The sequence below is a fragment of the Triturus cristatus genome, chromosome 1_1 (assembly GCF_964204655.1).
Source record: "Triturus cristatus chromosome 1_1, aTriCri1.1, whole genome shotgun sequence".
In the NCBI taxonomy this organism is placed as follows: Eukaryota; Metazoa; Chordata; class Amphibia; order Caudata; family Salamandridae; genus Triturus; species Triturus cristatus.
In genome coordinates, this window is record NC_140579.1 from 539694491 (window position 1) to 540847923 (window position 1153433).

Sequence of the window (1153433 nt, forward strand, 5' to 3'; positions counted from 1 at the left end):
TCTTAATGAGAACTAGAGAAGGCCATATCAAAACATCAGGTCAGCAGACACTGAGTTGTCATGTCCATAGCAGAGAAAACAATGAGACAGTAGGAACTTGGGTACCATCTGTGCAATGGACTCTGGTTGCTCAAGCTCTCTATTCATGTTCTGATGCATTTAGTGCTATTTCTTAGCATTAAATGCATCCTTGCACCCATTTTGGACACGAGGAGGCTTTTTTTTTACATTCTTTTACCTTTTGGACATATGTTTTGGGGATATAATGGATAAATAATATTGCCTCCTTCTAGCCTGTGATATTAATTTTTAATTGGGTTTGCTTGACTTTTATGGTTTGCTTCATAAAAAACTGAATAAAGTTTTGTTGATTGATTGATTAACTGGTGCTGATGAGTGCTGTTGGGTTTTGTAATGGCCAACTAAAGCCATACCTGGGACATGTTGAATGTATTTTAGTAATTCTGCCGTAATGTGTTCTCTTGCATGATAGTGCATGCTCTGTTTTGGTGGACAGCATGATGGCACCCAACTATATGGTGTATCTGTGCTGTGATGGATGTGGGTATAATGTTCTGTCTAAATGTAGCACCCGATGTTTTGCACGAGGCTTGTGATTGGAAAGATGTTCCATTGTGAGCACGATGAAACACAGCTGTATGGCATATATTCCATGTGTGATACAATAAGGTTAATCATGGGTTTTACATGAAAGGCATATACCATGCTGAGACTCTTAAGTACATGGGTATAAAAAGATAAATTAGAATTACTCCCCTTGCATGAAGTGATGGGGAATATGTAGTGCACATAAAATGATACAGTTGATGGATTTGGTCTGCACAGCTACAGCTGTAGGTTGCCCGCTACAAGCCATCTAATAGGGTCTGGCAATTCACTTCTTGGCACCATTCCTAAAGCTTTTGGTGCCCGGCCTGGAACTGAACCCTGCCAGGGAGAAGTAAGACTTAAGTTACAAACCCCTTTTAAGCCCTGGATGATTTTAGTGGAAAGTTGGCATGTTGTGGGTGCATCGTCACACTTGTTGATGGGGTTGTCTGCAACCGGTAGGTGTTGTATTGTGTGCTGCTCTATGCCAGCCCTCTCGAGATGCCTAAAATTGATTAAAGATTAAACTCATGAGAACTAACAGGATAGTCGAAAAAATGATTTGATGTAAAACATGATTTTCACCTTTTAATAAAAAAAAATGAACGAGGGACACTTAGAGGCATGCAACGTTCATTTTAGATTCTTCATTATCATGCGAACCTCGGATCTTAGTTTCTACCCAGACAGCTACTTTCCTCTGATGAGACATCACTTATTTCCCCTACCCTGCCCACTGCTGCAGTAACCACTCCCTGGCTAAAGTCACACGAGAAGGGTCTTTACTTGGAAATGCCAGCTCAGTTTTAGACTGCACAATATGTGACGGGTGGAATGCTTGAATTAATCTCGGTCCCTATTAATTAGTGTGGAATGTATTCCATTCCATCGGTTTTAGAGAATCTGTGGATTTTCAGACAATGGCCGATATGCAAACCACTCAAGGCCCCGGCCCCCAAGGTATTGTCAGGTTGGGTCCGTTTTGAATGAGAATACAAGCCAGACCAGTTTCGGCCTTGTTCGGCCTCATCAGGAGGGGGCAGTTTGCGTAGGAAAACAAAGCGATATTTCCTAGACTCTGGAAGAGTCACTAGAATCCAACTGTGAGCATTGAATATCTGTGCAGTATTTCTGTACACAAATGCATTATCAGAGATGTTAGTGAAATACTTCAGCTGAAGTCATCCTTGTTCGAATTAACAGTCTTAGAAATGGGGGTCTCTAGTTGGCAGAGGTAGGTACCTTTGTCCAAATAGGGACCCTGGATTCTAGCCAGGGTAAGAGGGATACACTTCTAAAATAACCCCTGCTCACCCCCTTGGTAGCTTGACAGGAGCAGACAGGCTTATCTCAGAGGCAGTGTGTAAAGCATTGGTGTTACGTTATGTTATGTTATTTGGATTTATAACGCGCACGGCTACCCATGAGTGTCCCGGCGCGATGTCTTAAGGGGAGCAAGGAGACTAGCAAACGAAAAGATACGTTATCAGATTTTTCTTAAATGCTGACAGGTCTTCAATATTGCGTAATGCCAGGGAAAGTGCATTCCATGCTGCCGCAGCCCTCCAAGTCAGAGACCTGCCTCCCAGCCTCTGGAACTGAAATCGGGGAACCAGTGCGAGTCGGTGGAATGCCGATCGCAACAGTCTTGAGGGCATGTAGAAGGTAAAACGTTTTTGCAGACAGGATGGACCAATGCCATGTAGGGCGCAGTGGGCTAGGACCAGCGATTTGAACTTTACCCGTTCCGCTACAGGAAGCCAGTGAAGGGAGCGCAAGTGATGATGCACGCTATGTCTGGTGGAAATGCCCAGCAGAAGTCTGGCTGCCGAATTCTGGACAACCTGGAGCTTTTTAATCAGGTAGCCAGGGATGCCAATATAAAGCGCATTGGCATAATTCAGCCGTGACAGGATGAGAGCACATGTGACTGTTTCTCTAGCTGCTTGAGGCAGGAGAGGAAATAACTTTCTTAGAGTATTGAGAAGGCCAGAGCAGATACCGGCCAACTTCGTGATATGAAAAGAGAAATAAAGGCTCTCATCAAACCATACCCAGGTTCTTTGCCGGCTTCCCTTCTGAGGAGGGCAGGGGAAAATCAGGTGGCCACAGAGCTTCCCAGAACCTGGGAGGGAATTTTCCAAACAGGACAATCTCTGACTTCTCCTCGTTGCATTTTGGTTGAGTAGCCACAAGCCACCTGAAAATGGAAGAGAGACAGCGATGGGCTTCAGCGACAGAATTGTCATCACTGTCCTAGGTAAAGAGCAGCTGTGTGTCATCGGCGTAGGCCATCACCTTAGCTCCCAAACTCTCAGCCAGATAGACCACGGGGGTCACATAAATGTTAAAAAGAAGGGGGCTGAGGGAGGACCCCTGGGGAACTCCCGTAGCCACATCCTGAAGAAGAGAGGAAGATGGAGGCAACCAGATCTGCTGGGCCTGACCCTCAAGAAAGGACCTGAGCCAATTCCAGGCCGTCCCGGACACACCTATCCTGGCCAGACGTGAGAGGAGAAAAGAGTGTGGGACCATGTCGAACACCGCCGAGAGGTCAAGCAAGATCAATGCTGCCCTTCCGCCGGCGTCCAAGCACTCCAGGATGGCCTCCACCACCTCCACCAGCACAGATTCCGTGCTGTCAGCTGCTAGGAACCCTGACTGAGCGGGATACAGCAGACCCTCTCTTTTGACAAACTCAGTGAGTTGTTTGGTGGCAACCTTCTCACACACCTTGGCCAGACCAGGTAATAGAGAGATAGGCCTGTAGTTCCCTGGACTACGATTGTCTAATGATGGTTATTTTATGAGTGGTAAAATCTTGGCCTGTTTCCAGGACACAGGAACGCTAGCTGTATGAAGGGACAGAATCACAATGCTATTCACCTTGGGATTGATCGACTCGGCTGCTGCTGCTAGCAACCTGGCCAGACAGGGATCAGAGGGAGAGCCAGACTTTAGGCTCATACAGTAATACAGTGAAAACACTACAAATGGACACCACACCAGTTTAGAAAAATAATTCATCTTTATCTAAACCAAAACAAGACCAAACGACAAAAATACTCAATACAGTACTAAAAATGCGATTCTTAAAAGGTAGAAACAGTTGAGTTCCAAGAAAATGTGAGATGCAACACTTTTACACAAAGTACCTTGGATGCATCAAAAAATGCAAGTATAAAGGGTCTCAGGGAGGATGATGCATCGGTTCCTTACACTCAGGGAAGGTGATGCGTCAGTTCCTTGCTCTGGGGTAGGTGATGTGCTGGTTCTTTACTGCTGCGCAGGGGAGGCTATGCTTTGATTCCTTAACGTAGAGGAGGTGATGCGAGTGGTTTCTTACTGCGTCCCCCAACAATGCGACAGACTTGGTGTTTCGATGCGTGACGATCCGTGCGATGCGTCGGTTCTTCTCCAACCGGGCCTGCGTCAAAATAGGTGCGGTGATCTCATACGTCGGAGATTGGTGCACAGGCGCTGCTTCAATTCTTCGGCAGCGGAACTGCATCGGAAATTTTTTCTCGCACCGCTGCAATGCGTCGGAAACAGGCGATGCGTTGATTTTCACAGTTTTTGCAGTTTCCAGTCCCAACACAACCTCCAGAGGCCCGGAACCCTAGCAGGCACCTCTCAGCAGGTCAGAACTCCCAGCAAAGAAGTTCAGAGTGGACTGAGGGGTCTTTGTGTCCCTGAGACTTCAGAAGAGGAGGCAAGCTCAATTCAAGCCTTTGGAGATCTTCCTCAAGCAGGGGACACAGCAAACAGCAAAGTCCTTTCTCCTTTCCTTGACAGCAAGTAGCCACTGCAGGCCAACCTCAGACAACAAACAGCACAGGGGAAGTATTCCTCCTCAGCTTATCCGGCTCTTCTCCTTGGCAAAGGTTCCTCTTGGTTCCCAGAAGTGATCTATAAGTCTGGGGTCTGGGCCCCCTTTTTATACAGCAACATAATTTGTTCTCTGGTGGCAGAGTCCTGTGCTCAGTCAAAACCAGTTCTGCCCTTTCTGGTGCAGCTTCCTGGCAGAAGGTGGGGACAGCATTGTGGAAGGCAGACCAGGCCCATTCAGGTGAAAGAAAATCTCCTCCCCCTACTCTAAATGCAGCCCAGGTCTATTCAGCCTAGCCCTGATCCAGACTCTCTGAAGCCAATGCACCTCCCCAGCTCCTGTCACTCCACAGCCAGACAGTCAATACACATCCTAGCAGAGGCACACTGGATGTCTAAGCAAGAGAATACCTACTTTCTAAAAGTGGTATTTTCAAACACAGAATGTAAAAATCACCCTCACTAAAAGATGCATTTTAACATTCTGAGTTCAGGCATACTAAACGTTATTTTCCTACCTTGTTCCTAGCGATAGTTGTGCTTATAAGATGTTCTATCCTGAGGGAACAGATAGCCTTGCAATAGTGAAAAACGAAATTGGCAGTATTTCACTATCAGGTCATTCCACACACATCAGGGCATGACCTTCCTTTCACAAACACTGCACCGTGCCCACAGGGGTACCTTGGGCCTACCTTAGGGGTTATTAACATGTAAGAAAAGGGAAGGTTAGGGCTTGGCAAGTGGGTGCACTTGCCAAGAAGACATGGCAGCACTAGACTGCACACAGGCACTGCCATGGCAGGCCTGAGTTACATTTACAGGCTGCTTATGTGGGTGGCACAACCAGTGCTGCAGGCCTACTAGCAGCATTTGATTTACAGGCCCTGGGCACACACAGTACACTGTACTAGGGACTGACTAGTAAATCAAATAAGCCAATTATAGAAACACCAATCCATAACAACAATTTAGAATAACAGCACTTGCACTTTGGCATTGAAAAGCAGTGACAAAGTGCCCAAAGCATCTAGACCAGCAAAACAAACGCCAACACACAGCAAAAACACAGGAGGCAAAGGCAAAAATACAGGGGAAACCCAAGCCAATGATGCCAGGTCTAACAGACAGGGTTTGGTTTTTATGCTGTTTCACATAGGACACCATTTGTGTGTTTGTTGTCTGTGTGTGTGGAACTGAACTGCACTGGTTGTTATCAGCTTGACAGGTTGTTGATACCTATAATGTTTAATAAAAGTACTGCTCAGTCGAAACCAGTCCACTCATTTGATTGACCATAGAAGAATGCAAGGCTAAATTGACCTCTGCTGGGACTTAAACCTCTGGCCTGCCAATCATACACAGATTTTAGTAAAAAGGGTTCAACCCTCTGAACTACCTACATAGTGTGCACAATGGAATTAAAGAGAGTCAGCGTTCAAAAAAGTTTTGTTGGAAAACAATTGCATCTTCATTTTATTTCTATCAAAATGTAATTAACTTCAGCCAATCTGTATCTGAAATCTTCATATAGTGCCAAGGACATGAGAAATGTGCAGAAGAATATATCTACTATAGAGATCTGTGTGAAACCTGCATGCTGCCTGTTGGACTTGGCCCTTTTTGGCTAAAGTTCCTTAAACTTTTTTGCTTCCCCCCGAGACCTTTTTTCTGACATGGTGTTGCCACTTTAGATGCTTTGGGCACTTTGCCACTGCTGATCAGTGTCAAAGTGCAAGTGCTCCCTGTATAAAGTGTAATGGTAATTAGTTGTCCATGATTGGTATATTTGCCTTACTAGTAAAGTCCCTAGTAAAGTGCACAATGTGTGCCAGGGCTGGTAATACAAATGCTACTAATGGGCCTGCAGCACTAATTGTGCCACCCACACAAGTAGCCTTAAAGAGAGAACTCAGGCCTGCCACTGCAGTGCCTGCGCACAGTTTGTTAAACTGCCATGTTGTCCTGACAAGTGGACCCACTTGCCAGGCCTTACTCTTTCTATGCACATCAGACACCCCTATGGTAGGTCCAAGGTAACCCCCTGGGCAGGGTGCAGTGTATGTGAAAGGTAGGACATGTACTAAGTTGTGTACCATATCCTAACAGTGAAATACTCTCCATTTCGTTTTTCCCTGTTGAAAGGCCATCTTGACCATAGGACAGAATTGGGAGGCTGTGTAATATGTTTCCAGCATAACTTCCCAAAGGCTTAAGATGGAGAGGTGAAGTTTAGTATGTCTGAACTCACCATTCAATAACATATCTTTTTGTGAAGGTGGTTTTTGCATTGTGTGTTTAGAAACCACTCTTTGTGAAGTGGCTGGGTTTTTGTGCTCTAACATTTCTGTGTGTCTCTGCCTGGTTGTGGATTGACTGTCTGGATCTGAAAGTAATAGGATCTGGGGAATGTCTTGACCCAGGGGTGGAGGTGAGACGGCAACAGGCTGACCTTCATCTGACGTGTAGGGGGGGAGTAACCCCTGTAGGTGATGAGGCCTGGGCTGCAACCATAAAACAATGGCTCCATCCCCTGCTGAGTGATTGAGGACCTAGACCCACACTATCAAATGAATAAGGTGTCACAGGCAGGGAGACACCCAGAACTGGTTGAGACAGGGGTCAGTGCCCCCTGAACACAAAGACTTCAAAGACATTTAGGGGTATAACTATGAGAGCTGAAACCCTTGGATTTTGGAAAAAGGGAAGAGATGAATGGAACTGTTCAGGACGGAACAGGACTGAAACTACTTTGTGTTCAAGAGGAACTTCTGCCAAGGAAGAAACAGCTGAATAGACTGAAGGAAAGGACTGACCCTTGCTGTGTGTTCTGGGGCTGGCCTGCAGTTTGCTGCTTTAGCCATGAGAGGCTAAAAGGACTTTGCTTTGTGCTGTGTCCCTCTGCGTGAAAGGACTTTGCTGTGCTGTGCCCTGCAGTAACTTAACCCCAAGGGCCCGAGGACAGTTGGCTCCCTGTTGTGGAAACTCAGGAACACAAAAGTTTCCAGAAGTGTCTCAGCGACACTGTGTGTGTGTGCTTTGTGCAGCCTGAGACCCTCGTAAGAAGTGCCCTGTGATCGTGGGCACCTGGAGTCCAAGCCAGTGTCAGCGATGCTGTGTGCGTGTGCTTTTTGCAGCCTGACGCCTTCGTGAGGATTGTCCTGTGATCGTGTGCTTCCGGAGTCCACGTGAATCTCAGCGACGCTGTGTGCATGTGCTTCGTGCAGCCTGAGACCTTTGCGAAGATTGCCCTGTGACCGTGCACACCCGAAGCTCAAGGAAGTCTCAGCGACGCTGTGTGCGTGTGCCCTGTTACAGCCTGAGATCTTCGGTATCGCCATCAGCCCGGAAGCAACCAAGTCACATCGGAGGCCCAATTCGCGAGAGGCGGAGAGGAGAGCGAGGTAACACCCCCAGGTAACGTGTGTCGGTGCCTTGGGCGGCGTTAGGAATCGGAGAGAGATGCTTCTGGCCTCTCCCCTTCTTGCAGCGCGAGCCTCTGTTCCAGCTCGTATCGCGGCCCGTACGTGTTAAGGAGTAGCAGTACTGGGGCCGGAGTGTGGAGCTGCTCTGTGGTTTACACCAGACCCGTGTTGGGCGCATATGTTGACAGAAACTGACCGCAAGTCAGTACGAGGGACGGAGAGACCGTCTAATGCACCGTGATAGGTGCGGGAGTGTATTACGCATTGCATTAATTCTGCATTACGAACTACCTGAATCAATAAGCCATACCGGAGCCACCAGCGGTTACTAATCAACCCAGTCTGGATACCTAGGTGTACTCGTGGCACCCGTCAATTTCATTAACTGGAATTTCGTGCTTTTTTCAAGAGCTTACGGGCCCTCATCTTGATAATACAGCCTGAGTGTACGTGCTGTCAGCTAATCGTGCTCCTTTCCCCTCATTCACCATTCGCTTGAGTCCTGATGAAGACCCCCCAATAAGGATGAAGCTACCTTTATGATTATAGGGGTCGAAACGTTGACATATTGTCATTTATATCAAACACAGGTGACAGAGACATGTTTATCTGTTCCTACAATGTTATGCTTTGTTACTTTATTGTTTTGCCAAGTAAAAGGCCGAATCAGATCTAAAAAACTTGGATGTATTTGAACCACATTACCTCTACCTTCCTTTACACCATCACTCAATTCCCCTTGATGACTCAAAACCCCACCCTGTCCCCCGTTTCTCCCTTTTCTCTGAGCACCAATGTGTTTCAATGTTGATTAATCGCATATTCTTATGTTTTGATTAATTTCGATTCTGTGATGCAAATTAAATCACAAGAAATCATCTGTTTTTGCAGTGACGTTTGCATTATTTAATGTATTTGAATTTGGTTCTACATACGTTAATTTAAAATCAGTTTTCCACTGTGACCGTTTATTTATGTAACATTGGTCACCCGGGTCCAGTGGTCCTACGGGTCACCCAATTTATAATACTCATTCCTAAATGGCAAGCACAGAAATCTAATTGGAAGGTTAAGAAAGGAAAGTGTTACCCCGTTGAAAAACCTATGGGAAAGTGCCCAGCCAGTCAGGCTAGGTCCCCTATAAGTGACCAGGGTAAACTCACTTCTAACCTGGAGGACAGGATAACTGGGGACAGAATCCTGACCAATGTGTCTTCCAGGGGTCCCGCTCTAAGTGGGGGTTGGCAAGGGACCAGCACCCCTAGAGAGTCCCCAACTGCCAGGAAGTACCCATGGAGAGGCATAGTTGGCCCAGGGAGTAGTGACCAAGAGAACCCCCTGGGGTCAGGAAGGCATAGAACAGGAGGGTGTCCTTGCAGTAGCGGGCCTGTGTCCGTGTTCTATCACCCTAAGCAGGGAAGTCCATCAAGGTAGTTGATTGGTCTACCCTGTCTTTCGGCTGGGAGGGGGTTGTGTTGGACTTGGCCCTTTTTAGCTAAAGTTCCTTACATTTTTTGCTTTCCCCCTAGACCTTTTTTCTGACATGGTGTTGCCAACTTAGATGCTTTGGGCACTTTGCCACTGCTGATCAGTGTCAAAGTGTAAGTGTTCCCTGTATAAAGTGTAATGGTAATTAGTTGTCCATGATTGGTATATTTGCCTTACTAGTAAAGTCCCTAGTAAAGTGCACTATGTGTGCCAGGGCTGGTAATGCAAATGCTACTAGTGGGCCTGCAGCACTAATTGTGCCACCCACACAAGTAGCCTTAAAGAGAGAACTCAGGCCTGCCACTGCAGTGCCTGCTCGCAGTTTGTTAAACTGTCATGTTGTCCTGACAAGTGCACCCACTTGCCAGGACTTACTCTTTCTCTGCACATCAGACACCCCTATGGTAGGTCCAAGGTAACCCCCTGGGCAGGATGCAGTGTATGTGAAAGGTAGGACATGTACTAAGGTGTGTACCATGTCCTAACAGTGAAATACTCTCCATTTCGTTTTTCACTTTTGAAAGGCCATCTTGCCCATAGGACAGAATTGGGAGGCTGTGTAATATGTTTCCAGCCTAACTTCCCAAAGGCTTAAGATGGAGAGGTGATGTTTAGTATGTCTGAACTCACAGTTCAATAACACATCTTTTTGTAAAGGTGGTTTTTGCATTGTGTGTCTAGAAACCACTCTTTTAGACGAGGCTGGGTTTTTGTGCTCTAACATTTCTGTGTGTCTCTGCCTGGTTGTGGATTGACTGTCTGGATCTTGAAAGTAATAGGATCTGGGCAATGTCTTGACCCAGGGGAGGAGGTGAGACAGCAACAGGCTGACCTGCATCTGGAGTGTAGGGGGGAGGAGTAGACCCTAGAGGTGAAGAGGCCTGGGCTGCAGCCATAAAACAATGGCTCCATCCCCTGCAGAGTGATTGAGGATCCAGACCCCCACTATCAAATGAATAAGGTGTCACTGGCAGAGAGACAACCAGAACTGGTTTAGACAGGGGCAGTGCCCTCTGAACACAAAGACTTCAAAGACATTTAGGGGTATAACTATGAGAGCTGAAACCCCTGGATTTTGGAAAAAGGGAAGAGAATGGAATGGAACTGTTCAAGATGGAACAGGTCTGAAACTACTTCGTGGTCAAGAGGAACTTCTGCCAAGGAAGAAACAGCTGAATAGGCTGAAGGAAAGGACTGACCATTGCTGTGTTCTGGGGCTGGCCTGCAGTTTGCTGCTTTAACCAAGGAGAGGCTAAAGGGACTTTGGTGTGTGCTGTGTCCCCCTGCTTGAAAGGACTTTGCTGTGCTGTGTCCTGAAGTAACTTAACCCCAAGGGCCCGAGTAGAGCTAGCTCCCTGTTGTGAAAACTCAGGAACACAAAAGTTTCCAGAAGTGTCTCAGCTGCACTGTGTGCGTGTGCTTTGTGCAGCCTGAGACCCTCGTAAGAAGTGCCCTGTGATCGTGGGCACCTGGAGTCCAAGCGAGTCTCAGCGACACTGTGTACGTGTGCTTTTTGCAGCCGGAGCCCTTCGTGAGGATTGTCCTGTGATCGTGTGCTCCCGGTGTCCAAGTGAATCTCAGCGACGCTTTGTGCATGTGCTTCGTGCAGCCTGAGACCTTTGTGAAGATTGCCCTGTGACCGTGCACACCCGAAGCTCAAGGAAGTCTCAGCGACGCTGTCTGCGTGTGCCCTGTTACAGCCTGAGATCTTCGTTATTGCCATCGGCCCGGAAGCAACCAAGTCACATCGGAGGCCCAAGTCACGAGAGGCGGAGAGGAGAGCGAGGTCGCACCCCCCAGGTAACGTGTGTCGGTGCCTTGGGCGGGGTTAGGAATCGGAGAGAGACGCTTCTGGCCTCTCCCCTTCTTGCAGCGCGAGCCTCTGTTCCAGCCCGTATCTCAGCCCGTACGTGTCAAGGAGTGGCAGTACTGGGGCCGGAGTGTGGAGCTGCACTGTGGTTTACATCAGACCTGTGTTGGGGGGATATGTTGACGGAAACTGACCGCAAGTCAGTACGAGGGACGGAGAGACCGTCTAAAGCACTGTGATATGTGCTGGAGTGTATTACGCATTGCACTAATTCTGCATTACGAACTACCTGAATCAAAAAGCCATACCGAAGCCACCGGCGGTTACTAATCAACCCAGTCCAGATACCTAGGTGTACTCGTGGCACCCATCAATTTCATTAACTGGAATTTCGTGCTTTTTTCAAGAGCTTACGGACCCTCATCTTGATAATACAGCCTGAGTGTACGTGCTGTCAGCTAATCGTGCTCCTTTCCCCTCATTCACCATTCCCTTGAGTCCTGATGAAGACCCCCCAATAAGGATGAAGCTACCTTTATGATAACAGGGGTCGAAACGTTGACATATTTTCATTTATATCAAACACAGGTGACAGAGACATGTTTATCTGTGCCTACAATGTTATGCTTTGTTACTTATTGTTTTGCCAAGTAAAAGGCCGGATCAGATCTAAAAAACTTGGATGTTTTTGAACCACATTACCTTTGCATTCCTTTACACCATCACTCAATTCCCCTTGATCACTCACAAACCCGACCCCGTCCCCCCTTTCCCCCTTTTGTCTGAGCACCAATGTGTATCAATGTTGATTAATCGCATTATCTTATGTTTTGATTAATTCCGATTCTGTGATGCAAATTAAATCACAAGAAATCATCTGTTTTTGCAGAGACGTTTGAATTATTTAATGTATTTGAATTCGGTTCTACATACGTAAATTTAAAATCAGTTTTCCACTGTGACCGTTTATTTATGTACCATTGTTCACCCGGGTCCAGTGGTCCTACGGGTCACCCAATTTATAATACTCATTCCTAAATGGCAGGCACAAAAATCTAAATGGAAGGTTAAGAAAGGGAAGTATTACCCCATGGAAAAACCTGTGGGACAGTGCCCAGCCCGTCAGGCTCGGTCCCCTAGAAGTGACCGGGTTAAACCCACTTCTTACCTGGAGGGCAGGACAACTGGGGACAGTATCCTGACCAATGGGTCTTCCAGGGGTCCCGCTCTAAGTGGGGGTTGGTAGGGGACCAGCACCCCTAGAGAGGCCCAAACTGCCAGGAAGTACCCATGGAGCGGTATAGTTGGCCCGGGGAGTAGTGACCAAGAGAACCCCCTGGGGTCAGGAAGGCATAAAACAGGAGGGTGTCCTTGCAGTAGCGGGCCTGTGTCCGTGTTCTATCACCCTAAGCAGGGAAGTCCATCAAGGTAGTTGATTGGTCTACCCTGGCTTGTGGCTGAGAGGGGGTTGTGTTGGACTTGGCCATTTTTGGCTAAAGTTCCTTAAACGTTTTTGCTTTCCCCCTAGACCTTTTTTCTGACATGGTGTTGCCAACTTAGATGCTTTGGGCACTTTGCCACTGCTGATCAGTGTCAAAGTGCAAGTGCTCCCTGTATAAAGTGTAATGGTAATTAGTTGTCCATGATTGGTATATTTGCCTTATTAGTAAAGTCCCTAGTAAAGTGCACTATGTGTGCCAGGGCTGGTAATGCAAATGCTACTAGTGGGCCTGCAGCACTTATTGTGCCACCCACACAAGTAGCCTTAAAGAGAGAACTCAGGTCTGCCACTGCAGTGCCTGCGCGCAGTTTATTAAACTGCCATGTTGTCCTGACAAGTGCACCCACTTGCCAGGCCTTACTCTTTCTATACACATCAGACACCCCTATGGTAGGTCCAAGGTAACGCCCTGGGCAGGATGCAGTGTATGTGAAAGGTAGGACATGTACTAAGTTGTGTACCATATCCTAACAGTGAAATACTCTCCATTTCATTTTTCCCTTTTGAAAGGCCAATTTGTCCATAGGACAGAATTGGGAGGCTGTGTAATATGTTTCCAGCATAACTTCCCAAAGGCTTAAGATGGAGAGGTGACGTTTAGTATGTCTGAACTCACAGTTCAATAACACATCTTTTTGTGAAGGTGGTTTTTGCATTGTGTGTTTAGAAACCACTCTTTTAGAAGTGGCTGGGTTTTTGTGCTCTAACATTTCTGTGTGTCTCTGCCTGGTTGTGGATTGACTGTCTGGATCTGAAAGTAATAGGATCTGGGGAATGTCTTGACCCAGGGGAGGAGGTGAGACAGCAACAGGCTGACCTGCATCTGGAGTGTAGGGGGGGAGTAGACCCTGGAGGTGAAGAGGCCTGGGCTGCAGCCATAAAACAATGGCTCCATCCCCTGCATAGTGATTGAGGATCCAGACCCCCACTATCGAATGAATAAGGTGTCACTGGCAGGGAGACACCCAGAACTGGTTTAGACAGGGGTCAGTGCCCCCTGAACACAAAGACTTCAAAGACAATTAGGGGTATAACTATGAGAGCTGAAACCCCTGGATTTTGAAAAAAGGGAGGAGAATGGAATGGAACTGCTCAAGACAGAACAGGACTGAAACTACTTTGTGGTCACGAGGAACTTCTGCCAAGGAAGAAACAGCTGAATAGGCTGAAGGAAAGGACTGACCATTGCTGTGTTCTGGGGCTGGCCTGCAGTTTGCTGCTTTAACCAAGGAGAGGCTAAAGGGACTTTGCTGTGTGCTGTGTCCCTCTGCTTGAAAGGACTTTGCTGTGCTGTGTCCTGGAGTAACTTAACCCCAAGGGCCAGAGGAGAGCTGGCTCCCTGTTGTGGAAACTCAGGAACACAAAAGTTTCCAGAAGTGTCCTAGCGACACTGTGTGTGTGTGCTTTGTGCAGCCTGAGACCCTCGTAAGAAGTGCCCTGTGATCGTGGGCACCTGGAGTCCAAGCGAGTCTCAGAGACACTGTGTGCATGTGATTTTTGCAGCCTGAGCCCTTCGTGTGTCTTGTCCTGTGATCGTGTGCACCCGGAGTCCAAGTGAATCTCAGCGACGCTGTGTGCGTGTGCTTCGTGCAGCCTGAGACCTTCGTGAGGATTGCCCTGTGACCGTGCACACCAGAAGTTCAAGTGTGTCTCAGCGATGCTGTGTGCGTGTGCTTTTTGCAATCTGGGACCCTCGTAAGAATTGCCCTGTGATCGTCGGCACCAGAAGTTCAAGTGTGTCTCAGCGACACCATGTGCGTGTGCTTTTTGCAGCCTGAGACCCTCGTAAGAATTGCCCTGTGATCGTGGGCACCAGAAGTTCAAGTGTGTCACAGCGACGCTGTGTGCGTGTGCTTTTTGCAGCCTGAGACCTCCGTGAGGATTGCCCTGTGACCATGCACACTCGAAGCTCAGGAAGTTTCAGCGACACTGTGTGCGTGTGCCCTGTTACAGCCTAAGATCTTCGTTATCGCCATCGGCCCGGAAGGAACCAAGTCACATCGGAGGCCCAAGTCGCGAGAGGCGGAGAGGAGAGCGAGGTCGCACACCCCAGGTAACGTGTGTTGGTGCGTGGGGCGGGGTGCGGGCTCGGAGAGAGACGCTCTCAGCCTCTCCCCTTCTTACAGTGGAAGCCTCTGTTCCAGCTGCTATCGCGGCCCGTACGTGCCAAGGAGTGGCAGTACCGGGGCCGGAGTGTGGAGCTGCACTGTGGTTTACACCAGACCCGAGTTGGGGGCATATGTTGATGGAAACTGATCGCGAGTCAGTACGAGGAGCGGAGAGACCATCTAAAGCACCGTGATTGGTGCTGGAGTGTATTACGCATTGCATTAATTCTGCATTACGAACTACCTGATTGTTGCAATTATGCATTGCATTAGTTTGCAAAACGAACTACCTGATTGTTGCATTATGCATTGCATTATTTCTGCATAACAAACTGCCTGATTGTTGCATTATGCATTGCATTAGTTTCCATAGCGAACTACCTGATTGTTGCATTACGCATTCCATCATTTTGGCATTATGAATTGCTTGATTGTTGCATAACTAACTGCATTATTGTTACATTGCAAAGTGCCTGATTCTTGCATTATGAACTGCATAGCATTGCATTAGGACTACATAGGATCATCTAGAATTGCTTATTAATACCGCAAGAACTTACAAGGGCTGGCTAGCCTAATAACCGGCCAGGAGGAACATTACAAATACGCATATGTTGGATCTTTATCATGTGGTCTCATCGTATATCTTTTTATATAAACGTATACTTGTTTTTCTATCAAACTAGTGTGGAGTCCTTTTGTGGTAGGGTAAAAAGAAAAGCTAAACACAAGATCTATAATATTTGGTTATTACAAAAACATCGGGCCTAATTTTATGCGAAAACAGTGCATTTCATATACATATGACTAGAATCAATTCCTTTTGATATTTCTCCCTACAGCTAGCAAGATCCATTGTTTTCAGTAGGGGTCCCCTTTTTACAAAATTGAGTCCTTTTGTGGTGTAATCATTGGGTCACTGAGAGTGTGGTTGCAAATACTTTACACATTTGCCTTGAAGATAAGCCTGGCTGCTCGTGCCAAACTACCAAGGGGGTGAGCAGTGGCTATCTGAGAAGGCGTCCTTCCTTTCCCTGACGTACAAGCGAGGGTCTCTGCTTGGCCTAAGGTACCTACCTCAGCCAACTAGTGAATCCCGGTTCTAACACTGCCATTCTTAAAAGTGGGAACATAGCTCCTTTGATTAATCTGATGTATAATTATAAATTCAAACCGTGGATCAAGGTTCCACCTCCAGTGAGATTCCTTAACGTGTGGATGACCCTACTGCAGATATCTAGTACAACCCGTTCGTGAGAGGTTATAATTCCCGCAAGGCACACTCAAATTTCCATCCTTTATTGGCTGAAACCATTGGTTTCATTGACTTGGGAAATCAAGTCAAATCAATCTAACATTCTGTTGCGGGCAGCCTAGTATAACTATACAGAGAGTTATAAAAACATGACCAGAGAAGGAAAAAGGCTGTGTCAGCATCCCATCAAGTCACTTGTACTAACCAAAACTAAGCTTTTTAATCTCGAACAAATAATATAGGAGTGTGTCAAGTATAGTGAAACATAAATAAAAGGGTGTTATTATTAGTATATAATTCTGTAGCACGCATTCTTTGTAGGTCTCGCCCAACAGACAGATCAAGCTGCCTGTCCGCAAAAAGACTTGTTGGCAGCTTAGAGTGGGCTTAGACCCCACCCAATGCTTATCATTGGCTGGCTTTATTGCCACTCTCGTTTTTTTGCCTTTTATTTGTTAGCTAGTGTTGGGTTCCCTTCCTTGTTTTTTATTATTCTCCTTGATCATGGCTTATGTTCTTCCACTGCTTACTTTACAGGCACTACTTTTTTTCTTTGTGGTTAAGCACTCCATGTGTAATTATCTTCCTCTTCTGCACTCCCTGTTGCTCTCTCTCACCCATGTACTTCTGTCCCACCCCGCCCCATGTTGTGATCACTCTTTGCTCTCCCCCACTTTGCTGTCTCGATCATGTATTTCTCTCTTGAGTTCTTCCAACTGCCACCTGTCCGCTCCCTGCTGCTTCCCTCTTCCACTCTCCATTGGTGCCCCCTCCCACACTCCTGCTTTACAATGCTGCCCTCTCTCCAGCCATGATTTTTTAATTAGTTTATGTTTTTGTGGAGGACCAGACAGCAAATTGCTGACAGCCTGTCCAACTTAAAAGGTCTTTTGAGCTACTTCTTTCCTTCTTTTATTTTCCATTCCATCTGTGATTGATACATTTTAAAAATGATGCCTGTGACATTTTGTAGGCATGTGTGCATAGTAGAGCATGCATGCTCCTACAAAATGAAGCAGCGCATCATCATGCTTTTTTGTTTTTAACTTTTCACCATGCTGCACAGGATCATACTGATGCTGTAAATGCTAAAAAAGGCATTGATAAAGCCAATATGTCCCAAAAGCGAGATCTATTGCTTTTTTTAAAAACAATTAAAAGGGTTGAGAGGTTCCCACTGTGATGTGAACCCATGACCCACAGGATAATCAGACATATGCGCAGTTTTAGATAATCCCATTGAGTTGAATTGCTGGGCTTTAAGACTAACATCAGGATTTTGGAAAGATTTCTTTAGCAAATGCTTTGGCTCTTACAGCTTCTTCGAGCGATTGGGCCCTGCTTGTCTCCAGGGGGTTGTTTTATTTCCAGTGATGGTATTCCTGCTCAAGTGAATATGTTGGTCGAGCTGGAGCCATAACTCAGGCCAAGGCACAGACTGTCAGAGCTCCCTGAATGAGGGGTCTGCCTGTTCACCCCACCTGGCTCCAGCTTACAAACTAAAGAGAGACCACAATCCGATTTTCAAGGTTTTTGTATGCCCAAGGAAATACATTTTTGGGGGGCTCCCAAATTCAATAAAATACGTAAACTTTTCAGGAATGGGGCAAGCATAGACCACTAAACGTTCGAGCTGTCCAGTGTCTGCCAGGCAAATAGTACCAAAAGAAAGCTTCAACATGCATTAATAAAAGTTTTTTTTTGTTTTTAGGCCTCTTTGCAGCTGGATGTCTTGTCTTGCAACACTGAAATCCATCTAGAATCCAAAGTCCAAGCAGTCTGTTACTCTCATTGTTGAAAAGTCATGATAAGTGTGATATAGTGAATGTGTAGTGGGGTAGTTCAGTATAGACATGACATGTAAGACACAATGTTTGAAATGTTTGCATTAATTGCCAGAGGTTCGTGAGCACAAATAAATTCCTCTTCACCAGTGGCGGCTCCTCTGCAGCATTGTGATTAGCTTAGGGAATGAAGCCTGGCTGCCTGCTTCCTGTTCCTATCGGACGCAGGAGAGCAGGAGCAGAGGAGACGCGGGACCCAGCCTGAAGGTACGTTTGTTTTGTTTTTTTATTATCATGACCCCCCCGCGACCCCACACTCCCCCACATCCCTGACCCTCCCACTGACTTCACGCACTGACACCGTTATCCTTTCCACTGCAAATGCTTTGTAGGGATGTCACCTTAGTGGTAGAGTAGGGATAGAGTTAATGCTTTTTACTCATCAACCCTCGATGCAGGGGAACTTGGACTCATGCTTCCTGATTTTCTGTATCCTACTTCTAGAACAGATAGTTTTGTTTATGCTACATCCATTGAATTGGATATTCAGATTTGGCTTCATGCTAATTCCTTTGTATTTCTATACCCTTGTGTTGTGGCGTCTCTATGTCCTGTTATTTTTGGCTCTGTAATAAGTTATCTAAACTTATATAGTGGTCTGGGAGTTATTAAATATCCAAAGGTATTATTGGTTAATTGACTGTTTCCTAACAAATGTTTATCCCCCTTACACTTTCATGCTGCGAAAAATAATCATCCGACTGTGACTCTACAGCAGGTCAAGCAAAATTCACACCTCACTATAAAACGTCATTTAATACCACCATCCTAGTACTATCCCCATCTTCCTAAACGAATATTGATGAATCTCTTGTAACCTAATGTCACTGGACGTGTTAGCACAAATCTGGTTTCATAAATAATACCAGCCTTAAAATGAACAGACATATAGTGTGCAGTGCAAAAAGAGAACTTGTAGTGAAACATTTTCATTAAAGAACTTCCCCCAAGGTTCTTCGGGAACAATGTGTCAACGCAAAGCATCAGTGCACATTTTTCTGCACGTGGTGTCAATGAGAAGTGTAAACGTGTAATTCTAAATCCAAGGTGGAGTCAGGCCTAATTAAAACACATTTATTTACATCACAACATTGTTTCAATTGCAAAATGAGTTTTTTTTACAAAGCAAATATTCTTTAAACTAGAAATAACACCCCTTCATCTCCATGCCTGCACTCCTTGTTTTCTTATCCATGCCTCCTCACAAATTGACACTTCAGTCATGCTGTGTGTGACGCGAATAACCTGCTCCCCGAACCAGAGAGGCAATCGTTCACTGTAGTCCATCTGCAAGAGTGAAGCCTGCACTACTTTTTCCCGTGTTTTTGTTTGGGGTTGGCAGTCGGCCTGCGTGTGGGTGTGTTATTTGCTCTGCGTGTGCCTACATTCCTGTTGCCCATGTGACTGACTGACACCTGTTATATTTTAAGTAATGAAAAGGGGGGAAAGGTGGCGTTGCCATGTTCTGCTTTCTACCTTAGTGTCGCATTTTCGTATTTTGATTTATATCCCGCGAGTTGCACTTTCATTTATGCTCTTTTAAAAAGTAAGACTTTGATAACACTGAGGGTGCTCTGACCTGTCCTCACACTGTCCTTCTGCACCTGTCAGACCTCCCTCGGCCCACCTGCTCTTCAGCGTGAGCAGTATCTCTTTACAGAACTACAAAAACACGTTGGGGAAATCTCTTGACACTGGCCAGAACTCTTTTCTGCTCCCTTGTCCTCCCCAGTGGTGCCCTTGTATTGGGTGAACTCGTTATTTTGGGTGGTGCTGGTGATGTCTGCTGGCAAACAAAAATAGACTTGCAAAGGCGTCCCGTTTAAAAACCTCCAAATATATGCAAATTCAGAACTGAAATTGTATTGTCATGTGTTTGAGCTCAGCCAGTCCAGTCTTTTAAACTCTTACCTCTTTGCATTCTGATTGTATTTTGATGCCTGTGAGAAGTTGGCCTGGCATATGCTGGTCACTAGTTATAGTGGCCACCTTGCACCAGTCCAATTCGACTCTTATGGTAGATAGGTTTAAGACAACCTTTTAAAGAAAGCTATCCTAGTGGTAGCTGTGGAGAGCAGCCTTCAGGCTAAGTCTCAGAGGAATGTAAAGCAGCTTGTTTTACCTTATAATCTCTTGAATTACCAAATGAAAGGACACCACACAGGTATACGATTTCAAAGCTTTATTCGACAGCATGTCATAAAAGCAAGTAAACATCCTAACATATACTATAAATACTACAAGATAAAATTCATTATATATTTTTTTTAAAAGCTCATTAAATCATGATGCTGTCGATTACAAGAATTAAAAAAGGATATCAACAACAATAGATAAAAACAATTCAGAAAAAAAACTTAATTTTAAAAGTTAATCATACATCCTTTGATGTCAAAAGATCATTGGCCAACTTCTGAAGACTTTAAGGTGCGGGAACCTATGATCCAAGCCCACCCTAAAAATTTTGCGACAGCAATTGCCATACAGGGTGTGCAATCTGATTCGAGTATTCTTAAGGCCTCCTTGTACCTGCGTGTCCCCAAATTTATACACACTGGTTTTAGCCACCTGCGGTGTGGGTTAGTGTACAGGGGACAAGCAAACAGCAGATGGCCAATGTCCTCGGTCAGATCTTTACAACGGTGACACTTGTTGTCCTGAGTCGAAGACCATTTATGGGTGAATGCTTTTAAAGGAAGGGTCCCAATTCTGAACTGAAAGTACAGTTTTCTATCAGGGACCCTTTCTATAATGTCCCAGTAAGCCTCACAAAATGGTATTGATTTGATATCAAGAAAACGACCCGCTAACTTAGCGTTTTGGCCAGGTCTAGATACAGGCATCAAGGTCATATCCCAGTAAAAAATTTTAAGGGTTGACTTAGATGGAATACTTGAGCCATTTGGATCATCCCATAGGTAATCTAATTCCAGTTTTGTTAACAAGCCCCTGATTTCCTTAAGCCATTGAATAGAATGAAAGCGATCAGCCCTGATGATGTCCTTCAGGGAAATGGCATAATGGGCTAGTTCGGGAGTTGTCATAATCCATCGCCAATAAAGAAGCGGATGTAACCGTGCTAGATCCTCTATTTTGTTCCTGCCCAGGTCATATGCGAGCGGTACGGTTGGGGTACTTTGTGGGACCCCAGCTAAGCAACGTAAAAACTTGTTTTCTGCCAGTCCCAGTTGTTTCAAGTTAGCAAAACCCCACAGTTCCGAGCCGTACAAAGAAGCACTTATGACTTTCATATTATACATTTCTAAGGCAGGAGTAATGGGCTTAGTTAAGGAGGATTTATGTTTAGAGACAATTGCACCCGCCAGCTGGTGAAATTTTAAAGTAGCCATATCAATATGACTTTTCCAGCTCATGTTGCGCTGGAGAGATATTCCTAGGTACGTAAATGCCTCAACCTGTTCCAATGGGGTACCATTAAAATTAATTGTACCTCTGAATGTTTTCTGCTGATTCAGGGACATGAACTTGGTTTTGGAGGTGTTTATCTCAAGTCCACGCGTTTGACAAAAAACTCCAAACGCGTTTAATGCCTTCTGGAGCCCACTCGGTGTCCGCGAAACTATCAGCGTATCGTCCGCAAACATAAGGACTGGCACGCGAGCCCCTGCTAGTACCGGGGCATCCGTAGGGGAGCAGCTAAGGTGATCTACAATGCCGTTAATGTATAGAGAAAACAGCGTAGGTGCCAAGACACACCCCTGTCGGACACCACGCTCGACAGGAAATGGGTCGGTCACCTCACCCTGAGCCCCCCACCTGATTCTTGCGTAGTTGTCCTCATGCAGGCGGACAAGTAGCGTTAACAGTTCCGGCGCCATCCCTACTTCAGCGAGAACCCTCCAAAGTTTAGAGCGGGGAACTAAATCAAAGGCTGATTTCAGGTCTATAAGGACCGCGTAGAGGGTCCCATTGGACAAGGTCACGTTCCTCCAATACAGTGCTAAGAAATAAAAGACCTGGTCAACAGAGCTGGTGCAGGGTCGAAAGCCAGCTTGGTACGGGGATAAAATATCATTTTCTTCTACCCATGATTGCAGTTTATTTTGCACTAATCGACCTATAAGTTTTTGGGCTGAGTCTATAAGACTGATAGGTCTATAGTTGCTAGGTAGAGATTTGTCACCCTTTTTAAAAACTGGAATTATTTCCGCACCTTTCCATGAGGTGGGAATAGGTGCACCCATAGCCACAGAATTAGCTAACCATTGAAAATACTGGCACCAAGATGATCTATCACTTAAAAACAGATCGGCTGGGATCCCATCCATTCCTGGGGCTCTGCCCCCACTCACGCAATCTAGTGCTAAATTGGCGTCTTTGATCGAGAATATCTGTTTTTGATAAAAAATGGTGGGGGGAAGTGAACACTCTCCTTCAGTTGGGTTGGAAGCATATTGCGGTCTAAAAAAATCAACCCACTGATGTTTAGGAACATTATTTTGGGGCGATTGGGCAGTCCCTCCTCTATCCCACTTGACTATAGCCCAAAATTACTTTTGATCTTTAGCTTTACAAGCAAGTTTCAGATCACGCCACTGTTCCTCATCCCACTGTTTCTTGGCCACTTTCTGTGTGTGCCTGTATATCTTTCTAGCTTTTCTAACACCTTCAATGTTTCTAGATCTAAGTTCAGCACCAAGATTATGGCGCGCTTCTTTACAAGCTTTATTGTACCATCCCGCCTCAGATGTTTTTATTTTATTGGCCGTTTCTGTCTTTTTTATCTTTATGGTCTTCATAAAGAACCCTTGAAGTTTGATAAAGAAAAGAATATGAGCCTCAAGCATGGCTTGGGGAAACTTTTGATTGGCAGATTGAATGTTTAAATTAGCCACTTCATCAATCACCACTTTTTTAAGAACCTCCAGTTTCTCTGGGTTCTCAATAAATCTGCCCCATTTAACGTGGCGCATGTTATTCGATGCTACAATGTCCAGAGTAGTTTTCTCCCCCCCAGATTTAGGTTCTCTGAACCCATTAGGAGCTTTGAATTCCATGCAAAGAGGGTTATGATCACTTTCCACCCTGGATATTATAATCATATCAATCAGCCTATGCCATTCTCTAATATCCACCAGGAAATAATCTATACGGCTAGAAGACCTGCCATTGTCAAATGTTCTTACTCCCAGGCGGTCAGACGAAGTGCGCCCGTTGGCTGCTCTAAGCCCTCTCTCTAAACATAGAGCTTTAAGTTGGATAGCTACTGCTGACCATCTTTTGACTGCGGGAAGATCCAACTGCGGGACGCCCCATTTACTATCCTCCTCAACAGTAAGAAATTGGTCCTCAGGTCCAAGTGGCTCAAATGTGGTATTAACATCACCTCCCACAATAATAGACAACTGAGTTGGGAGTGCTGCAAGCTGTTGATCAAGAACAGTGATTACCTCAGATAAATGTCCCCCGGCCATCCCTCTAGCATAAATGTTGAAGATTGCCATTCCATGGCCGGTTGACCATGTGATATTCACTGACAGAATGTCATTTAATGGAGAGCTCTGTTGCTTGATTTTGCAGCTTAATGATTGACGGATCCAAATTATCAAACCCCCTGATGGTCGACCTTTGGTTTTTTTAGTGGCGGGTATTTGAAAATTAAGGAACCCCAAGCGGTATACCGGGACCAATGACCAGGATTCCTGAAATAGGATAATGTCAAACTGGTCAACAAAGCTACACCATTCAGGAGACCCTAGCTTGTTACCAATTCCAGCAAGGTTCCAAGAAAGAAAAGTCAACCCTGCCTCGGCTGCTAAAAAACAGGAAGGGTCTTGTATTGTTAATAAGCTTTGGGCTTCCCCCTCCGTCCCATTCTCATGCACAGCGTTAATACATGAGCTACCAGGTGGCTCTGTTAGTAGTACCTTAGATCCTGGACTGTCACATTCTGGAGGGCTGGAGCATATCAGTATGCCTGGGTCAGTTGTCTCAAACTGTAAATGTAAATGTCAAGGTACTTATAGAGCGCACTGTCACCAGACAGCCACCTTGCGGTGTCGCCTTTTGCAGTTTCCTGGCGCTGATACTCATACCGCTGTGGAACCCCTCCTGGCTTTCCCTGTGAAGTGTCCACTCCTGGGCACCCCCAGGGTGAAGCCAGGCATCCTTGGCGCTGTTGGGGCCGGTGTGGAGGCTAAGCAAGCTATTGCCCAGAGTTGCAGCGTGGGGACCGTGATTAGAATAGGCACCGAGGCGAGAATAGACAGGTCCGAGGAAATTGAGCCCAAGCCCTGCTGAGGCGGGAATCGAACCCTGGTCCCTGGCCAGAACTCTGCTTCAGGGTCTGCCGCTCTAACCATTGAGCCACACTCCTCCACCTCTCTCTGTCTCTCTGTAAGGTTAGATGCTCCCCTCATTTCAGGTCGGGGGATAGGATCGACGTTTGATAAAATTAATCTCTGCACCATGGGAGCACACGGGCTATCAAACTTATCTTTATTCTTATTCTCTAATCTATCATCCCTATCAAGTCAATCACATTTGTTCAGATCAGACAAGACCCCGAATCTGTTTTCCAAGCTAATACTCCAGTTACTGTTTAGGTCACTCCTGCCCCAATTATTAGAGACGGAAAGCCGCCTTAATCTTGATCTCATTGGATTCGCTTCGCTGCCTCCCTTACGATAGAAATATTCTAGCGTTAGTGGAATTATAGTGGTGCACCTTCGTTGTGGGGGAAATATGTTGGTCAGGACATTGGGGAGAACGCCTAGATTTGAAAAATTTAGAACAATGCAGTCTCCCACAAATTTTTTGGGATTGTTCCCTAACCATGCTACTCTTCTTGCCATAATAATTTCCCCTGCTAATTGTTGTTTACCCCAAGGAGACATCTTCATATTATTTGACAACCAGTGCAGCGATTTACTAATCAAAGAGGATGTAGATTCCGCTTTACCAGGTAACAGAGTGGGTACGTTAGCAAGAACCAATACGAGAGGGGAAGCCTCGATAATACATTGGAATGGGTCTCTGGCTTGGTCTAGTGTAGTAGGTCTTAATAGGGGACCTTCATTGGCAACATTCTGTACGTCCCTATCTACTATAGATTGAATAGGGGGAGGATTCACTGTCACTTTTTCTTCAGCCCCTACCCCACACCTAGGGACCACCACGTTTGGTGCAGATCTACTTAGCACCGGGGTTGAAGAGCTATCCACCTCCTCCACGGTCTTATTTATAAGAGCGCACAGTCTTGATACCTCTGCCGTAAGCAGTTCAATTTTAGCCACCAATGGTTTGATAATACACTTAATCTTAGAATCGATCATGCTAGCTATTTTTCTGGTTAGCTCATCCTCATTCTCTTTGTTATCGTGTGTTCCATTTGTCTCTTTCTTATCCAGGCTTTTAGATACGGTGGTTAACTTTTTCCTACCTGGACGAGACCCACTACTTTTGCACTGCGTTTTTCTACATGCTCTAACTGCTCTGGTCAGAGGAGGGGGAACTGGAGAAACTGGAGACGGGGATTTCACTACTTCAACATCTGAGGCTACATCTGTTTCGAGATTAGTTTGCAGGTTGGTGACAAAAGACACACTTTGTTCAGAGGTGTCACTAACTAAAACCTCCACGTCAGCAACAACACTGCTATTAACCTGTAATGAGGAATCTAGCGAAGGTTCTGATAGGGATCTCGTCGTAGAGGGAATGGAAGAGCAGCTCAACCCTAGTGAGGCCCTCCTATCATTATTGATTTTACTTACAACCTGCACCAGATAATTGTCCATGGTATTAGGCACAGAGGAGGCCTTTAGTTTAGACATATCTCAAAAACAATTATGACAATACCACACTATTACTCTATACTGAATGTCCCAATCCGTGAGTAGGAATTGATGGTTCGACAGTTCAGATTGTCCACCGATATTTTGCAATGTTACGATGCTATGTAGACTAAACAAATAACACTCGAGGGTCAACAGTACCTTTATGTCCGTGCCATAATCGGTGACGGGTGCTTGTATAAAATATAAGGGGGGTGGCCCGTCCCGTCCCGTCCCGTCCTCACACGACCTCGGACGGCCTCAGACGGCCCGCCCTTTGTCCAGGCTTCGTCCGGCACGTCCCGCGCGCGTTCCGTGCAGCGGGTAGATTCAGATTGTTATTGAGGCGTCAACCAATAGGCGGGTGGGCGGGTGGGAAGCCAGCTGGTGTAACGCACGGACTACTGGGAAACGGAGTCTGGTGCAGAGGCCCTTCACCCGACAGCAGCAGCTCTGGCCGAAACAAAGTGGACACAGCCCCTCCTGGGACAACGGCAGCTGGGAGCACAAGTAAGCAAACAACAGCGATGCGGGACCCGCGCCAGCGGGTTCCGCGAGGTCTTTTATGCAGGCGAATGTAATTAGTGACAGATGGGCGGGCGGGAAGCCAGCTGGTGTAGCGCACGGACTCCTGGGAAACGGAGTCCAGTGCAGAGGCCCTTCACCCGACAGCAGCAGCTATGGCCGAAACAAAGTGGACACAGCCCCTCCTGGGAGCTGGGAGCACAAGTAAGCAAACAACAGCGATGCAGGTATATATATCAAATGTATATGTATTTATTTCTAGACACACTCTACTAATCTCTTTATGAGATTAGAAGTCAGGAACATATGCAAATATCAACGTTTCACAATAAGTTAAGCACAAATATTGCTGGGGCCCTAGGGGCGTACCAGACCATATACTAAAAAAGAGGTTTAGGAAAGTCGACTTGCAAGGGGACAAGGCCTAGGGCCTGTAGAATCGCTGGGGCTTCACTAATCCACCTAAGGCAGGTAAGTAAAAGACCCACGGGAGACGCATGCAGTGTGAGAACACAGCCGCGGGTTCCCTATTGATTTCAATGGAGCAAGTCGCGGTTGGATTTTTTAAGTTTAAGGGTACTTCTAGAGAGTCTACAAGCAAGCCACTCACAAGGTAAGTAGTTCAAGGGCCAACACCCACAGGAGCACCAGAGTGCACAAATTACCTCACCCAGGGAAGCCGGGTGCATAGGTGTCTTTTGGCGTCGGGTCGCGTCGTCGTTTTCTATGGAAGCCGAAGAAGTTTTGCTGCTTGCGAAGACTGGAGAAGTGTCCGGTGGAATACAAGGCTGGATTCAAGATGAAGAAGACCTGAAAGCAGAAGGGACAGTATTCACAGTCACTTGCCAGTGACCCGGGGCCAGGAAGATGGATGCCCACAGAAGTTGGGTGATTTCAGGTGATCAAGGGTGTTTTGACTCTTCAGCCACGAGGTCCAAGAGGTGTCGACAACAACCAGGAGCTGGATTCCCACAAATTCTGCAGCTTACTGAGGTGTCAGCAACCAGATTGGAGCCAACAAGCTTTGGCAACAGCAAGTCTCGTGGAAATCAAAAAAAGTCAGCAGTGCAGACCAGCAAGGTCTGAGGGACTCACCCAGCAAGGGTAAGTCAGGGCAGGCCTGGAGCAACCAGGAGAGCCCTTTGGTTTGATGAGAAAGTCTTCAGGGGACCCACAAGCCAGCCGGCAAGGGATCGCGAAGACACCTCCTGAGGATTCGCTTCACAGGAGCCTACGGTCACTCGGGACAAGGTAGGCCTCTGATTTTCAAGGGAAATTCTGCTGGAGGCTTGGACCACTTGTGGTCCAATGCACAAGTTTGTAGAATGTCGTGAATGGGTTGCACTTGACAATAGTGCACGGTACGCGGGTATTGCTGTTCCTCATCACTCGTGGGGTCCACTCACCTCAGCTCTGCTGGGGACTCACAATGGCCGTTGAGAAGTCAGGAAATACACTTCTGGGGCTGCAGGGACTTCGGACTCTGGCGCGAGCGGGAAAGTTTGCGACTGTTGATTCAAGTTTTTGGTGCCTGCCAAGCAGGGGAGTCACTCCTTGACTCCAAGGGAGATTCTTCAGTCTTCCAAAGGTAGTGGAACGTCGAAAGGGCCAGGATTCTTCTTGTAGAGCGTCGTCCAGGGATATCTGATTTGCAAAGGCAAGGGTTCCCAAACTTATACTAAAGGAAAGGGAGGGACTAGCTCTATGACCACTCCTCTGGGAGGGTCAGGGGGGTGGGTGGTTACACCCACTTCCCTTTGTCCAGTTTCAAGCCAGAGCAGGGGCAGGTAGCCCCTGAACCAGTTTGAGCTGGCATATGCACAGCGGAGCCTACTGCTCCCCCAGTGCAGGACTTCAAAGCACTCTAGGAGTGCACCCACCCAGCCCCAATACACTAAATCCTGTCTGGAAGGTGGTGACACCTCCCTGTGACAGGATGCCTATTGTTGGGCCTCCTCCACTGCGAGTTTCAGTCAGCAGCAGGAGGGCAGCCCAGTGTCTGTGCTGGTGGCATCCATTTTGTGATGCCAGGGCTCTTTCAGATTTCTACTGTTGTTTCCACAGTAGGTAGTCGTCCCCTCTAGAAGGGTGGGATCATACCCCCACACCAGTTACTGGTGTGGGGGTATGATTCCAAGTTGTTTGACACCAAACACGACATGTTTTGATGCAGTCTTTTCAAAGTTAGCATTTACCGGTAGGTTAAAATGCACTTAAGTGTATATGATTTAACCGCATCCACAAACAGCCACAGAGAATAGATCCTGCCAGCTGCAGAGGGGCCCTGCTCATGCAGAGGTACCCCCTCACATTGTAAACCAAGCACCCTGCCCTCAGGATTGATAGGGCCTGCCTTAGGGGTGACTGATAGGTTTATATGTGTGTGTATGGTGAGATATAGGAACCTATACCTCAGTGAGGAGTGCTAACACTACCTAACCCAGGCTGCAGTAGCAGGCCTGTGGTGTCAGATTTAGTCTGCTTCCCAGGGGTGGCATAATACATGCTTCAGCCCCTGGTAGGTCTGTGAAGTACCTATGCCCTTGGTACCTAAGGTACCATTAACTAGGGGCTCATAAGGTACCACAGTATCCAATCACTAGTGCATCTAATATGCACACCAGTCATTTAAGGGAGTAAGCAGATAGGCTGGGGTCCTGGATAGCAGGATCCCAGCCAGACTAGTCAAAAACCATTCAAACACCAGGAAAAAAGTGGGGGCAACCATGCAGTCAGATTCCACCTTCCTACAACGCCTTTCTGTTTGGCGCTGCAGGGCTACGGATAATTTAATATCTCACAAACCAGGAGGAAATGAACAGCTGTGGAAAACTGGATTCTTTCTGACAACAAAACGCACAAAATAAAGTAGCCCGTGTTAGGGACTGTGCAGTTATTCCTGCCAGAGAAGTTTTGCAAAGTTCACACCGTCTACCCATAGTGAAGGTTGCAAAGTTTCCCTTTCACAAGAAAAGTTATTTTCCACATTGCGATAATTCGATCACCATAGTGAAATAACATTTATTCTCCTGGAACCCAACCAAGCCGGAAAGCATGTGCTTTTTATCTCTGCAATACTATCCCCAATGTCAAGTGTATGCCATTTTTTCTAAGTTTGCATTTTTTTTTAGCGTTTCTGTTCACAATAACATCGCCCAGGTAAAGAATACCATTTTGTTAGTTCTCCTAAGTATGTACACACATGCGAATGTGACAAAGAGAAATAGTCTCCAAAGTTTGTGAAGGCAACAAAAAAAAACAAGACCACCTTTGCACAACAAGGTGGGACATTTGACTTCTTGGCCAAGAGCACTTTAAATGTCTTTACCCAGTATCGTGTACATCAAGTAATTGTTCCGTGCATGCAGGCTATACACTACACACTCAGGAGTGCCAAGACATAGAGGCTATTTTGAAAGGTACCAACAGTCCAACACCATCATTAAATGAGGCCTTGGTTCCATTTCTGTCAGCTTCTATAACACAATAATGCATTCTGGGAGATGTAGTCATTGTTCTGTTCGAGATATTCAGCTAGGCTAAAGTCCTAGGTGATAATTAAAGAGGAAAAAAAGAGAAGACCCGGACTGGCAAGGGTGGCCCCAGTGATATGGCGTCATACAGTCACCTCACTAAAAGCCATGCGGGTGCCTCCCCCCGGCCCGTCCTGCAGGTGTTGTTTAATTCTTTAGAGCTCCAGTAAGTGTAACCCGGCACCCGGCCCTCGTCCTGCCGTTCTTGGCCTCGGAATAAGTTGGGCTACAACAGCTGCTGCTTCCAGCTCTTTTGCTGTCTCAGGAACTCTGACAGGGCAGCGGGAGAGCTGCCGCTTCTAAATTTAAACCCTCTGCTCCGTCTCTGTGTATGTCCTATTTTCCTCCCCTCATTTTGCTCCCACCCTCTTCCTTGCCATCGTGGAGGACCGGACTCGCCAGCGAGAGAACCGGGGGGGGCACCAGTGTAAGCCCCGGATAAACCGGGAAGGGGGTAACCGTCCAGGGCAGAAGAAACATAAGGGGGGTGTCACAAAAGAGGAGAACAAGTGGAAGTGTAGGACCACCAGCCGGAGGAGTCAAGGACTGCGCCCAACGCCGACATGGAGTTGAGCCCCGTAGACGACGGGTCCCTTCAGAGGAAACAGAAGGAAAAAGCCAAGCGGGTCCTGACGCGCTTCCCCCTCCGCCCGCCGAGAGCGCTCTTCTGCCTGGACCTCAAGAACCCCCTGCGGAAGGCTTGCATCAGCATCGTCGAATGGAAGTATCCTTTTCTGGTTGGATAACAACGAAAAAAGTTGTACACAGTGGACGGACGTCGCGTGGGGAGGAAAAAAACCTGGACAGAGTTATACTAAATGGTTTTGTTGGGGGCAATTGTGGAAAGGAAGAAGTTTGATGATTGCGAACGAGGTAAGAATGCAGCGCCAGCCTTTCTGCAGCTGAACCTGTCTAAACTTGTCTAGCTGGGCCCAGTCGGACTGGGTCCTATTTATGGGTCCTATTATGTTTGAAGACCCTCATTTGGAGGGCGCGACTCACACGATGATCATCTCTATGTTTAAGCTATAACTGAATTTGTGTTCATTTGTACCTTCCAAAATGACAGCGTCTTCGGTTGCCTCTCAGACCCCCACTACGCGCTATTGATAATATTACTATTCTTAATGCTGGTGTGTTTATGCTGAGACACCCCCACTCAGTTCTCTACCCACGTTATACATTGAGCTTCAATTGTATTAAGTAATGTGAGGTTCCGAGCAGTGTTCCTAAATATTGACATTGTGCTTAGACACATATATCCTTGGAAGCCTGTGAGGGAATAAATAGTACTGAATTCCAATAGTCCATCATTAGGAGCATTGCTCCGGGCCGCCGCGTAGGCCTAACCAAAGGAAGTCAGTCTCTAAGCCCAGTCTTTCACGAGCTAAAGCTCAGGTATTGAAATTAAAAATTGAGGGCCGGTGGCAATAAATTGAGTACTGTGGGAAAGACCAACACAAGTTGTAGACTGAGAAAATCTGTTCTGAATGGTGGTATGTTCTTGAGCCGCATGTCCATTAGCAATCCATAGGCATAAGACAGGGGCATTTTAAGTTTTAAGATGGGTTATAGCTTGTTATTTCACTGGGGAAATTGCTATGACTGTTTTGTGTGTTGGTGGACAGTTAAGATGAATTCAATTACACAAGGGAGAGTGGCAGAGCAAAGGTTTCCGGTGCCCGAATGCAAGCAAAGGTAATGCCCTCCTCCCCCCAGTCTGGTAGTATAAAATACAGATTCTTGTTTTGGGTGCAATTGACCCTTAACATCTCTGGCCTGGGGCCACAGCACCTTTTGCAGTATTGATAGCTCCTCCCCTAACTGGGAATCTGTGGGGGCGCAAAGGCAGTGGAGCAGATCCCTAGTAATAGCTGATACTTATGGGAAGGATGACAGATGATGTGGCCAGGGTGGGTCTGTCTTTGCGCGTCTATGATCGTCCAGGGCTGCAAGCCCTCAGACGGCTTTGGAAAGGAATGCCTCAAACGTTCGTCAAGCATGTGCGATCATGGCATTGAACCAGTCTGTTCTTCAGTGGTGGGTGTTTGACTTTTCTTTCTCACATAGACAGTGTTTGTTGGATTCACGCTTTGTCTGGGAGAGACTGGACCTACTCGCAAGCCTAACATTACCAAAAGTTCATAAGCATGACCTGATCCGAGGAGTGGGAAAGAGAACATGTGGAGATCCAGTCCCTAAATTTGCTGAGACATTTGCTTTATGTGGAGTTCAACTTTAAGTCCAAAGACTGATATGAAGGTGTCAGATATGGAAGGATGAATTTCTGACTACTGGATTCCCATGGAAGTGTGAGGACCACTTTCAGCTAAGTAGTGATGTGAGGTAGCCCCCTGGCCAGACGGCAGCAGAATGATTTGGTATTTAGGGTATAGCTGGTGGAAGCCCTCGCTCTTTTCTGACCCTCAGTAATTGTTGTCCATAAGTAGATATTGTAGAATCTTGTCAGTAGGGGCTACACAGCCAGGAGAGAATTGTAAGTAACTAAGCTTTGAAACAGTATGCCTGTATCCTCCCGCAATATCGTGTTTTAAATATTATCCTACAAGAATGTCTCCTAGCCAGAGTATCAATTTCCACAATATTGTGACGGTCAGTGTATATATAGGGAAGTATAGCTTTACTGTTCTTAACTCTTCATATACATATGTACCTAATTCTGTCATATGTACATCAACAACTCGGGCTCATCTCAACAAACCAGCCACCACAGAAACCTGTGAATCAATAATGGGAGAGACACTGTCAAAATCCAGATTCCTCTATATTGTCAAAATGAAGAGAACACTTCCAGTCCTAAGGACTATACAGTTTCTGTGTAGATAATCTGAAATATAAAACAACTAACGGGTAAACTTAACAAGAAGCAAATTTACCAAATGTGCAGCTGAAGAAGAAATGGTTCTGAGAGTCAAAATTCAAATGTGACTTGTCAGTATCTTGACAAGTATGAGATAAGGATAAAAATCCTGACTTAACAATGTATCACAAACACGTAAAAAATCCAAAATACTCTGAATTTGAATGGATGTCCAATTACTCATTGGCTCTATGTCAGATAGGTGGTAAAGGTACATTTGAACGTGTGGTGCTGGTTGTTGTCTCTTTCTGTGAGTTGAATCATCCATTGTATCCCAGAGCACAGCACTCCCTTTGAAAGAAAAACATATCAGCAGAGATAAAATCAGGTTTTTTGGGGCAAAATATAAAAAAATTGGCTCGTCTTGTCACCAGGTGGAAGGACATTTTAAGCACTTCATCATACACCACTTTTTACCAATTAGATACCTAATACTATTTGTATGATCGATACAAGAATGTGTCTTGTAGAGGGCCCTTCTTCCCCATAGCTATGAGACATTCCTTCATTAATCAATTAATGTACTTCAAGAACACAGAGATCTGAAGGTGTTTCAAATCAGGTGTCAGTAGTTCATTCAGTTCTATTTTTTTGGGTAGTTGCAGTCTTAGCTTTGAGATGTGGATAAACAAACCTTCAAGTAGATAAATGGAAAGCATGCCTGGCTGAACTACTTTCTGTTGACATGGGCCAGCATGAAATCTTTGTTACGGTGGTTAAATTTACATTGCATGAATCACAAATACCGAAACACTCCAAGACGGCTCAGTGACTTAAGACTCACCAATAAGGTGACCGCCACTCCCCAGTTCATTAATGACTCTATCTCCAGTCCTGGACTTTTAAGGTATCCTATCGCATTCTAGGTGTTGGAGTTTTCCTTTGCTCCAATTGAGCTAGTTAGACTAATGCACCTGAAATAAATGATTTTTAGGTGAAAAGTTCAGGTGTGCAGGCAGGCACGGCCGGACTAGGTAAGAGCGGTGGAGTGGGATGTGGGCAGGGTGGGGCGGGGGTGAAAGTCGGCAGACGACGGGATAGGTAAAATGAAATAAAAAACAAAACCACTTACCTTGCACTCCCCACATCGCTGATTTACCTATCCAGTCGTTTGTCGACTTCCCACCCCACCACTCTTACCTGTGCTGGCCGCACCTGCATGCAGGCAGTGTCACTATTGACCTAGAATAAAGTGGTCAGAGTACTTGCCAATCACATATGATGTGATCTTTGGGTCGCAAGTTTGAATCCCAGCAAGGCTGAATCAACCTACCATCCTTATGTGGTTGGAAAATTGAGGGCCATTTCATTGGGTAAGAGTGATCTCTGTAATTCATACTGTATAGAAACGGCAGAAGTGTGGTATGAAGCAATATATAAAAATGTTATCATAAATTAGCAGATAACGAGTTAATGAACGAAGCACAGCTTTTGCCCAAATATTTGTCCTGGTGCTAGCTCCTAACAGATATTGAACTGAGTAAACACTCTCCTAAGCCTTGGCAGAGAACTGCCTTACTTTCAGCTGCTAACTGAATACTCCGTGTTTGGATTCGGATCTAAGGGGCATACGAAAACTGTTGCCATCATAGTCCATGAGTAGTGAAAGAGCTTGGCTGCCAAACAAGTGTGTAGGGATCTTCTCTAGGTACACAAAGCCCATTCTAAATGCCCAGATTATGTCGAAGGTGCTTCAGAAACTTACCCTTCAATGTGTTGATTAAAAGTGGAATATAAGTGAAACTGAAGATGTATAGTGTGCCCTAAATGTTACAAGTGCCATATAATGTGTGTGCCTTCGGAATCTTGTTACAAGCTGGAGTGGTTACATCTAGAAAGGTGATGGACTAATTTTAATTCACAGCCAGGAATTTAATCATATGACATTGTAATTTTCAATTAATACCTTGGGGAAATGCTCATGGGCTTGCAAGGTAGAGGAAAAGAATCAGCAACTACCATTGCAATTGAAGAGGAGGCATGTTTCCGGCTATTCCACTGTCATCTGCATGGTACCATACAGTGAGATCCAATTTGTGTAAACAAATATCTGGAACACTGCTCATACTGATGCACTGAATATTAGCTCCAGACTCTTTTGAATCACTGTGAGTTTTATTTCTCTTAATCCTGTTATTCGTTTTAAGCATTCTGTTCGACCTGGCCCTTTCTACATAAGTTATTGTCAAACCTTTTGCCTTCCTCTTCCTATTTTTCTGACCCTCTTTTTTTTGGTTTCAGGTCTCTGGGCACTTTACCACTGCTAATCAGAGCTAATGTGCATGTGCTCTCTCCAAACATGGTATGATTGGTTTACACCTGTTTGGCATATTTGATTTACTTGTAAGTCCCATGTTAAGTGGTATACCATATACCCAAGGCCTGTAAATTAAATGCTACTAGTGGGCCTGCAGCACTGCTTGTGCCACCCACAGATGTAGTCTTTCAAACCTGTCTCAGGCCTGCCACTTCAGAGCTTGCATGCGCAGTGTACTGCCACGTAAGCTTGGCATTTAAAACTACTTGCCAAGCATTAAGCTCCCCTTTTAGTACACATAGGTTACCTCTAAGGTAGGCCCTAGGCAGCCATATGGGCAGGGTTCTGGGTAAGTAGAAGGTAGGACATTTGGCTTCATGTGTGGCATGTCCTGGTAGTGACAAACAGCCTATTTTGTTATCATTGCTGTGAGGCCTACTCCTCTCATAGGCCAGCACTGGGAACTCCCATATACACTTTTAAGTGGTAATTCCTGATCAGAGCGGAGTGGCATTGCCTTCTTTGCTATGATTAGAATAGTGGTGATAAATCCTACTTGCTGGTGTAGTTGGATTTTACATTACTATTTTAGAAATGCCACTTTTAGAAAGTGGGCATTTCTCTGTGCTTTTGAATCTTTGTGCTGTGCAGTCTGCCTCCAATACACATCTGCTCTGGGTGACAGCTACACTTAGTGCATTATTTCTAGTCAGCCACAACACAGGAAGGGCTGGGTGTGACAGGAGACACATCTGCATACTGATAGTCTTCCTGGGCGGGATGCGACCACCTTGTGGGTGATCTCGAGGCCCTGGCTTGCTTTTCCTGGAGTAATTCCCAACTTACCTCTGGGAGACCTTGCAGAAATTACCCTATAATACCAAGTAGGTGTACAGGTGCCTCTGTGCCATACATTTTGTGCCTGAATGCAATCGATGTAACGGGGCTCAATGAAATTATCATAATCATGGTAGTAGGAGCGCAGGTGTTCTATGCCCTATGTTTGCCTACTGAGATTCATGCGCTTTGGCTCCCAATCTAACTTGCATTACATGCACTAAGAATCTGATGTATGTCGGTTTTGCCTTGCCTTGTTCAGGATAACGAGTATGATCTAAGTAACTGGTTACTATACACAGTATTTATGATTCATATTGTTTTGGTCTGGTTTTATGTACAATATAATCTATATATTTTAATACACTCCATTGTGGAGTCTCTTTTGTGGTGTATTCATTGTTTTTTTGTGTGAATGTGTTGCACAAATGCTTTACATTTTGCCTATGATAATAAGTCTGCCTGCTCTGCGCCAAGCTGCCGGAGGGTGAGCACAGGCTATCTTTGGTGTGCAACTGACCTGCCCTGACTAGAGTGGTCGGTTCTACCCAGTGACGGCTAGCATGGATCAGGGGTGATGGGGCAGAGGAGAGGGAGTGGGAGGGAGGGAGGGAGTGAAAAAAAATATTTTCACTTGCCTCTTCACAGCCGCAATCTCTTCTCCATTGTGTCTCCTCCGCTTTTGTTCCTGACGAGTACCGGAAGCAGGAAGCACACAGGTTCCCCTAAGCCAATAACAAAGCTGGCTGTCAGCAGCCTCGTGATTGGTCTGAGCACCATGGTTTGGCACTCAGACAGGAAGTGGGAGACTGTGCATGTTCTCCACCCAGGCTGTGCAGTAGAGCCTGGTGGAGAACATGCTAAGTGTACATGACTGTTTGGCCGGTCAAAGACGGCCGGCTGAACCCACATGCGCACTTAGGGAGTGCCCACCACTCCTCCCTCTGCTCTTGACTGCCCAGCCCCACTCATACCTAAAACTGAGCCACTACGGAAAAATATAATGATATTAACATTGCATTATTAATGTTTAATTTTTCCACTGCTGAAAAGCGGTGGTGCGACTCTTTTCCGCCTTAGCGGAGGAGCTGCCATTGGTTCTACCTGGCTTAGGTGCCTACATTAGAAACCCCATGTCAAACACATGCAAAGATACTTCCACTTGATTTAGCATATTTACAGTTTCTCAATTTTGGATGTAGTTTTTTCATCGTATTAGAAATTTGAAGGTCTGTTTCCGAATTGGATCTTGTTCTTTCTCATTAATTTAATGGTGTCTCTAGAAGTGATTTTATTAGGTGGTGGGGCACCTACTGGGGCACCTACTGGGCCACAGGTAAATCTGGGTGGGCCAGATGCAAAAGGCAATTGTAAAGAGTGTATGTGCGGTGCATGTCAACATGCATATGTGTGTTTATATATCAACAAAAGATCTGCCATTTATACTTGTTTGTGTCCTCTGTTTGTTTTGCTGATTAGCTGCGTGTTCGAACATCACTTGCAATTTTAACTGTATCGATAAGATTTGCCATTTTTCTTGCTTTAGTTTAGCAGGATTTACCATCGGATTTTAATAATTTGGGTTATAACACTGTTATATCCTTCCATCTATATTTCTCCCCCCTCACAGGTAATAACCTTGACTCAGGAGCTCAACAAATGAATACCTGAACTCCCCCTTCACTCCTAAGTAGGATTTATCACCCTTGTACCACAAACACTCCTAAGGTCCTGATGAAAGCCCCAACGACCCTGCGGGGCAAATAAGGGGCTGAAACATGTCGACCCACTCTTTGGACTGATTGTGCAGTGGGCACATTATACACCCGCTCTGCACAACTTCCTCCTATTTTATCCTTTCCCCTTGTACCGGACAACAATAAACATAACAGTCTAGGTACCATGAGGAATACCCTTTTTTAACATATATAATTTCTCTCACTGAACACGAGCACCTCATTCTATTTTTTATCTTTTAGTTCTGATCACTACTGCAAATATCCAGTGGTTCCCTCCGGGTGGAGGAAGCATAAGTAAAACCCGATGATGATGCTGTCACGTTATTAAGGCGGAGAATCAAGAAATACCGCCGGTTGAACCATCTAAACGTGAATGAGGGTTTTTTAATGAAAAAGAACCATTTAACCCTGGATAACAGGTACAAGTGATCCATTCTATTTTTGATTAAAGACTATTGACTGGAAGGTGAATGGATCACGTCTCCTTCTATCTCCCTCCAACCTGATTGTTTACGTATTTAGCAGCGCACAGCTGTGGGAGCCTTGCAAATATAAAAAAAAACCTCGAAAACTTTGCTGAGGGTTTCTTGAATAATAACACTAAATACAGAAGCAACGTCATTACCTTCGTCCTGACATACCTTCTGTTCCCGTTGAAATGGCGGAGAACCTAGGCTTAAGCTACTCCGCCGATGAGATCAATGCAATTCTCTCCCTTCCTTCCCTTTTGCAAGATGGTGAACTGACACAAACTCTGGCACAGAACGACGATTGGGACCAACTATCTGAGGATAAAAAAGAGCAAGTAAAGACGGCCATTCATGGCGTTATCATGACGGAATATCTCCGTGGCAATGCAGCACCAAGAGGACTATGGGTCCATAATGCACCAAGAATTTTCTTAAAAGATCTTGCATTTAGGAAAGACTGGTCAGCCATTTCCTGGAAATGCACTAGGGACTATTTAGTCCTTATAATAAAAACCGCAACCAGACTAACAGAAGCACTTACAATCAAGATTCAACTGCGTGAAACTAAACTAAAAAATATGGTACATATTACAGTCTTCAAGAAGAGATTGGAAGAAATAAACCACGAAATGCATGAGACAAAGGAATATCTGACACAGAGTAAAATCCAGAAATTGAGTAAGGACCTTAAGAAATTCTCCATGGAGAAAATGCATCCCTATAGTAGGGATGACTGTGAGGTGCCAGACTTATCGACTGATAATGACTCCAGTGGAAACTCCTCCAATAACTCAGACTGGAGCAATGATGACAATATACAACAACGAAGATAAAGGGGTCCTAACAGACGACAACAACGACGAAGACCGAATATGTGGCGGAATCCGAATTATGGAGGACAACCACCACCCCCACTCTTCCATCCCTTTACTCCCAACTACCCAGGATGGATCAACCCCTACCCAACAGTACCACCACAGCTAGGTCCCTATATGGGACCATACGCACAACAGCCGACTTTTTTAGGGAGGGGCCGTGCCAATCAACGAGGGAGGAGGAGGAATGTGACCTGGAAAGACCGGGAGAGACAAATACTAACAAGAAGCATGTCCAATGCCACGAAAGAAAAACCAAGTACCAGCGCGACTCGCTAATTTTCAACCTCTCTAAAGTTGTACTCTCCAAGGATCAAGAAGACGTTCTAAATAAAGGACTAGGCTATGTACCAACCCCACCATTGGACCTCTTCAAACTACAGTGCGAAGTCGCACAATTTTGTAGGACTCTCAAACTAAAAGCATTTTTTCAAAACACAGAAGACAATCCAAATCGTGGCGATACCAATTTAAGACCCAAGTCAACTTTTTGCCCAATGAACTCTCAGATCCCAATAGAGATCCACACATTCGAACAAGCGATCATGAGAGAAATCAATGAGATTGACAAGCGAACAATAAAGCCTTACATCAACATCTCCACCAGAGAAAAGAAAGCTCTGGAAGAACTAAGATTACATAATGAGATCATTATAAAACCCGCTGACAAATGCGGGGGCATAGTGATTCTAAACAATGAAGACTATAACGATCAATGTCTCAGATTACTATCAGATGACAAATTTTACGAAATCCTGACTGCAGGTCCAACTCCAAGGTTGCAGAGGACGATCAACCTTATGGTGGAGGAAGCAGAGACCAACAACTGGATCTCTAGGAATGAAGCCTCTTTCCTCAGGACAGACTTCCCACGGATACCTTACTTCTATTCCCTGCCTAAGGTACACAAAAATCAACGACCACCCCCAGGACGCCCAATTGTATCCGGAATAGGTTCACTCCTTGAACCCCTTTCCCAATTTGCGGATCAGTATCTAAAACCAATGGTACAAAGAACCCCAACTTATCTTAAAGATACATAGGATCTACTCAATCTCCTACAAGATCAAATTTTTCGCAGTGAATCTATGATATTGGTCTCTCTAGATGTTGAAAATCTATATACGAGTCTGCCTCAGCAAGAAACCTTGAGCACTCTTGAAGACCTACTATTCGAACAAAACTGGCCACACCACACACCAAGACATTTTGTCTTAGAATGTTGCAGATTGGCTCTTACCGAGAATTTTTTCGAATACAACGGCACACTGTACCACCAATGCCATGGTACTTCCATGGGGAGTACCTTCGCGCCGAGCGTGGCAGGCCTTTACGTGAGCAACTTCAAAAGAACACACATCCAAAATGACAGCAATCCATTCCCCCCAAAAATCCATTTTTGGAAAAGATACATAGATGACATCATTATGTTCTGGGAAGGATCAGAAGAGAGTCTACATAGTTTTCATGAGTGGCTAAACACACGTGATCAATGCTTAAAGTTCACAATCAATATGGACAAAGACCATCTAGATTTCCTTGATCTCTACATCTATGTTGCCAATAACACTATCAAAACCAATACTTTTTTCAAACCCACCACCAAAAACAGCCTTCTATCCTTTAATAGTTTTCACCCACATCCCCTCAGAGAAAACTTACCATACAGCCAGTTTTTGCGCCTCAAAAGGAACTGCAGTGAGCTGAAAGAATACAAGGAGCAAGCACAAGATCTGTGCATGAAACTGTCAAAACGTGACTACCCCACCAAGATTGTCAACAAGTGCCAGAAAAGAGCGAGAAATCAACCCAGGGAGAGCCTTCTCGAAACAACACCTAAGGCTCAATCGCCAGACCAACTAACATGTGTCACAACATACAACACAGCCAGTAATGCGGTCAAGAAAATCATTAATAAAAACTGGCGCGTACTGACATCAGGTAACCTAGACTGGCCAAAACCCCTTTTTGCGAACAGGAGAACAAAAAATTTTAAGGACATGTTAGTCCATACTAGACCTCTGGAACAGAAGACGAGTCCAACTACGAACACCTTATGGGGGTTACCACCAGTGGTAGGTCACTTCCCTTGTGGTCACTGCTCTGTATGTCATCTTACAGAAATTACAAAGTCTATTGAATTGACCCCCAACCTTAAATGGACGATGAGACAACACACTAACTGTAATACAACGCATGTTATTTACATGATTACCTGTCCCTGCAAACTTAGATACATTGGGATGACGTGTCGCAAGATCAAGCAGCGAATCTGTGAACACAGAAGTAACGTCAAATGTAAACGAAGTACCACCAAGATGAGCAGTCACTTCATTGACCATCCGCACGCTCTTGAGGATCTCAAATGGATCGTCCTAGAGACCATGATGTCAAGATCACCAAATATCGAGAAACACCTGTTCGAAAAAGAACAAAGATGGGTGCACCGCTTGAAAACAAACCTAATAGGTCTAAATGATGATATCCCCTGGCTCAATGTACTGTAAATTCACAACTAGTAGAGTCCATGAAGACACGCATATCTAAAAGCACAGTTCAAGTCCACTGCAACAAACATGTATGTGACTCAATTTTCATTTTTATTTTTATTTTTAAATTTTTTATGTTTATATCCCTGAACGACCCCTAAAAATGGGAATTTATTTAATTTAACTGCTCCATTCCACATCCCTTAAAAAACATAAGGTCTAGTGGCAGCACGGCAGTCTTTCTTCACTCCACACTCTCCGGTTATAAAACAACAGAACCAGGCTGTCTTTCGAAAACAGGAAGACAGCGTCAGCACAAGTTGTGCTTACAGCGAAAATTCGGTAGGAAGACGCGACAGAGGACTAGCTGGGAAGAAGACACGTAACGTTACTCTTTCACTGCAAGTCTGAGTTTGAACTTTGTCTTACTGTCCTTCTATTCCTCCCCAAACCCCCCCCCCCTTTTCATTTTCTTTCGTAAACAGCTCAACCGCGTCCGTACTTCTCAACTGGAGTCCCGATTTGAAACAGTTAAAGGTATACGAACGACGCGGCTTTATCACCATTTTGTCTCTCTGACTACTAATACTCCTCACAATAGACTAGATATACCGAGTCATGACAGAGACCACCGCGTAGCTTTATAATAACGCGCTACACCGCCGGCCACTAGCAGCATGTTTATTAACCGCGCTGTTTTACCGAACCGCATCATTTGTGATATGGCTTAAAGCCATTCAACTGATTCTATTGATCTTACTTAGTCGACCTCCTTAGAAACGACAGGGGATCGTAATCAGCACCCCTCACTAATAGCACGATTAGCTCCACACCTAAGTGCCTCCTTTTGCCGCGTTTTTGCCATCCTCGCATTATAATGATGAAACCACTATGTTTACATGTTTTCCCTGCATATAACGTACACGATATAATGCGAGTGACTTTCAGGATGTGCTTCTGTCTTACTTACTGAGATTTTTTGACCAATGCATAATGAATATATAAGTACATGCATACAGATATCAACAAAAGATCTGCCATTTATACTTGCTTGTGTCCTCTGTTTGTTTTGCTGATTAGCTGCGTGTTCGAACATCACTTGCAATTTTAACTGTATCCATAAGATTTGCCATTTTTCTTGCTTTAGTTTAGCAGGATTTACCATCGGATTTTAATAATTTGGGTTATAACACTGTTATATCCTTCCTTCTATATTTCTCCCCCCTCACAGGTAATAACCTTGACTCAGGAGCTCAACAAATGAATACCTGAACTCCCCCTTCACTCCTAAGTAGGAATTATCACCCTTGTACCACAAACACTCCTAAGGTCCTGATGAAAGCCCCAACGACCCTGCGGGGCAAATAAGGGGCTGAAACATGTCGACCCACTCTTTGGACTGATTGTGCAGTGGGCACATTATACACCCGCTCTGCACAACTTCCTCCTATTTTATCCTTTCCCCTTGTACCGGACAACAATAAACATAACAGTCTAGGTACCATGAGGAATACCCTTTTTTAACATATATAATTTCTTTCACTGAACACGAGCACCTCATTCTATTTTTTATCTTTTAGTTCTGATCACTACTGCAAATATCCAGTGGTTCCCTCCGGGTGGAGGAAGCATAAGTAAAACCCGATGATGATGCTGTCACGTTATTAAGGCGGAGAATCAAGAAATACCGCCGGTTGAACCATCTAAATGTGAATGAGGGTTTTTTAATGAAAAAGAACCATTTAACCCTGGATAACAGGTACAGTGATCCATTCTATTTTTGATTAAAGACTATTGACTGGAAGGTGAATGGATCACGTCTCCTTCTATCTCCCTCCAACCTGATTGTTGATATATATATATATATATATATATATATATATATATATATATATATATATATATTACCTACTGGCGGTTGCCAGTAGGTAGTTATAGTTAGGACCACGTTTCCATAGGAAATCCGCAACATTCTATTTTGAATAACTTTGGCGCCGGTCTACGAATCCTCGCGAATTTTTCAAAATAGGTGGGGCGCTACGCTCCGCTCCTACCCTGAAAGTCTCGGGGGGATTCGTCAAGCGGGGGCTGAGATAAAAGGGGGGTCCCAAAACGCGTTTTTCCCATGCATTTTTCCATAGGACCTTTAGACAGGGCTACAGCCCGAACGGCTGAACAGAATTTAATGAAATTTGGCAAAGAGGTAGTCCCCAGGTCAAGGAAGTGCCTTTTGTAGGTTTGGTGTAAATCTGTTCAGTAGATTCTGAGAAAATAGCCTTTAAATCAATATATATATCTGTGGCAGCTTACGGTGCGCTTACCGTGCGCTTACCGTAAGCTTACCGTACGCGTACGGTGGCGTGCGCGCGCGCGCTTCTGATTGGCTCTTAGATCTTAGTAAACATTCGAATCGGTCGAAACCAGGAAGCGGCGGCCGCCATTTTCTCTCTCGCTTCCTGAGTTGGGCAGCAAAAACGAACCCCAAAAATGTGTAAAGAGGCAGTTTCATGAGATCCTAACCACCCAGCATTGATACAGGGGAAAATCGCCGATTACGCTTACCGTACGCGTACGGTAAAAAATTGAAAAAAAAAAAAATTATCCACATTCTCCCCACCCCGTGTGCAAATGGTGCCCGAAGGGCACCATTTGTGTATGGCATAAAACATGTAAGAAGTTAACAAAGAATACATTTCACAAAGATGCGCAAAATATGTCCCCCATGTGCGCACGGTGCGTGAAGCGCATCGTTCGTACATGGTCCACCCCGCTTAACGTGGGCACGCGGTGCGCGCAGCGCACCGCGTGACCACTGTGCGTGCACGGCACTAACTGCGTAAAGTGGGCGCGCACGCCACGAATGGCGTAAAGTAACTTAGCATTTAAAAAACCTTGCAAATTCACTGAAAAAACCATAGGTTTCACACATGTTATAGTTAGCTGGACATTTTACTGATAAAAAACCAATGAAATTCCCCCGTTATAGTTACTGCAGGCAACTATAACTCACGCGACCGCAATCTTCTGCTGATGACATATGTGTCTTTATGAAAAAAAAATATTTGTAATATATGTAAAGCTAAAATTTAATGGAAGAAGACATGGGCAAATAAGTGTCTAAATACAGTATTAGCATCAGCAGAGGATTGCGGTCGTGTGAGTTATAGTTGCCTGCAGTAACTATAACGGGGGAATTTCATTGGTTTTTTATCAGTAAAATGTCCAGCTAACTATAACATGTGTGAAACCTATGGTTTTTTCAGTGAATATATATATATATATATAGACACACACACACATATAAAGGCATATTGTTTAAAATGTTTAATTCTGATTTTGTTAGGATATGTGTATATATCTCCATCTATATATTTTATATATAGATACATATATACATGCAATTCTGATTGAAACATTTTGAATCAAACTTGTAGGCTTGTGCATTATCTCAAACATTCACTCGTTTGTAGTGAAAGGTGCATGGACAACTGTGTGTGACAAGATGCAGTGTCTTTTTTTTCTGTGTTGCCTCATTCAACAACTAGGGTGATGGGGCCTATAGGGTGGGGCTTGGACAAACCAAGCTGGGCATAGGCCCCCCCTCTTGAAACGCCATCTTTTAAGGTGTTTATGGAGGTGTATTGTAGAATTACAGTTGTTAATGTGGAGATCACTGTTTAGCATATCATTGATATGTTAGCTATTAAAGGGCCATATGTATCAAGCCTTTTTCCCGTTTGCAAACGGGCAGATTCTCAGAATCTGCCCGTTTGCAAATGGGAAAAAGCCTTTTGGGATGTATCATCCCAAAAGGCCATCGCAAAATAGAGAATCGCAAAATTTGCGATTCTCTATTTTGCGAATGCAATTAAGGAATTGCAAATTGCGATTCCTTAAATGCAATTCTGGAAGCACCAGAAATTTGCTATTTGGCCTTAAGGAATTGCAAATGACCACCAACTTCAAGTTGGTGGTAATTTGCGATTTTCTTTAAAAAAGCCCTTTTTCGATTTTTTAAAAGTGCCATATGTCGCACATACATGCCCTTAGGGCATGTATGTGCGCAAAATGTGCACACATGCATATTTCAGGGGTGTAACAGGGTGTCCTTTTGGAACCCGTGCAACCTTGAAATTGCATTCTCAATTTGCGATTCTGTAATTGGTTATGGTAAATTGAGAATTTCTTCCCATTCATTCCTAAGGGCCTCCTAGCCCATAGGAATGAATGGGAAGATATTCCTTATTTGCTAATCTCAATTTGCGATTAGCAAATAAGGAATATGTAGGATTCGCAAAATTTTTAGCAAATCCTACATACATTGCATTTTGCGATTCTCTAATTGCGATTGGCTAAAAACCGCAATTTGAGAATCGCAAAACTCTTTTTTAATACATATGGTCCTTAGATATTAGTAATATCAATGGATTGCTTTTTCAGTTTCTTGTATTGCTCGTGTCCAGGGTTCCAGAGCAGTCAGCAAAGGATAATTTGTAAAAGAATGAGTGTCTGGGCCCAAAGTTTTGCTTAGAGCCAGTGCCCGCCACTGTAGTCTGGGTGCCAAATACCAGGCCTGTCTATTTGTGATTCCACCTTTTTCCTCTCTTTTCTATACCTAGGCACTCTCTGCCCCTTTATCTTACTCCTGCAGGTACATTTTCATCCTCGATTTCTCCCTGTGGCACAGTTTTTCCATCTTTCTCTTCCTTCTTCTTTACTCCTTGTAAGCTTTTCTTTCTCTTGTTGTTGGCGGTCTGAGGAACAAGCACTGGCTGGTTTTAACCCCTTGAGTGCCCATGGCGAGATGGTCTCGTCATGGGCCGCGGTTGCGCTGTGCCCATGACGAGACTATCTCGTCATGAACCCCGCCCGCTAATTCAACGGCCGGCACAGGGCGGGGAAAGGGCGGGGCACACAAGGGGTTAAAGCAATGTTGTATGGTAATGTGATGCATTAAGAGTAAATAGCATGGGGATGGATATGTAATTATGTGGAAGCAAATAACTGTAGAATAATATTGGTGTAGGTTAAAAGGTCAAATGACGGTTGCACTGTCAAGCCAGACCTAAACATCCATGTAGGTTAAAACTGCGCACTCCCCATCTATACTGCTGCCAGAGAAAAGCACCATAAGTATCTAGCCATCTAAGACACTTTAACAGCATTACAATGTCAAGTGTAAGCTACTGAATGTTCAAGCTCAATCAGCTGGATAATTAAACAAAATGAACACAACTGTGTTGAGGACAAGCACTTTTTTGGGGGAAGCACTCAACTTCAGCCCAAGCAAAACCTTGTACTCCTGGCTCCCAAAATTTGGGCAGTGTAGGAGAGTAGGATCTGCACTTATGTTGCCCCCACTTTTTTTCTGATGTTTACACTGGTTTCTGGCTGGGTCCCTGCTAATCAGGGCCCCAGCCTCTCTGTTCTCTCTGAACAACTTGGAGTGCATATTAGATGCACTAGTGATTGGATACTGTGGTACCTTATGAGCCCCTAGTATATGGTACCTTAGGTACCAAGGGCATAGGTACTTCACAGGCCTACCAGGGGCTGAAGCATGTATTATGCCACCCCTGGGAAGCAGACTAAATCTGACACCACAGGCCTGCTACTGCAGCCTGGGTGAGGTAGTGTTAGCACTCCTCACTGAGGTATAGGCTCCCTATATCTCACCTTACACAAACATATAAACCTATCAGTCACCCCTAAGTCAGGCCCTATCAATCCTGAGGGCAGGGTGCTTGGATTCCATGTGAGGGGTGCCTCTGCCTGAGCAGGGCCCCTCTGCAGCTCTCAGAGTCTATTCTCTGTAGCTGTTTGTGGATGCGGTTAAACCATATACTCTTAAGTGCATTATAACCTAGCGTTAAATGCTAACTTTGGGATGGCTGCATCAAAACATGTTGTGTTTGGTGTCAAACGCCTTGGAAACATACCCCCACACCAGTAACTGGTGTGGGAGTATGATCCCACCCTTCTAGAGGGATAGACATGTACCTACTGTGGAAACACGGTAGAATCCTGAAAGAGCCCAGGCATCACAAAATGGATGCCACCAGCACAGACACTGGGCTGCCCTCCTGCTGCTCACCGAAACTCGCAGTGGAGGAGGCCCAACAATAGGCATCCTGTCACAGGGAGGTGTAACCACCTTCCAGACAGGATTTAGTGTATTGGGGCTGGGTGGGTGCACTCCTAGAGTGCTTTGAAGTTCCGCACTAGGGGAGCAGTAGGCTCCTCTGTGCATATGCCAGCTCAAACCGGTTCAGGGGATACCAGCCCCTGCTCTGGCACGAAACTGGACAAAGGAAAGTGGGTGTAACCACCCACTCCCCTGACCCTCCCATAGGAATGGTCATAGAGCTAGTCCCTCCCTTTCCTTTAGTACAAGATAGGGAAACCTTGCCATTGCAAACTAGATATCCCTGGACGACGCTCTACAGGAAGAATCCTGGACCTTCGACATTCCACTACCTTTAGAAGACTGAAGAATCTCCCTTGGAGTCAAGGAGTGACTCCCCTGCTTGGCAGGCACCAAAACTTTACATCAACGGTCGCAAACTTTCCCGCTCCCGCTGAAGTCCAAAGTCTCTGCAGCCCCAGAAGTAGATTTTCTGACTTCTCGACAGCCATTGTGAGTCCCCAGCAAAACTGAGGCGAGTGGACCCCACGAGTGACGAGGAACAGCAATACACGGGTAACATGCACTATTGTCGAGTGCAACCCCTTCATGACGTTCTACAAACTTGTGCATTGGACCACCTATGGTACAAGCCTCCAGCAGGATTTCCACTGAAAAACAGAGGCCTACCTCATTCCGAGTGACCGTGGGCTCCTGTGAAGTGAATTCTCCCAAGGCATCTTCACAATCCCTTGCCGGTGGGCTTGTGGGTCCCCCGAAGACTTTTTCATCAAACCAAAGGGCTCCCCTGGTTGCTCCAGGCCTGCCCTGACTTACCCTTGCTGGGTAGGTCCCTCAGACCTTGCTGGTCTGCACCGCTCACTTTCTTCACATTACACGAGACTTGCTATTGCCAAGGCTTGTTGGCTCCAATCCAGTTTCTGACACCTCAGTAAGCTGCAGACTTTGTGGGACACGCCGAATCCAGCTCCTGGTTGTCGTGAATGCCTCCTGGACCTCGTGGCTGAAGAGTCAAGACACCTGTGATCACCTGAAAACACCCGACTTCTGTGGGCATCCATCTTGCTGGCCCCGGGTCACTGGCAAGTGACTTTGAACACTTTCTCCACTGCTTTCAGGTCTCCTTTCTTCAGAATCCAGCCTTGGATTCCACCGGACACTTCTCCTGTCTTCACAAGAAGCAAGTCTTCTTTGGCTCCCATTGAAAACGACGCCGCGACCCGACGCCAAAAGAGACCTATGCACCCGGCTTCCCTGGGTGAGGTAACTCGTGCACTCCAGTGCTCCTGTGTGTGTTGGCCCTTGAACTACTTACCCTGAAAGTGACTTGCTTGTAGACTCTCCCGAAGTACCCTAAAACTTTAAAATTCCTACGGCGACTTACTCCATTGAAGTCTAATGGGATCCGCGGCTGTGTTCTCACACTGTATGCGTCTCCCGTGGGTCCTCTACTTACCTGCCTTGGGTGGATTAGTGAGGCCCCAGCACTTCTGAAGACCTTAGGCCTTCTCCCTTCTCAAGTCGTTCTTCTTATACCTCTTTTTTAGTATATGGTCTGGTACGCCCCTAGGGCCCCAGCTATATAAGTGCTTAATTTGTTGTGAAACATTGATTTGTGCATATGTTCCTGACTTCTACTCTCATAAAGAGATTAGTAGAGTGTGTCTAGAAATAAATACATATATATATATATTATATATATATATACCTGTGTGGTGTCCTTTCATTTGGTAATTCAAGAGATTATAAGGTAAAACAAGCTGCTTTACATTCCTCAGAGACTTAGCCTGAAGGCTGCTCTCCACAGCTAAAACTAGGATAGCTTTCTTTAAAAGGTTGTCTTAAACCTATCTACCATAAGAGTCGAATTAGACTGGTGCAAGGTGGCCACTTTAACTAGTGACCAGCATATGCCAGGCCAACTTCTCACATTGGTGGGCAGCATGTGGGATTACAGTTTGCCATTGTTTTACCAGAAAATCTCTATTTGAATTACTAACTGAAAACCACTAAAGGTACTCAAGGTACATATAAAGTCAAGCTTAGTATCAACAAGTTCTACTGAACTTAGAGCTGTGAGTGAAGGGATAGCACACCCTTGCTACAGCTCAAGCTAGAATCAGTAGGCCACAAACTAGTGTAGGTAGTACAACACTGCACAACACTAGAATGTCCTTAAGGGTTGGAGCCAGTGGGTCCACCCAGCCTCAGTATAAGGACATGACTTTCTTTGACTTTAAAGCCATGTGTGCTGCAAGGCACCTGAGGATAGGACAGAGTCCCTCCACAGTACACCTGATAGATCTGCTGACAGCAGATGATCTTAAGTTAGCTCTAGGAGCTAAGGGGTCTGAAAGAGGGAGTGGGTCAGCTATAGTCTCTGGGTCAGATGATGAAAATCAAGATGACCTGGACTCTGTGGTTGAAGGGCCAGATCCACATGGATCTGAAAAGGACAGAGGAATTCTCCCTAAGAGAACTGACAGAGTGGAGGAGAGGCCTAGGTCCCTTTCTAGGGAATCTGACCACTCAAATCACTCTGGCAGAGAATCTGTCCACCAGAGGAACTTATATCTTCCTAGAAGAGAAACCTCCTCTGAAAGAATGTACCAACTGCTACAGTATGAGGAAGCAAGAGTTGCCCTCAAGGCCAAGCATTTGGCATTAGATAGAAAAGCCTTTGAGCTCCAGAGAGCTTCTAGAAAAGAGGGGATAGAACCCCCTGGTGGCAGCAACAGTATCCCTAGAGTCAGAGATTACATTCCAGACCATAGGAACCTGTCCAAGGTTGTTCCTCCCTACCAGAGTGGCGATGATATCCACAAATGGATAACTGCTATGGAGAGGGCCTGTAGAGTACAACAGGTCCCCCCAGAAACAGTGGGCAGAAATCTTGTGGCTCTCCTTTTCTGATAAAGGTAGAGACAAGCTCCTCACTGTTAGAGAAGAGGATGCTGATGATTATGAAGTCCTAAAGAGTGCATTAATAGATGAGTTTGGCTTAACCACTGAACAGTACAGGTTCAGAGACACCCAGAAAGCACAGACTCAGGACTGGACTGACTTTGTAGATTGCGCAACCAAGGCTCTGGAGGGTTGGCTGGTTGGTAGTAGAGTTACTGATTTTAAGGGATTGTATAATCTTATGATGAGAGAACAGATTCTTAATAATTGGCAAAACCAGTTGTTGCATCAATACTTGGTGGACTCTGATCTGACCTCTCCCCAAGAATTGGGAAAGAAGGCAGACAAATGGGTTAGAACCAGGGTGAGGCAGAAAACCCAGAACCAAGGGGGTGACACTAAGAAGCAAGATCCTAAATGCTCTGAGAAAGGTGGGGATACATCAAAAGACCAGAAGTCTTCACAAGGGCCCCAAAAATCTGCATCTGGCGGGGATTCACAGTCCAACAAAGGGAAAGGCCAAAAGAAGCCCTGGTGCAAATTCTATCAACAGAAGGGGCACTGGACTTCTGACTGTACCAAGTCCAAAGACCAAACTACCACCACTCTTGCCCCTAAGGCAACTGTTCCCCCTAGTACAGCTACTGGTGGAGGTGGTAATCAGAATAAGGGTGTAGTAGGGTTGACCCTGGGTTCTGAAGTGGACTCTGGCCTAGTCAGAGTACCCACTCAGGCATTGCTGATTTGTGATGGAGACATTGATATGTCCTTCCTAGTGAGCCCCAGTAATCTGGGCAAATACAAACAGCAGCATGTAATAAATGGCAAACAGGCTTTGGCATTCAGGGACACAGGTGCTAGTGTCACCATGGCGGCAGATTATCTTGTGGACCCTGGGCAGATCATCCTGGGTGAAATGTACTAGGTTACCAATGCAAGCAATGTCAGGACCAACCATAGTCTGGCAGCTGTGAATTTCTCCTGGGGAGGGGTAACTGGCCTCAAGAAGGTAGTAGTCAGTGCAAACTTCTGTGTCGAATGTCTATTGGGCAATGATCTAGAGACTTCAGCTTGGTCTGAAGTAGAGTTATGGACTCATGCTGAGATGTTGGACATACCTGCAGAGGTATTTAATGTGACCAGGTCACAGGCCAAAATGCATAAAGCTGAACCAGCTCTGGATCCTGAAACTATGGACCAGATGCTACCCAAGAGGAGGAGCAGTAGGGTTACGGCAGTGCCTTCCCCTCTGTCTCAGATCACAGATTCCCCTCCTGAGGGAGGAGAAGCAGATCCTGAAGAAGGAACTGCCCCAGAGGGACATGAACCTGATCAGGTTGAGTTCTTGGGGGCAGGGGGACCTTCTAGGGAAGATCTGAACAAGGAGCGACAGTGCTGCCCTTCTCTTGAACCTCTCAGACAGCAGGCTGCCGCTGAGGCTGCTGGGGGTGCTAGTGGGTCCCATAAGGTTTATTGGGATGAGGGACTCCTATATTCTGAGGCTAGAGATCCTACCCCTGGAGCCACCTGGAGGTTGGTAATACCTCAGAAGTTTAGGGGGTTCCTCTTGAACCTAGCACATGACATCCCTTTAGCAGGACACGTGGGCCAAAACAAGACCTGGGATAGGCTTGTTCCACATTTTCATTGGCCACATATGTCAGAGGACACCAAGGAGTTGTGTCGCTCCTGTGTCACTTGCCAAGCCAGTGGCAAGTCAGGTGGCACAACAAAGGCCCCCCTGATACCACTACCTGTGGTGGGGGTACCCTTTGAAAGGGTAGGGATTGACATTGTTGGTCCCCTTGACCCTCCAACAGCATCTGGGCACAGGTTTATCCTGGTGGTAGTGGATCATGCCACCAGGTACCCAGAAGCAATTCCCCTGAGGACCAACACAGTCCCTGTGGTGGCAAGAGCCCTCATTGGAGTTTACTCCAGAGTGGGTTTCTCTAAGGAGGTCATATCTGACAGAGGTACCAACTTCATGTCAGGATATCTAAAAGCAATGTGGAAGGAGTGTGGTGTAAATTACAAATTCACTACTCTCTGTCACCCACAATGCAATGGGTTAGTTGAACGTTTCAACAAAACCCTAAAGGGAATGATTAAAGGCCTCCCAGAAAAGCTTAGGCAAAAATGGGACCTTTTACTTCCCTGCCTTCTGTTTACATACAGGGAGGTTCCACAGAAGGGGGTTGGCTACAGCCCTTTTGAACTTCTGTTTGGGCATCCTGTAAGAGGTCCATTATGTTTGGTGAAGGAGGGCTGGGAGTTACCTCTCAAACCTCCCAAACAGGATGTGATAGACTATGTACTTGGTCTTCGCTCCAGGATGGCTGAATACATGAAGAAGGCAACTTAAAACCTGGAGGCCAGCCAAGAACTACAAAAAACATGGCATGACCAAAAGGCTGTGCTGACTGTATACCAGCCAGGACAGAAAGTGTGGGTGTTGGAGCCTGTGGCCCCAGCAGCTCTCCAAGACAAGTGAAGTGGCCCCCATACAATTGTTGAGAAAAAGGGAGAAGTCACCTATCTGGTGGATCTTGGAACTCCCAGGAGCCCCCTTAGGGTGCTCCAAGTCAACAGATTGAAACCATATGTTGACAGGTCTGGCATTGGCTTGCTCATGGCAACTGATAAGGAACAGGCGGAGGAGAGTGACCCTCTCCATGACCTGCTCTCACAGAACCCTGATGATGGGTCGGTAGACGGTGTCGCTTTGGCAAGCAGCCTCACTGACCTTCAGCAAACTGAATGCAGGCAAGTTCTGCAACTGTTTAGACATATGTTTAGCCTGACCCCTAGTTAGACTTCCTGGTGCACCCATGAGGTGGACACTGGAGACAGTCTGCCTGTCAAGAGTAAAATCTACAGGCAACCTGACCATGTCAGGGACTATATCAGGACTGATGTCCAGAAAATGTTAGAGTTAGGTGTAATTGAGCCTTCAGATAGCCCTTGGGCTAGGCCAGTAGTCCTAGTACCCAAACCTCATACCCAGGGTGGTAAGAAAGAAATGAGGTTTTGTGTAGACTACAGAGGCCTCAATGCAGTCACCAGGACTGATGCCTATCCAATTCCCAGGGCAGATGAACTGATTGATACTTTGGCCTCAGCCAAGTATATGAGTACCTTTGACCTAACAGCTGGCTACTGACAGATCAGGTTAGCTGAGGATGCCAAGGCCAAAACAGCATTCTCAACCCCTGGTGGGCACTACCACTTTGTGGTGATGCCCATTGGTTTGAAAAATGCACCTGCCACTTTTCAGAGTTTGGTGAACAAACTTCTGACAGGTATGGAAACTTATTGCTCAGCTTATCTAGATGATATTGTTGTCTTTAGTTCCACCTGGCAGGATCACCTGGTCCACCTCAGAAATATTTTGGAGGCCCTGCAAAAAGCAGGCCTCACTATCAAGGCCACTAAGTGCCAGATAGGGCAGAGTCAGGTTGTGTACCTGGGCCACCTTGTAGGTGGAGGCCAGGTTCAACCTTCACAAGCAAAATCCAAACCATCATGGAATGGGTTGCTCCAACCACCCAGACACAGATGAGAGCCTTTTTGGGTCTGACAGGGTACTATAGGAGGTTTGTTAAGGGATATGGATCTATAGTGACCCCCTTAAATGATCTTACCTCAAAGAAAATGCCAAAAAACGTTCAGTGGACAGCTAGCTGTCAAAAGGCATTTGAAGACCTAAAGCAGGCCATGTGCACTGCCTCCAGACTACACCAAAAGGTTCACTGTCCAAACAGATGCTTCTGAACTGGGTGTGGGAGCTGTACTGTCTCAACTGAATGATGAAGGTCAAGACCAGCCAGTAACTTTTATAAGCAGAAGGCTGACCCCTAGAAAGAAACGTTGGTCAGCTATAGAGAGGGAGGCCTTTGCTGTGGTGTGGGCCCTGAAGAAGCTGAGTCCATACTTGTTTGGCACTCACTTCATAGTTCAGACTGACCACAAGCCCCTCCTATGGCTTAAATAGATGAAAGGTGAAAACCCAAAACCTTTAAGGTGGTCCGGTCCATTTCCTACAGGGGATGGACTATACAGTGGAACATAGACCTGGGACCCAACATGCCAATGCAGATGGACTCTCAAGGTATTTCCACTTAGAAGACGAAGACTCAACTGGTCAAGGTTAGTTTAGTGTCCCTGCGTTTGGGGGGGGGGGGTGTAGGAGAGTAGGATCTGCACTTATGTTGCCCCCACTTTTTTTCTGATGTTTACACTGGTTTCTGGCTATAGTCTGGCTGGGTCCCTGCTAATCAGGGCCCCAGTCTCTCTGTTCTCTCTAAATAACTTGGAGTGCATATTAGATGCACTAGTGATTGGATACTGTGGTACCTTATGAGCCCCTAGTATATGGTACCTTAGGTACCAAGGGCATAGGTACTTCACAGGCCTACCAGGGGCTGAAGCAAGTATTGTGCCACCCCTGGGAAACAGACTAAATCTGACACCACAGGCCTGCTACTGCAACCTGGGTGAGGTAGTGTTAGCACTCCTCACTGAGGTATAGGTTCTCTATATCTCACCTTACACACACATATAAACCTATCAGTCACCCCTAAGGCAAGCCCTATCAATCCTGAGGGCAGGGTGCTTGGTTTCCATGTGAGGGGGTGCCTCTGCCTGAGCAGGGCCCCTCTGCAGCTCTCAGAGTCTATTCTCTGTAGCTATTTGTGGATGCGGTTAAACCATATACTCTTAAGTGGATTATAACCTCGCGGTAAATGCTAACTTTGGGATGGCTGCATCAAAACATGTCGTGTTTGGTGTCAAACGCCTTGGAATCATACCCCCAAACCAGTAACTGGTGTGGGAGTATGATCCCACCCTTCTAGAGGGATAGACATGTACCTACTGTGGAAACACGGTAGAATCCTGAAAGAGCCCTGGCATCACAAAATGGATGCCACCAGCGCAGACACTGGGCTGCCCTCCTGCTGCTGACCGAAACTCGCAGTGGAGGAGGTCCAACAATAGGCATCCTGTCACAGGGAGGTGTAACCACCTTCCAGACAGGATTTAGTGTATTGGGGCTGGGTGGGTGCACTCCTAGAGTGTTTGAAGTCCTGCACTGGGGGAGCAGTAGGCTCCTCTGTGCATATGCCAGCTCAAACCAGTTCAGGGGCTACCAGCCCCTGCTCTGGCGCGAAACTGGACAAAGGGAAGTGGGTGTAACCACCCACTCCCTTGACCCTCCCAAACTAGATATCCCTGGACGACGCTCTACAAGAAGAATCCTGGACCTTCGATGTTCCGCTACCTTTGGAAGACTGAAGAATCTCCCTTGGAGTCAAGGAGTGACTCCCCTGCTTGGCAGGCACCAAAACTTTGCATCAACGGTCGCAAACTTTCCCGCTTCCGCCAGAGTCCGAAGTCCCTGCAGCCCCAGAAGTAGATTTTCTCACTTCTCAACGGCCATTGTGAGTCCCCAGCAAAACTGAGACGAGTGGACCCCACAAGTGACGAGGAACAGCAATACCCAGGTACTGTGCACTATTGTCGAGTGCAACCCCTTCACGACGTTCTACCCATGTGTGCATTGGACGACCTGTGGTCCAAGCGTCCAGCAGGATTTCCACCAAAAAACAGAGGCCTACCTTGTCCCGAGTGACCGTGAGCTCCTGTGAAGTGAATCCTCCTGAGGTGTCTTTGCGATCCCTTGCCAGTTGGCTTGTGGGCTTTTCTGGTTGCTCCAGGCCTGCCCTGACTTACACTTGCTGGGTGAGTCCCTCAGACCTTGCTGGTCTGCACCGCTGACTTTCTTCACATTCCACGAGACTTGCTGTTGCCAAGGCTTGTTGGCTCCAATCTAGTTGCCGACACCTCAGTAAGCTGCAGACTTTATGGGACACTCCAAATCCAGCTCGTGGTTGTCGTTGACACCTCCTGGGCCTCGTGGCTGAAGAGTCAAGACACCCGTGATCACCTGAAAACACCCGACTTCTGTGGGCAACCAGCTTCCTGGCCCCGGGTCACTGGGAAGTGACTTTGAACACTGTCTCCACTGCTTTCAGGTCTCCTTTCTTCAGAATCCAGCCTTGGATTCCACCAGACACTTCTCCTGTCTTCACAAGCAGCAAGTCTTCTTTGGCTCCCATTGAAAATGACGCCGCAACACGACACCAAAAGACACCTATGCACCCGGCTTCCCTGGGTGAGGTAACTCGTGCACTCCGGTGCTCCTGTGTGTGTTGGTCCTCGAACTACTTACGCTGTAAGTGACTTGCTTGTAGACTCTCCCAAAATACCCTAAAACTTTAAAATTCCAACCGCGACTTGCTCCGTTGAAGTCTATTGGGATCCGCGGCTGTGTTCTCACACTGCATGCGTCTCCTGTGGGTCCTTTACTTACCTACCTTGGGTGGATTAGTGAGGCCCCAGCGCTTCTGAAGACCTTAGGCCTTCTCCCTTCTCAAGTCGTTCTTCTTATACCTCTTTTTTAGTATATGGTCTGGTACGCCCCTAGGGCCCCAGCCATATAAGTGCTTAATTTGTTGTGAAACATTGATTTGTGAATATGTTCCTGACTTCTAATCTCATAAAGAGATTAGAAGTGTTTCTAGAAATAAATACATATATATTATATATATACCTGTGTGGTGTCCTTTCATTTGGTAATTCAAGAGATTATAAGGTAAAACAAGCTGCTTTACATTCCTCAGAGACTTAGCCTAAAGGCTGCTCTCCACAGCTACCACTAGGATAGCTTTCTTTAAAAGGTTGTCTTAAACCTATCTACCGAAAGTCGAATTGGACTGGTGCAAAGTGGCCACTATAACTAGTGACCAGCATATGCCAGGCCAACTTCTCACAGGCAGAGCCAAAGCCCCTCTCTTGATGACTCTCGCATAATTGTCTGGTGACAGCAGCGCTTTAAATTCAGATCATAAGAATAAGTGTCAGTCCCAAAAATGAGTGCCGGTGGGCCCCACAGAAGCAAGCATTGCACATTGAGCTAAAAGGGGCTTCAGTTTCACATTGTGTGTTTTAGCCCGGCCAGCTACATCTTCCAGGACACACACGTATACTGATCTGGGCTGCAGATGGGTGCCTCTACACACTATTTTGCAGCTCATCCACAGGTTGAAGTTCATTAAAAACTATAGAAACTGTGTTAAAGTAATTAATGAGAAATGCACGTTTACATGTTAAGAAAGCTTGTTTGTTGAATATGATCACTGTAGATGTCGGTTTGTGTTACCTGTCACAGTACGATATCCTGGTTGATGCATTTTTGTATAGTGATATGCATAGTGCTTCCAGATCCATTCTGTGACTGAAAGCACCTAGGCCCTTAGTTTCACCTCTGTCCTGGCGCCTTGAATCTGCCAGCATGAAGTATATAGAGCTAAAGAAAACACCCAAAATAGTCTGAAAAATAGAAAAGAATCGTTCTTTAGAGAACAGGACAGGCTGAAAGTAATTTAGGCATATCCGGCTGAAGTTAGGGGAAAAACTGAGTTGCAAACCCACCATCTTTGTATGTGAAACATGTACAATTTTGCTTTTAACAAAACACAAACTTGTATATACACACACACACCAAGTATATACACACATATCCATACTGTGAAAGCGCCAAGTACATGTCCAGAGCTCAGGCGTTGCAATTTGTCTCTTACTGCTAGTAAGACTTGTATTTTATTTCAAATTCTATTTCTTAGGCCTCCAACTCTTCAAGGGCTCTAATCCCCCCAATCAGTCCAGTCTCAAAATTACTATTCCCCCTCCAAGTTGTTTGTGACAATTTTGATTCTTTTTTTGCATAAGAAGATCAAGAGATCAAGGCCATTCATAATTCTACCTCCCAGCTTCAAGTTTCATCTTGTCTCTTGCAGCATAATTACAAATCGTTGTCCTTTTCATCACTCCTATCAGTGCTTTTCCAACGATAAAGGAAGAAAAGGTTTACTCCTTGCTTACCTTCCTAAAGTTGGGTACTCCAGATTTTGGATGTCCAGGCAGGACTCTTGCTACATCTGCTTTTACCTTTTTCCTTAGCACTTGTTTTCATCTGTCACTGTCCCTACTGGATGGAAGAAAGGGGCTGACCAACCCATTTTAAAGAAGTCAAGTTGAGCCCCTGGGCAGAAGCTTAGCATGGGCTCATCTTTATTTTGCCAGCAGTGAATACCATCGGTGAGAAGTTCAGGCTCACCAGATTTTGAAACGTCTTGAAGAGCACCAGTTACTTGATGCTATCCAGCTGAGTTTAAAATTTGTGTTAGGCATTGAGATTGCCCATGTGCTTTACTGAACTACGCCAGACGAGATTACATTGATGACATTTCTACATGCCACATCCTACTGTTGCAATTGTGTTGTTCTGTTACTTTGAAATGAGGATCCTGAAGAACAACGTTCTTTTTATTCTGAGCTTCATTAAATCTTGTGTTGTTACATTGGCCTTCCTCAGCCAGTTATTTACAAGCTTCAAGGCATTCAGAATATGGTAGCATGCCTTGTCACAAAGTTCCATCTCTTTTGTTGCTGCCTCAATTTGAAATGCACTCCACCTAGACCCACCCAAAATAGAGGACCATTATATGTTTAGGAAGGCTTTAAAATCTTCATGTCTTTTCTGATGTTGTTAGTCAGTTCAGTGCATAGATGCATGAGGATGTTTGTTGCTCATTTTAAGTAACCACTCAACTCATATGTTGCATACATAGGTTTTCAATATATTTAGTGGGTACCCTCATGCACTAAACATGGACCTAGTGGCAGTTTTAAAAGAAATCAAGCAGGTGTGGCTCGTCCTTTGGTGATAGAGCATTGTAACATGAGGGATCGCTCAGGTATCTGGTGCCTGACCCGTGGGTAGACTGAGAGATAGCCCAGCTACATGAAGCCTAAACATACAATTTATATCTAACCAGACTCACACCTCCTCTGCCTAAAGTAATCACCTCTAATGTCCGTTTCTCAGAGTGCATTGCAAGACTGATATAGAATTTGCTTTAATATATAGCTTGAGTGTTTTTTCCCCGAGATGGTGTCTATGCAGAGGAAGTACAAAAGTGCTCCCCTGGGATAGGCATTGTATTAGCGTGCCATGCATCTTTAAATTAGTGCAGTTTGGCAGCAAAATGTTTGAGAAATCTTATCCCGCTGTCAAACTAAGCCTGGGATAGTCAAAAACAGCATAACTCCGTGTGATAAGGACCTGAACGGGGCGAACCGGAAGTGGGCGGAGAAGAATGTGCCACACTCATCCCCGCCAGAAATGGACAACGGTCTAGTGGCGGAGCGAGCCATGGAGGAGGGGCCATCGACGTATGCGGAATTGAGATGCCCAAATAGAACACCCGGGGAGAGGACGGGGTGCAACGACGGCATCGGAGAAGGAGAACAGGAAGCGATTACCGAGCGAAGCAAGGAGACGGAGAACCACATCGGAAGAGCAGAGCAGACGGCGATTCCAGAGCGGGGCGAGGAGAGGGAAGGAGGAGGCACGGAGGAGCCAGCCATCCAGGAGGCGGAAAGAGTGTTCTGTACCGCGAGCATACCCGGCGGGCTAGAGGAGGGAGAAGACGCCCCGGGTCCCGATGCCACGGCCCTGGGGAAGGGTCGTGGTCCTAGGCAAGTAACTCTCAGGGGAGCATTCTGGTGGGGGTGGTGGGGAGGATTGGGGAGGTAGGGCACAGGGGTGTGTTGAGTTAAGTGTTCCAGCACCCACCCTACCCGTATAACACATTTTTTTTGGGTGGCGGTAGCACAAAAACGCTAGACAAACAAGGTCAGGAATTGACCCCACCATATTTGTTTCTTTTTCCTTCCATGCCCACCGGTTACAAGAGCCAAAAGAAAGAGGAGCGACAAGACTCAGAGGACCCTATGCCCCCAAACTGGAGGAGAGGATTATTTGTTATGGCTAACCCCTAAATGAACCTTTGTAATTTCTTATGAGTTCCTGGACCGTATCTCCCTTGCAATATAGTAATAAAGACCAAGTACTTCACTTTATTACGTTGGTGCACTCCTTCCTATCCCTGCGATCGTCCACATGGCCACAAAGTGGTGTCAGAAGAGGGATAGCCACACAAAAGTGTCGAACCATGACACAACCCGTGCCCCTTGAAAGCATCATCAGCCAGCTAGCAGAAGGACAACGGCACCTGCAGCTGGTATTGGAGCAGCAGGTCCAAACCGCTAAACAAGACAGGGAAGCACTACAACGAGCGTTAAGGGAGCAAGCCGCCCTGCTTACCTCAAACCAACAGGTTCAGGATACGGCTATACTACGGCCCGATAAAATGGGAGGGTCAGTACTATCAGTAAGCACTGAAAGGCCCTTAGAAATCTCCACCCCGAACCCTCTGGAAACCCCAATCTAGAAACCCCCCCACAGGAGACATATTATCCCCAGAGCAACAGTCCCAGCTACAGGCGATGTTGAAGCAGTTTCCCGGCCTTTTTTCTTCCTTACCGGGGTTTACCTCGATGGTTCAGCACGACATCATATCATTAACCCCAACCATCGTAAAGAAGAAACCATACCGGATTCCAGCCGCACGTAGGGAAGCCGTAGAGAGGGAAGTAACAGCTATGCTACATTCAGAGATCATCGAACCATCCACAAGCAATTGGTGTTCCACGATCGTATTAGTACCAAAGCCAGACGGAAGTCTTCGCTTTTGTATCGACTTCCGTCAGGTGAATAGTATCACGAAATTCGATTCTTATCCGATGCCACGGATCGATGAATTGATTGAACGATTGGGGAATGCCAGATACATGTCAAACTTAGACCTCGCCAAAGGTTATTGGCAAATACATCCGACACCGCAAGCTAGAGAGAAAACCGCTTTTGCCACTCCCTCCGGACTTTATCAGTTTAAGGTACTCCCTTTCGGCCTCCATGGGGCACCGGCGACCTTCCAGCGGCTGATGGACCGCTTATTGAAGCGCATGTAAAATACTCTGCCGCCTATTTGGACGACATAGTTGTGTATAGCCCAAGCTGGAGAGAACATCTCGAACATCTGGCTGCTGTATTCTCAGCCATCCAAGCCGCCGGTCTTAAAATAAACCCAAAGAAATCCCTACTAGCCACGGTTCTCCATACAGTACCTCGGATACACGATCCAGGGAGGTCTTACTAAACCCCAAATGAGTAAAGTCGAAGCCATCAGAACACTCCCTACTCCAAAAACAAAACGTGACATATGCTCCTTCTTGGGGTTCATTGGCTACTATAGACGTTTTATCCCCAATTTCTCTTCTCTGGCTGGCCCCCTAACCAACCTCCTGGCTAAAACCCATGCGTCCCGAATAACGACCTGGAGTGCCACCCACAAAAATAGTTTTCAGGATTTAAAAAACGCCATTTGCACAGCACCAGTATTACATTGCCCTGAATTCAACAAATCGTTCATTTTACAAACTGATGCCTCGGGGCTAGGTCTGGGCGCCGTGTTATATCAGCCTGACTCTCATGGTGATCTCAAACTCCTATTGTACATTAGTAGGAAGCTTTTTCCCCGGGAGATGTCATACTCAACTATCGAGAAAGAGTGTTTGGCCATCAAATGGGCGATCGAGGCTCTTCAATATTACCTGCTAGGACGACCATTCCCTGTACTTACTGATCATGCACCACTCACCTGGCTTGTGAAAAACAAAGACTCAAACCCACGTATACTAAGATGGTTTCTGGCATTGCAACCTTTTTCATTTCAGACCCTACATGTCCCGGGAACCCGATAAGTCTGTGCTGACTATTTGTCCAGAAATCCCTCCACTGAATGGCCCCATCGTCCATTCCTAAGGGGTGAGATGTGTGAGAAGGACCTGAACGGGGCGAACCGGAAGTGGGCGGAGAAGAATGTGCCACACTCTTTCCCACCGGAAACGGACAGTGGTCTAGTGACGGAGCGAGCCATGGAGGAGGGGCCATCGACGTATGCGGAATTGAGACGCCCAAATAGAATGCCCGGGGAGAGGACGGGGTGCGGCGACGGCATCGGAGAAGGAGAACAGGAGGCGATTACCGAGCGAAGCAAGGAGACGGAGAACCACATCGGAAGAGCAGAGCAGACAGCGATTCCAGAGCGGAGCGAGGAGAGGGAAGGAGGAGGTACTGAGGAGCCGGCCATCCAGGAGGCAGAAAGAGTGTTCTATACCGCGAACAGACCCGGCGGGCTAGAGGAGGGAGAAGACGCCCCGGGTCCGACGCCACGGCCCTGGGGAAGGGTCGGGGTCCCAGGCGAGTAACTCTCAGGGGAGCGTTCTGGTGGGGGTGGTGGGGAGGTTTGGGGAGGTAGGGCACAGGGGTGTGTTGAGTTAAGTGTTCCAGCACCCACCCTACCCGTATCACACTTTTTTTTTTGGTGGCGGTAGCACAAAACGCTAGACAAACAAGGTCAGGAATTGACCCCACCATATTTGTTTCTTTTTCCTTCCATGCCCACCGGTTACAAGAGCCAAAAGGGAGAGGAGAGACAAGACTCAGAGGACCGTATGCCCCCGAACTGGAGGAGAGGATTATTTGTTATGGCTAACCCCTGAATGAACCTTTGTAATTTCTTATGAGTTCCTGGACCGTATCTCCCTTGCAATATAGTAATAAAGACCAAGTACTTCACTTTATTACGTTGGTGCACTCCTTCCTATCCCTGCGATCGTCCACACGGCCACCACACTCCGATATTGTGTATAATATATCGCCAATGCAAAACACTGCACAATGTAAACAGTCCGTTGTGCCCTACTTGTTCCAGTATCACAATGGCAAACTGATAACTATGTTATCTGCCTGGTGTTTCTCTTGTGCCCCACTCAAGGATGCCCATTTTGCTTCCCAGTCCAGGCTAATTACTATAATTAGTATATGCATTTTGGAAAAACTCTTATAGAGAATATGGTCATTCTTCTCAAAAGAAGTTTGGAGAAATTAATATCAAATATTGCATTTATAATGCACATTGCCCCTGGAGGATTCAATAACAACATGAATATTTTAGTGGATTTGACACTTGATGTGCCTATAGGTTCAGAAAAATTAGAAGCATTTTTTTATTGTTATACTATATGCTATTAAGAGGCATGATTTCTGTTTCTGTTGGAGTGACCTCTTTGCAGTACATTATCAACAGCTACATATTCTACGTGTTCTGGAGAATGAGGGAATACGAATACCATTATTCTTTGCATGCTACATCAGCATTTGTTACAGAGTTGTTTCAAGCAACTACCTTTTTGCTAGTTCTTTATGTCTGGTGATTTCCCACATGGATGTTATTAGTCATTTCGTATAAGAATTGCTCAATGTGGGGGCTGCTGTATTATTTTATTTTGATTTAGGATAGTGCAGATTCCTGGCAGAGTTATTAGCGTGGCATTATTGCTAATTGATTGGAACTCACTTATAGAATCACAGGAGGAAAGGAAGATGCATTAGGAATCAAGCTCATAACTTTCCAGTCAAACATCCTGAAATCAGATGCATTAACTCTCTAAGCTCAATATTCAGATATAGACAGTACATGTGTGCAGGCGTGAACAAGCATATGCTATTACGTGCTAATGAGCAAACAGAAAACATGCCTTTGATCAACAGTTCTGCCAGAGCGCCTTTCTCAGGATGGAATACAAAATATTTTATGAGCTCATTAGCATTTCACAGAGGGAATTATTGGAGCATTGGCAAAAGGAGCATTGGGGCACATGCATCAAGGTATGAATTGCGATTATTAAGGAATCGCAATTAAGGACTTGCAAAAGCCTATGCATGTAGGAATCGCTATTAAAAATAGCAATTCCTACACATTCCTTAATTGCGACTCGCAAATTGCGATTCGTAATTAAGGAATGGCTTCCCATTCATTCCTATGGGCCTGTAGGCATGTGTGTGTGTAACCTGAAACCTTGAAAAATGCACTTTAGTGCATTTTTCAAGGTTTTTGCAAATTACAGACCAGAGTAATTTCTCTGTATTTTGTGACCCCAAATAGCGAATTCACTATTTCTAGGGGGTACATGCATTGCATTTAAGGAATCGAAAATTTTGATTCCTTAAATGCAATCGCAATTTAAGAAATCGCAATAAATTGTGTATTGCACCGTTTGCGCTCGCAAAAAACGTTGATGCATGTGCCTGATTGTCTTTAAACAACTTTGCGAAAACTGCTTCTAAAGAACTTTGTATTGAAATCTGAAGAAGTTGCTTTTAGGTTTAGCTATTTTATTTTGCATTTAGTACTCATACCATCACTTACAAGCTTTCAGCTAGCGAGGTAAATGTTACACTTTTATCCCAACATTAATGCCCCTCCCAGGCCTGACCACCACCCTTTGTGGTCGGATTGATAACAGTTCTCAGCTCTTCTAGGGTTTAATCAAGTTCCGTACATGTGAAAGGCTGATCAGAGGACACTAAACTAGAGACTATGATTTTTATCTGGGAGGTAGTTGGGATAGCTCATCAGTGATCATTTTTATCATTTGAAATAACGAGGGCAAGTAAGCTTTCGGTATTCGTAGATGAGGATTTGGATAAAGGGGCTCCAGGTGGTTTGGTATGATTTTAATTTGTTCTCTAATGCTAGGGTTATCTTCTCCAAGACCAGTGTAACCCAGATCCTTGTCAACCATGTAGAGAAGGTGGGTATAGTGGTCTTACCCCACAGCTTAAGAAGGCATTGAATCCCCACCACCAGAGCCATCTTTATTTGCCTTTGCATGATCTCGAGACTCTTTGATATGGATCAGAACAACCCAGCAGCATAACACTAGGGTCTCTAGAACTCTGCATTTCAATGAAAATCAAGTATTTCTTCAGCTTGGGGCAATGTCACAACAGATGAGATAGGGAACCCGTCAGACCACTTCCCCTACAACATCTTTCACTACCTGTGGTTCCCCATTTGGCATTTTTTCTACTCAGGAGTGTGATACCAGTATCTGATCATCTTGCATTGAGCCTCACACTAACGTACATTAACATCAAATATGTCTGCTCTATCAAAGAATTTACTTCACTTCTTCGGAGACAGAGCCTGGCAAATTTCTCCTGCTTTCCTTAAAATTGGGGGGGGGGTGTAAATAATGGTGTGAACTATTAATTGAACTAGAGATGGCCTAAAGGGTGATGGATATGCAGTAAAGCCCACCCTCTGGGATACCCTATACTAAATCGTCAGAATCATCCTGGTGATAGGGGAGGAGTATCAAAGTGATGTGCCCATTACAAGTTGGGCAATCAAATACAATTGATGTTGGTTTCTTTTTCCACCCATTCTATAAGAAAGTTGAATTGTCCTGCTTGGAAGTAAGACGTGATATGAGGGACTGCTAGACCACCTCATGAATCTGGCCTGTACTGTGTTTTGTTGTTCACCCAAGGAGTTTTGCCTTGCCAGATGAAGGCGTTTGAGATATTGAAGCTGTTTGAGTATCGCAGGTGGTGTAGGTAATGGTTTCGGAACAGATGGATGATCTGCAGTAGGACCCTCATGTTAATGGCGCCAATTCTTCCTAACCATAAAAACTGTTTTGAGTTCCAGTAGATCATGTTTTGCATCTTTAATCAGTGTAACATAGTTCTTTGTCACCACTTGAGATGTAGTTCGACCAATTTGAATTCGTAAGTATTTGATCTTATCTGATGACCAGGAGATGGGTATAAGTCATTGCACTTGGTCTAGCTGGCCCAGAGCCAGGTATAAAGGGACTGCCTCCAATTTGCTTACATTTATTTTAAAGTTGAAAATCGCTTGAAAGGCCTTCAGCTCCTCCAATAGCTGTGGGACAGAGTCTAGGGGTCCATTAAGGAAAGAAGAACATCGTCAGCAGACATTGTCGGCTTGTAGGTGACCTTGTGTATCTGGATGCCTCTCATGTTTTCCTAACTTCTTATAGCATTGGGCAAAGGTTCTAATGAGAGGACAAAGCAGGGAGTGGGAGTGGGCGACCCTGCCTTTTCTTTCACTCTATACTGATTGGTTGTGATAGCCTCCCCTTAACCCAGATTCTTGCTGTTGGCATTTGATAATTTCCCATTGCCCACCCAATAAAGCGCAGATCCAGGCCTAATTTTTGTAAAACGGCCCTCGTATTTCCATTCCGCTCTATCTAATGCTTTTTCACAGTCAGGCTGATTTTCCTGAGTTTTCTCTTGACATTCTCTAGAATATGAAGTATTTTCTTCCATGATCACTGCATTGTCTTACTGGGGATAAACCCTCCCCCTGATCTGGTCGCACTATATCTGGTAAGGGGGGGCATAATTTGGCTGCTAGTATCCTGGTTAGTAGTTTAACATCAACATTCAACAATGAGATCGGTCGATAAGGAGCACATTTGTGTGGGGTCTTTCGCCAGTTTGGGAATAACATTACTGGCGCTTCACACAAGGAAGCAGTAAGCAGACAGGTTTCACTTATCTCATTAAAGAGTCGCATTAGGATCAGGACTGGCTTGGAACAGCTTCTATAAAATCGCAGTGTAGCCATCTGGACCTGGCGCCTTGCCCGGTTTACGTTTTTTTTAATGACGGCTATTACTTCCTCTGGTCCAACTGGTTCATCTAAGGACTGTTGCCAGTTTTGTGGCATAGTATCGCTGAGATTAGTTTCAATATTTTGAGAGACCCAGTCTGGCTTGACTGGTTGACTAGGGTAGAGTTGTTATTTAAATGACCAGAAGGAATCTGCTATCTCTGCGTCTTTTTGGATAAGTATGTTCTTAGACGTGACATTCTTTGAACCCTTTCTGAGTTTGCGTGGGCTCATAGTTGTGCCGCATAGCAACTACCCTGCTTTATTGGAGGCATTGTAGTATCTTTCTTTAGTGTGGAGTAACGCATATGCCTCTCTGTCCCAATCTAAAGCCCAGAGCTGAGACCTAGCTGCTGTAACTTAATGCCAATTTTTATTTGAGGGGAATTGTAGGTTCTTTTCTTATCTCCTCTGATTCTTTTTTTATATGGCTGCCTTTGTGATAAAGATACCACTCAGGTAGGCCTATAGGGAGTCCAATAGGATATTAGTGGAAACTTCAGCAGTATCAATGTTTAGCATAAAGTAGTCAAGTTCTTCTTCGGTCTGAGCCTGATTGGCTTTGTCGTGGAGGAGGTATTTATTGAGGTTCCAAGGTGAGAGTGTCAAATCTCTGTACCACAAACATTAGTGTGAGTGGGGCATGATCTGACAGGGTGATTTGGCCTCTCTATTTGAGGCACAGACTCCATCACCTTATTCATTAAGAGGAAGTAATCCACTCAGTTGTATGACTTTTGTGCGGTAGAGCAGTAAGGAAACTCTCTGTCGCACTCGTGGAGCCATCCGTCATGTAGCCCAATAACCCCAGCCACTCTCTAGTTTGGGTGGAGGCCGTCCCTGTGGAGTCATGTTGTATGGGTGTCCTGTCAGTTGTATTGTTCATGACAATCTTCATGACCCACCCACAAAGAGGTTGTCCCATGTATATTGTAATGTTTTGAGAAATTATTATTGGCATGTGTTGGGCGCATAGACATTAAGGATTGTTTAGAGATTGGAGCTCAATGGGACTGTAATGTCTAAGTCTCTAAAAACTTTCTCCGGGTGTATTGCAGTGAAATCTTTACTGCAGGGGGACACCACACTTACACACTTTGTAGTTGTCAAGGTGAAGAATTGTTTAAGAGAAGAGTAAGATTTTAGCCTGTGGATATCTTTTGATAGAAGATGTATCTCATGAAGCAGGTAAATGTCTGCCATTTATTGTTTTAGAAAGCTGTGAATTGTCACTCTCTTGGAAAGGGGCGTTTAGACCCTTCACGTTCAGAATAATTATATTGACCATGTGGAAGGTCAATAAAAGTTGCTGTGTTATTTTGTTACCTGTAATGATACCTTTGCAACTCCTGACCTTCCATGTAAGGTAACTATTCTTTAGTTGGAAACATTTTGAACAAGCTTAGATCGACCATTTCTATCTCCCTCTCCTTTCCTCTCCCTATGAAAACTGTTATGGTAAGACAAACAAACATTGCTACAGAGTGATTCATTACTTGTGGAAAGGTTTGGCATGGTCATCTTCCTTCAAGTTCTACGATTGGCTCGTTGCCCTCATCCTCCACCAGTCAGACACTTCTTCACTACCCAGTGTACAGCCTTGTTCTTAAACCGCTGGATGGCTTACATGGGGCTATTTGGGAGAGATAGAAATTGTAACTCCCATCTTTTCCACTACCTTCATGGCTGCTGTTTTTGCTTGCTATATTTTAACCAATGGGGCAGTGTGATAATTGAGGTGCCTCTTGATGGTATGCCATTTGCAGCCAGAGACTTACCCCTATCACCATCGGTGGCTGTCACTGGCAGGGTCAACACCCATGAGACCCAGAATTATTCATAGTGCCTCTTGTGGTGTGCTCGGTGCCTCTGACCTTCCCAGGAGACAAGCAAAAGGGTGACACCACTTGTAAGGAACCTTGTATATGCAGAGATGGTTTATTGTTGTTTTTATGCGCATTCACATCTGGAGAGTTGCTGATGCTATATTATTATGGAGTGAAAACTCATGGACCGTGAATGTGATGTTTGGCAGCATCCACGTACAACACATAATATCTACTTTCTCGTCAAGGAAATGGACTCTAGTGATCATGTCAAGGGGTGCCTTCCTTTACTGGGTCCCAGGAATCGTCCTGTGTGTTCGATCAAGTCTGACCCGGGTCATCAGGTCTGTTGTGCATGTGTTGTAGAAGTGGCTAGACACGTTTTGAATGTTGGAGGAGGCAGCATGTCACGGGAAGCCCCTTTATTCTAATGTTGTTTTGCCTGGATTTGATTTATAAGTGCTCATATTTAAGAGAAAGATTGTCATATTGCTCCTTAAGTGCAAGGAGCTTTGTGCATCTCCTCAGCTCGTTCATTAGCTGTATGTCCGAAGTCGTCTACACTACTACATAGTATAGGTACCTCCTGCTGCAGATCTCTGAGGTGAATCGTGTCCACCTTCTGGACTTCTTTTAATAACTTCTGAAGGAATTTTTCTGCAATGGAGACTCCAGAATATGCTGGTGGACCGCTGCCCTCTGTCAGTCGCCAGGGGAGAGTTTGCTGCATTCTCTGATTTGAATCCATTGTTTTCAGCATGTCTTTGACAGAGTTCTCCCTAAGGGATCTGTTCGTAGCCATGGCTGGGGGTAAGAATTTCGATTTGGTCGGGAGTATTAGCTTGGTTAGCACATGACTCCTTGAGTTGCAATTACTCTAATTGGGCTTGCAGTGTCTCCCTATAGTAGGACCATTGTTATTGTGGTGGTGCCCCTTAACTGTTGCTGAGACTGTCAGGTGTGAGCCAGGGAATGTGTTTGATGTAAGTCTAGGATGTTCTCAAAGAGGCCCTCTTGTCAATGTGCCGACTAGCTTGTCATTGTAGTTGGTTGTACAGAGCACCTGTTAATTTTTTAGGTCTGGCCTAGCGACGCAGCACATGCGCTGCTCGCCTTGACGAGACCTATTGTTGTCGGTTTGGTGGGCGAAGGGGAAAGGACATGTGCACGTGTGCAGAGGACAGGAGTTGTGCACGCGTATGCACATCTCCTGTCCGCACTTGTGCGTTTGCTCTCAAGGCGACAGCTTGTGCACGTGTGCAGAGGACAGGAGTTGTGCACGTGTACGCACATCTCCTGTCCGCGCTCGCACGTTTGCTCTCAAGGCGACAGCTTGTTGATCTTAGCTTCTGGCAGCTCTAGCCTTCTGAGTGACTGATAGATCTTTGCACCAATCATGGCTCTTAATATTTACCACTCGGTGCCAGTTGGTTAGAATGGCCAATTGGCGGGTGGGATACGGAGAGCGTCTAGCACTAAGATCCAATAGGCTTTGTCCGTGGGCAGCTCGGCAGGGAAGTGTGACCGGTGGCTTTCAGTTTGTTTTCGGGCAGTGTCTGGGGTCCAGCTACAGCTACAACCATAGTGAGTGAGAGGGAATGGCCAGTGTGAAGAGAATGAGTGATCAACACTGATTGTGGGTGGAGAGGAGGCAACGCCAAAAAGTAGCTTATAGCGCTAAAGTGAAGGGGCTGAGTGAGCACCACGGAGTGTGGGTTTGAGGCAGTAAGTTAAGATGCATGACTTGTGCGAAGTTCCAAAGGAGTATCGTGTTTTGGGAATCAGTGATTTCAGTGTCCATGGTCGGCAGCTTCACATATGGGGGTTGAGGGGTAGGAAGGATGGGAATTAGAACAATTCACCATGCCCAGTGAGATGGAACTGGGCAGCAGGTGTGGCATGGAAAGCAAGCGCGAGGTATGTGGCATGGGACCCTATTCAGGGCAGAATGTCATGGATGTTCTCACAAAGCGCACCAGCCAAAGGATATCCTGAAAACTGGTCATGGCTGAACCGTCCGTTGGCCAGTGTTGGACAATCGGGTGACCGAATGCATCCTGAGTAAAGTGGAATATGGAAACTTGTTGGAGCGGAAAAACTGTATCCTTTTTAAATCTGTTGGAAGTAAGGTGATCGACACATCCCGGCAAATTTTTTCCGGTTCAAGAAGTGTGACATTTTTGCCTGTGTCTTATATTTCACCATTTGAGTTACGCCGTATTGCAAGCCGAAATGTAGTCCAATTCTGAGCTTGTAAGTCCTCTTCTTTGTGCTTTCAGGGACATGCAGTTAAGTGTTTTGTAATGAAAACATAAGCATTATATCTACCATGGTGTTGCAATTGAAAACGAAAAGACTGAATGAACTATGTGTCATGTCTCGAGGACACTAGAACCAATCAAGATAATGTCCTCCCATGTAAATAGGCTGGGGTACTGGCCACCACTTCCTGCCCCAGGGACTGGAGATGGTGTGTGGTTAAACCGTGACAATCCATGCTAAGGCTGCATGCATTATTGCACTTCCTCATCGTATGCACCATTAGTAAATGTGTGTCAGCATCTGGGAGTCCCTACAAAATTAGAGATTGATGAGCGCTGTATAGGTCCTGCGGGGCTGTTAAAATGGTTTACTTGAGCCCACTGTGGGGCGTGGGTTGAATATTGAGCATACATAGATATACCATGTCTGAACTGTTGATAATTCAAAAGTAGTCTTCGATTTCGCTGCTGTGAGGCATGCAGTAGTAGAGTATGGACTAGAAACCATGCCCACTGTCCGCCCATATTTTTAATCGGCAAGTGGCATTGTCCTTCGTAAATGCTGGCTTCCTATTCCTTATTTGACTTGTTAGTCCCTCCTGAGTACCACCTTGTCTTCTGTTGTTAACTCCCTTGAGGACTTGACCTTTTATTAGCGTCCTAGCTTGGGAGCTTTCATTAGCCGTCCCGTGAACTATTTACTTTATTATTGTACACAGAACTTACAGAACGCCAGCTTCAGCAATGCTTCCTAACACAACTGCTTCCTAACACACTTTGCACCTATATTTCTCTGAGAAGCAACTTCAGTAATGGTGGCTGCTTGCATTTCTCTGAGATCCTGTTTATTTATTTATATTTAATAAATAGATCTGGGCAGAATATAATAATTACTGCCTACACCTAGGATTGAACTCTGTTCCCCAACTCCAAAGTTGACAGCCTTGGATGTTTAGCCACCTCCTCGGTTAAAGACAATATGTGTTTTTTAGGGGGTTTATCGGCTTCCCTCACCGAGTCACCCTCCCATCATGCATTCACCTTTAACCCCTTCGTCCCTTTTGCTTCCCTGAGCTCCCTCAGGAGCGCATGGGAAGTGTACTCCCTTCATTACACAGATGTGTACAAAAGGAGAGGATGTGGTCTCATGGCTAGACTGACAACTTTGGAGCTGGGAAACCAAGGTTCAAGCCTCGAGGTCGATTCCACATCCTGTGATTCTGGGCAAATTACTCAATCTCCCCATGCCTACCAAAAACAATGATTTGTAATGCAATACATCTCACATTTACGTGAGTTAAAGCTATTGGTATTGTAAATGGCTTTTATTTATGTTTTGAAAAACAAAAATATTAGGCATTGTCATTTACAATGCCAATAGCTTAAACTCGTGTAAATGCGTGACCTATTGCATTGCAAATGCTTGTCTCTTTTCAGTTGGGCCTATTATCTTTAGAGGGTACTTGCATTTGTATTGGGGTGCTTCCTCTGAGGATCTCTTCAGTGGCATGGCGCAAATGAGGTCAGGCCCGCCTATGTAGTGCTTATGCTATGGATTATTTCAGTCAGGCGCTCAGTCCTCTATATGCAGTGGGTCCCCCAGGAGTGTCCTTCTGTGGGTTCTTGGTGGGCGATGCAGTGAGTGGGTGGCCTAAGAACAGTTCTGGGAGCCTTTGTTGCATTATCTCCTTCAGTGTCTCCCTTCTCCACTGCCCAGCACATGGGTGGCACCATTTTTCTTTGGGAAATGCATTGGGCCGACGCAGTTGCTGCTCATTGTTCGGCATTCTGGCTGTACTGCACTTTATCTAGAGCCTTCTCTACCTCAGCCGTTGGGTGCCTATTGCGGCCTCGAATATGGCTAGCAGTAGCAGCAGTTTTCAAGGGCTCTTTGAGGAAGAGGAATTGGGGCCCATCTACCCCACTTACTCTTTTATGGGGAAGGAGCCACCCAACCCAAAATGGTTGGTACATTGGTGTCGGCTCTTCAAGGGACATGAACCTCTCAATAACGCTCTCATTCGCTGTCCCATGGAACAGTTTCCCATTATGTCCATTAGTCTGACTTCCAAAGGCCTGCAGAAGTGCCCCCCACCACTCCCTGCAAGGCTCAAGTAAGATGGCGGGCGTCCAGGTTGTTTGCACCTTCAGGCCTCCCCTGAGAAAATCTATGATGGCAAGGTGAGTTGCTCGGCCAACTCTATCAGTTTTAGAGTTTTAGAGTGCCAAAACTTCCTCCACCATATGGCACTACCCCAAGGCTGCAAATTATGACAAGGAAGGGCTTTGGGAATCTAATTAAGACTGGGACAGGGCAGAGCCAAGGCGCCTTGTGTCTTCCTCTTCACCTCTGCTGGCCACGCCCTCAATGATTTGCTTTTAAGTTGTCAAGTCACTCATCTTCCTTTTTAAAGATCTCGGTCAATAGCCGATTAAACAATGCCAAATCCACTAAAACTTCACAGTAGCCTATAAACATCAAATTTACTAAAAACATGTTTGCTGTAATCAGGTTTGACCAATATGTTTCAAATTCACAATTTATCACTATTTTCTTGTATTGATTCTAAGGATAGCTCCGCCTCATTGGTGGACCTGTTAGTCCCACCCACAGTTTCGGTCTGGTTGCACCTCAGGCCCCAACTACAACCACAAGCTCAAATTAAACACTGGAAATACTTGTTTTGTACTGAACCAGGAAACTCACCGTTGATGACAAGCCAAAACGTTTAGAGTGGATTTGTCTGATTGATCAATTGGATTAACTGCTACAAAATGCCCTAATAACTGAGGATCTTTCAAATCAAATACATGGATTACTTGAGCTCACGAAACTGGTCTCACTGCCAGATACCTTGGATATTTACCAACCTATTTATTGGTTGTTGTGTTTGTTTTTTTCAGAAGATAGTTCCATAAAACATGCAACATAAAAGACATACCATTATTTTTTAAGTTCAGAAATTTTTTATTAGCAAGAGTAAAGGTGTCAACATATAGTTTACAATATTAAACTCTTGTCATTCCAATTGAAAATGCGAAGATACAGTTATCTGAAATGGACTCATAAGTAAAAAATAAGAGAAGGGAAACAATATAACAGGTCATAAGGAGTATGAAATTTCAAAACTGAAAAAAAAGAATAGAGTAAAAAAAAAACGAAAAACCTAGAAACGTTGAGGGGAGTTAAGGGGGTTTTAGAACTTCTTGACGAGAAGGTTGCAGCTGGAGAGACCGCTTGGCATTCATGTCAAGATATAATGTAACAGGTGCCCATACATTCACACATTTCGTTGCCATATGTAAGGGTTATACAAAAGCTGTGTCCAACCTGTGATTATGGCAGACAGCGTACCACCACACCCTATAAGAAATTTTTGTAAAATCTTTCCAATTTGCAGTAATTTGTTGAAATGCAACCGCTAATAGCAAATCGATAATCTTAACATCAAGCATAACATTCTCCCAACAAGATGAAGGCTTCCTAAAAATACATTAGTAAAAGAAAAAGAAAATTTAGTACCATAAAACAAGTTAATTTGAGACCAAACCTGTTTCCAAAAATTATGCACAATTGGACAAGAGAAGATCATGTGAAATAAATCAGCATTTGGAGAAGTACATGTCCAGCAAACATCAGGTACAGTCTTAATTTGCTTATTTAAAGCATTGGGTGTCAATAAAAGTCTGTTATAAACAAAAAATAGCGTTTGTGTAATATTGGCTGCTCTAGATGATTTGCGAATCTTAGTCCATATCTTATTCCATAAGGACACTGGCCAGGATAACATAAAATCTTTTTCCCAAGACACTTCTACGTTGGATTTCTATCGAACAGTATCCTTGCCTTGCAAATAACTGTATATCACAGAAGCTTGAGGTGAAGTTTTTAACAATGTGCACAGTTGTGAGGTGGAACTCGAGTGAGTCAAAGAGCAAAAAATCTGAGTGTGAAAATAGCTGATGAATCCAAATTAAACCTTTGTTTCTCCAAGATTTCCAATAAAATGGTTTATTGCGAATCAGTAAGTTCTTATTGTGCCAGATTGATGAATTAAGAAAAGAATCCATAACATTACAAGTAGGGAGAGAGACAGTCTCCAGAAGTTTGGAAGTCAATTTAAGTATGGGAGTAGATAAGGTCTGTGGCTTACGTGAAAAGGAGAGGTATTCGGCAAAGGAAAAGGGGGATAAAAAGAGACGCTCAATTGTAGTCCAAAGAGGACAATCCTCTATAGACTCCGACAACCAAAGAGAGGCCTGATGTAAAAGGAAGGCTTTCTGATATGTCTGAAAATCAGGAAAGTTAACTCCACCTTCTATTTTAGGACGGGTTAATTTGAATAAAGACATTCGAGATTTCTTATTATTCCATAGGAAAGAAGAAAGAATAGAATTGATCTTCTTAAAATATTTAGCAGGAATGGGGACCGGAATATTGGAAATAGTATACAGGATTATAGGTGATAGCATCATCTTTATGGTATCCAAACGACCCCACCAGGATAAGTATAAAGGAATTTTTTGGGTGCACTTATTCATACAAAGTGCTACCTTATCCGAAATAGTAGGGGCAATATATAATCCTAAATATTTAATGTGATTGGGTTGCCATTGAAAAGTAGAGGCACTGAAATCGTCCCTAAAGGTGAATTTAGTTAAGGGAAGAATCTCACACATTATTCAATTTGTAACCGGAGATAAGAGAAAAAGCTTGCACTTCTTCTAAAAAGGCAGGGATTGAGTCAGTCGGTTGCGACATGAAAAGCAAAATATCATCCGCATAAGCTGCGAGTTTAATGTGGGAGTTGGATGTTTGAAAACCATAAAGATTTGGATTTTGGCGTAATTTAGAGAGGAAGGGCTCCAAGGCCAAGTTGAAGAGGAAAGGGGAGAGAGGACAACCTTGACGAACTCCTCTGCCCAATTCAAAGAAGGGAGAAATTAAGCCATTGGCGCATACCGCTGCCCGAGGATTAGAAAAGAGAAGGGAAATCAAGGAAATAAATTTAGGACCAAAACCAAACCACTTAAGGGTATGAAATAGGTAGGCCCACTCAATCCTATCAAATGCTTTTTCGGCATCCAATGCTATCGCCGCAAGTGGTTGTTTTAAATGGGAGGATTTAGACAAGACATTAAAGAGAAGTCGTGTGTTGTCAGTTATAAATCGATCCTTAACGAATCCAGATTGTTCCTTTCATAAAAGGTCCGGTAAGTGGGAATCTAGTCGTATAGCTAAATCTTTAGAGAAAATGTTATAGTCAATGTTAACCAAGGATATCGGCCTACAATTTTTGCAGTGTTTAGAGTATTTGCCTTCCTTAGGAATGAGGCAGATGTGTGCTTCTGAGAAGGAACCGGAGGAGTTACCCAATAAGTTAAAAGAATGTATTAAGGAGTGAACTTTGGGCATAAGGTGCTTAGAGAAGTGAAGGTAGAATTCGACAGTGAAGCCATCGGGGCCAGGCGCTTTATCTTTTTTAAGGGATTGAAGAGCCTTTAATAATTCTTGCTGTGATAAATCTAACTCCAGAGAGGATAAGTCCGAAAGAGTTTGTTGATGTTTTTGGATGGTAGAGAAAAATTGTGACAAGGAGTGATCAGTGGGTTGCGTTTCAGAAGTGTATAGTAATTTATAAAAAAAGGAAAATTCGTCCAGAATTTGTACATCTTTAGATTTTAAGTTCGATTGTGCATCATAAATTGAGTCGATGTTTAATTTGTTATGTTTGACTTTTAAATAGTTGGCCAAAATTTTCCCCGCTTTGTTTTTCCCCCCATAAAATTTTGCACTGGATTTTAATAAGTACAAGGAGGCATCTTCCGTAGATTTCTTATTAAATTGCATTTTAGCATTGATGAGAGCTGTCAAACAGTCTTTCGAATGTGAAGTATAAAAAGAGTGCTCCAGTCTCTTAATATCCTGAAGGAGATCCTTAGTAAATTTACGAGCGCTTTTTCGCTTCTTAGCAACAAACCCAATGATAAAATCTCTTGCAGAAGCTTTAAAAGCATCCCATACAATTAAAAAAGGCATGGAAGAGGTCTGATTTATCCTAAAAAAATCGTCAAAAAAGGTAATAAAGGAGGCAGTAAAATTGGGATCCAAAAGGAGAGCGTTATTAAAACGCCACCTCCTAGGACCTGTAGTCTTGGGTAACATATCCAAACCAAGTGAGACAGGTGCGTGATCTGACAGCAAAATGGGGCCGATCTCTGCATGCGTGAGAGTTTGCGAAATGGAATGAGAAACAAAAATATAACCAATTCTTGATTGGGTATGATGAGAGGAGGAGTAAAAAGTACACTCTCTAGTAGCCGGATTACACAGACGCCACTCATCTATGAGTTTATACTGACTAATAGTATGAACCAAGGACATTGGGGACAAAGGAGACTTTGGAATTTCTATCAATGAAAGGATCAAAAGATTGATTGCAATCCCCAGCTAGAATAAAATTATCTTCCATGCAATGAGAAATTTGTCTAGCTAAGTTAGACCAAAAAAGGGGCTCACCACAAGTAGGGGCATAGACATTAAAAAGAGAGACTGGAACACCCTTCAATGACAGTTTAACATTCAACCATCTGCCATCATCATCTGATTCTTGGGACATAAGTGTGAACAAAAGAGATTTACGGCATAGTACCATGACACCATTACGTTTCCCATCACCTGGAGAGTAAAAAACTTCACCCACCCAACCTTTTTTTAATTTCAAGGACTCAACATCTGAGAGATGTGTTTCTTGTAAAAATGCAATATGAGGTCCTAACTTAGCCAAATGTGCCAGAACTCTTTTTCCCCTCCTTGATGGGAGAATTTAATCCCCTAAAATTCCAGTTAACCAATTTCAATGACATAAGTTATTAGACACAAAATGAGCAATGAATAAAAAACAAGAGTCCAAGTTATTATAGCAACAGTAAAGAAAGTACGTAAAAATGAAAAGGGAGAGTATAATGGAATCAAAGACAGAGGAAAGCAAGGTACAGAAGTCAAGAAACAAAAGCTCAAAGTGAAAGTAAAAGATAACTGTATTGTGATAAGAAGAAAACAAATATGTAGGAATGAAAAGTACGGAAGGAAACAAAGGGAAAGATGCCAAGAGGAGCAGAAAAGAAATATGATAACACCCATGAATAGTGTCAAAAGAATATTGAGAGAGGGAAAAGGAAGATAAGATGAAGAAGATGAGAAGAAAGAAAAAACAAGGGAGGTATAGAGATAACATACCTACACAAAAAGGAATCAGGGAAACAACACGGAGGGAGGGATGGAGCCACATGGAACAAACGGGACATCCAGGTTCAGTCAGCGGAGGACCAGGGGGAAACCACGCCAGAAGGGTGAAGGACCTGTGAAGGCGGAGGACAACAAGAATTAAGACAACAAAAAGGAGCGCGTTGCGAACACATGAAGCCGAGAAAACGTATGCAACGAGCAAACTCACCCCGCAATACAAAAATGCAAACAACAAAAATAACTAAATTATCAAGCACTATAAGTCACAGAAAGAGAAGAATAAAAACTAGAAAGCATGCAGGTGGTGCAATTAAAAAATAAAAACATAGTACATAAAAAGAAAAAGAGAACTTGAGCGAACATGCAACTAAACAGCAGAGCAATATGCAACTACAACAAATAAGAAGACTCAAGTGATATGCGAAGATGAGGATCCTGCAGAATCCATAGCACTGGGTCCGCAGGAGTTAATGAAGCTCTGTAGTCGCACTGGATCATCATATGATGTTGTTCTGTTGTTGTAAGTAACCTTGAAGAGGCATGGATGAAAAAGACCATAGCGAGCTCCCCTCGACCTCAGAGCTGGTCTCATATCGACAAATGCCTTGCGTCTGTTGGTGGTGGCTTTAGCATAATCCTGAGCAAAAAGTAATCCTTTGGGAGGATCTGACCGCTGATAAAACCTTTAACAGATCTGTATACTCCAGAAAGTAAAGAATGACTCCTCTAGGCCGCTTCGACGATGAAGTGTTGGAAGGAGGCTTTCCCAATCTATGAGCTCTTTGTATGTTGAGAGATGTGTCATCTGCCAAATGTAACAATTTGGGGAGGAAAGATTTTTAAAAGTTGGGAGGATCTGACCCTTCAATTCCTTCCGCCAGATCATAAATACGCAGATTATTCCTCCTATTGCGATTTTCAAGGTCCTCAAGCTGGCGTTGAAGCACAGAGACTGGTGATTGGAGTTGAGAAACATTCGCATCTGTATTTCTGAAAGAAGACACACTCTGCTCGACTGCCGTGACTCTTATGTCAAGTTGGGACCAATTATCTGCGAGAGTTTGTAACTTGGTATTCGTTTCCTCCATAAAGGGTCGGAGGGCCCTGATTTCTTCCAACAATAACTCCAGAGAGACAGGTGAAGACGATTTAGGAGGAGAGGGCGAATTTTGTTTCAGCCGTTTAGTAATGGATTTACCAGGAGGTGCCGTAGAGGGATCCATAGCAATCCCAGAGGTATGAGGCAGCAAAGAGTCTTCCAACTTGGAAAACGTGGAGAAAATGTTAGAGTTTTTGACGAAAGTTTGCTTTGGGTGTTGAGATTTAGACAAAGTACCTTTCAGTCTGCCCATAGATCAGAGCACTTCCTCAAGCGGCCAACTAAAGGTGGAGAAGACCAGAACTGTGGGCGAGATGGGAAGAAAAAATCTCATGAAAAACCAGACAAAAACGTGACTATGTCCGTCAAAAATATATGCCCAACCGCTGCAGGGTAATGTTGAAATGTCAATTGTAAAGCACAAAAATTCCAGGAAATAAAAAAGAGAGAAAATGTGTTACCCAAATAATTAGCGGAAGCCACCTTAATGTGGAGGGGTATGCATATTGTCTTCAGTGAGTAGTTCTTGAGGAGATACAAAATGGCTGCTAGAAAAAAGGACAAAGAAAAAGCCAGCAAGGAGTTGTAAGCAGGCAGCACCTCCTTCAATCTTGGGGCACAGCAGGAGGGATCACAAGATGAAACTAATGCATGAGAGGGAGCAGGAATGAGTTTGAAGCGAAAAACGCTACTTAAAAGTGAAGCGCCGCTGAATATATAAAAAAAATGGCGGCCGTTACCGCAACATCGCGTCTCATCGAGAGGAGATCGCATTTCGAAGAACACTCCATGCCGCACTGCATACGGGACCAGGGGGGGTCACAAGTCGCTCACCAGATCATCAGACGCCCTCCATGACTCAGTATTTTGTGTGAGACGGCCTGAAAGCGCGGGACCGCCGAGTCACACCGCGGAACTTTAGCCGGACGCCACCGTGCTCATCGGGCACCAAGCCACGCCCCCCCAAAGACATACCATTATTGTGATTAAATAAGTAGAAAGTTTTTATCAATCCGTTTAAAATCATCATAAAACATTTGTTAAAAATCCCTAATCTAAAAACCTGTGCAGCTTAAAACTAAGTACATCTTTTGCATGGAAAGTTTAGAGGTCAGATGTCATATCTGACAAGCTTATTCTAATATTGCAGTCATTTTAAAGGTACACTGCTGTCTTAGTTCCTGGGTTCCGGCAAGGCAAGGGCTATAATGGCAAATCACAGTTTTATCTAGTCAGAATAAGGATAAAAGTATCACCAAGTTGAAATTTGAGACCATTCCCTTTGCTTATGATGGCGACAGAGAGTAGGTAACTTCTTACTGCAATCCGTTATTAAAATCATCATGAAACATTTGTTAAAAGTCCCTAGTCTAAAAATCTGTACAGTTTAGATTGAAGTGCATCTTTATGTATGGAAAGTGTAGGGGTCAGATATCGGGGCTGATAAGCTTATTCTAATGCTGCAGTTGTTTTAAAGGTACAGTACTTGTCTCAGTTCCTGGGTTCATTCAAGGCAAGGGCTTTCGTGGCAAATCACAGTTTTATCTAGTTTAAAAGCAAGATAGAAGGACCACCAGATTAAAATATAAAACCATTCCCTTTCCTTATAATGGCGACTGAGAATAGATAGCTGCTTACTGCAAAAATTATGTAAGTGGACGTGTTGCTCCTCAAATTTCTTAGCGCCTCCAGGTACCTTCGTATACCAAGATATTCATAGGGTCGTGTCCACATCCCTCTTGATTTTTTGTATACTGGACAGAAGAACATCACATGGTGTACTGTTTTGTTCTGTAGCTTGGAGCATAAGGTGCATGTAGGTGTACTACCGATACCACTAGCAACCTGCGAGGCCATAAACCATCCTAGTTCAAGTGTGTCATAGCGGAATTTTAAGTAAATTGATTTTTCTAGTTGCTTAAGTGGTAGGTCAAAAAAGACCTACCAAGATACTGGGTGTATCCTTGATAGAGAAGAATTGCTGTGTCAGCCTGCCATGAGTAGAGGAGATGTGGAGGTTTGCCTAGATGAACTATCAGCAACCGGCTTTTAATTGTAGTTTGGATGTGGCTACCAGCGAACCAGGATCCGTCCTGAAGTCGACGAGGTCCAACTTGTGAAGCCAGTAGCGTGTATATTCAAACCAAGGGAATGTAAGACTGATATCTAGGGTCAACCTTTCCTCTACTGCCATGCGAGTTGGGCTCAGCTCTTTGGCCGTCCACAGTCTTGCCCAATATAATAAGGGTCTAAGTCTAGTTAGGTCCCCCACTGTTTTTAAAGCAACATCTAGAAACATAGGTATTAGGGGAGTGCTAATAGGGAGGAGGAGGAGGGAACATACAAACTTGTTTTCACTAGTTGTAAGAAGATCTAACTTCACATGGCCCCATGTCTCCTCCCATACAGAGCAGCGGATTGAGCCTTTAACCTATACAGTTCTATGGTGGGGAGGACTGCCCTTGAGGTTGACCCCTGAAATCTCCTATAAATTACTGGAGCTTGGTGCTGGATCACTGCCCTTCTCTTCTCATTATAGGGTAGCCAGGATAGCTTGCTATCAAGCATTATTCTCAGATATTCAAATCTGTGTATCCTTTCCAAGGTTTCATTTGCCAGGGTTAAGGGTTGATTGAATACCTTATGGGGTCGAACTGTCAAACTTTGTTTTGGAAATGTTTATCTCAAGGCCCTTAGATAAGCAGTAGGCATTGAAGTTGGGCAGAAGCAATTGAAGGCCCATTGAAGTCTGGGATTTTAGGAGGGTGTCGCCTGCAAAGAGAAATTCAGCAACCCACATCTCATCTAGCTTTGGTGCATCTGTATTCCCCTTTGATAGTGCGCCTACAACATTTTTGACATAACGGGAGAATAGGGTGGGGGCTAGGACACACCCCTGCCTCACACCTGTACAAATCAGAATCTTGTCAGATAATTGCCCCCTGGGGCCCAGCAAACTTGGGCATAGATGTTCTGATCAAGATTTTCTATTGGCCAACTAGTGTCTCAGGTATTCCCAGTTCCATTAAGGATGCCCACAACAGCCCTCTAGGAACAATATCAAAGGCTGCTCTGAGATCAATGAATGCAACGTAAATATGTCCTTCTCTAAGGTTGGCATATTTCCAAACGATGAGCAACAGCCTTAAGACTTGATCAATGGTATTGACTTTTGGTCTAAACCCTGCTTGGTATGGGATCATAATTTTCCTTTCCTGGATCCACTTGTTAAGCTTATCAAGCAATTTCCTGGCATACAACTCCTGCCCAGTATCTAGGAGGCTAATAGGCCTATGGTTTGTGGGAAGCCCAGTATCCCCCTTTTTAAAGATGCGGATAATTCCACTCCTTTCCATGTGTTGGGTATAGGTGCTCCCTCCACTATAGCATTAGTCAGACAGTTTAATTATGGGGCCCATATAGACAGGTCGTGGCGGTATAGATCGCCTGGGATTTTATCTGGACCAGAAACTCTGCCCTGTTTGATTGTGGCTATTGCGCTTCTATTGTCCTCAATGGAGAAGAGGGTTCAGGGGGGTGTCCTGTAGAGGGACACAGAGATAAGGTGGTAGGTCAATAGATGGTCAAATTTTTCAGAACTATCAGGTAGGGTGTGCATTCCGGGGTGAGTTCGGGAGGTTTTATGGCCATTTAAATTTACTAACTTCAGCCTTGGATGGTTTTAAGAGGGGGTATATTTTGGGGATTTGGGGAGCATCTAGTCTGGTTTTGTTGCTGTGAAGTTATTGCAGGGGCGATAGCTATGAATGGATCTGGTGTTCCTCATTTGGCTAGTGATACTAGTGATGCTAGGCTTCTTAGATCTTTTAACTCTTTTATCTGTTAAGCCACATTATCTAGCCTGGTCATAAATGAAGCAAGTTCTGCTTTTAGTATCTCTTCAAAGTGGTTGACACATGGTTCTACTATCTTCGTTAAAGCAGTTGTAGAGACCCGATTACTTGCCTTACTTGCTATATTCATGCATTGCTTAGGGGACTGATCAGTGGGTTGTGGGGTTATGTCACTTGGTGTAGTTGGAAGCCCAATAAACAAGATTGAGGAGGTAATAGCCTTGTAGCTTTGGGATCGTGCACCATTGCCATAGCTTTGTCATCCTTTTGTTTTTGGGCCAGGAGTGACCGGAGGATCTTAGAATACTGGTTGATTCTTGAGTGACTTCTTGTGACAGTACAAGGGGTTCATGGAGCTCAGAAACTAGTTCCGTAGTAGGAGAGATGAAGGCTGTAATGGGGTCACTATTCAACAATAGTCTCCTTTTGGAGAGAGCTGTCTCAGAGGAGACTGCCCCAATCGCTCTCTCACATGCGGTCGATGGAAGTATACTTGTTAGCTGGGGTAGTGGAGAGCCCATCACCCCCGGTAATTTCTTTCTCATTGTAAAGTCATCAGAATCGTGTTGGACAGCAGTGACCCGTCACAGTTTCGAAATGAGTTGACAGAGCCTCACTGTCGGCTCCAGTTTGGCTTATGCCTTGACGGGCAGGTGTTGAGGACGTGACAGATCTCCCCCTTTGCCTGGTGGTCTCTTACAATCTGTGGTGGGGGGGCACAACAGATGGTGGCCCGAGTTGACCCCTTGATTGGCTCTGCAAGTTGCATAGAAGCGGATGTGGTTAAAGGTGGATAGCACAGACAGATAATGATGTATATAAGTGCAGGTCAATCTGGATGTCTGTTAATAATCGGGAGGTAATCGAAAAAAATGTCACTGAGCTAGAAATGTAATAGTTTAATGGCAATGTGGTTTAGCTATGCCGGTCTACAGTGATGGAATAGTGATGAACAGTGATGATCAAGAATGAATGACCACTTCTTTCCTCCTCCCCCTGACGTTTGGTGAACTGCCGCCACCACGCCCACTGCCCACATGTGACTCTATTCCAGTATTTCTCCCAGTGTTCAATGGACCAATGTGCAGGGCAGATCAGTGTCATCCACAGTCCACAGAGCTAGAGTGCTGTGGGATCGCAGGTCGCTTTAGTTGCTTGGTGATAGTCTTAGAAGCCGAGCAGGGTAGTGGAACATCCCCCCCCCCCCCCCCACTGCCATGTCGCAACTACTGTCGGCAAGCCCCCCTCAATGCCCCGACGCCCTGCTGCACATTCGCCCGTATCCACTAGCGAGCAGGACGTGGTTGCTTAGAGCGACGGTATGTCTGCCTTACCGCGGCATTAAGATGAGTGGGGTGCAGGTATTGAGGCTGCAACAGCATGTGTAACAGCGGCTGCGACCTCAGTAAGAACAAGAGGCTTCAAACTCCAAGCCCCCCACGGAGCGGTTAATCCAAAGTGTGCGCACCCGAACACTGAGCCCTAAACCCAGTTTACATCGAATCTGAAGCCGGCTCCTTTCACAGCACCGGCTCCTGCCATGACCCCCTCTCCAGAGACACGAGATAAATGGGCATGGCGCTGGCAGCGTGAATTCCAGTGAATCATCAGGGAGGGAAATCCGTGGAAAGACAATGTGAAATGCAGATGGACATACCCATTTGGCCTTGCATTCTCTCTTCGCAACAAGAGTCCCCATGTCTCGACCCACTCTGAGGTGGCAAAGGTGCATGGCCTCCAGCTCCCTGAAATGCCACAATAAGAAGATGATGCGCTTGAGTCTCCAAAGATGGCACAGGGCAGCGAGACGGGAGATTCATGGAGGTCGCAGCCTCAATCCCGTCCGCAGAGGAAGCGATGAAGGCAGACTATGGAACTACCCATCTGCTTTGAACTCTCATCTTATAAGACAAAATGGCACTCAGGAGCACTTAGTCTGCTTGCCCCTGTGGGGTGGGAGCTTGAACGCATGAATATCGTTTTGTTCACCCAGCCTCTCCGACACGGAGATAAACTGGGGCCATTGGCATATGATGCCTTCACTACTTCACCTTCTAACTGATGTTATTTTGAATTGGAAGATGATTACTATTATGTATTGCCTTTTCTTTTAAGCTATAATTAGCATGCATTAGAGGTTACTGACCGATACATCTCCTCGGAGATGTTTCTCAACCGAGGGCATGATTCCTTTGGGAACTTATTCTCATTCGTTTATGTTTGGGAGAAAATATTGGGGTTTTGGTTTGTGGGATTCTCGGTGCATGGGAATGATGGGGTATACAGGTGTCAAGGATGGTGCGGGGAAGATGGGGTGTATCGCGGTGGTTCTCGAGGCCAATAGGCTGGAGGAGGGGATTAGCATTGGTAGAAGCTGGAGCAAATATGGTTCGGTAGGGCACATTCCTTGACGATTAATAATGGTTGTTACTACACTTACCTGAAACATTAAGGGGCTCAACTCTCCTGCAAAACGCCACAAACTATGCAAATGTTTGTTAGATGGTAGACATGATGTGGTGGCACTTCGGGATACTCATCTGAAAAGATCAGAGATGAACACAGATTACGACATAGGGCATATCCTGTAATGTACAAACCTTCAACTCCCACTAAGCATAATGGAGTGGCGCTCTTTTTTCACTCCTCGCTGAAATTTCAACTAGAGGGCTGCAATTCGACAAGGAAGGAAGGGTGATTATAGTACGGGGTAGATTGCATGGCTGCATGTGTACATTTGCATCTATATATGCCCCCAACTCGAATCAGGGAGCCTTCCTTTCCTCCATGTTATGGATGCTGGGTGGATATGCAGAGGGGGAGATTTTCTTGAGGGTGGATTTTAGTCTTATCTGGTAAACAGGGTTAGCTAGTTTCCATGCCCACAGAGCTCTCACTGGCTCATTCTCCAAAGCACTGAAGAAAGAGTGTACTGCCATGGACCTTATAGAACATGGGAATAAGGTAGGGAATCAACTAGCATGACAACTGCATATAGAATGAGAAAATGATTACATTGGGAACATCACACTAGAATCGGGGGAGGTGGTCACTAAAGATACGGAGAAGACCCAAGCATTTGAGGATTTTTACACAACCCTGTACACCGTAGAGACCCATAACAAGATGGAACAGAGGAGTTATTTGTAGGGAGTAACTCTCCCAAGGGCGACGGCAGCATAATACGAGCTGCTGCAAAGGCCAATAGAGAAGGAGATCCCTAATGCTCTTAAAGAACTTAAGCCCCAAAAGTCCACGGGCCCAGATGGAGTGACAACATACTTTTACAAGACTTTTAGCACGGAGTTCATACCGCACCTTGTGACCCTTTTCAACTCAATAGTGTCCTCTGGGTCTGTTCCCCATCAATGAGAGAAGTGCTTATCTCAGTGATAAGCAAACTGGAAAAGGACCTACGACAATGTGGATCATATCGCCCAATAGCATTACTCAGTCTAGACTGGAGGCCCTTATACCCGAACTGTTCCACCTGGACCAGTCGGGCTTTATTAGTGGCAGGCAAACCTATCACAATCTCTGGAGGGTAGTCCACCTGGTCGAAAAGGTAATTTAAACATCGGTTTAATCAGGTCTGCTTATGTTGGACGCAGACAAAGCGTTCGACTGGGTGGACTGGGACTTCTTATTCCACACTTTACAACACTTCGGGTTTTGTACTCAATTCATAGCTATGATTAAAGTGAACTACGCACAGACTCTGGCCCGGGTCTTGGTGAATGGCGTGATTTTGGAATCCATCCGCTTGGGGAGGGGCACGAGACAGGGCTGCCCCCTCTCGTCCATACTGTTTGCCCTTAGTATTGAATCCTTTGCGGCAAAGATGCGCACATCCCCATCTATCAAGGAAATTCTCTTCGTATTGGGCGAACATAAGATCTCCCTGTTTGCAGATGATGTGCTAATGGAGTTGACCTTTCCTACCTCGTTTCTAGTCGGGGTACAGTCGGAGCTCCGGACCTTCGAGGAGGTATCAGACTTCCAAGTCAATCTATCCAAATCCTACCACCTTAATCTCATTCTGCGGAGTGGGGGGATGGACACCCTAGTGGAGTCCGCATCCTTCTGCAGAGCCAAGAAGGAAATATCCTATTTTGGTGTTGAGATTAAGCCTCGGATTTCAGATCTCTTTAAAGCTAACTACCCTCCTCTCCTCCTACGACTCACGGAGGATTTCTGCAGGTAGTTCCCATGTACATTACATGGCTAGGGCATGTACAGGTCATTAAAATGAACGTCTTGCCCAGATTATTCCATCTATTTCAAGGGCTGCCCATTGATTTCAACCGGGGATTCCTCCCAGCTCTGAGATCACTGATTATACGCTTCATTTGGCAGGGGAAGAGAGCTTGACTTCCTTACAGACAGCTTCGACTCCCGAAGAGTGCTAGTGGGTTGACCCTACCTGGAGCGTTACTACAAAGCGGCCCAGCTACGGGTCAGCACGGGAGTTTGACAAACACTGGCTCCATATGGACAGAGCAGTAATGGGCAGATACATCTGGGACCTTCTGTGGAAACCCAAAGCAGTCCAGCCACCAAATGCATATCTCAGTACTCCTATCAGGGCAACTTTACGGGGTGGGATACAGTTACTAGAGGGGAGGAGTGGTCAACCTTTCCTTCCCCCTTCACACCGATTCATTTTAACCCAGCGTTCCCCCCCAGCTTTACAATCAGGCCCCTTTGACGCAATGAGGTAGGGGGGATGCCTCAAGGTCTTGGTCCTCTTTCATAATTGGGACATCTTAAAATTTGACAATTGCCAGAGAGATTTCCACCTACCAGAGTCGAAGCACTTTCACTACACCCAACTCAGACACTGGGTACTGCATCCAGAGATGCGGGAAGCCGCTACCAAGGATCTACGACCTATTGAACGCTTTGTCAGGAGTAGGGCAGGCTCAAAGGGATGTGTTTCTTTTCTCTATGCCCTACTGCTAGCAACAATACCCTCTCCTCAACTGCGACACAAGGCTTTCTGGGAAGATACATTGGGCAACCATATCTTGGAGCAGCAATGGAGCAAGCTTTCGAGGGATATTCCTAGATTTAATCACTCCATGGGGATCCGGGAAGCTCACTGCAAGGTTGTGTATGATTGGTATCTCTATCCCTTGGCCAATCTGTTAAGGAGTTGTGGGTTTACCCCCATCTCCTGCGCTGACGATACCCAGTTGCTCTTTCCATTTGCAAAGTTCACTCCATCAGTGCATCCCACTTTCTCATTAGGAATGAGAAGCATCTCACAATGGATGAGAAGTAACTTTCTTCAGTGCAACGTGGGAAAGACGGAGATGCTTTTTGATGAGGCCCAACTGTTGTGTACCCCTGACTGGTAGCCAACTGATTTGGGTACCCCCCCATTCCAAAAACCTGTGTCAAAAATCTAGGCGTTCATCTTGAACAGGCTCTCACCATGAAGGAGCATGCTGCCCAGACAGCCGGCTCCTGTTTTCATGTGCTGGGTCTGCTGCGACGCATCCTCCATCTGCTCCCTGATTCGACCCGGAAGACGTTGACCCAGGCAGTTATTCTAAGTCGCCTGGATTATTGTAATGGTCTGTTGGTTTCCGCCAACAAGGCTGCCCTCGACAGACTACAGTTTGTCCAGAACACGGCGGCACGCCTGATCCTTAATGCCGCCCCCCAGGACTGTCTCTCGACCTTTGTTATATCAGCTCCACTGGCTCCCCATACGGGAGCGATTGCAGTTCAAGGTCTGTTGTATTATATATAAGGCCAAGGTCTGTTGTGTTATATATAAGGCCTTGTTTAAGTCTGGCCCCATTTACCTTGCTGATAAATTCATCCCTTACACACCCCAGATGTCTCTTCGTTCAGGATCCAAATCCCTTCTTGTGGTACCTGGAATTAAAAGGACCAGACAGGGTGGGAAGTCCCTATCCTATCTGGGCCCCCGCTACTGTAATAAGCTCCCTTTACAACTAAGACAGTGTACAGACTATCTCCATTTTAGGAAACAGCTTAAGACCTCTCTCTTTTGTTTCTGATTCCTAGTAGACAGTTCTCTACACGCTGCCCATCCAAGCGCAGAGATACCCTTTCGGGGGTCGATTCTGGCGCTTTACAAATAAATAAATATATATATCCCACGAAACTGCAAAAAATATTTTCCACTACCTCAGATCTTTGCTGGTGAGGATGTGGATTGTTAGGGGACTTCCAGCATACATGATGGGACTGCCCTACCATCCTCCCATTTTGGGTGGAAATACGAGCCCAGATTAAATTAGATATTCTGGGATATCCTTACCTGACACTCCTGGATTTGTGCTCCTGGGCCTTCGAGATGACTCCCTCAAACATTAAACTGTGGGGGAATGCTCCATACTCTGGCTATGTTTGGGAGCTGCCAAGAAGGCGATAGCATATGTATGGAAGAAGAAGGAAGCCCCTTCTCTAACACAATGGCATGCTAGGATATGGCAGACCCTCACAATGGAGGGTGTGGCTGATACTTTTAGTGATAACTTTAGGAATTTCTTTATATATCTGGGGCCTGATGGTAACTTACCTCTCCAGGGGGCTTGCGCTGCTTGCATGCCAAATGTGCTCCACCTATTTCAGTATTAAGGGATCCTCTCTATCTGGGTCCCAAGAGAAGTGGGACTCCTTTTACCCGCATAGCCCCTACTGTCTTCTACTACATATCCTCTGATAACATTCCTATTGTACACTGGATGTTATACCCATGCACCACCTGTTTGTGGGAGGGTGATGGGGAAGGGGAATAGTGGGGTATAGTTAAGTTTAGGCTATAAATATTTACAGAACAATGTACATGCTTGAGGGGTGCGAAGTGAGAATTCCAAGGGAAGTAGCAACTGAAACTGTTAAAGAGACTATTTATTGTGAAGCAGGAACTGTAAATGGATGTGCTGTAATGATATAACTTTGAAAAACCAATAAAGAACGTTTTGACCCAAAAACAAAACTTCAATTCATAAATATTTGGTTATGGTTACAATCCAAAAACCACTGAAATTCACCAATTATGGAGAGCTATGGGTCCATAAATATCTCCCAAAAATACATTGGTCATGACCAGATACATGATGTCACAAATGACATAACTGTGTCACCAGTGACCCTGTTGATTTGACTTCTGGAATCACTGACGCTCCTCAAAGGCATGGTCTGCTAAGTCCACTATGCTCTACATTAGAATTCTCCAAGAAAAATCTGGGTGTAAGCTATTGGCCTTTAGAAGGTCCCCATGGTGAGTGGGAAGGGCTGCTTAGCCCAGAGCCTATTTAGGCCATGATAAATAGGCTCTGACTGCCAACCCAATAATTTGCCAGCCCTCGTATTCAATGACCCCACCACATGTGCCCACATGGCCTTGCCCTATACCATATCTCATGCTTTTGGGTGCAAGGCCTACCCTTGGGCGAAGCACAAGGACCTAGACCATTTAATCAACGCTACATCTTCATCCTTATCAGGGCTCGAGTTGGGGGTACATGCAGGTACACGGCATCGCCCCACTCTTTTCACAAGGTGGACGCTGTCCCCCCTGCCAAGAGGTTGGGCCCCACAGAAATATGCTGAACTTGTCCCAGTGTAATTTTCAGACACTGGGACAAGTTCAGCACCTACACGTTGCCTGTTTCCATTCCCAGCAGCAATGTGTAGGCACCAGGGAGCCTTTTTCACCTCCAGCTGTGCCGATTTTAAGGGGCCATCCGGCCTCCTTTTGTTTGTATATGCTGACTGGGACCGCCTGGAACCTTACATTTAAATGTAAATGCCACAGAGGGAAACAAAGGCACACAGCTTGCCTTCTCTTCACAGGTACTTAAGAGAGGCATGTTTTTGCCTTTGTTCTGTCCCTGTATATAAATGCAGACACTGTAAGACTGTCAGATGGGTTAGTCTGTCCCTGGATTTACACAAATAATTTAAATAGCACTATTTTATTTCTTTTATAGCGCTAGATCGTGACGTCATGAGGTCATTTGCATATTGTCTTACTTGGTCAGTCCCCCCACTTCTTTTTATAGGACTTGTGCCCTGGTCCTTATATGACCTTCAATCTTGCATAGCAAGCTCTGTGAGCAGGGCTGTGCTCTCCCTTGACACCTGCCGCAAGAACCCACAAAGCATGGCATTTGAGATGGGAAAATTCTTACATCCTGTGTTCAACACTGCTACCATCAGGAAATATGTTATATGGGTTAATATGAACAAGCGTGACATGTTATATTACTCTAATGCCAAATTCATATCATGCCTTTGGGTGTTATGTTTTCGTGTGTTCTATCAGATGATGCTGATTTTGTAACGATGTAGACACAAGCGTGACATGTGCTATGTTACGGTCATGCCTAATTCGTATGATGCAGTTCTGCAAGTTGTAATGGGTTGTGTAAAGCTTGTGGGGTGGTGTATATTCAAAGGGGAGTTGGAAGGCGGGTTGGAATGGATGTGTGTATATTTACAGTGGGCAGGCAGTTACGGGTATCCGTTGGTTTGCTAGACTTGCCTTTATCACACGCTCTTCATGTGCAACTTCTTTGCTTCTGGAGTCTTCTTTGCTGGTGTGCCATGCGCACTTTTTGTTACACTGGCAACGAGCGGGCATGGACTAACGCAGAAATATCTTCCAGATTTTCGACAGGACTCCTGGCTGTGATGCTGTTGGTGCACAAGGTGGCGCTGTGATTGGCTTGTGTATTCCATATTGTTGAATAACGAGGTCCAGGAATACGGGTAAATCCAAGTGTTTATTTGCCATATGAATAGAGAGAGACACAGCACGTCTTAATGCAAGATAATCCAAATGTAACAGCCAACCCTGGAACATGGAATCTAAGTTGTACAGCGCAGGTACAGCGTTACATGTTCCAGTCAGGAAAACAACATGAAAAATACATATGAAAGAGAGTATAAAGACAAAGTAGAATATAACACATCCCACCCCTATAAAAAGAAATATAATTAAGTCAAATACCTTACAGGTACTTTTTTTTGACAAACATTACTCTTAACTCTAGATGCTATCGAGCGTGTAGAATGAGAAACATCACCAGAAATAGCAGTAGGTTTCTGTAACATAAAAGGCTTATCATCATGTAAAGCTTTACATTTTGCAACTCTTCTAACATTCCAAACCCTGCCATCCTGGGTGATGACACTGTTTTTGCAAACTTTCACAATCTTAATGGGATGGTAAAACGTGGAATAACCTTTAGCCAAAAAAACAGGTTTCTTGACTCTGACCCATTCACCTACCATAAAGTCAGGAATTTTGACATTCATTTTAGTGTTAAACATCTTTTCCATTTTGCATTGTTTATCTTCGACATGTTTGGCAACCAGCTTGATATCTACCATGTCATTGGTTTTATAGATTTTTTTAATCCACCACGGACAAATTTCAGATGAAGGTTCTCTTCCCTTCAATAATCTAAAGGGATTTACACCTGTTACCGAATGTGGAGTAATACGATACATCCACAGCTTCTTTCTTACAACATCCATCCAGGGTTCATTAGACATGCAAGCTGACTGAACACCATCCTTAAGAACACGATTAAAGCGTTCTACTTGGCCATTCTCTCTTGGCTCATATAAAGAAGTAGTCAAATGTTTCATATTGCACATGCTAAAAAAATCTCCCATTTCATGTGATGTGAGCTGTATCCCATTATCAGTTACGATTACTTCAGGAGAACCCTCACGTGCAAAAACCTCCTTAAAAAAAGTAATAATCACTTGGGATGAGGCATTAGCTACAAACTTGGCTTCTGGCCATTTGGAGTGGTAGTCTATAATGACTAAAGCAAAACGTGCATTCAAAGGCAGATCTTTAAAGGGGCCAGAAACATCAAAAGCCACCTTTTGCCAAGGAAAATCTGGCCAAGGCACAGGTTTAAGGGGGGCAGATGAAACATGAAGCATCTTATCACTGCTTATACACTCTGGACACTCTCTGACCTGGCCACCAAAAACTGGCCCTGATAAGACGCTTCATAGAGGACATACCTAAATGTCCTTGATGAGAGAGCAATACAATTTTGTTCTGCATAGAGATAGGAGGAATGATCTTACCTCCTTTGAAGAGCAAACCATCACTTTCTTCTATGTCATCAGATATGCGACAGAAAGGAGCAAGGTCAGCAGAAGCATGTTTCTCTTTAGGCCATCCATTTTTCTCACATTCATAAATCTGCTGACACAAAGGGTCACTACTCATTTCAATTGTCCAGTCACTTTCAGATAAATTTAAATATTCAAAATCTTTTATGGTGGTAATTACATCTATATCTTGTTCAATAGATGAAACATGCACATAATTGCAGGGTAATCTTGAAAGAAAGTCCGCAGTGACATTGTTCCTTCCCGGAACATAAACCACTTCAAAATCATATTCCTGTAGACGAGAAGTGAGTCAGGCTATGCGAGCAGTAGAATTCCAACCACCCCCTGGGGATAATATACTAACTAGGGGCTTTTGGTCAGTTCTAAGTATGAACCTCCTCCCCCACACATAATTGCGAAAGTGTTCAATGGCCCAGAAACATGCCAACAACTCTCTTTCAATTACGGCATATCTCCTTTCAGTCTCAGAGAGAGTCCTCGATGCAAAGGCTACACACCATTGATCTCTACCAGCAGACTGGCTAAGAACTCCTCCTAGTCCATAAAGACTAGCATCCACTGTAATAATACACTTCTTATTGAGACAAAAGGACTTTAGGGTGGGAGCATTGACAATCTCTTCTTTGATCTGTCTAAAGGCTGCGTCCTGTTTATCTGTCCAGATAAACTCAGAAGATTTCCTCATCAACTCTCTGAGAGGTTCCATTTTGGTGGCAAAATTCTGTATGAATTTACTATAGTATTCACATAGACCTGTAAAGGAGAGGAGTTTTTCCTTATTGTTAGGAGCTGGTGCATTAATGATGGCATCCACCAAAGCTTACTTGGGTACTACACCCTCCCCAGAGAGTGTATGCCCTAGGTACTCTACAGATTTACAAAAAAAATTACATTTGTTAGCTTTGAGTGTTAAACCATATTCACCTAATCTGGAACAAACATCTTTAAGATGACTATAGTGTTCCTCCACACTTTTAGAAAATATCAAAATATCATCTTGGAAACACTTAATGAAAGTACATAGATCTTTGAAAATGTGATACATAGCCCTTTGAAAAACAGATGCGGCCGAAGCTAGGCCAAAAGGCATTCTTTTAAATTGGAAAAGACCATGGGGTGTTATAAAAGCAGTGTAGTGTTTTGAATCGTCTGTAAATTCAATCTGATGATAAGCTGAACGAAGATCAAGAGTGGAAAATATACACGCACCATCTAACATACATAGCATTTCATTAATGTTAGGCAGAGGGTGACAATCAATAACTAAATTGTTGTTCAATGCTCTTAAGTCAACACATAACCTAATACTTTTATCAGGTTTAAGAGCTAAAACAATGGGAGAAACCCATTCCGAAGACTCAATCTCCTCAATGATGTCATCCTTAACCATGGTATCTAACATGTCTCTTACTTCTGTTCTAATACTAATAGGAACACCTCCTAACTTTTGTCTTACAGGAATTGAACCAACCTTGACTTTGATTCTGTGACTGAAGCCTCTAAGTTTCCCCAAAGTGTCAGAAAAGAAATGAGGAAATAAGTCTGTGAATTTTGCATTAGATGGGGATAAAGTGAGTACCGAAACTGGATCTTTATCTCTGGGATTCAAGGGAATACCTAACCTGGCTTGATCCCGCCAGCCTAGCACATTAACACCCTTGAATGCCACATATAATTTGATAAAAGCAGAGTTACCTTTAAACTCAATAGGTACTTCTTTGAAACCTATAAAATCAATTTTAGAACCATCAAAATTAAAAGCAATAATATCAGGTTCACATAGTAAATTTTTGGTAATGATAGTCCAAGGAGATCCAGAGTCTGCCATGAGTTCCAATTCTTTTCCCAAAATGTTTACAATGCATTTAGGAGAACAAATTTTATCTGCATCTGATATAATAAATGAATCTTGAATAGAAACTACGACTCCAGACTCTACATCCCCAACAGAGAGATCATTAGAAGAAACATCACATGCCACATAAGAAACTTTTCCTCTACCCACAATGGAAGGAGATGAATAGAATTTTTTAGAATCAGATTTAGCTTTAGACACATTTTTACAAATTTTTAAAAAATGCCCTGAACGTCCACATTTATTACAGTCTTTGCCTATAGCCGGACATTGTGGAAATGAAGCTATGTGGTCCAGATTACCGCATCTGTAACAATAAAACAGTACTAGGGTTGACAATATTGACCTCATTAGAAGTGGTAGGTTTAGTATCTTTGTCAAGAGACTTGATCCATTTATCAGACTGTTCCAAGGCTTTTGCTGTACTAATTGCCGTTTCCAAATTAGGATCACCTAAAATCCATAGCTGTTCTTGAACTTTTATAGTCTTAACGTGCACAATGATTTGATCCCTAATCATCTTGTCAGTCATCGGACCAAAGTTGCAATGTAGAGATAATGCACTTAGAGCGGTGAGAAATTCATCAAAACTTTCGTTTTCATCTTGAGCCCTTGTATAAAATTTAAGCCTATTGAGTGCTACACTAGTTGTAGGTTTAAATCTGCCTTCTATATGCAAAATCGCTTCGTCATATACATTGTAATCTCCACCAGACCTGACAGGAGGAAGAGTTCTGAAAACTAGCTGTCCTTCAGAACCTAGAGAGTGGAGAAAAATGTTTTTCTTCCTTTCAGCTGACATGCGTTCACCATCAATGGCTTTCAGAAAAGTGAAAAACTTCTCCTTCCATCTTGTCCAAGGGATTGGTGGTTCACCCTTTGTTTGTAGAAATTTAGAAGGTGGGTCAAATTGCATGTTTACGATGAAGTCAAAATTGACTAGAAACCTGAACAGGAATAAATCCACTCAAAATAATAAGGTACCGTGCGATATTTAAATTGACTTGGAGGGCAAACAATCAGAAACTAGTTATTTCAGCTAGATGTGCACAGTGTACAGATATCAAATATATGCACTAACACTAAACATCACTTGAACACTATACAAAAGGAGAGTACTAGATGGTAAGCAGAAGTAAGTAATTAGCTGCAGAGAATTTGGAAGTCACAGTACTTTCCTTTGTAAAAGGCAGCTGAAAGGTATTAAGTATCGTGAATTTTACCTTGTGGAAAGTTACCCAAAATCCACTAGGGCTAAATGCAGGTTACGGAGTTTTAAAAACGAGTCAGCTGCTTGATGAAGCAGTACACAAATTTGCCGCTTTGTTGAGGCGAGAACGGCATGGAAATAGAATCGTTGAAGTTTCCAGGAAATAAACTTTAGCAATATGGCCACCGGCGTGATGACGAATAGCGCAACCAATCAGAGCCTGTATTAAAATGTCTTGTGATTGTGCGCGTAGATCGGCATTAAGCTCGTATCTAGGCAACAAGACAAAGGAGGCTCGAGCGCACGTCCGACTCGCTAAGTACGAAAATTATTAAAAATGGTAACCTGTGGTGGAAAAGATGGAGATCATCCGAATTTTCGATGAAATAGACAGCTTGAAGTCCGCAACACAGAGGGCGCCGTCGCGGTTTCGGAATTGGAGCATTGGAGGCAGATCCACTGAAGGCAGGTCCAGACGAAGATATCACCGCACCTGTGTCTCACCGGAATCGTAGCAGGTGATTACGTCGGTAACTCGTCGCCAAATTGTTGAATAACGAGGTCCAGGAATACGGATAAATCCAAGTGTTTATTTGCCATATGAATAGAGAGAGACACAGCATGTCTGGAGAAGTGGAGAAGTGTGGCTCACTGGTTAGTGGAGAAGTGGAGAAGTGTGGCTCACTGGTTAGTGGAGAAGTGTGGCTCACTGGTTAGAGCAGGCAGACCCTGAAGCAGAGGTCAGACCCGGGACCAGGGTTCAATTCCCGACGCGGCAGGGTCTTGAGCTCAAATGTCCATGGACTCGATAATTCTCGCTTCGGTGCCTGACCTAATCATGGGTTCACACTCTGCAACTCTGGGCATTAAGCTTGCTTAATCTCCACAACGGCCCCCCGCGGCGGGATGCCTGGCTTTCACCTTGGAGATGCCCTGTAGGGGCTATCTCACAGGGAAAAGCCAGGACGGGTTCCCAAGGCAAGCGCGGAGATACCCCTTCGGGGGTCGATTCAGGCGCTATATAAGAAACATAATAATAATAATGTCTTAATGCAAGATAATCCAAATGTAACTGCCAGCCCTGGAACATGGAATCTAAGTTGTGCAGCGCAGGTACAGAGTTCCATGTTCCAGTCAGGAAAACAACATGAAAAATACATAGGAAAGAGAGTATAAAGACAAGGTAGAAAATACTTAGGAAAGAGAGTATAAAGACAAAGTAGATTGTAACACATATGTTTCGATTAGTTGGCTGGATCTCGCCCATTAAAGGGTTAACAAGTGTAGCAGCATTGCCTTTTTGGTTACGACTGTGTTATGTCTTCATTGGTTGGTTTCATCAGGATGTTGATTGGTCTCTGGGAATTATGCACGGTATGGAGGACCCTGTGTTTTGATATTGGGGAGCGTTTCTAATTGTTGGAATTTTACCTGTCTGTTGCTGTGGTTTTCTATGTCTTACTATGGGGAGTATTTCCTTAACAAAGCATTTCTAGAGGAATTTTGCCTGTGGGCGCAGTTGTCATTAATGTAATCAGAGTTTCAGAAGCTATGGATTGTCTACTGGATAATTGATAGCGCATTCGCTCACTGTGACACGCACACCTCCTATGGAACATTGACGACGGTGACCACTTTTATTGTTTTATTCTCAAACTGTTCAACTGTTGTGGTGTGGTTTTGGGTATTAATGTATAAAAAGGACCAAGTCTGGTGAACCACCCATGGACTGGGAGACCTGGGCGGTGGTTTTTCTGGCATATGTAGAAGTCTTAGAGGGGGTTGATGGTGGGCCAAAAAGACAATTGACCCAATTAAAACACTATCTTGGAGGTATAGAGTTGCAGGAGTTTAAGAATTTTGCCAGCATTATTTAATCCTGGAAACATTAATGTTTATCAGTATGCATCTAATCAGTTATGTGTATGATGCGAAAACTAATGTAGTGATGGAGAGGTTCACTTTTTACTGTAGGAAACAGCGTCCTGATGAGTCCATAGAGGATTATGTATCTGTACTTAGATCACTAGCTGTAAATTGTGATTTTGAACATAGCACGTATGAGCAAGTACTGAGCGATCAAATTTTTATGAGAATTAATAAGAAAATACAGGAAAGACTATGGACTACTACTGACATGTTGCTCAATGCGGCTATTGAAATTGCTTTTGACAGCGCAATTTGGGTGGATGCCAACCCTCTTCCTAATTTGCATAAGATGATTACCACCCTAGCAGGGACACGAGTATTTTCCTGTTTAGATCTTGCAAGTGCATACCACCAAGTTAGACTAAACAATGAATAAAAAAATCTTATGGTTTTCATCACGCAAGAAGGGTTGTTTAGGTTTTGCCAGATGCCTTTTGGATTGGCCAGCGTAGCATCGGTCTTTCGGAGGCTGATGAAGGAAACTCTTGAAGGTATAAAAGGTACAGTATCCTTCCAGGACGACATTTATGTTTTTGACAACATGATTACAATTTGAGAAATGATTTAACAGCACTGTCTTCCAAAGGTCTTACGCTATGCTCAAACAAATGTAAGAAACGTGGAGTGGAATGTCTTGGGGATTGTATCAGTGGAGTGGGTATTAAACCTAAATGTAATCATGTGGAAAACATCACTAAAGGCCCTGTTCCCAACTGCAAAGAGCAGTTAGTGGCTTTCCTTGGGTTAGCTGAGTTCTATGCAAAGTTCCTCCCTAATTCCACTTCCAGGGTGGACCCATGTACGTGTTTGCTAAAACGAAATTTGAGGTTTGAATGGACTGAAAGCATTTCTGAAGCGTTCTATGCATTGATGTTGGTTCACCTTGCCTTAAACCCTTTGTAGTAAGGAAGGAGAGTGTGGCAATGGTTGATGCCAGTAGCTGTGGATTGGGTGGCGTTTTAATGCAAAGAGATCTTGGCAGGGAATGGATTGTATCCTATGCATCAAGAGTTTTGCGAGATGCTAAGAAGAATTACTCAGTGATAGAAAGGGAGTTGTTGGCTTGTGTGCGGGGGGCAGATCATTTTAGAATCTTTTTGTGGGGGATCAAATTTATTAAAAAGACGTATCACAAACTGTGGGTGAACATGAGGGCAGCTGGGGTGGGCGTGCTATGATAGCAAGATTGGCCAGATGGGCCTCTAGATTGCAAAGTTTTCAGTGTTGTGTGGAGTATGTGCCAGGGAAACATAACATGCATGCAGATTGCATGTCCAGGTTACCATTACCGGGAGATGATCACTATAATGAAGGTATGGAAGAATGTGAGGTTGCATTTATGTTGCAGAATATTAATTTATTAAGCCTAGAGCCCCCCGTTGTTCAGGAAGCTATATGGAAAGAAGAGATGGAGAAGGATGCTGAGTTGAGTGAGGTAATCCAGTTTATTATGAGTGCTTGGCCAGAAGAAAGGAAGATCCCAGGCAAATTAATGAGTTACTTTAAGGTACAGGAGGAATTGCCTGTGGAAAATGGTATTATGGTGAGAGGTGACAAATGTATTGCTCCCTTCAATCTGAGGAAGGTTATTGTGAACATTGCTCATGAAGGACAAATGGGGATCTCAAGTTCTAGCGGGAGAGTCGGGGTGAATTTTTGGTGGCCAGGAATAGAAACACCAGGCAAGGATGTGCAGGGAGTGTGCTTCAAGTGACAAATTGGCCAAGGCATTAACTCCTGTCTGCAGCTAGTTGAGCACCATGGCGGAAGTTGGGTCTGGATATCATTGGCCCATTTTATGTGTTACCTAGACTGGAGGCGTTTGGCATAGCCTTGGTTGATTACTACTCAAAATGGCCAAAAAGTAAAATGGCAAAGGATGTCACTTCAGAAAATGTCATGGAATTCTTTGATGAAGTTTCTGCAGAGGGGGTATGTGAGAAGTTGGCCTGGCATATGCTGGTCACTAGTTATAGTGGCCACCTTGCACCAGTCCAATTCGACTCTTGGTAGATAGGTTTAAAGACAACCTTTTAAAGAAAGCTATCCTAGTGGTAGCTGTGGAGAGCAGCCTTCAGGCTAAGTCTCTGAGGAATGTAAAGCAGCTTGTTTTACCTTATAATCTCTTGAATTACCAAATGAAAAGACACCACACAGGTATATACATCAAATATATATGTATTTATTTCTAAATATACTCTTCTAATCTCTTTATGAGATTAGAGCCAGGTAAACATTCAAAAGATCAACAGTTCTCAATAAATTAAGCACAAATATGGCTGTAGCCCTAGGGGCGTACCAGACCATATACTAAAATATTGGGTTAACAAACTCGACTTGCAAAATGAAGAGGCCTAGGGCCTTGGGAATCGCTGGGCTTCACTACTGCAGTGTTAGCAGGTAAGTAATCAGCCCACAGGAGACGCGTGCAGTGTCTAAACACACACGCGGGTTTTCAATGCGTTTCAATGGCAAATGTCGCGGTTTGTATTTTACAGTTCTAGGGCACTTCGCAAAAGTCAACAGGCAAGCAACTTACAGGGTAAGTATTTCGAGAGCCAACACACACTTGGGCACTGGAGTGCACGAGTTACCTCACCCAGGGAAGCCGGGTGCATAGGTGTCCTTTGGTGTTGGGTCGCGATGCTGTTTCCAATGGAGATCGCTGGATACTTGCTGCTTGTGACGACTGGAGAGGTGTCCGTTCGAATCCGTCGAGGGATTGGAGTTGCAGAAGACCTAGAAATTGAGGGGACAGAGTTCAGAGTCACTTGCCAGTGACCGGTGGCCAGCAAGGTGGATGACCACAGCTGTCGCGTCTCTTCAGGTCGGTGATGGTGTTTTGTCTCTTCGCTCATGAGGTCCAGGAAGGCTCGACGATGACCAGCAGCTAGATTCGGGAGGTCCCACGACGTCTGCAGCTGCCGACGGTGTCGGCACCCAGATTGGAGCCAACAAGCCTTGGCAGCTGCAAGTCTCGTGTGGAGTGAAGATTGGCAATGGTGCAGACCAACAAGGTCTGATGGACTTACCCAGCGAAGGTAAGTGAGGGCAGGCCCAGAGCAACCAGGCAAGCCCTTGGAATTGATGTGGAAGTCTTCAGGTGAGTTACTAGCCAACGGGCAAGCAACCGCGAAGACGCCTTTGCAGGAAAAGTTTAACAACAGCCCACGGTCACTCGGGACGGGGTAGGCCGCTGAAATTCTGTACTAGACCTGCTAGGGACTTGGACAGCAAGTGGTCCCAAGCACAACTTCGTTGGACGTAGTTTAGGGCTTGCACTCGAAATCAGTGCACGGTTCCCTGGTATTGCTGTTCCTCGTCACTCATGGGGTCCAGATGCTGGGGACTCAAAATGGCCGTCGAGAGGTCAGAAAATCCGCTTCAGGGGACGCAGGGACTTCGGGCTCCGGCGGGAGCGGTAAAGTTTGCAACCGTTGTAGAGAGTTTTGGTGCCTGCCAAGCAGGGGAGTCACTCCTTGACTCCAAGGGAGATTCTTCAGTCTTCCAGAGATAGTGGAACGTCGAAGGGCCAGGATTCTTCTTAGTTGAGCGTCGTCCAGGTGTAATCTAAATTGCATTGGCAATGTGTGGTATCTTATAGTGAAAAGATGGGAGGGACTAGCTCTATGACCACTCCTCTAGGAGGGTCAGGGTAGTGGGTGGTTAAACCACTTCCCTTTGTCCAGTTTCGCGCCAGAGCAGGGGCAGGTAGCCCCTGAACCGGTTTGAGCTGGCATATGCACAGAGGAGCCTACTGCTCCCCCAGTGCAGGACTTCAAAGCACTCTAAGAGTGCACCCACCCAGCTCCAATTCACTAAATCCTGTCTGGGAGGTGGTGACACCTCCCTGTGACAGGAAACCCTTTGTTGGGCTCCCTCCACTGAGAGTTTCGGTCAGCAGTAGGAGGGCAGCCCGGTGTCTGTGCTGGTGGCATCCGTTTTGTGATGCCAGGGCTCTGAAAGATTTCTACTGTGTAGTACAGTGGGTACATGTCGTCCCCTCTAGAAGGGTGGGATCCAACTGGTGTGGGGGTAGGATTCCAAGTTGTTTGACACCAAACACGACATGTTTTGATGCAGTCATTCCAAAGTTAGCATTTACCGCGAGGTTATAATGCACTTAAGAGTATATGGTTTAACCGCATCCACAAACAGCAGCAGAGAATAGACTCTGCCAGCTGCTCAGGCAGAAGCACCCCCTCACATAGTAAACCATGCACCCTGCCCTTGGGATTGATAGGGCCTACCATAGGGGTGACTGGTAGGTTTATATGTGTGTGTATGGTGAGATATAGGAACCTATACCTCAGTGAGGAGTGCTAACACTACCTCACACAGGCTGCAGTAGCAGGCCTGTGGTGTCAGATTGTGAGTGCTTCCCAGGGGTGGCAAAATACATGCTGCAGCCCCTGGTAGGCCTGTGAAGTACCAATGCCCTAGGTACCTAGGGTACCATATACTAGGGGCTCATAAGGTACCACAGTATCCAATCACTAGTGCATCTAATATGCACACCAAGTTGTTTAGAGAGATCAGTTAGACTGGGGCCCTGATTAGCAGGGACCCAGCCAGACTATTGCCAGAAACCAGTGTATACATCAGAAAAAAAGTTGGGGCAACACAAGTGCAGATCCTACTCACCTACACAACCCCCCCCCCCCCCAAACGCAGGGACATTAAACTAACCTTGACCAGTTGAGTCTTCATGTTCTAAGTGGAAATACCTTGAGAGTCCATCTGCATTGGCATGTTGGGTCCCAGGTCTATGTTCCACTGTATAGTCCATCCCCTGTAGGGAAATGGACCACCTGAGCAGTTTAGGATGTTCACCTTTCATCTGTTTGAGCCATAGGAGGGGCTTATGGTCAGTCTGAACTATGAAGTGAGTGCCAAACAAGTATGGACTCAGCTTCTTCAGGGCCCACACCACAGCAAAGGCCTCCCTCTCAATAGCTGACCAACGTTTCTCTCTAGGGGTCAGCCTTCTGCTTATAAAAGCTACTGGTTGGTCTTGACCATCATTATTAAGTTGAGACAGTACAGCTACCACACCCAGCTCTGAAGCATCTGTTTGGACAATGAACTTCTTTTTGTAATCTGGACTCTGTAAGATGGGGGCAGTGCACATTGCCTGCTTGAGGTCATCAAATGCCTTTTGACAGCTAGCTGTCCACTGAACCTTTTTTGGCATTTTCTTGAAGGTAAGATCATTTAAGGGGGTCACTATAGATCCATATCCCTTAACAAACCTCCTGTAATACCCAGTCAGGCCCAAGAAGGCTCTCACCTGTGTCTGGGTGGTTGGAGCTACCCAGTCCATTATGGTCTGGATCTTGCTCTGCAATGGTTGAACCTGGCCTCTACCTACAAGGTGGCCCAGGTACACAACCTGACTCTGCCCTATCTGGCACTTAGTGGCCTTGATAGTGAGGCCTGCTTTCTGCAGGGCCTCCAGTACATTCCTGAGGTGGACCAGGTGATCCTGCCAGGTGGAACTATAGACAGCAATATCATCAAGATATGCTGAGCAATAGGTTTCCATACCAGTCAGAACTTTATTCACCAACCTCTGAAATGTGGCAGGTGCATTCTTCAAACCAAAGAGCATTACCACAAAGTGATAGTGCCCACCAGGGGTCGAAAATGCTGTTTTGGCCTTGGCATCATCAGCTAACTTGATTTGCCAATAGCCTGCTGTAAGGTCAAATGTACTGAGATACTTGGCTGAGGCCAAAGTGTCTATTAGTTCATCTGCCCTTGGTATGGGGTAGGCATCAGTCCTGGTGACTGCATTGAGGCCCCTGTAGTCAACACAAAACCTCATCTCTTTCTTACCGCCCTGGGTGTGAGTTTTTGGGACAAGTACTACTGGGCTAGCCCAAGGGCTATCTGAGGGCTCAATAACACCTAGCTCCAACATTTTCTGGACTTCAGTCCTGATACAGTCCCTGACATGGTCAGGTTGCCTGTAGATTTTACTCTTTACAGGCAGACTGTCTCCAGTGTCCACCTCATGGGTGCACCAGGAAGTCTGACTTGGGGTCAGGCTAAACATATGTCTAAACTGCTGTAGCACTTGTCTACATTCAGTTTGTTGATGTTCAGTGAGGCTGCTTGCCAAAGCAACACCATCAATTGACCCATCTTCAGGGTTCTGTGAGAGCAGGTCAGGGAGAGGGTCACTCTCCTCCTCCTGGTCCTCATCAGTTGCCATGAGCAAGCTCATGTCAGCCCTGTCCACATATGCTTTAAGTCTGTTGACATGGAGCACCCTAAGGGGGCTCCTGGGAGTGCCAAGATCTACCAAGTAGGTGACCTCTCCCTTCTTTTCAACAATTGTATGGGGGCCACTCCATTTGTCATGGAGAGCTGCTGGGGCCACAGGCTCCAACACCCACACTTTCTGGCCTGGCTGGTAAACAGTCAAGACAGCCTTTTGGTCATGCCAAGCTTTTTGGAGTTCTTGGCTTGCCTCAAGGTTTTTACTGGCCTTCTTCATGTACTCTGCCATCCTGGAGCGGAGACCAAGTACATAGTCCACTACATCTTGTTTGGGAGGTTTGAGAGGTAACTCCCATCCCTCCTTCACCAGACATAATGGTCCTCTAACAGGGTGCCCAAACAGAAGTTCAAAAGGGCTGTAGCCAATCCCCTTCTGAGGAACCTCCCTGTATGCAAACAGAAGGCAGGGAAGTAAAAGGTCCCATTTTCGCCTAAGCTTCTCTGGGAGTCCTTTAATCATTCCCTTTAGGGTCTTGTTGAATCTCTCAACTAACCCATTGCATTGTGGGTGATAGGGAGTAATGAATTTGTAGTTTACACCACACTCCTTCCACATTGCAGTTAGATATCCTGACATAAAGCTAGAACCTCTGTCAGAGATGACCTCCTTTGGGAAACCCACTCTGGAGAAAACTCCAATGAGGGCTCTTGCTACCACAGGAGCTGTGGTAGTCCTTAGGGGTATAGCTTCTGGATACCTGGTGGCATGATCCACTACCACCAGTATAAATCTGTGCCCAGATGCTGTTGGTGGGTCAAGGGGACCAACAATGTCAATCCCTACCCTTTCAAAGGGAACCCCCACCACAGGTAGTGGTATCAGGGGGGCCTTTGTGGTGCCACCTGTCTTGCCACTGGCTTGACAAGTGACACAGGAGCGACAAAACTCCTTTGTGTCTTCAGACATGTGTGGCCAATGAAAATGTGGTACAAGCCTGTCCCAGGTATTGTTTTGGCCCAAGTGTCCTGCCAATGGGATATCATGTGCTAGGGTCAAGAGGAACCCCCTAAACTTCTGAGGAATTACCAGCCTCCTGGTGGCTCCAGGGGTAGGATCTCTAGCCTCAGAATATAGGAGCCCCTCATCCCAATAAACCTTATGGGACCCACTAGTACTCCCAGCAGCCTCAGCAGCAGCCAGCTGTCTGAGGGGTTCGAGAGTGGAGCAGCACTGTTGCTCTTTGCTCAGATCTTCCCTGGAAGGGCCCCCTGCCCCTAAGAACTCAACCTGACCAGGCTCAAGTTCCTCTGGGGCAGTTCCTTCTACAGGCTCAGCTTCTCCTCCCTCAGGAGGGGAATCTGAGATCTGAGACAGAGGGGAAGGCCCAGCCTTAACCCTACTGCTCTTCCTCTTGGGTAGCACCTGGTCCATAGTTTCAGGATCAAGAGCTGGTTCAGCTTTATGCATTTTGGCTTGTGACCTGGTCACAGCAAATACCTCTGCAGGTATGCCCAACATCTCAACATGAGTCCATAATTCTACTTCAGACCAGGCTGAAGTCTCTAGATCATTGCCCAACAAACATTCGACAGGGAGGTCTGCACTGACTACTACCTTTTTGAGGCCAGTTACCCCTCCCCAGGAGAAATTCACAACAGCCAGGCTATGGTTGGTCCTGGTGTTGCTTGCATTGGTTACCTGGTACATTTCACCCAGGATGATCTGTGTAGGGTCCACTAGGTCCTCTGCCACCATGGTGACACTAGCACCTGTGTCTCTAAATGCCAAAGCCTGTTTGCCATTTATGATAGGCTGCTGTTTGTATTTGCCCAGATTACTGGGGCTCACTAGGAAGGACATATCAAGGTCTCCCTCACAAACTAGCATTGCCTGTGTTGGTACTCTGACTAGGCCAGAGTCCACATCAGAACCCAGGGTCAACCCTACTACGCCCTTATTCTGAGTATTACCTCCACCACTTGCTGCACTAGGGGGAACAGTTGCCTTAGGGGCTGGATTGGTGGTGGTGTGGTCTTTGGACTTTGTACAGTCAGAAGTTCAGTGCCCTTTCTGTTTACAGAATTTGCACCAGGGCTTCTTTTGGCCTTTTCCCTTTGCAGATTGTGACTCCCCACCAGATGCAGATTTTTGGGGCCCTTGTGAAGACTTCTGATCTTTAGATTTATCCCCACCCTTATCTGAGCCTTTAGGATCTTGCTTCTTAGTGTCACCACCTTGGTTCTGGTTTTTCTGCCTCACCCTGGTTCTGACCCATTTGTCTGCCTTCTTTCCCAATTCTTGGGGAGAGGTCAGATCAGAGTCCACCAGGTACTGATGCAACAACTGGTTCTGGCAATTATTAAGGATCTGTTCTCTCATTATAAGATTATACAATCCCTTAAAGTCAGTTACTCTACTACCCACCAGCCAACCTTCTAGAGCCTTGGTTGCACAATCAGCAAAGTCAGTCCAATCCTGAGTCTGTGCTTTCTGGGTGTCTCTGAACTTCAACCTGTACTGTTCAGTGGTTAAGCCAAACCCATCTATCAAAGCACTCTTCAGGGCTTCATAATCATTAGCATCCTCTTCTCTAACAGTGAGGAGCTTGTCTCTCACTTTGTCTGAAAAGGAGAGCCACAAGATTGCTGCCCACTGTTTCTGGGGGACCTGTTGAACTTTACAGGCCCTCTCCATAGCAGTTATCCATTTGTGGATATCATCCCCACTCTGGTAGGGAGGAACAACCTTGGACAGGTTCCTATGATCTGGCATGTAATCTCTGCCTCTAGGGACACTGTTGCTGCCACCAGGGGTATCTAACCCCTCCTTCTTTGAAGCTCTTTGGAGCTCGAAGGCTTCCCTATCTAAGGCCAATTGCTTGGTTCTTAGGGCAAGCCTAGCTTCCTCATACTGGAGCATCTTGAACCTTCTTTCAGAGGACGTCTCCCTGGGAAAGTTGGAGTTCCTCTGTGGAATAGATTCTCTTCCAGAGTGATATGACCTGTCAGAGTCCCTTGAGAGGGACCTAGGCCTGTCTCCCACTCTGTCAGCTCTCTTAGGGAAATTTCCTCTATTCTCTTCAGACCCTTCTGGGTCTGGCCCTTCAACCAAAGACTCCAGGTCATCTTGATTTTCATCATCAGACCCAGAGACTATGTTTGAACCACCCCCTGATGCAGACCCACTTGCTCCTAGAGCTTGTCTCAGGTCATCTGCCACTAACAGATCTATCAGGTGTTGTGATGAGGGACTCCTGCCCACCCTCAGATTTCTTTCAAAGCATAAGGCCTTCAGTTCAGTGTAGGCTATATCTTTGTACTGAGATGGGGTGGACCCACTGGCTCCACCATGGTGAGACATACTAGGGTTGTGCAGTGTTGTACTACCTACACTAGTTGAGGCCTACTGGACCTAGCTTGAGTTGTAGCAAGGGTGTGCTTGTCCCTTCACAAACAGCTCTAAGTTCAGTAGAACTTATTGATACTAGCTTGACTTTATATGTACCTTGAGTACCTTAAGTGGTTTTCAGTTAGTAATTCAAATAGAGATTTTCTGGTAAAACAATGGCAAGCTGGAATCCCACACGCTGCCCACCAATGTGAGAAGTTGGCCTGGCATATGCTGGTCACTAGTTATAGTGGCCACCTTGTGCCAGTCCAATTCGACTCTTGGTAGATAGGTTTAAAGAAAACCTTTTAAAGAAAGCTATCCTAGTGGTAGCTGTGGAGAGCAGCCTTCAGGCTAAGTCTCTGAGGAATGTAAAGCAGCTTGTTTTACCTTATAATCTCTTGAATTACCAAATGAAAAGACACCACACAGGTATATATATCAAATATATATGTATTTATTTCTAAATATACTCTACTAATCTCTTTATGAGATTAGAGCCAGGTAAACATTCAAAAGATCAACAGTTCTCAATAAATTAAGCACAAATATGGCTGTAGCCCTAGGGGCGTACCAGACCATATACTAAAATAATGGGTTAACAAACTCGACTTGCAAAATGAAGAGGCCTTGGGAATCGCTGGGGCTTCACTACTGCAGTGTTAGCAGGTAAGTAATCAGCCCACAGGAGACGCGTGCAGTGTCTAAACACACACGCGGGTTTTCAATGCGTTTCAACGGCAAATGTCGCGGTTTGTATTTTACAGTTCTAGGGCACTTCGCAAAAGTCAACAGGCAAGCAACTTACAGGGTAAGTATTTCGAGAGCCAACACATACTTGGGCACTGGAGTGCATGAGTTACCTCACTCAGGGAAGCCGGGTGCATAGGTGTCCTTTGGTGTCGGGTCGCGATGCTGTTTCCAATGGAGATCGCTGGATACTTGCTGCTTGTGACGACTGGAGAGGTGTCCGTTCGAATCCGTCGAGGGATTGGAGTTGCAGAAGACCTAGAAATTGAGGGGACAGAGTTCAGAGTCACTTGCCAGTGGCCGGTGGCCAGCAAGATGGATGACCACAGCTGTCGCGTCTCTTCAGGTTGGTGAAGGTGTTTTGTCTCTTCGCTCATGAGGTCCAGGAAGGCTCGCCGATGACCAGCAGCTGGATTCGGGAGGTCCCACAACGTCTGCAGCTGTCGACAGTGTCGGCACCCGAATTGGAGCCAACAAGCCTTGGCAGCCGCAAGCCTTGTGTGGAGTGAAGATTGGCAATGGTGCAGACCAGCAAGGTCTGATGGACTTACCCAGCAAGGGTAAGTGAGGGCAGGCCCAGAGCAACCAGGCGAGCCCTTGGAATTGATGTGGAAGTGTTCAGGTGAGTTACTAGCCAACAGGCAAGCAACCGCAAAGACGCCTTTGCAGGAAAAGTTTAACAACAGCCCACGGTCACTCGGGATGGGGTAGGCTGCTGAAGTTCGGTACTAGACCTGCTAGGGACTTGGACAACAAGTGGTCCAAAGCACAACTTCGTTGGACGTAGTTTAGGGCTTGCACTTGAAATCAGTGCACGGTTCCCTGGTATTGCTGTTCCTCGTCACTCGTGGGGTCCAGATGCCACAGCTTCGCTGGGGACTCAAATGGCCGTCGAGAGGTCAGGAAATTGGCTTCCGGGGACGCAGGGACTTCGGGCTCCGGCGGGAGCGGTAAAGTTTGCAACTGTTTTAGAGACTTTTGGTGCCTGCCAAGCAGGGGAGTCACTCCTTGACTCCAAGGGAGATTCTTCAGTCTTCCAGAGATAGTGGAACGTCGAGGGGCCAGGATTCTTCTTAGTTTAGCGTCGTCCAGGTGTAATCTAAATTGCATTGGCAATGTGTGGTATCTTATAGTGAAAAGATGGGAGGGACTAGCTCTATGACCACTCCTCTAGGAGGGTCATGGTAGTGGGTGGTTACACCCACTTCCCTTTGTCCAGTTTCGCGCCAGAGCAGGGGCAGGTAGTCCCTGAACTGGTTTGAGCTGGCATATGCACAGAGGAGCCTACTGCTCCCCCAGTGCAGGACTTCAAAGCACTCTAAGAGTGCACCCACCCAGCTCCAATACACTAAATCCTGTCTGGGAGGTGGTGACACCTCCCTGTGACAGGAAACCCTTTGTTGGGCTCCCTCCACTGCGAGTTTCGGTCAGCAGCAGGAGGGCAGCCCGGTGTCTGTGCTGGTGGCATCCATTTTGTGATGCCAGGGCTCTGAAAGATTTCTACTGTGTAGTACAGTGGGTACATGTCGTCCCCTCTAGAAGGGTGGGATCCTACTCCCACACCAGTTACTGGTGTGGGGGTAGGATTCCAAGTTGTTTGACACCAAACACGACATGTTTTGATGCAGTCATTCCAAAGTTAGCATTTACCGCGAGGTTATAATGCACTTAAGAGTATATGGTTTAACCGCATCCACAAACAGCAGCAGAGAATAGACTCTGCCAGCTGCAGAGGGGTCCTGCTCAGGCAGAAGCACCCCCTCACATAGTAAACCATGCACCCTGCCCTTGGGATTGATAGGGCCTACCATAGGGGTGACTGGTAGGTTTATATGTGTGTGTATGGTGAGATATAGGAACCTATACCTCAGTGAGGAGTGCTAACACTACCTCACACAGGCTGCAGTAGCAGGCCTGTGGTGTCAGATTGTGAGTGCTTCCCAGGGGTGGCATAATACATGCTGCAGCCCCTGGTAGGCCTGTGAAGTACCAATGCCCTAGGTACCTAAGGTACCATATACTAGGGGCTCATAAGGTACCACAGTATCCAATCACTAGTGCATCTAATATGCACACCAAGTTGTTTAGAGAGATCAGTTAGACTGGGGCCCTGATTAGCAGGGACCCAGCCAGACTATAGCCAGAAACCAGTGTATACATCAGAAAAAAAGTGGGGGCAACACAAGTGCAGATCCTACTCTCCTACAGGGTATTCCCCAGAAAGTGGTAACAGATAATGGTCCTCAGTTTGCCAGTAAACAGATGGAAAGTGACACATAAAATAATTGCTGTGTTCCATCCCAAGGTGAATGCTCCAGTAGAAAGTTTCAACCACATGGTCAAAGAAGCAATTCAGTTGTCTGAAGGGTGGTTTGAATTGGAGGAATGCATTACAGTCTAAGCTGCTGGCATACAGGACTTCTCCCAATTCGGTGACTTCTGTGAGTCCTTTTGGGTTATTGAGGGGATGGAAACCTAGCACAAAATTAGTTCTCTGGTGGCTAAAAATCATCAAAAAGAGAGTTGTTGGTGTGGTTGCGGAGGTGGATTTTAAGGGGATCTGGTGTAGAGTGGAGGAATATAAGTTAGAAATGAGTAACATTTTAAGGAAACCAAATGGAGCTGTTAGCAAGCAGCAAGGGGTGGAGAGTGGAGACATGGTTCACCTCAAGAAAGGAAAAGTGGATGGCAAAGGGGTTTCATGTTGGTTGGATCATTGACATTTTTAGGAATGCTGTGTGAGTAGAGAGGGGGAGTGTCTGGAATCTCAACCGTTTGTCGCTGTTATAGGGAGAGAGAGTTTGTTCTTGTTATTGCATAGGCAATGTCTTTCTAGATGTGACGGAACAGTATTGTGGCAAAAACACAGGTGTGAACAGTGTTATCTGTCCTAGGAGGGCAGATACTGCCAAGGATACACCTAGGAGTGTAAGGTTACGTAGACCTTCCATGAGGTTCCAGGATTATGTGCTAACATTAAAAACAAGCAGTGGAAATCCATTAGGTCTTGTATTTTTTTGAGTTAGAGTTATTGGCATTGTAAATGGCAATGCCTTTTACTTAACAAGAAAGGAGGGAGGGAGCAGTAGAGAGGAATATATGACTTTCCTTTGTATGCGTTTACAACACATGCTTTTACAACACAGTCAGTACAACGATCACATTGTTACCACGCGTACCATTACAATGCATGTCATTACAACGACTTGCTGTAGGGGGTGCTGGAGTTTTGAATAGTATAATTTACTATTCCAACTCCAATCTGTGCAACAGTAGGGAAGGTGTTGGATTTAAAATCCAACACCTAAAGCCCCCTACAGCAAGTCGTTGTAATGACTTGCGTTGTAATGGTATGTGTGGTAACAATGCAGTCGTTGTACTGACCGCGTTGTAATGGCACCACGTTGTACCGACAGCGTTGTAAACGCTGTTTCCCGTAGAGGGACACTAAGGTAAGGGGCTTATGCCTGGAACTATAGATCTTATTTCTCTCAAATCAAATCTGCCCAATCAGCAGATTGTTTTGGGCCAAATACAGTTTTTTAAGTGATTTCACCATATCATATACCAACTCCAAATTAGTGTGGATAGAGTGAAAGGCAAGAACCACATCAACCCTCACCCAGCCCAATCCCTGCTGCTCCTTACTAATGAGCATGGTGGATCTCCCCTTGACAGATTTGAAACGGATGGAAATGCTACACTGGGAATTTCACGGTTTAAATATCCCTGATCATTGACACCACCTGCGTGGTGGAAGGGGATATGCTATGAACAAACAAAACCGCACTCACCATCTTGGAATATTTAAGTCCATATGCTAAGTCCTCTGACTATTTTATAAACCAATCTTTGTTATATCCACACCAACTTACACAAATCAAGTGATTCGGAATGAAATATGTTCATCGGTTCCAACATAAGAGTTTTAAACCCACGCTGTATTGCATATGTTAAATCAGCATGCATTTTAACCTCCTATATTTCATGTAAAATGTTCAGGTGACAAGAATAATACTCAAATGTCAAAAAGGACAATTAAAGCAAACAATCGTTCATGTTGCATCAAGCACACGTTTTGATTGAACCGAACACAGCAGTAAGTATCCGGAAACCGTAAATGAAAAAAATGTTATTTCTAATCCGCCATCTTTGAGTGCCCCGTTTTATCAAACAACAAGGCTCCTAAAATCAGGAACTACATTTAAAGTGACAGACTTATGATCACAAGAGCAGTCATCACAAATACAACAAATATTGGCCACCCCCAAAAATCATCAGCATCATGCAGGTCATTCATATGTTATTTTATTGAAACGCAGTGTTGATTTTCCAATGTAAAATAAATAAGAGAGTGACGTAACAAGGAGTATTGTAATATCGGGGAGCTTCCCTCAAAAGAAAACATTTTGACATAGCCGGCATGTTTAATTATTCAAGAAGGCATGCATTTCTTGTGAATTTCCCACTTCACAGCTGTTGGCATTGCTTTCTCCAAATCGAAACAAACATGCATGACTGGCGCTGAGCCAGAAAACGCTTGCAGGGGGAGGAGAGCGAGCATCTGTAAAACAGAGCGCGGCATGGGGCTCATGATGCGGGCACTGTGCTGATCAATGAAAACATGTGTACTCTGCAACAAAACACACAAAAAAGAGTGCTTGAACACAAAAGGAAAAACACTCTTGAGATAGGATTCCCGTAATAGGCCAATGCTCCAGGGGAGGGAACTAAACAGGAGAAGGCAGGACATATAGTTAAGAAAACCATACAGAAACAAGCTTTTCCAAATTATACACACTTTAACCAATGGGCTGCGAGGGGCAGAATGAAAGTCCTCATACTGAATACAGCATGTCTTCCAGACAGTGCATGCGCTGCCTAGGCTTGACCTAAAAAAGATAAACAAATACAGATATAAAGGGGGAATGTGTGTTATATGGGTTAATATGCACAAGCGTGACCTGTTATGTTACGGTCATGCCAAATTCTTATCATGCCTTTGGTTCTCTTGTTCTCGTGTGTTCTTTCTGATGAGGCTGCTTTTGTTAAGATATAGACATGGGCGTGACATGTGCTATGTTACTCTCATGCCTATTTCATATGATGCAGTTCTGCATGTTGTAATGGGTTGTGTACAGCTCGTGGGGATGGTGTATGTTCAAAGGGGAGTTGGAGCGCAGGTTGGAATGGGTCTGTGTATAAATACGGTAGGCAGGCAGTTACGTGTGTCAGTTGGTTTCATGGACTTGCCATAATCACACAGCTGTTGTGAATAATTCTTCCTAGGTGCAGCACTTCTTTGCTTCTGGAGTCTTTTTTGCTGGTGTGCTATATGCACTTTTCCTTACAGAATTGTGTTTACTTTTTTGGCGATGGGTGTAACGTTTTAGGTGCAGTGCCTGCCCTTTGACCAGACCATGTACTCATCATCATAGTCTTTATGGCTGCTTCTGTGATTGTAGTTACCAATGGTTATATTTGATGTCACCAAAGATGTTTTCGATGATGTTATCTAGGTCAGTGACATAATCTATTAGATGACGATCAATGCATTGTGGGAGTATAGGCCATTGTACAGGCACTAGGGATTATGTAGGGACAGATGTACTGCAGTATAGGGTTAGGAATAGAATGATTAAGAGGGGAGTAAGAAAATGCGTAAGAGTGTGGGTATTCTCCTCCACAAACAACACATAAAAAGAAAGGGTAGATAGAGGTAAGGCAGGATGGGGGTGCCGGTTGATTTAAGTCATAAAAGATGCATGTCTGTAATCATGTAAAAAGAAATTAGAGCAAGGATTCATTTTGAAAAAAAGAATTCGGAAATATTTGACGAAATAGTGAGGGGTTTCTCCAAAATTACAAACAATTGAAAAAAACAGCTCTTTTCCTCTTCCAATCATACAATTGTTTTTAGGTTTTACGTACAGACAGCTTTAGCCGTTAGTTTTCAAAAGACCTATTGTGTACAATACCAGTACTTATAGGGTAGATGCTGGGTCAGCCAATTACTCATGATTGGTTAGCTTTCTGTCTATCTCTTTTGGTGCTTCTTATTTTTCTTGTGTTTGTTACTTCCCTGGAGCATGATTCGTTTTACAGTGTATCATTCTCAGTGGGTGAGTTATACCCTTTCACTACTCTTTCTTGCTTTCCCTGTGCACTGCTTCCCCCTCACATCCCAGCTAACCCCGTGCTCTCTGTCAAGCTACCCTGCCCCTTGTCTTTTGCTTTCCCTGTCCCCCTTGGCGTTTTTCAGCTTAAAAAAAAATATTTGACTTCTTAATCCCTCTCCCCCCCTTCCACCCCTCAGGTCCTCCCTTGCTCTCCTGCTCCTCCCTGCGCAATGATACTCGGCACCCTCCATGCTCCACTGCTACTTCCCGCTGCTCAACAGCTCTGAATTGCTATCCTACTCCTCTTCTTCCCGGTTAATCTTTTAATTTTTTTTTTTTTTCCTTTTTGGAGAGAAGACCGGCAGCTGCAATTTGCTACGAGTCACTCCTTTTACTCTAATGCACTTTCACTCACTTTTTATTTGTTAATTAGTCACTCCGGTGTAGGCATCCACTATCTTGAAACAGTAAATTCAAGGTAAAAAAATAATAGTACCTGCTTTAGCGTCATAACAAATATGTGTGCAATCATGGTGACGTATGGGTATGCGTATGTCGTCACACTCGGTCCAATCATGTTGCTTTTGTTTTGTTTTTGTCCATGCTGTCCAGCATCAGCAATAAATACTGACAAAGACAAAAGGTCGGCTCAAACCTTTCAAAGAAAAATTCACGGGATAGCGAGTAAAGAAGAGGTTTGTGGTACACAGAGTAAGAAATGAGCAAGAGAGCAGCAGAGCTCTGCTGCTACTGAGCTCAGTGCTGATGAGTTGGAGATGCTAGGTCTCACCAGTGTATTTTTGTCTCTCAGTGAAATGTTCAGGGTCAGTGAAATTTAAGAGCTTTACCGTAACGTCTATTTTAAATAGAAAATTCATTGGTGGGGGGAGAGAAATGCCTTGGTGGGTGAAAAGGGCGCGCCAGACCGATGACGTTTCAGGTTTAAGTTAAAATTATGCAAAGACAGGGTGAGAATGGAAGGAAAAGAATTAAGGAAGGAGGGCTTGGATGTAAATACCTGAAACACTGAGCAAATAATAAAGACTGAAAGAGATCTATGTGATCCCAAGTTCCATGTGCAATTGTGTTGCCTCTCTACCAGTCGTGATTTTTTTTCAAGTTTTGATTTCCTCAAAAAAAAAAATTATATATATATATATATATTTTAAGACAAAGGTAGGAGCACTCACTGGTCTTTTTCCTTGATTTATTGAAGCCAACAGACGCGTTTCAGCACACTTGCTTTTCTCAATGTTGGTTGCCTCAAAAAGAAACACATGACCAGATTTTAAATACATACTGGTTATTTATGATTGGATGACTGCTTGAGTAAGCACAAATGAAAAGTTCGATATTCTAACATTGTTCTGCCAGCATACATTGATTTGCTCGTAACAGTTTCAGTCTTTTACTAAGTATTCTCATTCCAGTAATTTAGGAGCACAGCACATTAGACCCGTGAGTGCTCCTACCTTTGTCTTAAAAAATTAATTGTGAAGGCCACTTTCACTGAGGAAGCACCCGTTTCGAGCACGAATAAAAAGAAAGGCATGGTAGGAACTATTCTGCACCGTTTCAGCACAGCTGTTAGGGCAAACGAAGATCAACAACTAATCCGGAGTACCTACTAAAGGAAAATACGAACTGTAATGGAAGCCCACAGAATTCAATATGCTCAATAAAGGACTACGAAAGCCAGCATGCATTGCACGGAATCACAACCACTGCGGGATGATACTATATAAAAAGGCATGCAGAGCATTCTGGGGGACATTTCGGTCAGCTGCCCACGAGGAAGAGGAATTGTCCTCGAAACGCGTCGGGCCTGAGAGACTCTTTTTAACCGGTATGACATTGTTGATTGCCAAGTAAATAAAACCAGAAGGTTTCTAATACCTGTCGAGTGCGTTCCAGAAATGCTTTGGGGCAATTTGTTGAAAGAAAAAATATATATATATATATCAAAAGCACAAACGTCCCAAGACGGATGCGCATTCCTCTTGCAGGCAATCTTTTTTTAAATGCAGCTCAAACAACTCCGGTGAGTCACTAAATATTTCATTAGCCATACGCTTTTCAAACCTTTCAGTCTTTGATCACTGGTCACATGGTCATTAGCGTCACAAACTTCCTTTAATAGCAATTTGGCTCCCATTAGGCCTCAAGTGAGCAATGCACGATGGTATTTAAAGTTCCAAATTCAACCCCAAAAACGACTCTGCTAGTCACTAAGCCCTATTGTAGGGATTGAATTATTATTATTATTAGGAGCTTATAAAGCGCACTTATACCCGAGGGTGTCCTGGTGCTAGAACACTGAGCATCCCTGGAGAACGAGGGCCTAGTCCCTAAATAACCAGGTCTTCAACCCCCTCCTGAAGGAGAGGAGCTCCTCTGCTTTCCTAATATGCACTGGCAGGCTATTCCAGGCATTGGCTGCACCATAAGAAAACATCTTTCCTCCCCAGCTGGCCTTGTTTATCCAGGGCACAGCTACCAGATTGCTTTCAGCGGAGCGCAGTGCCTTCCCTGGCACATACCACTTAAAGCACTCCATCAGAAACTCTGGGCCACTGACTTTCAGTGCCTTGAATACGGTGCACAGCGCCTTAAATTGAGCTTGTCTGTGTACCGACAGCCAGTGCAGTTTCCTTATTCCTTCTCGTACAGAGGCATAACTAGGAGTGCCTGTTAGCAGTCTCGCTGCCGCGTTTTGTACCATCTGCAGTCTGTACAGATGTTTTTTTCTCAAATTAAGGTACAGACTGTTACAGTAGTCCAAACGCGACAGAATAAGTGCTGAGACTGCTAACCGGAAACCATCCGCGGGAAGAAATACTTTTAATTTCCTCAATATCCTAAGGATATGGAAACACGATGAAACCACTCCACTGACCTGTTCTCCAAAATCCAATTTCTGGTCCATAATAACGCCCAAATTCCTAGCTTTTGGCGTAGGCACTGGTGACTTCCCAAGAGCATCGGGCCACATATCCGGAGTCCAGATGTTCGGATTGTTCCCGAACATCATGACCTCGGTCTTCCCTGCATTTAGTTTAAGGCAGTTCGAGGCCATCCAGCTCGCAATGTCTTTCAGACAATCATGACACCTCGCCGCCATATCCACTTGGGACCCTCTTTGTATAGATAACATGATTTGCGTGTCATCTGCGTACGAGGTGAGTTGCAGGCCAAAAGATCTAATCAAGGCTGCTAGCGGGCTAACATAAATGTTAAAAAGAGTGGGGCTCAGGGATGAGCCCTGAGGAACCCCACAGGGGAGGGCAAAGGGTTTGGACCTATCAGATCCCAGATCAACTGTCTGGATTCTGTCGGCCCAAAAAGATTTCAGGAGGCTCCAGGCAGAGCCTTCCACCCTGCCCTCGACAACCGGTCCATCATCACCCCATGATGGACCGTGTCAAAGGCTGCCGACAGATCTAATAAAATAAGAACAGCATCAACCCCCTGGTCCACCGCCGCCCTAATCTCCTATGTGGCCTTAATCAGGGCCAGTTCCGTGCTATGTCCAGCACGAAACCCAAACTGCATAGGATCAAGGGCCTTAGTTCTCACAAGAAAGGAACTTAATTGCCTATTTTTTTATTAATGGGAGGATAGAAGCAACTTTCCACCTCCTAGGATAAATACCTGACTCAATAATGGAATTATACAAAGGGGTAAGCGTTGTAGCAATGACTTTGGGACAGGTTTTAAGAACCGCCACCGTACACGGATCACTGGGTACTCCCGACCGTGCGACCAACAGAAGGCCAGTGACTTCCTCCGTATGTAGCGGACTAAAGCCCCTTAATCTGTCCTGAGCCCGCGCCAATCCAGCATCCAAGCTCAGTCAAGCATCCCCTACCTCTCCATAAGATTTGGAAAAGGAGGAGAAAATCCCCGCCACTTTACTCTGGAGAAAGGTGGCCAGTGCTTCGCACAATACTGGACTAGTCGGTATAATAGGTTCAGAGGGAATCGTAAGCTTAGTTATGGTCTTAAACAATTGTCTGGAGGACGAGCTGGCCAACTTTATTTGCTCCGTAAAGTATGCTTTTTTGGCCTCACCTATTAGTTTTTTATAGGGATTGAGGCTCTCTTTTTATCTTTCTTTATTGGTGGGACTATACCCATTCCGCCATAATCTTTCCAGCCTCTTACAGTCAGTTTTAAAAGCCTTCAGAGATTCGGAGAACCCCGGGACCGAGGGCTGAGCCCGCCTGGGCGTAAAGAATTTAACTGGTGCAAATTTATCACAGGCCCTCTCAATCCACTTTGAGTACACCTCTACTGCTTTGTTCGCCTCCGCTGGAATACAGGGGGTATTTGACTTTAAGAAATTGCCCATTTCCAACCCATCTATCTTTTTCCATGCCCGGATAGCAATTTTATCCCTTGGCTTGGAGTCAACCAGTGTCTGGGGCCCTAGAGAAAGTGTAAAAATTATAGCAGCATGATCTGTCCAAGGGAGTGACAAAATTTCCACCATGTCCAGACCCGAGTTGTTCGTAAAAATGCCATCCAGGGTGTGCCCCACAATGTGCGATGGTCCCACCACCCTTTGATCCAGCTCTCCTCCAACCATGAGGTCCATAAGTTGCTTATTGTCTGGGTCTAATATATCATCCAGATAGAAATTAGAATCTCCCAGAACGGTAAAAGAGTTGGCACAAAGTCCATCCTCCACCAAGGTGCTGAGCGAGTCCAGGAACACGCCTCTGGGCCCTGGAGGACGATAGATCAAAAGTGCTTTAAAAGTGTTATGGGGGGAGAGACGGACACTGATAAATAAAGCCTTACACGCTTGGTTGGAAGCTGTAGAAAATGAAGGCTCCAAACTATTGTGATAAATCACAGCGAGCCCTCCCCCCTCTTCCTGAGGGTCGGTCCTGCGTGTAACAGACAAAATTTACTGGGAGAGCTTTCACAATATCAGGGCCTGAGGCACTATTTGTCCATGCCTCTGTAATAAAAGCCATTTTAATCCAATGCTCTTCCATAAACAGACTGCATTCCAGGCTATGCTTAACCAGTGACCTGGCGTTCACTAGCAAGTATTTCCATGGTGGAGATTCTGTCACTCGGATCTGTGAGCCCTTCCACTCTTTAAGCACTGGTCTACCCTGGTATGCCAAAATATCCTGCAGGGGAAACTGACAGATCCTGCAATCGGCGAGTGACTCGTTTGGACTCGTACAGGGTGGGAACCAGGGACAACAGGCCTTCCCACCCTCTGGGTCCAAACTTCTGAGCTGGTCAAAAGAATACCTCAAAACCTCTGCTGTCCCTGAGCCAAGGGGGGCTAGCCCTGAGCCCGGTCCGAGCGCGGACGGGCGCAGACAGGCTTGCCTTAGGCGCGCTTTCGGTGCGCCCGCCGCGCGTCTGCTCCGCGACCACGGCATACTAGGATTTAAATGTACTGCCAGCTCACGTGCCGAATCAGAGCCCCGTTCCCGCGTCCCTCTTCCACCAATGAGCCGCCTCTCACTCGGCGTCACCGGGGGAATCTGGAAGAGCGAGCAGCTCGCAACCCAGCCAGCCCGGTAAGCCCGTGCAATCAACCAGTGAAGACATTTTGACATACTCGATATCGTCAGCCCACTGGGGTGGAATTTGGAACTTCAAATCAAATATATATATATATATATATATATAATATATATATATATATATATTTCTCAACCGCAATTCTCAGAATGAAAAAAAAGAAACATCCTCAAATTTACTCATGATAAGGGCAACTTGAAATCGGTAGTGGAACTACCTTCAAATCCATTGAACCTGTAATGATTTCTTTTAGGTCTCTTCCGTAATGTGAAATCTGCCAAAAACACTTCACACTCTGTGTCCACATCTTTGAGATTGTCCATGCCTCCAGAAGTTTTACCACCCAGTTTGAAGCTCCCTAGATGGCGGGCATCCCACAGGCAGACAGCCCTCCAGCTCTGGCATGGGGTCCACCAAGGTGGTAACTCTGCCATAGATGTTTCTTCATATATTTATTTATCTCCATGTAGGAGCATCGTGCATGAGGTTGCACATTTTTTATTAAAAAGTATGTGTTGTGTCCGTAACATGCCAGGAAGCAACCCCGTCACGATAGATAGGTCAGATACATGGGCATTGTCAATGTACCCCCAATTTTCTGCCACAGATTTCAGAACAAAAGCTGGGATCCATCACAGGGCTTGGTGGATTTTTGGCCAAAATCCCACCACTCAACCTAAAGCAACCCCTCCCATGCGGACAGAGCCACATCTGGCCAAGGCGGTAAACTTTACATTAAATGTGGAGGCTGAAATGCGTGTCATTGAAGATCACCCTTTATGTAACAGTCCAACAACAGAGTAGGGCCTAACCTTTGGGGTCTGATTTAGAGTTTGATGGACAGATACTCCTTCACAAACGTGGATGATATTCAGGGGCGGCTCCTCCATTAGGGCGGAGGAGCATCGCTCCACTGCTTCTCGCAGTGCAAGAAACAGAACCTAAAATGGTAATAACTTTCCGTTATTACCATTTTATGTTTAGTTGCAGTTGAGCAGGTGGGCGGGGCTGCTCTGAGAGCATGGGAGGGGAGGAGTGGTGTGCCTGCCCACTCCAGGGTGCGCAAAGACTAGAGCCGCACAAACCAGTCATACGCACTCTGCCTTTTCTCCATGTAGGTTGCATGCAGCCTACATGGTGAAAATGGACTCCCTATTAGCCCCTGGCTGGTCGGTGTCTCGACCAATCACAACGCTGCTTGAGCAGCATTGTGATTGGCTTTGGGGAGGAAGGGAGCCTGGCTGACTGCTTCTGCTTCCTGTTCCTGGAGAGCAGGAGAGCAGAGAAGACACGGGACCCGGCACCCGGCCTTCGGAAAGGTAAGTTTAATTATCTTTAATTATTTTTTTATTAAATTAACCATCCCCCTTTTTGCGCGACCCCCTTCCTTGCGAGTCGTGCTGGCTGCGACTGATGATATCCCGTCCACCTGATTACAAGTCTATTATTATAGCCTATGACATTTTTAGTACAGCAGCCAGGACATTTGCCACATTTGTGCTGGAGTATCTTCTCCGTGAAACTCCTAATAAAGTCCTTTGAGACCACATTAAAAACACACCTTCTTCCCGTCCCAGTCCTAATAAGACACTTTAACACTTTAAATGTTTGCAGATTCAAGACTTGTTTCTTGCCAAAGTCAACATTCTTCTCATAGAATGCATCCTTAATAAATTGAATACTGTTTATATAGATTTAAGCTCTTTTTATTTAATATATTTGCATAGTACAAACCTTACAACTGGCATAGTGTGGTGCTTTACAGAAACATCACTCACCAGCATCACATTAGTTAAGGACTGATAACAAGAAAATCCATATCTCATCTACAAATTGCATCAGTAAAAGGAAAGCGCACGAAATAAAGAGCTATAACATCGAAAGAATAGTTTACATAGAGATGGGTTTCCAAGCCATGTAGAAGGCAACCACACTTGGGGTTTTCTTAACACCTTCTGGCAGACAGTAAAAGCTAGGTGTCATACAACATATCTGGAATCAGTAATCAATACACTTAATTCAATTTTTCTGATTTTTTTCCATACATAAATTTAGCCAGGTTTAACTGCTGGTATCTAACAGGCAACCCTAGTAGGGTGTGATTATTCCTTGAAATTTTTGATCCCTGCTGTTTGCACAGAGATCGGAATTGAGCCCCAAACTTGCAATGAGGGCCCGCATATGTTTTTACCCACACTAGGGTGAAAGTATTAATATGGGTCCAACTTCTTTGGCTCAAACATTTGTCCATCCCAAGATCATTGATTGTGCACACATGACTCTTAATAATCCTTTCTAAAGACAGAACTAGGTATTAGCTTGCTAATGCACAATAATTTCTCCCATGTATGCCCACTGCTTTTTTCCTTGCTCACCAGCAGACAGTGCATGCGCCGTCGCTGTGAGGGATATTGTTTACTATAGGGGGAATGGAGCCCTCCATTGCTTATCATTCATTGGCTTCATTGTCACTCTTCTTTGCTGCCTCTTAATTGCCCAGCACATGCCAGCCTCACTTCTTCTTTTGTGTCAAGCATGGACCAATTACTGACGAATTAGCTTGATTAGTACCATCCGCGCCCTATCCACTGCTAGCGGTGTGATTCATGTACTATTTTCCTCCCAGCACTTCCCTGTTTCCATGTTCCTTCATCCCTCCCACCTGAAGAATCCCGTTTTCTGTGTTTTCGCCCCACCTGTCATAGGAAAAAAAATCAAATATGCTAGGGCGACTCAATATTTCCCCAGGAAACTGGATATAAATTCTTATGCAACAATACGTTACTGAAGAAATCACTTTATATACTTGAAATCGAGTTAATATATTAATCCAACTATTATTGAATTAAACAAAATCTGCCTGCAGCAGAGACATTAAAAATGTTTTTAATTTGTCTTCACTCTCTCCTTTCTTTCAGACTTTCTAGACGTACCCCTATTAACTCTCTTTAGGTACTTTCTAGTGCATCTTGACTTTGTCTAAAGGGATCAATTTCTGTCTTTCTGGTGGTCAGACCGACACAATTGGACACAGTACCTGTGTAGGGTTTGTGAAATTTGCTTTCGTGTAAGCTAAATAGCTGAAAAATTATGTGTAAATTCTCAAACTGCACAACTGTTACTTAACTCTATATTTTAGTGTGAAATGCGCCCTAGCATCAGTTTTTGACACAAGAACACATTTCGCGATAACAAAAATAAAATTTTAAAAAAGCTCTGTAAACAGCCGCTCACGTTCTGTTGTTCCCATTCATTTGCAGTAAAGTTTTAGAGCAAATGGCGCATTCGTAGTAATTTTTTACCATGAATGGTGCATACTCATGCAAAGTAGTACAATTACATAATTTCAGGAATTTTGTGTAACAAGCGTAATGTGAATTTTCCAAAATTACGTGAATTACACCAATGCCTAGCCCACACGTTCCGTGAGGATTCAACTTTGCAATGGTAACTCATTATGTTTCATAAACCACAGGACCTCAAATAAAGGCAATTTTTCGCACCTTTTGTAAATTGCAGAACATTTCTGAGAATTTGTTTTTAATATTCTTAAAGTTGCAAAATATTTTTGCCTAAAGTAATTATTCTGCAGTAAAATATTTGTCCCTGAAAATTCTTATTCAATGTAAGGTTAAAAAATCATATGACTACTTATAGTTCTATCCAAAGCAAAAATGTGTGAACATTAATATTTTGGTATAATAGGGATCCAAGCTAGTCCTCTGTTCTGCTTCTAGCTGCCACACTTTCTTAGAAGGAATACTGAACCTGCACCCTTCATCCCAGGCTGAAGAGACTCCAAGGGTTAGCAGCTGACCTCCTGTTTTAAGCTACAGGGACATTAACTAGCTCCCGAGGCTCCCTGCAACTACTCAGATGATTTTTTATTTTTTATTTTTTTTAACAGAGTTTTATATAGCGCGAACTTGACCCGAATCGGGTATCATAGCGCTTTACATAATAGCACCAGTTGGTTACAATAATTTTTTTGTAGTTGGTACTTAATAAATATACCTTTTTGCCTATTTTATTATCCTTTGCTGCATGCGACTTCATGATTTTCTTAAGCACACAATGCTAGTTATCTTGATTTAGACCACGCCCCTACTCAGATAGGCCACACCCCTTTACGAAATTTGCCACTCCCCTTTTAGAGCACCCCCAGTTTGTTTTTTCCCACTTCAAGCCCTGCCCAGAGGACATATCTGTTATGGTTAGGGTTGTTTCCTTGCACAAAAACCCAGGTCTATCGCAGTAAACTTGCACTTTAGCAGGTTTGAATGGGATTTTGAGGAACGGAGTTTAAAGAAAAAAAGTAAACTCATCCGAGTTCCCGAGGTGTGAGCAACACAAAGGAAGCTCGGGCCTTCCCTGACTAGGCACGCTGCTTGCGTCAGGCACCACCCATGTACTATGGCTCCTGGCATCCGCCCATGGCGAGGAGGTCAAGAAGCCACCGCCCAGCCTGGAATCCGCACACTCGATACAGCAGCAGCAGGGCCGGACTGACTACCGGGTGTTTTGGAATTCTGCCGAGCAGGGGGCTGATTTCACTGCGGTGGGGGCTGATTTTGTTCATGGAGACCTGCGGGAACTTCGAAATAATTAAAGCAAAACGAATTTCGTTCAGTACACGCAGGTCCCCATCAACAAAATCAGCCCCCAGCCCAGCAGCATTCCAAAACACCCGGTAGTCAGTCCGGCCCTGAGCAGCCGGCGTGGAAAGCTGAGTTATAAAGCAATAAACAACGGAGGATTACAGGCGCTTCTTGGATCCAGAGCATGAGACAACTGGAATTCTGTGGACGGTGAATGAATGAAACATTTACAAGTTTCAATAACATCTGACATCTTTCATTGCAGGGTGAGCGCCACAACGCAACGCTTTCTTGTGTTTTGTGTAACAGAAGTTTTTGGTTGTTGTTGGTTATGTGATTTTGAAGATAATCAAATTAAAAAATACCGCTACTAAGAAATCATTTAATCTAATCTGTTCAATGAAAATGTTCAAGATGAGTGGCGTCTACAATTTTGGTATAACTCAGTTCACCGAAAGTCTTTTTTGAAATTGCACTTTATTATAGGTGTAACTATCGTTCTTCTTGAACCCCCCCACCCCAAAAAAAACAATTCATTCCAAAGACTAATTAGTTACTTACATTTGGTAACATTCTTTCTAAGAGCACATTCCTCGCTTTTAGACTATACCCAGGCACCAATCAGTAATGTGAGAGTTTTCAAGCAATGTGCCACTAGATGGTGCAATTTGATTCTAAAATGGCCTTGCACTGACCCGGAAGTGAACGAGCGGCGTCACATATAGGTCCAACCCCTGTGTGGTGACCAATGTTTCTGCATTGTTGTTCTTTTGGGCCCTCAAACGTGTATCAATTCAGACAAATTGCAAGTGACAGTGTGCCGAAAACTAACTTGGGACCTTTGTAACAGGTACATGATTCCAATCCACAGAACAGGACGCAAGAGAACAGTGAAGTAGCCACAAGTAACTTGTTGTTCTCATGGATACTCCTAACTGCATATTACTCACCTTTAGAATAGCTACCCAAGCAGTACCTCCCAAAAGGTGAAGGGCCATGCAGGAGGAACAGACAAAATGACTCCCTCTATGGACCTGACTGTCAAGGCAGTAGTGATTGGTAAATATATTTAACAATCCCCATGCTGTTGCTTGACAGACTAAGACCGGACTCTCCTTGTTAATGACATCATAGCTGTTTTAGCTTTGATGGAATGGGACAGTAGGCCTTCATTCAGGGTGTTCCTTCTTGGCTAGAGCATAGGATATTTTTATGCATAGTATGATCCCACCTAGACAGAGTCCTCTTCTGCACCAATTTTCCTTTTCTAGCACCAGCAAACCCAAAGAAGAGCTCATCACCACAATACCCAATGAATTGGACCACATGGTAGGGCTATACTACTTTAGGCAGAAAGGTAGCCTGGGTTCTCACCATTAGTTTGTCAGGGAAGGTAGTAGTGTATGGAGGTTGCTCTGACAGCACCTGCTCATTGACACAGAGCGAAGTGACAGGAATAAGAACAGTGTCGATTGTCAAGAGTTACAAGAAACAGCTATGCATGGTCTCGAACAGTGTGCACTTGAGAAACGGGAGGACCAAATTAAGGCCCAACTAAGGGTTTTGGAGGAAACCTAAGCATCAAGCTTTTTAGGAAACACATAAAGGCGATTTAATTGGTGCCTGGACCTGCAATTGGACCTGCCTGAGCACAGCTGGTCTCGGTTGGAGTGAGTTCCTGGCCCCCAAGTGGTGCCCCTCAGGTCCTGGACCCTGTGTTTGGCTCAGTTGAGTTCCTCTCCAAAGAAAATCCTGACGTTTTCGGCTTCGTGAAAGTAAACTAACCCATTTGCAACAAGATCTTGCTGCCCGCACCGGCTGTCAACGCAAAGTTCTGGAGAACCCGACTCTTCGCTCCACAGTGACAACCAATAACACCTGGCAGCGCAAGTCCTGCACATCAGGCTACAGCTTGTGGTGAGCGCCTACACAAGGCTCCGGCACTGACCGTCCACGACACCTGACAGGATTTTCATGCTACAGTGACAACCGTCTGCGATGCCTGGCCTGCTCTTTGAGCTAGTTTGACTCTCCACAATGCTCTCCCTGCCGCTTCCATCAAAAATGGAACTCTTCATGCAGGACTTTAAAGGTAACTATGTCAGTGGGACTAACCTGATCCTTATATCCGGTCTGCAATAAATCGTGGTTGGCCTGTACTTGTGACTTTCACCCGGTCTCGCACAACCAGATACAGAGAGTGGTGCTTTGTGCTTTTAGGCGCTTTACTTACCTGAAATCTTTTCAATTGCATATTTCCAGTTCTGCTGATTGGATTATTGTCAAATAATATATTAAATGGTGCTCAATTTTTCAAAATTGGTGTGAGTTTTGTGTGTGGTGTTTACAATTTAGTACTGATTGAATTACTGCATAAATACTTTACACATTGGCTCTAAGGTAAGCCCGACAGATTTTGAGCCAAGCTACCAGAGGGTTAAGCACAGTTTAATTTGGGGTGTGCTTGTGTTTCGCAGTGAAAGAGATTGTGATTGCTGCTTGAGTAGGGGTTCACTTCCTTCAACCAGTAACTCAATGTCCAACAGGTTTGATCATGTCTTGCACAAGTAAATTGATTTGGCTTTGGGCTGAGTTTGTGAAGTCTCACATAGTCCCGATCCTACGCATCGATCCTCATAATTATTTACTTTCTTTCCACACATGTATTATTATTATTATTATTATTATCATTATCATTATTATACTGGGAGGTTGAGGGGATGTCTGTTTGTGTTCTTATCAGAGATCTATGTGAGTTGGTCCAAAACAAGAGTCGCTAGAGTGGATACTTAAGAGGTCTATTGCTGTCCATTAGAAAGGAATTTAATTTATCAAAAAATTATTGAACCCCCTTCTAGTGCATAAAACAGAAAATACTGCTGCAGTTAAAAAGTTAACGCCACTCGTGAAGGTGTAACCCAGAAGACATAAAATATTGCTGCCTGCTGAAAGATTAAATGCTATAACTCGACGAGAAGACTCTACATCCATGGACCTGGCAGGATTGCTGGGTCCAAATCCGGCTTATGTTGTCAGCAAAGTTCTTCTGGTACAGAGACTATTGAGAGGGGACACGGAGGTCGGCGAGCTGTGTAATAGGAAACTGCACCTGTGCAATGACATACCAGTAATGTAGATGCTGTTGTATCGTGACAGCTGCCATGAAGATGCTATCGTGCGGCTTGAGTGCTGAAGGGGTTTGCTGTGCTCTCCCTCTCTGTTTGTTGTGGGAGGCACTTTTGTAGAAGGAAAACTTGCTGCATCTCAGCAGGGGTGGGCGGAATGTTTCTTTCTGCCCGTGGAATTTGGCAACTAGATGTTACTCTTGTAATGCAAAATTCCAGCCAAATTCCACCAATCATCCTCTGGTGGAATTTTTTTGCCTGCGAGGCTCCAGAAATGCGAGCTGGTGAGTTTGAGCAGTATTTGGTATCCCCTAGCGTGATTTTCTAATGCGGGTGGTTGTGAGCGGTTGCGGTCAGAGGGTTCCTTCTTGAGTATATTTGCTGCTGCTCAAGTAGATTTTCTACTCGAGTGGCAGCATAATCAACTTGAAAATCTGTGCACTCTTGTGCACCACATGGTGCACTTTGTGCTGATTTTTCTGCACTGCTCATGCTACTGACGCTAAATTGCAGGGCGGGCAGTGTGACATGCATATTTTCCACCCGAAGGCAGAACTCCATGGAATCATGCACCATTTCTATGTAACTCTGTGGACGTCGGCGGACTAAAATTCTGTGAGTTCGGCCCACCCCTACATCTAAGTCGCAATATTTAGCACACATTGTGTGCATGCACATAGTATTGTCACTGCACAAGGTTGTTTGTGTCATGCTGCGAGCATTGTGTGGTATGTTGAGTAGTCATGGTGATGGTGGACAGCTTTTTTGTCTGACACATAAATGTTTTTTTGAAGCCTTTATGTTGAGTGGATTGACCGAGGAGGCTAGAAGTACAAACCTCTCTTACATACTAAGTTACTTGCCTCGTTTTCAGACCAATGTCCGGCTTTGGTTTTATATTAGTGGCTGAACCGTTGATTATCAGTCATTACCAGTGTGAAATGAGAATAGTTTTGTTTGAGTAGGTCATGAATCTTTGCAGAGGTCAGTTTATGCCTCCAGCAGCAGATTGCGAGCTCATGTTTGATGCAGGTAGTGCTTTAGTGCACCAGCACTTTTGACTTTGGGTATCAATGAAATGTTAAACAATGATTCCTGAATGGTAAAACATTATTTTGGGCACCTAAATTGTCTTTTGACGGGTACCATTGAAAGGGTTAGGCATCTTTTTGGTTGACTGACCCTTTAAAATTGTAATTTTGGACAACAGTTTGTCAAATTTTATTGTTACATGTGATGCTGGACTGCTAATAATCAAATGGAATTTTGAGGTGTGCTTTATTTCTTTACTGAACATGTGTATATCAATAGGGCGCAGACTTTATACGTGATGTGTGCCATTAGGTGTCATTTTCATTTTTGCTGTATTATGGTATTTGAGAGCACGGGGTTGCTTTGATGAAGCTGTGTGCACTAGCATGTGTACTGTGCAAGTGTTCATCTTTGATCCTGACGCTGACGTTGTGTGTATCAGATTGTACAGTGTGAGTTTTACATTGCTGAACGTGTGCTCATCATTGCAATCAATATGAATTCACATTGCTAATGTTGTTTTAATTAATGTTTACACTCTTATATTTAACTTGCTGAAGTTGAGTGCATTGGCTGTAATGTATGCATGTGTAATGAGACTGTGGTGTTTCACCTAGGACCGGAGTGACACTAGTGTGCCCTATGTGGGTGCAGAGACTTGAATTCGTGCCATATGTCAGCTGGCAGATTTAGAGCCCTATGTAGATGGGGCGAGTTAGTCCCAGTGTACCCGCGGTAAGTGCTGGAGATGTGCTATCTGTGGTGTGAAGAGATGGTGTAGTATTGGTTCCGTGTGAAATGTAATTGATGTCAATGTGTTCCCTTCAAATTTTTTGGGCACTCTTGAGGGACATTTCCCATACGTATAGGCATGAGGCACGCTCTGTGTATTTACAGGTAGAAATAGCTTTACATTGCCCTAAATGGGAATTCAAAAATCTTTCCAGGTGTACTCATGGGAAGCTCCGACTGTCAAAGGTTAACAGGAGTACTATTGACAACTTTTGTGAATTCCAGGCATAGCATGAAAAATGCACAAGCAATTGTTTGCCAAAACCTTCATGGTCCGATTGACCAATCGGATGAATTTGCCCAAAGGGACAGGGCTTTAAGTGGGCTGGGTCTCGTCGGTGCTGAGCACCGGCAGTTTTTTAAAGGGAGCCTCGAAGCCAGGGCGCAAAACAGAGCCCGATAGAGAACCGTTTTGAGACAGCAGGCACATTGATGTGCGCCTGCTCAGACTGCGGCTGTCCGCAGCCCCCGCGGGGGCCATTCCAGCAGGGCGCCCTTTATTGCCATTTAGGACACCACCCACCCGCTCTAGACGTTGGGGACTCCTGTAGGAGTCCTCTAGCCAGGTCTCCACTGTGGCATCAGATCCGGTGCGCCAGGTAGGGGGAGGGCATATAAGCCTCCCCTGCCCCTCCTGGTGGTCTCTGTTCACCAGCCACGCCGTCTAGAAGGGTTGTTCATCGCTCATACAGACCCAGTCGTGCCATGCGCGCTCCCACGTGACATCAGTCTCAGTGAGTGCACCACAGCCCCCTCCCCGTGCCCCGTCCCTGGGTCAGTCCCGGGTTGGACAGGGGCCATGGCACGGGCAGCCAGGGTGGGGAGGGGTGAGCTTCGTGAGCACGGCGGGCCACCTGTGGCCTGGGAAGGGAATTGGTGCAATCAGGGGTACGCCTCCCGGGGGTGCGTGAGGGCTGGTTGGTGTGCTTCGTTGTGCAGATTCGCCTTCGAGTTGCTTGTGGGAACTGGGGTGGTCGGACGAGTTTTGTATCACTCGGATCCCCCTCTTCCCTGCACCCGTCCACCGACACGACCCCACCTGCACACACCTGCCAAAGTGGCTTCCCGTGTGGCCAGACCCGGGAACATGCAAGGGGCGGGGTCCCTCACGGACCATGTGGTTGGGGCCGGGGGGGGCGGGGGGGTGCTTGCTGCGCGGGCCTGCCTGGTCAGCAGCAGCTTGAGGAGTTCCTCCCAGTGCCCGCCAGGCACGCCCCCAGCTTCGTACCGGCGGGGGCAGTCTGCATCGCATCGAGCGTGACCGCATGGGGAGAACCCTAAGCTAATTTATTTACTAGCAAGATCTCCAGATTTCAACTGTTCACTGGGATTTGCTGGCTGTTTTCGTCTGTGTTGTGTTATGCTATGTTTCCCGCATTTAGAGCGCAACACTAATGCAAATCCATTGAGCCTTCATTGTCACATTGTTGTACTCGATCCGTGCGCCACAGGAAGTTCTGGTCAAGGAGCTCTCAGATATTCAGTAAACAGAATGTGGCAGTCTGCGGCCCCCCCAGGGGGCCAATCCAGCAGGGCCGGAATGCGGGGTTGTCCACAAGCATTAGGCGGGTCCTCCCCTTTAAAGGGATGCAGCTCGGCAAGACACCCGCTTGTCCTGGGGGCCTGGAATGAGGCTTGTACCCCCCACCCCCCAGGCGGCAAAAGAGGGGATATTGAGACGGGAATTGATTGATATCCTGACCTTACTTATGCACGGGGCAGCAGGGGCAGATACTAGGAAAATTGGTGGAAAAGAGGAGGAGAAGAAGGTGAGATACCAACGCTGGCCCGAGAAAACAATTGAGAACTGGGTTGAGGCGTTCACCATACTCTCTGCAGTAATTATGGAAAAGTATCCAGAGCAGGGGGAGGCGTTAATGCAATATTCCCACACCATAAAGCAGGAGGCTAAAGTGACAGGAGGGGCGGGTGGTTCAACTATGATCAGGACTTCCGCAAGAGAATGGCCATATGCCCGGAGTTAGGGTGGGATCAAAAGGAGATCCAGCTCTGGGTTCAACACATGTGTAAATTCGCCACGGAGTACAAGGAGGGGGCAGGCAAGAACCAGAAAGAGTGGGACAAGCAGAAAATGACCAAGCAGACTGGAAAATGCCTGTTCAAACAGCCTTTTCGAGGGAGCCAGGGAAGGGGACAGAAGCAAGGGAGTAGGAAGTTCAACTCCGGCACCTGCAGGCTTTATAATGCCGGGTCCTGCTCCTGGGGCAAGGTCTGCAAGTTTGCCCACAGCTGCAGCAAATGTGGGGCCACATACCCGGCTGTGTCATGCACTGTCAGGCGAGATGGACCTCCGCCTCACATTGGCAGACAAGATAGCTAGTAACATGGAGGAGACAGAACCACCCGTGAATTCCCACCCAACCCCTCCCACCCCCGCTCACTCCCCAATGCAGGGGAGCACCAGCCTGCCAACCTCAAATGTCAAGGGGCCCTCCCCCATCATCGTAGGGAACCTCCTCCCCCTGCTCAGGTCCTATCCCAACCACAAAGACAGATTGCTCTTGGTTCACGGCTTCATCAAAGGGTTTAGGATTCCATACCAGGGCCCCCTGGGTTGGAGGGATGCAGAGAATCTCAAGTCAGCCAGGGATTGCCCGGTAGTAGTAAGGGAGAAGGTCCGGAAGGAGGTGGCCCTGGGCAGGGTAGCGGGTCCCTTCAACCACCCCCCCTGGAGCACTTCCTTATCTCCCCACTGGGTGTTGTCCCCAAGAAGCAGCCTGGGGCCTACCGACTGATCCACCACCTGTCTTACCCTGAGGGAGACTCGGTGAACCACTGGTTAGAAGAGGGGTCATGTTCAGTCTCCTACTGCGCCCTAGACATGGCAGTGGACATGGTCAGGAGAGCAGGAAAGGGGGCCTGGCTGGCCAAGGCTGACATTGAGTCTGCCTTCTGCCTGCTCCCGGTTCACCCGGCCAGTCAGCACCTCCTAGGGTTCAAATGGCAGGGCGAGGTGTTCTTTGATCACTGTATGCCTATTGGCTGCGCGGTGTCCGGCGCGTACTTTGAGGCTATCAGCTCCTTCCTCCAGTGGGCGCTCTCCTGGACCTACGGCATCGAGGGAGTGACACACTACCTGGATGACTTCCTGTTCATCGGGGGCTTAGTGACCCAGGAGTGTAGTGAGGGGTTGCAGTGCTTCCAAAGTATGGCTGGGCATCTGGGGGTCCCCCTTGCACCGGGTAAGACTGAGGGTCCGGCCCAGGTTCTCACGTTTTTGGGCATCGAACTGGACACCATCAAGGGTGAGTCCAGGCTCCCTGCCGAGAAGGTTGAGGACCTGAGGCAGGATATCCAGGCGTTACTGGGCAAGAATAAAACCACCCTGGGCACGATCCAGAGTCTCCTGGGAAAACGGAATTTCGCAGCTAGAGTCATCCCAGCTAGGAGAGTATTTTCCAGAAGGCTAGCCAGGGCTATGACCAAGGTACATAAGAAACATCACCTGGTGAGGCTAGGCAGTGGACTGAAGGAGGACCTTTCAATGTGGTTTGATTTCCTACTCGACTTCAATGGGACAGTCATATGGAGAGCCCCTGGGCAGGTAGCCCGTAACTGTGCCTCTTCACAGACGCTTCAGGGAGAGAGGGTTTCAGTGCCATAATGGGGGTAGAATGGTGTGCACAGAAGTGGCCTAATGCATGGCGGCAGCTTAAGATAACCTTGAACATAACGGTACTCAAGCTGTTCCCCATTGTGATTGCCCTGCACTTGTGGCCCAAAGCGTTGGCGGACAGGAAGGTAATTTTCTGGTCCGACAACATTGCGGTGGTGCAGGCAATCAATGGCCAGACAGCAAGGTGCCCCCTGGTGCTGTGCTTATTGAGAGAATCGGTCAGGGCCGGCCTGCTCAGCAACATCAAGTTTAGGGCTAGGCACATCGAGGGGGTCAAAAATGTGGCAGCTGACGCTCTCTCTCGTTGTCAGTGGCTCTGTTTCCGGGAGGCCTGGCCGTGAGCGAGAGCGGAGATGACACCTTTCCCAGCACACCTATGGCGCATCCTGCAGTGGAGCAGCGGCTGAGATCGCTGGGGGAACGCTCCTTGGCACCAGGGACCTGGAAAAAGTACAAGGCCCAGGTCGACACATTTATAAGCGTTACAGAGACTCTGAGCACAGGCTTGCTTGCCTTGGACCAGCAGGTTCAAGCGCTTGTTTTATGGGCTAAAGATCAGGGGAAGAGACACTCGTGGGTCTGCGGCCACCTGGCAGCAGTAAGCCATGACACCAAGCTGAAGGGGGGGCAGGACCCAACCAAGTCCTTCTTGATCAGAGCGGCCCTCAAGGGATGGGCCAGAGACGAGGTTAGGACCCAGGATTCTAGGGACCCCATTTACTTTCCCACCCTACAGGGGATGCTAGATGTAGTACACCAGGTTACCAACTCGCAATTTGAGGCCAAGCTATTCTCGGCAGCCTTCTGCCTGGCATTCTTTCGGGCATTCAGGATGGGCGAATTTGTAGCCAGGTAAAAAACAGACGCGTCTGGTGCCGCCTTGAGCAGCAAGGATGTCAAACTAACGGATAAGCTAGTGATACGTATCAGGAGGTCCAAAACAGATCAGGCAGGGCGTGCGGCGGATGTAGTTCTGGAACCGCTAGGAGACCCAAGGTATTGCCCAGTGGCCAGAGTTAGGGATTACATGTCCGTGCATCCTGCGGCACAAGGGTACTTCCTGATACATTCAGACTTGGGTGCCAAGACAAAATTCCAGATCGACCGGATCATGGGCGCCTGCCTGGCTCACACAGGCCTTGCCTGCCCCGACAAAAAGTATTCCAGCCACTCATTTAGAATTGGGGCGGCTACAGCTGCATTTAAGGCAGGCATGGAGCCGGAGGGCATAAAGAGGGTTGGGCGCTGGCAATCGTGCTGTTTCGAGCGTTACATTCGCCCATGAAGGTTCAGCATGTAAATATAATAATGAGTGCCCTGGTTTGTAGTGATCTTGATAAAGTGTGATTTAATAGATATTAAACAAGTTTGTAAAAGATGGCGTCCATTTATTCACCAGGTTCCCGAGTGTGGGTGATCGGCCATTCATTCGTTGCCAGGATGGCTCAGTGGGCTGCACGCAGAAATTGGATGCGGGGGTTCACACAAACGCAGTTTGTCTGGATGGGCTTCCCTGGAATGAGATGGAGCAGCTTCACTAGGAGACTAGAGCAACGGCTGGCTCTAGGGGGCACCCTCCTCAGCATCTTGGTGATCCAACTGGGGGGCAATGACCTTATTCCCATGGGGAGGAGGGCACTATTGCAAACCATGAAGTCCGATTTGGGGGAAATCAGCAAACGCATGGGACAATGCGAACTCTGGTGGTCGGAAATCATCCTCGCAGAAACTGGCACGGGGCCAGGTCCATTGAGGCGGTGGAACATTTGCGTAATAGGGTCAATGGTGCCATGCGTAAGTTCACAGACCAGAGGGGCCTGGGGTTCATCAGGCACGTGCTGATTCAGTCCAGAGGCAAGGGATACTTTGAGAAGGATGGGTTCCACTTATCTCCTGTGGGGATGGACCTGTTCCTGCTTGACTTGCAGGGGGCACTGGAAATAGCAGGTTGCAGGTGACAGTATAGCTTGTATGTGGGGGGGCTCTGGCGACAACGGGGGCCGCCTCCAGAACTGTGGCGGAGTTACAGGGCGATCTGGAAGCAGACGGGTACAGTAAGGGTACCTCTGTGCGGCACAGTAAGGGTGCCAGAGCCAAAGACCAGGAGCCTCAGGGCAGGTTCCTGGAAAACCGCGACAGCGCCCTGTTAGTCCTTCGGGCGGTTGGGGGCCTTACCAACCGGGGGTTTGCCCTGCTACGCTCCGCCCTGAAAAGGGCGTGAGTAGAAGAGACCAACGTGATCCGGAAGAGAATCAGCAAAGGTAGCACTGCCGGGGTGTCCCACAGTCAGTGCTGGCTCACCAGGCGGGCGGGGGCAGCATAGGTTGGCACAGCTGCCTGCCCTTGGATTGCCCGTAAGATAACCCATATATTGCATACTTTTGTAGGGAATAAACCTGCAGCAATATTTTCCCAGAACAAAAGTTGTATTTATTCATTCTTGCATGCTCAGACCGGGGGTGGGAGAAGTTCCCAATAATGGCACTATGCTCACACTGCTCACTTCTCACCAGTGGAGATGTTAACGGCATGGTGTCATGCCAGGTGGGCGTTGTAGGGGAAGGAAAATCCTTTAAAGAGTCATTTTCTTTCTGGATTTCCCTTCTCTTTTTGAAACGCAAGAGCAGCAACATTGTGGTGGGGTCACCAGGGCTTTAAGTGGAAGCTTTTTCAATATTGTATACAAGCCATAGTTGCTGCTTACTTATCTTATGCAACTAACAATCATTGACAAAGCCAATAGTCCTGACTTGTTGTAGGTATGATGTTACTTGTATCACATATCTGGATGCAATGACAAAAACAGCAAAATACAAGTCGGGCGGCACACTATGCTAAGCACAGATTTTTAGCTTACATGTTTTTAAGCCACGCCCTTAAATACATTGGCCACCCCCTTTGAGAGAACCCCCTGTTTTTTCATCCCACTTAAAGCTCTGCATAGGGACAATACCTGACTGACCCCAGTCCATCTCTGTAGTCGTTTTAAAGCCTTGTCCCTACATCTCCTAAACTTGTTTGCAACGAGCTATTCTGGGTTTAGTTGAATGCGAAAAACACTCTTATAAATATTTTAAACCTGGAGGATGTCTTTGTCAGCACTTAATCCCGAAGTGTCAAGCAGCAAAATGATAGAGATGTTTTTCAAGATAGTTCCTATTTGGTGGCCTGGAGGTAAAAAGAGGCGTTTCAGTATTCCAGAAACCTGCAAGATAGCTCGCTGGATTTTATGGCATCTATAAAGATCAATCTGGAGACCACTGGTTCGAATATAGAAAGCTAAATGCAGTTGAATTAGTTAAGAAAATCATATTTCATCACATTCTTTGTAAATATTAAAGTGGTACAGGCAGACTGATTAGAATGCACTGCAGTGTGTACGTATCATTGTGTATAGCATGTGGAGTACTTTTCATATGTGGGGTTCGGCTGTATGGGCCACAGAGTGCCAGTAGGGTAGATGATGTTGGGTGTATGGCTTGCAAGTGATGGTGTAAATAGCTTTTTTTCAGGGTATGTTCTGCTCAGTTTGTGTGGGTTGTGGTGTGTAATGTAGACTGCAGGTACTGGGGAGGGGTGAAGGATGGGTGAGGTGTATATGTAATAGGGCATAGGCTGTTACGGTAAAACGTGTAGGTGGATTAGAATAGTTTGTGGGTGGTGCAGGGATTTTGTGGTGTAAGTAATGTATGACATTTGTTGTAGCATAGAGTGTAGGCAGTGTATTGTGTAGGCGACGCATGGATGGTGTAAGCAGTGTAGCATTTAAGGGTATAGAAAAGTTTAGGTGGTAGTAAAAAGTGTTGTTAATGGTTTAGTGGGCTAGTAAAGTAGGGTGTAGATGGTGTATATCATAGGTTGTGATAGGAGTTTTATGTGCTCTAGGTGACGTTATGGGATGGTGGTGTGTATACGTTTTAGGTGGCTGTTGTACACTGCATGTGGTGGTTGGGTTGGTGTCAGTGTAGAGTTAGACACTAGCATATTGATGGGGGTGGAATAGTTGGTGGTTGTGGTGTAGAGTGTGGTTGATATTTGGTTGGAACAGTGCATCTGGTTGTATGTTGTGGTGTAGGAGGCGGTTTAGGGTGTTTGCGGCATATGGGAAGTTGGCGGTGGTGTAGAGTGCAGTTTGTGATGTATGTGGTGTAAACATGTATCTGGTGTATGGGTAGAGGGGCATATGAAGGGTGTAGGTAGGGGATGTAATAATACAGGGGTCTCTAACCTTTTCTATAATGAGAGCTTTCTGCTCAAGGAAAATCACCCAAGCTTCTTTTATCACTGTACAATAGTGACAATATGCATTAACAAAACACAAGTGATCACCCAGACATTTCAGGCGGAGTTACCAACAGAACTGTAAGGACATGTTTTATATATATGCAATGCATCCGGACAAATAATGAAATACCAGCTGAAGCAGCAAGATCTCTCTGGCACAAAGAATATAATGAGAGCGGTAAATCTCTCTAACTCCACTTGAGTGCCATTCAGTTATCAGCTTTAAATATGTATTGGAAATGTAAACATTTTTTTCATCAGCATATCAGTTTCTGGAAATAAATATATATTTTTTCAAATACATTTTTAGATTTTGGGTAAACAAATATTTTTTTTCTAAAAGAAATATAATTTTTTTATTCAAAAATTCAGTTTTTATTTTTAGTAAATATGTGGTGCCCAAACATCAGATTATCATTTTCATCAAGTACTCTCATAAAAATGCTTCACATAGACAGAATCTGCTTTGAATGTCCAAGATTTACGATCACATGCCATGGATGCGCACCATAATGCCAAGGATGCATTTAATATGCCACTAACTGTCGCAATTATGCCAGAGGCACCACTGTGCCAGGGCTGGACACCATAATGGCTAGGATGCTCATAATAAGTCAGTCAGGGCCATTATTAGGCCAGGGATGGCCACTATTACGTCACAGGTGGCCAAAATTATGTCCACCATTTTCACAATATATCATTGATGGCTGTCAGTATGCACAACTAGGTCAAGAATGCACAAAATATTTTGAGCGTGACCAATATTGTGCCAGGAACTGACAAAATTGTGCCAGATATGAACCTGGTATGACTGGATTCAGCATATACTTTGGGTGGTCCATAGCTTTCAGCGAGCAAAACCGTTTATCAGGAGGAAATGCAATGCCAAACACATACACAGACAGACACATAAATGTGCATACATGCATGCACACACAAAGCTAAATACACAGTCAGACTTGAAAGTGGAACTCTGCTCTGGACCCAGCACCTGCTGTCTTCAGCTCCTGGGCTGATCATGCACCCACTTCAAAAGTTATGAGTCTCTACTGAGGCTACTGTTGGCACTCTTGTTTTCTGGCCCATTGTTTACACATAGTGTGTAACTGAAAGAGTGGGGCCTACAACATGTTCAGTCTCCTTGTGACTTTACTAGTTTGAATATGGATACATGTGATCATTTTGCATGTCTGTTAGGCTATCTCAGTGTGTTTGTGATTTAACATTAAACCATTCCACTGGTTTGGCTGACACTGTAAGCATCTTCAGATGGGCAGTGCCGACTTCTTTAATGAGCATAAAACCTTTGAATAATGTACATGACTGAGCTTCACTTTGGAGAGCTATTTCAAGTGTATTGGTGAGCTACCAGTAGCTATTGAGCTACTTGTTGCAGCCCCATGGTATAAGATATATTGTTGGCTTAAATCGTAGTATACTCGGTGACGGTGTATAGTTGTTAGTTTATTCTTTCAGTGATGTATTTTGTAGGTGGTGGTGCATGGTGGTGTATAGATTAGGTGGCAGACAGTGCACAGTGTAGGTAGGGGTGTACGTTTTGTGGAGTGTAAATCTTGTAAGATGCAGTAGAAATGTTCTTTAGGGTGTAGGTTGGTTAGCATAGTTAGGTTGTAGGCGGTGGTGTATGATGCACATGTTGAGTGTTTGTGGGTGTCTAAGGTGTAGGTGCAGTAGGGTTAAGTAGTGGTTTAGTGTGTAGGTGGTAGGGAGTGTTCTACGGTGTTGTTTGTGGCCAAGGGTGTAAGCATTTATGTAAGTTGTAGGTGGTCACCTACTGGAATGAATGGAAGGAAACAACCTTCACTGATAGAAACTGGGACTACAATAGGAAGGGACAGCTGCATTCTGCCACCATTTATGCAACTGACCTACGTAAATTAATTAGGGGTGTGGGTAGGGGTGTAGGTAGCAGTATAGGATGAATTGGTGATGTGCATGTGGTGCGCGATGTGGATGGCGATGTGTGATGGAAGGCGTGGTCTTGGGGCCATTTTGGGTCCAGGTGGTCTTTTGGGTGTATGTTGTGTAATGTATGATATAGGAAATACAATATGTTGATCAGAGTGAAAGATGTAGTTGATGGTGCATTAAATAGATCAAGTAGGATATAGGTAGGTTGTAGTTGTTGGAGTGGGGATTGTTTAATAAGTAGTTATTCGTGTGTAGTAGCATGTGAATAGCTGTATTGTGTAGACAGTTGTGTAGGCATGTCGTGAAGGGTGTAGGTGATTGTTAGACCTGATAATATTTTGGGGGTGTTTCCCTAAACTTTTTGCTTTTTCCTCAGGGGTTTTGCTGTTTTTCCTTTAGTGGACTTAGGACTCTGGGCACCTTCCCCCTATAAATGCAGTGTGAAAGTGTGAGGACCTGGGGTAAGTTTTAAGGGGTGAAGCATTGGTAGATGAAAGGCAGGGCAGGTACACATGTGTGTTCCCTGCCCAGGTAGAGAAGAATACTCATGTGCGTTTTCACTACCTATGAGGTTTACTTTTCCTATAAATTAACATGGGGGAATGACTGAGATTACTTCAAGCTGCAATAGTGGCTTACAGTGGACCAACCCCATAATGTTTTTTATCATTGGATTCACAATTACAAGCCCTCTCCTATGGTAAAGAGAGATTCTAGCATTAATAGCTTACAATTGCTAATTCTAGAAAGTGGGCATTTCTCTGCTCAATTACTTTTTGTATGCCTTTTAATTTGACTGTAGTCCACAATGGAGGCTGGAGAGCACCTCTCTGCATTCCCCAGAGACCGCTATAAACATTGGGCATGCAACTGGAACGACAAACATCTGCCATTTGAGAACCTGGCTGGATAGATTGGAGAAAGAGGTTTTAACACTAAAGATTAAGATCTGCATTCCATGGTCCCATGGCAGACAGGACCGAACTTTAGGTGAGACATCTGTGATTCAACGGGAAACCCTCTGAACCACCCCAATTTCAAAGGCACAATACAGTATACCTACTGATGCCATACTTCAACAGGGCAGAGATACACTTGTAGGGATGTGGTACTGGAGATGCTGGAACTGCCTGGTGCACACTGCCAGAGGAATCTGTTGTGCACAAGGAGGATTACTGCCATTGGAAGGGACCGTGCACCCTTCCTGCTTAGTGCCTGGCCTGGACTGACTGCCTGCTGCTGTGTTGCACCCTGAAGTGTGCTCTTCAAGGTCTTGTTGGCTTGCCTCCTGTTCTCTTGTGGAGGTATCAGAGACATCAAAGAGCCTCCTGCGAGGGACCCACGCCATCTACCTGTGACACCTGGAGAGCGGCGCCCTCTAAAGTGCCCACATCCTCTGCTGGATCCTAACTGGGAGCACGGTGTGAACGTAGAAATAAGTATTGTGCCTGGAGACCAGGAGTTTTTTCCTCGCTCGCGATAGCTAATGTTAAGTTGGCGAGCGCAAGTGAGGAAAACCTTACTCCAGACCACCTCCCAGTGAGATTTCTCGACGCGGGCAGTCGCGGATGGCCCCTACCACTTGCATTGAGAAACCTTACGTTTGCATTGAGGAATTTACCGCTCCAGTAGAGCAGCTACTTGGGTGGCAGAAATAAGCAGTGCCCTGTTGTGCTGCGCATGGTGCCGTTCGCGATAATTTTCCACCATGGGACAAATAATCAGCACGAATGGCACGACAACGCACTCAGCTGCTTGTGGAACTCTGTGTAGTGTGGTAGAGTTTTTTGATCACTTTGTGACATTCCGTGTAGTGGAACTCCTTGAAGTCCGCCCAGGCCTACTCATTTCCTGGGAGGTACTGAGTTTGTGATGGCATTGTGTGTGACCGGAACTGTCTGGTGTGACTTGTACCAACATGCACCAGACATTGTGCCTCATTTCGAGGCAGGTACAGAGGAGCGGATCTGTGTTCTGGTGGTGCCGGGATTGCCTGGTCTACTTTGATCGACGTGTCTTACAGGGTGCCTCCTTCTTCCGAGAGGCTCCCCTGCTTCATCCCCATTCATTGATTGCTCCTCTTTGTGCCTCAGTGCAGCGGACCAAATTGCCCTCTCCTCACCAGGCCCGACGACTTCATGTAGCCAGGTAATATTGCCCGAATTGGGCCTTGGTGGTGAGAATAATTGACTGGGCTAAAGAACGCTTCTAAAAGTGATCGGAATTGGGTCAAGAGACTGCATAGCAGCCCATGTGCTTCCCAGAACTGGGTTTGTGCCAGAAGGTATAGTGTGGAATCCCTTGATTGAAAGACTATTGCCCTCAGCCTGCTTCTGCTTCACATACCGTGGGTGAACTTCCTGAGCAGTGGTCAAACCCCCATTTGTTGACTGCAGCCTAATTAGCCCTGCTCCCTACCCACATCTTCTGCCCTGGGATCCTGACTGATTGTGACTCCAGCCGCAATCGGCCTAGTATCAGGGGGAAGGTTTTCTGTATCTCCAGCCCGTGGGTGTAGGGTAGTCGGGATTAGCTGGAGGGTGGAGGGTTTGGTGCCATGGGGCCAGCATGTGCATATTCAACTGACCTGCTGGATATCAGTTGCACCGCATAACGGTACTGTCTGCATGTGTGTGCGAGAGTGCTCCATACGGACCTGCCTGATAACTGTGGCCCCACACATCATTGCTGAGTGAGTGTGTGGGAGTGACTGCCTGTGATCAAATAACACCCCATGGCAGTGTTGCTTTACACGTTGATTTCTTGCCAAAAGAATACTATGTTTGACATTGGGTTTTTTACCTGTGCAGCCTTGGCCCAGGGTGCTTCTTAAAAGTATTGTAATTATCTGTGTGTGAAGATTTCTGAAATTGTTGTGATCTGGGCTGCACCCTATAACAGTGTGGTATTGAATTATAATTGCTAGGGTGAGCCTCGTTCTGACAACATTTCACACTGCAGAAGGGTGCTGGAGGGCAGGAGGATAAAATAGGATCTTTCCCAAGTGTGCAAATTACTGATGCAATTTTAACACAGTTGGGCCTAGTACGGCTAGCGATATTTCAAAATGTGAATAATGCCCATAAATACATGATGTTCATGTTGTGTTAGTTAATGTGTGTGTTGAATACAAACTTTATTTACACACACCATGTGTGAAGTCTCTTTTGTGATCCTCAGTGTTTTTAGTGCTGTGCCAATGCTTTACATATTGCCTTTGTGATAAGCCTGACTGCTCAGTGCCAAGCTACCCAAGGGTGAGCGCAGGTGATACAGTGAATGTAATCACCCACTCCTGACTGGAGTGGCAGGTTCTGCCTGGCTAGGGCCTCGTCTCAGCCAACCTGAATGTGCCAGTTCCAATAGTGGTTGTGCAGTTTTTAGGGCATAACATAAGGTCTAGGTAATGTAGGGTGCATGTGTAGGTATCATTTAGTGGTGATGTGGTGGTGAAATGTCTAGATAGTGTTGTAGATTCCATATTTTGTAGGTTTTTGTGCAGATTTTAGTTGGTGTATGAAGTAGGTTGTGTTGAACATAGTATAAAATGGTTGTAGATGTGTAGTGGTCTTGTAGGTTTTAATGTTGAAAGTATAAGGGGTAAAGGTGGTGTAGGTTGTGCATTATGATGTGGGTACCTGTGTTGTGTGATTGTAAGTGGTTTACATGTACGGTGTATGTAGTTATTGAGTGCAGCTTGTACCTGTAGCATGTTGTGTAAGGTATACTAGGCCTGGGTGGTAAACTCCACTTCGCTCTGTGTAGAGCACGGAGTTCCGAAAAACTCCATGTAGCAGCGCAGAGTTTTTCCTCTCTTGCGGCTTGCCAATGTTAAGCGAGTGTGAGCGCGAGGAAAATCCAACGCTAGACCACGTCCTGGCGAGATTTTTTAACAGGGGCAGTCGCAGGAAGTCAATACCGCTTGCGTCAAGAAACCTGCTGCTCATGTTGAGGAAGCTGCAGCTCAAGTGAACATCTACTCGAGGGGCAGAAAGAAGCTGCGCCCTCATGCACTGTGCATGGTGCTGTTTGTGCTGACTTTACATTTTGGGACAAATGCCCGGTTCTAAAAAATCAGCACGATCAACGCAACTTACCCCACTCTGCCGCTTGCGGAACTCCGTGGAGCGGGGCGGAGTTTTTTTGTCACTTCGGGGAGTTCTGTGTAGCGGAACTCCGTCAACTCTGCCCAGGCCTATGATATACGTGGTTTAGGTGTAGGTATAAAATTGTGACAAGGGTGGTTATGTAAGTGGGATGGGTGTATGTGCTGGGATTTTTAAAGTAAGCTACTTTGGGGTACTGGTACTTTAAAATGGGTAACTGAACATCATTGAAATGTTTTAAACACTAACAAGCCTAATGGGAAATAATAAAAGGGTACAATAAACCTAATCATTTGTAAAAATCTGTTCTACGATAAATTCCCTCAGATATTTTAGCTCTTTCACACCACTTTTTTAATATCATAAACCAAATTATCGTTATTAGAAAGCAACACAGAAAATACCTTTTTGGAATTGTAAGATAATATTGTGGCATATTGGGAGACCAAGAATATTTCTTCTACGTGAGGGGCCTTGAAATAAAAAGTTGAATACTACAGTTGTAGGTTACATTGCAGTGTGTGTGTGTGTGTGTGTGTGTGATGTCAGTGACACTATTGGTTACTTAGTAGCGTTTAGGTAGTAGCTTAGGTTGTAAATGATAGCTGTAGTTATCGGAGATCAAGGTCCAAATGTAACAGAGGGTTCTATTTGGGCAGTGTGTGGGGAAATAAAGTGTATGTGTGCTTATGTAGGGTGGAGGTAGTAATGAATGTGCCGTAGGGGTAAGATGTATAGTTGTATTGTGTGGGTTGTGGTGCAGTGTGTAGATAGTGTATTATGTTGGTCCGCAGGGGCCTTTCTAGCCATTATCCCCACTGGGAAAAGAGCTTGTATGGGAGGCTGCTCCTTTAGCTGACTGACTTCCAAACTGTGGAATGCCTTGTCCCCTGATACTCAGACAAGAAAGCTCTGAATTGATCTTTTGAAGGAAACTTATAACCTGGTTATTTGGATTGGCTTAATACCATTTTGGATCTTGCCTCATAGGTGTTGCCCTAAGTATGACGTTTTAGCTCAGGGACACTTCGGCTGAAGTAACCAGGCGCTCTATAAGCAACTCTAATATTATTATTATTAGGGTTCTTGTTGGTGGTGGTATGAATTATATGTATAAGGTGTTAGGACTCATGTAGTGATGTTGAGTTTAGGTACAGTTGTAAGTGGTGTATGGTGACGTTGACAGATGAAGGTATAAGTGAGGAATTTTGTTTGGATGTCAGTGGTGTATGGTGAAGGTGGAGTAAAGTGCATAAAGCACAATGCAGGTGGAGTATGGTGTATATGGTAGTGTAAAAAACTTCGGAAGTAGGCAGTGGTGTAGTACACGATGTAGGGTGTTTATGCTGCTGGTGGTGGAAGATGGTCTAGGTGGTAGTGCAGGGTATTAGTTGTGTGTGGTGTAGGTGGAGCAAGGTTTGTTGTATGAATTTGATGGTAGATTATTGGGTGTAAATGAGGTGAGAGTGTAGGTGATCAGTGAAGTGCAAAAGAAATAGGGCCTTCTTCAATAGTCCCAAAAAAATCTCTTCACGTTTTTTTAAAACTTTGCAAGTTTTGAGAAGTGCCCAAGGTTTGAAAAGTTTTACAGAAAACCAATTTTCGGGGAACAATCCTGCAGAAGGGTACTCCGCTGGAAAGTATTCCTGCAAAATACTCACTTATAGCATAGGCACTGGGAATAGGGTTGATAGGGGTGCTGCAGTTCAGAGACTATGGTCAAATTGTATACTATGTCTTCTGAAAAATTGGTGCTTATTTGGAAACTAGAGGGTAATTTTTTTTCTCTGATTGCAAAGTGAGAGTATTTTGTAAAAGTGACCTTATTGACAATCCTGATGGGATACAGGAAACAAAAGGAAAGGTAGTAAGTAGCATGCCAGTTTTTCTACCACACAACAACATTTAAATATTGGGAAATGAACTATAAACATATTTCAAATGTTGTCAGAAATTAGGGCAGCACAAATGAAGCACTTTTTTTGTAATTCTGAAGCGTGATGGAAACAAAGATTCTAATAGGATCAAAACAAATGAAGACACTTTACCTGTTGATGCACAAGTGGCAAATATTCACTGATACCCAATTTCCACACATAATCCCTTTTGTGTCATATAGTTTTTCCAGTAAAATTGTATACTTATGCAAATGTAGAGGCCATTTCAACTGAAAATATGTTGTCTATAATAACAGCGTGCAACCACAACAGTGTGCCAAAATGCACCACCGGCCACATACCATACCCTTACCTCTCTCCTGATGAATGAGCATGGCACATTTGCTAGGCTTGTGGTTTTTGTATGAGGCTTGGATGTTTCACAATCCCTATGACGCCAGGGATACAACATTAATGGCAGCACCCTCACTCTAAAAATTGTTTCGGCACCACTGTCTTTTAGAGAATTTTCTAGAAACAACAGTTGGCACGAAAACTCTTTCTGCTGAAATGTTCACCTCTTTAACGCTTTGCAAAGCTTCATAAAGTTGAAGCATTTTCCACCTTAGTGAAAACACTCTGGCAAAATGATAACTTAGTACACACAACAAGTGTGGAGGAAACTAAGGTATACATATCGGCAACCTTTAATTTGGAAAACAAAAACCCACAAGAGTTTTCATGGAAGATACCATTTTTATGTTGGCATTCGGTCTCTTGTTTGGGCAGTTACAGAACAATAAAAATAAAACCTCACCTTTCCAAGGAAGTTCGGTCTGGTTGCTTTCAGCTGTCATTCGTGGCTCTAACTTGGAGGAATACGTACTGGCGAAGTTAAGAAACGCACTTAGTGCTGCATTTGTAATTGCAAAATCAAATTTGGAGGTATCCGAATACAAACATTTTCAGGTTTCAATGAGCTACTCCCAACTGGCATGGTTCAAATTAAGCTCTTTGGGAGTCTCCTCACAGTATAATGTAAAGAAAGGGACTAGCGTTATCAGCATAATGTCCCCTGTCAGTCAGCTTCCCTTCGATTTGTCCGTACAACTTTATTACACTTATAACCAACTTTTTTTGTTGTTTTCTGGTATTTATAATCTCATAACATATGCTTTTTCCCTAATTGACTCCTTTTTCAGAGCATACATTTGTTTCGCTTTTGGTACACTAGAAAGCTATTTGGATGATTGAGTCGGTATGGGGGTTAAGGTCGGTGGTCTATGTGCAGGTTTAAAGCCAGCAGGGTCAACTTGGCGTGTTACCTTTATGGAGATGATCAAATGAGAAGCACAGTTGATAATGCAGTGATACATTTAGAAAAGGGTCTGTGTAAATGAAAGGACCTGGCCTATGTCCGATTCTGCCACAGCCCGCCAGCCTTTTGGGGCACTGCCTGACAGGAAATGTCCCGATTTCTCGACTGGCCAGTCCAATAAAGCCTTCTTCTGAGAAGGATTCCTGAGACACAGTATTTTCGTGGGAGGACAGCTGCTCTCTGGCATCACACCAAGTGTTAAGTCCCTTCCATGCCAGTCAGGGTGATTGAACAGCCACAGGGGGACTGTAGTATGAGACTGGGGGGTGGAGAGCAGAGGTTCATGTGCGGGGCGGTCGGTCAGCAGAGGCTGGAATGCCATCACTTCTATTTTGACGGTCTCTTTCAGCTTAGGGTGACTATTCCTTGCCGTAGTGCCAGCTGATGCACGCCTAATATTAAACCATGGGGCAGGGCGGAGGCATGTCAAATGTTTGGCAGTTTGATTGTGTCGTAGTTTTGCATTTGACTCGCTTCGCAGCGTCAACAGTCCTCGTTCTGGTCCAGGTGCGGTTCGGAAGTCTCGGTCTAACATTCACCTGGTGCTGATCCTGGCCTGTTTGTCAGTCCCTTGGTTGTAAACACCACTCACTGTGCTGTTTGTGGAAACCAATACACATCACCTGGTTATATTATTGCCCCTGTCCTTAGTCTGGTCCTGCTTCTCATTTCATCTTTATTTCGGTCACTAGGACCATAAAAGAGAGCGACATATACAGATAAAAGTTATGCACAATAAAATTAACAAACATAGCTCAGTTTAGATTAGTCGCAGAACAATTAGACTAAAATCATCAAGAAAATTAATTTAACTGTATTGGCTTAATACAATGAGTACGAATAATCCACATTGATGTTAAAATTTTTGCAACAGCAAAAACAATTGGGGTAGATAGATCTGTTTTCAGTATTCTGAAAGCTGGCAAATGCTGCCTAAAGCCCAGATTTCTAAGGAGTGGGCGAAGCCAGTAGTTCCTTGCTCTTTGGTAAGCTGGGCAGAAGAATATAATATGCAAGTCAGTCTCTCGCGTGTACGCGCAAGCGGGGCATTGGACTGTAGAGTGGGAATGTGTCCAGTGAACTGTATGCGCCCTAAGGGGGAGAGTACTATAACGCCATTGCAAGTATAACTTCCTTGTTAGTGAAGGGCCTATGTCATCAAATGTAAGCTCTAGGTGGTATGAGTCTTTAAAGCCCAGGAAGTGTTCGGTTAGAGACCCCTCCCGTGCGCTCGTAATTGCAGCGTGTAAATAATGCTCATAATAAGCCTTAGAGATGGATTTACGTGAGATCCTGGGACATGCAATCTCTGGATCGGACCACAAATCCGGTCTACCTACTAACTCGCAAGTTTGCTTAATATATCTTAGCCATGGGATTTGTGCAGTTTTAGAAAAACGCAAAATCTTTAGCAGCTCAGCTCTATAGTTAAAAAGTTCCGGCGAGCTCCATATTTTACACCAAAAAGTTATGGGTTTAAGACCCAACTCTTCTGAAATCGGCCTTAGGCCCAGATCTAGTCTGAGTGGGAGAAGAGGGGTACCAGTCGGTAAAGCTGCCAATTGCCTTATGAAGTTATTCTCCGTGACCTGCATCTTCTGGCTGGCGGTGTGCCCCCAAATTTCGGCTCCATAGGTCACTGCCCCTCTTGCCTGGATTTTGTAAATTTGGAGGCGGGGGCCAAATGGCCTGTAAGTCAATCCTTTAGTCATCCTGGCAATGCCACCCACCAGCTGAGACAATTTCAAGTTTGCCTTAGTTTTATGTGAGTCCCACGTCATGGACTGGTTGATTGTTACCCCCAGATATTCGAACGTGTAAACCCTCTCTAATCTGGAGGACCCTATAGAGGGATTCGCGCGTGTTGAGGAGGGCGGGTTGAAGATCATATACTTGGTTTTTGCAGCATTAATCTCCAATCCGTGGCTTGCACAAAAACTCGCAAATCCGTCAGGACCCGTTGTAAGCCCATGGGGGATTTGGAGAGCAGCAGGGTATCATCTGCAAACATAATAGCAGAAACCCTGCAGCCATCCAACTTAGGGGCGTCGATGTTACTCAGCTCGTTGAGATGGTTGATAACCCCATTGACAAAGAGGCAGAAAAGGGTCGGTGCAAGCACACAACCCTGCCTAACCCCCCTGTCAACGGGGAAAGCATCCGAAAGAGTGCCTCCTCTTCCACATCTCACCCTGGCAAAATTTCCCTGGTGTAGTCTTTTCAAGATTAATAGGATATCAGCGGGAACCTCGAGGTCCACTAAGACAGCCCATAGTTTGTCCCTGGGCACTAAGTCGAAGGCGGCTCGCAAATCCACGAACACCGTGTATAGGCTGCCGCCCTCGATCAAAACAGTCTTCCAGTATAAAAGATTCAAACGGAAGATTTGATCAATAGTGGAAATACCCCTTCTGAACCCTGCTTGATATGGGCTCATGATCGCACGTTCTTCAATCCAATCTTGGAGGCGATTTAACATGAGTCTACCTAAAATCTTCTGTGGCACATCGATGAGGCTGATGGGTCTGTAGTTGGCTGGGAGCAGAGGTGAGCCCTTTTTGAATATTGGGACGATCTCTGCGCCCAGCCAAGTACCAGGCATAACCATGCCTCCCAAGATGGCATTAAAGAGAATCATAAGATAGGGTGCCCAGACGTCCGGTTCCTGCTTGAATAAGTCGCCCGGCAAGCCGTCCAGGCCTGGTGCCTTTCCTGATGCCAGCCCGGCAATGGCCTCTCGGACCTCCTTTAGTTTGAACGGCACCCCATTCCGGGTAGAACTGGGCAGCTGGGTGGAGTTTACCCTGTCGCCCTCAGGTGATTTGTAAAGGGACTGGAAATGGTCTTGCCATGCCTTAGCTGAGATGTTAGGCTCTATGGCAGAGGCCAACTCATCAGAGCCTGTGTTGACACAGCGCCAAAATTTGCGCGAATCCCCACAAGCCAGGCAGGTAGTAAGATTTGCCCACCTTTGATGCTCCCATTCGCTTTTAGCGTTGGAAGTCAAGATCTTATAAGCCGATCTCCTTGCCCTTATTTCCACGCTTCCCTTTCCCGCTTTAATCGAAGTCATAAGGTCGGTTTTTGCCTTGCGACAGGCACTGTTGTACCAGAGGGGGCCAGCGGTGCTTCCGTTAACCCTTTTTGGTCTACTGGTTAAAAGTTCGGAGACCAGTTTGGCAAGATCTTCGTGTATCTGCCCCAGTTGTATGTATGCGCCCTGGGTGATGCCTTTCACCTTGAGTGCCTGGACCTTTTCAAGTATGGGAATTACCCGCGCGTACAGCTTGGGTATCTTCCCTGGATGGGAAGCTATTTTCTCCCACTTCACTCTGCGTCTGTTGTTCTCAAGGACTAGGCCCTCCTCGGAAGCCTCCCTTTGTTTCCCCCTGACCTCAAGCTCAGGATGATCGTATACTAATTCCAGAGCATTGTGGTCGCTATCTTCCCTAGCTGTCACCCAGAAATCTATAATATGTGACCAGGAGGTCAATGGAACCAGGACATAATCAAGTCTTGACTCCCTGCCCACTCTATTGAAGGTGCACCTTGGAGGGATGTCGGAGTTTAGCCTTCCGTTGCAAGCCCGAAGACCATATTTCAAGGTTAGGGATGTGATCTGTAAGGCCAAAGGGGACCATGTTCTTGGGGCCGGTGCCTGCAAGGGAGGTATAGACCACCTCAGGTCCTCCTCCTGGGCCAAGCCTTCCAGAGTACCTGAAAGGGGCTCAAAGTGGCAATTGAAGTCGCCTCCTATTAAAAAAGGGGTACCATCCGGGATTTCATTGAGGGCGAGCGCGAGCTCCTCGATGGTACGTGACTCCTGTGTGATATTGACTGGCCTGGAATAGACATTTATCAGCAGGAGAGTTTTCGAGTTTGGCCATTCCAGCAGTACCACTAAGATGTCCTGCGTATTCGATGGGAGGACGGCGGCCCTGCATCCCAGGTCAGTAGCCACCCAAATTGCAAGGCCTCCCGAGGGGCGCCCTCTTCCCCCCATGTTGCATGTATGGAAAATGTTGCAAAACCCATACAGGTGACATCTTCCCTCGCCCAAGTCTCTTGGAACAGGCATATGTCTTTATCCTCAATAAAGGAACTCCAGGTCGGGTTGTTCAATTTATTGGCTATGCCCGCCACATTCCAAGATAGAATCTTGAGCGAGGGGAGGTTGCTTATCTCAGTTTGTAGATTTGGGGGCGCAACCACGCCAGAGTGCATCCCCCATGATGAATTAAAATCAAAGCTATCTGCTTGGGGAGCCATCACCTTGGGCATGTTGTGTGAAGGACTGATAGTCCCTACACATCCCTCTCCGTTGACTTGGCTGAACTCAGGATGATCCTTCACCGTGGGGATTCCTGATCGTTTGTTAGATTTTTTGATCTTATTTTGAGTCTGGTCCACTCCACCCCCGTCGTGCTCAGTCAATCCACCATGTCTAGGGTACTAAACCTGTTGTAGGTGGGAGGATAGTCATATCGGGGAAAACCAAGAGTAGGGTAATCCCTTCTTACCCTTGGACCCCCTCTACCTCCTCTCCTGCCTACTAATTCCCACCCTTCCTTTTCCTGCTCGTTAGTGATGGACGGGTAGAAGAATGAAAGGGGAAGGGATTGAATAGAAGTCCCCAGGGCGTTGCAAGGCCAGCTACATATATGTGAGACTGTGCGAGGGTCCCTAAAGTTAATCAGTACAGAGTCTCCATGAATGGTTTTTCTGGTGTTACCTAACCACGGAACTCTCCTCACCATGAGGACCTCACTATGAATACCTTCAGGGAGAGGCCTATTAGTGGAAAGCCAGTGGATTACCTTATTTTTTAGAGCCTCCATAGGTTCTCTGGTAGATGGTTTTAATTCTGGAATGCCAGCTAAAATAACTGTATACGGGATGGTCTCCAGGGGTAAATTAACTGGCCTATATTTTATACCGTTACCCTGTGCCCGTGTTACAGGTGCCGCTATAATTTCGTGGGGACTAGTATTTGCTAAACAAGATGGTGCCTGTAGCTTTGGGGTTTCTGGACTGGGTAATCTGGGGTGGTGTGTTTGTATAAGCTTTAGTGGAGGGCAACCTTCCTTGTCTGGATGTACTAATGGAGGCTTCATGTATTGGCTATCTATTTTTGAAGCATCCACTAATTGGTCAATTCCCTTTTGGAGGTTGACTAAACATATTTCCAGCTTTGCAAGGCGATCTTCTAGGGGATTAAACATTTTCCTCATGAGAGAATTGATATCCGAAAGAGTGAAAATCTCCTGTCGAAGTGTAACATTGTGACTAGGAGATGTCTGGGCCGGGATATGGGGGCGGAGTGCTCTTTTTGTTGAGGATGGATCTGACCCCTTACAAACTGGACCGTGTTGGTTATCTTCCCCCATCAGATTGTGCTTTAGAATCTTGGGCTATCGCCCCCCTGTGGTTTGCGCCCTTCTTTTTCTTTTCGGGATTGCTCCCTCCCGCTCCCCCTTTATTGGCTGCGCAATCGAGTGAATCCTGTCAGTGATGGAGACCTTGACGGGGATACTTGCTTTAGGAATAATTTGGGGTGGAGGGAGCCTAGGTAGTGGAGGGGGTAGTATACTGAGCTCTACAGGGGCAGAGATATCACAATCTGTGATAGATGTAGTCGAGCTGTTTGAATCAGGTAGAACAGTTATACCAGTTTTCCCCCCAGCATCTAATATAATACGTTCCGGCATTTGTACTGGGGAGATGGCCTGTGCAAGGGGTCCCAGAGAAGATCTCCTGACCCAGTCAATTTCTTGTGAAATACGCCTTTCTAAGGTGGTTATTTCATCAATCAGCAGCGATCCTGCCTTAGCAAAGTACATGTCCAGAGTACCTTTTGCCGTCCCAGCGGCCAGCGCGGATTTGCTCCGTGTTTCTCTGGCGGTCATGATCCAGAGCTCCAGTCCTTGGTTCAATGAACGGCAAACACTTTTTGAGCAGAGGGAGTGGCCCTGGCCCTAGCTCTCCCATACTCGAACGGCCTCAAACGGCCCGCTCTTTGCCCGGTCTTCGCCCCGGTTTGCGTCCCTCACACAGGACTACGCGTGCCTAAATCAGTCAGGGGGAGGGGTCGAGAAGAGGACTCAGGTGCAATGGATAAGCAGGGCGCAAAGCGCGTTGGTCCTCGCAGTCCCAACAGAATTATTCCCCCTGACAAACACTCGTTCTTCAGGATTTGCCGGTCAGCTCCTCCAGGGCGATGTCAGCAGAAACACAAAAGTGGAAAGTAATGTCCCAGCCTGCGAGCGGCTCCCGCGAAGCGGGGGCCGCGAGGCGTTAAGTGCCTTGTGAGGGAGGGGTCGGGAAGAGGACTCAGGTGCAGTGGATAAGCAGGGCGCAAAGCGCGCTGGTCCTCGCAGTCCCAACAGAATTATTCCCCTGACAAACACTCGTTCTTCAGGATTTGCTGGTCAGCTCCTCCAGGGCGATGTCAGCAGAAACACAAGAGTGGAAAGTAATGTCCCAGCCTGCCAGCGGCTCCCGCGAAGCGGGGGCCGCGAGGCGTTAAGTGCCTTGTGAGGGAGGGGTCGGGAAGAGGACTCAGGTGCAATGGATAAGCAGGGCGCAAAGCGCGCTGGTCCTCGCAGTCCCAACAGAATTATTCCCCCTGACAAACACTCGTTCTTCAGGATTTGCCGGTCAGCTCCTCCAGGGCGATGTCAGCAGAAACACAAGAGTGGAAAGTAATGTCCCAGCCTGCGAGCGGCACCCTGCTTCTGCCTTGGTGTTTTCTAGCTCCACCTCCAGCGATACAGCAGCCAGGTTGTGATCTTGGACTGGTTATCTGTGTGTGTGTGTTCTGATCTTTATCTAGCCTGCAGTTTCCTTGTTCTGATCTTTACCTAGAAAAGCACTGTACTTGTTCTCCGCTTGATCTGGGTCCATGCCACAGATAAGGCACATTGCACTACAGCACACGTTTAACCTGGTGCACTAGGCACAGATCAGGTCAGTGCATCCTATTGCAGTTAATGCCCTCCCCATGGCAGTATCCAACTTGTATCTGCCCTAGGTAAAGAGCATTAATGAAAGGCAGGCAAGCTCTTTGAAGCAGACGGGCCTCCTTTCACTGTGCAGAGGAAAACATAGCCTGCACTTCAAAGTGGGACAGAGACTCCCCTGCATGCGAGTGCAGTAAGTGGCAGCACCTGCTTCCAGGGTGCTGCATGGGGGGGTCCCTGGGAAACCCTTCCTCATTTCACGGGGGTATAAACTGCACCCACTGACAGCTCCTTTGTCTCAGGATGACTGTTAGAAATGGACGTTCTGGTTGGCTAAGGTTTGTACCCCAGCCAAGCAGAACCCACCTCTCAGGCCAAGTCAGTTACACACCAAAGATAACCTGTGCTCACCCTCCAGTAGCTTGGCAAAGAGCAGGCAGGCTTATCATCAAAGGCAATGTGTAAAGCATTTGTGTGTAAAGCATTTGTGCAACACACTCAATCAGTGACACAATGAACACACCACAAAAGAGACTCCACACAGAATTATATAAAATATATATCATATGGTACGTAAAACCAGACCAAAGCAACATAATCAAAAATACTTTGCATGTAATGCAGATTGTTAGGGTAAATTACATACATAGTGCAAAAAAAGACAAGGCTCATATATGATAACCAATGTGAATCATACATATACTTCATGAAGATGCGCACATTTCACTCTAAAGGCATGTAATATATTGGTACTTTCCCAGGTATGCAATCTTATCATATCTAACCCTGGGCGGTGAACTCTGCTCTGTTTGCGGAGTTTGCAGAGTTTTCCGCACTCCACAGAGCACGCGGAGTTCCCAATTCCTCGCTTGCCAACATCAAATGGCGAACACGAGCGAGGAAAATCAACCTCCTGCTGAGATTTCTCAACGTGGGTGGTCAGATTTCTCAATGCGAGGTCGCGACCACTCGCGTTGAGAAACCTTCCATTTGCATTGAGAAAGCTGCCGCTCGAGTAGAAAATCTACTCGAGCAGCAGAAAGGAAGCTGGGCCCTCTTGTGCAGCGCATGGTGCAATTCGTGTTGATTTTACAGCACAGGACAAACACCCAGCTCTCAAAATCCCCGCAAACGGCATGACCCTAATGCACTCTGCCACTCGCTGAACTCCGCGTAGCGCGGCAGAGTTCTTTTTGTCACTTCGCGAATTCCGCCCAAGCTTAAACATATCCCATTCGATGCAGATGGTAAATCTGGCATAAATATGACGTTAAATGCATGTGACCGATAGATCCAACTACACCAGCAAGCAGGAGTTATCACCACTATTCTAAACATACCAAACACGGCAAAGCCACTCCTTTCTGATCAGGAATTACCACTTATATGTATATAAGGGAACTCCCAATGCTAGCCTATGTGAGGAATAAGCCTCACAGAAGTGACAAATGAAATAGGCTGTTTGTCACTACCAGGACATTACACACATAAAGGCACATGTCCTACCTTTAACTTACGCAGCACCCTAGCCGTAGGTCTACCTAGGGCCTACCGTAGGGGTGACCTATGTGTAATAAAAGAGGACTTTAAGACTTGGCAAGTAGTTTTCAATACCAAGTGGAAGTGGCAGTAAACTGCGCATACAGGCCCTGCGGTGGCAGGCCTGAGACAGGTTTGAAAGGCTACTTCTGTGGGTGGCACGAGCAGTGCTGCAGTCCCACTAGTAACAATTTGCAGGACCTGGGTATATAGTAAACCACTTTGCAAGGGACTTACAAGTAAATCAAATATGCCAACCAGATGTAAACCAATCCGACCATGTTTAGAGGAGAGAGCACATGCACTTTAGGACTGATTAGCAGTGGTAAAGTGCCTAAAGTCCTAAAACCAACAAAAAGAAGGTCAGTAAAACAGGCGGTGGAAGGCAAAAAATTTGGGGAAAACCCTGCAGAAAAGGCCATTTCCAAAACTAACATATAAGGATTCTATTTGTCCCCCTACTCGTGCGTTTGGAAATAAATTTCTACAGGGTTGATTTTTTTTTCCCTACAGGAAGGAGATCTGCCTTTGATAGAAGCAGTAGCTGTTTGGGACGGCAACCCAATAGGCTCATGGTGGTAACTTATGTGAGGTCCCTCCTATTTTTATGCCACCATGGCTAAGTTTTTTGGGTTCTGGACAAAGACAGATAAACCCCAAATGAACCAGTTTATTTAACAGGCCCTCTCCCTCATATAAACATTTTGGAGGGAGTTAAATATTTGAATAAGTCATTGGATGCTTTAAATAGGGGAATTTTTTGTAGTCCTTATCTATGCTTCCCAAAAACTGGTATTCTAGCGGGCATCCAGACCTCAGCAGAACTTGTGTCTGAATTGGCATGCTGCGTTGTTCCCCATGTTTGCTACTAAAGTTCAGATATCCACGCAGACCTCTAAAAGTCGCACATGACACCATACAAAGAACTTTCATGCACCATGCACTATATATACTATTACCTAATCGAAAAATGGACATACCATTCTGTAATCTCTTTGACAATAAATGTGTCTTCTACTTTGTCCAATAAAGTTATAGCGAAGACTTCAAAAGATAGACTGGTTGTGATTGTTGGTGCAATCGGTATATTATTCAAGCCTTTGTTACGGCTTAGACGTACATTTATTGTAGCCATCTTTATCTACAGTCCTTTTAATTTTCTTGCTGCATTTGTCTACATTACACGATAACTGTATCAGACAAATTAACTTTAGTGCAAGTACTCTATGTACATTTCCTTTATTTATTATTGTTATCTGTATACAATAATATTGCATTTACTGTATGTATATCTAATTGAAGGGTTTTTCCACATTGGCATATTGTTCATTAATTTCCAGTAGGTGGAGTGCTGATATATTCCCATGCCACACACTCTTATGACAACAGTTTTTGCGTTTGTGTGGCAGGGTTTTCATCAAGATGTAGCATCCCATATTTACTTTATTATTACTGGTTTGGTAGTATACGCAAGCACACCCTAACACACCATTGCTGCCCTATTGCTATTGGTCCCTCCCTAAATCAGACCGTGGTCAGGTGCATACTTTTCTGTGCCCAGGTCAGAAGGCCCCCAGAGTACCCTGGCTGTTTCCAGAAAGAGAAGAGGGCTTCATCCACATAGATTCTGGAGGGGCTATCATGGCCAGGGCAGGCATGTGTACCATAGACGTACCATATAAAGCAGAATGGCAGACTTTGTCCTGGTCCGTGAGGAGAATTGTCGCAGGTCCTGGTGTTCCCAATGCTTCCACGGTTAACAGATCTGGCCATCTCTTCTGTAGTAGGTCCCATCCGAACGTCCACCTACAGTGGTTCTTCCTTTGTTTTTGACGGTTCCTCTGGGGCCATCCCACACTTCCTGTGCTGGGAATCCTGAGCAGGTGTGTTTCCCACCAGCAGCCGCTTATGAGATTCCCCATCCAGCTACTGTGGGAAGCAGGCCAACATCTATAATGGCTTTATGGCGACCATCCAGATACTCATGCTTGTTCTCCACCAGCAGTCAAACCGTGTGCAGCAAATTAACTTATTTCCGTGCCGTGGGACTTCCGGTACTGTCTGGCACCCTGTGAAGGGTGATAACACTACCAGACTGACCATGGGCTGCACCTGCATGGAAACCTCCCATGGATGCCCGCTACAAATTTACCATATGATGAATGTGATTCCAGTTTGACCAGATCGAGCTGAGTTCTTGGTCACCTGATAATTCACCTAGCTTCATCTTTTAGCATCCTTTCAGAGGTTTGATTCAGTACCTTGGTTCTACCGGTTGGGAATGCAGTGACGTAAGCAGCAAAGTAAGGCGAATGCATGTTCTATGGTAACATTTATTCTAGTTCATGTGTTCCTGTGTATTGAAGACCCACTCGTTATCCCGTGCTGATCAGTGGCCCACAGAGATACTGGTTGTTGAATATCTCTGTGTGGAACAGGGGAGAGGTGAGCACGGATCCTAACTGGGTGGATTCAGTGCGCCATAGTTCAACATCTCCTACTATGGTAAGGCACAGTTTGTGGTCGTATCACAATGTGGTGTAGGTTTACACAACTTTATATAAGTGTACAGACAAGTCAACAGGGTACAAGTGTTTTATGGCTCATCTATGTTAACGCTCAATTTTTTTAAAAGCATGTCTGGTTTAAAATTTGTAAAAGGGTAAACAGTACTATGGGGCATATTATCAACGCCCAGTGATAATTATCGCTGGCCGTGCTTAGCGATAATTTTATCATCGCAAGCTATCTCTGGAATGTATCGCCCTGGTAACACGTTATTAACAACGCGTTTCTCCAGGGCGATAAAAATTCCAGAGATAGCGAGGTTATCGCCCTTTTGCAGGGCACATCGCTGGTTTTCCAGCGATGTTCCTTGCAAAACGGTGATAACCTTGCTGATGCGACCCACAGGGTCGTATCAGCATAATCTGCCCCAATGTTGGGGATAGGTAAGTCTGCATTTTAGCAGACGTTAGTTTTTGGAGAAAACAGCTGTTTTCTCCAAAAACTAGCGTGTGCTAAAATGCTGGGGCAGCCTTGTAAATATCGCGATGTGAACATCAGCGATATTTGCAAGGTTGTCCATCCGGGGTACGCCCAGTGACGCCCACTTTGCATCTCATTAGAGATGCAGAGGGAGGCGTTGGGAAACAGGGTGCTAACATGCGATTATGCATGTTAGCACCCTCTTGTAAATAGGGTGATAGTTTTATCTCCGCTTCTCTGATAAAGACCTTGTAAATATGCCCCCTAGTGAGAAAGAAATGAGGTGGAAGGGTCAAATAAGCTAAGGTTAAGGTTGGGAGAAAAGAGTGTGGTAAATGATGGAGGTCTCTTCGTATTTTATACAGAATAAAATACTCCTTCTAACAAGTATACAGTAGAGGAACCAATGAAAGAAAAAGAAAAAATCCATTCTTCTTTACTTAATTCTGCACCACTACCATGCTCCACTATAAACATTTCAGAATATTCCCATTTCAGACACTAGTATTTTTTGAAGCACTTTGAATTGTTGTGATATTAGTAATTGGATGGCCATTTTAAAGCATTTAAAATGTCACATTGGAAGTCATTGAAGTCCCAACTTTCGAGTCGTGTATTATTACAGGGTCAAGTTGTCATAACTGAATTATTTAAGTCGTATAAAGTGCTGTGAATCTACTTTTGGTTGCTTCAGAGCGCTATATTAGTTTGTTTCCCCGATATTGATTGACCATGTACTGATCATTGCCATACTTTGAATAAATAACCACTGACTGTATAAATAATTCCTATTTAAATGTACAGTATGTTCATTTATTCGATGTAAGTATCATCAATATCTAGCATTGATCCTGTTTTCTATTTTGTTTAAAAGTTTATTACAAAGATCAATGTAGTTTTAATTATATGGTTGACCCAATACTTGGCTTCTCGCCACTGCTTTTTAGGTCTCGCCTGAGCGCTAGCACATGCGCTAGCTTAGGCAAGACCTTTAGTAAGCGGGTTTTCAAAGTGCTACCAGAGTGGCCTAAAGCCTGCGTGCATGTGAGCGTGAACGTGCACAGGCCTCTCCTTTCGCACGCACCACTCACGTGTTGTTGTTTTTTTTGCGCGCGCACACAACTCCCGGGCTTGTTGCTCACGCTTCATGGGTTCCTCTAGTGTTCGAGTGCCTGCCAAGCAGTGCTCGATAAATCTCTTCCGCGTGGTTAGCTGATACGCCATTACCCCAGGGGAAGCAGTTCAATCAGTGACAGATGCCACAACTTTGGTTCGGACTTGATGATGACTTATGCTGAGAAGGACTAAATTCCAATTCCAGTGCTGCTAGATGATGAACTAATACACACCACGCGTGCATGCATTACCCCTCCCTCGTGATAAATAGGCGCGCGGCAGATTTCGTCACATTTGGTGAGAAGGTTCTCCGACTCTTGCAGGTGCATTACTACTGGAAGGGAAATACAACGTGGTGCAGAACGTGTAAGTAGTCGGCTACATTAATGTTTTACAATAAAGGAATGTAAACTAGTGAGCAAAATGGCAAGACTATATTAGGGATGGCATATTTATTCAGCAGAGCCCATCTCATCTACAAGCGTAAATACCCACTTTCAGTTTGGGATTAATCAAAGGAACAAGCAACCACCACCTCTTTTCGGGCCCACAATGACAGTAAGTGGATTTTAGGCCATCTGGCTCAATGTATTGGTAAGGCAAAACATGGGCGTCAATCCACCTATATACTAATGATAGCAGCAGTGACATCACGTACCTACCCTTTGACCGTATGACATCACAGGAAGTGACATCATATGATATGTGGTTGTAAATACTCTGAGGAAGTGATATAATCTTACACATTTCTGATACAGATAAATGTCCGTTTAATACGCCATCTACATTTTAAAAGGGGTGCTGACATAAGAAAATTTCACATTTTTCTATTTTATTGAATGAAAAAATGTGTTTATTGGAAGTGGAAAGTATAGCCACAAAAACATAAAAACAACGCTGACAAGCCAAATTACATATACCTCACACTGTCATGATTTAAGGGATTTCCTAGAGTACAACCCAACCATAAAATGTATTACTAAATTACAGAAAGACAAGCAAAAATATTTGAAAACAGTGGTTTTGTCCATCTGTATTTCTTCATGTAAACCAAATAATTAATCTAAACTATATTATTAACAAATTATTATTTAGCATTGTTGATACATTATGGTTTGTGTCGATTGTAAGACATTATCCATCATTCAAAGCACAGAGGTGATTTTATTCAAACACATATGTAATGATGAAAACCTGCAACTTCTTGTTAAAAATATGTGTGCTTTTTTTGTATGTTATTTGCTTATGTTAATCAGAAGAGAATACACTATTGTGTTTTTGAGACCTAAGAGTTACTGCATAAAATTTAGGGGTAGGAGTTTGTAGAAATAGTCTGCTTATCTGTTGCCTTGCCATCAAAATCAAATAGAACATACATTTCTGCTGACTAGCCAGCATGGAAAAGTACAAATTACAGATGACAAGAAGAATTGGAAAAGACATAGGTCTGGCCTTGGTAATCTGGTGCGATGCAAAAAAAATTTTGTTGCAAACATATGCCACAAAAGTAACAAGCAATGGCATAGCCAACAGGTCTCGCCTTTGGAACATTATAAATGTTTAGCCACGCAACAGTTGATGTTGTTGCACCAAGGATATTGTGCAGCATAACTAAATACTTATAAGGTCCCAAAAGTAAAACCTATTGGCTATGCCAATGCTTGTTTAATTCAACCAGTGAAACTGACAAACAAACAGAGGATGTTTTCTGGTCAGCAGAGAAGAAACTAAGTCACATGTCCCTTAAAGTTTTTTAACTTCTTGTCATACTCTCCCAATCGATTGGTAAAGTGAAGAAATAGTCGACATACTTGGGTGGACATGAGTGGTTAGTCAGGTGAAGTGTAGCAAAACTGTGTGTCTTGTTTTCTATATTCACCGTAAATAGATTATCAGGAATACTTCTGAAAATATATACATAAGACATGTTTGTAAGCATTCGGTGTCACTGTTACCGCCCACCGTCAACTGCTAAATACCTAGCCTCCGACCGCTGTTAAGCATTGCTCATGGGAAGTGGAGCAGAGAGACAGGAACCGAGAGAGAGAGAGAAAGCGGCAGAAATATTTTGTATTTAATCATCTCTTCTAGCCACAAACACATATCTAAACTGCATGCAGTGCAGTTATATTTGTTGCATTAATATGTATGGAACAGTCCATACAACTGTGATTTGCACCCACTATAAAAGATCAGGTATAGTAGCACTTCTGGGTCAAACAATCAGTTTCATCTATTGAACAGCAGCATCTTCTGCAGAGAAACAGCCTTAACAATGTGGGCTCAGTCACGGGAGCCAATTCCCCGCAAGCGGAACAACGCTTGCCTTAACCATGCATATGCCTTGCGTGGTTAAGGCAATGCATGGTCTAGATGCAGAGCGGATGGGCAGAAAAGGAAGACAGGAAGAGGAAGGATGATCAGGAACTGGGAGAGGACGTGGTGAAATAAGTGGGGCTGGGGCCGGGTCTTGGAGGGGGGGGATAGTTTTTCGGGAAGGGGGGTAGGTTTTAGGAATCTGGGCAGGGGAGCTGGACTCGGACCAGTTTTCTGTATATCTGTCCATCCATCATTTCCTTCCTTGTCAAGGCTTTCTCTTCTACCCCCACAGTTCCTCCATCTTTTTCATTACTCACAATCAAACATTGCTTACAATGTTGAGGAACTAACTGCCTGTTAAGGCTTCTAGTGACAGAGAGATTTCTGTAACTAGGTGTCTTCTTGTGAACTAGCATGGGGAGCAGATATTCCTGACAGGTTGCCTGTTCCGTTCTCCCCAGGGTGGCTGGCCTAGCAGTTTGCCAGGGCCGGTTTTGGTTCCCAGTCCGGCCCTTCCCACCGCCCACCTCTCTTACCTGCATGGGCCACGGCTGCTTGGTACCGTTCTCTCTCTCTCTCTCTCTCTCTCTCCTACTCAAGATTGTTTATAGTGTTACAGAACAGTCTTTTAGGGGTCCTATTAAATGTAATACACACAATGCAAAATCAAATGTATTGTAGTCAATTTAGCCTTTCAGAATTACACTTTGAATGATTATTTTAACAAGGACTTTTAATTGTTCGTATAATACATAACATGCTATAAGGTTTGGAGAATAGTCAATATCAATGGATCATCACCATTGATACCCATTGATAATTTCTACTTTATGCAAATAGCCGTTTTTCTTTGTGTCATCTTTATGCGTCAATGGAGTTCGCACCTAAAGAGTGGGTGGGATATGCAGGGTCATGATTAGCTACCTTTTATATATAGCACGTTAGAAACAAAATAATGTGAAAAGCAAGACCTATTGACAGCTTTTTTACTTAATAAAATAAAATCGAAGAATGTTCTGTTGAAAACTTCTTGCATGCCCCCCCAAAGTCCCTTAGACATTTCGGGTCCCTTCATACAGTATATCTTTTTATTTAATATCCATAATTTATTGCAACAAAGGCATTCAGAACCAAGTGTTCTGACCTTTCTTTTAAAATCCACTGACCCCCCAAATGCCCTTACTGGTTGGCTGCTTGTCATGATTTACACTACATATTTGTTGCATTAACTTGAAAAGGACTACAGGTATCAGTTATGCCTACATTCATCTTAGGATGCTGCTTCATGCTTCACTACAATTTTTACTATATTTCTGTGTTTATTTTACCTAGTAATTGCGAGAAAATTAGATTTGTTATTTTGACAGGCTTGACCATTTTATTTTCTGTAAGCATTAAAGGGCAGATTTACAAGAACGTGCCGCAGCACGGCACTGCAAGCCCTTTGGCTGCGAAAACACTGCAACACTTTCAGAGCACAGGAATGTGACATATTTACAATGCTATGTCACATTCCTGTGCTCTCCCCAGCGCTGGCGCACAAACAGCTGCCATGCGCCAGCGCAGGCACCTTTGCACCATGGTGCAAGGATGCCTGCGTCATGGGGAGATTGTTTTTGTGCAGGAAGGGGCACATTCCTGCACGAAAACAATCACTACAGGCATTTTTCTCTTTCAATGCATGCTGTAGAATGCAGCACGCATTGAAAGAGGAAAATAACAAGGAGAAATGAAAACATTTCTCCTCGTTGTGCCTCGCTACGCCACCCCTGGGCTGGCGTAGCATTCTGACGCATTTCCAGGTTTCTGATTCCTCGTAAATTTGGAAATGTGTCTGCTTCCATGGGTGTTACGTGTAAAGGGGCCGTATTTAAAAGGACAGGAAAAGCCAAGCCATGCCAAGCCATTTGCTGTCCTTGTAAATATGGGGCAGAGGAATGCGCTGCCAGTGTGTAACAAAAAGTGACGTACTGGCAGTGCAAGGGGCTTGTAAATCTGTCCCTAGATGTTTTGAAGACCACAGACTTAGTATTCTGACCATCTGCCCTCCATTCCTCAAACCCTCCTGTCCTCCATTTTACACTCCTCTGCCTTGTGGTGTCCATCACGCAACACTGAAGTGACGTGTACTGCTGGCTGTATTCATGGTTGGATCGGTCAGTGCTCGGAGATGCTCATATTTTGCTCTTGTGTCATCACAACGCCGTTCCACGTACTTTGTTTCTTGGCTTCAAAGTAACTTTGCTACCCTTTTGATTGCCTTTATTTTATTCATTACCTATAGCTTTTCTTTTCAAAAGCACCATCTCACCCTTTTTGGTTGGATAACGCACATCAGCATTCCCCTGAATTGCGGCAGATTAACATTAAAATACTTTGATGACATGAGCATTCCCGCCTTGCTGTGTCTGTCCTTCATGCTGTCTGCCACCGAAGAAAAACCCGGTGCCCGCTACGGCCAGTCCGGCCCTGTGTGTGATGTGCAGAACTGGTGTTCCCTCAGAAGCTTGCATATCTGATGTATGGTGTTGGGATGCTCCTGTCTGCAGTTCGCTTCCTTTTACAAGGTCCACGTTCCTCTAGATGTGTGGAGTGTGGGGGGGGGGGGGAGGTCCTTCAGTGTTCTTTGCCTTAACCTCAGACATCAGACCCTTCGAGATCATCATTCTCATGACCATCTTTGCCAACTGCATCGCCCTGGCCGTGTTCCTGCCCATGCCTGAAGATGACACCAACTCCTCCAACTCCAGCCTGGTAAGACACTTCCTTTCTTTGCACTTCATGCAATGTGTTTATATGATGCTGTGAACTAGACTCAGGAAATTCTACGAACAGGGAAGTCTATATATGATATCAGAAAAATTTCAGCACGTCCAGTAAAGAATACTGTCTCACTTGCAGCTGGTGGTTGCAGCACAGTAGTATCCGGAAGTAGGAACGTTTACTGATAGCTGCATACAACATCCCTACTAGAATGTGAGGGGTGGAAGCGTGCTGTAGGTCCAGGCTGAGTTCATTGACTAGAATACATGGATAACTGTCCTGAGACAACAGGGGGCACCACATGACAAGGTGCACCTGAATTGGCAGGTTCAAGCATATTTGGTTTATCAGAGAAGTGTGGGGTTACTAGCACTGAGCATTGAGGGACAGTAAAAGGCAAGACCTGAGTCCGTATTGCAGAGATGCATGGGGTTCCGACACTTGGGGTGCTGTAAGTCAAACGGACAATGGTACCTTTACTGGAGTTGCAGATGATGCAGCTGATCATGGCTGGTTTGCACTTAGAGTTGCAGTAGGTATCACTACTTGGTAGTTAGGGTTCTGTTTGTCAAGACTGTATTGCAATCGCAAAGTTAAATTGCTTACCACCTCTTTCAAAGGCTCCAGGTAGAATGGAGTAATGTAATGTAAATAAAAAAGGTTACTTGGCATTGGGGTATGGTGCTAATATACACAGATCAAGTGATTGTGTGAAAAAACAGGTCTTCAAAGGTTTACAAAAAGATGGTAGCTGCTGCAGCATTCACAGAGAGAGGCAGCGTTCTAAAGCTCTGCTGCTTTTACCGAAAAGGCACACCCACTCATACTAGAGCGACTGAACCAAGGAATCACAACCAGGAGAGCACAGGAGAATCTCAGCTTTTTGATCTGAAGGTAACAAAACGTCTTTTGGAGATAACAAGCGCCACAAGCATAAAATGCACAATAAGTAACTTAAAAATAAAAAAATTGGAAATTGGCAGCCAGTTAGGTATATTCAGGGCCATCGATGTAGATGACAAACAAGGCCATTCTAGTGTGTCTTCCCACATCGTTTTGAATTAATTGGCGTTGTTCCACCAACCCCATAGGTAATCCAAGAAATATTAAATTACAGTAATCTAAGTTACTCAGAATCATCTCCTGCACCACCAGCGGGTGAACTTGTGCAGGAAGTAAGGGAAGGTATTTGAGTAACAGTCGCATGAAGGAGAAACAGATGGTGAGAAGTGATTGACTTGGAGCTACTTCTACGGATGCGGACCTGAAACCTTGAAAAAAAGCTTGAAGAGAATCCTGACCCAATCACAACAAGACCTCTGTCTTGTCAGAGTTAAATTTTAGTGAATTACCAGCTGAACAGGTAGTCACTGGTGGCATACATTCTTGAATTGTCACCAATGGATTAAGACTAGAATTCTCTAAAGAAACAAACATCTGAATGAGATCTGCATAGCTTATACATTTAAGGCCATAAGAACTAATTAACGGAGGTAAGGGACACACATATACAATAAAAAGAGTCTGGTTTAATTGGGAACTCCACCACCCTGATCAACAACCTCGCCAACCTCGGACTCAGACAACTCGTCACTACACCCACCCACTCTGCCGACCACACGCTTGACCCCATCTTCTCCACAATATCCCACGTCTCCTTCAACCACACCACCGAGCTCCACTGGACCGATCACCGCTGCATCCACTTCACCTTCCAGAAACCCAGCACGCACCACCGCACCCTACAGATGCCGTGCCGCTGCTGGAGCAAAGTCACCGAAGACCAGCTCTCCACCACCCTCGCCCGAAGCCCGCCCGCAAACTTGATCGACCCCGCCACCGCCGCTCGCAACCTCAGACAGTGGATCAATGGCTGCGCCAACAACCTCGCCCCGCTCAAGAAGCCCTCCAACACACACACCAGCAAGAAAACCAACTGGTTCACCGAAGAACTCCAGGCCTCCAAGCGTACCTGCTGAAAACTCGAAAAAAAACTGGATCCGTGAACGAACTCCGGAAAGCTACACAGCCCACAAGAACGCCACCCGCAGACACCACCACCACATCAGATCCGCCAAAAGGACCTCCTTCAAAGACCACATAGACAACAACGCACACAACAGCAAAGAGCTCTTCAACGTCGTGAAGGAACTCGCGAACCCCAGCTCCAACACCAACGACATCCCACCTTCACAAGACCTGTGCGACTCGCTGGCCACTTTCTTCCGTCGCAAGATCGCAGACATCCACGACAGCTTCGACGCCATCACCACCCCAGCAACCACTGAGACCCCCGCTCCCACGACCACCACCCGCACCAACAACCTGCTTGCCTGGACCAACATCAACGATGACGACACCATCAAGATCATGAACACCGTCAACTCCGGATCCCCGGAAGACCCCTGCCCACACCACATCTTCAACAAGGCCAGCAGCACCATTGCACCCCCTCTCCGAAAAACCATCAACATCTCCTTCGAGACAGCGACCTTACCGGAGAGCTGGAAGCACGCAGAGATCAACGCCTTACTCAAGAAACCCAAGGTGGACCCCAAACACCTCAAGAACTTCCGACCCATCTCCCTGCTCCCGTTCCCGGCGAAGGTCATTGAAAAGGCCGTCAACAAACAACAGACCAGCTTCCTCGAGGAGAACAGCATTCTGGACCCGTCCCAGTCCGGGTTCTGCAGGAACCACAGCACCGAAACTGCCCTCATCGCCGCCACCGATGACATCAGGACCCTACTAGACAACGGAGAAACCGGGGCCCTCATCCTCCTGGACCTGTCAGCCGCCTTCGACACAGTCTGCCACCGCACACTACGAACACGCCTCTACAACGCCGGGATCCAAGAGAAGGCCCTGGACTGGACCTCCTCTTTCCTCTCCGGCAGAACACAGAGCGTCCGCCTCCCCCCCTTCCGCTCCGAAGCCACCAGGATCATCTGCGGCGTACCCCAAGGCTCATCCCTCAGCCCAACGTTGTTCAACGTCTACATGGCACCGCTCGCCTACGTCGCACGACAGCACGACCTCAACATCATCTCCTACGCCGACGACACCCAGCTGATCCTCTCCCTCACCAAGGCCCCCACACCGCCAAAACCAACCTACACGAAGGAATGAAGGCCTTCGCCGACTGGATGAGGAACAGCCCACTGAAGCTGAACTTGGACAAGATGGAGGTCCTCATCCTCAGATCCACCCCCTCGGCCTGGGACGATTCGTGGTGGCCGACTGCACTGGGAACACCCCCAACACCCACCGACCACGCACGCAACCTAAGGGTCATCTTCGACTCTACCCTCTCCATGACGAAGCAGGTCAACGCCATCTCCTCCTTCTGTTTCAACACCCTCCGCATGCTTCGCAGGATCTTCAAGTGGATCCCCACCGAAACGAGAAGGACGGTCACCCAGGCCCTCGTCAGCAGTAGACTGGACTACGGGGATGCACTCTACGCAGGAGCTCCGGCCAAACTGCTGAAACGGCTCCAACGTATCCAGAACGCCTCCGCACGCCTGATCCTCGACATCCCTCGCCGCAGCCACATTACACCCCACCTGAGAGACCTGACCTGGCTCCCTGTCAACAAGAGGATAACCTTCAATCTCCTCACCCACGCAAACAAGGCACTCCACAACACGGACCAGTGTACCTCAACAGCCGACTCAGCCTCTACACCCCCACCTGCCAGCTCCGCTCCGCAGACCACACCCTCGCCACCGTCCCCCGCATCCGAAGAGTGACTGCCAGTGGCAGATCATTCTCCCACCTCGCCGCCAAGACATGGAACACCCTCCCCATCCGCCTACGGCAGACTGAAGACCTTCTGACCTTCAGAAGACTTCTCAAGACCTGGCTCTTCGAACTGTAGCAGCCTCCCCTCCCCTTAGCGCCTTGAGACCCGCACGGGTATGTAGTGCGCTCTACAAATCCTATGATTGATTGATTGGAACCCTGAGGGACCACCTGTCGAAGCAGCTTGAACTCCGAGCAGTACAGGGAAGATGGATCACCTGGCATCAAGAGCCAACGCAAGACTTAATCCACTTCAGTGCATGTCCCTAAATTACAACTTCTGCCAACTTCCAAGCAGCCGCTCATGGGACACTATATGGGATGATGCAGATACATCTAACCACTCCAAGCCAAGGGGTGGCCTTGATCTGCCACCTAAAACATCTAAACAGAGACCATGGCAGTCTTAGTCCAGAGAGGTGGATGGAACCAGATTAAGCCTCATCTAGGACATTGTTGAACTCCAGAAACTGGGAAAGCTGCTTATGTATGTTATTTTCAGTATTTCTAGTAGACTTGCTGAAGGGAGATAGAACGATGATTGCTTATGCAAGAAGGGTCTGCTCTTTGTATTTATTTTAGCAGATGGACAACAGGTGCCTTCTACCTGGCTTCCAGACCGGAGGCCATCAGAATAGATTTGTTGCAAATCACCAATACAGGTTGTAAAAACATGGGACTGCTGAGTAGATGAGGAATCTAGTCGAGAGGAGAACCAGAATAAATTGACTTTGACACTTCCATGAATTCCTCCAGTTTTAAAAACAAAATTACAGAGGAGAGGGGCCTCAGGATCTGCAACAGATGAAAAGTTTCCTACTAACTGAATTCATAAGGGAAGCGTCAAAAGTGACACAAATCTTCTGGATTTCTTCGGAGCAAAAGTAGGAAAGCTTGTCAGACAACTGTCATGTGTGCTCCATGGTCTCGATAGAACAAGGCTGAGCGGTGCGAGAAAGACCAATAAGGAAAACCTCCTCAGAGGCGTTATGAGCAGAAAGCATTCTGTCACCAAAAAGACTAGCCTTTGTTGTTTTCACTAAATTTGAATACTTCTTCAAGGATACCTTTTGTCTCACTTTTAACCGCGAGTGCATTCCACTCGTCATGTTCTCTCCAACTTTTTACAGACAAGTTTGGGTTCCCAAAGTGTGGCGTCATACCAAGAAGTAGAGGCATGGGGACATCTAGAAGGAGGAGTAAACCGTGAAAGAATAGTTTCCAATTTAGTAATAAACTAGTTTATAAAAATTATCATAATTTGGCTCGATAGAGCCCTCCCCCAAGAGTGGAGCCATTTTCTGCCACAATATCACAATCTGCATAAACAAGGAATTTAGCTCATAAGCGAGAGGCTGCGCGTGCACTTTTGGTAGAATTAACAACTACTCTGTTAGTGGTTGAAGCAGTCTTAAAGTGAATCACAAAGTGTTCCGACCAGATTACTGGTAAAATATAACCACGTTCACAGGTTATCAGATGCAAAAACCAAGTCAAGCCGATGGCCACTCTGATGAGTGACACCATCAGCCACTTGTGTGAGACTCAGCACGGCTAAAGAGTTCATCAAGGCAGCTAAGTGAATGTTATTGGAGAGTTTATCCCACTGATTAAAATCCCCCAGGACTATGAATGTAGTGTTGATAATCAATAAAGGAGCTACAAAACAGCAAAAATATTCAGCAAAATCCAAGCAAGTTCCAGGAGAACTACAACAGAGGAAGCCTCTCATAGAAACCTTGAAAGACAACATTGTAGGAAAACCTCATAATTCAGCCATAGCAAATAGGCTTAAATTAAGCAATTTGACCTTCAACTGTTCATTGTATATAATTTCTAGGCTGCTGTTGTTCATGTTGATGTGTGGTGAGCGTAAAAAGTTTTTATTCCTGAAGGCAAGCAGCAGTCAATTCAAGTGCCAGCTCTGCCAAAGTCCAGGCTTCCTAACAAAGAATATGTTGAATTTTAATTTGAAATCTTGGAGTTAAAGTGCATGTTTGAGCAGAAGTATGCATGTTAAGGCGTCCGTAATTAAGTCTGAATTAAAATTCTTGGGGACTGAAGTTGTAACAGGTCCACCACTACCGGATACAGACAGACAAGCAACTGGGGAGACAGATTCTAAAAGTTTGGGCTCAATCATCACCTTACTAGCACTATTTGACTGCTATATCATGCTATATAATGATGTATATCCATAACTTCTCTCATCCTGAACAATGTGTCACACGAGTATGTTATATGCTCATTTACTCTTACCCTGATAGAAGAAGCCCTGTCAGTAACAGTGGCGGCTGCCATCTATCTAAGGTGGTAGCGCAGCTGGGAGGGGGTTTTGGAAATACATTATTTTTTAAAGTTAGTTGATGCTGGTGCTGTTGGCCGCTTCGTTGCTCCTCTCATCCAGCCCGGATGTAGATGGGCCTCAAAGCACAGGATCCCCACCCAATCCAGACGCTGCTCTCTTGGTATGAGAGATGCACCAAGATTGGTCTGAGCAGCCTTGTTAGCCGCTCAGACAGTGCCAGGAGCCTGTGGCTTTTCTCCAACCCAGCTCTGCATCACATCTGAGTTGGAGAAACATAATTGTGCATGTCTGTTTGGCCGGCCTAAGACAGCCGGCCAAACTGACATGCACAATTATAATTGCACACAACTCCTCCTCCCTGCCATGCCTGCTACTCATTGCTTGATCACCGTCTCCATTGAGGCTCAGACAGCGAAAAATAAAATAATAATAACATTGTGTCATTATAGGAGCCGCCTCTGGTCACTAGACAAACTGACAGCATGGCTGCCGTTGCGTGGATGGGTGCAGATGGGGTTGCCTTTGACTAGCTGCCAGTACCGTGGCGCTGTGATCAGCCTTATGTACCCTCCCTTGCATCTACACATGAAAACCCTCGAGCGCAGGCTGCAATGGCTGCTGGTCACGCCTTCACTCAAAGGGTTAAAATAGCAGTTGGGATGGCGAGTACACTGTGTCAGCCCACCGGGATGAGGATGAAATGCAATGCCACATAGATAAAAATCTAAAATCCTGAAGTGCTCCAAAATAGTAAAGAGCTGCCTGTCAGCCGATTAGAACTCTCCCAAGCTAGAATGGCCGTTCCCTCCCTCTAGACAGCTGATAATCCTTTGTGCAAATGCACAGCTCATACCTCTCTAAATAAAATCAGTTGGGTGACAATTAAAGGAATAAAATAATGTGAAAAGCTGCAAGTGAGTTCTAACCTCAATGGATGAATATGAAATGCAATGCCACACAGAAGAAAAACCTAAAGTCGTAAAGTGCACCAAAATAGTACGGAGCTACCATTCAGCCCATTAAAAATCTCCCTAGCTAGAATGGCCTTTTTCTCCCACCACCAGGCAACTGAAAGCCCAGTGTGGAAATGAACAACTCTCAACTCTACCAATAAAATCAACTAAGTAATAAAAGGAATACAAAATAATGTGGAAAACTGCAAGTGAGGGATAACCTCAGTGCCTGTTGCACTGGTGGAGCAGAAAACTGAGACTTGGACCCTCCATTGATTTATCATGGGTGCCGCAAGGTAGACTCAGATTGCTTTTAAAGAATCATGGGTCCAAGTAGTTGGCTATCCCCTGCTCTTCGCCGACACTCACTTCACCCTCCTCTCACAGTCCGCTGCTTCCTCCATAGAAGTACCTCCCATTCACGGCAGGCCAAACAGAGTGGGTCTGTGAACTTTCTGCTAATGCTTCGCATGGCCTAATACAGTAATAATGCTCAGGTAAGCCATAGCCTTCTGACTTGCCCATTTGGGTTATTAGGAGGTACATAAAACTTTAAATAGAGGAAAGACAGAACACTCTATTAGAAGTGGTGCACAGGTACCCAGGTACCGCAATAGTAGACATATTTGATTCAGAGGAGAGAGATGGATGGATAAATACATTTTTTTAAATAATTCAGACAGTTCAGAGTTCTGTTTGATCTCTGACTAGAAATCACCACATTTTCAAGTAATCCGTCGATGTGTGATTGCCAGAACAAAGACCTCTACTTCCACCACTACTCTTATTAAAAAAGTAACATTTGCACTACTTGTGCTGTGCCTGTAAAATTAACCAGAATCAACTACAGTCTCCGTTTTATGAAGTCCCATTATTCTCTGCATAGAGTGATGTTCAGCAAACTCGGTTTCAGCTTCACCCACATTTTGAGTCCCTTCATTTTAAGTTATTTTGGGCGCATTTGCATAGTGCATTCCTACAGTTGAATAGTTCCAAAGCACGTCGGAATCTAGATTCTTGGGATCTTGTTGACTGGAATTCAAGTGGTTTGTTGATGTTGTATTTGGTTGTCTTTCATATTGTTTAGTGGTGCGCCCTATTTGATTGTGGAAGGGATGTTGGTGTGTATGTTTGGTATTCTATTGTATAGTGTCCCCATACAGCCTGTTTCAGATGTGTGTGGAGCATTACGTGCATCCATGTGTGTGCTGAAACTCACTGAAGTTGGCTTCTTTGAGTTAGGTGGTATGGTTATCCATCCCTCTGCTACACATTCTGGTTTTGTATCGGGGGCTATTTTTCCATGATGCTGCTTTGAGCCATTTTGCTAGTGTGGTAGCCTCAAGGTAAAGTCTTCTCGATGGTTGAGCTCTACAGTGAAGAGGGAGGCTGATGCGTCAAAATAACCCTGTCATTGACATCCAAGAGATCATTCATTTCATTTTTCATTGAATGTATTGTCGTCTGTTTTCTTTAGTCAGCAAAAGGAGAGGCTGGACGTCTTTGTTGCTCTGTGTGGTGAGCAGTATTACTGGTTTGGGGGAAGTCAAGTGCTTGAGTTTTCCGAGATCCGAAAGTTTGTAACTTTGGAGCATCCAGTTTGGTTAGGAACTGTTCACCGTTTCAGAGAGCTCAAGGATCAGATCTAAAAAGTAGTTCTTCTCCCCTGGTTATTATTATTTCTTGTGAGGGAATCCAATGTATCATATGCTGTGTGAGAGCTGCTTAGTCAGTTTTGAAATGAATTAATTCATCTGGTCTGGAAATGTCAAATAAACTCATCGGAGAGGGCTCTGTTTTATTTTGGCCCAAAGACTGGTGTTTACGTGGGTAGGATTCATCACTACCGACAAACTGAGGAAAAAGCCATACGGAGGTAATTCCCAGATTGCTTACAGGTTATCTTGACATTCCCTTTTATTTGATGGCTCACAAAAATTCTATTTTTTACAGTAATTGTGTAAATTAGAAGAAATTACTAAGCAATTACTAAGCAAATTTCTAAGGAAAATACTTCTGATTTATTCAAGTAGACAATTAAAAAGAAGGAAATGCTTATGGAGGAAAGAGGTACATGAGATTAGAAGTGATGTGTGCTCTGATCAAACCAAACTAATGTACTTTGAGTTGGTGGAAGATGGGAGTCCACTGTGTAGTAGTTACAAAAGTAAGTGGGTTGATGAAAATTCTTTATTCCCATTCACCAGTGTGGCCTTTCTAACATTTGAGACAGCACAACTCCAGCCGCCACTCTCAGCAGTAGCAAACTCATCCTCAGTATTCTGAAGGTGGGAGGAGAGGGAGAAAGGACAAGGGATACTGGAAAGTGTACAAAGAGGAGACAGAGATTACAACACATTGGTTGTAGGGTGGGTGGGTCTGTAGATGCTGTGCGGCTCAGACAAATCTGTATCTACCTCCTGCACATACGTTTAATTCTGTGAGAAATAATTGTTTATTACCAATGATCATACCATGCAATATCAAGGTTCGACTCTTTGTCATTTACTTGGAGCTCGCTTACTCGATGGAAACTAAAAATCCTCATGTCTGGTAATTCCTAATAATCAAACACTGTTAGACCATTTACCCATTCTGCTCCAAATGCCACAAAGCAAGCTTCAGGGTCATGTGGATGTGTAAATATATGAACAATGCATCCTCTCCCAAACAGTGCAAGCCACAAAGCAGGAACTATGTCAAAGTCTAGGTTCTTTTATAAATGCATGGAACTTCAGGGTGACTTGCAATATTCTTTTAACATACGGCAGAGGCTATTTTATTCCGAATAATATATGGTCACCCCACAAAGCATTTAAATCCTTGGTGAATTGCTCTTTTAAGATAGTTTGATTGAACACATGAAGAATAAAAGTGGGATTTGTAGTGCATAATTTAATACACCAAAAAGCAGTTGTTTTGCAGAAAGATATTACATCTGATTTATGTTCAACAGATAAAAAGAAAAAAACTGTAGCTTATAGTGTGCATAAATATGCAGTTAAATTCTGTTTCTCCTTTAATGGTCCATAGAATGCAAAAAATAAACACATTACCATAAATATTTCAATTCTGCTGATCAATGCTGATTTAAAAAAAATATTTATCAGAAAATGAATAGCCAGTTCTTGTTTCCGCTGTTTAAACTACAGCTGTAATGACGCTCCATGACCTGTCTTTCTCTTTGGCGGCTGCCTCTGGCAGCAGGCATTATGACGTGGGTGCAGATAAATCATCTTCAGGTCTTTTGATCAGTTGAGTGTCATCAGCGTCTGAAAAATAGATGAGCCGAAAGATGATGTTAGCCAGCGGTTTGACATACAAATTAAAAAGGGTGGAGCTCAGGACTGAGCCCTGAGAAGCCCCAGATGTGGTTTTGGAGAATCAGGATTGGAAAAGAGGGAGATACACAACTTGGGTTCTGTTGGAGATAAACAAATGAAACCTGTCAAGGGCATGTCCTCTCTCCCCAGTCTCCCGAACTCTTTGCAGAAGGATGTGCCCGTGCAGGTAAGAGCGTTGGGGCTGGGTGGGGGGATTTAGACAGACGATGACGAGGGAAAATAATTATTTATTTAATTTCCCCTCATCATCATCTGGCGACATCCTGCCCCACTGCCTCACCACTCTTACCTGCAAGGGCCGCGGCTGGAGACCATGCTAAAACTGACTCGGTACTAAAACCGGGTCAAAAGCCAGACTGGTGGGTATCAAAATAGTTGTTGGTTTCGAGAAAAGATGACACTTCCTCATTTATGTATTACTTCAGTGTCTTTCAGGGGCAAGAAAAGAGATCGATCTGTAATTTGAGAGCTTAGGGTCGTTGGAGGGCTTCTTTAAAAGAGTAAAAACTAAGGCCTGCTTCCATATTTTTGGGAGCATTTCTGACAACAGTTGTCCTTGAAAGTGTTTAAGAGGTTCCTGGTTTTATCCAAAAACAGTTACATTGTCACAGAGACTTTTGGGATGGAGTGTAAGACAACTTCAACTTTCACTGTTTTGGAGAGATAGAAATGTATCAAAGGTTGCCTTCATTTTGTTGGGGCCTGGGTAATTGTGTGGCAATAACAATTGGATTTAGCGGAGCAGACATTCTTTTTATACTCTCTCTGATGAAAGTTAGACTCTGAGGGGTAATAACATGTTGTTCAAGTACATTTAAGATGTTTACTTACCTGTATACTCTACCATAACTGAACTGAGAACTAGGGTGCCAAAGGTCAATCATGTGTCTATTTAGTAGCTTTTTTTTGTTTAAAGATTTATTGAGGGGCAAGGTGACACATTTTTAAAAAGTTCAGCAGAAGAGTCAATCTTATGCATGGCGGACCGGTAAAACTATGATAATATTTTAAGAGATGTGGCAGTAGTTGAGATAGACACAGTTAGTGTTGGAATGTATACAAATTGGTTAAGCTGGAGCCCAGGGAGAAGTAGCTTTCTTTCAGAGGTCTAGCTGTACTTTCACCTAGGTGGTCCTATGCGGATCAGACTTGCTCAGAACAACAACATTGTAAGAGTTCATAAGGGAGGATGCTGGGAGGTGACAATCAACTACAAATTTAAAAGGTAATGAAGTTCATGCTGGTGTCCAGCAAGAAGGCGTTCTACTCTGGTAATAGCGGATGTAGGTAAAAGCTGAAGTGAGAAGTTATATTTTTAAAAATATTGATGCCAGTCTGCCATCAGTTCAGTCATGACGATCAACACTCTAACAATAAGGTATTGAGGGGGGACCGCGGCTTTCATGTCAAGTCCCGAATGATCCTTAAACTAGGTCTCAGTTACAAACACTAACAGCCTCATGCATCAACCCAAAATCCAGTCGGTAAAATACCGATTCGGTAATAGCTCCAGGTATTAAGTAAAAAATACCCAATCCCAATGCATCAACCCAAAAGCAGAAATCGCTATTTAAGGAATCCTTAAATAGCGATTCTTTAAATAGGGATTCCTTAAATACCGATTCCTTAAATAGCGATTGCATTTAAGGAATCCCAAAGTGAGATTCCTTAAATGCAATGCATCAAAGTTAAAAAATTAGCGATTTCGCTAATAGGGGGAGCAAATTACCATGAAGATGAACTGCATGGTAATTTGCAAAAACTTTGAAAAATGCACTTTTGTGCATTTTTCAAAGTTTCATGTTGCGCACACACATGCCCTTAGATCATGTGTGTGTGCAACATATGTGCACATATCATTTTCAGGGGTGCAACAGGGTGTCCTTTTGACACCCTGGCACCCTTGAAAGTGCTCCCGCTATTAGCGATTCGGTAATACCGAATCGCTAATACAGACTGGCTTTACATTCATTCCTATGGGCCTCCAAGCCCATAGGAATGAATGGGTAGGTATTCCTTATTACCGATTCGGTATTACCGATTCGGTAATAAGGAATATTAAGGAATCGCTATTTGAATAGCGATTCCTACATGCATAGCCTTTTGCTATTCCTTATTAGCGATTCCTTATTTTTCGCTAATAAGGAATCGCAAATGGCATTGTTGATGCATAGGCCCCTAAATCTGCTTTTGGGCTGTAATGAAATCATAAAACTCCAAGCAACGTTTAACTAATGATAATGACTTGCTTTAGCAGCACTTCGATGCTTTAAGGTTTTTAGATGATTTTTTACTAAACCAAATCAGCATTGGCAAAATCAGTAAGCCTCGCTTTTTTAATGTGCAACTGCATGCTAAGACAAACATGCACATGCACAGACATAGGAAGCACCGACAGAAGCAGGATGCATAAAGATGCAGCATAAATAGTATTTATACATTTGTACATCTATGTGTTTACATATGTTAGCACATTAAAAGGAGACCTATTGGTTTTGCACTGCTTGTTACATTTTCTCATGGGCATGACCTGTGTTCATAAGTTGTGCTTCAGTGATTAGGCCCAAAAAGTAAGAACTGGTCTGTGGTTGCATGTGTTTCAGTTTAGAGGGGACATGGTTTAGCAGATCAGAGTAGACTGTTTCTATTGGAGTAGGACCAAAGCTCAATTTCATATTTTTTTATTCTTATTTGGGGGTTTTGTATGGTGCTACTTACTTCCTGGCATTGGCCTCAGAGAGCTTAGCATATGGTGATCCCTCTCTGTGGCACAGAGGGCACAACGAGATTTGTTAGAATGCAGACCACAGTAATTACCGTTGACCGAAACATTCCATCTTTATATTTTTCTCAGTGGTTACAACTGTTGTTGTTCCAGTTGACTCTGCCTTAGTGGCTGTTGTTGTTGCGCTTGATGTCCCTATTGTGGTGGCAGCCACTGTGACTTTAGTGGTTTCAGCTGCTATAGCAGATGTTGCTGTTGTCCCTGTTGTGGTTACACTTGTTGTCAATGCTGTTGTCCCTGCCTTTGTGGCAGCTGTGGTCACTGCTGGGTCCTTGCTGTGTTCACTAAGTTGTGGCTGCTGTGGACATTCTGTTGTGATGCTTGTTGCTGCTATTGCTTGTGCTCAAGTTACAGTATGGTTGCTGCTGTGGTACAAGCTATTGTGGCAGCTGTTGTCGTCCCTGCTGTGATGACAGCTGTTATTGCTCCTAACAGGGTCACAGCTATTGTATTTGCTGCGGTTACAGCTGTGGTCACTACTGTTGTCTCTGGGACGGTGGCACCTGGGGTCATTACTATCATCCCTGCTGTGGTTACAGATGTGGGGGAATATGTAATCACTGTTGGTATTCCTTGCAACTATGCTTTCGTCTATTATCGCTATCATGGTGATGAAGTATGGTCACAGCAGTTGTTGATGCCGTTTTCACCATTCTACTCTCTGCCATGGTGGCAGCTGTGGTCCGTTCTGACATTGCAGCTGTGATCAATTCCACTCACTTCGCTGCTGCTCCCATTACATTCAGAATTCTCACTTACTGCACAATTATTTTTCACTTGTTGAACCAAGGAAAAACTTAATTTAGGTACCTTTTCAGTTACTGAACTCCTTGACACCGCAGAATGTCACAATCTGGCCCAGGTTCCATAAAGAACCATTTTCCATCTCAACAGAGGTTTTCTCCACTTGCTCCACAGAAATTGGGTCACTCATTCTTGCTCCACATTTGTTTTACCTTCACTAAATCACATACTTTTCTGACACAACATATTTGGTAATATAACATTCTTTCTCCTTGGCTTGCTTTTCAGGCATAGTTTTCTTAACTGTTTAATCTTAAATTTTAGCATGCAATAGCTCCCTCACTTTTTTATTCCACCCTCTGGATTCAGCTCACAAACTGTTTTGCACCTGATCAACTCAAATGGACAGAATACTCTTGTACAGTGGTGAGTTCAATGATAAGACCAGATCTTCTTCTTCCCATTTTATTCACCAATGTATTGGGAGACACAAGCTGGATTGATGAAGTAAAAGCTTTATTCATGTCTGACTGTACCCTTGTGTCTGGTAGTTCTAGCTGCAAAAGAATTGCATTACAGAAAGCGACTATCCAATAGTTCATGACACATTACGGCAAGAAAGCAACAGGTTGTACACGTTATGCCACTGAACAGACTTAAGCTACTACTAGAAACTTCTACATCTTGCCTCCTTCAAGAGTCTCCTTACCTCCTTTTGGGGGTTGGATCTGTTGATGCCAGGAACCCTAACAAAAACAGGATGAAAAGAAATCGTTTTCTTATAGGAAGTGTCTATTTACCCGGTGCCGGTCAAATAGTACAAAATCTCTGCTATCAACCCAGCGGCTGGCAAAATAGTACCTTATCTCCGCTGTTTGGCCGGCCATACACTAAATAATAGAGATTGTGTACAATTTGACCAGGTAAATAGTGTGAAGGAGGTCTTCATTTAGCCGGCTATGGTAGTGGTGTGTCCATCTTGTAATGGGGATGCAACATATGTGAAGCATTTGAAAGTAAGTGCATATACAAATGTGCAATAGTTTGTAAAATGGTAAGTGCATGAATTAAGGTAAGCTATTTACAAATGAAAAACATGTAAAATCAATTTTGAATAAAAATATTTATGTAAATTCAATTTTCAAATAAGAAGTGCAAAGAATGCTCTGTCTGATTTTAAAGCATGTTACATAAATGTTTTATTCAAACATTAGAATACATTGTTTTATTTTTAATGTTCATGATGCTCCTTTGAGGATTTTTGAGGGCTGGGTTATTTTGGGGCTTCTTATGGAAGAATGCCTTGTGCTAGCTTTAGGATTCTGTTTAAGGGGGATTGTGCTTGCTTAGTATTTCAAATCAGGCAACACGGCAGCAGTCATCAAAGCAGCAAACAGGGAATGCAAAAATTAGGTGGTATCTGAGCCCCAGAGGGAGGAACACATACAGTAGGGATTTGGTGTTTGGGGGCAAGAGGTAAATTGAGTGAGACAGGGTAATGGGGCTTTTGTGGAAAGGGGAAGTGAAAGTAGGAGACAGGTAAGTAATGCATCTAGGTAGTTCACAGGAGGAGGTCCTTTTGCTGCCTGTGAATAGACACACTTTTCCATAATATTCACCCAGCAGAGTAGGTTTAGGGCATTGATGCTTATTGGTCCCATCAAGAGCGGCCCCTTCAGCCACACTGTCACTTTCTTCACCTGCACAATATGCATCTTTGAGAAAACTAATTTTGATTTTTAACATTTTAAGCAGTGTAAGGTCCTGTCTCTACTGGGCCCTCATTTATGTACTTGACAGTGATTTTCTCAGCAAAAGACAACTGGAAGCCAAAACAGAAAATCTGAGTGACAGGCTGGAGAGTGTACCTGACTAATGTCATTGTGGATGGGTGCTGGGCAAAGAAGCAGTAGGAGGAGGAGGGTGAAAAGTAGGAGAATAAGGGCCAAGAGGTGAACCACTAGAAAGGCTAGGACATCCAGAGCAGTGAGGACCAGAACAAGAAGAACCAGACCCAAGGAGATCTAATCTATGGGGACCAGAGGTACCAATGCCAGAGGTGCCTAGGAACAAATAGGCAATGTGGAACAGGATTATGAATAACAGCACTAGGGTCACTGGGGCCGGGGTTAGAAGGCTCAGTAGGGCCAAGAGGATGCAAACAGGAGGATCTCACCCCAGTGGACAAGAGCCTGAAGGAACAGAAGGGACAGAGGTAGAAGGAACAGAATGCCCTGGACCATAATGACAAAGAGGGCTATGAGGTCCCATGCGCACTGACCAGGACCAGAGGGACAAGGACAACCAGAGTGAGGAGTAGCAGAACCAAGTAGACAGACCAGTGAGGACCAGTTCCAGGAGACCAATGGAGAGGACCAGTGATAGGAGGGCCAAAACCACAGACATAGGATCAAGGAGGACCAAGCAGCCAGTAGCAAAAGGACCAGGACTAAGAAGACCACAACCAGAACTGGAATGGCTATCAGGGCCTGGAGACCCTAGATTAGAATGACCAGGGGTTATAAAGGACAAATAAATCCAGGCCCAGTGGGACCAGTATCAGAAGGCCAAGAAGTGTCAGACTCAGGGGGGATTCTAAATCAGGGTGACAAGAACTATATGAACAAAGATGGCTCACAACATAGGAAGTAGGATTACAAGTGCGAGAGGGATGAGGAAGAACAGACCCAATAGGACCATTGCTATGAGAACCATGATGTAGGGGCCCATAGTCAGATGGACGAGAACAAGGTAGAATAGGCAAACCAGGAAGCCTAGTAGGAGTAGGATGGGGTAGGAGGGCCAAGGACTAATAGGGCTAAGGAAACCAATGCCAGTGGAATTAGCACCAGAAGACCCAATACATGAGGGCCAGACAAAGGAGTTCCAGAATTAAGAACAGGACTACATGGACCAAGGTGACCAGGGGGGCTGCATAAACCAGGGGAGCAGGATGGGAGGACTGATGGACGAGAATTAGGGTGAAGAGGATGAAAAGGTCCAGGTCCGGGAGCCCGTGAAACAGAAGACCCAGGATCCAAACGGCTAGGAGTAAGAGTAAATGGAAATGATGACTAGTCAAATCATCACCTAAATGTACAGGGCCAGGAAGTTCTTAGACTAGCACAAACTGGAGGTATAGGGACATCAGAACTAGGAAAGGCTAGGATGATCCATGACAGGAGAGGTTATTGCAGAGCCATGCAGGTAAGGAGCAGGAGTATGAGGGCCAGGAGGACATCAGGACCTGAAGGGCAGTGGCCAGTATATCAACAATACAAGGATAAGCAGGACACACATTAGAAAGACTGAGGGAGGCAGTACCAATGGCACCCAGACGACCATAGCAAGAACACTACGTAAACTAAAAGGATCATGACCAGGAGGACTGGAAACAAGGCTAAGAGGGTTATAAAGATCAGGACCTAGAGGGCTCGGTTTACAAAGAGGGATAGAGCAATCATTATAAGAAGCAGGGTGAGGAGAATCTGAGGTAAGAAGGCCAACCATCATCTGCAAAACCAAGTGGAATGGACAGTGGTGGACAGGAGGTCCAGAACCAAAATGGCCAGGCTCAGGAGGACCTGAACAAGGAGAACCTGGATCAATGGCTGCAATACCAGTTGGACTAAATGGACAAGGAACAGAACCAGGAGAACAAGGACAACCCAAACCAGGAGGCTGATGGGGCCAGTTTCCTGTTTTCAGTATACTCAGGAGCCCTTTGTCAATGGACCGTTGGTGCCAGCTTAGAAGTGTAGAGGGGAGAAATACCTTGTCACATCAGGTTTACAAACACAATGATTCATGACTCCGAAGAATCACAGACTCCAAGTTCCAGGTTAGTAGATTTATTACAAAGCCAAAAATAACTGGAGAAACCCACGTGCAATATTTAGTCTCTGGATCTTGAAAAGAATGATGAATTCCAAAATCAGAACGCAGGAAAAGTGCCCCACGTCAAGATCAGACTTCATTGAAGGTTTGTAAGCATAAAGTATTAGTCTGTCCCTATACTACCACTAACGTGACATCCGTACTTCGCATTCCCTAGGCAAGTCAGGAAAAGGTGTCCGCGTGTGAAGACTTCCTAAGAAGTGCACTCACGTTGTATGGGTCAAGTAGCCTAAGGCTACAGAGCTTATTCTAAGATGCTCTCTCCCTCTCCATCAGTGTCCTTTCTTCTCTTAACTGAACCCCCAGGGCACTATTCCTAATTCCATCACCAAAATCATAAAACACGCCCATTACGCATCATCTGATCGCCTCATCCCGCTGGGCACTTCCTCATAGGTGATTTTCCACTCAGTTTCGATCCTCCCAGCTCCTGGCTCGATTGACCTTGATTCCCAGGCCTTCTCCAGTGAGAAAGAACACAGTCTCACATTATCAGCACTCCTTGTACAAATGTATCCTCTCCTCCCTAAGCCTAACTCCTAAAACAAAAGTGTTATTCTAACTAACAAAGGCACATTTTTCCACCTGCAATGGAAACGTGAGAAAAGAATAAAATTCAACATGCACATTAAATTTAACTATTAAATCTCTAATACGAGAGCTTCCAGGGAGAATGCATTTCAGGCCAACAGAAATAGACCAACATAAGAAAATAGCACATAGGCCTCATAAAACTACATATAAATGAACATTTTTGCTGAGCATATCTAAGTCCATGTTACATGAGCACATCAACTACATGTATAAGTGTTAGCACCCTACACAAATTCTGCACGTTAATGTTTTCAACTAAACGTATATTGCAACATTAATTTCTTCACGTTTATATGAAAAATATACCGAGCACATCACCTTTCACTTTATTACAGTACACATGTTACTGTCCTATATTAATACAACAAAAGGATAAATGTAGGTGCAAACTACTCATGATTATGATGCACCCCTATAAATGAAAGAGCACAATCGCGCTCTATCAGTCCCCCCCTCCGATGACAAGTATCATCACAACCAATTACAACTCCCTGTAGAAAGATCCGTCCTAAACAGAAGTCCTAGCCAGTTTTCTCTGTTGGAACTTTTCTAGACTTTTGTGATTCTCATAGTGACTGTCCTGCAGTCTCTCCATTCTCCTCTCCCGCTCTATATGAGATCTCTCAGCCTGTCCTGACTTGTGCCATTTATAGGCCTTTACCACTCCAATCAAAAGCATCACACAAATCACTACTATGACGATGGGCTTCAGAATGTAACCAAGAATTCCCTTACCAAGATTGGCAAACCAACTCCCAATCTTTCCAAGTCCCTTCACAACCTTTTCCCAAAGTCCTTTGTTCACCAATTCACATACCTCAAGGTGAATCTCAGCGATGTTACTTATATACTTCCTCAGACCCTTGCTATGGTCTGGGATATAAGTGCAACACTGTTGGACCCTCAACATTTTACAGACTCTGCCCGCTTTTGCTAATAACATGTCCAATGCAAGGCAGTCCTGCATCACCATGGCTCTCATTGACACCATCGCTCCATCCACAAGCAATAAAGACTGAGCTGTATTCGCTGACAACTTATCCACAATAGTCGACAACCTTCTAATCTTTATATCATTCAGAACCACTCCCAAACTTGGTATCATTGCTTCAAATACGTCTCCTACGTCTCCTACATTCTCTCCTGCATTCGCACCTTGCTTCTCTCTGTGGTGTAGTCCACTTTCCAATGGTCCCAAATCCTCAACATAACATAACAGCCACATAACATGTGCCAAACCAATTCAGCGGCAACCGCACATATGCATTTTCCCACACACAACATACACATTCGGTGCCACTTGCACCGCTTCCTGCAAGAACTTCTTTGCAGTGACTTCAATTGTGAAGATGTGATCACACACACTCTGGCCAATAAACAGGTTATCATAATAAGTCTGTACCTGTCTAATGCAGAACTTCCCTCGCTGTTCAAAATTTAAAGCTTTTGGACTATAGCTCCCTTTCGCCTAGTGAGCTAACTCCTCCTTGGTCTATTCAAATTTCCCTTCTCTACTATTAAGTTTTACTGCTAATTGCCTATGTGTATCTTCTACTTGATCTATGACCTTCTTTTCTATGTCAGTCAGTATGCACGTTAGGTTATGACGATGAGCATAAGCTGTATCTAATGTAACAGTAAGTATGAAGTATTTCCCTATTCTCTTTTACTGCTCATAATAATCATACCTATTTAGGTGCTTATGAGCTGGAACTTTGGAACGCACCGCATCATAGTTCGAGAAATAATACTCATAGTGATCCTTATCATAAAACATACTAAGCAATAGACTACATGTAATACCATACATCAGGGGCAGGTGGTGAAAACAAATCCCCTCCTCCACCGACACAGGAAACTGTATTCACACATAACTATCTCTCACATCCATCGTATTCACAGACTCATATAACAGTTTCACTTAGGCATTCAATGTATAATCCCCTTAAGACAAATCTACATGTAACATGCGACTAGTCTGATCTAGCATAGCTTTATCCGCTCCTAGTGAAGCCTCTTTTGTGCTAGAAGTGGTAGGTGTGGCTGTCCCTTGCATTTCCACCTCATCAACTTTTCATCATGTGGAATTTTTACAGAAACTATAATAACCACCGCTATTACTACAATCACTCCTACAATGAGTGTGCCTATTACACACTTTACTCTACGATTCAGATTTCCAGACTCCATTTTTAACTGAGTTAGGTTCAGCACAGCAAGAGGATCAACGCAAAGTCTCTTTCTCTGCCTCTGATGGCTGTTCAACAAAATTCACATACAGCTCCTTGGAGTCCTGCAAATCAATTCACAGTTCGTTGCACACTTATTTACACTATTCAAAAGACTTCCTTAGTCCTTTTTCTTCTTCTAGGGAATGTCTCTAAATGTATTCTTCTTCCACTCTGGTCTAGGTTATCTTCTTTAAAGTAAGCGTTGTATTTACAGTTCACAGTTCATTCAACAGTCTCTCACAAGTTCAGAGCCAAATTCATCAATGACACGCAGTAGAACCTCAAGACAAACTGCTGCGATCTCCTGTGCCGGTGGCTGATATCCAAAAGTGGAAAAAGACAAATCTCACAGAATAAAAGCCCTCACACCACTCAATATCGGAGGTCTTGGTACAGTCACTGTCAACACCCCATTGGCTTCTATTCCAGGAACTAATAGTTCAATTTCAGTGATCATTTCTGGAACTCTGATGACCACTCGCGAAGGCCTCAGTCTCCCTGTCCCCACTGTTTCCGGCATCTGTGATCAGATAAGTCCACTCTGGGGCAGCGTACCTCTGACAGGGTACTCTTGCCCTTCTTGATCTCCTCAAGCCCTCTTGCTCTGTGTCACTTAGCTCTGATTCACACATTTCAGACACAGGGGAAAGATCTTTTTCAGATGCCAGTCTCACATTTTGCCTCTTCTGTCTCACAGGCCATGATTCACTTGCAAACTCTGCTCTCCTTCCCTGCACCCGACCACCTTCCAAACCAATTCTTCCAGCTGAGTCTGACTCTGTACCACTGGCAATGTTACTGTCACTCTCAGAATCAATACCTGGGCCTTGTGTAGCGTGACCCCCCTCAGACTGCTTTTGTGTGCGACCAGCCTCATCAGTAACCCCCAAAGCTTGGCTTGTCCTCTCCAGCGGCCTTGCAGCCATGGCTGAATTTCCTTCTAGGAGATGAGCGGTTTCTTCCGAGGGTCCTGAAACTGTGCGGGTGTGTGAGGTGTGGATCCAATTCGGCAAGCTTCCACACTTTACAGCTGTATAAGTCACTAACATCACTTGGAATGGACCTCTCCAATGAGCATGCTTTCGAAGAAGTATCAATCACCTGTTCACAGATCGTGGCAAAGGTCCTTCCAAGTCTGGGCAGTCGCAGCTTCAACCTGGTGAGAGACAGAACAAACCACGTCAGTCAGTACTTTGCAATAATCAAGGATAAAATCATCAGAAATGTTTATCAATGCTGCAGACAGCACTGCTGGCAAATGCCTCGCCCTCCCCATCAGGATCTTGTGTGGCAAGAGTCCTGTCATCCTATCGGGGATGCTACGCACACTCATTGACACCAGATACAATGCATCGGGCCATTTCAGAGACGTGGACAAACAAACCTTTGCCATTTGCATCTTGAGAGTTCCCTTGATTTATTCCACGAGGCCTGATGCCTCAGGTCTGTAACTACAATGCAATCTCTGATCAACTTGTAAGGCAGTACAAGGCAGTTTCATGATCTCACTATGAAAGTGTGTTCCTCTATCCGACTCCAATGAAGTGTGAAATCCAAAACGTGGTATCAACTCTCTAAGTAACAGCTTTGCCACTGTGAAACTATCACATCTTCTTGATGGATATGCTTCCACCCACCGTGAGAAGGCACACACCACCACTAGAATGTACCTCAATCCATTGAATCTAGGCATCTCAACGAAATCGAGTTGGATCCTATTGAAGGAACCCCCAGATCTTCCAATGTGACTTAATGCAACCACAGTCTTCTTTCCAGCATTCATCTGTTGACACGTAACACATAACACATCGGTGACACGCTGCTTCAGGAAACGCACAAAACTGTGGATTAAACCACCTCTGTCTGAACACTCGCACGATGGCATCTCTCCCAATGCAAACTGTTCCATGAATCTGCCTCGCCATAGGGCTCAGTAAATCATCTGGCAACACTGCTTGACCATCAGTTGAAACCTAAATGCCATCATCTCTCTTCTCACAACCTGCTTTAATCCATCCAGCTTCTTCCTGATCAGACACTTCTCCCTGCAGACGCTTGACCTCATCCCAAGTGTCCGCTATGCCTAGCATCATGCTGAGCTCGGTTCTCTCTGTGCTCTCTCCAGTATATTCCCCATTGAAAACAATCAACTTCATCGGCATACCTATTGCCCAATTTCACAAAGTCCTCCCCTTTCCCATGAGCAACACATTTGACCACTGCTATTTCTTTTGGTTGTTGTAAGGCTTCCAAAGATTGTCTCACATATTTCCCGTTTCTGATGGAAGATTCTGATGATGTTAGGAACCCCCTCTGTGACCATAGGTGTCCGAAGTCATGACCCACACCAAACTCGTTGTGGCTATCGGTGTAGCCGGTGACTCGGATATGATCAGAGACCAGGCATGCATGTGTCAAGGCAATTATTTCAGCTACCTGTGCAGAGTGTACTTCCTGTAAATAAGCAGCTTCCAGAACTCCAGAAATAGTACAAATAGCTAATGCTGCTCTCAAATAAACCTGCATTGTCCCTTAAGCATGAACCATCTATAAAAAGGATTTCATCTGCTTCAAGCGAAGGTTCATCAACAATGTCGGGTCTTGGTTTGGTGCGAACTTCAGTCACATCGAGACAGTCATTGTCTTCACAATGTTCATATTCAATGTTTGGAATAGGCATCAAAGTAGCAGGTATCAGCACAGAACATCTCTTCAGAGTCACATTCTCTGAGGCAAGAATAACTTGCTCGTAGTGTGAGTCTGTTATTAGCCAAATGCTGTGTGTTGGTTCTCATCATCAGAAGCTCAACTGAGTGTGGAACATATACAGCAAGAGGATGACCCATCACAATACTCTCACACCTTTCAATGCTGACTCCTGTTGCAGCAATGAATTTGAGACATCCGGTAGCTTCAGCGTTGCCCGGATCAAAGGTAGCTGAAAAGTAGGCAACTGGTCTACAGACACCTCCATGAGTCTGTAAGAGTACTTACAGTATGCAACCCTCATGCTCACAACACAATACCAAGAATAATTTGTTGTAATCAGGCATTCCTAGAGCCGGAGAGTGACACAGGCTTTCTCTCAGCTCCAGAAAGGCAACCAAACAGTCGTTATCCCATGGTACCGTATAACTCACATCCTTGTGTGTCAACTTCTGCAGAGGTTTTGCCTTCAATGATAAGTTGGGACTCCACTGACAGCAGTACCTAATCATTCCCAGAAACATCCTGACTTCCTTTTGTGTGGTAGGCACATTCATTTTCATGATCGCCTCAATGCGATCTGGTGACACCTTCCTCTTGCCTTTCTCAATGCGTTGACCCAAATATTGAACTTCAGGCAAACAAAACTGGAGTTTGCTTGGGGACACCTTGTGTTCATTCTCTGCCAGGTGATCAACAGTGCAACAGTATGAATCCTGCAAGCCTACTCTGTTTCCGATGCGATCAGGAGGTCGTCAATGTACTGCACGAGAACTGAACTCTGTGGCAGTACCAGACTTTCAAGATTCTTCTTCAAAATCTGAAAAAAAACCTAATGGACTCTCGGTATACTCTTGTGGGATGCGACACCACGTTAACACACGATTATCCAGACGGAAAGCAAATTAAAATTGGTTTTCCTCCTGTAAGGGTATCGAAAAGAATGCCTGACAGATCAATCCCAGTGAACCATTTGGCCTCACAAGGAATTTGAAACAGGATCACTGATGGATTTGGTACCACAGGACAACATAGAACTACAATCGTGCTGACCTTTCAAAGATCTTGCACAATTCTGAACTTCCCAATCGGCTTCTGCAGTCCCATAATAGGGGAATTGCATGGGCTCCCCATTATTTTTTTCAGAATGCCTTGTTCGATCATGGACTCAATCACAGGCATGATTCCTGCCACCGTTTCTGGCATCAGGTTGTAATGGAGCGGTCTTGGGAATTCAGCATTTGGCTTAAACTGTATCTTAACTGTCTCAACCCCTCGGATCAGTCCTATCTCTTCTCCTGTGAAATCCCACTCCACCAGAGAGACTGAGTCCCTCAAGTCGTATGGCAGATCTTCAGTTGTCAACACGGGAAACATCTGTATGCAGAGATTCTGATTTGCCAATCTGAATGGAATGACATCATCATTAGTCTGCAACTCCACTCCCTTGGGTGTGCAATAGATGGTACAATTCAATTTGCACATAAGGTCACGACCCAACAAACAGACTGGACTCGAATCGCACACCACAAATAGGTGACGATCCTGAAAGGTTCCTATTCTCAAAGGTATCTCATCTGTCAATTGATTGGTCATTCTCTTATTAGTAACTCTTACAACTTGGATCGATTGTCCCGAAAGGGGTAGGTTTGGGGCTAGTGCAGACCTCACAGTAGAACGGGTAGCACCAGTATCAATCATAAATGTGATGCAAAGACTGTCCACGTCTGCCTCCACTTACGGTCTTCTCTGGTCTACCTCTAAGACTGCTCCAATGGTACAGTCTTCCACCCCCCTCAGGCACCGTCATTGCAATGGATCTAGATCAAACTCATCTAAAGTTTCAATAAAGGGCATCTGCTGGTACACTCGATTTCCCTGTGGAATCCTCGGAGATTGGGGAACTTGCACTCAGACCCCCTACGTGTATGGACCTAGGTCTCGTCACAGTATTTACGACCTCAGGTACCTGCACGATCTCCTCATCTTGGATCTGATTTGCTGGATTTAATCGACACTCGCGCTTCTAATGCCCGATTTTGTGACAAAAATGACATGCAGTAGTTCTCTTTAGGGTAACAAAGTCTATTCCGTCTTGGGATCTATTGGCTTCCCTCTTCCTTCCCCCGCATGAACCGATGCATTCTGGGTCCCTCCATGATTGTTTCTCTCTTTCCATCCCAATGTATCCACTCAACTGCACTTGGTCTACCCTATCTGCATTCCTCATCTAGACTATCATTAGCTAATCCTTTAATTTCCTGTGATTTGAATCTACCTCATCACTCAATTAACTGGCGTACAGTAGTCTCATCCAGGGATTTGTTCTGCCAACAAATTAAATGCTGCTGTAGCATAAAGCTAATTTCTGGCCTCAGTCCTAAGACAAATTTGGGAATGATCCTTTGAATCTAACGTGCCAAGCCCACTACACTGCTTAAAGGCTTGTAAAAGCCGCTCATAGTAAGCATGTACTGATTCCTTAGGCTCTTGGGTAGTCTGATCTACTTCAACCCAATCGATATCTTGTGGTGAAATCTTGGACTGTAACCATGTGATTACCTGCTTAAACTTTTTAATAACCAAAGGTGAAGGACTATGCATTATGGGGTCTCGGTCGGGGTCAGCAGATGACCATTCAACTGCAATTTTACAAGCAGACCACAAATCACTTGGTACTACTGCTCCAGCGTGGAATTTCCTATCCTACCTTCGTCACAAACCAGATACCATACTAACGCTTTCACTCAATACATTCATTGGTGGGGCCCATAACAGCAACACTCACACACTCTCATTTGTTCTGTTCTTACAGGAGAGATAGATGTTCCAAACGCTGGCGTGAAAAGAATATTTTATAATCTAATGAAATTCTATTTACATAAACATGCACTAAATATCCTTAATCCAGCACACCTTGATCCTGAATCTCAAGATATTCCTTCCACTTAGTCGATGGATCAATTTAGTTGAATTTGGAAAAGTGATTCTAATCCTTTTCATTTATATTCAGATGATAATAAATAACCAAACACATTTGCTTGTTAATCAATAATATTTTTATCTAATAAATGCAAATTTTTAGTAAGAATTTTAATCAATCCACAGAACATCATAGTTACCTAATCTGGCTATTAGTCGTCCTCTTAAGTCAATCAATTCGTCATGCAGCACGCTACAGTCCCAAAGATTGGTCTGGACCATAAACGTGTCCGTATCGATCAATGCCCATCAGTCTAAGAGTCCTCAGTTCATCAGGAAAATGGGCAGCAATTTAGTCTGTCAAAGATTCAGGGAAACAGCTGTCCTGCAGTGTCACCGTCCTCTCCGTCAGCATAACGTCAGGAAAAAGAAAAAGATCCGACACAACTCACTATTCTACCATCTTTTTATAATGAAATTAATGATAAAATGTAGCAAAAGTCAGTTTTAGGCACTTCTGATTGGTTGGTTAAGATCATCCGTTTCGGTTTCCCAAAGTCTATGATGTCACACTGTCAGACATGATCCATCCGGTTTATGAAAATTGACCATTGTTAAAGCTCTTGGCAGAAGTCCAGTCATGACCTTGTTCTGGTACAGTCTGTGTGGGTCATCTTGAGGCCACTTGTTCAGGAGCCTGAAGCATGCGCACTTAGTCGGAAACCTCGTGGAATGGTAGCTGTTTCGTCGCGTCCATGAGTCGGCCATTTTATCATAGGCCAAATTGGTCAATTTAAGCAAAACAAACACAAAAAGTAATTAAAACATGGAAATAACGAATAAAATGTTTAACCCTCACTAATTCCCTTATGTGTGTGTAATTATCTAGCATATTGGCGACATTTAAAGCGTTTTACACTCACCCAATGATGTCATCTGGTGCAACTTACAATTACATCACAAAAGCAACATATACCATGTAATATTCTATTTTTCTAGTGTTAGCATGCATACGTATATTAGTTTACAAATTATTTTAGCCATGCAAATGCAAATCCCACGTGTAATTCATACATTAGTAGGGTTGATTAGATAGTAAACAAACACTTTAATACTTATTATAATTAGGCCTGGGCTAAATTTCCGTTCCGCTCGCGGAAATTGCGATAATTTGACATTTTCGCGTTCCGCGGAGAGCGCGAAAATGTCAAAATTTCCGCATTCCGCAGCTTAGCGATAATTTATTTCTTGCTCGCGCTGTAAAATAATACATTCTCGCGATCGCCTTACCTAAATCCCAGCGTTCGCCGACAAGTTTTCCCGATCCGGTCGCGTTCTCCACGAGATGTTGGATTGTTGGTAGCCATTTGCGCTGTCTCGCGACAGTTCGCGCCCGCAGTAATGTCATTGGTCGCGCGATCACGTCTTTCTTCTCGCGATCATGCACCGCGAGAAGAGTGAAAACAAGATGGCCGCGCCCGCAAGCAACCGCATGGGTAAGTTGGCGAGCCGCGACCATGCAGAAAATACCGCGAACGGGCGGGAAAAAAACTTCCGCATCTTCGCGATATTTCCGCGTGTTTGCGGAGATTTGTAACATTTTCGCGATAATTTGCGAAAGTCACTTTCGCAAATTCCGCCCACCCCTAATTATAATTAATTGATTATTCTCATTAGTGTACACATGCAGAATTGGGGGGTATACAAAATTTTGTTTTATCCACTCCATCAATCCCCCCTTTGGTGATTTTATCACCACACCATTAAAATGTTGTATTCCCTTTTCCATGGAGTACAAGTGAATTCTTGCTTTAATTGTTACATCTCAGTCTCCCCAATTCCTTCAATTTTGGCTGTCTTATACATATCTTCTTTTATCTCTTCCAATTCTATTTCTTCAAATTCTCTCTTCTGTCTCTTATTTTGTCTCCTTAAATTTTCTCTTTTTAACTTTTTCTGAACTTTCTTCCTTTTATAACAAAGACATCCTAACCTTAATAGTAATACTAAGAAAATCACACATGTTAATGGAAATAAGATTTTACCTATCAAGGTACTACCTAAATTTACTAAGAAATCTTTAATAGAAGATATTTTCTTAACAATCTTTTCCCAGACACCTTCAACCTCCAGTGGTGCAATTTCGTCATGCAAATCAGTTATATTTTTAATATAAATTTTCAAATCTTTACTTTCGTCTGGTATGTAAGTACAATAATGTTGGACTTTCAACATTCCACAGACTCCACCCTCTTTTGCCAATAAAATATCAAGGGCAAGTCGATTTTGCATTACCGTGGCACGCATGGCAACAATTTCAGTATTTACCAATAAAAATCCTCCAGCGGTGCTTGTTGACTAGCGATCCACTACTGTTGACAGTTTTCTAATTTTATTTGCATTCAGAGATATTCCCACTGCTGGTATCAATGCTCCAAAGATATCACCTACAATTTCTGACCAAGATTCTCTCTCTCTACATGCTAAATAACTACCTAAAGAATGTATACCATCTTCTCCTCTTTCCATGTGAAAGATCTTTGGGAAAACCAGACCTACATAACATGTGCCATACCAATGGTCTGGCAAACGATAATATGCCCTGTTCCCACAGATAAAATATAATCCTGGAAAAACTGGATAATTTCCTCCTTTAAATCCCCATCCACCCATGATTCGGTATGTATCATGGCACTCACTGTTACCTACAAAGTAATTGTCATATGCAGTCTAATTCCTCCTAATACACAAATTTCCTTTCTGAGGCCAATCTAAAGCCATAGTTGGACTAGCTTCTTCCTTCAAGTGTTTTTCCATATCTACATCCCAAACTGTCTTTTCTACCTTCCCTTCAGAGACCTTCCTATGCATTTTCAGTCTTCTTTCTTCAACCATATCTAAAAAAGTCCTTTCTTCTTTCTTTAGACTGCAAGTCAAATTATTTCTATCTATATATTCTAATGTTAATTCTTTAGTTTCTAAGAAAAATTCACCTAATACCTTTGCAGGTTTTACCTTATTTAGTTGGTTAATTGACGGTACTTGTGAAAATATGTTATCTACATCTGAAAAATAATATTCTAACTTCCCTGTTCGATAAAATAAACTAGCTATTACACTACACGTTATTCCATAAGTTACAGGAAGGTGGTAATAAGTCACTCCCTCCGAAACAGATGCAGGTAACTGCATACAAACATAGCAGTCCCTCACGTCCATTGTCTTTACATATTCATACAGTAATTTCGAAAATACATTGTTAGAAAAATCAGTTATTGACCTGTCTGTATGCATATAAATTGTATCTATTCTAGTGTGATCTATCTTTTGAATCTGCTCTATATTAGTCTTGTTTTCACTATGTTCTCCTATTGTGTCAAAGCTTACCTTAAATGTAATCATCAATTACTCCATAGAAGCATTAGTAATCCTGTACAACAACAACACATTTTACACCATCGTTTCAAAAATATACATCTACTTTTTCTACCATCTGTGTCAGTCATTTTCATGAAATGAACAGTGACTTTTGACTTAGCCTCTTCTACTTCACAACTAGTTTATCTAACCCAAGGCTCTAAGCACCTACTTGGTTTTACCAGTTTTTAACTTTTTCCTTATTTATTGTCTTTCCATCAGCAGCATTCTTGTCTTATTCAGTTTGGCATCTCATCATTCTTCACCTTTCTTTCGTTGTCTATATATAGGATTTCCTGAACATCCGTCTCTTCTCCAATATCGGATAAGATAACTCTCAGGATTTCCGATTCTTCGTCTTCCTCAACCACTTCTGGTATAGTCACCTCTGGATTTTCTTGGCTATCTGCCTCTTCTTTAATTTCAGGCAGGGCTACATATGTCTATTCTGGCGACTTATACTTCTGGTTAGACTTCCTCGTTCGTTTGCTTTCCTCAGTTACAACTGTTTCTTCGTCTTTTGATTTTTCTTGATTCGTTATTTCATTCAATAACAAAAACGGTTCAAAGCCAGAGGGTCCTAGGGAAGTTTAAAGACCACACAGGGTTTATTCCCCAACAGTAAGATTAACAACAGTACAAAACCCTGAGGTCTAACAATATAATAAAATTTACAAATGGGTATGGAAGGTGAAGTACAGATAGAATCTAAGCCCAATAGATACTTCTAAGGGCATATCCTCTACCTCTACCTCTACCTGGCTGCCGCTCAGGAAAGGAACACCGCTCTGTCCGTCGGTGAACCAGCGTAGCAGTGAGCCTGAAGCCGGAGGCTTGACTCACCCAGTTCTTACGGGTGAAGGTGAAACACACCAGTTACAGACACATAAAAAGTCTTTGTGTGTCGTTGTATCCTTTTTTGTGTGGGTTCCACACAGTTGTATTTCTGCAGTAGCATGATCGGTCCTGATGAAAGCCTAGCCTCTGAATAGGCTATATGGCTGAAACATGTTGACCAATAAATGTTATTCAATCACCACGGTTTATGATTTCTGACTGTTGGTGGACACTATTTTAATCCTGGTCGTGAACGGCTGGTAATAAAGTCTCTTTGTCGTTCTTGAACTAGTTTTAACTTCACGGTTTTCACAAAATGTTTCTCTTACCAGCACTGCACCCCTCACTCACATTAGTAGCTCATCACTTGTGGATTTCACATATCCATTACTATATTTCAAAACATCCCTGAGCTCCTCCCTCTCAGCGAGGGGGTTGTAGCCCCCAGAGGAACTAGGTTCTTTCCTCTGGGAGGAGGATCCCAAATGATGAAGCATGTCACCTATGGTGAGTGAGGGATTACGTCCTATATAGGGATATGCCCTTAGAAGTATCTATTGGGCTTAGATTCTATCTGTACTTCACCTTCCATACCCATTTGTAAATTTTATTATATTGTTAGACCTCAGGGTTTTGTACTGTTGTTGATCGTTATTTCATTCACCTGTTCAGCTCTTGGTGATTTTACTTTTGTCAGTCGGTATCTCAACTTCTTTATCTTATTCGGCCAAACTTCATCTTTTGCTGATCTTTTCAGTTTATTTCCTTTATCATTCTTTTCAGTCTTCCAAGCTCTCTTTCTTAAGACTCTACCTTCTGGTATTTCGTCTTCACTTTCTTCCGACTCTGTTTCAACTTGCTTGTTCCTTCCAACCTCTTTTCTTTCTTTTGCTTCTTCCGTTTTCCCTACTTCTGTCCCTCCTCGGGTTTCTTGCGCACAATCTTCCTGCTGGCTACTTGTCCCTTGCTCTAACTGGATGTTGGAATTCCCTACACCTCCTCGGGGGTCTTCCGCAAGAATCTTTCCCTCTCTCTCTGTATCTAGTACCTGTCCATCTAATTTTGTTACTTCAGGTGGAATTTCTCTCGATTTTTCGTCTGGAATCTCTTTATCAACAATTTCTTTAATTGTCTTTTCGCTGTCTTTTTCTTTTCTCGAATGTAAAGTTGCTTGTTCAGTCTCTGAGTCTGAGCTGGTATCAGAAATTTGCAATCTTCTTTTCAAGGAAACACTTCTTGGTACGACTGTTTGATCTATCTCCAATTCCCTCCTTTCAGGGTTTTCTTTTGTTCTTGTCTCTTCCTCATCTGATTCAGTACTTGATTCTGTCTCATCAAAATATTCCTTTTCTGTGCTATCCACTGGATTTGGGATTCTCAACGTGTGACTTGCATGAATCCAGTTTTTGATTCCAGCACACTTTACAGCTGTAGTTGTAGTCAAAATCACTTGTCGTGGTTTTCCCCACCTTGAAACCAAACAGTTTCTTCTTCTGTGTACTTTGATTCTTACCCAGTCCCCTGGGCTCAGGTCATGAGCTTGCTTCTTTTCAAGGGTGGTGGCATCCGCTCCAACCTGATGAAACACAGAATGAACTGTGTCAGCCAGGCTTTTACAGTAATCCAACACCATGTCATCAGTTATAGGCAACAGCTTGTTGACTGGTATGAACACATGGCGCATTGCTCTTCCCATGACAATTTCATGGGGGCTCAGCCCTGTGGTTCTGTCTGAAATTGATCTAATTGTCATGAGTACTAGAGGCAAGACATCAGGCCATTTCATACCCGTGGCTAAACACATTTTCCCTATCCTGTTTTTGATAGTACCATTCATTTGTTCCACCACACCAGAAACTTCTGGGCGATAGGCACAATGTAGTTTTTGCTGTACACTTAATGCTTCACAAATCAGTTTTATGATCTCATTCTGGAAATGTCCTCCTCGATCTGATTCAATTGTTACTGGGAACCTGAATCTGGGAATAAATTCCCTCAAAATCAGCTTTGCCACTGTGATTCCATCATTTTTTCTCGTTGGGTAAGCTTCTACCCATCTTGAAAACAAACAGACCATAACTAGAACATACCTCAACATGTTACAAGGAGGCATTTCAATGACGTCTACTTGTATTCTGGTAAAAGGTCCTCCTTCTCGACCTATTGTTCCTAGACTCACCACTGTCTTACTTCCTGGGTTATATGGCTGACATAAGAGACATCTCTGACATAGACTTTCTGCTACAAGTCTAAATTTTGCATTGTACCAGGTCTGTTTAACCCCTTCAGTGCCCATGACGAGCTGGACTCGTCATGGGCTGCGGTGGCGCTGTGCCCATGACGAGTCCAGCTCGTCATGAACTCCGCCCGCTAATGCAAGGCGCGGCACTGGGCGGGGAAAGGGGCGGGCATGCAAGGGGTTAAACAACCTTATCATGGCATCTCTCCCTATGTGTCCCTGTCCATGATACATCCGTGCCATGGCAGACATCATGCTATCAGGCATAACTGGTCTTCCATCCCGATAGACCCATACATGATCCTTCTCTCTTGGTGCACATCCTGCTTTTACCCACTGTTTCATTTCCTCATCTCCTGCTTCTTCCTGCAATTGTCTCACTTCCTCCCAGGTACCCACAATGTTAGTAAACCGTATGGAGCAAGAAGTCACTTCCGTTTCCTTTCCCCTATTGAGTGAATTCTGATTTCGTGCACAGTACTGAGCCATATCGTTGGCGTATTTATTGCCCACAGCGATGTAATCGCCAGACTGATTATGTGCAGCACACTTCACAACAGCCAATTGCTTAGGCAGCTCTATCGCCTCGAACAATTTTCCAACCACTTCAGCATTCTTAATGGGCATTCCACTTGATGTCAGAAATCCTCTCTGTAGCCATATTTGGCCAAAGTCGTGCACAACTCCAAAACCATACTGGCTGTCAGTGATCACAGTCACTCTCACACCTTTCCCAATCTTACATGCTCTAGTCAAAGCAACAAGTTCAGCTACTTGGGCTGATTTCACTCCTTTCAGATAGGATGCTTCCATTACTGCTGCAACCGTGCATACTGCATATGCTGCACTCAACATTCCATCATCTGCTCTCAAGCAAGAACCATCTACAAACATCACAAAATCACTTTCTGACAATGGTACATCTTTTATATCTGGACGTGGCTTGGTACAGAAATCGAGTTCATCCAGACAATCATGATCTGCTTCATCTCTGACTTCCACTTTCTCAGCATCAGGCAATAATGTTGAAGGATTCACATTCAAGCACCTCTCAAGGCTCACATTTGTTGCACCTAATATGACTTTCTCATATTTAGTCAGCCGACTATGGCCCACATGCATCAACACAAAAACCGGTCGCAAACGGGCAGATTCTCAGAATCTGACCTTTTGCTCCCGGTATTTTTGCATTTGGGATGCATCATCCCAAATGCAAAAATCGCAATTTAAGGAATCTTTAAATAGCGATTCCTTAAATTGCGATTGCATTTAAGGAATCTCAAATTGAGATTCCTTAAATGCAATGCATTAAAGTTAAAAAAATTAGCGATTTCGCTAATAGGGGGAGCAAATTACCATGAAGTTGAACTTCATGGTAATTTGCAAATACTTTGAAAAATGCACTTTTGTGCATTTTTCAAAGTGTCATGTTGCGCACACACATGCCCTTAGAGCATGTGTGTGTGCAACATATGTGCACATATCAATTTCAGGGGTGCAATAGGGTGTCATTTTGACACCCTTGCACCCTTGAAATTGCATGAGCAATTTGCGAGTACCTACTGGTACTCGCAATTTGCTCATGCAATCTACAATTCATTCCTATGGGCCAGGAGGCCCATAGGAATGAATGGGACGGCATTCCTTAATTGCTACTCGCAATTTGCTAGTCGCAATTAAGGAAAGTTAAGGAATCGCTATTTGAATAGCGATTCCTACATGCATAGCCTTTTGCTATTCCTTATTAGCGAATCCTTATTTTTCGCTAATAAGGAATCGCAAATGGCATTGTTGATGCATGTGCCAGTATGTGTCATGTATTGAGTGCGACTCCTTGTAAAAGGATTGCCACATCATGAGGTACAAACACTTTCACAGGATATCCCATCACAATCCCTTCACTTTGTTCCAGGCTTCGACAGGTAGCAGCTACTGCTTTCAAGCACCCAGGTAAAGCTACAGCTAATGGATCTAGCATTGATGAAAAGTATGCAATTGGCCTTCTTAGTTTTCCATGTTTCTGAATTAATACAGAAAGTGCACATCCATTCCTCTCACTGCAATACAACTCAAACTCCTTTTCATAGTCCGGCATTCCCAATGCTGGCGCTTCACACAGACTATCTCTCTATTGTTTAAAAGCTTTCAATTCTTCTGTGCTCAAATCAATGAGATCTCTCACATCACTTTTTGTCAAACGTACCAATGGCTTTGCGATTAGGGAAAAATTACTTATCCATTGACGACAATATCCAACCATTCCAAGAAACATCCTTACCTCTCTTGTGTCATAGGGGCTCTCATTCCTTTTATGATCCTGATTCTGTCTATTGTTATTTTCCTCAGACCCTTTTCGAGGTTATGGCCTAAGTAATGTACTTCTTGGGGCGTGGCCAAGCAACATGGCCGGCAGGACGTGAGCTCTCTCGGCTCCTGGCCAGCCAGCCACTAAATCCTGCAATATCCTGTCTGCCGACATCTACGACAGTCCCTGTTGAGCGGCTGGGACTCTGCTCGCTACAGGGGCACCCTTGGGGGAAAGCAGGACGGAGGAAGTGCCCGGATTCGGCTGCGACGGCTCTGCGCCTGCCAACCCGCTCGGGCTGAAAATCACCCGAGGCCGGGGACGAGGCCTGCATCGGCCGGAGGTCTGAGTGGTGACGTGTTTCCTCCCGCTTGCCCGGCGCCTCTGATAGCTGCTCAAGAGGCGCCCCTGCCATCGGGGGCCTCCTGATATCCACTGGCCCTTGCTGTTGGGCCTTCAGAAGTTGGACGGGCCCGAGGGGCCTGGCGGGACACCGAGGATCGGCCTGGGGTGCGACTGGAGACCGGGCACCTCATCGCCTGCGACTGAGGCTCTGGCGCCCGCGGCTGAGGTGTCCGTCGTGGCTGCTGAACCTTCCACTGGAGCAGTGAGCTTATGACCCCCCCCGGCCCTGGAATGCGCTGCGGTCCGCGTGCGGGGCCATGCGACGACCCCAGACGGGGGTCTATGAGGAGCAGTACATGTTGGCAGCCGTGTTCCCCTCTTGACCTGCTGGGGAGTTCCTGAGGCCGAGGGGGCGCAATCGGCCCGGCTGGGCTAGTGGCGGCTGGAGGCCCTCTGGTTCTTGGGGACCCCCGGGAAGTGAACACCTACTGCCTGGCTGCGGCTTTGTAGGAAGGGGGCCGCTATGCCCCAGGAAACGTACTCCTGCCACGTATGAGTTGCCGCCCGGCTGGGCCCTTCTCTCTGCCTGCCCCTTGTGGAGGTCACGGGGGTGCCTGACTACCCTTGGAAAACTCCTATACGGCCTGCCTGCTGGAAGACAACTACGGCTGGACTGGCTGCCTGTCTCGAGAAGATTGCAGAGACGTCGCTGGGGTCTGGGAGAACTGTGGGGGCCCTCGCTGGTGGACGACAGATCGGGTTTCCTTGCCCTGGTGCCAGCTTTGAGGTGAGCAGCCCTGGGGTCACTTCTGGACGCTCGCTCGGCCCTTTTCTGGGGGGGTAGCGGACTTGGGCTCCCCGGTTTTGCTGGACGGCAACGCGCTTGACCTGGCCCCCCTTGCTCCTGGCGGTATCTAAGGAGGGACGTAAGTCCGCTTTCGTTCACCCTGTGGGGGGACATTGTGTTGGCTGATCGTTATACTTGCGGACGCCTGGCGTTCCACTGGGGCCTCCGTCATGGGCAGGGACAAGCTGCCTCGTTCCTCCAACCCAAACACCATCACACAGTACACCACACAACGCCTTGCCACGCAGCGAATCACTCGTCAGACAGGCCCAGAGGGTGAGGGTGATACCCCCAATGAGCCGTCTCGAGCCGAGCTCCTGGAGGCGATACAGGGGTCTCGCACCGCCTTGGAAAAACAAATTGAGACTGTCTCTATTGATGTTAATCTACTACGGGCAGATCTGCGGAAGGTGGCGGATAAGGTCTCCACAGCGGAAGGCGACATCGTCCAGCTCCAGGGGGAGGTGTCCACCCTGAGGCAGCAGGTTTCCCAGCTCACCAACACTACCGGAGTGCTGGAACGACGTGCAGAGGAGGCGGAGGGACGGGCATGCCGCAGTAACATCAGAGTCCTGGGCATTCCGGAGCGCTCGGAGCAGGGTAATGCAGAGCGATTCCTGGAGAACTGGATACGTATTAAGCTATGCCCCACCGGTCTATCGGAGGTCTTTGTGGTTGAGAGGGCCCACAGGGCGCTGGTCCCTCCGCCGAGGCCAGGGGCTCCTCCCATGGCCCTCATTGCTAAAATCCTGAACTATCTGGACAGGGACTGTATTTTGCAGGCGGCGCGAGAAGCGCCTGACCTCACTTTCGACAACGCCAAGGTCTCCATTTATCCGGATTACACCCGCCAGGTGCAGGAACAGCGGAAGTCTTTTCTTGGCTTCAAGCAGAAGCTGCGAGAACTCCACCTACAGTACATGCTCCTGTACCCTGCGAAACTCAAGGTGCTCGCGAATGGGGGGGCCCATTTCTTCGAATCTCCAGAGGAGGCATGGGAGTGGCTGGAGATCAGGGGGGATGCCCTCCCCCCACGCGAGCGGCAGGGATCCCGGCGAACCTGGGGGGCTAGACCTTCTGGAAGCCGCAGGGACCGACGCGGGGGTCTGGCCACCCCTGATGCTCCGGTGGAGGGGCAGCGGATCACGGTGGGAGACGACGGCGCCCTGCGGGTGGAATCCACTGACTCAGACGGTCCTCCCCCGGGGACTGTGGCGGGGACTCCTGGGGAGAGCTTGGTGCCGGAGACTCCCCTGTCCACTTCCCATGTGATTCCAGAAACAGTCATGGACCCTTCTGCGGCCGCTACACCATAGCCCTAGAGTTGATATCCTTTTTCCTTTTTTTTTTTTCCCACTGTTGGGGGGAGGGGGCCGGTACTTAGAGGCCTAGCCATTCTTTCCTCACGGAGATCTGGGTGCCTTCCTTACAGAATTTGAGCTGCTGTGGCACGCCTTTGGTAGGGTTTGCTGGTTACTCTGACCTGGGGGTTCCTCAGGTACATACTCAGGCAGTCCGAGACTTTGAAGTATGCCATGAGGTGGCTGGTCTGAGCCGGGAGTTGGACTTGGGGGAAGGGGGTTCTCTTCTCCTTCTTGTTGGGTAGTTCAGCCCGTTTGGGCTCATGGGTCGGCTGTGCACGTCCTGGCACCAGCAGGGGAAGGGCATTTCTGCGTGTTACGTTGTTGTCAGTAAATTGCTCGTGGGAGGGGGGAGGGTGTTTTTAGGGGGGGCTGTTGGTTCTTTTTAAGCATCGTATGTACAGCATTTCGGGCACAGTTCTGGTGTGGCTACACGGGACGCGGAACACGAAGGAGTAGGTCACTTCACCACACATGGGGTATAAATTCCTGAGCTGGAACGTGAGGGGGCTGGGTACATGCACCAAGAGATATAGTGTCCTGTCCTCCCTTCGCAGACATAAGATCTCAATAGCATGCCTCCAAGAAACTCACCTTACAGACGACGGGGATCAGAAATTGGGGAAAAAATGGCGGGGACAGGTTTTCCACTCTTCATTCTCTACATATGCTAGGGTAGTCCTAGTGTGGGTAGCTCCTGGGGTCCCATTTGCCATCCAATATGTAGAAGCTGACATCCATGGGAGGTATCTACTCCTTAGAGCTAAACTGAATGGTAGGGATGTGGCCATACTGAACACCTATGCCCCAAACACGGACGACCCAGACTTTTTTCAGTCCCTGCAGGAGGTCCTGGTTTCGGAGCTGGAGGTCCCACTACTTTGGATGGGGGATTTTATTTGTGTCTTAGACCCCGTTCTTGACAGGTTCCCCCCCCGTGCTGGCACAAAACCACGAATGACAGCAAAACTCCGGGAGGTCATGGGGAATATAGGAGCCCAGGATGTATGGCGCCAGATGCATCCAAGTCAGAAGTTGTACACCTGTTTTTCCTCCAATCACAATACGCATAGTCGCTTGGATAGGGTCTTACTCGCAAATCCGGATGTCCTTTGAGGTGACCCATCAAGCGCGATTCCTATCTGATCATTCCCCTGTGGCATGTGTGGTGAATTGGGGAGGCCCGATATGTCGCCCACGGACTTGGAGGTTGCCGACTGAGATTCTCGAGGACCAGGTGGGGAAGCATCACCTAGAAACTGCCATAACTGACTACATTGACCTGAACTGGGGTGGGGCGGACCTCTCACTGGCCACGAAATGGGACGCCCTGAAGAAAGTGGTGAGAGGGGCGTGCATGAGCCTTACATATGGGGTCCGGAAGCAGCTCCAACGAGAGCTACAGGAGGAGGAACGCCACCTCTTGGAGGTACAGACCTCTGAGGCCCCTGACACTACGGAGAGGGAGGGGGAACATGACATCCAGACACGCATCCATGACATTTTGGACAGGCTCGATAAATATACCCTCACACAGTACAGGCAACGTCTCCATAGGGAAGGGGATAAAACAGGTCGACTTCTGGCCTGGATTCTCTGGCGGGAAAGAGCCCCAGATGTGATTGTGGCTTTGCGGGAGCCTACGGGGGGCCTGGTACACTCTGAGGTGGGACTGCTGCGGGTCCTTAAGTCTCATCTCCAGCTGGTGTACACCGCGGACCCTGCCGTTTCCGAGGCGTCCTATCTCCCTTACCTTCAGGATCTGACCCTGCGGTCTATCCCCACGCGGGCACAGGAGGACCTTGACGAACCCCTAACACTGGGCGAGGTACGATCCGCCGTGCAGCACCTACCGAGAGCCAAGTCCCCGGGTAGTGATGGGTTCCCTCCAGTTTTATCAAGCATTCGAGGGTACGCTTCCCCTACTCCTATTGCAGGTTTATCTCGAGGCATTTGATCGCGGACTTCTCCCACCGAGCATGACGCTGGGGGAAATATGCATGATCCTGAAGCCGGGAGGGGATACCCACGAGCCTTCCTCATACCACCCGATCACAATGATCAACACGGACGTTAAAATCTTGTGCAAGCTCCTGGTCTCTCGCTTAGCGCCATACATGGCTTACTTGGTCCACGAGGATCAGTGCGGTTTCATACCGGGACGCAACACGGCTATGAATCTGCGGCGGTTGCATCACATTCTACATGAGGTGCGGGGTCAGGATGAGCAAATGGTGTTGGTGTCTGTTGACCTCGCCAAGGCGTTCGACACGGTGGATTGGGGTTACCTTTTGGAGGTCCTCCGCGCTGTGGGGTTGGGTCCCAACTTTTGTCACTGGATTCGCATTTTGTATACGGCCCCCTGCGCCAGGGTGAAGCTTGGGCGCGCGAGATCAGAAGAGTGGCGACTGGGACGGGGTACACGCCAGGGGTGTCCCCTCTCACCGTTACTCTTTGCCCTAGCCATAGAGCCCTTCGCTGTCCGGGTTCGGACCGACATGGAACAGTGGGGAATCGGGGTGGGTGACACGTGCAATGTTATCTCCCTGTATGCTGACGACGCTCTGTTTTATTTTTTGCTTCTCCTCGGTACGCACTTCCGGTATTGCTACACCACTTAGACCGGTTTGGGGAGGTCTCTGGATTACGACTTAACCGCGGTAAGTCACTGATTTTTCCACTGGCGGGTCTGGATTCCGTGCCCCTGGGGGACCTACCAGATCTCGGGTTGCACTGGGAACAGGTAGGGTTCCGTTACCTTTGGATACAGGTGGCCCGACGAACACGCAGGCGCTAGCCCGGAACGTAGATCGCATAATCGCGTCCTTACAGCAGTCGGTGTCCTTTTGGAATTCCCTACCGCTTTCATTGATGGGTCGGCTGGCCATCGCTAAGATGGTAATGCTCCCTAGGACTTTATATGTACTCCAGAACTCACTATATCCGTTGCCGCCACGAGTTTTCAGAACTCTAAACACGTTACTTACGTCCCTGCTATGGGCGGGCCGGCGCAGCAGGGTAGCTCTTCACACCATTATCCACAGCTACTAGGAGGGGGGCCTGGAAGCTCCACGCTTCGACCTATATTATTACGCGGCCCATTTACAACATGCGGCACATTGGCTTACAGATACAGACAATTGGGAGACATGCCTTCTCTCTGGTAGGGTGGACACCCTGACGCTGCAGGAAGCACTGATGCAGGGTAGGGGGTCGGACACGTCCCTTCCCTATGTTGTGTGACACAAGGCCGGTATATGGCAGCAGTTTGTTGAGAAGGTCTTACGGAGGGCACCCTTTCACAAGGAACTTCCGATCTAGATACTGGCCCCCTTCATCAACATGGGGCAATATATGTCCTTTCAATCTTGGAGGGAGGGTGGGTGCGAAGTTCTGGCTGACCTTTATCCCAACGAGACCTTCCTTACCTACGAGCAGGCGGAGGAGACCTTTGGCCTTGGACGGAGACAATTCATACACTTCCGGGGACTCCAGGAGGTGGTGAAAGTCACCTGGCCCCAATACCCGGACATTCCACCACTAACACACATCCTGGATGTCCTACTTTCATGCGGTAAGGGTCGTAAATTGATCTCTCTCCTGTACAAAGCCATGAAACAGGATTCAACCCCCCCGGTTCCGCTGTCTCGGGCTGCCTGGGAGACAGATCTCGCCACCCCGCTGAAGGAGAGACAATGGGCACGCATAGGCTCCCTCACACGCACAGTTTCATGCAACGCCAGGTTTAAGCTGACGCACTTCAAGTTTTTTACACCGCACCTACCTAACCCCGGTATCCCTGAAACGTATCTCTGGGGACAGGGGAGATAGATGCCCTAGATGTGCCGCTGAGAAAGCAGGCTTTTTACATTTGGCTTGGGAATGTCCATTGTTTAGGCAGTTTTGGGTGGGGGTGGTGGATCGGATAGTTGCAGTTACAGGCCTTCAGATGGCACCTGAACCCTTGTATTGTCTGCTTGCATTAGTCCGGAAACCCAAGAAAAAGAAACTCCCGTATAAACTCCTACAATTAATGCTGGTTCTAGCCAGGCGCAGGGTAGCAATAACTTGGATTGGGCAGAAGGCCCCGGAGGTGCCCATCTGGCTTAAAGATGTCCGTGAGTGGTCCCTAGCCGAGGAAGCCCACATGCAACTTACTCGACGGGATGAGAAGCTGCAGGACGACCTAATGGCTTGGCGGGTCATGTGTGCTTCTGGATTAGCAGAAGGGGAGCCCTCCCCACAGGATACGACGGACAATGAGGGAAGTGGGTTGGATCTATCCATTGGGTCTGGGCCCGACGGGGAGCAAGGGGGTCGGCCCCAGAAAAGTCCGCAGTGCGATAAACTGCTATGCCCGGTTCCTTCCTCACGTGCTCTGTTTGCACATTATTTAGTTTATTTTTTCTTTCCCCATGGTCCCGTTCCCTCCCAGATGCTGCCTGTAGTCCTATGTGCCGTTAACGATCGTAGATTTGCCTGTACACAATGATCTGATGCCAGCTTGTGTGTTTTTTGTTTTTATAACATGTAAACTGAAAAAGAAAGTTTATTAAAAAAAAAGTAATGTACTTCTTTCTTACAAAATTTTAATTTTTATGGTGACACCTTAAGTCCTTCATCAGCCAGATGATTCACCAATGTTATAGTGTCCATTACACAGGCCTCGGCGAGTCTTTGACGCCACAAGTAGGTCGTAGATATATTGTACTAACACTGAATTCTCGGGTATCTCTAGGCTTTCTAAAGATTTCTTCAGTATCTGATTAAAGATTGAGGGGCTTTCTGTATACCCAACCTGTGGAATTCGGCACCATGCCAAAATACGCACGCCAAAACGAAACACAAAAATCTGCTGACTGTCATGGTGCAATGGAATGGAAAAGAAAGCATGGCATAAATCAATTACTGTATACCATTCTGCTTCATGGGGAATCCGATACAGAATCACAGATGGATTTGGTACAATGGGACAACATGGCACAACAATTTTGTTTATTTTTCTCAAATCCTGTACTATCCTGAACTTTCCATTTGGTTTTTTCAGTCCCATAATTGGGGAATTACATGGACTACTCATTATTTCCCTTAAAATACCTTGTGTTATCATTTTCTCAATTATAGGGGTAACTCCTTCAATTATCTCAGGTGTCAATTTATATTGTGGAATATTCGGATCATTTATTCCCTCTTTTACTGTTATTTTTACTGGGTCTACATTTCTCATTAGTCCCACATCTTCTCCTGTGAAGTCCCAGACTTCTGCCTTTACAGTTTGTTTCAATTCTTTTGGTAGGTCATCAGGGTTAAATACAGCATAGGCTTCAGTAACCTCAGTTTCTCTGTTTGACATGGTCATCTTATTCAACACCTCTTCATCAGGGGTCTCAAATGCTATACCATCAGGAGTACAGAATTTAGTGCAATTCATTTTGCACAATAAATCCCTTCCTAACAAATTCACAGGACTGGTATCGCACACAACAAAGCGGTGCATTTCAGAAAATATCCCTATGCTAACCTTTACAGGTTCTGTCAGATACGTTTTAATCTGTCTGTTGGATACGCCAACTACTTGGATCGTTTCATCCGAGAGAGGAAGATTTTTAACATCAACTGACCTAACAGTTGATCTAGTAGCACCAGTATCTACCAGGAAAGTAACATTTTCAATATTTATCTTTCCATCGACAAATGGGCCTGTATGGTCTACTTCGAGAGTTGCACCAAGTACGCACTCTTCTCCCTCCCTTCAGCACCGTCAATAACCTTCTTCCGAATCGCTTGCATCGCGTTGTAGCCAATACTGCGAAACAGCGTTAGCACGCGGCAGCTTAGTTACCTGTTCCTCGTTGTAGAATCCTGTTTCATTACTATATTTCTGGGTTTTGGCACCTGATTCTGTTGGGTTACAACCTGCTGCTGTCACTGCGGTTGACCACTCACCTCATTCTGCACCTGTGGATTCAATGATGCATTTTCATTATTAGTACTTGGGGGAAATTTACACTCGGATTTCCAATGCCCTATCCTACCGCAATTATGACATGGGAATTTCTTGTTAGCTTCTTCTATGTTAAAATTTCCCTTACCTTTCCCAGGAATTAACCTTTTTGGGCCTATATTATTCGCTTGTTCCACTAACTGGGCTTCCTGTCTCTCTGCCACTTTTACTTGTGCCCACATTGCTTTTTCTTTTAACTTTCGTTGTTTGGCCTCAATCTCATCACTGAAATATTTTGCATGTCTCAATACTTCATCTATTTTCTTGTTTTGCCAATCTACGGTATGTTGTTTGATCATCTCATTAATTTCTGGACTTAGACTATATACAAATCTATATACAAAATGACTCAAGACCTTTTCGCTCAAATTTTCATCACCACTAAATTGTTTAAAGGCCAAAATCAACCTCTCATAGTAGGCATGTACCAACTCCTTACTTTCCTGATGAGTTCTGTCAATCTTTACCCAATCTGTTTCTTTAGGATGTACTTTGTTTTTCAAAAAGACAATGACCTGCTCGTATTTCTTCATTACCTCGGGGTCTGGGGCTCCTGTCTTTGGATCCCTAGGGTGTTTTTGTGTGGGCCAATTTATCATAAGTTTGCATTCCATCCATAAATCTGCTGGTACTATTATGTCAAATAGACTATTCAGATCAATCCATAATACTTTGGATAATTTTACGAATCTGTCTACCTGCCTATACCACTCGACGGGTTTTTCACGTAGTCGAGGGAAATCATTTGTAAATGACAAAATATCTTGTCTAGTCCATGGGACATGTACATATCCTCCTCCTGGAATTTCTCTCATAGGGCATTCTGTTACTACCTTCTCCTTTTCTCTAACAGGGAAAGCTGCAAAAGTTTTGTCTAAGGCATCATCTCGTTTTCAAAACCATCTGCTTCTCCATTTGCCCACATCTTCCCATTTCCACAGCAGGATAATTATTTCCTTAATCTGACTCATTCGTCCTGTGGTGCTCAAATTTTCAATGTCCTTTTCAGTGAAATCTATTCGATATGGTTTCTGTAGGGCCCTTACCTTTTCAATGTCTATACCCATTTCATTTGCTACTTCTAATCTTTCATGGAGACTTTTTGCTCTCCAAGTTATGCTTTTACACAGAAACAGCAACTCCTCATCCTGGTAAGTTTTTAACTTCTCTGTGGGAATAGTTCCTAGTATTAACTCTTCCAATACCATTCGTAGTTTGGCTACATCTATTGATTGGGATTCTTTGTCTTTTCTCTGCAAACTTCTCAACCATTCGCTCAGTTCTTCTGAAGATGGGCCTACTGGTTTTTCTACATTAGTTTGTTCTAAGTCCCTTTGGGTTTCAAATACTGATTCCATCTTCACAGTAGGGCTTTCTGCTACTTTTGGGCCTGGAAATGGGTTATTTGAGGCATTTGGCTCCATCGTACCCATTGTCTGTCTCCATTGATTCTCATTTGAGCTCTGCCTTGATTTTTCAATTTGTTGATTACTGTTATAAGGAACCATTAAACAATGTTCACTATCCTTCTGTTTGTCAAAATTAGGCATCACAGGGCCTATAGTCACCGCAACAGTTACAGCTTCTAAATTTTTGGTCAATTCTCTTATATTTTCAGGTAATTCTAAGGTTGTTTTTGCTAACTCTGCTGAATTTTCACTATTCATTTTTTCATCTTATTTTTTCTCTATTTCTCCCATCGTTTTACTTTTCCCTAATTCTTGAGGTACTTGTTCTGTCTTAATGACTCGCAAAGTTTCTCTCATTGGGGCACTTGGTGTCAACATTTCAGATTCTGGTTGATACAGAGGTGGATTTTTATAAAACATATCATCAAGAACATCATCCTCTAGTTCATTCACTCCATACCCCTTTGGTTCTAAATTATGTCTTTTTTCTGTAAATTTTTTCCCTCCAACTCCTTCAACCATTCTTACAGGAAACAACCCATCGGTCATACTCGCATTCCGCCACCTTCTCATTTTCTCATCATGAGTATCATGCCCGTATCTGCCAAACATGTATTTATACCTTCCGCCACTCCTCTGTCTTTCTCTGTCATGCATCTCATCTTCCCATTCTGTCAGTGCTTCAAACTGTGTTGGTCTAGGTCTCGGTTCTAGATTCATCATTCTTTCTCTTAAATTTCTCAAAACTGCTAAATTAAATGAACCATGCTCTGGAAATGCTAAAACTCCGTCATTCTTGGTATATTTTACCCAATTGTCTAACCAAATACAAGTGTGATATCCGTATTTCGCAACCATAAAGGATGCGGGGGTTTTCGGTGGGGGAAGCAACTGTCCTTCCCTTGTCACAATCGGTTTGTCCTTTTTAAACCACTTTCCAAACCAGGACTTTTTCAGGTGGATCGTAATACATCATTTTGTCTTTTCGTGTATCGGTAGTCTCTCCTTTACAACTATTCTGTTATTTTAGCCAATCGTAGCGCGACTCACACTAACGCACCAATCCGGAGCATCTACGTCACCCTGTAATTCTCCACTCCTAGCGCGACTCACACTAACGCACCAATCCGGAGCGTCTACGTCACCCTGTAATTCTCCACACCTAGCGCGACTCACACTAACGCACCAATCCGGAGCGTTTACATCTCTAGCTGACTGGCCAATCCGAGCGCGGTCTTTCTGAAGTCAGCAGCCGCTGCTCTTACTCCAGCTTCTACTGACCCCTCCTTTACAAAATTTTCTCGGTAAGTTCTTTTTCCTTTTTTTAACTTACAAATCTGTTAGTAATGACATAAAAATGCCACCATTGTCCGCTTCGCTAACCAAGGATAGTTAATGACCTTTTTCACAAGAATTCCGTCTTTCCCGAGAGCAGCGCTTATCTCTGCCCTACTACGGAATCGTTACTTCCGTTGATAAGATAGCACATCCCTCTACCTTACCCTTCTAACAAGCATTAGCTAACCGTTTCTCCAGAATTAAGACACCTAGTTGGAGAACCAATGCTCCTGAGAAATAAAACCAGAGTTTCACGATTAACCCGAATGCTATTTCATTCACGCACTTTCATACAGAAAATGTGTTCATTCACACAGAATTCTGTCTTTCCTGAGAACAGCGAACAGTCTGTCCTACTACAGAATTATGACACTCGTTAATAAAGTAGCGCTTCCCTCTACTTTATCCTTCTATGAAGCTTAGGGAGCACCTATTACCTTTCCAGTGATAAACGTTATTTGAGTGCCATCTGGACCCCTGGTACCTAAGACCAAAATTTCACAGGTGACCTTCGCTACCATACACTTCTTTCATACAGGAAATATCTCTAATGGCAACACACAACGATGTTACCGAATCGAACCCAGACAATGCGTCGTGCAACTTCAATCGTCACACGTTTTCCCCGTGTACCTACAGGGCAACAACAAATCCGTCTTTCCCGAGAGCAGCGCTTATCTCTGCTCTACTACGGAACCATTACAAACTTCCGACTTCCTACATCCCAGAAGTCGTGCTAACAACATATAACTCGACGCGACTCAACATAGAGTGTTAATATATAAACCAATACCTATCCACAATCAATAATCAATAAGCTATTTACAAGCAATAATCACCAAACCAAAACAATAAAAACCATAACTCTGCTACCAAGTAAAACTGCTCCAGCGTGGAATTTCCTATCCTCCCTTCGTCACAAACCAGATACCATACTAACGCTTTCACTCAATACATTTATTGGTGGGGCCCATAACACCAACACTCACACACTCTCATTTGTTCTGTTCTTACAGGAGAGATAGATGTTCCAAACGCTGGCGTGAAAAGAATATCTTATAATCTAATGAAATTCTATTTACATAAACATACACTAAATATCCTTAATCCAGCACATCTTGATCCTGAATCTCAAGATGTTCCTTCCACTTAGTCGATGGATCAATTTAATTGAATTTGGAAAAGTGATTCTAATCCTTTTCAGTTATATTCAGATGATAATAAATAACCCAACACATTTGCTTGTTAATCAATAATATTTGTATCTAATAAAAGCAAATTTTTAGTAAGAATTTTAATCAATCCACAGAACATCATAGTTACCTAATCTGGCTATTAGTCGTCCTCTTAAGTCAATCAATTCGTCATGCAGCACGCTACAGTCCCAAAGATTGGTCTGGACCATAAACGTGTCCACATCGATCAATGCCCATCAGTCTAAGAGTCCTCAGTTCATCAGGTAAATGGGCAGCAATTTAGTCTGTCAAAGATTCAGGGAAACAGCTGTCCTGCAGTGTCACCGTCCTCTCCGTCAGCATAACGTCAGGAAAAAGAAAAAGATCCGACACAACTGACTATTCTACCATCTTGTTATAATGAAATTAATGATAAAATGTAGCAAAAGTCAGTTTTAGGCACTTCTGATTGGTTGGTTAAGATCGTCCGTTTCGGTTTTCCAAAGTCTATGATGTCACACTGTCAGACATGATCCATCCGGTTTATGAAAATTGACCATTGTTAAAGCTCTTGGCAGTTGTTCAGTACAGTCTGTGTGGGTCATCTTGAGGTCACTTGTTCAGGAGCCTGGAGCATGCGCACTTAGTCAGAAACCTCGTGGAATGGTAGCTGTTTCGTCGCGTCCATGAGTCGGCCATTTTATCATAGGCCAAATTGGTCAACTTAAGCAAAACAAACACAAAAAGTAATTAAAACATGGAAATAACGAATAAAATGTTTAACCCTCACTAATTCCCTTATGTGTGTGTAATTATCTAGCATATTGGCGACATTTAAAGCGTTTTATACTCACCCAATGATGTCATCTGGTGCAACTTACAATTACATCACAAAAGCAACATATACCATGTAATATTCTATTTTTCTAGTGTTAGCGTGCATACGTATATCAGTTTACAAATTATTTTAGCCATGCAAATGCAAATCCCACGTGTAATTCATACATTAGTAGGGTTGATTAGATATCAAACAAACACATTAATACTTATTATAATTAATTGATTATTCTCATTAGTGTAAACATGCAGAATGGGGGGGTATACAAAATTTTGTTTCACCCGCTCTATCACTACAGTGTCAAACAAAGAACTCAAATCAATCCACGATACTTTTGAAATATTGACAAAGCGATCAACTTGCTTGTACCATTCAACAGGCTTTCCCCTCAGCCGAGGAAAATCATTTGTAAACACTGCCAAGTCACCCCTGCTCCAAGGCACATGCACATACTCTTGGCTTGGTACCTCTCGCAATGGGTAAGCCTCTACTCCTGCTGTCCCCCCCTCCTGGAGGCGGCGTATCTCCTATCCCTTTCTTGACATTCTTTTTCTTGGACCACCTTTCCTACCACTTATCAAGCATGCTCCATGCGCATATCCCTACAATCAATTCTGGAATGTGGGTTTTCAATCCTATGACGCTTTTCTCTTCTAATTCTTGATCACTGTGTTGTGTGACCTCCCTGTAACATTTTGGTTTTAGACAAATCCACATCATACTTTTGTGCTACTTCTGTCAGCTTCTCATGTGCCCTCCTTACCTTTACGGGTAACATCCGTCAAACACAAACAACAGCTCATCTTGTTCATAAAGTTCTATCCTTTCAGAGGCAAATTTCCACTTATTATCTCATCCACTTCCACCTTTATTCTTGCTACGTCTGCACTTTAGCCTTTACTGCAGCTCTTGATTGTTCCCTGACATGATGCACTACTCAGTTCTTTGCTTTCACTGCTCTGATTCCTACAGGGAATTCCTTCCGCTATGTTCTGTGGGACATACTGACTCCCAGAAGCTTCCTGAACAACTCCTCTTCCTGTTATCCTCCCCATGGGACCTCTAACTGGAGCTTCCCACATCCTCACGTCCGAACGCGAATCTGCCAATGACACTGATCTTACTGCACTAGACCCCACACGCCCTCTAGAAGAATCTGCAGTAGCCGGCAACGGAGTACTAGCTTCTATAGGCACCAAAATGGGCCATTCCCGCTCACAGTACCATTTCCTCCGGAATTGATCCTTTCTCCTTCTTCTGACTGTGACTGGCTACTGTTTTCCACCTCCTTCAGGTCATACACTGACACTATGGGTCCAATGGTGATGATACCATAAGGGCTTCCGGCAACTGGGTAGCAGCATTAACTCCGTTCATCTTTGTAGCTCTCGATGCTGGTATCCTTGTTCCTTCCATTCCTGTTGAAATCTTTCTGACTACTCTTGTTCTAGGGCTCTTCTGGGTACTCCCGTTTTCTCCATAGGTGCTCGCCTTATCTCATCTGAATCTAGACTGTATGGAGGAGGGCACTCTGTCAGCAACCTATCTAACAAGCTGCTGTCAGCGTAACTATCATCCTCTTCCTTCCTCTTCCGAGTGTCTCCTGTTTTCACTAATAGTCCCATTGCGCATCCTCATATGCCTTAATAGCCCTTTTCATCCTTCCCTGACTTCGCTCCCTACTCTTTGCCTGTGCTGCTCTCATCCATGCATCTAATGCCTCAAACAGTGTTGGTCTAGGTGGAGGTCGCATTGAAGCCATTAATCCCCTCAACTGGTACAGCACCTCTAACCTAAATGAACCATAACGTGGAAAAGCCAGATCTCTCTCTTTTTCGGTAATCTTATGCCAATTTTGAAGCCAAACTATGGTATGGAGTCCTACATTCGTGGCCATATAATGTGCTGGTGTATCTTCGGGTGGTGCTTCCTCACCCACTCGGGTCACAACTCCTCTATCACCACTACAAAGTCACTTCTCCTCGCACAACGGTTCACCCTCCTTCACAATATCACTTTATGCATTCACGCACGTCACTCATAGATTCTAGTAACTGTGTGTCCACCAAACGACCGAACAGTTACATATCCGACTGTCTGTGCACCAAACGACCGAACAGTTACATATCTGACTGTCGGTTCAGTAAACAACCGGACAGTCTCAAGTAATTGTCTGCCTCTTCTCTAGTAACTGCCTATCCGCGAAATGACTGGGCAGCTATATATCAGACTGTATATCCACGAAACGACCAGACAGTCATACAAATAAAATCGATAGGATCTAATCTCTCAAAACATTCAGACACCGTGACCCACGACTTGCGTTGGCTACTCGAATCACTGTGATCCGTCCTTGTCACTAGCTTCCCATGTGATTCTAACAAGCTTACTCACATATGTTCCTTATCTCCAAAGGGGTAGTCGATAGCCTTCACGACTCCCACAATAACTGGTCAGACAATTACATCACTCGGTGTCTTCTACACCTCAAATTTATCCCGCGATCTTAGGCTACTCGTCGAGCCTGACATCAGAATCAAATTGCATCACATCGACCGTGCGCATTCGGCCCGAAACCACATTCACTCGACTCTCATCCCAAATCCACAAGAGTCAAATCATCAGTGCAATCTAACGCACACATCCCTATTCATACTCACTCCACTCTGAACCGCTGTTCCTGCCTCACCGTCACTCTCCATCGGTCCCCGCCAGGTCCCGTCGCTCTCTGCTCTCGATCTTTTGGGCTCCCATCCTTTGGGCTCTTTGGGGTTCTTTCCCTAACTTTTCTAGATTCTCCCCTCACTCCAAGAGGCAATCATCCAATCAGTGCTACCAACTGATGGGGCCGGGTTCCTTGTTTCCAATATACTCTGGAGCCCTCGATCAATGGACCGTTGGTGTCTTCTCTGAAATGTAGAGGGGAGAAATAACTTGTCACATCAGGATCACAAATAGAATGATTCATGACTCCAAAGAATCACAGACTCCAAGTTCTAGGTTAGTGGATTTGTAACAAAGCCAAAAATAACTGGACATACAAGCACCTCAAGATTAGGTTGTAGAAATACATTGGAACTAATACAAAGGGGGGTTCTTCCCCCTACTTCCCAGGCATGCCAAGAAAACGGTCGCCCAGGCACTCATTCTTTCTCGCTTGCATTCTGCCAACGCCTTATATTGTGGTATCCCTGGCTATCTGCTGAGTAAACTGCAGACTATACAAAATGCCACGGCCAGACTTCTATTTAACATCTCTAGAAGATCTAGCGTGAGACAGCATCTGCGTGATCTGCATTGGCTCCCGGAGGCCCAAAGAGTGCAATTTAAAGTCCTCACGGTGGCTCATAGAGCTCTGCATGGTTTGGGACCTTTATACATCAGGAAGCGGTTCTGCTTCTATGTCCCCAGCAGAGCTTTGCGCTCAGCCTCCCAACATCGGATGACCATTCCCCGATTCTGCAGGTCCCGGTTGGGAGGTCAGTCCATCTCTGTCAAAGCTGCTGTAGCTTGGAATTCTCTCCCACTAGAAATACGAAGTATTCAGGATTTTGGACCCTTCAAGAAACGGCTTAAAACTTTTCTTTTTGACTAGCTGATCCATGCCTTCCACTCCCCAGGGTTTTTGATAACTGCACGCGCCAGGACACTCTTGAGTATTTGAGCGCGCTATAAAACCCTTTATAACATAACATAGCATAACAAAGCCAAACCTACGTGCGATATGTTATGTTATGTTATAATGGATTTGTATAGCGCACGTACACCGGATTGGTTTCTTGGCGCTTCTTGGATAGGTGACGAAGGTATTATGAATCAGTGGGTTAGTCGAATGCCTGTTTGAAAAGCCATGTTTTTTTCAATTTACGGAAGGTCGTGATATTTGTGCAGCTTTTGATCTCTAGGGGCACAGAATTCCAGTACCTTGGGCCCAAGAAGGCAAACCTAGAGCCGCCAAATAGTTTCTGTTTATAAGAGGGTATTGTTAGAAGGTGCAAGTGAGTGGATCTCAGATTCCGATTTGGAATATATCTAGTGATTAAGCTGTCAATGAATTTAGGGTTTTTGCCATTCAGAGATATAAATATGATGCAGCCCATCTTAAAGGCGCACCTTTGTGATATGGGTAGCCAATGTAGTTTCCTAAGAAGGGGGGAGACGTGTTGGCGTTTGTTTTCCAGCAAGATCAGCCTAGCAGCTTGGTTCTGTATCAATTGTAAACGGTAGTTAAGATAGGCTGGGATACCGAAGTATAAGGAGTTGGCATAGTCAATATGCGAGATCACCATGGCAAGGGTAGCTTGTAATTTTGCTTCCTGTGTTAGGAACCGGCTAATTTTCTTTATTTTCCTTAGTTGGAAGAAACATGTAGATGACACTGATCCTATTTGGGTTTTCATGAAGAGATCATTACCGATAGTAACTCCTAGAGTTTTGGCATGCTTGGAGGGGATCGGTGGTTGTCCCAGTTCATTTGGCCAGAAGTTGGGGCTCCAGTGATTTAGTGAGCCACCCGTGAGGATCAGTTCAGTTTTATCTGGGTTTAGTTTCAGTTGGTTGCTGTTCATCCAGTCGCGGATGAACAGCATAATTGCTTGAAATTCAAGGATGGATACTGGAGAGTCATTGATAGGAAATATCAATTGGAAGTCGTCTGCGTAGTTAAAGGTTTGAATATGTTTTTCTTTTAATGCATGGATCAAGGGGAGAAGATATAAATTAAAAAGATGAGGGGATAGAGAGGATCCCTGGGGGACTCCGCAGGTATTTGTAATCATGGGAGTTGAGAAGCTGCCAAAGTATACAGCCTGTGATCGATCTGTTAGGAAGGATCTAATCCACTCAAGAGCAGTTCCTTCGATACCCGCATCTCTGACACGGTCGATCAAGATGTTATAGACGACCGTGTCAAAGGCTGCAGAGATATCCAGCAATACCAATGCTTGAGGGAGACCCTTATCAGCCTTCTCTCTCAGGGTGTCCAGCACAGATAATACTACTGACTCTGTGGAGTGGGCTGGGCGGAAACCTGCTTGATGGGCGTCCAGATATTCAGATTGCTCCAGGAATGCAGACAGATTTTTGGCTGCGTGTGCTTCAAGCACTTTGGCCAGGTAGGGAAGCAGCGAGATCGGGCGATAATTAGTTAACGTTTTAGGATCTGCTCCTGGCTTTTTTAGGAGAGGGATGACAACCGCTTCCTTAAAGATCTCTGGAACCTGACCCTGAGTTAGTGACTTGTTTAGGAGAGTCATGGCTGGTCCAGGGCAGATGGTGAATGCTTCCTTTAAGATCCAGGGGGGACAGCAGTCCCTTGGAGACCCGGACTTGACTTTTGCCAATAGGTCATTGAAATTTTCCTGATTTATTGTTGGAAATTGTTCCAGCTTGTGTGGATTCATAGGTTTTTTGGGGTATGCAGGACTTGGACAGTGAGGGATATTTGATTTAATGGTTTTGATTTTCTCAATAAAGAAATTATTTAAGGAGTCACATAGGGACTGAGAAGGAGTGGGTTTAATCGTTACTCTGTCTGGATTGGATAATTCATTGATGATTGAGAACATTTCTTTGGATCGATTAATTGAGTTAATGATTTTGGACGAAAAATATTCGGATTTGGAAGCCAGTATAGCTTTTTTATAAATTCCCCGTGCATTTAAGTACATGCTTTTGTCGTCGGGTAGGTATTTGTTTCTCCACTTCCTTTCTGCGTGCCGCAGAGCAAGCTTTAGGTTCTTTAATTCGGGGGAAAACCATTTCTGGGCCTCATGTCGACGGATGTGCAAAGGTTTTTTGAGGGGATCTTTATCAATGGTCCTCCAGCTCCTGCGTGCTTCGAGATCGAGTGGCGTCATTTTGGTCGAGGTGGGGATATTTATAAAAAATGTGACGAGATAGTGGTCAGACCAGATGCAGGGGGTGGCTTCTAAGTTTGTTAAGGACAAATTGCTGGACCATACCTGGTCGAGCGTATGCCCTATGATATGTGTGGCAGACGAGACATGCTGACTTAGGTTAAGTCCGGTAAGTAGGTCCGTAAGTTCCACTGAGTGTGGTCCCTCTGCTGGGTCGTTGGCCCAGTAGTTCAAATCCCCGGCCATCAGTACTTTTGCATGGTTTGTTACCAGATGAGTCATTTGTTCACTCAATAGTTTAGGGAACTGGGGCATGTTCTGAGGTGGTCTGTAAAGTAGAACAACGACTAAGGGGGTGAGCGGAGACTCTAATTTCAAAACTAGATTATCTGTTTGAAGTATATCTAATGATGTGGGTTTAGTGAATTTAAGGTCTTGGTGTATAACGGCTGCTACTCCTCCTCTCTTTTTTCCCTGTGGGCGATTGACTTGGAGAATATAAAAGTCATTTGGTAGTGCTGCTAGGATATCGGGAGCGGAGTCTTGTGTTAACCAAGTTTCGGTTAAAAGTAGAATATCTGGGTGTTCAGAAATCAACAGATTGTAAATATCTAGTTGATGTTTTGGCAGGGAGCGGGTATTTAGGTAGATGACAGAGAGAGATTTTCTTTTTTTGTTGCTTGAGGTTTAGTGAGTATCCCAGTGTCTATGGGGTGTTTGAATTCCGCGAAGGATGATCTAGTTTCCCTTAACCCGTTCCTACGTAGTCGATCCAGCGTGCGATGGTTAATTTCAAACTCAGTGCAGTGGATCGTCTTTAGTTCATCCGATGAGTAGGTTATACATTGGGCATAATGGAGAGCCCCTTGCCCCTGTCGGCCGCGGACGGGGGCAGACGGGCTTGACTTTAGCGCGCCCTCGGCGCGCTGTCGGCGCACCCGCTGCAGGCGTCCGCTGCGCTCCCTCGCTGCAACCGGCATTAGTAGCCGTAGTCAGCCTTGGCTCCTCCCCCCACTTCCCTGATTGGCGCTCAGCAGTGGCGTGTACACCAGGAGGTGAGTCGGGCCAGCGAATACGGTGAGGTTTTCAGCGCGGCGATAATGCTTTGAACCAGTGATTTTAAAATAGAGCGAAACAAAGAGTAACAGTGTCATTTCTTATTCAATTTCAATTTAAAAACAATTTAGCAGCGTGCGCGACAGAAGTAGCAAGTAGCGTCACCTTTTCCCAAGTAACTGCTCCCTTGCTGCTACCGGCATTAGTAGCCGTAGTCAGCCTTGGCTCCTCCCCCCACTTCCCTGATTGGCGCTCAGCAGTGGCGTGTACACCAGGAGGTGAGTCGGGCCAGCGAATACGGTGAGGTTTTCAGCGCGGCGATAATGCTTTGAACCAGTGATTTTAAAATAGAGCGAAACAAAGAGTAACAGTGTAATTTCTTATTCAATTTCAATTTAAAAACAATTTAGCAGCGTGCGCGGCAGAAGTAGCAAGTAGCGTCACCTTTTCCCAAGTAACTGCTCCCTCGCTGCTACCGGCATTAGTAGCCGTAGTCAGCCTTGGCTCCTCCCCCCACTTCCCTGATTGGCGCTCAGCAGTGGCGTGTACACCAGGAGGTGAGTCGGGCCAGCGAATACGGTGAGGTTTTCAGCGCGGCGATAATGCTTTGAACCAGTGATTTTAAAATAGAGCGAAACAAAGAGTAACAGTGTAATTTCTTATTCAATTTCAATTTAAAAACAATTTAGCAGCGTGCGCGACAGAAGTAGCAAGTAGCATCACCTTTTCCCAAGTCTCTGGATCATGAAAAGAATGACGAATTCCAAAATTAGAACGCAGGCACTAAGTGCCCCCACGTCAAGATCAGACTTCATTGATGTTTCGTAAGTATAAGCATTAGTCTGTCCCTACACTACCACTAACGTGACATCCCTACTTATCATTCCCCAGGCAAGTCAGGAAAGGTGTCAGTGCGTGAAGTCATCATAAGAAGTGCATTCACGTTGTATGGGTCAAGTAGCCTAAGGCTACAGAGCTCATTCTAAGATGCTCCTTTCCTCTCCATCGATCTCCTCTCTTCTCCTAACTCAACCCCCGGGGCACTATCCCAAATTCCAACACCAAAATCATAAAACACGCCCATTACACATCATCTGATCGCCTCATCCCATTGGGCACCTCCTCATAGGTTATTTTCTACACAGTTTCGATAAGCCCAGCTCCTGGCACGATTACCACGATTCCCAGGCCTTCTCCAGTGAGAAAGAACACCTTCTCACATTATCAGCACTCCTTGTACAAATGTATCCTCTCCTCCCTAAGTGTAACTCTTAAAACAAAAGTATTATTCTAACAAAGGTGAATTTCTCTACCTTCAACGGACATGTGAGAAAAGACCAATTCACCATGCACATGAAATTTAACTATTAAATCTCTAATACGAGAGCTTCCAGAGAGAACGCATTTCAGGCCTACAGAAATCAGCCGACATAAGAAAATAGCACATAGGCCTCCTAAAACTACATATAAATGAAAATTTTTGCTGAGCATTTCCAAGTCCACGTTACATGAGCTCATCAAATACATATATGTGTGAGCATCCTACACAAATTCTGCACGTTTATGTTTTCAACTAAACACATGTATATTGCAACATTAATTTCTTCACGTTTATATGAAAAATATATCTAGCACATCATCTTCCACATTATTACAGTACACATTCTATTGTCCCATGTTAATTCGACAAAAGAATAAATGTAGGTGCAAACTACTCGTGAGTATGAGGCACCCCTGCAAATGAAAGAGCTCAATTGTGCTCTATCAAGGCTAAACACTAAGAGTGCCAGGGCACAAGAAGCAAGATGGACCAGGACCAGTCTAGGAGGTTAGCGGTGAAGAGAACCAGGACAAGGTGATTAGGAAAAAGAGGACCACAAAGGAACAAGGCCAAATGGGCCAAGACTGTGGGAACCAGGAGGGACCGTGATGGCCAAAAGGCAAAGTTTATGATAACAAGCACACTAGGACCAGAAGGACCGGAAGGACCAGGAAGACCAGGACCAAGGATACCAAAACTAAGATAGCAGTTGGGCCAGCTCCAGGAGAACTAGGTTCAGGGGAACCAAACCTATAATGAACAGGACCAATAGGATCAGGGACAATGGCCACAGAATCTTGACCAGGAGTGCCAGATAACTGGGACCAAGGACACAAGCAGCCTGAGTCAGAAGGAAACGTTCTTAGAGGACCAGGAATCAAAGGACTAAGGGGTCCAGGAAGATCAAATACCTTAAGTATCAGTACCAGGAGGACCACAGTGAGGAGAAAAAGGAGGACCAGGATGATCCCAGCCTGGAGGTCCAAGACACAGAGCTAGCAGCAGGATGGCCAGGAAGATGAACAACAGGGTGGTCAGGCCCAGGAGGACCACATAACGGAGTACCATGATGAGATTATGTAGCAGCATAAACACAAACATCAGGAAGATCATAGCCAAGAGGATCAGGACCAGATGCAGAAAGACCAGATCCAGTCCAAAGGACCAGGGGCCAGAATAGAAGAAGAGGGGGTCAGTGCGAAGGATACCAGGAGGACCAGGGCCACCAGGCCCAGAGCAAGAAAGATTACAAGGATCAGCACCAATGGGACCAGGAACAGGCTTACAAGTGCCGGGGCTATAATTATACAACCAGGACCCAGTACCAAGTGGAGCAGAAAGAACAAGACCTGGGGGTAGCAGGACCATGGTGAGGGAGATCAAGACGACCAGAAGAGCTAGATCCAGGAAGACAAAGGGGTGTCAAGGAGGACCAGGACCCAAATGAAGAGGCTCAGAAGGACCCAAACAAAGAGAACCAGAACCAAGAGTGATCAGTCCATTGGGTGCAGTGCCAAAAGGAACGTGAGGACAAGGCAAAGGGCCAAGAGGACATGGATGATCTGAAGCAGGAAGACAGGAGCTAAGAGGGAAAGGGCTTAGAGGACAAGACACCAGAGTCCAGGTAGACCAAAAGGAACAGCAGGACTAGGAACTGATGTACTGGGAATCAGATTAACAGAGTGAGAAGGATGAGGGTCAGGAGGATCAAGAAAGAAAAGGAAAAGCTTAGAGAAGGGGCCCTGAAAAGCCCAGGAGCAAAACCAAGAGGGTTAGTTATACAAATACCCAAACAAGGAGGACCAGAAATAAAAGGATCAAGTCTAGTGGGCACAACACCAGAAAGATGACTGTGATGACCAGGAATAGGAAGACAATCGCTAGGCAAACCAGACTGAGAGTGAGGAAGACCAGGAGAACAGGACCTGAAAAATCAAGAGTGGATGGCCAGGCAACATGAGCCAGCAGGACAAGAGCTAAGAGGTCCAGGGCAATGAGGACCAGTGGAATCCCAACCAAGGGGGAAAGGAAGCTCAATTCACCGAGGCCCAGAGTATCAGGACTTGGCATACCAGGACAAGCAGGACCAGGATGAGGAGAAAAGGGAGGACCAGAACCAGGAAGGCCATGATGACCAAGCTAGATGGCTAAGAGCGTGATGATCTGAACCAGGAGGATCAGGATAAAATGGACAAGTAAGTCCAAGATGGCAATGGGCAGGAAGACCATGGCCAAGAGTATTATGACATATTGGAGGAGGACTAGAAGAACTAGTCTGGTTAGGAGTAGGTGGAGTAGGGCCATTAATACCAGGAACCAGATGGAGGAGGATTAGTTGGACTAGGAGGGTAAGAATAGGCAGAACCAGGAACAGGGCTAGGTGGTCCAGAGTGGTCAGAACCAAGGGTCCAGGACCTGAAGTTCCTGGTGGAGCAGGAGGACTTGGAACTGTCCTATTGGGAGCAGGCAGGCGAAGATCAGGGGAACCCGGACGTCCAGATCCACAAGGACTAATGGGTCCACACCTGGAACGAAATGAACAGCCCAAGCCCAAGAGGACTTAATAAGGAGGATGAGTGGCAGCAGTACCAGGTGATCCACAATGATAAGGACCAGAGCAAGGAGAATCTGGATGACCCAAACTACAAACACTAGAAGTGACAGTCCTAGGAAAACCAGAACAATAGTGTTAGTTGGATAAGGGACCAGTAGGATCAGGACAAGGATCAGTGGTACCACAATCAAGAGCCCTATATAGGACTAATACAAGGAAGAGCCAAGAGCAGGACCAGGAAGACCAGGGTCTGGAAGGACTACTGTCAGAACCCCCAGAATCATGAAACCAGTACCAGGGTGACCAGGAATAATTAGACCAGGGCCATGATGAGGATCAGTGGAACCAAAACAACCCAAAAAAGGATGACATAGAACAGGACTAGGAGGAGCACCAAATCCTAAAGGCACTGAAGGACCTGGAAGTGTAGGAAGAATACCAGGAGCAGATGAACACCGATGTTGGTCTAGAGATTCAAAAACAATGGTAGTAGTGATCATTCAAACTGCACCGGTCCATATCCACAAATTCCTGCGTATCTTGTGCCTACTCCTAGGGTTTAGACTGCCTGCAAAACTCAACAACAGTAATCCAAATTATTTTTAGCAAGAGGGCAACATACTATCTATTAGCTCATTCATACATGCATTTTCCTCGCATATAGCTGTAATCACTTTAGATCCAAAGTTCATTAGCACAGTCTTTTACTACAGTTGGGAATAATTCTCCAAGCGTTAAGATTTTTTTCAAAATGTTATTTATTCTAGGCCAATTTTCAGTCATTATTTAGCAGAACCAGCAAACGCGTTTCACTCCTTATATGGACTTCATCAGGGCCTATAACAATTACGTATATACACAATCAGTTCTTTGATTAGGTTAAAAACATGTCACGTTTCTTCTTTTTAGTTTTATAAACTTTTAGCAGTTTCCATTTATTTTTCTTTTTTAACTTTTACATAAAATATATCCCACTGGCATGTGTCTTATACACCTGCTTGAAACCACCATCTGACCTAGCCCCGTTATGCCTATTAAGCCCGAACTTTTCACAAATTTCTGTGAAATGATCAAATTACATGCACATGCTAACCCAATCCTTCCCTTGTCATCTTGGTGATTACAGCTTGTTTCTTTCCTTCATTTCTCGTTGCGCTGTATTTTCTAAGTGTGTTTACTATATACCAGAGGACCAAACCATTCCTTACCAAATAATTTTTTTATATCTCCTTTCAGTTCTCATCAATTCTAATCCATGATCACACTATTAACAAGAAAATAAAAAACGTATTGTTCCAGGATATGTATAAAAATAAATCAAGCTTTACTTACAAAGGAAAACAGTCTACCACTTTAACCACAAACTGGCATCTTGAATGTCCTTACCTGTGGCCGCTGTTTGACCGTGCCTGTCCCCAGCTACCCTGGCCTCAGTTTGCCCCCACTAAGGTCATCATTTAAAGTATTTACAAAGAACAGTATTTACACAGTAGAACTCTGTGCCTCTTTTACACTAAGAATCTTCCATTTGTTTTCCCCTTTTCATTACTTTTTCCCCCTGCCTCTCAGAATGAGTGGTATTAGGTAGAAACAGAGAGCAGTGTTTGACTCTACTGTGACTCCGGGGCTACATAGTTCAAATTGATATTCCTTCTGTATTCAGCATTTAGAGGTGTAACTTCTCATGTATTTCTCAATAAAAATATGTTAAACATAAAGAGATTGTGGCGTCTGTACAAGAAAAAGGAACATTGAAATTGGTAAGTGAAGCAGGTGTACTGTAATGCCTGGTCCTTCAGTGTGGTAAAAAAATGATGCAGACCTTGCAGTGTCAGTGTCTGGTACTTAAAGGCTGGATGATATTTTCTCTTTGTTGGCTTGATTTTACAGACTGCCGAGGCAGAGAGCTGTGGTCTTACATGTCACTTACACACTATAACGATGGTGAAATTAAAAGACTAGCCCAGACTTTGTGAAATTGAAAGACTAGCCCAGGCTTTGCGGCTCATGAGCTCTGGAGCTGGCGCATTCCTTGACATGTTCTGTTATATAATTTTCTTGTACCCCTCACATAAAACTGGGAGAATCATAATACCAAATTGTAATCACGAAAGCTCCGGTTATCCAGTTAGAACTGCTCGAAATCCCTTATTCAGTCCATCTGACTATAAAATATTAAAGGTATAAGGTCCTTGGATTTAAAGTCAACCAACATATCAAGCATGTCCTGACCTCTACCTTTATTGAAAGAACAATTAAAAAAAGTTGAGAGGAACCCATAGGTTGATCACATTTCTCATATATTCATTTTGTTGCAATGCATTTTTGAAAAACACTATTCTGTGTTTCTATTTAAATAAAAAAGACTACTCATATTCACCTCTTTTCCATCAGTTCTTAAGAAACAAACCGTAATAAGGTAGACATGTCTTCCTGCTTCAGTAGGATCAATATCCGTATTTATACATTACCTTGCATCTCTTTTTATTAGATAAATGATGTATTATTTTTTTAAATCATAAACTTTAAATATGAATGTCCTAAATAATTAACACAATAAAAACATGATTACACTCTCCAGTCATGCTCTACCTTTTACAGGTTAATTTGCCCAAAAGTTTATAAGATTCCTTGTGTCTTTGTTACATGGCAAACCATACGATTTACATTTTCCACCCTCAATACGTGGTTGTAGCACTGTTCAAACAACATAGTGGGACAGACATAACAAGGCTCCTAAAGATAGAAGCGCCAGATAGCTCATTGGCAAGCCTTGCTAGGTTGTCAATTTGTGAAAAGAACTTGTCGTAGATATCTCAAACCTTTCAAAAGTCACGTATATCCCATTTCCTGTTGAACGCCTAAGCTTATTTCCCCAAATGTTGATACTGTTGTGTCAGGGCAATTCTTTTTTTGTTTTACATAAATAAACTCTTACTTTGGGAGATTGTTTTATAAAGCAAAAAAGCCTGCTGAGTGGCCGTATGAAGCATGGCTCAGTGAATACTCAGCACCTTTGAGGTGCAGTTCTAGATAGGGCAGGCGGCAGTCCGCCAGGGCACCAGAGGTAACGGCGGACAGCTGGCTGCCAAATGAACTGTAAAATGTAATTTTGCTTTTTCGGTTAGAAAACAGATACACCTTTAAACAAGCATTGGCATAGCCAATAGGTCTCGCCTTTGGGACTTTATAAGTGTTTAGCCATGCAACAGTTGCATAACTAAATACTTATAAGGTCCCAAAAGCGAGACCTATTGGCTATTCCAAGCGGCCGCGAAAGTGAAAGTGATCGCAATCGCGATTACGATCAAACATCAAAGCGGCCGCGCGGCCCCCAAAGTTTAAGTAATCGCGGTCAAGTCGGCGCGCGCGCCCGCGCACATGCACTGTAGCTCTAGGCTGGCCTGGTAGCACTTTTTGGAGCCCTCTCAATAAGTCTCACCAGACCAGCGCATGCGCTGGGTTAGGCGAGACCTAAAAACGGACAAAAGTTGAAATATCACCTCCTGTTTGGAAAGGTTTGTAATTATTATTCTGTATCAAAACAATGATAAACTCTAACTTTGGGGGAGGGGTGTTCACTGTCTTGTTGTGCCCATTATTCACTAGCCTCTCCTTCCTCACTTGCAGGAGAAAGTGGAGTACCTCTTCCTAATCATCTTCACCATAGAAGCCTTCCTGAAGATTGTGGCGTACGGGTTCCTGTTCCACCCAGATGCCTACTTGAGGAACGGCTGGAACATTATGGACTTCACCATTGTTTTTGTGGGGTATGTAACTTTCCAGCAAAAGCTGTGGGTCTTTGTGATCATCTCTTAACTCTTCTCTAGGCTGAAAGATAAAGCTCTGAGATTTGTTCCAGTGGTCCACTCATTTCTTCTCCATGAAGGTGGGTTGTCCTGTGTTTAGAAATCTTTGCTTTATTTGTATAATTTGGAATATTAGAGTGGGAGGGTTTGACTTTTTTAGCATGGCTTTAGTGACCATTTAATTGTCCGACTTTTGGACCCAGGAGTGAATGATACTTTCAGTGCTTTACCTTGATGTCAGTGGGCATGGTGCCATCAGCCGGTAATGTACAGCAATGTAAGGACTGGTGTTGGTCCTTGTTGCTGCAAATGTGACCCTCGTCTAGTTTGATTCCAGTAAGTGATGTTCATCGTCAATAATACTTTAATGGTGTGTGCGTGATGTCGATGAGTATGCCCACTTCTATACTAGTTGAGTAGGGTGACAGTCAATTCGTGTTTATGTTCATTGACTGTCATATATATACATATATATATGAACACACTTCTTGATGTCAGTAAGCATAATGCCCAACAGCTGTTATATAGTTTGCTACACAGCTCAGTGTCAATGAATATGGTGCCCAATGGCTTTTTTTTTTTTTTTTACAAAAAGGTAGCTTGTTATTAGTGCATGTGAAGCCCGTTAGCTGCAAATATTCATAAACACAAAGCTTGGTGTCTAAAAGTCGTGAACTCATAAGTTTATAATATTTATGAAGGCATATATTGGTGGCAATGTGTGTAGTATACGTGAAGCTGTAATATTAAAGAGTGTTCAGGCTGGTGTTAGTGTAGTATTCTTCAACTTTAATTTTTTTAATATATAGTTTGATGTTTGGACGTGGGCGGCATGAGAAGCTGTGAACAATAATTGAGCGGCATTGTGAAGTACTCCAATTTTTGAGACCCCAGAGGTGCTAGGGGTAGCACCCTATGACTTCGAGTACTTCCTGATGTGGTATTATAAAATTCTGCATATCTTGATAATATAACAAAGAACTTGTCAACAGAAGCTGAAATATGAAAAGACATCTTTATTCAACTCAAATGAGTGAGACTACGTCGCACAGAAGCCTTAGCAACTGAATGAGGCAGTCCGCAGAACAGAAACCAGTCTCCTTTTTTATGGAGAATGTTACGCTCTGGGCAACACCGCCCTTCTCTTGCAGTTGGTCATTCACATATTTTACTTCAAAGAACAAGCAGAGTCATGATTACAATCCCACATTTCAGTTCAGCCAGCCCGCAATTATTTACCCAGCAAGGCTCAGATCCCTCATCAGATATCAGCAGGCCCCAATAAACACGGGCACCTCCTGTTTGTAAAACAAGCCATAAAGCAGGAAGAGTCAGGTGTGAAAGAGATTAGTCAGGGTTCGTGTGGGAAGAAGGAATTTATGATGCCTTGGGCCCTGATGCTAATCCCATTTGGCCGCAGTAAAAGGAACCGGCCGGACAGGGCTGACCTCGGGCAGTGGAGTCAGTTTGCACAGGTCACAGGGAAGTCAAAGTAAAGTGTAGCCTATGTGAGGGCAACTATAAGATGGCCACCGCTCCAAGATGGAACCCACGGAGTCAATGTATAATAACGTATACATAGTGCATTCATAGCTAAAACGTTACACAAAGCACTTGTACATACCGCATTGACCATTCGCAGTTTGCTAATACCGGGATAGACAGGGGTAGGGCCCTGCCTCCTACGCGGTCCCAAATTTTTAAGTACGACAGACCCTCCTTTTGCCCTTACATAGGCAATAACTATACTCTCATCAATCCGAGTCCAGGTCTACAGACATGAAGTCATGGAGATGTTGCTGTAGCATCATCCTATTACTTAGCGACTCTCACGGGACACATCTCCTTACACATGTAGTAGCACAAAGGCCACATATGGCAGGACAAAATAAGGAATACCTCTATCTAGGTGGCATAAGATCACACCCCCAACAATTAGTGATGTTTACTACTAACTAGTGTCGATGCAGAAGCTGTACAAAAGAATTGCTTACGAATTCTGATCTTTTAACCTGCTCATGTTCAGGAAAAGGGTGAAAAGAGTGCAAAGAAACAGTGGTAGGGAAAGACATAGGTTGGGAAGAGGGTGCAGAAGTCAATTGAGTAGAGAAAATCAATCCCACCCATAAATGACAACGTCATGTTTAAAAAAACACTAGAAAACACGTTATTAAGAATATATAGACAACGGGAGAAAGTAGCGACCACTATTACAAATGAAATAATAATTGTCTACAACCCTGAGCAAAAAGCAAATCCTAAAATTATTTAGTAACATTTTAGGGCTCCTATACATTTTGTATGTTCAGGTGAAACAGTGGTGACCCTCATCAATGCTCTGAGGTGAAAAGGGGGTACTCTTCCACAGAAAATGGATTTTATTCTGCTTATACTAGACAATGCCAGCAAAACAAACAGTCTTCTAACACCTAGTCTATACAATCACACGGAAACCTCTTGTGAAACCACCTATGCCCAGAGTCCGTTCAAAAAGCCTCTCTGGCAGGCTTCTATTGTCCATCAAATCTTCTTCTGTTGTTTTCTTTTGCCTGGGCCTCTTCATTCAAGCCTTTCATGAGAAAAGTACTGCTTAGTTGGAGTGCCCTCCTGGCAAACACCCACAGCTCAGTCGAAAAAGTCTCAATGTCTCAAGGCAGTGCGCCAGTATTTTTCCTTTGCGGCAGGCACTACAGGTAGTGTGCTCTCCATTGATCAAGGGCACAGGTCATCTCGTGCAGATTCGGGACCATTCTCAGACTCCAACACTCGTCATTCAGTGTCAGAGGACGCTCAGGCTGCTCTTCGATGGGCACTGGAATGTAGTGCCTTCTGTCAATCTTGGATCCGCCGGTGCACTGCACTTCCATTGAAGCAAAGGAAAAGAGGGGGGTGTGTGGCCAAAAACTCAGGCCAAGGGGCTCAAGGGACTGCCCACTGTCAGAGGTTACCAGCACATGACAGACGCTCTTTTGCACTGGAATTCTGGTTCTGTGGCAAAACCAGCTCCTCCTTCTTTTCTGATGTTGAACGCCTTCCGATGAAGCAAGTGTGATGCTTTAAACAGTTCGTTGTATAACAAGGGGACTGTAAACAGGTGGCCTGTGATTTTCAAAGGAGTGGCCACACGCCATGGGACAATTTTCGTCTAGAATACACTGTCTTTCTCAGGAAGCAATACAAATAAAAAGGCAGTAGGCAAAACAGTGCCTCTAAGCTTTTCAATTGGGTTTCCGTGTGAGAGCCTCCATCATCTAAGGGTAGATAACTACACGAGAATTCTATCTAAATGGATGTCTTCACATATGGTGGCATTGTCTAATAGGGCAAACACATTTTTTTTTTTCAATGATAAGTGTTTCTAAATTCCTTATCTAGGACATCTCAATAGAGAAATCACATGGTACAGATTATCATAGGCATGTAGAAACCTTTCACATCAGGTGCACTAGGCAATACACAGGCTAATAGTCAGATATAAAAACAAAAGACAAGAACTAGAGGGTCCTGATTTTTGCATGATTAGAAACTTCTGATCCCACCGAAAATTAAAGCAGCAGGAACAAAAAGGGTAAAAACCACATTAAAAAATAGACATTGAAAATTCGTCATGTTCAAAAAAAGGTAAACATAAGTTATCTCCTATCGGGATGGAAAACTTGTCTTACTATAATATAATATACTTGACAGTCAGGCTGGAAAACATTGAAGCAGGCCTAGGGACAATTCTTGAAAACCAGTCTGGTCATACAAGAGGGGATTATACATAATATGGAGGTTCCTGGTGCATCACTGCAGTCTGGAAGTGTGTACCTGAACAATACACCTACAATAATAAATGGGCTGACTGGTGAAAGGAATACGGAAAAGGGAATTGGAACTAGGACACAACTAAAATCCCCAATAACTAAGCATGATGCGACATCGGTCAGGGAAGAAGCAACAAAAGCAATAAAAAATAAAAATCTATAGGAAGGACAAGAATTTACTTGGGTGATAGTCAGGCATGTGACACTACACCAAGAGTACGGGTGATACACAAAAGGCCAAAGTTACATACATTTTAACTCTACCGCTGGTGACTACACCATATACGGTAATCTTAGGTAATGTTCCAGTTCCTTCTTCAGGGAAAAATGAAAACCTAGTTTTCTTTTAAGAAACAAAAGCCATAGGCTACTTAGGAAGCAAAACATCATTAACTAATGTAATATAGAAATTAGGCCACCTTGAGTCACAGATCTATAATTTCATCCTTAGGTCCAATCAAGGATACATAAATGTAAGGCTGCCTGTTCCATTAAGGGAAAGGGCAGTAAGTGACTAACTGCAGGTGACACACTTTGATCCTGTAGATCTCTTTTAGTTTTCTGTAATACCATTATAGCCAATTTAGACATGCACTGGTGAAGTGTTGTCTCTCATGTTCACATCATGAAATATCATTAGCTGTGGAATTTAGTAACCAGAACAAGTTCAACCAACTGTTGCGTAGCGATGGGCATCATCATGACCATCCCCTCACAACACAGGTAAACTTGTAATAGCATAAAAAGCAGCAACAAAAACAACGAAAACATGCAAAAAATAATAAAAACGCACAAAACGTCAAGCCATCAGATATACTTGCTGTCTATCAAGCACAAAAAAGCATAGACAAAACAATAGCATATGTAAAATAAGCGGTGACACACACCATGTCATGTACTTTTATGCACTGTAAACCTGCAGCCCAAAACCCAATATACGGGCCTTTTTAATTTGTCAGGTTTAAAATCCTTACCCTCCTTTTTGACAGTAGATCACCAGGCAATGGAAATCTGCTGTCAAATATACTGTCTCTCTTCTAACATACAGGACTAGCAAGAACATGTAGCCTTAAAAAAAAATTTTTAGAATCTTTTTGTCTGTCTAAGACTTAATGCAACACTCCGTTTTCTGTTAAATAAGAGCTAATAGCAGGCATCATTCTTTTTTTTTATTTTTTTTTTAGAGCGAGACGCAAATGTATCAGTTCTGCAAAGCATTTAACATGATGTTTGGGCTTCCAAAGAAACCCCTTTGCTATATTTTCCCTTTGGAATTAAGTTCTTTAGTTTTATTGATGTTCTTATGGAGAAACCAGAAACCCCACCTTCAGAGGCCCGTGTAGCAAGGTCATTCTGCATTCCACAGAGGCAAGGCCCTAATTTAAAAGGTCATAAATGTCAACGTGGTAGCCTACGGGAAAACCAAAGATAGCATCTCAGCAGCGTAACTTGAGCCAGCCTCTGCAGCTCTCCTTAGCCCCTGGCTTCTGCCACTCTAAATTTGTCAAAGCCAGAAGGCCTTCCTAATTCCTCCTAACTTGCAATAATTCACTCTATTTTGAAAAATAATTTCTCCTTTTTAGGCGCTAAAAAAAATTATCTCTATTCCCAGATTATTAAACTACATTTACTGTGAATAATTCACGAAACTTAATAACACACATACCACTTTTTAGAATAAATCCTTGTTACAATCCTATGTAATGGTACACATTTCAACAACCTTAAATGAATGAACGTCTCAGTAGGCCCAGCTAAAGTTAGACTGAACTCCAGCAATTGGGACCGCTTTCTGCCCCAGTCCACTGGCACTGCGAATTGCATTTGCAATGAGTTTTGATATTTTCTTCATCATTTAGTCACTTGCCTTTATTCAAGCTCTGTTCGTCGCTTTCATATTAGCATATGAAACTCAGTGCCTCCCGTTAGGTAATTACAATATTTTCACCCCTACTGCTAGAACCTGCAATCTCATCTTTCCCCTCCTACTTACTCAAACCGATACCACATTCCTTTTTATTCCCTTCGTCAATACAACCTTCCTCACGCTACTCTTCATGTCTTTATTACTCCCCTTCATCATCTCTCTTCCCTCCATGGCATTCTATTTTCCCAATTGTTCTTCTCCTTCCTACGTATTACCTAGTTCCTATAACCGTAATTCTACATTTCTCCACCCCTCTATCATTACTGACTTCATCACGTACCTGCTCACAAACATCCTCTTTTTCCTTCGTCAAAAAAGAATTCTCCATTTCTCTTTCTCTATTGTGGGTGCTAACTCCATTAAGGCCTTTTTTTATTAACATCAAATAGTTGCGGGTTGCGACACCATATTTTATTTAATTTCTCCAAGTTTTAAAAAAAAGGTCCTGTTTTTCATAGCGTGTTCAGTAGTATCGTGACAGACACAGCTAAAGTTAGAACCTTCAACCCTGATATTAAAACAAGCCTTTGTACTCGCACATTGACTCATTGAATCATAAGAAGGCACAACCTGTAAATATATATCAAACCTAAACGTATGCATTTACTGAAGTCTGAGACACTTTAAAAAGTACTCTGAATGGAAGAAAATGCAGTTTAAACAGTGTTTTCTACCCAAATTCGACTTTCATTTTTTTGGCATTAAAAAATTAATATCCTACAATTTTTTTGCATAATATGCATTACCAGAATGTTTATTACATAACCCATGAGTCAGGCATTGGAAATAATAACTTATACTTTATAGAAATGAGCTTGTTTGCGCCTGCGCCAAGGGAAAATTGTACACGCGAATGCTTGTCATTTTAGTGATGCAACACAACTTAAATCAAATTTTAATGCTAGGAGGTCATAGTATGAGTATTAAGCTTTATAAATATCAAAAAACGATTTTGAAAAGCACTTATTTTTTTTAAAACAATTTTTCCATGATTAATAATTTTCTTTTTAAAAAAATCCCAATTATTCGTTTTTGTGATAATTCCATGTATAAAAAACAAGCTGCATCTCTTGCCTATCATTTTGGACAGATTAACTCACACGCCTAAGCGCATAAGCCCAACTTGAAACGCGTCACATTTTTGCGCCACTTTCATTTAAAAGGACGGTTCTGCAAAATTCCACCCGTGTTCAACTGGGAAGGTGCTGGCTGAATGAACATTTCTATCAAATATACTGCAGCTGAAAAGTTTGCCTGTGAACATCTAATACAATGCATCTAAGGAAAATGCTGTAAATTTATTTACTTTTGCAAAAATAGATAATTTCGTTTTTGGGGCCTGATTTATATCTATTGAATGTGTTTCTAATTTTATCCTTTAAGCATTTAACGGCAGTTTTGTATATGTGCACAATTGCTCATTCTATAAATTAAAGAGCACCATATAGCTATTTTAGCACGTCACATGGTTTGTTTCTGTATTTCTTTTTTAAGTTTCTACTTGATATTAATTAACCAACAATTTACTTAACAGACTGGAAACATCAGAAGACCCACAAACACATATTGAGCTCATTTCAGACATAAACAGAAAGGGGTTAAACAGACAATACAGCGCGCTTTAGCCATTTTTCATGAATAGCGCCGTCGCAATTTACTTACAGAAGTTGCACTAATGAAAAAAAAAACACAGACATTTAAACACACAGTTGACTTACAAATCAATACGCATGACAGAAAGAAAGAACAGCTCACAGACTATACTTGAAACAAACCATTTGCAAATACTAGTTGTAGGTCATATTTACAAGCAACGCTTTTCAATAGTGTTCCAAAAGGCTGCATAAACAGCCCCACACACAGATGCATGTCCAAGAAGTAGTGAATGCGCTCAATTCACTAGCTTTGCCTAGCAGAACACCACACAAAATCGTTCTGCATATCTTCATTCATGAAACTGCGCAGAACGAAGGATCCTTGTTTTGTATTATGTCATATTTTTAATTCCCTGGGGATACAAAATCACCAAGGAAGAAATATGTTTTTAAATTTAAGCTATTTAGATATTTCCCACACTATGGTACCTTTCAAAACAAAAAGCAACACATTTTTCCATGTGAGCTTACAAACAGGCATGCCAAAAATACTGCGGAAAACGCAAGTATTATAATCAAAACCAAATGGAGAAATATCTCCTCATTACCTGCCTACACAAATTGCAATTCGCATATCCAAACCTATACAAACCAAAAGCTACATTTCCAAATTTGCTAAGATCAGGCATCTTATAGCTCACTAATCTAGCTTCAAACTTCAAGAGGTTATCTCTAACAATACACTCGCAAATATGCGAGACCCTCGGTTTTGGTAATTGCAATGACCAAATCAGAAACCAAGAAACCAACCCCTCGGCTTTGGTAATTTGCGATAACCAAATTAAAGACCCAAAGAACCAAAGGACTGGGAGCGACCCACTTATACTTAATTCTTATTCTTAATAATCAAAAGGTTATCCAAATTCTAATTGTCAAGTTCTACATGACCAAACGTCTTCTATAATACTCACGCCAAAAGGGTTCTTTTTCTCACCTTTTGAGTGACATCATGTGGAGGATCAAAATCAGGAAGAGCAGAAATATACCGGGCTACATAATCAAAGAATCTCCAGAATCTCTGTGCACAGAGTACCTTCTTGGTAGAATCCCGTTCTGTCCTCCTCAGTAGATTTCAGTCTCCTGACAAGATCACTCCCACAGAAAGTCACTTCTCTGATGAGGCCGCGCTGGTGGGCACCAACTGAAGTACTCCAATTTTTGAGACCCCAGAGGTGCTAGGGGTAGCACCCTATGACTTCGAGTACTTCCTGATGTGGTATTATAAAATTCTGCATATCTTGATAATATAACAAAGAACTTGGCAACAGAAGCTGAAATATGAAAAGACATCTTTATTAAACTCAAATGAGTGAGACTACGTCGCACAGAAGCCTTAGCAACTGAATGAGGCAGTCCGCAGAACAGAAACCAGTCTCCTTTTTTATGGAGAATGCTACGCTCTGGGCAACACCGCCCTTCTCTTGCAGTTGGTCATTCACATATTTTACTTCAAAGAACAAGCAGAGTCATGATTACAATCCCACATTTCAGTTCAGCCAGCCCGCAATTATTTACCCAGCAAGGCTCAGATCCCTCATCAGATATCAGCAGGCCCCAATAAACACGGGCACCTCCTGTTTGTAAAACAAGCCATAAAGCAGGAAGAGTCAGGTGTGAAAGAGATTAGTCAGGGTTCGTGTGGGAAGAAGGAATTTATGATGCCTTGGGCCCTGATGCTAATCCCATTTGGCCGCAGTAAAAGGAACCGGCCGGACAGGGCTGACCTCGGGCAGTGGAGTCAGTTTGCACAGGTCACAGAGAAGTCAAAGTAAAGTGTAGCCTATGTGAGGGCAACTATAAGATGGCCACCGCTCCAAGATGGAACCCACGGAGTCAATGTATAATAACGTATACATAGTGCATTCATAGCTAAAACGTTACACAAAGCACTTGTACATACCGCATTGACCATTCGCGGTTTGCTAATACCGGGATAGACAGGGGTAGGGCCCTGCCTCCTACGCGGTCCCAAATTTTAAAGTACGACAATTGTACCAGTATTGTTGTACCTGTGAGCCTACTATAAATGTAATTGCAAAGTTCATTTGTTTTCTTTCCCCTGAACCTGCGGACCAATATGTCTGCCATAAAAGGAAATATTTGAGGTACAGGATTATTTTGATGCAGACATTCTGACTTATTTATGGATGTGAAAAAAACTGTGGGAGGTCTGGCGAGGTGACAGGGATGCACGGAAATCACCATATCCTATCATGCTACCAACCTTGAGGCGACCTCTTTGAATGGACTTTTCAATCGAAACATCTAATTTTGTTAATCCTTAGTGTGAAACCTATGAGTCTGTAATATTGAGGAAGATAATATTTGCTTGATGCTTCAGGGACTAAACGTCTGGGTTTTTGATACACAAGAGTGTTTCGCTTGGTGTCAGTGAGTGTGGGGACATGAGCTATACTTATTATGTATTGAGATGCTTGATGTGTGATGTCAATGCATGTCGAAACCCTGACATAGTAATAATATAGAGTTATTTGCTCAGTGTCAGTTAGGGCGGGACCCCAGAAGTTGTCCCACTGGAGTGGTGGAGGTGTGGAATGCTAGGAATCATAAAAATTGACAACTCTGAACATTGAAACAGTGAGTGTGGGACCCACAAGATGTAAAAGTCCGAGGAATTGAGGACTTGACTGAGATCTCAAAGGCCAGTTTCTATCCATATTGTAAGAAAATTTCCCTTGGTGACAGTAAGAGGGAATACATGAAATTCAAATATGATGAAGTGTTTACCTTGATGTTAATGGATGTGGCACCCTGAAGGCAGAAATATATTAAATATTGATGTCACAGTGAATATAATAGGGCTGAATTATAGCCTAGTGTTATATTAGGTGAGACCCTTAAAGCAACGATATTAGTTTACTTAGCTGGGTGGCAATGATTGTGGGACATAGGAGGTAGTATTACTTATATGTTTATGACCGCTGCAATTGTAATACCAAGGCAAAAAATAAATCCATGGTCTGTGCACAATTGCACAGTATTCTAACTCCAAACATCTACCACTACTGATCCCTCACTATTCATCCACCAGGATTCTGTGATCCAGCAGGATTGGTGGTTGGTGAACTTGTAAAGTGGTGGGGCCAATGCTTACGTTTTGATTTGATTCGACAGGGGGTTCATACATTTCAGTCACCTGCTGTAAAAAGCAGTAACCCATGCTGAAGTTCACACACAAATCAAAAGCTGTAATGACTCCGGAAGGAGTAATTTGACAAACAATTCCTTAGTTAGTCAAATAGTGTCAAATGTATCTAATCACCATTCAAAAATGAAAATGTGAATTATGAACAATAAAATGCATATGCAGTGTACTCTGTCAACAAACGTGTGGAGACAACAAATATTTATTTAAACAATAATCTTTTCTTAGTTGATATGCATCCTTTCATCTGGTCAAATAAGAGCACATCCTAGAAGGCTGACTAGTCATAAATCTTGAGATATACTATGTAGTGATTAAAGACAGTGAGGTCAACCACTCAAATTATTTTTTTATAACTCCATGTGACAAACTAATTTTTCTCTGGTCCAATGTCAGCTTTTAGACCGTTAGGGAGAAGCTGTTGTGATCATCATGACTTCGACGTTTATCAATTTCCAAAAAGTACGCAAGACTATCTTCAGGCGGAGTGCTGAGATAACAACAATTGTAGACTCATATTAAGATTAATGTCGTGATTATGATGTCGGGCGGACCTAACACCGACAAGGAAGCAGGACAGCCCGACTAGGCGTCGGAGGTCCTGCTGGCCGCATTACGATGCAACCAGCTTTACGGCGGTTGCAATGTGTATATTTTTAATTGTGGCGTATGCTGTGGGCAGCCCACAGCACATGCCGCAATCCAAAAAAAACACATTTGAAACATTCCTGCACTATGTGTCAGGCACCATGTGGTGCCTGCCACATGTTGCAAAGATGTTTAGTGGGGGCACCTTAGATGCCCCCCAGGGCCCATAGCGGAGGGTCTGGGGGAAGGGGGGCCTGCTAGTGCCCTCAAAGTCACCTTCCACCTTCCTTTTCATGGCGGGTTAACCTCCATGAAACGACCGGCAGGAAGGGACATTGCAATCCATAAAGCGGTGCCTGAGCAGGCACCACCACTATCATAGGGATTGCAGTTCCCTCACGGTCTGATGGTTCCTTGAGCCCTTTGGTTGCATGGCGGTCGGTCTCTCCACCAGCCCACCATCCACCCGCCATTGTAATGTGGCAGCCGGACCTGCAGAGGGAGATGGAGTTGGGACTGCCACTGATGGCCTGACGGTGGCGGTCCCACCGCCATTGTAATCAGGCTCTATGTTCTGGTGTAATTGTAAGAAACCAAATTAAAAGAAAAATGAGCATTAAATCAAGCTGTTATTTGACAAACCTCTACAGAGTCAGATTTCATAACGAATTAGGGACAGATGTACGAAGCATTTTATCGGTCACAAACGGCCCAGCCCATCGGGCCGTTTTGTGACCGTTAAATTTCATTTTGCCATGTACAGAAAGCGAAAGGCGACTCAGTAACTTCACATTTTGCTTTTGCGATTTGTTATTAGGAAGGGGCATATTAGGGCGTCCCTATCTAATACCAAGTAGCACTGGTATGTATGAATGTTTTGCAACCGGGAATGAGGTCACAAAACATTTGAGTTACCACCAACCTATTTGCAAACAGGAAGGGGTCTCCAAGGGAACCCTTCCCCTTTGTGAATGTGGTCTTCAACATTTTTTAAGAGCAGGCAGTGGTCCCACTGACTGCATTACAAAAAACATATTGCTTTATTTAAAAAGCAATCACAGACCTGGTGGTCTGCTGACCCCAGCAGTCCACTATCCTTGCGGTTGTAGCCATTCACAATGGTTCGCAAATTGCGACCTGACTCATGAATATTGATGAGGCTGGTTCATTTGCAACCCACTGCGAATCGCTAAGTGTCAAATACGCTATTGTACAGCACAGTTTGTGATTTCCTAATAGTGAATCGCTAAAATTCGCTATTAGAAATTTGCAAACATGCGATTTTGTACATCTGGCCCTTAGTTCCTAACCACCTGCTTTGTTTATGTATTTTTATTTCTCAATCGTGATTGTATACATTTGATACCAATTGCATAATTAAGGAATTCTTTGTCAAATCGGTCCTCCAGAAGTCATCCTGTGTTTTGATCTAGTTGTACCCAGGCTCCTAGGGGATTACTGGGGTTCCCTAGTGTTCACAACCAAAGTTCATACACATGCATACTCATGCATGCTCACCCCCACCCTTTCACAGCACACATACTCACTCACACCCACATATTACAAGTACACACATTCGCACATTCACATGTGCTAAAATACACACCTATTCTTTTTTAATAAATCATTTTATTGAGAGTTTTTTATATACATAATCAACAACGACACATTATACATAGGCACATTTTCACTTTTCGTAGTAAATACAATAACTTGTTTATTTTTAGAGTATTTATTAATCTCATCAGTTCTGTTGGCGTTGCATCATACACATATGTCAAAGTAACATTTCTATGGTCCCCAAATGTTATCATGTTTGCTTGGGCAACCTCCTACTTAGTAAATTGTGTTCTCCATAACTGCACACCTATTGATGCCCTGTTTACATCCCCTCGTTGGTGGCACTGTGTATGATATCCATTGTTTGACTATATCGTGCTTTCTTAATAGGTTCCAGTCCAATCAGTATTCTAGCACATTTTGTGAATCTTTCTTAATCCATAATCGCGAATTCTAATTTCAAGGATAAAGTGACAGGGACCTGTAGAACTTCAGCCAACGTCCTAACTAACATAGACCAATATTATTTGAGTATTTGGCAAATCCATGTGAAGTGCCTTCTTCATCCATAATCATTAATACTTATTTCGGGGAGAATATGACGGGTGTCTGTAGTACTTCAGCCAACGTCCTAATTGTCCTAGACCAATATTTCTGGCATATTGTGCAAGTCCATGTCAAGTGAAACACACAATACCTATTCATACATACACATGTAGCAAAATATTAAATGTCCCACTTACCTGGCAGACTGCAGCAGTGACAAGGCCTCTGCTCCGCGTAGAAAGCATAACGGGTGGTGGGAGAAGCAAGCTGCGGGACAAGGGGTCATGATGTCGAAGGAGGGATTGGGAGACTGGGTGCAGCGAGAGATGAGTAGGGGGCTATAGACCCAGAGTAGTGCATTTGGGACTCATGGGATGGGAATCTGGGTTAGGGAGCAGTCCGGTTGGGGGCTTAAATGAGAAGGAGGCACCAACAAAGAAGATTTGGCCTCTGCAAGGCAGCAATGTCTGAACTATGCTTTATATTACCAGAAGATTCTGTTGCCATCTATCATTAATCAACATTGTGAAGCATCATCCAATCAGAGGGGAAATTTCCCAGCTTGTCAGAGGCTTGCTAATCTGACAACACTGTGATGAATTAGGAATAGGTGTAAGGCTTCTCTGATTGACAGTCTGCCGGATGTACTTAAGTGCTTAAACCTAAGGAACCCAGGGCTTATTTGTTTGGTGCCGTTGCTATGTGTCACCAAGGAAGGATCAACATACCTTTTTCCCAGGGTGATGAGGTCACTGCACCTAGAGCTGTGAGATCTTCAGGCCAGCAAACCTTGGCTGGGTGGCATGTGGGTTTCAGTGCATGAAAAGCATCTGGCTGCCTGACCCTGACATGGTGAGTGCCTGTCAGGCTGACCCTCGCATAGCCTATAAGACACTCATTTTGCACTGAAAAATATGGAAGGTGGAGGCGGAAGTCCAACACTCCCAATAATGAGCTACCACTGCCCAGCACTGCCTTTCTCTTTGCCAAAGGAAACAGGGAAGAGGTGTTCTGTTTAGTGGGCCACTTTCAGGAAAGGTTTGGGCTGGACTTGTAGAGCTCATCGAAATAGAAGAATCTGAAGACACGGCTGTTGAAATAAACTGTTGCCTGTTACAGCAAAGGAGCAGGACTCCCCTAGCGTCAAGAAACTGGACCATTGTACCGTATAATTTGCAGGAGCAGCCCGTGCAGGTAAGAGGGATGGGGTGGGGTTGGGGTGGAGTCAACAGATGACGACGAGGTAAATTAAAATTAAAATAAAAGAAAACCACTTACCTTGCGCTCGCCGCATCACCAAGTCAGCAATGCGGTGAGCGCAAGGTAAGTGTTGACTTTTTGTTTTATTTAACTTTACCTCATCGTCATCAGTTGACTCCCTCCCACCCTCCCACTGCTCTTACCTGCACGGGCCGCTCCTGTTAATTTGCAATACTAAATATCAGCAGACATGACCTCCCAAGCAACAGCCTCCCAGTCTTTAAGATCCTAATACCCAACATGAAGACTGTACAGATCCCTAAAAACCATGACCTTGTACTATTGTTTGTCTGTAGGATTAAACATCTTCTCCTCCGTGTGGTTTCACGTGCATTTGGCCTAAGATCACATTGAAAGAACCACGAGAATGTATCATGTACTTTGCGAAATGCAAAATAAAAATATAGTTTAATGCTTAACTTGTGGTTATTAGGTGTAGGGAACATGAGTTTATATTTTTAACTGTAGGACTCGAAGTTAGAACATGAAAGGATGTTTGTTAGAAATGGGGGTCTCTGGTTGGCAGAGGGAGTTACCTTTGTCCAAGTAGGGACCCTTCTTCATAGTCAAGGTAACGGGATACACTTCTAAAATAATCCCTGCTCACCCCCTTGGTAGCTTGGCACGAGCAGAGCGGCTTATCTCAGAGGCAGTGTGTAAAGCATTTGTGAACACATACAGTAATACAGGGAAAACACTATAAATGAAAACTACACCAGTTTAGAAAAATAAGTAATCTTTATCTAAACCAAAACAAGACCAAAAGGACAAAAATCCACAATACAGTACTAAAAATATGATTCTTAAAAGGTAGAAACAGTTCTGTTCCAAGAAAATGTTGAATGCGACACTTTTACACAAAGAACGTTGGATGTGTCGAAAAATGCAAGCAAATAGGCTCACAGGGAAGGTGATGCGTCGGTTCCTTGCTCCAGGGGAAGTGATGCATGGGTTCCTTACTGCTGCGCAGGGGAGGTGATGCATTGGTTCCTTACCGGAGAGGAGGCGATACGTCGTTTTTTACTGTGTGGTGAGGTGATGCATCGGTTTCTTACTGCATTCTCCAATGATGCGACAGACTTGACGCTTCGATGCAATGCTAGACAATCTGGTACGATGCAATGCGTGAAGACCCGGGGTGCGCTGCGATGATTTCAGCCATGTCCCCTCGATGCATCGGTTCTTCCACAACAGGGCCTGCGTCAGAATCGGTGTAATGATCTCGGACGTCGGAGATCAGTGCACAGAATTCATCGCACGGCAGACACTTCAGTCGCGAACAGGCACTGTGTTGATTCTTCTTTGGCGGTGATGCGTCCGAAAATTCTTCATGCACCGCAGCGATGTGTCGTAAACAGGCGCTGCATCGATTTTCACAGTTCTCACAGTTTCCAGTCCCAAAACAACCTCCAGAGGTCCAGAACACTGGCAGGCACCTCTCAGCAGGTCGGAACTCCCAGCAAAGGAGTTCAGGGGGAACTAGGGTGAAGTCTTTGTGTCCCTGAGACTTCAAAACAGGAGGCAAGCTCTATTACAAACACCCTTGGAGATCTTCCTCAAGCAGGGGACACAGCACACAGCAAAGTTCTTTTCCTTTCCTTGGCAGAAAGTACCCACTGCAGCCCAACCCCAGACAGCAAACAGCACAGTGGCAGTATTCCTCCTCAGTTTCTCCAGCTCTTCTCCTTGGAAAAGGTTCCTCTTGATTCCCAGAAGTGATCTAAAAGTCTGGGGTTTGGGTCCCTCTTTTTATAATACAAAATCCTTTGTTCTCTGTGACAGAGAAATACTCTGCCTAGCCAAAACCAGTTCTGTCCTCTCTGGTGCAGCTTCCTGGCAGGAGGTGGAGAGAGCATTGTCTAAGGCAGACCAAGCCCATTCAGGTGTGAAAGAAATCTCCTCCCCATTACTCTTAATGCAGCCCAGACATACTCAACCTGGAAAGGCAGGCCACACCTAACCCCCCCCCCCAAGTGGCTCTCTGAACAGAATGCACATCTCCAGCCCCTGACACTCCAAAGCCAGACAGTCAATACACAACCTAGCAGAGGCACACTGGATGGTTAGGCAGGAAAATACCTACTTTCTAAACGTGGTATTTACAAACCCAGAATGTAAAAATCACCCTCACTAAAAGATGCACCATAACATTCTGAGTTAAGGCATATCAAACTTTATTTTCCTGTCTTGTTCCCATTGGCATTTATGCTCAAAAGATGTTATAAGCAAACTCCCCATTCTATCCTATGGGACCGATGGCCTTTCAATTGTGACAAATGAAATTGGCAATATTTCTCTTTCAAGACATGCCACACACATCAGGGCATGTCCCATCTTTTACATACACTGCACCCTACCCACAGGGGTACCTTGGGCCTACCTTAGGGGTGACTAACAAGTAAGGGAAGGTTAGGGCCTAGCAAGTGGGCGCACTTGTCAGGGCGACATGGCAGTACCAAACTGCTCACAGACACTGCGGTGGCAGGTCTAAGTTACATTTACAGGCTGCTTATGTGGGTGGCACAATCAGTGCTGCAGGCCCACTTGCAGCATTTGATTTACAGGCCCTGGGCACACACAGTGCACTGTACTAGGGACTGACCAGTAAATCAAATATGACAATCATGGAATCACCAATCCATAACAAAAATTTACAGAGAGCACTTGCACTTTGGCACTGAACAGCAGTGGCAAAGTGACCAAAGCATCTAGACCAGCAAAAACGAAGTCCGACACACAGCAAAATAACAGGAGGTAAAGGCAAAAATACAAGGGAAACCCACGCCAATGATGCCAGATCTAACAATGTTTAATTGGGTATCAGTTAGATATGTTCTCACAATGTGACACAGGATGTTCTTCATCTTGGTGTCAGTAAGTGTCAGGCATATATCTACCTCAAATTGATGTCATGGGTCTCAGAATGATCTCAATGATGTGGATCCAAGTGGATGTACTTCCTGCGAGTCTTCAACATGGGGCCAGTGTGAACTTTTCATGTCAGTGTTTTTCTTCAGATCCTGTTCCTAATTTTTCCACCTATGTTTTCCTAATAATTTCATTATTTGCTCGTGTTTCCTTCTTTTTGCAGACTTTTCACTGTTGTCCTGGAGCAAATCAACCGCATACACGGCGTGGGAGCACAAGTGACCGGAAAAGGAGGCGGTTTTGATGTAAAAGCACTACGAGCATTCCGAGTTCTGAGACCGCTGCGGCTGGTGTCCGGCGTCCCAAGTAAGGCTAGGTTGTCGTGCAAAACAAGATCTGAATTGTGTTGGTTTACCATTGTCTTCTGTTTCCTCAGTATAGTATTGTTGGAGCTTTGCCATACAGCCATCCCTGCAATGTCCACATACAAGCTTTAGGTGACACGAGGTTCGTTCACTTCAAAGCCTATGTATATGTTATGCAGTTTCTTTGGTTAGGATTATGAAGGACAGTTTGGAGGGAATGCAACCTTTGCGGCATCCTTGCCTTCTGTAACTGTCCTCTCCTCTTCTAACGCCAGGTTACAAGCTTAAGAGAGAGAAATAGAAAAACGTATTATCCATATTTAAAGATATTGAAGAATTATTCCATACATTGACACCTGTCATAGCTCAGTAAAAATAGGATTGCGTGTGGGTTGCGTGAACTTCCCAGGAGTACTCCTTTGAATGTCGACAAATAGTGAAAATTCTGAAAAATATGTGCAAGCAGAGTCCGAGATCTCGTCCGGACCTTTCTGATATTGTTTTCATGAATAGACCTCTGAATCGTACGTCTTCATTCTCAGGTGGAGTTTGCAAGAGTAGTAGATTAGAATGCAAAACATCATATTTATTACATCGCTAAAATAGCCTAATCCTAAAAGGAGATGTGGTGTGAGAGGGGCATTTTTTGCTTTTCTTGTTAGTACTAAACTCTGACATAACTTTAAATCACAATGAAACATAGTATGGAGAGGAATACATATTGATGCAAATGAAAATGGCCTTTGAAATAATTTGCTTTTCTTTGTAAAGCACACCTGTTTTCGCCCTGTATTTTTATTTGCTATATTTGTGTGTGTAATAAAGAAAAGAAATGCTTTGAGATAAAGCACACTTTTCTAATGAGGCCTACAGTTGTTAAAGGATAAGGCTTGAATGAAATGAACAGAAGTAAAGTTATAAAGTTGCAGGTGAGATTGGCAAAGATAATGTGCAGGCCTATTTCTGGGCTCCAGGCTGTGCAGGGAGGGATGTGTAGGTGACCTATATAATGCCTGCAGGTGGCATGGAGGGGTTTGCAGACGTGTTGGGGGCAAGGTGATGTACAGGCTAGCATAAGATCCACAGGTGACGCATTAAGGGATCCAGGTAGGATGGGCGGAAGTACTGTATAGCGCTTTTATGAAGTCTGCAGCCGGCATGACTTGATGCACTGGCAGCTTATAATTGATGTCTAACTTGCTTTGCAGGTCTCCAGGTGGTCCTGAACTCCATCATCCAGGCCATGCTTCCTCTACTACACATCGGCGTGTTGGTCCTTTTTATGATCATCATCTACGCCATTGTGGGTCTTGAGCTCTTCATTGGGAAAATGCACAAGACTTGCTACTACGTAGGTACAGGTATGTGTCGGACACCAGGACCGTCAATTTCCTGGGCACATTGAAGTGGTGCTACATGGGAAAGAGGTTTAACTTATATTTTTACTATCAGGCTGGTACAATAAATTCACGAAGGCCTGCTTCTACCATAGCACAAATAAGTGTCGCAGACCAAGGCCTTTCACCGCCAGGGCACTTCGGAGTGTTTCCTCTTCTACCTTTTGGTGCTAATAGGCTGTTGGTCCAGGCGTTGATTTTTTCGCGGTTAGATTACTCTAACGCTTTATATCTTGGAGCACCGCTCTCCTCGACTAGAAGACTGCAGACTGTGCAGAATTGCGCTGCCTGCCTGCTGATGAACACCCCTAGGCGTGTCTCGGCAAAACCAGCTCTTGCCTCCCTCCACTGGCTTCCCATCAACGAACGAGTCTAGTTTAAGGCTTTATGTATTTTCGATAAAGCACTTACTGGCAAAGGCTCTCCTTTGATGCGTTCTCTCATTCAGCCCTATTTTCCTAATAGAGCGCTGAGATCTGAAAATAAACGATTGGTCACGGTCCTGAAAATCAGAAGAGCTCGAAGTGAGGGGCGTCTCTTCTCGTATAATGTGGCAAAGCTTTGGAATCTTTTGCCTCTTCATATACGCTTAGAGGCCGATCATCTGACCTTTCGAAAGAAAGTAAAAACCCATCTTTTCCCTTGAGGACCGCCTAAGTGTTGAGTGCTGCCGATAGCGCTGGGATGCCTACGGGTGAGCATGCACTTTATAAATGCTACTTTCATTTCATTTCACTTTCATTTAATTTCATTTCACTACAAAGGAAAGAGGTTCAATTTACATTATTACTATCAACCTGGTACATTCGATACACCAAGACCTGCTTCTACCAGAGCACAGATAAGAGTCGCCGACCAAGGTCTTTGACAGCCAGGGCACTGTTACTCCTAGGGCAAAGATGTTCAATGTACATTATTACTTTTAAAAAGTACATTTGGCTCACTGTGCTAAGCTTCAACCTCGGCACTGGTGAGTGTCACATGTCAAGGTACTCCTCTTCCAGGACTTACCCGACACTCTTGCAAAATCTGCACCTTACAGGCAACAGGTAAATAATACACACTAAAGCATTCCACCTCCAGGCCACAGGGGAGCATCTTGCAGCAAGACAGCTTTCTTTTAGAGCACATGGAGGGCCATTCACATAGACCTGCATTTTCTAGGGCACAAGTGAGTTCAATATCTGCTTCTACAAGGCTACAGGTGAGTGTCATATACGAGGTCCGGCTACTCGGGATTACACGTGAGGGCTAGCCAAGATCAGCTACTAACAGGGCACAGATTAGTGTCACTCATCAAAGTCACTTTCTTTCAGTGAGCAGGCTGCCATTCAGATACCAAGACATATCTTAGTGTTTCCCATCATGATTATTTCTTTCATGGGACACCAAGGCCTTTTAATTCCTCTGTATGAGTCAGTGTCTTACACAAGAAATGCTTCTCCCATGCACAGATGTCTCTCGCCAGAATTGCAAAGCTCTACCTCTCTGCTGAAACACATTGGGATGCAGATGAAAATGGACTGAGGAGGGGAGAATCCTGCTCATTATACCTGCATGCATAATGTCCCTCCCTGGAAGATAGGCTCCTGTTTGGGCTTCCAAGTGGGACTCCCCTAATTGATACATTTCACCGGCAATATCATTCAGTGATGGTGAATGCGTCTCTCCCTGCTTGTTGATATGAGACTTATGTACCTGCTTGTCACTGTTCCTCTGTAGTAGGTGATCACTAGGTGATCTAAATAGAGAAAAACCCTGTGAATTGTGGTTCATTCTTTCCAGTTTGATTATTGACAGGATTCCTCTTGGTTCCAACATTCCTGTACCTCCTAGAATCCCTGCCCTTCATCCCAAGTGATGGACAACAGGGATGGGTAGCCAACAGGAAATCTTATAGTAGGTTTTCCACATTCAACCACCAAAGAGGTTTTAATGATCAGATGTAAACAGCTGTAATTCCCTGCTACTGAAGACTCCAGACTGTAGACTTGATACATGAAATAGAAGAAGCTCTAGATGCAGCCTAACCCATGGCTGTTGTTGTTGCTAAACGACCTTGGAGGAGAAACCACTGTTTCTGTGACACATTTGCTGACACCATTATTTAAGACAGTAGAGACTGAGGTCAAAGAGCTCCCTTCACTAGTAATAGTTCTCTGCTGGGGTATGTTCTGACGTTTGCCTCAATAGGTTGCAGATCCTGAATTAGACCCAAAAATGACTTCTCTTGATTCAACAGGAGGACATGTTCAAGCATTTCTTATACCCCATGAGTATATTTCTCTGCCTTTTGAAAAAGAGAAGTGGATATCAGCCAGTCATCTAAGTAGGGATAAACTCTGCTGCCCAACTCATGCAGGTACCTTCCTGACTATTCCTGGAGCTGAAGCCAGAGCAAACAGCAGATTTGCAAATTGATAATGGATTTGATCCGTGAGCAGGCATGATTAGAATGTACCAGTACACATCCTTGAGGTATAGGGTATGAATGAATGAATTAAACTGTTTTGTATAGTGCTTCAGCTGCTCCCTTAGGAGTGTCCCGACACTGTGAGCTGGGGGAAGATAGCAAGTGACTTGAAGATTGAAAAGATGTGTTTTTAGCTTTTTCTTAAATATGTCTACAGTGGAAACCTGTCTTAGGGAAGGCAGCAAGGTGTTCCAAGCCTTGGCCACCAGGAAGGACAAGGAGCGACCGCCCTTCCTAGCACTTGGGAATTTGCATAAGGCCTAAAGTGACTGAGCGCAGTGCATGTGTGGGGGTGTATGCCTTTTAACGTTCATGGAGATAATAAGCAGGGACTTGTAAAGAATTCCCTTCTCCACTGAGAGCCAGTGTAGATTCCTCAATGTCTGGCTCAGTGAGTGTCTGCGTGGCAGATTGAAAATGAGCCTCGCCGCAACATTCTGAACCCTCTGCAATCTGTTGATCAATATGGCTGGAGCCCCCAGGTGAAGAGCGTTGGAATAACCCACCATGGATGTAACCAGAGCGTGTACAATGGTCTTCCTGGAGTCCTTCAGGTCATATTTTAAGAAAGATCTTAATGATTTCATCATGCAGAAGCATGTGCCTATCACTGCCTGAATCTGCATCTCAAAGGACAAGTCTAGTTTGAGATTAACTTCCAGGGCCCATATTATGGAAGTGCCCCAGGGGTGCAATGGACGTTTGCACCTGCTTTGGGTGCTCCTGATTGTGCCCTTTGGAGGGGAGAAAGAGTGTCCCATGGACCCCCCAGACAACCCCTTGCAGGTGGTTGCAGTCACTCAATGCACCCGCCTGCAAGGAGATCTCGAATCCCCTTTAAAGGTTCAGGCGGGTTGCCGCCTGTACAGTGAAACACACAGCGGTGGCTTCAAAGGCGCTCCATATTTCACCTGAATGCACTGCCCCAAGGCAGCGCACATTTTCGGCTGCCCTGGGGCAATGCATTCCATGTAAATGGGCACATTTTCCCTGGCTGTGCCTGACACACCTGTTTTAAGGTGCGCCAGGCTCAAACAGGGAAAGTGCGCCCTCTGCATTATTGGACCCCAAGTTCCTTACTACTGTGAAAGGGGCCAGGAGTTGCCGAGTTCTGAAGGCCACCAGTTCTGTAAGTCCTGAGGGATGGAGTTACCAAAGAAGAGTATCTCAGATTTCTGCTCATTAAGTTTGAGACAACTCTTCTTCATTCAGTCTGCTACTCTATTGAGGTAGCCCTGGAATTTTTTGGTGACCGAGCCTTTTATCTGATTGAAGGATGTCATGCATTTAGGGAACAACAGCAAAGCCCCATGTTTCCACCACTGCTGCCAGTGGGGACACATAGAGGTTAAACAGTGCTGAACTCAGAGCTGAGCCTTGCGGGACACCGCGCTCCAACTGCCTGTAGGAGGAGGGGAAATGAAAAGAGTCAGGTGGACAGGCTGTTATCTATCAGCCAAAAAGGACCTTAGCCAGTGCCATGCCAGCACCCTCACTCCTATGGCCTCCAGATGATTTAAAAGAATCTGGCGAGACACTTGTCAAAGGCAGCCGAGAGGTCTAATAATACCACCAGTGCTTTATTGCCCTGGTCAAGGTTCAGGATGAAATCCGTGATCTCCAGAAGAGCCACCTCAGTCCTGAAGCCTGGCCTGAAACCAGACAGCGTAGGATGTAACATGTCATTCTCCTGCAAATAGGCCGACAGCCGATTATTCACCTTTTTTCACAGATTTTTATAAACTGCTGGAAGCAGGGAAATGGGCCTATAGCTAGAAGGGTCTGTTTTTAGGTTAACTTAGCCTGTGTCACTACACTCAAATTATTACGCCCAGTCATTGTGTGCGGGTACTGAGATATGTGATTCTCTTTTTCTTTTTTAAGTGTTAAATTTTAAAGTGTAAAATATTATCTGTACTTTTTGTCTTGCCCTCTTATGGTTTTATGTATAAACTGAATAAAGATTATTATTATTTTTGTAAAATATTTTTATTAACGTTTCCAGTTACAAACATTGCTGCAATAACATACCTTTTCTTTGTTGCATACATCACATTATGATCATGTCTAGTCCGTTAAAATTCTAAGTTAGCCCATAGACAAATAGGGTTTTCTTTTGCACCCTCATCATTGTCCACATTTACATACAATATATCAGCATCTGTCATGGATATAATGTCTAGTCGGTATCCTCTGATAGTGATTCTTCATGCGGGGGATCACAAATACTTCCTATATACTTATTCCACTTTCCCCACACCCGTGTCCATTTTTTGGGGCACCTGCTATGTGTGTAGACTGATTTTTCAGTTATCATTAATATGTCCATATCTCGACTCCACCTATCCACTGTGGAGTTCTGTCTGGCTCCCCACAAGTGTGCTATATTTCTCTTCGCTAACGCCATACCCAGTGCTACCCAAGTTTGAGCTGCATGGTTGAGGTCCGTCGGTTCCCAGATGTTGAGTAAACATCTTTTTTAGGCTCTGGCTCAATCGGCATTTCTATTGCCTGGGAAATTGTGTGCATGACTGCCTTCCAGTACGTAGTGATTTCTACGCATTGCCAGATTGTGTGCCAGAATGTGACGTGTTCTCCACCTTGCCTGAGGCAAAGTGGCGTATCTGCCTAGTGTAATTTATACAACAGTGTTCTAGTATAATATGTGCGGTGTAGGATCTTTAGTTGTATTTGTTTGAATTTGGAGGGGATCGCCACCTCCCTGGGGGACGCCATTGCCTCCTGCCACTCTGCCTCATCCAGTGCACCTAGGTCCGTCTCCCATCCGATTTTTAGGGCTGCAGTCGGGTCTGGTTGGTTGTTCATTATTTTCCTGTAAGTTAGTGAGATAGCTTTTTTTGTCAAATGGTCGGTGAGCAGTCTATCCTCCAGGGGTGACGACTCTGGTAGTTGGGTGCCCTGTGGAATCATTGTCGTGAGTGTGTGTCTAATTTGTATGTATCTATAGGCCTCCGAGTCTGCTAGGCCATAAGTCTGCTGTAGTTGCGTAAAGGGGATGATCTCATCTTTCTGACATAGGTCCCCCACCTTTGAAATGCCTATCAGGTCCCATTGCCTGAAACCTTTAGTGTTGCGTAGCTTGCCTAATTTTTTTGTGTCCCATAATGGTGTGGCCAGCGTCATAACCCCTTCCCATCCTAGTTTTCTTTGTGCCTCATGCCATATCCTAATTGTGTGCGCTGTCGGGCCTCTCAGGGTCGTCGTTCTTTTTGTATTATACAGTTCTCCCATCATACCGTCCACTGCCAGAAGATGTCCGCCTAAGCGGTAAGCCGGGTCCTCCTGTGCGGCATGGAGCCATTGATTTATTACTGTCAGTTGTGATGCCCAGTAATATGTTTTGATATTAGGAAGGGCTATGCCTCCATCGTACCAGGTTCTGACCAGCTTATGCATGGCGATACGAGTTGCCTTACCATCCCATAACCGCTTATTCACTTCACTATCAATTGCAATGAAGTACGTCGGGGGAACTGGGAATGGCGTATTTTGTAAGATATATAGAAATCTGGGGAGCGCCATCATTTTAAAGAGGGCCGCCCTGCCTAGCAATGTGAGTGGTAGGGATCGCGCATTGGAGGACATCTCGACGAAAGCGCGCCAGAGGCCTCATGAGGTTTTCGGCAATAAAGTGCGTTTCTTGATATGTTATATAAATACCCAAATACTGAAACCCTTCGCAAGCTATTTGTATGTCACAGTTGCGCGGGAGTCGTGGGGGATCACCCGATAGTATGAAAATATGTGATTTCGTCCAGTTTATAATGTAGCCTGACACCCGTCCATATGCCGCACAAATATCCATGAGGCAGTTAAGAGAGCGCGAGGGCGAGGTCAAATATAGGAGCACGTCATCAGCATAAAGCAAGATGTGATCCTCCCATCCCATTGTCCATTTGAGCCCGCAGATTACCAGATCTTGCCGTATCCATGCCACTAGTGGTTCTAATACGATTGCGAATAGAAGCGGCGACAGTGGGCAGCCCTGCCTAGTCCCTTTACCCAGTGGGAAAGTAGCCGATATTCGTCCATTTGCTACCACCTGCGCCATTGGTTTTGTATATAACAATTTCACCCATCGTATGAATTTAGGTCCAAAGCCCAAGTGGTGCAGAACAGCGAACAAAAAGGGCCATTCCACCATGTCGAATGCCATTCGGGCATCGAGAGATAGGATAATTGCATCTTCTTCTATAGTGGATCTGCGCGCTTACACGCTATGGAGCCTTCGCAGATTCAGTGCCGTATTGCGTTCTGGCATAAATCCTGATTGGTCCGGATGGATCACCCTCTCTAGGTACGGCAGTAGCCGTTTCGCCAGCGCTTTTGCTAATATCTTTGCTTCTGCATTGATAAGGGAGATCGGCCTGTACAACATGCTGCGGTGGTTTGCCCGGCTTATGTATTGCCACTATTGTCGCCAGGCGCTCATCTTCAGCAAGTTCGCCCCATTCTAGGCTGTCATGGTACATGTTAAGTAGGTGAGGCACAAGGATACCAGTTGTCTGTTTATAGAACTCAACGGGAATTCCGTTGGGTCCCAAGGCTTTACCTGAATGTAAGGCTAGTATTGCTCGTGTTAGTTCATCCTGTGTAAGATCTGCCTCTAAGGATTGTGTTGCTTCTTGGTCGAGCCTTGGCATATTTATATCTTTTAGGAAGTCCATGTTTTCGTCCGTCGTAGCAGTGGCTACAGGTGTATATACATGCTCATAGTGAGTTGCTAATTGGTCAACTATGCCCTGGGGGTCTGAGTTTGTGAAAACTGGCTGTATTTCTAGCTCCGCCATCCATCAACTAGCTCTCTCCTTTTTTTCTAGCCAGGCCAAGAGTTTTCCGGCCTTATCCCCTTGTTCGTAGACAGTGTGCTGCGTGGCCGTAAGTCTAGATTTTGTTTCTTCCCATTCAAAAGTTTTGTATTCTTGTTGTGCTAATTTAAGCGTATGAGTGGTATCCTCATTTATATCTGAGGCGTGACTAGCTTCTGCCCTGTTTAACTGCCGCTCTAGTGTTTGAACTTTTTGGCGCTGTTGTTGTTTGTGATGTGTCACCAATGAGATAGCCTGGCCCCGCAGGACTGTTTTGTATGCTTCCCACAGGGTCGTTGGTGCCGGCACCAAATGTTCATTTTCTACAAAATAACTTTTTGTGGTTATGATTAGTTTCTTCTTAATTTCTTTAACCTTCAAATAGTATGGGCATAGTGGGAAAAGTCTGCGTCTACCTGGAATGACGGAGGCATAGGTAAGCAATACTGGTGAGTGGTCTGATATACCCCGGGGCAGGTGTGTTATCTCGAGCACTCTCTCCATCCCTGCCGCCAGCGTAAATATGTAGTCTATTCTGGACAAAGTGTTATGCGCCCCAGAGTGGAAAGTGTATTGGCACTCATGCGGGTGTTTAGCCCCCCAAACATCTGTTAGTCCAATCACATTAACAAAATCTTTCAGCTTGGGGTTGGTGCTGCTTGAATCTCTGGGGGGTCGCCTATCTATAGATGCATCAATGATTGCGTTGAAGTCTCCCCCTTTAATAATTTCTCCCTGCGGGAGTGAGAGCAAGAATTTGCCTAGATCTGGGTGGGTGGATTGATGCAGCGTAGGTGGGACATAGACCGATACTAAGTTAAATAACTTCCCTTCCCATTGGCATGTCACTGCAGCAAATTGTCCCTGGTCGTCTGTCCAGGACTTCTTTATTATTAAAGGGCAGTGTTTCTGTACTAGTACTCCCACTCCCCTAGATCCTGAAGTGAATTCGGAGTGGACTGCCATTTTGTAACCCCATCTGTCTAGGGCCTTACAAGTGGATCCTGTTAAATGCGATTCGTGTATTAATGCCACCGCCAGTCCCCTCCTCTTGATGTATTGTAGGACCAGACCCCCTTTTATCCTTTCCCCCAACCCATTCACATTCCACGACATCACTGTAAGGTGTGCGGATCTTCCGCTATTGTCTATTGTTTGTGAGGTGTCTACTGACTTTGGTACCATTTGTGTTCTTGTGTCCGATTATCTTGCCATGGGACTTCCCTTTGTTGAAAAGCATGTATGCTTTAACATTTACTAGTATTTTCTTTCGTTTCTTGGTATGCAGCTGAACCATTGTAAACAACAACCCCTTTAAGTGATCCCTGCCCTCCTCCCCCCTCCCTGCTTCCCTGCCCGGCGGATTCCGAACTACCCACCTCCCCAACTGAGTAGAGTGCTTAGTTCCCATAACTTTATACTTGCGTGTAGGGGGGGGGAGAGCCATTCGCGACCATTCCTGATCCCTCCCCTATTACTTGGTATGTCCACGGCTGTATACTCTGCATTTAGGAATATTGTCTCCTTAGTTCATCAATGTCTGTATCGTCTGCACGTCCCATTCACGGGGTGAGGCCTTTGTTTCAGTTCTTCAATGGATTCGGCATCCACTGTTTTAGTATTAAGACAGTCCTGCCGGGGATGTCTCTGGTTTCATCGCCTGTGTCTGTGCGCATTATGCTCAGTCCGAGTCTCCCTGTACGATTTGGATCAGTGTGCCACCGGTTGCTCCCTTGTCCGATGATTCTGGTTCTGCGGATCTGTCATCAGATTGCCTGTATCCCTGTTCTGTTCTTCGGGGCCTCTGCGCCATCCCTCTAACCAATCCATAGCCTCCTGCGGTGATGTGAAGAACCAAGTCTTTCCCTCTGCCTCAACTCTCAGTTTTGTGGGGAAGAGCATTGTGTACTTGAGTTCTCTATTCCGGAGCTCTTTCTTCACTTCCAGGAAATCTCGTCGCTGCTTTGTTACCAGTGCAGTGTAGTCCGAGTACATCGTGACTGTGCTGTTGTCTATTTGTATTGAAGGTGCTATACGTGCCACCTGCAGGATGGTGTCGCGGTCATGGAAGTTGAATATCCGGGCCAGTATAGGCCTGGGTGGGGCCCCCGGCTTGGGTCTCCCACCCGGTACCCTATGAGCGCGTTCCACTGAGAAGAAACTTGACAAACCTCGTGGTTGCAGTTGAGTCTTGATAAGGTCTTCCACAAAGAGGTGTAGAGCCGGACCACGAACACTTTCTGGCACCCCCACTAAGCGAATATTGTTGCGTAGAGAACGGCATTCCTGGTCGTCAAGCTTTGCCTCCATTTGTTTGTGTGCTCTTTCCAGAGTCCGCACTTGTCTTTGTGGCATCGCTGTGTCTGTGGTTAGAGTTGCCGTTATTGATTCCACTTCCTTTAGCCTGTCACTGATTTTCGAAACGTAGCAGCGTGATGTCTGTAGAGATTGCGCCAATCGAAGTTTGCATTTGAGTCAGTGTGCACATTATGTCCGGCAAAGGTATTTCTTTGGGTTTGTCGGTTTGAGCGCCGCTCTCACCTCCCTTTTGAGTCTCCGGGGTCTGTGGTTTGTCACCGCGGTAGACGTATTTTTCTAGTTTATTCGTTTGCGTCGCACGTTGGCCTCTACCTCCCATGGTAGCAGGACCGGTCAATGGGTGTAACAGCTATGTGGTAGGGAGGTCAATAATCACCGCTGCCTGACTGCGTGCACAACAGTCAAGCACTGCCTTTCGGTTTTCCCGGCCCCCCACCTCCGCTGCAGCCAGTAGTCACAACACTCGTGCAATATCCACCATAGGATGATTAGATGCGTTTTTAAGTATTGATGAGATGCTGGTCTGGGTTCTAGAGTCTTTCTCTAGCCGTTCGTATTTCTTCACTGTGCCTATGGCTGTGAACTGACTGCTGGCGGGTCTATATGTCCGCTCCCCGGAATATGTGGGGTTTATATTCCCAGCGTGCTTCTATGCATGCCCTTTCGTCTGTGTGTTCCTGGAGGTGTTTTTTGTTGCCGCCACGAACGGCTGCCGAATTGCTTTCCCCTGAGCCACTATGGGTCTGCACACATCCCTTTATTGTGGCTAGGCACTGCATTTAACAAGGGGCTTGAGCTTCTGTAATATGGTAGCAGTTCTTCTTATACTGCGTGTGACCACAATCATGGTCTTGCCCTGGTAGTGAGGACGCTTGTGGAGCATAAATGTGTGCTGCTGGATTAGCTGCTCACCTTCAGGTTCAGCCCTTCACCGACGCCGTCTATGCTGTTTGATCGGCGCCGGCCCTCCTCTACTTTCCGGTCACCGCTTGTGCCCCCTGTCCTTATGGTCGGGCCCCTGCACACTGGGGGCGCGAGGTCTCGTTCCAGCCTCCGGTTTGCAATCTCCTCTTATGCCTTTCTCATGAGCAGTAGGCAGGCTGATTTACTGCGGGGAGTATCGGGCCGTTGTTCAAGCCTGTGTCTCGTTGGAGTGGGGGCCGGACTCGGGTCCCTGATCCGTCGTCTTTCGGGTGCTTCTCTCCGTATTGCTTTCGGTGTCGCTGGTCGGTTTCTGGTGTTGATCTCCTACTTTTCCTTGGGCAGGTCCGTCCCCTTAGCTGTGGCACCTCAGCGTTCTCAGTTCCCCTTGCCTGCCCCCGCCGCCGACTGCCTCCTTCCACTCCGTGTGCCTCGTGGTTATCCGAGAGTCCCCGGCTACTATTACGCCTGCAGGCCGCAATCTCTTCTCTCGGTGTTGTGCGTCCCTCGGCTGACGTAGCGGCCCCTGAGCAGCAGCAATGCAGACTGTAGTCACTATAGAATACGGGGGGGGCAGGCCTAGTGTAGGGATGCGTCGCAAACAGGATGGACACATCAGCCAGTGTTACTTGTGTGGGCCAAAGACCACGAGCGGTCTTGCGCCCGTTTATTTATACCTTCGGGCGTGCCCGCCCTCCGGGTGCGTGGATGCGTGTCCAGCGTAGCGGAACAGGCTGGATGGCTCCGTTACCACATCCCTCCAATCTTTCAGATATAGAGATCACTCGCTACGGAACAGTTCGGCTCTCTTGCGCACACCACGCAAAGTCCCTCAGTCTCTGATTAGGGGCCGGATTCCGCCGGAGGCCATACTGCTGGCTCCGGGGGACGTCTCCTCGTCCGGTCCCACAGGTTCCGTTTCCACTGGGTACCCCCGCACCTTCGGAGGACCCGTTCTCCCGTTCTTCCACGCCAGACGGTGGGGGCGTGCTCCGCTGTGGGCTCGCATGCCCTCCGGACGAGCTACCCCCTTCTCCGGCATCCAGTTCCTCCTCCTGCGGGTCAGTCTCTCGTGGGGCCGTGGTGAACTGCTTGAACCAGGATGTGTTTCGTGTCACTACTCGTGTTCCTCTCTGGACCGACACCATGGTGCCCTGCACCCTGACGACCTCCCACACTTCCGGTTCAAACGGGGTGCGATACTTCCAGTTCGGATAACGGTCCTTCATGATGACCTTGTCCCCCACCCGGAGACTCCTCGCCTGGGCCCTCCGAGCCCGACTGGCGTTCTCATTGGAGGTCCACCTCCTGTCCTGAGCCGCACCTTGGTCCAGCGGCCGAGGCTGCCACGCCTGACTCGCCGTGATGTTGTCTCTGGGGGCCTTCCTGAATAGGAGGTGCGCAGGCGCGCACCGAGTGGTACAGTGAGGTGTCCGGCGGTACGCACTGAGGAACTGTGAGAGGCATTGATCCGTGTCTTCCCCTTGGTCTACTCCTATCTTCAGCGCCCGGTTCATCGTGCGCATGAACCGTTCTACCTCTCCGTTGGCCTGGGGCCATTGCGGGGTGATCTTCCGGTGCCGGACTCCTCGAGCTGCCAGGTATTCTTGGAATTCTCTTCCTTGAAAAGGCGGCCCATTGTCCGACCGGACTTCCTCGGGCAGGCCCATCATGGCGAATATGCGGTCCAGCGCCGCTCTCACCTGGCTGAACGCTGTGGAGGACACCACTTCCACCACCGGGAACTTGGAGTGCGAGTCCACTACCACCAAGGTGTGTCGCCCATCTGGGAAAGATCCGAAGTCCACACACAGCTTGGACCAGGGTTCTAGACACGGGTCTTCCGTGATCACCGGATGTGGTGCCGGCTCACCCCCCGTGATGTTACACGAGTGACAGTTGCGGACGACTTCCTCTACCATAGCATCCATCCTAGGAAACCACACTTTGCTTCGTAGCCTGGCCTTGGTCTTGGAGACGCCTTGATGCCCTTGGTGAGCCAGGCGAACCACCTCTCCTTGGAGACTCCTCGGGATGACGAGCGAGGCCCCTCTCATGACCACTCCCTGTGGCCCCTCGCTGAGCTCACTCTGCGCCTTCCACACCTGTTGCCGAAAAACTCTCTCGTCTTCAGTGAGGGCTTGCACCCCGTCCAGGAAGTTCCGCCAATTGCGGTTCACCAGCGTTTGCTTCACCTTGACGAGGCACTCGTCCAACTCCGTGGCTTTGCCAATGTCCTCCAGCGTGAGTGCCACCGGGCACGCCGCTTGTGACACCATCCGAACGAACTCTTCCGTGCAGCTCGCATCCGACGGATCTGGACCCGATTGGGCTGGGCCCGGGTGTCTTGACAGAAAGTCAGCAGGGTTATTGGCTCCGGGTCGGAAGACCACCTCGAACCGGTAGGCTTGCAGCTGGACTGCCCATCTCTCGATCCGTGGTGGGCCCAGTCGTGCGGTGCCAGCGAAGAGCGGGACAAGAGGCTTGTGGTCGGTGACCACCCGGAAGTCGTGACCATACAGGTAGAGGTGAAAATGCTGGCAGGCCCACTTGATGGCCAGCGCCTCTCGCTCGATTTGCGCATACCGCATTTCGGTGGCCGTCAGGGCCCTGCTGGCATATGCGGTGGGGACCCACTCCCGCGCTTCCGTCTCCTGCATCAGGACTGCACCCAGCCCGACGGGGCTTGCATCCACCACCACCTCTGTGCGCCTCTGTGGTCTGAAATACGCCATGACCTTGTCGTCGATGAGCGCGTCCTTGACCGCCTGGAATGCTAGATCTTCCTTCGCTGCCCAGGTCCAGGGTTGGCCGCTCTTTGTGAGGAGTCGGAGCGGCTCCGACAAGGACGCGAGATTAGGGATAAATCGTCCGCAGTAGGTTGCCATCCCTAGAAAACTCCTGACCTCGGTGGCAGATGTGGGCCTCGGGGCTGCTCGGATCGCTTCCGCCTTCTTCGGATCGACTCTCAACCCTTCCCTGGAGAAGACGTAGCCAAAGAACTCAACCGACTCCTGGTAGAAGGAGCACTTGGCCTCGTGCAAGGTCAGGCCACTGTCCGCCAGCCGCTGCAGTGTGTCTCGAAGATGCCGGTGATGCTCTTCCAAAGTCTTCGAGAATACCAGTATATCGTCGCTCAAGTTGATGACTCCCTGGAGTCCGGAGAGAGTTTCCCGTATGGCATTCTGGAACACCTCCGCAGCTGACGAGATCCCGAAACTCAGCCGCTTGTACCTCCGTAGGCCAACGTGAGTGGAGAAAGTGGTGATGTTGCGGCTGTCCGGGTGGAGCTCTAGCTGATGGTATCCTGCGTTGAGATCCAGTTTTGTGAACCACTGGGCGCCGTTGAGGTCGGCCACAATATCGTCCATGGTGGGTGTGAGGTGTCTTTCGCGCTTCACTGCCTTGTTCGGGAGGCGCATGTCGACGCACAAGCGGATGGCGCCTGGCTGCTTGGGTTTGGGTGCCACCACGAGGGGGGACACCCACGGGGTGGGGCCCGACACCTTTTCGATCACCCCCAGGTCCTCCAACTTCTTCAACTCCTCCTCCACTCGTGGTCTCAGGAGGAATGGTATCCTCCTGTGCCGGAGCACCATGGGCCGGACCGTAGGGTCCACGTGCAGTTTGAACTGTTTCCCGCGCAGGCATCCAAGACCTCGGAACAGCATGGGGAAGTCCTTCAACATCTCCCTGGCGTGCAGGTCGTGCACCTGGTTCGCGAAGAACACCAGCGCCAGATCTTCGGCGGTGTGACAGCTCAACAGGGTGCCCCGCTTTCCTTCCGCCACGTGGAACGTCGTGGCCAGTTTCCTGCCGTCACTAACGACTTCAACTTCAATCACCCCTCGCAGGGACAGTGGCTTGTCGCTGTCATATTTGAAGCTTTGGGCCTTGGAGGGTCGCAGGGGTGGTCGTGGCGACAGTCTTTCGTACTGGCAGCTATCCATGACATTCACCGACGCCCCAGTGTCGATGAGAGCGCTCACCGGAGACCCAGCCACCGTGATGTCACACATGGGCGGCGGCCTGCGCCTCGTGCCTTCTCTGCCAACGAACGAGACGAAGAACACTTCGTCATCCTCCACCTCGCCCTCGAATTCCAGCTTGGTGTTGTCTCCTTGGGCGGTGGATTCCTCCAACGTCAGTTGGCGCACACTCGCCGTTGCACCTCGCGTGCCCCCTGCACCGCTTCGCACTCTTCCGCCTCTACAGACCTTCGCGAAATGGTTCACCCGTCCACACTTCAGACACGTCTGTCCTCTCGCGATGCACCTTCCGCCTGGAGGGTGGTCTAGGCCGCAGTTACCGCAGGTGTCCCTCTGGGGAGCCCTCGTGGCTCCGCGCTGCTGGGTCGGTCGCCTCTGCAGTACATCCACTCTCTCCTCCTTGACTGCAGGCGCTTTCGGGGCCGCAGCCGGCCGGTTGAGGGCCGCTTCCATCGCGTCCGCGCGTGCATTGGATAGCTCGTGGGACCGGCCTAGAATCAAGATCTCGTCAAGGGAGATGCCTGGCTGCCGTAGGATGAGGCGCCGCAGTGGGACCGACCGGCAACCCTGGATGAGCTGCGCCCGAATCTCTGCTCTCTGGTCCGGTAGCGTGCACGATAGCGAGAGTTTGCGAAGGCGGGCGTAGAAGACGTCGATGGTTTCCGTTTCTTCTTGTCGCGCCTGGCGGAGCTTGAACCACTCAAAGTCGGGGTTAGTCTGAGGGTCAAAATGGTGATTTAGGGCCCTTATAGCACCCGCATAGTCGTTGGCGTTCCCTCTGTCTGGTAGGGTCTCGAAGAGGTCGTACAGCTCCTCGCCACCGTAGCACATGAGGAGAGATCTCTTGACTGTTTCATCCGTTTCTCTCACCCCAACAAAGTAGTGCTCCAACCGTCCGATCCATGAGCGCCATCGCACTGCTGCCGTAGAGGGGTCCGAAAGCTCGCTAAACGGAGGCAACGGGGCTACTGCGCCATGTCCAGGCGCGGCGGGCGCTGGCTGCGCGGCCCGCTGCTGCGGCGGTTGCGGGGTGCCTCCTCCACTGGTGCTGGGGGTGGTCATGCCTGCTGCACCTCTCTGTCACCCCACTCCTCTCTGGCCGTGGCTGCAGGTCCGCTCTCCGGGCGAGACCACCGTCTTTATCCTCCCCCGCTTGGGATGACTGTAGCTGCCTGGCTGGCGCTGCGCGCAGGCGAGACCACTGGCTAATCCCTTCAATCCAGCCTGATCCGGTGGGCTGAGCTTCACAGGCAGGCACTGCCGAGGACGCCCCTGCAGCTTTCCCAGGGCAGGTGGGGGCCTTGCACAGCAGACGACCAAAAGGCACTCCCCACCCCAGCCACACACAGCCCGGGCTCGCGAGGGTCGATGTCCCCCTCCGGGGCGAGCTTACCGGCAGTGGGCGGGCCGTAGATCCTCTCCCAGGGCTCCAGAGCTCCACGAGCGGCCCTGACAGTCAGCGCGAGGGCGCGTGTGACGACACGCGGACTGTCCCGCCTCCGCGGGCTGCTCCGAACGCCGACAGCGAGATCGCCGCACTGCAGGTACTTGGGAGGGGCGATGCGCGGGTGGGCTCCGCTCTCGTCGCCAATGTAGAATACGGGGGGGGGGGGTCAGGCCTAGTGTAGGGATGCGTCGCAAACAGGATGGACACAATAGCCAGTGTTACTTGTGTGGGCCAAAGACCACGAGCGGTCTTGCGCCCGTTTATTTATACCTTCGGGCGTGCCCGCCCTCCGGGTGCGTGGATGCGTGTCCAGCGTAGCGGAACAGGCCGGATGGCTCCGTTACCACAGTCACCTGGCGCCCGGTCCCAGTTCAAACGCTCGCCGTTCTATCGGATTTGTGCCAGGATTGACGGGGAGAGACGCTGGTAATCGCGGAGCTCTCCTAGGCAGCGGCCATCGTTGTCGGCTGCAAGCCACGCCCCGAATAAAGATTTTTAAGTAAATACGTTAGAAGGGTATGATGGGTCTGTCCCAACTCTCTTTAGCAGTGGGAGTACCTGAGCCTTCTTCTATCCGGTAGGCACAGAGGCCGAAGCCAGAGAACTGTTTAGTACCTCCGTACCCGTCAGGCTAATCCCTAGCCCACAGGTTTTAAAAACTGGGCCAGACATTGATCGAAAGGCGAATGCGAGTTGCACCCGACCTAGAGCTGCCCTGGTTTGTCCACAGTAAGATGGGTGTAAGAGGGCGAGCAATATTTATGGGGCAAACTCCTACTGTGGATGGCTTTTTGGACTCGGAGACCTGCGTAAATTGCCTGTAAGTGTTCTTATCAGAAAAGAAGAATTCCGGAGAATCACACAGCACCCGAGAAGGAGGGATATGTTGCTGATGGCCACTAGGCTCAAAGAATGTTTTTACTATTTTAAAGATCTCCCTGGGCTCATTAGAGGCTTTGGATATTTGCAGAGGAAACTTAATTGCCGTGAGGACTAGATTGTTTTCCTGAATAGTTTCAGGGCGGCCTAATACGCCACTTCGTCATTCGCATTGTAATTAGTCCTCCAGGTTCTTTTGAGCTTTTTACATTTGCGCATGCACTACCTTAGCTCTTTGGAGATCCATACAGCACAGGGCACAAGTCCTAAAAAACAGAAGTGGGGGGATTCTCCAAGTTAGGTAGTATCACAGGAAGTGACACCGTGGCGCGTGGCATTGCAGGAAGTGACATCATTGCGCGATACAGGTCCCTTTACCCAAAGATTGACAAACTAACTCTGCTGCCAGCCTGCCCCACCAGGCGTACTATTCCACGCGCAGCACATTTCCATGTAGATATGATTGCTTTAGCTGCCTGGTGGTTAACACATTTGATGGAAAGATCTGTTTTTGTCTAGTCCTAGTTTTGACACTTAAAGTGGCATACAGGTTTCATGCACCTCCTGCAAAGCACATCATATAACATGCAGATGGCAGATTTTATTTTATGTAGATAGGTAATTAAGTGGGTTATTGGTTTGAACAGAGCGATCCTTTTGTTACAAGCAGTTGCATTGTAATCCTTATAGTATAGCAGAGTGAGCTCTGAAGGATGGTATGTGACTCCTACACCCAGTAACCCTCACTGTCTTATGTAACACATCCTGTGCAATGATTTACAAACTTGTGTGATTTATTGTCAATATAATGTGTATGTTTGCTGTAATGTGATCTGCCACCCTAGATTAGGATGAATAGTGGTCTAAAACAAGTAAACCATACTGGTATTTAAATTGTTATTTTGCACTGGCAGAGAGTAACACATCTGACATTCTGAAAGTGCATGAATATCTATTATATACAGTGCTTTAAATGTGCCGGTACTCACAGGTACTGAGTACAGACACTTCTTGTTTTTACCAAGTTGAGTACCGGCACTTCTCCAGTGCCAAAGAAAGTACCGGTACTCGGATTCATAAGGTGGGCACTGGGCCGATGCCTGAGGGCCAGCTGTGGCTCATTTATTTGGCAGCATTTTAGCCGTTTTCGCGTCTCTCTGTACTATTCAGCTGAACGGCCTGCTGCAGGGGCAAGTGGGCCTCTGCTCCTAGATGGAAGCTCTCATTGTCCTCAACTGCTCCCCTGCCGGGCCTCAATGCTGGGTCGTTAGTGTATTGCACATTGGCTGCCATGGGCACAGTGATGTGTGCAGCCTGAATGGGTGGGAGAGAAGAGAGCCTATATAAGTGACCATGACTTTTTAACCGCTTGGCCTCCCACTGAGACAGACAAAGATGGGGAAGACATCGAGACAGCTATGGAAAGAGTAAGAGAGGCACGGAGATGGCAGATTAGAAATAGAAAGAGTGATAGTAGAGGATTATAGGATACCGTTGGGGTAAAGAGAGTGAGGCAGCGAGAGAAATAGATACAAATGGGAGAGAAGTGAGTGGGGGAGGGATCGAGAGATTAGAGATGTGAAGATTGACAGAGAGTATTTGTCTGCTTGTTTGTGTGCGTTTGCCTGGTTGTGTGTATGTTTGTGAGTGAGAGAAAAACTAAATCAGAGAGGAAGAAAATCAGGACATCCAGGAGGTATTTGAAAAGAAATGCGTCTAATGGTTGATATTAATGATGCTTCAGTCTCTCTCGTCCTGGTGTACATTGATTCTTAGCCTGAAAGGGTTAATAGTACTGTTGATGGCTTGGCTGCATTCAGGGTTTAGAAGCTCCTTATACTGTTTCCAGAAGTACTTCACACCACCCTTTATTAGGTCTCGGCTAGCAAAGGCTGCGCTTGCGCAGTCTCGCTCGCGAGATTTAAAGTTTCAGGAGGGGGCTTTAACCCGCCCCTTTTTTTCCCTCTTCTCCATTGGCTGGCCTCTTAAATGCTGGTCAGCCATTGGAGAAGAGCTTTGTCTCTCCCAACAAGCCCCGTCTTTTTCCGATTTGGGGGCGTGTTTTTTCGATTCTTTCGCTTTTTTGAAGCCCTGCCCCTTTCAGCCCCTTTTACACGTGGTGGGCGTGGTTTTTTTTTTTTTGGAGCGTCGGAAGATTCGTCCATTTTGTGCGCGGTCGGAGGGGACGTGGGGTCACCTCTTCCTTGCTGCTGGATCGGCGTTTCAAGTCTGGTGAGTACAAGCGTTAAGGTAACAATGTTGTTCCTGCTTGCATTTCACATGGTTCACGGGCGGCAGAGAAGTAACAGGACTCTGTCTTTTCCTTCTTACTAGAAGAAAAATACAGTGTCCGCTTCTGCTCTGCCGCTTCAGCTGCCCCCCCCACTCTTTCCCATGTAAACGAGGTGAGCGTGCTTAGAGAATACACGGGATCAGCCGCTCTCCCCGCGCGCGCGTGCTCACCCTAGCATCCAGGGCGCGACGCTCGCGCCCCTTGCCAGCTCGTCGCGCGTGCTGTAATTGATCGGAAGTCTCTCAACTCGCCTTCTCAAATCTCACCAACCACTTTCCAAATGATAATGGGATGCTCCAAAAAGCTTCCTCCTGAGCTCAAATTAATGTGGAATTTTTAAAAATGTATTACGCTTTTTTTCAAAACGATAAGCGCTCTATTCATCAGAAATAACGACTCGGGGATATTGAGAGACTTAGCTGTCATTTAATAACCTCCTGCCTGTAAAATGTAATTACGGAGTAATCTCTTGATGCAAACGCAGGATTACACACGCGCTTCATTTAGCAACATTACGGCAGACGTCCGTTCATAAATGCCATCCTTGAGAAACGGTGGCTTTAGGATTACCATCCGAGGTGCCTGCATCTTCTAGCCCTCTACAAGGAGATTCCGTCACTCACACTTCACCTGTGACCCACACGATGTGAGAAAGTGGCTCTGTATATACTGTTCCCTAATAGGTACAGGGTGTACAGAGTCCACAGTCCCCCAGAGGCTGATAGAGGTCAAAGTGAGGTATGACCTTACTCTCAAAAAGTGGTAGCTTGGTCGAGCAGTAAGGCAGTACCAGAGGACAGTGTAAAGCATTTATTGTACACACTCAGTCAGCAAATGGTTTCACACACTCAATAACTGAACTCTAGGCCAATGATTTGTATATATAAAATATATGCTTGTTTTATTTTTAGAACCACAAAGGGGGTAAAAATATACTTTCTCAGAATGAGAGGTTGAATATAAATACTTTTGTTTCAAGCAATAAATTTGTGTAAACAGTCACAGTTGGTTGCAATAAACAATCCTATTTCCTAAACATACAATGCATTGAGCTCAATGGTAAATTCAGGTTATTTGTGATAAATTACTTTTTAGATTACTTTTGGAATTCCAGGTCTGGATCCTAGAACCAGCCTGGGGTCAGTATTCAGAATCAAGTGATGAAAGTCGACTTAATAACTGTAATGATTTTTAAATAATATTTAGCTATTTCAAAAGTTAGCACTTAGAAAATATTTCACAGAAAACATTCAATGGATCTCTATGGCAAGAAATTCAAATTGCAGGTAGAGTACTTTATCGTTACTTTAGTAATCCAGGACTGGGTGCCTAGACCCAGGACTGGGGTCCTTATCAAAAGCAGGTAAGTAATTTCGTTTGCAGAAATGGTACGATTTTAAAAGAATATTTCAAATTTGCAAAAGTAGACACTTAGAAGAAATTTCACAGAAAAGCAGACAATGGTTTCCTATGGGAGAAAAATGAGTTAGAAGTAAGTATAGTTGTGAACACTTTTCAGAGTCAGGGCTGGGCACCAAGATCCAGCACTGGGAGCTCACCTAAGAGCAGGTGAGTAAATTCGTTTTTGTCACTTGGCTGATTTTTAGTGAATATTTGCAGTTTTGAAAAGTTCACACTTAGAAGATTTTTCAAGAAAAAGCCAGTCAATGTTACCCTATGAGGAAAATGAAGTTAGCGGTTTAAGGGTAAGTACACGACTGGCAGAGTTGAAATTCCGGGCATAGACTCAGGGGTCCCCCAGTGTCAGGTAGGTACAGTTGGTTCACCCTCAGCGGTTTCAGGACGGCCGGGTGCAGAGTGAGTTAGGCCCAATGTTATCCTATGAGGGATAGGGGGGCCTTGGTTGGTGGCTGCTGTCTGGCAAGCCACGCGTCTGTGGGAGCTGGGCTCCTGGTCACTTACTCAGGGCAAGTGGGGAAGTAAGTTAGTGTAGAGAGTGCACTGCCAGGGCCACTCGGGCGGCTGGGTGCAGGGTGCTTTTGAGCCTTCGGGCGCTCAATGGAAGTCAATGGGAATGTTCCGGTTTGGAAAAAGGCTGCAGGCTCGGGGACGAGGATGTTTCCGGTGCCACCACCACTTCGAGGGGTAAGTTGGGTAGTTGTAGGTTAGGTGGGTACCCCGGGATTGGGCACAGGGGGCCGCAGGGCGCCGGGTGCAGGGGTGCCTTTTGACGTCGGGAATCTTACCCTCTGGTTGATCGCGGCTGGGGTGGCACTCGGTTCTGAGGCTGCAGGCTTCGTCCAGGATGTCGAGGGGGGTCCTTGGGTGCCGGACTCGGGGTCACAGTCGCCGTGGGGTCGTCCTCAGGGTCTTTGTCCACTCCGGCACTGGCCAGGCTTGGCTGGTGCAGAGTGTGTTGGGTCCGCGGTTCCGGGCTGCTGCCAGGAGTTAGGAATAGGTTTCTCGAGTAGAGCCTCTACTCATGGGAGTCCCAGGGAATCAGAGGTCAAAGGTAGCCAGGTCCTCCGGGGTTTTTGAGGTTGCTGGCCACAAGAGATGCCGCGCTGGAGCAGGAGCAGGTTCGAGGGTCGACAGGCCGGTAGGGCTGGGGCCAAAGCAGTTGGTGTCTTCCTCTTTTTAGCAGCTGCAGGGCAGGTCTTTTTTCTTCTTGCTCTTCTTGTAGGTTTCTATCTGGAATCTGGGGAAGGAAGGTTCAGGGGGCCCCTAAATACTAGATTTAGGGGCGTTACAGGTAGGTGAAGGCCAGGGACCAATGGGTCCTTGTCCTGGGGTGGGTACACCCCCTATCCTGCCTCTCTCCTGTGGGAGGAGGGCAGTAGCCTAATCCTGATAGGGTAGGGCCTCCCATCTTCAAGATGGCGAGAGCCCGGAGATGTGCTTCACCTCGCCTCCCCCACCTGAGGGGTGGGGTGGGCAGGCTGGCACATCCCCTGTCCTTGTATGGGGTTTCCGGCCAAGCTTCCTGCCAGAGTGGGGGGTTGCAGTGGCCTGGGGAAACTCCAACTGGCGGCATGCCTTTGAAGCTTCCCTTTGCTCATCCTGGGGGAGGAGATTTCTCACCCCACCCAGGATGTGCATTGTTGCAGGCCCGGGAGAGCAGGGGCTCTCCCACCCAGGGGTCCAGCAACGTGTCTGCTGTGTGGCAGCCTGGGCAGCCTCAGAGCAGACGTGGATTGTAGGTTAGCTGTAAGGGGGCATCTCTAAGATGCCCTCTGGGGTGCTTAGTACATTAAATCCCACACTGGCATCAGTGTGGGTTTAATGTGCTGAGAAGTTTGATACCAAACTTCCCAGTCTTCAGTGTTGCCCTTATGGTGCTGTGGAGTTCGTGTTTGACGAGCTCTCAGCACCATGTACTTGTAAAAGGCAGCACTGTACTTACAGTGCCCAGGAATGGACCTGGGTACTGTAGGGGCACAGGGCTCCTGCTCCTGTGCCCACACCATAGGCATAAGGCACCCAGCCAGAGGGGTGGCTGACATATGCCTTGGCAGTATAGGTAATGGGCATGGCACACAGAGATGTGTGCCATGTCGACTCTTTGTTTTGTCCTGCACCCAGACACTCAGCCTGCAAAGGCAGTGTGTGTGTGTAAGGGTACAGGGCCTCTAAGGGTGGCACAATGAGTGCTGCAGCCCTTAGAGGCCTTCCCTGGTCACAAGGCCCTGGGTGCCTAGGGTACCATTTACCAGGGGCTGACATGTGGCCAGGGTTTGCCAATTGGGAGTTTTGTGTGTTTTAAGGAAGGAACATAGGCCCTGGGCACCTGATTGGCAGGAGCCCAGGGCACAACAAGGGAAAGTGCATCAGCTATTAGGCAAAAAAAAAAAGGGGGGGTTACTGCAACAGAAACCCACTTTCTCACACAAGCCCCCCCCAGCCCAAAGGCCAGGAGACTTCTGCCAAAGCTGGGAGAGTCTACCTAGTCTTTCAGGCGAGGAAGAGTTGGGGAAGTGGTTTGAAAGTTGCAGGGCCTACTCTGCCTTACATCCTTCTGCCTAGGTCAGTCCCTTTGGGGAGCTGGCCTGTCTTATTAGTTTCAGGACCTAACTCCCAAGGCTCCTCTCCTTGTCTTTTACTGTCCTGGTCCCATCTTTCTAGTTTGGGTTTAGAGGTGTATACCTCGGTAGTTTCTAACCTAGCCAGGGCTAGGCCCAGCTTACCCACAGAGGCTACCCACAGCTTGAGCAACCCCACCATGACCAATAAGGTCAGGGGGCCTGACTTGCTATTTGGCAGGGGGTTAGGCCACCATGCCAAGGATAGGGCTGCCATGAAGGCTAACACCCAGCAGAGGCTGCTGACAGCTGTCAGTGCCCAGTACCATACCTTTAGCTCCTGACTGGCAAGTGAGGGGGCTATTTTATAGTTCTCTTTGGGTCCTGGCTGTTGGTCTGTTTGAGGATAGGGGGTCCCTACTCTTGGTAGGGAACACCCCTCCTCTACCCCTTGTTCTGCCACCTGAGGAGCCACTAATTCAGGCTGGACAGTTGCCTGACTAGTCAGGTCTTGCTGTTGGCTAGGGGGGGCTTTACCAGTGCCATTGTGGGAGTTTTCCCTTACTGGGATAGAATCTCCCTGGCTCTCTGGAACTGTGGCTAACAGTTGCCCACCTTTCCTACCCTGTTTCTTCTCACTCTTTTGGGACTCAGCTGCACTGACTGCAGGTTGAGCCCCCACAGGTTCTTTGGGCGAGGCCTGGCATTGGGCCAGCACCTCTCTTAGGCTCAGTTCCACATCTAAGTGATCATTCCCCAAGAGACAATCAAGGGGGAGGTTTTTACTGACTATCACTTTCCTCCATCTAAGGGACCCAGCTGTGGCTAGGGGCACGATAGCCACAGGCCTAACAGTGACTCCCCCTGGGACAGTTCTTACCCTTCTTGTTTCCCCTGAGACATATTGGTGTGGGAATACCAACCTGTCATGTACCACAGTGTGACTGGCACAGGTATCTCTCAGGGCAGTGGCTGGGATTCCATTCACCAGTAGGTGGTGGAAGTGTCTACTTCCTTCTGGGATCTCCAGCTTGCTTCTTGGGCCCATTCCCCAGTTGAAAGCTAGGAGGACTTCCTCATCTGAGGACCCTCCCTCCCAAGCTACACTGGCAACCCCCGGGGCTACACTAGTCACCCCTGGAGCTGTACTAGGAACCTTATTTTTAGGACAGCTAGAGTCCTGGGTGTGGTGTCCAGCCTTCTGACAGTTGAAACACCATATTCTGTTGGGATCCCAATTCTTACCTTGGTACCCTGGTTTAGTTTGTGAGGTGTCTTTGGGCCCACCCTCCTGGTCAGGTTTTTGGGGGGCTACCTGGGACTCCTTTCTTTTATCCACAAGGGGTTCACTCTCTTTCTTCTGGGGAGGTTTTGGGACCCCTTGGTTCTGGTCCCTCCCAGTGAACGTCCTAGTCACCCTAGTCTTGACCCAGTGGTCTGCTCTTTTTCCCAATTCTTGGGGGGATTTTAGACCTAGGTCTACCAAATGCTGATGCAACTTTTCATTTGTGCAGTTACTCAAAATATGTTCCTTCATGAATAAATTGTACAATCCAGTAAAATCCTGCACACCATGTCCAGCTAACCAACCATCCAGTGTCTTCACTGAGAAATCTACAAAAGCAATCCAGGACTGGGTCTGGGTTTTGTGAGCCCCCCTGAATCTAATTCTATAATCCTCAGTGGTGAATCCAAATCCCTCAATCAGAGCTTTCTTCATGAGGTCATAGGATCCTGCTTCTGGCCCAGAGAGAGTCAGAAGCCTGTCCCTGCAGTTACCAGAGAACAGTTCCCACAGGAGTGCCCCCCAGAGAGGTTTCTTCACTTTCCTGATATCACAAGCCCTCTCAAAGGCTGTGAACCATTTGGTGATATCATCACCTTCCTCAAATTTAGGGACAATCCCTTTGGGGATTTTAAGGTCAGAAGTTTCCTCCCTATCCTTGTTTTTATTATTGCTGCCACCATTGATGGGTGCTAAACCCATCTCTCTCCTTTCCTTTTCTAGAGCCAGGAGCCTGGACTCTAGATCTATTCTTTTGGCCACCCTCATAAGGCTGTCCTCTTCACTGGGGGGACCCCCAGTGTTGTCTCTGGGACCAGAGCCACCTGTGTGGTCTCTAGGTGCCCAGATGCTATGTCTTGAGTTGGAGGGTATGGGTGCCATCTCCTCCCTAGGGAATAGTATGGGGAGGTTGCTGTCCTCCTCCCCTGTTTCCCTTTCCTCATCTGACTGGCCATCACCATGTTCAGATGGGTGGTCTTTAGCATACTCAGCCAGGAGCTCCTGGAGCCCTTGTTTGGTTGGATGCTGACCCATTTGTAAATTTTTGAGTTTACATAAGGACCTCAATTCCTTGAAAGACAAGTGTAAGTAAGGTGTGAGGTCGAGCTCCTCCACCAGGTCCATGTTATTATTATCACTAATAGCTGGGTTTGTTTGAGACATTCTAACCTGACAGTTCTAACCCTCTACCCTGACTATAGTGACTTTTATTTTTCTAAAATTCTAATGGGACTTAAGCAAGGCCCTAGCAAGACTTTTAGTAATTTTGGAAAAACCAATCAGAATTCTAAAGGCAATTTTTAAGAGTTCTGTCGTGTGATCAGATGGTAACCAAGTAGTCCAACAAATGCAAGTTTGTATCCCACCGCTGATCCACCAATGTGAGAAAGTGGCTCTGTATATACTGTTCCCTAATAGGTACAGGGTGTACAGAGTCCACAGTCCCCCAGAGGCTGATAGAGGTCAAAGTGAGGTATGACCTTACTCTCAAAAAGTGGTAGCTTGGTCGAGCAGTAAGGCAGTACCAGAGGACAGTGTAAAGCATTTATTGTACACACTCAGTCAGCAAATGGTTTCACACACTCAATAACTGAACTCTAGGCCAATGATTTGTATATATAAAATATATGCTTGTTTTATTTTTAGAACCACAAAGGGGGTAAAAATATACTTTCTCAGAATGAGAGGTTGAATATAAATACTTTTGTTTCAAGCAATAAATTTGTGTAAACAGTCACAGTTGGTTGCAATAAACAATCCTATTTCCTAAACATACAATGCATTGAGCTCAATGGTAAATTCAGGTTATTTGTGATAAATTACTTTTTAGATTACTTTTGGAATTCCAGGTCTGGATCCTAGAACCAGCCTGGGGTCAGTATTCAGAATCAAGTGATGAAAGTCGACTTAATAACTGTAATGATTTTTAAATAATATTTAGCTATTTCAAAAGTTAGCACTTAGAAAATATTTCACAGAAAACATTCAATGGATCTCTATGGCAAGAAATTCAAATTGCAGGTAGAGTACTTTATCGTTACTTTAGTAATCCAGGACTGGGTGCCTAGACCCAGGACTGGGGTCCTTATCAAAAGCAGGTAAGTAATTTCGTTTGCAGAAATGGTACGATTTTAAAAGAATATTTCAAATTTGCAAAAGTAGACACTTAGAAGAAATTTCACAGAAAAGCAGACAATGGTTTCCTATGGGAGAAAAATGAGTTAGAAGTAAGTATAGTTGTGAATACTTTTCAGAGTCAGGGCTGGGCACCAAGATCCAGCACTGGGAGCTCACCTAAGAGCAGGTGAGTAAATTCGTTTTTGTCACTTGGCTGATTTTTAGTGAATATTTGCAGTTTTGAAAAGTTCACACTTAGAAGATTTTTCAAGAAAAAGCCAGTCAATGTTACCCTATGAGGAAAATGAAGTTAGCGGTTTAAGGGTAAGTACACGACTGGCAGAGTTGAAATTCCGGGCATAGACTCAGGGGTCCCCCAGTGTCAGGTAGGTACAGTTGGTTCACCCTCAGCGGTTTCAGGACGGCCGGGTGCAGAGTGAGTTAGGCCCAATGTTATCCTATGAGGGATAGGGGGGCCTTGGTTGGTGGCTGCTGTCTGGCAAGCCACGCGTCTGTGGGAGCTGGGCTCCTGGTCACTTACTCAGGGCAAGTGGGGAAGTAAGTTAGTGTAGAGAGTGCACTGCCAGGGCCACTCGGGCGGCTGGGTGCAGGGTGCTTTTGAGCCTTCGGGCGCTCAATGGAAGTCAATGGGAATGTTCCGGTTTGGAAAAAGGCTGCAGGCTCGGGGACGAGGATGTTTCCGGTGCCACCACCACTTCGAGGGGTAAGTTGGGTAGTTGTAGGTTAGGTGGGTACCCCGGGATTGGGCACAGGGGGCCGCAGGGCGCCGGGTGCAGGGGTGCCTTTTGACGTCGGGAATCTTACCCTCTGGTTGATCGCGGCTGGGGTGGCACTCGGTTCTGAGGCTGCAGGCTTCGTCCAGGATGTCGAGGGGGGTCCTTGGGTGCCGGACTCGGGGTCACAGTCGCCGTGGGGTCGTCCTCAGGGTCTTTGTCCACTCCGGCACTGGCCAGGCTTGGCTGGTGCAGAGTGTGTTGGGTCCGCGGTTCCGGGCTGCTGCCAGGAGTTAGGAATAGGTTTCTCGAGTAGAGCCTCTACTCATGGGAGTCCCAGGGAATCAGAGGTCAAAGGTAGCCAGGTCCTCCGGGGTTTTTGAGGTTGCTGGCCACAAGAGATGCCGCGCTGGAGCAGGAGCAGGTTCGAGGGTCGACAGGCCGGTAGGGCTGGGGCCAAAGCAGTTGGTGTCTTCCTCTTTTTAGCAGCTGCAGGGCAGGTCTTTTTTCTTCTTGCTCTTCTTGTAGGTTTCTATCTGGAATCTGGGGAAGGAAGGTTCAGGGGGCCCCTAAATACTAGATTTAGGGGCGTTACAGGTAGGTGAAGGCCAGGGACCAATGGGTCCTTGTCCTGGGGTGGGTACACCCCCTATCCTGCCTCTCTCCTGTGGGAGGAGGGCAGTAGCCTAATCCTGATAGGGTAGGGCCTCCCATCTTCAAGATGGCGAGAGCCCGGAGATGTGCTTCACCTCGCCTCCCCCACCTGAGGGGTGGGGTGGGCAGGCTGGCACATCCCCTGTCCTTGTATGGGGTTTCCGGCCAAGCTTCCTGCCAGAGTGGGGGGTTGCAGTGGCCTGGGGAAACTCCAACTGGCGGCATGCCTTTGAAGCTTCCCTTTGCTCATCCTGGGGGAGGAGATTTCTCACCTCACCCAGGATGTGCATTGTTGCAGGCCCGGGAGAGCAGGGGCTCTCCCACCCAGGGGTCCAGCAACGTGTCTGCTGTGTGGCAGCCTGGGCAGCCTCAGAGCAGACGTGGATTGTAGGTTAGCTGTAAGGGGGCATCTCTAAGATGCCCTCTGGGGTGCTTAGTACATTAAATCCCACACTGGCATCAGTGTGGGTTTAATGTGCTGAGAAGTTTGATACCAAACTTCCCAGTCTTCAGTGTTGCCCTTATGGTGCTGTGGAGTTCGTGTTTGACGAGCTCTCAGCACCATGTACTTGTAAAAGGCAGCACTGTACTTACAGTGCCCAGGAATGGACCTGGGTACTGTAGGGGCACAGGGCTCCTGCTCCTGTGCCCACACCATAGGCATAAGGCACCCAGCCAGAGGGGTGGCTGACATATGCCTTGGCAGTATAGGTAATGGGCATGGCACACAGAGATGTGTGCCATGTCGACTCTTTGTTTTGTCCTGCACCCAGACACTCAGCCTGCAAAGGCAGTGTGTGTGTGTAAGGGTACAGGGCCTCTAAGGGTGGCACAATGAGTGCTGCAGCCCTTAGAGGCCTTCCCTGGTCACAAGGCCCTGGGTGCCTAGGGTACCATTTACCAGGGGCTGACATGTGGCCAGGGTTTGCCAATTGGGAGTTTTGTGTGTTTTAAGGAAGGAACATAGGCCCTGGGCACCTGATTGGCAGGAGCCCAGGGCACAACAAGGGAAAGTGCATCAGCTATTAGGCAAAAAAAAAAGGGGGGGTTACTGCAACAGAAACCCACTTTCTCACACAAGCCCCCCCCAGCCCAAAGGCCAGGAGACTTCTGCCAAAGCTGGGAGAGTCTACCTAGTCTTTCAGGCGAGGAAGAGTTGGGGAAGTGGTTTGAAAGTTGCAGGGCCTACTCTGCCTTACATCCTTCTGCCTAGGTCAGTCCCTTTGGGGAGCTGGCCTGTCTTATTAGTTTCAGGACCTAACTCCCAAGGCTCCTCTCCTTGTCTTTTACTGTCCTGGTCCCATCTTTCTAGTTTGGGTTTAGAGGTGTATACCTCGGTAGTTTCTAACCTAGCCAGGGCTAGGCCCAGCTTACCCACAGAGGCTACCCACAGCTTGAGCAACCCCACCATGACCAATAAGGTCAGGGGGCCTGACTTGCTATTTGGCAGGGGGTTAGGCCACCATGCCAAGGATAGGGCTGCCATGAAGGCTAACACCCAGCAGAGGCTGCTGACAGCTGTCAGTGCCCAGTACCATACCTTTAGCTCCTGACTGGCAAGTGAGGGGGCTATTTTATAGTTCTCTTTGGGTCCTGGCTGTTGGTCTGTTTGAGGATAGGGGGTCCCTACTCTTGGTAGGGAACACCCCTCCTCTACCCCTTGTTCTGCCACCTGAGGAGCCACTAATTCAGGCTGGACAGTTGCCTGACTAGTCAGGTCTTGCTGTTGGCTAGGGGGGGCTTTACCAGTGCCATTGTGGGAGTTTTCCCTTACTGGGATAGAATCTCCCTGGCTCTCTGGAACTGTGGCTAACAGTTGCCCACCTTTCCTACCCTGTTTCTTCTCACTCTTTTGGGACTCAGCTGCACTGACTGCAGGTTGAGCCCCCACAGGTTCTTTGGGCGAGGCCTGGCATTGGGCCAGCACCTCTCTTAGGCTCAGTTCCACATCTAAGTGATCATTCCCCAAGAGACAATCAAGGGGGAGGTTTTTACTGACTATCACTTTCCTCCATCTAAGGGACCCAGCTGTGGCTAGGGGCACGATAGCCACAGGCCTAACAGTGACTCCCCCTGGGACAGTTCTTACCCTTCTTGTTTCCCCTGAGACATATTGGTGTGGGAATACCAACCTGTCATGTACCACAGTGTGACTGGCACAGGTATCTCTCAGGGCAGTGGCTGGGATTCCATTCACCAGTAGGTGGTGGAAGTGTCTACTTCCTTCTGGGATCTCCAGCTTGCTTCTTGGGCCCATTCCCCAGTTGAAAGCTAGGAGGACTTCCTCATCTGAGGACCCTCCCTCCCAAGCTACACTGGCAACCCCCGGGGCTACACTAGTCACCCCTGGAGCTGTACTAGGAACCTTATTTTTAGGACAGCTAGAGTCCTGGGTGTGGTGTCCAGCCTTCTGACAGTTGAAACACCATATTCTGTTGGGATCCCAATTCTTACCTTGGTACCCTGGTTTAGTTTGTGAGGTGTCTTTGGGCCCACCCTCCTGGTCAGGTTTTTGGGGGGCTACCTGGGACTCCTTTCTTTTATCCACAAGGGGTTCACTCTCTTTCTTCTGGGGAGGTTTTGGGACCCCTTGGTTCTGGTCCCTCCCAGTGAACGTCCTAGTCACCCTAGTCTTGACCCAGTGGTCTGCTCTTTTTCCCAATTCTTGGGGGGATTTTAGACCTAGGTCTACCAAATGCTGATGCAACTTTTCATTTGTGCAGTTACTCAAAATATGTTCCTTCATGAATAAATTGTACAATCCAGTAAAATCCTGCACACCATGTCCAGCTAACCAACCATCCAGTGTCTTCACTGAGAAATCTACAAAAGCAATCCAGGACTGGGTCTGGGTTTTGTGAGCCCCCCTGAATCTAATTCTATACTCCTCAGTGGTGAATCCAAATCCCTCAATCAGAGCTTTCTTCATGAGGTCATAGGATCCTGCTTCTGGCCCAGAGAGAGTCAGAAGCCTGTCCCTGCAGTTACCAGAGAACAGTTCCCACAGGAGTGCCCCCCAGAGAGGTTTCTTCACTTTCCTGATATCACAAGCCCTCTCAAAGGCTGTGAACCATTTGGTGATATCATCACCTTCCTCAAATTTAGGGACAATCCCTTTGGGGATTTTAAGGTCAGAAGTTTCCTCCCTATCCTTGTTTTTATTATTGCTGCCACCATTGATGGGTGCTAAACCCATCTCTCTCCTTTCCTTTTCTAGAGCCAGGAGCCTGGACTCTAGATCTATTCTTTTGGCCAGCCTCATAAGGCTGTCCTCTTCACTGGGGGGACCCCCAGTGTTGTCTCTGGGACCAGAGCCACCTGTGTGGTCTCTAGGTGCCCAGATGCTATGTCTTGAGTTGGAGGGTATGGGTGCCATCTCCTCCCTAGGGAATAGTATGGGGAGGTTGCTGTCCTCCTCCCCTGTTTCCCTTTCCTCATCTGACTGGCCATCACCATGTTCAGATGGGTGGTCTTTAGCATACTCAGCCAGGAGCTCCTGGAGCCCTTGTTTGGTTGGATGCTGACCCATTTGTAAATTTTTGAGTTTACATAAGGACCTCAATTCCTTGAAAGACAAGTGTAAGTAAGGTGTGAGGTCGAGCTCCTCCACCAGGTCCATGTTATTATTATCACTAATAGCTGGGTTTGTTTGAGACATTCTAACCTGACAGTTCTAACCCTCTACCCTGACTATAGTGACTTTTATTTTTCTAAAATTCTAATGGGACTTAAGCAAGGCCCTAGCAAGACTTTTAGTAATTTTGGAAAAACCAATCAGAATTCTAAAGGCAATTTTTAAGAGTTCTGTCGTGTGATCAGATGGTAACCAAGTAGTCCAACAAATGCAAGTTTGTATCCCACCGCTGATCCACCAATGTGAGAAAGTGGCTCTGTATATACTGTTCCCTAATAGGTACAGGGTGTACAGAGTCCACAGTCCCCCAGAGGCTGATAGAGGTCAAAGTGAGGTATGACCTTACTCTCAAAAAGTGGTAGCTTGGTCGAGCAGTAAGGCAGTACCAGAGGACAGTGTAAAGCATTTATTGTACACACTCAGTCAGCAAATGGTTTCACACACTCAATAACTGAACTCTAGGCCAATGATTTGTATATATAAAATATATGCTTGTTTTATTTTTAGAACCACAAAGGGGGTAAAAATATACTTTCTCAGAATGAGAGGTTGAATATAAATACTTTTGTTTCAAGCAATAAATTTGTGTAAACAGTCACAGTTGGTTGCAATAAACAATCCTATTTCCTAAACATACAATGCATTGAGCTCAATGGTAAATTCAGGTTATTTGTGATAAATTACTTTTTAGATTACTTTTGGAATTCCAGGTCTGGATCCTAGAACCAGCCTGGGGTCAGTATTCAGAATCAAGTGATGAAAGTCGACTTAATAACTGTAATGATTTTTAAATAATATTTAGCTATTTCAAAAGTTAGCACTTAGAAAATATTTCACAGAAAACATTCAATGGATCTCTATGGCAAGAAATTCAAATTGCAGGTAGAGTACTTTATCGTTACTTTAGTAATCCAGGACTGGGTGCCTAGACCCAGGACTGGGGTCCTTATCAAAAGCAGGTAAGTAATTTCGTTTGCAGAAATGGTACGATTTTAAAAGAATATTTCAAATTTGCAAAAGTAGACACTTAGAAGAAATTTCACAGAAAAGCAGACAATGGTTTCCTATGGGAGAAAAATGAGTTAGAAGTAAGTATAGTTGTGAACACTTTTCAGAGTCAGGGCTGGGCACCAAGATCCAGCACTGGGAGCTCACCTAAGAGCAGGTGAGTAAATTCGTTTTTGTCACTTGGCTGATTTTTAGTGAATATTTGCAGTTTTGAAAAGTTCACACTTAGAAGATTTTTCAAGAAAAAGCCAGTCAATGTTACCCTATGAGGAAAATGAAGTTAGCGGTTTAAGGGTAAGTACACGACTGGCAGAGTTGAAATTCCGGGCATAGACTCAGGGGTCCCCCAGTGTCAGGTAGGTACAGTTGGTTCACCCTCAGCGGTTTCAGGACGGCCGGGTGCAGAGTGAGTTAGGCCCAATGTTATCCTATGAGGGATAGGGGGGCCTTGGTTGGTGGCTGCTGTCTGGCAAGCCACGCGTCTGTGGGAGCTGGGCTCCTGGTCACTTACTCAGGGCAAGTGGGGAAGTAAGTTAGTGTAGAGAGTGCACTGCCAGGGCCACTCGGGCGGCTGGGTGCAGGGTGCTTTTGAGCCTTCGGGCGCTCAATGGAAGTCAATGGGAATGTTCCGGTTTGGAAAAAGGCTGCAGGCTCGGGGACGAGGATGTTTCCGGTGCCACCACCACTTCGAGGGGTAAGTTGGGTAGTTGTAGGTTAGGTGGGTACCCCGGGATTGGGCACAGGGGGCCGCAGGGCGCCGGGTGCAGGGGTGCCTTTTGACGTCGGGAATCTTACCCTCTGGTTGATCGCGGCTGGGGTGGCACTCGGTTCTGAGGCTGCAGGCTTCGTCCAGGATGTCGAGGGGGGTCCTTGGGTGCCGGACTCGGGGTCACAGTCGCCGTGGGGTCGTCCTCAGGGTCTTTGTCCACTCCGGCACTGGCCAGGCTTGGCTGGTGCAGAGTGTGTTGGGTCCGCGGTTCCGGGCTGCTGCCAGGAGTTAGGAATAGGTTTCTCGAGTAGAGCCTCTACTCATGGGAGTCCCAGGGAATCAGAGGTCAAAGGTAGCCAGGTCCTCCGGGGTTTTTGAGGTTGCTGGCCACAAGAGATGCCGCGCTGGAGCAGGAGCAGGTTCGAGGGTCGACAGGCCGGTAGGGCTGGGGCCAAAGCAGTTGGTGTCTTCCTCTTTTTAGCAGCTGCAGGGCAGGTCTTTTTTCTTCTTGCTCTTCTTGTAGGTTTCTATCTGGAATCTGGGGAAGGAAGGTTCAGGGGGCCCCTAAATACTAGATTTAGGGGCGTTACAGGTAGGTGAAGGCCAGGGACCAATGGGTCCTTGTCCTGGGGTGGGTACACCCCCTATCCTGCCTCTCTCCTGTGGGAGGAGGGCAGTAGCCTAATCCTGATAGGGTAGGGCCTCCCATCTTCAAGATGGCGAGAGCCCGGAGATGTGCTTCACCTCGCCTCCCCCACCTGAGGGGTGGGGTGGGCAGGCTGGCACATCCCCTGTCCTTGTATGGGGTTTCCGGCCAAGCTTCCTGCCAGAGTGGGGGGTTGCAGTGGCCTGGGGAAACTCCAACTGGCGGCATGCCTTTGAAGCTTCCCTTTGCTCATCCTGGGGGAGGAGATTTCTCACCTCACCCAGGATGTGCATTGTTGCAGGCCCGGGAGAGCAGGGGCTCTCCCACCCAGGGGTCCAGCAACGTGTCTGCTGTGTGGCAGCCTGGGCAGCCTCAGAGCAGACGTGGATTGTAGGTTAGCTGTAAGGGGGCATCTCTAAGATGCCCTCTGGGGTGCTTAGTACATTAAATCCCACACTGGCATCAGTGTGGGTTTAATGTGCTGAGAAGTTTGATACCAAACTTCCCAGTCTTCAGTGTTGCCCTTATGGTGCTGTGGAGTTCGTGTTTGACGAGCTCTCAGCACCATGTACTTGTAAAAGGCAGCACTGTACTTACAGTGCCCAGGAATGGACCTGGGTACTGTAGGGGCACAGGGCTCCTGCTCCTGTGCCCACACCATAGGCATAAGGCACCCAGCCAGAGGGGTGGCTGACATATGCCTTGGCAGTATAGGTAATGGGCATGGCACACAGAGATGTGTGCCATGTCGACTCTTTGTTTTGTCCTGCACCCAGACACTCAGCCTGCAAAGGCAGTGTGTGTGTGTAAGGGTACAGGGCCTCTAAGGGTGGCACAATGAGTGCTGCAGCCCTTAGAGGCCTTCCCTGGTCACAAGGCCCTGGGTGCCTAGGGTACCATTTACCAGGGGCTGACATGTGGCCAGGGTTTGCCAATTGGGAGTTTTGTGTGTTTTAAGGAAGGAACATAGGCCCTGGGCACCTGATTGGCAGGAGCCCAGGGCACAACAAGGGAAAGTGCATCAGCTATTAGGCAAAAAAAAAAAGGGGGGGTTACTGCAACAGAAACCCACTTTCTCACACACGTGCATCTTCCCTGCTCGTGGATCAGTGCAATGTTCGCGTTACTGCTAATGTGGCACGGGCTTCTACCCATTCTCAGTCTCAAGATCTCAGCTCCGAGTCTGGGATTTGTAGAGCATCGATAGACGGAAACCACTCTTCATTCTGCCAGGACGTCATGTGAATTTTACGGAGGGGTTCACCTGAGATGCTGCAGGCCTCGTTCTCTGGTTTTGCTCTTAACAAGGTTACGCAGCGTGCCCTCGGTGACCCCTATCTGCAGAGTCCCCCTCGGGCCCTCCGGCCCCAGGATGATGCATACTTAGCCCAGATGTCTCCTGCACTTGCTCACTTCAGCTCACGATGCAGGATCTCACTTTTGCATTTCGATGAGATCATTAGTCCTTCTTCCCTTTCCAGATGTTGCTCGAATCTTGCTGTTTCAGTAAATGCTAAGTTCCTCCAGGATGTTGATCCTGTTTCCATCCTAATTGCCTGGATCACAGCTGTTCTTGGTTGTGACAGCATCTCTTCCGTATTCCCAATTCCTTATACCGCTTATACAAAGTAATGCTTCACTGTAATGGAACTGCGGCGAGCCATTGCCGTGTCAGCAGTCAATACTGGTCGTAAGGACGTCACTTTAGTTTTTATTAAACTTTCCTCTACTTTCTTTTATTTGCGCACCCTGTGAAATGGATCCAAAAAAGAAAATCATTTTTGCTGGAAATGTCGTATTTTAATTCTAAGGTGCAGCATCTGGAATAAAAGGTCAAAAATATGAAAAATAACTAAATAAAGTAAGACAGTGGTAGCAAACTGCCAAGATTGATTTTAATTAACACCCAAACACATTAGCGCCACTTTTACAGAGTTTGCCAGTGAAGCACTATTTTTGTTTTCTTGTCTTCGCGTTAAGGTAACAATGTTGTTCCTGCTTGCATTTCACATGGTTCACGGTCGGCAGACAAGTAACAGGACTCTGTCTTTTCCTTCTTACTTAGAGAAGAAAAATACAGTGTCCGCTTCTGCTCTGCTGCTTCAGCTGCCCCCCCCCCCCCCACTCTTTCATTCTTCACTCTTTTTCTGTCTAGCAGTTCTTCTCTTACTGAAAACCTTGACTTCAAGATGGGGTTCTCACTCTCTTTCCTCTACCTTCTTTTATTTGCTCCCCTGTGAAATGGATCCAAAAAAGAAAATCATTTTTGCTGTAGTCTGAGTGTGATGCTGCGCAGGAGACAAGGACAGGAGTCTTGTGCGTCTGCTCTCGACCTTGTCTCCAGCTTTATCTTATTTTACGCTTGATGCAGAGTGGCTCTGTGTGTGTGGGTGGCTCTGTGTGTGTGGGTGGCTTTGTGTGTGTGGGTGCAAATGCAATAAGTCTCGCATTTGAGAGTGTCATGAGCAATGCCAATAGCTCTAACTTTAACAATGCCGAGACCATTGCATTGTAAATGCTTGTTAGCATATGTACCTGTTAATCTGCACATATGGAAAGTTTGAGACAACTGTCAAGGGCAATGCAAGGGCAAAATGAATAAGCAATAGAAGTGTTTCTATCATCATGTCTCACCCCGCCTCTAAGCCCGCCCACTAGCCACGCCCCTAACTAAATTTATTGAGTACCTGTACTTATTTTTATCCATTTAAAGCACTGATTATATATGAGGGTCCCAACAAAGTCAAAATCGTGCCTCTCTTATTATGCACCTTTAAAGTGTTAACAAACTGCAGCTTTTGTTTCTCTTCCTCTGCATTTACATCTAGGTGTGAGGGTACAGGCAGGCCCCAGCCTGGATACTTGGACAAAAGAAGTCTCAAATTACAAAAACCCCCTCCCCGTCAGCACGTTGCTGCTCGGAAGGAAAGTAGATAACGAGCAGGCGCCGCTGAATGTATCCCGGTGTCTCAAAATTACACCGGGACGTGTTCAGCATATTTTAAAGTGGGGCTCAACGTCTTGGCAGGGTGGACGGCGTCCATCCTGTGAAAAGAGTGGGTGGACGCCGTCCACCCGCGTGTACCCCCAACTTGAGACCTGATACAGCAGAAGGTTTTGCACGTTTTCCTGAGGACATTTTAAACGGCACAATCTCTTCTAATGCTGCCCTAATATTGTTAAGTGTATCCCCACCAACCTCGGTAAACCCAGTCAGTGTCATACGAGAGTCAAAAGCCTATCTGAAAGTAGCTTCCGTGATTTTATGCCAGGACCTGTTTTTATCTTCTCCTGCCTGGTGGCAGCTACTAGGACCCTGAAAGCCAAAAGTAAATGAGATCAGTGCATGGTCTGACCAGAATAATGGCAAAGGGGGAAGAGTAGCGAGTCACAGTGGGAAAATATGATGTCCAATTGGTGACCCCCAGTAAGCATAGGAACCATTGATCTTGGGGGTAGATAAAAGTCCTTCAATGTAGTTATCAAAACCTGACCTGCTGTGTCACTGATGTCATCTATTTGTATGTTAATGTCCCCCAAGACTGTGAGGTTAGCATATTTTATTGAGGCACTGGTGATGACATCTGCCACGGTATCCAGAAAGTTACCCAGTTTTCCCAGGGGTCTATAAACCAGGACACCCAAGAAGGAGAAGTTCTCCGAGATTTTAGAAAAGATGAGTCTTCAGCCTAAAAAAGTGAAAAATTCCAGCTAGGAGAGGGCAGCAGGATTAAGCCATGTTTTTGTGACAAACATTAGGTACCATTCATGGCCTGATAGCAGCGACCATATTTCAAACTTATGTTTGATAAGAGATATAGTATTTATGAGACAGGCCTTGAGTAACACGCCCTTCATCATTGTCCCTATGTCGGGCTGGTTGTTATTAGCAGGTGTAGAAGGGGCAACCTGAGAGAAAGGCTGAACAAGAAGGGCAGTCTCCTAGAATTTACCCCAAAAAAGGCGAAAAACTAAAATCATATTTGTGCTCACCTAAGCATTGTTCCACACAATAGTCCCATCTCTCACCAGTTGGGCAGCATGGCTCGCGCTGGATGCAAGCCAGACACGTTTGGGTGCAGATGGGCTTGCCTTTGGCGCGGCCGCGGTCCATGCCACGGCCTACATTTTTCCCACCCCACCCCCAAGGCTGAATGACTGCCACTTCCTGGCCACAAACACTGGAGTGCGCCTAGTCAAAATTGCAGCCCAAAATGACAATGGTGTGGGAGGACAAATGGCACAGATAGATCAAATTATTCTGAGCTTACAGCTCTGAAATCAAAATCATTCAAAGCGAGCTAGTGCATTCACCTTTCAATCTAATTGTTTTTAAAATCAATCAATCAGGGGAATTGTAAGCACACTACTCACACGTGAGGGTCTCAAGGCGCTGAGGGGTGCGGGGGTAGGCAGCTCCGCTCATTCAAAGAGCCAGGTCTTGAGTGTCTTCCTGAAGATGTTCAGGGAGGGGGTGCGTTTGATGTCGATCGGGAGCGTGTTCCAGGTCTTGGCCGTGATGTTGGCGAAGGCTCTTCCACCTGTTTTGGCTCTGCGGATGCGCAGGGTTTCGGTGAGGTCAGCAGATCGGAGGTTTCTTTTGGGTACCTGGAAGGAGATTCTTTTGTTGAGGTATTGGGGTCCGGTGTTGTGGAGGCATTTGTAGACGTGGGTGAGTATCTTGAAAGTAACCCTCTTTTCAGACGGGGAGCCAGTGGAGGTTAAGCAGGTGTTGGGTGATGTGTTTGTGTCGAGGTATGTGTGAGAAGTTGGCCTGGTATATGCTGACCCCTAATTAAAGTGGGCACCTTGTACCAGTCCAAACAACCCTTATTTATGATTAGGTTTAAGACAACCTTTATTGAAAGCTATCCTAGTGATAGCTATAGAGAGCATCCTTCAGGTTAAGTCTCGAAGGAATGTAAAGTAGCTTGTTTTACCAGCGTAGAACCTCCTGAATGAGCAAATGAAAGGAGAACCACAAAAGGGATATATAAAATATATGTATTTATTACTTAACACTCTCTACTAACCTCTTTATGAGATTAGAGTAAAAAGCACACAATATGAAATCACTAGAACAACAGTAAATAGCACAATACACAGTGGGCTCCAGGGGGAGACCAAAAAATATACTAAGAAAGTGGTATAACAACCACAACTTGACTAGACAGTGCCTAGAGCAGGTCGAATTGCTGGGACCCCAAGGAACCACCCGAGGTAGTGACACAGGGGACCCACGGAGGACGGGTGCAGTGTGTGAACACAGGCGCGGGCTCCGTACAATCCCATGGGAAAGTCGCGGTTGGAATTTTAAAGATTAAGGACACTTCGGAGAGGACTTTCAGCAAACCCAGTTAAACATAGAAGTTTCTAAGGCCAGCACCCTTGAGAGTACTGAGATACCCGTGTTACCTATCCCAGAGGAGCTGGGTGCGTAGGGGTCAAGTGATGTCGGGAAACCTCCTCGTTTTCTACGGCGTGATGCGGAAAAGTGCTGCTACCGGGAAGATGAAAAGTGTCCGGTGTGATCCAAGCCTAGATCCGAGGTGAGAAGAAACTGAAAGCAGAGGGGACAGAGTCTGGGTCACTTCACAGTGACCAGGGGCACGATAGACCAATGCCCACCGATGTCGGGTGTTTCAGGTGAGAAGAGGTGGAGCTTGACTCCGCAGCCACGGGGACCAGGAGACGTCGACGACAACCAATGTCCGGAGGTGGGCTGTCCCACAAAGGATGTCGAGTGCTGGGGGGGTCAGTGTCTGGACTGAACACCAACAAGCCTTGGCAACTGCAACCCACGCCGGCAGAGGAAAGATGCTTCGGTGAGGACCAGCAAGGTCCTGGGGACTCTCCAAGCTATGGAGAGTCAGGGCACATCGGGAGCAACCAGGAAAGCCCATGGAATCTAGTCTTCATGGTCTTCTGCAGGTCCCCCGTTTCCGTCTTACCCGGACGGGTGGCAGATCTTTTTCATACTTAGCTCCAAAGTATTGGAATCAGCTTCCCTATGTTTTGCGATCAAATCCCAGATATGAACTTTTTAGGAAAAAGCTGAAAGCTTTCCTGTTTTGAACTCTCATCTATTCCCCTTTGTTGTTTCTGTCCAGGTTGTTAGTCTATCAGGCAGGGCCGAGATGCCCCAGGGTGATTTGAGCGCTTTATAAACTCATTAACATAACATAACAAAGTCAAAGTTACCTTCACAGGGACCCACAAGCCAACGGAGCAGGGATCGCAAAGGGACCTCGAGCTGAATCACAAAATACCAGCCCACGGAACATTCGTGGAGTGTAGGCTGGAAATCTTCAGTGGGATTACTGCTCGGGACAGGACTACAAGTAGCCCAAAGCACAGCCTCAGGGATTGCCAAAAAGCATATGCTGCTGCAAAAGTACGCCGTGCACAGGGCTTCGGGTTGCACGGTCCCCACAAGGGATACGAGCCTCAGAATTGCTGAGAGCGCAGACCAACCTCAGAGACCTTGGGAACCCACCTCTTGTGTTGCAGAAATCTTCGGAGTCCTCAGGAGATCGGGAGATGCAAACCGGTCAGATGCTTTTAGGTGCCTGCCTTGCAGGGGAGTAACTCCTTTATTCCAAGAGAGATTCTTCAGTCATCCAGCGTCGTGCAGATCGTCGAAGTACTTGATTTCTGTAGCAGAGTTTAGTCCAGGTAAAATCTAAAGTCCTATAGTCAGGAGTTCCTACTTTATGCCCAAGGAAGGGGTGGAGGAAACTCTAGGGACCCACCTATGGAGGGTCAGGACAGAGGGGTGGCTACACCCATGTCCTTTGTCCAGTTTCGCACCAGAGCAGGAGCAACCAATTTGAGCTGGACTATGAACAGGGACACCAAATGTGTCCCCAGTGCGGACTTCAAAGCACTCTCAGAGTGCACCCACCCAGCCCCAATACACTAAAGCCTGTCTGGAAGGTGGTCACACCTCCCTGTGACAGGAAACCTATTGTCAAGCCTTCCCCTGCTTGAGCTTGGCTCAGCAGCAGGAGGGCAGACTCGTGTCTGTGGCTGACATCCATTTTGTGATGCCCAGGTCGAGAAAGCTGATACCGGGTAGCCCGGTGTGTCACATATGTCCCTTTAGGAGGGTGGAATCATACCTCCCTGGCCAGTTACTGGCGGGGAGGTATGATTCCAAGGTGTTTGACACCAAACACGACATGTTTCTATGCAGCCGTTTTAAAGTTAGTATTTACCGCGAGGTTATAATGCACTTAAACATATATGGTTAGCTGCATCACAAACAACCCCTGAAAATAGGTTCCGAAGGCTGCAGAGGGGCTCATGCAGGTACACCCTCTCACATAAAACCCAGCACCCTGCCTTCAGGATTGATAAAGCCTGCCATAGGGGTGACTGATAGGTTTATATGTGCAGTGATATAGAATAGATATAGTGAACCTATATCTAAGCAAGGGGTGCATGCACCACCTTACACATGCTGCTGTAGCAGACCTGTGGTGTCATTTTGAATGGTCTCTCAGGGGTGGCATAATACATGCTGCAGCCCCTGGGAGGCCTCTGGGGTACCTATGCCCTGGGTACATAGTATACCATATACTAGGGACTGATAAGGGTACCCCAGAATCCAATCTGGAGTGTACCTAAAGTACATGCAATCAATTTAGAGGACAAAGCAGCTAGACTGGGGTCCTGGATAGCAGGATCCCAGTCAATCTAAGTCGAAAACAGTGAAACATCAGCAAAAAGTGGCGGTAACTATAAGAAGCAGATCCTATTCTCCTACACACACCCCCAAACGTAAGGACATTAAATTAACCTTGACCAGTTGAGTCTTCATGTTCTAAGTGGAAATATCTGGAGAGTCCATCTGCATTGGAATGGTTACTCCCAGGTCTATGTTCCACTGTATAGTCAATCCCCTATAGGGAAATGGACTACCTCAAACGTTTGGGGTTTTCACCCTTCATCTGTTTTAGCCATAAGAGGGGCTTATGGTCTATCTGAACAATGAAGTGAGTGCCAAACAAGTATGGCCTCAGCTTTTTCAGAGCCCACACCACAGCAAAGGCCTCCCTCTCAATCGCTGACCAACGTTTCTCTCTGGGGGTCAACCTTCTGCTAATAAAAGCTACTTGCTGATGTTGACCCTCATCATTCAGTTGTGATAACACAGCCCCTACCCCCAACTCAGATGCATCTGTTTGAACAATTAATTGTTTGGAATAGTCAGGACTTTGTAGAATGGAAGCAGTGCACATGGCCTGCTTCAGGTCATCAAATGCCTTTTGACAGCTAACTGTCCACTGCACTTTTTTTGGCATTCTTTTGGAGGTTAAGTCATTCAAAGGGGTCACTATGGATCCATATCCATTGACAAACCTCCTATAGTACCCAGTCAGTCCCAAGAAAGCTCTGACCTAAGTCTGGGTGGTTGGAGCAACCCAGTCCATGATGGTCTGGATTTTGCTCTGCAATGGTTGAACCTGACCTCCACCCACAAGGTGACCTAGGTATACAACCTGACCCTGCCCTATCTGGCACTTGGTGGCCTTGATAGTGAGGCCTGCTTTCTGCAGGGCCTCCAAAACATTTCTCAGGTGGACCAGGTAATCCTCCCAGGTGGAGCTAAAGACAGCAATATCATCAAGATAAGCTGCACTATAGGCTTCAGGCCTGTAAGGAGTTTATTCACCAACCGTTGAAAAGTGGCAGGTGCATTCTTCAAACCAAAGGGCATCACCACAGATTGGTATTGCCCACTAGGGGTTGAGAATGCTTTTTTTGGCTTTGCATCCTCAGATAGTCTGATTTGCCAGTAACCAGCTGTCAGGTCAAATGTGCTCAGAAACTTGGTGGAGGCCAAAGTATCCATAAGCTCATCTGTCCTGGGTATTGGATGGTGCATCAGTCCTGGTGACTGCATTTAGACCCCTGTAGTCTACACAGAACCTCATCTCTCTCTTACCATTCTGGGTGTGAGGTTTTGGTACCAAGACTACTGGACTAGCCCAAGGGCTATCTGAGGGTTCAATCACTCCCAAATCCAACATCTTCTGGACTTCAGCCCTGATGCAGTCCCTGACATGGTCAGGTTGCCCATAAATCGTATTTTTAACAGGCAGACTGTCCCCTGTGTCCACTTCATGAGTGCGCCAGGTAGTCTGACTTGGAGTCAGTGAGAACATATGTCTGAACTGATTCAGAACTTTTCTGCAATCAGTTTGCAGCTGGTCAGTGAGGCTGCCTGCCAAGGCTACACCATCAACTGACCCATCATCAGGGTTCTGTGTGAGCAGCTCAGGGTGTGGATCACTCTCTTCCTCCTGTCCCTCATCAGTAGCCATGAGCAAGCCCATGTCTGCCTTTTCAACATATGGTTTGAGCCTATTCACAGCCTATGGGGGCTCCTGGGAGTTCCAAGGTCCACCAGGTAGGTAACCTCTCCCTTTTGCTCAATGATTGTATGAGGACCACTCCATTTGTCTTGGAGGGGCCACCGGCTCCAACACCCATACGTTCTGTCCTGGCTGGTAAACAGTCAGCACAGCCTTTTGGTCATGCCAGGCCTTTTGCAATTCCTGGCTAGCCTCGAGGTTTTTGGTTGCCTTCTTCATGTATTCAGCCATCCTGGAGAAGAGACCAAGTATATAGTCCATAATATCCTGTTTAGGGGGTTTGAGAGGTAACTCCCATCCCTCCTTCACTAGACATAATGGACCCCTTACTGGATGTCCAAACAGAAGTTCAAAAGGGCTGTAACCAATCCCCTTCTGAGGAACCTCCCTGTAGGCAAAGAGAAGGCACCTAAGCTTTACTGGGAGACCGTTAATCATGCCCTTGAGAGTTTTGTTGAACCTTTCAACTAATCCGTTGCATTGCGGGTGATAAGGGGTGGTAAAATTGTAATTTACTCCACACTCCTTCCACATAGCTGTCAAGTAACTAGACATGAAGTTTGCGTCTCTGTCTGATACTACCTCCTTAGGAAAACCCACCCTGGAAAAGATTCCCAGGAGGGCTCTAGCCACCACAGGAGCTGTGGTGGCTCTAAGGGGAATTGCCTCCGGATACCTAGTGGCATGGTCCACCACCACCAGTATAAATCTGTGCCCAGATGCAGTTTGAGGATCCATGGGACCAACTATGTCAACCCCAACCCTCTCAAAGGGAACCCCCACCACAGGTAGTGGTATCAGGGTGACCTTTGTTGTACCGCCTGCCTTACCACTGGCTTGACAGGTGATACAGGAGCGATAAAACTCCTTGGTGTCTTCTGACATGCGAGGACAATGAAAGTGAGGGACAATCCTGTCCCAATTCTTGTTTTGGCCTAGGTGACCTGCTACTGGGATATCATGTGCCAGTGTCAATAGGAAGCCCCTAAACAGTCAGAGGTATAACCAACCTCCTGGTAGCTCCAGGCTTGAGGTCTCTACTCTCTGAGTATAGGAGTCCATCATCCCAGTAGATCCTATGGGACCACTGGCACTCCCAGCAGCCTCAGCCACAGCTTGCTGTCTGAGGGGTTCAACAGAGGGGCAGCTCAGCTGCTCCTGGCTCAGATCTGCCCTGGAAGGGTCCCCTGTCCCCAAAAACTCAACCTGATCAGGCTCAAGCTCCTCAGAGACAGTTTCTTCTTCAGGACTAAGTTCATCTCCCTCAAGAGACTGTTCTGTACTCTGAGGCAGGGGGAAGACACTGCCTTACCCCTACTGCTCCTCCTCTTGGAAGGCGCCTGGTCCATTTTTCCAGGATCCAGGGCCTGTTCAGTGGAAGACCTTTTTGCCTGTGACCTAGTCATAGCAAACACATCTGCAGGGATACCCAACATTTCTTCATGAGTCCTGAGTTCCACTTCAGCCCAAGCTAAAGTTTCTAAATTATTGCCCAACAAGCATTCAAAAGGGAGGTCTGCACTTACCACAACCTTCTTGGGGCCAGTTACCCCTCCCCAGGTGAAATTAACAACTGCCAAGGAATGGTCTGTTCTGACATTGCTTGCATTGGTCACTTGGTACATCTCACCAAGTATGATTTGCTCAGGGGCCACAAGATTTTTTGTCACCATGGTGACACTTGCACCTGTGTCCCTGAATGCCAAGGCCTCTTTTCCATTGATCAAAGGCTGCTGTCTGTATTTGCCCAGATTACTGGGACTGACAAGGTAGCAATATCCATGCCTCCATCACAGATCAACTTAGCCTGAGTTGGAACTCTGACTAGGCCAGAGTCTATCTCAGATCCCAGGGTTAACCCTACTACACCCTTATTCTGTGTACCGCCACTTGGAACTGAACTAGGGGGAACAGTTGCCTTAGGGGCAGTGGTGGTTGGAGTTGAGTCCTTGGACTTGGTACTATCACTTGTCCAATAGGTCTTCTGTTTATAGATTTGACACCATGGCTTCTTCTTGCCTTTACCCTTGTTTGATTGCGACTCCCCACCAGATGAAGATTTTTGGGGCCCTTGAGAGGACTTCTGGTATTTACCCTTCTCCACACCCTTATCTGAGTTTTTAGAATCTTGCTTCTTAGAATCACCACCTTGGTTCTGAACTTTCTGCCTCACCCTGATTCTGACCCATTATTCTGCCTTCTGGCCCAATTCTTGGGGAGAGATCAGATCAGAGTCCACCAGGTACTGATGCAACAGCTGATTTTCACAATTATTAAGGATCTGCTCCCTCATAATTAAACTGCACAATCCTTTAAAATCACACACTTTACTGCCAAGTAACCAGCCTTCCAGAGCCTTAGTAGCACAATTTGCAAAGTCAACCCAGTCCTGAGTCTGTGGCTTTTGGGTGTGTCTGAACGTAATCCTGTATTGTTCAGTGGTTAAGCCAAACCCATCAATCAGAGCAGTCTTCAGGACTTTGTAATTATCAGCATCCTCTTCTCTTACAGTGAGGAGCTTGTCTCTTCATTTGTCTGCAAAGGAGTGCCACAAGGTTGCTGCCCACTACTCTTGAGGGACCCTCTGTACTTTACAGGCCCTCGCTAGTGCAGTTATCCATTTGTGGATGTCATCCCCACTCTGGTAGGAAGGGACAATCTTGTTCATGTTCCTATAGTCATGAGTATTTTCTCTACCTCTAGGGACACTGATGCTGCCACCATGGGGCTCTAGCCCCAACCTTTTGGAAGCTCTTTGGAGCTCTAGGGATCCCCTATCTAAGGCCAATTGCTCTCTCTTGATTCTGAGCTTAGCTCTCTCAAACTCAAGCAGTTGGCACTTCTTCTCATAAGAGGATTCTCTTTTGTGAGAAGCAGAGGTCCCCACAGAACTACCAGAACGATTAGATTCCTGAAAAGGAGATCTTGATCTTCTTGGTAAACTGTTAACTCTCCCTGGTGGGGTAAAGAGAGGGCCACTGGGACCTTCTTCCCCACCTGAAGGAAGAATTGGATTTTCCAGGGTAGAATCATCTTGATCCTCCTGTTCAGCATTGGAGTCCAGGTCATAGACGTTTTCACTTCCTGGTCTGTCCTCCTCTGCTGTCCCACCCAACTTGCCTGCCTCATCAGACCCTGGGGCCTTTCTGAGGTCATCTAAAAGCAACATCCCTATGAGACTTTGGGTGCTTGCATGTCTCCCTGTCTTCAGTTTCCTAGATGTACACATATGAATCAATTCCTGAAATGAGAGATGGTCATACTTAGTTGGCAAGGAGCCACTGGCTTCAGGCCTAGAAGACATACTAGAGTTATGGGGTGTAGGCACCTACCTAACCTAGTGGGAGCTGAACTCTCTTGAGTTGGAGAAAGGGTGTGCTAGACCCTTGACTACCCAACGCCAAGTTCAGTAGAACTTACTTATTCTAGTCTTGATTTATATGTACCTACTACCTTTAGTGGTTTTCAGTTAGTCACTCAATGAGATTATCTGGTAAAACAATAGCAAGCTTGAATCCCAACTGCTGCACACCAATGTGAGAGGTTGGCCTGGTATGTGCTGACCACTAATTAAAGTGGGCACCTTGTACCAGTCCAAACAACCCTTATTGATGATTAGGTTTAAGACAACCTTTATTGAAAGCTATCCTAGTGGTAACTTTGGAGAGCAGCCTTCAGGCTAAGTCTCGAAGGAATGTAAAGCAGCTTGTTTTACCAGATTAGAACCTCCTGAATGACCAAATGAAAGGAGAACCACACAAGGGATGTATAAAATATATGTATTTATTACTAAACACTCTCTATTAACCTCTTTATGAGATTAGAGAACAAAGCACACAATATGAAATCACTAGAACAACAGTAAATAGCACAATACACAGTGGGCTCCAGGGGGAGACCAAACCATATACTAAGAAAGTGGTATAACAACCATGACTTGACTAGACACAGTGCCTAGAGCACAAAGAATCGCTGGGAACCCAAGGAACCACCCGAGTTAGTGACACAGGGGACCCACGGAGGACGGGTGTAGTGTGTGAACACAGGCGCAAGCTCCGTACAATCCTATGGGAAAGTCGCAGTTGGAATTTTAAAGATTAAGGACACTTCGGAGAGGACTTTAAGCAAACTCAGTTAAACACAGAAGGTTCTAAGGCCAGCACCCTTGAGAGTACCGCGATACGCATGTTACCTATCCCAGAGGAGCTGGGTGCATAGGGGTCAAGTGATGTCGAGAACCTTTGTCGTTTTCAATGGCGTGATGCGGAAAAGTGCTGCTGCCAGGAAGATGAAAAGTGTCCGGTGTGATCCAAGCCTGGATCCAAGGTGAGAAGGAACTGAAAGCAGAGGGGAGAGAGTCTGGGTCACTTCACAGTGACCAAGGGCACGATAGACAAATGCCCACCCATGTCGGGTGTTTCAGGTGAGAAGAGGTGAAGCCTGACTCTGCAGCCACGGGGACCAGGAGACGACGACAACCAAAGTCCAGAGGTGGGCTGTCCCATGTAGGATCTTGAGTACTGGGGGGGGTAGGTGTCCGGATTGAACACCAACAAGCCTTGGCAACTGCAACCCATGCAGGCAGAGGAAAGATGCTTCGGTGAGGACCAGCAAGGTCCTGGGGACTCTCCAAGCTATGGAGAGTTAGAGCACGTCTGGAGCAACCAGGAAAGCCCACGGAAAGTCAAAGTTACCTTCACAGGGACCCACAGGCCAACGGACCAGGGATCGCTAAGGGACCTCGAGCTGAATCACGAAATACCTGCCCACGCAACACTCGTGGAGTGTAGGCCAGAAATCTTCAGTGGAATTACTGCTCGGGGTCAGGACTACAAGTAGCCCAAAGCGCAGCCTAAGGGATCACTAAAAAGCATATGCTGCTGCAAAAGTACGCGGTGCACAGGGGTTCGGATCGCCCGATCCCCACGATGGATACGGGCCTCAGAATGGCTGAGAGTGCAGATGAACTCTTTAGCGACCTTGGGAACCCACATCCTGTGTTGAAGAAATCTTCGGAGTCCTCAGGAGCTCGGGAGATGGAAACCGGTCAGATGTGTTTAGGTGCCTGCCTTGCAGGGGAGTAACTCCTTTACTCCAAGGGACATTCTTCAGTCATCCAGCGTCATGTAGATCGTCTTAGTTTCTGTAGCAGAGTTTAGTCCAGGTAAAATCTAAAGTCCTATAATCAGAGGTTCCTACTTTATACCCAAGGAAGGGGTGGGACAAACTCTGGGGACCCACCTATGGGAGGGTCAGGACAGAGGGGTGACTATACCCATGTCCTTTGTCCAGTTTCTCGGCAGTGCAGGAGCAAATGTATCCTGCAACCGGTTTGAGCTGGACTAAGCACAGGGACACCAAATGTGCCCCCAGTGCAGGCTTCAAAGTGCTCTCGGAGTGCACCCACCCAGCCCCAATACACTAAAGCCTGTCTGGGAGGTGGTCACACCTTCCTGCGACAGGAAACCTATTGTCAAGCCTTCCCCTGCTCGAGCTTGGCTCAGCAGCAGGAGGGCAGACTCGTGTCTGTGGCTGGCAGCATCCATTTTGTGATGCCCAGGTTGAGAAAGCTGGTACCGGGTAGCCCGGTGTGTCACATATGTCCCTTTAGGAGGGTGGAATCATACCTCGCCCGCCAGTTACTGGCGGGGAGGTATGATTCCAAGGTGTTTGACACCAAACACAACATGTTTCTATGCAGCCGTTTTAAAGTTAGCATTTACCGCGAGGTTATAATGCACTTAAATATATATGGTTGGCTGCATCACAAACAACCCCGGAAAATAGGTTCCGAAGGCTGCAGAGGGGCTCATGCAGGTACACCCTCTCACATAAAACCCAGCACCCTGCCTTCAGGATTGATAAGGCCTGCCATAGGGGTGACTTATAGGTTTATATGTGCAGTGATATAGAATAGATATAGTGAACCTATATCTAAGTACGGGGTGCATACACCACCTTACACAGGCTGCTGTAGCAGACCTATGGTGTCATTTTGAATGGTCTCTCAGGGGTGGCATAATACATGTTGCAGCCCCTGGGAGGCCATGAGCTACCTATGCCCTGGGTACATAGTATACCGTGTACTAGGGACTGATAAGGGTACCCCAGAATCCAATCTGGAGTGTACCTAAGGTACATGCAATCAATTTAGAGGAGAAAGCAGCTAGACTGGGGTCCTGGATAGCAGGATCCCAGTCAATCTAAGTCAAAAACACTGAAACATCAGCAAAACGTGGGGGTAACTATAAGAAGCAGATCCTGCTCTCCTACAGAATGCTGAGGATGAGTCTGGCTGTGGTTTTCTGTAGGGTCTGGAGTTTGTGGAGCAGAGACTTGTTGATCCCGGCATACAGGGAGTTTCCGTAGTCCAGTCTGCTGGTTAGGAATGCGTGGGTGACGGTCTTCCTTGATTCAGGGGGGATCCATTTGAATGTCTTTCGGAGGATGCGGAGGGTGTTGTAGCAGCTGGATGCGACGGCGTTGACATATCGGGTCATGGAGAGGGAGGAGTCGAGTACGATGCCGAGGTTTCGGGTGTGGTTCCTGGGTGTTGGAGGGCTGCCAAAGGCAGTGGGCCACCAGGTGTTGTCCCATGGAGAGGGGGACAGTCCGAGGATGAGGACCTCTTTTGTCTCTGAGTTGAGCTTCAGACAGCTGCTGCTCATCCAGGATGTGACGTCTTTCATTCCTTCTTAGAAGTTAAGTCTGGTGGTGACCGGGTCCTTGGTGAGGGAGAGGATGAGTTCGGTGTGGTCGGCGTAGGATACTTTGCTGAGTCTGTGCTGTCTGACAATGGCAGTGAGGAAGGCCATGTAAATGTTGAAGAGCGTGGGGCTGAGCGACGATCCTTGGGGTACTCCGTAGTAAATTTCCGTGGGTTCGGAGAGGAAGGGTGGCAGTCTGACTCTTTGGGTTCTGCCGACGAAGAAGGAGCGGATCCAGTTGAGGGCAGTTCCCTGTATGCCGGCGTCGTGGAGTCTGGTGGTGAGTGTGCGATGAGAGACGGTGTTGAATGCTGCAGAAAGGTCGAGCAGGATCAGGGCTGCGGTGTGTCCTTGGTCGAGGAGGGTGCAGATGTTGTCTGTGGCGGCGAGTAGAGCAGTCTCGGTGCTGTGGTTGCTGCACAATCTGGATTGGGAGGGATTGAGGATGGAGTTTTCTTCGATTAATTTTATTAGCTGGGTGTTGACGATCTTCTCGGTGACTTTGGCCGCAAAAGGGAGGAGGGAGATGGGTCATAGTTCTTGATGTCCAATTGGTCTGCTGAGGGCTTCTTCAGCAGGGGTCTGACTTCTGAGCGTTTCCATTCGTTGGGAAAGGTGCCAGACTTGAATGTGCTGTTGATGGTGCGTTGTAGTTCCAGAGCAATGGCAGTGGCGGTTTTGTGGTAGATGTGTGGCGGGCTGGGGTCCGTGGGGGGCCCCGGAGTGTATGCCTTTCATGGTCGAAATGGTGTCTTCAGTGGTGACTGGAGTCCAGGAGGAGACGGTGAGCTGGCTGGCGTTGCTTGAGAGGGAGGTGGTTTCGGAGTCAGGTGTTTGGCCGTTGTAGTGATCGTAGAGGCCCTTGATTTTCAGATGGAAGTAGGATCCGAGCTTGTCACAGAGGTCCTGGGAGGGGGTGATGTCTGTGGTTTTGCTGGGGGCTTTGGTGAGTTTCTGGATGACGCTGAAGAGTTCCTAGGAGTCACTGGAGTTGGCGAGGATCTTGTTTTGGATGAAGGTCCTTTTGGTGGATCTGATGTGTTTGAGGTGTTTCGTCATGGCGTTCATGTAGGTGGTGATCTTCTGGTGTTTTGCTTTTTCTCCAGTTCTTCCAGAGTCCTCTGCAGGTGTGTCTGGATTCTTGGAGGTCGATGGTGAAACAGGTGGCTTTCCTGGGGTGCGGTCTGTAGGAGTGCGAGCTCGTCTGCGCATTTGGAAATCCATCTGTGGAGTTCTTTGGCTGCGAGGCTGGTGTCTGTCGAGGTGGTGGGGGCATGGTGGTTGAGCAGCTCCTTAGTGATTTTGCTCCAGTTCCTTCTTGGAGGGCGCTGTGCAGGTTTGGGGGTGGTGGGTTTGTCGACGTTGAAGTGTATGCACTGGTGGTCCACCCAGGGGGGGGTTGTGTGGTGTGGCTGAAATGGTTGCTGTTTCCTCTTGCGAAGATGGGGTCTAGGGTGTGTCCTGCCTTGTGGGTGGGCGTGGTGATGAGGTGTTTCAGGCCGATGTTGGCGAGCTTGTCCAGGAGGGTGGTGGAGTTGGGGTCGATGGGGTTGTCGAGGTGGAAGTTCAGGTCTTCGATGAGAATGTAGTCCATGGTAGCGATGGCGGGGGGATCGATGAGGTCGGCGATGGCAGTGGCGAACGAGGCGCGAGGTTAGGGGTGGGTGGAATTTGTGCAGTCGCGCTATGCAAAGCTCTGCGAAACGGTAAACAATCTCCACGAGCACGCAAAAATTCTGCGAACACGCATTTTGAAAGCGCGAACAAGCAAAAAATTTGGCGGATCGTGGAATTTTTGTCAATTTCGCGTTCTCCGTGGAACGCAAAATTACCCAAATTCCACGAGCGGAATAGTATTGACCGCCCAGGCCTGTGCGAGGTCTGGGGGGTCTGTGTGCGAAGGTGCCACGGAGTGTGGTTCTGGTGCTGGCCTGGATCTGGAAGTGAAGGTGTTTGGTGGTGGAGAGGGAGTCATTTGTGGTGGAGGTGGAGAGTTGGAGGGAGCTCTTGTGTGCGATGGCGAGTCCTCCTCCTGGGTGTTTGGGGCAGTCTTTCCTCTGGATCTTGTATCCTTTGGGGTTGGCGGTGGCGATTTCAAGGTCGGAGGAGGCGTTGGTCCTGGTTTCTGTAAAGAAGGTGACGTCTGGGTGTCAAGGAGATTCCAGATCTCAACAGCGTGTTTATGCAGGGAGCGCACGTTGAGGGGGATGCACCTCAGGGTTTCAGAGGTGTCGGCATTCGGTGTGGGGCTGGTGACTGTGGGGGTGCTGGTGGTGTTGAAGGTCTGGCGGCAGTGATGGCAGGAGAATTGTCCGTTGGAGGTGCTCGCGTGGATAGCTGGCAGTTGTTATTCTTTCCAGGGTTGAGTGCAAAGACAGTAGTTGCGTCTTAGCGGTGCCTTTGTGGAAGTCTCGGGTCCCTGGCGCTGGTCGCGGTCGGGGCGCAGAGGGGCTTGCCTTTGGTGCGCAGTGGCTGCCATTAAATAGGGAGGGGGGAGGGAAGCACAGCTGGGAGGCGGGGTCGGGCATTGGCAGGGGCTGCGGGGGTCAGCGACAGGAAGGGCGGCGAAAATAGAAATAAAAATACAAGGAGGCAAATAAGGCGACAAATATCGAGACAAATAAGGCAACTGGAGAAAAACGGCAATTTACAATAGGGCAACACTACAATAAAGCACAATGAGCACAGTAAAGCGGAAGGCAAGCAGGGAGCGAGACGCAGGCAGAGAGCTGGTGGGCCTCGAACACCTTCCAGGAGGAGGTGTTGGGGGGCAGCTGCAGGCGAAAGCACAGTGGAGCTGCTGGGGTGGAGAGAGGGACTCTGGTCAGGAGGTCAGAGGTCCTGCTCGGTCGTCCCCACAGCAGCCGCCATTAAATAGGGAGGGGGGGGAAGCGCAGCTGGGAGGCGGGAGCAGGTGTTGGCAGGGGGAGGGGCTGCGGGGGGGTAAGCAGTTGGAAGGGCCGTGAAAACAGAAATAAAAATACAAGAAGACAAATAAGGCGACAAATAAGGAGACAAATAAGGCAACTGGAGAAAAACTGCAATTTACAATAGGGCAGCACTACAATAAAGCACAATGAGCACAGTAACGCGGGAGGCAAGCCGGGGCAGAGAGCTGGAAGGCCTTGAACACCTACAAGGAGGAGGTGTCAGGGGCAGCGGCAGGCGAAAGCACAGCGGAGCTGCTGGGGTGGAGAGCGGGACTTAAACCCCCTCAGTATTTTTTAAAAATCAATACACAGTTTACATTTTAGTGTTTGAGCAATTGTAATCAACAGTGTATTGAAATATTCATTTAAAAAATAGTTTGAAACCAATCCAAATTTCAACCAGGCTGATGTTTAGACACAGATTAAACAATTATGTTGCAATAATCACACCCGCTCTTACACCAGCCAGTGCATTCGCGCCATGGCCTGCATTTTGTGCTGCCCCCAAGGATGAATGACCTCCCCCACCTGGCTACAAACAGTAGAGCACGCATGATCAAAATGGCAGCCTGATATGGAATGTGGTGGGAGAACAAAATGGCTCATCTAGATCAAATAATTCTGAGTTTTCAGCTGTGCTTTCACCTTTCAACCTAATTTTTTTTAAACCCCCTGAGTATTTTTAAAAACCAATATACAGTTTCAATATCAGTGTTTGAGCAATTGTAATCAACAGTGTATAGAAATATACATTTAAAAATCGTTTAAAATCAATTGAAATTGTAATCAGGCAGAAGTTTAGACACAGATTCAACAATTAAATTGCGATAATCACACCTGCCCTTATACTTGTTGTAAGGACTGAGACAAGGAGTTAATAATATTTGGTGGGAGATCAAGTGTTTGCCACCTATTAATTTGAATATATGATGTTACAACGCATGCAATTACAACGCATGCTTTTACAACCCAGTCTTTACATCGCAACTACCTTTACATTGCATGATTTTACAACGCATGCCATTACAACGCATTTTTAAAAACTACCATTACAACGCATTCCATTGCAACACATACCATTACAGCGCATACCATTACAATGCATAATACTTTTAGGGCAACAGTAGGGTAAGTGTTGGATAGTGTAGGGGTATAAATTACTATTCCCACTCCAGTGAGTGCAACAGTAGGATAGGTGTTGGCTACTGTAGGGGTAAAAATTGCTAAGTGTTTGATAGTATAGGGGTAAAAATTACTATTCCCACTCCAGTGAGTGCAACAGTAGGGAAAGTGTTGGATAGTGTAGGGGTAAAAATGACTAATACCATGTACCCCAAAATCCATACCCACCCTAATACTAAAAAATCTCCAATACTTACCTTATAATGCGTTGTAATGGCCTGCGTTGTAATGGTATGAGCTGTAATGGCATGCGTTGCAGTGAAAGGCATTGTAATTGCATGCATTGTAATGGCATGCAATGTAAAGGCAGTTGCGTTGTAACAGTTGCATTGTAAAGGTATGTCGTTGTAATGACTGTGTTGTAATGGATGTTTCCCATTCAATTACCAGAGCACTTGAATGCCATTACCAAGTTTCCCCTCATGGTGATAGTTGAAACGTTTTGCAGACATATAGTATAATTGTAAATCACTTCAGTGATGATAGTATTTTACGAATAATGTTTAAAAATATCTTTTTGTGTACATTTTTTTAATTTTACCATTCCATCAATTAATATGTCATTTATGGGAGGTGAGAGGAAACAACTAGAATCTTCCTTTATTCAAACTGATGTCATTAAGTTACCATTACCCTATTTTGTAATTAACACATTCGTATTAGTTACTTTTTACAATGCAATGAGCCAGCATGTAGAGGTGGGGATATAGTGTCCCTGGATGTAGTGGACTTGATATAGTGGGGGGGGGGGGGGGAGGCTGTCTTCAACAGAGAGACAATGTGCCCCAAAGAAGCCTGTGCAATACCCTTGATATGTTTCGGTTCTAAGGCCACTGGAAGAAGCTCAGCTTTCATTAGTGAGACTTTCCGAATAACATGAAGAACCTAGATGACAGACAATCAGATTAGGTTGCAAGACTTGCCCTCTTATGGAGATATTTTCTGAGCGTTACCAACAAATAGAAATTAGATATCCGTGACAAGCAAGCTTGTTACTTAGAACCTGGGTAACAAGGTCCTCTTGTGAAGCCTCACTAAGAAGTGATAAAAGGACATGAAACAAGTGTAGTCTAGTCTCTCAGTACAGGGCAACACTGCAAATCTAAAGGCCTTGGGGCAGATTTATAAGCCCTGTGCATCACTTTTGCGCCACCGTTGCGTCACTTTTGTGACGCAGCGGCGGCGCAAAGCCAGCGCCATGCTGCGGCATATTTACAACGTGACGCATCTAGGGAGATGCGTCACGTTGTAAAGCTTGCGCCACATGTGGGCGTACCTTCATTTTTTCACTCAGTCACTTTTCCGGCCATGCTGCGTCAAATCCCTGCGCCTGCTTGAAGCAGGCGTAAGGATTGACGCAGCATTGTACCGATAGGGCACCCCCGAGCCTTGCTGGAGTTGCGCCGCGCTTGCGATGCAACTCCAGCAATGCGCCGCCCTTCCGCCATCAGATGCGTCACGCATCTGTTTATCCTTGCGCCACGATGCGCTGCATTGTAAATGCGGCGCATCTATTGTGGCGCAAGGGTAAACTTGCGTGACGCATCTTCCCTGGCGCATCCATGCTGATTTGCAGGGATGCGCCAGGGAACATAAATCTGCCCCCATATATACAAAGCATTTTTTGCGTTCAGGACCGCCAAAATGCTTTTTCATATGTATAAAGCACAACTTTGTGATTCCGTAACATGTTACTGAATCACGATTTGTGTTTAGCGATTCAGGATTTGAAAGGGGCGTTTTTAGGGCATCCCTTCCAACTACAGAATCGCAGTGGTATGTATGAATGTCTTGAGACCGAATTACACTTGCAAAACATATTTTTCCTGACACCTTAAAGTACATTCACAAATGGGAAGGGGCCTCCACTGGACCCCTTCCTCTTTGTGAATGTTGAAACAAGTATTTTTAAGAGCAGGCTGTGGTCCAAAGGACCTCTGCCTGCTCTTAAAAAAAAATATATGAATTTATTTTTTTAAATTCATCCGATTTTCCTTTAAGCAGGTCCCTGTGATGGCTGCAATTCCTAATGGGTTGCACAGTGCGACCTACCTCATTAATATTCATAAAGTTAGTCAATTTGCGACCCATTAGGAACAGCTATGTAAACTATGTACGTTTTCTTACATCAGGAATTGCTATTTCCTAATTGCGATTTGGTTGGAATTACAAATCGGTAAGTGAAATTCTAGATTTTTAGGTTACAGCCTACCAGACGCTAAACACATCTTGGAGACATTCAGAAAGTTGACCTAGGAATGTATTCCATCCATTGCTTACCATTAGCTTTGTGACATTTTCTGGCTTTCTATTTGCAGGCTTTGTTTGCTATAGGCAGTCCAGCTCGAGTTCTTCCCTTCCGTTGCTCAAGCCTTCTTTACTGTATTCTTCCACAAACTCGCTTTCTGTAAACAGGCCTTTAAATCTTGTTCTTATGTTGTCACATTTGCTGTGCATTCAAAGATGGAGGTCAGATGTCAGAATGAGTCTTCTAGGCAGCTTAGTGTTTATTTTTCTTTCTGTGACTTCAAAGTGAGAGGATTTATGTGACAATCATGCTGGATACTGGGGTTTGCTTGTACAATTTTATTTTTGTTTCTAGCAAACAACAAAATGTAAGTATCTGTAAATGAACTGTGCTGACGATCAAATCAATACATTGTGTGATGACATTTCCACACATTATCGTTTGTACGCTGTATACTTTTACCAGTAAAACTGTATGTGAGTTTATGGTCATTTCAATTGAAGATGTGTTGTCTGTAATGGTAGTACACTATCATATCATGCATATTCCACGTAACCCCACTCCACACCACTGCACTCTACTCAGCAACACTTCACACTACGCCACTCCACTACGCATCTCTGCACTCTTATCTGCACCACTCCACTCTACACCTCTCTACACCTCTGCACTCTACCTCAATGACTTTACCCCACACTACTCTACTATGCACCACTGCACTCTTCGCTGCTGCATTCTACTCCACGCCACTCCACGTTATGCCAACCTACTCTGCAACACTGCACTCTATGCCACTGCACTCTACGCCAAGGCACTCTACTCTTTACTACTCCACAGTACGCTAGTGCCCTCTATGCCAATCCCTCTATGCCATAGTCTACTCTGTGCACTCTACTCTGAAACATCTACTCCACGCCACTGCACTAGGTGCCACTGCATTCAGCTCCACTCCACTCTGCTTTGCACCACCCTACACCACTGCACTCTATGCCAATGCACTCTACACCACTTTGCTCAAACCCAATGCACTTTACACCGCTGCACTCTATCCCACTATACCATACACCACTGCACTCTATGCCATTGTACTCTGTTACTGCACTCTATGCCGCCCTAATATTCTCTGCATCACTGTACTCTATGCCCTGCTCTCTACACCGCTTTTCTCTGCGCCACTGCACTATATGCCAGTGCACTCCATCCCACTCTTCTATACACCATTGAACTCTATGGCAGTATACTCTTCAACACTGCACTCTCTGCCACTCTACTTTATGCCACTCTACTCTATTCCACTGCACTCTAGGCCACTGAAATCTTTGCAACTCTACTCTTACTTGGTCCACCCTACGCCAGTGCACTGTACACCAATCCACTCTCATCTACTATATACCACTGCACTCTATACCACTTCACTCTACTCTGAAACAATCTCTCTATGCGACTGCAGTCTATTCCACTCTATTCTACTCTGCACCACTCCATTCTACCCCACTCCACACTATGCCACACTCTTCTACACTGCTGCACTCTACGCCAATGCAATCTACACCAATGAGCACAAGTTTACTCAAAACCAGTACACTCTGCGAAACTGCACTCTATGCTGTTTAACTCAGCACCACTGCACTACTCTACTCTATGCTACTGCACTTTACTCCACTCTACTCTGCACCATTGTACTGTATCTCACTTTACTCTGTACCACTCTGGCCACTGCACTCTACACCAATGCACTCTACACCACATGGCAAATACTTTGCACCACTGCACTTTACATCACAATACCTTACAACATTTTACTCTATGCCAATCTATGGCACTGCATGCTATGTCACTCTACACCACTGCGCTCTATGTCACTGCACTTTACGCCACTCTATTCTACTCTGCACCACTGTACTCTACGTCACTGCACTCTCTGCCACTGCACTCTGCCACTGAACCCTATGCCACTGAACTCTATGCCACTCTACTCTCCACCTCTTTACTCTGCGCCACTCTACACTGTGCCACTGCAATCTACTCTGCACCACTCTATGCCACTCTACTGTACTTTATGCCACTATACTCCATGCCTCTCTACTCTACTCTGTGCCACTCTACTCTATGCCAATGCACTCTACCCTGCTCTGCTATGCAGCATGGCAATCTTTCCCACTGCACTTACTTTTCCACTGCACTCTTTCCCACTGCACTCTTTCCCACTGCACTCTACACCACTCCAGTCTAGGCCACTGCACTCTGCAACACTTCACTCTATGCTTCTCTACTCTCTCTACTCTGCAATACTGCACTCTATGCTAATGCATTCTACTCCTCTCTGCTCCACTTAACTCTACTCCACTGCACTCTATGCTTGCCCCTCTACGCCACTGCACTCTATGCTATGCCACTCAACTCTAAACCACTGCAGTATATGCCAATTCACTTTACACCACTTCACTCAAACCCAATGCACCCTCCACCACTGCACCAATGGCAACTACTTTGCACGTCCTTATCTCCTACAACATTCTACCCTATGCCACTGCAATCTACGGCACTGCATGCTATGTCACTCTACACCATTGTGCTCTATGTCACTGCACTCTACGCCACTCTATTCTACTCTGCACCACTGTACTCTACGTCACTGCTTTCTGAACCACTCTACACTGCACCACTGTATCCCAGTGCACTCTACACCACTGCACTCTATGCTACTGCAATCTATGACAGTGCACTTCATGCCACTGCAGTCTACGTCACTGTACTTCAAAACACTACACTCTACAAAACTACACTTTGCCACTCTACTCTGCATGACTACACTCTATGCCACTACATTCTACTCTGCACCACTCAACTCTGTGCGACTCTACTGTACTGTACGCTACTGCACTTTACTCTGCGCCACTCCACTCTATGTCAGTGCACTCTACGCCACTCTACTCTGCACCACTCCACTCTATGCCACTCCACTCCACTCTACTCTGCACCACTCAACTCTGTCACTTCACTCAATGTCACTCTACCCTGCAACACTGCTTTCTCCACCAACGAACTCTATGCCACTCTGCATCACTCCACTCTACGCCACTGTACTCAATGCCAATCCACTCTAATCTACTCTGCACCACTGCACTCTACTCTATACCACTGCACTCTACGCCACTTCACTCTACTCTGAAACAATCTGCTCTATGCCACTGCAGCCTACGCCACTCTTTTCCACTCTGCAACACTCCACACTGTGCTACTTCACACTACGCTACTCTATTCTACACCACTGCACTCTACACCAGTGTTCGCTATGCCACTTAACTCAAAACCAAAACACTCTATGCCACTCTACATCACTGTGCTCTACGCCACTACTCTATGCCGCTGCATTCTACCCCGCACCACTATACTCTACCCTGCACCACTCCACTCTGAAACAATCTACTCTACGTCAATTAATTCTATGCCACTACACTCTATGCACCTCTACTCTGTGCCACTGCATTCTACGCTGTGCCACTCTATGCCTCTGTAGTTTATACTATGCCACTGTACTCTAAACCACTGCACTGTCTGCCAATGCACTCTACACCACTTTACTCAAAACCAAGGCACCAGACACCTATGCCAACTACTTTGCACCACTACAATTTATGCTAATCTACAACATTCTACTGCATGCCACTGCACTCTTTGCCACTGCATGCTACATCCCTGCACCAATCCACTCTACTGCACTTTACACCTCTGCACTCTACGAAACTACACTCTACACTACTCCACTCTGTCACTGCACTCTACACCACTTCACTCTACGCCACTCTCCTCTACACCTCTGCTCTCTACCCTGCAATACTTCACTCCACGCTGTACCACTCCACTCTATGCCACTTTACTCTGCACCACTCTACTCTATGCCACTCTATTCTGCACCACTTGATTCTATGCCAATGCACTCTACACCATTGTACTCAACACCAATGACCATCTGACCTGCCAATGCACTGACTGTATAGTTATTGGTGCTGAGCACCTACCCTCAGATTTAATCAAGCCGTGCGCAGCCTCTCTTAAGCATACCACGTGGCATGTCAGCGCTGTGAGTGGTAGACAAACATAGCTGCATCAATGCAGTGTTTTGATTGGCCCCTGACATTGAGGCGGTGGACAGAAGCTTCTTTTTTCATCGCCTGTGCTGTATATTTCTGAGGAGTAGTTGTGCAGGTCAGTGTGTGGGCTGATTTATTATGTTTTGGCTGCCTGCAGGCCTGTTGGATCTTGTGCACTTGATTTTACTTGTCATTTCACCAATGTGCTGACGCTGAGTGAGACAACAGGGAAGGTGTTTGTTTATTCCTGATTCCTGATTATTAAATTTAACAGCATGGCTTAGGCACACACTCTGCCTCTTGGTGAGTGTTGGCTTGGCACTTCCTCTTTGTTTTTCCAGTGTGATTTTGTCATGAACGTGCCATATGCAGTTAGCGGGCCACACCCACACAGTGTGTGAAGTCAGAATCCGCCCCAGTCTTGTGGTACGATGATGTGATAATACCATTGAATTGGATTATCACCTCTGAGCCAAACTCCACGCCGTACCAGCATGAAGTAGTTAATCTCATGGGCCAGCAATTAAAGTAAGCCAACATGTGTTCCTAAAACCTGCATGTTGTTCATCCCTGTTGTTTTATCCGGTGGATATATGAATGGAAATGTTCATTAGAAAAGAGAACTATTCTCCCTCGCAGTTCCAATCACTATACCTCCATGTGTTTCTACTATTAAAATATAAGAGAGGATTTGTTAGGGCATGAACTGCTGACTTTAGAACTGGGGAAACAGGTTTGAGTCTCGGCGTCTGTACAAGGTCCTGTGTTTTTGGACAAATCACATAATCTCCGGGTGCCCAAAAGAAAAACAAATGAATGTAACCTTGTGTAATTTAACTGCAACTCATGTAAACCGGTACAATACCTTCAAGTCGCGTTTGTGCAATATAAAATTGCAGAGATAAATAAAAGGTTTCACTTTGACTTTGGTGTGGATTTTGTATTTTTTTTAATCTGACTCATAATATTAAACAAGCTGTACAATATAAAATGCTTTCCCAGACTTACACAGATCAGGTTCTATTCATGGTATAATTCTTAAAGTATCTCCGCGTCATCATAATGTCCTTGAAAAAAGCAACAAATGAAAAATGATAATAGTTTTATAGAGGCCTCATTCTCCAGTCCATCGGTTATACAATCTTCAGGTCACCAACACAGCACAGCCCAGGTTATTTTTTAATTACCTCTGGATCTTGTAATTTTGACCAAAGGTACTCCGTGCTGGTAAGAGCACTTAAAACAACTAATAATAATGCAATAGGATTGGCACTATGTTTAGCAAAGAGCTGGTGTTACATGAATGCTAGTTGTGTATATGTTGGAAAGTGGGTTATTGGTAGGGGCAAATGTAGGTCTACCACTGGCAATAAGGCCACTAACACATGGTAGGACTCAGCATAGGTCTTAGAAAATTATTCCTATGCTCAACCCTTGGTAACGTGGCTGCGAGCAGATAGGCTTAACTTCAAAGACAGACATGTAAAGCATTTAAAACACCATTTCAGTAAATAATTAAGACACAACACATAATAAAAATCCAACACCAATTTATTAAAATAGGAAATATTTGTATCTTTAAAATGACACCAAAACAACAAAAATCCAATGTAGGGAACCGGAGATGTGAATTTTCAAAGAATTAATAAAATATAGCACTTAGAAGATTATAGCACCATATTGAGATACCTGCTCGCGATAGACTGGGCCAAAGTCAAAGTTTCAGGCCGGGCGCGATGGAGCCCTGAGCGGCTACGCTGGTGGCAGTTCCCGGTCTCTACCTTCACACTTAGAAACTTTCCTGGAGCTTTTCTTCCCGACGGCCCTCAAAGCTCCCAGCCAGTCCGGATCCGGTGAGGGTTCGCCGGCTTGACTTGTGACGAGGTCCCAGTCAACTTCCCTGGAGCGGACGTAGAAAATTTCCCAAGATCGCTTCAGCGGGGCAACCCAGGAATCCAGGCCGGCACGCGATGGAAGGCAGGCGGCTTGGCTCTCGCTGTTGCTCCCGGTCACCTTTTCTACGAGCGGACTTAGAAACTTTTCTGGAGCTTTTTCTCGCGGGGTCCCTCGATGCTCCTCATGTAGCCGGATCCGGTGAGGGTTCGCCGGCTTTAGATTTCTCCTAGTGCCGGTCAATCTCTGGAAGTTGAAGCGATGGAGCTTTTAGCGGGACAAACCTGGTTGGCTTGGCCGGCTCGCGGTTGAAGGCAGGCGGCCTGGCTGGCCAGGTTGAGTCGGTCCCTCTATGGAGCTTTATTTTCAAAGTTGGTTCAAAGTTCTCCAAACTTCTTGAACCTCTTCCTGAAGTTCCTCAAGTGGTCCCAAAGTGTCTCAAACTCACTCCAAGGGTCTGGAAGCTCCAAGATGGTCCTTGAAAGTTGAGGACGTCAGTTCCCACAATCCACTAGTACAAAACCCTTACAAATCCACTGATGGTTCTCCAAGGTGTAGATTTAGTTGGTGATGTTCCAGATGAGCTCTTTTAATCTGTAGCTTTCAGGGAGTCAACTCTTTAGTTCTTTTTCAGCAAAATAATCCACAGGGCTGTAGTTTCAGATGGAGCAGTTTTCAGAGGTCAGGCCTTAGAAATCTTTGCACAGCAAAACTTCTCAGCTTGCCAATGTCTTTTTTTAAAAAAAACATTTTTTCTTGACAACAACAAAGTATCGGCATACATCTTGAGTCAGTACATTGATTATGAACCCCCCACCGTGTATCTAGAACTCCATGTCCATACACTTCCAAGCACTATCTCGAGCACTGCAATACCTCTGGTCGCTGGTCAGCCTTCCTCTGGGCACATTACAAGGGGTGGACACATGAACAAACACAGCAAATTATGTAGATTTACGCATGCTATACTTCCCTACTCGGGAGGGGAGAGGCTAAAACCTCCGACGCTAACTGGTCCAACATTACTTGTCGTTCACGCCGCAACTCTATCGTGGGGAAGATACATATATAGCCTCGGTATCTGTTCCACTTTCCCCACTTGTGGTTCCACTTCCCAGGGCAGCCCGTCCTTTAAATACTGTTTTTTCTGCGATCATAGTCGCATCCATATTCTTTGCCCAATCTCTAACCAACGCCCCCCATTTCTGTGCAATGTTGCGCTTTGCGATAGTGAAGCCCATCGCGGCCTAAGCCTGTTCAGCCCGGAAGAGGTCAGTCGCCGTCCAAATGTTTAGGAAGCAGAGTCGGAGGGACATCTGCAGGGGCTTATCACAGGTTCTCACAATTTGATGGTTGACTACTTCCCAGTAGTGCTGTATGTGTGGGTATTCCCATAGGATATGGAAAAAAGTACCTACTAGGTTACAGTGTCGGAGACAGAGCGTGTCAGGACACCTACCCAGTCGGAATAGGAGTTTGGCATCGAAGTAGACTCTATGGAGAATCTTCAACTGGATTAGCCGTAACCGCATGGGAATGGCTACTTCCCTGGGGAGGCCAAAGCGTCACGCCAATCCTCATCCTCTATAATACCCAGATCTGTTTCCCAGCTCCCTTTCATTTTCTGCGTTGGATCAGGACGGTTATTGACAAACTTTTTGTACGTGAGCGAGATTGTCCTGCGGTCCATGGGGTCTAGTAGCAACTTGTCCTCCAGGGGGGAGGACTCGGGAAGAGGGGTCCCCTTAGGTAAGACTGTCAAAATAGCATGTCGAATCTGTAGGTACCTAAAGGCCTCCGATGGTGCAAGTTGGAAATTTGTCCGGAGGTCACTAAATTAGGCCATCCTCCCCTTCACCCACATGTCTCCCACTGTGGAAATCCCTATTATGTCCCATTTATCAAACCCAGGGCATTGACTGAGTCGACCCAACTGTTCAGGCTCCCATAACGATGTCGCCTTGGTAAGGCGGTTATACCACCCCAACTGTCTCGTGACTTTATGCCAGGTCTCTACCGTACGGGCAGTGGAGCCAGTTAACTGTAATTTGCGGGGATTTGTGTACAGTGCCCTATGATAGCCGCCCGTTCCCCTAAGCCAGCTGTTCATGCGGAAGTTGGGATCATCATATTGGCCGAACACCCAGCTGTTGATAGCAATCAACTGGGAGGCCTGACAGTAGAGTCGTAGCTCTGGTAACCCTATGCCCCCATCGTACCATCCCATCGTGAGCTTGGATAATGCAATGCGTGGGGCTCGGTCTTCCCATAAAAGGCCCCGTACAACTCCATCGATTGGGCCAAAGTAGGACTCTGGAATAGGTATGGGGGTGTTTTGGAGCGCATACAAAAAGCGTGGAAGCCCTAACATTTTAAACAGGGACGCACGTCCCAGGAGGGTGAGTGGGAGAGATCGCCAGTGGAGGGCATCAGACTTAAGGCGTTGAAGAGGACCAATCAGGTTTTGTTCATAGAAAAGATCAGCATCCGGGATGACAAAAATGCCAAGGTAGCGGAAGCCGCGGGCTGTGACCGGTATCTCATAGCCCCTTCGACTGGTGGGGGGAGACCCCCACAACGCAAACATTTGGGACTTGGACCAATTTATCCGATAGCCCGAGTGGGAACAAAAATATAGAAACGTGCAGCACCCGCCGTATAGATCGCGATGGAGAGGCCAAATACAAAAGAATATCATTGGTGTATAGAGAAATGCGATCCTCATGATCCGTCGACCATTTGAACCCCCTGATCTCCGGATCCCCCCTGACCCAGACGGCCAACGGTTCCAACACCAGGGCGGAGAGCAGAGGAGATAAAGGGCACCCCTGCCTTGTACCCCGGTGCAGAGCAAAGGTGGCCGAGCGATGGTTGTTAACAGTTGTGTGTGGTGGGTTGAGTATATAATTACCTAATCCAGCGTATCAATTTCGGCCCGAACCCCATGCGAGTCAGCACGGCAAAAAGGAAGTCCCATTCAATAGTATTGAACGCCATGCTGGCGTCTAAAGATAAGAGGATAGCGTCTTCTTCAATAGTAGTGATCCTACCGAGGGCCCTGTTCACCCTCCGTAGATTTCGGGCCGTGTTTCTACCCGGCATGAAGCCGGACTGGTTCGGGTGAACTAAGTCAGTGACATGAGGAAGGAGTCGTTTGGCCAAGAGTTCGGCCATGCTTTTGGCCTCGACTGTCAGTAGGGAAATAGGGCGGTAGGATTTAAGATCTTCGACCGGCTTATTGGGCTTATGGATGACCACAATGGCAGCGTTACGGACATCAGCTGGGAGGAGTCCCAGCTCGAAGCACTCTAGGTAGAGGTTCAGCAAGTGTGGAGCCAACAGTGTAGCTATGGGTTTAATAAGCTCAATGGGAAGTCCATTTGGACCCATAGCCTTCCCAGAGCGGACCCCGTGAATGGCCTTCTGGATCTCAGTCACGGTGATATCAACTTCGAGCGCCTCCCTGTCCTGCGGGGAGATGCTGGTCATCTCTATAGTGGCCAGTAGGTCAGCCGACATCGGTGCCTGAGATGTTGGCGAAGCGGCATAAACCTCCTCAAAACAGGCTGCGAAAGTGTCTGCGATAAGTTGGGGATCTGTGGGGATCTGTGAGAAGCGTACCATCCGGGGCTGCGATTACACGGACCCATCGTGAAGCGTGCTCTTTACACGCAAGCCATGCTAGGAGTTTACCCGTTCGTTCCCCTTGTTCATAAACCCGGTGCGGTGAGGACAAGGAGCGCATTGTGGCCTCTTCCAAAAGCAACTGTTTATAGTCCTGTCTCTTGATTTTGAGGCTACTGTATTCTAATGTGTCTCTTTTAAGCATAGCACTGGCCCTGGGCCTGGTTAGGCAGAGCCCAGGGTCAGTCAGAGTCAGTTACCACCAGTACCATTCAGCAAAAAGTTGGGGGGTGCCCAAGGCGCAGGATGACTTTGCAACAGTATAGTTTTGTAGGACTGTGTGATGGAGGTGTAACAAGGCCATTGATATGATCTTATTATGGTGTTGATGTGTCCAATCTACACAATGCAGGTCAACAATTGCTCAGTCTTTCATTTTATTATATTATAGGGACATAAATGCTTTGTACCACTTCAAATAAAGTGTCTGTCAATGTGTCACACATTAAGGCTTGAAATGTCACATATAGACATGCTACAATCATGAAAATGTCACACATGAGCCAACTGAAAACTTGGCAGCTATGCCTGTTACTGAGAACTGGAGTCAGGCAGTCTGTCTCCAGATGGTGCCCTTCCATTTCTGATGCTTTGCAGCAGTTTTAAGATCTTCTTAGTGTTTCTTGTTGCTCAAACATGTCTAATTTCTGCTATTTATGTTTCCCTCATCTTAATTGCTTGATTTTGCTTGCAAGAAATTGTCAGTCATAGTCGTTTAAATGTCACTCATAATTACTAGGAAGTTATGAAAATGTCACACATAGCAATGTGAAACCTTGACAGCTATGCACCACTTGACACTCTATGCCACTCCACTTTAAAACACTCTACTCAACTCTGACACAGCACTTCACTCTGCACCACTCAACTCCATGCCCTTCCACTTTGACAGTCTACTCCCTCCACGACACTCCATAACACTGTAGGCTACTCCATGACACTCCACTTCACTCCTCTCCTCTCCACGCCACTCAACTCTGCTGTACTCTAATCCATGCCACTCAATAACACTCCATTCTACTCAAGTTTACGACAGTCTACGCCACACCACTCTCCTTTACGCCACTAACTTTTAGTAATGCTGTAAAGCAGCCACTCTGGTGTACAACATTGCTAAAATATATTGGCAAAGCCAATAGCTCTTGCATAGGCGAGACCTATTGGCATTGCCGACACTTATTGTACATATGGCCCTTTGAGTATAAACACAGACAGGCGTTGAAGGTAGAAGGTCATACATCATAATCCTCCCTAAGACCATTCTCCACTTGGGCCACCAAGACTACGCTTCAAGTAGCCTAAAATTGCAATGGTGCTGTTGAAGAACTATAATGTTGAGGTACATTTATCCTGCCATATCATAATGCAACAAACATAATCATTGTGAAATAAGTCAAACTGCAGAATACAATCCAGACATGCTCTCTTGCACATCTAATCCCTCCCTCCCGCCCCCAAGTGGTCTGGCTCATCACTGTTCTTTTCTTCCTATACTACTTAACCTAAGATGTCACTCTATATTATATAATATTTCCTCAAATGCTATTGCCTCAGATGATCCCTCTCTTTAATTATTATGTATTACACTCTTTAGAGGGTATATGTTAGTTGCTTGCTTCGATGTAATTCCTCTTTTTCTGTCTGTTTCAGATATTATTGCAACGGTGGAGAACGAGGAGCCATCTCCCTGTGCCGCCACAGGGCATGGCAGACCCTGCACCATACCTGGCACTGAGTGCAGGGGGGGTTGGGTAGGCCCCAACCAAGGCATCACTAAGTTTGACAACTTTGGTTTTTCCATGCTGACAGTTTACCAGTGCATAACAATGGAGAGCTGGACTGATGTGCTGTACTGGGTAAGCTTCAATGGCTTCTTCCCTCAGAGGGAAGGGGGTATGTTTAACACTCGCTGCTCCCCTTTGGTAGCAGCCAGGCAGGAAATGTAAGCGCCACCCACTGGTTGCCTCGGGTATTAGGGAACATATTACAATCGAAATCAGATCATAGGTGCTGCACCGCTAAGAAATATTGGAAGGGAGTCATACCCCGGGCAAACCGTGGGAAGACAGTAGACTTCTTTGTCTCCTTTAAAATGAAAAGCTCACCGGGTAGGATTGATAAATGAAATAGAATTTTACAAAATCGAGCCAGATGACGATAGGCACTTTCCGCTGACCACAATTTACAATTTTCATTTAATTTGAAAATAATTGTAAAACAAGTCGGAATAGATACGTGTGCTTATTATCGCAGCACAAAATGTGAAGATTCTTTACATAAGTATGGAAGGAGCAAAGTGGTTTTGTGCAACTCGTACATATAAAAGTTGCTGAGAGGTAACGTCAATGTATAATGTTGCGAAAGAAAACAAACTATTCTGAATGAGGCCCATAGTCTCCATCTCTTGTTCACTTTAGGGCAAGAACCATAGTCATTACTTGTCATCCCGTAAAAGGAGAGAATTTAGCCACTACTCATCCATCAAAAGAACCCACAAAATGTGGTCCTCTCTCACTGCTCACACCTGGGCTCCACAGTGACAGCTGTCTTTTCCATTTCTATCTCAGGTGAATGATGCCATCGGAAATGAGTGGCCCTGGATATATTTTGTGAGCCTCATCCTACTGGGTTCCTTCTTTGTGATGAACCTGGTGCTGGGTGTGTTGAGTGGGTAAGTGCTACCTTGTAAGAACATTGACGTGAACTGCCTGCTGTGTAATTCTAGCCAGGAATTAAATGTTTGCCATTTTTGTGTCAGACCCTCACATTATTCATCTAAACTGTTTGCCATATTTGTTTCAGAACCTTACACTATTCATTTTAAGACCTGAAAACATGTATAGTTGTGCCATACTAGTTACCCATTAAATCTATGTTTTTGTACTGTGCCACTCCCTTGAGACATCAGAATCTACTGGCGAGAGGTCCCGTACTCCAAGCCAGTTCACTGAGTCCAAATGATCTAGGAATGAAAGGCACGTGGTCCAAGTGTCAGACCATGAACCAAGGTCCTAGAAGTTACAATCCATCATATTTGAGCTGAGAGATTAATGGCTCTATATTCCTGATGTAAGAATTCCACCATCAACCTCTAGCGATCAAGGGCTCTATGTCCTCCAATAACTCCCATAGTTCATCTAGTCCTGCAAAGGTCAGCCTGTGTGTCCGTGTGTGAGATTCTGAACTGTGTTTTCCTAGCAATAAAAGGTTATGTTTTCATGTGTCTGACTGCAGAATAGGAAAGATACAGTATCTGTGTCAGTTCTCTGACACCCTCTTCCCAAAGAGATAACAAGAGAAGAAGATCCAGTCAATTAAACAAAATGGCAAATCACCCAGGAGATTTCAGTCCAGAGAGAATGTTTGCATCCTTATGCCAACACCTGAATCCATCAATTTGTTATCCAGCCTGGCACTGAAAGAATCTCTATGCTTGTACCAAAACCCTCAGTCAACTAAACCTAGGCATGATAGGCTCCCAATCACTGTGCCAGTCATCTGTGCATCTTATGTCCTTCATGTGAAATAGTTGGTACCACTACACTGATCATATGACTCCTCCCAAGACTAGAGGTCAAAGACAACGTCTTTGTTATGAACCTAAAGATAAACCTCAGAAAAATGACAAGATCTGTACCCCTGTAAGAATTCCAAGAATGCATATGACAATAGAGGTGAAAGGTTTTATCTCCCTCTGGCAATACTCAGAACCCTCCATTTCCAGAGATGAAAGGTATCTTTACTGCCATGCATCCTCAAAACCCTGGAGATCAAAAATATGTTTACTCTGTGCTGGAGTATTGAACTATCTTGCTCTTGAGGTCAAAGGTTTGTCCTATGAGGCCCCCACCACTCCCAATACTCCCACAGTCCCAATCACTAGACCCCATCCCACCCCCCAAGCAGATAGCCCACTTTCCATCTCCCTAGCAGTGTCATCTGTAAGTCTGCGCCACCGGACATCCTCTCCTGCATATACACACACTCCAGACCTAACAGTCACCTCTAGTGAGGACACACACCTCCCCATGTCCTATGAGGCCCCCAAAACTCCCAATACTCCCACTGTCCCTATCGCACACCACATCCTTACTGACCTATATCACTCCTTACTACCTCACACCCCGTCTCCACCTACCACTATTGTAACTGTCCCAACCATTAATCACATACAGACCGCCTTACCCTCTCTATTCTCCAGCTCCCTCACCCTCCCTCCCACATCTCACACACTCACCCCCCCCACAGCCTCAACATGACACAACTCACTCCAACACATACTCTTCCCCCAACACCACCACCACTCACACCTCCATCAACTCTACCATGCACACCTCCCCACTTACACCTCAGAACCCTACCTCCTCACATCCGACATCTCCCCACGCCCCGTCTCCCCGCACCAATACTCCAACCATCCCACACATTAACCACTTACAAACCGCCTCACAATCCACCTGTACACCCACCCCTTCTATCGAAAAACGCAAAGAAAGACTACATCACAGCGGCCCAGATTTTGGATCCCCCCATATGACATTCATGGCTAAACCGCACCTCCCTCGCATATAATTCATATATCAAATAAGTTACCTCCTACCCCTGACCATAAACTAGATGAGATACTATTATCGCTACTACAAATCAAAAAGGACATACATACGCTTCACAATCTGATTCTTCAGCAACCTAAGTTCTCACACCCAGAACTAGCACCCAGAACGTTCTTCCATGGCAAATACCCGAAAATCACCCCACAACCACACGCAAGCTCAATGAAACAGAGCTGCCTAGATGGAGAACAGTGCCCCACACAGATGTTTCTTCCAGGCTGATTAGGATGATAAACCCTCTATCAGCCAAAGACGTAAGCACCCTGCTCCGCTCCTACGAACTTACGGTTCCCCTACTTAATAGTGAACATACAGTTAACTTGCAAAAACATTCCCTAATCTACTCCATCTCCCCTGATATCCATCGAGCCACAAGACACAACTCTAGAGGTATAGTTGTAAACAACCTCAGGAGAGTCCCCCTCATATCTGAATCCCACACTACACTCATCAAATCACCACTAAAATGCATACTTCTAAACTGCAGGTCGGCATCAAGACATGCAACGGATATAGCTGACCTCATCCTTACTAACAAACCAGACATACTCATTTTGACTGAAACATGGCTAAATGATTTGTCTACGCCTATTCTAGACATACTGGTTGCCCCAAACTATGGCACCACTAGACTAGACAGAACAGACAGATGAGGTGGTGGTATCGCTTGCATACATCGAAGCAATCTAACAGTGAACCGATCCCACTCCCCATCATTATCTTCCTGCGAATACCTATACCTTGGTATCACTGATAATAACAAGCCTATATGCTCACTACATACATTCTACCACCCTCCAGGAGATAATCTCCCCTTCATCGAACACCTAATGGATATTCTAGGCACAAATGTTGACCTTCAGTATACTGAAATATTCCTGGGTGACTTCAATCTCCATTGGGATAATCTGAATGACCCAGGGGTCAATAGCCTCAAAGCTTTCCTCACAGACCTTAACCTCACCTAAATCTGCACCAGTCCTACACATGATAAAGGCGCAATCCTCGATCTGGTAATCTCCAAAGATGACTCTACTGTGCTAGAATCGATCCTCCCGTGCGACTGGTCAGACCACCACATCATTACATTCAACATCAATGAATCAACTAAAGTACCCGCTACACAACCCACGAGAATGAAAATTTGGAAGCGAGATATGAAAAATATCAGTTCCAACGTACTCTCAAGCTCCATCCCTAACAGCTTGCTCCCCCCTGAAGGATCATCCGATGTTCATAGTCTGACCAATCACTTCTTCCACTCCATGAACACGTTTCTAGACAAAGTAGCTCCCCTTCAACTGAAAAGAATCACCAATAAAGACTCAAAACGGTGGTATGATGGCAGGTTAATGAAGACAGAAGATCCCTCAGATTAATCGAACGGCGGTGGAGATCTATCCCACCTGCTGACCACCTCAAGGCTCTAAGAACCACGAGAAATGCCTATTTTAGAAAGGTCAGACGAACTAAAGCTGACTTCTTCAGCACCCAATTGAAGCTAGCTAAGAACCGACCCAAAAAACATTTCGAATTAATCAAAGTGAAACTAAGGATGCACCCCCCCTCCACCAGGATAGTCCAGACATAAGACCCAATGGCGAGGATTTTGCTGCATTCTTTACGATGAAGACGGAAAGCATAAAGACGGACCTGCTCGACGACTTACTAACCATCACGGACACTCAAACAGTCCCTCCAATTACATCACCACTAGCCCCAACCTTCAGCTCTTCAAAATTCGACCTCAAACACAACGCATCATGGTCCTCCTTCAACTTTTACAGTGAAGATTCCATACAAAAAATTCTGATGGCCTTGAATCCCTCCAACCACTTCACAGACCCTCTCCCTGCAAACTACCTAAAAGACTTAATACCATTCGTACTACCTCTATGGACCAAGATCATAAACACTTCCTTCAGTCAAGGAACCATCCCAGATATCCTTAAAGCAGGACAGGTATCCCCTTCTTAAAGAAGCCATCGGCGGACCCATCAGACTTAAACAACTATCACCCCATATCCAACATCCCCACTCTGGACAAACTCCTAGAAACATTTGTTTATACACAGTTGGGCAAACATATAGTACATTTCAACCTGCTCAACCAATACCAATCTGGCTTCCGGGCAGGTCACAGTACAGATTCAGCCATGACACTCATAATAGACGACACACTAAAAATCCTTGTCCAAAACGAAACCTGTTTACTAATCTTGCTTGACCTATCTTCGGCCTTTGACACAGTCAAACACAACAACTTGCTAGCCCTCCCGAAACACAGAATGGGTTTATCTGGCTCCGTACTTACCTGGTTCACCTCCTTCCTCCAAAACAGATCACAAAGATTCAAGGTCAACAATTCCTTATCCAATCTCGTGCCAGTAACTCTAGGAATACCGCAAGGATCATGCCTCTCACCCACTCTTTTCAACCTCTATATGAAACCACTCACCAAACTCCTCAGCGCATCTAAGGTCCACTATCACATGTATGCAGATGATACGCAACCCTACATAAAGGTCCACTCACTTGAGGACATCAAATCTCTCAATTCAACGCTGGAAAAAACTCAATCCTGGCTGGCCGAAAACCATCTGAAACTATATAGCCTCAAAACCGAATTCCTCCTAATCGCTCCCCCAAACCATTCTTCCATCATTCACGACTGGCTGAATCACCTAACAGCACTCAAAGGTCAACCACTCATTGTCAATTCAGCGAAATAACTGGGAATAACGCCGGACAGAAACTTAAACATGCAGAAACATATCAGTGCCTCTACAAAATGAGTTCTTTTTCAAATAAACACCTTAAAAAAACTGAAACCTTTTTTGCCAGCAAATGACTTCAAACAGGCTGTGCAAGCCTTAGTAATCCCAAGAGTAGAATATGTATGTGTCACCCTTTGCGGTCTTCCCAGATCAACGACGGCCCCGCTAAGAGCCACAATCAACACAGCGGCTAGACTAATCACTGGCTCCAAAAGAAACTCTCATATCTCCCCGGACCTTATAGCTCTCAATTGGTTACCATTCGAGGGGCGAATTCAACTAAAAATTGCTTGTATGACACACAAGGCCCTACACCACAATAACCCAAGTTATCTAACACAATAACTGTCACTCTCATGTGGTAACAGATCCACCAGGAGCTCAAAGAATCTTCTTTTGAAACCGCAAAGATTCGCCAAGATAAAAACATACAACCAATCCTTCTCAGGAATGGGCCCTAGGATCTGGAATGCCCTACCCCCAGAAACTAGACAGAACCCCTCTACTGCCTTTTTAAAAAAAGAAGTGAAATTGATTCTCATGTCAAAGTTTACGTGAAATATTTTATTTCCAGATTTTTAGTGACTACTTTGTGTTTGATCTCTCGCAACAAGATGTGAAATGTAATCTCAGGGATATTATGTTTCTAAAAAGTGTGTATATAACCTGTAAAATACATGTGGTAGCTACTTCTATGTATTAGATTCAATCATATACTTTCTACTATAATTGTATTTGCTCCTCACATCTTGCTTGTAAAGCGCTCTGATACCCGCAAGTTTCTTGTTCGTGCTATATAAAACTCTTAAAATAAAGAAATAAAAGTAAAGGTTCTGAATCTTGGGCCAATCCCCTAATCCAAGCGACAATATTTCTTTTGATTGGGATTTTCAGTGTGGTAAGTGTGAGAAAGTGCCCTCTTTCTGCATGGTTGATGCCACCTTTTGCTGAACTGCTGATGTACTTTGACTGAGTGTGCCCTGGGCTCCTGCCAAACAGGTCTCCAGGGCCTATGTTCTTTCCCTAAACTGCATTGATTACAAAACCCAATGGGCACTCTTTGGCCACAGGGCAGTACCTTATAAATGGTACCACAGGTGCCAAGGGCACTGTGGCCAGGAAAGGCCTCTAAGGACTGCAGCACTTATTATGCCACCACCCTTAGAGGCCCTGTACCTTTACACACACACACACACTGCCCTTGCAGGCTGCGTATTTGGTGCAGAACAAAGTGAAGAGTCGACATGGCACACATCTCTGTGTGCCATGCCTGCAACCCCCTGCCCTGGCATAGGTCTGTCACCCCTCTAGCTGGGTGCACTATACCAGTGGTGAGGGTACAGGTGCATGAGCCCTGTACCCCTACAATGTCTAAGCCAATTCTATTCTTAGACATTGTAAGTGCAGTAATGCCATTAAGAGTATATGGTGCTGGGAGTTTGTCATTATGAACTCCACAATACCAAAATGGCTTTACTAAAAACTGTGAAGTTTGTTATCAAACTTCTCAGCCCATTAAACCCACACTGATGCCAGTGTGGGATTTAATGAAAAATGCACACAAAGGGCATCTTAGAGATGCCCCCTGAAAAACGACCTAACACTAGTGTTAAGGCTGAGTGGCTGCTCGCCAGCTGCCACCACCAGAGAAGTTTCTGGACCCCTGGGTTGAGAGCCTGCTGCTCCTGGGGGTCTGAAACAATGCACATCCTAGGACGAGGTACCAAGCCTCCTCCCCCAGGATGGACAGGGTCCATGAAGGGGAAGCTTAAAAGCCTTGCCGCCTTTGTGAGCTTCCCCAGGCCTTTTGCTGCTTCCAGCAACTGGTCCCCACCACTTCTGATCCCCACTTTGGACGGGAGAACCGGCGGGAAAACCAAGTGAGGAAGGGTGGTGTGCCCACCTTTGCCAACACCACCCGTCAGGTAGGGGAGGCGAGGTGAAGCACAACTTTCAGTCCCTGCCGTCTTGCAGATGGGGGGACCCAGCCAACCAGAGTGAGGCATATGCCCCCCTCCCACTGGAGGGTGGCATAATAGGGGGTGTACTCACCCCAAGGATGGGACCCATTTGTCCCAACCTTTACTTACCTGTAACGCCCCTAAATCTAGAATTTAGGGGCACCCCCAAACCTTTTCTCCTCAGACAAGAAATGACCAAGAAGAAAAAAAGAAGAAAGACCGAACAGCCGTGCTGAAGCTAAGAAGAGGAGGACGCTCACTAACTTGGCTCCAGCCCTATCGGCCTGTCCCCATCTTGAACCTGCAGAAGGGAAACTCCGGTGTGTCCTGCAGCCAGCAACCTCACGAACCCCGGGAACTTGCCCTGCCTTCCAAAGTAAAGACCATGTCTCCCGTAAACACCGGATTTGTTCACCCACAGACTCTGTCTTCGGCCAAATCCGCGAGTCTGCACCACTCTGCACCCGTCGCCCAGGACCCAAGTTTGAGTGGCAGAACACCACAAGGAGGTCTCCCCGGCGATTCTGACTCAAGATCTGGTGATCTCTGACCTGCCTCGAATCTCCAGGCGAAGCCTGCAGCCTCTGTTTGGAGGATGCCCCCCAACAGCGACCGGAGTTGGTAAGACAAACCCGACGCCTAAACACACCCCTGCAACCGAAGCCCTACGGCCTTGGGTGGCCCAACCGACAGTGTTCCAGCATCCCCAGGCATCCTAACTTACCTCTCCAACTGGCGGTCACCTCCAGAAGATCTTCGTCCCCGAGCCTGTAGTCTTTGTTGAAACCAGAGAATCCCCATTGAAATCAACAGGGCATCTGACGCCAAACCAGCACCCCGCACCCAGCCACACCTGCGCCGCTGCGGGTGCACTTTTTGTGCTGAACAGGATCTCCCTTTGCCCTGAGCATAACACCAGGAGCTTTGCTCCCACAACCCAGTGACCGGCTCGTAAGCAGCCACCAACCGGAGGCCCTCTATCCCCCATTGGATAACATTGGGCCTCAGCACTCTGCACCCGGCCGGCTGTTTTTTTCTCTGACATTTTTTTTAAGTGTGGAGTTAATTTATATGCAAACCTGAAAAATAACAATTGTGAAAAACTGATTTTACTTACCTTTTCTCTAGGAAATGTCCCAGTGTGATATCCAGGCATACCACATTGAGTAGAAAAAGTAACTTAAAAAGTAATCTAAAAAGTAACTAAAAAGTAATATGTACAGTAATTTTAATACCTTGACTTGCCGGTATTTCAAGCAACTGCATTTGAACTTGCATTCACTTGTAAACACTGCATAATATTTTGCAAAGCATTTATTTCACTTACCAGTTCCAGGCTTGGTTCTAGAAATAAAATACAAACAAAATTGGTCTGAGTTTAGTCTTTGAGTGTGTGAAATCATTTGCTGATTGAGTGTGAACAACAAATGCTTAACACTACCCTCTGATACAGCATTACTGCTCGCCCACACCACCACAAATAGAGAGTAAGGTGCTATCTACTTTTACCTCTGCCTACCTTTGGGGTTCCACTGGACTCTGTGCACACTATAGCTGAGTTTCGTGTTGTATATACAGATCCAGCTTCCTACAGTAAGATCCATTTGTCAGTGGCAGAGTGTTGACCCTGTGTTGTATCTCAATTCCTCAGGTGCATCTTCTCCTTAGCTGCTCAGCCAAGTTAAATGTGATGTCTGCGTGGAATGTTGGAATGCTTGATGACAGAGAGACTGGAATGTTGGTGTGCCTGCTTGTGTGGTGAGACTGGCAGTTGGAGAGAGTGGGCTGAGCGGCAGAGATGCTGTTCCTGGTGGGTCCTGTAATATACTTCTACTAAACCAACCAATAAACCTTCTACTTCTGTTATACTTACTGGCTACCTCTGATCATCATTGGATCCAACCTATTTACATTACAACAATGGCGACGATCTGGAAGAAACCCTGCGTGCTTTGGCCACAAGACTACAGCAAGACTACAGCAAGTGAGGAAACTAACATATTTACAGAACTTTATTCTACAAGAAACTACTCAAAGCTAAGCAACTTGAAAAAGAAAGGAAAAGAACGCCCCCAAGGTCCCACCAGTGTCCTTCACCATCTGGACAGCCTACCCAGGGCGCTTCACATTCCTCATACTTATGGTTCTATACTTCAAAAGAAATTTGATACAGCGTTAATTAATATATGATAAAGACTGGCTTACTTTCAGAATCCTGCTTTCCGAACCGTAAACTTTAAAAAAAGAAAGAAAATGTTCCACGATTTTTAAAACTACTGGCTTCAGCAGTGCCTAGCTACGTGTCAAACATCTTGAGAAACTTGATGTTATTTATCTGATGTCAGAAGACACCGTTTATTTTTGCTCTGGCAAGGCTGCGGATATCACCATGGACATTAGTGTGGCATTAGATAATTATTTTAAGGTGTTGGAGACAGGCGCTCGTTGACTGACTGACGCGCTCGGCTGCTGGACAAGTGTTGCGTGACCATGTATGGTGCTCTACCTATGTCTTAGGTGAGTTTTTGTCCGTGTTAGTATCTAAACTTTGAGCCTTGTTGAGGGGGTGAGCCGTTAGTAATGCGTGTTGCCGTTTGAAAATGTTGCGCGTGGCTTCCTCAGCGCGCTCGAACTCACCTGCGTTCCCTCGTGAAGTGTCTCTGCTTCCATGTCTGTTGGAGCTGCTCCTTGACGTTTGTCTGCACGGACGTACTGTGAGCCATCCGGCACTGCGTCATGCAGCGTGCCGCCATATTGCGTTTCCACCAGAGTTACTCACCTTAGCCATGCTGTCTTCTGCAGTTCATTCTGCGGTGCTCCTTCTGCCAACCACGTTTGGAGGACAATAAAGTTTTTTCTGGGAAAACACCAGGACATCGTATCCGGTTTATTCTCCTAATGCCTGTAAGCTTAGATGTTCGGCGGAAATCGACTAGTGCGGATTTATGGACAGTCGCTTTGGTAAAGGAAAAAAATCTTCTGAACTGATCTAATTATTTTTCAATGAGAAAGCAGAGAGCCAACAATTGAAGCACACAATGCCGAATGTTTCCAGTCTGAATGATTTGGTATCATTGCAGTGAAATATCCTTAAAAGTGGAACTACGGTGACAACGTTATTTATTTTAGTTTATTGTGTTATAATGGACATCGTATGCTATATTACAATGTTAGTGACATCTTACAGTTGTGTGTTGTTCACCCTTCATAATTTTACTTGATTATTACTGTTGATATTTACGTCTTTCCTTATTTGTTTTTACTGACTTAGATACTTTCAGGGTATTAGGCATTTTCTTCAGGGTATTTGATGTTGGGAGCTGGTCTCTTTACTCTAGTTACATTCTTCAGTGGGGGTAGTGCGCACACCCTTCACACTGATTTCACCCTACACAGTGTTACGCTTGCATTACTCTCTACATTGTTATCTTTCAGTGATTACTTGCGCAGTGGGCTGTGTACCCATCTTTTATTTTAATGCGCAATGGGCAGTGTACCCATCTCAAGTTTAAGGCGCAATGGGCAGTGTACCCATCTTTTATTTTAATGCGCAATGGGCAGTGTACCCATCTTAAGTTTAAGGCGCAATGGGCAGTGTACCCATCTTTTGTTTTAATCCGCAATGGGCAGTGTACCCATCTTAAGTTTAAGGCGAAATGGGCAGTGTACCCATCTTTTGTTTTAATGTGCTATGGGCGGTGTACCCATACTTGATTTAAAATGTGTAATGGGCAGTGTACCCATCTTTTGTTTTAATCCGCAATGGGCAGTGTACCCATCTTAAGTTTAAGGCGCAATGGGCAGTGTACCCATCTGTTGTTTTAATGCGCTATGGGCAGTGTACCCATACTTGATTTAAAATGTGTAATGGGCAGTGTATTCATTTTGAGTTTAAATGCGCAATGGGCAGTGTTCCCATCTTTAGTTACAATGCGCAATGGACAGTGTATCCATACTTTATTTTGAGATTCATAAGGGGCAGTGTACCCATACGCAGTGAAATCTATATGTTCAATATTTTGTAACGTTTTTTCTATCGCCTTGCATTTTTTTTCTTACATCATTTTTTTTTTTTGCTTACTTTTACTTCTATATCACACTTTTAATTCCTTTATTGTCTATTTCTTTTTTTTTTCTTTACTTTACTTGTATGATGCTATAATCGAGTGTTTAACACGCAGGTTTTACATGCAACGTTTTACATGCAATGGTTGAATTATTTCTATTAATTGTTTTCCCAAGGGAAGGGGATGTGCTATATCTTGAAGTTTTTCATGTGCTATATATTGAAGTTTTTCATGTGCTATATCTTGAAGCTTTTCACACTGTTTCACCCTCCTTTCATTCTAGTCACTTTCTACTACTTATTCTCATTTTTTCTAACCTGTCACTAGTCTTTCATGCTTCCTCTAATGTTTATTGTGCGCAACGATGCAAGTACCATCTTTCATACTTTCATGCTGCAAGGTTGCAAATTATTGTTGTTTATTCTTCTCCAAAGAAAGGGGATGTGTTGTATCTCAATTCCTCAGGTGCATCTTCTCCTTAGCTGCTCAGCCAAGTTAAATGTGATGTCTGCGTGGAATGTTGGAATGCTTGATGACAGAGAGACTGGAATGTTGGTGTGCCTGCTTGTGTGGTGAGACTGGCAGTTGGAGAGAGTGGGCTGAGCGGCAGAGATGCTGTTCCTGGTGGGTCCTGTAATATACTTCTACTAAACCAACCAATAAACCTTCTACTTCTGTTATACTTACTGGCTACCTCTGATCATCATTGGATCCAACCTATTTACATTACAACACCCTGCAACAGACACTCCTTGAGAGCATCGTCCGTTTACGCAGTGCAGAACCTCGATCGCTTATAATTTCGTTGTTAGGCAGTCTCCTCCTGTGTTCCTCATGCATGCTTCAAGCTCTTTATGTGCTAAGACTATAAAGCATGTAGGGAGAAGCATAAAGAAAAAAATATAACTTTGGTTTCCTTCATGCCCAGTCCAATATGCAATTAAATCCACTTTCAAACCAGGCCAGCTCTTAGATGGAGATGATTAAATTAAGAACCAGTGTTTGCTAATGATCACAAACATTTCAGCCATTCTTTGAAACCACTCTCATCAACCTCTTTACTTTTTATCTTACAAATTATAACCCTCTTAATTGATGGAGATACGTCCTGCTGGCATATATCTGATTCATGCCTCTTTTCTTTACTTTCCAGAGAGTTCACCAAGGAGAGAGAAAAGGCGAAGTCAAGGGGCACATTTCAGAAACTGCGGGAGAAACAGCAGCTGGATGAGGACATAAGGGGGTACATGGACTGGATTGTGCAAGCCGAAATAATGGACTCTGACATGGAGAAAGGGGAAGGTACATTATCTATTACCAGAGTGATCCAGGGTTCCATTCTTTATACCTTTACCGCTTACATGATGGTCTTTCAAGCGTTCACTCCCACCATCTCATGCTTTCATTCTCGAGTTCTGTTGTGGCCAAGAGCCATTTTGCCCCATGGACTCAACAATACCAAAAGCTGTCTACTCCAGTTCTATTCCATCCAGCTCTCGCATACAAACATCTAGACAGCAAGTGTTTGCTGCACTCAAAAGCGTTCACAGGGGAGACTGGCAGGAGGGGAGGAAGCATCAGCAGCGTAGGATCATGTGCATCTGACCCTGCTAGAGATGAACTCACACACATATAAACCATCACTTTGTTGGCCATGACGTATGCTAAGAAAAATGTCTTCATGCTCATTTCACTGAACAAGCTTCCATAGGGGTCACTGATATTTTAGGTTTTGGATACATAGATGTGTTTTGTCTTTTTGAGACCACAGTTTCTCAGAGTTGTGATCTGGGATCTGTTAGAAATGGGGTTTCTGGTAGATTAAGGTATGCACCTAAGCCAGGCAAAACCAACCACTCTAGGCAGGGTAAGTAATTTACACACCAAGGATAACCTGTGCTCACCCTCTGGTAACCTCGCGCAGAGCAATCAGGTTTTTCATCAGTGGCAATGTGTAAAGGTTTTGCTCAACACACTCAAACCACCAACACAATGAATATACAACAAAAGAGACTCCACATAGGATTATATAAAGATATATAGTGTATGTACAACATGAATCAGACACACCGTGCATATTATGCAAATCCTGGGATAGTACTCGTTATCCTGACTATGCAAGAATGAACACGACATCAGCAGCGGCCCGTGCAGGTAACAGCGGTGGAGCAGTGGGGCTGGGATGGGGAGGAGATTCGATAGACGACCACAAAGGAAAATGAAAGAAATAATTAATTTTCCCTCGTCGTCGTCTGTCGAAATCCCCCCCCCCCCCCGACCTGGCCCCACTGCTCTTACCTGCATGGGCCGCTGCTGCACAACATACATTATAACCTCAGGGCATGAAATGCAGCAATTTGATTTGGGACAAAAAGTACATGACTCAAAAATGCTTAGGACATTTGGAATGAGCTATATATACTTGGCTTGTTAGGGATGAATTATGAGTAATCTGCATGTAGCACCATTAGAACCACTCTGGAGTCACCAAAATGCCACCATCAGGCAAGGGACTGCTGGATCACACCATAAACATATAGGACAATTGTCTACAAATTCAGGAATCATAGAGACACAGCGCACCTGTGCTTTTATTATGTGTTAGGCAGTGTTTATCATAGCCGATGAGCCCCTTTTAGATAATTGCAGACATAAACGTAGGCCGCAGGAACACCTGCGTGCCTACTACATGGGTTATGATGTTTTTGGAGAATTCCTTACCCGGCGAAGCTGGGGAGTTTCCATCGAAGTTTCACCCCATCTCCGGCAGGAAGCCGGTATCCCCCAAGTTACGTGCTCCAGAAAATGTGGGGTGGGGGGGGCGTGGGAAGGCACACCTACCTAGACGTTTACAGGAAGATCCAATGGGATCCCCCGCATGAAGACTGGCCACAGGGCAACCACCTGCAAGGACGCGTGCCAATGCTGGCAGCCCAGAGCTCATGGTCAGGATGCACACGGACTGCACAGCTGCACGCGGTGCCTCCTCCAGCCCGGTCGCACCACGCTGGATTCCGTTCTCTGGGAGAAGTTGGGGGACAAAGTAGGGGCAGTGCTGTGGTTGTCTGGGCTTCTTGGTTGTCTCGGCAACCCAGCTCTCAGTGAAATACTGCTTGTTGGCTCAGCATGCCCGTTCAGGGCAGCGCGAGTCAAGAAGGGAACATGCCAGTTCCAGAACCCATGCTTTGCAAGATCTAAGGTGCTCCACACGCACCATTTGAAGAGGCCAGTAGCTACAGCCAGCACTTGCCCCACGCTGGGCTGTAGAATAAAAGTGCTCCACAGGCTCTTGTGATTGCAGAGGCCAGGAGCAACAACCAGCCCTCACCAAACGCTGGGCTCCTGGGAGGGCACTTATGGGGGCACCAGCAGTGGGCAGGTAGACCAGCAGAACAAAGCCAGTAATACCAATGGCGATCTCTCCTTGCAGCACCACAGTGCCTTAACATAACAGAGTCAGGGATGAGCTGGCTGCAGGGCAAACACAGAAAAGCAATCCATTGAGTCCTTTGGGATACCCAGCAATTAGCAGGTAATAGGGCAACAGCAGAAGAGCCGTCTAGATGAGTCATTTGAGTAGCACAGCAGTCCCTTTGACAGAGGATTGGTCCCAGTTCCAAAAGTGCTCTAAAAACATGGGGCAGAGCCCCTGTACTTCTACTCAACATGTTTTAGATCTAGGGGGCACATCAAAAGAAACCTTCCAGTTGTGCAACACTCCCTTTCAACCCCAACCCTGGCTGCAGACATCAAAAGGAGGTAAATCAGCCCTATGTGTGATGGTAGGACACAGCCGATACAAATGTAGGTGTGCCCCGCCTCCCTCTCTCCCAGCCCAGAAAAGGTATCAGTGTGCAGATGCAACCCTGTCACACCCAAAACCTCCTGTGTGAAGGCTGTTATGCACAAAGTATAGCTGTCAACCTGGCCCAGATGTGGATTGGAGACAGGCTGCAAAGCACAAAGAGTCATAAGCACAGAGAAATGCCCACTTTCTAAAAGTGGTTACATCAAACAGGGGCAGCCCTATTACCCGAACCTGGGTCAGATACACATTATAGCAGCTACAATGGTTCAAGAAAAAAGATACATAAAAGTAAGTATTAGTTATTAAAGTTTTACATAAATACGGAATGATTAAATTAAAGGACAGTATATATAAACCACAACAGAAATTGTGAAAAAATTAGATAATCATGAAAAGGTACCCATAATAAATCACAAAAACAATTATTACTGCAAAAACATATTTTTACTGAAAGAAAAGCTACACAAAATTACAATTGAACAATCCACCAGGGATGCTCACATAGTTACACAATAAATATCAATAAGGACACAATTTACAGTGTATAAAGAGAAACGATGGCAGAGGAAAGAAAATCAAACAAAAACAGGTCCAACAGATCACAAGAACAAAAATTGCAATAAATGCTTCCTCTTCAAAATGTGCCACGGACAAGTGTCGACAGCGTTTCGACCTATTCAATTTATAAGTTCATCATCAGGATAGGCAACAAAATTTATGAGCAACCAATCAAAATTATTTATATGGTCTGAATCAAACATACTCAGACGCAATCAAAACAAAGAAACCGCATGGGTAATTTTTCCAAATTGGGAATCCAGCCATAAGGATTAGGGAACACACATATAAATCACAGTGCTCACGTAAGACCCAATGCAACCTTAAAACCGGCCCACTCGAAATTTAGACTGCATTAAGCGTAATGCTGCCCACTAAACGAAGCATGCATACCCTTAGCTCAATAGACTCAAACTCTCTGGACCTCAAGCTCAACTCTACCTAAAGGAACATAACAACACCGTCGCCACTCGCCAGTAACAACAGATCACCTTAATCTGATCAGTGGTATTAAATCTCTCTTCCAGGAAAAAAATCTCAAAGATGAATCCCAATTGCGGGTTCTGTCGAGATTCAACCATGGAAATATTGTTTTCTTCGGCTACACAAAAAAAACACCTGGTTCCACTCCAAGCTTCATTGCATCTTGCAGCATTTGTGATCTCGGGGATTGGCCACTCTGACCACAGCACTCCTGTAATACACTCACTTCACTCTGTGGATGGCAGACCAACTTATAAATGTACATGCCTAGTGCACACACTGTTTCATTCTTATCAAGCTCACTATTTGACAAGCAAGCAGAAGATTTTATATGGATCCACAACTTTGCAGTTCGAATAGCTTCCTCCTCAAAACGCCGGTCTTTAACAAATAATGTACCTTGAATCAACCTTTTTCCTGAGTGCTCCTAAAGTCTGGAATTCCATTTTGCTTTCAATCCGCTCTACTGCCTCGGCACTGTTTGGAGTGTGGTACATCACTTTATATTACTGACTCTGGTAGTCTGTGTGAGAAGTTGGCCTGATATATGATGTCACTAATTCTAGTGTACACCTTGTATCAGTCCAAACAACCCTTATGGTGATTGGTTGTAAAGTCAACCTTATAGACCAGCTATCCTAGTGGTAGCATGGACAAGAGCAGTCTTAGGCTAAACTCTGTATGGCATGTGAAGCCAGCTGTGATACCATATATAATCCCTTGAATACCAAATGAAAGGACACCACAACAGATATATATCTTAAAATAGAATGTATTTATTCTAGTAAAACCCTCAGCACTCTTTATGAGATTCGAGGTAAGTACAACACAGTCTTATTTAAGCATACATTAAGTCACACAGGTAAGTAATACAGTTAGGCCCTAGGGGCCACGCAAACCATATACTAAGTAAGTGGTATAAGAACCACTGTCATGAACACAGGATAGGCCTAGGCCTAGGGAATCGCTGGGGCTACACTATACAAAGGTTAGGAAGTGGGAGGCCCACGGGATTCAGGTGCAGAGTGGAAACACTCACGCGTAATGCGTAAATTCGATAGAAATAGAAGTTATTAGAGTTTAACAGTTTTAGGACACTTCTGGAATAGCTAGGAAGTCGAGACTTGGAAACTAGACCCTAGGATAGTCACTACCCTTGTGAGCACCGGAGTACTCAAGTTACCTAGCCCACGGGCTGCGGGTGTATAGGTGTGAACTTGCGTCTGGTTTCGTCGTGGACTCCTATGGATGCCTGAAGGAAAGTTTCAGACAGGCAGTCAGTGAAGAGTGTCCGGTGGATCCCAAGGATGGAATCAAGAAGGAAGGATACCTGCAAGCAGAAGGGACAGAGTCTAGGTCACCAGCCAGGAGCCGGGAAGGAACCAGGAAGGAACCAGGCGATGTCGTGAAGATGCAGGTGAAGAGGTGAAGCTTGTCGCAGCAGCCATGTGTACCAGGAGGCGTCGAGGATGACCAGGACCAGGAGGTGAGCTGTCCCACGAAGGCTCTTGCTGTCGGCGGCGTCAAAGTCGAGTTAGGACCCAACAAGCCTTGGCAAGCAGAACCCACGCAGGATGGAGGACTTGCTTCTGGACCAGGAAGGTCTGGGGTGCTTCTCTTTTACAGAGGAGAGGGTGCCAGTCTGGAGGAGCTGGACCAGCAAGATGAAAACAAAGGTTCGTCATCGCAGAGGTCACTAGCCAACGGGCCAGCAACCGGACAACACGTCGAGCAACTCAGGTGCAGAAGGGCCCCATGCAGAACACGTGAAGTGTGGGGAGCTGGTCTTCTTTGCAGATGGTGTTCGGGATGGGGGCTTCTCAATTCCCCAAGCACAGCCTTGAGGAAGCCACTTTTCCCAAGTCGCCGGTCCCACGTCCCTCGTCGCCTCCATGGGTCTGAGCTTCGCTGTAGATGTGGATCTGGTTCAGAGGTGTCTGGAAGTCTCGGCGCTGGTCAGTCTCTGCAGTCGACCCTCGTAGGATCAGTCGCAAAGCAAGCAGCGGTCGCTGGATGGTGCCTGGTTGCCCTGGGTGGTCACTCCTTGGCCACAAGGGAGATTTCTTCAGTCTTCTTCCTGAGGTCGAATGTCGAAGGTCCAGAGTTTCTGTTCAAGTTGCAGATTCAGGTTAATCTAATTTAGCAGGGCTCAGCTACCTACTGATATACTGGGCTGGGCTACCTGCAAGGTCCCTCCTATGGGTGGGATCAGGAAGGGGAGTGGTTACACCCCCTTTCCTTTGTCCAGTTTCGCGCCAGAGCTAGGGCTGGAGTGCCCCAGCGCCGGTTTGAACTGGACTATGCATGGGACACCTTGTGTGCCCCAGGCAGTGTCTAGTTTCTTTCATCCCTTCCTGCCCCAATACACTAAATCCTGTCTGGGGTGGTGCTCGCACCTCCCAAGGCAGGAAACCTATTGTCCAAGCCTCCCTCGCTGGAAGGACTCCCAGCAGCAGGAGGTCAGACTTGTGTCTGTGGCAACAGCATCCATTTTGTGATGCTGGGGCTCTGGTTAACTTTAACCGGGTAAGTAGGTTTCAACATGTCTTCTCCCTCTAGAAGGGAGGAATAATATCCTCATTGCCAGAAATGGTATGGGGGTATTATTCCAAAGTGTTAGACACCTTACATGACATGTTTTGATAAAGCCAAACCATTGTTACCATAGCCGTTTAAGATTATAAGGTACTTTAAGAGTATATGGTAGGCTATATCATAGAACAGCTATAAGGACATGGTTCCGAAAGCTGCAGACAGGCTCAGCTCATGCTAGAGCACCATCTCACATGTTACCAAGCACTCTGCCTCCAGGATTGGTAAGGCCTGCCATAGGAGTGGCTGATAGGTACACATGTGTCTATATATAAGGTAGGTATAGGAATACTACACCTAAGCAAGGAGTGATTACATGACCTTGCCCCAGCTGAGCGATCAGCCAGTTGTGTCATAATGGAAGGCCAGGCCAGGGGAGGCACAATACATGCTGCAGCCCCTGGTAGGCCTAGGGTACACCTATGCCCTGGGTACCTAAGGTACACTATACAGGGGCCAATAAGGTGATCCTAACCAATTGGGTTATGTACCTAAAGTACATAGTATCAATCTAGAGAGAGAATAGCTGGGCTGTGGGTCTGATTGGCAGGCCCACAGCCACATCTAAGTCGAAAACCAGTGAAGCAAAAGCAAAAAGTGGGGGTGAACATAGAAAGCAGACCCTACTCTCCTACAGTCTGGACTACACATACTCTGTGAATGCAGAAGTAATATGTCAACAATGACCTGTCTTTGGTCTTGTTTCTCAGGTACCTTTGTACATAGTGTTATGCATCCCCACTGCCCCATTTATGAGCTATTTTATATGTATGTATTGCATTTTTATTGTATCATTTTTCTAGTGCTTTGTACCGTATACATTTTCTTTTACTTTTCCCTTTTCCTTTTGCTCATGTTTATGCTGCACTGGGGCCTCAAACACAAAAGATAAAAAAGCTCAATAGATAGATAAATAACTATATATTTCCCTAAATAGCTGCCTTTAAATTTTTTTGTGGTGGCTGTCAGTAGTTATAATACATGCCTAACCATTCCTACCCTATTTACGCAGTATGCTCTAAGTTCGCACATATGTGTTATTTAAATAATAAAATTAATTGTGAACTACATTTTGAGAGACATCTTTGGCGTACTAGACAGGTGAACATCCTAAAGTATATTGGCCTGACATACTTGCCTAACACTCAGTCAGCCGCAGCTACCGTTGAGTTAAAATTGCCTTTTTTTCTGAAGATGCTTAAAATGTTTTACAAAAGACATAGCACAGCAAGTGACATCTCTAGTTTCCCACCAAAACGGTTTTTAAAATAACTAATTTAAGGGAATAGTGATCATGAGATTCTGGTATTTTACTACAGCTGTCTTAGGGAATGTGTAAGTATCCCTGGATGGCATGCCCCCACCCCTCACAATATGCATAATCAGAGTTATTTTAGCAATGCAGGGATATTTACATCCAAATCTAGACATGCCAATGTATATAATTTCTCACAATGCCAGTATATAGAATAGGAATAATGTTGCAAATATTGAACCCAAAAACTTTAGATAAACAAAGATTTGATGATGATAATTTTATTAATGCTTGATTCTTTGCAACCGAGAAAAAAAAGCCAACAGGTGTTTCGCTCCATTGCGACACACAGGCCTGGGTCCTTTTAAAGGTTGAGAGGCAATGTGAAGACAAAACTTAGGTGGTGAAAGATTAGCACACTCGTAGGCTGCATTCAGAAATAGTCTAAAAAACCGTCCTTTATAGTTGTGCGAAATGCAGTTATTGTCCTATGGCGCGGGCACTACCAACGGCAAGGAATTTCACTACACCTCCTGCAGCCTCAAGCAACCTCACCCCCTCAAAATACCTTTGCATTACCTCAGAATTCTTCTGTGACAAAATCGACTCCATGTACAGCAACTTTGACCCTCAACTGGACACAGTCACTGTCTCAACTCAAGCTCCCATCACAGCCGAAGTACGAACCCTGAACTCGTAGCCCACCATCACCACCTTCTAAATTGATGCTAACTTGGAGACCACCCACTCCAGGGTCCCATCTGACTCTTAGCACTTCACTGATCAGTAGGAGTCCTCTGGTGAAGGAATGGTGGGGCTAACGCCCATCCTCAATGCCTCCATCAACTCAGCCACATTCCAGAGCATCTACAACCATTCCACCGTCATACCCTTGCTGAAGAAACCATCTACTGATGACGCTACACTTTCCAACTACAAACCCATTTCCCTCCTACCATACCAAGCAAAGGTTTAAGAGAAACTAATCTACTGATGCCTCACCGACCACCTCACTAAATATCAGCTCCTGAATGGCATGCAGTCCAGATTCCGGCCCAACCACAGTATAGAAACAGTGCTTATTGCCGCCACAGATGACACCTACATGATCCTTGATAGAGAAGACACGGCAGCCGTAATTCTCCTGTACATCTCTGCAGAATTTAACACAGTCTTACACATCATCCTCATCAGACACCTGCACAAAATTGGTGCCCAATCTCTGGGCTAGATCTGCTCCTTCTTAATGGATAGAACACGAGCTGTCAGCTTGGCACATTACTCCTCGGTAGCCTGCAAACTCATCAGCGGTGTGCCTCTAGGTTAATCGCTCAGCCCTACTCTTTTCAAATCATGGCTGATCCCATCTAAAGCAGAACACCTCCTAATGGGACTCAAACTGGTGGCCAGCCAAACTCGGACCCATACCAATTCCCAGCACCCATGCCAGGAACTGCAAAATAATCTTCAAAAGCAAACTGGATTTGGCCGTGCAAGTCAACGCTGAAACTGCATCCTGCTTCCATACCTTGAAGATGCAGAGGAAGATCTTCAAATGGCTCCCAAGCAACACTAGAAAAACTCACACTCATCCCCAATTCACCAGTTGGTTGGACTACGGGAACACCTTTTACGCCGTGACCACCCAGCAACTCACTAGAAGACTACAAACCATCCAGAACTCGGTAGCCAGCATCCTCTTTCACCTCCCACACAGAACTCACATCACATCACACCTCGGGGAGCTCCACTGGTTCCCGATACACAAACTACCTAATTTCAAATTCCTATACACACATTCAAGGAACTACACAACTTAGGGCCACTTACCTGAACAGTTACGTCTGCTTTCACGAGTTACCCAGACATCTCAATGCCATAGGACTCCTAGCCTCCTACTCGCACACCTCCCAGAGCATACACAGAACCAGATCATGAGGACAGACATTCTCTTTTATCGTTCTTGTAGCATGGAATGGCTTCCCACTCCACACCACAGCCTTCTCCTCTCCTCTTGAATTCCACAAGAAGCTGAGGACCCGGCTTTTCAATTAACCAACCTGCCGTAGGCAGGGCTAGGCACACACATCAGCCCAGTGCCAGGATACCCTTACGGGGGATAGTGCGCTTTCCAAATACCCTTAACATATTAAACCGCTTACAATAGATAGTAGTTACTACAATTAATTGAGAATGTTCAACAGGTGTTAGTGAGTCCTGGTTAGCTTGATGAAGACCCCAGAACTCTTAATTATTGGAACTTTATGGATATTATTGAGAGTTTATGCCCTAAGATTCATAGCGATGACAAAACATCTGAAAAGACAGAAAGATTGTCGCTTACCTTTTGAGCAGAGGAAGAAATGCAAAATCTAAATAGAATGAAGTAATTCCCATTTTTGAAGTTTATACTACTCTAAGCTTTAAACCCTGTTAGTTTCTTTAATGACATATAATCTGCGGTCACTAGTGAGTTGACATGAAAGGGAGAAACAGCCTATGTATGATTTTCAATTCTGAAACAACTGAAGCAAGAGCAGCCAAAGGGAAGGATATGATACTGTCAAAGAGAAGGGAGGGAGGTAGCCATCGAGGCATTCAGGGGCAAACACAAAACTGCCAGGCACTTTCAGTGCTATGAGGCCACATTTGTGGCCACATTTACACATCTGCAAATCCAAAGTTGGAAGACATATTTTGAACTCACTGCAGCCTTTCAAATTCTTGGAGATCTTGGTACTTATATTTGCAGGTATTTTGTTTTTACTAACCATAAACAAGATATTAGCCAATGCATTGCCAACAAGGGGTTTAGTCATAAAATTCTAAGGCTATCCTCATTTCCTGGAGGTGAAAAGTAGACTAGTGAATAGTGAATCTTTTCTAATACTTGTATTACTTGAACAGTTATCTACCTTGAACAAATGTATTTAGGCTAGAGAGGCATGTACAACTCTATTGGCACCTGGTGCACCCTACAACACTCGTGCATTAGCCTGTACACTTATGTCGCAGTCGGTCTTATATCAGCTCTTAATTTATCTTGCAACCCATGCATACCTGTTGGCTACTTTTGTACTCGTGCTCCTCTGCCTTCTGTGGCTTCCTTTCCTCTTCCTGTGATGTGGCTTCAGTTTTGCTTTATTTTTACTTTTGTCAGGTGCTGCTTCAGATGAGAGGGGATCAGATACGGACAGCCTGTACGAGATTGAAGGAATGAACAAATACATACTCTTCTTGTAAGTAGAGCCCTGGTACCAAGCTGCTTGTTTCCTGAAGGTGAAATAGCCACATGGCTCTGATTCTGTGATCCCAGCACATGCACCATCCTCCATGGCCTACATGCACAACAGTAAAAGGTCCTCCATTAACCCTCTTACATAGTCATCTTGAGTATAGGTGGATAGGCCAACAAGGTAATCCATGTAGCATCATATAAAAGCACAGGAGGACAGAGCAAATACAGTACCAAATACAAAAGCTGAAAATCTCTCTTTTTTTGGTCTGGCAGCCCAAGATTTAATCCATCCATAATTGACCCTGTGGCAACTATTCATGTTTTCCAACATGGCTGTAGATTGCAAAGGTTCATTTCCACAAAACTAATATAATAATGTACACTGTTGGTGAAGTTCTGTGAGGCTTAAACCCCTCTCAGTCAATGCAGTTGAGACAACCATCATCTCTGGAGCATAAACTTAGAAGCTCATGTAAGCGTCTCAGTGCAGCACTTAATGTGCAGGGCCCAGGACAAGGCTTACATCTTAGGCACCTTCTTCTGCTTGAACCCTTAGGTAACTAATCTTAACAGATTCCATGCATTTTCACTCTTCACTTCTCTGCACTTTTCACAAAGGCTCAACTGTAACAGGCCTCTCCACTCACGGATTTGCTCCACAGTCCCTGCTCTGTGTCCCATCACAGCCTCCTGCCAATGACTGTACTTGGTGGTAACACCACGAGTGACACTTTGAAGGACCCCGGCCAAAGTTTGAGTCTCTGTAATTGTTCAACACATGCATCATTTTGGCAGGTTACTCCTCTTTTCACTTGGTAACTGCTCACTATATCGAGCAATTGGTGGATCTTCACCAACATGTTCCTCTCACTTTCTGTTCCATAACGTTTTAGTGCTTCTTGAATGTTCACTCCACCCTCGAGCCACTGGTGTATCCTATAGAAGTCCACAGGTTCAAGACCCAGGCAGGATTTGCATAGTGTTTCAAATAAGAGTAGAAGGAGATTAAGGGCTTAATTATGACTAAGGCGGTCCATTGGACCGCAGTATTTGCAGTGGCGGTCCATGGACCTCCAGACTGGTGGTCCACCCGCTGTATTACAAATTCAGAGGTTGACACGCCACTGGACCACTGCAACCTCCAGGATACCTGATCCTGCGGTGGTTGCGCAGCAGTCTGAGGCAGCAATATGCTGGCGGTGCCGCTACGGCACCGCTGAGCATATTAAGAGTTGCCTCACCATGACTCTATCCACGGTGGTGAGCACGCCATGGAAAGGGTGGTGGTGAGGCAACTGGGTCCCCTGTCACCTCTGTGCATAGGGGTGCATGCAGGGGGGCCCATGTTGTGCCCCCCTTTATTTCTGCACCCGCAGTTCCGGCAAGGGAAGAAATGCACAACTTGGTGCATTTATTTCTGTGCAGGAACGCGCTTCGTCGGTCCCACGGCGCTGCCTTTCTATGGCTCTCCTTAGAACCTTAGAAATGCACCGCCGTGGAACTGCCGCATGACACACCGCATGCCAGAATTAACCTCACTATCTAGCAGGCGGTCTGACTTCGAGTTTGGCGGTCTTCCTGTGGGGCGCTGGCGTGGCAGCCCACAGGAAGACCGGCAAACTAGTAATCAGGCCCTAAATACAAAGACCTTGCACAATCAGCAGTTTGACAAAATATTGACCACATCAATATTGCAGTACAAACAAATTGTGATCAAAACATACACCACAAAATATTGAGTTTACCCACATATGATGTAAACTACAAAAATATAGTGGACCAAAATATTATGGTCCTTATGAATTTATCCAACATCTACTTGATGTTTCTCCCAAAAATAGCATATAATTCCAAATCAAGCCCTGAAATTCATTCACAATCAGTGGTCAATACCCACCCAGAGTTCATGTTAAATGTCCTCTCCAGCATGATATACCACACATTTCTCCCTACAAAGCCATTCCTCCTATGATCAATGATACACGCGCAGAGGAATCTTCCCTATTTCCAAGTCGAGAAAAAATTGTTTTCACCATTATTCTCTTCCTATTCTTGTTCCCTTCATTTTTCATCTTGTGTCTCTCTTATTTTCTTTTTTCTTTCTCCCTCTGCCTAACATACTATTCATGCTAGCTCCCATATTCTTCTTACTAATCCTCTTTTTTTCTCTCACCCTTGTTTTTATTTCTCACTTGGGTCCCTCTATATTTTTATTTCAACTGGTACAGTTCTTTCATTATTTTCTTTTCTTCTTTTCTCTAACCTTTTTTAACTCAGTTTATCTCTGTTCCAATCGCAAAGTCAAACACCTCCATTTAACACCCTGTGTCTCTCCTGACATTTACATTTCCCACATCATGCCCTTCTGCCTCTTTCTCTCACCCTTTCTTGCAGAATTTTTTTTTCTCCACCCATTTTCCTCCTCTCTCATTAGTTTTTTAGGTCTCGCCTAGCGATGCAGCGCATACACTGCTCGCCTTGGCGAGATCTATTGTTGTTGGTTTGGTGGGCGAAGGGGAGAGGACATGTGCACGAGTGTTAAAGACAGGGCATTTGCACGTGTACGTCTAACAGCTTAGCTGAAGATACAGCAGATGTGCGCATACGGGTGACAGGAGATTTGCACACGTACAGCTCTGCTCGGTTGCTCCCTCTCTCCTTCCTTGTCTGTGCGCACGCAGGACAAAACATATGCACGCGCTCTGCTTCCGTTGTTAAGGACAAAACATATGCACGCACTCTGCTTTCGTTGTTAAGGACAAAACATATGCATGCGCTCTGCTTTCGTTGTTAAGGACAAAACATATGCACGCGCTCTTTCGGTAGCTTGTTTATACTTTCACTGTCACTTTTAATGACGGAGTGCCTGTTTGCAGGTCCACCGCGGCCCTAAATAAATGCCTCGCAAATAACAGCCCTGTTCACGGTCCCCAGCGAGCGATGACAGCCTTCAGATTAGCAACGCTACCCTTGACGCAGGCGAGGCATAACATCCTCCAGTTTGAGACACATTAGTCCTTTTCAGGGAGCGGTCAAAATGCATGCGTCCCCCCGTCCGAAGCCCCTCGCTCAGCTGACCAAATGGCCCAGACAACGCGCTTAAAAGACTTGCTTGTTCCTCGTGTTCAGCTTGACTCCTCAGGACATCCATATTGATGATCTGTTTCCCTGCGCGGGCATGCCATTAAACCCCACGGAGGTGTCAGGACGCTCACTGTCACACGTCCCTCTCGTCCCCCTTGTTTTTAGTGGCGTCCCAACACTGCAGCCTGACGACATCGGGGCCTGGTACATAAGTGGTATTACACAAGTCAGCCTCCACCTTGGAAAAATGAAAAGCGGACTCGAGCCCTTTGGGAGTTCAACTTAAGTACTGAAAATTACTGAGAGTGCACTAACTCACCATGCTACTGCGCCACAAATATGTGAACGTTTAGTCTGAAGGTCACCCAAATACGTCAGCAGTATATGTATTAACTCACTAAGCAATACCTCACGTATTTTAACATTTAACCTGCAGGTTATATTCTGATGTTTCCAATATGCTCTTTAACTCACTAATCCTATGTCACCCGTATGTTAGCAAGGTGTGGTTAACGGCTAGGGCGGTCGACTTTGAAGCTGGGGAACCAGGTTCGAGTCTGGGAGGCTCTAGCATCCTGTGTTTTTGTGCAAATCACTGAATCTCCCCGTGCCTAGAAATCAATGTGTCCCTCTGTAATACACCTGGTGCAGCACTCTCATACCTCCGGGTCTAGTTTGCAATATAAAACTACCAAAAATAAAAACATATCACCTTTAGGTTTATACACTTATCGCTCCAGCAGGTGCACTAACCCACAGTGCAGATTTGTAGCGTGGCGCACAGGTATTCAGAGGGTGCCTGTTCCCAGCACTTCCCCCTCCTCTCCCACTTGTTTGGGCTTTGCGTACCTAAGACTCCTCAAGCCTACAAACTCCCGAAGCCGTCACATAAGGGGTCTGTTTAGTCTCTAAAATGGGTCCTGTCTGGATGTCCCAGTTACTGAGAGGACATTTTAGAAGCAAGGGTCACACGGCAGCCTTAAACGCAATGATTTACGCCACGCCACAGGGAAGACAAACTGGTTATTTGACTTGAGCGGGGAAGGAAAACAGCACAGAAGATGTGTAATGCATATTTCATGGCAGCGTCTTGATGTCTCTTCGACCAATTTTTTGTATATGTAGATTTCATGTACTATTCGTTTTCGCTTTACTTACCTCTACCCTTCCTCTTTTCAAGTAGGCGAATGAGGGAATACCTCTTTTCTACACTCGCCTGGGACCGTCCATGTAAGAACAAACATGTCAGCTTTTGAGCCAGTCGTCTCCAAATGGGGGCAGTTGAGAGGGGTGCCGTATGTGATGGAAAACTGTCAAATCCGTCCCAGTGATCTTTAGTTTGCCTTATGATTCAGTGCATCAGACAGTCACCATTTTAATTCAAGCGATGGGCTTTTTTCTGTTTCCATAAAAATGCTTGTTTTTCACGTGTCAACACTGGGCACAGCCCGCAGGGTCCATAGTTCCGGAGCTGGCCACTAACCCACATCTCTCTCTCTCTCTTTCTCTCTCTTTATTCCTGGCACTCTCTCCATTGCTTTTTGCTGCACTCCCTAGCACCTGGCACTCTGTCCATCTCTCCCGTCTCCTCTACATCCGTCCTTCCTGCCCTGTCCCCTCGATCCCAGTGTCTTTGTTCCCTTTGGAGTCCTATTGCATCGGTGCTATTCCCCCCGCCTCTCTTTCTTCCTCTCTGTCCCCCATTCCCTCCCTCCCACTTGCTCTCTCTTCTTCCTTCATCTCTCCCTACTTCTCGGTCTCTTTCCCCACTGGATCTCTTTCTCTTACTTCTCTCTCTCTTCCCGCTTTTTCTTCACTCTCACTTCCCACCGTATCTGTCTCCCTTGCCCCCCACCAAGTCTTTCTCTGTCTCCTCTCTCTCTTCTTCCTCCTCCTCATCTGGGGCTGTAATAGGGAGCCCCGAGGCCCTCTCTGAAAATGCGAGCTGGAGGTGACGTTAAGTGTGAAAGCACCAAGGTGTGAACCGAGAGAAGAGGCGGGGCGGGGTGGGTGGCAGGTAGAGGTTCAAAGGGGGCACTGGCTCTCAGAGAGGTGAGAAGGGGCAGGCAGCAGTCTGAGCACAGAAACAACACGAGAGCAACAGCAGACGCTGCGCGGGGAGCCTGGTGTAAACTGAAGAAACGTACACTTCTTAGCACTACAAAGCAGCCGAAATGCGCCTTTCACTAGAGCCAACAAGCGGCTGCTATTCCCGGATTAACAGACTGGGATTAAAGAAATAATTAATTGTCACTTTAATTTGCTTGCTAGATGTGAAGGCTTTCCTTCCTCTTCAGTTTGTCCCGACTCTGGAGCATGTGTGCATTACTATGTCTTTACAATGCTCACTTTTTCATGTGTTCTTTTTCCCCATTCTCTTTGTGTTGCCTTCTCGCTCGTGTGCTTGCTCACTACCAGATCTACTTTCCTCTCTTTAGCACCTTTCATCCCCACGCCCGGTGTTTCTTCCACCCCTCGTCCCCATGTTGCTTCCCCCACCCAGCCCCTTTTAACTTCCCTGCCACCCTCTTTAAAGATAAAAGAGCGCTTTCAAGCTTTTTTCCCCAACTCGGATTGGTAACTAAAAAGAACAAGCATTTGCAATGCAATAGATCTTGCATTTCCGTGAGTTTGAGCTATTGACATTGCAAATAACAATGCCTTTTATATTTGTTTTCGTTTTAAAAACATAAATAAAAGGCATTATCATTTACAATGCCAATAGCTTTAACTTGTGTAACTGCGAGACCTATTGCATTGTAAATGCTTGTTTCTTCTATCCCTCTCTCTGCCTTTCTTGTCTCCACATGTCACTTCCTGTCTACATCAAACTCCCTTTCAACAAAAGAACATCTTTTTTTATTATTTTTTCCATTTTCCACTATTCTTGTCTTTACCTATTTGCACTCTGTATCCTTAATGTTCCCTCTTTGGTCTTCCTCCTGTTGTTTTTCCTCATGTCTTTTACTGTCCTGTGTATTTTTATCACATCGTAGTTCCATTTAAATAGTTTTTCATACCCCTGATGGGATGCCCAAGTGCAGTAGTGTGTGTATAAATGCTGTGCCATAGGTTGTGCTTGGGTGGAGGGACTGTGGAATATGGGGTGTAGTTTAGTCTCTGTGGAAAGGTATTTGGTGTTGAGCACAATGCCCAGTGTTGCTCTTACCTTGTCATCTGCCAATGCCCATAGGATGAGAGAGAATGACTCAAATTAATTTTATTGTGTCTGGTTGGAAGGCTGTCGCTTGTGAGCGTATTTTTATGTAGGAGTTGGTCATGTGTTGTGTTTGAGTAACAAACTGCTCTTATTGTGTCACTGCGATCATGTATGTAAAAAATCGAATCATTGACTTGTTAACTGATGCCAGTGCACCACCATTGACATATGCTACTCATGCCCTTATGCCTGGAGCGGGATCAAGTAGAGTGAGAGATAGTTGGCAGTGCACTACATATATTTCTCCTCTGGCCACTGCGATGCTGTGTAAAACAGGAATGGATGCAATGTACTTGGAATACGCACATCTCCTCTATAACCTACATCTTAGATAGGTGGGTTCAAAATTAAAGCCCGCTGCATCAGCTCACTTTATGCTTACACATATCCTTTGCTCATCCTTAGAAACTGCTCTAACTGCACCCCGTACTCATGTTGACCTAGCGCAGTATGTAAAGTTCTTCAGGTACAAGTCAGTCTAGCATTGACCGATTTTTTTTTTTTTAATAAATTCTTTTTATTAAACACCAAAAAGGGTCATGTAATACAGATAATCAATTGCACATTACGGGGAACAGTGTCATTACAAGCATTGGTGTTTCCTTTCATGTTTTCAAAAGTTGCAACAATATCGTATGCAATTGGTGTCAGATCGTCAAGTGTTCGTCAAGGGAGGGAACATTAGGGGGTTCGCACACTCCTCCCCGGTATACATTCCACTTAGTCCAGATTGCTATCCATTTCCTGGGGCATCCACGGGCAACGTATATTGTTTTCTCTCTTGCCATACACCAATCCATGTCCTCCCTCCATCCCTTTACTGTTGGTGGTGTCGCAGCCCCCCAGAGTTGCGCTATATTGCGCTTGGCAATCATCTGCCCAAGTGTGACCCAGAGCCTTCCTTTTACATTCAAGTCTGTGGGCTCCCAGATATTCAAAAGGCATCTTTTAGCTTCCGGCCGAAGGGTCACCCCCCAGACCACACTCATGCACTCGAGGATCTTCCTCCAGAAGTCTTGAATCAGCGGACACTCCCAATGTACGTGAAGGAAGGTACCCTCTAGCCCGCATCTCCTCTTACACATCCCATCCTCACTTCTACCCATGAGCATTAGTTGCCGCCCCGAGAGGTATACCCTGTGCACAATTTTTAATTGTACCAATCTCAGTTTTGCCGAAATGGTGACTTCTTTAGGGGAAGAGAGTGCCTCTTGCCACTCTTCATCATCAATTTCCAGACCGTCCCTCCCCCATTTCTCCCTAAGTGTTATCAAAGGGTCTGTAGTATGGTGAACGAGTTTTTTATATGTTAGGGTTATACTTTTTTCTGGTAGGTGTCCATCGAGAAGTCTGTCCTTGAGAGGAGAGGACTCCGGTAGTGACGTTCCAGCCGGAATGATGGCCTGTAGGGAGTGTTCGACCTGCGCGTATCTAAAGTATTCTGAGTCTGCCATCTCGTATGTCTGCTGTAGTGAGGTGAAGGTCACCACCCCATTCCGCCCCTAGAGGTCCCTTATACTAAAGATACCTATGAGGTCCCATTTGTCAAATCCTTTAGTACGTCTTAGAGTTCCCAGCTGTTCTGAGTCCCAGAGGGGAGTCGCAAGCGTGAGTCTGTTGGCCCATCCCAGATTACGGTTAACCACGTGCCATACTTGCACCGCGTGTTTGGTAGGTCCAGTAAGCGGAAACTTAGCTGGCCTAGAATATAGTGCTCTCGTAAAATCCCCTCCCGGTAGCAGACATCTATCCATACAGTAAGCTGGATCATCCCCGTTTCCATAAAGACATTGGTTTATTGCGGACAACTGCGCTGCCCAATAGTACTTTTTGATGTCTGGAAGGGCGATACCCCCGTCATACCATCCAAGAGTTAGCTTCCGGAGTGCTATGCGCGGTTTCCCATCCCATAGTAGATCCCTTTGTAGGGCTTCGATGTCTTTAAAGAACGCGTGTGGGACCGGGTCGGGGTAGTTCTGAAGGGATATAAAAATCGGGGTAATGCCATCATTTTGAAGAGTGCTGCCCGCCCGAGGAGAGATAGGGGTAGTGTTTTCCATGTGCTGGTGTCCCTTCTGAGCCTCTGCAAGGGCAGGATGAGGTTCCGCTCATATCGTGTCTTGGCATCTGTGGTGACAAATACGCCAAGGTATTTAAATCTCTCTACAGCTATCTGGATTGGGCAGTTCTCGGGTAAGGATGGGGCTTTCCCATGGAGGACGCAGAGCAACGACTTGCTCCAGTTAATTTGGAAGCCCGAGTTTCTTCGGAAACTGGCAAAGATGTCCAACACCACCCTCAGCGATCGTGAAGGGGAAGCAAGATAAAGAAGGATGTCATCAGCATATAATGAGATCCGATCCTCCCATCCCTCGGTCCATCGAAGTCCCCAGATCGAAGCATCGCTCCGTATCCAGGCTGCGAGTGGCTCGAGGTAAAGTGCGAACAGGAGTGGTGACAGCGGGCATCCCTGTCTGGTCCCCCTGCCCAGTGTGAACACATCTGAGATTTTGTTGTTGACCGCCACTTGGGCCAGTGGCTACGCATATAACAGCTGTATCCACCCTATAAATTTGGGGCCGAAGCCCATCTTTTTAAGGACTGCAAAGAGGTATGCCCACTCCAGAGTGTCGAATTCCATAGTCGCATCCAGTGAGACCACTATCGCGTCTTCCTGGATACCGGGGCAGCATCCCAGTATTCCATGGAGACGCTGCAGATTAAGGGCCGTATTTCGGTGGGGTATAAAGCCTGATTGGTCTGGGTGTACCAGCTTAGATATAATCAGCCGAAGTCTATTGGCCAGGAGCTTGGCGAGTATCTTGGGTTCCGCGTTTAGCAGGGATATCGGTCTGTACGAAGTACATTCGTCTTTTGGCTTCCCCTCCTTGGGAATGGTAACCAGCGTGGCTATACTTTGGTCTCTTGGCAGTTTCCCTATTTTCCTGCTGTCCTCGTACATGCTTTTCAGATAAGGCGCTACTTTATCTGGCTTGAGCTTGTACAACTCAATGGGGAGGCCGTTGGGGCCTAGCGCTTTGCCCGTGCGGAGCTCTCTTATCGCTTTGGCTAACTCGTCATTTGTGAGATCACTCTCTAGGTTTGCACGATCGTGCTCAGAGAGGGCCGGTAGGTGAATATCCGCTAAGAAGTCAGAGGAGTCTTTTTCCGTGAGTTCAGAGCCCCTCTGGTACACTCTTTCGAAGTGCATCGCGAACTCCCTGGCTATATCGTGGGGCTCAGTTAGCACCTCACCCGCAATATTTTTTAGTTCAGACACCACCCTTTGCGCTCTCTCTTTTTTATCTAGCCAGGCTATCAGTTTACCCGTTTTGTCACCCTGATCATATAGCCGCCCGGTTTTCGCAGCGAGTCGGTCGAGATTGCTTTTTATTCAGCCGCTTTTATTTGCCGTTGATGAGAAGTGGCAGGGTCCGAGTCATGCCCCGCCTTCTCCTCAAGACGGAGGAGATTGCGTTCAGTCAGCTGCTTTTCTTTATCTTTGCGCCTTCCCACCACGGCCGATATCGCGTGTCCCCGTAGAACCGCCTTTAATGCTTCCCACAAAGTAGTGGGGGAGTCCACCGTACCCTCGTTGTCTAAGAAGTATTGTTCAATTGCCCGCACCATTGCGGCTTTGGTATCTTGATCTTTAAGATACCAGGGATTTATCGGCACGACACAGCCGATTCTCTTTTCTCCAATGGTAAGGTGGACCCCTATGGGGGAGTGGTCGGAGACACCCCTCGCCAAATGTTTGATTTCACGTGTGGTCACGTCCTCCTGCAGGGGCGCGAGAACGTAATCGATCCTCGAGACGGTACGGTGAGATCCCGAAAAGAATGTATATTCCTGAAGAGTGGGGTGGCGCCGCCTCCAGAGGTCAATGAGGCCAAATGCCTCAAGAAAGTGGGGGAGTCATTGTTGCCCCGCGCTAATTTCTCGCGGTGGGTGTCTGTCCAACTCCCCGGATGAAACGGAGTTGAAGTCTCCCCAATCACAAGATGCCCCTCAGGCAAGGAGAGAAGAAAGGTGCCAAAATCCTTATAGGATTGAGCCTGTAGGCCTGGGGGGATGTATGCAGCCACCATTGTTAGTGTGCGCCCCTCCCATCTCCCCGAGACTGCTGCGAAGCGTCCCAGCGGGTCGGCCCACGTGTGTTGCGTATTGAAGGGAAAGGTGTGCCTGAGGAGGATACCCACCCCTCGGGACCCCGTTGTGAACCCGGCGTGTGCCACCATTCTATAGCCCCATCTATTAAGCGCTTTACACGTATTACCAATTAGATGTGTCTCTTGGAGCAGTGCAGCGTCTGGCAAGTGTCTCTTGAGTTGTTGTAGCACTATGCTCCTTTTTATTTTGTCACCCAACCCGTTGACGTTCCAACTTATGAGTTTGATACTTTTATCCCAGTGCATACCAATTACAGTAGTAGAGCTTTCTGAACCATCCACCAAGCCTGTGACCCGACCCCTTTACTAAAGACTGTAAATTGCATGACCAACGTGGAAACTCCCCCCGTTCCCTCCCCCCCACAACCAACAATAAACACTTTAAAACCCACAATCTTCCTAGTCCCTTTGTTTCACCCCCCTCCCTGCTACCCTGCCACGTAGGTTCGAAACTACCCACATCCCCAACTAGCAGAGTGCCTATCGCCCTAATAACTGGTCAACTGTGTCGTGGGGAAGTGGGCTAGAGCCAACTCCGGCCGCCTGAGGTTCTCCCCCTGTGTTGTTCGATGAAGTGCCAAGCACGAGATCTAAGGACAGTGGCCCAGTATATGAAGCAGTCATGATACGCAAACCAGGAATGCACCCTGCATATTGTATTTGCCAGGTGGGTTGGACTAATGTTCGAGTGCACTCCCAGCACTGCAAAGAGTTCCTTCAAAGTTAAGAGGCCATCTTTCAGTTCAATGGGGCCCCAGTGTCTGCCACCCCATATTCCAACAATATATCTATTTATACTTTACGGTTTGATGACATAACCTCCGGCTTCAGGTCTGGAATCCCTGTTTCTTTAGTCTCTCTGTGCCGCTGACAGACCCGGACTGCTGGATCTTGATCTCCAGTAGGTCATGCTGCGTCTTTCTGTGTCAGACCGTTCCCCGGGCGATCCCGGTTCGCGGGTTTTAGGCTCCTTCCGGTTACCCCCAGCCCCAGAGGTCCTCTTCTGTTCCGCTTTCCCATCCAGTCAGTCCTGTACTTCAAGGGGGTTGGTGAAGAAGAGCGACTTTCCATCCGTGAGTATTTTTAGCTTAGCTGGGAAGAACATCATGTATTTAAATCCACGTTGTCGAACAGTTGCCTTCACCCCTTCGAAGGAACGCCGTTCCTGTTGTACCTTGAGAGTGAAGTCTGGGAAAAAACAGATATTAGCGTTGTCGTAGTGTAGGTCCCCTTGGACCCTCGCTGCCTGTAGTATCGCATCTCGGTCTCTGTAGTTGAAGATCTTTGCAATAATCGTCCTGGGGGCCGCACCTGGCCTGGGCTTGGGGACCGGTGCTCGGTGTGCCCTTTCCACCGTGAAGAGCGATGAGAGTCGTTTTGGTTTGAGGTGATTTAGGATGAGGTCTTCAAGAAAGAGGTCGACGTTCGGTCCCTCCAGTCCCTCCGGGACCCCTACCACTCTAATTTTACTGCGGCGGGCCCGCCCTTCCTGATCCTCAAGCTTAAGGGCCATTTGGCAGTGTTGGTGGGTCAGGGCGTTAAGTCGCTCTTCCAGGTGTTTGGTAGTTGTCTGGAGGTCCAATACGTTGGTTTCATTCGCTTTGACTCTCTCCACTGTTTTGCTCATGTCGGCTCTCATCAAGTTCATCTCGATGGACATTTTGTCATGGCTGCCATTATAGACTGGAGAGACGGTTCCGCTTCGCCCGGCTGGTCCCCCTGCATCCCATCATCCTGCGGTGTCGTTTTTGGGACTGCATATTTGTCCAACTTGTTAGATTGCACTGTAGTGGCGTTCTTAGGTCTCATGGTGACAATATGGTGGTCACCTGTACACCCCTCCAGATGGCACTTCTCCCCTTGAGGTGTTATATTCTGCCAGGGCGGTTGCTTCCACCACGATCCCACCTACCCGAATTCACCTTCAGCTTTCTCCGCCGCAAGTCGTGTGGCTGGCAAGGTTGACCCCACCCCGACAGCCAGAGGTATCCGGACTCAACTCCCGGAGATAGCGCCGTCCTGCAACTCAGTTATGAGCTTATGAGATAAAATAGTCCGTCCGGCGCTCGCTGAACATCGGTGATGAGGGGGACTCGCGATTCCAGGCCGCAATCCCTTGTCTCGTTTTTCCTCCGTCCTGTGGGTGGGCGACGCGTCCACACCCCGGCCGCCCCAGGCACGTCTCGTGGCCTCAGCGCGTTGTGCTTCCACAAGTTCACCTCTGTATCATCTGGCTGTAGCTTCTCACCTCCGGCAGCGGGCAGGGCCCACCCTCGTCAAGGCGGTGAGTGTGCGCCTTGCACCGCCAGCCACGCTCCTCTCTGTGCACCCTCAATTTCTGGCAAGGGGCCAAACAGTGGTATATGTAGCCTGTGGTGGTCCACTCCCATCCAATCTTGCCCAAAGTTAGTGTGATTGTGCCACCTCAGCTCCAGCCGCATATGGGAATCGCCGCGAGGATACACCACCGTTGAAATCTCCCCATGGGCCAAAGTTGCGGCCTTGTCTGGTAACCAGCCAACTTCCGTGTGATAAATCACCCTGGGGGCGCGGTGGGGACAAACCCCTCCGCAGTACGAGCGCTCAGCGACAACAACAACGCGGGAGGCGCACTATGTGGGCCCACGCAGCCTGCCGAATGTGCGCCGTGCCTCCAACTCGGCCGGCGCCGCGTTTTATGCAGAGTCACTTAATTTAGGGGCCGCCAGGTCCAGTGCGTGCAGGTCCGCGAAGGTTCACCCACTGGCGAGGGATATCGCCACTCCTCCGCCTCACCTCGGGTATCGGCGTCTCCCCAGGCCTCCCGGTGCGTGGCCGGCCACCCGTTGATCTATACTCGATGGCCCTGGGAGGGGGAGGAAGGGCCCGATTCCCAATGTCGTCCTTGCCCTTTGTGATGCGTGCAGCGCGGAAGCTGAGCGCCGTCTCGGTGTTACTTCGGCCGCACTCCTCCCAGCACGCTGCCGGCACCGCGCCCTCCGGGGCTCAGCGCGTCCTCCGGCAGCGATCCGGACCGCAATTTTCAGGGCCCACCGGTCCGTCCTGCCTCCACAAGTGTGGGGCGTCGTTCCGATCTCGTCTTTTCTGATTATGACGGAGATCTGAGGGGTTTTGGACCTCGGCTCCGGCGGAGCTTCTCGCTTAGGTGGCCATTACTGTCGGTGCCAAGCCACGCCCCCTCGCATCGACCGATTTTGAGCAGTGGAGTCAAAGCTTTTCATATCTGATCCAAAGCTTTTATGGTTTTCAGAAATGTACTTTCAACTGAGCATAAAATGGTGGATTCACAAAATCATAGGTCCCAATTTTACAGTAGGAACCAGAGGCTTTGGACAAGCCCATACCATCAGCATCACACCTGTCAGTGCTTAATTCGTAATTAAGTCCAGGTGCTCAAAAACGGTATTTGTGGCACCCTTGAATTTTGCATGTTATGTGTACTGAGTGCTTTCACCACCGAAAAGCTAAAAGGTGCAATATCTAAGCACTCACAATTTGCGCCTAGCTCACAAGCAATACCAATACTGTTTTGCGCCCTATTGTATTCTATAAACAGAGGCAGGCGACCAGAATGCACATTTGTTAACTTCTGCGAGAGAAGCCTATGAGATACGCATGCCCACTTGTAAAAACGAGAGTGGATGTCCGTTGCACTATAAGTTCACTATGACCTCATGCCAAACACGACCACTGAGAACAGCGACAAGACAGCAGGAGCGTGTAGTTTGACACAGCTTGAGTATCGGGAATCTTCTCTACTTAGAAGGCACATGGGAGGAATCACGACTTAACACTGCAGAGTGGAGGGCAGGTGGGGTAATAAGAGGCACCTCACATCTCCTCAGACAAGTAGAACTACGCCTGTGGAGAGTGCCCAGGTCAGGAAGTAGTTTCACGCACAGGACGGGCAGCCGGCGAGTGTGGGGTCTAGTGCCCGGTTGGAGTGGCTTGAAGGGGAAGGAGCACACCTCTGTTACACGAAGGGGCCAGGGGCTGGCGCTTACATACAGCCGGGTCTCTCTGTGCCAGCAGTCAGCAGTCCTGCTCTGATGGGAACCCCCCACCTGCTCCTGGTAACCTTCAGCCGACAGGGAGCCAGCTGGCACGGGGGTGATGCTGAGCTTGCTGGAGTGAGGAGAAAAAAAATGCATAGTCACGGCCCTGTGAATTAAGAGCCGGTGCTGAGCACTGGAAACGACCGTCACAAATTAAGCACCAGCACACACAGAGTTGTGTCGATTCTCCATGCATAACAGTGCTAGGGTGCAATCTCACTCATATGTAGTGCATATATTCCCAGAAGGGAAGTTAGTGAAGTTACATGACATTAGGTTCCTGTCCCTTCACGAATGTCACTCCTGGGAAATCATTGATATGTATGGGTCACTCTGAGCCAGTCCATGTGAAAGTAAAGAATTACATTGCCACTGCTAATTTGGGGGGGGAGGGGGGGGGTAGATGCAATTGTGTACCTCTCATGTATTTAGTCAACGGTGGAATGTAGGGTCAACATCACTAACTTGGAATATTTACAGGTAGATCATTTTGTGCGTGAGGGGATTTGTTTTATAGATGTACCCATGCATTAAAGGAGCAGCACTTTGTGATTTTCGTCCAGTTCTCCCCACCCCTGCCAAAATGTGCATGTTCTGGTGAATCACAATAATTTTCTTCTGTAGCAAAGCAAATTGCTAAAAGTTTGACCAGGAACATTTTGAATCCTTTTAAGAATATTTTTCTCTCACATGATTCCCAAATGTGATTGTGCTTGGGCAAGTCCCATGAGAAAAAAGGTTTATTTGTCAAATTAATAATGGGAGTGCTCAACAATGCTGGAAAAAGTGTTCCTCTTTCAGGATTTACTGGGGAAAATATACAAGCCTATTTCCATCAACATTCCTCAGTGCATTTTCTGAGTCGTGCCAGGATGTAAGTGGTGCATCCTACGACCTAGGTAAATAACAGCAACTCATTTGCTTTTGCTTTGTGGATCAGTAAATCCCTACGAAGGAGTTCCTTCTTTGAAAGCACTTGATCACTTCCACTTGGGATATGCAAATAAGGAGAGATTGTGCGAGTCTAACCTATCTATCCTCTACCCACATTAATTTTGAAGTCCACTGTCAGTTCCCATTTCATAATGTATGCATATGCAAAGTAAGTTACGCATATGAACACCAGTTTACATCAACCCACTCAGGCACACTCAATGTTTTCATGCCCGTGGTCGATATCTATGCTATATAAATATGTATGAAATTGTAAGAAGACATTGTGATTGGTTTTGTGTGAGGTAAGAATGAGAGGTACAGATGGGGACCTTGCACCTCAGAAGAATGTGCTAATTTGATCAATTGTGCGCATATCTTGAGTGCCCCACATGTAGATGAAAGCTTCCTGACGGTCCATTACTGCACGGCATTTTTTAGCTTTACAGTGGCAGCCCAACCCCTGCCGGTGCCAAAGGGGGGCATGGGGGCAGGCCGGACAGGAGGAGGGAGGTAGGAGGTGGGTAGGATGGAGGTAGAGAGGGTTTGAGAAATAAATAAATCAACTTAAACTTACCTTAATGCTGCTGCCGCCATCTCCCAACCATCGGCTCTTCTTGCTTCAGGCTCTGTGGCACAGGCTCCCAGCCTGCCCTGCAGCCAATTCTGAAGCTGCTCTTGCATGAGAGCAGCTTCAGGATTGGCCTGAGCATCAGCCCCAGGCAGACTGGGAGTCTGTGCTTCTCTCTCCAGCCCCAGCAATGCAGCTGAGCCTGGAGAGAGCTTCACTGCACATGAGGAGTTTGGCCAGCCTGAGACGGCCGGTCAACCACCTCATGCGCATTGAAGGATGTGCCCACCACTCCCCCAACAGAAGTGTCAGCCAATGGACCTGCCCCCAAGACTCGTCAGAGTCCTTGGGGCGGGTCCAGGGGATGAAAATAAAACTATATTAAAACGGGTTTAAAACCCGTGTTATTTACTGGTGGTGGCAGGGGGGCAGGGTTTCTCCTGTAATGGAACGGCCACCGCTGCAGCTTTGGTAGGAAGTACTCCACTGTACTTCCATGCATTGCACATGTGTGCTCTGAATGTACGCAAGCTACTTTATGAATAACCGATATGTATATCTATACCCGTCCTGTCTGTTTACATTTCTTTCTGCTGCCACATGCTCGTAAATTGCATCGCACTTCACCCTCATTGCTTCTTTTCTACAGCCGACGCTGGAGGCGCTGGAACCGCCTGTTCCGCAGGAAGTGTCGGGAGCTTGTGAAATCCAACTTTTTCTACTGGGTGGTGATCCTGGTAATCTTCCTCAACACGATCACCATCGCCACAGAGCACCACAACCAATCGCAATGGGTAACAGATGCACAAGGTGAGACCCGTGAATCGTTGATAGACAGGGAAAAAATTGGAAGATGCAACACTCTATTAGAACAAGAATTTGCCATTTAATAGGTCTCGCATTTGTGACAGTTAGAGCTATTGGCGCCTCATTTGTATGTGTTTTGGTTTGGAGTGTAGTGGATGTATGTGGTGTGGAATTAAGTGGGTTGTAGTGTAATTGTTTGTTATGGAATTGTGTGGGGTGGAATTGTGTGGTGGGTAGTGTATTTGTGTAGTGGAACTATGTAGTAATGTGAATAGATAGGGATGATAGTTTCACAGAATAGATAGAAAGGAAGATAGAGAGGAATAGGTAGTTTGATCAGAAAGTGGTGAATGAACTCGAGACAGAGGAGCAGAAAGTGCGTGAGAAAATGAGAAAGAATGGGAGAGCAGACCATAGATGCATAAAGCAGGAGCGCCTGTGTACAAAGAAGACACCCTAAAAAGATAGGACAAAGTGTGTTTGAGGGATGCACACCTTGAAAAGGCACAGGAAAGAAACAGTGCTTGAAGACCTTAAGTCAATCATACCAGAGAGGCTGGAACCGTGCATCAGAGAGAGTGAGAGAGACAGAGGGATGAGTGGGAGGGGCACCCGGGGGAGGAGAGAGGTGTACAAGTGCAGAGTGAGGAGGTACAGGAGTAGCATGTGTGAGAAGGCAGTAGAGAAACGATACAGGGAGTGTGAGGGAGGGATGAGAGAGGGCAGTGAGACTGTGAGATGAGAGGGGTAGTGGGAGTGTGAGGGAGAGAGGAGGGGGTAGTGGGTGTGTGGGGAAGAGATGACAGGGTTGGTGGAAGAGCAAGGGATAGATGGGTTGTATTGTTTAAAAAAACTGCCTACCTGCCCATTAAACAGGCCCATGAACTCCTTAAACAAGCATTTGCAATGCAATAGGTCTCGCTTTTACATGAGTTTTAGCTATTGGCATTGTAAATCACAATAACTTTTATTTATGTTTTGGTTTATAAAATGTAAATAAAAGGCATTGTCCTTTACAATGCCAATAGCTTATACTCGCGTAAATTCGAGACCTATTGCATTGCCAGGGACAGTCGCCACCTTGCCTGGACTGTCCCAGAAAAAATGGAACAGTGTGCAGCTTATGTTGTTGCCTTTGATCCTTTTCTCTCCGTTACAATAAAAGTCTGATAATGACAAATTAATTCCTGGTTCCCAAAAATGAGAGCTGTTGCCCACCACTTCTGACCATAGGTGCAATTCAAGCATTGTAGACACTCAAGAGTAGACAATAAAGGCTTTACAACTGAAGAGAATACATACAACATACTATTCATACTGATTGATGCGAAGGTAAGCACATTTGTGAAAGTAATTTGCATAAGTAGTAGGTTACACGCAGCATCGTGATCTCTGAAAGTTTAGGAATCAATCAGGGCAGACAAGGGTCTCAGGACAGACACTTTATAGATCCCACAACTTTGATACATTACTTTCTCATTCACCATTGATAAACCAGAACTACATCAACTGACAAGCTAATACTCCAATTACACCTGACTCACCATATCACGGTTAAATATCGAACAAAATTAGAAAAGCCATCTAGTCCACATATTTAAACAATACTTCAAAAGCACTCATTTACTGCTGTGAAATTAAGCAATACGTATAGCATATTCTACTTCTGAGGCGGACCACATATGAATTCTACTCCGAGTGACCGCCCGTCCCACGGAGCAGCATGTTATCTTTAAATTAGATAATGCATAACGAGGTTTCTGGCTGCCTTTGTCGTTCACTAAAAGGCACAATGTTTAACACTGTAAGCGCTAATTGGTTTGGTCTCTGGGGCGCAGAAGCTCATTCCTTCATAGAAATAGTTCCTCACTGAGGTCTAATTTTGCCGCCAGGGATGGATAAGCTTGAGAAGAGGAACAGGTGGCGACCAATAAATCACCTTGCACGTAGCTCGCTCTTGCCGAGGAAACTTTCAATGAGAATTTTAAAAAAAACCAACACACATGTTTCTGTTCCTCCATTACGTGATTTTCCACAGCACACAACTTGTAAATCAAATTCCTCGGGTAAATTAAAGGAGTATACTCTGCATTTGAGCGTTCGTTGTCTCAGATTAAATGTTTTGTTTACACAGAGTTCCGAATCCCCCTTTAATTTCCTCCACCCTGCGTGCAGAATAAATGATTGAATTACTTGCTGGTACATACCTGGTACTTTTCATCCAATGTGAAAATGTTTCTCCTCAGCTCTCGGTGCTGCTGGGTCTGAGACAGGCCGGCGCGTGACGGAAGGTATTCCCTGAGCAATCCCAAACACAAAGGACACCGAGAAAGCATGGGCACAGGGCTCGTCATGGTCTGAGACCCAGCAAGCTGCAGTCCCCGAAGCTCCTGGGCGGCACGCGAATCACCAGGAAGTAAATCTAGCCAGTGATCACACAGGGCACCCGGATTTCTGCCTTTTTGCCAGCTGACTTCAGCACTAGGCAGGAAAGCCTTAAACGTAAAGAATATCTGACTTAAAATGTGTGCTTAATATTTTGAAAGCTAGACGGATGTGGTGAACAACTACAAGAAAGAAGAAGCGCCCGCCATTTATTAAGGGCAGCATTCCGGGAGTGTTTTGTGCGGACCGCCATGTAAAACGGAAAGCGCATGGCCCGCTGAACTAATAATGAAAGTGAAAGCATGCATGGTGCCATGCTAAAGAACAAACAAGCTTCGATCTTTTGTCTTTATGGGGCCATGAGAAACACATGGCCCTATAAAGATAAGAAAGTGCTTTGCGACAGACGCAAAGCAGCCAAGCCAGTCAGGATGGCCGGACCAAAAAGGGAAAGGGCGGCAACCAAAAACCCTCCTTTTCAATGGGAAGCCAGCGTTTACCATAAATGCTGACAAGACCCAATGGAATTGAGGGGCGGGGCTTAGAGTCCCCTTCTGAAATCTCCTTGTCCACAATAGATCTCGCAGAGCGAGGAGCGCATGCACGCTCCAACTTCCAGGCGAGACCTAAAGAGTTAGGAGCGCATGCGCGCTCCAACGCCCAGGCGAGACCTAAAAACAGCCCTCACATCTGTCGGACCAGCCCATTGGGTACTGCCTGAACGTGCGAAAGGGCAGCTAAGCTCTGTAGAGAAGTAATGAAACCTCTGGCTGCCTGGGGCTTGCTGGAGGTGCAGGAGGTGAGCAGGCAGAGACTCAGTGTGGGGTGAGTGTCGGCAATAAGGTTACATGCAAGGACCTTTGTAGAGGTCAATTATTACGCAAATAAGATATTTTAGCAGTAATTACTTCTCTACCTCCACCCTTGCAACTTCACCTGAAGATTTCAACTGTGTTCAGCTGCCAGAATCTCGTAGGGATACGTGACAGGGGCTGATAACTAGGGTATTTCCAAATTTATAGCACAGTCTTCAATCCAGGCAGCAGCACAGAAAATTACATAACAGGAAGTGTGCCACAGGAATCTGTATCACTTGAAGTTGTTTCTCAAGAATAGACAAATTACCAATATTGTTTTGTGAATGGTCACAAGCAGACTAAGTGGCCCACTATAAAGATATTTTTCCATTTATTATTGCTAAAATAAAACTAGAAAAAGAACCATGTATTTATTTTAAACGAGGAAACCCACAATTGAATCACAAACATGGCACATTTTTATTTTGGGAATTTTTTATGTTCATTTGAAAGCATTTGTGAAAGTGAAAGCATACAACTTGCAATTTGAGCTTCTGGGGCGAGGGCAGTTTCTGTGAATGGATACTACTGCTGCAAGATGAACGCAGGGAAAAGAGACAAGTGAAAACGGAGAGAACAAAAGCGACACAGCAGAGAAAGACAGACCTGAGGGATAAATATATAGAGAATTGTTTACTAGAAGGAAAGAACGTGAGAGATGAGTGTATCCGGGCCCGTGCATCTCGCTCTGTAAATATTGCGATGCGATGGGGCGGGGTAAGATCCCAACAAAGAGGCATTAACATGGCGCACACTTCATGTCCTGACATACATCACATAGGATTCTGTAGCATACTTCACTAGTATGACCCCATCTGCCGCTCGCCGAGGAGTCCTTGCCTTGTACCAGCCCTTTTGACTGAAGCCGTGTGGAGCCCTGCTGGGCACTAGTCTTACTGGACCTGTATGCGGGGAGCCCCTGTGGATTTCGAAAATAGACTGGGGGAGTGCGATGGAGGAGGACGGGACTGCGAGGTCCAGCAGGCTGTGCGTGTTGCATCCAGCACACCTGCCGCCTCTTCCCGTGTCTCCGCCCCCTGCTGACCGGTGAAAACCGCTCGCGGCCCCCGCTTCGCGGTTGCCGCTCGCCGAGGAGTCCTTGCCTTGTACCAGCCCTTTTGACTGAAGCCGTGTGGAGCCCTGCTGGGCACTAGTCTTACTGGACCTGTATGCGGGGAGCCCCTGTGGATTTCGAAAATAGACTGGGGGAGTGCGGTGGAGGAGGACGGGACTGCGAGGTCCAGCAGGCTGTGCGTGTTGCATCCAGCACACCTGCCGCCTCTTCCCGTGTCTCCGCCCTCTCTATCTACGTATAGCATAAGACCTGAGGTCACTACGCGTCAGCGGGACGCGTGTGCGGGACATCACCCGGGACAAAGCCCGGACTAAGGGCGGACCCTCTAAGACCCACAGAGACTGGACTGGGCCAGAACCCCTGTCCGAATACCGATTAACATAGAACTATTGTGCAAGTGTTTGTGGGGTTCATTGTATGAACATTATGTCCATTGAAATTTTAACCCCGGAGTTACCGGGTCCTGCGAAGTCGGTGGGTCTGGTAGATGGGAAATTAGATAAGTATTTTAAGAAAACCCTCTTGGATTCCCCAATTCCCCCTACCCTGGAAGAACTTCGGGCTGAACGACGGCGGTCGATTGATAGTCTAAAGAATAGACCATTGCCGGTGTCACCAGTGCTAATGAGCTCTATGGGTGATATTTGCACTACCTCGCAGGATAGTATCCCTCTAATATTTAGAGAAGGTACATCTGCGAGAGAATCTGAACCCTTAGGCACCACTAGTAACCAGGTAACTACAGTCATCACTCCCAGTACAACTAAATCTATTGTTATAACTAAAGCACAAATTACCCCAATCCCCAAACAAATAAAAGAAGTCAACAGTAGGGTTAAAAAAGTTACGCAAGTTAAAATCCATGGCCCCCCTCCGGCCAAACGGCGTAAAAATAACCTTTCAAAGAGGAAACTTAATCATGCAGACTTTGGCACGAAAAAGGGTGTTAGTACTAGAGGAGGACTGGTTAAAGTAACAGACGAAGGAAGGAAAGCAATATCTCCTACGCATTCATGTGTAACTACCTTTACTGACCCTGTTATTTCCATCACCGATAGCCCCCCAACGGTGGGGAAGTTACAGGAATCTTCAGACAGGGCCTTGATTGAGAGCATAGAGTCCATAATGAGGACCTATTCCCTGGCTATCATAGAAAGACTTAACAAACTAGAAGACAGACTTGGAAAGATAGAACAAGAATTGGAGAAAAAGCTTGTAACTAATAAAGTGTCGTTTAACCCCTCTATACAAGTCCCAATGGTACCCCATTCATCAGGTACATCCGCTACAATAACGCTACCTACCCCTGATCAGACTACTATTCAGCCTCAACCCTCAATTAGTATGAGTGGAAGTACATCAGGGAGTAATCCTGTTGGACCTAACAGTAAACCCACATCAGTACAGGCTGAAACGTCCAATGGACAGCGGAATAACTCTGGTCAAGCCCTAGGGAATATAAATAGAGAGAGAGGTAACGAGCGACCGGCTCGAGATAATTATAACAAGGGTCCCCTTCCAGAACTTCCACCAGAAGCAGTACCCCTTGTAGTAGTTCTTACTGGGGTACCAGAGCTGGAGAAGGACAAACGGGAGAGCTTTACCCAGTTGAAAAATAAAATATCACACTGGCTAAGTCTACACAGACCTATTGCAAATAATATCAATGGAGAAATTATACATGTCCGCCGCCTTCCTTGGCTGGGAGGAAGACCCAAAGATATTGAGGGAGACATAGTGGTCATTAATTTTAGAGATCAGAATGCCGTCCATTTTATACTTAATTGGCCGTCAGACCACGATAGTAAACCGATTACCCCCTGTCCCCTAACATATTTTTACCCTCGCTCAGTGGTGTTCCCACCAAATCATCAATCACAGCGAGCTCCCCCCCCACCATTATTGAGACAAATGTTTCCAAACCCATATTGCCCACCTGTCTACAATAATGGTCCTATATTTAGCGACAGGCAACTACCATTAGCTGTAGATTTTTATGGGTGGAATACTATAGGCCCAAGATATAACCCCCTAACACATAGGAGAATGGATCATCTCAAACCCTTTACACCCTTAGATACCACCAACAGGTTTGAGGTGTTTAGTGGCCTGGAAGACTGCGATTGATGCCATCGAGCCACGGGGAAGGAGGAGAAGGAATTCCGTGGTGATATAGGGGGAGACACGGGAGGAGGAACGGGGGAAAAAGGTTTATTAGTTACTAATACACCCAATGGATACAATGTTGCATGTAGTTCTGGGGGCAGTACATGTAATTTTGCCCAGCTTCACTGTAATTTTGATGCTTTTACCCCGGCCAATGGAAGTACAAGCCTGACCTTATTATCTGTAGATCCCGTGCTAGGGGAATTAACCCATGTCCACACCTTATCCCCACCATCCACTGAGGCTGTTAGTTCAATGGAACGGGGATATAAGATGGCGAGCTGGAATATTGCTGGATGGAATAACAAGTTAGAATGTCTAGGATGGTCAGAATTTATAACCCAATTTGATATCCTGTGTCTCCAGGAGACTTGGGCGGCCGAAGATGTCCATCTTGACGGGTATGTTGCCTATAATTGTCATGCCCAACCATCCAACATGGGGAGAGCCAGCGGTGGAATGGTGATACTGCTTTCTGTGAGGCTACCGGTTCGAGTAAAAATCCACCGGACAGTCGGTCTACACTCTCAGTTGTTGTGGTTACAAAATAGGAATGGGCGAAATGTTTTAGTTATAAATCACTACAATAATGCCTTTAACCACTCAAATACAGATATGGTTGATGAACTTGAAGCGGAGGTGGAAAGACTATATGGGTGCAGTGATGTGCATTTTGATATTTTGTGGGGCGGAGATTTTAACATTTACATGTGCCCATTTGGTGGCAATAGGGTGTGTGGGCATGGGGACAACGTGGGGGAAGATCAGACCCACTTTATGCATTCGGCCTATGGGGATTCCCTTAACACTTTTATGCTCAAAATGGATTTATGTATTATGTTACCTAGGGTAGACAGTGAGGGTAATTCGGTACCAACCTTTATTGGTAGGAACTGTGCCACGGTTATCGATTACCTCATTGTCTCCACCAGTATTACAGCTCTGTGTTCCTTACCTGTAATAGTAGATCCGGCCCTAAGTGATCATAACTGTTTAACAATGCATCTTTCTTTGTGGGGGGACAAAGAAAAGGCGTTACATGGTGAAGTGACAGATATAGTCCCACATAGACCTAATGGCCCTAGAATTAAATGGGGTAGGCAAAACGAGGAACAATTACTTTGTACTATCGTGTCTGCTTGTATTGACGAGGTGGAATGCTGTCTTGAACCCGGAAAGAATAATGTTGATATTCTAGTTAGTTTCGACATTATTAATAAAAATGTTGCTGAAATTTTAACTGGAAGAAAAAAAAAGGACCCTATGATTAATGGGGGATGGTTTAACAGAGAATGCACCAAATCCCTACAAAGACTCAAAGCTGCTCTCAAGGGAAAACCCAGAGATAAGGAAGCAGTTAATACCCTCAGAAGGGAATACACAATTCATCTGAGGGATAGGAAACAGGAATTAAGGGAAGAGGCTTGGAACAATTTGACCAAGGCAGTGGACCTTAAGGATACCAAGCTTTTCTGGTCCACTGTAAATAGTCCCTTCCTCCAAAATGAAGAAGTCCCGGTAATGTCAGCCCAGGTATCTGAGGAACAATGGGTGGCTCATTTTACTAGTATTTTTAACCCCGAAGGACTAGCTGTTGGGGGGGATAGTGAAACCATGGCTTTAACCCCCATACCTCTCAATATCACAGTCCTAGAGGTAGATGCAGCCATTCGGGCTAGTAAGGGGGGAAAGGCGCCGGGCCCGGACGGGGTGCCCGTTGACCTTTATAAAGCCGAGATTTCCATTTGGAGCCCATTGTTAACAAAGGTTTTTAATGCAGCTGCGACGATTGCGGCTCCACAGACCTGGGGGGAATCAATTATTATTCCGGTATATAAAAAAGGGGAGAGGGGTGAGGCAAAAAACTATCGCCCGATCTCCCTCCTTACTGCTTCCCTAAAAATAATGAGTAGAGTATTATTGAGTCGTCTGGAGGAATGGGTGGAAGATAAAGGGATCCTTGCAGATTCACAGTATGGATTTCGCAAGGGGTTGGGCACTATAGAACAGTGCATTAACCTAGACCTTATTATATGTAAATATACACGAGCCAAACAAGGCTCGTTGTTTCTTTGTTTTGCCGATCTGTCCAGTGCCTTCGACTTGGTTGACCATGGTCTTCTGTGGTCAACCTTGTTGGACATGGGTGCCCCTCAAGATATTATTTATTTCCTGGCCCAACTTTATAGGAATCTGACAGCCAAGATACGATACGGGCAATCGGGGGAATGCACCCCCAGTGTTAAAATAGGATCAGGTATTAGGCAGGGATGCGTCCTTGCACCTCTCCTTTTCTCCCTTTTTATTAATGCAATTGAGTCGGAACTACGGTCCACAAGTGCAGATGCACCGACTGCTGGTGGCTTATCCATCCCAATTTTGCTTTATGCGGATGACGCGGTTCTGCTCTCACAAACCCCCTTAGGGTTGCAAAAACTAATGAATAAATTTGCAGATTTTATCAAGGGGAGAAAATTAAAAATTAATAATTCAAAAACTTTTATAATGCCCTGTGGGAAGAAAATTAAGAACCTAAGGCCCTTTACAGTTATGGACCAAACCATAACAGTGGTGGACAAATTTTGTTATTTGGGTATCACTTTTAATAGTGGGGGGATGTGGACCACCGAAATGATAAATGTAAGAGCCAAAATGGCCAAGTGCTCTTTTGGCTTATTTAGGTTTGCATCCAAGCTAGGCTCAAGACGGATACTAGACATGTTGTATTTATATCGACATAAATGTGTTGCTCTGGCCCTATATGGTTCAGGAGTGTGGGGCCATTGTAATAACAACATGCTCCAGGTAGAGGAGAACAAATTTATTAAAAAACTCCTTTGTTTGCCATCTTCTTCCTCAACAAAGTTGATCCATCAAGAGTCTGGTTTAGAACATCTATCTGACTTGATCAGACTAAGACCCCTGTTAGTATGGAGATCTATTTGGTCGAAGGAACAGACTGGCTTTACAAGAAAGATAATCTCCGATTGTCTTCACTTGGATAAATGTTCCCGCATCCCGTGGCTTAACTATATTATCCGAACATTTGATGTTCTTTTTAATTTTAGGGTTGGTGATAACCCTTCTTGTGTTTTAGACATCACGAAGACTGAGATTAAACATGAATTTTTGAGGGTTAGCACGATGAAGCGTAACGCAGCTACTGTCCAGTTCTCCTCACATGTCTTTTATGACAAATATAATAAGGAAGAAATGGGGCCCCCAGGATACCTTAAATTGGTTACTATTCGTTCCCACCAATTTGTGTTGACAAGACTCCGGATGGGGACTGTTCATTTGCTTGTTGCGTATCCTGTAATGAAGACTTATACTACTGCCCCCTGTCCGTGTGACGGGACTACTAAACAAAGTACGGAGCATTTTTTATTGTTATGCCCTCTTTATCTCCATCTTCGAAAAGTATACCTGAAACCGCTTTTTAAAAAATATAATGTATTTAATATTGTTTCAGCCATGGGGCTTTTATTTGGACTTAATTCACAGGACATCTGCTATTTTACTGCTGTATATATTTTAAAATCGATATGTCTGAGGAAAAGCACCATTTTCATGACATGTGATTAATCTAAAATTTGCTGAATCCTCATGTTTTTTATATTTATGTATGTATGTACTTTTATGATCATTAATTTATGATCGAATAAAGTTTTTGAATTGAATTGACCCCATCTGCAGAAGTTGTTTACAGAAGGGATTTTGTTATACAAAAACTGTAATTTTAATAAATCGATGGAACACAAACCCGTCTGTGTTACAGTTAAGAGTAACTAGTTTATCTTTAAATCCCTATTAAAATGTCGGTACTAAATAGACGCAACCGTAGTGTGTAAAAGGGAAAATGCAATAGCACCAAACATGCAAAGGTTGGGTGATAAAGCATGCAGCTTCCTTGATATACATATTAACGAGGGACTGGTATTTCGATCAACTAGAAGAGACTCGTTAGATACAGAAAGGTGCATGTGAAATGACCTCAAAAAAGGGTGCCACAACTAGTAGCCTTTTACAATCTCTCAAATTCGGCATGACAAATACAATAAAGCATTTCCAGGTACAGTTTATGCTACAATTTATCAAACGAAAACCCAAAATGAAATGGTCTAGTTTTTTTAAAGAGGTTATGGGGAGGGGGGTGAATGATGGCTTTGATAATCAGGTAGCTATCCTTTAACGTCAGATATACCAATATAATTAGAAAAGAAAAATACACTGGCTAAGACTACTAACCTTCTAGTCAGCACAGCCATAAGAAGCATTTTGCAATGTAGACACATAGGCATACCTTTGCACAGAGAGCAGGGGGAATGGGCGGGGTAGAAGAAATAGTACCTTCATTGTCCAGGCAACACAACAGCGCCAACACGGTCATGTTATGTTATGTTATGTTATAGTGTTTTTGTATAGCGCCTATCACCGCCGGTCTCTAAGCGCTCACAGAGAAAAGGAACATAACCTGCTGTCTCCTAGATCACTCCGCCGTCGGCCCCAGTTAGGGCGAAGATGTTGACTTTTTAAACAGATGAGTCTTCAAGTTCTTCCTGAAGGACAGTAGCTGCGAGTCTTCCTTTAGGCTGGCCGGTAGCTCATTCCACAATTGCGGGAGAAGTACAGAAAGAGCCCTGCCCCCTTTAGATTTTAACTTAAATCTGGGTTGGATCAGATTGGAGGCCTTACCCGAATGCAAGGTTCTGCCTGGAATGTACTTCCTCAGGCGCTGTTTAATGTATTCTGGGGCTTTGCCGAAAATTGCCTTGTGAGCCATGCAAAGACACTTAAACTGCACTCTAAACTTAACAGGCAGCCAGTGCAGCATCCGGAGAAGTGGGGTTGCATGCGAGTTCCTAGGTAGGGAATAGATCAGCCTGGCCGCATCATTCTGCACCACCTGCAGTTTCCTCAACACTTCTGCGGCAGGCCAAGATATAAAGCCTTTCCATAATCCAGCCTCGAGATGACTGTGGTGGACACGATGGACTGCAGAGTGGGGGCTGATAGAATAGGTGCTAACTTTCGCAGTTGCCTCAGCACCCCCGTGCAAGACCCCACCACCGCCGAGACTTGAGGGGCCATGGAAAGGTCTACATCAACCTTTAGCCCCAGGCTTTTGACCACCCTACCAGGAATAGGTGTTGTACCTAGTTCTGGGGGCCAGAACAGATCGCACCAGGGATTGACTCGGTTTGTGATGACCAGCACCTCCGTTTTTTCAGCATTCACTTTCAGAAGGTTATTGGTCATCCAATTTACAGTGAATCGGAGCAAATTCCTTACCGATTCCTGTGCTTCCCTTGTATCTTCCAGCTGGACCAATAGCTGGGTATCGTCAGCATAGTTAAAAGTTTGACAATTCCTATGCATTAACTCCTCCACCAAGGGTTGTAGGTAAATGTTAAAGAGCAAGGGAGAAAGTGCGGACCCCTGGGTTACGCCCAGGTCACATCACTTGCCTCAGATAACTGGTCTCTCAGCTGCACCCTCTGGGTTCGACCCGTTAGAAAAGATTCAAGCCACTTGAGCGCTTGTCCTGTTATTCCCAGCTTTGCGATACAGTCCAGCAAGATGGTAGGGCTGGCCGTATCGAATGCCGCTGACAAGTCCAATAGAATCAGGGCACAAGGCTGTTTATTGTCCGCCCTGATTCTCAGCTCATCAGTGACAGTGGCCATTACTAGTTCTGTGGTGTGTTGGGGCCGAAAGCCCGCCTGCCTGGCATGGAGTAAACCATGTTCCTCCAGGTAGCTAGCCAGTGTGTTCAGAACATGTTTTTCCAGGATTTTGCCCAGGAATGGCAGTTGCGAGATAGGCCTATAGTTCTTTAAAGCCTTGGTGTCTGCTCCTGCTTTCTTTAAGAGTGGAGAAACCCTAGCTTCCTTCAGCTGGACTGGGAGATAGCCCGCCTCTAATGAATCGTTCAGTAGGCTCAACAGCTGAGTTTGAATACCAGGCAGGGCCATTTGAAAGATTCTCGGGGGGCATGTATCCATGCTGGAGCCTGACTTGACTTGGCCGACAAGCTCAGCCAGGCTCTCCTCGTCAATACATGGAAAACTGTTCAACGTCCCTATCGTCTCCTGACTAGCAGGGCAAGATTACAGCAGAGGTTTAGCTGGGATCTCCGTGATGTCCCTAATAATGTCCTGTACTTTCTGAAGAAAGGACCTCTGAAAGGTGTCACAGTCGGGTTGGTCACTAGCAGGAATCTTCCCATCCAGCTGCGTCAATTCCCTTAGGATCGCAAAGGTCTCCCTTTGTTTGTTCGTGGCCCCTCTAATTTTATTCTCATAGAAGGCTGACTTCCTCACCAGGATATCCGCCTTGTATTTTGAGAGAAGCATTTTATAGGTTTCTGACTCCGCTGGGCTATAGCTGAGTCTCCACCTTCTTTCCACCTTACGGAGGGCTTGTTTCTTTTCCCTGAGTGAGGCATCAAACCACGGTGCTCCCTTTCCTTTTGCTCTGGTCTTCTCCAGCCGCTCAGGGGCCAGTTTGTCCAGAGCAGCACGGATCCAGGCCATAAGGGCTGTAGTATCGGAGTCTAGGTTCGTCTCCCTCATCTTAGGAAGTGAAGTGGAAAGCAGCGTGGAAAGTAAAGAGTTTGCCTCTATCTTCTTCCAAGACCGGACCTTTCTCCACAATTGACTGGATACTGCAGGTGAGGGGTCTCCTGGAACCCAGCACTTGATCAGGAAATGGTCTGACCATATGCAGGGACTGACCTCAGTTATTTCTGTCTGGGATATGGAAGACCAAATTAAGTCTATTGTATGGCCCTTCACATGCGTTGGTCCCACTACTAGTTGCTGTAAGTTAAGCGAGGAAAGATTATTTTCAAACTCTACCTCTGTGAGGTCTCTAGGTACCTTATCCCAGTGGTAGTTGAAGTCCCCTACCACCATAAGGGATTTATATCTGGAGCCCAAATCCGTCAAGAGCTCCAGGAAGGCGTCATTAAAATCTGGCGAGCTCTGTGGTGGGCGGTACACTACCAGCAACATAATACAGGAGGATTTAAGTGAGATTTTTATCCCCAGGAGCTCCGCACAGTCACAGTTTTCAGCTACGACCTGTGTCACCTTGAAACTTTTTTTAAATAAAATGGCGACCCCCCCCCCCTCTCCAGTCATTGAGGTGATTATACCATAGCGCATCAAATTCGGGAGGCAATGCCGCCAGTATGTCCGGCGTAGATGACGTACCTAGCCAGGTCTCCGTAAGGGCAAGGATATCAATCTCGCCATCAACAAGGAGTGAAAAAACCTCCAAATGGTGCTTTTGCAAAGAGCGCGTGTTCAGCGTCGCAATTTTTAGCCCTCGGACCTAAGGGGGTGTGGCGAACTCCTGGATCGTCTAGGTTCGCCTTCTCCCTGCAGCAAAGCTTCTTCTCGAAGCTTGGCTAGTGTTGTAGTGTCTAGCTCCGTATTACCTGTCCTTAGAGCCCGAAGGGTATCTATAGAGTAAATATGAGGCAGACGAGGGGTACTGGCCCCTGGGCCCGTCCTGCCGCGGACGGGCGCAGACGGGCTTTCCTCTGACGCTCCTCCGGCGCGCCGCTGCGCGCATGCGCTGCACGCTTGCATTCTAGTCCTTTAAATAGTGTATGGCAAAGAGCACTCGGGAAGACTAGAGCGCTACCCCCAGAGGCGTCTTGGGAGCGTCTCTAAGCCCACACTCAAGATGGCGGTCGGGTGTGAGGCGGCGCGACTTTCACCCAAGTGGTGAGTCGTGTTAATTTCTATTAATGTGCAGGCAATGCGAACATGGGGGGAGTAAGGAGGATGAAATTAAAAATGAGGTTACCACCAATTCTGATTTATGAAAAAATTAACAACACAACAAGTCCAATTTTAAAAAGGAGCAAAGTGCTCCGACAATATTTAAAAGTGCAGCAGTAATTCAGAAGCGGCAGCGGCAGCGTGACAATCCAATTTGTTGTCCGCGCGCAGCCAACTAGTCCCCTAAATAGTATTTGCCAAAGAGCACTCGGGAAGACTAGAGCGCTACCCCCAGAGGCGTCTTGGGAGCGTCTCTAAGCCCACACTCAAGATGACGGTCGGGAGTGAGGCGGCGCGACTTTCACCCAAGTGGTGAGTCGTGTTAATTTCTATTAATGTGCAGGCAATGCGAACATGGGGGGAATAAGGAGGATGAAATTAAAAATGAGGTTACCACCAATTCCGATTTATGAAAAAATTATGTAGGGAAAGCGGGCGAAAATGTTAGAAGCCACCTAACTGCTGATAATAGGCGCACTGATGCCATCCATTTTTAAAGTTAAAACGCAGCATTTTGCCGCTGTTAAAAAAAAAATGGGATTTTTATTAGTTGATTTAGGCGAGCCACGTACCACATAAAAAAGGTGCGTGGCTGCCATGTTAAATCTGCAGCGCGGTGTGGCACATTGAAAAAAAAATTATCGGGCTTATTTACAAGGCCCTTGCGCCACTTTTGCTCCATTTTTAACATGGGAAAAGTGACGCAAAAGTGGCGCATGGTGCTTGTAAATCTGCCCCTATGTTTGAAGTTAAAGCGCAACGTTGCGGTAAATACACAATTAAAGCAGAACCAACATGCCGCAATCAATTTCAATTTCAATCACAAAATCACATAATTCCAGGGGCCCTGCGTATAGGGACAAGATGGACTTGCCCAGTATTTAGGGAGCTGCAGAGAAAATAGAGGATCAACAGAGAGGGGAGGGGATTTAAGGTGAAGAATGTATGGGGTGAAGCCATCGTGCACGTGTAAACTAAACCACCATTTTACAGTATAAACCACTAACATACAGGGTATAGCTGGATATATCGCAACTGAGAATCTTTCATTAAAAAATCACTTTTGTTTTTAAACGTCTAGTAAAATGTCCTTAACGCAAAACTACGATCCCCACCCAATTTATTTCTACGATTTATTTTGCCAGCAACCAATATATTCGGTCAAAACTGTTTTCCGTCAATAGATGTCTGTTCGCTATTTGACCTCTTTAAACAAGGTATACAAACACAACATTTGGAAAACGCAAGTACATTTCTGGCCTACATTCCAGCAGTATTACCACATTATCTCTGTCTTACTCCCACAACAATAGGTGAGCACGTGGTGTTTATTTACCAAAGCTGCCGAGATGAAGTGGTGTTTGTGTGCTATAAAGGATGCGTCTATTGATCACAAGCAAATCAGGAAACCGTCAATTACCCCTGGAGGACCGAGGACAGGCAATGAGTTATCAGGCCTTCACCAGTCGCATAATCAATATATTTTTGACATTGTGCTCCATTTAGTAGTAGAAAATGGACAGTTCAATATGAAAGAATTACCAACTTGGTAAGTGAATGCCCATCGTTTAATTAAGCTGGAAATCCGGCCACAATCTGCAGGGCCCAATGCAAACTGACTCCGTTATTGTTTCCCACATAAAGTCGTAAGACTCTCAAACAAGAGCCACTCCAAGAGCAACAAGCTATCAGAGAGAGGTTCGGATGAAGGGAGAAGGATCAGCTAAAGAAAACAAACCTCTGCTGCTGTCCGTCATGTCTGAGTGGCTCTAGGCATCTCACAGCTACTTAGGTACAGGCAACACAACAGCGCCTACGCGGTCACGTGGAAGAGGTGTGGCGCAGCGGCCAGGGTGCCTGACTCCGCCATGGGGTTCACGGTTCGATCTCCGGCGCCGGCAGCAGGTCAGCCCAGCACCATGTGACTCTGGGCAATATCTCGCTTAATCTTCCCGAGGGCCCCCAGCACCGGGAAACCACTTCGGAGGTAGATGTGTGCTTTACAAATACAAGGTTATTATTATTATAGGGAAAGCGGAGAACGCCAAACTGCTGACAATAGGTGCACAGGTGCCATTGCTAAAACACAGCATGTTGCCGCTGTTAAAAGAAAATAGGACCTGCATCGTCCAGGCAACACAACAGCGCCATCAAGGTCATATAGGGAAAGAGGGTGAAAATGTAAGAAGCCACCGAACTGCTGACAATAGGTGCACAGGCGCCATTGCTAAGACACAGCATTTACCCACTGTTGCAAGAAAATAAGGATTTTTAAAAGTTGATTTAGGTGAGTTGCACAGCACAAACAAAGGCACGTTGCTGCCTAAATCTACAGCGTGATGTGGTGCATTGAAAAAAAGAATAATATTTAAAGTTGAAGCACAACGTTGCAACGCTTTAAAAAATAAAAGTTTTTTTGTTTACCTCAATATGACGAGCAATGCATGAAGGGAAACGTGTGCTGGTTAAAAAAAACAAGCATTGGCGTAGCCAATAGGGCTCGCCTTCGGGACCTTATCAGTGTTTAGCCATGCAACGGTTGGTGTTGTAGAACCAAGGATATTGTGCTGCATAACTAAATATTTATAAGGGACCAAAGGCGAGACCTATTGGCTATGTTTTTCAATAGTGAAGGAAGTAATCCTTGTTATTGGCAGGGTGAATGTGCACACTGAGCAGCATTTGCTGCTGCTTTTGGGCCAGTCCAGACCTGGTTGCATCTTTTTGTTATTATGGTGGGGAGAAGGGTTTACATTACTTAACAGGTGACATTTGTGTCAGAGGGTGGCACTCTGTGTCACATGACACCAAGTACTATAATGTGACCTATCCGTAGCTGCTTCCTGTTGTGCGCTTCATGCGAACTGTAACACCGTGAATCCTCATTTGTTAATCTTAAATACTTGAGCTGCTGTCGCCGTTCATTTCTTTCAACTTTCCCTTTAGATATATTTATTTCTGAATGGTGAAAATTCCTATGACGTACAGATAAGCCAGAAAGAACCACCACGGAGGCCGCAGTTACTAGCAGTACATGATAGCGATAGTTGGAAACAAAATCTATAGGGGCAGAAATACTTATTTGGATATAATGACCCGCCACCCATGTATACTGTTTATTCTCGCTTCAGATTGGGGGTTCTGCCAATGGACCAGCACTCCAGGCTGTGACAAGGGTTTGTTGCCACATCTGGTCAGTGCCAGATTGACACCAGAACAATAGAAATATCTGCCCATGAGGTATTTCTTACATCAGCTAATTAAACACTATAAAGCACTATAGCACGGCCGCTAGAATTAAGTGGCAGTGAAGAATAGGGTTGACATAATTATGCAGCAAGGAAAGTCGAATATGTAACATAATGTGGCACAATATGTAGCAGTAATATTTCAGTTTTTTGACAGTTTAACAACTACTAATAGTGTATGAGCAAAGCCGCACCTCATTAGTACCAGTTCAACACCTGAATGCAGCAATCGTCAACTGAAAGCTGACCCGTTAACCCTTGCAGAGGGTTTGCCACTTCGCCGAACCACATATGACCCCTTTTGTTTATAAAGTGTCTACACATGTCTATGAATACCCTTGTCTACACTGTGTGCTACAAAGTGCGAAGGGTACAATGGGAACGGTACACAACACAGAAAGCGTACCTAATGAAGGTAAGAGCCATGGGTTAGAGGGAGCCAAATCTTGAAAACCTTTAATGCAGTTTCGAGCTTGGCAACAGTTTCTGAAAGGAAGATTCTAGAGTCCTCACTGTGAGTAATGCCGAGCGCGGACTTCGGAGACACGATCAGTGTTTACTTATTCAACTATAGCTGCCTTTCATTCAAAAGACTGATCGTGATGGATTGTGCATAGTTTGTACATTACAGTATGTATCAAGTGTGTGTGTGGTGTGTACACTACAGTATGTGTCAAGTGTGTGCGGGGTGTGCACACTAAAGAATGTGTCAACAGTGCGCCTATGACTACCGATGTTGTTGACACGTTGTAGTTGTGGAACAGCTGCAGGCTTGAATTTAAAACAGAATTATTGTATTTTTTGGTGGTCGGTGCCCCTCCTCACTGGACTGACATACTCAGATTGCTACCAATCACAGCTGTGAGGAAATGAGGCGCCCTCCCTTGTTCACCTCACAGCACTGCGACTGCTCCTGTAGCATACAACATAGCGCCAAGAGGAGTAAAGAGGAGCTAGACATCCAGGGGAGTTTCAGTACGCTGAGAAAGCGTGTGGCCGGGGACAGAGGAGAGGTACACATAGGAATAGGTGTGTGGCTCTGGAGGTGTACAGAGTCGGAGGCTGAAAGTGAGTGTTACAAAGCTCAGAGGATGCGTGTCGAAGCACTGCCCTCTGTGGGGGTCTGCATGCGAAACAGCTGGGAGACACGATCAGTGTTTATTTATTCAACGTTAGCTGCCTTTCATTCAGAAGACTGAGCATGACGGATTGTGCATAGTTTGTACATTACAGTACGTGTGAAGTGTGCCTCTCTGGTTTGAACCGGCATCGGCATACAAATAGAACATGGTGACCAGTGTTTGCTCTCCCCCCACGCCCCAGTGACACACTCAGGAGTAACACCCTCAGTAATGACACCCAGTAGTGATACATCCAGGAGTGATAACCTCAGGAGAGACACACAGGACTGACAAACTCAAGAGTGACACGCCCAGGAGTGACACACTCTGGAGTGTAAGTACAGGTGCCCCTGTCCCTTCAGGCTGGACTCATTAAGATGTGGACTAACAGTTACAGCATATGACCTCGAAGCTGGGTAACCAGGTTCGAGTCTCTGCGGCTCAACCTCTTGTGATTCTGGGCAAATCACTTCATATCCCCGCGCCTAACAAAACATGGATGTGCCCGTCTGCAACAGCTGGTGCTCGTGTAAAGCGCCATGATACCTCCGGGTTGAGTTCGAGCTATATAAAACTGCAAGACAAAAAACACTGCTCTGCGGATCTTACATGCCCTCACACGTGCACTCACTATCACGTGCCTCAGAGGTACTCTTGTGCTCGTGGGGGATGCACTCTCTCCCCTACATAAGTGCCTCTCTGTCCCAGAAGATTCACGCACTTCCTGCTGTTTGGCAAAGAGTGAGACACAAGCTCTCACGTGACAAGGTTGGGGTATAGCGCCCACCAAGCGCCACGTGCTCGTGGGGGATGCACTCTCCCTCTTCATATGTAGCCCTCGCTCCGAGAAGATTCACGCACTTCCTGCTGGTTGGTGAAGAGCGAGACACAAGCTCTCACGTGACAAAGTCGGGGTATAGCGCCCACCAAGCGAATCTCAGGTTTAAACAATCATCGTCATACAAATAGAACACGGTGACCAGTACGGGGTTGTTTGCTCTATCCCACACCCCAGTGACACACTCAGGAGTGACACCCTCAGTAATGACACATCCAGTAATAACACACCCGGTAGTGATACATCCACGAGTGATAACCTCAGGAGAGACACACAGGACTGACAAACTTAAGAGTGACACACTCTGGAGTGTAAGTACATCAGCTTCTGTTCCTGCAGGCTGGACTCATTAAGATGTGGCCTAACGGTTAGAGCGTACAACCTCGAAGTTGGGTAACCAGGTTCGAGTCTCTGCGGCTCAACCTCTTGTGATTCTGGGCAAATCACTTCATCTCCCCGCGCCTAACAAAACGTGGATGTGCCCATCTGGAACAGCTGGTGCTCGTGTAAAGCGCCATGATACCTCCGGGTCTAGTTCGAGCTATATAAAAGTGCAAGCCGAAAAACACGGCTCTGACGATCTTACACGCCCTCACACGTGCACTCACTGTCATGTGCCTCAGAGGTACTCTCGTGCTGGGGGGGGATGCACTCTCTCCCCTCCATAAGTGCCCCTCGCTCCCAGAAGATTCACGCACTTCCTGCTGGTTGGCGAAGAGTGAGACACAAGCTCTCACGTGACAAGGTCGGGGTATAGCACCCACCAAGCGCATCTCGGGTTTAAACAAGCATCGGCATACAAATAGAACATGGTGACCAGTACGGGGTTGTTTGCTCTCCCCCATGCCCCAGTGACACACTCAGGAGTGAGACCCTCCGTAATCACACACCCAGTAGTGATACATCCAGGAGTGATAACCTCAGGAGAGAGTATACAGTTCCTCTATTTGTATAGGAGAGTGTAGAGCACACTCTCCTTGGAATTTAGACTAAGTGGGGGGTAATGTTTAGTAAGCCTGAAGGGTATAGGACTGTGTGGGGTGGGGGAACCCACATTGGTGGAACTAAAACCCTCACACACCCAGCAAGCTAGGTGTCATGCTTCATCATCTGGGTTTTGCTCCTCGTCAGGTCGGCGCTGCAATTCCCGACGGGCACCCAGGGATGGGGCTCTTTGGCGGAGATCTTTTGTTCCTTGCCGAGGGTGAGTGCAAGTGAGGGCCAGGTAGGTGTAGATGTTTGTGAGTGTGGTTAAAAAGGGGTTGGTTAGTCTGAATATATGATTTTATTCGGTCAGTAAACCACCCTGTTAAAAATGAAATGAGAGGCGGTAGTCTTGACTAAATGGGTCAGGGACTACTCTACTCTGCTCAGGTGGTCAACATGTTTCATGCCTACAAGGTCAGGGGGATCCAGCGGCAATTCATCAGGACCAGTGATTTCAACTATCTACAAGATTGTGAGGGTGTGTTACTAATTATTTACAGTGATGTATAAAACTACCCTAAGTAAGTGTCGGAAAAACTAGACTCTTACTTGCTGGATTGGCCTATAGAAAAGGGAAAAAGGAAACAAAACAGGCACCAGCGTACATTAAGACGCACACTTAGTCAAAACTATACATTACAAAGACAGGAGCCTGAGACTCCTCATATGCATCTTCACTGGGAAAACAATTTACGCTACATACTGGTGATCATGCACAGGTGGATGCATGGTGCAGGTACGTGTCAGGTGATCAAATCTAAAATAGACAAAAAAACACGGCTCTGCCGATCTCACACACCCTCACACGTGCACTCACTGTCACGTGCTTCAGAGGTACTCTCGTGCTCGTGGGGGATACACTCTCTCCCCTCCATAAGTGCCCCTCGCTCCCAGAAGATTCACGCACTTCCTGCTGGTTGGCGAAGAGTGAGACACAAGCTCTCACGTGACAATGTCAGGGTATAGCGCCCACCAAGCCCCTCTAGGGTTTAAACAAGCATCGGCATACAAATAGAACACGGTGACCAGTACGGGGTTGTTTGCTCTCCCCCACACCCCAGTGACACACTCAGGAGTGAGACCCTCAGAAATGACACACCCAGTAGTGATACACACAGGAGTGATAACCTCAGGAGAGACACACAGGACTGACAAACTTAAGAGTGACACGCCCAGGAGTGACACACTCTGGAGTGTATGTACAGGGGCCCCTGTTCCTGCAGGCTGGACTCATTAAGATGTGGCCTAACGGTTAGAGCATATGACCTCGAAGCTGGGTAACCAGGTTTGAGTCTCTGCGGCTCAACCTCTTGTAATTCTGGGCAAATCACTTCATCTCCCCGCGCCTAACAAAACTTGGATTTGCCCGTCTGGAACAGCTGGTGCTCCTGTAAAGCGCCCTGATACCTCCAGGTTGAATTCGAGCTATATAAAACTGCGATACAAAAAACACGGCTCTGTGGATCTTACACGCCCAGAAATTACTTGTACTGTCTCCATGCAAGGAAGATAGAGATGTTTAGGAACAACTGCTGTGGCACAAAATGCCACGAAGGTGCTTGTGTGTGGCATAGAAGGACTCCCTGCAGATAAATCACGGATTTCAGTGACATAGCGCGTGACAGTAAGAAAATAACAAGTGCTCACCATGACGTTTTTGTTGCCTTTTTCTGCCATTCCACTTGAACAGCCTCGCCTGCTAAAAGGTTTCTTGTCTTTATGGGGCCATGTGTTTGGCCCCATAAAGAAGATAAGAAACCTTTTATGCCAGCAGGAAGTCAGACGAGCCAGTCCAACTGGGACGGCTCTAAAAGAAAAAAGTATACGTCACTGGAAGCTCTTTTCCAATGGCTGGCCACCGTTTAGCATAAACGGTGACGCCAGCCAATGGAAAAGAGGGGCGGGGCTTAAACTCCGCTAGTGACAGCTACCCAAAAACATAAAATCTCGCCAGTGAGACTGCGCATGTCTGTGCAGCCTACGCTAGCCGAGACCTAAAAAGCAGTTGTGGGATAGCATGTCCTGCGGCAGGCAGGAAAAAGTCATTAAAGAAAATAGTGCTCACAGACTATAAATAAAACATACCTGTGAGAAGTTGGCCTGATATATGATGTCACTAATTCTAGTGTACACCTTGTATCAGTCCAAACAACCCTTATGGTGATTGGTTGTAAAGTCAACCTTATAGACCAGCTATCCTAGTGGTAGCATGGACAAGAGCAGTCTTAGGCTAAACTCTGTATGGCATGTGAAGCCAGCTGTTATACCATTTGCAATCCCTTGAATACCAAATGAAAGGACACCACAATAGATATATATAAAAATAGGATGTATTTATTCTAGTCAAAATACCCTCAGCACTCTTTATGAGATTCGAGGTAAGTACAACACAGTCTTATTTAAGCATACATAAGTCACACAGGTAAGTAATACAGTTAGGCCCTAGGGGCCACGCAAACCATATACTAAGTAAGTGGTATAAGAACCACTGTCACAAACATAGGTTAGGCCTAGGCCTAGGGAATCGCTGGGGCTACACTATACTACCAGTTGCTAGGCAGTGGGAGGCCCACGGGATTCAGGTGCAGAGTGGAAACACTCACGAGTAATGCATTAAAGTCGATAGAACTAGTGATGTTTAGAAATTAAGAGTTTTAGGACACTTCGGAAAGAGCTAGGAGTTAGAGACTTGGAAACTAGCCTCTGGGATAGTCAATACCCTTGTGAGCACCGGAGTACTCAGTTTACCTAGCCCACGGGCTGCGGGTGCATAGGTGTGAACTTGCGTCGGGTTTCGTCGTCGACTCCTATGGATGCCTGAAGAAAAGGTGCTGACAGGCAGTCAGTGAAGAGTGTCCGGTGGATTCCAAGGTGGGAATCAAGAAGGAGGGTACCTGCAAGCAGAAGGGACAGAGTCTAGGTCACCAGCCAGGAGCCGGGAAGGAACCAGGAAGGAACCAGGCGAGGTCGTGAAGATGCAGGTGAAGAGGTGAAGCTTGTCGCAGTAGCCACGGGTACCAGGAGGCGTCGAGGATGACCAGAACCAGGAGGTGAGCTGTCCCAAGAGGGCTCTTGCTGTTGGCGGTGTTGTTATCGAGTTCAGACCCAACAAGCCTTGGCAAGCGCAACCCACGCTGGATGAAGGATTCGCTTCTGTTGCAGACCAGGAAGGCCTGAGGTGCTTCTCTTTCACAGGGAAGCAAGGACCAGTCTGGAGGAGCCAAACCAGCAGTGGAAAGTCAAGGGTTCGTCGTTGCTGAGGTTACTAGCCAACGGGCAAGCAACTGGACAGACGCGTCGAGCAGGAAAATGCAGAAGGGCCCCACGCAGAACTCGTGGAGTGTGGAGGGCTGATCTTTGGTGCAGATGGTGCTCGGGGTTGGAGCTTCTCAATTCCAAGAGCACAACTTTGAGGATGCCTCAGAAGCTGCGCTGGAAGCTAGTAGCCAATTTTCCCAGGTAGCCGGTCCCACGTCTCTCGTCGCCTCCACGGATCTCAGCTTTGCTGTGGATGTGGATCAGGGTCGGAAAAGTCTGGAAGTCAAGGCGCTGGTTGGGCTCTGCAGTCGGTTCCTCGTAGAACTGGGGCAAAGCAAACGGCAGGTCGCTTGTTGGTGCCTGTTTGCACAGGGTGGCCACTCCTTGGCCACAAGGGAGATTCTTCAGTCTTCTTCCGCAGTCGAATGTCGAAGGTCCAGAGTTTCTGTTCAAGTTGCAGTTTTCAGGATAATCCAAAGTCCTAGGGACTCAGCTCCCACTCTTATACTAATCTGGGGGGCTGGGTTACCTGCTAGGTCCCTCCTATGGGTGGGACCAGGGAGGGGGGTGGTTACACCCCCTTCCCTTTGTCCAGTTTCTCGCCAGGACTGGGGCTGGAGTGCCCCAGCACTGGTTTGAACCGGACTATGCATGGGACACCTTGTGTGCCCCAGGCAGTGTCTCGTTTCTTTCATCCCTCCCTGCCCCAATACACTAAGCCCTGTCTAGGGTGGTGCTAGCACCTCCCAAGGCAGGAAACCTATTGTCCAAGCCTCCCTCCCTGGAAGGATTCCCAGCAGCAGGAGGTCAGACTTGTGTCTGTGGCAGCAGCATCCATTTTGTGATGCTGGGGCTCTGGTTAACTTTAACCGGGTAGTAGGTCTTCAACATGTCTTCTCCCTCTAGAAGGGAGGAATACTATCCTCATCACCAGCAATGGTGTGGGGGTAGTATTCCAAAGTGTTAGACACCTTACACAACATGTTTTGATAAAGCCAAACCATAGTTACCATAACCACGAGGATTATAAGGCACTTTAAGAGTATATGGTAGGTGATATCATAGAACAGCTATAAGGACATGGTTCTGAAAGCTGCAGACAGGCTCAGCTCTAGGGTACACCCATGCCCTGGGTACCTAAGGTACACTGTACAGGGCCCTAGAGGGTGATCCTTACCAATTGGGTTATGTACCTAAAGTACATAGTGTGAATTTAGAGAGAGAACAGCTGGGCTGTGGGTCTGATTAGCAGGCCCACAGCCACATCTAAGTCGAAAACCAGTGAAGCAAAAGCAAAAAGTGGGGGTGAACATAGGAAGCAGACCCTACTCTCCTACAATACCAAGTAACAACACACGTAAGAGGGCCAGTCCTCATCGGAGGGTACAAAAAGATAAAAGGCTATACTAAGCAGGGACTACTAAGCCTCTTCATGAATCAAAAGCAACCATTTAGAAAGGACAGTAACATGAGCCAATTGAAAAGATGGGCAGAAAATAAACTGAGCTTCAAGTCCATTCCTTAAATACAGCATGCCTTGCGTTGCTTAGGCGAGTCCTAAAAACTTGAACTGCTAGGTTTCTGAAGAGGCCTGTCACTTGCATTCTGTGCATTCACATAGCCTCCTCAGCTTGTCGATAGAATGCATGGTTTATGTTGGACCAATGAAGCATTTTGTCTGGAGAGCAGCTGCTTTTATGGCATGTACAAGGACTTAATCCCCTGTATATTAATGGATCTGATTCATTTTCTTAGGGATTATGAGGAGTAATGAGTTACATTTTGATTGGAGGTTTACTGTGATGAGGTCCTGCAAACTCCTGACCAACTTCTTTGTGAGTCCTGCATGTGAATCGCCTGAAGCCCCACTTTGAGAGGTCTTAAGTGGGCATGCTCCTTGCCACAGATGCAGTGATGGAGGAGGAAAGTGAGCCTCTTCCTGACCTCCTGTGTGCAGGAGAAAAGGATGGGTCAGTGGAGGGTGTGGTCCTCTCCACCACACTGACCCCAGAACAGCAGAGAGATTGCCACCAGCTGTTGGGGCAATTCCCAGATTTATTTTCCCTGGTACCTGGTGTCACTGACTGGTGCGTCCATGAGGTAGACACCGGGGACAGTCCTCCTGTCTAGCACAAGGCTTACAGGGTGACCGACAGGGTAAGGGCCTGCATTAAGGAGGAGATCTCCAAAATGTTTGCCCAGGGGGTGATTGAGTCCTCTAGCAGCCCTTGGTCCAGCCCCGTGGTCTTGGTACCGAAGGCTGCAGCGCCTGGTGACACTCCAGAACTTAGGTTCTGTGTGGACTACCGAGGTCTCAATTCGGTCACGAGGACCGACGCGCACCCCATCCCCAGAGCTGATGAGCTCATAGATCGGTTGGGGGCTGCCCGGTACCTCAGCACGTTTGATCTAACGTCTGGGTACTGGCAGATTGCCTTAACTGATGGGGCAAAGGAGAGGTCCGCATTCTCCACCCCAGATGGGCACTACCAGTTCCGTGTGATGCCCTTTGGGATGAAGAATGCCCCTGCCACCTTTCAGAGGTTGGTCAACCAGGTGTTGGCTGGGCTGGAGGATTTCAGTGCCGCCTACCTGGACGACATTGCCGTATTTAGTTCCTCATGGAAGGACCACTTACGCCACCTCTGGGAAGTGTTGATGGCGCTGCGCAGAGCAGGCCTCACAATCAAGGCCAGTAAGTGCCAGATTGGGCAGGGTTCGGTGGTGTACTTAGGACACCAGGTAGGGAGTGGCCAGGTGGCCCCTCTACAGCCCAAGATTGAGACCATCCTGGCTTGGGAGCCCCCAAGGACCCAGACGAGGGCCTTCTTAGGACTCACGGGTTATTACAGGAGGTTTGTCAAGGGGTATGGCAGCATTGTTGCCCCCTTGACTGAGCTGACTTCCAAGAAGCAGCCCAAGATTGTGAACTGGACTGACACCTGTCAGAAAGCTTTTGATGCTCTCAAGACTGCCATGTGTACAGCACCCGTACTCCAGGCGCCCAACTTTGCTAAGGAATTTATTGTCCAGACAGACGCTTCAGAGCATGGGGTGGGGGCTGTTCTGTCACAGATGAATGAGGAGGGACTAGACCAACCTGTAGCCTTCATCAGTAGGAGGTTACTTCCACGGGAACAGAGGTGGAGTGCGATCGAGCGAGAGGCATTTGCTGTGGTCTGGGCGCTGAAGAAGCTGAGACCATACCTGTTTGGGACTCACTTCCGGGTTCAGACCGACCACAGGCCCCTCAGGTGGTTAATGCAGATGAGGGGTGAGAATCCCAAGTTGTTAAGGTGGTCCATTTCCCTACAGGGTATGGACTTTACGGTGGAACACCGCCCTGGTACAGAACACGCCAATGCTGATGGTCTGTCCAGATTTTTCCGCCTTAGTGATGAGAACCTCCCAGGGGATGGGTAGTTCTCCCCACATTTCAGCTGGAGGGGACGTGTGTTAGACCTGGCACCATTTGCGTGAGTCTCCCTTCCTTTTTTCGCTGTGTCTCCTCTGTTTTTGCTGGTTATAGATGCTCTGGGCGCTGTGCCACTGCCATTCAGTGCCACAGCGCGAATGCTCCCTTTGTAAAGATGACATATGAATTGGTACATCCATGATTGGCTTATTTGCTTTACCTGTTAGTCCCTAGTAGCGTGGCCTGTGTGTGCCCAGGGCAGGTAAACCGAATGCTGCTGGTGGGCCTGCAGCACTGGTTTGTGCCACCCACAGAAGCAGCTTGTAAAGTGTGTCTCAGACCTGCCACTGCAGTGTCTGCGTGCAGTCCAGACCTGCCATCTTGGCTGTGAAGTGCACCCACTTCCCAGCCCCTAAACCTTCCCTTGGCATCCTGTAAGCCCCCCTTATGATAGGGTGCATTGTATGTGTAAGGTAGGACATGCCCTGATGTATATAGCATGTCCTAGTAGTGAATTACACCCCATTTCGTTTTTCACTACTGTAAGGCTACCTGTTCTCCATAGGCCAGAATGGGAGGTCTGGGCTATTACATTCTATAGTCCTAACTGACCCACAGAACATGGTAGAAAAACGAATCTAGTATGCCTGAGCTCAGAATATTAAAATACATCTTTTAGTGAAGGTTATTTTTATATTCTGTGTTTGAAACTACCACTTTTAGAGTATAGGTACTTTCTTGCCTAAGCCTTCCAGTTTGCTCTGCTATGATGTGTATTGGCTGTCTGGTTTTGGAGGGACAGGGCAGGCTGAGTCAGACCTGGGTTGAATAGAGCGACCTGCCTTGGTGTGAGGGGAGGGGTAGCTCCTGCACTTGAATAAGACTGAGCCTGGCAAGGTGAAAGCTGGCTCCACCTCCCACTGTGCGTCTGAGGCAGACCCCCTCTTTCTGAAAGGAAGGATGCAGCCTGATCAACAAAGTGCTCCAGGGCTGGGCAGAACTGGTTCTGGCTGGGTTCAGAGACTTGGGACCCCTAAGAACAAAGACTTTGGGGGTATAAATATTTGTGCACAAACCCCTACAATTTGTATTGCTCCTGGATAACAAGAAGAACCTCTGTCCTTGTGGCTACAAGAATCTGCAAGAGAAGGACTGTCCTTGTGCCCTGTGTGCTGTTTCTGGGACTGGCCTGCAGCTGCTACTACTGGACTTCAAGAAGAGGAAAAGAACTTTGATTGGACTTTTATTTCTTTTGCTACAGCAACTACCCAAGGGCTAGGAGAGAGCTAGCCTCCTGCTGGAGTCTCAGGCACATCAGACTCCACCATCAGCCTCCTGTTTCCTCCCAGCGAGGATTACTATCCGCAGGTGAGGCTCCTGTGTATTCCAGGGCCTCTAGTTCTACTGCTGAGAAGAGAGCGCTAAAAATCGTTGCTAACCTCCGTTAGCGAGCCGCTGCAGCTGGTGAGCGTGAGAAAGAAATCGCCGCTCCGCTGTCGCCGAGTGCTCGCTAACCCCGAAGATCGTCGCAGCACCTGTCTGCGGGCCTGAAAACGCCCGCTATCTGAAGATCGTCGCAGCACCTGTCTGCGGGCCGGAAAACGCCCGCTATCTGGAAATCATCGCAACAGGATCATCGCAGCGCGGACGCCGAGCGTTCGCCATTTCCCCCGCATCGAATCCGGATCGTCGCTTCCTCGCGCAGCGCCACCGTTGTCAACGCAGCAAGATCGCATACGCAACAGGCCCGGTGCATCATCCTCCCTTCGCAGCAAGGATTTTATCGCATCACCGGATCAGCGTGAAGAAGTTTGTCGCTTTGTCCTGCCCGCAACCCAGCGCATCATCCTCCCTTGCGGTAAGGATTCAACGCATCGCTGTCTAGCGTGAGGAAATCTATCGCCACAACTCCTTAGCGACATTTTTGTTGCTTTGCTCCAGGAACCAGATACGTTGTGAGTAAAAGGGTCGCAGAGACCCCTGCCTTGAACTAAACATCATTTTGCGCATCCTGAACTATTTTTCCTTGCAGCATTTCTAAAGTAATTATATTTTTATAGTATTGTGGATTTTTACTGTTATTGGTCTTGTGATTAAGTCTATATAAAAATACCTATTTTTCATAACTACTTGAGTGGTGTCCATTTGTAGTGTTCCTCATTATATTACTGTGTATGGTCATAAATGCTTCCCACACTGCCTCTGAGATAAGCCTAGCTGCTCGTGCTACGTTACCACAGGGTTGAGCAGGGGTTGTCAAAGGGTGTAGGCTGCTTACTCTGACTTAGGAAGAAGGGTCCCTACTTGGACAGTGGCCAGCCATTGCCAACTAGAGACCCCCATTTCTAACAGTCACCTGACTGGTGACGCCTGTGGTGGGTGAGTGTAGAGTGTCTTACATCACAGGCTAAATACTAGAATGTATCCAGCCGGATACTACAGTGGTAAGAGTCAAATTGATTGCTGTACAGGACATTATTCCGCTGCAGATAATGCTGCTGTTGCTTGGATACTGCTTTCTCCTAGACTTCACAGAAAGATGGATGGTTGTGCATTGGGCAGACTAGCTGAGGTTAGTGGGCCGGTGCTGGTTTTTAGGACAATGTTTACTTTCTTATAATGCCTTACTCCCTGCACCCTACCACCAGAGGGCAGACAGCACCTACCGCTGGTTCTTGTTGCTTTCGGAATCTTGATACGGAGTCCATTCTTCACATTTTATTGCCACCACGCTACTTAAACCCACGATGTTTGTTTCTTTAAGCCACGTGGGGTAAATATTTTTGAGATACAGCGTAAAAAGTCGAAGCTTTCGGCTTTGTAAATTGAAAATTTCAAAACAATTCTTGTAGATGTTAAGGAGCACTTGTCACGCCGTAAAGCAAACCAGCGGCGAATAGACTGCAACGTGTAAACGTGCGGACGCCACAATAATAGAAACGTCACAGTACAGAGTAGGACTTTGAGTGAGTCATTGTGTTTGTAGTCGATTGCGGCCAAGTGAGCAGGTTGGTCGAGTTACCGGTGGTCCGCTCACCGTTACATAAATGGACGCCAGTGGATATGTACCAAACAAAACAGTGATCACCTAAACTTCAGTACATCAATGAGTGTTTTCGGTTTTGAACTAGTTCAAAATGAATCCATGAAATTTACAATATTCTTTTGTTTTAAAAGAACCTGTTTAAAATGTATATTAGAACTTTGGAATGTTGTTAGCTCCATTGAAAACAATGGAGTGCTCTGGGCTTATAATGGCTGGTGTAAGCCCGTAGCTCCAACATTCCAATGTGTCTTTGTTCACAGCTCTGGCTGTGAACAAAGGCTTCAGGGAACCTGAGGGGATTTCAATCCCCTCGCGCTCCCTGAAGGCTTTGTTTTATTTGTTAGAACATTCTGCCCTCTAGTGGCAGAATGTTCTAATAGCCTTATAGCCCTTCCTAGCAGGGCTATACCGGCTTTTAAAGTCCCTCTGCTTTGTTAAAGTCCCTCGCCTTTGGCTCGGGCCTTTAACGCTGCAGCGGGCCTTTAACAGCCGGTATAGCCCGCTACGGCGGGCTATAAGGCTATATTACAAGTGTGTATTTAATTAAAATGTACAATATTTCACTCCCTGACGAAGGGGCTCCCCTCAAACGCTCATTTGCCCAGTGATCTGAATTACGAATTGTTCGATAATTATCACATCCTCACAGTTTTCCCTGATCTCTGATTTATACCACATGTGCTCGAGGGCACCCACTTAAATCATCTATGACATTTTGCTAATTGCCTAAATACATTTGTGTTCTTGTTTTTCTCATTAAATATGAAACCACACATTTGCTCCGTTTGTTTGTTTGCACTTTTTAGGCAGGATCCTTATTTTAGTGCTGCTCCTGTATCTTTCTGGTTGGTGGCTGCTTTGTTTTAGGTATCTAATTATATGTGACTGTTTACAACATGTATTGTTGTCTAAAGTATTTTCCCTGAGAGACGGATATAATTATTGTCTAACCGAATGATGACAGTCTCACAATGTCACATATTCTGAATCCCAGTCCAACTTGGCAGTCAGGGACATTGGGCTTGGCAGAAAAACGAAATAGCAAAGTATGTTGTTTAGGGATAATTTAGCACAGGTTTTGCTGCTTGGTGCATGAGCAACAGGGGCCTTTTTCAGGGATGTGGAGTGCAGTCCAGGCCCACTAGAAGTAATGTAGAGACTCCAGAAACTGCAGTCTGCATGCATGGAAATTTAGTCGGTACGGGCTATCACAGTGATGAGCAGGTGACTCCTTTTCTCACTTTCTTGCATCTAAACCTAAATGGTTATGAACAGTACATGTGCATATAACGCTCCGTCTATCTCTCCTTTTGTACAACAGACACAGCCAACACAGTGCTGCTGGCTCTGTTCACTGCAGAGATGGTACTGAAGATCTACGCCCTGGGATTCCAGTCGTACTTCATGTCTCTCTTTAATCGCTTTGACTGCTTTGTGGTATGTAGCGGCCTCCTGGAGGCTATACTGGTGAATATGAGCATTATGTCTACCCTGGGCATCTCCGTCCTCCGATGCATCCGACTTCTCAGGATCTTTAAGATAACCAGGTACCGTCCAATGTTTTGTCACATCTCTCCTTATTCCATCTCTCTTTATTCCATCTCTCTTGTGTTCATGCACAGGCAAACCAATGATCCCCCAAATTATGAACAATGTCACTTTTTCCACGTTTTGTTGAAACAAACATATCAAGATCTTATTTTCTGAATTTTACCTGCTGCCCAACCACACATGGTATTTTATTGCTTAAATCCCTCCCACCCACTACTTGTTGCCCCTCCTGGCTATGAGTCGCCAATCTGTGCTGTACATTTTATTCATTAGTCCTGCTTCCACCTCTGATTTGTGTTTCTCTTCAAACACACACCTTCAGTCTGCACCAGCAGGGTGTCTATCATCTTATCGCAGGTATTAGCTGCCAAAAGTGATCAATCAATTTCTTTTGCACCTATGCTATAAAGGTAGTACAATTTCCCACCCACTCCTACTGCTACATCACTTTTGGTTTGGGCCTCACGGCGTGTAGGAAAGTAACTATCTTTATTGAGAACAGTGGCAGGTAAGGGTTTTTAGTTATTTAGAGAATCTCAAAACTGTGTGTAGTAAGTAGTGCTAAGTAAAAAGTAAGGCTTAATTTCTTCTTGAATGTACATTGGATTAGTTATTGTCCTGTATGATACACAGTTGCTTGATCTTTCTTGATTCCATTAGGTACAGACTCTTAGATAAACAGATAGCTGTAGTCTACTTTTTAATATTGTATTTGTAAAGCACATATCTAGTTTATGTTCACTATCACAGGCAAAATATATAACAGGCAAAATTTGTGGTTGGTTCGGCATCAACTATGAGTATTGTAAAAGTTGAGGGGGGCAGTTGTTTTGAATGTGGCTTCTCAACAATAAGCCACACCCAATCCCTGCACTCCCACCTGGGAGGCAAATAACAAAATGCAAAGACTCTATCACTTTTAGAATAAGGCTTGGGGTTTATTACATAATACTCTCTAAACAAAAGCTGTCTCAGATACCAAATGCATAAGATTCAAATATATATGTAGCAAACTTATAATCTAAAGGCATGAATCAATAACTGAGCAAACTATAATACTGATTAATAAACAAGCAATAACTGATATAAGATAAGGTACACCGGACGTCCTGCAAGAGATCAGAAAGATATACATATATAGAGAGCAGAGGAGTACTCTGGATGTGCACCTCCCACACCACAAAGAAAACACCTCCAATGATCAAAGAACCACACAACTCAATACATCACCTGGTGCATACACTGCCCACTTCTGACTGGGGGAATTACAGCCGGGGATCAGAGCTCAGCAAGCCAGGGTTCAATCCGAGATGGACACGTCTGCCCTCGCTCGGAATCCAAACTCCCAGTTTCTCAGCCTGCAACCCTCAGCTATAAACACACTAGAAGATTCGTGAAAGACCTCCTCCCACCGCCAGAGGAATTTTACCAGAACTGGCCAAGTTCCAAGCAAGCATCTCCATGGCAGTAAGGAGCTCTCAAGTCTCTTCCTCCATTCGCACTTCTTCCAGCCTCTGTCTTGACGAAGCTCTCACAAGGCCTTCCACAGTACACTAACAAAAACAATCGCTCAGGAAAACACCAAGACCTTGAATGTTAATAACCCAAACAACTTGCAAGCACGGCTGTGCACGCAGCAGCAAGGCAGAGTCAGACATGAGGCCCTGTCAAAGGCAATAGTCCGCACCTATAATTCTCATCCACACAACTTACAAGCACCACTGTGCACACAGAAAAGTTTGAAGCAAGGTAAAGTCAGAAGGCAGAATGACATTAGACTATGTCAAAGCCAATAGGTCAAAGTCATAGTTCACCTAACCCAAATAACATTATACACTTAATCCCTCAGTATACAACATTGAGCACATGTGTGCACCACCACCCACAAGACTGCACCTCAACATCCCATACCTTCTAGTCTTGGAAAGACTATTCCACTAAAAGACAGAAGAAAAGCAGGCATATGCAAACCCATCCTACATTAAGGCCAAGGTAACATAACACACTTAAGTCAGTACAGAATGGTGGTGGTTGAGGGTCATCATAGGGTGTCAGACCACAAAAGTGGCTGATTCACTACAGCAGTCAGTCTGAGTGTCAATATGAGGTTGGGGCAAGGAGTGGGAACCTAGAACTCTGTGTCTACCTTTGCGCAGTGCTGAGTTGAATTCAGTATTCCAAAATGCCTGGGTGTAATATGTCTTTCCAACAATGCACAGTCGTGTGTAATACTTGACAGGTGAAGCCCGGTTTGGTCATCCTTATTCATGGAGCAGTATGCAGCCAGCCAGCAACGTGCAGGTAGTTGTAAGTCCATCATTGGGTAGTGATCAGCAGCAAATTGAGGATTTGTTTCTGTATCTCACTCTGCATACCTACCTCGCTGTAAATGTTCTTCTCTCATCATCAGGTACTGGACCTCCCTGAATAACCTGGTGGCCTCACTCTTAAACTCGGTGCGTTCAATTGCCTCCCTGCTTCTGCTCCTCTTCCTCTTCATGATCATCTTCTCCCTCCTGGGCATGCAACTCTTTGGAGGGAAATATAACTTTGAAGACTTAGTAGTGCGAAGAAGCACCTTCGACAACTTCCCTCAGGCTCTCATCAGTGTCTTCCAGGTAAATCAGACAAGGCAATTGTGACCCCATTTTTTAAAATGTTTTGGGAGAAGATGACTTTTAGAGGTACATTTTGTTGGCAAGGTAATAGGTAATGGTCCATACCAACACGTAGAAACTCTAGGTTGAAATGAGAGAAATTCTGTTTGTCTGTGAGTATAGTGATATGAAAGATGTACAAGATTGTGTTGAAATACGCCACAATCTTTATGCAAGAAATGAGAAGACTACATTAGATCACATGTGGCTACTAATGAAGGAATATATCACAGTCAGAAGAACTGAGTGACACGTGATGACAGAAGGACTTGATCCAAGAAACAACAGTTTTTTTAGAAAGAAAGGGATCAATTCCAGTTTTGCTGTTGCACCTAGATAGTTAAGATATCTGAAATTGTCATATAAAATTGTAAGAATCCATAACAGATTTTTGAACATGAATATTGACTAAATAATAGTCAGCTTATTTAGACCCAGGCACTGGTGGTAAAACTGATCCAAATCGTTCTTGGTCCTGTATGCCATGTCGTTTCCACTAGCTTTTGCTGGTGGTAATTGCTTTTGAAACTAAACTAAAAAACTGAATATAAACACGCCCAGAATGTATGCAAAAACGGTTTGCACAAGTTATACCTTATACCTTAATCCTGCAATTATCTGTAAAATTAAAACATGGACCTTTTTGTGCGTGACTGATTGTGGCTATCCATGGTCCATCCATGGTCTACCTTTGGTCAATCACTGATGACCATGGTTTGATGGAGAGCCAGCATGATTTCCATTATAGTTCTGTAATTTGTTAGGCTACTACCCTGTCACTGAAGAGCATTTCAAACACTTTTTCTTAGCCCTATGCAAATATTCGGACACACATATCCCAAAGAGCTCCCTAAAGCACTTCACCACACTATGCAGTTCCTTACAACATATCCAAATAGCCCGAAATCTGAGGTTTCCTGTAACAGTCTTGAAACTACTACCTGCAACAAAAATCCACAACTACCCAGTCTTAGAGACAGAGCGCCTCGTTATGCATTACATGGATGTGGGTTAGTTAATTTCACACCCCACAGTTAATGATAGCAGGGATCTTAATAATTCGGGGGGGGGGGTGCGGATTTACCGGGATTATGATTTGAACAATGCAACCCGCTGAGTCATGAGGAAGAACTGTGGGAATTCATAAATCCTAGTCTGGTTCCGCCGATAATTCCTCATTCTCAGTTTCAGTGGGAGGTTTCGGCACAGCCTGGTTCACGGTGTTTCTGCAGACCTTGTAATTGTATGTTGAGCTTCTGCTGCTATGGTGTTAAACACCCCCCCCCCCCCCCCCCCCATATCGTGTGTGGCTGAAACTCATGAATAACAATCCACACCAAAGTGACAATGTATTTCCACTCAGATGCAAGTACAGCCAATACAATCAAAAACACATTCGGTCAAGGAAGCTTTGCTCCCACCAATTTTGTGAACATCCAAATAAAAATATGCAAAATAATTCTAGCCTACTTGTCTATAACATAGAACAAATGACAAACGTTTTTCTACCAATTACTGCTCTCGTACGTTTCCTTTGTTTCTTATTCCCTCCTGCCCTCTATACCCATTGCTACCTCTTTTGGTCCATTCATGTGCCTTCTCTAATACTCTACCAATCTGCATCCCCTCCGATAGTTATCAAAGTGTAATGTTTAGGGTTACCGCTCTTGTTTCTGATTCCATGCTTCCTGTAAGACTGAGGATATGCTAGTTGGCAGTTGGCCACTTAACAGAATACCCAATTGAAAATTCAATAAAAGTCTATCAATGATAAATCCACAGCATGGAAATAAATGGATTCCAAAAGCTCAAAGTCAAGGTGCTCCAAACCAGAGATACAAAACCGCTCTATCCGCTGTAATTTGTGTTGCGGGCTCTTATATATAGGTGTGTCCTGGGACCACAATATGGCAACATCAAATAACCAATTAAATAAGGTGTTGGTCCTCGAATCAGACCCATTCGTTTCCATGCTGTGGATTTATCATTGATAGACTTTTATCGAATTTTCAATTGGACGCTCTGGTATTCATTGTTTGTCCTGATGATGACCATCTAATTCTAATATGGTCGAAAGCCATTAACACCTACATGTGGCCCTGATTGAAGAGGACTATGTGTTGTTTTTGTCTTGTTCAAACTACATATATGTAATTTTCCTCAGCCACCCTTTTATGTTTACACAGTGTATTGTCTTTATGGTTGTTTGTGTAACCTGTTGAGCGCCATTATTGTTTTACTGTTGTTATTACAATAGTCTTACTAATACATTTTATATATATTCACTAAAAAAAACATAGGTTTCAGGGGCGTTATAGTTAGCTGGACATTTCCCTCGTACAAAACCCTAGAAATTCCCCCGTTATAGTTAGTTCAGCTAACTATAACTCGCGCCCCCGCAATGCACTGCTGATGACGTCACATATTACATCACTCATGACATGGTCAGTGACATCACTGATGACATCTCAAATGACATCACTGATGACATCACTGATGACGTCATCCAGTGAGTCTGTGTTTCTGTAAAGTTTTAATATGTTTAATATATATATTGAAAGGCCTGTTGAAGAATGAGTGGGTGTACAAGTGTGTGAATGGATGATTTTCTAGGTGCGTAACTGACTCTGTAAGTGAGTCATTAAATGTATCTTACTGCAGACTAGTGACTAAACTGTGTGAATGTCTGTATGTGTCTGTGTGTTGGTGTATAAGTGGCTGCATGGTTTTGTGAATACCTATATGAATGTGTATATATGGGTTATTGATTGGTTGTCTCAGTATCTGTATGGGTGCCTGAGTGTTTGTGTGGGTAGGGTGTGTGTGACTGTGCATAGATGTGTGAGTGGGTGATTCTATGGTGCATGGTTTTAAGAGTGCAACTGTGATGGACTGTATGGTTGGGTGAGTGTATGTATGAGTGTTTGTTAGTGATTGAATGTATATCTCAGTTGTACATGTGTCAGTAGCTACATATGTGAAACACAGTGTATATGTGTGTAAGAGTATATAACTATCTATATGTGAGAGTGTGTGATTGAGGGAGTGCCTGTATGGATGAGTGTGTGCTTGTGTTAGTAATTGTATAAGAGTGTCAGAATTTGTTAGTATTTTTATGAGTAAGTGAACTTGAGTATGTTTAACTGTATAGGTGAGTAAATTGGACTGTGATTAATTATTTGCATGACTGACTAGGCGTGTCAGTACCTCAATGGATAATTGGCGGTGTGTGAGTGTCTATATAGGTGTATAAATGCATATGACAGTCCTGTACGGAGTGACTGCAAGTATGAGTGACTGTACAGGTGAGTGAGTGGAGATGTATGTAGACCTAAGAGTCAATGAGTGGGTATGTAGTTATTGGTATTGGAGTATCTTTGGTTTTCAAAATGGCCGTCTGAAATTTTGAGTCGGTGTATCAAAGGTTATATTAGGGTGTGAGAAGATGCACTAATATATCACATGGATGAAATCAGTGATGTCATCAGCAATGTCATTTGAGATGTCATCAGTGATGTCATCAGTGATGTCACTGACCATGTCATGAGTGATGTAATATGTGACTTCATCAGCAGTGCATTGCGGGGGCGCGAGTTATAGTTAGCTGAACTAACTATAACGGGGGAATTTCTAGCTTTTTGTACGAGGGAAATGTCCAGCTAACTATAACGCCCCTGAAACCTATGGTTTTTTTAGTGAATTTCAAAGGTTTTTTAAATGCCAATTCCTAACTTTAACGCCCCTGAAACCTTTGGTTTTTTCAGGGAATTTCAAAGGTTTTTTAAATGCCAATTCCTAACTTTAACGTGCATGAAACCTATGGTTTTTTCAGTGTATTTCAAAGGTTTTTTAAATGCTAATTCCTATCTATAACTTATCTCTGAAGATATCATGTTTAATGATTTTGATTGGATTTCTATATTTTTCAAATTCAGTGTGTCAATTTCATGAATTATCTTTTTTTTAAAATACTTTTTTATCACTATTTTTTAAACTTATTTTTTCAATTAATTCTTTTAAAAATTAAAAAAATGTTATTTGAACTTAATGGGTTTTACAAACATATTTTTTTATATTTTTCAAAATATTTTTTTAACTATATGTTCAAAACTGTATTTTATATATTTTTTTCCATGTTTTTGGATCCGTGCACCCTATGCGCACCGTTCTCAATCCCTACATGATAGCATCCGCGCATGGTACGAGTTGGGTACGTGTTTAGTGCGCGATCGCAATGCGACAGGTACGCTACTCCCAGCCTATACGCGACACGTTCGATGTACGTAACACGACGTTTACGCGCTTCCGCGATGCGTCATCTGCGTCTATGACTCGGTGGGTGCGCGGATCCTGAGAAATATTTAACATTTAAAAAAACATATATATGTATTTCATGTGAATATTAATTGAAGACACTCTAAACTAGTCTTAAAACTAATATATTTTTACATCTAATCCTAGATTTCTTTTTAATTGAATTTCGCGGATGCGCGCTGGGTGCGTGCTGCATAAGCGCTGGGTGCGCGGATCCCATGTGACCTGCAAAAAAAGAGATTTGATTGGTTCATTACACTTCCTCTTATAACTATTGAAAGACCCCACCCATTTCAATCATTCTTCTTTGACCTTCTTTAGAGCACCATCTCTTTGGAGAGAAGAAGATTTTTTAGACTAAGTTTACAGTTAGCTCTAACTTTTTTCAACCAAAAATGGCTTCAGGGCAGCAGGCATCACCTGCATCACCTCATACTTCTGAGGATTAATTTTTGCCGGAGGCACCACCTAAAAAACGTTTTTCTTCAGTGGTGTGGAAATTTTTTACTTTTCCCAAGGGGCAGAATAAGACCAATGCCACCTTGGTCACGTGCAAGATTTGCCAAAGAGTCCTATCCAGAGAGGATCCTAACAAGAAATACTCTTGCGGCACGGCCAGTATGATGAAGCACATGAGGACCCTTCATCCGAACAATCTTGCACGAGAAGAGTGCCGACGGATGAGAAACACTCCTGCTCCTGCGCCATCCACCTCATCGCAGCCGAGCATATCAAGAGTGCATCCATCAGCCCAAACCTTGGACATCCGTCCTCAATTTCAATTATTAAAAGTGCTCTGCACTAACTGCAATAAGACTTTGTGCTATGGTGAGCAGTCGATCGATCTGATCTGCCGCCGGCAAGAAAGTCACATTTGCTATTTATTTTTTATTTTTTTTATTGTTCCCTGAAGTTCATTGTTTGGTTTCTCCTGTTTTTTTTGTGGTTTTTTTTTGTTGCAGAAAAACCAAAAAAATTTAAAAATTGTTCAGAAAACCCCCAAAAAATTATGAAAGAAGAAAACAAAAAGTTCTTGTAAGAACTAACTTTCCTGATTTAAAAAAAGAGCGAAATTTCTTTGTTAGTGTTAGTTTAGATGAATGTATGTGTAGTATGTAATTGACTGAATGAATGCATTAGTAGCGTATGGTGAATGTTTAAGTGCAGAACTATGAGGAAGTGCTGCAGCATCACACCGTAACCTCTTTAACTGCAGTGTGCTGTAGTACTTCCGAAGCACAGGGATGCAACATATGTACATAAGTATGTTGCAAATCTATGCTTCTCTCTGCACGGCTGCTTAAACTGCAGCCATGTGGTGACACAGGCACCCTTGCACCATAGTGCAAGGATATCTGTGTCATGTGCTGTTTGTTTTTCTGCAGGAAGACACACCTTCCTGCACAAAAACAATGAGAAAATGCATTTTTCTTCTTCAATGTATGCTGAACATTTCAGCATGCATTGAAGATATGAAAATGTGGAGAAATTAAAACAATTCTCCTTGTTGTGCTTTCCTACACAAATTTTAGAATGGTGCAGCATTCACACACATATCGAGATGTATGATTTCTGATAAATCTAGACATGTGTCTTGTTCTATGAGTATTAAGTGCAATCATGCACGACAACACTTATAGAACACCCTTTCAAGACAAAGTGGTGTGCATGATGAGGTTATATTTACATGGAGTATAAAAAGTGCACAGAGTGCCTTTTCCTCTCTTTGTAAATATAAAAGAGTATCCTGCACAATAACTATGTTACAAAAAGTGACATATTTCCGTTTTTAAATTTCCTTGCGAATGATAGAAGGTAAGCACAGAGTTTTGTCTGCAAAGATGTTCAAAGAAGAATGATTGAAATGATTGCGGTCCTTCAACAGCTGAAAAGGTGAAATATTATGAACCCCTCAAATCTCTTTTTTTGCAGGTCACATGATATCTGATTATGGTCAGATTTCAAAACTACATAAACAGTGTTTTTAGAAACGTGTTTCAACTTTGTAGCTTCTTGCAGACCTCTTCATTCTGCATATTGAGACTTAGTTAAACTTACCTTCACAGTAATAGGAATAAAAAATGGTATACATTTTTTTCTGTTTTTCATTCAAATATAAATTCATATAAATTGCTTATTTTAAAATTTGGATCTGTGAAAGAAAAGGAAAAAAAAATTATAACATGTAATAATACATTTTATACAACACAGCATAATTTCCACAAAGTAATTTTTTTGCCTTTTTTGCTGTTCTCAGAATATATTAAATGTCACTAAAAATAGTGATTTCAATCGTACTCATCACTTAACAGCGGGCAAAAAAAACACAATCTCAAAGATTGTTAAAAAAAAAACATGCCATTCTCAAAATACAAATCACAGAAATCTAAAATGCACAAAGCTAACAACATTTTTTAACTTTAACTTACAAAAACTGTAAATGATGTCGCTATAAAATATTCACCAAATCTAAAGTTGAATTTTTGGAGGATGCACCACGCCCACAACGTTTTCCTTCAGTGATGTGGACATTTTCTACTTTTCTCGAGGGGCAAACAAAGACCAATACCACCATTCTCATGCACAAGATTTTCAAAAGAGTTCTGTTACGAGGGGATCCTAACAAAAAATACTCATGCGGCACAGCAAGTATGATGAAACACCTAAGGACCCTTCATCCAAACAATCTTGCACGAGAAGAGTGCAAACAGATGAGAAACACTCCTGTTCTGTATCTGTAAAAAAGAATCATAAATAAATGTATATTTTTTTTTTTTTTTTTTTTGTCCTCATTGCTACCATGGTTCCAATGCCAAGCCAGATTAGCTTGCACATGACTGTCTCAGTTCATAAGAACTGGCAGGGATAAGGAAAACGAGATGGAAGGTACACAATATCCCTCAGCCATTGCAGTGTCAATCTTAGAAGGCGAAGAGGCAAGCGATTCCCATTTTATAAACCACCAAGGTGAGCCCGGGCTAGGACCAGGTAGAGACAAATCACATGGTGTAAACGGCAATGGGAGCACCATAATAGGATAATCATGGGACCCGGGGAAAAAAAGAAAAAAAAAAAAAAAAAAACCCCGGAAATCAGTGAACCCATGATAACAAATGCCAGAAAGCTCTCTTATTCTGATTGCCAGCTCTAACAAGGTCCATACGTGATGTAGACAAAACGGAGGTCTGCCATTCACTGAAGGAGGGTGGAGTCGGGTCTTTCCACTTCTTGCAGATCTCCCTTCTTGCCAACAGCACCGCGTAGAACACCAATTTTTTGGCTGCAAGTTGTACTCCTTCCAAGACCCCGAAAATCGCTAGAGATAAGTCAATATTAACATGGACCCCCAATGAAATGGTTAGAGTATTACTGATAGCTGCCCAGTATGGCTGTAAAGTGGGGCAGTCAAAAAACATATGGGTGTCCGAAGCAGCCAGAAGACCACACCTTGAGCACGCAATAGAGTTGCCCTCGGAGAATTTAGATAATCTAAGGGGAGAATAATATGCCCGATGCAAAGTAAACAAATGGTTCCTGCGTAGCCAAGATGGCTTCACTATGGTGTATAAAAGGTCGAATGATACTGACCAGAGTTCTTGTGCTTTGGGACCAGAAATTAAAGGGCTCCACAGCAGGTCCGGCAAATTAAAGACGCCATCCGTTTCTTCCAATAATAGTCGATACCACTGTGAAGTCTCTTTCTTACCCAAGGGGTTGTTAACCAGATTATTTATAAGTGGGCTACATCCTCCAAGTAGGAACCTATTTATAGGCCTGAGTCCAGCTATGCATTTGAAAGTATTTAAACCTTGAGAGGTTAGGGCCAATCTTAGCCTGCAGCTGTTCCCATGCAAGCAACTCCCCTTCAAAAAAGAGATCTCCCCAGACCTCTAGGCCTGCATCTCTTATAGGTGCCGCTAAGATATCTCCGAGCCAGTCAGGGTTTTCAGGTAGCCCCCATAACGGAGTCTTATCACAATAGTAGCCTTGTTTAATAGATCTAGTGACTTCGGCCCACAACTTTGCCAAACCCTGTAATACTTTCAGTTTAATTTTTTTAAAGTACTTGGGGTTGCCAAATTTAAATAAAAAGGCAGATTGGCTAACTTTTTCCCCTTCTAGCATGGCTGAAAACATCCGCCCCACCCCGTAGTCATAAGGTAATTTTAACAACATACGGGAATGAGTTAACTGAAAAGCCCAAGCATATAGTTTCAAGTCAGGGGCAGCCAGGCCCCCTTTGTCCCTTCGCCTCCTAAGCTTTATCCAAGAAATCCTTGCCTGTTTATTATTCCAGATGAAAGATGTTATATCTGACTGTAACTTAACTAAACAAGAGAAATCAAAATGCAGGGGAATGGTAGAAAACAAAAAAGAAACTTTAGGAAGAATCGACATTTTAATTAAGTTAACCCTCCCAATTAGAGATAGTGGAATACAAGACCATGAAAGCAATAACCTGCGACACTCTTTAGCTACTGCTGTTAGGTTAACTTGAGCAATTTTCCCTATGTCCTTCCCAATATGTAAGCCCAAATACCTCATCGAAGAGCCTGCTTGTAGATCCCTAGCTTGCCCGTCATCATTCCAGACAAGCATCTCGGTTTTGGCATCATTTATTTCGTAACCGGAAACCTGGCCAAATAGATGGGCTAACTTTAACACCAAAGGGAGTGCGGTGGCAACATCCGAAGTAAGAATAAGCACATCATCGGCATAAAGGGCTACTTTCCTTTCCCAACCTTTATATGAGAAAGGTTTGATGTTGACCTCCTCCCTCAGTTGTTGCGCAAAGGGTTCGATGTAAAAATCGAACAGTAAGGGGGAAAGTGGGCAGCCCTGCCGAGTCCCCCTAGTAATAGTGACTGGGTCGGATAACTCTCCATTGACCAACAGACGTGCAACTGGGCTATGATATAACAAGCTTATAACCCTGCGAAACCCAGCCCCCACGCCAAACTTAGCCAAGGCTCCCGACAGGTATGACCAATTGACTCTGTCAAAAGCCTTGGTCGCGTCCAACGTGAGGGCGGCCAAGGGGAGGGCACGGGCCGATGCTATATCTATGGCACCTATTAAATCGTAGGTTAGCTCATATAGTTGTCGCCCTTTAACAAAGCCCTTTTGGTCAGAGTGGAGGACCGAAGGCGCAATCACAGCCAACCTTGATGCTAAAATAGTGGTAAAGATCTTATAATCCACATTGAGTATTGAAATTGGCCTATAAGATCCACAAGCGGTCTTTGGCTTCCCTGGTTTCAGAATAAGTGTAATAGAGGCATTATCCCATGAGGCTGGGGGGAGCTGCCCTTCCAATAAGATTTGATTGAAAAGAATAGTGAGGAATGGGACTAATTCTATTTCAAGGGCTCTATTGATTTCTGCCGGCAAGCCATCCGGCCCAGCCGCCTTCCCCTTCTTACTGCTTTTAATGGCGGATCTTACCTCTTCCTCAGTGATGGCTTTATCTAAGAGAAGAGATTGATCGGCCGATAGCGAAGGAAGATTAATGTCTTTCAACCAGCCCTCAATAGAATCTATCGAGATCTCCTTATCCTCCTTATAGATCACCTGAAAGTAATCTCTGAAGGCACCCCTAATATCCTCATCAGAGTGTAAGGTATTGTTATCTACCATTATTGCGGCAATGTTATTCCGAACCAGATCCGTTTTGATCTTCCAAGCCAGTAGTTTCCCAGCGCCCTCGCTATATTCAAAGTGGGCCAACTTACTTGCTTCCCATCTTTGTTGAAGTTGAAGATTTAATATCGAACTCAGACTACCCTTCAAGGCTAGTAGTTGACTGTGAAGATTGGACGGATCTGATCCGGGAGCCACATAGTTGGTATCTGTCTTGTTGTATTTGACATATCTGAGCTTCAATGGAGGTAACTTCTTCTCTATGTAGCTTCCTGCGGTATGAGACTTTCCCCATAATAACCCCTCTCAAGAAGGCTTTAAAGGAATCCCAAATTATTCTAGTCGTGGCTGAACCTCTATTGGAGTTCAAAAAATTCTGGGTTTCAGATTTAAGAAATGCGATATCCTCATGAGATGAAAGAAGAGAGCGGTCAAAAGACCAAGACGTGGAGCACTTCTTAATCGGTCTAGCCAGTTCCATTACTACGGCCGCATGGTCAGACAAATGTAATGGGAGGTAGCTGATAGCCTTTACGGAATCTACCAGTCTCAGACTTATTAGGATAAAATCAATTCTGGACTGGTGGTGGTATTTAAAATTCCGAAAAGAAACCCCTTGTTGTTGTCCCGACCTCATTCTCCAGATATCAACATAACCATATTGTTTCATAGCGCTTTGCAGCAAGGCCCTAGATTTGGAGAAGACGGCAGAACGATTATTAGCCGATTTATCCAGTAAAGGGTCCAATACGATGTTAAAATCGCCTGCCAGAATAATCGGATCAGGGAAGGAAAGCAGATGTGAAAAAATTGACTCAAGAGTAGAGGGGTCATCCTGATTCGGACCATAATATCCTACAATTGTGTTTAGCATACCAGACATAACCACTGACGCTATGGCCCATCTGCCACCTGGGTCAACCGCCTGTGATATCAGCCTAGCTTTGGCTCCCTTTTTAAATATAATTGAGACCCCTCTTGTGTTAGTTGTTTGGGTTGTTGAAACTGCAAAGTCTATCCACCCAAATTTCTTAAGAAAGGCAAGCATTTCGGCATGTGTTAAATGTGTCTCCTGGAGCACAATGACCTGCGTATCCAAGTCCCGTAAATATTGCATAATTCTATTAGCTCTGGGCTTGGTACGGAGGCCATTTACATTCCAAGAGACATACCCCACACTACCCATACTCAAAAAAAAAAGCTAAGGAAGGCAAAGATTTCCATTGTTGCATTAATACTTGGCACAATATCTGCCAACCTCCATCTTCCATAATACTACTTCGAACAATGAGGAACATTTTAAAGTTTTGCCAACACCCCCCCCCTTCTAACCCCGTGCATCCCCTGAAACCCCCCACCCCCCCCATGGAAAACCCTTGTGTTATCTAACCGGCCCATAGTCCGGAAGATAGCACCCCTTGAAACAAGCTCCCGTCAGAAAAACCCCCACCCATCCCCCAGAAGAAAATACATGCCAGAAAAGTATAAAACATAGAGAGGTGAAGTCCCCACCCAATATACAAATAAGAACGAGGTCACCTAGACCTCTTTTAAACAATTAACTAAGCCAACCTAAACCTAGACCAAGAAGAAGAGAGAGATTTTAATCAATATGGATAAGTGGCAATGGCCTAAAGTGAGGTAAGGAGCGTAGATCTATGTATAATAGTGATACAACATCTGGTAGGCAGATTTGGAGGAACCCCCAACACTATCACAGAAAATACGCAATCTAATTGTGTTCTTTCCCTAATGTTATCAAAAGCTCATCAGCTGCCTGTACAGTTCTAATATTATACATCCGATTATTATGCATAACTTTGATGGCTGCCGGAAACGTGAGCTGAGCCGTTGCTCCGACCTTCCTAAAGGCATCCAGACGCCTCCCGAACTCCCACTGTTTTTCCAATGTTATTCTAGAGAGATCAGACCTAACTAAAAAAGTGTAGCCTGCCCCGGCGAGAGACTTTTGTTTTAATGCCAGGTTAAGAATCTGTTCCTTCAGTACATACGTGTGGAAATTAACGAGAATTTTACGCGGCTTTGATCTTTGGGGGTTACGCCGAAAGGGGTCCCTGTGGACTCGCTGTATGTCCATGGCTAACTCCTCCACAGAGTGCTCTAAGCCCAGGGAAACCTTTAACAGGCCCGAGATGAACTGCTTTATGTCTGGGCCCTCGGTTCCTTCTGGAATATTAAGAATTCGTATATTCCCCCGTCTGGCATTGTTTTCTAACGTCTCCAGCCTCTCGCTTAGGCTTTGTTCCTCACTGATAAGCTTCTTTATGTCATCCTTAGCTTGCTCTAAGTTAGCTGAGAAGACCATTGAGGATTCTTCCAAGACACCTGTTCTAACAGTTAAGCTCTCAATCTTATTATCTAATGCCTCACAGTAGTTCCTTATCTCCTTCTGATTTGCAGAAGACTCAGAAAAACCTTTCCTTATCTCCATTGTAAGAGCTGAGAACATCCCCAACAAAGAGGCGGCTGAAATAGAGCACTCATCCTCAGAAATGGCAGGACCAGGTCCTGCAGTGTTACCCTTCTGAAACTGGACCTTAGTAGTCTCTTGATCCACACTGATTCCACCAACAGCCCCCTCCAACTCCAGAGTCGCATGGTCGCCGGAGGTTGGGCCATCCGCCGTTAACAAACTCAGTGGGGGGGGACTCTGTTCAAAGGTAGATAAGCCTGCTATAACCTTCTTCCCCAACACCGTTTCTTGACCCGCTCCTGCTCCAGCTCCCTCTAAATCATTCACCTGTGGTACGATCTGCTGTTCATTCATCCCCCCTGATGTAACTTCGTCTCCGACTAGTGCACAGGAGGATAGTACTGGCACGTTAGCAGAGGGAGAGGGAGAGGGAGAAGGAAGAGGGTCCGGACCATGCAAGACCCCTGCCATATTATGATCTTCCACAAGGTTAAGGATCTGAGGGACCGCTTTAAAATAAGATCGAAGTGATGGAGTAATCTTAGAGCCCAAGGATAATACTGCCTTAGAACCTTTCGTTTTGGTTTTGGTTTTGGACTTAGGTTTAGGTTTGCTACCCCGAGCCTTCACTTCTGTGTTTAAGTAGGAAGAAGGCTTCCTCCTAGCCGATATATCGGAGCTCTGAGCAGTGGCTGCCTCCTCAACAGTTTGTAAAAGCGCTATAATTGGCTCTTGCGGTAACCCAGCCTGCGTTTCAAACCCTTCAGGACTCTTACTCTTACCGTAGTCGAGAGCTTCCAACTCTAGCCTTCCCTCATCGGCTACTGACTCATGTGTACTTCCAGAATTCACTTTACCATCCACTTTACCATCCACTTTACCATCCACTCTGCAGGCGTTAGCCACGTAGGCGGGACCGCGGAATAACTGCCCCAGGCTCCGCACCTTCCTCCCCCGCCTTAGCTCCAGGGCGGCAGTCCAGAAACAGAGCCTTGGTTTCCCCAATGGCTCTAGCGAAGGAGATGAAACAAGCCGACCTGACTTCGACCAGACTTCGACTTTTGAATCGACAGCTTCCTTATAACACACTGAACTGCTCTGAACTGCTCCAGCCTCTCTCAGGGGCACAATGCTCATAGAAAAACTCTCAGCAGGAACAGCTGTGAAGAAGCCCTCACGGTGTACTCCAACCTCCGGAAATACAGACGGGCAAAAGCAGCAGGCAGCCGGAGGAGAAACACGGAAATGCATTTTCAATATGCATTAAAGGGACAGCAGCCGCCGATAAAGATTGAAGAAAAAGGCATTTTACCCGGCTCAGAGTGAAAGTTTAAAACCCTCCGGCACCTCCCAAACATAATTTACTGCTCCAGCCATCGGGAGATCAGACGCCGTTACGGGACGATAGCATGGGGTAGAATGAGGTACAATCCGACGGGAGCTCGCATCAGAGCGCCACGGCAGCCTAGCTAGCTGCCGCCATGTTTATTAATAGCTTTCAAAATTATACTATTCCATTACTGTACAAACACATTTTATATAAATACTAAGAAACTATGTCCCTGAACCACAAGTGTGACGATGGTTAAAACACTACATGCATAGTGCATACTACTTTGAAGCAGTTCATGCCCTAAAGCCTACCTCACTAAAACTCTACATGCTAACTGACTAAATGATTACAGTACTATAAGGAGACACACTGGGTGAGTGACAGGGTGTTTGCTAGAAGAGTATGAATACTAACTAGGGAATTGAAGGTGTGAAACACAACTGTGTAGGTGATTAGAGGACTGCATCCATACTGCATAGGCATTTACAGCAGTCCATGTGCTAAGGCCTGGCTCACTGCATGACTACTTGGGTACTGACTGAATGATTAGAGTACAGCAAGGAGAGTGCCTAGGTGAATTTATAAGTGCTAGGCTTTTCGCACAGGGAATGGATTAGTACTTGGTACTGAATGGGTCACTAGAGGAGTGCAAAGGCAGTGACAAGATGTTTGCTGGACTGTATGGATACTGACTAGGAAATTGAAAGTGTGAAAGACAAGTGTCTAGGTGGTTAGAAGACTGCATGCATAGTGCATAGGGGTTTCAAGCAGTCCATGTGCCAAGGCCTGGCTCAGTGCATGGATTCTTAGGCACTGACTGAATGATTAGAGTACTGCAAAGATAATATCTTGGTGAATTTATAAGTGTTTGAGTTTTCGCACAGTGAATGGATTAGTACATGATGCTGAATGGGTCACTAGAAGACTGCAAAGGGAGTGACAGGGTGTTTCCTGGAAGTGTATGGATACTGACTAGGGAATTGAAGGTGTGAAAGACAATTGTGTAGGTGGTTAGAGGACTTCATGCATAGTGGATAGGGGTTTGAAGCAGTCCATATACTAAGGCCAGGGTCACTGGATGAGTACTTGGGTACTGAATGATTAGAGTACTGCAAGGAGAGTGCCTGGGTGAATGTATTAGGGTTTGGCGCAGTGAATGGATTAGTACATGATGCTGAATGGGTCACTAGAGGAGTGCAACGGGAGTGACAGGGTGTTTGCTGGAAGTGAATGGATACTGACTGGGGAATTGAAGGTGTGAAAGACAAGTGTGTAGGTGGTTAGAGGACTGCATGCATAGTGGATAGGGGTTTGAAGAAGTCCATGTGCTACGACCTGGCTCAGTGCATGAATACTTAGGCAGTGACTGAATCATTAGAGTACTGGAAAGAGAGTGTCTTGGTGAATTTATAAGTGTTTGGGTTTTGGCACAGTGAATGGATTAGTACATGCTATTGAATGGGTCTCTAGAGGACTGCAAAGGGAGTGACAGGGTGTTTCCTGGAAGTGTATGGATACTGACTAGGGAATTGAAGGTGTAAAAGACAAGTGTATAGTATGTTAGAACACTACATGCATACTGCATAGACATTTGAAGCAATCTATTTGGTACTTAGAAAGTGACTAAATAATCAGACTACTTCTAGGACAGTGCTTAGGTTAAACTTTTAAATTTTCAGTTCTGCCACAGTGAACAGAATAGTACATGGTACTGCACCTTAGTGTCAAACCCTGACTCATTTTATCGATGCATAAGCAAAGACTAGCTTCTAATGCTACTAAAACTTGACAACATGACAGGTTTTAAAAGAGTTATCTGCTAAAAAAATACACGATGTTACAAAATGCTTCTCTCACAATCCTTACCCAAATGCACACAGATTCTAGATTCTAGACAACAACCACTATACCTAGGAGTTTACCAAAAATCATTCACTACTGTGGAAGTGGTAAGGGAACTGCACACAATCTTCATATTTCAGGACTGCACTTTTGTGTCAAAGCCTGACTCATTTAATCAAAGCATAAGCAAAGACTGGCTTCTAATGCTACTAAAACTTGACAACATGACCGGTTTTAAAACAGTTATCTGTCAGAAAATACACGATGTTACCAAATGCTTGTCTCACAATCCTTACCCAAATGCACACAGACTCACAGTGTGATTTTAGACAATCAACACTATCCTAGGAGTTTACCAAAACTCATTCACTAGTCTAGAAGCGTTAATGGTACTGAACACAATCTACATATTTAAGTCCAGCACATCAGTGTCAAGGCATGACTCATTTAATCAACACATAAGCAAAGACTGGATTCTAATGCTACTAAAACTTCACAACATGACAGGTTTAAAAAAAGTTATCTGTCAGCAAATACATGATAAAAAACAAAGGAAATGATGTACGGAGTGTTGAACATTGCAAGCACTCACCCCCAGTCAACTGATCTGGGTTTAATCCACCACCATTCTTTAGCCCACTCTGCCACCCCAGTTCAGACATGGCCATATGCAAATCAGTCTGACCCTGTGCCTCATGGGAACAGTCCAGCCCGAACTGCCAAGCCATGTCTTCCCTGGACCGGAAACAAGCTTCCTAGGACCGGCTTCTGGCATTTCAGCCGTCTTCAGCCAGGCTTGCTTGAATCCAGTGGCAAAGTGAGCAAGGGACTCACGTCTGAGCATACCCTGCCAACTTATGGCGAACAAAGCAAAACCAAAGGAAATGATGGACGGAGTGTTGAACATTGCAAGCACTCACCCCCAGTCAACTGATCTGGGTTTAATCCACCACCGTTCTTTAGCCCACTCTGCCACCCCAGTTCAGACATGGCCATATGCAAATCAGTCTGACCCTGTGCCTCATGGGAACAGTCCAGCCCGAACTGCCAAGCCATGTCTTCCCTGGATTGGAAACAAGCTTCAAAAGTGAGTGGGCTTTGGTTTTAGCAAATACATGATGTCACCAAATGCTTCTCTCACACTGATCCCAAATACACACTAACTCACACTGTGATTCTAGACAAGCACCACTATCCCTAGGAGTTTACCAAAACTCATTCACTACAGTGCAAGTGGTAAGGGAACTGCACACAATCTACATATTTCAGGACTGCACTTTTCTGTCAAAGCCTGACTCATTTAATCAAATCATAAGCCATAACTGTCTTCTAATGCTACTAAAACTTCACAACATGACAGGTTAAAACAGTTATCTGTCAGCAAATACACGATGTTACCAAATGCTTCTCTCACAGTGGTTCCCAAATGCACACATACTCACTGTGTGATACTAGACAAACAACACTATCCCTTGCACTATACCAAATCACATTTCTTCATCTAGAAGTAGTACTACATTTTAGTATAGAAACATAACATAACTCATTTCACAAATTCATAAACAATGACTGGTTTCTAATTCTACAAAAATATAAAAACAGCACAGTTATCTGTCTGCAAACACATGAAAAACACAAATGCTTATCACAGAATGGTTTCTACATGCACACACACTGTCAATAAGAGTATATCAGTCACTCACCATATTTTCTTTTACAGAATCTCTGCACTGTGCACCTCTCAGCAAAAACAAAGAATGGAAAAGTTTCCCTTTCATTTTCCACACATATACATGTAAAATTCAAATCACAATCCTTCACACATAAACTCAAAAGCAAACACACATTTCTATTGGTTAAACATTTCAACCCTTTCCAACTGAAAGACATTTCAACCCTTCCCCCAATCTGCCTTCTGCCTGTTACCATAGAAACAGGTCATGGAACACTGCACTAAGCACACAGGTAAGAAGTTCAGCACGCAATGTTCCTACACAAGAGAGGAAGTGTGCTTCACTTTTCAACATATCAGCTAATCATATATAATGTACCTTACAATCTGTTTTTGTCAACCAATAAGAATCATACCTTTAAAAAACAGAAATATACACCCTACCTTTCAGTGTACAAAGTAGTCATACAACCAATGATTTCTTGTCTTTTTTAAAAAAAAATCAGTGGATCCGCGTACCCAACGCGATAGGATGCGCTCACTGTGCGCGCATTTCGCCGTTTTTTTTTTTTTTTAAAAAGGGGTCCCCAGGGTGTCCTTCTGGGACCCCCTAAGCACCTCTAGAGGGTCAGAGTATTTCCACTCTGCCCCCTTTATATGTTTTACACACTTATTCCCCTTGCTTCTTCAGCCTCGCTTCTACCGAGGCAGAAAATGGCCGCCAACAGTTCCTGGTTTTGAATGTAGAGAGACACTCGACAGCCAATTAGCATTCAGCGCGCGATCGGGAGGGTGCGCGCTCGGTTCGGGGAGGGTGCGTATACGGTGCGTGTACGGTCCGCGGATCCTTCGCGGCCATAGATATTTATGTACTTTTAACTCTAATTTTCTCAGAAACTACTGAACGGATTCACACCATTTATGCAAAAGGCACGAGTCTGAACTGAGGACTACCTCTTTGCCAAATTTGGTGTCATTCCGTTCAGCGGTTCGAGCTGTAGCTGCGACAACAGATCCTATGGGAAATTGCATGGGGAAAACGCGTTTTGGGACCCCCCTTTTTTCTCGGCCCCCGCTTGACGAATCACCACAAAACTTTCAGGGTAGGAGCGGAGCGGAGCTGGCCAAAAGTTTGGAAAATTTCGCGAGGATTCGTCAACCGGCACCAGACTTATTGGGAATAGAATGTTGCGGATTTCCTATGGAAAATAGGTCCTAACTATAACTACCTACTGGCAACCGGCAGTAGGTAAAATATATATATATATATATATATATATAATTATCACTTTAATAGTTTCTCGGTATTTTTGTCATAATTTCTATTTACTTGTTAAAAAAAATTCTGTAATCTTTTCATATTTCTTTCCTTTTTCCTTTCTCTTTTTCTTTCTGTCCCTTTTCCATCGACCTTATCATTTTTCTGTTTAATTTTTGGGTATTGTTGCTTTGTATTTTACACTACTGAATGATTCTTTATTTGTGTGATTAATAAAAACCAATACAAAAGGACGACCAGTATAAAAAAAAAAAAAAAAAAATAGAATAATATATATACACATCTTCTTTCTAAAACCTCCTTTGGTGTTTTTGTTTTATACAATGCAATTAATAATGGTCCTTTAGATGCACCAGAGCAAACTTTCAATGGGGGCCAGACTGGGTAGACCCCTCATCCAGATAATTCCCACGCGCTGCCAAAGTTGACCTGTCCATAAGAGCTGTGCGGGAGTGATAGATGAACTTGGCAAAGTTGGCCATGTGCTTCACTGTGTCCAGCAAGTATAACTGTTGAACAGCCTCATTTGCCGTCCGCGTGCCCAGTTGAAGGAGAATGGGCCTTAGATGGATTCCGAGGACTGGCAACAAGACAGCATAGCAAGATGTGAGCCAGCGATTCGCGCTTATAATAGCAGAGGCGGCACTCCGTAATGGCCGGTCGTACTTTCACTGAAGGGTACAGACCTTTTAGGGGAAGCGAATGTAGTCTGGCTGCAAGAATCCTTTGAAGGGCTTGCCTCCGCACCGGCTGTGTAAGATGTGGTTTAAGACGATGTGATGTGTGAGGGGAACTTTGCATTTCATGAAAGCCTCTAGCTTTCAGAGCTTCGATGTCCAATATACGAGAGCATGATCTTACTTTTTTATTGAGGTTTTAATGGTGGTGTACTTAATTATGTTAGGGTCCCAATTCTCTGTGGCTAGTTTCAAAGGTTCTTTGGCTGAAGCAAGGCCAGTTGACCATGAATTGCCAGGTTGTTGAAATTTTTTGTTTATAACGGTCTTCATCGAATTCTCTGGTGCCACAGTTGTTAGATAAAAGTATTTCGCCAGATTCACCAGTTCTTCCAAAGATTGTCAGTTGAGATTGAATTCCAGGCGAATTAAAGTATTCCTTGTGCATGCTGGTAGACAAAATAACTTTTTGTAAGCTGCACAGTGGATCTTTTCAAGATCCTGCGCAAATTTGCCTGGAAACGCCTGTATCGCATAATTGAGGGAAGGTAATAGTTTTGCCCTCAGGACTCGTTTGATGGCCGTTGTTGTTGGACTTTCTAAGACGGCATGGAGTTTGCAGATGGCGTAGGTAACCATTTTTCCTTTCTGCTGGAGCTTATGGCGGTGGATCTGTGAGCGGACAGTTTCACTGATCCAGACCCCAAGATAGTTGTACGATTGTGTACTATTCAATGTTAATGGGCCCAGACTCTATTTCATCAATTTCTATTTTGGATGGCGTCCAAAGATCACTATCTTGGATTTTGTTGGGTTGGCAACCAGCTTGTTTTTAGCGTTGTACTCTGAGAGTGCTGTTAAAGCTTTATGATGGCCGACTTTGTTGTGGTCCAAAAGGACCAGGTCGCCAGCATATTGCATCAGCTGGATCTTGATTTTCCCAATCCTAGGAGTCACTAAAGTGGCTCCATGCAGAGCACTACCCAAATCCGCTTTATATAAATTAAAGAGCAGCGGGGCAAGGACACAGCCCTGCTTTAGCCCGTGATCTGTGGTGATTTTTTCTGTGGTGGATTCACATGAGAGTTTAACTCTTACCCAAGTTTGCGAATACAGCGCTCTAATGGCTTGTAACAGTTTCGGGCAGATGTTCCAACGTGCCAATTTCTTCCATAGGATGTTGTGGTCTACCCCATCGAATGCTGCTGTGTAGTCGATGAAACAAGCAAAAAGCGGCTGAGTTCCGTGAGCCATCGTTTAGTGTACTAGGTATGATAGGGCAATGATGTTATCTAAGGTGGAACCTCCTGATCGGAACCCGGTCTGGTAGAAAGGGAGAAGATCTTCCTTACTGACCCAATTGGCTAGTTCCGTCAGAAGAGTGCTTGCATAAGCCTTGCCCTCATTGTCCAATAAGGCAATCATACGGTAGTTCCTAGGGTCCGTACTTGGCCTTTTTTGTATATTGGGTGTAGCAGTGACCCCCTCCAGGAGTCTGGGACATCCTCCAAAAGCCTACACTTGGCATACAGCTGTGCCAAATTCTTACTATTTTACACTACATATGAGATTTAACTTGAACCTTTGTTAGGATTCTAGTCTTTATGTTGATTTGTATGGCACAGCTTATTACCCGTGAAGGTATCCAGGTGCTGAGGCAAGAGTGTAGGTCTGGAGGTGCTCCTAGTTGAACATCCAGGTCTTCAGCTTCCTGCAGAAGTTGAGAAGTGGTGTGGTGGTCCTGATATGAAGAGGGAGTTCATTCCAGCTTTTGGCTGCGATGAAGGAGAACGTATGATTTCCTGTATTGCTTCTGTGGATGCAGGGCATTTGTGCAAGGGAGAGAGAAGTGAAGTGTAGATGTCTGGAGGGTTTGTAGATTTGGAGTTGGTCATTGAGGTAGGCTGGTCCTGCATTGGGAAGGGCTTTGTAGACGTGGTTGAGAAGCTTGAATTTGCAACGGGCAGCACTGGATGGGCAGCAAGTGCAATTATGCGAGGTAGGGCGTAATGTGTGCACTTTTGGGTATGTCTAGCAAAAGGCTGGTGGCAGTGTTGTAGATGGTTTGGAGTCTCTGTGTGAGTTCTTGGAGATGCCGACATATAGTGCGTTGCCATAGTCGACTATTCTTAAGATGAGGGACTGGGATATCGTGTATCTAGTGCATGTGGGGAGCCATTTGAAGATTATGAGAAGCATTCTGAGGATGTTGCAGCAGTATGCAATCATGGAGTTAAATTGTTTTTTCTTTGAGACCTTGTCTTCCAGGATGATCTCGAGGTTTCTGGCATGGTCTGTGGGGATGGGTGTATGGCCCAAGTGGGGTTGCTACCAAGAGGAGACCCAGGGGTAGATCTTAATTCCGAAGATCTGGATCTCTGTTTTATCAGTATTGCATTTGACAAAGTTCTCTCGCTTCCAGTTTGCCACGTTGGACATGCAGTCCGTGAAGTTGTTCCTGGTGGTGGTGTTTGTTTTAAGTGAGGGAGAGGATGAGCTGAGTGTCTTCGGCATAGGAGACTGTGTTGATGTCATGGTTTCTTATGTTGTGGTGAGAGATCCCATGTGAAGGTTGAACTGAGTCGGACTGAGGGAGGAGCCCTAGTGGACTCTGCGGATGAGCTTCCTGGTTTCGGAGGTCAAAGTGAAGAGTCTGACCCATTGTGTCCTGTTGGAGAGGAAGGAGGAGAACCAACCTAGGGCCAGTCCGTGGACTCCTGATTCCTGAAGTCTGGTGATGAGGATGCCATGAGAGACTGTGTTGAATCCTGCAGAGAGGTTGAGCATGATGAGTGCAGTGCTGGATTTTGGCTGAGAAGGGTAGGAGCAAGAAGGGCCAGTAGTTACTGAAATCCTTAGTTCAACCTGGGGGTTCTTCAGCATAGTGGTGACTTCCTCGTGTTTCCAGCTCTCCAGGAAGTATCCACGGGGGATGGAGGAGTTGATGATGATGGTGAGGTTGGTGCTGATCAGTGTGCTGCCCTGGTTGTACATGTGGTTTGGGCAGGGGTCTGAGAGAGTCCCCGAATAGATGGTCAGCATGATTCTGGTTGTGTCCTCTGTGGTGATGGGCTCCAGTTTGTTAGGAGGTTGGTGCTCCACGTGGCGGTGAGAGGTTGTGTAATGATGTCCTCAATTGTGGGTTGTGGTGGAAAGTTGGAGTAGATCTTGAGCATTTGTCTGGGAAGGACGTCCGAGAGGTTGTCGCAGAGGATAGGGCTGATGGTATTGGTGCCAGCTGTTGGGTTGATGAATTCCTTAACGATGTTGAAGATTTTTTTGTCTGTGTTGGAGCAGGATTCGAGGCTGATCACGAGGACCACTTTCCTGACTTCTTTGGTCTGTGTGTGGTACCTTCTGAGAGCAGATTTGTAGGTGTAGCTGGAAGTGTTGTCTTGGCTGGTCCTCTATCATCTTTCCAGCTACTTGCAATAGCACCTGGAGTTTCTGAAATTCTCGTTGTACCAGCAAGCTTTAGCACAAGTTCTTGTGTGCCTGATTTTTTTTATGGGAACTAGGTTGTTGGCGATGTCTGAGATCCAGTTTGCAAAGGTCAGTAGGTCTTGCTGTAGGTTGCTTGTGAGAGTTGGTTAGTTGGATCTGAGGGCATGGGTCCAGTCTGCTTCTGTTATGTTGCTCCAGTTGTGACTGAGTTTGATGGTCAGTTTTGATTTGTTGTGGTGGGGTGTGCTGATGTAGAAGTGTACGATGGAGTGATCTGACCACGGAAGAGGGAACATGTAGCTGATGGTGATCTTGTTGCTGGATGTGAACAGTTGGCCGAGTGTGTGTTCGATGGCATGAGTCGGGCCATGTACAAGTTGCTTAAGGCTGATGTTGTCAAGAATTTCTAGGAGTTCGGTGGCGTTTCGGTCCATGGGGTCATCAAGATGGAAGTTGAGGTTGCCTAGTAGGAGGAAATTGGTTCTGAGGGCGAGGGGGGTGATGAAGTCGGTGAACAAGTTGCGGAAGGTGGTGTGGGGTCCTAGTGGTTGGCAGGCAAGCATGCCTGTGATGGTCACACAGTGACTGATCTGCACTTTAAAGTGCAGGGGTTCCATGAGTGCAGTTGGTTCATCCTAAGAGGTGGTGCAGGTGATTGTATCCTTGTGGATGATTGCGAGGCCTCCTCCTGGTTTGTGGGGCCTTTATAGCTAATCTGTTTTGGAACCTGTACAGTTTTTATTTGTCAGTTGCTGCATGTGTGCCACAAGCCATGTGGTAAGAATTTTTTTTCTGGTAGCACATTGCTACGATGCAAAAGTATGGGATTTTCACTAAAATAAGTTTAAGTTGTGGGTGCTTTGCATTGCAGGAGCTTAGCCACATCACGACTGTGGCTTCTGTCTAACATAGATTAGCAATCTGATTTCCTACAGATAAGCAGCATTCAGCCTATTTAAAATTTTCAAAACTGGACAGAACAATATAATATTCCATTGCAACTTGGTGCTTAGGGAAAGAAGCAGATTAAAAAAGAGGACTTTTTCGATTTGTGTAAAATGACCTACATTGACAGTGTTGAAGATCTTTGTGGTGTAAGTGGTGGGAGAGGGACAGTCTAGAACTAACCCATGTTGCTTATCTTGCAGATCCTTACTGGAGAAGACTGGAACACAGTGATGAACAATGGAATCTTAGCCTACGGAGGGCCCTCGTTCCCTGGGGTGCTTGTGTGCATCTACTTCATCATTCTCTTTGTCTGCGGAAACTGTATCCTTTAGAGGTTTCCTGGCTGTTTCCATTTCCTATCTACATAAGGTTTCTATGTGTGTGGGTTTATTAAGGAAGAAGGGGGAGCTAAGAATCCGTGAGTTATAAGCATTCCTTGGTCTCCGATGCTGTTCTGACATCTTGTACTTTAGACTGTTATTAGTCCTCATCCTAGAATTTGCTTTGGTCTTGGACTAGGGTGCCAATAGAGTTTAAAAAAGTCCTCCAATCACAAACATTAGAGAAAAAGAGAAAAATAATTATACTAATTATATAATGCACAAAGTCAACACTGCTCACAAGTTAGATATTTTACACCATGTACTAAGTTTTCAGATTTCAAAAGACCTGACAAGCTGTCTTGTTGGTTGCGGGTGATATAGACTAAATTTTTGCAATATTCTGCACATCTTTTACTAATGATGTTTGAAAGATTCATTGTCAATCTATAGTGGAAGCCCATAAAAACCTATGTTAGGATTCTTACTGGTGAGTCTTATGCAGTAGGATTCTTGTAACAATTTCTATATGAATGGAGAATGGCCTATTATTGGGAAAGTGTTATGGGAGTAGAATATGAGAACAACAACTAAGACAGCCCTATATAAACTGCTGTTTAGTTACAATATTGTAAGCATGCAATACGCACATAAAAAAGCCTGTCTCATTTTTATTGCAGTCTAGTTGTAATGTCACTAGTCACCTGTAATAAGAAAATAAAGTGGATGCTCAATGCAATGTTTTTTTACTGTAGAGTTTTGGCATCACAATTCCTGAGATCAGAATAGTTTTCACTTGTTTCCTGAGTAGATAGTTTATTTCTGCTGGGATGAGAGATGGGGTATTGTGAGAGCTGTGGTGCCTTTAAAGACCACCAAATAGGTTAAGCCTACGCTTGTGAAATATAACATGTGAACAACCTCAGCATGATCATGGCGTCTTGATTCAGAACACTTTAAATGTAGACCGCAACACTTTCTGTCTTTGATCAGCAGGTTATATGTGGGAGCAGTACTCTCAGTTGTATGTGTGCCTCACCAGCTGCCTTGCTTAGTATTCTGTTAATACTACTTTGTTGTAGCCTATAAATGAACGCATAGAGACCATATTGCAGTGGTCCAATTGGACTATAATTATTGATTAGACAACTCCACTCAAAAGAGGGTTTACATTTGGTGGAGTAATAACAAGTGTAAATTGGTATGTTTTACAGGAAACTTAATTTGCAGGACAAATGTTATCTTTGAGTAAAAATGTGTTCCCAGAGTCTTTGCCTTTTGGGATGGAGTTGGCAGTATTTTTATTTGTGCAAATGTCAATATTGTGTTATTGCTAGTAATGCTCCTAAAGTGCACTGCAACCTGTAAAGGTGTCATGGTGCTGAGGTAATAGCTTAATGTACACAAAAAACATGAAATACTTATTGTATATAAAGGCAGGTCTTTAAGGGTTTTCTAAAAGGCAGTAGTTGTTTTAACATATGCAGAGAGGAAGGAAGTGAGTCCCAAAGAAGGGGTGCTTTGAATGAGAAAGACGTGCCCCGCAAATTTCTCTCGATGAAATTTAGGTCCTGTGACTAATTGAGCATCAGAGGCACAATGTTTGCACATTGGAACACAGAGAAAATTTATGTTTAAGGTAATATGGGCCCTTATCCTAAAACACACGGGGAACCAAACAAATATTTAAAATATATTCTTTTAGAAATCAAAGCCAATATCAGGTTTCAAGAGTTAAAGATAGCTGAGGCCCCTGAAAGGTCAATTTTACAGCCAAATTCTGAATATGCTGGAGCAGTTTTATCAGCCCTGGCGAGTTAACCAAGTAAAAGGGAATTGCAGTAGTGCAGGCAACTAAGAATGGTTGCCTAGATCACTGAAAGCAAACACAATAAGATGATGGACAGAGTGCTGAAACTTTTCAACTAGTCACAGATGTGGGTTAATCGATCGTTCTTTTGCTCACTGTGCCTCCCCAGTTTGAACCCTGCCATATGCAAATCATTCTTGATCCTGTTCCTCATGGGAACAGTCCAGCCCAAACTGGCAGACCAGGTCTTCCCTGGATCGGAATCAAGCATCCTTGGACTGGTTTCTGGGTATTACCCTTCATCAGCCAGGTAGCTTGAATCCAATGGCACAGTAAGCAAGGGGCCCAAGATCTGAGCAGTACAAGTGAGAGAAGAGAGGGAATGTACAACTGAAAGTTACGAGCTTCTCAGATCCTATTTGCAAAAATATTGGCCGCAGCAGTTTGTATCAGTTTCTTACAGGATTTCAATGCTGTAGTGAGACATCATACCATGGAGCAGATGGACATGTGTGCCGAGAATGAGATATAAAGTTAGAGCAACATCAAAGGCAGAAAGGATCCAATTGGAGTAATTCTCAAAGTCAGAGCTCACTGAGCCGTCTCCTTTTTAAAAAAAAAAACTGGCTTCTTAGAGCATTGCTGAATTTCTCCTTCGATACTTTCACCCAGGAACAAACTTTAGTGCCCCTCCTGTTCATCGTCATATAACCAGATACTTCTATATGAAGAGTTAAACAAGAATTAAAAAATGACCATATCATACCACAGGGATATTGTCCATACATTCCACAAACGTACCTTGGCTGAGTCCTGCCCATTGTTAGGAAGCTCCACCCAAAAACTGAAATATACCAACATTAGAAAAGTATTATGATTAGTAAGTAGTGGAGGCAAGAAATCCAAATGTCCATCAGGGATATTTCTACACTCTAGGAGGATGATAACACAAAGAGTCTTTAATAGAGGATTTGGGATTTAAAGCAATAGCTTGCCTTGCCGCCCTTTGTCTGAGCTGGTCTGGTGCGGTGTTAATGAGCTGATTCAATCACTTGTACATGTTAAAACACAAACAACAATGTTTCTTGCAGCCAAGAGATTTATAATGAGAACAATTCAAAATCAACTTTTTGTGCATTTACAATCACACTCTATTCTTGAGTCCATTATTCTAACCCTACTCAATGCAGTCCCTACATGGTCTCACATATTGAATATACCAGAAATCAAAACATTAGCAGGAGTTCTACTTCTTTCCTTTAAATCTAATGATCTAAGAGTATCAAATCCGTAACCAATGTCTTACAGTCTTTGGACTGCTTCTTCAACAAGAGTGAAGATTCATATATTTATCAAAAACTGTTTTGGGCTCATAGACATATTTCCTTTATAATTAAGAAGTGTATGATCCATTGTACCACAATTTATTGATTTGTTTTAATTTTGATTTGTACATTCCCTAACATTCTCGTTGATTGAAATCCTTAATGTTGATACGCCTACTATTCCAATTAATGTTTGTTTATAGTTTGCAAGCATGCAATGCCAAACTCATCAAATCTATTTGTCTTTTTATGTAGCTATTTGAAGAAGTTTGTAAATTATCCCAATTTACTAGAAATGGTCCTCTTGTAGGCCACTTTACTTGATATATACTGATTCCAAAGCCAACAAGGGGTTATTGGCTTTTTCCCTGATTAATATGTAGGGCAACTTATTTGTGCAGCCACAGCGTTTTCCATATAAATATCAATCTGCTGCATTTGTCACAGAATCCAACATATTCTTCATAATTCTTTTGCAGAGCGTAACCAATTATATGTGTTTCTATATCAAACAGTTCAAAAGTTATTAAAATCACTGCACACTGAGTGCAAAGCTTTGCCAGACACTTTGCGAAAATTAATTATTCTCCTTTCAGCTGTTGATTGCTGGACTTAGTCATTAAAAGAGAGACATTTTAGTTCAGGCAGCATAAAAGAGTGTGTTAAAATGTCAATATAGTGCTACAGATTGTGCTGCATAATGCCACATAAGTCCCCTTTTCTTGTCACACAGTTTGAACAACAAGGTCACATAACTTGACTCTTACTGCAGCATAATTCATATGCTAGGGATACTTTCAAAAGGATCAGTGTTGTCTGATTGCCTTAGTCTAGAGCAGGGGTTTCCAACATTTTCTGTAATAAGAGCCATTCACTTTCAATAAAAATCATCCCGATCTACTAATACTAGTAATGACCACCCCATCCACGATTGTCGGCTGTGATCACATCAGTGAACTAGGCAGGGTTTCGAACAGTAATGTACAAAAGGCTTTGACAATTTGAATTGGTTTGTTACACAGGCAATGCATAAATGCCATGGCTGCAATCCCCCTGGCACAAAGGTAAGATTAAGTAATACATCTCTCCAACTCAATAATACCTTTAAATACGTTTTGAAATTAAGACAATTTTTCTCCAAACATCAGCTTATCAGTTCCGAAAATGCACACATTCTAGTGTTGAATAAATGTGTTTTTATTTTGTTATGCATATAACATTTCAACCAAACAAAAGCTTCTTTATTAGTAAGCTGGGCTGCACACAGGAGAGCTACTCGCATGTAGCTGGACAGCTACTGGTAGCTCACGAGCTACTGGTTGGAGACACCTGGTCTAGAGTGATGTACAAATTGGCTCTACTGCTGACTATGACTGTCTCCCCCTCCCTCTCTCCCTTTTTTTCTGAATGCTGATCAGCTTTCATGGAAGAGTTTGTTTTGTTCTGCATGTTTAATCCATAATTTTGTGATCTGTAAGACTGTCTTTAGGAAATTACAACGCAATTGTCTACTGTTGTTTCATAAGATTTTTACTTTTTCATTTGAAAACCATGTGTGTTTTTTATTGCTGCATTGTAGTGTTGGAGTGCATACAAGTGAGTTAAATGATTCTGTTCTGAATTGTTTGAATACTTCTAAAGCAGCACAACATAGCAACATGTGTATTGGGGACCCTACTTTTCTTCTGTGTGTTGACAGGTAAAGTAGTCTGCATGGCTAACACCACTGCTGCACTTGAGAAGGTTTCTTCTGGACCACTAATGAGCTACTAGAACTCAGTGATGAAAGTAGGAAGTAACAATGTAGTGCACAGGCTTATATCTGTGATTTAATTTGGTGGCACAAAAAAAGGATTTAGTGTGTTATTTCTTGCTCTAATAGATCTGGTCTCTGTTAGATGCTGCAGTCAGGCTTGCAAGGCGCACTGTTAGGAATGTGAATTCTACAGATTCCAATATGTATTAAAACATGTATTGTACACTCCTCATAGTGTAATCCATGAGTGATTGGTAACTGCAGATAAAATAGGAGGTTAGACAAGACTTGTAGTACATGCCACATAAGGAAAGAGCAGCACAGAGTGATTGAGACCAGCAATCACAGTGTAATAGAGTGAATAAAGCTGACACTGAAGGAAGTGATCTTTTTAAAGGTCTCTAGTTCTCCAGATCCTCTGCATGCCTACATTATTCCTTAACGAGGTTTCTCGTCCAGATATTCTACTAAATGTCTTTTTGGCCATTGCGGTGGATAATCTGGCTGAAGCAGAGAGTTTGACGTCTGCACAGAAAGCCAAAGCTGAGGAAAAAAAGCGACGGAAAATGGCCAGGTAAGAAAACCATGGGGCAATATCAAAACATACTTCAGAACAGACACTGGGAACATCGCATTGACCACTTTCAACTAGTGACGATTACTGAAGACTTTACAGATTTGTGAAATTGATATTGTGTGAACGCCACCAGGTAGAAAATTCAGCTCCTCCCCTGAACTTGCATTGCTATCTCAGCCAAAAGTACAGATTTAATGTGTGACTTCTCTCCCCTGGGATTAATTCTGTCATAACTGACATCACAATGATCAAGGATAGTGTCCGTCTTGCTGGTTATCCTTAAATGTCTCTATGAATTGCTTTCTTATGGGAGAAAATGCACATGTTTTTTGAGTGCAGTTGGTTAAAGCAGTACTGCTCCTGCAATATGAACAACTTGCTTTTGCATATTTTGAAATACTAGTGCAATACCTTTACACCACCATGTTCAATGTATCCCATAGTCCTTCATATGATTTTGGAAAGATGTAGGTTGAAGAGCGTATGATTTACACTGTAGTCAGGGTGTGGGGGGACCCGCCTCATGGCCAAAGCGAGAGGGGCTTTCTAATCCCCGGAGGAAGGGCTTAGTTCAATTCACCACTACAAATTAGAACTCAAGTTGGACTGTGTCCTGTACACAACTCAATGAGCAGTACTGTACTGGAAATGTTTGTTTGTTTGTTTAAGCTTTATTTCGGCTGATATAGCCATAAAAGCAAGAAGTACATAAAAGACATTTCCAACAATTGTATACAAATACACAGACCAAATATTCAAGTTAATACATACAATGGGGCAAACAAACAATTAATCTACATCAACGATTGTGCAATTACTGCATTAAAAATCGAAAACATACATTTTAATTTAGTTTAAAAAGCCAGATTTTAAAACTTTTTTTCTAAAAACACGTTAAAAAGAAGGAATCAGTGCATTTTATATTAACTATACAGGGCTAAGGAAAAGTGCAGACCGCAACAGTACATTACAACTTACAACCGATCTGTTTCCTAATGAGGTACACATTGAATAAAAACCTACTTGTACAAAACATTACCAATTGCGAGGTATTTGACTTGAATATACGTTCTGCCTCTTTGTAAGACCTAACCCCCATGTTTTTACATAAGGGTTTGATCCAACGGTCCCTTGATTTTTTATAGACTGGGCAGAAGAACAATAGATGGACATCATCTTCTTTTGCTTTTTGAGAGCAGAGGGTACACAAACCACTGGCATTTTTACCCCCCCACCTGCAAGTGTTTGCGGTAGTCTGTAGGACCCCATATCTAAATTGCAGATATAATGTTTTTGCTAGTGGTGGTCCTATCTCATCCATGAATTGTTCAAATTCAGGAATATCCTTTATAGTCAAAAATTTCTGAGTCAATGTGCCAATTGTTGAGCTATGAAATAATTCACCATTGACATAAGACCAGAAAGTAGACTTTACAAGCTTTTTGAGGGGCGGCGTCATATTCTGAGGTTCTTCCCGTAAATGGGAGAGCCCTAGCCTGGTATACCACTGGAAAATGTGCTTTAACCATGCAATTTTCTTATACCCATCGATCTGGATTATTTCTATCAATCCACTCTTATAATCACTCAACTCCGGGGTTGTCCATAACCTAACCCAATACAGTAGTGGCCTTAATATGGCTTGATAGTCTGTCCTTTTAAGATTAATATCCAGGAACACTGGGACTAGGGGGGTTCTGATTGGTATTTTAAGCAACCTACGTATAAAATAATTTTCTTCCTTCTCAAAGTTGCTTTTACAGGAATGCCCCCATACTTCAGCACCATAAAGTGCCGCTGATTGGGCCTTCGCCTTAAATACTTCAAGTGCCGGTGTAATGGCTTTAGAATGACTACTGCCGTGCACTTTTAAAATAGGCATCGAATTTTGTTTTAAGGATAATTTACTTTTTTCCAACTGCCCCTTCCAAGAAAGCGTACTATCCAGCATAATTCCTAGATAATTAAAACTCCCCACGTACTCCAGTTTTTGATTATTTAGGGCCAAGTTCTTCCTAAAAGACTTCTGAGGATTTATGGACATATATTTTGTTTTGGATGAATTTATTTCTAACCCCTTCCCTACACAGTAGCTATTGAACGAATTCACTAAATTTTGTAAACCCTTTGGAGTCTGTGAGATGAGAATCGTATCATCGGCAAAAAGTAATGCCATGATCGCCTCATCTCCTAACTTCGGGGAGTCATGGTCACAGTCCCTTAGGTAGATAGGTATATCATTAACATATAATGAGAAGAGTGTAGGCGCCAGCACGCAGCCTTGACGCACACCCCGTCCTACAGGTATGGCCTTTGAAATTTCACCGCCCTTCCCCCATCTGACTTTGGCGTAATTCCCTGTATGTAATCTAATGAGTTCTTTAAGTAACTCACCAGGGACCGCCATATTCTTAAGTGTGGACCACAACAAATTAAGTGGAACGAGGTCAAAGGCAGCCCTCAAGTCAATAAATGCCACGTACAAACTGCCCTTCCTTATCTTAATGTATTTCCAGCAGATGCACGTGAACCTAAATACTTGATCAACTGTGCTGGTTTTTGATCTGAACCCTGCCTGGTATTTAGTTAATATCTGAGTCCCCTCTATCCGTTCTAAAAGTCTAATTAAAATATGTCTGGCAAAAACCTTTTGTAAAAGAACTATTAAACTTATAGGACGGTAATTGCCTGGATCATAACGATCACCTTTCTTAAAAATTGTTACAATTTCGGCCCCTTTTCAGGTTTCGGGGATTGGCGTTCCGGCCACTATGGAATTACATAAAAAATTAATATAGGGCCCCCAAACTTCCACATCGTGCTTCAATAAATCACCGGGGATCTTATCAGGACCTGGGGCTTTGCCCATTTTGACGGCCTGTAATGCCTCGATAGTCTCCTCTAGGCTAAATCGCAAGGGAGCAATACTCAATGCTAAATTAATCTCTTGATCCCCTATGGGCAACCCCTCATTGTCGTTAGAATAAAGTTTCGAAAAATGGTTGCACCATGTTTTTTTATCTAGGTAAATATCCCTGGGTGATCTGCCCTTTTTATTTCCCTTTGAAATTAAATTCCAAAAAGCGCCCTGATCTCTCAATTTAGCCGCATTTAAAAGATCATCCCATAAGGCATCATCCCAAGCTTTTTTTGCTTGGGTCAGTGTTTTATTATATGCCTGTCTGCTATCACTTATACCCTGAGGGTTCTTTGATTTGACAGCCTGGATCAAATGGGACTTAGCTATGCGACATTCCTTGTTGTACCATTGATTAACTAACTCTAAATGGTTTTCTTTTCGGTTCTTGTCCTTTTTGTATATTTTACTCAAGTGGGGAGTTAGCGCATCTACCAATTTATAGTGCAGATCTAAAACACCCTGGGTGCCCAATAGGGGCATCCGGCATGCTTCAATGGTATCAGCAAATGTCTTTTAAATATTTAGCATCGTCTCTTCTTTAGCCAGGATATAAGGCCATCTTAGAGCACGCCTATTATTTGTTACCTGGGGTTCCCCAAGAGAGCTACTTAGCATAGCTTCTCCAGCTAAGTGAGATATAAAAGGCTCAGGGTCTAACCATAGTTGAAGTGGAAGATGGTCACTCTCTGTCCTATGATCTATTTTAAAGTCAAATATTAAATACCATAGGCTCAGAGAGACCAATATAAAGTCTATATGTGACCTACAGTTGCCTTTACAAAATGTTGGAGCCGATGGTCTGTCGGACTGAAAACGGCCATTACATGCCCTTAAATCATGGGCCACGGACAGCTGTAAAATCTGGATAGCAGCTATAGAGCTTTTAGCTGATCCAGTGGAATCCAGAGACAGGACATTATTTGCAATATCCTGCTCGTCAAATAAGTTGTCCAGGCCCGACACTGGTTCGTATTTACAATTAAAATCCCCTCCAACTACTACCTGTACATTTGGTCTTAGTGTATCTAAAAAAGAGTCCAAAAGCTCTACCACCTTGGATTCCTTATTAGATGAGTGTGGTCTATTATATATATCTATTAAATATATGATTCCTTTTCCCCTAGTCACCATTTTTAATCCCAATAAATCGGGAGAAGAAATCGACAGTTGGGTAACATCTATTTCTAGGGTAACCCTTACCCAAATCACCAATCCCCCTGACGCTCTCCCTCTTACTGATGGGATTGCGCCACAACAAAATGTTTTGTACCCTAGCCTATGCGGCATTTCTACGGCCCAAGTCTCCTGAAGGAGAATTATGTCATACTCCTCGATATAGGAGCACCAAGCTGCATCCCGTAGGTTCCTAGCTATACCTGCTATATTCCATGATGTTAATCTAACAGGTAAATTTTCTTCTATGCAAGGTGAAAATGCATTCACCAATCTATCATGCCTAGCTGCACCATCTACAGGGCTAATTGAGGTATTTATTCCATCAACTGGAAATTTTACAATATTATTTCCCTCTGTCTCGGTGCTCCTAATGCAACACTGTCCAGCCTCACCCAGACTAGCATTGCTAGCTCCTACATTATTTGGGAGCTCATCAGTTACCACAACTTTAAGAGTCAAGGCAGATCTAGATCTAACATCGTAAGATAGTGTGGGAGCCTCCATCCTTAGTTGTTCACACTCTACGATACTCGGATTCAAATTTCCAGCCTGAGTATCTGCAGTTACCTCTAAATCAAAATTACCAACCGACAAGAGTCAATCATTCTGATCCAGAGTACTCAGTGCCAGATATCTGTTATTAGTAGGAATCTGGAAGATTGGGCATCTGTTGGGATTCTGGAGCCTACTTATAGTGTTAACCTGGGGGGCCCTAGCTAGATGACTATAAAAATACCCCAAAGGGTGCACACCCACACTATTCACCCCCAGTGCCAGCGATGCCGCTCTAAGTAACACAGTCGCAACATGTTGGGGATGTCTAAAATGTATAATTATACATTCACCTCTACAGGTTTTCCTAGCATTACCAACCCAAGAAACCCGTCTAGTCGATAATATCTGGTCCAAATAATTTGTTGGAAACCCACAATTTTTGTTCAACCAGGAAATTGTTTTTCGTTCAAGTGAGTCATGTGATTCATTTCGTGAATTAGGTAGTGAACAGTCTAGGGGTGGAACATTTGAGAGAACGACAACATATGGCTCACACTCTGGAGGTAGATTAATGGAGCGTATTTTTCTCACTGGGACTGAGGACCACACTGTGCTAGTTGAAGCCACTTTAGTCGGAGTAGTATTGTCGACCGTTCGGCTTATCTCCCTGGGATTAGATGTACTTACTCTCTCTATCAACGGCATCTGTACAACATTTTCAGGTTGTTCCACTATCTCCCTCTGTATTATACTCTGGTCATTGGTTATTTTAGATAAGAGACCACCCAATCTAGTCACTTCAGCTGTCAATGAATCTATCTTTTCTACAAGTGGCTTAACAACAACTTCTAGTTTAGCTTCAATTACCTTGGCTATATAAGCCAAAAAATCTGAATTCATATCTATATTAGTGCCACAATTGTTGGTCATAGTCTCCTTATGGCCAATAGTACTTCTCTGTACTGGTTCAGATAATAGCTTGTGTTGAACACCCCCCCGCTTAAACTGCGTTTTCCTACACTTCCTTATCGCTCTCTTAACAGGAGAGCGTACTATTGGAGCGACCATGGAATCATCTGGTGGATTCTGATCTAATGCATCCTGGTCTACAGCCGTTAATACAGGAATCTCCACTAATAAAACGTCAGTGACAAGAGGTGCAACAACATTTGGACTACTGCTATCGTCAGGGGTAGGAGATGATATTTCCGGGAGACTCTCCCGGCCCAGTGATTTTCTTCTATCGTTATTGATCTTACTCACCACCTTTTCTAAGTAATTATCCATGGTTGATTTGTTTTTAGCCATTAGTGTACTCAATGGTACACTTTTTAACTCTCAAAGCTATATAACAAAACACCTCAAGTAGATACTACCAAGCAGTGTTTAAGCCTTACAAATACTTGTTGAGCAATGTCCCAAACAATAATCACAAATTACAAAAAACAATCTTATTGCTGTGTCCACAGCGTACTTAAGTAACGCAACAGTCAGGGGGTAGCCTTGGTCTAACCGAACTGCAACAGGCAACAGGCAGCCCCGCCCTTCTCCTTTCTCCCGGGCGTAAAGGAAGCAACTCAACCAAAAAAGTGCCTCCGGGTGCGATCAGAGCGAAGAAATAGAAGTTCCCGCAATGCTTTCAGGGAGCTGTTAACTCTGACCGCACGATGGAGTGAGGAAGCAACAGGGAGACCATCAGCGTCACGCCCCCAGGAGCTGACCGCCGAATCTACACAGATCACAACAGCAGGAGGGACCTATGTCAGCAATATATGACCTGATCCTTGGATAATCTAATCGGCACAGTCATTAAGCGGGTATAGAATCTATTGTCGTCCGTGAACTCCTCCCCAACCTTACCCCAGGACAAGGGGGGTGGCCCAGCCCAGCCTCTTCCGGACCCTGACAGCCACAGACGGCCCGCTCTTTGCCCGGGCTTAGCCCGGGGCTGCCGCGTGCGGGCCCGCGACGCGGGGAGTGGAGTGGAGACGTTCTTGAAGCGCCTCCAGGCGCGAAAGGTGGAGAAGCAGCTTCCGGTGGTGGCAGCCGGGGAGCCTGGGAGTTGTAGTTCTCTCCCTCCCCACAGCGGCCACGAGGACTGCAGGTGCGGCGGCGGGAGGGAGAATCCAGCTACAGCAAGGACGCCAACCCGGGAAATCAGGAGGTAGGCACAGGGTTTGAATTTCGGGCCAAAACGCTCTCTAACACTGGAAATGTTGTCTGGTTATGATCAGTCTCACTAGATGGTATTAGGGACACAGTGGAACACCAAAACCTCTTTTCTAAAAATAAAAACAAATGCAAATTGGCTCTAAGAAACAAAATATGTACTTTAAATTGTTAATTTCTAAAATCTTAGTCTAGTGCATAAAATATGAATGGTAACCACACAGAATGGGAAAATAAATGCAGCCAGATTACTATTTCTAAGCCCTAATGTTAGATATTAGCAGAAGCAAAAAAATAACAAGACTATAGATTGTGTTTTCGAAGATCAATCACACAGCATACCTTCTTTCTGTAAACAAATAACGTTTAGCTAGTCTCTATCATGGCTTCTGCCCGGGAACAATAAACAGTGCAAGACTGAAGGCCACTTCTCTGCACAGCTACTGAGTCTGGTTGTCGCTGCATACTGATGCAACCTCTGACATGATCGCCCTATCAGTCTGTTAAATACAGATTATACATTTCTTATGAAAATCTGGGCAAAAAGGATAGCTCCCTGAGCACAACAGGTGGTTCATAATGATCAAAATGGTTTTATTCCTGGACGTTTAATGGCATCGAATACTTATTTTTTGATGCAAGCCATCGATTACTTTTCTATTAATCAGACTGATGCGGTGATTATGATGATGGATGCTGAAAAAGCTTTTGATTTGTTAGACTGGAGTGCGTTATTTTTTATTTTACGAAAGTTTGGTTTTCCACAACAACTTATACAGATGTTAACAAACATGTATAGAGGGGCAGAAGCTACAATCATGATTAATGGTTTAGTAAATGGTAAGGTGATTATCAAACGAGGCCCCCGCCAGGGGTGCCCGATGTCTCCTCTCTTATTTTCATTGTTTATTGAACCCCTAGCTGAGAAAATCCGGAAGAGAATATGTATCGTCCCTCCCATTGATGGTATGGCAAAAATTAAGCTTTATGCAGACGATATCATTTTATATCTGAAGGCAGGGGCAGATAACCTACAGAATGTGTTGGATGAAATTCAAAACTTTACGCAAATCGGCGGATACAAAGTTAACCATGCAAAAACCGAAATTTTAGCATTTAATATGACTCCTTCAGATTTCCCACCTGCCATCCATCTAAAACCTCCGCACCCAATTAGATATCTGGGGTTACATGTCACTAATGATTTTGGGCAAATTTTTTTTTTAATTATACTAGATTGCTCACGAAAGTCAAAAAGTTATTCGATAGCTGGTCTTTACTTCAACTGTCCTTAGTTGGGAGGGTCTCAACGGTTAAAATGATGGTCCTTCCACTGTTTTTGTTTTTATTTATTAATCTGCCCTTGAAAATCCCGAATTATTATTTTAAGGAGTTGGATCGTTTAATAAGGAAGTTCATTTGGAATAATAAACAACCTAGGGTTAAGTTCCCTATATTGCAACTTGAAGTAACTTCAGGAGGACTGGCACTCCCACATTTTTTAACATATCATCAGGCTTCTTTACTTAATCTGTTTTCTCAATTTGGTAAGGAGAATTCTGTTTTTGATCATTTTTTTCTGATACGTATGTTGAATGAAAGCACCATTGGACTCCCCGTGTTCTTACGTTTGGCGAAACTTCCCCAAAAAACGCGATATAAGGTTATCTTCACACTGGCTGACAGAATGCAGTTATTTTTTAAATCACGAGATGTCCCTTTATTTCACGCTTACACCCCTATACAGGATGGGGCAGTAGGAGGTCTTAAACTCTCTAGAGGGCTTTTTCAGGACTGGCAAGAACTGGGTTATCTTCAGCTCGGGGATTTCTATAACCTTGAATCCTTAATTAACTGGGAAACGGTTTGTCTCCAGGCTACTACACCGAATACTGCGCTGGCCCTGAGCTTTGTACAAATATCCAGCTTCCTTAAAATTAACTATGCAATGCTAGATGAGACGGTAAGGCCAATTGTCAAGCAATAAAATGGTAGGGATTGGCTGTTGGTATCAGCTACTTCATCAAAAGGCCAACTCGGAAGAGATCCTGACAAAAGAGCTCAAACAAATTCATTCAGAGACAGGGTGCAAGTTTAATACCAGAGAGTGGAAACAGCTTAGTGATCTAGCGAATAAAGCTCTTAGAGGCGCCAATTTTAAAATAATGAATTTTTTATCAAGATGGTTACTATATTTTACACCCCTGAAACTGTCTAAAATGTTTTTAACCTGCCCGAATAAATGCTTTCGCTGTAACAGAGAGGGTGAAGGGGGCTGGGTACGTATATTTTTTTAATGTAATGATTTACAATATTTCTGGAAGAGGGTCTTTGCGGAAATTTCTTTGATTTTATCCATGCAAATTAGTTCGTCAGCCATGTTGGTGCTAGTTGGTTCTTCAGGAGAAGTGAAATGTTTTACAAAAAATCAGCAATATTTTATTTTAATTGCTATTGCAGTTGCCAGATCACTTGTTCTGCAAAACTGGAGAACTAGTCTACAACCTAGCATTGCACATTGGTTTAATAAAATGACTAGGACTTGTAGACTTGAAGAGGCCTATGCCAAACGTGTAGGAGCTGTGGTAAGATTTAGGGGTATTTGGCAACCTTTTTTTCATTATGGGTTCATAGATGAAACCTGATGATCACGAACTAGTTAAAAAAAAAAAAAGTTATATATGCACGCGGCACTTTAGTAGAAGTTATCGTATTCTTATATTCATCAGACACTAAACAAAATGACTTGCACTTGGCACTTTGCACTTTATTTATTAATCCTATTTAATCTAACTTATTAATGAAAATGTAGTTATGATATTCTAGTTGGAGGCGGTGGGAGTCTGATTCCTTGTAGGTTGCCATTGTAAATTGTTTTTTTTGTTTTTTTTATTCTGTTGACTATGCTTGATTAATTTATTGGTCTTGCTATTTGATATGTAAACTGACATGTAAACTATTTACAATTTTTTTCCTGTTCTAATAGAAATATTTAAAAAAAAAAAAATTATAGTCCAAGCATGAAGCTCCTCCAACTTATGGTCAGATACCTGGGTTTTTATAGTATCTGTTCACGTTTTTATCATATGTTCATAAAATAAAACAGTTCTTGCAGGAACTCAAGACTAAAAAAAATGTGATAAATGTGTCATCTTGATACACATGCAGATTGTTTGGCAAAACAGAAACAAGTTGGTTTCATTAAATGCAGCAGCTGGAGGCATCAACAGAGTCATGTCTGAAGACTGTCTCAATGTACAGACGTTTTGGCCGGTATCAGATACAGTTCTTGAGATACAAAAAATTGAATACACATTCTTGTAAAGCATGTAAATTTGTGCCTAGTCATGAACCTTAAATAGAATCATCTGATAAGGGGGACACAGGTGGCTCTCAATTTTGTTGGAGACCTAGTGTGTGCCAGTGTGTGTGTGTCCAGATATCTGGCATTGGGAGTGTGTGATCAATGCGTGTAGCGTGCATTATGTGTTCTGATTGGCTGAGTGTTCCTAACTATATGTGGAATCTGATTTTGTGGTATTTTGGGAATGTGCGCCTTTGGCTAAATGTGTTTTATTGGGGCCAATCTCGACAGATCTGTTGTGGTGCAACTGCCTATCTGTGGAATCGATCAGGGTTTTACCTGTTTGCATGTTTGTCTTCAGGCTAAGTGTAACCCCACCTGTGACCCATCAATTGAAAGGCTTGAATTAGGGTTGCAGGGCCTGTCTGACCACATTTCTCTAACTCAGGGCTTATTGGGGGGATCATCTCGGGTGAATTTGACAGCAATAATACGAGTTTGTTATTACAAGTACATATAACATGCAGGTCATTGATATCACATTTACCGACATTCTCATTATTATTATGCATACATTTGTCGTAGCGTGCATCAACATCGTATTTACTGGTATTGGCATTGTAATGCTACATATATTATGGCGTAGATAGACATTGCATTCACTGATATTACAAAAAACATCTCTAGGCCTTGTTTACTTCTGTCAAGATGTGTTTCGGACATAATATATAATCCCTTAGTCAGGCCCAAATTGGACATTCCCATTGAACAAAGATGTTTGAGTTTCACTCTCAATCTTATTCATACATTGTTTCAATTCAGGGCTCCTTTCATGCTTATGAATCTTAATGGTGGAGTACCTAAAAGGCCTGAATTCCAGTCAGCATATAGCTTATCAGTTGTGTTAAGAGTTCTTTTTTAAACCAGAATTCCAGCGTTCTATTTTTACATGGTTTAAGTACCTCTCCCAGTATAGAGGGGGTAATGACTCACTCAAGCCTTTACATTGTAAAGTTTGTCTGAGGTCACGGAGGATGATATTGACTTTACCTTTAAATTCCAACAAAATAAATAGAGAGCATTTTGTATAGAATTGATCTTTACTAACTGATAAGCACAGTTCGGTGTCATGTAAGTAGGCCGGTCATTGGAGGTGTGACGCGATAATTGGGTTAATCATTGGTACCACATAAATGTTGCATCTGAGATCTTTTCCCCATAAAGAGAGTCTGGCAAAATTTTCATTTCCCCATCAGAGACTGTGTGGAGGCCAAAGCGATGAGATCATCGCAAATGCTAGACAGAGCAGTCTCTGTCCCTTCCTGAGTCAAAAATCTGTCTGTATGGAATAGTGAATGTGTATTTTTCTAGTATTTGTTCTGGAATTTGGGAACTTCAAATTCTATTACATGTGCTAGAGAGGGAACAATTGTAATGCAAAAGTGGACAATGATCCCGTGACCTAACAGCTAATTTTTCATTTTTCAGTTATTTGCAGTTGCATAACATTTTGATATAAGGTCGTAAATCCTGAATTATCACTTTCGAAATGTGGATTCAAAGAATTTCCAACTTTAAATTGCCATTGTGACCATTGATAATGAGGTATTCTGGTGAATTTATAAGCAATTTAGGATTTGTGGAGTGGGTCTAGTTGATCCCATGGCACACTGCAAGTGGGTAGCCTTAGGGAATATGGACCTAACCTTTTGGGTGTTCACAGATATTTTAAATGGATTTTCACAGTTTGTACACTTAGGGGCATATTCTCAAGGACCTATCGCCGAGTTATCGTCACTTTATCGCAGCCAAAGTCGCAATAAATTTATCGCCCCATTCACAAGCTGGTGCAAATAGCCGATATCACCAGTAATCCGGCGATAGCATCCTCACAAAACATCGCCAAAGATGACCCCGGCAACTATCGCTAATGAGATGCAGAGTAGGCGTTCTCAAGCAAAAAGCAGCGACAACACCACACCTCAACATTCTCAATGACCAGCCAGATCGTCGATAAGATTATAAAAGAGGCGATAAGGTGCGTTAGCAGCAGGAAAATAACACCTGCTCTGACCTGGTGCAAAGTCGGACGACAACTGGCACCAGAAAAGGGAGCCCAGACCACAGCCACACCTGAAGACCAACAGATGCCATAGAGCCACTGATCATGCAGCACGGAGCCCCAACAGGGCCACAACACCCACTGCCACCACACCCAGGACCGCCACCACCCTTGTACCACCTCGCCCCCTCCCCCCTGGACCACCACAGAGGCAGCGCAGACCAAGACAGCGGACCTTCAGAAAACGCACCAAGCTCACAGACCCAACACCAGAGAATGTCATTGCCCACTACAGGCTTAAAAGGACAACCAACCTACGCATCCTGACCACCATTGCCCACAGGCTGATGGTACGAACACAGCGGACAACCAACATCACTCAGCAGAAAAATCTGCTGGCTGTGCTGCACATGTTGGCCTCTGGGACCTTCCAACCAAGAACTGCCAGAGTCGGAGGAGTCTCACAGCCAGCCTTATCAAAGTTCACAACTGTCTTGGGTACCATCATCAGCTTGGTACCCCAGTACCTATACTCCCCCCACACTGCACAGGAACAGCTGGAGGCCAAGCAAGACATCTACGCCATAGCTGGCTTCCCGCACTAGTTAGGGGGCAATTGACTGCACACATGTCCTACTTGTGCCCCCTGGTGACACTGCACACATTACCGCAACAGAAAGCACACGCATTCCATCAATGTAATATATGAGATTTTGATCCGCACTCAAGTGCAAAAAACAAGTCCACCAGATTTGTCTATTTTTCAATTGTTCTTTATTTTCATGTTCTTTCTTCTAGTAGCCTTCCTAGTGAAGGGGTCGTGCTTCTCTGATCCTTGCACCATATATTCACTGATATTCCCGAGACAGGGATAAGTGCTGTACCTATATCCTAGACCTCTTTTGTAAATCTTTTGCATTCCATCAATGTGCAGGCAACAGTGGACCACCAGGGAATTGCCACCAACGTCGTCGCCAACTACCCAGGCAGTGTGCATGATTCCTACTTCTACCGACAGTCCATCATCAACCAGCGCTAACAGGATGGCATCCATGGAAATGCACTGCTTGTTGGCAAGTAACAAATGAACACACCACACCCCCCCAACTCCACAATCGTGCAACTCACAACTCTGGGAATGCACATGTCACAGACACATTCAACATGCCAAACAACATGCCCACCCACCAGACACGGCAACATAACTTACTGTGGCAACCTGGGCTAGCCATGTACATGAGCCATCAACGGCATGGCACCTCAGCCACACAATAATGGAATGTGGGGAGAGGTGGAAACCAGGCATGTGCGACGGAGTCAAGTGACCCATGAATGAGAAGGTACACAATGCCAAGTGTGGCGGAGATGTGCTGGACAGACTACAGTATGCAGACTGTAAGCGTGAGCAGAGTAGGCCGGCCCGGCGTACGCCAGGCCAGATTAGGGGTGTGGTTCTCTACCGGAATGCCCAACGTCTCTGCCAGGACGGCGCCTCCCGGCCCGCCACGAGGCCGACGCCGTCACCATGAGCGGTGTTGCCTGCGATCCTGTGTGCCTACTGCACCCCGGCCCGCTTGTCCCTGAACTTGTCTTGCCCGCACCTGCGCACCCAGGCCTCACTGCTCACCTGCCGACACCGGCTTGTGTAAAGGAGGGCCCACCACATGCCGGCGCAAGCCCAAAGCCTGAGGACCGCATCTTAGTAGCCTCCTCAGACCATCACGGCCTCCGCGACACATGCCCGCAGTTCTCCTTTCTCGTTGAGATACTCCACCGGCCTACACAGCTGCCAAGTCGGTCACACATTTGGAACTGAGTCTTGATTATGCCATGGGAGAGTACACACTTTCTGGCAGAGTTTATAACCCTGTACTCCCTTCGATGTGGTGCCACCAACTCTGTGCATAGCATCCGCATGACACATGTCTATGGTCCCTCGCTGACTACTGCCTTCGGCCTACACTGCAGTCGAGAAGATCACACAGTTGGAACTGAGTCTTGATTTGTGTATGGCAGAGTTCATTTCATTGAACGCATTGGAGAGGAGTAAGAGGAACATGTGGTGCAGTCCAGATGAAAAAAAGGATCCTCGTTATGGAGGTAATCGAACACTGCCAACAACTGCTCTGGTGTCACTAACTCTGTGCATCGCGAGCCAACGACACGTGGCTGTGGGCCCCTGCTGACAGCTGCCTCTGGCCTATACTGCGTTCGAGTAGGTCACACATTGGGAACTCAGTCTTAATTTATTCATGGCAGCTTTTATATCATTGTACTGGCCTCATCGCAGACTGCATACCCCTTCAGGTCCGGTGTCACTAAGTCTGTTCCCCGACAGCCATGGACACTTTCTGGTTGAACTTTGGTGGCAACTGAGTCTATGAACCTGGGGTTGTCTTCATCATCATGTCGTTGATACTGATTTTGGGGCGAAAACGAGGCGGTAGCATTCCACTCCTCAATTTGCCGCTTCTGGATGGCTTCTACCCTCTGCATCATGCCCTGGAGGACACCTTCCACTGTCCCCCGAAACCCTCCGCCACATTCACCTTGGACATTGATGAGGACCCGCTCAGCTCGCGTGGCCCTATCTCTCTGCACCGCAAGTCACTGTCCCGTGGCGGAGTGCCTGTGCCGGCCGCAGTGCATCCAGGGCCACTAACTCTGTGCAGCTCAAGTCAGGGACACTATCCGTGAGATATTGGATGGCCCCGGAGACGATGGCCTTGGGGTCATCAACGCCATGTGTCTGTGGCCCTGCGCTGTCCACTGCCTCCGGCCTCGACTGCGGTCCATCAGGGCTCACACATCAAATCGAGTTCTGACCGGCCCAGGTGTCGCATCAACGCAGGAGGCACACGCCACCACCGCCAAAACCACCTCCAAACACCAACTGCCAGAGTCAAAACTGTCGTACTGGCAGACTAACGGAGTTGGTCACACCTGTCGTGGATGCCATCACCTGCCTGAGACCCTGCTCAGCACTCCAGGTGCCACTAACTCAGTGCCATTTCTGAATGAGTTGTGTGCTGTGGTGAGCTCACGCAGCAATGTCACCTCAGGCAGCGTGGGAGACCTGAGACGATGATGAGGAACATGATGCATGTGTAACACACCCCACTGCAGCTGCATCAGGAATAACCCGAAGGGACACAATCCTAGACATTTTCTTCACATGAGCACGCTCAGCTCTAGTGCCCCAACCTCAGTGCACTGTAACTCATGGACACTTCTGTTTGCAGATTGGGTGACCTCTGTACTACCACCATGATGCTCTGCAGTTGTCTCTGTAATGCTAGTGTTTTCTTTTTCCGTTTTAATGGTGTTCACTATTCAAGTTGTTGCCAGCACCAACCACTCTGTGCGAGCTGGCTTACACTCACCTCACACCCATCCAGCACAGGCGTCACTGTACATGTGACCCAGCCAATAAAGGGGCCGGGCGCACGTGCCCGTAGCCAGTTCCACAAACTATTTGCGTGTGTCCGTGTCGTCATGATGTATGCATGAGGGCCCCAAGGCCTACAACATTACATTGTGCTGTGTACAGCGGATGCAACCATGTCACCGCTGGTAGCAGGTAAGACCTTGGACATGTAGCTTTGTCGCCACCTACTCAATACGTAAGAGGAGTGGACTGGGCCGTCGTGCGGAGGTCCAGCATGCGGGTGTGAATGATGATTCCAGGGCTCTGGGCGTGGTTCATTGCAGGAAATGTGCAAATGCATGTGTCTCTGTCGCGGTGTGGGTCTCCTTGGTGGGGTGTAGGTGGTCCCCGATGGGACTTGAACTTCCACGTATGTGATCTACTTCGGCTTCCATGAGCTCTGACCCCACCCGCACCTGTTCGGCCACCTCCTTTTGGCATTCTGACACCTGGCATTGCAATGCGATGTGTGCCTAGGTGAAGTGTTGGGAGCCAGCCATGGTGGCGGGTTCTTCCTGCTGTGTGGTCTGTGCAGGGGCTGGGGTCTCCTCTATGTAGCTTGGCTGCCCTGCTCCTGGGGGTGGGTTGCCTAAGATGTCCATGGGCTGTTGTAGGGCGTCGGTGTCGAAGGTGTGGTGGTCCTCTCCAGCATCACTGATGAGTAGTCTCGTCTGCTCTGCTGGAGGTGTTGATTGTCCCTCTGCAATGTGAAGGGGAGATGCATGTTGACATTGTGTTGACATGTATGTTGGTGCATTATTCTAGTTAACATGTAGACTGTATGACAATGTACATTGTGACTGTTTGGGGGGTGCAGTATATTTGATGCTGGACAGTGGATATTTGGACTACATGACGGATCTGTGGTTGTACACGTGCATTTCCATCTCACAGTTTCCTGCTATGTTAGATGTGATTGGCCTGTTTTTGCGCAAGAGCGGACCCAGTTGTGTCCTCTGTTCTGCAGTGTTGGTGTTGCACTTTGTGCCACATTGTCGTCGGATGTGCTGTTATTGCTATGTGTGTGTGCTGCAGTGTGCCATGGGGATCAGGGACATGATCCAGGGTTATTGTGGGTGTGCAGTGCGCTACACATTGTTGTGCATGTGTGCCATTGTGCCCATCTCCCCCCGTCCCCCCAGGCCCTGGTCGTTACTCATCCTGTTGATGTTGTGTCAGGTCCTATCGAGCTGTGTCCGGACTCCCAACTCCTTGCGCCGTCTTCACCCTGATGACTGTGGCCTCCGTTTCCTCCAGCTCCTCCTGTGGTGCAGGACTCCCACCTCCTGTTGCCATTGCTGCCTTCCTGTTGGCAGCGGGTTTGTGCTTGATTTGGCTTTTCACATCATGCCAGCTCCTCTTGTCCTCCTCCATAGACCTCCTTGACACTCCGACTGCATTGACGTTTGCCATATTGACATTCAGTGGATGGTAGTTTTCTGTCACCTCCGTGACACTGATCTGGTTTTCCTGCGGACTGCACCCCGTCTGCCACTTCCTCTTCTCCTTGGCCTTCCCCGAGCACGAGGTTCCTTGCTGGTGGTCTGTGGGGCTTGTGGGCTTTGCGATGGCCTCTGCACTTGGTCCGGGTGCATCCATGGTGCTATGCAGTTTCTTTTTTTTCTCCCTTCTTTTTTGTTGCTTTTATAGTGCATTTTCCCACATGACACGTGGGAATTGCAGGCCTGTCGCTGGTTTTCGCAGATTTTTGTATCGCTATTGGCCTCATCGCAGCTTTTTTTGCGCTCGTGTTTCGCATTTTTGCGGCATCGCGTTGACTTTATCGCAGACATTTGACGCGTTATCGTTAACCTATCGCATGGTACCACCAGCTTGAGAATACCACGTTACCACGGCGTTATTTTCCCGCGATAGACTGCGATGTGCAAAGTTGCGTTAAGCTAATTTTGCGATGATTATCACACGTTCTTGAGAATATCCCCCTGAATGTTAGAACTCAAAAACTCAGAAGCAAGTGTACAAATTGGGTGTCTCAGAGACCCCGGCCCCCCATTTCCAGAGGCTGTAAGAGAAGGTGTTTCCTACATAAAAAATGTTTTGTCTGTTACATCAAAAAAACATATATACATTTCTAACCTATTCAAAGTTCAATTCTATTGTAAATGTATTTCGACAAAATAATTTACCTTTTAGGTTTCACCTGCACAGTAATTGCTCTGTGCTTGAGAAATCTATTGTTTTTAATATAAACTTAAAGGCGACTTGCATCCCTCCTCTCTTTCCTGGCTTTTCATTGGCTCCTATGCGTGCCACTTACCTTTTCTCCATTTCTATTGGCTGTAGCATATTTTCCTGCATTTGCCAATGCTTATTCCTGGTCTGCTCCTCTTATCAGTTTCCCGCTGTCGAAATACTGTTAACATCTGCTTTGGTGAAACTATATTTTCATAAAGTTTTACCCTTTACTCTTGCAGCATATTTATATAACAATTTATCATCTGGAGAGATTAAGTGATTTACATAGAATCACAGAATGTTGCGCTGCCTAGACTCAAACTGAGATCCCCAGCACTCGAGTCAGAAGCTCTGGCCACTGCTCCACATCCTCTCCAATCCCGTGTTATCTGTCAGGGAGCTCTTCTCTTCTTCCGGACGATGATTGATAAAAACTGCTCTTTATTTATTACATATGCAAAACCACTGTATTACCAATGCTTGTTATGACTGTAGGTCATTCACATTAACAAAGGGATTCGTGACATAAGCATATGGTTGTACGAGAAAAGATTTTTTCATCAACCGCATTCTTATAATCCCACTTAACCAGCGCGGTTACTCCATGGGAACGGAGAAGTTGTCACCACCCTACACTGCTGCGCAGAAAGCTTGAAAAGTAAAATGGTAATCAAATGATTTTATTTACCATTTTATTTTTTACCCTCTGCCAACAAACAGAGTGTGAGGGCAGGGCGTGGCCAGTACGTCACTGCTGCCAATGATTGGCAGCAGTTAGGAGTGCCCAGTTTGAAGTGCGCATGTTGGTTTGGCCGGCTACCGTGCTATGACCAAACCAACATGCGCAATTCAAAACTCTCCAACCCCCTGGCTTGGACAGCTGGGTTGGAGAGCAGGCACAGGCCTGTAGTGCCTTTTGGAGCACAGAGCCATCCTGCTCCAGCCAAGCAAGACGCTTTGCTCATCCTGCTTAACAGCTTGAGAACAGCGTCTTGAGTGGATGAGAGTGCGGACTATAGGCTTAGCCCTTGAGGATGTGCCGCAGAACATTGAGGTCATGCTGCAGAACATCGAGTGGCAGTGTAAGATAAGTGATTTTCTTTAAATTTGTAAAATGTTTTTTTGGCGGTCCTCTGATGTAATATGCCACCAACTGCCACTGCATTTAGCAGATGGAGAAAAAGGCATTTCAAGGCACAGTTTGCCATGGGGATATGGGAATGCCCACAAGCATTCCTAAACTCTGCTCCATAATTTGCCCTCCCCCCTGGAATTTGTGGGAGATTTACTCCTACACAGGGGTAACTCCCCTTGCAGGTTGGGAAGCGAGATAGATATACTTCAGATTTAGTTAAGGTGTAGGGGAACGGCTTTCTCCACAAGGAAGGTCTTTTTCCATGGAGAAAAATGTTTTCCACATGGAGAAAAGAGTTGGTTTTGCCGAGAGGGCTTCATTGCCCTATGGGGTCTTCTCAGTAGTGGAGAACTCCATACAGGAGGAATAGGAGAGTTTTTAAAACGTTATCTAACATTCCTGTTAATACTCTTGGTAAACGTGCACCTGGCTCTGCTTTCCAGGATTGCTACCAGTGATGTTAGCTAATATGAAATAAACAGAAAAGTACGCCCAGGCAGAGTCGTTATACTTTGCCCTTACTTTTGCATTTATTTATTGGCTAAATCGGCCCTGTCTGTGCAAATATAGATTTTCACAAAGCCTACTGCTCGGCATTTTTCTCAGTGTGGACAGTACTGAAGTATTGAGCAGCATGTGTTGAAACCTACAACTTGAGGGATTTTTCTACGTTACTGCATTTTTGTGAGTTGTGCATATGCAGAATTATTAATTTCAATGTCAACTCCACAATTGTGGAATTCTGCACACCTGATGTTTTATTAATTTTGATTTTTATTTGTTTCCATTTTTTATGTAAATGCAATATTAAAATTTATTTTTTAAAGGTAAATATACGGGTCACAAATTTATATTGTTTCGTTTTCAGGCTATCAATTATTTTGCAGTCTTGAAATTATTTTTTCGCTATTTGTTTTTACAATTTTCTTACGTTTGCTCTTTTTGTCTGAAACAAGTCGGACCTTTTATACGTTTAACTCTTTTAATGTTCTAAAATAAATGTCCTTTTATTTCTTGTCATTTTCTTTTCTGCTTTCATTGTTGCATTAATAAAATGTGTACGGCTTTGGCTTGCTTGTTCAGATCATACCCCGAAAAATCTGATGAGGAGAAACAGCTGCTGGCCAAGAAACTAGAGCAGAAGGCGAAAGAAGGAGTTCCCACCACTGCCAAGGTTTGCCTACCCTAAATTCTGACAATTCAACAGTGCCAACAATTGTGGTCAGTGTAAAAGACACATGTCTGAGCAGCTCTTCATAATTAATAAAAATAGCTTTACGACATCTGTTGCCACTGCCTTTTATCCAATTATGTTGTGAAGTATCGGTCAAGCACTTTGTGTTTTATCATTTCCTAGAGTTTCTGTAGTGGTAATCAAGTCAGCCCTCGGGATTAAAAACTAAGCATTCTGCCACTTGCCCATGTTTTCCCACTGAGTGCTCCACTGCTGACCTGTGCACAAATAACACCACTGAATAAAGTCAAAGTGACACAGTTGTCTGAGTTACAATGTAGTGCGGTACAGGGAAATGGCCCAGCACTTGAAGCTGACGACTGCTAGGCTGAACAAACGATGTACATGTAGGCAGCATCCTCAAAGAGGCACAGGGAGCTCTTAAGACCTACAACCGATAGTTGTCTCTGAGGAGCTGCAACAGCAGACCCAAAGAGTGACATGCATCATGAGACACGGACGATTCTCTAGGATCTTTTCTAGTTAGAGTGACACTAAAGTGATGCCGTTCCTTTGATATACTGAGACTCTGGATTTTCAACTCTGGGCACCTTACAAACCCAATAAAAATGGTGGAAGGAATATGTGGTTGGGGCTTGGCATTCGTATTATCTGTGCCCAGCAGCCACATCCTCCTCATAAACGTACTTAACTTATTCTGCTTGAAGACCACTAACATTTGTTCAGAAGACTGGCCTCTGCATGCATTCTAATGACACCCACCTCGCTCATTTTTGCCAAAATCCCCCACAAAGTCCACTCATACCTTTTTGTAACCTGAACAGGTAATAAAAAGGGTTGCTTTCTTCTGTGTTTTCATTGTTGATATCACCATTTTTAAATGATTGCAATTCCAAGTTGTACCTGGATCAGGTTCATAACATAATAATTCCTTTGGTACAGCGATTTACTAAAATAGTAAATTATTCATGGTTCATTGTCTAATTTAAATTCATCAAGCAAAAAAATAATCAGTTATGTTTTGTCTAACATTGAGACAAAACGGTGGACGATAAAGTCACAATAGGTGAGAAGATCAATATCATCCTTGCTTTGTAAAGAAAGATCCACATGCAGCTCGCATACCTTTATCTCATTGCATTAGCTTCTTTGCAGGCCAATATACTTTTCATGCTCCAAATGTGATTCACTTAACTGCAGAGTTTTCCATGTTGGGAAACAGAATACCTTCTAAATCAGTGTTTTACTATATAAAATTGTGTGTGAAAAAAGATGTGATCTCAATGAGAAAAGACACATTGACGATTTATTTTCTCCTTGCAGCTGTTTAGATAGGCTTGGTGGTTTACAGCAGGTAGTCTCTATTTTAAGCTGCTTCTCCTATAGCACATTTCACTGCAATACTAATTTGCTAAGCATGCTAGGGTTAATGGCTGTAGAAGGCCATGACACCATATGGCAGTGAAGAAATGTAGATCACTCTCGTCATGGATGGTAATATGTACGTTTATCACTAAATAGGAATTGAGATAAGACATTTTTGGGCATCATCAAATGTTTGTAGTTTATGCAGTTAGTCTCATCTTCCAGCAGTTATCGACGTTAATATCTCGGTATGTTTTTATGTCTAACGTATCATTCTCTTTCTTTTTCCCCAACTCCTATTCAGCTGAAAATTGATGAGTTTGAATCGAATGTGAATGAAATTAAGGACCCGTACCCTTCTGCTGACTTTCCAGGTGAGAATGGGAACTTATACTCAGGAAACAGGATTATGGCATGCAATTCTCTCTTGGACGCTGTATGATGTTTCTTCTCTCTGGTGCATGGTTTAATCCTTGCCTGTAGTTGGTTCGGATGAGCACTAGGGGAAAGAAGGAATATGGTTCAAAATATACTTGGCAATGATTGGCACTGAGCCCACAGCGAGGGATCTCTTTAGATTTGCTTCTAGGGGCTTTTCAAGCATTTCTGTACCCAAAACAAATGTTCCTCACTATTGTATTTTACATCTTTCATCCTTTACTTACCTCCCTACATCCTCTGGTGGTTATCTGATCCTCCCTTATCAAAGTCCCCTCCATTCTCTTGTTGTGCACACTTTACTCTTCCAAATCATTTTCGCTGTCCTGTCCTTCTTCCTTCTTTTCTCCTTGTGCAGCTAGAACCATACACAGCACAACCTTAGGACCAATTACCCATGAACATGTTTGTGTCTTTTATATCAGCATACATGCTCAGTAGCACCCTTGACCATCATTGCTTAATCCATGACAGACACAAGAAGTTGATGTATTTGATGCCTTCAGTTAAATGTATTGAAACTTCACATCATAGGGCATAATGGGTAACCACTTTTTGGCTCCCCACACAATACTTATTCTGGCTGCAGTCTCCCTGTACCAGGCATAGGCAGAAGGCTTCTCTGCTTTCACTGCAGGCCTACATATAATGCAGGGTTTGCTCTCAACATTCTTCCTTCAAAAGTGGTGAAACATATGGACCAAATCATGTATCTTATAGGAATTCCTGGTTGCTAGAGGTATGCACCCAGGCTAGGCAGGGACCACCACTCTAGTCAGGGTAAGCTAGATACATAGTAAAAGATAACCTGTGTTCACCCTCTGGTAGCTTGGCACAGAGCAGTAAAGGCTTATCTAAAGCGGTAATGTGGAAAGGATCTGTGCAACCCACACTCCTCTCACACACACAGATACACACGCACAAACACAGTAGCACAACAAATACACCACAAAAATACTCCACCCAGGTTTAGAAAAATAGAGAATATTTATTTGAACAAAAAGCGACCAAAATGACAAAAATTCAATCAGCAGAAGTAGAGATGTGAATATTTAAAGATTAAATGCAAAAACAGTGGTTAGAAGTCACTAGTGGTCAAAAGGCTACTTGAGATCGCGAGGGATAAGGGCAAATCCAAAGTTCAGGCCGACCGCGATGGAGGGCATGCCGCCTACAAGACCCATGCTGGGCCCGCTGAGAAAGTACCTTGGATGGAGCAAAGCATCGATGCTGTGAACATGATGTTTCAATCTTTTCCACGCAGTCGGGTTGCCGCTTCACCATAGAGCTTCCCTGAAGTGCAGGTGATGTGCTGTCCTCGAGCTGTGAAGAGTATTGTTGTCGGATCACGCAGGCTGTGGAACATCTGTCATTGAACAGCCTCTGCGTCTGGGGCGAAGGGTGTTGCTTCGGTTCCGACTGGCGCAGTGGTGACAATGTGTTGGCTTTGTGGCGAAACAGCTGCAGAGCTCACTTCTGAGGACCAGAATATGGAGAGGGCACCTCAGGCAAGGTGAGGGCTCAAATAAGGCAGAGACCAGCAGCACTGCAGAATTGCAGGAAGTTTTATGTGTCCCTGAGACTTCTGAAAATAGGAGGCAAGCCAACAAGCCCTTGGAGATCCCTTGGAGAGAAGGCAGAGTCCAGCTCCCCTTCCACACATTCAGGGTGCAGCAAGACAACAAGCAGGAAAGCAGTCCTTCCAGAAAAGCAGTCCAGTTGAGTCCATTAAGCAGCGCAGGAGTCCTTCTGACAGAGGCTTAGTTCAATATCCAGAAGTGTTTGATTTTAGGGGATAAGAGACCCATTACTTATACCCAAAAGTGCCTTTGATGTGGTGGGTGAGTTCAAATCAGCTCTCTGAAGTATACAAGGATCCCTTTCAGCCCAGACCTGTCACCAGGCTTTCTGTGGGAGGTAAATCAGTGCTTTGTGTGTGGACAGAACACTACCTATTGAAGTGGAAGTGGCAGCCCCTCCCATTTTGCCCTGCCCAGGAACACCCATCAGAATGCAGATTAATGCAGATAAGTGCTCTGAATGGAGATGAGCCTCACCTTCCTGTATTTGTGGCTGTTTAAAGGGAATGCAGTGTTGCTGTCACCCAACCCAGACGAGATTTGGAGACAGGTTGTCAGGCACAGAGGAGCAGTAAGTACAGAGAAATGTCCACTTTCTAAATGTGGGTTTTCTAAAACAGTAATGTTAAATCCAACTTTACCAGTAAGGAGGATTTATCATTACAATTCCGAAGAATTTAAACGTGAAAAAGCTACTCATCTCTGATCAGGAAGTACAGCTTAAAAGTGTATTAAGGAATTCCCATTGCTGGCCTGTGAGAGGGGTAGGCCTCACAGTAGTGAAACATGAAATTGGCTGTTTGTCACTACCAGGACATGCAAAATATACAAGTACACGTACATACCTTTTACTTACATGGCTCCCTGCCCAAAGGGGTTACTTAGGGCCGACCTTAGGGTTGACATATATAATAAAAGAGGAGTTTAAGGCTTGGCAAGTAGTTTTAAATGCCACATCGAAGTGGCAGTAAACTGCACACACAGACACTGCAGTGGAAGGCCTGAGACCGGTTTGAATGGCTGCTTCTGTGGGTGGCACAGTCAGAGCTGCAGCCGACTGGTAGCATTTGAAGTACAGGCCCTCGGTATATGCTATACCAATTTACAAGGGACTTACTAGTACAACAAATATGCCAATCACGTATACACCAATGTCATCATGCATAGGGGGATGCACATGCACTTTAGAGCAGGTTAGCAGTGGTGAAGTGCTCATTGACCTAAGGCCAACAATAAGAATAAGCAAGACATGGAAGCAAAAGGCAAAAAGTCCAGGAGAAGTTCACCCTGAGGATGCCAGGTCTAACAAACTGTGTCATGTTATCTGTGCCTTTGTTTGATAAAGTTGAGACCTTCAATGTAATATGAGATTAAAAGATATCACAATGTAATAGAGTATGGTGGTGGTGCAGTGATGGAAGGTGTACTGTGCACCATCACATACTATTACAGTACTCCATTACTTTGTGACTTCTAATCTCATACTACTTTGTCGCTATTTTACCTTGGTCACAGGAACAACTAATAACTGAGGCACAGTTTGTTGAGGTGGTAAAGTGCTTGAACAGCAAAAGGACGGTATGATTGGTTTTTCAGTATCTGAAAGAGACACGTTAGTGATAGATTCCTTACCTTAGAATATCCCCAGGCATCAGACTGGATTCGGAAAGTTTTCATCAGCAGTACCCTTGCGCGTCGGTAGGCGTCGTCGTGCGGCTCCGTGTATGTTGCTGGCGCTGTAGTCACCGAGATGATGTCGTCGGAGCTACTTAGACGCGCCCACCCGCGCTGATATCAGTTCTTTCTTTGGTGCTTCAGAAAGGTCAGTCAGACTGGTTAGTCAGTGATATAGCACTAGGTTCACTCAGCAGCCGCCACATTGGCTTCTACCATGCATTGAACTCCCAAGAAATATCCCATCTTCCCTATTAAGCGATATTCCTGCTTCCACTTCAGTGACAAACCAGGGTGTGGGAGCCCCATTCTCATACCCAGAACTAGTGACCATTGAACTAGGTTTATGTGACTCTAAATATATTTGGAAGTTGACACTGAGTGAATACATATACGCAATGAATGCTAGCTGATAAATGTTCTTTCTCAAATGTTTATTTTTTGTGCGGAGGCAAATGTTAATTCGCATAAAGGTTATAGGGTAGTCAGTAGGAAAAGTAAAATATCTTGCTGAAATTACTCTCTAAATATCCATTGATCAAACATGTAAAGTTTCAACATTTTCTAAATAATACATAATTTCATTAGTATATATATATAACACATGAAGTATATTATATACAACTGAAAAGCGGTCAACCAAGGTAAATGTTACATTTACCTTACGCAGAACAAATGGTTCACCATTTCTTTGTGCCTTGGGGCTAAGGATTATGCATGTGTTCCCTCTATCATTATATGGTTGTTGCACTTCCGGGTCCTCTCTCCTTCATCCTTCTGCCCCTGCACCTCTCCCTGATTGACTTTTTTGAACCTCTTGACTTTTTCTTCCAGGGGACGATGAGGAAGAGGAGCCGGAGATCCCCATCAGCCCACGCCCGCGTCCACTAGCTGACATCCAGCTGAAGGAGAAGGCTGTGCCCATGCCCGAGGCCAGCTCCTTTTTCATCTTCAGTCCAACCAACAAGTAAGTCTGACTTCCTACCGCCCCCTTCCTTTACATCGACCTCTTGAAACAGCTAGCAGCAGTTAATGACCTCATGTTTGGAATGCTTCTGATGCAATTGGAGCTAGGTGTCAAATACCTCAAATAAACACATACATGTAGGTTGTAGGGAATGCATATAATCTGCTTCATTACAGATAATGTAATAAATTATACAATCCTTTGATTTTGAACCACATTTTCCTGTACTTCTTGAAATGACATCAGAATCAAAAATAACCATGGTAAAATCGCAAAAAGACCTTAGTGCTCTTGTGGCACTGCTGATCAGATGCATATCCCGAGTCCACTGATTCCTCACTTGTTCAAGGATATGTTTGCCCACAAACATTAGGAGCTGAGCATGTGCTGACCTAATCTGACCCCTCATTCACAATGCCGGTCCCGCTCTGAGTTAAAATTGGCAGCAGCCAGTTTCTCTAGAGCTTTGGTGATTCTCTCCTCTATATTCTTATTAGATCTTTAAAGGGGAACTTTCCAATCTGTAACTTAGTAACCATGTGCCTTCTCTGGAGGAGGAGCAATAGTGTGTACTAGAATTCCAGCTGAATATTGTTTTGTGACGAAGTTAGGGCATGCTTATCAGCATGGTATTCATTCTACAGTCGGGGAAGGGAATGCTGGCCTCATTCGAGCTAAATCATCTTGAAATACTTCCTCAAGGATTCGCTGCTGGGCCCAAGCCTAAATCTTCCAAAGACCTAGATATGTAGTCTATCCAGTGCAGACATTTGGTGCTCCCCACCTTACAACAATCCCGGCAGCTTCACTTTAGAACCGTGCGTAAGTTCGATTGCAACTTTTTAACAAGGCTTCATTGGCCTCTGACCCCATTACCCACTAGTACTGTATTGATCTCATTTCTGAGGATAACATTACTGTCTGCAAAGAAAACTCCTTACAACTTCCCAATAAAGCCACCAGAGTTTGCATGGGCATTATGCTCTAAATTCCAAGTGCATGAAGGCCTGTGGCCATTGTATTGACTTGAAACACTGTCAACACCTTGCCAAAACGGAGCCTCCAACTGTATCATTTAAATGTAGCCTTCTATTTACCTCCTGCCATGTGTAGAAGGACAAATGCACTTTTCTCCTGAAGTGGAAACCATGAGTCTGATTGCCTTCCCCCTACTTAAATATATTGTTTAACTCTCCCTAGGGAATACCTCCTAATGCATATTGTTTTATTCAACATGGCCAGTTTAGTCACAGCCATTACCTTTAACAAGGAACATCCCTCACTACCTTGCACACACCACAATAAACTCTAGAATGGCCAGAAGAGTCAATCTGGCCCTTTATGGCAGTCATCAGCATAGAAGTGGACAGTTATCTACTTGCGGATTGACGCACATCACCTGTGGACCGTGCATCTTCACATACCGCTGATAATTAGGTTTTGTACTTGTATTGTAACAAGTGATCTCTGGTCTTGTATTGAGGGGGGCAGCACTGGCTGGGTTACATATCTGGGACAACTCTGGGACACCTGACTGGGGGAAAGTAGAGTCCAAAGATCTCTTGGTTAATGGCTGCCTTGTCTGTACCTTTTCAGGTTTCGAATCCTGTGTCATCGAATTATCAATGCCACAACGTTCACCAATATTATCCTGCTCTTTATCCTCCTCAGTAGTATTTCCCTGGCTGCTGAGGACCCCATCAGGCAGGATTCATTCAGGAACCAGGTAACGTCTATATCACATTCCTCACACACTTCATAAGACTACCTCATTGCTGTCAAAGCCACCCACATTTTAATTTCAATGGACACTTTGAAAGAGTCCTGATTGTTCCTACATAAGTTGCCACGTGTTCCAGAAAAGAATCTTACTTGTGTCATGAATGGCCATTTGTTCAACAAAAAGTTATGGAAATTAGCCACCTGTCTTACTTACTTTTAAAACACTAAATAACTAATTCCATTTGTATGAGGTCTATGCATTTTCAGGTGTTTTATTTTTTATTTTTGTAGGTCTTAGCTACAGGGGCTGTGGAAGTGTTCAGTGTTTTGCTGTGTGTAGCGTATAAATGTTTGTTAGTACAGTTTTTGAAATGTTGTTACTAGCCTACTAAGATCCGTGGCATTTTTATATTCATCTACACTTGTATTACTATTGTATTCCCAATGTTTCACATAGGCAATTAATATTACTCACGTAAAGATTTTGGCTATTTTACCGTGATTTCACTGGATGCTAATGTTATGTGGTGTTTGTAATTGTTGTTATTGTTAGTTACCACTTGTGTAGTGCACAATCTCTATTAGTATAGCATTGCAGCACCTCTCGATACTCTGTGGTATGTTATCAACCATGACAACTATGCTTTTCCTGATGCTCAATATGATTGTTAAATGTGTGTCTTTGTCTACATTAACAATAAAAAACAACACACAGAAATTAAATTATATTCTGGAAACCTATTGCCTTTATCTCAGTTTGTAATTTATGCCCATTGTAATGTCTGTTGTTCTTATATTCCAGCTTCTGTCAAAAGCCGACATCGTCTTTACTGCAGTTTTCACCATAGAAATTGTGTTGAAGGTTAGTGCAATAGTAACAGTTATGAAATTGACTGTGAAAAAAGTAGGCCTGGGCTAAAATTCCGTTCCGCTCGCGGAAATTGCGATAATTTGACATTTTCGCATTCCGCGGAGAGTGCGAAAATGTCAAAATTTCCGCAATCCGCATTTTACCAGTAATTTTTTGCTTGCTCGATCTGTAAAGTAATACATTCTCGCGTGCGCGCGATCGCCTTACCTGAATCCCCGCGTTCGCCGACAAGTTTTCCCGATCCGGTTGCGTTCTCCACGAGATGTTGGATTGTTGGTAGCCATTTGCGCTGTCCCGCGACAGTTCGCACCCGCAGTAACGTCATTCATCGCGCAATCACGTCTTTCTTCTCGCGATCATGCACCGTGAGACAAGTGAAAACAAGATGGCCGCGCCCGTGAGCAACCGCATGGGTAAGTTGGCGAGCCGCGACCACGCAGAAGATACCGCGAACGGGCGGGAAAAAAAACTTCTGCATCTTCGCAATATTTCCGCGTGTTTGCGGAGATTTTTAACATTTTCGCGATAATTTGCGAAAGTGAATTTCGCAAATTCCGCCCACCCCTAGAAAAAAGGCATACATAGATAATGGGAAAAAGAAAAAGTCATAAAACAGAAAAGTAACAGGGAGAAGAAGTAAACTGAGAATTGCAAAATTATGGACATATAGCATTCCAAGTGAGGTGGAGAACATCAATGATTAGACCGTAATACAGATACACTCTTATGAGTAATGGGTACACAATGTTATAAGGTGAAGAGAAAAGGGCCAACTAAATCAAAGCACACACTTCATAGGAAATGGCTATGGAGGAACATGTATATGGAGAATACTCACCCATTTGTTGTTGATCTGATGAGCTGTTGCCCTTTGTTGGATCTTCAAACTCTCTAACATACAGAAAAAGTTTTTATCTCCAGAGGAGGTAACAAACATGATTCAGAAAGGCATTTATGACCATGTGAAGTAATACATATATACCTCTACCTCACATACTAACAAATGCCTTTGTGATTGGCCCCAAGTGTGCAACCCTTATAAGGGAGAGGACCATATAGCAACGTACCTGTCTGTCATCCATACATTCTAAACATAGATCCCTACTTTTCGTCTATCCTATACAATTTGCAATGGTTACAATTGGTGATCTGTATCAAGCGCAAGTTGGTCATAATAGACGTTAAATATTGGCATCTTTATTTTAGTTGACGATCCTGGAACACCTGAACCTAGGAGACAGTCCATTGTGGAGCACTGTTATAGAGGTGTGGAATGTACTCCCACCTGCCCTAAGACACATGCCAAAGTGATGATGATTATGTGGACTACCCATTATAAGATAGGTTGCGAAAGCTTGTAAAACTGAGGCCCTCATTACGAGTACCCTGTTTTGGTGTAAGGATACTGTGACGATGGATTCCAGCCAGCACCTCACCCCAAATACTGGGTGTTGCAAGTTATTGACCCCGTAATGGGATTTTTACCGGTGTAATTTACCACCTGTTTTGTACGGGTGGTAAATAGCGGCAGGAAAGTGATTCGGGATCTGAGACCAGGGGCTGTTTGGCAGGGAAAAGGCACGTCAGAGCAGGGTTATGCTGGAGAATGCATTTATCTGATCCATTCATGTGCTGAGCGGGGTGGGCAGCATCTCAGTGCAGCTCTGTCTACAGCTCTTGCACTTATGGCATCCACAGTTTCTACAGGTGTGGATACACATTCTGGACGTGGTGTTTCTGAAGCTGGGATTACTCCATTCAGAACTGTCAGGCCACTTGTAGTAGTTTGATACCGCTCTGGATAACTCCTAATGAGGTCCTGAATTGGTACAAATAAGTTAGATCATATGTTATGTTTTATTGTAGAGATTCTATAAGCTTGTGTGCATGTACAGTTCAAATCCGGAGAGGATTTAATTGTAGTCAAGTCCTTCTGCCACTTACTTCCTCCAGCTTTTTGTTTTTAAGTTGCTTCAACTGTACTAGAGGTTAGTCTGAGATTATATCTTTTATGGGAAAAAAGTACAGGGAAAGCCCATTATATTCATTGTTATTAGGTCTCGCCTAGCGACGCAGCGCTTGCGTTGCTCGCTGTGCGTCGCTATGCGAGATCTATTGTTGTCGACTTGGGTTTGGAAGGGGGACAGGAGATGTGCACTTGCCCGGACAGGCGATGTGCACGCTCACGGCGTCTGTTTAAGCTTCAGCGCAGACAGCCGATGTGCTCGCGGCGTTATTACAACTCCTACTCGCACCATACGTGTGCACATCTCCTGTCCAGGCGCGGCACGCTTACGTCAGCACGCGTATGGCTCATCTCGCTCAACGCGCGCATGGTGTGCTTTCGCTTTCCCTCCCTCCGGCGTTTCAGCACACGACCCGTGATCAGACACACAGCGCCTCTGTGGGACCGCAAACCACCATGTAAGAGCACATGCAGTGACCGTCACCGGACACACTGGTAGTGTAACGGTAAGTGTCTGCATGTGAGAGGAGACACTGGCTGTGTGTGAGGAACTTGTTGTAGCAGAGACGTCTCAGATGTATGGTCTCAGATGTATGGTGTGACTTCTGTACGGGGATATTATTGAGTGTCGGTTCCAGTTAAGAAGAGATGGGTGGACAGAGAATGTGATGGGGAAGCCAGTGGTACTATTTATTCGGTTCAGCACCCTTTGTACTCTTTGCATATTTACCACGCACTTGTTTACACCGCATCGTTCGTATTAGCACATGCAGGATGCAAGCCCCTTACGTAGATAGTCCGCTGCTAGGGAAATGCTGCTCCAAATTAATTTTAGATTGAAAATTGTGTGCATCATAAATGTTTTGAATTGCTAAACTGTATTATTGACCAGTTGTCTATAAAATTTGACAAACAGGGTCACAATCTCCACTTTAATCGCCTGAGCGATGCATTTGTCACCTCAAGAGTTGTGTGCGAGGTGCGAGGTAAAACGTCCAGCACGCATGACCTGGGCTCGACACGAGTAAGTTTCACAAGTCAGTGCAAAAGTGAGACAATTGTATTCATCGCCCTTAAAACTCGGAAGGCGTTAAAACAATGTAACATGTGGGCTTCCAAATTGGAAAGATTTCTGCTGTTGTGGCTGAGGGCGCATCACCGGAACTCTCCGCCTTTCAAAGTTTTACGTCGGTTTTCCGAGATTAAAATTCCGTTGCACCATAAAATTTGAATTGAAATGCACTCCAGTCGCTAATAATTTGGAAGGCCGCGGGATGAGTGTAACGCAGGAGCAACATGCTTAGGACTCCATTAAAAATGCAATAGGTCTCGCCTTTTATTAAGTTAAAGCCATTTGCTTTGCTATACAATACCATTAGTAAAGCAAATGGCTTTAACTTAATCAAAGGCGAGACCGATTGCATTTTCAATGCTTGTTTATTTTACACTTGGGTGGACAATTTAAAAGGATTAGTGAGAATATCTATATTTTATGTGGACATACAAAAAACAGGCTGAAGTCTTGTGTCCTCATTTCCCTTCCCCGATCGAAGGGCAGGATGTTTACATAACTAGACAAATGCATTTTGTTAGTAATCAAAGATTTTCCCCTTCCCTTCCTCTTTTGTGTCTACCTTCTCTATGCCATCTACCTCCATAATGTATGTTATACTTTATATTTAGCAACCTGTAGAAATCCACGTATGCATGTAAACAGAGATAAAACAACAAAAACACTAATTGTGTGTCCTCATTTCCTCTCCAGCACGCTCTGTCCTTTCTCATTTTTATTGACTTTATATGCTCCCGCTCCTTTTATCTCCTTCAGCTTTAAATAACTAATCCTTCCTCCTCCGATATGCCCCTTACTTTCTTTCAGTGGCTCACTTTCTATGCTACCTCTTCATCTTACTATGTTCCATTCTCTCTGTTTCATTCCTCATTTCTATCTTTCTTTGCTTATTTCTCTCTCTCTCTCTTTCTCGCCTTCTTTCTCCTCTATTTAAGTGCCCTATTTCCCTCCATATAATCCTTACTCCTCCTGTTTTTCTTTTCTTGTAGTTATTGTGTGATTTATGGTTTGGATGGCTGTATTTTGCTCTGCTAGGGCAGTGGAGGCATGCACTTTGCTGCCCTTTAGGACTACAGTAAACCATATTTACAGATCTCTACCTTCCTGATAGAGATCTCTGTGCCTTTACCGGTGTCGCCCCCATGGCTGTTCCTTTGAAGACACTGTAAGGTTGCAGAGCAGCCTCTAGAAAAACCAAGACTAATGGCTCTGACACCATGGGAATTTTCTCCCAGGTATTGGGGTTCATTTATATTGTCCTGTTCACGATCAATAGAAAAAAGTACCTCAAACGTTTATTCTAAATAGTGCTGACTTTCTGAGTTATTTAAGAGCATCCTATGTCCGTGAGGGCCATCGCTCTAAGGTTTTCACCGGTGGAGACAGTTTGGGGTTCTGCCGGTGGAAATATGATGGTTTACTCGAATCTAAATAGCGAGAGAATTGAAAGTTTGGCAGACAGGGTTCTCAGCCACGTTTGTAGCACATTACCCTGTCTGCAAAACTCTAAATACGTCCTAATCTTTGTTTTATACTCCCTACATTCCCATACCACTTATTTAGTATTTGCTCCCACCTTTGTTCTCCTGTATTATTCTTATCCAATGAAACGCCATTTCTTCTCAACACTTTAGCTCCTCTCTCCCCATCAGTCGACCATTCCCAGCCTTCTCTCCTTTAGCACTCACTCTCAACCATGTCTCATGCAATCCCTCCCTTCCCCCTCTGCATTCCTTTTCCTCCTCCCCCGGTGAGCCTCTATCTCCGTAGACCAGGTGGCATATAACGCATGCATAGCACCTCTTCACCAGAACAAGGCAGACTAGTCAAGGGGAAAATAACCTGCTCATTCAGCAGCCAGTGGGCCATCAAGGCATTCTGAAAACTGCCTTACAGCATTGCATTCTTTTTCCACCGAGTTTGTGTTTATGCTCCTTACTGGGGTTGTTTTATTCTGCACTATGTCGGATTTCCATTGTTACATGCATATAAGAGATGGTCCCTAAAGAAACACGGGTTTTTGTTCGTTATCTACATATTGTCAGAAACCTAAAACTCACAAGATTCTTGGGCCATTGTCAATACGTGTTTTTTTTGTATAAATACCACTCTCATTTGCTTAGGTGTCAATTAGAGAAGGCGAGAGACAGCAGCGGCAACTCTGAGTTCTCTTCTCGTGCCCCTGCCACTGCCCTGGCTGCCCCTGGTGTTTGGATTCAAAGAGGCAACAAGAACCAGAAAGTAGACAGGGCATTTATCTATTTATTTTGTAATGTTTCCACTCTGTGCCCTTTTCCTGGCATCTCAGCAGCAAACAGCGGGTTGGTAATGGGCGGTGGTTGAAATAGAGGCCTAACCCTTTGATGTCAATAGAGGGCGCATGGTGTCACTCCCGCTGCTCATGCTCATCAGTTGCTCATTACCTGACAGCTTTTAGCGGTCCAGGTACATGAACTAAGGTTTAGAAAGTAAAGGAAAATTATCTGCTGGCTTATGAAGAGTAGGTCAGAGCATGGTGGGTTCCACTCCGAGCTACTTTCTCCTGTGCTTACTTGTAACTGTGTATTTTAACAGCATATAAGGGATTCTTTTATTTGTAATATTTTGTGCTGTAGCTCTTTTGAATAACTTTAAAAACGAATTTACCATTAATAAGATGCATGGGTTTTCAGTATTTGTCACTTTGTTATGTTATGTTATCTGAGTTTATATAGCGCACAGCTGCCTCAGCAAAGAGGCGTCCCGGCGCTGCCAGCGTCAGAAGGATCAGGGTTAAGAAACAGAGCAGGTAGGCGTAAGGAACATACAGAAGGACAAGAAATGACTAGGCAGAGGGAAAAAGAAAAGTTTTGATTGCTTTCCTAAAGTCCAGCAGGTGATCCATGCTACGGATCTGGGGAGGCAAGGAATTCCATAGCTTGGCTGCCAAGCAACGAAAGTATCGACCCCGGCCCGATGGCGCTTCACACGGGGGACTCTAACCACATGCTGCCCCAGGGAGCGCAGCTGGCGAGTAGGGACATACCGGGCTAGCAGGTTAACTAGGAGGCTGGGCGATGCAAGCTTCAAGATCTTGAAAGATAGGCAGAGAGCCTTAAAATGGATCCGCATGGCCATGGGTAGCCAATGTAGCCTCCAGATGGCATCAGTAGAGGGACAATTACGCGGGAGCCCCAACAGGGCTCTGGCGGCAGTATTTTTGACATGCTGCAGTCGCATTACCTCAGCCTGATTAGTCTCCAGAAGGAGCGAACTAGCATAGCATAGTCTAGTCTAGATAGAATGGCTGATTGAACAATCAGCTGGCGCGTAGGCGGGTCAAAGAACTTCAACAGAGGCCTAAGTCCCCAAAGGAGGCCAAAACAAGTACCAGCAACTTTTTTAGTATGATCTTGAAAACTGAGGGTAGAATTCATCCATACCCCCAAGTTCTTGACCACCAACTTAGGGGTGGGGGTACTACCAAGAGCGTTAGGCCACCATTGCTCACTCCAGAAGCTCCTGTCCTTCCCCACCAGCAATACCTCCATTTTATTAGCATTCAACTGGAGGCAGTTTATGGTCATCCACTCCGCAACGGCGGCCAAGCCGCTCCTAAACCTAGAAGCATCCTGTGTGGAACCATCAGAGAGGGCCACCACCAGCTGCGTATCATCTGCATACGAGACCATGGTGAGGCCCATATTCCTGGCCACCATTGCAAGAGGCTGAACATATAGATTAAACAATACAGGGCTCAGTGCAGAGCCCTGAGGCACCCCCTGACCTATGGAATGAGCCTGGGAAAGAAACGGGGGGCCTATTAATAAATAGGATTAATCCCAGTGAACCCCACCCATCTTTTTGATTGATACACAGGAGCAGGAAGTGAGCGGGTCATTGATGCACGGGCGGGAAGTGGGTGGGTCATTGATACACGGGGGCAGGAAGTGGGCAGGTCATTGTGTAGAGTCTCATTGTTTCCAGAGTACTTTGCCTTGTTTCATCTCTTAGTAGGAAACAACTAGTGATTTAACCCTAGGGGGAGGCTCCCAGAGGACTGGAAGATCAGGGTATTTAATATAATTCCTTTTACCTTTCGTTTGCTAGTTTTCTGTTTTTCCTCTCCAGTACTCTTCCTGCCTCTCATGCTCTCTCCTGTCTCTCTCCTCCTTTCTCTCACAGATGACCACCTATGGCGCTTTTCTACACAAGGGCTCCTTCTGCCGCAACAGCTTCAACATCTTGGATCTCTTGGTGGTGGGCGTTTCCCTCGTTTCATTTGGCATAGAGTAAGGACTCACTCTTTTTGTCTGTCTGTCTGTCAATCTACTGGAGCCACATAGGTTAGTCTAGATCATGAAAAGGTTCTGAGACTTATGGGCTCTGCCCTGAGGTAGTCCTGAGCAATGAGCTCCTACAGTGTTGCTTAGTATCAAAGAGGCTGTCTCTGATAGTGTAAGCACCAAGAGTTGCTGAGCCTTGCAGAAGGACAAAGTCCTTCAGTCTGGGACAGTCCCACTGGATATGCCTCTTTGGGATATATAAGATATAAATAGATTGGGTTCTCTTTTAAGTGCTAGTATCAATGTAAATAGCCTTGTTCATTATGCACCAGGGTCAGGCACATGACTTTGTTCATTATGCGCTTGTATCCGAAAGAAGGGTTCACTTAACTTGTGATTACATTGAAGAGATCTGCATGATTTTCAGTGCAACTGGTTCCCTTAGTCTGCTATAATGTTGTGCTATTCCCTACTTTATTGTTTTTCTGCGCTAAACAGTGAAACACTTCTTGATCTTGCTTCCCTCACGTAGTGTTCCCAAAGATGTCAGGCACCCAAAGCTGGAGATCAGTGAAAGATGAAAAACCTGATTATTCACTGTTGGGTTGGGGCACAAAGCCCCAAGTGTAAGTAAGTGGATAAGAGTGTCTCACCACTTCTGCACTATGTGCCCACTTTGCCTGTACTGGCACTATGATTTTTGTCTGTGCGGGCTTCCTGTAATAATTGGACAACCTTACCTGACCCTGAAACTGAACACCATAAAATGCTATGGTCAAGGCACTCTAATAATCGGTGGCTTGGGGGCCATCCGCCTAGATGCACTCAAGGAAATTGGACCCCTTGTCACACTGTGTTGGTATTAAACTAGAGAGCTAATTTGAGTGCAGGAGGCCACTGACACTCCAGGACCTCAGTGTCACTACACCTGCTACATGAATAATATTTGCGCCTCCTTATTGGTCTACAAGTTGTGCCTGTTCCTACTTCTGTCTATTGCCATCCTTTTCTTTCTTGCATCCCCTTCCTCCCTTTCATTCTCTACTTCCTATCCCCTTCATCTGTCTCTTTTCCTTTTCTGTCTCTTCCCTTTTCTGGTTCTCACTCCCTTTTATCTACTTGCTCCTCCTTTTTAATCCCTTGCACTTTTTGCTCTTCCACATTCTCTTTCTCTCATCATTGTTTACTTTTCTCTCTCATTTTGTCGCTTTTTACTCTACTCCACTTCTTTCTATCATTCACAGTCTCCTTTTCTTTCATCCCTTTTATTGCTTTTTTCCATTTCGCCCTTTTCTTCTCTTCCCACAAACACCTCTTACACTCTCTGGAGAGTAAATTTAGAGCTAGGTCCCAGGCAGGCTCCATGTTTAAAAAGATCGCAGTGTGTGACCTTCAAATAACTGCAGCTTGTGTAGGGCAGGCTGAACCCCCTTCCGCTTTTAAGGCAACTGTGCCACTGCACTGGGTGCCAAATGCAAAAAGAACAGTAGATGGATGGAATGCTGAACAATGTCAAACACTCACCCCCTGTCCGAGAGCTGGACCTAAATCCATCATTTGTTTGCTCGCTACGCCATTTCAGTTTGGACCCAGCCATATGCAAATCAATCTTGACTCTGATTCCCATGGGAACAGTCCAGCCAGAACTGCCAGGCCAGGTTATGTTAAATATGTTAAATAAGTTACATATGCTTATAAAGCACTTGAATGCCAAAAAAAGGCATCTTGGTGCTTGCTGAGCTACAAATCAGAGTGGAAACTGGGCCGGTGTTAGCCAGAAGAGAACAGCCAGATCTTCAAAGACTTTCTGAAAGCCAGAAGTTTTAATATTTCTCTGAAATACAGAGGCAGTGACTACAAAAACTCTTCCTCCCCAGTTTGAATGGTTGAATATAGGGACAACCATCTGGTTGGCAAAGGCTGAGTGTAACTGCCTACCTGGTGTATATCAGGAAAAACGGTTTCTCAAAAAACACAGGTCCCTTCTGATGAAGTGCCTTGTGAACCAGACAGAATGCTTTGAAAGTAATCCTCTTCCTAACTGGAAGCCAGTTTAGTTTGAAAATTTCGATAGAAACTGACCAGTACTTGAGTATTCTGCAGAGCACACAGGCTGCTGCGTACTGCAGGATCTGTAATTAGTTCAAAACATGTTAGTGTGGATGCCTGTATAGTCCATTACTATAATCAATCCGCAACAAGACCAGTGTGGAAATCACTGTCTTCTGAAGGTGACCCAGAATAAATGGCAAGATTTTCTTTACCATTTCTAAAGTAGCAAAAGCCCTAGAGGTGACTGCGTTTATCTGGTTGGCATAAGATAATTTATCATTAAAAACAACTCCCAGGCTCTTTACTTCACCGGGGAAGGAGGTAAACCAAGTACAGACAGTCACCAACAAGGAGACCGGAAAGATAGTGGAGGCCCAAACAACAGTACCTTGGTCTTACTACCGTTGAGTGTGAGGCAGTTTATGGACATCCAATGACTGACTGCTTTTATAAAGTCACAGAAGTTGCCGGCAAATGTTTATCTTCTGAGGCAAATGACATGACAATTTGCCTCTCATCGTCATATGATGTTAAAGCAAAGCCAACAGAGTGAATCAAATCTACCAAAGGTGTAACATATTTGTTAAAAAAGGGTTGGACTAAGCGGGGATCCCTGAGGGGCCCCGCAAGGAAGAGAAAAGACAGGGAAGGTGACTTCACCCAGTATTACTGATTGCTCATGCCCTTCATGGACCGGAAACAAGCAACCTAGGACTGTTTTCGGGCTATCACCCCTCATCAGCCTTGGTAGCCTGATAATAACCTATTCAAGTGCATGCTCTCTATGGAGTTGTACTTTAAACAAAAATGTATTCATTAAATTACATGCACACTTGTGAAAGAATAAGGGTAAACAACTCCATATATCTAGAGATGCCATGTTGTCAGTGAGACGTGGGGAAAGTCCCTGCTCTAAATGCCTATCGACCTATGTTGTAAACACTACGGGCTGTATCATATAAGGTGAGCCCTACAAGTACTAATTTAGGATGAGTCTCTGCCCCAGTTTTGGACTGACTGATGTCTTCAGTAGTTCAAAAGCTGAAACACCACTATTTTATCACCTTAGAGTGGTAAATGGTTGCTTGACACAGGACCTCTACTTGCATGCGCTGGAAATGTAGCAGCATTTGCTGTCATATAAATTAAACAACAGAACATAACTACATAACTACAATAAAATTAAAACATAACAACGCACAACATACCAAACACTCGAAAGAATGAGGCACAACCACCACAGTTCAACATAACAAATTGCAATAATATAGCACTAAAACACAGTAGCACAGAAACAAAAGAACACAACTCCACGATGGTGGCAAAATATCACACAACAAATATACACAAACCTTTTTGTCACATATTACCACTTCCACAAGCTGGCAAAATGTGTTTGCACGAAGCACAGCCTTAGCCTATCACCACAGACCTGAAATGGCACCAGTCAAAAATATTTTCGAACTGGCCACATACTTCCTTTCATGTAGGCCTGGGGGATCTACTAGATTTTCAATGAAGATAAGTGTGTCTTATAAGTACACTTTTATTCATCAACCAATCTAATATGATTTGTAATTTTCAAAGATCATGAAATCATGTCCCATCCTGTGATAAATGACCTACCAGGGGTGGGACAGCAGTGGTCAGAGACTACAGGAACATCGGGCATAAGATTTTGGTATCGCCAGCCACCACAATGATGTTTGAGCGCAGTCTCTATCCTGACGAATAATGATGAAATAAAGTTTCCTGACATGCATTATAGCATTTCCAACATTAAGTTTTACAACATGTCAACACCTTTTTCATGATTGGGATTCTGGCTGCCTGAGGACCCTTTATCTGAAATCTACCACTGGCTAAACCAAAATAATGTAATATTTTTATTAAGAACCTTCCCAATTTGAAATCTCAACAACGTATTACCAACACCATTATAAACAAGCGCCGCAAAGCCAATCGGTCTGTTGTTGGCAATCAGTGTTTGGCGTTGTCAATTATTGTTTATTTCCAAGGGTTTTGCCAAACGTTATTGATGCGGAAGCTGCTGGACCCTCCTTCAATCTAAAAAAAATAAATAAAAAAAGCTAACAAAAAGCATATTTTTGGTCTCAAAAGGCATCTGTTGCCCAATGATCCCCTCCCCCCCAGTGCTTAGGGGAACTCATTTTTGTATGGGGAGCCGCAGCCATTACTCACAGTGAAGTAAGCTAATGCCTGAAGTGGTCTGGCCCACTGCCCATGCTGTTGTGGGCAAAAGAAAATGTGAATAGCACAATAACAGACCAATGGAAGAGGGCTGACTGAAAGCTGCCTATTAGTATGTATTTATACCTATAGTTTGAGTAAAATCAAAAGGTCTTGGCCAACGCCAGACCTAAACACAGGGTAGTTCCCTTAGTTTAACAGTTTCTTGGAGAAGAGTAAAGCATCCTTAACTGGCACCATTGGTTCTTATGTGTTGGATTCCAACACCACCAAAGTGCTGCCTTGCTGGTTCTCATTTTTCCAGCCCCTCTTCTTTCATCATTCCCTTTGCCCCTTTTTTTACAGTTTATTTCTTATTTTGTTGTTCTTGCCTGGTGGATCTTACTCTTTTCCCATCTCTTAAATCTTCCTACTATTATCCAGGTAATAAACAAATGTACATCACAGGTAGGACTTCCTTTTATTGGACTGAGTGAATGAATGCAAAGATGATGAACCACAATAGGTTTCATGACCAGACAGGCCTGCTGTGTGCATACATGAATTTAGTTGTGAGCAGAGCTACAGATGATTGCTTTTTAAAACTGAAAAAAACTAAAACAAATTGCTCACGAAACAGAGCATTAGGGGGAAGAGGAGGGTGGGGTGGGATTAAAACACCAGGCTTTCAAAAATACACATATTCTGCAGAAGCACTACGTGTAGATCCGAAAATAATTTTACTATACCCTATTTGCTCTAAGTTCTTCGATAGGGTAAAAGGTACAAGTTCTCAAAATTGAGAATTCTCGTCTTGGCTACTGACTTTTCTGTATTCTACTACCTCACTCTTCTTTCTTTGTTATTCTTTCTTTCTTTGTTATTCTTTCTTTCTTTCTGTCTTTTTCTCTCCCTTTAGCCATGGTTTGCCAAGTGTGTCCACAATACATTTTCCTGATGTATTTTTTAGGTCTGATCATGTCACAAGCTAATAACTATTATGCTGCCTCTGCAAACTCAGGTTTCTCCCAGTCAGACAGTACTTTTCTTTCTTCTATCTTTCTTTCTTTGTCACTCCCACTCTCTATTTTTGTTCTTTTTTGATACTTCTCTTCACTATTGAGTAACTTCTCTCATGTGTTCTATCCAGTGGAGCTGGAACAATTTTCAGAGTGGGGGTGCTGCCAATAAATGATGTTAGATCCCTGAAGTTCTAAGGATTGTGAAAAATCCCAAGTATCACACAAAGAACAAGCAAGTGTAGCAAATGTAATTGAGCAGCAGAGCGTTAAGGGTGTAGTATGTAGCCAGTGGTGTACTTTAGAGCACTATGTTGCAGATATATTATTAAAGTATGGTGTGGTAGCAGACTATCATTTACATACAGCACAGTTTCCATTGAATGTGCCACTAAAGTTGCACAGACACACAATTTTATTGATAAAATGATATAGCACACAAATTATAATTGTGAAAATTGTGTTTCAGTAAGTATTTATCATTTGTGCATCACCAAGTAAAGTGTCTTGAGTTGTTTTGACCCTTTTAAAATCACTGTTTTCATCACACTTCAGAAGTCCAAAAATGTGCTTTATTTGTGTTTTCCTAACTGGCAATGTGTTTTGAAATATTGGTACAGTTCATTGATCGGTATCTTAATTGAGTTATATTTAAAAAAAATGATATCCTACAACCTTTCCTTTCATATTCCATGTAACCCAGCAACATTGTCACATAGTTCACTAAAAGAATCCTCTCAATTTGCAGTCAGAGAAGCATAAGTAAAACTAATCTCCATGTTAATAGAATAAGCAGATTTTTTTCAGATGATGCACCTGACATTTGACCTCTATCTTTGAATGCACAGCAAATGTGATAAGATAAAATAAAATGTAAAGAAATCTTTATTGCTAATTATTCTTCTGAACTCAAGCATGGTTTTTTTGGAGGTGCTCCAACACCTCTACTTTCAGCGCCTTTGGTTCTATCACTCTCTCACACTTTTCTCCTTGGTAATCTGATCACTCCACATGGGCATTGACTATGATCTCAGTCGCTCCATTTCTCTCTCTCTCTCTCTCTCTCTCTCTCTCTCTCTCTCTCTCTCTCTCTCTCTCTCTCTCTCTCTCTCTAATATAAGCCTCCCACTCTCTCTCTCTCTCTCTCTTGCTGTTCCTCCATGTCCCTGCCTCACTTTCTCCTCTGTCTTTGTACAGGTCTAGTGCCATATCTGTGGTGAAAATATTGAGGGTCCTAAGAGTCCTCCGTCCATTGAGGGCCATCAATAGAGCAAAAGGACTAAAGGTGAGAGGAGTACTATGACACTAGTGCCCATTATTCCCCCATAATATTCTATGGTTTTATTTGTCATAAATATGGCCCAAGGATAACAGAACCTTGCCCCAAATAAAATAGCCTGTTCTCTGAAAGCCAGGTATAGCTTCAGCATAGTCAATTAAGTAATCATGCTTTACATGTGACTGATATCGTTATAGACCTATCAAACTGCCAGGAAAGCTCATCATTTATCTGTGGGCTTATCTTTTTGATACAAGTATGAGAGACATAGGTAGGAGATTGGTTACTCCAAATGTGTAGCACAGTGAGATCCGGATGATTATGCAATTGCAATGTAACCCATGAGTTTGAATACTCACTGCAGAGATGTATGCAGAACCTGCGGTCACAGGTTTGATTCTCATCATGACTGACTTAACATTTCAGAGTTTCAAGACTAATAAAATGAACAGCAGCGATTTGCTAGTAGTATAGTTTGTTTTAGTTCTCTTAGAAGCAAAATATATTCTGTATAAGAGACTACTTAAATGAGTTTTCAATTAATTTTGTAAAACAAGTGCAATAAACTGTTGTGATGGCCAAATGGTATGTGGTATCACTTGTTGTTATATTATTACAGTGATAATATACAAGACATTTCTTCTACCTCTACATTGATTTGATGGGACCCTGGCAGGTTCATTTGAGGGAAGTTCACAGAAATTGTTTCTACCAGCAGTGCTTGACACCCAGTTAACTGTCCATTTTTGTCCATCACAGCACGTGGTGCAGTGCGTCTTCGTTGCCATCAAGACCATCGGCAACATTGTCCTGGTCACCACTCTCCTGCAATTCATGTTCGCATGCATTGGAGTACAGCTTTTCAAGGTGAAGTAGGCTCTGGGGTTGAGGAGTTTCAGAATTCATCAGCACGGAGAACAGTAACCTGTAGCTCTCAGCTTCTTAACATTGTGTGCATGCATGTTCTGATCTAGCATAAACCTTCAACTTTAATGCAAGTGCTAGAGAGAGGATTTGGAATGTCACAAACGCATCTGAAAATGTGCCTTCAGTATCAAAGAATATTGGTAGCACTGGTATTAAATGTGGGCCCATTGCATTTGATGCAGTTAAGTAGACTGCGTGACCTTTAGCACTATGAGTGGCTGCAATTTGGTCGCTAATATTATTAGTATTATGACTTATCGTCCCCTGATAGCAGCCCTCTGGACCCCCCAGGCATCTCCTTGCAGTCAGGTCCAAGTGGATCTCTAATCCCCTTTAAAAGGGCAGGCCTGCACAGTGAAATCATGGAGCAGCTGCTTCAAAGTTGCTTTGTTTTTCAACTGAATGCTCTGCACCAATGGCAGTGCGAGTTTGCGGGTGCCCTGGGGGCAGCACATTCTATGTCGTAGGGCGCACTTTCCCTGTTTGTGCCAGACGCACCTCTTTTAATGTGTGCCGGGCACCAGCAGGGAAAGTGCGCCCGATACATAATAGGGCCCCAGGTTGAAAATCAGGGAGAGGATTCATAGCCAAATAGAATGACCCTGTTTTTGCTCTCACTGTTGGTGACAAAAATAATACAGAAAACTAAAAGGAGCTTATGTGGAGTAGGAGCTTGCTGAAATGTTCAGGATGATTTGTTTGTCATCAGTGTATGAGATGGCGTTAAAACCAAAATATCACATTAAAACGCAGGGTCACATAGACATTAAATAGATTAGAACTAAATGGTGAGCAGTGAAGGACCACACAGGAAATGGATTTCGCAATGGACTGTAAAGGGGACATAGACACACACTGTGACCTGACATTGAGAATGGGTCTAACTAATTAAGGACTTTCATGCAAATACCCCACTCCTGTAGGCTGTTGAGAAGGTTATATTGGGATGCCATATCAAAGGCAGATAAGACCAAAGAGACCAGAGCGGCGCATCTGCCTTGATCCAGAATTTGTCTAAGATGTTCAGTCGCTGCTAATAGATTAGTCTTGGTGCTATGACCCCAAAACAAACCAGATTGAGAATAGTCTAGGAGGTCATAACACGGCAATTAAGAGTAGAGTTGTTCATGAACATGCTTCTCCAAGATTTACAATGCATAGGTAAACCGTGAGATCAGTTAGTAGTTTTTAAGATTCGAAGAGGTGGCAGACAGTGTCCTCAACAGAAGTATGTCAATAGCCTGCTTCAAAAATACAGAGAACTATCACCATAACCAGAGAAAATTGCAAGTTTTGAAAAGGCTTGGATTAATGACCTGGGTGAATGATACAAGGACATGGGTATAGTGGGGAACCAGACTTAACAGAGGAAACGAGAGCAGGAAAAAAGCTTGTCTCAATAGGGTGAAACTCAGAAAGAGAGGAACCCTACAGAAAATGTTTGTTCGTGGAGTCAGGATAGAGAGCTTATTGAAAACTGGAGAGGAAAATTAGATGAGGTGTAGTTATTTTATCAAAGAAAAACGAAGAAAGATCATCACAGAGTTTGCTAGACAATGTATTAGCATTGCCAAGTGCTGCAGGCTGAAGAAATCCTTTAAATTACAGACAATATTTTATGTCTCGAATGAGCTGTTGCTACTAATGTAGATAAATGTTCTAATTTATGAGCTGCTCAAATGTCCATATGATAACTTTTGAGAGTGGTCCTTCTTTCAGTAGAATAAAATTTGCACCAAAGGCGTTCTAGGTTTTTAAAAATTGTTTGTAATATGATGCTGTTCTTTGGTGTACCAAAGTAGGGGCAATTTGTAAACTGAAAAGTTCGAGAACATCCAATAGCCAGGTAGTGTGAGAACTTGCAAGAGTAATCCGGTTATACGATTGTGGGATGAAACTGTTTTAGATGGTTTCTGAAAGGATGTCATTACTGACTGTAAATCAATGGCAACCAAATGGCATACATTGGAATCAATTGATCTATGTTTGCCTGAACAATGGAAAAGAAAAGGGGCTGCTCAATTATCTGTTCACAAAAGAGTAGAGAGATTCAGAGGAATGAGAATAGGAGAGTTGGTAAAAACAAAATCAACAGTGTGTCCTGCTGAACGGATGGGGAATGAGATCAGCTGATCACGGATGAGTGAGACAAAAATCATCAAATAACAATACAATTAAAGAATTTGAAAATATAGAGAGCTACAAATTTCGAAAATGATGTAAAAACTGTGACTTGGACCTGCTGGTGCTAAACCAGGGAAGCAGAGAGCAAAGTAATCATATATTGTGAAAAGTTAAAAAGGAGACCTTCATAAAAAGGGACAGGGAAGCACTGAATTTTGGAGCATGTTAAGGAAGAGTCATGGATGATGGATAAACCACCTACACGTTTCCACTACCAATCATACATGAGCATAGAGTAGCCCACAGTGACTGCAATAATATTTTCTGTGATGGAAGTATCACACAACCAAGTTTCTTTAACGAAAGAAACATCTAGTTGTGACATTTCTATGATGTCACAAATTCCAAGTTGATACTTAGTTAAGAAGGTGATAAGAAACATACATTTAGAATTACCTTGAGTGGAAAAGTGTGATTATTGACAGACCAACTGCCTTTGGGGCACATAGAAGTGGTAAGAACTTAGTTGGCTGAAGAGAAGGGGCATGGCCTACAGGAGAAGATACTGTTGAGTTTATTGGGTAGCATTGACCCTGTGGGACAGGACTTGCCCTGGGTTCTTAGAGAATATCAGTGGAATAGATGGGCTGAGTCCGGGCACTGACTGTAGCTTGTGCGCAGACATACTTGCCTTTGGCATGCCTTTGGTGCACCTTCTGTGTTTTGTGTGTGCCTGCTCTTTGAATAAGTCATCTCTCTAATAGTCTCCTTTGTGAATGTTTGTATATGAATACAGTAAACTATCACCTACATTGTGATGTTGCTCTGGACTTTCCTAGGCATAGCTACTTAGCAACTGCAGGTGGGAAGCTACTCTGAGACTGCCTTTGTGTGTCTCTTTTATATATGTTTGTGTGTATGTTATGTTACTGTTAGAACTGGGACTCCCTAGTTTGCTGAGGTAGGTACCTTAGGCCAAGTAGGCACCCTCGCTTCTACGTCAGGGAAAGGAAGGACACCTTCTCAGATAGCCCCTGCTCACCCCCTTGGTAGCTTGGCACGAGCAGCCACGCTTATCTTCAAGGCAAATGTGTAAAATATTTGCAACCACGTTCACAGTGACCCAACGGTGACACCACAAAAGGTCTCCACATGATTTTCATATAAAACAAGTATAAGTTTATATAAAAAGATATATGATGAGACCACACGATAAAAATCCAACATATGCGTATTTGTAATATACCTCCTGGTCGGTTATTCGGACAGCCAGCTCTTGTAAATTCTGGCGGTATTAATGAGCAATTCGAGAGGATCCTATGCAGTCCTAATGCAATGCTATGCAGTTCGTAATGCAAGAATCAGGCACTTTGCAATGTAAAAACAATGCAGTTCTTTATACATACTAATGCAATGCGTAATACAACAATCAGGCAGTTCGATATGCAGAAATAATGCAATGCGTAATGCAACAATCAGGTAGTTTGTTCTGCAAACTAATGCAATGCATAATACAAAAATCAGGCAGTTCGTTATGCAGATATAATGCAATGCGTAATGCAACAATCAGGTAGTTCGTTTTGCCATTGAATGCAATGCGTAATGCAACAATCAGGTAGTTCGTAATGCAGAATTAGTGCAATGCGTAATGCAACAATCAGGTAGTTCGTAATGCAGAATTAATGCAATGCGTAATACACTCCAGCACCGATCACGGTGCTTTAGACGGTCCCTCCACCCCTCGTACTGACTCGCTGTCAGTTTCTGTTAACATATGCTCTCAACACGGGTCTGGTGTAAACCCCAGTGCAGTTCCACACTCCAGCCCCGGTACTGCCACTCCTTGGCACGTAGGGGCCGCGATACGAGCTGGAACAGAGACTCGCGCTTCAAGAAGGGTAGAGGCCGAGAGCGTCTCTCTCCGAACCCGCACCCCACCCCAGGCACCGACACACGTTACCTGGGGGTGCGACCTCGCTCTCCTCTCGCGACTTGGGCCTCCGATGCGACTTGGTTGATTCTGGGCCGATGACGATAACGCAGATCTCAGGCTGCAACAGGGCACATGCACACAGCATCGCTGAGACTCCCTTGAGCCTTGGGTGTGCACAGTCACAGGGCAATCCTCACGAGGGTCTCAGGCTGCATGAAGCACACGCATACAGCGTCGCTGAGACTCACTTGGACTCCGGGTGCACACGATCACAGGGAAATCCTCACAAAGGTCTCAGGCTGCACAAAGCGCACGCACACAGTGTCACTGAGACTCACTTGGGCTCCTGGCACCCACGATCACAGGGCAATTCTTACGAGGGTCTCAGGCTGCAAAAAGCACACGCACACAGTGTCGCTGAGACACTCTTGAACCTCTGGTGTGCGCGTCGCTGAGATTCACTTGGACTCCGGGTGCAGACAATCACAGGACAATCCTCACGAAGGGCTCAGGCTGCAAAAAGCACACACACACACAGTATCGCTGAGACTCACTTGGACTCCAGGTGCCCACGATCAGAGGGCACTTCTTACGCAGGTCTCAGGCTGCACGAAGCACACGCACACAGCGTCGCTGAGACTCTTCTGGAAACTTTTGTGTTCCTGAGTTTCCACAACAGGGAACCAGCTCTCCTCGGGCCCTTGGGGTTAAGTTACTTCAGGACACAGCACAGCAAAGTGCTTTCAAGCAGGGGGACACAGCACACAGCAAAGTCCCTTTAGCCTCTCCTTGGTTAAAGCAGCCAAGTGCAGGCCAGCCCCAGAACACACAGCAAGGGTCAGTCCTTTCCTTCAGTCTATTCAGCTGTTTCTTCCTTGGCAGAGGCTTCTCTTGACCACGAAGTAGTTTCAATCCTTTACAGTCTTGAACAGTTCCATTCCTGTTCAGTCTTACTCAGTTCCATTCCAAAGTCCAGGGGTGTCAGCTCTCATAGTTATACCCCTAAATGTCTTTGAGGTCTTTGTGTTCAGGGGGGGGGCAGTGACCCCTGTCTAAACCAGTTCTGGGTGTCTCCCTGCCACTGAAACCTTATTCCTTTGATAGTGGGGGTCTGGAGCCTCAATCACTCAGCAGGGGATGGAGCCATTGTTTTATGGCTGCTGCCCAGGCCTCTTCACCTCCAGGGACTACTCCTGCCCCCTACACTCCAGATGCAGATCAGCCTGTTGCTTTCTCACCTCCTCCCCTGGGTCAAGACATTACCCAGATCCTATCCCTTTCAGATCCAGACAGTCAATCCACAACCAGGCAGAGACACACAGAAATGTTAGAGCACAAAAACACAGCCACTTCTGAAAGAGTGGTTTCTAAAATCACAATGCAAAAACCACCTTCACAAAAAGATGTGTTATTGAATTGTGAGTTCAGGCATACTAAACTTCACTTCTCCATCTTAAGCCTTTGGGAAGATAGTCTGGAAACATATTACACAGCCTCCCCATTCTGTCCTATGGGCAAGATGGCCTTTCAACAGTGAAAAACGAAACGGAGAGTATTTCACTGTCAGGACATGGTACACACCTCAGTACATGTCCTACCTTTCACATACACTGTACCCTGCCCAGGGGGCACCTTGGACCTACCATATGGGTGTCTGGTGTGCATAGAAAGGGAAGGGTAAGGCCTGGCAAGTGGGTGCACTTGTCAGGACAACATGGCAGTTTAACAAACTTCGCGCAGGCACTGCAGTTGCAGGCCTTAGTTCTCTTTTTAAGGCTACTTGTGTGGGTGGCACAATTAGTGCTGCAGGTCCACTAGTAGCATTTGCATTACTAGCCCTGGCACACGTAGTGCACTTTACTAGGGACTTAACTAGTAAGGCAAACATACCAATCATGGACAACCAATTACCATTACTCTTTACACAGGGAGCACTTACACTTTGACACTGATCAACAGTAGCAAAGTGCCCAAAGCATCTAAGTTGGCAATACCATGTCAGAAAAAAAGTCTAGGGGAAAGCAAAACGTTTAAGAAACTTTAGCCAAAAAGGTCCAAGTCCAACAGTTATGTTAATATTTCTTCTTAAGTTACGTTAATATTTTTTCTTAAGCGCTCGATTACCCAAGGGTGTCTTGGCACTGGCTTTGATGAAGGAGAGCGATTGGACGGATAGGTATGATCTAGCAAATACTGGTGAACCAAGTCTTCAGATGTTCCCTAAAACTCAACGGATTGTGGGCATTTTTTATGTGTAGTGGTAAAGTGTTCCATGCTTTTGACATGCCTAGAAAGAAGTTCCTGCCGCCGTAGGTAGACCGTTTGAATCTAGGGGTAGATCTTCTCTAATAGCCTTGTCTGTGTGTACCTACAAATGTGATTGGTTTAGTGCTGGATTCTCTTTGCATGGCAGCACTGCGTGTCCCTGTGAGTGGCTGCTGTGCATTTGCTTGACTGCTTGTATGTGGCTTCCTGTGATTGCTCTCACCAGTTAAGTAGGTGCGTGATGGATATTGTAATTGAAATATACCCTGATGAGTATGCTCTAATATCTGCATCCCAAAAAAACTGCTATCTTCCCCAGCTACTCTCACTCAACAGTGACCTCTCCACATCCTTTGCCAACACAAGACAAATACCTGTCCCCCTCCCTCTCCATTTTCTGACTTTTGACTTTCTTTAAGAAAACTGCTGATGCAGGCTGGGAAATCTCCCAACAATACTGTTATAATGAAGAAAACTCTTAAGCAGGTAAGTTCAAGCGTCTTTATTCTGTCATCCACTCTCCACAACTGACAGTCTGTCAGCATTCCAATGTGAACTCTGGTGGAACGTTCCAAGAGGGAGGAGGGGCGGGGGAGAGAGAGAGGAAGCTACCACTGCAGAAGGAGAAGAGAAGAACACCACAGAGTAGAGTACCAGGAGAAGAGGAGAGAGATTGCAACACATCTCCCTAAGGAGGGAAAGGAAAAACAGGGGAAAAGCTGGGAGAGAAAAGAGGAGGAGAGAGGGCATGGGAAACCTGTGAAATAACAAAGCTTAACGTGTAGGATGGTAACCCCTAAATCTGGGAGGCGGGGGCGCCAGCAGACAAAGAAGGGGAAAAAACACCCAGATACACATTAAGAAACATTTAACTTGAAGGACAAATCAGGGGTTTACATAGTTGGCAATCGGATCTCCTCCCCTGATGGAAGCAAAAGGGGTAACCCCGGTTCTCCAATCAGCAGAGGTGTGATATGCCCAAATGCTTTCTCTTAACATCTTATCTACGTCCATATTGTTGGTACAAACTAGATGAGTGAGATTTTTGATCCAAAGCATTGTCATCCGAATGGGGTCATTGTCCCCTTGGCCATTAGATTCCTCATGCTTGATGCCAAACTCACCAAGGAATGTCTTCATTTCATGGGATGAGTATTTGATGTCATTGTTGGTGACTATGCAAGCTGGCACACCTTCGCCAGCGAATGAGTCTCTTAAAAAATCGATAAGGACTTTTGTCGATACCCGTGAGACACACTTGTATTTAATCCAGTGTGATGTGAAATCCATGAGAACAATCAAGAATCGTTTTACGACTCCTGTTTGTCCCCTGGGACAGATTATCTCCAATGCCAACTTAGTCCATGGAGTTTTTGGAACTGCTGTGGAATTGTTAGACAGATTACACATATTCTCTGCAGGCAACCTTTTAACAACATCCATTCCTGATACACCATGAACCAACTCGGGCACCCCCCCTTCTACTGGGGTTTTGGCACTTTGTCTAGAAATGTTATACACTCCCGTGGGAGGTACGTCGCAGGCCATGCTATTTACTCTTTGGCCTATTCTAGTGAACAACTCAGAAGAATTGTATACATCCCTGCTGGTTTCATCCACCTCCTCAGCTACAAGAACTTGATCTTTACTGTTCGGGTCGAGTACAATCCCCAGCTCTCTTTGATGCTGCCAACCCAACAGATTAGACCCTTTGCTTACCTTGGATACTTTGCCCCTTGTCGCTCTTCCTTGGAATTTAATACACACACTCATCATCCCTACTAAAGGAATATTCTCATCAGCGTACCCTACTGCTGAAATGTCAGGTTCCAACATTTTGAGACAAGAGGTATCAAAAATGTCATTTATGACATCAACATTGATTAAGGTAACCGGGGCACACGAATCGGCCAACACATCTATAGGCTTATCATTCACAAAGATGGTGCATTTAGGATGTTCATTAGGCCTGTAGTCACTGAAATGCTCTTGAGAACTTGGGGAAGCTTGACAGTCCCTAGCTTTTACTTGGAAAACATACTTGGGAACCAAGTCCTCTCCACTGTGTAGTACTTTTACTCGATGGTTTTCACTGTTGTTGCACACTCTACCCAGGTGCCCCTTCTTGTTACATTTAACACACGTGACATTCCGGGCAGTACAACGTACATCATTTGCAAGGTGATTACTGCTGCCACATCTGTAGCATTTCAACCTTCCCTTTTCACTGACAGGTTGGTCATCTTTGACATCTCCGGTTCTAACTTTGAATACTTCATTATCACATGAATTGGCCTGTGCATCACTGCTATTGCGAACATTGGCAACCATGTCATTTGAAGTCTTCATCTCTTTGATACACTTAGCAGTGTGTTCCACAGAGACTGCTATACTAACCGCTTCTTTTAAAGTGGGGTTTCTTGCCATGAGCTTTTCTTGGATACGACTATTGTTTGTGCACCTAACAAGTTGGTCCCTGATGAGTGAGTCAGTAAGCTCACCAAAGTCACATAGTTGAGTCAAACCTCTAAGTGCTGCAATATAATTGATGACCGATTCCTGCTTACCTTGGATGCGGCTAAAGAACTTATGTCGCTCCAAAACTACGTTTACTCTATCACCAAAATGTGTTTCTAACTTTAACAGAGTGACTTTAAACTCATCCGTGTCCTCTTCATCCTCTTCTAGATCTGGTTCAGGTAAGGTGTCGTAAATCTTCCTACCTTGTACACCTAGGTTATGCAACAATATGTGTTGTTTGCGAACTGGTGAATACCTTTCACCGCCTATGGCAATGAGGTATGAGGCGAATACATTTATCCATTCCTTCCAGTGAATTTCGGGCTCCCCGATTTCATTGAGGAACGGAGAAGGTTGGCTCATAGCTTGTCCCGCCATAGTGGGAGGAGTGGGCTATCCAGGAAGGCTGCACCGGACTACCCACTGGACAGAAGGTGGCACCAGAACCTAAATATAAAAAGGGCGGAAAAGCGGGGAACATACGCCAGGACAGGGAGAGAGAAATAGTATAGCTCTCTCAATGCGTAAAAACAACTACGTGAAGTACAATTTGGGCAAACGCAGCAAGGTCAGGTAGGACCCTACTATACTCTAATTACACTCTAACCTGAAGCATGCAGGAAAATTTAGCTTGTAGGAAGTACTCACAAGTCTAATACTCTGTATATACTCTAGACAATTGAACATGTAAGAAACTTAGTTATTCACACAGAACCCAGTAAGCACAACACACCCTCAGCGGCTCATCGCAACATGGTAATATTCATTTTTTGACACTCTAGGTGAAAAAACATGCATGGAATTATAGATGATCAGTGGTCCAATGATGAAGGTGTGGAAGGTGTGCGTATCACCGTGTAGTGGTGCACACACAGTGCTCAGACCAAGGAGGACAGCGACGTAGGACCCAGTTGTACGGACAAGGAGTCCTCCCCTAACTATGAGGGATAACGCCCTAGGGGAACGAAACTGGAAGGAGAAATACTCTTCAGTGACTACGCAAAGGGTAATGAACTCTTTGATAAGCAGTGCAAAGTTGGTGTGTGTATCACTGCAGTAACCACACAATACAGAAACAGAATATGGCTAGTCTAAGTTAATATGGCCCAGAACGTTCCCCAAATGTACCCTCTTACTTAGGGCTGCCGCAAACCTCGTAATGTCAATTGCATGAATGGTGAAGTTGTCTGTCTCTTCTCCGTTGGCTTCTGATCAGTAGCGTGGGCAGTGCAGATGTACCCAAACTCAATCTGAGGCAGTTGAAACACCCTGCTTCCCCAGGAGCTCACGCTGAAGGAGGCAACCACAGGACCGCCCACAGTATAGAAATGACGTGAAGGTTGACGGCTCACACACGGCTGGGGCGCCGGACCTCCAGAGTGCACTGCGAGCTTACCGCGTAGCAGCACGGCCCTCAGAAGCTGGCGCGCCGGCCCCCAGAGAGGAAATTACCTCACAGGACGTCCGCCGCCTTTGAAACTCCAGAGAAATATTTTCTCTACAAAGAGCTGCTGCAGCGCTGGCTCAACGGGGTGAACAATATGTAGTGTCCCCACACGGCGCTTGCCTCAGCGCGTCCTAAGATTAAGAAATGCCCACCGGGAAAACTAAAGCTGCGCAGGTTCAAGGACGCACACATTCACAGCAAAAGTCCAATACAGTGGCGCAGGAACACCCCCACCTTCCGCCGACTCCTGGGGGTGAGAGCGACGGCAGCGCACCTCACAGGAATGAGACCCACAGGCTTCAGCTCAAATTTCACTAATGGATAAATCCTTTCTCCTTACCGCAGAAACAAAACAGGAAAGCAGTCTCAGGGCTATGCAGAGGGCTGAGAAACAAATGTAGCAGTCAGTAAAATCAACCAGACCCTTGCCCCAGGAAGAACTGTAAGGAATAAACTGGGGTGTCCCCTCGTGACGATACTTGTGGTGACCAACGCACAATAGTACTCAGCAACGGATCTGTAATGTAGCTGGAGACAGAGAGAAGACACTCTGGAAATACCTCGCAGCAGGTTCGTCGGATCCACGATGGTCTGGGGTCAAGTCAGGAACTCCCATGTACTTCATAAATTAGCCGGTAATAGCCCCAACTCAGCCTCCTCACAGGCACTGACCTGAAGAAATTCTCATCCGAATGCAGAAAGGAGAGAGCACTGAAAGGGGAGCTGACAGGAGTGGCCCCCTTCGCCAAATTGTCGCCAGTGTTATAATGAAGAAAACTCTTAAGCAGGTAAGTTCAAGCGTCTTTATTCTGTCATCCACTCTCCGCAACTGACAGTCTGTCAACATTCCAATGTGAACTCTGGTGGAACGTTCCAAGAGGGAGGAGGGGCGGGGGAGAGAGAGAGAGGAAGCTACCACTGGAGAAGGAGAAGAGAAGAACACCACAGAGTAGAGTACCAGGAGAAGAGGAGAGAGATTGCAACAAATACCTCAATAGGATTGTGGAATTTACAGGGCTGTGCAGATTAAAGAGGAATATATTTTACTACTCAATAATGCAAACATCTATGAATAGCAATCCAATTAGCCAAAAATAGAAAGTAGCCAACCAATAACATAGAACAGTGAAAACAATCACCTTCCCAAGTCTGCCGGGAATCAGCAAGGAGATACTTTGTAGATCCTTAGTAATATAATATGGACAAACTGGTCATATTGCCCTATTTATTGCTTTATCCAGCTGTACCTTTGCTTCACTAAATAATAAATAAAACATCTCCTTTACCGTGTTGGAAAGATCATTCCTTCCAAGAATTGCTGGTTCACCGTATTGCATCTTACTTTTGAAAGAATTTCTTTAAAACTTCAAACTTGAATAATTTTTATAATAATCAACAATTATATTTTTTCTCTTTCACAGGGAATGTTCATCAGCTGCACAGACATATCTAAGATGACGGAGGAGGAGTGCCAGTATGTATACTAAATACAGTGTCCTTTGTGAAACCTAAGTAGAGTAATATGTAAATCCATTTAAAAACAAAATTTAAGAGAGATCAGTTACTGAGAACCTAAGTAATAGGAAAACAATCTTGATTTACTAAAACAAAAACTGCTGTTAAAAGAAGATAATGTAGGTCCCAACGTAAATCCTGGTTAGAGATCCATCTTCATTTTAACATAAAAATGGATTGAAGTTGTAAGGAGACAATGGTAGAGAGAGGCATGCTAGGCGTGGTTTTAAGTCATCAATTGATGGTATAGAAGCCACCCATAAAAACAAGTGAAACAAACATTTGCAATGAAATAGGTCTTGCATTTGTGAGAGTTTAAGCTATTGTCATTGTAAATGGCAATGCCTTTTATTTATGTGTTTTGCAAACCAAAACATATATATATATGGCATTAAAAGAAATGAAACCTTTGTGAGAAAGGGGCTATGGAGACATGAGGTAGGCCGAGGAGGAGGTTATGGTGGGGTGCGAGGTGTCAAAAAAGATTGACCCACTTGGTGCCACCAGGTCAAAAGCCCGACCTGCTGAGACTTGTGATGGCTCTTAAGAGGTGCAGGAAATGGGTAATACAGCCTTTGATGGCAGTGCCAGGTGTGATATTCCGGGTCATTAATGTTAGAAAGGAGCCCTGTTGTGAGACCAGAGCCCAGTAGAAGATATTTGCAGACTGTGCTTGTGGCTGTGTTTGTGCAGTCAGTTACTACCTGCTCAGAGGTGTTAGTAAACAAGCTTCCTTTTTCATTCACATTAGCCAGAGAGGAAGTTAAGTCACTGCTAACTCAATGAGCAGGAAGCAACAAGAAAGTGTGCACAGATGGTAGGGCTCGTAACGCTCTCCTCTGCCTCTTTAATAAACCTACCTTCAGGCAAGAGGCGGGTATAGTGCCAGTTAAAAGCTGGTCTTGTATAATGCACTCAAGGAAACAATTAATGGTGAGGTCTGAGCAGACGGTAAGTGTACATCAAAGACTATGCGTCTGCCTATTATTCTTCAGCCTGCGGAGCCTTTGAGAATCGCGATCCCAGCCAAGCGTGCTCCAGGCAGTGTCAATATTGACCAACCTTTAGAGGCTCCTGCCTAGAGATGTGGGGAGCTGGTAACTTGGCTCTACCCACAGTCGCTGATTTCATCGGGGGGCTGCTTTTTGTACAATGTCTGTTCTGGAGACAACCAAAGTGTGGCGTTTAGTGGGTGTGTCCTCCCACTTCGTCTCCTTACCACCCCAACCATGGCTTGTTGAATCCTAGCTATGCATGTGTATCCTTGGGGCTGCCTCAAGGAGCTGTGGTGCTGGAGAAGGGGAGGAGAGATGGAAAGTAAGGAGCAGGGAGGGTGGAGAGGGAATCAGGGAAAAGGGTTGTGAAAAGGATGATTTCCCAGACATCACATGACTGTTAGCAGAGTGATGGTGCATGTTTGGCAGAGACCCATAGGTGTCTTTGTGGCTGGCCAGGAAGGCGGAAGTGGAAAGGTAGAAGTCAGAGAGTGTGTAAGCAGTGAGTGGAAGAGAGCATGAGACTGCTTGCACCTTCACAGTGATGTCACAGGCTGTATGTGACGCTGTGACAGTGCTGGTTGCCCCAGGGGGGACCTGCTGACCGTGCATCCATCCATATGTCTAATGAGGTCTCAGAGATGTGAGAAGGTCTCTCGGATGGGGTTCAAATAAACTGGGGTCCGGAAGTGATATGCTCTTAGAAAAATTGTTTCTCCATATGGCGCTTCTACCTATAGTTGTTTACATACAACATTTTGTAGCCAATTATTATCACCCAGTACAACCTTCTGTTTACTCTATTAACCTAGAAAGGATGACACGCTGAGTGGACCCTGCAGGCACCTAAACTTGAGTCTATATCATCTGCGGGCTGTAAATACACGTATCTATGTGTGTTCCATTAATATCAGACCGCTTTGTCCCACTCTGTACATGCAGATTTGTTAGCTCTGACTTTGCTCAGTTCCCGTGTGTTTTCTGTTGATTTAAGCTAAATTCAGCAGCTCTTTGAAGATGTGTGTTTGTACTGAGGGGAAGCCATGGGAGTAAGAGCTCTGTGTCTTTAAAGCACTTTGGTGCATCTTTTTTATCTGCAGTCCAAAATGTTTTTTACCCTTGTTATGAATGGAGATTGATGGGTCGGTGGAGATTTCCTGCGCAAAACACACACTAACTTTACAAACCCAAACACTGACTGCAGACTTCGGTCCCTCCTTTATAGTAGGGCAAACACAAGAGAAAACAGCACCACGCCCCTTTGTACAACAAGCATTTCTACTTACCCATATAAGTGAAATCTGACTCCGAACGTAACTGCTCGCAGCTGTTGGTTGCCACGGAAATGCCTTCTTCCGGTTCCGACGGCTATTGGGGGGTTCTTGGTATTGAAAAAAGGTGTGGGGCCACCATTGGCTGCTTCTCCTGTGGAAAAAAAGGTGCAATGCCGCTATGATAAGAGTGCTGTGCTTGCAAAATAAATAAGTAAATAATACATATAAAAAATGGCAAGTTCAGAAGAAAATAAAGCCATGTGGCCGCTTGAAAGTGGACTGCGCCGCATAATTAAATAAATGACTATTAAAGGTGCGTGGCTACTTGAAAGCGGACCGCTGTAAATTAAAATAAATATTTATTAAAGGCACGTGACAGCTTGAAAGCAGACCACTCTGTAAATTAAATAAATAAATACGTGCGGCCGCTATGGTTGAAGCGGACTGCTCTAAAGTAACTAAATACATTCATAATATATAAGCAGGGGGCACTGTGATGTCGTTGGTGGAATAGGGGAAGAGCATTAAAGAAAATAGTGCTTACCAACTTATAAAGCAGATCGTGTAACACCACCAGTAAAAGGTCCAGTCGTTATGGGAGGTAACAAATGCAGACAAGGCGGTACCAAGGTGGGACTAACAGGCCTATTCACAAATGAAAAGCAACCATTTAGCAAGGACAGTAACAGGAGCCAATTAAAAAGATGGGTGCGGAAATGGTGGGGGCTTGTATGCATACCTCAATACAGCATGCGCTGGCCAGGCTCAACATAAAAAGGAGATTAGTGGGGTTAGCTGTGTCCTCCCAAAAAGCTATGGGAAAGGATGAATAAAGAAGAGAGGAGGAAGAAACATGGAATGAAAAGAGGCAGTGAAAAGAGGGAACTGGTGATCGGGGGGGATCCCTCTTCCCCGCCCTGAAACATCAATTTAAAAAGGGAATGAAGTGTCACCCTGTGGTTGAATTTGGGAATAAAAAGTGAGATAAATGGCAAAAGGATTCATGGAAATCTTGTAGAAAAACAGACAGGGAGAATCCATGTTCAAGATTAATTGCATTCACATCTCGAAAGCATGTAAAATATAAAAGTCAAAGACATTCTGTGAATTGTTTGTTAATAAATGGTGAATGCCATTCATGTTTGAAAACTGTGATTATGCAGTTAGGTGAAATGATTTCTTCGAATTGGTACTCGCTTAGTTTATTTTCTCTGAAATCCCCTACAACTCCAACTATTCACCTATATATGGCATTCTTGTGGGCTCTGAGCAATGTCTGATAGCGTCCAGGGCAGTATTGTCTCACAAGCAGTGATGTTTATTTCAGCCAGTGGAGCAGCAATGGCTGGACAGGGCACTTGTGGCAAATGGGGTCACAGAGAGAAATAACCTCCATAATCAGTAATGTAGAGTGTAGGATAGGACCTTCATGGAAAAATGGATTACAAGGGAGGGAGTTGCATATCTACAGATAGAGAAGGTAATGGTCTGAATGGTCAAAAACAGATAAGTGTGGGGCATGTTCCGAAATTCAGAAAGTAGCGCAGGGGCCTCCATGCTTATTAATGGAACACGAGGGGAAGAGCCTGCATGGACAAAATGTAGACCATGAGATGGAGTTAGATAGTACCAAATAGCTACCTGGTGAAACACGAAGAAGATGAAGATGGACTTACGTGGTCAATAATTTAGAAGGCGGTGGGTTTACTTGCATGGTCAGCCGGGCTTCAAGTAGGGGAGCAACCTGCTTGAAAGAAAGTACCTGTATGGGCAGAAATTGAGAAAGTTATGGAGGGGGCATGAATAGTTAGACCATATGACTTGGGGAAAGGATGAGTGATAGCATTGTCAGAACGTTCTTAGCCATAAGGGTGAATGCAAGGAAGGGACTTGCACGGCTACAAGTCAGGGTTGCCTTAAGGATTTTTTAGGCCTCTGGGCAAGGCATCATTTGGGGCACTAGGGAAACCATATTTTATTTTTGAATGGTGTCCCTGGATTCCACTCAATCACAATTGGCATTCCAATTCTAGCGATCATTTCCCTAAGTAGTAACTTTACAATAATTAGTGCATCACCTCTCCTTGTTCAATATGCCTAAATCTGTTTTTATAAAAAAAAAGCAAACAATCATTAGGCTATACTTAAGCTTGTTGTATTTCTACAAAATCAATTTGATGTCTTGTGAATTGACCATCTGCTTTTTCCCACATGGCCCATCAATACATGTGTTCTTTAGTGAACATATTTCTGTTGACTTACAATATGTCTCTGACTGAAATCCTATGCACCAGTTCTGAAATGAGGATTTAACCAATCTTCTTTGAAAAGCCTTCTTTGAAAATCTTCATTGAAAAGCCTTCTTTTAAAATCTTCTTTGAAAAGCCTTCACATCATGCACTACATGTGTCACACTTTGATAGCGCTGCAGTAGCAATAATCAGTTTAAATTAAAATCTCGATATACCATCATCTGGGCTAATTCCAGCTGTCACTGGAGGCAATGTATCTTTGCGGTTATTTCAGAGAATATCAGGAGCTGTACATGACATAAATTTTATTCACAATTTCTAATCTATTTTCAGTCAATAATGAGAGTTTGGTATGAATCAAAGTGTTTTATTTTGAATCTTTAGTAAATTATCTTTATTAAGGTCACAAGTTAAATTCAGCAATTTCAGTTATTAGTATCTTATTAGAAGTCAATAAGCAATCAATAAATTGCAAAGAATGCATTAAGAGCACTCCATAAAGGAAAGAATCCCTATTCTAGGAATAGGAAGAAAAATTGTGTCAGTCAGAGCCCCTAAAGAGTTCTAGTTAGAGAGAGAATGAGAGGGCAAGCATAAAGATTTAGCATAAAAGTAGTTCAATAATTCAAGAATCAATCATTATCATTAGTTTCAGAAACAGCTTAAGGGTTGGGCAGGGTAAGAGAATTGTATTGGCAAGTGAGGTAACCTACTCTAAGAACACACATTATTATAGACAAGTGAAATTATCAATGTTGCAGTTTGTGGTCTCTTGTTTCTTCAGCCAGCCAGTCATCTTTTGATGCTGTCATGGGAACTCATTCACTCCCCATCTTCTCACAAGAATACAATAGTCCGAGACGGCTATGTCTTAAGTTGCTACTAAGTTGTATTATTTCCAACTTCATACAAGTCATTCTCCCATTCAAGTCTACTTTCCCACATATAAACTACATTTCTAATATATCAAGTTTATTCGCTTGTTATCAATGGTCTGTGTGGAAGTTGAAAAATCTATATAACGAAAACAAACATTTTTGCACAGCAACCATTCATTTTCTTTAAAAATGCTGCATCTTCATATGTGAACTACTTCATTACCTCACTAAATGACAAGCCTCTAATCATGAGTTATCAGTGATCTTTATATAAGTAGAAACGTTTTGCAAAGTTTAGATGAAAACAGTTATACAACTGTTATTTTTTAGGAAAAAACATGTACATGGAAAAGACCAGAAATAAACATTTTATGCCCATTAAGCTTGTTCTAGTCATGTCAGCTTGTCAGGTACTGTTGTACGAATAGATATAGTTGGCTATTGCAATGTGTTTTTCATTTAAATGCATTTTACTTTTCATTAAAGTTTACACATATATTCTGCACATTTATCATAAACTATATCATTTTCTCATTAGTACTAAATATTATGTGTTAGAAATAGGATTCCTGGTTGGCTGAGGTAGGCACCCAGGCCAGGCTGGAACTACCACTCCAGCCAGAGTAAGCTATTTACACACTAAAAGATAATCTGTGCTCACCCTCTGGGAGCTTGGCACAGAGCAGTCAGGCTTATCTAAAGAGACAATGTGTAAAGTATTTAAGCAACACACACACATATCCACACCGTAATTCAATGAATGCACCACAAAAATAGTCCACACAGGCTTATAAAAATAGAGAATATTTGTCTGAGCAAGATAAGACCAAAATGACAAAATCCAATCAATAGAAGATGAGATGTGAATTTTTAAGATTAAATGCAAAAACAGTGCTTAGAAGTCAATAGCACTGAAAGGTGACTTGAGGCCACACTGGACTGTGGTTAATCCAAAATTCAGACCCTCTGTGAAATACGACAGGCCAGCTACAGGACCCAGACAGGTATCGCCTACTGCGTCGTCGTCCAGCCTCACAAAGAGGGCCTGGCGTTGTCGTCGAGCCAGTGAATGCAATGCATTGTCGCTGCACCGAGCGTCGTCAAGCCGCACAGGCTGTGGATATGATGCCATCGAGCAGCCTCTAGATCGGCGTTGAAGGGTGATGCAGCGGAATTTCTCACGCTCTTGGGGCGATGCATTGGTTTTTGTAGAAAACAGCTACAGAACCCACTTTTGAAGCCCAGGACTTGGAAGGTGCACCTCAGACAAGGCAGGTATCTCAGAAAGCAGAGACCAGCAGAATTACATGAAGTCTTTTGTGTCCTTGAGACTTCAAATAACAGGAGGAGGATGAAGGGAAGGCAGAGTCCAACCCTACTTCTGTCTATCAGGCTAACCGTGGGTGGTAAATCAGTGCTTTGTGTATGGACAGGACATTACCTATTGAAGTGTAAGTGTCAGCTTCTCTCATTCCTCCTTGCCCGGGATGACCCATCGTAATGCAGATGAATGCTCAGCATGCAGATGAGCTACACATTCCTGTGTTTGTGGCTGTCTAGAGGGAATGCACAAAGTGTAGCTTTCATCCAACCCAGACGAGTATTGGAGACAGGCTGTCAGACACAAAGAGCAGTAAAAACAGAGAAATGTCCACTTTCTAAAAGTGAGAAAAAACAGCTGGCGTGCACTCGAATTAACTGATTTATCTAGTAAACCATGTAATCCTCGACAATTAATGTTATGTTATGTTATTGCGTTTTATATAGCGCGACAAATACCCGGAGGTGTCCTGGCGCTGACATGAAAACTGAAAGGGCTTGGGAAGGGAGCTTCAATGCGGAAACGTGAGTCTATTCCTTCCGGAACAGCCAGGTCTTTAGTTCCCTTCTGAATAGTAAAAGATCAGTCGTAGCCCTGAGGTACGGCGGAAGTTCATTCCAAACTTTGGCAGCCCCGTAGATGAAACTCCTGCCTCCCCAGCGCGCCTTCCTAACGCGTGGGACATGTGCCAGGTTGGCGGATTTTGAACGAAGACATCTCCCTGGCACATACCATTGTAGTCGGTTTTTAAGAAAATCTGGACCTAGCCCATGCAGAGCCTTGAAGGTCAAGGTCAGGGCCTTAAACCGGATTCGGCTCTTGACCGGGAGCCAGTGCAGTGTTTTTCTTCCCTGGGAAGCGGAGGCAAGTCTGGAGTTGCCCATGAGAAGACGGACTGCGGCATTCTGAAGGATCTGAAGTTTACTCAATGCTCTACATTGAGCATTGAGAAATAGTCCATTACAGTAGTCCAGTCTGGCGAGTACCAAACCCCTGACCACGATATGCCTGCTGTCTTGGGGTAGCAGGGGTAGCACTTTGCTCAGCATCCTAATGGTGTACATGGTTTTGGATGTAACCTCCTTAATGTGGTAATCCAAAGTCAGTCTATCATCCAGGATAACGCCGAGGTTTTTTGCTTTAGCAACTGGAATTGGGAGCTTGCCCAAAGAGTCTGGCCAGCAGGCTGGTGTCCAAAAATTAAAGATGTTACCAAAGAGAAGAACCTCAGTTTTGTCTGAGTTTAATTTGAGGCAGTTCTCAGCCATCCAATTCCCAACTGCTAACATACATTCACGCAGACGCTCTTCCATGTCAGTCTCCCCTCCGGGAGTCAGAGAGACCACAATTTGAGTGTCGTCTGTGTATGACGTGATCCCGAATCCATAGGCCCTGATAACAGGTGCCAGCGTGCTTACATAAACGTTAAAAAGGGTGGGGCTAAGTGAAGACCCCTGAGGGACACCGCAAGGTGTGGAGAAAGGCTTAGACTGGAATTCCCCTAAAGTAACCATTTGTCTCCTATCCGCCAGAAAGGATTTAATGAGGTCCCAGGCTTTGCCCCCAACACCACATGATTTTAAACGGTTCAGGAGTAAGGAATGGTGGACCGTGTCGAACGCGGCCGACAGGTCGAGCAGGATCAGTGCCGCTTTTCCTCCCTGATCCACTGCCTCTCTAATTTCTTCCGTGGCCTTAATCAAGGCAGACTCCGTGCTATGACCTGGTCTGAAGCCGTATTGAGTGGGGTCAAGTGCTTGGGTGTCGGCCAAAAAGGAGGCGAGTTGCTTATTCATGAATTTTTCGACCAGTTTGGCCGGGAGGGGTAGCCTGGCGATCGGGCGAAAGCTATTGGGATCATCAGGTGACAAATTGGCCTTTTTTAGCAGTGGTAAGATTGAAGCAAGTTTCCACTGACTTGGAAAAAGACCAGATGTAAACATGAGATTAAATATACTCGTGAGCCTAGTCCCTATCGGGCCGGAGGCCAACTTGGCAATCCTGCATGGGCAGGGATCGAAGGGAGAGCCGTGGTGTGCTGTCCCTGTGGTGGTTCCACCCTACCACCAAATTCAAATTGAAAGGAAGACTAGAGCAGGATGCTCCAGACAAGAACTGCACTACCTGAAACACTCGAAGGTGTGTTTAAAACATTATGTACATCCCAAATAGAAAATTTAAGGTACCTATACACAACGAAAAACAATTTTACTCAATTGTAACTGGTATGAACAAAACGATCCAAAATATGTAATCTAACAATAGAGAACAGACTCCTTCTTGCTGAAGTAATGTTTTAATCACAATACTTCTTGAGGCTTCAAGATGCGAAAACATGCGTTAAAACAATATGATGAAGCTTGAGTTGCGTTCCCAATGCATTTCGGGTGAATCTATCACCCTTCTTCAGGGGGTATCTACAAACAAAATGGAATACATTTATTCTGTTTTCATATCATACTGGTATAAGCATAAGGTAAATTAGAGAAGAGGAGGGGCTTAGTGCCACAGAAGGGTTAAAAATACTGTGAAATGAGGCAGATTAATGAGAGATTCAAACTTTGTAGCCAGTGATTGAAAAAAGGAAGAGGGGAGAATAACCAAACTGGCGAATGCGAAGGATACGGAAAAACTTCAAATCACCATTGTGTAAAGATACCCAATCACCGTGCGTGCTGTGTTCACAAAGCTACTCTACCTTAATATGAAAAATGAAAAAATGTCAATCTGAAGGGCGTAACAGTCTCAAATGTTCAAAGTGACCTGTGGAATGAACAGGAAATTAAATCACTATTGTCATCTAAGCTGTGCGATTAAAACAACCAAACTGATCTTACTAAATGGAGTGACTCACCAGGCGTAATAGAACGCCGAACTCGCTGGATTGTCGTCTGCACTAAGGGCGATTAACAGAAAAGCCGTGCTATACAGCGAAACCAAGAAATTCTTAAACTCGGAAAGGTGGGGAACCGCCTCGCTCTTGGTAGTTGTGTCGTTTCCTGAAAAAAACATGAAAAAACTGTATCTACGAGCGTCTGTAATATGTGTGAGTGCATCACACTATGCTTGTGCCTGTCAACTGTAACTAGTAATGAGAGATTTACCTGTTGTCACTGCTGGTCGATACACGCGTTTATCCAAATGTGCTGAAGCAAACACTTGAAGCGTGTCACTGTTTTAGTGGTCCAACCACCGGAACAGGCGAACCCGAACCGATGCCATAAACACAGTTGAAGGACTCATGTGAATGCTAACGTAAAAGGCTGCCATCTTGTAATGGTAAAATCTATCACCAAACCTAACAGTGACTACCGAAAAGTGTTAGTGTGGCATAGAAAGAGTTTAGAGAAAGAAATTCGAAAATATAAATAGAAATTTACGAAATAGAGAAGCAAAATACAATTCACAATGTTCATTGGTTCGTGAAATGTGAAAGCGGTAGACAATAAAATTTAACAAATTGCGTAAATTCCATAAATAGACATCAGAAATGTTACATGCACTACCAAGGTTGACATACTGAAATTACATTTATAAGTGGAGAGAGTTCTCCACTCGAAAAGTGCAAGTAATACAAAAATAATAAGCTCGTTCATGAACAATTTTGAGTGTAATCCGTTTCAACAAAGTTCCAAGAACTGCATGGAATAACATCAGAATTTACATGAAAAAGTGGAAGAAGTTCTCTACTCCAATAGTGCTACGTACACAAATAATACAAAAATGAACTCGACCACGTACAATGCAGAATTTGATCAACTTTAACACAGATTTCTCAATAATGTCCTAACATTGTTTATAGCTGTGGACATAACACAAGTTAGCATTGGTTTAAACATCTGCTATTACAAAGGCAACTCGACTTTGAGAATTGTGTGCACCATGGAACCATGGTTAGTTCAGCATTGTATGCGAGTCACACAATTTAATGATATACATAGAGTTATGCAAAACATAGAAACCTACAAAGTTGACTACTCAAAAGAATAAATAAACCACATGAAACACCGTGACATATGTGAATGTATGTTAAAATGATCAACAATGTGTCTGGAAAGGATGACTAGACTTGACCTACGCATAACCGTTGGTCCTACATCCCATTACTACAAAGAGCATTATAGAAAGCATGCAAACTCAATTTTGTCATTTAAACCTTTGGGACTCAAGGTGTTCAAATACCAAATCCAAAAAGTTTCCCTCTGTGTAATAAACTTGGTCATGTCGCGATCGTTGTGTGATGGTACAACCTCTATCACACTGAATCTCAATTGAGCTATTGTGTGATGTGTGTCACACCAATGGCTTGCTAGTGGTGAGCTCAATGTTTTGGTCCGGATTCTACTCTTGTGCTCTGTGATTCGAGTACGTAGCGACCTTTCGGTCTTCCCTACATAATACAGGCCACAAGGGCATCGTATTACATATATGACATTTTGTGTGTTGCAGTTAGCTGTGAAGTGAAACTTAATTAGTTTACCCGACCAGGGATGAGACATAGACATGCCAATAATGACGTTATTACAATGGGAACAGTTGTAACATTTTGTCATTCCCTTCGGTGCCTGAATGTCTTGAGGTTCACGCTTCTTCAAGAGTTCCTTGAGATTGTTGGAACGTTTGTATGCAAAGATCGGTGGATCTTTGAAAAGGTTCCCAAGGTCTGGTTCTGTTTGTAACAGATCCCATCTGTTCAATATGATTTTTTTAATAGCAGGCGAGTGGGTTGAGAATTTAGACACAAAAACCTCCCTGGTTTGTGGAATTTTCAGTTTTGTGTCCAATAATGTGGATCTGGAAACCTGCTCTAGTTGTGCTACTGATGCTTCCACTATTGTGCTTGGATATCCACGTGTCAAGAACTGTTGCTTTGTTTCTTCAAGTGTTGTTTGTAATTGGGATGTGTCTGAAGTAATGCGCTTAATTCTAGAGAATTGTGAATATGGTAAATGTCTCTTCAAAGGCTCAGGATGAAAACTACTGTAAAGTAGCGTGTTGTTGCGATCAGTGGATTTTTTGAACAGTTTGGTAATGATCTTATTGGACTTCAGTTCAATGTGTACGTCCAGATATGAGATAGAATGTCTATCTAGTGTATATGTAAATTGAATCCTAGGGTTATATTAATTCAATGAAGTGAGTTTAGTCTCCAAAATTTGCCTGTTACCGTGCCACATGATGAAAATATCGTCAATATAGCGACGGTATATGATTAGGTGATCAGTCCACACAATATCACTCAGAATGTGTTCTTGTTCAAACTTCATCATGAAGATATTCGCGTAGCTGGGAGCTCCCGCAAAACCCATGGATGTACCGTTTGTTTGTAGGAAATATCTGTCATTCCATTTGAAATAACTGTGGAACAAACAAAAGTGTAACAGTTCAAGAAGAAAAACCTTGTTGGCTGATATTTTCTCCATTTGAAGCAAAGCCCATTTAATGGCTTCAATACCTTCAACATGAGGAATTGAGGTGTATAAGGATACTACATCCACTGTCAATAACCATATTTCATCATCAGAAGGCAAGTGCAGATTGTTCAATAATGTCAGGAAATGTGTGGTGTCTTGCACGTACGAAGATCCTGCTTGTACAAATGGTTGCAAAAATCTGTCTAAATATTGTCCTAGTGGATCATGAATGGAATTGCACCCAGAGACAATAGGACGAAATGGAGGGTTAGTCAAACGTTTGTGGATCTTAGGAAGCGCGTATATGAATGGTCTACGTGGATGCTTCATATACAAAAAGTCAAAAGTTTTAGAATTAATCCATCCCATGTCTTTGGCATGCATAAGTATGCCCACGAAGGTGGCTTGAAATTCTACAGTAGGGTCCTGATGCAATGGTAAGTATGTGGATTCATCAGACAGCATCTCATTGATTGTGGATTCATAAAACCTCGAGTCCATAATAACCAATGCGCCCCCCTTATCTGCTGGAAGGTATGTCAGAGACTTGTTGGTTCTCAAGCTTTTAAGTGCTATTTTGTCCTTGGGTGACAAATTATGTTGCTTTTTGGATGGAATTTGTGAGTGTGCTAGATCTTGTTTCACACGCATCTCAAAAGTGTCAAGAACCTTGTGAGAAATAGGGGAAACAAAAGTGCTTTTTATTTTTATTTAATTATTATTATTTTTTTTAATTTAAAATATTTATAGAGCGCGGCTGTCACCTGGCAGGTATCCTGGCGCTGGTAACTAACTCCTGGGTTTTTTTTTTTAGACGGGGGGGTTGAACTATGGCTGGCGGGCTTAGAGGGGTGGAGGAAAGAGCCATGTTTTGATTCGTTTCCTGAAGGGTAGGAGATGGGGGATTTGGCGAATATCGGCAGGCAGACTGTTCCACAGCTTGGCTGCAGCTACTCTGAACGATCTTCCCCCAGTCCTGGCCTTCTTACATCTAGGTACTTTCACAAGGCAGGCGGTTGTAGACCTAAGTGTTCTGGTGGGGATGTACCACGAGAACAGACGTTGAAGAGGTCTGGGTCCTGCGCCGTGTAGTGCCTTGAAGACCAAGCATAGGGCTTTGAAGGCAATGCGTTGCTGCAGAGTCAGCCAGTGCAGCTCGGCCAAGGCAGCGGTGGCCGAGGATCTCCTGGTCCAACCAAGAGCCAGTTTGGCTGCTGCCGACTGAACTCGTTGGAGTCTGTCCAGCAGTGTCGCTGGGGATTCAAACAGAAGGGCATTACAGTAGTCAAGGCGACTAAGAATAGTGCACCTGACTATCAATGCTCGGGCAGAAGGTGGTAGTAGAGGCAGGACTTTGCGCAGTGAGCGCATAAGGGCTGAGCAGGTGGCGACTGTTCTTGAGACCTGCGTTTCCATGCTCAGTTGGTGATTTAGCATGACGCCCAAGTTGCGAACACTGGTAACAGGTGGCGGGTTGTTAGAGTTTTCCGGGGGCCAGAACTCAGCAGGCAGAGGGCGGGGTATGCGGTTCGCGGGACAGAACAGAACCTCGGTTTTTGAGGAATTGAACTGGAGGGAGTTCCGGTGCAACCAGCCTGCGGTGTCTCTTAAACAGTTATGGAAGGCTTCTAAAGAGATGGAGTCTTCGCCCTCCCAAGAGAAAAGGAGCTGGGTGTCGTCCGCATAGTTTACTGTGGTCATATTGTGCGATTTGATTAAAGTGACCAGTGGTTTCAAGTAAACATTAAAAAGAATCGGGCTGATGGAGGAGCCCTGAGGAACACCGTGAGGGACAGGGGAGAAGACCGATTGGAAGGGGGGAAGGGATACAGCCTGTTTCCTGTCACTGAGATATGAATGAAACCAGAGCAGGGCCGTGCCGTCGATCCCTGCCTCTCAAGCAAGGTCCCATGATTGACAGTATCGAATGCGGCAGACAGGTCTAATAAAATCAAGGCCACGGCTTGGCCCCTGTCTGCACGCATTCGAAGCTCCTCCATGGCAGTGAGCACAGCAGTTTCAGTGCCATGGGCTGGGCAAAAACCAAATTGGAATTCGTCCAACACGTGGTGCTGCTCGAGGTGGGCTGAGAGGCAGTTGCTGACCCAACGTTCAAGCACCTTCACCGGAAAAGGCAGAAGTGATATGGGGCGGAAGTTGGACAAACATTCTGGATTTAGCGTAGGTTTCTTTAATAGCGGGGTGATGAGCGCCTGCTTCCAGGGGATGGGGACGAGACCACAGCTGAGAGATTGATTGCAAATCATCCGGAGAGTGTGGAATAATTCGTGCCCACATGCTTTCCAGATTTTCGGAGGCAGAGGGTCAAGGGGAGATCCCGAGGTGATGCCCAGTGCCACTTTCTCAAGTTCTGCTTGAGAGATCAATGGGAAAGCCAGGAGCCTATTCATAGGAGGGCAGGCTGACCTCGGAGAATCAAGATTGGTGGAGCCAGCTTCGGGAGGGGTGGGGTGGATATGTAACGGTGGCGTTGCCAGATTGTTGATGATAGTCTCAATTTTGTCGGTAAAAAACTGAGCAAGGTTATCACAAAGGGTCTGAGAAGGGGGAATGGAGTTTTGGACGCAGTCAGGATGTATAATATTATCCAGGATCTGAAATATACTTTTTGGACTGTTGGCTGCGTTGGCTATGGTGGAGCAGTAATAATTCGATTTACTCTCTGCGATGGCAGATTTGTAATCACGGAGTGAGTTTTTCCAGAGGGCTTTGTTGTTGTCGCAGTATCCGTGTCTCCACTTTCTCTCAGCCTGTTTACAGGCTGATTTGAGGGTTTTCAGGGAGTCATTGTACCAGGGAGCAGGTGCTCTACCTTTGGGTTTACAGTGTTTTAGAGGGGCAACCTAGTCCGCGATGGAGGTAATTCTCGAGCTGAGGGATCTGTAATTGTTTTCCACCGAGCTGGTAGGAGAGAAACTATCCTGCACCTCGAAAACTTTGGTGGAGGTGCTGAGTTTTTCTAGAGTTTTCCAGTTTCGATAAGAAAATTGTGGTGGAGAGTGATTCTTGGGCTTTCTTATTGTGGCGTTGTTGATGTAAAGTTTAATGAGCGAGTGGTCTGTCCAGCTCATAGGCAGAATGTCGCCTACTTGAGATAGACCAGGACTTGAAAAGATAAGGTCAAGACGGTTGCCTGCGGAGTGAGTGGGGTCCTTTATCAGTTGGTGAAGCCCCATGCTCTCACAGGACAGCAGAAGGTTGTCTAAACCTATGTCTAGGCTGCCGTTTGGCCAGAGATTGAAATCTCCTAGAATAATAAGTTTGTTATGGGAGGTTGCCATGTTTGTGATGATCGTGAGGAGCGCTTGCTGTTGCGAGAGGGAAAACGCCCCAGGCGGTCGATAGCAGATGATCACCGTAAAGGTGACTCCTGGGTGGCAGTTTATAGTCAGACCAAAGAGCTCGATTCCGGGTACAGGGTCTATGTCAATGGTGTTCAATTGCCACGAGGCTCGGAAGATGACGCCAACTCCGCCACCGCGGCCTTTGGATCTGGGGAGATGTAAGATGTTAAAGTTTAAAGGGCAAGCGGATGCTAAGTCGGTCTCACAGTTGGCATGCGTCCAAGTCTCGGTTAGAAAAAGTACGTCTAGGTGGTGTGACTCTATAAGGAGATTGATTTCAGTGGCATGCTTCGGTAGAGATCTGACGTTCAGGAGGCCTCCTGCGATTAGGCCCTTGTGGGTGAAGTCAGTTAAGGGAGAAGCAGTCTCTTCAAAGGTGAGCTTACCTTCGTGCGCGTACCCTCGTAGATTGAGCAGTGAGTCCCGGGTGTAGCAGGGGGATTGCGGGCTGAATTGGGCAGGGTTTGTGGCGCTAGGCGCGTTCTCGTCGCAGACGAGCGCAGACGAGCTTGCCTTAAGCGCGCCTTCGGCGCGCAATCGGCGTGCCCGCTGCGCTTCCGGTATTGACACATGAGTTATAGTGGTCGCAAGTGACGTAGGAGGGGTCGTGGCCAGCAAGAGATGGGCGTGGCTATCGTCTCCCTCGGCGGTCAATGGCGCCAAGAAACAAGTGGATTTCGTTTCCCAACAGCTAATATTCAGCTGCTATGGGAATAAAGGAGAGTGTGCAAAATCAGCAAGTATTTTTAAAATCAATACACAGTATACAAGTTTAAAATAGCAGTAAAACACCTCCCGGCTTTTCGCCTCAGGAGTTAGCAAAGCAATGGAGCAGCGCTTGAGTTCAGCGCGCCCTATTTATCTCTGTGGAGGGGGCGTGGCCAGCAAGAGATGGGCGTGGCTATCGTCTCCCTCGGCGGTCAATGGCGCCAAGAAACGAGTGGATTTCGTTTCCCAACAGCTAATATTCAGCTGCTATGGGAATCAAGGAGAGTGTGCAAAATCGGCAAGTATTTTTAAAATCAATACACAGTATACAAGTTTAAAATAGCAGTAAAACACCTCCCGGCTTTTCGCCTCAGGAGTTAGCAAAGCAATGGAGCAGCGCTTGAGTTCAGCGCGCCCTATTTATCTCTGCGGAGGGGGCGTGGCCAGCAAGAGATGGGCGTGGCTATCGTCTCCCTCGGCGGTCAATGGCGCCAAGAAACGAGTGGATTTCGTTTCCCAACAGCTAATATTCAGCTGCTATGGGAATCAAGGAGAGTGTGCAAAATCGGCAAGTATTTTTAAAATCAATACACAGTATACAAGTTTAAAATAGCAGTAAAACACCTCCCGGCTTTTCGCCTCAGGAGTTAGCAAAGCAATGGAGCAGCGCTTGAGTTCAGCGCGCCCTATTTATCTCTGCGGAGGGGGCGTGGCCAGCAAGAGATGGGCGTGGCTATCGTCTCCCTCGGCGGTCAATGGCGCCAAGAAACGAGTGGATTTCGTTTCCCAACAGCTAATATTCAGCTGCTATGGGAATCAAGGAGAGTGTGCAAAATCGGCAAGTATTTTTAAAATCAATACACAGTATACAAGTTTAAAATAGCAGTAAAACACCTCCCGGCTTTTCGCCTCAGGAGTTAGCAAAGCAATGGAGCAGCGCTTGAGTTCAGCGCGCCCTATTTATCTCTGCGGAGGGGGCGTGGCCAGCAAGAGATGGGCGTGGCTATCGTCTCCCTCGGCGGTCAATGGCGCTAAGAAACGAGTGGATTTAGTTTCCCAACAGCTAATATTCAGCTGCTATGGGAATCAAGGAGAGTGTGCAAAATCGGCAAGTATTTTTAAAATCAATACACAGTATACAAGTTTAAAATAGCAGTAAAACACCTCCCGGCTTTTCGCCTCAGGAGTTAGCAAAGCAATGGAGCAGCGCTTGAGTTCAGCGCGCCCTATTTATCTCTGCGGAGGGGGCGTGGCCAGCAAGAGATGGGCGTGGCTATCGTCTCCATCGGCGGTCAATGGCGCCAAGAAACGAGTGGATTTCGTTTCCCAACAGCTAATATTCAGCTGCTATGGGAATCAAGGAGAGTGTGCAAAATCGGCAAGTATTTTTAAAATCAATACACAGTATACAAGTTTAAAATAGCAGTAAAACACCTCCCGGCTTTTCGCCTCAGGAGTTAGCAAAGCAACTCAGTGTATTCACTATCAGTGGGCACTGAATCTGCATGACTCTGAATAGAGAAAAAGTGGCGTAATCTTAGTTTTCTCATAAATTTATAGAATTCTATTTCCGTTTGAAACGGAGTGGTATGGTGTGTTGAATCTGCATGACTCTGAATAGAGAAAAAGTGGCGTAATCTTAGTTTTCTCATAAATTTATAGAATTCTATTACCGTTTGAAACGGAGTGGTATGGTGTGTTGGAACAAAAGATGTTCCTTTATTCAGAACTGCGATTTGTGACTCTGATAATTTAGTGGAGGAACTATTTACCACTAATGTTTTTTCTGTCTCCTGCCGGAGCTTGATGGTTTTGTGCTTTCCACTACCTCTGCGGGTTTTGGGGTGACAATCTCGAGCGTGGAGTGATTTGTAGGTGGATTGTTGGATGCTGGGCTGGTCTCCAAAAAAGAGACCTTAGTGCTAGAAGTAGATGGTAATACTGAGGACCCTGAATCTACCAAGGAAGATACAGGAGGTCTAGTTAGACGTGTTTCACTAACAGAAGCTACACTCTCTTCAGATGATGCGTTTCCAGGTTTAGAGTATGAGCGTTTCTGGGCGTATACCTCCGCCCAGGAGTAAACTTCGTCTAGCTTATAGTCAATTGTGTCTCGCCTGAATTTACGCACCTTGCGTTCATGAATCTCTTTAGCGTAACCGTCCAGTTTATTGTTAATCACCTCTAAGGAGCTAGACCAATCCTCACCTGTCATGCGTGCTTTCAGAGTATTTTGCAACTCACTGATTTCTTGCTCTAGATCTACTAAAACATTGGAGAGTTCCTCAACAATCAATAAGATGAGGTCTAGTGAACATTTATTTAGTATGGAATACCATGTGTCCATGAATTTTTTATTCATTTTAAACATCATGGAATGGAATGGAATGGATGTACATTTATAGAGCGCGAATTGCTGCCCAGGGGCGTCCAAGCGCTAGAAGATACTAGAAGGAACCTAATAAGGTGGCTGGGAAAGACTAGTAGGGAAGGTTGAAAAGGAAGGTTTTTAGCTTTTTACGGAAAGACGAGAGGTTGGAGTTAGCTCTGAGATGCAATGGAAGAGCATTCCAGAACTTAACAGCGTTATATGTGAACGACCTGCCACCTGACCTGGTCTTTTTTATTCTAAAGGGTGTCGCCAGGAAGGTTTGACTGGAGCGGAGGTTTCTGGTGGGTATGTAGTGGGTAACTAGATCGCGAGTGATCATGGGGCCTGTGTCCCAAAAGGACTGATGAGCAATGCACATGGCTTTAAAACAAATTCTTTGCCGAATTGGCAGCCAGTGCAATTTGACCAGACCAGCCCTCACGGAATGACTGCGAGGGGGTTCAAGTAGTAGGCGGGCCGCGCAGTTCTGCACTATCTGAAGTCTGCGTAGGGTGTAATCTGGGGCGCCAAGGTATAACACATTGTTAAAATCCAGGCGAGACTGTATCAGACCCTGAATGACTACCTGTTTGGCTTCCATTGGGAGGAGAGGCAGGATTTTTTAAAGCATTTTGAGGAGGCCAAAACAGGTTGCCGAGAGCTTGGTGGCTTGGGTCTTAAATGAAAAGTAACTGTCCAACCCTACCCCAAGGCTTTTGATGTTGTCTTTAGGTGCTGGAGGGGGGCCTAGGTCAGAGGGCCACAGGCAATTGAAAAGAAGGGGGTCGGAGGGGCCCAGGAGCATCAGCTCCGTTTTGTCCCCATTCAGTTTAAGGGATGATGAGGACATCCAGTTTTTTACTTCAGTTAGGCAGTCTCTAAGTCCGCCTGACACCGGGGGATTGACTCTCTGTGCCAGTGAGACCACCAGCTGTGTGTCGTCCGCGTAGGAGATGATCTTAATCCCAAATGGGCGGACGACATCGGCCAGTGGCCTCATATAGATGTTGAAAAGGGCGGGACTTAGGGAGGAGCCCTGAGGGACTCCACACCCCAGAGGTCTACTGGTGGAGACGGCCTCGCCGTCAAAGACTCGGAAGGATCTGTCCTCCAGAAAGGATTTGAACCAAAGCCAGGCTTTGTTCTTAATTCCGACGCTGGACAGACGGTGTAACAAGGTGTCATGGCTGACCGTGTCGAAGGCTGCACTGAGGTCGAGGAGGATCACTGCCACTGATCCTCCCCGGTCCAGGATTTTTCTGGATTCCTCCGTGACCATGAGGAGGGCGGTCTCAGTCCCATGTTTAGGTCTAAAGCCCGTCTGGGTGGCGTCTAACAATTGGGCATTTTCCCAAAAATTCACCAAGTGACAGTTGACGTGTTTTTCTAAGATTTTGCTCACCCACGGGAGCAGGGAGATGGGCCGATAATTGCTGAGATCTGACGGATCGAGATTAGGCTTTTTTAATAATGCACGAACCATGGCTTGTTTCCATGCCAGGGGAACTAAGCCAGAGATGATCGAAGCGTTCAGTACATCTCTGATGATTGGCAGTGTAATTGAAGATGCAGACATGAGGATGTCTGGAGGGGCTGGATCTTCTGGAGAACCAGTTTTTACTTTCCGGGCTATGGTTTCCAGAGTAAGAAGATCCAGGAGAGGGAAGTGGTCCAAAATAAAATGAGGCTGAGGGAGGGAAATGGTTGAAACTGCTTTGGACTGAGCTGGGGAGGGGATATTACTGGGAAGAAAAGTGGAATAAATGTTATTGACTTTTTGATGAAAGAACTCGGCTACATCATTACAGTGGGTTGAAGATTGTGTATCATGCAGACTAGAAGGGGATTTGGTTAGTATTTTTACAATCTGGAAGATTTCTCTGGGTTTGGATTTGGCTAAGAGGATTTTATTGGAGAAATAAGTGGCCTGGGCGAGTTTGACTTCCGCTTTGTATTCGTTGATTGACTCTCGATAACTGATTTTGCTTCCTGATGAATAATCTAAACGCCAGCGTCTTTCGATTTTCCTACACTGGCGTTTCTTGTCCCTAAGAGACTCCGTATACCAGGGAGCCGTTTTGTGGGAGCGTTTTAGCGTGATTTTGTTTTTAGGGAGGGTTTTATCGAGAGTTTGCAAGATCCAGTCAGCATAGGCCTGGTTGGCTAGGCCTGGGTCCTTATTATGAAGAGGTTGTTTGGAAGCGAGCTCCAAGGACCAGTCGTTGATTGAGAGGTGGGACCAAGCTCGGATGGATTTAGTTGTTAGTCCTCCCGACAAAGGCTTAGATGTGGTCCATGTGAAGGGCACCAAAAAGTGATCTGTCCAGGGGAGCGGCGAAGGTAGGTCGACTGTGAAGTTTAAGCAGTTGCTAAAGACCGGGTCCAATAAGTGACCCTTGACGTGGGTGTGGGTTTTGATGTGTTGGGTAAGTTGTATCGCGGCTAGGTCGTCTACCAATGTGGTGACTACCTGATCCGATACAGAGTCAAAGTGAAGGTTAAGGTCACCTAGCAAGATGAAGTTGGACGAGGTACTAACGCGATCTGCAACAGTCTGAGGGAGAAGCAGGTGGAAGTTGTTAAGGGGACCTGGGGGGCGGTAGATGAGAGTGCCAGATAGGCAGTTGTTCGGGGAAAAATTAATACTAAAAGCAAGACTCTCACAGTCGGGAATGATTTCCAGGATGGTATGGCATTGATACTGTTCTTTATGGATAATAGCTAGGCCTCCACCTCTCCCATCAGGATGGTCCTGCCGAATAATTTGGAAGCCTGGAGGGAGAGCACTAACTAAGGCAGGATCGGAGTCTGTGGTAAGCCATGTTTCTGTCAGGAAAGCTACATCCGGAATGAGTTCGTCTAATAACAGGAAGATTTCTGTCCTGTGTTTCGGCAGAGATCTGCAATTTAACAGGAGCATATGGTAGTCCTGGATTGAATCGGCTTTGGGCTTAGGTTTAAGAAGTGAATTACACTTGGGGCAGGTTAGAGGGATGTCATCAGCTAAGAGGAGGTGCCGCGAGCAGTTCGTGGCAGGAGGACGTAGACTGTGTAACATTTCAGCGTTGTAGTGCCTAAGTTCTGGTGTCTGGGGGGTAGGGGGAACGGCCCTGTGCCCGGACTCGGCGCGGACGAGCGCAGACGAGCTTGCCTTAAGCGTGCCTTCGGCGCGCAATCGTCGCGCCCGCTGCGCTCGTCCGCTGCGCTTCCGGAAACTACACATTTATATAGTGTAGGAGAAATACGAGGGGCGTGGCCTCAGAGTGGGCGTGTCACTGTCTGGGCGTGAGGGAAGGCGGATGGAGTGGGACGGCGATTTCCCTTGCCGGCGTTCGTACCGCTGAGCTGGGGGATACCTGCACACCAAGATCGTGTGGCAAGGAGAGGGGTGAGTGAATATTTGAAAACAATTCCATAAGTTTTAAAAAGAAGCGACCAAGCGCTGACTGCTGCCTACTCCCGGCTGTGCCTCAGGAGGTTCCAAAGTAATCTACCGCGCTCGTAATTCAGCGCGCTTTTGTACTGGTTGCAAGGGGCGTGGCCTCAGAGTGGGCGTGTCACTGTCTGGGCGTGAGGGAAGGCGGATGGAGTGGGACGGCGATTTCCCTTGCCGGCGTTCGTACCGCTGAGCTGGGGGATACCTGCACACCAAGATCGTGTGGCAAGGAGAGGGGTGAGTGGATATTTGAAAACGATTCCACAAGTTTTAAAAAGAAGCGACCAAGCTCTGACTGCTGCCTACTCCCGGCTGTGCCTCAGGAGGTTCCAAAGTAATCTACCGCGCTCGTAATTCAGCGCGCTTTTGTACTGGTTGCAAGGGGCGTGGCCTCAGAGTGGGCGTGTCACTGTCTGGGCGTGAGGGAAGGCGGATGGAGTGGGACGCCGATTTCCCTTGCCAGCGTTCGTACCGCTGAGCTGGGGGATACCTGCACACCAAGATCGTGTGGCAAGGAGAGGGGTGAGCGAATATTTAAAAACAATTCCACAAGTTTTAAAAAGAAGCGACCAAGTGCTGACTGCTGCTTACTCCCGGCTGTGCCTCAGGAGGCTCCAAAGTAATCTACCGCGCTCGTAATTCAGTGCGCTTTTGTACTGGTTGCAAGGGGCGTGGCCTCAGAGTGGGCGTGTCACTGTCTGGGCGTGAGGGAAGGCGGATGGAGTGGGACGGCGATTTCCCTTGCCGGCGTTCGTACCGCTGAGCTGGGGGATACCTGCACACCAAGATCGTGTGGCAAGGAGAGGGGTGAGTGAATATTTAAAAACAATTCCACAAGTTTTAAAAAGAAGCGACCAAGCGCTGACTGCTGCCTACTCCCGGCTGTGCCTCAGGAGGTTCACTGGGTTTGAGTGGTACTCTTAACCCCCTCGGGATCCTGCTAGCCTTATGATATTGAACTAGGGTGGTGGCATGCAACCGCTGGTTAATCTCACGTCGCATCAGATATTCTAATTGTCGCAGTTGTTGTGTTACTGGACCCTGTGTGGCATCAAAAGAGCGTGCCTCCCGAATGAGTCCATAAATCTCTTGTGCTTCAGAAGCACTGTATGCTTTGGTTTCTGCCTTGTTCTCGGTGAGGTGTAGGATATCTTCGAAAGACATTTTGTGTGGTGCTACTAAATAGCTGTTGTGGGTAGACAAATTGAAATACGGTGAAAAAAAAACAGCTGGCGTGCACTCGAATTAACTGATTTATCTAGTAAACCATGTAATCCTCGACAATTAATGGCTTGGTGTGCTGTCCCTGTGGTGGTTCCACCCTACCACCAAATTCAAATTGAAAGGAAGACTAGAGCAGGATGCTCCAGACAAGAACTGCACTACCTGAAACACTCGAAGGTGTGTTTACATCATTATGTACATCCCAAATAGAAAATATAAGGTACCTATACACAACGAAAAACAATTTTACTAAATTATAACTGGTATGAATAAAACGATCCAAAATATGTAATCTAACAATAGAGAACAGACTCCTTCTTGCTGAAGTAATGTTTTAATCACAATACTTCTTGAGGCTTCAAGATGCGAAAACATGCGTTAAAACAATATGATGAAGCTTGAGTTGCGTTCCCAATGCATTTCGGGTGAATCTATCACCCTTCTCCAGGGGATATCTACAAACAAAATGGAATACATTTATTCTGTGTTCATATCATACTGGTATAAGCATAAGGTAAATTAGAGAACCCTTAGTGCCACAGAAGGGTTAAAAATACTGCGAAATGAGGCAGATTAATAAGAGATTCGAACTTTGTAGCCAGTGATTAAAAAAAGGAAGAGGGGAGAATAACCAAACTGGCGAATGCGTAGGATACGGAAAAACTTCAAATTACCATTGTGTAAAGATACCCAATCACCGTGCGTGCTGTGTTCACAAAGGTACTCTACCTTAAAATGAAAAAATGTCCATCTGAAGGGCGTAACAGTCTCAAATGTTCAAAGTGACCTGTGGAATGAACAGGAAATTAAATCACTATTGTCATCTAAGCTGTGCGAGCAAAACAACCAAACTGATCTTACTAAATGGAGTGACTCACCAGGCGTAATAGAACGCCGAACTCGTGGGATTGTCGTGTGCACTAAGGGCGATTAACAGAAAAGCCGTGCTATACAGCGAAACCAAGAAATTCTTAAACTCGGAAAGGTGGGGAACAGCCTCGCTCTTGGTAGTTGTGTCGTTTCCTGAATAAAACGTAAAAAACTGTATCTACGAGCGTCTGTAATATGTGTGAGTGCATCACACTATGCTTGTGCCTGTCAACTGTAACTAGTAATGAGAGATTTACCTGTTGTCACTGCTGGTCGATACACGCGTTTATCCAAATGTGCTGAAGCAAACACTTGAAGCGTGTCACTGTTTTAATGGTCCAACCACCGGAACAGGCGAACCCGAACCGATGCCATAAACACAGTTGAAGGACTCATGTGAATGCTAACGTAAAAGGCTGCCATCTTGTAATGGTAAAATCTATCACTAAACCTAACAGTGACTACCGAAAAGTGTTAGTGTGGCATAGAAAGAGTTTAAAGAAAGAAATTTGAAAATATAAAAGAAATTTACGAAATAGAGAAGCAAAATACAATTCACAATGTTCATTTGTTTGTGAAATGTGAAAGCGGTAGACAATAAAATTGAACAAATTGCGTAAATTCCATAAATAGACATCAGAAATGTTACATGCACTACCTAGGTTGACATACTGAAATTACATTTATAAGTGGAGAGAGTTCTCCACTCGAAAAGTGCAAGTAATACAAAAATAATAAGCTCGTTCATGAACAATTTTGAGTGTAATCCACTTCAACAAAGTTCCAAGAACTGCATGGAATAACATCAGAATTTACATGAAAAAGTGGAAGAAGTTCTCTACTCCAATAGTGCTACGTACACAAATAATACAAAAATGAACTCGACCACGTACAATGCAGAATTTGATCAACTTTAACACAGATTGGGGAGGAGCCTAGCGCGCAACCAAGATGGCCGCGTAGGTGCGAGGCTCCCGAGGACCTCCGCGACCTCCTGCATAAATCCTGACAGAATCCTGTCCCAGATGAGGGGACTGTATTTGTGAGCCCGAGCAGAGGTGACACCCGTTTTCCGTTTTTAAATCGGACCTCGGACACCGGCAGGAGCATCGATAGAGGTTTGCGGCCTTCTCCACACCGGCCCCCCGTACTGGAGTTGTGGGGCGATCCGGACACAAAGTGAACAACAGCGGCGGGCGAGGCTGGGTGACTCGCGTACCCCGCACTTTCACTTTCGCTTTTGCGCCCTCCTTGCTGCCAGGCGAGGTTGGGTTGCAGGCGGTGTGCGGTGGTGTGGTCTCGTTGGGGTGCCCTGCCGGTCCGCCAGCTGCGGTCCGTCCTGCGGAGCGGTGGTCGCTCCCCCCTGGACCCCTTGAACTGGATTGTCGGCCCCCCCCTTTTCTTGAGGAGACTGACTCGTCTTGGGGATTGAAACCATGTCCACAAAACAAGATGGCGATCGGGCTAAGATAAAATCGACCCGCCGTGGCGCGGCCCATCAATCCAACAGTATGGATCGCTACACCCTCCAGAAGGGATCCCCAGAGGCGCAGCGTAGGTCCCCTACGGGCCCGACTGATGCTTCCGCTCTGCCCACGGACCTGACCCTCCGAGACGTCATGGGCGCCATCGCCGAGATGAAGGCCTCGGTGGACCAGCGCTTCGACACTCTGGCGCAGAAGATTGACTCGGTCCTCGTGGACGTGGGCCTCGTGAGGGCTGATTTGTCTAAAACCAACGACCGGGTCGACTCTTTGGCCCACTCTACCGCGGGCCTCACAACGGACGTGGCGGCCCTCCAACAGGAGGTGCGCAGGCTTGGCCAGGCGAGCGCCCTGATGAATCGTCGGCTGGAGGATTCCGAGGGTCGGGCCCGGAGGAACAACGTCCGCATTATCGGGGTGCCGGAGGGACGCGAGGCGGAGGCGGCGGATCTATTTGTTGAGGACCTGGTTCTCTCCCATCTCCAGCCTCGGGGGCTGAGTAAATTCTTTGCGGTGGAGCGTGCCCACAGGGTCTCCGGGGGTAGGCCTAAGGTTGGAGCCCCTCCGAGGCCTCTCATCGCCCGGATCTTCAATTTTCGGGACAGAGACGCTATCCTACAGACTTCCAGGCTACAAGGGCCGGTCAAACTTGACAATATGGACATCAATTTCTATCCTGACTTCACTCCGGCAGTCCAAAAGCAGAGACTGAGCTTTCTTGGAGTTAAACGTCGCCTAAGGGACCTGAATCTCAAATATGCGATGCTCTTTCCAGCTAAGCTGAGAGTGGAGGTGGATGGCCACACGCACTTTTTTGATCGTCCCGAGGTGGCCGGGGACTGGCTAGACACTTTGCCCGGAGATCGGGGCCGGGGGGGTGGGGGGGGTGCGGTTGGTGGGGAGGGCCCGCCGGATCAGGACTGAGGGACTAATGGTAGGCCTTGCTCTGGACTGCGTTGTTGTCACTACTGACTGTTAGGGTAAGTTCCCCTCCTGTGGAGGTCGTGTGGGGTCTCTTGGGGGATCTCCCTCCTCCTCTGGGGGACTAGTTAGTTTCTATCTATGGGGCGACAGGCACACTGCACTTTGGGGGGGCTGTTTGGGCTCATGCAGGGGTGCAGGGTGGGGGGAGTTCTGTTGGGTTGGGTGGGTTGGGGTGGGGTGTGGTTCGTTTCTACCGCAAGGCAAACCCGTTATTGTATTGTTGTTTTTGAGATGCTCTGGGGGGGACAATTGATGGCTTCGTTATGTGATGGGGGGTAGGGATTTGACTTTGTTGTCCTGGAACGTTAACGGACTGGGTGATAGGATCAAGCGGGGTGTGGTCCTGCAGTATCTGAAGCGGATTTCGCCTGATGTGGTCTTTCTGCAGGAGACACACCTTATTGGTAACTCCTTTTGTGCCATGAATCGCCGTGGCTTTCGCTTGGTGGCCCACTCTGGCTTCACATCAGGCTCGCGGGGGGTGGGCATTATGGTCAAGACCTCGCTCCCGCTAGAAATAGACGAGGTGCGCCATGATGAGAGGGGACGCTACACTGTCTTGGTGGGGAGGATGGAGGGCAGGGTAGTTGTCTTTGTCTCTGTGTACGTCCCACCGGGGCTACAGTCCACCACCTTTGCAGATCTGGGACGCCTCCTTCTTGACCTCCCGGGGGGGCTTCTGGTGGTTGGGGGGGATTTCAATGCGGTGGCTTCTGGGACTATGGATCGTCATCCCCCTAGGGACCTCCCCCGGGCACAGGCGTGGATAGCGGGCCTTTTGGACACACTGGGATTGGTGGACTGCTGGCGTTTAAAGCATCCCACCCAGCTGCAGTACACCTTCCATTCGGGTGCCCATGGTAGCCTCTCGCGGCTTAATTATGTCCTTGTCCCTGCGGCCTATGCTGGGAGGGTGGGAGAGGTGTGCCATCTGGCGCGGGGTATTTCAGATCATTCCCCGCTCCTGTTGCACTTGGGTGTCTTCCCGAGGGGAGAGGGCAGGGTAGCTCCAATCAATGCTTGGTACCTGCGTGACCCCACTATTCGTGCTGACCTGATTAAATCATTGCAACGGTATTTTGAGGAGAATGTGGGGTCCGTCCCGTCGGCTATCTCCCTGTGGGAAGCCTTCAAAACAGTTCTCAGAGGGGAAGCCCTCTCCTTTATCTCCCATGCCCGCAGACGCGCACAGGAGGAGGTGACCCGGGTGGAGGCCGAAATTACTGAATTGGAGGGTGGTCTGGGGAGTGGGGTGACTGACGCGGCGCTGCATGTTCTACACCTTAAGCAGGCGGCTTATAGGGCCCTCGTCACGGAGGCGGCCAGGGGCCTTAGCAGAGAGCAACAGGGGCGACTGTACGATGTGGGTGATAAGGCTGGCAAACTGATTGCGTGGTTGGATAAGAAGGAGAGAGCTAGTCGTGTGGTCCCGCTGATTGAGAGGATGGATGGTGTACGTATTACTGAGCCGGAAGGTATTGTTTCTTGCTTCGCGGATTATTTCCGCGAGGTATATTCTCCTGTCTCTCCTTGCTCGGAGGAGGATTCCCATGCCCTGCTGCGGGACATCGCGCTGCCCTCGCTTTCAGTGGAGGACAGGGATTCGTTGGATGCTGCTCCCACCTCGGATGAAATCGCCCTCGCCATACGCTCGGTCGCCTCGGGCAAGGCCATGGGCCCGAATGGCCTTCCTATCGAATTGTATAAGCTGCGACCGGATGTACTGGCACCTCACCTCCGCGCGATGTTCCTTGCGGCCCACTCACGGGGCTCCCTCCCGCCGGACCAGCGTCTAGCTACCATCGTGGTTATCCACAAGGAGGGGAGACCGCGAGACCGGGTTACATCCTATCGGCCGATCTCGCTCTTAAATGCGGAGCCTAAAATCCTCGCCAAGGTGCTTGCCAACCGGCTGGTCGGTGTGGTGGGCGATCTGGTCCACCAAGACCAGTCCGGCTTTATTCCCCATCGCAACACGGCCCTTAACCTGCGGCGCTTGCACGGGGTGCTCGCGCGTGTTCCATTTGTGCGGGAGCCGGCCATCTTGGCGTCCTTGGACGCCACCATGGCGTTTGACACGCTCGAGTGGCCGTACATCTGGGCGATGTTGGCGAAATTTGGATTTGGCCCGGGATTCATCAGCTGGGTCAAATTGTTGTACTCTGACCCATTGGCGCAGGTGGTGGTGAATGGTCGAGTCTCGGCCCCATTCGCGCTGGGACGGGGCACGCGACAGGGTTGCCCCCTGTCGCCGCTCCTGTTTGCACTGGCCTTGGAACCCCTGGCGGAGTGGCTGCGGTGGCACCCTTCTATCCGTGGTCTCCGTTGGACCCCTGAGTATGAGGACCGCGTGTCCCTCTATGCCGACGACATCCTGTTGTACTTAGCCTCCCCGCGTAAATCACTGATTGTCCTGGTCGATGTTCTGCGCTCCTTCGGCCGTAACTCAGGTCTTGTCATCAACTGGGCTAAATCCTGTGTCTATGTGCTTTCCGGGGAGGCTCCTGTTCTCCCGCGGGGCTGCTCGATCCAGATTGCCTCGCAGGGGTTTCGTTACCTGGGCGTCTATATTACGCTGGACCCAGTGGCCCGCTACGAGCGGAATTTGCTTCCCCCCCTCCAGCGCTTGAAGGAGGACGTCGCGCGCTGGCGGCGCTTGCCGCTTTCGCCGCTCGGCCGGGCGGCATTATTCAAGATGATGTCATTACCGCGCTTTCTATACGCTCTCCAGAACTCGATGGACCTGGTCCCGGCGCGCTACTTCCGTGAGGTTGAGAGTTTGCAGCGCCGCCTGTTCTGGGACGGGAGGCCGCGTATAGCCCTGGCAAAGTTGACGCTCCCGTGGTATGACGGAGGGATTGCCCTCCCGGATATTAAGCGGTATTACTGGGCCTCCCAATTAGCTGCAATTAATCACGGCCTTTACGGGCCCGCCTTAAACCCGCCATTTGAAATGGACAAGACGCTCCTGCCCGGTGGCGATTACAATCGAGCGCTCTACACTAGCGTGCCCGATTCCCGCCTGACGGGACCCACGCGTGTCATGGTGCGAGTATGGCACGCGGCCAATGCAGCTATGGGATGGAAGGACCGTTTGACCCGGGCGTCACCGTTGTATGCGTCTGAGAGGTTGGGCTCCCTATGGACCTCGAGGGGCTTCGATAGGTGGGACACGATAGGCATTAGTACAGTGGGGGATCTCTGGACGAGGGGAGGATTTAAAACATTCGAGACACTGCAGGCGGAGTTTCAGCTGCAGAGCAGTGAATACTTTCGATACCTGCAGGTCCGTCACGCACTGGGTTCTGTCTTCCCAGACGTGGCCGCCATCCCGGAGTCCTCCCCACTGGAGGTTAGAGTGCTAGATGGCCACGTTCCGGACAGCACGATCTCCCTCATCTACAAGAAGTTGATTAATGACCGCTCGGGCTTACTGATTGGGCTCCGCGAGGCTTGGGTTGCCGATGGGTTGGAGCTGGACGACGAGGACTGGATTTCCGCGGTGGCCTCCCCGAAGGAGGTGGCCATCCCGGCTCGCCTTCGCTTCGTCCAGCTTAAGATACTTCACCGGGTGTACATGACGGGGCCAGGGCTTCTGCGTATGGGCTATGCCGCGGATGGACTGTGTAAGCGTGGGTGCGGTGCATTGGCGACTTTTTTACATATTCTGTGGGAATGTCCGAGGGTGGAGCGATTCTGGCGTGGTGTGCATGAGGTCCTGCGAGCGGTTACGCATGTCGTGCTGGTGCCTGAAGCGAGGAGATGCCTGCTGAATGTGTGGGAACCGACCGACTACTCGGTTCCGCAGACGCGATGGGTGACGCTGGGTTATATGATTGCTAAACGTGACATCGCTCAACTGTGGGGATCCCAGAGGCCCCCGGCAGTGTCGGCCTGGAAAGAACACATGGATTGGTGCATGTTCCGAGAGAAGGTGGTGTATGTGGCGCGGGGTAAGCCTGGGGCGTGGCTGAAGGTGTGGGGCCCCTGGAACGCCTACCGCGGGGGTATTTGCGAGCCGCCGTTGTTGCCTCCCGCTTCACCAGCTCCGTCCCCCTAGATGACCCCCTCCCTCAATCCCGGGCACAGTGTTTTCCCAGTCCCGGACCTATTCCCCTTCCCCTCCTTCGATTTTAGTGTATGGTTGGGGTCCCCCCATTTGAGGAGCATATGTTGTCACTTTCGCTCTCGGGTTGCCTTGCGGGTGTGGTTTTATGTTGTTGTGTTGTATAAAACGAAACCGTATTGTGGGTTCAGAGTCGTGTGGCCCACGTTGTTGATACCTCCTGTTTTAGCGTCGCTGTAACGCCAAGTGCCTTATTGTATATATGCCATTTATTTCTTTCACTTTAGCGGCCGGCCGGAAGGTTGTAGGCCCATACCTGTATATATTTGAGATTGTAATAAACGGTTTCAAAAAAAAAAAAAAAAAAAAAAAAAACTTTAAGACAGATTTCTCAATAATGTCCAAACATTGTTTATTGCTGTGGACATAACACAAGTTAGCATTGGTTTAAACATCTGCTAATACAAAGGCAACTCGACTATGAGAATTGTGTGCACCATGGAACCATGGTTAGTTCAGCATTGTATGCGAGTCACACAATTTAATGATATACATAGAGTTATGCAAAACATAGAAACCTACAAAGTTGACTACTCAAAAGAATAAATAAACTACACATGAAACACCGTGACATATGTGAATGTATGTTAAAATGATCAACAATGTGTCTGGAAAGGATGACTAGACTTGACCTACGCATAGCCATTGGTCCTACCTCCCATTACTACAAAGAGCATTATAGAAAGCATGCGAACTCAATTTTGTCATTTAAACCTTTGGGACTCAAGGTGTTCAAATACCGAATCCAAAAAGATTCCCTCTGTGTAATAAACTTGGTCATGTCGCAATCGTTGTGTGATGGTACAACCTCTATCACACTGAATCTCAATTGAGCTATTGTGTGATGTGTGTCACACCAATGGCTTGCTAGTGGTGAGCTCAATGTTTTGGTCCGGATTCTACTCTTGTGCTCTGTGATTCGAGTACTTAGCGACCTTTCGGTCTTCCCTACATAATACAGGCCACAAGGGCATCGTATTACATATATGACATTTTGTGTGTTGCAGTTAGCTGTGAAGTGAAACTTAATTAGTTTACCCGACCAGGGATGAGACATAGACATGCAAATAATGACGTTATTACAATGGGAACAGTTGTAACATTTTGTCATTCCCTTCGGTGCCTGAATGTCTTGAGGTTCACGCTTCTTCAAGAGTTCCTCGAGATTGTTGGAACGTTTGTATGCAAAGATCGGTGGATCTTTGAAAAGGTTCCCAAAGTCTGGTTCTGTTTGTAACAGATCCCATCTGTTCAATATGATTTTTTTAATAGCAGGCGAGTGGGTTGAGAATTTAGACACAAAAACCTCCCTGGTTTGTGCAATTTTCAGTTTTTTGTCCAATAATGTGGATCTGGAAACCTGCTCTAGTCGTGCTAGTGATGCTTCCACTATTGTGCTTGGATATCCACGTGTCAAGAACTGTTGCTTTGTTTCTTCAAGTGTTGTTTGTAATTGGGATGTGTCTGAAGTAATGCGCTTAATTCTAGAGAATTGTGAATATGGTAAATGTCTCTTCAAAGGCTCAGGATGAAAACTACTGTAAAGTAGCGTGTTGTTGCGATCAGTGGATTTTTTGAACAGTTTGGTAATGATCTTATTGGACTTCAGTTCAATGTGTACGTCCAGATATGAGATAGAATGTCTATCTAGTGTATATGTAAACTGAATCCTAGGGTTATATTCATTCAATGAAGTGAGTTTAGTCTCCAAAATTTGCCTGTTACCGTGCCACATGATGAAAATATCGTCAATATAGCGACGGTATATGATTAGGTGATCAGTCCACACAATATCACTCAGAATGTATTCTTGTTCAAACTTCATCATGAAGATATTCGCGAAGCTGGGAGCTCCCGCAAAACCCATGGATGTACCGTTTGTTTGTAGGAAATATCTGTCATTCCATTTGAAATAACTGTGGAACAAACAAAAGTGTAACAGTTCAAGAAGAAAAACCTTGTTGGCTGATATTTTCTCCATTTGAAGCAAAGCCCATTCAATGGCTTCAATACCTTCAACATGAGGAATCGAGGTGTATAAGGATACTACATCCACTGTCAATAACCATATTTCATCATCAGAAGGCAAGTGCAGATTGTTCAATAATGTCAGGAAATGCGTGGTGTCTTGCACGTACGAAGATCCTGCTTGTACAAATGGTTGCAAAAATCTGTCTAAATATTGTCCTAGAGGAACTCTCCAATGTTTTAGTAGATCTAGAGCAAGAAATCAGTGAGTTGCAAAATACTCTGAAAGCACGCATGACAGGTGAGGATTGGTCTAGCTCCTTAGAGGTGATTAACAATAAACTGGACGGTTACGCTAAAGAGATTCATGAACGCAAGGTGCGTAAATTCAGGCGAGACACAATTGACTATAAGCTAGACGAAGTTTACTCCTGGGCGGAGGTATATGCCCAGAAACGCTCATACTCTAAACCTGGAAACGCATCATCTGAAGAGAGTGTAGCTTCTGTTAGTGAAACACGTCTAACTAGACCTCCTGTATCTTCCTTGGTAGATTCAGGGTCCTCAGTATTACCATCTACTTCTAACACTAAGGTCTCTTTTTTGGAGACCAGCCCAGCAGCCAACAATCCACCTACAAATCACTCCACGCTCGAGATTGTCACCCCAAAACCCGCAGAGGTAGTGGAAAGCACAAAACCATCAAGCTCCGGCAGGAGACAGAAAAAACATTAGTGGTAAATAGTTCCTCCACTAAATTATCAGAGTCACAAATCGCAGTTCTGAATAAAGGAACATCTTTTGTTCCAACACACCATACCACTCCGTTTCAAACGGAAATAGAATTCTATAAATTTATGAGAAAACTAAGATTACGCCACTTTTTCTCTATTCAGAGTCATGCAGATTCAGTGCCCACTGATAGTGAATACACTGAGTTCAGACCAAAAAGCACTTTTGTTTCCCCTATTTCTCACAAGGTTCTTGACACTTTTGAGATGCTTGTGAAACAAGATCTAGCACACTCACAAATTCCATCCAAAAAGCAACATAATTTGTCACCCAAGGACAAAATAGCACTTAAAAGCTTGGTTATTATGGACTCGAGGTTTCATGAATCCACAATCAATAAGATGCTGTCTGATGAATCCACATACTTACCATTGCATCAGGACCCTACTGTAGAATTTCAAGCCACCTTCGTGGGCATACTTATGCATGCCAAAGACATGGGATGGATTAATTCTAAAACTTTTGACTTTTTGTATATGAAGCATCCACGTAGACCATTCATATACGCGCGTCCTAAGATCCACAAACGTTTGACTAACCCTCCATTTCGTCCTATTGTCTCTGGGTGCAATTCCATTCATGATCCACTAGGACAATATTTAGACAGATTTTTGCAACCATTTGTACAAGCAGGATCTTCGTACGTGCAAGACACCACGCATTTCCTGACATTATTGAACAATCTGCACTTGTCTTCTGATGATGAAATATGGTTATTGACAGTGGATGTAGTATCCTTATACACCTCGATTCCTCATGTTGAAGGTATTGAAGCCATTGAATGGGCTTTGCTTCAAATGGAGAAAATATCAGCCAACAAGGTTTTTCTTCTTGAACTGTTACACTTTTGTTTGTTCCACAGTTTTTTCAAATGGAATGACAGATATTTCCTACAAACAAACGGTACATCCATGGGTTTTGCGGGAGCTCCCAGCTACGCGAATATCTTCATGATGAAGTTGAACAAGAACACATTCTGAGTGATATTGTGTGGACTGATCACCTAATCATATACCATCGCTATATTGACGATATTTTCATCATGTGGCACGGTAACAGGCAAATTTTGGAGACTAAACTCACTTCATTGAATGAATATAACCCTAGGATTCAATTTACATATACACTAGATAAACATTCTATCTCATATCTGGACGTACACATTGAACTGAAGTCCAATAAGATTATTACCAAACTGTTCAAAAAATCCACTGATCGCAACAACACGCTACTTTACAGTAGTTTTCATCCTGAGCCTTTGAAGAGACATTTACCATATTCACAATTCTCTAGAATTAAGCGCATTACTTCAGACACATCCCAATTACAAACAACACTTGAAGAAACAAAGCAACAGTTCTTGACACATGGATATCCAAGCACAATAGTGGAAGCATCAGTAGCACAACTAGAGCAGGTTTCCAGATCCACATTATTGGACAAAAAACTGAAAATTCCACAAACCAGGGAGGTTTTTGTGTCTAAATTCTCAACACACTCGCCTGCTATTCAAAAAATCATATTGAACAGATGGGATCTGTTACAAACAGAACCAGACCTTGGGAACCTTTTCAAAGATCCACCGATCTTTGCATACAAACGTTCCAACAATCTCAAGGAACTCTTGAAGAAGCATGAACCTCAAGACATTCAGGCACCGAAGGGAATGACAAAATGTTACAACTGTTCCCATTGTAATAACGTCATTATTGGCATGTCTATGTCTCATCCCTGGTCGGGTAAACTAATTAAGTTTCACTTCACAGCTAACTGCAACACACAAAATGTTATATATGTAATACGATGCCCTTGTGGCCTGTATTATGTAGGGGAGACCGAAAGGTCGCTACGTACTCGAATCACAGAGCACAAGAGTAGAATCCGGACCAAAACATTGAGCTCACCACTAGCAAGCCATTGGTGTGACACACATCACACAATAGCTCAATTGAGATTCAGTGTGATAGAGGTTGTACCATCTCACAACGATCGCGACATGACCAAGTTTATTACACAGAGGGAATCTTTTTGGATTCGGTATTTGAACACCTTGAGTCCCAAAGGTTTAAATGACAAAATTGAGTTTGCATGCTTTCTATAATGCTCTTTGTAGTAATGGGAGGCAGGACCAATGGCTATGCGTAGGTCAAGTCTAGTCATCCTTTCCAGACACATTGTTGATCATTTTAACATATATTCACATATGTCACGGTGTTTCATGTGTAGTTTATTTATTCTTTTGAGTAGTCAACTTTGTTGTAGGTTTCTATGTTTTGCATAACTCTATGTATATCATTAAATTGTGTGACTCGCATACAATGCTGAACTAACCATGGTTCCATGGTGCACACAATTCTCATAGTCGAGTTGCCTTTGTAATAGCAGATGTTTAAACCAATGCTAACTTGTGTTATGTCCACAGCTATAAACAATGGTAGGACATTATTGAGAAATCTGTGTTAAAGTTGATCAAATTCTGCATTGTACGTGGTCGAGTTCATTTTTGTATTATTTGTGTACGTAGCACTATTGGAATAGAGAACTTCTTCCACTTTTTCATGTAAATTCTGATGTTATTCCATGCAGTTCTTGGAACTTTGTTGAAGAGGATTACACTCAAAATTGTTCATGAACGAGCTTATTATTTTTGTATTACTGGCACTTTTCGAGTGGAGAACTCTCTCCACTTATAAATGTAATTTCAGTATGTCAACCTAGGTAGTGCATGTAACATTTCTGATGTCTATTTATGGAATTTACGCAATTTGTTCAATTTTATTGTCTACCGCTTTCACATTTCACGAACCAATGAACATTGTGAATTGTATTTTGCTTCTCTATTTCTCAAATTTCTTTTATATTTTCGAATTTCTTTCTCTAAACTCTTTCTATGCCACACTAACACTTTTCGGTAGTCACTGTTAGGTTTAGTCATACATTTTACCATTACAAGATGGCAGCCTTTTACGTTAGCATTCACATGAGTCCTTCAACTGTGTTTATGGCATCGGTTTGGGTTCGCCTGTTCCGGTGGTTGGACCATTAAAACAGTGACACGCTTCAAGTGTTTGCTTCAGCACATTTGGATAAACGCGTGTATCGACCAGCAGTGACAACAGGTAAATCTCTCATTACTAGTTACAGTTGACAGGCACAAGCATAGTGTGATGCACTCACCCATATTACAGACGCTCGTAGATACAGTTTTTTTACGTTTTTTTCAGGAAACGACACAACTACCAAGAGCGAGGCGGTTCCCCACCTTTCCGAGTTTAAGAATTTCTTGGTTTCGCTGTATAGCACATCTTTTCTGTTAATCGCCCTTAGTGCACACGACAATCCCGCGAGTTCGGCGTTCTATTACGCCTGGTGAGTCACTCCATTTAGTAAGATCAGTTTGGTTGTTTTGATCGCACAGCTTAGATGACAATAGTAATTTAATTTCCTGTTCTATCCACAGGTCACTTTGAACATTTGAGACTGTTACGCCCTTCAGATTGACATTTTTTCATTTTTCATTTTAAGGTAGAGTAGCTTTGTGAACACAGCACGCACGGTGATTGGGTATCTTTACACAATGGTAATTTGAAGTTTTTCCGTATCCTACGCATTCGCCAGTTTGGTTATTCTCCCCTCTTCCTTTTTTCAATCACTGGCTACAAAGTTCGAATCTCTCATTAATCTGCCTCATTTCGCAGTATTTTTAACCCTTCTGTGGCTCTAATTTACCTTATGCTTATACCAGTATGATATGAACACAGAATAAATGTATTCCATTTTGTTTGTAGATATCCCCTGAAGAAGGGTGATAGATTCACCCGAAATGCATTGGGAACGCAACTCAAGCTTCATCATATTGTTTTAACGCATGTTTTCGCATCTTGAAGCCTCAAGAAGTATTGTGATTAAAACATTACTTCAGCAAGAAGGAGTCTGTTCTCTATTGTTGGATGACATATTTTGGATCGTTTTGTTCATACCAGTTACAATTGAGTAAAATTGTGTTTTGTTGTGTATAGGTACCTTACATTTTCTATTTGGGATGTTCATAATGTTTTAAACACACCTTCGAGTGTTTCAGGTAGTGCAGTTCTTGTCTGGAGCATCCTGCTCTAGTCTTCCTTTCACTTTCTAAAAGTGGCATTTCCAAAATAATAATGTTACATCCAACTTCACCAGTGAGGAGAATTTATCATTACCATTCCAAACATATGAAACATGAAAAAGATACTCCTCTCTGATCAGGAATTACAGCTCAAAGTTGTATTAAGGAATTCCCAAACCTGGCTTATGAGAGGGGTAGGCCTCACAGTATTAAAAACAAAATAGGCTGTTTGCCATTACCAGAGCAGGCAAAACATACAAGTACATGTACTTCCTTTTACTTACATGACACCCTGTCTTAGGGTTAATACGGGTCTATCCTAGGGTTGACTTATATGTAATAAAAGGGGAGTTTAAGACTTGGCAAGTAGTTTTAAATGCCAAAGCTGGGTGGCAGCAAAATGCACACATAGGCACTGCAGAGGCAGGCCTGAGACAGGTTTGAAAGGCTACTTCTGTGGATGGCACAATTAGTGCTGCAACCCACTAGTAGCATTTGAAGTACAGGCCCTGGGTATATGATGTACCACTTTACTTACCAGCAAATATGCCAATCAGGTATACACCAGTGTCATCATGTTTCGTGGAAAAGCACATGCACTTTAGGTCGGGCAAGCATTGATAAAGTGCTCAGAGTCCTGAGGCCAGCAAAAAGAATCAGCAAAAATGAGAGGCAAAGGGCAAAACGTCTGGGCAAAGATCACCCTAAGGATGACAGGTCTAACACTAGCTCATTTCCCCCCTCTCAGGGTTAACTAACCATCACATGTTTTTCCCCAAAAAATCTTTGTAGTTCACGCTCACCTTCAGTTGTGTCTTTTGTCTTTTGTTTCAAATTCTCAGATTCCTTTAACCTCTTATATTCTTGATTGATGTGATCATTTAATTCTAATTCCCTCTTCTCTGTTTGTTTCTCTCTTTGTTATTTCTCCTATTACAACAATATCTACCAGTTTTATGATAAGCAAACAAGATCAAAAAGCAAAGCCCTATTATTAATACTGCAAAAAGAACAATAGATGGACGGAGTGCTGAACAATGTCAAACTTTCATCCCCAGTATAGCGATCTGGGCCTAAATCCATTGTTTTTTTAGCTCAAAACGCCACCCCAGTTTGGACCCAGCCATATGTAAATCAGTCTTTACCCTGCTCCCCAAAGGAACAATCCAGCCCAAACTGCCAGGACTGTTCCCATTGGGATCAGGGTCAAGACTGAATTGCATTTGGCTGGGTCCAAACTGGAATGGTGTGGCGAGCAAACAAATTATGAATTTAGGCCTAGATCTCTGTACTTGTGGGTGAGTTTGTGACATTGTTCAGCATTCCGTCTATTATTTGTTCTTGCTGCTATTAATACTGGCACAAATATAGCTCTCAAAATTCCTCCTCCGTTCGCATCACACCAGTTGCCAGTGGTTGAAGTTCTTTTAGCAAAATGTTCTAAAATATCTACAGCTTCTGATGGTTCTAGTTCAGGTTTCAGGTAAGAAATGTTTTTGCGAATTGTGGAATTCTCTCAGTCCTGTCAGGTATGTAGAAGCAGAAATGCTGAGCTTTCCACATCTTTCAGACTCTGCCCTTTTCTGCGAGTAAAATGTCTAACGCTAGGCGATTTTGTAAAACCATTGATCTACCAGCCACTAATTCCATATTTACAACTAACAAAGCTCCAGAAGTGCGTGTTGCCGACTTGTCCATAACTGTTTAAAGCTTTCTAATCTTCTACTGTTGGTATTATTGCTCCAAATGTATCTCCAACTAGTTGTGTTCCAACACCTATGCTACGTGTATGCCTGTGTGATAGTGTTATTGTTAACACGTCTATACTATATGCATGATACATTTTTGGAAACAGTAAAGCTAAATAGCAAATTCCCTCCCAATCAGCAGGCAATTGAAAATGAGTATCATGCCCATAAACAAAATAAACTCCTGGAATGACTCTTCTCCCTGTAAAAGTTACCATTTGCCCCCATAATCTCAAAGGTGTGTTCGCAACTGCTAATTCCAATGTGTCTCTTCCCAAATTAGTTTATTTTTCCGCAAACACAAATCTTACCTTTTTGTCTCCTTTTAAAATGTCTTCTTCCCTGTTCTTACTATGTGAAATGTTTGTTCTCCTTCCCTCCAATGTCATAATGAATACTTTCTATAAGGGTCTCATTAAGCAGGTTACATTGTTTTCATATGCCTTAACAGTGTCTACAGCCATGTATGGTCTAAACTAATACCAACCTGTATCCATTTCGTTTGCCTGTGGGTGTAGATTAATACACTTCAATAATGCATCTTTTAAAAGAATCATGTTGTAATTTGAATAATAATATTCAAAGTGTTCTCGTCTATACATGAGACTAAGCAAAATAATACATGTTGTTGCGTATAAAATGGTATGTAGTGATATGTAACTTCTTCTGCAGCCGATGCAGGCAAATGTGTAGAGACGTAGCAGTCATTTGTGTCTAGTGCCTGTGTGTATTCTAGCACTAATCTAGAATAAACATTTGTTGAGCAGTCTTCTTTCTTCTTGCAATTCATGAATGATGCCTCAATTTTTCCTCCTCTGTTGTGTGTGCTGATGTCATAGGAGCAAGTGTTGATATCATTTTTTCTTTAGCTAGTGTGAAATAAAACCCTATTAATAGTGTTATGATAACTAACACTGTTGCTAAAAATGTAATACCCATAATACTCTTCTATCTAGCTCTGTTTAGGAAGCACATGTTTGTCTGTAATCAGATCGTTAAGCAAAAACATAGCAGCAATAATTCAATAGTTCAGTTCAGTTTTTCTTCTCAAGCAGTTTCTTGTGTTTTTATTTTGTAGTTAGTACTTTCATCTTTATTTACAACAATCTTCATGCAGTCATCCCTAACCCTAATCTGTCTTCTTCTAAATGTGTTATCCCTACTCTTCTACAGTATCCTTGGGCCTAGGGAATCTTCTTGAACAAAAAAACTTTTTATTTCAATCTTTTGCACTGTTATTCAGTATTCTCTTTCAATTATGATTTCTCTTTCAGAAATATTTTTCAAAGAGCTCTATCCAAATTTGCTTTTAATGTGACCTCATGGGGGTTTCAAACAGTTCATATCTTAGGTCAACCAAATCTTCCGCTGATACTTTCAGCACTTGCTTCATGTAGTATGTCTTTTTAGGTGCAGAATAACTTCGACAAGGCACATGTCCTCTTTTTGATCTTGTTGTCTGTTGATCTTCTTTGTCACTTACACTGCTTGACTCTGTTTCTTCACCAATTGTCAGTGGTATGCAATCAGCTGACACACTTGATCTTAATTTCCTTTGACCATATTTTTGTGGCCATTCCACATTGCAGGGGACTGTTCTTGATCCAATACTTGTACCTTCACCCGGATCATCTGTTTGTTCTGGTGTTGTCTCAACTGTTTTCTCGGCTGAGATCTGGTCTCTTATTCTTTTTCTCCTTCAGAAACCTCAATGCCACTTTGTGAAATCACAGGAACCTGCATTGGTGCGACTGTTCTTAACCCCTTTCTCTTGCTTGCTGTCATGTCTTTTGTGGTATTGTTCCTTGCAGTTGTCCAGCTTGTGATGATTCTATCATCAGTGCTCTCGGGTCTGGCTTAAAGAACACTATTTCTTCAGATGGACTTCTTATTCTCTGAGTGTGCAATGCATGCACCCAGTTTGGTACTCCGGCACACTTAACAGCAGTGTTTGTGATGAGAATCACATGGGAGGGGGCCTTTCCGTCTCATTTTCAAGCAAGATTTCCTCATGTGCTTCTTCATCACCACCGAAGCAGTTTCTTGTGTTTTTCTTTTGCAGTTAGTACTTTCAGCTTTATTTACAAAAATCTTTGTATAGTCATCCCTAACCCTACTTCGTCTTCTTCCAAATGTGTTATCCCTACTCTTTTACAGCAGCCTTGGGCCTAGGGAATCTTCTTAAAATAAAAAACGTTTTTATTTTAGTCTTTTGCAATCTTTTATTTAGTATTGTTTCTCAATTTTGGTTTCTTTTTCAGAAATCTTTTTCAAACAGGTTTATCCAAATTTGCTATTAATGTGATGTCATGGGGGCTCAAACAGTTCGAATATGAGGTCAATCAAGTCTTCCACTTATCCAATCAGCACTTGATTCATGTAGCATGTCCATTCAGGTGCAGAATACCTTCGACAAGGCACATATGCTCTTTTTGATCTTGTTGTCTGTTGATCTTCCTTTTTGTCACTTACACCACTTGACTCTGTCTCTTCAGCAATTGTCAGTGGTATGCGATCAACTGACACACTTGATCTCAAATTCCTTTGACCATATTTTGGTGGCCATTCAGCATTGCGGGTAACTTTCCTTGATCCAGTACTTGTTCCTTCACCCGGATCATCTATTTGTTCTTTTTCTCCTTCAGAAGCCTCCAGTCACCAGGACTGAGGTTGTGGAACTGTTCTTGATGCGAATTTAAGGTAGCCTCTTCAAATTGGTGAGAGACGGAATGCACCACAACAGCTAATCCTTTGCAGTAATTGAGTATCATGTCATTTTGATTATCAAAAGTCTATTCACAGGTACAGCTGGCAGTTTCATTACACTATCCATCAATATCTCATGTGGGGATGACCCTTTCTTCCTGTCAGGAATACTTTGAAGACTCATCAACACCAAAGGCAAAGTATCTGGCCATTTCAGTGATGTGAAGGCACAAACATTTACCAACCAGGACTTTATGGTTCAATTCAGCTGTTCAATAATTCCAGAGGCTTCTGGTCAATAACTACAGTGTAACCTGTGCTTGATCTGTAATGCTGCGCCAAGCATCCTTAGAACCTCATTGTTGAAATAAGTCCCACCAACTGACTCCAGAGAAACCTGTATTCTGTACCTGGGTATCAACTCTAGTAACAGTAATTTTGCCACAGTGAGACTGCTTTTACTCTGTGTTAGGTAAGCTTCAACCCATCGAGAGAAAATGTGCACTATAATCAGGACATATCTCAACCATTACAAACAGGATCTTGATAAAGTCCATTTGCATTCTGTTCAAGGGACCACCTGATTTTCCTTTGTGACTCAATGTTGCTGGTGTTCTTTTCCCTGCATTCATCTGTTGGCATATCACACATCAATCAGACAATTCTTCTGAAAGCATCCTAAATCTAGAGTTACACCAATTCTGTCAGAATAAGATCACCATTGCATCTCTTCCTAGATGTATTTGGTCATGGAAATGTCGGGTCATAGGAAACAAAGTGTCTGGCAACACTGGTCTTCAATCTGTTGAAATCCAAATTTAATTTGCACTTTTCCCACATCCCGCTCTGATCCAACCCTGCTGTTCTGCTTCTGAAACATTTGCCTGCAAACTCTTTAATTCTTCCCATGTATCAGCTACTGACATCAGCATAAAAAAGCAGTGTCCTCTTCAGATTCTTTTGCGTAAGCCACGTTAAATATGCAAGCTACATGGGCACAATATACAGCAACTTCATCAGCAAATCTATTTCCAACTGTGACATATCCATTGCTACTTTGATGAGCAGCACATTTTAACACTGGAAGCTCTATAGGTATTTGCAGGGCAGCAAGCAATGTTTTCACATGTTTGCCATTTCTTATTGGCGAGCCAGATGAGGTAATGAAACCTCTTAGGGACCATGATGGTCCAAAGTCATGGACAACACCAAAGACATATTGACTATCTGTAAATACAGTCACTCTCAATTGGACTGTTCTGAGGGCAGTTCATTCTGCAACTTGTACTGAGGTACCCCCTCAAAGCCATGAATCTTCCACAACCTCTTGAATTATACATACAGCATAGACTGCTCTCCGGGTACCTTCATTGTTTCTCAGAAATGAGCCATCCACAAAAATTACATATTCAGGCTCTTTTAAAGGTTCATCTTTTATGTCTGGCCTTGGCTTGGTGCATAAGTCCGTGATATCTGGACAACCCTGTTCAACATCATCACCGGCAATTTCATTCACATGTAACAAAGTTGATGGATTAAAAATTGGTCATCTTTTTAAAATGATATATTCAGGAGCAAAAATCTGCTGTTCATACTTTATAAGTATGCTGTTTGTCATGTAGTGTATTTTTGTTCGAGTGAGTAATATTTCTACAGAGTGTGACCATAACAGTTAAGGGATTTCCCATCACTGTGTTCTCACATCTTTCAATAATGACATCAACCGCAGCTACCGATTTAAGGCAGACAGACAGTCCTGTGGCTACAGGGTCAAGGGTAGTAAAAAAAATAAGCCACAGGTCTTCGTGAATCTCCATGCATCTAAGTAAGCACTGAGAGAATGCAGCCCTCTCTATCACTGCAAATCAATGTGAATATCTTACATTCCTGGTTACTGGGCATGACAGAGACTTTTCCTGAGCTCTAGGAAAGCTTTCAAGCAATTGTTGTTACATGGAAACATATCAGGCACATGTTTGTTTGTCAGTCTCAGTAAAGGCTTAGGCGCTAGGGAAATGTTTGGTATCCACTGTATCCAGTAATCAACCATTCCCAAAAACATTCAGACTTCTCTCTGTTTTCTGGGTAGGTTAATCTGGAGAATAGTCTCTGCTCTCTCCTGTGACATGTTTCTCGTTCCTTTCTCAATGATATGTCCCAAGTATTGGACTTCTTTTTGATAGTATTGCGGTTTACCTCGAGACACTTTATGTCCATTCTCAGCCATGGGATTTAACAACGTAATGTTTGCAAGCTTCTTGTGTATCTGATGCATGAGAATTAACCCCCCACTTTGGCAGCTCCAGCGGGAGTGGGGCTCTTTTTGGGCCTCTTCTGTCTACTACTCACAAGACAAACTCTCATAATTAACACTATGAAGCTATACAGCATCAACCGAAGAGCAAGCGAAGGCAAGGGAAAAAAAAACAAAAGAGGAGTAAATAGAAAAGGGAAAGAAGGAAGGAATAATGGCTAGAAGGAAGAGTGGAAGGAAGGATAGAGGGATGAGTAGGTGAATGAATGAGTGGATGGATTGATGAATGGGTGAAAGAAAGAGTGTATGGATGGGTGAAAGGATGGCCTGATAGATAGATAGATAGATAGATAGATAGATAGATAGATAGATAGATAGATAGATAGATAGATAGATAGATAGATAGATAGATAGATAGATAGATAGATGAATGGATAGGTGGATGGGCTGGTCAAAGGATGACAGAGTAAAGGGATGGATAGATGGATGGACAGGTGAAAGGATGGTAGAGTAAAGGGATGGATGAATAAGTGAGTGAAAGGATGAGCAAATGGATGACAGAGTGGATGGATGATTGAAAGGATGGTAGAGTGGATGGAAGGATGATGGGTGGCATGGTGAATGAATGGATGGTAGGGTGGATGGATTGATGGCAGGATGGATGGATGGATGGACGGCATATGAATGGAAGGAGGCATAGATCGATGGATGCCAAAGTGGAAGGATGGTTCGGTGGATGGCAGAGTGGATGGATTGATGGAATGGGGTAAGGCTGATTGAGCTATGCAAAAATGAATGGATGTATGAATGTAGATGTGAATTAGTTGATATCAGGAGGTGGATAGAAGTGTAAAAGAAAGAATGTATAGATGCCTAGATGGAAGATACAGGGGAGCTCTTGCTTGCATCACTTGCCTTGTGCCATCAGAGCTTTTATTTCAAAGTGGGGGGTACTTTAATTTTCTGGCTACTCCCTTGATCTGATGTCATAAGCAAGTTATCGATATACTGCACGGGAACAGATCTGTAGGGCACGAGGAATGGCTCAAGATTCTTTTTCAAGATCTCATTGAAAATGGATGGGCTTTCTGAATATCCTTGTGAAACTCGGCACCATGCCAAAACACTCTCTCAGAGTACAAAAGAGAATAAGAACTGGCTGTCCTCATGCAATGGAATGAAAAGGAAGACCTGGCATAAGTCAACAACAGTAGACCAATCTACAGTGCGCGGAATTTGGAAAAGGATGTTGGCTGGATTCGGCACCACAGGACAACATGAAACAACAATTCTGTTAATCTTTTGAAGTTCTTGAATAATCCAATATTTACCATTAGGTTTTTGCAAACCCATGATCGGAGATTTAGAAGGGCTTACAACAATCTCTTTTAGGATCCCTTTACTCAACATGTCTTAAATTACTGGTAATGATCTTAGGGGTGGGCGTAAACTCTGCTCCGCTTGCGAAGTTTGCGGAATTTTGACACTCTATGCTCCGCTTGGAGCATGGAGTTCAGCAAAAACTCTGCCAACCACAGGCGGAGCTGAGTTTATTGGCGCGTTCACCCCTAAATTCTTTTACTGTTGTTGTTACCCATTGTGAAAGTAGTAATAAACAAAGGACCGGGCTGACAGGACATGAGCGCAGGCAAGGATTGGGGCACTGAGCTTGGTATGATGCACCTTGACGGCTGGAGTGCTGCCCAGAACTACTTAGAACTGTAGCTCTGCCTCAGGAAGACTGTCTGACTCCTAGAACAGCTGAACACTTCTCCATCAAGTGGCATGGTGAGCACAGATCTGATCATAGTGTCAACAATGAACAGCTGTGAAAAAGGCAAGCTATCTACCTTGCGCATTACAAAGTGCACTTGTGTATGAACGCTATCACCTGCAACTTTTCAGATATATGGGATAGTACCTCTGTAGGCACAAACCACAACCATGCGATAATTTCTTTAAGAGGGTCAGGTGAGCATCAGCACATTAATCTGTGTTGTGCAGCCTCACGTTTACAACATCTGCCTACAATCCATGCTCTGCCCGATTGCGGAACTCCGGGGAATCTTGCAGAGTTTTTCGGTAACTATGCAGAATTCGATGGAGTTAAACTCCTCAAGCTCCACCCAATCCAAGTTATTCGTGCAACTGTCTCTTGGGTCAAATTGTACTGTTGTGTTTGCGGATATGCAGCATTTGGTTTCACTGTGACTCAGACAGGTTCTACACCTTTAATCAATCCAATAGCTTTCCCTGGGAAATCATATACTTGACCTGTGAAGTCCTATACTTCTGGGATTACAGTTTCTATAGATCAGAAGGCAACTCTTCATCTGTTCTCACTGGGAACAATCCTACAGCAGTTTCTTGTTGGGCCATTTTAAATTCAACATCTTCATCATGTATTTGAAATTAGACACCCTCTGGTGTCAGAAAATAGTGCAATTTAACTTCCACAATATGTCTTTCCATAACCGGTTTACAGGACTAGAATCACAAACAACGAACTGATGGTTTTCCTCAAACTAACCTATTTTTAAAGGGACCTTTTCTAAAACTGGGGTTTGTATCTCTTTATTTGTAACTCCTAATACTTGAATTTTCTCTCCCGAGATGGGTAGGTATGGAACTTCTGCTGTTCTAAAAGTGGAACTGGTAGAGCCGGTGTTGATCAGAAATGGCACTTGTTGGCCATTAACTTCTCCTTCTACAAATGGTCCACTCTAGTCTACCTCCAAGACTGCGCCAAGCACACAGTCCCTTTCCCCCTCAGGCAGCATCAGTGGCCCGCCTCAGGCACCGTTGGTGGGAATTGTCGAAGCCAAAACTGTCCTTATATAAATAAAGTACTGGTGAAATGGATTCTGATTCCGGTACTGAAATGAGTTTGGATTTGCCTTGGGCATCTGATTCATATTAAATCTAGGAGTTTCCATATTCTGTGAGACTATTGGGGCTTGTGGAGCGTGCATCATTGAAATACCTTTCTGCATTGGTACTTGCATTTGCTAAATGTACCCATTCTGCATTTGATTTCCTCCTTGCATTTGACCATTTCCGCTTATTTTATCTGAATTCAGCCTAGACTCCCTTTTCCAATGCCCAATTTTATTACAAAAATGACAAGGGGTTCTCTTCAGTGTTGCAACATCAACACCAGAATTCATATGAATCAGAACACTTCTACCTCTACCGTGTTAAGCACCAATTCCTTCTTGAACACCTTGAGTCTGCAAGCCAACACTTTGCATCCTGCTTGGATTTCCTGCAAATGACTGATTCTGAAACCCTTTCTGAGCCAACCTCATCTGGGCAAGCATGAACCTCGCTTTGTGCTTTTTCTTATTCATCTTTCTTCGTCGCTACAATATTTTGCATACATCAAAATCCTATCTAATGGTTTGGTCTCCCAGCAAATCATATTTGTTCGGATGTTCCTGTCCACTGTTTTGTTGAAATACCTGAAGCAATCGCTCATAGTAGTCATACACTGATTCTTACGGCTCTTTCAAGGTTCTTTTCATCTTTACCCAATCAACATGTTTTGAAGGAACTTTTCCTTTCAGAAATGAAATCACTTTATCATATTTATTCATTACAACAGGAAATGGTGCATTAGTGCGGGCATCTCTCAATGGTTCTGCAGGTGGCCATTGTTCAGCAATTTTACATGCTGTCCACAAATCACTCTGCACTACAATATCAAAGAATGTATAATAGTCAGTCCACTGTGTGTTCAACACTTTGACAAATTTGTCGACTTGCCATTGTACATTCATCACTCTCAACTTTGGAAAATTATTTGTAAATGTTGTAAAATCACCTCTGCTTCAAAGTACATGAACATACCCTCCACCTGGTATGTGTCTCAATGGAAAAGCCGAGGCTCCTCCTTCATCTAAAGGAACTTGATGATGTCTTATTATTTGCTTCAACTTGCTCTTATTGTTTCTTTTTCTTCTCATTCTTCTTTTCCCCCTTGCTCTATAATTTCTCAATATCACTCCATTTATGAATGATTTTTACTAGTTCAGTAAAGTGTAATCGCATTACTAAAGAACGCATTGTTTCAGTAGCTTCATCATCCAATTGTACCCCTCAACTTTTATGCAATGGGACACTTTTTAAAAGATTCTTTATCATAAGTAACTGCTGCACGTCTAGCAATTTCTTTGCTCAAATATATCAGCTTTTTTTTTGCTACTGATTCACATGCTCAAGACCTAAACATCCTCTGATTATTTATTTAGCTCTACTTTTAACCTATAGACATTTAGAGGTCTTTCTTTCTCTGTCTCTTCTGCAAGGGGAACCTGATTTTCTGTGTTTCCTGTCTTTGTATTTTTTGCAGTTTCTTCAAACCATGGGGAAAAAATCCCATCCTTCAATAGGTTAGTCTCACCCTGTGTTATTGGGGCCATAAAGCCAATCCTTCTCCCTTCCCTCAATGATTGAACAGTCTGTGGTGGAACCCAAGCACCAATTTGTGAATTCTGTGATATCAGAATAAACCCTGTCTCAGGCATTCTTCCAGCATTTCTTGGAATTACTGCATCTGGAACAATATTGATTGGAGCAGTTGTTTTCGAATCTCCAATGGCTGTGCTGTTATAACCCTAGTACCAGGTGCTTATACAGTTACAAAGGGAAACAGCCTTTATATCAGCGGATCGAACCATGCTATGCCTTAACAATGCGGTCCGAACCACAATTTAACATCTTTACAAAACAATGCTTTACCTTAAGGAAAGAGTTGTTGGACTGAAGTTGGACTTTGAGCCCAACACTTTCCCTACTGTTGCACAGACCGGAGTTGGAATAGTAGATTATACTATTCCAAAGTCCAGCACTTTCCCTAAGGCATGTCATTGTAACAACTTGCGTGGTAAAATAATGCATTGTAAACAGGAATTTGTGGCTCTGACTGCGTTGTTAAGGTGTCGTAAATGCCTGCATGGTTCCGACATACAGCCAGTTACAATAAAAGAGGTAACGCCTGGAGGTATCAATGTAGGAGCATTCTCAACTCAGGCTGGCACCACATTAGATGTAACAGGTTGAACAATAGTCTGCGTCATCTGTAATAGTCTTTCGGTCTGAATCACATTCGACTCAACAGGGGCTTCAGCCATTGTCGCATTATATGTCAAAACACCTATTTAATTTAATCCCCTGAATCACTATCGGAATCTGATTTCCTTCCATCTATTTCATCTTCATTTCCCCATTGCTTTATTCTTTTTTAACTTCTCAGGTTTTTTAGTAGTAATGGCTGGGTACAGTCTAGTCCCCTCAACTATGGCTTTCCTCCACTTCTGTTGTTCCTCATCCCTTCGAGCATCTGCTGAATGATACACTGCTCTTTCAGTTCTATTCTTGTATTTCTCTCTTTCCTTATTATGTGATGCTTTCTCCTAAGCATTTAATGCTTCGTACTGTGTGAGTCTATGTGGTGGTTTCATCTCATTTAGCTTTTCTCCCAGTCTATCAATGATTCTCAATTTCTCAATTCAAATGTACCATATCTTGGAAAACTCAAAGGATCCTCATTTTCTGTGACCTTTTACCTTTGATGAAGCCACAAACATGTATGCAACCCCATTTTCGTCAACATTAAATGTGCTTGTGTATCCTCGAGAGGTTCCTCTTCACCATCTCATACTGGAATTGTTACATCTCCTCTCATAAAACTCCAAAAACATCTGAACCATTGCATTTTAGTGATAATTCAACTATAGGTGTTCAGTGATTCAATCCAGTGTTTTTGATTTTTAATTCTGTGTATGTCAAATCTTTGTCTCCAATTTTATTATAGCTTTAATACATGAAATCTCATTAGCCAATCTCAATGTGGCACTAACACAACAATTGACCTATGACAGCGTGGCACTCTGTGTTGTGCTTAAACAATGACCAGTCCACATTACACGAACCAACCAATCTCAGTGCTGCACACTGACGTATGATCTCACTCATTTCATCGGTTCACACTCCTTTGCAATTGTCTCGTTTGCACAATTCTACAGCTTCAAGCAAATGTAAATAAACAATCATTGTCTGCCCTGCTAAAGAAAATAAGAAAAAGAAACAATTAGAGCAAGTTGAAGCAAATAATAAGACATCATCAAGTTCCTTTAGATGAAGGAGGAGCCTCGGCTTTTCCATTGAGAGACATACCAGGTGGAGGGTATGTTCATGTACTTTGAAGCAGAGGTGATTTTAAAACATTTACAAATAATTTTCCAAAGTTGACAGAGAAGAATGTACAATGGCAAGTTGACAAATTTGTCAAAGTTTTAAACGCACAGTGGACTGACTATTATACATTCTTTGATATTGTAGTGCAGAGGGAATTGTGGACAGCATGTAAAATTGCTGAACAATGGCCACATGCAGAACCAATGAGAGATGCCCGCACTAAAGCACCATTTCCTGTTGTAATGAGTAAATATGATAAGGTGATTTCATTTCTGAAAGGAAAAGTTCCTTCAAAACGTATTGATTGGGTAAAGATGAAAAGAACCTTGAAAGAGCCGTAAGAATCAGTGCATGACTACTATGAGCGATTGCTTCAGGTATTTCAACAACACAGTGGACAGGAACATCCGAACAAATGTGATTTGCTGGGAGACTAAACCATTAGATAGGATTTTGATGTATGCAAAATATTGTAGCGACGAAGAAAGATGAATCAGAAAAAGCACAAAGCGAGGTTCATGCTTGCCCAGACGAGGTTGGCTCAGAAAGGGTTTCAGAATCCCATATGTTTTTTTCCAGAAATCATTCTGATCCTGCTTACGTCATGTATAGTCCAATTTTGTTCTTATTGGACATGTCATTTTGCAAAATCCTGTGTCTCTTTCATGCTTTTTATTGACATACCAATGCGTACAACAAATCAAGAAAGCAAATGGCATTGTAAATAGGGGTGCCACTTGTGGGGTGCCCACTCTGAGACTACAATTAGCCAAACTCATGGACTGCACCAAACCAATACCATCATGTATATTGTAGCACTAAAGTCATTGGTTATGCAGCAAGCTCTCTAACAGCAATCATTTCAGCTACGTGTGCTGTAGATATATTACACAATTATGATGCTTCTATTATGCAGATTAATGTGCAAACTGCATATGCTCTTCACAAAATACTTTCACTGTCTCCTAAACATGAACCACCCAAAAACAAAATTAAATCAGCCAAGTCAAGTGGCACATCTTGAAAGTCAGCTCTTAGGGCCAGATGTAGGTGGCTAAATACCAGTCGGTAACCCCGAAATTCGGTAAATTTCAGGGAAACCGACCGGTATTTAGCCATTCCTAATGTAGGTGATGATTCGTTAAATACCGAATCGGTATTTACCGAATCTGTATTTACCGAATCAGTGTTTACTGATTCGGTAAATGCAATGTAGAAAACACATAAAAGAGTGCTTATGTGCTTTAAGAATTCGTTAATTACCACCAACTTCAAGTTGGTGGTAATTAACAAATTCCTTTAAAAATTCACTTTTGAATTTTTTTTTAAGTGCCATGTGGCACACATCCATGCCCTTGGGGCATGGATGTGCACCACATGTGCACACAGACACATTTCAGGGGTGCAACAGGGTGTCCTTGTGTTCATAATCATTTTGTTCATATTTTAATCTTGTGAATAATTCTGAAGTGGGAAAAGAGATGTTGGGTTTAAAATATTGCACCTTTTATTTGGCCACAAATATTATCAATTAGTACTTTGTCAATCCCAAATTGGTCATAGGCTGCGTATTCAATCTCAATTGTGTAGATGATGGTACCTCATGAACTACACCACAAATCTTAAGCAGACAAAAATAAATACTGTGTATTCACTGAATGAGCTACTAACCCCCTCAGAGTGTATCCCATAACAATCCGATCACTTGGTGTAATTACAATTGAAGTCTCAGCGACTGATTCTAGACATCCACGAGGAGCAGACTGGACTAACAACTTAGAAAAATATGCAATTGGTCTTTTGGCAGTGGCGCCCTGGTGTGAAAGAAAAGAGAGTGAGCACCCTTCTTTTTCATGACAAAATAAATGAAAATCTTTTTTGTCATTAGGCATTCCTGAAGCAGGTGCTGAAAACAAAGTGTATCTTAGCTCCAGAAAGGCTTACATGATTTATCATTCCATGATGGCAGGTCCCTGATATCACTCTCAGTCAATCTCTGTAATGAATTTGCGACCAAGCAAATGTTTAGAATACATAAATGACAGCCCCACCCTTCAGCTATTCATTTTATGTATGAAATACACTCTCACAGCATCGGAGGCACTACTGGCAGCAATGCATTGATGCTACACGTGATTACATATGATTACAATTGAATAAGTGTTGTGGTTTATTATAAATCTGTCCGATAGTTTTTGAGAAATTACCACCTAAAATTGTTCTAGTCTGGGCATGAAGAGGTAAATGTTACACATTCCTACACAGTTAATCTGGAGGTTCCATGGAAGATTTGTGAATCCATGAAGGATACGCAAATCCAAATGAAAAAATAACCACCCCATTGAATTAGGGGGCTTTTTCACCCATCGTGCATTGTGAATTTTACAAACCTGTCTTCCAATCCTTGAAAATGACTGCTTTGATTGGCTAGTTGACAAAGAAAAAAATCTTTTGCAGCTACCATTACGCAGCCACCATTACTTTGCATGATGCACCAATCTCCCTGTTGGAACAACTAAAGAGGAAATGAGCATAAGGAGGCAGTGGAGAACTCTCCTGATTGCCAGGAACGCGTGAGAGGATCTAAATGGGCCCACCCAGGCAAAGAAAGATAATTTATTGCAGAATTCTTAAATCAAAATGTTTAAAAAATATTTAGTGCTCTAGTGCTACATTAGCCACATGCAGCCAACTGGAGCAGAGTCTGGCCGCTGCCCAGTCCCTCTTCCTGACCCCTGCTGTACATGGCCAAAGGCTGGCTGCATGTTAGTACTTTTGGCCACCCCTCACTATGCACCGAAGACCTTGCACAAAAAGGGTTCGCTGTTCATGGTTGGTTGGGTGCAGTGAACTGTTGCATTCAGTATTTGATTAAAAAAATACTGAAAAAACAAAGGCTTACGTGAAGTTCTGATTAACTTTGGTCATAACACATTATTACGTGTTTAAAAAACACTTAGAAGTTCACTTAAAACATACACAGTTAAAGTGCAGTTATGGTTACAAATTAAAACAGAAAACTGGTGAAATTTGCAAGTTGTGGTTAGGAACACAACACAATCCATAACTCTCACAACAGCTGTGCAAATCATAACTTGCACTCCAAGTGCAAAACTAATGACCTCACACTATTTGTACCGATTATAAAAGCAAAATGAAGTTAAACAATATCACATACACACACCAGTAAATGATTCTATATTCTTTGGCACTTCTGTCAAGATAGTAAGGGTAATGTGATATATAATTACAGATGTATGATGGTTTACAACAGTTGTAATTGCATCTGTTTCATTAAGAGCAGGTCATGACCATTGCATTTGGTGTCCAGATTAATTCACATTTCTATTATACATCAAAATGTTAAGATTTATTTTTACATAATATACTTTATTACATCTCTCAGAGGGAGACCTCCATCTCCAATGCAGAGGCTCTATTCCGATGGTGGGCATGTCCACCAAAACTGGGGAAATCTAAAATAAAATACATCCTTAAATGTACATGTAGTAACTTTATGGTCATATGTACAATGATAGGAGACCAGGAGGTGGAGACATATAAGTTTACTCCTAGCTATATGTTCCACTCAGAAACGCTGACAATCAAAAAAGTGGGGAGTTAAACCTAGGTGTAGGAGTAAATATGCACATGAGTAAAATGTATATTTTTTTACATACCGCAAACCAGACTTGAAAGTAGTGGAGCACGTTACATGAGCACCAGTTTAGCAATGGGGTGGTTTAAGTAATTTGCCCAGAATCAGATGTTGTTAAGCCAACACCGAGACTCAAACTTGGTTCCCAAGTTTCAAAGTTGTCATCTCTGCCCATTAAGCCTTATCCTCTCCCTCACATATTTACCTTTGAGAATCAGACCCAATAAGTTTAGTAGACAACTGATAGAATGAAATGGAGCTCTGCAGTAAAACTAATCTGGCCGTTCTTCCGAGTTCTAGGGTTGTTCTAATGCAGAGAGAAATTCCATCCTGTATTATAACATCTGAATTCTTAATGTAACACAGGCCTTTCGTTTTTCCCACACCAATATAAGCTCTGACAATAGATGTATTAACATGTTGAAATGACTTGTGGCCACATGCTGGAAGGATGACCAGAAGCAGCATTCACAGTTCATTTGCTTATTCCTCAAATAGTTATTTCGACACAAGAACAAGTATATGGATAAAATCACTAGGAATCTGGTGTTATTTGGCCCACCCTCCATATTCAATTTATATTCCAACTGTAGCCCATAGAACACTCGTTGAATAGGAGACACCTAGGGGCTGATTAGGATGGCGATGAGACCGCGACAGACAGCCTGATGGTGGCGGTATTACCGCCACCCCAAGCAATATCCCCGCCCGCCACATTAGGATGGTGGGCAGTGTACTGGCGGTTGGAAAGACTGACTGCCACACATTCTACGGGCTCCTTGAGCCCGCCGGTGCATTGGAGGAAATTGTATTCCCAAAATGGTGGCGGTGTCTGCCAGGCACCACCGTAGGGATTAGAATGTCCCTTTCTGTCGCCTTTTCATGGCAGGTAACCTGCCATGAAAAGGCAGGTGAAAGGGACTTTGGGTGCCCGTAGCGGGCCCCTTTACCTCCTGCCCCCCAGATATGGGACAATAGTAAATATGTGACAGAATAGCTATATCGAAACCAGGCTATCATATCTACATAACCATCATCATTATAATTGGTTGGTATAATAACGATAAAGAATAAGAAAGAGGAAGATGAAGCAATAGCCCTGTTGGTTACACAGTCAAGCCTTTCTTCTGGTACTGTTTCTAACAATGCTACTGTCATAACTCAGTGCCTATAGTACACCTCTGCATACAAATGTCTCTTCATTGCAATCCTTTCTCTTGCCATTTTCTGTTTTACATTGCTGCCAATCAATGTTTCTTTCTTTCAGTTGTTTTTTGCGCGTGTGGCATGGACATTGATGAACTGGAATCTTAAATGACTTCAGAGCACCAAGCTGCTCAAAAGATGACCACGTGCATAGACTTTAACTTCTTGAGATACAAAAATAGACCTTATTAGAATCAGAGCAGCAGGGGTAGGAGAGATAGTTGAAAATAAAACCATGGGTACTAAAGGTATAGTGTAAATTCTTCTTCAATATTTAGAAACTATATTTGAAATAATAATAGCTCAATGAGGCCAATCATTTTGTCAAAACCAGGTAGGAACACTGAGCTTTTTCATTCATCCTTTGTATATACTATCTTGTAAACTCACTTTTCCAACCTTTTCTTGGGTGGATAGCACAAATTGTTGGACCACTCATTCATCTGGGGTTCAGCCTATACTCGCTACCATCTTAGGGAGCTCCCTGGTGCTTTACTGGTGGGAAATTGGATGACCATACTCATGCAAGTTTCTAAAGAAGGTACAATGCAAACAATGTTCCAAAGGCCGTGTTTTTAACATTTTAAAGATGAAAAGATGACATGAATGGCAATAAGATATGATCAATGAGCACAGTGAGGTTTTCTCTTTGGATGGTCCTTCATAAGTATAATTGTTGCACTTTAGCCCAGCTGAATTCCTTCATGCAAAGAAAAACTATTTGCCTTCATAACTTGCTTAAATTAATGATAGCTATGCATTATGTCAGTCTGATCCCTTTCTATTCTTTCAATTTCAGAGGGGAGTTCATCGTCTATAAGGATGGTGACCCAGCGCAGGTAGAGGTACATGAAAGACAGTGGCTGCACAATAAATTCCATTTTGACAACGTACTTTCGGCTATGATGTCGCTCTTTACAATCTCCACATTTGAAGGCTGGCCCCAGTGAGTATGAAATTGTGTAAATGCCAAGTATGTGGGAGATGGGTGGTTATCAAGCTTAATAAACAACAGACGCATGTATTAAGCCAGGTTTATGCAGAGAACAGAAGTATGTCCAGTCTGGAGTAGTAAACTCTGTATTTAGATAGCTCAAAATATAGCCAGCAAAGCGTGACAGGATGTAATGGTAACTCTCAAATGTAAAGAGAACATAACTTTATCCTTCAGAAAGGTATACTTCTTGAATAATTATTCCAGCATATTGTTTGAGCATAATATTGAGAATATATGGAGTAAGAAAATACCAAGTTTTTTTAGAGTATATTTTTTACAATAATAATGATGTTTAAAATATTGGTTATTAAAATTTTGTAGTGGTTAATATTCTTTTAGTGTGTATATATTGTATTTGATATTGTGTTCATATTTATTTTTAATTTAGAAATATGTGTCAAATTATAGCTTTTTAATGTTAGAATTTATTATAATCTGTTTTTCGGGTGGTGGGATTTATTGTGGAGTTCTGTGGGTAATTTTATTATTAATATTAGGAATATTATTTATTGTAAATAATGTGGTATTTAAGTAACATTTAAATCTTAGGTTTAACTATTTTTTATTAGCAGTTTCGCTGTACATACATTTGTAGCTCTGCTGCCTAATACACAGGAAACAATTAAGCATTGATATGTCTCTTGTACAATCAGCTCTGTCATGATCCGCGCTTTCCAGATACTTAACTCAGTGCATGCGAGTCAGTCCGTATGCTAAAACATGAGTAGGCATAACTTGAGAAGGGTGAGAACTTACCCCCATAGCACAAAACATTGAAACCCCATCCCTCCCTCTTCCTCCCCTCCCCACCACTGGTATCCATATTTCCTAATTTCCCGGTAACGCCATTGTGAAGAGATTGGGCACTATGTGTTTACTTTATCTCAGAAGCGTCTTCCATTGCTGTTAGACGAAGGAGGCGAAGGTACTTTGGACATTTAATTTAATTGAATTCGGTGGACAACAGGGTCAGAAGAGGCCTCCACACCTCCCTAAAGCCGGACCCCGAGCCTGTGAGAGAGGTCTGAATGCGTTCCATCCCCAAAATGTACCATAGTTTATGGAGCCAACCTGTATGAGTGGGTACCGTTTGCGTGCCCCAGTGCGTTAAAATGTTTTGAAGCGCTGCCCCCAGTGCCAAGCCCATCTGTTTTCCTTTGCAGGACTTTAGTGGGAATGTTAGGGGGTTGGGCAATACCACATAGACCGGGAATCTTGGAGTCAGTGTCTTAAACTGCCCATCAATTTCATCTAAGATCTGTCAATAATTAGATAGAACCGGACAGTCCCACAACAAGTGTAGCAAAGTCCCTCCCCACACCCCCGCCAGCAGGTAGGGCTACGGTCTGGATTCCCCTGGTTTAGACACACAGGTGTCAGGTACCAGTATGTAACTATCTTGAAGGCTGTTTCCTTACTGGTGGTGTTCCTCGCTGTATGTTTGGCCCTATAATAGTTGTCCTCCCACTCCTTCTTCGAGAGTTTCCTACCTAGCTCCCTCACCCATCGCTTCTGACTGATGGAAGGCTCTGTGGGGGCAGGCACACGTAGCATGTCGTATAGCTCAGAGATCAGCTTTTTGTCCGATGTCTTTGTGACCAGCCATTTTTTGTATTTTGACAGCTTTCTGTTTACTTTGGGATGTATGTCGGGGTGAAGAAGCCAATGTCGCACCTGCATGTAGTGATACCTTCCTGTCTCCGGTAGTGTGTAGTCTTGCCTCAATTGCGAGAAGGGTATAATCCTGTCTATATCAAACAGGTGGCCTGCTGCTTTACAAGGCATGGCTTGCCAAGCTCGAAAGGCTGTGACCTCCATTCCTGGGGAGAATTCCCTATTCTCGAGCAAGGTGGTCATCGGGGAGGGAAATGTCGTAAGCTTTTTCCTCATAGCCACCTCCTCCCATGCATCCATCACCACCCTAGTGATTGGGGACCCCAGTAGACCTTGCGGCCTATCAGCCTTTTTCAAAAAGGAAACCTTCCACAGAGAAATCTGAGCCAGTGCTCTATCTTGGAACAGCCACCGCTTTTCGGATTCCTCTCGGCTCCATTCAAGTATCTCAGTTGAGCTGCTCTATAATACTCCTCTAGATTCGGTATCCCCAACCCTCCCTCTTCTGCCCTCAGGTAGCCCAGCTCCCGACGCTTGTATGGTCTCGCCTGTGCCCATACGAACTGAAGCATCTCTTTCTGTAGTGCCTTGAGTTTCCCTTTCGGTGGCTTGGCCGGTAGTGTTTGAAACAGATACAGTGCTTTCGGTAGGGCCGACATTTTTATTGCGGCCACCCGAACCATTAGTGACAGCTGGTGACGCTTCCATGCCTAAAAATCTTTTGTGATCTGTCTGGTGAGTTTGTCATAGTTTGTGGTGATCGTTTGTTGGACCGACGGAGCCAGCTCAATCCCTAAGTAAGGGATCAAGTTTGTTACTTGGAACCCTGAGAATCGATCTCCCTCTCATGGTGAGCCCAACCGTGCCCCATCTAGATTTAGGATCTGCGACTTTCCAACATTGACTTTAAAACTGGATACACCACCAAAGGCCTCAAACTGCCTCAAAAACGCCGGAACCGACCTCTTGGGAGCCTCTAGTGAGGCCAATATGTCGTCCGCATTCACACTTATGGCATGTCTTTTCCCCACCAAATGGTATGCCACTGATGTGCGGAGTGTCCCGTACCGCCTGCGCCAGCGGCTTGATGTATAAGGCTAACATGAGGGGTGACAGTGGGCATCCCTGCCTGGTGCCCAGTTGAATGGGGAAGGGACAAGACGAGATCCCGTTGACCCTAATGGAGGCGGTGGGAGAGCTATAGCAGTTCGCTATCAATGCTCTAAAGCGTTCCTCGAGCCCGAAGTGGGCCAAGGGGCGCTTTAGAAAAGCCCAGCTGATCCGATCGGACGCTTTCTCTGCGTCAACTGTCAACAGCAGGGCGTTCATATTCGTGCAGTGGCCTTGTCTATTAAGTGGAGGATCCGTTTCGTGTTGTCCCCCCCTTGACGATTTTGGATAAATCCCGCTTGTTCCGGGTCTATTATTCCAGGCATCATCGGACCCAGTCTCGCTGCCAGGATGCCCGTGAGCAATTTGAGATCCACATTCAGTAGGGACACCGGGCGGTAAGAGCTACATTTCTTCTTGTCCTTCACTGGCTTAGGGAGGACCACTATAGATGCTGCCAACATATCGGTGGGAATCAAGCCCAGCCCCTCAAATGAATTAAACAATCGTGTCAGGATTGGTGCTAGCAGATGGCAAAAGGTCTATTAAAAACTGGATGAGAAGCCATCTGTCCCCGGCTACATAAGAGGTTTGAGACGTCATACCGCCCCTATCACCTCCTCAATCCGAATCGGGGTGTCCAGCAACTCTGCCAGGTCCTTAACTAGTGTGGACATATGTATCCCTTGCAAGTAGGATGTCATCAGTCGATCCGACTTATTCTGCCTGGCATACAAATCTGCGTAGAAGTCCCTAAATGCTTGCGCTATGTTCTCGTCTTCCGTGAGTCCCCCCCCCCCCCCCTTGACGATTTTGGATAAATCCCGCTTGTTCCGGGTCTATTATTCCGGGCATCATCGGACCCAGTCTCGCCGCCAGGATGCCCGTGAGCAATTTGAGACCCACATTCAGTGGGGACACCGGGCGTTAAGAGCTACATTCCTTCTTGTTCTTCACTGGCTTAGGGAGGACCACTATAGATGCTGCCAACATATCGGTGGAAATCAAGCCCGGCCCCTCAAATGAATTAAACAATCGTGTCAGGATTGGTGCTAGCAGATGGCAAAAGGTCTATTAAAAGCCGGACGAGAAGCCATCTGTCCCCGGCTACTTAAGAGGTTTGAGACGTCATACCGCCCCTATCACCTCCTCAATCCGAATCGGGGTGTCCAGCAACTCTGCCAGGTCCTTAACTAGTGTGGACGTCTGTATCCCTTGCAAGAAGGATGTCATCAGTTGATCCGACTTATTCTCCCTGGCATACAAATCTGCATAGAAATCCCTAAATGCTTGCGCTATGTTTTCGTCTTCCATGAGACCCCCTTCCTGTCATTCTCTATTGTCTGCACCCTCATCTGTTGATTCTGTGCTCTACCTGCAAGCATGCTTCCCGTTTTAGCCCCGCCGCTATAGTAGGAATGTTTTAGTCTCAGTGCCGCGTACTCGGCTCTGTCGAGATCCAGCCCCACCAGTTGGACCCGTGCCGCTTTCAGCTGCCGCCAAACCTTTGGTGGCCCTGTTCGGCTATGCACCCGTTCTAGCTCCAGTACCTGTGCTGAGAGATCTGCTTTCTTTTCCTTACGCTCTTTAGTCTCCGCCGCTGAGATCATCATTAATTCCCTTCTCACTACTGCTTTCAGGGCTCCCCATAATTATTGATATATCTGGGGAGTAGTTTGCTTCAAGGTACCCTTTGATGCACTTAGGGCCATATGTACGTAGCCTAATACCGGTCGGTAACGGCCGATTTTCGGTAATTATACCGTTACCGACCGGTATTTAGGCTTTTGACATGTAGGGGGCTCATTTCTGTATTCGGTAATTTACCGAATCGGTAAAATTACCGAATCGGTAATTTTACCGATTCGGTAAATACCGAATACAGAAATGAGATGTAGGGGGAGTGTGTGGTGGGTGTGGGGAGTCGTTATTTACCACCAACTGAAAGTTGGTGGTAAATGACGAATGACTCAGTTAATGCATTTTAAGCCCTTAGATGTGTGCAATGTGGCAGACACACATGCCCTCAGGGCATGTATGTGTGCCACATGTGCACACATGCAGAAATCAGGGGTGCAACAGGGTGTCAATGTGACACCCTGCCACCCTTGATTAAGCTCCCCCCATTACCGATTCGGTATTTACCGATTCGATAATGGTAACTGGCTTCCCATTGATTCCTATGGGCCTCCTGGCCCATAGGAATCAATGAGATACAGGTTGCCATTACCGAATCGGTAAATACCGACTCTAAAATACCGACACTTACCGATTCGGTATTTTTTTACCTACATTACATTTACCGATTCATAAATACCGAATCGGTAACATTCGGTATTTATGAAGTGGTAAATGTAATTTACCTACATAAGGCCCTTAGTGAGCTGTGTTTTCACCGCTTCTTTGTGGAGCATAGTGTCCCTCAGCCTCCAGCCCCCCTGCGTTTTCCGTTGCGGCTGCAACTGAAGAGAGACCATCACCGCATCGTAATCAGACAGTGGCGCCGGGAAAATGTCAACCTCTCCCACCATCCTGTTGATCTCTACCATACCCAGTGTGTGATCCAGGTGTGCATATGTCTTATGCGTGTGAGAATAATATGAAAATTGCGATGTGTGAAGATGTGCCTCCCTCTACAGGTCCACAAAGCCCATGGATTGGAGCCACTCTCTGCCTTCCTGTGATATCTCCCCCGTCTGCGAGTATCAATTACCCGACCTGTCTTTTGTCTCATCCATAACTATAGTCAGATCCCCCCATGACCGTCTTACGTTCCTGCCTGTGCATGTGCTCCGTGAGGGCTGATTTCAGAAATTTCTCCTGACCTGTGTTAGGTGTGCAGGTGGATCCTATCAGTAAGTTGTGTCCCCCGATCTTGAATACATGGGCCAAGAATCTTCCTTTGACCTCGGACACCTTTTTCCCCACTGTCCCCTTGAACCGTTTAGCCACTAAGATAGCTACCCCCGCCTTTTTATCTGGGGTAGATGAGAAGAACTGTTGTGGGAAGACTCTGGATCGCTTTTCATGCCAATCTTTGGAGAGGAGGTGCGTTTCTCGGAGGAGGCATACATCGGCCTCCAAGTGTTTTTTTTTTTAAATTAGTAAACTCAATAGATAATAATTATTTAATTATACATGTATGGAAAGCATTAAATACTTTTGAATTGGGATACAGTATTTTTTTACATTTTATTTGCTTATTTTTTCTAGATACTAAATTTAAAATTAAATGTTATATAAGCACCGTAAAAATATATTTTTTTATAAAAGGTATTACTTTTACATTAATTTCTAAATGTGTTAAATCTATTTGTTATAATATATAATATTCATAAATAAATCTATAGGATTGTTTTTTGATTTTAAGATATGTTTTTCAAAAATAAATTTGAGGTTAAAAAAATGTATTTGCAGTTGCATATATTAAAGTAGATCTTCCCATTTATATGTACCTTCCTCTATGTTTGTTGTACTGGTCTTAGAACTGTAATTTTGACCCCTGCAAATACATGTACTTTCCCCAATATTTGCAGGGTAGGAGTTCGATAAAAATAATAAAAATGACATACTCCGAAGATAAGCCACCGAGGCATAAATATAAAGTGTGAGAGGGGTTTCCCAATGAAATGCTTCTGAAAGTTTAAAGATTAATAGTTGTGAAATTATCATCGCTTCGTATCAAGAAAACATTCTATGATGATTATTATGTTGGTTTTTCAGTTATATAAGGTCACTATTAGTGCTTAACCACTAAGATTAAGAATGTATGTCAACCTCACAATAATTGGATTATTCTTTGACTTTAATTATTTGCAAACATAAAATAATTCCAAAATTGTACTTCAGTTCCCAGAGTGCAATAAGTGTAGTATGGGCTTTACTATATATTGAAAGTAAGAACAACTCATCTCAGTGAGAAAGACCGTAAAGGTCAAAACACAGTGGTTTGGTTCTTGGTAAACACTATTAAAGATGATATAGTAAAGGTCGGAGCAATGCCCTGTAATTTATTGTCCACCAAAGAATAAATGCTGCACTCCAGGAGTTGTTTAATCAATAATATTTACTGGTGGGCAACCATTGCAACACAACACACAACCATAAGATGATGGTGATTTATGTGGCAATGGTGGGCCACCAATACATATTATTGCTTTATCTTTTGGTGGACTATATATATAAATATATATCTATATATATGAAAGAAACACCAGAGTTCCCACTGTTATGCTTCCCAAATCTGGAACGAAGGTAGGGACACGGACTCCAAGTTAGTGCGTGATTTCTTTTCTTTATTTAAATCAGCAGACGCTTCGGCATGGTGGCATGGCGCGTTTCGCCCAGCAAGTGGGCTTGATCACACACATATATATATTTTTTTTTTCACTGAAAAAAACACAGGTTTTAGGGACGTTATAGTTAGTTGGACATTTCACTCATACAAAACCATAGAAATTCCGCCGTTATAGTTAGTTGAGCTAACTATAACTCACGCCCCCACAATGCACTGCTGATGACGTCACATATTACATCATTAATGACATGGTCAGTGACATCACTGATGACATCACTGATGACATCTCCATTGACATCACTGATGACATCCAGTGAATGTGTTTTTCTTTAAAATGTAAATATGTATTATATAAATATCAAGCTGTATTGAAGAATGAGTGAATGTATAAGTGTCTGGATGTAGGATTTAGTCGGTGTGTGACTGTTTAAGTGAGTGAATATGTGTGTCTTACTGAATACATGGGTTAGTGACTAAACTGTGTGAATGTCTGTATCAGTCTGTCTGTAGTTGTATAACCTGCTGCATCAGTTGCTCCACGGGTGTCTACATGGGTTATTGATTAGTTGCCTGAGTAATTGTATGGGACACTGAGGTGCCGATCACGATCCGGTAAAAACCGGGTACGAACCGTCGGTCGGAGCGTTTTCTCCATCCGACTCGTACCCGGTTGTGCAACTTTACAAACATGGAATTACGATTCGCACAGAAACACTATTTCCGTACGAATCGTAAAAAACACCGACCGACGAAAATATACATATGAATGTGATGCGGGAATGCTGCGATGTGACGTCGGGACGCTTTCAGGCAGCGTTTCACGACCCAGGAAGTACGATTCGAACCGACAGCAGTCCGTACGGCAATATTTTCACGGCACCCAAAAAGTGCCGGAAAAGCGAAGTACGCCGCGAAACGACCAGAGTAGGTGGCCCGGTACGCGCCGTACCCCCCCCAACCCCCACATGTATGCGCTGACCCCCCCCAGCCCCCGCATGTACGCGCCGACCCCCCCCAGCCCCCGCATGTACGCGCCGACCTCCCCAGCCCCCGCATGTACGCGCCGACCCCCCCCAGCCCCCGTACGTTCGAGTCGTACCCCCCCAGCCCCCATACGTTCGAGTCATACCCCCACCCGTATGGGGGGTCGGCGCGTACATGCAGGGGCTGGGGGGGGTCGGCGCGTACATGCGGGGGCTGGGGGGGGTCGGCGCGTACATGCGGGGGCTGGGGGGGGTCGGCGCGTACATGCGGGGGCTGGGGTGGTCGGCGCGTACATGCGGGGGCTGGGGGGGGTCGGCGCGTTCATGCAGGCACATTTCTCCATGGTTGCAATGGGAGTTCGGTGCGGACGGTGTTTTTACCATACGGTTGTAACGTCGGACGCACGGGATGGATCGTGATTCCGCGGTCGGACTTCACTTTTCACATTTGTACGGTAAATCGTCCGAGGACGTGTCGGATACATTTTCCGACCCGAGGACGTGTGGGGAATTATTCCCAATGCGATTCGTATGGACTTTTCCCCATGCGAATCGTAATTAGCAGTTTGTACGGCACTTGTACGATTCGTATGGTAAAAAGACCGGATACGAGTTGTACGGGGAATTTTTTCACCGGATCGTGATCGGCACCTGAGTGTGTGTATGGTTGGGTGGGGGGGCAATTGACTCTGTGCATAGATGTGTGAGTGGTTGATTGACTGGGTGTATGACTTTAAGTGTGCATATAGAAACAGTTGTATGGGTGAGTGAGTGTGTGTATGGATGTGTTGGTGAGTGAATGGATAACTCAGTGATAGATGTCCAAGTGAGTACAAAAGTAAAAGGCAGTGTATGTGAGAGTTGGAGTATATAAATGACTATATGTGACAGTCAGTAATTAGGAGAGTGGCTGTATGGATGAGTGTATAATTGTATTAGTGATTATATAAGAGAGTAAGTATGCGTTACTATCTGTATGAATAAATGAGGTGGTGTGTGTAGAACTGTGTAGGTGAGTAAATGGAACTGTGATTGATTATTTGCATTACTGACTAGGATGAGTGCATGACTGACTAGGATGAGTGGTGGTGTGTGAGTGTCTGTATAGATGTATGAGTGCATATGATAGTGTTGTATTGATCAGTGACTACATGTATTAATGGTTGTATGGGTGAATGACTGCATGTGTCTGTAGACCTAGGAATCAGTGAGTGTGTTTGTAGTAACTGGTATTGGTGTGTCGATGGTTTTGAAAATGGTAGTCTGTATTTTACAGGGGGTGTATCAAAGGTTATATTAGGGTGTGAGGAGGTGCATCAGATTGTCACGTGGATGATGTCATCAGTGGTGTCATCAGTGATGTCATTTGAGATGTCATCAATGATGTCACTGACCCTGTCATGAATGATGTAATATGTGACGTCATCAGCAGTGCATTGCGGGGGCGCGAGTTATAGTTAGCTCAACTAACTATAACGGCGGAATTTCTATGGTTTTGTATGATTGAAATGTCCAACTAACTATAACATCCCTGAAACCTATGGTTTTTTCAGTGAATTTCAAAGGTTTTTTAAATGCTAATTTTTAACTAAACGTCCCTGAAACCTGTGGTTTTTTCACTGATTTCAAAGGTTTTTTAAATGCTCATTTGTAACTATAACGTCCCTGAAACTTAGGTTTTTTCAGTGAATTTCAAAGGTTTTTTAAATGCTAATTTCTAACTATATCCTCACTGAAAGCTACTATTAATAATAATAGTGGATACTTGTGTAAGTAACTAGTCCATTCCATTAGTACATAACTAGTAAACAGAGTGCATGATGAATTTATAAGTGGTTACGTATTGCCTGAATGGGTGATTGGAGAGGTGCATCGGACTTACAGGTGGATTCCTACACTGCATGGGTAATAACTTTGTATTTAGAGGAGTGTATTAATAGTATATAGGAGGTTAGAGATCTGCATGGATAGTGTACTGAATATTGTAGCTGTACTTGTATCCGTAATTAGGCCATTCCATAAGTACGTGACTAGTAACTAGATGATTATAGTGCTGTAAAGAGAGTGCATAGTGTATTTATAAGTGCTTGGGTATTAGCAGACAGATTGCATTAGTATATAGTATAGTACTGGCTGGGTCACTGGAGAAGGGTTTGGGGAATGACAGTGTCTTTGATAGACTGCAAGGGTAGTACCTGGGTGAATTAATCTTACCTGTTTTCAAGTAGATATCAAATTAATTGTAAATTATATGCACTTCTTTTTTTAATGCAAATTTAAATTATGTTTAACTTTATTAATAAGGTCTGTAAAAGTGAAGAAAAAATGTATGTGAATACATATAATTTTATAGTTTTTACAACAGAACATAAGTATACAATTACATCAGATTCAATTTGCCTTTTTTTGCTGTCTTCAGATTCTATTGAATTTCAACATACACAGTGATTTCAATCTTGATCATCAGATGACAGCGGGAAAAAAAATACAATCAATAAGATTGTTAAAAAAACATATTTCTCTTCAAAATATCTACAACAAACGCAGCTTGGTATTTACATTTTCACAAATAAACATCCTTAATAACATAGTATATAATACAAAGATCAAATATATGACCACCTTCTTTTGAACGCAATTTTCCAAATGCAATATGAAAGAACAGAATCAATAATTAAATCCGTGATTACCAACATCTTCCCAACTGGCCGAATGATGTTTCTGAAAACATTTCCATTAAGTATATCGAAAATAAATTTTTGAATTCATATACACACCTTCCCAATAGGCCGAATGATGTTTCTGAAAACATTTGCAATGAGGATATCCAAGATAGACTTCTAAAATTATATTCACATGCTTCCAAAGGGTGAATGATGTATCTAAAATCATTTGTAGTGGAAATATCCAAAATATAGTCAGTAATTCATGTTGATATCTTCTCAGAATTTTGGCATCAAAAATATTAAATATGAATTCAGTAATTCATTAGGCAAACAAAATGTATACTCTAAATGTGCATCATTACATAGTGTCCATCCTTTATTGCATTTTAAATATACAGTATTGTGTCCAGATGTTGAAGTAGTTCCATCGTGGAAAACAATAGCCACTGTTTTAAAAGTTCTTCCTGAAATTGAAACTTGACCTGCCACAAAAAAATGTATTTTGGTTTCCAATGTTGTCCAATCTCCTCTACAACGTTGCAGCATTAAAATGATATATTGTCCACATCTTTCTATAAGTAATGTTGATAACATTTCCGATTTGCACTGAGTACATTCCATATGTTGATTAGCTGATTTTACTAAATCATTGAAAGACACTGTTTTCAAATCTGGCATTGTCAAATATATGAATCGTTCAGTGTCTATTTTAGTAGTCGATGAAAATGAACAGCTCTCACATGTATGAACCCATCTGTAACGTAGTCCGAACAGATTTTCAATTTGTATACCTTCATCTTCTAATACTGCAAGAATAAACATAAGAAATTCCTGAGCATCTTGCTGTACATTCTGTGTAAATTGTGAAGATCCAGAACATATATCCAGAAGGTTACGCACATCAGAAGCAGATTGGACTCTCGTTTTATCAGTTTTCAACTTCTCAAAAATATAATGTAACAAAGAACAAAATCTTTTTTCTCGATTTTCCATAATTGCATGCTGTAGGTTTTCTTTAAAAAACACAAAACTGATGATTACATTAGCATAGCAGTCAATACCTGAACTATTTTCAAACTGATATCCTACAATATTAGCAACCTTGTTCCCTTCTATTTTCTTTCCAGACTCATCATTCTTTTCAATTCTTTTTTTGTTTGCAACCTCAGTAAAATCTTTATCATATTTTTGTTTTGGACTTATTGCACGTTTTTCATAAATAGGATATTCACCTAAGCTAGGAGCATAGAGTCTTCTTAATCTATTGTACTCTTTTACCCAATTTACATCTGCACTAATCTTTTCTTCATCAAAATCAATCAAATACAATCCGTATAAAGTTCTTACTCGAGATAATGCAACATATGCCATACCCTCCTTAAACACAGAACTTCCAATATTTACCAAAGCACTGTCTACGCTTAAACCTTGAGATTTATGAATAGTCACTGCATATGCTAAACAAACAGGAAACTGTTTTCTACGAACATACAAATCTTTTACAAGCAAGAAATGAACAGAACAGCGTCCATTCTGTTTCACCTCTTCAATCTGATCAAATTTAATCTTCAAAAATTCAATTCAATCTCTATTTGCATAACTAGCAAAGTCAACAACTTTCCCCATTGCTCCATTTACTAATCCTTTCTCAACATCTAAATTACGCCGTAATATTACCTGGCAGTTTAGACATACATATAAGGTCTTTTCCAAACCAGCAGTCTTAGATATTGATTTTTCCAAAGAGTCTAATTTTAACTGCAATTTCTCTGACGAAAGAATAGTTACTCCTTCATGTTCTATTTTATCAATAGCTACCATTTCCATTATCGGTTCATTCTCCAGTTTCAACAGTTCTTCATTGAATGTAGAGCATTCTTTCAGTGTTGGCATAAGGCAAATGTTAGATTTCTTTTCTGCAATCCTTCTGTAGATTGTTTCAGCTGCAATATTTTCTTTTGGAATCAAGTTTCTTGGTAACCGACTTTCTAAAGCATTTTTTCCATCCTTTGTTAAGACACCAATTCTAATATTTTGAAGAATGTTTCCATAATCTTCACCATTTGCTTGTCGCATGTTCTTGATAAGTTCCTTATATTCAAAATAAGTGCAAATGTTCATATTTCCAATACTTCCCAATGATTTTTTAGTGTCTTCATGAAGAAGAGTCTTAAAAACTGGTTGGCCTTTCACAGGTGTGAGTTGTAGTAGATCACCAAAAACAATTACATGTTTTCCTCCAAATAAAACATCATAATTTGTTTTTAAAATCTGCTGCATCCTCAAATGTACAAATGCAAGCATTAAGTTTGAGACCATGCTTACTTCATCAATTACCAGAAGTTTCATTTTCTTCAGTACTCTAGAAACTTCGAAACAAGCTTCTCCAGATAGCTTGCGGTATTCCAACTTATTTTCATGTTCTACTGGTAACATAAGTAGACGATGTAATGTAATCCCTTTAATGTTGTGTGCTGCTAACCCCGTTGGAGCAGTTACAACACAAGATAAATGTGAATCCATTGTTTTCTGTAGATAACTTGACAAACATTTAATCAAGAAACTTTTCCCCATTCCAGCTTGTCCACTGATGTACATAGGAATAGGTCTAAATGATGTACATTGACCATCATTCTTTTCATGCAGTAATCCATGTTGTATCTGTTGTGTAACTTGGTGATATATTTCTTTCTGTTCAGTATTCGAACGTTCCTCCAAATTTTCCAAATCAATATTCTCCTGTTGTGCTTGCTGCATCATCGTTTCCACTTCACTCATTGCTATTGCCGCTTCATTTTCAAGTATGGCTTCTCCTAGTGGATCTTGACTTTGTGGAGAAGAACTCTGACTATCTTGAGAACTATCTCTAGCAATTTCAGCTGCAATAGTTCTTTCTTGATTAATCTCTTCATTCAACATTTGTAGATAATTTTGAAAAATTGTACATTCAATGCTATCTTTACATGCATTGAAAGAATCTTCATAGCAGTCAAAATCTCCAAGTAATTCCATTTCAGTCCGCCAAGGTTTGAAGAGTTGCAGAAGAGCTAAATAGAAAAACTCTCTTTTATCTGGAGTATCACAACTTACTTTCCTGTGATTAATCAAATTTCCTTTGTCATGCTTTACCAAACATCCTTCAAATCCAATTACAGCGTATTTTCCTTCATTTATTTTTCTGTATCTTTTGTTTTAAACTATAATGTTGTAGTATTTCATATAGGCATATGTTTTCCACGTATGGACTTCTATTTGGATCGAATGTATCCAACCTGTTTGATTTCAGAATATCTGTACTTTCTGGTTCATTCAGTGCCAAGTATTCAATTTCTTGTACAGATTTCAAAACTCGATTTCGTGCTGCAGCAAGGCCTAGACTTATCCAGATGATTCCTCTTGACTTTGAATATAAACTTGCAGATGTCAATCGATCCGAACATTCATAGGATCCAATTTCTCGATGTGAAAGCATCTTCAAGCTGAAGCTGTACAATTTTTTGCTAAGTGTCTTCACCTGTGAAATTTCTTCCCACATTTCTTTCAATTCTGTCTTCTCAGATTTCGTAATATATGACGTGACATAGCGAGCAACAGCCATTGAGTTATCTGCAATATGTATGTCCATATTTGCATTCCACATCTTTAAAATCACAGGATTGTAATCATTGATGTATTTCGATTCTTTTGTTCTTTTTATATTATAAGTATTTTTTGGTGATTTTCGAGTTATGGTATGCCTCACTGCAGACATAAAACTTTTCACTCTTCCGTTGGAAATTACTGGACGTGGAAAACCAAATCGACATTTTGTGTAAAATTTTTCCTTTGACTTGTATTTCCGTCGACAATATTTTCCACAACGATGACTTTAAAATCGTAAAACTTGCTGTCTAAAGAGATTTTCTCCTCCTTTTTTCGGAATTGCAAATTTGGGTGCATCCTTGATCCATAAAAGCATATGTATATGAGGAGCACATCTAGCTTGGTATTCCTTTCTCCAAAAGAAATCAGTAACATCACGAATAGGTGGATTTTTTTTTATTACAGATGAAAGACATCATAACTTCAAATCTATGATTAAAATATCTGCAGACATTTACAGGATCTAGGGAACACAGTTCTCCAGGTGTCTTCAATTCAATATTTTCTATATTTGAATTTGCTTCTCGTAGAAAGTCCAGTAAATCATCCCATGCGTACTCAGCACAGCTAAGTGTAACAAACCACGTAGGGGTTCCTAAGTTCCGTAACATGCATTTCAGTTTCCCATGACTTCAATACCAATATTCATTAGTACCACGTTGACATGCCATCCAATTAATTAACTGTGATTCTAAATGTTCATCTCTTTCTTTAACTTTGTCCATAAATTGTTTTGCAGAAACACGTGAAAGATGCGTTCCAGTTTTTAATATATGGTTCACTGCATATCAAAGTGCAGACAGATCACTCTCAAATAAAAGATGAAACAAAAATGGAATACACTGACGAAATCTTGGTTCTTCTGAGTCGTAAAGTACGATATTCTGAAGCTGGAATCTGAACTGGTCGTTCATCATATCGACCACCTTTTCCAGTAGGTAACAGCTGTGGAAAACAACGAGCTTCCAAACTTTTTTCCCACACACTCATGGGAGTTCCTTTTGCTTTTTTCATCTGGAACAATTCAATAGTATCTCCGATCAGTTCATTTGAATGTAGAGGGTGAATAGTATAATGTTCATACATTTCTTCTTTTCTTGAGTTCTCCACTTTTTCTATTTGTCCACTTGAAATATCTGTTTCATCTTCTAAAGTCATTTCTTCTTCTTCTTCTACATTTACTCTTTTATAGTAAATATTGTTTTGCACCAGATATAATGTAGCCTTTTGGACTTTCCTCCCATCTACTAACTCTTGCCATATTTTTCAACTCTTGGTGGGTAGACCATTAACAAGAATGACTGCAGGTTCAGTATCCTCTCTTTCTACACCAACAGTTTCAACATTTTTCTTAAAATCTAAAGGTAAATACACAACTCTTCCTTTTAAACCTCTTAGTAGATCTGTTGGAGGCAGCTTACCTGTTTCAGGCTCCATACGAATTATAGCCTGAAAAGGGTGCACAGATTGAATAAGGATGGCCTCATATGTATTTAAATCTTTAAGTTCAGGCGGTATAGCGACTAATTCTAAGTCCTTATGGACAGCTCTAGCTGGCATTTTGTTTTCTACTAATTTATTGTAACAATATTTACAAATACATTTGACAGTACCTAAGTCAAAACGACCTTCCACAAACAGATAAGCAGCAAATTCTTTCCATTTATCATTGTTTTCGTTTTCAGTTTTTAAAAACACATCTACATTCCTAGTTTGAATTATATAATGAGTACGTCGATAACAAATACAAACGTAGTTGGGATTTTCACCAGACACTACTTTAAACTTCACATCAGTACTATCTTCGATCTCTTCTTCAACACCTACACTTATCAAACTTTCTCTACACTCCTCTTGACCAGCAAAGAAACGTAACTCCATATCATCACAAACTTTTTTTACATCCAACACTGAACCATGCAAAAGAGCTGTATTAATTTCATTTAGACATAATGCAGGACTTTTCACATAGTATAATCTTCTAACTAACTTCCGCATTTCGGAAGGATGTACTGCTAACATTCTCAAATGATGAAAACGACTTTGACACACTTTCCTAGAAAGACAATCAGAGAATGACCTTGCAACCCTGTATTTTTTCCCACTTTGCAAGGATCCAGTCCTTGTAATATCTTAATATTCTGTTTCACAGTTTCTTTTTTCTTCCATATTCTCTTATGAAATTTAGTAAAATATCAATAGATTGTTGACGTATACTACCAATACTACTACAATCCCATGTAAACACTGGAGCCTGGGTACGTCTCCCTTGAACTTCCTCAGCTATTACTTGTTCAACATTTCTAGGAACTATCTTTTCTTTTTCAATTGGAGACCCATTTTTAACCTCATAACAAAGACCACAGGTATCAACTGCATGCAGCAATCTATTTTCTTGAAAATAACTTTCTTCAGTAAAAATGCTTCCATTCCCCAGAAAATATTTTACAAAAATTAGTTCTATTTACAATTATTTTCCTTTTACATTGCTCCTTCCTACGCTACATTATTGTATTTAAAGTCTTCAATCTTTTTACAATTAAGATAAATAGTTTTCTTTTCAATTCAAAGGTTTTTTCAATTTCACTTAGAATCTCCTCTTTTTGTCTGTGAAATGCTGATCTCCTTTTATATATTTTACATTTTTTTTAGTAAAGTTTGGAGTACTCTACTTTTATACATTCTTTTTTGAATTTCTGAAAATAGTTTTTTCCTCCTTCCAATATAATTATATTCCCGATAATCCAGTTTTCCACCTTTTTGTAAATTTTTCTTTTCCTTTTGTTTCACTGTCCTTGTTGTATCTGTCTGTTTTTTATTTTTAAAATTAGAAACAGTTTTCACAAGTTAAAAAAAAATCTTTACTTCTCTTACCAGAACACTTTTTCTTTAAAGATCCATGTTGTAGTTGATCTAATTCCTCTTTTCCTTTTTGTTTTAAATAAACCTCTTTTCTGTGTTCTCTTTTTCTTGGCTCTTTTCTTTTCATTTTTACTCTTTCTTAAAAATTATGCAAAATATCTGTAAAATAAGAAAAGTTTTGAAAACAATTTAATATAATTAAAATAATTATATACAAATATTCACATATATAACGATAAAAATACATACAAAGAAACTAGATCAATGATTTCAGCAATGGAACAGTGCTACCTCCATAATTGTAGTAGTGTATGAGTAGTGTGAAAGATACTAGAGCACAGCATTAATAGTACACATCTAATTATGGAATTGCATGGTATCAACCTCTTATCATTCCATGAATACTTGGCTAGTGACTAAAAGTTGACAATACTACAAGGAGAGTGCCTGACTGCATTTATAAGTGCTTAGATATTGGCAGAGTAATAGGATAAGTAGATAGTGCTGCATGGGTGATTGGAGAAGTGTATAGGATTGACAGGAGGATTCCTAGACTGCATAGGTACTAACTGGATATTTAGAGAAGTGTACCAATAGTATGTAGCTGGTTAAAGGTCTGCATGGATAGTGCACAGAATATTATTAATATATTATTGGCTATGCCATTCCATAAGTACATGACTAGTAACTGCAATGATTACAGTGCTGCAAAAAGAGTGCATAGTGAATTTAAAAGTGCTTAGGTATTCACGAAGTGATAGGATAAATAGATTGTGCTGGATGGTTGATTGGAAAAGAGCATGGGATTGACATTTGGATTCCTACCCTGCACATGTATTAACTGTTTATTTATAGCAGTGTACCAATAGTATGTAGCTAGTTAAAGGTGTGCACAAAATATTGTAGCTGTACTTGTCTTACTAGCTACACAATTCCATAACTACATAGCTACTAACTAGAATGATTACACTGCTGAAAACAGACTAGATGGTGAATTTGCAAGTGCTAGATATTACTAGAATAATAAGATAAGTATATAGTGCTGGAAGGGTGATTAGAAAAGTACATGGGACTGACAGCATAATTCCTAGACTGCATGGGTACTAACTGATTATTTATAGGACTGTACCAATAGTATGTAGCTAGTTAGAGGTGTGGTTAGATACTGCACAGAATATTATAGCTATACTTGTCTTAGTGGCTAGGCCATTCCATAAGTACATAACTACTAACTAGAATGATTACAATGCTGCAAACAGAGTGCATGGTAAATTTATAAGTGCTTACATATTGGCAGAGTGATAGGGTAAGTAGATAGTGCTGGATGGATGATTGAAGAACTGCATGACACTGACAGCAGGATTGCTAAACTACATTGCACGCAGAGGTAGAGCTGCGGGCCGGCTAGCAGAGGAACAGCTACGACCCAAATACTATAGGGAAAAGTACGGGCTGCCGCTTTCCAAAGAGATAGCTACACCGCTAATGTTGGAAGAGGTAACATGAAGAACATATCATAGCAGACAGAACTATGGTATATTTCCAGTGTTGGCTTGGACAGCTACAACTGCGGGCCCGACGGCTCGCAGACGAAGAGCTGCGAGGTGAATAATGGTTTGTAGAGGGACAGCTGCAGCCCGTGGGCTCGCAGAAAGAAAGATGCAGACCAGCTCGTACAGGAACAGCTGCGGGCTGACTGCTTGCAAATCATGCCTGTGGGAAGGTGATATGGGGAGAGGAAGCGTGAAGATAGTATCACGTAGACACACACCTGCGGTATATTTCCAGTCTTGGTTTGTAGAGCTACAACTGCGGGCCCAACGGCTCACACATGAAGAGCTGCGAGCCGACTACTGGTTCGCAGAGTGAGAGTAACGAGCCGCCGGGCTAGCTCATAGAGCAAGAGCTGCGAGCCCACCAATAGTTGGCAGAGAGAGAGCTGCGGGCCGGCAGGCTGGCTCGTAGAGAAAGAGCTTCAAGCACACTGACTGACTCGTACAGAGAGAGCTGCGGCCCGTCGGATCACAAAGTGAACAGCTGCGGACGAACTGGTATAGGGAGAGGAGCAGGCCGTCGGCTTCCAAACGGATAGCTGCGACACGGTGATGTAGAGAAAGGGATCGTGAAGGGGGTATCTCGCAGAGAGAGAGAGCTGCGATATATTTCCAGTGTTGGCTTGCAGAGGTACAACTGCGGGTTGGCTCGCAGAGGAGGAGCTGTGAGCCGAACAATGGTTTGCAGAGGGCAAGCTGGGGGCCGGTGGGCTGGCTCGTAGAGGAAGAGCTCCGAGCCGACTAGCTGGCTCGTAGACGAACAGCTGCGGCCCGTTGGCTCGAAGGGGAAGAGCTCGTGCCAGCTCACACAGTAACAGCTGCGGGCCTACTGCTATAGGGAAAAATGCGGGTCGTCGACTTGCAAAGGCATGCGTGTAGAACAGTAATGTGGAGAGAGGGAATGTGAAGGGGACATCTCGTAGAGAGACAGCTGCTGTATATTTCCAGTGATGGCTTGCAAAGGTCCAACTGCGGGCCCGACGGCTAGCAGACGAAGAGCTATAAGCCGACCGGTGATTCGCAGAGGGAGAGTTACAAGCCGGTGGACTGGCTCCTAGAGGAATACCTACTTGCCAACTGACTGGCTCGTAGAGGGAGAGCTGCGGCCCGTCGGCTCAAAGGGGGAGAGCTGCGGGCTGGAACATAGAGGAACAGCTGCGGACCTACTACTATAGGGAGAGGTGCGGGCCGTCCACTTGGAAAGAGATAGGTGCAGTACAGTGATGTGGGGAGAGGAAGTGTGAAGGAGGTATCTCGTAGAGAGAGAGCTGCAGTATATTTCCAGTATTGGCTTCAAGAGGTACAACTGCGGGCCCGAGGACTCGCAGAGGGAGAGCTTATTCCTAAAACCATGTAATCTTTCAAACATATGTCATGTCACTTTTGTATCATTGAAACTTAATACGACCTTCTCTTTACAATACACATCCCACGAACCTGCCAACAAAACAATAACTACTATTTTCATACTAGATAAAGCTCTATTACTTAATTTTTACAAACAATACTGTTGGGTGCACAAAATGGGAGTGGAAGATAAGGAGAGTAAACGGAGGTGTAATTCCTAAACTTTTATTATACCATTCCTTTAATATACGTATATTCATGGCTTTAAGTGGAATGAAAAAAATGGCGGGTCCCTTAAAGGGGTAGCAGTGTTCAGCACCGGTAAGACCCGGTCCACTTAAAGGCCTGCATACATTCAGCACAGACACAACCTAACAATTTTCATCACTGATAATCACAGTTAGTTTACTAGTGTGAAAAAATCCTACAGAAAATGTACTAAGAACATTTTTTTTTTCTTTTTTATCTCTCACACATTTACAAAAGATCTCTTGAAAGAAACACCCCTCTCCACCTTTATTTCGTAAGAACAAGCAATAAATAATCCCTTGACAAGCATCTAGTCGCTAACTACTAACAAGGTGCAGTGTACCCAATTATAAAGCACAAACACTGTTTAGATTATATCTCAAAGTATCATCAAATGATTCTAACCATGCATACATACAAAAAACAACGTGCACATTTACTTTGTCCATTTACTCTCCATGTAATCTGTGCACATTCTGAACGGGTTTGCTGTATAACACCTGTCTTCACTTATATTCGAAGGTACCTCACAGTATAAAATATAACATCACAACCTATACATATGTAATATTTCCAACATAACACAGTGCACTTTTATACTATTGAAACTGATTGCAACATTCTCTATATAGTACAAACCCTACCAATATTACAATAAACTTAGAACTGCTATTTTTATAATACGAAGAACTGTATTGGATTATTTTTATAAACAGTACTGTTGGGGGCACAAAATGGTGGTGGGAGCAGGACAGAATAAATAAAAGTGTAATTCTCAAACTTTTTATCTATCGTCACTTTACTGTATGTATATTAACAGCTTTAAGTGGAAAGTAACATTTGGTAACTGTCTTAAATGGGTGGCGGAGCTCAGTACCAACAACACCCAAACCACTTAAAGGCCTGCGTATATTCAGCAGACAAACACACTCTGACAATTACCTTCACTAATAATCAAATTTTCTTTAGCACTCTGAACAAAATCGTACTGAAAATATACACAGAACATTTTCATTCATTTTTTATCTCTCACATATTTACAAATGAATGTCTTCTGAAAAAATGCTTCCCAACAAATTACATTTGATAACAACACCAAAATCCAAAGCCTCCCAGTAACACACCAGCCTTCTCTGATAGTGAAATGTACCTTTCAGTATAAAAAATGAGACCACAAATTGTCCACATAGCATTTCTGCTTTTTGTTCCATCTCTTTTGAGTTAGTAACACATGAATTTTCTACTCTTACCCCTTCCCCAGTATTTCCACACTAAGCATAATTTAACTTACGTTCGTAATTGGTATGCAGATTCCAAATCTCACAAACGCATGTAATTCTTTCCTTGTAAAACAGTACATGTAATGCACCGCTCTCATCAAGAATGGAACAAGTAATGGCACAATTTCCCTGTTACTCAACACATAAATACATGCAAAGAACAAATCAGAATATTTCCTTGATTTTTTCAAATTGCAAAACTTCTGTCTATTGGTTATTTTTCAACTTTCCATATAAACAGTTTAAAAAAAAAATTAACAACACATACAGATGACACGTTGAACGTATTCCATCAACACACTTTCTAGAACATTCTACGACACCTGCAGGTTAAAAGTTCATCATTTTTTCAAACCTACCGATATTTTTTTGCAACATTTTCTCCAACACTTAACGCACCTGCAGGTTAAAAGATCACCATTGTTTTAAGTTCGAATAGTGCCTTCCAAATGCAACTAGCAGGTGTGGTTGAACTGAGCAAATGTTATCCTATCATATGAACTCCACGTTCAAACTACTTTTTATTAACCAATGACAAAGATGCTTTTCGACAAACTAAAATGCACCCTACTTTTTAGTAAACAATGCTTTCATCACCCAATCAGTTATCCTTTTGTATGAGAAAAAAAAGTACTTCCCCGTCTATAAACATGTCTCTTATTCTACAAACAGACTGCATAAGCTACAAACATCTATCCATATCTTCCAGCTATACCTTCAAAATGCTAGTGTGGATTGTAGGATATAGCTATGTTTTCTGGTTGAAGAGGTACGCAGACCAGAGACATCTTGACTTAGACCTAGGTTTACAAAATGTGGACATTAAATGGTTTGGACAAAGAGGATTGAAGTGGCACCAATTGCTCCCTTTGTGTAAAACCTGTTTGCATCTCCAACACCGTGCTAATGAAGGACACCTTTAGATAATTGATGTTGCTTTTGCCTCAAACTGTCTTTGTATATTACAATATATGCCAAAGACAGAAGTGGAATTGGTCAAACCAATTTTGTCCTCAGATTGAAAAATCTAGGAAGAATGTCAACAAAGCTGTCTCTGCATACCTCAGAGACCATAGAATGGGATCGATCTACAATAACAACATCCGTTTTCATATGGCTGATATCTACAGAAGTGATGGAGTATACTTCACAGATCAGGGAAATTTGGGGGCATATTATCAAGGACGGCGTTAAAATTATCGCTGGTTTAGCGACAGAAAACTGCCGCTAAAGCGGCGATAATGGGCTTGATAATATGCCCTGGAGAATTCCAATAGAAGCCCATGTTCACTCCAGAACATGGACTTCTAATTGAATTCTCAAGGGCATATTATCAAGCCCATTATTGCCGCTTTAGCGGCAGTTTTCTGCCGCTAAACCGGCAATAATTTTTAACGCCGTTCCTAATAATATGCCCCCGAGTTTTCTGGAGAACCTGAAGCTGTGCATCCACACTTATATGTGGCTCCAACTCATAAACACAAAGGCTTTTTTTAGAGCCGCCTTATAGTCCCAATATCGGTTCGCAGAGTGACAGCTGTGATCCGGCTACCACAGGGACACCTGCGGGCCGTCGAGCAGCCTCGCAGAGGGACACCTGCGGCCCGTGGGCTCGGCTCACACACAGAAAGCTAAGGGCCGTCGGCTCCCAAACGCAGAGCTCTGAGCCGATGGACTGCTAGTATTTTATGCTTTAGGGTAGTGCAGTAGTGTTTGGGTACTGTAGGGGGTCGAGCTAGGGGTAGATTTAGGGTTTACAGCAATGCAGTGGTTTTTCTGTAGTGTAGGGGATCATGCTGCGGTTACAGTTTTAGGATTTAGGATGATGCAGTGGTGTTTTGGTAGTGTACGGGGTCGTGCTGGAAATAGCGTTTTATGGTTTAGATTAGTGCAGTGGTGTTTGTGTAGTGTAGGAGATCATGCTGGGGTAGTGTTTTACAGTTTACGGCAGTGCAGAGCTGTTTGCGTAGTGTAGGAGGTCGTGCTGGGAGTAGTATTTTAGGGTCTAGGGTAGTGTAGCGGTGTTTGGATACTATAGGGGGTCGTGCTGGGGTAGATTTAGGGTTTACAATAGTGCAGTGGTGTTTGGGTAGTATAGGGACTCATGCTGGGGGTAGATTTAGTGTTTAGGGTAGTTCAGTGGTGATTGTGTAGTGTAGGGGGTCGTGCTGGGGCTAATGTTTTACAGTTTGTGGCAGTGCAAAGGTGTTTGCGTAGTGTAGGAGGTCGTGCTGGGAGTCGTGTTTTAGGATAGTGCAGTAGTGGAGGAGGTCGTGATGGGAGTAGTTTTAGTGTTTAAGGTAGTGCAGTGGTGTTTGCGTAGTGTAGGGATTCATGCCAACGGACTGACTCACAGAGCTCCGAGCCGACGGACTGACTTCAAAACGCATAGCCGCGACCTGGTGATGTGGGGAGAGGCAGCGTGAAAGGGGTACCTCGCACAGATGCCAGTGTTACTGGTGCAGATCAGAGCTTCCGAATCCCCTCTACTTCCACGGACGGAGTGATCTCACAGTCACACATGCACACACACATCACACGCTGGTGGGGCCCATAACACCAACATTCATCCTACCACTCTATCCGTGCCATGTATAAGGAGAAACACCTTTTCTCTATTAGTACCAATCTGCATATACCTTGAGGTCAATGGCATCAACTAGTTGCTATAGATTTGGTGAAAAACATCATATTACACTCAATATTCAAATAACATGACAATAAAATAACCACCCGACACAGTAATTCAAACAGAATTTTGTTTATCTAAAATTGTAAGAAAAGCCAATTAAATGCAAGTTCATTTCTCTCATATTTACCTATTCTGGCTAAAAGTCAGATCCTAAGTCAGAACCGGTCCTCAGCAAAATAGTTAGAGTTTCTAGCCGTCATGTAGAGTCACCGTCCTCTCCGTCAGCATCGGGACCTCTGATCATCAGTTCAGGAAGAAGTGGCGCTAGACCTCTCTAGTCTACTAATATTTATACTAAAATTACATTCCAAATGTTGCAATCATATCTTACAAAACAGTCGAATGGCGGAAATTATGTCGTCTTGGTACATTGGGATACAACGGTAGTTTTTCACACGCATTGATAGTCTCAAATAATGAATAGGAATTAGGAGTCCATAACTAATTCGTTACTTCTACGGATGTCTCTTTAGGGTAAATTGTATCTCCTTCGTGAGACCACTATAAGTTCATCATGTCGGCATTTGGATTAGTAACAAATCTTCACATTCAGGGGCATTTGGCATCTCTCCCGGATTTGTCGTCATGATGATTGGCTTTTCGGTTCAGCAGGAGGGCAAGGTCGCAGTCAGCACGAAGCCTCCTTTCAATAATTCATCTACTCAAATGCAGGCTGCGGGTGGTAGCCATATTTTAGCAGGCCACAATGGTCAACTTAAGTAAAAAGAAACACAAAACATAATTACTGCATAGAAATGATTATACAGTGTTATTCCCCTGCTAATACCCTTATGTGTATGCATTTACCTAGCTATTTGCGACATCAAAAGCCATTAATGCGTATTAATTATAAGCACAAAACAACATAACATCACATAAGCAACATCTATTTCTGTCAGTTTGCTCACCAACTTAGTTCACTTATTATTTTAGCCATGCAATAGCATTCCCACGTGTAATTCTTCTGTTAATAAGGTTGATTAGACCAGACTCGACAAATATTTAGTGATTAATAATTAATCAGTAGTACTTTTAATTATAACATGCGAAAATGAAACAGGTATTTGGGTTTAAAGTAAAAAACCCTGCTCCATCATTACCTAGCAGAAGTAAAACTACAGATCCAATTGCTTCTACACGGAGAGATGCGAGCTGACGGACTAAGTCACAAAATGCCTGCCAACACTTCCTAATTTCAACCGTTCACAACCAATGAGCAGCAAGCTCGTGCTCGTAACTCCTCAAACAATCAATCAGATAGCAGAATTCTCAAATATCGATATCTGTAAAATTTTAAATTTCTCCCTGCCAAATTTGGCGTAATTCTGTTCAGCAGTTTTACCTGTAGCCTTGTCCAAAGTTTCCAATGGAAAATGCATGGAGAAAACACATTTTGAGACCCCTATTTTCTCTGCCCCCCTTGACCAATCACCCCTAAACTTTCAAGATAGCAACTGATCAAAAAAGAGAAACCTTTGGGAAAATTTCGTAAACAATCGTCAAACGACGCCAAAGTTATAAGCAAATGAAGGGCTCCAGGAGGGGGGGGGCCGCGCAACCCCCCTCCCAACATGAGTGAACCCCCGACACTGCAGGGACCCTAGCGGGCACCCGCAGCCCCCGCTAATATTTTTTAAGAAATACCCCCGGGACCTAGCCCACCCCCGGGGTCTCATTAAAATAAAACACGAGAACCCGCGACCACAGCGTGAATTGTGCCGATTTTTTTATTTTTTATTTTTTTTATTTTTTGGGGGGGCCCTGGGGGTCCTTCTGGGACCCACTGACCAGGCCTAGGGGGTCAGGGTGTTCCTACTCTACCCCCTGCTCTTGTTTTCTACCTTTGTTTCTCTGTTTTCTAGCGACTCGCTTCTACCGAGCCACAAGATGGCTGCCATCACTTCTTGGTTTGGAGTGTTGGCAGCCAATCACAGTGAAGCTCGTGCACGGGACTTAGGCTCCGCCCAGATATCAAAACTTTTATTTTTCTAATGTCTCAGCAACTACTGAATGGATTTACACCATTTAAAAGAAAAGGGCGCTTTCTGACCCGCGCACTACCTTTGTGCCAAATTTGGGGTAATTCCGTTTAGTAGTTTCAGCTGTAGCCTTGCACAAAGTTTCCTATGGGAAATTAATTTTTTTACTCTTATTTTTTGAATTTCTCAAAAACTACTGAATGGATTTACACCATGTAAAAAAGGTCGCTTTCTGAACCAAGCTCTACCTTTCTGCCAAGTTTGAGGTAATTCCGTTCAGCGGTTGGGGCTGTAGCTCGTCGCAAAATTTCCTATGGAAATTAACATGGGGAAAACGCGTTTTGGGACCCCCCCTTTTTTCTCAGCCCCCCTTTGACGAGTCACCCCCAATCTTTCAGGATAGGAGCTGACCTGGATAGACTTTTTTGGGGGAGCATTTTGCAAAGATTCGTCAAATGTCGCCAAAGTTATTAGCAAATCTATAAATGCTTTTCCTATGGAAACTAGGTTGTAACTATAACTACCTACTGGCGACCGCCAGTAGGTAATACACATATATGTATATTTATATTACAGGGCAAGAATTCCCCCTCCCTGTGCCTCTTAAAGGCCTGGAGACCCAGTCCTCCGGGGCGACCATTTATATTAAAGGGAGAGGAGCGCCGTTGTTAAGCATTTTAGAGAAGGGGGCAAGCAGCCCACTTCCCCAAGCTACAGTAGGGCCCCAGGGACCTTATTCCCCAGGGCCATTATCAATTTAATGGGAGGGGCATGTAGCCTCCCTCTCCAAGCCTAGAACAGCCCCAAGGACTTTATCCCTGGGGGCACAATCCAAACTGTATCCTGCGAATCCAATTCCCTGGGGCAGTGCAATATCCCTCCTAGGGAAGTGAAGGCAGGGGTTGCCTGCACCCTCACTCCAAGGAATCCCTAGTTTGCTCCTGCCAAGAGGAATGGTACAGGCTTACACCAGCACAACAATGGGTGCTGGCTGGGGAACCGGTTTGGGCCACAGGGGCCTTGGGGTCCCTCTGTGGCCCCCAATTAAGGCTGCATAGTGGGTGCCCTGGTTGGGCACCCAATTAGCAAAAAAAAAGTAAAAGGGAATAAATGAGCAGCAGGAGCCACTCATTTATTCACTGCTCCATTGTAGAAGAGCACCATAATGTCCAAGGACATTTTTCTATGATGGTGCTTATTCCTCGTTGAGCCCCTTAAAGGGGTAGGGGCACCACCAGGATTTTTTATGTTAGGGGGATTGTGGAAAATGCAGCAACCCCCCAGCAACTTTAAAAAACATAGTAAGTCTCCTGGGCCATTAAATCGATGACCCCAGGTAATCTTACCATATTTTTTAAAGGACTCTAAGCTGAAGCTGTATTCTCTTCAGTTGGAGTGCAGGCCCATATCAAGGTTGGTTCTATGCCAAAATACACTCAAACACATGATGGATGTTTATATTGATAATGCTTTAATACCAATGTTATGAGACAATCACTATTAAAATTGCATGTGTGAATTTTCAACATATACTTTTGATTATAGTTACAGTGGTTTTTAGGTCGAGCCTAGCGCAGCGCGCAAGTGGTGCTTAGGAGATGACCTCTTGGAATTGGTCTGTACTTTTTGTAAAACTCGTGCATGTACTGCACTGTTTCCAATGATTACTTGTGCATGTACAGCATCCACCTTGCAGGAGCGAGCAGCTGCGACATCTGTTTCCAATTATTGCACCCACGCGTGTTTACAATTGCCTGTCTCGCGATCTTGTTAATTGGAAACAGATGGCGGTCGCGTTCATTTTTGCGGCTGCTTGTTTCCTGATAATTCTTAGACTATTACAAAAACTCGGTTCCTGTTTCTTTCTTGTGTACTCATTGCTTCTTTTCATTGGCACATGACTGTATTCCCTTCAGTTTCTTGTTTCTGCCGCCCGCAGCCATTTTCTTCCTTGCTTGACATCGTGTCCTTCTCGCTGCCCCTTCCTCATTCTCTTTTTATATGAATGTGCTTGACTTGTGCAGCCTGCTTTTGCCACCTTGAGTGCTCATCCCCTTCTCAAGCTCTCTATTTGCCCACTCTTTCCTGTTATTGGCTGCCTCTGTCACTCTGTGTCAGCTTTAATCCACTTCCGATCCACCTGTCTGGCTGCCTCTGTTATATCAACCGCCTGTCTTGGTCCGGCCCCTGTCCTCTCCGTTTGTCATCACTGCTTGCCACCTGTGTCGCTGTCCCTCTGCTCTGGCCATTCCATTTATGATCGATAATCTTCCTTAGTTTTTTACTGTCTCGCCCCACAACCCACGCATTCTAATCCTCAGCCTGTTTATATCGCTCTTTGCCCATCTCTTTCATCCGGTTTCTGCGCATTCCGTCTACTTGCCTATGCTTTGCTATGTGTGTCTCTGCATCACGTTCACAGCGGTTCACTCCTGACTTTGACTTTCTACTCTGATCTGATTCCTGTAGTGCTCGTTTCTAGTGCCGTGTTTGCGCGTCTTTCTTGCTCTCTGTACATGCGTCCGTCTCCCTGCCTCTGTTCTCTGGCCTGTCATTTCCATATTCCTTCGACCCCTCTGCCCGTGCTGTCTCTGCCTCCCCCTTGTCTGCAGAGGGTCCTCGTTTAAGCTGCCTGTTTGTCTCTCGTCATCATCACGGCCTGCCTGTCGTTAGCCGCTGTTAGAAAAGGCCATCCGATGCAATGGGAATATGGGAAATGCATATTGGATCAACATGTAAAGCGCTAAACCTGCTTGAATGCTTTTACCACCACACACAGCAAGTAAGTGCACGATAACCCCTAACAATTGCTGAGCCTGGGTAACACATTTCAGGGGTGCACAATGTACCTGTGGGTTTAAATATTCCCACATAGGGTCAATCATAGGGCATGGCAAGAATAGATAACTCGGTATGGAGGCAGCAGCAGAGCGCCAGGCTACCCTTACACGCAGCAGAGGCTGCCCCTGTGTTCGTGGAGGCTGGTAGTCAGGGTCGGAGTGGCATATAGGCTGGGCCACTGGAATTATGCGATTGTGCGACCCCGGCGTTTTTCGCATAATTATGGATTTGCCTCATTTGCCACATAATTCATCGTCTGCTGCATAAACTTGATTTTACAAAACAATTAAATTGTTCCTAGTTACTAAAAAAGCAGCAACACGTGTTGCTGCATGGTGGAAGGCCCTTTTCAAAGATTGACTAGTCATCTTTCTGTTGCTTCTTGCTATATTTAGATGTTAAATTGGTACCAATGAGATGCAACCTAAGCTCAGAGAGTGCTGACACGTGTAAAAATGACAAAATAAAGGAACAATACTATCACAAAATGTGTCTCATTATGCCGCATAATTTGTTTTCCCCAGCTTAATTTAGTCAACCCTGCCACATAATTTGTCCCTCTCCTTCTCAATAATTCAGGTGGCCCTGTCTATAGGGCAATCTGGCAGTGCCTGGTAGGCTGGACTGACAGGTCAGTGTGCGGGCTGTTTTTTTACTGTTTATGGGCCTGTTTAATTGCTGTTTGGGCCAGTTTTTCCATGGTATTACTGCAAACTTTGAAACAAAGGGTTTCCCAGAGAAGACAGATAATGGAGCGTGACAGGGAAAACAAGACAAGCATTAGCATAGCCAATAGTTCTCGCCTTTGGGACCTTATAAGTGTTTAGCCATGCAACAGTTGATGTTGTTGCACCAAGGATATTGTGCTGTATAACTAAACACTTTTAAGGTCCCAAAGGCTATGCCAATGATTGTTTGACAAAGCCAATAGGTCTACTTTATATATGTCAATGTGCTGATCTCTTGAGAAAGCTAATAGGCACACTGCTTTTTGTATTTTGACCCTTTGACAAAGCCTGTAGGCCTTCGTTAATTAACATGACACTGTTTACATTGTTAGATCACATAGTCAGCAGCAGCGGAAGCTGGGGGATGTGTGCCAATATAGCTGGGTGCAGGGCTTGGCTGAAGGCAATGGACTTCTTACTTTAAGTTTTAAGAAAAGCATGCAAATTCACTGAAAAAAACAAAGGTTAAACTGAAGTTATAGTTAGGATTTGTAATGGTCTTACTGTAAATTTACAAAAACCGTAGAAACCCACAAAAATAAACAGTGGTTAAAGGGACATTCTTGTTCCGTGAAAATGGCAAGTAAACCATACTCTTTTAGATGAACAGAACCAGTGTAATTCACCTGTTATAATTATCTCAAGTAACTATAACTCATGCTCTAAAGTAACTCGCTCCCTTGTCATGCACTGCTGAGGACCTCACATATTACATCACTCATGACATGTTGATGATTGAGCATGAATGTGTTATCAAGGCATTAAAAAACAGCACACTTACACCCATCTGTTGGTGAGATAGCAGGTATGTATCGATCCAAGGGTGAGCGATCATGCATTTATATGCTCTGAATGAGACTGATACATTTATCCAGCCAAGGAAGTAAAGGTAGGTATATACTCAGCCATAAATCAGGAAGCATACATTTTCCAAGACATAGGGGGGGTAATATTGGTTTTGGGAAGAGTATTTTTACTAGACAGAAGAGTGGGAAGTGGGAAGACAATTCTGGGTGACATCTAGCCAACCGTGATACAGGAGTGGATGACTGATTAAAAGTGAAGGAATACTGATGAAGCAGATGCATTACAATTTAAGAACAGTTTTCCCACATTCAGCAGTTTTCTCCTGGAAGATTCACTCATTAACACTCCATCGCACTGCAGTAACGACAGAATTCTTATGTCTACTTTTTACTTGCAGGATATTGTACAAGGCTATTGATTCACACACAGAAGACATGGGTCCCATTTATAACTACAGAGTGGAGATGGCTATCTTCTTCATCATCTACATTATTCTTATTGCATTCTTCATGATGAACATATTTGTAGGCTTTGTCATCGTCACTTTCCAGGAGCAGGGAGAGCAGGAGTACAAAAACTGCGAGCTGGACAAAAATCAGGTATGGACTATCAAAAAACCTTCTGAGCTCATGAAATGAGCTGCACGTTATGGACAGCATTGTTAAACAATCATCATAGAGGAATATTTAAAATGTACTCCAAAAACCATTTTGTAAAAAATTAACAACTGATGGAAGGAAGATATATTATTGTCATAAAAAGTATTGGGCAATACTTTTCTATCCGAAAATCAAATGTTCATTTGGTTTGATTCATTTACTTTGCATCTCAGTTTCCAGTTATTACACACTCATAACAAAAATCCTGTACTTTTCCTTGTTCAAAGTTAGCCCACGTTTCCGAGAATGTTTAAAAAATTAATTATATTTCTTAAGCTCCATTTACAAGAGAATATTATCTTGATAAAATAAAAAGAATTCCATTTTATATCGGCATTGTCCTTTGAAAAACTTATGAGTCTAAATCTACAAGCTATATTTTAAACTGAAATGTTCCTGTTGGTGTAATGATATGCTTAGCTTTATAGTCTTTGTTCAACTTCAACCGAAATATGTGCTAATATCAAAAATATTGATGGTGTTTCCGCAGTTCCTGGAATTTTGATGTTAACATAAAGGTCTCACCTTCTGTAAATGAGGACCAATGAGTGTCCTTCTGCACCCAGTCCTATTTATGGTATTCGACCCTGCACTTTTTCATAATGTCCCTGGGCTTATCTACCTTGACATTTTCTTTCTGTCCCTCATCCACCTATCATTAAAAACGTCACTTCTGCTTCTTGTCTTTGATGCCCACCATTTTGTCCCTTTTGCCAGCAGGCTCCCTGTCTTGGTATCTGTCAAATCCTGCTCCCTGTTACATTATACATTTCCCCATTTGTCTCACTTTCACTCTCACAGTGAGACTGGTGCATCATGGACATGATTGTGCAAATGGCAGTCACATTCAAGTTGGAAGCTCCTATAAAACATTTGAACCAACAAATGTTATTGAAGACCATACTCTCATTCCACTTTCATTCTTTCTCTTTTTCTTCTGATAATGAACACATTTATGTTCCATTAAACTAACAAATCACTGTTTTATGCCACTCTTGTAGGCAAAGATCTCTGGCATTCAATTTACTTCTCTTTAAATATAGCTATGAAAATGATCCCACCTAAAGTTTAATCCCTCCAGAGCAGGGCCGGACTGGCCATAGCGGGCACTGTGCGCTTTCCCGGTGGGCTGCAAGGGTGGTGGCCGGTTTTGGATCCCTGGGTGGCCGATTTTATTACCGGGGGGCGATTTTGCAGCATAGCTGCAATATCAGCCTCAGCCCCCTGTAACAAAAGCGGCAGCATTGAGACAGGAGTAGTGCTTTCCACTAGCACCCGCTAAGCCTCCCTCCTGGGGGCCAGCAAGCTGTTTGCCGAGGTTGGTTTCGGTTCCCAGTCCGTCTGTGCTCATGAGTCATACATTCTGCTGCATTTTTACAAATGTTCTGTGCATTCATGTTCGATTGTGCATCAATTAATCACTAAAAACATGTGAATTACATTTTGGAGACACATACCCATTCACAGACTCATGCATTTCTTCATACCCCGAAGAAAACAGAGACTTTCTTTGTGGGATAAAGGTGTCTGTATAGCCTTTTTAAGCAATCTTCATTAGTCCTGGCTGAAATTTCCATTATGCTGGTGTAATCATGTCCAATTTGTGGTATTTTGTATTATGCGTGTTATGAGAAGCTCCCAAAATTACACCACTATGCTAGTTTTAGCGTGGGAGCAAAGACAAAATAAGAATGAACTAAGAGTGAGTGTTCTATTGTTCTTGGCACTTGTATTTTGTTGTGTGGATATATATATCCTGTTGATATCGGACCATATTAAAACTTGGTAAAGTCAGTGTTTTCTTTAGTGCCATCTGGTCTATCTCTAACAACTAAGGCCTTATTCCAATGTCGGGTGTACACCGTATCGGTATGAGAACCAATCGACCATTGGTTGGCGGTTCCGCATACCTAATTACAATGCGACCGCACATAGTGCAGTCGCAAACTCCCATTTCCCTATGGGAGCTTGTGCTGCGGCCGTAAACCGGTCGTAGCACAAGCTCCCATAGCTCCCATAGAGAAATGGGAGTCTGTGTGAATCCCTGCACCGTGTGACAGGGGGCCTTGCTAGGGGCCCCCAATGTCGCTTTCTGACAGGCTTTCCATGTCGGAAAGCCCAACATGGAAAGCCTGTCAGAAACCGACATCTTGATCCCAACGATGGAAACGCCGTCCATTGGGATTACGCACCAGTCTCTGACTGGACGACGGGCTCCTTGCAGAATGACTGACGGTTTTCAGTTTCGACCGCCTACATAGTAATGCGGCGGTTGAAACTGAAACTGCAATGAGGCTCGGAAAGCTTCCGGCACTCATCATAATTGGGCACTTAATGTGAAAGCACTTCTGCTCCACAGTTTGGACACAGGTTGCTTTGCACAGCTTTTTTCACCAAACTTTCAAACAACATTGATTTGCAGCCTGGCATGGTTAAATACACAAATCGCTCTGAACCAATGCCAGTTCTTGAAGACTGGTGACAACTCACATATTCAAGATCCCAAGAATATGTAATTTCGAAGAATTCAGGAATTGGAATGCAATATTCTACTGGAATATCTAGAACTACCATGAAACATTCCTGGGCATCTTCTTGAGATTTTAAAATAAATTGTGTTCTACCTATACACAAGTCGAATACCTGTCGCAGAATGAGGCCCATATTGGTTAGCTTGCACTGCCCAAAGTTGACATTGCTTTACATAGTAGCTTATTTATCTGTGTTCTCCTAAATTTTGTCAATTAGTGGGTTAAACTGAAAAATAACTTTTACACTTACATGACAGTAGTAGAGTATTCCAGATAAATAAACAAATTCAGGTCCTTCCATATCCTTTACATCATCCACTTTCATTTGGTTCTGTTGATGTTGCTCTGCCTTTGTGACTTTTGTGCCTTTCTCATCTACTGTGCTTTTCTCAAACATCATTTGCCGGAGAATGCAATATTTTGAGGAATTGGGTATTGACCAGTGGTGACCGCAACTTAACTGGAGGAAATGGGGATGGGGGTAGGTGGGTAAGGTAAACAATAGAAAATATTTTTTTCTTAAAAGCTGCTGCCTCTCTGTCCTCTTCGCCCACATCCAGGGGCTGGAACCAGGAACAGTAAGCACTCAGGCTTCCAGACTCCCCTAGCCATAGCAGCGTTGTGATTGGTCTGAACGCCATGGTTCGGCGCTCAGAGGAGGACAGGGGCCATGGGCATGTTCTTCACCCAGGCTGTAATATAGCCTGGGTGAAGAACATGCAAAGTGTGCAGGTGTGTTTGGCCGGACCTATAGGGCACTTAAGTGAGTGCCTACCACTCCTCCCCTGTTCCCGTTAGAGCAAGCTCTGCCCTGCCCCTAACCAGCCGAGCTACAGAAAAATAAAATGATAATATTCATTATTATAATTTTTTTTCTCCCTTTTTCAACTGCTCACGGAGAAGTGTGGAGCCGCCCCTGGTATTGACCCAGATGAGGATGATAGAAACTTCTCAGTTGATTGTGCTCTCTAGCCAATAAGATGTCTGCATTTACTTTTCTCTCACCAAAAGAAAGACAGTGCAGTCCATAAAGTGACTTAACGTGTGAAAGTGCAACATAACACATCATTCCTTAGAAACCTTTTGGCATATATATTTATTGTTGCTGCATCCAGACTTACTAATTGTGACTTATAGTGACAGCATAAGCTTATCACAAAGGAAACGGTTCTCTGCACACATACATATCTTTCACTAACAGTTATTGCATGCTGAACCTACTTATTTTGGCTCCTCTGTATGGTCAAATTTCAACAAAACTAACTCAGTCAGTTCTGTTGAGATATGTGATGAAATCGACCACATTTCCCATCGCTCAGTTTACTAGGTCCTGCTCTGCATTCAAATTACAGCACAAAATAATTGTTGAAGCCTTAGAGGTTTTTTTAAACCAGCTGTACGTTAAACTGACTTTTCTAGATCATCAAGTTCCACCAGTTTTTGTCGTAGTGCTCTATCTTGTCTATTGAGGCAAGCTGAATACTTTCCTGCTTTTTTTGGCGGTAACGTTTTTATATTAAACTCTGAATACTAATTCAACATTGGCATCAGGCACACAATTTGTTTCTATCTTTTCTGGAGCTCCTTCAATACACTTGGAGGTGATTTTTTTATTTGGAACAGGAACAGCTAGTGTACAACTTTGGAGAGCAGATTTAGCTTTTTGAATTGCTAAACCTATTCTAATGCCTCTCTGCATGCTGCTGTACTTCACATCTGCAGCCTGTCCCATGCTCCTAGTTAATTTTGCATATTATAAATTTAGCCATATGTTGATATTTCCGAAACTGTCTAATAGTTCTTTGTTCGCATGTGGAGCAGCTTGTTGAGGTCTGGTTGACCTTTTACAGGAGTCTGCTGAAGAGAGCCACCTAAGACTGACATGTTTTACTTCAAATAGTAGGTTATAGTTTGTTCTGAGAACTTTCTGCATTCTCAGGTGAAAAAAGTCCAGCATCAAATTTGACACCATGTGGACCTCATCAGTAATGATGACCTTCAGTTACTTAAGAACTCTATGAACTTCATGACACACATCACCAGATAATCTGGGGTACTCTTGTTTGCTGTTATATTCCAGTGGCAACATTAGAAAATGATGCAAAATGTCATCTTTTATGTTGTGTGCTGCCAGATCAGTGAATGGTGTTGTAACAGAAGAAAGGTTTCAATCTATCTTTTATGTACGTATGCATTAAGAACTTGTAGAAGGAAACTTTTCTCAGTGCCTGCCTGACCACTAACATAGAGAGGTGGAACATGGTACAGGGCAATTCTGATTTTTCATGCAGTTGCATGGTTAACTAATGTTGTTGTATCTTTGAAAATCTGCTGCACTTTGTATAGTATTTACCCATGCTCTATATCTGGGATTGAAGTACTTTCCACATTTGTATGGCTGAAATTGCAAAACCTGCTGTTTAAGGGTTTTATTCTGAGACTCATTTGGAATCTCGCAAGTAACATCCTGCTGAATAAATAACAAAACTGATTTATCACTGTCCTCTCCAAACATTGGTGCACCTTTTATCCATCTAATGTGAATATATAGTGCGGCTCTTGCTCGATACTCCTCCCTTCAAAAGTAGTCAACAACTTCTCAAAGTGGAGGATTTTTGTGTTGCAGATAAAGCAAAGTATTACTTGAAAGCTATTATTGAAGTACCTAAAGCCATTTCCTGGATCCATGAAATACGGTCTCCAGGTGTCTTAAAATTGATTTCTGCAATATTTAATTAAACCTACCTAAGAAACTTGTGAAGATCATCTCAAGCATACTCTTCACAGCTGAGAGTTGCAAACCAGGTTGGTGCTCCTAAGTTAAGCATCATCCACTTCAAGGCAGCATGCCGACGGAACCAGAACTAATTTGCACCACATTGACATGCCATGACTTTCTTGAGGTTATCCTGAAGAATTTCTCTTTACCAAAGCGTTTCTCAAGCAATTCTCTAGTACTCATATGCTCCTGTTTTGAGAATGAGTGCTACAGCACAGCACACAATAGCCTATTCACTTTCTAAAAGAAGATGAAAACATTGTGATTATTCTGTCTAAATCATGGATGTTCAGAAAATAGTCCAGTTGACCTATACTCAGAAGCACGGATCTGCACTTGATGATCATCAGAACGGCATCCTTCTCCTGTAGAAAAAGAGAAGTGCCTCAATTTGATACTAAAGAAAGACATCACCTCTAACATCTCCATGACATTTCTAAAGTCTAGTGGGTGAATACTATAGAGCTCATAGATGTCTTCTCCTTTGACAGAATCTCAAACTGACCACTCTCCCTAAACTTTGAAGACCGCATCCCAAGTGAAGACAAATGTTGATCTATGTCTACATCATTGTATTACTTGTATTCTGCTTTCAAGAATAGTAAAGAGTTCTTCACCTTATCTAAGCTAAAAGGGTGTTGCCAAATTTTTCTATCTTTTGTAGGCCCATCGTTCATTAAAACCACTAGTAGTTCTTCAATTTCTCTGTGTACTCCAAGAGGTTCAATGTTCTCCTTCAGCTCTAGTGGAAGATATACTACTTCTCCCTTTTACCTGTCTCGTTAATACCTTAATTCTTAACTTGTGTTTTTCCTGCTAATTGTTTAATAACTGTTTGATGTCTCTCATCCTCATTATGCTTCATTTGCATACTTTTTCCTAAATGTTTATCTGCTCTAGATTGAGTGCTTCATTCATGCCCTTCTTCTTTTCTGTAATTTTGGTGGCATAATTTCTGCTAAATATGTAAACCTACAGCAAAAAGAATGAGATAATTAAAAGAAAAACATATTTTTAGATGCAAAAATAATATGTAGTAATTAATTCATTTTATGAAAAGATTCATACATAAAATAGGTAAGAAAATTAACAAAATAGAAGAAAATGCATATCAAATGCTAAGAGTGTGAAGCTAAACCTAGGAGTTGCATCCCAAGGGGTAATATAGAATCTGTGACAAGCAATACACTTCAAAGTTGTAGATACATAAGGCATTAAATACCACATTTATTTGGTGACACAATTAAAATATGTAGTTTCTAGGTATACAAATTAGAGTAACCTAATCACATCACAAAGGTCCAGCATTGTAAGTTATACTAGAAGATTAAAATGTTGACACTATGAATGTTGATGTAGGCCCACTGCTTTCAACATTACAATGTCCTGATTCACAGACTCTACCTCTCTTTTTCCCTGAGCTCTAGAATATGTCAATTTGGCAGGAAAAAGACGATGGTGATGCTGTGAAGCAAGACATGCAAAATGTGTCTAGCTCCTTCCTCTATTAGCTGATAATGTCACTGCAACCTTGAAAAGAGGGAGGGGGATTTTGATTAGCTGTCATGTCCCTCAGCTCTCCCCAATGTTAAAAAACAGTTTCACAGAGCTCAAGCAAGAGGGCTCTGAATTTTCCCTACTCTCATAACCCTTGCTCTGTGTGCATACACCACTGACAAGCACACACAGGAAAACAGTGAAACTAACTCAAGTATCGGAGGCATGAAAGTTTATGGACCCTTTGAGTTCCCCAGAAGGCAATTAAATAAATAAAACTAATTTCGTAGCGCGCGCTGCATCGCAATTTGCGATGTAGGGCGCGCTACGAAATTTGTTTTATTTATTTAATTGTTTACTTACCTCCAATTATCCATATTCCGCTTTTTAGTACCCCCGACCCTGCCCCTCCCCCGCCCCACCTTTCCGCCCCACGGAACACCCTCCACGGGCCGCGGCTGGCTTTGGGTCCAATAGTAACGTTAATCTACTAGGCCATCAGTAGTAACTGGCCCTGATTCACTCAGACAGAGTCCAGTAACACCTTCCTGCCCCAGGACTCCTGAACAAGCATCCACAGTCCATTGCCTTAACTGCACCTCCCCCACCAAATAGTGAAATAACTGCCAAATTGGCAGTCATTTCTTTAAACATTCCCAGGAACTGCATCATGGCGGTTCCTGACAGTGCTTTTTGCTGTTTGGTGCAGGGCTCCGTCAATGCCACAAAGCCCTGTACCAAACTGTTTTCTTTTTTATTTTCAAAAAGAAAATTCCGAAATGAGCTTTTCTTTTTGAAAATAAAAAATAAAATGGGCACCTCACTGTGGCATTCTTAGGTTTTTTACTGCTCCTTACCGCAAGGGTTTTCCTGGCAGTGACAGGTAGTAAAAATACAGCTATATGACTACCCATTGTAATTGGGTGGCCGGACATATAGCCAATTCTCTGACATAGACGCCACTGTGGTCAAACTGTGGTCTGTCTGTTTTCAAATTCTACAGGCGGCCTTTATGTTGGTGGCAAGCACACTCTGTAGCAACGGAGTATGCTTGCCGCTAACATTTATATCGGGCCCATAGTTGTAAAATGTAAGGAAAATGTATTTGACAAAGAAATGAAAAGAAGAAAAGAAAAGAAAAAAAAAAGAGGAGTGGCAAAATATGTACATGGCTTAGGAGAGAATAGGAGGTTGTAAGGCACAGAATCCAGTACACACCAAAAATCTGGACCTTTTTTATGACCTTTATGTGTCATTTCTCAACTGTGCAGACACGGTAAGAAAATCAGAAGCATTCCATAATATACATTATACTGTAAGTAAATACTTTATGCTATCACAGGGCTTTGTTAAAACACAGCATTGCTTTATATATATTTTTGGATAGCACCCAGTGTCTTGGCACTATAAAGTTGTATGTGTTTTTCATGTAAGTCAAGATAGTATGCAAGAATTTGCTAATAGTTGCCTTGCAGACTCAGAAAACATTGCTGATAAACCTCTGTAACTTTCAACTCTCCATCCTCACTATGTTACCTTAAATAACATTATTGCACTTAAAATTGGAGAAACGTCCATACTCCATCATTAACCATAGTCAGTACCATACTACTATAAGAAGAATGCAGTACTTTTACCACATATATGTAAATGGATACCAATTATTTTATCTAGACAACTACAGGAATAAAGCAACCCTATAGTCTTCAAAATCACATTTAAATGTCCACACTTTTTACATATTTTCTACTCATAAATGCTTCATCAACGAATACAGTACATAATTCAATTTCTTCAGAACATTAATTTCTACATTTAAGAAAAACCTCATAAACCCAGAAACAGCGAAAGACAGTGTAATTTATGTGTTAGTTGCAATACTCCTCTGAATATTAAAAAGCACAATCTCAACATATACATAATTTTAAAAGATATTTTATACATTTATTATTAACTATCTTTTCACTGCACACATACCAAACATCACTGTTAGTGTACCTTGCTTTACCGGTAACAGAAGCTGTATGTAGAAATAAGGTTAATAAAGTGCTGAGTAGCACATTGAAAATATAATATTGACTCTAAGAAGAACTAGAAAGAGAATTCAGCTAATGCCCCTCTAAGCCAACCTGAGGTAAACTCAGCTCCGAAGCACTATGTGGGGCATATATCTATCTTAAGGCTTAGAGCTCTGCACCCAATCAGAGTAAAGCTTTTCTGAAATATTTAGTAGAAATGTACTTCACCTTTCAGGCTAGGAAACACATATATTATTTGTTCATTGTTATATACATTCGTCAAACTTATCATATTGCAACTTGTTCATTCGCTCAAAAACAGCCAAGCTTAATATTTTAATTTTTTTTTGCAAATTTTGCCGGGACCGTGATACTCCTGTGGCCCCAAGGTAAAAATCCACTCCACCAACCTTTTACGGGGGTAACTCTCTCTCCAGTACCGCAGTAGTGAAGTGAACCAATGTAAATTAAAAAATTATAATAATTACATCGTCCACCTCCCTCTAAATGGCACATCTAGCAGTACAATGTAGCTCATATCGTGTGGCCGAACCTCCTGACACTCACCCCACACTACAATGAGTGATTTCCCTGCTGCACACAACCTGTGTGAATACATGCAGCAACCAGCCAACTCCACATGCACATGGTCTTTAGCAATGCACACCAGGAGACTGATTGTGTGCACAACTCTCGCAGGCAGCCATCCCACAACTATGTACAACCTTAAACCATGCATATTGAAAGTTGGCCACAGGGTTGGCCTCCGGCAATGCATGCATCATACCACCTGTGAGTATTTAACCCCCTCTGCATGCAAACCCTCCACAGGTAGCTATACCCCTTCTACACATCACCTGTCCTCATATGCTTAACCGTTCATCACATGGTAATGTAGGGTCCTTCACTCAACTCCAAATCATGCAGACTTTATAATCAGATGACTTAGTTTTCCACATTGAAGTCTATGGTGGCCTAGTCTATTTGATTATTGGTTTTCACTTCAACATGGTAGCAAACAATGGCAGCGTACTTCTGTTTGCGTGTGGATTTGTCTTTGTGGCCTAGTACACGCCTCATGCACACCACAGTGAGTTAAAAATTGCACTGGTGACTAAACATAAAACATATTTTCACTAGGCCCTACTTTCACATTTCCTTTTGCATGTTTTCATATGTTACTAATAGAGTAGCTCACATACTTTTCCCAGTGTTCAACTACTGGTTCCGATCTAGTACACGAATACCTTAGTCAGGATCAGTGGACGAGTAAGGTGCAAAGTACGTTTCCTCTTCACTTTCTAAGGTCAAGTTTCACCACACCAATTAACGTATGAAAACATGAGAAATGAAGCCCCCAAGTAGGTCTGATAACTACAGAAAATCATTTAATATGCAGAAAGCTGGAGAGATTTAACTTCTTGTGGTTTCTGTGATGACTGCAGTGGGTGGGAAAGGTGTATGGAGACTGAAACTGACGTCGCTTGCCCGTTTCCAGACATTGGTGTCTAAAAGCTCATAATCAATCAGAGTAGACCAGCACAGAGTTTAAGGAGGGAAAGTGCACGTTGTACAAAGGTTGCATGGTTCGGTGTTGGGTATCCGGTAGCTGCAAAATACTGCACCTAGAGATGTATTTAGTTTGTAATGTCGCAGGTTACCCCCAATGATATGCTGGAGCCAGGACTAGTGCATAAGTACCTTTATTGCCGTACTAGGTATCACACATCCGAGAGAGCGCCGGGCAACAGGCTCCGCTCGCTTCTATCGCCTCGCGCTAACTCGCGCATGCGCAGTAGCGTCCAATATGGCCGCTACGCGCATTTCCGCCGTTACGTAGTGCGCGTCAACTAGACCGCGACACTACATATCTCCCCCTTTTATACCACACAACACAATGTACCTGACTGGGTGGTTAGTCCATATCGTAGTCTCTAAACTTGGACGGTCTCACCACCGCTCGCCCAACCCGGGTGTGTCTTACCGGGGTAGTATGTCCTTCTTGACCTCCTTCTGCGACAGGGCTTCCCCTTCTTCCTTCCGGAGTGCCATGACCTTCTCTCTCTCCATTCTCACCCCCTTCCCGGGTCCTTTCCTCCGTGGCCGGTCCTTCGTGTACCTTTCTCTCACAGTTTTGCTCTTCCTGAATGTTCTCTCCGCACTCTCCCTTTGGAGCTCCTGCTTCCCTTGTCACCTCTTCTGGTGGTGTTGCCCCTTCCATGTCCTCCCGGGGCCATTGTAAGATGTTGTTGCATTTGGCCATACGGTCTTGGGACCACACGTTTCCATCGCTGAGCAACGCTGCTCGGTCATACACTTCTTCCACTCTTAGGGGTGGGGAGTATTTGCTTTCTCCCTTTCGCTTTAGAACAGCCAGCTTCACTCTGACCCACTCCCCTTTTTCAAACGCTGTCTCCTTCACCTTTTTGTTGTGGTTGTAGTATTCAGTGTAAATATGCTGTGCCTTCTCCAGGTTGTGTTGTACCACCGCTGGAGACCATTTGCTGGTGATGGTTTTCTCTTTCCAAGCAACATTGTCTCTGGTGAAGGGTTGCCTTCCTCGTAGGATTTGGAAGGGGCTGTACCCCGTGCTGGTGGGGGTGATGCGATATGCCCAGACCGTACTTTGTACTTCTTTTTCCCAGTCTTTGCCCCTAGTGATGGCAGCCTGTATGGAGCCCATAAGCACCCTGTTGAACCTTTCTACTTGTCCATGACTGGCCGGGTGATATATCGACATGTGTCTGAGTAGAATGCCATTCCTTTCCGCAAATCGGGACCATTTGTCCGAGGTAAATTGGGGACCATTGTCTCTGATTATGGTTCTGGGGATGCCCTCCCTGAGGAATACTGTCTTGAGAAAACGCAGTATTGTGTCAATGTCCATTTCCTCTTGGATGTGTACCTCTGGCCACTTTGAGTATTTGTCCACTAACACGCATAGGTACTTGGGTATCCCCTGATGGTCAAGTACAGGCCCCAAGATGTCCACTGCCACTTCTTCCCACGGGTTACTGGGATTCGTAAACTTTCCTAGAGCAGGCCTCATCGGTTTTAGTATTTTGTCAGCTCCTTGGCACTGCACGCAGTCTCTCACGTGCCTCTCCACCTGCAGATCCATCCCCGGCCACCAATACGTTTGTTTGGTTCTGGCTTTTGTCTTCACGATTCCCAGGTGTCCTTCGTGTATTATAGACAACAGATCCGGTATTATGTTCTCAGGTGGAACCACTCTATTTCCTCTGTATACAAACACACCGTTGTTCCCCACCGACAGCTCCTCTCTAACCTCGTAGAACTGTCGAACCTTGGGCTTCTGTTGTCTCCTCTCCGGCCACCCTTGTACGATGTACTTCTTGATTTCTTCCAGGTCTCTATCAGCCGCATACGCATCCTTCCACTCCTGTCTACTGATGGCCCTTTCCGGATCGTCTGTCAGGGCTACCATCTCGTCTTCTTCATCAGTGCCGCTGGTGGCACTTTCCATTGCTGACGCCCTGCTGAGATAATCCGCTATCTTGTTTCTTGAGCCAGGTATGTAGTCCACGTCGTACCGATACTCCAATAGTTTTAGCGTCATCTTCGCTATCCGGGGTGTTGGGCTGGCATGGCCACTTGACGTCAAGACCTTCACTAGGGGTTTGTGGTCCGTTTTCACTTGAAATCGCGTGCCCCACAGGAACTGGCGATTCTTTCCCATGGCCCATACCACGGCCAACATCTCTTTCTCGATCACACTGAACTTTTGTTCCGAGGTCGTCAGTGTCCTGGACCCGGAGCTGATCGTCTCCGTCACGCCTCCTTGTCTCTCTTGCATGAGCACCGCTCCTAACCCTTTTTTGCTTGCATCTGTCATCAATATCGATCTACCCAGGGGATCGTACCCATGCAGCGGGATCGCCTGGCTGATTTCCCGTTTCACCGTGTCAAACTCTTCTTGCGCCTCTTCCGTCCATGCAAACGCCGTCTTTTCCCTCGTGAGTTGTCTCATGTTGTGTGTTTTCGTGGCGAAGTGGTGGACAAACTTACTATAGTATTCCGCCATCCCTAGAAAGGACCTTACTTCTTCTTTGGAGGTAGGCGGGGGCGCGTCACAGATAGCCTTCACATTCCCTTTCTTCGGTGTTATCCCTTGTTCTCCAATTTCATGCCCCAGGTATGTGACTGATGTCATTCCGAAATGACATTTCTCCCACTCTGCTGTCAGTCCGTTTTCCTCCAAGATCTTTAATACCGCTTCCAGCTTCTCATTGTGGTCTTCTAGCTCCTTCCCCATTACTAGGATATCATCTTGGAAGTATTGTACCCCCTCTATACCCTTGAACAGGCGGGCCATTAGCTTTTGGAAAACTGCCGCTGCTGATGCTAGTCCAAAGGGCATGCGGCAGAACTGATAGCATCCAAACGGAGTTATGAATGACGTCAGTTTCTTGCTCGTGGGGTGCAGAACTACCTGGTGGTATGCCAATTTTAGGTCGATGGTGGAGAACCATTTCACGCCTTTCGTACGGGCCAGCATTTCCTCTATGCGTGGTAACGGGAATTTTTCTACCACGATGCATTTGTTGAGTTCTCGGAGGTCCACACATAAGCGCACCTTGCCTGACGGTTTCATGGCCACCACCAGGGGTGCCAACCACTCTGCGCTGTCGATCGGTTCAATGATTCCTTCTTCCTCCAGTCTGTGTAGCTCCTGTTGCACTGCCTCTCTCACAGCGATCGGTATGTTTCTTACTTTGTGTGTAACGGGGCTGACGTTCTCCTTGAGAACGATTCTGTGGGTAAATTTCTCTAGTTTACCGATCTTGCCGCCAAATATTTTTGGGTGTTCGCATCGCCATCTCGCTGCCGTCGACCATTCTCCATCTAACGTCACTAGCACTTGGGTGTCTCCTCCCGGATTCAGTTGTATGCCCAACTCTCCTTGGTCCATCCACCCGAGGACTGATGGTCCCTTCTCCGCAACGTACAGTTTGCCCTGGGCGCTGTGTTCTTTGAACTGGAACAGCAGTTTCCTGAATCCTACCATTGGAATGGGTTCCCCCGTGTAGGTGACCGGTCGTATGTCGGGCGGTTCCAGATGTGAGCCGAGTGTGGGTTTGAATCTCGCGTTCCACACGGATCTCTAGATGATCGTGTAGGGAGACCCCGAATCCGCTACTATGGGGATTTCTACTCCTCCAATGTGCATGTCGCACTGGGGCTTGCGCGCTCTTTTCCCGTCGATGCCCAGTACTTGGTCTTCCACACATAGGACTTCATCGTCTTCCTCCTGACCTTCTTCTTCCTCTCCTATGTCCTGCGCCACGAATTTCACCGCGCGTTGTCTCCCTTTCCTTCGACACACCTTCTCGTAGTGACCGACCAGGCCGCAGAATGCGCACTTGGCTCTGAAGGCGGGGCACCGTTTGTCGTGCGCCGCGTGGTTCAGGCTTCCGCACCTGTAGCACCTCGACGTTCCTTCCTTTTCTTGCTTCCATGGTTGTTCCGGTTTTCCTTTCCCCTTGTTTGTTCCTTTGTACTCTCCTGGCGCCGTTTTTCCTCTTCCATACAGGTCCGCGTCCTCCACCTTATTTATCGTGAGTCTCGGGACTTGGTCTCTCTTTGCTGCTTCTGCGCAGCGCTTAGTTAGTTCTGCCCTTTTCACGATGGCTATCACGTCTTTTAGCGTCGCATCTCCACTCGCCCACAATTTATCTTGCACTGTCTTGCTTGTCGTATGCATTACTATTTGGTCCTTAATGAATTTGTCGTGTAATGCACCAAATTTACATGTTATCGCTAGTTTTCTCAGTGCCGCCACGTAGTCGTCTATTGTTTCCCCCGCTTCTTGCTTCCTCTGCTGGAAATTGTAGCGGTCGATGGACGTGCAAACTGCGGGTCGATAGTGGTTGTCCAAATCTTCAATGGCGTGTTTGAATACATCGGTGTCCGCTGCTGGTCGGGTGACCGGTGTTAAGTTTTGGAACACCCGTATGCCTTCTGGTCCCAGATTATGTAAGAGTATCCTCTTCCTCCTGGCGCTGGAGAACGCCTCCTCGTTCTCATCTTCCAGTGCTTCGAGGTAATTTTTGAAGTACTCCCTCCAGTCTTCCCATTTCATTTGGGGCTCCCCTGGCCTTGGTAGGAACGGGACTGGCGTTGTTAATGCTGATGCCTGCGCACTCATCTTGGCTTCCGCCTGTTTCCTCGGACTGCCTGGCGCTTCCGTCCTCTCCCCCTTTCTTCGGGTCGTCGGGTTCTCGTCGGAGCTGCCTGCGCTGTCTCCACCCGCTTCCGCCAGGGTCTCTGCTGCGCCTCGCTACGGTTCGTCCGCTTACGCTTCTTTGCCTCTGGTCGGCACACTTAATTCTCACGTGCCTCCCTCTGGTGTCCGTCTGCCACTGCCGCGCTCTCCCGGTGTGCTGGTGTCCGTCCTATACCTCCCTGGTCTGCTCGCCTTGTGGGACGTCGTCCCCTCCGGCTCTCCTGCTGGTTGGGGGCTCTTCCCTCACTGGGGTTCAACAGGGTCCGCTCTGTCCAAGCCTCGTCGCCACTGTAATGTCGCAGGTTACCCCCAATGATATGCTGGAGCCAGGACTAGTGCATAAGTACCTTTATTGCAGTACTAGGTATCACACATCCGAGAGAGCGCCGGGCAACAGGCTCCGCTCGCTTCTCTCGCCTCGCGCTAACTCGCGCATGCGCAGTAGCGTCCAATATGGCCGCTACGTGCATTTCCGCCGTTACGTAGTGCGCGTCAACTAGACCACGACACTACATAGTTTCCCCTCTTATGCTCTGAGAAACTAATTAGAGCTGAATCCACGTGGAAAGAAAGATTGCAAAAGTAGGCTTCTGCTAGGGCTACTGAAGTGGTGAAATTCGCTTTAATAAGTGCATTAAAGAGTACAGTTATTTTGCACCTTACTTGGCTACTCAAAGTGTATACAAGTACATCTGAAGAAATAGAGAAAACAGTTTAACTCAGAGAAATGATGTGGAATAGCCCATTATAGAACGTGAGCATGTTTTGTAGTTGAGTGTCAGGCAGTTCCAAAGTATTTATCATGTTTTCATACGTTAATTGGGGTATAAACCATTGACTTCATCTGGGCTGTCGTTCGATAATTAATCAGTAAACTCTATTATCTTGTATTTCAAATTCCTTCTCACAAATCTTCGTTAACCATATCTGGTCTGGTCGTACTGTCCCTCTCCTTATTCTATTCTCTGATCCAATGATTCATAATGCCAGAAATTAGAGCTACAATAATTCGGCCCTCATAGTAAGGTGCTCTAAACGTGTTCGCTGTCCCCGCATCACCGACTAGATTAAGGAGAAGGGCAGTGCGACCAGACCTTATATGGTTGACGAGGATTTGGAAGAACGAATTGGAAATACAAGATAATAGAATTTTACTGTTTAATTATCGAACGACAGCCCTGGTGAAGTCAGTGGTTTATACACAAATTAACGTATGAAAACATTTAAATTATTTTGGTTGGTGAACAAGCAAGTTTTGGGCAACTGACCAAAGGATGTATGCAGAGATATTTATGGAACAACATATGTAGAGAATGTGATAACATTTAATCCCTTGTAGCCACTATTAGAGTAGGGTTTTAATTTATCCCAAGTAGATTAATTAAATACCCATTTGGAATCAGGTTGCATGAGTCAAGAAATTAATAAAAACCCGACTCATGTATTCATCCCCTCCATTCCCCTTTACACATGTATGTAAGGAGTGTTGCATTGTTGTTTTCTCTCTCTAATGGCCAGCACTCCTCATCAATGCCAGTTATCGATTGAGTTCACTTTTAACAGATTTTAGGAAGTCAGATGTCTCCAATGTTGCCATTCTTGGCTTTCAGAATACATTTCAACTGTTGTAATGTTTTTTATAGCAGAGCATTAATCCAAATAATTGACTATTTGAATTACATGAACTAGATTTCCAGTTTGTATTTTCTGTGTGCAACTTAAAAAAAATATATATATATTTTGTGGAATCCTGAAATAAATATAAGATAAAATCTACAAAACAATAGTGTTGTATTATCAGTATCTCTCTATCAGTGTGTCCCATTAACAGCCACTGGGCTTGTCTGATTGGTTGGATGCCTGGGCTGGATGGAAGTGGCAATCAATAAGTTGTGACTGCAAACCTGACGGCTTTTGTTTGTGAACACCACCATTTATCCTTAATGCTAATAAGGATATTTTTAGAATTGGCAAACATTTTTCACTTCCTATTTACACTAGTTCATATTTGGTAATCAGGAGTTTACTTTCTTATCACACTATCGCCCATTTACTTAACACTCTACCCATCTACCCAATTTTGGACTCCCCCTTCAGTATGATGTGTTATTTCCATAATGGCTTGCCTCATGATTTAGTAGGAAAGTGGATGACGTGTGGTTTAATAACAGGGCAATGCTTTAGGTAGATGTAAATTGACTTCTTTGCTGATTTACTGACTAACTATGGATGTCTGTTTCTCTACTCTCTTTCTTCAGCGTCAATGCGTACAGTATGCACTCAAAGCACGCCCTCTGAGGCGCTACATTCCCAAGAATCCACATCAGTACAAGGTCTGGTACTTAGTCACGTCGTCCTATTTTGAGTATCTCATGTTTGCCTTGATCATGATGAACACCATCTGCCTAGGTATGCAGGTAAGGAATCAGAAATTGGAAGAATTATTTCAACAAAAACACCTGACACCATGAGTAAATAAAAAGGCAACCACAAACTCACTGGCATAACAAAAGTCCCTGCGGTGTTAGGGCCCCGGAGCATTAGTGGCCCCCCTGTGAACGGGCGGCAGCTAGGAGCTTCTAACTGGGTCTGGACGGTGGGGGGCCCTCCAAGTATTTTGCAGGGAGGCCCCCTCAAGTTTTGTTATGCCTCTGCACAAACTGTGATCAAGCTCCCCACCCACGATGCTTGCACAATTTCTCAATCCCATGCTAAAAACCTGATGTCACAGCCAGAGCAGGACAGGACCACAGATCAAAAGCTTCAAAAATTGCCAGTTTAGATCCCATACTGAGGTAGTACCCACATTTTAGATTCAAGCTATTAGTTGTGCTGAGTTCATATCCTGGTGGGTCTGGGACAAAGACAGTGCCCCAGATTTCTCCTCCTTAAATGCTGACCACTTTTTCTGGAAAAAAGTGACATGATAGGATCCTGACTCAGAAGTAGTGGCAACCCAGTCAGAGAAAGAGAGAGCAAACGTTCTTTTATTAACATAGACTAATAGGTCCTGCAGCATTGTCTCACCCCTCACAATGACTTGCACTGCCCCTGGTTCAGAGAGGAACCTCGGCCTAGGCAATTCTACAGGGACCAGGATATACACTAGGCTAAAAAGCCCAGAGTAAGTAATTACACAGAGATGCCTCGTGTCGTTCTGCTACCACTATCCTAAATCATGGTACAGGTGCAGAAGTCACTGGGCCTTGTGTGTGTTTCCCATATAGATTTATACGCGTGCAGCCACGTGAGATTTGTTCTGGAAGGCCTGGATGGTTTCAGGCCCCCAGAAAGAGCTTACCTTTTTGTGTTTTAGAAGTGTACCCCCATGCACTTGATTCTCCCCAAAGAAGATATTTTATTACATGGGTCGCCCCACCCTCGGGCATGGTAATACTGCTCATGTCATACCTCTCTTAATACATACTGCTCCACATTTTGTGCCACGTAGGGTGACAAGGGACTGCTCCCTCCCTGGGGCCATCGTTCTACTTAGGAGGTCAGGATTCCTCAAAGGGATACACGTCACTTCTATCTGTTTACACATAGTGACCACAGACTAAAACACAAGCAACACACATGAAACAGCAGCTAGACATGAACCACAATAGCAGAGGGACTGCCTGAATGGCATGAAAAACACAGAACAAACAAACAATGAATCTCTGAACTGCCCCTGCCCCTCACAGAACAAGATGATTGAAAGCAATTGTAAAACTGGTGCATGAGGAGCCCTTCGATAGCTTGATGGCATAGGTTAACCCTCTGTGCCCACTGCAAGCCTTTAGTGTGGACGTTCACATCCATGATGTCACCTCACGTAAGCTCTTTTTTTCTCCTCCCTTCCTTGCAGCACTATGGCCAGTCTCCTGAGGTCGACCACATCTCTGATATCCTGAATGTAGTATTCACCAGCCTCTTCACTCTGGAAATGGTGCTGAAGCTCACAGCTTTTAAAGCCAGTGTGAGTCCTCGAGTCTGAAAGGGTCAAGTGTGGTTGACATGTATGCAGTACTAGCTCAGGAGAAAGCAATCCCTAGTTCTGCCACTAGAGGTGATCATTTCCTCAATGGTAACATTTCTATTGGTGCTGTGGCATGGATGCAGTGCACACGGATAAACAGCTGTAGGTTTCTATGGTAATGCTGCGCCCTGCAGGGTACACGGTTGTGAATCTGGAGGTGCCAGTGGCCGTTATTTATTAATATGGGGGGTTGAGGGAAGTGATATAGTTCTTGCTCCTCTTGATAGTCATTTCAAAGTGCTAACTTGGAAAAACTGCACGTCTAACAGCATGAGGCGGCAACTCTTTGGCAAGGAAGCTACACGTTTCATTTCAAGGATTTTGGTTGGGTTAATGCGACAGTATATGTATTGTGGTTAGGGCGACTTTTGAATCCAGGATTCCGGGTAAATTTCAAACTGCAGAGGTCAACATTATTTTATCCAAATAAACCATGTCAGTCCAATTTGAACATCTTATTGCCAGGATGTTAGTTTCTCAAACAACATGTAAGAGTCATTAGCACAAGCCGCTATCGAGACAAATGTATGCACGGCTTAGCATTAGCATACTGTCATAAATTAAATGCTCCGATAGTATTTTTTGGGGTAATGATGTTTTGTACCACTACTCACTCTTAACAATAAATTGCACTTAGGCAGTGTGTTTCATTTACTCAGTGACAGTGAGAAGTGCACGTTCTAAATGAATTGTTGTGAATGACATGACATTTACGTCCTCTGCATTATATCCAATAGTGCAAATGCTGTAGAGGTCACGTCTTTGCACTGTGGGCCAGGGACAGTCCCGGTGCTCACTCCAGGTTTTGCCATGGGCCACAAGTTCGGCTGTTTTGAGGCACTAAAACTGGGATAAATTGTGGTTTTAAGTCACATTTTACCATATAAAGGGTATTCTGGGTAAGAATAAGTGGTGAGATCCATGCATGTCACATCCCCATGGATTCCCCTGAATCTCTAGTTTTCAAAACTGCCAACAGGTTGTAGGGTTCCCTGATTACCCGATGACCCAGGACCCTATCACCACTGCTACTTTCTCAGGATGTTTCTATGATCTTTTTCTCTTCCTAATCACTCTTGCCTGGTCACTGTTTGATCGAGTGAAGTGTGGATATGGAATTTGATCTTTTGCTGTTTGGAAAATGTCTGGTGCATAAATGTGCATAATGTGTGACTTTTGTAGCCAGCATGTGACATTTTTAGGTCTCGTGAGCCAAAGGCTCGAAGAGACATTTTATATGTGGGATTTTCAAAGTGCTACCCACACTTTTGGCTGGCCTAAACCTTGAGTGCACGAGATCACATGCACGTGCACAGCTGCTCCTCTGCTAATTGCATTCCCCCCACCCTTCTCACCCAGCCCTTTGATGGTCTGCTCGATTACTTTCACTTTCGCCGCTTTGACCCTTGCATTCCCCCCTCCCTTCTCACCCAGCCCTTTGATGCTCTGCTCACATCTCCCTCCTCCCTGGGCGTGAAGGGAGACAGAGACATCCTCCTCAATTGCTGTTTCCCCTCTGAGCCAACGGGTCCTGTGGACACGTTATTGATCAGCTCCAAACTCTGATACATTGCTCTCAAGTGACCATCTGTCAGAGGAAACAAGCAGCAGGCACTTAAATGACCTCTATACATAATTATGCTTTATTATATGCCACATAATTTTACACCACTCAATGCAACACAATTCCACGCCATGCTACACAATTCTATGTCACATAATTCTACTCCACATCACATAATGCCACTCCACATCATGCCACATAATTTGACAGAACACCACATAATTCAACAAAGTGTAACATAATTCCACTCCTCCCTACATGACTCCACTCCACACAATGGCATTCCACATCACACAATTGCACTCCAAGTTACACATCTGCCCTTCATGCCACACAATTGCTCTCCATGCTGCACAATTCCATGTCTCACAATTCGACTCCACACCACAGAATCCCACGTAACCAAGTTCCACTCAACGTAATTCAACTCCACACCACATAATTTCATGCCATATATTACCCCTCCAAGTCACATAATTCCACTCCACCTATTTTCAATCCACTCCATACCACATAATTTCACCCCATGCCACATAATTCCACACCACTCAAGGCCTCGCAGTTCCATGCAACACAATTCCACATCTCATAATTCCACTCATGCCACAAATTTCCACTCACACAATTCCATGCCACATAATTCTACTCCATACCACATAATTCCACTTCAGTGCACAACATATAATTCCACATCATGCCACATACTATGCCACATAATTTCACTCCCTACTACATAATTCCACTCTGTGTCACATAATGCCTCTTCCCTTTCGTGCCACATAATTCAGATCAACATATTTCCACTCAACTCAATTCCTTGCCATGCGACACAATTGCACATCACATAAATCCATGCCACATAATTCTACTATATGCCACACACTTTCACTCCACACCACATAATTCCACACCACTTCACATAATTCCACTCCACATCACTTAATCCCACTCCACACAATTGCACTCCATGTCACACAGTGGCACTCCTCACAATTCCATGTCTCAAAATTTCACTCCATGGCACACAATTGCACGCCATACAATTTCACACCACACAATTCCATGCCAAAAAATTCTGTGCCACTTAAAGCCGATCCATGGCATGTAATGCCATGCCACACAATTCAAATCAACATAATTCGGCTCCATGCCACATAATTCCATGGCACGTAATTCCACTCAACACCACACAATTCATTACCATGTCACATAATTCCACTCCATGCTATATGATTTCCACTCCACTCAGTGACACTCCATGTCACCCAATTGCACTCCACATCACACAATTGCATTTCACGCCACACAATTCCACGTTGCACAATTCCACTCCAGTCAACACAATTACACTCCATGCAACACAATTCTGAACCACACAATTCAACTCCATGCCACCTAAATGCAATCCACCCTCATATTTCCAATCCAAGCCACTTAATTCCACTCCATGTCGCATAATTCCAATCCTCTCAATGCCGCACAATACCATGCCAAACAACTCCATGCAACACAATTCTTCTCCACATAATTTCACGCCACCTAATTCTACTCTACACCACATAATTCCACTAGTCAACACCCCACAATTCCATGCCACACAATTCAACTCCAAGGTATATGTACAAATGGTATAGAGGGATAGATCATATTTACTTTCTGCACAAGAGTTTATTAATTACCTTGGCAAAAAATCAATTTCTTTTGGCAAAATTAAATGATTATAATACAGGCACAAGTATCCATCGGTGAACATCCAAACACATAGTGTACCGCAATACAATCAATACATCAAATACGAAACAATTTCTATTTACACTACAACACGTATATACAAACTCATATGTAAGGTAACTAAATCAAAAAATCCTTTCCCCTATAGGCTTATTCCATAAAACATGTGTGCACTTAACATTGCCTAGTGCTACATCAGAGGGTAGTCCTATCAGCAATACAAGGATATAAGTATTTCATCTAAATTTGTAATGCCAATGCAACTTATGTATTTATTCCACAATACGGTGGACTCCTCCTTTATCAATTCAACTCCATCCCACATAATTTCACTCCATGCAACATCACGACTCCACATCATGCTACATAATTCCACTCCATGAGACATAATTCCACTTCATACCACATAATTCCACATTGTACCACACTGTACCACCTAAATTTAATCTCCCCAAACCAACATAATTTCACACCACACAATTCCACACCAGACAATTCCATGCCAGACCATTCCATATCACATCTCATAATTCTACTCCACGGACCATAATTCCACTCCTTGCCACCTAATTCTATGCCACACCACTTGATTTCACACCATGTCACATAATTCCACTTCACGGCACTGAATTCCTCTCCACACAATTGCACACCACGTCACATAATTGTAGTTCACGCCACACAGTAACATGTCTATCTCAGTGAATGCAAAATAATTCCACTCCACATAATTCCATGCCACATAAAGTGCTCTCCACTTCTCATAAATCCACACCACATAATTCCATTCCATGGCACACAATTGCATGCCACATAATTCCATACCACACCCCATAATTCCACACCACATCACATAATTCCACTCCACCCCCATACTTCCTCTCCGCAGAATTGCACTCCATGTCACACAATTGCATACCACGCCACACAATTCCATGTCTCACAATTTCTCTCAACACCCCACAATTCTAGGCCACACCACACAAATCCACACCAATTAATTCCATGCCATACCACATAATTCCACTCCATGGAACGTAATTCCATGCCACATAATTCCACTCCACTATTAATGAATCCACTCAATAACATAATTCCACTTAGCGGCACATAATTCAAGTCCACCACATAATTTCATTACATGCCACATATTTCCACTCCATGACATATACTTCCATTCCTCTCAACACAATTCCATGCCACAAAATTCCATGCCACACAATTCCACTCCACACAATTCCACTCCACACCATATAATCCTACTCCACGCCATGCCAACTAATTCCACACCACATCCCTTAATTCCACACCATGCCACATAATTTAACTCCAGGTAACACAATTCATTTCCATACAATTGCAGTCTATGCCACACCACGCCAAAGAATTCCACATCTCACAATTCAGCTCCATGCCACACAGTTCCAAGCCACTCAACATACTTTCATGCCACATAATTTCACCCCACACATCATAATTTCACTCTGCATATTTCCACTCTACTTGACAACACGTAATTCTACTCCCCTCTACATTTGCAGAACAAGCATTTGCAATGCAATAGGTCTCGCATTTACGCAAGTTTGAGCTACTCACATTACAAATAACAATGCCTTTTATTTTTGTTTTGTTTTTTAAAACTTAAATAAAAGGCAGTGTCATTTACAATGCCAATAGCTTAAACTCGCGTGAATGCGAGACCTATTGCATTGCAAATGCTTGTTATGGGATTCTGTGTAGGAAAATGTGATGAGATCCACGCAAGCCACACCACGCTGCATTGTCTACATCTATAGTTTATTAAAAAAGAATCCGCCTGATGTTTTCCCTGGGTGTTGCCCAACCCCGGGCCCCAGTGTTGAAGCTGCACCATCAATATGAATTGTGCAAGTCATGCTAGGCATAGTCACAGTTGTGGCCGTTTCCTGCTTGGCAAAATAGGCCCACACACACATGCGGGATATTTTTTTTTTTTTAGGTTAGATGAGAATGCTGGATGACCAGACTCTTGTTTGACAAAAATCCTCGATTTTTATGTAGCATAGATTTTGAGAAATTGTGTGTTTTACCCAATTTTTCGTCAAAACTGTTAGTAAGGTAAATAAGGAACAGAGCCCTGCTGCTTGATTCCTCCTGGACCACTGCCCCACTGTTGCGTTATCAATTCATTGAGTCCTCCAGGAGGCAATAATGAAGATAAAGTCCCACTCACATGCAGAGTCCACTTCAATTGGTTTCTTTATTTTCCGCATACAAAGCGCTTCACTATATTCTCTCATTAGAACATCTCAACGATTCAACACAAATACTGCCAACACGTGTTTGGGGGACACACCCCTTCCTCAGGGCTGAGAGTGAAGAGAAGAAACACAATAAACTTGTAGAAAAACCTATAAGTTGGCTGCATTGCAACTGTTAGTTATATACAAAAATAAATTTGTAAACTACAGAAAAAAATGTTATCCATTACATTATATTTCTTAGTTCATCTAAATCTCACGATTGTATTAAGTCCTTTACTTAATTGGTTGTAGGCAGGGACATTTGAAATTCATACTCCTAATATTTCATGTTAAGCATCAAGAAGTATTAAATTAAAGACTTTTCTAAATCACATGACAACATCATGCCTTATTGTGCCTTACTCTGCATAGTCACAGAATTGTAGAATGAGAAAAGTGGAAGAAAATTAAATTACGAGAGATGCAAGGTTTTTCAGTGCTTCAGGAATATAACATTTTGCCTGATTGAGCACTCACCATACAACGGCATAAATCCATTTTTTAGGCTTTTGTTGGTATTTTACTATTTGTGGAAGTAATAGGCAGCTGGTTTCCTACGGAATTCTGTTTATGTTTGAGGGAAGTATAGTATACACTGCTACAGTTTGTGCTGTCTGTTCTGTGCATGCAAAAGAATACATTTCTGATACTCCTGCCGCACTGCTGTATTACATGCGGTGCCTCTGCTGTATAAGAGAAAGCTCGATGTCACTCATGCTTTATTCTCATGCTTCATTTCCTGTGTGTGACATAAAGCTGCAACTCCTGTGTGGGTCTGGTGTGTGTCGGGGGTGTTTGTGGGTGGGTGGGTGGGTGGGTGTTTATACATGCGTGTAAGTGATTACTGGGCCCAAATGGCTGTATCCTTATTTTCTGTATGCGAGGGAAGATTCCGTTGTTGTTGCCTTTGCTATATGTGGGATCGGGTGCACAGCGGCTGCAATATCATACACCTCAGTGGAGAGTGATAGCCTCCGACTCCAGTGGCGCCATGCCAATACATTGCACAAAGGTACATCCCAGAAGCAAATCAATTGAGTGTGTAAGACTGCGTGAGAAAGTAAAGCCATTTAAGGCTAGGATGGCACTATGTACCTGTTGTTCTTTGTGTATATTGCTGCTTTTCTCCCAGAATTGTCTACCTTATGTGTTCTGTAACTCGTATGTAAAGCACCCTGATAACTTCTAGGGTCATGTTCGCGCTATATACAACTTATTAAAAAAATAAATAAGTGATTTGCAGCCCCGATGCACATATGAAAGCATATGTTTAACAATAAAAAAAGGAGGGTTTTAGTGGTAGTTTTAAATATTTCATTGTTTTATTGCACCTCTTGTCTCCTCCCCTCTTCATCATAGGGATATTTTGGTGACCCCTGGAATGTCTTTGACTTTCTGATCGTCGTTGGCAGCATCATTGACGTCATCCTGAGTGAGATTGACGTAAGTGGATGTTTGGTTAAGCTTGTGTATCACAATTTGCCGGTAGAATGTCATGCTGATGCCAGCCAATAATGAAAATCTTTCGAATCTCATAAATTAGGTATGATATAATTTGTGAGTTACATTTTTATGTTGTATTTATCGAAACCTACCTAGCAAATGCATTTTAGGTAGAAAATAGATCCCTCTGCATTATTTTAAGTTGGGTGGGGCAACCCTCCTCCTTTTTTTCTTCATTTCCACATATCCTCCGCAGCCTTCCACTGGGTGGGAACTCATCTATGACCCTGTAGTGTTGTGTGAGTTTGTAATGACAGAACCCTTGTGGCTCCTGTTGGACTTTGTAGAAATGCGATGTAAGCATTAGAGCGTAGTGAAGTGAATTCAGGTTCAGAATGTTGAGTTCGCGGTTGCACCAGTGGCTGCTGACTCAGCTCGTGGGTGGCAGGGCGGGTACACGCAGGGGGAGGTGAATGGGGGCGTGGGGCGCACTGAAAAAAACAATTCAAACTTACCTTGCCGCTGGGTCCAGCATCTCTGCTCCTGCTCTCCTGCAACCGACTCCAGGAACAAGAAGCACAGTCAGGCTCCTCTGACCAATCACAACGCTGCAATGCAGCTTTGTGTTTGGTCTGGGTGCCGTGACACAGCACTTGGCCAGGGGCTGGAGGGGTGGGCATGTTCTGCACGCAGGCTGTAATGCAGCCTGCATGGAGAACAGGGAAAGTGCGCATGACTGTTTTGGGCGGACCGAGAGGGCTGACCAAACAGTTATTGCGCACTTAGGAGGGTTGTACCACTCCTCCCCTTCTCTGCAGTCAAACACCCTCCCGCAAGCTGCCGCAGCAGGAGGACAAAATAGAATGATAATAACATAAGTTATTATCATTTTACTTTCTTTTGCTGCTGCAGAGTAGTGGGACATTGCTCCTCCACCTTAGCGGAGGAGCCGCCACTGGATTGCATGCAGAAGATTAGAGACATGTTATACTAAGCTCCGTGTCTGCTGTAGTCATTGGTGAGTACCCGGGCTGTGGAAGAAACTACAGACCCCACTCTTTTACTTTAATTTATTTAAATCAACCTAAATTTAACTTCCTGCTCTAGTGAGGATCTTAGAGCCTACACTGTAGCTGGACACTAGCGGATACACTTGTAGATTCAGTGAAATGCTGAGTGGACTTAATGTTGTATTTTTTTCCCTTACTGCATTTTGTTTGTCTTACACAAACTTCCAAAGCATGTGTTTGTGTAACTTTAACATTCAGAAGTCCTCATGAGCAGTGAATTTTCTTCCCGCACTGGAAAGCCATTGATGGATTTCCCTTCCCTAACTGTCCATGCCTCACAAGGTGACACCAGAAGAGAAATCTTGTGATGTTAGTCCACCCTACAAAGGGTCCCGATCGTGTGGTGGTCTGCTGGCAGTCGGGCTCCCAGGTCAAGCGTTTCCACTGGCAGAGCCAGCTGAGTAAAAGACACACAATTGATGGACGGAATGTAGAACAAATCAAAACATTCACCCCCAGTCAAGAGATCTGGGTTAAATCCATCATTCTTTTGCTCACCATGCCACCCCAGTTTAGACCTGGTCATATGCAAATCAGTCTTGAAACTGTGCCTCATGGGAACAGTCCAGCCCGCACTGCCAAGCCAGGTCCTCCCTGGACCGGAAACAAGGTTTCACCCCTCTTCAGGCGGGATAGCTGAGTGCCACCCAGCGACGGCCCGTATAGGGCGTGTTACCGGGGCGGGGACGTGGGGCAGAGGAGGGGCAGGGTGGGGTGTTGCAAAATGCGGCATACGGCCGATTGCAGGTAAGTTACGAAAAAAATAAAGAAAATGAATGTTGTTGCGCGCGCTGCATCGCATTTGGCGATGCTGCGCGCGCAATAAAATGCGTTTTTTTTTTTTTTGTAACTTACCTGCAATCGGCCGTATGCCGCATTTTGCAACCCCCCACCCTGCCCCTCCTCTGCCCCACGTCACCGCCCCGGTAACACGCCCTATACGGGCCGTCGCTGGTGCCACCTATTTACGGCAGAGCTCCCTATGTGCAAAACTCTAAATTACCTCCAAAGCATTATGAATCTGACCCAACAATTATTTCACATTGCATTTAAGTATGCAAAGGTTTTGACGGTCATTAGGTAAACAAATGTCTTTTTAAACTCCATTTCAGTCAATGAAAAAAGTGATACCTCTAGCCACAATGCAAAATAATGGCCCATTGTAATGGCTTGGGTGCTAATGTATTTTTTTAATTCAAATTTTCAAGTACAATACAACTTTTTAAAAAAGTGATAAGTCCCCCCTCTCTCCCCCCTGTGTGGTGGCACATGTTCCAGCTGTTGGAGCCTAGTTCAATGGGAGGCTCTCAATAATACAGATCTCTAAATTATAAAAGTACTTGTATAAACAGCACAAATATCTAGACTCTGCATCATCTATTAGCCCTTCCGCCGCCCTCCTCATCTGACAACTCATCCTCCATGGCCCCCATATTTTAGTGAATGTGTTGGGACATCACGAGCTTTCTAAATCTGTTCCTCTGCTTTCATGCACCAATTCATGTTATCCGCCCACCGCCCGACCGTCGGGGCCACGGTGTAGCTTCATTTCTGGATAAAATCACACCTGGCAACAATCAGAGCCATGTTGCAAAAGAGGAGGGAGTATTTGTCCAACATTTGTTCTTCCCATATGCCCAGCCTCACCACCTTTGCGTTCAGTTCCAGTTGCACCTCGATGGCCTGGGAGATCCTGCATCTAACAGCCTCCCAGAACGAGCAGATCTGTGGACCTTCCCATGTAAAAGTGTACCTGGCGGCATGCAACCCTCGAGGCATCTAACTGCACATATCTTACCCATGGCTAGTAATCTAGATCTGGTGTAGTACGCTTAGTCCAGACTTTTCACCTGGCTCATCCTCAATCCCGCCCTGATCGCCACCTTACTTGGGTAGAGGCAGGCCGCCTCCCCAGTCCTCTTCCATCAGGGAATCGAGAGCCACTTCCCTCTTCTCCTCCTAGGCCGTCAGTGGGGAGGTGCAGTTGGCCAGAATGGCACCATAGAAAATGGAAATGGCACAGCTGTGAATCGGGGCCCAAGGACTCTATATTCGAGCAGACTTTCGTCCGGTATCTCCACTTTCTGGTCAATGCAGCCCCGGCGGAGATGCCTAACCCGGAGACACTGGAAGTACTGGCCTCTCTAGGTCTAAATGTATTTTGACCACTGTAGGAGAGTAGGATCTGCACTTATGTTGCCCCCACTTTTTTCTGATGTTAACACTGGTTTCTGGCTATAATCTGGCTGGGTCCCTGCTAATCAGGGCCCCAGTCTCTCTGTTCTCTCTAAACAACTTGGAGTGCTTATTAGATGCACTAGTGATTGGATACTGTGGTGCCTTATGAGCCCCTAGTATATGGTACCTTAGGTACCAAGGGCATAGGTACTTTACAGGCCTACCAGGGGCTGAAGCATGTATTATGCCACCCCTGGGAAGCAGACTAAATCTGACACCACAGGCCTGCTACTGCAGCCTGGGTGAGGTAGTGTTAGCACTCCTCACTGAGGTATAGGTTCCTATATCTCACCATACACACACATATAAACCTATCAGTCACCCCTAAGGCAGGCCCTATCAATCCTGAGGGCAGGGTGCTTGGTTTACAATGTGAGGGGGTGCCACTGCCTGAGCAGGGCCCCTCTGCAGCTGGCAGAGTCTATTCTCTGTGGCTGTTTGTGGTTGCGGTTAAACCATATACTCTTAAGTGCATTATAACCTAGCTGTAAATGCTAACTTTGGAATGACTGCATCAAAACATGTCGTGTTTGGTGTCAAACAACTTTGATCATACCCCCCACACCAGTAACTGGTGTGGGAGTATGATCTCACCCATCTAGAGGGGGCGACATGTACCCACTGTGGAAACACGGTAGAAATCTGAAAGAGCCCTGGCATCACAAAATGGATGCCACCAGCACAGACACTGGGCTGCCCTCCTGCTGCTGACTGAAACTCGCAGTGGAGGAGGCCCAACAATAGGCATCCTGTCACAGGGAGGTGTCACCACCTTCCAGACAGGATTTAGTGTATTGGAGCTGGGTGGGTGCACTCTTAGAGTGCTTTGAAGTCCTGCACTGGGGGTGCAGTAGGCTCCTCTGTGCATATGCCAGCTCAAACCGGTTCAGGGGCTACCTGCCCCTGCTCTGGTGCGAAACTGGACAAAGGGAAGTGGGTGTAACCACCCACCCCCCTGACCCTCCCAGAGGAGTGGTCATAGAGCTAGTCCCTCCCTTTCCTTTAGTATAAGTTAGTGAACCCTTGCCATTGCAAATCAGATATCCCTGGATGACACTCTACAAGAAGAATCCTGGCCCTTCAACGTTCCACTACCTTTGGAAGACTGAAGAATCTCCCTTGCAGTCAAGGAGTGACTCCCCTGCATGGTAGGCACCAAAAACTTGAATCAACGGTCGCAAACTTTCCCGCTCCCACCGGAGTCCGAAGTACCTGCAGCCCCAGAAGTGGATTTTCTGACTTCTCAATGGCCATTGTGAGTCCCCAGCAGAGCTGAGGCGAGTGAACCCCACGAGTGACGAGGAACAGCAATACCAGGGTACCGTGCACTATTGTCAAGTGCAACCCCTTCACGACGTTCTACGAACTTGTGCATTAGACCGCATATGGTCCAAGCCTCCAGCAGAATTTCTTTCGGAAATCAGAGGCCTACCTCATCCCGAGTGACCGTGGGCTCCTGTGAAGTGAATCCTCACGAGGCGTCTTTGCGATCCCTTGCCGGCTGGCTTGTGGGTCCCCTGAAGACTTTCTCTTCAAACCAAAGGGCTCTCCTGATTGCTCCAGCCCGGCCCTGACTTACCCTCACTGGGTGAGTCCCTCAGACCTTGCTGGTCTGCACCGCTGACTTTCTTTGATTTCCACGAGACTTGCTGTTGCCAAGGCTTGTTGGCTCCAATCTGGTTGCCGACACCTCAGTAAGCTGCAAACTTTGTGGGACACTCCGAACCTAGCTCCTGGTCATCATCGATGACTCCTGGACCTCGTGGCTGAAGAGTCAAAACACCCTTGATCACCTGAAATCACCCGACTTCCGTGGGCATCCATCTTCCTGGCCTCGGGTCACTGGCAAGTGATTGTGAACACTGTCCCTTCTGCTTTCAGGTCTTCTTCAGCTTGAATCCAGCCTTGGATTCCACCGGACACTTCTCCAGTCTTCGCAAGCAGCAAATCTTCTTCGGCTTCCATAGAAAACGACGACGCGACCCGACACCAAAAGACACCTATGCACCCGGCTTCCCTGGGTGAGGTAACTCGTGCACTTCGGTGCTCCTGTGGGTGTTGGCCCTCGAACTACTTACCTTGTAAGTGGTTTGCTTGTAGACTCTCTAGAATTACCCTTAAACTTTAAAAATCCAACCGTGACTTGCTCTATTGAAACCAAAAGGGAACCCGCGGCTGTGTTCTCACACTGCACGTGTCTCCCGTGGGTCTTTTACTTACCTGCCTTGGGTGGATTAGTGAAGCCCCAGCGATTCTACAGGCCTTGTCCCCTTGCAAGTCGACTTTCCTAAACCTCTTTTTTAGTATATGGTCTGGTACGCCCCTAGGGCCCCAGCCACATTTGTTCTTAACTTATTGTGAAACGTTGATATTTGCATATGTTCCTGACTTCTATTCTCATAAAGAGATTAGTAGAGTGTGTCTATAAATAAATACATATATATTTGATATATATACCTGTGTGGTGTCCTTTCATTTGGTAATTCAAGAGATTATAAGGTAAAACAAGCTGCTTTACATTCCTCTGAGACTTAGCCTGAAGGCTGCACTCCACAGCTACCACTAGGATAGCTTTCTTTAAAAGGTTGTCTTAAACCTATCTACCATAAGAGTCGAATTGGACTGGTGCAAGGTGGCCACTATAACTAGTGACCAGCATATGCCTGTCCAACTTCTCACAACCACTGTGAGTGCGACAGGAACCACGTTTCTTCATCTGTCCCTGCCTTCAAGTAGATATCAATTTACAGATGTGTTATGTCTTTCAAATGGCTTCTAGGAATAACCACAATCAATAAACTACAACATTATGAAGAAAACATCTTTTAGGAATGCTTACATTGCAAAAACACATTCGGCCAAGCAATTTAAGAAATATTTTATGAATGTTCCAAAATCTTCTATAGGAGGTAAAAAAAAGGAATGTGGGCATTCACTTCACTCCCATCAATAGATGCATTTATTTTTCAGACCACCAGTTGATAGTGAATTTAAAAGTAAGTAAACATAACTTTTAGACCTCGTGACCACACTGCTGGTCCAGTCCATCCTGGTGGTCTGTTAAGGAAGGTGCTGCAGTGTGCACAGAAACAGCAACAGCAGGCAGGCAGTGAAGTGAAGTGGCACAACTGGGCCAGACCACTGGGGAACATTTTTTGTGTCCTGAAGTTCGGGTTGGACTGTTGGTTCAAAGTAAATTACGTATTTTCATTCATGCTATTTTTGCTATTTGTGAGAAGCATTGGCGGGCACAGCAGAGATGGAGGGTGACAATTGATAGGGTTTGGGGCACAAGATCTTAAACCAGACATCTTTAAAAGATGTAGATCATAACAGTAGGAGTGATTTTAAAAACATAGGAACATGCTCTTTGCAAAAAACATCCCCACACACTTAATTTACATTCCAGCGTAAAGCAGAGGAACACGGGTTGTTTTACAGCGGTATATCAGAGAAGCCCATGGAGTTATTTTTCAAGGGCACTGTAATGGATCCTGCAGCACTTGTACTGACCGAAGTAGGCAATAAACAATACTCAGGATGTTATTATGTTTTACTCCAAGAAATCAGCATAGTCAATTTTATACTTAAACTTGTTATTCTGCAACCTCACCTTCTATGTCTCCAAATGGTCGTCTCCTCTCTCCTTGTCAGTGTTTTTCCCATGCACCTTTGTGCCTGTACCCTTCATTCTCTTATCCGCTGTTTCTCTCACCCTCTCTACCTTTCCCTACCCCCCTCTCATTGACCTCCTGTCTGGCAGAATCTCGTGATATGTAGCTGGTAACTTTCTCTTTCTTTATCTCTTTTTCCCTCCAGACTATCCTTGAACCAACAGGGGGCCTGTACTGCCTGAGCAGAGGATGCCCTGCGGCTGTTGTAATTACCAACTATCTTAATTATTCTGTGTTTCTGCCTTTCCTCCAAGTTGTAGGATTATGACCTCGTTTTTGCGACAGTTTTTATAAGATTGGGTACTGTTTTAAAACATGCATTTGTGTTGAATGTTGTCAGTTGTATGCAGAGTGGATAAACTTGGTCACATATGCTTATCTCACAATACAAACCTTTTGCAGAAATAGCATTCACCAAAGCACACGTGAAAGGCACCAATGAAATCACCACATACATACTATGCAGAAATGTTAGACATAATGCATCAAAGAAGCTAGAAACACTAAATATACCTATAATTGTCGTACCAACTTTTCAGTCCATTCCACAACCACTAGCTTGGACTGCTTCTAATTCTGTGACATAAAAAAAAGTGTGCAGCAAAGTTAATTTTCTTCAGTAGGGTCCACGGGACAGGGTTAAGACGGATAAGGCCCAACTACAAGAAAAACAACGCAAGCCCCTAAAGCATGGTAGTTGCCTCGGAATCGTACTGTCTCCCATTGGGTAAAACAGTAGCTGTCCATTTGTTTAGGAGTTAAGTTGCACAAACACATTCCAGGTGGTGAACAATCCTCTCTTTACTAGTTGTACATTCGTCACTGGAATTGCAGAATCTGTTATCGTGATAGAGCCAGCGGTCAATAGATGTTTAAAGATATTTGGGGCAGATTTACAAGCCCCTTGCTCCACTTTTGCGTCCCTTTTCCCATGTTAAAAATTACTCAAAAGTGGCGCAAGGGCCTTGTAAATAAGCCCCTTTGTGTTTACTGCCGCCTCGCTTTCCCAATTATTTTACTTATGTTAACAACCCAAGACAGAAAACAATCACATTGATACGAAAGCAGATAGAATGTAGGGCATTAAAAATGTTGCAGTTGACAATTCCTCTAGATGAAAGGATAGGGATATTGCTTGAAAAATCTAAAATTGCAAAAGTGTGTACAGTTGGGTGGAGACTGGAGAGATAATCTCACAACACCAACGGGTGGGAAGTGAAAAATGAACGAATGAATATGGGAAAAGTATCTCTAAACCAACTCCCTAGAAGAAGAATTTTTCAGGCTTTGCACATTATCCTCGAGTAGGAACTATACTCTATTGTGAATTCCATACCCAGCCTCAATAGAAAATGTACTTGAGTGTAATGTTCAATTCAAACAGCTGTGAATTAATCCCAAGAGCCGAGAACCATGAGCCCGAACTCTTTCTGGCCTGGGGTATCACTGCCACTTCTCAATGGATGGAGCAAAAGAAAGGCCTTAATTCAAGTTTCTCTGTCTGTCTAGTTTAGATAACACTTCACGGCCACACACATATATATGCGCTGTGATGTACAAAACATAACGCCCTCTCCCTCCGTAAAACGAGAACAATAGATTGAGGGACCAGCATCTTCATACTCAGGGATGCGCCTTCTGTGTACTATAGCCCGCTCTGTGGCTGGGAGACGACCTCAGTAAGCTCAAGAGCGGCCTGACAACACTGGTCTTCAGGCAGGACTTAGGCCAGCTGCTCCTAATACCCAGTGACCATCTTGCTCCCAGCTCCTCGTCTTGCTGCTGCTCTCACCGCTTTACAACGCTCTTCGTGCTGGTCAGATGCGCAGCCGCACAAAGAGCCATCAGATGCCAACACACTGCACCTGCCAGACCTAGTATTTAACGTCCTAACACCTCTTTGACTGAACAATTCTTTTGTCTGGCCTCCATGTCTGTATAACACCGCCAAAATTGTCTTTTACGGCTATTGAAAGTTATGTAGCTGTTAAAAAAATTAAAGAAATACAATGAATTTGAAAGAGGGCGCTTCACTAGAACTACGCGGGCATGACAAAATGGCTGTAGTTTTCCACACTACCACTAGAGGACAGTATTATCCCATTTATCCAGTTTGTCATCTCTACCCAATTAGTAAAAAAAATGCGGGCCGCCCGTCTTACGCATCCAGTTTAACCTAAGGACTCCCGTCTGATGCAAAGATAATTTTGTGCCGGTTTCAAATCAATTCCTGTCTGTGCCTTCAGGTCTCACTTACATTTTAGAACATATTTCCACAATGCACCTCCCTGCCTGAAAAAGATCATACGTGTGCACGCAGAGTCATTTTCATTCATACAAATCTATATTGGAGTTCAGAAATGGCTCCTTATATATCTGACAGCTATTTAGAAAAGGCTACTTGTCGCAGGTAAATGCTTTACTACTTCTAATTGTAAATTCTAAGCTGGGGTGGAAGTTTCAAGGTATGGCTTGTCTTGAGAGTTTATGAACGCCCACACACCTATAAGCTCATTGGTACAATGTGCGACATAGCTTCTAAGATGGGAAAATAAGTGGAACACTCCCTAACGTCGTGGGGTTGTAAGGAAAAGGGGTTCTCCACAGGGAAAATATATTCCTGTTGGAAAAAACATAAATGAAGAAAAATTTGCATTTGGACATCCGGCTACCTTTCCTCAGTGCATATATGTACTATATTACACACTGGGACATAATGAGACCCTAAAACAAAATCCCTTGTCACACCGTAGAACACCTGTAAAGCTGCCAGTGGTGCAGATGCCCATGCATACTACTACTGAGGTTTGTGAATAGCGGAAAATCCTAAATCGGCACCCATATGGAATAGGAATTCTACTGGTGCCCATTAACCACCTTTATCAATCAGGTCCAATTGTTTCACCTTTCAGAGGTGCAAATATCTTCTTTGCAGAAGTCAGTCTGAGCTTGCATTATTTTGCTGCTTGTGAGTGCAGTTTTTCATCCAAACATGTTCTGCGTCCGTGCAAAATCATCCAGTCTAACTCCCCTCAGCTGCTGCCCGTCATTCATTGGCAGACTTATAAAAAATATTGTAAAGTGAATCTGGGTTGAGCTTCCGTAGGCAGAAGCACACCGCCCCCACACGCTAAACCCCCCAACTGGCCCCTTCGAAAAATTCAATTGGACTGTTTTCTACAACTCTGCAGTATCTTAGACTGCTCTGCAGTTTGTATAAAATGAGGATAGAATCAATGAAAAGCAATTATACCAAAGAACATTTGCACTAAAAGTAAGGTAAGGATAGTGGAGGTAAGTGCTAAATCAGTCATTTGAGTCTGAGAAAAGACTGGGCAGCTATGCTGGATAAAAGACCTGTCACCCTTAGAATGCTTGTCACCATGTGATCGTACAGGGAATGAGGATGGCATTAGACCAGGGACAGTGTCATGGAGAGTAGCCCAATCTTGTAGATATGATGCATTCTTGCCCTTTTCTTTTAACGTAGGGCAGCGCAGCTGAAGACTTGCAGAGCTGCCCTATGCCAAAATATTGTAAATATGCCCTGAAGTTGTTTAGTTGGCTTGCTTCTAGAACGAATGTATGACGTTACAACGCATACATTCACAACGCGGTATTTTTCATCGTGTTCGTTACAACGCAAGTCGTTACAACGACTTGCGCTGGAGGGTGCTGGACTTAGGAATAGTATGATTTACTATTACAACTCCAGCCTACGTAACAGTAGGGAAGGTGTTGGAATAGTAAATCATACTATTCCTTAGTTTAGAGCATCATACAGCGCAAGTCGTTGTAACGACTTGCGTTGTAATGCCCGCGATGTACACATATCGGGGTGTAACTACAGCGTTGTAAAGGTCGTTCTCCTTCTAGAACACATGTTCATGAGTTAAGATTTGAAGAAGCATTTAAATGAGTGGCATAGGTAAGGTTTTCTCAGTAAGTATGATAAACTAATGCAAAGACTGGCTAGTTGGCCTAGAACTGTAAATGTTGCTGGTGACTTCTGGGGGCATATTTACAGGAAAATTATGCAGCATGGCACTGCATGGCATCTTACTGTGCTGAGCTGCGTCATTAGAAAAGTGCAGGGATGCATCATATTTATAACAATACGACGCATCCATTTGCTTTCCTATGCGCTGGCGCAAAATTGGCTGCATTGAAGGGATGATTGTTTTTGTGGAGGAAGGGACACCTTCCTAAACATAAACAATCAGCTATGGGGTTTTCCTCCTATGTGTGCTGCAGTCTGTAGCACACATAGAAACAGCAAAAATCGAGGAGAAATAAAGGTAGTTCTCCTCGCTGCGCTACTTTAAAGCCTCCCCTGGGGAGGCGTTAGAATCTGAGGCATTCCCAGGTTTACAAAACCTTGTGAATCTGGGAATTTGTCAGGTTCCTTGGATGTTACTTGGGAACACCCACAGCAACACGCATGGAACCCCCTTTCACGCAGAGTAATGCGTGAAAGGGGGCCATATTTACAAAGCCATGAAAAGCCATGCAGGGTGGCTTTGCATGGCTTCGTAAATATGGGCCAGCACACTGCGCTGCCAGACAGGAGCATCAAAGAAAGTGATGCTCCGGTGGTGCAATTGGTATGTAAATATGCCCCCTGCAGTGATTTGCTGGTTATGATTTGAGTCCCGGCAATGCCAGTTTGGCTTTCATCCTTTAAATGTTTAGGAGCAGTGTTACATTGAATTGCATAACGATATTAAGTATTACTTCCGGTTCAGCTACATCTCTGGCATTAAAGCATGCGTTATAATAAGGTACTGTTAGAGCTATAGTGTTGATTTTCAGCATTCACCAAGTGAGTTTGGAAGTGAAACATGGGATTTCCGTGGTTTTGAAAAACTCTTACAAAAGCATTTTCATAAGAACTTTTGCAGAGTGTATTTTGTATTGTAGGGGTCTCGATGATTTTTTAAACCCTTTTGAATGGGTAAAAATACCGCGTACCCTTCCTGCCCTAAGCTGATCTCCCTCACTTTCCTGCAAACCTACTCCAGTTTGGGTACTCATGTTTGTTGCACCATCCCCCACTGTATTTGTTGCTTTTTCTGATCTCGAGGCATCATCTTACGTTACTTCCTTACAAAAATAAAAACTGTAAATAAATATTCTGGCCGTTGTTAGTGAGGTTTGCTTTTGCAAAGTTTTTAGTGGCAATAGTTTGACTCGTCTTTCCTGGAGAAGAGATAAGGGCTGTGGCTTGAATTTAGTCATGGGAATGGGTAGATTAATTAAGCAAGCCTGGCCTCCCCTACTGCCCAGAGGGGTGTGTATCTGTATATTGGCCTATAAGCTGTGCATGTAAGGAGCACGTCTTCCGGATGCTAGATCTGACATAGCCCACAAAGTGACCCCTTGCAATGTTTTGTGTAAAGCGCACCATTCAGGTACAATGTGACCATTGCTCTGTGACTTAGCACATTTACGATAATACACTGGGACACGTAACTTTAGGCTGTGAGTGCAATTCTGGTGTTTATTTATTTGTGTTTTTGTATAATGCATTCCATACTCCGTTTACAGTGACTGTGCTACAGAAAATGGAAAATGACAAACAATTGTGCTATTGTTTTGAACAATAACGGGCACCAATCTGCTTCTGTTTTCACGTTACCTCAAAGTATGAGGAAACATTTCGTATATTGCCTCCGGGCATCTATACTAACCCTGATGTTCTTCTCTTTCTTGTCAGAATCCTGAGGAATCTGCTCGCATCTCCATCACCTTCTTCCGACTTTTCCGAGTCATGCGGCTGGTCAAGCTACTGAGTCGTGGAGAAGGGGTTCGCACCCTACTTTGGACTTTCATCAAATCCTTCCAGGTGACTCGAACTGTTTTGCCTTCGTGTCTAAGGATCAAGGATCAGATGTACTCAGAGATAGGTTGTAAGAAGTGCGCACCGACTTGTTGTAACCTTTCTATGATCCTGTGAAGCACCTTAAGTACTAATAAGGCACATCACACAATGTTCACTCACAGAGCTTGGCAGAACAACCGGCCTAATGAATATTAATTAGGCATATCTGTATTTCCAGCCTTCATGCTTGGATACTAACACAAGGATAGTGGCCTGCAAGGAATAGCCGAAAACCCTCACAGCGGTTACTTTCCCAAACGGGAAACTTCTTTTTAAAGTGGCCTCTATTCGTTTAAAGTAACACTGGGCTTCTTTTTTTTATTTTTATTCCTATTTTGGAAAATTTCAGGAGGAGCAGGCAGTAGTTCTCTTGGCCACTTCCGGCCCCCGCGAGTTCCCTTGACACTGTTCAAAAAGGGGAAGGTGCCCCTGCAGTAGAAAGGCATTCCCCTTTGGGAATCAGTTAGCACCTTCTTTGAGGTGTTGGCAAATGATCAGTGGCTTGTAACCTCAGTGACAGGTGCAAACCATCGAGGTACGCTTATCAAATCTCAATGAGGAGGGTACATCCCTTTCACACGCCTTCTTAATTCCTATTCATGGGTTGCTCAGCCGATTTTGTAAGTCGGAAAGGCTTATTCCACTTGCAAAATGTGTTTTGTGCATACCTGAAAGCCGTTTTGTGGTTGCAAGCCCTGTGGCCTTGTGATTTGCAGAGTTTACCATCGCATAATGACTTTGTACATCTGGCCCAAGGTTTGGAATAGGGTGTCGCAGCCTGTGACCTGTTACGGGTTGTTTCCAGCCATTAGATCACCTTTGAAGTTCCACGCACAGTGTATGAGACTGGGCCTGTCCTGGTGTCCAGATTGTCTATGAGACTTAAGTTCCTTTCCAGTTTTCTGCTTTTCATCCAAGGTTCTGCAAAGCACAGCTCTGCCTCCACACTTCAGACCACCTTTGTGTCGCTTCATGACTTGTGTTATCGGTGCTCCTAAGTACTGCTCTGCTGAGGAGGATCTGTTTTAACCAAGATGCCAGCCTTGGCTCTAGAATGGGTTGCTCTTTTATGTTGAAAAATGCTGCGAAATTTGCTGTTTTAGGCAACCACTAAAAATCCAGATTACACATAAGCAATTTTCTTGGGTGTTGACCCTTAGTTTAGTTTTGTGGTGAAGGTAGAGCATATCGCAGTTGGGGTGCAATGTGCTAGGGGTTTTCTCAAAGCCAAATGCAGCGGATGCATTCATTTTGCAAGCACTCACATGGCATGCAGGTTTTGATTACAGATGTGCTTGTGACGCGAAGGCTGGTTGCAACAGTGAGTAGCTCAGAATGAGCACGATGCTGCCTGATCTAAAGAATGATGATGGATTAAACCCAGATCATTTGACTGGGGGTGAGTGCTTGCAATGTTCAACACTCCGTCCATCATCCCCTCTGGTATCGCTTTGTTCGCCCTAAGTTGGCAGGGTATGCCCAGACGGCCCAGACGTGGGTCCCTTGCTCACGTTGCCACTGGATTCAAGATAGCCTGGCTGATGAGGGTTATGAACCCGAAACCGGTCCCAGGATGCTTGTTTCCTGTCCAGGGAAGACATGGCTTGGCAGTTCGGGCTGGACTGTTCCCATGAGGCACAGGGTCAGACTAATTTGCAAATGGCCATGTCTGAACTGGGGTGGCAGAGTGGGATAAAGAACGGTGATGGATTAAACCCAGATCAGTTGACTGGGGGTGAGTGCTTGCAATGTTCAACACTCCGTCCATCATCCCCTTTGGATTTGCTTTGTTCACCCTAAGTTGGCAGGGTATGCCCAGACGTGTGTCCCTTGCCCACTTTGCCACTGGATTCAAGCTAGCCTGACTGATGGCTGATTAGCCAGAAACCGGTCCCAGGATGCTTGTTTCCGGTCCAGGGAAGACATGGCTTGGCAGTTCGGGCTTGACTGTTTCCATGAGGCACAGGGTCAGATTGATTTGCATATGGCCATGTCTGAACTGGGGTGGTGGAGTGAGCTAAAGAATGATGATGGATTAAACCCAGATCAGTTGACTGGGGGTGAGTGTTTGATTTGCTCAAACGTTCCGTCCATCATCCCCTTTGGTTCTGGCACAATGCTGCCATACCCTCGTCTCATCAAATATAAAGGAGTCAAACACACCTGGCAGTGGTGGGACCTCCTGATTGGCTTGTTCGCCTGTGTGGTCTTGGAGCTTTTGGCTGATACACCCGTACCTTCATAAATGGCGAACACTGGGGCTGACTCAGATTAAGATGTTTTCAGGGGTGACACAGGATATTTTTCCGTAGCGTGGCGACCATTCCCTTAGTAACTATTGCCACATCCGAGGGTGCTGTCTCTCACCCAATGGCACCATATTGTTTTGAAATATACTTACTACTTTCTGCGTCCGTGCTTTGCTTAGGCATCATTGTGTATATTTTTATAGCTTTAAAAATACAAAAAACCTCAAATATGAGTTCACCTGTTCTTCCATCGATTTTCATTTTACATTTAATTTCTGACTGTAAGGCCTCATAAGTACCTGTTGGACTTGGCCCGTTTTGCAGGGTCATCCCTGAACTGTTTGCCTTCCTCCTGTATTTTGTCTGACCTGTTTTTGTTGGTTTTATGACTCTGGGCACTTTACCACTGCTGATCAGTGCTAAAGTGCATATGCTCTCCCTATTGTAAATGAATGTATTGATTAGTGATTCCATGATTAACTGATTTGGCTTACTTGTCAGACCCTAGTATAGTGCACTGAGTGTGCCCAGGGCTTGTAAACCCAAATGCTGCTGGTGGGCTTGCAGCACTGGTTGTGCCACCCGCAGAAGCAGCCCTGTAAAATGTGTCTAAGGTCTGCCATTGCAGATCATGCGTGCAGTCTGGTACTGTCATGCTGACTGGGCAAGTGCACCCACTTGCCAGTCCTTAAACCTTCCCTTTTCTTCATATCAGACACCCCGATGGTAGGCCCAAGGGCAGGGTGCATTGTAAGTATAAGGTAGGACATGCCCTGATGTGTGTGGCATGTCCTGATGTGAATTACAGCCATTTTCGTTTTTCACTATTGCAAGGCTACCTGTTCTCCATAGGCCAGAATGGGCTGTTAGATTATTACATGTTTATAATCTTAACTGACTCAGAGAACATGGTAGAAATTCGAGTTTAGTATGCCTGAACTCAGAATGATAAAATACATCTTTTAGTGAAGGTGGTTTTAACATTCTGTGTTTGAAAATACCACTTTTAGAACGTAGGTATTTTCTTGCCTAACCATTCAAACCTGCCTCTGCTAGGTTGTGTATTCCTTTGTCTGGTTTCTGTGAGTGACAGGGCTGGGGGATTCCAAGAGACAGGATGAGTCAGCCCAGTGGAGAATAGAGAGATCTGCATCCAGATGGGTGGGAGGAGTTGCACCTGGGAAATGAATAGGGCTGTGCCTGCCTTCCACAATGCTGGCTCCACCAGCATTGGGGAGCGGCTGATGTCTCTGCCCTGCCCAGTGAATGAAGAGAAGGAATCCTGTCAACAAAGTGCTCCAGGGCTGTACTTTCCTTCCACAATGCTGGCTCCACCTCCTGTGGGGCGTCTGATGTTTCTGACCTGCACTGTGAAAGGAAAGGAGAAGTCTGGTTAACAGAGTGCTCAGGAACTGGTTTGGACTGGGCAAAGGCCCCTCCCTCCTAAGAGAACAAAGGATTTTGGGGTATATGTAGTGGGACCCTGATCCCAAGAAATTAGATCCCTTTTGGAACAAGAAGAAACCTTTACTGAGGAGCGGAACCTGAAGAAACTGAGGAGAGACTATCCCTAAGCTGAAGTGCTGCTTGGGGGTTTGACCTGCAGTGGTTTGCCTGACAGCCAAAGGAAGGAGAAGAGACTTTGTGTGCTTATTTCAAATTGTAAGGATCTCCAAGGGCTTGGAACAGAGCTTGCCTCCTGCTGAAGTCTCAGGGACAACAGACTTCAACCCCCAGCTCCCCAGAGTTCTTTGGAAGTGCCTGCTGCTGTTTTGGACCTTCTGAGGGACTGTGTGTTGCAAGGACCTGGAAGCGCGACTCAACAAAGCCGAATCGTGTTGCCGTTGCTGCTGCTGCCGTCGCACTTCTGAACAAGGGTGTCGCCGCTGGAGGTGTCGCACTGCACCGCATCGAGAGAAGTGTCTCGCAACGAAGAGGAAGCATGTCGCCATCGCTGCTGCCTGCCGTCGCACTTCTGAACAAGGGTGTCGCCGCTGGAGTTGTCGCACTTCACCACATCTAGAGAAGAGTCTCGCAACAAGGAAGAAGCGTGTCGCCGTCGCGGTTGCTGCCGTCGCACTTCTGAACAAGGGTATCTCCGCTGGAACTGTAGCATTGCACAGCATCGGAGAAAGCGCCTCGCATCCCCGAGAAGCGCGCCACCGTCGGAGCTGCTGCCGTCGCATTTCTGAACAAGGATGACGCCGCTGTAGTTGTCGCATCGTGCGGAAGCTTCACACATCGTGGGAGAAGAGTGTCACAGTTGGAGCTGTTGTCGTCGCACTTCTGAACAAGGGTGTCGCCGCTGCAGTCCACGCATCAAACCGAGAACTTCTCGCATCCCCGGAGAAGCGTGCCGCAGCTGGAAGATCTTCACGTCTTTATTTCTTTGCACCAGAACTTTGCCGCATTTCCATCGCTGCGACATTGCTTGTCGTGGAAGCGCAACGCATCGTAAGGTACATTGACGCAAAGTGTCGCCTCTTAAGAACTAAACTAAGCTAAAAACTACCATCTTAAAGTAATAGTATTGTGTATTTTTGTTGTTTATGGTCTTGTGGTAAATCTATATAAAGCATACTTATTTTGTATATAAAACCTGTGTGGTGTCCATTTGTAGTGTTGTCACTGGATTACTGTATGTGGTCACAAATGCTTTACACACTGCCTCTGAGATAAGCCTGTCTGCTCGTGCCAAGCTACCAAGTGGGTGAGCAGGGGTTATTTTAGGAGTGTACCCCCTTACCCTGACTAGAGGCAAGGGTCCCTATTTGTCACAAGTACCTACCTGTGCCAACTAGAGACCCCCAAATCTAACATTGGTGGTCAGCGGTGAGGATTCTGGACTTGCATTTGTGACTTATGTACAGTGATTGGTGAACACTACTTAGTGAGTGCAGACCATAACGCAACCATATGCTTTTTGGTAGATTACTTTTTGGGATTTTCTATTTTTGCCAAGAACTGCCAAGTAACCACCATGAGTAAAGCAGCATCCATAGCATCTGTTGATTTGTATTGGGAGGACAGAGAGAGATGTAGGGTGCATGAAATGGAGCTGGCTAAGCTCAAGTGGAATGGAGAACTGGAGTTGGAGAATAGGAAATTGGCCCTAGAAGAAAAGAAAATGCAAATGGAGCATGACTTGATAATGAGGAAGTTTGATATGGAGCTCGAGAGGCTTGAGGCCATGAGTGTCTCAGCCCAGCAACAAGAAATGTATGTAGCTCAGAGAGTGAGCTTTGCTTAGTTGGAGGTGGAATCCAGCTCAGATGGTGGCAGCAATATTCAGTTATCTAGTGCTGGGAGAGTAGTACACGCACCCAGAGGCATGGCACCTGACTTGAAGGAGGGGGTTAACATACACCAGGAGGTTCAAGGACATGAGGTAGCTCCAGTAGTGCGCAGTGTCCCTGAGGGGAATAGGGTAACTGGCGCAGGGGTTCATGGTCCTAGTGGCGGGAGGGACACTCTACTGACTCTAGATGAGAGGTGCAGGGAGAGGGGTTCCCCCAAAATTGAAGTCCTGGTATGTGAGTGTGAAGACCGCCCAGAAGAGTGTGGGTTGTGTGACAGAGACAGTCAGATACTGTCTTGCCAGTCTCAGGAGAGTAGTGTGGAGTTCGTGTGTGAGGCACTGGATGGTGAGGTGAAGGATAGTTTGGTTAACCCTTGTAGGGGGCTGTGTGATCCAATTGTGAGAGAGCATATTGTAAGTCCCTCTTTTCCAGAGCTATGCCAACACCTGTTGGAGAGTGAGTTCTCTGACCCCAGGGAGCTCACATTGGAGGCAGACCTTTTGGTGGATTCCAGAGGGCCTGGAGAGCATTGGGGAGTGACCCCGTGGGGAGTGGCTCAGGTATCTTCCAACCCAAAGTGGTGGAAGTGGTGCAGAGTAGCCCAGCTAGGTCCCATTGTAGTGGGAGGGGTGTAGGGGCTCACGTCCTGTCTCAGTGGAGAAGGAGGGAGTGTGGGGCTGCGTGTCCCCAGGTGCCCGAAACCCAGTCTCAGAGCCTGGATGGTTCTTTAAGGGAACACCAGGCGGGGAGCCTAGGCTGTCCTGATGTGTCACCCGTTGAGGGGGATCCCCTAGCGTCTGGTGAGCGGGGAGTGTCTGTAATCAGACCTCCATCAGTTCTGGTGCCGCTCCAGTTGGGAGGGTACAGAGGTCCAGACTGAGAGGTGAGAGGGGGAAAGAGTCCCCAGTGGAAGAACCAGTGGGTCAGGGGCCAGCCAGCAGGGCTGCGTCCCCAGTGAATGACCATGGTGACACCACTTCTGTCCTGGGGGATCTTCGCACCCTGTCAGATGGACAGGGGTCGGGAGATCTGCGCCAGGCAGACTGTCACACGACACATGAGTTATGTGTCACCCTCGGGGGGGGGGCCTAGGTGCTCCCAATGAAGTCCAGGATTTGGTCCCAGGGTTGAGAAGCCAGGTTCAGGTGTTGTCTGACCTGGAGGATGGGACAACTGTAATCAGTGTCCTGACCCATGTTGCTTCTAGGGGTACCACTCCAGTTGGGAGTGTGCAGTACTCTGGAAGGGGGTGCAGAGGGAGGGAGTCCTCGCCTCTGACCCCGGTACAGCCTGAGGGTTTAGGCCCTAGGTTGGAGAGCCAGGTTCAGGTGTTGTCTGACCTGGAGGGAGGTACATCTGTAATCAGTGTCCCTACCAGTCTGTCTTCTTGGTGTACCACTCCAGGTGGGAGGGTACAGCCATCTGGAAGGGGGTGCAGAGGGAGGGAGTCCCCGCCTCTGACCCCGGTTCAACAGAAGGGTTTAGACCCTGGGTTGGAGGGCCAGGTTCAGGGTGTCCCCCCTGACCTGGATGCCCAGTTGCAGGATAGAACCCCTGAACTAGTGGGTGAATTGCGCAGGACACACACCACAGGTGCCCTGGCAATTCTGTAAGGGAGTACCACTCCAGGTGGGAGGGTACAGACCCCCAACAAGGAGGAGGAGGACCGGGTGTGGGAAAGCCCACCCCAGTCTCTTGTCCAGCCGCCGGGTACAGGCCTGGGGCTGGTGGGTCAGTGCCAGGATGTCATACCTGACCTGACAAGAGCGAGAATGGACAAAGGGTGCCAAGCACCTGGGGCTGCTGCCCCCCGCTCTCTGATGCCACAGAGGTTTGAGAGCCCTAAGAAGCATAAGGCCTGGGTCTCATCCCTGACTACTGTCAGTAGCCACTGTGGCATTTTGCTGTCTGTCTGTTGGGACACACCTGTGAGCCAGTTAAGGTTAGGTGCTGCACAGGTGGTGTCCACAGGTGAGGAGAAGGGTTCCTCTTGGATTGGCTTGGTGGGCCCTGAGAGTATGGGCAGAGGAATAGAAATGGGTTCAGATTGGCGTAGAACTGGAATATGCCCCTGCTGTTGCGGGCCAGGCCAAGGTTCTATCGCCCAAAGCAGGGAAGCCCATCAAGGTAGTGATTGGTCTACCCTGCGTTTTGGCTGGAAGGGGGTTGTGTTGGACTTGGCTCCTTTTGCAGGGTCATCCCTGAACTTTTTGCCTTCCTCCTGTATTTTGTCTGACCTGTTTTTGTTGGTTTTATGACTCTGGGCACTTTACCACTGCTGATCAGTGCTAAAGTGCATATGCTCTCCCTATTGTAAATGAATGTATTGATTAGTGATTCCATGATTGACTGATTTGGTTTACTTGTCAGACCCTAGTATACTGCACTGAGTGTGCCCAGGGCTTGTAAATCCAAATGCTGCTGGTGGGCTTGCAGCACTGGTTGTGCCACCCACAGAAGCAGCCCTGTAAAATGTGTCTAAGGTCTGCCATTGCAGAGCCTGCGTGCAGTCTGGTACTGTCATGCTGACTGGGCAAGTGCACCCACTTGCCAGTCCTTAAACCTTCCCTTTTCTTCATATCAGACACCCCTATGGTAGGCCCAAGGGCAGGGTGCATTGTAAGTATAAGATAGGACATGCCCTGATGTGTGTGGCATGCCCTGATAGTGAATTACAGCCATTTTCGTGTTTCACTATTGCAAGGCTACCTGTTCTCCATAGGCCAGAATGGGCTGTTAGATTATTACATGTTTGTAATCTTAACTGACTCAGAGAACATGGTAGAAATTCGAGTTTAGTATGCCTGAACACAGAATGATAAAATACATCTTTTAGTGAAGGTGGTTTTAACATTCTGTGTTTGAAAATACCACTTTTAGAAAGTAGGTATTTTCTTGCCTAACCATTCAAACCTGCCTCTGCTAGGTTGTGTATTCCTTTGTCTGGTTTCTGTGAGTGACAGGGCTGGAGGATTCCAAGAGACAGGATGAGTCAGCCCAGTGGTGAACAGAGAGATCTGCATCCAGATGGGTAGGAGGAGTTGCACCTGGGACTTGAATAGGGCTGTGCCTGCCTTCCACAATGCTGGCTCCACCTCCTGGGGAGCAGCTGATGTCTCTGCCCTGCACAGTGAATGAAGATAAGGAATCCTGTCAACAAAGTGCTCCAGGGCTGTGCTTGCCTTCCACAATGCTGGCTCCACCTCCTGTGGGGCATCTGATGTTTCTGCCCTGCACTGTGAAAGGAAAGGAGAAGTCTGGTAAACAGAGTGCTCAGGAAGTGGGTTGGACTGGGCAAAGGCCCCTCTCCCCTCAGAGAACAAAAGATTTTGGGGTATAAGTAGTGGGACCCTGATCCCAAGAAATTAGATCACTTTTGGAACAAGAAGAAACCTTTACTGAGGAGCGGAACCTGAAGAAACGGAGGAGAGACTATCCCTAAGCTGAAGTGCTGCTTTGGGGATTGGCCTGCAGTGGTTTGCCTGGCTGCCAAAGGAAGGAGAAGAGACTTTGTGTGCTTATTTCAACTTGTAAGGATCTCCAAGGGCTTGGAACAGAGCTTGCCTCCTGCTGAAGTCTCAGGGACAACAGACTTCAATCCCCCCAGCGTTCTTTGGAAGTGCCTGCTGCTGTTTTGGACCTTCTGAGGGACTGCGCGTCGCAAGGAGCTGGAAGCGCGACTTAACGAAGCCGAAGCGTGTCGCCGTCGCTGCTGCTGCCGTCGCACTTCTGAACAAGGGTGTCGCCGCTGGAGTTGTCGCACTGCACCGCATCGAGAGAAGCATCTCGCAACGAAGAGGAAGCGTGTCGCCGTCGCTGCTGCCTGCCGTCGCACTTCTGAACAAGGGTGTCGCCGCTGGAGTTGTCGCACTACAGCGCATCGAGAGAAGAGTCTCTCAACGAGGAAGAAGCGTGTCACTGTTGCTGCCGTCGCACTTCTGAACAAGGTTGTCGCCGCTGGAACTGTCGCATTGCACCGCATCGGAGAAAGCGCCTTGCATCCCCGAGAAGCGCGCCACCGTCGGAGCTGCTGCCGTCGCATTTCTGAACAAGGATGTCGCCGCTGTAGTTGTCGCATCGTGCGGAAGCTTCATGCATCGTGGGAGAAGAGTGTCGCAGTTGGAGCTGTTGCCGTCACACTTCTGAACAAGGGTGTCACCGCTGCAGTCCACGCATCGAACCGTGAACTTCTCGCATACCCGGAGAAGCGTGCCGCATCTGGAAGATCTTCACGTTTTTATTTCTTTGTACCAGAACTTTGCCGCATTTCCATCGCTGCGACATTGCTTGTCGTGAAGCGCAACGCATCGTAAGGTACATTGACGCAAAGTGTCGCATCTTAAGAACTGAACTGAACTAAGCTAAAACCTACCATCTTAAAGTAATAGTATTGTGTATTTTTGTCGTTTATGGTCTTGTGGTAAATCTATATAAAGCATACTTATTTTTGATATAAAAACCTGTGTGGTGTCCATTTGTAGTGTTGTCACTGGATTACTGTATGTGGTCACAAATGCTTTACACACTGCCTCTGAGATAAGCCTGTCTGCTCGTGCCAAGCTACCAAGTGGGTGAGCAGGGGTTATTTTAGGAGTGTACCCCCTTACCCTGACTAGAGGCAAGGGTCCCTATTTGTCACAAGTACCTACCTGTGCCAACTAGAGACCCCCAAATCTAACAGTACTCCTATACCAGCTGAAGGCCACAGTTATTTACCTGAGATCCTCAGTCTACTCCCTCTGCCATGTTTGGACTCATAATTCTGATTGGCCACTTCGCTTTCCCTTGAGCTCTCAGGCTCCAAAAAATAGCAGAATTCTCCTAGCACACCACTTAGCCATCGACTCCCATTTATTTGTTACAGAAGCAATTTACTCTCTATATTTAAACATAGAATTACTTGGCCTTGCCATGGAATTACCTTCACATTTTAGGCATGACATTTTATGGCGTCCACTTCTAAAAAGTAAGGTGAAACTCTCTGCCCAGCATACCTTGGTGATCGCAGCGTGCACCTCTGTGGAAATAGTGGAGCATGTTCACCAAGGGTGGCATTGGGTCGAAATGAAACACATTTGTATTGCATGTATGTTTGAATGTTTAGAAGTAGCCTGTGAATCTACTCACAGTTTGTATGGTACCATTGCCCCATCTTATCTATTCCATGTTCTTTCCTCCTTCAGGCTCTGCCGTATGTGGCGCTGTTGATTGTCATGCTGTTTTTCATCTACGCTGTGATTGGTATGCAGGTAAGAGGCGAATTGCATGAGTGGCTCTCCTCTTTGAATCACCTAAACCCAATGATGCTCTCTGTTGAAATGTAAGAAGCATTAGGAAGGTGCTAAAAATGTCCAGAAATATTAGTTATTCTAACAACGCCTTGATTCATTTAACACTCCCCACATCCAACCTTCCTTCCAAACATTTTGGTATCCCACCCTGTTTAGCACATACATGCCCCTACTCACACATGATCTTAATTATCATGTGTATAACAATGATATATGCAGCATGAAGGCCAGGTCTCAGTCTTGAGAACACCTACATGCTTAGGTATAAAAGAAATCCTGTTCAAGTTGAACAGACCTAGGGGGATAGTTAGGCAAAACATACACCCCAATTGAGTCCATCAATTGTAGCTTTCTGGTTTTTAATAATGTCCTGTAAAAACAACAGAGGCAAATCTGTCCAAGACCCTAGACCCTAGAACACATAGAAATATAGTATAGCGCTGTGCCACATGGGCTCATCTGGTATAATGCCCTAGACAATAGCATACAAATTAGGCTTACAATCTCCCCCTGCTTATCTTTGTGATGCACTGGAATCCACAATGGCTCGTGTTCTACAAGATCTGTTGCAGTTGGTATGAAAGAGAAACTCTGTATGATTTACTGTTGAAATAAGTATGTCATGATATTTGTATTGCACAAGCCTAGTTTGAACTACTGAGAAAATATACATAGGAAACAATTATTAAAATGAGTGTGGCGATGTACCAATAGATCAAAATCCAGAGTCAAGCATAACTATCACACTTGAAAGTTCAATTAATAATTCATTCTTTAATATTTTTGTGAAGTTATATACTTTTTTTTGGCTTTTCTTTTTCCTTATTTATCCAATACAATGTTCATGTACGTGACATTATGACATCCTAACATGATATAGCAGATTTATACAAGATTAATTCATGATTTAGAATTTATCAGACATTAATTTTTTCTGCTTTCAATTGTGTTGCAAAAATATCAAACAAAATTAATACATAATAAACATGGCTATTTTTATCTATTCCAGTCTACGCGCGTTTCGGCGATCAGCCTTCCTCAGGCAGCCATGATATTCAAGAATTCCTAAAGCATAATAAAGAAAAAGAATAATCTATGACCAATTGTACATCTACCGCATATTCAAGTGCATTTGATAAAAAAATGGCCCTATATCGGCCCTATACATATATACATTTATACATTTATATACATTTCGATCTCATCTTCCTATTTACACATTGATATTTAAGATAATAATCATCTCAGATCAAAAAACCAAGTGTATCTCAATCAAACATTTTTACAGTTGTAATCCATTCCCATGGCTTATGTTAACGACAAAAATATTGCACCCATAGCAGCTAGTGACCCAGTAAACCTAGTGTGCCTCAATTAAGCATTACTACAGTTTTAGTCTATTCTCTTGGTTTGTGCTAACGTCTGAAGTGTTGCGTCCATGGCGACTAGTGACCCATTAAAGATGATAAATTATATCATATCAGTCGCTTCATATGCCTAAAAACAACTGGAGACTTCAACATAACTTATTAACCAAACTAACCGGTAATTTTTGTACTAGGCTGTCATTGTTACCTGATGAGTATTGAATGTATCTGCTATCAAGGTTCCCTCTGCGCAGCAGATGTTCATCGCTATATTTTTGGTGGCGTTTTGAATTACCACGTACTATATATCCATACGTTTTTTTCGGAGTTGTTCTACTAAAAAATAAATAAACGATAAAACAGATTGGTATAGTATTTAACACCAGAATGAAACCGAGGGTTACCTATCTAGATAACTCAAAAGCACTTACTTACGGCAACAAAGTTGTTGTACGCGTCTTATCGTGTTGTTCTGAGTTCAGATGTAAAAATACAGTTGGAGTGGCTCCCTTCAGAACTTGCAGCGTGTTTACGCGGGTTCTATTTAGGGAAATATGGCAAGGGAGCCACTCAAACTGTATTTTTACATCTGAACTCAGAACAACACGATAAGACGCGTACAACAACTTTGTTGCCGTAAGTAAGTGCTTTTGAGTTATCTAGATAGGTAACCCTCGGTTTCATTCTGGTGTTAAATACTATACCAATCTGTTTTATCGGTTATTTATTTTTTAGTAGAACAACTCCGAAAAAAACGTATGGATATATAGTACGTGGTAATTCAAAACGCCACCAAAAATATAGCGATGAACATCTGCTGCGCAGAGGGAACCTTGATAGCAGATACATTCAATACTCATCAGGTAACAATGACAGCCTAGTACAAAAATTACCGGTTAGTTTGGTTAATAAGTTATGTTGAAGTCTCCAGTTGTTTTTAGGCATATGAAGCGACTGATATGATATAATTTATCATCTTTAATGGGTCACTAGTCGCCATGGACGCAACACTTCAGACGTTAGCACAAACCAAGAGAATAGACTAAAACTGTAGTAATGCTTAATTGAGGCACACTAGGTTTACTGGGTCACTAGCTGCTATGGGTGCAATATTTTTGTCGTTAACATAAGCCATGGGAATGGATTACAACTGTAAAAATGTTTGATTGAGATACACTTGGTTTTTTGATCTGAGATGATTATTATCTTAAATATCAATGTGTAAATAGGAAGATGAGATCGAAATGTATATAAATGTATAAATGTATATATGTATAGGGCCGATATAGGGCCATTTTTTTATCAAATGCACTTGAATATGCGGTAGATGTACAATTGGTCATAGATTATTCTTTTTCTTTATTATGCTTTAGGAATTCTTGAATATCATGGCTGCCTGAGGAAGGCTGATCGCCGAAACGCGCGTAGACTGGAATAGATAAAAATAGCCATGTTTATTATGTATTAATTTTGTTTGATATTTTTGCAACACAATTGAAAGCAGAAAAAATTAATGTCTGATAAATTGTAAATCATGAATTAATCTTGTATAAATCTGCTATATCATGTTAGGATGTCATAATGTCACGTACATGAACATTGTATTGGATAAATAAGGAAAAAGAAAAGCCAAAAAAAAGTATATAACTTCACAAAAATATTAAAGAATGAATTATTAATTGAACTTTCAAGTGTGATAGTTATGCTTGACTCTGGATTTTGATCTATTGGTACATCGCCACACTCATTTTAATAATTGTTTCCTATGTATATTTTCTCAGTAGTATTTACTTTAATACCCTAAGATAGGAAACTAGATTAGGGGTACCCTTGTTATGTTACATATTACAAGCCTAGTTTGAAAACAGCATCCCAGAGGTTAATACCAGAGATTCTCTCTGATGAATAGTTGGCATGGTTAGCATGTAGCAGTAAATGCTCTCTGTGGTTTGCATGAGGAGAGTGCTATGTCTTCCAGTTCTATTAGCTTCAAAACAATGAATAATTAATGTGTCAGGTTCTAGCATCTGCAAAGATGTTCATGACGTCTGGATAAACACCTGGAAAATGTAGGACTAACCCGTGAACCTAATAGGAACCTGTGTAATATGTATGGTGCATTCATAGAGAAGTGCATCAAAGTATTACACCATCAAACTTTTGAACATCTCGTTACATAGAATAAACATTCCTGGATGGCAATCAAACCACTTAAAGTGAAAACAGGCCCTGGCCCAATGATCTGTAAACCATCAAATGTTTGCATTAACATACAATATAATCTTGTGACTAGACAAACCTTCAATAAATATGATCTTTACTGCATTGGCTAGTGGGTAACCACTGACAAAGAGGAAGCTCCAAGTGCATGGAGTGATATGGAGCCCTCTGATACGTGATATGACATTTTGCCTCTTGTTTAAATTACACAGAAATATCTCTTTATGATGATGGTGATAGAGCAGGGTTTCTTGAATCTCAATCTCAGTAAAATCATCAATGAAAATCCCCCTACTGGTCATATGGACCTTCGATTGTTGACTTGAAGCGTAAGAAACCAGCTATCATCGACAATATATTTCGAATACAGTGAAACTGATGTGGCTCCCCAGGAATGACAGAGAGTATGGTGTTCAAACCTTAAGGGTTTTATGAATTTAGTACAGATTACAAATTAAATCAGTCAGCAAAATTGAAAGAAAAATATTGTAAGTATAAACATATTTAAATGATCATGCAGTCTGAATTTGAATATCATAAGGAAGAAAATGCAAAACAGGATCACATACAGCAAGCAAAATATCAATCAACTAAGCAGGTTCTATAAAGGAACTTCCCTATTCTAAATAAAGCATTGAAAGGGGACATTCTATGAGGAAGGTGTCAACATCAGATGAACCAAGTTTAACGTTCGAGGTGAAAGGGTGAGTGCTCAAGCATGAAGCTTAACACTCTGGGCAGGGGAAATCAACCAAATCGAGAAGAAGTCTTTTCTCAGTGAAGTCAAGACAGGGTCTGCTCAACTATTCTAAAGAACACACAATTACAGCATGAAAGAAAAATCTAGACAGCTTCTTCATATCAGTTTCCACCAATTCAACCAATCCAAAGACCGTGTTTTCTGGGAGCAGGTAGACTTCCTAATTTCCCATCTCTCAACAAAGGAGCAATGATCTGGGAGACCTTGGATGTGACATCAGTTCGGTCTGCCTAGTACAGGAAGATATTACGTTTCAGCATCCATATCTGAGAATAATTTCTAATTAAAATTCAGTTGTCTACCAGTCTAAAACAATAAATAATAAGCTTATTCTAACTTAATAAGATAAATGATAAGACATCTGCAGAGAAGAGAAAAAACAAGACACTGGCAAGACATTTGATAAACTAGGATTCAAGTTATTTGGACCTGGTTACACCTTAAGCTGACTTAGTAGTAAAAATATATTCCAAACAGCTACACTTAACATGAAAATATAAGTTGTGATTACATTCCGAATATATATATTGCTATCACTAAAATATATGCAGCCACCTATTGTTGATTAATTAATGCAGTGCACACAGATTAATATGATTATCATATTATTGTATATAAAGCACAAGTATATAGGGCACTAAAATTATGCTTTGCCAATGGCCTTATACTAGATTATGGAGAATTCCAATAAACCTTGTGAGTCTGCCAGGCAAAGCGGACAGAAAATGTGCTTTTCCCCCTCTGTTGACTTTCGAAGAACTATACCAGTGCTTTGTGATCACTCCCGGCCATAGAGTAGTTACCGACTTACAAAGGTCAGTCAGTAATGATTCACAACGTGGCAGCATCACTTGACGGGCAGAGAGTGACAGCTGCCGGCTTCAGGAGGAAACAGCCACCCCTACATCTGCTTCATGCTCTCCCTGTGTTCCTTTATCAGATGGGCTAATTTATTCAATGCACCAGTCATCTTTAAGGCATAGAAGAGCAATGCTGGTACACTGCAAACGTTAGTGCAAAGATGGAGCTCTACTGCAGACCTTCATTCTTGCATTGAACATTCACAAGGAATAGCAAAAGAAATTTGGCTTCTTGTATGTTAACAAGGTATGGTATCTGTGACTTCTTATGAACAGTTCCTTCGCACCTTGCTGGATGATTACTTCCAGTGTAGTGCAAAGTCCAGAACGGATCACAGCAAGGACGCTGTACAAACACAGAACTACTCTGTGAAATAGACACGTGGCACATGTGGAATAGATCTATGAAAATGTGGTAAAACAGAGATTCTTCTCTGTATCATCATCACTGCTAGTACTTACACACTCCTGAGACAGGATATTCTCGGTCTATAAGATTTCAACTAATTATGTTCTATTCCATAGGTCTTTGGTAAAATTGCTATGGTGGATGGGACCCAAATCAATCGGAACAATAACTTCCAGACGTTCCCTCAAGCAGTGCTGTTACTCTTCAGGTCTGTATCCTCCTGCAGTGATTTTCCTTTGTGTGTTTTGGTCCATTGAGACAAATCACCCATGTGTCTATTATTTTACTGGTCATTGAAGTTGATGTTCCTGTCTGCCTGCACCCATTTGACCACTTTCACTTTCATTCTTGTGTACAAGTTGCCACCAAATTCTTAATCCCTTCACCAATTAGCCTTTGAATTTAAAGTTGAGATGGGATTGCCTTGCTTCCCTCGTCTATCAATTATAAGGAAAACTGAATGATATAAAATAGCTTTTCTGCTCTAATTATGGAGGTATATAGATCCTCTATTCCATTACGTTTATGTTGAGATGCTTAAAATGATCGTTTTTGACCTGGGCTTCTGGGGGCAGTTTCATAGGGGTTTGTTGAAAGGTCTGTTTTCACGGCTAAGGTCAGTTTCTCGCGACAAAGGGTATACAGTTTAATGTAAGATGATCTTGGGGTCAACGATGTAACATACATAGCACAAGAAGACCTTGCAGAGGGCACAGCTTCCACTTTCATATGTGCCCCACACCGGAGATGGTGTAAAATCCCATCAAAAGTGGGAGTTGGAAGGAGTGTTTCAAGACAAAGAAGAAGTATTTTCCTCCATTCTCCCTTTTCCAATCTCTCTATTTTTACATGAGGCAAGTGTCACTATACTATGTTGTGGAAAAGTATGTTTTTGAGGCCTTGCACCTAGTGGAGAAAGAGGACACAAGAACTGGAACAGGATGTACTACTTTCTGTTCCTGCGTCTCCTTTCTCCAGTAGGTGGAACAACAGAGCACAAAACTAGGACACTAAGGCAAGAACATACACAGCAATACAGGGGAGCTAATCAACTGTGCCCTACCAGCGCCTGGATATCCTCACTGGTGATAAGTAGCACTCTACAAATCTATTGATCGATCGATTGATTGATTGAGCAAGGTAACACAGATTGATAACATCAGGCCAATCAACTATAACTAGGTGTAAGGTACATTCTAACTTCATTGCTGGTTGCAAAAACAAATGTCGTGGATCACACACTCTTTTATAAAGAGAGACTACCATGCTGGTGTGAAGAGAACAAGCAACATGCCATCTTGTATTTAAAAGCTTGGCTCGTTTTTGCTATTGCTAAAGAAGCGGGCATGGCCCCAGGATCTTGAGGGCAGTGAACTGCTTTGAAACAAGGAACTGCGTTTCATCTGCACCAGGCTGTGTTGGATCAGCCTCCAGTGTGTCTTGTGCCAGAGGTGCTCCTAACCATTGGCCTGTCAGGATCTATAACCTGCTACTGTGATAGGAATGATGCTTTGAACAAGACTGTTGCGAACATGTAACACCTCAGTTTATTATGAGGAAAGCATTTTAGTGCAAACTAATGTTTCCAGTTTTATACTTTTAAGCAGCATAAATGGATATGCTTTCTGCTGATTTTATATTTTGGGTTGCAGTTCACATAAAAGGATGGAGGGATTGTACGTTAGACATAAGACACACCAAGCTTACACTTTCCTGACATTTTAGAGGTGACACTAATACATTTGTGTGTTACATTTTGGCAATAAGGTCCATGCTATTACATTGTACATTGGTCATTAAGACTCCTTAACCAACTCTCCCCTATGTAGATAAACAGACCGCACCATTATTCCAAAAATATGTAGAATATCATTCCATAGAATGCTTAATCTTAACAAGCATTGGTAAGGCCAATAGGTCGCGCATTTGGGACTTATTGGTTTGTCAAAACCTTTAAGCCACGGTCTAGTAGTCGAGTCCTAAAACACCTTAAAGTGTGTCTGGTGGCTACTCCAGTAAAGAATGATTGACACATTGAATAGGAGTAAAATATAGACTATTCGCCTTCAAGTTGATTTTTCATCTAGTGCTAATAAAGTGAAACCTTTGTCCAGACTGTGTTACCGTGTGAAAAAATGACAAGATATTGAACTGATTCGATCACAATTATGCAGCATGATGTGCATTTTATTGCTGCATAGTTTAGTAAACTCCACCACATAATTTGGCCCACTCTTGCGGTATAATTGATTGGCCCTGCCTATACACTACACGTTAATGCTGACAAACGGGCCCAGCGAGTTAATGTTCGCCACTGAAATATGCAGTGATCTGCAGGTCATGAATTCAGCCTTCCATTCTTCTGGTAGGTAGGTAGGTAGGTAATGTGTGCTTCATTAATATAGGTAACAGTACCACCTGTTATTTACACTGCTTAGAAGCAGCAGAAGTGAAGTATGAAGCACTCGGTGGCAGGGAGGAGAGCAAACCTGCAAGCTAAATACATTTGTGAAGTTTTGAGGGGGTAGTATCATCACAAAGTGCGTACACTGCAGTATTACAACGTATGTGAACATTTATTTATAAAGTATCTGAAAAAGCGCCACTTTAATGTGCACCTCGGAAATTTGCACTCCATATTTTTCTAAGTAGTTTAAAGTTAAAGGTAGTCACAAACTTAAGTACCGTCCAAGTTTAAAAAAAAAGAAATACAAAAAGTTCAAAATAAAATAAATGGCACTTTTGTACTGGAACAACAGGTAAATGTTATTGCTGAAAAAGTGCAGGTTCTTAGAACTTTTTACATTACAAAGTGTGTTTAGGCTGGTTAAACATAACAATGACTTCCTAATATTATCAATCAACTACAGAAATGTACACTTTTCCACACACAGTAAGGGGAGCGACACAAATGTCAGAGAGGAAATTAACAAATCCCTATGCAAAATTCAAAAAATGTTTTGATTTTATGCACAGACAGAGAGTGAGTTTATTTTCTGGTAACGCACCAGTCCATTTTTTTCAATGGCGCCCTCCCTCCTTCTTTATGCTACAATTGGTAAGAATGCAAGATTGTTATACTAGGATAAAACAGGGCTGAAAAGTAAAGAATAATACTGGGTACAGTGGAACAACAGACAATAAGATGGCCTGGTCATGCCTCACTGCTAGGAGGATCGAGTCTTAAAGACCGTGCTGAGTTATGTTTCAATTCGATATTTGAATTTCCGAATTCGACAAAGATTTTAGCATGTTTGAAGACAGCAGGGCATGAGATCTGCAGAAAGCATGTTCAAGCGGAACCCACTAAAGGACAGAGTGAGGCACTGTGCGTTCGAACAGCTTGCGGATGAGAAATATCAACTCTTATTTCTGCTGCATAAAAAAGCACATGTTCCAAGTGGGTGCAGTCTCATATGTTTTAAATTTAACAGTATTCCAACTTTCAAAGTGGATTGGTTATTACTCTGCGAAAATAACATTGTTTCAGATCAGACTTTATAAACAGCCCAACGTTTTATGGTTAGAACAGCTTGATGTCTAGTAAAAGTGTGTTTTAAATCAGATGCATTTAGGGGTAAATTTCTAGGCAGTCATGTGGTCAAGAACAATCAAAGACAGACATAAAGCAAAAAACTCAGTGTCAACTACATAATAATGTTAAAATGTTTTTTTTTGTATTTTTATTAGTCTCATGTTAAAAATAATTCTAAACATGCATATACCTTCCATCCTTGAGGTTCGACCATTGCAACGGCAGCGTGACCAGTAGAACCTGAGATGGTTCGACACAGCTGGACTTGTTTTTCGGCTACTATACCCCTTTGAACATATTTCATAATTACCTTACCCTGCTCCTCGTGTGCCACTTTATCCACTATAATACAGATTCACAATTTCTATAATAAAAAAGGAATATTGATTGAGGAACATTTCGGCAAACTTTGAACGTTGGATTGCTGTATTTGCCATATCATTTCTTGAACTTTATCAAATCCTGACTTTTTTTTGTTTTTTTTGTTTATTGATTTTCAGAATATCTTCTACATCATACAGTGACATGACATAAAAGTCAAAGAAAACAAAATGAATAGAGTATCAAAAGTGCATCTTCATACAGTACATCCTCAGCTAGATAGTCTGTAGTCAGATAAAAACAATATAACCAAATGGCACGTGACTACTTCTGAAATATACATAGGGAAAAAAATAAGCTTACAGAGATTGGCATTACTACATAAGCATGTGACATGTTTGTTTGCATAGTAACAGCTTCAGGTGAGTTAGGTTGATCTACAGTGCGCAAATACAATAATAGGGGCTACCAAATATCTCTAGGCCTGGACGTTGACGGTAGCTCCTCCGCTTATAGTACTAAATTCTCTCTGCAGAGGGACAGATCCTTCAGCCACTGTTTCACCTTGGGGCTGAGTTTGCTGTCCCACACCATCACCACCCAACGCTTGGCTACAAGCAATGCTACTCTTACTAGCCTCCCCAATGCACCTTTCAGGAATGGAACGAAACCCAATAAGCATATCTGTGAAGAGCACTGCAATGGAATACCAATAATCTTTGTTAGAGTATTAATCACAGCGGCCCAATATGATGACACTTGTCCACATGTCCAAGCCAGGTGCCAGAAATCTGCCCCCATCGCCCCGCATCTCCTACAGGCATCTGTGTTCCAAAGCCCATATTTAAAAAGTTTATGTGGAGTATAGTGCACTTGGTGCAGATATTTAAAATGCATAATTCGCAAATTCCCATTAGATGTTAGGGTACTAGTGAGTTGGCAACAGATCTCCCATTCTCGCTGTGTAAGTGGTGGGTCAAGATATTCATTCCAGGCGCCAAGGCTCTTGTGAGAGGTCTGTCCTCCTACGCAGCGCGATATAGCTTGGTAACTAGCTTGTGACGAGTGGGAGCCAAAGTAAATGTGCGCAGCACCAATGCCTCCTCCGTTTCCATAGGAAATGTAGGATAGTGAATCTACAGCGCTTTTCTTAGCCTGTGTATATAGAACACAAAAAGTGGTGTCTTATTCTGAATGTAATCCAGGTCTGTAAATCCTGACTTTCTATAGATATACACATCCGTATACCAGACGCAGGATTGAAATATGCTGTTAATCAGACTTGGCAGCCTTTTGTGAGGATTCTGTTACAATATCTAAATTAATATATAGATATTGTTTGTGGCTTTTCCTGATGAAGGCGCAGTGTGCGCCGAAACACGCGTTGAAGAAGATCCATCTTATAGGCACTGTTTTGTCATGTTTGTCTTTGTAAAACTGTAAACAAAATTATAATTATTTTTCTATCAAATTTATATGTGGATTTAATGTAGTTTGTCAAATTGTATAATATTATTGTTGTCTTTTTATATATTGTGTTTTGCATGTTTAATATCATCGGTCCATCATATACATGTTTAGAATTATTTTTAACATGAGACTAATAAAAATACAAAAAAACTTTTTAACAATATGATTTAGTTGACTCTGAGTTTATTGCATTATGTCTGCCTTTGATATGAGTCTTTGATTGTTCTTGACCACATGACTGCCTAGGGATTTACCCGTAAATTTATTATTGCCCTGCCCTAGGAATCTCAAATAAGTGCAGGGGGTCCTTGTTATTTACACTAATTAAACCAGATGGCAAGCAGAAAACAAGCAGCTATGTGGGAAGGGGTTGGGGATGAGGAGAAAAAAAATCCTCTCATTTTGAAGTCAAATAAAGAAAAGAAACAGGCGCCCTTGAAAAACAGTGTCTGACATTTGACCTTGGTCTTTGAATGCACAGAAAATGTGATGATATAAGAACAAAATTTACAGGCCTGTTTACAGAGGACTTTGGAGCAGTGAGTGAAAACACGAGCACTTGGCTAAGATGTTCTTTAACAAAGAAAAAAGTTGCTGCTGAAACAGACCATAAAATGGTAGCAGTGGAGCAATAGTGTAATTGGGCCCTGCTCTCCGGGAGGGCTAAACACAGGAAGAGGCATGACAAATGCATGTCATGGACAAATGGGGAGAAAGAATATGAGAGTGATGATGGCGACAGCAAATGAGAAGCTTATGGGCAGGCTGAAGCCCACAAAGTATATACAACATGTCTCTTCGAGACGTCTAGCTGAGACTTAAAAAAGGAAGTAAAATGAAAATTATTCCCATAACCAAAGAAAAAAACACAAGCATTGTTATGGTTCTACGAACCTTTAGTCCATCATGTTCTGCTGCATAGTTTTTGCATGGTGCAGCATTTGCCCATTACTTTCTTTCTGGTGCTGTTAGGTATCTTAATGCATAAACTGTTGTCAGTGGTTGAGGGTTCTTCAAAGGTGGAAGGGGGATCTGTTTTTCTCACTTTCCACTTACTCGTGCGAGTGTGCACAGTGATTCTTTCTTTTCGGCTACTATGTGCAACTCAATATCTGACTGTCCATATAAACGTTTTCCTGGTAGTTGTGATCTTGTAACCTTACACTAACCTGCGCAAATTTGATCAAAAGGTTTGTACTATGCTTATAATATATGAGTTGGTGTCTCTATGCAAATTGTTGTCTGATGGTTATGGCTGTTTCTGACTGGCTGGTACTCTGTCCAATGATGTGAACAATAAGATTTTTGTTTTGCTTCTAATATCAATAGCTCTGTTCTCTGTTTTATAATTAATGGCTGCTGGGTTTCTAATGTCGGACTTCATTACCCAGTTATTGGAGTGTTATTGTTAACACTTACTACTGATCACCTGCATGTTTAGTTTGTTTTAGAGTTCATTGTCTGAGTGCCCAACACCTTCTTCTCTTAGCATATGTCTTAGTGTTAGAATCCAACATCATCTTGTGTTTCTCACTGTTTTGTTTTCTATTTTTCCAAATGAGACTGACTTTCTTCAGATATTTGTTTCTTTTTTTCCTGTTGTCACTATGTTCTGTGACCTAGTGGCAACGTATGCCAAGTCCATGTGCTAGTTAGTAGCCCGTTTTCACATTGTGGTTTTGCTCCATTGTCCAGGCTTTAGTCTTGGTATAGTTCCAGTACTTGTTTTTTGTCTCCTTGTAAGTTCATGGGTTTCCTATCCCCTTGGCAGTATCTCCTTGGAACATGTATGCAACTTAAGTGTGTGCCCTTAAGTGTGTTTCAGTGCAGTTATACTGGCCAAAATTGACATTTTCTTCAGTCCTAGTAGTGTATATAGGTAAAAATTGAAGTGGGTTAGGTCAAATGACCAATATATGGATCTACCATGTGGGTAGGAAAGGCTAATTTCCTAACCTCCCAATAATAAACCATGGTGTGCCTGCTGTACATGATGAATGTTGCTCAACCTTCTTCCTTTTTTCTGTGGCTGCTGGTGCAGTTGTTTTCCAACACAGATTGGGATGGGGTGAGTGGAACGAGGGGTTCTGTATGTGATGTAATGGTTTGATGGGAGGTAGGATGTTAGAGGGCTGATGGAAGGGCAGCAAAGATCTGAGCTCCAGTTCTTCCAAGAATTTCCTAGTCATGCAAGAGCCATACCAAATTACTTAGTGTTAGAGATGCCTAACATGTATAGCTTGGAGATTAAGGGCTGCAGGGGATTGTAAATGCAGGATTGACTGGATAACATTTCCTACAGTCATTCAAGGATTGCAAAAGTGAGTTTAGGTTCAATTACTTCATGACCGAGCTCACTGTTTTTCAGAACCTAAATGTTACATTTTACTTAAAGCAGAGTAATGGAGGATTTTATTTTTACAGAACATTCGGTGATAATTTGATTTTCATCTAGAAGAAATGTGTATGTGTTCATCGGAGTATACAGTTTTGTTGGTACATTCTCAGCCTTTCAGATACTTTCTGATGTTGAGATGGGGGGGATAGAGAAAATTCTGTGAAAGGCATCTCTTCAAAAGATATTTGACGTTACTATGCGTTGATCTTTATATTGCTTACATTATGGACCTAGATCAAACACACATGTATGTATATGTTTATATGTGTGTGGGCATGTGTATATAAAGGTGAAAGTAACGTTATAGTTAGATGTGATAAAAAGATCTTTTTTTGTGTAAAGAAAACCTTAACAGTTCACTGAAAAAAAACAAAGGTTAAAATAATGTGAATTTGTCAGACAACATTAACATTTCCAAACTAAAAGAAAATGCAGAAATTCACCAGCTATAGTTAGCAGCTCTAACTATAACTTGCGCCCCGCCATGCACTGCTTATGATCTCACATATGACAGTTGTCAAAAAAGACACTGTTACTACGTGCACCCTTCATACGGTGCTGAAAACTATACATATAGCCCATCTTCTGAAGCAAGACAAGCACATGTACATAGGTTAGTACCTGGTGCACACAGTCTTCTATGCTAAGTTGAATTTGTCATGCTGGCACGATTCTCTCTAATAACACAAGGCTGCTTACAAAAGTTAGTATCTACTATGTATAATCTTTCCCTTATTGGAAACTTTTTTTGCAGCCCAAAAACTTGTGTGGAACATCATAAACTCAAGTCACCTGTCACCTGCACACAGATTTACTCTTGAATTCAAAGATTTATAATATGTTCAATACCTCTATACACCTATGGTGCATTAGGAGCACATGTGTTTTGTAAAAACATACACCCATTAGCTGGACCCAAGCTGTACAAATTTAGGTAGATAAGTAATATGGTACTTACCTGCCACTATTTAAACTACAAAACAAAATAAAACTCTCATAGGATGATGTCATCAGTGATGTCATCAATTATGTAATTTGAGATGTCATCAGTGATGTCATATGTCAGGTCATCAGCAGTACATGGCAAGGGTGAAAGTTATAGTTAGTGCTGCTAAGTATAACTGGTGAATTTCTGTGTTTTTTAGTCTAAAACGTTCATGTTGTCATTGATAAATTCACCTGACAATAGCTTTACTTTAACATTTGGTTTCTTCAGTGAATTTCGAAGGTTTTATAAAACAAAAACAGATCTTTTTATCACACCTAACTATAACGTAAAATGTTGTAACCACCTTCCAGATATGGCTGGAGGCTTCGGTGGTGAACACAATTCATGTTTATTTGCAAATAAAAACCTGTGTCTGTACAACCAGACACCACAGCTTCTCTCGTCCTCCTAACCGCCCTCAAACCCTTGTATGTCACAATCTCTGTGACATCAATACATTCCCTCCTCTTGAAAAAAGCTGCCAACGTGAATACCAGAACAAACATAACACTAATGATTATAGCACATCCCCTTCCCTTCAACATTATAGCAAATAATACAGTATTGATTATAACACACACCCCACCCCTTCAGCATCTTAGTAAACAATATATAAAGGCCCATCCCCATTTTCACATAGAGAAGACACAAACCCAAGGGAGTGTTGGCCCCTCCTTACCCACACACCACACGATACCAAATGAACAGGTGCTCTGCCAAAAGGAGACCCAGCTAGCCACAACCAAAGCCTCCCAACCAGCACGGTGACCTTCGACACCTCCCAACCTTCACCTGATTATTCCTAGTGTCTTGGTCAAACCTGGCCACTTGATCCTCTCAGACCATCTCCTCCTCATTTTTATCTTCCGTACCCACTCAAAAGTCACCATCATCCATCCCCATCCACCCAGGGCAAGACCCAGGTTCACAATCTCTCACTGGGTGACAATGACATCCTTCTGAAACAGAGCTACTCTTTGCATATTCCACGTCTGAACATTGTCCAACTTCACCCAACTTTATCCAACAACCTTCACTCTGTAGGGGCCCTGAAACTTTGATAATAATGGCCTAACCCCACCTGGTTTAACCTTCACCCAGTCACCCACACCAATCATGCCTACTCTCTGACCTCAATCCATACTTCTTACTCCTTTCTCTCTACATCCTTCCCTCAACCATGACGGAACCAACTTGGTCCCTGGTTTCCTACCCCTCATCAACTCGAAAGGGGCTTCCCCAGTGAGAGCATTGGGAGTGGTGCGATATGCCCACAACATGCCCTTTACTGCATTCTGAACACTCAACGCTGCCCTGCTAGCCAATTACATGGTCCCTTTGATCAAACTGTTCACCCTTTCCACCTGACCATTTCCTTGATGGTTATATAGAGCAGTGCAAAGATGTTTCACACCAATCCCTTCCAGAAATCTCTTCATCTCGTAGGAAGTGAGCTGCGTACTGTAGTTGGCGACCAGTTTAGACGGTATACCTTCCCTTCTAAAGAAGTCTTCCAGCATAGAATTAGTGGAACTTGTGTTCACATTCCTCATAAACACAACCTCAAACCACCTTGATTTGGCATAAAACAGTACAGGAGCAAATCTCTCCTGTTCTGGCAAAAAGTCAAATGGCCCAATAAAATCCAGACTAATCTTTTACCACACAAAATCTGCTTCTGACTTATGTTGTTGAACCCCCCTTAACAGCCATTCCTACATTCAACCTCTTCTCCGAATTTTTACATTCCATACACTTCTCTACCCATTGCTTGACCTCCTCATCCATCTTGGGCCACAAGAAATTTCCTTCAATCACCTCAGTGTAAAGGTTTGTCCCATATGACCTTCATCTGCTAACTGCACAAGTCAAGTTTGTTTCTTAAAGCCCCTCGAGGTACAAACCTCTCTCCTCTCACAATGAGTTTGTCCCCATTCATAGACAACTCTTCAATCACTTTGTGATACGGTTTTATGACATCAAAGTACGTACATTTACTCCAAATACCTCCCTTTATCATTCTTGTCACCGCCTTCAACTCCTCATTCTACTGCATTGCACTTGTCCACTCTTCCATAGAAGTTGCCCCCTCTATGTCTTCCACCACATCCTCCACATCCGCTTCATCCTCCTCTGTGTCCAAAATCCCTTCATCAGCAGCTTTATCAGGCAATCTCGACAAGCAATCAGCCTCTCTATTCTTCCAACTAGGAAGGAACTCAATGTGATTGTCACAATCTTGCATTTTAACCGCCAACTTAGCAGATGTCCTGAACAATTCTTACTCCCATTGGGTCCCAATACTTTCTGCAAAGGTTTGTGATCGGCCTTGAACATAATCTTCATTTCCCCAATGAACGTGCAGAAGTAATTGGTCGCCCATGCGGCTGCCAATGCCTCTCGCACAATGACAGATTAATTCCTCTCAGCATCTGTAAATGTGCGGGAAGCAAAGGCCACAGTTCTTTCCATGTTCCCATATAATTGGGTGAGAACAGCCCCAATACACACAGCACTTGCATCCACAGTTAGCACAGTTTTCAAATCACAATGAAATGGAATCAATATGTTAGCATTTGAAATCTCACACTTGATTTGCCCAAACGATGCTGTCTGGACCTCACCTCAATCAAACTTTCTCCCCTTCCTCGACAAGTCTCTTAATGGTACAGACTTACTCGCAAAGTCTCTCACAAACTTAGCGTAATATTCCAAAAGTCCCATGAAGGAACAGTTTATCTTTATCATCAGGAGTCTCTGCATTCACTATAGCATTCACCAGACTCATTTTGGGTCTGACACCCTCCCAGAAATGAGATATCCCAAATATTCATCCTCTCGCACCAAAAACATACACTTCTCTTTCCGCAGAGTAAGACCTGCTTCCAACAACCGAGTCAACACCACACACAAAGTGCTATAATGAATCTCAAAACTGTCCCCAAAAGTTAATGTCATCTTGAAAAATAAAAACATTTATGACCTCTGATGCCACTTTGGATATGAGTGTTTGAAAAATACTTGCCGATGATGGCAACCCAAATGGCATTCTGTTAAACTGGTAAACCCCCTCAAAGGTGATGAATGCAGTTAAATGCTTAGTCTCTGGGTGCAGGCTAACCTGATGGTAAGCACTTTTAAGATCCAATTTGGTAAAGTAGATAGATAGATAGATAGATAGATAAGTAAACTTTATTCGATATGTAATTTCAATATCATAAAAGTACATACACTTGAATATATATAAAATCATTTAAAAAACAGTAAAATTCATTTAGGTCATGAAAATGATAAAATTAGTAAAAGTACAAATACAGGATCAGGACATCAAGGCATATATCATCTTAAACCTGCATTGATAACCGCAACCTCAACGACATTTTCAGGTAAGATGAAACAGCTGCTAAGGTTAAAGGCGTTTCCAAGGATTTCAATTTTTGGTAAGCCACCTTACATGACCTTATTCCCCAAGATTTAAGCAGCGGTTTCAGAAAGATAGCTCTTGGGTGTTGGTAAAATCTGCAGAATAAAATACTATGAATGTTAGATTGAGTTGAATGGTCATCACAAGGGCACTTCGGTAAGTCACTGGACCAGCAGTTTAAAGTAGGAAAAGTTAGAAGTCTAAAAAAGGTATTAGTGCGAAAACGAGACAGGAGCATGCGCGTATACGGCGATGGTTCTAAGAGTAGATAGTGCTGTGTACCACTCATGGTGGTTGATTTTTGATAATCCGCAACAGAACTCTTCTGATTTTCTAGAGACCATCGTTTGCAGCTCCAGTAACTTAGGACAAGATGCTTTAACGTGGGTTTTGGTATATTGGCTAAGGTTGAAGGGTCAGTAAAAAATTCAGAATGCCTTATGTCACTAGAAAAATTCTTGACATAGTTCAACCATTTAATGTTCTTGGCCTCTTTCAATTTTAGACAGTCTTTAATAATTTCCCTATTAAAAGGTGTCTCTTCGTTGGTCCAGACTTTGTGCCATAACAAGAGGGGAGAGGATCTAATCGTATCCATAATGTACTTAAGGCCCAATTCAGTGTGCACCATGTGAGTAGAGGTACCGGGAGGGACAGCCAAAAGATAACGTAAAAAGGCGTTCTCCAGACGTTGAATTTGGTCGACAGGTTCAAACCCCCAGATCCCGGATCCATAGGTGCCAGTTGGAATACACTTCGCCCGGTAGATCTGCAGTAGAGGGCTTATTGGTCGACCCCCCAGTTTTTTAGAAAAATTGGTCAAGGCTCCTATGGCTTTAGACAGTGCTGAGCCTCTCGCTTGAACCGCAGCTTGCCAAGTGCCCCTCTTGTTAAAAGTAATGCCCAGGTAAGGAAAGCTAATCGATATTATCCAATTTGTTGCCTTTCAAGAAAATAGAGCATCATTTTTTTCCAATCCCTAGGCCACAGGACATGGTATAAGTTTTGGAGGTGTTACCATTCAATCCTTTTCTTGACATGAAATCAGTAAAGGCATTGACAGCCCTTTTCCAATTTGGTAAAGTACCTTCCACCAGCCAACAGGAAAATTAACTCAGTAATATTAGGCAGAGAAAAGTGGTCCATGACCACATTCTGGTTCAGACTGCGAAGGTCTACATAAAATCTCAATTACTCATCAGCCTTCTTTGATATCACCCACGGAGATAACCATTATGTGGCCTCCACCGGTTCGATAACCCCATCTAGGATCATTTATTCAATTATTTTCTTGACCTTCGCCCTTATTGCCACCAGAATTTTCCTAACTACGTCCCTTACAGGAATTGCATCTTTCCTCAAAATTACTCTGACCCTCACTAGCTACGTATACCTTTCCCCACGTATGATGGTCCATGAACTCAATCCTAGCACTAACAACCCATCACGCCAATGCTGGCCCCCTGATAACCTTTCAACACTACATCAGTTGAATATAACTTCCTTCCAGGCCATACTGAATCAAACAAAAGTTTTGGTATGATTGGGTGTAGTGATCCAGAATCAACCATTAAGGTAATCTTTTTCCCATTCACTAGAAAATCCGCTTTGGGGCGTATCCTTCTTTCAGATTCCGCATCCTCGACATCTTCTTTATCAGAGTTAGTTCTAAGAACTATATGCTCCATGACCTCCTCTGCTTCTTCTATCGAGGCAACTTTCCTGTTAGTTGCCTTGCATACATGTGCAAAGTGACCATTCTTCCCACAGGCATAACAATTCTTTGAGTCTCCCATATGAAAATTACTGTCACCTCTGTAGCAACAGCGTGCTGTGGATTTACTTTGCGCTGACGAAAAGTTAGTGGTTCTCATACCTCCCACCTTTCGAAGTGTTGTACTAGATACACCAAGTTTTTTCTTTACTATCGCTACCAGATACGAGTCACTGAGTACCTCTGCTACCTCAACAGCACTTTTACAGTCCATCTTTTGCATCTCCGTCATGCATTTGTCTGATTCTTCAACTATCTTAGCAATTTTGATAGGGTGCTTTAACGTAGGATCACTCTCAGCCCAAAGTCGTTCCTGCATTTTCCTGTTGTTGCATTAGACTATAAGTTGATCCCTTATAAGCTCATCTGTCATTGATCCAAACCTGCACTTTGTAGCAAACTCCCTTAACCTGGCCACAAATTCATCCTCCGACTCATTGGGCCTCTGTGGTTGTGTGTAAAATTTGTGACATTGCATAACAGTGTTCACAGTTTGGGCAAAACACTTTTGTAGCCGCAACTTCGCTTCTTTGTACACATCCTCAATGACGTCACCATTTTCCTCATACACTTGTGGCAAATATTAAAAAATGTGTTGACCTTCCGTGCCCAAACACCCAGTCAATAATGCTTTGCCCAACAAAACAAAGTCAGGGAGCTCAAAATGGGACCGGACACCGGTAGAGGTACAAAACACTTGGGTGGTGCTGCACACCAAAGACAACTTTTAACAGGATTGGTCCTATCGCACTGTTTAGGAGCTGCGACACAGGTTTCTCTTCAGTTCAGCAGGTAGACTGTCAGTTCTGCTGTGTCTAGCAGATCCCATCCTCATGTCGACAAAATGATGTTGTAACCACCTTCCACATATGACTGGACGCTTGGGTTGTGAACACACTTCACGTTCATTTGCAGATAAAAACCTGTGTCCATACAGCCAGACACCGCAGCTTCTCTCGTCCTCCCAACCGCCCTTGAACCCTCATATGTCACAATCCCCGTGGCATCAGAACAAACCCAACACTAATCATTATAACAGTTACTCTACTCATTGGTTTTTCAGTGAATTTCTAGGGTTTTTTAGAAAAAAAAGTACATTAATTATTTTTTAGGTTTCACTTTTTTTTTATTGGCATTCGGTGAAATAATAACATACAGTTTCAGGAATCCACACAATGTGTCCATTAAATGGGGCTACGTTTAGTACCTGCTCAGCCTAGACATGCATTACTTAGGCGCCCCTAGCCCGCTCCCTGCTCGACCCATTAGTAAGTCCGCAATGTCTTTATGATTTCAGAGTCCTGCTCCAACTTGTAAACCATAATGCCATGGAATAAGAAATAAAAAAAAAACCAGAAAGGTAAAAGAAAGAAAGGCAACCCCCCGCCCCCCTCCCTCCCTCAAACTGGTGTGCTGGGAAGCTGCAGACTGGACCCCTGTGTGAGCCCCTGTCTTAAATGCAGGACAACGTCTCTAAGTAAGTGACGTGGGGCCTGTAAGGCGGAGAAGACGCAGGTATCTGGGACATGTGATTTCGTTCATTTCGGTTGACAAGAGTGAGAGCAGCGGCTGGCAGATTTCGTTAAAGCTTGCCATTGAGTTGCTAAGAGAGGCCAGTATGTGTTCCAAACCCAGGATGAACCATGACCTATGATGCCACCCAACATAGGTCAGTTTTACTCTCGTTCCCCAATGCGATAAGATGTTTTGGAGAGCCGCCCCCAATGCCAACCCCATTTGCTTCCCTTTCCGGGATCGACGGAATACGTCAGCGGGTTAGGGAAGCCCTCACCACATACGCAGGGAATCACGGAATCTGCGTGTCAAACTGGCGATCCACATCGTCCAGGATCGCAGACCAATAGCTTGTCAATTCTGTGCACTCCCACAACAAATGCAGCAATGTACCTTCTTCACCACATCCCCACCAGCAAAGTGGGCTGCGTTCAGGGTTACCCCTATGAAGGCGGACCAGGGTCAAATACCAGTACATAGCTACTTTAACCGCCGTCTCTTTGCTCGCTATATTTCGTGCAATGTGGGCGGCACGGTAGTAAATGTCCGACCACTCCTTTGCTGTCAGATCTCTCCCTGCCGTAGGTTCCCTCGGGACCTGAGGGTGTAACGCCTCGTATAGCTCGTAGATCATTTTCTTATCCATGTTCTTTTATGTAGAGCCATTTCTCGAATTTCGTTAACTTCCGAGAGACCTTCGGCAGCACCTCTGCGTTAAGTAACCAGTTCCTAAGTTGTAAGTAGTAAAACCTCTCTGTCTCCGGGAGGCCATATTTTGCGCGCAGGTCTGAAAAGTAGAGAATCCCATCTAGATCAAAAAAGTGCCCTGCTGCCTTGCATTCTGTCTATCTCCATCATGGAAACGCCCTTTCGTCTGCTCCCGGGGAAAAGTCTTTGTTATCAAGAATGGGGGTCAAGGGCGAGGGGAAAGAGGACAATCCCTTTTTGATGGCGACCCTGTCCCAGACTCTCAGCACTGTATGCATGATGGGGGAACCCTTGAGATTCGGAGGTCTATCGTATCTTTTAAGAAAGGGAACCTTCCAAAGCGATAATTTGGCCAGCGCTCTATCCTGGAACGGCCATTTCTTCTCCGATTCGGATCTGTTCCACTCCACTAGATATCGGAGCTGTGTAGCTCGGAAATACTCCAAGATATTCAGTATCCCCAATCCTCCTTTGCCAGGTCGTAGGTAGCCCAGTTCCTTCTTCAGTCGAGGCCTAGTTCCTGCCCACACAAATTTCTGGAGCGCTTACTGCAGCGACTGAAGAGTGCCTGGCGGTGGCCATATCGGAATGGTTTGGAAAAGATATAATGCTTTGGGGAGAATGGACATCTTTATTGCCCCCACCCGGCCCAAAAGGGAGAACCCATGCTGCCTCCACTGGTGCAGGTCTCTCGTGATTTGAGAGATGAGCTTGGCATAGTTAAGCTTGACCATTTGAGATACCGACGGTGTCAGTTCAATGCCTAAGTAGGGGATAGATATTTGTACCTGAATACCCTCATACCTACTCCTGCCCGGGGCCAGCGACTGCCCTGCTTGGTTCAGCCACAGGATCATGGACTACATTAACCTGAAAGCCCGAGACCTGGCCAAAGTCCTTCAGCTCCCGCAACACCGCCGGGACATAAAGCGAGGGTGATACAAGGGACGCGATGATATCGTCTGCTTAAAGACTTATTGTGTGTCTTTCCCCCCCAAACGAGATGCCTAATATATCCGTTTTTTCCCTGATTCTCTGAGCCAGTGGCTCGACATAGAGGGCAAAAAGAAGGGGAGATAGCGGGCACCCCTGGCGCGTTCCTTTCTGTATCTCGAATGGGCAAGATGTCACCCCATTCACCCGAATAGTCGCCGTAGGCCGATTGTAGCAGCTCGCCACCCAGGCCCGAAACCGCTCTCCAAGACCAAAATGAATTAGGGTTTTATCTCGAAAATCCCAATCGACTCTGTCAAATGCCTTCTCGGCATCCACCGACAATAGTAGGGCATCCATATCTGTGCGATGAGCCTTGTCAATGAGATGGAAAAGGTGTTTGGTATTGTCGCTGCTTTGCCAGTTCTGAATAAAGCCTGGTTGGTCAGGCTCTATAATACCCGGCGTGAGGGGACCCAGCCTAGCCACCAGTTTGCCCGTGAACACTTTCAGATCCACATTAAGCAATGACACCGGTCGGTAAGAGCCACACATGGGCTTGTCTTTGCCCGGTTTCGGCAGTACAACTATAGAAGCCACTAGCATATCTGAGGGAATCGACCCGGTCCCGTGAAGGAGTTAAAACGTTTTGTGAGTATTGGGGCCAACACCTTGCAGGATGTTTTATAGAACCCGGCCGAGAACCCATCAGGTCCCGGTGCCTAAGAAGGCTTGAGGTGAGATATTGCATTTATCACCTCCTCTATGCGTATGGGTGCCTCTAACAGTTCGGCCTGGGTGGTGCCTAAGACGGTTATGTGTGTCTCCTGGAGATAGGCATCGACCTGGAGGGTGGAGGAGTCTCCCTGCGGTACAGTTCTGCATAGAATGTTTGAAACTCCCTGGCTGTTTCCTCGTCTCGTTCAGCCACAGCACCCGAGGCCGATGTGAGAGAGTGCACTTTAGAATCCAAAGTGAGGGCCCGTAGCTTATTCACCAGCAAGCGCCCTGTTCTGTCGCCACCTATGTAGTAGGAATGCCTAAGCCTGTCGAGGTCGAGTCCCGCCAATTGTGCATGCGCTGCCTTCAGTTGACGCCAGACCCTAGGCGCCCCCGTCCTGCTGTTTTCCCCTTTCTAGCTCTAGAACTTGGGCAGTGAGCTGCTCGCACTTAGACCTACGCTCTTTATTCTCGGCAGAGGAGATCGCGATCAGTTCCCCCCTCACCACTCATTTAGGAGTCCCCCACAAAGTAGCACGAGAAACCTCGGGGGAGTCGTTGGTTTCAAGGTAGTCTGTGATGCATTTGAGGATCTGTTCCCGCACCGTTTGTTTATGTAACAGGCCCTCTCTCAGTATCCAACCCACTGTGTTCCTCCCTATGGTCGGCACCTGCAAAGTCACTTGGACTGCATCATGGTCGGACAGGTCCGCCGGCGTTATGCTAACCTCCCGTACCGGTGCATTCAGTTCTGCCGTGTCCAACAAATGATCCAAACGGGCATAAGTGTGGTGTGCGTGAGAGTAGTAGGAGAATTGCGAGGTGTGGGGGTGAGCCGCTTGCCAAATATCGATGAGCCCCTGATTCGGTAACCACTGTCGCCCGTCCGCAGAGATTGCCCCGGTCTGGCCGTATCTGTGACTAGACCTATTCGCTGACGTATCCATGACTAAATTTAGATCGCCTCCGACAAGTACCCGTCACTCTTGAGCCCTAAGGACATCTGACAGGGTTGCCTTGAGAAACTTCTCTTGGTCAGTGTTGGGAGAATAAATCACCCCTTCCACCAATGGTAAGCCCCCCACCAGCAATTTGTAGGTTAGCAGCCGCCCTTTGATTTCCGCAACCTTGTCTCCCACCTTCCCAGTTAAGCGTTTAGCCACCAATAAAGCCACCCCTGCTTTCTTGTCCTGACCAGAAGAGAAAAAATGCTGAGGGAACGCTCTGGACCTCATTCTATGCCAATCTTTGGGGAGAAGGTGAGTCCTGTATGAGGCAAATATCCGCCCGAGTTGTCAAGATATGACAATATGGAACGCCCCTTATTAGGACTATTTAGGCCTCGCACGTTAAGCGTGAGGATATGCAACTCAGAAGGCGTCAGCCACTTTATCTGCCCATGGGACGCACTGCACTGCCAACCCGTGCCCCCCTTCCTCTCCGCTCCTTATCCCCGCCCTCCCTCTACGCTACCTGCCCTTGCATGGGGTCCCAAACAGCACAACAGTTCCCTACACCTCCTCCCTCACCCCAGCTGAACCACCCCAATTCCCCCCCCAAAGTCCAGAGCCCGCAAGGCTTGGTCGCGCGCATCTGGAAAACACAGGTGAACAGGGACATAACGAGATTCAAAAAGCGATCTCCCGTCCCCCGCCCCGAGCCCCCCACCCGCCCCCATCTGCAGTCTGATTGGCATCAGTCCCCGCTTTGATCAATAGCCATCGTTCGACGCTGTGTCCTTGAGCACTGACTCCAACGCAGCCCTCCGCTCCTGCGCCATAGCCTCGGGGTCGGGCCCCCGCAAAGATCCTGATGGACATCTCGAGCTGACTCTCTGCCATCTTTCTCGGGGTGGCCGTGGACTCGAGGTGGGCTTTTCTTCCTGGCTGGGGAATGGCAGACCCAACAGGTTGCGGGCCTCCTGGAGTGACCGAATCTGGTATAGCCTGCCCTCCCACTTAAAGATGATATGAAAGGGATGTCCCCAGGAATATGCCACACCCTTGTCACGCAAATGGGAGGTCACTTCTTGGAAATATTGCCTTTTCTGCAGTGTTATGGTGGCCAGGTCCTGGTACAACGCTATAGAGTGGCCCTGATATTGGAGTGGTTGATTCGCTCTGGCTGCTCATAGAATACGCTCCTTTAGGGGGTAGTCTGGCAAGAAGGCAAGGATATTTGGTGGCGGTGCCGGGGGCCTGTTGGTATGAGACCATGTCTGACCCTACTGCGTCTGACGGAACCCCCGTCTCTGAATGTTATTCCGCCTAGAGCGGTTTTCGAGGTCTTCCGTGTGAGCCTGGAGATCGATTTGTTGACCTTCAAGCAGATCACTTCTTGCTGGAGTTGCGTCACCTTTTCGTCCCTCGGGTGTTCTTGATGTTCGATCGCGGCCACCCGGTTTCCCAAAGTGTCCACGTCCCTCTAAATTCCCCCGCCACCTCGCTCTTCAGGGTTTGGAAGTTGTCGTGGAGGGTGTTGAATTGCGTCTCCAGGAAAGCCCGTGTAATCGGTGCCTCCACCCCCGCAGCATCCAGGCTCGTCGGTGTGGGTTTAGTGAGCATGTCTTTTAATGATCGGTCTTTCTTTGTTTGCTGCGTTGTCATTATGGCCACGTCCAGGCTGGATCCCTGCCTGGGGGTTCGCTCTGATCACAGCAAGGGCACATCTCCGATCCCATGGGTACCTGGTCCTGGTGCGTGGTCGTGTTGTTCGCAAGGTCTTGTGAATCTGGAGGGCTTTAGGTTTTAGTTTTGATTGAGTTCCTCGATATCCCCTTGAAGTGGGCCCGCCGCCCCTATCTATGTTGTCAAAGAATCAGCGCCGGACTAACAGGACTCCAGTGTGCCCTGGGCCACAGCTCCATCTCTGCTTACTCAGTATAGGTGCCCCGTAAGACAGACTGTCTAATGTGGGAAGATCTCCCAGCTTTCCCACTCCGGGACTGCACTGCGTTCAGATAGCTCCACCGAACCCTCTACTGGCTTTCCAGGGATAGACTCGCGCTCTGCTACTCCAACAGCTCCCGCGAAGGCCCACAGCTCGGCCACTCTGCACAACCACAGGTGTCAGTCGCTGCCGCTGGCCTATGTCCTGCGCGGCCGATCAAGCACCCTCAGGCACCTAGCGTCCGTGTGAATTCTGCTTGCTCAGACTCCCCATGCCCGCCCCGGCCTGTCAGAACCTCCAATCAGCCCTGAATCATATCCGCAGCGCCAGCCGAAGGTCTGGCCGAGCTCCCAGAGATAGGGCCCGACTCAGTCCTCCCTCATATGCCAGCAGTTCAGGCGCCCGCTGGCCGCTCACCTCTCCGGCCTACCAGGCCTCGCCTCGCACAGCCAGGCGCTCAGCCGTCGACACTGGGCCACGAATTCTGCCTGGGGCGTCCCGCCCCGCTTCTCTCCTCCGTCCAATGGTCTCAGAGGCCTTGTACCTGCCTCCTCAGTGGTCACTTCGGCTCAGGCCCCCACCGCTCCACTCATTCTCCGGAGTCCCCTCCTCTCTCAGGGCCCGGCCACGAGGTCCCCGGCCTCCGGTGAGCGTGTTGCTGTAAAGTCTGGACGCCAGCCGATGAGCGGACCCCTCGCTGCTTTTGCTGCTCTGCGGCCTCCTTCCCGGGAACTCTCCCACCTCCCAGGCCGTGAACAGCCCGGCCCCGGAGTCTTTCCTAGCGGGCGGAAGTCAGGCCCCACTCTCGTCACTCCCACTGCCATGGGAGCGCGCCAGCCAACAAGTCTGGCCGAAGCCCCACGCCACCAAGCCCCTCGTCCACGGGCCTACCTCTCTCACTCTCAGAGCCCGCCATTGGAGGCACCGCCCGCCAGTCCCCTCGTCTATGTCCGCCTTCTGGCTCCCTCTACCTGTGCCTCCTCACTAGAGGCGATCAAGGCCGTATCTCTCCGAGCCTCTCTCCGGCCCCGTCAGTGCTCGCGGCACTCCCCGAAGATTGCACCAACGTCTCCAATGGTCCTAATGCAGCACCAGGAGGGCCCCTGCTTCACACAGTGTCAGCGGCGTCGGCCCAAACGCGGCTCCGCCTCTCCTTCAGACTCTAGGCCCCGGCCGCTAGCCGAAATATCTGGCCGATGCACTGCGAGATCCTTAGGCCCTCAGCGCCGATGCATGGCTTTCTGATCTAGGCTCCCGCAGTCCCGCTCAGCACGGGCTCCTGACGTGCACCCACCGCGCCAGCCGATTATCTGGCCAAGGTCACGGGCTATGTACCTGCTCGGAGCCTCAACGGGCAGTGCCAGCACAGCCTTTCCTTGTCACCGCGCCTCCCGGCCCACCAGGCCTCGCTCCGCTTCCCGGAGCCCGGTCTTTATCTCCCAGGCTCGGGCGCCGCCCGGAGCATCTCGTCGTTCTCCTCACCTCCGCCTGGTGTTTTCGGTGTGCCGATGTCCGCACCCCCAAGACTCGCAGCGAGTCCGGCTATCGCCACTTCGCTCAGCCGCCGTAGATCCCGCCACCAGCGGCGCCCGACCACGAGGTTTGCAGACCCATCCTTCGGCCGCGCAGGACACCAGGTGAGTCAAATTCAAGCCTCCAGTCCCAATTTCATTCTTCGGGATAGCAGTGTTGGGCTGGAGGTTATTCTATACTTAAGTCCGCTTCGTAGAGGGCCGCGTAGCTCCGATGGGGGCAGATTTGGGCGCCCGGGAGCGGGGAGACGACGAAGAATACGTCTTACCCACTCGACATCTTGGCAACGCCCCCAATTAATTATTTGTTGAGAGTATATAAGGTAGAATAACTTTTGAATATATCCTGTGTGGGGACATCATTTTGAAAGGAAATGGCTTTGATTTATAACATAAAATGAAAGGGTGCTCAGTTTGCAAAATCTTTCTAAATAATTATGTCTGAGTATAATACAGGGTAATACAACAATATTTTATTTGGGATTGTCCATCTACTGAGTTCTTGTATCTCACACATTGAGAGATCTTCCCAGCATGTTTATTAATAATCTAATAGCACACTTTTAAGGATTTTGTATGTGTTTTTACTTTAAAAAGGTAATCATAATTCAAAAGAGAGTGATAATTTTTGGCATTAATGTAAAGTATTAGTTTTCACTAAGTAAATTTATTCTTAAAGTGTTTCATCACTCTCACAAGTGTCTCAAGAGCCGCTCACGGGACACTTGGGAGGCTGTAGAGTTATACATTTTGTTCTAAAATATTATATAGAGCTCTTTTCACGTGTTCAGTAAGTGTTTAATGCTAATCTAGTAGGGTGTGGGTAGGGACTAGACCTCTCTCTCAGATGACGAGTGTGCATAGTAGGGGGTTGGGATGGACTGGCCTCTCGTGTCAGACCTCTCTCTCAGATGACAGGTATGCATAGTAGGGTGTGTGGAGGGACTAGCCTCTAGTTTGAGTCCTCTCTCCTGGATAACAGGTGTACGCAGTAGGGTATATGAAGGTTCAGGCCTCTCTACTGAGACCTCTCTCTAATATAACGGGTGTCTGTAGTAGAGTGTGCAGAGGGACTTGCCTCTCCTCTGAGACCCCTCTGTTGTTTGATGGCTGTACGTAGTAGGGTATGGGGAGAGTCTTAACTCTCTACTCAGCACTCTTCCCAAGCCAATATGCGTAAATAGCAGACTCTGATGAACACTGTCTCCTCTAACACTCCTTTCTACAGTGTGTATACCAGGGTATATTCAAAGAACACATACTCTTTTCTATTTATCGCGATCCCGTGAGAGTCTCACGAGATAGTAACTTTAAAAAAAAAAAAATTTGAATTATATTCTTTGAAGTACTTATGCTTTATACACCTCCTCTCAGTGATAAGGGGCTCAATATCCATTTCTCCTAGTAGAGTGTATTGCCAGCTCACCTACTCCTTTTGCTATTCACGATCCCGCAAGACCGCACATTTAAAAAAAAAAAACAATACACATTCATTTTCATCACAGTAGGTATGCCTTAGGTACCTCCTCTCCAAATCTTGTAGAAACAGGATACCTTTGTGCTCCCCCATTTGTAGCTTTTTCACTTCATTCTCACAACACCTACAATCTTACACAGTAAACCGTAATGGCGGCCATTTCATTTCCAAACCTCCAAGAACCAGACAATCAGATTGCTTGCTCCAAAGGGAGGCTCTTGCTCCCACAACAACATGAAGGCTCAAGGGAAAAACCGGCCTCGCGACCAATCACAGGACTCCATTTTTGAATTTGCTCTCTCGCGGAACACTTTTGAGACTCCCGTGGACCCAACTGCCTAAATATGCAATTAGTTTTTACCATATATTTCTCAAAAACTACTGAATATATTTGCACCAAATCAAAAAAGCACAGTCTGTGGACTAGGATCTACATTCCTGCCAAATTTGGTGTAATTACATTCAGCTGTGTTTGCGGTAACCTAGTATAAAGAAGTCTATGGGAAATACATAGCTATTTTGTACTTTGGGATCCCCCTTTTTTTTCGGCCCCCACATGATGGATCATCCCAAAACTTTCCAGGAAGGAGCTGAGGTGGTGCTGATTGACAAATCTTCTTGAAACTTTCCAACAACTAGTCTCATCCACCTCGTCTTCTTCTGTAGGAAACTTGTACAGGGATACCGAAAAAACGACCAAATGAAATTACACCAAATTTGTCAGAAAGCTAGATCTTGATCCAGAAAGTGCACTTTTTTATTGTTTGGTGTTTTTCTGTTTAATATTTTTTGAGAAATTAAGGTTTAAAATCTATGTATATTTCACATTGCGAAGGATCCGCAGACCTGACAGAGTGCGGGCAGGTAGTTGGTTTCTGTTCCCAGCCCGCTCTCTGCTGCCACTGGGCACCAGGGCGATATGGCCAATTAAAAACGACATCACCCTGGGGTCCTCAGATCCTTTAGAAGCCTCCAGGAGAGGGGCCCCATGCCCCCCACCCATTAGAAAGATATAACTCCCTTGCGATGGGGACCTTTCAAAGTCTTGTGGTGCTTGACCACACACCCCCTCCCCAATACAAATATACATCTGCCCCTGGGGATGGGGTCCCCAGGGCCATTAAATGACTTTTGGACGGAGGCCTCATGCCCATCTCCTCACATAAAAAAATATAATACAAAGCAGAAATGTGAAATGAGTGGAGTAGCCTCTTATTTCACATTCCATGCTCAAGCTGGTGATCCACTAATAACAACAGGGGAACCCTACTCACAAGGAACCAGGGTATTGCGTAATGTAAAAAGACAATGGTTCCAGTGGATAATAAGGAATCAAATAAATGATAATATTGCACAATCGCAATAGCACTGTATGGACTATGGTGTCAGAGGGCAAAATAAGTTCTCTACACAGTATATTCAATTAGTTATTTATGAAAAACAGTAATCAGTATATACACTTCATTATATACACTTCATTAAATCAAAAACTTGTGCATAGTGTCCCCCAGTGAAACATGGAACCAAAAAAGTGACTGTACATTGTGAAACGAATTTATAATACAAGGTTTCCATAAAATTATGTAGAACGGCCAATTTGATACAGTTTGTGGACAATCCACATATCCAATGATGCAGACTGAGCAATGGTCCGTCCTATACAATAGTCGCTGGGGGTCGCGTAACTAGTTAGCATGGAGGAGTCTCGTTCGTCACGGCTGCCAAGGACTAAGCATACCTCCCAGTCAATCATTCAGTGGGCAAATATATACATATTGCTAGAATCATTCATTCACAATCCTTGGCCAAGATCCCGCGGGGGAGATCAAGTTTTATTATTCACTCAGTTCTGATTAGTTAGCTTTCCAGTAGATCAAAACCATAGTAATTCAATGTTTCTTGACTAACTAATCTTTCACTGATCATACTCTTCCTCTGGTCGATGGGCCATTAGTTGAGTAGTTGATGGTGATATTGACTTAACTAACTAATCAAAGATCTTAATAAAATAACCACACTCTGGATAAATTCATAAGTTTTATCTAAAAATTCTCAGTCATAAATTGAACGTTCACTGATGCAAATTCTCATTGCGAACACCTTCATTCAGTTCATAGGAGGGAAAAATTCATTTATCATCCAATTTTAACACAAACATGTTCAACAATAATATTGCATAAGAGTGGATAGTTGAAGAGACAGCAGTTTCAAGATAAATCACATTTGCATATTATTATGCAAATTCGAGACAGGCTCATAATTACCTAAAGACAGAAATCTGGAAAATGAATCCCCTGGCCAAAGGACCAATGGTGGTCTTCTGAATAAAATCAGGAGACAAAGACTATAGGGACAGGATCAGAACAGGACCATTACTTACTAATATTCTTTCTAGAACCCGACGCACCGGGACACTTCCCTCTCTTACACTCTTTCCCTCCTCAAAGTTCTTCCGGAGTCTTCAAATCTAATTTAGAAGTTGATTGTTAATTTTCTGCTCTCCGCTCAACTCATCATCAGCTCAGATCAGTTCGGCATACAGCTCAGATTCAGAATCGGATCAGCTCTTCTCAGTGCATGTGTGTGTGAGAATATATATATCTTCTCTCTAAGCTACTCTTAGTTATAGTCTTAATTCTGTGTGTTCCACCCCCAAAAGTTGCAAATTCTAGTGAGTTACTGCATGTGATTGGTTGGGACCCAGGAAGTCTCATCATACCATGCTCATGTTTTCATCTTTATTAGTTGTCTTATGGTCTTACAAAACCCGCCTCCATTAAGTCATTTTAACATCCTTTCTCATACGCATTTTGTAACTATTTTCAATACTGCACATTAATTCAGTCCTCATAGGCGAGAGACACACAACGCTGCGTTCACACGTTTTTCTGTCCTTGACTCTTGGCCGTTGTTCAATTCTTCGGGCATGGGGTCACATCCATATTGAACTGCGCATGTGCAATTCATCCACCATTTTTACTTTTGTCATTGTCGCTTTAGGCCCAAACGTACACTATTGATAAAAGAATCAAAAACAACTGTTATTTTCTTAATCATATGATCCTCACTGTTCACCACCCACTTCTACTCTGTCCCATATTAATATTCTTTTTCTAAGCAAAAGCATTAATGATAGCAGCCTTCTTTTAATTTCAAGCAAGCAAATGCTAGACATGTAGTTCATCACGACCACAGGTTAGATTTTCTTGCGCATGCGTGAGAGTTTTCCCTCCCAAAGCGAGTTAGTCATGTGTTTATAGCGAAGTGCAGGTTCACGTAAGCGCAAAGCATTTTCCGCACATAAAACGAGTTTTAATCACGTTGCGTTTTTAATTCACATTATTTCAAGCACACATAAAGCTTTTCTCCCCATATTTGATGTCTAGTGCGTATTAATTTCACTCGACTTACAATTTTAATAGTTAATAAACATTTAACGAGGATTGCATCAGAGCAAGTTTCGTTTCTTGAATTCTTGCTCCATCAATCCCCCCTCTGATGGCATTTTTGAGCCATCATAAAAATACCCATCATTACCAAGTGCCAACTTTCATTCCTTTGATTTTAGTAGTTTCTTCCCCTTTCATAAATGTTTTATTTTCATCTTTCACATTAAATTATTTCATCTTATCGTATAGATTTCCTCTTATTTCTTCCAGTTCGATTTCCTCTCTCTTTCTTTTTCTTCCCATCCTTTTATTCTTTATTTCAGTAATCACTCTTGTTTTAGTTCTACCCTTGCAACATTTGTATGTCATCACTATCATCAATATTATCAATGCTACTGAAATTATGGGTATTATTACCTTTCCTAATAGGCTACTTCCAAATGTAGAAAAACAACTACCTATTGCATGTATACTTTTAGTTAGTCTTTCCCAAACACCGTCAACTTCCAGTTGGGTCAAATCTTCATGAATCTTTGTAATATTTTTAATATATCCCTCAATACCTTTACTTTTGTCTGGTATATATGTACAGCAGTGTTGAATTTTCAACATGCCACAGACTCCACCCTCTTTTGCCAATAATATATCAAGGGGAAGTCGATTCTGTAAAACCATAGATCTAATTGCAACCATTTCTGTATTGATCATCAAAAATCCTCCAGCAGTATCAGTTGATAAAAGATCAACTACTGTCGATAATTTGCGTATTTTATGCAAATTCAATGTGACTCCAACTGACGGTATTAGTGCTCCAAATTTATCACCCACTATTTCTGAAAATTGTTTTTATCTACATGGTACACCTTTGGAAAAACTATTCCAAGGTAACAGGTACCATACCATCATGCAGGTAACCTATAATAAGCATTCTTACCGCCCACATAATAGATCCCAGGAAATACAGGATCAGTTTCACCTTTTAGTCCCCATCCTCCCATAATTAAGAAGGTATGTTCACATTCACTGGAACCAATGAAAATATAATTATAATCTGATTTTAGTCTATGTAAACAAAATTTCCCCATCTTTGCCAAGTCCAGGGACATCGCAGCATGATTCTCGCCTTTCTTATAATCCCCTTCTTCTTTAGCCCATGGTGGTACATGTGACTTTTGCTCAACAGCTTTCTTTTGGAAATCTTGCCTTCTTTCCTCTACTAAATTTAAGAAATCTTTCTCTTCAACTCATAAAGCACACATAAGGTTATTCTTATGAGCCTGTGTTATATCTATAGTATTTGTTGTTAAAATGAATTCACCCATGAATTCTGCATCCTTTCCACTAAGTACTGGATTCATATTTCTTCTAATAGGAATTTCAGAAAAGACCACATCTAAATTAGAGTAATCATACTGTAGTTTGCCTGTTACATAGAATAGACTTGTCACAACACTACAAGACACACCATATGTTAAAGGAAGGTGATGATACGTCACTCCTTCTGAAACAGACAAAGGTAATTTCATGCATACATAACAATCACTCATGTCGATGGTATTGACATACTCGTATAGAAGTTTAGTAAATACATTTAATAACGAATCATCATTCGATTTGGCATGATGATACATGCTCTCATCTGTTAGTTTTAACCTTTCAGTAGTAGTTTCTTTAGTAACGGTACTCACTTGTTCGCTAGTATTTGTGTTATTTCTATTATTAGTCATCATTAGGATAGGTATTACCACAGTTAACATTAACCACATCAATGTTAGTATTAAAATACTACAAAAACAATACTTAAAACATCTTTGTTTTAAACTAGATTTTGGATGTTCAGTCACTTCTATTTCAGCAATTTTAATACTAAAATCTGATAAACCTAAATTAATTCTAAAAAAATAAAAAACATAAATTCAGAAAAAAATCTAAATCTCTATCAAAGTTGCTGGTTTGGTTGTGTGATCCCACACTTCAAAAACCCTCTGCCTTTTCTTTCTCTTCTTTAATTTCTTTTATTTTCTTATTTTATTTGTTCAATTAATTTTCACCCTTATTAAAGTCTTTTCTTTTAAGGTGGTCTTAATTCCTTCCATCAGTCCTCTCAGTATCTTCACTTTCTTGTTCTTTATTTAAATCAAGATTTTCAAAGTCCTCAAGTTTCAAGTATGTCCACTCAGGAGCTTTATATATTCTGTTTATAATTCTCAGTCACTGTGATCTCCGTTGGTTTTCTTTTTGACTGTTCTTGTTCTGTTTGACTTGACACCTCATTTACTTGTTCTAAATGTTCTCCTGTTTTTCTCTTTAGAATGTATTTCAGTCTTTTCACTCCACTCGGCCAGTGATCACCTTTTCTAACCCTTTTAATCTGCACTGCCTTTTCACCTTCTTTGTCTACTTCAAGAGTCCTTTTATTTTCTCTCACTTCTGTCTGTATCTGTTCTGGACTTTCTGACTTCTTTTCTGTTGACTGAACTTGTTCTGGATCTTTTAATAGTTCATCTTCTGTCTCATTTCGATCTGAATTCCCTAAGCTTTTTCCTTCTTCTTTTTCTTCGGACTGGGTTTGATCTGGATTTTCTAAAAGGATTTCTGGATTTCTTTGTTCGTTCTGTTCTGGTGTCTCAGTTTCTTGCTCTTCTTCTGTTTCAACAGTAGTCTCACAAGCCCCAGTAACTGCTGTCCACCTTACTTGACTGGTACTTGGTTGTTCGTCATCAATGTGCTCTTCAGAGTCTGATTCTCTGATTTCTTCGACCTCACAACTCTCAGCTTCAGGTTCCTCTCTTTGCTCTACCAGTTGCTGCTCTCGTCGTTCAGGTGGATTTGGGACCTTCTGAGTATGACTAGCATGAATCCAATTTGGAAAGCCAGCACACTTCACTGCTGTCGTTGTGACCAGTATCACTTGATGGAGACGTTTCCATCTGGGTTCCAAACACGACTTCCTTGTGTGTACCTTTATTACAACCCAATCTCCTGGACACAAATCATGAGCTTGATTCGGCTGTACTTGGATTGCGTATTCTCCAACCTGATGGGACACAGAACACACCAGATCAGCTACTCCTTTACAATAGTCCAACACTAGATCATCAGTTATATTTATCAGTTTGGTTCCAGGTACAGATGCTTATCTCATTGCTCTTCCCATGGGGGTTTCATGGGGACTCAATCCTGTTCTTCTGTTTGCAATGCTTTAAGACTCATTAATATAAGGGGCAAAGCATCAGGCAATTTCAGTGTTGTGGATGCACACACCTTCCCTAGCCTAGACTTAATTGTGCCATTCAGCTGCTCAACCACTCCGGATGCATCTGGTCGATAGGCACAGTGTAATTTCTGTTCAATTTTAAGAGCTTCACAAATCAATCGGATTATCTCATTATTAAAATGAGGTCCTCTATCTGATTCCAAAGTGACTGGAAATCCAAACCTAGGAGTAAGTTCTGTCAACAAGAGTTTGGCAACTGTAAGACTGTCGTTCTTTCTCGTGGGATATGCTTCTACCCATCGAGAGAATAGACACACAGTGACAAGGACACACTTCAAGCCGTTGCACGAAGGCAACTCTATGAAGTCGATTTGCAAGCAAGTAAATGGTCCTTCTGCCTTTCCAATTTTTCCCCAACTGACAACTGTTTTTCTTCCTGGATTCTGTTGCTGGCAGGTTAAACATCTTTGGCAAAGACTCTCTGCGACTACCCTAAATTTAGGATTATACCATGTGTGTCTGAAGTGTCTAATCATGACGTCCCTTCCAATGTCTGTCCCCATGATACATTCTAGCCATTTGTGATAAAAGGCTGTCTGGCATTATTGGTCTACCATCCAGACATACCTATACTTCGTCATCTGCTCTTCTCGTACAACCTGACTTAACCCAAAGCTCCTTTTCACTTCTGTCTACTTCATCTTGCAACTGTCTGACCACATCCCATGTTTCAAAAGTGGAAAAGAACATTAGTTGACAATTGGTAACTTCTTTTTCCAACCCTCTGTTTAAAGACATTATATTTCGAGCACAAAATTGTGCAACTTGGTCAGCGTATTTATTGCCTAATGTCACATAATCATTTCCTGACTTATGTGCGGCACATTTGACCACTGCAATTTCTTTTGGCCATTGTAATGTTTCCAATAGTTCTTTGACATTCTTACTATTTCTAATAGGAGAACCTGAAGAAGTCAGAAATCCCTTTTGCATCCAGAGTTGGCCAAAGTCATGCACAACCCAGAAACCATATTGACTGTCTGTAAATATGGTTACTCTTAATCTCCTCCCAATTTTGCAGGCCTTTGTTAAAGCGAATAATTCAGCTATTTGTGCAGACTTGACTCCTCTCAAACATGATGTGTCTATGATAGTTGATACTGTGCATACTGCATAAGCAGAACTCCATTTTCTCTTCTCAAACATGACCCATCTACAAACAATACATAGTCTGGTTCTTCCAATGGTACGTCAAGTATATCTGGCCTGGTCTTATTAAACATTTCTGTCACATCCAAACAATCATGAACAGCTTCATCTTTCACTTCCTCACAATATGGATCAGGCAGCAAGGTTGCTGGGTTGATAGTACTGCACCTAATCACACTTACATTCTCTGCACCCAAAATTACTCTTTCATACTTAGTCAGCCAACTAGGGGTCAAATGCTGAGTACGAGTCCTTGTTAATAGGATCTCGACTGAATGTGGTACATATACTTTCAATGGATGTCCCATCACAAACGATTCACTCTACTCCAGACTCATACAAGTAGCAGCTACTGCTTTTAAGCAGCCAGGCAATGCGGCAGCCACTGGATCCAAAGTGGCAGAAAAATATGCCACTGTACGTCATGTCAAACTGTGCCTCTGGGTTAACACTGAAAGTGCACATCCTTCTCTTTCACAACACAACAAAGCAAACTCTTTAATATAGTCTGGCATTCCCAGTGCTGGTGCTTGACACACACTTTTCCTCATTTTCACAGATGCTTCTGCACTTTCATCATCCCATTCAATCGGATCACTCATCTCCTTTCTTGTCAATCTTATCAATGGCTTTGCAAGCAATGAAAATTCATTGATCCACTGACGACAATATCCAATCACTCCCAGAAACATTCGCATTTCTTTCTTCGTTTCAGGCAATTTCATTTGTTGAATCACTTTTATTCTTCCTTGTGTTACTTTCCTAACTCCTTTTCCTATCTTGTGTCCCAGATATTGAACTTCTTGTTGACAAAATTGTAATTTTTCAGTAGACACCTTGGGTCCTCCTTCTGAAAGATGGTTCAGTAAAACCATTGTGTCAGTGACACAAGCTTCCTGTGTCTTAGATGCCACTATTAGGTCATCAATGTACTGAACCAAAACCGATTTTCCTGGCCTGACTAATGTTTCCAAACACTTTTTCAAAATCCGCTTGTAAATCGAAGAACTCTCTGTGTACACTTGAGGAACTCGACACCATGCCAAGACATGGTCTCCGAACCGAAATGCAAAGAAATATTGGCTGTCTGGGTGTATAGGAATTGAAAAGAAAGCTTGGCACAAATCAATCACTGTATACCAATGTGCATCCCAAGGTATTTGATTCAAGATCACTGTGGGTTTGGTACTATGGGACAACAGGGTACTACTGTTTGATTTATTTTTCTCAAATCCTGCACTATTCTGTACTTGCCACTAGGTTTTTTAAACCCCATGATTGGTTAATTAAATGGACTACCCATTCTATTTTTTAGAATGCCGTGTTCAATCATTTGATTAATCACTGGTGCAACTCCTGCTTTTACTTCGGGATTCATTCTGTATTGGGGTGTGTTTGGATGCATGGCACCTTCTTTTACCATGACTATTATCGGGTCTACATTGGCCATGAGTCTCTTGTTTTGCTAGCATCATCTTGAAAGCAACATCCCCATTAGGTATTTGAAAGGCAATACCATCAGGCGTACAGTAAATGGTACAGTTCATTTTACACAGTAAATCCCTTCCCAGGAGATTTACTGGGCTTGAGTCACACACACTTATGCATGTCTCTGAAATTTCCAATATTCACTTCTATTGGTTTAGTAACCGGAGTTCTTATTTGCTTATTTGAGACTCCTACAACTTGTGTAGGTTTGAAACTTCTGCTGCTCTCGCAGTAGACTGGGTAGCACCAGTATCCACTAGGAAAGTGATGTCATTTCCTTCCACTTTTCCATCAACAAATGGACCTGACTGTTCTACAGCCAAGGATGCGCCAAGCACGCACTCCTCCCTCCCCCCCTCAGGCACCGCCATTGGGACGTTTCTGAATCACTCTCATTACTGTGCAACCAATATTGTCGAACAGTTTGTATACTGTTACCACTTTCTCCATGAATTCCGGTGTTCGCACTGTATCTCTGCCCTTGACCGTTCACATGGTTGGGTATATGGGCTTGTGGCACCTGTAACTGAGGAGTAACTACCTGTTGCTGTTGCTGCTGGTTCAGAACCACCTCATTCTGCATCTGTGGATTCAAGATTTGATTTACCCCATTATTCTGTTGAACATTTTGAAACAAATTCTTCCAATGTCCAAACTTTCTGCACTCGTGACACGGGAACTTTTTTTTTGCTTCCTCTCTATTCATTCGTCCTTTCCCTCTATTTCCCTTTGACACTTGATTACCCTGACTTTGATCATTTGTCTGGTTTTCACTTTGAGAACTGGGACTCACTTCCTTTTGCTCTGCCAATTTCACTTGTGCCCACATAATTTTCTCTTTCAGCTTTCTATGTCTTGCATCAATATCATCACTACAATATTTTGCATACTTTAAAATGTCATCTATGGGCTTGCTCTGCCAACAAATCATATGCTGTTGAATCATTTGACTAATTTCGGATCTCAATCCATACACAAATCTATACACAAAATGTCCCATATCCTTATCACCACTATTCTCAAATCCACTGTACTGCTTGAATACCTGTAACAACCTCTCATAATAGGCATGCACTGACTCCTTTGGTTCTTGAGTTGTTCTGTCTATTTTCACCCAGTTTCTTTAGGAGGAATCTTCCCTTTCAAGAAAGTAATAACTTGATGATACTTTTTCATCACATCTTCTGAAGGTGCACCTGTCTTTGCATCTCTACAATATTCTTCATTTGGCCAATCAATAGTAATTTTATATTCCGTCCACAGATCAGCTGGTGCCACTATATCAAACAAGCCATCCTAATCTTTTAACAAAACCTTTGAAACCTTCACAAACCTTTCTACCTGCTTGTATCATTCTACTGGCTTCTCTCGTAATTTGGGAAAGTAATTTGTGAAAGATAAAATATCCTGTCTGCTCCATGGAACATGAACATATCCACCACCAGAAACTTCTCACATTGGACGTACTCTTTCAACTAGTTCTGTTTCCCTTAATGGAAATACAGATGTCTCCTTTGTATTTGCCTCATCCTTTTTCTTTGTCCATCTACTTCTCCATCGATCCACATCTCCCCACTTCTTCAAAATAGATTTTAATTCCTTTATCTGTAATCTCCTTCCTGATGCATTCATACTTTCCAAATCTTTGTCAGTAAATTCTGATCTATATGGTCTCTGCACAATTTTGACTTTTCAACCTCTATTCCAAATTCTGCAGCCACTCCTACTGTCTTTTCATGCTCATTTTTCACACTCCATGTTATACTTTTGCACAATAACAGCAATTCGTCATCTCCATATGAACCTAATCTATCTGTACCGATGGTTCTAATAATCATTTCCTCTAAATCCACTATCAACTTACTTACATCTAATATAGGTGGGGTTGGTTTCTTCTTTTCTAATCCGTTTGCCATTCTTCTAAGTCTTCTGGTGTAAATCCCCTAGAATTTCCTGCAACTGGAGTGTTAATTGGTGTTTTCTTCCTTGTGTCTACGGGTATAATTCTCTTCGGGGTTTCAGTTACTATTTCAAAATTTGAGAGATCTAATAATGAAACATTTGATTCACTCTCCCTAACTTGATCATCTAATGTCACTACCTCTTTCCTTGCATTATTCTCTGGGACTGTCAGTGTCTGAAACTTTGGGGTATTCTGTCTATCACCATACAATGGAATAACAGGACCAATTGTTACTGGTACGGTTAATGCTTCCGCATTAAACCTAACTGATTTATTTTCTGAATTATTTCTTCATTTGTTTTATTCAATGTAGTCCTTTCCTTTTCTTGTAATGTTTTGGTTACAGCTGGGTCATATAAAACCTGTGGAACTAACAGGGTTTCTAACATTGGCGCACTTGGAGTGGTATTTCTCAGACTTTCTTGGTATGGCGGAGGTCTTTTAACTAAAATGTCCTCTAATAAATCATCATCAGATTCATCACATCCTACTCCTGACCCGCTTATGTGTTTTGTTTTTTCTTTGCATTTAACTTCCTACTTGATCTCCAGCCATCAAAACAGGATATAAACCTTCAGTTACCACTGGTCTTCTCTATCTTTCCATCTGATCGCCTCTCGTGTCAAATGGGTATCTAGGCAAGAATCCTCTATTAATCCTTCTACCGCCTCTGTATTATTCTCGTTCAAATGCCTCAACTTCCCATTCCTCCAAAGCTTCATACTGCGTTAATCTAGGATTTGGTTCTAATTAATTCATTTGATTTCTCAAATTCTGGATAATCCTCACATTGAACTAACCATGTTCTAGAAACGCTAAAACACCATCACCTTTCGTGTACTCAACCCAGTTTTCCAACCACACACAAGTATGATATCCTCGTTCCATCATCATAAAAGAAGCAGGCGTATTTGGAGGTGACATATCAATTCCCTCCCTAGTCACTATACGCTTATCCTTTCTAAAGAAATTTCTAATCTTATTAATCAACTTCATTTTCTCTATTTCTGTGACTAATTAATTCAACAAACAAATTCAGAAACTCTTCTGTATTCCCACGTATTCTATTTACTAAAGCTTGTCCTATACCAGCACGACTCCCATCAACAACCCAATCAGAGCTTACTACATATCTTCTCTTTCAACCAACGCTAGGGCGGCTCTTGCTTACTGTCCAATCTGAGCTCAACACACACCTACCAATCTGACCAATGCTAGCGTGGCTCTTTGTGATGTCAGTATCTGCTCCTACTACTGACCCTCCCTTCACAATCTGCTCTTGTCACACGCCCGCTGTTTCAACCTATACCAGCGCAGCTTTCTGTGACGTCAGTAGGACTCCTGCTACTGACCCTTCCTTCACAAGGTAATACGACAATATTTCTTAACTTTTCTTTATAAACTTTTCGTTAGTAACAACATAAAAACAGCGCTACTCTGTCTGTTCCGCTAAACAAAAGATAGTTTCTTCACTCGCTTCAAATAGAAAATACTTCCTTTCACTACAAGTAAAAACCACTGTTTACCCTTCATTTAAGCTCGGGGAGGACCTTTTACTCCTCTAGGGATACTGCTCCTTTGGGTAAGGCCAGAGTTTCTCAGATGGACCCTTTGCTATCACTCACACTCTACTTTTATACAATATAGTCCCTAATATAACACCTACAGCCCTCCATAGATTTTAGGTATTATGACAACAGACGAGTAACCTTCTGCAGTGTGATTTCTTTACCACACTCTTCTAAATTCCATTCCCGGGATTCCCAGGTATCTCCGTACCTGTACTTCCAGACAACATAAAACGAGACACTGACTGTTGATGTTAAACATATAGATAATAATCAAAAATCAATAATCAAATAGATAATCAATAATCACCAAAGTTAATCAATAATAACCATAACTCTGCTACCAGATAAACTGATCCGGTGCGGCTGGCCAAGGACTAAGCATACCTCCCAGTCAATCATTCAACGGGCCCATATACATATTACTCAAATCATTCATTCACAATCCTTGGCCAAGATCCCGCTGGGAAGATCAAGTTTTATTATTCACTCAGTTCTGATTAGTTAGCTTCCAGTAGATCAAACCATAGTAATTCAATGTTTCTTGACTAATGATGGACCATTAGTTGAGTAGTTGATGGTGATATTGACTCCACTAACTAATTCACATATCTTGATAAAATAACTACAGACTCGGCATAAATTCATAAGTTTTATCTAAAATTTCTCAGTCATAAATTGAACGTTCACAGATACAAATTCTCAGTGCGAACACCTTCATTCCGTTCATAGGAGAGAAAAATTCATTTAGCATTCAATTTTAACACAAACATATTCAACAATAATATTGCATAAGAGTGGATAGTTGAAGAGACAGCAGATTCAAGATAAATCACATTTGCATATTATTATGCAAATTCGAGGCAGGCTCATAATTACCTAAAGACAGAAATCTGGAAAATCAATCCCCTGGCCACAGGACCAATGGGGGTCTTCTGAATAGAATCAGGAGACAAAGACTATAGAGACAGGATCAGAACAGGACCAATACTTACTAATATTATTTCTAGAACCGGACGCGCCGGGACGCTTCCCTCTCTTTCACTCCCTCCCTCCTCGAAGTTCTTCCGGAGTCTTCAAATCTAATCAGAAGTCGATTGTTAATTTTCTGCTCTCAGCTCATCATCAGCTCAGATCAGTTCGGCATACAGCTCAGATTCAGAATCGGATCAGCTCTTCTCAGTGCATGTGTGTGTGAGAATATATATATTTTGTCTCTAAGCTACTCTTAGTTATAGTCTTAATTCTGCGTGTTCCACCCCCAAAAGTTGCAAATTCTAGTGAGTTACTGCATGTGATTGGTTGGGACCCAGGAAGTCTCATCATACCATGCTTACTTTGTCATCTTTATTAGTTGTCTTATTGTCTTACAAAACCCGCCTCCATAAAGTCATTTTAACATCCTTTCTCACACTCATTTTGTAAATATTTTCAATATTGCACATTAATTCAGTCCTCATAGTAGAGGGACACACAACGGTGCGTTCCCACATTTTTCTGTCCTTGACTCTTGGCCATTGTTCAATTCTTCGGGCATCAGGTCTCATCCATACTGAACTGCGCATGTGCAATTCATCCGCCATTTTTACTTTTGTCATTGTAGCTTTAGGCCCAAACGTACACTATTGATAAAAGAATCAAAAACAGCTGTTATTTTCTTAAACATATAATCCTCACTGTTCACCACCCACTTCTACTCTGTACCGTATTAATATTAATTTTCTAAGCAAAAGCATTAATGATAGCAGCCTTCTTTTAATTTCAAGCAAGCAGATGCTAGGCATGTGGTTCCTCATGACCACAGGTTAGATTTTCTTGCGCATGCGTGAGAGTTTTCCCTCCCAAAGCGAGTTAGTCATGTGTTTATTACGAAGTGCAGGTTCACGCTTGCGCAAAGCATTTTCCGCACATAAAACAAGTTTTAATCACGTTGCATTTTTAATTCACATTATTTCAAGCACACATAAAGCTTTTCTCCCCATATTTGATGTCTAGTGCGTATTAATTTCACTCTACTTACAATTTTAATCGTTAGTTAACATTTAACAAGGTTCGCATCCGAGCAAGTTTCCTTTTTTCGAAGTCTTGCTCCATCACTGGGAAGCGCCCTACAATGCCCTGTAAGGGCTTTTTTTAAAAATGTTTTTCTGTTGCTTGAAGTGGCCCGGCAGGAGCACCACCATACTTTTTTTTAAATGTTGTGGGGGCCTGCAGGGAGTGCAGATGCCTCCTAGGATCATTAAAAAATATGTTGCAGTAAGACTCCTGAGTGATTGAATTCCTGTCCCCAGCAGGGCTTTCCATATTTTTCAAAGCACTCAGAACTGGAGCTGTACACTCTTAAGCTGGAGAGCAGGGATCCCTTGTGGTTAGTTCTATGGCTGCCTTTTGTGTGTTTAAGAATGTTAAAGAAAGACTCAACACATGCTTAGGGTTGATTTGTAAATAAATGCTTTATTTAACATATTTATGAGTAAATATTATTAATCATTGGAATGCACTTCCATGGAAATACATTTTATTATAGTTCATGATAAATTGTTGTTGATTTATTGACAAAACCAATAAGTCAGCTTTATATATTTTGATGTGCTGACCCCTTGATAAAGCCAATAGGCCCGCTTTTTTTTATAAAGCCAGGCTCTGTGCCCAACCGCATGCACGTCGATGGACATCTTACTTCACGTTACAAAAAAAACATAGAAATTCACCAAAAATCCAAAGGTTAAAGTGATGTTATAGTTAGGAATTGTAATATCTTAGTTTACATTAAAAAAAACGTTGAAATTCATTGAAAAAAGCAAATGTTAAAGGGCGTTATAAATAGGTGAAAATGTCAGTTAAAACATAATGTTTTAAACTAACAGAATCACTGAAATTCATCAGTTATAGTTATCTCACAAAACTGTAACTCATGCCTTTAAGTAACTATAACTCACACCACCCACTTGCCATACACTGCTTATGACCACACACATTACATGACTAATGGCATGTTCTATCCCATCATTGATAACATCACTGATGACATCTGAACTGACATCATTGATGACAACACTGTGCATGTGGGGGCTCTTAGACTTTACCTTGTTTAACATGGAGTACTTCTTCCACCCCAAACTTAGTGATCTGTAAACGATGCACCATTTCACTTTTAAAACAAGCATTTGCAATGCAATAGGTCTCGCATTTACGCGAGTTTGAGCTATTGACATTGCAAATGACAATACCTTTTATTTTTGTTTTCGTTTTTTAAACATAAATAAAAGGCATTGTCATTTATAATGCCAATAGCTTAAACTCTCGTAAATGGGAGACCTATTGCATTGCAAATGCTTGTTCTTTTGAGGCACTGGTATATTAAATAATCTGCCCCAAATCACAGAAAATTGAGCCGAACCCGGGACATGAACCTGGCTCCCCAGTTCCAAAGCCAACAGCTCTGGCCCTTAAGCCACATCTCCTCTCACACGTTTTTGAAAAATGCTATAAGAAGGAATTTATTTGTGAATGAAAGGCTCAAGAAAAATATGCTTACATTTAATAAATAGCACAGGATCAGTCAAGAACAAGAAACGATTATTAAATTAAGTTGAAAATAAGCATCATTGAATGCACCCCTTTAACTGTAGTGCACGTGCACAGTCTAGCACATTCCCACAGCAAACATTCGAAAGAGTCAAACGTGTATTTTTTCAATTAGGCAAATTTTATTCTGAGTAAATGGAGCTTCCAGATAGCTGGTTTAATAAATACCTTTATGTCCCAACCAAAACACAAGCATAACAGTGGCACTGCAGCCCCAGGAAATATGTTGCACGTGATTGATTCAATCATGTGCAATATGTTGCACGTGATTGATTCAACGGAAGAGGTGGATAGCGCATGGGAAAACGCACTAAATAAATCGTGTGCGTGAAAGACAAGTTGGACTAAGGAAGTGCATATTTAAAAAAAAAATCGGAAAAAAGGCAAACGAATGACAGTAATATTTTCAAGTCTGCAATATCCAAGCAAGCGGACTTCTGCATAGGGGCAAGTGTGCGGAGTTAGACAAGCTGGCGCACAACGGGTTTTGCACAAATTGCAAGCACATGGGTGTGTTGTGGGATTACTCCTGTGTTAAGCGTTCTAACACTAGCTTCTAAAAAGCACTCCCTTGCATCCATCGATGATGCACAGGACAGGTGAGGCCTGGAAGGGCCTTTCTGCGAGTGAGGCCACAATACATCTTAAGACCCCAGCAGACATCGAAAAAGGTAACATCCTAGAGTGCCTCCTGTTGGCGATTGTGAGAGACGCAGGACTGGGGAAGACAGCTGTTTTATCTCCACACGGGATGGCCCCTTTACAGACTCACCCAGCTATCATGCATTCTGTAATGGAGAAAAAGACACAACGCACACAGTCACACACCAGTTATTAATGTTGGTACAGTGACACTAGAAACAAGCACAAGCTAATTAAAACAAGTAGCAGGCGGCAGTGAAAGCGATTTTGCGATCGCTATTGTTGGTACTGGGGAGCCAGGGACGAATCTCGGCGTCAGCTCAAAAGCCTGTGATTTTGGGCGAATCCCTTAATCTCCCAATGCCTAGAAATAACAAGCACGCGAAACGAAAAAGTGAAAGTGATCGCGATCACGTGAAAAGAAACAAGCCCGGCGGAGCGTAGCGCGCGCGCTTGGCGGGGGCGGGGGAGCGCATTCCAGGCGAGGGAGCGGACCCTTTGAAGTGCTCCCAAAAGCGGGAAAACGCACTAAATAAATTGTGTGTGCGAAAGACAGGATGGACTAAGGAAGTGCATATTTAAAAAAAATCTAAAAAAAGGCAAACGAACGACAGTAATATTTTCAAGTCTGCAATATCCAAGCAAGCGGACTTCTGCATAGGGGCAAGTGTGCGGAGTTAGACAAGCTGGCGCACAACCGGTTTTGCACAAATTGCAAGCACTCACATGGGTGTGTTGTGGGATTACTCCTGTGTTAAGCGTTCTAACACTAGCTTCTAAAAAGCACCCCCTTGCATCCATCGACGATGCACAGGACAGGTGAGGCCTGGAAGGGCCTTTCTGCGAGTGAGGCCACAATATATCTTAAGACCCCAGCAGACATCAAAAAAGGTAACATCCTAGAGTGCCTCCTGTTGGCGATTGTGAGAGACGCAGGACTGGGGAAGACAGCTGTTTTATCTCCACACGGGATGGCCCCTTTACAGACTCACCCAGCTCTCATGCATTCTGTAATGGAGAAAAAGACACAACGCACACAGTCACACACCAGTTATTAATGTCGGTACAGTGGCACTAGAAACAAGCACAAGCTAATTAAAATAAGTAGCAGGCGGCAGTGAAAGCGATTTTGCGATCGCTATTGTTGGTACTGGGGAGCCAGGGACGAATCTCTGCGTCAGCTCAAAAGCCTGTGATTCTGGGCGAATCCCTTAATCTCCCAATGCCTAGAAATAACAAGCACGCGAAAAGAAAAAGTGAAAGTGATCGCGATCATGCGAAAACAAACAAGCCCGGCGGAGCGTGGCGCGCGCGCTTGGGGGCGGGGGAGCGCATTCCAGGCGGGGGAGCGAACCCTTTGAAGTGCTCCCAAAAAGCGGAGTGCATGGCGGCACCAAGCGCGTGATTGTGCGCGTGCTAGCAATGCAATCCGCTTTTTGGGAGCACTTTGAAATGCCCTTTTACAATAGTCTCGCTTGGCGATCGCTTACACAATAGCAAGGCGAGACCTAAAAATGGGCTTGTGATATTTTCAAAGTTAACCTTATTCAGTGTGGGTCTGCGTACTACATTGCAAGAAGCTGCTGAACCCAGACAGGCTAAGGTGTACAGCGCCCACAACTGGAAGCAGTCAGTCCCCAAAGAGGGGCAAACGGTGACAAACAGGTTGCAAAAGGATGTATGGTGGTTTTGATGTGTCCATCACTCATGTCTTTGTCTCCAAAGAGTCAGGACAATCTGCAAGAAGCTTGCAAAACAAAGATGCAGAAAAATGTGACGTCTTCTGTAGACTGGTGTGGTGATACCAAGAAGGCCTCCAGCTGACAGCCCGATTACTTGAAATTGTTTTTCAAAACCCTTAACCTTTGATAAACAGAGCTTTTTCATTACAGCACCATACAAATGTAATGGATACAGGATAACGCAGCGCCAAAAAGATGTCTTGTACTCCACATTACCCTCCACTTCTTTCGAGTGCTGTATCAAAGATGTTGTTTCTCCTGAAGTTACCTACATGTTCCTCATCTCACATAGGAAATGAAGAGTGTTCAGTGCTCCGCTTTTAGCCGAGACTGAACCTAAATGAAAGGTTCTGTGGGGAAACGCATCAAATGGTTGCATATTCAGACTTAAGGGTATTGCCATACAGAAAAAATAAGGAAAAACACAAGTCCGGAACAAAAAATATTAACAAAATACAAATCAATCAAAAATAAAGTGCCCGATATAGCGTAAACAATCAACATTTATATTTAAATTCAGATGCTGTAAATTCTAAAATTACTTCCAAATAGTGCAAATGACACAGTACTCCATGATTAGTGCAACAAACACATATCCGTCAAACAGATGCAAACAATGAAACTAGACCTGCAATAATTTAAAGAAGCTAATCTTCTGTTATTTAGGTATGTATGTATCTTTACACAAGCATTTCTAGAAAAACAGTGTCGACGTTTCGACTCAACAATGCTCGTGTCTAAAGATTTCAACAGGCAAAACCGTCCCGTCCGTGAGCATTAGAGTGCACTTACATGGATGGTTTTGCTGCCACCCACATTGTTCAACTCTGCACGGTTCATTGAAACTATTAAGTACCTAGACTCATATTCTTCTGGCCGCACTTGACCCTTTAGCACTTTCGAAAGAATTATGACGAGACTTATGATTTAGTCAGACGGTCATTGTGTCCTGATGAAAACCTTAGATAGTTGGGGGGTGGGTGAAATACTAGGTGAGAGGAGAGGTACTGCGAACAGAGCAGTAAACAGGTAAAAGAGTAGTAAACTATTTGGGGAATGTGGAAGATCCAGAAGGAATATTTGGGAAAGTGAGCAGTACACTGGGGAGGGGTGTCAGGGGCATACCTATTAATAACGCAGAAGGTGTAGGGCCATCGGGGTCTCCCACTGCAACCCAATAATGGAAAATGTTTACTATCAATTTCGAGGTAGGTGAGGTGTGTTTGCAGTAGGGTCCATGACACATTTCTTTACCAATGGCGGGGGGGATAGTGAGAAACGTATACAGGAGAATTAAAAATGAACTAGTGAGAGACAGTGTGGGGGGGCGATGTATTGAGGTTGACAGAGTACTGGGGGAGGGTTAAAGCTCAGATGTGGAAGAGGTAGATGTAGGATATGTTAGGGAAAGCATTATACTAAAGTAAGAGATCTCGACTTTACTCACCCTTTGACCACAAAGAAAGGGTCTTCCAAAGACATGTTGTTCCTACTTCCAGGAATCCAGCAGCTGAAGTCAACACCAAGCTAACCGAAAGTCCAAATGCACCCTTCCCATGTGAATAGGGCGAAAGCAATAACAAGCCCGGCGGTCGGCGGAGCGTGGCGCGCGCTTGGGGGCGTGTGCGTCTGCGCTTCTCAGAAGCGCGTCCACAGACCCCGATCGCTGCGCGTGCCCCGGTCTGTCTCCCTTGAGAGGCATCACGGTAACAATAGTTCTCGTTGGCGGCAGCACTTCGCGCTGCAACGCCAGCGAGACCTAATGAACAATTACACTTGTCTCCGTGACATACCCTATTTCTGTGCTACAGACATGTGTCCCACTGAGTTAGTGGACACGTCATTGCTTCAAGTTCCAGAAGGGTTTATTGGATGCAGAAACTATATCTCAGGATGAGAGAATTGAAGTGTGCTCCGGACGCTCTCAGTAATTTGAAAGGATTTATTGGTAACAGTGAGGAGGGACAGCTAGTTAATCCCAACAGAGGCCCAGAGGTAACTGCCTGTCCTGTAATCTCCGAGAGATTCGGGTTCCATGACAGAGCAGTGTTCTAGGCACGCATCACCACGTTTCTCCCTTTTTCCAAATAAAGAACAAAACAAACATAGAATAGGAAATTAGAAAACCTAGGAGTAATGCAATGAAATACAATAAGAAACATGTAAATAGAAGTAAAGTGTTAACAATGAAAACAAGAAGAACAGTATACTCTCCTCCCCTCTAAAAGAGAAAGAAGAGATTAATCACAAATAAAGTCTTGAAACTTGCTGGGGGTAAACTTGGTGCGGACACTTCTTCTCAAAGCTATGTGTGAAATTCCATTATCCACTTGTATGAATTGGTGATCGAAGGAGTTAGAAGCATTTTGTTCATTAGTGTTCATACCAGCACTGGGATCAAGTGCTAGACGAGAAATATTCCACCAATTTCCATCTGAAAGTTTTGCAGTATTTTTCCTGAGTTCCAAAATTTGTAAAGGTGCTTTAAATTTAGAAAAACCTTTCGCAACAAGACGTGGATTTTTAACACGAACCCAGTCACCTAACTTCAATCTGCTGCATTTTGAGTTGTCATGTACTCTTTTTGCACTTGAAGCATTCAAATTGGATTTGGCTATTTTCCATGATTCATTAATATTAAAATTTTTGTCAAGGCTTGCGGTCATCCAAAAAGGGCATAAATCAGTTGTTGCTTTTCTGCCTCGCATCAGCTCGAAAGGAGTTTTTGTCGTGACACTGTGAGGTGTCGTTCTGTAACTCCAAATTAACTCTTTTAAAGCAGTTTCAACATTCATGTTACACTTTAAAGTAGACTGGATACATTCAACTAGAATTCTGTTGAAGCGTTCTACTTTACCATTACTTTGGGGGTTATATAAAGGTGTTTTAATATGTTTGATATTAAATTTTTCTAGAAAAAGATTTCATTTCAAGAGAAATAAATTGCACGCCATTATCGGTTAGAATTTCATTGATAGAAACATTTGTAGTGGGCTCCATCACTCCTCTAACTTCTTCCCATCTTGATAAATGGTCAATCATAACAATGAAATATCTCAAATAGTTGGGTAGGACATGGTAGGGTCCTAAAAAGTCCACACCAACACGTTGCCAAGCTCTTCCTGGACAAATGGTGGGAAACTCAACCACCCCTTAAGTTTTTAAAACTTTGTCACTGACTGTGCATTTTCCACAATCACATACATACAAATCTATTTCATGGTCCATTTTAGGCTACTTTTCTTTTGGTGGAGGTGGAACCCAAATGACCAGAGTGAGCTAATTCAATAATACGTTTGTGGAAACAAGTTGGAGGAATTAGTTTATCACCATGCATTAGTTTACTACACTCTAAAGATAATTTGTCAGATACTTTCCAAAAAGCTTGTAATTTATCAGGTAAACTTCTTTCTTTCGGCCAACCAGAAGTAACCATTTGTATGACATCCTTTAGTACAGCATCATTGTGTAATTCTTGTACCCAATCGTTCTCTTCTTTACAAATGCTTGAGTCGCCAATGTAGGCAATAAAGCATTCTTCAATCTCTGACTCCCTATCATATTCATCACAATCTCCAATCGGGAGTCTAGAAAGACAGTCTGCTCTAGAGTTTTTTCCACCTGGAATGTATTCTACAGAGAAAGAAAATTCAAGTAGTCTTGCTGAAAGTCTGGCTATGCGGGCAGTGGTATGTTTTAACTTCCTTCCTGACAAAATTTCCACCAGAGGACGATGATCAGTCCTCAAAGTAAAAGGTCTTCCACACAAATAAGCTCTAAATTTCTCTACGCTCCATACGCATGCTAGGAGTTCTTTTCCTATAACAGAATATTTACGTTCGGGTGAACGTAAAGTCCTAGAGGCAAAACTAACAGTTGTTTCATGATTAATGTTGAGTTGGGTCAAAACTGCTCCTAAACCATATTCTGAGGCATCTATAGTAACACAAGTCTTTCTACCTTCTACAAATGATTGTAGTGCTGGTATCTTTTTTAATTTTCTCAAAAGTATGTTGACATAGGTCTGACCGTACACATTTTTCACCCTTTTTTAGTAAAACCTTAAAACATTCAGTAATTGTAGCAAAATTCCGCATACATTTTGCATAAAATTCACACAAGCCTAAGAAAGATAACAATTGTTCTCTATTTTGAGGAGCAGGCGCATCTACAATGCTTTTTACTAGACTAGGTTTAGGTTTTAGTCCTTGCTCAGAAAATACATGCCCAAGATACACAATTAATTTTGTTCTGAATCTACATTTGTCTTTTCGTAGCATGACACCTCTTTTTTCTAAGGTCTCTATTTATTTATTTAAGCACATTTATAAAGCGCATGGTTACACTCGGCCAGTGTGTCCCCGCACTGAGGTGCAACTGCCCTGATTGCTACAGCCTAACCTAGCCAGACCTGACTATCCCGGGGGGAATAGATGCGTTTTCAAATTTTTCCTGAAGGTGCCCTCCAAGGCCTCCACCCGGAGGCTCAAGGGGAGTTTGTTCCATTGTTGTGCAGCCAAAAAATCAAAGGACCGCCCACCCATTCTTGCTTTCTTAATAGCGGGAACGCAAACCAGGCCCGTCCCTCCTGATCTAAGGTGGAGTGTTGGAACATAAGGAATGAGTAGATCAGACAAATAGGACGGAGCTGTCCCCTGAATAATACGGTGAAAGACGCACAGTGCCTTGAACAAAACTCTCTCTCTTATCGGCAGCCAGTGGAGGGAAGCCAGCGCCATCTTAGAGGAGGCCCTCCTTGGGCGCATAAGAACCAGCCGAGCTGCTGTGTTCTGCACACCCTGGAGTCTTTGCATACATTTAGCCGTTGCACCCAGGTACAGGATATTGCCATAGTCAAGGTGCGATGTCACCAGGGCATGAACCATGGTCTTCCTGGCTGCAGTAGGCAGCATATCCAGGGATTTACGAAGGCCCCTCAGGACTCCAAAACAGGCGCCTGCCACCCGCCTGGTAAGGTGCTCAAAGGATAGCTTTGTGTCCAGCCACACCCCCAGGTTCTTCGCCTGAGCACAAGGCGTAGGGGTTGATCCCAAGCTCTGGGGCCACCAAGCCGATGACCACACCGACGGGGCTCTCCCCACCACAAGCACCTCGGTCTTATCGCCATTCAATTTCAGGCAGTTGTTAGCCATCCATGATGCCAGCTCTTGCAAGCATGCCACGAAATTGGAGGCTGCCGTATCCTGTGCCTGTGTCAGGGAGACCACCAATTGAGTGTCATCGGCATAGGACACAACCCTGATCCCAAATCCGTCAGCAATCTTCGCTAATGGAGCCACATAAAGATTGAACAGGGCCGGGCTCAGGGTTGAACCCTGCGGCACCCCCTGTTTCAGTTTGATGACTTTAGAATAGTGGGAGCCCTGCCTCACCTGAAAACTGCGCTCCGACAAAAATGATTTCATCCAGCTCAATGCACTGCCAGACACACCTCCTTTCCTCAGACACTGCACCAGAGTGTGATGGGCAGCAGTGTCAAAGGCGGCACTTAAGTCCAACAGGATCAAGGCCACCGTCTGTCCCACATCCACATATTGCCTGATGGTTTCTGTGGTGAGAAGCAGGGCAGATTCCATCGAGTGGAAAGCCCGAAATCCAGACTGAGTGGGATGCAGGAGGTTAAATTTCCCAATATGCGCCGTAAGTTGCATATTTACCACTTTCTCCGCGATCTTTGCGAAGTCGGCAGTAGAGAGATTGGACGCAGATTGTCAAGTTGGTCTGGGCCTATGTGCGGTTTCTTAGGTAGCCGAAGGACCACTGCTGCCTTCCATCTTCCTGGCACTGTGCATGTCCTAAATGAAACCTCCACGAGATGTCTAATGTATGGCTCCAATGTTTCTATGCTCCCTCTAAGCACTTTAGGGGAGGCCAGGTCTCTAGGAGAGCCCGACTTAACACTAATACAGATTTTAATTAGCAGCTCTGGAGGGGGAACGGTGAAGCTATCCAACCCTTCACCCTCTCGGACGTGCCCTGCCTCCTCCAACGTCTCGTGGCCTACTTGGGCGGAGTAAGGGAAGGTGGAATACATTTTCTCCACCTTGTCTGAAAAGAAATCTGACACGCGGTTACATAGCTCTTCTGAGCCCATAGCAGGTACTGCCGTTGTAGCTAGGGAAGATATCTCCTTGTAAACCCTAAATAGTTCCCTTGTCGAGTTTTCCGCCGGCCCAATTCTTTCAAGGTAGTATGAAGCCTTAGAGCTTCTAATAAGCCCATGATAGCTCTTCAACGTATCTTTATACTCCATCCTCCCCTGGTCCGTAAAGTCTTTCCTCCACCGCCTTTCCATGCGTTTACAGTCTGCTTTCGCCATTCTCAAGGCGAAAGCAGACTCTCTCTAGAACATTGTTTAGTGCAAAGTCATGTTCGTTTTCGCTAACAGCAAATATTAAAATGTCATCCTGAAAGATTGCAACATGTTCGTTACCAGTAAACATGTCTGACATGAGTCTTTGGAAGACTGCAGCGGCATGGGCGATGCCAAATGGCATGCGTCAAAATTGGAAAACTGCATCAGGGGTTACGAATGCAGTCAAATGACGGGAACTTTAATCTAACTCAACTTGGTGGTAAGCCGCTCTTAAGTCTAATGTGCTACACCACTTGGCTTGGCCAACTTTAGTTATTAGGTCTTCAATCCTAGGTAGGAGGTAGTTATCTATCCTGATGGCTTCATTCACACTCCTCATATCCACACACATGCGTAATTCCCCATTCTTTTTCTTCGCTGAAATAATGGGAGATAACCACAAAGTTCCATCAGTTTTTTCGATAATACCTTGTAAACACATATCATTGAGCATGGCAGAAAGGTCACTTCTCACACTGAATGGTATGTTACGTAACTTATGTTTGACAGGGGCAACATCATGTTTGACCTTAATGCGAAAGGTAAAGTCTGAAATTTTGCCTAATTTGTCATGAAAAACTTTACTGAACTTTTTGACCCAAGTGTTGTCGTGGTTGCTTACTGAACCTAGTCTTTTCTTTTCAAAGGAAATAGGTTGTTCTAAACCTGGTCTGATCGTAATATCAAATTAATTTGATGAATTAAGCCCAAAACATTGATCCCTTTTTTTGCGACATAAATTTTACCATTGATAGATTCATCTAAAATCTTAATGTCAGCCCAGAAGAAGCCAATGAGGTCTACTTTGCTTCCTTCAAATGCTACTGTAAGAATATCTGGAGGAGGTAAAGTTTTGTTATACCAGTATTTATCAAAAATATCATTGGAGATAATAGTTATGCGTGCACCAGTATCAACTAAAAGTTGTATAGCATGACCTTCAATAGAAACATTAAGATTTGGATCAATTACTAGGTCTTCATCATTAGAGTTAACACATCTAACACCTAAAAGTAATTCTTGGTTACCTTCAGGATTTTCTTCATCAAAATTATTGCCAAAATCATTTAAAACACAACGAACATTAGAAGGCTTGCCTGCTCTGCACATTTTTAGAAAATGGCCTATCTTTCCACATTTCTTACATTGTTGACCAAGAGCAGGGCAATATCTGAATGAAGAAACATGTGAAGGTGAACCATGCATGCCTAGAACACTGCCTGTCCTGGAATCTCTGAGGGATTTGGGTTCCATGACAGAGCAGTGTTCTAGGCACGCATCACCACACTTCTCCCTTTTTCCAAATAAAGAACAAAACAAACATAGAATAGGAAATTAGAAAACCTAGGAGTAATGCAATGAAATACAATAATAAACATGTAAGTAGAAGTAAAGTGTTAACAATGAAAAGAAGAAGAACAGTATACTCTTCTCAGTAATTTGAAAGGATTTATTGGTAACAGTGAGGAGGGAAAGCTAGTTAATCCCAACAGGGACTCAGAGGTAACTGCCTGTCCTGGAATCTCCGAGGGATTCGGGTTCCATGACAGAGCAGTGTTCTAGGCACGCATCACCACAAGAATCTTAGCCAAAAATGGAAACATTACAGACCTGAGGAGAACACATCACTCTGCAGCTCACACAGCTTCACTCCCACAAAAATGAATATTAGTGCATAAGTAGCCCACACTATTCTCACATGTGTTCAAACCATCACTGAGAGCTATAAGTGAGAATGAGGATATGCAAATGCAGAGCTGTGTGAGTTGATCTGAAGAACAGAAACTAAAGTTAGGATGCCTCAAAAGACTCTGATATGGGAATGCTGCATGAGAAATTATATATTAGAGTAAATGAGGGGGGAAAGTTGAGAGTATATTGGGTCTGTGACGCTGTCTCACATTTAAGGTTCTATGCTCCTAAGATCTTGTTATAAGCATCTTCAATTGAGCCTCTTCTAAGGAACCTATAGTGCTAACTGTATGAGATATTAGATGGTTGCTACATTTTGCATCATTAATATGTACGTTGTTGTGTAACTGTGCTCTTTATTCTAGGTGTGCGACAGGAGAGGCCTGGCAGGAGATTCTGCTGGCCTGCAGCTATGGGAAGCTGTGCGACCCTGAATCAGACTACAACCCAGGAGAGGAGTACACCTGCGGAACCAGCTTTGCATACTTCTATTTCATCAGTTTCTACATGCTCTGTGCCTTCCTGGTGAGTTTTTGCCATGCTGTTTCTGATCCTGTTCATCTCACTTATTCTTTGTCAATACATCACGATAGACCTCAACAGACACGCATCATTCAGACCTCATAATTCCCTCAGATCTTCTTGGCTAAGGTACAATGAGAGTGACTTATTGAAACCATGTTGATCTTCCAAGACTGTGCACTATCTAACGTCAAAGTATCTTTGTGACCGACCTCTTTGAGACTTCACGGACATCAATGCTAATCCCTGTGAGAGTAGCGTGAGGTTGCATTTCATCGGTAAGACTTAATTGTTCTCTGAGTCTTTGATTATCCCTATTGGACTTCACTCATTAATTTTCTGTGATACCTGTGATACATCACTTGCTTATATAATATGTCTGTGCTGAAACTTCACTGTGAGCCTCCTGTAACATCTCAAGGTTTTATTAGCCCTCATAGCACTACACTCTTCTCTGTGGTAGTTTGCTAACAACATTCAGATTTGAATGTCTGTGAGACTTCACTAATCTCTTTCATATGTTCCTGGCCTCTGAGATGTCACTGAAATCTGTAAATCCTCAATGACCTCTTTAAAGTTTCACTAATTCTAGTTTTACTCTTTCTTTTACATCTGTAGGAGTTCACTGACCTCTAAAACTTCACTTATTGCTGTAAGCTTTCTTTGACAACTGTGGGAGTTACCAACACCTACGTGAAACTTTAATAATATCAGTCTGATTTTACATACCACTGTCAGTCTCCTTTGCCCTCTGCAAAACATACTTCATCCCTGTGAAACTTTATTTTTCTCTATTTGACTTCTGTGGAATTCATGGCCTCTGTACTCTCCATCTCCAGAAATCAACTTACCTCTTTCATATACCACTGAACTCTGTAAGACACCAACTCTCACTGTGAGATATTTTTGATCACTATGAGACTTCTTGGATTTGAAAAATGAATGATTTTCATTTTCAGGCTGTGCACAACAAGAAGTATCAAGGGCAGTTGTGAGCACGTTTAACCTCTAGATTTAAACAGGAATTTCCTACATGCTCATCCAGGATTGAAGTAGACCCATCAAGAAGGGTGCTAAACATAGCCAACCTTTTTAATATGAAGCCAACAAATATAGTATTAGCTCAGCACTATTATCTACTTGGCACAATATCCAATGACATGCCTCAGTGTTTGCAAAGTTTTACTTTGCCTTAGTTAACAAAATGAGGCAAAAAGATATGACATGTTTGCAGTTAATGCATTTTCTCTGCATCCCCACTATTGTTTGTGTGCATTGGTAGTTTGAGGTTAGATTATCGTCTTCCAGCATCACTTACTGTGAGAAGTTGGCCTGGCATATGCTGGTCACTAGTTATAGTGGCCACCTTGCACCAGTTCAATTCGAATCTTATGGTAGATAGGTTTATGACAACCTTTTAAAGAAAGCTATCCTAGTGGTAGCTGTGGAGAGCAGCCTTCAGGCTAAGTCTCAGAGGAATGTAAAGCATCTTGTTTTACCTTATAATCTCTTGAATTACCAAATGAAAGGACACCACACAGGAATGTATATCAAATATATATGTATTTATTTCTAGACACACTCTACTAATCTCTTTAGGAGATTAGAAGTCAGGAACATATGCAAATATCAACGTTTCACAATACGTTAAGCACAAATATGGCTGGGGCCCTAGGGGCGTACCAGACCATATACTAAAAAAGAGGTTTAGGAAAGTCGACTTGCAAGGGGACAAGGCCTAGGGCCTGTAGAATCGCTGGGGCTTCACTAAAGCTTTACTCACCACATTCACCTACACTAGGACCTGCACTAGGACCCTTACCCACACTTCACCTGTCGGCTTTGGAATAAAGATCTCCATGAAGTAGGCCCCATCAAGGGCGCCTGATCGGGCATTGCAGCGCCGGCCCGAGTAGGAGCAGACCCGATAATGAAGCAAGACACCTACTTGTCAGGTGTGTGAGGGTCTTTTTTCCAACAAGGAGATTGCTCTCCTGTGTTTCACTGGGTTCAACCCTACAGTTATTACATGTCATCTTTTTCTTTCTGATAGGAACTTCATACTTAGTGTTCTCACATAGTCTTCTGGGCATGTATGCTGGACCTCATTATAAAAGCCCTTACCATTACGTCCGCTCTTTTTTTACTCAATTGTATGCACGGGTTTTTACCCGTGGGGTTTTTTCATTAAGGTTACCAAAAGGTTGCTATTAGACTCCTTTGGCCCATTCTTATTTTTCTCTTCTACTAATCAATCCAAGTAGGTTTTGATTGAATCCCCTTTTCCTCCACATGGAGGACTATCAAGGATTAAGCTTCGGTGATGAAGCAGCAGCGGAGATACTACGAGCACCGTCCCTGTTGGGATCTGATGGCAGTTCTGCCTCGGTCAGCCAATCAGAGGATTGGTCCTCTCTATCTAACATCAAGCATGAGTGACTTAAGGTTACTCTACAAGGGGCTATGATGACCGAATATTTGAGAGCCAATATAGCCCCCAATGGCCTTATTGTTAACAACTTTCCCCGTCTCTTCTTAGAAGACGCTACTTTCAAAAAGGAATGGTCCCTAGTTGCTTGGAAATGCACTAGGGACTGGCTGATTTTAATCATAAACACAGCTAAAAGGATTGCAGACGCCCTATTAATTAGAATCCAAGCAGCAGAGGGTGCTATCAAAGTCACAATTCAGACGGCAGCTTACAAGAGCAAATTATCGGAAATAAATGCGGAAATTGCAGAGAATAGAGAATACCTCATGAAACAAAAAAATTCTAAATTGCAAAAAGACATCCAGAAATTTTCAACCGAGAAAGTCTATCCCTATCTTAAAGCAGACTACACGAGTTCAGTAACTGGATACTCTTCAGATGATAGTTTCAATACTTCACGGAGGGGTTCCTCATCCAGTAACGACTCAAACACTGGAAGTTGGAACAATAGGAAGACACGCACCTACCAACCACCCATGTTTCCTTCTTACAATGCCCCGCCCTACCCGGGACCACCTTTCTGGCAATACCCATTATATCCACAAGGCCCACCACCCTTTTACCAAGCTGGACCTGCACCTCCTTTTTTAGACAGAGGTTGGGGCAGAGGAAGAGGGCGCAGAAGAGGCCAAAAAAGAGTGCAATGGCAGGACCAACCAACAGGATCAGTGGAAACCAGGAGTCAAACCAAGGGGAAAAGAAATTGATTGTCAATCTCTCTTCCAGAACTATTTGACATACTGAGGAACAGGTCTTGCAGAAAGGATTAGGCTTTGTTTGTGTTTGTAACAAGACCCTTGTATAACATGTTGGCATCACTGGCCTCTTCAAGCTTGCCTTGTTTTTCATTATTTACTAGCATCTTGCTGCACCATCGTTATCCTTATATTTTTTATATTGGGCTTCTCGTTATTCTGCAATTATACGATTTCGGGGGCACTTTTGTGATCAGAATTTACGCCATTCCAATATTTTAAACTATTCGATACAGCGCTCGCACCTTTAGGATCGCCAGACTATGATTGGTCCTTTTTCCATTACGTGACTCTGCTCGGGTCACGTTTACTCTTCCAACATGGCGCGAGTTATTGTACAGCGCTCTAGTTGTCAATTCAACCACCCGGAAGCGCAGGGGACACGTACTCCACGCCTTGCCTTCCTATATACCTTAGTCAGTAACCTTCCGGTTACCAGACCGTGTGGACCGGCCGATCCGGGTGGGGTAGGATTAACTCTCTGATTCAACTAAAAATCCATGAGTAACCTTGCCGCTTCTATTTATTTCTCTACACGCAACAGTACGGCCATATGTAGAGGCCTGCGGGACTCCCCGCTAAGATGGGCATGAAACCCCAGCAACAGTAAGCAATTTTAATTTTTAAATCTTTATCCAGCTTGTTGTTGTTGTTACCGCTTATTGGGTGAAGTAGACCTTTTTGCAAGGGTTTTTGTACGTCCGGTCAGCACCTTCGTACGCTATGCTTCCAGCACCATTTGCAGGGGTGGTACTAACTTAAACGGCCCCTCGATACATATACACGTGTCTGACCAATTTTACAGTGATATTAATTACACTGTTGATTACCAAGATGTTTTTATATTAGGTACTTTTTCTAATATAATCCTGAGTTCACCATCATTGCTGATTTTATTCAGCATCCTTTTTAAGAACTAACATGCTTTTACTATATATCAGGACACTAGATTTCAGTGTCGACAGCGACCGGTACCATTATGGCCCGGAACGGACTCAACAAGGGTGAGATACTTTCATGTGGTGTGTCTATCGGTTCATGAACAACTAGACCTTCCATGCCAAATCTCCACAGCGTAAAATTACCTTTTTATCTATTACTTTAATTTTTCCGTGTTCTTCATCACTATAGTACTTTCAGATTGATTGAATACTGTTTGAATGCATCAAGCATGTCACTGCCCTAGGGGTAAATTGCATGTGTTTGATGCACTATCACTAACTGTTGAACCAATAGTATTGGCTATCATTGATATGATGTTGTATCACTTTGCTTTTGACTGTTCTAACTGTTTTTACCATTACAGGTTAATACTTGCTAATCTTTGTTGATACCAAAGGTACCCCCACATTCTTTAGGGTGCTGTAAAGGTGGCCGCTTCTCACTGGCTGTGTTGGGTGACCACCACCAAAAAATGTGTAGGTAGAACAAAATAAGGTCCTGAGGAATTGCCATCAAGTTTGATAATAGGGCAAGAAACTTGTCGACCTCTTTTAAGCGTATTAATGCACAACATTGAGTGACGATACACGATTTTTTCATTTTAACTAGGGAAGTAGCCAACCTCATTAAAACTATTTTTGATTGGACTATTTTTTTCTATTTTAACTTCACTTTACTCACCACATTCACCTACACTAGGACCCTTACCCACACTTCACCTGTCGGCTTTGGAATAAAGATCTCCGTGAAGTAGGCCCCATCACGGGCGCCTGATCGGGCATTGCAGCGCCGGCCCCAGTTGGAGCAGACCCGATGATGAAGCAAGACACCTACTTGTCAGGTGTGTGAGGGTCTTTTTCCAACAAGGAGATTGCTCTCCTGTGTTTCACTGGGTTCAACCCTACAGTTATTACATGTCATCTTTTTCTTTCTGATGGGAACTTCATACTTAGTGTTCTCACATAGGCTTCACTAATCCACCCAAGGCAGGTAAGCAAAAGACCCACGGGAGACGCGTGCAGTGTGAGAACACAGCCGCGGGTTCCCTATTGATTTCAATGGAGCTAGTCGCGGTTGGATTTTTAAAGTTTAAGGGTACTTCTAGAGAGTCTACAAGCAAGCCACTTACAAGGTAAGTAGTTCGAGGGCCAACACCCACAGGAGCACTGGAGTGCACGAGTTACCTCACCCAGGGAAGCCGGGTGCATAGGTGTCTTTTGGTGTCTGGTCCGTCATCGTTTTCTATGGAAGTCGAAGAAGTTTTCCGGCTTGCAAAGACTGGAAAAGTGTCCGGTGGAATCCAAGGCTGGATTCAAGATGAAGAAGACCTGAAAGCAGAAGGGACAGTGTTCACAGTCACTTGCCAGTGACCCGGAGCCAGGAAGATGGATGCCCACGGAAGTCGGGTGATTTCAGGTGATCAAGGGTGTTTTGACTCTTTAGCCACGAGGTCCAGGAGGCGTCGACGACGACCAGGAGCTGGATTCGGAGTGTCCCACAAAGTCTGCAGCTTACTGAGGTGTCGGCAACCGGATTGGAGCCAACAAGCCTTGGCAACAGCAAATCTCGTGGAAATCGAAGAAAGTCAGCAGTGCAGACCAGCAAGGTCTGAGGGACTCACCCAGCGAGGGTAAGTCAGGGCAGGCCTGGAGAAACCAGGGGAGCCCTTTGGTTTGATGAGAAAGTCTTCAGGGGACCCACAAGCCAACCGGCAAGGGATCACAAAGACGCCTCGTGAGGATTCGCTTCACAGGAGCCCATGGTCACTCGGGACGAGGTAGGCCTCTGATTTTCGAGGGAAATCCTGCTGGAGGCTTGGCCCACACGTGGTCCAATGCACAAGTTCGTAGAATGTCGTGAAGGGGTTGCACTCGACAATAGTGCACGGTATTGCTGTTCCTCATTACTCGTGGGGTCCACTCGCCTCAGCTCTGCTGGGGACTCACTATGGCCGTCGAGAAGTCAGGAAATCCACTTCTGGGGCTGCAGGGACTTCGGACTCTGGCGGGAGCGGGAAAGTTTGCGACCGTAGATTCAAGTTTTTGGTGCCTGCCAAGCAGGGGAGTCACTCCTTGACTCCAAGGGAGATTATTCCGTCTTCCAGAGGTAGTGGAACGTCGAAGGGCCAGGATTCTTCTTGAAGAGCGTCATCCAGGGATATCTGATTTGCAATGGCAAGGTTTCCCTATCTTATACTTATGGAAAGGGAGGAACTAGCTCTATGACCACTCCTCTGGGAGGGTCAGGGGAGTGGGTGGTTACACCCACTTCCCTTTGTCCAGTTTCACGCCAGAGCAGGGGCAGGTAGCCCCTGAACCGGTTTGAGCTGTCATATGCACAGAGGAGCCTACTGCTCCCCCAGTGCAGGACTTCAAAGCACTCTAAGAGTGCACCCACCCAGCCCCAATACACTAAATCCTGTCTGGAAGGTGGTGACACCTCCCTGTGACAGGATGCCTATTGTTCGGCCTCCTCCACTGCGAGTTTCAGTCAGCAGCAGGAGGGCAGCCCAGTGTCTGTGCTGGTGGCATCCATTTTGTGATGCCAGGGCTCTTTCAGATTTCTACCGTGTTTCCACAGGGTGGGATTAGACTCCCACACCAGTTACTGGTGTGGGGGTATGATTCCAAGTTGCTTGCACCAAACACGACATGTTTTGATGCAGTCATTCCAAAGTTAGCATTTACCGCTAGGTTATAATGCACTGTGGATATGGTTTAACCGCATCCACAAACAGCCACAGAGAACAGACTCTGCCAGCTGTAGAGGGGCCCTGCTCAGGCAGAGGCACCCCCTCACATTGTAAACCAAGCACCCTACCCTCAGGATTGATAGGGCCTGCCTTAGGGGTGACTGATAGGCTTATATGTGTGTGTATGGTGAGATATAGGAACCTATACCTCAGTGAGGAGTGCTAACACTACCTCACCCAGGCTGCAGTAGCAGGCCTGTGGTGTCAGATTTAGTCTGCTTCCCAGGGGTGGCATAATACATGCTTCAGCCCCTGGTAGGCCTGTAAAGTACCTATGCCCTTGGTACCTAAGGTACCATATACTAGGGGCTCATAAGGCACCACAGTATCCAATCACTAGTGCATCTAATATGCACTCCAAGTTGTTGAGAGAACTGGGGCCCTGATTAGCAGGGACCCAGCCAGACTATAGTCAGAAACCAGTGTTAACATCAGAAAAAAAGTGGGGGCAATCAGTGTTCCCAGTAACGTGCGCGCCCGCGCACACGTCTGATCCCCCGAGCGCGCAGTGCTGCGTGTAGAGCGTGCATCCACAGCACATCTAAGGAGAGTATTCGCGCCGCCGCTTTTAGAACAGGAGCGGTGTGAAAAATGGTAATTTCCAGCTTGTGGTGGCTCCTGCACTTGCTGCTGTTTTTCCCTCTTAATGGAGTGCAGCTGGGGGCTGTTTACTGACCACTGTGAAAATATTCCTGTTAATTGCACCACCGTCATGCGTTGCCATTAACATAAATATTTTCACAATGGCCCATCAGCCCGCAGCCTCGCTCCTTTAAGAGAAGAAATGCAGAAAGTCCAAAAGCATGACGTGTGCTTTACACGTCTTTCTTATGGGCTTGATGCATGTCTTCTCTTAATGGAGCGTGGCTGCGGGCTGATTGTGGGCTATTGTGAAAATGTGTATGTTAATTGCAGCGCATGACGGTGCTGCAATAAACAGGAATATTTTCACAATGGTCCACAAACAGCTCCCTGCCGTGCTCTATTAAGAAAATAAATGCAGCCAGCACAAAAGAACAACGTGTAAAGCACACATTTTGCTTTTAGGGTTGCTGCACACCTTTTGTTACTAGAGCGCGGCAGATTGTGTGACTTTTTGAAAGTTCTGATGTTAAATGCAGCCCCGTGTATTAGTATGTCGGGCTTTGCAATTAACATGAACACTTTCCAAAAGGCACGTAATCTGCCGACCTCTATTAACAAAAGGCATGCAGCAAGCCTAAAAACATACCGTGTGCTTTTACAATCACTAAGATATGTTAGTGATTCTGAAAGCACACATCCTGCTTCTTGACTTGCTGCATGCTTTTTGTTAATAGAGCGTGGCTGCGGGAAGATTGTGTACATTTTTTAAAGTATTCATGTTAATTGCTGCAATTAACATGTATACTTTCAACAATGCACACAATCTGCCGCAGCCACGCTCTATTAACAAAAAAAGCATGCAGCAAGCCCAGGGCTTTAAGTGGGCTGGGTCCTGCTGATGCTGAGTTTTTAAGCCGGTGCTGTGACAGGTCCCAATCAGGCTCTTCATTTTTGCCCTCACCGTTAGGGTAAAAAAAAATCTCAACTGCTGAAAGCCTTTGGTGTAACTTCAGAGGACTTTTTATAGATCATTTTAGAACTGAGGCATTTTTAATATATTTAACAAAGCTGTAGTTGTTGCTTATTTATCCTATGCAACTAACAACCATTTGCAAAGTCAATAGTCCTGGGTTGTTGTAGGTATGTTACTTATTGTATTATATATCTCGATGCAATGACAGAGGTAGCACAATAACGGTTGGGCGGCAAACTATGCTAAGCAAAGATTTTTAGCTTACGTGTTTTTACGCCATGCCCTTAATTACATCAGGCACGCCCCTTTGAGAGACCCCCCAGTTTTTTCATCTCACTTAAAGCCCTGAGCAGGCCTAAAAGCACCATGAGTGCTTTCAGAATCACTTACATATATTAGTGACTCAGAATGCACACATGGTGGGGATCTATGTACATTCCCCCCTGCGTATCCAAGAAACCATCTCCAGAGCGGATAAGTGAACTATGATTATCAGTTTTAAAGAGTGGAGTAACCCTCGCCTTGGTGGAGCCACCTCTGTTCTGCAGAGTCTTGCCCTGATGACCTTGAATAATTGTTAAACAGATTATTGCAAATAGCATTCTCCTTTCATTTATTTGATCTGGGTAATGTGTGAGATTGTATTATAGACATTTTTGGACAAATGTGGTTTTGTTTCATGCAGCATCCATAAAAAATATTTATTTTAGATTTAAACAGGATCTCGGATATGAGAAATGGGAGGATGTCACAGTGATTATTTGCAGTAGTATTAGTGGGCTTCTACTGTGTTACAATATTGGAAAAATACATCACTATCCCTGAATATTAACTATAAACACATTTGGAATTTGAACCAGTGTGTCTGTGCACTGTTTGTGATCTGGCCAAAAGGACACGAGAAAGATGAAACTGGGTCATAAATTCAAAGCTGATCCACACAGAGGCCCTCAAAATACATTTGGCCGAGGGCGCTCAAAGTCCTTAAGATGTCCCTGAGCTGCCACTGTGTAGTTAGTTAGTAAAGAAGAGGTTCACTGGCACTGTGGAATGAGGCCGGTTGCCCCGTTTTACTAATATATATATTAGTGTAGCTTTGTCGTGGTTGCATATGCTCTGCACTGCACTTTCTCATTTCAAACATGACACAACCATTGTACGCCAGTCACCAATACGAAGGCCACCCCCCTGGATGGACTGGCCTTAGCAGGCATTAGGCGTTTGCCTGGAAGGCTGGGGGTCAGTTTTGGAGCAGTGGGTGCCAGTTGTGTTACTGGGGGCAGTTTTGCAGCGATGCTGCAATGTGGGCCCTCAGTAACAAAAGCACCAGTGCTGGGGACCGGGTTTAAGCAGTAGTGCTTGACACTTGTCCCCCCCCCCTCCACCCCACCTCTGGTGGGAGCCAGTGTGGCAAAATTGCCAGCGCTACTTTGGGTTCCCAGTCCGGCCCTGCCTGCCCCATCAAACAGGCCTCCTCCGTTCCAGTACCTAGGTCATTTATCTGCACAATCAAGCAGGAACTCTAGTGTCAGAACCCCTGTCGCTGCACCCACACACGCAGTTGGGTTCTTGGCGCACATTGCCGTGGCTGGAGCCCACAGACACCTCACACTGCCGTACACATAGGAAAAAAATTAGAGGGAACATTGGGGGCAACATAAGTGCAGATCCTACTCTCCTACACTTACCGAGTACATGAATTTGCCATCTGTTGCTTGGACGTAACAGGCATATGACTATTCATCCAATCCCAAGGAACAAAAGGTACATTCGAACTGGATCTGTCCATTCATTCACAACTCAATAAAGAGAGCCACAACTTAATTCATTTTACAAGATAAAGTCAGTCTATATCTCACGCATTGATCTGTTGCAGCAGATCTGTTGCAGAAAAAGGGCTCTGTTTGCCTGTTCATTTCTTCACCATAACATGAATATTGGCTACCCCACTCATATGACTTCTTACCATTTCTCTCCAGATCATCAATCTCTTTGTAGCTGTCATCATGGACAACTTTGATTATCTGACCCGTGATTGGTCCATCCTGGGTCCACATCACCTGGATGAATTCAAAAGAATTTGGGCCGAATATGACCCTGAAGCTAAGTAAGTGGGAGTTCACGGGCAAGAATGGTTCTGCTTGCCAATTATATTTATAATACTTCTTGGTGAACGTGGTCCCTGTGCTTGAAGCAGTGTAGAAAATTAAAGTGAGTTTCTTCAAAGAGTTGGATGGTTACCCATCTTGCATGGCTTGGCAATTTGAATGTCTTACCACAGGTATTCAAGTTTGTGTCTGATCTTCCCATCTTCATGAATTAGACCGACTCCTCCAGTTAATTCACATCTCTGGGATTGCTCATAGATCCAGTGCCTGTGCTTGCCAGGAGTGGGGTTGTATGCTGTACCTTATAATTGAACTTTGTATTACATATCGAAATCTGGCATCATCTTCCTTATTATTGATGGTCACTGGACATGTGTTTGTTTTCCTGCAGAGGGCGTATCAAACATCTGGATGTAGTGACACTGTTGAGACGGATCCAGCCCCCTCTTGGCTTCGGAAAGTTCTGTCCGCATCGGGTCGCTTGTAAGGTAATGACTCGGGGACAGGCATGGCGGGGGGCCATTGAGGAGGGCTCAGCCTTGGCTTCCATTGTGACTCTACCACAGTGCTTCAATGATTAACTCTGATGTTCGTGGAGCACGCAATGATCCACAAACCTGCCACAATGGGAAAATGGAAAATCTTTCTAAGGAAACATTCGAAAATGATGTGTCAAATAAATGGTTCATTGTACAGTACACATTTCAAAGACATTGACTAAAATCCATGAAATTTTGCAGAAAGTTATGATGCAGCACTCATTAAAATATTACCAGTGATACATGGATTGTGCAGGAGCCAGAACCTCCCCTGGCAGGCCTTGTGGTAGTCCCTCTGCCACTGTATGTCAACAACACCCTGTTCATCATTAGCTACAAATGCAAACCACCTGCCTGACACACTCACACATATCAAGGTACTTACTTCTAAATGCATAGACTTTGCTGTCTTCCCTCCTTCTGAAGATAGCTATCTGTTCACAGCCACCCCTCTGCCCTCCATTGTAGGCTTTCTCGTGGATGAGAACGTAGCAGCCTGAAGCCAGCAGCACCTGAAACTCTGAGTTCTGAGGACAGTACAGTCTCAAGGCGCACTGCAAATGGCAGTGATCCGAGGAGAAGGCTGGACCCGGGGCGCTGGAAATGCAGCACCAAGAGCACTAGCAAAATAACAGCTGTAGTGTCCAGGGTATGCCCTGGTCTACCCCTTCACATACCCCTCAGTCCAAATTCACAATGGGATGGAATGGAATGGGATTGAGGAGATACTGCATTCCTCAAAGAAAATTAATCGTGATTTCAGAAAATACCACAACACTCACCTATCAAGGTGATGTATGTAAAGTCCCTTTTTGTCCTTCTGTTAATACACACCACAATACACAAAGGTCAAGCTTGGCTGCTACAAAAAGTATATACATGATCATTCAGTCAGACACTTATTCAGTCTTAGGATTTATCTCATTGTTACACACTCAACTTTGCCAGTGTATCTTCCACTACTACCGCCATACCTCACAATTAAGCACTGTGACCTACACACATCTCTTCCAAGGGCAGTTTCGTTGTCATCTTCTACACTCCTCGAAATGGAGTACCAGAGACTAAAATCAAAGATCTGCTATATACACAAATCATGTGCCCTGGGGGATTCTACTGATGAAACTCAGTCCTCACGACCTACTCCTTCTGAGAATAATCCACAACTCTGCAAATTAACCTCCATCTTCCTATAAAGCTCACCATAAAATTCCTTTACCAAGACTCTTTGTTGGAATGTTTTCTGGTGTCCTGGGACTCCAAGGTTACTCAGCTCAGCTTGGGTGATTCCGGGTTGATCACCACTGGTATCCTGAGGCTTAACCTTACTGTAGGCCCCAACACTGTTCACCAAATTCACTCCTAGTAGCAATTGACTCAGCAGCAAATTATCATTAGTAAATCACTGGACTGAGCCTTTGTTAAAAAGACAAATACTTTATTAATGAAGACACAACTACAAACTACTGAGCGTAAATTACAGCAGGCATTGCCTGTGGGTGCTAATGGGCCCAGTACACAGAGAAATCTCAGGGACATTCTCAGTTGGTAAAGCGCATTGGCCCTTCACCTTAGAAAGGGGGGTCTATCTGGTACTAGGGGCCGATATTGGAATGCACGTTACCCACAGTCACTTGTTAGTTTCCGGAATTCCACACCCTTCCGGTTCAGGTTCAATGTCACAGTCCCTTTTAAGTCATAGAAAGATTTGGCAGGCAGGATGTGCCTGCCAGCGTTGCTGTCAGTGGAAGCAGGCACGTCCAGATGCTGTGCTTCTGCAAGGCCGACCAATTGCAGATAACTGTATCTACCCTGGTCCAACAGAGGTGTGCACGCTGCACTAACCAATGGCATCTGCCACAGGTAAGATGGGGCAGTGCTAGCACCAAGAAGAGGCTGCAGCAGGGTCATGGTCCTGGCGGTCTTGCAGCTTAGGTTTTTAATCGTGCCCAGTCAAATCACCCAACGAAACAAGCTAAGTACCCACCCCAGTGTCTTTGCGCTGGTGCAGCCTCTTGACGATGCTTGTAAGTTCTTGGTCATTTCGCAACTTTGGACGGCGGTTGCCTTTTCTAAGCACCCGTTTGCTTCTTGCTGCTAGATGCTTTGCCACAGAACTCATTCCTCTGAGTTTCAAGATTCTCTGTGATGCAATGGGTCAATGCAGCTGTTTGTGCTGAAGATACGTCAATGACGGCAGTTGGTCAGCTCTTCCCCTGAATGAGGGTTCCCTGGTATTACTGTACTTTGAGCCACACAAAGCTTTGCAGATGTGTCTGTGACCTGAAATGTGACTTATATGTGTCTGTTTTTTCCCAGCGCCTAGTCAGCATGAACATGCCGCTGAACAGCGACGGCACTGTCACCTTCAATGCTACACTTTTCGCGCTCGTCAGGACAGCCCTCAAAATCAAAACAGAAGGTAAGAAGAAATCTCAATTTGTCAAGGTCTGCTTCCCCATTTTATATTGTATTTGCAGTTGGTGAAAATTGCTGACAGTGAGTTTAACCTAAAATAAATTGTGGTACCCATCCTATACAGAAATAAATTGATCAACAGGGAAGTTCAGATATTTCCTTATCCGCTTGTGCTGTTAGAAGGGGCTGGGCAGTGTCATTCAGTGATGACACCTCAGTCATTTGTCTGTCTTGTTCCTGATCCTGCTGAGTGGTGTTTGGACAAAATATTGAGTTAAAAATATCGTGTGGACAAAATATTGTGTCAAGAATCTCAAGGTCAAAAATATGGTGAAGGTAAGTTTATATGGGTAAGCAAAGTTTTACTATACTTAACTCCACATATATGTGCCTTGATGATATATATATATCTTTAAGGTACGTAGATGTGGAGTTAAAAATAGTAAAGTTATACTTACCTATTTGCACTTTCCTTCTCGATATTTTGACCTCGATATTATAGATACAATTTTCCACCCATGTGATATTTTTAGCTTCACTATTCTATCCGACAGCCTGCTGAGTACTGCTGCCCTTACAACGTCCTAGCCCTGAAGTGAACTATCTAGTCCTTTTTCCAAAGAAACTGAATACATCATTGTCTTTGTCTTGATAGGTAACTTTGAGCAGGCTAATGAGGAGCTGCGAGCTATCATCAAGAAAATCTGGAAGAGAACAAGCATGAAACTGCTTGACCAAGTCATTCCACCTATAGGAGGTATTATCAATCAATGTCTTGTTTCTATGATATAGAGCTTTAGGCTAAAGAGATGTGCAGAGATTTACCTGGTGACTGGTACAATATCTAATATTCTTTACAGAAATTAGCGATTGGCCATCAAGAGGTTTATGATTCATTGGGGAAGGGGACGGCTGAAGGAAATAGTTTGGTGCCGACATGAGTCAAATAGGTAGATGAAACCAGCGCTTAGGCTGACATTTTCTCATTTTGAAGACCCTGACTGCTCAAAGCAAGACGAGCTAATGAGGGAGACTGTCTTGCTGCAAAACTGAAAGACATTCTTAATGACGGGGAATGTGCATGTGAATAGGCAATTAATGGATAACTAGGGCTTGACCATTGGTACATGGTTTAGCCCAATACGCTACTCACTCGGGAATTACAAATTGGACTAAGCAGTTTTGGAGAAAGGCATGAACATGGGTTATTCAAAAAAATAACTTTCCTGCTTTAGAGAATGTCGAAGTTCTAAATACACTTTCTGTCTTGTCCCAACATAAGTTTAAGAGAATGAGGTTTATCTGTGCCCTTCCCTCCAATGACTGAAAAAGGGAATATTTGTGGATGGAACAGATTTTTGCTGGAATATCTCATATTGACAGAGAACATATGATGGTTGTACTCGAGTATAATAACTTCTATCTTTAGTTGCAACAAAAAACACCTTAGTGGGATAATTACATTCAACCAGATACCCACATAACATAGTTTGCATACTTTTCAGGTGGGGGATGTTAAAGCTCTTAGTTACTTTAGTAAAATAAAAGCCAGGAGATGGGTTGGAAATTCCATGCATTACAGTTACACACTGCTTCTTCAAAATTCAACTCTGATATTGGGAAATGAGAATGGAAAAAGAACACACTGATACAAGGCAGACACAAGTAAATTTCGATTTTTAAAATCATTCTACTAGGGTAGATGCACACTACACAAAGATGTTCACATGTATTGGTGTGTCCCTGGCATGATTATTACACCCAACGAATACAGTTGGCATTTGGACCTTTGTTACCAAGATGTTGTTAAACTATAGCCCTATTGGATTGTCTACACATTGACCTGTCTCGTCACATCTGCAGTGACCTCTAGAACTGCCATTGAAACCTCTACTGTATACTTATTGAAAGGCTACCCAAAACAACCAAACCTGTACCCCGGACCCACTGATCCTCCATTTTTCTTGGTTAGTTGGTCAATAGCATAGTGAACCGCCACTTTAACAGCTAGAATTGTTGCTGCCACTGTACCTGAATAGCTGGATAGTAGGGTCCATCTAAAACGCGCTGATCAATTCTTTACGGCTTCTTCTGCTGACCTCAGATGACAGGAGCTCATAAATGACATTTAAATCAACTGTGTGCCACTGCCTCTCTGTCCTCTTCGGGCACTTACAGGACTCCAGGGGAAAGGAGCAAGAAGCACCCAGGCTTCCAGACTCCTTTAGCCAATCACAACGCCACTGATAGCAGCGTTGTGATTGGTCTCTGCACCATGGTTCGGCAGTCAGAGAGGGACTGGGAGCCTGGGTATGTTCTGCACCCAGGCTGTGCAACACAGCCCCGTGGAGAACATGCAAAAGTGCGCATGACTATTTGCCGGCCGAAGATGGTCAGCCAAGCTGTCATGCTCACTTATAGAGCGCCACCACTCCTCCCCCTGCTCCTCTGACACAGCCAGCCCCGCCCCAAACCATCTTAGCAAGGACGGAAAAATAAAATGATAATAACAATGCGATATTATCATTTTATTTTTCCTTTTTCACCTGCTCACAGGGCAGGGGCCGATGCATTAGCGGATGAGCCGCCCCTGGATACTATTCTATCCATTCCTGTTCTCTTTCAAGCTAGCTCCTGGGAGCGCTGGGCCCTATATACCTTTATATTCTAGAATCATGGCTCAGGAGAGCATGTAGGCACCACCTCATTTTACCTCTTCAGGTTCCCTTTTCCAAGCCCAAGGTTTCAGGAGTCCTGAGTACACCCATGTTTCAGGGCTAAGAGCCACATACACTGGTCATGCAAGTTTGAGTTTTTGGTATGCCTTACGATTCACGCTCACTGTAAGCAAAAGTACTTTTTGGGGTAATTTTGAGATTTTGTGGAGTGGGAAACACAGCCTTAAAATCGGCAATACTCTTGCCCCAGCAAAATTGTGGATTCCCCATCATAGAGTCTGAGGATGAGCTGTGTATGCTTCGGCTGGCTCCTCTGTCAGAAACCTCTGGCCTGAAACCCATCTGCTCTGCCACAGGGACACAAGTCAAAGTGACATTCAACCTGTGTTGGAAGGCGGACCCCGAGGAGTCGGTGAGACCACCAAGGGGGGGGCCCTCTCACTGCACGAAGTAGCCGAGCGCTGCCGAGAAGTCTCCTGAGAGATCCTTCTCCTATCCCGTACTAGCACAGTAACACCACCACACCGGACTCAAGGAGGTTGTCTCAAGACAAGCAATTCTTTATCATCAATAAAAGGTTACGAGCTCAATATTTACACGAAGGGATCGAGGGATCCACCAAAAGTCTCAATGTCTCTTTGGAAGGGTAGGGGTAGCGGGACAGTCTTTGGCAGGAATGTGGTACGAGGGTACCTGGGGCCCAGTTCTTATCCTCACGCTGGAGGACCTCCGATCTCGGAGGGGTCGAGCCGCGACGGCGTCAGCAGGGCTCTGGCGTACAGTTCGTGGAGAGCCGCGATTCAATCAGCAGGGCTCTCAAGATGGTCTCTGTTCAGCTCGAGCCGCGACGTCGTCAGCAGGGCTCCGAGGAAGGTTCCAGCGAGGTTGGGCCGCGACGGCGTCTGCAGGGCTCCGATGTTCCAGGTGGTTCAGAAAAGGGTTCACAGGAGGGAGCCGCGACGCAGTCAGGAGGGCTCGTGATGGTTCCGACAAGAGTTCTTCTCCGTAGGGTCAGCCGCGATTCAATCAGCAGGGCTCTCGACTCCGGGATACAACTGCCGAGCTGTGGTGGGGTCGCCCCAGATATAGGTCTGGAGCCCTTTGATGTCCGGACCTATGCGCCCGAGGGGGCGGAGTGGCCGGGTGGAGGCGGCCAGACGCCCAGCAGGAGAGGCGCCAGGCCCATGGGAGTTGCAGGGCGATCACACCTCGAGAGGGGAGGACAGTTGGGGGTCCCATCGATACTGTCCTCCGCCGGGGGCGATGAATGGTTCCTGTGGCACCCCCTGGCTAGTTCGTGGTGCCTCGATGTCGGGGCTTCGCTGGGGTCGAGGCCGGGTTGAGCGGGGTCGCGCCGGCTGGTGCACGGTGTGACGTGGATGCCCACAAGATGGCGGAGCCACGAGGAGTATGCGTCCACGTGCAGCTCCGGGTGAAGGGCCTTGGTGCAGTTCAGACGGGTGGCCCGTGACGGCCGGGGCGGGGAACGGGCACAATCCAGGGGGTTAAGGACCACGCCACGAGGCCGGGTCCAACAGGCGTCCCCCCCAGCCGAAGGCATGGAGAGTCACCCATCTCCTTGGGGATTCTCCTCGTCAAGGCGGAAGAAGCGGGACAGGCCGTCGGCGTTGGCGTGGTCATTGCCGGGCCGGTGTTCGACGTCAAAGTCCATCCCTTGTAGCGAGATGGACCACCGCAGCAGCTTGGGGTTCTCGCCCCGCATTTGCATTAGCCATTGCAAGGGCCGGTGGTCGGTCTGGACCCGGAAGTGGGTGCCAAAGAGGTAGGGCCGGAGCTTCTTGAGGGCCCACACCACAGCGAAGGCCTCACGCTCAATAGTGCTCCAGCGTTGCTCTCGGGGCAGTAGTCGTCGGCTGATGAAGGCCACTGGTCGGTCGAGCCCCTTTTCGTCGGCTTGGGATAGGACGGCCCCGATCCCATACTCGGAGGCGTCCGTCTGTACCACGAACTCCTTCTGGTAGTCCGGGGCCTGCAGCACCGGAGCAGTACACATGGCTGTCTTTAGGGTGTCGAAGGCTGTTTGGCAGCGGGGTGTCCAGTGTACCTTCTTGGGCTGCTTTTTGGACGTTAACTCTGTGAGGGGGCCAACAATGCTCCCATAGTCTCGGATAAACCGCCGGTAGTATCCGGTGAGGCCCAGGAAGGCCCGGACAGCGGTCTGGGTAGTGGGGGGTTCCCAGGTCTGGATGGCATCTATCTTTGCTTGGAGGGGGGCCACCTGCCCGCTCCCCACTTGATGGCCCAGGTAGGTCACGGATCCGTGGCCGATTTGGCATTTGCTGGCCTTGATTGTGAGCCCGGCCCGCTGAAGGGCGGCCAGGACGGCCTTCAGGTGGAGAAGGTGCTCGGCCCAGTGGTTGCTGTACACGGCAATGTCAACTAAGTAGGCCGCGCTGAAGGCCTCAAGCCCGGCCAAAACCTTGTTCACCAGTCTTTGGAAGGTGGCCGGGGCGTTCTTCATTCCGAAGGGCATCACCCGAAAGTGGTAATGCCCATCCGGGGTCGAAAAGGCGGATCTTTCTTGGGCGCCGGGGGTGAGCTGGATTTGCCAGTACCCGGCGGTGAGGTCCAGCGTGCTCAAGTAGCGAGCGGCCCCTAGGCGGTCGATCAGTTCGTCGGCCCGGGGTATCGGGTGTGCGTCTGTCTTGGTTACTACATTCAGGGCTCGGTAGTCCACGCAGAATCGCAACTCCGGGGGGTGACCGGGAGCTGCGGCCTTGGGCACCAGGACGACAGGGCTGGCCCACGGGCTGTCGGAAGGCTCGATGACCCCCAGGGCCAGCATCTTCGCTACTTCGGCCTGGATGCAGGCCCGCACTCGGTCAGGCACCCGGTAGGCTCTGTGTCGTATGGGGGGGTTCTCCCCGGTGTCGACGTCGTGGACGCACCAGTGGGTCACCCCCGGGGTGAGAGAGAAGAGGGCTGCGTAGTCCCGCAGTAATCGCTGGCAGTCGTTGCGCTGCTCCGGGGTCAGGGACGAGGCGAGTTGGACCCCTTCGATCGATCCATCGTGACTGTCGGATTGCAAGAGGTCGGGCAAGGGCTCGGAGTCGTCCTCGCTCCCCTCGTCGGTCGCCAGCAGCAGGCTCAGTTCGGTCCGGGCGAAGTGGGGTTTTAGCCTGTTCGCATGTAGGACCCGGAGGGGGTTCCGGGGGGACTCCAGATCGACCAGGTAGGTGACGGGACTTTTCTTCTCCACCACCTTGAAGGGCCCGGTCCACTTGTCCTGGAGGGCGCCGGGTTCGACCGGGGCCATGACCCATACTTTCTGACCTGGCTCGAATTCTACCGTAGAAGTGTTGCGATCGTACCACCGCTTCATGTCCTCCTGGCTGGCCTCGAGGTTGGCTTCGGCTATGGCTCGGAACTTGCGGGTCTGGTTTCGGAGGGTCAGGAGGTATCGGTAGACGTCAGGAGGGGCGCCTCGGGGCTTCATCTCCCAGCCCTCCTTGACCAGGCTGAGTGGTCCGCGGACCGGGTGCCCATACAATAGTTCAAACGGGCTGAACCCCAGGGACTTCTGCGGGACCTCCCGATAGGCAAACAGGAGGCAGGGCAGCAGGACATCCCATTTCCGCCTGAGGGGTTCTTCCAGGCCCTGGATCATCCCTTTCAATGTTCGGTTGAACCGCTCAACCAGCCCGTTCCCCTGAGGGTGATATGGGGTCGTGAACTTGTATGTGACCCCGCATTGTTGCCACAGGGACCGCATGTACCTGGAGATAAAGTTCGTGCCACGGTCGCTCACCACTTCGCTGGGGAATCCCACTCGGGAGAAGATCCCCATCAAGGCCCGGCCTACCACAGGGGCCGTTATAGTTCTGAGCGGGACCGCCTCCGGGTACCTGGTGGCGTGGTCCACGAGGACCAGGATGAAGCGGTGGCCCAGGGCGGTTTGGGGGTCCAGGGGTCCCACAATGTCGATTCCGACTCGTTCAAACGGGGTGCTGACGGCGGGAAAGGGCTGGAGGGGGGCCTTGACCCGACCCCCCGTCTTCCCGCTGGCTTGGCAGGTCTGGCAGGACCGGCAGTGGTTGTCCACATCTCTCCGCATCCGAGGCCAGTAGAAGTGGGTCACCAGACGACTGTACGTTTTGTCTTGCCCCAAGTGTCCGGCGAGGGGCACATCATGGGCCAGGTTGAGAAGGAACTCCCGGAAGCGGAGGGGGACCACCACCAACACGCGGCCGGCCCCGAGTTCTGCCACTTTCTGTTCACTGTACAACAGGCCCTCGGCCCAGTAGATCCAGTGGGTGCCGGTCTGGTCACCGTTGGCTTGCGCGGTCGCCTGCTGTCGGACCCCTTCGAGAGAGGGACAGGACTGTTGCTCTTGCTGGAACTGCTCTCGGGTGGGGCCCCCTTCATGTTGCCATTGCGTCAGTTCTGGTAGGGCGCTCGGAGAAGCCATGTCTTCGGGGGAGGATTCGCTGGGCCCGGGGTCGGTGTCCGCCTCCTCCTCGCTGCTGGCGGGAGGGGGTGTGAGCCCCTTGGGTCGGGCCGTCCCGGAGGTCGAGGAGGAGCGGGGGGCCTGGGCGGTCATGGACCGGGTGATGGCGCAGGCCCAATCAGCCAGTCCCAACATTCGGAGGTGCTCTCGTCGTTCTACTTGAGCCCAGGGGGAACTCTCCAAGTCGTTCCCCAGGAGGCAGTCGACCGGGGCGTCGTCGCGCACCGTCACCTTCAGCAGGCCCGTCACCCCTCCCCACTCGAAGGGGACCAGGGCCATCTGGCATAGGCTTTCACTGTTGTCGGCCGTCCGCACCGGGCACAGCACATTCGGTAGAATCTGTTCAGGGGTCACCAGGTGGCAGCGGACAGCGGTGATACTGGCGCCGGTGTCGCGAAGGGCTTCGGCCCGTTGTCCGTTGACCGTGACCTGCTGCCGGTACTTCTGGGTGTTGGTTGGGATGGGGGTGCAGGGTACCATCTCTCGGCTACCCAGGCAGACCAGGGACATGGCTGCCGGCTCCCACTCAGTGTTTTCTCGGTCGAGGGCCTCTTCTTCCTCCTCTCCCCCCAAGGCGGCGGCTGTCAGCTGCCGGGGCGGGGGCCCGCCGGCCCCGTTTCTTTGGTTCAGGGGGCAGGCCGGGTCGCTGGCAAAGTGTCCGGTTTGTTGGCAGCCATAGCAGGTCACGGGTGGCCGTGGTCCGGGTCGGGCCGGGCCCACCCTTCGCGCTAGGCTCGGGGAGAGAGGTGGCTGCGGTGGCCCTCGAGGGGGGCTCCTGGGGGCCCCAGCGGGAGGGTCTCGGTTCCTGTTCGGCCCTCCCCCCCCACCGCGCTGGCGTGGGGGTCCGTTGGGGTTCCTCTGGTACTCCCCCATTGAGCTCCGGGGGACCCGGGAGTTGACCCATCGATCGGCCTCGACGGCAAGTTTTCGCGGGTCGGTCATTTTGCTGTCGAGGAGGTGCTGTCTCAGTTCCACGAAGCAATTATTGGAAAGGTGTTCCCAGACGATGAGGTCGACCAGTTGTCCGTAGGTGGTTACTTTGCTGCCTTTGATCCACCCTTCTAGGGCCCGACTGAAAAAGTCCACATATTCCACCCATGTGGTACCCGGGATTTTCTTGCAGTCTCGGAACCGCTGGCGGTACATCTCCGCTGTTAGCCCGTATCGGGTGAGCAGGGCCTCCTTCATGTGATCGTAGGAGGTCATCACCTCCTCCGGTAGCTGGAGCAGCGTGTCCCGCCCTTCACTCAGGAATCGCCCCCACAGGCCTGCGCCCCAGTCTTTTCGGGGCACCCGATGGGAGGTCATGGCCACCTCGTATGCCTTGAACCATTGTTGGATATCGTCATTCTTGTAATACTCCTTGACGACCTCCTTCGGGATATGCACCTTGGCCTCGGGGGGCGGTAGAGTGTCTCTAGTACTGGGGGTGTTGGTCCCTCCGTTCTTGGCCTTGATCTCGAGCTCCTTGAGACTGCGCTCGTGCTCAAGAGTTAGTTTCTTTTCCTCCAACTCCCGGTGTCGTCTCTTCTCTTCTATTTCTTCTTGAAGGCGTAGCTGCTCGAGGGCCAGTTTCTTTTCTGCCAGCTGGAGTTCGCCGTCCAGCCGCAGTCGGGCGAGCTCTAGTTCGTGGCTCCGGACCTTTTCCCGCTCTCGTATTTCTTCCTCTAGGCTCTTTCTTCCTCCGGTTGCCGGGGTCAGTGCGGTTGCTGTGGTCTCCGTCAGGGGCAAGGGCCCTTCTTCCTGGGAGGGGCCTGCCCCAGCCTCCAACCATGCCCTCAGAGCTTTCTGCATCTCTTCCTTGGTACCGAGGCTGGTGGTTGCAATGCCTTTGTCTCTGCAGAACTGTTTTAATTCTTTGTGCGTATATTCTTCCAGCCGTTCGGGCTGGAACTCCATTGTCGCGTTGTTTTCCTGGCTGCTCATGATGCTATTCGTTTGGATGGGTAGCTAGTGGGTACTGGCTGGTACGTACTGCGTTCGGCTCGGATCCCGTCGCTGGCCACCAAATGTTGGAAGGCGGACCCCGAGGAGTCGGTGAGACCACCAAGGGGGGGGCCCTCTCACTGCACGAAGTAGCCGAGCGCTGCCGAGAAGTCTCCTGAGAGATCCTTCTCCTATCCCGTACTAGCACAGTAACACCACCACACCGGACTCAAGGAGGTTGTCTCAAGACAAGCAATTCTTTATCATCAATAAAAGGTTACGAGCTCAATATTTACACGAAGGGATCGAGGGATCCACCAAAAGTCTCAATGTCTCTTTGGAAGGGTAGGGGTAGCGGGACAGTCTTTGGCAGGAATGTGGTACGAGGGTACCTGGGGCCCAGTTCTTATCCTCACGCTGGAGGACCTCCGATCTCGGAGGGGTCGAGCCGCGACGGCGTCAGCAGGGCTCTGGCGTACAGTTCGTGGAGAGCCGCGATTCAATCAGCAGGGCTCTCAAGATGGTCTCTGTTCAGCTCGAGCCGCGACGTCGTCAGCAGGGCTCCGAGGAAGGTTCCAGCGAGGTTGGGCCGCGACGGCGTCTGCAGGGCTCCGATGTTCCAGGTGGTTCAGAAAAGGGTTCACAGGAGGGAGCCGCGACGCAGTCAGCAGGGCTCGTGATGGTTCCGACAAGAGTTCTTCTCCGTAGGGTCAGCCGCGATTCAATCAGCAGGGCTCTCGACTCCGGGATACAACTGCCGAGCTGTGGTGGGGTCGCCCCAGATATAGGTCTGGAGCCCTTTGATGTCCGGACCTATGCGCCCGAGGGGGCGGAGTGGCCGGGTGGAGGCGGCCAGACGCCCAGCAGGAGAGGCGCCAGGCCCATGGGAGTTGCAGGGCGATCACACCTCGAGAGGGGAGGACAGTTGGGGGTCCCATCGATACTGTCCTCCGCCGGGGGCGATGAATGGTTCCTGTGGCACCCCCTGGCTAGTTCGTGGTGCCTCGATGTCGGGGCTTCGCTGGGGTCGAGGCCGGGTTGAGCGGGGTCGCGCCGGCTGGTGCACGGTGTGACGTGGATGCCCACAAGATGGCGGAGCCACGAGGAGTATGCGTCCACGTGCAGCTCCGGGTGAAGGGCCTTGGTGCAGTTCAGACGGGTGGCCCGTGACGGCCGGGGCGGGGAACGGGCACAATCCAGGGGGTTAAGGACCACGCCACGAGGCCGGGTCCAACAACCTGCCTTATTTAGGACGAGGCAACTCTCTATAGATTTCCCTGGCCAGGGCTGCCTTGTTAGGTTTGGTGTTTGGGGAAGAGTATTTTTCTCAATGCCCTCATATAAAGAGAGAAACTGCCTGATTTTGGGTCGGTGATTTTTTTTGTTTTCCAAAAACAGACTCCCACTTTAGAAATTATTCTTGTCCGGGTGAGACGATGGGCCACCTGTCATAACCAAAAATGACCCTTATTATCTCAAGAGTTACCGTAAATGCAATAAGGTAACATTAAAGACTGACACATATACCCATTGAAATAGGTGTTCGGAAATTCAGTCAAAAATCCATTGTTTGTAAGATGTTGAGGGCCCGGCACTATTAAGTAAGGATATTGATGGCACACCTAATTCCATTTGAAGAGGCCTTTAAAAACTAAACTCATTGCGTATAGAGGTAAAATCCAGCTCTGGTACCTGCTATTTGTAAGGCTATGTTCCATAGGTAAAATGGATTATCCAGTAATAGGTCTATGAGATGAATGCTCCAGTTTACCTTACCCGTTACCCAGTACCAGACGCTCTAGTGGTTCATACGGCTAATTGCAGAGGAGGAGGTTCTACTCCTTTCCCTAATTTGTGTAACAGGAACTGGCAAGGAATGGGTGCTAAGGCAAAATAAATATTTCCTTTTATCACGTTAGCATTGTAGTCAGTGAAAAAAGTCAGTAATTTGGCTTGATACCGGTATTCATTGTGGTATTTGTCAGAGAAAGATATAGACCACTTGCTTCAGGACTAGGCAGAATCTTTGGGACAGGCGGCGGCTGGTGGTATCCATTTGTTAGAATAAAATATTGTGCTTTGTATTGACTCAGTTGAGTCTTTTGCACATGGTTTTCTCATTTTCCTAGCTATGAGACATCACTCCTGACTTGGGTTGTCTGATTTTACATTAGATTTCCAATCCAAGAATTTGGTCTTTCTTCTGGTTGGGGAGATTGTATATGGTGGGAAAGTTGACTTTTGAGATGTCTGAATGATTTTAGAGAGGTGGAAATGTCTTGGAGATTAAAGGTGTACGTCTGCAAGGCAGTCTCAAGCTGGAATCCTCAAGGGGCTGAGGACACATTAATCAGGAGACGGTATAAGTGGCTTTAGCTACAGTTGCATCATCAGCTAGGTAGAATTCACAAGAACCTTATGATACTTTTAATTCTTGAAATGAGCAAATTAGAAATTAAGTCAATGTTATACTACAGACTGTTCAGTAAGTACATGAATAAGGAAAAAGTCTAAGATGGTAGAATTGGCTTAAATTCTAGCAGCAGTAAGAAAGAGTCTGGTTTTTCATAATCCAATTTGCTAATCTCACAGGTGTTCCTAAACCTGCAGGCTGAGGTGGCCCCTCTTCTGCGTTTGTAGGGAGTTCAAACTTTGACCGTGCCCTGTAAACAAGATATGTACTGTTCCAAGTGCATGCACAAACCTGTGCCTGCATTAAGAACTGCATAGTAGTGAAAGAGTGAAGGTTAGACCAGGTATTTAAAGCAGCCAGTCTTCCATTCACTGTGCAGGCGGCAAACAGCTGACATTCAAAGGGAAACGGAGAGCACCCTGCAGGTGGTGGAGTGGGTGACTGTACTTGACTAAATAGGGGTGACAAATGAGTCTAGGACCCTCTTTTAGCATTGTTCAAGGGATGTCCTCAGGGACACACTCATTGTTCATCACTTCTATAGAGAGAATTATTTTACTCTTACCAGAGAAGATGTTTCGTGGATTCAGTGTTTCACATTGATCAGCCTACAGTCAGTGCTGAGGAATTCTTTTCTCAGTGTTGACTTAGAACTCAATTTTCATAACATTGAAAACATACATAGCTTGTATATTGAGACCAAGTATTAGCTGGGATAAGGTGTGGTGGAAACGGGGCAATAATCCAATTAGGAAACCAGGACAAATGATCTCCCACTGCGTCTTCTTCACCCCCAGGGAGGAAAATGCCAAGTGTGTGTTTGGTCAGAAAGTTCGAGGCATCTCCACATTATTTTGTTGGAGCTCAGGATGATCAGTTTGACTCAGATGAGTTGTCTTCCATGGGTACTAGGCAGGTTTTGATGTTGATGGACAAAACCCCTACCATTCATTATATCCACCAGTGCAGGCAAGTGGGCCCTTCGATGTTGTGAAGGAAAGAATTGCAACTTTGGCATTGAGTAATCATGAATTGCAAATGTATTTTACTCATTATTTGTATAGGCTTGAAACATTTTATTTTATGGAATTTAATAATAATTTACTTTATCCTACTTGAAATTTCACAAACAATACACTTTTCAATATCAAGTGTGACAACTGAATATAATGGCATAGCTCTTGTTCAAAGATTCATTTGCACCTGCAAGGGTACTGGGCTGAGGAGAAAATGGCTCCTGTGAGACATCTACTGGTTCTACCAGTCTCCTGCTAAAAACAATTTTTGAGAAATTGTGTGACAGTTAGAAGATTTGTGCCTGTAATGATAATTTGCCATCAGACTATTATTTAATATTAAAAAGGGAAGTGTATGCAGATGCTCACAGCATGCTTAAACATAACACGTTGAAGTTTTATGAAAATGCAGTCTTACCGCATTTATAGATGAGTGGATATCTGTTAGCCCTGGCCCTTTTTACAGGTTCATTCCCAAACCTTTTGCCTTTTGCCTTCTATGTTTCTGATCCAGTGTTTTTTGGGTGTAGGATTCTGGGCACTTTACCACTTCTGATCATTGCTAAAGTGAATAAGCTCTCTTTAAATATTGTGATTATGATTGGTTATCCATGACTGGCATATTTGATCTACAGGTAAGTCCTTAGTAAACTGCACTAAGTGTGCCACGGCCTGTAATTCAAATGCAACTAGTGGTCTTGCAGCACTGGTTGCGCCACACACATGAGTAGCTCTGTAAATGTGTCTCAGACCTATCACTGTAGTGTCTGCGCATGTAGTTGTTAACTGCTATGTTGACCTGGCAAGTGCACCCACTTGCAAGGCCCTATTCTTCCCTTTTCTTACATGTAAGGCATCCCTCCTGTAGGCCCATAGGCAGGGTGCAGTGTACGTGAAAGGCTAGACGTGTACGGGTGTGTTTTACAGGTCCTGATTGTGAAATACTGTTTATTTCATTTTTCACTGTTGAGAGGCTATCTGCCCCACAGGCTATCATTGGATCTGTACTGTAACATTTTACCTGTGTAACTTTCAATTGGGACAAGATAGAAAATGGAGTTTAGGAGGAGTCTGCAGCAGCGAAGGGAGCCCAGCACATCCCAGGGGCATTAACCTCACCACAGACAGAGGAGCTCCACTGATGTTATGCAGTGGGCAGGGCCCGATGAGGAAGGGCGCGCCCACCCCTCACAGCCACGGCTAATAGAGCGGCTTCTCCCGGGATGTGGGGACCGCTGTACACACACCACGAGGAGCGCGGGTGGAGCAGCCAGGAGGATCTGCGCCAGGGATTGCAGGGGCTGTGCTGTTTGACCCGTGGGGGTCCAAGGCAGCCAGAAGGATTTCCGTCTCACCGAGAGTGCGGGTGAGTCCCATTACCCACGGCAGCTGCCTTGTGTCTGAAGGTGCGAGTGGGGACCCAGCGAGGTCTTCAAACTGCCTGTGCCGGTGCAGGTGTGAGTGCCCTCACACCCAGTGGTAACTTACCTTGGGGTGCATTTTTTCTAACACAGGGAGAACCCAGTATGGGGCCCCCAATCAGAAACTGGCCACATAGAGGGGAAACCTTCCTGGGAGTAACGTAACAGGTGTTCCTGAACTCTGGGGAACCATAACACTACAGTATCACTGAGATTAGGAGTGCAGATGCTGTTCCTTGAGTTATTTATGTGTTAAATGTGACCTAACTACTGCATTTCATGCCTTAAGGGTATGATGTATGCCTTATACTGGCCAGGATCACAAGCACTGGAACTGTGATGTTAGGCATTTTTGTGATGGTGTTCATGGCATATGCTTTATTGCACTAATTGTTGTGTTTACGACAATGGCCTTATGGCAAAGTGATTTACGACCTTTGTATTGTTATGACAATCGCCTTGTGGCAAAGTGATTTATGTGATTGTGATCTGTGTGTTTTATATATAGTACAAGTGATATTTTCATATACCATGTGTGATGCATTACACATTGCCCCTGGATAAGCCTGACTGCTCTGCCAAGATACCAAGAGGGTGAGCAGAGGTTATCTTGGGTGGGTAACTCCCTTACCCTGACTAGAGTGGTGGGTTTAGCCTGGCTTAGGTACATACCCTAGCCAACAGCAACCCTATTTTTAACAGTATCAATATGTGGATATGTTCGAAACTCACCAGAAAGTGCAGCTTTTGTTCTCCCCAGAGTTACAAGGAATTTGTGAGATGTGATACTGATTCAAAAATGAATTGTCAATCAGTGAGACTATGAGGCCTATTCACAAACTACATTTTGTGGTACGTATAGTAGTACGACAATAGAATTACTAATGTACTGCAAAATGCTAATCACAAACCTACATACAGATGTCACCGCCTCCACCTCTCCTATCTCCGCACAATTAGGCACTCATTTTAATAGGAAATGTGGGTGGGCCAGGAGAACGGGGCTGGGAAATTGGAGATACCTACTAATGGAGATGGGTTAAGGGAGGAGCAAAGAGGCTTTAAAGGAGGGTTGTGGAGGGATTTAGATTTAGGGATATGCACCTACTCACAAAAGATTAAGCCTATTCCTATTCACAGACTGCACTTATATAGTTACTACAGACACAAAGCACCATAAACAGACATAAAGGTCCAGCACCACACTTTGCCAACCACTGGTGCTGCAACAGTGCAAGAAAATAATACATAATGGAGGCAGGAGCATAAAATAAAAGCCAAAAGGAATTAATGTTAAATCAAGTTACCTTATGTTAATATTTTAAAAATCTACATAAATAAAATATAATGTTAAAAATATATATGAAATAAAACATAATTATTACTTTCTTATATAACATTTTAACCTTTTTTAATTAAAAACTGGATTACATTTATTCTGTATGTAACTTTTAATCTGTTTTCTACTTAAGAAGTAAATATAAATGTTGTTCTTTAAGTGGGAATTTTATTTGAATCATAGGAAAATAATTTTTGTTTAATATATACAAAATAATTAAATAATCAATTCAAAATTAAGTTAAGAATGCTGCATTTTTGTTCTATGTTAAAAATAAATATTTTAAACAATTTACATTAATATATATCTTAAATAAATTATTTCTATTTTTAAACTTTAATACACTTTTAAACTGTTCTTTGCACTTCACCGTAGGGTGATAAGCACCCTGGTGATGGAGATCTGCACCTATGTGTGAATAGTTGCAAGTAGTAACTTTACACTCATAAGTTGGGCTCCACCCCTGCATTCAGGGTGGAGGAGACATTTGAGTCTACACTTCGTAGTAAATTTACACTCGTAAACGGTGACTAGCCTATTGTACTAAATTTACTACACAGTCTAAGAGTAAATATACACGTGCAGATATACCCACTTGTAAGTTTACCTTTGTGGATAGCCCCCTCTGTCCTATTGCTTCCATCGTGAAAGGAGCCCCCTTCTTCGCTTGGCTTTGCACCGAAGTATTTAGCACATTTTATTTCAGAAAGGTTGAGATTTGCTGGTCCTGTTTGATGAGGTGTTTGATGCCCTGGTGGAGATGGAGGTGAATATAACACCTGCCTTTGTGCAGGTGGTGGAGATTCTGGAAACTCTGCATTCATAAACATTTTGACCTACTCATGGTGACAGTGGTTGAGGTTGTGAATTTTTATTTGAGTTTTCAAGAGGGATCTATGGGTCTCATCAGTGAGAGATTATAGGAAGACACTTTCTTTTCTTTTGAGGAAACCTGATAAATATTACTATTAAGGAGTAGATGTAAATGTTTCGCCTGTGCTGTGCTTTAAATTATGGTTCAGTGAATTACCAACTTGCTTTTACCTTACTTAATGGCTTCACTGCTTTAACCCGTTCGCAGTTATGATGTGAGGTAAGTCACACAAAAAAGCGTATCCTCCTGACAATTGTGTCACTCATAAGGGGTGCATGATTCTTAGACATTAGAGGATATTGTGTATGTCTTTTTGTAATTGGACAAAAACTCAGATTGAAAAGTGCATTATAAATAGAGTGGAAACCATATTTAGAAGGCAGCTGGAAAAACTGGTGAAGGGCGAGCCTACACATTGCTATTATCAATCATCCCTGCTCTGGCAGCCAGGGGCAATCAGAGAAATTTATTGCAGTTCTTTAATTATCTTTAGTTCTCTAGTTTCTTTGGAAACAGAGTTTCATTTTTAGGAATCTACATAGTCCATGGCCCTTTTTCTGCACTGCTTCCATCCAAGGTGCAGTTGAGGCAGCAATGGCAATAAGTCATTATAGTGTATGTTCCAACAAGCACCAGATGGACAGACAGGGTTTTATTGCCTTTTTGTGAATTTTTATGTAGTGTGAACTTGGCCGAAAGAAATTGGAGGACTTTACTTCAGCTGCGTGAACTTAGGGCAAGGGAATTCAAAGCCTTTACCTGAGCACCAGATCACATTACACACGCTCAGATTCATTTTGTAAGCAGGGGGAGATTACGTGATTTGGCCAGAATCACATAATGTTCAGGACTTGTACCTGGTTCCCCAGAGCCAACGTCAGCAGCTCTTGCAGTTAGGCCACATCTCTTCCCCTTGAAAGTCCTTGAAATGGTATGAGTATTGAAAAACAGACAATATTCTGATGGACATTCTCATGCATTAAGGAGTCTTATGAGGCAGCCACAAGGAATATGTAACACTTCCTGCTGCTTTAACAGTGTGATAAATGGCTCCCTGGTTTCAGTCTGCGGCTTAGCTATCTTTGAAAATATATGAGCAGTAGAGGAAGCAGAGTATCCATCTGAACCTATATTGCCGATGGTAGGGAACTTGTAATTCCCTATTAGACAGACCGTGTGTCAGACGTTAGTGTGAGCCAGGGGCCAACATTTAATGCAGGGTCCTCTGGATGCTTCTTCCATTTTGGCCAGATGCTATAAGCAGCACTTCTTTCTAAGTATTAAACAAGCAGTGGCAAACCCAATAGGTATTACCTTTGGGACCTTTTGACTTTGCCAATGGTTTTAGCCATGCTGCGCATCATTTTCAATGCTGTGCAAGATGGCTACTAAACAGGAAAAAAGCCTACAAGGCTGGCCGTATCACTAAACATGCATGCACCTACAAAATTGCACAAGCAACTGGAGGGCAAGAGGAAACAACATGGAGAGTGGGTGGATGCAACACGGGGTGTGCAGGCGAAGCAGCGCAGAGGTTGTGAATGGGGAAAGCAATATGGAGTTTGTAGGGAGGGAAGCAAATAGAGACAGCACATCGTGGAGGAGTATGGAAGCGAACACACAAGATTAAAGTGCACAGGATAGCGTCTTGAAGGGCAAAGCTATATAAAAGTGAAAGCATACATAAGAGTGGCTCGCAGGACAAAGTTGTGGGAAATTACATTTTTATAATTTTATGAAAACTAATGCTCTGCAAGAAACAAGCAAACATGCTTCATGGTAAAAATGCATACGCTCTCAATGAATGTTTATGAAAAGAAATGTGCTGGGAGAAGTGGGAAAAAAAGAATGGAGAAATGCATACTCTCTCATGGTGTGCGTGTAGAAAAATAAGAACAAGTTCCCATAAAGTAGCCAATCAGAGACATGGTAAACAAGCTGTGCTCCACATGAGGCACAACGATTAAATGGTTGAGCTGAAACAAATAAAACCATTGAATAGAAAGCAAGTAAATAAGATTGACAAAACAAAATGCCCATTGACATGTCCCCAATGAGTCTTTCAATACAATGTGCTATCGGCAGGCTTCAACCTAAAAATGTACTTCAGTGAAAAAGCAAACATGTCTTCTTGTGCCCTCTAATGGTCTTGAAACACATGCTGCATCAGAATTAAGGAAGGTGACAAGCTTGCTTTCAATTCAAAATCTATAATAAATGTGGGTGAAGGTGAGTGAGGCCCTGGAGAGTTCAGGACCTGGGGCATAAAGCCATCTCTTCCCCCCACTCTCCAAAGTCCCAGTGACAGACTTGATACAGTCATCCGACAAAACCTCACAGAAATATATATGACAGCAGCTACGAACGGTGTGTCCCTGTTTCACTGTTTGGTAATATTTGCGACCACCCAGAAGTGTTCACGTACTACAGATAAAAACAATGACACCCTGTACACTGCGACTTTTCAGGATCCATTCACAGAAATAACCAAGCATCAAAGGAGAGCATTCTCCACCTATATACTGAGATCCTGCAATAACTCCCAGCAGCTGTACATACAGTGAATCACGCCTGCTATGGAACAGTTTCGCCTTCTTATTAATAGAAACGGCCTTTGTTAGGAGTGAAGCACTGGACGCCTTTGGCGCTTTTGGTATCGGAGCGCTGCGTAAAAGGTAATTATCTCAGCAGGGGTGTGTGGGAGGGCGCGACACTCCGCCCTCTCCATGGATAAGGGCATGAAACCTAATGCGCCCAGGGTGCATGGGTATCAATTAGTGATGATGAACACTTGTCAAATAAGGGAAAGGCCCAGGGTGGGCGACTGTGTAGCACTGTATTGAGGCATTCTCTGAAGTCAGCATGTGAGGCTTTCAGGCTGCAGAATAGACCATGCATAAAGGGAATGGAGCAGGTAACTGTATTCATAAGCAGCTGCTGAGAAATCTGTCGCTTCAAACACGCTAAGAAAACGCTTTAATGTTGCCAAAAGAAACCGCTTTTTAGGTCTCGCCTGATCCAGCACATGCGCTGGTCTGGCGAGACTTTTTGTAAGGGCTTCAAAAAATGCCACCGCCGGCTACAGCTTGCAGTGCATGTGAGCGGGCGCACGCTTGAGCAGAGGCGCCATATGGCATTCCTCATGCTCATTAAGCGCATCGCTTGCCGTGCTTGATCGCGATCACTTTCACTTTTGCCGCACGACGGCTGCGCGTGCACCACTCCCTTTATACTCTCCCTTGTTTATCAATGGCTGCCAGCATTGCATCAATCACAATACTTATGTTTCACCCATTGGCTGATAAAAAGCTGCAACTAGAAATTCATATCTTGATAGATACACAAATATATCCACAGTAGGCACTTGACCCACTGGCCTGTGCTCTTTGCATCCTGTTTCTCTACGCAACAGCCTGCTGTTGAGCCCTTGTTACCTCCGTAAGAATTCGTGTAAAATTATTTCAAGTGAATGCAGCTGTTGCATTGCTGCATCCCCCAAGCCTCGAGAATTCGGCGATCAAAATAATATCATTTTGGCAATCTTTATAATTCCTTTAAAGTGTCTGTGCTCTGTGCAATATATAATGTATAACAAAGAAGCTGCTGAAAAACCTGCCATGTTTTAAAAGGTATATTTCACTGTAGGGCTGTGAAAAACACTAAACCCAAATCCAAAGGCAATCGATAAAACCACTCAAGTGAATTATAGCCTTACATTACAGTGCAGGTCTGCAAAGATGTTTATATTCTATGAAGAGAAAACACACATTTGGGATCAAATGTATACGTTTTAGAACTTACGTTTTTTCTCTTGGCACAATAGGCTGCAGAATAAAATGTGAACTGTCTCAATGCCCAAGGGAAAACTAGGTGAAAATAGTTTAGCATTTTGTTTAAGAGCATGGGATTTTTATTGGCTGTTCAGCTGTCGCTACACTCCAGTGTGTTGACCAACAGCGCAAAGGATTGTCCGCTGCACTTTGGCATACTCTCCTCCCCAAGGCGCAGATGAATTGCCGCTGGTGATTTACTGCTGTAACTCACATTGTAGCGTTACAATTAACAGAGGTAAAATAAGTTAAAAATTGCCGTCAGCTAAACATGCTATGCGTGGTGCTTTAGCAAAAGAAAATGCCATTAGCTAAACACGGAGCGGTGCTTCAACAAACAAGCATAGTTAGCATCGTGCTCCTCAAATCATGAAGCTCAACAAACAAGCATTGTTAACATCGTACATGAGCGCAGCGTCGGAGAAACGGGTGCCCTGCTGACATATGAAGTGAGGGAAAGCAAAAACAAGCATTTGCAATGCAATAAGTCTCGCATTTACGCAAGTTTAAGCTATTGGCATTGTAAATGACAATGCCTGTTATTTTTATTTTTTTAAACATAAATAAAAGGCATTGTTATTTACAATGCCAATAGCTTAAACTCGCATAAATGCGAGACCTATTGCATCGCAAATGCTTGTTATTTTTACCTCTAATTCTTAATTCGTCATGATGTCATTGCAAACAGCAAATGAGGACATTGTTGCCTGTTGGATACACACAGCAGTAACATTAAAACAATGGGGGCGAGACCAAGGGGGTGCCTGGTGCAGCCTCCTTAGTTCCTGAGAGAAGGACACATGCAGACCCTGGCTGCGGTCGAACCTGAAGACCGCTCATTGCATTTTTGCAGTAATGGGAGATGCAGGTGGGGCAGCGGTCACTGGCGGGTCGTGGAATTTGAATGCTTATGTGTTTTCTAGACCAGTATCATGTCTGTCTATCACAGACATGATATGACAAGTTCTCCAGCTTCACTTCTGGTTACTCTGTACTCTTGTTCTTCTTTGCTTACCAATGCCTTTATTTAGGTATTCTTTATTTATTTGTTTTTTTTTGTTTCTCCCTCCGTTGTTACAAGATTTCCAAACAAATGAGCTATCTTTCCAAGCTAATGTGTTATCCAACTTCGACCCTGAGCCCTGGAAATATTAAATTCATATATGTCGGTTTCACTTTGGAAAAGTGCTTTCACCAACCACATTCTCCTTGCTGAGTGCATCGCTAAGGCCCTCCTCCTGGGCTCCCTCCGATCTGTCCCTCTCTCTGAAAATGTAGCCTTCAGAACTGGAAACAAATCATCAGTTGTGGCCTCCGTATCTTGAGTCAACCCTTCAGATGTGGCCTCCACAGTCGAAAGGTATATTACAGATGTGGACTCCACAACTTGATTCAGTAGTCCAGATGTGGCCTATACAAATGTGTACCCTACTCCAGATGTGGCCTCCAGGACTGAACTCAGTTCTCCAGAGGTGACCAATGCTGCTTTAAGAAAAGATGAAGTAGATACATATATAGCGCACCATGAAGGAGGCCGAGGGCATCCTCCAGTCCACTGCGCTCTAAGCAACTGCTGCTTGGAAATAGAACTCTTCTATGCGTTTGTAAATTAAATATCGGAACCACAGTGTTCCTGCTAAACCCCCCCTCCCCCCACGCCCCATCCTGGCATAATCCACATATCCTAGGAAAAAAGCACAATTGGGAGCCATTCCGACCTCACAGATTTCGGTGATTTGGCCCCCTTACCTTTTGATTACTGTATTCAGATCATAGCAAGGGAAGAAAAAAAATACATCTCTGTATGTAGAACAAATGTGCACGCTGTCATAGCTATTTTCGGTGTTGTCAGGTCTTCGAAGAATTTTACATTTATTTCTCTCTTGGGGTCTACTCTCCTCTTCATTTATAACATTTTAATTGCAATCTATCACGAGAGTCTCATATTTTATGTCACACTGCATGAGGAATTTTTCATCATATCGACGCTCTGGTCCAGAAAGATCAAAGTGTGTATAGGAAACATCCTCAAAAGAACCTTCAAGGAATAGGAATGAATAGTCTTATTACTACAGGCATATGTGTTGCTGCAAGATGTATATACACTGCTTTGGTCAACTTTGTACACACTTTCATAAAACGTGGGATGTAGGCAGGGCCGGTCAGGCCATTACGACACTTTTTCGGTGGCCTGCAAGGTAAGGAACTTCTTTCAGCGATGGATGGGCTGGCAGGATCCAGGCTTGCTGGTGCTTAGCTAATATATTTGAAAAACAGTGTTTTAATTTGCATGATTTAGAATTCATCAATTTCTAAAACTTTCTTTGGGTTACAACACGGCCTACAGACAAACCACAGAGACACCCTTGCTCACTAGGCTCTCTTGCTTGAAGCAATGTGGGGCTGGTTTGAACAATTTTCCCTGGTTCTGATGTTAGGTTCTAGACCAGCCTAGGGCTTATAGTGTCTCCTCTTCCCCTAACCACAAACTAGCACCCATGGCCTGATCCCCTTGCTGTATAACACTAATCTTCAATGCATTAGTTCGAAGAAAATAAGTGAAGGCTACAGATATTATACGGCCTCAACAACTTTTTATTTATCCTGTCTGTATGATGTAATCATGAATGACAGCAAAGATTAACCTGGGGAATCTAAAGAATCTAAAGCTGGAATGTGCAACCAGCACATCAAGGTAAATAAACATATAGAAGTTTCTTGGATATCTCGATGAGTAATCTAGAGCTCAAATTATTCTGATTCTCTTTCACTGATAACTCCCACCCACGCTCTAACAACCAACATCAATGTCTTCTCAACAACTTCAGTTCACTCCTAGAAAGCCAATAAAAACTCCACACATCAAGTACAGATAACCCATGTCTTCTGATGTTTCTGGACCTATCTGGCACCTTTAACACTGGCAACCAACTCAACCTCATCCCTCCCTGTTTCTCCACAAATGAATCACTGGCAACGTCCTCCACTGGTTGTCCGCCTACCTATTCAACTGATATCAGGTGACAATTATAAGGACCTTCAGATATGAGAAGTTCCCTTTAATCTTCTGAGTTACACTGGGATCCATCATCTTGTCTATCAAATCCAGCCTAGAGACTGGAGCCCCTTGGCACTCTACTCACCAACAACAGTATTAACTAACAAAGAAACAAATGTACATTTCCACCAGACAAAAAAAACAATGCCTCAAGGACTGCCTGCACCTTATCTAGTCTTGTATAGTCAGCACCCCCCTGAAACTCTACACAATTAAAACCGTATTCCTCCAATTCATCAATAACAAACCTAGCTTAATTGAATGAATCTGGGCATAATCAACCCCCAACTATCACCTAAAGCTCAGTTTCACCCTGGACACCAACATCACTCTCAAGGAACACATTTTCAAAAAGAGCAAGATGGCTTGGCACCACTCCTTTATATAAAAAAGTGAAACCATTCTTCCATTAAAGTGACTTGAGAACTGCTTTCCAAGTCTTTGTACTCTTACATATGAATAGTGGAAATGGCCTCCCAAATACTACACTGATGTCCATGAAAGGCACCTGACATGCTGCAGCATACCTCATTAAACGTCTGAAGACATTTTAACACATTGCAGTCACTCCGATGGAAATTCAGTTGTTCACCTTACTAGCCTGCACGATCTTTAAGACCACATGCAGTGGCCACAGAGCTGTTACAGTCAGCAAGCCCCGCCTGCCTGGCTCACCAGCTCATAATTTTGCATTGCTCTCGACACTCCTGCAAGCAGAACACCACAAAACAAACCCTCTCTATCCATGCATATAGAAACTGTAAAGGCATCCATGTATCCATCAGGCCTCCCCTACCCTCTTTCCATTCAGGAAAGAGACGAATACACCCCTCTTGAAAGAGCACTACTTTTCAGCACTGGTAGTACTCCCCTTCCTCTCTCTTCCCAGCAGTATACCTTCCCTCCTTGCTGAAAACACTCCTGTAATTGTATTTTTGCTGTGTCCCTTTACAGAGCTCCAATGGCTGTAGGTTTATAGATACTGCATACGTATATACAAATTTCTCTGTTATTTTCCACAGAGATCCACCCAATAAATCTATTATACGCAATTTGTTAACATGTGGTTCTGAATTTTTGTAATAATAAATAATGTATTCTATTCTCAGTGGCTTTCTGAAATTATAAATCAATTTACACTGTAAAGCCAGGAAAAAACTTTCACTTAATAATAGTGGACTAATATGGCATATTTGCAGAGATTTGGTCAAGAGGTGAAGTGTGTCTATGAGAATGAATAGACTAATAATTAACCCATCATTCTTTTATTACCACCACTGTGTTCTCCGTTGCCCAGTGAAAATGCTAAGCTGTTTGAGACTATTTGATATGTTGGCCCTTGAACCCTCTCCTGCTTGATGACTTCATTTTCTCAATTTACCCTTTTCATTTGTCACCTTTGCTCCAGGGCCTCTGGCTCTGAAGTGATACAGTGTCGTTATTTAAAAACATTTGCTTCACTTAGCAGGACTCGCTAGTTCTATAAACACAGGCAGAAAGCGTCGGATTGGAAAAATCCAGCTATACGCACAGAATCTTGCCTCAAAGTCCACCATCTGTTGGTCAGTGATAGTTATGTCAGGCTTTCCCTTACCAGTGACTCTGTTTTCAACCCTATGGGGGGGTAAAAGGACATGAGCCTATGGGATGCTCTGAATTCAGAGGAGATGTCAGTTTCTGTATTGTAATGATCTCCTCCTGGTTTTCTCTCAACAGATGATGAAGTCACAGTAGGGAAATTTTACGCCACCTTCCTGATCCAGGAGCATTTCCGGAAATTCATGAAGCGACAGGAGGAATACTATGGCTACCGACCAAAGAAGAACGCAGTGCAAATTCAGGTGGGTGAAGTGTGTGCAAGGAAAGTTACCCCGGTACCTGCAGTGCACCTACAGTATGATTTTATAACCTTCTTAAGCATGTGAACCCATTTACTTTTACTAAACCAAGATCAATGGTTTTTTGACAACAGTCAAATATTATTAGATTTGGCTCTGATGTGTAATTGTCTAATCTGGCCCTGCTGGATGACGCTCTTGGAAACCACTGTCAATGAGTTTGACAATCACGTAATAGAAAATCTCTATACATTAAACAGCTTTCCCTTGTATAATATGTCTCAAAAGATGTGAGAATTTCCCTGAAAAAAGTAGTAATTTTCCAAAAGATTTAAACTCTCTTGCAAACTATGTTTCATACTCCAATATATTCTATGCCTTTTTCTTGGTTAGGTGGTTTATACTATAATACAAGTCCGCACCCATTAGTTTAAACATAATTTAATAAAAGACAGGTTATTGATGCCTATCTCTAAATATCGTTACAACAAACAAATGATGGACGGAATGCTGACAATGCAGACATTCTCCCCCAGTCAAGAGATCTGGGTTAAATCCATCGTTCTTTTGCCCACTACACCACCCCAGTTTAGACATGGCCATATGCAAATCAGTCTTGACCCTGTGCCTCATGGGAACAGTCCAGCCCGAACCGCCAAGCCTTTTCTTCCCTGGACCGGAATCAAGCATCCTAGGACCGGTTTCTGGCTATCAGCCGTCATCAGCCAGGATAGCTTGACTCCAGTGGCGTAGTGAGCACGGGTCCCACGTATGGGAATACCCATCCCACTGTTGTAATGCTTCTCGCCCTAAGTGGGATGGGTATTCCCAGACGCGGGACCCGTGCTCACTACGCCACTGGAGTCAAGCTATCCTGGCTGATGACGGCTGATAGCCAGAAACCGGTCCTAGGATGCTTGATTCCGGTCCAGGGAAGACATGGCTTGGCAGTTCGGGCTGGACTGTTCCCATGAGGCACAGGGTCAAGACTGATTTGCATATGGCCATGTCTGAACTGGGGTTGCGTAGTGGGCAAAAGAACGATGGATTTAACCCAGATCTCTTGACTGGGGGAGAATGTCTGCATTGTCAGCATTCCGTCCATCATTTGTTTGTTGTAATGCTTTTCGCCCTAAGTGGGATGGGTATTCCCAGACGTGGGACCCGTGCTCACTACGCCACTGGAGTCAAGCTATCCTGGCTGATGACGGCTGATAGCCAGAAACCGGTCCTAGGATGCTTGATTCCGGTCCAGGGAAGACATGGCTCGGCAGTTCGGGCTGGACTGTTCCCATGAGGCACAGGGTCAAGACTGATTTGCATATGGCCATGTCTGAACTGGGGTGGCGTAGTGGGCAAAAGAACGATGGATTTAACCCAGATCTCTTGACTGGGGGAGAATGTCTGCATTGTCAGCATTCCGTCCATCATTTGTTTGTTGTAATGCTTTTCGCCCTAAGTGGGATGGGTATTCCCAGACGTGGGACCCGTGCTCACTACGCCACTGGAGTCAAGCTATCCTGGCTGATGACGGCTGATAGCCAGAAACCGGTCCTAGGATGCTTGATTCCGGTCCAGGGAAGACATGGCTTGGCAGTTCGGGCTGGACTGTTCCCATGAGGCACAGGGTCAAGACTGATTTGCATATAGCCATGTCTGAACTGGGGTGACGTAGTGGGCAAAAGAACGATGGATTTAACCCAGATCTCTTGACTGGGGGAGAATGTCTGCATTGTCAGCATTCCGTCCATCATTTGTTTATTGTAATGCTTTTCGCCCTAAGTGGGATGGGTATTCCCATACGTGGGACCCGTGCTCACTACGCCACTGGAGTCAAGCTATCCTGGCTGATGACGGCTGATAGCCAGAAACCGGTCCTAGGATGCTTGATTCCGGTCCAGGGAAGACATGGCTTGGCAGTTCGGGCTGGACTGTTCCCATGAGGCACAGGGTCAAGACTGATTTGCATATGGCCATGTCTGAACTGGGGTGGCGTAGTGGGCAAAAGAACGATGGATTTAACCCAGATCTCTTGACTGGGGGAGAATGTCTGCATTGTCAGCATTCCGTCCATCATTTGTTTGTTGTAATGCTTTTCGCCCTAAGTGGGATGGGTATTCCCAGACGTGGGACCCGTGCTCACTACGCCACTGGAGTCAAGCTATCCTGGCTGATGACGGCTGATAGCCAGAAACCGGTCCTAGGATGCTTGATTCCGGTCCAGGGAAGACATGGCTTGGCAGTTCGGGCCGGACTGTTCCCATGAGGCACAGGGTCAAGACTGATTTGCATATGGCCATGTCTGAACTGGGGTGGCGTAGTGGGCAAAAGAACGATGGATTTAACCCAGATCTCTTGACTGGGGGAGAATGTCTGCATTGTCAGCATTCCGTCCATCATTTGTTTGTTGTAATGTATCTCTAAATATCATCATGTTTTATTATAAAGAATTCAGAATCCAATAGAATAATAATTTGAGGAATAAAGAGTCCAAGGGTTAGTCGTGGGAGCAGGCTCTGAGGCTGGAGGCTAGTGCACACACAGGTGGTCCGAGGATGGAAGCAAGCATTGGTGACTTTCCCTGCAAAGTCGGTCAGTTATCAATAAACCACTGTCTTTAAACTTCTGATCAGTCAGTTATTGCAACATGATAGATCATGGAATGTTCAGGGCAAATACAGCCAGATGCCCGGTAGGCCAGCGCCGTTGTTGGGTCAGTTGCACGTCAGGCAGCCGAAGCCGCCTAAACGCGGAACGAGTGAGACACGTCCATGTCTGGAGAGCAGAGCAATCTGGCCGAGGCTCCGGGGAAAGAGCCTCGCACATTTGAGGCATCCTTCTTTGTTCCACTCCCCTCTGCTGGTACAACGGATAACCCTGTAGCCTTCTATACAGCGACAGAATCTGCTTTATTTCTGAAATCAAACCTACCAAGTGCACTGACCGGGAATAGTTCCAAACTCTGTAACAGTATTCATCTTGCCCACACCCCCCAGGCCAAGCACTGATGACGAGATCGGCGCAATTAATCCACTACTGAACACTGAATACCTTTGCTTCAGTCGCGTGGAGATGATTCTCTTGAAACCCAGTTTTCACCGCTCTAAATCGGACACCTTTGCTACCCCAGATTCACGGATCACTTTGTATAATTCGGTTAGTGTGGTTGGCAGGGAGGCGCCTGCCACGCCCATTGTCATCTTCCTGCCTCATCTCCGGAGGGCAGGCGGTTCTCATGACATCTTACCTGCTTAGAGCGCACAGGAACCGTGCTGCCATTGTCAGGGATAATATACAGTATCCGGCGTGCGGTGCATTCAGCTGAGGCCGCCCTGGCTCCTCGGGCCCCACAGGCTGGCCTGGTCCAAGGCTAACTGCAGCGTGCTCAGTGCATCAGCTGTGTGTGAAGGGGAAAGGGAGTGGGCGGCTTTTAGTGTCTCTGTGTAGAGCGCACGCCCACACACTACATTGTCTCCTAATTCTTAAATAATGGGAAATTTGATAACTGAAATCAAAGGCTCACATTTTATTGACCTGATAAGGATGAGTTGAATATGGCAAGATTTAAACACGTGACCTGTACTTCCCACACAAAAGTCTGCGGTAGCTACTCTCTTGTCTGGTTGGTGTGGTTAATGACCTTTACTGCTGCTCTGGTAGTGCTTTTGATACATGGTACAGACCCAAACACGAGAAACTGCCACTACTTTCCAGTTCATTAGTTACATGACTATGTATACTGCAATGTGTAAGTAGTCACTAGGCGGGTGGATTGGTTTCCATTCAACTTATTTTCTGCACAATGGCCTGATAAAATCAGGAGTGTAGACAAAAGGGATGAGGGGTAAGAAATCTACCCTTATTAACAGGTACAAGTATCAGTTAGAGGTTACCCTCTCCTGTGAGCCAGGCTCCTTGACTTTGGAACTTTCTGCAGTTCTGCAGCCCACCGAGGCCCACTCTTCTTGCAGCAGAACCTCAAAGAAATGGCATTGTCCCCACTTGTCACACTCACAAGTATTATTAGCTGACAGGGATTCCATTCTTGTTCTTGTTACATATAACTCCCAGCACACAGCCCATTACATGGGACTCAGACTTCATGTGATGTCTTGTACAGCCATGCCACTCCCACCAAAAAACACCCACCCAGGCCACCAAATATAGATATCTAATGGGAAGTCTTTGCGTCGTCAGTGAGGTTATTGAACAATTATCTGCCCACACGGTTTCACAAATACCTGAGGGGGGTTCAGAGCTCTCTAGGGTGTTGAGGTATCTCTTCTTGACAGGCTGGATAGGCTATGGCAGATCTCCGGTGGAGAAGTTGTGGGCGTGGTTATCTTAATGAGCAGCGAGGAATCATTGTATATGGTGGATCATGAGATTTTGATCTATTGGATGCATGTGGTAGGGGGAGTAGTTCATTTGTATCTAAACTGATTTCAATATTTCCTTAGAGGATGCAGTGGGCCAAGGTAGGTTCGTATTTCTATGCCCCATCCTGTGTCACCTTTGGTATTCTTCATGAATCACCCCTTTCTCTCCTGTTGTTCACTATATATATATCTATCTATATATATACTTGTTGCTAGGAGAAACGCTGTTACTACACAGACACTCCATGTGAACTACACTTACCAGCATGCATCTGCTCAGCAAGGTGAGAGCTCAAGGGGCTAGCACACCTTCTATTGGAGGAGGAGTGACGACATCACAGAGGGAGCGGTCTATTTCACAGCTGCATCTTGTTGGACCCCCTTACAGAGCACAGAGTTCGTGAAACCGGCACTGAAGAGAGCCATTGGAGGCTTGAAACGCGTCTGCCTGAGCGTTTCAGGGACTATGAGCATTACGCGCCTTTGAAAATAAAGCCTTTGTCATTTTACCCCGGAGCTGTATCGCGCTTTTTCTTCAATGGGAGGAAGCTTTGGTTTGGATGTTAGAGTCAGCAAGCAGGTCGCTGACTAGCGATACACCCTCTCGTTCTGGAGCACCGTGAAGAGACCAGCACGTTGTGGATATTTTGCATGGACTGCATCAACACGGCGCCCCCCCCAGCTGCCCAGATGGCCACATGGTTTGACAAGCGGCAAGGGGAGAGAGTAGGCGAACCGTTTCGCCTGATAAGGGGCTGGCAATAGACTTTGTCTCATACCGCTGGGCATCTGAAGCTGACGTGTGGAACACAACCAACTTCGTTGGGGCATCACTTGTTGCTAGGAGAAACGCTGTTACTACACAGACACTCCATGTGAACTACACTTACCAGCATGCATCTGCTCAGCAAGGTGAGAGCTCAAGGGGCTAGCACACCTTCTATTGGAGGAGGAGTGACGACATCACAGAGGGAGCGGTCTATTTCACAGCTGCATCTTGTTGGACCCCCTTACAGAGCACAGAGTTCGTGAAACCGGCACTGAAGAGAGCCATTGGAGGCTTGAAACGCGTCTGCCTGAGCGTTTCAGGGACTATGAGCATTACGCGCCTTTGAAAATAAAGCCTTTGTCATTTTACCCCGGAGCTGTATCGCGCTTTTTCTTCAATGGGAGGAAGCTTTGGTTTGGATGTTAGAGTCAGCAAGCAGGTCGCTGACTAGCGATACACCCTCTCGTTCTGGAGCACCGTGAAGAGACCAGCACGTTGTGGATATTTTGCATGGACTGCATCAACACGGCGCCCCCCCCAGCTGCCCAGATGGCCACATGGTTTGACAAGCGGCAAGGGGAGAGAGTAGGCGAACCGTTTCGCCTGATAAGGGGCTGGCAATAGACTTTGTCTCATACCGCTGGGCATCTGAAGCTGACGTGTGGAACACAACCAACTTCGTTGGGGCATCACTTGTTGCTAGGAGAAACGCTGTTACTACACAGACACTCCATGTGAACTACACTTACCAGCATGCATCTGCTCAGCAAGGTGAGAGCTCAAGGGGCTAGCACACCTTCTATTGGAGGAGGAGTGACGACATCACAGAGGGAGCGGTCTATTTCACAGCTGCATCTTGTTGGACCCCCTTACAGAGCACAGAGTTCGTGAAACCGGCACTGAAGAGAGCCATTGGAGGCTTGAAACGCGTCTGCCTGAGCGTTTCAGGGACTATGAGCATTACGCGCCTTTGAAAATAAAGCCTTTGTCATTTTACCCCGGAGCTGTATCGCGCTTTTTCTTCAATGGGAGGAAGCTTTGGTTTGGATGTTAGAGTCAGCAAGCAGGTCGCTGACTAGCGATACACCCTCTCGTTCTGGAGCACCGTGAAGAGACCAGCACGTTGTGGATATTTTGCATGGACTGCATCAATACGGCGCCCCCCCAGCTGCCCAGATGGCCACATGGTTTGACAAGCGGCAAGGGGAGAGAGTAGACGAAACGTTTCGCCTGATAAGGGGCTGGCAATAGACTTTGTCTCATACCGCTGGGCATCTGAAGCTGACGTGTGGAACACAACCAACTTCGTTGGGGCATCACTTGTTGCTAGGAGAAACGCTGTTACTACACAGACACTCCATGTGAACTACACTTACCAGCATGCATCTGCTCAGCAAGGTGAGAGCTCAAGGGGCTAGCACACCTTCTATTGGAGGAGGAGTGACGACATCATAGAGGGAGCGGTCTATTTCACAGCTGCATCTTGTTGGACCCCCTTACAGAGCACAGAGTTCGTGAAACCGGCACTGAAGAGAGCCATTGGAGGCTTGAAACGCGTCTGCCTGAGCGTTTCAGGGACTATGAGCATTACGCGCCTTTGAAAATAAAGCCTTTGTCATTTTACCCCGGAGCTGTATCGCGCTTTTTGTTCAATGGGAGGAAGCTTTGGTTTGGATATATATATATATATATATATATATATATATATATATATATATATATATATATATATATATATATATATATATATATATTCACTTAAAAAACCATAGGTTTCACACATGTTATAGTTAGGAGGATATTTCACTCGTAAAAAAACAATGAAATTCCCCCGTTATAGTTACTTCAGATACTTATAACTCGCGCGCCCACAATCCTCTGCTCATGACGTCACATATTACATCACTCATGACATGGTCAGTGGCATCACTCTTGACATCACTGATGACATCATCCTTGTGATAGAGTGGCGGTCGCGCGAGTTATAGTTATCTGAAGTAACTATAACGGGGGAAGTTCATTGGTTTTTTACGAGTGAAATATCCACCTAACTATTACATGTGTGAAACCTATGGTTTTTTGAGTGAATTTGCAAGGTTTTTTACATGCTAATTCCTAACTATAACGTGTGTGAAACCTATGGTTTTTTCAGTGAATTTGGATGGTTTTTTAAATGCTAAGTTATTTATGTATTATTATTTTTTTTATATATTTATTTTTCAATAAACTTTTTGTTAATGGTTTTTCACCGTGTGCGCACCCCCGCAATTAAAAAAAAAAAAAATTAAATGTTTTTTTTCTGCCTTCGGGGTCCTTCAGGGACCCCCTGAAAAAAGGCTAGGGGGTCAGGAACTCTCTACCCTGCCCCCTTTTCACGTTCGCCACCTTCCTTTTCCACTCTCGCACTGAAAACAAACAAAATGGCGGCTGACACTTCCTGATTTCGACCGATTCGAACGTTCACGGACATGTAACAACCAATCAGAATTACGCTCGCGCACGCTAGGGTGCGCGCACCGTGCACGCACGGTGCGCGGCTATAGATATGTATGTGCTTTTAAATGCAATTTTCTCAGGAACTAATGAACAGATTGACTCCATATATGCAAAAGGCACATCCCTGACCTGAGGACTACCTCTCTGCCAAATTTCAAGTAATTCTGTTCAGCCGTTCGGGCTGTACCTTCGACTAAAGGTCCCATGGGAAAATGCATGGGGAAAACGTGTTTTGGGACCCCCCTTTTTTCTCGGCCCCCGCTTGACGAATCCCCCCCGAGACTTTCAGGGTAGGAGCTGAGCGGAGCGCCCCATTAGTTTTGAAAATTTCGTCAACCGGCACCAAAGTTATTCAAAATAGAATTTTGAGATTTCCTATGGAAACACGGTCCTAACTATAACTATCTACTGGCGACCGCCAGTAGATAATTCACTGAAAAAAACATAGGTTTCAGGGGCGTTATAGTTAGCTGGACTTTTCACTCGCACAAAACCATTGAAATTCCCCCGTTATAGTTAGTTCAGCTAACTATAACTTGCGCGCCCGCAATGCACTGCTGATGACGTCACATATTACATCACTCATGACATGGTCAGTGACATCACTCATGACATCACTGATGAAACTAGGGAACACTATGCGTTGGGGTCCCCCTTTGATTAGCATGACCTCTTCTGTAAGCCCCTAGTATATAATAGGGCAGGGGGAAAACTACCTCTTAAAACGCGCCACAGGGCATGTTTGCACACGTCACCTCAGGCCCCGTCCCCTCCCTTCCCCACTGTGTAAACACGCCATGTGGCCGTTTTAAGTTGGGAGATTAAGTCCCCTTGAATCCTTGAGGGTCCCTAGGGTCCAACTAGACCACTAGGTACCTCCAGTAAGTGCCACAGAGCTGCGTTGCAGAGAGATGTAAAAAGGGGCACGGCCTTGACCACCTCTCTGCAACGCAGCGCAGTGACGCTTACTGGAAGCACCTGGTGGGCTAGTTGGCCCCCAGTGTCCCTCAAGATTGAAAGGGAATTATTTCCCCAACTTAAAACGAGCCACAGGGCGTGTTTGCACATGTCACCTCAGGCCCCGTCCCCTCCCTTCACCACTGTGTAAACGTGCCCTGTGCCGTTCTAAGTTGAGAGATTAAGTTCCCTTGAATCCTAAGGATCCCTAGGGTCAAACTAGCCCACTAGGTACCTCCAGTAAGCGCCACAGAGCTGCGTTGCAGAGAGGTGTAAAAAGGGGTGTGGCCTCAGAACACCTGTCTGCAACGCAGCTCCCTGGCACATACTGGAGATACCTGTTGGGCTAGTTGGCCCTCAAGGACCCTCAGTATTGAAGGGGAATTAATTCCCCAACTTACAACTCGGCAGGGGGCGCGTTTGCAGAGTGCTGCAAGGAGGTGGCGTGGCCTCCGGCGCGATGCCGGTTTTTTATTTTTTACATTTTTTTAAGAAGGGGGGCTGTGTGGCCCCCCTTCTTTTTCTAATTTATTGGCCCTGGGGACCCCATCCCCCAGGGCCTGCACCCTAATTTTTTTTTTTTTAATTTGGAAGGGGGCTGCATGGCCCCCCTCCCAAGGCCTTAATCGGCCCGGGGACCCCAACCCACAGGGCATGGCCTTTTTAAAAAAAAATTCTTTAGGAGGTGGGCTGCATTGCCCCCCTCCTCAGGCCACTTATGGCCCCGGGGACCCCATCCCCGGGGCCGGCCTTTGTTTTTTATTATTTATTTTTTTAATATATTTATAGAAACACCTAGGACATGCTGGACAAACAGTATGTACCTATCACCATGACGATTTGCGTGATATTCATTAAAAGGCGACTATGCATACAATGAATCCACGTGGAATGTATTTACACCGAAGCTCTGACGTGTCTGACGCCCTACCGTGCCTCATCCCGGCGCCCCCGCCGGTGGGTACTCTCCAAGTAGACTCCCTTGTTTTTTATTTATACAAACATGGGTAGCTATTGACGGGCACATTTAATACACACGCACACCAAGCCATTCAAAGGGGATTCGACAAAAATTCAACCAAAACTATGCAAGAAACCCCCCTCACGGTTAATAAAACACACACCCACCGCCGGATGTGTAATACTTTTTATTTTACTCTCTGGAAAGGAGACGAACCTCACTTGAGAGTCACAGTGCGCTCCTGGCTGAGCCCAATGCTGTGTTACACCCACCAGTGCCCGCCGAGTGCCACACACCTCTGTGTTGTATTCCACCAGCTAGTGCGTATGCTATGACACTCTCCAGCCCATGTGCACTGTAACACCACCCCATGAATATGTTATGCCACACTTGCCTTCTCATGGGTTATATTGCCCCATCTAACGTGCCTTCCTCGATGCCTATGTTATAACGCACAGCGCTATGCCATACAAATTACAATCTGGGATCCATATCTTTGTCACAGTGCATATTCAACGTTACACTCCCCAGCACATATTTTATATTACAACTTTAGCGACTAGTTAGGTTACACAACACTGCCCTGTGCATATTACACTCCAAGGCGCATATCGCATAGCACGCACTAGTGCCTGTGCTATCTCGCGCTCTCCAATGAATCTGTCATTGCACACAATGTATTGCATATGATATTTCATGCCCTGGTTCATCTTATATCACGTTTTGGTGCATAGTTTATACCATACACTATATCTAGTTCTCATTTTCAATCGTGCTCTCAGGACTATGTTCTATATAACACTGCGTTCACCTACCCTTTTCACAGGCATTACATTTTGCGATGGGGGGTGGAGGGTCAGGGGGTGTTTCTGCCAAGTGAGCCCGGAGTCACGGTCACAAACGTCCTCTTCTTCCTGAATAAAAGTGAGATTATGCTCAATACTTGCTCATATTTTAAGTAGTTTGCACAGACACACATTTTAAAAACAATAAAGTTCCTAATACCCACATTCTCTGAACCGTTAGCTTGCTGCCCCCTCCACCTCCTCCCTATCCTCTGTTGTCTGAATCCATTGGTTAGCCTCTTCCCTCCTGCCATGCATGGTCTGATGTGCTGCCACTGCCCTCCATTTAGCATGATGTACCAGTCAACTCCTCCTGCCCTCCATTGCCCAATTCTATGCCCCATCATTGACCTCCTGCTTAGCCTCTCTGCTTAGCTTACTGCCCCTATTCTCCTTCCCCCTGCCCTCCGATGTCTTTGTGCATGCCCCTGCTCCATTCTTTTTGCCCACCATGTTCCATGGACCTGCCACTCCTATCTACTCTGAGTGTTCTGTTGAGCTGCCACTCCCCTCCCACCTGCCTAGCATTGTCAGATGACTGTAACCTGTCCCTGCCACCTCCACCCTGCCTGTCCACATGCCATGCCCCTATCCCCTTCCTCCTATCCTCCATGGTCCATTTTACTGCCACACCCTTCTGCCCTCCCTGGTCTGTTGTGCTGCAACTGCTCCTCCTGCCTGCCCCGTGCAGTCTGTTGTGAGGCCCCTTCCCCTGAAATCTCTTGTCTGTGCCCAGGTCCTGACCTTCCCTTCAATCCTCCATGGACCTTTGTGCATGCCCCTGCTCCCTCCTTCTTGCCCATCATAGCCATTGTGCTGCCACTAACCCTCCCGCTTGCCATGCATGGTCTTCTGTGCTGCCACGGCCCCTCCCACCTTCCCTGGGTGGTCAGCTAGCTGCCCCTGACCCCCTCCCACCTTCCCTCCATGGTCTGTGTGTATGCCATCATAGTCTCACTGTTGCTCTCCATGGTGTGTCTTGTTTCTAGTGCCCATCCTGCCTGGCCTCCATGGTCATCTTGCTGCTCCTGCCCCCTTGCCCCCAGCCCTCTGTTTCCATGTGCAGACCCCTATTCCCTCCCTCCTGGCTTGTCTGTTCCATTGTAATGCCCCTGATCCGTCCCTCCTGCCCTTTATAGTCTGATATGCTGCAGCTTTCTCTCCTGTCTGTCCATTATTGTCAGCTAGCTACCATTACCTCTTTCCCCTCTCTTCTCTGTTGTCCATGTGCATGGTCCTGTCCCCTCCCTATTGCTTTCTATGGATTGTTGTGCTGCACTCCCGTCCCGCATGCCCTGTGTGGTGTATTGTGCTGCTGCAAACCCTGATGCCTGCCCTGTAGGGTCAGTTTGGTGCACCTCTCCATGTCCCTCCTGTCCTCTGTTATCCGAGTCCATGTCCCTACCCCAATTCCTCCTGCCTTCCATGATCCAATGTACCATACTTGCGAACATTTTGAACTTGGTAAGAGGGAGATTTTGAAAAAAAACTGGGGTATTGATTTTCCCCTTTGAGTTACATTGAAAAAGAGGAGATTGTAGACAGGAGACAGATCAAATAAAGCCCATTTGAGCTTAAAAACATTGGACGTTTCCTGGCTGAATCGGGTCTGTTGGCATGTATGGTTGTACTACCACTGCCTCGTCCTTCTGCCCACAATGGTCTATTATATTGCCACAGCCTCTCTTGCCAGTCCTGTATTGTTGGTTTGTTGCCCCTGCCCCCCTTTCCACTGCCCTCCATAGTCTGTTGTGCTGCCACTGCACTTCCTGCCTGCCCAGTGTGGTCAAATTGTTGCCTCTGCACCCTCCTACCTGCCTTCAATTTTCAGAGTCCGTGCCCCTGGCCTCTGCCTCTCAACAGTATCCTAATGAACAACTAGATTGCTAACATTCTATATTTATTACAAAAGTGTGGAATGCCTGATGTCATCTTGATGTAATCAAAACTGTAATACCTAGAGCATTTCCTTTAGAAATTACATATATGAGAGGGTCTTATTTGCGTCAAAATTATGGTTAGTGCTCTAAAAAAACTAAAATGAGGACATATTTTCTGAGTTTTCAAATAGCGACAAAGCACTTTTAAATTATTTGTTATCTTTATGTTTTTTTATCCAGTTGACCACTTGATTAAATGTTGCACTTAGGGGAGAGGGTGTGGTGTTACTTACAGAGCTGCAGACTTTGCAACTGGGGAACCAGGTTGGAGTTTCTGCTTCAGCTCAACATTCTGTGATTCTGGTCAAATCACTTAATATCCCCATGTCTACAACCAAAATGAATTTGATCTTGTGTGATGTAACCAATGCTCATGTAAAGTACTCCAATACCCGACACGTCTGCACTATATAAAACTGCAAAAACACCAAAAATAAGTGTTTTGCACACTTCTGTCATTGGGCTACATGCGGGCTACATCTGGGTGATATTTGTGCTGCATTTGGGCTCTTTTGTCTCTGGTGGCCATCTTGGGAGCTTTATTTGTTATGAAGTTTCCTCATTTCCTCATTTACTGCAGTCTCCTCAGTAGGAAATGCTTTCAGTTTTTTACTTTGATTCCATCAAGAAGGTATACAGATATGTCACACATTTGCCATATATTCTGAATGTTAGCACTCTAGTTGCTCATTAGATCACTCTAGTAAAGCTACTGCTCACCACGGAAGTCTGCTGCTGGTATTAAAAGTACATGTTTCAGTCTGCATGTCAGAATTTTTTAATGAAATAGAAGAGGATTTGAGAAGTCACTCAAAATGTGCCCTAATCTTTTTTTCTTCAGCACTAATCATAATTTCTATGGCAAAATGAACCCCCTCATTGTGTTCCTTTTTAAATTAAATGTTTTAAGTGTTACCAGTTTATTCCAATCAAGATGGCTTCAGGTGTGCCATACTTTTGTCATAAGTAAGACAGTAAGCGCTCTAGTTGTTCTTAAGCACACTCTGGGACATTCTGTCATTGGGCTATACTTGGGCTACATCTGGGTGATATTTGGGCTACATTTGGGCTCTTTTGTCTCTGGTGGCCATCTTGGCAGACTTATTTGTTATGAAGTTTCCTAATTTCCTCATTTACTGCAGTCTCCTCAGTAGGAAATACTTTCAGTTTTTTACTTTCGTTCCATCAAGAAGGCATTCAGATGTGTCATACATTTGCCATAAATTCAGAATGTTAGCACTCTAGTTGCTCATTAGATCACTGTAGTGAAGCTACTGCTCACCAGGGAAGTCTGCTGCTGGTATTGAAAGTGCATGTTTCAGTCTGCATGTCAGAATTTTTTTATGAAATAGAAGAGGATTTGAGAAGTCACTCAAAATGTGCCCTAATTTTCTTTCTGCAGCACTAATCATACTTTCTATGGCAAAATGAACCCCCTCATTGTGTTCCTTTTTAAATTAAATGTTTTAAGAGTTACCACTTTATTCCAATAAAGATGGCTTCAGGTGTGGAATACGTTTGTAGGACTGTTAGCGCTCTAGTTGTTCTTTAGAACACTCTGGGAAGCTGCAGTTTAACACAAAGGAATCAACTGACAGTCTCTGCCCTTGTTGGATGTACATGTCTTACTGAGAATGTCAGACTTCATTCTCACATGACTGAGAAAGATAATGTGAATTTACAGAAAATATGTTCTCAGTTTAGCTTATAGATCACCTTCCAAACCTCTGTGGGAAAAGCATGAGAAAATATTTTTCTCTCAAACATGATTCATGATATCACAGCAGAGGGCTTTTTCACATGGTAAAATCACCTTAGAACACACCACAATTCCTAAAATGAGTATTGTACCATCAACAAATGATTTATAATGTAAGTAAAGTCTTAAAACCTTCTATTAACTGCAATGCTTTTTAATGAGGTGCTATCATGTATATTGGTCCCAAGACGGCTGCCAACACTTCTTGGGTGAAGTCCTGACAGCCAATCAGATCGCACGATGAGATGTGTGGTTAGGCTCCGCCCAGATATATATGTGATTTTGATTTTCTCAGGAACTATTGAACGGATTTACACCATTTAAGCAAAAGGCACGACTCTGAACCAAGGTCTACCTTTCTGCCAAATTTGGTGTAATTCCGTTCAGCAGTTCGGGCTGTAGCTAAGGCTAAAGGTCCAATGGGAAATTGCATGGGGAAAGCACGTTTTGGGACCCCCCTTTTTTCTCAGCCCCCGCTACACGAATCATCCCGAGACTATCAGAATAGGAGCAGACCGCAGCTGGCCAAAAGTTTTAAAAATTTCGCGAAGATTCGTCAACAGTCGCCAAAGTTATTCCAAATAGAATCTTGCGGATTTCCTATGGAAAATAGGTCCTAACTATAACTACCTACTGGCGGCCGCCAATAGGTTATATATAGAGATATAGATATATATAATGCTGTCACAGCCACGATGCGGCAGCAAAGAATGCCCGCACTCCAGGGATAGTTTCTCAACACGTTTAATGCAAGCTAATGCGTTTCGACCAAAGAGGTCTTTGTCAAAGTCAATCAACATTTCCCACTGTGCACTATCACCTTAAGAAAACAATACACACACCAAGGTGTAAACATAATAGACAGACTACCCTACTACATTCAACACATGTATGGGCATGAGAAGACATTCTCACTGTCACTCAAATAATTAAACATCAAAAATGTACAAAAGTAGAGAAATGTCACAAATAATAAAAATACAAGAAAAAATATAATAAGAAAAAAATATATTTATATTTATATATATATTTATAATATATATGCATATATACATCTCATCATCAATGCATGCATAATCACATTCCAGGGTTGCTCAGGGTTCAAAAATATGTATGATCCAATTATCATGGTAACCATCATGTAAACCCAAAACTGCAGAAAATTGTATGATAATTGCCTATTGCCTATTGCAAAAGGAGTCCCATATCAAATCAAAGCAGCTCTATATCACAAATAGTTGGGTACAGGCCAACAACCTCCCATGTGTTGTTCAATAAAAAATCTGGTCATCTGTCATCATAGTAGCTAACTCCGGGCCAGGTCCAGTGACCACATAAAGAACCCAATCAATATTATACAAATGATCATGAACTGCTGAAAGAGAGAGACACCACACATCAAACAAGTAACCACATGAAAATGAAAGAAAATAAAAAGGGAGAAAACCTGAAACTTCGCCTGAAACAATGTATAGAAGAAGGAATCCAGGAGGAGAGGCCCCCCTGATAAAAGATAGAGATCATGCAAGAGGTGGAACAGCATTCAACGGGCTGACCTGTTGAACACTGAAGGAGATGAATTGTAGCTGCAAGCTTTCAACCCAGGTGCACATAGAGCTCCTCATCCTGGTTAAGGCCACCCGGCTGTTTGCTATGTAGACGGATGATGTACTCCGACTCTAATCTCCTCAGCACTCGTTCTCTGTCTCCCCTTCTCGTACGTGCCGGTACCCTGTAAATACTAAAGAAGGAGATCTTGAGATCCTCAATGTTGGGGCCATGCAGCATATTGCAGTGTCTTACCATAGGGGATGATTGCATCATTGTTCCTGATAGCTCTCAAGTGTTCCAAGATTCTCTTTTTCACAGGAAAATGGTGCTACCCACATAGCAAAGCCAAAAACACAGACCAAAACATACTCAACAATATCAGTGTTGCAGTTAATAAAATGCTTGATTTTCTGTTTCCTGCCATTAGGTAACATCACCATTCTTACATTAGTACAATGTGTGCATGCTTTGCACTTACCACACTTGTAAAAACCTGGGAGTTCTCTCAAGCAGGTGCTCCCAAGGGGGCACCCTGTCTCCTCATAGGAGTGCACCAGTATGTCCCTGAGTGAGCTACATCTCCGATAAGTTATCTGCGGGCTGGAGCCAACAAGAGTCCCAATAGTAAAATCTGATTACACTAAGTACCATTGTTTCTTAACAATTGATATATATATATATATATATATATATATATATATTATCTACTGGCGGTCGCCAGTAGATAGTTATAGTTAGGACCACGTTTCCATAGGAAATCCGCAACATTCTATTTTGAATAACTTTTGCGCCGGTCGACGAATCCTCGCGAATTTTTCAAAATAGGTGGGGCGCTCCGCTCCGCTCCTACCCTGAAAGTCTCGGGGGGATTCGTCAAGCGGGGGCTGAGATAAAAGGGGGGTCCCAAAACGCGTTTTTCCCATGCATTTTTCCATAGGACCTTTAGACACAGCTACAGCCCGAACGGCTGAACAGAATTACTTGAAATTTGGCAGAGAGGTAGTCCTCAGGTCACGGAAGTGCCTTTTGTAGGTTTGGTGTAAATCTGTTCAGTAGATTCTGAGAAAATAGCCTATAAATCAATATATATATCTGAGCCAGCTTACGGTGCGCTTACGGTGCGCTTACCGTACGCGTACGGTGACGTGCGCGAGCGCGATTCTGATTGGCTCTTAGATCTTAGTAAACATTCGAATCGGCCGAAACCAGGAAGCGGCGGCCGCCATTTTCTCTCTCGCACTCTGAGTGGGGCAGCATAAATGAAGCCCAAAAATGTGTAAAGGGGCAGTATATTTAGATAATAATCACCCAGCAGTGATATACTGGCCCCCAAACAACCCCCAAGGCCAAAAAAAAATATTTTATTTTTTTTCGAAAAATCGCCGATTACGCTTACCGTACGCGTACGGTAATAATTTGTTTAAAAAAATAAAATTATCCACACTCTCACCACCCCTTGTGCAAATGGTGCCCGGAGGGCACCATTTGTGCATGGCATATAAGTTCAATGAAAATAATAAACAAAACATTTCACAACGATGCGCATAATATGTCCCCCATGTGCGCACGGTGCGCGAAGCGCATAGTGCGTACATGGCCCATCCCGCATAATGTGGGCATGCGGTGCGCGCAGCGCACCGCGTGACCACCGTGCGTGCATGGCACTAACTGCGTAAAGTGGGCGCGCGGTGCGCGAAGCGCACCGCGTGCTCACTGTGCGCGCACGGTGCGCGAAGCGCACCGTGCGCACACGGAACGAACTGCGTTAACTGGGCGCGCTCGCCACGAATGGCGTAAAGTAAGTTAGCATTTAAAAAACCGTACAAATTCACTGAAAAAACCATAGGTTTCACACACGTTATAGTTAGGAATTAGCATTTAAAAAACCTTGCAAATTCACTGAAAAAACCATAGGTTTCACACATGTTATAGTTAGCTGTACATTTTACTGATAAAAAACCAATAAAATTCCCCCGTTATAGTTACTGTAGGCAACTATAACTCACGCGACCGTAATCCTCTGCTGATGACATATGTGTCTTTATGAAAAAAAAATATTTGTAATATATGTATAGCTAAAATTTAATGGAAGAAGACATGGGCAAATAAGTGTCTAAATACAGTATTAGCATCAGCAGAGGATTACGGTCGCGTGAGTTATAGTTGCCTACAGTAACTATAACGGGGGAATTTTATTGGTTTTTTATCAGTAAAATGTACAGCTAACTATAACATGTGTGAAACCTATGGTTTTTTCAGTGAATATATATATATATATATATATATATATATATATATATATATATATATATTTCAGAACTTTGATGACCTTCTTCCAGAGTCATTGCCTTTGCTTCCGTTTTTACATTGATGACACTCAGTTGATCATAAGTGATGGAGAGGGATTCGGAAGAACGGGATGTATTGCAAGCATGATTAAAGAAATGCAGTGACGGGGCACACAAACTGACTTACATTCAGTGGGAGAAAAACGGTGGTGATTTAATATGAGCCAGTGAGGAAGGCAAGGCACCGAAGCCACAGTTGGGACAATCACCTTTGTGTTTTCCTATCAGGATTTTACTCCTCAATCATATGTAAACACCAAGGATGCATGTTGGATGAGTCCATGTCCATTGAATCATAAGTAGGGCTCCCGGTGCTATGATATTTATTTTTTTAACATTTCTGTCTGTATTTAGCCATATTTCTTTTTTGGCCATCTTTTTGGTATTTATCCATATTTATTTTGTGTTTTTCAAATAAAAGAAGTTGTAATATGGTACATTTCCACATTTATTTAACTGATAAATATGCACTCACATTTTTGATGCCTGTCGCGTTTTAGAAATTAAGCAGACGAATATAGCAAAACACAACACCTACAGGTAAATATCAGCATTATAATGCAAATATATGTTAACATACACCTGTATTTAGGGAAATCTCAGTTGAACTTTCAATGCTATCTATCTGATGGAAATCATGAAAACAGCATGGAGAGTAGCCAACAAGAAGCACCATGTTCTTTAGTTTTCCACTTTTAAGAATAAACACAGACAGTAAACATATTTTTTTCAGTCTGTATTCAGCTGTAAAAATAAGTAAAAACGGAAAACTGGGAGCCTTAATCATAAGTAGATTTAGTGGTGAAAACTTTTGATATTCATTTGGCTCTTTGGAGAAATATAATGAGCCCGATCTCCCAAAAAGCAAAATTGTTGTTTTTGTATTTTGTAATATTGTATTTACAGCTGTGAGGAGCTTTCAAAATAACTATCATGTATTTGGGTTTCTCAAATAAACTATAGAATGGATATATGTCCACCCGGCTCATAATACTCCTCAGAAAGACTGAGCATATATTTGAGGCTAGAAAAAACAACTTTCCTGCTTCGCCGTGCAGTCCACAATCCGTTTCAAGGTTTTATGCATTTTTTTATTGCAAAGTATCCAGGAAATGATTTGCCTCTGTGTGTCACGACGATCCCTTAGATACCAGGACCTTAGTCACGCCTCCAGCATTCCTTTCTGTTTCCACTCCATGGGTGTCAGGCATCTGTGTTCTCTCGAATCTTCCTTGCGAAACACCATACCAGTGGAGTTCTGAGGAACTCCCACTCTTGAGGCATTTAAAACTAAGTTCAAAACCTCTTTTTTTAGGTCTCGCCTACTACACCTTGCATGTGCTGTAGCTTACAGGGGACTTAGAGCACGGCCATAGCTTACCATTGGTTGTATCTGTATTTTCAGTCTCATTTGCTTGCTTCGTATTTGTCAGCTTGTGTGGGCTCTCTCCTTCCTCTTCTTGGGTTTGTCTCACCCCTTGAGCATGGGTGTATTACCTGTCCCCTTCCACTGCATACTTTCCCAGCTCTAGTTTTTTCTTATTGTTTAAGCACTGCACAAGGGTGCATATGCATATGTTTTCCAGCTGCCTGCCTCGTGTGCCTCGTGTACTTCTTTCCATCCTCACTGTGCTTTGTGTTCCCCACCCTCTCTCTCCTGCAAGCTTCTCCAAGTCAGCTCCATATTGCCATATGTTTTAAAGTGCAAGTAAGCTAACTACAGGATCCTGGACTCTGCCTGATGAGCAAGCTCCGTAGCACCAATGTTTGCTTGGCTCTATGTGTTCCATGGGATTTTATGGCAAGACAGGAGGCTAGCATTATGCATAATATTTTTATTCACCACTTCTGCAGCACTTTAAAGAACTTTAGAATAGAACCCTAACAACAAACAATTGAAAAGAACACTAATGTCCCTTAAGAGCCTGACATCCGCCATATTCTTCCTCTTTTGTTTGCTGCTTCTGGAGCAGACAAGTACCCTTTCCTTGTTTTTAAGAAAATCACGATTCTCTATGCAATAAATCTATGAGAATCGACATTCTCTGTCCTGCTTCAGCAACAGCCCTGCTATTCCATGGACTTTATCCAGCTGGTGTAAGCACAAATCCGTCTCCACAAATGGAGGTCCTGTGATCCTCCTGGGCCATGCATTGTACAGTGCCTATACAATTCTTTTATTAGTTGCTCATAGAGAGACTACAAGGGCCTTTTCTGTACTTTTGGTTCATTTGAGCAATTACTCGCATCTAGATAAACGAATAACAAATACTCTTACCTTACCTTCACAAGAGTCAATGAACCGTTGGTCCCAATTCCTGCTGACCAGTGATAAAGTAACAGGTTCTCTGCTGAGTGGTGTCTGAATGGTTCCAAGCAGTTCTAGGTCAGCTTCTCCTTTGGCTTGGGCTGGATAGGATCTCCATGCAAGTACATTTTCTAGACAGTGGCAAGCAGAACAGTGGGGCCTTGAGCAGAGAGTCTTAAGCTCAGTCATTTCCGAGGGGAACAAGCAGCAGTGAGATACACGCATCATGAACGCACTAGATCAGGTCCATTCAGGTTTTATCATGGTAAGCTTCTTCAGTTGGCTGGAGTTGGATTTCTATGTTGATTTCTTGGCAGTTGTGTCAGTGGTCCACCTCCATTCAATCTCAAAACAGTGTTAACATTGTAGGTGTTGGCCAATCAGACTGCAGCTGCCATTCTCACTCTATAACAATACAGATGTGTAATCCAGACTTCCTCCTTCGACAGCTTGAAGGGCTGGAGCTGTAGTTGCCTGACAGTGCAGGCAAGCTCTGACTGTGTGCCACCAGGCAGGCGACAGTCTGGCTGGAAATGTTGTGTATGTCAGTCCCATAGCTTCTAGAAGGAAGGCGGAGTGAACAACGGGCCATCCCTGACATTTCTGTGGGCAAGCAGTCATCTTTCATTTTATGTACAAGACATACACACACCCACACAACACACAGAAACACATGGTGGTGGTATCTTTTTGGAGGCCTCACTTCCACAATAGGCACCAAAGATGTGAGTGGGGACGCATGAAATGTATCAGGGTGGCCCATAGGACTGTCAAAATTCAACACACGCATAAACTCGGGGTATAAAATCAAAAAAGTCAGCATGGGTCAGGTCATCTAAATCAAGCTGATGTGGATAAGGGCCTTAAAATATGCAAAATACAACTTGAAGTCTGTCAACGTAAGTCATTTTTTAAATTATCTTTGAAAGGTATAACTAATTGTGCTCTATTTTTAGCATGTCCCCCTGTGGCTATTAATCATCTTTCACAATTGATGGTGCCAAAATCAGTCTTTTATCAATGGAACATTAGTCTTTTATCAATGCAACAGTGCTAAACAATCCCATTGTTGCAAGGGCGCACTGCCATAATACATAAGCGGTTGGTAGCCACCACCTGGGAAACAATGATAGTGATAAAGAAGGTAGTCCTTCCAGAGTGGAAAATATTTGTGTCTGTTCTTTTGGTATTTGATAAATATTTTGTTTCTATATTTATGTATTCTGACAGGCTAGGGAGGGAGGTTGCAAAATGCGGCATACGGCCGATTGCAGGTAAGTTATGAAAAAAACAAATAAAAAGAATTTCGTTGCGTGCGCAGCATCGCCAAATGCGATGCAGCGCGCGCAACAAAATTAGTTTTCTTTATTTTTTCGTAACTTACCTGCAATCGGCCGTATGCCGCATTTTACAACCCCCCACCCTGCCCCTCCTCTGTCCCACGTCACCGCCCCGGTAACACGCCCTATACGGGCCGTCGCTGTACGGCTGATTGCAGGTAAGTTACGAAAAAACATAAATAAAACGAATGTCGTTGCACGCGCAGCATCGCCAAATGCGATGCAGCGCGCGCCACAAAATTAGTTTTCTTTATTTTTTTCGTAACTTACCTGCAATTGGCCGTATGCCGCATTTTGCAACCCCCCACCCTGCCCCTCCTCTGTCCCACGTCACCGCCCCGGTAACACGCCCTTTACGGGCCGTCGCTGTACGGCCGATTGCAGGTAAGTTACAAAAAAAAAAAAACTAATGTCGTTGCGCCCGCAGCATCGCCAAATGCGATGCTGCGCACGCAACAAAATTAGTTTTCTTAATTTTTTCGTAACTTACCTGCAATCGCCCGTATGCTGCATTTTGCAACCCCCCACCCTGCCCCACGTCACCGCCCCGGTAACACGCCCTATACGGGCCGTCGCTGTACGACCGATTGCAGGTAAGTTACGAAAAAAAAGAAAAACAAATTTCGTTGCGCGCAGCATCGCCAAATGCGATGCAGCGCGCGCAACAAAATTAGTTTTCTTTATTTTTTTCGTAACTTACCTGCAATCGGCCGTATGCCGCATTTTGCAACCCCCCACCCTGCCCCTCCTCTGCCCCACGTCTACGGGCCGTCACTGTACGGCCGATTGCAGGTAAGTTACGAAAAAATAAATAAAACAAATTTTGTTGCGTGCGCAGCATCGCCAAATGCGATGCAGCGTGCGCAACAAAATTAGTTTTCTTTATTTTTTTCGTAACTTACCTGCAATCGGCCGTATGCCGCATTTTGCAACCCCTCACCCTGCCCCTCCTCTGTCCCACGTCACCGCCCCGGTAACACGCCCTATAAGGGCCGTCGCTGTACGGCCGATTGCAGGTAAGTTACGAAAAAATAAAATAAAACTAATTTCGTTGCGCGCGCAGCATCGCCAAATACGATGCAGCGCACGCAACAAAATTCATTTTCTTTATTTTTTTCGTAACTTACCTGCAATCGGCCGTATGCCGCATTTTGCAACCCCCCACCCTGCCCCTCCTCTGCCCCACGTCACCGCCCCGGTAACACGCCCTATACGGGCCGTCGCTGTACGGCGGATTGCAGGTAAGTTACAAAAAAAAAAATATTAATTTAGTTGCGCGCGCAGCATCGCCAAATTCGATGCAGCTCGCGCCACAAAATTCGTTTTATTTATTTTTTTCGTTACTTACCTGCAATCGGCCGTATGCCGCATTTTGCAACTCCCCACCCTGCCCCTCCTCTGCCCCACGTCACCGCCCCGGTAACACGCCCTATACGGGCCGTCGCTGTACGGCCGATTGCAGGTAAGTTACGAGAAAAAAAAAAAGAATGACGTTGCGCGCGCAGCATCGCCAAATGCGATGCAGCGCGCGCAACAAAATTAGTTTTCTTAATTTTTTTCGTAACTTACCTGCAATTGGCCGTATGCTGCATTTTGCAACCTCTCACCCTGCCCCTCCTCTGCCCCACGTCACCGCCCGGGTAACACGCCCTATACGGGCCGTCGCTGTACGACCGATTGCAGGTAAGTTACGAAAAAAAAGAAAAACAAATTTCGTTGCGCGCAGCATCGCCAAATGCGATGCAGCGCGCGCAACAAAATTAGTTTTCTTAATTTTTTTCGTAACTTACCTGCAATCGGCCGTATGCCGCATTTTGCAACCCCCCACCCTGCCCCTCCTCTGCCCCACCTCTACGGGCCGTCGCTGTACGGCCGATTGCAGGTAAGTTACGAAAAAATAAAATAAAACGAATTTTGTTGCGTGCGCAGCATCGCCAAATGCGATGCAGCGCGCACAACAAAATTAGTTTTCTTTATTTTTTTCGTAACTTACCTGCAATCGGCCGTATGCCGCATTTTGCAACCCCTCACCCTGCCCCTCCTCTGTCCCACGTCACCGCCCCGGTAACACGCCCTATAAGGGCCGTCGCTGTACGGCCGATTGCAGGTAAGTTACGAAAAAATAAAATAAAACAAATTTCGTTGCGCGCGCAGCATCGCCAAATACGATGCAGCGCACGCAACAAAATTCCTTTTCTTTAGTTTTTTCGGAACTTACCTGCAATCGGCCATATGCCGCATTTTGCAACCCCCCACCCTGCCCCTCCTCTGCCCCACGTCACCGCCCCGGTAACACGCCCTATACGGGCCGTCGCTGTACGGCGGATTGCAGGTAAGTTACAAAAAAAAAAAAAAAAAAATGTCGTTGCGCGCGCAGCATCGCCAAATGCGATGCAACTCGCGCCACAAAATTCGTTTTATTTATTTTTTTCGTAACTTACCTGCAATCGGCCGTATGCCGCATTTTGCAACCCCCCACCCTGCCCCTCCTCTGCCCCACGTCACCGCCCCGGTAACACGCCCTATACGGGCCGTCGCTGTACGGCCGATTGCAGGTAAGTTACGAGAAAAAAAAAAAAGAATGTCGTTGCGCGCGCAGCATCGCCAAATGCGATGCAGCGCGCGCAACAAAATTAGTTTTCTTTATTTTTTTCGTAACTTACCTGCAATCGGCCGTATGCTGCATTTTGCAACCTCTCACCCTGCCCCTCCTCTGCCCCACGTCACCGCCCCGGTAACACGCCCCATACGGGCCATCGCTGTACGGCCGATTGCAGGTAAGTTACGGAAAAAAAAAAACGAATTTCGTTGCGTGCGCAGCATCGCCAAATGCGATGCAGTGCGCACAACAAAATTAATTTTCTTTTTTTTTTTCGTAACTTACCTGCAATCGGCCGTATGCTGCATTTTGCAACCCCCCACCCTGCCCCTCCTCTGCCCCACGTCACCGCCCCGGTAGCACGCCCTATACGGGCCGTCGCTGTACGGCCGATTGCAGGTAAGTTACGAAAAAAAAGAAAAACGAATTTCGTTGCGCGCGCAGTATCGCCAAATGCGATGCAGCGCGCGCAACAAAATTAGTTTTCTTTATTTTTTTCAGAACTTACCTGCAATCGGCCGTATGCCGCATTTTGCAAACCCCCACCCTGCCCCTCCTCTCCCCCACGTCTACGGGCCATCGCTGTACGGCCGATTGCAGGTAAGTTACGAAAAAATTAATTAAACGAATTTTGTTGCGTGCGCAGCATCGCCAAATGCGATGCAGCGCGCCCAACAAAATTAGTTTTCTTTATTTTTTTCGTAACTTACCTGCAATCGGCCGTCTGCCACATTTTGTAACCCCTCACCCTGCCCCTCCTCTGTCCCACGTCACCGCCCCAGTAACACGCCCTATAAGGGCCGTCGCTGTACGGCCGATTGCAGGTAAGTTACGAAAAAATAAAATAAAACTAATTTCGTTGCGCGCGCAGCATCGCCAAATGCGATGCAGCACGCGCAACAAAATTCGTTTTATTTATTTTTTCCGTAACTTACCTGCAATCGGCCGTATGCCGCATTTTGCAACCCCCCACCCTGCCCCACGTCACCGCCCCGGTAACACGCCCTATAAGGGCCGTCGCTGTACGACCGATTGCAGGTAAGTTACGAAAAAAAAAAATATATGAATTACGTTGCGCGCGCAGCATCGCCAAATGCGATGCAGCGCGTGCAACAAAATTAGTTTTCTTTATTTTTCCATAACTTACCTGCAATCGGCCGTATGCCGCATTTTGCAACCCCCACGCTACCCCTCCTCTGCCCCACATCACCGCCGCCGTCGCTGTACTGCCGATTGCAGGTAAGTTACGAAAAAAAATAAAAATAAAATTGTGGCGCGCGCAGCATTGCCAAATGCGATGCAGCGCGCGCAACAAAATTTGTTTTCTTTCTTTTTTTGTAACTTACCTGCAATCGGCCGTATGCCGCATTTTGCAACCCCTCACCCTGCCCCACGTCACCGCCCCGGTAACATGCCCTATACGGGCCGCCACTGTACGGCCGATTGCAGGTAAGTGCTGAAAAAAAAAAAACGAATTTCGTTGCGCGCGCAGCATCGCCAAATGCGATGCAGCGCGCGCAACAAAATTTGTTTTCTTTATTTTTTTCGTATCTTACCTGCAATCGGCCGTATGCCGCATTTTGCAACCCCCCACCCTGCCCCTCCTCTGCCCCACGTCATCGCCCCGGTAACACGCCCTATACGGGCCGTCGCTGGTGAACATTGTAGTGGCTTTTGCATAAAGTTCATTTGCTGATCTCCAGCAGTGACTCTGAAACGCAATGCTGCATTGAGTGCAAATAAAGGCAAATTCTGCCTAGAGTAGGGTTGAGCAGGCTGAAGAATGCAGAGCAATAGTTATTCAATTAAGACTTGATTACTTGCAAATAAAATTAATTAGCCAAAGAGTGGCTTTAGGAGATCTAAGCATGCATCACGTGTGTGCATGAATGTGTGTAACAAGTGTGTGACGGGTTTAATTCAAGCAATAAATGAGCCCTCCTTTTCCTGATTGGGTAGTAGAGATAGCTTTGACAGGGGAACACTGGACCTCCTGCACTCTTGAACCACGGTGCCACTGTACCTGTTCCACTAATGTTAGCTCTGCCCCTGCATGTGTGACCATATATGCAACACAACACAGTACTGTACCCTTTAAGGCACTGGGGCTGCTTTAAAAAATTACAGCATTCAGTGATTGCAAATGCATGGATAGTCAGCTGTCCCTTACAGACCTCCATCCTTGCATTAACACTCACTAGCAGGGAATCACAATTTGACTACTGTTCCATAAACATTAATGAGGCAGGCATGTTTACTAGTCCCTGTGAATAGATATTTAGTAATTCAAGTAATTAATAGGCCTTGGCATGAAATTCCACTCCGCTCTTGGAGTTTGCAAAGTTTTTATCGCTCCGAGTAGCGTGCGGAGTTCTGAAAAACTCAGCAGAGTTTTTTCCTCCCTCACCAGCGTTAAGATGGCGAGCATGAGCGAGGAAAATCTTACTCCAGACCAGCTCCCTGCGTGATTTGTCAATGCGGGCGGATGTGGATGATCGCTACCGCTCGCGTTGAGAAACCTTCTATTCTCTTTGAGGAAGCTGCTGCTTGAGTAGAACATCTACATTAGCGGGAAAGAAGCAGCACTCTCATGCACTGTTCATGCGCTGATTTTAAACATGGAGTATACAGATAGACAGCCACCAACAACAATTTTAACGAAGAGCAGAGGACGGCTATCTAAACCCTAAACAGGGGTGAAAACTCCCACAAGTTCAGAAAGGCAGAAGAACACCAGGGCTGCCAGAACTAGAAGGAGGGGGCAACCAGACATGAGGGACATGCAAGTAAAAAAAACTCACAAAAGGTAAGGGAGCAGGCAGAGTGTACAATGCTGAATTCCAAAACAACTCTCAGTATTGCAAGGCTTTGACAGCCAGGGAACAGTGCGTCTTCTTCTGTTGTCCTGAATTTGTTCTGGACCCCGCGTTTCCACGTGCTCTCAAAGGCAGCCAGAACCAGTTACCAGCCAGTACCCAATGAGCGCAGTCGCCGTGAGATGCACTTCCATAAAACCACAGGACGTCCTAGGGAACTGAGTGACCACAGGTGACATCCGGTGAGATTTAAAGCCGGTCTCTGTTTTAAATCCCGACAAGGCCAACTCGACCTACCATCATTGCGAGATCCAAAAATTAAACACTGTTAAATAGCACTTCGAAAATGTTATTTTAAAAAGCTTCAACATTCAAAAGTTTGGTAGGAAGAGCAAAAATCAAACCGATTGTTATACGTCAACACGTCTGCCGTCTTGGGAGATTGCTTCAGTGTGTTATGCATTATAACACAGTAACTTACATGTGTATGTGTACATATTATATCGGATGTAACCAAAGGGGTTGTACATAACAAACAGAAACACGGCACAGAGCCAGAGCAAGACACCAATGACGTTAAAGTAGCGTATGTTCATTTGCAAAAAGGATGCTTAGATAATTGAAGGAAAATCAGAAATGTTTTACACCTGGAAAGGTTTGATGGACTCCTAATGGAGACGACGTTCAGTTCATAGTTTGGATACTACTTGGACAGACGTAAAGAAGCACATTAAGGCAGTTCCTAATTTGAAGCAGTGGTTTCCGGCGCTCAGCACCCGCACTTAAGTGTCATCACCTGCACTTAGGATAGCTGAACATGGTGACGCTGTTTGTACAGTTAAAAGATAAGCAGAAAAATAGTTGTTTACTAATTAAATGTACATTAAAACAACTAATACCAGCCGCACAAGCCATTCTTATAGCTTTGGGGCCCAGGCACTTTTTTTTTAACCAATTAAGCACTGAATGAAGGTCTTTAAATGTATAAAATGAGTAAAAAGGCAGACCCAAGAGTTTGCGCCGAAGTATATAGGGAAACTAAGGAACAGTGAAGATAGAGGCAGTAAGTGAATGCATTTGAAGAAGTGAAACCTACATTGTAGAAGTACGGGTAGCCAACGAAGTTCAGCAAGGTACAGAGAGACATGTCATGATATGATTGCAAGAATCAAAGACAAATAAAGGAAGAATTTGGAGTTGGAGTGCCACTCTAATGCACTTGGTTAGAGAAAAAAACAGAGAACAACAATAATTAAGATACAACAGAAAAACGTTGATGTCTCAAAGAAGAGAAGGGATGAAGTGATCACATTTATAAATGCTGTATGAAGGAAAATGACCGATTTTAGAATTAGAGGCATTTGGGAAAAAGTGGAGCAAAAATCGAAATAAAATCTAAGGTCGCAAGAGGATGCAGAACATATATTTGACAATGTTAAAAAGTGCAAGAGCAGGAGAGATATATGATGAAGCAGGGTAAAATGTGATTACGTATCTGAAAATAGGTGGACATCCATGTCTCAACAGTAGAGAGACAGAGATTTGAGCTTGAACTTCAGTAGAAAAAGAAAAAAAAAACACTGTAATTACAGAATAATGCATGACCGCTCTTCCCACATATGAAACAAACTTGAGGCTCCAAAGCTTCAGCTTCACATACATCCAATCTCTGATATCTGTGGACTGCCAAATGGCTGTTCAAGATCAGTGCTGGTTATAGAGTGGTGATAGGTGACCTTCCACCTGTCTCCACTCCTAATGCCAGTGACGGTCTGATGCCCCTCAGAAAGAGAGACAATCTCTTTATTATATGGGCGGCTTTACAGGAAGTGCTGTTCTTGCAGATGGCTTGTGGTGGTTGGTAAACCGGCTGTTTTGCTTTTCACATCTTTGGTCTCTATGATCATTTTCAGGCTGGACTGCGCACCATCGAAGAGGAGGCTGGTCATGAGATCCACCGAGCAATTTCTGGAGATCTGACCGCAGAGGAGGAGCTAGAGAGAGCCATTGAGGAGGCAGCCTTGGAGGATGGGATATACAGGGTAAGTTTAGAACTACTGATGCTTGGGGATTGGGACACTGAATACAGACATTGTGTTTACCCGTCTCTCAGTTTTATCTCTGACCATTGTTGGCCAGTTGCTTTTCTGAACTGATATGTAAGGCTATTGTAAAACTAGGCTATGTTGAGGCATCACTATAGACAAGATCTAGAATTTCCCTCTAAATTTAAAGAACAAGTCTTGAATGGTGGGATTTGGACAGTTCCTCAGTCTATATATTTTACCCAGCAATTCTATGAAAACCTATTTGCATGTGCAACATTGAGCTACCAGCACACCAAACACACTTGAAATACCTCCTTTATTAATAATACATCAGATCTTGTACAGTGATTTTCTGCTTCCAGACTTTAATAATTATATTCAGAGTCTGTCTTCAGGGTCTATGGAAGACCTGCAGCAGTCTGTCTTCCAATTGGGCACGGTTTTGAAATACTAAGTGCTCGATTTAGGTGGGGGAACATCATATACTCTAAATTAAAGTTTCTGACTTATTCTGAGCTGGTGTCCCTGGAATTCCACTCCCAACCATCTCTGACTTAAAGACCCACTTTATGTACAAAGCTTTTCGTTGCCTTTGTTGCCATTCCAATTCAGGGAACAATTCTTCATGTTATGGGATATGAAATCCTCAGTTGTAACCATGGCAGTCTACTGTACTGGACTTTAACACAACTGCGGACCCTTCATGAGACTCAAGCAGTTATAGCAACCACAGTAACATCTCAGGAAACAGAGGTGTGGTCCTGAAATGTAACAACCTCTAATGAAGAGGTGTCTGTTTTAGGCCCAGGATGTTTGGATCCATGCAACGTTTTCAGGCTATTTATGCACAATACGCTGCATACAATTAATCTAAATGGGACACATTTACATGGTTGGATGTCGTCCTGACAATCTTTAGTGGATGAAGCTTTGCTGGACCTGCATTAATCTCTGATAAAAAAATGTTTTTTTACATCAGTTGTTATCACAGTACAGGTATTAAATAATTGTATTTCCAATTTGGAGTATATGGCCTACCCTCCCTTTTTGCAGTAAAGAAACATTTTTGACTTTTGAATGCAGTGGATTTAGCTGTGTGTTTAATAGCCATATATATTGGGACCCGTAGGGAACTCCAGACAATTTCCAAATATGATTGTTTCATATAGCATCCATGATCCTTAAATGTACCTTCTGAGTTGCTGGTTCACGTCTGCATTAGGCATTCTCTCTTTCAGTAATTTTCACGTGTAAGAAAAAATCAAATTTTCCTAATAGGCCACGTTAGATATTTCAGAGAATGTCATGTTTCTGTACTTTTTCAGAGAACTGGAGGACTTTTCGGTCAAGCTGACACTTTCCCCATGGAGCACAGCAGCCCCATCCAGTCCCATCGGGCCAGCCAGCGACCACTACGCTTCTCGAAGGCTGGAAGCGATGATTTGCAAGATCTGGATTCACCAGTCTTCCTGCCGGAGGTGGAATTCTTACCCATGGAACGCAACAGCAATGCCAACAACTGCAACTTCAACAATGGCAACATCAATGGCGTCTCAAGGTGGGATAGAGGTTTCTACCTTGTAATGCATGCAAGTGTCTTTCTGTCTGTCTGTCTGGGAAATGTTTGTGTTTACACATGTTTGGTGTCTACTCTGTTTTATCTTTGTCTTTTGGTGGGTCAATAATCTTACACACATAATTTCCAAAGATTATGATTTGTTATTTTATTAGTAAGTATTTTTTTTACACAAGTAAATATTCTTCACTGTTTTAAACTCCAAACTTGATATTTCTGTATAGGTTGAAAAAAATATCTGACTAATTCACGAATCATATTTTTCGTGTGTGAATCCCTCCCACTACTTGCACACATTCATTGAAAAAAAATATTTGTGAGAGTATGAAGGCAATCTGTCTAGCAAGTGAAGTGCTGTTAGCACTTAACCATCAGTAACGGCCAGCCTCAGGTAAGAGCGGTGACGCGGGGTGGGGGCCAGACGGGGTGTGCGGGAAAACGGCAGATGACAGGATAGGTAAAATTAAATTAAAAAAAATAAACCAGTTACTGTGAGCTCGCTGCATCACCGAGTTGGCCTCACTGCCTTACCGATCTTACCTGTGCCGGCCGCCACTGTTAACCATTCGTCTAACTATACACGTGCATGAGTCGAGAGTAAAGACCTGCTGTAAAGTCTGTATTTTAATAGGTGACAATTATTTACTCATTCATCACCTTTCGGTTGGTTGACATTAAGTAAATATTGTACGATAACATTCTTCTTTTTAAATGTTTTTATTGAAGTCTGCAATACATTAAATACGTTAAGATCAAAAAATCCATTTAAAATAGAACGTTAGTGTCGGGCCTAACATTACATTTCCAAACATTTATAAATATCGCATATATTGCATAGAGCACTTAAATATCAGGGAAAAATACATTCAAGACAAAACAATAACCCTTCCCAAACTTAAACAAAATATGTGACCCAGATTTTTTCAAACTTCCTAAGACCCCCCACCCGAAGTGCATAAGTACGTTCACTTATTCTAACTGCTTGCATCTTATGGGTCCACTCCAGGACAGAGGGAATCGAGTCAGTACGCCACCTTTGTAATAACAGTGATCTGGCTACTGCCATTGCAATGTATACAAGTTTAACCAATTGGTCACAAAGAGACAGATCTGGGTCAAAACCGAAAATAATTAGCAAATCATTCACTACTAATTGAATGCAACATTCAGTTTCCAAATAGCAAAAAATATCCTCCCAAAACTTCTGAATCTTAGGACATTGCAGCATAATATGCGACCAATTAGCTGAAGGATGGATGTTACAGCGAAAACAGTTTGCAGAGGAATTAGCATACATTTTTGACAGAGAGAGAGGGATTCGGTAAAGTTGCCATTTACTAAAAAACAACATCCTTCGCCAATTCGCCCCTCTTAATACGCTAAAATTCAGTTTATTGATAGCCGACCATAAATTAACAGAAATTTCAACATCTTCATGGTGCTTCCATTTTTTAATTGCCTTCTGTCCAAGATCCAATCGCCTACTTGAAGCTAAACGCTTTCCCCATATCCCGGGGTTTCTGCTAGGTGTATCCTCTAAAAGTTCAGTGAGCAACTGCTGTTGTTCACCAATTTGGAAAGCATCTAACTCAACAAGAAATTTAAGGATCAGGCTAAAGTCTTCCAGCTTTTTGAAGATTTTGAGGCCTTAGGAGGGTATTGCATTAATAAAAGGAAAACTGAAATCTTACAATGTGGCGGAGTAAGCTGGGATCTGCACCCTGATATCCTTCCCTGTGTTAACACCAAACCTAAAAGATATCTGGGGGTATATTTCTCCGAAAAAGTCAGTGATTTATACCATCTTAATTTCACGCCACTCCTTCGAAAAATTCAGGCCTTGTTTGTACGTTGGCACTCTCTCCCTTTATCCATCCTGGGACGGGTGGCCTTGATTAAAATATCTGTTCTTCCTTTGTTTAATTTTTTGTTTTCAACTATTCCATGTATTTTATCAGGTCAATTTTTTGCCCAAGTAGAATCTATGTTTACAGCCTTCCTTTGGGCAAAAAAATCATCTCGTATTGCACTTAGCACTTTATATAAAGAAGTGGAACAAGGAGGTTTAGCTCTTCCGAATCTCATGGATTATTATTATGCTTATTTTGCACAATATTTATCTAGATTTGAACCCGAACTGCAGGTAAACCCTTTTATGAATAGTTTTGTGGATCTTATGTGTAAAGAAAGTCAGATTCACTTCCCTCTTCTTATTTTTAAATCTCCCAAACTGGTTCGCTATAAGTGTCTTCATTAGTTTTTAAAAAAACGAAAGGCACTTTATAAAAGATACTCCATCCCGGTAATCAATTCAGCCACCCTACTATCTAGTATTCTACCATTAGCAGGTATTACGCAATCTTCGGAACTTGCTGCAAAATGGGCTTCGGTAGGTTTCTGCAAGGTCTCAGATTTTCTGAGGAATGGAGGATGGTTGACTTTGACTGAAATGTCTCAAGTGACCACTAATGATTTTCTTCTTTTAAGGTCATATAATATCCTCCTTAAATTTCTTATTGAGCTAGATGCTTTCCAAATTGGTGAACAACAGCAGTTGCTCACTGAACTTTTAGAGGATACACGATAACATTTTTCATGTAAAAATTGTATAACTTTGATGAAAAGCAATAGCTGAAGGAGCATTAGGTTCACAATACAAAACCTCAATATTCATCCAAGTTAAGCTTCGGTTCCCCATGCACTGCATAGATGTGATGGTATGGTTATGGTATTGTATGTAATGTCTGTTTATATAGCACACGTGCACCGAGGATTCTTGGTGCCACAATAACCTGAATCAAGCCAATGCTTAACCTGAGTTATTTGGGAAATATGAAGATTGTTAGTTTTTTTCTGATCTACATAGGAGAGGTTGTGGACCAAATGGCAAAGGGTAAGACCTTCCTACAATTTCCGGCAGTTGCCAAACCTGGCCGTTCTTGTTCTGGGGACATTCAAAGAAACGGGTGGGTCAATTGACTTCAGAAAACGAGGGGCGTTGTACCATTCGAACTGGGCAGCTATAAATTCAGGACATTTTTCATAGACTGCCCGGTGAACATAGTTTTAAAGGTTATTCTCTATAACTCTGGAAGCCAGTGTAGTTTCTTGAGAAGATGGAAGTTATGTTGGAATTTGGGGACCTGTAAATCAGGTTCAGAGCTGCATTTTGGATGAATTGTAATAGTGGCAGGGATTTTTGAGGGGAGGAGAAAAGAATGTAATTTCCATAGTCCATGCAGGATTGAATGAGAGCATTAATCTCCACGTATAGCCTCAAACAATATACAATGCATGTGGCATTACAAATGACATTATTGATTACATCAATATGAAAATTATAAACATTAGTGTGTTCTTGGGACAGCCAGTGCAGGTGACAAAGAACGGAAACAGTTTTGCTTTTAAAACAGCTGTTCAGCACTGCAAGTATCACACCAAATTTATAAAGTTAGAAGCACCCCATGGAACCATTTCAGTACCCAATTTAGGAGACACAATATTGCGTGCTATTGGCATTTATATAGCACTTTCTACTCTTGACAAGTGCTTGTCGGAGGCGTATACTACTCCGAGGGCTACTCACAAGATTAGCAATATTTTTCATGCAAACTGAGTCAGGCTTTGTCATGCTGTTTATGACACAGTTGTCACACGCTAGTAAGTAATTTGTTATGCAATTTATCATGCTATCTGTTGTATAAAACTGTCACAAACAGTTATGCAATCTGATCTACCATACATCTTTAAGATGTTACTAATTTGTGTTTTTGGAGGCAAAAGTAAATAACTAGCAGGTATTACATCAGTAGGTAATGAAGACAGTGATGCAAGGGGTCTGTACAACACCCACAGTTACATTAAGGGTGCATGGAGCTTGTCAGCTGAATAATTTGCAGAGCTGGGGAAGATTCAAACAATACAAAAGGAGTGAAAAGGGGCCCTACCTGATAGTGGCAAAATGTTTCCACTGTCTCACATTGCCGAAAGAGCCCTGCAGCTGATTTCCTTCATCACCCAGACTCCAAAGTCCACTAAGGTCCATTCCCTGCACCCGGAAGTCACGGAAATGAACTTCCGGCAGTAGGAACCTGTCTGCTGAGTAGCAGGTATTGTACTGTACAGTTACTGCTCATGGTTAAGGGCATGTCTGAGTGACAGCAGGCCATTTCTATGCAGCCTGAAGTTCCTTCCATCTTAGATGTAAAAGGCAAATCAAGAGCACTGATGTTACATATCAGATTAAGGCAGTGGTCTTCAAACTTTTTGATGCCAAGACCCCCATCTATATTTTTTAGGCGTAAGGACCCCCTCCTGACAAAAATGTCTAGAACCTGGTAGTCCTTATCATTGACAACCATAAATGATCTCCAGAGAAATGGTTAATTTGTGGTTGCACCTCATTAGTACCAGTTTAAAACCAAAATATAGCAATAAGGAACAAAAAGGGGGCCAGTACAGCTTTACAAAGGGCCTTCTACAGAGCGGCAACACCTGTGGCTGCTTTTTAGTAACTTTTAAACCTTTTTAGTGAATACATTTTTTTGGTTAAAATCAGTAGTTTATGCGGCAGATGATGGATTATATGGCAAATGCGGCAAATCTCTAATTATGCAAAAAAAGCTGCGGCCGCACAATCACATAATTCGAGTGTCCCTTGGTATAATAGCTGTACTGCATGGGCTGCAACCTTATTGCACGGCATTAGAGGAAAACCATACTGTATTTTATGGGATGCTGACAGCTTGGCAATTACAGCTGCCTGTAACTGGAGGTAGCTGAACATCATTCATGATAATTAAAAATACCTACTTTTTTAGGTCTTTCGTCGCCGGGTAGCTACATATGAAATAAGGGCAGCTTCAATGAAAAATAAATACATTTTAAAAAGTTGTTACTCAGTAGGAAAAGCACTATCATAAATTATGAAACCTCCATTAGATAATGCACTGCAAAAGTCTATATGAAACCAGAGAGACACAGAATTAAATCGTGGCTGGTGCAGTGGAGAAAAGTGACTTGTGTATCTTTAGCGCTATGAGGTCACAGCCTGTGACAGAAAGCACTGTGAATATGTAAGTCTTTTTTTTAATACTTGCATTACACGCAATATAAGATAGACTGCTACAAAATGTGCAAAATGTTTCACGATAAAATAGTGCTTCCAAAATATACGGGCTGCCTCCAAAATATACAGGCTTATTTATAAGCCTCTTGCAGTGCTGGTGCGTAATTTTTTATGACGCTCTGGTTGCGCAAAGAGCAGACCCATATCAACGAGACCATGCAAGGTCACTTTGCGTGGCTTTTGATGGCCTCCTAGTTATGGCGTAAGGCAACGCAGCACAAGTTGGTGTGTTGCTTTACACTGCATCAGTCCTTCTCAAAGTGCCTCAATAAACATCATTGGCTTCAGGTTTTTCAGAGGGTTAACTTTAAATACATATGCTTAGTTCATAAAGCATTATATGGCAGTAGACATAGCCCTCTTACCCACAAATCTAGGTTCTAGACCCCCAAATGCAGTATGCGCCCAGAAAAAGCTTGGGTATTCACCGGTTCCACATTTCAGAGAACTTTATGGGGAAAGATGTTTTTCAGTGGCTGCAGCAATGCTCTAGAACTGGCTTACACTGAATCTGAGAAGACAACACTCTTTGCTGAGATTTAGACAAGAGTGCTACTAAACACCTGGCTTTTCCACTACAAGGATCCTGTGATTTTATATGACTGGTTAGTGATTTGCAGAAATGGGCTTTGAAAAACGAGCGCTGAGGTACCTACTTGGCTATAGCACTTTAGAAGTGCCTAAATATAATTAAATAGCATGCAGAAAATTGCTCCTCTGATCACAAAATATTGAACGCAAAAAATTATCTTATTTATGTGAGGTTTGGTACAGCGTTAGACTGAACGTTGGTCACTGCTGCCATCATTTGCTTGTCAGATGCGTATGCTACTAAGGGCAACCAGGGCCCTAACAAAGGCATGAGGGGGGCTCCTTCAGCATATCTTCGAGGGGGCCCCCCTCACGTTTTGTTACGACACTGCTTATTACCTGCAACAGCACTCTCTGAAATCGAAGCCAGTCATACAGCTAAACACGCCTTTCTGCCAGTGTGCTGCTGGCCTGAAAGAAATGTAAATGTGCACAACGAGTTAATCTGCAAATACTTTACATTTGCAGATTAACTCGTTGTGCATATTTGTATTTCTTTCAGGCCAGCAACACACTGGTAGAAAAGCTGTTTAGATAAAACTCCAGGGAAAGCATTTTAACTACGTCTCGGACGTTTTCTTTTTGCAAAAGAAGAGCGCGACCCCCTTGCCATGACTCCACAGCCCCCCTGGGGGTCGGGCCCCACAGATTGTAGATCTCTGGATTAGGACAATTGATGTGCTGTGATACAGAGTCGCGGAATGCAGTCATTTTAAAGGTTCCTGGGAGTGTCCATGTTTATATGTACCATTAACTTCTCTTCATCACACAAACTGTTGGTGACAGAAACTTCAGTGACAGAGGCTGTAACCAGGACCTGCGTGAAGATGTACATATCAACTCCTGTTTTCTTAAAATTCACTTTTTTAGGAGAGAAAAAAGAGCTCCTGCAGAACCTTTTGCAGGGAAGACTTGTGATTACTGGTATTACAAATGATAAAATTCATGTATTTCTAAAATATCAGATTTTTGGAGCATACAGCTCCAACTCGTTATAGAAGACGTGGCTTGAGGTCTTAATATCTTGATTTATTATGCTGTAGGACAGTTATGGGTGCATTATGTAAGTTATCATTGTAACATGTATATTTCTCTAGACATTGAACACTTCACTGTGACTTACCTTTTAACACATTGCACCTGTATCTAAATAAGTGCTTGGAAATATGTAAAAAGCAACATAGGAAGTGCCTAAAATGAATGAAATCAGTGGCTCAGAATTTGTACATTTATCAGCCCTGCTATGTCTTTGTGCCCAGATTATGATGGTTTCCGTCACCATTTGTAGATTTTCTTCTCTGCCATACTCAGTGTAAAGGGACCTAACCAAGTTCTCTAGTATGCTCTGGCCCCTGCTATCCCTCACACAGTAATTAGTAGATTAGAATCGTATCCTTCTGGACTGTGATAGTTTATGTTCATGCTGTAGTTTTATGCGACAATCTCTGACCCATCCTCCAACCTTAACACTTCACTTCTCTCACAGATTGACTCAAGCCCATGTTGCATCGGACTGACCTGTGTTGTTACTCTTTTTCAGGTTGAAAGCGGCAGCTGAGTGGAAGCAGCAGACCCCGTTGACGACTGTCCTTGGCAGGAGTTCTTCTGGTAGGAGCAGATTTATTGTGGTACTAGGTCAGCATATACCAGGCCACCCTGGTCTTGCATAGAGCTTTCATTCTTTGTAAATGGTGTCTCCTATTGCTGCAGAAACCTACTACTCTGAGGTGATGACAGGCCCATGGAAAACGAAGCTTACTTAGGATCCCCCTGAGTACCAGTCAGGAGACAAGATACTTTAGAAGTGGTCCCATATCATGGGGGACGTTATCAATCAGCACCAGTGCTTCATTCAGCAGCACTTTGCAGGGACGTGGAAGTCAGCATGCATCATGGGACTGTTGAAACTGGAAGTTCCAGCATGCAGGCTTAACACCAAAATTTACTTTAGGCATGGTGTACTGAAAAACAGAGAGGGCATTGTATGCCACATGTAGAGTTTGAATCACCCCCATAGAGTGCTGCGCTAATCTGTGGAGAAAGGCTTTGCACACACTTTACCAGGGAGATCAGTGGAGCAGGAAGCAGGTTTACCTGGTTGAAGGGCAGAATCTCAATACGGATTTCTAGTATCATGGGCTGGCCAGGGTGGACAAACACACAGGGAAGGGTCAGTGACTTGAGAAGCCAACACCAGACTTGGAGCATTATTAGTTTATCCAACATGCACTTTTAATGGTACAAATAGTAAGTTTACTAGATAAAAGGAACTTGCATAGTGTTGGCCATCAAATATAAACAAAGCTGATATTGCATACATAACAAATACATACATTACAAAAAGATGAAAGAGAATCTCAAGAATATGTACAGATGTATTACATATGCTGTTTGGGTACTTATAGATTGGAAAGAACCCAAGAATAGACACCAAATATTTCATATTTCCAGTAATACTCAAAAGGAATAGTTGGGAACATCTTGAGGAGAAATCATTTGCACTCAAATCGATCTCCTGTTGAGTTATCTCGTCCATAGTACATATTGTCTCATAGAAAATGTACAGCAAGATTACCCCTCTGAGCCAACTTGCTTAGACCCCTGTATCGCACATTTTGGGATCTACATCAGGATCATAAACAGACTCCATTTCTAGCATTGTGGATCACCACTCAACCTAATTTAATATTTATCTTATTTTTTAGTCTTACTTGGTGCTCTATCACTGAGCAGCATTGGGGCATTTTACAAGGGAAAGATAAGAGAAAGGGAAATAAGATAAGTAGCCAAGAGAAGAGAAATGGTGATCACTCTAATATGAGGTCTTTTCAATGGAGATTCCAATCAATCAGATTTACAGAAATAAGCCAAAATGATATTCAGGTAGTCAAATATGACTTTTATCCTTCAGCTGACCAAAACTGAATTTGCAGAATGGTTGAATGAGTTGCAAGCCGAATAAACGTAAATTAAAATGGAACTCCGGGAGGAACAATCATGCGAGAAAAACTAGGGAAAAAGTAGTAGTATAATTATCTGACATGCAGACAGGATGCAATCGCTGCTAAATCATCTATTGCTTCTGACTTGGATTTTGGAAGGCTGTAGTCTACATTCTACAACATAGTTGGAAGAAGGATTCCACGAACCAATTAAACTTGAGCAAAATAAATTCTAATGAAGTAGAAGGGAGACAGTGGTGTTTTTGTCTCGTTACCTGAGTAGTTATGCAATACTCAGAAAAGACTGTGACAAGGAGAACATGAGAGCAGTTTAACATCGGCGATGATTCTCTTACACTCACAATAAATAATGACACTAGAGTATATATATATATATATATATACACATGAGAGGATTGTTTCATTTCAGAATATGAATATGCTTTTTGCCTTTGAACAAGGTGAGGCTGAGGTTGGTAGAAGTGGATTGAGGGCACTCTAATCAGAGTACAATGATGACATGAGGGTGACTGAGATTTTCTGCCTTCAGTAGAGAGCACCTTATTACTCAACCTTAGTGATAGGTGTTCAGCAGGTATCTCAGTTTTGACGGTGTAACAGACTGCCTACTATCATCAAGGATGCACGTGGGTGCAGACAAGTGGCCAGCATGCCCTCGGACATTTAATGGCAAATCCGTGGACATCACAGATGAGCAGGAGCCACTGCAGCTGTGTAAGGCACATCTAACTACTATCCTCTCCAAAAAAGAAAAAAATCTGCCTCAGCACTAGAGCTAAACCACGAGATGAAGCAAGCCATGATTACATATTAAGGACTTTTTAGAGTGAATATCATAATATCACTACAATAATCATAAAAAATGTATGCAACAATTCAAAGTAAAGTAGAGATCCACTATGTCTGCCTTTTAGCATCTGGAGTTTACCTCTGTGTATATTGGATGTTTAGGTTCCTGGTGCAGGGCATCAAGACCTGGAAACAAAGAGGCTGAGTGCTCTACAGAGACAGGGTGTAGAATAACAGAGACACAAGCAAAGAACATGTCATTAAAACTGGAATCTTTGGTCTCCAAAAAGATGGTATTATCTTTGCATTGGAGGATTTTAATAAACTCAATACAATGGTGGGTACAGATTATGAAAGGTCGTTGAGGAAATTATGTTTCCGATCCCTCTTAAAAGCAGGAATTGATATATGCCGATGCACCATTACAGACCACATCTGGTAACAATACTCACAGTAGGACCCAGTGGACTCAGTTCTCCCTGAACCGCATTCCAGCCCAGTAGTCTTGGTTTGATGGAGGACTTGTGGGAATATCGAAGAGTTTGTTGGTGGTATGGATTGATATCCATGCCGGTGAAGCAGAAGAGGAGGTAAATGAAGGTCTGTCTAGTAGTTTCTGATGGTGAAGAGGAAACCAGGACCTCGCCCCGGCTGTGGAGAAATAGATGGAAGAAAGGGCAAGATGTAGCACACAGTGACAAGGAAAGGCTGCACCAAGAGTATGTGAAAAAAGATGGGATTCCAGGCATAATAATGAATGCAATACAGACAACTTAAAAGCAGAAACATTCCAAAGAGTGCCTAACGGTTCGTCTGGAGTTTGGGTATTCATCTCAAGATGGATGGGCTGTCCTCCTGTGAGTAAGGAACCATCCCGGAGAAGCATAGAGGTCTAAAAGACCTTACAGTCGCTGAATGATGAACTGCTGGATAGATGCAAGAATAGCTGGGCAGCAAGTGGGGCACCACAAGATTAACTGGTAAGCTATCTGCATTGGTCTTCCCAGGTCAAGTGGGTGCAGTGGCAGTCATCCCCCCACAGTCCCATGGAGGCAGCCTTCCAGCTTCACAACAAGCTACTTATATAAGTCTCCAGGCAAAAAGAGGAGCTGCACAGGAGCAGAGATCACTAGATAGATAACTCCTGGTACGAAAGCTGAGAGTGACCACCTGGATTTCTCTTTCGAAGATGACTGCCAGTTCTACCTCCCAATAGCTGAGGTAGACATTCTTCTCAGGCCGCTTATATCTAGCCACTGGTGGAGCTCACGCTACCGAACGTCGTGTTGTGGATTGTTTTTTTTTTAATTGAGGTGAACGTCTTTCTTCTTTCTCTGTCAATGAGTTCTTCCTTGTGAGTTTCACACTGAATAAAGTCCTCATGAAGATCAAGATAGTTTTACTGGCTGGCTGAGGAGCTACCTTTTGTACTGTGTCCTTTGTTGATAGTAACCAGTGGTTCACTGGAGCACTTGTAAGAAATTTGGTTATTAGTTGAGAAGGGTGGAAGCCCGATTCAAGCACCAACCACAGTCCTTGTAAGGATGAACCAAAAACGTCACTAAATTAACTTGTGTTTAACCCTCTGGTAGCTTGGCACAAAAGTGTACAAGCTTAAATTTAGAGGTAATGTGTGAAGTATTTATGCAGCACTCAAACAGTAATTAAGTGAAAACACAACCCAAGAAAATTCATCAAAAGAATTTAGAAAACAAGAGTATATTTTAATAAATAAAATGCACCAGAATGAATAAAATCCAACCAGTAGAACCAAAGATATTATTTCCTAAAGTTTTTAGGGGAAAATAGCACCAAGAAGCACAAAGCACCACTCATAGATATCTGGTCATGCGGGAGTGGGGGAACGTCACATGTTTAGGCCTACCGCGATTAAGCACAAGTCCGATACAGGGACCATGTTAGTCCCACTCAAGAGTTACCTTTCACATGTCTAGAGCAAAGAGTTCAATTCGCATTGGAGGGGATGCTGAGGAGGAGGCTTTTGGCGTGAAGAGTAGGTTGCGTATTGCAGAAGGTTGTTGCTGTAGTGCAAAAAGGCAGTCATTGCAGGAGCTTCCAAATGATTGGCTGTCATGTAAGGTCACTGTTGGCGTGAAGTGCCAGTCTCCCGTTGCCAGCTGTCACGGATGGCCACTATTCGTGTGAAGAGCAGGTTCCTGTGAAGCTTTGAATTAGCAGTGAGCGCGGGCAGTCGATTCTTGGGACAAAGAGGTTACTTCACAGTTGTGAGGAGCCAAGCATCAGGATTTTCACATATTCTTGAGTAGGAGTTCACACTGATGCCAGCCAAGGGTCCAGGCCCTGAGGGGCACCTCTTAGGAATCAGGACTCACTTCAGCAGAGGCCAGCAGAGGGCTCAGGGCAGGTCTGTGCTGGACCAGTTGACGCTGGTCAGCTCTGCAGTTGCATGGAGGCCCCTGGAAGCTTGTTGTGTCCCTGTAGCTCATACCGGAGGTCAGCCCACTGACCCTTGGGGTCACTCTGGGTAGTCTGGGATCAATGCAACAAGTCCAGTCTTCCTTCTTTAGACAGGAAAGCTGTCGTTTCAGCAGCAGTGTAGTCCTTCTGGTAGCAGGCAGTCCTTTTGAATCTTCCACAGGTCCAGGAGTGTTCTGATGAGTCTGTCTGAAGGTAACATTTGTATAACTGTTGCCAGTCTTTGTGCAGGGGAATTCCCTGACCCATACCTAAAACTGGTACTGGTCAGTTCTTTCTCTTAACCTAGGTTTCTGGGTTTATCTCCAAACTGTCTTGGATGACAAAAGGCAGGGAATGCCTGGTGTCACGTTCCTTTGTGTATGGTGCAGGAAGCCCTATGAAGTGTAATCAGAACTGGGAACAGCTCCTCAACAGCCATTCTGTCAGGAAGACCTACTCCTCTTACACCTAGGCCTTCTTGGTTCCCATGTCTGGGATCAATACACAAACCCCAATACCAGAGCCATCCACAGTCAAATGACCCAGGACACTGGAAAAAAGGCAGGGTGGCATTTTTCAAATTGTAACTTAAAATCCGACGTCCCCATTAAAGAGGATTTTTAATTACAATTTATTTGAGCCTAAACATCACTTCTCTATCTGCTTCCAATCTGAAGTCAGCACTTTCTGAGTTTTTCACTGTCAGGGCATGTAAAACATAAACATATATCCTTTTGTTTTTAAATACCAAGCACCCGGCCCTATGAGCCTTTAGGGCCTACCTAAGGGGTCACTTATGAATATTAAAAAGGAAGGTTAGGATTTTGCCAGATTGAAATGGCAGCTTAAATCTACACTACAGGCTATGATGGCAGGCCTGAGATGTGTTTTGATAGGTTACTTTAGTGGGTGGCACAATGAGTCTTGCAGCCCCCTGGTAGCATTTAATTTACAGGGCCGGGATACATTTAGTACCATATGCGATGGATTTGCAAGTAAATTAAATGTACCAATCAGGTGTAGACCAATTGTACCATGTTTTCGGAAGGGAGCACATGTACTTTACCACTGGTTAGCAGTAAAAAAGCCAACAAAAGTGGGTTCAGCAAAGAAAGGCAGAAATCTGGAATGCCCAGGCAAAAAGGGCCAGGTACAACACTCCTCAATTATCTATCTTTCATATAACAAGGAAGGATTGTGATATATAATGTACCATCATCCTTTCGCCCTCAGCTGCCCTGTGACAGAAGGCATTCTCTGAGTTTGCATAGGAACCTAATGAGCTGTGAGAAGACATGCGGGGTGATCCTCCGAAGGTCCCCATAGAATCCCAGTGACCACTTGAGAGGGGTACATACTCAAGCAATATGTTCAAAACCAGGTGTCTACTGCTTTTCTTAGCATGGTCACGGCCACTTCTCCTAGAACCAAAAACTCTAAACCCACTGAACTATCCTATCGCCTTTGCCCACCCCTAACTCACTTGAGAATAAGAGACATCCTAAGGCATTTCTTCCTTTCCTAACTTTTTTTTCTTTCCTTTTTTTCCTTTCCTATCTGTCTTCTTCTTCCCAGGTCACCAACACTCCCTCCGCAAGCAAATGACAGGAAACGTCCATCACAATTCTGCCACTGTCAACACAGCACTCCAGTCATCTAGGCCTCATGATCCTGTAGAACAGGTATGCCGGGCTGGTTGGGACTGGAGTTCCTGTGTTAGCATGCGGCTTTGCATGGCTTGCATCTATGTGATCGTGAACTTTGGAGGAACATGTTGAAAAGCAGTCTGCAATTCTGATATATGTGTGGTAGTATACATAGGAATATATGAGTATAAGTGTGAGAAGTTGGCCTGATATATGATGTCACTAGTTCTAGTGTATACCTTGTATCAGTCCAAACAACCCTTATGGTGATTGGTTGTAAAGTCAACCTTATAGACCAGCTATCCTAGTGGTAGCATGGACAAGAGCAGTCTTAGGCTAAACTCTGTATGGCATGTGAAGCCAGCTGTTATACCATTTGCAACCCCTTGAATACCAAATGAAAGGACACCACAACAGATATATTATAAAAATAGAATGTATTTATTCTAGTCAAAACACCCTCAGCACTCTTTATGAGATTCGAGGTAAGTACAACACAGTCTTATTTAAGCATACATAAGTCACACAGGTAAGTAATACAGTTAGGCCCTAGGGGCCACGCAAACCATATACTAAAGAAGTGGTATAAGAACCACTGTCACAAACACAGGTTAGGCCAAGGCCTAGGGAATCGCTGGGGCTACACTATCCTATCAGTTGCTAGGCAGTGGGAGGCCCACGGGATTCAGGTGCAGAGTGGAAACACTCACGCGTAATGCGTTAAAGTCGATAGAAATAGTAGTATTTAGTAATTAAGAGTTTTAGGACACTTCGGAAGGAACTAGGAGTTAGAGACTTGGAAACTAGACACTAGGATAGTCAATACCCTTGTGAGCACCGGAGTTCTCAAGTTACCTAGCCCACGGGCTGCGGGTGCATAGGTGTGAACTTGCGTCGGGTTTCGTCGTCGACTCCTATGGATGCCTGAAGAAAGTTGCTGACAGGCAGTCAGTGAAGAGTGTCCGGTGGATTCCAAGGATGGAATCAGGAAGGAGGATACCTGCAAGCAGAGTGGACAGAGTCTAGGTCACCAGCCAGGAGCCGGGAAGGAACCAGGAAGGAACCAGGCGATGTCGTGAAGATGCAGGTGAAGAGGTGAAGCTTGTCGCAGCAGCCACGGGTACCAGGAGGCGTCGAGGATGACCAGAACCAGGAGGCGAGCAGTCCCACGAAGGCTCTTGCTGTCGGCGGTGTCGATGTCGAGTTAGGACCCAACAAGCCTTGTCAAGCGTAACCCACGCAGGATGGAGGACTTGCTTCTGTCGCAGACCAGGAAGGTCTGGGGTGCTTCCCTTTCACAGGGGAGTGGGTGCCAGTCTGGAGGAGCCGGACCAGCAAGGCAAAATTGAGGTTCGTCGTCACAGAGGTCACTAGCCAACGGGCCAGAAACCGAACAACACGTCGAGCAACTCAGGTGCAGAAGGGCCCCACGCAGAACACGTGAAGTGTGGGGAGCTGATCTTCTTTGCAGATGGTGCTCGGGATTGGGGCTTCTCAATTCCCCAAGCACAGCCTCGAGGAAGCCTCATAAGTGGCGCTAGTCAGTTACTAGCCACTTTTCCCAAGTCGCCGGTCCCACGTCCCTCGTCGCCTCCACGGGTCTCAGCTTTGCTGTAGATGTGGATCTGGTTCAGAGGTGTCTGGAAGTCATGGCGCTGGTCAGTCTCTGCAGTCGTCCCTCGTAGGATCAGTCGCAAAGTAAGCAGCGGTCGCTGGATGGTGCCTGGTTGCCCAGGGTGGTCACTCCTTGGCCACAAGGGAGATTCTTCAGTCTTCTTCCATAGTAGAATGTCGAAGGTCCAGAGTTTCTGTTCAAGATGCAGGTTCAGGATAATCTAAACTCCTAGGGACTCAGCTCCCACTCTTATACTAATCTGGGGGGCTGGGTTACCTGCTAGGTCCCTCCTATGGGTGGGACCAGGGAGGGGGGTGGTTACACCCCCTTCCCTTTGTCCAGTTTTGCGCCAGGACTGGGGCTGGAGTGCCCCAGCACCGGTTTGAACTGGACTATGCATGGGACACCTTGTAGACACCTTACACGACATGTTTCGATATAGCAAAACCATAGTTACCATAACCGTGTAAGATTATAAGGTACTTAAGAGTATATGGTAGGCGATATCATAGAACAGCTATAAGGACATGGTTCCGAAAGCTGCAGACAGGCTCAGCTCATGCTAGAGCACCAACTCACATGTTACCAAGCACTCTGCCTCCAGGATTGTTAAGGCCTGCCATAGGAGTGGCTGATAGGTACACATGTGTCTATTGTGAGTGTAGATATAGGTATACTATATCTAAGCAAGGGGTGATCACACGACCCTGCCCCAGCTGAGTGATCAGCCAGTTGTGTCTGATTGTAAGGCCAGGCCAGGGGTGGCATAGTACATGCTGCAGCCCCTGGTAGGCCTAGGGTACACCTATGCCCTGGGGACCTAGGGTACACTGTACAGGGTCCAATAAGGTGATCCTTACCAATTGGGTATGTACCTAGGGTACAGGGAGTCCATTTTAAAGAGAGAGCAGAAAGCCTGAGACCCTGAATGGCAGGATCTCAGGCCAACTAAGTCGAAAAACCAGCTAGACACTAGGCAAAAAGTGGGGGGTAACCATAGTCAGATATCCACCTTCCTACAATAAGTATAAGTTTTTGTTGTGCGTATGGAAGAAAACTGTGAAAAGAAACAGCCTGAAAGGATCTCTGCATTTGCAGTATGACTATTTTTTAATGATTAGACGGAGCAGTCTAGCAGTATGGTGTATGTCTTTTATATGTATGGTAGTACCTTCAGCAGCAATAGGATTGAAGAGAGTACTGTACTTCCTGTTTACATGTGAATGCACGTCAAAAACTAGAGGCTAGAAGGCGCTTAGTGTTTCTTGTAATTGCATATTAGAGGTCCTGGCAGACTGGAAGAATGCTCTGATCTTCTTGTATTATAACAGGAGCATGTCTAGTTGGAACAGATTTGCAGGAGCTCCGAGTTCCTTCTCTTGGTATAGTAGCATACGTAGGAAGGAAATACTTGAGCAGTGTTTTGCAGTTCTTGTATCTACATAGTAGCATGTCCAGCAGCAAAAGGGTGGGTGAACTCATGCATCCTCTGACAGCTTACATGCGAGAAACAAGACAGTTGTTTCTCAAATTTCCAGTACCTCTATTGTAGTAGGCCTAAGAGAAATAGGCTGGATGTTCCCCGGTATCCAACTATCCTTTTGGAAACATGGCTGGGAGAAACAGGTTGGTTATTCCCCAGAATCTTACTATTCCTTTGGTAGCATGCATCAGAGAAACTGACTGGTTGTTCCCCGGATTCTCACTATCCCTTTGGAAGTATGCCTGGGAGGAACAGACTGACTGTTCTCAGGATTCCAAGTGGGAAACAGACTCACCCAGATTCCAAGTATTCTTTTTGTAGCATTCCTGGGGGAGGGACAGGTTGGATGTTCCCTGGATTCCCAATGTCTCTATGTTGGAATTACTCGGAGCGACAGGCTGGTTGGAGACCACCAGGGCCAGTCTAGGAACAGCAACCAGCCCTACGCAATTGCTGCTCGACCTGCCCTGGAGGGTGGCAGGTTGCTAATGAGAAGCACCACTCCCACTTTTTTTTGTTACAGGTGGCCGATATTGCAGCATTGCTGCAAAACCGGCCCCCAGGAACAAAACTAGCCACCATGGGTACAAAACCAGCTTCCACCCCTTCTACCCACCGGGAAAACACCCGGTGCCCACTACGGCCCACTCGTGGAGACCACAAAAGCCACATGTCCATGCGGCAGCATGAACTTGATGGGTCAAACTGGAGAAACTATGGATTTCCTTTTTTTCGTATAATAGTATACCTAATCAGAACAGGTTGGTTGTGGGTGACTCTGTAGCTTCACTCTTGTGTGCCCTAAAGTTCACCCTCTTGAACTTATTATCTTTCCATTTAGGTGCCTTCTTTCAGCCCTGCTCCAAGTCCTTTCTCACTTTTATTGTCTGCTTACACTTTTACATTTCCCAATTTACAAACCCCTCTGTAAAACAATTTCTGAACATATAAATTACACTTAAAAATGCAACCCATGAAATTAAGCCTAAATGCACCAACCAGCCAGAAATCAAGGCTGACTCTGCCTCCTCTGAGCCTGCACCTATGGAGCCAAGTGCTTCAATTTTTCTCAAACGATGCAGCAGTTAGCATATTTGAGAAAATATGTTTCAACATGTCATTGCTCACTTGCTCTAAAATACTTTTAGGGCATAGATGATGTGGGCGCACAGGACCCTTAGCTTTTGACACCCCAAAACGTTAGTTACCTCAACAGAATTCGATAAATGTGAGACAGTGTTAAGCCTCAATTTCATGAGGCAATATGTCCCTAAAGTAAAACACCTCCCAAACCATCAAAATATCAGGAAACATTCAATTAACTGAAAGGGACAACTCAGTAACTGAGTTCTACATCAGCTGAAAAATTGTAAGGGGTTTATTACAAAATTCAAAAGATGCAGTACAGAATAACTACCATGAAGGATCTTGGCAAATAGAGAAGGGCAACATCAAAAATATTATAAGTTCCAAGTGGGCAGCAAAATAAATTAAGGGAGAAATGGACGGCATCCCTAGCAGCACAGGAAAGTGTTCCAGGATAGTCTTCTGGTTCACCCCCAAAATGTTTTTTTATACATTATTTTTGCATATTAAATCAGTAAAACTACAGAATCATTGTGGTGTAATCAAATGTGTTACCTTCGCATCAAATCAGAGCACTGTTTTATTAAGCGTGTTATTGCCTTAGCACCTAAGCACTCTCCCACTACATGAATATCATTACAGTGAATCTGGTCTACTCTATGTGAATGCCATCTGGAGTTGGTTGAATAAAGTAGATATATGAACAACAGAAAGTTAGTATGAATTAATTGGGTACAGTGAGCTAGTGGAAGGACCTTGGAATAAGTTGCAGTTTTGTGACCAAGCTGGGGAGTTTCATCAAGCACATCAGCAAATACAATGAAAGTTGGATAAACGAACATGACTGCTTGACTGTGTGCTGTTGAAATAACGAACAGTGAAAATAACAGGACGTGAGCATCTATTTTGAAAACCATGGCTGCTAGGCCCAAATTTAGGCTAGAAAAGCACACTTTTACACATCATAAGAAATTTGTTTTCAATACAATAGTACTGTATCAGTATTTACATGTATAATTGTATGTAAAACCACATTCTGCACGTTGTTAATAATGCACAAAAACATGAATGCACAAAAATCCTCAACAACTTTAGAACACCTAGTTTCAACACACTGATAATTAGATGTTAATGTCTTTCACTGATTTGGCTAAATATTATTTTGTCAGCCTTGGAAGTATGAAAAGCTGAGAGGGCCCATTCAGAATTGAAGTCGTGCAGATATCTTCACTAGGTGTATTAACAATGATTAATTTCAGTAGCTCAAAAGACAGGTTTAAAGGAAAATGATCTCTCATTATGGCCTGTTCTGGAGCACTAGTACCTGTCAGAAGAGTGTCTTAGGGAAAGAAGGCAGGAACTGAATATGAGAAAGGTGAGGAAAGGAGAGAGGCGGGCAAGACGTGAGAAGGTAAGTAAACCATGAAGAAAGATGGAAAGGGAGGTGATAGAGTTAGAAATGCAAAAAAAGAGAACAAGGAGGGAGGAAGGGGAAGAAAAGTTAGAAGCAAGGATATGAAGGAGAGGTTTGTAGGCTAGCAAAAAAGGTTAGGAATAAGTGAGAATATGTATGTAGATGAAAGGAATGGAGTTGAATGACAAAAGACAGGAAAGAGTGACTAAGTAATTATTAAGTTGCCTACTTTTTAACCAGGTAATCATTCTGTGAGATTTTGAGCAAATCACTTTTTGTGGACCAATTCTGCCAATGCCTAAGTTCACTTGAGTTGAGGAGTACTTAGAAACAGGATGAACACTAGTATTTGGCACACGATTAAAATATATTTATTGCATCATACTTGTTGGTGCTGGTTAAATAGAGAGGAGTTATTTTTCGCTCATATTTAGGTTTGCCTTTAACCATGATCTCTTAATTTTACTAAAATGATAAGTACTTCTCATTGGGGACTTTCAGCCAACCCTCCTTAGCTACTTGCATGTTACTGTGTCATTCACATTCTTCTTCTGCCCACTACAGCATACAGCATGGGGTCCGCCTGCTCTGCCAATGGCCCTTTCTACAAAGCGCACACCCAATGCAATGTGTGCTCTTAGAGGCCGAAATATATTGTTTTCTTTTAGCCACTGTTTGATGCAGGTCTACCAGCTTGACCAACAATAATGTTTTTCAAAAACCATAACAAAACCAAAGCATTGCAAAAGCCAAAAGGTTGGCAGCCAATGCAAGACAGATTGGCTTTGCCACTTCTTGTTTTCATTTTCAGACACACAGAGTGAGTAGACCGCAATAGTGATTAAACATTACATTTGGAAGCTGTGTGTGGATCATTTTAAAGGACAATCCATAGCCTGCACTTAATAAACAGACCGATAATATTCTGTTCATGGAAGCCCAATGGTGTTAGCACTGTGTTTTATGGTCTGCACCTATCTTAAACTCAGACATAACACTTGGGCCTTGGACAGGCCTGGTGATTCATCTATTTCCCCAGGTGGCTACAATCTGCAACTCCCAATTATTCCAACAGAGGGTCTATGAGGAGAGCCAGTTGATCGGCAGACTCCTGGCAAATTCTACAAGAAAGAAACAGGAATCAGCCTCAATAATAAAAATTGCGGATCGCTCTACTGGTCTGGAAGTAGTCGACAGCTCTAGAATTGCCCAGCTCTTCTTGGATCATTATGTCCGGTTATATTCCACCGAATACAAAATACAGAAAATCTCGATTGAAGAGTATTTTTCAACTTTAGATCTCCCTCAACTATCCTCGGAGCGGGTTCTTAATTTAGAAAGTCAAGTTGAGGTAGGTGAAATTTTAGCAGCCATTAAATCAACTGCGGGATCTAAAGCTTGTGGGCAAGACGGCTTTCCAATCGAGTTTTTTAAAGTTTTTTCAGAGGAACTACTTGTTCCTCTGAGAAACTTGTTTAGTTTTATAAGAGAAGGAGGCCAGGTCCCGCGCGAATTTAAAGAAGCGATTATAATCTCATTTGTTAAAAAAGATAAAAATCCCGAGGATATGAATTCGTATCGGCCCATAAGTCTTTTAAATTCCGATTATAAATTATTAATGAAGGTATGGGCCGAGCGTTTGCTACCTGCTGCTCAGGAAGTCATCCATAGAGATCAAACGGGTTTTATAGCGGGTAGATCAATGGCTGCCAATACCCAATTTTTAATACAAGCTTTAGACTTTATTAATATAAATCGTATTCCTGCAAGTATCGTAATGGTCGATGCAGAAAAAGCTTTCGACCTTGTAAATTGGAAAACTTTATTTATTACTTTGGATCAATTTGGTTTTCCGCCAAATGTTGTAGGAATGCTAAATAATATCTATCAGAACGCTACAGCTAAGCTTGTAATAAATGCTACCTGCGCAGGAACAATACAAATTAAGCGTGGAACGAGACAAGGCTGTCCACTTTCTCCTTTACACTTTACTTTTTTTTATAGAACCCCTGGTTTTAAGAATCCGAAACAATGCTGCTATCCATCCCCCAATTTTTGATATGCCCAAACTTAAGTTATTTGCCGATGATATTATTTTATACTTGGCTCCTAATAGGATCAATTTCATGGAGGTCTTGGGAGAATTCTCTCAGTTTGAAAGAATAGGCGGCTACAAAATCAACGCAAACAAAACTGAAGTTCTTGCCTTGAACGCGGATATTGACGTATTTCCCTGTTCTTTAAAATCACAGGCATCCAGAACTGACCCCATAAGATACCTCGGGATTTATGTTTCCTCACAGTTCTTCCAATTATTTGATCTAAATTATTTAAGAATGAAGATAAAAATAACCAAATTATTGGATCAATGGTCATTGCTTCCATTATCAACAATAGGGCGAGTATCATTAATTAAAATGTCGATACTTCCTCTTATGATCTTTCTATTCTCCAATGTCCCTATCAAAATCAAGCGGGTATTTTTTAGGGAAATGGATGCGCTTTTTAGACAATTTCTTTGGGAGAAGAAAGCCCCCAGAGTAAAATTGAACACCTTACAACTACCAATAGATCAGGGGGGACTTGCGCTCCCACATTTAAGATCATACTATGAAGCTGCCCTTCTCGATTTAGTATCTGGGCTGTTGGGATCTTGCTCCTGTAGAGATACTTTTTTTATAGATAGAATGCTGCTAGAAATCGGTTCATCCACTCCAGTGTTTTTAAAAACTGCTAAGCTTCCTAAGAAAAGTCGATATAAAACTTTAAAGGACTCCCTTTTTAGACTTCAGGCAATTTTTAGGGACAAGAATCTGATGGGCTTTCAATATCTCAATTTAAGAGAATGTGCCGGCCTCGGTTTCCAGATACAAGCTAGTCATATTAATGTATGGGAGAATGCTGGACTAACCGAATTGAGACATTTCATAGTACAGAATAGACCGATTACCTGGCAGGAAATATTGGCCAGGATAGGGACTCGTCGGAAACCGGCCTATTTTGAATATCTGCGGTTGGTCTCCTGGTTGAGAAGTAATGGTGGTATAACCGAATCTCCCAACCATTTGATAACTGCCCTCTATGGAGCCAAACTACGAGGGATAGGCAACTGGTATAAGTTGCTACATAAAGAAAAATATCCTCCTCTGATCCAGAACCATCTGGAAAAAATATATCGGGAGACCGGCTGCAGTTTATCTGAAAGGGAGTGGGAGTGGATCTGCCACTTCGGTGGCAGAGCACTGCGTGCTGCCAATTATAAGAGGATGGCCTTTCTCTCAAGGTGGCTGGCCTATCTAACACCTTCTACTTTAAGTAAAAGGTTTCCTGACGTTGAAGATAAGTGCTTTCGGTGCTCTAAATTAGGAGAAGGTGGCTGGCACCATACTTTTTTTGTATGTCCCGGTCTGAGGTCGTTCTGGGAAGCCGTTTTTCTAGACATCGAGCGTGCAACCGGAAATACTATTCCGATTGCAGTTGAGACTGTACTATTTGGCTATTGCAAGGGAGGCTTACAACTGTCTAATTCAGAAAGAGTTTTCATTTTTATTGCTAGTGCGGTTGCACGCTCATTAATCCTGCAAAATTGGAGATCTAATGAAGCCCCCTCTCATCTGAAATGGATTAATAAAATGAAAAGGGTTAAAAAATTCGAGGAGGCCTATGCCAGGAGGGTTGGAGCAGTAAAAAAATATGAGCGAAATTGGAAGTTTTTTGAAATATTGGAGAAGACCTAATAGTAAATGCAATTTTGGAAGTGATACACTCAATAGTCTTCTCCATTTCCGATCTGCCCGCTAAGAATGCACTAGCACTTTTTTTTTGTAATTATGTTTCATATACTGGAAGTGGTGAATCGTTTGAAACCAGCTTTCTATTGTGGTTTTTATGATATTGAATTCCTTTGATTACAATACTTTCATAATTAGCTATGTTTCGCACTTGCACTTTAATGGTTTGGAGTACTGTATTTTTTGCAATTTGTACATGGCATATTGCACTTTCGATTGGAAGTGAATTCCTGTCTTGATTGGCTTTCCTTAAGAACGCACTTAGCACTTTATAGATTTTATAACATTGAAGCGGTGAATTGTCTGAATGTACGTTTCCGTATCGATCTTTATATGCTAACGAATGTTCTTTATTGCAATATTATTGCTTCCATTCATGTTTAGCACTCGCACTTTAGTGTTTTTTGTGTTCATGTACTTTTGCGGTTTTGTACTAGGCACATTACATTGCACTTTCTATTAGTGCTTTCTTTGTACTATTACATATTTAAAGCCATACTATCTATGAAATCCATGCTAATTGTACTTTGCAATGCTATTCTTTGTTCACCTCTTGCTCTGCTCAATAAAAAAAAAAAAAAAAAAAAGCATTGCAAAAGCCAAAAGGTTGGCAGCCAATGCAAGACTGATTGGCTTTGCCACTTCTTGTTTTTCATTTTCAGACACACAGAGTGAGTAGACCGCAATAGTGATTAAACATTACATTTGGAAGCTGTGTGTGGATCATTTTAAAGGGCAATCCATAGCCTGCACTTAATAAACAGACCGATAATATTCTGTTCATGGAAGCCCAATGGTGTTAGCACTGTGTTTTATGGTCTGCACCTATCTTAAACTCAGACATAACACTTGGGCCTTGGACAGGCCTGGTGATTCATCTATTTCCCCAGGTGGCTACAATCTAGGAGGCTGCTTTCAAAGCAAAATGATCTGCCAGGGCCCACCCAGGCCCCCCATGGCCCCATTCTAGCCGCTACTTCCTGCAGTGTGGGCCTGATGTAAACATCTTTATCAGGGCTTGTTTTGGTTTCCAGTCAGCTCTGTTTAGGTGCTTTCCTCCACTGTATTCATAGCCTACTCCTCTCTCACTACCATCCTTTAACATTGAAGCAACTTGGATTAATCCCATAACGAGTGGGGTTTAGTGGCTGACTATAGCTGTAAACTCTAGAGGGAAGGCCCTGAGTCTGCTGCACAATAGAGAATCATAAGCAGCGGCGGCTGGCACAGGTAAGAGGGGTGAGGCATGGCAGAGGAGAGTCGGGGTGGGTAAAAGTCGAAAGACGACAGATTAGTTAAAAAAAATTTTTTTACATTTCATTTAAACTAATTCATTGTCTGTCGAGTCCCCCTCCACCCCGCACCACACCCGCCCCACCCTACCGCCGCACCGCTCTTACCTGTGCCAGCTGCCACTGATCATAAGCCCAACCACAGAACTCCCTACTCTTGCTTCTTTATATTCACAATCACTAGTTTGCCCATGGACACATATCCACTTGTCTGTTACACTATACTGGTCTTTCAACACCTCTCTACTTCCATTTGCCATATTGTTTCCTGTTCCTTCCATCATACTCCTGTATCTGCGACTCTCATGCCTATTCCGTGCCTTCCAGGTATGTGCATTAAGACCGTATCATGTATGTCTATCAGCCTACATCTAAGGCTAGAAATCCTTCTCATCAACTTTCATTATATTTCCTTTTAGCTTTCCAGAACTGGCAGTGCCCACCAGCTGCCCCTGGAGAATGGAACTGAAGAATCCGAATGGGACTTTGAGTTGCTGGGAAGCCAGGATTCCAGTCACAACAAACAGGGAGCTGAATCCTCTTCTAACACCCCTGCTACTGACCATCTCATCACACAGGTAAGGCTGGTCCTGTGATGCCAAGAGCACTGCTTTCTTGCTGGGAGCAGGTAGGGCTTGTAGTCCGGAATATCAAGTGGTCACAATATTGTAATCAAACTTTTAAAACTAAAATATCGAGGAGGTGGGTGCATCTAAGGAAGTATAGATTTACTATTCTTAACTCCACGTCTACATATTTTGAAGAAATATATATTATTAATAAATATATATGTAATTAGGTACAGAATATTTCTACATACTTACCTGTTGATATTTTGGTCCTCGATATTTTGGTCATGATATTGCGGCAACCTGTTTTTCTATTCTCAGTATGTTGGATCTGCACCCAGGTAGGTCGATGCCATTAGAGCCTGAAGCTGAGGGGTCCAAACAACACCCACTGAACAACCAAACCACTCAGCAAAGGAGGACATTTCCTTGAGACTGTATGGGCGGCACATACTAAGCCCTATCACTGTTGCCAAGTCCATGATTAACAAACTGACAGGCTTTGTATCTACAGAAAGACAATATACAACGTATACATTTCGAGCTGGAAATTAATTTCTGACTTATAAAATGCCCTTTGTGACTAATTGCGAATCAGAAGGAGGCGGTTGTGAAAGGAGTGTCCACCATCGAATGAGTTACATTAGAATGCATCAATGGTTTGCTACTTCAGTCACAATTATAAACCATGGATCTGATACTGGCTCCCTAAAGGCAATGGTATCGCATTCACAAAGTGGGAACTTATGCAGTGGGACAGCATCCACCTTGTGATTGTGATCTTTTGGCATGAAGCAGAGCAGTAAGAGCTGCAGGGAGCCAGTGCAGGCTCCCACCAATGTCACTCACTGAATGGCAACTTTTCATTTTGAAAGCAGCCCCTAAGCTTTTAATACAACATCAACATTCAGTGAATGCCACTGCAAGGATGCTGTCCTTCGCGGGCCTCCTTCCTTGTATGTGCTATCATTTGCAAGAGGACGCAAAAGGGCTTCTGTCTTGTGTAGTAGTGAGCCAGGAGTTTGGTGAAAACTTGTGAATGGTAGTTTTGTGCTGATTAATACATAATTTGCAGTGCAAAACTCAGGCGAGTGTGCCAAAACCTGATTCATTTGTGACGACATGAGGACCTCAAACACAAATCTGGCACTCACGATCCGTATAGAAAAGCATGCTAACAGCTGATGCTCGTATGGATGCCCCCATCAAAATGTTGTGCACAGATCTATGTGTAAATTAGAGAAATGTGTTATAAAATGTAGAATACACACGCTGATGTGCACAAGTACTTAATGTATTATTATTATTTGCATGAGCGCAGACGAGGCGCTCTTTCACTGAAGCATTTTCTAATATATCTATAGTACAGTTTAATAAGGTGTTATAGAAACTGTAAATGATTATGATGTGTGCTTATAAATATGCCACAGAGCCCATATATTAAACACGGCAGTCAATGGTGCTAAGGTTTGGAACAGAATACAGATACATTGTTGTACAGCTGTGAGTGGCACAACACCAGCCAGAGTATCGACAATAGCAGCAAACTCAGAAGGCGTTCCATTTAGTTGGACCTTGATCTCGGGATATCAAGAAGGACATCAGTTAGAGGGTTAATTGAGCACAATGTTATAGTTAGCTGGACATTTCACTCGAAAAAAACAATGAAATTCCCCCGTTATAGTTAGTTCAGATAACTATAACTCGCGTGCCCGCAATCCACTGCTCATGACGTCACATATTACATCACTCATGACATGGTCAGTGGCATCACTCATGGCATCACTGATGACATCATCCTTGTGATAGAGTGGCGGTCGCGCAAGTTATCGTTATCTGAAGTAACTATAACGGGGGAATTTCATTCGTTTTTTACGAGTGAAATGTCCAGCTAACTATAACATGTGTGAAACCTATGGTTTTTTAAATGAATTTGCAAGGTTTTTTAAGTGCTAATTCCTAACTATAACGTGTGTGAAACCTATGGTTTTTTAAGTGAATTTGTAAGGTTTTTTAAATGCTAAGTTATGTATGTATTATTATATTTTTTATATATTTATTGTACAATAAACTACCTATGTATATAGTTATAGATTGACTGTATCCTGTAATATGGAATGGCTCGTCTAAAATGTTTTTTTTTTTTAAAAATTAAGGTTTTTCACCGTGCACGCACGGTGCGCGCACGGTGTGCGCACCCTGCGAACTTTTGAAAAAAATAAATACATTTTTTCACCCTTCGGGGTCCTTCAGGGACCCCCTGACAAAGGCTAGGGGGTCAGGAACTCTCTACCCTGCCCCCTTTTCACATTCTCCACCTTTCTTTTTCACTGTCACACACCAAATACACAAAATGGCGGCCGACACTTCCTGATTTCGACCGATTCGAATGTTGACTGACATGTAACCACCAATCAGAATTGCGCTCGCGCACGTTAGGGTGCGCGCAACGTGCGCGCACGGTGCCTGCACGGTGCGCGCTTATAAATATTTATGTACTTTTAAATGCAATTTTCTCAGGAACTACTGAACAGATTGACACCATATATGCAAAAGGCACATGCCTGACCTGAGGACTACCTCTTTGCCAAATTTCAAGTAATTCTGTTCAGCCGTTCGGGCTGTACCTTCGACTAAAGGTCCTATGGAAAAATGCATGGGGAAAACGCGTTTTGGGACCCCCCTTTTTTCTCAGCCCCCGCTTGACGAATCACCCCGAGACTTTCAGGGTAGGAGCTGAGCGGAGCGCCCCATTAGTTTTGAAAATTTCGCGAGGATTCGTCAACCGGCGCCAAAGTTATTCAAAATAGAATTTTCAGATTTCCTATGGAAACTCGGTCCTAACTATAATTATCTACTGGCGAACGCCAGTAGATAATATATATATATATATATATATATATATATATATATATATATATATATATATATATATATATATATATATATATATATATATATATATATATATATATATATTTATCACAAATGCAGCCGTCCATTTAGAAAACAGGAGCTGAGCAATGCTACAAGAATTTCCTTTGCACACATATATACATTCAACATGAAGCAGTGAAGAAAAACAAAGAGCATTTGAAAGGAGCTTTAAGGTGCAGCAGAAAAAACATATTCCTGCAAAGAGGAATGACAGCATTGCCAGCTCACAGGCTGCATTGCATAAAACACTCATTGTGAAAAGCTGAAAAGCTAACCATATAGAAACACATAGGAATAAACTGGCACCATGCCTTTAAGGCAGCCATGACCCCTAGCTTCCCATCATGCCTCAGGGTTGACAGTTAGGTCAGTTGTTCTTTCCGGCTCCTTCTGTCAGGACCCTGGTTACTTCAGCTCTTGCTTTTTCTGATTTCTGTCAGAAAATATCTTTTAGCCAAAACCTACTTCATTCGACATCTTTTGGCTTTTAAAGTAGTTTTCTACTTTTTTGAGAGAATTAGGCATATTTTTCCACTCAGAAATGCCATCTCTCTTTGACTCTTGCCCTTCCGTGTCAAAAAGAAGACTAGACCAGACTCTCATTCTGTCTGTATCCTTTGCCTTCCTGAGGATCATGATCCTAAGACTTGCAAACATTGTCAGTCCCTGTCCAGGCGTATTCTGAGAGACAGAGAAAGGATTTGTCTTTATGGGCTGGCTGAGAAGGGTTAAAGCTCCTTCTAGAGGCAGGTCTCCGGTGAAGAAGAGAAGGGAGAGAGCAAGATCGTCATCTAGAAGTAAAGTTCCAGTTTGCTCTCCCTCAGCGTCGGGATTGGCGCTGAAAATACCTTCTCCGGCAGCGAAAACGGCGGGTTCGCTGTCGAGAGAACACCGGTCGTCGACGAAGACTGCAAGTACGTCACACCCTCTGCCGTCGTCAACCTGGCGACGATCGGCGTCGAGGAGTAGATCACCGTTGCTGCGGGCTCGCACAGCGTCGAGAGTTGAATCTCCGTCATCGCCGTCGCTACAACGTTCAACGTCAGGACATGCTCTGCCGTCACCAGTAGACCGGCGATTGGCGTCGAAGCGGGCGTCTCCATTGCCGTCAACCAGGCAGCGGTCAACATTGAAACAGGCCTCATCGTCGCCAGTAGAACGACAGTCGACGTCGAAGCAAGTGTCTCCGTCGCCGTCAACCAGGCGGCGATCGACGTCGAGACAGGCATCATCGTCGCCAGGTGCGAGGCATTCGATACCGAAGCACTCTCCTCCGTTGTCGCGGACCAAAAGGCGTTCAACGTTGAGGACCAGATCTTTGTCGACGGCGAAGAAGGATTCGTCGTCGGGACCCAAAGTCAAGTATTCCAGACTGCGTTCGACGTCGAGACGGCGTTCTCCGTCAACATCAAAGAAGGACACAACGTCAAGAAGGAGTTCTCCGTCAGTTCACACTGTAGCTTCTTCCAGGCGCTCTGTATCGAGGTCGATGAGGTCGATTGCTTCAACGTCAAGACATTCGACATCGAAGTGGGGAGAAAGGTCAACGTCGAGGGAAGGTCCCTCTCAAAAGACTCACCGCAGTCATCCCCTTCAGCGGTGAGCTCTCCTCAAGCGACGAGAAGTTCCTCTTCTCCATCTCCAGAGCCACGACAATCACCAAGACTAACGTCTCCAAGAAGGCAGAGGTCTCCTTCAATACATCTGTCACCAAGATGGCTTCTTCCTCTCAGCCTTTGACAGAAAGATGCTTCTGGGCAGGCTAGACAGCCTTGGGACTTTGCCAGTCCACTTCACAGATCCCCATTGGAACGATTAGTACAGGAGGTGGACAGATCACCTGTTGCTCGGACCAGGGATTGTCAGGACAAATCTCTGGAGCATAGACTATCTCATGCTTATCAGAAGAGAAAGAGAACACCATCTTGGTCTTCTTCTTTACCTCACTCTTCAAAAAGGGACTATTCACCTACCCTTACGGATAGTCCTCCTTCTCGAGTGTCACCTATTGATGACATCAATACGTTTCACAATGTCCTCACTAGAGGAGCTCTGAAACTGAACATAGATATGTCAGCTCCGCAGGCTTCCACCTCTATCATATTCGAGACTCTTCATCAACGGTCTATGTCTAGACCTGTGCTCCCACTGGTTCCTGGTCTTATCGAGCCAGTGATGGACGTTTTTCTCACACCATCTTCGATTAAAGCTGCCCCAGCGAGGATTCAGAAAAAATATAAGCCAGCGCATAGGATCCTTTATTTTTAAAGTCAGATCCCCCACCGGACTCGGTGATCATCGCGGCGGCAAAGAAAACCCATGCAGTCGCCTCTTCCTCCTCTGTCCCCCCAGAGAAAGAGAGTCGGCCCAGGACTCTTGGGGGAGAAAGGTGTGCGGATCCGCAGCATCTTCCTTGAAGGTATCAAGCGCTGCTGCCCTGTTAGGACGCTACGACAGGTCCTTAGGGGATTCTTTGGAGCGTTTTAAGGAAAAACTGCCAAAAGAGGACAGGCACGATTTTGCGGGGATTCTCCAAGAAGGGGCGCTGGTTTCTAATCAAGTGATTAGTACTGCCGTGGACAGAGCTGCTCTGGCTGCACATTCATATGCACACGGCATTTGTGCACAAAGGTCTTCATGGCTGTGACTAACAGCTTTACAACCGGAGTCTCAACATCGGATTTTAAATCTTCCGTTTTCCAGAACATCTCTTTTTGGTTCCCATACTGATGACGAGATGGCCAGAATGAAGGCTGAGCTGGATACGCTGAAGGGGGTAGGCCTAGAAAAGAAAAATTAATTCAGATGAAGATACAGGACTTACAATCGCAAAACCTACCAACAGAGGGTTCAAACCCCTTAATGGCAGCAAAAGCAGAATCAGCAATCCAGGTCTGAGTTACAAAGCCGTAGAGGCTCCAGAGGCAGAGGAGGACAACATCAGCAATCCTCTGGCGCAGCCAAGACTTCAGGGAAGCATGATCTTCTGCTTCCTCTAGCGCCGTTGCCCACTCCTTTGGGAGGAAGTATTTCAAATCCCGTGGCAGAGTGGTGCAAAATAACAAAAGATCAATGGGTGCTAAATATACTGGACAATGGATACACACTGCGTTTCAGTGCACCACCAAAGAACATTCCTCCACTAAAGTCACATCCTCACCAACTAAAATTGCTTCGTCAGGAGGTGTCTGGCTTTCAGAAATTGGCTATAGAAGAAGTTCCTCCAGCTCAAAGAGGAAAGGGAGTCTATTTCAGTTACTTTCTGGTGCCAAAGAAAGACTAACCGCACAAATGCAGACCTATCCTGAATCTGCGATCTCTGAACAAGGTCATTCGGAGAGAAAAGTTTTGCATGTTGGTGCCACATCAAATATATCCGCACCTACAAAAGGGGGTTTGGATGTTCTCGATAGACCTCCAAGATGTGTACTTCCACAAACCAATTGCTCCACGTCACCACGAGTTCCTGAGATTCATGGTGGGCTCCAAACATTACCAATTCCGAGTCTTACCGCTCGGCCTAAAATCCGCGCCGAGGGTATTCACAAAGTGCATGGCGGTGGTAGCCGCAGCTCTGCATCGTCAAGGCCTATTTGTGTACCCGTACTTGGACGATTGGCTGTTGAAGGGTTCATCTCCACAAATGGTGAAGGAACATTTTCGGATTTGCCTAAATCTACTTTGCCGTCTAGGCCTTCACGTGAACCTGGACAAATCTGTCCTACAGCCCACTCAAACTCTACATTATCTGGGTTCCACCATAGACTCCGGTATAGGAAAAGTGTTTCCTTCGGAGGGACGACTGTTATCGATGAAACAGAAGTGCAACTCTCTGCCTCAAGTACACCAACCATCAGTAAGGCAAGTGGCCTCTCTTCTAGGGTGGATGGCCTCTTGCATATTTCTCATCCCCAACTCCAGATTTAGAATGAGGCCTCTGCAACAAGATCTGGAAGACAAATGGGACCAATCCTCAGGGCATTGGGAGGATCGGATTCTCCTCTTCCAAGCGGCGAAGTCATCCCTGATTTGGTGGACTCAACCGAAAAATCTTCTGGTGGGAGTGCCCTTCCACCAATCTCTTCCACAGCAATCCCTGATCACGGATGCATCTCTCCAGGGATGGGGAGCGCACTTGGGTTGCCTTCAAACTCAGAGCAGATGGTCGAGCAAGGAGCAGACCTACCATATAAACATGTTAGAGCTGCGGGCAGTTCATCTAGCTCTCAAGGCATTCTATCCATCAATTCAGTCAGACTCGATTCTGATTCAAACGGACAATACAACCGCTATATATTACTTGAACGAACAAGGTGGAACACACTCCCGCCCGCTGCCATTGGAATCCCAAGCGATATGGCACTGGCAAGGAATCTCTTGATCACAGCGATACACCTGCCAGGAGAACAAAACGTGCGGGCAGACGCTCTCAGTCAGCACTTCGAGGAACAAGAAGACTGGGTGCTCAACGACGACGTAGCGGCAGACATCTTCCGTCAATGGGGTCGACCATCCATCGACCTCTTTGCAGACGAACTAAACAGGAAATGCCATGCCTTCGCGTCCAGATTTTACCGGCCAGGAACGAGAGGGAATGCTGTTTTGATCGACTGGTCCGGAACATTTGCATACGCCTTTCCTCCCCTTCCTCTCATGCCGAAGTTGGTGACCAAGCTCATCAGATTCAGGATGAAGATGATCCTAATAGCACCGGACTGGCCTCGCCAATGGTGGTATCCGGACCTATTGCAGCTCTCAATATATCCAAACAGGAGGCTGCCGTGCAGACTGGACCTACTGACCAAAATGGGCGGGAAGATTCTGCACCCCAGCCTTCCGTCGCTGAGCTTGGCAGCCTGGCTCCTGAAGTCCTGCAATATGGACACTTGAATCTCCCTCAGGACTGCATGAACATTTTAAGGGAGTCGAGGAGACCATCCACAAGAAATGGTGTCTGACTTCCATGTTAACCAGACAATTTTCCTTCCCTCTTTTTTTCCCAATCCTGCTACTCCAGCAGAAAGGTCTCTTCATTCACTTGACCTCAAGAGGGTTCTAAAATTCTGTTTGGAGGGAACGAAATCCATTAGGAAGTCTGACCAATTATTTTTAAACTATGATGTTGTCAGGACAGGTTTTCCAGCCTCAAAACAATCTATCTCGAGGTGGATAGTGTCCTGCATTAAGACGGCTTATCTGTTAGCGAATAAGCCTTTGTTGGTTTTCCCTAGAGCTCACTCCACTAGGGGAAAGCAGCTACAGTAGCTTTCTTGCATAATGTACCAATGGCCGAGATTTGCAAGGTGGCAACATGTAAATCGGTACACACGTTTACTAGGCACTACTGCCTTGATTCTGACTCCAGAGCAGATACCCAAGTGGGCCAAGCCTCTTTGAGGAAATTGTTTCAATGCTAATTTCATTGGAGTCATGATATGTCTCAATTCTGTTGAGTTTATGCTTGTCGTTTGCCCGCAGGTTGAGGGGATGGGCTTGCTATTCTATTCATATGCTTATGACTATTGATGAGGATCCCCTGGAAGAGAAGGATAAGTTACTTACCGGTAATCTTAGTTCTCTTCCAGGGGTATCCTCATCAATAGTCATAAGCAACCCACCTGCCTCCCCGGGCAAACGATTACGATAAATGTCATTTCTTTGTGCTGTGGCCTACGGGTCTCCGCAAAGAACAACTGACCTAACTGTCACCCCTGAGGCATGATGGGAAGCTAGGGATCATGGCTGCCCTAAAGGCACGGTGCCAGTTTATTCCTATGTGCTTCTAGCTTTCCAGCTTTTCACAATGAGTGTTTTATGCATTGCAGCCTGTGAGCTGGCAATGCTGGCATTCCTCTTTGCAGGAGTATGTTTTTTCTGCTGCACATTAAAGCAGTTTCAAATGCTCTTTGTTTTTCTTCACTGCTTCATGTTGAATGTGTATATGTTTGCAAAGGAAATTATTGTAGCATTGCTCAGCTCCTCTTTTCTAAATGGACAGCTGTATTTGTGATAATATATATATATATTCACAGAAAAAACCATAGGTTTCAGGGGTGTTATAGTTAGCTGGACTTTTCACTTGTACAAAACCATTGAAATTCCCCCGTTATAGTTAGTTCAGCTAACTATAACTCGCGCGCCCGCAATGCACTGCTGATGACGTCACATATTACATCACTCATGACATGGTCAGTGACATCACTCAAGGGGATTCGACAAAAATTCGACCATAACTATGCAAGAAACCCCCCTCATGGTTAATAAAACACACATCCACTGCCGGATGTGTAATACTTTTTATTTTACTCTCTGGAAAGGGGACGAACATCACTTGAGAGTCACAGCGCGCTCCTGGCAGAGCCCAATGCTGTGTTACACCCACCATTGCCTGCTGAGTGCCACACACCTCTGTGTTGTATTCCACTAGCTAGTGCATATGCTATGACACTCTCTAGCCCATGTGCACTGTAACACCACCCCGTGAATATGTCATGCCACACTTGTCTTCGCACGGGTTATATTGCCCCATCTAACGTGCCTTCCTCGATGCCTATGTTATAACGCAAAGTGCTATGCCATACATATTACAATCTGGGATCCATATCTTTGTCACAGTGCATATGCAACGTTACACTCCCCAGCACATATTTTATATTACAACTTTAGAGACTAGTTAGGTTACACAACACTGCCCTGTGCATATTACACTCAAAGGCGCATATCGCATAGCACGCGCTAGTGCCTGTGCTATCTCGCGCTCTCCAATGAATCTGTCATTGCGCACAATGTATTGCATATTATATTTCACGCCCGGTTCATCTTATATCACACTTTTTGGTGCATAGTTTATACCATACACTATATCTAGTTTTCATTTTCAATCATGCTCTCAGGACTATGTTCTATATAACACTGTGTTCACCTACCCTTTTCACGGGCATTATATTTTGCGATAGGGGGTGGAGGGTCAGGGGGTGTTTCTGCCAAGTGAGCCCGGAGTCACAGTCACAAACGTCCTCTTCTTCCTGAATAAAAGTGAGATTATGCTGCATACTTGTTCATATTTTAAGTAGTTCGCACAGACACACGTTTTAAAAACAATAAAGTTCCTAATACCCGCCTTCTCTGAACAGTTAGCTTGCTGCCCCATCCCCCTCCTCCCTATCCTCTGTTGTGTGAATCCATGGACTAGCCTCCTCCCTCCTGCCATGCATGGTCTGATGTGCTGCCACTGCCCTCAATTTAGTATGATGTACCAGTCCACTCCTCCTGCCCTTCATTGCCCAATTCTATGCCCCATCATTGACCTCCTGCTTAAACTCTGTGCTTAGCTTGCTGCCCCTATTCTCCTTCCCCCTGCCCTCCGATGTCTTTGTGTGTGCCCCTGCTCCATCCTTTTTGCCCACCATGTTCCATGGACCTGCCACTCCTATCTACTCTGAGTGTTCTGTTGAGCTGCCACTCCCCTCCCACCTGCCTAGCATTGTCAGATGACTGTAACCTGTCCCTGCCACCTCCACGCTGCCTGTCCACATGCCATGCCCCTATCCTCTTCCTCCTGTCCTACATGGTCCATTGTACTGCCACACCCTTCTGCCCTCCCTGGTCTGTTGTGCTGCAACTGCTCCTCCTGCCTGCCCCGTGCGGTCTGTTGTGAGGCCCCTTCCCCTGAACTTTCTTCTCTGTGCACAGGTCCTGACCCTCCCTTCTATCCTCCATCGTCCTTTGTGCATGCCCCTGCACCCTCATTCTTGCCCATCATAGCCATTGTGCTACCACTAACCCTCCCACTTGCCATGCATGGTCTTCTGTGCTGCCATGGCCCCTCCCACCTTCCCTGTGTGGTCAGTTAGCTGCCCCTGAATCCCTCCCACCTTCCCTCCATGGTCTGTGTGTATGCCATCACAGTCTCACTGTTGCTCTTCATGGTGTGTCTTGCTTCTAGTGCCCATCCTGCCTGACCTCCATGGCTATCTTGCTGCTCCTGCCCTGCCCCCTCGCCCCCAGCCCTCTGTTTACATGTGCAGACCCCTACTCCCTCCCTCCTGGCTTGTCTGTTCCATTGTAATGCCCCTGATCCATCCCTCCTGCCCTTTATGGTCTGTTATGCTGCAGCTTTCTCTCCTGTCTGTCCATTATGGTCCTGCCTCTTGCCCCTCTGTTCTCTGTTGTCCATGGTCCTGTCCCCTCCCTCTTGCTTTCTATGGATTGTTGTGCTGCACTCCCGTCCCGCATGCCCTGTGTGGTGTATTGTGCTGCTGCAAACCCTGATGCCTGCCCTGCAGGGTCAGTTTGGTGCACCTCTCCATGCCCCTCCTGTCCTCTGTTATCCAAGTCCATGTCCCTACCCCATTTCCTTCCATGATCCAATGTACCATACTTGCGAACATTTTGAACTTGGTAAGAGGGAGATTTTGAAAAAAAACTGGGGTATTGATTTTCCTCTTTGAGTTACATTGAAAAAGAGGAGATTGTAGACAGGAGACAGATAAAATAAAGCCCATTTGAGCTTAAAAACATTGGACGTTTCCTGGCTGAATCGGGTCTGTTGGCATGTATGGTTGTACTACCATTGCCTCTTCCTTCTGCCCACAATGGTCTATTACATTGCCACAGCCTCTCTTGCAAGTCCTGTATTGTTGGTTTGTTGCCCCTGCCCCCCCTTTCCACTGCCCTCCATAGTCTTTTGTGCTGCCACGGTCCTTCCTGCCTGCTCAGTGTGTTAAATTGTTGCCTTTGCACCCTCCTACCTGCCTTCAATTTTCAGAGTCCGTGCCCCTGGCCTCTGCCTCTCAACAGTATCCTAATGAACAACTAGATTGCTAACATTCTATATTTATTACAAAAGTGTGGAACGCCTGACGTCATCTTGATGTAATCAAAACTGTAATACCTAGAGCATTTCCTTTAGAAATTACATATATGAGAGGGTCTTATTGGCATCAAAATTATGGTTAGTGCTCTAAAAGACAAAAATAAGGACATATTTTCTGAGTTTTCAAATAGCGAGAAAGCACTTTTAAATTATTTGTTACCTTTATGTTTTTTTATCCAGTTGACCACTTGAATAAATGTTGCACTTAGGGGAGAGGATGTGGTGTTACTTCCAGAACTGCAGACTTTGCAACTGGGGAACCAGGTTGGAGTTTCTGCTTCAGCTCGACATTCTGTGATTCTGGTCAAATCACTTAGTCTCCCCATGTCTACAACCAAAATGAATATGTTCTTGTGTGATGTAACCAATGCTCATGTAAAGCACTCCAATACCTGACAAGTCTGCACTATATAACACTGCAAAAACACAAAATAATAAGTGTTTTGCACACTTCTGTCATTGGGCTATATTTGGGCTACATCTGGGTGATTTTGGGCTACATTTGGGCTCTTTTGTCTCCGGTGGCCATCTTGGGAGATTTATTTGTTATGAAGTTTCCTAATTTCCTCATGTACTGCAGTCTCCTCAGTAGTAAATGCTTTCAGTTTTTTACTTTGATTCCATCATGAAGGTATTCAGATATGTCACACTTTTGCCATAAATTCTGAATGTTAGCGCTCTAGTTGCTCATTAGATCACTGTAGTAAAACTACTGTTCACCATGGAAGTCTGCTCCTGGTATTAAAAGTGCATGTTTCAGTCTGCATGTCAGAATTTTTTAATGAAATAGAAGAGGATTTGAGAAGTCACTCAAAATGTGCCCTCATTTTCTTTCTTCAGCATTAATCATAATTTCTATGGCAAAATGAACCCCCTCATTGTGTTCCTTTTTAAATTAAATGTTTTAAGTGTTACCAGTTTATTCCAATCAAGATGGCTTCAGGTGTGCCATACTTTTGTCAGAATGAAGACAGTAAGCGCTCTAGTTGTTTTTAAGAACACTCTGGGACATTCTGTCATTGGGCTATACTTGGGCTACATCTGGGTGATATTTTGGCTACATTTGGGCTCTTTTGTCTCTGGTGGCCATCTTGGCAGACTTATTTGTTATGAAGTTTCCTAATTTCCTCATTTACTGCAGTCTCCTCAGTAGGAAATACTTTCAGTTTTTTACTTTGATTCCAAAGGCATTCAGATGTGTCACACATTTGCCATAAATTCAGAATGTTAGCACTCTTTTTGCTCATTAGATCACTGTAGTAAAGCTACTGCTCACCAGGGAAAACTGCTGCTGGTATTGAAAGTGCATGTTTCAGTCTGCATGTCAGAATTTTTTAATGAAATAGAAGAGGATTTGAGAAGTCACTCAAAATGTGCCCTAATTTTCCTTTCTGCAGCACTAATCATACTTTTTATGGAAAAATGAACCCCCTCATTTTGTTCCTTTTTAAATTAAATGTTTTAAGAGTTACCACTTTAATCCAAGCAAGATGGCTTCAGGTGTGCCATACGTTTATCATAAGTAGGACTGTTAGCGCTCTAGTTGTTCTTTGGAACACCCTGGGAAGCTGCAGTAGAACACAAAGGAATCAACTGACAGTCTCTGCCCTTGTTGGATGTACATGTTTTACTGAGAATGTCAGACTTCATTCTCACATGACTGAGAAAGATAATGTGAATTTACAGAAAATAAGCTCTCAGTTTAGCTTATAGATCACCTTCCAAACCTCTGTGGGAAAAGCATGAGAAAATATTTTTCTCTCAATCATGATATCCCAGCAGAAGGCTTTTTCACATGGTGAAATCACCTTAGAACATACCACAATTCCTAAAATGAGTATGGTACCATCAACAAATGATTTATAATGTAACTAAAGTCTTAAAACCTTCTATTAACTGCAATGCTTTTTAATGAGATGCTATCATGTATATTGGTCCCAAGATGGCTGCCAACACTTCTTGGATGAAGTGCTGACAGCCAATCAGATCTCAGGATGAGATGTGTGGTTAGGCTCCGCCCACATATATATATGATTCCAAATAGAATGTTGCGGATTTTCTATGGAAACACTGTCCTAACTATAACTATCTACTGGTGACCGCCAGTAGATAATATATATATATATTTATATATATATATATATATATATATATATATATATATATATATATATATATATATATCTTCATATATATATATATAGCTTCAAATATGTTTCTCACATATATGTATATATTGTTTCCGGGGTCCCCGCACATGGGCGGGAATATTCATATCCTTATGACTATTGATGAGGATACCCCTGGAAGAGAACTAGGCTTACAGGTAAGTAACTTATCCTTGCTTTCATTGAATTAAGCGAAAGGTCCGCTAACAATATAAGTGTAAGAGGCTGTGTGCGAAACCTTCTTAAAAAATAATCTTACAGTGCATTCTGGCTATCCATCTTTTCTGAAATCTTCTCTGCAATTCTATGTCAGGACCGGAGGCGAGGATTATGCTTTATCTTTCTTTACTTCAAAGACAGCAGCCATTTTAAAGTCAACAAAAAACAACTATTCCCATGGTACATCAGGAATATCACAAAAAACAATAGAGTGTCCAGGTCCAGAGTGTCCCCTGTTCCATGGTCCAATCACAGATTCCCTTAGGCACTGATAGTCCTCTCTCGCTGTTTAACCTTCCTCATTCTTTGTTGCTGCAGCCAGAGATAAGTCATGTTTATTTTCTCTCAGCCCTTCATATGTACTGTCATTGGCATTGTCAATTTCATATTTTATATTTGCCATTGTAACTTTGTGTTTGCTGGTTGGTTCATGTGAGCATTGTTATTTAGAGTGGTTACGGATCTGAGATTTCCTCACCTTTCCTCAGGCGCTCTAGAGCCTTCGCGCTCTGTGTTTGGCGCGGCGGGCTCCGTTATGCGCCGTTTCGTGGTTATTGTATTTATTTTCTCTCTAGTGTAATGCAAGTCAGCTGCTACTCGGCGGACTCGCTCTTCGGCCGCGGGAGTGTTCCTCCCTAGCGGCTGCCTGTTTGGTGCGGCTCGCGGTGTTACATATGTAACACCGCTAGAGGGCGCGTTTCCGCATTCTCGACGTTGCTTGAGTTCCTGGGATTCCGCGCATTCCGCGCGCTTGAATTTCGGAACGCATAGCAACGAGAGAGCCGCTGCCTGTCTGGACACCGTTTTGAGATGGTCTGTGTACTGCCAATAGGCATTTCTTCCCCGTTTTATGCCCAAAGAACGCCTGATAAGGTGTGTACATAATTAGCAAATCTGCGGTGGAGTGTGAACCCAGTCGTGGGGGTCCGTATTCTAGGCCATTTCTCACGCTCCTAGGAGTCTGTATTTGGCAGGTTGAAACCCTGCTGGGGCTCATTGAGCGGACAGGCTGCCCATCTACTGTTGCACCAGGGCTGTTGGGTCCCAGGGCTTAGTGCCCACACACAAGTTCTCTTGCCCCTGACTTGGCTGACACCCAGCCTTCATTTCACGGAGTTCACCTCCTCTGAAGTCTTCCACTAACTTATGTGGTATTTTTTCCCACCTACTTACTGGCATATTGCTTGTGTGCGTCTCTATAATGGAGTCTTATGATGACAATACTTACCTGGATGACCAGGATGAGCAGTGGGATGAAGATCCGCTTTCAGCGCTGCAGTGGGGCGATGACTTCTATGACGCCGTAGACTCCTCCATTCATAAAGCGGTGGAGCAGGCTATGGCTCCATGGAGGATCGCCTCTCACGAAAAATTGAGATAGCCTGCGATAAGCTGGCCAGAGCAGCCCAAACGATTCCGGCTTCTCTTCCTTCCAGTGCGTCCAATGAGGATTCCCATCCGCCTCCCGACTAAACGGGCCAAGGAGACCGGGGTAGACGCCGACGCCTTCGCCCCTAGCCAACAGAACCCTTCCTGCGGCGGCTATCCCAGGCGTCTCGGCTCACGGGAGCGATGACGGAGCTGAGCCTTCACGTCCTTGCGGTTTGCCACAGCCAGAATCCGCCGCTTCGGACCTGGGCGCGGTTTCCCAGAACCTCTGCGCCAATATGCTCGATCCGGAAGATATTTTGCATCCTAGGTCCTCGGACTGGGCACCCTGTGACAAGGTCGCCCAATACGTTGCCAGTTGAATTCGATGACCTCTGGAGGCCTCAGTCCGTAATTGCCTTAGGGCAGAATGTCCGCGCCCATCTTTAGACGATAAGGTCACGGCAACTCCAGAAATTGACCCTCGCATGGCGACATTTCTACAAAAATTTATCAAGGATCCCAAAAAGGGAATTGATAGGTCGTGGCGGGCTTGCCAAGACAAGCTGTTGGATATTCTCGGTCCTATAACCAAAATTCTTGATATGGCCGAAGAAGCAAAGTCGTCAGGGGCCCTGATATCTCCAGACAACCTCTCCTCTTGGGCCCAACGTGCGGTCATTTTCTTGGGAAATGCAAACTGTGCATAATCGACGGAACGACGAAAATCCCTGTTGATAAAGGTGGACCCCAAACTGGGGGACTTTGCAGATTCCGAGGCGGGCCCTGTTGCCCAGGGTGGCCTCTTAGGTGAGCCCTTCATGAAGGAGCTAGGGCACTTCGTGAATACCTTCACGACTTTGGATAGAGCGCAATCCTCCATTCGTAAAGTCTTTCGCCCACGGGTTTTCAGGGGGGCCGGTCGAGGCAGGGGCCGCTCGTCCAGCCGTCCAAATCAGCAGAGAGGAGGCTCCAACCAATCATCTTATCGGGACCAGGCCAGATTCGGGAACTTCTACCCGACAAGGGGACGGCGAGGGAAGAACCGTGGTGGCAGAGGCGGTGGTGTCTCCAGTTCTTCCAGTAAGTGTTCTCCCTTCTTCCCAATTAAAAGTGGGGGGCCGGCTGGCGCATTTTTTCCAGGCTCGGACTTCTGTCACAGGCGACATTTGGGTACTCCAGACTGTCCAAGGCTTTCCTATCGAGTTCCGCGCAGAGCCTTTTCAGAAGGCTCCGCCGCGTCCTCTGGTCTTCTCGGTGGGGGACTCCTCCTTGGTAGATCGGGAGGTCCAGTCTCTTTTACTCAAGGGGGCGGTAGTTCGGTCCACTGTCCATGCTCAAGGCTTTATCAGCAATCTCTTTCTGGTAGACAAGGCAGACGGTGGGCAGAGGCCCGTGATCAATCTACGCGAATTCAACGAGTGGCTAGTTTACCGCCACTTCAAGATGGAGGGAATCCATCTTCTTCGCGATCTCCTCAGGCTAAACGACTGGCTGGCGCGTCTAGATCTAAAAGATGCGTATTGGACCATACCAATTTTCCCTCCTCACCGGAGGTTCCTACAGTTTCTTTGGCGAGACAAGGCCTACGAATTCACCACTCTTCCTTTCGGTCTATCCTCCGCTCCTTGGTGCTTCACCAAGGTTTTGCGTCCGGTGATCGAACGCCTGCGCGCCTCCGGTATGCGCCTCATAGCGTATCTGGACGACATTTTGCTGATGGCACAATGTTCCGCGGCCCTTTCTCGTCAGCTTCACACGGCGGTAAATTTACTCCAGAACCTGGGTTTCATAATCAACGAAGCAAAATCAACGCTCGTCCCTTCCCAAAAGATGGTTTTCCTAGGGTTTTCCATCGACTCAGTGGCCGCTACACTCAGCCTTCCTTCTTGGAAGATGACGAAAATCCGTCACGAGATAAGGAGAGCGCTTACCCAACATCAGCTCTCCCTCAGACAGATAGCTCGCTTAGTGGGCCTGCTATCGGCATCCATCCAGGCCATTTTTCCAGGCCTTCTTCATTACAGGGCCTTACAGCGGCTCAAGGCGCAGCACCTTCGAAGGGGTCTGGCCTATTCTCGGAAAGTATCTCTCTGTGCGGAGGCCAGGGAGGAGATTCAATGGTGGCTTTCCAACATGGAGGCCTGGAATGGACGGGCGATTTTCGGTTCAGCGCCAGATATCATTATCGAGTCCGACACCAGCAAATCAGGCTGGGGCGCGCGGTGTGGCGAGTTCGCAACAGGCGGTGTGTGGTCACCTACGGAACAGCAGTTGCCCATCAACTGTCTGGAACTTCTGGTGGGGTCCTTTGCGATCCAGTGCTGGACCAAAGATTCAGTCCGTTCTTGCTTTCTACTCAAGATGGACAATATATCAGCCGTCCGGTATATAAACCATCTTGGGGTCACGCGCTCCAGAGCACTCTCGGACATGGCAGCGAATTTCCGGAAGTATTGTCTGGACCATCATGTGTCGGTAACGGCGGAGTACCTCCCGGGCCGGGACAACCAGGTAGTGGGTTTTCATTCCCGGCATCTCCACGACAGCAGTCTTTGGAGATTGCACCCGGGGGTTTTCGCAGATCTTTTAATCTCTCTGGGGTCCCTTCTATGTGGACCTCTTTGCCTCACGCCTGGATTTCCAGCTGCCCCGGTTCTTCAGTTGGAGACCGGACCCCCTAGCAGCGCAGACGGATGCGTTTCTGCAGGATTGACAGACAGAAAAAGGTTATGCTTTTCCCCCTTTTGCCATGATCACAAGAGTCTCTGCCCAGGTGCATTGCCAGACTGCGAACGTGGTTCTTGTCTCCCTGATTTGGAGGTCTCAAGCTTGGTTTCCGGTTCTTCTGGAACTTTCTTGGGATTCTCCAATCCCACTCCCCCTATTTCCAACGCTTCTGCTCAATCCGTACGAAGTTCCTCACCCGTTGATACAGCAGGGCTATCTCGCCCTCATGGAATGAAGGATTACAGGGGACGCTGGGCGGTCCCAGGCCTTTCGGGAGCAGCTGAGAAATTCATGTCAAAGGCCTGGGCCAATAGCACAATCAAACGATACCGTACCACATGGAGACGGTGGTGTCGGTGTGTGCGACGGGGTTTCAATCCCGTGGCAACGGATGTGACTTCTATCTTGAATTTTTTGGCTTCTCTGGCGGAGGAAGGTTTGGCTTATAGAACCATCAATGCCTTCCGTTCGGCCATCTCGGCAGGTCACAACATGCTGGACGGTTCCCCGGTGGGTGAACATCCCTTGGTCTGTCGCCTTCTTCGAGGCATCCGCCTCTCACTACCACTGGAGCCGCGGTATTCTCACCTGTGGGACGTTAACCAGGTGTTGAATTTGTTTCTATCCTGGCAACCGAATAGGTTCCTCTTGAGGAAGGAGCTATCGTCCAAACTGGTGATGCTTCTCTGCCTTATTTTGTGCAGGAGGGTTTCTGATGTCAAGGTCTGGATGTTACCAGTCAGATGTTTTCTCCCACGGGGGTCACTTTTACGATCCGTAGACGGATGAAGTGTGGAATGCGTTCTATATCTTATCCGGCTTTCCCAGATACCCCGAAGCTGTGCATGGTGTCTTGCCTCAAGGCATATGAGGAGATGTCGGATGAGTTTCGTCCTCCTGGAGAACAGCAATTGCTCATTGCACTTAGGAAACCTCACAAGGCGGTTTCTTCCCCCACCATTGCCCGTTGGGTAAGGTGGGTTATGCAAGAGGCAGGCATCGACCTGCGGATTTTTGGCGCTCATTCGGCCAGAGGGGCGATAGCCTCTAAAGCTTTTACCCTGGGCACTCGTCTGGAAGACATTCTGAATGCTGCAGACTGGTCTTCCGACTCCACCTTTAAGCTGTTTTATTTTTAACCGATTATTGATATGTCTCACTTGGTGGTGAGCAAGCTTTGATGAATGAGCATAATCCTCGCCTCCGGTCTTGACATAGAATGAAAAATTTCCTAGCGATCGTAACGGAAAGTTTCAATTCTATTAAGGACTCGGAGACGAGGATTATCCCACCCAGGGTACAAAGCCTCTTTGAATCCTTCCCTCCCGTATTGGAGTAAGTAAAGTGTTTTATGTTTCTGGCATTAAAGTGTTAACGGTTTTGGGATTCTCCATGCTTTTGTTATCCTGTTGAGCTCTGTTTGCCTTGCAGGCTAAACCTTAGACATGATATTCGCTTATATTCTCTTTTGCGTTTCAGGAGATTCTGGAAAACAAGATTCGTGAGGTTCCATGCTAGCTGACCTACAGCAACGAAAGAGGGAGGTTAAACAGCGAGAGAGGACTATCAGTGCCTAAGGGAACCTGTGATTGGACCATGGAACAGGGGACACTCTGGACCTGGACACTCTATTGTTTTTTGTGATATTCCCGATGTACCATGGGAATAGTTGTTTTTTGTTGACTTTAAAATGGCTGCTGTCTTTAAAGTAAAGAAAGATAAAGCATAATCCTCGCCTCCGAGTCCTTAATAGAATTGAAACTTTCCGTTACGATAGCTAGGAAATTTTCATTCCTTCATAAAGCACTAAGAGTAAACATTGTTACCCCGAAAGTTGGCCATCGATATGTGAGAATGATAAAGAACTAATTCTTGATCTGAAAATAGCAACCCACTTACCATTGTTGCATCCTTTTTGTCATTTCTTCCTTCAGGCTCTGATCTGTGGTGGGCTTGATGTTCTGGCCCTCGATCCCACTTTTATCTCTATAACAAAACATGAAATGGCTGAGGCAGTTGACATGAAGATTAGTGATCTTGAGAAGGAGGCTGCTAAGTTGGTCAAGCAAAGGACATCCCCTGAGAGGTCTGCATCTGCTTCCTGCGATGTGTCATTGGTAAAGGAGTACTGTGGTCCTAGCAGCATCGACCGAACAACATTCATTACTGGAGTATGAAACATACCTAGTCTACTGAGGGTACCGCACCACAGAGGGTGCAGTTTACTTACCACCATCATGACCTTGGTACTCTAAGGAGCTTTCATCAGTTGCTGAAGAGTGACTATGGAATCCTGGCTCTTTATTTTCTACGCTGGGTTCTGATTGGTTTAGTCTTGGGCCGGTGCAAACATGGTGGGAGGCACTGCTAGAAGCATCATAGCAAATTCATTTTGCTTTAGAGGAGCACTGATACTTGGAATAACCCTTGAAAGTGTTATATAGTGATTGAGATTGTGCAGTGTCAGCCAATGGGATTTCCAGCCTTCTCTTCTTGTCAACGTTTTGTTACTTTTGAGCCAGATGAGTCATTAAACAGTTCAAAACACGTGACTTCAGAGTGTTTGGTTGGTCTTTATTTTCTTTATCAGTTTGCCTCCCCATTGTCCATCACTGCACATCCAGGGTGGATGCGTGGTCTTCATTCTGACATTGACTTGCCACTGTGCATTCTGCTCCGAAGATAGCCAGTCTTGTGCGGAGATAAATGATGCAGCACAAGAGTTTGCAAGGAGTGGGTATAAGGCCTTATGAGTAAATGTAGGTTCTATTTTGGGACGACGGGCTTGCATAGGTGTTGATGGTTCGAACAAGATCTCAAAAATATTTGGAACAATTAGGAGTGAATGGCCTCATGTAAGGGAATGTGTTTATGGGTGTTTCGCCATCTGTATGAGATGCTGGTGGCTCTACGCAGGAAGGAGAAATAACCCAATGGATCGAGAGTCACATTTTTTAACATTTATTTTCTAGTATATGTTGTTTCTTTCAAAATTTGTTGTTGTGAAATATTGCAATGTACACCTACTGATGTTAGACCCAAAAAGCCCCTTAAGGAGGGGATTTAATTTTTTGCGTGTGGGGTGGTCAGGGTGCCTGAGAAAGAGTGGGGGGAATTTTCCTACACTTCACACCTCAGAAAAATACATTGAACACAATAAACTTTGTGCAGGGAAACTAGAAAAAAAATGTCCTTTAATGTTTTTTTCTACAAGGCAGTGGCCCCGACGCCTCCACAATGTGCAAGTCTAAAGAATTTTGAGTGTTTATTCCGATAATTTATTCAAAACAGTTTGTTTTCAGAAGTCAAAATAACTATATAATTTTTTTACTTTGTCAAAGTCAATGATTTAGCTGTAATTTTTAGTGTGCATGAAAAATACATGACTCTGTGGTGAAGAATCCCCTAATTGCTGCCCTTAGATGCTGGTTCTTGTGAATCTACCATGCCTTGCAGCTGCCCTCGGTGGACGCGTGATGGATGTAATTGGCAGAATGCATAATTGAATTCACTGAAGAAAGCCATTAATTCAGTTAAATAATTGAATTTATAGATTCTATGAAATAAATCGTTATAAATAATTCAATTTGTTGAATTATTTAAATAATTGAATGGAAAAAAACAGCATCATAAAATGTACTTCAATGTACTAATGTTATTGATGATGGCATATTCATTAATTTCGACGATAGTAATTTATTAAGCAAGTGTGCTTATTTCTAGACTTAAACAAATAAAATGTGGTAGAAAAATAGAATGATCAGAAGTAATGCAATAAATAAAGAATTAATCATTGTATGGATGTATTAAAATAATAAACTAGTTGATTACATTAGTGCATGTTGAAAAAAGATATGAAAAGGCGCTGGAAATTAGTCAAATCGTTCATTAAACAATGATTCAGTTGAATTAATTGAATACATTGTAACTCATGATTAATGGAATCTATCTAACTATTTGACCTCATTGAAAGTGATCTAAAAACTAATTTAGTACATGTATTAAATGCATTAGTATATTACGTAGCATTATTACTTAAATGCTTTTACTAATAAATATCTTATTGATTCGATAGGTAGAATCTTATCTCCTCCAAAATGTACGTTTGTAAAAAGAATGTTTTGCAATATATACATTTCATCCTCAAACTTAGATCCAAAAAGACACAAATAAATCTAAAACATATTAAATTGAAAACATATGCTGTAACTTAAAATGTATACATTAAATAAGATAAATATAATATTTCAATCATGATTATGATTGCAGAGACACTGGATTTATCTGAATTTAATTGCTATATTTAAAGCAAGAAATGGAACAAGATATTATGAGCAGCCAGGCAGAGTGTTTAAAATGTAGGCAGTATCTAACAATGAATGCCTATATTTTAAGTAGTTCCACAGTGCCCACTCCCCCTGCTGTCCTTTTGATGCTTATGTGTGGGGTCTGAACTCTGACCCAGCTGCTCCACCCTAAGAATTTAGCAGCCTGTCTCTCTGGTTGGCTAATGGCTCTGCGGTACCTCCTCTTCTCACTGAATGCGCTTCAAAGACATGCTTTTGAGGGGGTGTGGCTTGCAGGATGCCGCGCAGAACTTCAATGAAAGCCACCGAGTGCTACCAGTTATAGGCCCTTGGCTCATGGCTAACCAGTTAATGATAATAATAATTCATGATAAATTAAAAGTCAGCAGCTCTATACTGGTGGTTAAAAAAATATATATATGTATTTGTGAAAGTGCATTCTGAAAGTGCCAATGTGCATCTGCAAAAAGTTTAAAAGAGTGAGTGATGTCACTCATAAACTGATGTTTCACCCATCGCTGTCGGCTTTCCCAAGGTAAATGTATTACATCTCTTTTGGCCTATTTAACATCAATATGGCTTAATTATCCTCAGGTGCCATCAATAAAAATAAAGCTTACTTAGACCGCAGTGGCCACCCAGCCACCACAATTAATGATGGAACATGTAGGCCTGCATATCTGGCACAAGGCCTATTTATTTATTCTAAAGTGCAATAACAATAATTCATATGGTTAAATATATTCAATCAAAATAATGATAAGGTATAAACCAGAAATAGTGATTACATAAATAATTCATCATGAAATTATTAACCATAAATGATGAAATGTATATTTCACTAAGTATGAACACACACATTTATATTCCTCACACATACACTATATATATATATATATATATATATATATATATATATATATATATTCACTGAAAAAACCATGGGTTTCACACACGTTATAGTTAGGAATTAGCATTTAAAAAACCTTGCAAATTCACTGAAAAAACCATGGGTTTCACACACGTTATAGTTAGGAATTAGCATTTAAAAAACCTTAGAAATTCAATGAAAAAACCAAAGGTTTCACACATGTTATAGTTAGCTGGACATTTCACTCGTAAAAAACCAATGAAATTCCCCCGTTATAGTTAGTTCAGCTAACTATAACTCGCGCGCCCGCAATGCACTGCTGATGACGTCACATATTACATCACTCATGACATGGTCAGTGACATCACTCATGACATCACTGATGACATCTCAAATGACATCACTGATGACATCACTGATGACATCATCCTAGTGATAGAGTGGCAGACCACCTCTGCCCCTAATATATAAAAGTTTTCTAATTTCAGTAGCACTTTCTATTTGAGTTTTATCATTACTCAGCTTTTGAAAAAGGAGACTCAGCTCAGAACAGAATCTTTTTCCCTGATTTACTATTATCTGCTCTTGCAAACTTTCCAGATAAAATGCAACATTCAGCACTACATTTGTGTAGCAGTTGACACCAGAGCTATTTTCAAAATGACATCCTACAACCTGTTCTTCTTTTTCCTTACTCTTTTTGCTTGCAATTACATCACTCCTCTTTTTTTTCCTCCTCTCTACATCGTCATCACAGATATTCTCATTTCTCCTTTTACGAGAAACTACACGTTTCTCCAACACAGGATACTGACCTAAATGAGGAGCATAGCTTCTTCTTAATCTATTATACTCCTTTACACAATTTGTATCAGCACTAACTTTTGAGTCATCAAAGTCTATCATGAATAAACCTGATAATGTTTTCACTCGTGACAAAGCAACATATGCCATACCTTCTTTGAACACAGTTGAACCAATGTTCACAAATGCACAATCTACAGTCAATCCTTGAGACTTGTGAATAGTTACAGCATATGCTAGCGAAAACGGAAACTGCTTCCTACGTACATATAAGTCTTTCACAAGCATGAAACGAACTGTACAACGACAAATGTCTTTAACTTCTTCTATCTGATCAAATTTTATTTTTAAACATTCAATTCCATCTTTTTTCTGATAATTAATAAAACCCACAACTCTTCCCATAGCTCCATTAACTAAACCTTTTTCAACATCCAAATTTCTCCTTAAAAATACTCTACAGTTCATGCAAACATATAGATTTTTTTCTAATCCAGATGTTCTTCTCTAGTGAATCCAATTTATTTTTCAGTGTGCCTGTTACTGTGACAGTAATTCTTCCATCCTCAATTTTGTCCACTGCTTCCAATTTCCTGATCTCTTCCTTTTCCAATTTCAAAAGCTCCTCATTAAATATTGAGCATTCACGTTGAGTTGGCATTAAGCAGATGACACTTTTGTTTTCTGCAATGTTCTTGTATATCTTCTCTGCAACTATTTCTTCCTTTGGAAATAAATTATGTAGCAGCCGACTCTGTAATGCTTTTTTGCCAACTTCTGTGAGTAGTCCAATTCTGATATCTTTCAGAATACTTCCATATTCTTCATCGCTTGCTTGCCTCATATTAGTAGTAAGTTCCTTGTACTCAAAGAAGGACCAAATATTTGTATTTCCGATGCTTCCCAATGACTTCTTCGTGTCTTCATGTGTGACAGTATTAAACACTGGTTGTCCTTTAACTGGAGTAAGTTGCAAAAGATCTCCAAAAACTATGACGTGTTTTCCACCAAATAACATGTCATAGTCTGTCTTCAAAATTTGCTGCATTCTTAAATGCACAAAGGCAAGCATTAAGTTTGATACCATGCTCACCTCATCAATAATGAGAACTTGCATCTTCTTCAATACTCTTGAAACTTCCAAGGATGCTTCTCCAGTTAGCTTGTTGTATTGTATTTTGTTCTCATGCTCCACTGGTAACATTAGCAAACGATGTAAAGTGATTCCTTTTATGTTATATGCTGCTAACCCAGTTGGAGCAGTAACCACACAAGACAAAGTTGAATCCGTTTTTTGCTGTAGGTAGCTTCTGATGACTTTTATAAGGAAACTTTTTCCAGTTCCAGCTTGTCCGCTTACATACATCCTGATTGGATGAAATGATGTGCATGAGCACTCTTTTTTTTCATGTAGAAATCCGTGATCAATTTTGCTTCTGATCTCTTCATAAATTTGTTGCTGCTCTTGATTCAGTTGTCTTTCCAAATTTTGTAAGTCTATAAATTCTTCTTGAGCTTGATTCATAGCCGTTTCCACTTCATTCATGGCTATTGATGCTTCATTTTCAACGATTGGTTGTCCTAGGGGATCTTGACTGAGTGTTCCTGAACTTTGGCTGTCTTGAGAACTGTCTCTAGCTATTTCTGCTGCAATTGTAGTTTCCTGTTCAATTTCTTCATTTAACATTTGCAGATAACTTGAGAATGTACTGCATTGTATGCTGTCTTTGCAAGCATTAAAAGAATCTTCATAGCTTTGAAATTCTCCCAGTAGTTCATCCTCTGTACGCCATGGTTTAAACAACTGTAAAAGAGCCAAGTAGTAAAATTCCTTCTTGTCAGTAGTGTCGCAACTCAGCTTCCTGTGATTTATCAAACTTCCTTTTGTTTGCTTCACCAAACATCCTTCCTCACCAACGACTTTATATTTTCCATTGTTGATGTCTTCTGCGGCTTTCCGTGAATAAATGTAGTTCTGCAGCACTTCATAGAGACACATGTTCTCCAGATGTTGACTTCTCTTGGGATAATATGTGTCCAACATGTTTGATTTCAAAATATCTGTACTTTCTGGGTCATTCTCGGCCAAATATTCAATTTCTCCAACAGATTTCAGTACCCGATTTCTCATTGCTGCAAGGCCTAAACTTGCCCAAATTATTCTTCTTGACTTCGAGTAGAGACTTGCAGAAGATAACCTATCTGAACATTCGTAGGATCCAATTTCTCGATGCGATAACATCTTCAAACTGAAACTGTACAGCTTCTTACTGACAGTCTTCTCGTGAGAAATCTCTTCCCACATTTCCTTCAATTCTGTTTTTTCTGATTTCGTAATGTAAGACATTACATATCGAGCAACAGCAATGGAATTGTCAGCTACATACTGTATATCCATGTTAGCATTCCACATGGATAAAATGACTGGGTTGTAGTCATTTATATTTTTTGATTCTTCTTTTCTTTTTAGGTTGTAGGTATTCTTAGGTGATTTTCTTGTGATAGTATGTCTCACAGCTGACATAAAACTGTTGACTCTTCCATTTGAAAGAACAGGTCTAGGAAAACCAAATCGACATTTAGTGTAGTATTTATCTTTGCTCTTGTATTTCCGTCGACAGTATTTTCCACACCGATGACTTTGGAAACGTAAAACTTGCTCCTTTAACTTTTTCTCTTCTGTGCTTTTTGGTATAGCACATGTTGCATATTCTTCAATGAAAGATAACACTGCTTCATCAGTATCTGTTCCAAACTTTGGGGCATCCTTGATCCACAACAGCATATGAATATGAGGAGCACCTCTTGCCTGGTACTCTTTTCTCCAAAAGAAATCTACTACTTCTCCAAGAGGTGGATTTTTTTTATTGCAGATGAAGGACATCATAGCCTCAAATCTATGATTGAAATATCTGCAAACATTAACCGGATCCAATGAGCACAGTTCTCCTGCTGTCTTGTATTCGATGTTTTTAATGTTTGAATTTGCCTCTCGTAGAAAATCCAGTAAATCATCCCAAGCGTACTCGGCACAGCTTAGGGTAAGGAACCATGTTGGTGTTCCTAAATTCCGTAACATGCATTTTAATTCACCATGACGTCGGTACCAATATTCATTTGTCCCACGCTGACAAGCCATCAGATTGATCAGTTGTGTTTCCAAATGATCATCTCGGTGCTGCACTTTCTCCATAAAATCCTTAGCAGACACATTTTGTAAATGTACTCCACTTTTTAAAATGTGATTTACTGCATAAGACAGTGCAGACAAGTCGCTTTCAAATAAAAGATGGAACAAATAAGGAATACTTTGTCGAAATCTGTGATCTTCAGCATATAGTCTTGTAGTCCGATACTCAGAAGCTGGAATCTGTTCCGGACGTTCATCGTATCGTCCTCCTTTTCCTTTAGGAAACAGCTGGGGAAAATATCGAGCTTCCAAGCTCTCCTCCCATACACTCACGGGAGTTCCTTTTGCTTTCTTCATCTGAAAGAGATCAATATTGTCTCCCATAACTTCTTTTGAATGAAGAGGATGTATGCTAAAATGTTCATAAATTTCTTCTTCCTTTGACTTGTCCACTTTTTCAATTTGGCCAGTTGGTGTTTCTGTGTCTTCTTGTAAATCTTCTTCTTCTTCTTCTTCTATATAAATTGATTCATACCATTTGTTATTCCTTTTCAAATACAAATTTGCTCTTTGTACTTTCCGCACATCTACCAGCTCCTGCCAAATCTTCTTATTCTTTGTAGGTACACCATTAACCAGAATAACTAATGGTTCAGTTTCCAAAGTATCCGCATCAATAGTTTCCATATTTTTTTTCAAATCCAAGGGCAAATACACCACTCTTCCTTTTAAACCTCTCAGTAAATCAGAAGGAGGTAATTTACCAGTTTTGGGCTCCATACGTACTATGGTCTGGAACGGATGAACACATTGAATGAGTATAGACTCATATGTATTTAATTCAAAAAGTTCAGCAGGAATAGCATCCAATTCTAAATTATTATGTACAGCTCTGGTTGGCATTCTATTTTCCTCTAACTTGTTGTAACAGTATTTACAAATACGCTGATCTTCACCCAAATCAAAACAATTTTCTAGAAATATATATGTGGCAAAATCCTTCCACTTATAATTATCTTCATTATCACTCTTTCTGTAGAGATCAACATTCCTAGTTTGTTTTCTATAATGAGTTCTGCGGCAACAAATACAAGTAAAATTTGGTCTTTCATTAGAGACTATTGCAAATTTTGTTATGTGATCATTAAATGTGTTACTTACAGAGGGTTCTACATTCTCTTCCACTTCTTCCTCATTTACTGTGTCCTTCTCTGCACTGTTTTGTTCAGGACCAAAGTAACAAAACTGAATTTCATCAACAACCTTCTCTACATCTGATACCGTTCCTCGGAACAGAGCCCTATTCAATTCATTTAACTTTATTGCTGGACTTTTGGCAAAATACAACCATCTCACAAACTTTCTCATTTCAGTATGATGAACAGCCAGCATCCTAAAATGATGGAAAACACTATTACACACTTTTCTAGATAGACAAGCCAGAGAATGACCCTGCAAACCAGTATTCTCTCTCACTCTGCATGGATCCAGACTTTGAAGCACCTTAATCTTCTGTTTTATACTTTTTTTACTATATTCTCTTAGAAACTCTCGAAATTTGTCAATAGATTCCTGACGCACAGTGCAAATACTACTACAATTCCAAGTGTACACTGGGGCTTTAGGACGTCTCCCCATAGCCTCATCTGCCATCACTTGTACCTCATCTCTTGGAACCATTATCTCCTTCTCCATTATGCAACCATTTTTTACTTCGTAAGAACGACCTCTGGTGTCAACTGCATGCAGCAAACTATTACTTTGAAAATAGCTCTCTTCATTAAAAAAAGGTTCACTACTTGAACTATGCATCCACTTTCCTAAAAACACTTTACAAAAGTTGGTTCTGTTCACTACTCTTTTCCTTTTGCTATGTGATTTCAGTACATTAACCATTTTGTCTAATGTACGCATCCTATTCAAAATTAAAATGAATAGTTTCCTTTTTAATTCTAATGCCTTTGCTGCAATGGCTTCTATTTCTTTTTTTCTTTTATAAAACTTTGTCTTTTTCTTATATTTCTTCACATCCTTCATCAAATTGGACATCTGAAACATTTTTCTACGTATCTATTTAAACGCTGTTTTTCTATTTATATAAATCTTTTCAGTTGCTGAAGGTATATTTGCATTAACTAAATTCTCAATTTTTTCCTCTCCTTTTCTTTTCAATACATCCTTTCCAGTACAGACATTTTGTACATTTTTCATTCTTTTGAATATATTTTTTAGAAATTGTTTTTTCTGCTTACCAGAAGATTTTTTCTTTTTCCCAACATGAGCATCTTCTACTAACTTTGGTCCTCTAGTTGTCTTCAAATATAGGTTTTTTTTGTGCGTTTTTTGAACTCTGGATTTTGTAGGCATCTTAAATTTTGTTCACTGCTCTTCAGCAATACCTGAAAAAAACAAAAAAAAAATTCCTTTATTTAATTTAAATATATTACTACATTTCTTTTCACAATAGTCACAAAACGTAATTTCTTTGCCAATTTGAATGCACACTTACTGCTCTTTTTTTTTTGGCAAGTGAAAATCACTTTTACAGACTGACACATTATGAAACCACTTTTCAGATTTTTTTAAAAGCCCATGTCCAGACTGCTTTTTCAGACCACCACCATGTGTATCCTCGGTGACTGCCTACACTCCAGCAAGGGCAACCAGCCTTAGTGATGCTGAATGTATTTGCATTACAGACTGAAACCTCAAAACCCCACTCGCTTGTAAATACTGTGCATGATTATACATGGAAAGGAGCTGGGTGTGTGCTAAGAGTCTGCTTCTGCACCAAAAAAATCGCTCCCCCTTTTTCCTACTAATGCAACTGTGAAATCACCAGAGCAAACGCAATAAATCTCTGCCTGTAAATCCTATTTGCACACAGAGTCATGTTTTCACATTAGTCACAAAACGAAATTTCTTTGCCAATTTGAATGCACACTTACTGCTCTTTTTTTTGGCAAGTGAAAATCACTTTTACAGACTGACACATTATGAAACCACTTTTCAGATTTTTTTAAAAGCCCATGTCCAGACTGCTTTTTCAGACCACCACCATGTGTATCCTCGGTGACTGCCTACACTCCAGCAAGGGCAACCAGCCTTAGTGATGCTGAATGTATTTGCATTACAGACTGAAACCTCAAAACCCCACTCGCTTGTAAATACTGTGCATGATTATACATGGAAAGGAGCTGGGTGTGTGCTAAGAGTCTGCTTCTGCACCAAAAAAATCGCTCCCCCTTTTTCCTACTAATGCAACTGTGAAATCACCAGAGCAAAACGCAATAAATCTCTGCCTGTAAATCCTATTTGCACACAGTCATGTTTTCACATTAGTCACAAAACGAAATTTCTTTGCCAATTTGAATGCACAGTTACTGCTCTTTTTTTTTTGGCAAGTGAAAATCACTTTTACAGACTGACACATTATGAAACCACTTTTCAGATTTTTTTAAAAGCCCATGTCCAGACTGCTTTTTCAGACCACCACCATGTGTATCCTCGGTGACTGCCTACACTCCAGCAAGGGCAACCAGCCTTAGTGATGCTGAATGTATTTGCATTACAGACTGAAACCTCAAAACCCCACTCGCTTGTAAATACTGTGCATGATTATACATGGAAAGGAGCTGGGTGTGTGCTAAGAGTCTGCTTCTGCACCAAAAAAATCGCTCCCCCTTTTTCCTACTAATGCAACTGTGAAATCACCAGAGCAAAACGCAATAAATCTCTGCCTGTAAATCCTATTTGCACACAGAGTCATGTTTTCACATTAGTCACAAAACGAAATTTCTTTGCCAATTTGAATGCACAGTTACTGCTCTTTTTTTTTTGGCAAGTGAAAATCACTTTTACAGACTGACACATTATGAAACCACTTTTCAGATTTTTTTAAAAGCCCATGTCCAGACTGCTTTTTCAGACCACCGTCATGTGTATCCTCGGTGACTGCCTACACTCCAGCAAGGGCAACCAGCCTTAGTGATGCTGAATGTATTTGCATTACTGACTGCAACCTCAAACCCTTAAAGTATTCCTTATTTTTACCAGTACACCTTAATTTATCATGAAAAAATAGTCCATATTATTTTACATGTTCCTCACATTTAAATTTCTCCCAAAACAGAAAATAATAAACACAACTTCAACAAAAGGAATTCCAATTCTATTATTCATTTCTTAATTTACCATATACATCCCCTCTCAAACTCATAACTCACCTTTAAAATTAGTTAGTTGTGAAAGAAATGTGGCACTCAAACAGCAGATTATCAGAGCCAGGATCTCTGTTCTCTACACCTCTCTCCTCTCAGCAGAACCAGAAAATGGCAAAGTTTCCCTCTATTTTTCCACACATATACATGTAAGTTTCAAATCTCAGTGCTTCCCCCTTTTTTTCAAATGTAATCACACATTTCTATTGGTTGAAAACCAACCCTTTTCTTAAAGTACCCTTCCCCCAACTTGACTTCTGCCTGCTACCATAGCAACAGCTCATGGAACACTGCTGTGTGGAGTTAGGTCAGAAGTTCGCCAAACAATGTTTCAATTCCACAGAGCAAGAGTGCTTGACTTTTCAAACCTTACAGCAAATCCATAGTACTGTTCTTTGGTAACACATTTTTCTGTACCAATACAAAACATGCTTCTATAAATTTACACATACAGCCTAGTTTTTAGTGTAGAATGGTATGAAACAGCCAATCAGTTCTTTTTTTTTATAAAAAAATATGTATGCCTCCATTTCCAAACTGTTTTTCATTTCTTTTTACCATTCTACTGAATTACACCTCCTGAGTGCACCCCGATCTCCTTGAAAGATGTTCACAGTGTGGATTGTAGGGCACAGCTATGTCTTCTGGAGTGAAAAGTATGCAGAGAAAACAGATATGGTGAGAGACCTTGCTTTACCAAATGTAGACATTAAATGGATTGGTCAGAGAGGGTTAAAGTGGCACCAATTGATGCCATTGGTGAAATCCTTCATGCAAATCCAACACCCTGACCTCATAATAGTGCACTGTGGTGGCAATGACCTAGGCACTTTGACTGGGGTAGGTCTGGAAATGCTTATGAAGGACACCTTTGCACAACTGTTTTCTCTTTTCCCTAAAACTGCCTTTGTGTTTTCCAACATATGCCAAAGGCAAAAATGGAACTGGTCCAATCATTTCTGTCCGCAAATTGACAAAGCAAGAAAGCACGTCAACAAATCTGTTTCTGCTTTCCTCCGTGACTATGGTATGGGTGCCATTTACCACAACAACTTGCGTTATGACATGCAAGACATTTATAGAGGAGATGGTGTGCACTTCAATGATGAAGGGAACAGAGTCTTCCTCTTGAACCTTAGACTCTGCATCGGTACTTACTTGTAGGTACCAATAAAAAATCACTTCATAAACACAACAGCTCTTTTTAGAGCCCCCTAATATCTAAACACTTAAATCTGCATTTCATTTCTTTTATTTTATTTTTTTACCGTACGCGTACGGTGAGCTTACCGTACTTGTACCCCGTGATTTTTTAAAAAATCAATAAATGTTTTCTTTGTACTTTTCTGTCCTTCTTTGACCCCCTCACAAATGTAAGGGGGTCTGTAACTCTCCTCCATGCCCCCTTTTCTTGTTATCACTCTTTTTTTTCTGAGTGAAACACACAAAATGGCGGCCGCCGCTTCCTGGTTTCGGCCGATTAGAATGTTTACTAAGATCTAAGAGCCAATCAGAATCGCGCTCGCGCACGCCACCGTACGCGTACGGTAAGCGTACGGTAAGCGTACCGTAAGCTGGCTCAGATATATATATTGATTTAAAGGCTATTTTCTCAGAATCTACTGAACAGATTTACACCAAACCTACAAAAGGCACTTCCTTGACCTAGGGACTACCTCTCTGCCAAATTTCTAGTAATTCTGTTCAGCCGTTCGGGCTGTAGCCCTGTCTAAAGGTCCTATGGAAAAATGCATGGGAAAAACGCGTTTTGGGACCCCCCTTTTATCTCAGCCCCCGCTTGACGAATCCCCCCGAGACTTTCAGGGTAGGAGCGGAGCGTAGCGCCCCACCTATTTTGAGAAATTCGCGAGGATTCGTCAACCGGCGCCAAAGTTATTCAAAATAGAATGTTGCGGATTTCCTATGGAAAAGGGGTCCTAACTATAACTACCTACTGGCGACCGCCAGTAGGTAATATATAGATATATATATATTCACTAAAAAAAACATAGGTTTCAGGGGCGTTATAGTTAGTTGGACATTTCCCTCGTACAAAACCCTAGAAATTCCTCCGTTATAGTTAGTTCAGCTAACTATAACTCGCGCCCCCGCAATGCACTACTGATGACGTGACATATTACATCACTCATGACATGGTCAGTGACATCACTGATGACATCACTGATGACATCTCAAATGCTGCACCAATTTTAGAATGGTGCAGCATTCACACACATATCGAGATTTATGATTTCTGATAAATCTAGACATGTGTCTTGTTCTATGAGTATTAAGTGCAATCATGCACAACAACAATTATAGAACACCCTTTTCAACACAAAGTGGAGTGCATGATGAGGTTATATTTACATGGAGCATAAAAAGAGCACAGAGTGCCTTATCCTCTCTTTGTAAATATAAAAGAGTATCTTGCACAATAACTATGTTACAAAAAGTGACATATTTCCGTTTTTAAATTTCCTTGCGAATGATAGAAGGTAAGCACAGAGTTTTGTCTGCCAAGATGTTCAAAGAAGAATGAAATGATTGCGGTCCTTCAACAGCTAAAAAGGTGAAATATTAAGAACCCCTCAAATCTCTTTTTTTGCAGGTCACATGATATCTGATTATGGTCAGATTTCAAAACTACATAAACAGAGTGTTTTTAGAAACGTGTTACAACTTTGTAGCTTCTTGCAGGCCTCTTCATTCTGCATATTGAGACTTAGTTAAACTTACCTTCACAGTAATAGGAATAAAAAATGGTATACATTTTTCTCTGTTTTTCATTCAAAAATAAATTCATATAAATTGCTTATTTTAAAATTTGGATCTGTGAAAGAAAAGGAAAAAAAATTATACAACACAGCATAATTTCCACAAAGTAATCTTTTTGCCTTTTTTGCTGTTCTCAGAATATATTACATTTCACTAAAAATAGAGATTTCAATCGTACTCCTCACTTAACAGCGCGCAAAAAAAACACAATCTCAAAGATTGTTAAAAAAAAAACAACATGCCATTCTCAAAATACAAATCACAGAAATATAAAATGCAAACAGCTAACAATTTTTTTTAACTTTAACTTTCTAAAACTGTAAATGATGTCGCTATAAAATATTCACCAAATCTAAAGTTGAATTTTTGGAGGCTGCACCATGCCCACAACATTTTCCTTCAGTGATGTGGAAATTTTCTACTTTTCTCGAGGGGCAAACAAAGACCAATACCACCTTTCTCATGCACAAGATTTTCAAAAGAGTTCTGTTACGAGGGGATCCTAACAAAAAATACTCATGCGGCACAGCAAGTATGATGAAACACCTAAGAACCCTTCATCCAAACAATCTTGCATGAGAAGAGTGCAAACAGATGAGAAACACTCCTGTTCTGTATCTGTAAAAAAGAATCACAAATAAATGTATATTAATAACTTTCAAAATTATACTATTCCATTACTGTACAAACACATTTTATATAAATACTGACTAAGAAACTATGTCCCTGAACCACAAGTGTGACGATGGTTAAAACACTACATGCATAGTGCATACTACTTTGAAGCAGTTCATGACCTAAAGCCTACCTCACTAAAACTCTACATGCTAACTGACTAAATGATTACAGTACTATAAGGAGACACACTGGGTGAGTGACAGGGTGTTTGCTAGAAGAGTATGAATACCTACTAGGGAATTGAAGGTGTGAAACACAACTGTGTAGGTGATTAGAGGACTGCATCCATACTGCATAGGCATTTAAAGCAGTCCATGTGCTAAGGCCTGGCTCACTGCATGACTACTTGGGTACTGACTGAATGATTAGAGTACAGCAAGGAGAGTGCCTAGGTGAATTTATAAGTGCTAGGCTTTTCGCACAGGGAATGGATTAGTACTGAATGGGTCACTAGAGGAGTGCAAAGGCAGTGACAAGATGTTTGGTGGACTGTATGGATACTGACTAGGAAATTGAAAGTGTGAAAGACAAGTGTCTAGGTGGTTAGAGGACTGCATGCATAGTGCATAGGGGTTTCAAGCAGTCCATGTGCTAAGGCCTGGCTCAGTGCATAAATACTTAGGCACTGACTGAATGATTAGAGTACTGCAAAGATAATATCTTGGTGAATTTATAAGTGTTTGAGTTTTCGCACAGTGAATGGATTAGTACATGATGCTGAATGGGTCACTAGAAGACTGCAAAGGGAGTGACAGGGTGTTTCCTGGAAGTGTATGGATACTGACTAGGGAATTGAAGGTGTGAAAGACAATTGTGTAGGTGGTTAGAGGACTGCATGCATAGTGGATAGGGGTTTGAAGCAGTCCATATACTAAGGCCTGGGTCACTGGATGAGTACTTGGGTACTGACTGAATGATTAGAGTACTGCAAGGAGAGTGCCTGGGTGAATTTATTAGGGTTTGGCGCAGTGAATGGATTAGTACATGATGCTGAATGGGTCACGAGAGGAGTGCAACGGGAGTGACAGGGTGTTTGCTGGAAGTGAATGGATACTGACTGGGGAATTGAAGGTGTGAAAGACAAGTGTGTAGGTGGTTAGAGGACTGCATGCATAGTGGATAGGGGTTTGAAGAAGTCCATGTGCTAAGACCTGGCTCAGTGCATGAATACTTAGGCAGTGACTGAATCATTAGAGTACTGGAAAGAGAGTGTCTTGGTGAATTTATAAGTGTTTGGGTTTTGGCACAGTGAATGGATTAGTACATGCTGTTGACTGGGTCTCTAGAGGACTGCAGAGGGAGTGACAGGGTGTTTCCTGGAAGTGTATGGATACTGACTAGGGAATTGAAGGTGTAAAAGACAAGTGTATAGTATGTTAGAACACTACATGCATACTGCATAGACATTTGAAGCAATCTATTTGGTACTTAGAAACTGACTAAATAATCAGACTACTTCTAGGACAGTGCTTAGGTAAAACTTTTAAAATGTCAGTTCTGCCACAGTGAACAGAATAGTACATGGTACTGCACCTTAGTGTCAAACCCTGACTCATTTTATCAATGCATAAGCAAAGACTAGCTTCTAATGCTACTAAAACTTGACAACATGACAGGTTTTAAAAGAGTTATCTGCTAAAAAAATACACGATGTTACCAAATGCTTCTCTCACAGTGGTTCCCAAATGCACACAGACTCATAGTGTGATTCTAGACAACAACCACTATACCTAGGAGTTTACCAAAAATCATTCACTACTGTGGAAGTGGTAAGGGAACTGCACACAATCTTCATATTTCAGGACTGCACTTTTGTGTCAAAGCCTGACTCATTTAATCAAAGCATAAGCAAAGACTGGCTTCTAATGCTACTAAAACTTGACAACATGACCGGTTTTAAAACAGTTATCTGTCAGCAAATACACGATGTTACCAAATGCTTCTCTCACAATCCTTACCCAAATGCACACAGACTCACAGTGTGATTTTAGACAATCAACACTATCCTAGGAGTTTACCAAAACTCATTCACTAGTCTAGAAGAGTTAATGGTACTGAACACAATCTACATATTTAAGTCCAGCACATCAGTGTCAAAGCATGACTCGTTTAATCAACGCATAAGCAGAGACTGGATTCTAATGCTACTAAAACTTCACAACATGACAGGTTTTAAAAAAGTTATCTCTCAGCAAATACATGATGTCACCAAATGCTTCTCTCACACTGATCCCAAATACACACTAACTCACACTGTGATTCTAGACAAGCACCACTATCCATAGGAGTTCACCAAAACTCATTCACTACAGTGCAAGTGGTAAGGGAACTGCACACAATCTACATATTTCAGGACTGCACTTTTCTGTCAAAGCCTGACTCATTTAATCAAATCATAAGCCACAACTGTCTTCTAATGCTACTAAAACTTCACAACATGACAGGTTAGAACAGTCATCTGTCAGCAAATACACAATGTTACCAAATGCTTCTCTCACAGTGGTTCCCAAATGCACACAGACTCACTGTGTGATTCTAGACAAACAACACTATCCCTTGCACTATACCAAAACACATTTCTTCATCTAGAAGTAGTACTACATTTTAGTATAGAAACATAACATAACTCATTTCACAAATTCATAAACAATGACTGGTTTCTAATTCTACCAAAATATAAAAACAGCACAGTTATCTGTCTGCAAACACATGAAAAACACAAATGCTTATCACAGAATGGTTTCTACATGCACACACACTGTCAATAAGATTGTAGAGAAAAAAAGTACTCCCTACACTTTAGCAGGAGAAATACATTAGTCTGATGAAAATCAAAATAGTCTACATACATCCCCTCACAATTAAATAACTCATCTTTCAAGTTATTTTATAGATTAAGAAGTATATCAGCCACTCACCATATTTTCTTTTACAGAATCTCTGCACTGTGCACCTCTCAGCAAAAACAAAGAATGGAAAAGTTTCCCTTTCATTTTCCACACATATACATGTAAACATCAAATCACAATCCTTCACACATAAACTCAAAAGCAAACACACATTTCTATTGGTTAAACATTTCAACCCTTTCCAACTGAAAGCCATTTCAACCCTTCCCCCAATCTGCCTTCTGCCTGTTACCATAGAAACAGGTCATGGAACACTGCACTAAGCACACAGGTCAGAAGTTCAGCACACAATGTTCCTACACAAGAGAGGAAGTGTGCTTCACTTTTCAACATATCAGCTAATCATATATAATGTTCCTTACAATCTGTTTTTGTTAACCAATAAGAATCATACCTTTAAAAAACAGAAATATACACACTACCTTTCAGTGTACAAAGTAGTCATACAACTAATGATTTCTTGTCTTTTTTACTTTTTTTTTAAAAATTCCGTGGATCCGCGTACCCAACGCGATAGGATGCGCGCACTGTGCGCGCATTTCGCCATTTAAAAAAAGGGTGTCCTTCTGGGACCCTCTAAGCACCTCTAGAGGGTCAGAGTATTTCCACTCTGCCCCCTTTATATGTTTTACACACTTATTCCCCTTGCTTCTTCAGCCTTGCTTCTACCGAGGCAGAAAATGGCCGCCAACAGTTCCTGGTTTCGAATGTAGAGAGACACTCGACAGCCAATTAGCATTCAGCGCGCGATCGGGAGGGTGCGCGCTCGGTTCGGGGAGGGTGCGCGTACGGTGCGCGTACAGTCCGCGGATCCTCCGCGGCCATAGATATTTATGTACTTTTAACTCAAATTTTTTCAGGAACTACTGAACGGATTCACACCATTTATGCAAAAGGCACGAGTCTGAACTGAGGACTACCTCTTTGCCAAATTTGGTGTCATTCTGTTCAGCGGTTCGGGCTGTAGCTGCGACAACAGATCCTATGGGAAATTGCATGGGGAAAATGCGTTTTGGGACCCCCCTTTTTTCTCGGCCCCCGCTTGACGAATCACCACAAAACTTTCAGGGTAGGAGCGGAGCAGAGCTGGCCAAGAGTTCGGAAAATTTTGCGAGGATTCGTCAACCGGCGCCAAACTTATTGGGAATAGAATGCTGCGGATTTCCTATGGAAAATAGGTCCTAACTATAACTACCTACTGGCGACCGCCAGTAGGTAATATATATATATATATATATATAAGGAGACACATGCGATCCCACATGTCAAAGTTAAATAAAAAATACTAGCAATTATACGGTCAATACATCCAGAGATACTAAAATCAATGTAAAATTGCATATGTCAGGGTTACAACACATAAACCAGGTCAATTATTCAGAAGTAATATGGTCTAACAAATATAATTCTATAGTTTGATTTAATGTAGAAGGATTATATTAATAAATTGTTTTACTTTACGAGGTGTTCACAAGTCAAGAAAATAGCATAATCGCTCACATGAACTGAAGTCACAAGTTTCTATCTTTTATTCATTTGTCGTAGTTTTAGCTCTCTGTTGTCAACTCTTGGGTGACTCCTCGGTGACCTATACCGGTAAATTGAAGGTGCTTATCATTTGAGGCATGCTGTTCCTTACGTTCACAGCTACTCACTGGGTGTTTTGGGCTGTTTTTCTTCACCCTTCCTGATGGCCAAAACATGTTCCATTATTCATTGTTTGAATTGCCTGATCGTGCTACCTACAAAGGTTCATTGCCATTGTTATCCTTGAATACCGAACAGCTGTAAAGTAAGCCCTCATTTCGCAAATGCTGTGCTATACCAATCCTCCTATTTGCAGCTCCCCAATTCGGATAATGGATGCTGTTGTGGTAATTTGTGCATGATTCGTCTTCACACTCAATAGGGTCTCTCATATGCTGCTGAGGGATCCTTACTTGGTGGACTGTCAATTGTGTCAAAATAATGCCAGAAAATATATTAACTAAAGTTTTAATGTTGGCCAACGATAGAAACTATATGAGTGGGTGAATTAAATCATTAGTGTTCTTATTACGTAGATATGTGGACTGTTGAACCCTAAGTGAGTCAGGGTCTAGAGAAATCCTCACCTCTTGGCATTGTGCACTATGCAAATGCATCTGATTGAATAATCAATTGCAGTGATATTTGCAAAGTATTTCAATGAATTAATGTATGTGCTCAATGAAAGAAGAATGGATGCATGAATGCCATTTTAAATGGATGAAGAGATGAATCCTATAATGCAAATAATGGAGGGATAACTTATTGGAGGAATGTAGAGCTGGTTACATGTTTAGAATGATACATTAAAGCGATGAGTCTGTGAATTTCTTCTACAAAGCTCATCTCCTATTAGAGCTCTTCTAAGCCCTCACAACAGAGTGAGCCTTGTGTGGATTACATTCTGACAAACAAATTAATTTTGATAACAAACAGCCATTATTCCTAGAAAGTGAAAAAGAAAACCTAAAAAGAAAGAACCTAATCCGGAACAATGAAGGTTTTGTAAAGAACCTCAAAACATCTACTTGTCCCTTTCATAATCCAAATGTAGGAGCCACTGGAAATGCCTAAACCATCATCTAATCTATTGGGTGTACCAAGAGGTTGAAAAATCAATAACAATGTCAGATTTAGAAATGGAGAACTTACTTTCAAATCAAATGATAGACTACACTCTTCACACTCTGAGATCAACACATTTGGTATTGGATACATCTTCGGTCCTTCTCTTGAAATCTATTTCACCATGATGAGGGAATTCAAAATGTACAAAATCAAAAAATTCTAAAGGGCTGTAGCAACAACTTGAAACAATTCAAATTACATGGACCTCAAGGGAAAATGTCATCCCATAGAGTAGATTAGTAAATTGTTAGGTATCCCTCTGGGTGATGGTATAAGGTTCATTGCGTAGCAATGCATTCTGCTCACATAGTTTCCTGGTTGAGACGATTGTAACCAAAAAGAAGTTTTAAACTTTTAGAAGATCCTATTTACCGGATACAATGGCTTTAAATGGGCAGTGCGGAATGGAGGCCAACCATGGGTTAAGCACTTTTAGAGAAGAAACATGATAAATTGGTGGGTGAAAATGCATTCATCTTTCCAAACAACACCTACCTGCCTCACTGGTTCATCTGACTCGTTGATATAAACCATTATGGCAGAAAAAGATTACAGAAACCAAAGATCATTCCGGTTCCTGCCACTAAAGTGATGTAGGACAAGATACCACTAGTAGCAGCCAGAAAAGATTAATATTTTGCCTAGAAACAAAATCTAAATAATTTGTTTTTCAAGTTTTTTCCAATGAACGACTCTGATAACACTTAACTACCTACAACAGTCCTCTGACTACTTCAAACCAAACCACATTTCACAATGTTTGAATTAATTTCCAGAAAAATTAAATATATATATATATATTTTCTTGTCCGCAATCCTAAGCATTAAGACATAAAAGTGAGTGATAGCATTTATATACTGTGCAGAACCATAGCAGAATGGTCTCTAATCAAAGTAATGCTTCTGGTAGAATGTTTGATGGGGTAGATATGATGCCCAGCTCAGAAATACCTAAAACTGACACTGTTTCAGGGACCAGTGTTTAGAAGTTGTTTATTTCATTATTTGTTGATCATGAACACTAACATGAAAGCATTTTCAAGTCTCAAACAAATATTATGTGTACAATATAAGTAAAACACATAACGATAAAAGGTAAAAGAAAAAAGTGAGATTATACAATGTAAACCTATCAAGATTATAACCATAGAGGTGTGCCCAATAGAGCTAGTTCAACGACTGGAGAGATGGTCCGAATCCAGACCCTCTCAAAGAAGGAGATCTAGAAACTTGGAAAGGACTGCGAAATTGTTCTGAAATGAAGGAAGAAGGACCAAGAAAAAAACCGGGAATGCAATGCTGGTACTACGGGTAGAAAGCATAGCTTGGTACTATTACAGAATGTGTATAGTGTTTGGTGTGGAAATTAATGCATGGCATGCCCTGTCTGACTGTTGTGCCCACCAAATTACAAAACCAAGACTTGTACATAGAGTTGTCACGCACTTTGCCCATTCAGGCCGTATTTTTTGTCCCAGAAGTTTTTCCCTTGTTTTCAGCCTGTCTGCTCTTCTACAGTATATATTGCTCTCCAATCCTTATTGCACCTACAGAGGGGTTTTTAAGCCTCAATTAGCTTTTTCCTCCAATTAGTGGACTATCTTTGAAGACACTTGTTCCCTTCATGTAATTACATTGTGCAGATGACAAGGTGGCTAGGAGAAGGAGTCACCTTTTCCCCTGGCAAGAAAACAGTGATAGAAAGTCATAATAATGGCATCCAGCTGTTGAAACTGACCAGTCTCTGAGGAATGAATCTCAAAAAGGAACTCAGATGCATTTGCATTTTGGTAGCATATGACGCTACTATCAATGTTCATTTACTAACACATTTTGAATAAAACCCCAAGCCTATATATTTAAGGAAAGATCTGTGATGCACTTTCCACTCATGCTGAACTTGAATTCTGCCACAAATCACAACCCCTAATCGTCTGAAAATATTGACTGATTTCTAGCTTTGCTGCGTCCCACAACTGTGAACTGTCAGATGATTTGATTGTCTTCCTCTTCGTTCATTTAGTTCAAGAGATGCGATAGCTGTGTCTGTATAAATATGTTACATTCTCTTTGAGAGAAGACATGAAAAACCTTCTAGCCTAGAAAATGGTTCTCTCAATGACCACTCAAAAGACAAAATGGATTGCCAGTCCCACAAATATAAGTTTTAGGGTGCTAAATTACTATTTTCCAAAGTTAAGTATGCATGTAATGCGTTGCATGGGCACTAGTGGCCAGTGACAAATGCATTGGATACAGTTGGGGAAGGACAGTTCTAGGCCCAACTAACCTGATTCCCAACGTAAACTTTTCCAACAGGTAGGTTAGTGGGGCTGAAAATTCACTAGTGTTTTGAGGTGCCACATTAAGTTGAGAAGCCCATGCCAGCTCAAAGGAAGTTCACACATAGAGACACTATAAATAGTAAACAGCAAATGTCTATAATGGCAGCCCTTCACAGCAAACATTAATATCTGAATACAAAACATCGACAACCAAACATATTGAACATTTACTACACAGCTGAGCAAGGAGAAGGAGTATTGTAAAGTTTTACAACACTCCACAAACATGGGGGCATATTATCAAGGACCGCGTTAAAATTATCGCCGGTTTAGCGGCAGAAAACTGCCGCTAAAGCGGCAATAATGGGCTTGATAATATACCCTGGAGAATTCCAATAGAAGCCCATGTTCACACCAGAACATGGACTTCTATTGGAATTCTCAAGGGCATATTATCAAGCCCATTATCGCCACTAAACCGGCGAAAGTTTTTAGCGCCGTCCTTGATAATATGCCCCTAAAATTGGTAGAGATAATTCAAACAATTGTCAAAGACACTCTAGAAATATTCACCCAACAGTATTCCAAACTATTTAGTGGCATTGGAAATCATAAAGGCACTCTTCACATCAATTACAATGATACAGCCAATAGCAGTGCAACACAGATATATTCAATTCTTGCTTAGCGGTAAATTGGAAAAGGAAACAAAATAACCAGAGGAAATGGACACAAATAAGAACAGCACTAGAGTGCTTTCTGGGTATCACCAATTCTGGTTACAGCAAAGCCACAAAAACCTAATGAAATAAAGATGTGTGTGAACATGCCGGTTCACCTAAAGCCATTTGCAGTGAAAGACATCTTACACGTACAACAGATTACCTTTTAACTTAGTTCAGTGGTCCAAACATTTTCTTAAGTCTGCCCCTAAGTTGTGGTTCCATTAACTTGATTTGGATATGACATCTATTAGAATAATAACTTTCCCACCATACCTAAGTCTAAGAAGATACAAATCGCTTCATTTCTGATTTTTTTCTGTAGCTGAAGGATTTCAAAACTATGATACAAGATTTTATGATCGACAACAAGGATATCTAAAAATCAGTGGAGACATCATGTGATCACAGATAAAGAGAAGTAACATCACCGCAAATAGTCATGCAACATTTCAGAGATGACAATTACGAAGAAAAAGCAGCTAGGTTAAACATGAATGCACTGCCGAGACATGTCACTATACAGTAGTGAGGGTATTGCCCACCTCAAATGGCCAGCTGCTTAAAAGACCATGAATTAAACATATATTTAGAAATGTAGGAGAGGCAACACAAAGCTGGATTCGCTGTGTTAATACAGTATATAGCTGATTGTAGAGTCCACACAAAATTTGTACAGTTTCAAGTGTTCTTTATTCCATAATTCGGTATAACCACAGTCACAGCCAACGCGTTTCACCCAAACATGGGCTTCTTCAAGGCTGTTAAGAATCATACAAGGATAATAGTTGTAACATTTGTTTGTACAAACTTTATTAAAAACGAGGAAGAAACAAACACACAAAAAACTGGAACGTCGCTGGAGAAAAGATTGGAACCTTAACAACAAAGAAACCTATAAATCGGCCATGAAGCAATATAAAACCCTCATCAAAAACACACAAGCCTCGTATTACGAAGGAAAAATCATGGCTGCCTCCAACTCCTCCAGGGAGACTTACCGCATAGTAAAAAGTCTCATGAAAGTCCCTGAACCGCAGCCGCGCACCGATCCCACCGGTGCCAGGTGTACCCAACTCGCCGAGTTTTTCTCAGCCAAAATTTTAAAAATCATCAGGACCTTCCCCTATACCTATCCCCCAACTAACCTCCCAGCTGGGCCCATCGACCCAGACGCACCAACTCTGAAAGCTTTCCTCCCCGTCACCATCGAAAGGCTGTTGGACACTCTCAATCGTGTGAAGAGTGGCTCCCCGGATGACCCAGCCCCCATGAGCAAACTCAAACTAGTAGCCCCCACCATTTCCCCCCATCTCATGAGGCTGATAAATGCCTCTCTCTCCAGCGGGATAGTTCCCGCCAGCTGGAAAAGCGCGACAGTGCGTGCACTCATAAAGAAACCTCACTTAGACCCCTTGGACCCTTCTAACTTTAGACCCATCTCCCTCCTCCCAGGCATCAGCAAAGTGGCAGAGAGAATTGTGAATGAACAGCTCTCAACATTCCTAGAGACTAACAACCTCCTTCGCTACTCGCAGACAGGGTTCAGACCTGGACAGGGAACTGACACCGCCCTTCTGGCCGTAACAGAGGAGACAAGGTCCATTCTGGATTCAGGAGGATCAGTGGCAGTGATCCTCCTGGACCTGAGTGCCGCCTTCGACACGGTGGAACATACCATCCTTCTCCACCGTCTCCGAAAAACGGGCATTTCGGAGACCGCCCTGGCATGGCTAAAATCATTCTTAGAACACAGGACCTTCCAAGTGGCCGACAGCCACGGTCACTCTAAATCTCTCCCCCTGAACTGTGGAGTCCCTCAGGGCTCCTCCCTGAGCCCCACACTTTTTAATGTCTACATGGCCCCTTTGGACGACATCGCCTCTCCATTCGGCATAAAGGTGGTAATGCACGCCGACGACACACAACTAGTCATCTCCATCAACCAGGCAGATCAATCAATGGAGAACTTAGTCTCCTGGCTGCACAATATATCTATATGGATGGGAGACTCCAGGCTCAAACTCAACGGAGAGAAATCCGAAATCATGCTTCTAGGCGACCCAAACAAACTCCCCAAAACCCTTGCCTGGCCAGCTAGCATGGGCACCCCCCCCCCCCACACCAAAACAAGAAATCAAAAGCCTAGGCTTCTGGCTAGACCAGGACCTCAGTTTCAGAGCCCAAGCGAGAAAGACAGCCGGCACCTGCTTTGGACTCATGCGAGCTGCTCGTAAGATCCTTCCGCTTATCCCCCCCCCCCAGTCTAGGAAAATTCTGATTCAGGGCCTCATCATATCAAGATTTGACTACAGAAACGCCCTATACCTAGGCGCACCTGTAGCTGTCATAAAAAAACTTCAGCACACCCAGAACGCTGCAGCAAGATTACTGACGGGAACGAAATCTAGATGCTCAGCCAAACCCTCCCTTAAGGCGCTTCACTGGCTTCCCAACCAAGAACGCATCTCCTTCAAAGCCTTGTGCATCTCCCACAAAATCTTACAAGGCAAAGGCCCACCAATATTGAGACCTCTCATCATGCCGCACAAAACTACCCGACAGCTCAGGTCAGTCACCCTGTTTCTGGCGAGCGTCCCCAGAATAAGGAAAGCTCGCACTGGCGGCCGCTGCTTTTCTTATAACGCTCCTAAGCTATGGAACAGCCTCCCCCTTAACATACGCAAAGAAAACAATTTACTATCATTCCGCAGACTGCTGAAAACCTGGTTGTTCCCCTAATAATCCATCCCTAGGAGTACTGTCAAGCTGTTACATTAGCGCTGGGACGCCCGAGGGTAGCTATGCGCTCTAGAAATCCTTAATCAAATCAAATCAAATCACAAACCATAAGGTAAAGAATCAGAAAAGTAATAGAAATACCCGCGATTGAATAAATAGAGTGAAAGAAAAAACAGAGTAAACAATTGTCTTATATTGAATCACACCAAGAACTTATTATCAGGCGTGAGGAAGTGAAAATAGTGAAGTAAGTAAGTACAAGGCTCTTTCCTTGTACTTACTTACTTCACTATTTTCTGATTCTTTACCTTATGGTTTGTGTGTTTGTTTCTTCCTCGTTTTTAATAAAGTTTGTACAAACAAATGTTACAACTATTATCCTTGTATGATTCTTAACAGCCTTGAAGAAGCCCATGTTTGGGCGAAACGCGTTGGCTGTGACTGTGGTTATACCGAATTATGGAATAAAGAACACTTGAACTGTACAAATTTTGTGTGGACTCTACAATCAGCTATATACTGTATTAACACAGCGAATCCAGCTTTGTGTTGCCTCTCATACATTTGTAAATAAACATTTCAGAGATGTATGCCTCACATAAATCAAATTTAACAATGAGAAATGTGAGCTCAAAATGAAAAAAATGTCTTTTTAGTATGTGTTCTCTGAAAAAAAGAGTAAATGCAAACTCTGACTCCATTGCCAATTGTTACGAAGTATTGCATTAAGTTGAGAGTCCCAGCAGAGAGAAAGTAAGCTGCCACACGTCGAGACAGTATGAATTGTAAGTGATGTATGCCCACACTTCCATCTTTATTAACATGTGCATTTGCTTTGCAGGTAGCACACTACTTCACAAGCTAGCATCAATCCTATTTCATGATTGACTAGTTATGGTTTAAATTTTAGGTGTCAGAAGAATGCATAGGAGGTTTGTTACCCAATGGATCCATCAGTTCTTGCTACCAAGAGAAAAACAGGGGTTGAGGGTTAGTGTCCAATGATACATTCAAGTTGTGATATCCCCACCTTTATTCTGAATCAAGATGAATAGCCTTAGTAATAGAACACTAAGGGCCATATTATCAAGAACGGCGATAACATTATCGCCGCTTTAGTGGCAGGAAACTGCTGCAAAAGCGACAATAGGGGGCTTGATAATATGCCCTAGAGAATTCCAATAGACGCCCAGGTTTGTGGTCCTTCACACCAGAAACTGGGCTTCTCTTGGTATTCTCTAGGGCATATTATCAAGCCCCTTATCGCCGCTTTAGCGGCAGTTTCCTGCCGCTAAAGCGGCGATAATGTTATCGCCATTCTTGATAATATGGCCCTAAGTCTAGCAGGCGGGTTTGGGGAAGGGATTTTGAAACATACCTCCCATAATATTGAACAAGCATTTGCAATGCAATAGGTCTTGCATTTAAGCGAGTTTGACCTATTGGAATCGTAAATGACAATGCCTTTTATTTATGTTTTGATTTTTAAAACATAAATAAAAGGCATTGTCATTTACAATGCCAATAACTCAAACTCGCGTAAATGCGAGACCTATTGCATTGCAAATGCTTGTTGTGAGAAGTTGGCCTGGTATATGCTGGTCACTAGTTAAAGTGGCCACCTTGCACCAGTACAATTCGACTCTTATGGTAGATAGGTTTAAGACAACCTTTTAAAGAAAGCTATCCTAGTGGTAGCTGTGGAGAGCAGCCTTCAGGCTAAGTCTCAGAGGAATGTAAAGCAGCTTGTTTTACCTTATAATCTCTTGAATCACTAAATAAAACGAAACCACACAGGTATATATATAAAATATAAATGTATTTATTACTAGACACACTCTACTAATCTCTTTATAAGATTAGAAGTCAAGGACATATGCACAAATCAACATTTCACAACAAATTAAGCACTTATATGGCTGGGGCCCTAGGGGCATACCAGACCATATACTAAAAAAGAGGTATAAGAAGAACGACTTGAGAAGGGAGAAGGCCTATGGTCTTCAGAAGCGCTGGGGCCTCACTAATCCACCCAAGGCAGGTAAGTAAAGGACCCACGGGAGACGCATGCAGTGTGAGAACACAGCCGCGGATCCCAATAGACTTCAATGGAGCAAGTCGCGGTTGGAATTTTAAAGTTTTAGGATACTTCGGTAGAGTCTACAAGCAAGTCACTTACAGGGTAAGTAGTTCTAGAGCCAACACACACAGGAGCACCGGAGTACTCGAGTTACCTCACCCAGGGAACCGGTTGCATAGGTGTCTTTTGGTGTCGGGTCGCGGCGTCTTTTTCAATGGGAGCCAAAGAAGACTTGCTGCTTGTGAAGACAGGAGAAGTGTCCGGTGGAATCCAAGGCTGGATTCTGAAGAAAGAAGACCTGAAAGCAGTGGAGACAGTGTTCAAAGTCACTAGCCAGTGACCCGGGGCCAGGAAGCTGGATGCCCACAGATGTCGGGTGATTTCAGGTGATCACGGGTGTCTTGACTTTTCAGCCACGAGGTCCAGGAGGCGTCGATGATGACTAGGAGCTGGATTCGGAGTTTCCCACAAAGTCTGCAGCTTACTGAGGTGTCGGCAACTGGATTGGAGCCAACAAGCCTTGGCAACAGCAAGTCTCGTGGAAAGTGAAGAGAGTTAGTGGTGCAGACCAGCAAGGTCTGAGGGACTCACCCAGCGAGGGTAAGTCAGGGCAGGCCTGGAGCAACCAGGGGAGCCCTTTGGTTCTGTAGAAAAGTCTTCAGGGGACCCAAAAGCCAACCAGCAAGGGATCGCAAAGACGCCTCGTGAGGATTCACTTCACAGGAGCTCACGGTCACTTGGGATGAGGTAGGCCTCTGATTTTCAGAGGAAATCTGGCAGGAGGCTTGGGCCATACGTGGTCCAAAGCACAAGTTTTTAGAATGTCATGAAGGGGTTGCACTTGACAATAGTGCACGGTACCCGGGTGTTGCTGTTCCTCGTCACTCGTGGGGTCCACTCGCCTCAACTTCACTGGGGACTCACAATGGCCATCGAGAAGTCAGGAAATCCACTTCTGCGGCTGCAGGGACTTCGGACTCCGGTGGGAGCGGGAAAGTTTGCGACCGTTGATGCAAAGTTTTGGTGCCTGCCAAGCAGGGAAGTCACTCCTTGACTCCAAGGGAGATTCTTCAGTCTTCCAGAGGTAGTGGAACGTCGAAGGTCCAGGATTCTTCTTCAGAGCGTCGTCCAGGGATATCTAGTTTGCAATGGCAAGGGTTCCCTAACTTATACTACAAGAAAGGGAGGGACTAGCTCTATGACCATTCCTATGGGAGGGTCAGGGGAGTGGGTGGCTACACCCACTTCCCTTTGTCCAGTTTCGCACCAGAGCAGGGGCTGGTAGTCCCTGAACCGGTTTGAGCTGGCATATGCACAGAGGAGCCTACTGCTCCCCCAGTGCAGGACTTCAAAGCACTCTAGGAGTGCACCCACCCAGCCCCAATACACTCAATCCTGTCTGGAAGGTGGTTACACCTCCCTGTGACAGGATGCCTATTGTTGGGCCTCCTCCACTGCGAGTTTCGGTCAGCAGCAGGAGGGCAGCCCAGTGTCTGTGCTGGTGGCATCCATTTTGTGATGCCAGGGCTCTTCAGGATTCTACCGTATTCCACAGTGGGTACATGTCTATCCCTCTAGAAGGGTGGGATCATACTCCCACACCAGTTTCTGGTGTGGGGGCATGATTCCAAAGCATTTGACACCAAACACGACATATTTTGATGCAGCCATCCCAAAGTTAGCATTTACCGCTAGGTTATAATGCACTTAAGAGTATATGGTTTAACCGCATCCACAAACAGCTACAGAGAATAGACTCTGAGAGCTGCAGAGGGGCCCTGCTCAGGCAGAGGCACCCCCTCACATGGAAACCAAGCACCCTGCCCTCAGGATTGATAGGGCCTGCCTTAGGGGTGACTGATAGCTTTATATGTGTGTGTAAGGTGAGATATAGGAACCTATACCTCAGTGAGGAGTGCTTACACTACCTCACCCAGGCTGAAGTAGCAGGCCTGTGGTGTCAGATTTAGTCTGCTTTCCAGGGGTGGCATAATACATGCTTCAGCCCCTGATAGGCCTGTGAAGTACCTATGCCCTTGGTACCTAAGGTACCATATACTAGGGGCTCATAAGGTACCACAGTATCCAATCACTAGTGCATCTAATATGCACTCCAAGTTGTTTAGAGAGAACAGAGAGGCTGGGGCCCTGATTTGCAGGGACCCAGCCAGACTATAGCCAGAAACCAGTGTAAACATCAGAAAAAAGTGGGGGCAACATAAGTCCAGATCCTACTCTCCGACACTTGTTGTATCACCTTTTGACTCCAAATTAAGGTAGGAGTGAAACACAGCGTCCCTCAGATACTTTCTCCAGGTCCTAACCTCGACACAGCCGCAGTGCGTGATAAAAGGTGCCAACATGTCCAACCTGCTTCACGCACACACATCAGTGGTAATTTTCCCCTTATTTTAGCAGCTGTGGGGTTGTTTTAGCAAATCATTTAAAATATTTTCCACTTCACTAGTCAGAAGCTCCAGTGTGTCTCCAGGGCAGATTCTGGACCCCCACAGACACACCAGAACAGACAGAAAGCATGGGATATTAAACCCAAACACAACAAGCAAACACTGTCAGGGAATTCTGCGACCCAGCGAGGACTACATACACCAGGTATAAACACGGTCCCTCTAGCTCCCGTCCTCACAGGTTCCCCACAAAAAGACACAGAAGTGCCATCCCTTACAATGACCAGATGCCAACAGGCACGCAGTGGGGACCAGTGACAACCGAAGATGGCCTACAGAGCTGTGACAGCTGACCTCTAGACACACAGTCACAGCAGGCAACTACTCCCTTCCCGTCTACCATCCGAGAGAGAGCTGAGTGACTCATTTACATTCGTGAGTAGTAGAGCCAGGGGGGCAATGAGGGATAAGTCTTTACCTCCTCAAAGCCAGCGGGGCTGGGAAAAAGCCAGCAACATTCCAAATCACCTGACATGTAAACAAACTCACCCCCAATCCCACCGGCATCATGTGGCGGTATTCATAAACCACACCACAGAAGGGGGTAGGGGTGACATCCAAGGAGTCCCCTGGCCTACCTGCACAGCGCCGTCCTCGCCCTCTGTGCGGCTGACCTGCCCGGCTCCTTCTGCCCGCGGTGGGTGCACCCTTTCTCCGGGCTGGGCTGCACCAGCCTGGAAAGGCTGCCCTGGCAGCGGCTAAAGTCATGCAGGCAGGCTGGGCGAAGCCGTCGCAATCATGCCAGGAGGACTGAACTTAGGAGCCAATAATGTCATCCACTAAACATCCAGAGAGCAAACAGGGCAGGGATGGGCTCGGCCGAGCAACACCTGTGTGTGTATACAGGAAATCCCATATGTGTGAGCAGGAGGGCTGAGATCTGCCCTGTGTGTGTGTGTGTGCAAGGGTGCTACACAGGGAAACTCTGTAGGTGTGTAAGAGCGCCTAGGTCTGTCATGCATGCTTCTGTCATGCATGCTTCGCGGCCGCCATTGCCAAAGCCGAATGAACAAAAAAAGAGTGCCTACCGACTAATGAATGCGACCGTGTAACACCGCAAGTAAAAGATCCAGTCCTGATGGGCGGTCACAAAAGGAGACAGGGCAGTAACAAGGAGGGACTAAGAAGCCTCATTATCAATCGGAAGCCGGCATTTACCATGGACGATGACGTCAGCCAATAAAAAATATGGGCGGGGCTTCCACTTCACTTCTAAAACATACCCAAATACAGCATGCCTCGCAAAGCGAGCAGCGCATGCGCTGCAACGCTAGGCTTGACCTACAAAGGGATGGTATTGGTTGTGACAAAGTCAGAGATAGTACTAGATGGGTTGAGTGATGCATCTGACCACACTCACTGTCATGGGATGCCTCCTGTACCTCTCATCCTTTACTATGAAACAAGCACTTTTGGTCTTCTGGTCTGTGAGGTTCTGAAGAAATCCCTTCCTTTAGATGACCTGCACTCAAGCTTCAATTTGCTAGTCTTGCTCATGTCCTCCACATCGTGGGCTGGTCCTCACCAACCACCCATACAGCCAACAAATAAACAAACCACCCCACCCCACACACCCCAACCTTGGGGAGGCAGAAATTTCAAGCTTAGGTGAATACAATATAGTTCTTCAAGGGAAGCATAATGTATATTAACCTGGGGCCAGGGCAGGAAGCCAAAGCCACATGAAAGATGTGCCACATTCAAAATTCATAACTCTGGACAGCCAGACCTGAGCTCTTCATCCAGGCACCTCCCCAAAGGGATGAAACATATGCCAAATATTTTGAAGAATGTGCATACCTGGTATGGTACTGAGAAATTCCTGTTTCTTTGCAATGTCCTGACAACTATCAACATCTGATAAAAAAGGAGAGTCTACAGGCAGCCACAGGAGGTGTATTCAAGGTGTGGTTGACTTGACACTCATATCAGGGTTACCTTGTTCCTGGTGAGGTCTGCAAACACAGCAGCCAAAAGCAGAAAACAAATGCTTTGTCCTTTTAGCTCCAGCAGGGCTGAGGACTGGCTGTGCTGAATGTAGATTCCTCATAACCTCATTGTTCCTTTCTCCCCCAAGCAAACTATATGCCTCTCCAAGGGATATCAACATGGGAAAGGTCCTGGGCAAAAGGCAAGACCTAGGGGAGCCAATATCTTGTGCCCCATTTGCGGTTTCTATTGTGAGAACATATATCCTATGCATGCTGTCCGTCATAATACATGTGAGAAGTTGGCCTGGCATATGCTATTCCTAGTTATAGGGACACCTTGCACCAGTCCAATTCGACTCCTATTGATGGTAGGTTTAAGACAACCTTTAAAGAAAGCTATCCTAGTGGTAGCTGTGGAGAGCAGCCTTCAGGCTAAGTCTTGAAGGAGTGTTAAGCTTATTGTTTTACCATAATAACCTCTTGAATAACCAAATGAAAGAGTAGCCCACACAGGTATATATATAAAATATATGTATTTATTCTAGACAGAATCCCACAGTCACTTTATGTGGCTAGTGGCAAAGTTACAATTCAAACAAGCATTTCTAAACACAATAAATAGCACAGAAATCAATGGGCCCCAGGGGGGGACCAAACCATATACTAAAATAGTGGTATAAGAACCACGACAATTCTACAGGCAATGCCTAGGGCATTCAGGATCGCTGGCCCCTTAAGAATCCACCCACAGTTAAGAGGAAGGGGACCCACGGGGGGCGTGTGCAGTGCGAGAAGTTGCTGTCGGGATCGCAATGTTAGCCTATGGAGAATGTCGCGGTTGAATAATTAAGGTTTAAGGACACTTCTAACAACAGTACAAAGTTAAGGCTTGAGACTTAAGGCTTTGGAGAGCCCACCACCACGGAAGTACCGAAGTACCACTGTTACCTGCCCCAGGGAAGCCGGGTGCATAGGTCGATTCTGGTGTCGGGTCGCGGGCTGATTTTCTATGGAAAAGGAGTCCAAACTGCTGCTAGCTGGAAGTGTCGCTGAAGTCGTGAAGATTAAAGTTGAAGAAAAGACAAAGATGAACCTGAAAGCAGAGGGGACAGAGTCTGGGTCACAGCACAGTGATCAGGGAGCTCACAGGAAGGAGCTCGTGGATGTCGGGTGCTTCAGGTGTGGAAGGTACAGCTGGGCTCTGCAGTCACGGGCTCCGGGAGGCTTCAAGGAAGGCCAGCTTCTGGAGGGCGACTGTCCCACGTCGGCTGAGGGTCGCTGCGGTGTTAGTGTCCCGATTGGATCCACTAAGCATTGGCAACCGCAACCCACGCACGATGAACAAAGCAGCTGCTGGTGCAGACCCACGTGGTCTGAGGGTGCTCTCCTTTGCAGGGAGCGTAGAGCAGGCCTGGAGCAACCAGGGGAACTCTTAGAAAAGAAGATTGTCCTCCGTCAGGGCCCACAAGTCGAGGGACAAGGGACCGCGGAAGGCAGCAAAATGGAGTGCGTAAAAGGGCTCCCACGGGCCACCGGAGCGGGCCAGGGAGCTGAGGGTCGGCACAAATGCTGCTTGAAGGTTGGCTCAAGGATGGGCCAAAGCACAACTTCCCCACTGGTCGGGGTCGTGTGCTGGACAAGAGGTGGCCGGTGTCTCGGGGTATGCGGGGATCTCGACACCCACGTGGTCCAGGGTGCTCAGACTTGCTGGGCACACTCACAGGACGCTGGGATGCACTGGAGACCCACCTCGAGGTTGCTGGAAGGCGTCGAAGGTCGTGAGAGCAACGAAGTTCCAACCGGGTATCTTGTAGTCTTTTAGGTGCCTGCCAAGCAGGGGGATAACTCCTTTATCCCAAGGGAGATTTCTTCTGTCAGCTGGGCAGCAGCTCGTCGAAGGTCAGTTCTGTGAAGTCCTGTACGAATCTAAGGCTCTAGGGCAAAGTTATTCCCATATATCCCCAAGATTAGGGGATGGTCCAAAATAGAGCCTACCAATCAGAGTAGAGGCGGGAAAGGGTGGCTACACCCACTCCCCTTTGTGTGTTTCCCGCCTGGGCGAGGGGCAGGATGCCCCTGAACCGGTTCCAGGCGGTGTATGCAGAATTGGGGCTCTGCAGCTGCCTACGTGCAACTCTGAATGGACTTTTGGTGCACCCACCCTGTTCCAATCCACATATCCTGTCTGGGGAGGTGCTGGCACCTCCCTGCCACAGGAGCCCTATTGTCCAGATGGCGAGGCTGGGGTTTTCCCCAGCAACAGCCAGCCAGAGTCGTGTAGGTGGCGAACAGTAGCCATTTTGTGGTACATGTGCACTTTTAAATTGGTTTCCAAATTCTACCGCTTTTCCCATATCACCCTCCTAGCAAGGGGGAATCGTGCCCCCATGCCCATGGCTGGACTGGGGGTATGAATCCTTCATGTTTGACACCAAACACGATATGGTTCGGTGTAGCCACTCCAAAGTTACAGCGGTGACGCAATAACTTATAATGCGGTTAAGAGTATATGGTATGGCTACACTACAAACAACCCAGTAACGATTTTACGAAGGTTGCAGAGAGGTCCTACTCACGTAGGGGTCCCCCCTCACACATACCTCAGCACCCAGCCCTGTAGGATTACCAGGGCCTGCCATAGGGGTGACCTATGAGAGTATATGTGTTGTAATGGTATGGGACATAGGGTACCTACATCCCTGTAAGGGGTGCTAGCACCACCTTACCCAGGCTACAGTAGTGACCTGGTGGTGTCAGTTTGGGTGGCTGTCCCAGGGTGGCACAATAAGTGCTGCAGCCCTGGTAGGCCTACTGGGGGACCCATGCCCTGGGTACCTATGGTACCATCTACAAGGGGCTGGTAGGGCATGCCCAGCATCCAATTATGTTTGTACCTAGAGTACTCACAACAGTTTTAGGGAGAAAGCAGATAGGCTGGGGTCCTGGATAGCAGGATCCCAGCCAGACTAGTCAAAAACCACTTAAATACCAGGCAAAAAGTTGGGGGCAACCATTAGTCAGATTCCACTCTCCTACATAACCCCCCCCCCAAACGAAAGGAGATAAGGCTAACCTTGTCCAGATAAGCCTTTATTTCCTGAGTGGCCATATAAGGAAGAACCTGTACTAACATGGTTGCTCCCTGTGTCATGGTCCACTTGGGAAATCCTACCCCAAGGGGTTCTAGAGTTTCTCCAAAGTCTAGGGAAATTACCTGTATTGGTTTTTGGGTCAGAGGTGGGCTGGTGGGGTGTCTGAGTCTGGAAGTGAGACCCTACTTGGGTTGGTCTCAACCTCCTCAGATCACTGGCCACTATGGAAGCCTTTCTGCCCATGACTGTGTCATATCTGGCCCTAAGGGTCAACCTCTGGCTGCCTACAGCTGGGGGTTGGATCCCTTTGGCTGGAATAGTGGAGGGCACTGGAAGGTTTGGGGCAGCTAGGCCCCAGGTTTCCCTGTGCTCAACAACATCCATTTGAGGGGTGCCTATACCTAGGGGTAAGGGGGGTCCCTCAGTTTGTAGAGGAATATTCACCTGGCTGAAACTACTCTGCTGGGTGTCCCTAATCTGTTGATGAGGGGGTTCCTCTGGGCAGGGGCCCAATAAGGGTCCACTGACCTCCCTGACCTCTGCAGCCCTGGGCTGACTGAGGCAGGGTAGAGAGGGGCAGGATACCTGCTCCAGACTGGGTACCACCTTGGAAGGATCCCCTGCCATCAGAGAGGTGGGCAGGCCAAGCCTGTCCACTTCTGGGGCAGTTACTTCACACGGGGCAGGGTCAGTTCCCTGAGAAACTGGACCTTTACCTGTAGTCTGGTGGGGGGAAGACTGCTCTTCCTCCCCTATGCTCTCTGTTTGTGTAGAGTGATCCATAGTTTCAGGCTTCACTCTTTCTATTTCCTCCTGGGGTGGAGGTGAGGCCCTCAGGGTCTCATCCACTCTCTCAGGAATTCCTACCATTTTCAAATGGGCCTTGTGGTCAACCTCAGCCCAGGCTGAGATTTCTAGATCATTCCCCAGTAGACAATCTACAGGCAAGTTTGGGGACACTGCCACTCTCTTGGGGCCAGTGACTCCTCCCCAGCTGAGATTTATCACTGCCATGGGATGATCTGTCCTGATTCCATCAATATTGGTCACCTGATAGCTAAACCCAGGTAAAAGCTGATCTAGGGGCACTAGCCTCTTGGTCACCATGGTGACACTGGCCCCTGTGTCCTTATAGGCCACAGCCTTCTGACCATTGATTATTGGTTCCTGTCTGTACCTGCCCAGAATACTGGGGCTCATGGTAAAGTTGGCAAACCCCATGCCACCATCACAGACCATAGTTGCTAATGCAGGGGACCTGGCTAGGCCAGAGTCCACTGGTGTCCCCAAAGAGAACCCAACTAAGTTTTTGGGTGCACTCCCACCACCTGGGGGATTACTACTAGTAGTAACAGGAGGTGTTGGAGCTGGTTTTGGAGGAACACTTTCTTTATTGCCATTCTTAGGACAGCTGGAGTCAGTTTTCCAGTGGCCAGGTTTCTTACACACATGGCAATATGGTTTCTTGGTATTAGAGGAAGTATTTTGGGACCCACCCCCAGCACTGGTTTGTTGGGGCCCTTCAGAGGACTTTTCTTGTTTATCATCCCCGCCTTTCTCTTTGGGCTTAGTGGAATCCTTCTTCTGGTCACCAACTTGGTTCTTAGGCCTAATCCTGGTTCTGACCCATTTGTCTGCCTTCTTTCCCAATTCTTGGGGAGAGGTCAGATCAGAGTCCACCAGGTGCTGGTGTAAAAGTTGGTTCTGACAATTATTAAGAATCTGCTCCCTCATAATGAAATTATACAATCCTTGATAATCATTAACTTTACTGCCATTTAACCAACCTTCCAGTGCCTTGGTTGCACAATCCACAAAGTCTACCCAATCTTGATTCTGTGCTTTCTGGGTGTCTCTGAACTTAAGTCTGTATTGATCAGTGGTTAAGCCAAACCCATCTATTAAAGCAGCTTTCAAGATATAATAATCATCAGCATCCTCTTCTCTTACAGAGAGGAGCTTGTCTCTCCCTTTATCTGAAAAGGAGAGCCACAGGATTGCTGCCCACTGCTCTACAGGGACCCTCTGTACTCTACAGGCCCTTTCAAGAGCAGATATCCATTTGTGGATATCATCCCCATTCTGATAGGGGGGCACAATCTTGTGGAGGTTCCTATTGTCAGGGACTCTCTCTCTAACTCTAGGGGTTTCATTACTGCCACCAGGGATCTCTAGACCCCACTTTCTTGAAGCTTTCTGAAGCTCCAGGGTTTCCCTGTCTAATGCTAACTGTTCTCTTTTAAGCTCAAGCTTAGCCTGCTCAAATTTGATCAGTCTGCATTTCCTCTCATGAGAGGTTTCTCTTCTCTGAGAAGAGGCAGAGGACCCTTTGGATCCCTTAGAATGGTTGGATCCCACTGAGGGGGATCTGTTCCTTCTTGGACCCACCACTCCCCTTTTAAGGGTGGAGGGAGTGCCTCTTGGGCCATCACCTCCATGCTGTGAGTGGTTTGTTTCTTCCAGGTCAGGATTTTCATCCTCTTCCTGTTCCTCTTCAGATTCCACTCTGGGAGTGTCCTCTTCTGAGGGGTGCCCACCCACTCTGTCCGTCCCTCTGGATCCTATGGACTCCATAAAGTCTGCTATGAGCAGGATCTCCTTGAGACGTTTTGTGTTGGCACCTCTTTCTGTCTTCAGTCCCCTAAGGGTGCACATTTCCCTGAGCTCTGCAAAGGTGAAATTATCATACTTATCTACTGGGACCCTCTGGGGTCCTTCCATAGCCTTAGTGCCACCTGAAGACATGTTTAGTGTAGTGATGTATCTACCTACACTAAGTGTGGCCTACTGAACCCTCTCTTGAGTTGTAGTCAAGGTGTGCTAAACCCTCTACACACAACTCCAAGTTCAGTAGAATTTATTGTATTCTAGCTTGAATTTATATGTACCTTTGGTACCTTGTGGCTTTCACTTTAGAAATTCAATTTGTTATCTGGTAAAACAATGGCAAGCTTGAATCCAACCGCTGCACACCAATGTGAGAAGTTGGCCTGGCATATGCTGTTCCTAGTTATAGGGACACCTTGCACCAGTCCAATTCGACTCCTATTGATGGTAGGTTTAAGACAACCTTTAAAGAAAGCTATCCTAGTGGTAGCTGTGGAGAGCAGCCTTCAGGCTAAGTCTTGAAGGAGTGTTAAGCTTATTGTTTTACCATAATAACCTCTTGAATAACCAAATGAAAGAGTAGCCCACACAGGTATATATATAAAATATATGTATTTATTCTAGACAGAATCCCACAGTCACTTTATGTGGCTAGTGGCAAAGTTACAATTCAAACAAGCATTTCTAAACACAATAAATAGCACAGAAATCAATGGGCCCCAGGGGGGGACCAAACCATATACTAAAATAGTGGTATAAGAACCACGACAATTCTACAGGCAATGCCTAGGGCATTCAGGATCGCTGGCCCCTTAAGAATCCACCCACAGTTAAGAGGAAGGGGACCCACGGGGGGCGTGTGCAGTGCGAGAAGTTGCTGTCGGGATCGCAATGTTAGCCTATGGAGAATGTCGCGGTTGAATAATTAAGGTTTAAGGACACTTCTAACAACAGTACAAAGTTAAGGCTTGAGACTTAAGGCTTTGGAGAGCCCACCACCACGGAAGTACCGAAGTACCACTGTTACCTGCCCCAGGGAAGCCGGGTGCATAGGTCGATTCTGGTGTCGGGTCGCGGGCTGATTTTCTATGGAAAAGGAGTCCAAACTGCTGCTAGCTGGAAGTGTCGCTGAAGTCGTGAAGATTAAAGTTGAAGAAAAGACAAAGATGAACCTGAAAGCAGAGGGGACAGAGTCTGGGTCACAGCACAGTGATCAGGGAGCTCACAGGAAGGAGCTCGTGGATGTCGGGTGCTTCAGGTGTGGAAGGTACAGCTGGGCTCTGCAGTCACGGGCTCCGGGAGGCTTCAAGGAAGGCCAGCTTCTGGAGGGCGACTGTCCCACGTCGGCTAAGGGTCGCTGCGGTGTTAGTGTCCCGATTGGATCCACTAAGCATTGGCAACCGCAACCCACGCACGATGAACAAAGCAGCTGCTGGTGCAGACCCACGTAGTCTGAGGGTGCTCTCCTTTGCAGGGAGCGTATAGCAGGCCTGGAGCAACCAGGGGAACTCTTAGAAAAGAAGATTGTCCTCCGTCAGGGCCCACAAGTCGAGGGACAAGGGACCGCGGAAGGCAGCAAAATGGAGTGCGTAAAAGGGCTCCCACGGGCCACCGGAGCGGGCCAGGGAGCTGAGGGTCGGCACAAATGCTGCTTGAAGGTTGGCTCAAGGATGGGCCAAAGCACAACTTCCCCACTGGTCGGGGTCGTGTGCTGGACAAGAGGTGGCCGGTGTCTCGGGGTATGCGGGGATCTCGACACCCACGTGGTCCAGGGTGCTCAGACTTGCTGGGCACACTCACAGGACGCTGGGATGCACTGGAGACCCACCTCGAGGTTGCTGGAAGGCGTCGAAGGTCGTGAGAGCAACGAAGTTCCAACCGGGTATCTTGTAGTCTTTTAGGTGCCTGCCAAGCAGGGGGATAACTCCTTTATCCCAAGGGAGATTTCTTCTGTCAGCTGGGCAGCAGCTCGTCGAAGGTCAGTTCTGTGAAGTCCTGTACGAATCTAAGGCTCTAGGGCAAAGTTATTCCCATATATCCCCAAGATTAGGGGATGGTCCAAAATAGAGCCTACCAATCAGAGTAGAGGCGGGAAAGGGTGGCTACACCCACTCCCCTTTGTGTGTTTCCCGCCTGGGCGAGGGGCAGGATGCCCCTGAACCGGTTCCAGGCGGTGTATGCAGAATTGGGGCTCTGCAGCTGCCTACGTGCAACTCTGAATGGACTTTTGGTGCACCCACCCTGTTCCAATCCACATATCCTGTCTGGGGAGGTGCTGGCACCTCCCTGCCACAGGAGCCCTATTGTCCAGATGGCGAGGCTGGGGTTTTCCCCAGCAACAGCCAGCCAGAGTCGTGTAGGTGGCGAACAGTAGCCATTTTGTGGTACATGTGCACTTTTAAATTGGTTTCCAAATTCTACCGCTTTTCCCATATCACCCTCCTAGCAAGGGGGAATCGTGCCCCCATGCCCATGGCTGGACTGGGGGTATGATTCCTTCATGTTTGACACCAAACACGATATGGTTCGGTGTAGCCACTCCAAAGTTACAGCGGTGACGCAATAACTTATAATGCGGTTAAGAGTATATGGTATGGCTACACTACAAACAACCCAGTAACGATTTTACGAAGGTTGCAGAGAGGTCCTACTCACGTAGGGGTCCCCCCTCACACATACCTCAGCACCCAGCCCTGTAGGATTACCAGGGCCTGCCATAGGGGTGACCTATGAGAGTATATGTGTTGTAATGGTATGGGACATAGGGTACCTACATCCCTGTAAGGGGTGCTAGCACCACCTTACCCAGGCTACAGTAGTGACCTGGTGGTGTCAGTTTGGGTGGCTGTCCCAGGGTGGCACAATAAGTGCTGCAGCCCTGGTAGGCCTACTGGGGGACCCATGCCCTGGGTACCTATGGTACCATCTACAAGGGGCTGGTAGGGCATGCCCAGCATCCAATTATGTTTGTACCTAGAGTACTCACAACAGTTTTAGGGAGAAAGCAGATAGGCTGGGGTCCTGGATAGCAGGATCCCAGCCAGACTAGTCAAAAACCACTTAAATACCAGGCAAAAAGTTGGGGGCAACCATTAGTCAGATTCCACTCTCCTACAATACACCAGAAACATGCAGAGAGAAGCAAAAGCTTATCTAATGGGGAACTAAATTGATTGTATAAGGAAACGGTAGGTGTGTGCCCTTCATAGGACCTCAGCCACCACCAAGTATTAGCGCTCTATAGCCTAGTGACCCGAGTCACTACTATTGGTGAGGGTGCCACTTGGCCACCCATCTCTGCAGCGGCGACTGGTGGATTTTCCAAGTGGTAGGGCAAAAATAATTAGGACCCTATTGTATTGAGCGAGTGCGCGAAGCGCGCATTCCCGAAGTGCAAAAGGAGGGTGCAGGCGGGGTTCTCCCCCTCAAAAGAAATTTTGAAGAAATGGATTCAAATGGTGACTTTTACACCACATATTTACTGCAAATAGTTTTGAAAAAAATGGGGTCCAAATATAGCATTTTAAAGCACAAGTATAAAGAAAACATTAGAAACAAAACAAAAATGTGCCTCATCCTGGAACTGGTCTGCTTGCAAAATATGACCCCCAAGCCAAGCACACCCAACCAACGGAAACAGGCCCTCAAAGTGTTTCCTACCTGGAACACGTCCCTGCCTCTTTACTGTATAGGTTGATCAAGTCATTAATGCCCAAACCGTTGGTAACACTGTACATTGCAAATACTTTAAAAAATTAGACGGCGAAAGACAAATCCATCCATTGCAGTTCATCCTTGATTTTTTTGTATTAGCTAGACAAATAGAAATAATGTTTCAGAAAACTCTGTTTAGTTTATAAAATATAATTTATGTACTATAAATTTACACAGACAGAAGGTCCATATAACAGAAACTTAGGTGCAAAACGTACAAACCTGACAAGATTTTGGGTGGAAAGCAGAGATGTACATAAAGTGACTGATATGGTTTAGGAGGAACAGTTCAGTGAGGGCACCAGAGTAGAGGAGTAGTCTAGTGAATATGAGGGAGCTGGACTGCAGTGGCAGAATGAGCAGGTGGAGGAGTTTGAGGAAGAGGGCCTGGTTGGTCTGGGTGATGACGAGACAGTACTGTACTGAAACTGATCCTACCTCCGGAGACAGGAAAACCTCTGCTCTACGCACACCAGGCCTACATCACAGAACCAGGCTGCATACACTTTGTGATCTAAAAACACAGAGGCTTGGGAAATACCATCCAAAAACACATTGTTTATATTGCAAGTGTTAAAATAGCATAACAAGAGTAACACCAGCACTCCAAGTGCAATTTACAGTTGTACATACACACACACACACACACACACACAGCCGACTTCGTGCATCCTTCTGGTGAGGTCACACTTTTACAAGTACGCCCATTCACCTGTCTCCTGTGATTCTGTGCAAATGCTCTCCCTGCGCCTTTAACCCCTTCAGTGCCCGCCCCTTTCCCCGCCCTGTGCCGGCCGTTGCATTAGCGGGCGGGGTCTATGACGAGCTGGACTCGTCATGGGCACAGCGCAACCGCGGCCCATGACGAGTCCAGCTCGTCATGGGCACTGAAGGGGTTAAAAATATAAAGAAATGTTGTAACATGCTCATGCAAAGCGCTCCTTGTAGTGAGTTTGCACTATAAAACTGAAAACAAAAACCTTGAGCCTATTGCACTTCACATGTCTCCGCGGCCTGTCCCCTGCATAATGTTATAGGCCACAACAGTTTTGTGTTTGATGACACTAAGCCAATGCACGTCACAGAGACTTATGGCTATTCAAGTACACTGTCACCACCTCTGTCTAAACAGGCTGAGTTCCCACAATCCATCATGTCGTTTCTTAGGTAAGTAGGCTATACCCAAAGTCAATCCCACAGAAGAAACGCTCACCCAGGACGTAGATAGAAACAAACAATGCTGTTTCCCTTGAAGAAAAAACACATACTTCCAACTCGCCCGAAGAATGCAAACACTTTCCTCTTTCCACCATACAAGATAAACATGTGTTGAGTGCAGGGGCACTGGAATTATGCAGCAATGGAATACAAAAATATGTAGCAAGGTTGACTAATTTAAATAACATGCAAAGGCAAAAATACGTGGCTTAATCCAGCAAATTCTGTGGCTATATTATTTGACGATTATGTCATCATAGCCCTCATTAATGCTTTCTGGGCAAAGGTGTCACTTCATTATTACCAGTTTGGTACCTAGTTAACATTTGCAAGGACTCTGCCACTAAACAGCACCACGCCATCTTTTTTGATCTGTTTCAGATAGAAAATTAGATTTTTGTTGAAATGTACAATGGACTATGTGGCAATCTTTTCTCCAGAATCAATTATTTGTGTCTTACAGTATTATTTGAATCACTTTATTAACATGAAAATGATCCCTATGGGCCCGATGACTGTTAAACCCATGTAAACAGCAATGAGTCTAGTATGCCCAAACAGCTATTTGCTAAGTCTATATTTGGTGCTATGATACGAAGAGTAAACAGCATAGTCTTGAAGTGATACATAATGATGTAAAATATTTTTAAGTGTTTCATCACTTTTTGACTGACACAAAGATACTGAAAAGAAGAATATATCAGATTTCCACCTCAATGTGTGCCAACTGCATACCTAGTTTGCGGGCACTGGCATTCATTTGCCAACCTAATGTTTGCAAGTTGTAGTCCTGGTTTGCATCTGGGTTTGCAAGACGTAAGCGGAGGAATGAAAAGTCTCCTGAAGAGTTGAGTCTAGTTGGAAATCTTGGGCAGGCCAGGCAATTTAAGTCGCGTTTGATAGAGGGCGGGCATACACCTGAAGACAGGGATGCACTTCTAAACTAAGTGGGGGCCCAAACAAAAAAAGGAGTGAGTGAATTTAAAAACCATCATAGTATACCTGAACAATTTTTATTCTATGGGGTTACTATGTGGGATTAAAATATATAAGTGCGGTGAGTGGGGACCTTATCATCCCGTCGCCGCTGTGAATCAGTGATTGTTAATAGGGGGTCAACATGTTTCTGCCTGTATTGTCCACTTGGGTACGTGGCATTCGTCAGGACCTTAAATATTGGGCTCCAATCTTACCACTGGGGGGCGTAGGCCTATAGCCAGCTGCCACCTGTTTAGAGAAACCTGTAAGAGAGAGGGGGTGAGACAAACATATAATACTCAAAATGGTTGTCATTCGGTAGACCTTGATGTGTCACAGTCACGCTCCATACTTACTGCTCTCTCCTAAAGTGAAAAAGGTGAAAAATTTATAAGAGTGTCAGGCATCTGTGTTCACTCTGACATTCATGTGAAACAAATATAGAAGTCTTACCCTATTGGAAACACCTATTTGCCCCATGGGAGGGGTAGGGGGGAAATCCTTGTGGCCACATTCTGGTGGGAGACGATAAAGGATGAAGACAAAAGGGTTAAAAACCAGACTGGTTGGGAAGGTATATCAAAGATACTGAATTAGTTAGCAGAAAAAACCGCCAGGGCGTGCTTGGTCTACTATAGTTTCAACCTGTTGGAAGAAGAAATCAGAACAACGTCTTACAGTTCAAGGTGTACTCCCCGCTAGAAAACCTAGTGCTGCATGCGTCCAGCCTCCTCCCCGGTGACATTAAGTGTAGTGCGCAGCAAGCTTTTATACTGTTGGGTGGGGAGAATGCCAAAAAAAGAGCTTGAAACAACAACCGGGCAGCTCTTTTAGAAAATACGCCAAAGGAGCCGGCCAACCGGATGGTGTGTGTCACCACCTTTACCCCAGCGTCCAACAAAATTCAGAACATTATTCAAAAGAAATGGCGCATATTAAACACCAGCGACAAAGTCTGGACCCAACCCCTATTTGCGTACAAACGCAGTAGGAACATCAAGGATGAACTAGGCCATACAAAACCACCAGCCGCTACAGATGACAACCAACTGACACTATGGGGCCACCAACGACCAACTGGACATTACCCCTGTGGCGATTGCGTATCATGCCAATTCACGGCCACCACAAAAGAAGTGGACATAGGTACTGAGCGGCCATGGACTCAGAATAACTTCTCTAACTGCAACACAGAAAATGTAGTGTACCTACTCAAATGCCCTTGCCAACTCATGAATGTTGGCATGGCTACTAGGCGTGTAAAGATCAGAATTAGTGAGCACCGGAGCACTATCAGAAGGAAGAAAGATAACACCAAATTAACAAAACACTTCCTTGAGAAAGAACACTCTGATAAAGATCTAAGATGGACGGTACTGGAAGTAGTACAGAAGCGCAATGGCTGCCTCTCACATGTCTTACATGTTAGAGAACAGCGCTGGGTGTTTTTCGCCTTGGGACATGGAAAAACTGATTGAACGATGATATCCCATGGCTACAAATGAAGTAACTTCCCTTAGCGCTCACTAAAACATACACTTTAACAGTACCCATTATAAAGACAAAAACACAAACAATAGACACAGTAATACATGTGAATAGAGCTATACGTAGTTTCCCTTACTCCCTAAAACTAGAATCATCTTGATCAGCAATCATGCGGTAGCTGTAAAATCAACTTGTGCACTAATTGTGGGTTTAACCACACCGTCACCCTGACTGTAAACAATCTGGGTTTGTTTTCTCTTCCTTTCTTCTGTGTAAATACTCGAAACTGCTCCCGTCATGAAATAATACTCAGGAGCAGGGCACATGTTCCCCATATTTCTATATAACGTGTCTACACACGTTAAATCACTCCCTTGTATCTCCAGAAACTATGGCAGGCGCTTTCATTGGACCACAGCTGGTCCCGCCCCACCCCAGGCAATCATCTGAGGTAATGACGGGACACAGAAAGCGGCGTGTCATAGAGCAGCGCCATGTGCTGACACACCCCCACGAGGGTCAGGCAACAAACAGGCAACGTGCAGTCCTTTCTGCATGCTTCGCTCAGGACACAGGAAATGCAGCATCATCACTGTGCGCCACGCTCACCTAAAACCCATATCGCATGCCACGATCCCACCCAACAGTATAAAAGCTTGCTGCGCACTACACTTAGGTGCCGATTCGGATCCTGGAAAAAATGTCCCCGTACGACTCGTATCCGGTCTTTTTACCGTACGAATCGTACAAGTGCCGTACAAACTGCCAAGTACGATTCGCATGGGAAAAAGTCCATACGAATCGCATTGGGAATAATTCCCCACACGTCCTCGGGTCGGAAAATGTGTCCGACACGTCCCCGGACGATTTACCGTACAAATGTGAAAAGTGAAGTCCGACCGCGCAAGTACGATCCATCCCATGCGTCCGATGTTACAACCGTATGGAAAAAACACCGTCCGCACCGAACTCCCATAGCAACCATGGAGACATGTGCCCACATACGCGCCGAACACCCCCCCAGCCCCCGTATGTACGCGCTGAACCACCCCCCCAGCCCTCGTATGTACGCGCCGAACCCCCACCCGTGCATGTACACCCCCGTACGTACGGACCGTACACCCACCCGTGTATATGCACCCGTGTACGTACGGCCCGTACCCCCACCCGTGTATGTATGGAGCGTACCCCCACCCCAACAGTGTATGTATGGACCGTACCCACACCTGCGTATGTATCGAGCGTACCCTCACCCCAACAGTGTATGTACGAACTGTACCCCCACCCGCGTATGTATGGAGCGTACCCCCACCCCAACAGTGTATGTACGGACCGTACCCCCACCCGTGTATGTACACCAGTGTATGTACGAACCGTACCCCCACCCGCGTATGTATGGAGCGTACCCCCACCCCAACAGTGTATGTACGGACCGTACCCACACCCGCGTATGTATGGAGCATACCCCCACCCCAACAGTGTATGTACGGACCGTACCCTCACCCGCGTATGTATGGAGCGTACCCCCACCCCAACAGTGTATGTACGGACCGTACCCACACCCGCGTATGTATGGAGCGTACCCCCACCCCAACAGTGTATGTACGGACCGTACCCTCACCCGCGTATGTATGGAGCGTACCCCACCCCAACAGTGTATGTACGGACCGTACCCACACCCGCGTATGTATGGAGCGTACCCCCACCCCAACAGTGTATGTACGGACCGTACCCCCACCCGTGTATGTACACCAGTGTATGTACGGACCGTACCCTCACCCGCGTATGTATGGAGCATACCCCCACCCCAACAGTGTATGTACGGACCATACCCATACCCGCGTATGTATGGAGCGTACCCCCACCCCAACAGTGTATGTACAGACCGTACCCCCACCCGTGTATGTACACCAGTGTATGTACGGACCGTACCCCCACCCGCGTATGTATGGAGCGTACCCCCACCCCAACAGTGTATGGAAGGACCGTACCCCCACCCGTGTATGTACGGAGCGAACACACACCCCACCAGTCTAAGTACGGAGCGCACCCCAGGCCCCAACACCAGCACCCTCACCCAACATCGCGCATGTATGAGTCATACCAAGCCAGAGACAAGGACAGCACTGTACAACAAAATGGCTGATGTACGCACCGTACAGACGCTAAAAACACACGTACACAACCAGGACAAAGCAAAACAACACAAGAAGACTCCATTCGAATCGCACAAAGCCACAAAACATGTCCAACAAGCACAAATACAACCTATTCAATGACCTGCAACTGCCAAACTCCCAAACAGAGGCCCAAAACACAACCACTCCTTATAACACACCCACCCAAAGTTCAAACACAGCCACACCCACCAATGGACCAATAAAAAGGCCCAACACACACAAACCATGATCCTTTGCAACAGACCCACTGCTGCCAGACCACACAGAGAAACAACTGCACCATACTACAACCTCCACTACACCTTACACCTGCACACCTTCACACAACCACCTTCACAAACACCCCCTCATCACATTCACACACACACCTGCACAACCACACCCACACACCCACAACCATCCACACCCACACCCCCCACAACCATCCACACCCACACCCCTCACCATGCCCACTAACAAGAATCCATAGTTCACTAGCCGAGAGTTGGAGGTCCTTGTCGACGAAATCATCAGAGTCGAGCCACACCTCTTTGGAACATTGGTCAGACAGACCAGCATTTCCGCAAAAACAGCCATGTGGCAGACGATTGTCGATGCTGTGAATGCTGTTGCGTCCACCAGAAGGACCAGGCATGAATGCCAAGCCAGGTGGTACGATCTGCGGAGGACGGTCCGCCGCAAAATGACGGACGACCACAACCAGGCCAACATCACTGGAGGAGGGCTGCCCCGCAGACCGGTACACTACCATCCCTGGGAGGAGAAGGTGATGGCCATGCTGCCGCTGGTGGGAGTGGAGGGAGTAGAAGGAATCCGAGGGGGGAACGTCATCCACAACCAAACTCACAATCATGCACGCAACCACCCCAAAGCTATCGCATGACTCAACCACACTCCATAAACACGCACATGCCACTAGCGCCACCATGCCCCATGCCCCCAGCTAGACAATGCCAAGTCACAGGCCACAGAAAACACCAACACAAGACAAGGTAACCCGGATGGCGGGAGTGTGGGCCTCAAAAATCACATAGTGCAACTCAGAAGCAGACAACAATGCCCTCAGCCCATATGGCCTAGGTCACAGCCAGACAAACAGTGTGTCCCCACACAGGAAAGACTTGCCTGCAAATGGCGGACGCCTTGCATGAAGACATGGGGGTGAAGGCACTTTTTGCACATGACAGCAGCTAATGAACAGCCAACACTGTGAAAGAGTGGCAGCACACACCACCACAGCAGCAGTGCAGACACAGACACTATACCCAATGGGTGCCTGGAGATCAGAAACAAACTCACATGAACAAGCCAAGGGCAATTCAAAGATCTGCAAACAGTGTGTGCCTAGGAAGCTGGGCTGAGGTGACAGAGGGTGACACACAGAGGGAGGGAGAGGGGGAGAGAGAGGGAGGGAGACACAGGGAGACGGACAGAGGGAGGAGGCTGACACAGGGAGGGAGGGAGAGAGGGACAGAGAGGGAGTGAGAAAGGGATACACAAGGAGACCAATTCAGCCTTGGGTGGTGTGGGAATGTCTGCTCGTCAGCAGGTGGACTGCGTGCATGTAGACAAGGGTGGCCAGTGCCTGAATCCCCCTCTCTTCTCCATGGCAAAACACTGGGCCATGTGTCAACCTGTGCACGAGCACAACGCCAGCTACCTGCATTATATAAGTGTGTGGAACAACTCCATTTGCCCACGTACAGTGCAACACGGAAGGCGCCAATGCATGGCTCGCCACACCTGCTCACTCCACTGCTGACTGCAGTCACAATTGACGCAGCAAGTAAGACTGTGTCACACATAGGTAAAGTCTCAAAAGCTGTGGCCATGGGACATACCCATGCACAAGTGCACTGTGAGTGGAATGCAAGACATATCCAAATACCCAGAGGAAATGTGCCAACTTTGAAACTAATGAAACATGGATGTTGCATGGAACAAAAATAACATTGTCTCTCTCACACACAGGTCAACGTCGTGGATCACCCCCCAACACTGGGGCGGAAGACTCACAGGACCTGTCTCTGCGGGTTGACGATCCCACCGGCAGCGACGACTCTCACCACTCTGTGGACAACCCCGACCAACCTGGCCCCTCTGGTGTCCAACCACCTGCAGCACCTGCGTCAGGTACAACTGGGCCAACCACCACCCCCACTCCTGCCACATCCCAGGAGACACCCAGGATCCCTGCCCCACCACCACAACGCAGCCAGGCTGACCAGGAGGGACACAGTGTACCGGGCACCCAGGAGGAGGCAGGCGACAACGCAAATGCCACCCCTCAGGGGTCCCGGAGACCCGATGTGCCCACAAGGGCAGGCCAGGCGCAAGTGGGCAGGGGTGGTGGGAGTGGAGGATGGCGGAGGCGTGAGCCTGACCAGTTGGCTGCGGAACCGGTATATTCCAATGTAAGAAACATCCTGGACACATACCGGCAGGACACCACGGGCATGAGCCAGGTTGTGTCCACCCTCAACGAGATGAAGGGGACCCTCGAGGAGATCAAGACCCAGCAGGCCCAGCAACATGCGGAGCAACATGCCTGTCAACAGCGACACCAAGGACGGATGGAGGACAGACAGGCTGAGCTTGTGACGGTGCTCACGGGAATTAACCGTTCACTCCGTCGGATAGCCGACAACATGGGCAACCCTCCCTGTGCCACTAGGCGAAGAACATCACCACCCACAGTGAGGGATCAGGAGGAGGAGGATACATCCGACGGAGCATCCCAAGCATCATCACGGCCTGCTTCTGAGGGTTCCCGCAGGAGGGCGGGTCATCCACGGAAAAGACCGTGAGGGTCGGCGCAACAGCACCATCTCCCAGGACACCTGGCCTGGCACCTGGCCCACTGGCCCAACAGCTGCACATCAGCAAATGACATTCTCTGCCACATGGACTTGCTGGTCACTGTCTGACCAATGTTGACAAAGACTGTGGCATGGACTCTGATGATTTCCAATGGCAAGGATACCAACTCCCCCAGTGAACTTTGGATTTCACACACCCGGAAAGCCCCTCTTGTCATACCCCCCCTCCCCCAACACGTACCCCAACACAAATAAAAACTTACACGATCAAGAGATGATGCCTACATTTTGCATTATTACATTACATGTGTCTTGTAAAGTCTAACCATGCCTGAGTTCTCATATGACTTCAACCATACCCTGGGGCCTGAGTCTGGCACAGGACACACATGGGTCACAATGTATTAGGCAAGACAGACATGGAGCACCATACACACCCGTGATGGGCCCAACCAGCTGAGGGGGTGGCCGCACAACCGTGCCGACAGACATATTGAGTACAGCTACAGTCATGCGCAGAGGTCAGGGATCATGTGGAGTGTCCTGGGGGGCACCCAGGTATGTCTAGACAGGTGGCAGAACCATGTCCTGCAAGCTTGAGTCAGGTGGATGCAGAGAATGGTGGCCTGGCCAACGTTGGATGCATGGGGATGGCACATGTTACAATACCCACACAGTCATGGACATCATGCACAATACAGAGTCTAATCCCAGACAAACAGCTTGCATCTTGCTACTCTACACATAGACACATAGCCACTATCACTGAGAACCATGCCAGACATGCCGTATGCACCGTGGCAACACACCAGCATTGACTGAGAAGAGGCACCTTGGAGGCATAGGGACACCTTTATTAGTCATGTATTCCGGAATGCAGAGGCAACTCGGAGTACACATACACAGGTCATGTGGAGTAACATGTGGGTCCAACACTGGCACCCCCCTTCTGCACCACAAATGCTTGATATCCATGGAACTGGCACACAAGTGTCGGGTAACAGCTAAACACCCCCTGCTGCTCACGGAGAGGCTGCCATACACCATTGATCCTCTGATGTGGAAGTCCCACACCATGTCAAGCCAATGCAAACCGTATGTGTCCGAGGGCAGTGTTACACAGATTGATGCCTTCATCACAATCCACTATCCCATTACAGATGACTGTCAACAAGTCTGACCATCTATTCAGGTGAATCCAGCTACATGTCATGTGTCCCATGGTGATGCGACATGTCTGCAGAGGAACCAAACATCGACAGGGGCAGTGTGCACACATCGTAAACTACTGCCACACCCAATACACCCCTGATGCATCCCTTACCCCAAGGAGACTTCCAAACTTGTCCGTGCGTGTAACGCTGAGTCAGCACACGATGACGTGTCCATGAGGAATAGCAGTGCCACAACAATGCAACCAGCAGACGGCATGCGCAAGTACCTGGGGATGAGAGACACACAAGAAGTCAGCCACAAAAAGCTCATCCACTTGCATGTGCATGTACTCGACACATATAAGGATGACAACATGCTAGGTCCAAATTATGACTGTGGAAATACACTCATCACTGGCACCATCACTCGAGTGACACATCCACACACACCTCTGACTCACGTGGCATACATGCAGATGGACACACACATTGCAACACATGCCACACAAGGCCCAATGCGTGCACACTCAGACACTGGTACTCACCACGAAGCAAAGAAGTCGCGTATGAGCCGACTCCGGATGTCCTCTTGCGGCTCCACATCCTCCACATCACTAGCCCCATTGCCAAGCCCTTCGTCCTCCACGGGTGGATGGTCCTGATCATCTTGATCCAGGATGAGTGGCACAGCTTTCTCAACTGCCATGTTGTGCAGCATGCAGCAGACCATGAAGATTTTGCAGACCTTCACCGGGGCATATGGGAGGGCGCCGCCGGTCTTGTGTAGACACCTGAATCGGCTCTTCAGGAGGCCAAATGTCCTCTCTATCACTCGCCTTGTCCGGCCATGGGCGGTGTTGTAGCGTGCTGGGGTTGCGGAGAGGTGTGATCAGCCATGGCATGTTGGGATAGCCAGCGTCCCCTACATGGAAACCACATGGACATAAGTAGGACAGGAGAAGCAGTCGGGCAGGAAGTCTATGCAAAATACAGGACAGACAGAGTGTACCCACCAACAACACATGCTCGTTCGTTGCGCAGCTGCGTCATCATTTCAGGCACCCTGCTACGCCTCATGATGTAGGCATCGTGTGCTGATCCTGGAAAACGAGCACAGACATGTGAAATCACCATGTTGGACAGACACACCACAAGGGCATTGATGGAGTGGTAGTGCTTGCGATTCCTGTACGCTACCTCCTGTGCCTGTGGTGGTACCAAAGCCACATGTGTCCCATCTATGGACCCAATGACATGGGGCATCCCTCCCAGGGCATAGAATCCACGCTTGACACCTGTCAACTGTTCAGGAGTTGGGAAATGGATAAACTCATCCAGGTGAAGCAACATGGCCTCTAAAAAATCATGCAGCACACGGCTGAACATGGTCTGGGACATGCCACCAACATGAGCTATGGTATATTGAAAGGTACCCGTGGCAAAAAAATGTAGGGCTGCCATTACCTTCAGCTTGGGTGTCAGTGCCGTAGGATACCTGTGCAGCGGTTGCAGGTGTGGTGCCAGCCTTGCCGTCAACTCCTCAATCAACGTTTGGGGGAAGCGGTAGCAGCGTATACAGTCATTCTCCCGCATGTCAGCCAAGTCCGGAATTAGTCGGGGAAGAGGCGGCGCTCTGCAGTAATTTGGAAGTGACAAGGAAGAGTGAGTGCACTACAACAACAATTTATATGTACTGAGCACATGTTAATCTGTCAATACACATATGCTACATACGGAGTCAGGTATGTGCTACATGCCCTGGACACGTATGGCTGCCAGGTGACACTCCTACCAAGACCCAGCTACACACCAGGATTGTGAACCTCCACATCCCATGGCATGGGAATAGCTGTGTCCCAGTGTAAGTGAACAGCCAGACGCAATACAGGAGTGACATACATCAACATATCAGCAGATGTAGGATGTTGGTTGCAGAGACATGTAGCGGAACACTAGAGCCACAGGTCACATGACATAACACTAGGACAGCCCACACACCTTGCCATGAAGGTGTATATGTCATGACTGATCACACATACATTGAGAGTATGCAGACAGGTCCTTGTTACGCTACTCCGTGTCCCATGCATACATACACACCTTACATCCGATACCACATGTGGCCTGGTGTGCGTAACAGTGTGCCATGGCCATCTACACACAGACACATGTTGGTTGCAGCAACTGCAGATGCATTTGAGGGAACACCAACATCAAGCTAATGGGAACACACCACACATACATGACATAGTCACATCGTGCAACGTGGGTAGTCACATGTCAGGTGTGGTAACCCCTGTAGCGGGCATCAGGGGACACTTGCGTGTGTTGTTGACTGTGCCATGCCAGTGACGCTTATCTCAAGTGTTCTGTACGACATGCACACATGTCAAAGGAGTGAAGGGCATGTCTGGCACATAGTGCACCATTACACATGACATCTGTACACATCTCATCATACATCTATTGCCTTCACATCTCAGGAGTAATGTGCCATATCACAGCCTTTCACACCTGTGCCCCACACATGTAGTACTGCACAGACAATGCCTTGATGTCCATCCATGGACAAGTATGTCAGCTCTGTTCCTTTCTGTGTGCTGCCTGTCACCACTGTTATGTGTGAAAGGCACCGTACATTCGCTCTGAGGGCGTGTGTACGTTCCCTATCACTATGGGAGTGCTGCCGTAGGCCTACCCATAGTGATGGTGAGCGTACAGGCGTGTGTACGGTCCGTATCACTATGGGTACGCATACGCGAGCACACCCATAGTGATAGTGAGCGTACAGGCGTGTGTACGGTCCGTATCACTATGGGTACGCATACGCGAGCACACCCATAGTGATAGTGAGCGTACAGGCGTGTGTACGGTCCGTATCACTATGGGTTTCCTCGCGTATGCGTACCCATAGTGATACGGACCGTACACACGCCTTTACGGCCCGTAGCTATGCATTTGGGGTGCCCTAGGGCCCCGGCACGCACCGTACCTGTGTGTGAATCTCCAAATTACATAGGGGACACATGAGGGACAAGTATGAAGCCAGAGATGCATGCTGGTTGCCATGGAGACCGAGTTTAAACTTTGAATTTGTTGAATGAGGTGGCCTGCAAAAGTCGGTTTGAAATAATCTACTTTGTTGCAAAGTTGTTGCTGAAATGACATCATGCTGAATTCTAAAAAAATCTAACCCCCTCACAGGGGTAGGTTTAAATGGATTGGAGGAAACATAGGATGCAAATGTGAGTGACCAATCACTCTGTACTCCTGTGCATGAAACAGGCCAGCAAGGCAGATATAAGGCAGCCAGGTCCCATGAGAGAGCACTTGCCTGCACATCTTTTGATTCAACAACACTGCTGCTGCTCGTGATTCCCTGGCACCATGTCAAGGTCTGTGGAGAGGGCCCAGCCTTTCACCCTGGAGGAGAATCTGGCATTGCTGGATGTGATCCTCCCACAGTACCCCATGCTTTATGGCCGACCAGGGTTTCAGGTGAGTGCTGAGCCCACTAGCACAGACTGTGTCCCTTTTATGTGACTGGGACTTCTGGCATTGTGTCCAGGTGTGACACACATGCATTGTACTGTAGAGTGGGTCCCAGGGGGGGGGGAATGCCTGATGTCTCCCAGCCAGAGCATGCTGTGGTGCCTGTCTGCCGTCCTCACTTGCATTGTGTTTACTGTGACAATCACTGCATGGTGCATGCCACATTCTGCCTGTCTAATCCTCCTGGGAATGTTGCTTCTACAGTCCTCATATGATTCTGTGGTCACCCCAGTGTGACAGGTGACTGTACCCACAGATGTGTGTTTGTTCAGTGTACCTGTGCTGAGAGTGTCCACATGATGTGTTCGTACCCTGGACATCGGTGTGTGTGTAAGTCCCCTGTCATGTGGGTGGGTGCATATGTGGAGTGTAGCACCCCAGCTGCATGAGGGATGGATATACCCTGCCCATCTGATGCGAGCAGGGAGCAGTGCTGTGTGTCTGACGTGCAGAGCCAGCCCCACACCTGTGAGCCCCCCCAGTCTAGTGGCACATGTGCAGAGTGAGGTTTTTAGCTGCATTTGGCAATGGCAGGTGAATGTCCTGTGCCTGTGTGTGTCTGTGTACTCTGCTGAGGTAGCGTCAGTGGCCTGTGGCATGTGACTGCTTTGAGGTGCTGCACATAATCCTGGTGTACCTTCTGATGCACAGTGTGAGCCTGGATCATTTATTGTGTCGTACCCCTCATGCCACCTGTGTACTTTCAATGGCACGTGGTGCATTTGCCCTTACACAGAGAAAAATGTCCCTATGACAAAGGTGCAATGCTTTGGCTGCATACTATGCCTTGTTGAAACCAGCAAAATGTTCTAATGTGTGTCTCTGTGACATGTGGCAGGTGTATTGATGTAGTCTCACTTTTTCAACCCCACAGGTAGGCGCCTCTGCCAAGGAGCAGATCTGGAGGGTCGCCGTCAGTGCCGTGAGGAGGACGGAGGGTCGCAAGCGGCGCCTGGCCCCGGTGAGAAAACGCTGGCAGGATATCCGGTGCTGGACACGGAGGATCGCACGGGTCCTGCTGGGGAACTCACCTGTGGGCCCTAAGAACCATGGGCGTCGCCGTCTGACCCACATCCACAAGCGTGTGCTGGCGGTGGTCTTTCCAGACATGGACAGGCGCTTACGGGAGACGCAGCAGCAGGAAGGGGGTAGGTACATGTGTGTTTGTTGTGTGTCACCAGCATTTGTAAGTGCGCAGTTGCATGGATACACTGCCAGTGTTTAAATGTGCGGTGCAGGTCCTGTCACCCACAGTATAGCGGTGCTGTCCTTCCTCCCTTCCCCTCCTTGCCATGTGTTCCCTGGTCTGTGTGTAGTCACTCTTTCACAAGGTCATCTGGGCTGGCAGTTTATCCACGTGACCAATGCTTGCAGCCTCATGTGTGGGGGTGGTGTGTAACAGGTTTTGGGACCTTGCCTGTGCCCTGTCCAGTTCAGTACTTGTGGGGTCCATGTCAATTGGCACTGATGCTGAGTCCAGACATAGGAGTATGTCTCTGAAGTGTAATGCCTTACAGCAAGCATGTCCTATGTTGTGGCCTGTGACATGATGTGCATGAGTGTGCGATACACAGAGTGCAGGGATGGTGGCGTGTGTTGCAGTCATTACCATTCAGGACCATGGAATATTGTGGCCACTACTGTCCCCTGGGGCATATTTTGCTAGGTATCATGTGTGTCATCACAATATGTGGACACTCTCAGTGTCTACAGCATAGGATGTGCTCTGTGCCATTGTCCCCTGGCACCATGTATATTTACGTAACGTGTTCTACAAGTGTCCACTGTACAGCCTGACCTAATTTTCCTCGTTCATACTCACGGTGGCCAGTGCCTGTGTGTCTTGTTACAATTATCTGATGATGGCCATTTGTAAATGAGATCGTTGTACAGGCGCACATGGGGTATTTTGGGTCCAATATGGGTTTCTGGCAGCCCATGTGTATTTCTCCCAGACTAAGAGATGCAAGTGCTTCCTGTGTCTCATCAAATTGTCTCATGTAGGGGGTGTTTGGTGCGGGCAAGGCCTACATGTCGATACCTGAAATCTCATTGCTCGGTCTGGCCAGTGTGTGATGTTTGTCTGGACATACACTCAAGGTGCAGTGACCCATTCATGTTGGGCATGTCTTTAAGTATTACCTTTGCAGCATGTGCCTCAAGTTCATGGAGATGGTCCCTGCTCATCCCTAGTTACGGCAACGCTGTGTGGTGCAGATGCAGTGCTGGATTGTCCCCAGAGCCTGGCTCCTCTGTCCAAATCCATATCATGTCATTTGCAAATGTGTCATGCTCTCCATAGTTTCTCAGTGGCATGGTGGGTGAACCAACTGTGTGTTGCAGGGCCTATATATGTACCTTGTATTGTAGATGTTACTCATCTTTCATTTCAGGCTATGCACTGTAACCTATGTAGATTTGACTCATGTGACATATGTATACAGGTGTCTGATTAATTCCTGTTTATTCACCTTGCCCACAGCATCGTCGGGGGACACGGATGGAGACACCGGCACGGACCGTGCGGAGGGACCGGGCACCAGTGCCAGCAGTGACATCTTAGCTGGCACATCGAGTGGAACTGAGGCCGAGGGGAGGGAGCCGGAGGACCTGTCCACTGCCACCACAGAATATGAAGCTGACGGGTCCGAGGCTGAGCTCTCCGAGGGGGCGGAGGCTGCTCCAACAGCTGACAGCAGCACAACATCTCTCCCCGCCCCCTCCATTGCCATCACTGGCCTCCCACTTGCTCGTGTCCCTTCCTGGCGTGCTAGGTCACCACGTGTCTCCTTCCTGCCAGGCACCGCACCCCCTGCCCCTGTCTCCACTGCTGCCGCCAATGCCGAGTCTGTGGACATCCTGCGGCAGTTGCAGGTTGGTCAGGCTGCGATGCTTAATGTCCTCCATGGCCACAGCCAAGTGCTCAACAACATGGAGGAATACTTGGAGGGCATTTCAGCATCGCAGGCTGACCAACGCAACTTGCTGCGGTCTATTGACTCGACACTGACTGCAGCAGTGGGTCTCCTGCAGCACTTCGTCCCACCCCCTACCCATGCCCCATCCACACTTCCCACTCCCATGCCTGTCCCACGTACACCCAGACGTCAGCATGCACACACCCCACCAGACACAGGCACCACACCAGCAGGGAAGGACAAGCGCACACCTCCTGGCACGCACACACAGGGTGAAGTAGGCACACCCACTGGGTCGGGGGGCAAACGTAAAACACGCAGCCAGAGTGGGAGTCAGCATTCTGCAAAATCCACTCCCTCCAAATCCACTCCCCTCAGCTCTCCTGGCCACAAATCCAGCAAGGACTCCTTCATGGCCGCTCTGTCCCTGAGCCCCACAGTGACACCACCCTGCAAGCGGTCAAAGGAGTCCCCGGTCAGGGTGGTTGAGTCCCCCCCCCTGTCCACACCCTCCCCGGGTAGCGCTGCGACCCATCCCTGTGACCCCCCCCCCCTCCTTGGGGCCTGTGATTCCTTCGGGTGCAGGGGAGACGCTGGGCGACCTGGCAGTAGTGTGCAGCGCCGTGCTCCAATCCACCTTTGGCGCTGCCCCACCCCCTGTGTTGGAGTCGTCCGTCCCTGCACCCACAACACCTACCCTTGCCCCTCCTGTCCCTGCGGTGCCTGGTCCTTCCCCCCAACATGATGCCCCCCCCCTGTGGAAGACAAAGGAGTCTGACTGTGCAGGCAAGCTAGGGGACACACGTACCACTGTGTCCCCCATCCGGATTTGAGTCATGGACTGCCCTATGGGCCTTGTATATATTGACATTTATGATGATTATTACTTACATCCTGCTGAATAAAGCAATTTGCTTTTTCCTTGGAACACTACTGTTTATCTGGTATTGCTGTTGGTGGACCTGCTCCATGATTTTGGGTGGTGATAATGTGTTGGGTGTGTGGGAAATGTAGTCTTGTGCTGGTCATAGGGTGGACCCTGGTATCTGTGTGCCATCACAAGCTGTTGGCTAAATTACTTTGTTCATGTAAGCAGTTACTGCATGGTGACATCGTCCCAAGGTGTGTTCCTTCCTCTGTGTAACCTGACATCTTCCCTGCAGGGTGTTTCCACTATGTGGTGCTGAGCTGTGTCTACATCAGCTGGGTGTGTGACGGTCTCCTTCAACTTTGCACATGCATGCTGAGCGATGTCTCCACCTGCATCATTCGTGGCATCCTTGGTGGTCACTGTACTTGTGTATGTAGACTGTTGACATGACTTCATGTGGACATGTTCTCTTTTAGGCGCTATGCATGTGTGTACTCCCAGCCTCGCACACATATGGTACATGTACTGCAGGGTCTTTGTGCACCTGACTGACATTTGTGGGCATTGTATCTGTGGCTACTCCACCCTTTGCGTTCCATGGGCACTGCTGGGAGGACTCTACACCCACCCCTCCTGTGTCTGGGCACTGCTGGGAGGACTCTGCACACACCCCTCCTGTGTCTGGGCACTGCTGGGAGTTATAGGCACACACCCCTCCTGTGTCTGGGCACTGCTGGGAGGACTCTACACCCACCCCTCCTGCGTCTGGGCGCTGCTGGGAGGACTCTGCACACACCCCTCCTGTGTCTGGGCACTGCTGGGAGGACTCTGCACACACCCCTCCTGTGTCTGGGCACTGCTGGGAGGACTCTGCACCCACCCCTCCTGTGTCTGGGCACTACTGGGAGGACTCTACACCCACCCCTCCTGCGTCTGGGCACTGCTGGGAGGACTCTGCACCCACCCCTCCTGTGTCTGGGCACTGCTGGGAGGACTCTGCACACACCCCTCCTGTTTCTGGGCACTGCTGGGAGTGATAGGCCCACACCCCTCCTGTGTCTGGGCACTGCTGGGAGTGCTAGGCACACACCCCTCCTGTGTCTGGGCACTGCTGGGAGGACTCTACACCCACCCCTCCTGCGTCTGGGCACTGCTGGGAGGACTCTGCACCCACCCCTCCTGTGTCTGGGCACTGCTGGGAGGACTCTGCACACACCCCTCCTGTGTCTGGGCACTGCTGGGAGGACTCTGCACCCACCCCTCCTGTGTCTGGGCACTGCTGGGAGGACTCTACACCCACCCCTCCTGCGTCTGGGCACTGCTGGGAGGACTCTGCACCCACCCCTCCTGTGTCTGGGCACTGCTGGGAGGACTCTGCACACACCCCTCCTGTGTCTGGGCACTGCTGGGAGGACTCTGCACACACCCCTCCTGTGTCTGGGCACTGCTGGGAGGACTCTGCACCCACCCCTCCTGTGTCTGGGCACTGCTGGGAGGACTCTACGCCCACCCCTCCTGCGTCTGGGCACTGCTGGGAGGACTCTGCACACACCCCTCCTGTGTCTGGGCACTGCTGGGAGGACTCTGCACCCACCCCTCCTGTGTCTGGGCACTGCTGGGAGGACTCTGCACCCACCCCTCCTGTGTCTGGGCACTGCTGGGAGGACTCTGCACCCACCCCTCCTGTGTCTGGGCACTGCTGGGAGGACTCTGCACCCACCCCTCCTGTGTCTGGGCACTGCTGGGAGGACTCTACACCCACCCCTCCTGCGTCTGGGCACTGCTGGGAGGACTCTGCACCCACCCCTCCTGTGTCTGGGCACTGCTGGGAGTGATAGGCACCCACCCCTCCTGTGTCTGGGCACTGCTGGGAGGACTCTACACCCACCCCTCCTGCGTCTGGGCACTGCTGGGAGGACTCTGCACACACCCCTCCTGTGTCTGGGCACTGCTGGGAGGACTCTGCACCCACCCCTCCTGTGTCTGGGCACTGCTGGGAGGACTCTTCACACACCCCTCCTGTGTCTGGGCACTGCTGGGAGTGATAGGCACCCACCCCTCCTGTGTCTGGGCACTGCTGGGAGGACTCTACACCCACCCCTCCTGTGTTTGGGCACTGCTGGGAGGACTCTGCACACACCCCTCCTGTGTCTGGGCCCTGCTGGGAGGACTCTGCACCCACCCCTCCTGTGTCTGGGCACTGCTGGGAGGCCTCTGCACACACCCCTCCTGTGTCTGGGCACTGCTGGGAGTGATAGGCACCCACCCCTCCTGTGTCTGGGCACTGCTGGGAGGACTCTACACCCACCCCTCCTGCGTCTGGGCACTGCTGGGAGGACTCTGCACACACCCCTCCTGTGTCTGGGCACTGCTGGGAGGACTCTGCACCCACCCCTCCTGTGTCTGGGCACTGCTGGGAGGACTCTGCCCACACCCCTCCTGTGTCTGGGCACTGCTGGGAGTGATAGGCACCCACCCCTCCTGTGTCTGGGCACTGCTGGGAGGACTCTACACCTACCCCTCCTGCGTCTGGGCACTGCTGGGAGGACTCTGCACACACCCCTCCTGTGTCTGGGCACTGCTGGGAGGACTCTGCACCCACCCCTCCTGTGTCTGGGCACTGCTGGGAGTGATAGGCACCCACCCCTCCTGTGTCTGGGCACTGCTGGGAGGACTCTACACCCACCCCTCCTGCGTCTGGCCATGTACGCTCCATGCATACGCGGGTGGGGGTACGGTCCGTACATACACTGTTGGGGTGGGGGTACGCTCCATACATACGCGGGTGGGGGTACGGTCTGTACATACACTGTTGGGGTGGGGGTACGCTCCATACATACGCGGGTGAGGGTACGGTCCGTACATACACTGTTGGGGTGGGGGTACGCTCCATACATACGCGGGTGGGGGTACGGTCCGTACATACACTGTTGGGGTGGGGGTACGCTCCATACATACGCGGGTGGGGGTAGGGTCCGTACCTACACTGTTGGGGTGGGGGTACGCTCCATACATACGCGGGTGAGGGTACGGTCCATACATACACTGTTGGGGTGGGGGTACGCTCCATACATACGCGGGTGGGGGTACAGTCCATACATACACTGTTGGGGTGGGGGTACGCTCCATACATACGCGGGTGAGGGTACGGTCCGTACATACACTGTTGGGGTGGGGGTACGCTCCATACATACGCGGGTGGGGGTACGGTCCGTACATACACTGTTGGGGTGGGGGTACGCTCCATACATACGCGGGTAGGGGTACGGTCCGTACATACACTGTTGGGGTGGGGGTACGCTCCATACATACGCGGGTGGGGGTACGGTCCGTACATACACTGTTGGGGTGGGGGTATGCTCCATACATACGCGGGTGGGGGTACGGTCCGTACATACACTGTTGGGGTGGGGGTACGCTCCATACATACACAGGTGGGGGTACGGTCCGTACGTACCCGTGCCCACGCTGTGGAATGCTTGTGTGGCCCGTACCCAGGCCTTTGGCACATGGGTACGGGCCGTACCGCCATTGTTGGGGTGACGTGGGTGTGGGCGAAGTGACCAGGGCCTGGAGGTCAGGTATGTCCAGGGCATGTGTGCTGTGTGACTTGGGTGGGGGTTTTGTGTCCTGCCCCTGCCCCCCCCCCCTTTGCCCCTGGGTGTTGTTCTGACCTTGTGCGGCGTCTGCGTCGGTACCTGTAGAGGAGGTCGACTGCTATGAGGGCCGGGATGACACGTAGGTTCGGGTCCATGTCTGTCCGTCGCGTACAGGTGCTCCTTGTGCGCGTCGTCCTGATTTCCCGGCAGTTTTTGGCTGCCGGAAAATATTCTCCGTGTGGGATGACGTCGGTGCGAATCGTACTTCCTGGTTCGTGGAACGCAGGCTGCATACGTCCCGACGTCACGTCGGCGCTTTTCCGGATGTCATTTCTATGTTTATTTTTCTCGGTTGGTGTTTTGTACGAATCGTACGGAAATAGTGTTTCCGTGCGAATCGTACTTGCATGTTTGTAAAGTTTTACAACCGGGTACGAGTCGGACGGAGAAAACCCTCCATCCGACGGTTCGTACCCAGTTTCTCCAGGATCGGAATCGCCACCTTAATGTCACCGGGGAGGAGGCTGGACGCATGCAGCACTAGGTTTTCTAGCGGGGAGTACGCCTTGAACTGTAAGTCGTTGTTCTGATTTCTTCTTCCAACAGGTTGAAACTATAGTAGACCAAGCACGCCCTGGCGGTTTTTTCTGCTAACTAATTCAGTATCTTTGATATACCTTCCCAACCAGTCTGGTTTTTAACCCTTTTGTCTTCATCCTTTATCGTCTCCCACCAGAATGTGGCCACAAGGATTTCCCCCCTACCCCTCCCATGGGGCAAATAGGTTTTTCCAATAGGGTAAGACTTCTATATTTGTTTCACATGAATGTGAGAGTGAACACAGATGCCTGACACTCATATACATTTTTCACCTTTTTCACTTTAGGAGAGAGCAGTAAGTATGGAGCGTGACTGTGACACATCAAGGTCTACCGAATGACAACCATTTTGAGTATTATATGTTTGTCTCACCCCCTCTCTCTTACAGGTTTCTCTAAACAGGTGGCAGCTGGCTATAGGCCTACGCCCCCAGTGGTAAGATTGGAGCACAATATTTAAGGTCCTGACGAATGCCACGTACCCAAGTGGACAATACAGGCAGAAACATGTTGACCCCCTATTAACAATCACTGATTCACAGCGGCGACGGGATGATAAGGTCCCCACTCACCGCACTTATATATTTTAATCCCACATAGTAACCCCATAGAATAAAAATTGTTCAGGTATACTATGATGGTTTTTAAATTCACTCACTCTTTTTTTTGTTTGGGCCCCCACTGAGTTTAGAAGTGCATCCCTGTCTTCAGGTGTATGCCCGCCCTCTATCAAACGCGGTTTTTAGAGGGCGAGGACTGGCAGATGATGAAGCATGACACCTGGTGGTGTGTGATGCCAGTCCGTCAATTTTTGTGATTTGCCGCCACTAAATTGGGCATCTCTTAGACACAACTAGGGACGGTCCTTTCTGTGGTTCATAGCTTTGGTTGGAGGCTGACCGTTCTCTAGTGCCCTAACGCCTCTAGTTCCCTCCCCGGGCCAGACCCTGGGTGTAACTGTGGTTCTTTTCTTCAGACAATTTAAGTGCCTTGAAACTTTCCCAGAGTCCTCCCTACTGCACCACCTACCCTTCTGTATCATTCTATCCATTCTTATTGAGGTAGGAAAAGTGACTACATAACACAGACGTTGCTTATTTAGGAACTGAAAAAAGTAAAATGACTTGCATTGCGCTGTCTAAAACTCATCAAAAGACTGAGCATTCTCATTCAAAAGGGAGTTGAACAAATTTTTTTCATCATGCTCATAGCTACCAACTGGCTAATGCCACAGAGTGCGTGGCTCTTTTTTTCCAGTCTACAACACTTGGTATGCTGGGACATGTAGTATCTCGACACAATTGGCGCAGCTAAGAATCTTTAAGTCCCAGTAAATTTAGTCCTATTGGCTTAAAAATCAGAACTCAGTATGATAATTCGGCAAGAATATCGATAAGAGGCACATCAGGAATGAAACATCGATTGTCAGTGCAAGGATTGGATAGAAGCAAAAGGCCTTCATTCAATTAAGCCTGGAGAGGCAAGCAAGGCACCCTTATTTAACATTGCAGCCAGGGGCGAGGGATGTCAGGCCCTACTAATAACAGGCCCGCAGATGGATGCAACATTTTGTTAGGCAAAGTACTAGAATATTATGTATAGCAAAATAACGCCCAGTTTATGACAAAAATGTACGTTACCTGCAGAAAAACCCGCTTTACTCCTTTGCATTTAAAGTACGAGGAGGAATACTCTGATTTCACTATCCTTAACCAATCTATCTCTTACTTCTAACTCTAAAAAATGCTTGAGGCTAACGGGTTCAATCTCGCGCTCTGCTGTCTTCCGAGTGTAGGGGTGAGAAACTCGAGGGGCAGTAATGATCAAAAGACACAACCTGGGCAGCCTTTCATTTATCTCAGGGGATTTTTTTCCATCCTGTTGCCACATTGCCCCTTTACCGACCTTACAGTATTAGAAGGAGAAGAGCATATTTAAATAGAGGGCCACTAAATGCATGTTAAAAATATTACTTTAAAATCCAACTTCTCCTTTGTCATACTCCCCTAGCGGCGGTCACACACACCCTGCGCTATGCAGCATACCCGGCCGCTCAGTTACCAGTGTTGCTCTATGAAGTGGCCCAGTGCCGGACTCCGGTAATCACCGATCCTGGCTGCGCTTTCCTGCATGTCTTGTCCACACTTTTGTTTCATTTCACTCCTGCGGCTGCTGCTGGCTATGCAGGGAATCACATAATTTAAGTGGCCCTGATTAAAATCTGATGGCATTTCAATGAGGTGCTGCAGGGAAAACGATTACACACCAGAAGCTACAGTGGTCACATGGCAGAAACGAAAGGCCGCACATACAACATGCGCACACACACACTCATCTTAACTAATTCGAAGTTACCTTTTTCCTCCACTCTGACAGCAGATAAAGAGCAGGTGGAGAATCAAATCCTTAGAGAGTGAGCACTATTTAAGGCTTTTATTCAAAAACGTCTTTCTTGAATTTTATAAGTGGTAAAACTAACTCACCGGGCTCCTCGTGACTGCAGACAGCGTGGCGATAGTGGAAGCCTGGAAGGAACTGGAAAATGCTGGATTTGAACTCAACCCCCAGCCCACCAATCATTTAAAAAAGTAAGCAACTGGAAGAGGCAGAGGCCACTGCCACTCCCCCACGCCTACATTGTTTAAACTGGACTGCCCTGCCCCCTGCCATTGAAATGAATGGAGGGTGTCTAACTCCTCCCTGGGCCGTGTGAATAACGCCCAAAATCAAACCCTATTCTGGCAGTGAAAAACAGACAGCACCCACCAGTGTGTCGTCACTGCCCTGCTTTCTGGCTGCAGGTCGAAGTAATCTTCGCCCAGCCAAGGCATGAGCAGAGCCAAGGGCCATCCTCCCCCACCCCTAAAGGAAAAAAGCCAGATTTACACATGTTTATTCACCGAGCAGCCAGCATAATTTCTTGTTAGCTGCTCGGTGTTCCATTTTGCATTTTTTTAATCCCCCAGGGTGGCAGGGTGGCAGGGCGACGCCCATCTCGCCCCTGAGCACCAGCCGCCCCTGCCCTTGACACTCTTCAAAAAGGGGAAGGTGCCCCTGCAGTAGAAAGGCATTCCCCTTTGGGAATCAGTTAGCACCTTCTTTGAGGTGATGGCAAATGATCAGTGGCTTGTAACCTCAGTGACAGGTGCAAACCATCGAGGTACGCTTATCAAATCTCAATGAGGAGGGTACATCCCTTTCACACCCCTTCTTAATTCCTATTCATGGGTTGCTCAGCCGATTTTGTAAGTCGGAAAGGCTTATTCCACTTGCAAAATGTGTTTTGTACATACCTGAAAGCCGACCCCCCAACCTCAAAAACTTCAGACCAATCCCCTTACTCCCTTACCCGGCAAGTCATTGAAAACGTCTTCAACAGCCAGCTTGCCTCCTTCCTAGAAGAAAACAGCTCCCAATCTGGCTTCACGTAAAACACAGCACCGAAACCGCCCTTCTCGCTGTGACAGATGACATCTTCTCCCTCCTCGACAGAGAAGAGACTGTGGCCATCATCCTCCTGGACCTCTCCGCAGCCTTCCACACTGTATCTCATCACTCCCTAGCCCAAACACTACACGATGCAGAAATCCAGAACAAGTCCCTTTACTGGATCCGCTCATTCCCATCTGTCAGTATGCAGCAGGTCAGACTCCCACCCTTCCTCTCGTATCCCCCACCGACCACCTGCGGAGTTTCCCAAGTATCCTCCATCAGCCCCACCCTGTTCAAGATCTACATGGCCCCGCTCGCACCCATCGTCGGATCCCATGGACTCACTATCCAATAAACCCAATATCTCCAAGCACAACTTCCAAGAAGTAATGGAAGCTGTCGCCAGGTGGATGAAGAACAGCTGCCTACAACTCAACGCGGACAAAAGCGAAGTACTCCTCATAAGCCCACACCTAGATGCCTGTAATGACTCCTTGTGGTCCCCTCCTTCTGGATTCCCCCCCCCACTCCCCTCCCCACCACCACCACACACGGAACCTCTGAATCATCCTGGACTCAAAACCGCCAAATAAACGCCTTCTCCTCCTGTTTCCACACCCACCGTTTCCTACGAAAGACCTTCAACTGGATTCCTCTTGAGCACAGGAAAACTGTCATCCACACCCTCCTCAGCAGCAGTCTGGACTACGGCAACGCACTCTACGCTGAGATCAACAAGAATCTTACCCCAAACAAAACGTCCAGAACGCCTGCGCTAGACTACTACTCAACCTACCTCGCCACATCACTCAATACCTGCGGACACTACATTGGCTCCCCATTGAGTATAGAATCCCCTTCAAGCTTCGCCCACAAAGCCCTCCACAACACCAGACCTACCTATCTTGTTTTACGCACCCCAAAGATCCCTCCGCTCAGCCCAGCTCTCCCTTGCTATGGTGCCGCTCATCAAGAAGACTAGAACAGGAGGCAGTTCCTTCTCCTTCCATGTGGCCAGGGTATGGAACATCCTCCAGCAGACACCAACACTCTCCAAGTTCACGCAGGACCTCAAGACCTGTCTCTTTGACTCAGTGAACATCCGGGCCCTGCACGTACCCCCTGCCCCTCCCGAGCGCCTTGAGACCCTTCGGATGAGTAGTTGCGCTTTACCATCCTTGATTGATTGATGGCCCTCTAATCTAGAAGGTTGATGTGGGGCTGGGACTCCGCCAGAGGCCACTGATCCCCCACCTTTCACAGATGGCCACCCTCAAAGCAGAATCAACGCATTGGTCACTGTCAGCTCTGGGTAGGGAAGGCAAGAAGGCTCTACTGCTGACTCAATCACAGTTCAGTAAGAATCACTGAAGATCTTTTGCAGTGTCTTCCAAAATATCAATTTAGTCTGAGATGTCCCCTTGATATTAAGCCCACTGAGACTTCCGATCCCACTCCAGAGCCCACATTTGCCACTTGATGTGCTGGAGGCCATCAGTTCCGCAGCCTTAGAGTTGGCCTTAGTCCAGTACCCCAGTGTTACATTGAAGGATGCTACTTTGATGTTCAAACATGTATGTAAATATGTGTACTAAAACATGCGGCCTAAACCTGTATATTATTTTTAGCTTTGTACATCAGGCTTTCCATCCTCCTGTTAAACATTGAGGGATTCTGCTTTGTGAGGTTTGAGTGTGGCAGGCAGAAGCCATGTGGAGCAGGTGAAGTCTCTTAAAAATTCACATAACCACACTTCTTGTTGCTTTGTTTTCCATGGAAAACAATTTCGTGTTTTTTGGTATTTCTCTCTGCATTTCTTTAAAATGCAGGAGATTTTCACCTTATTCTTAGATTTTCTCCTACACGTTGTACATTCACGGTTGCACCTTATTTGTGTTTGAGCATGACGGTTCAGAATCCACATGCAGCAGATGATTGATCTTCAAACTTCCTCCAACTTTTTTTTTTAAACATGGGTATTTTCAACTTTTGACATTAGATTTTCTCTTGCCCATTCCACATGAAGAGTTTTAGATTTTTCTCTTGCCTGTTTTATATTGTGTTGCTGCTTTGTGTTCCCCCCGATATAGTGATATCACCAGGTCTATGCAGCCTCACAGATGAGCCCTAGTAATTGACCCCTAGCAGCCTGTTGTATTTTGGCAAGCCTCGCATTGTGGCCCGACTGGTGGATGGCCACTACTGACAGCTAAGCAGTCATGGGCCTCGACCTGCCATGACTTGGGTGAGTGCAGCACTCTAATTCAGCAATTCATGCCTGGTGGGCTCCTGCAGGTCCACTCTATCGGCACATCTTCGCCCACAGACACAGGCCAGCACGGACGCGTAGGCGGTTGCTGCCGATATCGATTCACCACTGGGGCTACGCGGAGCGACCTCTGCCTCGGGTCCAGAGAGGGCCCTGTAAGACCTGGGACACTTTTCTTGTCATCTTGCTAGGGCTGTGGTGCGTCCATCCCTGTTCTTCTCCAGGTCTCTTCTCCCCTCTAGGAGTTATTCTGAGCTCTAACGCAGCTACCTTGCCACGGTTCTGCTCCTGCTGCCCCCTACTGCATATCCTCATTATGCCTCGCTCTTTCCTCTGCCTGTTTGCTATACTGCTGTTACCTCCCAAGTGTGCCGCGTTCTCTCGTGCCTGATTATTAGATATCCTAGTGTTCCGTGGTCTCCCTACTGACCTGGCGGTAATACTGTTTACCCCTTCATTGTGCTTTGGTCTCTCCACTCCTTATTGTTAGACTGTGTTTGTTAAAAATCTGGTACATTGTGTCCCCTCATTATTTCTCTCTCTCACCCCTCCCTCTCTCTTCCCCCTCCCTCCCTCCCTCGTCACCAACTCTACCTGTAGGAGAGTAAGATCTGCTTCTTATAGTTACCCCCACTTTTTGCTAATGTTTCACTGTTTTTTTACTTATGCTGGGGTCCTGATTGGCAGGATCCCAGTCAGACTATCTGATTTCCCTCTAAATTGATTCCATGTACTTTAGGTATGCTCCAGATTGGATACTGGGGTACCCTTATGAGTCCCTAGTATATGGTACACTATGTACCAAGGGCATAGGTCTACCAGGGTCTGCAGCATATATTATGCCACCCCTGAGCTGCCTTCCAAAATGACACCACAGGTCTGCTACTGCAGCCTGGGTAAGGTGGTGCATTCACCCCTTACTGTAGACCTATAAGTCTTAACAATCCTGAAGGCAGGGTGCTTGGTTTTCATTTGAGAGGGTACCCATGCATGACGAGATCCCCTCTGCAGCCTTCGGAATCTATTCCCCGGGGTTGTGTGTGATGCAGCCAGACCATATACTCTTAAGTGCATTAAAACCTCGCGGTAAATGCTAACTTTGGAATGGCTGCACAGAAACATGTCGTGTTTGGTGTCAAACACTTTGGAATCATACCTCCCTGCCAGTAACTGGCGTGGGAGGTATGATCCCACCCTACTCGAGGGAGAAACATGACTGCACTGGTACCAGCTTAACAGAACCCGGGCACCACAAAATGGATGCTGCAGACACAAGTCTGCCCTCCTGCTGCTGGACGAAACTCTGGCAGGGGAAGGCCTGACGATCGGTTCCCTGTCACAGGGAGGTGTGACCACCTCCCAGACAGGCTTTATTGTATTGGGGCTGGTTGGGTGCACTCCAAGAGTGCTTTGATGTCTGCACTGGGGCACGTTTGGTGCCCCTGTGCATAGTCCAGTTCAAACCGGTTCCAGGGGCTACCAGCCCCTGCTCTGGCGCAAAACTGGACAAATGAAATAGGTTTAGCCACCCCTCTTTCCTGACCCTCCCATAGGTGGGTCCACAGAGTATGTACAATCCCTTCCTTGGGTATAAAGTAGGAACCCCTGGCTACAGGACTTTAGATATTCCTGGAAGAAACTCTGACACTGAATCTTGGATCTTCGACGATCTACAAGACTAGATAACTGAAGAATCTCCCTTGAAGTAAAGGAGTTACTCCCCTGCTTGTCAGGCACCAAAAAGACGCATCTGTTCGGAGTTCTCAGGAGCTTTGGAGATGCCACCAGAATACTGTTGCCACACAGGAGGTGGGTTTCCAAGCGTCCATGAGGCTGACATGATTCCTCAGCAAACCTGAGACCCGTAGCCCTTGTGGGGACCGTGCAACCCGAACCCCTGGACACTGTGACCATTTGCAGCTGCACACTCTTCCCGGCATTCCCCGAGGCTGTGCTTTGGGCTACTTGTAGTCCATACCCCGAGCAGCGATTGCACTGAAGATCACTGGCCTACACTCTCCGAGTGTTCCGTGGACTGGTTCCAAGTGTTTTCTCTCAACACCCCTTTGAGATCTCTTGTCCGTCGACTTGTGGGTCCTTGAGAAGGGCAATTTTAGTTTTAGCAGGCTTTCCTGGTTGCTCCACAAGTTCCCTGACTCTCCATTGCTTGGGGAGTCCCCTGGACCTCGCTGGTCCCCACCGAAGCCTTTGATCTCTCACCGCGTGGGTTGCCACTGCCAAGGCTTGTTTGTTCCAATCTGGTAACTGAGACCCCATCACTGGACATCCTTTGTGGGACAGCTCGCCTGCGGATCCTGGTCGTCGTCGACTTCTCCTGGTCCTCGTGGCAGCAGAGTCCAGCTTCACCCGTCTTCAACTGAAGCACATGACATCGGTGAGCATTCGCCTATCTTGCCCCTGGTCACTGACTAGTGACCCAGACTCTGTCTCCTCTGCTTTCAGGTTCTTCCCATCTCGGATCCAAGCTTGGATCTCCTCGGACACTTCTCCTCTTCACGGCAGCAGCACTTTACAGCATCTTGCCATTGAAAACGAGGACGACTTCCGACACCATTTGACACCCATGCACCCGGCTTCCCTGGGTTAGTTAACACGAGTGCTCCGGTGCTCCCGTGGGTGTTGACCTTAGAACCTTCTAAGTCCAAAAGGGTTTGTTCCTAGTCCTCCTCTAAGTGTCCTTAAACTCTAATTTCTCAACCGCAACTTTGTCATAGCATTGTACGGGGCTCGCACCTGTGTTTAGACACTGCACCCGTCCCCTGTGGGTCTCCTGTGTCACTACCTTGGGTGGTTCCGTGGGGTCCCAGCAAGTCTACGTGCTCTAGGCACTGTGTCTAGCCAAGTCGTGGTTCTTATACCACTTTATTATGATATGGTCCCCCCCCCGGGGCCTGTAGTATATTGTGCTTATTTACTTTGTTGTATTGATTGCAACATATGTGCTTTGACCTCTAATCTCATAAAGAGATTAGTAGGGAGTGTTCAGAAATAAATACATATATAATCTCACACACCTGGTGTAGATCTCCTTTCATTTGGTTATTTAAGAGATTATAGACTGGTAAAACAAGCTGCTTTACATTCCTTCAAAACTTAGCTTGAAGGCTGCACACCATAGCTACCACTAGGATAGCTTTCAATAAAGGTTGTCTTTAACCTATCATCAATAAGGGTTGTTTGGACTGGTGCAAGGTGCCCACTAGAACTAGTGGACAACATATACCAGGCCATCTTCTCATACTACCCACATAGCCGGACACACGCCTGACCCCATTTTCACGTCCAAAGACCTGGTCAAGTTCAACCACATCTCGCAGCTCACCTGGGCCAACCACTACAGCATCCACTTCACCATCTCAAGACTTACCAACACTGGCACCATGCTCCCCAACTTCATGCGCAGAAACTGGAAAAATATAGCAGAACAGTGGAACAATACTCTCAACTCTCACCTCCCACAATAAGCTGTGAAAAACTTCTCCCAGTGGTTCATAGAATCCGTCTACATAATTACCACTGCCAAGCAAGCCAGATCCAGATAACTTGTCAGAAGAGCTAGCTGGTTAATCGCTGAGCTGAAATCCACCACATGCAACTGTTGGCAAGTAGAAAGAAGTGGTGCATCAGCAAAGAGATGGGGAATCGCACCACCTTCAAGACAGCTCTAAACCAGTACCACCCCCTCCTGATAGGAAAAAAAAGAACGCTCTAGCGGACCGCATAGAGGCCAGTACAAAACGAAACAAGGAGCTCTTCGACATCGTGAATGAGTTCTCTAACTCCCCAGCCACCAAGAACGACACCATCCCCTCCATAGAAATGTGACACCCTGACTAACTACTTCCATGACCAGATCAGTCAACAACGAAAACTTCAAAAGCCTAACCCCCAGCTGCCGACCTAATCAGCCTGCTCACACCCACAAACATAAACCCCCAACACCTGATCACCAATTGGGACCTTCACAATTAAAGCCACAATCTCCCTTATGAACTCTGTGTAAAAAGGTTTACCCACAGACCACTGTCACCACCCCGCCTTCACCCTCAGGAGCAAGACTATTGGCGACAAGCTCAAGAAAGTCCTGAACACCTTCATTACCTCAGCATTCTTCCCTGAAGACTGGAGACACGCTTAAGTGCAGCCCCTCCAGAATAAACCATCTGTTGATCCAGCAGAACTGAAGGTCTACCGGCCCATCTCTCTGCACCCGTTTCCAGCAAAGGTTCTCAAAGACATTCAACCAGCTACTCGCCAAACACCTAGAACACAACAGTCTCCTGGACTCCTCTGAATCTGGATGCCGAATCAAACACAGCAGAGACGGCCCTCATTGAAGCCACCAACGACATCGGGCCCTCATTCTCTTGGGCGTATCAGCTGTCTTCAACCCAGTCACCCATCACATCTTGATCAACAGACTTCACCACACCAGAATCCAGTGAGACGCTCTTAAATGAATCACCTCTCACAGAAGAACTCAGAGAATCCTTCTCCCACCAGTCACCTCTGAGCCGGAGAAGATATGCTGCATCCCACTTGGATCGTTCATCAGCCCCACTCTCTTCAACATGCATATGACCCTCCCCCCCACCATCCCCCCCCGGCCAACACAGTCAGATCGCCCAGACTCCACATCATCTCCTATGCCATTGACACCCAGATCATCTTCACACTGTCCGAAGACCTCTCCCCCCACAGAGACAACTTCCACAGATGTATGAGAAACTCCGCTGATTGGATGAATGGCAGCTCTCCCAAGCTCAGCACGCATAAGACTGAAGTCTTCATCTTTGTGGACAACACCTCACCATGAAACAATGCATGGTGGCGTGCTTAACTTGGCCCATGCCCCGCCCCGACAGACCATGCCCGCAACCTCTGCGTTATCTTGAACAGCAAACCATCTATGAAGAAAAAGGTAAACGCAGTCTCATCCGCCTGCTTCCACACCCTACCCAGCTTGGCAAGGTCTTCAGTTGGCTCCCATTTAACATCAGAAGGACCGTCATGCAGGCCCTTGTCACCAGCAGTCGGGAACACACTCTACAAAGGAGTCACCGCACATCTTCTGAAGAGACTATAGACAATACAAAACTCAGCGGCAAGACTCTTCCTCATCTCGCAGACAGACCAGCATTACACTCAACATCAAGAAACTACACTGGCTCCTGTTTCAGAAGAGATTCCGATTCTAGATGCTGATCTACTCGTACAAAGTCCTGCACAACGAAGGACCAGTATACATCAACAAAAGCATAACCTTCCACTAACAGACCAGACACCTGCGATCGGCTTCCCTCTTCCTCGCAGACGAGCCCTCTGATACCCCATGGTTAATAGTCGAGGAAGCTCCTCACACCTGGTGGCCAAAGCTTGGAATGACCTTCCCCTGCACCTTCTGGCCGTTCCGGCAATTCAGAAAATGGCTCAAGTCCTGGCTGTTAAAATGAAAAGAGCACCACAAAGCAGTTCAGCAACTCCAGTGCCTTGAGACCCTCACAGGTGAGATGCCTTGCTTTATAAATCCTTGATTGTTTAAGAGGTCGTAGACTGTCCCCTCAATTGCTCTGTGGCACCTGGATAAGTGTAGGGAACTGCAGAAGCCTGAATCCTGCTCTGTACCTACTCGGAGCCTTGCACAGCAGCAATGACTCTCTGTGGAACACCTCTTGGATGCCTTTTCGGGCTGCTCGAGTCAAGCGGGCCGGTTGGGGTGTGCCTATACCCTCCCAAGGTGAATATGGCTATGCTGTTGGAGAGGGGCGTGACTAGCTCCCACAGCCGAAGCTGGCCCAAAGACAAATGGACCAGTAGATACCCGGTGTACCGTAGAGCACCTCCCCATCAATAACAATAAACAGACATGCCCATCATTCTCAAAGCAATTCAAGGCGCCGGGTAGCAGTAGAGACAAAAGTGAATGAGGCCTAGATGGATGTCAGCCTCCTGTGCCAATATACTCACAAAATAGCAGACCGGTTGACTGAGGCTGAAGCCGGGGTTTCAACGGTTGAAGATGAAGTGACGATCCTTAAACTCCAGGCCTTCAAGTTGCTCTCCACAATGGATATCCTGGAAGAACGAGCAGAGGGTGCTGAAAACCAATGCCTGAGAAAGAGCCTGTGGCTCGTTGGGTTCTTGTGTCCCATTGGATAAGCTGTCTCTTAGTTTCGTGGAGGAGAGGGCGCAGCGGGTCATGGCTAAGTGTCTTTCCCCAAGGGTTTTCTCCTCCCATGATGGGCCACACCTTCAACCACCACTGTCGGTATGTCATCTTCCAGGAGGCTCAAATCACCAATATCTGCGCTTCACCACCAAGCTCATGGTGTTCCCAGACTACACCTGGGACGCCCAGCAATGCAGATGCTTTCTTTAGGTCGTTAAACATAAACTCGTGGCCATTCAGATCCAATATATGCTCCTATTCTCGGTCCATCTGAAAGTTATTTTCAACCCGTCCACCTATTTCTTTGAAATTCACCAACAAGCATGGAAGTGGGCGATGGAGCAATGGGTACTCTGGCCCACCAGAGTTGGGGAGGCAGCAAACTCTAGGACAGCTGGGTCCCCCGTGAGTTCTCTCAGGTACCCCCTGGGGAAAGAGAACCCACTCAAGGTGAGACAGACCGAACCAGCACAGGTGACTATGGTTATTGAACCCATCTCATGCTGGGAGTCCACCAGGAGCTCTGGACCCAAAGGCGTCGCTCTCACGCACCCCCACTCTCTTTCAGACTAAGATGGCGATCATGAGCCACTCAGTTGAACCCTGGCAGGTGGAGAGGTGCAGAATGACCCGGTCATGGATAGCCAACCATTGCTGCAGACGCAGTGAACTATTCTATTGCTATATCGCATAAAAATGTTTTGGATGTGGGGTGGAGGGAGTGTTTTCCTGTGTTCTTTTGTTTTATTGTATGAATTAGAAATTGTTGTCGGCCAGTGTGATCCTTCAATTGAGCAACAGGGGCCTCCGATGGATCCTGACCCACCCTACTAGTTTCCTTATGTTGAAATGTTGGGCGACAGATACTTTATAGTTGTAAGTATGTGTTGGAGGTGGGGCTGTTGGGTTGGATGGGTTATTGTTCTGTTTTCCTTTTATTCTGGCTTTTTTTTGCAGGCATTTACAACAAATTTCGTCCACTGCGGGCACTCGCATACAAAATGCTCTACAGCTCCACTAAGTCTATCCCCCTTTGGACCAGGAGGCCTCTCATGAGGAGAGGGGCCAGTTCACCACTTTCCAGTACAGCCCCCAAATGGCTACGGTAATTTCCTGGAATGTAAACCATGTCCTCAGTTTATAAGAGATCGGCAGTACTTTGCTATATAAAGCGGTTTAGCAACGATGTGGTCCTGCTTTAAGAAACGCATCTTTTAGGTTCCCACTGTCCCTTTGCATCATGTTTGTCTATGACTTAGTTTTTCATGTTGGCTTCTTAAGAGGTTCACGAGGGGTCGTGATCCTGCTGCATATGTCCTTCCTAGTTGCGGTGTCCTCCTCATACATTGACCCGCAGGGGAGGTACATGGGGATGGAGGGCCCTCTAGAGACTAGACACCAGTACTTCATATCGGCCTACGTTCTCCAACAGAGGTTGCACTGGACACTACAGGCTCTCCAGGACCTTGTGGTGCCTCCCAACCCCCTGGGCTATATGATTGGGGGTGTGGGTTATTTTTAATGCTGTCCCAGACCCCAGTCTTGATATTTTCGAGGCCCTTCGCCCAGGCCGAATTGCGCGCTCATCACAACTTACATTGTAGGCCAACTCAATTGGCCTATGCGATGCTTGGAGATTTTGTAACCCCTCACAAGGGCTGTACACTTGCGTGTCAGCAGCACATAAACTGGGTCAAAGACCCTGAGACCCTCAGAGGTGAAGCATCTGTGTTCTACAAATCATGATTGATTTAATCCGTCTGATTTGGCTCCCAGCCAGTGACCTCCCTTGTATTACAATGCAAAAAGATCCTGACCTGAGGCATCTCAGAACACACACCCCTCCTATTTAAAATGGAAACCCTTTTGTGCACCTTATGACCTATGTAGCGCATCAACGCCTGGCATCTAGTAGACCAAGACTGTATTGACTTTATAGAGCACTAAAGATCTTCTTTAAGGTCAGCTGTAATACTATGCCCTCTACTGGAACCCCTATGGCCGTCCAGTAAACCCACCCTGAGGGGGTCTGACCAAGGGATATGTAGGGGGAAAGAAGACATGCCAACTGGTACAGGTAATGGATTTAGGAGCCCATATCCTCTCCTTGGAGTGGTGGACCTGTGGCTGCACCTCGGCGACATTAAGCGACAGCTGCAAGTCCACCACTCTAGATAGAGGATCTGGACTGCCCACCCTGAAACAGATCTTCCTAGAGGGAGTGTGGGAGAGGGTTGGCCCAGCTGGTCTACGAGCATAGATACAAATCTAGCAAGCTCTTATTTTGGCTAGCAGCTTACGCTGCATCGACTAGAACTGTACCGGCCATTCGTAATTTTCATGGGACCCTTCATGAAAGTATGCCCGAGGTTGCTCATGTCATTGCAGCGTAAAAAAGACTTCTATGGTTCAACCCCTGTACCCCCACAGGAGACTGCATTCCCACTGCTAAAGGAAATTTCCCATGCACTCGATTCCCTGCCTTTTCTAGCCAAAAAACTTGACCAAACGATCACAACTGAGGAGATAAACATGGCCATTTCAGATCTCAATTTGGGAAAGACCCCTGGCACAGACTAATTCAGCAAGGAATTCCTTAAAAGTTACCCGACCCGTTCGCTCCCTCACCTACTGGCCCTCTAACCTCAGGGGGCAGATCATTCACCCCCAGACCTGGCACTGCCATTATTGTGGTGATTTCTAAGGCCAACCAGGCCGCAGAACATTGCTCGTATATGCCTATCTCTCTCAAAAACGCAGACATCACATTTTTTCGAATGTCCTAGTGACTACATTGGCAGACACTGAGTTACCTAGTCTACCCAGACCAAATGTTGGTTCATGCCGGGCAGGAGCAGCCGCTGTTGCATACGGAGGGTACAACTCACCCTGCCCCAGGCATGCCGCTTGAGCAGCCCCCCCTACCGAATTTAATTTGACACTGTTTTGTGGACCTTCTTGGAAGCTGTGCTGAAGCATCCAGTTTTTTAAACTTACTACTTTGGGCTCATCAGCCTGCCATACAATGCCCCTGCATCCAAGTCCAGGTAAACTGAGTCCTATACCAGCCCTTCCCAGTAGTCAGAGGCTCCAACCAGGGCTGTCCTCTGTCTTCATTTCTTGGCTTAGTAATTGAACTCTTGGCACGTCTTATCAGATGCGACTCCCAAATTCTGGATGGCTTTAAGAGGAGGATCCTGAAGAGCGCACAGCTCTGTATGTGGATAACATCCTATTACTTCTGGTTTACATGCAGTGGGCCGTCCCCAGAAACCTCCACCTATATGGTGAAGCCTCTGGTCTGCAGATAAACATGAACAAGTCACTGGTGGTACCAGTTGAAGACACAGGAGGACATTCTTGGTGCCCTGCGATCCCGATATGCCTACTCCTTCAAATAGTTTGATGTCTGTATATTCTACACCTCCCAGCCCTGGCCTGGACTCTTAATTTTCAGCCCCTTTACTAAAACCTTGACTAGGGACCTGTAGAAATGGGGCCTCCTGCCTTTAAGCGCTATGGGGCGGGTAGCTTTATTTTAGAAGATGTGCCTCCCGCTTTTTTTATGTCATTGTGAACTTCCATCACACAATCCTTCGAGGACAGCCCTGTTGTGCCTTTTAGAGTAAGTTGGTTGACTGAGACTGGAGAGAACCTTTATCGGCATGGCCTCATTGTTGGGCAAACAAGATATCGCCCGTAACTGGAAGTCGCTGGAACCATGCCTCATTCGAGGGGTAGAGGGGGGGGTGTACTGGTGTGTCAGCCATGAGAAGCCGATGTACGAGGCTGTATTTTGCCACCGAAATTATAAGATGTGGAGCGGGTGGTGGATAAATCATGGCCTGAATGGGTAATGATGTTGATGATAATGTATTTACTATGTCTATATCTCTAATGAATTTTTTTGTAGTCTTGTAGAATTTTGTGGAAAATGACAATCTGAGAACTTGGGTATCAAAAAAAGAATGATGCTTTAAAGTCCCACAGTTTTCTGGATAAGGACAATGTGTCCTAGTGCCGGCAGTGCTAAAGTTAAAGTAGCTGCCACCCATGGGCTGAGCACCACAAAGTTTTATCTTGCCCGCACCACAGGAGACCTAGCAGCAGGCCCAGAAACATTGTCTGGCTTACAAATCTACAGCGGCTGGTGCTGGAAAAGAATACCCACCTATTTCCAACCATCTCTGGACTTGGATCTTCACGCTGCTCTTCAGAGTTGACAGTAAGTTCCTTTGGTTTCTGACAAAGATTTTGAGTGCGTCAGTGTTTACAAAGTTGATTGAGCAGATGCACTTATTGTGTGAGTCTCGACCCACGCTGGTGTTCAAGATCTCCTCTTGCAAATCTGAGGTGTCTTTCACACACTCAAGACGACGTCCCAATTCTGGTCACATCACTGCCTAGGGTGACAAACCGGTCTTCTCCAGCAGCAGTGTACCAATGGCGATGGCCCTTGAATCCCCATGAGCCTTTCCTGGTATACAGAGGTTGTGTTACTCACCTAAGGAGGCAAGCCGCTTGGGGTCAAAGCTGTAGCCCTATTATTTCAACATCCTAAGTTCCTGTTGCTCACTCTTGTGCAGTGGTTGTCTCTCACATTTATGGCAGCCCTATAGTCTCTGATGTATTGTTAAAACGCGATGGCCCTAAAGTTTCAGTCCCCCCTTTTCTAATTCAAGGGTCATGTCTCGCATGCAGACAGGTAGTCCGATCGGTACAGTGGTCCGATGCACCCTAATCTTTCATTCTGCCTCTCAGATTCTTGCACCATGACTTCTAGATCTTGCTACTGTCAAGCTCTGTCCTGAACCTCACAGAGTTCACTGGTCTTGGGTTAGGTAGAAGGTTGTGCACTAGGTGAGAATTTTTGATCCTCTTGGGTGATGTTTCCTCAGCAAGCATGGGAGATTGGACGACCCTCTGGGTCACAATCCTGGTTGCAACAAGCTGAACTCTTGAGTTCTTACATGCTGATGATCAGCTTCATTTGACCAAGTCTTCGTCTCAAGCCTCCTATTTAAACATTGTCCATATACACTGTTAGATTTTGTCTCTCAGCTTTTCATGTTCCTGTAACGGGTGGCCTATTTGGAAATGCCCACATCTTATGACACTGTAAGTCATCTATCACTAAGAACAGTCTTCAAATTTGGGAGCTCCCAACACAGGCCACCTTGATGTTTTCATCAGTGATATGTGGTTTAAAAGGTTACCCGTGACATTGATCCCACTCGTGATTCCCCTATCAGTCCTATAGTCTTCGACAGATGTGCTCAGGCCTCCTTTGACCAGTGATTCCTTACGAATGAAAGAGTTACCTTTTGAAATGCAGGGCAGACCCTTGCTCTCCCTTCACCCAGTGTTTTCCCTTCCAGTGTGAGAAAATGCAATCCACATTTCTATTTTTAAGATTTATTGATTGACATCTGAACTTAGTGTTATTTACTGTTGATTATTATTAGACTTTTTTGACTACAGTCTGTCACATGACCTCTTCAGACTTCATGGCAGAAGACAGAGTGCAGGAGTTGCTACGCTTATTGCGAGAAGCAGGGCGCCTTGATTCCCTGTTGGACAGGGGAGCCATCTCTGTGTCAGTTCGACGGCTAGCCACCGCAGTATTGGCATGCACTCTAAGGCAGAGCCAGTGGACATTATGAAGCCTAGGTAGTTGGGTGGGCCGCTTGTGGGTCCAGGGAGGGCCTCTGAAAGCAGGGAGATGTCTGAGTGAAGTGAGGGTGGCAGGATCGCAGACAAGTGGCATAACTCAATGCACTTACAGTGCAAGACGCTTCCCGCTTGGACTCATGGCCCGCAGAGAAACAGAGATAGCTAGCATAATGAAGCGCATGTGGGGGTCGGGCAAAAGTCATGGCAAGCGAGCCCGGGCACAGAGGTGTCTTGCCCAGGGTAGTAAACAAAGACTGATGCATTGTGGTGCGGCCACAGAAGAAAGCAGGCTAAAGCAATTCACAGGCAATGTTGCACAAAATAAGGTTACAGTTCCTCATATAGGGTGAGGGGGTGATATGGCTGAAAGAAGGAACAGGCGGGTGTACTGGGATTCGGTTGCAGGGGGGTGGTCTAAGTGATCAGATCTGAATGCCATCAAACACCCAGAAGGGTGTCCAGCTTCATCATTGAGCAGCTCCTCATTGGGCTGATGCTGCAGTGCCTGACCGGCTCCTCAGTGGGGTTCTTTAGCTTTGATCCTTTGATCTTAGCCGTATTGATGAATTCAAGTGAGGGGGTGTAAGAGAAGGGTGGTGTCTCGGTGATCGACAATAGCCTAAGGAGTGCCTAGGGGACTTTTACTAAAGTGGTCCCCTTGACAAAGTAAAAACAATGGAACTGTCACGGTTAATTATGTACCAAGATAGCTTCAAAAATGGTGACGTGGGATCTGCCTGGCGTAGGCCAAGCACATAGTCCACAATAGTTAGGTGGGCCTCTTTGAGAGGTCTCTCCCAGCCTTTGCTAGACATGGTGGTCCCCTCATAGGATGACCAAACAGAAGCTCAAAGGGACTAAATACCACTGCTTTCTGTGGCACTTCTCTGTAGGTAAAAAATGGACATGGCAAAAGGACATCCGTAACCTTCTGAGTTCATCAGAGAGTCTCGTGATCATACCTTTTTTTAATTTTCGTGAATACGATAACGGAAAACAATCCTAGTAGTACATCAGTGTTGAGCAGACGACGCAGTAATATAAAGAATGCAAAGCATCTACTCAATATGTTACATGGAGATAGATCAATGCAATTAGGTGCATAAATAGACACGATGTTTGATCAATGACGAGCAGAATCTAGTACGCACAGGGCTACAACACATGCAGTGAATAACAGGGTTGTTGTCAAATCATCCCACAGGGTGAAACCCTTGTCTCAGTCTGCACCATCAGGCAGGGCCATCCCCTTCAGTCACATCCATCTCTTTTCCAGCTATATAGTGCTGATACAGACCCCAAAAACGTTTAGGGTGATTCTAGGGCGATAGTAATTCACTATACAATTCAGATTGTGTAGTACATTAAACCATATCTTTTGATCAGTCTTTGACAGTAGGAGCTGGTCCTCGAGCCCAGCGCATCGCAACCCTGCGTTTTGCAAGCAGTAGACCCATGTCTATTAATCGGCGTGTGTCTTTCAGCAGTCGCCTTGTACAGCCCGGCAAAGCCAATAGTGGGTCCAATGGCAGTGGCAACCCTATGATTTCGCTCAGCATGCGAAAAATTAATCTCCAGTGGTTCGCAATCACTGGGCACGACCAGCGATATGCAAGAACACAGCTGGCCGGACTCTACACCGCTCACATTCTGCAGTGTCACGGAGGGCATATCTGTGCAGCCTGTCAGGCGTATAATAAACTGTATTAAGGAACTTAAAATGTATGATACCGTGTATCCCATTCAAGGAGACATTCTGCGTGACCTCACAGCAATATGGCCAGGTGATGTCATGGAGAGCCTCCCCAAGATCATTTTGCCATTCCAGCTAGCCTTGGTGAAGTGATTCCTATGATAGTCCTGTGATATGTTCTAAATACTGGAGACTATCTTACTAGGAGATTCCGTACACAGAAGGAAAGAAAAGGAGGCTATCTCGGGCAGTTCCGTCATGTCCTCCCCAAGTGTTCTGCGAAGGGCATGCCTCACCCTGTGAAAGTGAAACTTCACAAGCGGTGTGTGAACATGCCCTTCCGCCTCAATATCAGCTCATCCTCGAGCCGTGCCTTCAGAAAGTAGCTCCCCAATTTTACCAATGTTAATTGATACCAGTGCGTGGACCACCTCTCTTTCATGGTATGCTAGCAGCCAATGGCATCACTCCAGCGGGGTTGAAGGGAAATACAAGATAGTGCCCGCCTGCCTTTTTAACAAATTTTGACATGCATGAGTACCCGAATTAACGGAGTCCAAAATACCAGCTCGCCTGAAACAACAACAATGAGAGAGGAGGGGGCGCAGCTGCAACCCTTTCAATCTGTACATGTGGGAGGCCATCTTGCTGGTGTACCCTGTGGTACGCATGTGAACCTTGCGCCACACAATAATCTAATTCTAAGTCCGGGGCCCAAGCCCCCCCCCCCCCCAACCGGAGTAGGGTGGTGTGAGAATATCCCATTTGACACGTGCCTGTTTCCCGGCCCAGGGTTACTTCACCAATAATGAACAAATGATCCTGAAGATGTGTGCAGGGAGCACCATCGGAACATTCAAAAACAGGAATAAAAACCTTGGGAGCACCACCATCTTCATGAGATATATGCGACCCAATAGAGACCAAGGCAAGCGCATCCAGCATTCCACCTCTTCTAGTTTAGCAATCGCTTTGCCATAGTCCTTGCTGAGAACCAGCTCAGAGTCTGTATCAACTTTTACTCCCAAGCAGCGCACATGCTCGGTAGTCCATGTTAGGGGGTAGACTAATTCAATGGGCTCCATGGCTGGGGACAATGGGAAAATAGTTGACTTAGCCCAATTAATCTTGAGGCATGATAGCTCACTGTCTTACCACCTTATCCAGCACTGGGGACAGATTAGACACCAGATCCCTAATGTACAGAAGAGTATCATCCGCGTAGGACGACACAGAGATTACATTTTGGGAAGCGGGTCGCCCTGTTCCCATGATATTCCCTTAAGGCACGTGCCAAGGGCTACGCCACCAGAGCGTATAGCAAAGGTGATAGGGGGCAGCCCTGAAGAGTGCCCGTGATATCTTGAAAGGGGCAGTGACAGTATCCCCGACTCTTACCCTGGCTGTGTGGGAGTTGTATAGGACCACCACTAACTGCAGGGAAACTTCTCCCACACCCATCCGCCTCAACACTACCTGCATGAAAGGATTTCTCAGCGTCGAGAAAGACCTCAGCAGCTTTGGTTTCCGGCTTAATAGGCAGCAGCTTTAGTTTCCGGCTTAATATGCTGTTTTGTTCCAAACTCAGTCGGTAGATTGTATGTCAAGGTATGCCCTGGGACAAACCCTGATTGATCCGGACCAACAAAGAAAGCAACCAGCGGGCCAGCTGGTTAGCTAAGATTTTAGCGAAGAGCTTGGTATCCACATTAAAAAGTGACAGGGGCCTAAAGGATGAACATTCATTAGGGAGTTTGCCTGGCTTTAATAATGTAACTATTAAGGCTTCCCTCATTGAGGGGGCATTCCCCCCACCCCCTATCTCCTCAAAAAGAGTAATCAGGTGTGGAGTAAGCAACTCCTTAAAGAAAGCAACAGTAAGGCCATCTTGCCCTGGGGTGCTTCCAGCACGCATTGCATTTAGCGCAGCAAGCACTTCACCTGTATCTAACGGCTTCATTAGGTGCTCCCTATGCTCATCAGTCAATCAGGGCATCCAAATATGTTCTAAGTATTCTTTGATCGCTGCATCATCAGCAGTCACTCTAGAGTGGTACAGATAGGAACAGTACTGATCAAACTTATCTGCTATTGCTGTTGGGTCTCTCAGTAGCTCGCCACTCTCTGCACGTAACTCAGACACACAGCCCGACTCCCACCAATCTCTCAGCACAGCTTCTTACACTGAGCCCGGCCTTTCCCCTCCCCATATGTTTTGGCAACTGCGTATTTCCCCATGTGTTTAACCTCGATGTCAGCGATTTCGTGGTACTCCTCCAATGAATTTAATTCTTCCGCTACCTGAGCATCCCAACTCACCAAAGCCTCTTGCTCCATCTCGATCAACCAAACGATTCTCAAGGCTAGCCAGTGTAGGAAACTGGCTCTGTATTTACTATACCAAAGTGAGGTATAATGTGCACAGTCCAGTGGAACCCCAAAGGTAGGCAGAGGTAAAGTTAGATAGCACCTCACTCTCTATTTGTGGTAGTGTGGTCAAGCAGGAAGGCATTATCAGAGGACAATGACTAGGGACCTGATTACAACTTTAGCGCAGCAGCAACGGCACAATGCTGCCTCTGCTGCACAAGCACCGCCGACCGTATTACGAGTTTCAAATGTGCAGCTCGTAATATGGTCGGCAGTTCTTTGGCCTTTTCCATGGTGATGCACCCCAATAGGAACTGCCAAAAAGTTCCAGCATGGCATGGGCGTTGACTTCCATGCTGTGCTGGAACTGTGGGAAATACAGTGGGGCGGGGGGGACATGTTTTGCCCCCCAAATGTACACTGTAGTACTTTCAGCACCAGCTTTTACATTGTGGGGCTGTGCCATGAAAATGCTGGTGGTGCAAGAACTAAAAATATGCTGCCTCGGACTGCACCAGTCCCCACTCAGTTTATTGCGTTGTGGCGCTGCAGCACCACCGCCACTGTTCCCTGGCGCAGCAGGTGTTCCACCGGCGCCATTACGACTTTGTAAGTTGTAATCTGCAGTACAGTGAACCGTCCCCATCCCTCTCCCTCCTCCCGTGCCACCGCAAGACGGCCAGACTTGTAATCAGGCCCTTAGTTAGCAAAGCTAAAACTTTTGTTATGCATAATAAGCAAACTGTCTAACATATTTTTGTTTTATTTGTTCCCTTTTCCCAGCAGGTACTATGTATTTAATTCTTCAGATGGATACATTTACAATGATTTCAAACAGAAGAGGCAATCTTACCGAAGCAATAAGGCTTTCAATGTAGATTAATAATCTTTGGAGTATTAAATGCAGAAGTATAACCCCATTATGCTCTCAGTGGATCGAATACAAATATCATGATAAGTAGGAGGTAGAATCTTAATGTGTTTACAATAATATAAATATTTGTTGTGCTCATTGTTCTGGTTTTATAAGTAAAAGTTTAATGTCATATTTATCTACCAATTGTAGCACCCTTTTTGTACAAAAGTGAAAAGATTACAGTAAACATTTGAAAAGTGAATTGTGGTTTTCCTTTATACTGTCTTGGGTGTGTCAATCATTTTTTATATGCAACGACAAGGTGATTTTCCTCGTCATCACTGAGAAAGAGAGTCTGGCTTTGAGTAACAACGGAAAAAAGGACCATTTTCAACATTTAAAATAATGTAAATGCATGGGAAACTACTACCATTTTTTTTTTTTTTTTTATTGCAATAAAGGCTTGTTTTTTTTTCTTAAAAGGTGTACCTATATTTATTTTTGCAAATTGTCAATTCATCAACTATTTGCAAAAAAATAAAAAAAAGTGGTGTTTGTTTCCTGTTGCTCACTCTAAAATAAGGTGTTTCGCTGTAATTATTATTTATTCATAATGATTATGGTTTAATATTTAAATGTCTGTTAAAATCTAACTTATGTATTTATATTTCCCTTTAAAATAAATTTCAGTTAGTATGTAAAAATTAAGTATTACCTGGGTATTAATGTACTACCCCGCCCATTACCCCTATATCCCTTATATCCTGTCACTAAAGGTGAATATAGTAGTGCAATTAAATTATTGAAGTTTAATGCTAAAATTAAATGTATTTAAAGACCAAGGGGCCTATGACTATCTCGATCGTAAACCCTCCGACCTTAGGTCAGAGGCTTTATGACGATATCGCCTGTTTCAGTTCTGACCAGCTGATTACAATGCAGCCGGTCAGAATGGAAACTGGCTGGTCATTACAGCTGGATTGAGACAGGCTCTAGGAGCCCATTGGCCATTCGGAGACCGGCCCGTAGTCCCATAGGAAGGCGTTTCCACCTTCAGTATTAGGATTCTTGGTTTCCCACAGTCTTTCTGACATGGGAAGCCTGATGGAAAGCGAGTTTGGGGGCCCCCTTGCCCTTGCTTCTCCACCTTGAGGTTCCTGCCAAGGAGTGCAGGGATTAACACAATCTCTCAGTGGGATTTTGTGTTATGCTCGGTTTACGGGCGTTACACAAGCTCCCAAAGAGAAACCGGAGAATGTGACCGCGCATGGTGCGGTCTCATCATAATAGCGGTGTCTGACATCGTAATCGTGCCCCTAGTAATTAGTACTCTGGAATTAAAAGTTATGCATGGGTATTAATACAATTTAATCTCCCGTTACCCTAATATTATTTGCACTTTGTCCCTAAAAGTGTTAAAGTTGGGTTTAAAAAAATGTATGTTTAATAATTATTTAAAATTACAGTTAAAAGCCTATTAATTAGTACACAGGTATTAAAATGAATTCCCTTTTCTAAAGGTGAATGTTCATCAGTTCAAAAATATATTTTAGTTTAAAGATTAAATAAGGTATATTGTGGTGACATCCACAGGTGCTCAGGGTTTCCAACAAAATAAAGACGGAGGAGAAATAAGGTATATTGTGGTGACATCCACAGGTGCTCAGGGTTTCCAACAAAATAAAGACGGAGGAGAAAAACTAAAATAAAGGATTACTCTCTGAAATGGCTTCCTTAACCATAGGAAAAGGATGGTTGCACCCCAATGTACAGTCTGCTACAAATATGGGCACAACAAGGGTGAACGCAAATGTCCCATAAGGGCACACCCCTTTACCTGTGGGCAGACACCTGGGTTGTCGAGTCTAGTGATCGTAAAGGAGGTAGTCACAGTTACTTTTGGGGTTGACAGGCAGAGGTGACCCTAGTTTCCATGGATGATGGAGGAATAGAACCACAATCCAACATGCCTTCAAATGCTTCCAGATATAGGCAGTGGGACACCATTAACAGGTGGAGGCTCTGTGAGACATTGAAGCCAGCATGAAAACTGTCAAGTGTTAGCTGTTGACTGCAGAGCAGGTCCTAACAAACACATTCCACAAAGTCCTAATTGCCGGCTCCCATGCGAAACATCTACCAGTGTCTCCAGACCCATTTGAGGGGTGGGGGAGGGGAATCGTCATAGGTTTGCAGGTCAATGTTGTTAACATACAGCTTCACAATATAAGCAAAGTTGTGCAATAGAGAACGCAGGATTGACGCTCATGGTAGATGGGGGACATGGCCTTTCGATTGAAGCTAAGCATGGATGAAAATTTATTAAAAAGCTGAAATGCTCCAAGCTTTGCTGGGTTGAAACAGGTGAACTCCAAGCGGGTGAGATAGCAGATCAGCGGTTGCCAAATCTAATGAAATGTAACTTCTATGCGAGGTAAGTTGAGGGAAAGTTGTTGCATCACCATCACTTCCCATGGGCGGTGAAACATTAAGTTATTGGGAGGGCAGTTGTCTTTTTCAACTATATTAATACCAGCTGTGCAGCATTCAGTATGTGGCTAATAAGCTTCCAGTCAGTGTGGGTCATCGCTTCCAAGGCAAGGTATTGCACACCTAGGTGCCGATTACGATCCTGTAAAAAAAATCCCTGTACGACTCGTATCCGGTCTTTTTACCGTACGAATCGTACAAGTGCCGTACAAACTGGCAACTACGATTCGCATGGGAAAAAGTCCATACGAATCGCATTGGGAATAATTCCCCACACGTCCCCGGGTCGGAAAATGTGCCCAACACGTCTCCGGACGAATTACCGTACAAATGTGAAAAGTGAAGTCCGACCGCGGAAGTATGATCCATCCCGTGCGTCCGATGTTACAACCGGATGGGAAAAGCACCGTCCGCACCGAACTCCCATAGCAACCATGGAGACATGTGCCCGCATACGCGCCCAACACTCCCCCCAGCCCCCGCATGTACGCGCCCAACCACCCCCCCAGCCCTCCTATGTACGAGTCGAACCCCCACCCGTGAATGTACACCCGTGTATGTACACCCGTGTATGTACGAGACGTACCCCCACCCGTGAATGTACACCCGTGTATGTACACCCGTGTATGTACACCCGTGTATGTACGAGACGTACCCCCACCCGTGTACGTACACCTGTGTATGTACGAGACGTACCCCCACAGGTGAATGTACACCCGTGTATGTACCCCCGTGTATGTACACCCGTGAATGTACGAGACGTACCCCCACCCGTGTATGTACACCCCCGTACGTATGGCCCGTACCCCCACCCGCGTATGTATGGAGCGTACCCCCACCCCAACCGTGTATGTACGGCTCGTACCCCCACCCGCGTATGTATGGAGCGTACCCCCACCCCAACAGTGTACGTACGGACCGTAACACCACCCCCGTATGCATGGAGCGTACCCCCACCCCAACCGTGTATGTACGGCCTGTACCCTCACCCGCGAATGTATGGAGCGTACCCCACCCCAACCATGTATGTACGGCCCGTACCCTCACCCGCGAATATATGGAGCGTACCCCCACCCCAACCGTGTATGTACGGCCCGTACCCTCACCCGCGAATGTATGGAGCGTACCCCCACCCCAACCGTGTATGTACGGCCCGTACCCTCACCCGCGAATGTATGGAGCATACCCCCACCCCAACCGTGTATGTACGGCCCGTACCCTCACCCGCGAATGTATGGAGTGTACCCCCACCCCAACCGTGTATGTACACCCGTGTACGTACGAGTCGAACCCCCACCCGTGTATGTACACCCGTGTACGTACGAGTCGAACCCCCACCCGTGTATGTACACCTGTGTATGTACGAGACGTACCCCCACCCGTGAATGTACACCCGTGTATGTACACCCGTGTATGTACACCCGTGTATGTACGAGACGTACCCACACCCGTGTATGTACACCCGTGTATGTACGAGACGTACCCCCACCCGTGAATGTACACCCGTGTATGTACACCCGTGTATGTACGAGACGTACCCCCACCTGTGTATGTACACCCCCGTACGTACGGCCCGTACCCCCACCCGCGTATGTATGGAGCGTACCCCCACCCCAACCCTGTATGTACGGCCCGTACCCTCACCCGCAAATGTATGGAGCGTACCCCCACCCCAACTGTGTATGTACGGCCCGTACCCTCACCCACGTGTGGATGGAGCGTACCCCCACCCCAACAGTGTACGTACGGACTGTACCCCCACCCGCGTATGCATGGAGCGTACCCCCACCCCAACAGTCTAAGTACGGAGCGCACCCCAGGCCCCAACACCAGCACCTTCACCCAACATCGCGCATGTACGAGTCGTACCAAGCCAGAGACAAGGACAGCACTGTACAACAAAATGGCCGATGTACACACTGTACACACGCTAAAAACACACGTACACAACCAGGACAAAGCAAAACAACACAAGAATACTCTATTCGGATCGCACAAAGCCACAAAACATGAACAACAAGCACAAATACAACACATTCACTGACCTGCAACTGCCAAACTCCCAAACAGAGGCCCAAAACACAACCACTCCTTATAACACACCCACCCAAAGTTCAAACACAGCCACACCCACCAATGGACCAATAAAAAGGGCCCACACACACAAACCATGAGTCTTTGCAACAGATTCACTGCTGACAGACCCCACAGACAACCCACAGCACCATACTTGAACCTTTACTACACCTTACACTTGCTCACCTTCACACAACCACCTTCACAAACACCCCCTCATCACATTCACACACACACCTGCACAACCACACCCACACACCTACAACCATCCACACCCACACCCCCCACAACCATCCACACCCACACCCCTCACCATGCCCACTAACAAGAATCCAAAGTTCACTAGCCAAGAGTTGGAGGTCCTTGTCGATGAAATCCTCAGAGTCGAGCCACACCTCTTTGGAACATTGGTCAGACAGACCAGCATTTCCGAAAAAACAGCCATGTGGCAGACGATTGTCGATGCTGTGAATGCTATTGCGTCCACCAGAAGGACCAGGCATGAATGCCAAGCCAGGTGGTACGATCTGCGGAGGAGGGTCCGAGCCAAAATGACCGACGACCACAACCATTCCAACATCACTGGAGGAGGGCCGCCCCGCAGACGCGTACAATACCATCCCTGGGAGGAGAGGGTGATGGCCATACTGCCGGTGGTGGCAGTGGACGGAGTAGAAGGACTCCGAGAGCCGGGTGAGTACACAAACAACTCACCTCACATGGGGGGAACGTCATCCACAACCAAACTCACAATCATGCACGCAACCACCCTGTGACGGGGCCGGGGACATGACTGGGGTGGACTCACCTGTTTGGCCATATTGGTCACAAGACCCCTCTATACCCCTTTATGTTCTTACACAGGCTGGCGAGGAACGTGAGCAACCACAGGACTGGATTCACAGCCATCAGCCAGACTGGACTCAGAAAAAGGTACCGGGTGCCTTTAAGACGGAGATCCCATGCGACGAGACTCCTCCCCTGGATGACGCGTCCTGTAGCGGGGCTTCAAAGGAGAACAGGAACAGGAAGTTAGCGGACGGCGTTTCCCCGGAGTTGGAGAGTGAGCTGGAGTGGAGGAGAAGAGCGATGGTGAGCGGAGAGGAGTACGGAACATCGGAGGAGAGCGAGTTGGAGTGGCGGAAGAGGAGGCGAGAGGAGCGGACGGCGGAGCCGAGAGCAGAGACCGAAGAGCCTACGGGAGCCGAGAACGACAAGACAGGAGGCCACCGATTCTGCGAGGCGCCCTGCCACGTTCCCAGGGGAGGAGCGTGGCTGGAGCAGGTACGGGGGAAAGTCGCAGGCTGGGTGGGGAAGGGAAAGTCCTCTTAACGAAGTCACAGATAACCTCCAAAACCCGCCATCACCCCCTATTCCCCAATTCCCCCCCCCCCTGAGCACTTAGACACCAACTAGACTCTCGCTGCACGGTGTCCCTCACTCCTGGACCCTTCATTTATTATCGCTGGTTAACACCGCCTAATACGTGCTTTCCCTTTTCCTTTTGGGCTATACCTGGGAAGAGAAACCTGTCCAGACCGACGAACGGGAAGAAAGGGACGACGGGGATACCTGCAGTGACTCGACCTACCCTGATCACGTCAGAGCAGCCCCTGTTCGCTGGATGAGAAAGGCTGTTATCACTTGGCAATAAACCTACTCGAAACACCCTATCCTTCTTGTGCCGCGTATCTGTCACCCCGAACCCACTACACTGGTGTCAGAAGTGGGATCCCGCCATCTGGATGGACAAGATGGACGCCCTCATCCAACACCTCGTGCAGGGGCAGGAGAAATTGGAATGGGCTATCCAACGACAGATGACGTCAGCCCAAGCGGACAGGGAGGTGTTTCAGACCACTATCAATGCCCAGCTGGAACACCTGCAGAAAGCAGGCACAGCCCCTCCCCTCTCGATGCCCCTAGAACACCGCCCTCCGCACGTCCCGAACCCGTCAGGGATCGCACTACAGAAATATCTTCCTGGGGATGACCCTGACGTATATTTAATGAACTTTGAACGAGCCGCACGAGCACTGGGATGGCCCGAAGATAAGTGGCCCTTCTTTTTGGCTCCCCTACTAACAGGCGAAGCTCAGTTCGCATACCAGGTGGCTAACCCCACAGGTACCGTGCCTTACTATACGATAAAATAGATCATCCTGGATCATCTAGGACTTGATGGAGAAGCCTATAGAGTGCGTTTCAGAAGAGAACATGGATTGCCTGGGGAGAATCCCAAGACGTTGTTCTTTCGGCTCAAGATGGCAGCCGACAAATGGTTGAAGCCCTTGATTAGCACCAAAGAGGAGGTAATGACGAAAATATACCTCGAGCAATTTATGGAAGCGTTGCCATATGGCACCCAAAGGTGGCTGAGACAACATTCTGGACTAACACCTGAACAGGCCATAGACATGGCCACCAACTACTCGAGAGCCCAGCCAAGAGCAGCAGGATGGGACGTCGAGAAGGGACACAAGGGTGGGAATCTCGGAAAAGGGGATAAGAAACCCAAGGGTATGCCCGAGCCTCCTAGACCCCGACCAATACGGGTGGAGGGTCCACCAGTCAGAGGACCACAGTGCTTTGACTGTGGGGAATGGGGGCACATTGCCAGACTCTGTCCAAGGAAGCGTACAGCGGAGGAGCCGATGGAGGTCGGATATTTGCCCAGGTCCATCTTATATTCAGCGGAGATGGGGAATTCTTTTTATGTAAGTTTAAAACTGAATGGTAGGGTGGTTAGAGCGTTGCTTGATTCGGGCTGTCGACAGTCCGTAGTACAAGAACACCTGGTCCTACCTCATCAGTATGTACCTGGGGCAGTCGTACACATCCGCTGCGTACATGGTGACGTGAGACCTTACCCTCTCGCCCAGGTAACCCTTCATACCCGAGACAAAAAGCTGTGTACCGTGAAAGTTGGGGTGGTGGAGTCCTTGCCCGAAGAAATGCTACTGGGGGTGGATAATCCTGAGTTTCTTTCCTTGTTCCCGGGATCTAGTTCAGAGCCACCCTTGAGGGCTGGGGTAATAAGGACAGCCCTCATGTCTCCCGAACCCTGGGTCCTAGACCGCAGCTTTCGGTTTGCACAGGCCAACGACACCACACTATTTAATGCATGGGAAAGCGCCCACATGTCCGACTCCCAGGGGACGAAGCAGTACCCTCGTTTCCTCATAAAAAGCGGGCTCTTGTACAGGGAGGGAGCAGAGGGAGCAAACCCCCAGCTACTGGTTCCAGTGTCCTTTAGGGAGCAGGTCCTCTTCTTCGCTCACGCGCATCTCACCGCCGGACATAGCGGGAAGGAAAAGACCACGGACAACATAACCCACTTCTTCTATTGGCCGGGAGTATATAAGGATGTCTACAAATATTGCATGCAATGTGAGACCTGTCAGAGGAAGAATGCACATCGTCCTCCTGCAGCCCCGTTACATCCCTTACCTTCCATTGGCACACCGTTCGAAAGGGTAGGGATGGACCTGATCGGGCCCTTACCGAAGACATCAAAGGGGCATGTGTACGCGCTGGTGGTCGTGGACTATGCCACCCGCTTCGTGGAAGCCTTTCCGCTGTGGACCCCGACTACCAGCCTCATAGCGGAGAAGTTTGTCGAGCTGTTCTCCAGGGTTGGGTTCCCGAAAGAAATCCTTACAGACCAAGGCACCCCGTTTACATCCAAGCTCATGAAAGAGGTATGCAAAACCCTGGACATACACCAGTTACGGACTTCCGTATATCATCCACAAACGGATGGCCTCGTGGAGAGGTATAATCAAAGCCTAAAGAACACCCTTAAGAAAATGCTTACAGCAGAGGGACGTGACTGGGACCGGTTGTTGCCTCTGGCATTATACGTCTTGCGAGCACAAAAGCAGAGTAGTTTGGGCTTCTCGGCCTTCGAGCTCCTATACGGACAACAACCAAGGTCCCTATTAGAGATCACCAAAAACGTATGGGAATCAGAGGGAGAAGACGAACAGAGGTCCCTGCTGGACTACACTCACCAGCTCAGGTCCAAGCTAGGAAAGCTAAGGACCCTCGCCTGTTCCAACCTAGAACAACAGCAAACCCGTCAAAAAAAGTACTATGATCGGGGAACTAAGCTGCGGAAGCTACAGAAAGGTGACTGGGCCCTACTGCTCCTACCGGGAATAGCCGATAAGAGAAAGCAAGAGTGGAGGGGTCCATATGAGATCGTGGATACCATTGGAGACACAACCTACAGACTGCGGCTGTCCCCTACCAAAACTCAAACGTATCATGTGAACTTATTGAAGAAATGGATTGGACCGCCACCGAAAACAGCCCATCTACTTATTCCCACAGGTGAGAGCCCGACTACCAAGATAGATGAGCTCGTCGTGAATGAAGGTCTAAACCCACAACAGAAGAAGGAACTCAGGGATGCGCTAATACCATACAGGGACATCTTTTCGGATCTCCCCGGTAGAACTACGCTGGTGGAGCATAGCATTGAGACCCATCCAGGCAAGAAAATAAGACAAAGACCCTACAGGATCCCGGCGGCCCGACGGGAAGCCATACGTAACGAAGTACGCGACATGCTGGAGTTAGGTGTGATCCAGCCCTCACGGAGCGATTGGGCCTCGCCGATCGTAATGGTCCCGAAACCAGACGGGTCCAGACGCTTTTGTATGGATTTCCGCGCATTGAACGCTATCTCTACATTCGATGCATATCCGATACCACGAGTGGACGAGCTCATCGAGAAACTAGGCGACGCGGTATACATCACCACGCTAGACCTAACGAAGGGATACTGGCAGGTACCCCTTAGAAAAGAGGACAGGAAGAAAACTGCGTTCATCACGGAAGAGGGACTATTCGAATTCACAGTTCTTCCATTCGGGCTTCATGGGGCGCCTGCCACCTTCCAGCGTTTGATGAACACCCTACTTCAGCCCTATGCCGCCTTCTGTTCCGCATATCTGGATGATATCGTCATTCACAGTACGCAATGGGAAGGCCACTTACAACATGTTCAAACGATCTTGGCGGCACTCCAGAAAGCCGGCCTCCACGTAAATACAAAGAAGTCTCGAGCTGCTTTCCATCGGGTGAACTACCTGGGGTTTGTCTTAGGTGAGGGAACCATAACACCCCAAGCGGAGAAAGTTAGAGCCATCGAAGGCACCCCTTTCCCCCGCTCCCAAAGAGACCTGAGAGCTTTCCTAGGGTTTATAGGCTACTACAGACGGTTTATCCCGGGTTTTTCTGCTGTAGCCGCCCCCCTGACCAATCTACTAACAAAGACGGCCAAAACCCGAGACCTAACACACCCCTCCCCCGAAGCTGAACAGGCTTTCTTCGATCTGAAAAAAGCCATAACTTCGCAACCGGTCCTAGCCTCCCCCGATTTCACCAAACCCTTCATTCTTGCCACAGATGCCTCAAATGTGGGGGTGGGGGCTGTTTTTTCGCAGGAGGGGTTGGACGGGCTGGAACACCCTATACTGTTCGTCAGAAGGAAGCTCTTTCCTAGGGAGATGAAATACCCCACTGTGGAACGAGAGTGCTTAGCCATCAAATGGGCTGTTGATAAGTTACAGTACTACCTGGAAGGTAGGCCCTTCATGTTATACACGGACCATGCCCCGTTACGATGGATGTATCAGAACAGAAGCCTCAATCCCCGCATACTGCGCTGGTTCCTGTCTCTGCAGCCCTATTCATTTACGGTGAAACACAAGAAGGGAAGGGACAATGGCAATGCAGATTTCGTCTCCAGAGTCTTCCCTCTCCCCGAACGGGAGAAGCAAGGGGGGGAGGTATGTGACGGGGCCGGGGACATGACTGGGGTGGACTCACCTGTTTGGCCATATTGGTCACAAGACCCCTCTATACCCCTTTATGTTCTTACACAGGCTGGCGAGGAACGTGAGCAACCACAGGACTGGATTCACAGCCATCAGCCAGACTGGACTCAGAAAAAGGTACCGGGTGCCTTTAAGACGGAGATCCCATGCGACGAGACTCCTCCCCTGGATGACGCGTCCTGTAGTGGGGCTTCAAAGGAGAACAGGAACAGGAAGTTAGCGGACGGCGTTTCCCCGGAGTTGGAGAGTGAGCTGGAGTGGAGGAGAAGAGCGACAGTGAGCGGAGAGGAGTACGGAACATCGGAGGAGAGCGAGTTGGAGTGGCGGAAGAGGAGGCGAGAGGAGCGGACGGCGGAGCCGAGAGCAGAGACCGAAGAGCCTACGGGAGCCGAGAACGACAAGCCAGGAGGCCACCGATTCTGCGAGGCGCCCTGCCACGTTCCCAGGGGAGGAGCGTGGCTGGAGCAGGTACGGGGGAAAGTCGCAGGCTGGGTGGGGAAGGGAAAGTCCTCTTAACGAAGTCACAGATAACCTCCAAAACCCGCCATCACCCCCTATTCCCCAATTCCCCCCCCCCTGAGCACTTAGACACCAACTAGACTCTCGCTGCACGGTGTCCCTCACTCCTGGACCCTTCATTTATTATCGCTGGTTAACACCGCCTAATACGTGCTTTCCCTTTTCCTTTTGGTCTATACCTGGGAAGAGAAACCTGTCCAGACCGACGAACGGGAAGAAAGGGACGACGGGGATACCTGCAGTGACTCGACCTACCCTGATCACGTCAGAGCAGCCCCTGTTCGCTGGATGAGAAAGGCTGTTATCACTTGGCAATAAACCTACTCGAAACACCCTATCCTTCTTGTGCCGCGTATCTGTCACCCCGAACCCACTACACACCCCAAGCTATCGCATGACTCAACCACACTCCATGAACACGCACATGCCACTAGCGCCACCATGCCCCATGCACCCAGCTGGACAATGCCAAGTCACAGGCCACAGAAAACACCAACACAAGACACGGTAAGCCGGATGGCGGGAGTGTGGGCCCCAAAAATCACATAGTGCAACTCAGAAGCAGACAACAATGCCCTCCGCCCATATGGCCTAGGTCACAGCCAGACAAACAGTGTGTCCCCACACAGGAAAGACTTGCCAGCAAATTGCGGACGCCTTGCATTAAGACATCGGGGTGAAGGCACGTTTTTGCACATGACAGCAGCTAATGAACAGCCAAAACTGTGAAAGAGTGGCAGCACACACCACCACAGCAGCAGCGCAGACACAGACACTACACCCAATGGGTGCCTGGAGATCAGAAACAAACTCACATGAACAAGCCAAGGGCCATTCAAAGATCTGCAAAAAGTGTGTGCCTAGGAAGCTGGGCTGAGGTGACAGAGGGTGACACACAGAGGGAGGGAGAGGGGGAGAGAGAGGGAGGGAGACACAGGGAGACGGACAGAGGGAGGAGGCTGACACAGGGAGGGAGGGAGAGGGGGACAGAGAGGGAGTGAGAAAGGGAGACACAGGGAGACAAATTCAGCCTTGGGTGGTGTGGGAATGTCTGCTCGCCAGCAGGTGGACTGCGTGCATGTAGACAAGGGTGGCCAGTGCCTGAATCCCCCTCTCTTCTCCATGGCAAAACACTGGGCCATGTCTCAACCTGTGCACGAGCACGACAGCTACCTGCATTATATAAGTGTGTGGAACAACTCCATGTGCCCACGTACAGTGTAACACGGAAGGCGACGATGCATGGCTCGCCACACCTGCTCACTCCACTGCTGACTGCAGTCACAATTGACGCAGCAAGTAAGACTGTGTCACACATAGGTAAAGTCTCAAAAGCTGTGGCCAAGGGACATACCCATGCACAAGTGCACTGTGAGTGGAATGCAAGACATATCCAAATACCCAGAGGAAATGTGCCAACTTAGAAACTAATGAAACATGGATGTTGCATGGAACAAAAATAACATTGTCTCTCTCACACACAGGTCAACGTCGTGGATCACCCCCCAACACTGGGGCGGAAGACTCACAGGACCCAGCTCTGCGGGATGACGATCCCCCCGGCAGCGACGACTCTCACCACTCTGTGGACGACCCCGACCAACCTGGCCCCTCTGGTGTCCAACCACCTGCAGCACCTGCGTCAGGTACATCTGGGCCAACCACCACCCCCACTCCTGCCACATCCCAGGAGACACCCAGGATCCCTGCCCCACCACCACAATGCAGCCAGGCTGACCAGGAGGGACACGGTGTACCGGGCACCCAGGAGGAGGCAGGCGACAACGCTAATGCCACCCCTCAGGGGTCCCGGAGACCCGATGTGCCCACAAGGGCAGGCCAGGTGCAAGTGGGCAGGGGTGGTGGGAGTGGAGGACGGCGGAGGCGCGAGCCTGACCAGTTGGCTGCGGAACCGGTATATTCCCATGTCAGAAACATCCTGGACACATACCGGCAGGACACCACGGGCATGGGCCAGGTTGTGTCCACCCTCAACGAGATGAAGGGGACCCTCGAGGAGATCAAGACCCAGCAGGCCCAGCAACATGCGGAGCAACATGCCTGTCTACTGCGACACCAAGGGCGGATGGAAGACAGACAGGCTGAGCTCGTGACGGTGTTCACGGGAATTCACCGTACACTCCGTCGGATGGCCGACAACAAGGGCAACCCTCCCTGTGCCACCAGGCCAAGAACATCACCACCCACAGGGAGGGATCCGGAGGAGGAGGAGACATCCGACGGAGCAACCCAAACATCGTCACGGCCTGCTACTGAGGGTTCCCGCAGGAGGGCGGGTCGTCCACGGAAAAGACCGTGAGGGTCGGCGCAACAGCACCATCTCCCAGGACACCTGGCCTGGCACCTGGCCCACTGGACCAACAGCAGCACATCAGCAAAAGACATTCTCTGCCACATGGACTAGCTGGTCACTGTCTGACCAATGTTGACAAAGACTGTGGCATGGACTCTGATGATTTCCAATGGCAAGGACACCAACTCCCCCAGAGAACTTTGGATTCCACACACCCGGAAAGCCCCTCTTGTCATACCCCCCCCCCCCACGTACTACAACACAAATAAAAAGTTACACGATAAAGAGATGATGCCTATATTTTGCATTATTACCTTACATGTGTCTTGTAAAGTCTAACCATGCCTGAGTTCTCATATGACTTCAACCATCCATACCCTGGGGCCTGAGTCTGGCACAGGACACACATGGGTCACAATGTATTAGGCAAGACAGACATGGAGCACCATACACACCCGTGATGGGCCCAACCAGCTAAGGGGGTGGCCGCACAACCGTGCCGACAGACATATTGAGTACAGCGACAGTCATGCGCAGAGGTCAGGGATCATGTGGAGTGTCCTGGGGGGCACCCAGGTATGTGTAGACAGGTGGCAGAACCATGTCCTGCAAGCTTGAGTCAGGTGGATGCAGAGAATGGTGGCCTGGCCAACGTTGGATGCATGGGGATGGCACATGTCACAATACCCACACAGTCATGGACATCATGCACAATACAGAGTCTAATCCCACACAAATAGCTTGCATCTTGCTACTCTACACATAGACACATAGCCACTATCACGGAAAACCATGCCAGACATGCGGTATGCACCGTGGCAACACACCAGCATTGACTGAGAAGAGGCACCTTGGAGGCATAGGGACACCTTTATTAGTCATGTATTCGGGAATGCAGAGGCAACTCGGAGTAGACATACACAGGTCATGTGGAGTAACATGTGGGTCCAACACTGGAACTCCCCTTCTGCAGCACAAATGCTTGATAGCCATGGAACTGGCACACAAGTGTCGGGTAACAGCTAAACACCCCCTGCTGCTCACGGAGAGGCTGCCATACACCATTGATCCTCTGATGTGGAAGTCCCACACCATGTCAAGCCAATGCAAACCGTATGTGTCCGAGAGCAGTGTTACACACATTGATGCCATCATCACAATCCACTATCCCATCACAGATGACAGTCAACAAGTCTGACCATCTATTCAGGTGTACCCAGCTACATGTAATGTGTCCCATGGTGAAGCGACATGTCTGCAGAGGAACCAAACATCGACAAGGGCAGTGTGCACACATCGTAAACAACTGCCACACCCAATACACCCCTGATGCATCCCTTACCCTAAGGAGACTTCCAAACTTGTCCGTGCGTGTAACGCTGAGTCAGCACACGATGACGTGTCCATGAGGAATAGAAGTGCCACAACAATGCAACCAGCAGACGGCATGCGCAAGTACCTGGGGATGAGAGACACACAAGAAGTCAGCTACAAAAAGCACAGCCACTTGCATGTGCATGTACTCGACACATGTAAGGATGACAACATGCTAGGTCACAATTATGACTGGGGAAATACACTCATCACTGGCACCATCATTCGAGTGACACATCCACACACACCTCTGACTCACGTGGCATACATGCAGATGGACACACACATCGCAACACATGCCACACGGGGACCAATGCGTGCACACTCAGACACTGGTACTCACCACTAAGCAAAGAAGTCGCGTATGAGCCGACTCCGAATGTCCTCTTGTGGAACCACATCCTCCACATCACTAGCCCCATTGCCAAGCCCTTCATCCTCCACGAGTGGATGGTCCTGATCATCTTGATCCAGGATGAGTGGCACAGCTTTCTCAACTGCCATGTTGGGCAGCATGCAGCAGACCATGAAGATTTTGCAGACCTTCGCCGGGGCATATGGGAGGGCGCTGCCGGTCTTGTGGAGGCATCTGAATCGGCTCTTCAGGAGGCCAAATGTCCTCTCTATCACTCGCCTTGTCCGGCCATGGGCGGTGTTGTAGCGGAGCTGGGCCGGCGTGCTGGGGTTGCGGAGAGGTGTGATCAGCCATGGCATGTTGGGATAGCCAGCGTCCCCTACATGGAAACCACATGGACATAAGTAGGACAGGAGAAGCGGTCGTGCTGGAAGTCTATGCAAAATACAGGACAGACAGAGTGTACCCACCAACAACACATGCTCGTTCGTTGCGCAGCTGCGTCATCATTTCAGGCACCCTGCTACGCCTCATGATGTAGGCATCGTGTGCTGATCCTGGAAAACGAGCACAGACATGTGAAATCACCATGTTGGACAGACACACCACAAGGGCATTGATGGAGTGGTAGTGTTTGCGATTCCTGTACGCTACCTCCTGTGCCTGTGGTGGTACCAAAGCCACATGTGTCTCATCTATGGACCCAATGACATGGGGCATCCCTCCCAGGGCATAGAATCCACGCTTGACCCCAGTCAACTGTTCAGGAGTTGGGAAATGGATGAACTCATCCAGGTGAAGCAACATGGCCTCTAAGAAATCATGCAGCACACGGCTGAACATGCTCTGGGACATGCCACCAACATGAGCTATGGTATATTGAAAGGTACCCGTGGCAAGAAAATGTAGGGCTGCCATTACCTTCAGCTTGGGTGTCAGTGCCGTAGGATACCTGTGCAGCGGTTGCAGGTGTGGTGCCAGCCTTGCCGTCAACTCCTCAATCAACGGTGGGGGAAGCGGTAGCAGCGTATACAGTCATTCTCCCGCATATCAGCCAAGTCCGGAATTTGTCGGGGAAGAGGCGGCGCTCTGCAGTAATTTGGAAGTGACAAGGAAGAGTGAGTGCACTACAACAACAATTTATATGTACTGAGCACATGTTAATCTGTCAATACACATATGCTACATACGGAGTCAGGTATGTGCTACATGCCCTGGACACGTATGGCTGCCAGGTGACACTCCTACCAAGACCCAGCTACACACGGATATTGTGAACCTCCACATGCCATGGCATGGGACTAGCTGTGTCTCAGTGTAAGTGAACAGCCAGACGCAACACAGGAGTGACATACATCAACACATCAGCAGAAGTAGGATGTCGATTGCACAGACAGGTAGCGGAACACTAGAGCCACAGGTCACATGACATTACACTAGGACAGCCCACACACCTTGCCATTAAGGTGTACATGTCATGACTCACCACACATACATTGAGAGGATGCAGACAGGTCCTTGTTACGCTACTCTGTGTCCCATGCATACATACACACCTCACATCCAATACCACATGTGGCCTGGTGTGCGTAACAGTGTGCCATGTCCATCTACACACAGACACATGTTGGTTGCTGCAACAGCTGATGCTTTTGAGGGAACACCAACATCAAGCTAATGGGAACACACCACACATACATGACATAGACACATCGTGCACCGTGGGTAGTCACATGTCTGGTGTGGTAACCCCTGTAGCGGGCATCAGGGGACACTTGCGTGTGTTGTTGACTGTGCCATGCCAGTGACGCTCATCCCAAGTGTGCAGTACGACATGCACACATGTCAAAGGAGTTAAGGGCATGCCTGGCACATATTGCACCGTCACACATAACATCTGTACACATCTCATCATACATCTATTGCCTTCTCGACTCAGGAGTAATGTGCCACATCACAGCCTTTCACACCTGTGCCCCACACATGTAGAACTGCCCAGACAATGCCTTGATGTCCATCCATGGACAAGTATGTCAGCTCTATTCCTTCCTGTGTGCTGCCTGTCACCACTGTGATGTGTGAAAGGCACCGTACATTCGCTCTGAGGGCCTGTGTACGTTCCCTATCACTATGGGAGTGCTGTCGTAGGCCTACCCATAGTGATAGTGAGCGTACGCGCGTGTGTACGGTCCGTATCACTATGGGTACGCATACGCGAGCACACCCATAGTGATAGTGAGCATAGGCGCGCGTGTACGGTCTGTATCACTATGGGTACGCATACGCGAGCACACCCATAGTGATAGTGAGCGTACAGGCGTGTGTACGGTCCGTATCACTATGGGTACGCATACGCGAGCACACCCATAGTGATAGTGAGCGTACAGGCGTGTGTACGGTCCGTATCACTATGGGTACGCATACGCGAGCACACCCATAGTGATAGTGAGCGTACAGGCGCGTGTACGGTCCGTATCACTATGGGTACGCATACGCGAGCACACCCATAGTGATAGTGAGCATACAGGCGTGTGTACGGTCCGTATCACTATGGGTACGCATACGCGAGCACACCCATAGTGATAGTGAGCATACAGGCGTGTGTACGGTCCGTATCACTATGGGTACGCATACGCGAGCACACCCATAGTGATACGGACCGTACACACGCGCGTACGCTCACAATCACTATGGGTGTGCTCGCGTATGCGTACCCATAGTGATACGGACCGTACACACGCCTGTACGGGCCGTTGCCATGCATTTGGGGTGCCCTAGGGCCCTGGAACGCACCGTACCTGGGTGTGAATCTCCAAATTACATAGGGGACACATGAGGGACAAGTATAAAGGCCTACATGCATGCTGGTTGTCATGGAGACCAAGCTTAAAGTATGAGTTTTTTTCTGCAGGTGCACAGCAAAAAGTCAGTTTGAATGAATCTACTTTGTTGCAATGTGGTTGTGGAGTTGACATCATGCTCAAGGAAAAAACAATAAAAACCCACTGACTGTGCTAGGTTTAAAGGGATTGGAGGAAACATAGGATGCAAATGTGAGTGACCAATCACTCTGTACTCCTGTGCATGAAACAGGCCAGCAAGGCAGATATAAGGCAGCCAGGTCCCATGAGAGAGCACTTGCCTGCACATCTTTGGATTCTAAGACCCAGCTGCTGCTCGTGATTCCCTGGAACCATGTCAAGGTCTGTGGAGAGGGCCCAGCCTTTCACCCTGGAGGAGAACCTGGCATTGCTGGATGTGATCCTCCCACAGTACCCCCTGCTGTATGGGCGACCAGGGTATCAGGTGAGTGCAGAGTCCACTAGCACAGACTGTGTCCCTTTTTTGTGACTGTGACTTCTGGCATTGTGTCCAGGTGTGACACACATGCAATGTACTATAGGGGGGGGTCCCGGGGGGGGAATGCCTGATGTCTCCCAGCCAGAGCATGCTGTGGTGCATGTCTGCCGTCCTCACTTGCATTGTGTTTACTGTGACAATCACTGCATGGTGCATGCCACATTCTGCCTGTCTTATCCTCCTGGGAATGTAGCCTCTACAATCCTCATGTGATTATGTGGTCAGCCCAGTGTGACAGGTGACTGTACCCACAGATGTGTGTTAGTTATGTGTACCTGTGCTGAGAGTGTCCACATGATGTGTTCGTACCCTGGACATGGGTGTGTGTGTAAGTCCCCTGTCATGTGGGTGGGTGCATATGTGGAGTGTAGCACCCAAGCTGCATGAGGGATGGATTTACCCTGCCCATCTGATGTGAGCAGGGAGCAGTGCTGTGTGTCTGACGTGCAGAGCCAGCCCCACACCTGTGAGCCCCCCCCGTCTAGTGGCACATGTGCAGAGTGAGGTTTGTAGCTGCATTTGGCAATGGCAGGTGAATGTCCTGTGCCTGTGTGTGTCTGTGTACTCTGCTGAGGTAGCGTCAGTGGCCTGTGGCATGTGACTGCTTTGAGGTGCTGCACATAATCCTGGTGTAGCTTGTGATGCACAGTGTGAGCCTGGATCATTGATTGTGTTGTTGCCCTCATTCCACCTGTGTACTTTCAATGGCACGGACTGCTTTTGCCCTTCCCCAGAGGATACTGTCCCTATGATAAAGGTGCAATGCGTTGGATGCATACTATGCCTTGTTGTAAACAGCAAAATCGTTCTAATATGTGTCTCTGTGACATGTGCCAGGTGTATTGATGTAGTCTCACTTGTTCATCCTCACAGGTAGGCGCCTCTGCCAAGAAGCAGATCTGGATGAACGCCGTCAGTGCCGTGAGGAGGACGGAGGGTCGCAAGCGGCGCCTGGCCCAGGTGAGAAAACGCTGGCAGGATATCCGGTGCTGGACGCGGAGGATCGCACGGGTCCTGCTGGGGGACTCACCTGAGACCCATAAGAACCGCGAGCGCCGCCGTCTGACCCACATCCACAAGCGTGTGCTGGCGGTGGTCTTTCCAGACTTGGACAGGCGCTTAAAGGAGAAGCAGCAGCAGGAAGGGGGTAGGTACATGTGTGTTTGTTGTGTGTCACCAGCATTAGTAAGTGCGCAGTTGCATGGATACACTGCCAGGGTTTAAAGGTGCTGTGCAGATCCTGTTACCCACAGTATAGCGGTGCTCTCCTGCCTCCCTTCCCCTCCTTGCAATGTGTTCCCTGGTCTGTGTGTAGTCACTCCTTCACAAGGTTATCTAGGCTGGCAGTTTATCCATGTGAACAATGCCTGTAGCATCATGTGTGGGGGTGGTGTGTAACAGGTTTTGGTACCTTGCCTGTGCCCTGTCCAGTTCAGTACTTGTGGGTTCCATGTCAGTTGGCACTGATGCTGAGTCCAGACATGGGAGTTAGTCTCTCAAGTGTCATGCCTTACAGCACGCATGTCCTATGTTGTGGCCTGTTACATGATGTGCATGAGTGTGCGATACGCATAGTGCAGGGATGGTGGCGTGTGTTGCAGTCATTCCCATTCAGGACCATGGAGTTGTGTGGCCACTACTGTCCCCTGGGGCATATTTTCCTAGGTGTCATGTGTGTCATCACAAAATGTGGACACTCTCAGTGTCTACAGCATAGGTTGTGCTCTGTGCCATTGTCCCCTGGCACCATGTATATTGACGTAAAATGTAGTACAAGTGTCCACTGTACAGCCTGACCTGATTTTCCTTGTTCATACTCACGGTGGCCAGTGCCTGTGTGTCTTGTTACAATCATCTGATGATGACCATTTGTACATGATTATTTGGACAGGCGCACCTTGGGTATTTTGTGTCCAATATTGCATTTATCCAGCCCATGTGTATTTCACCCAGACTAAGAGATGTAAGTGCTTCCTGTGTCTCAACAAATTGTCTCATGTAGGGGGTGGTTGGTGCGGGCAAAGCCTACAGGTCAAAACCTGATATCTCCTTGCTAGGTCTGGCCAGTGTGTGATGTTTGTCTGGACATACACTCAAGGTGCAGTGAGCCAGTCATGGTGGGCATGTTTTCAGTATTACCTATGCAGCATGTGCCTAAAGTTCATGGATATGGTCCCTGCTCATCCCTATTTTTGGCAACGCTGTGTGGTGCAGATGCAGTGCTGGATTGTCCCCAGAGCCTGGCTCCTCTGTCAAAATCCATTTCATGTCATTCGCTATTGTGTCATGCTCTCCATAGTTTTTCAGTGGCATGGTGGGTCAACCAACTGTGTGTTAAGGGGCCTACATATGTACCTTGTTTTGTAGATGTTACTCATCTTTCTTTTCAGGCTATGCACTGTAACCTATGTAGATTGGACGCATGTGACATATGTATACAGTTGTATGATTAATTCCTGTCTCTTCAAATTGCCCACAGCATCGTCGGGGGACACGGAGGGAGACATCAGCACAGACCGAGCGGATCGACCGAGCACCAGTGCCAGCGGTGACATCTTGGCTGGCACATCCAGTGGAACTGAGGCGGAGGGGAGTGAGGCGGAGGACCTGTCCACTGCCACCACAGAATATGAAGCTGACGGGTCTGAGGCTGAGCTCTCCGAGTGGGCGGAGGCTGCACCACCAGCTGACAGCGGCACAACATCTCTCCCCGCCCCCTCCATTGCCATCAGTCGCCTCCCACTTGCTCGTGTCCCTTCCCAGCGTGCCTGGTCACCACATGTCTCCTTCCTGCCAGGCACCGCACCCCCTGCCCCTGTCTCCACTGCTGCCGCCAATGCCGAGTCTGTGGACATCCAGCGGCAGTTGCAGGTTGGTCAGGCTGCGATGCTTAATGTCCTCCATGGCCACAGCCAAGTGCTGAACAACATGGAGGCATACTTGGAGGGCATTTTCTCATCGCAGGCTGACCAACGCAACTTGCTGAGGTCCATTGACTCGACACTGACTGCAGCAGTGGGTCTCCTGCAGCGCTTCGTCCAGCCCCCTACCGCTGACCCATCCACACTTCCCACTCCCATGCCTGTCCCACATACACCCAGACGTCAGCATGCACCCACCACAACAGACACAGGCACCACACCAGCAGGGAAGGTCAAACGCACACCTCCTGGCACGCACACACAGGGTGAAGTAGGCACACCCACTGGGTCGGGGGAAAACGTAAGACACGCAGCCAGAGTGGGAGTCCGCATTCCACAAAATCCACTCCCTCCAAATCCCCTCCCCTCAGCTCTCCTGGCCAAAAGTCGGATACCGGGTCAGTCCTGCCCAGTCTGTCCATCAGCCCCAGTGTGGCACTACCCTGCAAGCGGTGGAGGCAGGACACCGGCAGGGGAGTTGAGTCCCCCCCTCTGTCCACACCCTCGCCCAGTGGCGCTGCGACCCATCCCTCCGACCCCCCCCCCCCTCCTTGGGGCGTGTGGTTCCTTCGGGTGCAGGGGAGTCGCTGGAGGACCTTGCTAAGGTGTGCAGCGCCATCCTGACCTCCGCCTTTGGCGCTGCCCCACCCCCTGTGGTGGAGTCCTCCGTCCCTGCACCCACAACGCCTACCCTTTGCCCTCATGTCCCTGCGGTGCCTGGTCCTTCCCCCCCACATGATCCCCCCCCTCTGGAAGACAAAGGAGTCTGACTGTGCAGGCAAGCTAGGGGACACGCGTCCCACTGTGTCCCCCAACTGGATTTGAACTTTGGATTGCCCTATGGGCATTGTACATTTTGAACTTTCAAGGGACAAACAGATTTTTGGATGCTGAATAAAGCAATTTATTTTTCCTTAGTACACTACTGTCTATCTGGTATTGCTGTTGGTGGACCTGCTCCATTATTTTGGGTGGTGATAATGTGTTGGGTGTGTGGGAATTGTCGTCTTGTGCTGGTCATAGGGTGGACCCTGGTATCTGTGTGCCATCACAAGCTGTTGGCTACATAACTTTGTTCATGTAAGCAGTTACTGCATGGTGACATCGTCCCAAGGTGTGTTCCTTCCTCTGTGTAACCTGACATCTTCCCTGCAGGGTCATTCCAATATGTGGTGCTGAGCTGTGTCTACATTGGCTGGGTGTGTGACGGACTCGTTAGACTTTGGCCATGCATGCTGAGGGATGTCTCCACATGCATCATTCGTGGCGTCCTTGGTGGTCACTGTACTTGTGTATGTAGACTGTTGACATGACTTCATGTGGACATGTTTTCTTTTCGGCACTATGCATGTGTATACTCCCAGCCTCGCACACATGTGGTACAAGTACTGCAGGATCTTTGTGCACCTGACTGACATTTGTGGGCATTGGATCTGTGGGTACTCCACCCTTTTCTTTGCAGGGGCACTGCTGTGAGTGTTATGCACCCACCCCTCCTGTTCTGGGCACTGCTGGGAGGACTCTGCACCCACCCCTCCTGTGTCTGGGCACTGCTGGGAGGGTTAGGCACCCACCCCTCCTGTGTCTGGGCACTGCTGGGAGGACTTTGCACCCACCCCTCCTGTGTGTGGGCACTGCTGGGAGGACTCTGCACACACCCCTCTTATGTCTGGGCACTGCTGGAAGGACTCTGCACACACCCCTCTTATGTCTGGGCACTGCTGGGAGGACTCTGCACACACCCCTCCTGTGTCTGGGCACTGCTGGGAGGACTCTGCACACACCCCTCCTGTGTCTGGGCACTGCTGGGAGTGTTAGGCACCCACCCCTCCTGTGTGTGGGCACTGCTGGGAGGACTCTGCACCCACCCCTCTTATGTCTGGGCACTGCTAGGAGGACTCTGCACACACCCCTCCTGTGTCTGGGCACTGCTGGGAGGACTCTGCACACACCCCTCCTGTGTCTGGGCACTGCTGGGAGTGTTAGGCACCCACCCCTCCTGTGTGTGGGCAATGCTGGGAGGACTCTGCACCCACCCCTCTTATGTCTGGGCACTGCTGGGAGGACTCTTCACCCACCCCTCCTGTGTCTGGGCACTGCTGGGAGGACTCTGCACCCACCCCTCTTATGTCTGGGCACTGCTGGGAGGACTCTGCACACACCCCTCCTGTGTCTGGGCACTGCTGGGAGGACTCTGCACCCAACACTCCTATATCAGGATATGTACGCTTAGAACATACATGGGTGTGGGTTCGCTCCATGCATACGCGGGTGGGGATACGCTCCATGCATACGTGGGTGGGGGTACGGTCCGGTCCGTACGTACACTGTTGGGGTGGGGGTACGCTCCATACATACGCAGGTGAGGGTACGGGCCGTACGTACACTGTTGGGGTGGGGGTACGCTCCATGCATACGGGGGTGGGGGTACGGTCCGTACGTACACTGTTGGGGTGGGGGGTACGCTCCATGCATACGGGGTGGTGTTACGGTCCGTACGTACACTGTTGGGGTGGGGGTACGCTCCATACATACGCGGGTGAGGGTACGGGCCGTACATACACGGTTGGGGTGGGGGTATGCTCCATGCATACGGGGTGTGGTACGGTCCGTACGTACACTGTTGGGGTGGGGGGTACGCTCCATGCATACGGGGGTGGTGTTACGGTCCGTACGTACACTGTTGGGGTGGGGGTACGCTCCATACATACGCGGGTGAGGGTACGGGCCGTACGTACACTGTTGGGGTGGGGGTACGCTCCATGCATACGGGGGTGGGGGTACGGTCCGTACGTACACTGTTGGGGTGGGGGGTACACTCCATGCATACGGGGTGGTGTTACGGTCCGTACGTACACTGTTGGGGTGGGGGTACGCTCCATACATACGCGGGTGAGGGTACGGGCCGTACATACACGGTTGGGGTGGGGGTATGCTCCATGCATACGGGGTGTGGTACGGTCCGTACGTACACTGTTGGGGTGGGGGGTACGCTCCATGCATACGGGGGTGGTGTTACGGTCCGTACGTACACTGTTGGGGTGGGGGTACGCTCCATACATACGCGGGTGAGGGTACGGGCCGTACGTACACTGTTGGGGTGGGGGTACGCTCCATGCATACGGGGGTGGGGGTACGGTCCGTAGGTACACTGTTGGGGTGGGGGGTACGCTCCATGCATACGGGGTGGTGTTACGGTCCGTACGTACACTGTTGGGGTGGGGGTACGCTCCATACATACGCGGGTGAGGGTACGGGCCGTACATACACTGTTGGGGTGGGGGTACGCTCCATGCATACGGGGTGGGGGTACGGTCCGTACGTACACTGTTGGGGTGGGGGGTACGCTCCATGCATACGGGGGTGGTGTTACGGTCCGTACGTACACTGTTGGGGTGGGGGTACGCTCCATACATACGCGGGTGAGGGTACGGGCCGTACGTACACTGTTGGGGTGGGGGTACGCTCCATGCATACGGGGGTGGGGGTACCGTCCGTACGTACACTGTTGGGGTGGGGGGTATGCTCCATGCATACGGGGGTGGTGTTACAGTCTTTACATACAATGTTGGGGTGGGGGTACGCTCCATACATACGCGGGTGAGGGTACGGGCCGTACATACACGGTTGGGGTGGGGGTACGCTCTATGCATACGGGGGTGGGGGTACGGTCCGAACGTACACTGTTGGGGTGGGGGGTACGCTCCATGCATACGTCCGTACGTACACTGTTGGGGTGGGGGTACGCTCCATACATACGCGGGTGAGGGTACGGGCCGTACATACACGGTTGGGGTGGGGGTACGCTCCATGCATACGGGGTGGTGTTACGGTCCGTACGTACACTGTTGGGGTGGGGGTACGCTCCATACATACGCGGGTGAGGGTATGGGCCGTACATACACGGTTGGGGTGGGGGTATGCTCCATGCATACGGGGTGTGGTACGGTCCGTACGTACACTGTTGGGGTGGGGGGTACGCTCCATGCATACGGGGGTGGTGTTACGGTCCGTACGTACACTGTTGGGGTGGGGGTACGCTCCATACATACGCGGGTGAGGGTACGGGCCGTACGTACACTGTTGGGGTGGGGGTACGCTCCATGCATACGGGGGTGGGGGTACGGTCCGTACGTACACTGTTGGGGTGGGGGGTACGCTCCATGCATACGGGGTGGTGTTACGGTCCGTACGTACACTGTTGGGGTGGGGGTACGCTCCATACATACGCGGGTGAGGGTACGGGCCGTACATACACGGTTGGGGTGGGGGTATGCTCCATGCATACGGGGTGTGGTACGGTCCGTACGTACACTGTTGGGGTGGGGGGTACGCTCCATGCATACGGGGGTGGTGTTACGGTCCGTACGTACACTGTTGGGGTGGGGGTACGCTCCATACATACGCGGGTGAGGGTACGGGCCGTACGTACACTGTTGGGGTGGGGGTACGCTCCATGCATACGGGGGTGGGGGTACGGTCCGTAGGTACACTGTTGGGGTGGGGGGTACGCTCCATGCATACGGGGTGGTGTTACGGTCCGTACGTACACTGTTGGGGTGGGGGTACGCTCCATACATACGCGGGTGAGGGTACGGGCCGTACATACACTGTTGGGGTGGGGGTACGCTCCATGCATACGGGGTGGGGGTACGGTCCGTACGTACACTGTTGGGGTGGGGGGTACGCTCCATGCATACGGGGGTGGTGTTACGGTCCGTACGTACACTGTTGGGGTGGGGGTACGCTCCATACATACGCGGGTGAGGGTACGGGCCGTACGTACACTGTTGGGGTGGGGGTACGCTCCATGCATACGGGGGTGGGGGTACCGTCCGTACGTACACTGTTGGGGTGGGGGGTATACTCCATGCATACGGGGGTGGTGTTACAGTCTTCACATACAATGTTGGGGTGGGGGTACGCTCCATACATACGCGGGTGAGGGTACGGGCCGTACATACACGGTTGGGGTGGGGGTACGCTCTATGCATACGGGGGTGGGGGTACGGTCCGAACGTACACTGTTGGGGTGGGGGGTACGCTCCATGCATACGTCCGTACGTACACTGTTGGGGTGGGGGTACGCTCCATACATACGCGGGTGAGGGTACGGGCCGTACATACACGGTTGGGGTGGGGGTACGCTCCATGCATACGGGGGTGGGGGTACGGTCCGTACGTACACTGTTGGGGTGGGGGGTACGCTCCATGCATATGGGGGTGGGGTTACAGTCCGTACGTACACTGTTGGGGTGGGGGTACGCTCCATACATACGCGGGTGAGGGTACGGGCCGTACATACACTGTTGGGGTGGGGGTATGCTCCATGCATACGGGGGTGGTGTTACGGTCCGTATGTACACTGTTGGGGTGGGGTACGCTCCATGCATACGCGGGTGGGGGTACGCTCCATGCATACGCGGGTGGTGTTACGGTCCGTACGTACACTGTTGGGGTGGGGGTACGCTCCATGCATACGCGGGTGGGGGTACGGTCCGTACGTACACTGTTGGGGTGGGGGTACGCTCCATGCATACGCGGTTGGGGGTACGGTCCGTACGTACACTGTTGGGGTCGGGGGTACGCTCCATGCATACTGGGGTGGTGTTACGGTCCGTACGTACACTGTTGTGGTGGGGGTACGCTCCATGCATACGGGGGTGGTATTACGGTCCGTACGTACACTGTTGGGGTGGGGGTATGCTCCATGCATACGGGGGTGGTGGTACGGTCCGTACGTACACTGTTGTGGTGGGTGTACGCTCCATGCATACGGGGGTGGTATTACGGTCCGTACGTACACTGTTGGGGTGGGGGTATGCTCCATGCATACGGGGGTGGTGGTACGGTCCGTACGTACACTGTTGGGGTGGGGGTACGCTCCATGCATACGTGGGTGGTGTTACGGTCCGTACGTACACTGTTGGGGTGGGGGTACGCTCCATGCATACGAGGGTGGGGGTACGGTCCGTACATATCCATACCCACGCTGTGGAATGCTTGTACGAGCCGTCCCGCCATTGTTGGGGTGACGTAGGTGTGGGCGTGGTACGACTCGTACCCACGCTCTTAAGGCGTGGGTACGGGACGTACCTGTATTGTTGTGTTACCGGTTCACGTCGTCATCCACTTCCGTTGTGGCGGACGCTGGCTTTGCTGGACACGCCCCCACCCCCTCGTAGTGACCAGGGCCTGGGGGTCAGGTATGTCCAGGGCATGTGTGCTGTGTGTCTTGGGTGGGGGTTTAGTGGCCTGCCCCTGCTCCTGCCCCCCCCTTCCCCCCTCCCTTTGTTGTTCTGACCTTCTGCGGCGTCTGCGTCAGAACCTGTAGAGGAGGTCGACTGCTATGAGGGCCGGGATGACACGTAGGTTCGGGTCCATGTCTGTCCGTCGCGTGCAGGTACTCCTTGTTCGCGTCGTCCTGATTTCCCGGCAGTTTTTGGCTGCCGGAAAATATTCTCCGTGCGGGATGACGTCGGTGCGAATCGTACTTCCTGGTTCGTGAAAGGCAGGCTGCGTGCGTCCCGATTGTATGTATATTTTCGTCAGACGGTGTTTTGTACGAATCGTACGGAAATAGTATTTCCGTGCGAATCGTACTTCCATGTTTATATATTGTTCCGACCGGGTACGCGTCGGACGGAGAATATGCTCCGTCCGACGGTTCGTACCCGGTTTTTACAGGATCGTAATCGGCACCCTAGTGTAACTGTGTGGTAAGAGGCAGAGAATGGTTCCCCTATGGTGACCTTGTTCCAGAATCACTTTCTAATATGTGGTAATGAGGCTGCAGGAGCACCGGAGGTGGTAAGTATATCCCACTACTAGCACACACTGATGGCAGAGGGAAGATGTTGATGGGTATATGCTGGACAAGTAAGCTGGTGTATAATACCATTGAACCATGATCTTGTAAGCCATTTACCTGTGGGATAAACTGCTGTAAGTTTTAGGAGTCTCACCAAAGGGTTTCCTATTGCTTAGACGAAATGCCCTCTATATTGGAAGTCTGCAAGAAAGTTTGAAATGTGTGGGTTTGAGGGGGTGTGGAGTGTTGAATGGTCCGGTATATGTTGGCAATTAGTTCCTTAGAACCGTCATGTTCGCACTCTTTTTTATGATGGAATATACAATCTGGTAGCCCTATAATAATTAGAGGGGTGCAACACTCAATGATACAGCTGGCGATACTCAAGCCTGGTCATTTCAGGGTGATGGTAATCAGCCTTACATTGCTCAAAAAACGTTATGGAGGCTCCCACAAAGATCAAATTTGCATGCAATCAGACTGAGGGGGAGGAGAAGATAGTAAGCCACTCCATGATTCCCAATCTGTCCCATATGTTGAGCACTGTCCTAGTGGGCATAGCTGTTCAGACTGTTTTGGTGCTACCAACATAGACATATATACACACACACACACACACACATACCTATAGGTGCTGCACAGTCGAGCGTGCTGGCATAGCCATGTTAGAACCCTGAGTGGCCGGCAGGCCACTGCCAGATCCATGTGGACCCCATTTTTCACACTCTAGCGGACCACCCAAGAGATGTAAGTGGGCGGCCCAATAGTGCTAGAGAATATTAGGGCAGACAAGTCTACCACTTTCTCTAGGCCGCATCAGGGAAGAGTTACAGATCCTTTGGCTGCTTCCCATTCTGGATAAAAGAGCGAAGGCCCTGCTGTATGCGAGTGTTATAATCTTGGGTATCTGAGTAGGCAGGGACAGGAAAAAGATATATGGCCCATGGGATGACATTGATTTTTATGACATTAATGTGACCCAGTTAAGAAACAATGAAGGGTTTCCAGTGTCTTAGATCTGCTAGGATGGACCTTCGGAGTTACTTCCATTTGGCCTGTGTCCAAGAGGACAGCGTAGGGCTAGATTATCACCCAAATATCTAATCGCGTTGGGTGCCCATTGTAACTGCGCTAGGGCTTGCAGAGTAGGGAGGTCTTACCCGGCTATAGTTAGATTGAGCATGCAAGATTTAGTAATGGTGATTTTGAAAACCGATACCGCTGCAAATGTGGCACCTCTGTCAACTATAGCCAGTAGGGAGGTAGTGGTCGAAAAGAAGTAAGCAAGGGATGATCTGCAAACAAGTTAACCTTATGATCTCAGCCACCAAAGGAGATGCCCACAATAGCAGGATTGCAGCAGATGGAGATGGCCAATGGTTGAGCTGCTTTGGCTTAGAAAAGGGGTGTTCACAAATAAAACACCTTGTTCACCACTCGTCTGCTTTACTGCTAAGGGGGAGCAGTCTGCACCCAGTAGTTCTATGTCCTCACAGTTAATTGAGCAGGATAGCTATTTGCTACCAGCCACTGGTGTACTGACTGGCTATTTTTCACCAACCTGCCATTATAGACTAGTTTCTGAGGTCCTTTGCTCTCAGAATGCCAGAAACCAAGCCTACTCGTGCAGAGGGTGTTTTCACCCCCATGCCACAGGGTGACCTGCAGAATAATATTCCAAAACGGGGGTGAGAGGGGGCTTTGAAGAGTCCACCACCTCTGCTATGCAACTGAGCCAGCACACACCTCTCTAGCAAGGCATGTGGTTAAAAGAAGTGGCGGCACTTGGGTTGAAACAATGGGATTACATTGGCATATCACGGCTGGGTGATGTATGGTTGGGCAACCACATTAGGACGTTTCAAGACCTGCAGGGGAAATACACCCTTCATGCCTCACAGTTATACAGATACCGGCAGCATCATGCCCTTAATGCACACATCTCAACAGGCACGTATTTTTCCTGAATTTATCCCATTGGAAGCCCAGTTCATGATGCAAAACCTGGTGAGAGGATGGGTATCCCGGATATATTGTACCCTTATCAATAACGGCCCTACAACACTCTATCCACTGAGGACCAGATGGGAGGGATGGCTGGGCCCCCTGGAGAAGGACTGGCATGACCCTTACAGCCCCCAAAACCATCAGAACCTCAGCCAGAGTCCGCCTAATTCAACTATGCTACTTGCAAGCCGCCTACTTCACCCCAGAACGCCTGCATAGAGCAGGGTTACATCCCTCTCCAGACTGCACACGCTGCGGCCAAGTACTGGACGAATTTTACCAAATGATCTGGTCCTGCCCTAGCCTTATCCCATACTGGACAGCAATAGAGTCTGAATTCAAACTGGTCCTGGGCTAGCAGGTTCGCCATGATCCCGTACGTCTCATCCTGGGAGTAACGGACGGCCTAGATGGTTCCCGAGCTCACAGATTATTCCTTGGTACAGCCATCGGGGTAGCCAGGCGTGAAATTGCAGCTGCTTGGACGCATTCTAAACCCCTAAGTATAACCAAATGGGGCCAAGGGGTAGACGGGTGTGCTGCACAGGAACAACCCTTTTTTGAGGACTGGGGCTGCCCAACCAAGTATAAAAAGGTCTGGGGCAAATGGACGTATCAATTAGATTAACTGTACCGATGTTTACCTGTGTACACAAATGCAATGTTTATGCGCTGTGACTGTAATTGGAATCACTTATTTGTATGCAATGTAGGCTAACATATGAGGAATACCATGAAATACTGGATAAATGTCTCATGCTGTTAATCATTTGATCTTAAAAATAAAAAAAAATGTGATTGTCCTAATAAAAATATATAATTTATTTTATTATATATTAAAATGTATATTGTTTATAACAAATTAAAAATATATCTGCAACATGGAAGGTTTACATTCCGACCGCCGAATTACAATGTTGAGTGTAAACAAACTGGGAAACCCTAGCAGAATCCCAATGCCTTTGCAGACTCCGGCAGGGGACCTGGGGGGCACCATACACAACCCACTGACAGCCCGTCAGTTGCGGTCCCACTGTCATCGCAATATTGTTTTCCGCCCGCCACATTAGGGTGGCGGGTGGATGGGTGGTGGTCGGAGAGACCGACCGCCATGGATCCAACATGCTCAAGCAGCTCTTGGGACTGTCAGAGGGATTATTGATCACTACAATGGTGGTGGAGCCTGCCAGGCACTGCCGTAGGGATTATGATGTCCCTCCCCGTTGGCCGTTTCATGGCGGTTTACGAGTCATGAAAAGGCTAGCGGAAAGGGACAATGCGGGCCCCCCTTCTCCCCTGGCCCTCAGTTTTAGGTTTAGGGGGGCATCATAGCGGGCACTGCATGGTGCCTGCCACGTAGTGCATAGATATGTCATGTTTATTTTTTTTTGCTGCGGCATGCGCTGCAGCACGCAGCATCCGCCGCAATACAAAACATAAACATTGCGATTTCTTTGGCGGGACCACTGACAGCAAGTTGGCCGGTCCTGTTTCTGATATGATGGCAGTCGGACATAAGCCATCATAATGAGGCCCTTAATTTTCACACAATTTTTAATATAATGTTTAAAAAAATGTAATATCTGATATTACTGCCTATCATAACAATAATTACATTTATAACTATCCTAAAAAAATTAACAATTGGAATATATTTAAATACTTCCCATCCCTTTCCACTATTGCCCACCATCAGTTCCTAAATTTCAAAATATCACATTTAAAAATAATGTAAAAAATTAAATTTTAACACAAATTATTTTTATATTTTTGAATTATTACCCCTCATTTTATCCTATAATACCAACATTCTACTCCTAAATTAATTATTTACAATTTTTTAAAAGTTTTAAAAATATTAAAATGCTAAAAAATAAATACAATTATTTTTTCAAATTATAAAGTTACTTCTCAACCTTATCCTCTGGAATCCCCAAATCCCACTCCTATATTTTTACAAATTCTATATAAATGTAATAAATTTAATGAAAAATTTGAAAATTATTAACAATTTTAAAAATTATTCCCCATCATTTCCACCTATAACCCCAACATCCCACTCCTAAAAATATTTATAAACACAAAATTCAAATAATTCTAAAATTTAAATTATTTACAACATAGTAATTTACACACAAAATTTACATAGATTTATATTATTTTAGTATAGGAATACATAAAAAAATATTAATACAAAATAATTTTTTTTATAAATAAATTGACATTTTATACGATACAAAACCTAATTTCGATATTTTTGACTTCAACATTACCTATTGTGATATTTTACATTACGATATTTTAAACACAATGGTGCCGATTACGATCCGGTAAAAAAATTCCCCGTACGACTTGTATCCGGTCTTTTTACCGTACGAATCGTACAAGTGCCGTACAAACTGCCAATTACGATTCGCATGGGAAAAAGTCCATACGAATCGCATCGGGAATTATTCCCCACACGTCCTCGGGTCGGAAAATGTGTCCGACACGTCCATGGACGATTTACCGTACAAATGTGAAAAGTGAAGTCCGACCGCGGAATTACGATCCATCCCGTGCGTCCGATGTTACAACCGTATGGAAAAAACACCGTCCGCACCGAACTCCCATAGCAACCATGGAGACATGTGCCCGCATACGCGCCCAACACTCCCCCCAACCCTCCTATGTACGAGTCGAATCCCCCCCTCCCGGCCCCCGTATGTACGTGCCGACCCCCCCCAGCCCCGTACGTTCGAGTCGTACCCCCCGTGTATGTACACCCGTGTACGTGTCGTACCCCCCCATGTATGTACACCCGTGTACGTGTCGTACCCCCCGTGTATGCTACGCGCTGGGGGTACGCATCGTACATACACGGGTGGGGGTACGACTCGAACGTACACGGGTGTACATACACGGGGGTACGACACGTACACGGGTGTACATACACGGGGGGTACGACACGTACATGGGTGTACATACACGGGTGGGGGTACGACTCGAACGTACACGGGTGTACATACACGGGTGGGGGTACGACACATACACGGGTGTACATACACGGGGGTACGACACGTACACGGGTGTACATACACGGGTGGGGGTACGACTCGAACGTACGGGGGCTGGGGGGGGTCGGCACGTACGTAAGGGGGCTGGGGGGGTCGGCGCGTACATACGGGGGCTGGGGGGGTCGGCGCGTACATACGGGGGCTGGGGGGGGGTACAGCGCGTACCGGGCCACCTACTCTGGTCGTTTCGCGCTGTACTTCACTTTTCCAGCACTTTTTGGGTGCCGTGAAAATATTGCCGTCCGGACTGCTGTCGGTTCGAATCGTACTTCCTGGGTCGTGAAACGCTGCCTGAAAGCGTCCCGACGTCACGTCGCAGCATTCCCGGATCACATTCGTACGTATATTTTCGTCGGTCGGTGTTTTTTACGATTCGTACGGAAATGGTGTTTCCGTGCGAATCGTAATTCCATGTTTGTAAAGTTTTACAACCGGGTACGAGTCGGACGGAGAAAACGCTCCGACCGACGGTTCGTACCCGGTTTTTACCGGATCGTAATCGGCACCAATGTTTCTGTTACTCAATATTTTTTTGAATACCAACTTGAAGCCTACCTTGGGTTTCCCCGCTGTGGACTACTCAAAGCAGCCTGCAGCCTCTGTTTGCAGGCCCCCTCTACTGTGCCCATTCCCGGTGACAAAAACCTGAAGCAAAAGTGCACCTCTGCACCTGTCACCTGTGGCCAGCAGAGAAGAGGACCAAAGTTGCCCTCAAATCCCTGAGCATCGTGAAGCCTGAACCACCCTGTTGGTTCAAACCTACTGGCTTCCCAGTTCAAACCTGCAGCGTCTTTTGATGATGACCGATCCCCATTAACTTGCATTGAGCACACAACACTGTTTTGTACCATTTGAACCTGGGAGCCCTAGTGGAGCTGGAGGTGACCTGCTGGTTCTGCCTTGGATCTTTCCCTATACTTGCCTTAAATTACAGGAGGTTGGTCTTGTAAGTCCCAGCAAAGAACTTGTATGCCGTATTTGTTTCTCTTCCCATATGACAACATTGCAGCCTCTGAAAACTGCAGTGTTGACTTTTTAAACAAAAATGTTTCTATTGCAAAATGTACTTACCTCATCGTATTAATTCTCAGGCTAAAATATATACATATATAAAGATACATATTCTTTCTATACATTGGTGTGGATCTCCTTGAGACGTCTGCATCATTTATTGACTATCGTGTGTTTGCAGATGTCTAACACTCCTCTCTGATAAGCATAAGGGTGCTCAAACACACTAGCCCCTAGAAGAGCACCTAGAGATTGCTAGATCAAGCCCCTGTCCACTCAGAGGAATACCTGGACTCTTTGCAAAGTATATATCTTTATGATATAGTATATAAGGAGCCAGCTTCCTGGAGGAAGGTGCTAGGTGACCCCGAATGCTGGGCCAAGACTGAGGCCACAGCCTGCTAAGTCCAGTTTTGCTGAGAGCAGCAGGGGCGTGGCCCCGGACCCTGACACCTTAGGTCTGTTTTGCGAACTAAGGGGCTCATTATGATGGCAGAAGTACCGCCACCGTGGGGCCGGCGGAGGCAGTCCTTCCGCCATCAATAAGCATTTTACCCACCGCCCAATTAGGATGGCGGTGGGTACCACGGCAGACGCAAAGCCTGTCCGCCGCTTCACCGCCAAAGGCAATTGTCCTGATTGCCTGGCGGATGGTGCAGGGCTCCTAAAATGGTGGTGGTGCCTAGAAGGCACCATCCGCCAAATTAGGATGGGGGTAGAAAAAGGCCTTGCCATGGAGATGATGCCGCCATGGAAAGGCTTTGCTAGGATTGGGTTTGGAGGCCCGTTGTGGACCCCCTTTGTTTGCAGGGGGTTCACCATGAGTACCGCAGGCACCGCATGGTGCCTGGCACGCAGTACAGGGAAATGTGTGTATGCCAATATGACATAGCGAACGGTGCTGCATACAGCAACACCGTCCGCAATGTTAAGACCCCGGAATGAACCCACCAGAATGGCGGGCGCATCCTAATATGTGTGGTGGGACTGCCGCACATCTGGCAGGCGGTCCCAGCACCACAACGATGTCCGCACGCCAGTGTAATGAGCCCCTAAGATTGGATTGGCAGTGAGGCCTGATCTGAGTGTGTCCCCACAGTGAGAGTCACCCCAGGGACTCTTCTGCGGACAGCGAGAGCAGTGCTGCCACAATGCTATGAGCATTTCAAGCCACCACTGATTATGCTCCACGAACGGGGATGTACAGCTTATGTATTACAGCCCCCAGCCTTGCTGGAATCAAAGCGGAGCCAAGCGTCAACGTCAATCACCCTTCTCTTGATACCAGGTTGGCCCACTTCCCTCCTTCCTAGCACTATGCGCAGGCCTAGTGCTTTCTGTGCCCTGCTGCCACAGTGCCCCTAAAGCCCGGTCATGGTGTTCCACGCCAGCGGTGCACCCCTCTTCCTACTTCCAGGGGGTGGTATGTGGAGGTTCCCATTCAGAACCGTTGATTCACCAGGGCAGCAACTTCTTACCTCGACATGGATGACTTGACTGTCGTCGATTCCAAGCCCAATTCGAAATCCATGCACCAACTCCCATTCTGTGAGGCTGCCTCTAGGGTGACTCTGCCCAACGCTTCGGAGGAAGAAGACATGGTGCAGGCACCATCATCTTTGTAATATATGGCTATAGACAACCTGCTTAATGAGTGCTCTGATATCAAACTATACATGGGTTCTACTTTTTCATAAGTGTTAATTTCAATGCTAGGTTTCCAAGCCACTTTATGGACCTTTACTCTTTTGTGTTGGATGAGGCAGCCAGTGGCTGGGAGTCCAACCGAACCCGTCTTACACTATACGGATACATCAGAATTGTTCAAACGGACTCCCGGAAAACGAGTCGTTCGGAAAGCTCTCCGGATTGGAGTCGTCCGGAGGGCTTTCCTGACGAGGTCGGTATTGGGCACTTAGACGGGATTGGATGGGTGTTGTGATACATGCAAGTAAGATACTGACTCCCCCCCCCCACCCGACTACCCCTATGGTACAGAGGGCATCCATCTGCTTTGTAAATCACTGGTGCTCCACACATTTTGGACATGGGTAGACCGAATGGGTAGGTGTGTGTTATGCAAAATCCAGAGACGCAATAAGGTCATGAACATAGGTTCCTTATATGCTTTAGTAGGTGACAAGGCGGACTTCCTTCCCACATTGAACAATCTCCGGCTTTCTTTTGCAATGGCTATTTGCAATGGCTAGGGTGCACATGGGTGGAGGTCCTGGGGGGTTAGTAACCTTGACCTTTGACAACTCTGGAAATCGTGCTGACCAACACCCTCGGATCAGATTACTGCTATCTGACAATATACCTGTTATGCCATGACAGATCACTGGTAATTGACACATCCAAGCGTTAGGGATTTCACTTTCAGCTCATGCATCCATGGCACACGTTCCCATATCGACTAGTTGCTGCTCTCTCTCAGACTGGTTGGTAATCTAGAGTTTAAGGAAAAAATATCGACCCCCAAAATATCCCCATCGAAAAATATCATGACCAATATCTTTAACAAAAATATCGTCATGCTATAATTTCAAAATTATTAATGAATAAATTATCATTGTCACTAACAGCATTGAATACAATTTTTTTTTAAATATAAAAATCTCAATATTAAGCATTAAATAAGTCAAATGACAACACTAATGTAATATTAAAAGTTATATAATGCTTTTTTTAAAAAGCTAACAATTATTTTCAGAAAGTCAAACACATGTAAATTAATATATTTATTCGTTTAGAAATATCTAATTTAAAATATTCTGAAACTAATTTTAGTTACTATTATAATGGTATACTTTGCTTAAATCGTATAAACTATATACATATATATAATATAATATATTTATATATATACAATAACTAAAAACATTTTTTTTAAAACATTTAAATTAGTAATATATATTACACTAAATACAAAATTACACTTTAGTAAACATGTATTACATATTAAATATAATTTCAGATATAATTCTAATTAATCATAAATAAATAATATAATTGTAAACAATGTAAATTAGACTATAAGATGTTTCAATTGAAACATATGCTATTCCCACTGCAATGTATAAAATAGTAGGCAAAATGTTATACTCATGATGGGTTAAATATACTATACCCACTCCAGTCAATGCAACATTAGTGAAAGTGTTGGATTGCGTAGTGGTAAAATTAAGTATTCCCATTCCAGTCAGCGCACCAGTATGGAAAATGTATTATACAATTAACATAAATATTTCTCAGTTAAAGTATTTATATTAACTTCAAACTATTTATTAGTTATAATTAATTAACTTCCTTCCCTATACCCCTGCAAAACAAACACGCTGCTATTTAAACTTAAATATTTTTTTAATTAATTATACAATTAACAATTAATTTTGAATTTTAGAAAAAATATTCAATTTAATTTATTAATTAATTATAATTTATTTACTTCCCACCCTAAACTCCTATGAATCACACAACCTGCTATAGTACTTAAAGATAAAAATGTAATTCCAAACATACTAACATTTAAAAAAAAATATTAAGCAACATTATCAAAACAACATTTTTATTAAAAAAAAAACATACTAAAATACCTAAAAGGAATACAAATACGATATTCTTAAGAATAATATTTATGTAAACTATATTATTGATTTTGATATTACTAACAACTATATTACCTTAAAATCTATACTCTTGACTGGGGCATTCGTGAACACAATATTTCGGTTTGACAACATTAAGGTGCCAATTCCGATCCGGTAAAAAGCGGGTACGAACCGTCGGACGGAGCCTTTTCTCCGTCCGACTCGTACCCGGTGCGAAATCCATCCGAAAATGCAAGTACGATTCGGACGGAAACACCATTTCCGTTCGAATCGAACAAAACACCGACCGAACAGAATCGAAACACAATTCCGATCCGGAAAAGCGCCGACCTGACGCCGGTACGCATCCAGCCTACGTTTCACGAACCAGGAAGTACAATTCGAACCGACGTCATCTCGCACGGAATATATTTACCGGCTGCCAAAAACTGCCGGGAAATCAGGACGACACACGCAAGGAGCAGCTGGACGCGACGAACAGACATGGACCTGAACCTACGTGCCATCCCTGCCCTCCTAGCAGTCCACCTGGCATACAGGAACCGACGCAGACGCCGCAGAAGGTCAGCACAACAACCAGGGGCAAAGGGGGGGGCAGGGGCAGGACACACAACACCAACACATGGTACCAAATCATACATGGCCTGGACATACCTGACCATCAGGGCCTGGTCACCTCCAGGGGGTGGGGGCGTGGCCAGCAACGCATGCGTCCGCCACAGCGGAAGTGGATGGTCACGCGAACCGGTACGTACCCTACCCAGGCCGCAAGAGCGTGGGTACGGAACGTACCACGCGTCCCCCTACGTCACTACAACAATGGCGGTACGGCCCGTACCCACGTCAGAAAGGCCTGGGTACGGCTCGTACCAGCATTGCTGGGGTCATGTAAGGGTACGCGTGGTACGACCCGTAGCCACGCCCCCAAGGACTGTGTACGGTGTGGACCCCACGGCACCGCAACAATGGGGGGACGCACCGTACCCACCCACCAAAGGCATGGGTACGGGCAGTACCCAGGCATGCAGAGCGTGGGTACGGGTATGTACGGACCGTACCCCCACCCCAGCAGTGTATGTACGCCCCGAACCCCCACCCGTGTATGTACGCCCCGAACCCCCACCCGTGTATGTACGCACCGAACCACCACCCGTGTATGTACGCACCGAACCCCCACCCGTGTATGTACGCACCCAACCACCACCCGTGTATGTACGCACCGAACCCCCACCCCAGCATTGTATGTACGCCCCGAACCCCCACCCGTGTATGTACGCCCCGAACCCCCACCCCAGCATTGTATGTACGCCCCGAACCACCACCCGTGTATGTACGCACCGAACCCCCACCCGTGTATGTACGCCCCGAACCCCCACCCCAGCATTGTATGTACGCCCCGAACCACCACCCGTGTATGTACGCACCAAACCCCCACCCGTGTTTGTACGCACCGAACCACCACCCGTGTATGTACGCACCGAACCCCCACCCCAGCATTGTATGTACGCCCCGAACCCCCACCCGTGTATGTACGCCCCGAACCTCCACCCCAGCATTGTATGTATGCCCCGAACCCCCACCCGTGTATGTAGGCACCGAACCACCACCCGTGTATGTACGCCCCGAACCCCCACCCGTGTATGTACGCCCCGAACCCCCACCCCAGCATTGTATGTACGCCCCGAACCCCCACCCGTGTATGTACGCCCCGAACCCCCCACCCCAGCATTGTATGTACGCCCGAACCACCACCCGTGTATGTACGCACCGAACCCCCACCCGTGTATGTACGCACCGAACCACCACCCGTGTATGTACGCACCGAACCCCCACCCGTGTATGTACGCACCGAACCCCCACCCCAGCAGTGTATGTACGACAAGTAACCCCACCCACGTATGCAAGGAGCGTACCCCCCACGCCAACAGTGTAAGTACGACACGTGCCCCCACCCGCGTATGCATGGAGCGAACCCACACCCGTGTATGTCATGAGCGTACATATTGTGAAATAGGAGAGGTGGGTGCAGAGTCCTCCCAGCAGTGCCCAGACACAGGAGGGGTGGGTGCCTGACACTCCCAGCAGTGCCCAGAGGCAGGAGGGGTGGGTGCCTGACACTCCCAGCAGTGCCCAGACACAGGAGGGGTGGGTGCAGGGTCCTCCCAGCAGTGCCCAGAGACAGGAGGGGTGGGTGCCTGACACTCCCAGCAGTGCCCAGAGACAGGAGGGGTGGGTGCAGAGTCCCCCAGCAGTGCCCAGACACAGGAGGGGTGGGTGCCTATCACTCCCAGCAGTGCCCAGAGACAGGAGGGGTGGGTGCCTATCACTCCCAGCAGTGCCCAGACACAGGAGGGGTGGGTGCAGAGTCCTCCCAGCAGTGCCCAGAGACAGGAGGGGTGGGTGCAGAGTCCTCCCAGCAGTGCCCAGAGACAGGAGGGGTGGGTGCCTATCACTCCCAGCAGTGCCCAGACACAGGAGGGGTGGGTGCAGAGTCCCCCAGCAGTGCCCAGACACAGGAGGGGTGGGTGCCTATCACTCCCAGCAGTGCCCAGAGACAGGAGGGGTGGGTGCAGAGTCCTCCCAGCAGTGCCCAGAGACAGGAGGGGTGGGTGCAGAGTCCCCCAGCAGTGCCCAGACATAGGACAATATACCCCATCAACAAGTTCAGTGACCAACAAGGGTGATACCCCAGATGCAGGTGGAGCCATCGCTGAGCCAGCATGGCCATATTGAAAGGCAACCCTCACACATCCAGGAAATGTAGACACAGCACAGCACAGCATATGGGAGACACCCTGCAGGGAAAATGGCCGGCTCCACAGAGGATGGAACACACCTTGGGACAATGTCACCATACAGTGAGAGCAAACATGACCAAATATCATTGGCAGAGACCTCTGTGATGGCACGCAGATGGCAGGGTACACCCCATGAGCAGCACACTCCAGCATTTCACAGACCCCTAACACATTATCACCACCCCAACTCAGGGAGCACCAGCACCAACAGCAAGTCCAGGAAAGCATCAGTGTGCAAAACCAAAAGAAAATGCTTTATTCAGCAGGAAAATATCTCTGAGAAAATGTCCACTATGTACAAGGGCCATGGGCCAGGCCAGCAGCAAAGTCCGGGGGGGTACACATCGGGACGTGTGTCCCCTAGCTTGCCTGCACAGTTCACATGTCCATTTCATCCACAGAAGAGGGGGCATCAGGGGGGAGGGTGGAAACAGGCACCGCAGGGACAGGAGGGGCAAGGGTAGGTGTTGTGGGTGCAGGGAGGGATGATTCCGCCACAGGGGGGGTGCCAGCGCCAAAGGTGGAGGACAGAATGGTGCTGCACACGTTGGCAAGGTCCCCCAGTGACTCCCCCGCACCCAATCGGACCACAGGCCCCAAGGAGGGGGGGGCAGAGGGATGGGTCGCAGCGCCACTGGGGGAGGGTGTGGACAGGGTGGGGGACTCAACTCCCCTGGCCGGGTCCTGCCTCCACCGCTTGCGGGGTGGTGTCCTCCTGGGGTGGGGGGGCACACTTGCAGTGGATGATGCTGTCACCGACTGTTGGCCAGGAGAGCTAAGGGGAGTGGATTTGGAGGGAGTGGGTTGTGTGGACTGCGGACTCCCACTGTGGCTGCGTGTTGTACGTTTCCCCCCCGACCCAGTGGGTGTGCCTTCCTCACCCTGTGTGTGCGTGACAGGAGGTGTGCGCTTCGAATTCCCTGGTGGTGTGGTGCCTGTGTCTGGTGGGGTGCGTGCACGCTGATGTCTGGATGTGCGTGGGACAGGCACGGGAGTGGGAATTGTGGATGGGGCAGGGTTAGGGGGGGTAGGCAGCGCTGCAGGAGATCCAGTGCTGAAGTCAGTGTGGAGTCTATGGACCTCAGCAACTGCCGTTGGTCAGACTGCGCAGCCGACATGCCCTCCATGTATGCCTCCATCTGGGTCAGCACCTGGGTGTGGGCATGGAGGACATTTAGCATCGCAGTCTGACCAACCTGCAACTGCCTCAGGATGTCCACAGACTCCGCACTCACCGCAGCAGTGGTGACAGGGGCAGGGGGTGCGGTGCCTGTCAGGAAGGAGACATGTGGGGACCGAGCACGGAGGGAAGGGCCACGAGCATGTGGGAGGCCGGTGATGGAAACTGAGGTGGCGGGGGGATGTGGAGGGCTGCCATCAGCTGGGGGGGCAGACTCCGCCACCTCTGGGAGCTCAGCCTCGGACCCGTCTGCGTCATAGTCTGTGTTGGCAGTCGACAGGTCCTCTGCCTCACTCCCTTCGGCCTCCGTGCCACTCCATGTGCCAGACAGGACAGCACTGCTGGCACTGGTGCTCAATCCCTCCTCCCGGTCCGTGCTAGTGTCTCCTTCCGTGTCCCCCGGCGATGCTGTGGGCAAGGTGAAGAGACAGGAGATAATCAGACACCTGTACACATATGTCACATGAGTCAAATATACATAGGTCACATTGCATAGCCTGAAAAGCAACAGGAGTAACACCTACAAAACAATGTACACATGTAGGCCATGGAACACACAGTTTGTCGACCCACCATGCCACTGAGACACAATGGAGAGCATGACACAACAGCAAATCACTGCACCTAAATTTTTACAGAGGAGCCAGCCTCTGGGGACAAATGTGCACAGCATCTGCACCACACTGCGTCGTCAAAAAGGGATGAGCAGGAATCATATCCATTTACTCTTGCCACATGCTGCAAAGGCAATACATGAAACCATGCCAAACATGACTGGGTCACTGCACCTTGAGCGTATGTCCAGTCAAACATCACACACAGGCCACACCCAGCAAGGAGGATGAAGCTTCTGACATGTAGGCCTTGTACGCACAAACCACCCACACCTGAGACAATCTCATTGAGACGGAGAAAGTATGTACACCTCTTACTCTGGGATGAAAACACATGGCCTCCACTAATTCATGACTGTACACACACTGCCCCTGGTGCGCCTGTCCACACATCATTGACAGGCAAACATCATCAGATTGTCTTAACAACACACACAGGTAATGCCCACTGTGAGTATGCACAAGCAAAATGGGTCCCCCTGTACAGTGGACACATGTAGCAACCTGTAGGTCCTAACAGTTGAGCCCAGGGTACAATGCCACCCTACCCAACCCATGGCGAAGACACAGTGAATGGCCATATTGTTGGATGACGCACATGATACCTAGGAAGAGGTGCCCCAGGGCACAGTAGTGCCCACACTCCTCCATGGTCCAGGATGGACATGACTGCAAATTAAGCAACCGTCCCTGCACTTAGCAGGCCTCCCACTCAGGCACATCATGTCAGAGGGCACACAATTGGACATGCATGCTGGAAGGCTGTACATTTTGGAGACACACCCCTATGTCGTGATTCACAATCAGTGCCAAGTGACATGGACACCACAATGACTGAAATTGGCCAGGGCACACGCAAGGTCCCCAGACCTGTGACACATCACCCCCACACATGATGCTGCTAGCATTGGGCACCTGCATAAACTGCCTGCCTAAATAACCTTGTGCAAGAGTGGCTACAGACAGACCAGGGAACACATGGCAAGGAGCGGAAGGGAGGGAGTGAGAACAGCACTGGGCTACTTTGGGGAGAAGTTGACGCACTGCACAATCAAACCCTGGCAGTGTATCCATGCAACTGCGCACTTACATTGGCTGGGGACACACAACTGACACACATGTACCTACCCCCTTCCTGCTGCTGCTTCTCCTGTAGGCGCCTGTCCATATCGGGGAAGACCACCGCCAGCACACGCTTCTGGATGTGGGTCAGACGACGGCGCCCACGGTTCTTACGGCTCTCAGGTGAGTCCCCCAGCAGGACCCGTGCAATCCTCCTCGTCCAGCACCGGATGTCCTGCCAGCGTTTCCTCACCTGAGACAGGCCCCGCATCCGACCCTCTGTACCCCTCACGGCACTGACGGCTGTCCTCCAGATCTCCCCCTTGGCAATGGCGCCTACCTGTGAGGATGCAAAAGTGAGAATACATTAATCCACATGAGCAAAGACACAGAGACACACATATAGAACAATCCTCTTCATGAACAGGCCATGGTATGCATGCAACTCATTGCACCTTTGTCATAGGGACATAATCCACTGTGGAAGGCCAAATGCACTACGTGCCATTGAAAGTACACGGGTGGCATGAGGGGTACCACACACTCACTGACCAGGGATCACACTGTGCCTCACAGGCTACACCAGGATTATGTACAGCACCTCAAAGCAGTCACCTGCCCCAGCACACTGATGCTACCTCAGCAGAGTACACAGACACACACAGGCACAGGACAATCACATGGCATTGCCAACTGCGGGTACACACCTCACTCTGCCCATGTGCCAGTAGACGGGGGGGTGTCACAGGTGTGGGGCTGGCTCAGCACGGCATGCACACAGCACTGCTCCCTGCTCACATCGGATGGGCAGGCTATATCCATCCCTCATGCAGCTTGTGTGCAACACTCCCCATATGCACTCACCCACATGACAGGGGACTTACACACACACCAATGTGCAGGGGACGAACACGGCCTTTGGACACTCACAGCACAGGTACACTGAACAAACACACATCCATGGGTACTGTCACCTGTCACACTGGGGGGAACACAGGATCACATCAGGACTGTGGAAACAACATCCCCAGGAGGAGTAGCCCGGCAGTATGTGGCATGCACCATGCATTCATTGTCACAGTAGGCACTATGCAAGTGAGGAGTGCACACAGGAAACACAGCATGCACTGCATGGGTGACATGAGGCCTTCCACACCCTGGGACCCACTCTAAACACCAGTGCATGTCTGTCACACATGGACACAATGCCAGAAGTCACTGTCACACAAAAGGGGCACAGTCTAAGCTAGTGGAGTCTGCACTCACCTGAACCCCTGGTCGACCATACAGGCTCTAGTACTGTGGGAGGATCACATCTATCAGGGCAAGGTTCTCCTCCTGGGTGAATGGCTGTGACCTCTCCACAGTCCTGGACATGGTGCCAGAGGAATCACTATCAGCAGCAGTGGTCATGGATGAATGGATGTGCAGGCAAGTGCTCTCTCATGGGACCTGGCTGGCTTATATCTGCCTGGCTGGCCTGTTCATGTACAGGAGTACAGATTGATTGGTCAGTCACATTTGCATCCTACGTTTCATCCAATCCCTTCAAACCTACCCCAGTGTGTGGCTTTGCATGGTTTCAGTTTTGATGATGATGTCAAGTCAACATCCACTTTGCAACAATGTAGATTCTTGCAAACTGACTTCTGCTGGGCACCTGGTGCTCAAATTCAAAAATCAAACTCGGTCTCCATGGCAACCATCATGCATTTAGGCCCTTATACTTGTCCCTCATGTGTCCCCTATGTGTTTTCATACATGTACACACAGGTACGGTGCGTTCCACGCCCTAGGGCACCCCAAAAGCAGTGATACGGACCGGACAAGCGCTTGTACGGGCCGGATCACAACATGGGCGCTGGCGTATGTGTACGCCACAGTAGTACGGACCGGACAAGCGCTTGTACGGTCCGGATCACAACATGGGCGCTGGCGTATGCGTACGCCACAGTAGTATGGACCGGACAAGCGCTTGTACGGTCCGGATCACAACATGGGCGCTGGCGTATGCGTACGCCACAGTAGTACGGACCGGACAAGCGCTTGTACCGTCCGGATCACAACATGGGCGCTGGCGTATGCGTACGCCACAGTAGTACGGACCGGACAAGCGCTTGTCCGGTCCGTACTACTGTGGCGTACGCATACGCCAGCGCCCATGTTGTGATCCGGACCGTACAAGCGCTTGTCCGGTCCGTACTACTGTGGCGTACGCATACGCCAGCGCCCATGTTGGCCCAGGGACCCTATACACGCCCTCAGAGCGTATGTACGGTGCGTTCCACACCTGTCAGTGGTGATAGGCGGCACACAGACAGGAATGGAGCGTCAGATTTTGCCAAGGGTGGACACCAATGCATTGTCTGTGCAATACCACATGTGTGTGACACAGGTGTGTCAGGATGTGATGTGGCACATTACCCCTGAGGTGTGGGCAAAGCATATGTACGATGAGCTGTGTACACATGTCGTGTGTGATGGTGCGCATTGTGCCACACATCCCCTCCATTCCTTTGACATGTGTGCATGTCGTACACACTAGTAGAGCCATGAGTCACTTGCATGTCCCAGTCACGGACACCCGCACCTGTCCCCTGATGCCAGGTACACGGAATATTACACATGACATGTGAATGGCTGCGTTGCACGCTGCAACCATGTCATGTGTGTGGCATGTGTTTCCATGATTTTGCTGTAGGTGTGTGGTCCAATGCATCAGCAGTTGCTGCTACCAACATGTGTCTGTGTGTAGATGGCCATGGCACACTGTTCCGCACACCAGCCCACATATGTGATCTGCCATGAGGTGTGTATGTATGCAACTACAAGTATCAAAACAAGTACATATCCACATGCTCTCAATGTATGTATGTTCTGTCTCGACATGTACTCCTCCAAGGCAATGTGTGTGGCCTGTCCTTTTCCTATAACATGTGACCAGTGCATATCGCATACACCAACCTGTCTGTACCATACGCATCCTACTTCTGCACATGTGTGGATGTCTGTGAATCCTGTGATGCGTGTGCATGTTCACTTACACTGGCCCACAGCTAGTCTCATGCCATGTCATCGTGAGCTTGCCCCACTCCGTTAGTGGCTGTCCCTTGGTAGGAGTGTCACCTGCCTGGCGTACGTGTCCAGGAAATGTGGCACAGACCTGACTCAGAATGTGGCATTTGTGTATTGGCTGTTTAACATGTGCTCAGTGCATTGACAATGTCGTCGTACAGTGCTCACTCTTCGGTGTTCCTTCCATTTCACTGCAGGGCTCCGCCTCTCCCTCGACGTATGCCAGACCTGGCTGCCCTGCATGAACGGGACTGTATACGCCGCTACAGATTCAGCCAACGGTTGATTGATGAGTTGACTGGCCGGCTGGAAGCACACCTCCTCCCACGCCACAGGTATCCCAGTGCACTGACACCCAAGTTGAAGGTGATGGCAGCCCTACATTTCCTTGCCACGGGTACGTTCCAACATACCATTGCTGACGTCGGGGGCATGTCCCAGACGATGTTCAGCCGTGTTCTGCATGATTTCTTAGAGGCTATGTTGGTTCACCTGGATGAGTACATTAAATTCCCAATTCGTGAGCAGTTGACAGGTGTCAAGCGTGAGTTCTATGCCCTGGGAGGGATGCCCCATGTCATTGGGTCCATAGATGGGACACATGTTGCGTTGGTACCACCACAGGCACAGGAGGTGGTGTATAGGAATCGCAAACATTATCACTCCATTAATGCCCTTGTGGTGTGTCTGTCCAACATGGTGATTTCACATGTCTGTGTTCGCTTTCCAGGATCAGCACACGATGCCTTCATCATGAGGCGTAGCAGGCTGCCTGAAATGATGCTGCAGCTGCGGAACGAGCGAGCATGTATTGTTGGTGGGTAGACTCTGGCAGTTCAGTGTTTGGCGTCATCTTCCAATCTCACTGCCTGTGCTGACACACTTCTGTCCATGATGTTTCCTTGTAGGGGACGCTGGCTATCCCAACATGCCATGGCTGATGACGCCTGTCCGCAACCCCAGCACGGCTGCCGAGCACCGCTACAACAACGCCCATGGGCGGACCAGGAGAGTCATTGAGAGGACGTTTGGACTTCTGAAGAGCCGATTCCGGTGCCTCCACAAGACCGGCGGAGCACTCCCATATGCCCCGGTGAAGAAGGTGTGCAAGATCATCATCGTCTGCTGCATGCTGCACAACATGGCAGTGGAGGAAGCTGTTACACTCATACTGGATCAAGATGACCAGGACCATCCACCCGTGGAGGATGAAGGGCTTGGTGACGGGGAAAGTGATGTGGAGGAGCAGGAGGCTGTGGAGGACATGCGGAGTCGGCTCATACGCGACTTCTTTGCTTAGTGGTGAGTTCCAGTGTCTGAGTGTGCACGCATTGGGCCGTGTGTGGCATGTGTTGCAATGTGTGTGTCCATCTGCATGTCTGCCAAGTGAGTCAGTGGTGTGTATTGAAGTGTCACTCGAGTGATGGCGCAATGGAAGGATGTTGTCCGAGAGTCATCATTGTCACCTGTCATGTTGACAACATGATACGTGTTGAGTACATGCTTGCGGATGTGCTCCTTTGGGCTGACTCCTTGTGTGTCTCTCTTCCACAGGTCCATGGGCATGCTGTCTGCTGGTGGCATTGTTGTGCTCCTGCTACTCCTCATGAACACAGCAACATGTGCTGATTCTGCGTCACATGCACGGGCAAGTTTGGAAATCTCCTTAGGGTAAGGGATGCCTCACGGTGTTTTGGGTGTGTAAATTGTTTGTAGTCTGTGTGCACTTCTCCGGTTCAGGTGTGGTCAATTTGCATACATGTGGATCCTACATGGGGAACATGACATGGGGCAGCCCTCACCTGGAGCCATGGTCTGACTTGGTGACTGTCATGTGTCAGGGGATTGGGGATTGTGATGAGGCCATCAATGTGTGTAACACTGGCCTCGGAAACATACAGGTTGCACCGGGTTGACATGGTGTGTGATTGCCCCATAAGGGCCTCAATGGTGTATAGCAGCCTCTCCGTGGCAGCAGGGGGTGTTTAGCTGTTATCCGTCACTTGTGTGCCAGTTCAATGGAATACCAGCATCTGTGTTGCAATGGGGGGTGCCAGTGTTGCTCCCACATGTTCATCCACATGACCTGTGTATGTGTTGACAGAGTATCATTGTCATTCCAACACACATGACTAATACATTTCTCCCTCTGTCTCCAAGGTGCCTCTTCTCTGTCAATGGTGGCCTGTTGCCACTGTGCATGCGGCATGTCTGGCATAGTTTTCAGAGGTGGTGCATATGTGTCTATGTGTAGAGTAGCAAGATGCTAGCGGTTTGTCAGGGATTGGAATCTGTATTATGCACAAGATGCACAGTTCCATCCACCTCAAGGCAAGAGAGACCATCCCCCAGGGCAACTACAACATCCGTGTCTAATCCTACCCTGCAGTCTACGGACATGTGCCTTACAACTCCCATGATACTTGTCCATATCCGGAGTGCATCTGCACAGCTCTGCTACTGCATCGGGCAACCAGGCCACATCAACGTCCAAACGGGATGGGGGGAATGATTCACAGCCAGCTGCAGGATGACCTTCTCGATCCACGCCCACACTCATGATGCAGCCCACAACCCCAACACAACCATGTGGCACTGTGATCCAAAACTGCATTCTGGCATCTCCATGCATCCAACCTTGGCCTAGCCACCATTCTCAACATCCGCCTGACGCAAGCATGCAGGACATGGTAGGGACACATGTCTAGACATACCTGGGAGCGGCAAGCCAGGTCACTCCACATGATCCCTGACCTCTGCGCATGACTGTTGCTCCCCTAAATGTGTCTGTAGCCACAGTTGTGCGGGAACCACTCAGCTGGTTGGGCCCAGCACAGGTGAGTATGGTACTCCATGTCTGTATCAGATGATACATTGGGACCCATGTGTGTCCCGGGCAAGACTGAGACCCCACGGTTTGGATGGTTGGAGTTAATTCTGAGATCAGGCATGCTTTGACTTTACGACACACACATGTATTGTAATAATGCAGAATCACGGCATCATCTTGTAATTGTGATTAATTTATTTGTGGTGGGGTACGGGTTTGTGGGGATGACAAGAGGTGCACTGCGGGAGTGTAGAATCCAAAGTTCACTGGGGGAGTTGGTATCCTTGCCGTAGCAAATTATCAGAGTCCATGCCACAGTCTTCGTCAACATAGGTCAGACAGTGACCAGCAAGTCCATGTGGCAGAGAATGTTATGTGCTGCTATTGGGCCAGAGGGCCAGGTGCCAGGCCAGGTGACCTGGGAGATGGTGATGTTCTGCTGACTCTCACAGTCTTTTTCGTGGACGACCCACCTTCCTGCGGGGACCCTCGGAAGCAGGCCGTGACGATGTCTGTGACGCTCCGTCGGATGAATCCTCCTCCTCCTGATCCCTCCCTGTGTCTGGTAATGGCCTTCGCCTGGTGCCACAGGGAGGGTTGCCCATGTTGTCGGCAATCCGACGGAGTACACCGGTCATTTGGGTTTGCACCGCCACGAGCTCAGCCTGTCTATCCTCCATCCTTCCTTGGTGTTGCAGTTGACAGGCATGTTGCTGGGCCTGCAGGGTCTTCATCTCCTCGAGGGTCCCCTTGATGTCATTGAGGGTGGACGCAATCTGGTCCATGCCCCTGGTGTCACGCCGGTATGTATCCAGGATGTTGCTGACCTGGGACACTACCGGGTCCTGAGCTCCCTGGTCAGGTTCGCGCCTCCGCCGTCCTCCACTCCCGCCACCCCTGCCCACGTGCACCTGGCCTGCCGTTGTGGGCGCATCGGGTCTCCGGGACCCCTGAGGGATGGCATCTGTGTTGCCGCCTGCCTCCTCCTGGGTGCCCGGAGGACCGTGTCCCTCCTGGGCAGACTGGCTGGGTGGTCGTGTGCGGGCAGGGCTCCTGGACGCCTCCTGGGATGTGGCAGGAATGGGGGATGGTGGTTGGCACAGTTGTACCTGACGCAGGTGCTGCAGGTGGTTGGACACCAGAGGGGCCAGGTTGGTCTGGGTCATCCACGGAGTGGTGAGAGTCGTCGCTGGCGGTGGGGTCCTCATCCCGCAGAGCCTGGTCCTGTGAGACTTCCCCCCCAGTGTTGGGGGGTGATCGACGACGTTGACCTGTGTGTGAGAGAGACAATGTTAACAGTGTTACATGTGGCATCCATGTTTCATGCATTTCTGATTTGGCACTCTTCCTCTGGGTAGTTGGATCTGTCTTGCATTCCTCTCACAGTGCACTTGTGCATGGGTATGTCCCTTGGCCACAGCTGTCAGGGCTTTACGCATGTGTGACACAATCTTAGTTGATGCATCTATTTGGGTACACAGTCAGCAGTGTGGTGTGCGGGCGTAGCGAGCCATGCAGAGGCGCCTTACGTGTTGCACTGTACGTGGCCAAATGGTGTTTTGCCAAGGCAATTTGATGATGCAGGTAGGTGACTGAAGCATTTGTGACAGGGTTCTTACCGACACAGTAGGTGGGTATACTGGGTGTGTGGTTAGGTATGTGCCTGCAGCACGGATGGACTCGTGCACAGATTGACACATGGACCGGTCTTCATCTACGGTAGGGGGGGTTGAGGCACTGCCAGACCTTGTCTGCATGCACACAGTCCACCGGCTGACGAGTGGACATGGCCACACCACCCAAGGGTGATTTAGTCTCCCTGTGTCTCCCTTCCTCCCTCCCTCTGTCACCCTCCTCCCTCTGTCGGTCTCCCTCTGTCACCCTACTCCCTCCCTCTGTCTGTCTCCCTGTGTCCCCCTCTGTCTCCTTCCCTCTCATTCCCCCTCTCCCTCCCTCTATTTGTCACCCTCTGTCACCTCAGGCCAGCTTCCTGGGCACACACAGTTAGCCGGTCTTTGAATGGCCATTGGCTTGTTCATGTGAGTTAGTTCCTGTTCTCCGGGCACCCATTGGGCAGTGTGTCTGAGTGTAGGCTGCTGCTGTGGCGGTGTGTGCTGAGACTCTATCAGAGCGATGCATCTTCATTGTCTGCTGTTATGTGCAAATTGTGCCTTCAGACCCATGTCATCCTGCAAGGCGGCCACCATTTGCAGGCAAGACAGTACTGTGTGGGTACACACAGTTTGTATGGCTGTGCCCTGGGCCATATGGGCTGAGGGCATTGTTGTGTGCTTGTGAGTTGCTCAATGTTAGTTTTGATGCCCCCACTCCCAGCATCGGCCACATCCTGTGTTGTGTTGGTGTTTTGTGTGGCCTGTGACTTGGCATGGCCCTGATTGGTGCATGGGGCATGGAGGCGCTAGTGGCATGTGTGTGTTTGTGGAGTGTGGTTGTGTCCGGTGGTGGCTTGGGGGGGGTGGCGTGCATGATTGATTGTGTATGGCATCCCCCCATGTGAGGTGAGTTGTTTGTGTACTCACCAGGGTCTGGGAGTCCTGGTAGTCCGTGTAGTCCCTCCACCGCCAGCGTGGACATCACCTTCTCCTCCCAGGGATGGTATTGTACCGGTCTGGGGGGCGGCCCTCCTCCAGTGATGTTCCCCTGGTTGTGATTGTCAGTCATCTTCCTCTTGACCGTCCTCCGCAGATCGTACCACCTGGATTGGCACTCGTGCCTGGTCCTTCTGGTGGACCCAACAGCATTCACAGAATCGACAATCCTCTGCCACATGGCCAATTTTTCAGATATGCTGGTCTGTCTGACCAATGTTCCAAAGAGCTGTGGCTCGACTCTGAGGATTTCGTCGACAAGGATCTCCAGCTCCTCCTTTGTGAACTTTGGATTCTTGGTTGTGGACATGGCGTGGGGTGTGGGTGTGGATGGTTGTGGGGGTGTGGGTGTGGATGGTTGTGGGTGTGTGAGTGTGGTAGTGGAGGTGTGTGTGTGAATGTGATGAGGGGGTGTTTGTGTAGGTGGTTGTGTGAAGGTATGCAAGTGTGAGGTTCAAGTATGGTGGTGTGGGTCGTCTGTGGGCTCTGGCAGCAGTGAGTCTGTTGCAAAGGCTCATGGTTTGTGTGTGTGGTCCATTTTTATTGGTCCATTTGTGGGTGTGGGTGTGGCTGTGTTTGAATTTTGTGTGGGTGTGTTATGAGGAGTGGTCGTGTTTTGGGCCTCTGTTTGGCAGTTTGGCAGTTGCAGGTCAGTGTATGTGATGTTTGTGGGGTTGTTGGGCATGTTTGGTGGTGTGGGGAAACTCTAATTGACTCTCCTTGTGTAAATATGGTTTGTCCTGGTTCAGTACGTGTGTTTTTGGCGTCAGTACGGTCCGTACATGCACTGGTGGGGGTACGGTCCGTACATTCCCTGGTGGGGTGTGGGTACGGGCCATACTTCCACGGGTGGGGGTTCGGTGCGTACATACACGGGTGGGGGTTCGGGGCGTACATACACGGGTGGTGGTTCGGTGCGTACATACACGGGTGGGGGTTCGGTGCGTACATACACTGCTGGGGTGGGGGTTCTGTGCGTACATACACGGGTGGTGGGTCGGGGCGTACATACACGGGTGGGGTTCGGGGCGTACATACACTGCTGGGGTGGGGGTTCGGGGCGTACATACACGGGTGGTGGTTCGGTGCGTACATACACGGGTGGGGTTCGGGGCGTACATACACTGCTGGGGTGGGGGTACGGGCCGTACTTCCACAGGTGTGGGTACGGTCCGTACATACACGGGTGGTGGTTCGGTGCGTACATACACGGGTGGGGGTTCGGGGCGTACATACACTGCTGGGGTTGGGGTTCGGTGCGTACATACACGGGTGGGGGTTCGGTGCGTACATACACGGGTGGGGGTTCAGGGCGTACATACACTGCTGGGGTGGGGGTTCGGTGCGTACATACGCGGGCGGGGGGGTGGTGGGGTGTTCGGCGCATATGCGGGCACATGTCTCCATGGTTGCTATGGGAGTTCGGTTCGGACGGTGTTTTTTGCGTACGGTTGTGAAATGGGGAGGACGGGAGGGATCGTACTTGCGCAGTCGGACTTTATTTTTCCGCACGGTGGGTTTTTCGACCGGGGACGTGTCGGTGACTTTTCCCGACCCGAGGACGTGTGGGGAAATCTTCCCAATGCGATTCGTATGGACTTTTTTCCGTTCGTATCGTACTTGGCAGTTTGTACGCTACTTTGACGATTCGGATGGAAAAAAATCCGGATACGAGTCGGACGGGGAATTTTTTTACCGGATCGGAATTGGCACCTATATATGGCGGTATTTTATTTAACATATTTTGCCTGATAATCGTGATCTACTGGCTGTCTTGGTTATAATGAAATATACATCTGACCATGCCCGTGTGTCGCTTCACCTTGACCTCTGTCTCTTGCAACCCCACCAGGCGCATGAACACAACATGGTAAAAAGTCCCTGAGGACAACCATCGGTTGTGCAACTAACTGAGATGCAATTTAATATGAGAATGCTGTATCCATTTCCTCAGCACAGGTTCTCTGGTCAGCCAGAAAGTCCTCCCTGAGAGGAGATTTGATGTGCGACTCAGCAGCCGTCAAGCGCTGTTGTGAGGCACAACGCAAGCAGGTGACGGAAACCACCCTTTGCCTGACTCCGGCATAAAACGCTTCACCAACCCTCACCGTTCATATAGAACTGCTCTCCACCAAGATCGATAATAACCCTCATTACACTGCAGAAGCAGAGACAATGGTTTTTACTTGCGGCAACGGCATTAAGATAGGGAAAAAGGCTGGATGGTGTTTTGCTGCGCAGTTGCGTCAGACGCAGTCACACGCAACAATACAGACCATCAGATTCGCATGTGTTGTACTGGCCTGCACAATATATTGCAGGAATATGCCAATTTTTACGAGGCCCATGACTCCTTAACCAGGCCGGAACATTCTTCCGTGGAACAGGCGTTTCTCGCCGGTGTTACCCTACATGCCGTGTCACAAGTTCAGGCACAGTCACTAAGGGCTCATTATGATGGCGTGCATACATCAGTCTCCTGCCATCATAACGGTGATGGGACAGCCCGCCAGATGTGTGGCGGTCCCACCAGCCAAATTAGGATGTGCCGGCCACACTGGCGGGCGCATCTTGGCCTTTTCACATAGTGGGCGGTGCTGCTGGCTGCAGCAGTGTGTGCAATGTGAAAATGCTACGATGTGCATTTCCATGCACAAGGTGGCAGGCACCACGCGGTGCCTGCCACCTTGTGCATGGCAGTGTACCCCCCAGTGCACCCCTCCAAAGAGGGAGCCCGCAACTGTCCCCCAAAGCCAGTCTCCACCTGTCTTTTTGCAGCTCGATATCTGCCGCAAAAAAACAGACGGAAGAGCTCATCCTAATCACTACGGCAGTGCCTGCACGGCACCGCCGCAATGATGCCCTGGTTCCCGATTCCGCAAGGCGGGCAGAAAAGGACCGCCTTGCGGGACCATGTAGGACGGACTTTCCGTCCGCCGCGGAACCAATGTGATTCCCACCACCATCCAAATTTGGCAGTGGGTGAAACAAATTATGAAGGAGGGAGGATCGCCACCGCGTGCCCGGCGGTGGCGATCCTCCCACCATCATAATGAGCCCCTTGGTGTTGGCATTAGCACAAAGAAATTGCACAGGCCATTGACAAGATCACAACTGTGAAGGCTCCAGTAGACAATAGTGTTCCATTTTATTTGTACAAAATAAGTTAACACATCATAGTGCCTTTTTTTGGGCAGACTATTAAGGGATATATCCACAGGTACAGATCCTCTTCCCGAATTCAGTAGGGGGCTTATTTCATTATTTTATCAAACCAGGCAGAGAACCACTTCAATGAGCCAACTTAGAACATATATCCCTCGTAAACGTAGATATGAAGATCATGGCGAAGGTTTTGGCCAATAAAATCAAGGTCTGTATTCCAATACTGATTTTCTCCCCACAGATTGGGTTTGTGCATGATCAAACTTCAGCAGTTCTTCTGAGGACGCAATACATCTATGTTGCAGATGCAGCAGGATGAGAAGGCGTTTGACCGTATGAAGTGGCCATACCTGCTCCGGATGATGGAGGTCATGGGCCTAGGGGATGCGTACTTTGCTAAAAAGACATGACTCTATAGTGCTCCCATTGCCTGAGTAACCTGTGGTTCATCCACCTTTTTTGTTCTCCTTTGTATCACAAGGCAAGGGTGCCCACTCTCCATGCTGTTATTTTTTACTATTTATTTTGCCCAAAAAATTAAATTGAGAATTAAAACGGTCCACAAATTAAATCCACAGATGTAATCCTCCATAGCGTCTAACCATAAAAAACATGAATTTTTTCTTTTTTTAAATAAACGCTTCAGGAAAGCTGAAAAATTGGAAATGTAATATATTTATTAGTTATTAATAAACTAATACACATTTCATAAAAAATGGTAACTGCATCATCCATGGAACTCCAAATCAGGAACAATTCCACCTGTTAAAAATAAAAAACAACACAAACCCTCCTGCACATACACATATTAATAACAGTAGATGCCTTATTAAAATGTTCAACACCATCGCGGAAACGGGACCGACCGACCTCCGAATGGTAGTCCCTACTGCCTAATTACGATGCGGCCAAACATGGTGCGGTGCGGCGTATTCTAACATTTCCCTATGGGAGCATGTGCTACAGCCGTAAACTGTCTGAAGCACAAGCTCCCATAGGGAAATGGGAGGTGGTGTTCATCTCTTTACCGCATTGCAGGCACCTCTGGGTTCCTGCCACACGGTGCAGGGAATCAACAAGGGGGCATCTTAGGTACCCCCTCAGCCATCAACCGTGGGCCGCTGGGTGATGGAGGCCCTGCTAACACGCCATCCATATGGATTATATGCCGTTCTGACTGGTCGACGGGCTCCTTGAGCCCTTCGGAAGTCGGACGGAATGTGTGGCTGGTTTCACTTCCAACCGGCTGTATTGTAATCGGATCACTGACATAATATCGACTACCAAAATATAGACATACAAAAATATCGATGCCAAAATATAGAATGCCAAAATATCGAATCCCTATCTCCAAACAGGTAAGTACAAAAATATAGAATCCAAAATATCGTTGTTAAAAATATAGTTAGTCAAAATATCGAATTTTTTAGATGGCTTAAAAGTAATGTAAAATAAATGAAATAATACATATAATTAACTGACACATACTTAAAAATACTTAAATAACATTAAAATTAATAAATAATTAATGTAAGTAAAAAAAAATACATATATAAACGTAATATTAATTACCACTCCAGTAAGTGCAATAGTAGGGAAAGCGTTGGATAGCGGGAGGGTCAAAATTACTATTCCCACTCCAGTGAGTGCAACAGTAGGGAAAGCATTGGATAGCGTAGGGGTAAAAATTACTATTCCCACTCCAGAGAGTGCAACAGTAGGGAAAGCGTTGGATAGCGGGAGGGTAAAATGTACTATTCCCACTCCAGTGAGTGCAACAGTAGGGAAAGCGTTGGATAGCGTAGGGGTAAAAATTACTATTCCCACTCCAAAGAGTGCAACAGTAGGGAAAGCGTTGGATAGCGTAGGGATCAAAATTACTATTCCCACTCCAGAGAGTGCAACGGTAGGGAAAGTGTTGGATAGTGGGAGGGTAAAAATTACTATTCCCACTCCAGAGAATGCAACAGTAGGGAAAGCGTTGGATAACGGGAGGGTAAAAATTACTATTCCCACTCCAGAGAGTGCAATAATAGGGAAAGCATTGGATAGCGTAGGGGTAAAAATTACTATTCCCACTCCAGAGAGTGCAACAGTAGGGAAAGCATTGGATAGCGGGAGGGTAAAATTTACTATTCCCACTCCAGTGAGTGCAACAGTAGGGAAAATGTTGGATAGCGTAGGGGTAAAGTCTACTATTCCCACTCCAGTGAGTGCAACAGTAGGGAAAGCATTGGATAGCGTAGGGGTAAAAATTACTATTCCCACTCCAGAGAGTGCAACAGTAGGGAAAGCGTTGGATAGCGGGAGGGTAAAATTTACTATTCCCACTCCAGTGAGTGCGACAGTAGGGAAAGCATTGGATAGCGTAGGGGTAAAAATTACTATTCCCACTCCAGAGAGTGCAACAGTAGGGAAAGCGTTGGATAGCGTAGGGGTAAAAATTACTATTCCCACTCCAAAGAGTGCAACAGTAGGGAAAGCGTTGGATAGCGTAGGGGTAAAAATTACTATTCCCACTCCAAAGAGTGCAACAGTAGGGAAAGCGTTGGATAGCGTAGGGATAAAAATTACTATTCCCACTCCAGAGAGTGCAACGGTAGGGAAAGCGTTGGATAGTGGGAGGGTAAAAATTACTACTCCCACTCCAGAGAATGCAACAGTAGGTAAAGCGTTGGATAGCGGGAGGGTAAAAATTACTATTCCCACTCCAGAGAGTGCAATAATAGGGAAAGCATTGTATAGCGTAGGGGTAAAAATTACTATTCCTACTCCAGAGAGTGCAACAGTAGGGAAAGCATTGGACAGCGGGAGGGTAAAATTTACTATTCCCACTCCAGTGAGTGCAACAGTAGGGAAAGCGTTGGATAGCGTAGGGGTAAAAATTACTATTCCCACTCCAGTGAGTGCAACAGTAGGGAAAGCATTGGATAGCGTAGGGGTAGAAATTACTATTCCCACTCCAGAGAGTGCAACAGTAGGGAAAGCGTTGGATAGAGGGAGGGTAAAATTTACTATTCCCACTCCAGTGAGTGCAACAGTAGGGAAAGCGTTGGATAGCGTAGGGGTGAAAATTACTATTCCCACTCCAGAGAGTGCAATAATAGGGAAAGATTTGGATAGCGTAGGGGTAAAAATTACTAGTCCCACTCCAAAGAGTGCAACAGTAAGGAAAGCGTTGGATAGCGTAGGGGTAAAAATTACTATTCCCACTCCAGTGAGTGCAACAGTAGGGAAAGCATTGGATAGCAGAGGGGTAAAAATTACTATTCCCACTCCAGAGAGTGCAACAGTAGGGAAAGCGTTGGATAGCGGGAGGGTAAAATTTACTATTCCCACTCCAGTGAATGCAACAGTAGGGAAAGCGTTGGATAGCGTAGGGGTAAAAATTACTATTCCCACTCCAAAGAGTGCAACAGTAGGAAAAGCATTGGATAGAGTAGGGCTAAAAATTACGAATCCCACTCTAGAGAGTGCAACAGTAGGGAAAGCGTTGGATAGCGTAGGGGTAAAAATTACTATTCCCACTCCAGAGAGTGCAACAGTAGGGAAAGCGTTGGATAGCGGGAGGGCAAAATTTAATATTCCCACTCCAGTGATTACAACAGTAGAGAAAACGTCAGATGGCGTAGGGGTAAACATTACTATTCCCACTCCAAAGAGTGCAACAGTAGGGAAACCGTTGGATAGCGTAGGGATAAAAATTACTATTCCCACTCCCGAGAGTGCAACAGTAGGGAAAGCGTTGGATAGCGTAGGGGTACAAATTATTATTCCCACTCCAGTGAGTGCAATAGTAGGGAATACGTTGGATAGCGTAGGGGTAAAAATTACTATTCCCACTCCAGTGAGTGCAATAGTAGGGAAAATAATAAATTAATATTTTATTAAAAATAAATGAATTATTAATACCAAAAAAAGTATTAAAATTAATTACCAATCACATAATATTTAATAATTAATTAATTATAAATACCAATACATTTTTCATTAATTAATTACCTATTAATAATTAATTAACAACCAATTATTTTTCTATAACAAACATTAATAAATGCAAATAATACCAATTAATAATTAATTAATAATATATTAATTATCAATATACACAAATTATTTAAATAATTATTTTTTTAGAATGATATTACTTCCCACCATATTCCCCTATAAACCCACTACCCGCTACAAATATTAAATGAATACAATTAACATAATTATCAATTAAACAATTAATACAAATTAATTACCAATTAATACAAATTATTTACCAATTAATAATTAATCAACAACCAATTAATTTTCAATACTAATTAATAATTAACTAATAACAATTAAATTACTTCCCACCCTATTCCCCTATAAACCCACAACCCGCTACAGAAGTAAAACGCAAAATTAAATGAAAAATAATTAATAATTCCTATAAATTATTATTTAATGTACTATAATTAAATTACTTCCCATCCTACTCCCCTATAAACCCACAACCCGGTACTGAATTCTATTACACAAAAATGAAATAACATAAAATTCATTACTTTAAAAATATTCTAACATACATTCCAATATTGATACATACTTTTAACACATATACTAACACTTAAAACACTATAAAAAAATTCGATATTTTTAACTACTATATTATGACTGTCGATATTACTTACTTCTATATTATTTAAATCGATATTTCTTACCTGATTTTCGATATTCTTCACCACTATATTTTGGCAATTCGATATTCTGTCCATTCTATATTAAAAACTCGATATTCTGTCCAGTCAATATTTTTTTTTCGATATTATGTCTATTTACCATTGTAATCAGCCAGTCGGAAGTGAAACTGGAGGTCTCAGTCGGAAAGCCTCCGACCTAAGGTTGAAGACTTTCTGACTGAGACAGTAATCAGGCCCTATATATTAGACTTAAAAACAACTACAATAACTCTATACATGCTAATCTACACATAACTAAGGGCCCCATTACAATGGTGGGCGGACTTTGTCCGCTCGCCACATGACAGTAAACAGGACTGACTGCCAGAGGTGCTGCAGTCCCGCTAGGCCAATTAGGATGCGACCGCCACCCTGGGGGTCGCATCCCGCATCTTTTACATTGCGGTGGGCAGCACTGTAAGCAGCACCGGCTGCAATGTAAAAGATGCATGTTGTGCATTGGCATGCAAAACGTGACAGGCACCACACGGTGCCTGCCACCTTGTTTATGCCAATGAAGGCACCTTGTTTATGCCAAGTGCAGCCATACCGGGGGCCCGCAATCGGCCCCCAAATTCATTCACGTATGCCTTTTCATGGAGGAGTCTCCGCCATGGAAAGGCATACCCACCGCAGGCATCCTAATATGGATGGCGGTGCCTGGGCATTTTTCGCCATGCTGGCAATCCGACTGGCGGAAATGCAGTGGACGGACTTTCCATCCGTTGCGGTACCCCCGTCATAGTACTATGGAGGGTGTTAAATAGTGATGTGATGGCGGGACGGATCGCCACCGCCGCCCGGGCGGTGGCGATCTGCACGACATCATAGTAGACCCCTAGTATACTACATATCACTAAACCTAAAACGTTTTCATGGTACTACACATATAATTACCAACGCACAACACCACATATCAAGATCCAAAAGGGGACAATACAAACCATATTGAAAACCGAACTACCTTGCCTCTACTCTTAAATTTCCTTAAAAAATATTTAAAATAAACTTACCTTAACCATTGAGATGCAGCTCCCAAATGCACGCTTCTCTTTCCAGAAGCGCCCAAACAATAATGGGTATAGATGAAAAAATCAACTTATAAAAATATTAAAACATAATTAAATTAGAAAATAGAATGTGTAACATTGAAGTGAATATAAAACAATAATATTCTAAAAATGTATGTGTCAAAAGTGTGTTTGATTGTAAAAACTGTTAAAAATGTTATACAATTGTTTGAAACAATTGTACAATATATAGTAATTAATATTATAATATACAAAATATTTTTTACTATATATTCAAATTAGTTTGGGTAATTTGTTGTAAAAAAATACACAACTATTTCAAAATGAAAAAGTTATGTAAAATATCACAAAAATATAATTATGTATAGGAAAATGACTTTCTAACTTATTCTTTATAAAACTGTATTTTTGATTCTAGTTATATATTAAATAATAGTATTGAAAAATATAATATTATTTAATGTCAAAGCAATTGTTATAAATAAAAATAAATACAAACTAATTAATGCACTATAATGTTTGCAAAATATATATTAGATAATAATATATACAACATATATTTATTTATCATAGATTAAAAATAATGTGAAAATATTTTAAGAAATAAACAATATCAAACATTAATAAAATGGACACATGGATCATGATTTGGATGTTGGTCAGTAAGCCTTCGACCGCTCATTGGAGGCTTCCTGACCGACATCCTTGGTTTGAACTCCAACTTCCGTATTTCAATTGACGGCGCTCAGGGGTCCATTAGGATGTAGGGCGGTGGGACTACCGCCGCGCTGGCAGTGCGGAAAGATGCCTTTTTCCGCCCACTAGCAGTGGACATCACGCCCACCATATTAGTATGGTCAAACATAGGCCAATTCCCGACCGCTGCGGTACGACGTGCACCAACATCACAGTGCGCCCGCCACCGTGGCGCTGGGAGCCAATGGAGAACTGCACCACAAAGCACAGTGGCACAAATGAAGTCATGGGGAGGCACACACACATACAAACAAAGGGGACAGTTCACACCAAAGTGAAGTGTACTGTATGTCAGTAGGGGACATGGCAGTAGTGTACCATACACAAAGAGAGGGAGTGCAGACCCACAATGGGTACACAGCTGAAGCACAGATAGGGGATGGCATGACAACACACACAACATTCCACACTGGAGGCAAGAAGGCACCATGGGACAGCAAGGCATGGGAAAACACAACCACAATGGCAGTGTGGAGCAGCAGGTCTGCACAGATCCCACAAACAGACACCAGACACAGGGATGTGAAACAAAACACAACACTGAATTGCCAGTAACACCCTCTGCATACTCACAAGTGACAAAAACAACAAGTAGGAGTCAGACAGAACTGCAAGGACACACCAACACACTGCACAGTGCACAACATACAACTCACACGTGGGCAGACACCCACATCCACAGGGATGAACAATCAAAACAACAGGCACACAACTCCTGGGTGACACATGTGTGTAGGTGACATTGCAGAGGCATGCACACATCAGCACTCCCCACAAACTCACCCCCTTCACACTGCACACTACCTGGCCATCCAAGAGCCCACATGGAAAGTAAGGCATGGGACTAGGATGACTGGCCATCTCAAGATGACCACACGCATACACCACTGGGCACACATATAGGAAGAACACACACATGATTACCCTGGACAGCCTGCCTGCAATACTTTGTGCAGAAATCCACCCTGTGCTGGCAGTGCCCCCCAACCTGACATGTGTACAATAGGGCCAACATGAACTAATCAAGTAAATGACTACTGATAAACATTCGAAATTGACACCATTGCCACCACAAGTATCTGGGCCAAGAAGAACTGAAGACCCTGTGTAGTGTTCTTAGTTAATGGATCTGAGCATCCATGTCAAGATGATGATGTCAGCTGCTGTGGGTGTTCTTTTGAAGAATGTTTGGTGAAGAGAATGTTATGGGTTGAAGCTATTGTCAGTTGCACTGGCTTGGCTGGAGGATGAGGTCTCAAGATTACTCTCTGCATTAAAGAGTTCACAACCCATCTACCGTTTCCTGCTTATTCAATTCATCACCCACACCTCATTTTGGCGACGAGTGGAAACTCTTGAAGAGACCTCAACTCATCTATTTTCTTCGAACTCAAGCATTCTGGCACACCGCTTCTTACCTTCAGCAATCGTTTGTACCACTCAAAACGACTCCGCCTACGCTCCCTCCAGTTCGTGGGAGCTCATCCACTGGCTGTGTCGTAATTGAACGAGCGGTGAGAGCGGAGCACCTCCTGTGTCGTAATTGAACGAGCTGTGAGAGCGGAGCACCTCCTGTGTTTGTTGCGACTCGCTACAAGTTTTGGTTCCTGTTTTCCTCTCCTCGCCTTCGACGTTGTTTTTCAGGGAGGCGTCTCCTCATTGGTTGGTTTGGGGGTTGTCACCTTTCCTGTGAGGTGCCTCCTCATTGGTTTGTGTAGAGGCCTTATCGTTTGGGCCTCGGTGTGCATCGGGTGCTGTTGCTTAGCAACCCGCTTTGCTTGACGCAACCCTGCCAACTCCCGGCGCCTCCCGCTACACGTCATAACTAAGGGAAAGGAACTGCTCGCTTTGTTTCCTGATTGCGAGCTCAGCAATGCTACAACACTCGAGGAACACGCCGCTCGAACATTGCGAGGTAAAACTTTGATTCTTGGTCTCGGCCTCACTTACTGCCTTGCCTCGTGAGAATTACGTCTGCATTCAAGTCTGTTCATGTTGGATTTTCGCCACACTGACTTTCGTTTTCATCACGGTGGCAACTCTGATCTGCACAGTTATTATTTTCTGTCGTTTCCTTTGTCATACTCTAATATATGACAATAATAATAATAATGCTCTAATGTTTACTTGCATATACTGAATGCTTAGTGCAACCATTTTGTTTTCTTTTCCTCAGAGGTAAGGGAAGCTCTTTAATATCAAGGTGTCTTAGTTGGTTGCAATGATACACTGATACAGTCTGTTGGTTTGAATTGTGACAAGTGTAATTTGGGTTTGCATCTTCCACTTCGGCTTGTTATAATTTTAATTCAGTGTTGTGACATCTTTTATTCACATCATGCAAAATGTAACCGCGCCCCCGTTCTTTCTTTCTGCCCCAGAAGACCCTCCCATACCTTGGTTGAAATGGAAAAAAGTTTTCTCTAATTATGCCAGGGTCTGCGGTACTTCTTTGAGTGCAGAAAGGAAGTCTGCCTTATTCTTACACTGTCTTGGTTCAGAGGGGCAAGAAGTATTCGAACACCTCCCTGACCTACCGGACAGTGAGGGCAACTCTCTAAATGAATATGAAATCTGCATAAGAAAAATGGATTTGCATTACCTACCCAAAATGAGTATGATATTAGAACGTTATCACTTTGGAAAGAGACTCCAAAAACATGAAGAATCTGTGGAACAATATGTCACCTCCTTGCGCAAGCTGGCTTCCACTTGTTCCTTTGGGGCGAGTTTGGAGGAAAGACTCAGAGATCAACTCATGCTTGGGTCATCTATTGATAAAGCAAAAGACGCACTCTGGCAAAAAGACAATCCTTCTCTTGAAGAAGTCATCACCACTTTAAAGTTGCATGAGCATTCAAAAGCTTGTTCTGAGGCTATACGCAAAGTAGCAGACGACAATAAGAGTACTGATGCAGAAGTTAAGGAAATAAAAACAGATGCACCTGCAGGGCCTGACAAAGCCTCCAAGGGGTCCACACAAGGCACTTCAAGCTCTTCAAAAGGTGTGCGCCCGAACGCAAACGCAAAGTATTCCTCTGTAAAATGTTTTCGTTGTGGGAACACAGGACATTTGGCTAATTTCAAAGACTGTCCTGGGTGGAAAACTAGCCAAGTGAAGGATGGTCCTATGGAAGAAGTGTTAATTAATGACAAATGTGTTAAAATGTTGTTCGACTCTGGAGCAAAGATCACTTTAATTCCCAAAGATTTTTATGAGAAATATTTACTCACAAAAGTGAAGTTATTTAAACCAGATATTGTGCCAAGGGGTTATGGGGGACAAATAATAAATCTCTTAGGATAGTTTGAAGGAACAATTGATTACAAAGGTAGGGTCTCTGCAGGCAAGATTTATGTTTCCATGAAGGGAGATTCTTTGATAAGTTGGTCTCATCAAAGGGATCTTGGTGTTTATTTAGATCCTAATCAAACGCCTTCAGTGTGTCTGAGAGATCTCTCGACTATAGCCTCAATCTCTGACCGCAACAATTGGATCAATAAATTTCCACAAGTCTTTGATAAAAAACTTGGTTGTCTAAAAAAGTACCAACATCTAATTAAGTTAAAGGATAATTCTGTCCCTGTAGTAGCCAAAGTCAGAAATGTTCCCCTGTTAGTCAGAGACAAAATGAAAGAAGAATTGAACAAGCTACTGGATAATGGCATTATCAAAGAGGTAGAAGCTACGGAGTGGGTTTCTCCGGTTGTGATGGCTCGAAAATCCAACGGTGAGGCCAGGCTGTGTATTGACTTGAGGGAACTGAACAAGGCAGTGGTGGTGGATCACTATCCTCTCCCGAACATAACAGAAATGTTATCCTCATTAGGTAGTGCCACGCATTTTTCAACATTAGACTTGTCTTCTGCCTACCACCAGGTCAGACTACACCCCTCCTGCCAAGAATTGACCACTTTTATAACACCTTTTGGAACATACAAATTTCTAAGGATGCCGTTTGGTCTTATATCAGCTGCATCGGTGTTCCAAAGAGTCATGGAGAACATACTAAACGGGATTGGTGGGGTCAAAGTCTACCAAGATGATGTTCTTGTTTATGGTTGTAGCTTGCAAGAGCATGATCAGAGAATGGGTCTTATACTCTCTAGATTGCAAGATCATGGCCTTACTCTTAGATTGGATAAATGTAAGTTTGATGTTAAGGAGATTGAATATCTGGGTCATTCAATCTCTGGCTCTGGGATCAAACCCAAGCCTTCTTTAGTTGAAGCCATTTCCAACCTCAATTATCCGGCAAGCAAAGATGAACTTACTAAATTTTTGGGTATGGCAGAATTCTACAATAAGTTTGTTCCTGGTTTCGCTAAAAAAACTGAAAATCTAAGATCCTTATTAAAAAAAGGGAGCGAGTTTGTTTGGAATAAATCGTGTAGTGAGGAATTTGATTTAATTAAGGACTGTCTAAACAAAGCACCCAATCTCTCTAGTTTTGATCCCAAGAAGAAGTCCTTTGTCATGACAGATGCTAGTGGTAAAGGATTAGGTGCCGTACTGTTGCAACCAGGGGAACATGTAGACAATACGGTTTTGTTCATCTCAAGACCACTTAGGGGAGCTGAATGCAACTACTCAGTTGTAGAAAAGGAAGCTTTGGCTGTCTATTGGGCAATTCGCAAGCTCAAGAAATTTTTGTGGGGTAAAGCTTTCTCAGTGATTTCTGATCACAAACCCTTGAAGGAAGTATTTGGGAATAAAGGGATTGATCGGGTATCACATAGAATAAGGAGATGGGTGGTTGCTTTGCAAGATTTTGAATTTTCTGTCTCTTATTTGCCGGGGGCTAGCAACATTCTGGCAGACTGCTTCTCGAGACTTGGTAATTCTTCTGGCTCCGATGGTGAAGAGGATGATTCTTTTCTTGGGGAAGACTTTGGAGAAGACATACAAGTGTGTTTAGTCACTCAAGGTGTGATCACTGAAGAGGAATGGAGTGTGGCCTTAGGTAATGATTCTGTTTTGCAACAGGTTGTTTCCTATATTCGTGATGGTTGGTGTGAGAAACGGTTGTGTGATGAGGAGGTTAAAGGGTCCTGGTCTATCAAGGAGGAGTTATCGATTTCCAGTGATCTTCTTTTTAGAGGAAGCAGATTGATTGTTCCTTTGGTGTTGCGTAAAAAACTGGTTGATAATGCACATGCTAGTCACATGGGCATTGCCAAAACCAAAGAGAGGCTTAGGGAAAACTATTGGTGGCCCGCGATGGATACTTTTGTAGAAGATTGGTGCGTGATTGTCCTCTGTGTGCCAGTAGTGATAAAGATTTAAGATGTAGAACTCAACCGATGCTGGTGAGGAAGCAGGCTACTGGTCCATGGATCGATATTGCTGTTGATATTTTAGGCCCTGTCAAGGTAAAGTCACAAGATCGGTATGTCCTAGTTTGTCTGGACATGTTTTCCAGGTGGCCATCTATCAAGATAGTGAATAGTGTTGACTCCTCATCGGTCATCAATTTTTTGGATGAATTGTTTGCAAATGAAGGGTTGCCAAATTCGGTGTTGACTGATAATGGGGTACAATTTGTCTCCAGAGTGGTTGAAGAGTTTCTGAGTGAGAGAAGTATCACGCATAAGCGTGCGGCTCTTTATCATCCTGAATGCAATGGAGTAGTTGAGAGATTTGTGAGGGTGTTGAAGGAGGCCATGCAATTAGCCGTGACTTCTAATTATAACTGGGAGGAAGCTATCAAGAAGAAGGTGTTTGAGTATAGGTTCACTCCACATTCTTCTACGGGTGTTACTCCTTTTACTTTGTTTAAAGGAAGGATTGCAAGCACTCAAGTAAGTCCTCTTTGGGTTTCCTCTAAGAGGTTGGAAGTGGGTGGTGTAACTGATAAAAAAGCTGATTGGAAAAACCAGGAGTTAAAGAAAATGTTGAGGAGAAAAGAGATTTTTGATACGAGAAAATCTGTCAAAAGAACTGTCATTCAAGTGGGTGACATGGTCAGGATAAAACTCCCTGAAAGAAGGTGTGGTGAATCCAAGTTTAGTCAACCAATCAGAGTTAACAAGCTTCTGGGCAATGCAGTGAGGACACAGGATCATAGAGTCTGGAATCTCAATAGAATTGTGAAGTGTCCCTCTATGTGTGGCCAGAATGCTATCTCTGGGAATCCAAATAACCTTTCACACTCTGTAGGTATGAGACCAATCAGACTAAAGAAAGTTCCTCTTCGATTTCAAGATTGATGTTATGGTGCTGGCCAGTAGGTCTTTCTATTACGTATACTTTGTTTTTTTTAAATTTGTTTCAGTTTGATTGATGAAAAGGGGAAGGTAATGTAGTGTTCTTAGTTAATGGATCTGAGCATCCATGTCAAGATGATGATGTCAGCTGCTGTGGGTGTTCTTTTGAAGAATGTTTGGTGAAGAGAATGTTATGGGTTGAAGCTATTGTCAGTTGCACTGGCTTGGCTGGAGGATGAGGTCTCAAGATTACTCTCTGCATTAAAGAGTTCACAACCCATCTACCGTTTCCTGCTTATTCAATTCATCACCCACACCTCACCCTGTCACCACTGAAAAAAAGAGAGCAAGTAAGCCCATTGAACATGTTGAAGTGCCACACAGACCATGTGGCACAGTAAACCATTTAGACAAAGCAAAAGAACTTTATTCAGTAAGGACACTGACAAAATAGACAACTGGAGCAACTGTCTTTATTCACATATTGCACAGATAGGCACCATGAGAAGAGAAGAGCAAGGCACAACATGCAGAGCATGTCCATGAGCAGCTGCACAGGCAAGGGCAAAACAGCAAGTCCAGTGGCCAGGGCAGAGTGCACAGTATGTCCATGAGAAGCTGCACAGGCAAGGTTCCAACACAGCAGTAAACAACAAGGCCAGTGGCAAGGGCAGAGTGCAGAGCATGTCCATGAGAAGGTGCACAGGGAATGTGTGCGACTGTACCTTTCCATGGCCAGCAACACAGTCAGGGGGCAACAATGTGCAGTACAGGCCCTCCTGTGTGAGACATAGGTGTGTGAGGGTGACTACCACTAAGACTTGGCTGTCAGGCAGACTGGGAGCTGGCTGTGCCTCAGGGACTGTCGGGGCACTTAAAGGGGGAGAGAGCGGAACAGCTGAGGTACAGTGATCAGTGGCTTGGGAGGCTGGAGGGCTGCTTGGACCAGGTGGTGTAGTGGCACGTGGAGGTGGAGTCATGCAGACGAGAGTCACGGTGTGGCTGGGAGATTGTGGAGTGGTGCCTTTCCACTTCTTCGGGATCCTAAATGGCTTGCCTGACTTGGGATCAATGGGAATTGGTGTGGGCACAACAGGCACACACACCACCACTGCTGCAGCAGGTACAGGCGCTGGCAGCCCCTCTGGTGATGTGCTGGACCCAGCTGAACGCTTTGCATTGCTTCGCCTCTTCCCCCCTTTCCCCTGTTTACTAGGTGTCACCCCTACAATCCTCCCCGGCCCCTGCTTCACTGGGCTTGGAATGGGAGTCGAGGTGGTTGGTGATACTGCCTTTGAACTCTTCCCAGGTGTACTCTTGGCATGCACCACCTCCTTGGTGGGCACAGACACTGTACGATTATCTTTGCACGATGCCTTAAGGGCAGGAGAGTCCTTGGATGGGGATGCCACTGAGGCATGTGTGCCTGAGGTCTGCTGCTTTGCTAATTGTCCCCTGGTGTCACCTGACGGGCTTTTCTCCCTGCATTCTGGGGTGCCTTTGGTCTTCAGTGGGGATGGTGTCTGTGCACGGGACCGCTTGGGCTGTGTGCTCCGTGTGCTGTATCGTGACTTTGATGTATGTATGCCGTCCATGAAAGCAACCACCTGGGTCAATTTCTTGTCGTGGTCAATGAAGGCATTTAGGAGAGCTGTGTGGCCTACACACAGCTGGCGCAAAAGGTCCACAGACTCAGCACTGATGGCAGCAGGGGGGACAGGGGCAGCGGTGCCAGGAGTGAAGGACACTCTTCCCCTCTTACTGAGGCGGACACGAGCAGCAGCAGAGGAAGTGGCTGGGAGGGTGGGCAATGGCCGCTGTGTGGTGGAAGTCGATGCAGAGTCCCCGTTCCCTGTGCCCTCCAACATGGATGCATCCACGCTGGCATCAGATGATGTGGTGATTTGCGTCTCAGGCTGGGACTCCTCCAGCAGACTCCTGTCCCCCTCTGATGCACTGGTGACATCTGTGTCACTGGGCTCTTGAGCAGCTGTGGTGCTTGTTTCACCCCCACTGATGTCCGTCTCCTGTCCCTCCGTAACCACAGGTGATGCTGCATGGGAGAGAGAGATGTAGGGTCAGGACAGTGGCAAAAACAGAACAAACATATGCAAGCAATGCATGACAAAAGTTGAGCAAATCTACATGTTGCACACCACCCTGTGCAATCACATTGTGCCAACTCACTACATAGACTCAAGCAGTGCATGGAAACTGGAAACTCAGGCATGAGTGAGCCATGTGATGACCACACAGCACAATACCCTGCTTGTGGCTCTGTTCAAACAGACACACAACTAGTTCTGAGCACACCTAGAAACATGATGGGGGCACACAACTTGTTGCCAATTACAAAACTGGATGTAACAAGAGGGGACAACACAGACCCAGACTACAACATGACAGTCCACAATGGACATTAGCTCATGCCACCCACCATGTCGTACCTTGGGGACAATAGAATGTTGCACATTGCTGTAAGATATCTAGCCCTCCCAATATGGGTGCATGCAATGGACGCATTGATGTATGCACAGTCAGATTGGGCACACTGCTGTTCCCTCCCGTGGGATTCCCAAGACTACACCAATGCAGAAGAAACCTGAAGAGCACAACTCAGAATGTAATGTGAAGGCACAGCTTCCAAATCAACTTTGTAAGTACAGGTACGGCAAATGCATGCCACAGGCACCCAGGCCAGCAGCCACTTACATGCCACAGCCTCACACTACCCCAACATCACAGAGGCCAGCCCTGGCACAGGCTCTGTACACATGCAGCCACTCCCATCCAAAGTCAGACTCCCCGAATGCTCAGCACTGACTTGCTGCTGATGCTCCTTCAAACGTGCATCCAGCTCAGGCTGTGTCACCGCCAAGATGCGCCCCATTAGTGGTATCATGCTGTGCCGTGCCCGACGCCAAGTGCGAGGAATCAGCCCCAGGGTCATCTCCGCCACATTCTTTGCCAGCCGGGTGATGTCATCCCATCACTTGTGGCAGTGGGTGCGCCGTCGGTTTGAGACCCCCAGGGCTCGCACCTTTGCTGCAATGGCCCTCCACACGGCCTTACGCTGGTGTACCTTGAGCTGCAGGCATGGGAAACAAGAGGGAGAAATGATCAGGTACACAGTGCCATGTACCGACATCTATCAGTATAGCAGCAACATAAAACAAAATCACATATCCAACGATAGATTAATCAGAGACCATAGTACAGCCCACATGTGACCCCTGCATGGGAAAAGCTGATGTTAAAGCATGCAGGTGTGAGGGGGAAAACAGTCCCTGCACATCTCACACACACATGCAGGATGCCAGCACTGAAACCTGCCTGCCCACATCTCCAGTCAATTGTTGGGTTGAGCAACAAATACATCACATATCAACCTGTGTTGGGGGGGGTGACCCACAGTGTCCAAGACTGCGCAGCAGAGAAGTTTTAATGCATGGGCAAAGTGGGCTCTGGCCCAGGGCCCCAGCCTTTCAGGGGGCCCCCTGACAAAGTCAGCTCTGTTCTCCAGAGTTTTGCCCGAATGACCTTGAATATTGCTTAAACAGATTGTTTTAAATACCGTTTTCCTTTAATTTATTTTTTATGTACTTGATGTGTGGAAGTCTAGTATAGCCATTTTGCAGAGAAATGTTGTGCTTGTTTCATACAATACACATAAAAAATGTTTCTTTTAGATCAAAACTAGGCCTAACATATAAGAAATGGGAGGGCATCACATAAATTATTTGCAGTAATATTGGTGAGCTGCTGATGTGTTACAATATTGAAAACACACATAACTATCCCTGAACATTAGATGTAAACACATTTAGGGGCTTATTTATGAGAAGTGGTGCATCGCATGATGGATATGTCATATTTACTGTATGATGCATCATGTTGCAAGGATTTACAGATACGTCAGTATTTCTGACATATCTGTAGGCGCAAAAGTGATGCATTGCTGGGGTATGTCTGAAAATAGATGCAACTCCAGCAATGTGTCCTTTCACATGGGGTTTGCCTGCATCAGTCTTACACCTGCTGTGAGGCAGGTGTAAGATATTGACGCAATGGCGTCCTAGAAGTGGCGCACTGAGTTCTCATAGATTTCAATGCGTCACTTTTACAAAGCTTTTTGCGGAGCAACACCCACCCTGCATACATTATACCTGGAGCAGGTATAATGTGGTGCAGGGGTTTACAAAGTGATGCATCTGCCTAGATGCGACACTTTGTAAATAGGGGGCAACATGGCACATTTTTTACGCTGCCAGTACGTTCAAAAAGTGACGCACCCGCAGCATAAAAGTGAGGCAAGGCCTCATAAATAAGGCCCTTAGAATTTGAACAAGTGTTCCTATGCACTGTCAGGGCCCTAATGAAATGAAATAGTGTATTTAATAAATCGTGCAGGTACTCAGACTAGAGTGTCCTGGCGCTTGACAGCGAGAGGAAAATGTGCGTAAAAGACCCATCAGTTATTAAAAAGCCAGGTTTTTCCTGAAAGAGGAGGTCTGTGGTTAGTCTCAGAGACTCAGGGAGGCTATTCCACAATTTTGCGCCTAGAAAGCCGAAGGATCTGCCTCCAGTGCGGGCACGGCATATTTTAGGCACGATGGCCAGGTTGGCATTGGAAGATCTTAGGGGTCTAGATGTTGTGGAGCGATTAACGCGCTTATTTAGGTAGCCGGCTCCTGAGCCAGGGAAAGCTTTAAAGAAGATGGTCATCACTTTGAAGTCGATCCGTTCTTTTATGTGGAGCCAGTGTAGAGACTTAAGAATAGGGGTCATACTAGATCTGGGTTTAGGTCTCAGGAAGGCTCTAGCCGCCACGTTTTGTACCACTTGTAGGCACTGGATAAGGAATTTGGGAAGACTGAGGTACAAGCTGTTGACATAGTCAAGCTTTGATGTCACCAGAGCCTGCAGCACGATCTTTCTGCTCTCAAGCGGTAACAGTGGCAGGAATTTTTTTAGCATCCGGAGTATGCCAAAGCAAACGGCAGTTAGATTTTAGATTTGAAAGCAAATGGAGAGTGTCTTGTCTATGACATTTCCTAAGTTTTTTATTTTCTCCTTTTCCACGGGCAGGGGCGGCAGATCTTATGGCCACCAAGAGCTCCAGTCAGGTGTTTCTGGATTACCAAAGAAAATAACTTCAGTTTTGTAAGGATTGCACTTCCGCTGATTGATCATAAGCCAGTTAAAAACATTTGTGAGGCAAGACCTAATCATTGCCCCGTCAAAGTCGGTTCCTTTTTCACACGTAAAAATCAGCTGAGTGTCATCAGCATAGGAAACAATTTTGGTGCCCTCTTTCTCTATCAGAAATGCAAGGGGGATAGATATATATTAAAAAGGGTAGGACTGAGAATGGAGCCCTGAGGGACACATACATTCATGGCCGGAACCGGGGATGAGAAAGGGGGGAGCCAGATGTCCTGAGATCTATTTGCCAAGAAAGATGACATCCATGTTAAGGTGGTCCCCCCAGGCAGATGTTAGCAAGTCTCTCCAGGAGCCTCTCATCTGGGACCGTATCGAAGGCTGCCGACAGATCGAACAGTATCAGAACAGCCTTGCCTTCCTGGTCCAGCTTACCCTTGAGAAATTAAGTCACTTACAGCAGAGCGGTCTCCGTACTGTAGTTAGCCCTAAAACCGGATTGGGACTCATGAAGGAGCTTCCCATCTTCAATGTATTTTTGGAGAGCCTGGTTTACATGCTTCTCTAATACTTTGGAGAGGGCCGGAAGAAGGGAGATTGCCCTGTAGTTGGTAGGGTCCGTCGGTTTGGCCTTAGCCTTTTTTATCAGTGGAAGAATCTTAGCACTCTTTCATAATTTCGGAATGTTGCCTGAGGCGAGGGAAGCATTAAAGAGCTGGTTTACCGTAGGGTTTATGGTGGGAGCTGATAGATTCAGGATATTCGCTGGACATGGGTCGGTAGGAGAGCCAGACTTAATGCTTTGGAGAAGGGTCAGTGACTCTTCAAGCTGAAACTCAGGGAAAGCTAGTGAAGATGGAGGATCCAAGAGGTGAAATATGCTTGGTAGAAGGCCAGTTCTTCCTCTGAGATGTTAGTGAAGGCATGTTGGATAACGGAGATCTTTTTGATGACGAATTGAGCTATTTGCTTAGACCATTCTTCCGTGCATGGCCCTTCCTTTGTGCTGGCTTTCGGGGCGGTAAAGGATTTAACTATACTAAAGATTTCCTTACTTTTATTCTGGGCAATTTCTATCTTGGTTTGAAAGACGTTTTTCTTGGCTGCCTTCACGAGAATGTAATGAGCTTTTAAGTTGTCTTTATACACCTTCCTGTCTTCAGGTGGATAGGATTTACGCCATTTCTGTTACATTTTTCTACAATTTCTTTTGCTAGATCTGAGGGAATCATTAAACCATGGAGCTGGTGGGGCCGAACTCTTTGAGGAGCGGGAAACAACTGGTACCACTGCATCAATGTTGGTTCGGAGCCATGAATCTATTGAGAGGGTGTCCGAGTCGGGGCAGCCAGACAGCTCCGGTGAGGAATGACCGATGTCATCTGCTAAAATCGGGATGGATATTTTATGGAACGTCCTGAAATTAGGGTCCCTGTGCCCTGCGTTAGCCCGAGGGCTGTGGCAGAGTTGGGAATGACGAATTTTAATAGGAGATGGTCAGACTAGATAATGGGAAGAAGTAAGCTTACTGATATGTCAAAGTTGTGAAAGATTTGGTCTAGAGTATGGCCCTTCTCATGGGTGGCCGATGAAATAGATGGAAACGTGTTGCAGGCCTGCAGAGTGTCCAACAAGGAAATTGTTTGAGGGTCTTTTCCATTGTCCATATGTATATTGAAATCTCCCAGAATAAGTCAGTTGTTGTATTTTAAGGCCAGGGAGGCGGTGGCTGTATTAAGCGTAGTAATAAAATTTCCAATTGCACTGGGAGGTCTGTAAATCAGAAAACCAGCAGTGCTATGATGGGGGGATAAGGTACGGCGGAAGCCTAAGGACTCTGCGCTCTCAATGTTTTCCATCGGGATGGGAGAGCAGTCTAGTTTCTTATTGTAAATTATGGCGACACCGCCCCCCTTCCCAATCTCTCCTAAGGATTTTATAACCCGTAGGGATGGCCGAGGTGATAGTAGGGTTGGAGGCTTCAGACAGCCAGGTGTCAGTGAGATATAAAAAATTAGGCTGTTCGTCTAAAAGTAGGCCATAAATGTGTAGTTCATGCTTTTGCATAGAGTGACAATTTAAAAGGGTGGCCTTTAAGTCCTCTATTTTCTTATTGTTTTTACACTTATTGTTGCGTGGGAGGATCTTGGGTGCGAGATTCCTGGGCTGGAGGAGAGACCAGTTGCACTTATTGCATCGAAAGTCTACCTCCAAGCTCGGATCAGCTGCTGTACACTGACATAATGGTAGCCGCCTAAGGCTAAGCAGTTTTTTCTATTGTAATATAGTGGAAGAAACTCACCGGTGGGGAAATGGGCAGCATGGCCAGCGCCGGTCGCCTCCGGGACGCCTCACGGCACAGACAGGCTTGCCTTTGGCGTGCTCGCTGCGTTTGTTTGTATCGGGAATATATTGGCTAATGCATATGATGCAAACTGGATCGCTAACGCAGCTGAGGAAGTGGAAACTGCGTTGCCAGAAGTGAGGAGCCCGATAGTAGCCCCAGCCCTCCGCACAATCGGAGTATCAGCCGCGGTGGACCAGGACTGGAGGAAAAGCAAGATGCGAATCAAAGCAGCTAAGAATTTGTAGGCAAGCAGAATCAAGAAAAGTGCAAGTGTGCGTAGGTAGGAGAAATTGTTAAAAAGCACAGAGTAATTCAGCCACACATATACAATTTAAAAAGTATTAATATAGCAGGGCAGGAAACACGAAATTCTACCGCTGTCAGCTGAGCGCGTCCGTTTACATCGGGAATATATAGGCTAATGCCTATGATGCAAACTGGATCGCTAACGCAGCTGAGGAAGCAGAAACTGCGTGGGAAACAGGGGCTCAAATTGGATCATAAATTCAAAGCTGTTCTGAACAAGGGCCCCCAAAATATGTTTGGCCCAGGGCCCCCAAAATCCTTAAGATGCCCCTGCTGCACAGCGCTCAATGTCCCTGCCCTGTGAATAGATAACTGTGTCATGGATGTCACATTGAGGGACATGATCTCACAAATACAAAATGCCCTTCACAAGGGCGGTTGTGTGCAATCTACAGTGCTGAGATGGGCCACAGCTGGAGTGCAATGTGAAAAGACTGATGTCATACTCTGTAAGTGAAGTGATGTGTCCTTGTCTTTGTAGACGGGAACTGTGGTGCTGGGCTCACCCTGAGATGGACTACAGGGGCACACACAGCCATCCAGCCAAGCAATCACTGTCCTGACTACAGCATGAACAACCTTCTGTATCACTGTACAACACAGGTCACTCATACTTACATGTGCAGGGAGGGAAAGCTGTGGCATTGGGTACACGCACCCTCCCACTGGAGACAGCATGTCAGGCAGTGCATGACACTACCCCACACTCCCAGGCACATACTGCATCAATCCACTACATGTGTGGCCTCCCTGTCCTACTACAACACTGTTTAAGACTCACCACGACATTTGGGGCACCATATAGCCTTGGGTACTGTTTGAGCACCTTGTCCACCAGGACCTCCAGCTCCTCGCTCGTGAAGGGACTGGCACGGATCTTCTCTGTCCTTGCCATCAGTGTGGACGTGCGACAACAGCAGGGGATTTTGGTGACGAGGGTCGCCAGGCAGCAGTCCCTGGAGGCAGCAGCAGGTGAGAGGTGTTAGGCAGCAGTCCCTGGAGGCAGCAGCAGGTGAGGGGTGTCAGGCAGCAGTCCCTGGAGGCAGAAGCAGGTGAGGGGTGTCAGGCAGCAGTCCCTGGAGGCAGAAGCAGGTGAGGGGTGTCAGGCAGCAGTCCCTGGAGGCAGCAGCAGGTGATGGGTCTCAGGCAGCATGCTCTGTGAGTAGCGGCAATGTGAGGCTCACTCCCACATATATAGCCCCCTGGGGTCGTTTCAAAGGTGCCAAGCTGCAGCAATTGGTGGTCCATGTCTACCTCTTTCAAATGCATCCAATGACCGCCTCCACGGTGGCGGAGCACGCCTACCGCGACCTTCAAAATTGCATCATGCCACCGCCATCGAGCTTCCCATTGGCTCTAGGGCCATCTCCATGGCGGTGTAACACCGCTGTGGCCCGGGGTGCGCTACCGCTATGGTGCATCTTTCAAATGCAGCCAATGACCGCCTCCGCGGTGGCGTAGCACGCCTACCACGATCTTCAAAATTGCATCAAGCCACCGCTATCGAGCTTCCCATTGGCTCTAGGGCGAGCTCCATGGCGGTTTAACACCGCTGGGGCCCGGTGTGCGCTACCGCGATTTTAGTGGCAGAGCATGCCAACCGCCATTTCCACATGTCTCCACGCCTATGACTACTGCACTGGTGTGAATGGGGGTGCTGGTGACACCACCGGTGCCAGGCGGTAGCTACCGCAGTATGGGTGCCATGCATTGACACGAGGCACCGCCATTCTTGCGGCGGAGCATGCCAACCGCCATCTCCACATGTCTCCATGCCTATGACTACTACACTGGTGTGAATGGGGGTGCTGGTGACACACCACCGGTGCCAGGCGGTAGCTGCCGCAATATGGGTGCCATGCATTGACACGAGGCACTGCCATTCTGGCGGTGGAGCATGCAAACTGCCATTTCCACATGTCTCCATGCCTATGACTATTGCGCTGGTGTGAATGGGGGTGCTGGTGACACACCACCGGTGCCAGGCGGTAGCTACCGCGATATGGGTGCCATGCATTGACACGAGGCACCGCCATTCTAGCGGCGGAGCATGCCAACCGCCATTTCCACATGTCTCCATGCCTATGACTACTGCACTGGTGTGAATGGGGATGCTGGTGACACACCGCCAGTGCCAGGCGGTAGCTACCGCGATATGGGTGCCATGCAATGGTGATGGCCATCTGTCACACATCAACAGTGCAAAGTGCCAACATGTTCAATGGCACATCATTGTGCACACAATGCCAATGTTCAATTTACTCCACTGATGGCTACACATGCCATGTTTGTGTGTGTGTAACGTACATTTGTCTGTACCCACTCACATGTCACTTGAGGATTTGATGTTGGTGTAGGCAGGACAGTGTAGTGCTGGACTGTACAATGTGTACACATGTCAATGTGTTGAGGTCCAGTGACAATCACAGCAATGCTCGTTTCGATGAATGTTGATGTAATTAGCATTGCCTCTCATGTCTGCTCATGAACGCATTCATCATTACAGCGCCGACTGTGGACATTGTGTGGTGGATGTGTGCCAGGTTGTAATGACGCATCAAGGTGTGACCGGTAGAGCAGCTAGGTAGGAGACAGTGGGTTTGGTTAGTTACACATATGCTGGATGCTAGACTCCCAGGCATGCACATGTGTACTGTGGCCATATCCATATGTGCATTCACATAGCTAAAGGTGGTGTTTGAGGTACTTGTACTGTGTAAGTTGACACGTGTGCCCTTTGTGTAGCTGAAGGTGTCCCTCCATGTGAGGTGGTCTGTTAGTCACTCTAGATGTCTGTCATTGTTGTCGTTGTGTCATCCAGAACGTGATATGCTGTGCACATCTCTTGGTGTATTATATTGACATGTGTCCACTATCAACTCCAATAGGAGGAGGCCAAATCTGATTCATCACTTGACGGTGCTGGAGGACATGGAGGATGTTGCGAGCATACGCAAATGCCGCCTGGACAGAGCCACCCTGAAGACCCTTTGTGATATGTTGGAGCCCCACCTGCAGCCACGCAGGAGATATCTAACAGCTTTCACCCCTGCTTATAAGGTGATGGCAGCCCTGCATTTTATGGCAACAGGATCGTTCCAGGAGACTGTGGCCAGTGCTGGTGGGATGTCATAACCAATGTTCAGCATGGTGCTGCGTGCTGTACTGTCCACCATGATGCTATACAAGGACAGATACATCAATTTCCCCAGGGGTGCTGAATTGCCAGCTGTGAAGGGAGACTTCTATCCCCTTGGACACATCCCCAATGTTGTTGGGGCCATTGATTGCACCCATGTCGCTCTTGTGCCACCACAGGCAAGTGAGCACATTTACCGCAATCGCAAGCATTACCACTCCATCAATGTGCAGGTGGTGTGCATGGCAGATATGACCATCTCGCAGGTGTGTGCCAAATTCCCAGGCTCGGCCCATGACTCCTACATCCCGAGGAACAGCATAGTGCCCCAGCTGATGGCTAATCTTCTTCCAGAGCGTGCAGGGATTGTGGGTGAGTATGCCTAGTCGTGTGGCATGCTGTGTGTGTGACCTGCTCCCCTGAGACTCTGCAACATTGCAATGTCTATTTGTGTTTGTCATACCTAGGTGACTCTGCATATCCCAACCGTCCCTGGTTGCTGAGCCCACTGCGGAATCCCAGGTCCCCGGCTGAAGTCCGCTACAATGAGACCCATGGGAGGACACGTTGTGTGGTGTAGCGCACTTTTGACCTGCTCAAGTCACGTTTCCGGTGCCTGGACAAGACCGGAGGTGACTAGCATACTCGCCCGGGAAGGTGTGTCAGATTGTTGTTGCATGCTGCATGCTCCACAACCTAGCAATTCGCAGGGAGATTCCCCTGCTCCTTGATGGTAGTGAGGAGCCAAGGCCCCAGCCTGCAAACCAAGCCGTGTCCAGTGATGAGGACAGTAGAGAGGAGGAAGGTGTTGACCTGCATGAACAGCTCATCACCCGCTCCTTCACTTGACGGTGGGTGGCAATATGCAACATACCCATTGTCTGATGTGATTGCTGTTGTCGTGAAGGGGCATGTGAGAATTGTGGCATCAGCCAGTTGTAGACTCAGTGGTGGTTGGAAATGTTTCTAGGACATGTCATTTGGGAACATCAACGGGACGTGTATGTTGACACTTGGGGGGCATTGTGACATGTGCATGTTGGGTTATCCTGGTGTTAGGGCTTGTGTGATGCCTGTGATGCCACACCCAGACCAGTGACAGTTTTTCTGTTGTGTTTCCCTAGGTGGCTTCGAGTTCTCCTTGCCTACATACAGCCCATGGTCCGGGTACATTGTGATCATGTTGAAGACTGTACACCCTGCAAAAAAGACAGAGCAGACACAACAACATGTGTGTGAGGATATTTTATTTACTATGGTGAGATGCAAGGGGGTGTACATTTTCATTGGGGGGGGAGTGAGTTGACAGTCGTGGTAGATGAGATGGTCGAGTAGTCACCACATTGCTGTGGTGACCCAGTCCAACAGGCAGATGCCATTCACAAGGCGGTGTGGGGTAGGACAGTCCAAAGAGACAATGCAGTGGTGGAGAGGGTTGCATACATGGCTGGCTCCGTGACTTGCGTCTGGCAGGTGCTTTGCCTCCAGATACTCCCAGGGTCTTCATGGGACGGCCCCTTTGTCGTTTGGTAGGGGGGGCCCTGCTGCAGGGCCAATGGGGTATGAGGACTGACTCCTCTCTGTGGGCACAGGGGAGGATGGTGAACTGTCAGTGTGCAGCCCACCAGAGGGAGGCGGAGATGTTGTCTGGGGCGCATGCCTGTCCCTCAGTACCACCACTTGCTGGCCCAAGAGGTCCACGATTTGTCCAATGTGTCTGTCGATGGACCTCATCAGCAGGATGAGCTTGTGCAACAGATTGTCCGACCGGCCCGTTCGTCCCTGGGCCTGTTCGTATGCGCCCAGGATTCTGGTGATGTGTTTCCAGGGACTGGGTCCCAGCCTCCTGGTGTCCCTGGCTGACTCTGCCCCTCCCACCTGCCCTGCTGCCACGGACCTGTTGCCTCACCACTGTGGGCACCTGCATCCTCTCCCTGCCCTCCTCCATGGGTGGTGTGTGTGGGGCATCCTCTGGGACAGGGAGGGGGTTGCCGGAAGCACTGGTGGTGGTGGTGGTGGTGGTGGTGGCTGTGGCTGCACAGGCCGTGACAGCAGGGGTCTGCTGTGTAGTTGTTGTTGCCGCAGATGTGGCGTGGGAGACGCTGGGGTCCTGTGACCTGTTGCTCCCTGGCACACCAGATGGGCCGGCCGCAACCGTCAAGCTTTGGGTTAGCTGTGTGTCATTCACATTTTGTACAATGCACCATTGACATATCATCACATTGTTGACTGTGTGCAGTACTGTGCTCCCTGACATGATACAGTGGTACAAGCATTACTAGTCCATGGTGCGAGGTGTCAGGGCATACCATGCGAACCGTGTCCAATTGAGGTTTACTGGGGCTTGTTGCCATCTATGGCCTGGCACGACATGTGTTTAATTGTGGACTCATGGTTTAGTAGTCTGACCTAGCAGGCGCCACAACTGGCCATGGATTGGCCATTGTCATCTCCTGCATCCCTTTGTCCTGTCATGTGCATATCTTGATTTGTGCTACCACACATGCTTTCATATTTTGAGAATGGTCCTTGTTGCACTTGCCCCATGGTGATGCACATGTAACTAGTTGCAGTGCATGAATGTGCCCAGGCTTTCTTCTACTTGTACATTGGTGTGTCACACTTTGGTGGTTGTGACAGTTTCCTTGGCTTACCTGTGTGCACACTGTGCTTGGCAATGGGTAGGTATGGCTCTTTGTGCAATGCGAGGGCTGGTGTTGTCATATGGCACCATTTAATTTGGGGAATATGTGTGGGTGCACGTACTGGCTACCTACCTGTGAGTTTGTGTGTTGTACTGCAATGGCTTCCAACAGCTCCTGGGTGGGGTGAGGGAGGGATCCATCCTGCTGAGGTGTGGGGCACGGGGAATGTTGGGAGAAGTAGTGCAGCGCTCCCAGCCACAAACACCATCACAGGGAAGATGGCTAGCTACCTGTAAGTTTGATGAGGGATGTGTAATGGCTGACACATGCTTCTGGGTGGGGTGGAGGAGTGCTCCATCCTGCTGAGGTGTGGGACAGGGGGCATGGTGGGAGTAGTAGTGCAGGCCCTCCACCCCCAGACACCCTCATTGTAAAGATGTAAGTTTGTTTGTTGTACTACAATTGCCTCCAACTGCTCCTGGGTGGGGTGGGGGAGGGATCCATACTGCTCAGGTCTGGGCAAGGGGGTCTGGTGGTTGTTGTAGTGCTGTCTGCCTGTACACATGCCCCCATGGTTATGTTGTTAGCTATGTTAGTGGTGAATGGGAGTGGGTGTATGCTGGATCTGTGAGCCATGTTTTTGTGAGTATGTGGGGTGCAGATGGATGGTGTGTGTCCTAGGTGGTGTAGCTTTGTAGTTGTGCAAGACAGTACATAGCAGAGTGGCGGTAGTCATTTGTTTGTACTTACCAGCCTCCACTCCCCCGGCTACTCCTGTGAGACTCTCTGGATGCAGTATGGCAAGCACCGTTGGGGAGATACTAATTTCTGGGGCGGTGTCTCCACTATACTTGCGGCGGGTTGTTGTTTTTCCGCCACGCTTCCGACCGCCGCGGACGGATTTTGGCCATCTCCGCCCGCTACTGGTGGTTATTCTGGAACAAATACTGCTGCAGGCTTTTTTTTTGGCCGGTTAATGCTAATTTGTCTGCCGGTTTTCCCACGGGGCCGGCGGGCGGTTGTTTTCCGCTTCCATGGCGCTCAGGGTGTTTTTCGGCCCTACATCCTAATGGACTTCTAAATTCGGTCTGAACCCGCCTTAATTTACAGAACATGGTTGTGACCCACTTCAATTAGAAAAATACAAACAGATATCACTCATAAACGCAGATATGAAGATTTTGGTGAAGGTTTTGCCCAATAGACTCAAGGTCTATATTCCATTAATATTTCACCACCACAGGTAATATTAATGCATGATCACACGTCAGTGAATCATATTAGGACAAACTCCCATCGACTGTTGGAGACGCAGAACAATGAGGATGAGAAAGTGGTTGTCTCTCTTGAAAGCAAGAAGGTGTTGAAACTTATAAAGCGGACTTACCGTTATGGATTATGGAGGTCATGGGCCTAAGGGAGTTGTACTTTGATAACGTGAATCTACAGTGCTTTATGGCCTGAGTGACCTGTGGGTGCTTCTCATCCACCTTTTTTGCTCTCCTTTGTAGCACAAGGCAGGGGTGGACACTCTTTCCGCTCTTCTATTATTTTGTAATTTGCACACAAAAAACAATAATTGGGAAATACAAATGAGAAAAAATTATAAGCTAAAGATATAATCATCGATAGCATCTAAAGATAAAAATACATGATAAATAGATCAAAAGAAAGAAATGCTTCAGGAAAGCAAAAATTAAAAGAAAATGTAAAATATTTATACATTTATAAAAGAAAAGTCCACATTTCCTTTAAAAAATGGTAACCTCATCATCCCTGGAAGAGAAGATCAGGAAAAATTCCACCAGTTAAAAAAAAAAATACCTCCTCCACATAAATATATTAATAAAATTAAAGGACTTATTATGGTGTACAACACCATCACGAAACATGAACAAACAAGATAAAACCAGACGTGGTGAATTTGCATTATCACTTTGCAATATAGGAGCATGTGCTACGGCATAACATTGGCCGTAGGGCAAGCTCCCATAGGGAAATAGGAGGTGGAGTTCATCCCTGCACCGTGTGCCAGGAAACACAGGGTGCTTGCTACACAGTGCAGGGATCAACAAGTGGGCATCCTAGGTATCCACTTAAACACAAAACGTAGGCCGCAGGGTGAAGCCAGTTTCAAACAGGCTTTCCATATGTGAAAGCTGGATATTAAAAAACCCTGACAGAAAGAGTGCATCGTAATACAAATGGCGTAAAACGCCATACATATAAATTACATGCAAGTTCCGATTGGGCAACAGGTTCATGGAGCCCGTCAAAGGCCAGCGTGAATAAGCGGCCGGTTTCACTTCAGACCGGCAGTATTATATCAGCCGGTCAAAAGTGAAACCAACTGTTTCTGTCAGAAAGCCTCCAACCTAAGGTCAGAGACTTTCAATGTAAGATCATAATGAAGGCCTATATATTACACTTAGAACTACTAAAATAACTCTACACATACTAATCAAAACATAACTAACGGACTTTGTATGTCCGCCACTGTAGCGGTGATTGGGACCGCCCGTCAGACATGCAGCGGGCCCACTACTGCGATCAGGATGCGCCCGCCAAAATGGCAGGCGAATCCTGGGCCTTTAACATTGCAGGCGGGGCTGGGAGCTACAGCACCGTCCATAATGTTAAACGTGCTTGCACCACATTTGAATGCACCACATGGCAGGCACCATGAAATGCCTTACAGTTGGTGCATGGAAATGCAGGGGGGTACCATGCAGGACAGCGACCACCCCCCCCACACAATAGGGGCCGACAACAAGCCCACAAACCCAAACCCTGACAGCCTTTCCACCGCCGCCATGGAAAGACCGCTTACAGGACACAACCTAATATGGTGGCGGTGTCTAGCAGGGTTGTGGGCTTGTTGTCGGCCCCTATTAGTGGCCCTTTTCCATACACCAGGCAATCGGTGGAAAAGCGGCAGACAGACTTAGGGGTCATTAGTATAGCGGGCGGATCACCACCGCCTGTATGGCGGTGGCTGTCCGCCCGCTAAAAACATCCACCCGCTGCAAATTTCTCCCCGCCACATTACCATGGCGGGGGGGAGCCCGGCGGACAGGAAGACTGTCCGCCGGTTTTCCGCCAGTAGGCAATCCGTCCGAATGCCTACCAGGCAGAAAAGCAGTTTATATGGTGGCGGTGTCTGGTAGACACCGCCATCCATATTACTATGCAGGCGGGGACCTGCCTTTCCGTGGCGACAACGCCGCCACGGAAAGGCAGGCAGTGTTTGACATTAGGGGCCCGTAGCGGGCCCCCAGGGATTCAGGGAGGGGGGGTGCACATGGGGGGTACCTATGGTACCCCCCTGCATTTCTATGTAAAACATGGCAGGCACCGCGTGGTGCCTGTTACGTTATGCATTGAAAGGCACAGGCTGTCTTTGTGGCATTGCGGCGGGCGGTGCTCTTTGCACCACCCGCCGCTATGTTGCAGATGCACCATGCGCCCGCCAGTGTGGCGGGTGCATGCTAATCGGGAGTGCGGGACCGCCGCACCCTCAGCGGGCGGTCCCGTTTCCCGAGGATATGGCGGGCGGACAAAGTCCACCCGCCATACTAATGGGGCCCTTTGCGTCCGCAACGATACCCACCGCCATCCTAATATGGCGGTGGGTAAATCTTAATGTGATGGCTATCATAATGAGCTCATAATATACTACATATCGCAAAGCCTTAAAGGTTATCATGGTAGTAAACATATAACTGTAACTATGTATTACACAACCTATTAAAATGCACAAAAAGACAATACTAACAATATAGAAAACCTAACTACCTCCCCTCTAATATTAAATTAACTAAAATTAAACATTATTTTTTAAAAAACTAACCTTAACCGATAACCGTCGCTACCAAATGCAAGCTTCTCTCCCCAAATGCGTGCAAACAAAAACAGGGATAGATGAAAAAATCTACTTGGACACCAAATAAAAATTGGAAAAAATGTTATGTAGCTTTGAAGTCAATATAACACAATATGATTCTAAAAATATATGTAAAAAATGTATTCACTTCCAAAAAATGTTATACAAATGTTTGACAAAATGAAGAAATATATAGTAATTAATATTATAATATACATACATTTTAAAAAATATATACAAAAATGTTTGGTTAATTTGTTGTTGATTATTTGTAACAAAAAATATACACAAATGTTGCAAAAGTAATGAAAAAAATGTGTAAATATAAAAATATAATGTATGAAAAGAAAGATTATTATGTATAAGCTGTATTTCCGGTTCAAGTTATAAATTAAATAATATTATTTAAAAATATAAGATTATTTAAGGGATGATTAGCATGCAGCTGTAAAACCCTCCGACCCTTCATCGGAGCCTTTGAAGCTGCATCGTAATATGCCTGTAAGATTACTTTACGAGTGCCTCATTTTCATGAAAGCGGTCGTAATGGAATTCAAATGGTCCTTCAGGCTAACTTAGAGGCGGTAACAAAAAATTATGACAATTCTGTATTGGACACCCGTCCAAGTGAGGTATAATTTTACACGGAAGACTGAGGAAGACGCTGTGTGGTAGGACATTTGTACTCACACAGATGTCTAGTTTTCTGAAACGTTTAGTTTTAAAAAATGTATAAATTTGCTAGGTTTCGCTAGGTGCAGGCAGAGCTAGGATTCAAAATCCAAAGCTTGGCACTTGGAAAAATAAGGGTCAGTTTTCCAAAATGTGGTGTGTCTACGTTGCATTTTGGGACATTTCCTGCTGCAGGCACTAGGCCGACACACACAAGTCAGCTACCGTTTTTATCAGGAGACTTGTGGAATACAGGGTGGGTAGAATTTTGTAGGTCAAGGCAGATTCAAGAACTTTCCATCCCAGAAATAAAAGGAAAATGTGTTTAATTTTTTTGAAGTTTGAGGTTTGCAAGGGATTCTGGGACACAGAACCTGAAGAGAGCCACAGAAGTGACCCCATACTGGATTTCACTTGGGGGATCATTAGTATGTCGTAACGTTCGACACCGCCGAGCCTGCAGTGGCGACCGCCACCACATCGTAACGACTGAAACCACCCGTCATATTACAATGGCGGGGGCTTCCCAGAGGATGCAAAGTGCGTCTGCCGCTTTTCCGCCATCCCGCAATCATTCCAAATGCCAACTGGGCAGAATTGGCCCCTAATATGCTGGAGGTGCCTAGCAGGCACCACCGTCCATATTAGTATGGGGTAATTAGAAGACCGCCATGGAAAGGCTGGCGGGATTTGCTTTGGGGTCCTGGGGGTTTGAGGGGTGGGGGCTGCACTTGGGGGCTACCTATGGTACCCCCATCATTGTCATCTAGAAGGTGGCAGGCACCAAGAGGTGCCTGCTACGTTGTGCATGGCAATGCACGACATGCCACTTTGGCTTTGCGGCGTGTGCTGCTTACAGGAGATGTGCAAAACACACTGCTTCTAAAATCTATATTTTGTTTAAGAAATATTTGGCTTTCTTTTGTACCTATATTTATCTGTTTATATTTACCAAATGAATTGCGATAAACACAGTACACAATGAAACAAGTAGAAGATGCAGCTCAGTTTTTGGATCTGTGTTCAGCGGGTTGTTGGTGAACCTATAAGTCCTACATATCCCAAAAAAAGAAGGGTTAGGTGGATTAAAATGTTATATTATTGGCATACTTTACATTACAGGTAAAAACATTGACACAAATGGCTATTTTTTTTTTCGACATTAGTGCAATATTTTCTATTATCAAATGTAAATTTGTATATAAAATCATTAAAGGATTTAGACAAATGTCCCCATTACTTAATTCATAATTTTGTCTACTTTTCAGAAATGTCTAGTTTTAGGAGCTCCATTTTTGTTTTGAAAACCCATTCCTACCACAGTAAAATTTAAAAACTTCAAAGAAAATGTAAATTACTGTCAAAAGTTTAATTGCCCCTGAAATCAGAGATGATGAAGATTTTATCACCACAAGCACATTGTTGATGCCATTTACAGGAAACACACCAGACGCTTTCGAATGTAGAAGTTTTTTATTTAAAAAGGCAAAAAATTCAAATATTAAGAAATTGTATGGGTACCTTCCAGAGGAAATAAAAAACCCTGCGTACCTTTCGAATACTGCGGTTGTTGGGAAAAAGGGGAAAAAATTAACATTGATACCTTATGTGGACAAAAAGTTACAAGGGCCTAAGTGCGAAATAACACAAAAATAAAAAAAAGAAGGATGAGCACAGGGGGGTGGGGAAAAGCCCTATTATATTTATGTATGAATATATACATATTTTTGGGAAAAATGATGGCATTATTCAAACACGAATAAACTCCTTTTTTTAAAAATCTAAAAATACTTTAAATAACAAACATTTCGGGAAAAGAAACATTTTCAAATGCCTGATGCATATGCTACATATGAAAATATATTCAAAAGTATTGCTTAAAAAAATAAAGGTTTGACTACTTTACACATGCCATAACAGTTTTCGGTCAGGTAGGTAAAATAGCTGCAGCGCTTTAGGGGAGGCATAGACTTATGGCCAGGCACCAACAAGCATGAAACGTAGGGGGAGCACATACCGATGGGGGAGCGCAGCTCCTTAGAACACCCCCGCTGACACCCGCCTGAACTCAAGAGTGGGCCGCGGAGCCACGACCCGCTCACCCCTTTGCGCCGCCTTAACCCTTAGCGGCTGGCTTAGCAGTGCGGCCGTGCCCCCCAGCCTCACTATCGCTCTGTCTCCGGGCCCGCGGCGGCGAGCACGCTATCACTGCCGCCGCGACCCCGCTCGCTGCCCACCTTGGCGGCTTCACCTCAATCGTGGGCCGCAGCATGTCCGTGCGGCCCGCTTCAGCCAGGAGGCACAAAGCCTCCGTCACACGTGGATCCTCCGCCATCCCAACGCCACAAGCAGCCCCACAGAAGGAACAGCAAACTCGAGCAGCTCGCTAATGAGCCCGCAAAGTGCTCGGCCGTACAAAACGCTCGACTTGGAACTACACCAAAACCACAAAATTTTCCTGCCCTAATCTCCAAACCGGCTGTCGTGTCACCACCACCAAAATGGTGGCTGGCGACGCAAAATGGCCGATTATATATCCCCCCCGGGCCAAAACTAGCCCAAGTGCAGCCCAACAAGCTCAATTGGGCTCTGGCTGCACCCCTGGCCCAAACCCCCCCTCCCCCCCCCTCCCGGGGGAGGCAGGCCTCCCGTTGGTCGGCCGCCCCTCCCCGAAGCCCTATTGTATGTCTGTTAGTCTTGGTGTTTGGATGATAGCTTGTTCTGTTTCCAGAGATAACTATATGACTGATCAACCGTTTGATGGTCTGTGTGTGAATGGAGGCCTGTAGATGAGTTGCTCTCTACCTCCATCGATGTTTGGCTCTAAGTTGTTCTATTTGCATAGCTGCTTCTGGTAAAATCTACAATATTGATAGCACTGCATAAATGGGACTCTACATCGATACCACTCCATAGATGTTTGCTAATGCAGCATGAAAACAAAGCTAGAGAATGAAGCATCATTTTGTATATATGACATTGTGTTTCAAAACTTTTTTTTACAAATTAACAATCGTGTGCAGAGTGCATGGTGGGAAAGGGCAGAGAGTTGACTGCGTGCAAACGAAAATGTCGACCAGCAGCAACACCATTTTGTAATCGAGGCCTACATTATGAATGTTAGAATAACATAGTTTCTCAGCAGAATATCTCATATTCATTGAGTTTTAATTTCATCATGATAATACCATTATGCGCTTTAATTAAAACCGCTATGCCAATTCCCAATTAGATAGGTCAATGTGTTGTATTGCTAGTGCAAAAACATATGCATTATCTATGTCGCAAATGTTTGAACGCTTGCAGTCTTCATTCTTTACACATTTATAAAAATGAATGCTAGGGAGCAGGTTGAGATTGTATTAGGTGCTCTATAAATTTCACCTAATACATTGCATATTATTGAATTGATGAAGACTGAATGCAACATATTTGCTCGTCTCTCTTGTTCCTCTCTTTTCATCCTTCACTTTTTCTGTAAATCCTATTCCAGAGAGCTTCCATGCACCTGGATCTTTTGACCTATTTATGAGGTGAAGACACCTTTGTTTCCTCTTGAAGGCCTACTTATTCAGGCAGGGAGTCTCATATAATCACTTGACATCTGCTGAAGAAGTTGTAATTAGCAAGTTAGCAGGGGCAGTCTCTTGTTTAATGAATCTTTGTGCTCCGTTTCACATCCAGGAGCAGAGCCCTCAATGGCAAGGCAGCAGTTTCTTTCAGTGTGCATGAATGATTTTTTTTCTGTTAGTCACAAGCCCCTTCCACCCCTCCCTCTCTATCCGCCGTGGGTCATTTATGTAAGCTCATTGAGGTTAGTATTAGGTTTTGGTTAGTGATTATTAATACATTAAATTAATTATCAATAAATTAATATTATTTAAGAGTTGCAACAAATGAAGGATAAGTTATTATTTTTTATTGATGTATTTACAATTAATTAAGGGTTCGTTTTATAGTTAGCATTAGCAAAAATAATTGTTTTATTTAGAATTGTTTGGTTACGTATCAAGGCTAAATGAAGCTAATTAAGTTATATTACATTTTATTAAAATACATTAATTCATAGGTTTGCAATTATACTTAGGAAAAAGAAATGACTAAAAAATAAACAATAATTAAAATAATTTTAAATTCAAAATAGGTTATGATCGATGTAGGGTCAGTGTAGAGAAGTTGGAGTAGTGATAAGATACATTTTAAACTTGTAGTCACCAACGGGGAGTCAATAGGCATTTCAGAATGGTTAGGTGAATCATTATTTTCAAGCTTTATAACACAGCTTTGGTTTTCTCTTATACTAGGGGTACCCATTCATAAAGAAATCCTCTTTTGCGTATACCCCAAGGTTTTTAAAACTTTTGATCCGGAACTTTGAATTTGTCCTGTAAAACAATATGTAAGAACCCTTAATTTTGTTTGGTTGGGTCCACCGGAGTGGTACTGTCCTACTCCAGTGTGAGATGTTACCTATGATGAAGCATGCCATGATAAGTTATGGGTGCGGAGACCTCTCAAATCCTTAACATAAACCTGTAGATCAAGACCGTTTTCTATACTGAAGTATGGGACACAATTTACATGTCTCCTCCAGTTCTCGGGTTATTAGATTATAACCCCATTGCTGCGGCGCGAATTCCGCCGCGGTGCGAGTGGTGGGAGCTAGGGGGTGGGTGTGGCACTGCGATGCTCATGGTGGGGTCCCAGCTTCCGAACCCTAGCCAGGCTTCCTTCGGTGGACCCCTGTCCCCAGCGCCCGGACCCTCCGATGGCTTTCTGGACGGGGGCCTCACGCACCCCGGGGCCCACCGGACGGAGCGCAAGCCCCGGGCCATGTCCCAGCTTCTGAACCCTAGCCAGGCCTGGGAGAGCCTCCCCAGGCCCCGGTGGACCCCCGTCCCCAGCGCCCAGACCCTCTGCTGGCTTACAGGATGGGGGCCTCCCACACCCCTGGGCCCGCCAGGCGGAGCTCAAGCCCCGGGGCCTGTCCCAGCTTCTGAGACCTAGCCAGGCCGGCGAGAGCCTGCCCAGGCCCCGGTGGACCCCAGTCCCCAGCATCCGGACCCTCCGATGGCTTGCAGGACGGGGGGCTCACACACCCCGGGGCCTGCCGGATGGAGCTCAAGCCCTGGGCCAGGTCCCAGCTTCCGAACCCTAGCCAGGCCGGGGAGAGCCTCCCCTGCCCCGGTGGACCCCCGTCCCCTGCGCCCGGACCCTCGACTGGCTTGCAGGACGGGGGGGGCTCCCGCACCCCGGGGACCACCAGACGGAGCTCAAGACTCGGGCCCTGTCCCAGCTTCCGAACCCTAGACAGTCCGGGGAGAGCCTCCCCGGGCCCTGATGGACCCCCGTCCCCAGCGCCTGGACCCTCGGCTGGCTTGCAGGACGGGGGGCTCACGCACCCCGGGGCCTGCTGGACGGAACTCGAGACCCGGGCCCTGTCCAAGCTTCTGGACCCTAGCCAGGCCGGGGAGAGCCTCCCCAGGCCCCGGTGGACCCCCGGCCGGGGAGTCGGTCTTCTGTCCGCCACATTTCCCACGCCCGCCGCCGGGCGGGGATTTGGTGCTGGGCTCTTCCCTCTTCACTCGCCGTTACTGGGGGAATGCAGGTTAGTTTCTTTTCCTCTGCTTAGTAATATGCTTAAATTCAGCGGGTCGCCACGTCTGATCTGAGGTCGTAGTCGGAAGAATAACACCGGAGCGTCAAGGGGGTTGCCGGGGAAGGCCAGGCCCCTGCCAGAGCAGGGGCCTGGCGTCATGGCAGCGCACGCCCTCTTTCCCTGTATCGGATCTGGAGGGGCTTCGCCCTCCCTGGGATGCCGGCCGCAGAGGTGTGTGCCTGAGGCGCGTGCACGCAGGCAGCAGGTAGGACACCAAAGACAGCCACGCGCGGCACGCAGCCAGGTGCCCCGGGACGGGTCCCAGGGTGGACTGGTCGCCAGACCCCTTCTCAGGAGCCAGGCGCGCTGGAGGCGTACCTCCGCGGCAGGACCCGGCGAGGGACCCTGCCACGGGCGATCGGGGGGTCTGACCTTGTGGGGGGATGAAGGGAAACGGAGATAACCCTGTGACAGCCCCAGCCACGTCCTGGGGGAAACCCTGGGGCGATTGACGATCGAGCGACCCTTAGACAGGCGAAACCCAAGGTGCGTTCGAAGTGTCGATGATCAATGTGTCCTGCAATTCACACTAATTCTCGCAGCTAGCTGCGTTCTTCATCGACGCGCGAGCCGCGTGATCCACCGCCAAGAGTCACAGGCAACTTTTCGAAAACGCTCACCCACCTGCGGGCATGGTGAGATGGCTCGGGCGCCCCGTTCAAGGCTTCCCCTCTGGGAGTCAGACTGCACCATTGGGAGAAGAAAACATTGCCAGGCGCTCGGCCCAGGAGTTCCCCCCACCCACCCGCAGGCGAGCAAGGGGGCTCCCGGTGCATCAGGAGCAGGCAGCACCGCAGCCGCCGGTCCATCCCAGAGTAACCGGGAGGGACCGCACGAGTCTTCAAACCCCTCGGCCCAGCCGCACAGGACCGAGTCAAACCGGGTACCTGGCAACCAGGGAGGGTCGCCCCACCTGCACCTCAGCCGTCTGTCGCCGGGTGGCCCAAGCCGTGCACCAAACTGGTTTGTACAGCCCACCCCACTCTTGCCCGTGCCAGAGGCGCTGGAAGGGAAGAGCCAGGCAGCTCCCCATCCCGCACACCTCCCACCGAGAGGAGACGGGGGTCCCCTTGCAGGCCCCTTCTCTTCCAGGCTGCCCTGCCACATGAGAAGGGCCCCTCCTCAGTCGCCTGGATTTCGGTCGGGCCGGGACGTTGGGTGCAGGATGGCCCAGCCAGCAGCAGGTCCTTCAAGGGGGGTGGTACCAGTCCACTGCCATTCGGTTTCTTCCCACTGCGGGGGTGGTGCCGGGTGAGCTTGGGTTCCATCTCAGAAGGGCCTACCGCTGTGCCCCTCCCAGAGAGGGACAGGAGATGGGGGCTGCCCCCCGTCCCCAGTCCCTCACGCGTCGGTCGGGTCCTCCCCTGTCGGCGAAGGGTAGACACGCGCTCATCCGTTTAGTGTAGAGCGCATTCAGCCCCGGACATCTAAGGGCATCACAGACCTGTTATTGCTCGATCTCGTGTGGCTGAACACCACTTGTCCCTCTAAGAAGTTGGACGCCGACCGCTGGGGGTCACGTAACTAGTTAGCATGGAGGAGTCTCGTTTGTTATCGGAATTAACCAGACAAATTGCTCCACCAACTAAGAACGGCCATGCACCACCACCCACAGAATCGAGAAAGAGCTATCAATCCTTTCCGTGTCCGGGCCGGGTGAGGTTTCCCGTGTTGAGTCAAATTAAGCTGCAGGTTCCACTCCTGGTGGTGCCCTTCCGTCAATTCCTTTAAGTTTCAGCTTTACAACCATACCCCCCCGGAACCCAAAGACTATGGTTTCCCGGAACCTTCTCGGCGGGTCATGGGAATAACGCTGCCGGATCGCTAGTCGGCATCGTTCATGGTCGGAACTACGACGGTATCTGATCGTCTTCGAACCTCCGACTTTGGTTCTTGATTAATGAAAACATTCTTGGCAAATGCTTTTGCTTTGGTTCGTCTTGTGCTGGTCCAAGAATTTCACCTCTAGCGGCACAATACGAATGCCCCCGGCCGTCCCTCCTAATCATGAACCGGAGTCCTATTCCATTATTCCTAGCTGAAGTATTCAGGTGACCGGCCTGCTTTGAACACTTTAATTTTTTCAAAGTAAACGCTTCGGACCCCCAGGACACTGAGTCAAGAGCATCGAGGGGGCGCCAAGAGCCAGGGGCTGGCACAGGCGGTAGCTCGCCTCGCGGCGGACCGCCAGCTCGATCCCAAGATCCAACTACGAGCTATTTAACTGCAGCAACTTTAATATACAGTTTTGGAGCTGGAATTACCGCGGCTGCTGGCACCAGACTTGCCCTCCAATGGATTCTCATTAAAGGATTTAAAGTGTACTCATTCCAATTACAGGGCCTCGAAAGAGTCCTGTATTGTTATTTTTCGTCACTACCTCCCCGAGTCGGGAGTGGGTAATTTGCACGCCTGCTGCCTTCCTTGGATGTGGTAGCCATTTAACAGGCTCCCTCTCCGGAATCGAACCCTGATTCCCCGTTACCCGTGGTCACCATGGTAGGCACCGAAAGCACCATCGAGAGTTGATAGGGCAGACAAATCCGAAAGTATCGTCGCCGTCATGGGGACGTGCGATCAGCCCGAGGTTATATAGAGTCACCAAAGCGGCCGGGCGAGCCCGGATTGGTCTTGGTCTGATAAATGCACGCATCCCGGGAAGTCAGCGCTCGTCGGCATGTATTAGCTCTAAAATTACCACAGTTATCCAAGTAACAGATGGAGCGATTCAAAGGAACCATAACTGATTTAATGAGCCATTCGCAGTTTCACTGTACCGGCCGTGTGTACTTACACGTGCATGGCTTAATCTTTGAGACAAGCATATTCTACTGGCAGGATCAACCAGGTAGCCGCACCTGCTGACGGGGTGGGTTCGGAGGGCCGCGTGCCCATCTCCCCGACCGAACAACCTTCGCGTATCCCTCCCTCTCGGGAGCCTGTTGGGGGAAAGGAGCCCATGCGCCTGGGCGGGAGGGCTCACCGGAGGGGTGGAGAGAGGTGGCAGTCGCATGGGCACCGGCAGGCCCAGCCGTCTCCCACGGGAGGGAGAGGCGGGCGAGGCGCAGCCTGAGCGAGACGCAGGGGTGCCTGAGCCTGGAGGCGGCATCATCCCTCGGAACAATCATTCCGAGCTGCTGTGGAAATGTGCTGGGCAGAGTGGGGTGACGGTGTGGCGCACTGGGCCTACGAACCTGCTGGGCAGCAGCATCCGAGGGCCAGGCACCACCCGACCCCTTCAATTAAACAACACAAATCCCCTTCCAGTTATAACAAAACACTGTCCCACAGAAGAGCTAACACATTTATCTCACAAGATTATTTTTGATTTTCAAAATAGTTATTCTTTTTCATTCAATAATATACATAACTGAGTCAATAAATACATATAGCTATATTCTTCATCCATATACGAAGAATCTCAAAACACGACGAAGCAAAACATTTTATCCAGGTACATGACTCAACAACTCATGACATACAAAGGAAAGACATATATAATTAATCAAAACAAACACAAACAGTAATAATGCAAGATACACATAACAATAATATACATCAAAGACAATATACAAAACAATAACAAATAAATGCGTCAACGCGTGTTTCGGAATCCAATGTAACGTCCTTCCTCAGGGCCCGGATGGTGTAGAAAACCAATGTTTAACAATAACTAATATATTGTTTCATATGACCAAAGATTTAAGTTCACATATAATTCGAAGCTTCGTCCATAGCATCTGTGGGAACAGTTATAATATCATTTAGTTTTTTTACTTAATCAAACTTTATACATAAAGAAAGTGTTTCATAGGAGCTTAAAATAGGGAGTCATTATATAATGTAATTCCAATAATATAAATAACTAGCAGTCATGATCCAAAAAGACCAAAAGGGATCAGATAAGAATAAATTATAGAGAAATCACCCAGTGTGGAAAAATAGTTCAGGAATAGAAATGAACCCAAGTGCACCAAATGCTAAAAAATGAATATACAGATATCGAATTCTAAATACTTGTTACATCACAAGTAGTTAGAGTGGGGTACTATCAGTCATAGGAGTTGGGTTTGTCCCTGGAACTCTCTTCCAAAGTTTCGGAGTTATTTATGTGTCTTCCGGGTAATAGAATCATATAGACCCTGGATAGAGCCCACCTGTGACTATGAATATTCAGATGCTTAAATCCTCTTAGTGCATCAACTAAAAGGAGAAAAAATAGAAAAAAATATAGAAAATAATTGTTTTCAATTTGAAAAGCTACAAATAGAAGTTCTATAAGAACCACAATAGCACCCACCTACAAAAGTTGATGTCCATGTATATCCGTAATATAGAATATCGTAAAATTTGAGTGGCATAAAATGAATGAAAAGGTTTGTTTCCACAGGAAACTATATGCAAAAAAAGGGGGGGGGACAAGACACAGATAGACCAAGATCAGGCAGGGTAAACAAATCCTTAATATTAGTCATTTGGTGAAAAAGCATATCCAAAGAATATCTATGACTTACTTAAATGGTAACTTAAATCATAGCACATTACTCAGGATTGGTACGTGCTGAATGTGGCAAGTAGTCCTATAGTTAGACCATAATTCCTCTATCTCAAGATAATAGATAAAAAATCTGAAACATAAAATGAGGAGAGGAAAATAAAGAACTACCTAGCCACTATAGTAGAAATATAATAAAGGCAAAATATCAGCATTATCCCTAAATGTAAAGCTGGAGCTCGTATAGTTATCAAATGGCACATCCAATAGAAGAATATTGAGTAATAAATAGTTACAACGGACCCCAGTGCAGAACAGAGTAATGAAGAGAATAGTACGCTCGTATGAATAGAGTCTATTTCAAATAGCCGCAGAGTGTTTGCTGGAAGTATAAAATGCACTTCAGAGGGGTGCCGCTAAGCAGGAAAAAAGTAACTACTAACTGGGGCAACAACGAAGGAACCCAGTCATTAAATTAAAGCACTTACAGAATCAGGAGAAAGCTTTCCTCGCTAGTCCAGGATCCACCGTCTATCTTCTTCTCGTGAAATACGGAAGTTAGTTAGTCCCCAACACGAGCTCTTTTTAAAAAGTGCTCGCGATTTAATTAAGGAATCAAAAACACGAGACACCCGAGGATATGAGAAACACTAGACCGTAGTGCTACTACCGCCCTGACGTCATGACGCCGCCATCTTGGAATAGCGGTCCAAAGAAGAAAAATCCTAATAGCTTAAAAGAGTGAAATCTCATATGTAAATACTACTCACCTGTAAAGCGGCAGATGAACTAAGCATATAAAATACGTAAGCCTCGCTTCAAAAATGCCAAAAAGGGGGGCAAAACAATATAGAGGCCATATAGTGGCAAGAAAAAATATATAAGTGTAGAGAGAGTGCTGGAGTCTAAAATCTAAACATCAGCGCTCCAAACGATCTTGGAAATAGGAAGGTATCAGCTATTCAATTATAACAAGCCATAAATCAGCAGCGAATAAGAATACTCCGACAGGCATAATAGAATGGCAGCCATGTTAGAATAGGAGGCAAAATCTAAATGGTATACGAAAACAATGGAGCAGAACACTCAAAGCATAGATAAAGATGTCCTAATATGATTTAGATAAGATCATAATCGCCATATATAGAGAGAAACAGACAATAGTGTGGAGCTTAAAAGTGTGTTTCTTAGCAGCGTACCATGCCCATAGTAAGCGCGAGAATAATATATATACAAAATTGCATTTTCCCACGGAAGAGATTCATTTAAGCCTGTCTCAAAAGTCCGAAGAGTGAATATCCAAAAAACTTCTCCTTTCCGTCTGAGGGCATCACTATTGCCATCTTTAGGTATATGAATTCGTTCGAGTATCAACCATTGAAGATCTTCAATGGAATGCTAGTTCTCTAGCCAGTGTTAAACTAAAGGAGCTCCTGCACGCTTAGTGTTAATGGCAGATTTATGCTCACTGAATCTGACCCGCATCTCTCTACTAGTTTCCCCTACATAACCTTTGCCACACGGGCAGAGGATGAGATGGATCAGATTAGAGGTCTTACAATTTGTCTTTTCTTTGAACAAAAAAATCTTATTTCCCCATTGTAGGCTAGACATGGTTTTAAAAAAGGCACAGGCATGGCATCCGCCACACCTGTGTGATCCTAAGACAGGGTTAGTTCCAATGATGGAGCGCTAAATATTTTCTTTCCTATCAGGTAACATGGATTTAACCAATACATTTCTCAAATTTCTATTTCTGCGAAAAGCGAAAATGGGTTTAGGTATAATCTTCATCTGAGTCCCAGAATTAAGAATATGCCAAGAGGAATTAATCGCTTGACGCAATTTGTTATTGAAAGTAGAATGACTAGTGACGCAGACTAAACTCTCTTGGGTTTCTTTGGCTTTGGGTTGTAATAGGGTATCGCGGTTGTAATATTTCGCTCTCTTATAGGACTCTTTGATTATTCTATGGGGGCATCCTCTATTCCGAAGTTTGATTTTCAAATTATCAGCATGAATTTCGAAAGATTTGATACACGAACAGTTTCTGCGAAGACGCAGGAACTGGCTAAAAGGAATACTATCCTTTTGGCTCAGTGGGTGGTAACTATGGTATTGTAAAAGGGTATTTCTCGCTGTAGGTTTAGTATACAGAGAAACCACAATATGTTCCTCTGCTACCTCAATCCATATATCTAGGAACTCAATTTTTTCCTTGCTAGTTTTATGGCTGAATTTAAGATGTGGATCACAAAGATTTATCCACAAAATAAATTCCGAGAGTTGTTTCTCGGGTCCCCTCCAAATAAAGAAGATGTCATCAATATATCGAAAATAATGTGTCATATTTTCAGAGAATGGAGCAACCTCATTATAGATAAACTTTTTCTCAAAAGCACTCATATACAAATTCGCCACATTCGGTGCACAAGGCGCTCCCATACTGATGCCAAGCGTTTGCTTTGATATGGCTTCATCAAATTCGAAATACTTCTCTCGTAATACAACCGCAAGACATTCTATAACAAAAAGATTGTCTAAGTTGTTCAAATTCTCTTCCAAAGCATTTTTAACTGCTTCCAGAGCCCCAATTTGGGGTATATTAGAATACAGTGCCTCAATGTCCATTGAGACAAGAATGTCAGTGGTAGAATTGAACTCAAGGCCTTCAATTTTACTTATCAAGTGACCAGTATCCCTCACATATGCTGGGAGATTACTGACCAAGGGTGCTAGGAATACATCAACAAATTTAGATAATGGTTCAGTCAATTAACCAATAGTTGAAACTATAGGCCTATAGGGGGGATTCTACATATCTTTGTGTACCTTAGGAAGGCCATATAGCACAGGGATTTGAAAATAGTTCTTATTCAAGTATTCAAATTCCTGTGTACAGATACTATCATTGTCTAAAGCTCTTTGAGTGATATCCAGAATATTGTTCTTAATTCTTCGTTCGGGATAGCTCATAACTTTAATATAGTTTTCAGGAATATCCAACATCTTCTGTATTTCGGCCTTATATCTGTCACAATCCGTAATCACAATACCACCCCCCCCTTTATCGCTAGGTTTATTGGTCAAATCCTTGTTATTCGCGAGTGACTGCATCGCCTTATATTCATCATAATTCAGATTATAAGGAGGTTTAGACACAAATCTCATCATAGTGTTGATTTTCGTATTGACAATCTTTTCAAAAATCCAGATATGTTATCAATCTCACTGATAACCCGATTTTCGAAGTTTTTGAGACGAATTTTACGGGAGAAGGATTGAAGATCTTGATTCAATTCAAACCGATTAAGACTCGCACTGGGTATAAACGATAGACCTCTAACTAGTGAATCCTTAGATGGAGTATCCAGAGTTATCTTAGAGATATTAAAGATAGGGATCGCTTCAATCTGCACAGAGGAATCTATCGTCTCCAATATTGATTCCGTCTCGTCTGCAGAAACTGAGGGGGATTGTCTGTTTGCTGGTATTGTCCCCTCTCTTGGGTTCTGTATCTCCCTCTCATATTCCCTCGTCGATTGCCTAAAAAACAGGTATTTCTTCTTCGACCCTCAAACGGGGTTCTTCTGTTACCATAGTTCTCAAAGGTATTCTGACCACCCTCACCCTCGTATTCAGAAGTATCGGAGAATGTAAGGATTCTATTACTCGACCAATATTGATGGTCACTCGTATTGGTAGAATCCCTGGAGACATTATAGTATTGAGCCCCTAGATAGGGATACACTCGTTCTTCAGAGAAATATTGTATATCTTTGCGTAGCTTATCTGTCTTTTTCTTAATCAGGTAGTCACTAAAAGAGCTCAGTTCTGAGTTAATATCTTCAAGCTTCCTCTTGGCATCTTCCACTGAATTATTCTTTTTCATAGTTTCTTCCATCTCAGCTATTTCCTTGAAGATAGCATCTTCTACTTCTCTGGCCGTTTCTGTTATAAGGATCATGAGATCCCTTGAGCATTTGTTGGCTATTAGTGACCAACGTTTCCAAAAATGTGTTATTTCCACGAATAGGCCCGGTATGTTCCTGATTCTAAGACCATTCGGAATAACCCCCGCCTTAAGGTATTCCAGCATAAACTCTGCATGCGATTCAGTGCGTTTGGATTTCTTTTTAAGATTAAGGAGTTTAAACCAATCCTCATTATCACCCTGAAGATTAGAGGAAGGATGGCCAGGTGTAGAGCCCTCACCCACCAGTCTGGCAAAATCTTCGTCGGTAAATCCGAAGGTTTTAATCCTGTCCATTTTACAATCCTAAAACTCAAAGGAGTCAGGGAAGTAAGTCTTAGTATAATGTGAACCCCAAGAACATAAGTCTCACAATTTAAAGACAAAACAAAAATGTGCACAAAAAATGAAAAGTTAAAGAAAAATTAATTATTTAATTTTTTAAATGTGAGTCAATATAAAAGAAATGAGAAGAAAAGAGAGATAACCATCCCCAAGAAAATGATAAAGAAATGGAATGTAAATATTCAAAATATGAATATAAAGAGTCTATTGATTTATATTCATATTTTGAATATTTACATTGCATTTCTTTATGGGTTTTAGGATTGTAAAATGGATAGGATTAAAACCTGAAGATTAAAAGAAGAATGGCCAGGTGTAGAGCCCTCACCCACCAGTCTGGCAAAATCTTCGTCGGTAAATCCGAAGGTTTTAATCCTATCCATTTTACAATGGATAGGAACGTTGGTCACTAATATCCAACAAATGCTCAAGGGATCTCATCATCCTTATGCTAGAAACGGCTTGAGAAGTAGTAGATGCTATCTTCAAGGAAATAACTGAGATGGAAGAAACTATGAAAAAGAATAATTCAGTGGAAGATGCCAAGAGGAAGCTTGAAGATATTAACTCAGAACTGAGCACTTTTAGTGACTACCTGATTAAGAAAAAGACAGATAAGCTACGCAAAGATATACGATATTTCTCTGAAGAACGAGTGTATCCCTATCTAGGGGCTCAATACTATAATGTCTCCAGGGATTCTACCAATACGAGTGACCATCAATATTGGTCGAGTAATAGAATCCTTACATTCTCCGATACTTCTGAATCCGAGGGTGAGGGTGGTCAGAATATCTTTGAGAACTATGGTAACAGAAGAACCCCGTTTGAGGGTCAAAGAAGAAATACCAGTTTTTTTAGGCAATCAACGAGGGAATATGAGAGTGAGATACAGAACCCAAGAGAGGGGACGATACCAGCAAACAGACAATCCCCCACAGCTTCTGCAGACGAGACAGAATCAATATTGGAGAGAATAGATTCCTCTATGCAGATTGAACCGATCCCTATCTTTAATATCTCTAAGATAACTCTGGATACTCCATCTAAGGATTTACTAGTTAGAGGTCTATCGTTTATACCCAGTACGAGTCTTAATCGGTTTGAATTGAATCAAGATCTTCAATCCTTCTTCCGTAAAATTTGTCTCAAAAGATTCTTCGAAAATCGGGTTATCAGTGAGATTGATAACAAATCTGGACTCAGGCCGAGGTCGGTATTTACTCCAAGTTTAGAGGAAATTGGTCCCGAGGTAGGGATTTTTGAAGAGGTTGTCAATACGAAAATCAACAATATGATGAGATTTGTGTCTAAACCCCCTCATAATTTGAATTATGATGAATATAAGGCGATGCAGTCACTCGCGAATAACAAGGATTTGACCATTAAACCTAGCGATAAGGGGGGTGGTATTGTGATTATGGATTGTGACAGATATAAGGCCGAAATACAGAAGATGTTGGATATTCCTGAAAACTATATTAAAGTTATGAGCTATCCCAAACAAAGAATTAAGAACAATATTCTGGATATCACTCAAAGAGCTTTAGACAATGGTATACCTGTACACAGGAATTTGAATACATGAATAAGAACTATTTTCAAATCCCTGTGCTATATGGCGTTCCTAAGGTACACAGAGATATGGAGAATCCCCCCTTTAGTCCTATAGATTCAACTATTGGTTCATTGAATGAACCATTATCTAAATTTGTTGATGTATTCCTAGCACCCTTGGTCAGTAATCTCCCAGCATATGTGAGGGATACTGGTCACTTGATAAGTAAAATTGAAGGCCTTGAGTTCAATTCTACCACTGACATTCTTGTCTCAATGGACATTGAGGCACTGTATTCTAATATACCCCAAATAGGGGCTCTGAATTTGAACAACTTAGACAATATTTTTGTTCTAGAGGGTCTTGCGGTTATATTACGAGAGAACTATTTCGAATTTGATAAAGTCATATATAAGCAAACGCTTGGCATCAGTATGGGAGCAGCTTGTGCTCTGAATGTGGCGAATTTGTATATGGCTGCTTTTGAGAAAAAGTTCATCTATAATGAGGTTGCTCCATTCTCTGAAAATATGACACATTATTTTCGATATATTGATGACATCATCTTTATTTGGAGGGGACCCGAGAAACAACTCTCGGAATTTATTTTGTGGATAAATCTTTGTGATCCACATCTTAAATTCACCCATAAAACTAGCAAGGAAAAAATTGAGTTCCTAGATATATGGATTGAGGTAGCAGAGGAACATATTGTGGTTTCTCTGTATACTAAACCTACAGCGAGAAATACCCTTTTACAATACCATAGTTACGACCCACGGAGCCAAAAGGATAGTGTTCGTTTTAGCCAGTTCCTGCGTCTTCGCAGAAACTGTACGTGTATCAAATCTTTCGAAATTCATGCTGATAATTTGAAAATCAAACTTCGGAATAGAGGAAACCCCCAAAGAATAATCAATGAGTCCTATAAGAGAGCAAAATATTACAACCGCGATACCCTATTACAACCCAAAGCCAAAGAAACCCAAGAGAGTTTAGTCTGCATCACTAGGCTTTCTACTTTCAATAACAAATTGCGTCAAGCGATTAATTCCTCTTGGCATATTCTTAATTCTGGGACTCAGATGAAGATTATACCTAAACCCATTTTCGCTTTTCGCAGAAATAGAAATTTAAGGAATTTATTGGTTAAATCCATGTTACCTGATAGGAAAGAAAATATTTAGCGCTCCATCATTGGAACTAACCCTGTCTTAGGATCACACAGGTGTGGCGGATGCCATGCCTGTGCCTTTTTTAAAACCATGTCTAGCCTACAATGGGGAAATAAGATTTTTTTGTTCAAAGAAAAGACGAATTGTAAGACCTCTAATCTGATCCATCTCATTCTCTGCCCGTGTGGCAAAGGTTATGTAGGGGAAACTAGTAGAGAGATGCGGGTCAGATTCAGTGAGCATAAATCTGCCATTAACACTAAGGTGCCGATTACGATCCTGCAAAAAAATTCCCCGTACGACTCGTATCCGGTCTTTTTACCGTACGAATCGTACAAGTGCCGTACAAACTGCCAATCACGATTCGCATGGTAAAAAGTCCATACGAATCGCATTGGGAATTATTCCCCACACGTCCTCGGGTCGGAAAATGAGTCCGACACGTCCCCGGACGATTTACCGTACAAATGTGAAAAGGGAAGTCCGACCGCGGAATCACGATCCATCCCGTGCTTCCGATGTTACAACCGTATGGAAAAAACACCGTTCGCACCGAACTCCCATAGCAACCATGGAGACATGTGCCTGCATACGCGCCCATCACCCCCCCAGCCCTCCTATGTACGAGTCGAATCCCCACCCGTGTATGTACACCCGTGTATGTACGAGACGTACCCCCACCTGTGAATGTATGGAGCGTTCCCCCACCCCAACCGTGTATGTACGACCCGTACCCTCACCCGCGTACGTATGGAGCGTACCCCCACCCCAACAGTGTATGTACGACCCATACCCCCACCCCAACCGTGCATGTACGACCCGTACCCTCACCCGCGTATGTATGGAGCGTACCCCCACCCCAACCGTGTATGTACGGACCGTACCTCCACCCCAACCGTGTATGTACGACCCGTACCCTCACCCACGTATGCATGGAGCGTACCCCCACCCCAACCGTGTATGTACGACCCGTACCCTCACCCGCGTACATATGGAGCGTACCCCCACCCCAACAGTGTATGTACGACCCGTACCCCCACTCCAACCGTGCATGTACGACCCATACCCTCACCCGCGTATGCATGGAGCGTACCCCCACCCCAACCGTGTATGTATGGAACGTACCCCCACCCCAACCGTGTATGTACGACCCGTACCCTCACCCGCATATGCATGGAGCGTACCCCACCCCAACCGTGTATGTACGACCCGTACCCTCACCCGCGTACGTATGGAGCGTACCCCCACCCCAACAGTGTATGTACGACCCGTACCCCCACCCCAACCGTGTATGTACGACCCGTACCCTCACCCGAGTATGCATGGAGCGTACCCCCACCCCAACCGTGTATGGACGGACCGTACCCTCACCCGCGTACGTATGGAGCGTACCCCCACCCCAACAGTGTATGTACGACCCGTACCCCCACCCCAACCGTGTATGTACGACGCGTACCCCCACCCGCGTATGCATGGAGCGTACCCCCACCCCAACATTCTAAGTACGGAGCGCACCCCAGGCCCCAACACCAGCACCTTCACACAACATCGCGCTTGTACGAGTCGTACCAAGCCAGACACAAGACAGCACTGTACAACAAAATTCCCGAAGTACACACCGTACACACGCTAAAAACGCACGTACACAACCAGGACAAAGCAAAACAACACAAGAATACACCATTCGAATGGCACAAAGCCACAAAACATGTCCAACAAGCACAAAAACAACACATTCACTGACCTGCAACTGCCAAAATCCCAAACAGAGGCCCAAAACACAACCACTCCTTATAACACACCCACCCAAACTTCAAACACAGCCACACCCACCAATGGACCAATAAAAAGGGCCCACACACACAAACCATGAGCCTTTGCAACAGACTCACTGCTGCCAGACCCCACAGACAACCTACAGCACCATACTAGAACCTTTACTACACCTTACACTTGCACACCTTCACACACCCACCTTCACAAACACCCCCTCATCACATTCACACACACACCTGCACAACCACACCCACGCACCCACAACCATCCACACACCCCCCCACCATCCACACCCACACCCCTCACCATGCCCACTAACAAGAATCCAAAGTTCACTAGCCGAGAGTTGGAGGTCCTTGTCGATGAAATCCTCAGAGTCGAGCCACACCTCTTTGGAACATTGGTCAGACAGACCAGCATTTCAGAAAAAACAGCCATGTGGCAGACGATCGTCGATGCTGTGAATGCTGTTGCGGACACCAGAAGGACCAGGCATGAATGCCAAGCCAGGTGGTACGATCTGCGGAGGAGGGTCCGAGCCAAAATGACCGACGAACACAACCAGGTCAACGCCACTGGAGGAGGGCCGCCCCGCAGACGCGTAGAATACCATCCCTGGGAGGAGAGGGTGATGGCCATACTGCCGGTGGTGGCAGTGGATGGATTAGAAGGACTCCGAGACCCGGGTGAGTACACAAACAACTCACCTCACATGGGGGGAACGTCATCCACAACCAAACTCACAAACAGGCACGCAACCACCCCAAGCTATCGCATGACTCAACCACACTCCATGAACACGCACATGCCACTGGCGCCACCATGCCCCATGCACCCAGCTGGACAATGCCAAGTCACAGGCCACAGAAAACACCAACACAAGACACGGTAAGCCGGATGGCGGGAGTGTGGCACCAAAAATCACATAGTGCAACTCAGAAGCAGACAACAATGCCCCCTGCCCATATGGCCTAGGTCACAGCCAGACAAACAGTGTGTCCCCACACAGGAAAGACTTGCCAGCAAATGGCGCACGCCTTGCATGAACACATGGGGGTGACGGCACGTTCTTGCACATGACAGCAGCTAATGAACAGCCAACACTGTGAAAGAGTGGCAGCACACACCACCACAGCAGCAGTGCAGACACAGACACTACACCCAATGGGTGCCTGTAGATCAGAAACAAACTCACATCAACAATCCAAAGGCCATTCAAAGATCTGCTAACAGTGTGTGCCCAGGAAGCTGGGCTGAGGTGACAGAGGGTGACACACAGAGGGAGGGAGAGGGGGACAGAGAGGGAGGGAGACACAGGGAGACGGACAGAGGGAGGAGGCTGACACACAGAGGGAGGGAGAGGGGGACAGAGAGGGAGCGAGAAAGGGACACACAGGGAGAGCAAATCAGCCTTGTGGGGTGTGGGAATGTCTGCTCGTCAGCAGGTGGACTGCGTGCATGTAGACAAGGGTGGCCAGTGCCAGAACCCCCCCTCTTCTCCATAGCAAAACACAGGGCCATGTCACAACCTGTGCACGAGCACAACGACAGCTACCTGCATTATCTAAGTGTGTGGAACCACTCCATGTGCCCACGTACAGTGCAACACGGAAGGCGCCAATGCATGGCTCGCCACACCTGCCCACTCCACTGCTGACTGCAGTCACAATTGACGCAGCAAGTAAGACTGTGCCACACATAGGTAAAGTCGCAAAAGCTGTGGCCAAGGGACATACCCATGCACAAGTGCACTGTGAGTGGAATGCAAGACATATCCAAATACCCAGAGGAAATGTGCCAACTTAGAAACCAATGAAACATGGATGTTGCATGGAACAAAATTAACATTGTCTCTCTCACACACAGGTCAACGTCGTGGATCACCCCCCAACACTGGGGGGGGAAGACTCACAGGACCCGGCTCGGCGGGATGACGGACCCACCGGCAGCGACGACTCTCACCACTCTGTGGACGAACCCGACCCCGACCAACCTGGCCCCTCTGGTGTCCAACCACCTGCAGCACCTGCGTCAGGTACAACTGGGCCAACCACCACCCCCACTCCTGCCACATCCCAGGAGACACCCAGGATCCCTGCCCCACCACCACAATGCAGCCAGGCTGGCCAGGAGGGACACGGTGTACCGGGCACCCAGGAGGAGGCAGGCGACAACGCCAATGCCACCCCTCAGGGGTCCAGGAGACCCGATGTGCCCACAAGGGCAGGCCAGGTGCAAGTAGGCAGGGGTGGTGGGAGTGGAGGACGACGGAGGCGCGAACCTGACCTGTTGGCTGGGGAACCGGTATATTCCCATGTCCGAAACATCCTGGACACATACCGGCAGGACACCACGGGCATGGCCCAGGTTGTGTCCATCCTCGAGGAGATCAAGACCCAGCAGGCCCAGCAACATGCAGAGCAACATGCCTGTCTACTGCGACACCAACGGCGGATGGAGGACAGACAGGCTGAGCTCGTGACGGTGTTCACGGGAATTCACAGTACACTCCGTCGGATAGCCGACAACATGGGCAACCCTCCCTGTGCCATCAGGCGTCGAAATTTTTTCCCCTTAAACCGTGGCTCCTTCATTCTTCCCATCCCCTCACCGTCTGTTCCCTCCCCTTCAGTTCCAGCGTTCGCATTAATCTGTGATCCTCCCCCTGGCCGCTGGACCTCCGGACAATAACCCCATCTGGGTTCCTCCCATCTGGTAGCAACGATTCTGTTCGCCTCCACTCGAGGTCAGTGTCCAGGCACAATTACAATGATCATTATGCCTGCAGTCCCCTAGACAGATCTCTTCACGTCGCCGATCGGGCTTCACGGAATTACTGCCATCCGGGTTCTCGTATTAGGTCACCACACATATAGTTCACATCACCTTGGCTACATGTACCCAATTATTTTGTATTACTGTTGGTTATTTTCACACCCCTATTTGCGATTAACAGTGTACCAGCCAATTTTTCACGCCGCCGATCGCGTACCGTAAATTCACGGTCTACAGACCTCACTCACCCCTTTTATCCTCAGATTTCATTCTGTTATTGGTTACTCACACCTAGTTGACGTGCCTCCTTTCTCACCTTTGTATTTGAGGTATTTGCACCTTTGCATTTCTTCTTCCTTTCTCCTTGCATAAAAACCTTTTTCTATTGTTTATTTAAAATGAGAATAAGTTCCTTCTGACTTGCATTAGCCTCCTCTGGCTCAAGATTCGCTTATGCTATGTCGTGCATAACTACTGCCATTATTGAGTATTCTCAGTATCTATGGGTTGTTTTTAATGAATGTCTCCTTTCCTTCTCTATTCCTCCCCCTTCATCTTTTCACAGGAATTGTACTCTCAGGCTTGTTTATTCACTAGTCCTGATGATGATCTATGTATTGCTTAAATAGATCGAAACGTCGTCGACCCTGTGTACAAACATGCATGTTAAACACATGTGTTAAAATTTGTGCATGTTAATGTACCGTCTTGAAAGCTTGCCCTTGTATTCCTTATCGGCAATAAGCTTCTCTCTTCAGCCTGATAAATGTCTTTTATGTGTGACTGTTTGTAATTGTGTTAATTGTTGAAGGACGCAGGACTGTGTCCCACTCAATATTTACACGTATGTTTAATTTATCCGTTTTCTTGATCATTAAACTTCAATGTCCGGCTGGGCATTGCATAATTATATAGAGCCGATTCTGGTCTATATTTCTCCTATGTTGAATTGTTTTTGAAGGACCTATTGTTTTTCAAAATATCAGGCGTAGAACATCACCACCCACAGGGAGGGATCAGGAGGAGGAGGAGGAGACATCCGACGGAGCATCCCAAACATCGTCACGGCCTGCTTCTGAGGGTCCCCGCAGGAGGGCGGGTCGTCCACGGAAAAGACCGTGAGGGTCGGCGCAACAGCACCATCTCCCAGGATACCTGGCCTGGCACCTGGCCCACTGGAGCAACAGCAGCACAGCAGCAAAAGACATTCTCTGCCACATGGACTTGCTGGTCACTGTTTGACCAATGTTGACAAAGACTGTGGCATGGACTCTGAGGATTTCAAATGGCAAGGACACCAACTCCCTTAGTGAACTTTGGATTCCACACACCCGGAAAGCCCCTCATGTCATACCCCCCCCCCCCGTACCCCAACCAAGATAAAAAGTTACACCATAAAGAGAAGAGGCCTACATTTTGCATTATTACCTTACATGTGTCTTGTAAAGTCTAACCATGCCTGAGTTCTCATTTGACTTCAACCATCCACACCCTGGGGCATGAGTCTGGCACAGGACACACATGGGTCACATTGTATTAGGCAAGACAGACATGGAGCACCATACACACCCGTGATGGGCCCAACCAGCTGAGGGGGTGGCCGCACAACCGTGCCGACAGACATTTTGAGTACAGCGACAGCCATGCGCAGAGGTCAGGGATCATGTGGAGTGTCCTGTGGGGCACCCAGGTATGTGTGGACAGGTGGCAGAACCATGTCCTGCAAGCTTGAGTCAGGTGGATGCAGAGAATGGTGGCCTGGCCAACGTTGGATGCATGGGGATGGCACATGTCACAATACCCACACAGTCATGGACATCATGCACAATACACAGTCTAATCCCACACCAACAGCTTGCATCTTGCTACTCTACACATAGACACATAGCCACTATCACGGAAAACCATGCCAGACATGCCGGATGCACCGTGGCAACACACCAGCATTGACTGAGAAGAGGCACCTTGGAGGCATAGGGACACCTTTATTAGTCATGTATTCGGCATTGCAGAGGCAACTCGGAGTACACATCAACGGGTCATGTGGAGTAACATGTGGGTCCAACACTGGAACCCCCCTTCTGCAGCACAAATGCGTGATAGCCATGGAACTGGCACACAAGTGTCGGCTAACAGCTAATCACCCCCTGCTGCTCACGGAGAGACTGCCATACACCATTGATCCGCTGATGTGGAAGTCCCACACCATGTCAAGCCAATGCAAACCGTATGTGTCCGAGGGCAGTGTTACACACATTGATGCCATCATCACAATCCACTATCCCATCACTGATGACTGTCAACAAGTCTGACCATCTATTCAGGTGTACACAGCTGCATGTCATGTGTCCCATGGTGATGCGACATGTCTGCAGAGGAACCAAACATCAACAGGGGCAGTGTGCATACATCGTAAACAACTGCCACACCCAATACACCCCTGATGCATCCCTTACCCTAAGGAGACTTCCAAACTTGTCCGTGCGTGTAACGCTGAGTCAGCACACGATGACGTGTCCATGAGGAATAGCAGTGCCACAACAATGCAACCAGCAGACGGCATGCGCAAGTACCTGGGGATGAGAGACACACAAGAAGTCAGCCACAAAAAGCACAGCCACTTGCATGTGCATGTACTCGACACATGTAAGGATGACAACATGCTAGGTCACAATTATGACAGCGGAAATACACTCATCACTGGCACCATCACTCCAGTGACACATCCACACACACCTCTGACTCACGTGCCATACATGCAGATGGACACACACATCGCAACACATGCCACACGGGGACCATTGCGTGCACACACAGACACTGGTACTCACCACTAAGCAAAGAAGTCGCGTATGAGCCGAGTCCGGATGTCCTCTTGCGGAACCACATCCTCCACATCACTAGCCCCATTGCCAAGACCTTGGTCCTCCACGGGTGGATGGTCCTGATCATCTTGATCCAGGATGAGTGGCACAGCTTTCTCAACTGCCATGTTGTGCAGCATGCAGCAGACCATGAAGATTTTGCAGACCTTCGCCGGGGCATATGGGAGGGCGCCGCCGGTCTTGTGGAGGCATCTGAATCGGCTCTTCAGGAGGCCAAATGTCCTCTCTATCACTCGCCTTGTCCGGCCATGGGCGGTGTTGTAGCGGAGCTGGGCCGGCGTGATGGGGTTGCGGAGAGGTGTGATCAGCCATGGCATGTAGGGATAGCCAGCGTCCCCTACATGGAAAGCACATGGACATAAGTAGGACAGGTGAAGCGGTCGTGCTGGAAGTCTACGCAAAATACAGGACAGACAGAGTGTACCCACCAACAACACATGCTCGTTCGTTGCGCAGCTGCGTCATCATTTCAGGCACCCTGCTACGCCTCATGATGTAGGTATCGTGTGCTGATCCTGGAAAACGAGCACAGACATGTGAAATCACCATGTTGGACAGACACACCACAAGGGCATTGATGGAGTGGTAGTGCTTGCGATTCCTGTACGCTACCTCCTGTGCCTGTGGTGGTACCAAAGCCACATGTGTCCCATCTATGGACCCAATGACATGGAGCATCCCTCCCAGGGCATAGAATCCACGCTTGACACCAGTCAACATTTCAGGGGTTGGGAAATGGATGAACTCATCTAGGTGAAGCAACATGGCCTCTTAGAAATCATGCAGCACACGGCAGAACATGCTCTGGGACATGCCACCAACATGAGCTATGGTATTTTGAAAGGTACCCGTGGCAAGAAAATGTAGGGCTGCCATTACCTTCAGCTTGGGTGTCAGTGCCGTAGGATACCTGTGCAGCGGTTGCAGGTGTGGTGCCAGCCTTGCAGTCAACTCCACAATCAACGGTTGGGGGAAGCGGTAGCACCGGATACAGTCATTCTCCCGCATGTCAGCCAAGTCCGGAATTGCTCGGGGAAGAGGCGGCGCTCTGCAGTAATTTGGAAGTGACAAGGAAGAGTGAGTGCACTACAACAACAATTTTTTGGTGCTAAGCACATGTTAATCTGTCAATACACATATGCGACATACGGAGTCAGGTATGTGCCACATGCCCTGGACACGTATGGCTGCCAGGTGACACTCCTACCGAAACCCAGCTACACACGGAGATTGTGAACCTCCACATGCCATGGCATGGGATTAGCTGTGTCCCAGTGTAAGTGAACAGCCAGACGCAACACAGGAGTGACATACATCAACACATCAGCAGAAGTAGGATGTCGATTGCAGAGACTGGTAGCGGAACACTAGAGCCACAGGTCACATGAAATTACACTAGGACAGCCCACACACCTTGCCATGAAGGTGTACATGTAATGACTCACCACACATTCATAGAGAGGATGCAGACATGTCCTTGTTACGCTACTCCGTGTCCCATGCATACATACGCACCTCACATCCGAACCCACATGTGGCCTGGTGTGCGGGACAGTGTGCCATGTCCATCTACACACAGACACATGTTGGTTGCTGCAACAGCTGATGCTTTGGAGGGATCTCCAACATCAAGCTAATGGGAACCCCCCACACATACATGACATAGTCACATCGTGCACCGTGGGTAGTGACATGTCTGGTGTGGTAACCCCTGTAGCGGGCATCAGGGGACACTTGCGTGTGTTGTTGACTGTGCCATGCCAGTGACGCTCATCCCAAGTGTGCAGTACGACATGCACACATGTCAAAGGAGTTAAGGGCATGCCTGGCACACATTGCACCGTCACACATAACATCTGTACACATCTCATCATACATCTGGTGCCTTCTCGACTCAGGAGTAATGTGCCACATCACAGCCTTTCACACCTGTGCCCCACACATGTAGTACTGCCCAGACAATGCCTTGATGTCCATCCATGGACAAGTATGTCAGCCCTGTTCCTTCCTGTGTGCTGCCTGTCACCACTGTGATGTGTGAAAGGCACCGTACTTTCGCTCAGAGGGCCTGTGTACGTTCCCTATCACTATGGGAGTGCTGCCATATGTGTACCCATAGTGATAGTGAGCATACGCACGCGTGTTCGGTCCGTATCACTATAGGAACGCATACGCGAGAACACCCATAGTGAAAGTGAGCGTACGCACGCGTGTACGGTCCGTACCACTATGAGTACGCATACGCGAGAACACCCATAGTGAAAGTGAGCGTACGCACGCGTGTACGGTCCGTATCACTATGGGAACGCATACGCGAGAACACCCATAGTGATAGTGAGCGTACTGGCGTGTGTACGGTCCGTACCACTATGAGTACGCATACGCGAGAACACCCATAGTGATAGTAAGCGTACAGGCGTGTGTATGGTCCGTACCACTATGAGTACGCATACGCGAGAACACCCATAGTGATAGTGAGCGTACAGACGTGTGTACGGTCCGTACCACTATGAGTACGCATACGCGAGAACACCCATAGTGATAGTGAGCGTACAGGCGTGTGTACGGTCGGTACCACTATGAGTACGCATACGCGAGAACACCCATCGTGATACGGACCGTACACGCGTGCGTACGCTCACTTTCACTATGGGTGTTCTCGCGTATGCGTACTCATAGTGGTACGGACCGTACACACGCCTGTACGCTCACTATCACTATGGGTGTTCTCGCGTATGCGTACTCATAGTGGTACGGACCGTACACACGCCTGTACGCTCACTATCACTATGTTAAATGGTAGCGGCAGTCGTAGTCGGTAACCTTTCAAGTATTGCCCGGCGGTAATCGTCTCTTATACCATTCGATGCTAAACCAACAAAGAGGCAGGCGCCGGAGACTGGAAGGCAGGAAACGAGGTTTTATTCTCTCCAGAGGAGAACACATCAGGTCAGACAACAAGGTATCGTCATGAGGTGCTCTAACTGCATCTCTGAGGCCTGGCCTCTTATACACAGGTTTATGACTTTATTGCAGGTTTATCATACATGGCACATTCTTGAGATCGCTTTGATACATGAAAGAACATCCTCAGAATCCCCACTTCAAGCTCGTTCCCACACATATCTACAGTGGAAGTCCCCACCCCACCCACAGTAGGAGATGGCTATCACACAGCTGGGCATTCCGCCAATTCCCGGGGGTGTGTGTGTGACCGGTCGGGTCTCAGGGGGTGGGGGGCCTTGATCTACTGTAATCCCTTTGATGTGGGGTGTTTCCCTTACAATAGGGGCAATAAACTGCATCCGCAGGGCTAGGTGATGGCCTGGGATCGGTTCGGACAATTGAGCGCAGAGGAAGGGGGTTATCAAAGAGATGCATGACCATGTATGGGATGTCGGTCAGGCGTGGGATGTGGTTCCATGGCAGGGTCGCGCAGAAGGAGAGGGTTTATGGCCTGTGTATGAGAGAGCGGGGGTGGCCGGCGCGCGGGGGAATGCTCGCAGCGCCAGGGGGACGCGCTGGCGATCGGCAATGAGCAGGGAGAGACCAGGGTGCCTAAAAATGGCTGCCGTGCGCTTTCCTGTGTGTCGCGCTGGGGAGAGACAAGATGGCACAGATAATGTTCAGTTCGCAAGCTAAATTTCCACAGTCCTCCCTTTTAACATATCTCGCCAGCTTGTTTTAGTTCGGATCTATCCCCATGATACTACGAACTTCCTCCTCATAAAAAGCTTTCATTCGCTCCGCTTCAAAGTTCCGAGTTTTAGGGCGGACGGGAATAACCTGACACATTTGTACATAATTACATGTAGCTGATGGGATAGGCGAGGAGGCAGTGCATACAAAATTACATCAGCTGCGCCACATGTCAGACCCAGAGATAGGAGAAGAGAAGCTTGCTCGAGCTCAAACATGATACCGTAAAGTAAAATATTTCGTATATTACTTAAGGCCCAGACTTCGTGTGGATCAAACTAAACAGCATAGTCATGTGTACGGTTGATGCTATACAATTGTCATTTATAATAAGCTAATGTTTTCTCATTTATTTAGTGTGTAGCTGGAAGCGACCGATAAAAAGATCTTGGAAACTTGATTGGGAGGTAGTCAAATCAAAAAGTGGTTGGGAGAGGAATACAACTCAACATGAATTACAGTCAGGGGTGGGGTTTCTTCTTTCCAGTGTCTTATTGCAGTGAGCCATCACTGGTAAGCTCTCTCTTCTTCTTACGTTGGCACTGTTGAGCACCGGCGGTGGAGCTAAGGTCCAGCTCAAATCCAGATTTTTCGCGTTGCAGGGTGTGATCATCCTTTGCTCTTGGATCACAGTCCTGTTCTGTCCTGTCCCTTGACTGGTCTTATCGTAGGTACCTTGAGACGGGGTACCCGCTTCTCATTGTTCTTTTGTAAGGTCAATGTCAAAAATAGGGGTGCTTTGGGAGGCCGAGGGAAGAGGGGGTGGAGTGGGATCGGATCAAAAAGCGGACCAAGGAGAGCAGAATCTTTCAGCACTGGGCCCATCAATCGGGCCCGACGGGTTGGGACTTCAGGCACGTTGGTCTGCGAGCAGGGGGCTTCGGGATAGCCTTTCGTTCTATTGCTTTCCATGCTGTGAATGGTGCCTCGTCCTGCATCCCTTTGCTTTGTGGCTCCCCCTTGGTCGATGCCATAGATGTTCCATGGTCCGTAGCCAGGCTGTGCGTCACGTCCGACCCCTCTCTTCCGATGGCCGCAGGTTATCTTGGAATGAGTACAAGAAACAAAATCTTAGAGAGTTGGCAGGGAAGACATTTACACACTTCATCCTCTCTCCCAACCACCGAGTAGTTGGGGAAATGCTTTTATCGGTCGCTGTATGATTGATGTCTATTAACTCTTATGTCGGTGTGTGTTACTAATTTATTAATCATTGCTGTGGTGCAGGTTTCTGTGGGTGTTCCTGTCCATCGTCTGGCCTGCTAGGTGTTGATTCCTGTGTCCTATAATCGTTGTAGGAATCCTGATATCTGTCAACTTTCTGGTCTATCAAAAAAATTCGAACCGGCTTCTCCGGTAGAGACTCGTTCTTCTTTACACAAGTTCTGTTAATACACATTCTCCTCCGAGGACTGCTAAGTTTATGAAAAACAAAGAAAAGCGCGAGGTGCTACTGTCATGGGTTCACAGGGATCTATTTCGGGGAAGGGCACAAGCTAAACATTTTTCTTGCTGGAGACAATAGGTAACCCTCATTAGTTTAGGCGATGTACCTTTAGAAAATAAAGTCATCAGCTGGTTTGTTCGGAATGCTCTGGGACGGCTAGTACAGAGCTGGGGTGATTCTGGGAGGACGGGGTGCTTGGATATTCTAGTTCGGAACAATTGGGCGGGGGCAATTCTGGGCGGTGAAGATGGTGTCGTTAAAGCTCTAAAAACGAAAACCGTGTTGAGGGCCAGATTGGGAGACATCAGTCGTCTTACCTGTCCCTTCTTTCTCAGCCAATTAAATTCAACATTTTGCAGAAAGGAGAGGTAGTAACGTGGTAAAGTACGGTCGTTTTTTCTTTTTTTTTTTTTCGGTCAATTTGTTCGAACACCGCCGTGTTTGAGGCCAATTATACACATACTGAGGAGGTATAGTGTCGTTAATTTATTCAAAAAGAGAGAGAGAGAGCAAGAGAGCCTTCAGTGAGGGAGAGAGAGAGAGAGAGAGAGAAAGAGAGTGTGTGGGTGTGTGTGTGTGTGTGAGAGAGAGAGAGAGAGAGAGAGAGAGAGAGAGAGAGAGAGAGAGAGAGAGATAGAGAGAGAGAGAGAGAGAGAGAGAGAGAGAGAGAGAGAGAGAGAGAGAGACGTGCGCATCAAGTAGGCTATTTGGTACAAGTACGACATAAAACGAGAGAGAGACAAGGGTATGATAATAGGCTACTTGGTGTACACACAACATAGAGTAGCACGGGTCAATTCTACGTAAGAAAACACAAGCGGGGGAAAAACACAAATTCGGCGATCACGTACACACAAATACCGGGTAGGGCGTAACAGTACATACATCAAGCGCAGGAATTAAGACGAAGACACAGAGCTACGTTAAGTACGGGGACCTCTCCTTTCCTGTCCTCTTTCCTATGCATGCTGCGTATTTTCAGTATTTTCCGTAATTCATTTTGGGGGGGGGGTGTCGGACTTTTCACTCCCCTCCCTTTGATCGATAGACAAGCACTTCAGTCATATGATGACGTTCTCTTCCAGCGACCCAAGCCTATGAAATGCATACACATTCATACCGTATAATCAGGGCACATACGCACAGTCATACCATACAGTTTTTCACGCTCCCAGTGGTGGTCTGCACTTCACGCACCATCTCACAACGTTTGTCTATGTTTTTCCCTACATTGAGCACGGTGCGGTCCATGTCCATTCCATTCTTCAGTCGGAACTCCGATGTGACCTATAGAGAAGAAAAGAAGGGGGGGTGTGCAGCATTCGAAGCACGTCAGCGCGCATAGACACGAAAAAAGTTCTACTTACCACGTACCAGGCTAGCGGCAGGAGCGGGTAATACCACAGACCTACTATATCCTTCCTTTCGACTATACAAGATGCTCCATTTTATTCGTCTCCTAAATTCGGGTTCCCTTGTCGTGCATTTGTTTCTCAATCGGTCGCGTATTATGGGGCAAGGTACCGTACCTTGCATTCGGCAGATACCTTAAGCTATAGTCAACCATTTTCCAACAATTCTGAAAAAGACAGGCGTGATTGGTACAAATTTCATCAATCCAAAATTCAGGCAAATAGGGTCTGCATTATCTGCTTTCTATTTCTTGGGAGTAACAATCATTTATTCAAAAACCTTTACCAACCTAGATGATTTGTCATGACGCTGATTCCGTAATTCCTTTAAGAAGCCCTTTATTTAAAACAATGTCAGTATACAAATACGGGCCTACAACCGCTACAGGCCGGCCACGGTGTGAAAGGCGTCGAGTATCATGAGCAACACTACTTTAGCATAAATTCAGTACCCTCCCCGTCCCTCCGACCATCATGTGTGGAAATATTGCATACATAAATGTCAAGTAACCGGGACGCCATGAGGAGTTGCAGGCCCCTCCTACATTGGCGCCATTTTGGGGCGAGGTCGGGTGGGTCCAGTGCACAGTCTAAGTCTTCGCACTAACTGGCTGCCGGACCAGAATCCCTTTCGGTAGTTCGAAAACTTGCGTTAGCGTCAGCTTGTGTCAGCATGGCGTCACCGCGATCTTGTAGCAATGCCGTGGTCCGTTCTTGGGGCGGGGCAGCAGGCGGGTTCTTCCGCCGACGCCTTGAATCAGTCTTTCTTTTACGGCACCAAACGTAGGCAAGATGGCTGCCGCCCGGGGCAAAGACAAGTTAATGTGGAATAAGCAAGCAAATAGCGGCGGTTGCCCCCACCGGAAGCCCACGGGAGTCGAATGCCAATGACTCCCGCAGAATCTGCAAAGTTGAGAGGGTGTTTTTCAAGGGTGGGGCCCACGCCCGAGCAGACAAGCTTCCGAGTCCAGGGCCGCCTATCGGTGGGCCAGGCCTGGATCTGAAGAACCGACAGCCAGAGTCCAGAGGCAGCAGCAGCAGCAGCTCTTCGTTACAGCCACCGGGGTGGGTCCCCCGATCACTCAGCTGCGGGAACCCACTTCTCGAGTCAAATGCTAATGCCAATCTTAGTGGACCTGCGCCTGAGTGGTTGCCCGGCGGGCGAGACGTGAATGGCTGTCCTGCTGCAGCTGGCCGGTGAGTGCAGGGGCGCCTACTCATCTGGACGGCGAGTGAAACGGCTGGGTGCAACTCAGCTGGCCGGCGAAAGAAATGGCAGGGTGCAACTCAGCTGGCCGGCGAGTGAAATGGCAGGGTGCAACTCAGCTGGCCGGCAAGTGAAACGGCAGGGTGCAACTCAGCTGGCCGGCAAGTGAAACGGCAGTGGTGCCTTCTCTGCTGGCGAGCCTCCACCTGGGGAGGCGGGGGAGGCCCGTCCGCGTCGCTTCCCCCCTGCCAGGGCACCCTTCGCTGCCGGTCGAAGCGGAGAATGGGAAGGCCAGTACAACGTGGTGGACTCCACCTTGGCGCTGCCAGAGCCTCGGCGCTGTGTGTAGCCTCCGGCCTATTCGCACAGTCGTCCGCCACTGATGTCGATGGATTTTGCATGGCTTTTATAGCCCAAAGCCGACTAAAAGGACCGCCCAAAGCAGGTCAATGTTGCTATTTCGAAGAAGGAGGGGCGAGGACTGTCATGTAAATAGTTGTTTAAAAACGTGTTTTAATGTGTTTACCCTGTTGGCGTGTTTGTTATACCTATGAGTTATTAAAATGTTATAACTATACTACTTTGTTGGAGTGTTTGTACATATTTGCAATCTGGTAACGAGCACAAGGATGTTACTACGTAATCGGAAAAATGACATAGCCCAATTGTGCGCGATCTAGCCCAGTTCGGTGACGTCGATGGTGGGTATCAGCAGGCTTCCGTTTGTGCAGGATTTTGTCGTGTTTACTGGGCGGGGTGGGCAGTAGGGCAGAAATGCTTAGACAGTTAGAGCGACGGAGTCGAGCTACCTCGTGGCTACCTCGACCGTGAGCTTGGCTCCTTCCCCTGGTTTCATATTCCTCGCAAGAGGGCTATATCCTAACGTTTCTTATTTTTGCGGGGTCAAAAGGATCCCGTTATCGGTCTACTGGTCTCGCTTGATTATTCTTGTTTCTATATAGCGATCTTTATGCCCTAATTTGCTGTAAGCTACGGCGACTAGCCCGTATTTAGTGAACATGTCCTTATTAGGGGTGCCTTCCAGTGGAGCCGGATGGTTCACCTCTAATAAGCGGTCCGGGCAGAACCAACTACCAATCAGTGGGGAGAAGATAGGCATGACGGGTTACAACGGGGACAAAAGTCAGCACTACCTATCTTTTCACTGCTTGCAAAGACTAGACAGAATATCTCTATTCCTCGTTATTTGTAAGCAGAGAATACCTCCAAAGAACCAATATCGAACAACTAGTGTTCGGACAATCAATCAATCAATGGTGAGAAAGAGATAGGCACGACGGGTTACAATGGGGACAAAAGTCTGCGTTACCTACCCTTCAATATTTGCAAAGACTAGACAAAATATTTCTATTCTACGTTATTTGCAAACAGAGAATATCTCAAGGAGCACTATCCTTCAAAACAATCAATATTCGGACAATCAATCAGTGGGGAGATAAAAATAGGCACGACGGGTTACAATGGGGACAAAAGTCTGCGTTACCTACCCTTCACTATCTGCAAAGGAAGAGAGAGTATTTCTACTCCTCCCCGTTTGTAGACAGCGAATATCTCAAAGAGAACAATCAATAAGCAAATACTAGTATTTTAATCAATCAATCAATCGTTTTGCAATTTGTCGTGTTTCACGACCTTACCCGGACCGCGTGGACAGTTTCTCGTCTTCCGCCTCCAGCGCCCGATCGTCCTCTACTCTCCGTTATTGCCGCGGCACTCCTGATGGTTCCCAGTCAGGACCGTAGATCACTCGAGAGAGGTCTGCTCGGAACCAGTGAAGTTCGGATGATCGGCTGCCAGACGAGGGTCTATCGGGCAGGAGCTCTCCCGATCGTTGCAGTCGTTCACTCTGTCGTTGGGACCTCTCCCACTGGATCCACGTGTCACTGATGGGCCCCACGCTTGGGACGCCAATTGTTAAATGGTAGCGGCAGTCGTAGTCGGTAACCTTTCAAGTATTGCCCGGCGGTAATCGCCTCTTATACCATTTGATGCTAAACCAACAAAGAGGCAGGCGCCGGAGACTGGAAGGCAGGAAACGAGGTTTTATTCTCTCCGGAGGAGAACACATCAGGTCAGACAGCAAGGTATCGTCATGAGGTGCTCTAACTGCATCTCTGAGGCCTGGCCTCTTATACACAGGTTTATGACTTTATTGCAGGTTTATCATACATGGCACATTCTTGAGATCGCTTTGATACATGAAAGAACATCCTCAGAATCCCCACTTCAAGCTCGTTCCCACACATATCTACAGTGGAAGTCCCCACCCCACCCACAGTAGGAGATGGCTATCACACAGCTGGGCATTCCGCCAATTCCCGGGGGTGTGTGTGTGACCGGTCGGGTCTCAGGGGGTGGGGGGCCTTGATCTACTGTAATCCCTTTGATGTGGGGTGTTTCCCTTACAATAGGGGCAATAAACTGCATCCGCAGGGCTAGGTGATGGCCTGGGATCGGTTCGGACAATTGAGCGCAGAGGAAGGGGGTTATCAAAGAGATGCATGACCATGTATGGGATGTCGGTCAGGCGTGGGATGTGGTTCCATGGCAGGGTCGCGCAGAAGGAGAGGGTTTATGGCCTGTGTATGAGAGAGCGGGGGTGGCCGGCGCACGGGGGAATGCTCGCAGCGCCAGGGGGACGCGCTGGCGATCGGCAATGAGCAGGGAGAGACCAGGGTGCCTAAAAATGGCTGCTGTGCGCTTTCCTGTGTGTCGCGCTGGGGAGAGACAAGATGGCGCAGATAATGTTCAGTTCGCAAGCTAAATTTCCACAACTATGGGTGTTCTCGCGTATGTGTACCCATAGTGATACGGACCGTACATGCGTGCGTACGCTCACTTTCACTATGGGTACGCATACGCAAGCACACCCATAGTGATACGGACCGTACACACGCCTGTACGGGCCGTTGCTATGCATTTGTGGTGCCCTAGGGCCCCGGGACGCACCGTACCTGTGTGTGAAACTCCAAATTACATAGGGGACACATGAGGGACAAGTAGAAAGGCCTACATGCATGCTGGTTGTCATGGAGACCAAGTTTAAAGTTTGAATTTTTTTAAGCAGGTGCACAGCAGTAGTCAGTTTGAATGAATCTACTTTGTTGCAATGTGGTTCTGGAGTTGACATCATGCTCAAGAAAAAAACACAATAAGAACCCACTGACTGTGCTAGGTTTGAAGGGATTGGAGGAAACATAGGATGCAAATGTGAGTGACCAATCACTCTGTACTCCTGTGCATGAAACAGGCCAGCAAGGCAGATATAAGGCAGCCAGGTCCCATGAGGGAGCACTTGCCTGCACATCTTTGGATTCGACGACCCAGCTGCTGCTACTGATTCCCTGGAACCATGTCAAGGTCTGTGGAAAGGTCACAGCCTTTCACCCTGGAGGAGAACCTGGCTTTGCTGGATGTGATCCTCCCACAGTACCCCCTGCTGTATGGGCGACCAGGGTATCAGGTGAGTGCAGAGTCTACTAGCACAGACTGTGTCCCTTGTATGTGACTGTGACTTCTGGCATTGTGTCCAGGTGTGACACACATGCTATGTACTGTAGGGGGGGTACCAGGGGGGGGAATGCCTGATGTCTCCCAGCCAGTGCATGCTGTGGTGCATGTCTGCCGTCCTCACTTGCATTGTGTTTACTGTGACAATCACTGCATGGTGCATGCCACATTCTGCCTGTCTTTTCCTCCTGGGAATGTAGCCTCTACAGTCCTCATGTGATTATGTGGTCAGCCCAGTGTGACAGGTGACTGTACCCACAGATGTGTGTTAGTTCTGTGTACCTGTGCTGAGAGTGTACACATGATGTGTTCGTACCCTGGACATCGGTGTGTGTGTAAGTCCCCTGTCATGTGGGTGGGTGCATATGTGGAGTGTGGCACCCGGGCTGCATGAGGGATGTATATACCCTGGCCATGTGATGTGAGCAGGGAGCAGTGCTGTGTGTCTGACGTGCAGAGCCAGCCCCACACCTGTGAGCCACCCCCGTCTAGTGGCACATGTGCAGAGTGAGGTTTGTCGCTGCATTTGGCAATGGCAGGTGAATGTCCTGTGCCTGTGTGTGTCTGTGTACTCTGCTGAGGTAGCGTCAGTGGCCTGTGGCATGTGACTGCTTAGAGGTGCTGCACATAATCCTGGTGTAGCTTGTGATGCACAGTGTGAGCCTGGATCATTGATTGTGTCGTTGCCCTCATTCCACCTGTGTACTTTCAATGGCACGTACTGCTTTTGCCCTTCCCCAGAGGATCATGTCCCTATGACAAAGGTGCAATGCGTTGGATGCATACTATGCCTTGTTGTAAACAGCAAATTTGTTCTAATATGTCTCTCTGTGACATGTGCCTGGTGTATTGATGTAGTGTCGCTTGTTCATCCTCACAGGTAGGCGCCTCTGCCAAGAAGCAGATATGGATGACCGCCGTCAGTGCCGTGAGGAAGACGGAGGGTCGCAAGTGGCGCCTGGCCCAGGTGAGGAAACGCTGGCAGGATATCCGGTGCTGGACGCGGAGGATCGCACGGGTCCTGCTGGGGGACTCACCTGAGACCCATAAGAACCGCGGGCGCCGCCGTCTGACCCACATCCACAAGCGTGTGCTGGCGATGGTATTTCCAGACTTGGACAGGCGCTTACAGGAGAAGCAGCAGCAGGAAGGGGGTAGGTACATGTGTGTTTGTTGTGTGTCACCAGCATTTGTAAGTGCACAGTTGCATAGATACACTGCCAGGGTTTAAAGGTGCTGTGCAGATCCAGTTACCCACAGTATAGCGGTGCTCTCCTGCCTCCCTTCCCCTCCTTGCAATGTGTTCCCTGGTCTGTGTGTAGTCACTCCTTCACAAGGTAATGTAGGCTGGCGCTTTCTCCACGTGAACTATGCCTGTAGCATCATGTGTGGGGGTGGTGTGTAACAGGTTTTGGGACCTTGCCTGTGCCCTGTCCAGTTCAGTACATGTGGGTTCCATGTCAGTTGGCACTGATGCTGAGTCCAGACATGGGAGTTAGTCTCTCAAGTGTCATGCCTTACAGCGCGCATGTCCTATGTTGTGGCCTGTGACATGATGTGCATGAGTGTGCGATACGCATAGTGCAGGGATGGTGGCGTGTGTTGCAGTCATTCCCATTCAGGACCATGGAGTTGTGTGGTCACTACTGTCCCCTGGGGCATATTTTCATAGGTGTCATGTGTGTCATCACAAAACGTGGACACTCTCAGTGTCTACAGCATAGGTTGTGCTCTGTGCCATTGTCCCCTGGCACCATGTATATTGACGTAAAATGTAGTACAAGTGTCCCCTGTACAGCCTGACCTGATTGTCCTTGTTCACACTCATGGTAGCCAGTGCCTCTGTGTCTTGTTACAATCATCTGATGATGACCATTTGTACATGATTATTTGGACAGGCGCACCTTGGGTATTTGGCGTCCAATCTTGCATTTATGCAGCCCCTGTGTATTTCACCCAGACTAAGAGATGTAAGTGCTTCCTGTGTCTCAACAAATTGTCTCATGTAGGGGGTGGTTGGTGCGGGCAAAGCCTACATGTCAAAACCTGAAATCTCCTTGCTAGGTCTGGCCAGTGTGTGATGTTTGTCTGGACATACACTCAAGGTGCAGTGAGCCAGTCATGTTGGGCATTTTTTCAGTATTACCTATGCAGCATGTGCCTCAAGTTCATGGATATGGTCCCTGCTCATCCCTATTTTCGGCAACGCTGTGTGGTGCAGATGCAGTGCTGGATTGTCCCCAGGGCCTGGCTCCTATGTCAAACTCCATTTCATGTCATTTGCAATTGTGTCATGCTCTCCATGGATTTTCAGTGGCATGGTGGGTCAACCAACTGTGTGTTGCATGCCCTACATCTGTACCTTGTTTTGTAGATGTTACTGATCTTTCTTTTCAGGCTATGCACTGTAACCTATGTAGATTGGACTCATGTGACATATGTATACAGGTGTGTGATTAATTGCTGTCTCTTCACCTTGCCCACAGCATCGTCGGGGGACACGGAGGGAGACATGAGCACAGACGGAGCGGAGGGACCGAGCACCAGTGCCAGCGTTGACATCGTGGCTGGCACATTGAGTGGAACTGAGGCGGAGGAGAGTGAGGCCGAGGACCTGTCCACTGGCACGACAGAATATGAAGCTGATGGGTCCGAGGATGATCTCTCCGAGTGGGCGGAGGCTGCACCAGCAGCCGACAGCGGCACAACATCTCACCCCGCCCCCTCCATTGCCATCAGCCGCCTCCCACTTGCTCGTGTCCCTTCCCAGAGTGCCCGGTCACCACATGTCTCCTTCCTGCCAGGCACCGCACCCCCTGCCCCTGTCTCCACTGCTGCCGCCAATGCCGAGTCTGTGGACATCCAGCGGCAGTTGCAGTTTGGTCAGGCTGCGATGCTTAATGTCCTCCATGGCCACAGCCAAGTGCTGAACAACATGGAGGCATACTTGGAGGGCATTTTTTCATCGCAGGCTGACCAACGCAACCTGCTGAGGTCCATTGACTCGACACTGACTGCAGCAGTGGGTCTCCTGCAGCGCTACGTCCAACCCCCTACCCCTGACCCTTCCACACTTCCCACTCCCATGCCTGTCCCACGTACACCCAGACGTCAGCATGCACCCACCACAACAGACACAGGCACCACACCAGCAGGGAAGGTCATACGCACACCTCCTGGCACGCACACACAGGGTGAAGTAGGCACACCCACTGGGTCGGGGGGCAAACGTAAGTCACGCAGCCAGAGTGGGAGTCCGCATTCCACCAAATCCACTCCCTCCAAATCCCCTCCCCTCAGCTCTCCTGGCCACATATCCGGCAAAGACTCCTTCATGGCCGCTCTGTCCCTGAGCCCCACTGTGACACCACCCCGCAAGCGGTCAAGGGAGTCCCCGGTCAGGGGGGTTGAGTCCCCCCCCCTGTCCACACCCTCCCCCTGTGGTGCTGCGACCCATCCCTCGGCCCCCCCCCCCCTCCTTGGGGCCTGTGGTTCCTTCGGGTGCAGGGGAGTCTCTGGAGGACCTTGCTAAGGTGTGCAGCGACATCCTGGCCTCCGCCTTTGGCCCTGCCCCACCCCCTGTGGTGGAGTCCTCCATCCCTGCACCCACGACGCCTACCCTTCGCCCTCATGTCCCTGCGGTGCCTGGTCCTTCCCCCCCACATGATGCCCTCCCCGCTCTGGAAGACGAAGGAGTCTGACTGTGCAGGCAAGCTAGGGGACACGCGTCCCACTGTGTCCCCCACCTGGATTGGAACTTTGGATTGCCCTATGGGCATTGTACTTTTTGAACTGTCAAGGGACAAACATATTTTTGGATGCTGATTAAAGCAATTTATTTTTCCTTAGTACACTACTGTCTGTCTGGTATTGCTGTTGGTCGACCTGCCCCATTATTTTGGGTGGTGATTATGTGTTGGGTGTGTGGGAATTGTCGTCTTGTGCTGGTCATAGGGTGGATCCTGGTATCTGTGTGCCATCACAAGCTGTTGGCTACCTAACTTTGTTCATGTAAGCAGTTACTGCATGGTGACATCGTCCCAAGGTGTGTTCCTTCCTCTGTGTAACCTGACATCTTCCCTGCAGGGTCTTTCCAATATGTGGTGCTGAGCTGTGTCTACATTGGCTGGTTGTGTGACGGACTCGTTAGACTTGGCCCATGCATGCTGAGCGATGTCTCCTCCTGCATCATTCGTGGCGTACTTGGTGGTCACTGTACTTGTGTATGTAGACTGTTGCCATGACTTCATGTGTACATGTATTCTTTTAGGCGCCATGCATATGTATACTTCCAGCTTCGCACACATGTGGTACATGTACTGCAGTATCTTTGTGCACCTGACTGACATTTGTGGGCGTTGGATCTGTGGGTACTCCACCCTTTTCTTTGCAGGGGCACTGCTGTGAGTGTTAGGCACCCACCCCTCCTGTGTCTGGGCACTGCTGGGAGGACTCTACACACACCCCTCCTGCGTCTGGGCACTGCTGGGAGGACTCTGCACACACCCCTCCTGTGTCTGGGCACTGCTGGGAGGACTCTGCACACACCACTCTTGTGACTGGGCACTGCTGGGAGGACTCTGCACACACCACTCTTGTGACTGGGCACTGCTGGGAGGACTCTGCACACACCACTCTTGTGACTGGGCACTGCTGGGAGGACTCTGCACACACCCCTCCTGCGTCTGGGCACTGCTGGGAGGACTCTGCACACACCACTCTTGTGACTGGGCACTGCTGGGAGGACTCTGCACACACCACTCTTGTGACTGGGCACTGCTGGGAGGACTCTGCACACACCACTCTTGTGACTGGGCACTGCTGGGAGGACTCTGCACACACCCCTCCTGCGTCTGGGCACTGCTGGGAGGACTCTGCACACACCACTCTTGTGACTGGGCACTGCTGGGAGGACTCTGCACACACCCCTCCTGCGTCTGGGCACTGCTGGGAGGACTCTGCACACACCCCTCCTGTGTCTGGGCACTGCTGGGAGGACTCTGCACACCCCCCTCCTGCATCTGGGCACTGCTGGGAGGACTCTGCACCCACCCCTCCTGTGTCTGGGCACTGCTGGGAGTGATAGGCACCCACCCCTCCTATGTCTGGGCACTGCTGGGAGGACTCTGCACCCACCCCTCCTGTGTCTTGGCACTGCTGGGAGTGATAGGCACCCACCCCTCCTATGTCTGGGCACTGCTGGGAGGACTCTGCACCCACCCCTCCTGTCTCTGGGCACTGCTGGGAGGACTCTGCACACACCCCTCCTGCGTCTGGGCACTGCTGGGAGGACTCTGCACACACCACTCTTGTGACTGGGCACTGCTGGGAGGACTCTGCACACACCCCTCCTATTTCAGGATATGTACGCTTAGAACATACACAGGTGTGGGTTCGCTCCATGCATACGAGGTGGGGGTAGGGTCCGTACATACACGGTTGGGGTGAGGGTACGCTCCATACGTACGCGGGTGAGGGTACGGGTCGTACTTACACTGTTGGGGTTGGGGGTACGCTCCATACGTATGCGGGTGTGGGTAGGGGTCGTACTTACACTGTTGGGGTGGGGGTACGCTCCATACGTACGCGGGTGAGGGTAGGGGTCGTACTTACACTGTTGGGGTTGAGGGTACGCTCCATACATACGCGGGTGAGGGTACGGGTCGTACATACACGGTTGGGGTGGGGGTATGGTCCGTACATACACTGTTGGGGTGGGGGTACGCTCCATACGTACGTGGGTGAGGGTACGGGTCGTACTTACACTGTTGGGGTTGGGGGTACGCTCCATACGTACGCGTGTGAGGGTACGGGTCGTACATACACGGTTGGGGTGGGGGTAGGGTCCGTACATACACTGTTGGGGTGGGGGTACGCTCCATACGTACATGGGTGAGGGTACGGGTCGTACTTACACTGTTGGGGTTGGGGGTACGCTCCATACGTACGCGGGTGTGGGTAGGGGTCGTACTTACACTGTTGGGGTGGGGGGTACGCTCCATACGTACACGGGTGAGGGTACGGGTCGTACTTACACTGTTGGGGTGGGGGGTACGCTCCATACGTACGCGGGTGAGGGTACGGGTCGTACTTACACTGTTGGGGTTGGGGGTACGCTCCATACGTACGAGTGTGAGGGTACGGGTCGTACATACACGGTTGGGGTGGGGGTAGGGTCCGTACATACACTGTTGGGGTGGGGGTATGCTCCATACGTACGCGGGTGAGGGTACGGGTCGTACTTACACTGTTGGGGTTGGGGGTACGCTCCATACGTACGCGGGTGTGGGTAGGGGTCGTACTTACACTGTTGGGGTGGGGGGTACGCTCCATACGTATGCGGGTGAGGGTACGGGTCGTACTTACACTGTTGGGGTGGGGGGTACGCTCCATACGTACGCGGGTGAGGGTACGGGTCGTACTTACACTGTTGGGGTTGGGGGTACGCTCCATACGTACGCGTGTGAGGGTACGGGTCATACATACACGGTTGGGGTGGGGGTACGGTCCGTACATACACTGTTGGGGTTGGGGGTACGCTCCATACGTACGTGGATGGGGGTAGGGGTCGTACTTACACTGTTGGGGTGGGGGTATGCTCCATACGTACGCGGGTGAGGGTACGGGTCGTACTTACACTGTTGGGGTTGGGGGTACGCTCCATACGTACGCGTGTGAGGGTACGGGTCGTACATACACGGTTGGGGTGGGGGTACGGTCCGTACATACACTGTTGGGGTTGGGGGTACGCTCCATACGTACGTGGGTGGGGGTAGGGGTCGTACTTACACTGTTGGGGTGGGGGTACGCTCCATACGTACGCGGGTGAGGGTACGGGTCGTACTTACACTGTTGGGGTTGGGGGTACGCTCCATACGTACGCGTGTGAGGGTACGGGTCGTACTTATTTATTTATTTATTTATTTTATGGAATTTGTAGAGCGCGCAGCTACCCCCGAAGGGGTGTCCCGGCGCTAAAATCCAGGGGTTACTGAGTGGAAAAGGGGAGAGAAGAAAATGTGATGCAAGGGAATCTAAAGTCCGGAGAAGAGCCAGGTTTTGAGTTTGGCTCGGAAGATGGTTTCAGAGGGGCAGAACCTCAGCTCAAGTGGAAGGGAGTTCCAAAGTCTGGCAGCAATGACACCGAAACCTCTGCCTCCGGTTCTGGACAGTCTAAAACGGGGCGAGATCAGGAGGCGGAGGTCATTGGACCTCAAGGATCTGGTGGAGCAGGATATCGAAGCCCGATTTTTCAGGTAAGTAGGGCCGAAGTTGTTGACGGCTCGATATGTAAGGGTGAGAACCTTAAACTGGATGCGGCTAGCCACAGGGAGCCAGTGGAGTTGCCTTCGATATGCAGAGACAGATTGACGGTAAGGGATGTTACCGATCAGTCTGGCTGCAGCATTCTGGACAATCTGCAGTCGACCAATCAGGTACTGCGGAGCCCCTGCATAGAGGCTATTAGCATAGTCCAGGTGGGACGTAATGAGGGCCTGGGTGACTGTGCGGCGGGAATCCGTGGGAAGGTACGGGAGGATCTTTTTTATCATCCGTAGTTTCATGAAGCAGGCGGAGGTGACCTTATTGATCTGGGTTTTACATGACAAGGAGTCATCGAATTGGAAGCCCAGATTCCGCGCCGAGCGAACCGGGGTAGGGGCAGGATCGAGAGCTGTCGGCCACCACCAAGAAGAGGGAATAGAGGTGTTCTGATTGAAAAACAGGACCTCCGTTTTATCTGCATTTAATCTCAAGTGGTTCGTAGTCATCCAGCCGCTGATGTTATTCAGGCATTGGCGAAAGTTGAGGAATGCGGAGTCCGAGTGGTCCCGGAAAGAAAACACCAACTGTGTGTCGTCGGCGTAGGATACCACCCTGACTCCGTAGGACTCAACGACGTCAGCCAGGGGGGCCAGATAGACGTTGAAGAATAGGGGGCTAAGGGCGGAGCCCTGTGGCACCCCACATGACAGAGGTTTTTCCTCTGACTTGAAGGGGCGTAGTAGTACTCTTTGGCTTCTGGATGAGAGAAAGGACTTGATCCATCCGAGGGCAGAGCCACCGATGCCTATCTGCCTGAGGCGGTCCAGGAGGATGGGGTGAGAGACCGTATCGAAAGCTGCGGACAGGTCGAGGAGAACCAGCATGGCCTCCTCGCCCCTGTCCACACACTCCCGAATGGTCTCAGATACCTCCAGCAGGGCCGTTTCGGTACTGAATCCTGCTCTGAAACCGGATTGGGATCCATGAAGCAGAGAGTGGTTTTCCAGATAGTCCGTAAGTTGGAGCTGTACTGCTTTTTCCAGGACTTTGGCAGGTTTGGGAAGGAGGGAGATGGGACGGTAGTTAGAGAAGACAGTGGGGTCTGCGTCTGCCTTTTTCAAAATAGGGATCACCAGTGCCTCCTTCCAGGTGGTGGGGAAGAAGCCATGGTGAAGGGAGGCATTCCAGACGGTAAGGAAAGGGCAGGCCAGTGAGGGTGCCAGTTCTCCCATGATTTTGGCGGGAACAGGATCAGAGGGGGCGCCAGATTTGCAGGCGATGAGCAGTCTAATAGCCTCGTCCATGTTTAGTTTGTTGAATGCAAGGAAAGATGGAGACTCAGGGGGGCTAGAAGTAGGAGATGGAGTGACTGACTCAGTGGGGAAGGAGACACACAGTTTGTTTATTTTTTCTAGAAAAAAATCTGAGAGTCCCTCACAAAGGGCCTGACTGGCGGTGTTCTGGGGGGCTCTAGCCGGAGGGTTAATAAAGTCTTTGACGACGCTAAAGAGCGTTTTTGAAGAGTTTTTGGCTTTATTAATTTGAGCGGCAAAGTGGTCTTTCATCGCGCCTTTTTTAAGTTTGAGAAATTGTTTAAGTGCCGTTCTGTAAAGATGTTTGGCTTCAGAGTCGTAGTTGAGCCTCCACTTACACTGTTGGGGTGGGGGGTACGCTCCATACGTACGCGGGTGAGGGTACGGGTCGCACTTACACTCTTGGGGTGGGGGGTACGCTCCATGCATGCGGGGGTGGGGGTACGGTCCGTACATATCCGTCACCACGCTATGTGATGCTTGTGCGGCCCGTACCCAGGCCTTTGCCACGTGGGTACAGCCGTGCCGCCATTGTTGGGATGACGTAGGTGTGGGCGTGGTACGACTCGTACCCACGCTCTTAAGGCGTGGGTACGGGACGTACCTGTATTGTTGTGTTGCCGGTTCGCGTCGTCAAGCACTTCCGTTGTGGCGGACGCTGGCTTTGCTGGACACGCCCCCACCCCTTCGTAGTGACCAGGGCCTGGGGGTCAGGTATGTCCAGGGCATGCGTGCTGTGTGACTTTGGTGGGGGTTTGGTGGCCTGCCCCTGGTCCTGCCCCCCCCCCCTTTCCCCCCTCCCTTTGTTGTTCTGACCTTCTGCGGCGTCTGCGTCGTAACCTGTAGAGGAGGTCGACTGCTATGAGGGCCGGGATGACACGTAGGTTCGGGTCCATGTCTGTCCGTCGCGTGCAGGTACTCCTTGTTCGCGTCGTCCTGATTTCCCGGCAGTTTTTGGCTGCCGGAAAATATTCACCGTGCAGGATTACGTCGGTGCGAATCGTGATTCCTGGTTCGTGAATGGCAGGCTGCATGCGTCCCGACGTCACGTCGGCGCTTTCCCGGATCACATTTGTATGTTTGTTTTCGTCAGTCGGGCTTTTGTACGATTCGTACGGAAATGGTATTTCCGTGCAAATCGTAATTCCATGTTTGTATATTTTTTTGACCGGGTACGCGTCGGACGGAGAATATGCTCCGTCCGACGGTTCGTACCCGGTTTTTACCGGATCGTAATCGGCACCTAAGCATGCAGGAGCTCCTTTAGTTTAACACTGGCTAGAGAACCAGCATTCCATTGAAGATCTTCAATGGTTGATACTCGAACGAATTCAAATACCTAAAGATGGCAATAGTGATGCCCTCAGACGGAAAAGAGAAGTTTTTGGGATATTCACTCTTCGGACTTTTGAGACAGGCTTAAATGGATCTCTTCCGTGGGAAAATGCAATTTTGTAAATATATTATTCTCGCACTTACTATGGGCATGGTACGCTGCTAAGAAACACACTTTTAAGCTCCACACTATTGTCTGTTTCTCTCTATATATGGCGATTATGATCTTATCTAAATCACATTTGGACATCTTTATCTATGCTTTGAGTGTTCTGCTCCATTCTTTTCGTATACCATTTAGATTTTGCCTCCTATTCTAACATTGCTGCCATTCTATTATGCCTGTCGGAGTATTCCTATTTGCTGCTGATTTATGGCTTGTTATAACTGAATAGCTGATATCTTCCTATTTCCAAGATCGTTTGGAGCGCTGATGTTTAGATTTTAGACTCCAGCACAGCACTCTCTCTACACTTATATATTTTTTCTTGCAACTATATGGCCTCTATATTGTTTTGCCCCCCGTTTTGGCATTTTTGAAGCGAGGCTTACGTATTTTATATGCATAGTTTATCTGCCGCTTTACAGATGAGTAGTATTTACATAAGAGATTTCACTCTTTTATGCTGTTAGAATTTTTCTTCTTTGGACCGGGCTACGGACTTCCGCTATTTCAAGATGGCGGCGTCATGACGTCAGGGCGGTAGTAGCACTACGGTCTAGCGTTTCTCATATCCTCGGGTGTCTCGTGTTTTTGATTCCTTAATTAAATCGCGAGCACTTTTTGAAAAGAGCTCGTGTTGGGGACTGACTAACTTCCGTATTTCACGAGAAGAAAATAGACGGTGGATCCTGGACTCGCGAGGAAAGCTTTCTCCTGATTCTGTAAGTGCTTTAATTTAATGACTGGGTTCCTTCGTTGTTGCCCCAGTTAGTAGTTACTTTTTTCCTGCTTAGCGACACCCCTCAAAAGTGCATTTTATACCTGCAGCGAACACTCTGCGGCTATTTGATATAGACTCTATTCATACGAGCATACTATTCTCTTCATTACTCTGTTCTGCACTGGGGTCCGTTGTAACTATTTATTACTCAATATTCTTCTATTGGATGTGCCATTTGATAACTATATGAGCTCCAGCTTTACATTTAGGGATAATGCTGATATTTTGCCTTTATTATATTTCTACTATAGTGGCTAGGTAGTTCTTTATTTTCCTCTCCTCATTTTATGTTTTAGATTTTTTATCTATTATCTTGAGATAGAGGAATTATGGTCGAACTATAGGACTACTTGCCACATTCAGCACGTACCAAACCTGAGTAATCTGCTATGATTTAAGTTACCGTTTAAGTAAGTCATAGATATTCTTTGGATATGCTTTTTCACCAAATGACTGATATTAAGGATTTGTTTACCCTGCCTGATCTTGGTCTATCTGTGTCTTGTTTCCCCCCCCTTTTTTTGCATATAGTTTCCTGTGGAAACGGACCTTTTCATTCATTTTATGCCACTCAAATTTTACGATATTCTATATTACGGATATACATGGACATCAACTTTTGTAGGTGGGTGTTATTGTGGTTCTTATAGAACTTCTATTTGTAGCTTTTCAAATTGAAAACAATTATTTTCTATATTTTTTTCTATTTTTTCTCCTTTTAGTTGATGCACTAAGAGGATTTAAGCATCTGAATATTCATAGTCACAGGTGGGCTCTATCCAGGGTCTATATGATTCTATTACCCGGAAGACACATAAATAACTCCGAAACTTTGGAAGAGAGTTCCAGGGACAAACCCAACTCCTATGACTGATAGTACCCCACTCTAACTACTTGTGATGTAACAAGTATTTAGAATTCGATATCTGTATATACATTTTTTAGCATTTGGTGCACTTAGGTTCATCTCTATTCCTGAACTATTTTTCCACACTGGGTGATTTCTCTATAATTTATTCTTATCTGATCCCTTATGGTCTTTTTGGATCATGACTGCTATTTATTTATCTTATTGGAATTACATTATACAATGACTCCCTATTTTAAGCTCCTATGAAACACTTTCTTTATGTATATAGTTTGATTAATTCAAAAAACTAAATTATATTATAACTGTTCCCACAGATGCAATGGACGAAGCTTCGATTTATATTTGAACTTAAATCTTTGGTCATATGAAAGAAATATATTAGTTATTGTTAAACATTGGTTTTCTACACCATCAGGGCCCTGAGGAAGGATGGTACATTGGATTCCGAAACGCGCGTCAGCACACTTTTTTGTTTTGTATATTGTCTTTGATGTATATTATTGTTATGTGTATCTTGCATTATTACTGTTTGTGTTTGTTTTGATTAATGATATATGTCTTTTCTTTGTATGTCATGAGTTGTTGAGTCATGTACCTGGATTAACTGTTTTGCTTCATCGTGTTTTGAGATTCTTCGTATATGGATGAAGAATATAGCTATATGTATTTATTGACTCAGTTATGTATATTATTGAATGAAAAAGAATAACTATTTTGAAAATCAAAAATAATCTTGTGAGATAAATGTGTTAGCTCTTCTGTGGGACAGTGTTTTTTATAACCGGAAGGGGATTTGTGTTGTTTAATTGATTGTATTTCCCTGCATTTTTTCTCCTTTCCATTGATGTTACAGGGAACCTCTGATGTATAAGTGGTTTACCACCCGACCCCTTCCGCTCGGGTCAGACCACTGGGGGACACGAGCTGCCGGGGCCGCTCGACCTTCGCTTTGCTGGGTAGGCTGAAGGGCCACACGCCAGGTGACAGGCCCTCGAGTCAGACAGTCCATGCGGGGAGGAAACTCATTGCTTGAAACAACAGCCGAGGCTGGCCAAGCAGTCCATCCCTATACGGACCGAGATTGCCCAATCGATCAGAGTATGGCCAAGGCATCCCCTGGCAGGCTGCCCTGCGCTGGGGTATGCCTGCTTCACATCCCTGCCCGCTCCCAGGTCGAGCAGGCTCAAAGGAAAGGCCCATCAGGAAGGGACCGAGAGGCAGGAGCAGACCCGGGCCACTGGGGGCCCCGGCGGGCGGGCCTGGGTGCTGCCTTCCCCCGTCTCAGAATCGCCGGACCTCACAGAGGTCTGACCGAGCAAACTCGGAGAAAAAGGACCATCGGGAAGGGACTGAGAGGCAGGTGCGTTCTGAATCGCCGGACCTCACGGAGGTCTTACTGACCCTCTCCCTAGTAATCCGGAGGAAAATTACCCCCCTTTCTTGTAATCCGTGCACACGAAGTGACAGAGGGGACCCAAGACGTGAATGTACCCGACCTCCTGGAGCCGTTGCTGGGATCGGGGAGGCAAATGAGCCCTTATCGGGACTTCCAGGTAAGCCCGGCCATCTGGTCGCCCCATTGGAAAGCATTGCAGGCGACCAGATGGCTGAGGGGATAGGGGTGACCAGATGGCCGAAGGGATAGGTGCGACCAGATGGCAGAGGGGATAGGTGCGACCAAATGGCAGAGGAGAAAGGGGAGACCAGATGGCCAGGCTCGAAAGGGAAGCTATCTGGTCGCTCTGTGCCCTAACGAAAGAGTGAGCGGGCGCTGGGGCATGGGGGACCGGAGGCCCAGGGCCCCAGCTGGGCCCCAGCCATGAAGGCTGCGAGGGGGACCCGACAGGCCCTCCAACCCGGGGCCCGCAGACACCTTGCCAAGCAGGGGAGGCCTGCACGGGACCAATGGACCCCAGTCCTGGGCCCTTGGTGGAGCAGCAGGCCGGGGGATGGGGCCCAGGGACGGAGCACCCGACCCGGGCCTCGACGGGGATCCTGGACCCAGCCGGGGCTCCCAGGCCCAGAGTCGCAGGGGACGCCTCCCCGGGCCCTCTGGACCCCATCCCGGAAACCCTACCATGCGGCAGGACCAAGGACTGAGCCCGGGGTGGGGAGGCCGCCCACCCCGGGGCCCTCAGGGACCTCAGTCGAAGCTCCTGAACCCAGCCAAGCAAAGGGAGGCTCCCCGGGCACAACGGAACCCCGTCCTGGGCCTTTGGCAGTGCGGAAGGCTGGGGGACAGGGCCCAGGGCTGGAGCACCCGACCTGGGCACCATTCCGGGCACCGTGCCATGCAGCAGGACCAAGGACAGAGCCGGGGAGGCCACCCTCCCCGGGGCCTTTGGGAGCCGCAGAACCCAGCCGAGCAGGGGGAGGCTCCCGTGCATGACAGAACTCCGTCCCAGGCCTTTGGTGGGCCGGCAGGCCGGGGGATGAGGTTCGGGGCTGAAGCACCCGACCCGGGGCCCGGAGGGGCCCCTGGACTCAGCCGGGGCTCCCAGGCCCTGAGGCGCAGGGGAAGCCTCCCCGGGCCCACCGGACACCATCCCAGGCACCCTGCCACACGGCGGGACTGAGGACGGAGCCCGGGGTAGGGAGGCCACCCTCCCCGGGGCTGCAGGGAGCTCCTGAACCCAGCCGAGCAAGGGGAGGCTACCCGGGCACGATGGAACCCCGTCCCGGGCCTTTGGCGGGGCAGCAGGCTGGGGGACGGGGCCCAGGTGCCGGAGCACACGAGCCTGGACCTAGACCTAGCTGAGGCTCCCGGAGGCGAAGGGGAAGCCTCCCCGGGCCTGCAGAACCTCGTTCGGGCACCCTGCCACATGGCAGGACCGAGAACGGAGCCTGCGGTTGGGAGACCGCCCGCCCCGGCCCCCTGGACCCAGCCCAGCAGGGAGAGGCCCACCGGACCCCACCCGGGGCAGCCTGCCACGCAGCAGGCCCAGGGACAGACCCAGGGCTGGGGCGGCATCCTGGCCCGTCCAGCTGCCGGCTGAGGACCGCTAGGCCAAGAGGGGTCCCAGAGTACCCTGTCCCTAGTAATCCGGTGGAAGGCTACCCTCCTTTCTGGTACCCATGTGCACCGCAAGACAGAGGGGACCATAGGCACGGATGCGCCCGACCTCCTGGAGCCCTGGATTGGATCGGGGAAGCAAATGAGCCCTCATCGGGACTTCCAGGCCGGCCCGGCCATCTGGTCGCCCTTATTGGAAAGCATTGCATGCGGCCAGATGGCTGAGGGGAAAGGTGCGACCAGATGGCCGGGACCGAAAGGACTCCCATCTGCCTGCCCCGTGCCGAGCCGATTCTTCCCGGTAGAGCTCCCGCCTGCCCATGCAGGGCTCGGGGGCTCCACTTCCCAGGGGGCTCGGGGACCCCGGCTGGGCCTCAGGCACGCAGAGGCCCCCAGGCACTCTCAGGGCCCGGACACCCGGCGGGGAGGACTGCCCGGGGACTGATGGAGCCTGTCCCGGGCACTTTGCCGGGGTAGGGAGCCCCGAACGCCTGGGAGGTGTTGTCCAGGCCCAGCCCAACTGGTCCCCGGAAGGTAACCGCTAGCCCGGGAGGGGTGTTCCCAGCGTACCTTGCCCCTACTAATCCGGAGGAAGGCTACCCCCCTTTTTGGTAACCCATGCGCCCCGAGTGACAGAGGGGACCCTAGGCGCAAACGCGTCTGACCTCCTGGAGCCCTGGCTGGGATCCAGGAGGCAAATGAGTCCTCATCGGGACTTCCAGCCCGGCACGGCCATCTGGTCACCCCATTGGAAAGCATTGAGCGTGACCAAATGGCCGAGGGGAAAGGTGCGACCAGATGGCCGGGACCTGATAGGACTCCCGTCTGCCTGCCCGAGCCTTCGCGGTAGGGCTCCCGCCTGCCCACGCATGGCTCAGGGGGCTCCGCTTCCCGGGGGGTCGGGGACCCCGGCAGAGCCTCAGGCACGGGGAGGAGCACCGGAGCTCTCAGGCCTGGACGTCCGGGGGAGGACTGCCCGGGACCCATGGAGCCTGTCCTGGGCACTTTGCCACGCCGTGGGCTCGGCCATCTGATCGCCCCATTGGAAAGCATTGCGTGCGACCAGATGGCCGGGACCGAAAGGACTCCCATCTGCCTGCCCCGTGCCGAGCCGATTCTTCCCGGTAGGGCTCCTGCCTGCCCACACAGGGCTCGGGGGCTCCGCTTCCCGGGGGCTCGGAGAACCCGGCTGAGCCCCAAGCATGGGGAGGCCCGCAGGAGCTCTCGGGCCCGCACGCCCGGGGGAGGACTGCCTGGGACCCAAGGAGCCCGTCCCAGGCACTTTGCCAAGCCGCGGGCCGGAGGAGGGAACCCCGGACCCCTGGGAGGTGCTGCCCGGGCATAGCCCATCTAATCCCCGGCAGAGAACCGCCAGCCCGGGAGGGGTATTCCGGCATTCCCTGCCCCTACTAATCCGGAGTAAAGCCACCCCTCTTTCTGGGAACCCGTGCGCACTGAGTGACGGAGGGGACCCAGGGCGTGGAGGCACCCGACCTCCTGGAGCCCTGGCTGGGATCGGGGAGGCAAATGAGCCCTCATCGGGACTTCCAGGGAAGCCCGGCCATCTGGTCGCCCTATTGGAAAGCATTGCGCGCTACTATTCCAACACATTCCCTACTGGACTTGCTCTAGATGGTGCTCCAACATAGGGAATATACCAACACCTTCCCTACTGGACTTGCTCTAGATGGTGCTCCAACATAAGGAATATACCAACAACTTCCCTACCGGACTCATGTCGGCCGAGAGCCGTCAGGAGCATCGAAGGAGTTAAACGTCCCTCGAGGAGTATTGGTCATCCATGTAGTCCACATCAAGATAGAGGACCTTGATATATGATCTATTCAAATTAATGTTGTGAGTCTGTGTGCACTACTATACAAAAATCAAACTAATTGTCTTGATTTTGATACTGGTGCATGTATCATAGTGCGTGTAAGGTTTGTGTTTTTCATTGTATAAAGGCCGTATCTTGAGAATACACAGAAAGCAATTCTCGGCAATGACACACGGACGCACATGAATGAGCAAATACTTACACACACAACTTTCCAACCATCCACCCCTGTTTATCACTCTACTGATTGAGCAAAGCTACAATGCGTGAACCTGTCAAAGCATCATAACTCAGTATGCCAGATACATATCTTTTAAGACCTGAAATAAGCAGTTTAAAACTGGCTGCCGGAGAAAGGATGACATTAATACGTTGCTATATGCAGTGGGGAGACAGATTTTCTTGCCTGGTGCTCTGGCTACAAAATGATTTATACTCACATTGTCCTATCTGTGTGGATATTGTGAGAAAGAGAACAAAAACAAAAACTGGGAAAGCCAATAGGTCAAGCCTAGTAAAATTGGCGTGTAGTTTTATTTACTTTCTATTGCAAGCATGTGCCATAAAAATAATAAAAAAAGAAAAGATTTGCCCCTAAAGATGAAAGCCTTATGCTTGCAGTAAAAAATGTACAATTAGAAAAAATAACCATTGCATCTTATCTTCATTAGAACAGAATCTCATTCTTATTAGTGCAAAGAAAAGTTACTATTGTCTTCGATTAAGTGTAAATGTAGACATAATTAAAAACCATAAGAATGACTAATAAGAAAAAAGTTAAATAATAGAAAGAAAAAGCATCTGTGAAATAAATGATTGGTCCCCCAGACCTGCCACTGAAGGACTCTTCTTTTTAGGCAGATGTGGACATGTGAACAAGTGAAATGCTCTCACTCGCAATGCAAGGAATTCATTGTGAGGAGTGGGCTGGTGCATTGTCCCATGCTCAATGCTGAGGTGGGTGGGGAGGGAGGGGAAATGTAAAATGTCCATACATGCTGAAAAGACCGAAGGATGAAGAGTGCTGACCAAAAACCCTTGCATGTATGGATGTAGGTCGGTAGGTAGGTATACTTGTAATGTATGATTTGTTTTATTATCCAAGCTGGCCAAATAGATAAAGGTACAACCGAACATCGTGTTGTAACAAATGGACACAAAACTACCCCATCGACAAGAGAAAAATTGCACCTAAGCAGTAAAATGTCATTTTTAGAGGACTCCGACAATCATTTCACAGGAGTTGGAGCCAGTCACTGCTGTGTTCTGTACTCATGCAATTAAAGAAGGCCTAGGAACTAGCAGGAGCGTAGTTTAATCAACAATTTTAAGGGGCTGTGAACCTGAGATTTCCTAACAAAGTATATCCAACTAAAAAGGATAGGATGGACTGGGTCCACTTAACAGTGGTAAGGGTTAGTGGCGTTAGTTTTCTGTTACTTGGAAATGTAAGGCCAGCCAGTGAATGGCCTCTATGGGATATTCTGGACGGTTTGTACACTCTAGTCCACTTTCTCCATAGAGACATGTAGGTCAGAGTTGCCCAACATCAGCAGACCAGGCATGGGCAGAAAGATCAGGCCTTTCGGTAGCCCAGGCCAAGCAGCAGACCACACTTGGAGTAAAAAAGGAATAAAAGTAAGCAAGGCTATGTGAAAGCTGAATAATAATAATAACATTAGAATATGATGCAGAATACCTAGCAGTGTGTAATGCTAAAAGTTTGAAACCACCTGGACCATAAAACCCTTTACAGTGTGGTGAGTTACATAGCAAGGAACCAGTGGTTCCTCATTCTTTTTCCCTTTTGATAAAACATTTAGAAATGGCATCACACATTTAAAGATATGAATGTCTGTGGATTAATGTGCTGTAGTTCATTGGAATTTGTTTAGTTCTACTGGGGTGTATAATTGTCCATTGCTCGGCTTTAACTGTTTCATATGTTTTGAGCTATCTTTCATAATTACGTCGCATCAATGCGATTCTAGGTTTTTGTGGATGTAGTAATTTAACCTAACTTTTTTACGATGAAATGTCAATTAATTATAGGATATTATTTGTCAGTATAACTTGAAAGGACGTGCCACTGAAAGAGAAAACACTTAGACAACTTTATGAGTTTGAGCTGTATTATTCATATAATGGTGAAAAGAATTGTATCTAATGGGCACTGTTGTTGTAGGGTTCTGAGTTAATGTGGCTTGGGCTGGATGCACTACTAATCTAGCAAACGGTGAATCATCTAAATGGCTTGTAGATGATTGATTTCCCCAGGAGATAGCTTCTCACCCCTTAGCATGTGACAGGCACTACGACGCAATGACTTGAAAGGAAACAATGATGGAAAAGGGTAGATGAAACCAGGCTGAGGAAGGTGGAGGATGTAAGACAACAAGTCCAAGTCAACACCCCCCCCCCCCACCTCCTGCACAGCAGATAACATAGCATGTGTATTTGTAAAGCACACATTCACCTGTGGGCATCTTGGCACTGAATAACAGATTTTTATTGTTACCCAACTCAGTGGTACTCATTTTATCGAACTCAGAAGGATGAAAGGCTGAGTGGACCCGCAGAGATTTGACCCTGTGACCATGAGGTCAAACAAAGGTCCCTACAGTGGATACATTAGCCCACTAAGGCACCAGAGCCGGCTAAAGATGGTGCAGGTCTTTAGGTACACACGAAATGAAGGGATTAAGTGCGGCAAAGGTTACACAAGGATTTCTGTAACAACAGCAATTACCCTCTTTGCTATCTTAGACTACAAGTGTGAGATCTAACTTTACTTTACATTCAATGCTCTGGTGAAGGTGCGTTAACCATTTAAGCAATTTTAAGAGAACTGAAACGGGAGCATTGGTTTGGCCAGTATTTTCATGCCAGGTCGGATAAAGGAAAACACAAAAATAATCACAATCCAGTATTTTTCGCATTTGAATATAAACTTGAATCAGCAACTACAAGATGAAAACATATCAAAAGTATTTTAGAGCTGTCTAAACATTTCCTAAATATTGTTTTACGGAAACAGAGGCAGAATTGCTAGGTTAAATAAAAAGAATATGCAGAGTTTCCCAAAATGTGGTTATTTTTTCAGTTTAAACATAAAAGTTTATTTATCAGAAATCCAATATAATACAAGGTAGGAAAAAACATCAAAAATACTGGAATATAATGCATGGAAATAATAATAAAAGTCAAGAAAATATTTCATGAAAGGATGGGAGAAAAAAGGGGGAAAAGGGGGGGAAAAGGGAAGAGAGGAACAAGGGAAAGAAAAACTGGTATAACCATAACACCATTATAATATTCAGGAAATAATAGTACATATGATCAATTTCTGCATGCAGAAAAAGCAATGTTATTAATCAATTATTAATAAAAAAAATAACAAAGGGAAAATCATGGAGAGCATTGTTTAAATTAAGCAAAAGACAACAAATGTATCATGGAAGTTTCCGAACCTCATCAGAGTTTTGGACGGATGGAGCATTATGCGGAGCAATAGAAGTTAAGTAAGAGGATATAGGGAGCCACAAAAGATCTTTTTTGATGGATACAGAGACAGGGGTAACGAAATTGGTGTCAAGTCTATGATGAAAGCTGACTGCATTCCACCAGCCTCTAAAAGTGATTTTATCTGCTTGTTTCCAATTAGAAGCGATTAAATGAAAAGCTATTGCTAATAATAAATCTACCGGCTTAAAGTGAGAAGGCGACTGAGGCCAAAGTGGTGATAAAGAGCCTAGAAAAACATTAGAAGGGGAAAAGGGGACGTTTGTTTTAAACATTTTGTTGATTTGAGACCAAGCTTATTGCCAAAAACATTTTACAGGAGTGCAGTTAAAAAGCATGTGAAATAAGTCAGCATTTGTGCAAGGGCAGGACCAACAGGTAGGAGTAAAATCTGCATTAAAGAAGGATAATGTTGCGGTAGTGAATAAAATACGCTGATAAACAAAAAAGAGGGTTTGAGAAGTGTTCACAGCCCTGGATGTTTTATGGATTTTGAGCCACAACTTATCCCAAAGAGGGACTGTCCAACATTCCAAAAGATCTTTTTCCCAAGCCAATTCAACCTTTGCTTTGTTCCTATCAGAGGAAAGAGACAGATATTTATAGAGAGACGAGGCAGAAGAAGAACTAGATAGTAAGGGGTAATGCAAGGAGCATCTGGAGGACAGGGTAGAAGTCAAAGGTGAGGAAAGAAGATATTGACAGAGTGCCGGATATAAACGATCATATTGAACCTTACAAGAAGATGGTAAGGAAAATTGTGTCTGAAGGTCTGAAAAGGGCAAAGGAGTACTATTTAATACTAATTGTGAAATCCAAAGCAAACCCTTGTTTCTCCAAGCTGTCCAGTAAAAGGAACGATTTTTAATACGTAATAGATTATTACGCCAAATGGGCTGTTGATTCAATGAAGAAAAGGAAGGATAGGAGGAGGGTAGTAATGAAGCAAGAATTTTACAGGTGTGAGAGATGACTGGAGTCCGTAGAGATGAGATATTTTTGGTAAAGGTGAGAGATTCATTAAAATTAAACGGTGACAAAATGTGGCGTTCTATAGTCAACCAAATGGGTGGATGTATAGTCTGATCCGGAGAAAGCCATCGGGAAGATTGTTTTAATGAGAACGCATGATGATATTGTTTGAAATCGGGAAACTTGAGACCGCCAGAAGATTTGTCCTTTTTTAAAGAGGACAAAGCTATTCAGGGTAGTTTATTTTTCCAAAGAAATTTCATTAGTAGAGTATCAATTTTTTTAAAATAAAATCCAGGAATACGTACAGGAATCATAGAAATAATATATAGAATTATGGGAGAGAGCATAATCTTAATGGAATCAAGTCGACCCCACCAGGAGAGAAAAAGCGGATGCCAGCGATCAATGGAGTCAGATAAAGTCTTAGTTATGTGGTCAAAATTAAGTTTAAGTGTTTCCGGCATGTTTAAAGAAAACCACAAACCTAGATATTTTGGTGCCGATCACGATCCTGTAAAAACCGGGTACGAGCCGTCGGACGGAGCATATTCTCTGTCCGACGCGTACCCGGTCGTAACAATATACAAACATGGAAGTACGATTCGCACGGAAATACTATTTCCGTACGAATCGTACAAAACCCCGACCGACGAAAATAAACATACAAATGTTATCCGGGAAAGCGCCGACGTGACGTCGGGATGCACGCAGCCTGCCATACACGAACCAGGAAGTACGATTCGCACCGACGTCATCCCGCACGGACAATATTTTCCGACAGCCAAAAACTGCCGGGAAATCAGGACGACGCGAACAAGGAGTACCTGCACGCGACGGACAGACATGGACCCGAACCTACGTGTCATCCCGGCCCTCATAGCAGTCGACCTCCTCTACAGGTTACGACGCAGACGCCGCAGAAGGTCAGAACAACAAAGGGAGGGGGGTAAGGGGGGGGCAGGAGCAGGGGCAGGCCACAAAACCCCCACCAAAGTCACACAGCACACATGCCCTGGACATACCTGACCCCCAGGCCCTGGTCACTACGAGGGGGTGGGGGCGTGTCCAGCAAAGCCAGCGTCCGCCACAACGGAAGTGCTTGACGACGCGAACCGGCAACACAACAATCCAGGTACGTCCCGTACCCACGCCTTAAGAGCGTGGGTACGAGTCGTACCATGCCCACACCTACGTCACCCCAACAATGGCGGGACGGCTGTACCCACGTGGCAAAGGCCTGGGTACGGCCCGCACAAGCATTCCATAGCGTGGGTACGGATATGTACGGACCGTACCCCCACCCCCGTATGCATGGAGCGTACCCCCCACCCCAACAGTGTAAGTACGACCCGTACCCTCACCCGCATACGTATGGAGCGTACCCCCCACCCCAACAGTGTAAGTACGACCCGTACCCTCACCCGCGTACGTATGGAGCATACCCCCCACCCCAACAGTGTAAGTACGACCCGTACCCCCACCCGCGTACATATGGAGCGTACCCCCCACCCCAACAGTGTAAGTACGACCCGTACCCTCACCCGCATACGTATGGAGCGTACCCCCACCCCAACAGTGTAAGTACGACCCGTACCCCCACCCGCGTACGTATGGAGCGTACCCCCCACCCCAACAGTGTAAGTACGACCCGTACCCCCACCCGCGTACGTGTGGAGCGTACCCCCCACCCCAACAGTGTAAGTACGACCCGTACCCCCACCCGCGTACGTATGGAGCGTACCCCCCACCCCAACAGTGTAAGTACGACCCGTACCCCCACCCGCGTATGTATGGAGTGTACCCCCCACCCCAAAAGTGTAAGTACGACCCGTACCCTCACCCGCGTATGCATGGAGCGTACCCCCATGCCAACAGTGTACGTACGGACCGTACCCCCACCTCGTATGCATGGAGCGAACCCACACCCGTGTATGTTCTAAGCGTACATATCCTGATATAGGAGGGTTGGGTGCAGAGTCCTCCCAGCAGTGCCCAGTCACAGGAGGGGTGGGTGCAGAGTCCTCCCAGCAGTGCCCAGACACAGGAGGGGTGGGTGCCTAACACTCCCAGCAGTGCCCAGACACAGGAGGGGTGGGTGCCTAACACTCCCAGCAGTGCCAAGTCACAGGAGGGGTGTGTGCAGAGTCCTCCCAGCAGTGCCCAGACACAGGAGGGGTGGGTGCCTAACACTCCCAGCAGTGCCCAGACACAGGAGGGGTGTGTGCAGAGTCCTCCCAGCAGTGCCCAGACACAGGAGGGGTGGGTGCCTAACACTCCCAGCAGTGCCCAGTCACAGGAGGGGTGTGTGCAGAGTCCTCCCAGCAGTGCCCAGACACAGGAGGGGTGGGTGCCTAACACTCTCAGCAGTGCCCAGTCACAGGAGGGGTGTGTGCAGAGTCCTCCCAGCAGTGCCCAGACACAGGAGGGGTGGGTGCCTAACACTCCCAGCAGTGCCCAGACACAGGAGGGGTGTGTGCAGAGTCCTCCCAGCAGTGCCCAGACACAGGAGGGGTGGGTGCCTAACACCCAGCAGTGCCCAGTCACAGGAGGGGTGTGTGCAGAGTCCTCCCAGCAGTGCCCAGACACAGGAGGAGTGGGTGCCTAACACTCCCAGCAGTGCCCAGTCATAAGAGGGGTGTGTGCAGAGTCCTCCCAGCAGTGCCCAGTCACAGGAGGGGTATGTGCAGAGTCCTCCCAGCAGTGCCCATACACAGGAGGGGTGGGTGCCTAACACTCCCAGCAGTGCCCAATCATTAGAGGGGTGTGTGCAGAGTCCTCCCAGCAGTGCCCAGACACAGGAGGGGTGGGTGCCTAACACTCCCAGCAGTGCCCAGTCATAAGAGGGGTGTGTGCAGAGTCCTCCCAGCAGTGCCCAGACACAGGAGGGGTTTATGCAGAGTCCTCCCAGCAGTGCCCAGACACAGGAGGGGTTTGTGCAGAGTCCTCCCAGCAGTGCCCAGACACAGGAGGGTGGGTGCAGAGTCCTCCCAGCAGTGCCCAGTCACAGGAGGGGTTTGTGCAGAGTCCTCCCAGCAGTGCCCAGACACAGGAGGGGTTTGTGCAGAGTCCTCCCAGCAGTGCCCAGACACAGGAGGGTTGGGTGCCTAACACTCACAGCAGTGCCCCTGCAAAGAAAAGGGTGGAGTACCCACAGATCCAATGCCCACAAATGTCAGTCAGGTGCACAAAGATCCTGCAGTACATGTACCACATGTGTGCGAGGCTGGGAGTATACACATGCATAGCGCCAAAAAGAAAACATGTACACATGAAGTCATGACAACAGTCTACATACACAAGTACAGTGACCACCAAGGACGCCACAAATGATGCAGGTGGAGACATCGCTCAGCATGCATGGCCCAAGTCTAACGAGTCCGTCACACACCCAGCCAATGTAGACACAGCTCAGCACCACATATTGGAAAGACCCTGCAGGGAAGATGTCAGGTTACACAGAGGAAGGAACACACCTTGGGACGATGTCACCATGCAGTAACTGCTTACATGAACAAAGTTATGTAGCCAACAGCTTGTGATGGCACACAGATCCCAGGATCCACCCTATGACCAGCACAAGACTACAATTCCCACACACCCAACACATTATCACCTCCCAAAATAATGGGGCAGGTCGACCAACAGCAGTACCAGACAGACAGTAGTGTACTAAGGAAAAATAAATTGCTTTATTCAGCATCCAAAAATCAGTTTGTCCCTTGAAAGTTCAAAATGTACAATGCCCATAGGGCAATCCAAAGTTCAAATCTAGGTGGGGGACACAGTGGGACGCGTGTCCCCTAGCTTGCCTGCACAGTCAGACTCCTTCGTCTTCCAGAGCGGGGAGGGCATCATGTGGGGGGGAAGGCACCGCAGGGACATGAGGGCGAAGGGTAGGCGTCGTGGGTGCAGGGATGGAGGACTCCACCACAGGGGGTGGGGCAGGGCCAAAGGCGGAGGCCAGGATGTCGCTGCACACCTTAGCAAGGTCCTCCAGCGACTCCCCTGCACCCGAAGGAACCACAGGCCCCAAGGAGGGGGGGGGGGGGGGTGGAGGGATGGGTCGCAGCGCCACTGGGGGAGGGTGTGGACAGGGGGGGGGACTCAACCACCCTGACCGGGGACTCCCTTGACCGCTTGCGGGGTGGTGTCACAGTGGGGCTCAGGGACAGAGCGGCCATGAAGGTGTCTTTGCCGGATATGTGGCCAGGAGAGCTGAGGGGAGGGGATTTGGAGGGAGTGGGTTTGGTGGAATGCGGACTCCCACTCTGGCTGCGTGGCTTACGTTTGCCCCCCAACCCAGTGGGTGTGCCTACTTCACCTTCCCTGCTGGTGTGGTGCCTGTGTCTGTTGTGGTGGGTGCATGCTGACGTCTGGGTGTACGTGGGACAGGCATGGGAGTGGGAAGTGTGGATGGGTCAGGGGTAGGGGGTTGGACGTAGCGCTGCAGGAGACCCACTGCTGCAGTCAGTGTCGAGTCAATGGACCTCAGCAAGTTGCGTTGGTCAGCCTGCGATGAGAAAATGCCCTCCAAGTATGCCTCCATGTTGTTCAGCACTTGGCTGTGGCCATGGAGGACATTAAGCATCGCAGCCTGACCAACCTGCAACTGCCGCTGGATGTCCACAGACTCGGCATTGGCGGCAGCAGTGGAGACAGGGGCAGGGGGTGCGGTGCCTGGCAGGAACGAGACATGTGGTGACCGGGCACGCTGGGAAGGGACACGAGCAAGTGGGAGGCGGCTGATGGCAATGGAGGGGGCGGGGAGAGATGTTGTGCCGCTGTCAGCTGCTGGTGCAGCCTCCGCCCACTCGGAGAGATCATCCTCGGACCCGTCAGCTTCATATTCTGTCGTGCCAGTGGACAGGTCCTCGGCCTCACTCTCCTCCGCCTCAGTTCCACTCAATGTGCCAGCCACGATGTCAACGCTGGCACTGGTGCTCGGTCCCTCCGCTCCGTCTGTGCTCATGTCTCCCTCCGTGTCCCCCGACGATGCTGTCGGCAAGGTGAAGAGACAGCAATTAATCATACACCTGTATACATATGTCACATGAGTCCAATCTACATAGGTTACAGTGCATAGCCTGAAAAGAAAGATCAGTAATATCTACAAAACAAGGTACAGATGTAGGGCATGCAACACACAGTTGGTTGACCCACCATGCCACTGAAAAACCATGGAGAGCATGACACAATAGCAAATGACATGAAATGGAGTTTGACAGAGGAGCCAGGCCCTGGGGACAATCCAGCACTGCATCTGCACCACACAGCGTTGCCGAAAATAGGGACGAGCATGGACCATATCCATGAACTTGAGGCACATGCTGCATAGGTAATACTGAAAACATGCCCACCATGACTGGCTCACTGCACCTTGAGTGTATGTCCAGACAAACATCACACACTGGCCAGACCTAGCAAGGAGACATCAGGTTTTGACATGTAGGCTTTGCCCGCACCAACCACCCCCTACATGAGACAATTTGTTGAGACACAGGAAGCACTTACATCTCTTAGTCTGGGTGAAATACACATGGGCTGCATAAATGCAAGATTGGACACCAAATACCCAAGGTGCGCCTGTCCAAATAATCATGTACAAATGGTCATCATCAGATGATTGTAACAAGACACACAGGCACTGGCCACCGTGAGTATGAACAAGGAAAATCAGGTCAGGCTGTACAGTGGACACTTGTACTATATATTACGTCAATATACATGGTGCCAGGGGACAATGGCACAGAGCACAACCTATGCTGTAGACACTGAGAGTGTCCACATTTTGTGATGACACACATGACACCTAGGAAAATATGCCCCAGGGGACAGTAGTAGCCACACAACTCCATGGTCCTGAATGGGAATGACTGCAACACATGCCACCATCCCTGCACTATGCGTATCGCACACTCATGCACATCATGTCACAGGCCACAACATAGGACATGCGTGCTGTAAGGCAGGACACTTGAGAGACTAACTCCCATGTCTGGACTCAGCATCAGTGCCAACTGACATGGAACCCACAAGTACTGAACTGGACAGGGCACAGGCAAGGTCCCAAAACCTGTTACACACCACCCCCACACATGATGCTACAGGCATAGTTCGCGTGGACAAAGTGCCAGCCTACATAACCTTGTGAAGGAGTGACTACACACAGACCAGGGAACACATTGTAAGGAGGGGAAGGGAGGCAGGAGAGCACTGCTATACTGTGGGTAACAGGATCTGCACAGCACCTTTAAACCCTGGCAGTGTATCCATGCAACTGGGCACTTACAAATGCTGGTGACACACAACAAACACACATGTACCTACCCCCTTCCTGCTGCTGCTTCTCCTGTAAGCGCCTGTCCAAGTCTGGAAATACCACCGCCAGCACACGCTTGTGGATGTGGGTCAGACGGCGGCGCCCGCTGTTCTTATGGGTCTCAGGTGAGTCCCCCAGCAGGACCCGTGCGATCCTCCGCGTCCAGCACCGGATATCCTGCCAGCGTTTCCTCACCTGGGCCAGGCGCCGCTTGCGACCCTCCGTCCTCCTCACGGCACTGACGGCGTTCATCCAGATCTGCTTCTTGGCAGAGGCGCCTACCTGTGAGGATGAACAAGTGACACTACATCAATACACCTGGCACATGTCACAGAGACACATATTAGAACAAATTTGCTGTTTACAACAAGGCATAGTATGCATCCAACGCATTGCACCTTTGTCATAGGGACATGATCCTCTGGGGAAGGGCAAAAGCAGTACGTGCCATTGAAAGTACACAGGTGGAATGAGGGCAACGACACAATCAATGATCCAGGCTCACACTGTGCATCACAAGCTACACCAGGATAATGTGCAGCACCTCTAAGCAGTCACATGCCACAGGCCACTGACGCTACCTCAGCAGAGTACACAGACACACACAGGCACAGGACATTCACCTGCCATTGCCAAATGCAGCGACAAACCTCACTCTGCACATGTGCCACTAGACGGGGGGGCTCACAGGTGTGGGGCTGGCTCTGCATGTCAGACACACAGCACTGCTCCCTGCTCATATCACATGGGCAGGGTATATCCATCCCTCATGCAGCCCGGGGGCCACACTCCACATATGCACCCACCCACATGACAGGGGACTTACACACACACCGATGTCCAGGGTACGAACACATCATGTGGACACTCTCAGCACAGGTACACAGAACTAACACACATCTGTGGGTACAGTCACCTGTCACACTGGGCTGACCACATAATCACATGAGGACTGTAGAGGCTACATTCCCAGGAGGACAAGACAGGCAGAATGTGGCATGCACCATGCAGTGATTGTCACAGTAAACACAATGCAAGTGAGGACGGCAGACATGCACCACAGCATGCTCTGGCTGGGAGACATCAGGCATTCCCCCCCCTGGGACCCCCCCTACAGTACATAGCATGTGTGTCACACCTGGACACAATGCCAGAAGTCACAGTCACAAACAAGGGACACAGTCTGTGCTAGAAGACTCTGCACTCACCTGATACCCTGGTCGCCCATACAGCAGGGGGTACTGTGGGAGGATCACATCCAGCAATGCCAGGTTCTCCTCCAGGGTGAAAGGCTGTGACCTCTCCACAGACCTTGACATGGTTCCAGGGAATCAGTAGCAGCAGCTGGGTCGTAGAATCCAAAGATGTGCAGGCAAGTGCTCCCTCATGGGACCTGGCTGCCTTATATCTGCCTTGCTGTCCTGTTTCATGCACAGGAGTGCAGAGTGATTGGTCACTCACATTTGCATCCTATGTTTCCTCCAATCCCTTCAAACCTAGCACAGTCAGTGTGTTCTGATTGTGTTTTTTTCTTGAGCATGATGTCAACTTCAGAACCACATTGCAACAAAGTAGATTTCTTCAAACTGACTTCTGCTGTGCACCTGCTGAAAAAAATTCAACTTTAAACTTGGTCTCCATGACAACCAGCATGCATGTAGGCCTTTATACTTGTCCCTCATGTGTCCCCTATGTAATTTGGAGTTTCACACACATGTACGGTGCGTACCGGGGCCCTAGGGCACCCCAAAAGCATAGCAACGGCCCGTACAGGCGTGTGTACGGTCCGTATCACTATGGGTGTGCTCGCGTATGCGTACCCATAGTGATAGTGAGCGTACAGGCGTGTGTATGGTCCATGTCACTATGGGTGTGCTCACGTATGCGTACCCATAGTGATAGTGAGCGTACAGGCGTGTGTACGGTCCGTATCACTATGGATGTGCTCGCGTATGCGTACCCATAGTGATAGTGAGCGTACAGGCGTGTGTACGGTCCGTATCACTATGGGTGTGCTCGCGTATGCGTACCAATAGTGATAGTGAGCGTACAGGCGTGTGTACGGTCCGTATCACTATGGGTGTGCCCGCGTATGCGTACCCATAGTGATAGTGAGCGTACAGGCGTGTGCACGGTCCGTATCACTATGGGTGTGCTCGCGTATGCGTACCCATAGTGATACGGACCGTACACAGGCCTGTACGCTCACTATCACTATGGGTACGCATACGCGAGCACACCCATAGTGATAGGGAACGTACACAGGCCCTCTGAGCGAATGTACGGTGCCTTTCACACATCACAGTGGTGACAGGCAGCACACAGGAAGGAATAGAGCTGACGTACTTGTCCATGGACGGACATCAAGGCATTGTCTGGGCATTACTACATGTGTGGGGCACAGGTGTGAAAGTCTGTGATGTGGCACATTACTCCTGAGTCGAGGAGGCAACAGATGTATGATGAGATGTGTACAGATGTTATGTGTGACGGTGCAATGTCTGCCAGCCATGCCCTTAACTCCCTTGACATGTGTGCATGTCGTACTGCACACTTGGGATGAGCGTCACTGGCATGGCACAGTCAACAACACACGCAAGTATCCCCTGATGCCCGCTACAGAGGTTACCACACCAGACATGTCACTACCCACGGTGCACGATGTGTCTATGTCATGTATGTGTGGTGTGTTCCCATTAGCTTGATGTTGGTGCTCCCTCAAAAGCATCAGCTGTTGCAGCAACCAACATGTGTCTGTGTGTAGATGGACATGGCACACTGTTACGCACACCAGGCCACATGTGGTATCGGATGTGAGGTGCGTATGTATGCATGGGACACGGAGTAGCGTAACAAGGACATGTCTGCATCCTCTCTATGAATGTGTGGTGAGTCATTACATGTCCACCTTATTGGCAAGGTGTGTGGGCTGTCCTAGTGTAATGTCATGTGACCTGTGGCTCTAGTGTTCCGCTACCTGTATCTGAAATCGACATCCTACTTCTGCTGATGTGTTGATGTATGTCACTCCTGTGTTGCGTTTGGCTGTTCACTTACACTGAGACACAGCTAATCCCATGCCATGGGATGTGGAGGTTCACAATCTCCGTGTGTAGCTGGGTCATGGTAGGAGTGTCACCTGGCGGCCATACGTGTCCAGGGCATGTGGCACATTCCTGACTCCGTATGCAGCATATGTGTATTGACAGATTAACATGTGCTCAGTACAAATAAATTGTTGTTGTAGTGCACTCACTCTTCCTTGTCACTTCCAAATTACTGCAGAGCGCCGCCTCTTCCCCGACCAATTCCGGACTTGGCTGACATGCGGGAGAATGACTGTATCCGGTGCTACCGCTTCCCCCAACCGTTGATTGAGGAGTTGACGGCAAGGCTGGCACCACACCTGCAACCGCTGCACAGGTATCCTACGGCACTGACACCCAAGCTGAAGGTAATGGCAGCCCTACATTTTCTTGCCACGGGTACCTTTCAATATACCATAGCTCATGTTGGTGGCATGTCGCAGAGCATGTTCAGCCGTGTGCTGCATGATTTCTTAGAGGCCATGTTGCTTCACCTGGATCAGTTCATCCATTTCCCAACTCCTGAACTGTTGACTGGGGTCAAGCGTGGATTCTATGCCCTGGGAGGGATGCCCCATGTCATTGGGTCCATAGATGGGACACATGTGGCTTTGGTACCACCACAGGCACAGGAGGTAGCGTACAGGAATCGCAAACACTACCACTCCATCAATGCCCTTGTGGTGTGTTTGTCCAACATGGTGATTTCACATGTCTGTGCTCGTTTTCCAGGATCAGCACACGATGCCTACATCATGAGGCGTAGCAGGGTGCCTGAAATGATGACGCAGCTGCGCAACGAACGAGCATGTGTTGTTGGTGGGTACACTCTGTCTGTCCTGTATTTTGCGTAGACTTCCAGCACGACCGCTTCTCCTGTCCTACTCACGTCCATGTGGTTTCCATGTAGGGGACGCTGGCTATCCCAACATGCCATGGCTGATCACACCTCTCCGCAACCCCATCACGCCGGCCCAGCTCCGCTACAACACCGCTCATGGCCGGACAAGGCGAGTGATTGAGAGGACATTTGGCCTCCTGAAGAGCCAATTCAGATGCCTCCACAAGACCGGCGGCGCCCTCCCATATGCCCCGGCGAAGACCTGCAAAATCTTCATGGTCTGCTGCATGCTGCACAACATGGCAGTTGAGAAAGCTGTGCCACTCATCCTGGATCAAGATGATCAGGACCATCCACCCGTGGAGGACGAAGGGCTTGGCAATGGGGCTAGTGATGTGGAGGATGTGGTTCCGCAAGAGGACATCCGGAGTCGGCTCATACGCGACTTCTTTGCTTAGTGGTGAGTACCAGTGTCTGTGTGTGCACGCATTGGTCCCCGTGTGGCATGTGTTGCGATGTGTGTGTCCATCTGCATGTATGCCACGTGAGTCAGAGGTGTGTGTGGATGTGTCACTGGAGTGATGGTGCCAGTGATGAGTGTATTTCCCCAGTCATAATTGTGACCTAGCATGTTGTCATCCTTACATGTGTCGAGTACATGCACATGCAAGTGGCTGTGCTTTTTCTGGCTGACTTCTTGTGTGTCTCTCATCCCCAGGTACTTGCGCATGCCGTCTGCTGGTTGCATTGTTGTGGCACTGCTATACCTCATGGACACGTCATCGTGTGCTGACTCAGCGTTACACGCACGGACAAGTTTGGAAGTCTCCTTAGGGTAAGGGATGCATCAGGGGTGTATTGGGTGTGGCTGTTGTTTCTGATGTGTGCACACTGCCCCTGTCGATGTTTGGTTCCTCTGCAGACATGTCGCATCACCATGGGACACATTACATGTAGCTGGGTACACCTGAATAGATGGTCAGACTTGTTGACAGTCATCTGTGATGGGATAGTGGATTGTGATGATGGCATCAATGTGTGTAACACTGCCCTCGGACACATACGGTTTGCATTGGCTTGACATGGTGTGGGACTTCCACATCAGAGGATCAATGGTGTATGGCAGCCTCTCCGTGAGCAGCAGGGGGTGTTTAGCTGTTGGCCGACACTTGTGTGCCAGTTCCATGGCTATCACGCATTTGTGCAGCAGAAGGGGGGTTCCAGTGTTGGACCCACATGTTACTCCACATGACCTGTTTATGTGTACTCCGAGTTGCCTCTGCATTCCCGAATACATGAATAATAAAGGTGTCCCTATGCCTCCAAGGTGCCTATTCTCAGTCAATGCTGGTGTGTTGCCACGGTGCATACAGCATGTCTGGCATGGTTTTCCGTGATAGTGGCTATGTGTCTATGTGTCGAGTAGCAAGATGCAAGCAGTTTGTGTGGGATTAGACTGTGTATTGTGCATGATGTCCATGACTGTGTGGGTATTGTGACATGTGCCATCCCCATGCATCCAACGTTGGCCAGGCCACCATTCTCTGCATCCACCTGACTCAAGCTTGCAGGACATGGTTCTGCCACCTGTCCACACGTACCTGGGTGCCCCCCAGGACACTCCACATGATCCCTCACCTCTGCGCATGGCTGTCGCTGTACTCAATATGTCTGTCAGCACGGTTGTGCGGCCACCCCCTCAGCTGGTTGGGCCCATCACGGGTGTGTATGGTGCTCCATGTGTGTCTTGCCTAATACATTGTGACCCATGTGTGTCCTGTGCCAGACTCAGGCCCCAGGGTGTGGATGGTTGGAGTCATATGAGAACTCTGGCATGGTTAGACTTAACAAGACACACGTAAGGTAATAATGCAAAATGTAGGCATCATCTCTTTATCGTGTAACTTTTATTTTTGTTGGGGTACGGGGGGGGGTATGACATGAGGGGCTTTCCGGGTTTGTGGAATCCAAAGTCCACTAGGGGAGTTGGTGTCCTTGCCATTGGAAATCCTCAGAGTCCATGCCACAGTCTTTGTCAACATTGGTCAGACAGTGACCAGCAAGTCCATGTGGCAGAGAATGTCTTTTGCTGATGATCTGCTGTTGGTCCAGTGGGCCAGGTGCCAGGCCAGGTGTCCTGGGAGATGGTGCTGTTGCGCCGACCCTCACGGTCTTTTCCGTGGACGACCCGCCCTCCTGCGGGAACCCTCAGAAGCAGGCCGTGACGATGTTTGGGATGCTCCGTCGGATGTCTCCTCCTCCTCCTGATCCCTCCCTGTGGGTGGTGATGTTCTACGCCTGGCAGCACAGGGAGGGTTGCCCATGTTGTCGGCTATCCGACGGAGTGTACTGTGAATTCCCCTGAACACCGTCACGAGCTCAGCCTGTCTGTCCTCCATCCGCCCTTGGTGTCGCAGTAGACAGGCATGTTGCTCCGCATGTTGCTGGGCCTGCTGGGTCTTGATCTCCTCGAGGATGGACACAACCTGGGCCATGCCCGTTATGTCCTGCCGGTATGTGTCCAGGATGTTTCTGACATGGGCATATACCGGTTCCGCAACCAACTGGTCAGACTCGCGCCTCTGCCGTCCTCCACTCCCACCACCCCTGCCCACTTGCACCTGGCCTGCCCTTGTGGGCACATCGGGTCTCCGGGACCCCTGAGGGGTGGCATTAGCGTTGTCGCCAGCCTCCTCCTGGGTGCCCGGTACACCGTGTCCCTCCTGGTGAGCCTGGCTGCATTGTGGTGGTGGGGCAGGGATCCTGGGTGTCTCCTGGGATGTGGCAGGAGTGGGGGTGGTGGTTGGCCCAGTTGTACCTGACGCAGGTGCTGCAGGTGGTTGGACACCAGAGGGGCCAGGTTGGTCGGGGTCGTCCACAGAGTGGTGAGAGTCGTCGCTGCCGGTGGGATCGGCATCCAGCAGAGCCGGGTCCTGTGAGTCTTCCCCCCCAGTGTTGGGGGGTGATCCACGACGTTGACCTGTGTGTGAGAGAGACAATGTTATTTATGTTCCATGCAACATCCATGTTTCATTCGTTTCAAAGTTGGCACATTTCCTCTGGGAATTTGGATATATCTTGGATTCCATTCACAGTGCACTTGTGCATGGGTATGTCCCTTGGCCACAGCTTTTGAAGACTTTACCTATGTGTGTCTCAGTCTTACTTGCTTTGTCAATTGTGACTGCAGTCAACAGTGGAGTGAGCAGGTGTGGCGAGCCATGCATTGGCGCCTTCCGTGTTGCACTGTACGTGGGCACATGGAGTTGTTCCACACACTTATATAATGCAGGTAGCTGGCGTTGTGCTCGTGCACAGGTTGAGACATGGACCTGTGTTTGGCCATGGAAAAGAGAGGGGGATTGAGGCACTGGCCACCCTTGTCTACATGCACGCAGTCCACCTGCTGACGGGCAGACATTCCCACACCCCACAAGGCTGAATTGGTCTCCCTGTGTATCCCTTTCTCACTCCCTCTCTGTCCCCCTCTCCCTCCCTCCCTGTGTCAGCCTCCTCCCTCTGTCCGTCTCCCTGTGTCTCCCTCCCTCTCTCTCCCCCTCTCCCTCCCTCTGTGTGTCACCCTCTGTCACCTCAGCCCAGCTTCCTAGGCACACACTTTTAGCAGATCTTTGAATGGCCCTTGGCTTGTTGATGTGAGTTTGTTTCTGATCTCCGGGCACCCATTCGGTGTAGTGTGTGTGTCTGCGCTGCTGCTGTGGTGGTGTGTGCTGCCACTCTTTCACAGTGTTGGCTGTTCATTAGCTGCTGTCATGTGCAAAAAGTGCCTTCACCCCCATGTCTTAATGCAAGGCGTCCGCCATTTGCTGGCAAGTCTTTCCTGTGTGGGGACACACTGTTTGTCTGGCTGTGACCTAGGCCATATGGGCAGAGGGCATTGTTGTCTGCTTCTGAGTTGCACTATGTGATTTTTGGGGCCCACACTCCCGCCATCCGGCTTACCGTGTCTTGTGTTGGTGTTTTCTGTGGCCTGTGACTTGGCATTGTCCAGCTGGGTGCATGGGGCATGGTGGCGCTAGTGGCATGTGCGTGTTCATGGAGTGTGGTTGAGTCATGCGATAGCTTGGGGTGGTTGCGTGACTGATTGTGAGTTTGGTTGTGGATGACGTTCCCTCCATGTGAGGTGAGTTGTTTGTGTACTCACCCGGGTCTCGGAGTCCTTCTAATCCGTCCACTGCCACCACCGGCAGTATGGCCATCACCCTCTCCTCCCAGGGATGGTATTGTACGGGTCTGCGGGGCGGCCCTCCTCCTGTGATGTTGGCCTGGTTGTGGTCGTCGGTCATTTTGGCTCGGACCCTCCTCCGCAGATCGTACCACCTGGCTTGGCATTCATGCCTGGTCCTTCTGGTGGACGCAACAGCATTCACAGCATCGACAATCCTCTGCCACATGGCTGTTTTTTCGGAAATGCTGGTCTGTCTGACCAATGTTCCAAAGAGGTGTGGCTCGACTCTGAGGATTTTGTCGATTTTCGCCTCCAACTCTTGGCTAGTGAACTTTGGATTCTTGTTAGTGGGCATGGTGAGGGGTGTGGGTGTGGATGGTGGTGGGGGGTGTGGGTGTGGATGGTTGTGGGTGTGGTTGTGCAGGTGTGTGTGAATGTGATGAGGGGGTGTTTGTGAAGGTGTGTGTGTGAAGGTGTGCAAGTGTAAGGTGTAGTAAAGGTTCAAGTATGGTGCTGTAGGCTGTCTGTGGGGTCTGGCAGCAGTGAGTCTGTTGCAAAGGCTCATGGTTTGTGTGTGTGGGCCCTTTTTATTGGTCCATTGGTGGGTGTGGCTGTGTTTGAACTTTGAGTGGTTGTGTTTTGGGCCTCTGTTTGGGATTTTGGCAGTTGCAGGTCAGTGAACGTGTTGTATTTGTGCTTGTTAGACATGTTTTGTGGCTTTGTGCCATTCGAATAGTGTATTCTTGTGTTGTTGTGCTTTGTCCTGGTTGTGTCCGTGCGTTTTTAGCGTGTGTACGGTGTGTACTTCGCCAATTTTGTTGTACAGTGCTGTCCTTGTGTCTGGCTTGGTACGACTCGTACATGCGCGATGTTGGGTAAAGGTGCTGGTGTTGGGGCCTGGGGTGCGCTCCGTACTTAGAATGTTGGGGTGGGGGTACGCTCCATACATACGCGGGTGAGGGTACGGGTCGTACATACACGGTTGGGGTGGGGGTACGGGTCGTACATACACAGTTGGTGTGGGGGTACGCTCCATACATACACGGGTGAGGGTACGGGTCGTACATACACGGTTGGGGTGGGGGTACGCTCCATACATACGCGGGTGAGGGTACGGGTCGTACATACACGGTTGGGGTGGGGGTACGGTCCGTACATACACGGTTGGGGTGGGGGTACGCTCCATACATACGCAGGTGTGGGTACGGGTCGTACATCCACGGTTGGGGTGGGGGTACGCTCCATACATGCGCGGGTGAGGGTACGGTCCGTACATACACTGTTGGGGTGGGGGTACGCTCCATACATACGCGGGTGAGGGTACGGGTCGTACATCCACGGTTGGGGTGGGGGTACGGTCCGTACATACACGGTTGGGGTGGGGGTACGGTCCGTACATATACGGTTGGGGTGGGGGTACGCTCCATACATACGCGGGTGAGGGTACGGGTCGTACGCTCCATACATACGCGGGTGAGGGTACGGGTCGTACATACACGGTTGGGGTGGGGGTACGGTCCGTACATACACGGTTGGGGTGGGGGTACGCTCCATACATACGCGGGTGTGGGTACGGGTCGTACATCCACGGTTGGGGTGGGGGTATGCTCCATACATGCGCGGGTGAGGGTACGGTCCGTACATACACTGTTGGGGTGGGGGTACGCTCCATACATACATGGGTGGGGGTACGGGCCGTACGTACACGGGTGTATATACACGGGTGGGTGTATGGTCTGTACGTACGGGGGTGTACATGCACGGGTGGGGGTACGGCGCGTACATACGGGGGCTGGAGGGGTGGTTCGGCGCGTACATACGGGGGCTGGGGGGGGTGTTCGGCGCGTATGTGGGCACATGTCTCCATGGTTGCTATGGGAGTTCGGTGCGGACGGGGTTTTTTCCATCCGGTTGTAACATCGGACGCACGGGATGGATCGTACTAGCGCGGTCGGACTTCACTTTTCACATTTGTACGGTAAATCGTCCGAGGATGTGTCGGACACATTTTCCGACCCGAGGACGTGTGGGGAATAATTCCCAATGCGATTCGTATGGTCTTTTTCCCATGCGAATCGTAGTTGGCAGTTTGTACGGCACTTGTACGATTCGTACGGTAAAAAGACCGGATACGAGTCGTACGGGGAATTTTTTTACAGGATCGTAATTGGCACCTTTATCTTAGAAGTTTGCCAAGAAAAACCGGTAGAGATGAAATCTTGTTTGAGGCATAGCACATTCAGGGGAAGCACTTCACATTTATCTGAGTTGAGACGATAGCCATATAATTGAGAAAAGATATCAACCTGCTTCAGAAAGGCCGGAATAGACGTACAAGGATTAGAGCAATATAGAAGAATGTCATCCACATAGACAGACATTTTAACGTGGGAAGTACCAAGCTGAAACCCGGTAATTTGAGTGTCCTGCCTAATTTTAGTTAAAAAAGGTTCTAAAGCAATTATAAATAAAAGAGGAGAAAGAGGACATCCTTGACGTATTCCCCTCAGAAGGGGGAATTAGTCTGAGATATTACCGTTAACAAAGATAGAAGCTTTAGGACCTGAATACAATAACGAAATAAGGGATATTAATTTAGGGGGGAACCCTATCCACTTAAGTGCTTGGAACATAAATTCCCAACCAATCCTGTCAAATGCTTTCTCAGCATCCAACGCAATGGCAGCTATGGGATAAGCAAGAGAGGAAGCTTTACTAAGAATATTAAAAACACGTGTCCAGGGATGGCTAACGCGACACTCATTTTCATTTTAAACTTTTGGCATAGGCGTACCCGCCGACGCTACTTCATGGACCACAATTCTTTGGGGCACACGCTGATAGGACTAGCAGAGTGCGGCCAATCGGATTTTTGTTTATATTCAGGCTCCCTTGAGCCGGTGGGGCTAACGAGCCCATGGCTACGCACCTGCGCGCCTTGAGTGGTACTTTACCTGAGAATATTTTTTGGCAGCCTACGCAGCAACTCCACACACATACCTACTCCCTGCTGACGAGAGGCAACTACCTCGAAACACGTGTCCAGGGATGGCTAACGCGACACTCATTTTCATTTTAAACTTTTGGCATAGGCATACCCGCCGACGCTACTTCATGGACCACAATTCTTTGGGGCACACGCTGATAGGACTAGCAGAGTGCGGCCAATCGGATTTTTGTTTATATTCAGGCTCCCTTGAGCCGGTAGGGCTGACGAGCCCATGGCTACGCACCTGCGCGCCTTGAGTGGTACTTTACCTGAGAATATTTTTTGGCAGCCTACGCAGCAACCCCACACACATACCTACTCCCTGCTGACGAGAGGCAACTACCTCGAAACACGTGTCCAGGGATGGCTAACGCGACACTCATTTTCATTTTAAACTTTTGGCATAGGCGTACCCGCCGACGCTACTTCATGGACCACAATTCTTTGGGGCACACGCTGATAGGACTAGCAGAGTGCGGCCAATTGGATTTTTGTTTATATTCAGGCTCCCTTGAGCCGGTGGGGCTGACGAGCCCACGGCTACGCACCTGCGCGCCTTGAGTGGTACTTTACCTGAGAATATTTTTTGGCAGCCTACGCAGCAACCCCACACACATACCTACTCCCTGCTGACGAGAGGCAACTACCTCGAAACACGTGTCCAGGGATGGCTAAAGCGACACTCATTTTCATTTTAAACTTTTGGCATAGGCGTACCCGCCGACGCTACTTCATGGACCACAATTCTTTGGGGCACACGCTGATAGGACTAGCAGAGTGCGGCCAATCAGATTTTTGTTTATATTCAGGCTCCCTTGAGCCGGTGGGGCTGACGAGCCCATGGCTACGCACCTGCGCGCCTTGAGTGGTACTTTACCTGAGAATATTTTTTGGCAGCCTACGCAGCAACCCCACACACATACCTACTCCCTGCTGATGAGAGGCAACTACCTCGAAACACGTGTCCAGGGATGGCTAACGCGACACTCATTTTCATTTTAAACTTTTGGCATAGGCGTACCCGCCGACGCTACTTCATGGACCACAATTCTTTGGGGCACACGCTGATAGGACTAGCAGAGTGCGGCCAATCAGATTTTTGTTTATATTCAGGCTCCCTTGAGCCGGTGGGGCTGACGAGCCCATGGCTACGCACCTGCGCGCCTTGAGTGGTACTTTACCTGAGAATATTTTTTGGCAGCCTACGCCGCAACCCCACACACATACCTACTCCCTGCTGACGAGAGGCAACTACCTCGAAACACGTATCCAGGGATGGCTAACGCGACACTCATTTTCATTTTAAACTTTTGGCATAGGCGTACCCGCCGACGCTACTTCATGGACCACAATTCTTTGGGGCACACGCTGATAGGACTAGCAGAGTGCGGCCAATCGGATTTTTGTTTATATTCAGACTCCCTTGAGCCGGTGGGGCTGACGAGCCCATGGCTACGCACCTGCGCGCCTTGAGTGGTACTTAACCTGAGAATATTTTTTGGCAGCCTACGCAGCAACCCCACACACATACCTACTCCCTGCTGACGAGAGGCAACTACCTCGAAACACGTGTCCAGGGATGGCTAACGCGACACTCATTTTCATTTTAAACTTTTGGCATAGGCGTACCCGCCGACGCTACTTCATGGACCACAATTCTTTGGGGCACACGCTGATAGGACTAGCAGAGTGCGGCCAATCGGATTTTTGTTTATATTCAGGCTCCCTTGAGCCGGTGGGGCTGACGAGCCCATGGCTACGCACCTGCGCGCCTTGAGTGGTACTTTACCTGAGAATATTTTTTGGCAGCCTACGCAGCAACCCCACACACATACCTACTCCCTGCTGACGAGAGGCAACTACCTCGAAACACGTGTCCAGGGATGGCTAACGCGACACTCATTTTCATTTTAAACTTTTGGCATAGGCGTACCCGCCGACGCTACTTCATGGACCACAATTCTTTGGGGCACACGCTGATAGGACTAGCAGAGTGCGGCCAATCGGATTTTTGTTTATATTCAGGCTCCCTTGAGCCGGTGGGGCTGACAAGCCCATGGCTACGCACCTGCGCGCCTTGAGTGGTACTTTACCTGAGAATATTTTTTGGCAGCCTACGCAGCAACCCCACACACATACCTACTCCCTGCTGACGAGAGGCAACTACCTCGAAACACGTGTCCAGGGATGGCTAACGCGACACTCATTTTCATTTTAAACTTTTGGCATAGGCGTACCCGCCGACGCTACTTCATGGACCACAATTCTTTGGGGCACACGCTGATAGGACTAGCAGAGTGCGGCCAATCGGATTTTTGTTTATATTCAGGCTCCCTTGAGCCGGTGGGGCTGACGAGCCCATGGCTACGCACCTGCGCGCCTTGAGTGGTACTTTACCTGAGAATATTTTTTGGCAGCCAACGCAGCAACCCCACACACATACCTACTCCCTGCTGACGAGAGGCAACTACCTCGAAACACGTGTCCAGGGATGGCTAAAGCGACACTCATTTTCATTTTAAACTTTTGGCATAGGCGTACCCGCCGACGCTACTTCATGGACCACAATTCTTTGGGGCACACGCTGATAGGACTAGCAGAGTGCGGCCAATCGGATTTTTTTTATATTCAGGCTCCCTTGAGCCGGTGGGGCTGACGAGCCCATGGCTACGCACCTGCGCGCCTTGAGTGGTACTTTACCTGAGAATATTTTTTGGCAGCCTACGAAGCAACCCCACACACATACCTACTCCCTGCTGACGAGAGGCAACTACCTCGAAACACGTGTCCAGGGATGGCTAACGCGACACTCATTTTCATTTTAAACTTTTGGCATAGGCGTACCCGCCGACGCTACTTCATGGACCACAATTCTTTGGGGCATACGCTGATAGGACTAGCAGAGTGCGGCCAATCGGATTTTTGTTTATATTCAGGCTCCCTTGAGCCGGTGGGGCTGACGAGCCCATGGCTACGCACCTGCGCGCCTTGAGTGGTACTTTACCTGAGAATATTTTTTGGCAGCCTACGCAGCAACCCCACACACATACCTACTCCCTGCTGACGAGAGGCAACTACCTCGAAACACGTGTCCAGGGATGGCTAACGCGACACTCATTTTCATTTTAAACTTTTGGCATAGGCGTACCCGCCGACACTACTTCATGGACCACAATTCTTTGGGGCACACGCTGATAGGACTAGCAGAGTGCGGCCAATCGGATTTTTGTTTATATTCAGGCTCCCTTGAGCCGGTGGGGCTGACGAGCCCATGGCTACGCACCTGCGCGCCTTGAGTGGTACTTTACCTGAGAATATTTTTTGGCAGCCTACGCAGCAACCCCACACACATACCTACTCCCTGCTGACGAGAGGCAACTACCTCGAAACACGTGTCCAGGGATGGCTAACGCGACACTCATTTTCATTTTAAACTTTTGGCATAGGCGTACCCGCCGACGCTACTTCATGGACCACAATTCTTTGGGGCACACGCTGATAGGACTAGCAGAGTGCGGCCAATCAGATTTTTGTTTATATTCAGGCTCCCTTGAGCCGGTGGGGCTGACGAGCCCATGGCTACGCACCTGCGCGCCTTGAGTGGTACTTTACCTGAGAATATTTTTTGGCAGCCTACGCAGCAACCCCACACACATACCTACTCCCTGCTGACGAGAGGCAACTACCTCGAAACACGTGTCCAGGGATGGCTAACGCGACACTCATTTTCATTTTAAACTTTTGGCATAGGCGTACCCGCCGACGCTACTTCATGGACCACAATTCTTTGGGGCACACGCTGATAGGACTAGCAGAGTGCGGCCAATCGGATTTTTGTTTATATTCAGGCTCCCTTGAGCCGGTGGGGCTGACGAGCCCATGGCTACACACCTGCGCGCCTTGAGTGGTACTTTACCTGAGAATATTTTTTGGCAGCCTACGCAGCAACCCCACACACATACCTACTCCCTGCTGACGAGAGGCAACTACCTCGAAACACGTGTCCAGGGATGGCTAACGCGACACTCATTTTCATTTTAAACTTTTGGCATAGGCGTACCCGCCGACGCTACTTCATGGACCACAATTCTTTGGGGCACATGCTGATAGGACTAGCAGAGTGCGGCCAATCAGATTTTTGTTTATATTCAGGCTCCCTTGAGCCGGTGGGGCTGACGAGCCCATGGCTACGCACCTGCGCGCCTTGAGTGGTACTTTACCTGAGAATATTTTTTGGCAGCCTACGCAGCAACCCCACACACATACCTACTCCCTGCTGACGAGAGGCAACTACCTCGAAACACGTGTCCAGGGATGGCTAACGCGACACTCATTTTCATTTTAAACTTTTGGCATAGGCGTACCCGCCGACGCTACTTCATGGACCACAATTCTTTGGGGCACACGCTGATAGGACTAGCAGAGTGCGGCCAATCGGATTTTTGTTTATATTCAGGCTCCCTTGAGCCGGTGGGGCTGACGAGCCCATGGCTACGCACCTGCGCGCCTTGAGTGGTACTTTACCTGAGAATATTTTTTGGCAGCCTACGCAGCAACCCCACACACATACCTACTCCCTGCTGACGAGAGGCAACTACCTCGAAACACGTGTCCAGGGATGGCTAAAGCGACACTCACTTTCATTTTAAACTTTTGGCATAGGCGTACCCGCCGACGCTACTTCATGGACCACAATTCTTTGGGGCACACGCTGATAGGACTAGCAGAGTGCGGCCAATCGGATTTTTGTTTATATTCAGGCTCCCTTGAGCCGGTGGGGCTGCCGAGCCCATGGCTACGCACCTGCGCGCCTTGAGTGGTACTTTACCTGAGAATAGTTTTTTGGCAGCCTACGAAGCAACCCCACACACATACCTACTCCCTGCTGACGAGAGGCAACTACCTCGAAACACGTGTCCAGGGATGGCTAACGCGACACTCATTTTCATTTTAAACTTTTGGCATAGGCGTACCCGCCGACGCTACTTCATGGACCACAATTCTTTGGGGCATACGCTGATAGGACTAGCAGAGTGCGGCCAATCGGATTTTTGTTTATATTCAGGCTCCCTTGAGCCGGTGGGGCTGCCGAGCCCATGGCTACGCACCTGCGCGCCTTGAGTGGTACTTTACCTGAGAATAGTTTTTTGGCAGCCTACGAAGCAACCCCACACACATACCTACTCCCTGCTGACGAGAGGCAACTACCTCGAAACACGTGTCCAGGGATGGCTAACGCGACACTCATTTTCATTTTAAACTTTTGGCATAGGCGTACCCGCCGACGCTACTTCATGGACCACAATTCTTTGGGGCATACGCTGATAGGACTAGCAGAGTGCGGCCAATCGGATTTTTGTTTATATTCAGGCTCCCTTGAGCCGGTGGGGCTGACGAGCCCATGGCTACGCACCTGCGCGCCTTGAGTGGTACTTTACCTGAGAATATTTTTTGGCAGCCTACGCAGCAACCCCACACACATACCTACTCCCTGCTGACGAGAGGCAACTACCTCGAAACACGTGTCCAGGGATGGCTAACGCGACACTCATTTTCATTTTAAACTTTTGGCATAGGCGTACCCGCCGACGCTACTTCATGGACCACAATTCTTTGGGGCACACGCTGATAGGACTAGCAGAGTGCGGCCAATCGGATTTTTGTTTATATTCAGGCTCCCTTGAGCCGGTGGGGCTGACGAGCCCATGGCTACGCACCTGCGCGCCTTGAGTGGTACTTTACCTGAGAATATTTTTTGGCAGCCTACGCAGCAACCCCACACACATACCTACTCCCTGCTGACGAGAGGCAACTACCTCGAAACACTTGTCCAGGGATGGCTAACGCGACACTCATTTTCATTTTAAACTTTTGGCATAGGCGTACCCGCCGACGCTACTTCATGGACCACAATTCTTTGGGGCACACGCTGATAGGACTAGCAGAGTGCGGCCAATCAGATTTTTGTTTATATTCAGGCTCCCTTGAGCCGGTGGGGCTGACGAGCCCATGGCTACGCACCTGCGCGCCTTGAGTGGTACTTTACCTGATAATATTTTTTGGCAGCCTACGCAGCAACCCCACACACATACCTACTCCCTGCTGACGAGAGGCAACTACCTCGAAACACGTGTCCAGGGATGGCTAACGCGACACTCATTTTCATTTTAAACTTTTGGCATAGGCGTACCCGCCGACGCTACTCCATGGACCACAATTCTTTGGGGCACACGCTGATAGGACTAGCAGAGTGCGGCCAATCGGATTTTTGTTTATATTCAGGCTCCCTTGAGCCGGTGGGGCTGACGAGCCCATGGCTACACACCTGCGCGCCTTGAGTGGTACTTTACCTGAGAATATTTTTTGGCAGCCTACGCAGCAACCCCACACACATACCTACTCCCTGCTGACGAGAGGCAACTACCTCGAAACACGTGTCCAGGGATGGCTAACGCGACACTCATTTTCATTTTAAACTTTTGGCATAGGCGTACCCGCCGACGCTACTTCATGGACCACAATTCTTTGGGGCACATGCTGATAGGACTAGCAGAGTGCGGCCAATCAGATTTTTGTTTATATTCAGGCTCCCTTGAGCCGGTGGGGCTGACGAGCCCATGGCTACGCACCTGCGCGCCTTGAGTGGTACTTTACCTGAGAATATTTTTTGGCAGCCTACGCAGCAACCCCACACACATACCTACTCCCTGCTGACGAGAGGCAACTACCTCGAAACACGTGTCCAGGGATGGCTAACGCGACACTCATTTTCATTTTAAACTTTTGGCATAGGCGTACCCGCCGACGCTACTTCATGGACCACAATTCTTTGGGGCACACGCTGATAGGACTAGCAGAGTGCGGCCAATCGGATTTTTGTTTATATTCAGGCTCCCTTGAGCCGGTGGGGCTGACGAGCCCATGGCTACGCACCTGCGCGCCTTGAGTGGTACTTTACCTGAGAATATTTTTTGGCAGCCTACGCAGCAACCCCACACACATACCTACTCCCTGCTGACGAGAGGCAACTACCTCGAAACACGTGTCCAGGGATGGCTAACGCGACACTCATTTTCATTTTAAACTTTTGGCATAGGCGTACCCGCCGACGCTACTTCATGGACCACAATTCTTTGGGGCACACGCTGATAGGACTAGCAGAGTGCGGCCAATCAGATTTTTGTTTATATTCAGGCTCCCTTGAGCCGGTGGGGCTGACGAGCCCATGGCTACGCACCTGCGCGCCTTGAGTGGTACTTTACCTGAGAATATGTTTTGGCAGCCTACGCAGCAACCCCACACACATACCTACTCCCTGCTGACGAGAGGCAACTACCTCGAAACACGTGTCCAGGGATGGCTAACGCGACACTCATTTTCATTTTAAACTTTTGGCATAGGCGTACCCGCCGACGCTACTTCATGGACCACAATTCTTTGGGGCACACGCTGATAGGACTAGCAGAGTGCGGCCAATCGGATTTTTGTTTATATTCAGGCTCCCTTGAGCCGGTGGGGCTGACGAGCCCATGGCTACACACCTGCGCGCCTTGAGTGGTACTTTACCTGAGAATATTTTTTGGCAGCCTACGCAGCAACCCCACACACATACCTACTCCCTGCTGACGAGAGGCAACTACCTCGAAACACGTGTCCAGGGATGGCTAACGCGACACTCATTTTCATTTTAAACTTTTGGCATAGGCGTACCCGCCGACGCTACTTCATGGACCACAATTCTTTGGGGCACACGCTGATAGGACTAGCAGAGTGCGGCCAATCGGATTTTTGTTTATATTCAGGCTCCCTTGAGCCGGTGGGGCTGACGAGCCCATGGCTACGCACCTGCGCGCCTTGAGTGGTACTTTACCTGAGAATATTTTTTGGCAGCCTACGCAGCAACCCCACACTCATACCTACTCCCTGCTGACGAGAGGCAACTACCTCGAAACACGTGTCCAGGGATGGCTAACGCGACACTCATTTTCATTTTAAACTTTTGGCATAGGCGTACCCGCCGACGCTACTTCATGGACCACAATTCTTTGGGGCACACGCTGATAGGACTAGCAGAGTGCGGCCAATCGGATTTTTGTTTATATTCAGGCTCCCTTGAGCCGGTGGGGCTGACGAGCCCATGGCTACGCACCTACGCGCCTTGAGTGGTACTTTACCTGAGAATATTTTTTGGCAGCCTACGCAGCAACCCCACACACATACCTACTCCCTGCTGACGAGAGGCAACTACCTCGAAACACGTGTCCATGGATGGCTAACGCGACACTCATTTTCATTTTAAACTTTTGGCATAGGCGTACCCGCCGACGCTACTTCATGGACCACAATTCTTTGGGGCACACGCTGATAGGACTAGCAGAGTGCGGCCAATTGGATTTTTGTTTATATTCAGGCTCCCTTGAGCCGGTGGGGCTGACGAGCCCATGGCTACGCACCTGCGCGCCTTGAGTGGTACTTTACCTGAGAATATTTTTTGGCAGCCTACGCAGCAACCCCACACACATACCTACTCCCTGCTGACGAGAGGCAACTACCTCGAAACACGTGTCCAGGGATGGCTAAAGCGACACTCATTTTCATTTTAAACTTTTGGCATAGGCGTACCCGCCGACGCTACTTCATGGACCACAATTCTTTGGGGCACACGCTGATAGGACTAGCAGAGTGCGGCCAATCGGATTTTTGTTTATATTCAGGCTCCCTTGAGCCGGTGGGGCTGACGAGCCCATGGCTACGCACCTGCGCGCCTTGAGTGGTACTTTACCTGAGAATATTTTTTGGCAGCCTACGAAGCAACCCCACACACATACCTACTCCCTGCTGACGAGAGGCAACTACCTCGAAACACGTGTCCAGGGATGGCTAACGCGACACTCATTTTCATTTTAAACTTTTGGCATAGGCGTACCCGCCGACGCTACTTCATGGACCACAATTCTTTGGGGCATACGCTGATAGGACTAGCAGAGTGCGGCCAATCGGATTTTTGTTTATATTCAGGCTCCCTTGAGCCGGTGGGGCTGACGAGCCCATGGCTACGCACCTGCGCGCCTTGAGTGGTACTTTACCTGAGAATATTTTTTGGCAGCCTACGCAGCAACCCCACACACATACCTACTCCCTGCTGACGAGAGGCAACTACCTCGAAACACGTGTCCAGGGATGGCTAACGCGACACTCATTTTCATTTTAAACTTTTGGCATAGGCGTACCCGCCGACACTACTTCATGGACCACAATTCTTTGGGGCACACGCTGATAGGACTAGCAGAGTGCGGCCAATCGGATTTTTGTTTATATTCAGGCTCCCTTGAGCCGGTGGGGCTGACGAGCCCATGGCTACGCACCTGCGCGCCTTGAGTGTTACTTTACCTGAGAATATTTTTTGGCAGCCTACGCAGCAACCCCACACACATACCTACTCCCTGCTGACAAGAGGCAACTACCTCGAAACACGTGTCCAGGGATGGCTAACGCGACACTCATTTTCATTTTAAACTTTTGGCATAGGCATACCCGCCGACGCTACTTCATGGACCACAATTCTTTGGGGCACACGCTGATAGGACTAGCAGAGTGCGGCCAATCAGATTTTTGTTTATATTCAGGCTCCCTTGAGCCGGTGGGGCTGACGAGCCCATGGCTACGCACCTGCGCGCCTTGAGTGGTACTTTACCTGAGAATATTTTTTGGCAGCCTACGCAGCAACCCCACACACATACCTACTCCCTGCTGACGAGAGGCAACTACCTCGAAACACGTGTCCAGGGATGGCTAACGCGACACTCATTTTCATTTTAAACTTTTGGCATAGGCGTACCCGCCGACGCTACTTCATGGACCACAATTCTTTGGGGCACACGCTGATAGGACTAGCAGAGTGCGGCCAATCGGATTTTTGTTTATATTCAGGCTCCCTTGAGCCGGTGGGGCTGACGAGCCCATGGCTACACACCTGCGCGCCTTGAGTGGTACTTTACCTGAGAATATTTTTTGGCAGCCTACGCAGCAACCCCACACACATACCTACTCCCTGGTGACGAGAGGCAACTACCTCGAAACACGTGTCCAGGGATGGCTAACGCGACACTCATTTTCATTTTAAACTTTTGGCATAGGCGTACCCGCCGACGCTACTTCATGGACCACAATTCTTTGGGGCACATGCTGATAGGACTAGCAGAGTGCGGCCAATCAGATTTTTGTTTATATTCAGGCTCCCTTGAGCCGGTGGGGCTGACGAGCCCATGGCTACGCACCTGCGCGCCTTGAGTGGTACTTTACCTGAGAATATTTTTTGGCAGCCTATGCAGCAACCCCACACACATACCTACTCCCTGCTGACGAGAGGCAACTACCTCGAAACACGTGTCCAGGGATGGCTAACGCGACACTCATTTTCATTTTAAACTTTTGGCATAGGCGTACCCGCCGACGCTACTTCATGGACCACAATTCTTTGGGGCACACGCTGATAGGACTAGCAGAGTGCGGCCAATCGGATTTTTGTTTATATTCAGGCTCCCTTGAGCCGGTGGGGCTGACGAGCCCATGGCTACGCACCTACGCGCCTTGAGTGGTACTTTACCTGAGAATATTTTTTGGCAGCCTACGCAGCAACCCCACACACATACCTACTCCCTGCTGACGAGAGGCAACTACCTCGAAACACGTGTCCAGGGATGGCTAACGCGACACTCATTTTCATTTTAAACTTTTGGCATAGGCGTACCCGCCGACGCTACTTCATGGACCACAATTCTTTGGGGCACACGCTGATAGGACTAGCAGAGTGCGGCCAATTGGATTTTTGTTTATATTCAGGCTCCCTTGAGCCGGTGGGGCTGACGAGCCCATGGCTACGCACCTGCGCGCCTTGAGTGGTACTTTACCTGAGAATATTTTTTGGCAGCCTACGAAGCAACCCCACACACATACCTACTCCCTGCTGACGAGAGGCAACTACCTCGAAACACGTGTCCAGGGATGGCTAAAGCGACACTCATTTTCATTTTAAACTTTTGGCATAAGCGTACCCGCCGACGCTACTTCATGGACCACAATTCTTTGGGGCACACGCTGATAGGACTAGCAGAGTGCGGCCAATCGGATTTTTGTTTATATTCAGGCTCCCTTGAGCCGGTGGGGCTGACGAGCCCATGGCTACGCGCCTGCGCGCCTTGAGTGGTACTTTACCTGAGAATATTTTTTGGCAGCCTACGAAGCAACCCCACACACATACCTACTCCCTGCTGACGAGAGGCAACTACCTCGAAACACGTGTCCAGGGATGGCTAACGCGACACTCATTTTCATTTTAAACTTTTGGCATAGGCGTACCCGCCGACGCTACTTCATGGACCACAATTCTTTGGGGCATACGCTGATAGGACTAGCACAGTGCGGCCAATCGGATTTTTGTTTATATTCAGGCTCCCTTGAGCCGGTGGGGCTGACGAGCCCATGGCTACGCACCTGCGCGCCTTGAGTGGTACTTTACCTGAGAATATTTTTTGGCAGCCTACGCAGCAACCCCACACACATACCTACTCCCTGCTGACGAGAGGCAACTACCTCGAAACACGTGTCCAGGGATGGCTAACGCGACACTCATTTTCATTTTAAACTTTTGGCATAGGCGTACCCGCCGACACTACTTCATGGACCACAATTCTTTGGGGCACATGCTGATAGGACTAGCAGAGTGCGGCCAATCGGATTTTTGTTTATATTCAGGCTCCCTTGAGCCGGTGGGGCTGACGAGCCCATGGCTACGCACCTGCGCGCCTTGAGTGGTACTTTACCTGAGAATATTTTTTGGCAGCCTACGCAGCAACCCCACACACATACCTACTCCCTGCTGACAAGAGGCAACTACCTCGAAACACGTGTCCAGGGATGGCTAACGCGACACTCATTTTCATTTTAAACTTTTGGCATAGGCATACCCGCCGACGCTACTTCATGGACCACAATTCTTTGGGGCACACGCTGATAGGACTAGCAGAGTGCGGCCAATCAGATTTTTGTTTATATTCAGGCTCCCTTGAGCCGGTGGGGCTGACGAGCCCATGGCTACGCACCTGCGCGCCTTGAGTGGTACTTTACCTGAGAATATTTTTTGGCAGCCTACGCAGCAACCCCACACACATACCTACTCCCTGCTGACGAGAGGCAACTACCTCGAAACACGTGTCCAGGGATGGCTAACGCGACACTCATTTTCATTTTAAACTTTTGGCATAGGCGTACCCGCCGACGCTACTTCATGGACCACAATTATTTGGGGCACACGCTGATAGGACTAGCAGAGTGCGGCCAATCGGATTTTTGTTTATATTCAGGCTCCCTTGAGCCGGTGGGGCTGACGAGCCCATGGCTACGCACCTGCGCGCCTTGAGTGGTACTTTACCTGAGAATATTTTTTGGCAGCCTACGCAGCAACCCCACACACATACCTACTCCCTGGTGACGAGAGGCAACTACCTCGAAACACGTGTCCAGGGATGGCTAACGCGACACTCATTTTCATTTTAAACTTTTGGCATAGGCGTACCCGCCGACGCTACTTCATGGACCACAATTCTTTGGGGCACACGCTGATAGGACTAGCAGAGTGCGGCCAATCGGATTTTTGTTTATATTCAGGCTCCCTTGAGCCGGTGGGGCTGACGAGCCCATGGCTACGCACCTACGCGCCTTGAGTGGTACTTTACCTGAGAATATTTTTTGGCAGCCTACGCAGCAACCCCACACACATACCTACTCCCTGCTGACGAGAGGCAACTACCTCGAAACACGTGTCCAGGGATGGCTAACGCGACACTCATTTTCATTTTAAACTTTTGGCATAGGCGTACCCGCCGACGCTACTTCATGGACCACAATTCTTTGGGGCACACGCTGATAGGACTAGCAGAGTGCGGCCAATCGGATTTTTGTTTATATTCAGGCTCCCTTGAGCCGGTGGGGCTGACGAGCCCATGGCTACGCACCTACGCGCCTTGAGTGGTACTTTACCTGAGAATATTTTTTGGCAGCCTACGCAGCAACCCCACACACATACCTACTCCCTGCTGACGAGAGGCAACTACCTCGAAACACGTGTCCATGGATGGCTAACGCGACACTCATTTTCATTTTAAACTTTTGGCATAGGCGTACCCGCCGACGCTACTTCATGGACCACAATTCTTTGGGGCACACGCTGATAGGACTAGCAGAGTGCGGCCAATTGGATTTTTGTTTATATTCAGGCTCCCTTGAGCCGGTGGGGCTGACGAGCCCATGGCTACGCACCTGCGCGCCTTGAGTGGTACTTTACCTGAGAATATTTTTTGGCAGCCTACGCAGCAACCCCACACACATACCTACTCCCTGCTGACGAGAGGCAACTACCTCGAAACACGTGTCCAGGGATGGCTAAAGCGACACTCATTTTCATTTTAAACTTTTGGCATAGGCGTACCCGCCGACGCTACTTCATGGACCACAATTCTTTGGGGCACACGCTGATAGGACTAGCAGAGTGCGGCCAATCGGATTTTTGTTTATATTCAGGCTCCCTTGAGCCGGTGGGGCTGACGAGCCCATGGCTACGCACCTGCGCGCCTTGAGTGGTACTTTACCTGAGAATATTTTTTGGCAGCCTACGAAGCAACCCCACACACATACCTACTCCCTGCTGACGAGAGGCAACTACCTCGAAACACGTGTCCAGGGATGGCTAACGCGACACTCATTTTCATTTTAAACTTTTGGCATAGGCGTACCCGCCGACGCTACTTCATGGACCACAATTCTTTGGGGCATACGCTGATAGGACTAGCAGAGTGCGGCCAATCGGATTTTTGTTTATATTCAGGCTCCCTTGAGCCGGTGGGGCTGACGAGCCCATGGCTACGCACCTGCGCGCCTTGAGTGGTACTTTACCTGAGAATATTTTTTGGCAGCCTACGCAGCAACCCCACACACATACCTACTCCCTGCTGACGAGAGGCAACTACCTCGAAACACGTGTCCAGGGATGGCTAACGCGACACTCATTTTCATTTTAAACTTTTGGCATAGGCGTACCCGCCGACACTACTTCATGGACCACAATTCTTTGGGGCACACGCTGATAGGACTAGCAGAGTGCGGCCAATCGGATTTTTGTTTATATTCAGGCTCCCTTGAGCCGGTGGGGCTGACGAGCCCATGGCTACGCACCTGCGCGCCTTGAGTGTTACTTTACCTGAGAATATTTTTTGGCAGCCTACGCAGCAACCCCACACACATACCTACTCCCTGCTGACAAGAGGCAACTACCTCGAAACACGTGTCCAGGGATGGCTAACGCGACACTCATTTTCATTTTAAACTTTTGGCATAGGCATACCCGCCGACGCTACTTCATGGACCACAATTCTTTGGGGCACACGCTGATAGGACTAGCAGAGTGCGGCCAATCAGATTTTTGTTTATATTCAGGCTCCCTTGAGCCGGTGGGGCTGACGAGCCCATGGCTACGCACCTGCGCGCCTTGAGTGGTACTTTACCTGAGAATATTTTTTGGCAGCCTACGCAGCAACCCCACACACATACCTACTCCCTGCTGACGAGAGGCAACTACCTCGAAACACGTGTCCAGGGATGGCTAACGCGACACTCATTTTCATTTTAAACTTTTGGCATAGGCGTACCCGCCGACGCTACTTCATGGACCACAATTCTTTGGGGCACACGCTGATAGGACTAGCAGAGTGCGGCCAATCGGATTTTTGTTTATATTCAGGCTCCCTTGAGCCGGTGGGGCTGACGAGCCCATGGCTACACACCTGCGCGCCTTGAGTGGTACTTTACCTGAGAATATTTTTTGGCAGCCTACGCAGCAACCCCACACACATACCTACTCCCTGGTGACGAGAGGCAACTACCTCGAAACACGTGTCCAGGGATGGCTAACGCGACACTCATTTTCATTTTAAACTTTTGGCATAGGCGTACCCGCCGACGCTACTTCATGGACCACAATTCTTTGGGGCACATGCTGATAGGACTAGCAGAGTGCGGCCAATCAGATTTTTGTTTATATTCAGGCTCCCTTGAGCCGGTGGGGCTGACGAGCCCATGGCTACGCACCTGCGCGCCTTGAGTGGTACTTTACCTGAGAATATTTTTTGGCAGCCTATGCAGCAACCCCACACACATACCTACTCCCTGCTGACGAGAGGCAACTACCTCGAAACACGTGTCCAGGGATGGCTAACGCGACACTCATTTTCATTTTAAACTTTTGGCATAGGCGTACCCGCCGACGCTACTTCATGGACCACAATTCTTTGGGGCACACGCTGATAGGACTAGCAGAGTGCGGCCAATCGGATTTTTGTTTATATTCAGGCTCCCTTGAGCCGGTGGGGCTGACGAGCCCATGGCTACGCACCTACGCGCCTTGAGTGGTACTTTACCTGAGAATATTTTTTGGCAGCCTACGCAGCAACCCCACACACATACCTACTCCCTGCTGACGAGAGGCAACTACCTCGAAACACGTGTCCAGGGATGGCTAACGCGACACTCATTTTCATTTTAAACTTTTGGCATAGGCGTACCCGCCGACGCTACTTCATGGACCACAATTCTTTGGGGCACACGCTGATAGGACTAGCAGAGTGCGGCCAATTGGATTTTTGTTTATATTCAGGCTCCCTTGAGCCGGTGGGGCTGACGAGCCCATGGCTACGCACCTGCGCGCCTTGAGTGGTACTTTACCTGAGAATATTTTTTGGCAGCCTACGAAGCAACCCCACACACATACCTACTCCCTGCTGACGAGAGGCAACTACCTCGAAACACGTGTCCAGGGATGGCTAAAGCGACACTCATTTTCATTTTAAACTTTTGGCATAAGCGTACCCGCCGACGCTACTTCATGGACCACAATTCTTTGGGGCACACGCTGATAGGACTAGCAGAGTGCGGCCAATCGGATTTTTGTTTATATTCAGGCTCCCTTGAGCCGGTGGGGCTGACGAGCCCATGGCTACGCGCCTGCGCGCCTTGAGTGGTACTTTACCTGAGAATATTTTTTGGCAGCCTACGAAGCAACCCCACACACATACCTACTCCCTGCTGACGAGAGGCAACTACCTCGAAACACGTGTCCAGGGATGGCTAACGCGACACTCATTTTCATTTTAAACTTTTGGCATAGGCGTACCCGCCGACGCTACTTCATGGACCACAATTCTTTGGGGCATACGCTGATAGGACTAGCACAGTGCGGCCAATCGGATTTTTGTTTATATTCAGGCTCCCTTGAGCCGGTGGGGCTGACGAGCCCATGGCTACGCACCTGCGCGCCTTGAGTGGTACTTTACCTGAGAATATTTTTTGGCAGCCTACGCAGCAACCCCACACACATACCTACTCCCTGCTGACGAGAGGCAACTACCTCGAAACACGTGTCCAGGGATGGCTAACGCGACACTCATTTTCATTTTAAACTTTTGGCATAGGCGTACCCGCCGACACTACTTCATGGACCACAATTCTTTGGGGCACATGCTGATAGGACTAGCAGAGTGCGGCCAATCGGATTTTTGTTTATATTCAGGCTCCCTTGAGCCGGTGGGGCTGACGAGCCCATGGCTACGCACCTGCGCGCCTTGAGTGGTACTTTACCTGAGAATATTTTTTGGCAGCCTACGCAGCAACCCCACACACATACCTACTCCCTGCTGACAAGAGGCAACTACCTCGAAACACGTGTCCAGGGATGGCTAACGCGACACTCATTTTCATTTTAAACTTTTGGCATAGGCATACCCGCCGACGCTACTTCATGGACCACAATTCTTTGGGGCACACGCTGATAGGACTAGCAGAGTGCGGCCAATCAGATTTTTGTTTATATTCAGGCTCCCTTGAGCCGGTGGGGCTGACGAGCCCATGGCTACGCACCTGCGCGCCTTGAGTGGTACTTTACCTGAGAATATTTTTTGGCAGCCTACGCAGCAACCCCACACACATACCTACTCCCTGCTGACGAGAGGCAACTACCTCGAAACACGTGTCCAGGGATGGCTAACGCGACACTCATTTTCATTTTAAACTTTTGGCATAGGCGTACCCGCCGACGCTACTTCATGGACCACAATTCTTTGGGGCACACGCTGATAGGACTAGCAGAGTGCGGCCAATCGGATTTTTGTTTATATTCAGGCTCCCTTGAGCCGGTGAGGCTGACAAGCCCATGGCTACACACCTGCGCGCCTTGAGTGGTACTTTACCTGAGAATATTTTTTGGCAGCCTACGCAGCAACCCCACACACATACCTACTCCCTGCTGACGAGAGGCAACTACCTCGAAACACGTGTCCAGGGATGGCTAACGCGACACTCATTTTCATTTTAAACTTTTGGCATAGGCGTACCCGCCGACGCTACTTCATGGACCACAATTCTTTGGGGCACATGCTGATAGGACTAGCAGAGTGCGGCCAATCAGATTTTTGTTTATATTCAGGCTCCCTTGAGCCGGTGGGGCTGACGAGCCCATGGCTACGCACCTGCGCGCCTTGAGTGGTACTTTACCTGAGAATATTTTTTGGCAGCCTACGCAGCAACCCCACACACATACCTACTCCCTGCTGACGAGAGGCAACTACCTCGAAACACGTGTCCAGGGATGGCTAACGCGACACTCATTTTCATTTTAAACTTTTGGCATAGGCGTACCCGCCGACGCTACTTCATGGACCACAATTCTTTGGGGCACACGCTGATAGGACTAGCAGAGTGCGGCCAATCGGATTTTTGTTTATATTCAGGCTCCCTTGAGCCGGTGGGGCTGACGAGCCCATGGCTACGCACCTGCGCGCCTTGAGTGGTACTTTACCTGAGAATATTTTTTGTCAGCCTACGCAGCAACCCCACACACATACCTACTCCCTGCTGACGAGAGGCAACTACCTCGAAACATGTGTCCAGGTTTGGCTAACGCGACACTCATTTTCATTTTAAACTTTGGCATAGGCGTACCCGCCGACGCTACTTCATGGACCACAATTCTTTGGGGCACACGCTGATAGGACTAGCAGAGTGCGGCCAATCGGATTTTTGTTTATATTCAGGCTCCCTTGAGCCGGTGGGGCTGACGAGCCCATGGCTACGCACCTGCGCGCCTTGAGTGGTACTTTACCTGAGAATATTTTTTGGCAGCCTACGCAGCAACCCCACACACATACCTACTCCCTGCTGACGAGAGGCAACTACCTCGAAACACGTGTCCAGGGATGGCTAACGCGACACTCATTTTCATTTTAAACTTTTGGCATAGGTGTACCCGCCGACGCTACTTCATGGACCACAATTCTTTGGGGCACACGCTGATAGGACTAGCAGAGTGCGGCCAATCGGATTTTTATTTATATTCAGGCTCCCTTGAGCCGGTGGGGCTGACGAGCCCATGGCTACGCACCTGCGCGCCTTGAGTGGTACTTTACCTGAGAATATTTTTTGGCAGCCTACGCAGCAACCCCACACACATACCTACTCCCTGCTGACGAGAGGCAACTACCTCGAAACACGTGTCCAGGGATGGCTAAAGCGACACTCATTTTCATTTTAAACTTTTGGCATAGGCGTACCCGCCGACGCTACTTCATGGACCACAATTCTTTGGGGCACACGCTGATAGGACTAGCAGAGTGCGGCCAATCGGATTTTTGTTTATATTCAGGCTCCCTTGAGCCGGTGGGGCTGACGAGCCCATGGCTACGCACCTGCGCGCCTTGAGTGGTACTTTACCTGAGAATATTTTTTGGCAGCCTACGCAGCAACCCCACACACATACCTACTCCCTGCTGACGAGAGGCAACTACCTCGAAACACGTGTCCAGGGATGGCTAACGCGACACTCATTTTCATTTTAAACTTTTGGCATAGGCGTACCCGCCGACGCTACTTCATGGACCACAATTCTTTGGGGCACACGCTGATAGGACTAGCAGAGTGCGGCCAATCGGATTTTTGTTTATATTCAGGCTCCCTTGAGCCGGTGGGGCTGACGAGCCCATGGCTACGCACCTGCGCGCCTTGAGTGGTACTTTACCTGAGAATATTTTTTGGCAGCCTACGCAGCAACCCCACACACATACCTACTCCCTGCTGACGAGAGGCAACTACCTCGAAACACGTGTCCAGGGATGGCTAACGCGACACTCATTTTCATTTTAAACTTTTGGCATAGGCGTATCCGCCGACACTACTTCATGGACCACAATTCTTTGGGGCACACGCTGATAGGACTAGCAGAGTGCGGCCAATCGGATTTTTGTTTATATTCAGGCTCCCTTGAGCCGGTGGGGCTGACGAGCCCATGGCTACGCACCTGCGCGCCTTGAGTGGTACTTTACCTGAGAATATTTTTTGGCAGCCTACGCAGCAACCCCACACACATACCTACTCCCTGCTGACGAGAGGCAACTACCTCGAAACACGTGTCCAGGGATGGCTAACGCGACACTCATTTTCATTTTAAACTTTTGGCATAGGCGTACCCGCCGACGCTACTTCATGGACCACAATTATTTGGGGCACACGCTGATAGGACTAGCAGAGTGCGGCCAATCGGATTTTTGTTTATATTCAGGCTCCCTTGAGCCGGTGGGGCTGACGAGCCCATGGCTACGCACCTGCACGCCTTGAGTGTTACTTTACCTGAGAATATTTTTTGGCAGCCTACGCAGCAACCCCACACACATACCTACTCCCTGCTGACGAGAGGCAACTACCTCGAAACACGTGTCCAGGGATGGCTAACGCGACACTCATTTTCATTTTAAACTTTTGGCATAGGCGTACCCGCCTACGCTACTTCATGGACCACAATTCTTTGGGGCACACGCTGATAGGACTAGCAGAGTGCGGCCAATCGGATTTTTGTTTATATTCAGGCTCCCTTGAGCCGGTGAGGCTGACAAGCCCATGGCTACACACCTGCGCGCCTTGAGTGGTACTTTACCTGAGAATATTTTTTGGCAGCCTACGCAGCAACCCCACACACATACCTACTCCCTGCTGACGAGAGGCAACTACCTCGAAACACGTGTCCAGGGATGGCTAACGCGACACTCATTTTCATTTTAAACTTTTGGCATAGGCGTACCCGCGGACGCTACTTCATGGACCACAATTCTTTGGGGCACACGCTGATAGGACTAGCAGAGTGCGGCCAATCGGATTTTTGTTTATATTCAGGCTCCCTTGAGCCGGTGGGGCTGACGAGCCCATGGCCACGCACCTGCGCGCCTTGAGTGGTACTTTACCTGAGAATATTTTTTGGCAGCCTACGCAGCAACCCCACACGCATACCTACTCCCTGCTGACGAGAGGCAACTACCTCGAAACACGTGTCCAGGGATGGCTAACGCGACACTCATTTTCATTTTAAACTTTTGGCATAGGCGTACCCGCCGACGCTACGTCATGGACCACAATTATTTGGGGCACACGCTGATAGGACTAGCAGAGTGCGGCCAATCGGATTTTTGTTTATATTCAGGCTCCCTTGAGCCGGTGGGGCTGACGAGCCCATGGCTACGCACCTGCGCGCCTTGAGTGGTACTTTACCTGAGAATATTTTTTGGCAGCCTACGCAGCAACCCCACACACATACCTACTCCCTGGTGACGAGAGGCAACTACCTCGAAACACGTGTCCAGGGATGGCTAACGCGACACTCATTTTCATTTTAAACTTTTGGCATAGGCGTACCCGCCGACGCTACTTCATGGACCACAATTCTTTGGGGCACACGCTGATAGGACTAGCAGAGTGCGGCCAATCGGATTTTTGTTTATATTCAGGCTCCCTTGAGCCGGTGGGGCTGACGAGCCCATGGCTACGCACCTGCGCGCCTTGAGTGGTACTTTACCTGAGAATATTTTTTGCCAGCCTACGCAGCAACCCCACACACAAACCTACTCCCTGCTGACGAGAGGCAACTACCTCGAAACACGTGTCCAGGGATGGCTAACGCGACACTCATTTTCATTTTAAACTTTTGGCATAGGCGTACCCGCCGACGCTACTTCATGGACCACAATTCTTTGGGGCACACGCTGATAGGACTAGCAGAGTGCGGCCAATCGGATTTTTGTTTATATTCAGGCTCCCTTGAGCCGGTGAGGCTGACAAGCCCATGGCTACACACCTGCGCGCCTTGAGTGGTACTTTACCTGAGAATATTTTTTGGCAGCCTACGCAGCAACCCCACACACATACCTACTCCCTGCTGACGAGAGGCAACTACCTCGAAACACGTGTCCAGGGATGGCTAACGCGACACTCATTTTCATTTTAAACTTTTGGCATAGGCGTACCCGCCGACGCTACTTCATGGACCACAATTCTTTGGGGCACATGCTGATAGGACTAGCAGAGTGCGGCCAATCAGATTTTTGTTTATATTCAGGCTCCCTTGAGCCGGTGGGGCTGACGAGCCCATGGCTACGCACCTGCGCGCCTTGAGTGGTACTTTACCTGAGAATATTTTTTGGCAGCCTACGCAGCAACCCCACACACATACCTACTCCCTGCTGACGAGAGGCAACTACCTCGAAACACGTGTCCAGGGATGGCTAACGCGACACTCATTTTCATTTTAAACTTTTGGCATAGGCGTACCCGCCGACGCTACTTCATGGACCACAATTCTTTGGGGCACACGCTGATAGGACTAGCAGAGTGCGGCCAATCGGATTTTTGTTTATATTCAGGCTCCCTTGAGCCGGTGGGGCTAACGAGCCCATGGCTACGCACCTGCGCGCCTTGAGTCGTACTTTACCTGAGAATATTTTTTGTCAGCCTACGCAGCAACCCCACACACATACCTACTCCCTGCTGACGAGAGGCAACTACCTCGAAACATGTGTCCAGGTTTGGCTAACGCGACACTCATTTTCATTTTAAACTTTGGCATAGGCGTACCCGCCGACGCTACTTCATGGACCACAATTCTTTGGGGCACACGCTGATAGGACTAGCAGAGTGCGGCCAATCGGATTTTTGTTTATATTCAGGCTCCCTTGAGCCGGTGGGGCTGACGAGCCCATGGCTACGCACCTGCGCGCCTTGAGTGGTACTTTACCTGAGAATATTTTTTGGCAGCCTACGCAGCAACCCCACACACATACCTACTCCCTGCTGACGAGAGGCAACTACCTCGAAACACGTGTCCAGGGATGGCTAACGCGACACTCATTTTCATTTTAAACTTTTGGCATAGGTGTACCCGCCGACGCTACTTCATGGACCACAATTCTTTGGGGCACACGCTGATAGGACTAGCAGAGTGCGGCCAATCGGATTTTTGTTTATATTCAGGCTCCCTTGAGCCGGTGGGGCTGACGAGCCCATGGCTACGCACCTGCACGCCTTGAGTGTTACTTTACCTGAGAATATTTTTTGGCAGCCTACGCAGCAACCCCACACACATACCTACTCCCTGCTGACGAGAGGCAACTACCTCGAAACACGTGTCCAGGGATGGCTAAAGCGACACTCATTTTCATTTTAAACTTTTGGCATAGGCGTACCCACCGACGCTACTTCATGGACCACAATTCTTTGGGGCACACGCTGATAGGACTAGCAGAGTGCGGCCAATCGGATTTTTGTTTATATTCAGGCTCCCTTGAGCCGGTGGGGCTGACGAGCCCATGGCTACGCACCTGCGCGCCTTGAGTGGTACTTTACCTGAGAATATTTTTTGGCAGCCTACGCAGCAACCCCACACACATACCTACTCCCTGCTGACGAGAGGCAACTACCTCAAAACACGTGTCCAGGGATGGCTAACGCGACACTCATTTTCATTTTAAACTTTTGGCATAGGCGTACCCGCGGACGCTACTTCATGGACCACAATTCTTTGGGGCACACGCTGATAGGACTAGCAGAGTGCGGCCAATCGGATTTTTGTTTATATTCAGGCTCCCTTGAGCCGGTGGGGCTGACGAGCCCATGGCTACGCACCTGCGCGCCTTGAGTGGTACTTTACCTGAGAATATTTTTTGGCAGCCTACGCAGCAACCCCACACGCATACCTACTCCCTGCTGACGAGAGGCAACTACCTCGAAACACGTGTCCAGGGATGGCTAACGCGACACTCATTTTCATTTTAAACTTTTGGCATAGGCGTACCCGCCGACGCTACGTCATGGACCACAATTATTTGGGGCACACGCTGATAGGACTAGCAGAGTGCGGCCAATCGGATTTTTGTTTATATTCAGGCTCCCTTGAGCCGGTGGGGCTGACGAGCCCATGGCTACGCACCTGCGCGCCTTGAGTGGTACTTTACCTGAGAATATTTTTTGGCAGCCTACGCAGCAACCCCACACACATACCTACTCCCTGGTGACGAGAGGCAACTACCTCGAAACACGTGTCCAGGGATGGCTAACGCGACACTCATTTTCATTTTAAACTTTTGGCATAGGCGTACCCGCCGACGCTACTTCATGGACCACAATTCTTTGGGGCACACGCTGATAGGACTAGCAGAGTGCGGCCAATCGGATTTTTGTTTATATTCAGGCTCCCTTGAGCCGGTGGGGCTGACGAGCCCATGGCTACGCACCTGCGCGCCTTGAGTGGTACTTTACCTGAGAATATTTTTTGCCAGCCTACGCAGCAACCCCACACACAAACCTACTCCCTGCTGACGAGAGGCAACTACCTCGAAACACGTGTCCAGGGATGGCTAACGCGACACTCATTTTCATTTTAAACTTTTGGCATAGGCGTACCCGCCGACGCTACTTCATGGACCACAATTCTTTGGGGCACACGCTGATAGGACTAGCAGAGTGCGGCCAATCGGATTTTTGTTTAAGAATATTAAAAAAGACTCTGGAATTATCGGAGGATAAACGACCTTTTACAAAACCTGATTGTTCTGGTCCGATTAGATTAGGTAAGATGGGATCAATACGAAGAGCAAGAATTTTTTTTTTGCAAAACATTTATAGTCAAGGTTAACTAAGAAGATGGGACGATAATTTTTACAAAAAGAGGGGTCCTTGTTGTCTTTGGGAATTAAACAGATCATGGCTTTCTGAAAGGTGCCTGAAGAAGTGCCATTTGTAATAAAAGAATTGAAAAGTAATAGAAGGCGAGGAAGAAGTATATTAGCAAAGTGTGCATAAAATTCAATAGTAAAACCATCTGGACCCGGGGCTTTTCCCCGTTTTAGTACTGAGATAGTATGAGTGATATCCCCTTCTAAAGAGGAAAAGTCAATATTGTGAGGTGAAGGAGGAGGAATAGTCCGAAAATAAGTGGAAAGATTGGCTAAAGTCGGTTGTTGTTCGGGAGTATATAAATTTTGATAAAAAGGAACAAACTCCTTTAAAATGTCGGAGTCTTTAAATAAAGAAATGCCAGCATTATTCTGTATGGGCTCTATGTTAGTCCGATCTTGTCGTATTCTCAAATAATTTGCCAATAACTTCCCCATTTTATTTTGACCACCATAATAACGAGCACTACTCTTTAAAAGATAGGTAGAAGCGGCTTCAGTGGAAGATTTATTAAACTTGAATTTTGCGTCAATACGTTTTTTTTAATGAAGAATCCGAGTTTGAATGGTAATAAATATATTCAAGTTGTTTAATTTCTGCAAGCATTTGAGTAGTTTTGGCCTGAGAGGATTTCCTCTTGTGGGAGACAAAATTTATAATAAAACCTCTGGCAGCTGCTTTAAAGAAATCCCAAACCATAACAGGAGAAGAAGTAGGAACAGAATTGAGAGAAAAGAATTCGGAAGCAAAAGAGTTGAATTGACTTGTAAAGTTGGGGTCAGATAATAAAATATTATTAAAACGCCATCTGCGAGTATGCGGAGTAGAGGGCAACAAATCAAAATCAACGGAAACTGGGGCATGATCTGAAATTAAAATGGAACCAATTTCGGAATGGGAAACTTGTTGGGATAGGGACTTACTAAGAAAAAGGTAATCTATGCGAGATTGCGAATGATGTGCGGGGGAATAAAAGCTATATTCTTGGGTATCAGGATTACAAAGTCTCCAAATTGCAACCAAAGCTTTGTGTCGTATAGTGGAAGTAAATTGAGAGTGCATTTTGGTGTTGGAAAATCTAACGGAAGAATATCTATCCAATATGGGGTCAAAAACTTGATTGCAATCACCCCCAAAAATAATATAATCATCATCTAACAAAAGGAGGTTCTCGGAAATATGGGACCAAAAAGTATTGTCAACTATACCTGGTGCATAGGTATTAAAAAGGACTAAGGGTATTTGATTTATGAGTAACTTAACTATGATCAATCGACCTTCCAGATCACATTCTTGATGAGTAACTGATAAATGATATTTTTTATGACATAAAATAGACACTCCATTTTTCTTGCCTAGGACTTGAGAAGAAAAACATTACCTACCCAACCTCTTTTCAGTTTAGATGCTTCAGCATCAGATAAGTGCGTTTCTTGAATCAGAGCTATGTCAACATTTAATTTTAACCAAATGGGTTAATATACGTTGTCTTTTTAGGGTTGTTTATTCCCTTAACGTTCCATGTAACAACTCTAAATGAAACCAGCTAAACTTAACCTGAACATTTAGGATGCAAACACTAAAAAAGCTAAACAAGTTGTTAGAAAACTGTTTAAAATCAGAACAAATATGCACTTGAATAGCATTAATTCGAAGCACTTTCATACGAATAATAAGAAAACTAAATGCATTACTGAAAAAATGACAGACATAAGAACAACAAAAAGTGAAATAAGAAAACCAGGATAAAAAGAAATAAGAAATTGGAATAAAGAGGCTGTCATCAAAAATAATAAGAAGGAAAAACAAAGGGAAAAGAAAGGAGAGATAACAAGAAAGAAAGGAGGAGAGGGAAGAGGGACAGAAGAGAATAAAACACAGAACAAGAATACAAAACAGATCAAACATTAAGTGAAGAGGCATATAAATGTCAAAAAGACATACCACAAAAGGACAATGAGAGTGGGGATGGAGGAACCACATAAGGGAGATAACACACCAAACGGAAAACTCCAAGAAGGTGCGGCAAAGTGAGAACATCCTCCGGGCAAAGGACGAAGCGGACAAACATCAAAAGGGTCACAAAACTGCACCTGGTAACAAGAAAAGAAAAAACATTAAGAGGGAAATTCAAGACATCACAACTGCAGCAGAAACGAGAATAAAAATAGACAAAGCTTCATGAGACAATCAACTCAAATTATAATCAGGAAGTGTCCATAGAATCATCTCTGCAGGAATTGAGGAATTGTTGAAGAAGTGCAGGGTCTTCATAGTTTGTTGTTTTGTTATTGTAAGTCACTTTAAAGAGACAAGGATGAAACAGTCCATAACGTGCATTCAGGGTGCGAAGAGCAGGTCTCATATCTAGAAACTTTTTGCGGCGATCTGCAGTAACTTTAGCGTAATCCTGAGCAAAGAAGAGATTAGAACCGTGTCATGTGATTTTCCCTTTTTGTTTGGCAGCTTGAATAACCTTGAGTAAGTCCGTATACTCTAGGAAATACATGATGACACCTCTGGATTTCGTTGAAGTAGAAGAGAAGTTGGCAGAACGAGAAAGTTGACCTAAACGGTGCGCTTGTTGAATATTCAAGGGAGGAGAACTCGAAAGACCTAGAAGTTGTGGCAGGAAGGATTGGAAGAAAGGTATAGGATTGGAACCTTCAAGGCCTTCCGCAAGACCATAAATATGTAGGTTATTTCGTCTATTTCGATTTTCCAAATTTTCGATCTGTTGTTTAAGAGATTGTTTTTCTCTATGTATTCCTGGCACCTGGTCAGAGATTACCTGTACTGCGGTTATTTTCCTTTCAAGGTCCGCAACTTGCTGTTCAGTATGAGAACAATTGTCCTCTAGACTCTGAAGACGAGCATTTTTTTCGGCCATATAAGGTTTAAGGGAGTGTATCTCGTCAAGAAGAAGTTCCATGGATACGGACGAGGATGTATTAGTGGGAGACGGAGGATTCATCTTCACCCGCTTTCCTGAGGTGGAAGGTATTTTGGAATTAGATTTAGTGTTTGAGCGAGAAGAATTAGGAGAGGAACTTTTTACTCCAATAGAGTCATTGACTGTGTCATCCATATTTTCCTGCAATACACTGAATGGGTTGATGTCTTCTGGCGGCACGCAGTTAGCATTAATATGTTGAGAATTGCTGCGGTTAGAGCGAGCCATCATTACCACAATCGTGAGTGAGGAGGATATTAGCAGGCAAGCGCAAGGTTCCAAAATAGCGCCTTAGAGTTAACGAGAACTAAAATTCAATTATTGAATACCAAAAATAAAGTCTTTGCCCAAAATATATTCCTAAAAGAACATTGCCGATGAAAAATAAGCGTCAAACCAGGTTAAATTGCATCAAATGGCAGAAGGGAATGAAGAGAGAGAAGCTGCAGAGCTAAAATGGAGGCATATAATGCTTATGCTGAGGAGATATGGAAAAGGTCTCCATAAAGCCAGAGAATTTTAGTTTCCTCAAAAGGTTGCAGGAAATGTAGTAGCTGAGGGGAGCATTGCAGTTGCAGTCCTCATTTATGCTCTCATTTGTGTCAGAGCAAAGGGGTAAACAAAAGCAGACGCGGGACGCACGCAGGATCTCAAAATGGCGGCCGCAACTTAATAACGAGCCGCAGCCGGTGAAAATCGCCAAGGAAACATGAATTAGCTCACCCGCGCCTCCGCTCCGCTGATACTGCAAGGAGGAGTAGTTCCGCCGCGTACATGAGCAGTTTCAGAGCCGAACACGCACTATCCCCAAAATGTGTTTTGAGTGTCAGCTCCTTACCCTTTCATAACCTCCGCATACACAGAGATGTTGAGTATTCTTCTCTGAGGAAGGTGAGAACCCTCCTGCAGGTCTTCAACCAAGTCAGGTACATCCACCTAATGCACACAATAATGGTTAGAAACCACATCCAGATGAACTACCCTGGCACCACCGTTCTCTTTCAAGCAAAAAGAGAATGTGCATTGAGAATGCATGTGAAAGGAAAACGTCTGTGGGTGATGGGTATTTGTGCATGGATGTTTGATGGTTAGTCTGTATGTATAGGTGGAATAAAGTAATTTTTGTGTATGTGGTGTATGTGTATGCCTGTGATGTTTTCATGGATGTCTGTATGTACAACTTAGCTTCTTGTGTGTGTGGACAGATAGATATATATGAGGATAGATATGTGTAACTCACCTTGATACTGCTGCTGCATTTGGACCTGGCCCCCGTGTTCATATGTTCAGCTGTAACAAGGGCCTAATGATTTTGAAGGGCATGTATATCTAGTGGCTGGGCAACAAGGCATTCTAATCAAGATTCCTGATACTGCCAGTGACTGGGAGCGGTCTGATATACACTTAGGTGTCATACAACCAGTAACAGAAGAGTCCATACCGACAAACAAGATTTCTTCGATAAGACACTTTGACTTGGTCACCGCTGGCTTTAAGAGAAGCTCATAACAGAAAGAATAGCAGTGAACCATCTTGGAATTATGTACAACATGTTATTGACATGAATGTTCCAATTCTAAGGTTACACATGCAACTGTGACTCCAGCAATTGTATTAAGCACGTGTCCCATTAAATTAGAACATTGCTTATTTACAGAGATTCAGAAAGACACAACATAAGAACTAATAGTTGAGATGCTAATGAACTGTCAGTAAAAGTACCCATTTGTGCTGCTATTCTCAGAGTAGATATGGAACTACCACAAAACCTGGTCCTATGACCCACTGTCACGCCGCAGAGACACATGGTTGATAGTCCAAGCAGAGTCTGAAGGAAGCAGGTGGTGCAGTGCTGTTGGCTTTGAAGGTTCAACTTGAACTCACTAGGTTTAAGTTGGACCTTTAAAGCCAGTGAACAAAGCAGGATGTTTTAGGACTTGACAGGTCATGCAGATCCTATTTCTGATACTTCTCACATAAACTAGGGGACTCTGCAGTGGGAAACATCCTTTAAGAGCCAACTTCAATTGCTGAAGCACCTTATCTCAAGAGGACTAGGACCACATATAAGGCCCAAGAGGGGTATGAAGCTCCAACATTACATTGATCAGATCAGTGAGGTCATCATCATCCTACGCATCACTGGCAAAGAAGAGTACGTAGGAAACCTTTCCAAGAAGCTTGGCATACATAATTAAGGGTCTGGATAAAAATGAAACTAAAATCCTATGTTTTACAAAGCACGCCTCCTGGTTAGTGCTTGCGTGCCTCTTTGTGGGTTGCATGTTGCTGCATCCAGACATAAGACAAAAACAGACATACACCTAAAAAACAAGCCAATCTGTGTGGCTTTGCCAGTGCATGTTAGCAGTATCAAATAAATGAGTAACAACAATGATTTTGTTGTGAATGATAACAATTGGAAATGTTTCAATTCCGCAAATTTGAGATGGAATTAAACATTGCTAAGATCCGTGGAAAAGGATGTGATCTTCAGAGTGTCTCAATCGCTTCAGTTGTTCCCCTTCACGAGAATTTCATCTGCATCTCTCACTCTGTTAGACTCTTACTCCTTTTATCTTCCCACATCTTTCTGAAATCCTCCATCTGCATATCTCACACAAGACACAAACACTTAAATGGAATTATGAACAATCATCAAGCACTAAAGGTGTTTCCATGATATAGACCTGTACAGGACCTGTAAATAAACTTTTATTAAACAGCAACAGCGCAGAAGAATTGGAGGGTGCACTGTGGAAGGATATTCCACAGGGGAAACCAATGGAAGCACCCCTAGTGTTAGGACCAGACCGAGTGGTGGGACTCACAGACGACACTGATGAATTAATGGGTGATACCCAACAAGATCAAACACAACAAACAGACCAAATGTCCAGAAGCGACCCTGTAAAATCATATCAGGTTATCAATCAGTTTGCAGAACACCAGGACATAGGAGACAATTTAACTCCATAGTGCATCAAGGATGACAGCAACAACACCACACTGAAAAAGTTACAGAGGACTATAAACAGCCCAATGTTACATGGTAAGCAGCCGACAGATGACACAATGGAGGGGAGTTCTGGTAGGCAGACCCTGCTAATCCCAGAGTATCGGTCAAGGGGACAACATGACATCTTAAACCGCTGGAACATTCTGGGGTTATTACAATCTCAGGAAATAACAATGGATATAATCTTGAGTGACATAGAATCAATCCAAATTGAGCACCCACAAGGAGATAACAAATATGGTGCGACTTTGGTAACATGGGCTACACCAACAATGACCAGGAAGATTTTTGCAGTGGAATTGAAATTTAAATCATTGGGCATAAAACTTGCTAAGTACGAGACACAAAGCTACCTGCACCTCCTGGCAAATAAGTTAAATCCCAAAAAATAACCATTGCACATAGAGTAGGGACCAATTTACCAGGTTGTCCAGAATGCAATTGAAAAAATAATAACTGCAACGAATCAGAGGAGACAGGAGAAACGGCTTACTTATAAATGACAACAGTGGAAACAACCTGGACTGGGGATAGGTACCTGCAACTCTGCAAATGAAACCCTACAATTTGAACGAGGCCGAAGAATGAACAAACTATAGAACCCCACATACTCCGTTTTTAATATGCTCATGGAAATCTAGAGGCCTGTCAATTTAAGTGCATAATACAGAGACAATAAATTATCTTATGAAGTATCATATCATCATGCTCCGAGAGACATGGCCCATGGCACAGATAGGAGTACCAGGATTTATAGAATTTGCAAAGCCAGCCTTAAAAACACAAAGCTTGTCTGAAGGGAGGTGGGGGCCTGGGGGGTCTGGCAACTAATAGCACATCCATCAAGGCTAAATGTCTGGCCAGACCTCTTGAAGGCGCTGGAATTCTTGTAGTCTTAATGGATCGTTGGAACCCAGTAGACAAAGTTGCTCTTGCCCTGAAAAATGCACATAAACTCCCAAATGGGAACACAAAACAAAACCTAACAAAGAAACCTTGTAATGTCTGGAGATTTTAATATGAACCTTTTTTGCTCACCATTGCAAGATGACTTACAGTTAATTCAAGATCATATGTGGGACGTCCAAACACAGGGGTAGCATAAACCAATGAGGACAGATGAAACTGGGGAATGTGTCACAACAGAAGTATATCAACTGGGCCTTAGAATATTGTAGATTTCCAGAAGCTAAACCCCTAATATCGATGCAATATACAACAACTACAACTTATATTATAGTTTACACAAAAACATTCTTACCCCTCTACAAGCCCATCACATAATTTTCGATCCAACAAAGTTGAAAATGACCACCATCCCCAGAGTACGGAACTGCAGATTGAGCCACTGGTTATGGATACAGTAGGTACAGTGACTGGTACCATATACACGTTACCTTGAAAAAAATAGGATGGACCAAGAATACAATTGTCCCACAAGAGGAAGCAGCAGAAGATCTGTTCCAAGAGTGCCAGGATAAAAAGTACATGCCACTAGAGAACTGGAAGGTCTTCCTAAACTATCATCCTGGTGTACATACTAACCAAGGATAGCAATGAATGCTAAGATATTTTAGAGCAGCACGATCAGTCAAAAAGGAAGTAAAAAAGGCAAGGAGAAGCCTATGAAAGGATCCACGAAATGAAGAACTAAGGAAAAGTTTCCAGGAACAAAGGCTGAAATACAGGAAATTCATTTGGAAGGAAAGGAAATTGAATGAGGATACCTTTTGGGCAAAGCTGCTCTATACAAGCAAAAATGCAAATCTAAAAACATTCTGGCAGACAATCAATAGTAGGCCAGTGCCCTTACAGCATACTCTAACATCCCAGAGGCCCAGTAGCTAGACTTCCTAGGGCAACATTTTGGTATAAACGAGTCAAAGCAAGAACCCTGCAATAACATGAAAGCAGGATTGCCAACAAGTCTACAAACATATACACATCAAGGCCCAGTATGGGGGGCAAGGAGGCTGTAAGCAACTTCCAGCTCAGAATGTAGACTCTTAAAAATCATTAGAGATGACTGCTGAGATGGGGTCTAGGTCCTAACGGCATACCACAGGTAATTTATGAAATAAATCCAGAGTTTTGGGCAACACAACTGACCAAAATGTATATTCAACGCAATATATAAAGAAGGTGACAGGTCACTACCAGAAAATTAGAGACTGATTTCCTTGCTTGATAATGAAGCCGAATACTGTGCTTCTCCATTGCTGCAAGATCTGTGAACCTGGGCAAAAGACAAAGATATAATTCCATTAAACCAAACAGGCTTCAGTTAAGGGGTAGTTACCTCAAGAATCATCTTAGCACTCTCTCTCATTATGGACCAACAGAGCACACATCTTTATATCTTTGTTCTGTGGGTTTCAAAGCCACATTTGACAGTGTGCAGCATGAGAAGCTATGGGCAAAGCTGGCTTGTTGGAACAAACCACCCTTGCAACTAAAACCGCTTAAATTGCTGAATACAAACACTTGGGCAAGAATTAAAATTGGAAATGGGACATGACTTTCAAGGAAAATCAACACACATACGGGCTAAAACAGGGGAGCGTCCTACATTAAAACTATTTAGTCTCTACTGAGCGTATCTGAGATGGAACTTGAACGTGGTCAAGTCCCACACACCAAAACTAGGCTTCAGCCTCCTTTACGCAGATGACTTGATCCCAATAAGTAAAACCAAAGTTGGCCTTCAAAGACTGATGGACGCCTTGGAACTATATACCCATTAAAACAGAATGGAGATAAATCTGGCTAAGACTAAGGCGATGGCAGTGGGCAAGAAATGGAAAACTGCACCAAAGTGGAATCTGAGAGGCATCCAGAATGAAACAGTGAAGGAATACAAATGCCTCGGGGGTTGTTTCACAACAAAGGCCTGTTTGCATCTCACCTGCAGCAGCTCAGAAGCAAGAGGTTGGCACTAGTGGAAGCTTTTCAAAAACTTCACAGATCCCTGAGGGGGGCTTCGCTTCTCCCAAGGCTGAAAGTAATGTCTGCACAAATGTTGCTGGTATTGACAATAGGCAGCGAGGCACTTTGCGGTGTGGCTGCCAAAGTTTTGTAACAAAAACATACAGACCCATCATTTCTCTTCCAAAAAACGAATCTCCATCACAGATGAGAATGGAGTTTGGGCTCACAAAACATTCAGGGGCAGATTAACAAGCCCCGTGCGCCACTTTTGCGCCGTCGTTGCGTCACTTTTGTGATGCAGCGGCGGCGCAAAGCTAGCGCCATGCTGCGACAGATTCACAACGTGACGCATCTAGGGAGATGCGTCACGTTGTAAAGCCCTGCGCCACATTAAACCTGCATCAGGTTTAATGTATGCAGGGTGGGCGTTACGTCGGAAAAAGCCTCGGAAAAGTGACTCAGTGAAATCTACAAGATTTCACGCAGTCACTTTTCTGACGCTGGTGCGGCAAATCCTTACGCCTGCTTCAAGCAGGCGTAAGGCGTGACGCACCATGTTAGGGATAGGGCAGGTTGGAACAGTGCTGGAGTTGCGTCGCGCTTGCGACACAACTTCAGCACTGCGCCAACCTTACGCCGGCAGATGCGTCACGCATCTGCTTGTCCTTGCGCCACGATGCACCGCATTGTAAATGCGGCGCATCTGCGGTGGCGCAAGGGCAAACTTGCGTGATGCATCTTCCCTGGCGCATCCTTGATGATTTGCAGGGATGCGCCAGGAAACATAAATCTGCCCCTCAGTAATCGCGCAGTGCGCATTTGTGAAAGTATACAACAGGCTAAGAAATACAACTGAGAAAGCCCCAAATCAGGACCTGTGGCAAGATATAAGCAATGGAGCACCTAACTCACGAGCAAGAAGATATCTGGATCAGTCGCTGGATAATTTAAAACTGAAGTTGCTTTGGGAACTTTTGTGTGCTTATTCCATTATCAAGACTAAACTAGCTTACGGCATCTCGATTGTTGCCTGGGGACAAGATTACCTTCTCCAAGGGATGTCATGTTTGGATGTAAACATAGAATTAAAAAAAATTAGCACAGCAATCATATCTGGAATTGGGCTTCGCGACTCATTTAAAACAAAAATTCATGGGTTACAGATTTGGAAACCTCCCCGCACTAGACCACAAACCAATTTTTTTAAGGTCATCAGACAATGCTACATGCAGGCTTTGTGGGACAAAGAGAGAGGACTAAATCCATTAGGTCTGCATGTACAGAAAACTGATGTGTAGGCGGAGGTCCTACGCAGACAAGCAATACTAGCCTGCTTCAAGCCAAAGGAAATAAAACTGATCTGCCGTTTTGTGAAATTTCTGACAATGGCAGAATCCTAGTTAAAAACACAAGAGACAGTAATAGCCACCGAATTAAGGGGCATATTTACAAGGGCTTTATCTCTAAAAAACCAGCGCCCCATTTACAAGAGGGTGCTAACATGCATAATCGCATGTTAGCACTCTTTTTCCCAACGCCTCACTTTGCATCTCCAATGAGATGCAAAGTGGGCGTTACTGGGCGTACCCAAGATGGACTACCTTGCAAATATTGCGATATTTACAAGGCAGCCCACATCATTTTAGCACACATTATATTTTGGCGAAAATGACCGTTTTCACCGAAACCTAACGTCTGCTAAAATCCTGACTTAGCCATCCTTAACATAGGGGGTGGATTATGCTGATACGACCCTGTGGGTCTTATCAGCAAGGTTATCGCCCTTTTGCAGGGAACATCGCTGGAAAACCAGCGATGTTCCCTGCAAAAGGGCGATAACCTTGCTATCTCTGGAATTTTTATCGCCCTGGAGTAACGTGTTGTTAATAACACGCTACCAGGGCGATAAATACCAGAGATAGCCTAGGATAATATAATTATCGCTAAGCACGGCCAGCGATAATTATCGCTGTCCGTTGTTAATATGCCTCTAAGTATCTAATGGAGCTGATGCAATCCCCTGCGCCATTGTACAGACATCGCTTGCATTTTAAATTGTTAGCATGAATTTTAGCTTGCACTATATTGCAATTATTTTAACTAATTGTGTAATAAAGATACTTAGACTGTATATCTCACACGTCATCATTTCTGCTTCACACTGCCTTGCCACTCTCTTTTCCTGCACGTACGTCTCATCTCTTCACTTCAGCATCTCCCCACACACACAAGCCATAAATTCAGCTTTAACCCGTTCTGTGCTCATGACGGAACCACTCCGTCATGAGCCACGGGTGCGCTGTGCTCATGACGGAGTGGTTCCGTCATGCTGCGGCCGTTGGCGGCCGCTCCGCCCACGCGGCGCTAATTCCCCGCCTGTGCGGGCGATTAGCGCAGTGGGCGGAGTCGTGACGGAACCACTCCGTCATGAGCACAGCTCACCCGTGACTCGTGACGGAGTGGTTTCGTCACAAGCACAGCGGCACCGCAACTGCCAGCAAACCCCCCCAGCGCTGCGGCGGAATTCCTGCCGCGGCGAAGGGGTTAAGCAATCCATTTTATTTTACTTTAGCAATGTCAATATTTTGACTGCTCAGTACCTCCTTCACACACTTTACCATATATGTGACCATTGCTAAGTGCACCCTGCAGAGAGGCCAAGGATTGCATGAGCAACAAGTATGAAAACTTTTATGACACACCGGTAGGCAATGTGAGAAATTCACACTACCTTCAGACTATTTATTTATTTTGAGTTTCATATAACGTGAACTAGACACTTTCGGGTGGCAGAGCACTTTACATATAGGTGCCGATTCCGATCGGGTAAAATTATTTCCCGTACGACTCGCATCCGTATTTTTTACGTACGAGTCGTACAAGTCCCGTACAAATGGCGAAGTATGATTCGTACCGTAAAAATACATATACGAATTGCTTCGGGAAAAGTCTACGAGACGTCCCCGGACAGTTTTACGTACGAGTCGTAATTCTGAAGTCCGAGCGCACAAGTCCGAACCGTACCGGCGTCCCGAATACACAAGCGTATGGAAAATGTCCCGTACGGAGCGAACTTTATACGACCCCTATCCCGGGTACACTTGGGCCCGGGGTACGAGTCGTACGGCCCCCCCACCCCACCCACGCATGTACGCGCTGTACCCGAGCACCCGTGTATGTACGCGCCGTACCCCCCCACCCCAGCACCTGCGCATGTACGTGCCGTACCCCAGCACCCGCGTATGTACGCGCCGTACCCCCATCCCAGCACCCGCACATGTACGCGCCGTACCCCAGCACCCGCGTATGTATGCCCCGTACCCCCCACCCCAGCACCCACGTATGTACGCGCCGTACCCCAGCACCTGCGTATATCCGCGCCGTACCCCCCCCACCCCAGCACCCGCGTATGTACGCGCCGTACCCCAGCACACGCGTATGTAAGCACCGTACCCCCACCCCAGCACCCACGTATGTACGCCCCGTACCCCCCACCACAGCCCTTTACTTGGATGCACTGTACCCCAACACCGTACCCCAGCATCGCGTATGTACGAATCATACAACACCATTGCATATGTGATCACTGTACAACAACATAGCTATGGACGCACCTTACATACGCGAAAACGACTCGTACTGAACCAGGACACTGTAAAACAGCACAAGGAGGGTCAATTCGACTCGCACAGCACCACAAAACACGTCTACAGGACAAAAAACAACTAAAAGACTGACCTGGCACATCCAAACAGTCAAACAGAGGCCCAAACTCACAACCACCTCTTATAACACACCCACCAAAAGTTCAAACCCAGCCACACCCACAAATGGACCAATAAAAAAGGCCCACAATCACAAACCATGAGCCTTTGCAACAGACCCACTGCTGACAGACATCACACACAAAAAACTGCACCCATACACCTTAACTTACACACCTTCACACAACCTCCTTCACACAGACCCCCTCTACACATAAACACACACCTACACATTCACACCCACACACCCACAACCATCCACACCCACACCCCACACCATGCCCACAGACAAGAATCCAAAGTTCACAAGGGAGGAGCTGGACATCCTTGTCAACGAAATCATCAGAGTCGAGCCACAGCTCTTTGGAACATTGGTCAGACAGACCAGCATATCCCAAAAAACTAGCCTGTGGCAGAGGATCGTCGATCGGGTGAATGCTGTTGCGCCCATCAGAAGGACCAGGAATGAATGTCAAGCCAGGTGGTACGATTTGCGCAGGGCAGTCAAGCGCAAAATGAACGAGGAATACGCCCAGAGTAACATCACAGGAGGTGGGCTGCCCCGCAGACCGGTACATTACCATCCCTGGGAGGAGAAGGTGATGGCTCTGCTTCCGCCGGTGGGAGTACACGGAGTCGTAGGAGTTTGAGAGCCTGGTGAGTACACAAACAACTCACGTAACATGGGGGGAATGACATCCACACCACAACTACAACAAATGCACTCACCTACCCCCAAGCCCTCACCTGACACAACCACACTCTAAACAACGCTCATGCCACTAACATGAGTATGCCCCATTCACAAAGCAAGGCCATGCTATGTCCCAGCCTACACAAACCACAAACCCAAGACAGGATGTCCGGGATGCTGGGAGGGTGGGGATCACTAAACATATTGTACAACTCAGAAACAGACACCATTGCCCTCAGCCCATATGGCCCAGGTACATACCCATGCACCATGCGCAATGCACAGGGACTGGCAAAGTACTGACAAGGTAGCTGACACTTGGCCCTGCTGTAGGCAGCACAAGGCCCTCCTGTGACAACTGCAAACTCTAACACAAACACAACAAGCTCAGAAATCTAGGACAGGAACTCACACTCACTGACATGGCAGCATGCGCCATGGTGGGACAGATACATCACCTGGGAGACCCACTGCCAAATCACACCACACCCACCAGCAGGCACCGTCAAGCAATCAACAATCGATCAGGGTACTTGTAAGGCGCGCTACTTACCTGTCAGGGTCTCAAGGGGCAGGGGGGGGGTTCCACCACTGCTCGAAGAGCCAGGTCTTGAGGAGTCTCCTGAAGGCAAGTAGGTCTTGGGTCAGTCGTAGGTGGGTTGGGAGGGTCTTCCAGGTCTTGGCGGCGAGGTAGGAGAAGGATCTGCTGCAGGCGGGCGTACGTTGGATGCGGGGGACAGCTGCGAGGGCGAGGATGCCAGAGCGGAGCTGGCGGGTGGGGGTGTAGAAGCTGAGTCTGATGTGCAGGTAGGCTTGTCCGGCGGTGTGGAGTGCCTTGTGTGCGCGGGTGAGGAGCTTACAGGTGATCCTCTTGTCGATGTGGAGCCAGTGCAGGTCTCTCAGGAGGGGGGTGATGTGGCTGTGGCGGGGGGCGTTGACGATTAGTTGTGCCGAGGCGTTTCCGAAGCGTTGTAGCCGCCGTTGGTGTGTGGATGGAAGTCCTGCATAGAGTGCCGTGGCGTAGTACAGTCAGCTGCTGACGAGGGCCTGTGTCACTGTTCTACTTGTTTAAGTCGGGATCCACCAGTAGATCCGGCGGAGCGTGCGTAGGGTGTCGTAGCAGGAGGAGGAGACGCCGTTGACCTGCTTGGACATGGAGAGGGATGCAAGGATTAATCCTAGGTTGCGTGCGTGTTTGGTGGGTGTCGGTGATGTCCCCAGAGCAATCGGCCACCAGGAGTCGTACCAGGCTGAGGGTGTGGGTCCCAGGATGAGGACCTCCGTCTTGTCCGAGTTCAGTTTCAGATGGCCGCTCCGCATCCAGTCGGCGATGGCCCTCAGACCCTCGTGGATGTTTGTCTTGGTGGTGTGAGGGTCCTTGGTGAGGGAGAGGATGAGCTGGGTGTCGTCGGCGTAGGAGATGTTTTTGAGGTTGTGGTGGCGGGCCACTTGTGTGAGGGGGGCCATGTGGATGTTGAACAGCGTCGGGCTGATGGATGATCACTCACCCCTTACACAAGCACACACCCCCGGGGCAGCTAATGGAGTCACACACTCTCACAATGGACATGTGACACAACAAGATCAAGCCACAGCCAAAAAAGCAACCAAGGCCAAATGCGACATGTCAAAGACCCTGGATAACATTTCAATCAGTCCTCTGCAACATACCCATCCACAAGTGAACATTGATGTGAATGCTAGGCACATACAACTACCTGGAGGAACTGTGGCAACCAGAACATGTATGAAAGATGGATGTCGCATGAAACAGCATTAACATTGTCTCTCTCTCACACACAGGGCAACGTCATGGATCCCCCCAACACTGGGGGGGAACAATCACAGGCCCATGCTCGGCAGGAAGATGATCCCACCGGCAGCGACGACTCTCAGCACTCTGTGGATGACCGCAACCAACCTGGACCCTCTGGTGCCCAAGCCCCTGCAGCACCTGCATCAGGAACATCTGTGCCAACCACCACCCCCATTCTTGCCACATCCCAGGAGACACCCCTGCCCGCACAGAACAACTGTGCCAGTCTGACCTGGAGGGACAAGGTTCTCTGGCTACACAGGAGGAGGCAGACAACCCTGCAAATGCCATCCCTCAGGGGTCCGGTAGACCCGATGTGCCCACAACGGCAGGTCAGGCTCATGTGGGCAGGGGTGGTGGGAGTGGAGGCAGGCGGAGGCGCGAACCTGACCAGCCAGCTGAGGGAACCGGTATGTCACACATACGCCACATCTTGAAGACCTACCGGCGTGACACCAGGGGCATCGGCCAGGTAGTGGGGACCCTCAACGAGATTAAGAACCAGCAGGCCGAGCAACACGCCAGTCAACAACAACACCAAGGACGGATGGAGGCAAGACTGGCTGTGCTCCTGGCGGTGCAAACGGATATAAGCCGTTCACTCCGTCGGATAGCCGACAACATGGGCAACCCTCCCTGTGCCACCAGGCGAAGACCAGCACCAGTCACAGGGAGGGAGGAGGAGGAGGATTCGTCCGACGGAGCATCCCAAGCATCGTCGAGGCCTGCATCTGACGGTCCCGCAAGGAAGGTGGGTCGTCCACGGAAAATACCGTAGGAGGCAGCGGACCATCCACATCTCACAGGTCACCTGGCCTGGCACCTGGCCCTCATGCGCAACAGCAGCACCTCATCCAATGACATTCTCTGCCACATGGACTTGCTGGTCACAGTCTGACCAATGATGACCAACACTGTGGTCTGGACTCTGATGAATCCAAATGACAAGGATCCCATCTCCCCCTGTGAACTTTGGATTCCATGCACACCGTATAGCACCTATTTGTCCACACTAAACAGGCCCCCCACCAAGAATACATCTTAATTTCTACAATTACATGCTGCATTCATTTTGCATGAGTACACAACCTACGTGTGGGGAAATGTCAAACTATGCATGAGTGTTGAACTAACTCCAGCCATCCATACCCTGGAATCTGAGTCTGGGACAGGACACACATGGGTCACAATGTATCATACTATACAGACATGTAGCACAATACTCACCCGTGATGGCCTCAAGCTGCTGAAGGGGGGCATGCATTACTGAGCGGACAGACCAATTGGGAAGAGTATCCTGAAGGCATAGAGGTCATGGCTCATGTTGATGTTGCCGGGGAGGGAGTAGCAGGTATGTCTTGCCAGGTGGGAGAACTATGTCCTGCATGCTGGACTATGGTGGATGTGAAGAATGGTGGCCAGGGCAAGGTTGGATGCACGGAGTTGGCACAACGGGGTCTCGGATGACAGACGGCCAAGGTTGGTTTGGGGTCTGGGGTTGTGGCCTGCCTCCTGAGTGTGGGTGAGGAGTCTGAAGGTCATCCTGCAGCAAACAGTGATCCATTGCAGCTATCTCTGGTGGACGTTGATGTGGCTGGGGCGCGGGATGTTGAAGCTGAGGTGTGCACATGCAGCCTGGATGTGGACAAGTTTCCCGGGAGTTAGGATGTACTTGCTCCGTAGAGGGCGGGGCAGTAGTTGACACGGCTGGTGTCGTGGGCCTGGGGGATGGTCTGTCTTTCCCTGGAGTGGATCTATCTGTGGATCATGTGCATCATGCAGAGGGTGTTGCACCCTGAGGTACAGATGCTGGTGATTAGCATGGCAAATGTGAGTGACGAATCCATGATGCACACCATCTTGTGTGCATGGGCACTGGGTGCATATGCAGAGCTCTTGCGGGTGGGACACAAGCAGTTGACACACCTGTAAGGGGACAATCCTAAGATGATTACCTCAGTCCTGTACAAGTCCAGCCTCAGGTGGCTGATGTTCAGCCATTCATCAATGGATCTCATGCCTTCTTGAATGTTGGAACTGGCAATGGGTGCGTGTTTGGTGAGGGTGATGAGCACCTGGCTGTCAATGGCATACGAGCTGATGATGAGGTGCTGTGCGCATCTGATGCCGGAGAGGGGGACCCGGACACATTGAAGAATGACACACTGAGAGATGATACCTGGGACATGTGCCAGATGATGCCACTATACTACATGCTTAAAGGCTTGAGTCCCACTCCCATGGCCTTGCTGGTGTACGGAGCCGGTGGGGAGTAGGAAGGACATGACCTGGTCGGTGTGACAGGGCCTGGAAGGCGGGGCAGCGCTGTGTAGGCAGTTGGAGTTGCACACTCATCATGCAAAGGTGTCGTGTGTGCGCCTAAGGTATGCCTGAGAGCAGGCGGTAGCTTTTCGGATGGACAATGCTTGGAGGGTGGCTGCAACATCAGACTGTAGTGTGATGTGGGTCATGTAAGGACATGAGGGTCGTGCAATGTGCACGTTGCATGCGCTGACGGTCCAGCCTTTGGCACCGCGTGGGCGCAACAGTGGCACAGACAAGCTGATGCCAGCCAAATGAATGGGTGGAGGGAGGAAGGGAGGAGCATCTTTGAGGTGTGTGTGTTGCCGAATCTGTAAACTTTGTGTGCCCTTGCTGCAGGGTCCGCAGCAGCAGGCGGCATCTCCTGGAAACTATGCCACAAGTTGCACACAAAGACAAGGATGTCAGAAAGGACTACTGCAACAGGCGTATGTAAAGGAAGGAGTGTTCGGTTTCCCATGGCACACCCAGAGACAATGGATGCACAATCACAAAAGATGACTGACACTGGATCATGAAACTGAAGGACGAGCTGCGCACAGGATACACACCCTCAGCAGGTATTGACGGCTCGTTGTGGTCACCAAAATGCCCAAATACATACACAACCATGGACATCATGCACAAAAGAGATTCTAATCTCTGAAGAACTGCATGCATGTTGCTAAACTACACATAGACTCATATGCACAATCTTTGACAACTATGTCAGGGATGCCGCATGCAAAGTGGCAAGAGACCTGCATTGACAGAGATGAGACACCTTGGAGGGTGAGGCCCAAAGTCTATATGTTGCCTAAGATTCATAAAAATATAGAGAAACCACCATTTCGACCAATTGTGTCAGCATGCGGTTCCCTATCTGAACCTCTAGGTAGATACCTTGATTATTTCCTACAACCCATCGTTCAAAACCAAGAGTCTTACCTGAAAGATACTACTGATCTTTTGAATGTTTTGAATGATCTAGACACACAAGGCATTGAACAGTGGTGGTTATGTACGATTGATGTTACCTCCCTCTATACCTCCATTCCTCATGGAGATGGTATTGAAGCTACTGAATGGGCCCTACTGAAACACAATCATGTCAGTGCAGAAAAAGTGTTCCTTCTGGAACTCCTTCAATTCTCACTATAAAACAGTTACTTTGAATGGAAGGGCGTGTTTTACACCCAAAACAACGGAACTTCAATGGGCTTTGCTGGAGCGCCTTCGTACGCCAATATCTTTATGGCCAAATTGGAACAAGAACATATCCTAGAAAATCATGCATGGTCTCACAGTTTGGTTCTTTACAAACGCTATATTGATGACATCCTAATAATCTGGAAATGTGATCGCAGTGATCTTGAATGAAACATCTCTGAACTTAATCATATTCATGATCGAATCAAGTTCACCCATCACATCAATCAGTATAACATCAATTTTTTGGATGTATTAATTCAAATCACCCAAGGATCCATTCAAACCAAAGTGTACATTAAGCCCACAGACAGAAACAACTCCCTCCATTTCAACAGTTTTCATCAATCTACCCTTAAAGAACATCTACCTTTCTCACAGTTCACCAGACTTTAAAGAATCACTTCGGATCCTGATGAAACTATCTCAATTACTAATAAATTCTCTGATCGATTTTTGCAAAGAGGATATCCACCACAACTGTTGAATGAGGCAAAACACAGACTGGCCACGACCGATCGTAGTAGCTTGCTACAACGTACAAACAAAAAACAGGCCAATCCACTGGTTTGTGTATTAAAACATTCCACACAAGCTACCACCATCAAATCCATCATTATGAAACATTGGAAAATCATCCAGACTGAACCTGATTTACTACCTCTGTTTCCACAAAAACCCATTTTCGCCATGCAAAGATCAAAGAATTTGAAAGAATTGTTAAATCCGCCATCCACTACATCCAACACGACTTTTAAAGGTATGCAGAGGTGTTTAAACTGTGTGCATTGTAATAATGTAATTACAGGTGATCTTTTCATTCATCCAACAAAAGGTCACAAAATAAAACTACGACACTCCAGCACCTGCGACACATCCAATGTAATCTATGCACTCAAATGCCCTTGTGGCAAAATTTACGTCGGGAGAACTGAACGCAAAATAAAGATACGCATTGCAGAACATAAAAGTAACATCCGTACCAAAAATGAGAAATCTACAGTCGCAGTCCATTGGATAGAAGCCAAACATAACATTTCCCAGCTACGTTTCACTGTTCTGGAGTCACAAAGATCCCGCAATGATGTTGACCCTCAAAAAACTCTTGCGAGGGCAGAATTTTATTGGACTAAAAAACTGCAATCCCTCCAGCCTCTGGGTTTAAATGATCGTATTGAATTTAATTGTTTCTTGTAAATATTGCCATGTCTCCTGCAATGTATCTTGTGTGTATTCTACATCGTACTCTTTCTATTTCTATTTTTTTAAGTGCACAACCCCTCTTCCCTTTCTTATTTAAACCTCTTTCGTTCCGACGAGTACACGCCAGCCTTTCTGCCGGACGTGTTTTCGTCTGATGCGAACACATCGTACTTTCTGGGTAAGCTTGGTCTATCTATATGCACTGTTCTCTCAATCGCACTGTTTTACCCTGCTGCACGTATTCCGTAAACTTTCCCCCACGTTTAAACCGGCTCTATCCCCGCTCACTCTAGTCTTCTCGGACTTGATGAAGGCACGCCATTCTTCGGACGTACTTCTCCACCACACTTGTTTTTTTTCGGACTAACCACGTAGACTCACGTTTACTATTGGCCACTCTAGTATATTCAATGCACTCGGTTTTAACAACACAAGTCCCCGGATTTTTTCCGTTAGTTGCACGTCTATCTTTCGTTTCTCAACTGACTCGTGTGTACTTATCGCGCACTTAAATAAAGGGCACTTTGATGTTTTTCCTGTTACAATGTCATCTACGTTCAAATTAGGCCACCTCGATTGTTTCCCTGAGCATGGTCACGTATTTTTCGTCAGTCACGTTCACTCATCATTAATGGAGTGAGTCTACTTTGTAACTTTGATATTCCACATTTTAACACGACTATATCTATGCAGAATCTTTATTTTGCTTACGAGGACTCTCGATTGATTTGCCTTTTGTTACTTTAAGCCTCAAGATTTACCCCTGAGGAAGGGTTCGTTATGAACCCGAAATGCATTGGGTTTATTGTTGATATTTCTGCAAGACGGATGATTTTGTGTAACACCGCAAAGAATTTAATCAACATATCAAATTCTATTGGACGCAATTCATATTGAGAATAAATCAATTGTTTTGTGAACGTCATGATTACTGGCTTATATGTTTTCATTTGGATGAGATTACCAGAGGCTTCTAGTTAGCCCTCAGAAATTGTGCTCGCGCCAGCAAAAGGAACTTTTTTTCTGTTTGCACTATAGACTGGATGTTTACCACTAGGCGTCCCTGGGCAGTCGCCAAGGCGCTAGCAGCACTCCTCAAAAACGTATAATTCTCGAACGCTTTACTGAGTGCACGTTGACATTTGTTCAGTATTAGAACACCTTTATTACTCAGGTTCACACCTAGGGAAATGCATCAATATGAACAGACTCACAGGTCATTTGGCTGAACATGTGGGACCTACACTGGACACCCCCTTCACAACACAGATGCTGTAAATCCATTGAACTGGCACACAAGTGAAGGGGGTGAGCCAAACACCCCCTGCTGCACACGGAGGGTCTGCAATTCCCCATTGATCCTCTCATGGGGATGTCCCACACTATGTCCACCCGTAGCATCCCGTATGTTTCAGAGGGAAGTTGTACACACATTGATGCCTTCATCAGAATCCACAGTCCCATTACAGATGACTGTTACGAAGGGTGACTATCAATACATGGGAGTCATGCAACATGTCATGTGCCCCATGGTGAGTCGACATGTATGTATAGTAACACAACATGCACAGGAGCAGTGCCCACACATTCCAAACACCTACCAACAGCAAAATGCCGTGCAGCAATCCTTAACCAAAAAGACTTTTCACCATGTCCGTGCATGGGACACTGATTCAGCACACGTTGCAATACTCATGAGGAATAGCGGGAGGCCAACGATGACACGAGCAGACAGCATGCGAAACTACCTGGGGATGACAGACACACAAGAAGTCAGGGAAAAGATTGTCATCCGCATGCATGTTCATTTACTCTACAGGAATAAGTGTGTCACAATGCTATATTAAAATTGAGTGTCTAAGCTAAAATGTGTGGAAGGACATCATCACTCGAGTGACACATCTGAACACACCTCTAAGTCACTTAGCATACAGTCAGCTGGACACACACATTGCAACACATGCCACACAAGGCTCCAGGCGTGCACACTCAGACCCATGGACTCACCATTATGAGAAGAAGTTGCGTATGAGCTGACTCCGGATGTCATCCTCCTCCTCATCCTCACTTGCCTCGTGACCAAGCCCTTCATCCTCCACGGGTGGATGTTCCTACTCATCCGGATCCAGGATGAGTGGCACAGCCTTCTCCACTGCCATGTTGTGCAGCACGCAGCACACGAGGAAGATCTTGCAGGCCTTCACCGGTGCATATGGGAGGGACCCGCCTGTCTTGTGAAGGCACCGGAATCTGCTCTTCAGGAGCCCAAACGTCCTCTCGATCACTCGCCTGGTCTGCCCATGTGCGTTGTTCTAACGGTGATCTTCAGCTGTTCTGGGGTTGCGGAGAGGCGTCATCAGCCATGGCATGTTGGGATAGCTAGAGTCACCTACATGGAAACATCATGTAAAGAAGTGGGTCAGGAGTTGCCGTAAGAAACAAAAATAGCGCTAAACAAAGGACAAACAGAGTATACCCACCAACAAGACATGCTCGTTCGTTGTGCAGCCGCAGCATCATTTCTGGCACCCTGCTGCGCCTCATGATGTAGGCATCGTGTGCTGACCCTGGAAAACGTGCACAGACATGGGAAATCAGCATGTTAGCAAGACACACCACAAGGGCATTTATAGAGTGGTAATGTTTACAGTTGTGATAGGCGACCTCCTGTGCCTGTGGTGGTACCAAAGCCACATGTGTCCCATCAATAGACCCAATGACATGGGGCATCCCTCCCAGGGCATAGAACTCACCCTTGACACCTGTCAACTGCTCACCAGTTGGAAAATGGATGAATTCATCCAGGTGCTCCAACATGGCTTCTAAAACATCATGCAGGACACGGCTGAACATGGTCTGTGACATGCCACCCACATCAGCTATGGTGAATTGAAACATACCGGTGGCAAAAAAATGTAGGGCTGCCATCACCTTCATCTTGGGGGTCAGCGCAGTAGGATACCTGTGTTGTGGTTTGAGGTGTTGTTCAAGCTTTGCGGTCAAGTTCTCAATCAACTGTTGCGAGAAGCGGTAATGTCTTATGCAGTCACGTTCCCTCATGGCACCTAAGTCTGGCATTGGTCGGGGGAGAGGCGGTGCCCTGCAGAAAATTTGAAGGAATAACGAAGAGTGAGTACATAACAACATCAATGTCAATGAACTGAGCACATGGTCAACTGCTACTACACATCTGCTAAATACAGAGTCTGGTCTGTGCAATACATCCAGGACACGTATGCCAGACAGGTGATACTCCTATGATAAGCCAGCTACACCCGTTCTACATGACATGCCCCGAAACTAGCTGTGGGCCAGTGTAAGTGAACAGCCAGAGACATCACAGGAGTGACATACATCCACATATCTGCATTTGAAGGATGTCATCTCATACAGACTGCTGGCGGCAAGCTAGACGCACAGGTCACATGTCATAGAAAATGTACAGATCACACACATAGCGATGAAGGGGTACTCGTGAAAAACGAAAACACAGACATGGATACGGCGCAGATATGTCCTCATGTCAAAAAATCATCTTCAAAGCATCCAGACACATGTAACGTGTGAATTCACATGTGGCATGGTGTACGTATATGTGTGCCATGCCCATCTACACACAGACACATGTTGGATGCAGCAACAGCAGATGCAGTTGACGGAACACCAACAGCAAGCTCATGGGAACACATGATACACACAGGACATAGTCACATCGGGGCACGCTGGTACGTAGATGTCAGGTGTTAGTGTCCCTGTCCCTGGCATCAGGGGACAGTTGCAGGCGTTGGTGACTGTGCCATACCAGTGATGCAGTGCTTGACACGTTTGTACTACATGCACACATGTGCAAAGTGGGAAGGGGAAGTGTGCCACATACTGCCCCATCACACATGACATGTGTACACAGGTCATCACACATCTATTGTGTGAAAACATGAGGAGACATGTGCCATATCACTGCCTGACACACCTAGGCCCTGCACATGAAGGACTGCAATGACAATGACTTGATGTACAGCCGTGCACGAGTCTGACACCTCCAATCCTTTCGTGTGCGCCTCCTATCACCAGTGTAAGCTGTGAAACGCCCCGTACACACGCTCTGAGAGCATGTGAGCGGTCCGTATCATTACATTGGTGTTCCCGCCGGAGTACGGATGTGTGTACGGACCGTACACACGTACGTGTACTACCAGTGTGTACACGTACGTGTACGACCAGTGTGTACACTGCCGTAGTACACGTACATGTACACACTGGTCGTACACGTATCTGTACGACCGTAGTACACGTACGTGTACACACTGGTCGTACACGTACGTGTACACACTGGTCGTACCCGTACGTGTATGACCAGTGTGTACACGTACATGTACTACGGCAGTGTACACACTGGTCGTACACGTACGTGTACACACTGGTCGTACACGTACATGTACACACTGGTAGTACACGTACGTGTACACACTGGTCGTACCCATACGTGTACGACCAGTGTGTACACGTACGTGTACTACGGTCGTACATGTATGTGTACGACCAGTGTGTACACGTACGTGTACTACGGCAGTGTACACACTGGTCGTACACGTACGTGTACACACTGGTAGTACACGTACGTGTACACACTGGTCGTACCCATATGGGTACGACCAGTGTGTACACGTACATGTACTACGGTCGTACACGTACGTGTACACACTGCGTACACATATGTGTACTACGGTCATACACATATGTGTACGACCAGTGTGTACACGTACGTGTACTACGGCAGTGTACACACTGGTCGTAAACATACGTGTACACACTGGTCGTACACGTACAGGTACACACTGGTCGTACACGTACGGGTACACACTGGTCGTACACGTACGTGTACACACTGGTCGTACACGTATGTGTCAAACGCACTGTGCAACTGGTGCCGTAGGGGTATGTGTGAAACGCACCGTACCTGTGTGTGGATTGCTAAATTACATAGGGACACATGAGGGACAAGTATTAGGGCCTAAATGCATGCTGGTTGTCATGGATACCGATTTTCTAGTTCAAATTTTTCCATCAGGTGGCCTGTAGAAGGCAGTTGGCAACTCAATACAATGTTGCAAAGTGGTTGTTGACTTCACAATATGCTCAAATTTTGAACCATGCCAAGGCACTCACTGGTATATGCTTAAAGGGATTGGAGGAAACGTAGGATGCAAATGAGACTGACCAATCACTCTGTACTCCTGTAAATGAAACAGCCCAGCAAGGCAGATATAAGTCAGCCGGAACCCATGAGAGGGCACTTGCCTGCACTACCTTTCACTTGACACCACTGCTGCTGCCTGTGCTTCCTCTGGCACCATGTCAAGGTCTGTGGAGAGGGCCCAGCCATTCACCCAGGAAGAGAATGAGGCATTGCTGGATGTCATCCTCCCACAGTACACCAGCCTGTATGGGAGACCAGGGGAGCAGGTGAGTGCTGACTCCACTACCTTTGACTGTGCACCTTTTTTGTGACTGTCACTTCTGGCATTGTGTCCAGGTGTGACAGACATGCAATGTTGTTTAGAGTGGGTCCCAGGGAGGGAATGGCTTATGTCTCCCATGCAGAGCATGATGTAGTTCCTGTGTGCACTCCTCACTTGCATTGTGCTTACTGTGACATTCACTGCATAGTGCATGCCACATTCAGCCTGCCCAATCCTTTGGGCCATTTTTGTTCTATAGTCCAGAGGTGATTTAGTGGCCCCCCCGGTGGGAAAGGTGACTGTACCCACAGATGTGTATGATTTGAGTGGAGCTGTGGTGAGAGTGGTGAGAGTGTCCAAATCATGTGTACGCCCCCTGGACATTGATGTGTATGAATGTTCCTTGTCATGTGGGTGAGTGTCTATGTGGAGTGTTGCACCACAGCTGCATGGAGGAGGCAACAGCTCCACCCATCTGATGTGAGAAGTAAGCCGTGCGGAGTGTCTGACTTGCTGAGCAATCAACACACCTGTGAGACCACACAGGCAAGTGGCACATGTGCAGAGTAAGGTTTGTATCCGCTGTTGCCAATGGCAGGTGATTGATCTGTGCCTGTGTGTGTCTGTGTACTCTGCTGAGGTTGCGTCAGTGGCCTGGGGCATGTGACTGCTTTGAGGTGCTGTCCATCAGCCTGGTGTTGCATGTGATGCACAGTGTGTGCCATGATCAGGGAGTGTGTTGCACCCCTCATGCCACCTGTGTACTTTCAATGCCATGTAGTGCATTGGTGCTTCCACAGAGGCTAATGTCCCTATGACCAAGGTGCTATTTGTTGCCAGCATACTAGGCCCTGTTCAACATATCAAAGATGTTCAAATGTGTGTCTGTGTGACATGGAGTAGGTGTAGTGATGTTGTCTCACTTTGTCATCCTCACAGGTAACTGCCTACGCCAAGGGGGAGATATGGAAGCGGGCCGTCAGGGCCGTGAGATCGGTGGATGGTCGCAGTCGGCGCCTAGCCCAAGTGAGGAAACGCTGGCAGGACATCCGGTGCTGGACCCGGAGGATCGCCCGGTGCCAGCTGAAGGACTCACCTCCACGCAAGCACGGCGGGTGCCGACGCCTGACCCACCAGATGAAGCGTGTCCTGGCGGTGGTCTTCCCTGACTTGGGTAGGCGGTTACAGGAGTTGCAGCAGCAGGAAGGGGGTAGGTACATGTGTGTTTGTTGTGTGTCACCAGCTTTTGGAAGTGCTCAGTCGCCTGGATACACTGCGAGGGTTAATTTGTGCAGTGCATATCCTGTTCCCCAAAGTCAAACGGTGCTGTTCTTCCTCCCTTCCCCTCCTTGACATGTGTTCCCTGGTCTGTGTGTAATCACTATTGCACATGGTCATCTAGGCTGCCAGTTAATCCAAGTGCACATTGCTTTCTGCATCATGTGGGGGGGGGGCGGTCTGATACATGTGTTGTTACCTTGCCTGTGCCCTGTCCTGTTCAGTAATTTGGGTGTCCATATTAGTTGGCACTGATGCTGAGTCTCAACATAGGAGTGTGAGTTTTCAAATGAACAGACTTGCAGCATGCATGACCGATGTTGTGGCCTCTGACATGATGTGCATGAGTAGGAGATATTCATAGTGCCGGGACGGTAGCTCATGTTACAGTCAGATCATTCCAGGACCATGGAGCAGTGTGCCCACTACAGTCCCCTAAGACACCCTTGCCTCGGAATCATGTGTGTCATCCAACACTGTGCCCATTCTCTGTGTGTTCAGTGTGTGGCATTGTTCCCTGGCCTCATATGTATTTATCTGAAGTGTGCTACATGTGCCCATTGTACAGGCTGACCCCATTTTGCTTGTGCATCCTCACACTGGGCAGTGCCTGTGTGTCTATGTACAACTATCTGTTGATGGTTGTTTGTCACAAATATGTGTTGGCAGCCTCACGAGGTGATGTGGAGTACATTTAGGAATTCTTGATGCACATGTTAGTAAACCCAGATTAAGAGGTGTAACTTCTTGATCGGTCTCAATAACATTGTCTCAGGTATGGGGGGTTTGTGCGGGCATGGCCTACATGTCCAAACCTTATGTCTCCTTGCCAGGTCTGACCTGTGTGTGATAATTGTCTGGACAGACAATCAACATGCAGTGACCCAGTCATGTTGTGCATGGTTGAATGTTTGTGCTTTGCAGCATGTGTCAAAGTTTAAAATACATGGCTCATGCTCATCCATTTTTGCCACCAGTGTGTGGTCGAGATGCTACGTAGTTTGGTCTGTGTGTGCTGACATCTGTGTGGACATTCTTGCTTGCCATGAGGGTGTCTCCTCAGTGCCGGTGCTCCTTATCCCGAAACATTGCAGGCACATTAGCCAATGCATTGTCCTGTGTTTGGACATGTGTGCCACTCCACATGACAGGCAGTGGGTCAGATGTGTTGCCAACTGTGTCATCATGGTACGGATGGCCATGTGACAGGTGGCATGATTCAAGTTGTTAGTCAAGAAGTATTGTACCTTGGCACTCACTACACTTGTCAACATGTCTCAATTTTTCATATGCTTCACTTTGCTAGTTTGTTGTGAAGGACAATAATGTGCCTGCATGACAGATGTCTCCCAGGGACGTGCAAAAGAAAGTACATTTACACTTTCCGTGGACACGCTGGCACATTTTAAAGAAAGGCACAGTTCGATTACCACTTGTTTTCTGATTATACATATCCATGTTCCCACAGTGTGTTTGCATTTGGGTAAGTCCTTGGTTGTTGCTGATACCAACTTACGAGTGTCAAGTCATCCAGACCACCGTGGTGCCATGTATATGTACTTACTGATACCCCATTTCTTCTTTACAGTGGCTTATTTGAATTCGGCTGGCTGCTCATACAATGACTGTGCAAATGTAGTTTTGTGTGCACCTCATTGTGTGACTTCTGTTATACAGGCAGATGTGTGTTCTGTTCACAAAGTGGCACATTCACACATTCTAAACATGTACATTGTGTAAAGTGTTGTGAGTCCCAAGGGATCGCAATGTTTTTCGTTTGGGTTTCCAAAGTACTCACAGGTCTCAGAGTGTGGGGACACCTTCAGCATTGAGGTCTGTTATTTGGCCTTGGGTGCACCAATACTGTTTCGTTCACAGTGAACAAGAGGTGGCATGCCTTCATAGTCTTGCTGTGCTCAACTGTTCCCAGACACTAGCTTCTCAGTATAATTCGATATCAAGTTATTTGCTGTTGTGTCATAATCTCCATTGTTTCCAAGTGGCATGGTGGGTCAACCAACTGGGGAGTGCAGGTTTACATATGTGCGGACTATTCTAGATGTTACTCATGATGCATTCCCTGATATGCACTGTGACATTTTTTTTTTGACTAATGTGTCAGATGTATACAGGTGACTGATTATTTTCTGTATCTTCACCTTGCCCACAGCATCATCGGAGGACACCGAGGGAGACACCTGCACAAACGTGGAGGAGGAATCCAGCACCGCTGCCACCACTGCTGGCGAGTCTGCGGGAGCAAGTGGCACAGAGGGCGAGGGGAGTCAGGCGGAGGACCTGTCTAGTGACAACACTGACTACGATGCTGACGGGTTCGAGGCTGAACTCCTCGAGGGGGCGGAGGCTGCTACAACACCTGGCAGCAGCAGTACATCTGTCACCGCCCCCTCCATTCCCATCACCGCCCTTCCAGTTGCTCCGGTCCCTTCTGTCCGTGCTAGGCAACACCGTGTCTCCTTCGTGCAAGGCAACGCACCCCCTGCTCTGTCCCCCTGCTGCCCTCACTGCAGAGTCTGTGGACATTCTGCGGCAGTTGCAGGTTTGGCAGACATCGATGCTGAATGCCCTCCATGGCCACACCAGAATGATGACACAGATGGTGTCGTACATGGAGGGCATGTCATCAGCGATGTCTGACCAACGGATGTTGCTGAGGTCCATGGACTCTTCACTGACGGCAGCAGTGAGTCTCCTGCAGCGCTTTGTCCCCCCCTACCCCTGCACCATCCACACTTACCACTCCCATACCTGTCCCAAGCACACACAGACATTCCCAAGCACGCACCCCACCAGACACAGGCAGCACACCAACATGTAAGGGCAAGCGCACTCCTCCTGGCACGCACACTCAGGGGGATGAAGGCACACCCACTGGGTCTGGGGCACACAGGCATACACGCAGCCACAGTCCGAGTCCGCATACCGCACTACCCAGTCCCTCCAATGGCACTCCCCTCGAATCCCCTACCACACAACCTGACAATGAGGCCTACTTGGCTGTGCTGGACCTCAGCCCCTCTGGCTCTCCAGCCCGCAAACGAGAACAGCACTCCACGGGTAGGGGAGTTGAGTCCCCCCCCTTTCCACCCCCTCCCCCAGTAGCGCTGCACCCCATCACTCCGACCCCCCTCCCTCCTTTGAGCCTGTGTTTTCTTCGGGTGCAGGGGATACGCTGGAAGACCTGGCAGCAGTGTGCAGCGCCGAGCTGACCTCCACCTTTGGCGCTGCCCCACACCCTGTGATGGAGGCGTCCGTCCCTGCACCCACCACACCTACCCTTCCACCTCCTGTCCCTGTGGTGCCTGGTCCTTCCCCACATGATGCCCCCCCCCCCCAGTCGACGAACCTGAGGCTTCTAATGTGCAGGCAAGCCAGGGGAGACGCGTGGCCATGTGTCCCCCCCAAGGACTTCTGATCTGGACTGGCCATGTGCCTTTGTAAATAGTGTCCTTTTATAATTTTTCATTTAATGCTGAATAAAGCATTTTCTTTTCACTTTGAACACTATTGCATTTCAGGTATTGATGTGGGTGCTGATGGTCCAGGAGTTGGGGTTGTGGTAATGTGTTATGTTTCAGGAAAAAGTTGTAGTCTGATGCTCATGGGGTGGACCATGGTATCTGCCTGCCATCACAAGGTCTCTGCAAAGTATCTTTGGTCGTGTGTGCTATTTGTGTTTGGAGACATTGTCCCAAGGAGTGTTCCTTCCTCTGTGGCACCTGACATCTTCCCTGCAGGGAGTTGCACATTTGTTGTGCTGATCTGTGTGTACATTTCCTTTGTTGGTGACGGATCCCTTCAACTATGGCCATGTCTGCTCAGCACTGTCTCCGGCTGCATCGTCTGTGCCATCCTTGCTAGTCACTGTACTTGTGTATTGAGTATGTTGTAATGCCTTAATGGCGACATTCACCATTTTCCGCACTATGCATGTGTGTTATCCCAGCCTAGCACACAATTGGTACTTGTTCTGCAGGGTATTTGGGCACCTGACTCACAATTGTGGGCATTGTATCTGTGGGAACTCCACCCTATTCCTTCCATGAGAGGCAACATCTTGGTAGCTGTCCCAGCACCTGTACATTCCTATCAGTCCTGGGATGTGCGTGACAGTGTTTGTTCCCTTTGGCTCTCTTAGTTTAGTGGGCATTGACATGAGTATACAGTCTTGTGGCATGATCTCTGTGTGTGTATTGTGCTGCATCCGCCAGGGGTGGGTATTTATGTGTCATTTGTCCTCACACCCACATGTGTTGTGTCATGCAGTGGAGGACAGACATCCATCCTCATGGGAGTGGGACACTGCTGTCAGTGATGTTTTGTTATGGCACTATCAACACAGTCGAACATTAGGGATGCGTACATACACCCATGGAGTTGTGGTCATTTGATCATGATGTACACACCCCCATGTCTCTGTCCACTACTGGGAGTGATATGCACCCACCCCTCACATGTCTCTGGCCACTGCTGGGAGTGATAGGCACCCACCCCTCACATGTCTCTGTCCACCGCTGGGAGTGATATGCACCCACCCCTCACATGTCTCTGTCCACTGCTGGGAGTGATATGCACCCGCCCCTCACATGTCTCTGTCCACTGCTGGGAGTGATATGCTCCCACCCCTCACATGTCTCTGTCCACTGCTGGGAGTGATAGGCACCCACCCCTCACATGTCTCTGTCCACTGCTGGGAGTCCTCTGCACCCACCCCTCACATGTTTCTGTCCACTGCTGGGAGTCCCCTGCACCCACCCCTCATATGTCTGGCACTGCTGGGAGTCCTCTGCACCCACCCCTCACATGTCTCTGTCCACTGCTGGTATTCCTCTGCACCCACCACTCACATGTCTCTGTCCACTGCTGGGAGTGATAGGCACCCACCCCTCACATGTCTCTGTCCACTGCTGGGAGTCCTCTGCACCCACCCCTCACATGTTTCTGTCCACTGCTGGGAGTCCTCTGCACCCACCCCTCATATGTCTGGGCACTGCTGGGAGTCCTCTGCACCCACCCCTCACATGTCTCTGTCCACTGCTGGGAGTGATAGGCACCCGCCCCTCACATGTCTCTGTCCACTGCTGGGAGTGATATGCACCCACCCCTCACATGTCTCTGGCCACTGCTGGGAGTGATAGGCACCCACCCCTCACATGTTTCTGTCCACTGCTGGTATTCCTCTGCACCCACCCCTCACATGTCTCTGTCCACTGCTGGGAGTGATAGGCACCCACCTCTCACATGTCTCTGTCCACTGCTGGGAGTGATAAGCACCCACCCATCACATGTCTCTGTCCACTGCTGGGAGTGATATGCACCCACCCTTCACATGTCTCTGTCCACTGCTGGGAGTGATATGCACCCACCCCTCACATGTCTCTGTCCACTGCTGGGAGTGATATGCACCCACCCCTCACATGTCTCTGTCCACTGCTGGGAGTGATATGCACCCACCCCTCACATGTCTCTGTCCACTGCTGGGAGTGATATGCACCCACCCCTCACATGTCTCTGTCCACTGCTGGGAGTGATAGGCACCCACCCCTCACATGTCTCTGTCCACTTCTGGGAGTGATATGCACCCACCCCTCACATGTCTCTGGCCACTGCTGGGAGTGATAGGCACCCACCCCTCACATGTCTCTGTCCACTGCTGGGAGTGATATGTACCCACCCCTCACATGTCTCTGGCCACTGCTGGGAGTGATAGGCACCCACCCCTCACATGTCTCTGTCCACTGCTGGGACTCCTAGGCAGACACCCACCCACCCACCCGCACCCTCGGTGCTGTACACTGCTGTCCTGGCCATGAACACACCCAATATACTGGTTATATGCTGCACCAGGCCCTAAGCCAACATTTGTGGCGTGTGTACGCCTTGTATCACTAATGTACTGGTGCCCTAGAGGTACGGGTGATGCGGACCGTACCCACGCCCTCAAAGCGTGGGTACGGCCCATACCACCATTGTAGTGGTGATGTAGGGGTACACGTGGTACAGGCCGTACGCATGCTCTGAGGGCGTGGGTATGGCCCGTACCACCATTGTAGTGGTGATGTAGGAGTACATGCCGTACCCACGCCCTCAGAGCGTGTGTACGGCCCGTACCACGCGTACCCCTACATCACCACTACAATGGTGGTACGAGCCGTACCCACGCCCTCAGAGCGTGTGTACGGCCCGTACCACGCGTACCCCTACATCACCACTACAATGGTGGTACGGGCCGTACCCACGCTTTGAGGGCATGGGTACGGCCCGTACCACCATTGTAGCGGTGATGTAGGTGTACGCGCCGTACCCACGCCCTCAGAGCGTGTGTATGGCCCATACCACGCGTACCCCTACATCACCACTACAATGGTGGTACAGGTCGTACCCACGCTCTGAGGGCGTGGGTACGGCGCGTACACCTACATCACACCTACAATGGTGGCACGGGCCGTACCCACGCATTTAGGGTGTGGGTACGGCCCGTACCACCATTGTAGTGGTGATGTAGGGGTACGCGTGGTACGGGCCGTACCCACGCTCTGAGGGTGTGGGTACGGCCCGTACCACCATTGTAGCGGTGATGTAGGTGTACGCGCCCTCAGTGTGTGTGTACGGCCGTACCCACGCTCTGAGGGCGTGGGTACGGCCCGTACCACCATTGTAGTAGTGATGTAGGGGTATGCGTGGTACGGGCCGTACCCACGCTCTGAGGGTGTGGGTACAGCGCGTACTCCTACATCACCACAACAATGGTGGTACGGGCCGTACCAACGCCCTCAGTGCGTGGTTACGGCCCGTACCACGCGTACCCCTACATCACCACTACAATGGTGGTACGGGCCGTACCCACGCCCTCAATGCGTGGGTACGACCCGTACCACCATTGTAGTGGTGATGTAGGTGTATGCGCCGTACCCACGCCCTCAGAGCGTGTGTACGGCCTGTACCACGTGTACCCCTACATCACTACTACAATGGTGGTACGGGCCGTACCCACGCTTTGAGGGCGTGGTTACGGGCCGTACCAGCATTGTAGTGGTGACGGGTACGCGTACGCGGGGATTGGTGGACAGGCCCCCCGAAGTGACCAGACCCTGGAGGTAATGTATGGACAGTATATGGTATTTTTAAAATTAGGTAGAGGTTATGTTTCCTGCCCCTCGCCCCCCCTTTGCCCCTGGGTGTTGTGCTGACCTTCTGCGCCGTGCGCGGCGGTTTCGGTGCACCAGGTCATAGGCTAGGAGGGCCGGGAGGACACGTAGGATGGGGTCCATGGCTGTCCGTCGCGTACCGCTGCTCCTTCTTCGCGTCGTCCTCAATTTCCCGGGAGTTTTTGGCTGCCGTAAAAAATGATCCGTGCGGAGTGACGTAGGCACGAATCGTACTTGCTGGTCCGTAGAACGCTGCCTGACTCCGTCCGGACGTCACGTACCCGATGTCCCGGATCGGAATTGTGGGTATTTTTTCGTCGCACGTAGTTTTTTACGATTCGTACGGAAATGGTATTTCTGTACGAATCGTACTTGCTGGTTTGTAAGGAGCATTTCCCAGGTACGAGTCGTACGGAGAATACGCTCCGTACGACCATTCGTACCCGGGTTTTACAGGATCGGAATCGGCACCATAGTGTACAAAGAAAAGTGAAACGACAGAAGAACAATAACATTTAAGAAAAATACAGACTATACAGATCTATACACATCAACTTACAACAAATAAGGAAATAGGAGCACATAATGTAGTATAAGTCCAGGTCTAGAACATATTACTGAGAATTAAGAGGTAGCGTGTAAATACAAATGAGGGAACGATCAAGGGGAGATGGGGCGAGTTTTACTTCTTTCTTGAAGGGGGATGTGGATGGGTTGCATCTGAATGAAGTAGTGATAGAGTTTCAAATTTTTGTGGCAATTACAGAAAAGGATCGGAGATAGGTTTTCTTTTTATGAGTTTATGAGGCTTAAGAAGTAAGGAGCTAGTGCTTCTGGAGGGTCTGTTACCACCCAATACGGGCAGTTTATGGGCCAGGTAAGAGGGCGTGTTGTGGTGTAATGCTTTGTGGGTCATACAGACAACTTTGAGATGGCTCCTGGCCTCGAAGGGTAGTCTTTCTGTGACTGAAGGTCGGGGGGGATACAATTGTGAGTTTTTTGAACCCGTGATGAGCCTAGCTGCAGCATTCAGTGTAGCCTTCAATGGTGCAAGTGAGGTTTTAGGGAGGCCCACCAAGGTAGTGCTACCGTAATCCAATTTTGATAGCACAAGTGCATGTACCACAGTTGTAAGGTCCACTGAGGGGAGGAAAGGTTTTAGTTTCCTAAGAATATGCAACTGATGGTTAGCTCCTCTAGTGATGGTGCGGATGTGTTTTTGTATGGAAAGGTCTTTGTCCAGGGTTAAACCTAGTGACTAGTCAATGATGTATGGGGTGCAGTTCAAGGCTTTAAGTAGAGGGAGCCAGTCTTTGATGTTAAGGGTGGAGGTGGGCGGTGCAATCAGTAAGAATTCATTCTTAACAGCATTGAGTTTGAGGTGGTTAAGAGTTAGCCATTGTTGCGTCTTTGTCAGGGTGTTGTTGAAGTTGTAGATGTCATGGAAGGAGGTGATTTTCATGTAAAGTTAGGTGTTGTCTGCATACAGGTGCTAGGAGATGTGGGAGAGTTTGAGGATTTCAGTGTAATCGATTAGGAGCCGCTGGGATATGTTGTAAAGAAAGGAGGAGAACCGGCGAGGCCCATACAGTGTTCTAGAAGGTTTAGAAGGGTATGATGATTGATGGTATCAAAGGCCACTGACAGATCCAAAAGGATCAGATGGCAGGATTCGTTCTGGTCAAGTGAGCGTAGGGCATCAATGACAACGTGGACTACGCCCATTTCAGTGCTATGACCCGATCCGAAGCCTGATTGATAATGGCCGAGAAGTTGGAATTGCTCAATGTGCTAGTGAAGCTGTGAGTGTACACTTTTATAAGGGTTTGGCTAAAGGAGGGGTGTTGGAGATGGGGTGGTAATTGTTGGGGTTGAATAGGTCTGAGTTAGGTATTTTAGGATAGGGGTGAGCTGACCACTTTTTAGGCCATGGGGTAGGGAGCCTTGGGTAAGTGAAACATTGATTATCCTGGTCCACAGTGGGAGCACAAGGAGGATTGAGTTCTTCAGGAGTTTGGAGGGGATCGTAGAAGTGGTTGGAGAATATACAGGAGGACAATAGATTTAGGAGGCCATTCTCATCCAGGGTTTTGAAGCAAGATCAGGCAGAGTTTTTTGGGATGAAATCAGGGGATGTTTCGGGCAAGATGGAGGATCTAGTGGGGAGTGGTGTGGGGTGGGTTCATATGGAAAGAGTTTAATAACTATATGGATCTCGTTAGAGATCTGCGTGGTTTTCTCATTAAAAAAGGAGGCCAAGTTTTCACGGTTAGGTAGTAATTTGTTATCGGTGGAAAAGGGATCATTTGTGCCGGACGATTGGTTTTTGTGTATTTTAATCTGTTTTTTTGGTCAATTGGTAGCAGAGTCTAGTTGCCTTCGGAAGAAGACTGTTTTGGAGTTTCTGATGTGCCTATTGTAGGCGCTGGATCTTAGACATAAGAGTTTGAGGGAGGGGGAAATGTCTCCGTGATCTATCTGCTACTCTGAGGAGATGTCATTCTTCATTAAGGTCAGGGTTGAACCAGGGGTTGGATCTTTTTGACAGGATACTTTTTAGTTGTTTTGGGGCAAGGGTATCCATGATTTTGGACATGGAGTTGAAGTAGTGATCAGTGAGATCCTGGGTGTCCACTGTCGATCATGGAGAAGGGTGGGAGTAGGATGTCATTACAAAGTGAGTGAGTTAATGTTACGGGTGTCACAGACCCAGTGTTTGGCTTTTGTTGGTTGTCCCTTAAAGGTGATTGCTTTTTTATTTAGGAAGAAGGTGATGCAGTTTTGGTCAGTCCAGTCGCAAGCGAGAATAGGGTCAATTTGTAAGGTGTTCTCTTTTGCAATGATTAGATCAAGGGTGGCCCCTTTAATAAGGGTCGGCTATTTAAGGCTTGTTTAAGGTTAATGTGCTGAAGGAAGGAGCTGAAACTGTTCACAAGCGGATCGTTGGTAGTGTTCTAGTGAATGTTGAAATCACATAGGAAAATGTGGTTCTTATGTTCATCATCGTTAGAGGAGATAATATCCATGATCTGTTCAATGAAGGAGTGGTTTCCTCTGGGTGAGTGATAAAACATGTGGAGGGTGCAATTTGAATTGCTGGTGGTAGAGATTTCGATCTTGGGGTATTCGCAGGATGACAGAGGTGTAGTGTGTGATTGTTTCATAGAAAGTGATGATCGTAGCTGTGCTAATTCTGTAAAGCGCCATATGTATGCATATATATACATATTTAGATATATATATTTATTTATTGTATTTATTTTTAAAGTTTTATATAGCGCAAACCTGATCCTGCAGGATATTAGAGCGCTTTACAATTGGAGGGAAGGAAAGGAAAAAATGCAGGGTGTGAGGACCATTTCAGTTCAAGTTTGGTGGAAATGAGTACTAGTTTAACTATGTCAGCTCGGATCAGTTGCAATCATCTCTAGAGTTCTTACTCATGTCCTGTCATGAATACTCACCCACAATTGGAATTCACCCAAACAACTAAAGGCAAAACAGTTCACATAAGACTCATATGTTGTATGTAAAAAACTACAGAAACATAACATATAAAAAACAAATACTCATAGGGAATGCAAGATGAAGTAAAAATGTAAAGTAAAACATGGGCTGCCCTGCTGATATGGATTACCTCAAGGCTCTCTACAGTCATAATTTGAATTCGAGCTTTGTTTTTGTCTGTAAAGGACACGAATTTATGACTCAACAGGGGCCCTTTTCAAAATGTTTAATTACTATCATATCTGAGGCCTAGCAAGCCCTGACCTACTTAAAGTCCTGCAGGTGGCACACTGATGTGTAGGGACTAATGGGCAGAGGACCAATCAGATCCATGCATTCAACCATGTGTGCTACACACTACGAGGGGAGGAGCCAGAGGACGAGGCTGCGAGTGGGCAGTGGTGTCGCGGTTGCAGTTATGGTCCGTGGCTGCACTCAGAGTCTCGGTCTGGTACTCCATCCCATGCCCTCAACCCTGCCTGCACATCGCAATCATCTTTATAAGTCACTCAGCAATCCCAGGCACTGTCTTAGAGGTGGGTGAGCTACTGAAATCTTAAGCCAGATGCCGGACTCTGACTAATCTCAAGCTCCTCTTGGACTCTCAAGCACTGTAGCGACCTGGTTCCTGGGGGCATCAGGCAGTCAGACGTTACTGGGCTCCAGTTGCAACAATTGGAGTGGTTCGCCACTGGTGCTCTGGATCCAGATACTACTTGATCCCAAACTGGATAACCAAATACTTTTCTCCAGAACTTGACTCTCTCAGGGTAGCAAGACAAGGAAGTCCAAGGATTACTCAAGCAGGTGAGGTGAATTGGACACTCAGAATACAGTTTACACCATAATACCAGATAATAAGATCAATGTACAGTCAGTGCTTTACTTTTTAAAAGAAAACTAATTTAATACACACACAAGAAAACTATACTACACATAGAACTAAGATACACAGTGAAAACCCGAAGTCTCTACCAACCTGGATGTACGACCCGCCAATGAGCGAGTCGCAAATTGCGGCGCATTTGCGACTTGCAATTTCCAACTCGCTAATTGAAATGCACAACAGTGTCTCAGACACTGTTTGCGATTCATAATGGGGTCGCAAATTGCATGCCTCATTAATATTAATGAGGCAGGTGCAATATGCGTCCCCATTAGGAATGGCTAGCACTCACAGGGATGGTGGCCTGTCTGTGACTGCATTTTTAATTAAGCAGTTCTTTTTTTTTTTAAATGCAGCCCGGGTTCGTTAAAGGAAAACGTGATGCATTTAAAAAAGGAAATGAAACTTTTCAGTTTCATTTTTTTAAGGGCAGGCAGTGGTCTCTGGGACCACTGCCTGCTCTTAAAAATATTTTCCCACATACTCACAAAGGGGAAGGGATCCCTTGGGGACTCCTTCCCCTTTGCGCGTGGTTTACCACCTGCTTGAAGTAGGTGGTAAACTGCGAATGTTTCATGGCCGCAAATGCGGTCGCAAAACATTAGTACATAGTATGTTGACTCGCTATTAAGAAGGGAGGACGCCCCTTCCTAATAGCGAGAGTCGCAAATGCTATTTTGCGAGTCAGTGACTCGCAAAATAGTATTTGTACATGCTATTTCCCTTTTTTGCGGCCGCAAACGGGAGGATCTCCCAATTGCGGACGCAAAAAAGGCCCCTAATCCCAAACAGTAATATCGTGCCTAGACACTAAGCATTATAAAAACACAATTAACATTGCATTTAGCAGATAATGTTTCACAGGGTTACTCTTCAGAGCTAGAACAATGGTACCAATACTTGTGTTACAGTGTTAGGGTTTCAGCAGTTGATATGAAATCAAATGTTCCTGGTGCACCCACTGTCCCACCACCCAAAGACACAACAACCAAGTACACTGTTCTGTGGATTGTGTTGATCAAAACTCAGTTGGGGGAGGACACCCGTCACCTGAGGCAAGTCGCTAATTAGGAGCAAGAGCCCTCACATACCGATAGGTGACATGCATCATCATTGGGCTTGCTCCACTTCGCGACGGCGCTGCAATGCCTGATGGGCCCGCAAGGGGGCTTTTTGCCGGAGATCAAGAAAACCTACAGTACTTTAAGGTGACCTGCCAGGAGAACCACATAGTGCATGGAAGCAATCTCTCCAGAGCCGTGAGAAGATGTACCATCCCAACATCTCAAATTGAGCTAAGCTTTCAGGTGGCATCTGCCTGTCCTCTCCTCATGTGCCAAGAATGAATGACATAGCAATGACCTTTGATATAAAATGTTAAGAGAAAGAGATACCTATCTAATAGCTGAATTGCACAATGTGAAACTATAAAATCTGTTGTGAATTTTGGCTTCCCCGCTTGAACAAATGATCTGATCCTAGGCAAATATTTTATTTCACTGATCCTCCTTTTTCATCATCATCGCAAATTAGAGCACCTTCAAATGTTTGTGTTCAGGAAGTGCATGGTTCTAAAACCTCTTGTGTTTAATTTAACAGACTATTATGTTGCTCCATCTACAGTAAGAATCTAGGCAACACTTGGGGTACACATTATGACTGACTTGCCTCTAATTTCACTAGTGGCATTGCCAGGGGGAGGCATGAATACTTCAACCTTTATGTTTTAAAACTACCACTCATAATAAATGTCTTTCAATACAGTGATATAATCTGAAGCACTATGGTGAAGTGCATCCGAAGGTTCAAGAAAAGCGCTTTTTTTAAACACAACTTTGTCATATTTCTACATGATGTTTGTTACATGTTTTTTATGCCAAATGTTTTCATGCCTCCACTCGTACAAATGTGTTTAGAGCCAAGCCCGACCCGTGGCTTAGTTTTGGCTCGACTCCCCTGCTAATATGTTGGCTCGCTCATATCTACACAGACTGCGACAACGGTGACTTGATGCCACTGTTGCTGCAGACCGCTGAACTGACTGATACTACCAGGCCAAGACTAACTAAGTAATTGTTATGGGGTGTCCCACCCCATAACCCCCACTTAATCTATATCCCTGGGAACTGAGGGTACTGGAGTTGCTGTAGTACTCCCAGATAACCTTAAGGTTCAGATGGAGAAAGAGAAATACAAATGCACTTCAAATGTGTTTCTTCCAGCAGCTTTCCCTGTGCTCTCACAGACTTTCTTTGAGAAACTGCAGCTAATTATTTTAAATGAAATTTATGTTTTTCGGCGAATTTTTAAACCTGAAACTTGTGACGTTATCAGAAGGCGAGAACTTGTCAAAGATTTTCTGACAGACATGTAAATAAAAATCATGTGTTTGCTCTACAAAGTTGTTATTCAGTTAAATGTGTGCACCCTTATCTTTTCGTGATTTAATGTTAACAACAACACCCCCAATCAAAATAATGTCTTTGTTTGCAGTTCTATAAACCCTCGACCCAAAGGTTTTGCACCTTACATGATGACCAGTTACATTACACTTTCTTTTTTGTTGGCACGGGGAGATTGAGTGATTTCCGTAGAGTCACAAGATTTTGGGCCATCACCAAGACTCAAACCTGGTTCCCAAGTTCCAAAGTGGCAGCTATAGCCATTAGACGACATCCTCCCCTGGAGTACGATCTGAGATTACAACTAAACTCCACGCAGGGCCTTCATATCTGCATCACACTCCACACATGCACCCCAAAGATTCCAAATAAATGGTAAATGTATATCCATGCCAAACCTTGAAAACAGACCTGTGAGCACGGCTGACAGCTGAATTGTGGGCAGGGGCATTCTCGGAATAGTAGTCTTGGCTGAGGGTGGAACTGGCCTATGAGGCAATCTGGCAGTGCCCAAAGGGCTAGTCTGGGAGGCTAGTTAGTGGGTCCGTTTTTGGGCTGCTTGTGGACCTGTTTTACTTTCTGGTAGGCAATTTTAAGGTTGAAGCCTCTCAGACAGCGCAGCTGTCTGGTTTGCTAACAACATCTTGGGGACATTCGGAAAGCTTCCCTAGGAATTTATTCTGCCCCTTGCTTACTCTTAGCTTTGTAGTATGTAACTCACATTTGCTTCCTTTCTATTTGCTGGCTTTTTTGTGTTAGGCTGTCCATCTTGTGTTTGTCCCTATCCTGGCTCATACCTTATTTACTGTATCCTTCCACCAGTGTTTGATTTCTGTTCTCACATCTTTAAATCTTGTTCTTATCTTGTCACATTGCTGTGCATTCAAAGACAGATGTCAAATGTCAGGCTCGGTCTTCCAGGGAGCTTTGTGTGCACTTTTCTTTCTCTGACTTAAAAGTGAGAGGATTTATGTGACAATCATGCAGGCTACTAAAGGTGTGCTGGAGGAAGGCTGTGAACTGTGGTGGAAACAAATATTTTAATACGACCAAAACAAATCAATACACTATATGATGACATTTCCAAACCCTATCGTTTGTGCGCTGTAAGCTTTCATCAGTAAAACTGTATGTCTGTGCAGATGTAATGGTCATTTCAATTGAAGATGTGTTGTCTGTAATGGCAGTGCACTACCACATGATGCATACTCTACTTTACCCCATACCACTCTTCTCTGCACCATTCCATGCCATTGTACTCTACTCTGCACCACTACTCTATGCCACTTCACTCTACGCCTCTCTACTCTGCACAATTGAACTCTATCCTACAGCACTGTATGCCAATGCGCTCTACTCTGTACCACTCCACTATATGTCACTGCACTCTGCCTTGCAATCTCCACCCTACTATTCACCACTCCACTCTGCACCACTTCACTCTACTCTTAAATAATCTACTTTACACAAGTGTACTCAGTTTCACTGCACTCAGTGCCACACCACTCTGCGCATCTGATGGAGCGCAGGTCACCAGCTCTGGTCACACATACACCTAATACTCACCTGGGCCCAAACCACATACATACAGTGAGCTAGTAAAACCCAACTGGCATAACATTTTGAGTAATATATCTGTAACTTTGTTATTTACCTTTACTAAGTCTTACCACCTTGATAAATAATTTCCTGTCCTCAATGACTCTTGGAAACTTTTGTCTAAGATTAATTTGTGAGTCAAAATTATTCAATTACAGTAACTACCTTCATATCAAGAGGTAAATAATTTCAATATTAGCAAATATCAAGAAACGATCAATAAAGACGGTATCTGAAAGGGAAGGAAAAGAGAACAGCAGGCATAAAAGACAGATTTTTCTAATATATTTACCTATGGTCTTACATTAACCCAACTCCGTAGAAAAAGGGCCAGATAGAATCTCCAGGAACAGGCTACAGGTAGAAGATAAGGCAGATTCAGATCTGGAAGGGTAACATCCTCTATTGTGCAACGCCGGCGTCGCACCCCTCTCTGGCACTACTCTCCTCGAGTATCCCAGTTCTGCGACCCCTCTAGGTGATTAGATTGTCGATAGATCTCTCGAACTCTCGGGCAGAGTTTCAAGCAGCAGCAAAGTCTGAGACAGCGTCTGGGACAGAATCTGGAGCAGCAAACACGTTGGGTCAGTGACGAGTCAAAATGGCAGTTCTGACAAATCGGACAAGTCGGACAAAGACACTAGCTGGCTTACCTCAAATATACTATTCTCTGGGTTCAAGGACCACCCCCAAATGTTGCATTTTATGTTTTCCCCCTATTCTAATTGGTCAGGATAAGGAGGTGAGTTCATCACACCACCTAAAGTACGGATTACATCTATGAACGATTGTTTTATGTGCCCACCCCTTTATTTCTTTTCCCATAGCTTTATTCCGGCCAATTCACATTACTCAGTAATTTAAACATTTTATTCAAAATTGTTTCTCTTGTAAGGGTCATCAGTGGACGTTCCCAGGCTTCTTTACTCAAGATGTACTTGGCCGAGTGACACAGGAGCCATCTTTGTTTCCAGCCAGTCTTTATGCGCATGCGCGCATTTTCATGCGGGTAGAGGTTCCAGTCACCCTCCGAGGCCAAAATAAGAACTAATAACAAACTCAGAAATAGACACATTAGAACACGGAAACAAATGATCTCACTGTATACTACTTATTTCTACTCTATCCCCATTTACTTATTTTACATCTTTTGCATTAGTGTTTAATAAGCTTACGAATTTTAGTATAACAATAGCAGGTGCCTTAGCATGTGAGTTTGAAGTGGCATTTTAAGTGCCATTGCACAGCTGCAAAAGTTTCCCAACAAAAGCGACAGTGTCATACTACGTAGATGCAGTAGACGCATGTGCAATAGAAATCCCCCGTTTTGTCGGCCATTTTAAGACAATTGAATTACTTGCTAGTAAAGCACATAGAAAAGCTTCCAACTAGATAAAAATGTGTCGTGTACATAGAGGTTTTAGTACTTACAAAACAGATTGATTACGTTATTACATGTTATTTGAGAGGACTGAATACAAGCAAGGTTTTTTTTTTAATCCTTGCTCCATCCCATCTCCACTCTACTCTGCCCCACTGCACTCTACGCCACTGCAATCTATGCTGCACCACTCCACCCTGCGCCACTCTACTCTGCACCACTCTATTGTATGCAACTGCACTCTACTCTGTGCCAACTGAACTCTGTGCCACTGAACTGTATGCCAATGCACTCTACTCTGTACAACTCTACTCTACACCACTTTACTCAAAACCGATACACTTTACACCACTGTACTCTGCACCAATCTACTATGCACCCCTTCACTCTATGCCGCTACACTCTACTCTGAAACACTGTAGACCACTGTACTCTGCACCATTATACTCTTCATCATTGCACTCTAAACCACTATGTTCTACTCTGCACCACTGTACTTTATGCTACTGCATTCTACGCCACTCCAAGCTGCACCAATCTACTCTACGCCACTAGTGTCTATGCCACTCTACTATACACCACTGTACTCTACAACAGTCTTCTCTGCAACACTGCAATCTCTGCCACTGCACTCTATATCTCTGCACTCTATGTCACTGCACCACTTTATTCTAATGCCCTGTAAGCCACTACACTCTACACCACTCTACATTACTTCACTCTACGTCACTGCACTCTACCCTGCATCACTCCACGCTACTCTGCACCACTACACTCTATGTCACTTCTACTCTGCAACAATGCACTCTCCAGCACTTAATTGTACACCACTCTACTCTGCACTACTGCAGTCTCTGCCACTGTGCTTTAATCTATGGCACTCAATTGCACTCTATGCCAATGCACTGTACGCCACTACACTCAACACCACTCTACTCTGCATCGCTCCACTGTACACCACTGCACTATACACCAATCCGCTTGAAGGAACTTTAATCAACTATGCACCACTGCACTCTATGTCACTGCACTCTACGACACTTCACTCTACTCTAAAGCAATCTACTCTATGCCACTGCACTCTACGCCACTCGATTCCACTCTGTGACATTCCACTCTATGCCACTCTATTTTACAATGCTGCACTCTATGCCACTGCACCTTATACCAATGCGCTCTACACCCCTTTACTCAAAACCAATACACTCTACGCCACTGAGCTCTGTGCCACTTCACTCTATATCACTGCACTCTACACCAGTGCACACTACACCACTTTACTTAAAAACCAATGCACTCTATGCCAACTACTCTGAATCACTGCACAATACACCACTCTGTTCTACTCTGCACTACTGTACTCTATGCCACTGCTCTCTAAACCACACTACCTTGCACTGCTCTATGCCACTGCACTCAATACCAATGCACTGTACTCTACACCACTGCACTCTTCAAGACTGCATTCCCCACCACTGAACTCTATGCCACTCTACTCTGCATCACTGCAATCCATGCCACTGTACTCTACTCTGCACCACTCAACTGAACTCTACGCCAGTGCCCTCTACGCCACTCTACCCTGCATCACTCCACTCTATGCCATGGCACTCTACATCACTCTACTCTATGCCAGTTTAATCTACATCTCTGCACTCTACCCTGCACCACTCACCTCTACCATCCACCATACCACTCTATTCCACTTTACTCTACTCTGAAACGATCTACTTTCCTCCATGCCATACTACACTACTCTGTGTCACTCCACTCTATGCCATTCCAGTCTATGCCACTGCAATCTATGCGGTGCCACTCCAATCGATTCTACTCTGCAACACTCTATGACACTCTGCTCTATGTCACTGCACTCTACACCAATGCATTCTACACCACTTTACTCAAAACCAATGCACTCTACACCACTCCACTCCACCAATCTACTCTGCACCACTGTACTTTACGCCACTCCACTCTAAGCCACTCTATTCCAATCTACAATACTCCACTTCATGATACTCCACTCTATGACGCTCTACTCCATTCAACTCTACTCCACTCTGACACTCTACTCCACTCCACAGCACTCTACTCCACTCTCTGCCACTCTACGACACTACTCCAATGTACAACACTCTACCCAACTCTGTCTATGCCACTCCATGCTACTTCACTCTACCATATTCTAAAACACACTACTCTGCTCCGCTATTCCACTATATACCTTCACTTCACTCCACTCTACGCCACTCCACTCTACAACATTCTACTCCTCCCTGCGCCATTCCACTCTATTACACTACTCCAATCTATGGCAATCTACACTGATCTACACCACTCTACTCCAGTGGCGGTGCGTCCATTGGGGGCGTTCGGGCGTTGCCCCACCAAGGCCACGTGCCCACGGCATTGTTCTACTTCTGACGCTAATTCCAGCAATCAGGACTCCTGATTGGAATGGAATTAGCGTCAGAAGTAGAACGAGGGATGGACGCTGAAGGGGGTGGGGCTGCGGAAGCACTCAGGGTGAGTGACAGCGCAATAGTGCACATGTTCGTTTTTGGGCTGGTCATTTTTAAGACCAGCCCGAACATGCACACTAAGCCTTCCCCTTACGAGTGCAAGGGTTGCTTTCATTCGCAGCCCCCGGTCTCCTAATGGGCAGGGAGTGACCCTGCTCCAGGCCAATCCTGGCTCTGCTGGACTCTGGAGCAGCGTCTGGATTAGCTGAGAGCCTGAGAGGGCTTGCCAGCCAGTAGCCACTCACACAGAAGATGACGACGGTGAAGACGCCAAACGTGGACCCCGGCCCAGAAGCAGACAGCAGAGTCGGCGGACCCGGTCAGGTAAGTTTAAGCATCTTTGTTATTTTCAAACTCCCGCGGCCCCCCAACCTCAAGCGGGACTCCCCCTCCGTGCGAGACCCCCCCCACGTGAGACTCCCCCATGTGAGTCCCCACCCCCGCGAGTATTAGACATGAGATCAAAAAGCATGCAGTAGCATCCAAGGAGACATGAAGTTATATCCTCACGAAGCATGTTATTCATACACTATAGTGTTACGGGGATTCTGCTCATGCACAGAGCTATGCACAGGAAACCAGGACCTCAGTGAATTGTGGTGTACCAAAAAACACACCTCAGTACCCAGAACCCCTATCCGACTAGCATCAGTGTCTCATTCGTTCTCCATATCATTTCGAGGCTACCAATTATTAGACAACCCAGAACAAGCAACTTAGAATACTCTCAGGAATGGTGGGAATCAAGAACACCTTTTCATTGTTATTCTCATATAAGTCCACAACATGAGTAATCAGAGACATGGAAAAGTTTAAAATGTTTATTTTTAACAACATGCTCTAAAATGCAGTATTTTGGCTAACATAAACAAACAAATGATCAGAAATAAAACCATCAGCATTGTTACAATTGTATATAAAATTAAGGGAGAAATCATATTATAATGATACTGGAATCAGGTCCTATAATATCTTGTGTACCACCCTCCCCTGGCTAGTAAGCTAGTTTTATATAATAATAGAAGGTCTCTTGGCTTGAATGGGGTACCCCATACCTCAAAGATCAGCTTAGGTGAATCGCATCACAGGATCAGCACTGCTCTCTGTGTCTGGAAAGGTTTTCTCCAAGTGTGTGTGAATCATGCAAGTAATGCAATATTAAAGGCACCCGAGTTTCAGATATTTGCAGCTGTGTGCTTGTTGTGTCTAGAGCGTGGGCCGATCAACCTGAATTCAACAGCATACATTGTTATTTGACCTCGACGGCTTCTGCACACAGTGTTCAGACTAAGGCCATGGTGAACGTCTAGGGATGTAAAAAACAGACCGTTCTCATGTGAAGAAAAAGCAAGCAAGCAGTTTTACTTATAATAACGGCTACTTATAGTGTCGTGTGCAAAAGCAGCAAAGTGTCAAGATGGCGTTAACCTCTAAAACGCTTATGCTAACATAGCAATGTGTGCATGTAGGACCCTGTCTCCACTACACCCTCCCTTGATCGGACTATGGACAGAATAGGGAAGTAATATAGGAACGCAGAGTTCAAGTTCGAGTGAGACAGAACCAAGTTCATATATTGGCAATCCGTATAATTGGTAGTGAAAGTTCCAAAAGCTTGTTGGGAAAAAGTAAAAAATGAAAACATCACTCAGGGGCGATACACAGCCCAGTCTGGAGTAAAAAAATAAAAAGTAAAAAAATTAGAGTTAGTACGTGCGGAAGATGGAGAACTGCCAATTTAATCTATCAACGTGTATGCACAGTATGTTGCAACAGCCTCCAAAAGGAAGTCATTGTAGCCTTCAGTAAATGATTCAGCCATCCAGTCTAATAAAGTAAATGAACATACATGTTCTTTGATAACCAGAGCCTCTAGCACCATCAGAAGACAACTTGCGTGTTCTTCAAGATAACTTCGCACCAGGAAGTCATGGGCTGCTGCATATATATCCCAATTTCCCAGGATTCCGTGCGCAGCTCCACAGGCCATAATCCCGATACCAGAACAGTCCAACTCATGAGCCACTAAGGGACTCATTAGTCGATCATAATCCGGGGCAGGAGACGCAGTGTTCGACAGGCACAAATCCAGAGCCCATTCGAAAGTACAATCTAGGCAATGGAAAACAGTTTGCACGCAAGTAAGGTATGAGAACCGGAAGGACAATCCATAGGCTAGGCTCAAAGTGGCCAGAGGTAGTGTTCCATAGTATTCAAGCATCCGGTTGCACAGTTGGAGCAGCCGGAGTTGGCTGTCGTGTTGCACAGATCGTGCAGTCATTGCGGAACAATCAAACCAACAGCAGCACACCAGCAGTCAAGGCGAGGATTAACGGAAGCCCGCCGAAGACGCTGGAAAAAATATAATGAAAAAATGCCGGTTTCACACCAAATATTGTTTGGAACGAGGTCAGAGCCCACAACTTTGGAAAAATGTGCCAAGCCAGTTGTTGACGAGGCATTGAATATAGTGTGAATCAGAGCACCGAAATGAAGGGGGAGATCTGTATTTAAAAGAGCATGCACCTCAGTGCGGGTGTTAGCTACGTGAAGGACAAATTTTTCACGGGAGGAAGTTAGGGCGACTTCTTTTTGAGACAATAGAGCCCTTATTCTGCTCATCTTGTTAAACTCTGCCTTCAATGTTGGGATGGAAGGCCAGATGGATACATCGAGTCTCCCATGCGGGGGTGGGAAAACCACATTCTTACAACAGACTACTCTTTGGGAGCAAGTTACAATGTATGGAATTCCCGCTGGCATCCCGCAACACGCCTCATTATTTATAAGCAAATAACTACCGTTAGCTAATAACGTGAATGCTGGTGTAATTGCTGGCACAGGATTGCCTTTTAAAATACAAGCTAAATTCGGGGTGTGAATGTTGCAAGCGCCATGCAATTGGATGTTCCTACAAACTACTGAGTGATCAGGTGTGGAAGTGCACTCCTCTCCTTTTAAATAAACCTCTTTACCTTTCCTCATGCACCTGTATGTAAATGGGAGTGACCAAACTTCATGTAGGAAAGCAGTACTTAGTGGTTCATATCTGCCTAAGGCATAGTGTTTCATACATGAACTGAACTTAAACAATGGAAATGGTAGCGTGATTAACCCATGGATAAGCCACACAGCTGAGTTCGATTCGGCCACAGAGAATGGTAAAGGTTCCAACTTTGCAATATGTAATAGTGAATATGTTGCATCCTTCATGGACTACATGTTGTTTTCCTGTCATATTAAACAGTTGAATAAAGATGATGTATTCATGTAGTCCCAGGGAACTTTCCCAGCCTTCAATGTTTGTAAAGTCCATGCAAACTGCATTATAGAACGCAATTGATTCTGACCATGGTATAAGACAGACATGTCATCTTGTATAATGTCCACAACAGATGAAACAATATTGTTTAATGTGTAAATTCTGGAAGAAAGGGTGTTAATGCTATTATCAATGACAGCAAGCACTTTTTTTCAAATTTGCTTCATCGATTGCTTTTAATCTAGAAGCAGCTTCAATTTGAGATAATTTCCAAACTTCGTTGTAAACAGCATATACCCATCTTTTGGACCTGCCACCCACAGGGCCCTTAACAAAATCATTCAAATTCACATTGTCAGTCAATTTGGACAAATTAAGTTTAACTGATGCCAAGGAGGAATGTTGAAGCCAGTTTTGACATAATTTTCCTACGGAATAGGTAGTAACAGAATGGGAGGTTTCAAACCGGGGGTCAACCCTAACCTGTGTGTAGCCTGATCTCAGCCCCAGAAAACGACGTTGACACGAGTCAGAAGTTTTTTGCCATATCAACCAACCTTGGGGATCTAAGCTGGAAATATTGAACAATGTATTTGTAATCAGTGACTGCAATTCATCCATGGACAGATCTGTGTGATTGTCCCAGGAAGGATAAGCACCCAGATCAGGAGTAGTAGGGGTATTCATCTTTTTAGAAGTAGCCAATACAAAGCAGGTGGTCTGAAAAACAGCAGAATTCAAAAATAGCATATGGGTCGGGATAAGACATGCCCGATGCAAAGCCTCAGAGCCTTGCACCTACCAGGATTTAGAACCCCAAACAGATTTAAGATCAATGGTATCTTTCCCCAGCTCATAGCCCCCAATAGCTAATTCATCCATAAAGGACTTTGAGTACAGTAATTTAGTATGAGTTAGTCTAACTTTAGAAGCTGACCCAGTAGGCATTTTAAAATAAAAAGGCTTCAGGTTTAGATACACTGAAATCGGTAAAATATGTACATTTCTTCACCAAAGTTTTGGAACTGCCTTCAATGGGAGCGGGACAATGTTCCCATTGTGTGAAATTAACGACATTTCTAAATGTATTCGCTTTATGCAGAAAATGATTGCCATAGTGTTGGTAGCAAAACAACTCTCCATAATTTGCAGATTCTAAATACAAATCTCCAGCATCAAAAGCAGCATAATATTTCAAATCCGAAAAAAGAGCCTCTACGGCTTGGACATCCCAATCTTCAGAGCGTATGTTTTGTTTCACAACATCCCCCATAGAAACACGAAGTATATTGGGGACATTATTCACCTCTGTAGGGCCATGAATTCGAAATTTTACAGCATCTCATACATTCCCATCTAACACAGGCCAGGCAGTAATATTAACAAAAGTCTGGTCCCTCTTCATGATGTGTGATGAGGAGTGGGGTGCCAAAGTTCCATCAATTAATCTAATTGCAGATCTTTCGGTCAAATAATGTCCATTCACTAGATGAAAAAAGACATCCACAAATCCAATGGACATGAACAAGAATATATATGTGAGCACCAGCCAAATGTAAGTCCAAGGGCGAATTAAATAATGTCTTTTAAACCAAACATCAAAAATTGAAATTTTCAATGGGGCCCTCATGTTGTAGAGTTAGTGTCAAATGAAAAACGTGACTGGTCTACTGCACTTGTTTGCACACCAGGCAACGACACATCTGTGGGATAAGTATACTCAGTGTCTTCATGGGGACCACCAGCCGGTGGAGTCACTAAAGGATTAGTAACTGTATGCATTTCGATGGCAATATCAGGCCTGTTTGTATTTGCCGGAGCCAAAACAGAATTTCTCAGCATTGCTGGACAAGAGACCGCTGGAGTCATACTAAGAAGAATCGGCCACTCGCTGTAGTTTGACATTGTCAATGGAGATGTACCTGTCATCCTTGCGACCAGGAAGTGGAGGTAAAATGACTGTTCTTGTACCCTGCACGCCAAGCACTGGAACCGGTGCACGATAAGAGGGGCCAAACTCCTTCTTGTTCTCCACCTTCTCACGGACCAGGTCACCAACTCGAGGTAGCCAGCCAACTACCAGAATCTGAAGTGCAGCATCAGTTGTGGAGGGCAAGTGTTCCTTTGCAAGACTGTCTCGAGCCTCTTGTAGATTCTGTAACACAGCAGAATGATCATCTACGTCAAAGGGTACGGCCGCTGCCGCCATGTCTAGACCATCAAGGTCCGGGACAAAACATTTTTATGCCAAAGAGCATTTCGTACGGAGTCCGCCCACCCAGAGACCTTCTAGGGAGATTATTAAGTGCACGTTGAATGCTATACAAATGGCCCAACCAGTTCCTGCCAGTGCCTAAAACCCTAGCTGTCAAGGATTGCTTTAAGTCACGGTTCATTCACTCTACAACAGAATTGCCCTCAGGCCGGTATGGAGACAAAAATTTGACTTGGAGCCCCAAAGACCTCATGGCATCCTTGTGCGCCTTAGAGGCGAACGCTGGACCCTGGTCCGAATGTAGGGTACCACATGCAAAAATGCCCACAAAGACACGCAAAACCCTGATGACAGTTCGAGCATCAGCACTCCTTTGTGGCCAGACCCATAGAAAACGTGTGCACGAATCCACTGCAACTAAGATGCACTTGTACGCAGTAACAGAGGAGAAAGTACTGCAGTGATCCAAATAAACACAGCCAAGTGGTTTATTAGATATGCACAACTGTGTTTGAGGTGGACGCGCAGCAGTTGAAGGTTTGATCTGCTGGCAAATGTCACAATTAAGGACATAAGCATGAGTCTGTTTATATAGTCCGCGCCACCAGTAACATTGTTGTAAGATAGTAACAGTCGCTGAAACGCCTGCATGGGCAGAAGCCATACCTTTGTGAGCGGCTGTTATCAAGGAAAACCTGCAGTCCGCTTTGGGAATCAATCTGTCACTTATGTCATTAATTCTCACATAGGGAACTTTATCAGGACTTAAATGATAAGAGTATTTGGAAGGGAAACCTCTAGGGTAATTATCACCCTTCTCTGTAGCAGCAATAGCTGCCAAGATGTCATCATCAATCTTACTTTTGGATCTTGTAACTGCTGCTACCAGATATGTTGCCACTGCCATTTTCACTGCTTCGTCAGCTAAACTGTTGCCAACAGCGTGTACCCCTACGCGCTGATGACCAAGAGTATGAATTACATTCACGAGCAGCAGACATTGTTTAAGTTCTGCGACTCGAACCCAAAGCATTTTATGTTTGATTGTGCTACCCTTGGAATCACGAAATGTATTTTGAGACCAAAAGAATAAATTGTCGTTGAAAGATTGAACACAGTAGTATGAGTCACTCACAATAAGAGTAGTCACTCGAGGATCAGCAAACTCCAGTGCAAGCACCAGAGCACGTAGCTCTGCCAACTGGGAGGTACAATCACCCAATGTCTGCGAATGCACGACATCAGACTTGAATTCACCATTCACAAAAGTACCAGCCACTATTGCACAGGCCGCTGAATAAGCATGCTTAGATGCCGTCGCCGGTTGCGCCGAACCGTCAGTGTTAATGATACAATGGTAATCCTCAAGCGGACGCAAGGACAGAGGAGCTGGATGAACAAATTCATACTGCAAATACTCCTGAGGCTGCAATGAGGCATCAAAGATGAAAGTGACATCCGGAGACGTCAAAGAAGTGGCCCGTTGTATCCAACGTGGATGCAAAGCTTTCGAATTCGGTACACTGGCTTTTGTCACTGCCTCAAGGGCAGGATACGGTGTGACAAACAACATGCGTTTCCCTTGCGACAGCGCTCTCTCTTTCAGATTCGCCATCTGCACTGCAGTCAAAACTTTTTCGACTGTTGAAAAGCGCATTTCAGCCGAAGTGTACAAGTGTGACTTGTAAGCAATAGGGACAGTGTCTCCCTCATTAAACGTTAAGTACGTGAAACCCACTGCGCCAGGCACAATTCTTATTACGAGGTTTGTGTGGTTATCACGCGTCAATAAGTATTTAGAAGCAAGAAGATCAGCCTGCAAAGATTGCAGGATAGCTGAATGTTCTGGCAGCCAGCTCAATTTGGAAAAAGTAGGTTGTACCAAGGCATATAGCGGCTTGATATGCTGGGCATAATCGGGAATGTAAGTACACCCGAAGTTCAAAAAACCCAGCAAAGATTGTAGTTTTTTCAGAGTTGTGGGAGCGCGCAGACAAGCGCATTTCTCCAGGAAGTGAGGTGCTAAACCTCAACCTTCGTTGTTGAGTTCATAGCCCAAAAACAACACTATATACTCTGCAATGTGTGATTTTGCAAAATTAAATTTTTAACCGAAGTCCGCAAACATGACAATGATGCCGTCAACACGACACAGATGCGGCCATAATTCAGCGTCTGTGAGATAAATATCATCAACATACGAGTACGCATCAGGGTCAATGCTCTCTAACAGAGAGACTACACATGCGGCAAAGACGCCAGGACTGTTTTTGTAGCCCATGACTAATCTTTTTAACTGTTTTTGTTTGCCGCCAGAAGTAAAGACTGTCCATTGACTACTAATAGAGGACAGGTTATGGCTATAAAAGCCATTGGAGATGTCAAGTGTGGTCTTAAACTTTTTTCTCACGAGACTATCAATGAGGGCAGAACTATGGGTGTTCTGTACCGCACAGGTCCGACAATGAGAGTTCAAATGACGATAATCCCAAACTAGGCGGTACGACCCATCGGGTTTGGTTACAGTGAAAAGAGGATTATTCATGGGTGACACACATGTTTCAATTACTCCTTGATATTCCAATTGCTCAAGGATTTCTGCGACGTGAGATCTAGCTTTACGGCGCATGGGATATCGGGGCTGTGGCTGTGGCATAGACCGTAATGGAATCTCATGGCTTGGTGATCATTTATCCCACCCAACCTGAGTACGGTACAATGCCGGAGCAAGCACCTGTGCCCACTCTTCTGGAAAGTTCTGAGCCTGCTCCTTCGGCACAGTGTGCGCGAAAGATGGGAGGATTACCTCCTCCCCTCTAGGAGCGGCCAAAACGAAAGCTGGGTGCTAGTCTGCCTCTGCTAACAGAATGTCATATGTAGAGGTTAGATTTTCTCAAAAAATCCCTTTTATGGTACGTTGTATGTCACCTTCAATTAAAAGGACTATGTCATATAGTCTGTCAGGGGGAGCCACCCTAGTGTCAGCAGTTTCTACAGTGATAAATGTGTCAGTTGCTGTCGCCTTCAGATATGGACGCAGTGCTTGCCGCACTATTGTAACCTCCGCTGCGCTGTCTAGCAGCATTAGTGCCCATGTCAGGTTCCGAAGCTGTGTTCTCACTATCTGTGGCATACCTCACTGTTAGTGCAGCAACTTTCTTTTTCTGAAATGGAGGTCTTTGACATGCAAATTTGTCCTGCTTGCCTTTACCATCAGCCGGGCGGGGCTGCTCACGTCCTTGAGGGGCACCCCGACCTTTGCCACGTTCTCCTCCACCGGATTGTGAGACCGATGTTTCCTGTGAAGAACGAGGAGAACGTTGTTCAGGAACCTGAAATCTATTAGAAGATCTAATTCTAGTGCGATCGCACAATTCATAAGTGCGTTCAGTAGTCACTTGTACTGGTGACGTGGGACGAGACCCCTGTTTCTGTTGCTGCTTCCCCTGTTTCTTAGTTTTCCAATTTTGTTTAGGAAAAGCTGGACGGTCGTCTTTAGTAGACTTAACCGTCTGTGTTTGCAGTTGTGCTGTTGTTTTAGCAAAAGGCTTAACTTCCAAACTATTGCGGCCAATGGTCTTATAAGCCTCCGCAATAATTCTCGGTAACTGCCGGAGTTTATCGACGTCGGCAATGAGGTGCAGTTCATTCGACTCTTGAAAGTTAACTGCATCCCCCTTGACATTAGCAAGGATGAGATCAGCAACTACGTCGAACACGCCGACAAGCCTCATTCCCAACTCGACCGCTGCCTCCGGACCGTGCTCATCCTGAACACTCTTAATCACGGAGGGCAGCACAGTCTTCGACGGAGTGCCGAAGCACTTCGCGTAGACTGCTGCAAACACTTTACCCCTGTTCTCACAAACTGTTACCTCGGGGACTAAGTCTTTCTGCAAACTAATTGTAAGGATCCTGTGTTTTTCCACAGGAGTAGAATTAGGAAATACTGCTTCCAGTTGGTCAAATTTCTCAGCAAGTCAATAAGGCATATCGTCCTTATTCTGGGGGCGCTTGCCCATTACCGAATTAACCATGACGGGACTAATAGTGATCCCGGCCGGTCCAACTGGTTGCGCCGCAACCCCAGGTGCCCCCACCTGGACATTGCGTGAGACGTATTGCACCAAAGACCTATGCACCGCAATCAAGGCGGTATGGAGCTGACAAAAGTCATCCACCGGGGCTTGAAAATATCGTGGATGTGGTGTGAACCCGGCCAAGACTGGCTAAGTGGCCCCAGGAATGGACAAGGGACCTAACCGACCCGGAGTTACGGTGTGGGGGAGGGCGCCATTGAACCAAATACAATGCTGCCAAGCAGAAATTGGAATTTCCTGTGTCCTGTATGGCGTGTAATTCGCTGGAACTGCAGTAGGAGTGTATGAGTGAAACGTCTTATCATCCGCATTCACCTCCGGAAAAGTAACCCAAGAGTAAAACAGCTCATAGGGGAACGATGCATCAGCACTCACTACAAAGATAATGGACATTCCATCGTCCGGCACCCCAAACTGCGTCAAATGATGCCGGAGATGTGCGTGACTATGCGCTGCAATAGCAACCTCAGCCATAAGGACACAGAGTAGAAAAACAATCTATATTAAACTGTCGCACAAAAAGGGTCAGTAATTCAAAATGAAACCTTTTTAATTGTCAAGCTTGATTGAACCTATAATTTGACTATATAGGTAGGTTTAAACCGTCACTCCCGTCAACCGGAAACAAGAGTAAGGGTGTTGTGGACAAATATAAGCACTACTAAGGCGTCTCAATCAGAAGACCAAAACGTTAGGTGCGCCATGTTGCGGGGATTCTGCTCATGCACAGAACTATGCACAGGAAACCAGGACCTCAGTGAATTGTGGTGTACCAAAAAACTCACCTCAGTACCCAGAACCCCTATCCGACCAGCATCAGTGTCTCCATTCGTTCTCCATATTATTTCGAAGCTACCAATGATTAGACAACCCAGAACAAGTGACTTAGAATACTCTCAGGAATGGTGGGAATCAAGAACACCTTTTCAGTGTTATTCTCATATCAGTCCACAACATGAGTAATCAGAGACACAGAAAAGTTTAAAATTTTGATTTTTATCTACGTGCTCTAAGATGCAGTATTTTGGCTAACATAAACAAACAAATGATCAGAAATAAAACAATCAGCATTGTTACAATTCCATAAAGAATGAAGAGAGAAATCATATTATAATGATAGTGGAAACAGGTCCTATAATATCTTGTGTACCACCCTCCCCTGGCTAGTAAGCTACTTTTATATAATAATAGAAGGTCTCTAGGCTTGAATTGGGAACCCCATACCTCAAAGATCAGCTTAGGTGAATCACATCACAGGATCAGCACTTCTCTCTGTGTCTGGAAAGGATTTCTCCAAGAGTGCCAGAATCATGCATGCACTGCAATATTAAAGGCACCCGAGTTTCAGATATTTGCAGCTGTGTGCTTGTTGTGTCTAGAGCGTGGGCCGATCAACCTGAATTCAAAAGCATACATTGTTATTTGACCTTGACGGCTTCTGCACACAGTGTTCAGACTAAGGCTTTTATCGATATGTGCTACATTATATCCCACTGGGCACATATATTTGTTTATTTTAATTTAAATTAACAGCTGTGATAATTTCCCAGTCGTGCTCTGACCCGGCAGTATTATTTCAGTGTACCCTTTTTTTTGTTGATCAGTTTTTAAAGGGCCTGTCATTTATTCACATACAGACGTACCATGCTGTTTAGCTATTGCATACTCCTCACCTCAGATTCGTGACAGAATGTTACACGCTGGACCAAACTGCTTTGTTTGTTTTTTATTAATAGGAGAATTTGAGACCCCGCCCTGTACATGTGTGACTTTAACTAAGAGGCATGTTTTAATTCTTCCGAAAGTTTAATCGTAGATTGTAAGTAGCTACATACAAAACCCTTTTCCCCCTTTGATCTAATCTGGTGCAGTAGGCATTTCCTGTGCATCACGTTTATGGGGCCACACATAATCCTTTTTGTAGTAACAAGCTGCCCTTTATGAACCCCTTGATTCAATTGCATTAGCAGCGGCATTAAACTTCTCCCATTACCGATTGACATCAGTGGCATAGCACGGATGCCACATGCCATGGTGTAGGCAAGCAAAATGGCTCCTTTTACTGCTAATGTTGTAGTAATATGAAGCAATTGTCAGGGTTCAATGGGGCCCTTATGGCTCTGGGTTTTGGTGCACTGCACCTGCTGCACCAATGGAATCTACGTACTGATCAGTAAGCATGCAGCGTAGGTGGAGAGGCTTTGCTTACTTTTTGGCACATTTATGATAAATGTTGACAATACATTTGCATTATATCTGCTCTAGTCTCTGTGCTGCAGCTGGCTCTGTGTGTGGCACCAGTCCTAGTCACAGTGCTGCAGCAGGCTCTATGTGTGTTTGCAGCTCTAGTCTCTGTGCTTCTCAAATTTGCTTGAAAATGCACCATTTACCCACTCTTTTTTCAAAATGTTCTAGTGGGGTATCCCCACCGAACCCCTCTTAAGATGTTCATGCTCGCTCGCTGCACTCGCTCAACAAGGTGCACTCCAACAGAAAGTTTACGCCACACCACTTTCAAATGTCACCAGCCACCACTGCTCTACTCTACAAACCTCTACTCAACTCTATGCACCACCCTCTAAGCCACTCCACTCTGCTCTATGCCACTTCATGACATTCTATGCCACTACACTCTACGACACTCTACTCCACTCTTCGGCCCTCCACTCTCTGACACTCTGTGATACTCCACTCACTCCTCGACACTCTACTCTACTCCACTGTATGACACTCTATGCTATTTCACTCTACATCACTCAACTCTACAACACTCTATTCCACTCTACGCTCTTCAATTCTGCGACATTCTGCTCTATCAGCCGCGGCCCGTGGAGGGAGTTCCGTGGGGCGGAAAGGCGGGGCGAGGGAGGGGCAGGGTGGGGGGTACTAAAAACCGGAATATGGATAGTTGGAGGTAAGTAAATAATTAAATACATAAAACGAATTTCATTGCGCGCCCTGCATCGCAAAGATGCAGGGCGCACAACGAAATGTGTTTTATTTATTTAATTGTTTACTTACCTCCAACTAGAGGTGCAACTAGAGCCAAATTTCGGGGGGGGGGCTAAGAAAAAATTTCGGGGGGGGGGCTGAATCTTTTAAGCCATAGGCAGAGTGGAGCTGCAGGGGCTCTTAGAAGGGGTGAAACAACAGCGAGGCCTCATTAACATGCAAATAGTCTTTTAAAGACCTGTGAAGTGCTCGGGTGCATCATCCCGGGCTGCCACACGCGACGGGGGGGGGGGGCTGAAGCCCTGTGAGTCCAATGGGTGTTGCGCGCCTGCCTCCAACTATCCATATTCCGGTTTTTAGTACCCCACCACCCTGCCCCTCCCCTGCCCCGCCTTTCCGCCCCAAGGAACTCCCTCCACGGGCCGCGGCTGTCCTATGCACCACACTCCACAACATTCTATGCCACTCCAGAAGAAAGGCCGATGACGAGATGTGGAGAGGAAAAGGGCATGCACGTCTAACAGAGGAAACATAATGTAAATGATCGAGACACTCTGGAAAAACACTACCCTTTTCACTGGCCTCAGTAATGTAGTTTACATGTTTAAGCCACGCCTTAATTACACATGCCTCGCCCCATTTAGAGATCCGATAATTTTTTTCATCCCACTCAAAGACTTGGCATTGTACAGTGGAATCTCAGAATTAGCAACGGGGTATTCCAGTGGCATACAGACCCATGATGATCCCCAAAACTGGCTTTTTAAAGGAGATCTACGTGACTCAGCGTCAATGGAACCCAGTGAACAGAATCCAGGCTCTTTACTGTTACAATTAGCGCTCTAGCGTTTCACGCTAGAGCGCGCTGTGTGATTACGCAATGCGTACGCCACGAACGTGGCGTACGCCTAGCTATAAATAATAAAGGGGCGCGGCCTGAGGGCAGTCACGCGCCGACACGAGAACCTGGTGTTGTGTCCATCATTGCCGCAGCGGCGCGAACACCGGGGGGTCCTCACCAGCGCAAGCGGCCCCCGCAACACTGGCGACGAGAGTGGGATGGTACACCACGTGTGCCCCAGCTGATCGGCGTGCTCCGCGGCAGTCCCGCGCACGCACGTGCTCCTGAAAGGCCGACTAAACAGCTCGAGCTCGATCTCAGGGAGGCAGAGGGCAGCTGGGCCCATTTAATCACCGGTGAGTGCACGTATGCACCAAGCACAGCCCATCCTGGCAGATGAACATCCCTGCCATTGAACTGTAGCCCTCTGTGTCCCTGCTGCATCCTGGCTGGGCTTTGAGGCCCTCTGCTCCAGCTGCCTGTTGCACCCGGGCTGAACCCTGCCGCCCTCCATCACCACCAAGAGTGGGCATCTCCTGCCACTGCAGACTCCTCTGCCTACTGCCGTCCCGCCTGCTGTGCTGTGCCCCAGAGAGCCATGGGGGATGATGAGCGCCCCGCCCAGGCAGTGCCCCTACACCCCGCGTCCGGCGTTCTGCCGCCGTTTAGTGAAGCTGCTGACCCTGCCACAGCCGCCCCACGCTGGCAAATGTGGATTGGCCGGCTCGACAACTACTTTGCGGGCACCAGAGAAACGGATGGCACCGTGAAAAGATCGCTACTACTTCACTACGCAGGGGAAGAAGTCTATCTCCTTTTCAAGCACCTCCCCAACACAGGGAACGCGGACGACTATGACGCGGCAGTGAGAGCCCTCAATGCGCATTTCGACCCCCAGCTGAACCCAGACTTTGAACATTTCAAATTGCGCCAAGCGAGACAAAAGGAAGGGGAGTCGGTGGACGCATTCCACGCTCGACTGAGGGTGCTGGCAGACACACACCTCGTGGGCGATAGAGCCAAGGAGGAGATCAGGGCCCAGATAATATGCGGAATACGCAGCAAAAAGCTGCGGACACTCATCCTCCGCCAACCGAACATCCCGATGGCCGACATTCTGGTGCTGGCACGGTCCCATGACCTATCCGACGCCCGCGCGGAGGAGATGGAGATGGCGCTCACAAGAAGCGCCGGATCAGGAGTGACAGTCAAGACAGAGCGGGCCGACGCAATACAGTCGCGTGGAGCTTCCCGCCGGCCGGCGGCAAAGAAGCCGGCAGCCCCGTGCGGGTACTGCGGATATGATGAGCACGGAGGCAGACCGTGCCCCGCGAAAGGAAAGGTGTGTGACAACTGCGGCGTGATGAACCACTTTGCGTCTGTCTGTCGCAAACGCGCCACGCAACGCGACCGGAGAGGAAGGAGGCCGGAGAAGGCCATGGTGAGACAACTATCTCAGCTGTCGCTGTCGTCTCCCACCAACCCAAGGGACAAGCAGGCACAGGCCCTGCAGGAAAACGCAACGGAGTCCGATGATGACGAAGGAGAGACGTACCTGATCTCGTTCACCAGGGCCCTCAAGAGTTCAAGGAGGCCCCAACCAAGGTGCGACATCCTAGTCGCCGGGTCCCGGATAAACGCAGTAATCGACACAGGGGCGTCAGTCACCGTAATGGGAGTGCAACAATACAATCGCCTCCGACCCAAGCCGGAACTCCGACGATCAAAAGCTCAAATTTATGCCTATGGGAGCGACACACCCCTGCCGTTGGCAGGAAAGATGACGGTGCCGGTGAAGTCAGATGACGCAGAGATAACGATTGACATACATGTAATCAACCAAGAGGCCGACACCCTCCTCAGCGGGCACGCAGCAGAAGACCTGGGGCTGATCGCATTCCTCCGGAAGGTACAAGACTCCCAAACAACTACCCTGCTGGACCAGTTTCCAGAGCTGTTCACTGGGCTGGGGAACATCCGACGACCACCAGTCAAGCTCCACATTGACCGGTCGGTCACCCCCACAGCGCTGAAGCACAGGAGGATTCCCTTCCACCTACGCCCGTTGGTAGAGGAAGAGCTGAAGAGGCTGGAAGAGCAAGGGGTCATAGAGACAGTAACTGGACCCACCCCCTGGGTATCACCCATGGTGATAGCGGAAAAACCCCGGCAACCAGGCAAGATTCGAGTGTGCATCGACATGAGGCTGCCCAACAAGGCCATCAAACGGGAGAGGCACATCACACCCACGATGGATGACATAATCGCAGACCTTAACGGAGCACGGTGGTTCTCCAAACTAGACCTCAACGCGGGGTACCACCAACTAACGCTGGACGAAGAGAGCAGGTATATTACCACATTCAGCACGCACCTGGGGCTACGCAGATACCGACGCCTCAACTTTGGCATCTCTTCAGCAGCCGAAATATTTCAGAACACCATTAGAGACATCTTGCAGGGGCTACTGGGAGTGCTAAACGTCAGTGATGACATACTAATACACGCCACAACCGTGGATGAACACTACCGACGAGTCCGGTCCACCTTGAAGAGGCTGAGGGAGTTTGGAGTCACGTTGCACAAGGAGAAGTGCCAGTTCTTCCAACAAAGCATTGAGGTCTTCGGGTACACGTTTACCAACCATGGCATTCAAGTAGATCCAAGAAAATCCCAGGCCATCAAGAACGCCCCACCACCAACTTCAGCGTCGGAAGTCCGCAGTTTCCTCGGGATGGCCACATACTGTGGGCGGTTCATCCCAAACCTGGCCACCACGGCGGAACCTCTCCGACGCCTCACGAAAGCAGAGGCCCTATGGCGCTGGGGGCAAGAGGAAGAAGACGCCTTCAATGCGATCAAGACCACGCTCCGGGACCAGGCCACCCTGGTATACTTTGATCCGACCAGAAAAACAGAACTGCTTGTCGACGCCAGCCCGGTGGGACTGGGCGCGGTCCTTACGCAAGAGCAAGAGCCAGGAACGTGGGCCACCCTGGCGTACGCCAGCAAGGCGCTCACCCCGACTGAACAGCGGTATTCTCAGATTGAACGCGAGGCACTAGCCATCCGATGGGGTTGCCGGCATTTCCACCTATATGTCTGCGGTCACCCATTCACTGTGGTGACAGACCACCAGCCTTTGGTGCCCCTATTCAGAGGGACAGCACCCCACCCCCCCCCCGAGGATCGAGAGGTGGGCCATTGGCCTACAGCAATACCAGATGGAGGTGACGTACCGGCCAGGTGCGAAGAACCCGGCAGACTTTCTGTCACGACACCCGGAGAAGGAGGTGACATCTTCGGGCGGGAAGGATGAAGAAGAAGAGACCGAGGCACACATCGACCTCCTAGCTGCTCTCACGTGCCCGCGGATCCTGACAATCCAAGAAATCATACGTGCTGGGGAGCACGATGCCGTGCTGGCAAGAACACGGGGAGCTCTTCAAAAAGGGTCCTGGGTTGACTTCCTGCACACCGCCAACTCGTGGGCAGAGGAGGACAAGAAGGACCTGCAGCAGATGTGGCGAGTGCGGAATGAACTAAGCATGACCCGTGATGGGGTCGTCCTGCGAGGGTCTAGGATCGTCATGCCCGCGGCACTACGCCGTCAGGCCACGGCAATTGCTCACGAAGGCCACCAAGGGACGGAGAAGATGAAGACGCGAATGAGGGCGAAGGTATGGTTCCCGGGGCTAGACGGCATGGTGGACGAAGTGGTAAGAAACTGTGCCGCGTGTCAGGTGACGAGCGGCCCGGAACCTCCGGCCCCCATCGTGACAGAGGAACCAGGAAAGTACCCGTGGGACAAGATCAGTTTAGACTTCGGGAGCCTCCCAAACGGGAAAGTGTCGCTAGTAGTCATGGACAACTTCTCGAAGTATCCCCTGGTGGAGGTTCTGCCGTCTACAGCTTTCATGTTCGTGGGACCAGCCCTGGAGAAAATGTTTGCCATGTTCGGGCGGCCCTCGGAGGTGAAGAGTGACAATGGGCCACCCTTCCAGGGTCATGAGTTCCGGGAGTTCCTTCAGAGTCAAGGAGTACAACATCGGCGAATCACTCCCCAGTGGCCACAGGCCAACGGAGAAGTAGAGCGTTTCATGAGGACCCTGAATAAAGTCATCCGAATAGCCGGAGTAGAGCAACTAGACCCCGAGAGGGAAATCCAGCGATTCCTGGGAGAGTATCGGAGCACGCCCCACTGCTCCACCAAACAAGCCCCGTGGTCTCTTATGCTCAATGGGCCCCGCCGCGATGGGCTACCCACAGCCCCGGGGTGGGCGCCCCCACCATTTGAAACGGAGGAAGTCTTCCAAAGACGAGCACACCGCAACAGACAAGTAAGCCGAGCCAGGGGCAGTCAAGACCGCGACATCAGACCAGGGGACAACGTCCTCGTGAGGGACAGAAGGCCAGGAGGAAAATTCAGACCCCGGTATGAACCAGGCAGTTGGACTGTGGCACAGAGGCGGGGTACGATGGTCACAGCAGAAAGAGGGGCGGAGTCGACCACAAGGAACATCTCGTGGTTTAAACGCATTCCGGAGGCCACCGACCGCGACCCGAGGGGACTGGACGGAGCAGAGGAAGAGATCTCAACCCCAGAGTTGGGACCAGGACTGACGTCCAGTGGGGCCTGCAGCGCCCCAGAGCAGAACCATCATACCCTCACGGAAGGTGAAGCCCCGAGTAACCACCCACCCTGTTCCAGCACTCGTGCCACTGCCAGGTATGGTCTGAGAGCGAATCCTACACCCAGCAGCCGCCTTAGAGACTTTGCCTGCCACGCAAGTGAGTGACTGTTATGGACTTTAGTTTATTTTGTTGTCCAAGTTGGGGAGGGATGTTACAATTAGCGCTCTAGCGTTTCACGCTAGAGCGCGCTGTGTGATTACGCAATGCGTACGCCACGAACGTGGCGTACGCCTAGCTATAAATAATAAAGGGGCGCGGCCTGAGGGCAGTCACGCGCCGACACGAGAACCTGGTGTTGTGTCCATCATTGCCGCAGCGGCGCGAACACCGGGGGGTCCTCACCAGCGCAAGCGGCCCCCGCAACATTTACTAACTTGATTCAATATGATCACTCTTCGCGAACCCAGACTACAAATTGCGGAGTGCATTGAGTTTTAAATTAACGCATTGGACTGGAGCCTTGTGTCCCCATTGACGTGCAGTAGTCTGGTACCGAGCCCCTTGCAGCTGCATCCTCGCTTCAGCATCCCAGCTGGACCCGCGGCCCAGGGAGATTTTCCAATTAGAGAGAGTCTAATTAGCTGCATGCGCTGCGCCTGCTGCCAATCAAGCGAGAGCGCAGCTTAAGGTCTTATTATCGATCTCCCCTGAAAGATTTGATTCATGCCCTAAATCCGAAGGCTCTAATTCGCTCTAATCAGCGGTGACGCAGCAGAAATCTGGAGATGAAGTCACTCTACTGCCAGCCTCGGACAGTCTTGATCAGGACACTACAAACCTGACCGGCACGAGAAACAAACCCCTTCAGTAGGTGCCCGCAGGAGACGGGGGTAAAGGCTGAGTCCATCTAGTTGGAACTGTAGGAAGTGTGGAGGTCGGGAAAACAAGACACGTTTGGCGATAACGGGCTTTAGTGTATTGCGTGCTATATAGTGCTTCAGTGGCACTGAAAGTGCTTCGCAGTGATGCTGCAGGAAAACAGAAAAGAGAAGATGGTATGAGAGAGAGAAGGGGCGTGAAAGGGTGGGAAGGAGGGGACTTGATGTTATGTTACCGTTCATGCGAACCTCAGGCCACTTCAAAGCGCTGAGGGAAAACTGCAAAGGTTAGAAGGAAACGGGTAAAAGCAGGGTACAGGTAAAGGGGGAGCATGGCGTTACATATGTCTCAGATTACCCAGGTTCATGCCTGAGTAGCTCATCCACTCTAGGTTCTTGCCCTTGCATGCTGAGATTTGTAGTCATGTTACACCTATTATAAGAACAGGACTAGAAGAACCAGACTTTAAAGAAAATACCGGAACTAGGGGAGCTACTCGAGTGTTGAACTGGGAAACGTGAGAGCTCTTGATGTTAATTACTATAGTTGAGACATCTACATCCAGAGAGTAGTTCAAACACTTGAACGTTTGCTGCAAAAAAAAAAAAAATGAAATCTACAGGCCACAAAGACGATTTGGCCTTTCATCCTTCAAAATTAGAAACAATATAATCACTGCTGAGTTGGGGAGTAATAGTTGAAGTTCATTATGTTTTCCTCCACAAAGAACTCCAAACCAGAGTCTGTTGATATTTAATGTAAATTAGTGGTGGATTAATGAGTATTAGCCAATGTCCACTCCCAAACCCAGACTGTCAGAACCCCTCTCGTAGGGCCATGGTGCAAGCAGGAGCTACAGGGCCCAGCTGTGGGGGTTGAGGCCTTTTACTCCTGATCTCCCCAAGCCCAACTAACTTACTATGGGTCCTGAGCAATTGGGAAAAGTACACCTCACCTCTTGACAATCAGTAGTATTGTGGGTCGAGCTGTCCAAGGCTTCTCGAGGGACGGTAGAAACAGGGATGAACACAGGCTGACAACTCAAGATAGGTTCAATAGCATCAATAAATTGTCCAGTCAAATACTTGCTTTTATGAGAACTGGCATATTTATATATCAACACTACGCAAAATACAGCAAAAGCACACAATACACACAGTGCCCTGAAGTCAGACTAAAGTGTTCGATAGGCAAGTCGCTGATTCCCACTTCCCTCTCGCTAATGATAGTGATTACCCCTCCCCCCCATTCACTATAGGTGGCATTCAGGTTCAGCCCCTCTCTGGTGTCCCACCCGACTCTTTCAAAAGTGTTCCAGCACCTAAACCGCTTTGTGGCAGAAAAAGTCCACCCGGTAGCTTCCAGCCCTGCAATCACTCTTACCCGCTCCTGCAGGGGTTGCACTACCAGAGACCGCTGGGTCATTTCATGCTTGGATCACAGAGGGCTGAAGCAGCTGCTGACTGTGAGTTTCACTCTTGACTCTGCAGGCCAGCAGCTGGGCATCCACATCAGTTCCTTCAGTGAGATGGTAAGTTCCTCTGGTCCTTCTCACATGTGTGTGGGGGGAGATTGTTCAGGTTCCCATCCTTAGTTGAAGCTTAGGTATGCACAGGTCACCATGGCATCCTCTCCTCTTGATGACGACTGAACAAGGCAACTCCCATTGTTCTTTATGGTGGGCCCTGTGGCATACAGGGTCACAGACCTTATTCCACATACAGGTGACTGCCCGATCGGCAAAGCAGTAAATTCCTCTTCACAGCAGCCCCTCTCTAATATATAGTGTTGCTGACTTCACAAGGCACATGGGCTACGGCCCGATCAGCACAGAAGTAATCTTCACCATGACCCCCTGTGGCATATGGAGTTGCTGACTTTTCTTTGCACATGAGCTATGGCCCAGTTGGTTCAACCATGGCTAACTTCACAAAGGCCCCCTCTGGCATACGGTGTTGCTGATTTAAACCTGCACACAGAGGGCCCAGTTAGTGCAGCAGCCGACTCCTCGCACCTCGCTACAGGGATCCACTTGCCAAGATCACCCACTGACACTCCCTTCCTCCAAGAACTCTTCCTCACAGGGCACACTGGTCTTGGCAAGCAGGCAGCCCATTTTCAGACACCAAATGTGACTTAGGGCCTGAATCTTTGACGTTTGTGATGGGGTCTGATTCCTTTTCAAGTGCCCACTCCTTTGTCCCACCCTTCCTCCAGAAATCAGTCTGTCACAACAGGAGCAATTCTACATCTGATGGTCCCACAACACAGACCACTGGCATGACTAGAGGTTCACACCTCGATGTCAGCCACAGTGGTGTGTGCATCTAAAAGTTGCCCCAGCCCTTATGTTTATAATTCACTTATTAGCTCCATCTCCTTCCTGAGATGTGCCCAGGCCCCTTTCCAGTGACCTCTCCACATCAAAGGCCACTCTTTGAAGTGTACTATAGAGCCTGGCTCTCCTTCCTACAGTGTTTGTCCCACCCAATTCACAGGAATGCAGCAAACCACAAATCTTTCTCAAGGGTTTCTGCTATCTTCTCATGCTTCTCCAGTCAACCTTGGGTCTCCCAAAATAGACCTCAGTGTCTTCCATGTATTTTACTATTCACAGGCACGCATACACACAGCACACACATGCAACCCCACCCGAGCTGCACAGCGCTACGCATTAACTTAATGTAGGCTAAAGGTGAGTTGAGCAGGCAGCAGCAGAACATTATATGAGTGAGCCTGTAGTTTTTAGTTCAGTGACACAGGTAAAAAGGCCTGTTCACTCCTACAGATCACAAAATTGTATGCTGCCCCACCGTTCTTGTTCTACTTAACTCCAGGTAAAGACAGAAGCCTTCCACCGCTATGAGGGTAGCTCTTTGGGCACCCCTCCTTGTCCAACAAGACCACAATCCAAGAGTCAGGCCTATGTCATGGTGCACACATATGATCCATGTTTCCCCATGACAACAAAAATCTGCACAAGGGATGCAGACATCATTACAGCTGGGACACTCAGGGCAGGGTGCACATCTGTCACCATGCAAGGGACTTTTCAGTCTCAAAACAGTCCTTACCAATAAGAAGGATTTAGAGTCCCAGTAGTTCCGACCACTCCTGTGTCTGGTGGAATCAATACAATCTCTATTCTATATCCCTCAGGGACCATTCGCTAGCATCTGCCCTGTTGGTAGCCACGGAGGACATCTGAGAAACTCTGGACAATGGGGGGTCGGCGGCTTTGATTCTATTGGATCTCTCAGCGGCATTTGATACGGTCAACCATAAGATTCTGGTTGACCGTATGCAGAGTTTGGGGATCGAGGATTTAGCACTTGACCTACTCCAATCTATCCTGGCCAATAGACAACAAAGTGTGGCATCAGGGAATTTTACTTCCAGGCTTTTCTCCCTGCCCTGTGGAGTCCCCCAGGGCTCAGCACTGAGCCCAACACTGTTCACTCTCTATGTCACGCCACTGGCGACACTCATTAAAAACTCCTGTCTTCTCCCTAGCATTATACGCTGCCGACACTCAAATCGTGGTATCACTAGCAAAATCTGAAATCAGTTCTGGGCCTGCCTATGGGCAAAGTTAGCGATTGGATGGACAACAATTGTCTAAAATTGAAATCCGCAAAGAATGAGGTCATCACTTTGGCAACAATCCCACATTTTGGACCCCTGAATGGTGGCCGCCTGAGCTGGGCCATCCTCTTGAACCCGTAAATAAAGTAAAAAATCTTGGCTTTCTGATAGACAAAGAGCTGAAGCTCAAAGACCAAGTGAATGAAATTACTGCTGCTTCATTCTGCTCCTTGAGGCTAGTAAAAAAGATTGAAAAATTCCTGCCTCCGGAGCTTCTGAAAACTGTGATTGTTGCACTGGCACTACCAAGGATCGACTACTGTAACAGCCTCTACCTCAACTTGGCAGCAGGTCCCCTGAAGAGGCTCCAGACTCTGCAGAAAGCAGCGGCACGCCTTGGCCAGGCGCAGGGTGGCTTGTAGGTGGGGTAGGGGAAGGGCTCCTAAATACAAAGATTGGATTGATGACCTGACCTATTGCCAGGGACAGTTGGCCATATATGCCGAGACCCTTCCGTCAATGTCCAGACCAAAGGATATTTGGGGACCCCTTCAGAACTATCTTTTATCGACTGCCGCGGGGGCGGCGGACTCCCCCGCTTTGGAGCAGGAGGCGGGAGTCTAGGGGAGAGGCTTGCTTCCTCTGGGGCTCTTGTGGACACACAAACTGTTCAATACGGACGGTGCATGGAATCTGTTCCCATGCGGTGCAGACTCTTCTCGGTGGGGGTCCCTGCCACCACCGGAGGTAGCCTTTGGCACCAGTACATAACGAGAGGGGGGGGCCGGAGCTGTCTCTCAGAGGTGCAAGGATAGAGTGTGTAGTCTACATGATATATGCTTTCTTTGTGCTGTACAATAATATCAAGTTATCCCAATGAAGGAGGCCCATGGGACAGGGTGGGATATGTATTATGTATAGAACTGGAAGAGTGCGGAGCTCCCCTACGGAAATACGTGGCCAGATGGTGTTGTGCTCCGTGTTTACTTGCTAGATGTATTCGTCACTTGATTTACTCATGCTGTGTCGTGGAATGGCTGTAATGTGCAAAAACGTTAAATAAAAGTTTTAAAAAAAATTAAAAAGCAGCGGCACGCTTTCTTCTCAAAATTCCAAAATTCTGCTAGAGGATCCATTAGGAGTCTCCACTGGCTACCAGTAAAACAACGTTGCAGGTTCAAGGCCCTATGCCTGGTCTACAAATCACTGCATGGACTGGGGCCAGTCCATTTCAAGGAGAAGCTCAAATGGTATGTCCCAGGGAGGACTCTCCGCTCAGGCTCTGCCATGAACATGACAGTCCCCCCATTCAGGAAGACGACCCGGGGCAGGAAGAGCTTTTTCAGGACCTCAGCTGTGCTTTGGAATAGCCTACCACTGTCTCTAAAAGCTGCTCCCTCCCTATCGGCCTTCAGAAAGGCCTTGAAGACCTTGCTCTTTTCACAGGACTAGAAGGCACACGACCATCTATTAGAAATCTTCCTTCTCTGACAGCTCTGTACCTCTGCCCGCCTCCTATAGCGCTAAGACGCCCTCTGGCATTTCCCTGCACTTTACAAATCACATTTACATTCCTATGCACAGACTCTTCCCCTGCCATTTAAGGCCTCCATCTCAGGCTGTGTAAGGAGTCAATACATATACCTCCTCCTTTAGAGAGTGCATTCAAAATTCTCACAGCATTTTACACAACATGGACCCTGATGCTTACTAAACGCAAGAGATTGTTATTGTTTGGACATTGCCATTATGCCCATAGAAAACCTGCTTTGTAAAGAAAGAAAATGAATATGGTCTGACTGGGGTGTGTGGAATGTATTATTCATGGTGCCCTGGGGATGCACCAGGCATCTGCACCCATTTTGGAAATGATGGACGGAGTGTTGAACATTGCAAGCACTCACCCCCAATCAGTCAGACGTGAGTCCCTTGCTCACTTTGCCACTGGATTCAAGCAAGCCTGGCTGAAGACGGCTGAAATGCCAGAAACCGGTCCTAGGAAGCTTGTTTCCGGTCCAGGGAAGACATGGCTTGGCAGTTCGGGCTGGACTGTTCCCATGAGGCACAGGGTCAGACTGATTTGCATATGGACATGTCTGAACTGGGGTGGCAGAGTGGGCTAAAGAACGGTGATGGATTAAACCCAGATCAGTTGACTGGGGGTGAGTGCTTGCAATGTTCAAAACTCCGTCCATCATTTCCTTTGGTTTTGCTAAAGTTAGATATAACCTTACTCTCTAAAGTGGTAGCTTGGTCGAGCAGAATGAGATGTTTCATATAAATACTTTTGCAATATGCAATTGACTTTTGTAAACAGTTACAAGTGGTTGCAATAGGCAACTCTATTTTAAACACAACAATGCATTGAGCTCAATGGAAAATTCAAGTTATTTGCAACAGATTACTTTTTAGATTACTTTTGGAATTCCAGGACTGGATCCTAGATTCAGTCCTGGGTCAGTACTCAGAATCAAGTGATGAAAGTCGACTTAATTACTGTAATGATTTTTAAACAATATTTAGCTATTTTAAAAGTTGACACAGAAAATATTTCAAAGAAAACAGTCAATGATTCCCTATGGAAGAAAATTCAAGTTGCAGGTACAGCATGTTCTCGTTACTTTTGTAATCCAGTACTGGGTGCCTAGACTCAGTACTGGGACCTTTATCCAAAACAGGTAAGTAATTACGTTTTCAGATATTATACGATTTTTGAAGAATATTTAAAGATTGCAGAAATTGACACTTGGAAGAAATTTCACAGAAAAACAGTCAATGATTTCCTACGGAAGAAAATTAGGTTACGGGTAAGTACAGTTGTAAGTATTTTTCAGAGTCAGTGCTGGGCACCAAGATCCAGCACTGGGAGCTCACCTAAGAGCAGGTGAGTAATTTCGTTTTCGTTACTCGGCTGATTTTTGGTGAATATTTGAAGATTTGAAAAGTCCACACTTAGAAGAAATTTCAGGAAAAAGCCAGTCAATGTTACCCTATGAGGAAAATAGAGTTATCGGTTTAAGGGTAAGTACTCGACTGGCAGAGTTGAGGTTCTGGGCATAGACTCAGGTGTCCCCCAGGGTCAGGTAGGTACAGTTGGGTCACCCTCAGCGACTCTAGGGCGGCCGGGTGCAGAGTGAGTTAGGCCCAATGTTATCCTATGAGGGATAGGGGGGCCTTGGTTGGTGGCTGCTGACTGGCAAGCCACGTGGCTGTGGGAGCTGGGCTCCTGGTCACTTACTCAGGGCAAGTGGGGAAGTAGGTAGGTGTAGAGGTTTCACTGCCAGGGCCACTCGGGCGGCTGGGTGCAGGGTGCTTTTGAGCCTTCGGGCGCGCAATTGATTTCAATGGGAAATCTCCGGTTTGGAAAAAGGCTGCAAGCACGGGGACGAGGATTCTTCAGGTGCCACCACCACTTCGAGAGGTAAGTTGGGTAGTTGGAGGATAGGTAGGTACCCCGGGATTGGGCACAGGGGGCCGCGGAGCGCCGCGTGCAGGGGTGCCTTTTGGTGTCGGGAAATCTTACCCTCTGTTGATCGCGGTTGGGGGGGCACCTTGTTCTGAGGCTGCAGGCTCCTTCAGGAGTGTCGAGGGAGGTCCTTGGGTGCCGGACTCGGGGTCACAGTCGCCGTGGGGTCGTCCTCGTGGTCTTTGTCCACTCCAGCACTGGCCAGGCTTGGCTGGTGCAGAGTGTGCTGGGTTCGCGGTTCCGGGCTGCTGCCAGGGATTAGAGGTCGGTTTTGAGTAGAGCCTCTACTCATGGGAGTCCCAGGGGCTTAGAGCCAAAAGGTAGCCAGGTCCTCCGGGGTTTGGGAGGTTGCTGGCCACAAGAGATGCCGGGTTGGAGCAGGAGCAGGTTCGAGGGTCGACAGGCCGGTAGGGCTGGGGCCAAAGCAGTTGGTGTCTTCCTCTTTTTAGCAGCTGCAGGGCAGGTCTTCTTTCTTCTTGCTCTTCTTTGTAGTTTTGAATCTGGAATCTGGGGAAGGAAGGTTCAGGGTGCCCCTAAATTCTAGATTTAGGGGCGTTACAGGTAGGTGAAGGGCAGGGACCAATGGGTCCCTGTCCTGGGGTGGGTACACCCCCTATCCTGCCTCTCTCCTGTGGGAGGGGGGCAGTAGCCTAGTCCTGATAGGGTAGGGCTCCCCATCTTCAAGATGGCGAGAGCCCGGAGATGTGCTTCACCTCGCCTCCCCCACCTGAGGGGTGGGGTTGGCAGGCTTGCACATCCCCTGTCCTTATTTGGGGTTTCCGGCCAAAGCTTCCCGCCAGAGTGGGGGGTTGCAGTGGCCTGGGGAAGCTCACAGAGGCGGCATGCCTTTGAAGCTGCCCCCTGCCCATCCTGGGGGAGGAGATTTAGCACCTCGCCCAGGATGTGCATTGTTGCAGGCCCAGGAGAGCAGGGGCTCTCCTACCCAGGGGTCCAGCAACATGTCTGCTGGGTGGCAGCCTAGGCAGCCTCAGAGCAGACGTGGATTGTAGGTTAGGTTTAAGGGTGCACCTCTAAGATGCCCTCTGGGGTGCTTGGTACATTAAATCCCACACTGGCATCAGTGTGGGTTTAATGTGCTGAGAAGTTTGATACCAAACTTCCCAGTCTTTAGTGTTGTCATTATGGTGCTGTGGAGCTCGTGTTTGACGAACTCTCAGCACCATGTACTCTTAAATGGCAGCACTGCACTTACAGTGCTCAGGAATGGACCTGGGCATTGTAGAGGCACAGGGCTCCTGCGCCCACACCATTGGCATAAGGCACCCAGCTAGAGGGGTGGCTGATGTATGCCATGGCAGTGTAGGTGATCGGCATGGCACACAGGGATGTGTGTCATGTCGACTTTGTTTTTGTCTTGCACCCAAACACTCAGCCTGCAAAGGCAGTGTGTGTGTGTAAGGGTACAGGGCCTCTAAGGGTGGCACAAGGAGTGCTGCAGGCCTTAGAGGCCTTCCCTGGTCACAAGGCCCTGGGTACCTAGGGTACCATTTACCAGGGGCTGACATGTGGCCAGGGTTTGCCAATTTGGGTTTGGTTTGTTTTAGGGAAGGAACATAGGCCCTGGGCACCTGATTTGCAGGAGTCCAGGGCACACTCAGTCACAGTACATTCAGCAATTCAGCAAAAAGTGGGGGCATACCATGCAAGAAAGATGGCACTTTCTCACACACAGTTGCTGTCCTGTTTGCAATCTTGCATGAGATGCTACACTATTTGGTACCCGACAAGAGACTGATCAGTAACAAGTACAGTTCACGTATATGTGCTCAGAAGTTCAATTCTCTTTCGCCTCTTTGTGCTCATTCAATACAAATCTTACATTTATTTTGCATTCCTAAAGTTACTTCCTCAGTCTCTCATTCCACCCACAGTTTTAGGCCCTGTGGTGCTCCATGATCTGTAGTGGCAGTTCGAATTGTGTATGGTGGACATGTGCAGCGTTCCTACTCCTGCGGTGGCAGGCTTTAAACTGTAGGGGTTGCGGCTGCAGCCTGTGATGGTAGTGAGATTTCTGTGCAGCAGTTCACATCATCTGTAGTAGCGACTTCCTTTGGCCAGCTGTGGCGGGGACACTGGAGTGGCAGGTGCAGCCTCCAAGCTGATATTGATCGTGTGGGTGTCTTCGGGAGTTGAGGTCTCTGGTCTGATCTGGGCTGCCACCATGGCAACAACATTTTCCAACTCTGTTGTAGGCAGCAGATGTCTCTCAGCAGCATGGCTGACTGCTAGTCAGCCATAATGGTTAGAGTTTGTTCGAATTCTGAAAGTGCTTAATAGCAAAAAAAGCTTAGGGCAACATGGGACCCCTCCACACATGGGCTCCTCCTGGCTTCGCTCCCTGGTTGTCACTCACTCTCTCTGTTAGTTCCCAATGACATGCAGGAGCCTACTGGGCTTCTCTCCCTGAACAGTCTCTCCTCCTGCAGGTCCATACACCCACTCATTCCTTCTCTCAGCAGGCAGGCAGCAGGCAGGCTTCTAGGCAGCCTCCCAGCTTCTTCGATAGAAAGTGCAGACCTCAGGCAATGTCTCCTCAGATCCAGAAGACAACCTTTGTCTCACAGCAGTAACTCTGCATGAAGTGCTAGGCCTGCCGGCTGCACTGCACACGATAGTGACTGAGGACACATGAGTCCATCTCCCTTTTAACTATCTCATCGGTTGCACCCAGCCGTGTGTGCACATGCGATGTCCCCTTTATGTGGGGGTAGAATAGGTTGCTACTTCCCACTTTAAGCATGTTCTTTTCACTCCTTTGGGTTATAGGAATTTTGGTGAGTGCTACATACATAGTCTAGTGAAATGTGCTGGTATGTGTGCCTTCCGGGGATGGTGCAGTGTCAGGTTGGGTGCCACTTTAGGGAATGGGGTGTCCATTTGATTTATTGTTTCTTCCTCATGGTCATCTGCTGCTTTTTCATCCTAAACCATGACATATTATGAGTCCTTTGTTAACAATTGTGTTGATTTCATCAACTGTCCACATACCTTTCTCGAATAGTGTCCAAAATGTCCACCCTAGGTGTTGGTCAAAAATTATTGTGACGTACTTGGCTTTCTGATTTCGGCTTGCCAGTTTATTCATGTGCTTGCACCTTTGTTGGGTCTGGATGGTGTGTTGAGTCATGGGCACCATGTCGGTCCAGCATTATTGCAATCATGTGATGGTCTTTGAAAAAGTAAGGGCCGTAGTGAAACACTGGGTGGTACTGCTTGGCGTGTTGTGATATAGCCTCAAGAACTTGTTAAGGCTCCATTCTAAATATTCACTTTGGTATATTATGATCTTTATCGCTTTTTTGACGGAGTGCATACAGCAGTCTTCCTCACCGTTGGCTTCTGACCATTGTGGTATTTATTTCCTTTGTTTGATTCCTAGTTGGCTTAGGTAGTCACTGAACTCAGATCCTTGGAACTGAAGCACTTTGTCGGTTTTGACATCAGTAGGCAACCCAAACATGGAAAACACCTTTTCTAGGAGCATGTGTATGTTGCCCATGGCTATTGATTCTGTGAGCTTCACTGCGGGAAACTTTGAATCAATTAACAGTAGTGTCAAGCGTCTATCTGGAAAGCTTCTGAAGTTCAGACCTATGGTATCCTACATGGCTCTTGATGTTTTCACAGGGTCTGGGTAGATGATTCTGCCCATTAGCTGACAGGCTTGTTATGCTTTTATTCAGCCTTCTACCACCTCATCCCTCCCTGGGAACCACAGCCTCTCCTTTAGCCTTGATTTCATTTTGGCAATACCCTGGTGACCTTGGTGTGCCAGTTGTACAGCCATCCTATAAAGTGTGTTTGCTATCACTATATGGCATTCACTCAGTAGCAGCCCTCCCTTGGAGGTGTTCAGATCTTACCTCACTTGCCACAGTTGCATGAGCTTCAGTAAAGTCTCTGGTGTTCCAGAGGTATGCTTCTCGCAGAAAATCCTTCCACTTAAGCTGTCGCACTGCTTGCATTTCCTTTTGAATACATTTATCTTCACAGGCGGAATCTGCTATTTCTCCTGTCAACATGCCCTTCGGACAGGCCCCCTGTATCACCAGTTGGATAAAATCTTCTGCTGCATTTCTGGTAGCCGCCGCTCCCGACCTAAGTGGTGGCGGCTGTCTCCACAAGCAGTCAGCAGGGTTACTAACCTCAGATCTGTATGTTACTGTGAAGGTGTACTGCTGGAGTTGAACCACCTACATCTCAGTTCTCTGTGGGGATGTTGTGAAACCGTTGCATACGGGTTAGCTAGTTGTTTGTGGTCGGTCATATCCCATAACTCCCTCTTGTAGACCTATATATGGACATGCTGATATTCCCCCTTGATATGGGTGCCGTCATGCACACTGATCGCCAATGCTTCCTGCTCTATTTGGGCATATCTGGTCTGTGTGTCTGTAAGTGCCCTGCTCGCATATGCAATGGGTGCCCATTCAGCTTAGTCATGTTCTTGCATCTGGATGGGACCTACAATAAGTTCAGTACTTTTGCCTGGGTCAAAGTAGGCCATCCTGGTTTCATGGAGTAGTGCTTTCTTGATAATAGGGAATGCTTCTTTGGCCTGTTTGTTTTCCCCTTGCTCAACGGGTATTGGATTTTATCAAAACCTCCAGTGATTCAGACAGTGTAGCTAAGTTTGGCACAAATCTCCTGCAATAATTGGTCATGCCCAGAAGCTCCTTACTTCTGTTGCATTCATTGGGGCAGAAGCATTTTGGATTGCCTCTGCCTTGTGTGGGTCAGCCTTCAGACCGTCTTTCAGAAAGATGTAACCAACAAATGTTATCGGATTCTCAAAAAAGGAGCATTTGTGTTTATGAAGGGTCAAGCCTTCTTCTTTCCTCTTTGGAGGGTTACCTTTAAGCAGTAATAGTCTTTATTCAGGGTTATAAAATAAATGAGGATATCATCACTGTTGTTAATAAACCCCTCCAGGCCAGATTGTCTCTCCCTGATGGCATTCTGAAACACTTTGGCCACTGATAATATTCCAAAGTCGAAGCACTTATACCTCCTTTGGTCAAATATGTAAAAGATTTACTATACCTACTACCTGTGGCCAGCAGTAGCTGGTGGTAACAGGCATTAAGCTCAAGTTTGGAAAACCAAAACGCCCCGTTAAAGGCTGCAATGATATCGTCCATTCTTGGCGTGATGTGCTGTTTACGCTGGATGACTCTGTTGAGTAGCCGCAAGTCAATGCACAAACCATTGCTCAATTTATAAAATATTGAGTGCTAGCACCCAAAGTGCTGCTCAGAAGCCACCAGATGGCACTACTAAATGTGAACATGGTGAATACAAAAGCTACATAGTTCTGAATCTTTAATCCACAGCAAGACACCCCCTGTCCCTTTGTTTCACTTGTTCAAGTTCCTGCTCTCTCACTTGGTGAAGGTTTTTCCGTCTTTCTCTTCCTCCTTCTTCCCCGTTTGTATGTTTTTTCCTATACCTGACACTTATGTTATCACCAGGCCTAAGATTTCCGTGGTCTGATAACTTAGTAAGATTTTGACTCCGTCAGAGGTAACATGAAATCTGTTTAGGATTTTGATGTTTCCATTCCGCACGATTGTTTCCATTATGCCCAAAAGCAGTAGGGGTCAGTGCTCACCATATGCATTGATTTGAGTGCCTGTGAGAGTTAAAGGTGGCTTAGACATGAGTGCATGTTATTGGTATATGTACATAACATTGACAGACGTGCCTGTGTCAATCAGCACTTTCACCGTAGTGTCCATAATGGTTACCTCACAAATCAGTTTCGAGTCGTCGTTTCTCATTGCCTGGAGTTGTAAATGACACCCAGAAGATATCATCATCTTTGTATTGGCTCTGTCGGTCTGGGGTCACGAGTTGAATGATTATTGGTTGAGGTTTCTCTTCTATAGTGAGGTACACAGCATCAGGCTGCTGCACAACTTACCTAGGGTTCTTTTATCTCTATCCACTCCTGCACACTCATGCAAAATGATTTGTCTTGTCACATTTTGAATATGTCTACCTCTGTGCTGGGCACTTGCCAGGTGTGTACACCTCCATGCTGCAGTTACTGCATGGTTGTGTTGTGTCATTTGGTGCTCCTGTTGTCTGTAAGGGCAGGGGCTTCCGGCTTAATGGATCCACCCTCTCTTCCTTTACTTTTAGTGTACCAGTGTGGCTGAGAATTGTTGGTGTTCTGGCAAGGGCCACTTTCATCTCTTCTACTCTGCTGTAGGAGAGCGTGTGCACCCTTACGAGTATTAGGATATCTTCAACACTCACAATTTGCACTCCTACATAATCTAAACTCTGACCTCCTTTTGCTGGTTGTCATTTTTACAGGTGCTGGCCATCGCACTCAGGCAGGCATCAAAACCGTTAATCATCTGTCCTAGTTGTCAAGCCTGCCACAACTTGAATCACGCTTTGTCCAGGTTGAGCTGCGGGTCAAAGTGAGCATGGAGGGCAGCTATTGTTTCATCATATTGATGGTCAGTCACTGTGCCTGGGAGGGTCTTGAAGAGCTTGTACACTTTCTCACCTGCGAAGTACAGCAGCAGTGATCTCTCCACCATCCCATCCTGTTCCCTCATGGTGCAAAGTAGTTGCTAAGGTAGCTCACTCACGCTGTCTAGTGCAGGGCAGTACTGGCTGGATCCACCAACTCACTCATCTCTTACTGTTTGGAGTGGTCTTGCTCCCTTTTATTTATCCCTCGCTGTACCCCAGTGTCAGGGTGTGTGCACACATGAAGGCCCCTTGATGTAGGGGCAAAATGGCTCACTACACTGTGGAGCACTCTCTTCCCTGGTAGTAAAGAACTGGAACTAAGCGGGGTGGTGTGGATTGCATCTTATACACTGTTTCCAAACAGGAGATGTAGAACCGCTATCTAAGGTTTCAGAACCGGTATCGATTAGTTCTCTTCCAAATGCAATTTTCTGGCTGTTCCTCAAACACAGCTTTTCGGCAAGATAACGCACTGTCCAAGAAGGAGTATCCCAAGCAAGGGCAGAATGTAGTGTGTGATTTCTTCGCTTGGCTGTTATTAGCATTCCTTATATCATAGAAACTTCAGCCCCACTCGCCACCCCTATCATTTATCTAATGGCAGTGCTCAGGAAGAACAAATCCACAGACCTTTGTTAAGGAAGCCCCTTCCTTTGAGCCAGTGTCTGAGTCTCCTCCCTCCAACCACAGAAATGCACTGAATACACTTCCACTGTCTGGGGAATCTGTATCCACCCTCCATTGTGTACCGTACTTAACCAGTGGAATCCAAACTGGATCCCAGTGGTCACAGTACTCAGACTCTCAACACACAGGGTCCTACTGTCATACATTTTTCATACACTTACTGCAAGTACATTAACTACACACACAGAATGTCAGCGAAAAGATCTTGAGTTCACATAAAAGCTGAACTTTACATTGGAGGGGTCAGTAAACTGAGCTGTACTTGATATAATGTACTTGAACAAGGTCTGGGCAAACTAATAATTCACAAAACTCGGTACAATGTCATCACTGCTTTATGTGTCTCACCCAGGATATAGGCAATAATGGTGTGCTTTTTGTGAAGGTACGCTTGTGTGCCCCTCTAGTTACAGAAAAGCATCTGGACCTAACAGTACCAAGGATAGGGAAGGCCTCTGCCCATATACTAAATTAGAGTAACGCTGATGCCAAACAAAATCAGGATAGCAGTTACACACAGTCAGGCACTCAAGGAATAAATACATGCCTATTTACTCCATTCCCAACAGTGACCAAAGTCTAGAACACCATTGTAGAGTGGAGGGATGAAGAGTGGAGTGGCATTCAGTGGGGTGGAATAGGTTGGAGTGGATTGAGGTAGTGGGGTGGTTTGAACTGGGGTAGATTAGGGTGGATTTGATTGGAGTAGAGTAGGTTAGATTGAGTGGCGTGGAGTGAAGTGGGGTGGATTGGAGTGTGTGGACAGGATGATGTGATTTGGAATGGAGTGGGGTGGATTGAAATGGGGTGAAATGCATTGGATTGGGGTAGATTGGTGTGGGTGGATTAGATTGGTTTGGGGTAGATTAGATTGGTTTGGCGTGGGTGGATTGGATTAGAGTAGGTTAGGATAGGGTGAATTGGAGTGGAGGGGGTGGACAGCAGTAGGATGGATTGGATTGTAGTGGGGTGAATTGGAGTGTGGTGGCCTGGATGGATTGTAGCAGATTAGGGTAGATTGGGCTGCTGTGTAGTGGGTTGGATTAGAGTGGGTGGACTAGATGGGGTGGATTGGATTGGAGTGGGGTGGAATGGAGTGGGGTGGATTGGTGTGGAGTAGACTGTATTGCAGTGGGGTAGATTGAGGTGTATTGGATGGGTGGGGTGAACTGGATTGGGTTGGGGGTGGATTGGATTGAGGTGAATTGGAGTGGGGTGCGGTGGGTGGATTGGAGTGGGGTATATTGGATTTGGCTGAGTTGCAGTGGATTGGATTGGATTGGAGTGGGGTGGATTGGATTGGAGTGGGTGGATTGTATCATACTATACCATACCCCGAAATTATCTTAGTTTACAGTGAGCGATGATGGTGATTGGAGCTGTGCTGCAACTTTTGCTGAAACTGGCTGTACTTACTCCATAAAATGTGACCTTATTGTAAAATTTGTATTTGTTTGTTTTGAGTGCACTTTGGGCCTCTTGAAACGCTGTATCCAGTTTGTTTAGTGTTACATTGTGTTCCTCTATTGTCTCTCCAATGACAAGGATGTTGTTACTGTAGTGAAATGGACTCCAAATTGGTCCTATCACAGTATGTTCGGCCTCCTGAAATATCTCTGCATCTGATAATAACCCAAAGCTGAAGCATTTGTATCTAGAGAGCCCCACAGCTCTAATGAACATTGGTGCATATCTGGTGCTTTTTACCTTCTCACCCTTGTTGTAATCTTTGTTCAGGTCATGTTTTAAAACCAGTTTGACTTAATTCAGTTGTGAAATCATTTAATTGATGCATGGATCAGGGTGCCTATCGTATTCAACTGCTTTGTATGGCTGGCCCAAGTCCATGCATAGTCTGATCTTGCCCTCTTTTTATTGGGCACTTTGACTGTGACTGGCACCTTTTGACTCTTTTAATATCTTGAGTGCTAGCAATTTCTCCAGTGCTTCTTCTACAGATCATTGTGGGTGGAATGCAGTCCAGTGGTGACCAGATTGCCTCGCGGGTGGTGTGGCGGGCATGGGGGGAGGAGGGCGAGGGGGTGCATAATGTAAAATAAAAATAAAACACTTACCTTGCCGCTGGGTCCTGCGTATCTGCTCCTGCTCTCCTCATCAGACTCAAGGAACAGGAAGCACACCCAGGCTCCCCTGACCAATCACATCGCTGCAATGCAATGCCTGATTTCTTACATTTACTGCAATGTAATTGGTGCAATTGAGGCCTAGTTCATTTGCTGTTTGGTGACTCAGGTGGCAGACAGTAGGGACTTCACACAGTACGTGAATGTAGTTGAGCTAAAGTTGTACAGTAAATCTTCCTTTGCAGCTTAGCAGCTTGGAGAGAGCCCACACATTTAGTAGCATGTTAAATGTGCTCCAACACAGGACATTGATGGATGCATCAATTGCGAACACAAGGCTTGGGGAGCATTCTTATGCCATCAAGTTAGCCAATGGGGCAACAGTCAGCTCCTGTCTCTCACCCTATCAATCTTTTACTGGCAGTTGTGAAAATGAAAGACTCCTATGAGGTAAAGCAACTCTGCCCTTTTCTAGAATCTTACAATATTGAAGATGATCCACAAGTTGATTTTCACCCAAACAGAAGCACTGCAACAATGATTCTTGGAGTGCTAGATGACTTCTGAGTGGCTATGGATGTCAACAGTGTCAAATCCCTGATTTTATTACATTCACGAGTGCCATTTGAACCCTTCTCAGAGCCTTGTGCTCTAATATGTGCTCATTACTGCCTAGGTAATATGTGGCAAAACTGGACTTATCAAATGCTATCAATGCGTACCGGACTAGGATAATATGTATCCCGTTGCTAGACACGAATGTTGGAAAACAAGGCATTAGTTGTGTGGCCTGCACAAGTGATGGGTCTACATTTGTTCTTCACTGGGAACCAAACACCCCATTGTAGCGCTTCACTCTCATAGGGTAGCGTTGCAGAGCAGTCCAAGGCCAACTCACAGGAGGTGGTGTAGGCTAATAATCACCATTCACATATATGCAATAATAACACTCAATAATTGATTGTCCAGTCTGTGCTTTTCTTTAGGAAAATGAAAAGTACATTTATTACACACACACTACTGAATACTATGCAACAATTTACAAATATACATAAGCTGATGGAAATGTTTCTGGATTACATTGTGTAAATATTCATTCCCCTCCCACAGGAGGGGGGTATAGTACCACCACTCACATGTATAAACATTATCTTCTCCCTAAATGCCAAGAGTTGACCATAACTTGGAGAGAGGACCGTTACCACTAGCACCAAGTGAGTGGCTGCCCACCGCCCAACAAGCATTTCAAAGTGGGAACACATGCAATAGTTACATATAACCCTGACCGAGAGCACGTAACACAGACAATAATATACAACTTACATCACAGTGGCTGACAGTCTTGTTATTCAGTAATCTAAAGCATTCGCAAGAATAAATATCTAAGCATGACTTGGGAGCGTGGTAACCTTATCATAACTGATAATATGAATAACATTCCATCACAGCCCCTACAGGGCATCACATTAATAATTACAGGACTATGTAATTATAATCAGGCATCCTGTCAAGGATGCTAGCCACTTGTATGCAAAAAAATCACATTTAGCATAAAACAATGCATGTGAAATCTAGTCCCCATGGGACCACCTTTATGAAAATGCACATTTACCACCTTCTACTCCTAGAAAGTGTGGCACAACATGAAAACTCTTAATGGACTTATTTTGACCACAAACCCTGCAACCATAATCCTTGTCCCTGGAAGAAAAGATTATCTACTCTGGTGAACCGAAGTTCCAGAACCAGGGGGAGCTTGACAAATCATTGAAATCCTTGAGGGGTTATTCTTTTCTGGTCCCCAGAGACTTATGGTGGAGACATTCTCATTCTTTTGGGGGGAGTCTGTGCTGCTCCGGCAGCTCCCCCGGCACCGTTGCTTCACTTTGACCTGCCACTCCCCCCTCCACAGGTTACCATACACCACAAATGAGCAGTTTCTCTTTCAGGTAAGGGCCCTGGTCCAGCTGCGCATTATGGGGATCTGCCTGTAGAGCGTGTATATTTGAGCAGCAGCTCCCCTGCTGTTCCAGGGAGAGCTGCGTTCCACTTTTTCTCAGGGGGCCCGGTCCCACTTGAACCCTTTGTGCAGGAAGGATGCTGGAGAGCAGCTCGTGGAGCCCACTGCCGGCTGCTCTCACCAGCTCCCCGGGTGTCCTGCACATTTGTGTGCTGCCGTGGGAGCTAGCCCCTCCTCCTCTGGTCAGACGTGTTCTGGACGGCAGGGTTAGTGGCCGCATTAACTACTTCGCGGGGAGCTCGATGGCGCTCCCTGGCTTCCTTCACTGCTCCGGGGCCAAGTGTTGGGGTCCTGGGTCCCTTGGAATCTTCTCGAGGCCGGGACGCAATGGCGCTCTTCGTCTTCACTTCTTCGGGGCCCAGGGAGGGGATCCTGGGCCCCTTGGATACCTTCACAGGGGCGCGACAGCGGTCCCCGACTTTTCTTTGGGGCCCTTCACGGGGAGTGTGACGGCACTCCCCGGATTTGTCTTACTTTGGGGGCAGCCCCTGGGACCTGACCCACCCCGGAGGCCCATTGGAGACCAGCGGCGGAGCCCCAGGCATTTCATCGTTGGTTAAGTAGAGGTCAAAAGTCCCCTACCTTCTGGGTGCATATCTCTGGCCCCGTTAGGCCACTTTTCACAATCTTGGCCTCTTTTTGCTCTTGATGGCCAGCCCTACCCACCTGGAACATTCACCTTCTAGCCCCCAAGAGTATGCACACCGCAGGGGAGCAGGTTTCACTGACTCCCTGTGCCAGCTTTTCACCTGGTTTCCTCTTCTGGGCTTCTAGCCTTGTGCAGAAACCCAGGATTTCCCTCACTGGTCCGGGACTTCCTCAGATTCAGGGGGTTCCTCCTTCCAACAGTCCATGGTGTCAGCCTCCAATCCCAGTGTTCCTCAGCAAGTGCATATCCCAGAGAGAGCTCCTTTTCCAGCGCAAAACCTTTTGAGGGGGGGGCGAAAGGTGCTGGCAATAAATGCACCTCTGGCCTATCCTGCAGTGCCACCTCTCTGCCCCTGATCCCACCTTCCTGCACATGCCTCTGAGATACTTCAATATGGCATCGTCCAGGGGTCCCATGCCACATAGTCTCTGAAAAGCCCACTTCCCCCACTCGATGACATCACGGCCTGGGCCTGGAACATGCCTGGTGCCTGACACCGGGTGACAACTGCTGAATAATGTATCACCAAGTTGGTCGCACACTGCTCCACCCACTAGCGTGTTACCCCGAAGAATTGTGGTCCCTGTAGTCAGCGTCGGCGGGTACGCCTATGCTCAGTGGTGCGTGCAAGTCAGAGTAGCGTTAGCCATCCCTGGACACGTGTTTCGCGGTAGTTGCCGCTCGTCAGCAGGGAGTAGGAAGAGTGCAGGGTTGCTTGTGTAGGCTGCTAAAATCATATCAGGTCTGTACCTCTCGTAGCGAACGCAGGTGCGTAACCATGAGCCCGTCGACTCCGGGGCTCAGAGAGCCACTAAATATGTATCACCAAGTTGGTCGCACACTGCTCCACCCACTAGCGTGTTACCCCGAAGAATTGTGGTCCCTGTAGTCAGCGTCGGCGGGTACGCCTATGCTCAGTGGTGCGTGCAAGTCAGAGTAGCGTTAGCCATCCCTGGACACGTGTTTCGCGGTAGTTGCCGCTCGTCAGCAGAGAGTAGGAAGAGTGCAGGGTTGCTTGTGTAGGCTGCTAAAATCATATCAGGTCTGTACCTCTCGTAGCGAACGCAGGTGCGTAACCATGAGCCCGTCGACTCCGGGGCTCAGAGAGCCACTAAATATGTATCACCAAGTTGGTCGCACACTGCTCCACCCACTAGCGTGTTACCCCAAAGAATTGTGGTCCCTGTAGTCAGCGTCGGCGGGTACGCCTATGCTCAGTGGTGCGTGCAAGTCAGAGTAGCGTTAGCCATCCCTGGACACGTGTTTCGCGGTAGTTGCCGCTCGTCAGCAGGGAGTAGGAAGAGTGCAGGGTTGCTTGTGTAGGCTGCTAAAATCATATCAGGTCTGTACCTCTCGTAGCGCACGCAGGTGCGTAACCATGTGCCCGTCGACTCCGGGGCTCAGAGAGCCACTAAATATGTATCACCCTGCAGCTTCATCCCACCTCTCCCTCCTGGACAGAAGACCTACGCCCTGGGGAATGCTTGCAGTGAAGGGCAAGGCCTCTGATGCTTCAACTTGGGAAGAAGGTAATTAATCTAGCCTGGGCTCTGGTTCTGAGCTGCGTCAGAGGAATATGACATTTCAGGATGCCCCATAAGCAATACAGGTATGCCTTTTGACATAGCAGAATGATTCTTTTCACACAATGTACTGGGTACTTTCATGAGTGTCTGGAGTTTGTAGGCCCAAGGGAACTTAAACTACCCCATGTGACCTCCTTTTCCATAGGAATATAATGGAGTGTTCCTACAGTGAAACAGTACAGCACACTGACTATCCCTTACATGTGTACCCCCACATTATAAGGCCTACTCCATGTCACCACCCAACTCTGCATAGTCCCTTGTGCACCAGTCTATCTGTACACAGCTCCTGGACTGCGCACAGCAGGAATCTCCCCCTCGCAGCCCTTGCACGGGTGCACACACGAGTGCACACATGTCCACATGCAACCCGCCCAGTGACCCTTACCCTGGCTGCATCACAGCAGCCTTATCTGACAAGACGGACACTGGCAGAAAACATGCGCAGTCCATTTTACCATGAGTTTACAGTGGCTGAGTCCCAGGTTATAACGCTTTCCTACAGTAAAAGGTCCAAAATCAGGTGGTAAAAAAGGAAAAAATCTGGGCGGCTCAGATGGTCAGAGCCATTTTCTCACACCTAGTTATAATAGAGAAAACTTACAGACCCACAGGGCAAGGTACAGAGCAGCCAATCACAGAGCGGAGATTGGCCTGCTGTGCCAGATGTTCGCATATTCTGTAGGTTTCCCAGGCATGATTTGGCCACAGATGGGTAACCACCTCCCCATGGCGCCTCCACCGCACAGAATAAACATGCACTGAAGGATCGACCCCATGCCAAGCCTCCTACACTGGCTCATCTTCCGATGCGGGGCCAGCCCGAGGGGGAGATGGAAACAAGAGCACCATTCTGTGCAAACGGAACTGCCGAGGTCCCATTGTGCAATCCTGCCATTGAGCAATTCAAAGGGGAGACACCTTGTTCAGTATGGGCGAGGGAGTATTAAAATAATTGTCTACAAATTAAAGCAAATGTATCCTTGAGAATCTCGTATTAGCCAACGCTGATGATGATAATAATAGCAAGAACTACAATAATAATTAGTTTTGTTCTTGTAGTGCTTTCATCCAGCACACATTATGTCATTAATTACATGGTCACCGTAAATTTGAAATAACTTCTTATAATGCACTCCTAAGGTTCATTACTGTTGAAGTGTGACACCTCTCACCATCACTCCAGCAGGTCCCAAGCAAAGAGAACCGGGCCTTTGACTGTTGAACATATTTGGCAGCTAGCTGTCCGACTGCGAATAAAAAAGACATACTGCATTTCATTAAGACATTAGTCTGTTGTTTGCTTGGCAACAATTCAGGGGGGAATTGTGTATGTCCCAGAAGACTTGCATACCCTCACTTTTATCTGGACTCTTGGTTTTGGGGTGAAATACATTGATAAAGGCTGAATGGTAAAATATGAGCAAGAGTTTGGAAAGCTTCGTTTAAAAATGCACTACACAGTGGATCTTTTCCCATCTCATTTACTTGCAATGACGTTTAAAGTGTTTGGAAATGCCCGCTTGAAACTGGTTCTTGTATTTGTCAGCATCTGAAGAATGAAAGGTCTGGTCTGATTGAGTTCACATGTGGCCGCCTATACCACTTGGATCAGCTAATCGTGAAAGGGTGAGTGAATAAATGAAGGCAGGCTCTTGCATAGCACATACTACAAACCAAGTGGCCTCTAGGTGCTGCAAGTTTTGGGCAGACAAGGAAGCTGAGGCGTAATGGTATTTTCTGATGTTTTCATGCAGCATGGAGGCCAAAGTCTTTGAAGTCTGTCTCTCATACCTCAACCTATGTCTGTTGTCAAGTTCCTGCGTTGCTGGTGCTGCTCGATCTGGTTTGCTTACCTTCATTGAGGCTTCATAAGTGGCTCAGTAAGTTTGCTCTTATTCCTCATGTTCTCCCTGGTTTCTGATAACTAACTTCTGGTTACAGGTTATCTCCACATAAGCCTCTATCACGGTAGGTGTTCTGCCTTTGCAACAATGGTTCTACGGGTAAGGACAAATGAGGGTTGTTTGCTTTTCTTCCTCTTGGCAGTATTGGTGGTAGAGGGTCTTCAAATTCCTTACTTGTGCCCTCCTTGGTGCTGTGTGGTACATTGGTTCATTGCATGTGTCTTCCACCCTCACTTGGTAGTGGGGCATCCCAATCTGGAATTTCATTACAAGATCGGAGGATACCATTTTGAATTTATTTCTTTAATGCTACTCTGCAGCACTTGAAAGAAGTTAACGTCATAAAAGAAACATTCCAGAACATTCAATACATATAATAGGTCCATGCATCCAGCAAACTGCCCCTTTTTAATCCTGCTCCTCTCAGATAAGTACCACATTATGTCTTGTTAAATTTAACTATTTTCGTCTGCTTATGCTTGGCATTTTTTTTTGCTAAGATTAACAAGTCACGAAGCTTCCAATTTATGGAACCCATTCCCTTAGGATCGTTATCTCTTATTTTATTCACTTAAATTGTTATTAATCATGTTAAGGATTGCTACCTTTTGTTTAAATGTGGTAAACGCCGTTATTGCGCCGCTTGCTAACTATGCAAGCATACCTTTTGAAAGCAGAGCGTCTCCGCTCTGGTCTCCCCGAAGCCCAATCCGAGGCTGTCTCTGCCTGCCAATCCGAGGCCGTCTCTGACTACAGGGCTCGGACCGATGAGATTGCAGGGCTGCCCCGGGCCCACGAAGGGGGCCCTCCTAAGAAGTCGTCCCCCCTTAATGCCACAGGATGGCACACAACAGTCAGCCTCCCAGTGTTGGGGTCCCTCGAGGGTCCCCCTGGCACGCGTCACTTCCAGGCAAAAAGGGGCGGGGGGAGAGGAACTTATACCTCCCGCCCTCTGCTCGCCCTCTTTCTCTTGCTGCCCTGATGCTGTTTGGTTCTCCTGGTCACGCTGTCCCCATTGTGGTTGCGACAGTGTATAGGTCGGCTCCGGGGCTGGATCGCGTTGTGCCGCAGGTCGCAGTCGGTGTTTGGTGCGGTCAGTTAGGGCAGTTCTTTTAGCTTGTGGTTGCAGTGTTGGGGGTGGCGAGGTAAGTACCCCTCGGGGTTCTCCCCCAGCCCTTGCCTTGTGGTGTACGGAGTGTTGTATATATATGAATTGCATTGTAAGTGTAGCGTGACCTTCACGAGCGGTTCTGTCAGGTTGGGAGTGTGAACGTTAGAATCGGTTGGTGGTCATTAACCTCCTTACCATTTTCCTGCGCCGCGGCCAGTTGACCACCATCTGCCTTCGGTTGGGCGGGGCTGGAACCTGCAAGTGAAGAAGAGGGGGGAACCGCAGCTCTATCCGCTGCCGCTGCTGATTTAATCTTTTCTACCAACTGCGCTGCTTCTGCTGCATGGTCTGACGATGCTGGTAACACACCCCCCTTTTTTAGCCAAGGTAATAAAGCCGCTATCTGAGATACCAATTCAGGCGGGACCGAGTCCGGGCTATCTGCTGGGACTACGGGCGCCCCGGGGGGCATAGCCGGTGGCACTGGCATGGTAGGCAATGGGGAGACCGGTGGCGGCAGACCCGGCACTGGGATCGGTAGCACGGGCGGGGAAGTAGCCCCACAGGAGGTAGCGCCGGCGGCATGGCAGGAGCCGATGTAACGGGTGCCGGGATAGGTACAAGGGGTACTGAATCAGGGACAAGGGGTACCGAAACCGCGGGTGGGATCGAAACCGGTACCACTGGGGCTGGGGCACTGCGCCTTCGCTTCTTAGCCTTAGACGTCTTGGGCGGGCTAACAAAATCCCCTCTGGACAAGGGTGCCTTCCGCTGCCGCGCGGGCCTGCCTGAAGAAACTGGGGGGCCAGTAAACCTTTCATTCATGCGGGCCTCCAATTCATCCACCTTACTCAATCTCCTATTAATGCTGTTCATCTCCTGCATCATGGCCTGCAACATAGCCTCCATCCTGGACCCCCCTTCACCACCCATTGACCCCGGCATGACTTGGGTGCACCGCCCTACACTAATACCCTAATACAGGCGTAAGTACGCTTATTACCTTCACCAGATGGAGGATATACAGGGGGCTGTAAGCACCATGCAACCGTAACCGCAACGCCCCGGCTTATCCGGTTTGTCAGGGGTGAGTAAACTCTAACGTAGACCCACCCGGCGGCTACCAGAAGCAATGCAATGCGAGCCCCCCGCTCTCCTCTTACCGTTCAAGATCCGGCGCACTCTCAGCCGGAATTTCGCCCGCGACCACACTGAAGTCCGCCACTCCGCTCGCTACGTGAGATACAGGATACAGCGTTAACGTGCCTAAAATAGAAAATGTATCAATACATGCTAGTGTTAAATACAACCAGCCGGTGAAAACGGACTGCACCACGTTCAGACAAAGGTATGTAGCTTACACTTTGATTCCACCCCCCCACGCTGTCCGGGGCTATGGCCCCTCACCCAGCAATCGCACAAGCAGTTGGCGAAAGCTAGCGTGGACCTTCTTTAGCCACCCCTCCCCTGCCCTTAGCTGTTCCCCCCACCGTGGTAATAACACACTTTATGGTAGCACAAGGCTAAACAAAGGTAATTCACTGTCTGTTGTGAGGCACTGCTGGGAATAGAACCCTTGCCTCTTGGGGACCTGCAATATCACAGGCTAACACACTGCCGCTGTGCTACGGTGCCTGCCTTCACAGATTTCAGAATGCCCGTGCTTCCCTCCGTTATTTAATGGCCCCTCCTCCTACTGTACTGATCACCTTCTGTACTGATCACCGCACACGAGCGCGCTCCACTACGTGGCCTCCTACTGTACCGTGTTCGGTAAAAGCGCTCCGGTGGCGCTGGCAGCCTGCCTCAAACCGCTGATTGTACCTCTATCGATCCGAGCCGGATCAGGAATCAGCCGCTACCTTCGCGTAGACCCACCCGGCGCCGCTCTAATCACCACGAACTCGGACGCGCCAAAGCCGTCTCTCAGCGACGTCCGTGCTCGCCGCACCTCAATCCGGGTTGATCCAATTGTAGGAGCCGGATCAGCTAATCGTGCCGCTACCTTCCTCCGCTCGTGGGAAATTCCAAAGCCTCACCGTCCGAAATCGCCGCACCTGCAATGGGGGAAACAAAGAAAAAATTATGCGCCCTGAACGCCGGGGCACGTCCGTTGTGTGGGGGAGCGTCCAGGCAACAAGGGGGTCACCTGGGCGCTCCCCACCTCTTTATTCCACCCCAGTGGCCCGCACCCCCTCCCCTCCGACCCGGATGTCGATTAACGACATCCGGGTCACGTAAGCAGCCAATCGGTGGTGGGGCGCGCCCCAGTGGACACGCCCCCACCACCGAGAAGTCCGGGGGAGGTCGCCGCACTGCCATGCAGGCGGGGGGGCCAAGAGCCCCCCCTTTCCATTAATGTTATGAACTTGGAGAGTGATGACTTGGCATAAACTACGCTCCTACTACAATCAAGTTGTCTTGTCTTACTTATGCATTTAAGTGGATAACAGGATACTTCTCTACACGGAGGTCGGATTTTGCAGTGTTCGACTGGTTACCCCGGCTGCGGTAGGGCGTATGACGGGGTCCTGGAGGTGGGCACAGGCGGGTGCTGTGGTCAGATGGGCTTTGGTTGTTTTTCAGGCAGATTGCGTAATGCAGCTTGTCCTGCAGGAATGGAGCAGTGCTGCTCCTTCAGCGATGGGGCGTTAACTGCAACTTGGTAAAAGTGCGGCGGAGGTTTTTACATACATTTATGACGTGGGCAAATCATGGCACGTGTTTCTGGTTTGGCACCGGGGGTGTGACGGTTTCATCCCCGGTCTCGAATGAGTGGTGTCTGTCGCGTTGAGTTTTGGGATGGGATGGCCCCTTGGGCCTTTTGTTGTGACGGGCCCTTGTCCTTCATTGGGTCGTGGGCCTCCTGTCATCCCGTGATGTGCAGGGTAATGTACAAATATGCAGAGGTCTCATCTCTGCACAGTGACTTCGGGTGCGAGTATCCTTGCCATAATAATTCAGCAGTGTTAATAGGAAAGATATAAATGTTGATTGAGAAGTATGTGCAGAAAGAGCTTGCGTTTACATGAGAGGAGTGTATTACATGCATGCATGCAAGCAGTGTAAGAAGAGCAGGCATAGTGCAAACACAGACGGTAACAAATGTTAAGCTAGGACTGATGGAAGGAAATAAACTAATAACTTTTAGAATGCACAACTGGAATGTAAGTTGTGAAATGCAAGATGAGCATCTTGGGTTTACACTCATGGATACTACTATATTTTTTTGTAAAACGTAAACAATGTATTTGTGTTAACAATTTTGTATATCATGAGAGTTGAAAATGCATTTTCACATTGGCTTTAAACTTTAGCATAATTTGAAGAAATTGCATGAAATACAGCAGACAGTTGGCATGTTTGTCTTAAGTTTAGCATTTTCAAATGTGTGTTTATACATCAAGGTGGGCCCCATTTCAAATAGGGATTGGGAGTCAAAAGTGTTAATTTGGTAATAACTTTGTCAGTTTGTGAAGACTCTGCACAAAATTTGGCAGTAGTTTAGCGGATTAGTTTTGGTTTGGTATGTAAAGCTTTATGCCTATTCACTAGGGGCCGAGAACGGATACAGACTTTGAGAATGATTCTCAAATGATGGTACAGAAAGGTACTCACCATGGCTATCCTGTTGAAATTCTAGGTGATGCTTTAAACAGAGTCAAACTCAAGGACAGAGAATCTCTTTTTATATAAGGAGAACCAGTTAAAAAGGGAAAGGAGGAAAAGAGGTGAACAAGAAGATGTTAAATGCTGGTTATTTATGCAGTATAACGTGGCAGCTTCAGCGCGACGGAGACCCCGCTATGGTGACGTTTACAAGGCACACCTGTCTGCGGGAAATCGCACTTTGTTGTGGGGTTGTTTAGTGTTGTTTCTTCCTGTAGGACCCGGGCAACGCCAACGTGGCCAGTGGCTCCTGCCTCCGGGCACCATGGGGTTGTGCCTCGCCATGCGATATGAGGAAGAAATTGGTCAGGAGAACTCTAACCTCAGTAGTCTTGGGCAAGTGAATGCGGGCGAGGAGGGGCCTAAGTTTGGGTCGATTAGCCTCCTTGTTGTGGGCGGTCCGGGTGTTGTGGCTGCCTGGGTTCCCTGACCCGTTTGTTGAGAGATTTTTGGCCGAGCCAGCAGTTGGGGCATCGGTATGCCGCCTGATTCCCTGGTTTATGGGGGGACAGGAGAGCTGTTTGTTGTGGGCCCGTGGCTTGGTCAGGCCAGAGACCTACAGGTTTGCGGGAGGCCAGGGCGGCCTGCGGAGAGTCAGCTGGTGCCCTGGGATGAACGTATCGGAGAGGCCAGTTGCTTAGCGAGTGGTGCTAGCAAAGCCAATTTGTGGGGTAAAATCACTGAATGGGTCAATGCATATCTTGGCATGCTTGTATGCCTTGAGAGGGTGTGGCAGAGGCGATGCAGTCGATGGGAAGGGGTATTGGATTTGTGGTGTCAGCGTGCCTTGCGACGCTCTTACTCTCGGGCCCCTTGTGGCTGCAGGCAGCGTTGGGACAGGTTCTATAGCCTCCTGATGCCAGCTTGCTCCAGCGGTGAGAAGGGGTGGAGCTGGTGCTTTTGGGCCCCAATGAGATCTTCAGTGGGGGCAGTGGTGTCCAGGTTTGCCTCGTGTGCTTACCTCCCTGGTTTCAGCGGAGGAAGCACGGTTCACTTGGTATTTGCCGCGTTCCTTGTGGCGGGCAGATCATGATGGCCACTTTGACCCCTCCTCCCCCTGGAAGCCGCTGGCCTCATGGGCAGGCTGTGCTGGTGGGCGGGACGGCGTACTTGTGGCATGGCCTTTATTGTGCTCCTCCCCGGCGGTCGTGTTGTTGATTGCATGTTCGCATGTGCATGGCTGAGACAGGTTTCAGCTTTTCCCAACAGCCTGTTATGACACCCCCAGCCCCCAATCCCCGTCGCCAGGGCGAGGAGTGTGACGTGTGCCAGGGAGCTTGTGCGGGAACACAATTTGCGTCCCTATGATGTTTTCGTCATTGCTCGGTCGAGGATGTGCATGGGATTGTTGTTGCCTGCTGATCAGTTGAGAATGTACCACGCGTTGTCCAGGGCTGCTGGCTCGTATTGCATCGCATTACGCTCGGGTGTCTGGCAGCTTCGGTGTTTTCGAGGTGAGCTCGGGCTCGTTGAGGTGGTGATTTACCCTCCTGGTGCTTGTCACTGGTTTGGTGCTTGAAATCTCCGTCTTGGAAGCGTTTTCAATATTTTCCCAACGAAGCCATAGTTCTTATTTAACTCATTCTCGAACAACCATTGACAATGAGAATAGTTTGAGTATATCGTGACAATCACAATTTTCGGGCCGGGCCAGGCAGTTGCGTCGGGGGGGCTATTGCTTGAATGTTTTTGCGTCTGTAAGTCGTCTACGCCTGGTGCACAGACGTTGCTAAAAAAGCAATTGAATTATGTAGCCTGTGCCAGGTCAGAGGCCGCAAATCGTCTGTCGACGGCACAGGGAGCTATGCACAATTTTCAACCTCATGAGTCACAGTTGGGATTATTGACTTGAGCAATGATCGCCCATTAAGGCTGGCTTGCAGGTGTGGGTTTCTTGTAGTAGGGAGCTCGAGGCAATGTCCGCAGAGGGGAATCATGCAAGGATGTGGACAAGCTAAGAACGCAGAGCTCACACGCCACTTTAGCACCCTCCACAAAGTGTAACATAGTGCAAGAACAGCAAGACGCGTTTCAGCGCCTGTCTACACACCCAGTAGTTAATAGGTGGCCTAGGTTGATGAATTCAAATAGCACCCGGCAGAAAGCTTGGTGCACTGTAGGTGCCCCAAACCCCAGATGTGATGAGATGACGTGGTTGCCGGGCACTTGGAAAGGGTCCCCCAACAGATCTTTCCTAGGTATAGGCAGCCGATGGGAAACTGTACCCAAAAGCCCAAACATCTATGGTCTTCCTCCGGCCCTCTTGCAACTTCACTTGTGTAGTTAACGAGGGGTGGAGGGCAGAAGAACCCCCAGAAGCACCTAATAGATGGGATCAAAGCATGTCTCTACAACTGGCTACCTGCCGGTAAGAGATCATCCTGACATGCCCCTCGTGGCCTGATGATTCTGACTCCCAAACACCTGCTCTGTCTTGGTCCTTGAATATAGAGCCACTGTGCTCAAATCTTAAGTGTGACCCATGTACTAGCATTCTATGTAATGTAACTGGTCATATATCACCGCGCCTGACACCCACCGGTGAGGTTTGCGTTAAATGGCATCGCAATAATGACCGATGGTTGGATTACCTACCCAGTACGGTAATGCCATGTGAAAGTTCCCCGCCTGACGCCCAACCACAGAGCTGCTCGAAAACAGCCCACACCGTAGGGCACCCGGACGTGCTATTTGAATTCATCAACCTAGGCCACCTATTAACTACTGGGTGTGTAGATCTTGTGCGTATTCACCCTAGGCTAGACGTAGGGATTGCAAAATGGGTACGGGATTCACCTAGGAATGCTGGCCATCCAGCCGGGCACCTGGAAACGGTTGTAGTACGCTAGTAAATAGTAATCGATTATAGTATAAGCAGGCCGCCTCCGAGCTGGACTAGGTACCTAGGTCACGCGCAGCAGGCATAGGTATCCGGTGGAATCACATAATTGGGGAATGCACCAGGACATGAAACTGCACAGGTTAGATTCAGACGTAAAGTTTATGCAACACTGACTTTAACTGTGACAGGTTTTCTCAATGGCCTCCAGTTAAACGCACCAGTAGTTGGGCAGGCGCGTGCCAAATCTTAAGCAACTTTAAACTTTACTGGGCAAGAGTGGTTTGCAACTAGACACCTGCAGCATTGATTGCCACTAGGCGGCAAGGAGATGAGGGAAAAAGGACTGGCAGGTCCCGCTGGGTGCCTGCCACATGGCCACTTGCAGGCTGTTTATGGTGATTCCTAAGGGCATAGGAGGGGTCATGGCAAAATAAAACCTGGACCGATTCACCTGCTGGAGGTGGTGGGGGTGGTCCCTACCTCTTTTCACTGGATCTCTCCCCGTCGGGCCTATCTAACGATCATCCCAATTAGCATGTAGTACCGCAAGTATTTGAACAGGGTCAAACAGGCAGGGGACTGACTTGGGCAGGCAAAAAGACAATTCACCATGGGTACCGGACCATGCAGCAACTTTGCTTCATCAGTTGTATCAACAATCCAGGGGAGGGGCCAACCTGTGGCCAGTTAACGAGATCGTCCCTCAGCATAACTAGGGTGTGCACCGGTACAGGTACGCATCATCAGTCATACCTTGCGCCCTGGTTTTAACAGACTAGGATACGCAGTGAAATGTGTGTGTGGCAGGCATGCGCCAAGAGATGGGCCTTCCGATACATCTATACCTGGTTTAGTTCCGGGCTACAGAGTGGCGGCATGACACTCTGGTGTTGGAGGTGGTCAGCCGGCTGGCAGGCCTTCTAGATGTGGGTTTCTAGCTCGGGCATGTCCAAGTAAGGGTCAGGTGCCAGAAGTCGGCCCTGGGATACAATTTTTCACAGGCCTGTGCAGCGGCAAAAATGTAAGGGGCTTGTGTTCGACCTCTTTTTTTAAAACGGGTAGGCGGTACCCACCAGTGCCTTGTATGAGCTGCCAGGGTTTGTCCTTAGAGTGAGAAGTGGTTCAGGGCTATGGAAGTGATCTTGAGGGCTCGCAACCAAGCCAGTGCTACATGGGTTAGGTTCAGAGACAGAAATGGCCACTGATTATCAGAAAGTGGCAGGGCTATTCGGAACCAATGTAAAGGGACACAGAGAGTTCTGGCAGGACTTCTTGTCTGGGTTATGCAGGAGGAACTGCTAAAACAGCTTGGGCTCTACATGTTTCCAGGCATTGTGTCTGCACACGCATAATTTTTCCAGCTAGGGGGCGCACCACACATTTCCAGGTAATAGCAGTTAGTACCGGTGCATCTAAGCTCAAGTTAAATGAAGGGGCTTTTAACTCTGCATTTCACTTGCTGCGCTTCTAAGAAGGGGGTTTGAATGTGAGGCTAGGTCCCCGGATAAGTTCTGCTTGCATTTTAGTTTTAACATGGGGATTGGTGCTTCCAATCTCTGGACATTTTACAGTCAGGAAGAAAAGAAAATGTAAAGAAGTAGCAGTGTATGAACTGGGCACACTTAGAGTAAAGTGGCAAATATGAAGCACATATATCGTAATCCTAAAGGGGATGCAGCCGTTTCAGTTCAGGACCAGGTGGAAGCTGATTTTGGGGTCAGCTTGGTTTGCCTCTAAGGTGCAGTTTTCGGAGCGGATGAACCTTTTTAAACTTGAAGGCTGCTTGTGGCATCCGATGTCTCTGGCATGTTGCCTCTCCAGGGTCATCCAATGGCTTCACCTCAGACATTTAGGTAGGTCTATGGTTCATTGCGGGGCGTATGATGTTTTCATGACCATAGACATCTATTGCTCCTGGCCACTAGCGCTGATCTTAGCGGGGACGGTCACTATGTAGATATGGTCTTTTGGTTCCCGAGAGACACATACGCACTCTGTATACTAACTGGAGCATTAGTAGAGGTGTGGATTAACGGGGTTCCTTAAGTTGGCAAGTGGGGGGCAGGATAGCAGGCCTCCTCTTGTCAGGGTCTGAGGTGTCGGTTGGGTCTGTTCGAGCGAGGATGAATAGACTATCCTGTCAGCTAGGGTGTGAGTTTGCCATTCCCAATAGGGTGCGGGTACCCTAATATTGTTGGAATAGAGATTAGTTATATAGAATGGTGTGCAGTGCTCAACAAAGGGGGTTTTACAACCTAGCATTTCTTCAAGTTGCCAGGAACAACGATCTGGGGGAAGGACCTTCGGGGCATCCTGTGAGTAGGGTTCCCAGGTAACTTATGTGCAAGCGGGACTAGTTGTATAAAATCTGGAGCTGTGCTCAACAATGGGTGTTTAGCAACCTAGCATTTTTCAGCCTCGCGCAGGAGGGTGGACAGCGCCATGCATAAATTCACCGACCAAAGGGGTTTTGGTTTTATCCGGCATGGGTTACTACACGCTAAGTCCACAGAGTGTTTTGATACAGATGGGATACACCTGTCCAAAGTGGGAATGAACATATTCTTGCTTGATCTGGGGGAGGCCTTGGAATCAGCAAGGTGTAGGTAACTAGGTCAATCGTGGTGGGGGGCCCTGGGGTGACAGTGGCCACACCCAGTGCTGTGGCGGAGTTACAGGGCGATCCAGAGGCTGTAAGGTACAGAACGGTACCCTCTGCAGGAGCACAGTAAGGGTGCTAAAGCCTAATATCCCCAGGGAGGTCCTCGCGTTGGACCTTGGAGGAGCGACGGCGCCCCGTTAGTCCTATGGGTGGATGTGGACCTGAGCAACCGGGGGTTGCCTGCAATGCTCCGCCCCCCTTAGCTGGGGGGGCGTGAGTAAGAGGGTGGGCTGGTGTCCACCGGTGGGAGGGGCTATCACCTCCCCCAAATTCGACAAACACCGGTTGGCTAAGGCCACGGTGTAATTTGGCTCATCAGGTGGGCAGGTGGCGAGGGGCTGCCTGCCCTGGGATCGCCCGTAAGATAACCCACCATGTTGGCATATTTGTTATGCAAATAAACCTGCAGCAATTTTCTCCACTAAGAATGTGTCTTGTCTGATTATTTATCCAAAATATTGCTGTGGGAGGTATGGGGAGTGTTGCCGATATTGGCACTATGTCTCAGCGCAACTCTGGTTGCCATTGCCCCTGCAGTGCTGTCCCTGCAGTGTCATGACAGCCTGTCACGTACGTTGTAGGCTTCATTCAACCAACCCGTCCCTTCAGACAGTGACACTTCGGTCAGGCTTAGAGGAAATTTCTGGGCAACGTCCCTAAGCGTAACGCGGCACCATCTTTGTTTGGGCATTAAGCAACATGCTTTCAAGGATCCTGGGCAGCTGACGGTGAACACTGTAACGCGTCACATTGACAGTTAGTGTCCCTAAGATCAGCTGTTCGCTCGGTGCATGCCCTTTGTTAAATTCCCCTCAGCCCACAGAGCTTGCCTTTTATTTAAGAATCTCATGATTTAAGCCTTTTATTAGAGCTTTCTTGTTGCAGATTATTACTGGCCTCTCCTTTTTGAGATATACATTTACTGTTCCTCTTATAGATTTATATGTCTGATGAGGAGGGGGAGAACCCTGAGATTTCATAGGGAAAAGAATCAATGAAGAGCAGATCAAAAAGCTAATTCAGCTTGAGATGCATACTTGTGTACGGGGGACCCTTGATCAGATCATGATTATAAGAGGATCTGAAAAGGAAGGGGATCATGGGTCCATTTCAGAGGAAGATTCTGCTTCAATCCACCTGGTGGTAAAGGGGGTAAGAGGAAGCGAAAATCCAAGCACATGGAGAGAGGGGTATTAAGTTGAAAACAGAAACAGTTGATGAGTTGAAGATCTTTATTGAGTTCTTCTTAATACAGGAAAAACCCCAACCGCAGAGACCTAAGAAAAGCTTCCAACTCGTGATCCAGTTAGACTCATTACCTCCCTTACTTATACAACAATTAAACATGAAAAGGCAAAAGAAAAGAACAAGGAAACAGAAGATAATATACACAATATACAATGAAACCTTAATGATGAAGGCACAAAATAATTACATATTGTCAAAAATCAATCATATTCACTAAAACGAACCAGGAGTTTACACACAAGTTTAGGGCAACTGTTAGGTTCTTCAACCAACCTCTTTGGCAGGGAAACAGTTCTTGAAGACAGACAACATTTGGCAACCCTTTTGAGATTCGAAATCCTGTTGTCACTTGTCTTAACTGCATTTCTAAACATTTTTATTATCTTGTACGGTTGTCCAAACTTAGACAGTCCCCCATCTCTCCTAGGGGATTTGATCTTTACCCAGTCGCCCACCTGTACATGTGTTTTCTTAACAGCTTTGCGATTGTCATAGCACAACTTGGCTTTTAACTTCCTTTCTTGTTCTTTTTGTTCCCACCCACCAACATCAGAAATACTTTCATCAATAAGATCTCTCTTTTCAATGACCCAAGCCGGCACAACTTCTGAACTGGGCAACCTCCCTTTAAACAATCTGAAAGGTGAAACCCCCGTAGAAGAATGAGGAGTGAGTCTGTATTCCCACAATTTCTTCCTCATACCTTCTTCCCAATTCACTCCACACATCACAGATTGTTGTAAACTTTCCTTCAACACTTCAATAAAGCGTTCTACAACTCCATTGGCCTCTGGATGATAGAGAGCAGCCCTTTTATGCTTGATTCCCCTTGCATTCAGGTACTCCTCAACCATCACAGAAGTCAGTTGTACCCCATTATAGGTGAGAATACTAGTTGGAAATCCTTCTCTTTCGAAAAGCTGAACTCGAAAACGCAAAACATCCTTAGACTCAATAGAATTTACTATCTTGATCTCAGGCCAGCGAGAATACATGTCGATATATACCAACGCATACTGGTCACGAGATCCTATCTTTACAGGTCCAAGTGTGTCTAGAGCAATATCAATCCATGGCCCAGAAGGTTGCTCTCTAATTGTCATGGGTTGAATTCTGCATTTCAAAACGTTGTCACTATGCGCACATTCAATGCAGTCACACACTTCTCTTTCAATCATTCTCCACCAATATCCCTCCTTGATTCTTTCTTTGGTCTTAAATATGCCCATGTGACTGGCATGTGCACTCTTGACGAATTTCTCTCGCAAGCACAGCAGAGGAATAAGCTTACTACCTCTTAACAGCACACCATCAGTTACAGACAGTTCCTTGCGCACGTCCCAATACCCCACAGCATGATGATCACTTTTGTTTCTGTTTGACCAACCTTCCAAAACACCCTTCACTACATATTGCAGACTTTCATCTTCTTGCAACATTCTTTTCCATTCTTCCTCTTGCACAATGCTCTCAGTGATAATACAAACCTTTACTTCTTCTTCAAAATCGTCTCTCCCAAAATCCTCTTCTAACATCTCATCCGTAACAAGATTATCTTGTAACCTAGAAAGACAATCTGCTTGT

At 46.2% G+C, this 1153433-nt stretch overlaps 1 protein-coding gene and 2 pseudogenes across 1 annotated transcript; 1 reads left to right on the forward strand and 2 right to left on the reverse strand.

Moving 5' to 3' along the window:
- The first annotated feature begins 29994 nt into the window (after positions 1-29994).
- On the forward strand, positions 29995-783077 carry CACNA1S (calcium voltage-gated channel subunit alpha1 S). Its single transcript, XM_085643164.1, has 44 exons — positions 29995-30443; positions 164628-164733; positions 227565-227704; positions 245343-245485; positions 246693-246845; positions 314568-314773; positions 315485-315588; positions 327489-327637; positions 338192-338270; positions 354954-355114; positions 386622-386847; positions 389262-389469; positions 413292-413412; positions 418762-418876; positions 438847-438937; positions 440628-440697; positions 444850-444982; positions 446579-446708; positions 447507-447566; positions 454778-454884; positions 461337-461424; positions 462178-462285; positions 474056-474108; positions 530286-530432; positions 561531-561732; positions 579123-579281; positions 580718-580828; positions 587825-587908; positions 595036-595095; positions 600607-600735; positions 611503-611568; positions 617343-617434; positions 668150-668309; positions 678784-678911; positions 679304-679400; positions 681771-681873; positions 682525-682626; positions 706609-706733; positions 735712-735840; positions 737172-737404; positions 744682-744749; positions 750908-751014; positions 762079-762237; positions 782460-783077. The coding sequence occupies exons 1-44, from the start codon at positions 30283-30285 to the stop codon at positions 782700-782702; spliced, it is 5616 nt and encodes a 1871-aa protein (XP_085499290.1). The 5' UTR covers positions 29995-30282; the 3' UTR covers positions 782703-783077.
- A 177364-nt stretch (positions 783078-960441) lies between these two features.
- On the reverse strand, positions 960442-960575 carry LOC146870569 (5.8S ribosomal RNA; annotated as a pseudogene).
- A 1163-nt stretch (positions 960576-961738) lies between these two features.
- Positions 961739-962829, reverse strand: LOC146870570 (18S ribosomal RNA; annotated as a pseudogene).
- Between the last annotated feature and the right edge of the window lie 190604 nt (positions 962830-1153433).

Excerpts from the sequence above, each read along its gene's own strand:
- CACNA1S (XM_085643164.1), top strand. The coding sequence starts at position 30,283 with ATGGAGTTGAGCCCCGTAGACGACGGGTCCCTTCAGAGGAAACAGAAG. Across the intron at positions 474,109-530,285 it reads ATGACGGAGGAGGAGTGCCA|AGGGGAGTTCATCGTCTATA; the intron begins GTATGTATACTA and ends TTTCAATTTCAG. Across the intron at positions 595,096-600,606 it reads GAGGATGCCCTGCGGCTGTT|AATCCTGAGGAATCTGCTCG; the intron begins GTAATTACCAAC and ends CTTTCTTGTCAG.